Consider the following 1,153,433-nt stretch of genomic DNA (forward strand, 5'->3'; position numbering starts at 1 on the left):
AAACCTTAGATTTAATGCGATTTGCCTAAAATTTCACATCTAGAGGTACTTTAGCACCAACAAATATATATAGCCGTAAGTTCGGCCATGCCGAATCTTATGTACCCTCCACCATGGATTGCGTAGAAACTTCTACGAAAGACTGTCATCCACAATCGAATTACTTGGGTTGTGGTATCTTAAATCGTTTTCTAAATTGTGACTCACACTACTGGTGCCAAGTTTCAAAATTGTGAGTTACTCCACACGTGGTATATATTAGACAAAAAAGGTATGTGTAGGTAAGTCTACAAATAATTATGAGTCGATATGGACTTTTCCACGGTACGTAGGGAGCCAGAATTGAAATATAGGGGTCGCTTATATGGGGGCTATATACTCGTACAATTATGAACTTGATATGGACCAATTTTTGTGTGATTGGGGATCGATTTATATACAACTATAGACCGATATGGACCTATTTAGGCATGGTTGTTATACTAGCACAATGTACCAAATTTCAACTGACTCGGATGAAATTTGCTCCTCCAAGAGTCTCCAAAACCAACTCTCGGGATCGGTTTATATGGGGGCTATATATGATTATGGACTACTTTTGACATGGTTGTTAAATATCATATACTACCACCACGTACCAAATTTCAACCAGATCGGATGAATTTTGCTTCTCCAAAAGGCACCGGACGTCAAATCTGTGGATCGGTTTATATGGGGGCTATATATAATTATGGACTGATATGAACCAATTCCTGTATTGGTGTTGGATACCATAAATATACTAACATCACGTACCAAATTTCAACCGAATCGGATGAATTTTGCTCTTCCAAGGGGCTCCGGAGGTCAAATATGGGGATCGGTTTATATGGGGGCTATATATAATTATGGATCGATTTCGACCAATTTTTGCATGGGTGTTTGAGGCCATATATTAACACCACGTACCAATTTTCAACTGAATCAGATGAGTTTTGGTCTTCCAAGAGGCTCCGGAGGTCAAATCTGGAGATTGGTTTATATGGGGGCTATATATAATTATTGACCGATGTAGACCAATTTGTGCATAGTTCTTAGAGATCGTAAACTAACACCATGTACCAAATTCCAGCCGGTTCGAATGAAATTTTCTTCTCTTAGGGGCTCTGCAAGCCAAACCTAGAGATCGGTTTATATATATAATTATGAACCGATGTGGACCAATTTGTACATGGTTGTTATGGACCCTATATTCTAACACCATATACCAAATTTCAGCCGGATCGGATGAAATTTGTTTCTCTTAGAGGGTCTGGGGATCGGTATATATGGGGGCTATATATAATTATGGATCGATTTCGACCAATTTTTGCATGGGTGTTTGAGGCCATATATTAACACCACGTACCAAATTTCAACTGAATCAGATGAGTTTTGGTCTTCCAAGAGGCTCCGGAGGTCAAATCTGGTGATTGGTTTATATGGGGGCTATATATAATTATTGACCGATGTAGACCAATTTGTGCATAGTTCTTAGAGATCGTAAACTAACACCATGTACCAAATTCCAGCCGGTTCGAATGAAATTTTCTTCTCTTAGGGGCTCTGCAAGCCAAACCTAGAGATCGGTTTATATATATAATTATGAACCGATGTGGACCAATTTGTACATGGTTGTTATGGACCCTATATTCTAACACCATATACCAAATTTCAGCCGGATCGGATGAAATTTGTTTCTCTTAGAGGGTCTGGGGATCGGTTTATATGGGGGCTATATATAATTATGGATCGATTTCGACCAATTTTTGCATGGGTGTTTGAGGCCATATATTAACACCACGTACCAAATTTCAACTGAATCAGATGAGTTTTGGTCTTCCAAGAGGCTCCGGAGGTCAAATCTGGTGATTGGTTTATATGGGGGCTATATATAATTATTGACCGATGTAGACCAATTTGTGCATAGTTCTTAGAGATCGTAAACTAACACCATGTACCAAATTCCAGCCGGTTCGAATGAAATTTTCTTCTCTTAGGGGCTCTGCAAGCCAAACCTAGAGATCGGTTTATATATATAATTATGAACCGATGTGGACCAATTTGTACATGGTTGTTATGGACCCTATATTCTAACACCATATACCAAATTTCAGCCGGATCGGATGAAATTTGTTTCTCTTAGAGGGTCTGCAAGCCAAATTTGGGGGTCCGTTTATGTGGGGGCTATACGTAAAAGTGGACCGATATGACCCATTTACAATGCCATCTGACCTACATCAATAACAACTACTTGTGCCAAGTTTCAAGTCGGACATGCTCAGATCGACTCAGAATTTCACCACGACCCAGAATATATATACTTTATGGGGTCTTAGAGCAATATTTCGATGTGTTACAAACGGAATGACAAAGTTAATATACCCCCATCCTATGTTGGAGGGTATAAAAATAGGTGTGCCGAAAATGGTGTGGTGTAGGCTCATCTACTGATTTGACTTCTTGTGCTTTTAGATATCGCAATTTTTACCCGTTTTTCCTGAAATTAAAAATCTAGAGGTATTTTGGGTGCATAGAAAGGTGTACCGAATATTGTGTGTATCGGTCCAAGGTTTAGTTTAGCCTCCTCATAGCCCTATCTCCCGATTTGACTTCTTGAGCGTCTAGACATCCGAACTTTTATCCGATCTGCCTGAAATTCAAAATCGATAGGTATTTTGAGTACATAAATAAGTGTGCTGAATACGGTGTGTAGCGGTCCACGGTTTGGTATAGCTCCCATATAGCCCGATCTCCCGATTTACTTCTTGGGCTTATAGACACCGCAATTTTTATCCGATTTAACTGAAGTTCAAAATCTGGAGATACCTTGCGTCGACGTATAAGTACGCCGAATATGGTGTGTATCGATTCATGTTTTCGTATATACCTCATATAGACCGATCTCCAAATTTGACTTCTTAAGTGTGTAGACACCCCAATTTTTATGCGATTTGCCTGAAATTCAAAATTTAGAGGTATTTTCGGTCCGTAAGTAGGTGTAGCGAATATGATGTGGATCGGTTCACGTTTTGGTATAGCTGTCATGTGTTAAGACTCCCGATTTCTATGTTGGTATATATGTTTGCTTGGCAGAGTATCTGTCATCAAATCCACCTGAAATTCTATATATGTATTTTCAAGTAACCTCACGAAAAGTTTTCTAAGGAAACAATTATATTTTTTGATTCGTGGTGGTGGGTATTTAAGATTCGGCCCGGACGAATTTAAGTCCGTATATATTTGTTTTATTTTCTATTGCTTTAAAAAAATCACTCTTAACGAACTTACCCATAAAAAGTAATCCACAAATAAAATAAATATACATTTATTTCAATATTATTTTTATTTATTTCAGTTGGTTTTTGTTTTATAAGACCCTTGATATCCTCAGATGTTTCTAATTAGTTTTCGATCTATATTTTTTTAGATTTTCTGTCTTATATATTATGTTTTCCCAAAAAAAAAATTAGACAAGTTTGTGTGTGTAGGTGAGCTGATGTTCTATTGTGGTAAATAGAATTGGTTAAGGTAATTTTTTTTTCAGAGAATTCTGTAATGAATAAGATTTTGTTTCTTAAAATTACAAAGAGGAAAAACTTAAGTTTTTTTTTTTTTAAGAAAAAGAAAAATACAATAAGGAAACATTTTTTTAACATTGTGTCAAATGCTATTGTAGTTGTTATGGTGTATGGTGTAATTAATTCATAGTTCATTATCCATTGATAATTTGATAATTTCTATATAATAATTTGGTAATTATTTTGTAATTTATTATTATTGTTATCAGTATGTATGTACACAGTCTCACATAAGTTTACATACCCTTGAGGTTTTTACCTTATAACTAAACATGTTTCTTGTTGTTGTGTATAATCCAGACTAAAAACATCTTCTTGAAAATGGACAAATACTTTGTTTTTCAAATTAATTTACAAAATCTAAAGCATATATATGCATATTTTATTATATTTTAATAATTAAAGAAAATACAATTTCTTAAACCGTATGTAAATTTGTGTAAGACTGTGTATATGGATAGATTTTAGTTTTGTTGTTCTACATTACATTGTACATACATACATACATTATTGAACTAGAATATAGCAGGATATTTCTTGATGTTCTATTTGGTTTTTGGTTGGTTTGTTTATTATTCGGTCAGTATTTACTAACAACTACAATATGTATATAGATATTTTATTTCATATGTATACATATATAAAATTTTAATTGTTTTTCTATAGTTTATTAACGTAATGATGACAATTTGTTAATGATTCTCTTATTGTTTGTTACTGTAGGTTTGTATGTTGTTGTCATTTTGGATCGCTTTTCTGTTTAATAAATTCTTAGTTTGGTGCTTAACTTACAATTTTTTTTTTACCTATAATTTTAGATAATATTTTTAGTTAATTTAATTATTTTTTTTTTATACACACATATATATATTTCCCTGTTTTTATACTTTCATTATATTTATTCGCACAATTAATTATAACATAAATGTGAGAAGAAAAGTGTGTGTGTACAACTGTGTCGTTATTTACATTTTATTGTTGAGGAATTTATTATTCCTCCTATTTTAGAAAGTGTCAATGGGCCAATTTATGTTTCACCTTAAAACACATTTTATTATATAGTGAAAGGTGAAACTTTATTTAAAAATTGTGAATATATGCAAAGGAGCGGTTAACACTGACCATGCTATCATCGCTAAAGTAAAGTGAACTCTATATATCACTAAATCCAATTTAATTCTATTTTAGTTCATGGAATTATTATGGTTTGAGAAAGCTTTCGTGACTTTAATAATTTTTATACCCACAAACATAGAATGGTGATGGGGGTATAATAAGTTTATCATTCCGTTTGTAACACCTCGAAATATCGATTTCCGACTACATAAAGTATATATATTCTTGATCAGGGATAAATTCTAAGACGATATAACCATGTCCGTCTGTCTGTCTGTATTTCTGTCTGTTGTGATCACGCTACAGTCTTCAATAAAGCAGCTATCGTGCTGAAATTTTGCACAAACTCGTCTTTTGTCTGCGGGCAGGTCAAGTTCGAAGATGGGATTTATCGGTCCAGGTTTTGATATAGTCCCCCCTCAAATTTGATATCTAGAAGTATTTTGGGGCCATAAAGATATGTACCGAAAATGGTGAGTATAGGTCCCCTGGCCGAACTTACGGCCGTATATACTTGTTCTATTATACTTCAATGTTATTTGGGAAATTTGGCCAATAATATAATATTTGTGAGAATATTTCCCTCTTCATGTACCACCTGAAAGTATGCAAAGAAATTTGTCTATGATGTTTGAATTATGTTACTTCCCTGAACTATCAATTGAAACAAAGACATAGGTTGAAAAACAAGTGATGTCATAATTCTGTATAGAAAAGACGAGTCCATATTTTCTTGATTTAGTGTGGAACCTATTATTGCGAATGCTAAAGGGTGTTTTTGTAAGAGCTTGCTGATTGGAAATTAAAATAAAGAAAATGAAAAATTATGAAGAAATCAAAAAAAAAAATATTTGGTAGATAAGTTCTTGTAATTTAATATAATTTCGGCCGTATGGCCACCACAACTATTTTGCATAAAGGTCATATTGGAGGCGTATTTCAGCAATGACACGTTAAATATTGGTTCCCAAAGCGTCAATCATTCCAGGTTTATCCATATAATCCAATGACTTCAGGTATCCCCCCCCCCCAAAAAAAAATCGAGTGGCGTCAAATCGCAGGGACGTGGAGGCCAATTCACCGGCCCATTTCTCCAAAAGACGTTGTTGTTAACAAGTACGATAAGTGGCACTATCCTATTGAAACCACATTTCGTTTACATCCATATCTTGAAGTTTTGGCAACAAAAATTTATTGATTGTGATTCACTATCGATTTTCATTCGTAGTAACGCGTCGTCCTTTTTAATTTTTAACGAAACAAGGACCGAAGATTCCACCAACCCTTAGACCCCACCAAAAAGTACATTTATCACGATGCATTGGTAATTTTTGAACAGCGTGTGGATTATCTTTGCTCCAAATAGGGCAATTTTTCTTGTTGACATTTCCATTCAACCAAAAATGCGTCTCATCACTAAGGATAATTTTGCGGTAAAAAAGCGGATCTTCGTCTAATTGATTATGCTACCAATTACTGAATTCACGGCGCATATTATAATCGATTTGGAACATTGTTAACCTATTTATTATGGGTCAGGTTAGGTTACATTAGTTGGCAGCCAAATATTTCAGCCTCACTTAGACGATTCAGTTCATTGTGATACCACAGTGGCGAACTTCATGATGGTTTGCCAAACAATTCTGAGTCGAAACGTCACTTTCAACTGTCAAAACAGTTGTCAGACAACAGAGGATTCAAATTTTAAAAACCTCATAAAAACCCCTTAACTTTTTGTGACACCTATTAGAAATTTTCAAAGATAAATCTGCCTGACAATAATAACACATAAAATTCTTATCAATTGAACATTATACCCCAAGCACAAAAAGAGTCACCAAGAATGTTGTGGTGAAATATGGCGCAGAAGCGAATAATTTAACATAGGCTTGTCATAGGACGGATGTCCACCATTTCAACAGCCACTGCAATGACTTTGCATCGATCCTTTAGATGTGATCCGAATTCTGTGTTTTGGATGTTAATTCACAATTTTTGTGATATTTGCCAAATAAAATTGTTTAACATTTTTTTACGATTTTTATTGCATTCTAACGCTTCTCTAAAATATTTTCAAATATCTTCCAAAAATCGTAATTTTTCTATAATGGATTTTGTATATTTTTTTTTACAAACTTGTACAATTTTATTAATTCTTACAAAGCAAGTTATAAAAATTTAAATAAAAGAACTTCCTGTGTAGTTACAATAAAAAACATCTTTGGGAAGACATTTTGGGAAGTGCTTTTAAAGTTGTGTCTTTAGAACAACTTGCACCGTGGGAGCCACCGTGGTGCAATGGTTAGCATGCCCGCCTTGCATACACAAGGTCGTAGGTTCGATTCCTGCTACGACCGAACACCAAGAAATTTTTCAGCGGTGGATTATCCCACCTCAGTAATGCTGGTGACATTTCTGAGGGTTTCAAAGCTTCTCTAAGTGGTTTCACTGGAATGTGGAACGCCGTTCGGACTCGGCTATAAAAAGGAGATCCCTTGTCATTGAGCTTAACATGGAATCGGGCAGCACTCAGTGATAAGAGAGAAGTTCACCACTGTGGTATCACAATGGACTGAATAGTCTAAGTGAGCCTGATACATCGGGCTGCCACATAACCTAACCTAACCTAACCTAGAACAACTTGCAAGCTTTTTTGCTGGGACGCTTTATGACCCAAGTCTTCATGACGTTTGGTGAATCTCCTTTTCCAAAGAAAGGACACAAAATCAACTAAAAAGTGAAAAAAACAATTAAAAGTTTGAACCAGCGTTGCCACAATGAATTTATATTTTGGACCAACATTTGTCCAAATTTGGACCAAACTTCGAACCAGCGGACCTTTTTTCGAAATAACATTAACATAACTTAAAAGTTTTACAAAATTTGACTTCAATAGAAAATTTTGTCAAAATTTTATTTAAATAGAAAATTTTGTCAAAATTTTATTTCTATAGAAAATTTTGTCAAACTTTTGTCACAATTTAATTTATTTAGGAAATTTTATCAAAATTCCATTTCTATAGAAAATTTTGTCAAAATTCCATTTCTATAGAAAATTTTGTCAACATTTTATTTCTATAGAAAATGTTGTCAAAATTTTATTTCTATAGGCGATTTCGTAAAAATTTTGTTTGTATAGAAAATTTTGTCAATATTTTATTTCTATAGAAAGTTTTGCTCAAATTTTATTTTTATAGACAATTTTGTCAAAATTCCATATATATAGAAAATTTTGTCAAAATTCCGTTTCTATAGAAAATTTTGTCAAGATTTTATTTCTATATAAAAATTTGTCAAAATTTTATTTCTATAGGAAATTGCGTCAAAATTTTATTTCTATAGAAAGTTTTGCTCAAATTTTATTTCCATAGGAAATTGCGTCAAAATTGTATTTCTATAGAAAATTTTGTCAAAATTCCGTTTCTATAGAAAATTTTGTCAAAATTTTATTTCTATAGAAAATTTTGTCAAAATTTTATTTCTATAGAAAATTTTGTTAAAATTTTATTTCTATAGAAAATTTTGTCAAAATTTTATTTCTATAGAAAATTTTGTCAAAATTTTATTTCTATAGGAAATTGCTTCAAAATTCCATTTCTATAGAAAATTTTGTCAAAATTCCGTTTCTATACAAAATTTTTTCAAAATTTTATTTTTATAGAAAATTTTGTCAAAATTCCGTTTCTATAGAAAATTTGGTCAACATTTTATTTCTATAGAAAGTTTTGCTCAAATTTTATTTCTATAGCAAATTTTGTCAAAATTTTATTTCTATAGGAAATTGCGTCAAAATTTTATTTCTATAGAAAATGTTGGCCAAATTTTATTCCAATAGAAAATTTTATCAAAATTGTATTTCCATATAAAATTTTGTCAAAATTTCATTTCTTTAGGAAATTTTGTCAAAATTCCATTTCTATAGGAAATTTTGTCAAAATTCCATTTCTATAGAAATTTTTGTCTAACTTTTATTTCGATACAAAATTTTTACAAAAATTTTCTTCCTATACAAAATTTTTGCATAATTTTGTTTCTATACAAAAATTTTTTAAAGTTTATTGCTGTAAAAAATGTTGGCAAAATTTTATTTCTATAGAAATTTTTGATACAAATTTTGATACAAAATTTTTTTTTTTTCAAAAGTTTATTTCTACAGAAAATTTTGTCGAAATTTAAAAAATTTGGAAAAATTGCCGATTTGACGAAAATGGACCAAAATCAACCAAAATCCACTTGGTCCGGCCATCGGACCAAATTTAAAATTTAATAATATTTTGGACCAATTTTAGTCCGATCGGACCAACTTGGCAACCCTGGTTTGACCCTATGTCTCTTGACTTTTTCACGTCCATGGAAGTTTTTTTGAAAAGGTTTTGCAAATTACGAGAATTTTAATTTTTTTATTTAAATGTAAAAACTACTTTTCGACAAAAGTATAACATATATGCTGAAAACAAACTTTTGAAAATTTTTTGATAAAAAAAATTGCCTCTAAATGATGAGATGTCAACCTGTGTTCTTTATTTTTTCGCTCATACTAATAGAGAACATCTCGAGAAGTGATTAGAATGTTATGTATCGTTGTCATATTACGATCATATCACAAACATTTGAATTGACGTTTCGACGCTTCGTATTAATGGGGTTTGTGGCTGAGTGTGCTAAAGCATTGTACTTCCGTCCGATGACAAGACCATATAAAATTCATTGAAGACGATCCAAGTTTGGACTTATTCCGAATCACATGTTGGGTAACTTGTCCCAACAGCTCAACAAATTAAAAACCCATTTTTGTATTGTGGTGCGACGAAAAACTTAATGACAGCGAGAATTTCAAACTTTTTGTAGTGATTGTATTACGTTAACGGAGTTATATCACAACGAGAATAGGGATATAATAAATTTTCCATTCCGTTTGTAAACATCGATTTCCGACTATGAAAAGTAGGCTCTTGATCAGGGTGAAATCTAAGACGATATTAGTCTGTCCGTCCTCTCTGTCGTAATCACACTACAGCATTCTGTGTGTAGTAGTGCTGCAGTTTGGCACAGATTTAGTTTTGTTTGTAAGCAAATCAAGTCCAAAGATGTCCTCTATCGCTCCAGCTTTTGATATAAATCTATCAGTTCCTCGCAGTTTTTAGTTTCAAGCAGTAACTAAGATTTTACACATTTTTCAATTTCTTAAATATTTTCACTAATTAAAATTGTTTTTTAAAGCAATTATATAAAGTTTATCTTCGATTTGTATCTATATTTTTATAATTTCTGTTTTCATATATATATTTTTTAATTTTCTTCACTAATAGGTAACTGACTCCTGCTCTTGTTTGATGTGTTGTTGTTTTTTCGGTTCTTTCAATTAATTGATTAATTAGTTAATAGCCAATTTATTGTTTAATCTAATTAGGCCAATTATTCTGTTATAAATTACTGCTAGAACATTAATAGGATACATTTATTTTAATCGCTCACATAGTTTAATCCTTATTGACACTAGGGCATCTCCCCTGTTTATGGTGTACTGTCTTTTTGTTTATCAAATTATTTTACATTTATAAGATTATAAATATATTGTGGAATTTATTTACACAAATAATCATCAATCATCATAGATTATCAATCGAATAAATTTTTATATTAGATAGAACTATGTACATTTTTGTGACATTTCTATATATTTTTTTTAAAATTTCAAATTATTATAAATTTAAATAAATTGTAAAAAATATGAATTAAAATATAAATTTAAATTTATTACGCAAAAAGCTAATGCAACAAAAAGTGCTCTGTAATGTTTGGAGTTAGCTTTATATTCCAAAGCCTGACACTGCCAGAGCCAAAATTATTTTTTATACACACCACCTTAGAATATAATAAGATTGTCATTCCCTTTATAATACAAATAAATAACTATTTCCGACTATACAATAGTCTATATAGTATATTCTTGATCAGGGAGAAACTCTAGGCCGATTTAACCATACTCGTATGTCTGTTGTAATAACGCTCCTGCCTTCAAGAATGACACAATTGTACAGAAATTTGGCACATATTCGGTTTTTGTCCGCAAGAAGTTCGAACTTTGAACCCGGACTGTCGGTTTTTGATATATCCCGATTTGATTTTTTGGGCTTCCTGATACTGCATTTTTTATCCGTTTTGGACAAAATTGGAAATCTAGAATAATTTTGGTTCCATACATAGATGTGCCAATTATAATGTGTATCGGTCCATGCTTTGGTATATTCGCCATATAGCCCGATCTCCCAATTTGATTTCTTGGCCATCTACACGCTCACAAAAAATCGCTTCTGTAACATATACTCCAAAACATATTTTGCTTCAAGCATATACATTTTTGGGTATTGCCCAAACATTTATATGTTTGATCTCTTCCAATATATAATATGTTTGAAAGCATATTGGTCTAAACAATATATGTTTGGGTAGTCTAAGTTCCAAACATTTTGCATTTTTGCATCCAAATTCAATAATGTTGTCTTCCAAAAAACAATATGTTATTATGTGACCATATAATATGTTTGGAAGCATTTTGCACCCAAAAATATTATATGCTTAAAAAAAATTCTCCAAAACAATATTGTGCTCAAAATTTTATTTATTTATTTATATATTTACAATCATAATGAATTATGAAAATAAACAGGTAATATAGGTGCTAACAACATAGGTTTTCGACCTGAATGCTCAAAATTTTGTTTCTGCCCAATTGTATATTCCCCGACATCTTTCTCACTTCCACGAGATTTTTTAGTTCTTAGCACCTTTTTCTGTAATACAAACATTGTAGAAGAAATTAATCAATTTTATGATTTTTTTTATTTTAATTTTACCTTTTGCCGGACGGGGACTCGAACAGCGGACCACACAGTTTGTAAGGATCAAAGAAGTAGCTGATCAATTGCCCAAGGAAAAATAAAATGTTAATTTTGTAATAACAAGCAACAACCACCAACTTAATTCAATATCGCTCCCTGTTAAATAGCGCTCCAAGCTACTAAACACATATATGTTAATAGGCTATTTCTAAATTAATATATGTTTGCATTCAAGCATATTATATTTACAAACATTTTATGTCCCAAACATAATATGTTCTAACATATTAACATATATGTCCCAAACATGTTATGCTAGTTTATGAACATTATATGCTTGCACTCAAAAATATTGTGTTTAAAAATTTGTGTTCCAAACATATAATGTTTATAGCCAAACATATGAAAAACAGTCTTTTTCAACCGTGTAGAAACGGCAATTTTTATTTTAGGTCCATAAATAGCTATGCCGAATATGGAGTGTATCCGTTCCTGGTTTGATGTAGCCTCCATACAGACGATCTCCCCATTTGGTATCTAACAACCATGCAAAAATTGGTCCATATCGGTCCATAATTATATATAGCCCCCATATAAACCGATCCCCAGATTTTACTTCCGGAGCCTCTTAGAGGAGCAAAATTCATCCGATCCGGTAGAAATTTTGTACGTGGTGTTAGTATATGGTCTCTAACAACCATGCAAAAATTGGTCTATATCGGTCCATAATTATATATAGCCCCCATATAAACCGATCCCCAGATTTGGTTTGCGGATCCTATAAGAGAAGCAAATTTCATCTGATCCGGCTGAAATTTGGTACATGGTGTTAGTATATGGTCTCTAACAACCATGCAAAAATTGGTCCATATCGGTCCATAATTATATATAGCCCCCATATAAACCGATCCCCAGATTTGGTTTGCGGATCCTCTAAGAGAATCAAATTTCATCCGATTCGGCTGACACATAAAAATTGGTCCATATCGGTTAATAATCATGGTTGCCACTCGAGCCAAAAATAATCTAGCAAAATTTTATTTCTATAGAAAATTGTGTCAAAATTTTATTTCTATAGAAAAATTTTTCAAAATTTTATTTCTATAGAAAATTTTGTCAAAATTTTATTCCTATAGAAAATTTTGTAAAATTTTATTTCTATAGTAAATTTTGGCAAAATTTTATTTCTATAAAAAATTTTGTCAAAATTTTAATTCTATAGAGAATGTTGTCAAAATTATAAATCTTTTGAAAATTTTGTCAAAATTTTATTTCTATAGAAAATTTTGTCAAAAAGTTATTTCTATAGAAAATTTTGTTAAAATCTTATTTCTATAGAAAATGTTGTCCAAATTTTACTTCTATAGAAAATGTTGTCAAAATTTTATTTTGTCAAAATTTTATTTTTATAGAAAATTTTGTCGAACTTAATTAAATAGTTACGTATTTCATCGGCCTTTTTTAGTTTAATATATACCACGTATGGACTACGTGTGGACGTTTTAACCCTCTAATGTCCCAATTTTTTTGCCAGCTGATTAAATATTCAATGTTAACGACACAAAAGCAAGAAACCTAAACAAGAAAAATGTGTATGGTAAAATTCAGTATATGCTGCAAAGCCTCTTGAACAGTTTTAACTAAGTTTTCTTTTTATTTTACCCATTTTTGATGTCTTAAGGTGTGTTTTACTAAAAGCTTCCTGATTTAATGAAGCCCGCCTAAAGGCGGAATTGGGCATTAGAGGGTTAAGATACCTTGCCGTCGGCAAGTGTTACCGCAACCCAGGTAATTCGATTGTGGATGACAGTCTTCAGTAGAAGTTTCTACGCAATCCATGGTGGAGGGTACTTAAGCTTCGGCCTGGCCGAACTTACGGCCGTGTATACTTGGTTAATATTTGGTCGGGGAAAAGTAAAAGGGCACAGGGAGACTTAATTTCTCCTCAAGTACATACCGTGAAACAATTAAACTGTTCCAATTTACTTGAAATTTACAGAGGATGTGGGGTAGGTTATATTATAATAATGGATATCCGATTTTGTGTTATTCGGAAGAGAAGATGGGCCACCCCTTGCCCCGCTGTTTAAAAATTGGGCTTATAATTTGCTCGAGATTTTACGGAACGCCTACACAATATACGCTATATTATTGTACGATATTGGACGCGGAGGGAGACATCCTCTAAAACTGAAAAAACTAGAATTCTCAAGTTTATGGAGCCAAGATTTAAAACTAGATAGTTCCCCAACAATTTCTTTATTTTAAATCCATAAGGGAAGGTCAAAATCTTTGAATTGAAGAAAACCTTTGTTTTGAGCACATATACACCGATCTCCAATTTTAATTTTTGAGCATCTAAATACCACAACAGACCGAATAGTCTAAGTGAGCCTGCGATATCGGGCTGCTACTATACCAAGCCTAATCATCGCAATTTTTATCCAATTGTCCTGAAATTTTAAAAAAATTGTAGAGATTTAATAGAACCATAAATCAATGTTGGTTTTGTCGGTAAGGGTTTGATTTAATTGTCATATAAACCGGTCTCTCGACATAAGGGAAAGATGGTGCACTTATCATCCAAATATCATATATATAAATATTTATTTTTTTGGTAGATGAGAGTTTCCTACTTGGTTATGTTTATGTAGAATATATAAAAAAATATTTAGCAGTTATAAGTGTCAAGAAAATATACAAACAAATTGAAATCTATGGCTTAAGTGTATAGATGTAAGTGGCAAAAATGTTCAATTTGCATATGACTTGTTGTTCCTTTCAAGAGTATTTGCATTCTTAAAAAGCCAACAAATGTGTTTGTATAAATTTCATGAATATATGTATTTTCTTTTTTTTTTATTAATTTTAGTATACTTTTTGTCCTGAGTAAGAATTTTTCGAAGCCATAGGAACATTAAGAAAAATATTTCTTTGAAAAAAAAAACGATAAATAATAATAAAAAACTAAAACGGAAATAATTATGGAAATAATATAAACAATTGCCACAAAATGCTATATAGTTACAATATATCTTTTTTACAGATTTTAAAATTTACATAAATATATACGTATCTAATTTGGCCTAATTGTATCTTTAAATATATGTAAACATATATTCTTATTTCACAATATTTATAAATCTATATAAATATATATTTGTTGTTTTTCTTTTCTTATTTTATGTTGCATTTGTGTAATTAAAGTTTTACGCTTTAAGCACTTTTTATGGTTTTTCAACAATTTCAGCAATTTTTATTTACTATTAACAATATTTTGTCCAATAATATATTTTTTTGTTTTTTTGTATTAACTGTGAATTTTGAATGAAAATATGATAAATGTGATAAAGATGAATCCGACTAGTTTGTAAGTTTTAATATTTATCATATAATTGAGGAGAGTTTAATGAACCATCCCGTTTGACTCATCTTCATTTGAGTGTTGGATGTTTTAATTTCATTTTAATTTTTTTTTTTTTATTTTTTGCTTGTTAGTAAAATAGATCAACTCCTTTGAGAGCACTAATCTGGATTCAAAATGGTTGATTAAAACTACCTCAGCTAAGTGCTGCTTCTTAAATTTCACCAACATATACATGACTGCTGCACCATAAAGTGATATAATACTCTTTATTGTAGTCCCAAAAGTTTAGAAAAATAAGATGAAAATTACGAAATCTAGGTTAGGGTTAGGCTACCGCTACACGCAGAGAAGGAATATGATCACCTCAAACATGTTTGTCACTAAAATGTTATTTTCTCGTCAAATATAATCTGTTTGCCGAAATCAAATACATGATTTCCGAGAAAATAACATGGTTGCGAAAACCATGTTACATGGTCACCACCCAAAAATAACATTTTGCTCTTAAAATATATTTGAGGTGATCATATTCCATCTCTGGGTGTAAGGAAAGAAAAGCCACTATCTGTGGTATCACGATGAAATGTATTGTCTAAGTGATTATCAAAAAAAGGAATTCCCATTATACCATGCAAACAATAGAATAATTTAAATAAATGCCAACGGTATTACTTAGGGAAGTTTAAGCACCTGAAACCTCGGGATTACTGGAGTTCGGCCAAAACTGGAATTGCACCTATGGTCTTTTGTGTGTAAGACGGACATGCACAACAATGGCCTAGGTCTGATCTGGCCTAGCTTGATTCATGGGCTGTTTCTGGTGCAATATATAGAAACAATTTTGTATAGGGCAAAATTAAAAGTTCGATCCACCCGAATCCCATCACCATGAAATAGGTACAAATTTTTACTACTCTTAACTATGGACCCATATATATCATTTTTTTGTGTGAGTGTAAGTTTCAAATAGTTATAGGTCCATCTAGAAATATTTCTAATATACAATGAGTTGGATTGGATGGATTTTTTTTTTGGAAAGGTATTCCTTCAGAAAGCTGCAAAGGTCAAATCTAGAGATCGGTCTGTATGGAGAATTTATCCAAATATGAATCAATTTTTGTGCATAGTAATTTTTGTGTGCTTTTTTAAGGGCTAGCAAACTTCAAGCTTGTCATATGAAAAACAAGCCATCAGGACCCTCAAGGATTCTAATATGGAGATATGTCCTATTGACAATACCTGAACACATACTCGAATAACAATAACAAGTACTTTTACCAAGGTTTAAGCACTTGTCACAAATCCCTCAAAAATTAGAGTGGATGGACGGATGAACGGACATAGATAGATCGACTCAGAATTTTACCAAGCCAAAAGATATAAACATGTTATGGCCTTAGATCTTTTCTATGCGTTACAAACAGAATGAAAATGATAGTATACTCCCTTGCTATAGTGATGGGTATTAATGTGCGAAAAATTTGTGAACTAATATTTTTTTTTTTTTTTTTTTTTGAAAAACTCATAAGTACCCAGCAAAAAAGGCGTCGCCAAAAAAGTAGTGAAAATTTTCTTTTTGGATCCGGAAGTGGAGCCAAATTGACGCAGAAGCGATGAATTTAACGTGGGCTTGTCATAGGACGGATGTCCACCATTTCAACAGCTGTTGTACTGAATTTGCATCACTTCTTAAGGTGTGAGGCGAATTCAGTGTTTTGGATGTGAATTAAGAAATTTTGTGATATTTTGACAAATAAATAATTTTTAATTTTTTTTATGATTTTTAGTACATTATAACGCTTGTCTGGAACTTTTGTGATCAAATATTTTCAAAAATTCGAAATTTTTCTACAAAGCATTTAGCAATTTTTTCGGCTAAATTTAAATAATTTGTACCATTTTATTAATTCTTAATCTGTTTTTAACCTGTGTGAAACACACAAACAATAAATTCCCCATTAAAAATATGAAAAAAGCGAGTTATAAAGAAATTTACACAAATGAACTTCCTGTGCAGTTAAAATAAAGAACATCTTTGGGAGAGAATTTTTGGAAGTTATTTTAAAGTTGTGCCTTTTTTTGCTGGGTAGTTTTACCAATTACGTGAAATTTGCAATTGGAACTAAACTAACATAACATATCCTCCCAGCAAAAGAAGAGCTTCCAAAAAATAGTTTGGATCTCCAATCTGTGATCCGGATCATCTCCAATGAATTTTACATGGGCTTGTCATAGGACGGAAAAACTCCCTTTTTGATCCTTTGCATTGCTTTAGAAGTTGTGCCCTGGAAGTTAATTTGAATGAAGAAATTTAAAAATTTTTTGTCAACCGATTTCACTTTTTTCTATTATCTAATTTTTACAATTTGAAAAACTTTTCCGCTCCGACCAGGGGTTGAACCTGGGTTTGCTGGCACCATAACAGAACGCCTTAGCACACTCAGCCACAAACGCCATTGAACATAAAGCGTCGAAAGGTCAATTCAAATGTTTGTGATATGATCGTAATACGACACCAAGGAATAACATTCTAATTGCTTCTCGAGGTGTTCTTTTTTAGTATGAACGAAAAAATAAGAAACGCAGGTTCAAATCTCAACAGCGGCAATTTTTATCAAATGTTTTTCTAAAAAAATATTTTTTTGTTATGCATCGTTTTTATTTTTTATTTTCAGCAATATTTTCGTATAAATATATTTTTTCCATTAAAAATCAAAAAAAAAAAATTAAAAATTCTCGTAATGTGCAAAACCTTCTCAAAAGAACTTCCATGGAAGCGAAAAAGTCAAACGGCACAGGTTCAAATCACAGCGGGGATGATTTTTTTTTTTAAATTATTATTTTTTTACTTTTTTATTAATTTTCAATTTTTTATTAGTTTTCTATTTATTTTTTTGTAATTGTCCAAAATTTGCACTTAAAAAAACCTGATTGCGTTCTTTCTAATACTTGTCCACAAGGAAGCATCGGAAGTAGAAAAAAGTCATTGGGCGATCCCACGATGTGCTTTAGAAGAAATGTTTGTGGATTTGTCCAAAAGGACTGCATCAAAAGTTTAAAAAAATCGATGGGGGATTCTGGGATGGGCTTTAAAAGAAATGTTTGTGGAACAACTTCCAATATTATTTGCTGCGCTATTAAAGAAAAAGACTGATTATAAGAAGTCTTCGAATAATTGTACTGGATCATACAAATATACTAATATTGATGAAACTGTTCATTGTCATAGTGAATAGCTTTATAATTGTATTAAATTATTTTAAATCAATATGTATTTGACAATTATAGTAGTTATCTAGAAATGTTAACCATCTCAGTAAAAAAAGCGTCGCCAAAAAAATAGTGCAAATGTTATTTTTGGATCCGGAAGTTGTGCAAAATTGGCGCAGAAGCGATAAATTAACACGTGCAACAGCCGTTGCACTGAATTTACATCACTTCTTACTCTGTGGTTAAAATTCAGTGTTTTGAATGTGAATTAAAAAATGTTGTCATATTTTGACAAATAAATAATTTTTATAATTTTTTTATGATTTTTAATGCATTCTAAGGCTTGTCCCAAACGTTTGAATTAAAATATTTTGAAAAATTCGCAATATCTCTAGAATGGATTTAGAATTTGTTTCGACAAAATTTCAATAATTTGTACCATTTTATTTATTTTCTCTGTTTTTAACCGTTTTGAAACAAAAAAAAAATTAATTTACACATTAAAAATAGGAAAAAAGCGAGTTATAAATAATTGATTTAAAAGAACTTCCTGTGTAGTTGAAATAAATAACATCTTTGGGAGTACATCTTTTGGAAGTGCTTTTAAAGTTGTGCCTTTGGACGTCAAGATCATGTGATTTGACTTCGTCTTTTGAAAAGGAGTATGTACGTCAATTAAAGATCTAAAAAATTAAATAGTTCCGCATATTATTGACATATAACCTTAATTACATCTAAGTCTCATCAATAATTTAAGACATCGGTTGAAGAAGTCCCGAAGAGATTATGTCCTTTATTTTTTACCGATATTCTTTTCTGTACAAAAAGAGAATTTAATTAATTTTTTTTTTGTATACGCGGAAACAAAAATTCACACAACATGAGGCAGCGAAATTTCTTTATTAATATAACGAAAATTTTGTTCTATGACAACGAACTTTTTCATTTATAGTATGACTAGTTTATTATTTTTGAATTTAATATTTATTTTAAATAACGAAAATTTTCATAGTAATTACGAAATTGTGTGGTTGGGTTAATTTCAATGACAATTTTCGTTATTATTACTTAACATATGAAAAATAACTAAAACAATAATTTTCTAAAGATATGTTACTTACCTCCGTTTGTTGAAATTTAAAGTTATGTATTTTATACTTAGAATTTTTACAGTTATTGTTACAATAATGTAACATAAATTATTGTAACTTAAAAATATATTGTTGCGGTTTGAATGATTGAAGCTTTATCCAGAAGACAATGAAATTAAGATGATACGTTTATATTCTATCTTTTCAGAAGTAAAACAATCTTTTTAAAATTTCAAAAAAGATCGAATGTTTATTATTTTATTAATGTCAATTTTCGACATTGTGGTTTATTAAGAGCCTAAATGGGTTATATCATTCTTCTTCCTTAATTACGTTTAATGTACAGTGAAACCACTCAGAAGTGGACATTCATGATCGTCTAAATTTTCTCCACATTTAGGTGGTGTGTACTTATTAAAAATTACTTTTATTTTATTTTATTTTATTTTATTTTATTTAAAAGAAGCAGAATTTTGACCTGGCTCTGAATCAATACCAAAATTCTCAAGGGAAAGTCGAAATCTTCAAATTTAATTTTATGTCATATTTTTGATTTTTTTATCAAGTAGAATAGTTTAGAAGGCGATTTGCGAAATATGGACCGGGGATGTAGGTCCATATTTCACTTTAATTTGAATTTTATTTTGATTACTTTCCCCAAAAATATATCTATGAATGCAATCCTCAATGTAAGCAAAAGAAATACAGGCGACTGAAAAAATTTAAATAAATCCCAAAATCATTAAAAACTGTCTCAAGAAATATTTTTGTTATTTCTCGAATATTATTATGAGGGAAAATTATTTAAAATATTTTTGATTGGAACTTAATCTTAGATTTGCCGAACAGTGTAAAAGTAGTCCATGGTTGTTGTTATCTCCCAGTATCAGTAATGTGAAGAATCGTTCGGACTTACCTATAAAGAGAAGATGTATTGCAGGAGAACTAACTATGGAATGTGACTTTATTTATAACTAAGAGAGGAGTTCGCCACAATGCATTTTAATGTTTCTCAGCTTCTTTGAAGAGAAAGTTCATCAACAGTTATTAATCAATGCACTATAACCAAGTATTTGTTTTCATTTATTTAATTATACCCACCACCATAGAATGGTGACGGGGGTATAATAAGTTTGTCATTCCATTTGTAACACATCGAATTTCCGATTTCCGACTATATAAAGTATATATATTCTTGATCAGGGAGAAATTCTAAGACGATATAACGATGTCCGTCTGTCCGTCTGTCTGTCTGTCTGACTGTCTGTTGTAATCACGCTACAGTCTTCAATAATGAAGCAATCGTGCTGAAATTTTGCACAAACTCGTCTTTTGTCTGCAGGCAGGTCAAGTTCGAAGATGGGCTATATCGGTCCAGGTTTTGATATAGTCCCCATATAAACCGACCTCCCGATTTGGGGTCTTGGGCTTATAGAAATCGTAGTTTTTATCCAATATGCCTGAAATTTGAAATATAGAGGTATTGTAGGACCACAAATACGTGTGCCAAAAATTGTGAGTATCGGTCCATGTTTTGGTATGGTCCCCATATAAAACGACCTCCCGATTTTACTTCTTGGGCTTATAGAAACCGCAGTTTTTTTTTTCAATTTACCTGAAATTGAAAATCTAGAGGTATTGTAGGACCACAAATACGTGTGCCAAAAATTGTGAGTATCGGTCCATGTTTTGGTATGGCCCCCATATAAAACGACCTACCGATTTGGGGTCTTGGGCTTATAGAAACCGTAGTTTTTGTCCAATTTGTCTGAAATTGGATATCTAGAGGTATTTTAGGACCATAAAGAGGTGGGTCGAAATGATGAGTATCGGTCCATATTTTGGTTTAGCCCCCATATAGACCGATTTCCCGATTTTACTTCTTGGGCTTCTAGAATCAGAAGTTTTTATCCTATTTACCTGAAATTGGAAATCTAGAGGTATTTTCGGGTCATATCTCCCGATTTAACTCCTTAGGTTTCTAGAAACCGTAGTTTTTATCTGATTTGCCTGAAATTGTAAATATTCTGGTATTTTAGGCTCACAAAAACGTGTATCGGATTAAGTTTTTATCGGTTCATTTGGTAATGCCTCCATATAGACCGACTTCACTTCTTGAGGGTGTAGAAGGCGCACTGATCATGAAAATTGCTTGAAACTCAATGTAAAATTTCCAGATTTTACTTCTACCCAGCAAAAACTAGGTAACCACATCTCATTACAATTGACATTACCAGGAGTAAAGCTGTCATTACACGTTGCATTACATTGCGGCGAGTTATAATGACTAACTTGTAATGACAAAAATAAATACTTTTCGGTAATTATTCTCAAATTTTTAGGCAGTTGTAGTTAATATAATTATTCACATAATCGAGCACTTACGTAAAAAATCAAAAAGAATATGTAATGTAACGGTAATTCTGAATATTTTTCCGTTAAGAATTTTTTTATCACAAATATTTCATAATAATTGTGTTTAATTACATGATCATATTATGTTTTAATTAATTAATTAAGTAATTCACGAATCCAACTCCCTTAAACAACATACATTTATTTCTATTTTAAGTGTGAAATTAATTTGAGTGTAATCTTATTTAGATTATTTATTAGATTTTTTGTTTATTTATGCAATATTCGTTTCTATTCAAGTAGTTCTCCTATTACAGCACCACTCGCCATATTTTGAACCATTGTAATCGGCGATAGAAATCAATATTTTCGAGATTTGGTTGCCTGAGACAATAAGTGGCTATTTTGCAAGCTTTGGTGTATCTACGAATAAGTCATTACATATTAGGTGATTATATGCTTTAAATGCACTACTTATTTTATGGCCGAAAGTATGCCTGGGGAGAAGTACTTTCCTCCTAGGACATGCGTATGTAAATGTAATCCGAAGCGATGCCAATTAATAAGTGGTTATTAATTTTTAAATAGGCTTACCTACAAGATTACCGGGTAATGAGAGTTTTTCCTGGGTACAGATTTAAGATTTCAAATCAATACGTTATTTTATAATTTTCTTGCACACTTACAAGAGATGTTAATGATTCCTCTAAAACTCAAACAAAAATGGTTCTTATAAATCCAGAATCTGATATAGTCCTCATAGGTGATATCTTTAAATTTATTTTCGGGAAGTGTCCTCAAGGCCTTAAGCCCTCCTGAAATTTCAAAGGAAACCCTAATATTTGGTTCATGGTGGTGGGTATTTAAGATTCGGCCCGGCTGAACTTAGTGCTGTATGTACTTGTTTTTATTTTCTTTTGCAATATTTGAAAGATCAAAAACTAACCGGATTTTGGTCAATGCTCATATTGCTATGGGTTCCAACTAAGCCTACTTACCTTTTTTAAGAACCTTCTTTCTAAGAAAATGTAATTTTTGCACTTACAGGCATTGCATTGTGTCCTTCGTAATCACTGCTTTAATGATTTGCTTCGGATAAATATTTTAATTGCTTTGGTGACCCAAATAAAAGTCAATAATATAAATTAATTTAGAAATTTAATTTCTTTTCAACTCAGTGAATTTTTTTAATTTCATCAGTTAAGTTTTAAAGGGTGGCCATTAGTCTCGTGACTGAAGCAATTTCAATTAAAAATCAATGGGATCAATTATTTCGTTATTGCAAACAAAATATATTCCTTTACAGTGTTTTCGTCCCCACACTGAAAACAAGTATGTCCAGTTCCAATGATTTTCTATTTACCCTAATGATTTTGTTTTTAATTCCAAGCCAAAGAAGTAGAGAATTGAAGTAAGGATATTTTTAACAGGCATTTTTCGTTTTAATTTGAGTTTTGCGTACTTGATCCTATTATAGTTTCTTTCATCACGTTCCATCAAAGTCCTTTATAAAGGTGTTATTGACAACTTAAGTTTCCAAATTCAGGATCGTTTTCACGTAGAAATTGTGTTACGTTTCAAGCATGATTAAAGGCAAGTTGAATTTAGTCAAACAAAATTTTCTTTCTTTCCACACAGAAAAAAATTTCACAGAAATTTTTCCAATTAAAGTCTTAATTGGGGTTTAAAAAAATATTCAATTAAAAAATTAATTTATTCAATTAAAGATACCCTTAATAGACTTCGTAACAGGACATAACATACTTGGAAAACATATGATAAAGATTGGCTTAAAGGTGGTTGCAGCAACCATTTTCTGTAGCTGTCTCTGCAAAAAAAAATATTTTATGTCTTCAATCACGAAATTAACTGATCCAATTAATTTTTAATTGAAATGTATTCAATCACAGAAATGATAGTATCAATTAAAAAATTAATTCAAAGTCAATTAAAACAAGTATATACGACCGTAAGTTCGGCCAGGCCGAATCTTATGTACCCTCCACCATGAATTGCGTAGAAACTTCTACGAAAGACTGTTATCCACAATCGAATTACTTGGCTTGTGGTATCTTAAAACTTCTTAACATAGTTTTCTAAATTGTGAGTTAGTCCATACGTGGTATATATTAGACAAAAAAGTTATGTATAGGTAAGTCTACAAATAATTACGAATCGATATGGACTTTTTGCACGATACGTAGAGAGCCACAATTGAAATATTGGGGTCGCTTATATGGGGGCTATATACAATTATGAACTTGATATGGACCAATTTTTGTGTGATTGGGGATCGATTTTTCTGAGGGCTATATATAACTATAGACCGATATGGACATAGTTAGGCATGGTCGGCCATATACAATGTACAAAATTTCAACTGACTTGGATGAAATTTGCTCCTCAAAGAGGCTTCAAAACCAAATCTCGGGATCGGTTTATATGGGGGCTATATATGATTATGGACTGATATTGATAACTTTTGGCATGGTTGTTAAATATCATATACGACCACTACGTACCAAATTTCAACCAGGTCGGATGAATTTTGCTTCTCCAAAAGGCATCGGAGGTCAAATCTGGGGATCGGTTTGTATGGGAGCTTTATATAATTATGGACTGATATGAACCAATTCCTGCATGATTGTTGGATACCATATACTAATATCACGTACCAAATTTCAACCGAATCGGATGAATTTTGCTCTTCCAAGGGGCTCCAAAAGTCAAATCTGGGGATCGGTTTATATGGGGCCTATATATAATTATGGACCGATTTCGACCTATTTTTACATGGGCGTTTGAGGGCATATATTAACACCACGTACTAAATTTCAACTGAATCAGATGAATTTTGGTCTTCCAAGAGGCTCCGGAGGTCAAATCTGGTGATCGGTTTATATGGGGGCTATATATAATTATGGACCGATGTGGACCAATTTTTTTAATGGTCATTAGAGACCATATACTAACACCATGTACCAAATTTCAGCCGGATCGGATGAAATTTGTTTCTCTTAGAGGATCTTCAAGCCAAATTTGGGGGTCCGTTTATATGGGGGCTATAAGTAAAAGTGGACCGATATGGCCCATTTGCAACACCATCCAACCTTCATCAATAACAACTTATTGTGCCAAGTTTCAAGTCGATAGCTTGTTTCGTTCGGATGTTAGCGTGATTTCAACAGACGGACATGCTCAGATCGACTCAGAATTTCACCACGACCCAGAATATATATACTTTGTTATACCCTCGACCATAGGATGGGGGTATATTAACTTTGTCATTCCGTTTGTAACACATCGAAATATTGCTCTAAGACCCCATAAAGTATATATATTCTGGGTCGTGGTGAAATTCTGAGTCGATCTAAGCATGTCCGTCCGTCCGTCCGTCTGTCCGTCTGTCCGTCCGTCTGTGGAAATCACGCTAACTTCCGAACGAAACTAGCTATCGACTTGAAACTTGGCACAAGTAGTTGTTATTGATGTAGGTCGGATGGTATTGAAAATGGGCCATATCGGCCCACGTTTACGTATAGCCCCCATATAAACCGATCCCCAAATTTGGCTTGCAAAGCCTTCCGGAGCAGCAAAATTCATCCGATCCGGTTGAAATTTGGTACGTGGTCTAAGTATACGGTCTCTAACAACCATGCAAAAATTGGTCCATATCGGTCCATAATTATATATAGCCCCCATATAAACTGATCCCCAGATTTGACCTCCGGAGCCTCTTGGAGGGGCAAAATTCATCCGATCCGGTTGAAATTTGGTACCTGATGTTAGTATACGGTCTCTAACAACCATGCAAAAATTGGTCCATATCGGTCCATAAATATATATAGCTCCCATATAAACCGATCCCCAGATTTGACCTCCGGAGCCTCTTGGAGGAGCAAACTTCATCCTATCCGATTGAAATTTGGTACGTGGTGTTAGTATATGGTCTCTAACAACCATGCAAAAACTGGTCCATATCGGTCTATAATTATATATAGCTCCCATATAAACCGATCCCCAGATTTGACCTCCGGAGCCTGTTGGAGGGGCAAAATTCATCCGATCCGTTTGAAATTGGGTACCTGATGTTAGTATACGGTCTCTAACAAACATGCAAAAATTGGTCCATATCGGTCCATAATTATATATAGCTCCCATATAAACCGATCCCCAGATTTGAACTCTGGAGCCTCTTGGATGAGCAAAATTCATCCGATCCAATTGAAATTTAGTACGTGGTGTTAGTATATGGTCTCTAACAACCATGCAAAAATTGGTCCATATCGGTCCATAATTATATATAGCTCCTATATAAACCGATCCCCAGATTTGACCTCCGGAGCCTCTTGGAGGAGCAAAAGTCATCCGATGCGGTTGAAAATTGGTACATTTCGTTAGTATATGGCCTCTAACAGCCATGTAAAAATTGTCAAATTTTATTACTATAGAAAGTTTTGTCAAAATTTCATTTCTATAGAAAGTTTTGTAAAAAGTTTATTTCTATAGCAATGTTTGTCAACATTTTATTTCCATAGAAAATTTTGTCAAAATTTTATTTCTATGGAAAATTTTGTAAAAAATGTATTTCTGTAGAAAATTTTGTCAACATTTTATTTCTATAGACAATTTTATCAACATTTTATTTCTATAGAACATTTTGTCAACATATAATTTCTATAGAAAATTTTGTCAACATATAATTTCTATAGAAAATTTTGTCAACATTTTATTTCTATAGAAAATTTTGTCAACATTTTACTTCCATAGAAAATTTTGTCAACATTTTATTTCTATAGAAAATTTTGTCAAGTTTTTATTTCTATAGAAAATTTTGTCAAAATTTTATTTCTATAGAAAATTTTGTCAAACTGAATTATATACGTATTTAAACGGCCTTTTTTTTGTTTAATATATACCCCTTATGGACTAACTGACAATTTAGAAGACAGTGTTAAAAAGATTTACGATACCTTGCCATCGGCAAGTGTTATCGCAACCCAAGTAATTCGATTGTGGATGACAGCCTTTAGTAGAAGTTCCTACGCAATCCATGGTGAAGGGTACATAAGATTCGGCCTGGCCGAACTTACGGCCGTATATACTTGTTTTTTTTTTTTTTTTTTAATTTCTCAAAACCCGTATAAGATAGAAATTCCATTATTTTCGGTCTTAAAATCATATTTTTTATAATTTTTTTTTTTTAGAATATACGAACTCAAAATAGCTAAGTACAATATTAACCATAACTTTTGATAGAAATGTCCAATAAATTCGAACTTTTGACAGGACGCAATTCACATTAATCCGAATAAAAAACAGTGAACTCCATCAAAACATGCTAAGTCGACTTAGCGCACTCTGGAATGAGGGCATCGATGTAGGTCCGCCAAATTTAAGGCGGTATATACATACTTGGTTTTTCATTAAGGTTATTGCTGATTTTCGTAACTGCACTCTGAGGAGCCTCCGTGGTGCAATGGTTAGCATGGAAGACCTAATCGTAACTGCACTGAAAAAAAGCATGCCCGGTTCCAAAGATGTTGTCTTTACACTAATGATTTTGGTATTGATTCCGAGCCAAAGAAGCGGAGAGTTGAAGTAAGGATACTTTTCAGACAGAATTCTCTTTTAAATTTTGGTTTTGCGTACTTGATCCTAGGCAGCAAATTCTAATTTAATCTCTTTTTCTTCATGTGTAACCACAAATTTGCTTAATGATTTGTAGAAAAATAGATTGCAAATAAACAGAATTATAAAAAAATGTTTAATTAAAGTCCTTTAAAAGCGTGTTAACGGCAATATACATTTTCAAATTCAGAGTCCACTTCAAGTAGAAATTAGCCTATGTCTCAAGTAAAAATCGTCTTTAAAATAAAGTGTTGAAAAACGTCTGCTATTTTTAAACGTTTTTTTTGCTTTTTTGTCAGAACAATTTCTTTAATTTTGAAGATTTTTTCTCAATTATTAAAGACAAGTTGACCTTGGCCAAACAAAATTTTCTTTCATTTTATTATACCCATTTTTAATTTGATACACTTAATTATAAGGAAAAAATGATTTTATAGAAAAGTTCATCGTCTTTCGGGCAAGTAAAACAACTTTCTATCAGAGAAATGCGTCTTCTATGCTAAGCCAAAAAACCCATTCGTATTTCAAGGACGTGAATTCTTTGGCCGCACGACAATATTTTTTTCAGTGTGGGAAAACTAGAGGATGAACTAAAAATAGCTTGAATCACAATGGATCAACATGGTCATCCTCTATATAACTTAACCTAACCTAGCTAATGGATACTATCGTTTCTGTGATGAGAGATATTTCAAGAAAAAATAATTGGAACATTTCCATAATATATTTCCATTGGAACATATCCATAATAAACTATACAAAACGAAGCTCAATAATATTTTCAATAGTGACCTCAAAGAAATTACAAAAATAAGAACATTTCGATACCTTATAGATCGGATTCACCCTCAAATTTTCCTATATCTGACACAATGATTTGTGATGAGAGCAGATTTGTTAATAATGTAAAGTTGGTTGATTGATGAAATAAAAAGAAATTGTGTGATTTTGTTTTATTTTTTTATAATACTGTTGCCATATTTATTTAAATTTCATTTGTTTATGTTTTGTTTCATTCATTCAGTTTTACTTATAAATTAAAAACAATTAGGACTTAAATTCTTTCGTTTTAATGAGATGATGATATATGGTATCAATAAACAAGGTTCATTTTTTTATATATTGTATATTCTTGCATTTCATTTATTTAAGCATTAAACACAAAAAAAAAAAAAAACAAATTTCAAAAATAATTTAAATTTTTTGGAAAAGGAAATTTCGTTCGAAGAAAAATAGAATAGTAATAGTAACTAATAATAATTAAAAAACTTTTTTTGTAAGCATAACTAACTAAATTGTGTAAAAAGGAATACAAATATTACATTACATGTTTTTTTCTTATATTTTTTATATTCGACTTCTTCCTGCTTTCTTTTTTTTCATTACTATACATAAAGACTAAACATTTGCTGTATTGTTTTGTTTTGTTTTTTTTTTATATATTTTTAATATGTATATCTATAGATAAGAGTAAATTTAGTTGTTTTTTTGTTTATTATTTTATAAGCTAAATGATAAAATTACAGTAAATATATTACAAGGAATTCTTTTTGTTTTGGGCGGGGATAGGGAGAGAGTGAGACTTAATGTTATAAGGGGTACTTAGGAAAAATGTAAGGATTTTGTCAAAAATCATTTTTCTAGATTTTTTCTCATTAAATGCTTAGTTTTTTTATATTAAATTAGTATTTTTGTTTTTCTTTATATAAAAAATGATAAAATGTACAAGGGTGAGTTATGTGTGTATATGTTGTTTTTTTGTTTTGTTTTTGTCTCTTGTTATGTATATGTTTATACGTATAGATGTTGTGGCTATTTGGATTTGTTTATTATTATTTTATTTTTGTTTAATATGTTTTGTGGCTTTTTTTGTTGCATTTAGTTTGTATTTTTTTCTATGTTATTAGTTCAGCTTCCTATAAAGACATTTACCTAATCTGAGGATAAATGTGTATTTTATGGTATTGTTTTTTTTTTGTGTTTTTATGTTATGTTATGTTTTTTTTTTTTTTACTTTTTCTATAATTACATTTATTGAAGCAACTACTTATTTTTAATTTTTTTTTTTAGTTTTTATTAAATTTGCATAATTTGTTGTTAAATATATTTTTTGGGGATATTTTTCTCATTTGTTTTGTTTTTTTTTTTTTTCATTTTCATTATTATAAATTGTGTTTTTTAAAAACTACGCCAGTCTCAAAAAGCTCGAGTACCACAAATAAAAGAAACGCCTTGCCTTAAAACGTTTACAATTTAATTTCTCTCTTTTTTTAATTTTTAATATATATATTTATGCATAAGTTTTGTAATTCGGTTTTATATCGGGGTATGTTTTTTCGAATATTTTTATTTATAGAGCTTAAGGTTTTTGTAAAACAAAAATAAATAATAAAAAATTTAAAATAAGAATAAGAATGGAAGATATAAATAAAAAAATGACAAATTAAAATCTTTCATTAATTAAAAAAAAAAAAAAACTATATATACATATTTATTGTGTTATGATACCTATAATGGGTTATAAAAAAAAAAAATTAGTATTTATGTTGCGAAATAAAATAAAATCGTGATGCACTTAATTTCCATTTAATACTACTCTGATCATGAAATTTACGATATCAATCGATTAAGGTTTTTGGAAATAAAAAATGAGAATAAGATATGAATTTTTTTTTTATATTGGCAAAAAATTGTATTGAAAAAAAATTATTAAAAGAATTATTTATTATTCTATTTGAAAATAGGAAGTAAATTCTCGTATCCCTGGGATATACATGGAAACTGTCTTAGACAATGATGATTATCTTAATAGGAATAAGAAACCAGTTTTTTTTAAATCAATGCCAGTATTAACTGCTCCAAATAATTTTTAATTAAAACTGCTCCAATTTCTAAAATGATGTGTGAGTATCAACTACCAATGCAAATGAAAAAAAAATTAATGTTTTAATTCAAAATCCCTTATGATAGAATTAAATTTTGATTTATTTCTGTAAGGCAAGGCCAAAACCCGATCCAATTAATTTTTAATTGAAACTGCTCCAATCACTGAAATGATATATGAGTATCAATTACCAATGCTAATTGAAAAAATTAATTAATCCAATTGATTTTTGTGATCATTTTTTTTCTATTAAAAATTAATTGAATCAATTAATGTTTTAATTCATAATTTCTTATGATAGAATTAAATTTTAATTAATAATTGGTGATTTTTTTCCTGCATGGGTCTAGATGTAGACTGTGGCAAACCCACAAAAAATATTTTTCCAGTTGTTAAACCCTTTTTGATTAATTTATGCCTATCTAAAAATAGGAAACAGACATAACTGCCCAACAAAAAAATTTGGAATTTGGAAATTCTTCTTAAGGCACAACTTTAAAAGCACTTTCAAAAATGTTCTTCCAAAGATGTTCTTTATTTTAACTGCACAGGAAGTTCACTTGACTCAATTTTCTATAACTCGCTTTTTTTTCATATTTTTAATGTGAAATTTTAAATTTTATTGTTTCAAATGGGTTAAAAAGAAATCAAAAATTAATAAAATAGTGCAAATTAGTTAAATTTTGCCGAACAAAAATGCTAAATCCTTTCTAGAAAAATTGCGAATTTTTGAAAATATTTGATGTCAAACGTTCCAGACAAGCGTTGTAATGCATTAATAATCATAAAAATTTTTAAAAATTATTTATTCGTCAAAATATCTTTATTTACATCCAAATTACTGGATTCGCATTACACCTTAAGAAGTGATTCAAGTTTAGTGCAACGGCTGTTGAAATGGTGGACATCCGTCCTATGACAAGCCCATGTTAAAATCATCGCTTCTGCGCCAATTTTGCACCACTTCCGGATCCAAAAAGAACATTTTCACTACTTTTTTGACGACGCTTGTTTTGCTGGGTGTAAGAAGAAGATCTGATAAAATTCATATCAAATAGCTCAATGTTGTATCCATTGATCTAAGATAAAATTTCTATTACTTTTCTTGGATATTCCAGAAAATTATAATTTAACTTGCCAACATGAATCGAAGAGAAGAAGGCTATTCTAACTATTCGTAGTTTTGACTTAGATGAGGGTTTAAAAAATTCATCATTGGTCATTATTTTCTTGATGCCTCCAAGAAACTTAAGTTTTCGCTTCATAAGATGTTTTTTTTTTTTTTTTTTTTTTTTGAAAATCCGAAGTGCATAATTGGCTTAAGTTTGTATATCGATGATAAAAAGAAAGTACTGGAATAAAGAAAATTAGATTTTGAGACCATTTATTTGATAACTTTCATAGTAAAAGAAGAACGTCCTCTGGCAATTGTTTTTGGACCTGTGAAGTTTTTTCTCATATGTAATTTTTGAAGAATGATATCTTGCAATTTTATATTTAAATTTTTCAACTCAACTTCCACAAAAACCTTCTCTATTTGAAATAGTAAAATATTTAATATACTAACATGAATATGCGATATATAAATATTTTTAATTATTTTTATTTTACATTGAATATTTTTTAAAGTGAGTTTATTTTGGAATTGTATAAAAATTTAAATGGAACAAAAACTAATTAAATTCTCGGAAAAAAAAACTCTAGGAAATTCTAGAAACATTTATTTTAATGGCTATCACAAGCAAGCGAAATTTAATTGATTTAATTGATAATTAAGAAAAGAGCTGGCTAGCATTGTCTACACTCAAAAAAAAAATAGTTGGATCCAAAGATTTTGACCTTCCTTCAAGAATCTTGGTATTGATTCCGAGCCAAAGATGCGGGTTCTTTAAAATAAGGAAATTTTTTTGCGACCTATTTGGCTTTAAATCTAGGATCTATAAAATTAAAATTAGGATACAGATCTCATATATGGAATTTTCATTCTATTTTGCCAGTTTAAAAATCCAAAATTATGACGGATACATCGAAGTAAAAATATTTTCTTAACTCCAAAAAAAAAAACTTTAAACCAAAGATGCTAAATCCGCAAAATAAGTCTTAGCCAATATTTGAATTTACTTTTTGATTACCCTAAAAATATGCTACATTTTTGTTAGAATTATAAGGAATAAATAATTTGTTCCAGAATTTGAATGATTTGTCAATATACATAATATTGGGCAAAAGAGTATTAAGAAAACAAGAGAACGAAACTGTCAAGCGAAACTGCGACAGTCATGAGGAAATTTATCTAATGTCATGCAGTTTTTGTCGGCGTTTCTCTCAAATATCATACAGTTTGCTTCGGCGTCACCTAGTTCACTTCTCTGCCGGCCTTATGAAACGTAAGAAAAATAGGATTTAGAACCTACTTTGTAGTAACAAATTTTCTTTTCTATAAATCTTTTCATTCTATTAAATTTTTTGGCAGGCAATTTGAAATTATAACTGACGATGCCTTCATAAAGAATTTATGAAAACAGCGCTTTGGTATAACCGACGTTGCGGTCGAAGGTTATACCAAAGCTGCAGACATTGTGCGACATCTATACTGTTGACATTTGTTGTTTTTGTAGAAGAGAAATTTTCGTTCTCTTGTTTTCTTAATACTGTCTGATTGGGCCATAGAAATTTAAAGGTATCATTAAAATTTAATTAAAAAACTTTTTAAATAAAAATATTATTGGATTAGAATCAATTGTTGGTTTAACAAAAAACCCGGAAATTTATTTCTTCGATTAATAAAATGTAAAAACCAATAAAATTTGTAGAAAACAAAAATTTAAATAGTTTAATTTTAAATAAATTATAATTGTTATTTAATCACAATAATATATAAATAAAAAAATTATAACAAATATTAAAAAAAAATTTAAATGGGAAATTTCTTATAAAATTATTATTATTATTGTTATTTGTTTTCTAAAAACCCTAAACTCTATAAATTTTACAAAATTTTCAACGAAACTAAGAAATTGGTTTTAAAATAAATTAATATCCTTGTAGTATTTGTTTGTGTTCTCATCTTGGTAGTATTCTTAAACATTATATCATGGTTTCTTTTGTTTTTAGTTTTTATTTTCTTATGTCTTGTCTTCTATCTTAATAAATTCCACTTATTTACTAAATTCTTTTTAGGGGAGTAAATAAATATTTCTTTTCATTTTTGTTTTTAATTATATTTAATATTATAATTAGTTATTATTCACTACTATACACATATAAATTAGACAAATAAAAAAATTGTTTTTTTTTTTGTTTTTGTATGGGAAAATTAAAAAAGAAAATATCTTTAGTTAATTTATATAAAGGATATTGGCCACATTTACTGCCCAGGTGGCTGTTAATTTCATATTTTAGATTTTCTGTTTATATTTGGGTCGGTTGTTTTTCCTAAATTAGATTTTATAAATGATCTTAATTAATGTTTTATTTCTCTTTGAAAACTTAACTAATTTTTAGGGTTTATTTTTTAATTTATATATATAGTATATAACAGAAATATGTGTTGGTTTTTTTTTCTTTGTTGTTGTGTGGTTCCTATTTAATTCTTTTTTGTTTTTTTTTTTTTTTTGTTTATTTTTATGTAAATTTAAAATTTAAGCTAACATTTATGATGCAGTGAACAATCGTTTACGTTTGTTCGACTCACATCATGACTAATCTCTGGTTTTTCCTTGTCTGCCTCACTTAATAATAATTGTTCTTGTTGCTGTAACTGGATTTGTTGTCCATGTTGTTTTTGTTGCTGTTGTTGTAGTGGTAGTTTATCTTCACTAATTTTTGTAGCCTTAATGGCTTTATGTTGTTGTTTCTCCTCTTCATCCGTCTTCTCCTCCTCATTGTGACCTTGTTGGTTATCGCGAATACTTCTTCTCCTTCGTTTACGACTATTGGGTACTCCAGCTGCTCCTCCTGTGGCTCCTTTCCGTTTTACAAATTTTATATTATACGGGTCTTCAGCTAGTTCCGGATATAAACTAACATCGTGTATATATTCGCCTTCATAGTTATTGGCATAATTCTGTTTTAGAATCTCATCGATTTCCTGTTGATTCCATTCTATCTCACTGTTAAGGCCATTACGCAAAGCTTCCTTCTCACGATGCCATGCCTTGCGTACTGCTGTCAATTTGGCATGATGCATTAGACGTTGTTTCTCCTTCTCCACTGTGGTACCATAACGCAAATTGATAATAGCATGAAGACCATGAATCTTAACATCCAAATAATTGGTGCCACTGCCATTTTCTCGGGTAATATCATGGAATGTGGTATTCACTTGGCCCTGTAAACGTTTCAATTGTTGGCGATCTTCACTGGCCCGCCACAATTCCTCCTTCACAAAGAAGAATGAATCCTGTTGGGCATTGTGTACCACAAAGGTGAAGGGCAATAGCTTCGATCGATTAAATACCGAAGTGTAGACATCTCTATAGATGGCATTGGCTGCAGGAACACTTGAAACTATGGCTTGACCATCGGCTGTTCGTGATACCACTATACCTTTGCCAAATGGTGGTTCGGTGTCGGATCCTATACTTCTTGGTCCCGGGGTCATTACATCGTATTTCAGGGCGGATCTTGGAGGAGCATTGAGATCTTCAAAGTTGGACATGCGTCTTATATTCAAATGGGCCAAGAAACCACTTTCCACTGCCATTGTAGGAACATTGTACATGGGCCTCTTGAGATCCATAGCTATGGGGTTATGAGGTGCCCGACCCCACAATGATGGTTGCTCCCATAAATTGCGACTTAATTGAGGTACCAAATTCTCTACATTATAGCCTATGGTCTTCATCCATTCGGTGAATGTGGCTGGATAATTACGATCATGACCCACATTAATGGGATCATTGCCGTTGAATCGATACAGATGCATTTTTGTAGGTGTGGGTATACGTTCGCCCACATTCTCCCAATTCGGAGTCATCCATTGACCAATCAGTGGATCATATACACGGCCATCGGCCATATGCACCAGTGTGGTAACCTGATCCAATATGCCTCCACAAAAATCTATGGGCAAATACAAATACGGATTGGAATCGTAAACTATATGGCCAAAGGGTGAACGCATTATCTCTCTGATTCCTTCACCATATTGATTGAATATCATAATGGGTGTACCCGATTGATCTGTGGCCACATAGTATTTATGACGATACACTTGGGCATAGATCAAATGGCCAATATCATCATAGGTCAAAGACATCAGTTTACCATCACGTGGTGAATAGATCTGGGAAACTTCAAAAGGCCGTTGCTGGTTGTTATAGAAGAATTGTGTGACATTTCCAAAATTATCTTTACGGGTGGTCAATCGCTTCATGTGATCATAGTAGTAGCGTACATCAAATCTTCCTCTCTTGGTGGCTCTGACCAATAATCCCTGGGTATTATAATAGAATCTCTCTTCGCGAGCATTTTGGGCCACCAATCCTCTTGAGTCATATTTATATTGACCCTCACCAAATTTAACAATGCGATCTTGGTTATTATATTCCATGGGTATGGTATTGCCACGATAGGTTAGCGATAGTAGATTGCCATTGTCATCATAGCGGAAGCCCCAAGGCTCCTGGGCCTCTACACCCACCAACTGGCCATCACAATCCCATGTGTAATTCTTAACGTTGGTATAGGTGTTGACAGCCATGTTCCGTGTATATGTCCTGGTCTGGGTGATGCGGCCATGGACTCCAAATGAATATTCCATGCGGAAGACCTCCAAACGATGTATGGACAAAGTCACTTTCTGGGTCATGAAACGACCATCCACGGTGCGTATAAAACTGGCTGTACCATCGTAAACTTGAGTCTGATTCAATAGCGGATGCATAAGTTTGAATTGTCCTATCATACTGGGTTGTCCGGTGCGCATATCGTAGGCAAAGTTTTGGGCTGGAAGATTCTGACCTCCTATTCTTCCTTGTATGGAGATAACACGAAAATCTGTATCATATTCATAAGTAAACTTGGCATTACTCAAGCCAGTTTTAGCTATGAAGTCGATGCGTTCCTCAGTCAATAGGCCACCGGTATACTCAAAGTCCCAACGATATTCCAGTTCACGTTCCGTATGCGATACCGTGGAAGGCATGGCCGTGGCATCATTGTAAATAAATTCACTTTTACCTTCACCATGGACAATCTCTGTTAATTGCCCAGCAGCATTGTAACGATACAAAATCCTTGCCCCGTCACCAGGGAAAATGGTCTGCAACAAAGCTCCCGAATGACTGAAATGCTGCAAATAGGGCTTTGTACTTCCCGGTGCTGTATATGTACTGCGTATAAACCCTATTGAAGTTTGCATGCTGAAAGAGTGTTTGGTGCCAGATGGCAGGATGACATGTCTCAAACCTCCTGACTCATCATATTGCAAGACAAATTTACGCTGCGATGCCAAACCAATTTCCGATACCAGATTCCAGTCGTTGTAGACAAACGAGATGATACCATCTTGTTGTGAGGTGATTTCCGAGAGTAGACCATGGCGATCGTAAGAATATTTGATTTCGGCAGGTCCCCAAGCCCATCCATCTATGCGATTGAAACGATCATAGGTCAAATTCACAGGATAACCATTGGTGGGATAATAGGATTTTGGTAAGCCGGATTGGTCATAGCCCACTATGAGTATGGGAGTGCGATTCATGTCGTAGAATGTCTCCCTATTGGTAAACTGATCGAATTCCACACCAATGACTCGCGATTGATTCACCCAAATTTCACGATTTAACGTTTGCTGGGGATTACGTACATCACCAACCAAGTTATACACCGAATACATGTTGTTAGTCAAGCCCTCACCCATGGTAACACTTTGATGCGACCACATAGCCAACATTTCGGCCTCAACAGGTAAGGCAGCTTCCAGCAAAGGATGACGAGCAACAGCTGAAGATTCCACAATCACTCCATTCGAGCTGTGTATGACAAGTGTATTATTGGGCTTAATTTCAGCATCAGCATTCTCTTGGCCCTTCTTAAGGAATGTCGAACGCACACCTCCCAGCACCAACAATTCATTGGTATCACCTTTTTCACGTGAGAACAAAGACTCTACGGAGGCATGCACATAGACTGTCAATCCCTTGTTATCAGCCAGTTGGGAGGTTATACGCACAATCTCGCCACTGGGCAAAATCATACCAGTCACACGGCCAAATTCATCATATTGATAAATGTACGTTTCACCACCAGACGAACGTGAATTCAAGAGACCCGTATTGCTATCATAGTCCAATTCGATTTCTTGACGACCCTTTTCGGTGAGTTTGGTCATGATGCCAATGCCATTAATTTGGATATCCGATTTATGGTCTTGAGTATTTTCAATAGAGCTCACAACATTGCTGTAATCGCGCAGGAATTGTATCTTATTGCCCGAGGCATCGGTGACAGTGGAAAGGCGACCGAAAGAGGTATTCTTGGAGTAAAGGAAACTGTAGCGTGTTTTGCCTGAAGTTAAGTCTTTAGTGGCCACATGTTGACCATAACGATTGAAGACATAGACCTCACTTGAAGGTGGATATGGTATATGGAATTCCCCGTTTTCATCATGCGAGGGTAGATAGTGTTCCAAGGCCAATACATGGAGAGAACCTACATAGGAAGAAAAAAGGAAAAAAATCAGCGTCATCAAAAAAAATCCATAATCTTTAAATAAACAAATTGTTTAATTTTTCCAACATAGCAAGAGACAAAACAAATCCCCAGCGCACCATGCCATGTACTAACATTTTTGTATTTTTTTTTTTGCATTAAACATTTCCCCTGATGCATTCGTCTGCATATGACATTGAAATTATCATTCAACCACAAATACCAAATGAAAACATTTACCTCTACGATGATGGAAAATGAGCATTTCATTCATGAAACCATGAGCACGACTATAGACAGGCATTCCGAACTTAGTCTCTGTCCTTCCATTTGCACAGAGCACTATGATTTTTGCACTCTTATCAATGTTTGTTTGGTTTGGCTCAAACACCTCATCAACTCTGTTGAATGCATTGCATGAACTATTGTTTGATGATGCTAGCTAGCGTCTGGCATCATCAATCATAGATTTTTGGTTGATGCATTTTTCTTTTTGCACAATGTTCTACAAATCACATGAGGAAATTCCATAGAAAACGAGAGATCAATAGTAGTTTGATTAATTCTCGAATGATATGGAATGCAAAAATTGTTGGTTTAAAAGCAATGAAAAAATGTATTGCATACTTTTCGGAGCATATTAAGAGCTATGGATCTCTAAAAAAAATGGTTGCATACGTAAGGGAACTATTTGAAATTATGGCAAATAAAGTTCTCATTGTTGTTTTCAAGGATGACTTTTCTCTATCTGTCATCATTAGTATGCCATAGAAAAAAATTGTAGAATAATTATTTTTGTAAATATCGAAAAGATAATTTGTTTGAATTAAATCATCTATTTATTTGACTCAACTATGTACAAGAATTATATTTTATATAAATCATGGTTTATAGAATTTTCGCAGTTACATATATGAATATGAGTTACAGTTTTCTCCATTAAATTTAGATTTGAAATAATAGGGCATTAATGACACATATGAAAATAATAAAATATTTATAATTATTACAATAATAAAAAAAGTATCCGAAAAAGTCAAAGAAGAGTTTCGAATTTAATTGTTAGATAAAATAAAATAAAAATATACTATTATTTATTTAAAAAAGTTATAAATTTAAGTTCTGAATTGTTGCTGTTGATTATTCCAAAGACGATTATCTGTTTTCCTCTTTGCGATCTGGCCAACCGTATAAATGTGAATAGATACTCGGGTTCCTTTCTATATATGATTTTGTGTAAGTTTATTAAGGTTCTTATTTTCAAATAGTTTACAAAGGAAACTCCGAAAATATTATTTGCATATCAATTGGCGCCGACGACTACAGATTGCAACCGGGATGAAAGATATGAACGCATAAGATTGGTAGACTGCGGGGAAAAATTGAAAAATTTTGAAAGTTTCAGGCACAGAATATTGTGGTCGACCGTATCAAAGCACTTAGAATGGTCCAATAATACCAGAAATGATACATTATTACATCAAGTTGACGTTTTAAGTCTTCAGTTACTTTCTAGAGATCAGTTAGACAACTATGTTTCTTTCTGAATCCTGATTGATAATTTGTCAAAAAAAAAGAATTGCTTCTGAGATGGCTTAGTATCTGGTCACTTAAACGGCTTTCGAGCACTTTTTATAAAAAATATGGAATCGATATAGGTCGAAAATCCCTTCCATTTTTGGGAACTGGTATAACTGTTGCAGGCTTCCAAGTCAATGAAAATTTTGACTTTAATATAATAGTATTAAAGATATGCGTTATATGAGGCAAAATATATCTGATTACTATCTTGAGGAACTTTGGATTAATTTCGTCAGAACCAACAGAATTAGATTTTATTGCAAAGTACGTCGGCTTAATTGACGTGTTCAAAAGAAAATGAATTTTCAACATTATTATCGACTTGTATCGAATCATAAAAACTGCGTTAATCTGCGGATTAACGAAAGTATCATTTAAGTCATTAGGATTAATACTAATATTAGACGTTGGGAAAGAGAATATGGGCTCTCTTTCCCAATGCCAATAGATATAATTTGCCTCCAAATTTGTCTCGATCCAACACAACCCTTAAACTTTCGACTGTAATACTGAGCTTTCTTCAATCGAATGGTATTAGTAGTCCTATTTCTAAGATCTTTAGTGCAAAAGTAAAAGTGGCATAGCACATTATTTTTGATGAAATTAAGAGCAAACCTTATGTGATTATGATAGAAATTCCAAAAAAAAAAAATATATATTATGTCTATAATATAATACTGATAGTGTATAGTTTGGTTCATCAACTATGATTTTTCCAAAAACAAAAAATCAAATACTTTAATATAATCATTGCCACAAGGTCTTTATATTCTATTGCCAAAAATTATGTTTCTTCCAGATTATTTCCTTTTAATCATGTAGTTATGGTTTCCCTTCACGACCGTCACCCGCTAACGCTAACCCTCTTTCCTAGGCCAGAAGTCCTTTTGGGATTTCATTTCCCTTTTAAGTGGATATTTGAGAGGCCAGGAAAATCCTTTTTTTTCTCTTGTTCTATGGAAAATAAAACATTTCCTTTTAATAGTTGTTTGGTTTCCTAATCGTTTTACTGCAGCGGGAAAGGCAACAACAGCTCTTCACTTGCAATGGAGTCTTTTATTTTAAGTAGGCTTAAAGCTTAAATCCCTAAGACTTGAAATGTGATGGCAATGATGGCCATCGCTGCAAAAAATCAGAGAAGTTGTGACAATCCCTACACTTGCCACACAGATTATGTGGTTAGTTTCTGGCTCAATGTGGCCAATGCCACTGCAATGCATTGGTCCATAACATAGCTGGTGGGATGGTTCTTTTTCTCTCGCTTTATTCGTTAAGTATCATTCCAGCCTGAGGTTCATTTAAGTACCTACTTATCTTTTTGGTGGCTAAATTGTATGAATGCAAAATTCAAAAGTAAAAGATTTCGCTAAACTTCTTTAACAAGGAACATAGGAAGCCGTAAAGAACTAGAAGAATAAGAACGTTTTTTTTTTGACGAACTATACAAAATCCCATCTCCCACCCAAAAAAAGGAATAAATTGTTGAAAATGAGTGAAGTATTATTGTAGAGGCTGGCTCATTAAAGAATCATATTTAATAATTTTTTTTGTGTAGGACATGGGACTGATGGTCCACCAAGCTGAAAAGACGAGAGCTTAGACTTAAGGAAAAGTTTTACACAAGAATAAGAAGTTCGTTTATTAAAATCCTCCGTAAAGATGAAGGCCAAATTGAAGTATTATCTTAGTGGAAAAAATTTTGCTAATGGCTGACTTTTTTTTTAATTTTCAAAGCTTTTAGGTTTTAATCTAAAGATTAATATTACAATAGCTGGTTTGAAGCTATATGGTAATCATTGATTTAAAATATTCGAGAGCCCTAAAATTATGCTTTAATTTTTTTAAACAAAATAAATGGTTTAAAGCTATAATCATTCATTTTAACTGTTAGAGAATCCTAAAACTATGCTTTACATTTTTAAACAAAATATTTCACCATAGAATAAGAAACATTTGCTATTATATTTTTTTATTTAACTAAAACTTTAACTACAACAATTAAAGATATTTTTTCTAAATTTTATTAAAAAGTTAATAGTACCAATTATTTTTTTTATTTTATTAAGTTATCAACTTTTAAATATTTTCATGATATTTTTTGTATGTTTGCCTAAAATTCAATCTCAGCAGATTTTACAAACGTATATAATTTTTTACGTTACGCCTAAATATGTGCAAATTTTATTAACTCTTATAATACCCCCAAAAATATATGCACCTTAATAAGACACCTAAACATATGCAATAGTTTCATGTTTTTAATTAAACCTCAAGCACCTACTGAAAGCACCACACCCACATATCAATGGTTTTTAGTACTTCACGTCATCGCAATGAAATTTTCCATTTTACTGAAGTCAACAACACATTTCCCATTTATGTCTTATCCATAAAGTTATCAACTCGTTTTTTTAAGTATTTTTAGAAATTTGTTCTTCCATTTCAATTTTCTTGTCCTTACTAAATTTCAATTATCTCCTATCAACTCTTTCTTCTCGTCTATACTCTTGTTTGGTTTTTCAACTTAATTACATTAAAGATCTCGTTAAGTGACCCTAAAGTTATCAGGAAAAATCTTATGTTTTCGTTTATTTTAATAATGGACCAAACATATTATGCTCACACCGATGCTTGTTGTCGGAAGGGAGGAGGGGTGGTTGTTTCTATTGTCCTTTGGCGCCAACTTACTCACTTGACATCATCGTCATCGACCTCATCATTGTCAAAGACAATAACAACAAATAACAATCGCATTATGACCACACTATCTAAAGTTCTATTATACAATATATGGCTGTTGTTGTTGTTGCTATTTTTAGCTGAGGCCTTGGCATAGTGTTATGGTCATTATGGTTGTTAGATGCGTATGTGTTGTTCGGAAATATGTTCTGTTGTATTAATATTGTCAATCCTAGTGGCTGGGGCTATTAGAAAGGACTATGTAGTGCTTGTGTGTTGAAAGTGTGGTACCATCGAAAGTAAATGAAGTGAAAAGCGATTATTACCCACAAAGAAATGCCAAGCTCATGCTTCGCATCATTAATTCCTAAAAATAGACGATCAGCTGTAGAAGCAGTCTTCTGAAAAGTTCAGTGGCGATGATATGGGGAACATGACAAAGACTACATCAACGTTGTTTTAATGCTAATCATTTTTGTTTCATTTTCATTCAAAGAGAGTGATATGGTTGGTATTTATTTATCCATATACTTTTGTACATATAGTATATAATCTGTGTTTAAATGTTAAGACTAAGTCAATAATATCAACCTGACTGTAAATAAGGTCATGTAGTTGGCCACATAATACACATTAAAATTTATGTACTCATGTTTTTACGTGTCCAACGAAAGACCCAAGAGACAGTTAAGCAAATTGATGTTAAGTTTGTTTATTAATAGAAATGTTCGCCTTAAAGTATGCCATGCGAACTATCAGTAATATTGGGGAAGGGATGATTTGCATGGCGAAACTCTATCAAAATTAATTTATTTTTGAAAGTAATGTAAATCACTTCAAAGTCTTAAGTACCCTATTATTTTACGCTTTAAACTTCAATATTAATCTAAGGAAAATATGTTTTGAGTTGAGTCTTTAAGAAATTTGAAATATTTCCTATAACTAGTAACAGGAAAAAGTTAGAAATAACCTAAGAGTTGCAGATCCAGCTAATTCCACTAGTTCAATTACGTTCTACATGGTTAATAAAAACAGGAATTATTAAAACTTCCAACAAAACAGTGGCAAATAAATTCTGAATCACCTAAAAGTATGCCATATAAATTTTACATAAAAGTATATTTAGCTTCATAGGGAAATCCAACACAAATTCCATTGAGAATTCAACAGCATTCATTGATAAGAGAGAAGATCACTATCTGTGGTATCACAGATGAGGGCTAGGACCACTAAAGGATTGCCACAGGTAGGGGTAATATAACCTTTGCTATGGCTATTGGTGGCGAATGAGGTATTGATTGGGCTGACCAGTAAGGGCATCAAGGTAGTGACATACGCGGATGACATTGTGATAATGGCATCGGGAAAATTCCTGGATTCTATTTCGGATGTGTTGAGTGGGTCTTTGCAGTATATTTCGGAGTGGACACGAGGATGCGGATTAGGGGTGAAGCCTGGAAAGACGGAGTTGATACTGTTCACCAGGAGGAGAAAGGTTATCGGTTACAAGTCTCCTGAATTCCAGGGCACGAAGTTGGCCCTCTCGAAATCAGCAAGGTACCTGGGTGATCTTTTTGGATTCCAAATTGAACTGGATGGAGAATACTGTGGATCGCATAAAGAGGACCTATGCCGTATTATGCTCGTGTCAAAAATTGGTCGGGCAGATATGGGCAATGAGGCCTTCTCTTTTTGACTGGCTTTATACCGCGGTTGTAAGACCTGTGGCCACATATGGTTGTCATGTTTGGTGGACAATCGTGAGACATATGTCGAGAATAAATGGGATAAATAGGACTACACTTATTTACATGACATGTGCTATGAGGACCACAGCCACTGCCGCTTTGGAGGTACTGATGGGAGTTATCCCACTCGATTTACACGTAAGGAAGACGGCAGAGCTGACACTTCTGATACTTAAGAGCTTGAACACGCTGGAGAGGACTGCCTGCAGGCATACTGAAATTCTGACCGGGCAGCATAGGGAGACGGACCATATGGCTACGGAGCATATTTATCATTAACAAGCCGACATACATTATACCAAGTATAGAGGAGTGGGAAGACAGGAGGATATCCTTCGGAATCCTGAACATGTATACGGACGGATCAAAGATGGAGGAAGGAACGGGCAGCGGAATCTATTGTAGTGAACTGGGAATAAGGGAGTCTTACACGCTGGATAGTGATTGCAGTATTTTTCAGGCTGAGATTTCTGCGATCACAAAAGCTGCTGAGTCGCTGTTGATGAGGTTGTTATTTAGAAGCGATATCAGCTTCTTCATCGACAGTCAGGCAGCTATAAAAGCATTGTGCAGTGCTGACATAAGGTCCAGGGTAGTTAGCCGCTGTCGTAGAGAACTCAAGGTTCTCACTGAACAGCATAATATAACTCTATGCTGGGTACCTGGGCACTATGGAATAATAGGAAATGAGGAAGCGGATGTGCTGACTAAGGAGGGCGCTCGTGGAACTAATAATGTCCTATCGGACGTTTTTCCTCCTCTATCTTCTTATCATTACAGGATAGAAGACAAATATGATGAACTATGGCGAAGACGCTGGGTCTATTCGGATGGTTGCGAGCAAACCAAGTTGATATAGAACGAAAAGAAACGTAGGAACTGCGATATCTTGATGTCGATGAACAGAGAAGAATTGCGACCATTGATTGGTATCATAACAGAACATAACACACTTGGGAAACACATGGTAAGAATAGGACTTAAAGACGATGATATCTGTAGATGGTGCCTGAACCCGGATGTTACGGAGGACTCGTACCACTTCCTGTGCCAGTGTCCAGCTTTATCCTTTAGAATAAACAAGATACTGGGCTCCTTTTTCTTTCAGGCTCTCACTGATCTGCGGGAGTGAAGCTTAAGGAACATACTTGCATTCATCAGGGCCTCGGGTTGGTTGTTCTGACATTTCTTTCAAAGAAAACGAGCAGGTGAAAGTTCTGGGACAAAGCGGACCGCATCGGAACGAAGAAGATGGAAAGATCACATCGAGGAATCACAATGGACCTATACTGGTCTAAGTGGACATCAATCAACACAAAATTGATGTCATTCTCTACAACCTAACCTAATCTGTGGTACCACAATGAACTTCTTAGTCTAAAGATGCCTGTAACACCAGAGAACCATATAATCTTAGATATATTGGAAAAGGTGAATCTTTCCATAGTTTCATAAACCCACAAAAATGTCAAAGAATTTTCTGCGGTCTTTCGAAATGCTTGAAATGAAAATAGAACAGTGTAAAAATATACTTTGAACGTAAGTTAATTATAAACATTTTGTAATTGGATGAATTTGTTTTGAAATGATTGCAAATATGTGCTCCTACAGATATGCAACATAAAAAAAATAAAAATAATTAAAGCATTTAACTAACGCAGTCAAATAATCTTTGTCAAAACCCAATAACTCCATGAACTAAAATAGAGTTAAATTTGATACACGTTTATAAGTGTATTTTTATTGAAAATACTTAAGGTGCACTAAGGAAATAAATGTCTCAAAAAATTAAATAGGAATGGTTATCTTCAACAATGTCCTGTTTAAGTTCTTGAGCGTAGTGCGTACTATTATAGCCCTATAAGTATGCTTTATAAATGGAATAATTAAACACACGTTATATGCAGAACTTTTATAATTTTTGAAAGTCAAGCAAATTTATTCATATTCTTTGGCGCCATTGCATTTTAATTTTCTTATTTAGTTTTTTGTTCTTATTTTTTTTTTCGATTATATAGCCGAGTTATCACCAACCACCAGTCATTCCTTAATGTATGCTTTGCTTTCGGTATATTCCAAAAATATAATTGCTATTGTAATTATTTTTCAAGAAAACATTTTATACAGTAATATTCCTTCTATTATTTCTAACAAATTATTCATAAGCATTAGTTGTTACATTTTCAATCTCTCCTATATTTAGAGCACAATTACAAATCCGGAAATCCACCTTTAACTAAAAGAAATAAAATAGAAACCGAAATCAAAATGCATGTACTATTTTCATCTGGAGTCAATGTACGAAGTAGGTATTTTTCTTAGCTGGTGGTATCTTTTACATTATTTTTCTAGTCTCCCTGGTATGGTTTTCCTTTTAGAAAACCATATAGAAATTTCATAACACCGAACAGTGAGTGGTGTAGGTCCTGGTGCTTTGAATTGTAACTAACTGCCAGCCTTAAAGAGAGAAAAAATTATAGGACAAAAATCAGGCTAAAAAGAACAAGCAGACTACCAGTTAGCAACAAAAATTGTTCAACAATAGCAACAAAAAGGACGACGATGACGACGACAACAATGGCTAGGGCAGAACAATTGCTTGTGAAAAGAGCATAATAATCATTTTGGTGCTACCACTACTCTGTTGCTATACCAGTCATATCAGTAGATATCCTAGCCACCCCCATCGTCTTCATGTTGTTTTTCATGCAGTTTTGAGACACGAAGGATGTTGGTGAAATAATAATGAAAAATACCAAAAAAAGAAAAAACACAAAAATACTATAGAACTAACAATAATACACAAAACAAAACAAAAAAAGTAAATCCGAAAAACAAGAATAAGATAATAGTAGCAAACAGTCAACATAAATTATCGTAACAAAAAAAACGAAGAAGGACCCATAGTAGCTGATGCAACAATAACATAACTATGATATACAACAATAATAACCAACCGCAAGTATTGTGTGCCAACAATAGTTTTAGTGGCAATTCAATGGGGAACAATGCTAAAATTCGCAAGAAATAGAAGTAAACGAAGGAACACCAAAGACCAGTGACTGCAAAAACACATTTTACTAAACAAGTGGAAAATTGTGGATGGTCTAGATTCGTTTTTGCGTGCTCCAAGTAGTTATGGGCCAAAACGTTGAATGTGGCGAAAATAATTGTTTTTCAACTCAACATAAATTATTTATTTCTGTAGCCGATAAAACTACACAAGGGGGATTTTGTAGAAAATGGAAAACATTTTTGGTTTTTGTCTTTTTTTTCTTGCACCAAAACAGAACAGAGAGCCTAAAAAACAATGCATTCAGATTTCACTAACTAATTTAACAAATGAAATGAGCTTTTTTTCCATTTCTATTGTATTATGAAAATAGTGTTTTTCCTTAAAGTATACTTCAATTGTTAAGACCAGTTTATGCCCATAAATATACTTCGGCATTTTTTCTCTTATTAAAGAGTTTTAAATAGTGTCGAAAAATTTGTTGGCTAGTTGAAACAAATTATTTTTAATTTAATTATTTTTATTTTTAATAGACTTAGTCTTCAGAGTTTGATTAAAATGTTAATTGTATCAATTAATTGTGTATTAAAAATTTTAAAATTTTCAATCATTGATATAATTATCTTAATGTTTCTATTTTGATTAAAAGGTTAATTTTGTCAACTAATTTATTAATTAAAAAAGTTTTGAACTTCAATCAACTTTTTAATTGGAAATTTTTTTGGTGATATTTTTTCTGTCCAGTTATAACAAAAATCTGTTTTTTTTTCTTTTGCAATAAAAGAAAATTTGAGTAAAAATGTCATTTATAGTAATAATAAAATTAAAAATTTTAATTTCTATAAATTCATTTGTTGTACACTAACAATTAGGTAATCCCCCATAAATCAGCTTAATGTTGATTTATGAAATAGCCAACAAATCAACACGGAATATATATACAAATAAATTCTATAGCTTAGCTGTTAATTTCAATCATTAGAGATTAAGTAAATAAAAATACATAATTACATAACCAAGAACCCATTTCTCTTACACATCCTGTTAAGAAATAAGTAATGACAGCGAAAATTACCTTTTCCCAAACCATTGAACTGGTTCATCCATGGTAGTCAATGAAAATACGAAAACAAAAAACAAATCGACCTCATCAATGGTGATTAATAACTATGCCATCAATTCTACGCTAATAAGATTGATTTGAGAATCTAAAATTTCTTGCTGACTCTTCAATACAATATACAGAACTTTTTGCAACCATCCTACTTCTTTCCTTGAGTTTTTTTTTCTCATCTCATAGCAAAGCATAATTTTAGGTGTTTCTTAATGCCCAAACCACGATGAAACTTTAACATGTGCTGCTACGTAACTTGATTAATTACTTGTTATTGATTTTTGCCAACAACACCCTCTCCCGATTCAAAGTACTGCGCAACCCAATAGATTCTAGCTATAACATTTTCTACACTTTCACTAAGCCGAGACACGGGGGGTAAAGCAGACACATTTTCTCTGTAAGCCTTATGGTAGACAATAATAAAAATGGATAGAAACCTTAGTTGAAGTGAAGAAAAATAAGAAGACAAAAAGTCCAATGGGAGAAAACAAAAAAAAAAAACGAATATTCCATAGCCAGACATTTATTAATTACATTCAGTTGCTTATCTAATTAGAAAAGCTGGGATAATAAGCACAAATTTATACCTTCGTTGGGGTGGAGAGAGGTTAACGTAGTCCTTTATAAACACACTCATATATACCAACATATTTTATTGGCAAACCCTATGGTACCTTTTCCAATGTAATATTTTTCATCGAGCGAGAGAGAGAGATAGAGGGAAGAGATGATACAAATGGCGAGTTGTTAAGCAGCATAACAAATGTGCAGTAGAAAGAAAATTGTTAAGTAATTTATCAGGGAATTTTCTTGATGTTCGTTTTTTTGTCATTATTGTGAGCTTTTCTTTTGTAATAATTTCCTCTACGAATATGGTATATAAAATGAGAATGAAATAATATATTTATATTCAATAAATTCGTTGATATTTATAAGATCATAATATCTGTGAGTTATATGGAGCCTTTTATAAATTAATGTTGAAAAATATTTAACTGATGGCCATTATTAAAATTTTGTATTACAGCGAAGCCTAAATGTAGGCAACGACAAAGTTCTGATACACCCATAATTCCCATTTCTTCAAGGGCTAATATATAGGAATTTTTAAGAGTAACAATTTTCTTTATTAAAATTAAATGTTTTTACAAAATTTATAGGCCTCCCAATCAAACTCTTCATGAAAATAAACGGAAATATTATCTTATGTACATAAGACTGTGTTATTATACCCTCCACCATAGGATGGGGGTATATTAACTTTGTCATTCCATTTGTAACACATCGAAATATTGCTCTAAGACCCTATAAAGTATATATATTCTGGGTCGTCGTTCTGTTCAACAGACGTCCGTCCGTCTGTTGAAATCACGCTAACTTCCGAACGAAACCAGTTATCGACTTGAAACTTGGCACAAGTAGTTGCTATTGATGTAGGTCGGATGGTATTGAAAATGGGCCATATCGGACCACTTTTATAAACCGAAGCTCAGATTTGGCTTGCGGAGCCTCTTGGAGGAGCAAAATTCATCCGAACCGGTTGAAATTTGGTACATGGTGTTAGTATATTGTCTCCCACAACCATGCAAAAATTGGTCCAAATCGGTCCATAATTATATATAGCCCCCATATAAATCGATCCCAGATTTGGCTTGCGGAGCCTCTAAGAGAAGCAAATTTCATCCGATCCGGCTGAAATTTGGTACATGGTGTTAGTATATGGTCTCTACCAACCATGCAAAAATTGGTTCACATCGGTACATAATTATATATAGCCCTCATATCAACCGATCCCCAGATTTGACCTCCGGAACCTCATGGATGAGCAAAATTCATCCGATGCGGTTGAAATTTTGTACGTGGTGTTAGTATATGGTATCTGACAACCATGCAGGAATTGGTCCATATGGGTCCATAATTATATGTAGCCCCCATATAAACCGATCCCCACATTTGACCTCCTGAGCCCCTTGGAAGAGCAAAATTCACCCGATCCGGTTGAAATTTGGTACGTGGTGTTAGTATATTGTCTCTAACAACCATGCAAAAATTGGTCCGGTATGGACCAATTTTTGCATAACCCCCATTTAAACCGATATCCAGATTTGGGGGAGCAAAATTCATCCGACTCGGTTGAAATTTGGTACGTGGTGAAATTTGGTACATTGCGCTAGTATATGGCGGGTAACAACCATGCCAAAATTGGTTCATATCGGTCTATAGTTGTATATAGCCGATCCCCAAAAATAATCTACCAAAATTTTATTTCTATAGAAAATGTTGTCAAGATTTTACTACTATAAAACATTTTGTCAAAATTGTATTACTTTAGACAATTTTGTCAAAATTTTATTACAATAGAAAATGTTGTAAAAATTTTATTTCTATAAAAAATTTTGTCAACATTTTATTTCTACAGAAAATTTTGTCAAAATTTTATTTCTATAAAAAATTTGGCAACATTTTATTTCTATAGAAAATTTTGTAAAATTTTATTGCCATAGAAATTTTTTTCAAAATTTTATTTCTACAGAAAATTTTGTCAAAATTTTATTTCTATAAAAAATTTTGTCAAAATTTTATTTCTATAGAAAATTTTGTTAAAATTTTATTTCTATAAAAAATTTTGTCAACATTTTATTTCTATAGAAAATTTTGTAAAATTTTATTGCTATAGAAAATTTTTTCAAAATTTTATTTCTACAGAAAATTTTGTCAAAATTTTATTTCTATAAAAAATTTTGTCAACATTTTATTTCTATAGAAAATTTTGTAAAATTTTATTTCTATAGAAAATTTTTTCAAAATTTTATTTCTACAGAAAATTTTGTCAAAATTTTATTTCTATAAAAAATTTTGTCAAAATTTTATTTCTATAAAAAATTTTGTCAAATTTTTATTTCTATAGAAAATTTTGTCAAAATTTTATTTCTATAAAAAATTTTGTCAACATTTTATTTCTATAGAAAATTTTGTAAAATTTTATTGCTATAGAAAATTTTTTCAAAATTTTATTTCTACAGAAAATTTTGTCAAAATTTTATTTCTATAAAAAATTTTGTCAAAATTTTATATCTAAAGAAAATTTTGTCAAAATTTTATTTCTATAGAAAATTTTGTCAAACTGATTTATTTACGTATTTAATCGGCCTTTTTTGTTTAATATATACCTCGTATGGACTAACTTACAACTGAGAACACGGTGTTAAGAAGTTTTACGATACCTTGCCATCGGCAAGTGTTACCGCAACCCAAGTAATTCGATTGTGGATGACAGTCTTGAGTAAAAGTTTCTATGCAATCCATGGTGGAGGGTACATAAGATTCGGCCTGGCCGAACTTACGGCCATACTTGTTTTTGAGTTATATCTTGTCTTTTAGATTATAAAGAAACTTAACATTTTGTATTCCATAAAAGCCTAAATGTAGGCAATAAAATAAATCGTATTTTTTCTGAAGTATGTAAAACAAAATTTTTTTCTTAATGTTTTTCTTAATAGATTTTTATGTTTAAGAGCAATTTAAAAATGATTCTACAGCAATCTTAACATTATTTATATATATATATATATATATATATATATATATATATATATATATATATATATATATATATATATATATATATATATATATATATATATATATATATATATATATATATATATATATATATATATATATATATATATATATATATATATATATATATATCAGCCTTAAACCATTTACATTTGTTCACTTTATTCTGAAATAAAGGAATAAATCTTGGAAGTATTTTTTACAAAAAAAGGAAGTAATTTTTTAAATCGTATTTTTTTGACTGATTTTTTAAATCGTATTTTTCTGATTGTAAAATTTTAACGATTACACGATTCCAAAGCCCAAATGTAGGAAATTAAAAAGTAAAGACATGTAAATTTCAAAGTATTTATAATATCATTCGAAAATCATTAACACACCAAAACTATTCTTTTTCTATACTAAAACTTTTGAAAAATCAATAAATAGTCCAAAACAACATTTACCGTGAAATAAGAGTTTTCTTTTCTGAGGAACGAAATTTTAGACAAAGAAAGTTTTCTTTTTCAGCTACAATATTTTCTTCAATGACAAATAAAAATGAATCGGTTGTCATCAATTCACATTTATTTGCCCCTAAGGAAAATACTTTACAGTGAAGAGGAAATTAGTTTCTTTTCTGAGGAAAGCATTTTTTCTTTGAGTCTAGGATCTATTGGCCATCATAAATATTAATGCCTACTTATTGGCTGTCAGTAATATTCACACCGATTGCCTTTATTTTCACAAAATTTATGGGGAAGTCATTCATGAAACCAATAGGCGAAGAGAAAAATAGTCTTTTGAGTTCTTTAAACAAAACAAAATAAAAAACTGTAATAATCAGCATTTTTGAAGGCAGACATAATCTTTTCTTTTTCTCTTACACTCATACATACAACATAGGAAAGTGAAGATTTTTTCGTATGAAAAAAAAAACACAATCTACACAACAATCTATAATATACGTTGTACTCCTTCTTTCTGGAAAAAGGTAATAGAGTTTTTATTTTTTCGCAAAAAAAAGTTAAAGGAAAACTTGGGTTGTTTTGTTTGTACCCAGTCCTCTACATCTCCATTTGCTCTCCATATATGTATATGTGAATGCCTAACTATGTCTGGCGGAAATTCGTATTTGACTTCCGTTAGCATTTTGTCAGTAAAAGTAAATTGGCACTTTGTGAGGAGGGAAAAAGCTAATGATTCTGTCTATATGGAATAGCATATTCTATTGGAATGACACGTCACACACAAGAACTCAGCTATGAATGGACAAACTCTTAGCATAAGCATATGTTTTTTATTTATTCCAAACGGTATAGGAACCCAAAAAAAAACAACTCAATGAAGAACAAGTTTTATTCTCAAACCTCCTCTTGATGGAATTTGTTTTGTTAATGTTAACAACCATACTTAAGGCCGGAAAACATTTGACGGAAACGGAAGTAAAGGTGGACGCATACTCTTGAGTGTTCCTTAGCATAGGACAAATGCTCACATACCAACCCATGTGTATATATAAAAAATCATGAATATTATGTTCCCATAAGAGATAACATAATAACAAAATAAAACTGGAAAATGAATATGAGAAAAATACAATGAGTAAATTGCCCAGTAATCACTATGCCCTGATAAACAACAACAACAACAACAACCACACAATGAATGTTTAAATACTTAATATACCCTTATTTTAATGTTAATACATTGCTTCTCTACCTTATAGTCCTCAATTGCTTTTATTTCCTTATGATGAAAATGAATTCATACTCCTTTTTTTCCACTCAATTGACTAAGGACAAAAGTCTGCTCATGTGTGTCGACTAATGTGTAGAGCAATAATAATCACAATTGTCATAAACGTTTTTCGTTTTGGTTTTTTTTTTTGTTTCGTTCCTTTGCCTTTCTTGTGCAGATTTCCCCTTTAAGCATTATATATGATTTGATTTCGATTGCTTTTTCATGCTCTAATAATATGGGAATATAGCTTTCCATATCACTGTGTGTTAGGATTGGTTTTTGCCTTGCCCTAAAGCAATATTTTGTGGTTTCTTTTGTTGGTTTATTTTTCTTTTATTTGGCTTTCTTTGAAGTAAACTTTGGAAACTCCCACAATCAAATAAAGGAAATATTTTTTTTTACATATATAGAGAAGCACCAAATGTTAAAGAGTAATCCAAGAGAAAAGTAAAAAAATTAAATATCGATTATTAGAAATGTAATTTAAAAGCATAATTACCCAGCAAAAAAATTTGGAAGTTCTTCCAAAGGCACAATTTTAAAAGCACTTCCAGAAAATGTACTCCCAATGATGTTTTTTATTTTTACTACACATGAAGTTCTTTTCATTAAATTTTTTATAACATGTTTTTTTCATATTTTTGATGGGTAATTTTAGCTTTTTTTGTTTCAAATAGGTTAAAAACAGAGTAAGAATTCATAAAATGGTACAAATTATTTAAATTTTGTCGAAAAACAAGCTAAATCCAATCTGAAAAAATTGTGCATTTTAGAAAATATTTGAGGTCAAACGTGTAAAACAAGAGTTGGAATCCATTAAAAATTATAAAAAATTAAAAACATTATTTATTTGCCATAATATCACAGAATTTTTTTTAATTTACATCCAAAACATTGAATTCGGATCACACCTAAAGAAGTGATGTAAATTCAGTGCACCGGCTGTTGAAATGGAGGACTTCCGTCCTCATAAATTCATAGCTTCTGCGTCAATTTTGCACCACTTCCGGATCCAAAAAGAACATTTTCATTACTTTTTTGGCGACGCTTTTTTCGCTAAGTATTAGAATTTTTAGATGCAGAATATTACCCAAAAATTAAATTTACATGATTTTTTTTAATAAATTCAATTAACAATTTATTCACTACACTTCATCACTGCTGTGGTAAAGGGTATAAAAAGTTTGACCAAAATGAATGTCAAACTTTTGCCCAGCAGGATTTCTGAAATGTCTGGATGCTGTTGTAGGAACCCTACGGGAAACGAATCAACCGCAGGACCGGTACAGAACTAGTCCCTGATGTGTATGAACCAGTCCTAGTTCTGGTCAAGACGTATGTAAGGGGCCGGTCACTTTAACATGGGTTTGTCATTGACGGGGTAAATTTATACTTTAGGATACGTCTTGGACTCGTTCCTAAGGACACGTCCTGGGACATTTGAGTAGTAGCACTCCATACACACACAAAAATTTCACGAACATTTTTCCAATTAAAATTTTAATTGAGTTTTAAAAAATATTCAATTAAAAATTTAATTGATTCAACAAATTTTTTAATTGAAACAAAAATCAATCACAAAAATAATAGTAACAATTAATTTTTTAATTGGATCAATTAACTTTTTAATTGACCTTCAATTAATTTTTTAATTGATACTATCATTTCTGTGATTGAAGACATTTCAATTAAAAATTAATTGAATCAATTAATTTCGTGATTGAATCAGAATTTTTTTTTTGTGTAGAGAGATCATCATGAACCAGTCTTGAACAAATTCTTAGAAATCTTTCATTTTGGTTATCCGAATCGCACCAAAAATGAAAAACTTTTGAAATATGTTAAACAATTAATTATTCTGGTAAATCTATTTCACTAAATGTGTAGATCCAATAAAATTTTTATATCAAGCGAGTATGGAAATCATTAAATTATGACTATTTTAAAACTGCGACAAACTGGATCATCGGTAAAAGTCGGTCAGTGGCAATTTGCACCAATTTCCCGTAGGGAATATACTCCTATCGTAATTGTATATATCCACTATGAGCTAAAAATATTTGCTGATTTGGCTCTGGTGAAGACTGATTCTGATTTCTTTCAAATATATGCCCAGTATGACCGTACCATTAGAATGAGAACTATAAATTTTCTTGGAATCAAATCCTGGGTGTATTTAGCGACGTACGTCTATCTGCCTACTCATATATTTTTGTGTTCAAACTGCAGATCGTAATTTACGTGCGATCATCCCGAAGACAATAGATAAAATACTAATACAATTTTTAGATGCAGAATATTATCCAACATAATTAAATTATTTTTTGAAGTATATTAAAAAAATCCAAAATTCACAATTTATACTCTTCATCTACAGTGGTACAGGTTATAAAATAAATTGTGCACTTTTTTGTAATGCTTCAAAAGAGACCCATTCTTTAGAATTCGAATTTCTTAGAATGACATTCTGGGTCAATTTAGGGATGCCCACCAGTCTCACTATCCGTCCAACAGTATGTTATGTATTTTTGAGTTCAAAGACGTTTTAGCTACGTCCGCCTGTCTGTCCGTCGATCTGTCTGTATTTTTGTGTTCAAAGTCGATTTAGCGACGTCCGCCTTTCTGTCCGTCCATCTGTCTGTTGATGTATTTTGGTGTTCAAATTACAGATCTCAATTTACGTGACATTATCCTAAAGACAATAGATAAAATACCAATTAAAGTTTTAGAAGCAGAATATTACACAAAATATTTAATTGGCTTCTTAAAAAAAAATTAAAAAAACTAAATAATTTACAAATTATCCATATTTTTATACACTTCATTACTACTATGGCACAGGATATCAAAAGTTTATGCACTTGTATATAATGCTTCAAAAGAGACCCATCCTTTAGAATATCAGTTTCCTCTGAATCAAATTCTGGGTCGATTTAGTAACTTTCGCCTGTCTATCTATCCGTCCCTTTGTATGCGATCATCCTCAAGATTAAAGAAAAAAAATGCAAATAAAATTTTTAAATACAGAATATTACCCAAAATATTTAAATATTTTTTTAATTCAATTAAAAAAAAAATATCCATATTTTTTACCCCTCCTCACTACTGTTGTACAGGGTAAAAAAAGTTTGTGCACTTGTATGTAATGCTTGGAAAGAGACTCAGTTTTTAAAATAGAATAGAATTAGTTTTCGTAGAATCAAATTGTGGGTTAATTTAGCGATACCCAGCTGTCTGTCTATCCGTCCGTTGGTCCATCTGTTTGTTATGCATTTTCATGTTCAAAGTCTAGAACGCAATTTACATGTGATCATCCTCAGTATAATAGTATGGAAATTTCTATTAAATTGAGATTTGTGCCTCATGCATCTTAAATGTATCCTCTGTGCATCTCTGCACCTCCTTGACTTGGAATAACATAAATATCAAAATCGATGTAAGACTTTTATTATTTAGTGAAATCTTCTTTTTAACCTATTTCGGTTCAAGTCGCATTATTACCTTCATCCTGAAGGCTTTTAATTAATTTTGCCAATTTCTTCATCACAACTTTCACAAAGACTGAATGCATGTATGCGTATATAAATGTCATCTTTACTATGTTCTACGACTACTACTAAATACAACTTAGCAACTTACCTTGATCGGCCACATTAATTACACCATCCTGGGCAACCGCTATTGCTGATATTGCCTGGAAACGTGCATTCGATGACAATAGAGTTTCGGCATTGCTCAATGTACCATCATCGTTAAGGGTACCTGCGGAACCCAATATGGAACTCAAACCACCGGCTGATGTTGTTGTTTTTGCTCCCAATAATACAGTAGTTGTTGTTGTGGGCCCAGTTGACATAAGATTACCCGCCACGATACCAGCTAATCCAGAGGTGGGAGAGCAAATGCAACCGCCATTGGTGTTAGTTGATGTACCAGATGACCCACCAGCAGGGCCACTGTTGCCATTGAAACCACCATTTCCGTTTCCGGCCGGAGTAGTGGGTGTTGTGCCACCACCATTGCCATTATTGCGATTTGTGGGATTCGTAGTCGTTGAGTAGGAGCCACTATTGTGGCCTCCACCAATGATGTTAGAATTTAAGCCGGATGTAGAGGCATTGAGGCCAGCACCATTTGTGCAGTCGCATGTTAAGGCACTGTGTTTTTCGAAAATTGCAGAAACCAGAAAATACGCGAACGTAGAACGTATACAACAAAATACAAGAGAAAAAAGGAAAAATACCATTAGTTGCAATATTGCCAAACGACATAAAACTTTCTCATTCCCCTTCTCACACATTCAAGGGAATACAAACAAATAAATATATCAGCTAGATTAAAATAAATTGAATTTTAAATGTAACTCCTATCTATGCTAGAGCAAAAAAACACACACACAGATATATCCGCTATTAAAGTTTAGAACAAATTTCCCTTTCTCCATTTCAAAACGAGCTGTGTACACCAAATAGTATCTATCACACGGAAATTGAACAAAAAAATTTTTAGTTTTGTTATGATACATTTAGGAAATTGTATATAATCAAATTTTTATCTAGACTAGGATTGGCTGGGATTTTTATTTGGTATTCAGTTACCTGTCTGCAAACTATCAGAGATTATCAGTAGTGTAGAAGGATTGTGAAAATAAACTTTGGCTTTTTCCTGTTACATAAGACTAAGGTTAAAAAAATGGACTCAAAAGTTAAGGACAATATTTGTTTAGCTTTGTTTCATTTTTTTGTATTCTCACTAAATTACCATTTCTACTAGAGAAATGGAAACCTATCCAATTCAGACCACAAACTTAAATAATTTGCTGACTCTTGCACAAAAATCCTGAATTTTGCAAGAGAAACCGAAAAAAGGCTAACAGGTTGAATGCTAGTTCTTGACTTGCCACAATACCTGAAATGCGAAGCAAAAAGCCATGAAAAACTCCCTAATGTTAATGACAATGAGTCCTGAGAACAGCAAAAAAAAAAAAAACACACCAACCACACAATACACTCTTCCAACTTCTGAGAATTTAATACCACTCATTTGAAGCAAAAATAGTTGCAGAATCAGAGTTTTTACGCTTCGAAACAATGCAAAGTTGGTAAATTACTAAAAGAATAGGGATAGAGACCATTACAGTGGAATGAATTAGAAAAAATGCAAAGAAAAATTATATTGATTCCAAAACGAAATTTTTGACAAACAGAACAGTACAAGAGGTTAGCGATAGCCAATTTAACTTTCTTATCGACTATAAGCCTAAAATGCCTATGGACAATAAATATAATATGACTTTGAGAGCATATTAACAGATTAAAAAACAAAAAAATGAGAGTGAGATACACATGTCCACAATTGCAGGAACCTCCTTGTTATTAGGCATGGTAATAAGGATCAAAAAGTTGCATTGACAATATTTGGAAAATTCGACTTTCGTAAAAATCGACATTTCTACATTCCAATTTTGTTTTTTAATTTGTTTACGAATTTTTAGCATAAAAGGATATGCATCACCTTTCTTTCTAAATCTAAGTCGATTTCCAAAACTTTGAAGATCGATTAGTCGAGTTCGATAAACATCAAAATTCGATTAGTCGATATGATTCGATTTAGAAATTCGTTTGAATTTTTTAGATAAAAATAGGTCAACTTCGATTTTTTTTGATAAAAAGTCAATGGGGCTTAGTGGAAACCTCTCTTATCAATGAGTGGAAAATGGGGATATTTTCATTTCAGACATAAGTGATCTAGTTCTAAATAGAGATTTTAATGTGTATCCAAAAAAAATATTTTTTTCAAAAATAGGGAAAATCTGATTAAGTCTTTTTTTTTTGGTTTGAATGTTCAGTACAAAATGATCAACATCAAATTTCGGTTCGATGTCTAATTCAACTTTTAAATTTCCTCGTTAAAGTTCGATTAGTCTATTTTGGTCAGTCTAAATCGATTAGTCGAGAATGACTAGCATCAAAATTCGATTAGCCTCGATTTAAACAAAAACGAAAATCAAAAGTCAATTTTGAAATGGTGCGAAATGGAGAACTCTCATATCAATGAGTGAAACCTAATGGCATTATCATCACAGTGATGGAAATAAAAAAGTTAATTTTTTTCAAAATTTTGACATTTTCGATATTTCCACAAATTTTCGCCTTTTTTTCAAATATGAAAAAACTGCCATTTTTGAAAAAGGGACTTTTTATGTTGAATTTACATTTTCGATATTTCCACAACTTTTCGACTTTTTGCAAATATGAAAACATTGCGATTATTAAAAAAAAAACGACTTTTTATGTTGCGACTTTTAATTTTTATTTAATAAATTTTCAGGGCGAAAGTTGACGTTCAACTTCCATTTCCAATTCTTATTCGACTTTAAATTGTGTTTCGTTGAAATGGTTGCTTCTAGAAATTTCTTTTTAAAGTATTTGAGGTTATACATTTCAGACAAGCGTTAGAATGCATTAAAATTATAAAAATAATTATTTGACAAATTATCATCGAATTTTTTATTGCACATCCAAAACACTTAATACAGATCAAGCCTTAAGAAGTGATGCAAATTCAGTGCAAGTACTGTTGAAATGCTTGACATCCGGGCTATGACAAGACCCTGTTAAATTCATCGCTTCTGCCCCAATTTTGCACCAGATCCAAAAAGAACATTTTTGATACGTTTTGGCGATGCACTTTTTGCTGAATTAGTTATCTCCGTGATACTTCAAAGATTACTATTTATATTAGCCGAAGACAAAAAGGGAGACTTTGAAAATATTCTTGTTTTTTTTTTTTAATTCAAATGCACTGTCTAGAATTTCTGGAGATATTCGAATTTACCGATTTTTATAACTCATACAAAGTTAATTTAATTTATGCTAGAAAAAAAAACTTTGCTGTCATCCAAATCTATTATCTGTCCTTCAAATGTCATCCCACAGTATTTTTCGGTTAAGTCATCCGAATGGAACCTTTAGACAAAGTGGGAACAAAACAGAAAATTAACAAAACTTGGCAAACATCAAGCGACAGATTAAAAATATCACTTTTTGTTCATCCTAGTTTTTTTTTCTATATTTTGTCTGTCGCTGTTTTTTTGTCTTTTGTGATGAACAAATGTTCTCTTCACTAGATTTCAGACTAGGGAATCTCTGTATATTAACAGAGAATGCTTAGTAAATGGGTTTGCCGGATATGACAAACCCAACCCTCTTCCCAGAACAACACACACACACACACAGCCACATACAATTATACTCCACATCACAAAACACAGAAACATAGGTGTATAGTTCCTATCTAAAAACAAACAAAAAAAAAACTATGATATGGATTAACAAAAAAAAATATATATTAGAAATTTTTTCGTTAGTTCAAGCGAATGTCATACCGAAAAAAAATTGCTTGACAATGTTGCCAAGTATCTTTTCACTGATAACATTGCACAACAGATGATACATTTCATCCTGTTTTGAGTCAAGTTCTTGCCCCTGGTAATACCCCTAAATCTACTTGTAGAGCTATGCAATGAAAGAGCATTTGGTTGTTGAGTTTCAGTATGGGGGCAAAAGGAGTTACGTTATGATATGGGAGAGGAAAACAAAAAACGGCATGATGCCCTAATACTACAACAGCTAGCTGAAGTGTTTTGCAGGGCTTATGTCTGTCCAGGATTTGCGCGAAAAAAAACTTGACGATTTTCTATGATTATGATGTAGTCATACAGAGGCACATTTTCCACCAACAACAAATACAACGCTTGTGAAATGAAGTTTCTTTGGTGTCTGTCTACCACGAATGCTGTTTGCTATGATTACAACTGCACAGCTGACGATGTTCTGTTGCTGAACAAACAGCAAAAAAAAAACTTGCTGATATAACACTTAGAGGACATCAGCCTCAAAAAAAAAAAAAAAAATGTTGCCCTTTTTCTCGTGCACTTAAATGGCTGGATGTGGGAATGAGACTATGCGAAATAGATGACAAAAAATGAGTTGTTAACTTTAGAGGACATTGACATAAACCCAGGGAGTTTTCAGCCATCACATTGTGTTTTGGAGCAAAATGGAGAATGGAACAAATAATTTAATTGCTAAGTAAATGGTAGCTGCAAATGCCAGACATGGAGGAAGCCTTAAATGGTGAAAGATAAATTAGCCAATCACATGAAATGAAAGACAAATGGATTTTCGAATGATATTCATTTTAACGCCATCTGTTTGAAGAGGGACATTAATCACAGAAGGCAAGAACTAATTACAAATTTAAATTTATTACAAATTATATTTGAAAGATGATCAAATACAATGAAATGAAAATGATTTAAAATATTCAGATAGAGAGAGAGAATATTTTGATAGATTAGGGGGCAACAAAAAAATAGGTGAAATTGAGGTGTAATCCCGGCCGCATTTCCTATATACGACTTTACATTTGATCTTTGTAGCCACGTCAGGGATGGAAAATCCAGTACTATAGTACTTTTTTACCGTAGTTCCTATGCAAGTGGTTTAGTACCTTCTAGTGTGTATAAGTACACAGAATTAAATATGTGACTGAAATTGTTAACAATGTTTAAAAATCAATTTCCGGCTATGAAAGTATTAGCTCTAAATGCAAAGCTTTATAAGATTTCAATGTATCAAAAGCAAAACATGCGTAGCCAAAAAACCCATTACGGTGTTCCTCTTGGGCCAGGAAGTGGTACAAAATTGGCTCAGAGCAATAAATTTTATATAGGCTTGTCGTCCTTTTAAGCATACACAGAAACAAAACAAAAATTAAGAAAATGTTTCCAATTAAATTCTTAATTAAGTCTTAAAAAATATTCAATTAAAAATTTAATTGATTTAACAAATGTTTTTAATTGAAACGAACACCAATCACAAAAATTAATAGTATCAATTAATTTTTTAATTGGATCAATGAATTTTTTAATTGACTTTCAATTAATTTTTTAATTGATACTATCATTTCTGTGATTGAAGACATTTCAATTAAAAAATTAATTGGATCAATTAATTTCGTGATTAAATCAGAAAAAAATTGTTTGTGTGTACACTGAATTGATTTCGCATTAGTTCTTTAGATGTAATGCTATTTCAGTATTTCGGATTTCATTAAAAAGAAATCAACTAAAAGTTTGCCTTAATTTGTTCAAGTTTTATTTCTACCTAAAGGCGTTTTGAATAATATCAGGAAATATTTTATAGCAAATTCCGGGTCTGATAGGTACACTTTTTTCGTTTGTTTGTTTTGCCATTGCAGAATAACAAATATTTTTTTTTTTGATTAATCGAGATTGGCTTTTGAAATATTTTTCTATGTAACGTTCTACCAAAACGTGGAAACTATACCACTTGTAGAAAGAAGCACTTTGTATCTTAATCGGAAAAAAATATTTTCAAAAATCGAGTTATATTTTCTGTTATGAAGACCAAATATCTAAAGGTCTATTAAAGTATTCATAATATACAGCTGGACCATAATCATATCATATTAAAATCTTCTGTAAGTATGGTGAACTTATCCTATCCGAACACAGTGTAAAATCGTTTCTAAAATGTTTCAAAAACCTGCTATAACAGAACTGTGTCAGTACGAATTAGCCTAGACACAAGCTCCAAAAAGAGGCTAGATTAAATTTTTTGTATTATTTAAAATACCACTAATATTTTGCAAATCTTCGTAATTTAAGTTATTTGGAAGCTAAAAACAATAAGGCCCATAAGGGATAATAAAATTGATACTGCTACACTGCTTCCTAGGTCATCTTTGGTAGAATTCTAGCAAATGTGGCAACCGTGCTTGGTACTCTTTATCAATCCTACTTTCTTTCTATCACTGAATAGTCTAAGTGAGCCTGAATAAATCGGGCTGTCACTTTAACCTAACCCTACTGATCATTCCTGATATCTACGTGGTTCTTGAATATGCTAAGCAAATATCTCATCTGTGTAGATTCGACCAGCATAGATCATCAAAAACAAATAAAACCTAAGAAAACAAAACTGTATATTATACTCACCCTGCATTTTCTTGTTTGCCAGCAAAGTAACGCATATTACCCGATGTATCCACAACACGTATCGAATTAACTCTTCTCGAATCACTATCGGCAATATAGAGATCACCAAATGGTGAAAATGCCATCGCTAGAACTGTACCCAAAACATTATCCGTTGTCTTATTAGCCTTATCCTGACCATTATTATTGCAATGCAATGGAGTGCCGGCAACCACTCGTATCTTCATGTCCGATGTTAAACGCAATACCAAACGATCATCGATGAAATGTAACGAACCATCCAAGGGACTTAAAGCCAAACCAGTAGGCCATTGTAATTGGGCCTGATTTGCCATTAGGGTACCAGAACAAGGTGCTGGACTCCAGTGATTATGATGGCCATGATGACCAATCAGAGTGTGTATAATACCCTTAGGATCAACCGCTCTGATATTGGTGCCATCAGCAATATACATAGTACGATCGGCGGCAATAGCCAAACCTTTGGGATGAGATAAGCGGGCCTGCAAAGCTGGACCCCCATCACCACAATTGCCTTCATCGCCGGGTATACAACGTTGACCGGAGCCTACAACGGGTTCGCTATTAATGGCGGGATCCTTAACCTTTTCCAAACGTAATAAGCGTAAAATTTGATGTCTTTCTGGATCCGAGATATACAAATGCCCATCGGCTGGTGAAACGGCCAAATAATATTGATATGACACTTGGGTAGCACTCAATTGGAGTATGGTATAAACCTTTCCATCCGGAGTAATACGTCTCACCAAATTGAAATCACCCACATATAAGCTACCATCTGGTCCCGAAGCCAAAGCTATGGGTGTTAATAGTTTCGCATCCTTAGCTATGCCATTGCAATGATCGGGACAATTCAAAGGTCTTTGCAAACCAGTACCCATTACAACTTTCACTGTTCTTGGATATTCTTTCATGTGCAATGTGCTGCCATCACCCTTTTGAAGAATACCCTCATGGAAATTATAATGATGATGTATATCCAAACCCCAACCTCCAATATCGGAGATATCGACATCATAACCTTGAAGTTTGGCAGTTTGTGTAATCCACACCGGAGTATCACATGTGGAATGTTGATAGCCAACCGATATGCGAGCAATGGTAACTCCATAAACTTTTTGCCTATAGACATTACGTTTGTTCCATGCGAAAGTATGAATCAAATTAGGATCAGCTTCATAGGTTTTGATATGTAGAGAACCCTCGATTTCAACACCGACATGAACATGTGTCAACGTTTTGGGTATTTTCTCCGATGTCAACCGCATACGGACAATACTCAGATAACCTGAAGCTTGTGATGATTGATATGTTAGGTGTAAATCTGAACCGGGTATTTGTATGGACTCTTGGACGATCTGTAAAAAAGAAGAAATGAAATGGATTGAAGATTAGTTGAAGAAAATTGAAGTAAACAAACAATAATAATTGTCATACTGTATTAAAATTGGAAACTCAAATAATTCTGAGTTTCTCCGACAATTTTCACGATTAACCTAAAAATCCTAGCGTTATTAGGTACGTCTTCTTCCTCACACCATTTGTATGATTTATCACAAACATCGTTGTATTTGTGTTCTATCCACAACAATCAATTAATGGCAATACGCAGATTGAATTTTGTTAAGGGTCATTTTTATGATTCACAATAGCAAAATTATTGTGAATAACTTGTTAATCGAAAGCGAAGTAAATTGCCAATTGCAAATATTTGTTATTACATGAGCATTTTAAAAATAAAAAATAAGTTTCTCATCCTCCAGAGGACAAACTATGGTTTAATAACAAATGTTTTATTTGAAAAGGTGGTATTTTTTTTTTGATTCACAATATCAATTTATTGTGAATAACTTATCCATAGAAAATTAAGTAAATTACCAATGGCTGCAAACGTTTGTTATTATATGATCATTTTATAAATTTAGAGGCAATTAATTAATGCCAACACGCCGTTATTATCAGATTTAGTTTTGACAAAATTGAACTTTGTGATTCACAATAGTAATTTATTGTGAATAACTTGTCCATAGAAAGTAATGCTTGCAAACGTTTGTTATTAGATGGACATTTTATGCATAAACCGGCTGGTTTCTTATCCTCCAGAGGATAAACTATCAGTTAGTAACAAGTTTTTATGCGATCAGTTTTTTCTTATAATAATAATAACAACTAGATTTGATTGAGAAATAGGCCCTAAAGATTTCTAATATATAGCATAGACCAAGACAATACATAGACATCGTTTGACCATTCACCATGGTTCACCATGGCTCCCATAATGACTGCTTCTTGTATTATTATACCTTGGGTTTCAAATAAACATAACCAGAGAAATTGCTTCGATTGAATTAAGTACAACAAATTTTATTTTTTGGCGAGTTTAGGATGTACTGGCTCGTAATATAAAACCCAAACTATGCCCAACAGATCTAAGGAGGCTCCCATGACAAGCATATCATTCTCCAGACCAATATTGTATTAAACTAATGAGGATTCATAAGGGCTTGGACTTGAACTTTATTTCAGTTATTTAAGGTATTCATAAAAAAATCTATTGCGGGCAGAAATTAAACCAACTTTGCCCTTTAAAAATCTCACCTCCAGCAAAAATCTCACCTCCAGTGTGGACCCTCAAAATTCATTTAAATTTCTGTTCTTTTTGAATTTCCTGTAGATTTGTTTTTTTTTTTTAATTTTTAGAATATTCAACTGTGCCCTCCAAAGAACCTTTATTATTTTATGCTTAACCATAAGAAATACACACTGAAGTCTTAAAATATTTCACTTGAAGTGTAGGTCAATAGTTCCCCAGATTGTAATTTCTATTTAATGAAAGTAAAAATCTTCTTACACACAAAGCTCACAGATCCATCCAGCTTTGGTACACTCTTTCACTATGCTGCATCCTGAGCTTTCGTCTCATCAGGACACCGAGGCCAAAACTGAGAACCAACAACAACAACAACAAAATTGAACTCGAAGGTAAATAGTAATTTAATTAAAATCTAGTCAAAGCAGCAGATGGTGTCAGCCATGGTAATGTGAGTAGTAAAAGGCAAAACAAAATACCAGGAAGCAAAAGAGAAAAACAAAGAGAAACAAAACTGTTTCACAGCTACACGTACTGGCATGAGTTACAACTTTAGCATAAATAATGCAAAATATTTAATGGCATTAAAAACAGGGATAAATACAGACAGAGAGGGAGACAGTGGGAGGGAGGAAGAGCGACAGCAAAAGGATATGGGAAAATGCAAGCACAGCCAACTAAAAGTCCTTGCCTCAAAAGCTACATAGCTGTTTGAATGGCTAGATGGCGTTCTACATTAGTGTTGATGGGTGATTTCGAACTCGAGGTCATTTTGTAAGGGTTATGGGTTTTGTAGCAATACTCCAGCCAAGGACTTGAGCTTATAAAATGTAAAAACTTTAAAAATTTGTAGTTAACCATAAAACTTGTTTCCTTGTTGGAGAAGCCAACCTCTGATACATCCTCTCTCCATTTGCTTGCCCCCATATCATTAGCCTTTGGAAATCCTTTTCATTCTCTCTGCCGTAAAACAAAAAGGTCACAAGATTTATTAAAAAGACCCCAAGGTATTGTTATACAAAAAAAACGGGTTTAACTATGCTCGTTTAAGTCACTTCATTGCCAAAACGTGACCAAATTTTTCCGGAATACAATACAAATTGGAAACTATCATAATTTGTACAATGTGATAGTAGAAGCAACAGAGTCACATTGTCATCATCATCATTATCATCATCGTCAGCAATAACAATCAAATGAACGCAATTAAGCATATTCCCAATTTAAATTAATTTCTTCCATCTTACCTGAGTTTCGGCAAATATAACACGTTTTCCAGGCATTGCTCCAATGCCATTTGGCATCCAAGTGCTTATCAACTGAGGCTTAAGCTCTTCATGGTCATGTTCCATACATAATTTATGGGCATCGGTAGTGGGCTCATCAGAGAAATGATACAAAATCGAATTGAGGAAGGTCAAGGCCGGATTCATTGGTGCCACTCTGATTGTAGTCGAAAGGGAAAGAGATATAAGAGGTAGCGTATTAGTAATTTGTATATTATGTAGTGTTCAAAATTAATTGTATATTTTTAATTCGGTGAATAAGTTGAACTTTTTCACTTCCCTTTTACCCAACTTACTTAATATTTCTATTGGCACTATCATCTTCATCACTCAATTGCATTTGTACTGGTGGCAAGACCACAATACGGTTCCATGGAACAAATACCGTACGTGTCAATGGACGGAAAGGCGAACGTTGGAATTGTAAGGTAACCGCTCCACCACCATTAACCAAAACATCGAACCTGTGAGAAATTAAAAATGAAATTAATAAAAAATAAAAAAAAATAGAAAAAAATGTTACGGTCATTCTCTTGTAGCTCCGTTAGGCTTTAACTGCTATTAACAGAAAATAAAATATTCTCTCAGATAACTTCAACTGAAAAAATTTTAAATTTGCATATGGAATATGTAGACAACAGAACAGATATGTCCATAGTATAGTTCAAAAGTTCGGTAGCTAGTGCAGACTAACGGAGCTTCATGAAAATATGTGTTAGTTATATTCAAATAAAATTTAACACATTTGGGGATCATTAATGAGCAAGTAAGAATAGTTTTTTGTACAATACACCGAAAAAAAAACTTTAACGCAATTTTTTCCAATTAAAGTCTTATTTGAATTTTAAAAAAATATTCAATTAAACATTTAATTGATTCAACAAATATTTCAATTGAAACAAAAATCAATCACAAAAATTAATAGTATCAATTATTTGTTAAATTGGATCAATTAATTTTTTAATTGACTTTCAATTAATTTTTAATTGATACTATCATTGCTGTGATTGAAGAAATTTCAAATAAAAAATTAATTAAATCAATTAATTTCGTGATTGAATCAGAAAAAAAATTTTCTGGTGTGTCGAGTCGAGGGACACTGGATTCGAAAATCGCTATGCCCAAATGAGGGTGCCATCAAACTCAAATGCTGAGAACAAATTAAATGCTTAGAAGCAAAAAGGTTAAAATAAGCTTATAGGACTCAAGGAATCGTACAGTAGAATTTTCGGCCTTATCAAAATTTTAAAAAAATCGATTATTCAATTTTTTTTTAAATTTAGCAGAGACGACTTTCGACTTTTGCGATTAGCAATATTCTTTAAAATCAAATTAATTTAATTAAATAAATCTCTTTCGTCTTTAAAATACTTTGAGATTTTCATACTTTTTTCAAAGTCGCAAATCTTTAAACAAAGTTTTTTTTTATTGTGACGTCATAACTCATAATGGATAAGAACGTTTGATCTCTTAGTAATGGAGAGCAAATCTCCATCTAATTTGTAAATGGTCTTAAAACAAACAGATAGCTTTAAACAACAGTTCAGATCCTCACATTGTGTTACGAAAGTGGTGGAATTTTGGATCGCCTCCATTGAATTTAACAACGACGTTTTTTTAGTTTTTTTCAAAAGAATTTCCATGGAAATGTATTAGATTATCTTGTATTATTTTTAGGATATTTATTTTAATTTTATGCATTTATTGGGAAAAGGTCTGGTCAGGGAGGAAATTTAAGGAAAACTAAATTTTCTTTTATCATGAAAAAGTTTTCATATTTTACTTGAAATAAAAAAGGAAAGAAAATTCTTTTTATATTTTAGTTTAAATAAAAACGGAAAGAAAATTCTTTCATAAAACACAAAAAAAAAATTCGTTGTCAAATATTTTTTTTTAAGGAAAATTACAAAAAATTTTAAGACGTAAAATTTATACAATATTTCGGAAAATATATTTATTAAAATGAAAAATGCTAATTAAAAAACAATTTTCTTTCCGTTTTTATTTCAACTAAAATATAAAAAATTTGTTTTAAAACTAATGTTCATTATATTATGGATAGTTATCTCTCAAATTTGTATCCTTCCGTTAAAGTCTTTGAAGTAGTGTATTTTTTTCTTTTTGTTTGACATAAACATTTTCGATTTGAAGCGTTAAATTAACTCAGATATTTAATCTTTGGATTGTTTATTAAAAAAAATCTATAGAATCATTTTCATTTATTTAATTTTTTTTTTTAAGTTAAGAAAACATTTGTTTCTGCCACATTCTTCATCAGCATCTTCTACTTGCAGCGAAACTGTCAACCGATTATCAGAATTCGGATAATTCATTAAACCCAATGTGAATTATACTCGAAAATCTCGAAAAAAAAGTTAAAAAAGATAGTCGCCTTTGCCTTCATCAAAACTTAATTGCAAAAACGTTTTCTTCATTTTAATATTTGGTTTGTTTATTTTAGTTACTTGAACTAAACTTCTACACAAATGAAACATACAATTTTACTAAACTCGAATTTCACAGAATTTATTCAGAAGATGCTTGAGCATTTTTATAAATTTGAACTTCAAATTTTTTCTTCAACGAACATTTCTTAAAGAAAAACAAATATAATAAATTGTTTTGATTTTATTGAAATTATTTGCCTATTTTTTTATCATATCAGCAGTTTAATATTTTTTTTAAATAACCTTACATTTTCCTTTCGGATGGCTTCAATGTTGTTTTGCTTTTTTTTTGCTAGTATGATATTTTCTCTTTAATTTTATTTGTACACTTAGGCCAAACATTTTTTTACGAAACCGGAATCAATATAAATAAAAATCCGAAACCATAGGATATACACTGAAAAACAGTAAACCCACCAAGAAAGAAAATTTTAGTTAATTTTTGAAAAGAAAAAAAATTAATTTTAGAAAATTTTAACTAAACTGTATTAGAAACGCAAATGTCACGCCGAATTCACAAACAAAAAGTAAATACACCCAGAGAAGGAATATGATCACCTCAAACATGTTTTAAGGTGAGGTCATCATATTCCTTCTCTGCGTGTAATTTTTGACGAATTCTAGACAATTTACGACGTAATTCATTTAAAAGTTTTAAGAAATTCTGAACTACTTTGGGGAAGACTCGAATTTTGTTAAACTTTTAAAACTCCTTTGTTTTAGTTAGTTTAACTAACGTACGCAGAAAGTTATTCAAGTCATGAAAACTTTCTTAAAACGTAATAATTCCATGAACTAAAATAGAATTAAGTCGGCTTTAGCGAAATATAGGGTTCACTTTTTTTTGAGTCTAAGTAAACTTTTTTGTGTGTGCAACGGCATGGCAAAAAGAAACTCCAAAACTCATCTACCATTCTGATAACTATACGTAATAATAAAAGAGTATTATAGTTTAATTAAATTTATAAAAACTTTTTCATTTTTCAATTTTCATTCGTTTTTGTCAAAATCAACTGCAGTAGCCAGTTCTGCTCTAAGATTTCTTCCAATGAAAATTTCTTTTCAAGAATATGGCAAGAATATAAGGCAAGAAAAAAAATCCAAAAATAATAAGAGAACATCACAAATACCCTCATATAGTACATAAAGAAATGGCTATATTAATTTTAATGCTAAAAGCTATTTAATTATAAAACATGGATCTCCACAGTAAACCAATAACCAACAGCTTGCCAAGTTCAATTACGCGACCACAACCAACATCTCCACATAATACCCATGACATGGAGCAAACAATAAACATAGAAAATAAATACGGCAACCACAACAACGAAAACAACCAAGGGGAAGGGGGAAATAAAGTAAAATTAAAATGAAACATGAAAAGAATGGAAAATTAAATTTAATATGGTTGTAAATGGAAATGGACAAACCAAGAAGTGGGCTAGCGACAACACACACAGAGAAAGAGAGAGAGAGAGATGTGAAGTGTAAGACTATAAAAAAGGCAAACAATATATTCAACAATCAAAATCAATTAATTGCTTTTCACTGTAGCTCAAAAGATCTAGGGAAGTTTGTTTTTTTTTTTTTTTTTCAACAATTTTAAATTAAATTTTATGAGAAAGCTTTAATCTATAAAGCATTAAGAGAGCTCATATACACATACATATATGTATATGTATCGTATAGCTGTATAAGATATAGTGTGACCATAGGAGAACGAACTATAAACCATCACGACTGTATATATTGTATTGGTTTATTACTCCCATATCCTCAATGAGCTATAATTCTTCATTAGCCTAGTGCCTTAAATCCTGGCCATAATCATACTACTACATATGCCAACGATATATACATATACCACACCACAAGCCTTAACATTGGGACGTGTATACGAATGTGTATGGTGTATTCACACAGTGTATACACATGGTTTGTAAAAGTTTACACGGTCTAGTGTCTGTAAATATAAGCATATTTATAGTCCCTGCCAACATTTGGGTGATAGTTTTATCGTCTTTCGCTAAGATGTCACTATTTCGTATCGCCAGGAAGTTTTCTGGTAGTAAAATCTCAAGCACAGCAACAATAAAGACAACTATCGCGTGGGGTGTTTCCGTTTCGAATCAAATTCGACTCTAGCAGCGATCAAAAATCTAAATATAGACTCCATACATCGACATAGCTAATTTTTCAATAGCACCTCTCTGAGAGTACATGTGTGTAAAAAGCCACTATCAACCAACGAGCGTGGGTGGCACAGAGGGAGAGCCTCTGACTTGAAAACGAAAGGTTCCGAGTTCAATGCTCGGTACATCCGATCATCATTTTTATTTTTTAAAAAATAACTATCGCTTTTCTAACTACTTTTAGTCACTGGTTCGATTCCCCGAGAACACTATCGCGTAGTGGGATATTTGTTCCCGAACGGGGACCCTAATTCGATAAGAAGATGATATCGCCTGCGAAAGTTTTATCTTCCGCGGCGAAACTACTTCGATACACTTTCGATAGAAAATGTTTGCAGGGGTAATATACCATCCTTTTATGTTGTTGCACTGAAATGTGAAGATGAGAGAAAAAAAGACTTTTGTATGTATGTATGTGTATGTGTATGCAATACCAACTAATATTGCAGTGTGGATTACAAAACCAACATGGGGATCATCATGCTTTTCACAACTTCACTCTATATCTATAGGCGTCTCTTTGTGAGTGAGTCTATGTGTTGTTGTTGTTGTATGTACATTTATGCATACTTGCGTGTTGTCTGTTGCTCTATATTCTCTCACTTAGCAGCCATATTACAATTTTACTCACCCATCTCATAGCACGCACATTGTTTTATATAGAAAATACTAGCCCACGTTTATGACCATATAAAGCATACGTGTGGTGTTGTCTTTAACAGCCATCGCTACAGCAACAACTATACAGATATTATTTGGTTCATTTGCAATATTCGTCGTTACAGCTATTGCTACTTCTCTCCACTTTATTATGTTATTTTTTTTTTGCTCTTACTCTTGTTGGTGTTGTTATTTTTTTGTTTTTGTTTTGTTATAGTGGGACATCAAGACAAGAACAAACATTAGCTGCAAGCAACAATAAGGCAATTTTCTGTTTTTATGATAAAAAACATAGATACATAGATACACGTATGTGTATCCTTCACACTTCGAATAGAATGTTGGTGTATTGGTATATAACGAATACCATCTGTATATAGAGTACAAAGGTTACATTTATCTTGGTTTGGGGACAATTGTAAGTTTATTTGAATCGAAGGATTGTGATTATCTTTGATAACTTTGATATTGATCAAAACATATTTTGAGAAGACAACCCTAAAACTTTTAAGTTTGTGTGTAAATGGATGGATTTTTACGCCTTGTGAATATAAGTTTTCTAAATCTAAAAATTTTTTCTACACTCAAAACAAAATAGTTTACTTGGATACAAAGATTTTGACGTTCCCTTAAGGATTTTGTCTTGATTCGCAGCCAAGGTAAAGTGGCAGCCCGATTAAGATTCAGACTCACTTAGACTATTCAGTCCATTGTGATAAGCCAAAGATGTGGCTTCTTTAAAATAAAGACATTTTGAGCGACCTATCTCGCTTTAGATCTAGGTTCAATAAAATAAAAATTAGGATACATATCTCATTTATGGAATTTTCATTCACTCAAATGCCAGTTAAAAAATCCAAATTATAGCGTATACTTTAAACCTTGTGTACTCCTTTGGTCAATTTGACTATAAAACGTAATTTTAAAACGTAATTTTTCTTCTTTTAGTTATTGGATATTTATCTGAAACTTTTATTTATCCATTACAGGAACGAAATGTATGTTTTTTAGAAGATAATAATAAAAATAAACTATTTCCATAATCCGTTATATTTAAAACCAGGATTAACACGCACTTATCCAAGGAGTGCCCAAGGGTTAAAGTAAAACAATATTTTCGTAGTTCAAAAAAAAAATTAAACCACAGATGCAAAATCCTCATAATGGGTCTTAGCCTATAATTGAAGCTTTTTTATCTTAAATCTAAAGATACAATATTTCAGTTAATGTAAGGACGATTTCTTTAAATTAAAAATGTATTTCTTTATATTAAGGAAGATTTGTCTTAGTTCATAGACATGCTTCTTTAATGGAGGGCTGCAACGTTCGTTTCGTTATTTTAAAGAAATTTGTCATTAATGTTTTGTAAATTGTGCAAAACTAAAATTTATGCTGCGTAATTTTTAATATGACGTAAATAGTTTTTTTCAGGTTGTAGATTAAGGAGAATTTGCAATAACATAGAGGCACATTTTAAATATGATATCATAACTTTTTTATACCCTGCGCCACACTGTGGAACAGGGTATTAAAAGTTAGTCCATATGTTTGCAACACCCAGAAGGAGACGAAATAGACACATGGTGTCCTTGGCAAAAATGCTCAGGGTGGGCCATGCCCGTCTGCTCAGGGTGGGCCATGCCTGTCTGTCCGATATAGCCATGCCCGTCTGTCCGTGAACACATTCTGTAATCAAAGTCTAGGTCGCAGTTTTAGTCCAATCCACTTCAAATTTGGCACAAGTATGTGTTTTGGCTCAGAATATAACCCTACTGATTTTGGAAGAAATCGGTTCAGATTTAGATATAGCTCCCATATATATCTTTCGCCCGATATGGACTTATATGGTCCCAGAAGCCAGAGTTTTACCCTAATTTGCTTAAAATTTTGAACAAGAAGAACAATTAATACTATAGTCAAGTGTGCAAAATTTTATTGAAATCGGTTCAGATTTAGATATAGCTCCCATATATAACTTTCGCCCGATATGGACTAATACGATCCCAGAAGCCAGAGTTTTACCCCAATTTGGTTGAAAGTTTGCACTAGGAGTACAATTAGTAGTGTAGTCAAGTGTGCCAAATTTTATTCAACTCGGTTCAGATTTAGATATAGCTCCCATATATAGCTTTCGCCCGATTTACATTCATATGACCACAGAGGCCAATTTTTTGCTCCGATTTAGTTGAAATTTCGCGCAGGGAGTAGAATTAGCATTGTAGCTATGCGTGTCAAATTTGGTTGAAATCGGTTCAGATTTGGATATATCTCCCATATATAGCTTTCGTCCGATTTATACTCATATGACCACAGAGGCCAATTTTTAACTCCGATTTAGTTGAAATTTTGCACAGGGAGTAGAATTAGCATTGTAGCTATGCGTGCCAAATTTGGTTAAAATCGGTTCAGATTTAGATATAGCTCCCATATATATGTTTTTCTGATTTCGACAAAAATGGTTAAAATACCAACATGTTCCTTATAAAATCGCCACTGCTTAGTCGAAAAGTTGTAAAAATGACTCTAATTTTCCTAAACTTCTAATACATATATATCGAGCGATAAATCATAAATAAACTTTTGCGAAGTTTCCTTCAAATTGCTTCAGATTTAAATGTTTCCCATATTTTATTACTAACATTGTGTTCCACCCTAGTGCATTAGCCGACTTAAATTTTGAGTCCATAGATTTTGTAGAAGTCTATCAAATTCTGTCCAGATTGAGTGATATTTAAATGTATGTTTTTGGGACAAACTTTTATATATAGCCCCCAACACATTTGACGGATGTGAAATGGTATCGAAAATTTATATCTACAAAGTGGTGCAGGATATAATATAGTCGGCCCCGTCCGACTTTAGACTTTTCTTACTTGTTTTAATTAAAATACTTTATTTTAAAGAAATTTGTCTCCCTTAAACCGTACTCAAAATTTCAGCCAATAGCTCCGTTAATTTAAAGATTAGTTCTGTAAATCAAAAATGCTTTGCGTTATTTTCAGGAAAATTTTCCTTACTTCAAAAACGTACGACTTTAAAAAAAGGGTGAAATTTGTCCTTAACTTAAACAAAAATAATTTTAATTATTATTTTTTTTTATTTAAAAGAAATTTGTGCTTAATATTGTGTAAATTGCGTATCCTAAAATTTAGTTTGCAAATCTTTAACATTAGGTCCAATAAGAAAAAATAAAAGCATCTTAAGTTGTAGTCTCCTCTTCTTTGGCTCGTGATCAATAGCTGAAAGATAACATATCTAGAACCGCTCAAGCTTTTTTTTGTCAGTATAGCCAATATTAACTTGACTTATAAGAATTTCACCGTTTCATTAAAATGAGCAATTTTCCAATTTTTAAACAAAACATTCATTCATTCGATTTAACAATAAAATAAAAACATTTCATATAAATTCAATGAGTAATAACTTTGATCCCCAGAATATGCTACATAAAATTATTTGATCGAAATACATAAAAATATGCATTAACACTTGTTAATAGTTAGTATGATACCAAATGTTAATCGAATTAATTACTTTTGTTACACCAGCCTTTGGAAATCCATTTTTTATGAAATTTGAGTATGATGAATTTTCGATATCATTATCGTATAAGTTCATTCAACTTCTACTGAATTCGTCTCATTTTTTATGGATATTGAACAATAAAAATCACTTAAAAACTCAAGTTTTTTGCAGAAAAAAAAAATGTTCACGTTATCGCAGAAAATGGTCATAATAATTGTGGAGACAAGCTGTTCGTCATGTTTTTTTTTTCGATTCAATTACATTTTAAATACATGCATATCCAGAGAATTTTCATGAATTATTTAACATCTGTCAATATGCGGAGAAGAATGCATGGACATTCTGATGTCTTTTTTTTCGTTATTTTCTCCATTATATTTTTATTCTGTTTGTTAATATTTTAAGTGTACTATCATGGCGTTTGACAAGAACTAAACTTTTTATACTATTTTTAGAAAAAAAAGCGAATTGCTTATCATTTTGAAAATTAAAGTTATAATAAACGTGTAAATTTTAAATTCTACAGATCAAAAAATAAGAATCAAATACACATATTTGAATTCGATGACAGTGAACAAATTCACAATACCGTTTTCACTTAAATTATATGCTTTAATTAAGTTTTTTTTTTTTTTTTTTAATTTGCAAAATAACACTAATTTTATACCAAATATAAAATTAATTTATAAAATCATTTACTATTAAAGCCGATCCGCACGAGATCCGCATTTGACTAAACATGAAGCCGTATACATGTTCGGAGAATTATTTCTAAGGGTTCATATGTCCCTAAAATCTCTTCACGACAAACGAAATTTAAAAAAAAAATTATGCGTTTTAAAAAAAAATTATAACCAAAAAGTTCCTTTGAAATAGAAATATGTTTTCGTAAACTTAATTTTTTCAGCTGAAATAAATGTAACAAATTGGTTGATATGATATGATAAAGTCAACTGGTAACAAAAGGCATATATTCTATTGTGGCCCTTGGCAACCTATTTTATATCTCCTCAAAAATATGTATATTTTATTTGTTCTTTTTATTTTTCTTCATGTTTTTTTCTCTTCGTGGAAAAGCGAGTATTGATAAACATTTAAGAATGGACCTTTTATTTTGTCAGATTCTGTGAACTTTCCTGCAAAGAATCCACAAAAATACAAAAGACCCTATTGCAATGAGAGATCAAAGGCAATCTTATCATATCTGTCTGTTCCTTTTTAGTATGAAATCAAATTATCGAAATTAAAATTCACTGAGGCATTACCGAATGTAATTTAATTATGAAGGGTCATGCCAGACAGTAATAAAAAAAGACTGAGTGTCCTATTATAAAGGGGAAATATTGGGAAATACATTAAAATGTTTAAAAATATGTATTTAAGAATTTTCATAAAACCGATACATTACTTATGTAATGTCTACTTTTAGGCTGAAAATATATGTGGAAGATCTCCACTACAAATATTGTTTGAAATTAGAGAAGAAAAATGTTTTGCTATTTTTTAGATGATATTTACTTTTAAGCGGTTATGTATATAGAGGTTTTCGAGCATACGTATTTATTTTTAATAAACTGGTCAAATTTTTAAAATCTCTTGCCATGACCACCAAATGTGTTTTTTTCCTTATTTTTAATTTAAAATAAATCTATACTTACCATCCTCCTTGTCGTGTTAGAGTAAATCCAAATCTCGAATCACGGTCCACAGACACTCTAATGCCAACAATACCCAATCCTTGTGGGGTTATTACTTGACCTCGCATAACAGATACACGGCTATATTAAATGAATAATTTATTCAATTATGGGGGAAGGGAAAAAAATAGACATATATTTCATTATTAACATTATAAAATTAATAAAATATCCGCTAATTGTTTGTAATGTAATGATGCAAATAAAAAAAATTAAAATATTTTTTTTTTAGTTTTTTATTGTTTGGTTTTAAAATGATTTTATGAATGCATTTGTTTTGTTTGTTGTAGAAACAAAAGTAGTAAATTATTTAATTTTGTAAAGTGTAAAATATTTAAGAAAAAATTTTTGTTTTTTTGTAAGAGCTAAATGAATGCAGCTAATATTTGCTTATGTATGAAACTATTAAAAAATATGAAAAATTTTTTTTGGTGTTTTATATACAATATTTTTATGAAAAAATTTGTAGAATAATTTTGCTAATAAAGATTTAAAATTGTGAAAAGTAAATGGAAAAAAGTTGGACGAGTAATGGAAATTGTTATTATAATAATTTTTGCAGAATTACTTATAAAAATTTTAACATATATTCATAGATATTCTAATGCTATGGCTGAAAGGAAAGTTCACAGCAATAAAAACATTCATAATCCGTAAAATAGAGAGGAGCACATTATAAACGTGACTCAAAGTGACTTTATATGCCTCACAATTTGGTGAAGTATATTTTTAAAGATATTTTTATGAATGAATATATGACTAAAGAAACCTTTATTCGCTACACAAAAAAATATTTTTTTTGTCTTCAATCACGAAATTAATTTATGTTTTTCTGTGTAGTAATCTGTCAATAAAATTGTTAATACTTAAAATTCTTAAATTTTTATACAATATTTATTTGGCTTTTATATGCATGAATTTAAGCTATTCAACTTTGAAAGCTGTAAATTTAGAGAAAAAAATCAAATTCTTGTCGTAATAGGAAGTGTATAAAAAATTCCCTTTTTTACTTTCTACGGTTAGGTTCCGATTAAAAATTCTTTGGAAGAGCTAGAAATGAATGAATGAATAAATGATTTCATAATTAAGTGTTAGAAAAATCTATCCCCCATGTTCCGACATTCTGAATCGCAAATCGTAAGAATTTAGTTTTTTTACAAAGAAAAAATTGAAATAGTATCGGACTTAAATTCAGTTTGTATTTAAACTTCTTATTAAAGAGAACTATGTCGGCAAATTTTAAATTTAGTTGTTTTAAGATTAAGAAAATATGGTCAAACAAAAATTTTGCGATTTGAGATTCCGAATATCGGAACATACTCCTATATGTATTGCCTACCGTTAGGCACCAATGGGAAAAAACTTTAGAAAGTTAGTCCAAACACTAAACATGTTTCAAGACTAAAATATTATTTTTGGAAGGGGTGAACCTAGAACATTTTTGTCCCAAAAATGTTGTTTTGTGGGCAAAAAATTATTCATTTTTGCCAAAATCAGCTACATAATTTTCGAATAAACTTAATATGGTTGCGACAAATATGTTCCATTTTCACCGTCCAAATAACATTTTGGTATTAAAACAGGTTTGGGGTGATCCTTATTCCTTTTCTGAGTGCAGAGTCGAGTGTTTCATCAATCAACTGATGTCGCCAGACATAACATCAAAGTATAACTGTTGTCTAGGAACTACTGCCTAGTTTTAGGCTTCAGTTAGAGAGTAACTTGTTCTCATTAGCAAAAAGAAACAACTTAAAAAGATGGCTAGTTCAAGCCTTAGGTTAGGTTAGGTTAGGTTAGGTGGCAGCCCGACGTATCAGGCTCACTTAGACTATTCAGTCCATTGTGAACCACATTGGTGAACTTCTCTCTTATCACTGAGTGTTGCCCGATTCCATGTTAAGCTCAATGACAAGGGACCTCCTTTTTATAGCCGAGTCCTAACGGCGTTCCAAATTGCACTGAAACCACTTAGAGAAGCTTTGAACCCCTCAGAAATGTCACCAGCATTACTGAGGTGGGATAATCCACCGCTGAAAAACTTTTTGGTGTTCGGTCGAAGCAGGAATCGAACCGACGACCTTGTGTATGCAAGGCGGGCATGCTAACCACTGCACCACGGTGGCTTTCTAGTTTAAGCCTTTATTGCCTACTATCAGGCGCCAATCGATTATTTTTATTATAGATGTTTCGAATATTCAATCGAAAGGACATTTGAAAAAGTTCATAAAAAATCGAAGTTAAATTTAAAATGGTTTTGAAATACACTAAAAAACTCCTAATAATATATTAATTTTTACTAAACTCTAACGTATGCTAAAAGAGCAGTATATCGTTGAATGTGTTGCCTACATTTAGCCTGGTACATAAAATTCTTCGAAGAAAACCAAGCACAAATATTTTAACTTTTTTTTATAATTTTTTATTTTATTATCATAAAACTAATAATTAGTTATTCCTCAATTTTTATATTTTAATGACTATTTTCCCAATAACAAAATTCCATTTGAAATAATAGCCTACCTTAAGGCGAACATATTTCTTGTTTTAATGGAAAATTAGAAATATACTTGAAACCTAATTACATAAAATTTGTGGCGCGAATCATATCCGCAATAGACCAATAACCTTGATTTTTATCTAAAAAAAATTAAAGTCGAAGTAATCTTTTTCGTAATACTCAAATTCGACAAATTGATTTTTGGTATTTTTGAAAATCAACTTACATTAATTGAGCAAATTTAAACATAACGGTAGTGTATAAACCTTTTTGTTGATTTCTTTAAAACTTATTGTAATTCCATTAATAAATTAAGTTATTTATTTATGTACTTGTAATTTCAATAACAATTTCCATTACACTCAATTTTGTAATAAACTGCAACTAACATGCATATATATCTTCTTTTTTTTTAATTTTTTATTTATTGTAGTTTGGCTAAACCCTAAGGGCTTTTACCATAAATACAAATTTTGAATATATATATATATATATTTTTTTTATTTTTTAATTTTTTTTTTTGCTAGCGTGGTGAAATTTAATTTTGATTTGAATTAAATGTGACAGAACTTAAATTACATTTATTTTTATATATATTTCTATAGAAAAATATTAAATTAAATAAATTTATGTTTATTAAAATATATGCGTTATACTAATATAAATATAACCCAAAGATTATGACATTTTTACAATAATTTTTTTTTTTTTGGTTTGGATTTAACTGTGGCAAAATTTATGTGTAATCCTATGGCTATGCCAGCCAAATGGTGGTTACAACAACAAAATGTATTTTTATGGTTTTATATGATATCACGACAAAGAGTTTTTGGTTTTCACGTAGTGTTATGGACCGAAAAGGACAATAAGGGAGGTGGGCCAGATAGCAAAAAAAAAATGTTAGTGGGAGGTTACTGGTAGTTAGTTTCATTTGTTCGAGTACCACAGCATAAAAGTGCAGATTCGTGTCTTACAATTGCCTCAGAACACTGAAATTTCCACCTTCCGCAAGCACGTACATTAGCGGGTCATAAAAGTTTGAGCACGTAGAAAATTATGTTAAAAAATTGTAGTTAATAAAATGAGAAAACATAACGCTTGAATTTCCTGCAAGCCACCAAGAAGAAATGACTAGCACATAAAATTTGTTGGCTTAATTTTATGATAACCAACAAAATGGGGGGCGGAAAAGGGTACAATGCCACCGCTTGATTCCCAAGATGCCTTTCCAGCGAGTGGGTGAAATTCAAAAATGAAACTGAAAGCCAGACACGAAGGCTCGTAACAAGGACATTTATATATAAATGTATGAAAACTCCTGGAATACAACGTAAGGTTAAACTTACAATTTATAATTTTTCATAATTTATGTATGGCAATTTTTATTAATGCCTTGCGCTTCGGGCAAGAAAAACCAAAATCATTTAGGCTTTGATGGCGTTCGGGACAATTACATTTAACGCCATTTCACATAGACTAATAATATTTTATTGTTTTGGTCGTAGCATACCGGAAGTCGATTATCCCTGTTGAAGGCATTATGAAGCAATGACATTTTAGGCTTAAGCCATATAAAAGTCTTATGAATTACTCCCTCATCCCCGCCCCCCCCCCCCTCGTTAAGTGAAGTTGCTCAGCTTTTAATGGGGTTTTTGTTATAACTATTTTAGTTTTGTGTTTTGTGAATTAAGAGAATAGGAATATTATGGTTATGGCTAAAAGCTTTCTTTTTTTTTGTTGGTTCCTTGTCTTACCGTTTTCTGGGTCATAAAACCCTCAGAAAAGTCATCAAAGTTTCATGCTTTAATACACTTGTCGTCGCCTTGGTCTCATCTTTGTTGTTTCATAATTTCGACATTCTAATGCTGTGGCTTGACTGCATTAAATCTATATATATATATATATATTTACACACAACATATATATTTGCCCGTTTGCCACAACATATGTAATACGCCTTAGCATATGTTATATTTAATAAAAATAAAAAAAAAACGAACACCCTATGATCATTCCCTGGCATATGTGTATAAATGCATGTGTATTTGTAGAAAATAAAAGAATGTATAGTCTTATGTGTGAACAGTGGGTGGTGTGTGAATGCGGGTAGTGTTTATGCGGCCATATTTTGCGGCTTTACTGGTTGACACAATTTTCTGAGGTTTTTATGAAATAAAATTGTTTTTCTAAGTTTCTTTTGTTGCTGTTGCTTTTTTTTGTTGCTGCTACAGATTTTGTTATTTTTCCGCTTTCGTTTTTTTTTGGCATTTTTATGTATTTGTGGTGTAAGCAACGTATGTTGTCATATCATAAAACTGAAAAGAGCCAAAAATGCCTCTTTCATCGACAAATGCCCAAAGCCTATAACAAAAAATAAGAAAAAAAAATCCTTTGTTTGCCATGGAGCAAAAGAAAGGAAAAGAATATCCGAAATGACAAGCCCAAAACGAAAGAAAATATGGCCTCCCCTAAAATGATATGTCTCAGAGACCAACATCAAACAATTTCAAAGTGATTCCTTTGCAAACATAGGAGAGAAACTGTGGCAAATGTTATTGACATTTTGCCAAAATAACAGCTTAAAGAATAAAACCACTATAACTGTTCACAGATTGCGGTTAGAGGATATAAAAGAAGAAAAAAAAAAACAGATCTCTTGGTTTTTTAATTAACTAACTTGATGTGAGGAGGCATGTAAGCGCTTAAGGCATTGTAAATTAAATCTACTATATATGTACACAAAAAAATTTCACGAATAATTTTCCAATTAAAATTTTAATTGAGTTTGAAAAAATATTCAATTAAAATTTTAATTGAATCAACAAATTTTTTAATTGAAACAAAAATCAATCACAACAATTAATAGTACCAATTAATTTTTTAATTGGATCAATTAATTTTTTAATTTACCTTCAATTAATTTTTTAATTGATACTATCATTTCTGTGATTGAAGACATTTCAATTAAAAAATTAATTGGATCAACTAATTTCGTGATTGAATAAGAAAAAATTTTTTTTGTGTGTAGCATACATTTAGGGTTAAGATATTTAAAATAAACCAAAGGCTTTTATTGGATACAAATTGGAAGTAGAGACTTGTTAATCATTTGAGTTGAGTAAAAGGTAGGATGAAGGATATACCTCAAATCTACTATATATGGGGCATACTTTCAGGCTTTTTAAGATATTTAAAATAAACCAAAGATTATTGGCTACAGATTGGAAGCAGATATTTAAGTATCATTTTGCATTGAAATGACCAAAAGTCAAAGTCGCATAGGGTGAAGGATACAACTATAGGGTACATTTTCTTAACTTTCACCAAATTTGAAGAAGCGAAAATCGGAAAATACATACATATTGGTGGCTACATCTAAATTTCTTAATTTATGAACTGTGACCAATTAAATCCTGAATATAAAGGAGTATAATATTTAAAATAGAATAAATGTAAATATTATCTTATTGCTTTCCCAAGTCCGTTATATATATGTTACAAAAAAAATTAGATGGCAAATACTTTTTAATATAATTATGGTTTACATATTTGAGTATACAAATGGACGAGATGGACGAATAGCCAGTTAAAAATCGTTCCAGAAAGTAAAGGTGGAATATGCAACCGCTTAAACCCTAAAAACATATGACAAAAAATCTTCCCCCTAATTCCTCCCAAAAGTATGTTATATTTTTCCCATTTTATGATTCTAATACAGTTAAATCATTTTTTAAATATAAATTTTTTTCATAGGGTCTATTTGTAAATATTGGGGAACTGTACGAAAAATAGGAATGAAGAGACGTTCAGGTGGCCGTGCAAAATTTGGTCCACATCGATCCATAATTACATATAGCCCCTATATAAACCGATTCCCCGATTTGGCTTGCGGAGCCTTTAAGAGAAGCAAATTTCATCCGATGCGGCTGAAATTTGGTACATGGTGTTAGTATATGGTCTCTAACAACCGTGCAAAAATTGGTCCACATCGATCCATAATTACATATAGCCCCCATATAAACCGATCCCCCGATTTGGCTTGCGGAGCCTTTAAGAGAAGCAAATTTCATCCGATCCGGTTGAAATTTGGTACATGGTGTTAGTATATAGTCTCTAACAACCACGCAAAAATTGGTCAACATCAGTCCATAATTGTATATAGCCCCCATATAAACCGATCCCCCGATTTGGCTTGCGGACCCTCTAAGAGAAGCAAATTTCATCCGATTCGGCTGAAATTTGGTACATGGTGTTAGTATATGGTCTCTAACAACCGTGCAAAATTTGGTCCACATCGATCCATAATTACATATAGCCCCCATATAAACCGATCCCCCGATTTGGCTTGCGGAGCCTTTAAGAGAAGCAAATTTCATCCGGTTCGGCTGAAATTTGGTACATGGTGTTAGTATATGGCCTCTAACAACTATGCAAAAATTCCACATCGGTCCATAATTATATATAGCCCCCATATAAACCGATCCCCAGAATTGGCTTGCGGAGCCTCTAAGAGAAGCAAATTTCTCCCGATCCGGCTGAAATTTGGTACATGATGTTAGTATATGGTCATTAATAACCATGCAAAAATTGGTCCACATCGGTCCATAATTATATATAGCCCCCATATAAACCGATCCCCAGATTTGACCTTCGGAGCCTTTAAGAGAAGCAAAATTCATCCGATTCGGTTGAAATTTGTTACATGATGTCAGTATATGGTATCCAACAACCATGCAGGAATTAGTTCATATCAGTCCATAATTATATATAGCCCCCATATAAACCGATCCCCAGATTTGACCTCTGGTGTCTTTTGTAGAAGCAAAATTCATCCGAGCTGGTTGAAATTTGGTACGTGGTGGTAGTATATGATATTTAAAAACCATGCCAAAAGTGGTCCATATCAGTCCATAATCATATATAGCCCCCATATAAACCGATCCCGAGATTTGGTTTTGGAAGCACTTGGAGGAGCAAATTTCATCCGAGTCAGTTGAAATTTGGTACATTGTGCTAGTTAACAACCATGCCTAACTAGGTCCATATCGGTCTATAGTTATATATATAGCCCTCAGATAAATCGATCCCCAATCACACAAAAATTATTTGTAGACTTACGTATACATAACTTTTTTTTTTAATATATACCACGTATGGACTAACTCACAATTTAGAAAACGATGTTAGGAAGTTTTAAGATACCTTGCCATCGGTAAGTATTACCACAACCCAAGTAATTCGATTGTGGATGACAGTCTTTCATAGAAGTTTCTACGCAATCCATGGTGGAGGGTACATAAGATTCGGCCTAGCCGAACTTACGGCCTAGCCGAACTTACGGCCTAGCCGAACTTACGGCCTAGCCGAACTTACTGCCTAGCCGAACTTACGGCCTAGCCGAACTTACGGCCGCATATACTTGTTCACATATTGATAAAATTTGCCAATATGCTAAGAAAGGTGAACATGGTATTTGCATTTTGTTAACAATTTATTTGAATATTTCTTGTTTTCGTTAACCATTATACTTCTTATAATAATTAGCTTAAATTTCTCTTCATATTTGTTATTCCTGATTGACTTTTTTAATACTTTCATAATTTTAATGACTATAATTATAGTATATAACATGGCAACAAACTCTGCTTGGTTTAAATATAAAATTGACGCAACGGTATATTAAAGTTTTCCTTATTTTTAAGCTTCTGACATCATTCATGGGATATTGTACTTCAATAATTTTGTCAGTATTATTAAATTACTAAATCACGAGTATTATGAAATGGCGTTGCTATTGAAATAATTCATCCTTCCCTTTTAGTGATTAGATCAAAATTTTCCCCAAACGAGCAAGGAAGGATTATATATGTAACATAGGCCTTCATTAGTGATTTAATACATTTCCCAATAACTAATGTTCACAAAATTCCAAGAAAAGACAAACATAATAATAATGTTGAATATTTAGCTAGAAACTGTAATAAACTGTGCCGTATTCATATCCAAATATATAATTTTTTTTGACGTCGAAACATTTGAATTGAAAATGTTAATGGTCGAAAGTAAGAACTAATAATCCCATATACGAGTATTATTCATAATTTTAGAAAAGACGAATTGAAGTATATACACCCATTGATTTCTTCATATAGAATATAAATATGTATTTAGTTATTTTTGTTTTCTTTAAAAAAATGGCAATTCACTACAAGGTTGGACCACTGACTTATATCAGTATGAGGAGTCGAGTACGTGCCATAAAATCTGCAAAAGTTAGTCTGCTTAGTTGATTAAGCAAATATCATGGATATATGTATAGGTGTCAATATTGCCATATGGAATTTTTCATGGACCATAAATTCTTTGCATGACCAATCACATATTGGATGATTTTTCCATTAGAGAAAAGAAAATTTCCAAAGTTCACTTCTCCAAATTGTAGGTCGTGGGGATCTATTTCTGTACTATATTAAAAAGTTGACAAACTATACTAACCGTAGTAGAAGAATAGCAATAGAAGAATTCTCAATTATCATTTATCCAATTGTAAGTGAAGATTGATCCTCTGCTAATTGATATGAGGATTGTTTTTTTTTTATACCCTGCGCCACACTGTGGAACAGGGTATTATAAGTTAGTGCATATGTTTGTAACACCCAGAAGGAGACGAGACAGACACATGGTGTCTTTGGCAATAATGCTCAGGGTGGGTCCCTGAGTCGATATAACCATGTTCGTCTGTCTGTGAACACATTTTTGTGATCAAAGTCTAGGTCGCAATTTAAGTCCAATCGCCTTAAAATTTGGAACATGTTCCTACTTTGGGTCAGAATAGAACCCTATTGATTTTGGAAGAAATCGGTTCAGATTTAGATATAGCTCCCATATATATCTTTCGCCCGATATGCACTAATATGGACCCAGCAGCCAGAGTTTTATACCGATTTGCTTGAAATTTTGTACAAACATAACACTTAGTCGTATAGTCAAGTGTGCAAAATTTGATTGAAATCTGTTCAGATATAGATATAGCTCCCATATATATCTTTCGCCCGATATGGACTTATATGGACCCAGAAGCCAGATTTTTGGACGAATTTGGTTGAAATTTTGCACTAGGAGTACAAGTGCAAAATTTGATTGAAATCGGTTCAGATTTAGATATAGCTCCCATATATATCTTTCGCCCGATATGCACTTATATGGACCCAGAAGCCAGAGTTTTATCCCGATTAGCTTGAAATTTTGCACAAGGAGTACAATTGGTAGTATAGTCATGTGTGCCAAATGTGATTGAAATCGGTTCAGATTTAGATATAGCTTCCATATATATTTTTCGCCCGATATGGACTTATATGGCCCCAGAAGCCAGAGTTTTGGCCCAATTTGGTTGAAATTTTGCACTAGGAGTACAATTAGTAATATAGTCATGTGTGCCAAATTTGATTGAAATCGGTTCAGATTTAGATATATCTCCCATATATAGCTTTCGCCCGATTTACACTCATATAACCACAGAGGCCAATTTTTAACTCGATTAAGTTGAAATTTTGCACAGGGAGTAGAATTAGCATTGTAGCTATGCGTGCCAAATTTGGTTGAAATCGGTTCAGATTTAGATATAGCTCCCATATATATGTTTTTCTGATTTCGACAAAAATGGTCAAAATACCAACATTTTCCTTGTAAAATCGCCACTGCTTAGTCGAAAAGTTGTAAAAATTACTGTAATTTTTCTAAACTTCTAATACATATATATCTAGCGATAAATCATAAATAAACTTTTGCGAAGTTTCCTTAAAATTGCTTCAGATTTAAATGTTTCCCATATTTTTTTACTAAAATTGTGTTCCACCCTAGTGCATTAGCCAACTTAAATTTTGAGTCTATAGATTTTGTAAAAGTCTATCAAATTCTGTCCAAATCGAGTGATATTTAAATGTATGTATTTGGGACAAACCTTTATATATGCACCCAACACATTTGAAGGATGTGATATGGTATCGAAAATTTAGACTTTCTTTACTTGTTTTTTTTTTTTTGTTTTTTTTTTTTTTTTTTGCAAAAGCCATTTATCGTTCACATATTTTCAGTGTTAGCGATCCGACTCAGTTTATGTCCCTAACCTAGGCGGCTATGTATGGTTGGTCTTTATCTACTAGGCTAGGTTAAGTTAGGTGGCATCCCGATGTATCAGGCTCACTTAGACTATTCAGTCCATTGTGATACCACATTGGTGAACTTTTCTTATCACTAAGCTCAATGACAAAGCCATATATTTGGTCCGATAAGTACTTAATCTCTAGACTCAAGAGAAAAATACTAATGTGTAGTATACTCATGGAGCCACTGTGAAGCTACTGTTAGAATGCTCGCCTTGTATACAAAGGCCAAAAAGTTTTTCAGCGGTGAAGGCTATCGTGAGACCAAAGATTGAAAATTTAAAATATTTTCCTTGTCCAAATGTCAATAAACTTTTCAATGAAGTCGGTTTGTCCTTATCACTTCACTAGTGATTCGACTTAAAAATGGGTTTATTCACATGAAAGAAATTTCTGTTGGACTAAGGTCGACCTGGCTTTAAATTCTTCAAAATTAAAGAAATCTTCTTTAAATATTATGAGTTCATGTATCTTTTTGTAGCTAAAAAATACACAAAAAAACTAAACCAACCAGAGAAATATAGATTTATTTTAGAAAATGTTAACTAAAATAAGTTTCTATTTGCAAAATTGTACAAATAAATACTTTTTGTTAAATTGAAGAAAATTTATTAAAAATAGAATTTTTTCTGTTACAGTAATTTTTTGTTTGTTTTTGAGACAATTTCATATGTTGAAGGAAAAAATTAGATTTAAAAATGGTCAAAATGTCTTTAGCGCTGTACAAAGTTCAAGATAGGATAAAAGTTTAGCAAAATTTACTATTTTGAGAGATTTAAGATCAAGGTATATATCAAGGTTTCAAAACTCATATTTAAAAGAGAATAGCATCTTAAATGTATGCTTACATCAATTTTCGTTTTTTATTTGGGGTCGAGATCAATATAAAAATCAATAGTGTAAAGACAAAATTTTTTGCAGGCTATTTTTATAGTGCTGATGATATGGCTATTTGGTCAATTCAACCACATTGGCAACGCTGTAAAATGTAAGGCACAAACATAGTTGAATGTATGCGTGTGAATGGCTAACATAAATATGTGTATACATATGAAAATATGAGTTCACATGTGTCATGTAATGTGGGTCATCTGTTACGCTTATGGTAAGTCCGCCTTTGTGTGTGTGTGTGTGTGTATCGTTTTATGTCAGCATTGGTGGTAAAAGCATGAAATGTTTTCCTTCACTTCGACTCCTCAAATGCTCAAGACAAATATGTCAACCTTATTTGATGGTCCTCGGTGTATATGTGTATGTGTATAATGCCTTGAGATTACCCAGCAACCAAATGCCTTGGAGGAGACAAACTGATATGTGAATACGAAAAAAGTTTTGTTGCACTATAGAAACGATCTATGCTTTGGTTTAACGCCCCGCAATGACACATAGGGTATAAAATCTTTGTACCACATATAGTAATTGCAATGGTTTAAATGTATGCGTGTGTGTATGTGTGTGTGCCGATGTGGGTTTAATAACACATGATACTCGTATGCATGTTACATAAAATATACACAATACATTTATGTTATATATCGTTATATTTTTCACATATTTTCTTGTATGTACCTTCTATGTATGACGAGTATATTTGGATTTTCTGATACTTATGTTGCACGTAAGTAATTAATATCTTGGCAATGCATATAGAAAATAATAGGAGAATAAGTATTGCATATTTTTCGGTACAGAATTCATATACATCAATGTTACAGTGCAAATAAATAAATATCATATAACTGTTGCATAGCAACGGTTTTTAAATTAGATTTTATTGTAATATTATGAATAATTAATTAAATCCGGATGTAATGATTTCAGAGAACATGAGTATTATAAAGGGTGATAGATTAGCAATTTTTAGCAACACTGGTTTGAAGAGCTGACGCATATTTCGAGTTTTTTTTCATTTTCAAACATCTTCAGTATGGTCTATAATTTAACCCTGAATGAGTCTTATATACGAACAAGGCTTGCAAATAATTAAATTTTATTATCGAAATGCGTGCTCTGTTAATAAAGTTCATCATAATTTTTTGATCGAAAAATTGTGTTCAGCGACGAAGCCTATTTTTGGCTTAAAGAGTATGGAAATAAGCATAATTTTCTATTTTAAAGTGAAGATCAGCCTTCAGAAAAAGTCACAGTTTAAAACTATGAATGGAGAGCACTACCGTGAGATAATATCCAATTTTTTTTTTATCCAAAATGCAAGAACTTGTCTAGCATGACATATGGTGCCACATGCACGCGTAACAATGAAGGGTGAGTTCAGTGAATATTTTGTCATGTTCGGGATCGGTCAGTTGCCCGCCTAAATCGTGCGGTTTAAGGCATTTAGAGTATTTTTTGTGGGGCTATGTTAAATCTTATGTCTATACAGATAAGACTGCATGTATTGCCGAAATGTTCGCAAGAGTATTTCAAAATTTGACTAAGCGGATGAACCATTTTTCTTCTAGATCCCAATAAATGCAAACTTATGCACTCGATCTTGTTTGTTCTTAACAAATTTTTCTAAAATTTAATTTAAAAAATTTTGAAAATATGCAAATTACAGCTCGCAGTTTTAGTTCGATTGTCCTAAAATTTGGTATATGGTCCTGTTTCGGCTCAAATACGATCCATATTGATTTTGGAAAAAATTGGTTCAGATTTAGATATAGCTGTCATATATATTTTTCACCGATCTGGTCATAATTGGCGTGTATATCCACCGATCTTCCTCAAATTCCGTACATCCGAATATTTTATGGGTCTCGAAAAACTTGCAAAATATCAGCCAAATCGGTTCAGATTTAGATATAGCTCCCATATATAGCTTTCGCCCGATTTACACTCATTTGCCCACAGAGGCCTTCCTCAAATTCCGTACATCCGAATATTTTATGAGTCTCGAAAAACTTGCAAAATATCAGCCAAATCGGTTCAGATTTAGATATAGCTCCCATACATAGCTTTCGCCCGATTTACACTCATTTGCCCACAGAGGCCAATTTTTTGCTCCGATTTAGTTGAAATTTTGCATAGAGAGTAGAATTAGCATTGTAACTATGCGTGCCAAATTTGGTTGAAATCGGTTCCGATTTGGATATATCTCCCATATATAGCTTTCGTCCGATTTACACTCATATGACCACAGAGGTCAATTTTTTACTCCGATTTAGTTGAAATTTTGCACAGAGAGTAGAATTAGCATTGTAGCTATGCGTGCCAAATTTGGTTGACATCGGTTCAGATTTAGATATAGCTCCCATATATATGTTTTTCTGATTTCGACAAAAATGGCCAAAATACCAACATTTGTTAAATCGCCACTGCTTAGTCTAAAAGTTGTAAAAATGACTCTAATTTTCGTATACTTCTAATACATATATATCGAGCGATAAATCATAAATAAACTTTTGCGAAGTTTCCTTAAAATTGCTTCAGATTTAAATGTTTCCCATATTTTTTTATTAATATTGTGTTCCACCCTAGTGGAAATTTTGAGTCTATAGATTTTGTAAAAATTATTATGGGCTTCAAACGACCCACAATACCATCATACGTTGCATAAAAGTATGTCTTCGCTGGTTTCGCGTATTCCCCTTCCGGCGAAGCACCGTCTTGAGATGGTCGACATTTTTGTCTGTTATAGGGGCAATCTTTCTCTGTGAAATGCCCAAAGTGCAAAAGTTCAACGGATTTAGATCCGGAATTTTTGTGGCCATTGTGCGGTAGAAATGGAGCGAGGAACTCCCTTTTTATGGCAGTCTTGCTTCAATAAAGTCTCTAGGATATTTTCCGAAAATAATCTGCATTCGTTTTACACCCACGGTCGATGAATACGAGCAGGAAGCGACTACAGGCCATTACGGGGGCCCACACTATACTATCGACGGCGTTTGTGTTCTGGTCGAATCGAAGGTGTACATATTTAGCTGTTCTGGGAGCCACCGTGGTGCAATGGTTAGCATGCCCGCCTTGCATACACAAGGTCGTGGGTTAGATTCCTGCTTCGACCGAACACCAAAAAGTTTTTCAGCGGTGGATCATCCCACCTCAGTAATGCTGGTGACATTTCTGAGGGTTTCAAAACTTCTCTAAGTGGTTTCATTGCAATGTGGAACGCCGTTCGGACTCTGCTATAAAAAGGAGGTCCCTTGTCATTGAACTTAACATGGAATCGGACACCATTCAGTGATAAGAGAGAAGTTCGCCACTGTGGTATCACAATGGACTGAATAGTCTAAGTGAGTCTGATACATCGGGCTGCCACCTAACCTAACCTAACTATCAATGGAATACATTTGTCAGATTTCAGACAATCGGTTTAGAATTGATGCAATCAAAAATTTGTTGCAATATATACCAGCCACAATGTATATTACATTACCATCACTTATTTACGGTTCTTATACAACATGTAATTAATTTTCAAACATATTAAATTTTGTTGTTGTTGCCAGAGTTAACAAATAGGTAAAAACAAGAAAAGAGAAAGCTCTCTAAACTCTCTAAATCGTAAGGTTCCCTATGAAATATGATGTATTTCAGACATTAGTGGATATAACATAAATTTTAAAGTTGAACATTTTTTAGCTTCAGCTCTTCAGATATCTATGGTTTTAGTTAAAAACACTTTTGTTTTGCCAGTTTTGGTTGAGGCTTTGCTTTTGTTTTTGTAATAGGGGGAAAGAAAATAATAAAAGTTTGTTATAACCCGAAAACCTTACATTTACTACACTGATACTACTATGGCTACACCTATACGCTTCATCTTGGGGCCAAGCATAGCTTCTGTCTAGAGAACATCCTTATAAAGTTCGGCAAATAATGTTAGCGTAAATTTTAGCTCTATCACTACATTTTTTGTTCCATAGTTTCGACTAATTCCTATTGCGAGCTAGAAACAAAAAACAAACCGACTAGAGGAAAAAGTTTCCATATATCCCAGGCTAAATGCTTAGGTCTCTACCCACATCACAAATGGAGAAAACGTAACGAAGGTCTCGTGTATGGAGCTTAAATGAATGTTTTAATTTAAGGTGATTATGGGGTTTTTGACCAACTTTTTCTTTTTGAAGGTTTTTTTTCTATTCAGTATTCTCTTCATATCTTTCGTCCAAGTGCAGATTTCTTGAAATGAATCCGATTTCATTGGTTTGCTTATATGTATGTCTGCTCAATTCTATTCGAGCATTAATAAAGTTTTAGTTTTATTTCTTATTCTTCATTAGTTTGCTTCTTGAGTATTGTTAAGTATGCACGTGTATGTGTGTGAGTGTGTGTGTCTGTTTATGTGCAGAAAGAGAGTTTCTTCAGTTTTGCTTTATTACATTGTAGAAATGAGTTATGTGTATATATATATGTAAGGAATCTACTACTTGCCATAGCTTTTCTAAGACTTATTAGAGCTTTTACCTAATTACGAAACGTCTTTTGATTAATGCCTATAATTTGATGGCATTAATTTAATAACATGCCATGATAACAATAGAAGAAAGTATGTGTTTCTAGGAAATATGTGAACTTTAGAAAATGGATTGTGGATTGTAATGGATTGTGAGCATATAAATATTTTTTGTTTTCCCCTAAAAGTATACTACGAAATTAGTTTTTATACATAAAACTCGCATTATATGATTTTGATATTTATTATTGTTTGGATCTTAAGTGTGCAATTTATTGAATGAATTGAAATACAATAAAGTAATTACGAAATGTATTCAAACTTTCTGTATTCATTTTAGCCTTGGAAATAACATAAAAAAACATTGTATTGCGTTAAAAAAGAGAGTGTAAACAAATAAATACGGCCGTAAGTTCGGCCAGGCCGAATCTTATGTAGAAACTTCTACTAATGACGGTCATCCACAATTAAATTACTTGGGTTGCGGCCGATGGCAAGGCATCTTAAAACTTCTAAATTGTAAGTTAGTCCATGCGGGATATATAGTAGACAAAAGAAAGTTCCATTAAACACGTATATATTCAGTTCTTGACCGATATATATAGGAAAGAGATAATTACGAAACGATATGAACTTTTGTGCGGTAATTATACAGCCAGAATTGAAATATGCGGGTCGCTTTATATTGGGGGCTATATACAATTATGAACACGAGCCTACCAAAAATAACAGATTTTTTACTGTTTGGTAGATTGGTAGAATTATTGATGTTTTGGAAGATTTTGCTAAATATTCCTCTCCAACTATGAAAGGCTTCATGGATTTTCTACAGAAATAACATTTTGACAATATTTTCTATAGAAATCAAATACTGACAAAATTTTCTATAGAAATAAAATTCTGACAAAATTTTCTATAGAAATAAATTTTTGACAGAATTTTGTATAGAAATTATATTTTGACAAAAATTTTTATAGAAATAAAATTTTGACAAACTTTTAATAGAAATAAAATATTGACAAAATTTTCTATAGAAATATAAAATTTTGCCACAATTTTCAATGGCAATAAAATTTTGGTAGATTATTTTTGGCTCGAGTGGCAATTGTGACTTTTCTGTGATTGGGGATCGGTTTATTTGGGGGCTATATATAATATAGATCGATACGGACCAATTTTGGCATGGTTGTTATCGGCCGCACACTAGCGAAATGTACCAAATTTTAACCGGATCGGATGAATTTTGCTCCTTCAAGAGGCTCTATATAATAATATGGACCAATTTTTGCATGGTTGTTAGAGACTATATACCAACACCATGTTCAAAATTTCAGCCGGATCGGATGAAATTTGTTTCTGTTAGAGGCTGCGCAAGTCAAATCTGGGAATCGGTTTATATGGGGGCTATATATAATTGTGAACCGATATGGACCAATTTCTGCATGGTTGTTAGAGATCACATACTAACACCATGTAGCAAATTTTTAGCCCAATCGGATGAAATACGCTTCTCTTAGAGGCTCCGCTAATCAAATCTGGGAATCGGTTTATATGGGGACTATGTATAATTGTGAACCGATATGGACCAATTTTTGCATGGTTGTTAGAGACTTATAGCAAGATCATCTACCAAATTTCAGTCGGATCGGATGAAATTTGCTTCTCTTTGAGGCTCCGCAAGCCAAATCTGGGGATCGGTTTATATGGGGGCTATATATAATTATGGACCGATGTGGACTAATCTTTGCATGCTTTTTAGAGACCATATACCAACATCATGTACCAAATTTCAGCCACATTGGCTGAAAAATGCTTCTCTTAGAGGTTCACAATGGACTGAATAGTCTTAGTGAACCTGAAATTTAATCGGACTGCCATTTTAACCTTTAGAGGTTCTGCAAGCCAAATCTGGGGATCCGTTTATATGGGGTCTATATATAATTATGGACCGATGTGGACCAATTTTTGCATGATTGTTAGTGACTATATACCAATACCATGTTCCAAATTTCAGCCGGACCGGGTGAAATTTGCTTCTCTTAGAGGGTCCGCAAACCAAATCAGGGGATCGGTTTATATGGGGGCTATACATATTTATGGACAGATGTGGACCAATTTTTGTATGGTTGCTATATACCATATACCAAGATCATGTACAGTCATGTCAGTCGGATCGTATGAAATTTGCTTCTCTTAGAGGGTCCGCAAACCAAAACTGGGGATCGGTTTATGTTACTTTTATATCGAATTTTATCTCATCATATAGGTATACCTCCGCTTAGATATAAAGGGGTCCAGTTTGATATCTAATCATATCTGATTAGATCCCCTAATTTTTACACGGGTATTAGGATGTGTCTTTTGGAAAGGGTCCAAGTCGTTTACTAAAGTATACATTTACCAAACCTATGTTAAAGTGATCGGTCTCTTCCATACGGTTTAACCAGAACTGAGACTGGTCCATACACAGAAAAAAAAAATTCACGAAAATTTTTCCAATTAAAATCTTAATTAATTTAAAAAAAATATTCAATTAAAAGTTCAATTGATTCAACAAATATTTTAATTGAAATAAAAATCAATCACACAAATTAATAGTATCAATCAATTTTTTAATTGGATCAATTAATTTTTTAATTAACTGTCAATTAATTTTTTAATTGATACTATCATTTCTGTGATTGAAGACATTTCAATTAAAAAATTAATTGGATTAATTAATTTCGTGATTAAATCAGAAAAAAAATTTTGGTGTGTTCACATCAGGTACTAGTTCTGTAACGGTTCCAGGTCTGATCCACACGGTTTACATACAGAAAATTTTCAAATATGTCACTACAAATTACACAGTTCATTTTCATATTTGTATTAACCAACTTCTATAAATTTTCATTTTTATCTAGACTAAGGTAAAAGCCGCATTATAGGCTTTTCCACACAAAGCATTTCTGCCCATCAATTTAACTCTAAGGAATATTCAAATTTGTAAAGCAGACAGTTGCTTCTTTTTACCTGAGTAAATATTTCATAAAACTAAAAGGTTTCCTTCATGTCTGCCTAATGATTATCACTTTTTATTTGCCAACTCTAGAAATGTGTTGACATATATCAAATGGTATACAACAAAAAAAACACAAACAAGAGAAGGCCAGTTTCATTCTTTCTTTTCTAACGCTATTTTTTGTATTTCACAATTTTCCACTTAGATATTCAAGAGAAATGAAGACATTCTTTCATTCATATATATTTTTTTGTTTTTTGCTATTTTAATAGCATTTCATATGGAGAGGTTATAAGTAGAGTGAAGCCGTTTATTATGTTTTTGCACACAGAAAAAAGAGTGTTTTGAAGATATACAAATACATATAAATTAAACTTAATTTAAGAAATATTTTTAAAATGATCATATTAGTAAAACTCAGCTATATGGGTTTCAATGAATCAATTTGTTTAATACTTTGTTTATTAAAAAAAATATCACTATACATAACTTTGGGCTAAATGCGAAAATTAGTCTACTACAAATGAAACAAATATGAGCCCATATATCTTGCTATCTATTCATCCGTCGAACGGAACGGACCTGTTTTTTAATAGCAGATAAACTCATCGTAAGAATTTCAAGTGCGGTGGGATATTAAGCCACCATGCACCGAAATTCAAATTCATCCACTGGGTTGCTAACTTCAGGGCCCAGTGGACGGGTATCGACTGAAGTTATAAATCTGGGCAATGGCCAATAGTTAGGTCCAATTAGTCGACCTGTAGACGGGTCGACAGGTGGCGACACTTTGACAAGTCGAACTTTTTCTAAGGTAACGACATCAAAAGGAGGTAATCCCTCCCGAAAGAGATTCAAGGAACGCAGAAATGCTTTGTTTATCCTAAAGAAGTTAGGATCAGTCGACCCAAGCACGCTGTCGGCTAAACAAAGCGATTCCTTAAAATGGGTTCAAGGAATTCTTGAGACTGGAAAAAGGGAACGATCACCGGATGAGCTTCCGTCCTCCAAAAGGGATCAAAGATCGTTTGCCTCAGTTGCTAAAGACAGCCTTGTGATGGCTATCATTAATAAAGGAGCATTGGACGGTATGGTTCCAAAGCAAAAATGGGGGGAAATTGAGAATGCTCTGTCTGTCGTCTACTCACAGGTGCTGGAAAAGTTTCCCGGCCCAGATCCTCGACACCAAGAGGCTGGTTGGTATCAAGGACGATTTAAGCTAGTCGCATTTGAGGACCAGAGGTCTATAGAATGTTTTAAAGCTGCTCTGATACTAATTGGTGAAGTTTGGGAAGGAGCTGCTCTAGAGTTAGTCGAGAAGAAAGACATACCGGCTAGACCTAGAGCACATGCCTGGATACCTGCAAACCCTTCTGACCCTGAATCTATTTTAAATAGACTGAAACGATGCAATCCAGATCTTCCAACAGCTGATTGGAAGGTTGGCCGTTTGGATGAAGTGGATGGACCAAGACGGCATGCAGTGTTTATATTGAACACTCAGCCTTTGCCACATCTAGCAAAGTCTCAGGGCCGTGTATGTTATGGCTTTCATTATATCCAAATGAAGGTTTATAAAAACGATCAGCTAAATGATTTAGAAATGGACAAGCCTCTGTCTGAATCAGAAATAAGCGGATCCTCTTGCGAAGTCGAGGGAGATACCAAAGTTGAAGACATGGATAGATACCGTATGCACCAAAGTTGAACCTATGGTTATTGCGAGAGTCACCGAGATCTCTGAAGAGAACATTCTTGATGACTCGATTGAAGCGGCTGATGTGACGGTTGCTGAAAATCTCGATGGTCCTACGGATCCTCCAGATAAATATTCATCACTGTAAGGCTGCATGTGCTGCCTTACAGTGATGATGCAAATTCAGTGCAATGGCTGTTGAAATAGAGGACTTCCTTCCTATGACAAGCCCATATTAAATTCATTGCATCTGAGCCAATTTTTCAACACTTCGGGATCTGAAAAGAACATTTTCGCTACTGTTTTTGGCAACGCTATTTTTGCTGGGGTAATAACTTGGGAAGAACTACCATATTTTGTGCAGAAGTGACTATTTATATTTAAGAACATTTCAAATTTATAGCCTTATTTTGCAGTGTATTTTCCCAGCCATAAAACAAGAACCCTAGCCATTTCACCTCTAAAGCACAATTATGCCATGTTTGTAGAGCATAATTTGCACTTTTGTATATTATTTACATAAAAGCACTACTAAATGAAATCTTTGGTATGATTTTTTCTTTCTTTGTTTTTTATTTTTTGCTATTCCATTTAGTTTCCATCACCATCATTCACTTGTTTCATCATTGCAATGCCAGAGATGCTTTCTTTGCTGAATTGCTCTTGTTCATGCACCATATATGAGTGTTTTTGCTACAGCTATGCAGGCGATGATGACGACGAAAGTCAAGAAGAAGAAGTTAAGAGGGTGAGACCAACAAAACCAAAAAAAAAAAACACAATTTTTTGAAATAAAGGAAGTAAACATGTCGAACGAACGTTTGAAAGAAACCTAACCAAACGAGACGAAATGAAACATGCTTTAACTCCACAAAGTGTTTTCGTCTATTATTTTAGCTTAAACACTGCCATAATGGTTTTTAAATTAAGTTGTTGACATTATTCCATAGCATTTCAGTTTATGTATATAGAAATATTTAGTCATACATATTTAGAGTATACTTTTAGGAGCCTTTTTGTATTTTCTTTGCTCTATTTTAATATTCTTACTTGTTATTCTATAGAAGGCGAAACACAACAAAAAACTTCGAGAATAAAATTGTGAGTGGCGTATAAAAGCATTTATACAGAAAACGCATTATTTATATTCAAAGTAGTGTTTTCCTATTATTGTGTTTAGCTTTTTTTGAGAAGATTGGATATTTCCGTTTTTGTTTTTGGTGAGGTATAAAAAGCTACTTGAGTTAAACCATATTAACATGCAAATATGATGGTTGCAAATTCATAGTGTTTACATTAAAAGGGCTTTGAATGCTTAGAGATTGTAAATAGTTTGCTTAACATTTAAATTGGGGGCGGATTTTCTTATAGAGTGTATAATGCTTTGCTTTGACTCCTTTTGAAAAATGAATATTGTTAAGCATATTTTATGGGATAATTTGGGATTAAACGAAAACGGTTTATTAGACATAGAAATGCACAGTTTTTTTTTGGTTTTTAAAAAGGTAAGGTTATATCATCTTCATATCTGCACAGAATTTTAAATACTGTCCTATACAATATTATGATAAATTGGGGAAATGATAAACTGAATGGATATTCTGAAAAAAATGTTATTGTTTATCCTCAGAAACCCACGTAATTAAATGACCTGGCATCCATTAAAAGTGTCAAAGGTTCAATCCTAGTATCGCTCCATTACCAAAAAGTTGTTCAGCGGTGGTTTATCACATCTAAGTAATGCTGGTTCTCTAAATGGTTTCACTGTGAAATGCTGTTCAGACTGCCCTATAAAAATTAGGTCTCTGAGCTAAACATGGAATCTGGTTCATCAATAACTGTCAGATTCCGGTATTTAGAGAATCGTATGGCAGTTATATTAAAAAAAATTGTTAATAAGTATATTAATAATCTTCTTACCATCCCAGCAAAAAAATTTGGCACAACTTTAAAAGCACTTCCAAAAATTTCCTCTCAAGAATGTTCTTTATTTAAACTACTCTGGAAGTTATTTTAATTCAAGTTTTTAAAGCTCGCTTTTTTAATATTTTTAATGGGTACATTTAACTTTTTTGTTTTTCGTTTCAAAGAGGTAAAGCCAGATCACTCTCAGCTTTCTTATTTAGAAACCAATTTCAGGGCTAACTTATTCGATATCTTGTTATACCCCACACCATAGGGTGGGGGGTATATAAACGTTGTCATTCCGTTTGTAACATATCGAAATAGTGCTCTAAGACCCCATAAAGTATTCTAGGTCGTGGTGAAATTCTGAGTCGATCTAAGCATGTCCGTCCGTCCTTCCGTCTGTTGAAATCACGTTAACTTCCGAACGAAACAAGCTATCGACTTCAAACTTGGCACAAGCAGTTGTTATTGATGTAAGTCGGATGGTATTGCAAATGGGTCATATCGGTCCACTTTAACGTATAAACGGACCCCCAGATTTGGTTTGCGGCGCCTATAAGAGTGGCATATTTCATCCGATCTGTCTGAAATTTGGTACATGGTATTAGTATATGATCTCTAACAACCATGCAAAAATTGGTCCATAATTATATATAGCCCCCATATAAACCGATCCCCAGATTTGACCTCCGGAGCCTCTAGCAGGAGAAAAACTCATCCGATTCGGTTGAAAGTTGGTACGTGGCGTTAGTATATGGTCTCTAACAACCATGCAAGAATTGGTCCATATCGGTCCATAATTATATATAGCCCCCATATAAACCGATCCCCAGATTTGTCCTCCGGAGCCTCTTAGAGGAACAAAATTCATCCGATCCGGCTGAAATTTGGTACGTGGTGTTAGTATATGGTCTCTAACAATCATGCAAGAATTGGTCCATATCGGTCCATAATTATATATAGCCCCCATATAAACCGATCCCCAGATTTGTCCTCCGGAGCCGCTTGGAGGAGCAAAATTCATCCGATCCGGTTGAAATTTGGATCGTGATGTTAGTATGTGGTCTCTAACAAACACGCATCAATTGGTCCATATAGGTCCATAATTATATATAGCCCCCATATAAATCGATCCCCAGATTTGACCTCCGGAACCTCTTGGCTAACTTATTCGATTCGGTTGAAATTTGCAACGTGGTATTATATGGTCTCTAACAACCATGCAAAAATTGGTCAATATCGGTCCATAATTATGTAGCCCCAATATAAACCGATCCCCAGATTTGTCCTCCGGAGCCTCTTGGAGGAGCAAAATTCATCCGATCCGGTTGAAATTTGCAACGTGGTGTTAGTATGTGATCTCTAACAAACACGCAACAATTGGTCTATATAGGTCCATAATTATATATAGCCCCCATAGAAACCGATCCCCAGATTTGTCCTCCGGAGTCTCTTAGGGGAACAAAATTCATCCGATCCAGTTAAAATTTGCAACGTGGTGTTAGTATACGGCCGCTAATAACCATGCCAAAATTGGCCCATATCGGCCTATAGTTATATATAGACGATCCCTACACGCAAAAAAATAATTCTTTCCTCCCAAACGAAATTTTAGACAAACAAAGTTCGTTTCTCATTTGATTTTCGTTGAAAGGAAGTGTATTTGGAACAAAAGCATATACTTTTTGTGATAAACGTTTATTCTTTTCCAGGATGTAAAAACAATTTCATAAAGACTAACTCAAAAAAATTTTTTTCTAGCTAATTGCATTTTTCCTCACATCTTTCTCACTTCCACGAAGTTTTTTAGTTCTTATCACCTTTTTCTCTAATACAAACAATGTAGTAGAAATTATACGATTTTATACCTTTTAAATTTTTTTTTTACCTTTCGCCTGGACGGAGAATCGAACCGCGGACCATGCAATTTGTAAGCCAACACACTATCCACTGAGCTATGTAGCCGTTATTGTCATCAATAGACAATTACCCATATAAGTTATATTTATATAGCATAGCTTGCGGCGCCCACGAGCCTATTAAACAAAGTTTATTTCACAGAAAAATACATTTAGTTGGGCACCATGGAGCAGTGGTTGCTACGTCTGACTTGCATGCCAAGGGCCGTGGGTTCGATCCCTGCCTCGACCAAAGTTTTTTTGTTTTTGTTTTTTTTTTTTTTTTTTTTTACATATATTCCAGATATTTTAGGAAGATTCCGAAAAAATTTTCAACATTACATTCTACTATATTAAATTTTTACTATGAAATGTAAAATATGTCTTATTAAAATCTAAAGTCAGAAAATAACAGTGTTTGATATAAACGAAATGGACTGTGTTGTTGGTTCAAAAATAATTTTTTTATTAAAAAAAATTAATATTTTGTAACAAACGAATTTTTTTGGTGATAAAAGTGTATACTTTTCGAAGCAATTCAAAAAACTCTAACAAAAGAAAAACGTTTTTAGTACACGTTTTCCAAACGTTTTTTTTCTTTGCGTGTAATCACACAAAAATTGGTCCTTATCGGTTCATAATCATGGTTGCCACTGGAGCCAAAAATAATCTTCCAAAATTTTATTTCTATTGAAAATTTTGTCAAAATTTTATTTCTATTGAAAATTTTGTCAAAATTTTATTTCTATAGAAAATTTTGTCAAAATTTTATTTCTATAGAAAATTTTTTCAAAATTTTATTTCTATAGAAAATTTTGTCAAAATTTTATTTCTATAGAAATTTTTGTCAAAATTTTATTTCTATAGAAAATTTTGTCAAAATTTTATTTCTATAGAGAATGTTTTAAAAATTTAATTGTATTGAAAATTTTGTCAAAATGTTATTTCTATAGAAAATTTTGTCATAATATTATTTCTAGAGAAAATTTTGTCAAAATTTTATTTCTATAGAAATTTTTGTCAAAATTTTATTTCTATAGAAAATTTTGTCAAAATTTTATTTCTATAGAGAATATTTAAAAAATTTAATTCTATTGAAAATTTTGGCAAAATGTTATTTCTATAGAAAATTTTGTCATAATATTATTTCTAGAGAAAATTTTGTCAAAATTTTATTTCTATAGAAAATTTTGTTAAAACCTTATTTCTATAGAAAAGTTTGTCCAAATTTTACTTCTATAGAAAATGTTGTCAAGTAATTCGATTGTGGATGACAGTCTTCAGTAGAAGTTTCTACGCAATCCATGGTGGAGGGTACACAAGCTACGGCCTGGCCGAACTTACGGCCGTATATACTTGTTTTAATATAACAATCTAAAGGGTAATGAGATTTTTATTTCAGCCTATCGATTGATTTTTATTAAATATTTCCGTTAAACCAAAAATTCTGCATAAAGGTAATCATGACAACCTTTTTCATTTTATGCTCATATCAAAATTGTCTTAAAGAATATTAAATTATTGTTACTTGATTTTTTTAAGAAACCAAAGGGCCATGAACTGTTTGTCCTTCATGCACAATAATTTCTTGAATGCTCTTCTCCCTATCTCGAAGGAAAAAAACCACATTTAGTTATCTTAAAGTTTTCTTCTCCCACTTCAGGTTTATGGGCTCTTGTATGCTATTGCAGATACTCGTAACTACAATTCAGTATCAACCATATGTCGTTGTGACGCATATTGCTTAATGCTGTTGCAAGTCATATTTGAAGGACATTCTCTGTGTACATATACATCTTCTTGTCTTTGTATGTATGTGTAAAGCTTTATTTCTCTTTGTGGATGAGAAAATTGCTTCATGTTTGCTGTCATTTTTGTTGTCATCATATCCTGGTCCATTTTCTCTATGTTATTTTATTGGCTAGTTTTGTTTTTGATTTTTCCCCTTCCATTTTCTGCTTCTTTAAGGTTGTTGCTTTTTTCCTCCGTTTTTGTTTCTATTAGAGTTTCTTCTATATTATTTCCGTTCTTTTGATGAGATTTCTGTCTTATGGTTTTGAAGTTGAGGGCTTCTTTTTGCTCTATTCAAGAAGGTTGAGAAAATTCTTGTCACGATTCCCTTTGGATGAAATGCAGTTATTATGCTTTTGCAATAAGCTAATATTTACATTCTCAGTTGGTTTCAAAGAAAACTTAGTTGGAGTAAAGAAAAACTTTTCATAAATATCTAGCATGGAATGTAAAAATGTGTTTATACTAAATTGGAAGTTTAAGAAAATTCAAAAAATTATTACCATAAGAAAATATTTAATAATGGTTATGCGAAGAAAGATTCATCTCGGTTATATGGTCATTAATTTTGGAGCAACCGTGGTGCAATGGTTAGCATGTCCAGCTTGCATATACAGGGTAGTGAGTTCAAACTCTGTTTCGACCAAACACAAAAAAAAGTTTTAGGATTATTCCACCTCTGTCATGCTGGTAACATTTCTGAGAGTTTCATGGCTTCTCTAAGTTATTTCACTGCAATGTGGAACGACGTTCGGACTCGGCTATAAAATGGAGGTCCCTTGTCATTGAGTTTAACATAGAATCGGGCAGCACTCAGTGATAAGACTGAAGTTCACCACGGTGGTATCACAATGGGCTGAATAGTCTAAGTGAGCCTGAAATATCGGGCTGCCACTATACCTATGCATTCACCACTTCTTTCACAAATTTTTGATTTGGTCTTTCCAAATATCACAATTTTATATTAAAATTTAGTGACATTGGTATATACAAAAAAAAGATTCCATAGGAATAGTTTCCAGAATTAAAAAAAAATTATTGAAAATTACACAGAAAGAATATGATCCAATTAATTTTTAATCACAGTAATTGTTGTATTGAAAATACAAAAAAAAATTATTGATTCAATTCCATTCTTGTGATTGGTTTTCTTTCCTTTTTCTTTTGATTAAAATAATTTTGATTTGATTAGATTTATAATTATATCATTTTAAAAATTCAATTCAAAATGTAACTGAAAACAAATTTTGGTGATATTTTTTTTATAGTGGCTAAAAGAAATTGTGGTTTCCATAATATTTTCGAAAACACAGATTTAAGCAAACTTTTAGTGTTTATTTCTAATTTACTTATTCACTTATATGTATATGTAAATAAGTAATCTAAAATAAAAACGTGTTTCTTTTAATTAAAATAAATTTGATTTGAATAAATTTTTAATTATATAATTTTAAAAATTCAATTAAAAATGTAACTGAAAAAATTTTAGTGATATTTTTTTCTGTTTATGGTGGCTAAAAGAAATTGTGGTTTCCATAATATTTTCGAAAACACACATTTAAGATAACTTTTAGTGTTTATTTCTAATTTACTTATTCACTTATATGTATATGTAAATAAGTAATCTAAAATAAAAGCATATGTACAAGTAAATAAGTAACATAAAAATAAGCACTAATTATCTGCTTAACTGTGTTTTGAGAAATTATCATGAATTTTGCTATTCAATGCTATTCATTGTATATTAGCCTTTTATATAAAATTTGTTTTTTTTAGTATTTGTATTTATTTTGTAGTATTTGCATTAAAAAAATGTGATTGTTTTTTAGTTCCAACCAAAACCAAATCTGTCTATGAGGTTTTCTATCTTTCAATGAAATGTTGCCTACTTTTAGGAAAAATATAAACATTATTACTGAATAAATAAACATGCTTTGAATAAATAGTTTATTTTCAGAAAATGTTTTTAATATCTCTTATTTATGTATGTTCAGTGAAACCTCTGAAAGGTGGACACTCACGGTCGCTTAAATTTTGTCCACATTTGGGAGGTGTCCACTTATGAGAGGTTAATTTTATTGTGTTAATATAGCAAATGTCCCCAGACAACTGTCCACGTTTGGGAGGTATCCGGTTTTCACAGTGTCCATATTTGAGAGGTTTCACTGTATATAGGTTTCTTTTTGTATATTAATATAAAAAAAATATTACCCAAAAATATTATTACAGAACTATCATATGGATCACATACTCGTCGTCGTGTATGCACTGAATTTTAATCACATCCCTTTTCAATTATTTTAATTGTGTATCATTCATTCAACCACATGACCGTTTAAAATGTCCATTGAAATGTATTGAATTATGTGGACAAATCATATATTTATCATAACCAATGTCATCAGAATGGAAAAACCTCAAATGCCAGCAATGGATTTGAGTGAATGCATTTTGGTCGTTTGTTTTTTTTTATATTCAGAGCAATTGTTTTTCTCTTTTTATCGTAGTTTGATTTAAATTGTGTGTTTTTTTTTATTTGTTGCAATGCACAAAATGTTCATCAAAATGAACTGTATACTCTAAATGAGCCTGAAATAAAATCGGGGTGCCACTTTAACCTAACAATGAATTCATATATAAATTGAAAGTTGTTGATTTGATTGATTTTAATCAGATGCACGTAGAGAAACTTTTGTTATCATTAAGATTGTAGATAATAGATATTTTCAAAAAAAAAAAAAAATCCCAATCAAATTAAATTATTTTTATTTTTGTAGCAGACACTTACTAACATACTACCACTATATAAACAAAAAAAACTCGTCAGTTTCGAGTTGAGAATTAATTCACGTAGTAAAGTGTTTGGTATTATTGCACTTAAGCGATACTTTTTTAACACCTCCAATGGTACTTGATATGTCTCTGTTGACAACTTTGATTATGAAGCTGTCTATCCACCTCCTTAAAATTCTTATGGAAGTCTATTGATGCTGATAATAAATATGCTTTCTGCAAATTTCCCTATCGAATAACATTTTTACCCCATATTTGTCAAAAGACAAAGAGAGATTAGATGTGATAGCCAATTCATCTCCCGTAGCCAGTGGATGAATTGGCTATACTGAATTGGATTCACATTTCAGTTATTAACGATTGTAGAACGATAGTGTCGCCGCATGCTATAATAAAGCGAACAAGTGTAATACAGATCGGTAATTCGAAATTAATGTAGGCCGCAACAAAACCAAAATTATTGTCAATAACGTGTATGGTGAACATTCTCCTTCGAAAGAAACTATCAAAAATTTGTAGCAAAATGCATTCAAGTAGGCCTTTTATGAGCCACGTCCAGCTTCCCCAACAATGGCAATCGTGCGAATGACAAAAATTACTTCTAATTGAATGTTCAAGGAGCAGTCGAAACACAAAACTGCACCAGCAAACAGTTCCGAAAACTCACGGAATTTTTAATCCAATTATTGTTTAAATGATTTGTTTTTAGTTTCATTAAGAAACTGAACCAACTACACTGAAAAAAAAAACAGTGAACCCATCAGCAAGAAAACTTTTGCTAAATTTTGGAAATTTTTAAAAATTCTTAGAAAATTTAACTAAACAATATTACAAACGCAGGCATCACGCCGATATCACAAAAATAAGTAAATATTTTTCGACAAACTCAAGAAAATTTATTAAACAAAATTAACTTGTTTCTCTTGTTAAATAAAATTTTTGTAGTTTGTAAAGACAAAAATGCAGTTGAAAATAGTAAGTATGTCTTTAGTGACATAAGTATGACATAAGTACTATGGGCGCATTTGTAGTATTTTGTGAGAATATTAATTTAGTAAATATTTATGTTTAATTTGTGTATAATTTTTTTCTGTTTTTTAGTTCATTTAATTGACGTACGCAAAAAATTATTAGAGTAAAAGAAATTTTCTCCATTCATAATAGTTCCATGAACAAAAATAGAGTTAAATTGGCTTTAGTGAAATAGAGAGTTCAATTTTTCTTTGAGTGTAATTGTTCCTCCACCAAAACATGGGGGTATATTAAATTCCCAGCAAAAAAATTTGGAAGGTCTTCTAAAGTCATAACTTTAAAAGCACTTTCAAAAATGCCCTCCCAATGATGTTATTTATTTTAACAGGTTGGCTGATAAGTCCTGACACATAGATGGCGTCGCTACACTATATTTTTATACAGTACCAACTTTAAAATGATTCGTGTCAAACTTTGACGGCTGTAAGTCAATTAGTTTGTGAGATAGAGCGTCTTTTGTGAAGCAACTTTTGTTATTGTGAAAAAAATGGAAAAAAAAAGAATTTCGTGTTTTGATAAAATACTGTTTTCTGAAGGGAAAAAATACGGTGGAAGCAACAACTTGGCTTGATAATGAGTTTCCGGACTCTGCCCCAGCGAAATCAACAATAATTGATTGGTATGCAAAATTCAAGCGTGGTGAAATGAGCACGGAGAACGGTGAACGCAGTGGACGACCGAAAGAGGTGATTACCGACGAAACCATAAAAAAAATCCACAAAATGATTTTGAATGACCGTAAAATGAAGTTGATCGAGATAGCAGAGGCCTTAAAGATATCAAAGGAACGTGTTGGTCATATCATTCATCAATATTTGGATATGCGGAAGCTCTATGCAAAATGGGTGCCGCGCGATCTCACATTTGACCAAAAACAACAACGTATTGATGGTTCTGAGCGGTGTTTGCAGCTGATAACTCGTAATACACCCGAGTTTTTCCGTCGATATGTGACAATGGATGAAACATGGGTCCATCACAACACTCCTGAGTCCAATCGACTGTCGGCTGGGTAGACAGCGATCGGTGAACCGTCTCCGAAGCGTGGAAAGACTCAAAAGTCCGCTGGCAAAGTAATGGCCTCCGGTTTTTGGGATGCGCATGGAATAATTTTTATCGATTATCTTGAGAAGGGAAAAACCATAAACAGGGACTATTATATGGCGTTACTGGAGCGTTTGAAGGTCGAAATCGCGGCAAAACGGTCCCATATGAAGAAGAAAAAAGTGTTGTTCCACCAAGACAACGCACCGTGCCACAAGCCATTGAGAACGATGGCAAAAATTCATGAATTGGGCTTCGAATTGCTTCCCCACCCACCGTATTCTCCAGATCTGGCCCACAGCGATTTTTTCTTGTTCTCCGTCCTCAAAAGGATGCTCGCAATGAAATAAATTATTATAATTTTGTCGATAAAAATGCTAAATCCACCCTAGAAAAAATGCGAATTTTTTGAAATAATTGAGGTCAAACTTGTCGAACAAAGGATAGAATGCATCACAAAAAATCATAAAAAATATAAAAAATTATTTGTTTGGCAAAATATAACAAATTTTTTTTTTAATTTACATCCTAAACACTGAATTCGGATCACACCTTAAGAAGTGAAGCAAATTCAGGCTGTGGAAATGGTGAACATCCGCCCTATGACGAGCCCATGTTAAATACATCGCTTCTGCGCCGGATCCAAAACTCACATTTTCACTACATTTTTGGCGGCGCTTTTTTTGCTGGACTTGTCATGTATAAAACATCGAAACATTAGTCTCAGACTCTATTAGTTATATATGGTTAGGTTAGGGTTGGGTGAAAGTTTGAGCCGGAAGTCAAATCTGAGGTCGCCATATCCGTCCCCCAATAACGGACACCCAGATTTGGCTTGGGGAGCCTCTAAGAGAAAGCATATTTCATCCGATCCGGCTGAAATTTGGTGCATGGTGTTGGTATATGGTCTCTAACAACCACGCACAAATTGGTCCAAATCGGTCCATAATTATATATAGCCCCCATATAAACCGATCCCCAGATTTGGCTTGCGGAGCCTCAACGAGAAGCAAATCTCATCCGATCCGGCTGAAATTTGGTACATGGTAATGGTATATGGTCTTTAACAACCACGCAAAAATTGGTCCACATCGATCTATAATTATATATAGCCCCCATATAAAGCGATCCCAAGATTTGGCTTCCGGATCCCCTCTGAGGAGCAAATTTCATCCGATACGGTTGAAATTTGGTACATGATGTTAGCATACGGTCTTTAACAAACATCCAAAAATTGGTCCATATTGGTTCATAATTATATATAGTCCCCATATAAAACGAGATTTGGCTTCCGGATCCCCTCTGAGGAGTAAATTTCATTCGATACGGTTGAAATTTGTATGTATATGTCCTCCAATAATCATGCAAAAATGGGGCCATATCACCACCTTATTATTTGTAGACACCTGTATATAAACCAATCAAGAACTTAAAAGGCTTTTTTAAAAACCAATAGTCAGTTTTTGTTTTTATTTCACCTAAACTCCAGATGAACTAACTTGCAATTTAAATGATATTAAGAATGTTTGAGTTACCTTGCCACCGGCAACTTCCAATACGATTGTGGATGACTGTCCTTAGTAGACCTTTGTAGACAATCTTTGATGGAGGGTGCATAAGATTTGGTCATGTCAAACTTTCGGTCGTATATACTTGTTTTTGTTAAGATTTTAGTAAACAAGTATTAAATAAAAAAAAAATGTCAAACCCGACCTGGATGCAGAGTGATAAAGTTGGTGGTTATTTATTCTACACACTGTCTCAGTGTATTGAAAATTTTTCATTTTTGTAACTACACTGATTCAATGATTGATCGAATTAATATTTTAATTGATACTGCCTTAATCACGTAAATGATATTATCAATCTCATATGATATTGATAAATATACAAGTTTAAAAAGTAATTGATTTTTTTTTTATTATTTTAAGTAAACTTTTTGTTTAGATTCGATTAAAAAAATAACAAAATATTTATTTTTTTATTGAGTAATAGAAAAAAAAATTAAATGATTCAATCATTTCCCATTTTTTCACATATATTTTGACTAAATTCATTTTGTAATTAAGTTTTAATTTAGGGTAATTAATATATTAACTAAAATTTCAAATTTTTTGTTTTCATTTATTATTTCAATTGACTTTCTTTAACTTGAAGATCCCATAAGAAAAAAAAAACAGAACGTAGGGATGGACCAATTCACCAAGCGATCAGTATACAAAATATGTCCTGTTGCAGCAATATCTCTGTCCGTCACATTTTCACTGATGTCAAAGTTATTTTACACTAAACTTGTGTGGTTATAGAAATACTGGTGGCTTTAAAATTACAGTGACCACATTCTCACCCACATCTACAATAATTGCAGAGAACAAGAACAATTGAAACATTATGACATTTGCGTGCCATTTGTAATATTTCACAATTAAGTGTAATAAACTGCATTTTAGCCGACACATTCACAAACAATGAATGGCTAAAAGCTATAAATGCATATGTGATAGTACAAAAATAAAAATTGTTTGCGAGAACAATGATATTTACATACACATACATACACACCATTTTAACACTTCAGGAGGTAATGCCAATGGCATATTTACCACTACTCATGGACTATGTAACACTGCATTGTGTGGTTTTCTGTGTATGGCTAGAAGGGAACAAAAGATTATATCCATGCTTAGATTCTAGCAAGTTGCATTATTTCCGCACCGTTAGCGGTTTCTTTGTTAATTCGAATAATTCCTCGTTTTTTTTTTTTTTTTTTTTTTTTTTAATTTATCCATCTAAATGATTATTTCTTTTTTTATACAAAAACAAAACACACACAAGTTTAATAAAACGCTTTTTTACATCATATCCGTTTGCTCGCAAGTCCTAAGTATATTAAGCTATTGTTTCAAAGCCCACTTTGAAATAATGGCAAATTGCTTTATGGTTTCTTGGACATTTCCTTGTAGTCATCTATAATGGTTTTCTTTAGAAATTAATTTCTCTAGTGTTCCTTTTGTTTCTTTTCCATCAGTGACCATTTCATTTTAATTTTCTACAGTTGCTATTTTTATAAGAATAGTTTTTTTTTTCAATTGTAAAGTAACATTTTTGCAATTGTCGTCTGTTGCAAATTATTTAAATGATTGTTCATTTTAATTGCGCAATGCTTTATTGGGAGGTTTTAGGGCGCCATGTTGACTACCATTTGATTCAACGACCACGTACACTGAAAAAAAGCATATCCGGTTCCAAAGATTTTGTCTTTACTCTAAAAATTTTGGTATTGATTCCGAGCCAAAGAAGCGGAGAATACAGGACACTTTTAAGACATAATTCTCTTTTAAATTTGGGGTTTGTGTACTTGCTTCTAAGAAGCAAATTTTAATTTTTCGTTTTTTCAGCTTTTTTTCTTCATATGCTATCAAAGTCCTTTAAAAACGAGTTAACGACAACTTTATTTTTAAAATTCAGACTCGACTTCCAGTTGAAGTTATGCTATGTTTCAAGTGAAAAAACGTCTTTAAAACGCCTTGAAGTCAAGATGCAAAAAGACAACAAATTTACAGACAATTTCATTAAATTTAAGGAAATTTTCTGAATTATTGAAGTCAAGTTGACCCTAGTCCAAACAGTTTTTATTTCATATTATTATACGCATTTTTAAGTCAAATCACTTAATTATAAGGACAATACGACTTCATTGAAAAGTTTATCGACTTTTGGACAAGGAAAAAAATTGATTGATTGAGAAATGCGTCTTCTATGCTAAGCAAAATTTGCATTCGTATTTTAAGGACATGAAATCTTTGACCTCGCGACAATATTTTTTTTTTTAGTGTAATATCTTAAGAGTAATTTATTGATTCTGAATTAAGGGAATATGCTTTGAATTTTATGACAATCAAGGAGTTAACTAGAGGAGAGAGCGTGCGAGAATAAATTGACCTAATATGCAAGATTATGCAACCCAAATTTAAAGTTACGCAATATACACAATATTAAAAACAAATTTCTTTAAAATAATGAAATTTAAATTAAAAGAAAGTTTTTAATCTTTGCCTTAAAAATTCTTCTCATTTAATTTAGGACACAAATCTTGGAAATTTGTGTCCCTCGATTGAAGTCGTATGTCGTATGAACTAAGGAAAGCTTTCCCTAAAGTGAAGAAGAACATTTTTGATTTAAAGCCAATATCAGTGAATTTAAAGACAGTATAAATTGGCTGATATATGTATTTAATCTTTAGATTTATACTCTTCCAGTATAGGCTAAAATTTGCCAGCAAAAAAATTTGGAAGTTCTTCCAAAGGCACAACTTTAAAAGCACTTACAGAAGATGCACTCCCAATGATACTGTTTATTTTAACTTCCCAGGAACTTCTTTTAATTCAAATTTTTTATAAATTTAAATTTTATAACAATTTTTTTATAACAAATTATTATAAATTATAAATTTTGCCGGAAAAAATGCTAAATCCTATCTGAAAAATATCGTGATTTTTTGAAAAAAAATTGAGGTCAAACGTTTCCGAGAAGCGTTAGAATCCATTAAAAATTATAAAAAATTATAAAAATTATTTTTTTGACAAAATGACACAGAATTTTTTAATTTACATCAAAAATATTGAATTCGAATCACACCTAAAAAAGTGGTGCAAATTCAGTGCAATGGCTGTCGAAATGGAGGACTTCCGTCCTATTACAAGCCCATGTTAAATTCATCGCTTCTGTGTCATTTTTGCACCACTTCCGGATCCAAAAATAACATTTTTATTACTTTTTTGGCGACGCTTTTTTGCTGGACTTTAAACCACAGATGAGGATTTTGCATCTGTGGTTTAAAGTTTTTTTTTTTTTTTTTTTTTTTTTTTTACATTATCAAAATATTTTTTATTTTGAAGTTTCCGTTATAATTTGAATTTTTAAACCGGCATTTATTTGTCCGTGAATTTCTTTATAAATATACAGTGAAAAATAATATTCGAAAAATGAGATATGTATCCTAATTTAAATTTTATTGATTCCAGATTTACAGCTAAAAATTTCCTTGTTTGAAAGAATCCGCATATTTAGATCGGAATCAATACCAAAATACTTACAAAAAAAATAATATTTTTTGTCATCAATCACGAAATTGATTGATCCAATTAAATGTTAATTGAAATATCTTCAATCAAACGATAGCACAATCACCAGAGTCAATTAAAAAATCAATTGACCCAATTAAAAAATTAATTGATCCAATTAATTCTTGTTTCAATAAAAAAAATTTTTTGAAATTTGTCATTGAATTTTTTAAAATTCAATAAAACTCAAAAGTGTTACAAGCTGCAACACTGGACGTTCAATTTAACAACGGAACAAGTAGCAACAAAGACAAATTTCAATAAAAATTCACCCCGAAGAGGTTGGAAATCACGTCGGATGTAAATATAAAATAAAATCTTTTATTTTCATACTGAGAGACATTGAAAGCCCATTTTAGAAAAGATCAAAAAATATCCAAAAATAAAATATAAGAAGGTCGTACAAAATTAAACATTTAATTAAAATTTTAATTAGAAAAATGTTGGTCATAGTTTTATCTGTGTAAGGAAATGTCAAAATCGTTGGATCCAAGTAAACTTTTTTTGAGTGTATATAAATGACTTTTAATATCACGGAAAAATGGAAAATCATTATGCATGTATAAAAAATTAGGCTTTTCCATAATATCAAAAATTCTCAGATCAAGAAACAAACACTTTTTTGAATTATTTGTCACAAAAGTTTTTTCTTTGGTCCCATTAATCAACATTTATGCAATTGTCTGCGTGCATATCGCTGAGAATTAATAATAATATAAATACGTGAGATCTGATCCCAGATTTACAGCCAGATAGGTCGCTAAAAATGCCTTTATTTGAAAAAAGCCGCATCTTTAGCTTGGTATGCATACCAAAATACTTACACAGAAAAAATATTTTTTGTCTTTAATTACGAAATAAATTAAATTAAATTTTAATTAGAAAAATGTTGGTCATATTTTTGTGTGTACAAGGGAAGGTCAAAATCTTTGGTTCAAGTAAACTTTTTGTATATAAATGACTTTTATTATCATGTAAATATGGAAAATCATTATGCACGTATATAAAATTTAAGCTTTTCCATAATATAAAAAATTCTCAGATCAAGAAAAAATTCTTTTAAGTTTGAATTATTTCTCAATTAAAAAAAAAAATCCCAAAAATCTTCTCTTTTTCCCAGTAATCGCTATTTATGCAATTGTCTGCGTGCATATCGCTGAGAATTAAGAACAATTTCTAGTTTTTTTAGGATATGGAAGATAGTTCCTAGTTTTGCTAACTCATCCACTGTGGCCAGCATCCCTAAAGACTGGGTTTGAAAAAAACCTGTCTACAGTTTATAATTTTGTGTAATAGATTTAGAAGCATTTTTTATTAGTTTGCCAAATATATCAAAAATGGAACACATTTTATTTGGATTGAATTTGTAACAGTTTTATAAATGTTTGTTGTTCTATTCTTTTCTATTTTGGCTGTAAGAGAAAACAATCTGATAATCTCTGCAAGTTGCATTGAAAAATGTATAGAAAAGCCGAAGTATAAATAGAAAATCAGGTTAGTAAAATGTCCTACAGATATTGGGATGACCTAATATATTAGGTTAGGTTAGGTGGCAGCCCTATGTATCAGGCTCACTTAAACTATTCAGTCCATTGTGATGCCACCTTGGTGAACTTCTCTCTTATAATATATTGGTAATACAATAAAACTTCCAAAGAAATTCCAGGCATAGCAAAAGATTTTCAGTTGTCGTGTGAAAATTCAAAAATTTGTAGCAATATATTCTGAAAGAATAAGTTTGGCAGAGACGATTGTTACCATATAACCATAGCAAAAGGCTTTTTGAATCTTATGCCATTAATGGCATATTATCTATACTGCATGATCTAAATTAACCAAACTGTCAAGAACTACCGCATGTCACTAAATAAATTTACTCTAAATCGTAGACGATGACATTCAGTGGGTTACCATTCTTTTAAAACTATCCTTCACATAATTTTAAAATGTGTATATTTTTATAGGCTTTCATTGAATATCAGATTGTGCCTTATTATGCTATACTCTGAAGTATTTGAAAATATCATTAACACTAATTGGAAAATTTAATCATATTACAGACATACCACTATGCCACTATAAAAGCGTGAGTACAGAAGTACATGGGCATATATGAATGCCCTAAAAGCTTGTTAAAGTTAAAGTTCATCCTCTGCGGTTTTCACGTTAAATATGTAATAGCAATTAATTTGCGACACATTAATTACCAAAGATTAATAAGATGAGATAACAGTGCAACATTTTCATCGAAAATGGCTTGCCATTTCCCTATGACATTATGATGTATGAAAGTCCTTGACAATTATGACAGATATTTAATGGGTGTTTCATTTTCCAACAAAGTCACTTATTAATAATGATGATGATCAGATATCTAATGACGGCGTTACCGTGTCATTTTTAGACCATAATGGCAAATAATTTAAGATATTTTTAGGTTTCTTGTTGTTTTATTTTTAATATTAAATATTTCTCATTAAAATTCTTTTGCCTGAACTACTAAGGATTGGCATAAACAATTTGCATTTCAACGAAAACTTTCATTTGCCATTAACATTTTTATTATATCCTGTTACACCAACATTTTTTTTTTCTCAACCAAATAAAATTTCTTTCCTCTTGTGTTTACATTAACAAAGTTTTGCCTAAAGTCTGTGCGATATGTTTATATGTAAACTATTTTACACCCAGGGAAAATAGTTTGATATATATAATACATTAGAAGATGTTGAAATCTACCAATAGTATGTCAACACTAGAGACAAATCAAAATTTTAAAATATTACAAAAATAACTTTTACATTTGGTCGTTTTTATAATTGGACGATCGGACTTAAACTGCGAGCTTTGCTTTGACCACAAAATTACATATACAGACAGACGGACGGACGGAACGACGGACAGCCAGAGAGACATACAGAGTTAAACAAGGAGTTCCCCAGGGCGAGGAGATATCACCGGCACTGTTTAACTTCTACCTGTCCACGATTCCACCCCCTCCTAACGGCGTCGAGATTGTGTCTTATGCGGACGATCCGGGCCCATTGTTGGTGCTATTTGCGATCAATTGAATGTCTACCTTGCTGATCTTACCAGTTATTTCACTGCAAAAAAATTGAGGATATCTCACACCAAATCCTCAGCCACACTACTCACTACATGGACGGCGGAAGTACGCAGGCAGTTGAATGTCAAAGTCGATGGCGAAACAATTCCGACAACAAATTACCCCAAGATTCTCGGGGTCACATTCGACAGCCTTTATAAGTCGTCCGCCCATGCCACTGCAATTTGTAATAAGCTCTGCGATAGAAACAAGGTCCTCAAGTCGTTTGCCGGCAGCACTTGGGGTGCGGACAAAGAATCCTTGTTAACTACATATAAGGGAATTGGCCGGTCAGTGTTAAACTATGCAGGGCCAGTGTGGACACCTCAAACGAGCGATACGCAGTGGAATAACATACAGACCTGTCAGAACGCTGCCCTTAGAATCGCAATAGGATGTTTCTGCAGTACACCACTGGATCACCTTTATGCGGAGACCAAGACCATCCCAGTGCGTCGACACAACTACATGTTGTCAAAACAGTACCTCTTGGGTTGCCATCGAAGTTGTCAGCAGAATCACCATCTTGTGGATAGACAGCCTCCACCCGGGAATGTAAGGGTTGATCTTCACCTTCTAGAGCCCGAGACCCAACGTTACAAAAGAGAGCCTCTAGATTAGGCAGCATACCCGACAGGTCTGAGAAGGTTAATCCTGTTCTCGGAGTCCGACCGCCGCCCATAGCACCGGAGGAGAGAGACCTCCCATGGCAGACAAGGGTAGTTTTGGCACAACTAAGATCAGGCAAGTACATCCGCCTCAATTCATACTTATCAGTGATTGATAGCAGCATAGCTGACGTGTGTCCCATCTGACACACGTAACATTTTTGCTTGCCCAGCTATGCCTACCCGTCTCACTACCAGATCACTCTGGACACACCCCATCCTTGCCGCAGAGTTCCTTGATCTGGCTACCAGCTGAACTACAGAACATACACCGCCCTCGTTGCAGTCGGGTCTACGGCCGGGGAGAACACAGGGTTTTCAACCCTGTCCAAGGACTGCAAACCCCCATTTGGAGTATGCTTATTTCCCGAAAAACTCGAAAATACCAACTCCAAAGGGCTGCAACAACAACAACAGACAAAGCGACATCGCTAAGTCGACTCAGAATTTAATTCTAAGACGATCGGTATACTAAACCCCACTGTACCACAGTAGTAGTGAAGGTTATCAATATTCCCATACGACATACCCGGCGATACTGTTAACCACCGTAGGCTCAACGCACTCTGTAGGACACTTGGGCGTATGGGGTATGACAGAGGCTTGTGCCAATACTTATACGTCACAGGGGGCTATTGAATACTAACTTTGAGGGGTTTTAGACGATGCAATTGGTTGCGTGCAATTTTTTGTATTCTCTTTTAAAGTTGCTTCTTAAAAACTTCAGCATTTATACGTTGAAATTTTTCATGCAATCGCTTGAAATTTCAAGTTTCAGAAATGTCAAAAAATTGCAAGAGGAACGGAAAACATGAAATTTTTTCTACCCCCTTTGCTTCTCTACCCCGTTTGCCTACAAACAAGAATTGCGTGCAATTATTGCATGCAATTATTGCATCGTCTAAAACCCTTCTTTGTCATTCTGTTTAAAATATATAGAAATATTGGTATGAGACCTCATAAAATAAATTTTATTCCTCGCTTCGATTTAGCCCTGCCTGCCCGTCCGTGTGTCCATGTATCCGTCTGTTGAAAAGAATTTGTCTTACGAATTGAGATATGTGTAGAGACGACTCTCAATTGCAAGAGGTTGCCGCGTATGGAAAATGGGGTATATCTGACTATTTATAGGTATCGCACTCATACAGACTGATGATCCCTACACTGAAAAAAGCATGACCGGTTCCACAGATTTTGTCTTTGCTTTAACAATTTTTGTATTGATTCCAAGCCAAAGAAGCGGGAAATACAAGTAAGGATACTTTTAGGACACAATTCTATTTTAAATTTGTTGATTTTGTGTTCTTGCTTCTAGGAAGCAAATTTTATTTTTTTTCGTTTTTTTTTTCAGTTTTTTTCATCATATTAAAGTCCTTTAAAAACGAGTTAACGACAACTTTATTTTCCAAATTCAGACTCGACTTTCAGTAGAAATTATGCTATATTTCAAGTAAAAAATATCTTTCAAATAAAGTGTCCTATTTTTTAACGTTTTTTGCTTTGTATTCAAGATGCATAAAGTCAACAAATTTAAAAACAATTTCAATTTTAATTTTAAAGAATTTTTCTGAATTATTAAAGTTAAAATGAGCTTACCACAAAAAAAAAAAATGTCTTTCATGTTATGATACCCATTTTTAAGTCAAATCACTTAATTATTAGGACAATACGACTTCATTGAGTTTATCGATTTTTAGACAAGAAAAACTACTTTATATTAGAGAAATATGTCTTCTACGCTCAACAAAATTTGAATTCGGTTTTTAAAGGATATGAAATCTTTGGCCTCACGACAGTATTTTCTCCAGTGTACATTTGACTTTTTGAGCAGCATTGCCAATTTGGCTTTTTCCCGTAAGATCTGTTTTTCTTTAAGTTTTTTTTCGACATTTTTCTATAGAAATATGGACAAAACTTCATTTTTATCTAACACTGGCTGTCTGAAAAAGGGTTTCGATAAGCCCAACATTAACATTAATTCCCCACGTATGCTTTGGTACATAAAATATTTAGAGTATCTTTTGGCTCTTTTTTACCTGTTTGTGGGAGAAAATCTAGCGAATTTTGGTGGAAAAAGTTTTGGCAAATCTGTGCTATGCTTGAAATTGGGTTCACTATGTCGATATTTACACTTAACCAATAACAGTCTCTAATTAAATATAGCCCCATATAGACCGATCCTTGAAGGGTCTTTGTCTCTTCGATCTACTTGAAATACGTTTTTTTTGTCACCCTGAAGTAACCCCCTCCGAAAATTGGCTCAAATTCGTCCATAATTAGACATACCCCTTGAAGGCTTATGTTTTGAGAGATCTTCTCAAAATTCGATAACTTATGTTGCAATTTACTCTGAAGTAACCACAAACAAATTGATTCAAATCATAATTAGACATAGTCCTTATAATGACTGATCCCTGAATTGAATTTCTTGAGTTTTATCCGTTCCGCCAGAAATTCGATACAATATGTTCGTTTTGGACCCTACATAAAAAAACATTTTTTTATTCAGTTGCTTAATGACTTTATATAATATATATATATATTTTTTTAAAATTACAATTATTATTTTGTAATTAAATTTAATTATTTTTGAAAAATTTACTAACTTGAAGAATCGAAAAGTGGAGCTTTGGAATGAACGAGTAATAGAAACATGATTTCTTAAAGTTGCAAAATCGTCTTCTCTAAATTTTGAATTTTGGTTTGGTTTATAAGTTTTTTATTTATTTCAATTTATATTGATATGATAATCAAATTTGATTAAAAAAATTAAATAATTCAAATTTTAATTAAATTAAAAACTTTTAACTGGAAAATTTTTGTGATAGCTGATAGAGAAAATTACATCCACAAACATGATCTATACCCAAAAGACCTATATTTAAGTCATCAAAAATTCGAAAAATAGTGAACTCAAAGAATTCAAATATTTTACAAATTTTATTATTATTTTTTTTTTAATTTTCCTAAGTCAAAAAATCGAATGAACGAATAATGAAAATTTGACTTTTTGGAAAAATTTTATATGGATGCAAAATCGTCTTTTCTAAATTGTGAAATAAATCGATTTTTTTGGTTCAGATATCGAGAGAAATCGACTTTTTGGTTTGGTTTACAAACTTTTATTTATTTTTATTGATATGATAATTTTTTATAGCTTCGAAAATTCTAATAATCAATAAATCATTGATTTTCAATTTATTTTTAATTTTCATCTATTGCAAGCATTTTGTTTTCTTTTCTGTTTCAATTTCTACTAACAATCTTAATTGAGTGTAGTCATTGTACCTACTCTCTCGCTCGTTGCTTTTCCCTAAGGTGCAATGAAAACTCAAGCGAAACTGCTTGGCTAACTGATTTTTGGCAGTTTGTACTACAACAAATTTTCCTTCCAAGGACATTATATAAACAAAATGCACATTTATTATAGGAAGAAATATTTGTTTGGCAAAAGAAAGTTTTAGGAAAATATCACAAAGGAGAGAGAAAAAAAACTAATACGAAGAACTAAATCTTGATGAGGGTATGACTTTTTTCTTTCAATTCTATCGCTGTGATATTTACGATGAAACTAAAACAAGGCAACGTTTTTTTTTGTGTTATAAATTGAATCCTTTAAAATTTCTCCATCAAAGAGGTGGGAGCGAATGAAAATAATTTATAACTGGTTTAGAAGAATAACTTTTTCGGTTACCAAAAACAATTGCACATGGTTTTTTGAAACAAAAAAAAATATTTTTTTGGTTTTCTATAAAATTAAGTACAATTTAGATAACATAGACCCCTTTTTAGCTTCCTTTATTTGGAATATTTTATCAACATGAAAAATCCTTGTAGTATAGTATAGTTTTCCCTATATTTAATAGACTTTAGATATATCAAATTTGTTAATTTTTATTAGGGGAAAAAAAGAAAAAGGGAAGCCTTTGGTTTATGAATTGAATATCTGTGGAAAATTCACAACTATATATAAAATAGAAATTATGTTTAAAAATAGGGTAATTGATATCAAAAAATTTAACTTTTGTCATTTATTAATTTCGGAGATATTGTATACTATTCAACTAATTGGAAGATAGCATCATTTTGTAAAACTCTTGTATACTCAAACAATATAATAAGCAATATAAAAATAAAGGAATATACGTTGATATGATTATATGATAAGATCTTTTCATATATAAAATAAAAAAACCAAGTATATACGGCCGTAAGTTCTGCCAGGCCGAATCTTATGTACCCTCCACCATGGATTGCCTAGAAACTTCTACGAAAGACTGTAATACTTGACGATGGCAAGGAATCTTTAAACTCCTTAACATCGTATTCTAAATTGGAAGTTAGTCCATACTGGGTATATATTTTTGGCAAAAAATTCAGATTAAAAAGCTATATAATTCAGTTCTTAACCGGTATGCAATTTTGGGCGGTAAAAAAGAGGCAGAAGTGCAATATGTGGGTCGGTTTATACGAGGCTATATGCAATTATGAACCTATATGGCCCAATTTTGGTGTGATTAGTACCAAATGTTAACAAAAACATATGAAATTTGCTTATCCAGGAAGAAATAAAAATGGGGATCGGTTTATCTGTGGGCTTTATATAACCGTAGACCCATATGAACCACTTTTGGCATGGTTGTTGACATGACCATATACTAACCAAATTTCAGCCGATTTGGATGAAATTTTGCGCCTCCAAGAAATTTAATCTCCAAGAGCCTCCCGAGTACAATTTTGGGTATCGGTTTATATGGAGCCTATATATAATTATGGACCGATATGAGCAAATTTCTGCATGTTTGTTAGAGACCATATACTAACACCGCGTAACAAATTTCAAACGGATCGGATTAATTTTGTTCCATCAAAGAGGTTCCGAAAGTCAAATCTGGGGATCGGTTTATATGGGGGCTATATATAATAATGGACACATACAGACCAATTTTAGCATGAGTGTTAGAGACCATATACTAACAGCACGTAACAAATTTCAAACGGATCGTATGAATTTTGTTCCATCAAAGAGGTTCCGAAAGTCAAATCTGGGGATCGGTTTATATATAATAATGGATCGGTTTATATATAATATATAATAATGGACCCATACAGACCAATTTGAGAATGAATGTTAGAGACCATAGACTAACACCACGTACCAAATTTCAACCGGATCGGATGAATTTTGCTCCATCAAAGAGGTTCCGAAAGTCAAATCTGGGGATCGGTTAATTAGGAGGCTATATATAATTATGGACCTATACAGACCAATTTTAGCATGAATATTAGAGACCATATACTAACACCACGTACCAATTTTTAACATGATCGGATTAAAATTTGCTCTTTCAAGAGGATCCGCAAAATATGGGTTTATATGAGGCCTATATATAATTATGGACCAATTTTTGGAAGGATGTTAGAGGTCATATACCAACACCACGTACCAACTTCCAACCAGATCTGATTAAATTTGCTCCTCGTTGAGCGTCCACAAGGCGAATCTGGGGGGTTGGTTTATATGGGGGCTATACGTAAACCTGGTCCAATATGGCCCATTTGCAATACCATCCGACCACATCAATAACAACTACTTGTGCCAAGTTTCAAATCGATAGCTTGTGTCGTTCGGAAGTTAGCGTGATTTCAACAGACGGACGGACGGACGGATGGACAGACAGACGGATGGTCAAGCTTAGATCGACTCAGAATTTCACCACGACCCAGAATATATATATACTTTATGGGGTTTTAGAACAATATTTCTATGTGTTACAAACGGAATGACGAAGTTAATATACCCCCATCCTATGGTGTAGGGTATAAAAAAAACGATGTTTAAGAATTGAAAATCATTGGCTTGATTTATATTAGGCCAGGCTTACTAGGTAGACCTATCCTTAGCAATAAAGCATTTGCATATATTTTTCATAAAATGAATCACAAAATAGTTTTTACCCTCCATCTTAGTTACAGTTTCCTATAGAATTTATTGTGCTAGCCTTCACGTTTCCATTCTTTTTCACAATTCGTTTTTTCTTTTTCTACTTATTTTTAGAAATTCTATTCACTAACAAATGAATAAATAAAATTTCTATCGGAATGGAAATAGTGTTTGCTGATTGCCTTTAGTGTTTGCTGACAATGTGATGAAAGTGAATAGAAAAAAGGACAAAATGACTTTCAAAAAAAAAAAAAAAAAAAAAAAAAACTTGTGTAAGTGTAGAATATCACTACATGGAAAGAAAAAATCATTTAGAAGGAAACTTCAAATATTTCTCTTCAAATAATATTTATCACCAAATGTTCAAAGACTTATCATTAAAAACATTTCATTTTCGTTATTAAAATAATTGATATTTATTGTCAATTATTTTTTATATTACAATAGCGTGAGTATATTTGTTTGAATTCTTGTTTCTCAGTGTACAATAATAATTTGGTGGTTTCTTTGTGAAAATTTCCCCCAGCTAGCCACAATAGTTCTTCTTTTCGTCCAAAGTTTTTTTTTTGCCTTTTTTACTTCATATAAACTTATTACAATATCCCAATTTTCTACTATAGCAAGTAGTCTTCGTTTGCATTGTGATGAAACAATGATGAAGAATTTGGCACTGTGATTCAATTGCTGTTGTAGTCGTTTTTGGCTAGCAATTTTGTGAGTCAAGCGTTCCTGTTGTTCTTGTTTTCCTTGTGATGATGGTTAGATTTTATGTAGTTGCTTTCCTTTATAAGAAAAGTGAAATTCTTGAATAATAGAATGTAATGGGAGCGTATTATATTCAAAATGTAGTAAAGTGCATTTTAAATGCAAACGAGACAAAAGGACAAAAATTCTTAGCTAATGCTGTCAGTTTATTGAAAATGGGCACACAAAAAAAAAAAAACACTTTGAGGCCTTAAACTTCCCATGGTCTAAATTTCCCAAAGTCTATTTAAGATAAATAAAATTTGAAAATATATACTGAATACCATTAAGGAATTTACTAGATTTTAAATTCATGAATCACAAAGCTTAAATGCTTTATACACCCAGTCTGAAAATAAAAATAAAAAAATCTCTAAAATTCGAAAATTCGAAAATTAATTCCTAAACTCTCTTTCCAATGTTTGGTAACAAATGTAAGCACACAAAAAAAATGGAATAACAAAAGCATGTAGACATAAATTTTTATTTCAATAATCTAAGCAATGGAGAATTTACTATAAATCCTATAAAATAAATTGCAGTATTTGCAGCAGTTTTAACAAATGCAGAATAGACACATACACCCACCATCATCATTGGCATTTGCCATATATACAGATCATGAAATAGAGCCACATACGCTTATATGAATGAGATATGGTAACACCCGCCAGGAAATAGCCGGATATAACAGCATCAAGTATTTTGAGTATTTAGTATTTTTCGAGTGTTAGTCCATGCAAATAAAATGAAATTTGTTTTTATGCTCCCCTTTGCTCAGAGCTCATACTAACACACTTGTATATGTGAGTATTCTATGTCTACAGATGTCAGAGTTCTATATTCATTAGCCCACTGGGTCAGTTGCATATAGAGGGTATGTAAATACCAATAGAGTATCCCAATGGCTTTGAGTATGAAGGCTCGGGGAGGTAAAAATAAAACTCTCATACTCTCTTCCTTTGCATGCATTAGATTATCAGCTTGCAATGTCCATTAGAGAGGTTCGTTTTTTTTTTTTTTTGTTATACTTTTTATACTTTTTGCTTTAGTCCATTGATAAGTGTTTACTAAAATAACGATGAGCGAGCTATTGGTATAAGCTTAAAGCCCTAAGTTTATGGTATATCCAGTGTTGCATATGCATGACTGAACTTTGTTATGGTAACTTTGCACATAGGATTGTGATAGTTAAATTTAGCTGTATAATAAAAAAAATGGGACTATGAATGCAAAAGAATTACAAGTATATTTCTAAAGTTTTAAAAATTTTAATTTTCTTTAAAGATTTAACGACAACCGATTGCCTTTAAATTAACCTTTTCGACCCCAAATTTTTATAGATATCGCAAAAAAAAATTGTATACTCATGTTTAAATTATTTAAGAAGCGTCTAGCCAAAATTTCGGGTCGCCACGCCCATTCTTTGGGGCGGTAGAGAATGTTGCTTGTGGGCAACTTTGGCCAATTGTGGCTAAGAAATGGTTTGTTTTCTAATTATGGACGTATTGCGTTGCTCACGCACGAACTAAGTTTATGCCTCACGTTCCTGCATAATTCACCACAATTTTTTCACAATTCACAAGAAATCTTGTGACTCAGAAAAATTTTCGGAACACTATAATTGGCGTGATTTACGACACATCTCATGACTGGCTGCAGTTACTGATCAGTAAATAACATTCATAACTCACGACGGAACCATCGTTAGCAAAATTCAAATATATTTCACAATCAAATAACGGATGCTATTGAAATTTTAAGCGTGATAAAATCCCTGAAATTGATTAAAATCGGTGAGCTTGAATCTTGAACCTGAATTTGTTCGTGAGTGTGATATTTTTCTGTCTCTGTCATAACGTGAACGTCAATTTTTATCGTGAACGTGGATTTTAATAGTGAGCGTGATTTCGGAGAAATCTTATTCACGCAAATCATGAACACAATTTGATTTTTGCTCACGCACGACAAATGTTTGTTTAGTCCCGTACGTGCACATTCAGGAGATTTAGTTTAAATTTCGTTCACGGCTTCGCGTGAAGCATGCGTGATTCACGAAAATGTTTTGTTATACCCTCCACCATAGGATGGGGATATATTAACTTTGTCATACCGTTTGTAACACATCGAAATATTGCTGTAAGACCCCATAAAGTATATATATTCTGGGCCGTGGTGAAATTCTGAGTTGATCTAAGCATGTCCGTCCGTCCGTTCGTCCGTCTGTTGAAATCGCGCTAACTTCCGAACGAAACAAGCCATGGACTTGAAACTTGGCACAAGAAGTTGTCATTGATGTAGGTCAGACGGTATTGCAAATGGGCCATATCGTACCACTTTTACGTATAGCCCGACCCCCAGATTTGACCTCCGAAGCCTCTTGAAGGACCAAATTCATCCGATCCAGTGGAAATTTGGTACGTTGTGTTAGTATATGGCCTCTAATAACCATGCAAAAATTGGTTCATATCGGTTCATAATTATATATAGCCCCCATATAAACTGATCCCCAGATTTGACCTGCAGAGCCTCGTGGAGAAGCAAATTTCATCCGATCCGGTTGAAATTTGGTACGAGGTGTTAGTATATGGTCTCTAATAACCATGCAAAAATTGGTCCTTATAATTATATATATCCCCATATAAACCGATCCCCAGATTTGACCTCCGGAGCCTCTTGAAGGAGCAAAATACATCCGATCCGGTTGAAATATGGTACGTTGTGTTAGTATATGGTCTCTAATAACCATGCAAAAATTGGTCCATATCGGTTCATAATTATAGATAGCCCCCATATAAACCGATCCCCAGATTTGACCTCCAGAGCCACGTGGAGAAGCAAATTTCATTCGATCCGGTTGAAATTTGGTACGTGGTGTTAGTATATGGTCTCTAATAATCATGCAAAAATTGGTCCTTATAATTATATATATCCCCATATAAACCGATCCCCAGATTTGACCTCCGGAGCCTCTTGAAGGAGCAAAATACATCCGATCCGGTTGAAATTTGGTACGTTGTGTTAGTATATGGTCTCTAATAACCATGCAAACATTGGTCCATATCGGTTCATAATTATAGATAGCCCCCATATAAACCGATCCCCAGATTTGACCTCCAGAGAAATTTGGTACGTTGTGTTAGTATATGGTCTCTAATAACCATGCAAAAATTGGTCCATATCGGTTCATAATTATAGATAGCCCCCATATAAACCGATCCTCAGATTTGACCTCCAGAGCCTCGTGGAGAAGCAAATTTCATTCGATCCGGTTGAAATTTGGTACGTGGTGTTAGTATATGGTCTCTAATAACCATGCAAAAATTGGTCCTTATAATTATATATAAACCGATCCCCAGATTTGACCTCCGGAGCTTCTTGGAGGAGCAAAATTCGTCCGATCCGGTGGAAATTTGGTACGTGGTGTTAGTATATGGTCTCTAACAACCATGAAAAAATTGGTCCATATCGGTCCATAAATATATATAGCCCCCATATAAATCGATACCCAGATTTGACCTCCGGAACCTCTTGGAGGAGCAAATTTCATTCGATCCGGTTGAAATTTGGTACATTGCGCTAGTATAGGGCCGCTATCAGCCAGGCTAATATTAGTCTATATCGGTCTATAGTTATATATTGCCGATGACCAATCATACAAAAAATGGTCCAAATCGCCAAAAAAAAATCTACCAAAATTTTATTTCAATAGAAAATTTTGTCTAAATTTTATTACTGTAGAATTTTGTGTCAAAATTTTATTTCTATAGGATATTTTATCAAAATTTTATTTCTATAGAAAATTTTATCAAAATTTTATTTCTATAGAATATTTTGTCAAAATTTTATGTCTATAGAAAATTTTGTTAAAATTTTATTTCTATAGAAAATTTTGTAAAAATTTTATTTCTATAGAAAATTTTGTCAAACTGAATTATATACGTATTTAATCGGCCTTTTTTGGTTTAATATATGCCTCGCATGGACTAACTTACAATTTAGAAGACGATGTTAAGAAGTTTTAAGATACCTTGTCATCGGCAAGTGTTACCGCAACCCAAGTAATTCGATTGTGGATGACAGTCTTTAGTAGAAGTTTCTACGCAATCCATGGTAGAGGGTACATAAGATTCGGCCTGGCCGAACTTACGGCCGTATATACTTGTTTTTTTTTTTTTTTTCTTAATCCATGCCAGTTTAACTCGCTGTCTAAAAAGTATAGTAAAGCGCCAATATTCGTGCTAATCCGCCAGTTGCCAAGAAAGCTGATATCTATGGCTTCTTCCCTTTTTACGATTCCTTTCAAATCCCTCCTCAGCACTCCAGATATGTCTTCCACATCATTGCCGCATTCCTCGTCACTGGGACATCCGAATCGAAGTAAAATTTGTTAAATATCATTGTTTTTCAAAACTTTTTTTCTCTAGGTCCCATGTCCAAAAATATGTAATTTTGCAACCACAGTAGCTCAAGGGCAACTTTTAGCCACAGGCAACTTTTCAATTTTAAACATTTCTCACTTGTTGTTTTTATTTTGCAATTCTAAGATTTGACTTCCAGAAATATTTTTTTTGATATGTCCTACAATAGATTTAATAAAAACTTTCAATACATTTGTTCTCATTTTTTTTCCAATTCGCAAATATTTTTTTCTTGAGGCGTGAGTGTATTAATGAAAATAAACTTGCTAAATGACAACTAAATTAGCTGTTTTTTAATTCAACTTAAAGAGAACACTTGTAGCTTACGATACCCTTACAGTTTTATGAACAAAAACATAAACAACGCTGACAGTTAGTCTCAAAATACAAAAAGTTGCCCACAGGCAACTTAAGGGTCCAAAGGGTTAATAAAATACATATGAAAGGCTCACATTAAAATAGTAATGAAGTTGGCTAATGGAATAGACCATGGTTTAGCTAGATTTTCATTATCTATGAGGCTTTGGAATGCATTTTATCATTGTATTATATTGTATTTAAAACACAGATAAAATTTGTTTTCTAAAATAAAAACGTTTCATGGCCATGTAGTTTCATGGCAATTTATTTAAAAATTAATCCCCAAATAATCTAAACTTAATCCAAGATTTTTTTTATTTATTTCTCAGATCCATCATTGCTTCTCAATAAAGCCCAACCAATTTTAGAATTATCGACAGTAGATGGCCTTGGATGCAAAAATCAATTAGAGTCTCTTTTGTTTGGCAAAATCCATTAAAAAGTCTCACATTGAGGTTTAGAAATAAAGAAGATAACTAATCGAATTATTGACAGGGTTTTGCATATGAGTTTCTAGAGATTTCGAATGTATTTTACCATTCTGTTATGTGGTATTTAAAAGAGCAATAAAATCTTTATCTAAGATACAAATTTTTCATAACCATTTAGTAGCATGGCAATTTATGGAAAACATTCACAAACAATCTAAACCTAATCCAAGAATTTTTGAAGCAACGGATATTTTTTTTCGCCTTCGATTATTTTTTTTTCCTCAATAATACCCCGCCAATTCATTTTTGCAGCAATATGACCATGAGTGATATCGTATTGAATGTTGAAGTTCACTAAAACCTTTCTAAGACCAAGCCAATTTTTTAAAGAATCAACTATTGTATCACGTTAAATCTCAATCACATCTCTGGCTTCTGGATAGGCTACTAATCTAAACCAATCCGTTGTTATAAATGGCCTGCCTACTTAATATGTTCACTATAGTCTATGATTCCACAATTTTATACCCCCTCTCTCTCTCAATTCATATGCAATGCTTTTGTTTGTAATAAATTCCGTTTACAATTTATTTTTTTCTCTATAAAAATAGCAAACCTATGCGCAATATAGCCATTATGAGAAAAAAATAATAGATTCAAAGTATTTGTAAGCTACAACTAGTATTAACTACAGAGAAACAATAGAAATAAATTGTACGCCAGCCATTTCTAGCGAAAGGAGTGTGAAAACACAATCATGGTGTTTTATTGTCAGTCACTTGCTGGTGATAACAAATAAATTTTACAATTTTATTTACACTAGTATTTAGATTTAAAATAAAGCAATCCCTGAAATCAAAAGAATTTATGTATAGAAAAAAAATATTAGCCTTGCATTTTATTGCAAAACAGAGATATGCAGGCTTTTCATTTCAGAAAATGATAAAACTGATTGCATAATTGCGGAGAATAGAATTGAATGGAATTGAGTGGCTGGCAAAATAGAAAATTTAGTTTATACAAAGTTGAAATTTTATTTAAAAAGTATCGAACTTTTACTAAAATGCTGGTGATATTTCTGTGTGGAGGTCCCTTGTCATTGTGCTTAACATAGAATCGTGCAGCACTCAGTGATAAGAGAAGTTCATCACTGTGGTATCACAATGGACTGAATAGTATAAGTGAGGCTGAAATATCGGACTGCCACTTTAACTAACCTAACCATGATTATTTTTAATTTCGCTTCCACCATAGCGTATGATTGTTCTAAATATACAAGGACATTGTAGCGTATGATTGTTGAGAATACAGTTGAATACAGTGGCTTGTAAAATAGAAAATTTAGTTAAAACAAACTTGATATTTTATTAAAAAAGATCGAAATTTTACTAAAATAGTTCTAAGAATTCATCGAAATTTTAAAAAAGGCAAGCTTTAAACAAATTTTCCTATATTGTTTTGGATATCAGAATTTGAATTTGTAATTCTACCCCCAGAGCCACCGTGGTGCAATGGTTAGCATGCCCGCCTTGCATACACAAGGTCGTGGGTTCGATTCCTGCTTCGATCGAACACCAAAAAGTTTTTCAGCTTGGATTATCCTACCTCAGTAATGCTGGTGACATTTCTGAGGGCTTCAAAGCTTCTCTAAGTTGTTTCACTGCAATGTAGAACGCCGTTCGGACTCGGCCGTGAAAAGTAGGTCACTTATCATTGAGCTTAACATGAATAGGGCAGCACTCAGTGATAAGAGAATGTGGTATCACAATGGTCTAAGTGAGCCTGATACATCGGGCTGCCACCTAACCTAGCCTAACCAAGGGCATACACTGGTAGAAAAAAATTGTAATGAAATTTTCTTTGTGTGGATATATTTTTAAGGCGCCAGTTGGTTATTTACAATATTTTGAAATTTATTTTTTTTTATTATTATTATTATTTTTTTTTACACTTTTATTAATTTTGAATTTTCTTTTTTATTGTTTTATTAGTTTTCTATTTTTTTTTTTTTTTTTTTTGTAAAATTTAATTGTCCAAAATTTGAATTTAAAATATTTTGATTGCGTTCTTTCTAATACTTGTCCACAAGGACTGTATGGGAAGTAGAAAAAAAAATCATTGGGGGATCCCAGGATGCGCTTTAGAAGAAATGTTTGTGCACTTGTCCAAAAGGACTGCATCGGAAGTAGAAAAAAAATCGATGGGGGGGATTCTGGGATAGCCTTTAAAAGAAATGTTTGTGGAACAACTTACAATTTTTTGCTGGGTATGTATAGAGAAAGCTGGAGCTATATACAAACACACGATATGTTGCACGGTAGTATAACCTTAAAATCGGTTAATTATAATAAGATCGGTTATTAACTATCGCAGGAATTTCTTTAAAATAAAGAAGAACTACAAGAAAGTTCATTTTCTGTGTTTAAAAAAAAATATATTACTTAAATTTAGGAAACAACCTTTGAAATTGGCATTCTTCCATTCAAGGGAAAATTTCATAAAAGTAGAGAAAAAATATTTGGACTTAATGAAATATTCTTTAAACCAATTGAGACATTAAATCTATGGATTAAAGATAACAAAATCGTTAAATATAGGATAATATTTATTTATCGTTGGTGTAAATAAAAAAAAATTGTTTACTCTGAAATATTGTTTACTCTAAAATATTTTTTACTCTGAAAGATTTTTTTATAATGTAATTTTGTTTTAAGTGTCTTTTATTTATACATGAACAGATGATTTAATTTATCTCTGTGTTCTAATTTGAACTTTATAGAACCTAGATTTAAAGCCAGTAGGTAGCTACTAAATGTCATTATTTTGAAAAATCTGCATACTTGGCTCGAGATCCAATACCAAAATTCATAAGGTCGACATCTGTGGATTCAGGTGTATTTGTACCATTGTAAGTTATATATACATATACCACCAATCAATTCCAAAGAATCTCTCCCGCATACAAATCCTAAGGATGATCTATTAATTATGATCTCAATCTTAAGAAAACCGAAAACGTAAAAGTACGCCATTGGGGCTACCTAAGCGTATGATTATTTTTAATTCTTAATAACATGGGTGCGTATGACTATTATTATTAATATTCGAATATAGGTGATATCCTCATATTTGGCGTGGTTTTTTGTTTTCAAAAGAACTAAATATGTAAACTCTATTAAATTCCAAAAAGCCTAATGAAATGCAGCACGGTATTTGTATTTGAATAATAAATGAATCTAGAGTTTTGAAACATTTTATATTGTATTGTATATACTTTATTTTTAGCTAACCACAAAATTCAATGCATAGTTCTAAATACATGTCATACCATTTATTTTAGATAGTTGGCAAAAATCCTGTATAAGCACGTTTTGCAATTGTAGAAAAATTCATAGGAAATTTAGCCATTAAAGTTTTATGGTCCCACAAACAATATAAAAAAATTACCCATAACCAAATCACAGTTCCCCCTTATACAAAGTCGGTGAGTATTTTTTTTATTTATTTATTTTTTTTTATTTAGCAAACAAGTTATAAAGCGATAATATGTGTTATTTGATGAAAACGGAAATGTTTTAAACTGTGTTTAAAAACACTTATGCTCAATGATGTTAATGGCTGTTTGTGACAAAACGTGCAAAAAAAAAAGTGGAATATTGAATTTTTTTTCCTAGAAACTATAAAAAAAAAGTTTAACTATAACTTTGGAATGAAAACTATTCTGGGAATGCTATGAAAGCCAGAGAAAACAAAAAAAGAAAACATAGTAACCATCAATGTGATGGATATGATGAATAACACTTTTCGTTATACTTAAACACTTATTTATTTTTTCGAGTAAGTGAATTATAAATCTTCAAATAGTATATCTCATAAAATTTTGTCATATATGACAAATAAACTATCTCATCCTATTGCTAAGCTTTTGATGATATATTGCAACCTTGATCTATTATTTTTCATAATATCTGGTGTGGCTTTGATTTCACATGCAATTAGTCACAATTCAATTGCATTTTATGCAATATATATTTATTGATTGATTATGAAATAAATGATATGCAATGATGTATGTTTTATGCTTATAAAACATTTATATATTTTTAAAATATTGTTTGTTTGTTATCGCAATTTAAGCACAAATTGTTATATATATAGTTCTATTTGGCATTTCGCAATTAATTGCTAATTATTAATTATAATAATAATTTTAAATGAAAATTATTGTATTGGAAAAAATACTGTATCATTTTATTTATATGGAAAATATAAAATGCTTTCAATATAAATTCCAATAAATTTATCACATGACCTATTTTGTATTTTTTTTTTGTTTAAAATTGCCTATTAATTTATAAATGTATTGAATATAAATTTAATTTTTGCCTTTTAGTAAAACCATTGTTTAAAGGATTTGGTTGAAGTAGTTTTTGTTGTAAGAGTTTTTCATAAATCTTCACCATTTGGTGATTCACTACAGTACAAATTTGTGTAATGAGCAACTTTCCATTTCATGGAAATTTGAAATGGAAAAAAACGTTGGTAATTTTTATTGATTAACCCCTATGCAAAAAACATATGCAAAAAAGTTAAAGAAAACTTCAAGCCTACTTTTGCCATACAAATTCATTCGATGAACTGTCAATAAATTGTTTTGCATATGGACATAAATAAATAAAATTGTCATAAATTGTACATTGTTATCATATTGTAAGGTAACACCTAAAATTATGCTACATTTTTTATGTTGCTGTTGGCTGAAGTTACCGCTGATAAATTGTAAAGGATCGGGTTTAATATATTCACATGTTTTTCATAATATAGATGCCTAATTAATTGGAAATAACTATCCAAATTAATTACACAAATATTCCGCAAAATACATTTTGTTGTTCTCTGTATCAGTTTTTTTTTCTTATATTGTAAAAATGTCACACTGGGTATTTATACTTAAGAAAACGATTTGAACTAAAATAAAAATCTTGTAATAAAATAATAAGCTAAACAGAACCAAAAAGATGTAAAGTTTTATAAAAAAAATGTGTTTTCTTTTAATTTTTATTTTTGGGGATAGAGGATGTTGAGAGCGAGAGAGAGAGAGAGAGAACATGTAAACAAATGATTAGACGCAGACAAGGGGAAGTTTTCATTAAGGATTAGGGGTATTAGGGAATCAACATATAGGGAATTCTTGTAATATTTTCACTTTTTGATTTGTTTTTTTTTTTTTTTTTTGTTTTTCTTTGTCCTATCTAGTTAATATTTTATAAATAAGTAATTGATCTTCCTTTCTGGGATTTAAATGTATTTTGCATTTTTGTTTACTAAATAGTTTACCTTTTTTTAAATTAAACTTTATATATATATAAATATTTGGATACTTTTCTTTTTAAAATAAAAAAACTGAAACAAAAAACTCCAAATAAGACTATAATAATTACTAGGACCAAAAGAAAATTTGAAAAAATATTATTTTTATCTGTATGTCTATGGAGGAATTCATATTGTTTTGTAAAAAGCAAAATAAATTAAAATATAATGATTAAACAATTGTAAAATTAAATTTAATATAAATGGTGGCTGGTGGTTTTTTTTTTTAACTAAAATCCATTGTTTACACAATTATGTAGGGGAAATTTTTTGTGAACTTTTTTGTTGTTGTAATAAAGTAATTTCAAACCAAAGGTATAAAAATTTCAAAAATATAAATCATAGAAAAATGATAACAAAGAACAAACATAATCCAAAACTAGTATATTGGGTGTTTGTTTATAAATTGATGTATATCATATTGATATTTGTTGTTTATTTTATGTTTGTAAATGTAAAAATAAATTTTGAAAAATTTATAAATAAAATATGAACAATAAAATTTGGTTTAGTATATTTGATTGGGTATAAGTTATTATTATTTTTTTTTTCTATAACCAATGAACAAATATAAATAAAATTTTAATTTAATATAACAAATATTTGATTTTGGTGAGTTTTAATAGAAACATGAGGAAAAAAATGGTTAATATAAAACTAATAAAATATTCAACTAAATACACATAGACACGTACACATAAAACACATACATTAAAAACTATTTGCTGAATTTCTTGTTGAAATCGTATTGGTATTTTCGTTTTTTTTTTTATGAAAAACAAATGTATTATTTTTCAAACGAGTAGTAATATTAGATTGTTCGAAAGAATGTTTTTTTTTAATGAAAAATGAGAAAAATTTACAGAAGATGAGTTGTCGGAGATAAATATGTTATTTTTAGATTCTGTTTAATCTGATCTAGGTGTGAAAATTAAATTTAGAATTGGGAGATGCAAAATGAGATGCAGCTAAAAAATTATATAGTGTTGAAAAAAAAAACATAGAAAATCCATAAACGTTGGTTTATTTTTTTTTATTTCCAAAGATTTTAGTTGATGGGATTGGAGAAGTATTGTCAAAAGTTTCCTTAGCAAATATATTTTCTATATAGCTAAATTATGACTCTAGTTTCCATTGGACTTATGTAGACGAGATTGTTTATGTTTACACAAATATAAAATTACTTTTATTTATTTTTGTAGTTGCTTCGTCTTTAAGCTCAAATTATAGATTCTACATATGGTTGTTTTAGATTCGAGATTTTTTGGAATAAAGAAAATAAAGGAATTTGATCAATTGAGACATTGAATCATGGCAGATGTTCTTCCATTTGTCATACCCTCCACCATAGGACGGGGGGTATATTAACTTTGTCATTCCGTTTGTAACACATCGAAATATTGCTCTAAGGCCCCATAAATTATATATATTCTGGGTCGTGGTGAAATTCTGAGTCGATCTAAGCATGCCCGTCCGTCCGTCCGTCTGTTGAAATAACGCTAACTTCCGAACGAAACAAGCTATCGACTTGAAACTTGGCACAAGTAATTGTTATTGAAGTAGGTCGGACGGTATTGCAAATGGGTCATATCGCACCACTTTTACTTATAGCCCCCGTATAAACCGATCCCCAGATTTGACCTCCGGAGCCTCTAAGAGAAGCAAATTTCATTCGATCCTGTTGAAATTTTGGTACATGGTGTTAGTATATGGTCTCTAACAACCGTGCAAGAATTAGTCCACATCGGTTCATAATTATATATAGCCCCCATATAAGCCGATCCCCAGATTTGGCTTGCGGAACCTCTAAGAGAAGCAAATTTCATTCGATCCTGTTGAAATTTTGGTACATGGTGTTAGTATATGGTCTCTAACAACCGTGCAAAAATTAGTCCACATCGGTTCATTATTATATATAGCCCCCATATAAGCCGATCCCCAGATTTGGCTTGCGGAACCTCTAAGAGAAGCAAATTTCATCCGATCCGGTTGAAATTTGATACATGGTGTTAGTATATGGTCTTTAACAAACATGCAACAATTGGTTCATATCGGTCCATAATCATATATAGCCCCCATATAAACCCATCCCTAGATTTGGCTTGCGGAGCCTCTAAGAGAAGCAAATCTCATCCGATCCGGCTGAAATCATATAAACCGATCCCCAGATTTGACCTCCGGAGCCTCATGGATGAACAAAATTCATCCGATGCGGTTGAAATTTGGTACGTGGTGTTAGTATATGGTCTCTAATGACCATGCAAAAAATTGGTCCATACCGGTCCATAATTATATATAACCCCCATTTAAACCGATCCCCAGATTTGACCTCCGGAGCTAATGGGGGAGCAAAATGCAGCCGACCCTGTTGAAATTTAGTACGTGGTGAAATTCGGTACATTGTGCTAGTATATGACCGCTAAAAACCATGCCAAAATTGGTCCATATCAGTCTATACTTATATATAGCCGATCCCCAAAAATAATCTACCAAAATTTTATTTCTATGCAAAAAATTTGTCAATATTTTATTACTATACAAAATTGTGTCAAGATTTTATTTCTATAGAAAATTTTGTCAAAGTTTTATTTCTATAGAAAATTTTGTCAAAATTTTATTACTATACAAAATTGTGTCAAGATTTTATTTCTATAGAAAATTTTGTCAAAGTTTTATTTCTATAGAAAATTTTGTTAAATTCTATTGCTATAGAAAATTTTGTAAAAATTTTATTTCTATAGAAAATTTTGTCAAATTTTATTTCTATACAAAATTTTTTCAAAATTTTATAGAAAATTTTGTCAAAATTTTATTACTATACAAAATTGTGTCAAGATTTTATTTCTATAGAAAATTTTGTCAAAGTTTTATTTCTATAGAAAATTTTGTTAAATTCTATTGCTATAGACAATTTTGTCAAAATTTTATTTCTATAAAAAATTTTGTCAAAGTTTTATTTCTATAGAAAATTTTGTCAAAATTTTATTTTTATAGAAAATTTTGTCAAACTGAATTATTTACGTATTTAATGGGCATTTTTTGTTTAATATATACCTCGTATGGACTAACTTACAATTGAGAACGCGGTGTTAGGAAGTTTTAAGATACCTTGCCATTGGCAAGTGTTAGGTTAGGTTAGGTTAGGTGGCAGCCCGATGTATCAGGCTCACTTAGACTATTCAGTCCATTGTGATACCACATTGGTGAACTTCTCTCTTATCACTGAGTGCTGCCCGATTCCATGTTAAGCTCAATGACAAGGGACCTCCTTTTTATAGCCGAGTCCGAACGGCGTTTCACATTACAGTGAAACCACTTAGAGAAGCCTTGAAACCCTCAGAAATGTCACCAGCATTACTGAGGTGGGATAATCCACCGCTGAAAAACTTTTTGGTGTTCGGTCGAAGCAGGAATCGAACCCACGACCTTGTGCATGCAAGGCGGGCATGCTAACCATTGCACCACGGTTGGCAAGTGTTATCGCAACCCAAGTAATTCGATTGTGGATGACAGTCGTTAGTACAAGTTTCTATGCAATCCATGGTGGGGGGTACATAAGATTCGGCCTGGCCGAATTTACGGCCATATATACTTGTTTTTATATTTGCTTCGTCTTTACGCTCAAATTATAAATTCTACATATGGTTGTTTTAGATTCGAGATTTTGTGGAATAAAGAAAATAAAGGAATTTGATCAATTGAGACCTTGAATCATGACAGATGTGGTAAAATATTTGAAAACAAATTATATTAAAATAATTTTAGCATCGATTTTTTAAAGTTCAATTAGAAATTTACCATACTAAGAACTTAAAAATTTTTTAACTCCTATCATATGTTTTCCTAAACGTATGCTTTACTTTTTAAATGAATCTTCTTGATCACCAATAATATTTTACCGTTCAATATAAAAAATAAAATTTTATTGTGTTTAGACAAATGCAGTATAAATTCAATATTTTGTAACTATGCCTTGTAGTTATCAAAATATTTAAATCTGTGTCAAATATTTATCTATTTTTTTTAAATAATAGTCATCTCCTCCCATCAACATAGTTTTTCTTTGAGAAAATTCCATATTATCAAAAAATATTATTCTATGTTTTTTTCAATGGATTGTTTTATAACAAAAAGAAATTATATGACTGTTGCATGTTTATGACTGAGATTGTCTGTTACTGTTTTTTTGTAGTTTTTTTTTTTTTAGTCTTTACGAAATTTCTTCTCTGTTATCCTTTGAAACTTACCAAGGTGTAAATGAGTTCCAGAAGATACTAGATTTTTTGATTTAATTACGATTTTTGGTGTATAATGTAGGGCATTCAAAAAAATGCAAATAAACAGTTGTTTTTGATTTCGATGCGGTACGTAATACGTAGATTTGTACGATAGGTTATATTTATAGATTTTTTGAAGGATTAAGTTTTGATTTAGATGGTTGTTTTTTTTTTTTTTAATTTTTACGATATTTTGTTATGGAGTCAACAGCAGTAGACATGAGGACAAACACATTTTTGTTTAGACAGGACATTAACAATTTAAAATTAATTGAAATTAAATATTGTTTTGGTTGATGTTTTTTTTTTTTGGTTTGAAGAAAAGAAGACAGAAACAAATACAATATTTTCGTTAGCACAAAACAATTACATACAGTTAATACAAATAAAATATATATTTTTTGTATTTTAATTAATGAAAGTAAAAAGACAAGACAAATATTTATATAAAAATATATAAATATAGCTAAGAAATGGTTAATGGTTAGATAAAACCAAAATGAAAATTTTGCAAAAATTATTCTTCTAACTTTTGCAAATTTTATGATATAACAAAACAACAAAACAAAAATTTAAACAAAGTAAATTAAAAAGACATTTGACACACTTCATGTAGATTATACTAAGACATAGACAATGTATACACTCCCATAATTTTTGTAGAGGTCCTTGTTTAATTTGAAACTTCAAGCCTAGTTGTATTATTCGGTGTTAGTAATGGTTATTTTTTCCTTCTCAACTATTACGATATAAGTTTCTATAGAATTAAAATAAAAAAAAAAAAAAACTAAGAAAATCAAAAACAAATAATAGAGACACGCACAATATAAAAACCAAAAGATTAAAAAAAAAATAAATAAAGAAATAATGTTTTCTTATTATATTTGACGAAAAGAATGTTTTAGGTCCTTGTTGTTTTTTTTTTTTGGGCTATAAAATATTTTTTTCTATAGGTTCCAAACTTGGTTTTCTTTAGTTTGTTATAATTTTTTTATTTATTTTAAATAACTTAAAACAACAACAAAAAAGTTTACATAAAACAAAAGATTTTCTAGCTTTTTTTTTTGTATACGTATATATAGTAAATAAAAAACATAAATTTTAATCTAATATTAAAATCAAATGAACTTAGAAAAGCAAATAAAAATAAATCAAATTTTGTTTAACAGAATCCTAAAATTATATGTAGTTTCTTTTTTTAAAGACGGAAGTGTTGAAAACCTTAATTTTATATTATTATTATTCGTTTTCTTATTTGTTAACTTTGTTTTTCGTAGAAAACATAGTCCTATATATATTCGATATTAACCAAACCATATTTTCTTATTTTATTTGCTGTATTTTTGTATTGTTTTAGAGGGTAAGACGAACACAAGGAGGTAAAACACTAGACAACACACAATCTCAATGAGGTGCTATCATTATTTTCGCTTTGGACTTTTTTTTTTTGTAATGAAATTTCAAATAAGAAAGAAACCCAAAAATAAAATAAAAAGTAAGGTATAAACATAGTTTGAGAAAAATTATAAAAATAAAAACACAAATTGTAAGAAGAATTTTTGTTTTTCACTTTTTGTATTATAAAACAAACCCTAAAAAGTTAGGCAAGAAAAGAAAAAGCTCAAACCAAAAAGATATTCAAGTCTGGTATTCATTTAAAGAATTCTTTTGGTAAATTTTTAGGGAAAATTAAAAAAAAACACAGTATGTAAAATTTTTAATATGAGGACAGTCAGTTTTTGTTAAAACTAAAAAGCTTAAACTTAACATTTTTTTTAACTAATAAAAAATTAACATATATTCCAACGCATAAATGATAGACTCATTGAGGGGACTTGGTGAGGATACAAAGGGATTTGTTTTAAGGGGTATATGTTATTTTTTTTTTGCTCTTGACTTTAGTATTTTTTCAAGGAAACAAAAAGATTTGTGTTCTTTTCATATACATGTAAAAGATAAAGGAAATCAATGAAATAAAGGCAAAGTAATATAAAATTATTTTACATTACATTTAAATTAAGTAACAGATTTCAATGGAATAAAATACAAATTAAATATTTGAGCTTTTTCTCTTCATTGCACCAGTGTTTTCTCTTTTAATAATCCTTCTAAAAAAATATATTTCATAAATCCAAAATGATAAACAATTTCGTTTTACTTTAATTTAATGTTTTTATTTTTCCCTGTCTAAAAATAAAGCTTCGTTCAAAACAAAAAAAAAACCTTGGTGCATTCATTAAAATCTTAAACAAAATAAGAAAATCATAAAATTTTTTATATTTATATTGTAAAGAGAAAAACTAAAGCTTTCTATTGTGGAATTTTGTCTTGAGTTTATCTTTTCAAAATTCCTTTCAAATATATAATCATTATTTGCTTCTTTCTATTACTAAATTCATTCATCATATAAATGCCTTTGGCATTCTTTTTTTATGGAATATGGAAAACTTTTTGTACTCACTTTTCACTGTATTCATCCATATGGGCATATGATTGGACCGAATTCTCTTCAATCAAAAATTTGACACGTTGATAGAATGATGCCGTCACCGAAGGCGGTTGTTTGCGTAACAATACCTCTACAGGATCATTGGAGGATAAGCACATTATGTGCTCGGAACAGGCGGGATGTGAACAGCATTCACTGTCTGAACAATCCGTCATACCATCTGAAACAATTTACAAATATATATATACACATTAAAATACCAACAACGACAGCTAAGTTTTGAAGTATAAAACTAAAAATTAATATAAATTGAATTACTTTCATACAATTAAAAAAAAAATAAATTCCATCAAATATTTATTAAATTAATTTAAAATAAATTACAATAAATCAAAACAATTTAGACTACATTGTAAGTGTCTAGACTACATTTTATTTCTATAGAACATTTTGTCAAAATTTTATTTCTATAAAAATTTTTGTCAATATATTTCTATAAAAATTTTGTCAAAATTTTATTTCTATAGAAAATGTTGACAAAATGTTATTTCTATAGCAAATTTTTTCAAAATTTTATTTCTAAAGACAATTTTGTGAAAATTTTATTTCTATTGAAAATTCTGTGAAACTTTTATTTCTATAGACAATTCTTTGAAAATTTTATTTCTATAGAAAATTTTATAAAAATTGTATTTCTATAGAAAATTTTGTCAACATATTATTTCTACAGAAAATTTTGTCAAAATTTTATTTCTATACAAAATTCTGTCAAAATTTTATTTCTATACAAAATTCTGTAAAAATGTTATTTCTATAGAAAATCCTGTGACAATTTTATTTGTCTAAAATTTATTTTTAAAAATTTTATTTGTATAGAAAATTTTGTCAAAATTTTTTTCTATATCAAATTTTGTCAACATTTTATTTCTATAGAAGTTTTTATCAAAATTTAATTTCACTAAAAAATTTTGTCAACATTTTATTTCTATTAAAAATTTTGTCAATATTTTATTTCTTAGAAAATTTTGTCAAAAATTTATTTCTATAGGAAAATTTGTCAAAATTTTATTTCTATAGATAATTTTGTCAAAATTTTATTTCTATAGAAAAATTTGTGCAAATCTTATTCCTATAGAAAATTTTGTCAACATTTTATTTCTATAAAAAATGTTATCAAAATTTTATTTGTACAGAAAATTTTATCAATATTCCATAGAAAATATTTTATTTCTATAGAAAACCTTAACAAAATTTTATTTCTATAGAAAATTTTGCCAAAATGTTATTTATGTAGAAAATTTTGTCAAAATTTTAGTTCTATGGAAAATTTTGTCAAAATTGTATTTCTATTGAAAATGTTATCAAAATTTTATTTCTAAAGAAAATTTTATCAAAATTTTATTTCTATATCAAATTTTGTCAAAATTTTATTTCTATAGAAATTTTTGTCAAAATTGTATTTCTATAGAAAATATCGTCAAAATTTTATTTCTATAGAAAATTTTGTCAAAATTTTATTTCTTTAGACAATTTTGTCAAAATTTTGTTTCTATAGAAAAATTTGTCAACATTTTATGCCTATAGAAAATTTTGTCAACATTTTATACCTACAGAAAATTTGTTCAAAATTTCATTTCTATAGAAAATTCTGTGAAAATTTCATTTCTATAGAAAATTTTGTCAAATTTTTGTTTCTATAGAAAATTTTGTGAAAATTTTATTTCTATAAAAAACTTTGTCAAGTTTTTATTTCTATAGAAAATTTTGTCAAAATTTTATATCTTTAGAAAACTTTATGAAAATATTATTTCTATTAAAAACTTTGTCAAGTTTTTATTTCTATAGAAAATTTTATAAAAATTTTATTTGTACAGAAAATTTTATCAACAATTTGATTTCCATAGAAAATAATGCCAAAATTTTATTTCTATCGAAAATTTTACCAAAATTTTATTTCTATCGAAAATTTTGTCAAAATTTTATTTCTATAGAAACTTTTGTCAAAAATTTATTTCTATTAAAAATTTTGTCAAAACTTTATTTCTATAGAAAATTCTATAGAAATTTTTGTCAAAATTTCATTTCTATAGAAAATTTTGTCAAATTTTTGTTTCTATAGAAAATTTTGTGAAAATTTTATTTCTATAAAAAACTTTGTCAAGTTTTTATTTCTATAGAAAATTTTGTCAAAATTTTATATCTTTAGAAAACTTTATGAAAATATTATTTCTATTAAAAACTTTGTCAAGTTTTTATTTCTATAGAAAATTTTATAAAAATTTTATTTGTACAGAAAATTTTATCAACAATTTGATTTCCATAGAAAATAATGCCAAAATTTTATTTCTATCGAAAATTTTACCAAAATTTTATTTCTATCGAAAATTTTGTCAAAATTTTATTTCTATAGAAACGTTTGTCAAAATTTTATTTCTATAGGAAATTTTATCAAAATTTTATTTCTAAAGAAAATTTTATCAAAATTTTATTTCTATAGAAAATTTTATCAAAATTTTATTTCTAAAGAAAATTTTATCAAAATTTTATTTCTATATCAAATTTTGTCAAAATTGTATTTCTATAGAAAATTTTGTCAAAATTGTATTTCTATAGAAAATTTTGTCAAAATGTTATTTCTATAGAAAATTTTGTAAAAATTTTATTTCTATAAAAAAAACTTTGTCAAAATTTTATTTGTATAGAAAATTTTGTCAAAATTTTATTTCTAAAGAAAATTTTATCAAAATTGTATTTCTATAGAAAATTTTATCAAAATTTTATTTCTACACAAAATTTTATCAACATTTTATTTCCATAGAAAATATTTTGTCAAAGTTTTATTTCTATAGAAAATTTTGTCCAAATTTGATTTCTATAAAAAATTTTGTCCAAATTTGATTTCTATAAAAAATTTTATCAAAATTCTATTTCCATAGAAAATATTTTGTCAAAATTTAATTTCTATAGAAAATTTTGTTAAAATTTTATTTCTGTAAAAAATTTTGTTAAAATTTTATTTCTATAAAAATTTTTGTCAAGATTTTATTTCTGTAGAAAATTTTTTCAAAATTTTATTTTTATAGAAAATTTTGCCAAAATTTTATTTCTATCAAAAATTTTGTCAAAATTTTATTTCTATATCAAATTTTGTCAAAATTGTATTTCTATAGAAAATTTTATAAAAATTTTATTTGTACAGAAAATTTTATCAAAAATTTGATTTCCATAGAAAATAATGCCAAAATTTTATTTCTATCGAAAATTTTGCCAAAATTTTATTTCTATAGAAAATTTTGTCAAAATTTTATTTCTATAGAAACTTTTGTCAAAAATTTATTTCTATTAAAAATTTTGTCAAAATTTTATTTCTATAGAAAATTTTATCAAAATTTTATTTCGTAAGAAAATTTTATCAAAATTTTATTTCGTAAGAAAATTTTATCAAAATTTTATTTCTATATCAAATTTTGTCAAAATTTTATTTCTATAGAAATTTTTCTCACAATTGTATTTCTATAGAAAATTTTGTAAAAATTTTATTTCTATAGAAAATTTTATCAAAATGTTATTTCTATAGAAAATTTTGTAAAAATTTTATTTCTATAAAAAACTTTGTCAAAATTGTATTTCTATAAAAAAATTTGTCAAAATTTTATTTCTATAGAAAATTTTATAAAAATTTTATTTGTACAGAAATTTTTATCAAAAATTTGATTTCCATAGAAAATAATGCCAAAATTTTATTTCTATCGAAAATTTTCCCAAAATTTTATTTCTATCGAAAATTTTGTCAAAATTTTATTTCTATAGAAACTTTTGTCAAAAATTTATTTCTATTAAAAATTTTGTCAAAACTTTATTTCTATAGAAAATTCTATAGAAATTTTTGTCAAAATTTTATTTCTATAGAAAATTTTGTCAAAATTTTATTTCTATAGAAAATTTTGTCAAAATTTTATTTCTATAGAAAATTTTGTCAAAATGTTATTTCTATAGAAAATTTTGTAACAATTTTATTTCTATAAAAAACTTTGTCAAAATTTTATTTGTATAGAAAATTTTGTCAAAATTTTATTTCTATAGAAAATTTTATCAAAATTTTATTTCTATAGAAAATTTTATCAAAATTTTATTTCTATAGAAAATTTTATCAAAATTTTATTTCTACAGAAAATATTAGCAAAATTTTATTTTTATAGAAAATTTTATCAAAATTTTATTTCTACTGAAAATTTTATCAAAATTTTATTTCCATAGAAAATATTTTGTGAAAATTTTATTTCTATAGAAAATTTTGTCCAAATTTGATTTCTATAAAAAAATTTGTCAATATTTGGTTCTATAGAAAATTTTGTCAAAATTGTATTGGCATAGAAAATTTTGTCACAATTTAATTTCTATAGAAAATTTTGTTAAAATTTTATTTCTGTAAAAAATTTTGTCAAAATTTTATTTCTATAAAAAATGTTGTCAAGATTTTATTTCTGTAGAAAATTTTTTCAAAATTTTATTTTTATCGAAAACTTGATTAAAATTTTATTTCCATAGAAAATTTTGTCAAAACAGATTTGCCAAAACAAATAAATAATTTTTAAAACTTTGAGCCAAGTGACTAAATGTGTGCTTCAGTAGTATAATCGATGTATCTAAGTAATTGCTTTTAATTATAAATATTCATTTCTTAATTTCTTTATAATTGGGATCGCCAGGACTTTATCTTTACTATATATCCACATCACTATTAAATCTTTCAATTAAACAACTTAAAAAGTCTGTGAATATGAAAACACAAGCAATTTGGGTTGACTACAAAAAAACCCCCAGGCTTTATTTCAAGTAAATATATACATGATATCTTGGTTAACACTCATAGGTAACGCTACAACTTTTTTTCCGCTATGACAAAACACAAAAATACGCCAACAGTGATGTCAAATGTGTCCGTATATTTTTGTTTGCCTCTGTTTTGTGCTCTATTGAGTAATTGCTGTTTTAATTCCTTGTGGTGTTACTGTTGCTATATTTTCGGGGAATATACAATCACGTAACCTTTTGCTACTCACATGTCAATTTAAATCCCCAAACACTTACAGTAACTCATACTCAATGTCCCTTGCATCCGTAGATAAGGGGTACACGTATGACGAGTACTCACAAGGATAAATCTACATGAGGAACGATGGCACTTTCAAGCAAGTAACCCTGCCATCATAGCAAATCTTTGTTGTTTTTTTTGCCAGTTTTTCGAAGCAACGGAGAAGCAACTCTTGAAAACAACATATGAAGGTTCTCTCGGTTGGATTAAACCAAGAACAGCAACAATATGGGTATTTTCAATTGATGCTAAAGTTGAAGTAAATTCTGATGCTGAGGTTATGTTCATTCCCTCTCTGGTATATTTCTCTTTTTGTTTTTGTCAGGTGTTGTGGCATACCTTTACAAAGAATAATAAAAACAAAACAACAACACGAAAAAAAAAATAAAATAGGAATGCTTTCCAAAACAAGTACATGTATACAAACATGTGCCTCCTCGGTTTGACATGAAATGAAGTACATATCACCAAGGCTGTAAGAATTTGTGGGCTGCTCTACTGATGTCTACAAGGAAATGTGAGTGTAGTTGTGAGTAGAAGTTTTCAATATGCAAGAGCACGTATTATGGTAAGACATGTTTTAAATATTAACCCTTCATGTATTTATTCAATAAACCAGGCAATACAATCGACATTGATACACAGCAAAAAAAAAGTCAATCAAAAGACTAATACAAAATGTTACTTATCTTTATTGCAAAAAAGGTAAATGGTTTTAGTTAAAATGTATTATGTTGTTCGAAATTTTCCAGAGTCCAAGGCAATTTTCTTTATCCCCCGTAAACATACAAATTAAAAAGAGAAAGTACAATTGGTTGGAGCACACCCTTCGAAAGGCATATGATGAAATATGTCACGAGACCTTCGACTGGAATCCTCAAGGATCAAGGAGGCGAGTGGAATCCTCAAGACAACCTTGAGGCGAACAATTTTGAGCGAGATTGGCAAATCTTTTGTCCAAATACGCTACATCGCAGCCAGCGTTGTCACAATGAATTTTTATTTTGGACCAATATTTTTCCAAAATTCGTACTAACGGACCATTTTTCCAAATTAAATTAAAATTTAAAATTTTTACAAAATTTTACTTCGATACAATATTTTTCTATAGAAAATTTTCATCTCTATAGAAAACTGTGTATAAATTTTATTTCTGTAGAAAATTTTTTCAAAATTTTATATCTATAGAAAATTTTGTCAAAATTTTATTTCAACAGAAAATTTTGTCAAAATTTTATTTCTATAGAAAATTTTTTCAAAATTTTATTTCTATAGACAATTTTGGCAAAATTTTATTTCTATAGAAAAATTTTGTTAAAATTTTATTTCTATCGAAAATTTGGTCAAAATTTTATTTCTACAAAAAATTTTATTAAAATTTTATTTCTATAAAAAATTTTCTCAAAATTTTATTTCTATCGAAAATTTTGGAAAAATTGTATTTCTATAGAAAATTTTGTCAAAATTTTATTTCTATAGAAAATTTTGTCCAAATTTTAATTCTACAGAAAAGTTAGCCAAAATTTAATTTAAATTTTGTCAAAATTTAATTTCTTAAGGAAACTTTGTCAAAATTTAATTTCTTAAGGAAATTTTGTCAAAATTTTATTTTTTATGGAAAATTTTGTCAACATTTTATTTCTATTGAAAATGTTGCCAAATTTTATTTCTAAAGAAAATTTTGTCAAAATATATTGTCAGACTTTTATTTCTATAGAAAGTTATCGCAAAATTGTATTTCTATATAATTTTTTTAAAAAATTTTCTTCCTATACAAAATTTTTGCATAATTCTGTATCTATATTTTTTTTTTTTTTTGTTTCTATAGAAAATTTTGTTACAATTTTATTTCTGTAGAAATTTTTGTCAACATTTTATTTCTAAAGAAAATTTTGTCAAAATTTAAAAAATTTGGACAAATTAACGATTTGACGAAAATGGACCAAAATCAACCAAATTCCATTTGGTCCGACCATCGGACCAAATTTAAAATTTAATAATTTTTTGGATCAATTTTGGTCCGATCGGACCAAAATGGAAACCCTGATCGCAGCAGACAGATACCGATGGAGATTCTATGAACACAGCCAATGTTCCTTGCGGAATTTGCTGAATATATCTATATCCCGTATGTCTCAAAACTATAATGACTAAATGTCGATATAAAATTCTATTATCGCAAAAACCGACTGCAATATAATCTAAAGTAGGAGAAAACTTTTGCACTATTTCCAAAATAACCTACTCCACGGTTTATATGGTCATGATATATTTTTTTTAAATTGGGTGAAAATTTCATATATTCAAACATGTAATACCTCAACCGAAATGGACCCTATTTTTCTATAGCTTGGGAGCCATTGTGATGCAATGGTTAACATGCCCACCTTGCATAGAATATTTTCTTCTGTGTGGTGACATTTCTGAGTTTATCAAAGTTTCTCTAAGTAGAAGCGTCGTGCGGAATCAGCTATAAGAAAGTCCCTTTTCCTTAAAGCCTTCTCTGTAATACTGGTGACAGACGGACGAAAAAGACTGTTTTTCATATGTTTGGGTATAAAAATTATATGTTTGGAACTGAAATTTTTTAACACAACATTTTTAAGTGCAAGCATATAATGTTCATTAACTAGCATAAAATGTTTGGGACATATATGTTAATATGTTAGAACATATTATGTTTGGGACATAAAATATTTGTAAATATAATATGCTTAGATGCAAACATATATTAATTTGGAAATAGCCTACAAACATATATGTATTTAGAAAGAGAGACATAGGGAGTATGCTGCAAGTAAAATAATGGAAGTAACCAATTGGCGCCTTAAAAATATATCCACACAAAGAATATGTCATTAAAAGTTTTTACTACAAGTGTATGCCCTAAGGTGAAACATAACATAATATGTTTGAACAATATTTTGTTTGCACCAATCCTGAAAAAAATATATGCTTAAAACAAAATGTGTTTGGGGTATATGTTACAGAAGCGATTTTTTTTTGTGGGTGCATTTCTGAGTGTATCAGAAGTGGAAGCGCCGTTCGCAATCGACTATAAAAAGGAAGTCCTTTGTCAATGAGCTTAATCGGCAGCACTCATTGATAAGAGAGAAGTTCCCCAATATGTGATATCACAATGGGCTGTCTAAGTTGAACCTAAAATATCGGGCTGCCACTATACCTAACCTAAACCTACTGGTCCATCGACATCTTCCAATTGGATGTTCCAATTGGTATTTTGACCATCTTGGAGATCTCATTTACATCTGATACTTAAAAGCGTTTTCATCACAATTTTTGTTTCTAAAATTCGTTCTAGGTCATCCATTAAAAATTGCCAATGAAATGTTTGCATACTTTAAGGCGCTGCATTTAATTTAAATTTTATGACATTAGACAATGGAAAACTGTTAATAAAATCAAGTTACCCGGAAAGCTAGAGGTTCTGAATTTTTTTCTATAAAGTGTCATGACTAACGATAATTATTGTTCCAGATCACAATGCAATAAATGGAGAAGCAAACACTGGCAACATGATATTTTGCTACGGTACGTTAGGTTAGGTTAAGTGGCAGCGCGATGTATCAGGCTCACTTAGACTATTCAGTCCATTGTGATACCACAGTGGTGAACTTCTCTTTTATTACTGTATGCTGCCCGATTCCATGTTAAGCTCAATGACAAGGGACCTCATTTTTATAGCCGAGTCCGAACGGCGTTCCACATTGCAGTGAAACCGCTTAGAAAAGCTTTGAAACACTCAGAAATGTCACCAGCATTACCACCAGCATTAGGTGCGATAATCCACCGCTGAAAAACTTTTTGGTGTTCGGTCGAAGTACGAATCAAACCCACGACCTTGTGTATGCAAGGCAGGCATACTAACCATTGCACCACGGTGGCTCCCTTTGCTATGGTAAAAAAGAAATGGCGAGCACAAAGAAGTTTTCCAAAGACATATTTTAAGTGGAGGTGGAACATATCGATGGCCTCATTCCAGAGTACGCTAAGTCGATTTAGCATGTTTTAATGGAGTTCGCTGTTTTTTATTCGAATTGGTGTGAATTGCATCCTGTCAAAATTTGGAATTTATTGGACCCTTCTATCAAAAGTTATGGCTAATATTGTACTTAGCCTGTGATTAAAGTTTTAAAAAATGTCCAATCCAAAAAGAGCTATAAGCTTTGTTCGATCTAAAGTGGTCTAAGTCATTTTTAGCCATGTTCTATTACAACTATTTTAAGTTCATACATGCTAAAAAAAAATTATAAAAAATATGATCTTAAGACCGAAAAAAGGGAATTTATATCTTATACGGGGTTTGACAAATTTCAAAAATCAAAACTTTGAACCTGTAAAATTCACTTTTTAGACTTAGCGCACTTTTTAATGTAGACATCGATAAGATCCGAGATGGTTACCAGAACAGCAATAAAACTTCATTGGATGGAATCCCTGAATAAGTCATAAGATTCCTAAATGAAAAGAGGTTATCAAAAATATTGTTAGGTTCTAATAGGGTTTCAATCTCACTAATTCTTACAAAACAAAATTTGCTCTAGTTTGCCATTGGTTACATTTTTTCTAGACCCTACGGTTTAGAAATGCATGGTATTTATCAACTGACACTCGCATGAAAAAATACACTGATGGATTGTCCATGAAATTGAAATGCCTCAATATTGTAACAACTCTTTTTCCACAAGAGTCCTCATCATCTCATTCACATGCATAAAACAAAACAAACAAACAAACAATGAAAAAATGTCCCCATAACAACAGCAACATACCTATGGAATAATAGCAAAACGAAAAGGTTTTGCCATTTCTAACGTATCTTAAGTGAAAGAAAGTGTGTTAAAGGGGTTGAAGGATACTGGAATTACAAATAGACCTCACAGCATTTCGAAACATCCAATAATCTTAAGAGAAAGGGTTGCTTCGTTCGATTCAAACCCCTCACTTTTAATCCATTTAAATGGGTAATGTGAAATGTCCTGGCTCCTAAAAGCATTTAAGGATATTGTTATTTGATTCGATTGTATGGCAAGTACTTGAGGTCTTCGAAAGGTGGTTCGTTTTTGTTATTCCTCTTACTACTTGCCTTAATGCCAAGTGTGATGGTGTTTTGCTTTTGTTTAGCAATAACAATCTGCTTATTTCAAAGTTGATTTAAATTTCCGTTGATTTCCTCTGTTGTTTTTTTGCTTTTAAAATTTTTCTTTTCTTCTTCTTCTTCTTATGATATTATTATTTCTCTCATGGATTTGATTTGAGTGTTGTTTTTGTTATTTTCTTTTCGTATTTCCCGTCATCCTTAAGAGTATTTTCAATGTCCTCATAGTCATTGAGGTATAACAACAAATGAAAGCTTTTAGCACCTATATAACAATTTGCTTGCTACTGTTTTACAGGATATGCAAGGATATGGTAAAGTAGAACAATAAGAAGAAGCAGAAAAACAACATCCACATAAGCAAAAAAAAAAAAAATACACAACATCAGCATTAGCTGAATTGTACACTTCCTATACATTTCTTTCGGTGCCATATTTGCGTATATGTTTGATAAATATTTTAACAATGTTTGTTGAACTCTCTAATAAAGGAAACACTTCCTGTCACACGTATGTGTCACACACCCACACATTTAGATGCAAAAGCTTACAAATGCATACATTTTGACAATATGTAAATGGCGTAAATGGAAATAACAAAATGATGCCAAATTACTCAGAGAAGGTTACAGGAAATGTCAACATTAAGTGTGTATGTTGTTAGTGACTGAGGTGAAGAGAGAACAAAAAACAAAAAGAAAAACAGACACACTGTATATATTTCTTTAACTTGAAGTGAAAGGAAACATTTAAGTGAAATATATTTAAAGTATGCGAGAGTATCCTGTAAACATATAAACATCCAACCATATACATTTTTCTTTTTTTTACATTTTACTCGTTATGAAATTCGAAAAAAAAATGCAAATTCTGTAAAAACAAAATTATCATGAAATTTAGAATAAGCGACAAAATTTACGGGATACTTCGTTTACTCAGTTCTGCAAGTTCTGTATACATACAAATAAGGTCACACTTATTCATTTTTTTTTTGCAGTGCACTTGCTTTTTATTATTGGCAAAAAGTTGCTGAAATAATTCAAATGTGTTAGCATTGCAAATAAATAAAAACAATAAGACAATAAAATATCATTGAAGTGTTGACAAAAGGTGAGAATTTCTCACGAAATTGGAAGAACATTTAAAAACTCGCCAAAGCATCAAGATTAATGAGATGTTCTTTCTGGACACTAATATGTGTGTGGATCGAGGGTCAAACGACTACCTCGTACGCTCTTTTTATGGATTGGGAAATTCGGCAAGAGATACATCAACGACCCTGAAAAAGGCTACAATAAACTTGAACTATAAAATAGCATTGAAGTCTTGACAGAAGGTGGGAATTCCTCACGATATTTGAAGAACATTTAAAAACTCGCCAACGCATCGAGGTTAATGAGATTTTCTTTCAGGACATTAACACTGAGATGTAGTTCGAGGGTCAAACGACTACCTCGTACTCTCTTTTCATGGAGTGGGAAATTCGGCAAGAGATATATCTACGACCCTCAAGATATATCTCTTACACGGAAAAAATAATTCTTTCCTCCCATTCGCTTTTCGCTGCAAGGAAGTTTATTTGAAAAAAAAAACTTCTCAACACCGTGTTCTCAATTGTAAGTTAGTCCATACGGGGTATATATTAAACAAAAATGGCCAATTAAATACGTAAATAATTCAGAAATAAAATTTTAACAAAAATAAAATTTTAACAAAATTTTCTATAGCAATAAAATTTGATAAAATTTTCTATAGATATAAAATTTTGACAAAATTTTCTATAGAAATAAAATCTTGGCACAATTTTGTATAGTAATAAAATGTTGACAAAATTTTTTATAGAAATAAAATTTTCTATAGAAATAAAATCTTGACATAATTTTCTATAGAAATAAAATCTTGACAAAATTTTGTATAGTAATAAAATTTTGACAAAATTTTTTATAGAAATAAAATTTTGACAAAATTTTCTATAGAAATAAAATATTGACAAAATTTTCTATAAAAATAAAATTTTGACAAAATTTTTTATAGCAATAAAATTTGACAAAATTTTCTAGAGAAATAAAATTTTGACAAAATTTTCTATAGAAATAACATCTTGACACAATTTTGTATAGTAATAATATTTTGACAAAAATTTTTATAGAAATAAAGTTTTGACAAAATTTTCTATAGAAATAAAATTTTGACAAAATTATCTATAGAAATAACATCTTTACACAATTTTGTATAGTAATAATATTTTGAAAAAAATTTTTATAGAAATACAATTTTGACAAAATTTTCTATAGAAATAAAATTTTGACAAAATTTTCTATAGAAATACAATTTTGACAAAATTTTCTATAGCAATAAAATTTGACAAAATTTTCTATAGAAATAAAATCTTGACAAAATTTTCTATAGAAATAAAATTTTGACAAAATTTTTTATAGCAATAAAATTTGACAAAATTTTATATAGAAATAAAATTTTGACAATATTTTCTATAGAAATAAAATCTTTACACAATTTTGTATAGTAATAATATTTTGACTAAATTTTTTATAGAAATAAAGTTTTGACAAAATTTTCTGTAGAAATAAAAGCTTGACAAAATTTCCTATAGAAATAAAAACTTGACAAAATTTTGTATGGTAATAAAATTTTGAAAAATTTTTTATAGAACTAAAATTTTGACAAAATTTTCTATAGAAACAAAATTTTGACAAAATTTTCTATAGAAATAACATTTTGACAAAATTTTCTATAGAAATAAAATTTTGACAAAATTTTCTATAGAAATAAAATCTTGACACAATTTTGTATAGTAATAAAATTTTGACAGAATTTTCTATAGAAATAAATTCTTGACACAATTTTGTACAGTAATAATATTTGGACAAAACTTTTTATAGAAATAAAGTTTTGACAAAATTTTCTATAGAAATAAAATCTTGACAAAATTTTCTATAGAAATAAAATCTTGACACAATTTTGTATAGTAATAAAATGTTGTCAAAATTTTTTATAGAAATAAAATTTTGACAAAATTTTGTATAGTAATAAAATTTTGACAAAATTTTTTATAGAAATAAAATTTTGACAAAATTTTTTATAGAAATAAAATTTTGACAAAATTTTCTATAGAAATAAAATTTTGACAAAATTTTTTATAGCAATAAAATTTGACAAAATTTTCTATATAAATAAAATTTTGACAAAATTTTCTATAGAAATAATATCTTGACACAATTTTGTATAGTAATAATATTTTGACAAAATTTTTTATAGAAATAAAGTTTTGACAAAATTTTCTATAGAAATAAAATTTTGACAAAATTATCTATAGAAATAAAATCTTTACACAATTTTGTATAGTAATAATATTTTGAAAAATTTTTTATAGAAATAAAATTTTGACAAAATTTTCTATAGAAATAAAATTTTGACAAAATTTTCTATAAAACTAAAATTTTGACAAAATTTTTTATAGCAATAAAATTTGACAAAATTTTCTATAGAAATAAAATTTTGACAAAATTTTCTATAGAAATAATATCTTGACACAATTTTGTATAGTAATAATATTTTGACAAAATTTTTTATAGAAATAAAGTTTTGACAAAATTTTCTATAGAAATAAAATTTTGACAAAATTATCTATAGAAATAAAATCTTTACACAATTTTGTATAGTAATAATATTTTGAAAAATTTTTTATAGAAATACAATTTTGACAAAATTTTCTATAGAAATACAATTTTGACAAAATTTTCTATAGCAATAAAATTTGACAAAATTTTCTATAGAAATAAAATCTTGACAAAATTTTCTATAGAAATAAAATTTTGACAAAATTTTTTATAGCAATAAAATTTGACAAAATTTTATATAGAAACAAAATTTTGACAAAATTTTCTATAGAAATAAAATCTTGACACAATTTTGTATAGTAATAATATTTTGACTAAATTTTTTATAGAAATAAAGTTTTGACAAAATTTTCTATAGAAATAAAAGCTTGACAAAATTTCCTATAGAAATAAAAACTTGACAAAATTTTGTATGGTAATAAAATTTTGAAAAATTTTTTATAGAACTAAAATTTTGACAAAATTTTCTATAGAAACAAAATTTTGACAAAATTTTCTATAGAAATAACATTTTGACAAAATTTTCTATAGAAATAAAATTTTGACAAAATTTTCTATAGAAATAAAATCTTGACACAATTTTGTATAGTAATAAAATTTTGACAGAATTTTCTATAGAAATAAATTCTTGACACAATTTTGTACAGTAATAATATTTGGACAAAACTTTTTATAGAAATAAAGTTTTGACAAAATTTTCTATAGAAATAAAATCTTGACAAAATTTTCTATAGAAATAAAATCTTGACACAATTTTGTATAGTAATAAAATGTTGTCAAAATTTTTTATAGAAATAAAATTTTGACAAAATTTTGTATAGTAATAAAATTTTGACAAAATTTTTTATAGAAATAAAATTTTGACAAAATTTTTTATAGAAATAAAATTTTGACAAAATTTTCTATAGAAATAAAATTTTGACAAAAATTTTTATAGCAATAAAATTTGACAAAATTTTCTATAGAAATAAAATTTTGACAAAATTTTCTATAGAAATAATATCTTGACACAATTTTGTATAGTAATAATATTTTGACAAAATTTTTTATAGAAATAAAGTTTTGACAAAATTTTCTATAGAATAAAATTTTGACAAAATTATCTATAGAAATAAAATCTTTACACAATTTTGTATAGTAATAATATTTTGAAAAATTTTTTATAGAAATACAATTTTGACAAAATTTTCTATAGAAATACAATTTTGACAAAATTTTCTATAGCAATAAAATTTGACAAAATTTTCTATAGAAATAAAATCTTGACAAAATTTTCTATAGAAATAAAATTTTGACAAAATTTTTTATAGCAATAAAATTTGACAAAATTTTATATAGAAACAAAATTTTGACAAAATTTTCTATAGAAATAAAATCTTGACACAATTTTGTATAGTAATAATATTTTGACTAAATTTTTTATAGAAATAAAGTTTTGACAAAATTTTCTGTAGAAATAAAAGCTTGACAAAATTTCCTATAGAAATAAAAACTTGACAAAATTTTGTATGGTAATAAAATTTTGAAAAATTTTTTATAGAACTAAAATTTTGACAAAATTTTCTATAGAAACAAAATTTTGACAAAATTTTCTATAGAAATAACATTTTGACAAAATTTTCTATAGAAATAAAATTTTGACAAAATTTTCTATAGAAATAAAATCTTGACACAATTTTGTATAGTAATAAAATTTTGACAGAATTTTCTATAGAAATAAATTCTTGACACAATTTTGTACAGTAATAATATTTGGACAAAACTTTTTATAGAAATAAAGTTTTGACAAAATTTTCTATAGAAATAAAATCTTGACAAAATTTTCTATAGAAATAAAATCTTGACACAATTTGGATAGTAATAAAATGTTGACAAAATTTTTTATAGAAATAAAATTTTGACAAAATTTTGTATAGTAATAAAATTTTGACAAAATTTTTTATAGAAATAAAATTTTGACAAAATTTTTTATAGAAATAAAATTTTGACAAAATTTTCTATAGAAATAAAATTTTGACAAAATTTTTTATAGCAATAAAATTTGACAAAATTTTCTATAGAAATAAAATTTTGACAAAATTTTCTATAGAAATAAAATCTTGACACAATTTTGTATAGTAATATTTTGACAAAATTTTTTATAGAAATGAGGTTTTGACAAAATTTTCTATAGAAATAAAATCACAATTTGTATGGTAATAAAATTTTGAAAAAAACATACTTTGAAAACTTGAGTATATAATGATAAAAATTCCAATTCACAGGCATTACACAAAATCTCATATACTTTCTACAATATTTTCCAAAATATAAAACATTCAATAAAACGACTATGGTATCAAAAAAATACAATATAATTCCATTTCAGTGAGTCTATAGACGTATAAAAGTTAACTAACTAAAATTTATTTATTCATTTTTCATTAAAGATTCGAGAGACTAAAAGGGTTTTTTTTTTAATTTCTTTTGTATTTATATAACAAATTACATATATGTGTTTGTGTGTATTATTTTTTACTTACCACCATCATTATCGATATTATCCTTGCAATTCATTTCCAGAGCAATCGAACAGTCAGATCCTGCCCATCCTTCAATACAATCACAGCGATATTCACCATTTTCCAAAGTGCATTGACCATGACGTGAACAACCATTTTCACAACCAGCTATACAAAAAAAAGGAAGAGATACAAAAAACGTTAGGGTTCAGTTAAAAAGCAAAACAAGTCATATGAAAAGAAAAAAAAACATAGGAAAAAGCTATGCCTTCACTATAAAATGTAAACCCACATATTGTCTATATGTATGTATGGAATAGGAATATAACTCCCAGTACATAATTAATGAAAAATCAAGGTTCAATGATTTAAAACTCAATAAACGACGTGAACGAATTCTTTTTTATATAAATCCAATAGCACTACTAAAGTAGAGTGAAAAAAAAATAATGAAAAACACGACAAAAATCTTAAAATAAAAGGAAATATATGGGAAAACAGTGAATGAAAAACAAATTATTTATTCACTGTAATTTTCGTTTTTGTTTTTTCAATGCCTGCAGCAAATTGGACCGGAATGGAAGATCCCTAAAGTGGAGTTAAATAATGATAGAAAAAAATATATATATTTTTTGGCCGAGATTTTTTTTCTTTGCATGAACTGAATGAAAAGCTATTGCAGTCTGAGCTGCCAGAGATTAAAATTTGTATGCTTTGATTAAAAATCACATTTCAATAGTCAAATCCGATCATAAATATGAAAGAGTATATCAATATTTTAGCAAATATAACATCAATGATTAAACATAAGCATCATAAATTTACCTAGGTCTCATTTTTGCGTGACAATAGTGTCAATTCGACATTGGCTAATTTACTCTACACGTGAATACAGACGAAACATATGTCGAATTCCTTATATATTTCAAAAACCATTAGTTATACAAATTTAACTAGAAAGCTATACAACACATGATTTCCACGTCATCAAGTATTCGAACAATTCTTTTAAAAATATAAGATAGCAAAAAATCGAATAAGCGCTTAATTGAAAAAACAAAAGGAGTCTATAAGGAGTCTATACATAATGAAGGAGTTTATATATAATTATGAGCTACATAAGTCAATTTTGTTGGAGCTTGTCGGCTTATAGAGGGCTATGAATCAATTTTTGCATGTCGAAAGTAGAAAGCATATACTGTCATTCAAATATCGAATTTCAATTGTATCGGATGAAACTTGCTTTCCTAGAAAGCTCAAGAAGTAAAATTGAGGAGCGGTTTTTATGGGGCTATATATTTTTGGATATACCCTATAAAAATATAATTACACGGACGAAAAAGACTGTTTTTCATACGTTTGGGTGGAAAAATTATATGTTTGGAACTCAAATTTTTTAACACAATATTTTTAAGTGCAAGCATATAATGTTCATAAACTAGCATAACATGTTTGGGACATATATATATATAAATATGTTAGAACATATTATGTTTGGGACATAATATGTTTGTAAATGTAATATGCTTATATGCAGACATACATTAATTTGGATATACCCTATAAAAATATATATGTTTAGAAAGAGAGACCTAGAGAGTATACTGCAAGTAAAATAATGGAAGTAACCAATTGTCGCCTTAAAATTATATCCGCACAAAGAAAATTTCATTAAAATTTTTTACTACCAGTGTATGCCCTAAGGTGAAACATAATATGTTTGGACAACACAAACAATATTTTGTTTGGACCAATCCTGAAAATATATATGCTTGAAGCAAAATGTGTTTGGGGTATATGTTACAGAAGCGATTTTTTTTTTTTTGAGGGTGTATGGACTGATACAGACCATTTTTTACATGGTGGTACAAGGCCATATGCTGACATCACGTATCAAATTTTAACCGGATGAAATTTGCAACAAATCTAGGGATCGGTTTATATGGCGGCTATATATATAATTATGAATCGATATGGAATAATGTTTGCATGGTTCTTTGAGGGCATATTCAAGCACAATGTACCAAATTTCAACTAGATCAGATGAAATATTCTCCTCCAAGGGGATCCTCAAGCAAAATATGGGGGCTATACCTAAAAGATGTCCGAATGGACCATTTGAAATACCATCTGGCCTCCATCAATAACAACTACTTGTGCCAAGTTTCAAGTGCTTAGCTTGTTTCGTCTGGTTGTTAACATGATTTCAACAGAAGGCGGACGGACGGACATCGTTGATCGACTCAGAATTTCAGCACCAGCCAGAATATTTATACAGCGTGAGGTCCGAGACCAATATTTCGATGTGTTACAAACGGAATGACAATGTTAAAATATCCCTTATCCTTGTATATATTTCCGTTTTTATTTTGAGTGAAAAGTACTCCTTTTTGTATTTCCACAAATTAATAAAAATTGTCTCTTTTCGGATTTTTATATAACCACTACCATAGAATGGCGGTATAATAACCCAGCAAAAAAAATTTGAAGGTACTTCTAAAGGCATAACTGACATCTCCCGATTTGAATTCTTAAGAGCATAGAAACCCCAATTTTCATGCGATTTCCTTTAAACTTGAAATCTAAAGTATATATCGTCCCATAGTTTTATAAAACCCCTATAGGACCTATCCCCCGATTTGGTATGGAAGTCACAATTTTCATGCGATGTACTTGAAATATAAAATATAGTGGTAGTTTTGGTTTGCAATGACGTATGCTAAACTTGGTATAAATGTTGTTAAGCTTTAGAATAGTCCCCAGGTAGACCGATCTTTCGATTTGAACCGAATTTGAGAGCATAGAAGCTGCAAATTTCATCTGATTTGCTTTGAATTTTAAATCTACGGGTAATTTAAGTCATTTAAGAGCTGTGTTAAATTTGGCATATACCGGTCCATGTCTTGATATAACATCCTTTAAGGCCGATATTAAACTGTCGCAACTTTTATTTAATTTGTTTAAAATGTCAAACCTAGACGTATCTGAAATCATATGTAGGGTGATAGTTTTTTAATTTTTTTATACCCTCCACCATAGGATAATTTTGTCATTCCGTTTGTAACACATCGAAATATTGCTCTACGACCCCCATAAAGTATATATATTCTGGGTCGTGCTGAAATTCTGAGTCGATCTGAGCATGTCTGTCCGTCCGTCTGTTGAAATCACGCTAACTTCCGAACGAAACAAGCTATCGACTTGAAACTTGGCATAAGTAGTTGTTATTGATGTAGGTCGAATGGTATTGCAAATGGGACATAGCGGTCCACTTTTACGTAGAGCCCCCATATAAACGGACCCTCAGATTTGGCTTGCGGAAACTCTTACAGAAGCATATTTCATCTGATCCGCCTGAAATTTGGTACATGGTGTTGTTATATGGTCTCTAACAACCATGCAAAAATTGGTCCACATCGGTTCACAATTATTTATAGCCCCCATATAAACCGATCCCCAGATTTGGCTTGCGGAACCTCAAAGAGAAGCAAATTTCATCCGATCTTGATGAAATTTGGTACATGGTGTTGGTGTATGGTCTCTAACAACCATGCAAAAATTGGTCCACATCGGTTCATCATCGGCAAGCGTTACCGCAACTCAAGTAATTCGATGACAGTGTTTAGAAGAAGTTTCTACGCAATCCATGGTGGAGGGTACATAAGCTTCGGCCTGGCCGAACTTACGGCCGTATGTACTTGTTTTTTTATATTTTCATTCGAATTTTCTTAAGGCTTCCTGTACAAATTATACAACCAAATTTCCTGCAAATTTAAAATCTGATATTACAAATCCCAAACTTAACTTCGGAGACAGGGCCATTAGAATCGATTGTCTTGAGGGGGAGATAATTTCCACCAAATTAACTTGTAATTCTAATATTAAATTTATAGCCTAAAATGTCCATAACAATTATAGCCAAAATGTTCATACATACATACAATTTACTAAAGCACGGATAGTTATCAAATTCGCATAATTTTTTATATTTGGCCAAAGTCGTGATGTTCTATATATACACTATATAAAATATGAGAATTCATTACAAGGAGATATTTAAAAAAAAAAAAAAACAACAACAAAATAATGTATGCATTTTAGGGTGATTATGGTATCTAAGATTCGACACAACCGAACTTTTGGCCGTATATACTTGTTGTTTTTTTATTGTATATATATATTTACATATAACGATACATGCTTATTTCTATGCAAATATTTATTTTTTTGTCCTTATTCGTATGTATATATTTTGTATAAAATAGTTTTCTAACGACTAATATATGTATCTATGTAAAAGTCTGTACCATTTTTTTTTTGCTAGAATTCATATAAAAGTTTATAACCAAAATATTTTCAATATCGTTGACGTGTGCAAAACCAATAAAACTTCCGCTATTTGTGAAATAGAAGACAATAAACGCAAAAAAAAAATACAAAGGCTGCAACACCGAAAGTCTAATGTCACAAAATGGAAGGCAATTTGCAAAAAAGTTAACGATGTTTTACATCCTATACGAGGTTGGTTGGAGTAGCATAATGTTGATGGAAGTCAAGAAAAGTTACATATGTTGGAAAACTTTAGTGAACGATAAAATAATCGATGAAAATCAACGCCTAAATGTAGGCTACAGGGTTTAGAACAATTCGTTAAATTTTAATTGAGATTTTTGCATTTTTGTATAAAAGAAAATGTGGCATTCATTTGTAAATGTTTATTGATATTGTGTTTGATATTGTGTTATTAAGATTTGCCAAAAGTAAAAATATTCTCCAAGAAGGTAATTGAGCGTACTTTCTTAAATTATTCCTTAAGACAAATTTTTCTCATTTGTAGGGAAATTTTCTTCTTAACTTTCTATAATATCCCTCGTATAATTCATAAGATTTGACTATTTTTTTTTTTTTTTGTTTCGTTTTTCTGTCAGTAACACGAATATAAGCTCAGTAATATTTATCCTTGATAATGTAATATCGTAATACTTAGGAACGTATCCATAGTGGAGAGCACTTGAATGACAAGCAGTTTAGGACGTCCTCAGCCACCACAAACTAGCATTATCAATATATAAATACCAAAGTGAGTTAGGGAAGTTGTACAGGCACAAAATATCTACATATATATACTGCTGCCTGACTGAAAATGTCGTAGAACCAAATTCAACCATCTCTGAAAATAAAACGGGAGAGTAAAGAAAAAATAGAAAAAGTTTCAAAATAGGTCCTTCATGCAATTTCAATTTCTATTGTGCTCACAAACAACAGAGAATTTAAAGAATTGGAATGGTATATGCATGTTCATGACACATGTCACAATGACATTAGGAAAGCGCCAAATAGTATGCATTAGAATAACAAACAAAAAATCAACAAGGAAACAAGAAAATTGTAGGAAAGGAAATATATAAAACATTATATTGTATATGTCATTATTATTTATTTGTTTTTTGTTGCTGTAGCTTAAGCTTGCAAGTAACATTTGTTTGTGAAAAGAATTTCTGTCTTCTCAGGGAGATCTTTTTCATGGACCTTATAGCGGCATAAGGCTTTATTAGTACAAAACTATTGGAAATTAATTATCAGACGAGTTGATAGATGAGAAAATATTTTTAAATTCTTTTTTGATGTTCTAAAAGAAAGAAAGAGGATACCTTAAATCATTTAAGCTAAGTTGCAAATTCGCATCAAATTTATTGGCTCTTATGACTAGAAAACAACACAAAAACCACTAATAAAAATCTTAATTGAATGTTAAAAAATTCTTAAAATCCTTATTCATTTATATGCACAAAAAATGTTTTTGATTCAATAACGAAATTATTTAATTATTTAATTGGAATTATTTCGATCACGAAAATGATAGTAGCAGTTACAAAATTAATAAACAATTTAAAAAAATATACTTGATTTGATAATTAGTTTTTTTGACACTTTTAATTAATTCCTTAATTGGTTCAATTAAAAATGTCATTGATTTTGATTGCAAATCACAATTAATTTTTTTATTTAAGGCACTCAATTTTTTGTTGGATTTTTTACTTATTTAGATGATATACATTTCTTGTGATTTTATAAGTTTATACTTTTACCAGCCTAACCCGACACGCTTCGCTGAGCCTGTCGAAGTATATTTGTTGGAATAGTATACGTTAACTTAGCCAGCCATATCCTTCGATCTGAAAACAAGTTCGAAGAGATTTGAATTCGGACAAATTGCTTTTTCGATTATATACAGAAGCGGCGAATATGCAGATGTAAAATGGTCCGTCTTACTCTGCGAAGCGGGTCGGGTTACACTAGTAACTTAAAAAGTCTGGCAGAAGTCTGTACAAAATTATGTAGCGAGTTCCCGTCTACGGACAACCTTCTACTTTCAATTTTCAAAAAAATCGAACAAAAGTAACCCTTTTCCCACTTTCGCTCCACCACGACCAGATATTGGAAAATCACGGACCCTATATTAATTTCACAAACTACCCAACGGTCCCTATAAATTTCAAGTAAATCGGCAAAGTTTATTTCACTATTCCCCTTCCCCAAGCAGATATCGAAAAATCATGTAACCTGTAATAATTTAATCACCTCTTCCCACGTTCCCTGTAAATTTCAAGTAGATCGGAGAAGGTAAAATTTTGCTCTATTTTTTTTAAGGGATATCACTTCCTCGAAAATTCCAAGAAAATCAAGTGTGGGAAAAGGAGAATGTTCCCTCCCCGACCAAATACTCAAACAAAAGGTACAATATATTTCATAACCTTTTCCCACGGCCTTTGTAAATTTCAAGTAAAATTAAGAATTTTAGTTTTTTTTTTCAGTTTTAGAGGAGGTTCCCTTCTCCGACCAAATATCGAAAAGTGATGTGGGGTATCTTGTGTAGACGTCTCAGAAAATTTCAAGCTCATTATAAGCCCAATTTTCAAAAAACAGGAAAAGGAAGGCCTCTCTTCCCGTCCAAATATCACAAAATCAGGCATCCAATATTAATTTCATAACCTCTCCCTACGTCCTCTGTACCTTTCAAAAAAATTGGAAAAGTTTAATTGTTTCTCTGTATGTACTTAAGAAGAAGCGGATATTAAAAAATTAGGACCCTGATATAAATATCATAACTTCACCCAGTTTTTCCGTAAAATTTCAGTCGGAGAATTTTAGTTTTGTTTTCACTGTACTTTAAAAAAAAAGGTCGGGCAGAAGGGAGGTCCCCCTCCTCGACTAAATATCGAAAAATAAAGTAGTCGTTTTTGTTTTTCAAGCAAATCGGATAATTTTGTTCCAATTTTCAAAAAGTCGGGCAGGGGGGAGATCTTCTCCCCCCGTCCAAATATAAACACATCAGGCAATTTTAATTTCATTTTTATTTCATTTTAAGCATTATTATAAATTAAACTTTTCTTAAATTCCATGAGGATCGTATAAATATAAATAAATGTACGAACGAATGAAAGACGAGAACAAGAATGACTTATTGAAGTGATTTTGAATTGATCAGCATGTAATATAGAATTTAGAGCCACTATTTGTGACAAAACATTATAGATTAAATTTATCAAAAGCCAGAACCTCACTCATAGGAGAATTTTAATATTTGATTCATATTGATAAACTTCTATGAAATATTTAATTTTAAGCACTAACAACGTATGCTCCTTTTTGAATAAAAATAATGTTTTGATGATGATTTTCCCAAAAAAAAATTCCATGCAGACATATTTTGCCATAAGAATGCTCCAGGTTTTCTAGAGGTTGTCTGCACACAGAGACCTAACTATAAATACATAATATATGTTGCATATTTGCAAGGGCTGTTTTTTTTTCCTATATAACTAGAAGACATTGAAGTGAAACTAATGCCTTTCAATGTCTATGTATTGCATTTCTAGGTTTGTCATTGCTATTTTGCCTTCGTTAGAAAATGACAGTATGTTTTAATATGCGTCATGTCTGAACGTGTCACATTATTTGAAGAAAAAAGAAAAATTTGTAGCATATACTGCAGGCATTATTTGTACTTTTACAAAAGTAGATATTAGCAAAAAATAGTAGATATTAGCAAAAAAAAAATAGTACATTGTCTGAAAATATTATATGTGAATGACATATGGATACCGTAAAATGTAGCAACATTTTTACGAGTAAAAATCCCTATATTTGCGCATATTTATAATATAGCACTTTTTAAGGTGCTTATCAAACAGAATCTATGAAAAATTGCTTTTCAGCAATAACCAACAATTTTATATTAACTTGTCTGTTTTTTTTTTTTTGCGAATTAACTTTCTTCCACACAAAATGGAACTAATAAAACTTTGCATACTTTCTATACAAAAACTATTAGGAGTTTTAAATTGCTTTTCTATATTGTATGAGCTCCCTCAATAGCTGCTTCTTTTTTTTTTCATTTCTCATCGTAGCCACTCAGTACATGCATTAGTTTTATTTCCCATTGTCTGCAAAGTTTTAAATTTGATTTTATTTATATTTATGTGATATGAAAGCAGAACATCCAAAGTGTGGTTTGGACTTGTTTTTTTTCGATACAATAGTACGTACTTTAAGTGCTAGGGAGAGTTGTCAAACCAAATTCAATTGAACATCAATTTTGGTTATTGAAAGTTTGACTAACGCATATTTCATTGAATTTCTATCGGAGTTCCGATTGGAAGAATACGTTTTTTTTTTTTTTCAACTACTACTTACGCAATGTACAATGTCTTCCATTCCATCCCTGGGAACAAACACAGGTGCCATTTTTGCATTGTCCATGTTCAGAGCAACGGGCATCACAGGGTAATTGATCACATAGATTACCAGTCCAACCGGTATTGCAACGACATTTGCCTGATTCACAGACACCATTGGGTCCACAATCTAAACTGCAAACAGCTGGAAAAGTAAAAAAACAATAAACTATATTAGTAGATACAATTTTAGAGAAAATATTGCCTATTTTCAGGCATTATTGTATTCAATATCGTTTTTTGTGTGATTCCACTATAAAAAAAATGCAATTACTACTAATAAAACAAGTAAGAAAGGTCTAAAGTCGGGCGGGGCCGACTATGTTATACCCTGCAACACTTTGTAAATCAAAATTTTCGATACCATATCACATCCGTCAAATGTGTTGGGTGCTATATATAAATATATATACATTTAAATATCACTCGAGCAAAATTTTTACGATTACGACTCGACCAAAATCTTCAGACTCAGACTCCACAGCCCTGTTGTTAACTAGGTTATGTGTGGTTTTTAAATACAAAGGGTTAAGAGTTAAGAGAGAGAGGTGATATAACCAAGACAACAATTATTGAAATCTAACGATCGTATAAGAATATCGAAGATCAAGACTTGGGTTTGAAATGCTGATATTTTCTATTTACTGACAGAAGAGTTTTCTTTTTTTCTGCATCGAAGTTATTTATATTCAGACTCAGAGATATACATATATTGAACAAGCATTTGCATAAGCTCTGGATTATTTTCTACTACAGAAAATACTTGACAACAAAAAAATAATTCGTTTGTCTAAAAATTTCGTTATAAAAAATCACTTAAGCTTTTTTGAGATAAGTTTTTTTTATCCTCTTTCACTAACTTTTAAAATTTCTAAATGTTTTGGAGAAACCTTTAAGTTTCTCCAGAACACTACTAAAAATACCAACAATAAAAAAACACCATCTATCATATATGGATAGTACAGCAGTACTATCCATATATTCGAATTGATTACAGTGAACTATCCCATTTTGGAGTTTCCGTTCACTTCATAAAAATGTCATTTTAAGACACAAGAACTCTCCTACCAATATACCAATCATTTGGACATTCATACACACTTATTCCATTTGCTTTACATCATATTGACTAAAGCTTCAGCAATAGCAGATAAAGCTTCAGTAACCACACAGAATGTCAATTTTACGACAAGATGAAATTGTGGTCCACACCAAAGTGATGGTAAAAATCATGAAGGAAATACTTCACAACCATAATGGCTAAACCGTAACGACCATGGCGAAAAAAAAACCAACAAAAACCCTATATGGTAGCTTTACTTCGGCCAATATTTCCAATTCATGTCATAAATAGCTTTAGCTATCAAAGGACACTTTTTTTGAACAGTAGTTTTTTGTAACTATGTTGACAAAATATTGATATTCGGTTGAGATACTGATAGTTGTAACTACTCTTTGTTTCACGTATGATCAATGAATACAAGTTTTAGGACAGAACGTTCGAATATCCTAGTAAAAATGAATAAAACTCAAAGGATTTTGTGATATAGAATAAAATAAAAAATAGGTTTCATATTTTCTTTACAAAAACTAGAATGATGGATGCTTCAACAATGTACTGAAATTATTAAATTTCACTACAAAAATGGTGAACATTTCACAGAATTTCATCGGAACATCATCTGGACTAATGAGGCCGAATTCCACCCAGGTGGTTACGTCAAAATGCAAAAAACAAAAGTTTTTGTTGAGATGCTTAAATTGCTACGATTAATGTTTCATTTCAATCATTAGCCTACTAACTGTAGTCATTGACTGGGCCTCAAAAATTTTTGATACTGTTTTTGATAATCAATGGATTAGCTTATTCTTTATTATTAAATAAACAGGCGATAATTAATGTTAAACAAGTATATACGGCCGTAAGTTCGGCCAGGCCGAATCTTATGTACCCTTCACTATGGATTGCATAGCAACTTGTACTAAAGACTGTCATCCAAAATCGAATTACTAATTTTTTTGCGGTAACACTTGCCGATGGCAAACACCGTCTTACTTAAAACTTCTTAACACCGTTTTCTCAATTGTAAGTTAGTCCATACGGGGTATATATTAAACAAAAAAACCGATTAAATACGTATATAATTCAGTTTGACAAATTGTTCTATAGAACTAAAATTTTGACAAAATTTTCTATAGAAATAAAATTTTAACAAAATTTTTTATAGCAATAACATTTTGACAAAATTTTCTTTGGAAATAAAATTTTGACAAAATTTTCTATAAAAATAAAATCTTCACAAAATTTTCTATAGTAATATAATTTTGACAAAATTTTCTATAGAAATAAAATTTTAGTAGATTATTTTTGGGGATCGGCTATAGACCGATAGGGGCCAATTTTGGCATGGTTGTCAGCGGCCATATACTAGCGCCATATACCAAATTTCACCACGTACCAAATTTCAATCGGATCGGGTGAATTTTGCTCTTCCAAGGGGTTCCGGAGTTCAAATCTGGGGATCGGTTTATATGGCGGCTACATTTAATTATGGACCCATATGGAATTTTGCTCATCCACGAGTCTCCGAAGGTCAAATTTGGGGATCGGTTTATATGGGGGCTATATATAATTATGGAGCTATGTGGACCAATTTTTGCATGGTTGTTAGAGACCATATACTAACACCATATACCAAATTTCTGCCGAATCGGTTTATATGGGGGCTACATTTAATTATGGACCGATATGGAATTTTGCTCATCCACGGGTCTCCGGAGGTCAAATTCGAGGATAGATTTATATGGAGGCTACATATAATTATGGACCGATGTGGACCAATTTTTGCATGGTTGTTAGAAACCATATACAAACACCATGTACCAAATTTCAGCAAGACCGGATGAATTTTGCTTCTCCAAGAGGCTCCGCAAGCCAAATCTGAGCGTCGGTTTATATGGGGGCTATACGTAAAAGTGGACCGATATGGCCCATTTGCAATACCATCCGACATACATCAATAACAACTACTTGTGCCAAGTTTCAAATCGATAGCTGGTTTCGTTCGGAAGTTAGCGAGATTTCAACAGACGGACGGACATGCTTAGATCGAATCAGAATTTCACAACGACCTTATGGGGTCTTAGAGCAATATTTCGATGTGTTACAAACGGAATGACAAAGTTAATATACCCCCATCCTATGGTGTAGGGTATAATAATATAATACAAAATAACACATTTTACTGGAAACCTCATTATTTTAGCATAACTAGTTTGATTTTTTTATTTCTACGTTTTTTTGTTTCTTTTGCCACATACATGTTTTTCTTTTTAAAGTTTGAAAAAATCCACTCTCAAATATAAATTTTTAGTAACTTAGACGATTTTTCGACCTTTCGACGTTTGATTGATTTTTTCAAAACATTGATTTTTTCAAACATTTTTTCAAAACATGTATTACATATTTTTCGATTATTTAGAATTTTTTAAAATCCAATTTTTTTGGGATATAAAATGTCGACATTTGGTGTCGCGACTGTCGGCTTTTTCTTGTTCTCGTTTTTCAAAAAGAAATTGAGTCACTTGACTGCGCAATTGAGTGGAATGACTGCGCACTGCAAATAAACAAAATCATGGTGAATTGTCAAAAGACGTCTATACATTTTCTTCGTCTATGATAAAACTCAAACTCAATAAAACTCTGCTGGAAAAATATGAAATTTTATGGTAATTAAATATATATGTTCTTGAGTACGGATGTCTTGTGAATCACAGAGTCCTTGGGAATCACAGAGCAACCACAAAATTGTGTATAGTTGCCACTATTGTCAAATACCAGTGTGAAAAAAGATCCCACATGAAAATTAAGAACAGGCCCATAAAGAAAATTATGGTTCATTATCATTAAAAATATTTTGGGTTTCATTTTCATAATGCAAACGGTTCCCAAAAATGAAGTTACTTTCCAGAAAACACTGTTCTCACTCTCCCTCTATAGTTTTATGGGGTCCTAGTTCATTTTGGTTTTGGGGCCAATATTTATGGTGCTATTTTTTCACTATTCTTTTCTTTAAATCTCATTTTTGTTCACGGCTGAAATTCAAATTTAATATTCCACTTTTTTTTACCAAAAATCTCTTTCTACTTACTTAGCTTCATATTAAAATCTTTTTGTACAATATAATTGATTTTCTTTTCTATTTTCAATATTTTCCACTGAATTTATTTTCAATACTTTAGGTTCTTGCAGATTCAATTTAAAACAACTCTCGGCAATTTCTGGAAATAAGATAAGAACAGAAAATTGTCCTTGCCAAAAATATTCAATAAATCCCTAATGAAGAAAAAAAAAAACACACAATCAACTTAAATTACCGACTAAATTTCCAATATAAGCCTTAAACTCTACAATAAGTCATTCAACTTCCGTATATGAACAAAAATTGAGTTTATTAAGACTTAACCTTGTAAAACCTTCATAAACTCACAAAACCAAAAGTCACTCTTCATATATGGACCTAAAAGTTCCTTAGTGATATATACTTTTTTGTTTGGGACATTATGAACTTTTTTTCATGATTTAAATTCACCTAAACGATAAAAACAAACATACATCGACCTTTGAAGAACATACATAGATGTGTAAGTGTAGGTATTGCCAATGCATATAAGGACTCACACACACACATACTAATCACAGAAACGAAATCACATACAGATTGAAAGTACATTAACCCTTTTATGCAAAAGGGGAAATTGAACCAAAAGAAGGAATGCCTTAGTTGGGAAAGTTTAGAATGTAAACATGGTGGTTATTTGCCACGGGAGAAGGTCTGAATGTCTATGGATGGAGGCGGTGGCGGTATGTATTTTGACACACATCCTCATACGCTGTTATTTTGGCATTGGAAGAATAACGAAACGAGTAAAAAATAAACCAGACGCCAGTCAACCTGGCTGAATATGATTATCCTGCTTATACAGATGATGGTAGACCCACACAGTTAGCAGACAATCTCAGCCACACGAATGAGGTATTTCCTCATGTTTCACCACTAAGGTGGGTTGAAGAAATTGGTTCTATATGCGGATAGGAGCTTATTTTTCAAACGTTCTTTTTTTTTTTTTGGTATGCAGAAATCAATGATTGAGTTTTATGCCTGATATCGAATAAGGCGTATGATAAAAATAAACCTTAAATGCATGACTACAAAAGCTAAGGCACCCAAAGAACACATTTATATATATACACTGGCAAATGGGTAGATAGTATACCGACACGTTTTCTATAGGCTAGGTACATTAAATTCAAACAAAGATTTTTGTTGTTGTATAGCTCTAATATCCTTTACCTTTATGACTTTAGTGGGAGGTTTGTATGACATCCGCTTGACTTTGTCTAGGTATTGTTGTATGTAACGGCGGGTAATATTTGCGGTAGTTGAAAGTTTCTTAATCCAAAAAAGAAAACTAACAATACTTAAGATGGAGAAGCCGCTCCTAAGGATGATGAGTTATCATGGAGGTGAAGAAATATGTTAGAAATAAACCTTTATTCGTTCTAACATAAAGGGATATTAAAAAAAAAATATTTGCCACCAAAATATTGTAGCATACTTTGGGGCGTTTGTTTTCTACGCAATGTTAGGTTAGGTTAGGTTATGTGGCAGCCTGATATATCAGGCTCATTTAGACTATTCAGTCCATTGTGATACCACAGTGGTGAATTTCTCTCTATGCAATGTTGAACAATTCTTCCAAACAAGAAATGTTTTTTTTTCTAATTCAATCACGAAGTTAATTAATTTTTTAATTGAAATGGGATCAATTACAAAAATGATAATATCAATTAAAAAATTAAATGAAAGTCAATTAAAAATTAAAATTAATTGATACTATTAATTTTTGTGATTGATTTTTGTTTCAATTAAAAAATTTTCAATTAAAAAATGTTTGCAACAAACATATTGTAGCATACTTTGGGTCGTTTATTTTCTATGCAATGTCGAACAATTCTTACAAAAACAAATTTCTGATGCAATCACGAAATTAATTATTCCAATTAAGTTTTTTTATTGAGATTGATTTTTGTTTCAATTAAAAAATTTGTTGAATCAATTATAATTTTAATTGAATATTTTTTTAGAACTCAATTAAGACTTTAATTGGAAAAAGGTTCGTGAAATTTTTTTTTCTGTGTAAGACTGTACTTTGCTGTGTGGACATTAAAGACAAAATTCCAAAGACGATACCATTGATCTATAATTTTCAGTTCTATGTTCGATCGGCCGAACTAGAGGTATAATTTTTATGATGTTGAACCAAACTTTTTACTTTACTTTTAATTTATTAAAAATGTTCGAATATTTTGTGAAAATTTTATTTCTATAAAAAATTTTGTTAAAATTTTATTTCTGAAGAAAATTTTGTCAAAATTTTATTTCTATAGAAACTTTTGTCAAACATTTATGTCTATAGAAAATTTTGTCCAAATTTTATTTCTATAGAAAATTTTGTCAAAATTTTATTGCTATAGAAAATTTTGTCAAAAATTTTATTTCTATAAAAAATGTTGTCAAAATTTTATTTCTATAGAAAATTGGTCTTTTCAACAATTTGCAAATTTGTCTTTAAAACACTAGAATAGAAGTGAAGAACACAAATGGCAAGGCTACAACTTAATGGCGCAGTGAAAATTTTGAATTAATTTCCATTGTTTTTTTTTGTTACTTTTTTATATTATTTCTAACGAAATTTTTGTGAAAATTTTATTTCTATAGAAAATTTTGTCAAAATTTTATTTCTTTAGAAAATTTTGTCCAAATTTTATTTCTATAGAAAATTTTGACAAAATTTTATTTCTATAGAAAATTTTGTCAAAATTTTATTTCTATAGAAAATTGGTCTTTTCAACAATTTGCAAAGTTGTCGTGAAAACACTAGAATTGAAGTGAAGAACACAAATGGCAAGACTACAACTTAATGGCGCGGTGAAAAATTTAAATTAGTTTTCATTGTTTTTTTTTACTTTTTTATGTGTTTTGCATTGATGCTCTCTTTTTTTAATTTTAAACATTAGCTTTGCTGATAGTTCGTATTATTTTAAGTCAATTGCAATTTACTCTAAACTATAAAATTAAAATATATAATAAAAATGTTAGGCCTTCATGGACCGTCACGACCATATGATGTTGCTTCAGTTTTATTTGGTTGAATCTCATTCAAACTTCGCCCCACATTTGTGGCAAAAAATAAATTAGGGTTCATTTTGACATTTGATTTAAAAGGAATGAACCCCACCTGATGAAAATGAATCCTAACTGATGGAAAAATAGTTTGTTTGTTTGTTTTTTTTTTTATAATTTTTTATTGATGCTCTCTTCTTAATTTTTAAACATTGTCTTTGATAATAGTTGGTATTATTTTAAGTCAATTGCAGATTGAAATTAAATTAATTAAAATTTTAAAATTAAAATAGATAATAAAATAGTCGAGCCTTTATGGACCGTCACGACTATACAACGTTTTCTGCAAATATTTTACTTTGGGCGCGATCTAAGTATGCGCCCTAAGATATGGTTAAAGTGGCAGCCCGATTAAGATTCAGGCTCACTTAGACTATTTAGTCCATTGTGAATAGTCTAAGCCCTAAGATATGCAAAGGATTTAGTTTTATCCACTCTGCCATTAGAAAGAGGTCTTTTTGACCTTTCGAAATGGGGTTTTGTTAGTTTCAGTAAATTCATGGTGAAACCTTAACATGCTGGGGGCACTGAGTTCAACCCCAGTTTCCACTAAACACCAACAAGTTTTTCGGCGGTGGATTACACCCTCATAGTAATGCTGGGGAAATTTCTAAGTGTTTGTCAAAGCTTCTCTAAGTGATATCAGCGTAATGAACGTTTTAATCTCAAGGAAAAACTGTTTTCACTTAATTCTACTATAAATTGAGGTAAAACACTTAGTGATAAAAGAGAAGTTCCCCCAGTAAAAAAGCGTCGCCAAAAAAGTAGTGAAAATGTTCTTTTTGGATCCGGAAGTGGTGCAAAATTGGCACAGCAGCAATGAATTTAACATGGGCTTTCCATAGGATGGATGTCTTCCATTTCAACAGCCGTTGCATTGAATTTGCATCACTTCTTAAGGTGTGGCCCGAATTCTATGTTTCGGATGTGAATTATAAAATTGTGCCATATTTTGCCAAATAAATAATTTTTAAATTTTTTTTTATCACTTTTAATGCATTCTAACGCTTGTCTAAAACGTTTGACTTCAAATATTTTCAAAAATTTGCAATTTTTTCTAGAATGGATTTAGGTTTTTTTTTGACATAATTTAAATAATTTGTACCATTTTATTAATTCTTACTCTCTTTTTATTCTTGTTAAAACAAAATCATTTAAAATTTTTTTATTAAAAATATGAAAAAAAACAAGTTTTAAAAAATTGAATCAAAAGAACTTCCTGTGTAATTAAAATAAAGAACATCTTTGGGAGGACATTTTTGGAAGTGCTTTAAAGTAGTGTCTTTAGAAGAATTTCCAATTTTTTTGCTGGGTAATTATATGTAATGTCACTATGGGCTAGACTGTCTAACCTCAACTATGCTTAAAAGAAACAAAAAAAAATATTTCTGTAATTCTTTGAGTTAGCATGCTTCATTTATAATCATGAAATTCAAAAACTTTTCCCTTTAATAACAATACATAGAAATCAAATTTTTATATAGATAATATATGCTAAAAAGTAGGCAATATTATTTTAAGAAAATATTTCTGAATATTTATTTTACGTTTGTTATATATAAGCATTTCGTACCGTATAACTCTTTGGAATACTGCATTCCATGCCCCTTTTTATGCGTTTCGTTCATTAAACCAAGTGTCATAAGACTTTCGTCTTGAAAGAAAATATTTTACCCCGAATTATGAAAAAGAAAGCTAAAAATAGAACTATGAATGATACAGAAAAATGAACAGTACGATAAAAAAGAACCAGTTCTTACCAGAACTTCAACACTTGCTTTTCATCATAAACTCATTTTGTGTCGCTTCAGTCTATTTATCGTCCCTTCATATTTTCATCATATCTTTATATATAGACTCGTATGTAAAATCTTAAGATGTCATAGACATGGAGCCATAGGATTGTCCAAACGACCCACTGAACATCCCACTTGCTTATTGTTGAACAGGAGCCACGAGTAGAGATATCCTTATTTTTAGTTTTATTTTCTCCTTCTCTCACATTAGCCTAAGGACAAATGTGAAGTAAAGAAAATAAGGTAGCTTAGGTAGGCTACCATAACTTTCATTAACTCATGTAGTGTTTTTTTTTTTTTTGCTTTTTTGAAGAATATAAGTATGTGTGATACTCATACACTTGTAGTTATATACAAACATATACACATAAAAGATATGAATATTCTTAAGGATTCTTTATGAAATAAATCACTCAAGTGTGTAACGCCCTTTTACGAGACGTTACAAGTTGGTTGTTGCATGCATGTATATGTGAGACTGTGTATGTACATGAACATGCTGGTATTCCAGGAGATAAGCTTAAATATTTTGCCAACATTTTTAAGAAAGAATGAAAGTAGGTATCTTTGCAACCGAAGGGTATTACATCTTGTACTTGGGGTTGTATCCTTTACGTTTGAGTAAATTTATGAACATAGCAAAGCATAGCTAGCGTTAAAGTGACTCTTAAGGATTATAAATTTTATTATGAACATATGAGTGGTCAGAATTAACTCTTGGGGCGTTTTGACAGAGGTTTCTTTTTGGTCGTTTCATTTTTTATTTTTTTAGATTGGATCATCTCTTATATATACAGATTTAATGCGAACTTGAGCAGTCTTCTGGAAAATCATATAATTGAAACTGAAATTCTGCAAGCAAAGACATTTCACAATTCAAAAAAAAAAAATTTTAAATGGATTATTGGATTATGAGAAAATTTGAATCATTTTTAAATTGAATATTAATTTATAAAATTAGGTATACGTGTGATTTGGAAAAAGAAATTCTCTTGCATGAATGAATAAATGAGATTTTCATAAATAATTGATAAGAAAAACATTTTTTATAATATTTTATATAAACTAATATAAATAATATTTTAATATTCGTAAGATCAGAATGTATTCAAATTTTGGTAGAAGAAAAGCAAAATTTTTCAAAAATCAAATATAGTTGAGAAATCTTCTAAGCTGATTTAGTTGAATAAATTCAACGATGACAGTTTTTGGAAATGTTCTAGTATGATAGCAAATATATAGTGATAATAAAAATATAATTTAATTCATATTTATTTTTTTTTTAATCGGGTACAAACAATTGGTGATTGCTAAAAAAGGTGCAACGAAATTAATTGCAAAATATGAAGGATAATGTAATAGCTTTTGGGTTCTGTATCCCCCACAATACTATAAATTAACAATAACTTTGGAATTAGGGAAAAACATATTGTAACACCAAGGCAAGATATATATATTTGCGAAACAAAAACGCCCTCAGAAATACATACACACTCGAGTGATTTATTTTCAACTAAAACACCCATTAAGTATGCTTTATATTTTCAAAAATATCATGATATTACAAACAGTATTACCGTTGTTCAATTTTAATGGAAAATTTTTGTACCACTGATTAAAACATTTTTTTTTTGAAATTTAATATATATATAAATTTTATATAGAAAATTTTGCAAAATTTTATTTCTATACAAAATGTTTATTTCTATAAAAATATTTGTCAAAATTTTACTTCTATACAAAATTTTGTCAAAATTGTATTTCTATAGAAAATTTTGTCAAAATTTTATTTCTATAGAAAATTTTGTCAAACTTTTATTTCTATAGAAAATGTTGTACAAATTTAATTTCTATACGAAATTTTGTCAAAATTTAATTTGTATAGAAAATTTTGTCAAATTTTTTTTTCTCTTGAAAATTTTGTCGACATTTTATTTCCATAGAAAATTTTGTCAAAATTTAATTTCTATAGAAAATTTTGTCAACATTTTATTTTTATAGATAATGTTATCAAAATTTTATTTCTAAAGAAAATGTTGTAAAAATTTAATTTCTATAGAAAATTTTGTCAAGATTTTTTTTTTATAAAAAATTTTGTCAAAATTTTTTTTCTAAAGAAAATTTTGTCAAAATTTTATTTCTATAGAAATTTTGTCAAAATTTTATTTCTATAGAAAATTTTGTCAAAATTTTATTTCTACAAAAAATGTTGTCAAAATTTTATTTCTATAGAAAATTAAGTCGAATTTTTTTTTCTATAGAAAATTTTATCAAAATGTTATTTATATAGAAAAATTTTTTTGAAAATTTTATTTCTCAAGAAAATTTTGTCAAAATTTAAGTTCTATAGAAAATTTTGTCAAAATTTTAATTCTATAGAAAGTTTTGTCAAAATTTAATTTCTATAGAAAATTTTGTCAACATTTTATTTTTATAGAAAATGTTATCAAAATTTTATTTCTAAAGAAAATGTTGTAAAAATTTAATTTCTATAGAAAATTTTGTCAAGATTTTTTTCTATAGAAAATTTTGTCAAAATTTTTTTTTAAAGAAAATTTTGTCAAAATTTGATTTCTATAGAAATTTTGTCAAAATTTTATTTCTATAGAAAATTTTGTCAAAATTTTATTTCTATAAAAAATTTTGTCAAAATTTTATTTCTATAGAAAATTAAGTCGAATTTTTTTTTATAGAAAATTTTGTCAAAATGTTATTTATATAGAAAATTTTTTTGAAAATTTTATTTCTCAAGAAAATTTTGTCAAAATTTAAGTTCTTTAGAAAATTTTGTCAAAATTTTTTTTCTATAGAAAATTTTGTCAAAATTTAATTTCTATAGAAAATTTTGTCAACATTTTATTTTTATAGAAAATGTTATCAAAATTTTATTTCTAAAGAAAATGTTGTAAAAATTTAATTTCTATAGAAAATTTTGTCAAAGGTTATTTCTATGGAAAATTTTGTCAACATTTTATTTTTTTGAAAATTTTGTTAAAATTTTATTTCTATAGAAAATTTTGTCAAAATTTTATTTCTATAGAAAATTTTGTCAAAATTTATTTTATTGTTGTTGTAAAAATTTTATTTCTATAGAGAATGTTGTAAAAATTTAATTTCTGTAGAATATTTTGTCAAAATGTTATTTCTATAGAAGTTAGGTTAGGTTAGGTTAGGTTAGCTTAGGTGGCAGCCCGATGTATCGGGCTCACTTAGACTATTCAGTCCATTGTGATACCATATTGGTGAACTTCTCTCTTATCACTGAGCTCAATGACAAGGGGCCTCTTTTTATAGCCGAGTCCGAACGGCGTTCCACATTGCAGTAAAACCACATAGAGAAGCTTTGAAATCCTCAGAAATGTCACCAGCATTACTGAGGAGGGATAATACACCGCTGATAAACTTTTTGGTGTTCGGTCGAAGCAGGAATCGAACCCACGACCTTGTGTATGCAAGGCGGGCATGCTAACCATTGCACCACGGTGGCTCTATAGAAAACTTTGTCAAAATGTTATTTCTGAAGAAAATTTTATCAAAATTGTATTTCTTTAGAAAATTTTATCAAAATTTTATTTCTTTAGAAAATTTTATAAAAATTTTGTTCCTGAAAAAAATTTTGTCAAAATTTTTTTTTTGACGAAAATTTTGTCTTAATTTTATTTCTGAAGAAAATTTTGTCAAAATTTTATTTCTATAGAAAATTTTGTCAAAATTTTATTTCTATAGAAAATTTTGTCAAAATTTTATTTCTATAGAAAATTTTGTCAAAATTTTATTTCTATAGAAAATTTTGTCAAAATTTTATATATATAGAAAATTTTGTCAAAATTTTATATCTATAGAAAATGTTGTCAACATTTTATTTCTGAAGAAAATTTTGTCAAAATTTTATTTCTATAGGAAATTTTGTCAAAATTTTATTTCTATACAAAATTTTGTCAAAATTTTATTTCTATAGGAAATTTTGTCAAAATTTTATTTATCAACAATTTATTTCTATAGAAAATTCTGTCAAAACTATATATCTATAGAAAATGTATTTGTCTTTTAATTTGAATGGTATATTTTGCAAAGATCAAGAATTCTATCTATCTACCATTTTTGGTAGAATTCTTCCAACTGTGGCTTCCGCGTTTGTCAGACTTCTAAAGACAGGCAGGACTACGAGAAAAATTTACTTTATATGTCAATTTTTTTACAAGGCAATTCTGCCCAGGAATTGATTAAAACAGCAATATTTTCTAAAAACCACAATTAATATTCGCTTTGTCATACATATATTTTCTATTTTAATTTTGTTTCATCGTTTATTAATATCACAAATTTTATTTATATTTTTCGACGCAAACGGAAGAACATTCGAGAGATACATCGAAGCCAACTTCATGATATTATGTTGACAGAGTCCTCTAGTGCTTCAGTTTTGTTATGACAAAAATGCGTCTATTTCTATTTTGTCTTTGTACTTTTTACATTTTTATGCCTCCTTTTTACTGGTGAAATACATTTTAGTCAGTTGTTTTTATAACTTAATGATTTTGGTAAAATATCAAAATTCTGTCTGGCGGACATTTGTACTTTGCCTTAAAATATTCAAATGTCAAAATCAAAAAATTCTATACAGTCAATGTGATATTTTATAAAATGATTATTTGGTAAATTTATATTCCAATTTGCTGAAATCAAGAGATTTCCTTTGCTATGTAAAAATCTCATATTAGTTAATAAGGGGTTTCTCAATGAGAGATTATTGAAGGCATTTTTGTGCGACGTTTCTAAAATACTCTATGTAACTATGTTCTTTCTTAAGGTGATCCTTTTTTCAAGGTATTTAAATATGTGGAGAATTTCTTTACTTTGTGGATAGTGGATTTGTCGCTACGTTGCTATACCATTAACCCTAATTACACACTATTATATATATATTTCAAATTCACTAAAATTATGGCGCCTACCGTGTATGCAGTACTTTTTGTAATAACATCATTATAAGTAATTTTGTCAAAGTTCTATAATGATGCTTTTGTTTAGAAATAACGAATAATTTAAAACATCAAACTCCAACAATAAATGATGATTTATGCAACAAAAGAAAAAAATAATAAATAAATAGTTAATAGTCTTTTGAAGTGGCTCACTCATAGCAAATTGTTTCTATGTTTGTTACGCTTTGTAAAGGAATAAAAACTAGTTGACCATTTATAAAAATTGTGTATGGAATATAACTTTAGTTTTTTTTTTTTTTTTAACTATTTTTCCACTTAACCTGATTTCAGTAACAATCTAAAAATAGCATCATCTCGAAAATAAAAACTCACACTATAATTTAACGTTAACCACCCACTAGTATACGAAATATACTAGACAAAGTTGAAGGAGCATACAAGGACCAACAAAAAAAAAACGAATATAGCAAAGTTTATAACAGCAACTCAACAATATTGGAGAGCTACCAAACAAATATGAAAAAAACGAAATACAAAAATTTATATCACTGGGAAAAATGCAACCATACATACACTAAAGCAACAAATGATCGTTAGAAGCTATACCACAAATTCAACGAGAAAAAAATATCTACTTTCGCTACAAATAAATTAGAAAAATATAACAATATTTTCAAGTATATGTACATATATGCTTATACATATGTATATGTACATACGGATGGGTATAAAGACCCCAGCACGGTTGCCACTCGTGCCAAAAATAATCTACCAAAAATCTACGAAATTTAAAAAGTTATATTTTCAAGTTTTAAAATTTTATCAAAATTTGATTTCTTAAGAAAAATTTGTCAAATATTTATATCTATACAAAATGTTGTCAAAACTTTACTTCTATAGAGAATTTTGTCAAAATTTTGTCTTTTATAAAAAAGTCCCTACCACGGTTGCCACTCGTGCCAAATATAATCTACCAAATTTTTGCCAAAAATCTATCACATTTAATCAAAATTTTACTTCTACTGAAAGTGTTTTCAAAATTTCATTTCTTTAGAAAATGTTGACAAAACTTTACTTTTGTAGAGAATTGTGGCAAAAGTTTAACTTATATAGAAAATTTTGTCAAAATTTTATTTCTGTAGAAAATTTTGTCAACAATTTATTTCTGTAGAAAATTTTGTCAAAATTTTATTTCTATAGAAAATTTTTCAAAATTTTATTTCTATAGAAAATGTTTTCAAAATTTTATTCCTATAGAAATTTTTTTCAAAATTTTATTTCTATAAAAAATTTTGTCGAAATTTTAACTTGTCGAAATTTTGTCTTCTATAAACAATTTTGTCAAAATAATGGGAGTAAAGTCCCCACCACGATTGCCACCCGTGCCAAACATAATCTACCAAAATTTTAAGAAAATTTTACCAAAAATCTATCAAATTTAATAAAATCTTGACTTCTACAGATTCTTTTTCCAAATTTCAGTTCTTTAGAAAATATTGGCAAAACTTAATTTTTTTAGGAATTTTGTCAAAAGTTTAATTTCTATAGAAAATGTTGTCAACATTTTAACTTCTGTTGAAAATGTTGACAAAATTTTGACTTTTAAAATTTCTGTCATAATATTAACTTCCGTAGAAAATTTTGTCAAAATTTTATTTCTGTAGAAAATTTTGTCAAAATTTTATTTCTGTAGAAAATGTTCTCAACATTTTATTTCCGTAGAAGGATTTCTCTAAATTTTATTTTTATAGAAAAATTTTTCAAAATTTTATTTCTATAGAAAATTTTTTCAAAATTTTATTTCTATAAAAATTTTTGTCAAAAATTTAACTTGTCGAAATTTTATCTTCTATAAACCAATTTTGTCAAAATGATGGGAGTAAAGTCCCCACCACGATTGCCACTCGTGCTAAACGTAATCTGCCAAAATTTTAAGATAATTTTACCAAAAATCTATCAAATTTAATCAAATTTTGACTTCCAACATACTGAATTTTTGTTTCAAAATTTCAGTTCTTTAGAAAATGTTGACAAAACTTTATTTTTTAGAGAATTTTTACAAAAGTTTTATTTAGAAAATGTTATTTAGAAAATTTAAACTTCTGTTGACAATTTTGACAAAATGTTGACTTCTTTTAAAATTTTTGTCAAAATATTAACTTCTGTAGAAAATTTTGTCAAAATTTTATTTCTGTAGAAAATTTTCTCAAAATTTTATTTCCGTAGAAAATATTTTTAAAAAGTGTATTTCTATAGAAAATTTTCTCAAAAAATGTAGTCAAAACTTTAACTTCTATAGAAAATTTGGTCAAAATTTAGATTTTTTTAAAAATGTTTGTCAAAATGTTGACTTTTTTAAAAATGTTTGTCAAAATTTTAACTTCTATAGAAAATTTTTGTAAATTTTTTTTCTGCAGAAATTTTTCTCAAAATTTTGACTCTATTGAAAAATTTCTCAAAATTTTATTTCCATAAAAATTTTCTCAAAATTTTAACTTCTATAGAAAATGTTTTTCAAAATTTTATTTCTATAGAAAATTTTCTCAAAGTTTTATTTCTATAAATTTTTTTTTCAAAATTTAATTTCTCTAGAAAACTGAAGTATCTCTTAACTGGAGAGGAATATTCAAGAATTCTACCTATCTACCAAACAGTAAAAATATTACCAGTTTTGGTAGAATTCTACCAACTTTGGCAACCGTGGTCCCTACACTCCTGTGGTTGGAACCATCAAATGGGCTACATAGTACACCTAATACCCAAGCGTAAGGACAACAACTGTTGGCCCCTTACTAGCACACTCAACAAATATGCCATAACCACCAACATGATGAAAGTCAGCACAAAATGTTTCCTCCTAGTTTCCCCCATACATAGAAAATAATAAAATCAAATGAATAGAAAAAAATAGCACTTGAGTGTAAACATAACTCTGGTGGCATAGTTGTTATAAGGTTCGTCGGAAAAGAGATGGAACGGACTCCAATGTAGGGAATTACAATGTAGGGTTGTGTGCTGATGCTGACTTTGCTTTTAGAGAGCCCTATGACCGCATTGGAGATTCTCCTATCCTTGTAGGGAGTCACAGCTCCATGAATACAGTCTATGGTAAACTACAACTATTTAATACAAGCAAACAATATTTGCAACTACACCAAACGTTGTTAGAGGCAACGAGAATGGCATGTTACGACCATGACCAACACTTCATGTCAATGTGGTCGTCATGGGCCACATGCCAACAACGTAAGGCCAAACGAGTGAATGTAAGCCAATATGCTTTATGGTTTCATAGCGAATAAGAGAGAATGTACTTGCGCGCGTGTGTGTGTGTGTTAGGGTTACTAAATATGAAACAGAACGCATATAAAATGTAATAGGGGTCTGGTTGCACTAGCTCCGTTGACACCATCAAACCGTCATGGCCATGTGCGTATGAGTGGTCCGACTCATGTGACTTTTACAGATGTCTCTTATAGATTAGATTTTTTTGGCAATCTCATAGGAATCATTTGAATAAGCCTATGGAAAATATATTATTCTCATTGCATAAAATTATAAAGTGTTGCGAAGGAATTCCAACGTATGAATTAAATAATGTAGTTTGTTCATTTAAATAAAACATTTTATTAAAAATCTTTAATATGTCCTCAAGCTAAAATAATAAAGTGAGTTATTCATAGGATTATCTTACAGATCAAAAAAGGGCGAAAGTTCGTACTTCACTATAGGTATATATCTCACAATATGATTATGAGCAAATGACATCTATAAATGCAAATTAATTGATAAAGGAAAACAATTTAATGCTTGGTTATGCCCATTGCATATCTGTTCAAAGCGTTTACAAAACCTTTATGTGTGCGGGTTAAAAGTATTTTTTTTTAACTTGACAAACATTTTAATTATAAGTTCCATATATTACATTCGTCTGGTGGACAAATGAAATTTGTAATTCTAAAACAATTGATATATCCAAGACATAACAAACATGTATCTCTCCATAATAAACACTTGCACCCAAAAGAAAAGCCCACTTTGTGTGCACATCAGAATAACTTAAAATTAAGTTGCAATATTTTCTCCCTAAAACAATAGTTACCAGCGGCTCTTAATTTGTTTTACTCGCTGGGAAAAGCTAAAGAACAAAGCTTAACAATTTTTTAATGAACTGATAGAGATTGCACATTTTTTGACCTGTTGTTTGTGAAATTTGAAATTTTTGAAAATTTTTTACATGGGCGTGTGTGTGAGAAGATGAAAATCTAATTCGGTATATGAATTGTTGTCATTCATTAACCCTTTCACTCTTTTTACCTGATGTTTGTGAAATTTGAAATTTTTCAAAATTTTTGTGTGTGAGAAGATGAAAATCTAATTCGGTTTATGAAATGGTGTCATTCATTAAAATAATTAAAATTTCCCTATGTATAGATTTAGAATTAAGAGTTACGATTTTGACATATCACCTGCACAACAAATCATTTCATTAATAAATAACATAAAAATAAAAATTGCCTCCTAAAATGAGCACAATTTTGTGAATACTAATTTGTACAGAAATATGCATAATTCAGGACATAGGATGGTCAAAGCTATTTACTAAAACCATTAGCCACCGAAACGATATTTACAATGTCTATGTATTTCTGTTTTCACTGGAATGGAAAGCACTCATATTGAAAATTTTAATTATTGTATTAGCATGGTCCTTGAACTTTTTACAATTTGATTGGTATTGGCACAAAATCAACTTTCGCATTAGTGGATTATTTGAAAAAAAAATGGGAAAAAATAGTAAGAGTAAAGATTTTCTGTTCATTGTTAGTACGAGTATTAATGTAGTTATAAGTGTATTTGTTATATTATAGTGCAGTTAATGGTTGAAGAAATATTTTATTTAATGTTCCATAAATTTTGTGTAAAATGATCTAAGAATGTTTCCAGAATTATATATATCTCACTACTTCCAAAAATTCCCATTGAAATAATTGCATACTTTGAGGCACATATATTTAGATTAAAAAGCGGGCAATGACTGCTTCAAAACGAATCAAAACCTCAACTCTACATACATCTAAGGCAACAAATGATCGTTAGAAGCTGTACCACAAATACAACGAGAAAAATCTATACTTTCGTTACAAAAAATAAATAGAAATATATAACAATATTTTCACGCATATGTGTATATATGCTTATACATATGTATATGTACATATGGATGGGAATAAACTCCCCACCACGGTTGCCACTCGTATCAAAAAAAAATCTACCAAAATTTGAAGAAAATTTTACCAAAAATCTAAAAAATTAAAAAATTTTAAAATTGAAGTTTTAAAATTGTATAATTGTATCAACATTTGACTTCTCAAGAAAATTTTATCAAAATTTTATTTCTATAGAAAATGTTGTCAAAATTTTACTTCTATAAAAAATGTTGTAAAATTTTTTGCGGCCATAGTAAGTAGTGGAAAATTTTCTATATTTTTGTAAGTACGAGTATGTACGGGAGCTATACCAAAATTTGTTCCGAATACCACATTCGAATTTGTGCTAAAATTATTAACCTATGTTCATTTGTACTAAAACATGCGCTCGCTGAAATAGCGGACAATAAATAGATGGGCAGATTATTTCATAAATTTAATTTATTTATTAATTTGTGTGCAGCTTTGTGTTATGTACCCATAATTCAATAATTTTAGAAATTTATGTCAGCCCCTAAAAGTATGCAACTATTTCTATATGCATTACTTAAAATTCTTAAAATTTCCTAGTTTTAACAACGCTTTGTAGAAATCTCAAAATCTGGAGTATAATTTATTTCAATTTTCGCACGAGGTAGTTCATTCTTGCTATAAAACAGTTTACTTTTTTTGTGTTCACTAGTTCGACAATCAAATTATTGTGTAATTCCAGTTTCCTACGAACAATTAACATTTTTGTACTTTATATTTTCCTTTATAAATTCGAGCTCGAAGTCAATATTTATAAATATTTTTGGATATGAGTCATTTTTTATTAGTGTCATTTTATGGCAATTTGTTGACATCTTTTACTCGCGGTAATATTTTTGTAATACATAACAGTATACCTTTCGATTTCAAAAAAAAAATCCTTTAAATGAATTATTTCATAAATTTAATTTATTTATTAATTTGTGTGCAGCTTTGTTTTATGTACCCATAATTCAATAATTTTAGAAATTAATGTGACCTCCTAAAAGTATGCAACTATTTCTATATGCATTGCATGTAAATGTACAAATATCAATTACTGCAAAGGCTAATCATTGACTGAGTAAAGGGAAAGCGTTTGTTAGGCTAAACCATATGCATTGGATAAAATTCGTTTCTTTTGTTATGACACTGGTTTTGCTACTCAGATGTCAAGAGATGTTCAAGTTAACCCGGGCTGTACTAGTGTGACCATATGGTTACACACATTAGACCGCCACTAAATCTTCTGGTGTTGATCGCTGATAAACATACCATAGACATTTCAAAATTCGAAAAAAATAATTACAGCACAATGCGGGTTAAGGTTGAATGACATACCATGCGGTCATGCGAGCGTAACATACGGTCTATTCGAATCCGTTGACGAATACGATTCTTCAATTGAGTTACACAGCATTTATCCGAACACTAATAAATTGGCTGATTGCGTTTTGCAACGACAATTAATTAAAAATTATCAACGATAATACTATTTTTGAACCTTTGCCAATGTAAAACTTTTTTAAGGCATAATTTCAATTCTTATGTAAAATAGATTTAAAAAATCTTTCCTATAATTATGTTTGTATATTTTATTTTTTTTTTCTAGGGTAATGTATAGTATGCCCACTTACGAATGGGTTCATGGGTTCTATATAATCCCAGCTTTTATCGAACCCCAAACTGATGGTATTTCTGAGCACTTAAATTCTTTAAATTTTTTTTATTGATTAATCAACTTAACATATTGGTAATAGACAAGCTCAAATGTGATATCACAATGTATATTTAATTATATTTTTTCTATAGCAAAAGACATCCAGCTAATACTATATTAAGTTTTTTCTTAATAATTTACGTTTTTTTTTTTGTTTTTATAAATAAATTTTTTTTATTTTAAAATTATCTTTGTTTTCAATACATACTTCAGTTTGACCTAAAAAAATCTCGACATGAAATTTACAAAAAAAAAAATGTTCTGATGTAGACACTATTTATCTTTGTTTTATTTCACTGCAATGCAATATAGTACCTTTGGATAAATGAAGAATACCAACATAAAGAATTTCTCAGAGATAAATTCTTTGCTTCAAGATTCCATAGACGACTAAAAATGGTCATTACCATAAAGTTCGGAATTAAAGAAACATAATAATCCTTTTCAGTTTAAGCAAATAACTTTAGAAAATTTTAAGACATTTTGGCATTCCATTTTTACAATTTTCTCCATTCATAGCTTTCAACTTTGCGTTGATTATTTCTTCGAAGGAAATTGAGATTCTTTAGAAAGAATAAATTTTATCAATTTGAATCTTAAATTTAGTAGAAAGTAAAATAATCTGCGCTGGTATTTTATTGCATTTTTAATAATGATTTTTTCAAATTGTTTAGCTTTTCATAGATAAATGATTAGATGAGTTTAATACCTAAACATTTTCGGAAGACCATCGAATGCCTATTAAAAAATAAATTACGCTTAAAATCTAAATAACTTTAAAATATTACCTATATTAAATTAAAACATCTCTATTTTTGCCAATTTTTCAGCAATAGAACAAAGGAAAAACAAGTAAGGAAAGTCTATGTTATACCCTGCACCACTTTGTAGATCTAAATTTTCGATACCATATCACATCCGTAAATTGTGTTGGGTGCTGAATATATAGACGTTTGTCCCAAATACATACATTTAGATATCACTCGATCTGGACAGAATTTGATAGACTTCCACAAATTCTATAGACTCAAAATTTAAGTCGGCTAATGCACTAGGGTAAAACACAATGATAGTAAAAAAATATGGGAAAGATTTAAATATGAAGCAACTTTAAGGAAACTTCACAAACTTTTATTTATGATTTATCGCTCGATATAGAATTATTAGAAGTAGAGGGAAATTAGAGTAATTTTTACAACTTTTCGACTAAGCAGAGGCGATTTTAAAAGGAAATGTTCGTATTTTGACCATTTTTGTCGAAATCAGAAAAACATATATATGGGAGCTGTACCTAAATCTGAACCGATTTCAACCAAATTAGGCACGCATAGCAACAATGCTTATTATACTCCCTGTGCAAAATTTCAACTAAATCGGAGTTAAAAATTGGCCTATGTGGTCATATGAGTGTAAATCGGGCGAAAGCTATATATGGGAGCTATATCTAAATTTGAACCGATTTCAATCAAATTTGGCACACTTGACTACACTACTAGTTGTACTCCTAGTGCAAAATTTCTATCAAATTAGGCCAAACCTCTGGATTCTAGGACCATATTAGTCCATATCGGGCGAAAGATATATATGGGAGCTATATCTAAATCTGAACCGATTTCAATCAAATTTGGCACACTTGACTACACTACTAGTTGTACTCCTAGTGCAAAATTTCAATCAAATTAGGCCAAACCTCTGGATTCTAGGACCATATTAGTCCATATCGGGCGAAAGATATATATGGGAGCTATATCTAAAACTGAACCGATTTCAACCAAATTTGGCACGCATAGTTACAATGCTAATTCTACTCCCTGTGCAAAATTTCAACTAAATCGGAGCAAAAAATTGGCCTCTGTAGGCAAATGAATGTAAATCGGGCGAAAGCTATATATGGGAGCTATATCTAAATCTGAACCGATTTTGCTGATATTTTGCAAGTTTTTCGAGACTCATAAAATATTCGGATGTACGGAATTTGAGGAAGATCGGTTGATTTACACGCCAATTATGACCAGATCGGTGAAAAATATATATGGCAGCTATATCTAAATCTGAACCGATTTTTCCAAAATCAATAGGGATCGTCTTTGAGCCGAAACAGGACCCTATACCAAATTTTAGAACAAACGGACTAAAACTGCGAGCTGTACTTTGCACACAAAAATACACCAACAGACAGACAGACAGACAGACAGACAGACGGACAGACAGACATACAGACAGACAGACAGACGGACATCGCTAAATCGACTCAGAATTTAATTCTAAGACGATCGGTATACTAAACGATGGGTCTCAGACTTTTCCTTCTTAGCGTTACATACAAATGCACAAACTTATTATACCCTGTACCACAGTAGTGGTGAAGGGTATAATAACGAATGAATGTATGGTATAATTTTTTTGTGTTTTTACAAACTTCAAATTCAAATCTATCATGTCTTCTGTGTTATAAAATGTTTTATATTATAAAGTATGAATTGCGTACAGCACCTACAATATACTTTATGAATTATGATAAAAATTAAAGAATTTTTCAATTAATTTACCTATAACATAGGAAAGCAATATTATACATAAGAGTAACATGCCATACCATGTTATTGTTATCAAAGTTATGGTGATGTTGTGGCATAAATTAATTAACTAACATTATTGAAAGAGGTTGTTGCCCTGGCTCTAGGGAGCAAAGTGAATAGACGTTGCTTTAGATATTAGAGGGTGGAAGGGAATATGCCATAGAAGCTATATTACAAATAAATATATATGCCATGAATTTATTAAAGCGCCAAGAGTTTTAATTGAATTTTATCAATTAGTAACGCCTTTAAGTATGCTATACAAAATGTAAAATACAGTAAGTAAACAGCAATACGCTTAAGAAAAAAGGAAAATCTTAAGTTGTGATATATGGGGAAATTGTAGACATTATTTTCTTCATAGAAATTGTCTTAATTGATTTTGAAATGGTTTTTATCCTAAATTGGGTTTTTTCATATAAAAAAATGTTACCAATGTTTTTTGGCATGAATAACATTTTTCAATTTCATTAGCCAAGTTTAGAAAAATATGGAAACATTTGTCTTTGTATTTAATGTTGCGGTATTTTTTGTTCGAAATTGGATTATTTTTGATTTTACGAAATTTTTCAATTGTTCAAAAAAGCATTTACTTATACAACCATATAAATTTATCATGAATAACATATTCCATTTTCATTAGGGTAGTACAGAAAATGTGGGACCTACTGTCCTATAGAAAATTTTTATTTATTTAAATTTGAGATATTTTTATTCTTAACCAGCAAAAAAAAATGGAAGTTCTTCTCAAGGCACGACTTTAAAAGAACTTCTTGAAATGCTCTTCCAAAGATTTTCTTTATTTTAACGGCACTGGAAGTTAATTTGAGTCAATTTCTTTATAACTCGCTTTTTTCATATTTTTATTGGGAAATTTATTTTTTTTTTGTGTTTGAAATGGATTAAAAACTGATTAAGAATTAAGAATAAAATGGTACAAATTATTTAAATTTAGCCGAAAAAAATGCTAAATCCTTTGTAGAAAAATTTCGAATTTTTGAAAATATTTGATCACAAAAGTTCCAGACAAGCTTTATAATGCATTAGAAATCATAACAAAAAAAATTAATATTTTTTTGTCAAAATATCACAAAATTTCTTAAGTCACATCCAAAACACTGAATTCGCCTCACACCTTGAGAGGGGATGCAAATTCAGTTCAGCGGCTGTTGCAATGGTGGGCATCCGTCCTAGGACAACCCCATGTTAAATTCATCACTTCTGCGTCAATTTTACACCACTTCCGAATCCAAAGAGAACATCTTCACTACTTTTTTGGCGATGCTTTTTTTGCTGGGTAACTTTTTGATCTTTCGAAATATGGCATTTTAAATAGAAAATAAGAGTTTTCTCCCATATAAATTTATTTTCGAATTTGTTTACAAATTTGTCATGAACAATATTCTATAGGAAATTCGAATTGCAAATTTTCCTTCCTGTGTAAAGCTAGCTCTCTTGCCATTAAGGATGTAATAATTAGATTGCAATTTTGCTCACATGAATTCATTTTACAAAACCTCTTTCCATTTATAAAATACATTTAGGTTTACACTTACCTTGCGAACAATCCGGTCCAGTCCAGTGGCGCTCACAGACACACTGGCCAGTTTCTAAGTCATAAGTGCCATGTTCCGAGCAACCGGGCAGACATTGATAAACCTGCTGATCAATGGTACCACAATCTTCACCTTGCCAGCCAGCCTTACAATAACATTGGCCAGCCACACAAGTGCCATGGCTAGAACACAAGGGATCCAAGCAATCATCTATGGATATGGCATATATAGCATAGCAAGGGTAACAAAGAATTTGGGATTTTGTAGGATTCAAGAAGGAGGCCATGAAGACGGAGGAAAATGGGAAAGATAGAATGAGAAAAGAAAAAAGGGAAACATTTGTTGTTAAAATTATTGTTATTATTATTATTATTATTAAAATTACAATTCACAAAAGGCAAAGGAGGTGGTCAAATAAAATACATAAAAACCTAACTCAACACACTGAGGAAATATTTCGTTTTTGATACATATATTTATATATATTTTTTTATTAAAAAAAAAATCACAATATTTTTATTATATTCATTTTTAACTTTATTATATGCCAATTCACTGATAGGCCATTAAAGTTCAGTTTTTATTTATAACATGCCTGAAAGTATACTTTGATTTTCGAAATTCTTATTATTTTTCAAAGAAAACCTACTTGGAGGCATTACGTGTAAAATTTAAAATAAAGTCTACTTTAACTTTTTATAAATTTTTAAATTTGGAAATTTCTCCTTTCTTCAATTAGCACTCCAATAAGATTTAGTATAGTTTGCATTTAATTTGACCAAATATATACATATGTTAGCACTTATAACCAAAGAAAGGATGGAAATATTAGCATGTTTAACACGTTTGAAAAAGGTCATTAAATTGTCCAGCATTGCAAAGAAAAATACCAGATTGTTGTTAGCTAAAGTTAGTTACCATGGCTAGTTGACCTGGCATATGTTGTTGGACATTTAAATGATTTTTTTCCAACTTTAGATTAAACACAGAAAAACAACAGATTGCTCTAATAGGAAGGAAATCATTTCATTCTTTCACATTGTTATGCTCTTACAAAAACTTACTGGCATTTTTCAAAAACAAAACAAACAAAAAACTTCCTGGAAATGTTTGTCTTATGGCAAACTTTTTCTTTAGTGTAAAGATAGCCAACACAAAATTTCTTCCTTCGTAGAGTTTTGGGTGTTGTGTGTTTTGTTTGGACTTGCCCCCAGTTATGTTTTTCTTTTACTTAAAAATTGTTGTAAGCGTTTATTTGTAAATCGTTTGCCATACTTACGTTGATCACAAAAAGGTCCTTTCCAACCACGTTCACAATGGCATTCACCTTCAATGCATCGGCCATGACTCGAACAATTCGGCACTTCACATTCACCCACAGGTATATCACATTCAGAGCCCTTCCAGCCCTCTTCACAGTGACACACCCCACCACCATAGTGACCATGAGCTGAGCATAAAACTGGACAAACGCCTGTATATCAATGGAATTGGAAAAATGAAAACAAGGTGGAGAAGAAGAAAAGGATTTAGTTTATGTGTTGTTTGGTTTGTTTGATTTTATTTGGGCCATGTACCATATAAACAGAAAAGAAAACAACCTAACCATAGGAAACCTCTTCGAACAACAATACCAGCAACAGTAAAAAGTTATTGCAAGTATTACGGACTGTCGTCATCATTGTCGCCGTATTTTTTCCTAGGGTTTTCAGGTGAAACTACATATTTAGTTTCTGTATATGAGGCGTTCAAGGACAAACATGTTTAATTTAGTTTTCATTTCATTTAAAAGAAAAACACTTACAACATACCTTAGGACTTTAGATTTCCTATATGAATTTATGTTTTGTAATGAAATTTAAAGTCATTATTTATCACATTCATGTCATGTCATGTCATTTCATTTCATTTCATTTCATTTGTTTTGGTTTAATTTTATTTAATTCATTTTATTTTATTTTATTTCATTTCATTTCATTTCATTTCATTTCATTTCATTTCATTTCATTTCATTTCATTTCATTTCATTTCATTTCATTTCATTTCATTTCATTTCATTTCATTTCATTTCATTTCATTTCATTTCATTTCATTTCATTTAATTTAATTTAATTTAATTTAATTTAATTTAATTTAATTTAATTTAATTTAATTTAATTTAATTTAATTTAATTTAATTTAATTTAATTTAATTTAATTTAATTTAATTTAATTTAATTTAATTTAATTTAATTTAATTTAATTTAATTTAATTTAATTTAATTTAATTTAATTTAATTTAATTTAATTTAATTTAATTTAATTTAATTTAATTTAATTTAATTTAATTTAATTTAATTTAATTTAATTTAATTTAATTTAATTTAATTTAATTTAATTTAATTTAATTTAATTTAATTTAATTTAATTTAATTTAATTTAATTTAATTTAATTTAATTTAATTTAATTTAATTTAATTTAATTTAATTTAATTTAATTTAATTTAATTTAATTTAATTTAATTTAATTTAATTTAATTTAATTTAATTTAATTTAATTTAATTTAATTTAATTTAATTTAATTTAATTTAATTTAATTTAATTTAATTTAATTTAATTTAATTTAATTTAATTTAATTTAATTTCATTTAATTTCATTTAATTTCATTTAATTTCATTTAATTTCATTTAATTTAATTTAATTTCATTTCATTTCATTTCATTTCATTTCATTTCATTTCATTTCATTTCATTTCATTTCATTTCATTCCATTTCATTTCATTTCATTTCATTGCATTGCATTGCATTGCATTGCATTGCATTGCATTGCATTGCATTTCAATTTAATTTAATTTAATTTAATTTAATTTAATTTAATTTAATTTAATTTAATTTAATTTAATTTAATTTAATTTAATTTAATTTAATTTAATTTAATTTAATTTAATTTAATTTAATTTAATTTAATTTAATTTAATTTAATTTAATTTAATTTAATTTAATTTAATTTAATTTAATTTAATTTAATTTAATTTAATTTAATTTAATTTAATTTAATTTAATTTAATTTAATTTAATTTAATTTAATTTAATTTAATTTAATTTAATTTAATTTAATTTAATTTAATTTAATTTAATTTAATTTAATTTAATTTAATTTAATTTAATTTAATTTAATTTAATTTAATTTAATTTAATTTAATTTAATTTAATTTAATTTAATTTAATTTAATTTAATTTAATTTAATTTAATTTAATTTAATTTTTTTTATAATTTCCTTTATTGAATAATTCATTTATCATTACACAATAATATAGACCCGCGAAACCATTGCGGTTTTTCTGCAGGAAAGTATTGAAGTGTCTTGAAGAGACTTAATGTTATAAAAGAAGTATTATATAAAAATTCTTAAATACATTAAATAATTATAATATTCAAAGTTAATTTAGTTTTTCATTGATTTTCAAGTAAATAGTCTATTAAATTCTTTTTTAATTTCAATTTATCTTTGAGATTAAATAAATTCAAAGGTAATGCATTTAAAATATTCGGTAATTGAATGGCCAAAGAATTCTTCCCGTATGTGGTTCTATGCCTCGGGATTTTGTAGCGTCCTTCTTTCTTCCTTCTTGTGTTCTGTTGATGATCAATCCGTTCCAACAAGCTTTGATCGTCAAAAAATTCTGCGCAGACCGTTATTTTATGAATACTTTGAATATTGAGCAATCTCTCACTGCGCATAAATTGTTTTACATAGTTGTTGTTAGGGTTTGTAGTGTTTGTGAAACCAAAATAAGCATGTTGTGTAGTGTTAACTGTGTTTGTATCACTGTGGGTGTTACAGGTTTGTGTTATGTTATCATCTCTTCTGATAGTTGTTGGAATGTTGTATGTTGTGTTTGTTAGTGTGTATTGAGTTCGGTTGTTACCATATCCGTTTCCATTATTTATAGATTCAATGTTGTTGCTGTGTGTTATGTTATCGTCTCTTCTGAGAGTTGTGTTTGTAGTTGAAATGTTATGAGTTGTATTTGTTGGTGTGTGTTGATTTCTGCTGTTTCCGTCTCTGTTGCCAGTATTTATAAAATCAATGTTGGAGTCAGCCATATTATAGTTGTTGGTGTTTTGAATTGAGTAATCATTGGGTGAGATTAAGAGTTCTGTATAACGTTTTGACTGTATGATATTTTTAATTAAGCGATATTGTGTATTCTGTAAAGATTTACAGTATGTAGAGTTTCCCCAGGCTATAATTCCATATCTGAGATATGATTCACATAGAGAAAGGTACGCTTGTTTAACAACATGAGGTGGAGCGCAGTTACGTAAATGAAAGAGTGCGTACGACGATTGGTGAAGTTTTTTCTGAAGATTATCAATATGCGGTTTCCATTTAAATTTATTATCAACCAGAATCCCCAAGTATTTGTATATTTGCACTCTTTCAATTGTGTTTTGACAATTATCATTGGAAGGATTTCTTTGAGAATCATGTAAACACTTGTAGTCATGGAAAATTATATCAATGTTTGTATCTGGTATGTGTGGAGGTTTTATGTGCATGATTTTTGTCTTTGTAAAATTGATAACTAGACCGTTATCGTGGCACCATTTGATGAGATTGTTGAATTCCTTCTGCATAGTTCGCTGTGCTGTGTCTAAATCTTTATGCTTTACGACAATAGCTGTATCGTCAGCATACGCATATGCAGTGCAGTTTTTGAGTATATTGAGCATTTCATTAGCATATATAATATATAAAATCGGACCAAGTTTAGATCCCTGTGGAACGCCATGCGATATATTCTGTTCATTGCTGAGACTTGTATCTATTTTTACGTGGTAGGATCGAAATTGAAGATAATTGCGGAACCAATTGAGACAGTTTCCACGTATACCATTCCTTTCTAGGGCATCTATAAGTTTGGAATGTGACAGAGTGTCAAATGCTTTGCTGAAGTCAATAAAAGTTACCAAACAGTTTAAATTATTGTCCAAACTAGAATTAATCTCATTTGTAAATCTACCAAGAAGTTTATTTATGCTTTTTCCTTTTTGGAAGCCATATTGATTGTGGTGTATAACCTTATATTTCTTAAGAAAATCCATGAGCCTCCTAACCATCACTTCTTCCATTACTTTTTCAATTACTGGTAGTATTGATATAGGCCTATAGTTATTAAAATCATTCTTTATCCCGTTTTTGAAAATTGGCCTAATCAAAGATGTTTTTAATAATTTTGGAATTACAGCATCATTCATACTCTGGTTTATAAGAGATGTTATTACCGGCGTGAGCATTTGTGAGTAGTTTCGTAAATCTTTAGCACGTATGTTGTCAACACCAGCACTTTTCTTTATATTTAAATGGCTAAGAATGTTAAAAATTTCTTCTTCGTCTGTGTGGTACAAGAACAAAGTATTGGATATTCTTCTTTCGCTGTAAATACAAGTCTTAATATCACATTCATGTATGATTTTATTTACATTTTCCCTGAATTGAATAGCAAAGTTATTCGTAACAGACATTATATTCTCATTTTTAAAATTGCTTTTAATCATCTCATCAACACATTCTGATTTTTTGCCAATAATCTCATTAATTATCCTCCATGAGGACCTAATGTCACTTCTCCGTTTTATTAACTCTATTCTGTAATATTCATTTTTGGCGTATACAAGGATTTTGTTGACTTTGTTTCTGAATTGTTTATATTGGTTTTCATAAGATTCATTATTACGATTGTTTTTCCATTTCTTGTACAAGTGGTCGCGCACGTTACACATTTTAATTAAACCACTATTCATCCAAGGATTTGGTTTTCTTCTTTTGTTTTTAAATATTTTTATTTCTTTTGATTTGTCATAAATCTCACAGAATACATTATGTATCTCTCTGAAAAGATCATGTGTGTTTGTATTTCTTTGCATTACCAAATTCCAATCTACATCATTAATGCATCTATTAAATTTTACCTCACTTATCACACTACCCACATTAATATTTTTGTTTTGTTCTCCCGTATAGTCATCAGTAAACAACATTGCATAAAGAGAGTAGTGATCAGATATAGTTGTTGTTACTACAGCAGAATATATCTTCGTATTTTTTGGTTTTGATTCGTTGCATCTCACGAAGAGATGATCAATACAAGTTTTCGTGTCGTTATGAATATTTTCTCTTGTTGTTTCATTTATTATGCATTTCAAGCCATGCGACGAGAGAATGTCTATATAATTGTTTGTTGTGATGTTGAGCTTCATTATGTCAAGATTCATGTCTCCAACAACTATTAAGTTTTGTTTTTTATTTATATTCTTTATGTTATGTTCCATCTCAATCATAAATTGGTTAACATTCAGAGAAGGAGGGCGATATATTGTGAGCAATGAAGCGCTCTCTTTATTTATTTCTAAATCAATTTTTAGACATTCATGAGAATGCATATTTAAGAGAGTAGAAGAGTAGTTAATGGTTTCTTTTATGTACACAGCAATACCTCCTCCTCTAGCTGTTCTATTAGCAAACACTGTGTTGAAACCACGTATCATGTAAAATTGGTTTTCATTGTCATTGATATTGGTTTCCACTAGAACTATAATATCAACTTTTTTTATTTGTGCATCAATGCCAGCCAAGAAAGGAACAAAATTTTTTCTCAGTGATCTTATGTTCATATATATTAAAGAAAGTGAGCCATCAATTACCGGTTGGTTTATTTTAGAGAAATTTTCCAGTGTTAAAGTTTGTGGTATATTCATCGCAATTTGGATTGTCATACAAAAATGGAAAAAAACAATAAATGATAGAAATACACACTTCTGTATTGTTTTAATATTGTTTATTAATTTTCTTTGCAGTATTTTTTTATGTTAGATTTTTCACAAAAATAATTTAATTCGATTGAGATTGATTGTTCATAACAGATTGGCAAATTAGTTCAAGGTCGGAATTATTATTAATAAGAATAGCATTTGTATTTTCAGACTTCTTTGCAAAAATCATTCCATTTTTCACCCATACAAATTTCCAATTCGATTCCTTTGCTTTGGTTTTTGCTAGCCAAAGCAATCGGCGATTGTTTGCAGTAAGTTGATCATTAACATATATAAAATTTGCTCTCTGCTGTCCCTCTCTAGGTAATGGATCCTCTATTCGATGTCTTTGAATTTTCCCCATTATCTCTCTTTTCTTGATGATCGATGCAAACTCAACAACAACTCTTCCTTTGTTTTTAATGTGATAGGCATTAGAAATATCACTCTCCATCAACTTCACATCCAAATTCGTTGCTATTGCTTTAGCAAGTTCGACTGCTTCTACATCTTTGTTTTGAATATTGTTTAATTCGACATTTCGTTCTATGATTTTTTGCTCCAGTTTGTTTATTCTTCCTTCCATATCATTTATTTGTTTTTCTTTTACATTATCCCTGTTTTGTAACTCAGCTACCTGTTTGTTTAAAATTGAGAGATTCTCATCAATTTTGGACATTGTACTTTCAAATTTGGAGGTGAGATTACTCATATTGGATACGAGTTGAGCCATGAATTCTTTCATTTGCTTCATATCGGCTTTCATTTCATCGATTCCCGACTTGGATGTCGACACAAGAGCCTCTCTAAACCTCTTACTTTGAGAGTTATTGCCATCAGAACTGTCTCTTGGTTGCTTCGAAACACTTGTTGTATTATTTTCTGAAAGTTCATCCAATTGTTGTTGCATCGGAGAACTTTGTGTTGAACTATCCTCATTGTACACATATGTACCATAGAAATTGTTGGGAGATTTGCTGCGTGGCTTACACTGGTGGCATTTCCATTCGGCTTTTTTCGCTGCGCCCATACCATTATATGTACTTTCTGATAAAACAGTACATGGATTAAAATGGAATTTTTTATTACAATTATGACAGAAAACAAAATTGGTTGTCATAATTGGCGTTAAACAGTGACCACAAATATTTTCAGGAACTTTTAGTTGATTCATTTTTCAATATACGTATTATTGAAACAAATGCGAGAGAACGAAAAGTAAAAATAAAAACAGCGATACGATATAGCAAGTATGCGCGTAACGAAAACAGTGCGTCTGTTCACTTCGAGTGCTACAGGCTGAATTTAATTTAATTTAATTTAATTTAATTTAATTTAATTTAATTTAATTTAATTTAATTTAATTTAATTTAATTTAATTTAATTTAATTTAATTTAATTTAATTTAATTTAATTTAATTTAATTTAATTTAATTTAATTTAATTTAATTTAATTTAATTTAATTTAATTTAATTTAATTTAATTTAATTTAATTTAATTTAATTTAATTTAATTTAATTTAATTTAATTTAATTTAATTTAATTTAATTTAATTTAATTTAATTTAATTTAATTTAATTTAATTTAATTTAATTTAATTTAATTTAATTTAATTTAATTTAATTTAATTTAATTTAATTTAATTTAATTTAATTTAATTTAATTTAATTTAATTTAATTTAATTTAATTTAATTTAATTTAATTTAATTTAATTTAATTTAATTTAATTTAATTTAATTTAATTTAATTTAATTTAATTTAATTTAATTTAATTTAATTTAATTTAATTTAATTTAATTTAATTTAATTTAATTTAATTTAATTTAATTTAATTTAATTTAATTTAATTTAATTTGGTTAAATTTAAACTTAATTTAATTAATTGGATTTTTTCATTGGAACACCTCATATACAGGATTCGATATGTGTGTGTGTGTATCATTGTTTATTTTAGGGTATGTTCTGCGATATGTTGTTGCAAGAAAATTGGTTGAAAACAACATTACTTTTTGTCCTTGTTTGTTTTTCTTTCAATTCAACTATAGCTTGGGAGAAAAACAGGTGATGGTGACAGCTTTTGTTGTTTATTTTCCATGTTTTCCCCTTTGTGTCCTTTTTACACTACCTGCTGGCAGTCGGTAAGGTGATAAATAATGACTTTAAATTTCATTACAAAATGTAAATGCATACAGGCAACGTTAAGCCTTAAGGTATGCTGTAAGTGTTTTTCTTTTAAACGAAGCCTTACAAATTGATTTGAAGGTTGGAAATGTCAAATGAATATCGTTATGCTTTGAGACTAAAAGGATATGCTTTTTAAAAATTAACAAATAAATTTGAGTAAAATAGATAATTTTTGAAATTTTTAATTAATTGTTTGTAAATAGAGAAAAAGTATTAGCTTTCCATATTCCTCCTAAAAATATGCTTTAATTGAATGAAGTTTATATGGATTCCTATATAAATATAAGTCTTCTAGTTACATGAGATTATGTTTAAGTTTTCAATTTGTATATAGGGTCCCTTTTCCGTTTTCAATTAAACTTTATTTGATGTAAGCAAAATAACGTAAAACCAAAAAAGAAAAATCTCCATAGCCAGATTACCTTGTATGCCATTTGCGAGAATATCTACTTACTTTTTGAGCAGTCAACACCCTGATAGCCATCGATGCAATCGCATTTACCCAAGTAACAACTGCCTCGCCCAGAACAATCATTGGGACAAGTGGTACTAACGCCCTCTGCCTCTTCAACAATCAGTGTGACGGAATGTGAGACCAATTCATCATTGTAAACGGAAATAAACCATAGACCCGTGTCCAAATATTGCAATAGGGAAACATTCACCATCATTGTGTCCATGTCCAAGGCAGGTAAACCGCCATCCATTCCGGCCGCTGAACGCCTGACACGATGCTGACGATATCTCAAATGTTGAGCATAGTGTTTGGCTGTGTCCAATGGTGTTTCAATATCACCCGCATATTCAAAAGAGGAGGACGATGATTCAAACGAATCGTTGTTGTCATCAGCATCGTCATCATCATCAGCAGCAATGGCAGCATCGTCCACAACATCATCCTCATCGGAGTCAAAGGCATCATGGCCGTCATTAAAGTAATGTCGTCGTGATGCAGCAAACGGGGAGGAGGGTCCACGACGGTAAGACAAACGTTGCAAATGTTCTGCGGACATTGTTTCCATTGATAAATCGCCATTCTCATCGAGATCTTTGTTGAATTCACGTTCCGAGGACTCATTTGCATTGACAGCACTACGTCTATGCCTTAAATGGCTATCAACACGACCACCTTTGATAAATTCAACAAAATCATATTGGGTTACGGATGGCGCTACATTGCGACGCGAATAAACGGCAAAATTTGCACCCCAGGGCAGGGTGAAATTGAAACGAACAAAGGCCGGATGTTTGTTGCGGAATTCCAAAGTCCAAAATTGATAGGCTGGTATATTGGCATGGTACAACTCATTGAAATCCTTCAGTTCGACTACCTGTGGCCACTTCAGCAAAGGCTGATGATGGTGCTGCTGTTGTTGCTGTTGTGCCGTATACGATTGGTCCTGCAGATGGGGCAATGTAGCATCTTGACCCAACATTATGTTGCTATTTATTCCCAGTCCAATTTGCTGATTGATTGTATGCGGTTGTTGCTGTTGCAACAGAAGCTGTTGTTGATGTTGCAATTGTAGCGAGGGGGCCAAATTTTGGAAACCACCAGCCCCAATGGCCAGGCCACCAATACCGCCAGTACTTGAGCTGCTATGGTCGGAGGTACTGGTCTGTATTGATTCTTCTGTGGGATAGGCAGTGGGTTGGAGGCTATTACCGTTGAGTATGTTTGTTTTTGCATTGCCATGTAGATCATGTGGTTGTGATTTAACATCTTGGACTAGGATGCAATTTGTGGTGTCCATATTGGGTTTCATGGAGCTTACAGCTAAAATAAAAAGAGGAAAAAAAGAAATTCTATTAAAATTTTTCTGTACAAAATAGGAATATTCAATAGAAAAAAGGTGTTAATAATGTAAAGATCTTATTTTATCTCCAAAAGGTAGGGACCAAAAAAAAAACAGTATTATAAAAAATTTTAAATCATTTGTCTTTCTCGAACAAAGATATCAGTTTGCAAATATGCTTATCATATGAAAAAAAATAGGGTCGCATTAACATATGCAAATGCCAGCAAAACGTCCACTTATAAAACCAGAACAAATTTTACTCTATAAATCATGTTGGCTTTCTATGCAGGGCAAATTATATATTGCAGCTGAAAAGTATGCAATGAAACGTGCTTTTGTGGATACGCCTCAAAATAGAAAACAGTTTTGCTGACTTGTCGTTTTACCCTTTTTTTCTCTCTCTCTCTCTCTATCATTGTGGCTAAACTTTGCCAATAAATGCAAAAGGCATTCAATAGTGGCAAGAGAAAGAGATGTAAAAAATAAAAACTAGAATGACTTGAGACTTCACTCTGCCACTTCAGCAAGTGTTAAAGAACCAATTTTTTACAATTCGAACTTTAAATCGATTTGTTCAAACACGAAACGTTTAAAGTTTGTGGACTTGAGTAGATATATGCATTTTTGCATAGCTATCGTTGCAATCCTTGGTCCTATATTCATTTTTAGATTTTTTTTATGGTGACTAAAAGTCACCATAAATCATTCGTTTTCAGTCATGTTTGAACAAGTTATCGATAGATATATTACAAAACTGCACAACTTTCATATTTCTCTGGGTCCGGGATTTCCAAAGTGGATTCTTAGCCACCAATCGTTGTGATAGGCATTTTATCATTTTCGATTTCCTTTAGGGTTTAGACTCGTTTGCATTTTATTTCCCTAATGGATGGGCAATACTGGCACTGGCACTGGTAATGGCACTTTTTACTCTAGTAATTCATTCGTTTCCATTTTATTGCGCATAATTTATTACATGCTAAAACTAAACGCTTAACCAGTAAAGTGCAAACTTTTACTCAACCTCTTGACCTGATAAATTTATTTTTTATTTATTTGAATATTACTTTAGACAGTTCACTCTCACACACAGGTACAGGACACTATCGACCAAACAAAACTTCTTCACAAACTCTAAAAAAAACAAAACAAAAAATATTTATCGCTGTTTTGCCTAAAAGTATGCGTTGAATTTGTTTAAAAAACCCCTGAGAGAAATACCCATCAGATATCTCACCCCTTAATACATTCATGTCTATTCAACTTTCTGAGTATCTGTCTCTCTTCCTCACTCTTTGCGTTTTAGCACGTTGTGTTTATTCATCCATTTTTTAGGTTAAACGGAAGTGTGTCAAAAGTTTAATATTTATTTTTTTGTTTTCGATTTAGTTTGAATCTCTTCGTTTTGCCCATTGCACACCCACCAGGTCTTTCAGGGGTATATATTTTCCATTGGCTTGGAGTTAATGTTGTATTAAAACCAATATTTGTACTCGATTCATATTTTTGCCAAATTTAGCCAACCTGTGTGGTGTGGGAAAAAGTGTAATAAATCTCGTTTTAATTGGAAATGAAATAATAAATTGAAATATGATGATCTTGGTGTCAAAATGCCGAAACGGCAAATTAATCAAACAAAAGCAAAAAGGATTTCAATTGAAATGGATATTGTGGAAATAACGAAATTTTAATTAAATCTGGCATGGAGCACAAAATGAAGAAATTAGTAACTTGTAATGGTGTGAGAAATTAAATACTATATTTTACTTAAACCGCTTTAGTTGTTGGTGTTTCTGTTTGCATTTATAGTATAAATATGTAAATAAAATAAGAGAAATATTTAACATTTCCATACTGGCAAACTTATAAAAAAAATAAAAATATCGATAAAAGTAAATAAAAATTTTGTCGTTCGATTGTAATATATTACTAGGATTTTCTAGACATTTTATGTCTTATTTAAATCGGATGAGTTAATGGACAATGGCGGCTCATTTGCTTATATATTTAATAAGGCATCAGAGCAGTTTACCGTTGATAATATCCCAAAAAGACACAAAAATTGTCTCTCGCAATAAAAGATGGCACATGTTTGCATATTTCAATTAATAAAAAATATAAATCGAAAGAATTTATATATTTTTTTATAGAAATTTGAAAAATTACTTTTGTAAATTTGCCTAACAATCAATGTATCTGTATTTCATCGAAAAACCTCCACTCGTAATAGTTCTTTCCCCAAATTATGATTTTTTCGTCCTCAAAAATCCCCAAATTTAACTTCAATTCCTCACAAAAATCCTTAATACATTTTTGACATGTTTTTTTTTTAAGAAAATAAAGCAACCGCTCTGCTGTAGAAAAAAAAAATAATTTAAAAATTACAATTTTTTCAAATCCAGCAAGCTGCAATAAGGTCAAGATTTCGAACCACAAGACCATGAGACTGGTGATCGTCTCCCAAATGCTGGAAATATGAAACGAGATGAACGAACATATACTTCTAAAGTAGTCTAAAGTAGTAAAATTGGGTGGTAGACACGTTGCAAAGTTGGTAGAATTCCACCAGAAATGGTAGATCTTTTATTGTTTGATAGGTTGATAGAATTTTTGATATTTTGCACTTCATAAATTTTCTATAGAAATAAATTTTCTATATAGAAATAAAATTTTGAGAAATTTTTCTATAAAGAAATAAAATTTTGAGAAAATTTTCTATATAGAAAAAAAAGTTTTGAGAAAAGTTTCTATAGAAATAAAATTTTAACAAAGTTTTCTATATAGAAATAAAATATTGAGAAAATTTTCTATAGAAATAAAATTTTGAAAAAATTTCTATATACAAATAAAATGTTGGCAAAATTTTCTGTAGAAATAAAATTTTGACAAAATTTGTTATAGAAATAACATTTTGACAAATTTTTCTATAAAAATAAAATTTTGACAAAAATTTTCTACAGAAATACAATTTTGAAAAAATAATTTCTATAGGAATAAAATTTTGACAAAATTTTCTATAGCAATACAATTTTGACAAAATTTCCTATAGAAATAAAATTTTGGCAAAATTTGGCAAAAAAAAAATCACGAAAAATTTTCCAATTAAACTTTAAATTGAGTTTTAAAAAATATTCAATTAAAAATTTAATTGCTTTAACAATTTTTTTAATTGAAACAAAAATCAATCACAAAAATGAATAGTATCAATTAATTTGTTGTTGGATCAATTAAATTTTTAATTGACTTTCAATTAATTTTTCAATTGATACTATCATTTCTGTGATTGAAGACATTTCAATTAAAAAATTAATTGGATCAATTAATTTCTTGATTGAATCAGAAAAAAATTTTTGTGTGTAGAAATAGAATTTTGACAAAATTTCCTTTAGAACTAAAATTTTGTTAAAAAAAGATTAAACCGATTTCTCGAAAAATCCCCAAATATATGGAAATTCCCCACCAAATCCCCAACTTAGAAGTTTCGTCCCCATTCTCAAAAAAATATCCTCAATTTGGGGGAAAATCCCCAATACTGACAACACTGGTAACCAAGCTTACTAGCTGTAGAATTTTTTTCGGCATACTTTCAGGCGCCACGTATTCACATGAAAATATAATGCTAAGAAAAGGGAAAAGTGTTGGTAAACTTAGAGTCTGCCTTGTAAGCTCGGCTACTGATATTTTCGCATTTAGTGACAACAGTGTAAACATACTGAGTCATAAATAAACTTAATAAGTTTTTCATTGAAATATTTATGTAATGGTTTCATCGATAATTTTGTAAATAAGGATTTGTATTTTTACCTTCATAATAGCAAATAATAATTTCCCTTCCCTTATCACCCATTTTTGATTTGTTAGTACTTCATGTCCTGATCCATAAAATTACAATAGAGTAAAAAATAAACGTAGAACTATTTTATATGTATTTCTAGTAAAAGAAAAATACACAAAATTAATAAAAAAAAACAAATACAAGGAAAGATTTGAATTGCAACGAAAATATAATAATTTAGTCAAGGCTTTTCAAAGTTTTCCAACAATTTATCTACCTTCCCTAAAATCTTAACCCTCATATAGAAAAAAGTTTAAAAAAAACTTCAAGCCTACTTTTACCTTATAAATTCATTCGATAAGTTGTCAATAAATTGTTTTGCATGTGGGCATAAGACCTTTTGTGTAATCTAACTTACTTCACAAGAGGTTATTAAACTTGGACAGAATAAAAAAAAATTATACGAAATCTGAAAAATTCCTATGGAAAAAATATACGAGATTTCCATGAGGGAGCAACAAAAATATTTTATTTCAAATTTAATTTATGGTTTATAATTTAAATAAAATATTTTATTTTGGTGTTAATGCAACTTGTTCATTATTTTTCAAATTTTTTTATTTTCCACTTTCTTTAAAAATGTTTGAAGAATATTTTTTTTTTTAATTTATTACAAACTACCCTCAAACAAATGGTAAGAAATGCATGCCAAATATAACAAAAATACTAAATTATTGTAAATGTAGTTCTAATTCCATCCTTTATAGATATTTTTAAGAAAAGATTTTCTCTTATTAAGCTTCAAAATGAATATAAATTGCTATGCTAATCTGTTAATATAAATAATAGTAATTTCTTAAAAATTAAAATATATATTGCATACTTCTAGGTAAAACGTAAACATTTTAATCTATAAAATTTTCCGTATATGTTATAATATTGGTATAATTTTTATTTTCATTTTCAAAGATGTCACCGGAATATTTTTTTTTATTTTTTAATTTACTAATTTTTTTATTTGCAAATTTCTTTAAAGATGTCACCAGAATATTTTTTTAAAGTTATTTATTTTAAATTCATGTAAAATATGATCAAAAATATTTTATTATGATAAATTTAGTGCTAATTAGTTTTTATATTTTTTTTTATAAAAATAAACTGATTAGCTAGTCCGTAATTATAGAAAAAATATTGCTTACTTAAAAATAACAAATATATTGCATACTTTTAGGTAAAATATAAAAATTTGTATCCATAAAATTTCCCACCTATATATTAAAATATCGTTTATTTGCCAATGTAAACCATTTTTTTCTATTATTATTGTGAGGGGTAAAATCCATACTTCCAAGAATTGCCTATCTATAAATTTCCCATCATAGCACCATCATTGTTCCATCGTTCAACCATAAGTAAACATTGTTGGTTGTGTTACATGATGGGTCGTTGGTTTGTTTGCAATGCACCAGCCCTTTTCGCAAATACTAGACTTTGTAGGAAAGCATTGTGTTCAGTGAAAATGAAATATTATAAGTCAATATGAACACCAGACTATTGATTTTGGGCTGTTATTTATATGAGGCAACAATATACGATTTTAAAGTCTACTGATAATATTGAATTTATAAAATATGGAGTTTTTTTATAATGACTGAAGACTTAAAAATTTTCTAGGTTTATATTTGATTATTAGGCTTATATTTGGATTATAATTCCACAAATTTCCGACATGGAGCAATTTTTGCGCGGTTGTTAAAGGCGATATATTAGCATCACTAACCTAACCTAACAGGATCGGATTAAATTAGCTCCTCCACAAATCTCCGCGAGCCAAATCAGAAGATCGGTTTATATAGGGGCAATTTATTATTACCCAGCAAAAAAAAAACGTCGCCAAAAAAGTAGTGAAAGTGTTCTTTTTGGATCCGGAAGTGGTGTAAAATTGGCACAGAAGGGATGAATTTATCATGGGCTTGTCATAGGACGCATGTCCACCATTTCAACAGTCTGTGCGCTGAATTTGCATAACTTCTTAAGATGTGATGCAAATTCAGTGTTTTAGAAATTAAAATAAAAATTATTTATTTGATATTTGGACAAATAAATAATTATTAAATTTTTTTATGATTTTTATTGCAGTCTAACGCTTGAACAAGAACATTTAACGAAATTATTGTTTTCTTGTACAAGAAATATCGTATTTTGAAAACCATAAAACTGAAGTTAGAATATATAGAAATAATTTTAATGCCGTAGGCAATTGTCATACGGTTCAAAATTTTATAAGAAATTTGTCACATATTTATTCTTTTAATTTCAAAATTTTATAGGAAATTTATCATAACTTTTATCGCCAGAAATATTTTTACAATAAAACGACTTAGGTCATCCTATATATATATTTTTTTTTTCGAAAAAAATGTGTTCAAACAAACTTTCCAAAATTTTATATTGCTTGTGGCATTTTTCTTTGAAACAAAAAAAAACTTAGTTTATTTTGGGTTACCACAATCATTATTCAAAACTTTCAACGCTACAAAGCATCCGTAATGCCATCGTAGCTCAATTTGCATTGCAGTTGTCAGGGAAGTGACACAACATCTTTGATGCAACATTTTTATAATACTCGTGCTGTCATAAACACATTTACACAACATTGTGAGAGAACTACCAGTTTTACCACTACTCGTTTGACCAGTGTTGCCAGTATTTTTTGGCTCTTGTCCTCAAATTATGATGTTTTCGTCCCAATTAAAAGTTAAATTCCTCACAAACCCCCCTCCCACCCCAAAAAAAAAAATTATATAGAAATAAAATTTTTAACAAAATTTTTAATAGAAATAACATTTTGACAATATTTTCTATAGAAATACAATTTTGACAAAATCTTCTATAAAAATAAAATTATGACAAAATCTTCTATAAAAATAATATTTTGACAAAATTTTCTATAGAAATAAAATTTTGGCAAAACTTTCTATAGAAATAAAATTTTGGCAAAATTTTCTATAGCAACAAAATATTAATAAAACTTTTTATAAAAAAATAAAATTTTCACGAAACTTTCCATGGAAATAAAATTGTCCATAAAACAAAAATTTTTATAATTTTTTTTTATGAATCTCAAAGTTTGACAAAATTTTCTATAAAAATATTTTTTTTTTTTAAATCTTCTATAAAAATACAATTTTGACAAATTTTTCTATCAAAATGAAATTTTGAAAAATTTTCTTATAAAAATAAAATTTTGACAAAATTTTCTATAAAAATGAAATTTTGTCAAAATTTTCTATAAAAATAAAATTTTGTCAACATTTTCTTATAAAAACAAAATTTTGACAAAATTTTCTATAAAAATAAAATTTTTATAAAATCTTCTATAAAAATAAAATTTTTACAAAATCTTCTATAAAAATATTTTGACAAAATTTTCTATATAGAAAAAAATTTTGGCAAAATTTTCTAAAGAAATAAAATTTTGGCAAAATTTTCTATAGTAATAAAACTTTAATAAGACTTTTTATAGAAATAAAATTTTCACGAAACTTTCCATGGAAATAAAATTTTCCATAAAACTAAAATTTAGATAATCTATATATATAAAATTCAATCTATGTTTGTTTATTTGTTTGTTTGTTTGTTTGTTTGTATGTACCGAGTTGGCTCCGAAACGGCTGAACCGATTTACTTGAAACTTTCAGAGATCGTAGGGGGCGTTCATGTGGTGAAAATAGGGTACCTCATTTTTGGACACCTGGTCGCGGAGGGGGACCTCCCTTTTGTCCGACTTTTTGAAAATTGAACCAAAGTTGACCGATTTGCTTGAAATTTTCATTGAAGGTTGGGGTTGGCATCTAGATAAAGATCCGCTACTTTATATTTCGATATTTGGTGGCGGAGGGGGATCTCCCCTTTGTTCGATTTTTTTAATGTACAGTGAAAAAACTAAAATTCTCTAAATTATTTGAGATTTACAGAGAACATGCGGTGAGGTTATGGAATTAATATGGGGTACCTGATGATTTCATATGTGGTCGGGGAGGGGGACCTCCCCCTTGCCCAACTTTTTGAAACTTGGAACAAAATTATGCTTGAAATTTTCATTGAATGTTGCCATCTAGACAAAAATCCGCTACATTATTTTTCGATATTTGGTCGGGGTGGGGGACCACCCCTTTGCCCGACTTTTTTTTTAAGTACAGTGAAAACAAAACTAAACTCCCCCGACTGAAATTTTACGGAAAAAATGGGTGAGGTTATGAAATTTATATCAGGTTCCTGATTTTTTAATAAAAATAAAAGGGCATAGGGAGACATCCGCTTCTCTTAAGTACATACAGAGAAACAATTTAACTTTACCGAGTTACTTGAAATTTACACAGGACTGGGGAAAGGTTACGATATTAATAGTTGATACCTGATTTTGTGATATTTGGACGAAAGAGAGGCCGCCCCTTTAGGCTTATAATTTGCTTGACATTTTCTGAGACGTTTACAAAAGGTACGCTACATCACTTTTCGACATTTGGTGGAGGGGGAAATTCTTAAGTTTTCTTGAAATTTACAAAGACGGTGGGGGAAGGTTATGAAGGAAGGGGCAACCTTCCTTGCCCCACACTTGAAGGAAAGTTTCAAGAATTTTCAGGGAAGGTTAGGGGTGCTATTCACTACGGTGTTTGTCGATATTGTATCGGGGAAAGTGACGTCCCTTTAAAACAATAGAGCAAAATTTAAACATCTCCGATCTACTTGAAATTTACAGGGAACGTGGGAGGAGGTGATTAAATTTATACATGATTTTTAAATTAGTATATGATTTTTTTTTCGATATCTGGTTGGGGAAGGGGAAAATTTGAATAAACTTTGTCGATTTACTTCGATAGAATTTATAGGGACCATTGAGTAGTTTGTGAAATTAATATAGGGTACGTGATAGTCCGATATCAGGTCGGAGTGGAGCGAAGGTGGGGAGAGGGTTCCCTTTTGTCCGTTTTTTTTTTTTTTTTTTTTTCTTAAATTGAAAGTAGTGGGTTGTCCGTAAATGGGAACTCGGTATATAATTTTATGATTTTTGCACAGACTTCTGCCAGACTTCTTTTTAGTAAAGAACTTAAATTTACATGAAATTGTCAGCCAACGTAGAGGGTGCATCATTTTCCCACATTTTATCAAATGTTAATGTGGTAAAATTTTTTACTACCTTTGCTTTTTCCGATTTATTGAATTGGAAACAGTAATTCTTTGTATATTATGTTATTATAATATAGTGCTTAATTTTCAGATATGTTGAGGAGAAGGATACATATCCACACTTAAAATTCTCAAGAAATATAGAAGATTTTCCAACTACTTGAATACAGAACTTTATTTAAAAAATTTTGAGGAAAGGGTACACCCTCTCCCCGACATTTTTTAAGACGAACCGTTTTATATACGCATATCCGCCGTATTTGTAACTATAAATGAAAAAGCAAGTAGTCCGATTTGTTTGAAAGAATTCAAATCTTTTCGAATTCGTTTTCAGCACGAAGGATATGGTTGACTAAGTTAACGCAAAATGTTCCTACAAAAACACTTCGGAAGGCGCAGCGAAGCGGGCCGGGTTACGCTAGTCTTCTATAAAAATAAAATTTTGACAAAATTTTCTATATAGAAATAAAATTTGGACAAAATTTTCTATAGAGAAATAAACTTTTGGCAAAATTTTCTATGGAAATAAAATTTTGATAAAAAAATTGTATGGAAATAAAATTTTGACAAAATTGTCTATAGAAATAGAATTTTGGCAAAATTTCCTATAGAAATATAATTTTGTTAAAAATGATTAAACCGATTTCTCGAAAAAATCCCAAAATTTATGGAAATTCCCCACCAAATCCCCAAGCCCCCAACTAAAAAATTTCATCCCCATTCACGAAGAAATATCCCCAATTTGGGGGAAAATCCCCAATACTGGCAACACTGCGTTTGACAACGAGAAGAATTTCTCTGTCTCTCATTCACCCTGGCAAAATCTTATGAAATTTAATTACTACCATTAAACCACAGAGACCAGAGGAAAGAAACGAATGAAATATATATATTTTTTTTTTCTTTGAAAATATAATAAACTTTTACTTAGACAGGACCTTTTGCAAGGAAAGTAGGAATGCAAATCTTGCCTTTGGGTGTTTTAAGCAAGAAATTTGCATATACATACATCTACAAACATAGTAGTAGTTGTGCTGCTGAAGATGCAACTACAAATTGCCTTCGGAGACATTTGACATCAATTTTCAGTTAGTGTCACATGGAAACTTCTACTCTGGTGCATGTGTATAAAAAAAGCAACGCATACACATACACCGAGCAAAGCTTTTCCCAGCAAAGTCATAGGGATCTAATAAAGAAATTGTGTAAGGGACACACACACACACACCACATCTACTACATAAGTTTTGGACCCATATAAATGTAGTGGAATGTATCCAAATAATATGCAGACAATAACGATGACATTTTGGCTTGACTATAGTATATACATGTGTGTGTGTAGCTGTTCATGCTTCTCTTCAAGGATAATAAATAAATTATGCAATTATAATTTTCTCAATGACATTGTGTTACCAAGTGTTCTCAAACATTTTAATCTTGGGTGTTTTGTATGCTTAACAGAAATTCTGAAATTGTCAAGTAAATGCCTTGAGTATCCTATGATGGTGGCCCAAACAATGGAGCCTCTAGTAATATTTAAAGGATTGACAAGATTGTAGGCCTCAAAGGCATTTTCTCTCATAAAGGTATAATAAAAATGACTTCATTTGACTTTAAAAATGTCTAACGTAAATTTTGAGGAATAATGACATTCTGTTGCTATATATATGAAATAGTATTAGTGGTGCATAGCAGTGAAACTTAATGTTTTTATTAGAAAAAAGGATCCTAATCACTGCTTACCTAACTTCCTTGATAAGAAAAAATTTATTACTTTATTATGCTTAATTATTTTTTAATTTTTACCTTGATACACCTTACATTTGCCAAATCCTTTTGCAAAATCTAACGCAACTCAGGGTATAACTCTGGGCTATGGTCCCAGTGTGTATATCGGAGTTATATCTAAATCTGAACCGATTTCTTCCAAAATCAATAGGGTTCTATTCTGATACAAACCTACATACTTGTGCCAAAGTTGAAGTAGATTGTGCTAAAATTTTGACCTAGAATTTGATCTCATAAATATGTTCGCAGACAGACAGACGGATGGACATAGCTAGATCGACTCAGGGCCCGGCCCTAAACATTATTGCCAAAGACACCATATTTCTACTTCGTCTTCTTCTGGGTGTTGCAAACATATACTCTAACTTATAGTAACCGAAGCCACATTGTGGAATTTTTAAAAATTTTTAGTTTTTAAAAAAATTTTTAATATCGTTCTTCGATTTTTCGATCACTGAAAGGTCACCTTTTAGATTTTCTAAAAACTTTAAAATTGAAAAATTTTCGAGTATTCAACTTTTGGGGACTCCAACCATTTTAAAAAATTGAAAAAAATATATTTTTGGACTTTTTAAAAATTTGAAAGTGTCGACCCTTATTTTTGCGAGTTAGCCAGTTCCACATTTCACGAATTTGATTTTTTGAATTTTAAAAAATTTGAAAATTTCGACTTTAATGAATTTTAACGTCTCGACTTTTGACTTTTTGATTAAATTTTAGCACTTTTTCAATTCAAATTCCACTTATCAAAATTTGCATTAAAATTCGCTTTGTTGATTAAAATGTTGACTGGACGATTTGACACTATTTTCAAAGAAATCCCACAAAAAATATTTTTCTGATTCAAGAACGAAATTAATTGATCCAATTAATTTTTTAATTGAAATGTCTTCAATCAAAGAAATGATAGTATCAATTAAAAAATTAATTGACAGTCAATTAAAATATTATTTGATCCACTTAAAAAATTAATTAATATTATTAATTGGTGTGATTGATTTTTGTTTCAATTAAAACATTTGTTAAATCAATTAATTTTTTAGTTGAATATTTTTTTAAAACTCAATTAAGATTTTAATTGGAAAAATTTTTTGTGAAATTTGTTTCTGTGCAATTAAATAGCCTAATGTTGGGAGAATATCCTAATAAAGCCAGTTAAAATTTCAAAACGATTCAAGTTGGATTTAAAAATGCACTGAAAAAATGAGAGACGAAAAAATTAGAGATGAACAAGCTAAACTACATTTAGGTTACACAAAACAAGAATTTATTTGCTTTGAAAGAGGAAGCTTCATTGTTTCATATTTTCATTTTAGAAGAAAGAATTAATTTCGTACTAAATCGATAATTTTTTTCTTTAAGAAATTTCGGACAAGCAAAACGGACGGCGGGATAGACTTTGTCCATTCGTTGAAGAAGACCCTGAAATTGCAACCACACTCAGTAATAATGGCATGTTGACCAATAAGCGTTATTATCGGAATATCCACCCATACTCGTATATACCCAAAAATCTATAAAACCTAAATTTTTTTTTTGTTTTCTTGAATAAAACTAATGTCAAAAATTTCTAACGAATTATAATAAGCTCTCAACTTTTGTGTGAGAAGGAAAAATAATCTGAAACCTTAATCCCTTTCAGCAAATCCTTTTGATATAAATAGCATTATTGGAATTTTGTTTTCTTCAAATTCAATCCTCTTTTCGTTTGGTTAACTTCTGGTCTTTCAACTCTCAGTTACTTATAGTGGTTCACAGTTACTTTTGTTCTGTTTTATTAACTAAGACTTTAAGGATTCATTGTGTGAAGTTTGTAGTTTTTTTGTGTTTCATTTCTTCCTTTTTTTATCACTCGAAGACCGCTCTGGCATCTATGTTTGTGACCATGCCGCGTTTTTTTGCCATTCTATGGGGTCCTTCATGCTTGTGACTACTTCTGATTTTATGCATTCATAAATATCATTTGCCATAAGTTTAGCTAAATGTAAGCCATGTTTAACGGAAATTGTGTTTGGCTTTGGTAACACTAACACCAAGTCAAATGCAACCAGTTGTAACGGATGTAAAAGGTCCTGACCAGCTATTGGCATAGCAAAGGCGACAATGGTATTATCGAAAGTAGTTTGTGTGAAAACGGATGGTTGTCTATATGGATGGCTGGTGGGATGACCAGGATAGTTTTGGTGTCAGACGATGAAGCCGCCATTATTGTTATTTTGCTGTGATAATAGCAATAAACGGAAGTTGGGAGAATTTCAGTTGAACACAAAATGGCAAAGAAAGTCAGGGGCAAAGTGAAAAACTAACGCCACCATTAGAGTTTCAACTAAAGGGTGATTCTTTTGAGGTTAGGATTTTCATGCATTAGTATTTGACAGATCACGTGGGATTTCAGACATGGTGTCAAAGAGAAAGATGCTCAGTATGCTTTGACATTTCATCATGAATAGACTTACTAACGAGCAACGCTTGCAAATCATTGAATTTTATTACCAAAATCAGTGGCAGAAAATCCGCTTTTTTATCGACAAATTTTGTTCAGCGATGAGGCTCATTTCTGGTTGAATGGCTACGTAAATAAGCAAAATTGCCGCATTTGGAGTGAAGAGCAACCAGAAGCCGTTCAAGAACTGCCCATGCATCCCGAAAAATGCAATGTTTGGTGTGGTTTGTACGCTGGTGGAATCATTGGATCGTATTTTTTCAAAGATGCTGTTGGACGCAACGTTACGGTGAATGGCGATCGCTATGCTAACAAACTTTTTGTTGCCAAAAATGGAAGAACTGAACTTGGTTGACATGTGGTTTCAACAAGATGGCGCTACATGCCACACAGCTCGCGATTCTATGGCCATTTTGAGGGAAAACTTCGGAGAACAATTCATCTCAAGAAATGGACCGGTAAGTTGGCCACCAAGATCATGCGATTTGACGCCTTTAGACTATTTTTTGTGGGGCTACGTCAAGTCTAAAGTCTACAGAAATAAGCCAGCAACTATTCCAGCTTTGGAAGACAACATTTCCGAAGAAATTCGGGCTATTCCGGCCGAAATGCTCGAAAAAGTTGCCCAAAATTGGACTTTCCGAATGGACCACCTAAGACGCAGCCGCGGTCAACATTTAAATGAAATTATCTTCAAAAAGTAAATGTCATGGACCAATCTAACGTTTCAAATAAAGAACCGATGAGATTTTGCAAATTTTATGCGTTTTTTTTTTTTTAAAGTTATCAAGCTCTTAACAAATCACCCTTTATAACTGAAAAGCTTCTACGTTTATATGAGAATATACTCTAACGCACACATACACACACCGTTTTGTATGTATCTCTGTTTCCTATTCTTGACGTTTTTATTGGAAACTACTTATGTAGTTTTTCGCACTCAACATAAAACTTGGACGCTATAAATAAATTTCCCACTTCCGTTTCCTCAACACCCCAAACAAACCATGAACCTATATTCTTAGCTGGATCACTAGAAAAAAAAAACATTTTAAAGGATACTCCAGGCTAAGTGTGAGCGAAAAAGAGACAACAACAAAATAAAGTTGTTAAAATTATAGTACTGAGAGAAAAAAAAAAACAGGAACGTAAAACAAAACTCTTAAAAACTAAAGCCTAGTAAGTGTTAAACGTAATAAAGTTTTAGCCTTTTAAACAACAGATCCTTTTTCTCTTCCCGAAACTTCAAGTGTTGACTTTCTATTGCGAAGGAGAGATTGCAAGCCCATCGGGAACTAGAAAGAATTTGCACTTTGTACAAATGCGTTGAAAACTTATTTTGTTTATTTTTCTTAACTATTTTCAATTTCTTCGCGTTTTACTGGTAATCGATGCTTTGCTATTATGCTACACAACACAAGTTCCAAGTTCCAAGTGAAGTTTCTCAAACGCAAAGCCCATAAGTACTTTTGTGAAGAAATATTTATTTAGGAAACTTTGAAGACTTTTCGTTTATATTTGATTAGAGGGTGAAATGCATTGTGAAATAGTTAAAGCTGAAATTCTTGATGCTAGGATAGAACTAATAATGGGAGACATTCTATGAAAATCGAAAATTCAAGTATTGCAAAGATATACAAAGAGTGTCATACTTATAGTTGGATGTGAATTTTGAAGTGAAAATAAAAATTTCTAGGTGAAATCTAATGTCATACATTTGTTTTTCTTTCAAAATTTAAAAAAAAAAAAAAATTAACATCTCTTATTGATATTGCCTTGATATTTTTTCATGGAATTAAAAATACAAATTTTAATTCAAGTGGTTTTTATGCTGTCTTCAAGGATCTTGTATTTTATTAAAGGGATACAAAAAAACGTTCTTGTTTTGTTTAAGCACCTAGACATTTTTTTAAGCCCTTCTAAGTTCATTACTCTGCAAGAGCCTTCACAGAAAAAAAATTTCCGTAGTTAAACTAACGCTAAATTTAACTTTTTTATTGGAAAAAAAATATTTTTTTTCCAATAAAAAATACGGTATACATAAGTTCAATATGAAGTAAAACAAATGAAAATTTTCGTACGATTCCCAAAAATAGTAAGAATGAACTACTGTATGGTTAAAATGGTTATGATTTGGCGCCAATGATTTTCTTCTTTACTTTTAGTTAATTTTTTCTTCTATGAGGTGATGTAATTTCGTGAACTGCAGTTAAAAAGTACAACAGGGCATTAAAGGTTCCTAGTTTTAACAACGCTTTGTGGAAATCTAAAAATGTGGAGTAAAATTTAGTTCAATTTTCGTGCGTGGTTGTTCATTCTTCCTATAAAACAGTTCACTTTTTTTTCGGTGTTTTGGGATGTATTTTTTTAATTTATTATTTAACAAAGCGTATGTGATTCTTTAGTCTTAGAACTGAAATATACAGGAGGAGAACATTTGCATATGAGATATCTGCTTATCATCGAGAGTTATACGGTTGTATGAAAACAAAAAATATAAAAACTCCCGGATTTCCACATTCCCGGAAGTTGTCTTCAGTGCTTAAAATTCTGCTAATAAATGGAATCAATAGCTTGTTCGAAGTATATGGAAATCCGTAACATTTGATTTCTAGGGCCAATTTATTAATTTTTCCATAATACGAATAAAAAAATATAAAGGATCATGGGCTATTAACAACATCCCAGCAAAAAAAATTGGAAGTTCTTCCAAAGGCACAACTTTAAAAGCACTTCCAGAGGATACAATCCCAATTATGTTCTTTATTCTAACTACCTAGGAAGTTCTTTTTATTTAATTTTTTACAACATGCTTTTTCATACTTTTAATGGGTAATTTTAACTTTTTTTGTTTCAAATAGGTAAAAAACAGAGTAAAGAATTCATAAAATGGTACAAATCTTTTAAATTTTGTTGAAAAAGAAATGCTAAATCCAATCTGAAAAGATTGTGTGAAGGTCAAGGGTTTCAGAGAAGCTTTCGAGTGCATTAAAAATCATAAAAAAAAATTATAACAAGTATATACGGCCGTAAGTTCGGCCAGGCCGAAGCTTATGTACCCTCCACCATGGATTGCGTAGAAACTTCTACTGAAGCCGGTGACAAGGTATTTTAAAACTTCCTAACACCGTAATATATACCATACGTGGTATATATTAAACTAAAAAAGACCGATTAAATACGTATATAATTAAGTTTATAGTTTCTATAGAAATAAAATTTTGACAACATTTTCTATAGAAGTAAAATGTTGAAAAAATTCTCTATAGAAATAAAATTTGGAAAAAAATTTCTATAGAAATAAACTTTTGACAAAATTTTCTAAAGAAATAAACTTTTGACAAAATTTTCTACAGAAATAAAATTTTGACAAAATTTTCTATAGAAATAAAATTTTGACAAAATTTTCTATAGAAATAACATTTTGACAATGTAAAAATAAAATTTTGGTAGATTATTTTTGGCTCGAGTGGCAACCATGATTATGAACCGATATGGACCAATTTTTGTGTGATTGGGGATCGGCTATATATAACTATAGACAGATATGGACCAATTTTGGCATGGTTATTAGCGGCCTTATACTAACACCACGTTGCAAATTTCAACCGGATCGGATGAATTTTGCTCCTCCAAGAGGCTCCGGAGATCAAATCTTGGGAACGATTTATATGGGGGCTATATATAATTATTGACCGATATGGACCAATTCTGGCACGGTTGTTAGAGACCACATTCTAACACTATGTTCCAAAATTCAACCGGATCGGATGAATTTTGCTCCTCCAAGAGGCTCCTGAGGACAAATCTGGGGATCGATTTATATGGGGGCTATATAAAATTATGGACCGATATGAACCAATTCTTGCATGGTTGTTAGAGACCATATGCTAACACCACGTACCAAATTTCAACCGGATCGGATGAATTTTGCTCCTCTAAGAGGCTCCGGAGGTCAAATCTGGGTATCGGCTTATACGGGGGCTATATATAATTATGGATCGATGTGAACCAATTTTTGCATAGTCATTAGAGAACATATACCAACACCATGTACAAAATTTCAGCCAGATCGGAAGAAATTTGCTTCTCTTAGAGGCTCCGCAAGCCAAATCGGGGGATCGGTTCATTTGGGCGCTATATATAATTAAGAACCGATGTGGACCAATTTATGCATGGTTGTTAGAGACCATATACTAACACCATGTACCAAATTTCAGCCGGATCGGATGAAATTTGCTTCTCTTAGAGGAATTGCAGTCTAAATTTGGGGGTCCGTTTATATGGGGGCTATACGTAAAAGTGGACCGATATGGACCAATTTTTGCATGGTTGTTAGAGACCATATACTAACACCATGTTCCAAATTTCAACCGGATCGGATGAATTTTGCTCCTCTAAGAGGCTGCGGAGTTCAAATCTGGGGATCGGTTTATATGGGGGCTATATATAATTATGGTCCGATATGGACCAATTTTTCCATGGTTGCTGGAGATCATCATGTACCAAATTTCAGCCAGATCGGATGATATGTGCTAATTTTAGAGGCTCCGCAAGCCAAATCTGGGGGTCCATTTATTTGGGGGCTATAAGTAAAAGTGGACCGATATGGCCCATTTGCAATACCATCCGACCTACAGCAATAACAACTACTTGTGCAGAGTTTCAAGTTGATAGCTTGTTTCGTTCGGAAGTTAGCGTGATTTCAACAGACGGACGGACGGACGGACGGACATGCTCAGATCGACTCAGAATTTCACCACGACCGAGAATATATATACTTTATGGGGTCTTAGAGCAATATTTCGATGTGTTACAAACGGAATGACAAAGTTAATATACCCCCTTCCTATGGGTATAAAAAATATGATTTTTAATGCATTTTAGCGCTTGTCTGAAAAGCTTTACCTCAAATATTTTAAAAAATTCGCAATTTTTCTAGAATTGATTTGACAAAATTTAAATAATTTTTTCCATTTTATTAATCCTTACTCTGTTTTTAATCTATTTGAAAAAAAAAAATTAAATTACCCTTCTTTTGGAGGACATTTTTGGAAGAGCTTTCAAAGTTGTACTTCCATTTTTTTTCCTGGGATATTCTATGAAATTCTTTTTACAAGAAACAATTGTAATGAAAAAATTCTTTTCCCAGTTGGTTAAAGGGAATAACTATATCAACAATTTACTTAACCATAACCACTTGTCTATAACAAAAATTCCTCTATGGCATATTTCCACAAAATCAACAATATTTTCTTATTGCAAAACTATGATTGAATTCCATTTGTAGGTAAACTCTCAAATTTGTTTCGTGTTAAAGAAAATAACCAATTATATATACGGCACTTTAATCGATTTTACAATTGCTTCAATCCTTTATGTTTTGATAAATTTTGATTTGCATTTACTTTGTGTGTGGCTATTGCCCAGATACATTCATGTTTATCGTATACCTTTCCCTACCAATTTATATACAAAACAAAGCCAAAGGGATTTCGATAACAAAGAGTATAGATAGTTTTTACATTGCTACAACAATTTCCAATTAAAAATAAACATTTTATGACACATTGTATAAATGTATGTTGTTGTTGTTTTTTTTTTTACTTTTAAATATTCTTACATGTAGTCTCAATATATATTGAGTAGGTGTAACATGAATATCTTGTATTCAATTGTCCTTAACACATACTTAAGAATATTGTTTGCGAATATCTATAGCCCATAAAACATTTATTGTGATTAGATTTTACCAAAATAAATACTCAGAATTTATTCGTCTTGTAAACGGAAATAAATGAACACTCTAGTCTTATAGATTTAACACAGTGATGGCTTATCACAACAATTTCGCATTAAGAAAATAAATATTGCATAGTTTAATTTGCCAAATAACAAAGGATATCTAGTGATCAGAGTCAGATCGTTAAATATATTTAGATATCAAACGATTGGATTTTTAGCCAATGTTCAAAACCCAATGGTATATTTACTTATGGATATGTTTAAATGTAAATGTCGTATACCACATAAATATCAAAGAGTTATGCGATTAATTGTATTGTATATTAGAGTGAAATGAAAAGATAATTTTTTTATTGATTGATTTTGATTTTTTATACCCTCCATCATAGGATGGACGTATAAATTAACTTTGTCATTCCGTTTGTAACACATCGAAATATTGCTCTAAGACCCCATAAAGTATATATATTCTGGGTCGTGGTGAAATTCTGAGTCGATCTAAGCATGTCCGTCCGTCCGTCTGTTGAAATCACGCTAACTTCCGAACGAAACAAGCTATCGACTTGAAACTAGGCACAAGTAGTTGTTATCGATGTAGGTCGGATGGTATTGAAAATGGGTCATATCGGTCCACTTTTACGTATAGCCCCCATATAAAGGTACCCTCAGATTTGGCTTGTGGAGCCTCAAAGAGAAGCATATTTCATCCGATCCGGCTGAAATTTGGTACATGGTGTTGGTATATGGTCTCTAACAACCATGCAAAAATTGGTCCACATCGGTCCATAATTATATATAGCCCCCATATAAACCGATCCCCAGATTTGGCTTGCGGAGCCTAAAAGAGAAGCAAATTTCATCCGATCCGGCTGAAATTTGGTGCATGGTGTTGGTATATGGTCTCTAACAATCACGCAAAAATTGGTCCATATCGGTCCTTAATTATATATAGCCCCCATATAAACCGATCCCCAGATTTGGCTTGTGGAGCCTCTAAGAGAAGCATATTTCATCTGATCCGGCTGAAATTTGGTACATGGTGTTGGTATATGGTCTCTAACAATCATGCAAAAATAGGTCCACATCGGTCCATAATTATATATAGCCCCCATATAAACCGATCCCCAGATTAGGCTTGCGGAGCCTCAAAGAGAAGCAAATTTCATCCGATCCGGCTGAAATTCGGTACATGATGTTGGTATATGGTCTCTAACAACCATGCAAAAATTGGTCCACATCGGTCATTAATTATATATAGACCCCATATAAACCGATCTCCAGATTTGGCTTGCGAAGCCTCAAAGAGAAGCAAATTGCATCCGATCCGGCTGAAATTTGGTACATGGTGTTGGTATATGGTCTCTAACAACCGTGCACAAATTGGTCCATATCGGTCCATAATTATATATAGCGCCCATATAAAACGTTCTCCAGATTTGACCTCCGGAGCCTCTTGGAGGAGCAAAATTCATCCGACCCGGTTCAAATTAGGAACGTGGTGTTAGTATATGGTCGCTAACAACCATACCAAAATTTGTCCAATCACACAAAAATTGGTCCATATCGGTTCATAATCATGGCTGCCACTAGAGCCAAAAACAGTGTACCAAAATTTTATTTCTATAGAAAATTTTGTCAAAATTTTATTTCTATAGAAAATTTTGTCAAAATTTTATTTCTAGAGAAAATTTTGTTAAAATTTTATTCGGTTCATAATAAAATTTTCATCAATGTCAAAATTTTATTTCTATAGAAAATTTTGTTCAAATTTTATTCGGTTCATAATCATAGTTGCCATCGAGCCAAAAATAATCTACCAAGACTTTATTTCTATAGAAAATTTTGTCAAAAGTTTATTTCTATAGAAAATTTTGTTAAAATTTTATTTCTGTAGAAATTTTTGTCAAAATTTTCTTTCTATAGAAAATTTTGTCAAAATTTTTATTGCTATAGAAAATTTTGTGAAAATTTTATTTCTATAGAAAATTTTGTGATATGATTATGATATTTATTTGCTAATTTCCATTTATTTATTTTTTCAATATCGTTGCATTTTTTCAAAATTTTGATACGCGTTAATACACATTTAGACTTAAGCTAGACTATACTGGATAGGTGGCAGTCGATTACATCTGCCTTAGGCGGACAATTAGCCCACTTAGAGTAGTTTACTATCAAGGTCACACAAAATATTTTATATATAGACCTTATTAAAGCATATTCACCGATGCCAAATAATTGCCGTAATGACTAAAATTTCGCTTTTAATAAAGGATTTATTATAAAAATTTAATTTAATTTGATTTTATAAATCTTATTAAAATATTAACAAAATTACGAGTTCAGATTCTGTACATTTTGAAAATTGGTCGGTACCAGTGAAGGCACGAACAGCTTAGAAAATTTCTTGAGAACTAAGCATGAAATGCCGTCGTTCATAAGGTTATGAGCTATATTTAAATCTATCGGATATTTGTCACCCAAATAAGTTTTTTCACTACTCTACTCTCAGTAATACTGATTACAATTCCGACAGTCAAATAGCTAATTTAAGCCGAGTTTTAAGAAAGAGGTCAAAATGATAAGAGATCATTAGGCCAGTACTCATTGATAAAAGAGAAATTCTGTAAAAACTGGAAACCACCATACCAAACCCAATATACATTTGATCCTTTCATATTCAAAAATTTCTATACGAAATTTCATGGAAGTCAGTAACAATTAGGAATTCCATATTTCAAGCAAAGGATAAAAGCCTATGGCAGAATTTTATCAGGCAAGAATTCTTAGTTGATCAGAATGTATAACGGATTATTGATTCAGGGTGAGCATACCCACAATAAATTTGTTTATATGAAAGTCCATAAGGTGTTAAAAATTTTATTAAATTACTAGTAAATTAACTAACGTAAAATTAAAAGCCTATTTAATTGAGTTCCAAAATATTTATTAAGATTGATAATTATAAATTATATAGTTTTTTTCCATAGAGAAACAAATTTTTAAATTTAATTTCAATGAACTTTTTTAATCTCGGATTGTAACTACAGTTTCTGTCACAAGGCAATTTAAAATAAATAAAAAAATGCTATAAATATTTACTGTGTGTTTTCTATTGGTTTTATATGTTTTAAGAACAAACCAACAAATCCTATTAAAATCTTTAAAATACAACCAACTAAAATTTTTGTTTGCAACCTCAAGCATTTCAATTACAAAACAATTCCAAAGGCAAATCAAATCTTTCGTGTTTTTGAGAAGTTTCCCCATTTGAAGATAGCTTTAAAATTTTTCAAAAACACTTCTTGGTAAAACTGCACCCTTTCATTTCTCAATGAAATACCCAAGCAATTAAATCAGAAATTTAATTTCCAAATAAATGCCAATTTAGAACGTGTGGCTCGGAAGGTCTTCATCTTTATTTCATAGGTCCTTATATCCTCCACTCTCCCATAACAGCATTTTAGTTTTCATGAACCAGTGGTGGAATTTTTTGGTTTTCGTTTTTTTTGTTTTGCACAACCATAGATAACGTAATCTGAGAGAGAGAGAGGGAGAGAGATAAAAACCATCTCAATGCCATAGAACAATCATAGTGTAAAAATTTTTAAAACACACCTAGAAGTATGCAATACAATTTTAACAATACCAATTGCATATACATTCAAACACTCAAGTAAAGCAACCACTTTTGCTTTGTTGGAGCTTCAAATCGAAGAGGATGTTGGTGTGATAGAACGAATTGGTGAAGTGAAAAACACAGTGTATGAATAGATTCAAATATCTATGGAAGAGGAGTAACATAAGATTGTATACAACAAGAGGGTCATCTAGGAAACTATTGTAAAGAGGGGCGTGTGAATTGGGAAATGTTGGGTTTCGTTTAAAGGGTATAGAAAGGACATCAAACTTTATTTGCCTTTGAACAAGAAGGATATTTGAACAAAACAAAATAAAAATACACAAACTATTTCAATTGCAATTCCATTATATGGACCATATATACACAATAACAACTTGAATGGCACACGTACATCAAGAAAAATTCCTAATGTTAGAGAACATTTCAACACTCAATGCATTAGAGAAGGTGACAAGTAATAGAGGCGATCGTTTTATATTTCTTGTTGTTGTTATCGTTTCTATATTTTTCTTTTATAAAAAACAAAAAAAGTTGGTAGGCCAAGACAATCGAATAATTTTTCTGAATGAAATTGCATCAATCGATATTAAACATAGTAGCAATCACAGATTTGATTAAAAACAAATATATACAGCAGTAAGTTCAGCCGGGCCGAATCTTAAATACCCACCACCATGAATCAAATATTATAGTTTTATTTGAAATTGCAGGGGGGGGGGGGGTTTGATGACAGATACTCTCCCAAGCAGAGCAGTTCAACTAGTACACTTCCCGAACATAAATTTAAAGATTTAACCGTTGAAGACTATATCAGATTCTGGATGTATAAGAACTATGTTTGTTTGAATTTTAGAGGAATCATTAACATCTCCGGTGCAAGAAAATGATGAAATAACACCTTGATTTGAAATCTAAAATCTGTAGTTTTCCCCCCCATTATTTAAATGATTACAAAAAGTAGAATCTGTAGACTTTACATTCCGTTTCAAGCAATTTTCATCAGCAGTGCAATTTCTATACCTTCTAGAATATGGTTCTAAAATACCTCTCTATTTCCAATTTCAGGCACATTGGATAAAAACTACGGATTCTGGAAGCCCAAGAATTAAAATCGGGGGATCGGTCTTTATGGGGGCTATACCAAAACATGGAGCGATACTCACCATTTTTTGCCACACCTCTTTATGGTCCTAAAAAACCTCTAGATTTCAAATTTCAGGCAAATTGGATAAAAACTATGGCTTCTATAAACCAAGAAGTAAAATCGGGCGATCGGTCTATATGGGGCATATACCAAAACATGGACCGATGCTCACCATTTTCGGCACACCTCTTTATGGTCCTAAAATACCTCTAGATTTCAAATTTCAGGCAAATTGGACTATGGAACTACGGTTTCCATATGCCCAAGACCCCAAATCGGGAGGTCGGTTTATATCAAAACCTGGAACCATCTTCGAACGTGACCTTTCTACAGACAAAAGACGAAATTGTGCAAAATTTAAGCACGATTGCTTTATTATTGAAGACTGTAGCGTGATTACAACAGACAGATAGCCAGACAGACAGAAAGCCAGGCAGACAGACGGACATGGTTATATCGTCTTAGAATTTCTCCCTGATCAAGAATATATATACTTTACATAGTCGGAAATCGATATTTCGATGTGTTACAAACGGAATGACAAACTTATTATACCCCCGTCACCATTCTATGGTGGTGGGTAGATAAAAAAAATTGACAAAAAATGTATTTTCCTTTCAATTAATTTTTTAATTAGAAATGTAAGTCAACTACTTAGTTGAACTTCAATTTCATTTTCAATAACTTTTTTTTTTATTATTATTAAAAAATTATTTTAGTTAATTTTATATTTAATTAAAACCATAATACTCTAATTTTTTGATAACATTTTTATTAAGATTTTCTTAAGCTTTAAACTCATAATTTATATTTATATGTCCCAATTGACCCAGGCATATGTCATAAAAAAAATTATTTTAATATTTTTATATTAAATTTAACTTATATTTAATTTTAATATATGTGTTATTTTTAACTGGATCTTTTTTTAATGAAATGAATGAATGTTTTTAGGGTTTAATGTATCAACAAATAACCAAAAAACATGTTTTTAACTCCCATCAATTTTATAATCAACGATATTTTGATATAGGAGAATATATTTAAAAAATTATATAAAAACTTACAAGACAAAAAAAGCACAACTTTAGCTTTTTTAGCTAAAAAAGTTGGTACACAGAAAAAAATATCACGAAAATATTTCCAATTAAGAAGTTAGTTAAAAGTTAACTGATACAATTAACTTAATAACCAATTACGAAACTGATTGCAAATTTTTACAACTTCACTAAAAATATCTATTACCACAATTAGGATTTTAATTAAATAAAACAAAAATATTTCCAATAAAAAAAACAATTGAAAGTGTTATTCGGAAATAATCAAATTCATCGGTTGAACTCAAATCATAGGGAAAAAATAAAGTATTAAATAAAATCGGAAAATTCATAAGAAACTATAAACTCTTGTAAACTAACAAGTCAATAATATTATCTAAAAGAACAATAATTATTATTAAACAAACAATAATATAATAAATAATTGATAATATCAATTAAAAAACTAATTGAATTTTTCGTCTAACATCAATAAATTTTTGATTTTTCAATTAATTTTCTAATATTTTATTTCTAATAAATTCTATGATTCTTACCATCATTTTTCTGATTGAAGTTGAAATTTTAATTAAAAAATTATTTGGTTCGATTAATTTCGTGATTAATTTAGAAAACAATTTGTTCTGTTTTCATGTTTCATACAAATATCATTATGTGATTTAGGAATTGAATTAATTAAATTTTTAATAATATCAAAATGTTAAAAAAATCTATGTATGTTTGAAAAAAAATCGAACTAAAAAAATGTTTTTGTGTTTTTTTGCGAATGAGAAAACAAATATCATTATGTGATTGATTAATTGAATTTTTAATAAGATCAAAATGAAATAAAGATAGGTCAACAATACACAAATAACCAAAATAGAAAATTATTAAATAAAAAAAATGGAAATAAATAATTAATATATTTTTTTACACTAACTGACTTTAGGTTTTTAATCTAGAGTTAAGTGTTCTACATAAAACCCATACAACCCAACTTAATGTATATCTTCCATTGGGGTTTCGAGTACCTTTGCTACTGCTGTGACTTGTCCTCTGAATGAGGTATTTGAAAATACATGAAATAGAATGAAAAGCCACAAAAGAATGCAATTTTAGCTAGTTTTACTGTACCTTCATTCTATTGGAATCTCATTCTTCCTTTAAGAGAATCTTACTAACAACAGTTCAAGATTTAAGGCGTTCACATTTGTTGGGTTACAGAGCAATTGAATGCTTTCTTCCTATGATCACTAGATTTGGTGTTACGAATATCTTACTTTCTTCATCTTTATTAGTAGTTTCATTTTTAAGTAAGGCAATATGTGTGAGTGTTTTGAGCTTTTCAGAAATGCATTTCATTCATCGATTTTTATATTCTAACTAGCTATGAGGTTATGTCCAAAAATACTTGAAATATTGTACCCCATAATGACCACATTGACCGAATAGGCCTATTTAGTTCTTGGTCTATCATAACAAATTTTAATAAGTCCACTATTTCGCCTTTTCCAATCACACATTTAAATGAGGTAAAAAAGAATAGAAAAATCATTAAAAAATAAAAATTAAAAAATCCAATTATTGGGAGACTTGAATACTCGTATATGCTAGTTAGCTACTTTTCTGCCCTGGACATTTACGAATTAAGGGATGTATAAATTTCGCTTCATTAACAATCGAAAAAAAAATATTTGCATATAAGATGTAAAAGAAATAAAAAAAATTATTTAGGCAATTTTTTGGCTCAGGGAAGAACTATTGTTGTGGTTCTTCATTATTTTATTTCTTATAAATTGTTTTGCTCCGATATTTCGATACACTTTCGACGATCATTTTCAGCGAGATATTCTATTTCCCAAAGCTATAGACTTTCTCCTTAGAAAGCTCATGACTAACAAAATAAGCAATATCAAAAACTAAAAATAAAAATAAAAATTTCGGTAAATTTTAATATGCGTTTTAATATTCTCCATTATAGTCTGACCTTTTCGAGAATAAATTAGGGTGTGCCATCAGCAAACCATTGAGAATTTGGAGTTTTGCACATTATTTTGCAAGTGAACAAATGCGACTTTTTTACGAAATTTCTAAGGTGTTATTAAAAAAGTAAATCTAACAATCATTTTATCTTCTTTTCATCGTAAATAAAATTTTCAAGCTAACAGTTTATTGAAGAACCGAATTTGCCTCTAATAAAAATTTTTTCTTTGCATACTTTCAGGAGGCGCAACTGTTCATTTGAAAATCATTGGTATGACAGGGAAAAGTGGTCAAAATTTTAGTATATGTTAAGGCATTGGTCATATTCGTAATTAAAATAGGATTTGAGCTAAAAATGTACAACAAATATTACACTAGAATAAAATGATAATTAAAAAGTGATACAATATGGTAAAAAGATGGCACAAAATTTAAAAAAAAGTACGGCATTTAGTAACACAACATATTAGCTTCATATTACATAATTTTGAGTTATCTTTCTTATGTATCATGCTCTATGGGTATTGTATTGTAAAAATTACTTAGAAAATAACACAAATTAATTGTAATAAAATAATTTTGATTAAACTATAAACAATTTAATGCAAAGAAAAAAGAAAAATGTGTAAATCTCTCCATTCAAATGAACTCGCCAGTCATTACTTCTCAAATAATGAATATGTTGGGTCATAACCTAAGTTTGTAGAATTTTGGGGTAGGTTTATTTTACAACGGCTTTTTTATTTTATTTTATTTTATTTTATTTTATTTTATTTTATTTTATATTGTTTTATTTTATTTTTGTTTTGTTTTTTATTTTATTTTATTTTTTATTTTATTTTATTTTATTTTATTTTATTTTATTTTATTTTATTTTATTTTATTTTGTTTTATATTTTTTTTATTATTTAATTTTATTTTACTTTATTTTATTTTATTTTATATTGTTTTATTTTATTTTATTTTTGTTTTTTATTTTATGTTATGTTATGTTATTTTATTTTATTTTATTTTATTTTATTTTATTTTATTTTATTTTATTTTATTTTATTTTATTTTATTTTATTTTATCTTATTTAGTTTTATTTTATTTTATTTTATTTTATTTTATTTCGTTTTATATTATTTTTTTTTATTATTTAATTTAATTTTATTTTACTTTATTTTATTTTATTTTATTTTATTTTATTTTATTTTATTTTATTTTATTTTACTTTATTTTATTTTATTTTATTTTGTTTTATTTTATTTTATTTTATTTTATTTTATTTTATTTTATTTTATTTTATTTTATTTTATCCTATTTAGTTTTATTTTATTTAGTTAAATCTATACATTCCTTCGCCAGAGTTCTTTCTTCTCCGTAAAATTTTCTTATTTGGTTTTTGAGGACAATTTCGTCATTCGTAAATTTTTAAGGCTTAGAAATAGAATATTTATTATATTTTATTTTTATTTATATTTTATTTTATTTTATTTTTTATTTTATTTTTTTATTTTAGTTTATTTTATTTTATTTTATTTTGTTTTATATTATTTTATTTTATATTATTTATTTAATTTTATTTTACCTTATTTTATTTTATTTTGTTTTATTTTATTTAATTTTATTTTATTTTATTTTATTTTATTTTATTTTATTTTGTTTTATTTTGTTTTATTTTATTTTATTTTATTTTATTTTATTTTATTTTATTTTATTTTATTTTATTTTATTTTATTTATTTTATTTTATTTTATTTTATTTTATTTTTCATTTTATTTTATTTTATTTTATTTAATTTTATTTTACTTTAGTTTATTTTTTTTTATTTTATTTTATTTTATTGTATTCAATTTTATTTTGTTTTATTTTATTTGTTTTATTTAATTTAATTTTATTTTATTTTACTTTATTTTATTTTACTTTATTTTAGTTTATTTTATTTTATTATTTTATTTTATTTTATTTTATTTTATCTTATTTAGTTTTATTTTATTTTATTTAGTTAAATCTATACCATCCTTCATCAGAGTTTTCTTCTCCGTAAAATTTTCTTATTTGGTTTTTTAGGACAATTTCGTCATTCGTAAGTTTTTAAGGCTTAGAAATAGAATATTTATTTTATTTTGTTTTATTTTTATTTATATTTTATTTTATTTTATTTTATTTTATTTTATCTTATTTAATTTTATTTTATTTTATCTTATTTTCTTTTATTTTATTTAGTTAAATCTATACATTCCTTCGTCAGAGTTCTTTCTTCTCCGTAAAAACATATTGGTTCGCCAAGCACAAAAATGGGGACTTTACCCTAGAACACATTTTACGAAGCAGTCGGCTTTCAAAATTCGACGAAGACCATCTGAAGTCACAATTTAAGGAAGATGGTCGTCAAAAACCCCACAAAATCAACATAAATGAAATGAAAATTTCTTGCCACTTTCAGTAAATTGGGTTTTCTCAAAACCTTAATTCAAGGAGGCCTTATTGTAAAAAAAAAACGCTAGGAACCGAATATTTGTAAAAATTGGACAATCCCATACGATAATAAAATTCATTTGGCGATAATTACAATTTGCACTACTACCGGTTCACAGAGAATAAGAGGCATTTGTTATTGCCAAAAAGTATTCACTTTTTTCCTTGCATCTATACAATATACATACATAATGTAGCATGCAATCACCCTTTTATGAGATCAAATGTCAAAGTATTGTGATTCGACTGCAGTAGCAACACGCCTTAAAAAGGTAAAATAAAGCTGAAGTGACATCCTGCCGCCTAAGGCTAACTTAAAGTTTTACAGAAAAAAACGGTATATACCTTTAGGAATAATTGCATTTAATTTTTTTCTTTGTTTTCTTAAAGTTTCTCTACCAAAAAAAAAAAAAAAGTTTTAAATTTGATACTATGATGTTGCAATTTAAATTCAATTAAAACTTTTTTCGTATCTACCGAAATTTTGTTGTTGTTGTTGTTGCTTTTACTTTGTTTTACTTCGGGTTTTAGTCACCCACAGTTTGGTTGTTTGCTACGCCCTTTACAGCGGTGCCGCCCAAATAAAATCTCCTAATGAAGTGAATGCTCAAATACTAGAGTGCATAACCCTTGCGGTGATGATAACAACAGCAGCAGCAGCCACAGCAGACAAAGACAATAGCAAAAATTACCAACTCTTAATTAAAAATGAAATGACAAAAATTTATTTTTCACATACACACGCACAAAATGCTTCAATTCATTTGCTTACATCCAAACCTTGGCCAGAGTATGTGTCAAATTTTTATTTATATGTAAGAAATAACTTTGCAATGTGTACAAATGTGTGTGTGTGTGAGTATGCGAGTGTGTATGTATCTTTGTTGATTGTTCTGCCAGGATATTCCACCAACTTTCTCCTACAGTTTATCAGCAAAGATTCCAAGCCTTCAACAGTGCCACATTTTAACCACAGCAAATTGATAATCACAGACTTTTATGTACCAAAAGTGATGTACAGAAATTGTATACCATCCTTGTCACTTTTTTCTCCGTCATCATCATCATCATTTCAGAACCCATAATGAAGGAGGAAAACAACGAATTTATTTTACGCAACCTCAACCTACTTCTGGAACTTTTCTTGGTAATATTTGTGTCCTTGTTGGTTGACGGTTCCCATGGTTCTAGCAGTGATATAACACAATTTCATTAAACCATTGTTTTTGTCATTTTGGCATTTTTTTTCTACGAAAAATTTTGCTACACAATGGGAATAACTGTTTTACAATTTTTAAATTAATCTGCGGGTGGTCTCAAATTCTCATGTGGAGATTTAAATATTTCCTAAACACAAAAAAAAAATAATTTGCAAGACACAACATTGTATATCAATCAATTGAAGAAAACAAAAATTCCAATTTTTTTCAAATTTTATTAAAACTCTATCCACAAAAATTGTAAATATGCTAGAGTTTCCTTATTTGAAAGACCAAAAGGATTGTGGAGAATGCATGTATTCATATCAAATATATTCGTTTTATTTGTATGCATTTTTTTAATTAAAGAATTAAACTTCTGCAATTTCTTATTGTCGAAATATTTCTATAGTATTTATTTAGAACGAAATCAATTTTATTGTTAGTTGCAATGCATAACAATTCAAGATACAAAGGATGAAACCAAATTTTAATTTTTCGTTTGTATTTATTACTATTGTTAGCAAACGGAAATGAGAAGAAATATGTAACTATAAAATTGTTTTACATTTCCTTTAAAATTTTATTGCATATTTTTAGGTTATCTAAAACCCGAATAAAATGAAAAATTAATTTAAGGAAAATCAAGAAAAAGTAATAAAGTTTGGAAATTTTAAAAACATCTTCTATTGTTCTTCTAGGGCAAACAAAAATTGTGCTTCAACAATTTTATTGAACCAAGATGAAGATGAGTTCTTTTTTCACTTGGATTATCTTCAATGATGAGGTAAAATCATAAATAGATCCTAGCCATGATTTACATAGCTTAAAGGAAATGCAGATTACCGTAATTATAGTTCCAAAGACGACAAACTTGTATTGTATATTTCTTATTAATTTTTAAATTAAATATATGCAGAATTAAAGCATAAGTTAAGGAGACTCATTATATTATTGAATTATCTTCAATGATGAGGTAAAATCATAAATAGATCCTAGCCATGATTTACATAGCTTAAAGAAAATGCAGATTACCCTAATTATAGTTCCAAAGAAGACAAGCTTGAATTGTATATTTCTTATTAATTTTTAAATTAAATATATTCAGAATGAAAGCATAAGTTAAGGCGACTTATTATATTATTGAAACTATAAAATATCCAAATTGAAATATTCATCAAAAGTGTCATGACATAATATGTAATTATTTTCAAAAACTTGATGTTCCATTTGGAGGGAAGTTATTAAGCAATTATGGCAGATATTTGTTAAATAGCTAATTTTAGTTAAATAGCTAAAACAAAAAAAAAATCATTAACTAAAGCTTTTCTAATTTATTTCACTATATAAAAGCTTACAAGAAAATGAGAAAATGCTTAATTCTTTTATTGCGGCCATGTAATGTAAGCAGCAATTTTTAATTAATTTAAATTTTTGTAAGGTTTCATGATAACCGCCGGAAAATATGCTTGTGATAATATTACATGACTCAAACTTGCATACAAAAACTCTTGCATAATAAAATTTATGACAGCCTATTTTTAGAAATTATTCTATTTACAGAACAATTGGTTCGCTCAGCAAATCCATTTTAATATGTGACAACTCATGGTTTTTTGTTTGGAGAACAGATATTCTTGACTCTAAAAGAAAAAACGGAAACGACCTTAAGCACACAAAACCATGTCGCTGGTTTCTGTTACTAATGTTCTAGTCAAATTGAATTAATTTCCATGTGCAAATGAACCAAAAACGCAAGAATTTTTAAATCCTTGTCACATCCTTTACGACTCTAATTAAGCCAAGAAATAATGCACAATGATTGGTTGGCAAATCTAAAAATCCTCAGGCTTTCGCTTAATTACCTCCAAGGACAATGTTGAATTTTTAGGTGAATAAAATGTAAAAAAGAACATATCTATCTTTTTTCTTTCTCCCTTTTTAAATCAGGCAAAAATCTCTAATTAGAAATGTTGAAAAAAAAACAATAGAACTTTTATAAATGAAATCCATATTATTCATGGCATACGCTAAGGCACCAAGGCTGAAATGAATGTAAACTAACAGTTCCATAGATATTCAATCACTAACACTTGCAATGCATTAGAACACTTATTATACAATTGCAATCGTTCTGGGGTGAGAACTGCAATAAAAGATATTTCTTTTGTTTGCAATGCGAAGAGATTTTTTTCTATTCATTGTTTGAGTTAAACAGCTGGGCATACATTTGTTCGCTTATTTTTAGATTCTTTATTTATTTATTGCAAGAATTTTTTTTCCAGTTGTTTAAGACCTAAAATGCAAAATAAATGAAAGTATTATGTTTCAGCCTATAAGTATGCAACATTGTTTATTTAGATTGTGCTCTTATCTTTCATTTAAATGCTAAGTAAATAGGACTATAGTTTTTATTTATTATTTCATAAAATTAATTGAATTGCATTTAATTTAGTTTATATCCAAAATTCGTTGCATACTTTTAGGAGTCTCATATAGAAGATTATAATGATAGGGTTTATATATAGATCTTTATTGGATTCTTATTATTGAAAATTATAGGATATAAAACGTAGGACACTAATAACCGTTAATAACTCCATTGTTGAAAAAAAAATCGGTCCATATGACGCTGTGTAGTTTGGGGAATCGAAAAATCCACCAACCACAATGCACAACCTTCATTTAGACTCTTTAACAAAAACACATTGGCAATTAGAAACACCAAGAGCTAAGAGTTTTTAATGCCTTGCGAAAGGGCGTTAAAAAGTTGTGAAAGAATCCATACCATTATCACAATACTGAACACTGACAAGAAGCGAATCATGGATATTATAACCGACATGTAGGCGGATGGCAGCAGGCAAATTCAACGACAACAATGTGCTGTCACTAAAGGATAATGTCAAGTGCCAAAAGGATGGCATGGCATTAAAAAGTATCCACAAAAAAAGCCAAGTGAACAGTTCACAGACACCGGAAACAGAGTCATTTTCAAAAAAACGAAAAATATAGCAAAAAATAATTCATTTTCGAGAAGCTTAAATATTATCACCCAAGCCAAAAATGTAGCTATATAAATTGAAGGGATATTTTTTTATGAAACCAGCAATAGCCTGGATATTCTAGGGTGATGGAAATGCTACCATTGCTTTGCATAGAAAACTTGTAGGCAAAGGCGGCAAAAGTAATCGCATATTCAGGAGTTTTTATTAAGCATATGGCATTTGAATAAAAAGGTTGCAGCAGCTTTCAATACATGCTCATAGTCCCTTGGGCTATATTTACATAACTACATTGATTCACTCACACACACACACACACACATGCCCATAGTTTTATGCAATAGCATGCAATCTCTTTATGGGGAATTAAAGCGACAACAATTTTGTCTGTGCTCGAGAATACCAGGCTGTCTTGAAAATTTGGCTGAAAGCCACATGACATTTGTTGTCGTCATCTGGTTAAACTAAAGTCCTTTGGAGACATTTTACAAAGTCAGTTTTTAGCCACATTTCTGTTGGGGATTTTTTCATTCGTTGCTTGGAGTGGTTACTTCACACATAGGTATCGGTGTGTTTCTACTCTGATGATGTTTGTAACTCTTGTAAGGGATATATGGGGATAGAGATCTGTTTCACTTAAATTTTTATTAAAGAAAAACTAATGTATTGCGGTAAAGTTAAATTAAAATGTCTTTATTTTAAAGAAATTTGTCTTTAATTTTTCAAAACAAAAAAAATGGCTAATCGTTTTTGAGGGAATATTTATAGATATTATAGGGGAATAGACCATTATAGCAAAGAGCTAAAAATTGGACTCATGGAACCTTGTGTGCAGTATTACGGCTGGTCCTACAAAATATCCTTGCACTATTGAGATAACTAATCACAGGTTAGGTTCAATTAGGCTTGTGAGAGACATATGCCATAAAGGATTTAATGCCGTAAACATCACTACAATTTTACTGTTTTTCATTAGTAACCTTTTAATTCATTCATTTGCATTTCCTCTCTTTTATTCGAAATGATTTCATGTCATATGTTTTTTTTTTCGTTTTTTGAGATAGGTATGCCATACCATATGTCCGATTTTACTGGCCACACTCTGCCTTTCTAATGTAGTAAAGGAAATAGAAATTATTTTCAGTATTAATCGAAATGGCACGTCTCGTTTCATGAGCCCATACCCTAAGAGACTTTTTGGCAAAGAAATTCTTGGTTCGGTTCCTTTGCAATGTTGTAGGTCTTTTGAATGTTCGGCAAAAACTGGAATGTGACACATTTTATGCATCCTTCGTCTTTCCGGCTGTCATCACGACTACTTGCTGTTGCTTATGCTGTTCCTCTATTTTCCATTTTCTCCACATACGGGACCGCCTGCTGGTCGGTCATTTCTCACAGAGGTACAGTACAACTTGTGGTTTGCATTCATGTTGTTCATTTGCATTTTCTATTCCATTCCAGACATCATTGTGGCATCATCCTCTTGAGGGTTTTACCGGTTGGACTATGAGGCGAAAACGAATGAAAAGGGGTGGCAGCAGAATTCTACTCATAGGCTTTATGGCTTACATCTTGGTATATAAGCATAAAAGGATGTCGTTTAGATTTTCTCGTCTTTTCATTTTCACCGCATATCAAGTTAGAATAAAGTCGGCTCTTAGGAGATTTTAAGAGAATGAGAATTTTGTGATTGTGTTTTTCAATTACTAGGCATGGAATTGTATGGGGAATTAAGGCAACTTAGAGTTAAAGGATATTAGAACACCTGGATATTTAATTTTTTTTTTTTCGAAAAAAAAAGAAACAAGTGTCTCATATTCCTGTAGCTAATTTTTCCCACAACTAAAGAAATTTTCAAGAAATGTAATATAATATTGTTAGCCATCATGAAATAAGAAGAATTTCCCTTTTAAATGCCATCTTTTTTTTATTTCACTGGAATCCATTTTCCAAAAAAATGAAACCTTTTTTCAAATGAAATGAAATCTCAAATCAAGTGAATATTTTTCATTAAAGAACAGTGTCAATTTTAAAAAAGTCTATATTTTTAAAATAAACAAAGAAAAATCTCATCAGAAAGACGACTCAGAAAACCATAAATAATGGGAAAATGGACAAACGTTACCGGTTTTCATATTGCAATGATATTTAATTTTATTCCTGCAACAAAATATTTTGTAATAAATATGACGAAAAAATATAAAAATGGTTTTAAACATTGGTAGTTTCAGCAGATAAATTAAAAAAAAAATAATAAACGACTCCAAAATTCCAAGTTAACGGTGAATATATTCTAAACAACTTCATTTTAGTTGAAAAAAAATCATTGGAATTATAAACGGTTTCGTTTGAAATTAATAGATTTCATTTGATATGAAAAAGGTTTTATTCGATTTGAAAGGAAATTCATTTCAATTTGAAACTCCATTTGATTTGAAAAGAAATTCATTGGATTTAAAAAAGGTTTAATTTGAGTGGACCAAGTATATTGTTCTTTGCACAGATATTTTTTAAATAGATAGAAATTGAGAATTAAACAAAAATACACAGAAAAAAGTCAGTTGTAAAACTGATGCTAAAATTAAATTAAATTTATTGCATACAATTTATTTTGCTAAGGTTGAGTTACATACCATGCGTTAATCCATGTGTGGATGGAAGGGTTGATTTTTTTTAGATTGAAGCACTCAAAATGGGAATGATCTGGCGCCTAACATTTTTAAATTATTTTTAGTTCATTTTTTGCTCTTCGAAAAGGATATATTTCGTAAATCCAAAAATGTCAGAAAATTTTTGTTAATTTAATGAATCTCAAAATATGGAATAGAATTTAGTTCAATTTTCGCACGAGATAGTTCATTTTTTCCCATAACATAGTTTACTTTTTTTTGTGCATAATAAAAATTCTTAAAAAGCCTGCAAAATTATTATTATGTTTTCAAAACCTACACTCAAAAAAAAGTGAACTCTCTATTTCACTAAAGCCGCTTTAAATTTATTTTAGTTCATGGAATTATTATGTTTGGAGAAAGTTTCCTTTACTCTAATAATTTTTTGGGTACGTTGGTTAAATTAACTAAAACCGAGGAAAAAAATATACTCAAATGAAGCATAAAGATTAACTAAATTTGTGTCTTCCACAAAATAGTTCAGAATTTCTTTAAATTTGTAAATTTTACCAAAATTGCGTCCATCATGAACGTCGTATGTCACTAAAGACATTCTTGCAATTTTGAACTCTAAGTTTGTCCTTCAAACTACAAAATTTTCTTTAACAAGTGAAAAAACTTAGTTATGTCTAATAAATTTTCTTGAATTTGTCGAAAAATATTTACGACATCGGCGTGATGCCAACGTTTGTAATACTGTTTAGTTAAAATTTTCTACAAATATTCAAAATTTTCTAAAATTAACCGAAAGTTTTCTTCCTGGTGGGTTTACTGTTTTTTTCAATGTGTATCGTACTGTACATGACATTATAATGTGCCCATGTTTTTCATCTATAATATGTTTAATGCAAACATCAAAAGTATGGACGATAAGTTATTGTTTCTCTGGAATGCCGTGGTATAGAGCAGGTAATACTGGAACCTTACGTATACTTTTGTTATTATTATTTTTTTTTAATCAATGGCTTATCCATTTTTCCAGCATATAATGAATGACCTAGTTTTTGTTATATTTTCATCGATTTACTGATAATATTTTCATCCATTACACAACTAAGCTGCTGCATGGACATTGTAAAGTTGCTCTTTGAAATAAAATTATCCTACAATTATATAAATATATAAGGGTCATACTTAAAAAACAAAATACATAAAAATATTTATATCATTAAATTATGTAAAAATTGAGCATTAAAACACATATTGGTGAAACTGCTTTTTAATTTTAATTTTTTACTGTTTTTATTTTTTTTAATAAATTTTGTCTTTCAACCGAATCGGATGAATTTTGCTCTTCTAAGAGATTCCGGAGGTCAAATCTGGGGATCGATTTATATGTGGGCTATATATAATTATGGACCAATATGGACCAATGTTTTCATGGTTATTAGAGACCATTTACTAAAACCACGAACCAAATTTCAAACGGATCTGATGAATTTTGCTCCTACAAGAGGCTCCGGAGATCAAATCTGGGAATCGGTTTATATGGGGGCTATATATAATTATGGACCGATATGGACTAATTTTTGCATGGTTATTAGAGACCATATACTAACATCACGTACCAAATTTCAAACGGATCGGATGAATTTTGCTCTTCTAAGAGATTCCGGAGGTCAAATCTGGGGATAGATTTATATGGGGGCTGTATATAATTATGGACCGATGTGGACCAATTTTTGCATGGTTGTTAGAGACCATATACTTACACCATGTACCAAATTTCAAACGGATCTGATGAATTTTGCTCCTCCAAGAGATCAAATCTAGGAATCGGTTTATATGGGATGAATTTTGCTCCTCCAAGAGGCTCCGGAGGTCAAATCTGGGGATCGATTTATATGGGGGCTATATATAATTATGGACCAATATGGACCAATGTTTGCATGGTTATTAGAGACCATTTACTAAAACCACGAACCAAATTTTAAACGGATCGGATGAATTTTGCTCCTCCAAGAGGCTCCGGAGATCAAATCTGGGGATCGGTTTATATAGGGGCTATATATAATTATGCACCGATATGGCCTAATTTTTGCATGGTTGTTAACACCATATACTAACACCACGTACCAAATTTCATCGGATGAATTTTGCTCCTCCAAGAGGCTCCTGAGATCAAATATGGGAATCGGTTAATATGGGGGCTACATATATAATTATGGACTGATATGGACCAATTTTTGCATGGTTACTAGATACCATATACTAAAACCACGTACCAAATTTTAAACGGATCGGACCAAATTTGCTCCCCAAAAGGCTCCGCAAGCCAAATCAGGGCGTCGGTTTATATGGGGCTATACGTAAAAGTGGTCAAATATGGCCCATTTGCAATACCATCTGACTTACATCAAAAACAAATAGTTATGAAAAGTTTCAAATCGATAGCCCAGTTTCAAGTCGACCCAGAATCAGCGTTGCTACATTGAATTTTTATTTTGGACCAACAATTTTCCAAAAATTGGACCAAATTTCGTACCAGCGGACCATTTTTCTAAATTAAATTAATATAATTTAAAAGTTTTTCCCAAATTTTTACTTCGATAGAAAATTTTGTCAAATTTTTATTTCTATTTAAAATTTTTAGTTCTATTTATTTCTATAGAAAAATTGTTGTCAAAATTTTATTTCTGTAGAAAATTTTGTCAAAATTTTATTTCTATAGAAAATGTTGTCTAAATTTTAGTTCTATAGTAAATTTTGTCTTAATATTATTTCTGTGGAAAATTTTATCCCAATTTTATTTTTATTTCTATGGAAGATTCCATTTCTATAGAAAATTTAGCCAAAATTTTATTTCCATAGAAAATTTAGCCAAAAGTTTTTTCTGTAGATAGTTATCCCAAAAGTTTATTTCTATATAAATTTTTTACAAAATGTTTGCATAATTTTGTATTTTGTATTTTTTAAAGTTCATTTTTGGCTATAAATTTTATTTCTATAGAAACTTTTGTTCAAATTTTATTTCTATAGAAATTTTTGTCAAAATTTTATTTCTACAGAAAATTTAGTCAAAATTTTTGTTTCTGCAGAAAATTTTGTCAAAATTTTGAAAACTTACCAATTTGACGAAATGGACCAAAATCAACCAAATTCCAAAATTTTATTTCTATATATTTTTTTTCAAAATATTATTTTTACAGAAAATTTTGTCAAAATTTTAAAAATTACCGATTTGACGAAAATGGACCAAAATCAACCGAATTCCATTTGGTCCTACCATCGGACCAAATTTAAAATTTAATAATTTTTTGGACCAAAATGGCAACCCTGCCCAGAATTTAAATACTTTATGGGGTCTTAGAGCAATGTTTCGATGTGTTACAAACGGAATGACAAAGTTAATATAGCCCCCATCCTATGGTGGAGGTTATAATAGAAAAAACATAAAGTTATATGTTCTTCTTTTTTTATTTTAAAAATTAATTATTTAAGGTTTTTTATTTAACTTAAACTGGGACTATTTAATTTAATTTTGATCAATTTAAATCAATTCCAGTTTAATGAAGTATAAGGACAACTATTGAATTGTTTTATTTAAGTATTAACTAAGCTCAACCCATTATATCTCATCGACCCATCCTATTAAACATGCAAAATAATTAAATCTTTTTATAAATCAACATATATATATATAATATAAATATATTATATTGCAACATACTATGTATATATATATGCATGCATGTACATGGTAATAACAACAGCCAATTAACTTTAAAAACTTACTGAAGCATATTCGAATTCAATTTCACACTTTACCAATTTCACAGTTGTTGTTACAGAAAAATTATTACACCAAAAAAAGAGGGAGGCAAAGAGGGATAAGAAATATTTTTTTTTTGCGTATAATGCTATGTATGAAGATGAATATCCTCGTCTGCCACAACAAGACCATTTACCACTAAGTTAATATATTCCAATTATGAAAATAAATTCAAATATGTGGTCTCTCCAACTGCTGTACACCGAGAGGGAATATATCGAACTTACAAAAAACATACAAATCTATAATTTCAGTTTTTCTATTTGACAGGGAAATATTTTCATTTTACTTTATTATATATCCTTTGGTAAGGAAAATATTGAAAACCATTTTTGTCGGTACATTCTCAAAATCCCAATGCAATGGCCAAAAGGAGAGGTTGTTACTATTGGTATTGCTGAAACTGCTGCTGTTGCAGCTTTTGATGGTCTTTTCCCACAGTCAACAACATTCATTAACAATGCACATGACACAACCACATTATGCACTTGTGTCATCAATTTACAAAGTGACTTAAAATATAAATTAGGTCAACTACAAGGCTATGGCTGACTTGCTGCAACCACTCAGTACTTGCATTACCATCGCCATCATTCGCATCTCTCCATCACATCACATCGAATACCAACAATATCTCGAATCCACTTTAGCGATTGTAGTTCTGCTGATGACACTGATGGTCCGCCTGTTAGTCCATACTAAATGTTGTAGTAGTAGTAGTATGTAGTGGTTGTAGTTATAGCAGCACTCTGCTGATGGATGTTACCAGTGCCAAGCACTACTTATATGATAAATAAAATTCAATTTTAGCTTTGACTCTTTGTATATAGCCATGCTCGATAGCCACAGCATGAGCGAATATAATTGTATATTCAAAAACAGGAAAAGAAAATGTGTGAGAGAGAGAGAGAGAGAGCGAGAAAGATGGAGGAATGGCGTGGGCAGCTCTAGTATTGGTTATAACAATTTTCATGTTCAACAATTTAACAAAGTTGAGTGCTTTTGAGAAATAAAAGGTTTACAAAGAAAAAAACAACATCTCTATACCAATAGACCAAAGAACACGATTTGAAACCATTACCAAACATACTATGGTTGTTTGGTAATTTTGAGAGCAAAAAACAAAAATATCACCAATGATTACTTAGAAAATATTTATTTATAGAAAATTCTTTTTTTGATATTTTGTTTGATATTTAGCAACAAAAATTATTAAAAACTTTTTAATAGTATGTATAAGTTGAAACGATATGAAATTTACCTGGACTTTTAAAATGTAATTATTAAATTATTGTGTAAAATGAATTTATACAATCAAAATAGCGAAAAAATATAAATAGATTTTAATGCTATAAAAATTAATTAAAAACAAATATATACGGCGTTAAGTTCGGCCAGGCCGAATCGTATGTACCCTCCACCATGGATTGCGTAGAAACTTCTACGAAAGACTGTCATCCACAATCGAATTACTTGGGCTGTGGTATCTTAAAACTTCTTAACATCGTTTTCTAAATTGTAAGTTAGTCCATACATGGTATATATTAGACAATTATTTGTAAGTGTACAAATAATTACGAATCGATGTGGACTTTTACACGGTACGTAGAGAGCCATACTTGAAATATGGGGGTCGCTTATATGGGGGCTAAAATTATACAATTATGAACTTGATATGGACCAATTTTTGTGCGATTGGGGATCGATTTATCTGAGGGCTATATATAACTATAGACCGATATGGACCTAGTTAGGCATGGTTGTTAACGGCCATATACTAGCATAATGTACCAAATTTCAACTGACTCGGATGAAATTTGCTCCTCCAAGAGGCTCCAAAACCAAACTTTGGGATCTCTTTATATGGGGGCTATATATGATTATGGACTGATATGGACCACTTTTGGCATGGTTGTTAAATATCATATATTACCACCACGTACCAAATTTCAACCAGATCGGATGAATTTTGCTTCTCCAAAAGGCACCGGAGGTCAAATCTGGTGATCGGTTTCTATGGGGGCTATATATAATTATGGACTGATATGAACCAATTCCTGCATGGTTGTTGGATACCATATACTAACATCACGTACGAAATTTCAATCAACTCGGATGAATTTTGCTTCTCCACAAGGCACCGGAGGTCAAATCTGGGGATCGGTTTATATTGGGGCTATATATAATTATGGACCGATAAGGACCAATTTTTGCATGGTAGTTAGACACCATATATTAACACCATGTACCAAATTTCAGCCGGATCGGATGAAATTTACTTATCGGAGAGGCTCCGCAAGCCAAATCGGGGGATCGGTTTATATGGGGTCTATATATAATTATTGACCCATGGTCATTAGAGACCATACACTAACATCATGTACCAAATTTCAGCAGGATCGGATGAAATGTGCTTCTTTTAGAGTATCCGCAAGCCAAATCGGGGGATCGGTTTATATGGGGGCTATATATAATTATTGACCCATGGTCATTAGAGACCATATACTAACACCATGTTCCAAATTTCAGCCGGATCGGATGAAATTTGCTTCTCTAAGAGGCTCCGCAAGCCAAATCGGGGGATCCGTTTATATGGGGGCTATATATAATTATTAACCGATTTCGACCAATTTTTGCATAGGTGTTTGAGGCCCTATATTAACACCACGTACCAAATTTCAACGGAATCAGAAGAATTTTGGTCTTCCAAGAGGCTCCGGAGTCAAATCTGGTGATCGGTTTATATTGAGGCTATTATAATTATGGACCGATTCCGACCAATTTTTGCATGGTTGTTCGATACCATATACTAACACCATGTACCAAATTTCAGACGGATCGGATGAAATTTGCTTCTCTAAGAGGCTCCGCAAGCCAAATCGGGGAATCGATTTATATGGGGGCTATATATAGTTATTGACCCATGTGGACCAATGTTTGCATAGTTGTTAGATATCATATGCTGACACCATGTTCCAAATTTCCATTAAATTTTGCTTTGATGTACAGTACAGGAACCCTAGGCGTATGTGGTATGTATGGAATTTATGTCAATACGTATACGCCAGGTAGGTCATTTCTGGTGTAGCTTATAATTGCGTAGCCAAAAAACAATGAAAATCTTCGTTTTGAATCTCGAAGTGGTTCAAAATTGTCTCCGCAATGTATTTCGATTTTAAAAACAAAATTATTTATTTAAAAAAACTTTTTTTCTGAATATTGTTAAAATGTTGGGTCCTAAAAAGGAGGTGTCGCATTTTTTTCCTTGCACTGAGATCTTCAAAATTGAGCTAAAAATTTTCAAAAACTCATCTATCCTTTCTGAAGTAATATTTTTGATCGAATCGCCATCAAAATGGAAACTTTAGTTTTTTTTTTATCGTAATAATTTCCACAATGGTTAGTTTACCATTTTGGACATTAAAGCATTGGTTAATATTTATAATATCAGTTATTCCATTATCCTTGCGATAAGTTAAATGTGATATTATTCACTGAACCACAGTGATATGATGTCATTTCACTAGCAAATATAACAAGTGAAATGGGAAGCGAGGAAAATCAACATTGTATACATATTATGTTCATGGCATATAGATACACATGAACATAAATATAACAATTTTAGTAGTTTGGTTTTTCTCCTCTCCAACGCTCAAAAATATTCCCCACAAAACTATTTGTAACTATCATCCGCAGTTGAAATTATATCCATAGAGATAAATGTCCCTGTACCTAGCCCCTTAGGCTACCCTTTACACTATATTGTTGGGTGGTTATTTGAGGGGAGTTTAAGAGTAGCTAGCACTATGCGCATTGCAGTAGATTTTGTAGCAGTAGTTGTTGGTGTTACATAGCATGTAAGTGTGTGTGTTTGTAGCGTATCGGAAATGGGTTAATCGATTTTTAAGAGTATTGCTCGTTATGCTCTGTTTCATGATTGTCATAGCTATCCATACACAAACATATATATATTCATATACAACCATAGGAATACACACAAATATCGCATGAAAGATCTTACAGCTCTACAGTTACAATCACTGTATCCATGCCGAGTCCACTTAAAGAAGGAACCCAACCGGTAAAAAAAAAATTGAAAATATTTCCAACCAAGATCTAACCACATTGCATTCCTGGTGGGACATACTGCTCATTGACATACAAACACACACACACACATAAACAACTGAAGTAACTTGTGATGTAAGAGTGATGTAAGGGTATTTGAGATGTCCTGCTGGAAGTAAGTCATTTATGTGCCTTAATGCTGTTGTCATTGGCATGGCGATACCATTGAGCTGTTTGTTTTTAATGGTCTTTCTTTCATTTTGTCATTGTGCATTCCTTTGTGGGTTCTTTGATATTTCCAGATGTTTATATTACAGCCTTGTTTCAAAAGTGGAGCACTCAAATTATCAAATAGCTTTCAATGTCTGTTATTGTCATTTAAGATAGGATGACCGAAGAAACTTTTTTTTTTTTTTTGATTGCCATACTTACAGGAATGTGGAAATTTCGAACATAAAATCATACAAAAAAAAAAAATACTTGACACAGTTATACATTGGTTTGTACCTCGAGTCTTTTTTCCCCAGACTTTTTCCATTCCCGGGAAAGAGGGATTTTTTTCGAATTTACCGGGATCTGGGAAGGTTGCTTAAAGGAAAACTTACTTTGATATCAAAATGAAATAGCAAAAGGCTAGGGTACTAAGGCGTCAAAAAAAACACATAAATAAAAGTATTTTCTAATACCAAAATTACAACAACAAAAATCTACAATGGGCACTAGACACTATTGCCAATCGAGCCAAAAGTCTAACAAAATTGGAGCAAATCTTACCGAAAAACCGTACCAAATAAAAATATTATTTTTCAAAATTTTATTTCTATAGAAAATTTTCTGAAAATATTATTTCTTGAATAATTCTGCATTTCTATAGAAAATTCTGACAAAATTTTATTTCTATAGATATTTCTGTCAAAATTTTATTTCTATTGAAAATTTTGTCACAATTTTATTTCTATAGAAAATTTTGTCAAAATTTTTTTTCTATAGAAAATTCTGTCAAAATTTTATTTCTATATAATACCAAAATTACAACAACAAAAATCTACAATGGGCACTAGACACTATTGCCAATCGAGCCAAAAGTCTAACAAAATTGGAGCAAATCTTACCGAAAAACCGTACCAAATAAAAATATTATTTTTCAAAATTTTATTTCTATAGAAAATTTTCTGAAAATATTATTTCTTGAATAATTCTGCATTTCTATAGAAAATTCTGACAAAATTTTATTTCTATAGATATTTCTGTCAAAATTTTATTTCCATAGAAAATTTTGTCACAGTTTTATTTCTATAGAAAATTTTGTCAAAATTTTATTTCTATAGAAAATTCTGTCAAAATTTTATTTCTATAGAAAATTCTGTCAAAATTTTATTTCTATAGAAAGTCAATAAAACAAACAATCTAACAAAATTTGGAGAAAATTTTACCAAAAAAAACGTTCCAAATAAAAATATTATTTTTCTAAATTGTATTTCTATAGAAAATTTTCTCAAAATATTATTACTAGAGAAAATTTTGTCATAATTTTATTTCTATAGAAAATTTTATCAAAATTTTATTTCAATAGAAAATTTTGTCAAAATATTATTTCTATTGAAAATTTTGTCAAATTTTATTTCTATAGAACATTTTATTAAAATTTTATTTCTATAGAAAATTTTCTCAAAATATTATTTCTAGAGAAAATTTTACTTCTATAGAAAATTTTGTCAAAATTTTATTTCTATAGAAAATATTGTCAAAATTTTATTTCTATAGAAAATTTTGTCAACATTTTATTTCTGTAGAAAATTTTATTTCTGTAGAAAATTCTATCAAACTATTATTTCTATAGAAAATACTGTCAAAATTGAATTTGTATAGAAAATTTTGCCAAATTTTATTTCTATAGAAAATTATGTCAAAATTTTATTTCAATAGAAAATTTTGTCCAAATTTTGTTTCTACAGAAAATTCTCCCAAAATTTTATTTCAATAGAAAATTTTGTCAAAATTTTATTTCCATAGAAAATTTTTATTTCTCTAGAAAATTTTGTCCAATTTTTATTTCTATAGAAAATTTTGCCCAAATTTTATTTCTATAGAAAATTTTACTTTTATTGAAAATGTTATCAAAATTTTATTTCTGTAGAAAATTTTAGCAAAATTTTATTTCTATAGAAAATTTTGTGAAAATTTTATTTCTATAGAAAATTTTGTGAAAATTTTATTTCTATAGAATATTAGCAAAAAAATTGTATACCAAATATTATCAAAATTTTATTTATATGGCAAATTTTGTCAAAAATTTATTTCTGTAGAAATTTTGTCAAAATTTTATTTCTATAAAAAATTCTGTCAATATTTTCTTTATATAGAAAATTTTGTCGAAATTTTATTTCTACAAAAAATTTGTTTAAATTTTTGTTCTATAGAAAATTTTGTCAAAATTTTATTTCGTTTTGTTTGTTATTGTTGGCTTCTCTTCAATCGTTATTGTTGTTTTTGATCTCAGCTTAAAGCCATGCATTGACTAAACTACAAGTGTAGCTTAACCAACAGAGGAAAAGTATGCTTGTCAAATTTATTTGGGCAAAGCCCTATAGACTGCAAGATGCATCCAACCATCTTGCAGTCTATAGGGCTTTGCCCAAATAAATTTGGCAAGCATACTTTTCCTCTGTTGGTTAAGCTACACTTGTAGTTTAGTCAATGCATGGCTTTAAGCTGAGATCAAAAACAACAATAAAAATTTTATTTCCATAGAAAATTTTGTCAAAATTTTATTTCCATAGAAAATTTTGTCAAAATTTTAATTCCATAGAAAATTTTGTCAAAATTAATTTCTATGTAGAAAATTTTGTAAAATATTTTATTTCTATAGAAAATTTTGTCAAAATTTTATTTTTATAGAAAATTTTATCAAAATGTTATTTCTATAAAAAAAATTATCAATATTTAATTTCTACAGAAAATTTTATCAGAATTTTATTTCTACAAAATGTTGTCGAAATTTTATTATATAGAAAATTTTACCAATTTTTTTAGCTGACCTCGCCTATCTTTGTTTCATCCCTCTGTGTTTATTCTTAGTTTGCTACTCATCAAGTTCACAACGAACTCCATTTACCACAAAATTGATATCTTTCTTTTGTTTCAATTTGTGGTTGAATCCCCGAAGGTTTACATTGAAAAATTCCCGCTGCTTCTTGCAAAATCGAAAGTGTCATCATCTGTATGGAAATTTAAAACCCAAGTCTCAAGCTCCGGTTTTCAATAATGAAAGAATAATGGAAACACAGTGTCCCTGAATGCATTCGTGAAAATGTCAATAAAAAAGGAAAGCACAATAAATGGGTCACAATACATGCTGTGATTGTATTTACCAAACAGAAAAGGTAAATTGATATTTAAACAAAGGTAGAGACATAGAGGAAAAAATCAAATTCATTATTATACAGGAAATTCGAGTGACCAAAAAACAAAAAAAAAAAAGGAAATGAAGGAATGCCATTCGTTTTTCGTAGAATTCTTCTGCGTAACGCTATTATAAGTCAGAATTTTGAAATGGTCAAAAGCTTTTGTGAACATCTCAAGAGAAGAATAATAATAAGCAAAAATTTATGTTTTATATTTGTATGTGTTGAGAAAGAAAGAATACATTGAGACATAATACGAAAGATTGCGTTACCCATTTTAGGAAAATGTTTTTAAAATTTCACCTTCATTTTGCCTATTTTATTAATTAATCAACTTTAATTTTGTATGATATTTCTAATGGCTTAAACTCTTTATTTAAATTGCCACTCGTAATTTTGTCTTATTCTCTTTTATATCCTCGTTAAATCATTTACCAAGTTTGCTTGATTCTGTGTGATTAAATAGAAAAGAAAAATATTTTTGCTACGTGACTTTTTCACCAATTTCTCTGAAAACCATGAATTTCTCCACTTGAAAAAATTCCAAAGAACTTTTGAATGTGTAGGATAGAAAAATATTGATGATATCAACGTAGGTTTATGTGTGTAAAGAAAATCACAAACTTATTTAAATAGTTTTTTTTTTTCATAAAATTATAGGACGGTCTATAATGAAGACTGTTAAAATAAAATTTAAAATCTTTGTAAATTTTATAAAATTTCTCTAACATTTTCAGATTAATAGGATTAAAATATTTATTTATTTCAATAAAAAAAAAACGAATAACATAATACGACTTGCTATTTATTAATATTTGTAATCTATGTAAGGATTAAGGATTTTCGAATATTTTTTCAGATTCTTAAAATCCTTAATGCGTATCAAATGTTTGTGCACATGAATTGTGCAATCCCTTTAGGAGCACGACAACAAAAGTCAAAAGCTCTCACTGCTTTAGTTTTATTTTTTTCTCATTTCGCCTAAAACTAGACTATCCATAAAACTAAAAAAAAAAAATAAAGTTTCTGGGCAGCCTATCCTCTCATTCTTCTTCGCTTAACTATTCACTGAAGTTCAGCTTTATGCTTGAGCTTTTGTTGAGTGCTGAAGGGAGACAGCACAAGGCAGCCATAACGAATTGCTAAAAACAACTTGACATTATTTTATTAACACAAGAGACATAGAGGACGATGATGATGGTGGTGGCGATGGCGTTCTATAAAGGATGACATAAGCCACCTTCATCAAACCATACCGTCCTTAACACCTTTCGGCCAACCTTAGGTAAAGGATTACAAAAATGAATGGGTTTGGCCTAGCTAACTCTGTAACTTTGTAATATGGTCTTATACGACAATATCATCTAGGTTGATGGGTTTATGGTCTGTCGTACTTGGAATGATATGGGTGTGGGTTTATAAGGAATCCCACCTCAGTATGCCACCGCACGTAAATACCACAATTAGTTAAAGGTCTTTCGCGTCCAAACACCAACACCATCCACACCATCAACAGCAACAACTCTAAATGTATTACAGGAAAAACACCTGCAAAAAGGCCATAGCCCTCGAGTCTTGGCACGATAGGATACATAGGAGTGAGAACCCAAGCAGGAAAAAAAACAAATATTTATTATTGTTTAGAGAGTTTAAACAATTTCATTTTTAGTGTTTTACTTTTTCGCAAATGCTTCGGTGGCCGTGTCTCAGTCTCTAAGGACATAAATTTAAGTAACATAAATTTAACAAATTTCTTTCAACTTGGTTCGCTTGTTTTCCTAGTTTGTTGTTGTTTAAAGTTTTCTTCAATATACAGCAGAAAAAAGGAAGAGTTATTGTACCATAGAAATGCGATAAGAACCAGAAATGGAAGACAACGACCATTGTAAAATGGAAAATATATCATGCTATAATTTTAAAGAAAAACAGTAACCAAATAGAAATTTGGAGAAAAAAAAAAAAAGAAATATATGAGTGAAAATTTTTTATGACTAATGGATATTTCTCACGAAATTAAGATCAAGAAAGTATTAAATTTAAAATTATTAAATTGTTTTCAGTGAAAATTCTTCGCCCGATTGGAGATGGTATCGAAAATGTGGATCTACAAAGTGGTGGATGGAATAGAATAATAATGACAGGCCCCGCCCGAGACTTTAGACTTGTCTTAATTACTTTTAGATTTAGCATTGAAGACGGGTATACAAATCTGGAATAAAATTTACAAAAAATATTAAATTGCAACTAAATAAAAAGTTGTACAACGTGGCAATATAGTAACAAACAAAATGAAAGAAATGTATCATTTGATGGCACAAACATGTAAAACGGTTCAAATATGGTAACGCTGGTTGCAGTTTGTTCAAAATAAAAAAAAAAAAAAAAAATGCATATTTTTAGGAGTACTTTGCAAATGGCATCCAATCTTATGCTTTGAGAGTATTTTTTTTATCATACTATAATGTAGAATTTTTTAGATTTTTTATTATTTTTCTGCCTTGTATGAAATAAATACACTTAAGAGCACACCAGTAAAGTCTATCTGATTTCATTAGTTTTAATTAAAACTCGATTTTATATGGTTCAATTTTACTTTGTTCAAATGAACTCTCTGAATATTTTGGAGGTCAACAACTTTGTTATAATTTAGTTAAAAATTCTCAATTTAACCAAATATTACAAAATAATAATTTAAAAATTTATTTTTATTTTGATTTAATGTAATTTGATTTAAATGAAAATTATTTATTATAAAGTTCATAATTTTTAACATGATTTAACATTAAAGAGAAACTAATTAATTTTTTTTAAAGCTTATTTGCCATGGCCATGGTTTTGTTGCAAACTTGATAACTACGGAATATGTGAACATGGTTGCTCAAGCGATATGCATATTACATGGTTTTTTCATAGGACATATGCTATATTTTTAGCCTAACGCTGCATTGATTTCGCATTAGTACTTTATATGTGATGTGAAATATTTCAAAAAAAAAGTAAAATTGTTCATAACCTTTTCGACTTCTATATTCAGATAAATACGTTTTGAATAATACCCTCAAATATATTATTGTAATTTCCATGTATGCAAAGAAACTTTTAGTTTTTCTTGTTTGAAAACTAGCATTATTTAAAATTCAGAAAATTTAAATTTATTGCTAAAACTGCATAAATCAAAAAAAAAATGTCGCATACCTTAGGGAGTTCATATATTAGAAGACAAAATGTATAATATTAAATCAATTGTACAAACAAAATAGCAAGTTTATTGAATTAAAAATTTCAATATTCACTTGAAAATTTATTAAAAAAAAACCATTGGAGATTTACTTTTATTACAATTTACAACTTATATAAAAAAAAAAGATGGGAAATTTACTTTTATTTATTTCCCTTCAATTTCGTGCTGCATTATAGTACGAAAAAAAATCTAAATTTTTAAATGTCTAGAGAAAATACAAATGTATTGTCTACGTTTCAGAAAAATTTTATAAAAAAATTTTAAAATGGAAATTTGGAGATTATATAGCACACATCGATAAGGCAAAAAATTATAAAGCCTGCAGTAAGAAGAACAATAGAAACCTAATATAATTAACTAGCAGTTGTGAAAATGTAGTTTTTGGATCCGGAAGTGGTGCAAAATTGGCGGAGAAGTGATGAATTTACCATGGGCTTGTCATAGGACAGATGTCCACTATTTCAACAGCCGTTGCAATGAATTTGCATCGCTTCTTAAGGTGTGATGCGAATTCAGTGTTTTGGATGTGAATACAGAAATGTTGTGATAATTTGGCAAATAAATAATTTTTACATTTTTTTATGATTTTTAATGCACGCTTTTCTGACATCAAATATCTCTAAAATTCACAATTTTTCTAGAATGCGTTTAGCAAAATTAATTTTTCTTAAATTAAAATAATTTTTATAATTTTATAAATTTTTAATCAGTTTATAATCTATTTGAAACAAAAAAGGTTTAAATTTCCTATTAAAAATATAAACAACAAGTATATACGGCAGTAAGTTCGGCCAGGCCGAAGCTTATGTATCCTCCACCATGGATTGCATAGACACTTCTACTGAAGACTGTCATCCACAATCGAATTACTTGGACTGCGGTAAAACTTGCCGATGACAAGATATCTTACAACTTCCTAACAGCGTCCTCTAAATTGAAAGGTAGTCCATACGTGGTATATATTAAACTAAAGAAGGCCGATTAAATACGTATATAATTAAGTTTGACAAAATTTTCGATAGAATTAAAATTTTGACAAAATTTTCAATAGAATTACAATTTTGACAAAAGTTTCTATAGAAATAAACTTTTTACAAAATTTTCAATAGAATTAAAATTTTGAAAACATTTTCTATAGAACTAAAATTTTGCCAAAATTTTCTATAGAAATAAAATTTAACAAAATTTTCTATAAGAATACAATTTTGACAACATTTTCTATAGAAATAAAATTTTGACAAAATTGTCTATAGAAATAAAATTTTGGTAGATTATTTTTGGCTCGAGTGACAACCATGATTATGAACCGATATGGACCAATTTTTGTGTGATTGGGGATCGGCTATATATAACTACACAGAAAAAAATTCACAAAAATTATTCCAATTAAAATTTTAATTGAGTTTTAAAAAATAATCAATTAAAAATTTAATTTAATGAAACAAAAATCAATCTCAAAAATCAATAGTATCAATTAATTTTTTAATTGAATCAATTAATTTTTTAATAGACCTTCAATTAATTTTTTAATTGATACTATCATTTCTGTGATTGAAAACATTTCAATTGAAAAATGAATTGAATCAATTAATTTCGTGATTGAATCAGAAAAATAATTTTTGTGTGTATAGACCGATATGGATCGATTTTGGCATGGTTATTAGCGGCCATATACTAGCACCACGTTCCAACTTTCAATCGGATCGGATGAATTTTGCTCCTCCATGAGGTTCCGGTGGTCAAATCTGGGGATCGGTTTATATGGGGGCTATATATAATTATGGACCGATATGGACCAGTTGTTGCGTGGTTGTTAGAGGCCATACACTAACACCATGTACCAAATTTCAACCAGAGCGGATGAAATATGCTACTCTTAGAGGCTGCACAAGCCAAATCTGGGGGTCCGTTTATATGGGGGCTATACGTAAAAGTGGACCGATATGGCCCATTTGCAATACCATCCGACCTATATCAATAACAACAACTACTTGTGCCAAGTTTGAAGTCGCTAGCTTGTTTCGTTCGGAAGTTAGCGTGATTTCAACAGACGGACGGACATGCTTAGATCGACTCAGAATTGCACCACGACCCACAATATATATACTTTATGGAGTCTTGGAGCAATATTTCGATGTGTTAAAAACGGAATGACAAATTCCTATTGGGGTGGGTATAAAAATGACTCAAATAAACTTCCTATGCAGTTAAAATAAAGAAAATCTTTGGTAAGACGTTTGACATCAAATATTTTCAAAAATTCGCAATTTTTCTAGAATGGATTTTGCATTTTTTGTTTTTGCAAAATTTAAATAATTTGTACCATTTTATTAATTCTTAACCTGTTTTTTACCTATTTGAAACAAAAAACAAGTATATACGGCCGTAAGTTCGGCCAGGCCGAATCTTATGTACCCTCCACCATGGATTGCGTAGGAACTTCTACTAAAGGCTGTCATCCACAATCGAATTACTTGGGTTGCGATAACACTTGCCGATGGCAAGGTATCGTAAAACTTTTTAACACTGTCTTCTAAATTGTAAATTAGCCCATACGGGGTATATATTAAACAAAAAAAGGCCGATTAAATACGTATATAATATAGTTTGACAAAATTTTCTATAGAAATGAAAACTTGACAAAATTTTCTATAGAAATAAAATTTTGACAAAATTTTCTATAGAAATAAAAACTTGACAAAATTTTCTATAGAAATAAAATGTTGACAAAATTTTCTATGGCAGTAAAATGTTGACAAAATTTTGTATAGAAATAAAATGTTGACAAAATTTTCTACAGAAATAATTTTTTTACAAAATTTTCTATAAAAATAAAATTTTGACAAAACTTTCTATGGAAATAAAATTTTGACAAACATTTCTATAGAAATAAACGTTTGACAAAACTTTCTATAGAAATGAAATTTTGACACAACTTTCTATAGTAATAAAATTTGACAAAATTTTCTATGGAAATAAAGTTTTGGTAGATTATTTTTGGCGATATGGACCAATTTTTGTGTAATAAGTCATCGGCTATATATAACTAAAGACCGATATTTTTACATGGCTGTTAGAGGCCATATATTGACAAAATGTACCAAATTTCAACCGCATCGGATGACTTTTGCTATATATAATTATGGACCGATATGGACCAATTTTTACATGGTTGTTCGATACCATATACTAACACCATGTACCAAATTTCAACTGGATCGGATGAATTTCGCTCCTCCAAGAGGCTCCTGAGGTCAAATCTGGGGATCGGTTTATATGGGAGCTATATATAATTATGAACCGATATGGACCAATTTTTGCATGGTTGTTAGAGACTATATACTAACACCACGTACTAAATTTCAATTGGATCGGATGAATTTTGCTCCTCCAAGAGGCTCCGGAGTTCAAATCTGGGGATCGGTTTATATGGGAGCTATATATAATTATGAACCGATATGGAGCAATTTTTGCATGGTTGTTAGAGGCCGTATACTAACATCAGGTACCAAATTTCAACAGGATCGGATGAATCTTGCCCCTCCAAGAGGCTCCGGAGGTCAAATCTGGGGATCGGTTTATATGGGGGCTATATATAATTATGGACCGATATGGACCAATTTTTGCATGGTTGTTAGAGACCGTATACTAACATCAGGTACCACATTTCAACCGGATCGGATGAATTTTTCCCCTCCAAGAGGCTCCGGAGGTCAAATCTGGGGATCGGTTTATATGGGAGCTATATATAATTATGGACCGATATGGACCAATTTTTGCATGGTTGTTAGAGGCCGTATACTAACATCAGGTACAAAATTCCAACCGGATCGGATGAATTTTGCTGCTCCGGGAGGCTCCCCAAGCCAAATTTGGGGATCGGTTTATATGGGGGCTATACGTAAACGTGGTCCGATATGGCCGATTTTCAATACCATCCGACCTACATCAATAACAACTACTTGTGCCAAGTTTCAAGTCGATAGCTTGTTTCGTTCGGAAGTTAGCGTGATTTCCACAGACGGACGGACAGCCGGACAGACGGACAGACGGACGGACGGACGGACGGACATGCTTAGATCGACTCAGAATTTCACCACGACCCAGAATATATATACTTTATGGGGTCTTAGAGCAATATTTCGATGTGTTACAAACGGAATGACAAAGTTAATATACCCCCATCCTATGGTGGAGGGTATAAAAAATCACTCAAATGAACTTCTTGTGCAGTTAAAATAAAGAAAATCTTTGGAAGGACATTTTTGGGGTGCTGGGTGTTTAGTAATTTCGCTGTAATTTATTATATCTAAGTATTAAAATTTTAATTTCGTTATGATTTTATATGTATGATTTTATATGTATTGAAAATATTATATAATGTATATAATAATTTTTGTTTCAATAGCACTCATTCCCTTGCATAACACCCTATAAAAAATTTAAATCTGCTTTACCAAAAACACGAAAAAACGAAAAACCAAAAACACAAAATAGATATAATAAATAAATAGCTGCCATTTAAAAGTTAAATAAAGATTTCAAAATATTTAAACATTTTATTGCTTTTTTTTCAAAATTTGAGCTGATAGTTAATGGCTCACACATAGAAATATTTCAGTTATAAAAGAACAAAGTTTTTCTCGAAAAAAAAACTTCTGCAAAGGCAAAGGCACCCTACTGACTAGGGTTTGTTGTTTTTTTTTTTTTTGTAACCCTTTTTCTTTTACAAAAAAAAAACAACAACGCAAGGAACTTTTTAACCAAGACAATATGATACAAAACACAAGACCCGGAAATAAAAAGCCAGAGCTCGTTGCAAGCATAAACATAAAAGTTGTATTCATTTGCTATAGGGCCAGAGTAAGAAGGAGCTCATACTACCACCATAACAAAGCAGAAGGTATACACCCCCTCAATCTATGAGAAATAAATTATTTTCGAAATAAAACTCTTTTAATTTTTTTTCTTGTGTTGTTTTTGCTGTGCCAACAAGACCAAGGAGCGGGTTGTTTGTTCATTTGCCTGAATGTTTGACTGTATGGCTGGATGACTTCCTTGTTTATTTCTTAAGGTTGGTTGTTTTCATTTGCCCTTTACTGGTGTTGTTGTTGTTGTTGCTGCTGTTGTCGTCGTCGTTGGCATTTGTTCTTGCTTAGGCAATTCAGTTATAATTGTGTTGCAAAATGTTCTCAAATAAAGATAAATTGCGTAATTTAATATGCCAACTTTTTATTGTGATTGCTATTGTTGTTCTTGGTGGTGGTGTTGCTGGTGGGGCCTTTCAGTTTCTACCAGAGACCAGAGTTCTTCTGCCTGTCCATACTTTACATACTACTCCTTGTTATTGTTATTTTTCTTTGGGTATTTATTGGTCTCATAATAATTAAACTTCCTCTGTTTTTATATCTCCATGATCGTAGAAGAGTGAAACCAACCGGTTGCGAGTTTATTTCATTACGATGGGGTTCGTTTTCACAGCCTTAGCAGAATACACTCAAGCAAAGTGAAGCAATTTAAAATAAAGTATACAAGAAAAATCAATGATGTATACTTTTAGGATGTTCGAGTACTTAGATTTAAGAATTTTGTAAGATTTTCTTTTTTAACAAAAACAAAAAATTGTAAGTGGAAAATGTTCATTTGAATCCAAAATGATCCAAAAATATATCTCTGCGTTTCTAATATCAATGCTGCATACTCATACTGCATAGTAATTTGAAATCTAAAAATGTATCTCTGCATTTGTAATACTAATGTTGCATACTCCCAGGAGTCTACGTGCATAATGAACTTATTTGTCCGTCCGCCTCGATATTTGTAAGGTATAAATTTTTCATGAAGATATAAATTTTTCATGTTTAGTTTTCTTGCTTTGGTATCGTTATTATTGAATATTGAATCAGCTGACAAAAAAATTGAGGCATTAGAGGGTTAATTCTTTAATTGACTTTCAATTAATTTTTTAATTGATACTATCATTTTTGTGGTTGAAGGCATTTCAATTAAAAATTAATTGCATCAATTAATGTCGTGATTGAAGACAAAAATATTTTTTTTATAATAATAAATTTAAAAAGTTGTTGCATACTTTTAGGAGTCCAAAAGAAGGGAATTTTAAGGTGTTTGGTTTTTGCCACAAGATTTTTATTACTTGATTTTTGCTCGAGTGTATAAAGTGATACATTATTATGAGTCCTTATGAACGCACCAGAGCCAACAGAAAACTCAATAGAATCGACCAACCAACGTTCATACATATTAACACAAAAAGGACGATGACTGGCTCATTATGATGTGTCATGTATTAAGTATTAGACACTTTCATCGTCATCTTTACGACCGTATTCTGTTCAGTTCAGTTTGCACAAAATGGCAATTACAAAATGTTATTATATTGCCACACAATTGTAAATGTCTTGCCAAAATATAATGATGTTTAATGACAAAAGCTGGCAATAATATTATTAAGTATTCAAAAGATATTTTGTGCAAGTCACCAGGGAAAGAGAAGGGTGATTGACTTAAAAGTATGACCGTTAATGCTTCACTTTGCTAGGACCCAAGGACTATTTGTGCTTAACTAATTGGAAGCTATAGTACTATTTTCAAACATATACAAGCGTCTGGTGTTTAATAATTTCGTCCAAAAGACAAGGGAAATAATAAAAATGCCAATGATTACACCCAAGCCTTCATTTATCAGAATATTAAAAACAATTGAGTTTTCTAGCATACACTCATGTAATTGCGAAAATAGTTACAAATAGTAACTCATAAAAAATATAATGGTCAACATCCGCTTAACTCAAATTTTCGGTGTAATTCGGAGACTTTCTTTTATTTCCTCAATCAGTTTTGACAATTAATTTTGTTTGCCTCATAGAAAAATTTTCCGTTAAAACCTTAGCATACTTTTGGGGGTATTTATTTTATTCTAAATATTGAAAATTAATTATGGCCATAGAAAAGAGTAAATACATTTGATATTGGCCACCATAAAAAGGCTTTTATGATTTACGGTAAGGGTCTCACTCGCATTCTTTTTGAGTATTGGTGGATTCGTATTAAGTAGTCATCCACCTAATTTTATATTTTATTATACCCTCCACCATATATTAACTTTGTCATTCCGTTTGTAACACATCGAAATATTGCTCTAAGACCCCATAAAGTATACATATTCTGGGTCGTGGTGAAATTCTGATTCGATCTAAGCATGTCCGTCAGTCCGTCCGTCCGGCATAAGTAGTTGTTATTGATGTAGGTCGGATGGTATTGCAAATGGGCCATATCGCTGAACTTTTACGTATAGCCCCCATGTAAACCGATCCCCATATTTGGCTTGAGCCTCTTGGAGAAGCAAATTTTATCCGATCCGGCTGAAATTTGGTCTCTAACAACCATGCAAAAATTGGTCGACATCGGTCCATAATTATATATAGCCCCCATATAAACCGATCCCCAGATTTGGCTTGCGGAGCCTCAAAGAGAAGCAAATTTCATTCGATCCGGCTGAAATCTGGTACATGGTTTTGGTATAGGGTCTCTAATAACCATGCACAAATTGGTCGACATCGGTCCATAATTATATATAGCCCCCATATAAACCGATCCCCAGATTTGGCTTGCGGAGCCTCAAAGAGAAGCAAATTTCATTCGATCCGGCTGAAATCTGGTACATGGTTTTGGTATAGGGTCTCTAATAACCATGCACAAATTGGTCCACATCGGTCCATAATTATATATAGCCCCCATATAAACCGATCCCCAGATTTGGCGTGCGGAGCCTCAAAGAGAAGCAAATTTCATTCGATCCGGTTGAAATCTGGTACATGGTTTTGGTATATGGTCTCTAATAACCATGCAAAAATTGGTCCACATCGGTCCATATTAATATAAAGCCCCCATATAAACCGTTCTCCAGATTTGACCTCCGGAGCCTCTTGGAGGAGCAAAATTCATCCGATTCGGTTCAAATGTGGAACGTGGTATTAGTATATGGTCTCTAACATCCATGCAAAAATTGGTCCACATCGGTTTACAATTATATATAGCCCCCATATAAATCGATCCCCAGATTTGGCTTGCGGAGCTTCAAAGAGAAGCAAATTTCATCCGATCAGGCTGAAATCTGGTAATTGGTTTTGGTATATGGTCTCTAATAACCATGCAAAAATTGGTCCACATCGGTCCATAATTATATATAGCCCCCATATAAACCGATCCCCCAGATTTGGCTTGCGTAGCCTCAAAGAGAAACAAATTCCACCCGATCCGGCTAAAATTTGGTACATGATGTTGGTATATGGTCTCTAACAACCATGCATAAATTGGGCCAATACAGTCCATAACTATATATAGCCCCCATATAAACCGTTCTCCAGATTTGACCTCCGGAGCCTCTTGGAGGAGCAAAATTCATCCGACCCGGTTCAAATTTGGAACGTGGTGTTAGTATATGGCCGTTAACAACCATAGCACAATTGGTCCAAATCGGTCTATAGTTATATTGCCGATCCCCAATCACACAAAAATTGGTCCATATCGGTTCATAGTCATGGTTGTCACTCGAGCCAAAAATAATCTATCAAAATTTTATTTCTATAGAAAATTTTCTCAAATTTTTTTTCTATAGAAAATTTTGTCAAATTTTTATTTCTATAGAAAATTTTGTTAAAATTTTATTTCTATAGAAAATTTTGTCAAAATTTTATTTCTATAGAAAGTTTTGTCAAACTGTTTATATACGTATTTAATCGGTCTTTTTTAATATGGACTTACTTACAATTTAGATGACGGTGTTAGGATGTTTTAAGATACCTTGCCATCGGCAAGCGTTACCGCAACTCAAATAATTCAATTGTGAATAGCAGTGTTTAGAAGAAGTTTCTACGCAATCCATGGTGGAGGATACATAAGCTTCGGCCTGGCCGAACTTACGGCCGTATATACTTGTTTTTATTTTATTTTATTACTTTGAAAGAAATCCTTTCAAAATTCTTAATTTTTCTTTATATATAAAAAACCCCACACTTCTTTCTCAATTTACTCGAAAATACGCTAACCAATAATTATCATTGTATCGAGAAAAAAAAAAAACAAAAATATTTTAATTAATTTATCCCATTTGGTATGCCCCCCCCCCCCCTCACTTATGTCAAGCATTAGTTTTGGCATCACACTATTTAATGAAATTTTGGTTGAAACCCTAAAAGTATGCAACATTTAAGAGGACCCCTTGAAGTGTGTGCCAACACTTTTCATTATACATGACTGGTAAACAAAATTCCATGCCATAGCTTTTTGGGGCTTCTGTTGTTGTTCTTCTTCTTTAGGATGCTTTTATTTTTATTTTTGTCTGCCACAGCATAAATAAATTAATGACTAAACGAGTATTTTGTGTGTGCCCGCATGTCTGCACTGATTTAATGTATGAGTTTCACTAGTGAAAAACGGGGTTAACTTTCTATTCCTCCTATACACTCACACAGCAATAGTTAGTCCTTTCCGTGTACATTTTTAGCCAAGGGGAATTGAATGAATACCATAGACAAAATTTCAACAGAATAACCAGAAAACCGACTAGTGTACCATTTTGGCACCCTTCTTCTGAATTCTAAAGACTAGACAATTATGGCACAACATCCGATATCTAGACTAGGGAATATTTTTGAAAGTTGAAAACACAAATAGAATATTATCTTATCACCCCCTACGAAATGTTATGTTGAAAGTTGTTAAGTAACTAACTAACAAAAAATACTCAACAACAACAAGCAACATGCCACATAGTGTGGTAACCTCAATATGTTTACGGAACAAAACTCAATTCGACAATAGAGATGTTTTCGATGCAAAATGAATGGTATAAAAATCTGTGTTAATTATTCTTCGAAAAGCTTTCCAATTAAAAATTGAGTAAAATATTTTGGGTCATATAATAGAGGGAGAGAGAATAAAAAATTCAATTTATTTTGGCTTTTAAATAAATTAAAAGTTTAGTGAAAATGAAAAAATATATTTTTGTTTACAAAAAATGTTTTGTTGAAAACAGTTGCATAAATTTAGGGGTTTATTAATATTATATAAAGTAAAAAATATACTCGTTGGTCTTTTATGGTATTTCCTATATTCTATTACACAGAAAAAACAATTTTTGTGACTTCAATCCCAAAATCGAAGAATTCCATGCATTTTTTTTTAATAAAAAATAAACAAAATATTAATCTCAATAAAATTTTAATTTATTCAACTATATTTGTTAATTATGTTTTGTTTCGATTGAAAAAAATATAATTTAATAATTTTCTTTTTGTTTCTCTTCCATTTTAAACCACAAAAAAAATAATAATCTTAAAGTTTTTTCTTTTTTATATTCCAATTACTGGACAATTTTTTAAATCCCCTAAACATATGCAATATTTCTTGCAAAATATTTGAAAAACATAACCATTACATACACTCAGTGAGGGACATATTTCCAACTCTGGCAAAATTTATATATCAAAGTTTCACTGTGTTTTTGTTTTTTTTTCGTTTTGGGAACACTTTAAACACCAAGAGATAATGGCACGCAAAGTGTTAAATCCATTGGCAAATGGAACATGGAAGCGTGGGTAAGAGAAGCAAGAGCATCGAAATGGAACAACAACGAAATGAAAAGTGTAAAGGATACAAGACACAAAAGTGTTATGTCTGATGGTGTTGTACGACCAAGTTGGTGGGGATTTTACAAGCGGTAATGTGTGACATGGTGATGTCTTTACCACTCCCTCTCATAGAAGTGAAATAGAATGGGCCACCATTTGCTTTGCAAAAGCAAAAAAAAAAACATCCATTGTGATAAACACAAATTTGGCAACATTCTTTTTCCCCACCCCTCAGTGACTTTACTACTCTCATACCAAGAAAAAGAAGATCATTGAGCATTGATGCAAACCAGACTGGGAGATAGAAGGAAAATATTTGAGCAATTTATTATCAACCCCATATAGTATGTTGCCATAGTAAATCAGACATTTAGCCAAGCAAAAAAAAAATGCTTTTAACTAGACTGGGGTCATGCTGGGAATACAGGGAGCAACCGGGGGACAAAATAGCGTGTATTTCAATACAGTGACAGGGGGTTACTTGGATATTTTGTAACTTTTATGCTGTTGTTGTTGTTATTTAGTCTGTTGCTGTGATTTACAACTTTTCAACTTAGAGCAATTACAGCAACAGCAACAAAAATATCCAGTAAGAGAAAACAGACTTACTCGCCCGCCACAAACAAAGATATGCCAAAAAGCGGACAAAAGAATGAATGCCAAACACCAATACCACTCACTATCTACCATACGGCAAGTATAACGCCCAAAAATTCACTTTAGTGATAAAAAGCATTTAAAAAATGTTTTCCCATTCCGTAAAGAAATTTCCATCGTTCTTTAAGGTAATGGTGGTGGTTTTGTAAACTCGATTGTTTTTTTTTTTGTCCACTTTACCCTCTGTAGTCTATTTGTTGTCTAAAAATGGGAGAGTGGTATCTATTTATTTCCCTCCTAGTTGTATGCTTCAAAAAAAAAATGTCTCAAAACTTTGTCTATTTACGGAGATTGTATAGTGTTCTTCTTGTAATTCATACAAGCTAACATTGTAGAAAACCATATAATAATAAGGGAGTTGTTGTGGGCTAAATAATTAAGTAAAAAAATAATAAGTTTATAGAAAAAAATCAATTATACCCCAGCACTTAGGGAATTTTCTTATACCCTTATTTAATAACAAAATATAGCAATTTTATTTTTTTAGACCATTTTTATAGAAATAAACAGAAATACACATATTGCCACCTTACAGATTATAATTGATTATTAGAAAAAGGGCTGCATACTATTAGGCGGTATATTATAAAAATAGGTTAGTCTCTTATACTCTTATTTAATAACAAAAAAATGGTAATTTATTTTGTTTTTTAGATTATTTCTATAGAAATAAACAGAAATACACATATTAGCACCTTACAGATAATAATTGATTATTAGAAAAAGTGCTGCATACTATTAGGCAGTATATTATAAAAATAGGGTATTCCCTTGTATTCTCGTATACTCTTTTAGATTATTTATATATGGGAATAAACAGAAATCCACCTGTTACCACCTTAGAAATTATAATTGATTATTAGAAAAAAATGTTGCAGGCGGAAGATTATAAAAATTATCAAAATATAATGGTGACTATATTTTTGTCGCATCAACATTTGCTGAAATATATGAGATTTAAAAAACGGGAGATGGCAAAGGTATCTTTCGCTTTTAGACTCCGCATAAATTTCATTAAAAATGAGATCAACATTTTTTCCTAGACACAAAAATTAATTTTTGTTATGTGGAAAATTTTCTTTAATAGTATGAAATATTTCGACATGAAATAGAAAAGTAATAATAATAAAATATGATATATATATATACAAATTATACTTAAATTACTAAGCAGTAGGACAAGCAACTACTGGCAGATTATTAATCCGAGCCATTTTTGTCAGCCGAGGCTGAACTAAATTTTTGATTATGGCGACGGACATTTATCCATTATCAAATTAATTTAAAGTTATCCGAATGGAGATCAGATTAGTTGTATATCCAATAATAAAATCAAATATACATTTCATTCAATTTTTTTGAGCTAAATTTTTGCAAAAATATTATAACAACATGATACTGATTGATTCTGGGTTGACGGTTAATAAATTTGGCAAAAAATACAACAATTATGAATAAATTATTCTGATATAAATCGGTGAATTCATTCTCTGCCTACTAGAGTTTTCTCATATTCAGCGATTTCAAAATATTTCTGCAATAAGATTCTTTAAAATTGTAAATTGATTGATTTTATAGTTTGTTTAGGTTTTACACGATAATACTTTTGTGGCACACAAATCTCTTGTTTTTAATTTTTGTTTATCTTTTAGAACATAAAAATTTTCTATTTTGCAGTCTCAATAAAAATTATCCTTCTTTTTTTGTATTTATTGAGTCTGCTAACTCATCTTGGCGCCTGAAAGTATACATGATTTCAGTGTATAATTTTTATTAGTAGGCTAACAATTAAATAATTCTATGTGACAGGTATTAAAAAAAACAAGTATATACGGCCGTAAGTACCCTCCACCATGGATTGCGTAGAAACTTCTTCTAACCACTGCCATCCATACTCGAATTAATTGAGTTGCGGTAACGCTTGTCGATGGCAAGGTATCTTAAAACCTCCCAACACCGTCTTCTAAATTGTAAGTACGTCCATACGTGGTATATATTAAATTAAACAAGTATATACGGCCGTAAGTTCGGCCAGGCCGAAGCTTATGTACCCTCCATCATGGATTGCGTAGAAACTTCATTTAAACACTGCCATCCACAATCGAATTACTTAAGTTGCGGTAACGCTTGCCGATGGCAAGGTATCTTAAAACCTCCTAACACCATCTTCTAAATTGTATGTAAGTCCATACGTGGTATATATTAAATCAAAAAAGATCGATCCAATACGTATATAATTCAGTTTGACAAAGTAGACATAAAATTTTGACAAAATTTTCTATAGAAATAAAATTTTGGTAAATTTTTGTGTGATTGGACCAATTTTGGTATGGTTGTTAGCGACCATATACTAACACCACGTGCCTAATTTGAACCGGATCGGATGAATTTTGCTCCTCCAAGAGGCACCGGAGGTCAAATCTGGAGAATGTTTTATATGGGGGCTATATATAATTATGGACCGATATGGACCAATTCTGACACGGTTGTTAAAGATCATATACTAACACCATGTTCCAAATTACAACCGGATTGGATGAAATTTGCTTCTCTTGGAGACTTCGCAACCCAAATCTGGGGATCGGTTTATATGGGCGCCATATATAATTATGGACCGATGTGGACCAATTTTTGCATGGTTGTTAGAGACCATATACCAATACTATGTACCAAATTTCAGCCGGATCGGATGAATTTTGCTTCTCTTTTAGGCTCCGCAACCCAAATCTGGGGATCGGTTTATATGGGGGCTATATATAATTATGGACCGATGTGGACCAATTTTTGCGTGATTGTTAGAGACCATATACCAACACCATGTACCAAATTTCAGCCGGATCGGATGACATATGCTTCTCTTAGAGGCTCCACAAGCCAAATCTGGGGATCGGTTTATATGGGGGCTATATATAATTATGGACCGATGTAGACCAATTTTTGCATGGTTGTTAGAGACCATATACCAACACTATGTACCAAATTTCAGCCGGATCGGATGAAATTTGCTTCTCTTTTAGGCTCCGCAAGCCAAATCTGGGGATCGGTTTATATGGGGGCTATATATAATTATGGACCGATGTGGACCAATTTTTGCATGGTTGTTAGAGACCACATACCAACACCATATACCAAATTTCAGTCGGATCGGATGAAATATGCTTCTGTTAGAGGCTCCACAAGCCAAATCTGGGGGTCCCTTTATATGGGGGCTATACGTAAAAGTGGACCGATATGGCCCATTTTCAATACCATCCGACCTACATCGATAACAACTACTTGTGCCAAGTTTCAAGTCGATAGCTTGTTTCGTTCGGAAGTTAGCGTGATTTCAACAGACGGACGGACGGATGGACGGACATGCTTAGATCGACTCAGAATTTCACCACGACCCAGAATATACATACTTTATGGGGTCTTAGAGCAATATTTCGATGTGTTACAAACGGAATGACAAAGTTAATATACCCCCATCCTATGATGGAGGGTATAAAAAGATCGATTAAATACGTCTATGATTCAGTTTGACAAAATTTTCTATAGAAATAAAGTTTTGACGAAATTTTCTATAGAAATAAAATTTTAACAAAATTTTCTATAGAAATAAAATTTTGACAAAATTTTCTATAGAAATGAAATTTTAACAAAATTCTCTAAAGAAATAAAATGTTGACAAAATTGTCTATAGAAATAAAATTTGACAAAGTTTTCTATAGGAATAAAGTTTTGACAAAATTTTCTATAGAAATAAAATTTTAACAACATTTTCTATAGAAATAAAATTTTGACAAAATTTTCTATAGAAATTAAATTTAGATAAATTATTTTCTGCTCGAGTGGCAACCATGATTATGAACGGATGTGGACAAATTTTTTGTGATTGGAGATCGGCTATATATAACTATAGACCGATATGGACCAATTTTGGTATGGTTGTTAGCGGCCATATACTAACACTACGTTCAAAATTTGAATTATGCTCCTCCAAGAGACTCCGGACGTCAAATCTGGAGAACGGTTTATATGGGGGCTATATATAATTATGGACCGATATGGACCAATTTTAGCATGGTTGTTAAAGACCATATAACAACACCATGTACCAAATTTCAGCCGGATCGGATGAAATCCGAAATCATCCGATCTACATCAATAATAACTACTTGTGCTAAGTTTCAAGTCGAAAGCTTGTTTCGTTCGGAAGTTAGCATGGTTTCAACAGACGGAGGGACGGACGGACATGCTTCGATCGACTCAGTATTTCACCACGACCCAGAATATATATACTTTATGAGGTCTTGGGAGCCACCGTGGTGCAATGGTTAGCATGCCCGCCTTGCATACACAAGGTCGTGGGTTCGATTCCTGCTACGACCGAACACCAAAAAGTTTTTCAGCGGTGGATTATCCCACCTCAGTAATGCTGGTGACATTTCTGAGGGTTTCAAAGCTTCTCTAAGTGGTTTCACTGGAATGTGGAACGCCGTTCGGACTCGGCTATAAAAAGGAGGTCCCTTGTCATTGAGCTTAACATGGAATCGGGCAGCACTCAGTGATAAGAGAGAAGTTCACCACTGTGGTATCACAATGGACTGAATAGTCTAAGTGAGCCTGATACATCGGGCTGCCACATAACCTAACCTAACCTAACCTTATGAGGTCTTAGAGCAATATTTCGATGTGTTAAAAACGGAATGACAAAGTTAATATACACCCCATCCTATGGTGGAGGGTATAAAAAAAAATACATCGTCACTGTTATATAATTTATACCAGAAAAGCCTACATTTTCACAGCGCGTGAAAGTATACTTTCCGTTTTATATACACTATCGATTGTAAAATTCAAAATGCATTGTACCACAAAGTAAAAAAAGCAAGTGTAATATTTTTTTTATATTAATTCAGACAAAAACTTTTTGCCAAGATAAAATCGAATCAATTTTTTGTCTCCATTTTAGGCTTATCGATCTTTTAATATTTAAGATCGCGTTATTTTTGTTTTTGATTTTTGAAAATGTTTTGAACGCTAGTATAAAAATAGCATTCGTTAAAATAATTTTTATATACAACAAATTTTTCAGTGTTACCTAATGCCAGAAAAGCTACATAATGCCAGAATTTATTATAAAAATTTGATTGTACCATTTGCGAAAAAAGACTGAATGAAAATAATTACAATTACAACAAACTACCAGAAAAGTCCATATTTATCACATCGCCTGAAAGTATGTATTATTTTTGTGATGTAGCTTTTAATAGCAGGCTATTAGAAATTCATGGCATCGAGAATTTAAAAATGGGAAATTTCCATCGATTTAATTTAAAATAAAGACAAATCAAGTATTTTCTTTGTCATTGCAGCAAATCGGCTTTTATATACAAACCATTTTTATTTCAAACCTTGAAAAATAAAATAAACAAAATATTGTGAATCATATTGTCCATATTATTAATAAAATTTAATTATCTAAATTTCTAGTACAAAAAAAAAAATCCAAAAAATAATAGCTATTCCTACCTACTTTATACCAGAAAATCCCATATTTATCACAGCGTATCCCTTATTGCGTTAACATTATATTCTGCCTACTAAACCAAATTAAGAATTCTTTTGATATAAATATCCCTTAAGATTGATAAACTTCTTTTCATTATTGTCGGTCAGGAATAATACAACAATGTCCTACACAGGATGATGAAAATGATGAATCACAAAAATACATAGCATATAAATCGTTGCTCAAAGATAAATTAGATTTTGTTGTTGTCATGACAAACATTAATTAATTTACTTAGACAAAAATGATTTTCACACCATACAAAATTGTCATTGGACAGACAATCTAATTTTCTTACCGCAAAACTTTTCGTAGATGGAGTGGTGGAGGGGTCAATGAAAAACGAATTCTCCAGGCAAGCTATGCCAAGTGAATTCTATGTATAGGAAAATGTTCTCCAAAAAACCATATTTTTGTAAACCATTCAAGTATAGCGATTAAAAATAAATTCAATTAAACTTCTACGAAATACCATGTTTATTGAGTTGTAAAAATTCGTTGCTAGGGGTTTAACTTCTTTCTATATTCATTTTACTTTGGGCAAACAATAAAATTGTTGGTGGTTTGATAATCTATTAGTGTCAGTGGCAGAAGGGCCACCAGATGAAAATGGAAATTAAATTTTATTTTTCGTTTTTTTTTTTTTTTTTTTTTTTGCAATAAACAACTTTATGTATGATTCGGAGTATGCGCTGGTAAAGATATTGCCTCAGCAACAAGAGTGTATTTGGTTGTATAGCACCCTATTGTTGATCATACTTGCTGGAAAAATGTCCGGAAAATTTAATGAATATTTATTTGTTTCCTCCCGTCGCCTTCTCCCTTCACTAGAATCTTTATTTTCTGCCTTTATTGCCACTGCCTCCTTCAGCAAAAGAAATGAAAAAGAAAACCTCAAAACCTCATTGCATCCTTGGCCTGTTGTGGCCTTAATGCCCAGAAACATTTAAATTTAATTACGTACACTTTATTAAATAAATTCCTATTAATTTAACAACAAACAAAGTATTAATACAATTTTGAAAAGTTTAAAATGTTCGATTTAAATGTTCGATTTGTTCCGGAAGGAAATTTGTATAGAAAAGTTAACCCCAATGATGGTTGCATGGTTGCATAAGCATTCAGGAAGTTTTGGGTATATTTGGAGGAAAGAAAAGAAGAACTTGATTTAGAGTGAAGACCCCAAAATGTGGACATCCTGAAAAACGGATATCTCTCAAAATTTGAGCAATTTCTTGAAAAATTTCCTATATTATCACATTAAAACGATCCTCTCATAAGTGAACACCTTCCAAATGGGCGAAAAATGTTGGCCAACGTGCACTGTTAAAAAGAAGATTCGTGATGATAATGAAATGTAACAAATTTTGTCAAAATTTTATTACTATAGAAAATTTTGTCGAAATTTTATTTCTATAGAAAATTTTGTCAAAATTTTATAACTATAGAGAATTTTGTCAAAATTTTATTTCTATAGAAAATTTTGCCAAAATTTTATTACTTTAGAAAATTTTGTCAAAAATTTTATTACTATAGAACATTTTGTCAAGATTTTATTACTATACAAAATTTTGTCAAGATTTTATTTCCATAGAAAATTTTGTCAAAATTTTATTACTATAGAAAATTTTGTCAAAATTGTATTACTATAGAAAATTTTGTCAAAATTTTATTTCTATACAAAATTTTGTCAAAATTTTATTACTATAAAAAATTTTGTCAAAATTTTATTACTATACAAAATTTTGTCAAAATTTAATTACTATACAAAATTTTGTCAAAATTTTATTTCTATAGAAAATTTTGTAAAAATTGTATTTCTATAGAAAATTTTGTAAAAATTTTATTTCTATAGAAAATTTTGTAAAAATTTTATTTCTATAGAAAATTTTGTAAAAATTTTATTTCTATAGAAAATTTTGTCAAAATTTTATTTCTATAGAAAATTTTGTCAAAATTTTATTACTATAGAAAATTTTGTCGAAATTTTATTTCTATAGAAAATTTTGTCAAAATTTTATAACTATAGAGAATTTTGTCAAAATTTTATTACTATAGAAAATTTTGTAAAAATTTTATTTCTATAGAAAATTTTGTAAAAATTTTATTTCTATAGAAAATTTTGTAAAAATTTTATTTCTATAGAAAATTTTGTCAAAATTTTATTACTATAGAAAATTTTGTCAAAATTTTATTGCTATAGAAAATTTTGTCAAAATTTTATTTATAAAGAAAATTTTATTACTATACAAAATTTTGTCAAGATTTTATTACTATAGAAATTTTTTTTTCTGGATGATTATCGTTGACCTTTTTATTTATCTTTAAGAATTATTTTTCATAGTTTCTATAGGCTATAGGTCGATTAAAAAACATAGATATGATGTTTTTCTTTTATTTTTATGTCCAACATTTCGGTTGTCTTCGTCAAAACTGTTTTCAAGGCTGAAGTGAAACAAAAAAAACAGAAAATTTTGTCAAAATTTTAGTACTATAGAAAATTTTGTCAAGATTTTATTACTATACAAAATTTTGTCAAGATTTTATTTCTATAGAAAATTTTGTCAAAATTTTATTACTATAGAAAATTTTGTCAAAATTTTACTACTATAGAAAATTTTGTCAAAATTTTATTACTATAGAAAATTTTGTCAAAATTTTACTTCTGTTGAAAATTTTGTCAAAAATTTTATTACTATAAAAAATTTTGTCAAGATTTTATTACTATACAAATTTTGTCAAGATTTTATTTCTATAGAAATTTTATTACTATAGAAAATTTTGTCAAAATTTTATTACTGTAGAAAATTTTGTCAAAATGTTATTACTACATACAATTTTGTCAAAATTTTATTACTATAGAAAATTTTGTCAAAAGTTTATTACTATAGAAAAATTTGCCAAAATTTTATTACTATAGAAAATGTTTATTTCTATAGAAAATTTTGTCAAAATTTTATTACTATGGAAAATTTTGTCAAGATTTTATTTCTATAGAAAGTTTTATCAAAATTTTATTACTATAGAAAATTTTGTCAACATTTTGTTTTATAGAAAATTTTGTCAACATTTTATTTCTATAGAAAATTTTGTCAACATTTTATTACTATAGAAAATTTTGTCAAAATTTTATTTCTATAGAAAATTTTGTCAAAATTTTATTACTATAGAAAATTTTGTCAAACTGAATTAAGGTATTTAATCGGCCTTTTTTGTTTAATATATACCCCTATGGACCAACATACAATTGAGAAGACGGTGATAAGAAGTTTTATGATATCTTGCCATCGGCAAGTGTTACCGCAACCCAAGTATTTTCATTGTGGATGACAGTCTTTTGTACAAGTTTCTATACCTGGCCGAACTTACGGCCGTATATATGTTACTTGTTTTGATTTTAATTTTATAAAATTTAATTTTGTTTTAATTTCTTAAAATTTAATTTTGTTTTAATTTTATTTTATTTTAAGTTTAATATTAATATAAATTTTACTTTTAATTTTAGTTTTAACTTTTAACTTTTAATTTTATTTTAATTTTAATTTAAATTTTAATTTTAAATTTAATTTAATTTGTTTTTAATTGTAATTTTATTTTATTTTATTTTATGTTTAATACATATTAATATTACTTTTTTTTAATTTTACTTTTTTTATTTTACATTTTATTTTAAATCCTTTTTTATTCAATTACTTGTGTTTGGCTATACTTATTTGATTTTGCTTATTTAATTGAACACCCCAAATTTAAATCTAATTAGTAATTTTATTTTTAATTCTATTCAACGAATGCTTGATTACTATCCACAAAAATAACAAAGATAATGTTGATTTAAGTTATTAATATCTATAATAAGCATCTGCTCGTTTTGGAGAAGTGTCTAGACTCTCATCAAAACTATTGTTAGCATAAAATATTTTTCAAAATAAAATGCACACAATTTTGGTTTTTTATTTTGGCAAAATTTTTAATATTATTTTTCAACAATACAGATATTTAATCCCTTTAATTATAATACTAATCAGTTTTCCCTTCCCAAACAAAAAAAACTACATCATGCCACAACAAAAGCACGTAGAAAATTGTTTTGTTTTCCGTTAGAGCATTTGCATAAATTAAGCTTAACTCTCCAGGGAGTGTGAGATCCAAGCTAAAGTCTTTCACCTCTAAATGTTAATCTTATTAAGAATATATATACGCATATACTTATAACAAGACCATAGAGAGACAAGCAAAGCGACAGAGAAGCTTTGAGACTAACATGAATGTACAAACAAACCGAAGGATAACCTAATGAAAGCAGATGCATAGACCGACCGACAGACGGACATACGCGGTATACATGAATAAAGATGTGTTTATTTTGTTAATGAGAAGCTGGTTTTCGCCACTCTTGGTACATCAAATAACTACTCTCCTTCTCACTTCAGTGTGTGTGTGTATGCGTTATTGCTCTCACCCATATTTGTTCTATGCTCTATGGCTTTTTTTCTGCGTATTAAACAAACACTAATACTTAATCGTATATATGCAGATAACACACGTCCTATTCGGTATTATAACCATACTAATGCCATCTAATTTGACTATGTAGTAGTAGTGGGTGTAGTGCCAGCTGTACATGTAGAGCCAGTGGTAATAGTGGTTTCATTATTCCAGCGGGGAGAAGATTGTATTCTTAGTATTCCCTTATGGGATTCGATAGAAGTTTGATGGGTTTTGCCTTGAGATTTTATGTTTATTAAAATTAAAAAAAAAAATTAAAAAAATTCTGGATTTATTTTTTTTTTTTATAAAAAGTCGATTACATAAATTAATATTTCATTTACTATTTGTTTACTTCTATTCAAATAAAATTAGATTTTGAAAAATGCTTTTGTGTACTTTTTATTAGCTAAGAGTTTTTTTTTATAGGAGAATATATTCTTAAGAAACTTATAAGAGGGATTTTATAATTCCTCTCATGCCGCATTACCCCACTGGTTTTAATAGTTGTGCTATAACACAGTAGTTTTTGTCACTGATGAGTATAATTATCCATGCTGTCAGTGACATTAAAAGGAAAAAAACGTGGTTATATGCCTTAGTCTGAGATTTGCAATTACAAAAGGTATCCCAAACACCATTTGAGTGCTATCTCGATTATATAAAGAGAGGAGGGCAGTGGTGAGTGTACAGCAATAATAATAACAATAATGTTAAAGAAAATAATGAGTAGGTTAAACAAGATTTACACGTGGGTTACTACAGTAGCATAGATGGATTTAACATGGGTATTCATTACCAAGTTTGATTAGCACTCCTACAACATATTGGTTAGCATGTAAATGTTTTACAATTTATGATAATATGAACGAGTTAAGACAGCCAAACGTCTAACGCATTCAAGACTTGTGAACGCAAAATGTTATAAGAAGGTACATTAAAAATTACTGTATATTTTTCATATCCTTCTCCATAGGATGGGGGGTACATTAACTTTGTCCTTCGGTTTGTAATACGTCGAAATATTTCCACAAAGTAACAGGTTGGCTGATAAGTCCCCGGTCTAACAAAGAAAAACACATTTTTATGTCAAAATTCCTTTTTTTTATTCAACATAGTTCCCTTCAAGAGCGATACAATGATTATAACGACCTTCCAATTTTTTGATACCATTCTGGTAGTACTCCTTCGGTTTTGCTTCAAAATAGGTCTCAGTTTCGGCGATCACCTCTTCATTGCAGCCAAATTTTTTCCCTGCGAGCATCCTTTTGAGCTCTGAGAACAAGAAAAAGTCGCTGGGGGCCAGATCTGGAAAATACGGTAGGTGGGGAAGCAATTCGAAGCCCAATTCATGAATTTTTGCCATCGTTCTCAATGACTTGTGGCACGGTGCGTTGTCTTGGTGGAACAACACTTTTTTCTTCTTCATATGGGACCGTTTTGCCGCGATTTCGACCTTCAAAAGCTCCAATAACGCCATATAATAGTCACTGTTGATGGTTTTTCCCTTCTCAAGATAATCGATAAAAATTATTCCATGCGCATGCCAAAAAACAGAGGCCATTACTTTGCCAGCGGACTTTTGAGTCTTTCCACGCTTCGTAGACGGTTCACCGGTCGCTGTCCACTCAGCCGACTGTCGATTGGACTCAGGAGTGTTGTGATGGAGCCATGTTTCATCCATTGTCACATATCGACGGAAAAACTCGGGTGTATTACGAGTTAACAGCTGCAGACACCGCTCAGAATCATCAACGCGTTGTTGTTTTTGGTCAAATGTGAGCTCGCGAGGCACCCATTTTGCACAGAGTGTCCGCATATCCAAATATTGATGAATGATATGACCAACACATTCCTTTGATGTCTTTAAGGCCACTGCTATCTCGATCAACTTCATTTTACGGTCATTCAAAATCATTTTGTGGATTTTTTTTGATGTTTTCGTCGGTAACCACCTCTTTCGGGCGTCCACTGCGTTCACCGTCCTCCGTGCTCATTTCACCACGCTTGAATTTTGCATACCAATCAATTATTGTTGATTTCCCTTGAGCAGAGTCCGGAAACTCATTATCAAGCCAAGTTTTTGCTTCCACCGTATTTTTTCCCTTCAGAAAACAGTATTTTATCAAAACACGAAATTCCTTTTTTCCATTTTTTTTCACAATAACAAAAGTTGCTTCACAAAAGACGCTCTATCTCACAAACTAATTGACATACAGACGTCAAATTTTGACACGAATCATTTGAAGGTTGGTTTTATATAAAAATAATATGAATTTCCAACAGCGACGCCGGGGACTTATCAGCCAACCTGTTATAAATATTCTGGGTCGTGGCGAAATTCTGAGTCGATCTTACGATGCCTGCTCTCCGCAAAACCGTTAAAATCACGCTAAATTTCGAATGAAACAAGCTATCGACTTTAAACTTGCCACAAGTAGTTGTTATTGATATAGGTCAGATGGTATTGCAAGTGGGCCATATCGTATCCCTTTTACGTATAGCCCTCATATAAACTGATCCCCAGATTTGCCTCGCAGATCCTTTTGGAGAAGCAAAATTCTTCGATCCGGTTGAAATGTTCTACATGTTTTTAGTCTATGCTATCTAACAACCACGAGGAAAAGTGGTACATAGCAATTTATAACCATAACATATAAACAGATCCCCAGATTTGTTTACCGGAGCTTCCAGGAGATGCAAATTTCATTAGAGCTGATTGGAATTTGGTGGTAATGTCAATATGTGGTCTCTAACTACCATGCACAAATTGGTCTACCATGCACAAATTGGTCGTTATATATAGCAGCACATATAAAACGATCCCAAATTTGTTTACCGGAGCTTCCAGGAGGTGCAAATTTCATCCGACCTGATTGGAATTTGGTACGTGATATCAATATGTGACCTCAAAATATCATGGAAAAATTGGTCCATATCGGTTCATAATTATATATAGACCCCATGTAACCCAATCACCAGATTTCATTTCCGGAGCTTCCAAGAGGTGCAAATTTCATCCGATGTGGTAAAAATTTAGTACGTGATGCTTGTTATTGTTATGTTCGTATCGGTTCATAATTAACGAAATTGGCTTTTATAGGAATTTAATAAATTTCTAAAATAGACTACATATGGGTTACTATTCCAGCACATCTCATTACAATTTGCATTACCAGTAGTCAAACTGTCATTACGTGTTGCATTATAAAAAAAAAGTGAATACATATGAGGTGATCATATGCTTTAAATGCACTACTTATTTCATGACCGAAGATTTGCCTGCACTCTAATTCAGTGGGTTGTAGGCATCAACCAATTTCGATTTGTTTTTTCATATTTTGGTGATATTTTCTTTTTTTTTGTTTTTGGGATTTTTTTTAACTATCAAGTAACCACGGAAACTTTATCTTGATTGTTCATTTTGCATGATTTCACCCTGCAGCTGTTGCCTTGGCAAAAATCCTCACCTTAATTAGGAAAACCTTTTGAGAAATATTAACGCTTTAGAAAAACTTGCCATTAAAATAAAGGGCTAACCTTTATTTGCATAACTAACATAAACATTCCCTATATTAGCACCAGCTATTGTTTGCAAATCGCATTAAAAGGCTTATAGCATAGTCAAATGCGATCTAAAATTCTCTTCCGGCTTAAAGACACATCCCACACTAGATGGCTTATTGTTGACAAACCGTTTTAATTAATATAAAACTATTTAAATATTGTTAGTTGTTGACATATATACTATGGGTATAACCATAGACAAAACCAAATCTTATTCATATAGTGATGGCAAGGATATGATATCCTTGTAGTTTGTTTTTCTATAGAAAATGGTAACGGGTAAAATCGTTTTTACATGTTTACATATTCATAATGGTTATTTACATATACTATAAAACATACCAAGGATTAGAACTAAGACAATACAAAAACAAACAAAAAACAACAACAGTTATATAATGACATGGTTATAATAAACCTGGTGTGGAGAGAGACAAGTAAAGTAAAGGGTTTTAGTTACATACCTGCAAAATATGCCAACATGGCTGTTAGGACGACTGATATTAGAATTAAGGCGATACTCAAACATTTCCAGGAACACCGGTGCTGACAACGCTTATCTATGTGAAACCTGTAAAAAACAGACAGAGAGAAAGAGAAAGGTAAACAACAAGAAAACATTTCATTTAGATGAGCAAAAAACCAAGCTTACTCTAGATATGTAGGGGAAAAGAGCATATGCATGAAAAAAACCGAAGCTGGACAAAATGTCAACGACAACAACAGGACAGGATAAACAACTTAAATTAAACATAATACAAGACTAGTAAACACTGACACAATTACACAGTCATGTTTATCCATATGTATGTCTGTATGTAATACATACATACATACATCCGACAACAATGACATATTAAAATGTAATGGCTTTTATGGACCAGTCGACCAGGCCAACACCAGTAGTAGAACGAGGTTGTTAAACCAGGGTGTTGATTAAAATTTTTTTAGTCATTCCATATGTGTGTGTGTGTGTGCGATATGATATCCTTGCAGCTTCCTCTATTTTCATGACTGTGTGTGTATATGTATTTGATGTGCCTGCATACATTCACTCCTCTCTTCACTCACTCACTCTCATATTTTTGCATATGAATATTTATACAAAATATTCGTAGTATATGAATTTGCCTTAAAGTTTAGATGAGTATACCAGCTACTAGTGTGTGTGTGTGACAATATTTGTATATTTTTGTTGTTGTTGAAATTGGTTGTGTTTATTCAAAACATGGGGTCCATGTCATTATGAATTTGTGAGCTTTTTTTTTTGCTTTTCGCATAACTGGACCTTGGTTCCTTGTCAAGTTAAAATTGTTCTACTTGTTTGTAAAACGCTGTTAGAAATTGTCATGTTGTGTATAACTCTTGCCCTGTTTCCTCCAGCATTTGAATATAGATGAATATATGTGAGTGAGTGATTTTTTTTCTCGAAATATTACTTAAATATCTATGTGTATTAAGGGAGGACGGCGGGCAGGCAGGGAGTATGATATAATCCTTGAGGCCTGGTGATAAAAGTGTCCTATTATACTAGAGCTGTTAAAAAACTATTTAATATTATTTAACATGTATATACGGCCGTAAGTTCGGCCAGGCCGAATCTTATGTACCCTCCATCATGGATAGCGTAGAAACTTGTACTAAAGACAGTCATTCACAATCGAATTACTTGGGTTGCGGTAACACTTGTCGATAGCAATCGATAGGTATCCTACAACTTCTTAACACCGTCTTCTAAATTGTGAGTTAGTCCATACGGGGTATATATTAAACAAAAAAAGGCCGACTAAATACGTTATAATTCATTTTGACAAAATTTTCTATAGAAATAAACTTTTGACAAAATTTTCTATAGAAATAACATTTTGACAAAATTTTCTATAGAAATAACATTTTGACAAAATTTTCTATAGAAATGAAATGTTGATAAAATTTTCTATAGAAATAAAATGTTGACAAAATTTTCTATAGAAATAAAATTTTGACAAAATTTTCTATAGAAATAAAATTTTGTTGTCGTTTTCTTGATTTCAGCCTAAAACCATGCATTGACTAAACTACAAGTGTAGCTTAACCAACAGAGGAAAAGAATGTTTATCAAATTTATTTGGGCAAAGCCCTAAAAGCTGCAAGATGGTTGGATGGACGCACGTTTCGGAATTACCACATTCCTCATCAGCATCCTCTACTTGCAGCAAAACTATCAACCAATTATCAGAATAAATTCAGGCAGTTCATTAAACCCAACAATGAACCACACTTGAACCTTCCAAAAAAAGGTTTTACATGATAGCTGGCTTATGCCGAAATAAATTCAAAACAAACATAATTCTTTTCCTTTGCCACCGTCAAATCGACGATTTGAATGCAGTTGGCTGGGTTTATTTCGAGCGTGCTTACTGTTCTTTCTTTCATTCGTTTTGTTTTGTTATTGTTGGTTTTGTTCTTTAATCATTGTTGTCGTTTTCTTGATTTTGACAAAATTTTCTATAGAAATAAAAATTTCACAAAATTTTCTATAGAAATAAAATTTTTGACAAAATTTTCTATAGAAATAAAATTTTGACAAAATTTTTTTATAGAAATAAAATTTTGACAAAATTTTCTATAGTAATAAAATTTTGACAAAATTTTCTATAGAAATAAAAATTTGACAAAATATTCTATAGAAATAAAATTTTGACAAAATTATCTATAGAAATAAAATTTTGACAAAATTTTTTATAGAAATAAAATTTTGACAAAATTTTCTATAGAAATAAAATTTTGACAAAATTTTCTATAGAAATAAAATTTTGACAAAATTTTCTATAGAAATAAAATTTTGACAAAATTTTCTATAGAAATAAAAATTTGACAAAATTTTCTATACAAATAAAATTTTGACAAAATTTTCTATAGAATGTTCTATAGAAAAAAAAAACAACAGAAATAAAATTTTCACAACATTTTCTATAGAAATAAAATTTTGAGAACATTATCTATAGAAATAAAATTGTGACAAATTTTTCTATAGTAATAAAATTTTGAGAACATTTCTTATAGAAATAAAAGTTTAACAAAATTTTTATAGAAATAAAATTTTCACAACATTTTCTATAGAAATAAAATTTTGAGAACATTATCTATAGAAATAAAATTGTGACAAATTGTTCTATAGTAATAAAATTTTGAGAACATTTCCTATAGAAATAAAAGTTTAACAAAATTTTCTATAGAAATAAAATTTTGACAAAATTTCTATGGAAATAAAATGTTGGCAACATTTTCTACATAAATAAAATTAAGAAAAATTTCCTATAGAAATAAAATTTTGACAATGGGGGCTATATATAATTATGGATCGATAAGGACAAATTTTTGCATGGTTGTTAGAGACCGTATACTTACACCACGTACCAAATTTCAACCGGATCGGGTGAATTTTTCTCCCCCAAGATGCTCCGGAGGTCAAATCTGGGGATCGGTTTATATGAGGGCTATATATAATTATGGACCGATATGGACCAATTTTTGCATGGTTATTAGAGACCATATACTAACAAGACGTACCAAATTTCAACCGGATCGGATGAATTTTGCTTCTCCAAGAGGCTCCGCAAGCCAATTCTGGGAGTCGGTTTATACCATCCGACCTACATCAATAACAACTACTTATACCAAGTTTCAAGTCGATAGCTTGTTTCGTTCGGAAGTTAGCGTGATTTCAACACATGGACGGACGGACATGCTTAGATCGACTCAGAATTTTACCACGACCCAGAATATATATTTTTATGGGGTCTTAGAACAAAATTTCGATGTGTTACAAACGGAATGACAAAGTTAATATACCCCCATCCAATAGTGTAGGGTATAAAAGCGAAACAGATAAGGAAAGTCTAAAATAAAAACAAAATAAATGCCATATTTATGATATTTAGCGATTTTATTGTGTTAATGATTTATCGATAGATAGATATGTATTAGTGGTTTAGCAGAATTCGAGCAAGTTTCCGATTTTGGAATTGGCGATTTTACAAGGAAATTGGTATTCTTGTCATATTTGCCCACATCGGAATTACGTATATATGTGGTACCTTTGTCTGGACCGAAATTGTCATTACTAACATGTCTATTGTAATCTCTCAAGTACTCGTAGTCGCATAAATCTTAATCGACCTCTGACCATCATATGAGTATTAACCGGCCAAAAGTCATATAAAAAAGTTTACTTGTATCCAACGATTTTGAACTTCCCTTAAAATTTTTCATATAGATTCCGAGCTAAAGATTTGGCTTTTTTAAAATAAAAATATTTTTTAGAGACTCATTTGGCTTTATATCTAGAATAAAAAAAATATAAATAAAATTAGGGTTCTGATCTTATTTTTCAAATTTTCATTCTGTTTTCGCGGTATATAAATAAAGCTATTTACGTACAAACAAATGTCAGTTTAAAATCCAAATTATAATGGATACTTCAAAGTAAAAAATTTTGTTGTTTTAAAAATTGTTCCCTAAAAAACCTTAAACCTAAGATGATAAATTCTCAAAATAAAAGCGTTTTTATCTTAAATATAAAAATTAAATATTTCAATTAATTCAAGGACGATTTCTTTAAACCAAAAACGTGGTTTTGTACTTCAAACGAAAGAACGCAAATTTCCAAAATTCGAGTTCTAAATATAATAAAAACAAATTTGAAGCAAATATTATAAAATATATTTTATTTAAAATTTCAATTCAATTTCAAGAAATTTGTCTTTAATAATTTGTAAATTGCGCATCCTAAAATTTAGGTTGTGTATTCCTTAATATCACGTAAATATTTTTTTCATTACATAGATATTTAGTATTGATTCCGAGCCAAATATTCGGTTTCGTTAAAATAAAGACAGTTTTTAGGGAGTTATTATTTAAATAAAAACTCTATAAAACTAAAATTAAGAAACAGATGTAAAAAAGTAGTCAAAATTTTATTTTTGGATCCGGAAGTGTTGGCGCAGAAGTTTGCATTTTACATGGACTTGTCATAGGACGGATGTATACAATTTCAACAGCGTTGCACTGATTTTGGATCAATTTTTAAGGTGTGTTACGAATTCAGTGTTTTAGATGTGAACTAAAGAATTTTCTAATCTATTGCAAAAATATATAATTTTTATACATTTTTAATGCATTCTAACGCTTGTCTGAAACGTTTGAACTTAATTTTTGTTTTTTTTTTTTTTTAAATACGCAATTTTGTTAGAATCGATTTCCCATTAAAAATATGAAAAAAGTGAATTATAAAAAGTTGAATTAAAATAATTTCCTGTCTAGTTAAAATAAAGAACATCTTTGGGAGGACACTTTTGAAAGTGCTTTTAAAGGTGGGCCTTTAGAAGTGTAAAGAAAAAATCTTTAGAACCGTGCAGGGGTTTTTTAGGAGTATGAATTGTACTTCTTGTGCAAAGTTTAAAGCAAATCAGAGTACAACTTTGGCTTCTGGCCCTATACTAGTGCCAAATTTCAAGTCTATTAAACCATGATTACAAAAAATGTCTTTACAGACAGACGGAGAGACCGACATGGTCTCAGGGGCTGGCCATGAGCATTATTGCTGAACACATCCTGTACCTTTCTCGTCTCCTTTTGGATGTTGCAAGATGTGTACTAACTTTATAATTCACTGTTCTACAGTGCGGCGAAGGTATAAAAATATAACGATTTGTTCTTCAATCCTCGTAATATTTTTTCAATTTAAATTTAACTCCATGTATATCACCACCTTAATATTCATCGACCTAGAGAATATGTCCACTGTATATACCTCTCGTTCAGGCATCCATTTAAGTGAAAACAAACATAAATACAAAACTCGTATATTTTAGAGTTAAGTTTACATATTAACATTTATATTTGAGTTCTTTTTATCTTGTCCATGTTTATTACAACTACGAATGTTGTATTTGCTTCTAGCAATGTATCGTAGTGTATTAAATGAATTAAATCCCATTTTTTCTCAATGTTAAAAAGAAATAAATTTACTGTGGATATTTACCATAAATATTTAATGACAAATAGTTTTATTTAATATTGAACGTTAATTCAATAAAAAAAAAAACCAAATGCATATTTTTAAAAAGTTTAACTTTTTTGTAGTTTTTGCTGATGTTTTCAAAAATGCTTTAGTGGTAAAAAATGAAAAAAAAAATCTAAATATTTAGAAACATATGGTCCATATGAAAGTCCTTTAAATCAATAATGATTTTCATTGCTCGTAAATCTACTTGAAATAACAACTTGGTGGTGACATTTATGAAATAGGCAATTTATGACAATTTATTGTCATCTTTTTCAAACCACACACTTACGAAGTCGTTATGTCTGCAGCATTCCTCTCTTGAGTTTTTCCATTCACAGAAAAATAAGAAGATGAAATAAAAACAAATCTTAGTTTATTTTTTTGCTAGCTATCAGAGAAAAGCCATAATATATTGATAGCATTTTTTGAGTGGGCGTCATCTTAAGAAAACATTGGACAAATTTTGTAGAAAAAAAAAACAAGTATACACTGAAATACAAACAGTTCCAAAGATTTTGTCTTTACACTAATGATTTTGAAGTTGATTCCGAGCCAAGGAAGCGGAGAATTGAAGTAAGGATACATTCAAGATACAATTATCTCTTAAATTTGAATTTTGCATACTTGATTATAAGAAACAAATTTTAAGTAAATTGTGTTTTTTCCGTTTTTTTTTTTCTTCATGTGCTCTGTAAAAGTCCTTTAAAAACGTATTAATGACAACTTAAATTTCAAAATCCGTGCTCGAATTCAAGTACACCTTATGCAATATTTAATGTAAAAACATCTTTAAAATAAAGTGTTGAAAAATCTGCTATTTTAAAACGCTTTTTAGTTTTATAGCCAAGATGCAAAAAGCCAACCCATTTAATTTTGAAGATTTTTTTCCGACGTATTAAAGCCAAAAAACGAAATTTTATTTCATTTAGGATACATAACAAAATTTTCTATAGAAATACAATTTTGCAAACATTTTCTATAGAAATACAATTTTGCAAAAATTTTCTAAAGAAATAAAACTTTGACAAAATGTTCTATTGAAATAAAATTTTGACAAAATTGTAAATGGAAATAAAATTTTGAGAAAAATTTTCTATAGAAAGAAAATTTTGACAAAATTTTCTATAGAAATAAAATTTTGCAAAAATTTTCTATAGAAATAAAATTTTGCAAAAATTTCCTATAGAAATAAAATTTTGACCAACTTGTCTATGGAAATAAAATGTTGACAAAATTGTCTATCGAAATAAAATTTTCCAAAAATTTTCTATAGAAATAAAATTTTGACAAATTTTTCTACAGAAATAACATTTTGCAAAAATTTTCTATAGAAATAAAATGTTGACAGAATTGTCTACAGAAATAACATTTTGATAAAATTTTCTATAAAAATAAAATTTTGCAAAAATTTTCTATAAAAATAAAATTTTGCAAAAATTTTCTATAAAAATAAAATTTTGCAAAAATTTTCTATAGAAATTAAATTTTGACAAAATTGTCTATGGAAATAAAATTTTGACAAAATTGCCTATCGAAATAAAATTTTGACAAAATTTTCTATAGAAATAACATTTTGACAAAATTTTCTACAGAAATAACATTTTGCAAAAATTTTCTATTGAAATAAAATTTTGCAAAAATTTTTTATAGAAATAAAATTTTGCAAAAATTTTCTATATAAATAAAATTGTAACAAAATTGTCTATGGAAATAAAATTTTGCAAAAATTTTCTATGGAAATAATTTTTTTTCCATAGAAATAAAATTTTGCAAATATTTTCTATAGAAACAAAATTTTGAGATTATTTTCTATAGAAATAAAATTTTGCCAAAATTTTCTATGGAAATAAACTTTTGACAAAATTGTCTATGGAAATAAAATTTTGAAAAAAAATCTATAGAAATAAAATCTTACAGAATTGTCTATGGAAACAAAACATTTGGCAAAATTTTCTATGGAAATAAAATTTTGACAAAATTTTCTATAGAATTTGACAACATTATCTTTGCCAACATATTCTATAAAAATAAAATGTTGACAAAGTTTTCTATAGAAATAAAATTTTGCAAAAATTTTCCAAAGAAAAAAAATTTTGCAAAAATTTTCTATAAAATAAAATTTTGACAGAATTGTCTATGGAAATAAAATGTTCACAAAATTTTCTATAGAAATAAAATTTTGCAAAAACTTTCTATAGAAATAAATTTTTGACAAAATTTTTTATGGAAAAAATTTTGTAAAAATTTTCTATGGAAATAAAATTTTGACAAGATATTCTATAGAAACAAAATGTTGACAAAATTTTCTATTGAAATAAAATTTTGACAAGATATTCTATAGAAACAAAATTTTGACAAAATTTTCTATTGAAATAAAATTTTGCTAAAATTTTCTACAGAAATAAAATTTTGACAAAATTGTCTATGGAAATAAAATTTTGACAAAAATTTCTATAGAAATAAAATTTTTACAGAATTGTCTATGGAAATAAAATGTTCACAAAATTTTCTATAGAAATAAAATTTTGCAAAAACTTTCTATAGAAGTAAATTTTTGACAAAATTTTCTATGGAAAAACAATTTTGTAAAAATTTTCTATAGAAATAAAATTTTGACAAAATTGTCTATGGAAATAAAATTTTGACAAAATTTTCTATAGAAATAAAATTTTGACAAAATATTCTATAGAATCAAAATTTTGACAAAATTTTGACAAAATTTTCTATTGAAATAAAATTTTGCAAAAATTTTCTATAGAAATAAAATTTTGACAAAATTGTCTATGGAAATAAAATTTTGACAAAATTTTCTATGGAAATAAATTTTTGACAAAATTTTCTATGGAAAAACAATTTTGTAAAAATTTTCTATAGAAATAAAATTTTGACAAAATTGTCTATGGAAATAAAATTTTGACAAAATTGCCTATCGAAATAAAATTTTGACAAAATTTTCTATAGAAATAACATTTTGACAAAATTTTCTACAGAAATAACATTTTGCAAAAATTTTCTATAGAAATAAAATTTTGCAAAAATTTTCTATAGAAATAAAATTTTGCACAAATGTTCTATATAAATAAAATTGTAACAAAATTGTCTATGGAAATAAAATTTTGCAAAAATTTTCTATGCAAATAATTTTTTTTCTATAGAAATAAAATTTTGCAAATATTTTGGTCATATGAGTGTAAATATAGAAATAAATTTTTGCAAAAATTTTCTATTTAAATTAAACTTTCTATAGCAAGAAGATGTAGGCAAAACTTTCTTTGTAAATACATTTTCTACAAAAATTGATGCAAAGCTTCAAATTAAAATTTTTTAAATTTGGTAGATTTTTGGTAATATTTTCTTCAAATTTTGGTAGTTTATTTTTGGCCCGAGTGGAAACCGTGGTAGTATACCGAACGTCTTAGAGTTAAATTCTGAGCGATGTGGGTCTGTCTGAATATTTAATTTTGTGTGCACAGTACATCTCTCAATTTAAGTGCGACCGTCGACAAATTTGGCATAAGGTTTTGCTTTGGCTCAAAGACAATCGGTATTGATTTTGAAAAAAATCGGTTTAGAATTAAATATAGCTCCCATGTATATATTTTGTCCGGTTTGCATTTATATCAAACTTGGTACAAGAAGTACAATTAATAGTATCGCCAAGTATGCAAAATTTGGTTAAAATCGGTTCAGATTTAGATTTGGCTCCCTTATAAATCTTTCGCACGATTTACACTCATATGACCAAAGATGCCAAAGCTATACTCTAATACACGTTGTGCAGATTACCAAATTTTCATATGAATATTCACTAATGATGCTTGGCATATAGAAATTATTTTCTTAATAGTCTCATTTAAACTGCCAAAACTAATTATGTATTTCAGCAAGCGCAAAAGGAGAGCTTTGGTTGTCATCCAATTCTAAGAGATGTTGTAGTTCTTGCAAACGAACCAAAAAAACACAAGACGACAATAATGTTATTTACATTTCATGGCATTACCGATAAGGCTAATTAAACTTTGGCAACAGTTGTTAAACAATATTTTACCATTATGGGCCATTCTAAATGTGTGCATGTCTTTCTGGTGTTACCTTAATGGCAAACATACCACACAGTCATTGGCACCATCAATTTCCATGTTTTTCCTCTGCCACCAAGATGTCCCAAACTCTGTTTTTTAAGCTTCGGATCCTGCAATAGAGCTTTTGTTCGTATAGTTTCAAATGATAGTTGAATTTTTACCTAACTGATGACAGAGAAGTAGTACAAAAGCTGGTAGTGGTAGGTAGCACTACTCTTGTTGTTCTGTTACAGACTTAAAGTTAATCCGCTTGTGTTGAACAAAAGTTGCATATAAATCCAAACAACAAATCGTAGCGATTTGTAATATACACCTTCTCCTGCTACCTACCTATGCAATATTTTATCCGTGAATTCCACCCACAGACACACAACATGTATGTGGTATGGTCGCGACTATGATAATGGTGCCCAGAAGACTTACATCCGCAAACGTAAATGAATGGAAAAATCTACCGACAAAACGCAAGAAAAAATCAAAGGAATAATCCTAGGACTACGGCAAGAACAACAACAGCAAGATCTACTTCAGCTTGGTGTAAGTTAAACATTTGCCGCCGACGCCACGAATAATGCAATCTTCTGTCGCCACTTAGTTACCTTCACATATATGAACGAAGAAGCTGCCACATGCAACCAAGTTTGTTAGGTAACGAGCAGCATCTCTTCAATTCTGGAATATCGTTAGTAGACTCATCCATTTCATTTCTAAACTGAGCGCTGTAAAAAGCAAACTGCATCCTAACAATCATCATTTCATTTTTTCGTACATACTTAAGTATCTCACGAGAAATATAGAGGCGTGATAAGGTAAGAAAGTGAACCAGGAAAACCATAGGCCTTTTTTGTGGGAACAACTACAGAAGAACTAAAAAAAAAGCGTCCAAAAAAGTAGTTTGTTATCAGGAAGTAGTGCAAATTCGTATCATCTAATACAATTTTGACAAATCTTTCGATAGAAATAAAATTTTGTCAAAATTATCTATAGAAACAACATTTTCTATAAAATTAAAAATTTGACAAAATTGTCTATAGAAATAAAATTTTGATAAAATTTTCTATGGAAATAAAATTTTGATAAAATTTTCTATAGAAATAAAATTTTAACAAAATTTTATATAGAAATAAAATTTTCAGAAAATTTTCTATAGAAATAAAATTCGTAGAAAATTTTCTATAGAAATAAAATTTTGACAAAATTTTCTATAGAAGTAAAATTTCGACAAAACTTCCGATAGAAATAAAATTTTGTTAAAATTATCTATAGAAACAAAATTTTCTATAAAATTAACAATTTGACAAAATTCTATACAAATAAAATTTTTACAAAATTGTCTATAGAAATAAAATGTTGATAAAATAACATTTTGACAAAATTTTATATAGAAATAAAATTTGCAGAAAATTTTCTATAGAAATAAAATTCGTAGCAAATTTTCTATAGAAATAAAATTTTGGCAAAATTTTCTATACCAATAAAATTTTGACAAAATTTACTAAAGAAATAAAATTTTGGCAAAATTTTCTATAGACATAAAACTTTGACACAATTTTTTATAGAAATATAGAACAAACATTTTTAGAAAATTTTCCATAAAAATGACATTTTGACAAAATTTTCTATAAAAATAAAATTTTGACAAAATTTTCTGAAAATAAAATTTGGACAAAATGTTCTATTGAAATAACATTTTGACAAAATTTTCTATAGAAATAAAATTTTGACAGAAATTTCTATAGAAATATTATTTTGACACAATTTTCTATAGATATAGAATTTTTACAAAATTTTCTATAGGACAAATATTTTTAGAACATTTTCTATTTTACAATATTTCCTATAGAAATAAAATTTTGACAAAATTTTCTATAGAAATACATTTTGACAAAATTTTCTATAGAAATACAATTTGGACAAAATTTTCTATAGAAATAAAATTTTTTGAAACTTCTCTATAGAACAAAAATTTTTAGAAAAGTTTCTATAAAAATAAAATTTTGACAAAATTTTCATAGACATAAAATTTTTACAATATTTTATATAGAAATAAAATTTTTACCAAAAATTTCTACAGAAATAAAAATTTCTATAGGAATAAAATTTTTAGAAACTTTTCTATAGAACAAACATTTGTAGAATTTTTTTATATAAATAAAATTTTGACACAATTTTTTATATAAAATAAATTTAATATAAAATTTAGAAATAAAATTGTTACAAACTTTTCTATAGAAATAAAATTTTAACAAAAATTTCTACAAATATAAAATTTTGACAAATTTTTCTATAGACATAAAATTTTGAAAAATTTTCTATAGAAATAATATTTGGGCACAATTTTCTAAAGATATACAATTTTTACAAAATTTTATATAGATCAAATATTTTTAGAAAATTTTCTATAGAAATAAAATTTTTACAATATTTTCTATATAACAAAAATTTTAGAAAATTTTCTATAGAAATCACATTTTGACAAAATTTTGTATAGAAATCAAATTTGGACAAAATTTTCTATAGAAATAAAATTTTTAGAAACTTGTCTATATAACAAAAATTTTTAGAAAATTTACTATAAAAATAAAATTTTGACAAAATTTTCTATAGACATAAAATTTTGCCAATTTTTTTAAAGAAATAAAATTTTTACAAAATAAAATTTTGACAAAAATTTTCTGTAGGAATAATATTTTGACAAAATTTTCTATAGAAATAAAATTTTAAGAAACTTTTCTATAGAAATAAAATTTTGGTAAAATTTTCTATAGAAATAAAATTTTGACAAAATTTTCTATAGAAATAAAATTTTAACAAAAATTTCTATAAATATAAAATTTTGACAAAATTGTCTATAGAAATAAAATTTTGACAAAATTTTCTATAAAATGTTGATACAATTTTCAATAGAAATAAAATTTTGACAAAATTTTGTATGGATATAAAATTTTGGCAAAATTTTCTATAGAAAAAATTGACAAAATTTTCTAAAGAAATAAAATATTGATAAAAGTATCTATAGCAATAAAATTTTGACAAAATTTTCTATGGAAATAAAATTTTGACAAAATTTTCTATGGAAATAAAGTATTGACAAAAATTTCGATTTTCTGTAGTAACTAAATTTTGCAAAATTTAGTTACTCCGCTTCTTTGGATCGTAATCAATACCAAATTTTTTAAAGTAAAGACAAAATCTTTGAAACCGGGCATGCTTCTTTTCAGTGTATTTTTTTCAAATGATAGCTAAATAAACCCATTTCATTTAACATTAATCGTTGAAATAAAAAGTTCATGGGAGATTTTTTTATAAATACTACAGAGAAATTTCTTTGCATATTTTCAGGCTTTAAAATAATCCACTTGCTAACTCTATGGTTTGGTTAAGGAAAATTTCCTCAAAACTATAGTATATCATATCTGGGATCAATATTTACCAAATTTTACTAAAAAAAGGAGTTAATTAAAAAGTGTCACAACATGGGAAAAAGGTGACATAAAAATGTAAAAATATGGCATTTAGTGGCAATACAATGTCTACGCCTAAAAACATTTTTAGAAAATTTTCTATAAAAATAAAATTTTGACAAAATTTTCTATAAAAATAAAATTTTGACAAAATTTTTTTAGATATAAAATTTTTACAATATTTTCTATAGAAATACAATTTTTACCAAAAATTTCTATAGAAATAAAATAGTGGCAAAACAATGTCTACGCCTAAAAACACGTGGAAAATTTTCCACTAAAGTGACAGAACTGCATTACTGATTTCATATAGAGGCCCATATAAAGTCATCTCTACCTCAACTCCATCCTCAACAATGTCTATGGTTAAATTGGAAGAATGGCAAAACATATAGAACCAGGATATTGAAGTGACAGTTAAAAATTGTTTACCACGCTTGCGTGTTTGTTTCATTGTTGCAAAAAGCAATAGCACACAAAAAAAGTGTCATAACGAAGATGCTTCTTCGTGATAGCAGAAAACGTCCCACTTTTGTATCACATGAAGATTTTCTTAGTTTTTTTTTTCGAAAATATCTTTCTTAGTGCAACTAGGCAACTCATCCTCTTCATAGGTATTGGAATTGTATTCACAACCATCGTCGTCGTCATCATCATCATTGTCATCATCCAAAGCAATAATCTGTGTTAGAGGCATTACATGCAAATAATGTCTTTTGCAACTTCAAAAAATACTAACTGTATCACAGGAAGAACTGAACTAAAATGGGAAATAATCCCAAGGAGGAGCAAGGAAAAACAAACCAACGAGGTGCAAATTTCATGTGCCATGAAGCAACAAAAATGGAATGGAAAATAATGATGATGATTTGTTCGTGAAAGAACTAAAGCACACGTTTATTCCTCCAATGAACGCTATACTCGAAAAAGGAGATGAAGAAAATTATAAGTGAAAAGTGGTTATATACCACGGATAAAATGATGTGGGTTTAATGTATGGAAATGAGAAGCAAAAAAAAGAAAAACGGACAAAAATCCTTAATTCACTACAAACTTATGGTTGGCTATAATGCAAAGGGAAAAGTATGAAAAAAAAAACTAAGAAAAAAATTAATTTCTTGCCATTTTTCATTTCAAGTCTATTAGATGTTAGCCACCACGATTCTAACTCGTTCTGTGAGAAAAAAAGACCTTTGGTGCTTTAATGGAAAGTGTTACCCGCTAAGGTTGACTACTTTGCCTAATATTAAACATCATTTGGCATCATCGTAATGAGTAGGCTGGATGGTATTAAGCTTTTAGTGTTAGCATGTCTTATCAACATTTTTTGTTTTTAACTTATGGCCATGTTGAAAAACCTTAATGATTTTTAAGTAGATGTTGGATTTAAGGTTAAAGTATTTCCAAGAATCTTAGTCCTCGTCTCTTTAGGTATTAATATAAAATATTGCTTTTAGTAAATGGAAGCCTTTAAATACCATGAATTTAACGAATAAAAAGCCTAAAGAACGCTTATATTAGGAAAGTGAGAGTATCAACCACAAATTTAATTAAATTTAAAACAATTAAGGAAAGTCTAAAGTATGTTTCATTACATTAAGGACATTTTCGTTTATATCAAAGAAATTCGTATGCTACATCTAATGAAAAGAAATTTTCATTAGAAAGAGAGGAAAAATTATAAACTTTCTTTTAGTACTTAAAATTTCATTAATTTAATGAAATTTTTCCTTAATATTATGCAACCTATCTTCTTTCACAAAAAAAAAATTTAATATTCTAATGAGAATAGTTTTAGTGACAATGCAATATTGAAAATATGCAATATGTCAAAAAAACTCATAAAAAAAGCATAAACATTTTCCTATTTTTATGTTATTTTGATTACCTGTAACCACAAATTAACTAACACGTAGAGATGTATAATTTTTTGCCACAAAACGACACAAATTTGTTTTTACATAAACATATTCAAATTAGTTTATGCTATTGATATAGGCTGCTCTATTCATTCGGACATTAAACATTTTTGCCCATTTGCAAATTATTATTGGCAAGTGATGTTATTTATTCAGATATAATAGTATAATGTAAATATTTTGTGACGTATTCTGACTTTTAATTTAAACTGCGATTTATAAAAATGAAAATAATTCGATTTTGTATTGGTTATATTAACACTTTTATTTAATTTTTTTTAATAGTGGAAATATAAATATAACAGCATAATAAATACAGTGATGTTCAAAATTTATGTAAAAAGCCACTGTAGGAAAGGTATGGAAAATACCCACATAATGGAAGATACTCTATAGAGTCTAATAATGGACAATCTTGTGAAAATTGCTTTTAATACGTACAAATATATGCCCTTGATGTTTGCTTTAGAAGACAAATTGTTATTCATATAGAAAAGTTGCCACTTATTTCAGTTTAGTTTAAATTTTAATTGAATTTGTAAACAAAATTATGCAATTAAAAACTTAATTGAATCTATAAATTTATTAATCAAAATCAAATGCAATAACCTAAATTAAAAAGAAACAAGTATATACGGCCGTAAGTTCGGCCAGGCCGAAGCCTATGTACCCTCCACCATGGATTGCGTAGAAACTTCTACTGAAGACTGTCATCCACAATCGAATTATTTGCGTTACGGTAACACTTGCCGATGGCAAGGTATCTTAAAACTTCCTAACACCGTAATATATACCACATAGTCCATACATGGTATATGTTAAACTAAAAAAGGCCGATTAAATACGTATATAATTAAGTTTAAAGTTTCTATAGAAATAAAATTTTGACAACATTTTCTATAGAAGTAAAATTTGGAAAAAAATTTTCTATAGAAATAAAATTTTGGCAAAATTTTTACATAAATAAAATTTTGACAAAATTTTCTATAGAAATAAAATTTTGACAAAATTTTCAATAGAAATAAAATTTTGACAAAATTTTCAATAGAAATAACATTTTGACAATGTTTTCTATATAAATAAAATTTTGGTAGATTATTTTTGGCTCGAGTGGCAACCATGGTTATGAACCGATATGGACCAATTTTTGTGTGATTGGGGATCGGCTATTTATAACTATAGACCGATATGGACCAATTTTGGCATGGTTATTAGCGGCCTTATACTAACACCACGTTGAAAATTTCAACCGTATCGGATGAATTTTGCTCCTCCAAGAGGCTCCGGAGATCAAATCTGGGGAACGGTTTATATGGGGGCTATATATAATTATGGACCGATATGGACCCATTCTTGCGTGTTTGTTAGAGACCACATTCTAACACCATGTTCCAAATTTCAACCGGATCGCATGAATTTTGCTCCTCCAAGAGGCTCCGGAGGGCAAATCTGGGAATCGATTTATATGGGGGCTACATATAATTATGGACCGATATGGACCAATTTTTGCACGGTCATTAGAGAACATATACCAACACCATGTACCAAATTTCAGCCGGATCGGATGAAATTTGCTTTTCTTAGAGGCTCCGCAAGCCAAATCGGGGAATCGGTTTACTTGGGGGGCTATATATAATTATGGACCGATGTGGACCAATTTTTGCATGGTTGTTAGAGACTGTATACTAACACCATGTACCAAATTTCAGCTGGATCGGGTGAAACTGGGTTCTCTTAGAGGCTCCGCAAGCCAAATCGGGGGATCGGTTTATATGTAATTATGGACCAATTTATATGTAATTATGGACCAATTTTTGCATGGTTGTTAGAGACCATATACTAACACCATGTACAAAATTTCAGCCGGATCGAATGAAATGTGCTTCTCTTAGAGCAATCGCAAGCCAAATTTGGGGGTCCGTTTATATGGTGGCTATACGTAAAAGTGGACCGATATGGCCCATTTGCAAGTTTCAAGTCGATAGCTTGTTCCGTTCAGAAGTTAGCGTGATTTCAACAGACGGACGGATGAACACTCTTAGATCGACTCAGAATTTCACCACGACCCAGAATATATATACTTTATGGGGTCTTAGAGCAATATTTCGATGTGTTACAAATGGAATGACAAAGTTAATATACCCCCATCCTATGGTACAAGTAAATGTTTAAGATATTTTTTATAGAAATATTTGATATTATTAACAGTTTCGGTTATTGAAAAGGTTTCAATTAAAAATTAATTGAATTAATTAATTTTTTGATTGAAGGCAAAAAATATTTGTTTTTTCTAACATAGCACTAAAATATTTCCAATTAAAAAATTTATTGAAACTGAAAACTTTTTCAATGAAGAACTTAATTTTTTTTAATCAAACTAAAAACATTAACCCCCATTTCCATGAAGCTCCGTTAGTGCTACGTTAGCTAACGAACTTTTAAACCGAACTAGAGACATATCTTTCATCTTCTCTATATATTCCATATGCCAGTTAGGAGCTTAACTGCTGGAAAATTTTCAGTTAAAGTTAACTGAAGAGTAGATATTTGCAACTTACTTTCTGTTAAGTGGCAGTTAAAGCCTATCGGAGCTACATGAAAATGGTCGTAAGACTATTAAGTCAATGATTGAAAATTTTTCAATTTTTAACCAAATAAAATTAATTGATAGAATTAAATTTATCACCAAACTCGGAAGACTAAGTCAATTAAAAGATATGGATTTTTTTAAATTTAAATTTTATTTGAATGAAATAAATTTTTTAATCGAACTACATAAAATATTTGATCTCATTAACAGTTTCGGTGATTGAATAGGTTTCAATTAAAAATTACTTGAATAAAATATTTTTTTATTGAAGGCAAAAAAAAATATTTGTTTTCTCTATACACAGAAAAAAATATCACCAAAATGTTTCCAATTCAAAAATTGATTGAAGCTGAAGACTTTTTCAATTAAGAAATAATTAAAATATAATTGATTCAATTAATTTTGAATCAAACTAAAAACAATAAAGCAATTAAGACAATGATTGAAAATTTTTAATTAACAAATTAATTGATACAATTAATTATATAATCAAATTCGGAAGACTAAGTCAATTAAAAAATAGGATTTTTTTAATTTAAATTTTATTTGAAACAATAAATTTTTTTAATCAAACTACATAAAATAATTGATCTCATTAACAGTTTCGGTGATTAAAAAGTTTTCAATTAAAAATTACTTGAATAAATTAATTTTCATTGAAGGTAAAATATATTTGTTTCCCTATATACAGAAAAAAATATCACCAAAATGTTTCCAATTACAAATGTGATTCAAGCTGAAAACTTTTTCAATCAATTTTGCTAGCGCCCTTATAAATAAGTTTATTATAATTTGTAATTATAATAAATTGAGTAATAAATAAATAATTTTTCAATTAAAAAATAATTAAAATATAATTGATTCAATTAATTTTGAATCAGACTAAAAACAATAAATCATGTCAGACAATAATTGAAATTTTTAATTAAAAAATTAATTGATACAATTAATTTTATAATCAAACTCTAAGTCAGTACAAAAAAAAACATTATGGAAATTTTTTGGATTTTTAATAAAAAAAATTATTTGAAACAATAAACTTTTTAATCAAACTAAAAACACTATGTGAGTTAAGAAAGTGATTGGAAATAGTTACTTTTTTTAAATACGAAAACGAATTGAGTTTTGCAATCAACATGAATTAAGTTTTTAATTGAATCAATCAAAAAATTAATTGAAATTTGCTAATGAAATCAATCAATTTTTTAACGCCCACGCAGAAAAAAGCTCACGAAAACGAATTTTTCCAATTAAAACCTTAATTGAGTTTTAAAAAAATATTCAATTAAAAATTTAATTGATTCAATAAATTTTTTAATTGAAACAAAAATCAATCACAACAAGCATATACGGCCCTAAGTTTGGCCGGGCCGAATCTTATGTACCCTCCACCATGGATTGAGTAGAAACTTCTACTTAAGACTGTCATCCACAATATAATTCAGTTCTTAACCCGGTATATGAAATATCAGGAAGTGTCAAAATAATTTCCAACGGATATGAAGTTTTTCGTGGTAATTAGAGAGCCTAATTGAAATATGGGGATCGCTTTATAAGGGGGCTATTTACAATTATCAACCGATATGGACCGATTTAAGTGTGATTGGGGGTAAGTTTATCTGGAGACTATATATAACTTTAGATCGATATGGACGAATTTTTGCATGGTTTTTAAAGACTAGACCACGTACCAAATTTCAACCGGATCAGATGAAATTTACTCCTCCAAGAGGCTCCTGAGGTCAAATCTGGGGATCGGTTTATGTGGGCGCTATATATAATTATGGACCGATATGGACCCATTTTTACATGGGTATTAGAGGCCATATACTAACATCACATACCGAATTTCTTTTAATTCAAACTTTTCGAACTCAGTTGGTTCATATTTTTAATGGGTAATTTTCGCGTTTTTGTTTCAATTAGTTTAAAAATAGAATAAGAATTAAAAAAATGGTACATATTATTTAAATTTTGTCGGAAAAAAACATGCTAAATCCATTCAAGAAAAATTGGGAGTTTTTGTAAATATTTTAGATCAAACGTTTTAGAAAAGCGTTAGAATGCATTAAAAATTACAAAAAATATAAAATTTTTTATTTAACAAAATAACACAAAATTTTTTTAATTCTCGTCCAAAATACTGAATACTCGGAATCCGAGTCTCGGATCACACCTTAAGAATTGCTGCAAATTTAGTGCAACGGCTGTTAAAATGAAGGACATCCGTCTTATGACAAGCTCATGTTAAACTCATCGCTTCTACGTCAATTATACACTACTTCGAGATCCACAAAAGAACATTTTCACTACTTTTTTGGCGACGCTTTTTTGCATGATTGAATTAGGAAAACGTTTTTTTATGTATGTGTGAACTTTTGTCTTCCACTGTTGTAAATCTGTAATAATATTTTTATTTCGATATTTATTTCCAACTGCGTAAATTGGAAAATACAACTTTCATCATTTCAATAAATATGTAAATACGAAACAGGACAGATATTCAACTGGAATTCGAATTTTTTGTGTGAATTTTTACATTACCTGGATGGTGAGTAGGGTGAATAGTGTGGTGCGTGCGCTGAATGTGAATTACGCAATGGAAATGCGGGCATAACCAAGGGTTGTGAACCGCTCATCTGACAATGTGGACCATTGGGGCCATTTATGGTACCGGGTACACCGCCTGGTATAACACCTCCGCCACCAATACCACCACCGCCTCCACCGCGATCATGGCCACCATGACCGCCCAGAGTATTATTACCCGTTGACATACTTTGTGGCATTTGTTGCTGGTGTAATGTGCCAGGCATGGGACCCAATCTGGAAAAGAACAAAAATGGGGGGAAAACATTAATTTAATATTTTTTGTGTTATCATTATAAATTTATGTACAAACGAAAAAAAACACAGTACATTCAAATAATGGCGCGTCATGTGCCATTGAATTATGTACATTTATTGACAATGTAAATGTTATTCATTAAATTGGGGGTAGGGGATTGAAATATTCTTCTTCTTCTTTATATTCCTATAATCAGCATGGCAGTTTACCATTCAGCTATATGCAGGACCTTCCAGCTTCCCTGCATCAATGTGTGTGTGTGTATTTGCACGCATATGTAAATATAGGTATACGCACACACATACATACAAATAATAGCAAGTGGATAAATGTAAATACTGTTAACGGAAATTTTAAATTAAAAAACATAAATCAATAGTTACAAGTGACGAGTATTGTGTATATATTTGCAATATGTACACATATACGCACACAAACACACACATAAATGTGTGTAGTTGGTAGCAATATTGTAATATTAAATATTTATACTCATATACATATATATGGAGCACAAAGTAAAGTTAATGTACGAGGGTAATTTACTTTATTAAATAATAAATGAAATTTATAAAGATAGAATTTTGTTATAAATATAATACTTGCAAAACAAATTATTCGAATAAAAGTATTTTCTGTCATATTATTTGCACACAAAAATTAAATTACTTCTTAGCACAAAAATTTTTTGGAGACTAAAATGTGTTGCAAATTTTAGTATTCTAAAAAATTTATAATTTTGTAAATTTATAAAAATCCAATCGAATTCTTGAAACGCTGATACAAATTGGTTTCAAGTATTAATACAATTTAATAAAAAATATAAACATTAGCACAATTTAAAATTGTGGAAGAGGTTGTTATGAAATTGAAATTGTAAAAAACCAAGAAAAATTGTTTTCGTGAAAATTTCCTCTTGTATGAAAAAAATATATAAATATTCTTTTCTGAATATTTAATGCCATGAGTACAATTAGAATTTAATAGAAAATTTATAGAACGATATAAAGAACACGTTCACAAGAAATTTTCTATAAAGAGAAAATATTGTAAAATTTTAAGAAAATTTTATATTTTATTTATAAGTAATTGATAATTGATTAATTTTATTTATAATTAAATTCTAAATATAATTTAAAAGTTTTGATTGCATAAGAAAATTAAATTACGAATGTTTTTATGAAATTGAAACTAGAAAAAATTAGAAATATTCGTAAAAAAAAATTAATTGCAAGCAAAAATTATATTTTTCTAAACATTTTATTCCATAAAAACAATTACAAGTTAATAAAATCCACGAAAATTGAATTCTGAATAAATCTTTCATAAAAACTATAATTTTTTATTTATTTTTTAAATTAGAAAAATGTTAACGGAATATTCATATTTGTAAGAACAAATATTTATTTTATATATAAAAATTAATTAACCCAAGAAATAAGCAATTAGTTTTTATTCTATTGAAACATTTTTTCATATTAAATCTTTGGGTAACCTTTGTGGAATTTTAATTTTCTCATAAAATTTTTATCATAAAATTTTGCAATTATTTGTTTTAGTATAAAATATTCTCACACTTTTGTCATTTTTTATTTTTAAGGTCAAATTGTTACTTTTTTTTAAACCTCCACAATAGGAGTGTATTAACTTTGTCATTCAGTTTGGTACACATCGAAATATTGTTCTAAGATCCCATAAAGTATATATTCTGGGTCGTGGTGAAATTCTGAGTCGATTTAAGCACCTCCGTCAGTCTGTGGAAAGCACGCTAACTTCACAACGAAACAAGCTATCGACTTGAAACTTGGCATAAGAACTTGTTATTGATGTAGGTCGGATGGTATTGCAAATGGGCCATATAGGTCCACTTTTACGTATAGCCCCCATATAAACCAATTCCCAGATGTGATTTACAGAGCGTCTTAGAGCAGCAAATTTCATCCGACACGGTTGAAATTTGGTACGTGGTGTTAGTTTATGGTCTCTAACAACCATGCAAAAATTGGTTCATATGGGTGTATAATTATATATAGCCCCCATATAAACCGATCCCCAAATTTGACCTCCGGAGCCTCTTGGAAGAGCAAAATTCATCCGATCCGGTTGAAATTTGGTACGTGGTGTTAGTATATGGTTTTTAACAACCACGCAAAAATTGGTTCATATGGGTGTATAATTATATATGGCCCCCATATAAACCGATCCCCAAATTTGACCTCCGGAACCTCTTGGAATTCATCCGATTCGGTCCATAATTATATATAGCCCCCATATAAACCGATCCCCAGATTTGATTTGCGGAGCCTATTAGAGAAGCAAATTTCATCCGATCAGGTTGAAGATTGGTACGTGGTGTTATTATATGGTCTCTAACAACCATTCAAAAATTGGTTCATATGGGTGTATAATTATATATAGCCCCATATAAACCGATCCCCAGATTTGAACTCCGGAGCCTCTTGGAAGAGCAAAATTCATCCGATCCGGTTGAAATTTGGTACCTGTTGTTAGTATATGGTCTCTAATAACCATGCAAAAATTGGTTCATATGGGTGTATAATTATATATAGCCCCCATATAAACCGATCCCCAAATTTGACCTCCGGAACCTCTTGGAATTCATCCGATTCGGTTGAAATTTGGTACATTAAGCTAGTATATGGCCACTAACAACCATGCCAAAATTGGTCCATATCAGTCTATAGTTATATATAGCCGATCCCCAATCACACAAAAATTTTGTCAACAGTTTACTTCTATAGAAAATTTTGTCAAAATTTTATTTCTATAGAAAATTTTGTCAAAATTTTATTTCTATAGAAAATTTTGTCAAAATTTTTTTTCTATAGAAAATTTTGTTAAAAATTTATTTCTATAGAAAATTTTGTCAAAATTTTATTTCTATAGAAAATTTTGTCAAAATTTAATTTCTATAGAAAATTTTGTTAAAATTTTATTTCTATAGAAAATTTTGTCAAAATTTTATTTCTGTTGGAAATTTTGTTAAAAATTTATTTCTATAGAAAATTTTGTAAAAATTGTATTTCTATAGAAAATGTTGGCAAATTAAATTATATACGTATTTAATCGGCTTTTTTTAATATATACCCCGTATGGATTAACTTACAATTTAGAAGACGGTGTTAAGAAGTTTTAAGATACCTTGCCATCGGCAAGTGTTACCGCAACCCAAGTAATTCGATTGTGGAGGATAGTCTGTAGTAAAAGTTTCTACGCAATTCATGGTGGAGGGTACATAAGATTCGGTCTGGCCGATCTTACGGCCGTATATACTTTTTTTGACAAAGATTTTTATGAAACTGACATTGTGAAAAAATAAATAAATACAAAAAATAACATTATTTCGTATAGATTTGTTTTTAAATATAACATTTCAATGAACTCTTTCCCAAAGGTTCAGGTTTCATTAAAAAAATTTTCTTAAATTTTCGTTTGTCTGTAAATTTTGTTAGTTCAATATTTCAAGCCACCGTGGTGCAATGGTTAGCATGCCCGCCTTGCATACACAAGGTCGTGGGTTCGATTCCTGCTACGACCGAACACTAAAAGGTTTTTCCCACCTCAGTAATGCTGGTGACATTTCTGAGGGTTTTAAAGCTTCTCTAAGTGGTTTCACTGCAATGTGGAACGCCGTTCGGACTCGGCTATAAAAAGGAGGGTCCTGTCATTGAGCTTAACATACAATCGGGCAGCACTCAGTGATAAGAGGGAAGTTCACCAATCTGGTATCACAATGGACTGAATAGTCTATGTGAGCCTGATACATCGGGCTGCCACATAACCTAACCTAACCTAACCTTACCTATATTTCTAGCTTTTTATTTTAAGTGAAAATTTCACAAAAATTGAGACGAAATTTTATTGCACAGGCAGAAATTTCATTAAAAGCTTTGTTCTTTTTATGTTTTATGTAAAAATTTAAAATTTGTATTTAGAATATGTATACGAATAATATTTGTTTCCTAAATTTTATGGAAATTTTCAAAAATTTTGAAAAAATATATGCGAATGACATATATTTACTGCATTTTTATGGTGCTATAGAAGGATTAAAAATTTTGTCCTAAAAACTTTTCTAAAAATTATTTTTTTGTTATATTATTTGGTTTTATTTAATTTTTTTTTTAATTTTGAAATTTTTATATTCTCTTTTAGCATATTTTCTTGACTCCGTGGCCTTACTCTCTTCGAGTAATTTTATGAATTTCCATAGTAATTCCGTTTGTTATTTTAGTTTTTGTTGTGTTATTTACAGTAACCGAATATTATCGACGGCCGAGAATTATCGACATTAATAAACGGATATCAGCCCGTAGGCTTTTTGTTGGTTTATTGAATCGGACCGGAGACAACAATGGCGGCGGCACCTCCGTCAACAAATAAACACCGACCACGATAGCAAATGGTTCGATAAGTGTTTACTTTTATGTTATTTCCACATTTTTGCTTATATTTGTCTTTTTTTGTTTGCTTCTTTTTTTTTACCCGATACAATATTCATTTGGTGGAAGGGTATTTCCTATGGGAAATTTATGAATAAATGACAATGTATTTGAATGTGGAATATAGGTATAAAGGAAGAGTTAAAACATATACAGATTATTTTTTTTTTTTATAAAAATTGAATTTATTAATCATACATAAGGAACATACGAAATTTCCCGCCAAGGGGAAAATATGAAAAGGCATGAATTTCTGACTTTTCCATACTCTTTTATGTTTCTTCCTGTTAAAATATTTCTATAGACTTTTGGGTACATACATAATCCCATGGCTAGATACCATGATAAGCCTCATGGATTTAAAAATAAATTTAAATATATATTAATAATTTTTTTTACACATTACTTTGTGTGACCCTTTGAAATGTATTCTATTGTAGCACCTAAAGCTATGCTTTTATTTTGCAAAAATATTTTTGTAATCATAAACCCAAATGTATACTTTACATTAGCTGACCCTAAAAGTATGCTTTACTTTTGTGTATGCGAAAACATTTTTGTTTGCTATTCATCATTTTGCGGAATTACTTATTTTTTTTTTCAATAAATCTTATCAACACAACATTAAAGTTTGTAAAACTTTTGCTATTTTGTTGTTAAGGTCCTTCATGAGTATACATGTTACACTACTATTATAAACTTATTCACAAAAATGGTATAGAACTATAAAACCACGGAAACATTTATAACTTCCATGATGGCATGTGGTCTTAAAACTCCTGCTGACCAACGGAGTGGTCATATCCTTTAACTGCCGTATTTACTTATATTTACATGCATGTACTTTTCGTTCCCATACAGCATATGTACTGTCATTAAATACGTTTTCTCTAAGCACTAAGCAAATTAGCTTGTGTTCTTATGACAGTGTAGAAAACTTAACCTTTTTCTATATGTGTAAAAGTACGTTAATATGTAACTATATTAAATCGATTTTTTTCTAATATTATTATAAAGTTTTAATAAATACTTTTGAATAAATAAACTTAAACAAATATCGTTCGGAAAATAAAACTATATACAACAGTTTAGCAAAGTTATTATAAAAGTACAATTTTAAGCAAATACGAAATTTAGTTTATTTTGAATAAATAAAATTCCGTTTTTAAAAAATTTCTTATTTTAATAAATTAAAATTTCAGTATTATTGGTAATGAAAGGGATTTCTCTAAAAATACAACTTGAATAAAATTTTGTAGAGAAATATAACATTTCAATGACTACATCTTCCAAAACGTAGACATTTTAAAGTTTTATAGAAAATGCAAATTTTATATTTTATATTATATATAATTTTCTAGAATGATTTTATTACGAAAAATTGTTATTTCTATAACAATTTATTTATTTTATGCAAAATATAATTGTAGAAAGATAAAATTACGACAACCTTGTTTATAAAATTAAAATTTCGATGAAATTTTCTTTTGAAATAAATATTCAAGGAGATTTTCTAAAGGAATAAAATTTATAAGAGAATTTCTGCAGAAATTAAATGTTTGCGAAATAAATTTCTAAAAAAGTAAAACTTGGGCCAACTTTTTTGTATCTATTGCATGTCCACCAATTTTTGTTCAATGATTGTTAAAAAAATAAAACTTTAAGGAAATTAAATTTAAATTAAACAAATTACGAAATTTCATGGAAAAATAAAATTTCGACAAAATAATAGAAATAAAATTTCACAAAATTTCCTATAAAAAAAATCGAATAAAATCAAAAAAAAAAAAAAATAAATAAATAAATAACATTTCGACAAATATTAGTTATTTTCATAAAAAGTAATTTTCTGGAGACACTAAAATTAAAAAAAAAAACTAATTTTTTGTAGAAAATAAAATTTCGACAAAATACTAGAAATAAAATTTCATAAAATTTTCTATAAAAAAATTTTTCGAAAAAATAAAAACTAAAATAAATAAATAAAATTTAGACAAATATTAGTAATTTTACATAAAATGTAATTTTCTGAAAACACTAAAATTTAAAAAAAAAAATAAGTTTTTATACAAAATAAAATTTCGACAAAATAATAGAAATTTCACAAAATTTCCTATGAAAAATATTTCGACTAATTAAGTAGATAAATAAATAAATAAATGAATAAAATTTCGACAAATATTAGTTATTTTACATAAAATGTAATTTTCTGAAAACACTAAAATTAAAAAAAAAAACAAATTTTTTATACAAAATAAAATTTCCAGAAATTTTAATGCAGAAAAAAATTAACCAAATTTCAAATAAAGTTTTTAATGAATTTTCTATAAAAATACATTTTTAATTATTTCTCTAGAAAGCACAAATTTTGACGAAATTTTCTATAAAAATAAATAACAAAGAAATTTTCTATGGATATAAAATTTTGCCAATATTTTCCACTGAAATAAAATTTTAACAAAATTGCATAATGAACTATATTTCGACGAAATTTTCCATAGAGTTAAGACAAAATTTCCAATAAAAAGATATATCGGAGAAATTTTCAATTTTTTTTATGTTAGCCTGATATCAACACAGGCTGGTTTTTTTCGTCCAAATCAAATTTCCACAATAAAAATATTTATTTAATTTCCTATTAAAAATTGATTTTATTTAATAGAAAATTCAGAGAGATTTTCTAAAAAAAATGTTTCGACAATTTTCTCTACCAAAAAAAAAAAAAATTTAAACAAAATTTTCTATAGAAATAAAGATTTGACAAATTTTTAATAAAAATAAATTTTTGATGAAATTTTCTGGAGTATTTTTTTTAATTGTTTTATAAAATGCTTTAATTTTTTTTTTATTTTTGAAAAAATTTGCAATAAAAGGAAATTTTTGATGAAATTTTCTAGAATATTTTATTTTCATTGTTTTATAAAATTCTTTAACTTTTATTTAATAGAAAACTTCAACGAAATTTTCGAACAATTATCACCTTTGTTATGACAAAATTTTCTACAAAAATAAAATTTTAAAGAAATTTTGTTTTATTAAAAAAAACTTTTCTTTAATTAAGCATTTAAACGCAATTTTCTAACAAATGCAATAAATTGAAGTTTTCCCCAAATTCTTGACGAAAATAAAAATGTGACTGACGAAATATTCTAAAGAAACAAAAATTCAAATACAAAAATTCCAATACAAAATTCGATGAAATTTTCCACAATAAAAATATTTTGTTAAATTTTCTGTAAAAAATGCTTAATAGAAAAATTCAGCGAAATGAAAATATTTTGTTAAATTTTCTGTAAAAAAATGCTTAATAGAAAAATTCAGCGAAATGAAATTTTCACAATAAAAATATTTCCATGGTTTTATTTAATAGAAAATTTCAAAATAATTTTCCAACAAAGTCGATAAGATAAAATATCAACCAATACTTAACTTTTTAGGTAGTGACCATTAGCAATAAAATTTCGTATGCAAACTGTAAAATCAGTTTTACCGTCCTGTTTTGCTCAGGCTATTTAGTCTGATGTTCTGTCCACAAAATGAGGTCTTGAGGGGGGTAGGACGTACAAAAGTTTATGGTTGAACAACTTAATTTAAATTGCTTTAATCTATTTTTGTTGCTAATAAATCACTAAAGCAGACATTTGCACACAATTTCACTATGCACATATACTTATACATTTATTCACATAAAACTGCTTGTGTATGTGTGTGATCATAATAGCCACTGACTTCCCACTTAACTTTAGCAAATTTCTACTAACATTGTAGTTAGTTTGTTGTTAATCGGATAAAGTTTAGCCCAAAGCTTGGGCCATTCTACTTTCGCCACTTGCTTGATTTTCTCGCAGGGATGTAAATTGTTATAGATCTGTTAAATACAAGGATACATTCGCAAAAATTCATATATACACACACACACACGAAAGCAATATGCATACGTAAATAAGACCTAATATGGAAATTTTATCCAAATGGTTATGGCTGAAAACATTTGATATAGTAGTTTTGCATGTAGTACATATGTGGTGTTGAAGTCAGTCTAGTCGTTTTGAAAATTATGGCATGAAAATATTATTGCCCATTTATAAGTATAAGTATTTCAAAGTTTGTGGCATTTTGTTGGGAAACTGTGTAAATTTTTCTGACATTGTGCTAATAAATGAGTCTGGTTTAGGTTTCGCTAAAGACACACGAACGTATATATACCATATGTAGGCAAACGGAAATAGCCTTTTGTTGTGGATTTTATGCTTCCCCTTTGACCGAATGGATGTTTAGGTTTACAAAACCCTATGAAATTATTTCGATTATTTGGTAAATAGTTTTGAAAATCTTTTACCAAATAAATTTTAACAAACAACAATTTTATAAAATAGTGTTGCATACTTTTAGGTTAGCCCAAAACCAAAAAATCGTAGAAAAATGTATACTTTTTGGGGGTCTACCACATTATGGTTTAAGGAATGTTAGAGTTTTGTGAGATTCTTGTAACCCAAACAAACAAAAAATCATTTCTTTGGGAGAAATTCTGTGTGTGTATTCGACATATAATGAAATTTTGTATACGAGAAAGAAATATTTATTGTATTTGTGAATATCTGTATGATAATAATTTATGGAAAAAATAATTTTATAATTTAAATGATCATTATAGGACTTTTAACACTATGCACTTAAATGAACCTCGAAAAAGTTAAATGCGCGATTAAGTTCCAGCGTACGTACACATCTTTAAAGTCAATTACCTTTGTATGGTCATTGGGGGTTTTTTGCAAAAAAATATTTACGCGATATTAAAGATTACGCAACCTAAATTTTAGGATGCGAAAATTAAAAAATATTAAGGGCAAATTTCTTTTAAAATAATGAAATTTTAATTAAATTAAATTTTATAATCTTTGTTTAAATTTTATTATTTTTTGTTCATTAAAATTAGGACACAAATTTTGTAAATTTGCATCACTCCGTTAAAGTCGGATGTCTTTGAATTTTCCTTAAAGTAAAGAAACACATTTTTGATTTAAAGAAATTGTCTTTAAATTAACTGAAATAGTTAAACTTTAGATTTAAGATAAAAATGCTTCAAATATAGGCTAAGACTTATTTTGATGATTTAGCGTCTTTGGTTTAAAGTTTTTCTTTTTTTTTTTTGAATTAAAAAAACGTTTTTTACTTTGAAGTATCCGTTATAATTTGGATTTTTAAACTAGTATTTGTTTGTACATTTAACTGAAACATTGAACTTTAAGGTTTAAGATATAACCTCTGCCAATATAGACAAGGACTGTTTTGTTTAATTTTTTTTTTTTTTTGAATGAAGAAAACAATTTTTACTTTGATGTTTCCGTTATAATTTCGATTTTTATCCTTGGCTTTTGTGTGAACGTGAATAGTTTTATTAATAAACTGCAAAAACAGAATTAAAATTTGATAAATGAGATCTGTATCCTAATTTTAATTTTATTGGTCCTAGATTTAAAGCCACATAGGTCACTAAAAAAAATGTCTCTATTTTAAAGAAGCCCAATCTTTGGTTCGGAATCAATTCCAAAATCCTTAAGGGAAGGTCACAATCTTTGGAACCAAGTAAATTTGTATAAATAAATAAATGGATATATGGCACGGTTGCCACAGTTGGTAGAATTCTACCAAGAATGGTAGAAACAAACAGTAAGTTTAGTAGATTGGTAGAATTCTTAATGTTTTGGTAGATTTTGCAAAATATTCTCTCCAACTTAAATTTTCTATAGAAATAAAATTTCGAAAAATATCTCTATTGAAACAAAATTTTGAGAAAATTTTCTATAACAATACAATTTTGAGAAAATTTTCTATAAAGTACAATTTTGAGAAAATATTCTATAGAAATAATAGTTTGGGAAAATTTTCTATAACAATAAAATTTTTAAAAAATTTTCTTTAGAAATGAAATTCCCAGAAATGTTGATAAAATTTCCTATAGAAATAAAATGTTGACAAAGTTTTCTTAGAAATAAAATTTTGACAAAATTTTCTATAGAAATAAAATTTTGACAAAATTTTCTATAGAAATAAAATTTTGTCGAAATTTTCTATAAAAATAAAATTTTGACAACTTCTCTATAGAAATAAAATTTCGACTAAAAATCCTATAGAATAAAATGTTGACAAAATTTTCTATAAAAATCAAATTTTGACAACATTTTCTATAAAAATCAAATTTTGACAAAATTTTCTATAGACATAAAATTTCTTCGAAATTTCATTTTGACAACTTCTCTATAGAAACAAAATTTCGACGAAAATTTCTATAGAAATAAAATTTCTAAATTTTGACAACATTTTCTGTAGAAATTTATAGTTATAAAATTTTGACAAAACTTTCTATACTCGTAGAAATAAAATTTTGACAAAATTTTCTATAAAAATCAAAATTTGATTAAGTTTTCTATAGAAATAAAATTTTGAGAAAATTTTCTATAAGAATACAATTTTGAGAAAATATTCTATAAGAATAACATTTTTACAAAATTTTTTTTGGAAATGAAATTATCAGAAATGTTGACAAAATTTTCTATAGAAATAAAATATCTAAATTTTGACAACATTTTTTATAGAAATTTATAGATATAAAATGTTGACAAAATTTCCTATAGAAATAAAGTTTTGACAAAATTTTCTATAGAAATAAAATTTTGTTGTTTTTTTGATTTCAGTTTAAAACCATACATTGACTAAACTACAAGTGTAGCTTAACCAACAGAGGAAAAGAATGTTTGTGAAATTTATTTGGCAAAGCCCACATTCGTTTCGGAATTACCACATTCCTCGTCAACATCCTCTACTTGCAGCAAAACTATCAACCAATTATCAGAATAAATTCAGGCAGTTCACTTGAACCTTCCGAAAAAAAGGCTTTACATTGATTGCCGGTTTATATAAAATGTTGACAAAATTTCCTATAGAAATACAATTTTGACAAAATTTTCTATAGAAATAAAATGTTGACAAAATTTTCTATTGAAATAAAATTTTGACAAAATTTTCTATTGAAATAAAATTTTGACAAAATTTTCTATAGAAATAAAATTTTGACAAAATTTCCTATAGATATAAAATTTTCACAAAATTTCCTATAGAAATAAAATTTTGTCAAAATTTTCTATAGAAATAAAATTTCGGCAAGAATTTCTATAGAAATAAAATTTCTAAATTTTGACAATATTTTCTGAAATTTTTTGAAATTTATAGATATAAAATTTTAACAAAATTTTCTATAGAAATACAGTTTTGACAAAATTTTCTATAGAAATGCAATTTTGACAAAATTTTCTATAGAAATACAATTTTAACAAAATTTTGACAAAACTTTCTTTCTGTAGAAATAAAATTTTTACAAAAGTTTCCTTAGAAATCAAATTTTGAAAAAATTTTCTATAGGAATAAAATTTCGACAAAATTTTCTATAGAAATAAAATTTCGACAACATTCTCTATAGTAATAGAATTTTGATAAAATATTCTTAAGAAATAAAATTTTGACAAAATTTTCTAAAGAAGTAAAATTTTGACAAAATTTTCAGTGGAATCAAATCTTTGATGAAATTTTCTACAAATTCAATATTTTTTAAAGTTTTAATTTTTGTGTTACTATCAAAGTCCACTGTTAGTTAGGTTCTCTGTTTTTGTAGAAGTAGGAACTGAAATAACTAACAAATTAATAACACGTTTCTTTCGTAGAAAAAAAAAAATGTTTCATACTAACCAAAAATTTTTTATCAAAAAATTCTAGTGCTCGTATAAATTTGTGATTATAATAAATTAAGTAATAAATAAATAATAATGATTGTTTATTTGGTAAAATTTTCTTAAAATATTAGTAGATTATTTTTGGCACGAGTGGCAACCGTTATCTATGGACGCACAGCCAGACCTATATTTTAAATGGGACTTTTTTATAGCTAAATGCCAAAACTGCAACCGTACTTTATGAGAAATTAAGACAATTTCCCAATTATTCAAGTATGTATTCCAAATATTTATGTTTATTCTAACTCCTTAGCTTTACTAATGATACAATAATTAAATTCTGTAACCAAGTTTTTTATAAAAAAAAAATCAAACAATTAATATCCTTCTTCATTAGTATTTCTTAATAGTATTTCGTATACACAAAACATTTGTAGAATTGGGGGAATATTCATAGTAAAAAAAGAAGTAGAAAACCAAGCACTGACAACTATAGTAAACATTGAACTAACAACCCACACGTGTTGCCCTGCAGGCTGTTAGAGCCAAATTTCAATCACATACCAATGACAACGGCCAAAAAAAAAACCAAAACCAACAACCATCCCCATTAAGAAGAAACTAAATGGCAAAGAGTAGAAAAAATGAGGCATTTATCTGTTCTCACACACACATACACATATAATAGACAATAACAGAAATCACCACACATTTTCACCAACATTTCAATTTGATAACAATTTTCTACGGTAAATATTTGTATACGATTACGTGTTTCCCCCACGAAGAAATACGATTTGCTTTTGGCATATAGAATATCCATGTGTAATGAAATCAAGGGAAAATGACCAGAGCCGTCCTTAAATATTTTTTTCACATATAACAAAAATCAAGAAAACGAAAAAAGATGCATCCCCAATAGGCTCCTGCCTTTGTAATTGATCTGCATGGCTTTGTTAAATTGCATATCGTTAGGCGTTAATTAAATGAATGTGTGTGTGAATATGAGTGAGTGTTGCAAATGAAATAGCACGTGTGTCTATGTGGTAAGATATGACTGTATACAGAGAGAGAGAGAGAGAGCGTGTGCACCCATGTCATCGCAATAGTTGTGGTGGTAAAGTTTATTATCCTGGAATTCTTTGTTCCTTAGCCCTCACCCAAATACATTCGCCTAAAGTCACTTAATCAGTAGACAATGAAATGATGTATATCCGTAGAATTATTCATTCTTATTCGAAATAATCAATTATTTGCGCATATTTGATTTAGTCTGGTACAAACGAATGTAAGAAAAATGAACAAAATCCCCAAGGCACCTCCTGCACAACGAAGCCACCACTATCATCATGTCGTCATTGTCATTCAGTGAAAACGTGCGTAAAAAATCCCATTAAATCTAGGCAAATGAACCATGGAAAATTTTGTTGATTTTTTGCAGAAGAAGCTTCATTTCACTTGGCATCGTTAACGTGATGAGTGTATGTAGAGCATATAAATTCAATGGTTCCACTATTTAGTTTTTGTCTAGACGTTGTCCCTCTTTGTAAGGTCAAAATATCCTCGATTTGCTTATGGAATATGACAAGGCATTTATTCCAACGAACTTATGTGTCAGGGGAATGCCATCATTTTTTTGATGTCACTTTGAAAATATGAAAAAACAAACTTTTTTTGTTTTACACTGTCAACTTTTATTAGATCCAGGCACACATTAATACCAATCATTTTCGTATATTGACCTTGAACTCATAGACACTTGGGGTAAAGTTGGCACAAAGTGTGAACATTTTGTCATTATTGACCATCATAAATTGCTGGCAATTTAGAAAAAAGCTTTTTGTTGTCCTGACTTAATAGGCTTATATGATTTTTAAGTAACAAAGAAGATTAGTAAACCAGCAAAAAAAAGCGTCGCCAAACAGAGGAGTGAAAAAGTTTTTTTTTTTGGATTCGGAACTAGTGCAAAATTGGTGCAGAAGCGATGAATTCACAATTTCAACAGCTTTTCATTGAATTTGCATCAGTTCTTAAGTGATCTGACTTCGGTGTTTTGGCAAGTGAAATACAAATTTTTGTGATATTTTATCAATTAATCTGAAACTTTGGACCCCCAATATTTTCAAAAATTCGGCTTATGTGATTTTTAAGTAACCAACAAGATTAGTAACCCCGCAAAAAAAAGCGTCGCCCAAAAGGTAGTGAAAAAGTTCTTTTATGGATTCGGAAGTAGTGCAAAATTGGTGCAGAAGCTAAAAATTCAACATGGACTTCACTATTGTCCACAATTTCAACAGCCATTGTATTGAATTTGCATCACTTCTTAAGGTGTGATCCGATCGATTTCGGTGTTTTGTATGTGAATTAAAAAATGTTGTGATATTTTACCAAATTTTTTATGATTTTTAATGCATTCTAAAGCTTGTTCGAAACGTTGGACCTCAAATATTTTCAAAAATTCGGCTTATGTGATTTTTAAGTAACCAATAAGGTTAGTAACCCAGAAAAAAAGCATCGCCCAAAAGGTAGTGAAAAAGTTATTTTTTGGATTCGGAAGTAGTGCAAAATTGGGGCAGAAGCGATGGAATTAACATGGACTTCACCATGTCCACAATTTCAACAGACGTTGTATTGAATTTTTATCACTTCTTAAGGTATGATCCGATCGATTTCGGTGTTTTGGCAAGTGAATTAAAAATTTTTGCAATATTTTGCCAAATAAATAATTTTTATGATTTTTAATGCATTCTAAAGCTTATCCGAAACGTTGGACCTCAAATATCTTCAAAAATTCGGCTTATGTGATTTTTAAGTAACCAATAAGGTTGGTAACCCAGCAAAAAAAGCATCGCCCAAAAGGTAGTGAGAAAGTTCTGTTTTGGATTCGGAAGTAGTGCAAAATTGATGCAGAAGCTAAAAATTCAACATGGACTTCACTATTGTCCACAATTTCAACAGCCGTTATATTGAATTTGCATCACTTCTTAAGGTGTGATCTGACTTCAGTCTTTTGGCAAGTGAATTAAAAATTTTTGTGATATTTTGCCAATGAATCCTTAATAATTTTTATGATTTTTAATGCATTCTAAAGTTTGTCGGAAACGTTGGACGTCAAATATTTTCAAACATTCGCAAATTTTCTCGAATGGATTTATTATTTTATGGAAAAAATTTAAATAATTTTTATCATTTTAATAATTCCTACTAAAAGATAAAATTACCCACTAAAAATATGAAAAAAGCGAGTTATAAAAATCGAATTAAAAGAACTTTCTGTGTAGTTAAAATAGAGCACATCTTTAGGAGGATATTTTTGGAAGTGCTTTTAACACCCATCCATGTGAACATAAAAAGAAAATGAAATCAAGAAAAATGACCAGAGGCCTTTAGAACAACTTCCAATTTTTTCTTTGCTGGGAAGGCCTTTAAAGTCCATATGCTAATTCTTACAAATATTTCAGAGTCCAAAATTTAAAGTGTATAATAAATGAATAAATGACCAATAAAAAAAAACTATTTTACTGGAGTGTCTATTTAGAAATTTATTTTAAATTAATTTAATATACCACAAATTCTATTATGGTTAAGATATGCCTTTGAGGAGCAAAAAAAAAGATTAAATGTTTTTACAATACAGAAGAAGGCTCTTGAACATATTTTTAATTTAAACACAAAATCCTATATTAATAATTATATCATCAGGGAAAGATATACGTACAAAATTTTCCATCATATCAAACAATTATAAATAAATGAATGTTTGTTTTACCCCAATCGTTTGATATTAATATCAGACATGCGAAGCTTGTATAGACTTTTGCTCTTCGCTAAAATATGGATGTGTTTCGTAAACGCATTTAATATATATTTCATAAAAAAATACTAACATGGATTTTTTTGTGTTTTATGTGTTCATGAGAAATTCGACTTTCGTAAGGATTCTTTAGTGTACCATGCAAATGGAAAAATATGTACAATGCTGCCCACATTACGATTGCCTTTATATGTATAAGTATAAAAAAATATGTATGTAGATAGATTTTGCATTTGCATGTACATTTTCATTTGCAATTTTCGTTAGGACTGTAGCATATATATGCTGTATAGGGCAAGTAGTTTTTTTTACGTATGGTTTTTGCATAAATATGAAATTATATTAAATGTAACAAATATAGGCAACAGACAAAGAAGAACTTTTGCGAGAGGGGGGAAAATATTCTTATTTAAAAAGGTCTATGCTATATTATTTGTCTACTCCATGGAAATAGAATACAATCGACCCAGACTGGGCCGAAAGAATACTACTTGGCCAAAAAGAAAAAACAAAAAAAAATATATACTTTTTGGTACATTGAATTGTGGCTTGTTGGCGGCCAAGTTGACTTTGTGGGACCTTTTGTATGTGTTTAAGTATCATATGTTAGGGATGCCATATCAGAGAAAAGGAAGACGGAAAATAGGATTAAAATGTAGGAGGACATTTGTTAAATTTTGGGGTCTTTTTGAACCCCCCCCCCCTATTTTTCAAATCCCATTCTTTTTTATAATAATACAATGTGTTAAAAAACTGCATGAACTTGTAGACCAAATGTACACTCAAAAAACCTTTACTTGGTTCCAAAGATTTTGACCTTCCATTTTCCTTAAGATTTTGTAAATTGCACATGCTAAAATTTAGGTTGTATAATCTTTAATATTACTTAAATATTTTTTTCAGTGTAAATAGACCAAATTATATTTTTGATCCCATTGCAAAATGTCAAATTTAAGAATTTAAAATTTTTCGAAAATTTGAAAAAGTCATCCTTTCAACTTTGTTAAATTTAAAAGTTAAACTGTGAACTCTTAAAATTAAATATATAACCTTTCGATTTTTTGTTAAAGTTAAATTAGTCGATTTTGGTCTTTATAACAATGGTTTAGTCTATTTAGACCAATCAAAAAAAAAAAAACCAGAGTAGTCGCTTTGTAAAAAATCAAAAGTCTATGTTGAAGGCATAGTTGCCAGTATTGGGGATTTTTTCCCAAATCGGGGAATATTTTTTCGTGAATGGGGACGAAATTTCTTAGTTGGGGACTTGGGGATTTAGTGGGGAATTTCCTTCAATTTGGGGATTTTTTTTTTCGAGAATTCGGTTTAATCATTTTTAACAAAATTTTATTTCTATAAGAAATTTTGTCAAAATTCAACACTGAATAAATATTGTCCTGAGGTCAAAGGAATTGAGGATTTGGGGGGGAATTTCCTTAAATTTGGGGATTTTTGTGGGGATTTTTTTTTTCGAGCAATAGGTTTAATCATTTTTAACAAAATTTTATTTCTATAAGAAATTTTGTCAAAATTCTACACTGAAAAAATATTGTCGTGAGGTCAAAGGAATTGAGGATTTGGTAGGGAATTTTCTTAAGTTTGGGGTTTTTTGGGGATTTTTTCGAGAAATCGGTTTAATCATTTTTAACAAAATTTTATTTCTATAAGAAATTTTCTCAAAATTCTACACTGAAAAAAAATATTGTCGTGAGGTCAAAGATTTCATGTCTTTAAATTACGAATGCAAATTTTGCTTAGCTTTTTTCCTTGTCCAAAAGTCGATAAACTTTTCAATGAAGTCGTATTGTCCTTATAATTAAGTGATTTCACTTAAAAATTGGTATCATAACACGGAAGAAAATTTTTTGGGCTACGGTTAATTTGACTTTAATAATTCAGAAAAATTCTTTAAATTTAATGAAATTGGCTTTAAATTCGTTGTCTTTTTGCATCTTGACTACAAAGCAAAAAATCGTTCAACCATTGCACCACGGAGCCACCGTGCCAAAATTTTATTTCTATATAAAGTTTTGTTACAATTTTTATTTTTATAGAAAGTTTTGTCAAAATTTCATTTCTATAGAAAATTTTGTCAAAATTTTATTTCTATATGGAAAATTTATGTCGAATTTTTATTTCTGTAGAAAATTTTATCAAAATTTTATTTCTATAGAAAATTTTGTCAAAATTTGTCTAATTTTATTTCTATATAGAAATTTTTTTCTTCAAAATTTTATTTCTATAGAAAATTTTGTCAAAATTTTATTTCAATAGAAAATTTTGTCAAAATTTTATTTCAATAGAAAATTTTGTCAAAATTTTATTTCTATAGAAAATTTTGTCAAAATTGCATTTCTATATAGACAAATTTGTCTAATTTTATTTCTATATAAAAAGTTATGTCAAAATTTCATTTCTATAGAAAATTTTGGCAAAATTTTATTTTAATAGAAAAATTTTTCAAAATTTTATTTCTATAGAATATTTTGTCAAAATATTATTTCTATAGAAAATTTTGTCAAAATTTTTTTTCAATAGAAAATTTTGTCAAAATTTTATTTCTATAGAAAATTTTGTCAAAATTTTATTTCTATATTAAAAATTTGTCCAATTTTATTTCTATATAGATTTTTTTTTCAAAATTTTATTTCTATAGAAAATTTTGTCAAAATATTATTTCTATAAAAAATTTTGTCAAAATTTTATTTCAATAGGAAATTTTGTCAAAATTTTATTTCTAAAGAAAATTTTGTCAATATTTTATTTCCATATAAAAAAATTTGTCTAATTTTAATTCTATATAGAAATTTTGTCAAAATGTTATTTCTATAGAAAATTTAAAATTTTGTCAAAATATTATTTCTATAGAAAATATTTTCAAAATTTTATTTCAATAGAAAATTTTGTCAAAATTGTATTTCTATAGAAAATTTCGTCAAAATTTTATTCCTATATACAACATTTTCTCAAAATTGTATTCCTATATAGAAAATTTTCTCGAAGTTTTATTTCTATATAGAAAATGTTGTCAGATTTGCAATTTATATAATAATAATTTTGTACATTATCGATATTTATCAATTCCCCTCTCCGAAAATCCCTATTGGCTCGTAAAACCTGTTTCTCTCCGTCTATCTCTCCGTCTCTCGCTATCACTACCCCAAAGGAAGCAACATCTTTAGCAGACCGATTTGTTTGTCTGTTTAATTTTGTTATAATTGGACATTGGGCTTTAAAATTACAAATAAATTATTAATATCGATATTATCGATACTTGAATTTTTAATAACGATAAGTTTGTAACTTATCGATATTTAATAATTCTCCCAAAAATCCACATTTCATAAAGTATTCACCAATGACAACTCTATTGGCTCGTATTTTTATGCTAATGTAATAACTGTTTCTCTCCGCCTCTCTCTCGCTATCACTACCCATAACAAAAAACCAACAACAAAAAGAAACATAAATTGAAATCCTACAACATGGACTTACCACACTCGACGACTATGCTTTCATCAGCAAATATGGTAATTATAGCGAATTATGGAAACTGCTGTAGGAAAACTCTAAGGATATTGGGGAATTCAAAAAATTGCCCATGTTCATAGGGCTAGTGGCTACTTAAGAAGAATGTTGGTTATTTGGGATAATTGTGTGTGTGTGTGTTCAGAGCATATTTGCGGTTATGACTTTTGTGTGTGTAAGAAATCTAACAAGAACACACTTAACATATTTTTGGCCATGGTAGCATAATTTTTTTTATGATATAAAAATGTTGAAATTAATTTCAACCATAAGAAAGAAGAATTTTCCATGTTATTTTCTGGTAAAGCAATTGTCGTAATTAGAAATGGAATGAAAATGGAATAGATAAATTTGGCAAAAAAAAAATTGTTTGAACTATGTTTTAAAGAAAGAAGGAAATTTTAATTGGATTTTTTCAAAGTTGTCTTTAAGTTTCTTTTAATTTTTAAAGAGCTTTAATTTAATAGTCTTCCATGTTGCCGTTTTTAAGGGACTTAAAACATTTCTCATTCCTCGCTTTGGGACTTCTTTTTTGATTGATTACTTTCACTAGAATATTTGCCATATTCAAATTATTTCCTCCCATTTTGTACCTCCTACCTTTCTATAGATCCCCAAAAATTTTATGGACTTGTCAAACCAATTTTCAATTAGTCTTCTCATACCAAGAATGTTGTAGCATAGTAGTCTTTCAATCGTCCTCACTTTGCCAAAACCTTTCAAGGCACTCAAGCATACAGCTCAAATCCTCTTGGTTTTAGGATTTGCAAGTAAAATTAATAACACTGTAAATATCTAAATACTTCCTTTAGCCATATCACTCATTCACTCACAAAATCACAGGGTGGAAAATCCAGGCAAAACAACAAAAATAATTGCCTTTTAATCTTTTTGATCTTTCTTCTCGAGAACGTTTGTGTTTTATTTTCGTTTTTTTTTGTTCGAGATTGCCTGCTTTTATTTAGTTTTTGGCATTTTATGCCATGCAAAGACAAATGACAAACCCTCATCAAATGCTTTTAATATGATATAAACAAATTAAAATATGCTATGGCAAATAGAAGAATTCGCATAACCGCAGGCATTATAGACAAACGAGTAAGCGGAAGTTGTATACGTTATTCTTGTAGATAAACAAATTTTATGATTTTGGCACATCTATTTTCATCCACTTGTGGAAAACATTTTAAAACAATTTGTCTTTGTATAGGTCATTGAACAATTTCCGAATGGGAGTTTTTACCAACACATACTAAAAAAAATAAATTAAATTTTAAACTTACTTTTCCCTCAAAAAATTATTTCCATTAACTGTTTATAAATTATTTTTAAGCTGCAACAGCTTGTAGTTTGTTTGGATCTATGCGGAAATCCTCATTTTAAAATCTATACTAACATCATTCATTCATCACAAATTTTATTAGAGCTACCAGCTCTAATGTTTAGCTTGCATTTTCTTGATTTCTTACATTGTTTACTGTTTATATTAAAAACAAAAAACGATTATCCCAACGATTCAGCTAATACTCGAAAATTCCTCTTTTCAATCCCAATCAGCTGATTTATTGTTTTAGGCAAACAATTATAACTCAAATCTAATGTTTGAGTAATTTAGTTCTACTCCAAAGAGAATCTTATAAAAGAGAAGAGAAAACAAGAATATGTCTAACCGAGAGATGGAGAGAGAGAGAGAGAGAAGCGTGAGAGCATAAAATTACTCAAAACAAACAATGCCATACGGAAAATATGTAAACACCAACTCTTGTATTATTTTCCTACCGCCAATTTAGAATTTTTCCCTTTTCATATCAAAAAAAAAAATATTTAACGAAATTCTTTGAAATGGAATTTACCTTGAATAAGAATTTTCTCCAGCTTTTATTCTTTGGCTTTGAGGTTTTAAATAATTTTCACTGTTGTTTTCCCGCTTTAAAATGTTTTCGGTTATTTTCCCAACAATATTCTGTGGCAATGGGGAAAAATGTCGCACAATCCCACGGAGGTATAAACACACAAAAGTACCCTACTACCGCAGTACAGTGACTAACAACACCCTCAAAGGCCATGGCAAGCATTTGCTATTAGAGGCTAAGTAAGGCTGGTGAGTATTTGAGAAGATGAGTAGCAGTAGTGGTGGAGGATGAGTGTTAAGGTTTTCGTGAGTATAACTTCAACAGAGGTAGAAAATTCATAACATGTTTTTTTCTTGTTGTTGTTTACGTGTGTGTGTTTGTTAGTGTATTAAGGAAAGGTGGCTAGGTAGATGAATATATCTATGCTACATAGCGTAAATGATCAAAGCGTTGATAATTCTTCTTTGCCTCTCTCTATCTCCCTGTGTTTAAATATGCATGAATCTATGGGTGTTTATGTATGTTTTTCTTTATTGCTGGAGTTTGGGTTTGTGTGCTAAATACCTATCAAGGATTTTTAATGTTTTGTTTTCGCCTGTGAAAAAGGGGATTAATGTTTTTCGCAACGGCATCAACAAAATTGGTGGTAGAAATTTTTAGAATGTCATGTCATGGCGCTTGAGTGTATCGATGTGTTTAGGTCTGTGCGTATATGTGTGCGTGTGGGATAAATGTAACGTTTATCATATTGAGATTTTTTCAGTTCGGCTTTCGTCTATTTTTCCCCTTACTCTCAACCATTTAACGCGTGCCTTCTTTAGCTTTCCAACGAAATACCAAACATTTGGATTTTTTTTATTTATTTAGGAAGTTATTTATAATGAGTATGTTAAATATTTAAATTTGTCAGTTTTCAAGTGTCATGCAAGTGAGGCAGTTCCCCGCGCGGAAGGCCAAGAGGCAGGCAGCATTATCTATGGCTGGTGGTATGAAGCGTGTGATATATATTTTTTTGATGTGAGCGTAAATCTGGGTATTTACGCTTCAGATGTTGGGGAGCAAAAGCAGAAAAATGTTTCCATTTGAAGTGATTTCCTGACACACACAGTATTAGAGTATGTTCGCCTATGGCAGCGGGGGGAGGGTGGATATGTATGAATGTGCATGCAAAATTATGTGTCTTTTTGCAAAATGTAGGCAATTAAATTCCTGTATCATGGAGTTTAAAAAAAGGAATTTATTACAGGGGGAGAGAAATAAGTGATAAGTGATTAAAGTCAGCAGAAACCGAATATGTGATACCCTACAGATAAAAAAATGCTATATTTAATAAAGGTATACAGGGAAACCTCTCAGTGGACACCCTCGGTCGACAAAATTTTTACCACATTTGGTAGATGTCATGTAAGGAGAGTTTAATGGGTTAATATAAAAACGTTCGACAGCAATTGTTAACTTTTGAGAGGTGTCCATGTTTGAGAGTTTTCGGTGTACATTAAATTGGCCCGCTATTTTCCAAATTCGTGAGACTCGTTAAAATTCTTATAAAAATTTCTATTGCTCAGCCAAATGGAATTTGAATTAAATGTCGAAAAATCTCCTCTTGGCCTTGACAAGGGTTGGTATGACCAATGCAGGGAAGCTCAACAAATCCCCATGGGCTATAGGTTTCTAAGAAGTTACAAAATTTCTTTGAGAAATCATTCTAAGGCTAAAAATAAATAGAAACTCCCTTTCAATTTCAGTCCATACTTTTGCAACATAAAAAACACGATAGCCTAAAATTTAAATTCAATAAATTTTCTACCATATCCCTTACGAAACCACATACACTTGTTCTGTAAGAATTCTAACCCTCTATTGAACAATACACTATTGAAAAGAATCAACTGACAAATGCCTTATTCTTTTTGGTATTTTTTTTTTTTTGTATTTTGCAGAGCAAAGACATATTTTAGCCCCTTGTATAATACTCAATGAATTGACAGCACACAAAACTACGACAGGATAATATAATGATATGGGTCATATGCTCTATTGCGTGATTTTAATGCCTACAATAATAGAAAAGGGTTCGATTTATATCTGTTCTTGACAATGGGGGATGGAAATTTCGCTTGCCTCTTTGCATCAATGTATCAGGGGAAAACCAAACTTTTGTAAAACTTTAATAATAAAATCAATTGAATCAAATTCATTGGCAAAACTTTAACCAAAGAAAATTAATTTTGTATAATATTTTATGGTAAACTATAATTAATAATAAATAAAAGGGAAAAAGCTACCCAAAACTATAAATCTTTTAATGAATTTTTTTGGGGAAATAAAATAAAGTTGTGGTTTGAAGAACACTGAACACCTGGAAGTTTTTGACTTACGAACATTTCGATTGCGAAAGTATGAGGCTACTTTTAAGGCATAGCAGTCCTTGATAACTATACTAATATGCCCGCATGTAATGTTCAATTTTAGAGATAGATTTCATTAATATTACGAAGTCTGTGCCCTTTCTTTACACAAACTATCTTTAAAGATATGTTACCAAGATTTTATTTCTTTTAAATAGGTTCGATAATATTGCCTTGTGTCTCGGTGGAAAATTATGACACTTCTTCTTACCTCTATTAGTTAATGTGATATCTGCTTATCCTTATTGAGGTAATTATATCTAACCTTCACTCTAATGTATGTATGACAACATGGTAATGTTGTCCCCTAAGAACACCTGGTTTGACCATATACATATTTCTACAGGTAGCTGCTGGTTGATAAGAATCTTTTTGTTCTTTGTGGATTTGGTTTTGCAAAAAACAAAAATGTATATCCTTAGCAATCCGTACATAGACATTCATGTGCCAAGAAGAATCTTTTTGACTCAGGCCAAATGAATGAAATGTACTTGGCCTGGCAAAGGACACAAAATCTTTTTACAACTCATATAGGTCTAAGAACTCCTATAGAATATTGTATAGAAACTGGTATTCCGGTACTCAAGTATTTACGTATACATCATCTAAACAATAAGAGGGCAAGCAAAAAGAGATTATACTGAGAAAGATTTCAAAAGATAGCATCTTCAAGAGTGGTGGGGTGAAAAACTGTTGATCATTGAGTGTGTCTGCCTTAAAATGATGGCATGCCAAGAACCACAAGAAAAGACGACACGAGAAAAAAATTCTAAGGGATGTTCAGCTAGTTGGCAGCAACGTAAAGGAACCTCAACCTCGACAAACCAATGGTATGAGAAAAAGAATGTACATATAAGTCGACTAAAATGGTGCTTCTGCTGGTTCTAGAACAAATATTATTCAAATAAAATAAACATTTTTAATTTTTGAATTCTAGTAAACTTTTTATTATATCAGAATGGCCCAATGGTGCAATGGTTAGCCCACCGTGGTGCAATGGTTAGCATGCCCGCCCTGCATACACAAGGTCGTGGGTTCGATTCCTGCTTCGACCGAACACCAAAAAAGGTTTCCAGCGGAGGATTATCCCACCTCAGTAATGCTGGTGACATATCTGAGGGTTTCAAAGCTTCTCTAAGTGGTTTCACTGCAATGTGGAACGCCGTTCGGACTCGGCTATAAAAAGGAGGTCCCTTGTCATTGACCTTAACATGGAATCGGGAAGCACTCAGTGATAAGAGAGAAGTTCACCAATGTGGTATCACAATGGACTGAATAGTCTAAGTGAGCCTGATACATCGGGCTGCCACCTAACCTAACCTTGCCTAATGTCCCAATCTCTTAAAAAAACGCTATAACCCCCAAAATTGTAAGGGGTTCATTACAATTCCAATTTTTTTTATTTTCATAAAAATTCCAATCTTTTATGAAAAAATGTTGGGGCCTATTTCAGATTTTTTTCTTTGACGACATTGAGAGTCTATGAAGAATCTAAAATTAAGAATCTTTTAAAAATGGATGACTCCAAAATTTTCTTGGGATGTTTGAAATGTTGTCAAAATGTGGCCAAAATTCAGGCGACCACTTCCTCGACGTTTCATTGTGGTTGATATGTACTTCAACTAATTGTAGATTGCTATCATTTCTAAACCCCTCATCTGACAGCTGATAAATTTATTCCAGTGATAGTTCATGTTATCATCTACAAGATTATTAAAGTATTTTGCTCCATATTCACTAATAAGTGATTCGTTATTCGGCTAGAAAGACACAACTTGGTATTTAAATGTGATTACTTTTTTTTCGTACCATTTCTCGTTGCCGTAATATTGGCAGTTTCGTATCATGTCTGGCGACAACACCAGATACGAAAAGTGAAGACCAGATTTTATCAAAATCCACGCCGTAGTGGTTTAAAATTTGCAACACAGTTTGAAAAATGAGCTTGGACTTGGTTAGGTTAGGTGTAGGTAGGGAGCCGATGTATCAGGCTCCCTTAGACTATTCAGTCCATTGTGATACCACATTGGTGAACTTCTCTCTTATCACTGAGTGCTGCCCGATTCCATGTTAAGCTCAATGGCAAGGGACCTCCTTTTTATAGCCGAGTCCGCTGGTGACATTGAAACCCTCAGAAATGTCACCAGCATTACTGAGGTGGTATAATCCACCGCTGAAAAACTTTTTGGTGTTCGGTCGAAGCAGTAATCGAACTCACGACCTTGTGAATGCAAGGCAGGCATGCTAACCATTGCACCACGGTGGCTCCCTTAAAACAGTATTGAAGCCCTGGGCAGACAAACATTTCGGCCGCAGACCAATGGCCATTCCAACAGTATCATCGCATCCAGCACGCGTCAACTAAGAATGGTTTGAAATGGTGGTTCCTCGCTTCATTTCTACCACATAATGGTTATCAAAAACTTCAAATCTCAATCTTTTGAAGCCTGAGGCATTTTTGAGAGTAAGGTTGGTACTAACTTTCGATAACACACTGCCTTAACGGCCGCTGCTCACTCTCAGTTCGTAATAATCGATCGTGGGTTCAAAATAAGGACGGAATATTATAGGGAAAATATCCTAAAGACAGTATTAAAGCCCTAGGCAGACGAATATTTCGGCTGCAGACCATGGTCATACCACCAGGACTCCATAGCACTCAGCAACCGTCAACCAAGAAGTGCTTAAAAAAGAAGCTCCTCGCTTTAAGAGGTTGGCTGATAAGTCCTCGGTCTAACAAAGAAAAACACATTTTTTTGTCAAAATTCGTTTTTATTATTTAGCATAGTTCCCTTCAAGAGCGATGCAACGATTATAACGGCCTTCTAATTTTTTGATACCATTTTGGTAGTACTCCTTCGATTTGCCTCAAAATAGGCCTCAGTTTCGGCGATCTCTCTTCATTGCAGCCAAATTTTTTCCCTGCGAGCATCCTTTTGAGGTCTGAGAATACGGTGGGTGGGGAAGCAATTTGAAGCCCAATTCATGAATTTTTGCCATCGTTCTCAATGACTTGTGGCACGGTGCATTGTCTTGGTGGAACAACACTTTTTTCTTCTTCATATGGGGCCGTTTTGCCGCGGTTTCGACCTTCAAACGCTCCAATAACGCCATATAATAGTCACTGTTGATGGTTTTTCTCTTCTCAAGATAATCGATAAAAATTATTCCATGCGCATCCCAAAACACAGAGGCCATTACTTTGCCAGCGGACTTTTGAGTCTTTCCACGCTTCGTAGACGGTTCACCGGTCGCTGTCCAATCAGCCGACTGTCGATTGGACTCAGGAGTGCAGTGATGTCACATATCGACGGAAAAACTCGGGTGTATTACGAGTTAACAGCTGCAAACACCGCTCAGAATCATCAACACGTTGTTGTTTTTGGTCAAATGTGAGCTCGCGCGGCACCCAGCTTGCACAGAGCTTCCGCATATCCAAATATTGATGAATGATATGACCAACACGTTCCTTTGATATCTTTAAGGCTCCTGCTATCTCGATCAACTTCATTTTACGGTCATTGAAAATCATTTTGTGGATTGTTTTGATGTTTTCGTCGGTAACCACCTCTTTCGGGCGTCCACTGCGTTCACCGTCCTCCGTGCTCATTTCACCACGCTTGAATTCTGCATACCAATCAATTATTGTTTATTTCCCTGGGGCAGAGTCCGGAAACTCATTATCAAGCCAAGTTTTTGCTTCCACCGTATTTTTCCCCTTCAGAAAACAGTATTTTATCAAAACACGAAATTCCTTTTTTTCCATTTTTTCACAATAACAAAAGTTGCTTCACAAAAGACGCTCTATCTCACAAACTAATTGACTTACAGACGACACATTTTGACACGAATCATTTGAAGGTTGGTTCTATATAAAAATAATATGCATTTAATACTGGCGACGCCATCTATATGTCAGAGTGGGGACTTATCAGCCAACCTGTTATTTCTACCCCACAGTTGCCACTAAACTTGCGCCTGGTTTGTTCTGAAGAGTAAGATTGGCATTAGAAAATCCCAAAGTGACAAGACGATCTCAAGACGATGCATCGCTAAGAATGGACCAAAATACCTCACAGCCACTTTGTCCATCGTTTGTCGTATATCATAGGAAAGATAACCAATACGAACAAATCTAAATTATTTCTAAATGTTGATGATATTTTTTGTTTTGCTGTGGGTTTTGAAAAATAAAATTAAAAAAAATATATATTTCAGCCACCCTGTTAAGATTTTTAAATTCTTGTTACAATTTTATTTGTGTTAATTTTATTTTCCCAGTGTTTATTTTATTTACATTCCAATGTTCTGTTGTATTAAAATACCGTAAATGAGAAGTAGTGGTGTTCTCTTCTATACAGCACCCTATTATATATGGAGAAGCTCTCACATACTACGGAGAACAAAGGTTGTCTCAATTACGTACTGTCTATATGCTGTTATCAACACTCACGCACACTTACACGTACACGTCTATATTCATTCACTTGAATCACGACAAAAGGGTGGCCTGGACAAGTACATTTTCCCCACACACACGACACGACACAACACAACACAAAAAGTACTCTACTAAATGACGAATTGACTATTTTTACGTAGCATGTATGTAGGCTATAATTACGCACGAATGTATAAACCAACATAGGAACTGACACACAGTTACATGAATGGATTGATGTCTACGTGTGTTTTTTTTTTTTTTGTTTTTTTGAAATCGACCGCTTTTATTGTTAACATAGATTCTTTATGCAATATATGACTGGTCAACTGAACTAATAAATCGGGTATTAGAAAAAAAACGATTTGAAGGGTTTACATTGTACGTTTTAATTATATATTCCATAAATGAAATTTCAAGTGATAAAAGATACAAGATATAGGTGCTTGATGATTTTGTTTTTGTTATATGCTACAAAATTGACCCCTTTTGAGGCAAACAGTGTTTTAAAATAATTTATGCATAATTAATGTCATGTCATATCACTATGGACATTTGATATCGACGTGTGAAACGTTTACTATGTTTTTTTTTTTTTTAATTTTTAATTTATGTATAAATGAAATATTATAAAAACTAAACTTATTTGGAAAACTAATCACATCCTTCATTAAGTAAAGGAAAAATGTCAACACTCATGAAATTTATTACCTACAACATTTAAATATGGCCTGTTAAAGTCGTAAGCCGCTTAAACATTTCTCCACTCTGTTGTGTTTGGTTATTATTGATAATTTCTAAGTAAAATTCGATATATTTTTGTTTTCCTATTCCGGTATTACCAGGTGTTGACATTTATTTCCAGCGGAAATAATGAATGTCCAAGACAATGTAAGTGTTACGTGTAGTTCAACAAATTGCATTGTGATTTTTGTAAATGTTCCCAAAAAATATTTAAAATTTATTGATTACTACCAAAAACAAATGAAGAGGAAGATGGGAAAATAACGGTAGAGACTATCAAATAAATGAAGGTGTCAGTTCCAAAACTTTCGTATACGACTTGTTGTTCTACAAATTATACTAAGAATAAAAAGATATTACTATCATAAAATAGCTAAGAAAAATCGGACAAATTTTCTTTTGCCTTTTGGCTACTACCAAATGTTACCTCGGATAATACAATTAAATTAAGAAGAATGAAAACGATTCAAAAATACATATTTTTATGTTTGTTAATACCAAGAGAAAATCGATGGGCTGAATATCTGGGTGGGCTGAATAAAAATTGGCTTATCCAATAGAAAGCGATTTATAAATTAACCGAGATCTACACTAAATACTTTGGAAATCGATGGGCTGAATAAAAATTTGCTTGTCCCATAGAAAGAGATTTTTAAATTAACCGAGATCTACACTAAAGGCTTTGGAAATCGATGGGCTGAATATCTGGGTGGGCTGAATAAAAATTGGCTTGTCCAATAGAAAGCGATTTATAAATTAACCGAGATCTACACTAAAGACTTTGGAAATCGATGGGCTGAATATCTTGCTGGGCTGAATAAAAATTTGCTTGTCCCATAGAAAGCGATTTATAAATAAACCGAGATCTACTCTAAAGACTTTGGAAATCGATGGGCTGAATATGTTGCTGGGCTGAATAAAAATTGGCTTGTCCAATAGAAAGCGATTTATAAATTAACCGAGATCTACACTAAAGACTTTGGAAATCGATGGGCTGAATATCTGGGTGGGCTGAATAAAAATTGGCTAGTCCAATAGAAAGCGATTTATAAATTAACCGAGATCTACACTAAAGACTTTGGAAATCGATGGGCTGAATATCTTGCTGGGCTGAATAAAAATTTGCTTGTCCCATAGAAAGCGATTTATAAATAAACCGAGATCTACTCTAAAGACTTTGGAAATCGATGGGCTGAATATCTTGCTGGGCTGAATAAAAATTGGCTTGTCCAATAGAAAGCGATTTATAAATTAACCGAGATCTACTCTAAAGAATTTGGAAATTTGCCTTAGCCAGCAATAAGATATATGTCTAGATAGGCTTGTGGAGATTGGTATCTGACATTTTCTTTTCAATAACTTAGCCCTAGATAGTCATCCTTCGTCAAAATGACGACGAAGAATTTCATTTCGATCTAAAATGTATTTTAGACGATTGGGAAATGATAAATTTACAGTATACTAATTCAACAATTTTATGATTTTTCTTTTATATTAATTAACAACAAATTGAATAAGAAAATAAACTCAATTTTTGTTCTCATTTTTGCTCACGATCACGGTTGCCACAGTTGATATAATTCTATCAAAAATGGTAGATTTTATACTGTTTTGTTGACTGGTAGAATTCTAGATGTTTTGATAGATTTTGCAACTAAAGATACTTCAAAACTTTCTTAGGGAATACAATTTTGATCAGATTTTCTATAGGAATAAACTTTTGACGAAATTGTCTATAGAAATAAAATAAAGACGAAATTTTCTACAGGAAAAAATGCTTTCTATATAAATAAAATATAGAAATAAACTTTTGACAAAAATTTTTATAGCAATAAAATTTTGACAAAAATTTCTATAGAAACAAAAATTTGACAAAATTTTCTATAGAATAAAATTTTGACCAAATTTTCTATAGATATAAAATATTGCCCAAATTTCCTCTAGAACAAAAAATTTCACCAAATTTTTATAAAAATAACATTTTGAACAAATCTATAGAAATAAATAATAGATAATAGGTTTTACAACTAAAGATACTTCAAAATTTTCTTAAGGAATACAATTTTGACCAAATTTTCTATAGGAATAAAATTTTGACGAAATTGTCTGTAGAATAAAAATAAAGACAAAATTTTCTACATGAATAAATTGTTGACAATGCTTTCTATATAAATAAAATTTTGACAAAATTTTCTGTAGAAATAAAATTTTGACAAAATTTTCTATAGAAATAAACTTTTGACAAAAATTTTTATAGCAATAAAATTTTGACAAAATTTTCTATAGAAAAAAAAATGTTGACAAAATTTTCTATAGCAATAAAATTTTGACGAAATTTTCTATAGATATAAAATATTGTCCAAATTTTCTATAGAACAAAAAATTTCACCAAATTTTTATAAAAATAACATTTTGAACAAATCTATAGAAATAAAATTTTTAAAATACATTCTACAGAAATACAATTTTGAGAAAATGCTATAAATGAGAACAAACTGTTCACAATGTTTTCTATAGAAATAAAATTTTGGCAAAATTTTCTATAGAAATAAACTTTTGACAAAATTTTCTATAGAAATAAACTTTTGACAAATTTTTCTATAGAAATAAACTTTTGACAAAATTTTCGATAAAAATAAAATTTTGACAAAAATATCTATAGAAATAAAAATTTTACAAAATTTTCTATAGAAAAAAAATTGACAAAATTTTCTCTAGCAATAAAATTTTGCCCAAATTTTCTATAGATAAAAATATTTGCCAAATTTTTTATAGAACAAAAAATTTTATCAAATTTTTATAAAAATAACATTTTGGAGAAATCTATAGAAATAAAATTTTTAAAATACATTCTACAGAAATACAATTTTGAGAAAATGCTATAAATGAGAACAAACTGTTGACAATGTTTTCTATAGAAATACAATTTTGGCAAAATTTTCTGTAGAAAATTTTCTATAGAAATAAACTGTTGACAAAATTTTCTATAAATATAAAATTTTGACAAAACTTTCTATAGCAATAAAAATTTGACCAAAATTTCTAAAGAAATAAAATGTTGACAAATTTCTCTATAAAAATAAAATTTTGACAAAATTTTCTATAAAAATAATATTTTGACCAAATTTTCTATAGAAATAAAATTATGAAAAATTTTTCTATAGAAATACAATTTTTGGCAAAATTTTCTATAGATATAAAATATTGTTGAAATTATTTATAGAACAAAAAATTTCACCAAATTTTTATAAAAATAACATTTTGAACAATTCTATAGAAATAATAATTTTTGTTGAATATATTCTACAGAAATACAATTTTGATAAAATGTTATAAATGAGAATAAATTGTTGCAATGCTTTCTATAGAAATAAAACTTTGCCAACAATTTCTGTGGAAATAAAATGTTGACAAAATGTTCTATAGAAATAAACTTTTGACAAAATTTTCTATAGAAATAAACTTTTGGCAAAATTTTCTATAGAAATAAACTTTTGACAACATTTTCTATAGAAATAAAATTTTGACAAAATTTTCTATAGAAAAAAAATCTACAAAATTTTCAATAGCAATAAAATTTTGACCAAATTTTCTATAGATATAAAATATTGGCCAAATTTTTTATAGAACAAAAAATTTTATCACATTTCTATAAAAATAACATTTTGAAATAAAATTTTTAGAATATATTCTACAGAAATACAATTTTGAGAAAATGTTATAAATGAGAATAAACTGTTGACAATGCTTTCTATAAAAATAAAACTTTGACAACATTTTCTGTAGAAAAAAAAATTTTAATAGAAATAAACTTTTGACAAAATTTTCTATAGAAATAAACTTTTGGCAAAATTTTCTATAGAAATAAACTTTTGACAACATTTTCTATAGAAATAAAATGTTGACAAAATTCTCTATAAAAATAAAATTTTGACCAACTTTTCTATAGAAATAAAATTTTGACAAAATGTTCTATAAAAATAATATTTTGATCAAATTTTCTATAGAAATAAAATTTTGACAAAATTTTCTATAGAAATAAAATTTCGGCAAAATTTTCTATAGAAATACAATTTTGGCAAAATTCTCTATAGATATAAAATATTGTTCAAATTATTTATAGAACAAAAACTTTCACCAAATTTTTATAAAAATAATATTTTGAAGAAATCTATAGAAATAAAATTTTTAGAATATATTCTACAGAAATACAATTTTGAAAAAAATTTTATATATAAATAAAATATTGTTAAAGCGTCTTGAAATAAGCCGTAGTCAAAATGATGAAGGATGACGCTAGTGTATAAAAATAAGGATGATTAATCCAGGGTTAATAATACCAATTCCTTAATCTTCATAACCAATAAGTTCGTATTTAAATGCATACAACCCCAGTTTGATGGTTGATAATATCAATCACCGTTTTTTTTTTTTGGATCCAATAAAAAATTTTAATTCATTCAATTATATATGAACAATGAGAAAAAATACATAAACGAAGGCGACTTTTAATCAATTTTTTTGCATACTTTTAGGGCCATAATATTCTAACTCAAATTTGTATTGAAATTGCGTATTTAATAATTAAGCCTTCGCATCAAAAATTTAATTTTAAAATAAAATATATCAACTTTCAATATACGCCATTGTCATTCACAAAGATTTTAACAGCAATCAATAGAAACTCTCCAAATAAAAACAAAACAAAGGGAGTACTATACAAAAATTTAATTTGCTCTGTTAAAAACTGGAGAAAACAGCAAAAAAAAAAAAACATAGCACACATTCAACTCAATACAAATATACATTGGAGCGCAAGCATTTACAAAACATATCCCCCTGAGTATTGTTAGCGCATTCATTTGCTTATTTACCAAAAAGTTATTGTTTTGCTATTGCTCTGAGGCCCGGGCGCGCGCGATGTATTGTTTACTATTTGTTGCATAAATTTTTGAAAATTCCCATATAGAAATAACAATGGTCCAGAGCTCAAAAAGGAATGTGCAAAGCTTGGTGGCAAATATACTAACCAGCACCATTATAGAGGGGTAGTTCATGGTTCTTCTGCTTGTGCATTTCTTAAAAGTCCTTTTTTGTTGGCTGAGGAGGCTGGTTATATGGCACGAGCTCGTTCCATATGAATGGACTTCCTTCCTTTGCCATGAGTAATATTTTTCGAAGAATTGAACAAATGTTATTTTAACGTATTTGTGGCTTAACACTGATAATGGCATTTCAGAGTGGACGCATAAATTTAAAGCTCTAAAGTATTTTACATATTTTATAAATACGGTTTTGGGGTTTGTATACGTGTGAGTGTGTGGTCCCTTGTCTCTTTCTCATTCCTTAAATATTCCTTTGCATACTTTGTGTTCCAGAAGGATGCGTTGGGCTATCTCCATTTTTTGTTTTGTTACGTTTTCAATTTTCCAATTCACTCGTACTCTACTGAGATTTAATTTGGTATTATTTTGCATAGCATACCAGACGGACAATATTGGTAGCGACTGGTGGTTGACAGGATGGCTGGGTGGCTAGACCGACGGACTGCCTGTTGGGCATATTGTTAACGTGTGCATAATTGTAAGATAAAGTTTGTTATTTGCTGAGAATAGCTAACACAGGACCCAACGACAAAGGTCTTATTACGAACGTCTGTCCTTGGATGGCATTTTAGTTTTGTTGTTGGGGCTTCAGCCTGCTTTTTGCGTTGTTTTTTTGCTGTTATTTTTTTTTCCAGCAGTTTTGTTTATTTTCTGTTTTTATATTTAACTAAGAACACGTTTAGAGATTTTAATAAGCTTCTATTTGCGTATACGAAAAAACGAAAAACTTCGAATTGTACTTTATTTGTTTATTTTCTTAAAACACAGAGAGAAATTTTAATTTATTTCATGGAAAAAATAAGAATAGAAATGATTTTAAAGTTTTCGTTCAACAACAATTTTTATACGAATATGAGTAAATATTGGGATCACGTTTGCCACAGTTGGTATAATTCTACCAAAAATGGTAGATTTTTTTACTGTTTGAAAGAATTCTTGATGTTTTGGTAGATTTTGCAAAATCTTCCACCAACTAAAGGTACTTCACAATTTTCTACAGAAATAAAATTTTGACAAAATTTTCTTAGCAATAAAATTCTTCCAAATTTTTCCATAGAAATAAAATTTTGACAAAATTTTCTGTAGAAATAAAATTTTGAAAAACAAAATCTATAGAATTAAATTTTAACAAAATTTTCTATAGAAATATAATTTTTAACGAAATTTTCTATAGAAATAAATTTTTTTAAAAATTTTTCTATAGAAATAAAATTTTGACAAAATTTTCTATAGAAATAAAATTTTGACAAAATTTTCTATAGAAACAAAATATTGACCAAATTTTTTATAGAATTAAATATTCACAAAATTTACGGTAGAAATAAAATTTTTAAAAAAATTTTATATAGGCATAAAATTTGGAACACATTTTCTATAGAAATAAAATTTTGCCAAAATTTTCTATAGGAATTTTGACAATAGTGTCTACAGAAATAAAATTTTGACAAAATTTTCTATAGAAATAAAATTTTAACAAAATTTTGTATAGAAATAAAATTTTGACCAAATATTCTATAGATATAAAATATTGACCAAATTTTCTATAAAAATAACATTTTGAAGAAATCTATTGAAATAAAATTTTTAGTATATATTCTAAAGAAATACAATTTTGGGAAAATGTTATATAGAAATAAAATTTACTATAGAAATAAAATTTTTACCAAAATTTTTAATAGAAATAAAATTTTGACAAAATTTTATAAAAACAAAATTTTCCATAGAAATAAAATTTTTACCAATTTTGACCAAATTTTATATAGAATAAAAACTTTCACCAAATTTTCTACAAAAATAACACTTTGAAAAAATCTACAGAAATAAAATGAAAAATTTATTCTGCAGAAATAAAATGTTGAAAAAAATGTCTATAGAATTCAATTTTGACAAAATTTTCAATAGAAATAAAATTTTTAGCTCGAATAAATATTGTAATAATTTCTAGTTTAGGAAATTGTTATATAGAAATAAAATTTTCGATAGAAATAAAATTTTTAACAAAAATTTCTATAGAAATAAAATTTTTACAAAATGTTCTATAGAAATAAAATTTTAACAAAATTTTATAAAAATTAAATGTTGATCCAATTTTCTATAAAAATAATACTTTGACCAAATTTTCTATGGAAATAACATTTTGAAATAATCTAATGAAATACAATTTTTAGAATATATTCTAAAGAAATATAATTGTGAGAAAATGTTATATGGAAATAAAATTTACTATAGAAATAAAATTTTTACCAACATTTTCAATGGAAATAAAATTTTGAAAAATTTTTCCATAAAAATGAAATTTTGACCTAATTTTCTATAGAAATAAAATTTTGACCAAATTTTCTATAGAAACTAAATTTTGACCAAATTTTCTATAGATTAAAAAATTTCACCAAATTTTCTATAAAAATAACATTTTTAAAAAATCTACAGAAATAAAATGTAGAATTTTTTCTGCAGAAATAAAATGTTATAATTTTGACAAAATTTTCTATAGAAATAAAATTTTTAACAAACTTTTCTATAGAAATAAAATTTTGACAAAATTTTCTATAGAAATAAAATTTTGATTTTTTTATATAAATTCAATATTATGATTTTTTTTTCTTAATTTTCATACCCAAAAAAACAAGTTGCTGTTAGGAGGGGCCATTTATTCGAAGAAACAACATTTTTTTTGCACTAACCACTAACTAAAAATTTGATCAAAGACTTCAAAATAAGATTTTTTCTAAAATTGTGGTAAAATTTTCTTCAAAGTTTATTATATTATTTTTGACACAAGTGGCCACCGTGATTTCATTCTCTGATTGGGACATCATTCTAATGTCCATATGATTTACCATAAATTATTTCACAGTGTAGTAAGGCAATTTTATTCATTTTTGTCTGTATACAAACGAGTCGTTTATTTGACCATTTTTTGTTATTTTTGATTTTTCGTACTCTCTTCCTGTTATATTCTCTGTATGTCTTTGGTGCGTGGGGATTCTGTAGGTAAACTCAATATATTTGGGCAGAGCTCTTGTTGTTGTTATGATTGTTGTGATATTAGAATGTAGCCTCTTGATGTTTACAGTTGTAACGAGTGTTAGTAATTGGATGGGTGGTGAAAGTATAAATACAAAAAAAACAGCATTCTCCCAAAAAAGCTATTCTCTAAGAGAGAAAAAATATGTGGCCCTTTTGCTTTTTGAGGTAAAAATGTTTCATTGGTTTTTTTGTTTTTATTGGAGGGTCAGTTGATTGTGTATAATTAGTCTTTAAAATAAAATTCTCTGTATAAGTGAGTATGTGTGTGTATGTGTTTTTGTGTGCGCTTATATATATGCGGTTAATTCTGAAACAAAGTTTAAATTAGTTCTATACGCATTTTCAAAACCAAAGAAGAGAATGCTTAAAAGAGCCATTCATTATAAAAAGAGTAATTTGAATTAATTATGGATCTCATTTTTTGTTGATAAAAAACTTTTAAACATTTAAATGATTACTAAAGAGCAAATGTTCAACCAAAAAATACAAAAACAATTTATGACGTTACTATGGCATCGAATATGAGGGGGAGGGGGGTGGTCCTTTAAAAATAATGCGAAATATTTAGAAATTTATACAATGTGATAATTTTAAAAGAATTTAATGGGCAATTCTCTGGGATTGAAATGATTATGAGGGAATTTCTTGTTATTTCTCTTTGTGAATCTAAATACTAAGACAATCAGAAAGACGAAAGAGGCCAAATTTTGGACCAGGACAATAAAATTGAAGTCAGGTAGATATAAATGTGGGATCTATTTTATAAAAAATAAAAAGCGGAGTGAAATTCATCGGGTCCCAGGTTTCTAAAACCTACACAATGTATGTGAAGTTTAAGGCAATTCTACATAAAATATTATCGCGAAGACCTTTAGTTGGTGGTTTATTCTACACACAATAAAATATCTTCACATTTTTACAATTAAAATTTTAAATGTTTTAAAAAATTAAATTTTTTTATCAAAATAAAAATCATTTTTAAAAGAAAATTCAATTTTGTAGAAATTGTAAGGATCGATAGCCCACTTTTTGAAATATTAAAAAGTCGAAATTTAATTTCCCAAAAAAAAAACGACAAGCCAAAAAGTCATATTTTGCAAAAGTTGAATAGTGGAAATATGATTTTTTAAACTTTTTTTTTAATTTTACAACAGTTGATAATACGACGTTTCGATACTCATTACAATTCCTTATTCCAGTCGGAAATATATAAAATAACAGGCCAGCCGAAAAATAGAAAAATATAATTTTGCAATTTTTAGAAAAATCGTAAAATTGGCTTTTCTAAAGTTTGAATATGTTGAAAAATCAATTTGTTTTTAAATGAAAAATCAAAATTCAGTATGGCGTTTATTTTTTTACTTTTCTAGTTCATTTTGGATTGAAAGAATCGTTGTAAATTTTTATTGAAATTTTATTTAAAGTTTTAGTTTTTTGTGTTTTTGTGGTTTTTTTTTTGTAAGCCACCCCATTGCAAATTAGCCTTCTGGCTATAAATTCGCAATAATGCTGCTGGGCATATTTAATTTTTATTTATTAATTTTTTTTAATATGCCGGCAAGCCGAAAATTAGAATAATACTTAACTTTTTTGTAACTTTTGGAAAACCCGTAAAATCGGCTTTTCCAAATTTTGAATCTGTTGAAAAATCAAAATTCCGTATAGCGTTTATTTTTTTTACTTTCTTAGAAGGATTTTAGTTTACTTTGGATTTAAAGAATCGTAGTAAATTTTATTTTATTTTATTTTTTGTAAGATCCACTCCATCGCAAAACCTAACTAGCCTTCTGCCAATAATTTTGCAACAAAGTTGCTGGTCTTTTTTTTTTTTTTGAAAATATGTCGTCTTAAAAATATCCGCTAAAATCGAATAACCCTTATTATTAACGAATAAAAATTCAATTTCTTTTTGATTTTGTTACTTTACTTAGCAACTACAAATGAAATTGAATTTCAAACAGGGGTTAGTTAGAAACAAACCTCCTCTATTCTCAGCCCAATAGTTAAAACAGCTAAGGCTAATTACGATCTTAGCAAACTTATTTCTAAGCTGATTTCCAGAAACATGATATACATATTTATATAATAAAAAATCAATTTTAAACTCAGCATGGAATAACAACAAGTCCCAGGGATTTCCATTAAAGAAAACAAGGGGCCACGTGTTTCTATGTAAGGGGTGAAAAATGTAACCAACGTTGTGTGAACAAAGGATTTGCGTTGCGTTGACGAGCAAGCAGCAACAACAAGATATGGATGCACCCCTTTTTTCATGGGCTAAAGGATAAAGGGGCTTAGAGAATACATTAGTTTAGATGGTTACAGGATGACTGGCGGGATGACTGATTGTCACCAAATACTAATGAGAAACCGGTGAAATGCAATTTTTTTTGTTTACTTTTACGAAAATATTCTGAAGTACCCCATTATTAAATCCAAACACAGAATAAAATATTAAATGCTTGGACGGATGGAAAAATGAAATCTACAGAAAACTACATAATAGAATCAGAGGCGTGTGATCTTGCCTTTAACAAAAAGTGATTTTACCAAACCCTGGTATCAGAGGATGAATGCAAAATGGTCTTCCTTTGACATATACTCGGTGCGTGTGTGTGTGGTGTGTGGAAACTTTTAGCTCTAGTAATTGCAAATGGTAGGCAATCCACAGGAAACGGACAATAAGTCATCATCCCCCCTGTTTTTCTGGTTTTCTCTTTTAAAATATCCTTTCCATATTTTTACCTTTTTTGTTATTTCTTTGCCCTCGATGTAAAGCTGTGTGGTGGTTTTAGCCATAAAAGCGAAAAATCTTCTGTTAAAAATATTTTGCCATTTTAGTTTCACCATAGGAAACAAAATTTCAATTGAATTTATAAATTGCCATTAGCAATGCAATTTGTTTTTTCTTTTGGGGTTCTTTTTTCGCCTAAGGCATGTATTCGGTTTTTAACCATGAAATAAAAAACAAAATGTTGGCCATTCAATGTGGGTAGTGTGGTGTAGAGATTTAATATTGGTCCCAGGGGTAATTTGAAACTTATGGGAGATATATGGTAAAAAAAAACAAATAGAAAGAAAGTTAAATGTATAAACAAATATTAAACATCTTAGGATTTATAAAACAAATCGTTTTAAATGGACCAATAAAAATGTTACTAAAAAGTCTTTGCAAATTTTAATTGTTAAAATTGATTTTTTGAAGCCCCTAAAAGTATGCCATGAAAATAGGTTTTGCATAGTATTAATACAATGTATACAATTAGCAAATCCTTAAAATCAACTTGAATCCCTTCAAATTTCCATAGCATGGCTCTGTCAAGATATCCAATCTTTTAACATCATGGTCTATATATCTTGACCTAGATATTTTACATAGCAAATAGTGGTTAGAAAATAAATTCGCAACGTTTAAATATTCAGCATCAGTCTCATTCAGGCAAAGGCTAAGACATGAGTACAAATGAAATGCTAGAAATGTAATCTATACAACCTCCTTCAACGCCGCCGTCATTCTCACCACAAAGCCAACTCAAAGTTTCACGATAAAGCAATGGCCCAAGGATGTTAAAAGAAATTTTGCATTCATTGTGCGAAAATATTCGATTCGATCCTTGCAAACAAAACACGGCAAAGTATAGCGTAGGAAAACAAAACAAACCCACCGAGTTAAGGTTTCAAGAGCCAAGAACTTTAATCATAAAAATTCTATAGGACTTTTGCCTTCTTGTCTTTTCCTCTATTTTGGCTTCTCTGTTCGCTGTGGTTGTTTTCATATTCTATTTTCATGTTTTATGGAAAAATATAGGTTTCAGTGGTAGCCAAGTTTTTTGTGTTTCGGTATTTTTTGTTTTGGAAAAAAACACAAAACACGTAACACAAATGGAGAAAAAACTGTAAAGGAAGCTGCATTAATAAAACAACACAAAATCCCAAAAATGGGCAACAAAAAATGAAAAACAGGAAACGCGTATCACTATAGTGGAAAACCACAAAAAAGATCTCTGGCAAATATTTTACGACTAAAGCTTGGCCGAAAAAAAAAACAACAAAGAATAAACAAGCTCACAAAAGACCAAAGTAACAAAACTGTTCAAAATGTTGGGTGGGTATATAGGTGGTGACATCACACCCCAAATGATTTTTTCTCTATTTTGTGTTAGAGGTTCACGCAGCCAAAAGGGAAGTGATCAAGGTAATATGGGATAGTAGGATACACATAACATAAATAAAAATCCATAGTTCAACAGCATATACTAGCTATCTTAGTCTATCTGAGAGGTTTTCTGAATGGGCTATGGAAATTAAAAATACAATGACACCAAGATAATAAATTGCAAACGTTCAAAATTTGTTTCTTTCATGGTGTTGCATACTTTAAGGAGCTTAAAGCTTTCTATAAATAAAATTCTTCAAGAAGGCTTGTACAAAATACCGTTCGTCTAGACTTCAGAATTTTTTTGGAATAATTTGGAAAAATATCAATAGAACACCTAAAAGTATGCTTTAATATATTTTAATAAAAATAAGATTTCAAGAACGTTGGCCATTAACGCCCCCCCCACATTTTTCGAGCACTTACCACTTACGCCCATATATTAAGACAATTTATAGGTAAAATATAAAATGTTCTTACTTGACTTGAATGAAAGTGAAAAAGCCAAAGTGCACAGAATCAAATTATCATTGAGGTTAAACTTTTTTTCTATTCTCGTTTGCAACATTTAATTCTATTTTCCCCTCACTGATGCCCACATTTTCAAACAATTCATCAACAAAAAAAATTGACAATCCTCTAAATTTGCAGAATAATTCTCAAAATAACTAACCATGGAAATGAAAATGCCACACAGCTTCAAATGCCAGCGGGTGTGGAATTTTTTTCTATTCTAGTTTGCGATATTAAATTGTGCAACATTTATTTTTTCACAAATTTCCGAAATGACTTAGCGGAAATTACAAAAATACATAGAGGACCCTGCGATGTTCTTAAAAAGAAATGTTTTTGGGAAAACTACCAATCTTTTTGGTTTCGGATATCGGTTATATTTGATATTGCACAAAATTGTTTTGCAAATTGCAAATACAGTTAAACATCTCATACTGGCACCATCTGAAAAGCGGATACCTTTCAAATGTGGATAGTTGTTGTGGGGCACATTATACTTAACCTATTATCACATTAAGATCATACTGTAAAATGTGGACAAATTTGAGGCTACCAATTCTGTTAGGCTTCAATGTAATTATTTCCATGATGTTTAGATTTCAAAGCAAAATATTTTTAGTGTCTTAAATTTTTATTAATGTATTTTTTAATTATTAATATATTTAAAAACTTATTTAAAAGCAAATAGGAAAGAACATAATTTTTATTTTTATTTAATTCAATTTTATTTATTTACTTATTTTTTTAATTATTAATATTTTTAAGCTATTTCAAAATTTATTTCAATGGAAATAGGAAAGGTAATATTTTAAATTTTTGTTTAATTGAATTTTTAATTTTATTGAAAAGATAAAAGAAATATATTTTGTGTCTTTAATTTTATTAAATTTTAATTTTGTTTATTTATTTATGTTTTCATTATTAATATTTTTTAAAATATTTCAAAACTTATTTCAATGAAAATTTTAATTTTTATTTAATTTAATGTTTAATTTTATTCAAAAGTTTTGAAAAAGAAATATTTTTTATTGCCTTTAATTTTATTAAATTATTAATATTTTTGAAATTTTTAAAATATTTAATATATTAAAATTTATTTCAATAAAATTAGGAAAGATATTATATACAATTTTAATTAAGTTTTTGTTTTAATACTTCAATAGGAACAAGTTGAAAACGAAATTTTTTATTGTCTTTAATTTTATTAACTTATTTTGTTTTTTTTCTTTAACATTTTTAAAAATTTAATATGCTAAAATTTTTTTCAATAGAAACAGGCAAAATTTTTAAAATGAAATATTTTATTTAATTTTTGTCAATTTTTTCATAATTTATGTGTACAATATTTATTAAATTTTTTTTATTATTAATATATTGTCTTTAATTTTATTAACTTATTTTGTTTTTTTTTTCTTTAACATTTTTAATAAATTTAATATGCTAAAATTTTTTTCAATAGAAACAGGCAAAATTTTTAAAATGAAATATTTTATTTAATTTTTGTCAATTTTTTCATAATTTATGTGTACACAATATTTATTAAATTATGTTTTTATTATTAATATATTTAAAGACTTATTTCAAAGCAAATAGGAAAGATTATAATTTTTTATTTAATTTTATTTATTTATTTGTTTTTTAATTATTCATATTTTTAAAATATTTCAAAACTTATTTCAAAGAAATTTTTAATTTTTATTTAATTTAATTTTTAATTTTATTTAAAAGTTTTGAAAAAGAAATACTTTTTATTCTCTTTAATTTTATTATTTAATTATTACTATTTTTGAAAATTTTAAATTACATAAAATATTAAAATTTATTTCAATGAAAATAGGAAAGATTTAAAATCAAATTTTTATTAATTCTTTATTTTAATACTTTAATAAGAATAATTTGAAAACGAAATATTTTTATTATCTTTAATTTCATAAAATGTTTTTTTTTCTTTGACATTTTTTTTTAGATATATATGATGCAAAAAATTTTTTCAATTAAAATAGTCCACGAAATATTTTTGTTTAAATTTTATAAATTTTTTGTAATTTATGTGTACACAATATTTATAAATCTTTTTTATTATTAATATATTTAAAAACTTATTTAAAAGCAAATAGAAAAGATTATAATTTTTATTTTTATGTCATTTAATTTTGTTTATTTATTTATTTTTTAATAATTAATATTTTTAAATATTTCTAAATTTATTTCAAAGAAATTTTTAATTTTAATTTAATTTAATTTTTAATTTTATTTAAAAGTTTTGAAAAAGAAATATTTTTTATTGCTTTCAATTTTATTAAATTATTACTATTTTTGAAATATTTAAAATATTAAAATTTATTTAGATAAAAATACGAAAGATTTTAAATCCAATTTTCTTTGTTTTAATACTTTAATAGGAACGATTTTAAGACGAAATATTTTTATTGTCTTTAATTTAATCAAATTATTATTTTTTTTTAATTTTTAAGCAATTTATAATGCTAAAAATTTTTTTTTAATTAAAATAGGTAAAATTTTGAAAACGAAATATTTTTATTTAAGTTTTGTCAATTTTTCATAATTTATGTGTACACAATATTTATAAATTTATTTTTTTTATTATTAATATATTTAAAAACTTATTTCAAAGCAAATAGAAAAGATTATAATTTTTATTTTTATGTCATTTAATTTTGGTTATTTATTTTTTAATAAATAATATTTTTAAAATATTTCCAAACTTATTTCAATGAAAATAGGAAAGTTTATATTTTTAGTTTTTTTTTTGTTTATTGTAATTTATATTTATTTCAACGAAATCATTTCTAAAAAATACAAATATTTATTTATTTTGTATATATAATTATATTTAAATAATTTAAATTTGTAATATTTACGCAAAATAATTTACCCCAGTCTCTTTCATTTATAATTTTCTTTTTTTTTCTTCTTGTATCAACTCCTAAAAGAGTTGTGGGGGAAATGCCCAATTTCATGTTTGTCTTAAAAGAAGTGTGAGGGTGATGATGTTGATGACGCGGCGGCGAATGCTAAACGTTGGCAGAAACACGTTTCTGAACTAGTCTTTGGGGGAAATGTTTAACTGCCATAATTGCATGACAAATGGTTGTATTATGTTAAATAATACACACGCTGTAATAAAATAACAATGCGCACAAGGAATACGGAAGCCAGCGAGACAGTTTCTTTCCCTTCTTTGAGGTTGAGGGTATTGTTTCCTACTATTACTACCTCCGAAAGACTTGCCTTTTGTGAAATGTTACCCCCTTTGGAATTGGTGGCTCACAAACCCTTCTATTTTTTTTTTTTGCTTTTGCTTGTGTACCTCTTTGACATTACCCCATCCAGACCACAATAATATACCCCTTCTCCAGGGTATTGCAAATTTTGCAAATAAACCACTTAAAAGAGTTTGGTATGTTTTGAATAATGTATACAAATTGCATCATCCCACATAAATATATATGGAAAAAGGGAGCTCGCTCTTTTTTTTGCATGACGAGTCAAATAAAATGAAAGCGGCCTGTCTACAGAAGTCAAGTTTAATGGAAATAAAGAATTTCGTATAAGCATTGGGTGGGAGTATTATATGAAAAGAGAATTATTAAAAAGGAGCAGGAAAAAATTGTTTGTTATCCTCCACTAGGATTCATAAGCGCAATTAGGTAACGCACATGGAAGATTGAAGGGGAATTCTATGAAGAGGAAAATTAGTCGTACTCTAAGGATCATATGTTTCTATCTCCTCTATAGAATACATTATTTTGTATGATAACAAAAGCTGCATATTTTTATAGTGGATAGCTGACATAATTTACCTAGCCCCTTAATGTATGCTATAGTTTTCTTCTATTAAGTTTTTTTATATCAATAAAATTCATTAAAAATGCACAAATATATTCTTTTATTTATTTTTTTAATATTTATTTATTTTAATATTCATTTCAATGATAAGGAACCCTATTTTCGTAACGAAAAATGCCAAAAATCCAAAAATTTTACCACAACAAAAACGATGGCCTTAAAATGGATTTTGTGTGAGGTGTGTAAATTGTCGTTTTTTTTTTTTTTTTTAATTTTAACTTTCACATGTTCTCAAAATTGTCCATATTTGTCAATTAATTAAGAATATATTTAGAAATATCCAAAAAATTTCTTTATTATTGGTCAATTTTAATTTTAACTTTCACAAGTTCTCAAAAGTTTTCATATTTGTCAAAGAATTAAAAATATATTTAGAAAAATCTACAAGATTTTATTTGGTCATCCAGTCTTTACAGAATGAAGCCGTAATTTGAAGGCGACCACTATTTGTATTTATTTTTAAAGATTTCTAATACATCAAATCACTTACTTGTTTCGGAATATTAATAAAAAAACTTCTCATTGTATATACTAATGAATTTTATTCATTTATTTTAATATAGCAAATAAAACTATATTAAGAATAGTATTTATTTTTGTTACCACCCCTAAAAGTATGCTTTATTTAAATATCGTAATCTTTCGGTAAGGAAATTAGAAATCTCTGATATTCTTATTTTAAAAAAACTTACTCGATTTTATAAAATTGTGTTAATTGTAATTGCTTTGTTGTAGAAACATACCTGAAAAGAAATACAAAATATAGAGAAATTAGTAAAAAATTGTTAAAAAAAAGGAGATGGAGTTCTATAATAACATTGTTAGAATCTCCAACTCGGTGATATTTACACTACCAACAAGGTTTTTTGGGATTTAAAGAATTTGATCTTAAAGATTTTGCTATTGATTCCGATCCAAAGATGGTGCTTTTTAATAAAAAGTCTTTAAATCTATGGTCTATAAAATAAAATTTTGCACATACATTTATTTTACAGAATTTTATTTCTGCGATATATTAACACACACAGAATTCATGAAAATTTTTAAACATACACAAATTTCAAGAAAATTTTTCCAATTAAAATCTTAATTGAGTTTAAAATATATTCAATTACAAATTTTATTGATTCAACAATTTTTTTAATTGAAACTAAAATCACTCACAACAAGTATATACGGCCGTAAGTTCGGCCAGGCCGAATCTTATGTACCCTCCACCATGGATTGCGTAGAAACTTCTACGAAAGACTGTCATCCACAATCGAATTAATTGGGTTGTGGTATCTTAGAACTTCTTAACATCGTTTTCTAAATTGTGAGTTAGTCCATACGTGGTATATATTAGACCAAAAGTTATGTGTAGGTAAGTCTACAAATAATTATGAATCGATATGGACTTTTGCACGGTACGTAGAGAGCCAGAATTGAAATATGGGGGTCGCTCATATGGGGGCTATATACAATTATGAACTTGATATGGACCAATTTTTGTGTGATTGGGGATCGATTTATCTGAAGGCTACACATAACTATAGACCGATTTGGACCTATGTTAGTTAGACATGCTTTTTACCGGCCATATACTAGAACAATGTACCAAATTTCAACTGACTCGGATGAAATTTGTTCTTCCAATGGCTATAAAACCAAATCCCGGGATCGGTTTATATGGGGGCTATATATCATCATGGACTGATATGGACAACTTTTGGCATGGTTGTTAAATATCATATACTACCACCACCTACCAAAATTCAACCAGATCGGACGAATTTTGCTTCTCCAAAAGGCACCGGAGGTAAAATCTGGGGATCGGTTTATATGGGGGCTATATATAATTATGGACCAATTTTTGCATGGTTGTTAGACACTATATATAATTATGGACTGATATGAACCATTTCCTGCATGGTTGTTGGTACCAAATTTCAACTGAATCGGATGAATTTTGCTCTTCCAAGGGGCTCCGGAAGTGAAATCTGGGGATCGGTTTATATGGGGCTATACATAATTATGGACCGATTTCAAACAATTTTTGCATTGGTGTTTGAGGCCATATATTAACACCACGTACCAAATTTCAAATGAATCAGATAAATTTTGGTCTTCCAAGAGGCTCCGGAGGTCAAATCTGGTGATCGGTTTATATGGGGGCTATATATAATTATGGACTGATGTAGACCAATTTTTGCATGCTCATTAGAGACCATATGTCCAAACCAAACCAAACATGTCATTGGTAATCTCAATTAAATAGAAATTAGTGTCCTAAAATTTAGGTTGCCTAGTCTTTCATATTAGGTTTAGATTTTTTTCTACGGAAATATAAGTTTGATAAAAATTTTCTATAGAAATTAAATATTGACAACAATTTCTATAGAAATAAAATGTTGACAAAATTTTCTATATAAATAAAATTTTTACAAAATTTTCTATAGACATAAAATGTTTACAAAATTTTCTACTGAAATAAAATTTTGATAAATTTTTTTGTTTTTTTTCGTTTTTTTTTTTGGAAAAACTCAATAAAGGAACATTTTCAAAATAATTTTAAGCTCATATTTCAAATTTTAATAAAATGCATCAGTATTTTGGTTACTTAAAGGATGTTTTGCTTAAAAAATATTTTTTCTCTATATTAAGGAATATTAGCTTTACTTCAAAAAAAAAAATTAAAAAGATTATGTTCCTTCCTTTAATTAAAATTTTTATTTGAAAAAAAATTGTCATTAGTAATCTAAATTAAATAGAAATTTGTGTCCTAATATTTAGGTTGGCTAATCTTTCATATAGGTTAGGTTAGGTTAGGTTAGGTTAGTGGCAGCCCGATGTATCAGGCTCACTTAGACTCTTCAGTCCATTGTGATACCACATTGGTGAATCTTTCATATAAGCTTTATATATTCTTAGTATACTTTTGTCTCTATAGGAATGTATAAGATGACGCACAAGCTTTTTGTTTTCCAAATTGTTATATATATTTTTTTCATAGCTAATTATAATTCACATTTAATCAATTATTGTCATAACTAATATAGCTTTTATTACATTATTAAGTAAATAAAATTAATTCATATATATCATTTGTTTATTAGCTAATAAATTTAAATTTACATATCTCTTATTCAAATATATACAATGTGCTGCATTTAGTTAAATAAATAATACAAATGTCATTTTAATATTGAAGATAAATACAGTAATCCCTCGATTTACGTTGTGATTGGTTCCGAAATTTGACGACGTTAATCGAAACGACGTAAACTGAATTAAAACTTGCTCATACTTACTCCTAAGTCCATTTATGTATGTATGTGCGTGTACATAATAAAAAACTTCGGAAATAAAAGTAATTCAGTAATTTCGGTAAGAATTTCAAAAAGAAAAAATGTTTCGATGTCATCATCGTTGATAATTATTTTACTTATGGAAGGCGTTTCTGATAAAGTGGGCAAAAAAATCAACGACGTAAATCGAATGGCGACGTAAATTGAAGTTTGATGGAACAAAAAATTTGACGACGTAAATCGAAACAATGTACACCGAGACGACGTAAATCGAGGGATTAATGTAAAACAACTTCCAAAAGTTTTCTATAAGAACTTTTGATTACCTCCTCAAAAGCCTTATCGAATATAATTACCTTGAGAAAAAAAATTTAAGACCAATTGTCAATCAAAACCAACATCAACATCAATTAGCACTTCAAAAGTATATTGGCAAATATTAAAGAAAGAACCACAAGTGGTGCTTTAAATTTCTTCATAAAATCTTAGCAGCCTTGTTAAGTATGAAGAATGTATATTTTATGGTTATATACAATTACTCCCAAAGAGTCATTTATAAACCACTTATTGCATATTATTGAAAATTTTATGACCATTTTATGATGACATTTATAAAACAATCAAAACCAAAACCTGACAAAGGTATAAAAAGAAAAATGGCCTTAACAAAAAGTCAGTTTACACATATACACTCTTATCCCCCATACACATCCAAATCAAATCTTCGTAAAAGTATAAAAATATCCTTGCCATGTTACAAATAAGGAATAACAATATATATATATACTTGTTTCTGTCTGAAAAAAAAGAACAAACATTATATATGTATTTTAATTGAATATTTCCTCTTGGCACACAGAAAGTTAGTACCAGTATTGTGTATCATGTTCTACATTTCCACTATACTACCATGGAGCTTTTGACGGGTTTTCATGTATTAAAATTTGTTATGGGCTTTAGTATACCATTCTCTGTTCCTTTTTTTTTTGTCTTGTTGTTGTTGCTGTGTAACACATTACATTGTTATAATGATACATGGATACATTAACGATTTGCCTGGATATAGGCATTAATGTATATGGGAATATAAGCACAGACAGTTTTTAGGCGCATACAATAATCAAAGGACAATGTTCATTTCTTTAATGCTTCAATATTATAATGCAAGATATAACATTTTCGTAATTGTCGAAAACAAATGTCAATGCCTGGTGGAACTGAAATTTAAGTCTTAAATATTGTGTTGCCAAAAATGTTGACAAAAAATTTTCTATAGACATAAAATTTTGAAAAAATTTTCTATAGAAATAAAATTTAAAAAAAAAATTCTGTAGAAATAAAATTATGAAAAAATTTTCTATAGAAATAAAATTTTTGACAAAATATGTTCTATAGAAATAAAATTTTACAAACTTTTCTATAGAAATGAAATGAAAACAAAAAAATCTATAGAAATAAAATTTTGACAAAATTTTCTACAGAAATAAAATTTTAACAAAAAATTTTCTATAGAAATAAAATTTTAACAAAATTTTCTGTAGAAATAAAATTTTAACAAAATTTCCTACGGAAATAAAACTTTGATAAAAAATTTCCAATAGATATAAAAGTTTAACAAATTTTTCTACAGAAATAAAATTTTCATAAAAAGTTTTCCGTAGAAATAAAACTACGACAACATTTTTTATAGAAATAAAATTTTGGCAAAATTTTTTATAGAAATAAAATTTTGAAAAAATTTCTATAGAAATAAAATTTTGAAAAAATTTATATAGAAATAAAATTTTGACAAAATTTTCTATAGAAATAAAATTTTGAAAAAATTTTCTATAGAAATAAAATTTTGACAAAATTTTCTATAGAAATAAAATTTTGATATAATCTTCTATAGAAATAAAATTTGACAAAATTTTCTATAGAAATAAAATTTTGATAAAATCTACCATAGAAATAAAAATTTGACGAAATTTCCTATAGAAAATAAATTTTGACAAAATTTTGTACAGCAATAAAATTTTGACAAAATGTTCTATAGAAATAAAATTTTGGAAAAATTTCCTATCAACATCAAATTTTGACAAAATATTTTCTATAGAAATAACATTTTGACAAAAACTGTTCTATGGAAATAAAATTTCACAAAATTGTCTATAGAAATAAAATTTTTACAAAAAATGTTCTATAGAAATAAAATTGTGACTATATTTTCCATAGTAATAAAATTTTGACAAAATTTTCTATAGAGAAAAAATTTTTGGCAAAATTTCCTACCGACATCAAATTCTGACAAAATATTTACTATAGAAATAACATTTTGACAAAATCTGTTCTATGGAAATACAATTTCACAAAATTTTCTATAGAAGTAAAATTTTTACAAAAAATGTTCTATAGAAATAAAATCTTGACTAAATTTTCTATAGCAATAAAATTTTGACAAAATTTTCTATAGAAATAAAATTTTGACAAAATTTCCTATAGACATCACTCTATAGAAATAACATTCTGACAAAAAATTTTCTATTTTGACAAAATTTTATATAGTAATGAAATGTAGACAAAATTTTTTAATGAAATAAAATGTTGACAACAAATTCTATAGAAATACAATTTTTAAAAAAAATTTCTGTAGAAATAAAATTTTGCCGCAAAATGTTCTAAGGAAATAAACTTTTAAACAAATTTTTTTAGAGAACTAAAATTTTGACAAAATTTTCTATAGAAATAAAATTTTAGCAAAAAATATTCTATAGAAATATAATTTTAACAAAATTTTCTACAGAAACACAAGTTTGATAAACATTTTCTATAGAAATAAAATTTAGACAAAATTTTCTATAGAAATAAAATTTTGACAAAATTTTCTATAGAAATAAAATGTTGACAATATTTACTATAGAAATAAAATGTCGATAAATATTTTCTATAGAAATAAAATGTTGACAATATTTACTATAGAAATAAAATTTTTACAAAAATCTTTGTATAGAAATAAAATTTTAACCAAATTTTTTACAGAAAAAAATTTCCCATAGACATCAAATTTTGACAAAATATTTTCTATAGAAATAACATTTTGATAAAATCTTCTATACACATACAAATTTGACGAAATTACCTATGAACATAAAATTTTGACAACATTTTGCAGAGAAATAAAATTTTGACAAAATTTTGTACAGCAATAAAATTTTGACAAAATTTGCTATAGAAATAAAATTTTGACAAAATTTCCTATAGACATCAAATTTTGACAAAATATTTTCTATAGAAATAACATTTTGACAAAAAAACATATGTTCTATAGAAATAAAATTTTACAAAAGTTTCTATAGAAATGAAATTAAAAAAAAAATTCTATAGAAATACAATTTTGACAAAATTTTCTATAGAAATCAAATGTTGACAAAATATTCTATAGAAATAAAACTTTAACCAAATTTTCTACAGAAATACGATTTTTATAAAAATTTTCTATAGAAATACAATTTTAACAAAATGTTCTTTATATAAAATAAAATTTTGACAGAATTTTCAAATGAAATAAAATTTAAAAAAAAAACTATAGAAATAAAATTTTAAGAACATTTTCCATAGAAATAAAAATTTTACAGATGATTTGTTTCAATTTGGTAGATTTTTGGTAAAATTTTCCTAAATTTTTGGTAGATTATTTTTGACACGAGTGGAAACAGTGATTTCAATCCGCCAATTCGAACAAATCTAAAGTAAACTCCAAAATATATTTTATAAGATTTTAAAATACTCACTGATATTCACTTCACTAAACAAAATGTTTTTCTCCTAAATTAAATATTTTTGCAAAAACAAAATTTTATAGAAAAAAAATGTTTGACAAAATTGTCTATAGAAATAAAATGTTTACCAAATATTCTATAGAAATAAAGATTTAAAAAAAAATTGTAACAAAATTGTCTAAAGAAATAACAATTTTGATAAAAATTGTCTATACAAATAAAATTTTAACAAAAACTTTTCTATAGAAATAAAATTTTGACAAAATTTTCTATAGAAATAAAATTTTGACAACAATTTCTATAGAAATAAAATTTTGAGAAAATTTTTTACACAAATAAAATGTTGACAAAATTTTCTACAGAAATAAAATTTTGACAAAATTTTCTACGGCGATAAAATATTGACAAAATTTACTATAGAAATAAAATTTTGTCAAAATTTTCTATAGAAATAAAATTTTGTCAAAATTTTCTATAGAAATAAAATGTTTACAAAATTTTCTATAGAAATCAAATGTTTACAAAATTTTCTATTGGCATAAAATTTTGACAAAAGCTTTTCTATAGAAATAAAATTTTGACAAAATTTTCTATAGAAATAAAATTTTAACAAAATTTTCTATAAAAATAAAATGTTTACAAAATTTTCTATTGGCATAAAATTTTGACAAAATTTTCTATAGTAAAAAAATTTTCAATAAAAATTTTGATAAACATTTTCTGTAGAAGTAAATTTTTGACAAAATTTTCTACAATTTTGACAAAATTTCTATAGAAATTAGAAAATTTTTAAATCAAAATTGTATTAATTCTTTGCTTTAATACTTTAATGGGAAGGATTTGAGAACGAAATATTTTTATTGTCTCTTGTTTTATAAAATTATTTATTTCTTCTTTAACATTTTGTATAGAAATAAAATGTTGGCAAAATTTTCTATAGAAATACAATTTTGACAAAATTTTGTATTGAAATAAAATTTTGACCAAATTTTCTATAGAAATAAAATTTTGAAAAAATTTTCTATAGAAATAAAATTTCGACAAAATTTTCTATAGAAATAAAATTTTGATAAAATCTTCTATAGACATACAAATTTGACGAAATTTCTTATAGACATAAAATTTTGACGAAATTTTCTACAGAAATAAAATTTTGACAAAATTCTCCATAGAGATAAAATTTTGATAAAATTTTCTATAGAAATATAGTTTTGACAAAATTTACTATAGAAATATAGTTTTGACAAAATTTACTATAGAAATAAAAATTTAACAACAGGTTGACAAAATATACTATAGAAATAAAATTTTCTTTTGAAATAAAATTTGAACAGACTATGTTTTTAAATTTACTAGATTTTTGTTAAAATTTGTTTCAAATTTGTGCAGATTATTTTGAAAACCCTTTAACTCATTAATCGAATGTGGTTAAAATACAAACATTTTTTATATTTGCAGTTATAATTTTTCTTTCTTTTAATCTATATAATATTTTCTATTAATTTAAATAATTTAAAATACTAATTCTAACATCTATGCCACACTTTCATTCTTTGTGTAATGTAGGTCAGATTAAAATTGTTTAAAATTTTTGTAATGCTCTCTAATTACCCACATTTTCATTGTAAAATGAAAAAATGCTCTCACAAGCTCATTTTGAGCAGAATTACACACTTACAGAAATGCATTAAATGGTTTTTGTACTTGACTTTTGCGCTTGTTGAGTATGTAACAGTTTGTATTTATGAGTGCGAGTGGGTGGGTTGGGGACTGTGTGTGTGAGAGTGGGCATAGATGTCTGCTGCTCTCAAGTATATTTAGACCTTTCACACGTACGTACATATGTGTAAATGTACTTGATTATATGGGCGTGTTAACTACAATTACAACATTTTTTTTTTGTTGTTGCTGCCATCAACAATACCCAAAAAGTTCAAGTACTTTGCAACATTAAGCTTTGGCCTTCTAAACTTCTCTTCGCCATCCTGCATGATGTTGGCCAAAAACCAAGATAGCAAAAATGTATTTTTACCCTTGTCAACTTAAAAACGAAAGGGTTTTTGCTCTTTTTGCATTATTTCATCATACGTGGACGTAGATACTCGTACACGGTGAAAATTCAATTTTTATTTAAAAAAAAAAATTAAAATAATTTGATGTTTTAATAAAACCAACATTTTGAGTTCTAATTGGAATAAAATATATAAGTGGTAATAATATCTGATTAAAATTAAAATGTTTTGAAAATTATTGAAATTTTAAAAAATTATCTAGTAATACTTTTAAGAAATAAAATCAAGATGATTTAATCCTTAAGTGTCAATTGTTTCCTTAAGGATTCCGTCTTTATTTAAATTATTTTTGAAAAAGTAAGGAAAATAAAATAATGAGACCCTATCAAAAACTTCATATTTATCAGTGATTTGGGACACTTATGTATTAAAACAAAACCCAATTTTCTCTATATATGTCTCTTGCATATATCCCTAAAAGTATGTATGCAATATTTTTCCAACCATATCTCGCTTATGGTTTACATTTATTCATACACCATGACAATCCTCTAATGTTCAAATGATATTGTTAATTAAATTTATTTCCAGCACTTTCAAGGAGCCAACATTTAAAGAGGTACTACAAACCAACTGTATTATAATAATATAGCATACCCAGGAAAATGGTAAATATGCAAACAAAAAAATAACAGCAGAGAAGAACAAGAGCTGAAACAAAACAAAAAAACAACGAAACAGAAACACTAGGACAGAGGACGAACGGACGGATAGACCAACGGAAATGTTGCTTTGTAAAACACTGTGTATTTGTATTTGTATGCGTATATGTATAAAGTTCCTTTCACTGTGTGCCTGTGTGTTGTTATAGTGTCTATAAGGCCATTGCATTTATGTTAACAGAAATCAGTTGAAGAGTCATGTGGAGTAGAGCGGGTGATGGAAGAATGCGTTGATGTTGTGTTAAACAACAGCGCGGTTGTGAAACTAGGTCAGAGGATATGTACTCTAGCTATATGGAGGACTAAATTGAATTTAAATGTGCAGTGTTTAAAATAAATATTTCATATTTATGGAAAGCGTGAAATGCCTTCAGAGGGTTAATTAAAAAAAGTAATTAAAACTTTAATTTTTAAATCTGAAACGTATGCATACATATGTTTTGAAATTATATTAAAATTTATTAAATAGAATTAAATTAAATTATCTACAAAATACGAAAGAAATTTTTAATACAAAACAAAGACACTCTTTGCCGGTTCTCCCAAAAATGGAAAGAGGAATTTAAACTTTTTGTAAGTTTTTTCCAAGAATTTTACCCATCTACGTATTTATTTTTGATTTATTTTCGCCCTTGTTTATTGTGTTTAGCTTTTTCTTAATACAGATCTGTTTTTCTTATACCTTTTATACATTTTATTATGAATCTATAAATCATTCTTAATGTGACTATAATTTAAAGCATCATCACAGAGACAATTTATGACTTTGTTTTAAGTTACTTGTTTTGGTTTTCTTGAATTTGCTTCATTAAATCTTAAGGTGGTTTGATTATTTACATGGAACATTTGGGACAGACAATTTGAGTCATCACTACCAGTGAAGTTAGTTAAGAAATTACAAATCTCAACTGAAATTTGTTAATAATGGAATGACCTGGCCCGCTGGTCATGTCATATGGAAAAAGAGGGCTAACCCTGATATAAATTTTTCAAAAAAGCAACAATTATAAAAACCTTTATATTAAAATTGTTTTTTATGTTAAATTGTGAATGTTGCCACATAAAACCACAAAAGCCACAACCACGGGAATTGACGAGAATCCTACTCTGATGAATAACACTTCGTAAAGTGCAGGCATTGCAATTTCAAAATACAAACCGGAGTCATATACCGGAGTCATGACTACATATGTTATATTGGGCACTTGTAAATCAGAATATTTTTCTAAGAAAATCTAAATAGGTTTTAAGAACTATAGGAAAATTTGTTTTTATTTTGAACCACAGCCACAAACTATGAAGAATGACGATCTTGTGCACCCTCAAAAAAAATCGCTTCTGTAACATAACAGGTTGGCTGATAAGTCCCCGGTCTGACACATAGTATTAAATGCATATGATTTTTATATAGTACCAACCTTCAAATAATTCGTGTCAAAATTTGACGTCTGTAAGTCAATTAGTTTGTGAGACAGAGCGTCTTTTGTGAAGCAACTTTTGTTATTGTAAAAAAAAAAATTAATTTCGTGTCTGAAGTGAAAAAATACGGTGGAAGTAAAAACTTGGCTTGATAATGAGTTTCCGGACTCTGCCCCAGGGAAATCAACAATAATTGATTGGTATGCAAAATTCAAGCGTGGTGAAATGAACACGGAGGACGGTGAACGCAGGTGACGAAAACATCAAAAAAGTCAAAAAAATGATTTTGAATGACCGTAAAATGAAGTTGATCGAGATAGCAGAGGCTTTACAGATATCAAAGGAACGTGTTGGTCATATCATTCATCAATATTTGGATATGCGGAAGCGCTGTGCAAACTGGGTGCCGCGCGAGCTCACATTTGACCAAAAACAACAACGTGTTGATGATTCTGAGCGGTGTTTGCAGCTGTTAACTCGTAATACACCCGAGTTTTTCCGTCTATATGTGACAATGGATGAAACATGGCTCCATCACTACACTCCTGAGTCCAATCGACAGTCGGCTGAGTGGACAGCGACCGGTGAACCGTATACGAAGCGTGGAAAGACTCAAAAGTCCGCTGGCAAAGTAATGGTCTCTTTTTTTGGGATGCGCATGGAATAATTTTTATCGATTATCTTGAGAAGGGAAAAACCATCAACAGTGACTATTATATGGGGTTATTGGAGCGTTTGAAGGTCGAAATCGCGGCAAAACGGCCCCATATGAAGAAGAAAAAAGTGTTGTTCCACCAAAGACAACGCACCGTGCCAGGAGTCATTGCGAACGATGGTAAAAATTCATGTATTGGGCTTCGAATTGCTTCCCCACCGACCGTATTCTCCAGATCTGGCCCCTAGCGACTTTTTCTAGTTCTCAGACTTCAAAAGGACGCTCGCAGGGGAAAAATTTGGCTGCAATGAAGAGGTGATCGCCGAAACTGAAGCCTATTTTGAGGCAAAACCGAAGGAGCACTACCAAAATGGTATCAAAAAGTGGAAGGTCCTTATAATCGTTGTATAATAAAAATGTTGAATAATAAAAACGAATTTTGACAAAAATAATGTGTTTTTCTTTGTTAAACCGGAGACTTATCAGCCAACCTGTTAGTTGTTCCGAAAATAAAGATTGAGAAAAAATGTCCGATTGCCAAAGTCGTAAACCAGACCAGGTGGATTATTACTAAGTCAAAACAACTTTAATGCCATATTCGCAAAATCGGAAAAAATCTGTCAATATTTGTTTTTAAGCATGTCAACACACATAGGTGGGAGAGCACTGAAAATCCTAATTAACAAACCGAAACAAAACATTTTATATTTCTAAGGCAATTATAATACACCAAGAAATTCGTCTTGATATCTTCTGATCACATACATATACTCTGCTTTTATCATAGTTTAATTTTTTATACTTTCGAAAATGACAAATCGATATGTCTCAATTTTCTAGACCCAAAACCGTTCACTTTGCTGCTACATCGCAATTTTTATTTCGTCGGGTATAAACATCATCCAATTGCTTATCATGAACTTCATCATTATCATTTTCATCATCATCATTGGGGAGACATTAACACATAAGCTTTTAACTTGGGTCTTTAACAATCTCATATTCAATGGATGATGAGAGAAAGAGTGTGTATGTGAGAGAGCGAGGAAGAGAGAGGGAAATCTTTTAGGCTCGTGAATCAGCATACCACAACTACCGCTATTGCTATGAAGTACCCCCCCAAAGATACACGTGTCATTTGTTTAACTTTGTTGTTTTTTATGCCTCTTTGACAGCAATAAGTAATCATGAATGATACTTACTTTGAACTTAAGCTCTTTCATACATTTTCGTTTTATGTGTGCGTATGATTTCTTAGTAATCCAAGGAGCAAAAATAAATCTAAAAGATATTCCCACCAAAGTTGTTAATAATAATGGCAATTTGTCATTGATTTTAACCTAATGATATGTTTGTTTTGTATTATTGCAAAAAATCAAGATAAGGCTTTGCAAGAGCTATATCGGTTTTTATTTTATAGTATAACCTCTTGGTTATCCTCAAAGCATTTCGTTTTAAGGTCAAAAGCAGAATATTAGATTACATATTATTTTTATTTTTAAGTTTGTAAAGTTTTTTATTTTTAACATTTGTAAAGTTTAATTTTAACAAAGTAAATATTTCAAATTAAATCCACTTAAATAACAAATTTCACCCACCTATACTATCTCCATTATAGCCTATAACTGAAGAGAATCTCTAACTATACTCTGAGAGTAGATTTAATATCTCTATACGCTAAATTATATTACAAAGAATCAATCTCAATTGACATCTTCTGTGGGAGTATATTTCAATGAGTATTATCACCATACTTATTTCATGCTCAAAGAATCTCCTCACATTAACCTTAAACATCTCTCTCATTCCAATGGGGAGAGGAGGCTGTGTTGATAAGCAAATTGAATGCAGATTTATTTTTTTTTGGTTTTCTGACTATGTTTATAGTAGCGTATCATGGCAAACAAGAGAGTGTGTATATATGTATGTATATCATGGAATGTGTGCGAGAGTTTTCGTATAATATTGTATTCCTTACTAATAAATAACATTGATTGTTACGTTGGCTGCTGTTCATTCTTCTTATGGCTGCTTGTTGTTTCATGTGTTGTTAACATTAACGATTTTGTCCTTTCATTTATTTCTTGTATCTTAAATTGACAAGACGCATTATTGTTGATGGTGGTGTTGTTGTTGTCGTTGTGATTGCTACATTGTTGTTATATTTGTTGGTGTTTTTGCAACCATTATCTTTTAGTAGAACTCTTAGGAGTAAACAATGCCATCGACACAGTCGATAGTAAAAAAGGCATTTTAAGTCTCTGGGGTCTTTGTGCCAAATTGTTTAACATTAGTCACACTCGAAGGTACCCTCCATTAAAATGTGTCGATATTACGCTCTTTTTTTTTTTGCATGTTTCTGATTTTCATCGGAAGCAGTGGTAACATTGTCATCGAAGATGGTCTTTTGGATGGTGTTACAGTCTGTAGCTTTTGTTTTGTTGGTATTTTTTTTTTTTTTTGCATAGATAAAATGAGCTTCCTTTGACGTTAGCCAAAATGTCGATATATTAGGATGGAACGTAATTGGGTTAAGTTCTAAATTTTTATATCTTACTACGTAATAATGAATACCCGTCTGCCTATTTAGTTGCAATTCAAAACAATAAAGAGTCACTACACAGAAAAAAAAAACGTAACCAACATTATGGGAAAAATTAACTATCTCAAGTGAAAATTGAACTAAATTGTATACCAAATTTTGAGATTCATTAAATTAACGAAAATTTTACGACATTTTGGGATTTGTAATTACCATTTACGAAATTCATCTTTCTCGAAAAGAAAAAATTAACTAAAAATAAAAAAAAATTTAGGCCCCAAATCATTCCCATGTTAACCACGCCGTAGTTCATTCTTACTATATTTGAGAAGTGTACGAAAAACTTCTTCTGTTTTAGTTAGAATTGAACTAATTTGTATGGCATTGAAATTTTACTGCCATTTAGTTCATAAAATTTGGGACATAATGCTAAAACGAACTAACAAACATTTTATTTTGTTTTAGTTTATTTTTAAAATTTTGTAAGAAATTTTCCCCAGCCCAACTATTTTTTCTTTATTCCAAGGGCTGGGGAAAATGTCTTACAAAATTTTAAAAATAAACTAAAACAAAATAAAATGTTTTTTAGTTCATTTTAGCATTAGTTTTACAACCGACTTTTTTCTGTGTATTTTTAACCGATCTTCATAAAATTTTCTATAGGGAAATAATTTTGGCGCAAGGACAAATGCTTTTAATTTTTAATCTTTGAAGATCACTGTATCTGTACTTTGTATCAGCCCGATATTGAGTGAATAGCAACCTATTTTCTTTGGGTTATGAGCAATTAACTTTAAGATGAGCTTTCCCCAACAAATATGTTATTGGCGTACCATCCCAATATTCCAGCTCCTTGAGTACATACTTGTCAATGTTTTATTTTTTATTGTTGGCATTTTTATTTTCTCTTGCCCCCAAAACGAACATTTCATATATATTACTTTGATTTTTTTTATTTGCCTTTATTTACATATATGTAGTCCGTTTTTTTTTCGTTGTATTTTTTTTTCCTTTCAAAGGACATTTGTGTCTCCTTTTAGTAATTTTCCCCAATTTCAAGGGAATATTTGTATTTCTTTTTATTTTTCTAGGGAATTTGGGAATATTATACTCTTGTTATATTGTCATTGCCATTGTCAGCAATACTCCTGTTTGATCATGGACTATGGAGAAATGGGGCAAAAAAAAAACAAAAAAAGACTATGTCATAGGATATGTTGAAAGATTTATAACATGAGTTACGTTTAAATGTGGGTGTAGATAAAGACAAAGAAATATACAAAATATATGTGTTAAGGTTGTTGAAGGGAAATGGCAAAGAACTTGGTCATTTGTAAGTAACTAAAGTATCATTTTAAAAGCATCAATTATAGGTTTTTTATGATCACAAAAATCCGGAAATACTGTCCTAGGTTCCCAATGGGATGAATTTTGGACTATAGATGGCATAAGTTGGATAATATCACGAAAACATCGCTGGCGCTATTGGATATAGGAAAACAATCTGTACCAAAATTAAAAGTATGACAATCTGAACGGAGTCATCCTTTAAATTCAATAATAATTTTTATTCGTTTATTATATGCAATACTTTGAAAATGCAGTTTCATTTTTCTTATAATAAATTTTTGATCGCTACCATAATGAGCGAAATTTGTAATAGATATTCCAATATGACCTATGTATTCGCCTAAAAGTATGCAAATATTTCATCGATAATTTCAATAGTAGAAAAATAGATTTGCTGATCGGAATTATCTCTTATAAGACAGGTAGGGAAATCAGAAAATACCGGTTAAATTCTGTAGGAGATTTTTTTGTCGAAATGATGATGTGCGTATCGACGGCTTAATATGTCTATAGAAAACCTTAATGTCTTATTACCTTTGCAGGAGAAAGAAAAGACGTGCTAAAATTTGAAAAGGAAATAATAAGAATTTTGATATATTTTTTTTTCATAAAAAACCCAAACATTTTTATCTTTTTTAGTTTTAATCAAAGTATTTAGGGTGATTTCAACTGACGGACGGATATTGCTTGATCGACTCAGAATTTTGCCACGACACAAAAAAAAAATATATACTTTACGGGGTCTGAGACCAATATTTTGATGTGTTATAAAAGGAATGAAAAAGTTAGTATATCCCCAAGGTGGATTGTATAAAAACAAAATTAATACTATATAGCTTCGCCTGAAAGTATGCAACGACATGAATGTGATTTTTTTAGTAAAAAAGATTTATAATTTTTCGAAAACAATAATTCTTAATCGAAATCGATTTTTGGACCAAGATTTTTTTATATAAATTATTTAATTTTTGTTTTTCTTCTTTATGTTTCATTTTAAATATCTGCCTAAAAACCCTTTACATTCCCCTCATTTAATTCTAAATATTTTACATATATCCACTTCAATGCGTTTTTGCTTCTTTTATTTGGAAATTATTAATTACTAAATACAAAATAAACACCAACATGTAGATATACCAAAAATGCTTTGAAATAAAACAAAGCAAAATAAGCCAGACATGATTGTTAGCTTTAGGGCGATTTTTTTTTTTGCTGTTATGACTTAACCGCAATCCATTGCAGCTATCAAAACACTTTTGAATAATTACGGTCATTTCGTTTATGGCAGACAACACTGTAATAAACACAACAGTCAAAAAAGGCCTAATTGGCCAAATTTCCAAAGAATTTGTATGAGTAAGTGTCTGAAAAATTTCGATGGTGTAAATTTTTTCGTAATCTTTATTTTGGTTTTTAAAAGGGTATTCGTTAAACTTTTACGAAAGATACTTGAAATTATGTTCTTTTAATGTGACATATTTAAATTTATGAGGCTTTAAAATGTAGATTGAATTAATGATTTAAGTTAATACACATTTTGGTAAAACATCTTTCAAAAGATGTACACTATTAAATTTAAAACTTAACGTGTGTGGTTAATTTTGTGGAAAATATAATTGCCACGTGATAATAAAAAAGCAATTTGATAAAGAAATATATTTGAGCATCCTAAAATCTTGCTTTACCCAATCGGCGTGAAATTTAGTATTTAATGTTGATAAGTAACCATACAAAAATTGTATAGATACAGATCATATAGTTTTATCCGATCCGCAGGCTTTGCTATTATTTTTAAAACCATTCGTAGCGTATTTGTGCTTGATGTAATTTCACGTAATCATATCCTTGAATATGTTGCAAAAATACACCTCAGGATTTGTCAAGCAAGAATACGAACAATGTAATAAATCCTTTTATTTTACCCAACTACAGGGAAATTCAAAAAAAGCAGAGAGAAAAAATACATAACGAATTATTTCAACGTATTCGCGAATATAAGTACGTAAGTTGTCTGAGTTCTATTATTTTTCTCACGTTCTCAAGGAAAAAAATTTCAATTTTCAAATGTGCCATCATGGTTGGCATTATTGTCATTCTGGTTTTAGCATAACTAGGTCGTTGCTTGCCCCACTCATTCGTCCTTCATTATGGCGATGGTGATGAACATATTTTTTTTTTTTTGTTTTGGGAAAGTAGGGGGTGGGTCTGGTTAGCAAGAAAAAAAAAGCCTTCTTATATACGAAATACACACACATAAACATATGTATTTATCTACACAAATACAAAAAGACAATAATCTGCTGATGATATTTTAGCACTATAGAGGAGAAACTATGAAGTGATCATCATCATCATTCACTTTCATTAACATAGACTACAATACTCAGCTGGAGACTTGTTTTTCCTTATTCCTTTTATATGGTATAACAAGCACACAGGAAAAAAAGTCCATTGATTTTAAATTTAAATTTTTTTTATTATAAAATAAAATATTTGGTTTTAGTTTAATTTTTGATATATTTCATAGCCCAAATCAACATCTTTTTATACATAGTGTATATCTCAAATGAGGACATAAACCGTCTTTACCATTCAGATGAGTTCAAAACTAATCCTACGATTCTCTAAAATAGTAAGAATAAACCACTACATTGTTAATATGATCATATTTGGGCATCAATAATTTTTTTTCTCTATTTATTTTATATTTTCTCATTTTGCAAATCTCAAAAAAAGGAGTAACATTTTTTTAGTAAAATTTTCGACCTATCTAGATCAATTTTTCCCATAACAGCTTACATCGTTTTCTGTGTGTATGTGTGGGCGATTTGTCGGTCTACTTTTCTCTTTATGGCATGTTCCTCTCAGCTTTGATATCTTCCAATACTTTTGTATATGAAAAGTGACTATATAACTTGACTTTATCTTAATATCTCTGTAACACCTCTCATTTTAAGCAAACAACCTCTGTTATACATATGTTCTCTCTTGGTTTCTTTCTCTCAAGTCCCAAATACTCATTATAATAATGGCTGTAATTATTATATGACATTTAATAAAAACAAACACACACGCACGCACACACACTTGGATATTTGTGGCATGTGTAGCATCCTTGAAATGTGGAGAATAATTTTATGGGTATGTTAAAGAAGTGAGTAATATTATTTGATATTTCATAGTAATCCATAAAAGCATGTACATTTTAATAATAGAAGACAAACAAACAACGGACAATATATAGAAAAATAATAACTATATAATTTGGTTCAAAAAGACAAAACTGTCAAAATTAATAAGTGTTTAGTAGGAGGACCCGTGGAAATCCCCAAATTTTGTTGAGATATGTGCAATAATCATGGTTGCCACTCAAGCCAAAAATAATATGGGAAAAATGGAAAAAAATTATACCAAAAAACTAATAAACAAAAACAAAAAATGTTGTCAAAACTTTATTTCTATTGAAAATTTTGTCAAAATTTTATTTCTATAAAAAATTTTGTCAAAACTTTATTTCTATTGAAAATTTTATTTTTCTATAGAAATTTTGTCAAAATTTTATTTCTATAGAAAATTTTGTCAAAATTTTATTTCTATAGAAAATTTTGTCAAAAATTTTGTCAAAGTTTTGTTTCTATAGAAAATTTTGTTACAATTTAATTTCTATATAACATTTTGTCAAAATTTTATTTCTATAGAAAATTTTGACAAAATTTTATTTCTATAGAAAATGTTGTCAAAATTTTATTTCTATAGAAAATTTTGTCACGAGTTTACTTTATAACATTTATTTCTATAGAAAATTTGGTCGTAATTTTATTTCTATAGAAAATTTTGTCAAAAATTTTGTTTCCATAGAAAATTTTGTCAATTTTGTTTTTTTGATAGAAAATTTTGTCAACAGTTTATTTTGTCAAAATTCTATTTCTATAGAAAATTTTGTCAAAATTTTACTTCTATAGAAAATTTTGTAAAAATTCTATTTCTATAGAAAATTTTGTCAAAATTCTATTTATATAGAAATTTTTGTCAAAATTTTATCAAGATTTTATTTCTATAGAAAATTTTGTCAAAGTTTTATTTCTATAGAAAATTTTGTCAAAATTGTATTCTATGAAAAATTTGTCAAAATTTTATTTCTATAGAAAAATTTGTCAACAGTTTATTTCTATAGAAGATTTTGTATTTTTTTCTCTATAGAAAATGTCAAAATTTTATTTCTATAGAAAATTATGTCAAAATTTAATTTCTTTGGAAATTTTGCAAAAATTGTATTTTTTAAAATTTTATTTCTTTTTGTATTTCTATTTTTCTTTATAAAAGTAGTTTCAATTTTTTTCTATAGAAGATTTTGTCAAAATTTGTTTTCTATAAAAAATTTTGTCACAATTTTATTTCTAAAAATTTGTCAACAGTTTATTTCTATAGAAGACTTTTTTCAATTTTTTTCCTATAGAAAATTTTGTAAAAATTTTATTTCTATAGAACATGTTTCAAAATTTTATTTCTTTGGAAATTTTGTCAAATTTTGTTTCTATTAAAATTTGGTCAATATTTTATTTCTATTAGAAATTTTGTCAAAATTTTATTTCTATAGAAAATTTTACCAAAATTGTATTTCTATAGAAAATTTTGTCAACATTTTTTTCTATAGAAAATTTTGTAAAAATTTTATTTCTATAAAATATTTTGTCAAAAGTTTATTTCTATAAAATATTTTGTCAAAATTTTATTTCTATAGAAAATTTTTTCAAAATTTTATTTCTATAGAAAACTTTGTCAAAATTTTATTTCTATAGAAAATGTTGTCAAAATTTTATTTCTATAGAAAATTTTGTCACGAGTTTACTTTATAACATTTATTTCTATAGAAAATTTGGTCGTAATTTTATTTCTATAGAAAATTTTGTCAAAAATTTTGTTTCCATAGAAAATTTTGTCAATTTTGTTTTTTTGATAGAAAATTTTGTCAATAGTTTATTTCTATAGAAAATTTGGTCAAAATTTTATTTCTATTAGAAATTTTGTCAAAATTTTATTTCTATAGAAAATTTTACCAAAATTTTATTTCTATAGAAACTGTCAGTTTTTTACTTCTATAGAAGATTTTGTCAAAATTTTATTTCTATAGAAAATTTTGTCAAAATTTTATTTCTATAGAAAATTTTGTCAAAATTGTATTTCTAAAAAATTTTGTCAAAATTTTATTTCTATAGAAAATTTTGTCACAAGTTTATTTTTGTGAAATTTATTTCTATAGAAAATTTGGTCGTTATTTTATTTCTATAGAAAATTTTTTCAAAATGTTGTTTCCATGGAAAATTTTGTCAATTTTTTTTTTTATAGAAAATTTTCAACAGTTTATTTCTATTAGAAATTTTGTCAAAATTTTCTATAGAAAATTTTGCCAAAATTTTATTTCTATAGAAAATGTTGTCAGTTTTTTACGTCTATAGAAGTTTTTCTCAAAATTTTATTTCTATAGAAAATTTTGTCACGAGTTTATTTTTATAAAATTTATTTCTATAGAAAATTTGGTCGTAATTTTATTTCTATAGAAAATTTTGTCAAAATTTTGATTCCATAGAAAATTTTGTCAATTTTGTTTTTTATAGAAAATTTTGTCAATTTTTTTTTTATAGAAAATTTTGTCAAAATTTTATTTCTATAGAAATTTTTGTCAAAATGTTATTTCTATTCATGGTTCGGTTAGGTTAGGTTAGGTTAGGTTAGGTTAGGTTAGGTTAGGTTAGGTTAGGTTAGGTGGCAGCCCGATGTATCAGGCTCACTTAGACTATTCGGTCCATTGTGATACCACATTGGTGAATATTCATAAAGTAGCTCTGAGTTGGAAAAGAATATTTTGCAAAATCTACCAAAACATCAAGAATTCTATCAGTCACCAAACAGTAAAAATCTACCAACTGTGGCAACCGTAACACATGAGCATTAAATCCGGGAGAGAGTAAGAGAGAGAAATAGAGAGAGATATTCTGAGACTCATGTTTATTTTCAATTTGAACTTTTCATTAAGAGAATCATATTGCCAAATTATGCAAGTATGTATCGAGAAAATATCATAAGATGAAAATTTTACAATTGGCGATTCCGATTATGGGAACATGGATGCATGGCTTTGATAGAACTTCCATTTTTATTGGCTGGATATAAAAAAAATTTATTGGTATTCAAAGTGGTTCAGAATGTATGATAATTGGTACCACTTGGCTTGAGACTCCTTTTTTATTTAATTTTTTTTTTTGTTGTTACAAAATAAGTGAGAATTTACAAAACCCATTTGTTATACCGACAACATTTGTGAGTAAATCAAAGCGTCCAGTTGTGGTATCACAAATCATATTAAATTTAGTTTCGGCATATTTATGATATTTTGGCATGTAAAGTTTTAAAGAAGTGAACTGAATTCTCTTTCATATTCTAGTAAATTTGTTATTAATTTCCAGGAACGATATACTCACTCTAACATATACTACCCAAAAGACTAAGCATTATAAAAATTCTTCAAAGGAATTTTACTGAATTTGTATTTATTTTTAAGTTACATTAAAATTTTTCTTTCCTTTCAATGTATTTTATTTTATTACTTTGTTTCCCCCCCCCCTATAACAAAATTTGGTTCGTTTATCTTTAGGTCTACCCGGAAGGAAAAAAGCCAATTACAAACTCATTGAACGAAAAAGAAAACAGCACATTCAAAATATCTATTTTAAAAGGTACTTACCTTTTATATCAACAATTTCCATTCATATACTAAGTATGCTACCTTAGTTTGTTCCTTCGCCTAGTAGGCTCTCCCTCGTGAAAGAGAATTTAATTTAATCTAATGCCATAAACCGGATCGTTAAAGCTATTTTCGTATATCTCAATTTCCTTCTCCAGCAATCAAAAACAAGAAGTAACAAAAAAAAAACACAGCGAAAAGATATTTATATTGTATATTCACATTTTATGGCATATCGTCGCTATAATTGCTGATGTTGAAAACATACCTGGCATACTTTTAGGCATTTATTAAAAATACCTAAACACAGTGAGTGTTTGGGTTTTCTTAAGGATTATCCAAAATGAAATAATGCACAGAACAAAACAAAACCCATTGGGCTGAACAGCAATAGCTTGTAACAAGCTATTCTCACTCTCTCTCTCTCTATCTGTGTGTTCCTCCCTCTCTACTGTTAACTGAAAATGTTGGTTAGAATGTTGAGTATTGGTGGACTGTAGCTACCACTTGATTGTTTCACAATCATTTTTGCATATTTAAAATTCGCTTTATGGTTCCCTTAAGGCCCTTCAATGCTGATATTAAAAATTTAAATTAAATCTTAACAGACAAGACAAAATACGAAATGGAAACAAGAACAATTTCCATGAAACATGGTATGAAAACATTAGAGGTGTTTCTAATAACAGTATTTTTTGGGGGAAAAATTGAAAACTGAATAATTTACAAAATATATTGAGGGTTTGCTTCCACGACGAATGAATTATTATTTTGAATAGAATATAAAAAAAGGATGTCATCGAATTGTTTAAGCTTTTCTTGGAGTGTGTAAATTTTTTACGAAAAGCAAAACTGAAGATTTTCCACCGTTAGAACTTGAATCAATTAAATTTTTAATTGAATATTTTTTAAAACTCAATTAATTGGAAAATTCTGGGTGAATTTTTCTCTGTGTATGTTTATTTGTTTTTATTATGTAAAATATTTTAATACAATTTTCGGGATTTTTAAGAATTGTTTTCTTAATATTGCTGTAGTAACTGGAGTCTAAGCTCCAAAAGGTATGCAACATATTGGAAAGGAGAATTAATTTAGAAAGGAGAATTAATTTAGTAAAAAATTATGTTAGTCAGTTTTGTAATGGGTCTTTAAATTAGTCTCTTAAAAATATTATTAAAGCCCCTAAAAGTATGCAGCACATAAATTACCCTTAAGGAAATTACAAGAGTTTTTGCTTGATATAATTCTAGTAATAGAACCCTAAGCCCCTTAAAGTATACAGCATGTAAATATATTGCCTTTCTGATCATATTAAATTTCTAAAATATTTTTTTGTTATAATTTAATTTTTTTTAATACTTCTTTTCGCAAATTACAAAACAACAAAATTTGTTTTTACGTTTTCAATTATGAATTGCTATTTATTGGCTTACCAAAATTTTAACTAAAGGTGGTTTTGTTTTTTCCTTTAGAATAGCCTAATTTTAGGCGTTTTTAAATATAAACTTCCAATCCCTAATTTGAGGGGATTTTAAGCTGTGACCACATACAAAAAAAAAATATATTTTTTATTCAATTCATTTGAAAATTGGTAAACCAACATCATTTTGTTGAATTCAATCAATAGAAAACCTATACAGGTTATTCTACTATATAAACCTAAAAGCTTTTCCATACAATTTCCTTTCAAACCAAGCCAAAGGAATGCAATTGGCAGTTTCATTTATCGTTAAAATTAAATAATTTATCTCTTCATTTTGTTCATCACACTCTGTGTACATTGCCATCGGATTTTTTTTTGTTTAGAATGTAATTTCGAAGGAAAAAAAAGGACAGAAATAAAATGTATGATGATGATGGCTGAATGGGATGGAAGTGAATGGGGGGGGTTTGTTTTATGAGGGCAAGGCTAAGGCATTGATTGGAACAAAGACCAATTCAGCCTATTGCTATGGCTTTCATATATCCATTCATAGTCGTTGAAGTTGTCTTTTGTCATGGTATTGCTGCTGAAAGTCCTTTTAAAGATTTGCTTTTGTTTCTCATAGAAGAAGAAAAAACTTTGTTGCCTTCAATGAGTTGGTCTGTGTTTGGCTGGAACCTAATAAATTATTCCTTGTCCCCAAGACAAAATGTTTAAACGAATTGAATGGCTTTTTTGCTAGGCTTTTCTGAAGAGTAAAAGCTTTCAAGGTTTTATGAAATTTCCACAGATAAATAGAGAGCTATGCTTGTAAGTACCTATTTGCTGAAATTAATGGCTTATTGATTACTTTGCTTCAAAAGGTTGCTTCTTTTATGTTGCCTCTGCTGTTTTTTTTTCTTTCTCTCTTTTTTTTTTAAATTTGTAATGGCTTTTCTCTATGGCTATCATGGAAGTGACATTTTCATTTTTTATTGTCTACCTTGAACAGGTGTTTGGGGACAGCTTGAAATCTCGAACACATTTGCACAATGATCAGACACCACCAACCCATACACAGCTTCCCATTTTTAGAGTGGTAAAGGGGGCGGGGGGACTCATCTTTTAGGGGCACGTATTCTTGTGGTGTCTGCTGTCGGGGCAAACTGTGAAGATATTGGTGTTTGTGGCTGTCGTGTAATGATGATTTACGTATTTTAATCCTTTTAGCCGGTTCTCTTATCAGTTTACCTCTTAAATTTATGGGTATGTTTACAACCTTCCACAACTACTATGGCTCTTCTAAATCATGTAAATAGGTGTGGCTTAAATATTTTCTACATTCCAACAATGTTAAATAATATTAGAGGTGTTTTGTTAGCTAAAAACAAGGTGAGCATTTTGTTTTTAAATCTAATAAAAGTGTTGCATATCTTCAGGTGTCATTTAATATAAAACAATCCACAATATTTTATTAACTATGATAATTTATTTAGTTACTTTTTATTAAATGTATGCCTATTTTACTGTGACATAATAAAAATGAAGAAATACAAATTTTTTATATAAGGAAATTTGGTTATTTTCGTCGCCGCAAGATGGGTTTTTAGAATATTAATTTTTCCTTAAAATAAAGCATACTCTTAGGATATAGAAAATACATACTGGAAAGGTCTCCAAGGAAATTTTTATTTAAAAACGTCCTTAATTTTCAAATGTAATTTAATGATTTTGGTGTTTTTTTTATCTTTATTTTCAAATAAAATTTTTTCTGTTGAGATCTCAAGCTCGAAAAAAAACTGAAAAACTTTTATTCAAATTTAATTTTTTTTAATATTTGGACAAGTCTCTGAAAAATCGTATTACCTATTTAGAATCGTATTTTTTAGAAAAACTCAAATTACATATGAAGCCTTAAAGATTATACGTATTTTTAAATAAAATAAAATAAAGCATACTTTTAGGATATTGGAAATGGGTAGTTACATAGAATTCTTATAGATTTTTTTTTTAAATTAATTAAAATTTTTTGTAATTAATGTAAAGTAATTGATTTGGACGAAAAACCAGCCTGCGTTGATATCAGGCTGACATAAAAATACATTTTTTGTTTTATTTCTACATTATTTATTACTTGTCATTGAGCTTAACATGGAATCGGGCAGCACTCAGTGATAAGAGAGAAGTTCACCAATGTGGTATCACAATGGACTGAATAGTCTAAGTGAGCCTAATACATCGGGCTGCCACCTAACCTAACCTATTACTACAGAAAAATTTGTGGAAAATGTGTTCTAAATTTTTTTTCCTAACTGTGGATAAGGCTCCCATAACTGTTTAAACTAAAAAATCGGCTAATCGATTCTTAACGAATAAATCGAAAATTCGATATTGCATTGAAAAAGGAATGTGATGTATGTTTTCTAACTCATAGAGGCGACGTGGCGAATCGTGGCTCCGTCTTTTCAGTAACAACAAAAGTCGTAATCATTTTCAAAATTTTTAAAAGACGAAAAATTATATTTTCCTACTTTGAAAATGGCAATGGTTAATATATTGCCGTCCATATATTGGGTTAGACCTAGGGTACAAAACTCGTAATCATTTTGATAATATTTTTCCGTCTATCTATTGGGTTAGACGTAGAGTACAAAAGTTGACTTTTTTAAGAAGAATCGAAAACGAGTTTTCTAATCTTCAAATTCGGTTTATCGACTACTGGCTTGTTTTTTGTTTTTTTTTTTGCAATCGAGTCAAATCAATTAATCAAACTTTTATGTTGGACAAAATCGGCTTATTGATTTTTAATTGGACTAACAGAAAAAAAAATTGAAAGAGAAATGGAATGCCAATTTTATATGTTGACAACTCATAAAAAAGTCAAAAGTTGCGAGCTCAAAAATCGATTTTTTATTGATAGTAAAAAAACACAATCGTTTTCTAATTTGTAAAAAGTCAAAAAGATTTTTGTTTTTCTAAATTTGAAAAAAGTTGTTGACTTTTGTCTTTTAAAAAAGTCTAAAGTAGTCTTTTTTAAAAGGCCAAAAATAATTATTTTCAATTTGGATTTTCGACTCTTTAATTCTAATTTTTATTTTCCTAAAAAAACGGCAATTGCTCTTCTAAATATGTCTTAAAGTTTTACTACCTTATGATTTTGTCTAGTTGAAAAATTAAAATTTATTGAAGGCAACCCAAAAGTGTTGCATAGTTTTAGGAGTGGCTAACAAAAAGAAGTAGTCTTTGTCAGATTTTAAAAAGACAAAAATTGTTATTTTTAATTAAGATTTTCGAATCTTTAAATCTCATTCTATTACCCTTCTAATTATGTCTCAAATGTTTACTACCCTATGATTTTGTCTAGTTGAAAAATGAAAATTTATTGAAGGTAATCCAAAAGTGTTGCATAGTTTTAGGATTGACTTAAAAAAAATTTAAAAAGGCATTAAATCGAATTTTTCAATAAAAATTTTCGACAATTAATTCTCATTCTTTTACCCTTCTAATTATGTCTTAAATTTTTGCTACATTATGACGTTGTCTGGTTCAAAAATGAAATTTTATTGAAGGAAAATTTTATTGAAAATGTTGCATAATTTTAGGTTTGATTTAAAAAATAAAAAAATGAATTACTAAATATGATTAATTTTTGTCAATATTATATTGCATACTTTGAGGATATTAAAAAAAATATAACAAAAAATTTTTAACATACTTAAGACTGGGTCTTTTTATATTTTCTTAGATATTCAAAAGTATAGATATCCCATTGTTTTAGTTAAACTGAAGGCAAAGTTTTCATTGGAACAAAACACACCCATTGTATGTTACCCTTTAATATGCAGAATACATTTGCGTCCATCTATTGGGATGGCCCACTTTAGGGGTTGCCAACTTCACATCCTTACGTAACTTCATACCATCATGTATGTTCTCTGGCCTTAGGTATTTACTTAGTTGTCTATTAAACTAAGTTACAATAACTTAAGGCAAAAGTACCATCAACCTGGACTTTACATTACGATGGCAGCAATCATCGTACTCAGTCTTTGAATTGACTGTCGTTTCATGCGTCCCTTCGTTCAACATATATAGAAGGGAAACCACAATTTGTTGATTATGTACTTGATACTTGTTAGAGGTCGATATTTGGACTCGAAACGTGGCAACATGTTCGTGTTGGTTGTTGTTACTAAGATTTCAAATTGCAGACATTAATTAGAATTATCTTAAGTGGTTTATGAAATTTTATGGTAATGAGTTATGATGATTTGTTATTGCTGCTTACTGGCACTTCGTTAATGTTGCCAGGAATCTCTGATTTTTGTTGAAGTATATTCTTACGTGGTTACCCACATGGATGGCAAGGTTTGTGCAAAGATATATAAATTTCAAAAATTCGACAGAGTATGAAATGGACACATTGCTTCAGGAGAATATACAAAATGTTTATTAGCATTTCCTAATTATGGCATTGGGAAATGGAAAAATATTTAAATTAGAATATTTCTTTCGTTTTCGTTTCCCAGACCAGTGATGATAATTTTACATAATATCTAATTAAAATTTTAAATGAAATTTTCATTCACCACTTTGATGATATTGATTTGATGTAATTTATATTAATTTCTATATAATTAGATGAATTTGAAAATGTAAAATATTTATGATAACGAAGAGATCATTAGACTACATATAGGTAAAGGCCATGTAAGCTATAAGGCAATTTTATTTCAATTGCAAATTTCATTGTGTCAATAGGCTGCTAACTTAATAATTGAAGTTTATTTATAGGAATTTCCTACGGAAAGAGTATTTCCTAAGGGTTTTGGAATTAAAAGATGCCAAAAATTGTCAGAAAGCTAGCATAGAGAGATGCAATAAAGAATCGCTGGAAAAAATAATATAAGCTTCTAAAAGTATGCAACACAGAAATATTAATAATCGTAACAAAAAAAAAATGGGCATATACCAATAATGCCCTTATTTTATAACAACATCATCGAAATTATTATCACATACATTTTAGTTTTGATTCTTTTATGTGAATTTTTCGATTTAATAGAATTAGAATTCACAATGTAAAATATTTTGTAAGGGTAAAATTGGTATACATTTCGTACAACAGCAACATTGAAACTTAAAATTCCGAAAATCAGCGATTTTTTTTAACAATAAATTATTTAAAAATTTTATTTCTATAGAAAATTTTATTTTAATAGAAAATCTTGTAAAAATTTTATTCTATAGAAAATTTCGTCAAAATTTTATTTCTATAGAAAATTTTGTAAAAATTTTATTTTTTTATAGAAAAGTTTGTCAAAAATTTATTTCTATAGAAAATTTTGTCAAAATTTTATTTTTACAGAAAATTTTGTTTAAATTTTATTTCTATAGAAATTTTTGTCAAAATTTTATTGCTACAGAAAATTTTTTCAAAATTTTATTTCTATAGAAAATTTTGTAAAAATTTTATTTCTATAGAAAATTTTGTCAAAATTTTATTTCTATAGAAAATTTTGTCAAACTTTTATTTCTATAGAAAATCTTGTCAAAATTTTATTTCTATAGAGAATTTCGTCAAAATTTTATTTCTATAGAAAATTTTGTCAAAAATTTATTTCTATAGAAAATTTTGTCAAAATTGTATTTCTATTAAAAATTTTGTTAAAATTTTATTTCTATAGAAAATTTTGTAAAAATTTTATTCCTATAGTAGATTTTCTCAAAACTTTATTTTAGTTGAAAATTTTGTAAACATTTTATTTCTATAGAAAATTTTGTCAAACATTTATTTCTATAGAAAATTTTGTCAAAATTTTATTTCTATAGAAAATTTTATAAAAATTTTATTTCTATAGAAAATTTTGTCAAAATTTTATTTTTATAGAAAATTTTGTTTAAATTTTATTTCTATAGAAATTTTAGTCAAAATTTTATTTCTATAGAAAATTTTGTCAAAATTTTATTTTTTTATAGAAAAGTTGGTCAAAAATTTGTTTTTGTAGAAAATTTTATAAAAATGTTATTTCTATAGAAATAACTCATTTAGCAAATATAGACGGCTAACTGGTCATTTTAACTACCTACTACAGCCACGGTTGCCACAGTTGGCAGAATTTAACAAACATGGTAGATTTTTTACTCTTTGGTAAATTACTGGAATTTTTTATGTTTTAGTAGATTTTGCGAAATATTCCTATCCAACTATTTTATAAATTTTCTTTAGAAATAAAATGTTGACAAAATTTTCTGTACAAATAAAATTTTAACGAAATTTTATATAGAAATAAAATGTTGACAAAATTATCTATAGAAATAAAAATTTGACAAAATTTTCTATAGAAATAAAATTTTGACAAAATTTTCTATAGAAATAAAAACTTGACAAAATTTTCTATAGAAATAAAAATTTGACAAAATTTTCTATAGAAATAAAAATTTGACAAAATTTTCTATAGAAATGAAATTTTGAGAAAATTTTCTACAGAAATAAAATTTTGACAACATTTTCTATAGAAATAAAATTTTGACAAAATTTTCTAAAGAAATAAAATTTTGACAAAATTTTCTATACAAACAAAATTTTGACAAAATTTTCTGTAGGAATAAAATTTTGACAAAATTCTGGTAGATTATTTCTGGCTCGAGTGGCAACCGTGATCACATCCCCCACCACATCTATCAATTACAATCTCTTGCTTACAGTGAATACATTTCAACTATTCTCATATTTTCCACTAAAACGTGGTCAATTAAAGATCAGTGAAAACTCTATATGAAAGCTATATCTAAATTTGAACTGATTGTTTTCAAAATCAATAAGGATTATCCTTGATATGAAATAAGATCTTGCACACAAAATTAATTCTAAGACGATCGGTATAGTAGACAACGTGTCTAAGTCAGAAAAAATGTGAAATATGTTAGCTCTAGCTGGTACAACAATTGAAAAAGCCAAACTTTTAATATATTTTCACATGTAGCTATTTTAAATTGTACAAAATCTTAAAATCTAAATTTGTTAATCCATTAAAATACATAAATATTGTCCATATTAAAATTTATTGCACTAAGCCCAGTGTAATCTCTATGGTTATGAAAATACCTATAACCACATATCAATGATAAATTTCTATATATGTATTTATAATTTAAAAGTCATTTAATCTAAATAAATAATTATAAACAAAACAAAAAATAGATAAATCAATAGTATTTAATACTTTAAGAATTTATTTTTCATATAACTCCCACAAATACCAAGACCTCAGGTTGTCTCTATAAAATTCATCTATTTTTGAAAAATGTCATTTAAAATACTACAACGCATAAAACTAATCCTTAAATAGTAATATTAAGGAAATTATTCCCTTTTTGAGTGGGTTTTTGGGATAGAGACAAAAGAGATTCTCCAAAAAAAGAAGTTTTGTTGCATACATTTAGGAGGGTTAACCATAAATCACAAAAATGTGAAGCCTATGTCTTTGAGGATTTAAATATTTGTATGATTTACATTGAACATTTGTCTAATGTCTTAGTATATTTGAGTGTGTGTGTGTTTGTGCTGAGGGGTGTGATTTGGTTTACGTTTTGTTAGGCATGGATGTGTTTTATATTTCTTTTTGTTTTGTTGATAAAATTTACATAGCCTACATTTAGGCTGGACCATAAATCAAAAACAAAGTTAAATTATACATTAATGCTTTGTGAATTTATTGATGTTATTTTTGTTTGTGTGTGAGAGTTGGTTTATTTCTTTTTCTTTTCTGGGTCTAAAATATCGTCTTTTTTTTGTTTAAATCTTTAGCCTCTATGAGTTTTTAAGAGTTTGTTTTTTTTTTGTTCCAGAATCTTGAAACATTGGTCACTTGCCATTATTGATGACCAATGGGAGAAGCATTTTAATGTAACTATTGTCTATTGTCGAAACTATTTTTTTGCATTACCAAAGTGTAGTCTTTTTCCCCCTCCTACAGCATTTTGCAAATGATTTCCTTTGGTGCTTTCCTTTTTTCCGACTCTTTGGCAACCAAGCCTCTTGGAGTGGTTAGTTTTTGTTTTTTCCTAATGGTCTGGCTGCCTGCTGTAGCAGCAGCTACGAAATGACCATAGCATACATATGGGCCCCCCTAGGCCATTATTTTTGATGGTGCACGTTTTTGCAACGTGCTTTGGGTCTAATGTTTACTTCGGGATTTTTGTTTTTATTCCTTTGGCTTGGGCCGATTGTCTGTGACTTTAGTATGGTTATGGCATGCTGTTGACTGGCTGGTAAAGTCTAGTTTTTGCTGAGATTTTTGAATTGTTCCTGGTTTGGTTCTTGTCGTTTTTTGTGTGTGTTTCTACGTGGCCTAACAGAGAGATTTGTAGTTGAACATTTGTAGGTTTGTTGGAAATATTTCAACTTCATTGCAATTTCAGGGATACATTTGTTGTTGTCATCTGTTTGTGGGGATTTGATGAGATGGTCTGCATGTTGTTGCCTCCACTGAAAGACATTGGTCATCATTCATTTGTGTTTTGGGATTTCGAGATTTAACGTCATGTTTACTCAAAACCAAACAGTGGCACACACGCTACACAAGCAGCTCACGAAACCCCCCATTCAAATGCTTTGGCATGAGCTCTGAAGTGACACTTTGAAATAAGAGTTTGCCTCGTTTATAGCTTCCGAATTTTAGCATTGTGCATAGCCGTGGTGGTGATGACAAAAGAAGAAACAAATATGAACAAAAAAAAATTAAACATTTCCTTGTTACACACTACTCTTCTAACCCAAGAGGCTACTGCCATTGTCAGAACTCAACACAAACTGGATGACATTTGAAACAATTTTCTTCTTGGAACGTAAGGTTCCTGCTGCTGCTAATGCCACTGCTACTGGTGTATGCGTTCGCTTCTTGTATGGTGGTTGGCATTGCAATTCCCTCGATAACTATGGCTCGCTAACATCTAATGGAGTCTACGGACCATCACATCATTTGATGGAACAAACGTGAAAATTGCAAAGATTTTGGAGTATTGTTGTGACATGACCAAATTTGGTAACATCAGAATGAATGTTACCCAAGAATCCCCAGTTGAGATGTCATCATTTCCCCAAGAACATAGTGATGTTCATGGCTATTGTTATTTTAGTGTTTTTCATTGTTTTTTTTTTTTTGTGCTTTATGTCTACTCCATCAGCTTTTTGGTGTTTCATGTCATTATCTACTATGTTTGTTTTAGTTTTGTCTTTAGGAAATATGTATACACACAAAAAGATATAAATAGTTTATTTATATATATAAACAAAAAACAAACTTGCATCCTAATTTCAAGCAAACATTTTTTGTTTGCTGTACATTTCTGCAATGTACAGAAAAAAGACAACGAAACTTTTTATACCCGATTTAACTTTAATCACGAAAATTATTGGGTTTTAGTTAAATTTTGCCAAATGCGAGAAAATTTTCGATAGAAATAAAATTTTGACAAAATTTTCTAAGAAATCAAATGTTGACAATTTTTTTTAATAAAATTTTGACAAAATTTTCATTACAAATAAAATCTTGACAACATTTTCTTTAAAAATAAAATGTTGACAAAATTTTCTATTCAAATAAAATTTTGACAAAATTTTCTATAGAAATAAAATTTTGACAAAATTTTCTTTGGAAATAAAATGTTGACAAAATTTTCTATAGAAATACAATTTTGGGATTTTTTTTTATAGAAATCAATTGTTGACAAAATTTTCATTAAAAATAAAATGTTAATAAGTTTTCTTTAGAAATAAAATTTTGACAAAATTTTCTTTAGAAATAAAATTTTGACAAAATTTTCTTTAGAAATAAAATTTTGACAAAATTTTCTATAGAAATAAAAATTTGACAAAAATTTCTTTAGAAATAAAGTTTTGACAAACTTTTCTATAGAAAAAAATTTTGACAAAATTTTCCATAAAAACAAAATTTTGACAAAATTTTCTTTAGAAATAAAATTTTGGCGAAACTTTCTTTAGAAATAAAATTTTGACAAAACTTTCCTCAGAAATAAAATTTTGACAAAACTTTCTTTAGAAATAAAATTTTGACGAACCTTTCTTTAGAAATAAAATTTTGACAAATCTTTCTTTAAAAACGAAATTTTGACAAAATTCTCTATAGAAATAAAAAATTTTACAAAATTTTGTTTAGAAATAAAATTTTGACAAAATTTTCTATAGAAATAAAATTTTGACAAAATTTTCTATAGAAATAAAATTTTGACAAAATTTTCTATAAAAATAAAATTTTGACAAAATTATCTTTAGAAATAAAATCTTAACGAAACTTTCTTTAGAAATAAAATTTTGGCAAAACTTTATTTAGAAATAAAATTTTGGCGAAACTTTCTTTAGAAATAAAATGTTGACAAAACTTTCTTTAAAATCGAAATGTTGACAAAATTTTCTTTAGAAATAAAATTTTGACAAAATTTTCTTTAATAACAAAATTTTGACAAAATTCTCTATAGAAACAAAATTGTGACAAAATTTTCGTTAGAAATAAATTTTTGGCAAAATTTTCTATAGAAATAAAATTTTGGCAAATTTTTCTGTAGAAATAAAATATTGATAAAATTTTCTATAGAAATAAAATTTGGACAAAATTTTCTATAGAAATAAAATTTTGACAACATTTTCTATAAAAATAAAATTTTGATAAAATTTTCTATAGAAATATTTTTTTGTTTTGTTATTGTTGGTTTGTACTTCAAACATATTTGTTATTTTGATCTCATCTTAAAAACCATTGCGTTGACTAAACTACAAGAGTAGCTAAACCAACGGAGGAAAAGAATGTTTGTCGTTTTGGAATTACCACCCAAATAAATTTGACAAACATTAGTTTCCTCTGTTAGTTAAGCTACTGTTGTAGTTTAGTTAACGCAATGGTTTTTAAGCTGAGATCAAAACAACAAAAATAAAATTTAGACAAAATTTTCTTTATAAATAAAATTTTGACAAAATTTTCTATAGAAATAAAATTGTCTATGGAAATAAAATTGTTACAAAATTTTCTTTACAAATAAAATTTTGACAAAATTTTCTATACAAATAAAATCTTAACAAAATTTTCTTTACAAATAAAATTTAAAAAAAAAAATTCTATAAAAATAAACCTTATAAAAACTTATTCACGAAAATTGGTTGATTTTATTTCAATTTTGCTAAATGAGAAAAAACTTTTCTTATTTTAATTATTTTTTTGCTTACTTTAATGACGTATACGTTGTATGAGAAAGAAAGTTTTATACAAATAAAGTTCACAATTTTACTAAATATAAATTTCTATAAAAATAAACCCTATAAAAACTTATTCACGAAAATTGGTTGATTTTATTTCAATTTTGCTAAATGAGAGAAAATTTTTCTTATTTTAATTATTTTTTTTGCTTACTTTAATGACGTATACGTTGAATGAGAAAGAAAGTTTTATGCAAATAAAGTTCACAATTTTACTAAATATAACAATAATTTATATTTTCCTAAAATGGGTGAATTGTGCTGAAATGAAGTTTATAAATTTCTCAAATGAGTAAATTTTACTTAAATTGTGTCCTCATAGAGCGCTAAAGACATTTTAACAAGTTTTAATTCCAATATTTCTTCCCAAAAATACGACATTTTATTAAGCAACACAAAAAAAATCTTTTAATAAATTTTCTTCAATTTGACACAAATTATTAGCTAATTTGTATTATGTTGCAATTAATAAAATATTTTAGTTAAAATTTTTTAATAAAAAACACTAAATATTTTTCGTGGTGGGTTCACGTTTTTCTGGGTGTATGGTAAATATATTCCTCTTATATTTCTAACATTTAATTCCGATTTGCATTACCTCAATTATGCTAACTGAAATAATGCATAAGTAAAAATAACCAATATTGGATTAACATGATATGCCATAAAAAAATATGTGGCAAAAAAATGTTGCATACCCTTAGGCTTTTGTCAAAGCAAAATATTTTGGAAGAGAAACCAAATAACTTTAGCACACATTAAGTAGACTTTATGGATTTTTGAAAAATGTTGGAGGTATTTTTTGAATCCATTGCTATTTCTCTCCCTCTCGCTCTCACACACACACCCCCCGACACATAGTATCTCTATGTGCATGGGTATGCCCAAAAGAATGTTGTAATTGTCAAACTCTATCCATGTATTCATAATTTACAGTTATGCTCCAATAGACTCTTTAAGCCTAGAGAGAATGCTGAAACCACAAAGATACATTACACTCTATAATACAACTCTCGGCTATATACGCTACATATGCATATGACATATAGTTCCATGATTGCATATTAGTATGTATGGGTATAAACTCATAGATTACAGACAGATAATACAAACAAATATTTTGGTTTGTGATTTTCGAAAAATTTTTGCTTCGAACTCACTATAACAACCACATGCAGGCTGGCTGGCAAATGGCCAAAAACAAAAAATTAGGCATTTTCTTCTCTTTGCACCCACAAAATTTTGAGGAAAACAAAAATATTTGTTTGTTCTATCTCAATGCCTGGTATTCTTGTCTTTTGCAGACATAGAATTTTCTCCTACTGTCAGTGGTTAATTCAAAGAAAGTCAACATCGTATCTCATATTGGGTAGATCCTTTAGCCATGCCATCCGTATAAAGTTCAAACTTTTCATTGGTAGCTTAAACAACCATTCCAAGGAAGACCCAGTCTGATAAGTGGGTGTATACGTTTGTGTGTCATTGTCTGCATTCAAAAAACAATAGATTTCCATGCATTTACTAATACTACAGTATTTCTAGTTGTAGAGTTTTTTTTTCTTTGTTTCTTTTGGTTTAGAAATTCTTTGGGCATAAAATACATTATCTAGTCCAAAACATGCCACTCGAATGAACATAGAAAATGGAATTGGTATAGAAATATTTCGATTGTGGTTATGAAAATACCCTATAGCCAGTTCCTATAGTATAAAGTGAATATGGATTATGCATGGAAATTAGCAATCAATCTCTATTAGAGACCTTATGAAAGATTCTAATTGGTGTTTGCCTAAATACAAGCATTATTTGAGTCAAAACATATGTTGGCCTAAAAGTATGCAATATTTTCTGCATTTTTTTTTTTTTTTTTTGTTACTACTTCAGAGTTAAACTAATTTTGTTAATCAAACTTCATTCAAAATACTGATGTCATTGAGTAAAATGTAATTTTCTGTATGAAAATTTATAACACTTCAGATTAGGCATAAGAAAAATTAAAGCGTCATAGATTTCTAACCCGAAAAAGGCCCACTTTTATACAAAACAATAACTTTCACACTCGTGTAAGTTGTTGTTTTGTATAAAATTGGGGCTATTCCTGCTTTATGTTCTGTTTACCACAATTAACTGTCTGCATTATATTGATATTATATTGAATATTCAAATTTCATCCTAAAAGTATGCAATGCATAAAGAACCATTACACTTTATATCTTACTTCCTAATTATATAAATATATTGAGTATACCATAATACTCAATATATTTATATAATTAGGAAGTAAGATATTCTCTGAGATTAGAAATGTATTGCCCTGGTGGTAGGCTAGTGGCTGTCCAATATTTTAAGCTCAATAACGGATGGTGAATTTCTCTCTTATCAATGAGTGCTGACAGAGTATTTTTTTTAGCCCAATGGCATATGTCTTCCTTTTTCTAGTAAAATGTGTGAAAGGCATGTCACACCGAAATCTAAACGGGGATTCTTTTTATGCAAAGCAAGCATACTATCCATTATACCACTGAACAATGTCATATATTTTTCCATTTTTGATTTAGGACATTTTACAAAAACCATTCATCATAATTTCTTGAGCCAAGAGAGTATTTAAAATTATTTTACTATAAATAAATGTATTAATTACGATTGAAAACGTTAGAAATATATCGACATTCGGCGTTCCGAAGCATTTTTTTATTTGAATAAAATCATTGCATCGTCAAAGTATGCAACAGAAATAGTGACACTACATTTGCAACATACATACCAGGGATGGAAAATGCAGTACTATAGTACTTTTTTCAATACTTTTTCATTCGGGTCAGTAGCATAGTATCCCCGCGAATGATTTAATACGTTTTGTGTAGACCTGTTTAAGCCGATATCGGATTTATGGTACAATACTTTTGACAAAATATTTTAATATTTTGGGAAAGTCTTTAACAAACTTATTTGCTAATAAATGTATTTCTTCTGAAAGTTTTGTCAAAATTTTATTTCTATAGAACATTTTGTCATATATAGAAAAAATTGTCAAAATTTTACTTTTATGGGAAATTTTATCAAAATTTTATTTCTATAGAAAATGGTGTCAAAATTTTATTTCTATAGAAAATTTTGTCAAAATTTTATTTCTATAGAAAAAATGTATCAAAATAATATTTCTATAGAAAAATTTGTCAAAATTGTATTTGTATAGAAAAATTTTTAAAAATGTTATTTCTATAGAAACTTTTTTCTAAAATGTTATTTCTATGGGAAATTTTATCAAAATTTTATTTCTATAGAAATGTTGTCAAAATTTTATTTCTATAGAAAATTTTGTCGATATTGTATTTCTATAGAAAATTTTGTCAAAATTTATTTCTATAGAAAATATTATCGACATTTTATTTCAATAAAAAAATTTGTCAAAACATTATTTTATTTTTTGAAAAAATTTTATTTCTATAGAAAATTGTATCAAAATTTTATTTCTATAGAAAAATTTGTCAAAATTTTATTTGTATAGAAAACATTTTCAAAATTTTATTTCTATAGAAAAATTTGTCAAAATTGTATTTCTATAGAAAATTTTGCCAACATTTTATTTCTATAGAAAAATTTGTCAAAATTTTATTTGTATAGAAAAATTTTTCAAAATTTTATTTCTATAGAAACTTTTTTCAAAGTTTTATTTCTATAGAAAATTTTATCAAAATTTTATTTCTATGGAAAATTTTGTCAAAATTTTATTTCTATAGAAAATGTTGTCAAAATTTTATTCCCATAGAAAATTTGTCAAGATTGTATGTCTATAGAAAATTTTGTCAAAATTTTATTTCTATAGAAAATTTTTCAAAATTTTATTTCTATAGAAAATTTTGCCAAAATTTTATTTCTATAGAAAATTTTGTGAAAATTTTATTTCTATAGAAAATTTTATTAGAATTTTATTTCTATAGAAAATTTTGCCAAAATTTTATTTCTATAGAAGAATTTGTCAAAATTTTATTTCTATAGAAAATTTTGTCAAAATTTTATTTCTAAGGAAAATTTTGTCGAAATTTTATTTCTGTACAAAATTTTGTCAAAATTGTATTTCTATAGAAAATTTTGTCAAAATTTTATTTTTAAGGAAAATTTTGTCGAAATTTTATTTCAGTACAAAATTTTGTCAAAATTGTATTTCTATAGAAAGTTTTGTCAAAATTTTATTTCTACAGAAAATTTTTTCAAAATAGTATTTTATTTTTTGTCAAAATTGTATTCCTATGGGAAATTTTATTTATATAGACAATTTTGTCAAAATTTTATTTCTATAGAAAATTTTGTCAAAATTTTATTTCTTTAGAAAATTTTGTCAAAATTTTATTTCTATAGAAAATTTTATCCAATTTTTATTTGTATAGAAAAATTTGTCAAAATTTTATTACTATAGAAAAATTTGTCAAAATTTATTTCTATAGAAAATTTTGTCAAAATTTTATTTCAATGGAAAATTTTGTCAAAATTTTATTTCTATAGAAAATTTTGCCAAAATGTTATTTCTATAGGTAATTTTGTCAAAATCTTATTTCTGTAGAAAAATTGGCAAAAATTTTATTTCTATAGAATATTTTGTCAAAATTTTATTTCTATAGAAAATTTTGTCAACATTTTATTTCTATAGAAAATTTTTTCAAAATAGTATTTTATTTTTGGTCAAAATTTTATTCCTATGGGAAATTTTATTTCTATAGAAAACTTTGTCAAAATTTTATTTCTATAGAAAATTTTGTCAAAATTTTATTTCTGTAGAAAATTTTGTCAAAATTTTATTTCTATAGAAAATTTTATCAAATTTTTATTTGTATAGAAAAATTTGTCAAAATTTTATTACTATAGAAAAATTTGTCAAAATTTATTTCTATAGAAAATTTTGTCAAAATTTTATTTCTATAGAAAATTTTGCCAAAATTTTATTTCTTAGAATATTTTGTCAAAATTTTATTTCTATAGAAAATTTTGTCAACATTTTATTTCTATAGAAAATTTTGTCAAAATTTTATTTTTATAGAAAATTTTGTCAAAATTTTATTTCTATAGAAAATTTTGTCAAAAATTACCCAGCAAAAAATGGAGCACTATTTCAGCAGGATTGTAAAGGAGAGAGGCAATACCAACTGCTTACAAAACAACCGAATCAGCGCTGATTTTTGTGGGCGATGTCCCGATTTAGAGCAGCTTCTATATAGCGCAGATATAATTGCTTATTTTAATAGAAATAATTTAGTAGAAATATTGCTTAGAAGTGATATATAATCTTGAGTATAGCATTGTTGGCATGAAGGAAAACAGCACTACCTTTCATGGATCTGTACTGCATGAATTGGTTGCAATAACGAATAAACGAATGATCATAAACTAGTTTGATTACTCGTTTACCTTACCACCGATTCATGCAGAGTGGATGCACTGCCTACCTCATTCTATACCGCAACTAAACTCTTACTGCTGAAGTATTTTTGCTGGGTAATTTTTATTTTTCTACAGAAAATTTATGAAACACTATAAATTCTACCAATCTAACAAACTGTAATTACAATACTACGGTAGTCTTTGTAAGCGGATATAAAACTAAAAAAATATATATATTTAAAATTGTGGAGTTGACAAACAAATTTTATTTACTTTAAAATACAGTTAAAGGAGCTCTACATGAATCTTCCAATGGAATTTTTGTTGAAATTTAGTAAAAAGTAATTTTTTTGCTCAAAAAATTATCTTTTTTGTATTTTCTTAAAAATTTTATTTTCCATTCCTGCTACATACTCAATTCTGAAGTAAAGCATTTACGGAAGGATATTAAATTTCATTTACGCTGAACTGTGAATCGTTATAGGCTAAAATTATGAACTTATCGATTTCTTTATCAAGGATATTAGAAGAACATCACATATTTAGCGTTTACATAAAATGACTTGATCCTAAAAGTATGCTATAGTATTAAGTCTCTATATATATTTTTATAGCCTATGCGTATGCAATTTTGTAAAGTTATAATAAAATTCTTTTTTTTTAAATATCTTAGTAAAATATTAGAAATCAGTGTAGAAAAAAATTATTTTATATATTATAATTAAAAATATAATAAAAAAAATTAATCCTAAAAGTATGCTATAGTATTAAGTGTCGATATATATTTTTATAGCCTATGCGTATGCAATTTTGTAAAGTTATAATAAAATTCTTTTTTTTTAAATATCTTAGTAAAATATTAGAAATCAGTGTAGAAAAAAAAATATTTTATATATTATAATTAAAAATATAATAAAAATTACCATACATTGTAGCAAATTGTTATCACTTGCCTGAAAATATTATTTGTCTAAATAAAATTAATACTTTCTAAATAAACTAAGTTTTTCTTTGTGTGTAGACAAAACCTTTTGCAAATGCTTGTGGTACTCGAAAACAATGCATACAATATTCCAACAAGGACAATAGATTGTCCTTATTTCTACATGTAAGTATGTGTGTGTATGTATATGGACATCTTTAGATGCAGTCATCTGTGAACTAGAGACAAATATTTAAAACTTACAAAGCCTGGAATTCTAAAACCACCATTTTGGTTAAGGCTATAGAAATTTATCTCTACACTCCCACACACATACATAACCCAGACCGCCATCATTTGCAGTAGAACTGGCTTTTGTCTCAAATGTTATTGTTGTTCCTTAATTTTAGTGCTGAAATCTGTTAAAAATCTGTTTTCAAGCTTATTTAATTAAGCTGGTCGTATTCAAAGTTATTTATTGTCTTTTTGCGGCAACTGCTTCTAATGCTGCCACTGCCAGTGGTAGTAGTCAACAGCAACTCCTCTCTGGATTTTAATGCAGTTGCCAGTTTTGGTTTTTGTTTTAGTTTCAATGCCGAAATCAGTTAAGTTTTATGCTTGTGTGTGTGTGTGTTTTTTTTTTTTGCATGCTGGAAGTCTGTAGATTTGCAATTGTTTTACTGAGCTGTTGGCTTTGGTTTCATTCTTTCAATGTCTCCTTTGGTTTATTTGTCCGACTGGGTCGACCGTATATCTCCAATGTGTGTATGCCATCTTTGGGTAATGCTGTTAAAGTTTTATTGTATTGCAAGCAAACCAGCATTCAAAAACAAACAATAAAACTACGACAACAATGAAGATGAGCACATCAACATGGTGATGATAACGGGAAGGGAAACTTTAGCCTTAACGTAGATTATATTCACTGGTAAGTAGATAATCCATTTAGCCTGCGTAATGTTGGGGCTGGTGTATAGCGATCCCATTTAGGAGTCCCTACCACCCAAGTTAGAATTCTCCAGCCAATGATATTATAGTAGAATGACAGTTTTTTTTAATGTCACAGTTTTTGGCAACTTTTATTAAAGATTTGTTTTTTTTTTTTTACTTTCACATTCTGGTTGTTTAATTGCATTAAACCAAAAATTATTTGAGTCTTAGAAATTTAACTAACTGTGGCTTTCGAAAATCTAGGAAAAATGGCCAAAAGGCATTTAAAGATTTAAAAATTAATATTGGGAAAACAAACAGCGATATAATTCGATTTGGAAGAAATCCCAAAAGTATGCTATAAATATGGAGTCTATTTAAGATAAAAAAGGCAAAATGAATACCTTCATAAGCCTCCTTAGTTTTTAATCGTTTTATATAGAGGAGTCTATAAATAGCTAGCAAAAAACACCGTCTCCAACGAAGTAGTGAAAATGTTCTTTTTAGATCCGGAAGTGGAACAGAACCAATATATTTAACATGGACTTGTCATAGGTCGGATGTCTACCATATCAACAGCCATTGCACTGAACTTACATCACTCATTAAGGTTCGATCCAAATTCAAGTTTTAAATGTGAATTGAAAATTTTTGTGATAAACAATTAATTTTTATAATTTTTTTTATGAATGTTTGCCTGAAACGTTTGATCCCAAATATTTTCAAAAATTCACAATTTTTATACCATGCACCACACTGTGGAATAGGGTAGTGTAAGTTAGTGCATATGCTTGCAACAGCCAGAAGGAGATGAGATAGACATATGGTGTCTTTGGCTATATTGTTCACGGCCGGTCACTGAGTCGATGTCCGTCCATGTCCGTCCGTCCGTCTGTGAACACATTTTTGTGATCAAAGTCTAGATCACAATTTTAAGCCAATCGACTTCAAATTTGGCACAAGTCTGTGTTATAGGTCAGAATAAAACCCTATTGATTTTGGAAGAAATCGGTTCACTTTTAGATATAGCTCCCATATATATATCGTTCGCCCGATATCTATTAATATGGTCCCAGAAGTCAGAATTTCAGCTTGATTTGCTTTAAGTTTTACACAACGAGTGCAATTAATAGTGTCGTAAAGTGTGCTGAATTTGGTTGAAATCGGTTCATATTTAGATATAGCCCCCATATATATCTTTCGCCCGATATTCACATATATGGCCCCAGAAGCCAGATTTTTGCCCTGATTTGCTTTAAATTTCGTAGAGGGAGTAGAATTAATGTTCTGGATATATACGCCAAATTTGGTTGAAATCGGTTCAGATTTAGATATAGCTCCCATACATATCCTTCGCCCGATTTATACTCATATAACCACAGAGGCCACAATTTTACTCTAATTTAAGTGAAACTTTGTATAGGGAGTTAGGTTAGATTAGGTTAGGTGACAGCCCGATGTATCAGGCTCACTTAGACTATTCAGTCCATTGTGATACCACATTGGTGAACTTCTCTCTCATCACTGAGTGCTGCCCGATTCCATGTTAAGCTCAATGACAAGGGACCTCCTTTTTACATCCGAGTCCGATCGGCGATCCACATTGCAGTGAAACCACTTAGAGAAACTTTGAAACACTCAGAAATATCAGCAGCATTACTGAGGTGGGATAAACCACCGCAGAAAAACTTTTTGGTGTTAGGTCGAAGCAGGAATCGAACCCACGATCTTGTGTATGCAAGGCGGGCATGCTAACCATTGTACCACGGTGGCTCCCGTGGTGCAATGGGAGTAGAATTAACCTTCTCATTATGTGTGCCAAATTTGGTTGAAATCGGTTAAGATTTAGATATAGCTCCCATATATATATTTCCCCCGATTTTCACTCATATGACCACAGAGGTCAGAGTTGTTTTCCGATTTACGTGAAATTTGGCACAAGGAGTAGAATTAACAATGTAACTATTCATGCCACATTTGCTTGAAATCGGTTCAGATTAAGATATAGCTCCCATATATATGTTTTTCTGATTTCGACAAAAATGGTCAAAATACCAACATTTTCCTTGTAAAATCGCCACTGCTTAGTCGAAAAGTTGTAAAAATGACTCTAATTTTCCTAAACTTCTAATACATATATATCGAGCGATAAATCAAAAATAAACTTTTGCGAAGTTTCCTTAAAATTGCTTCAGATTTAAATGTTTCCCATATTTTTTTACTAAAATTATGTTCCAACCTAGTGCATTAGCCAACTTAAATTTTGAATCTATAGATTTTGTAGATGTCTATCAAATTCTGTCCAGATCAAGTGATATTTAAATGTATGTATATGGGACAAACCTTTATATATATAGCACCCAGCACATTTGACGGATGTGATATGGTATCGAAAATTTAGATCTACAAAGTGGTGCAGGGTATAATATAGTCAGCCCCGCCGAACTTTAGACTTTCCTTACTTGTTTTTACTAACATAGTGTTCCATCCCAGGGCATTAGCCGACATAAATTTTAAGTTTGCTCCTCCAAGAGCATGTCTCCATATAAACCTGGTCGGTTTTTATGGAGGCCTTACCTAACAGTGGCCCATTTTCTATACCATTTGACCTATATCAATAAAACTTACCAATTTTCAAGGCGACGGCTTCTTTCGTTCGGAAGTTAGTGTGATTTCCACAGATGGACGGACATCGCTAGATCGATTAAGAATTTCAACACAATCCAGGATATACCATAACTTTAAAGGGTCTGAGACCAGTATTTCGATGAGCTACATCCCATCCCGTATAATTTTTTGATAGCCATTAAGATGATTTGAATTCAAAGGTGTTAATTTTATATAAATAAACTTGGAGGAATAACCAATAAAAATTTATTTTTAAAAATTATTTTCTATTATCCTAAAGTAATATATTACTCCCAGAAGTATGCAATATAATAAAAACATAGTTATTGTTTTTTTTTTTGTAATAGTAATTATGTTTATTGGCTATTTTTTACGTAAATGATATAATAATAATATAATCCCTAAAAGTATGCAATATATTATAACATATTTGCTAAACCTTCAACATCAACCAATTATGTAAATCCTTAACTAATTAACATTAGTCATGCCACCAAACCTCATGGTATCAAAAATCTGAAGATTTAATATCCAAATCCAATTATAAGCCCAAGTTCGTTTAGCTCTACCTAACATATCTTCGTTAATTTACAATCAAAAAATCCTTGTATCTTTTCTATTATGACCTTCTACCTAATTGTTTGTGTCACCCCTAAAGTAGGCTTTAGATTGTTTATTTTAAATTAAGTCTCTTGCAACATATGTTACAAGTGTTTAATAATCCCACGATTTTTTTTTTGTGTATATCGACTAATGCTTTTTGCCAAGTCTATAGGTATATGAAAACGATTTTAATCGTTGACAAGTCTTAGCCTAAAAACACAATTTTCTATGCTCTTGCCATAAGACATGAACATGCCTATGCTAAGCAAGGAGCTCAAGAAAAGTCGCTATAAGAAAGTAAATTAAAACAAAATACCTGGATAAGTTTTAGGTGACGTGTGTATGGGTGTGTGTGTGAGTGCTTGTGTGGGGTAAGAGAAGTTGGTTGCACTACACATACATGCTGTTTAAGGACTGCCTGTTTTGACAGCCCTGGAATTTGTCCAATATGTAATGGGACAAATTCCTAACCCAATGGTTCGGTTTGGGTATGCAAATTGTATTGAAATATAAAATAAAACGTTACCTTGTGTTTGGGCCAACTTCCAACTTACGAGGTAATACACAAACGGAGTACTCTTTTCTCCTCTGAATACCACAGAAATAGAGTCAGCTTCACTTCCGGTAAAAATTTAATATTATCAGGGAACACTATGAATTACCACACTGAATATGTCTCAATGATAATGTTTATACTGATTTTCAGATATGGATTATATAGAAGTATCTCACTTTTTGATTAAATTAGTCCAAATAATTTGGTTTAAATATTTCTATTTCGTCTCCACTAAGTTAATAATTGTCCCACAATTTTACACTGTTTCGAATTATTTACTGTCTCTGTGCACCACAATTTCCTGGCTCAATATTTCACACACTTTTTTCCAGTTATTATAAATATCTATATGCAAGAGTTATTCGAACACACTTCTAATTACTTAGAATGTCTCTATAAACATCACTATTGGCCCACTGTAGTAAGAACACGATCGTTTCACTTCTACAACCTTTTATCGAATATTAATATTTTATTTGCCAAACTTCAAACTTCTAATGATATAAAAAATGGGACAGTTATAATATATGTACATACGTATGTATATTAGCTATTGTTTACATTATTTACATGTTGATCGTTGCCCCAAAGTGTTGCAACAACAAAAACGAAAATATTGTAAGTAGAGAATCAAGAATGACATTTACGATATTGGTAGTAGGGATGCCAGTATGAGATACAAAAACTAGAGATTCAATATCAAGACTTGAATTCAAAGTAATTTCAAACAATTTTTCTGTTGAATTAAAATAAAAAAATGATTGGTAATTTGAATTCATGTATACTATTTGAAACAAGCAAACATAAGAAAAAACAATAAATCATGGTGATTTAACATGCCGGGCCCCATTGAAACCCTTGGTTTCAATCAATTGGTAATTTCGCCAACTTTGCCACTGGACGTCTTAGTAGATTAGTTGGAGTCCGCACATCAGCAACTCTAGCATAACCATCAGCACCTGGGACAATGTTTGTTACACGGCCAGTGATCCATTTCATCGGTGGGACATTATCTTCATGGACGATTACCATATCATTGACATTTAGCTCTTGCTGCGGGGTTTGCCATTTATGACGATGTTGAAGTTGAGCCAAATATTCTTTATGCCACCTGCGCCAGAAATGTGATTTCACTGCAGAAATTCTTTGCCATGATTGCAAATGGGAGATATCTGAGTCAAAATTTGTTCTTTCTGGTAAACTGAGTAAAGGGCAACCAATTAAAAAATGTCCCGGTGTAAGGGCTTGAAGATCATTCGGGTCAGTTGAAGCTGGAGAAATTGGGCGAGAATTCATAACGGCCTCTATTTCCACTAAGGCTGTGGATAATTCTTCAAATGTGAGTCGTGCATTTGGAAGAGTGCGAAACAAGTGACCCTTAGCCGATTTGACCGCCGCCTCCCATAACCCGCCAAAATGTGGTGCTCTTGGAGGGATAAATATAAATTGAATATGTTTCGAGACAGAAAATGATTCAATTTTGGATTTTGTTTCTTCTAAGTGGAATTGTTTGTGGAATTCCTTTAATTTTGACTCAGCGCCAATAAAGTTTGTAGCATTATCGCAATATATTTTGGATGGGAGACCTCTTCGACCAATAAACCGCTTGAGAGCTGCTATGAAAGCATCACTTGAAAGGTCGGAAACGGCTTCGAGGTGGACTGCTTTTGTCGCAAAACAGACAAAAACAGCTATATACGATTTGTACGGCGTTTTTCCTCTAATTCTGAGATACGTTGCAATCGGACCAGCAAAGTCAACACCAACAACCTGGAATGGGCGAGAGCCAGATACACGATCCTTTGGCAAATTTCCCATCACCTGAGTCAAAAGCTTTGGCTTATATTTAGTGCAATGTATACAGCTATAAACCACTTGTCTTGCTAACGAGCGACAATTGATGATCCAGAATTGTTGTTGTATTAACGACACCAGAGCTCTAGGGCCAGCGTGGTAATTTGATTGGTGAAAATGGTTTATCATAACTTTAACAAATGGGTCAGATTTAGGCAGGAGGAATGGAAACTTCATATCTTCAGGTAAGTCGGAATTTAGAAGTCGACCTCCAACACGAACTAATTCGACTCCATCAACTTCTTGTATGAAGAGAGCCAAAGACGATAAATGGTTGTGTAAAGTCCCAGAATTGTTTATTTGCTTAATTTCATTCGAGAAATAGTGACGTTGAATCGCCCAAATAATACGGTGAAGTGAATGATTCAGTTCATCAGGAGATATAGTGAGGCAGTTTCTAAGTTTTTTCGACTGAAATCGGAAAATATATGAGAAAATTCTGAGGCATTTCAAATAGTTGCTAAATTTGTGAACCGCTTGAACTATATATGGCACATCTTCTTCTTGCGCGAGTAAAATTGTTTTCCTTTTTTCTATCGTCATTTCTTCTTCGCTGACATTCGGACCATCAAACGGTGGCCATTCAGATTCGGAAGATCGTAGAAACGATGGGCCATAAAACCAATTAGAATTCTCCAGTTCGATAACTGAGCAACCTCGTGACACTAAGTCTGCAGGATTTTGGTCTGTAGGTATATATCGCCAATATATATCATTTGATAAATTTTGGATTTCAGAAACTCTATTACCGACGAAAGTTGATAAAGTTGATGAATGAGTTCTGATCCAATGTAATGTAATTTGCGAGTCAGACCAAAAATTTATTGTTGAAATTGAAAAATTGAAATGATCTTTTAGTTGATTCCAAAAAATTGCAAGTAAATGTGATGCGCACAATTCTAACCGGGGCAAAGATCTTGTTTTTAGTGGGGCAACTCTAGATTTTGAAGCTACCAGATTTGTAACAACATTGCCGAATGAATCGATGCATCGGAAATAGAGACAACAACCATACGCTTTAGTAGAGGCATCTCCAAATCCATGTACTTGAAGATCAATCAAATTGGTTAAACGAATGAATCGAGAAATTTTTAATTGGGGTAGATTATGGTAATCAGCCAAAATATTAGTCCAAGCACTATCAATTTCTTGAGGCACAGATTCATCCCAATCACATTTTAAAATCCAAAGCTTCTGTAGCAAAATTTTTGATTTAATGATTAGAGGGCTGATTAACCCCATTGGGTCAAAAAGCGTAGATGTAAGAGACAGAATTGTTCTTTTCGTATTATGCGAATACGATTTTGATGGGCGAAATTCAAAGCGGAAAGTATCATCTGAGGTGTACCACGATATTCCTAATGTGCTAGTATAATCATCGTCAATTCGAACCTCTTTTATACCAGTATCAATCAAGTTTAAATTGGGACAGTTACTATGCCATTTTGAGAGAGAGAAATTTGAATGAGTCAATATTTCTGTTACCTCCTTTTTGATGAGTTGCAATGTATGCAAATCATCAGCACCAGTAATCATATCATCAACATAGAAATCTTTTGTGACAACAGCCTTGCCACATTCGTGAGAATTGGGAAATTGTTCTGCGGCATAATGAAGACTTCGTATTGCTAAATATGGGGCAGATGCAGTTCCATATGTGACAGTATTCAGGGTATATGTTTTAATCGGACTGGTAGAATGATCACGCCATAAAATCAGTTGCAAATGTCTATCATCAGGATGGACCAATACCTGCCGATACATTTTTTCAATATCGGCTGTAAGGCCATACCTATGACATCTGAAGCGCAGCAAAGTTATTAGTAACTGATTTTGAATTGTGGGACCAACCATCATGATATCGTTAAGAGACAATTGAGATGAGGATTTGCATGATGCGTCAAAAACCACACGAAGTTTGGTCGAGACACTTTGAGGTCGTAAAACACAATGATGGGGAATGTAATAGTTTGGAGAAGAAATCGATTTTTCTTCTATTGGAGACATATGTCCTAGCTCTTCATATTCTTTCATAAACTTTGAGTACTGTTCCTTCAATTCAGAATTTTTATTTAATTTTCGTTCAATAGAAAGAAAACGACGAAGAGCTATGTCTCTTGAATCACCAAGAACCATTGGGTCTTCCTTAAGAGGCAATCTCACAATGATTCTTCTATCATTTTGGACCGATACATTTTTAATGAAATGATTTTCGCATTCCTGTTGTTCCAATGAAAATGGTTGGCGTTTGCCTTCAACAGATTCTAATTTCCATAACATTTCAACATTATTATTGATTTTTGAAAATATATCTTCTGAGACAACATAACTTGTTTTTGAAGGTCGATTCAAATGATTACTTGTATATTTTCCGGAAACAATCCACCCTAACAGTGTCTTCTGTAAAGTCGGTAGATTTTCCCCAAGACGAATTTGTCCCACAGAAAGAAGTGAGAAAAATGACTCGGCACCAAGTAACATATCGATACCACGCCTACGATGGAATTCAGGGTCAGCTAATTCAATGTTGTTGGGTAGATTGAAATCCGTTATCGATAAATTCTCATCAGGATGATACCCAGTTATCTTTGGGGAAATTAAGAAATCGAGGGACAATTCGAAATTATTTAATCGAGATCGGACAGTACTTTGTGTTTTGTATGAAACTTTTACACCAGAAGCACCAATTCCCAAAATATCTATAGGATTTTTCGATTTCCGTAAATTGAGTGAATTTGAGAAAGATTCCGTTATGAAATTTACTTGAGAGCAAGAATCAAGAAGTGCTCTCCCCATTCTAAAATTCCCCTCAGAATCTCGAATTAAAACCAAAGCAGTCGCTAAAATAACATTACTTATTTGTGAGTCAGAATTTTGTCGAAATGTACCGTGAGTTGAGGCAGATGACGTAGTCGGAGTTTCTTCTTGCTCCTCTTGCTTATGTAAAAGCGAGTGATGTTTTTGTTTACAAAATCTGCATGAATATCGAGATGGACACTGCATATACATGTGTCCCTTTGCAAGACAGTTGAGACAAAGTTTTTGTTGTTTTGCTTGCTCCATTCGTTGATTTGGAGTCAAAACAATGAATCGTTGACAAGTTGTTATAAAATGACCAGATTTTGAGCAATGATTGCAAATTATTTCTTGAGTCATATTTTTCGCCAGCAATGAGTGTTGCTTCGATGGTTGATTATTATGTGAATAATTCGATGAGGTAGATGGGTTTTGTTGTTTAGATGTTCTTCGGCACTGTGCATCGAGTTGTTGACAACGTCTGTCCAACATAGAGCAGCAATCAGTCCACGAAGGTAATTTCGAGTAATCAATAAACTCATCCCATTTCTGTTTTGTTTCAGGGTCAACTTTGCTCATTGCCAAATGAATTATGAATGCGTCACAAATTTGTTCATATGAGCCAAGTGATTTCAGAGAACTATAAAGGGCTGATATAGTGTCTACAATATTTCTTAATTGCTTTGGGACAGGTTTACTTGATTTAGAAATTTCAAACATTGATGTCACATTTTCCAAAAAGATCAGTGTGTCATTATCGTACCTCTCTTTGAGTCTATCGAGGGCACTTTGATAATTTTCATCTGTGACTTGAAACGCTTTAATTGTTGATAAGGCCTCACCACTGAGGCACGAAAGCAAATGGTTGAATTTTTCCGTCACTGAAATATTTGGGTCTTTATGGACTAAATTGTTGAAAGTATTTATAAAATTTTTGTATTCTAAATACTTTCCATCAAACTTGGGAAGTTTCAAGTTAGGAAGACGACTTGATGAGTGTTGAGGGACAGAAAAAGATTGTTCAGTAACACTATGCCGCCTGCCACTACCAATGAGATCTAAAAGTTTAGTCTTAATAGTGATGTAAAGTTCGTCTATATCAGCCCTACCATCGTCTAGAGGAGACAGCCTTTCAATTTGGTTCTGATAATACGAAGCCTGTTTGTAGTATGACTCAATAATGCCTAATCGACATTCTAACTCAGTATGAGACAATATATTTTTTCCTTCGACAACATTTTTGATTCGGGTCATACTACCTTTCGATGAGGCACGACGCTGTTTTAATTCTTCAAGCGATGGGCTTGGCTGTGTTATTTCTTCACCGTTTGGCATTGTATATTTTTTTTAGTACAAAATTATGTATACAAAAACTCCGAAAATATACTTCCCAATAAATTTAAATTTCGAGACAGAATCAATATAATATGATTTATAATTTGAATGTTGTTGTAAAAAAATTCACCGAGGCAATTTATTTCCTATGTGAGGATTGCAATGTATGCGATGTGATTGCCCTTTGAAATTCCAACAACAATCCAATATGTGAAAAATCAAAATTAAGAAAATGGTGGAAATTCGATGTGGGCCAATAACATAAATGATTTTATTCGCGGCACAAAATATTACCGAATGCAATTTAAAAATGGCGTAAAATTTCCAGGGGCAAAAACAAATGTATTCCAATAACGTTGTCAGTGATTATGTAACCGCACGAATTATACAAATGGGTTTTCGTGGTACTGAGACACTCGCTACTGAATTTTATTAAATTCAGAATATTAAAAAATGTTACAATGCCACTGAATATTTGTCCTGTCACGGTCGCCAATGTTTAAGGACTGCCTGTTTTGACAGCCCTGGAATTTGTCCAATATGTAATGGGACAAATTCCTAACCCAATGGTTCGGTTTGGGTATGCAAATTGTATTGAAATATAAAATAAAACGTTACCTTGTGTTTGGGCCAACTTCCAACTTACGAGGTAATACACAAACGGAGTACTCTTTTCTCCTCTGAATACCACAGAAATAGAGTCAGCTTCACTTCCGGTAAAAATTTAATATTATCAGGGAACACTATGAATTACCACACTGAATATGTCTCAATGATAATGTTTATACTGATTTTCAGATATGGATTATATAGAAGTATCTCACTTTTTGATTAAATTAGTCCAAATAATTTGGTTTAAATATTTCTATTTCGTCTCCACTAAGTTAATAATTGTCCCACAATTTTACACTGTTTCGAATTATTTACTGTCTCTGTGCACCACAATTTCCTGGCTCAATATTTCACACACTTTTTTCCAGTTATTATAAATATCTATATGCAAGAGTTATTCGAACACACTTCTAATTACTTAGAATGTCTCTATAAACATCACTATTGGCCCACTGTAGTAAGAACACGATCGTTTCACTTCTACAACCTTTTATCGAATATTAATATTTTATTTGCCAAACTTCAAACTTCTAATGATATAAAAAATGGGACAGTTATAATATATGTACATACGTATGTATATTAGCTATTGTTTACATTATTTACATGTTGATCGTTGCCCCAAAGTGTTGCAACAACAAAAACGAAAATATTGTAAGTAGAGAATCAAGAATGACATTTACGATATTGGTAGTAGGGATGCCAGTATGAGATACAAAAACTAGAGATTCAATATCAAGACTTGAATTCAAAGTAATTTCAAACAATTTTTCTGTTGAATTAAAATAAAAAAATGATTGGTAATTTGAATTCATGTATACTATTTGAAACAAGCAAACATAAGAAAAAACAATAAATCATGGTGATTTAACACATGCCATGTATGTTAACCGCAACAACATCAAACAACAAATATTTACTAAATGCCACCTAAGTACACTTACATCGCTTACTTAACATTGGGAACATGCTCTCACCATGCCATCCAGCCAGCCAGGAGCAGCACAAATATTATGTTGCCAACATCTGCTGTATAGCAATTGTTTGCTAGTATGGTGCTAGAGAGTGCCCCTGGTATAGCAAGCCACAAACCAAATAACGCGAAATGTACACAAAAAAAATCTTAAGGAAAAGTTTGTTATTTAACCGCTAAACTGCTTAAAAACTTGTAATGAACTTGAATTACATTTAAGAAAATGCTAAAAGGTTGTGTTGTTGTTGTTGTTGTTCAACGAATGACAACATTGATCCCCAGCTATAGCCCGCATATAGCTAAGCGGTAATGGAGTACTCACTGAATTGGGGTCATATATATAGAGGAAAAAATCCTTATTCGACAAATGTTACAATACTAGGGCAACACTTGAAACATTGTTCTTTATCGCATACTTTTTTTTAACAGATGTTTTATTTTAAATAAGAAAAAGTACGTGGTGTTAATGTTTTTTTATTCGCATATCTAAGAAAGAATGTGTTCGCGCATTGGAACCGGGTTATAACATGAGAGGTATTTAAGTTAAAATATCTAAAAAAAAAATGACAAGAACTAAAATACTAATTATTCTAAAAAATATATAAATTAATTAAGCGAACATTATATTTTTGTTTTTTATTTTAATTTTGTTTTACTTTTTTATATTATTTTATTTTACTTTTATACCCTTTACCATAACTTTGTTATAAAGTGTAGGTAATTACTAATTATTAAAATACTAAAATACTAATTATTCTAAAAAAATATATAAGTAAATTAAGCGAACATTATATTTTTTATTTTTTATTTTAATTTTGTTTTACTTTATTTTATATTATTTTATTTTCCATTTATATCCTTTATCATAACTTTGTTATTGCGTTTGTAACACATCGAAATATTGTCCTAAGACCCCACATAAAGAATATATATTCTGGGTCGTGGTGAAATTCTAAGTCGATCTAAGCATGTCCGTCCATCTGTTGAAATCAAGGTATTGCAAATGAACCATATTGGACCACTTTTACGTATAGCCCCCACATAAGCCCATCCCCAGATTTGGTTTGCAGAGCCTCTTAGAGAAGCAAATTTCATCCGATCCGGTTGAAATTTGGTACAAGGTGTAAGTATATGGTATCTAACAACCGTGCAAAAATTGGTCCACATCGGTCCTTAATTATATATAGCCCCGATATAAACCGATCCCCAGATGTGACCTCCGGAGCCCCTCGGAGGAGCAAAATTCATCCGATCCGGTTGAAATTTGGTACGAGGTGTAAGTATATGGTATCCAACAACCATGCAAAAATTGGGAGCCACCGTGGTGCAATGGTTAGCATGCCCGCCTTGCATACAAAAGGTCGTGGGTTCGATTCCTGCTACGACCAAACAAAAAAGTTTTTCGACGGAGGATTATCCCACCTCAGTAATGCTGGTGACATTTCTGAGTGTTTCAAAGCTTCTCTAAGTGGTTTCACTGCAATGTAGAACGCCGTTCGGACTCGGCTATAAAAAGGAGGTCCCTTGTCATTGAGCTTAACATGGAATAGGGCAGCACTCAGTGATAAGGGAGAAGCTCACCAATGTGGTATCACAATGGACTGAATTGTCTAAGTGAGCCTGATACATCGGGCTGCCAACTAACCTAACCTAACCATGCAAAAATTGGTCCATATGGGTCCATAATTATATATAGCCCCCATAAAAACCGATCCCCAGATTTGACCTCCGGATCCGGTTGAAATTTGGTACGAGGTGTAAGCATATGGTGTCTAACAACCGTGCAACAATTGGTCCACATCGGTCCTTAATTATATATCGCCCCCATATAAATCGATCCCCCGATTTGGCTTGCGGAGCCTCTAAGAGAAGCAAATTTCATCCGATGGCAAATTTCAGGCTGAAATATGGTACATGGTATATGGTACATTAGTATGAAGTGGGATAATCCACCGCTGAAAATCTTTTTGGTGTTCGGTCGAAGCAGGAATCGAACCCACGACCAATGGTTAGCAAGGCGGGCATGCTAACCATTGCACCACGGTGGCTCCCATATGGTCTTTAACCCTTTCACTACTGATGTCCACTTAGAAGGACATTCGAAAAAGACACCAAATTCTATTTTCCCACTTAGTTTCGATTTATTTCTCGATGTTATTCTAAAGTAGAGGCTTTCATCTAAATAAGCTATATATATTGTCCATATTGATGAGGTCTAAAATACATTTTTATAAACTTCTTTAACAATAAACGAAAAATACGAAAATTTGAGACAATTTTTGTACTGTATGTTTCTAGTAAAAGGACAAACGGCGCTTATTTTCGCAAGGACATTTGGTCAAAATTCAAGAATCAAGTTTTCAGAACAAGCTCATATAGCTTTTGAAGTAATTGAGGTAGGTTTTCAAAATGACAATTTTTGTTCTACATGCTGTTAGTACAAGTAAAAAAAGAAGAAAAATAAATGTTTTTATCATTAGGTTTATTTCGGTAGTGAAAGGGTTAATAACCACGCAAAAATGGGTCCATATCGGTCCATAATTATATAGCAGCCACATTTAAACCGATCCCCAGATTTGATCTCCGGAGCCTCTTGGAGGAGCAAAATTCATCCGATTGGGTTGAAATTTGGTACATTGCGCTAGTATATGGCCGCTAACAACCATACCAAAATTGGTCCATATCGGTCTATAGTTATATATAGCCGATCCCCAATCACACAAAAATTGGTCCACATCGATTCATAATCATGGTTGCCATCCGATCCAAAACTAATCTACCAAAATTTTATTTCTACAGAAAATTTTTTCAAAATTTGATTACTATAGAAAATTTTGTCATAATTTTATTTCTATAAAAAATTTTGTCAAAATTTTATTTCTATAGAAAATTTTGTCAAAATTTTGCTTCTGAAGAAAATGTTGTCAAAATTTTATTTCTACAGAAAATTTTGTCAAAATTTTATTTCTATAGAAAATTTTGTCAAAATTTTACTTCTATAGAAAATTTTGTCAAAATTTTATTTTTATAGAAAATTTTGTCAAAATTTTATTTCTATAGAAAATTTTGTCAAAATTTGATTCCTATCAAATTTTGTCAAAATTCATAAGGGGAATTTTGTTAAAATTCCAAAAAAGGGGGAAATATTATTTAACTCCATTATGCATGTAATTAAAAACATAAAAGGTGCTAAATAAGCTGAAAAGTATTTCTTAGTCGAATACATTTGTTCGACTATTTTATTAACCCTTTTACGCGTACAATTTTTGGCAATCTGTATTTTCGATTTAACCATAGAGCATAGTGTCTCGTACGTTGTGCATTTGTAAAACAAATATCTGGTTGTTTGGTATTACCATGATTTTGTACTCCATGGCCATGTAAAAGCAATGGGAAAAGTATAGCTAATCTTTGTACGATGTTTTGTTGTAGCTGATGTTGAAACAAATGCTACCACAACTACATAGTCGTGTTGTATTAATGCCATTTTAAAATTGCTATCATGCGCTTTCGTTGTTATTGCTACAGTCGGCAGCCTTCATTTTGAACACGTCTAAGCTTAGCTATATTGGAAATGTAACATTTCGTTATTCCCTTTTGCAAGCAAGTATTTATTTTTCTAATTTGTTGAAGATTTACATTCACAATGGCATGGAATGTAATGTTATGTGAAAATGCTATTACTCTCAAAATACACACATGCACACACACACAGGAAATAATTGAAAATCATACTTAGTCAACATATAGCAATGAAAGCAAAAGCAATTTCACCCAATTCTTTAGTAGGGATTTGATTAAATTTAAATTAAATTCAAATATTTTTAGAAATTTGCCATTTTATAGAATTTGATTAAGTTTTGAGAGGCGATGAAAAAAATCATTTGCTTGCTTTTGCTTCATCTAGAGCTTTACATGATATATGCAAAATAACTGCCTTAGGGTAATCTATTGCAATCCTTTGCATTTCACGTTTTCTGGAACACAGACAAAATATTGCCATCAAAAAAAAAAAAAAAAACATAGGAAATCATGTCAAAAATGTCTGCCAAAACTACACCACAATATGCTATAAGCTGAAAAAAAATCGACAACCATTCAACTCTTGAAACGTGATAACCTCCCAGCAACATTCAAAACTAAATTAAACCCAACGAAAGTTGTCTCAGACAGGGAATAGAGAAAATCAAAAATCAATTTTTCTTTCATATTATCCACAACGTTAAGAACCTTTGAAAACTGCACATGCAGACACCAGATAACCTCATGAAAATCATTTTGTATGCCTGAAGGAAAAACTGAAAATTGAAATTAAATTTTCTAGCAAAAAAACATGAGAGCAAAAATCTGCCCGTCAAAGAAAAAACATCATCATTCATTCATCTTTTCAATTTCTCATCGTTAAATCAAGGTAACATGGATGAATTTTTTCCCATAGTTGCATTGCTTAAGCATATACCTGAGGGACAGGTGGCGAAGTTAGTTGGGCGATTGTGAAAAATCTTAGCTAGAATTATTCGTGTGATTTTTCTCCATTTCTCTGGTATAATTTGTTGAAATACTTCACTTTTTTTGTAAAGGCTGCCAACTATTCCACTCAGATTCATCGTATTTACTTATCTTCTCTATAGACACATGTCAGTTCTTCGTTTTCATTTCATTTTTTGTAGTCCGATGACTCCTTTGGAAAGTCTAGCTTTGAGGAGTTTGTTTTTGGGTTTCCTCTGTACAAAATTTTTTTTGGAATTTGTATATGTATATGTTTTATACTTTGCAAAGAGTATAGGCGATTTTGCATCATGAATTCATGCATGCTTTTATGCTTCCATGAATGTTTTGGAAGTTCTACTCCTCTCATGTGTTGATAGAGTGATTGATTACAGAGCAATCGATTGATGGACTTGAGTATGTGTGGCCATATACACATTGAAGACTCGTTGAATGGATGTGTTTATGTTCATATGTATGTGTGTGTAAGTGTGTAAATTTTACTTATTTTTGTTTTTGATTTTTCTCTTTCATTCAATCTACTAGAAAGAATTCAGTGAACCCTCCTAGTAGCTTAAAGCAATAAACTTTTTTTATTCAGAAAACAGGGGAATTTTATTTAATATTTTTTTGGTGAAAATAAACATAATAACAAATAAACTTAATTTGTGTTCATTTAATTGAATTTAATAAAATAAAATGAAATTTACTTCTTTTAAAAGCAATAGTTTTAATTAAATAAATTAAATTGATTTATATAATTTTTCTTCTAATTGAGTTTATTTTAATATAATTTAATACGTTTAAATTCAATAACATTTTAATTAATTTCGCAAAATTTCGTTTTTTTTTAATCCATATAAGCTTAATGTTATTTTGTGTATCAATTTAATTTAGTTCCATTACACTTAATTTTAACTTTAAGTAAAATATTCTTCATGGTTCTGTGCATTTAAAAATTAAAATTGTCTCAAAAAAGTTTAAATATTAATCCATTGCTACTCTAATATAAAATCTTGTTTTTCCAAATTAGTTAGTTAGTTTTTTGTTGGTTTTTTTTAAGCTCGAAATTTTATTTTGATATTTTAAGTAAAATATCCCCCCATGGTTCTATGCATTTAAAAATTAAAATTGTCTCAAACAAGTTTAAATAGAAATCCAGTGCTTTTTAATTACTCTAACGTCAAATCCCTTTTTTTTCCAAATTTCCAAACAATCTAATTGTTTTCTTTTTTTTTTTGAAAAGCTCGAAATTTTATTTTGTGATTTTAAGTAAAAAAATCCGCCCCCCATGGTTCTATGCTATTAAAATTGTCCCAAAAAAATTTAAATATAAATCCAATGCTATATAATCTATTGATATATCTTTTTGAGTACTCAGTATATTTTACCTCATGTTATATTACCTCTTGTTACGGTGATCAAAGGCGGAAGTATTCAATGCATGATGAATTGAAGGAGCTTGTTTGTTTCCTTTGTATTGTAGTAGGAAGGAATCAAATTAATTGCACCAAGTGCGTGCGCTCTACAAGTGTATGTGTATCACTGAGAATGGGATTTGTATACACAAAAGAGATAGATATAGGTGAAATTTAGATAGTATGTGAATAAGTGAGAGTGTTTGAGATCTGAATAGAAGTTGTTGTACCACTTGAGAGAAGCACAAGTGTTAGTTTACATATGTAATGTAAAAGCACTTGATTCAATTTCAAAATAACAGTAGACATTTACTCACATTTGCTTTTGTGTTGCTACAGCAGCATACGACTCTTAATGCCACACTATTCAAGTGGTTCTAGTGTAGGGAGAGCTAGGAGCACAAATACGTCTGGCATGGCTCTACTATATAATCATATGAGCAAGGCTATCTGTGTATGGGTGTGTGTGTGTGTATGTTTTCGCTTAACTGCCTTGACGAGAGAGGTACTGATGAATTGTGATTGATTGTGTGCTAAATGTGAGTGTTTGTTTTTAAAATTGAAAAATGTCTGTTTATTCATAGAACGAATGATACTGACGTTTGTTGTTGTTGGCAACAAAAACAAAAATGGAGAATATATCAGGGTTGCCATTTTGGTCCGATCGGACCAAAATTGGTCCAAAAAATTATAAATTTTTAAATTTGGCCCGATGGTCGGACCAACTGGAATTTGATTGATTTTAGTCCATTTTCAATAAATCGGTAATTTGTTAAAAATTTTCTATTGAAATAAAATTTTAACAAAATTTTCTATAGAAATTTTGCCAAATTTTTGTACAGAAATAAAATTTTTGAATAGATACAAAATCATGCAAAAATTTTGTTCACGAAGAAAAATTTGTAAAATTTTTATATAGAAATAAAATTTTGCGATAATTGTCTATAGAAATAAAATTTTGGCAAAATTTTCTTTCGAAATAAAATTTCGGCAAAATTTTCTAGAAACATAAAATGTTGACAATTTTCTATAGAAATAAAATTGTGACAAAATTTTTTATGAAAATAAAATAAATAAACTTTAAAAAAATTTTGTATAGATACAAAAACATACAACAAATTTTGTACAGGAAGAAAATTTTTTAAAAATTTTATATAGAAATAAAATTTTGCGATATTTCTAAAGAAAATTTTTGGAAAATTTTCTTTAGAAATAAAATTTTGGCAAACTTTTCTAGAAACATAAAATGTTGACATTTTTCTATAGAAATAAAATTGTCACAAAATTTTCTATGAAAATAAAATAAATTTTAAAAAAATTTTGTATAGATACAAAATCATGCAAAAATTTTGTATAGGAAGAAAATTTTGTAAAAATTTTATATAGAAATAAAATTTTAAGATAATTTTCTATAGAAATAAAATTTTAGCAAAATTTTATATAGAAATAAAATTTTGGTAAAATTTTCTTTAGAAATAAAATTTTTGCAAAATTTTCTATAGAAATAAAATTGTGACAAAATTTTCTATGAAAATAAAATTTTTTACAAAATATTCTGAAGAAATAAAATTTTGGCAAAATTTTCTATGATTTTTTTTTTTTTAATTTTCTATAAAACTAAAATTGTGACAAAATTGTCTATGAAAATAAAATTTTTTACAAAATTTTGTATAGAAATAAAATTGTGACATAATTTTCTATAGAAATAAAATCTTGACATAAATTTCTATAGTAATAAAATTTTGATAAAAATTTCTACAGAAATAAAATTTTGACATTATTTTCTACAGAATTAAGTATTGACATAATTTTCTGTAGAAATAAAATTTTGGCAAAATTTTCTATAAACATAAAATGTTGACAATTTTCTATAGAAATAAAATTGTCAGAAAATTTTCTATGAAAATAAAATAAATAAACTTTAAAAAATTTTATATAGATACAAAATCATGCAAAAATTTTGTACAGGAAGAAAATTTTGAAAAATTTTATATAGAAATAAAATTTTGCGATAATTTTCTATAGAAATAAAATTTTGGCAAAATTTTCTAGAAACATAAAATGTTGACAAAATTTTCTATAGAAATAAAATTGTGACAAAATTTTCTATGAAAATAAAATTTTTTACAAAATTTTCTATAGAAATGAAATTGTGACAAAATTTTCTATGAAAAAAAAAATTTACAAAATTTTCTAAAGAAATAAAATTGTGACAAAATTGTCTATGAAAATAAAATTTTTTCCAAAATTTTCTGTAGAACTAAAATTTTGGCAAAATTTTCTATAGAAATAAAATTGTGAGAAAATTGTCTATGAAAATAAAATTTTGTACAAAATTTTCTATAGAAATAAAATTTTGACATATCTTTCTATAGAAATAAAATCTTGACATAATTTTCTATAGAAATAAAATTTTGATAAAAATTTCTACAAGAATACAATTTTGACATTATTTTCTATAGAATTAGGTATTGACATAATTTTCTGTAGAAATAAAATTTTGATAAAAAATTTTATAAAATTAAAATTTTCACAAAATTTTCTATAGAAATAAATAAAAATAAAATTTTGCCAAAAATTTTCCATCGAAGTAAAATTTTGGAAAACTATTTAACTATTAAATGATATTAATTTAATTTGAAAAAATGGTCCGTTGGTACGAATTTTGGTCCAAGTTTGGAAAAATGTTGATACGAAATTTTCATTGTGGCAACGCTGGAGTATATACCATGTGTGTTTATTTGCATTTATGAGAGAGAGAGAGAGAGAGATTGCACGTACTATGAATGCTTGCAGAAATGATACAGATTATGCCTAGCCACTACTTTTCATCACATATTGCTTCGGTTTGCAAGTGTGAAAGCAATTGAAATTAATTTCGTTTTTTTCTTTTCTCGAATGATTGCAATTTGAAATCCTAGCTTCTGGAACAGTGTATTCCCTTCGTCTATTAAAAATTGTAACACAACAACAACACCATGCTAGTCGAGTTTAGTCAAATAGTAACCTTGTATTTGTAACTATTGTGTTTTTTTTTTCAATTATTTCATTGTCTATAGCTTACAGCAATCCAAGCATTAATCTTACCTGAAAAGAAGAAGAAGAAGAAAAATACAAAATATTAATATTGTTTAAAGTTAAAACATACAATTTAGTTATTTAGTTATTTATTTAAAAGTTTTGTTGATCTATATAATATTGGTCCCTAACCAATTTTTCTCTTTCTCTTTTTTCTTTAACGAAAATATTTTTTTTAACTTAGCTTCTGTGGATGTTTTATTTTATTTTTATACATACTTCATGTGCAAATGTGTGTGCGAACGTGGGCAGCCCGAGTTCTTCAGAGAGTTTTTCTTTTAATATTTACTTTATACAATATTTATTTTATAAAGAAAATACAAGTTTTTGCTGTACTCAAAGTTTTTACTTTGAGACAACTTAAAAAAAAACAGTTTCCATTGTTCTCTTCATACACACACCCACACTCTCAATCTTTTGTAACTCTAAAGTGCGTGGCATTAACTTTTCCTCGAAAATCTGTTGTTATCAAGGAAAATAATATTAAAGTTTATTCTTTGGAATTTATACACAGGCACTAACTACTGCAGCAAATCTATACAAACATGGGTATTCAACTTTATGAAAAGTAAAATAATTTTATTGAAACAAAAGTTTTATCTTGCAACAAAATAAATTTTGTAAAAAGAATATGGTATAAGGCCATGTCGATACATTATGACATTACAAATACGTGCTAAAATTTCTTTGCAATAAAATCGTAGTTTTCTACAATGAGGGTGTAACGAATAATGAGGGCCCTACTTTGGAACAATATCATCTGCAATTTACTCTCCATTCGATGTTTTCTTCAGACCTACAAAAAGGTCTTCTCTCAAGTGAAGAACGTCAAAATGTTATTCAGCTTAAAAAACTTTTCTTGATTTACTAGGTCTAAAATTCTCTAATCATCTCCAAATTTAAACGTACCTACAAATGAAGAGCACAATGGTGGGGGGGTCCAAACTTAAACGCAACATAAGTGTTAGTGTCTACCAACAATAACGACGAGTATATACGGCCGTCAGTTCGGCCAGGCCAAATCTTATGTACCCTCCACCATGGATTGCGTAGAAACTTCTACTAAAGACGGTCATCCACAATTAAATTAATTGGGTTGCCGCCGATAGCAAGACATCTTAAAACTTCTTAACATCATCTTCTAAATTGTTAGTTAGCCCATGCGGGATATATAGTAGACAAAAGAAAGGTCGATTAAATACGTATACATTCAGTTCTTGACCGGTATATAGGGAAAAAAATAATTACGAACCGATATGAACTTTTGTGCTGTAATTATAGAGCCAGAATTGAAATAATGGGGTCGCTTTATATGGGGGCTATATACAATTATGAACACGGGTATACCAAAAATGACAGATTATTAGAATTCTTGATGTTTTTGAAGATTTTGCAAAATATTCCTCTCCAACTACGAAATGCTTCATAAATTTTCTATAGAAATAAAATTTTGACAAAATTTTGTATAGAAATAAAATTTTGACAAAATTTTGTATAGAAATAAAAAATTTTGACAAAATTTTATATAGAAATAAAATTTTGAAAATATTTTCTATAGAAATAAAATTTTGACAAAATTTTGTTTAGAAATATGAAATTTTGACAAAATTTTGTATAGAAATATAAAATTTTGACAAAATTTTCTATGGCAATAAAATTGTGGATCGGGTTATTTGAGGGCTATATATAATATATATCGATACGGACCAAGTTTGGCATGGTTGTTATCGGCCATACACTAGCGAAATCTACCAAATTTCAACCGGATCGGATGAATTTTGCTCATCCATGAGGCTCCGGAGGTCAAATCTGGGGATCGCTTAATATGGGGGCTATATATAATTATGGAGCGATATAGACCAATTCTGGCATGGTTGTTAGATACCATATACTAACACCACGTAATATGTTTCAACCCGATCGGATGAATTTTGCTCCTCCAAGAGGCTCCGGAGGTCAAATCTGGGGATCGTTTAATATGGGGGCTATATATAATTATGAACCGATATGGACAAAAGTTTGCATGGTTGTTAGATACCATATACTAACACCACGTACTATGTTTCAACCGGATCAGATGAATTTTGCTCCTCCAAGAGGCTCCGGAGGTCAAATCTGTTGATCGGTTTATATAAGGGCTATATATAATTATGGACCGATATGGACCATTTCTGGCATGGTTGTTAGAGACAATATACTTACACCACGTACCAAATTTCAACCGGTTCGGAAGAAATTTGCTTCTCTTAGAGGCTCCGCAAGCCAAACCCGGGGATCGGTTTATATGGGGGCTATATATAATTATGAACCAATGTGGACCAATTTTGCATGGTTGTTAGAGACTATATATCAACACCATGTTCCGACTTTCAGCCGGTTTGGATAAAATTTGTTTATCTTAGAGGCTCCGCAAGCCAAATCTGGGGATCGGTTTATATGGGCGCTATATATAAGTATGGACCGATATGGACCAATTTTTGCATGGTTGTTAGAGACAATATACTTATACCACGTACCAAATTTCAAACGGTTCGGATGAAATTTGCTTCTCCTAGAGGCTCCGCAAGCCAAATCTGGGGATCGGTTTATATGGGCGCTATATATAATAATGAACCGATGTGGACCAATTCTGGCACGGTTGTTAGAGACCATATAACATACTAAAACCATGTTCCAAATTTCAACCGGATCGGATGAAATTTGTTTCTCTTTGAGCCTCCGCAAGTCAAATCTGGGGATCGGTTTATATGAGGGCTATATATAATTATGGACCGATGTGAACCAATTTGTGCATGGTTGTTGAAGACCATATACCAACATCATGTACCAAATTTCAACCGGATCGGATGAATTTTGCTCCTTCAAGAAGCTCTGCAAGACAAATCTGAGCGTAGGTTTATATGGGGGCTATACGTAAAAGTGGTCCGATATGGCCCATTGGCAATACCATCCGACCTACATCAATAACAAAAACTACTTGTGCCAAGTTTCCAGTCGATAGTTTGTTTCGTTCGGAAGTTAGCGTGATTTCAACAGACGGACGGATGGACGGACATGCTTAGATCGAATCAGAATTTCACCACGACCCAGAATATATATACTTTACGTGGTCTTAGAGCAATATTTCGATGTGTTACAAACGGAATGACAAAGTTAATATACCCCCCATCCTATGGTGGAGGGTATAAAAATAGCTAAGACTAGACTCTTGAAAATTTGTTGCTCCTCCACCAGGTTTGATGTGGATAACACTCTGGATATCCCAGAAAACGGCTGATGGAAGATGCCTTTTCAGAGTGAATTAAACGGCTAGTGTTCCATGGTCTGTGGTAAAATTGAATTTCAGGTTCCTCTTACATTCCAACATTATTAATATTTGTTAACTTGGTTTAATTATTTTCCTAATAGTTCTTTGTAATGAATAAAAAGTTACTTCCACAATTCTCATCCCCCCCAAATTCTACTACGCACACAAATAATCAATAATCAAGGAAAAATGATTAGACATCTGTGTATTTATAATTTGGGAAAAAAAACGAAAACTTTTCCCCCAAATTGTCAATCTTCAGTAAACATATTCAATGAACTTAAGAAGTGATTAGGAGGCCACCGCACCTCACCAAAGTCTAAAAAAGGGAATTGTTGAATACATTATTAGTAAACTTTCTTGAGAAGACATGAAAGTTTTCCTTCTCTCCATAGCCATGGATGATGACTCTTGATTTCTTATTGTCCACAAAACAAAAAGAAAAAACAAACAACAACAACACATGACACTTGTCTCAAATAGTATGTGTCATTTATGGCACATATAAAACTCCCATACTAATTACAATAATATTTTCTAGGCATTTGTGGGGTAGTTTTGTGGTCTCAGTTTTCCTCATCGTCTTAGCTCTAATTACGAACATGTGAAATATTAGAAACTTCCAAGGCAATTTGTAGACATTTGTCAACAAAAATCACATTTTAGCCATAATTACAGTAGACAATTTGAAGAGAGTGTGTATGCCTAATGGAAGCCAACATAGGGAATCACGGAACTTATTACCATCGTCATCAACCTTAGAAGACGAAGTGGCCATGGATATACCGCCAACACTAAAAACATATGCTGCTGAGACATAAAAGACAACCATGCCAATGATGGAATGCAACGTCTGCCTGGCAGGAAAGGCTAGCGTAAAGAAGCCTATAGAAACTATATTTAACACCACACTCAGAACTCACAAATGTCTAAAGATATTAAAATAATATGAAAATATATCTGAAAAACACCAAAATAAACAAACAAACACGAAATATTATTTTTACTATTTTCGGCAATTATTATTAATCGCCCAAGACTTTATTCACATTAGGAAGAAGCCATGCACAGTGGGTATAATGGTTTCAAATGATAATAATTTGTGCTATAAAGGATTTTTTCTGTGAACTTTTTTTCAGAGTTTCAATTAATTTATTACAATTGATTTTATATACTTTAATTTGATTTTATTTTATTTAATTTGATTCAATTTGATTTTATTTTATTTTAGTTTGTTTCATTTTATTTTATTTTAATTTAATTTATTTTATGTTATTGTGGTGAAATTCTGAGTCGATCTGAGCATGTCCGTCCATCCGTCCGTCTATTGAAATCACGCTAACTTCCGAACGAAGCACCGTGGTGCAATGGTTAGCATGTCCGCCTTGAATACACAAGGTCGTGGGTTCGATTCCTGCTTCGATCGAACACCAAAAAGTTTTTCAGCGGTGGATTATCCCACCTCAGTAATTCTGGTGACATTTCTGAGGGTTTAAAAGCTTCTCTAAAGGTGAGTACTATGTTCGAGTTTTTCACCAAAATACTAAATTAAAAGTGCACAAATATATATATGAAGACGATAATATTTTTATCAAGTCTCTGCAAATTATGGATGGAAAAGATCCAAGGAATTGATTGCAAATAATTTTATATTTCTAAATTAGTTAATTAAAAAAAAGTAACCGTGAAAACAAGCTGATTTTCAGCTTGAAAACGGAACATAGTACTCAGCTTAAGAGGTTTCACTGCAATGTGGAATGCCGTTCGGACTCGGCTATAAGTCTAAGTGAGCCGGATACATCGGGCTGCCACCTAACCTAACCTAACCGAACGAAGCAAGCTATTGACTTGAAACTTGGCACAAGTAGTTGTTATTGATGTAGGTCGGATGGTATTGCAAATGGACAATATCGGTCCACTTTTACGTATAGCCCTCATATAAACGGACCCCCAAATTTGGCTTGCGATTGCTCTATGAGATGCAAATTTCATCCGATCCGGCTGAAATTTGGTACGTGGTGTTAGTATATGGTCTCTAACAGCCATGCAAAAATTGATCCACATCGGTCCATAATTACATATAGCCCCCATACATACCGATCCCCCGATTTGGCTTTCGGAGCCTCTAAGAGAAGCAAATTTCATCCGATCTGGCTGGAATTTGGTACATGGTGTTAGTATATGGCCTCAAACACCCATGCAAAAATTGATCCATATCGGTCCATAATTATATATAGCCCCCCATATAAACCGAACCCCCGATTTGGCTTGCGGAGCCTCTAAGAGAAGCAAATTTCATTTGATCCGGCTGGTGGTGTTGGTATATGGTCTCTAATGACCATGCAAAAATTGGTCGAAATCGGTAAATAATTAAATATAGGCCCCATATAAACCAATCTCCAGATTTGACCTCCGGAGCCCCTTGGAAGAGCAAAATTCATCCGATTCTGTTGAAATATGGTACGTGAAGTTAGTATATGGTATCCAACAACCATGCAGGAATTGGTTCATATCAGTCCATAAATATATATAGCTCCCATATAAATCGATCCCCAGATTTGACCTCCGGTGCCTTTTGGAGAAGCAAAATTCATCCGATCTGGTTGAAATTTGGTACGTGGTGGTAGTATATGATATTTAACAACCATACCAAAAGTGGTCCATATCAGTCCATAATCATATATAGCCCCCATATAAACCGATCCCGAGATTTGGTTTTGGAGCCTCTTGGAGGAGCAAATTTCATCCGAGTCAGTTGGAATTTGGTACATTGTGCTAGTATATGGCCGTTAACAACCATGCCTAACTAGGTCCAAATCGGTCTTTAGTTATATATAGCCCTCCGATAAATCGATCCCCAAGCACACAAAAATTGGTCCATATCAAGTTCATAATTGTATATAGCCCACATATAAGCGACCCCCATATTTCAATTCTGGCTCTCTACGTATTGTCTAATATATACCACGTATGGACTAACTCACAATTTAGAAAACGATGTTAAGAAGTTTTAAGATACCACAACCCAAGTAATTCGATTGTGGATGACAGTCTTTCGTAGAAGTTTCTACGCAAGCCATGGTGGAGGGTACATAAGATTCGGCCTGGCCGAACTTACGGCCGTATATACTTGCTTTATTTTATTCTATTTTATTTTATTTCATTTTATTTTATTTTATTTTATTTTACTTTACTTTACTTTATTTTATTTTATTTTATTTTATTTTATTTTATTTTATTTTATTTTATTTTATTTAATAATTATTTAAATTTTAATTGATTTGACAATTGACTTTATCTACTTTTAAATTAAATAAACTTAATGTAGTGTAATTTAAAGAAATTTAATTTATTTTATTTTAGTTCATTTCATTTTAATTTAATTTAATTTAATTTATTTCATTTTATTTTAATTTATTTCGTTTTATTTTATTTTGTTTTATTTTATTTTATTTTATTTTATTTTATTTTATTTTATTGTATTTTATTTTATTTAATAATTTACTAAAACTTAAATTAAGTTAAATTAAAATCAAACGCACACAATATCCCCACTGTTCATTGATAGTAAAAATTTAAGAGAAACCAATATTCTGGAGTCATCAATGTACTCACCCTTCATGCCAACTAATGAATTTTGATTTTCCTTCAGACCACAAAAAGATGTCTGTTTGATTTATTTCCATGTTAATTAACTGTAACTTGTGTACATTTCCATTAGGTGGAAGAGTAACATAGATGAAGAGTGGGAGAGTAAGAGAGAACGAAAACACAATACTTGAAGAAATCAAAAATTATATTGACGTCTGTGGTTAGCATGATATTCTCCCAAATGGTTGAAATGACTTTAGCCTCATCAAAATGTAAGCTGGTGAATGACAAGGGGCCAAAAAGTATTAATGCATGCTTCTAACAAACGACAATTAACGGTAATGCATCAAGAGAACGTTTTAACGTATCAACTAAATTTTAGTGCTCAGTCTATGGGTTCTCTTGTTTTTTGCTTGCTCTTTTTCAACACAATCATGAATGCCTTTCAAGCAGCCCCATACGGAAGTCAATCGATGTTCTAGTACAAGAACAAACAAAAACCACAAGATGTTGCATTTTTAATGACCTTTAAATTTTTGATAGATTTCGTTTCGTATTTTTAAACTTCCCTTTTTTAATACAAATTGCTTTGGAGCGAATATTTTATTCTAGCTAGTAAATAAATTTTCAAGTCTTTACGGTGTGAATTTAATTGCTAAGGAAATTTGACGAATTTTCATGAACCAAAAAAAAAGAAAATATTCCAGGAAATAAAATTAAATTTATGGTTGCGTTTCGTTGTTATTTACTTTGGTTATATCCATTGTTTTTTGTTTTGGTTGGCAAATATGATGCTTTTTACGATATGGATTTTATTGGTCTTTTCCAAAGAACTGTTATCTGCTGAAATGGTTGGTTTGAGGTGGACTTTCAAGGCCCTGAAAATTATTTAAGGGTTTTTTCTTATTATTGCGTTCTTGAAAAATGTGTGAATGTAATGAGGCTAACTTACATTTCGCTTTTTAACAAATTCTTATGATTGTGGGAGTAGGAGTAGGTACATACCAGACAAGGGACAATTATTTTTGTGTAGTATATTGGAGTGGTATAATTATCAAATGGAGATATAAAAAAGCAAAATAAGGTTTATGACCTTTTGTAATACTTTCAGGATAAAGCAAATTTAAAGCGTATTACATTCTGAAATTTTCTTATTTCGAGTTGAAAAAAAAAAAATTTATATATATATATATATATATATATATATATATATATATATATATATATATATATATATATATATATATATATATATATATATATATATATATATATATATATATATATATATATATATATATATATATATATATATATATATATATATATATATATATATATATATATATATATATATATATATATATATATATATATTTTTTTTTTTTTCAACTCGATATATATATATATATATATATATATATATATATATATATATATATATATATATATATATATATATATATATATATATATATATATATATATATATATATATATATATATATATATATATATATATATATATATATATATATATATATATATATATATATATATATATATATATATATATATATATATATATATATATATATATATATATATATATATATATATATGTGAATGTGATTGGTAGGATTCCATTTACTCTATTTCAATGTGATTTTATTTTCAGTTATTTTTATATATTTAAAATAAATTTCATTTTTTGAAATATTAAAAAATAAAATAAAAAATAAAAATGTTATATGAACAATGAATTACTTTTTGTTTTAAACAGAGAGAAATATTTAAAGTTATTGTCAATTAAATTTTCTTTACGAATTTAATTAATTTAAAATTTATTTATTTATTATTAAACAAATATTTCTTTTATAAATTCGATAATTGAGTTCTAATTTTTTTGTACTGAAATAATAAAAAATAAAAATAAATATATAAAAATTGTATATGAATAATGAATTTATTGCTGTTTTAAATAGAGAGACATATTTAAAATAAACCATTATAAATTATTTTTATTTAATGTTATATTTTGTAAATGAATTTCGTTTTAAAATTACTTAAATTAATTTAAATGAAATTACTTTTAATCTAACTTAATTTACTTTATATTAAATTAATTTATATAATTTTCAAATACATTAAAATTTCCTTCATTCATTTAGACCATATTTATTATTAATATAAATGAACTTTAATTATTATTTCACAAACAGTAATATTATAAATTCGAAAATTGAGTTCGAAATTTTGTATGAAAAAAAAATCTAAAACATTATATTTATTATATTATTTTAAAATTAGGAAAATATTTGGCATAAACCCTCTTGCATTATTGTTGCTTACTTGTATATATTTTTAATGAATTTTAAATTTAAAAATTTATTCAATTAATTTAAATACAATTTCTTTTAATCTAAAATAGTTTATTTTTAATTAAATTAATTTATGCAATAGATTTAAATATTGTTCATTAATTTAAATCATATTTAGTATTAATATAAAGTAAATTTATTTATTGATTTATAAATATTTTTTTATAAATTGAACAATTGAGTTCAATTACTTGGCGTAAGCCCTTATAAATAATTCTTACAAAATCTAAAATTAATTCAATTAATTTAAATGCAATTTCTTTTAAACTAACATAATTGATTATTAATTAATTTAATTAAAGTTATTTTCAAATAAATTAAAATTTTCTTTATTAATTTAAGTCATATTTATTATAAATATAAATTGAATTTATTTCTTATCTAATAAATGGTATTCAATTTGTTCGAAATTCTCTTTACTAGTAATAACAAAGAATTTCTCTTTGCTTTATCTCTCTCTCTCTTTTATTACAACAACTTACTATGGCTTATTGCACACAACTATTCGGAACACAGAATCCCAGAGTCTATATTTTTGCTTTATGTAGAAATATTTCAATTCACACGCACTTTATTATGAAGTATTTTTATACGCAATAATAAATCTAATAAATTCAAAAAATAAATCATATCAATGGAAAATTCATTCATTTCGACCATTCATATGTGCGTATGTGTGGAGAACCACTCCACGATCCAAGCATTCATTCATCCAAACAAAACAATGATAATGGCCTGGGCGATTTGGGGCAGGAATTATGGTATGACCAAGCTCTAAACAACAATGGCATAGAGAAAAAGACATTATCTAATAAATCTATCATCACAGCAACAAAAGCTGTCATCATCCAAGAATATAAAACATGTCATTTGGTTCTACTTTTTTTCGGAAGATTTCTTCCCAGAGACATAGACGAAAACATATACAGAAATTTATCATAATTATGACATATGTTAAACACAAAAAAAAAAAAAAACCAAAATCATAAACATATTTTTTTCATTCCGGCCACAATTTATTTGGGAGGGGTCACAGGGATAGTCTGGAAAAACCACATCTCCATCATCTATGGCCTATGGGGAATGGAGAAAAGGGAGTTTTGGATTTCCTATTCATGAGGGTGGAAGAAGTGAAGATATTTCCTTTGTGCCCACGAAACCGAATTAATATATTTGTCATCAGCCCCCGCCTTTCTACAGATTTTTAGTTAAGAAATTCTAGTAATCAAATAATTTTTAAAGCATACGCAAACACATCTTCCACAAGAAAGAAACAAAAACAGAAATGAAACCTGCAATATTTTTAGGAAAATGAAATGTGTCAAAATTTCTACAATTTTGACATGATTATAATTTAATTTGACATAATAATTTTAATACTGAAACCAACGCAGCATACCGTCAAGACTGAATGATAATTTATGTGCGAATGAAACATCAGCCAACAGTGGTTCCCCCATTAAATTAACCACAAAAAACCTTTACTCAGTGTAAGAGAGAAACAGAGAGTAAGAGAGAGAGAAAAGGAAGGAGAGACTAAAAAAAAGCTGGCTATAAAAGGCTATATCCCAATTATATCACACAAAAAATTTTGTAATAAAGATATAAAACATCATCACAATTTAGCCCAAAAAAGAAGCTCATAAAAATGTCATATTTAATTTGCGATATTTTTTCTTTCACCTTCTTTTTCGACGCAGAAATTTCCTTTATATCTTATTCGAATATTTTAGCTGGTATTTTGAATCTTCAGCCAACAGCAAAAACAGAATATCTTGTCATTTTAAATTGGTGTCTTTCGCCAGTTCTTTGATTGTATTACCACAAAATTTAAAGTCCATGGAGCAGGTAGATTGAGTTTAACTGCTAAAAAGAAAGACACTACAAAAACGCAGCAGTTCATCAAAAAAGACCCATAAACACTTATTCATGCCCTACATCATGGCATGTCGGCTAATATTATTTGTATAGAAAAATTTGTAAAAATTTTATTTCTGTACAAAAATGTTGTCAAAATTTATTTATTTTATTTCTATAGAAAATGTTGTAAATTTTTTTTTAAATTTTATTTCTATAGAAAATTTCGTCAGAATTTTATTTTTATAAAAAATTTCGTCAGAATTTTATTTCTGTAGAAAATTGTGTCAAAATTTTATTTCTATAGCCAATTTTATCAAAATTTTGTTTCCATAGAAAATTTTGTCAAAATTTTATTTCCATAGAAAATTTTGTCAACATTTTATTTCCATAGAAAATTTTGTCAAAATTTTATTTCTATAGATTTTTTCTATAGAAAATTTTGTCTTAATTTTATTTCCCTAGAAAGTATTGTCAACATTTTATTTCTATAAAAAAATTTGTCAAAATTTTATTTCTATAGAAAATGTTGTCAAAACTTATTTATATAGAAAATTTTGTCAAAATTTTATTTGTATAGAAAATTTTGTCAAAATTTTACTTCTATTGAAAATTTTGCCAAATTGTATATCTATAGAAAGTTTTGTCAAAATTGTATATCTATAAAAAACTGTGTCAACATTTTATTTCCGTGGAAAATTTTGTCAAAATTTTATTTCCGTGGAAATTTTTGTCAAAATTTTATTTTTTTGGGCAATTTTGTAAAATTTTTTTCTATAGAACAATTTGTCAGCATTTTATTTCTATAGAAAAATTTGTCAAAATTTCATTTCTATAGAAAAATTTTATCAAAATTTTATTTCTATAGAAAATATTATCAAAATTTTATTACTATAGAAAATTTTATCAAAATTTTGTTTTCATAGAAAATTTTGTCAAAATATTATTTCTATAGAAAATGTTGTCAAAATTGTATTTCTATAGAAAATTTTGTCAAAATTTTATTTCTATAGAAAATTTTGTCAACATTTTATTTCTATAGAAAATTTTGTCAAAATTTTATTTCTATCGAAAATTTTGTCAAAATTTATTTCTATGGAAAATTTTGTTAAAATTTTGTTTTTATAGAAAATTTTATTAAAAGGTTATATCTATAGAAAATTTTGTCAAAATTTTATTTCCATAAAAAAAATTTGTCAAAATTTTATTTCATAGAAAATTTTGCCAAAATTTTATTTCCATAGAAAATTTTGTAAAAATTTTATTTCTATAGAAAATTTTGCAATTTTTTTATAATTTTATTTCTATAGAAAATGTTTTCAATATTTTATTTCCGGGGAAATTTTTTCAAAATTTTATTTCTATAGAAAATTTTGTCAAAACTTTATTTCCAAAGAAAGTTTTGTCAAAATTTTATATCTATAGAAAATTTTGTCAAAATTCGGTCAAATTTTATTTCTATAGGACATGTTGTTTTTTTGTGAAAGGTTTGAACAAAAATGAAAAACATTTAGCACTTTGATTGGTGGATTTTTTTCTGTGGCATAGCATAATATACAGTCGTCACCACCCCATATGAGCTCTTTTTAGTTTGTTCCAGCTTATTATGGCTAATTTAACTTGACCAGGCTAATTTCATATATATTTTTTTAACACAATATCGCCAACTCATTAACGTTTCGGTTACAACATGCTGTCAACAAATATGTCGTGAAATTTAAGCAAAACGTTTTAAAATGTCATAAATAACATATTGAGATAGTGTGAATAATATGAGCATATTTCCTCCAATGCCCCGGGAGTATATCACAAAAAACAAAAACACCAACTAAACTTGCGGTTAATTACTTAAACATTCGAAATGATAAAAATATTATGAAATTAATACAAACACACAGTTTTTTGACCACTCCTTATTCTTGTGGTGGTCGTGTTTAATTTTTAATGACCCACAACTATTAGGGTACCCATGGAGTTAACAAGAGGCGAAGAAATAAGGACCGACACGCACATTTTTCAAGACGCCAATACCTTTAAACGACACGTGAGTGCTATTTAAGGACCTCTTACGGAAATACAAAATATTTTTGTTGTCAAAGTACTTGAGTTTTTTCCCGCTGTTTTATATGAACAGAATAGGGTGGAAATTATGTCAGAAATATGACTTTCGATAAGTACATGGATGGGGGTTAAATGCATGTTTAACAATTAATTTATGATATTATAAGTGTTGTTCATACATAAAATTTTAGGTGGCGAAAGCTTTTTTCATTTTATTATTGCAATTCATATCAAGTTTCATGTTCGTATTATAATGACTTAATACAAAACGAGGTTTCAGCCAAATGTATACCATTTAGTGGAGAAGAGTGACGATAAAATGAGTTCAAAAATTTTCTATAGAAAAAAAATTTTGACAAAATTTTCTATACAAACAAATTTTGGAAAAAAAGTTTATAGAATAAAATTTTGACAAAATAAAATGAGTTCAAAAATTTTCTATAGAAAAAAAATTTTGACAAAATTTTCTATACAAACAAATTTTGGAAAAAAAGTTTATAGAATAAAATTTTGACAAAATCTTCTATAGAAATAAAATTTTGACAAAATTTTCTAAAGAAATAATATTTTGACCAAATTTTCTATAGAAATACATTTTTCCAAAATTTTCTATAGAAACAAAATTTTGACAAAGTTTTTGACAAAATTTTCTATAGATATAAAATTTTGACAAAGTTTTCTATAGATATAAAATTTAAACAAAATAAATTTTTGACAAAATTGTTTGTAGAAATAAAATGTTGACAAAATTTTCTATACAAACAATGGAAAAAAGTTTATAGAATAAAATTTTGACCAAATCTTCTATAGAAATAAAATGTTGACAAATTTTTCTAAAGAAATAATATTTTGACCAAATTTTCTATAGAAATACATTTTTCCAAAATTTTCTATAGATATAAAATTTTGACAAAGTTTTCTATAGATATAAAATTTTAACAAAATAAATTTTTGACAAAATTGTTTGTAGAAATAAAAGTTTGACAAAATTTTCTATAGAAATAAAATTTTGACAAAATTTTCTATAGAAATAAACCCCGAGCTCGCTAAACAGACCTCGAGCTCGCTTTTATCAACAATTATCAATTGGAAAATCTATATACAGGTCGAATATAATAAAAACATCCGTAATATAAGAAATAAAATTTTGACAAAATTTTCTATAGAAATAAAATTTTGACAAAATTTTCTATAGAAATAAAATTTTGACAAAATTTTCTATAGAAATAAAATTTTTACAAAATTTTCTATAAAAATAAAATTTTGACAAAATGTTTTATAGAAATAAAATTTTGACAAAATTTTCTATATAAATAAAATTTTGACAAAATTGTCTACAGAAATGAAATGTTGACAAAATGTATTATAGAAATACAATTTTGACAAAATTGTCTATAGAAGTAAAAATTTGCCAAAATTTTCTATAGAAATAATATTTTGACAAAAATTTCTATGGAAACAAAATTTCGATAAAATTGTCTATAGAAGTAAAATTTTGCCAAAATTTTCTATAGAAATAATATTTTGACAAAACTTTCTATGGAAACAAAATTTCGATAAAATTTTCTATAGAAATAAAAATTTCATAAAATTTTCTATAGAAATAAAATTTTATAAAATTTTCTATAGAAATAAAATTTTGACAAATTTTTCTACAGAAATAAAATGTTGACAAAATGTTCCATAGAAATAAAATTTTGACAAAATTTTCTATAGAAATAAAATTTTGACAAAATTTTCTATAGAAATAAAATTTTTACAAAATTTTCTATAAAAATAAAATTTTGACAAAATGTTTTATAGAAATAAAATTTTGACAAAATTATCTATAGAAATAAAATTTTGACAAAATTGTCTACAGAAATGAATTAAAATGTTTACAAAATTTTCTATAGAAATAAAATTTTTACAAAATTTTCTATAGAAATAGAATTTTGACAAAGTTTCCTATAGAAATAAAATTGTGACAACATTTTCTATAGAAATAAAATTTTGACAAAATTTTCTATAGGAAAAAAATTGTGACAAAATTTTGTATAGGAATACAATTTTTACAAAATTTTCTATAGAAATAAAATTTTTACAAAATTTTCTATAGAAATAAAATTTTTACAAAATTTTCTATAGAAATAAAATTTTTACAAAATTTTCTATAGAAATAAAATTTTGAGAAAATTTTCTATAGAAATAAAATTGTGACAAAATTTGGTAGAGAAATAAAATTTTGACAAAATTTTCTATAAAAATAAAAGTTTATCAAAATTTTCTGTAGAAATAAAATTTTGACAAAATTTTCTATAGAAATAAAAATTTGACAAAATTTTCTATAGAAATAATATTTTGACAAAATTTTCTATGGAAACAAAATTTCGATAAAATTTTCTATAGAAATAAAAATTTGATAAAATTTTCTATAGAAATACAATTTTATAAAATTTTCTATAGAAATAAAATGTTGACAAATTTTTCTACAGAAATAAAATGTTGACAAAATGTTCCATAGAAATAAATTTTTGACAAAATTTTCTATAGAAATAAAATTTTGACAAAATTTTCTATAGAAATAAAATTTTCACAAAATTTTCTATAGAAATAAAATTTTGACAAAATTTTCTATAGAAATGAAATTTCGGCAAAATTTTCTATAGAAATAAAATTCTGACAAAATTTTCTATAGAAATGAAATTTTGACAAAATTTTCTATAGAATTAAAATGTTTACAAAATTTTCTATAGAAATACAATTTTTACAAAATTTTCTATAGAAATAGAATTTTGACAAAGTTTCCTATAGAAATAAAATTGTGACAACATTTTCTATAGAAATAAAACTTTGACAAAATTTTCTATAGGGATAAAATTTTTACAAAATTTTGTAGAGAAATAAAATTTTTACAAAATTTTCCATAGAAAAAAAAAATTGTGACAAAATTTTGTATAGGAATAAAATTTTTACAAAATTTTCTATAGAAATAAAATTTTTACAAAATTTTCTATAGAAATAAAATTGTGACAAAATTTGGTAGAGAAATAAAATTTTGACAAAATTTTCTATAAAAATAAAAGTTTATCAAAATTTTCTGTAGAAATAAAATTTTGACAAAATTTTCTATAGAAATAAAAATTTGACAAAATTTTCTATAGAAATAAAATTTTGACAAAATTTTCTGTAGAAATAAAATTGTGACAAAATTTTCTATAGAAATAAAGTTTTTCCAAAATTTTCTATAAAAAAGTTAATTTTTTGTTTGATAGTTTTTTGGTAAATTTTTCTCCATATATTGGTAGATTATTTTTGGCTCAAGTGGCAACAGTGCACAGCATACGAAAGACATTTGTTTTGCTGCTTCTCTCCTCTATTCAATACTTTCTGGTATTTTTTATCGTTTATACGAAAATGTTTCCTATACAATAAAACACATATCAGAAAACAATTTGCAATAAAACTATTTCATTAGACAACGGAAATGTTTTCGCAATCAAAAATGGGAGAAAATATACACTTCTCCTTAACAAGTTTGTTTTTTGATTTCTCTAAGGACATATCGTCAAAAGTTTATTTTATTTCCCTTTTGCAAGAGAAAGATTCAATAGAAATAGAAGATCTCTTTCAATAAATTTTTATTGAAAACTTTTGATACTATACATACACATACGTAGACACATCGATACATACGTATACTTAAATATATGTTAGGTTAAGAGGTCATCAGTATGAATAACAACACCAAAAACAATTTTAAAACTAAAAACAAATGGACAATTCATTGTTCAGAGTTTTTCTCTCTCTATATTATATGTGTGGCCTTCAAAAAAAAAAAAAAAAAAACCTTAGACCGAGCAAATAGAGAAAGGAAATGAATTTTGCAACAAATCAACATAACAATGGCAAAGTTTTGTTTGAAAACTTTCGTTACGTTTAGTTTTCACTTATTCATGGTGTTTTTGTTATATTGGAAATCAGTTAAAATATATCAACAATACTTTGAATTGACTGTATCGTTTGTTAATATAGAAGTTTTTTTTTTGGTGAGGAGGGGTGTATAAATTCTTTTGGGAGAGGGGTTATGGGGGTATAAAATGTCCTTATGTGTATTGAAGTTTGAAGTATTTTGAGAAATGACTAATAATGACTAATAAATATTAAAGTTTTTCTCTTTATTTCCCTCCTTCTCACTCTCTCTCTCTCTTACACAGCACTATGTTGATTGTGTATAGACTGCATTTCCGTTTCCTTTTGTAATAACGACATTGATGCTATGCTTGCAAAAAATTTCTGGTACTCAAAAGCATATATTTCTCTCTTTGTTCCCACACATACACACAAACCTATATATACGCTCTTATGCTTAAGGGATTTTGATTTTAAACAAAAAAAAAAAATAATAAAAAAAACTAAGAAAGTTATACACCCAATGCCTTTAGCATCCAGACATGATATTTTTTTTAATATATAGTCACAAAAGTTGATATAGTTCTTATTGCTGCTGTTAGTTATGGTGGTGATCTATCGTAGGGAAGGCGTGTGTATACACTTCCCCATCAATGTGGTCGTGAGCAAACAATAATCCCACAAAACTAAGCAAGTTTCCTTTTTGCTCCAAGTCTAAAGTTATTTTTCCTTCTAAGGACGTTTGGCTTGTGAACTTTCGGTTTTTTTACCAAGTTTTCTAAGCTAAACTAGGTCATTAGGCGTTGTTGATTTTCCTATAGCATAGCTGTCTATATTCTAGTGTTATGTGTGTTAGCCATATGTTCTTTGCATTTTTACTGGCTATAGGTTTAGTAGATAGTGTAGGAATAAAGGATTCATTCTTTTTTGGTGACGAATATTGGGGGGGGAGAATATATTTTTTGAAGGAATTTGAACATAAAATAATGACCCCATGATATGAGACCCCACCGAGAACTTGTCATAAAGCCCTGTGGTAGTGTAAATAAAATAAAATAATTAAAATATTTCTTGAGGTATTATTTCATGATGGGGTCTAATTTATTGGAAAATAGGGTCCTTAAGGAAAATTTGGAATAAAGATCCAAATCTAGAGGATTAAATCGATAGATAAATATTAAAAAATTAACGAAATTCAAATTAAGAATTGAAACAAAATACAAAGAAAAACCAAAATGAAATACTTTTGCTTACATCTCGTAGAGCGAGAAGGAATTTAATTCGTGATCGTTTTGATAGTTTTGTTGATATCTCCTAAATTACGTGTCCTAGAGCCCCTACAAAAAATTCCACCAAAAGTCCGATAAATTAGAAATTTATATATAAAAAATTCCAGGATTCTGCCCAAATCCCGAAAATTCTCTCAAACTATGCGTCCTAGAGAAAATAGGAGCTTTATTCGTGATAGCCCCTAAAAAATCCAAAATTCCACGAAAATTCGATTTTTTTACTTTCTTTTGCTCATATCTTCTAAACTAGAGAACAAAGAACCTTATTCGTGATCGCCCCTAGAAAATCCAAAATTCCACTCAAATCCCGAAAAATTCGAAATTTTTATGTAAAAAAACTTTTTTTGTTAATATCTTCTAAATTACGTGTCCTAGAGACAAAAGGACCTTAATTCGTGATCACCCATAGAAAATACAAAATTATTGACAAATCCCGAAAAATTCAAAATTTTTATATCAAAAAACTGATTGTGCTCATATCTCCTAAACTACGCAGCCTAGAGCAAATTGAAGCTTAATTCGTGATCAACTCTAGAATATCAAAAATTCCACCAAAATCCCGACAAAATTCGAAATTTTTATGAGAAAACATTATTTTACTTATATCTCTTCAACTATGCAGCCTAGTGCGAAAAGGACCTCGTGAGGAAGTAGTGAGCACCTTGGGATATCCATAAATTCGAAAAATTCAAAATTTTTATATGAAAAAACCCCTTTGCTCATATCTCCTAAACCATGTGCCCTACAGTGAAAAGGACTTTAATTCGTGATCACCTCTAGAAAATTCAAAATTCCACCAAAAACCAGAAAAATTCGAAAAGTTTTTAGAAAAAACTTCATCTCCTATATTACGATTCCTAGAGCGAAAAGGTCAGTAATTCGTGACCACCCCTAGAAAATCCATAATTCCATTAAAATACTGAAAATTTCGAAATTTTTATATGAAAAACTTCTTTTGCTCATATCTCCACAAATAGATCCTTATCATAATAAAGATAATTATGGGTCTTAAAATCAAATTTTAGATAATAATCTCAAATTTTTAATAAACATTCCCGGCAAACAAAAAAATTATCGCCAAAAAAAGTAGAGAAAATATTCTTTTTGGATCCGGAAGTGGCGCAAAATTGGCGCAGAAGTAATGAATTTAATATGGGCTTGTCATAGGATGGATGTCTACCATTTCAAGGGCCGTCGCACTGAATTTGCATCATTTCTTAGGATGTAATCCGAATTCAGTGTTTGGAATGTGAACTTCAAAATTTTTTGATATTTTGCCAAATAAATAATTTTTAAAATTTGTCCTCAAATATTTTGAAAAATTCGCAATATTTCTAGAATGGATGCAGCTTTTTTTTCGCTAAAATTTAAATAATGTGTACCAATTTATTTATTCTTACTCTGATTTTAACGTATTTGAAGCAAAGTAAAGCTAAAATTACCCATTAAAAATATGAAAAAAGTGAGCTATAAAAAATTGAATTAAAAGCACTTTCTGTGTAGTTAAAATAAAGAACATCTGTGGGAGGACATTTTTGGCAGTGATTTCAAAATTTTGTCTTAAGAACAACTTCCACATTTTTTTCTGGAATTTTTATATGGTATTTTTAATTTTTAGAGTAACTTTGGGGATGCACAACTACCCTAATATACATAAGCCAAAGCTTAACATTTTATTTTGCTTATATCTAAAGTTTATTTTGTTGGTTTTTTTCACATTCTTTCTTTTAGAATCCTAGTTGCCTTAAGGCAATTATTTTAGTTTAAAGTGCTGCTCGAGTTCATATCACATAGGAGTCTTTAGGCGGATATCCCCATTAGAATCAGTATCATCATCTACATCTACATCTTTGCCTAAAAACTAACCACAAGTCTCAGTAACGTCATCACTTTTGCTGATGTTAATTGTGGTTTCCAGTATACTTTGTTACAGAAATTAAATACTTGTGAAATTAGAGTAGAGTTTTTCCAACAATTTTGGGGGGGTATTTTCAATTTTCTTGCGCAAAGTTTTCCAAAGGTTTGTGAGTTTACATTCGTTTAAGTTAATTAAATAAAAAGGGGCAAATTTTTCTTAGGGAAAACTAAAGAGATAAAAAATTCAAAATTAAAGTAGATAGTTTAAAGATATTTGGACCCCAATTAGTCTTTCTCGATTATAATGGACCAAAAAATAATTTGTTATACTAAAAGGATTTAATATTTACATTTTATTTCATAATTCAAATTCCCATATATTCTCAAAATACCTACTTGACAATATTATTTCCTTATATTGCCTCCCAAAAGTATGCAATATTTTTTTATTAACCATATGTTACACCACAAAATGTCTCAACTGAAAGAAACACGACAACAACTGCCAATATAAAACCTGTCAAAATACTTGCAATAAATTTTTATGTTATTTTGTTTTGTTTTTGTGTTTTTTTCTTATTGAAGAAATTGAACAACAAAACTCTATAGAAAACTATATCATACAAAAAGATATTTACCCCCTTTTGAGGATCCCTTGGCAATGACACCTCCCTCGAATTGAGTAGATGTGCTAGTAAAAACTGGAACGGTGGTGCAAAAGATAATCATCAGTGGATGATAGTATTGCATTTTTATTCTCCCCCTACGATTCTCGCAAAGAAAGTTTTTTTTTCACTTCGTTTCATTTTTGGTAAGCAGTGATGCCACTACGCAATATTCTGATGTGATATCATGTCATTTTTCTTTGCTAATATACACTTTTCGGATTAAAACAAATATGAAAGTGTTATTTCTGTGATAAGTTTATACTTTTCGTTTACAGAGAGAGTTTTATTTCAAGGAAAGTTTGGAAACAAAATTATTCCATATAAGCAATAACATTTTGAAAATTTTTTCTATATAAATAAAATTTTGACAAAATTTTCTATAGAAATAAAATTTTGACAAAATTTTCTATAGAAATAAAATTTTGACAAAATTTTCTATAGAAATAAAATTTTGACAAAATTTTCTATAGAAATAAAATTTTGACAAAATTTTTATATAAAAATAAAATTTTGACAAAATTTTCTATAAAAATAAAATTTTGACAAAATTTTCTATAAAAATAAAATTTTGACAAAATTTTCTATAGAAATAAAATCTTGACAAAATTTTCTATAAAAACAGAATTTTGAAAAAAAATTTCATAGACATAAAATTTTGACAAGATTAGAAATAAAATTTTGACAAAATTTTCTATAGAAATAAAATTTTGACTAAATTTTCTATAGAAATAAAATTTTGACAAAATTTTCTATAGACATAAAATTTTGACACAATTTTTTATAAATAAAATCTTGACAAAATTTTCTATAAACAAAATAAATTTTTGACAAAATTTTCGATAAAAACAGAATTTTGAAAAAAAATTTATAGAAATAAAATTTTTTACAAGATTTTATATAGAACTAAAATTTTGATAAAATTTTTATAGAAATAAAATTTTGACAAGATTTTCTATAGAAATAAAATCTTGACAAAATTTTCTATAAAAAAATTGACAAAATTAAAAAAAAAAAATTTTGACAAATTTTTCTATAGAAATAAAATTTTGACAATACTTTCTATGGAAATAAAATTTTCTATAGAAATAAAATTTTGATGAAATTAATAATTGCATCCGGGCTCCTATGAGCAACAAAAACATGAACACACTGACGAACGGACGGACACCAGGCGCAAGATCAAATCAGGAGAACGGTTGCCACTGGAGCCCAAGATTAGAAGAAAAATTTTCCAAAAACTTCCAAACAAACAAAACTTATTTTGCAAAATGTTATTTTTATAGAAGGCTTTGTCAAAATTTTATATCTATAAAAATTTTTGTCAAAAATTTTATTTCTATAGAAAATGTTGTCAAAATTTTATTTATTTTGACAAAATTTTCTAAAGAAAAAAAAATTTGACAAAATTTTCTATAGAAAGTGTGGTTTATTATTGGGTTTAATGAACTGCCTGAATTTATTCTGATAATTGGCTGATATTTTTGCTGCACGTAGAGGATGCTGATGAGGAATGTGGTAATTCCGAAACGTGCGTCCATCCAACCATCTTGCAGTCTATATGGCTTTGCCCAAATACATTTGACAAACATTCTTTTCCTCTGTTGGTTAAGCTACACTTGTACTTAGTCAATGTATGGTTTTAAGCTGAAATAAAAAAAAACAACAACAATGAAATAAAGTTTTGACAAAATCTTCTATAGAAATAAAATTTTGACAAAATTTTCTGTAGAAATAAAATTTTGACAATATTTTCTATAGAAATAACTTTTTGATAAAATTTTGACAAAAATTTCTATCGAAATAAAATTTTGACAAAATTTTCTGTAGAAATAAAATTTGGCAAAAATTTCTATAGAAAAAAAATTTCATAAATTATCTATAGAAATAAAATTTTGACAAAATTTTCTGTAGAAATAAAATTTTGACAAAATTTTCTTGAAAAAACAAATGATAAAATTATCTACAGAAATAAAATGTTGACAATATTTTCTATAGAAATAAAATGTTGACAAAATTTTCTATAGAAATAAAATTTTGACAAAATTTTCTATAGAAATAAAATTTTGGCAAAATTTTCTATAGAAATAAAATGTTGACAAAATTTTCTATAGAAATAAAATTTTGACAAAATTTTCTATAGAAATAAAATTTTGACAAAATTTTCTATAAAAAAAAATGTTGACTAAATTTTCTATAGAAATCAAAATTTGATAAAATTAATAATTGCGACCGAAATCCTGTGAAAAACAAATACATGGACAGACGGACGAACGGACCGAAACCAAGCGCTAGATAAACTCAGTAGCACGGTTGCCACTCGAGTCCAAAGTAGTCTACAAAAATTTGGAGAACATTTTACCAAAATCTACCAAACAAAAAAATCTTATTTTGCAAAATTTTATTTCTATAGAAAATTTTGTCAACATTTTATTTCTATAGAAAATTTTGTCAACATTTAGTTTCTACAGAAAATTTTGTCAAAATTTTACTTCTATAGGAAATGTTGTCAAAATGTTATCTCTATAGAAAATTTTGTCAAAATTTTATTTCTATATAAAATTTTGTCAAAATTTTATTTCTATAGAAAATTTTGTCAAAATTTTATTTTTATAGAAAATTTTGTCAAGATTTTATTTCTATAGAAAATTTTGTCAAAATTGTATTTCTATAGAAAATACAGAAAATTTTATTAAAGAAAATTTTGTCAATATGTATTTTATTTATTTTGGCAAAATTTTCTATGGAAACCAAATTTTGACAACATCTTCTATAGAAATAAAATTTTGACAAAAGTTTCTATAGAACAAAATTTTGAAAAAATGTTCTATATAAATAACATTTTGAGAAAATTTTTTTCTCATTACATTACACGAATAATTAATTTTTTAGTGATCTCTTTGTTACTTCTTGTATTCCACAAATATCACCAACATTATCACGTCACTGTTATAATGCCCAACAGCATCCACATCGGTTATGGTGGCCATAACATAACTGAGACAAAAATTGGTAGCAATCGTTGCAATAGCTATTTACTGAGAATTCTGCTCCTGCTGTTTTTCCATTTCCAAGCAACGACTACCGCCCCCACCCCCTCCTGCAAGTAGTTTTATTGCAACAACTACTTGTATTGATACTTTTATTGTTGTGTCTGTCTGTTGTTCATCCTCAACTATTGCTGATGTTGGCTGATGCTATATCGTTTGGTATGGATATCTCTATAGAAGCTTCAGAGATCCCCAAAAGATTTCTTGTTGACTATTTAATTTTATGCAGCAGTTTTACAACTGTCATTCACTTGTTTTTCATTGTTTGGCTTAGTGTTCGTTGTTGTTGTTATTGTTGTCCATAGAGTTTATGCTGCTGGTGTTGTGTCAGTTTGTTTTTTTTTTTCTTTTAGTTTCATTTTCTCTTACGTTTGGTGCATGTTTTCAATGTCTTGTTTTTTCCGTTTTTTTTTAGAATTTCGTATTTTTGCCTAACTTTTATTTCTCTAGAGGAAACCAAGGTAGTTGCAATGAGAATTGTAATGTACAAGGAAATGTTATAAGTGAATTTAAATTATTTCATTTGCTTTCATCAATGCATTGTGAGGGGCTAGGGGAACAAAAAGCTAATTATATTTTTGTAATGTCAGGGGGCAAATAAATCTGCAGCTAAGGTTACAAGGAGGAATTATGGATGGTTGTTTTGAAACAGAGCTATTTAGGAAGGACTTTAAGTTGATAAGCAAAAATTATATGAGTTCTGACTACAGAATAGTGTAGCAATTAAAAAATCGGTAAAAAAAAGACAATTTTGCATATTTTTGTTTTTTTTTTTCTATGGATTTTTAAAGCATACTTTTAGGTCATCTCCCCATCAACATAAATATAGATTTGGTAATCTTCACTGTAGATAAAAGCTACTATATGTCGTTGTAGTTTCCCCAATATATGTGTCAAAATATAATCTTGCTTATTTTTGTGTTTTTTGAGTTTTTATTTAAAGCATACTTTAGAGCAGTTTATCATGTAATGCAATGTTATTTAGCTATACCAAACCACGGTTGCCAAAGTCGATAGAATTCCACCAAAACTGGTAGACTTTTTACAGTTTAGTAGATTGGAAGAATACTTGATGTTTTGGTAGATTTAACAAAATATTCCACTCCTATTAAGAGGTACTTCAATTTTGTATAGAAATAAAACCCAAATTTCCAATAGAAAAGTTTTTGGCAAAACCTATTAAAAAATAAGATTGTGGCAATGAAATTTCGACAACATTTTTTTATAGAAATGAAATTTCAACAAAATTTTCTATAGAAATAAAATGTTGACAAAATTTTCTATAGAAAAAAATTTTGAGAAAATTTTCCATTGAAATAAAATTTTGACATAATTTTCTATAGAAAAAAATTTTGACGGAATTTTCTATAGAAATAAAATGTTGACAAAATTTTCTACGGAAATAAAGTGTTGACAATATTTTCTATAGATATAATATTTTCACAAAATTTTCTATAGGAATAAAATTTTGACAGAAATTTTCTATAGAAAAAAATTTTGGGAAAATTTTCCACCGAAATCAAATTTTGACAAAATTTTCTATAGATATAAACGTTGACAAAATTTTCTATAGAATTAACATTAACATTAGAAATAATATTTTGACAAAATTTTCTATAGAAAATTATAGAAAATTTTTTATAGAAATAAATGTTGAGAAAATTTTCTATAGAATTAACATTTTGCAAAATTTTCTATAGGAATAAAATTTTGACAAAATTTTCTATAGGAATAAAATTTTGACAACATTTTCTATAGAAATAAATGTTGACAAAATTTTCTAGAGAAATAAAATTTTGACAAAATTTTCTACGGAAATAAAGTGTTGACAATATTTTATATAGAAATAATCTTTTGACAAAACTTTCTATAGAAATAAAATTTTTACAAAATTTTCTATAAGAATAAAATTTTGGCAGAAATTTTCTATAGAAACAAAATTTTGACGAAATTTTCTATAGAAAAAATATTTAGACAAAATTTTCTATTGGAATAAAATTTTGACAAAATTTTCTATAGAAGTAAAATGTTGACAAAATTTTCTCTAGAAAAAAATTTTGACAAAATTTTCTAAAGAAATACAATTTTGACAAAAATTTTTATAGAAACAAAATTTTGACGAAATTTTCTATAGAAATAATATTTTGACAAAATTTTCTATAGGAATAAAATTTTGACAAAATTTTCTCTAAAAATAGAATTTTGACAAAATCTTCTATCGAAATAAAATATTGACAAAACTTTCTATAGAAATAAATGTTGACAAAATTTTCTATACAAATAAAATGTTGACAAAATTTTCTATAGGAATAAAATTTTGACAAAATTTTCTATAGGAATAAAATTTTGACAAAATTTTCTATAGAAATAAATGTTGACAAAATTTTCTATATAATTAAAATTTTAACAAAATTTTCTAGAGAAATAAAATTTTGACAAAATTTTCAAGAGAAATAAAATGTTGACAAAATTTTCTATAGAAAAAGATTGACAAACATTTCTACAGAAATGAAACCTTTACAAAATTTTCTATAGAAATAAAATGTTTAGAAATTTTTTTATGGAAATATAATTTTGCCAAATTTTTCTAGAGAAATAAAATTTTGACAAAATTTTCTATAGAAATAAAATGTTGACAAAATTTTCTATAGAAAAAATCTTGACAAAATTTTTTAGAGAAATAAAATTTTGACAAAATTTTCTAGAGAAATAAAATGTTGATAAAATTTACTATGGAAATTAAATTTTAATAAAATTTTCTAGAGAAATAAAATTTTGACAAAATTGTCTACGGAAATAAAGTGTTGACAATATTTTCTAAAGATATAATATTTTGACAAAATTGTCTATAGAAATAAAATTTTGACAAAATTTTCTATGGAAAGACATTTTCGACAAACATTTGATGCAAAGCGTTAAATTAAGGTTTTTAAATTTGAGGATTTTTAGTAATAAAAACAATTATAAGTTGACGCCAATTTAACTTCTTGAGCTACAGTTTATTACAAAATAAAAATCTAGCGGTATTTATATGGGGGTTCATGTTTTGGAGTATACCAAAACACATATGGACCGATCTCTCGATGAGGTGTTTTACGATGAGGTTTTTTTTTTCAAATGAAATTATTTCATATTTTCCACACTAATAGCAAAAGTTTTGTTATATTAACGAAATGTGTCGTTAAAAGTCAGCCAATGAAACAAATTCGTAATTATAACGAAATTTTTCGTTATTATAACGAATTTTCTGATAATTAACGTAAGGTTTCGTACCATTAACGAATATTTTCATTGTATTAATGAAAAATTTTCGTTGGCTGAATTTTAATGAAATTTTATTTATGTGCTTGACCCTGTCATTGCTACTGACGTATTGTTTGTTATTTAAGTCGGTCTTCCCATTATTCGACCTCAACAAATCAATTAAAAATATAATGTATGATATTTTTTAGATGTACGCATTCTTATTTAAGCATACTTTCAGGCTGTATTTATATTTTCATTGCTTTCAAGGATATTTCTCAATTTTAAAAATATATTTAATATCGAATTCTTGTAAAAATCATTGTCCTTTTTTATTTATGAGTATATAAACTAAAGGGTTCATATTCTCATATTAAACGACCCAAGTCGGCACTGCTGTAAGATGCACTTCACATATCTGTTATGTGTTGTTTTATAAAATAATATTTTAAAGTATACTTTAAAGCTGCCTTTAAATTAACATTTAATGAGAAGAATATATATATATATATTTTTTTTTTTTTGAAAATATCGCAGAGTTTTCAATTCTTCAAAAACTTTATTATATTCCCTTTGCAAAAGTGTCCTAATTTTCCATGTCCCTAGGTTAGGTTAGTTTAGGTTAGGTGGCAGCGCGATGTATCAGGCACTCTTAGACTATTCAGTCCATTGTGATAATTCATTGGTGAACTTCTCTCTTATCACTGAGTGCTGTCCGATTCTATGTTAAGCTCAATGACAAGGGACCTCCTTTTTATAGCCGAGTCTGAACGGCGTTCCACATTGAAGTGAAACCACTTACAGAAGCTTTGAAACCCTCAGAAATGTCACCAGCATTACTGAGGTGGGATAATCCACCGCTGAAAAATTTTTTGGTGTTCGGTCGAAGCAGGAATCGAACCCACGACCCTGTGTATGCAAGGCGGGCATGCTAGCCATTGCACCACGGTGGCTCCCTACCATGTTTTTGTTTTATAAATCAATATTTTAAAGCATACTTTAAGGCTGCATTTATATTAACATTCAATGAGAAGAATATTTTTTTGGAAATATCCCAGAGTTTTCATTTCCCCAAGAACTTTATTTGCTTTGTGCTTATTTATCATTTTCCCATTGCCAAGAGTGTCCACATATTTCATGTCACTCCCATGCAGCAGTACATTTCACTTTTACTTTGACATCGAGTTGCAGAGAGTGTCTTACATTTAATGTCAACACTTCCTTTATGCTACGAATATATTTGCTAGCCTTTGATGTAAAACAACAAAAATTAAAAGTCGTTGATAATGTTTCTTCTTTGGAGGCGGATGGTTCTGCTAGAGTAGGGCAAAGAAATTAACACAAAATTTCCGGTGTACATTTCCAACTGTCATGTTGCCTTAAAATGTTTCTTGGCATTGGGTCGTCGATAGGCTTTAAGATGCATCCATTGAAACCCATCATTACATTTAACCCCATATCTGGCAATGTAGTGAAACGAATGACTCAAAAACAATGTCCGGTGATATGAGAGAAGACCATTGGTCAAACTCTGATCACCATTGGCCATTCACATGCGTTGTTCCAATTTGTTTCTTTAAATATCTGGGAATTTTTTTTGTACTTAACTCTAAAACAGAAAATGGGAACCCAACATTTAATGCGCTATTTCCGTTGACTTTTGCACATGTTCCATAGCATTTGGCCCTATATCGTTCATCGCGAAGATGCATCGTCCTCTTTTCGTTTTTCTAATTAAAATAATTTTTGTATACCATACAAATTTATTTTGTTTTATTTTTTTAGGGTTTCTTGAGTAAGGTATTTCATTTCCAAGTGATGGAATGTTGTCGTAGGGGTAATATTTTCCTTCAGCATTTATTGGGGACAGTTGTTGAAATGAATAATGGGACTTTGGTGTGCCTTTTTTATTATTTAGGAAACCATATAAGGGCGTCTTCAGTGCAGGGTATTTCTAGACACCGTGGATGAAAATAAGGTTTCTTCGATTTATTTATTAGCAAAGGAATTTGCTATGAATAGGGATAATTTATGGAAAATAAAAAAAAACCTGTTGCCAAATTCTTGTCTTTGTGGTTTTCATGGACATTTTGAGTAAGAAGGGTGGATGGTTTATAGTTGTTGTTTTTTTTTTAATACAAATATATCAATGAACAAGAATTTTTTGGCCTAGTTATTTATTGCCTTAAAAAGTTTTACAGAAATATTGACACGTTTGTTATCCTTTTGTATCCCTATGGAACTACTCTCTTAATAAAGGAAATATGCCTACATTCCTATATTTAGCTTAAAATAAATAATAAGCGATGCCTTTTGTCATCTAATTATAAAATAAATTAGTTCTGTATACCCACTGATTAAGCATGAACCATTTTATGATACGATGCATTTATGTCTGTCAGTCAGGTTAGAAAAATTCGATTTCGATTTTTTTTTTTTTTTTTTTTTGACTAAACGTTGAATGACCATTTTCCCTCTTTTTATACCCTCCACTATAGGATGGGGCGTATATTAACTTTGTCATTCCGTTTGTAAAACATCAAAATATTGCTCTAAGACCCCATAAAGGATATATATACTGGGTCGTGGTGAAATTCTGAGTCGATCTAAGTATGTCCGTCCGTCCGTCTGTTGAAATCACACTAACTTCCGAACGAAACAAGCTATCGACTTGAAACTTGGCACAAGTAGTTGTTATTGATGTAGGTCGGATGATATTGTAAATGGGCCATATCGGACCATATTTACGTATAGCCCCCATATAAACCCATCTCCAGATTTGGCTTGCGGAGCCTCTAACAGAAGCAAATTTCATCCGATCCGGCTGAAATTTGGTTCATGGTGTTAGTAAAGGGTGATTTGTTAAGAGCTTGATAACTTTTTTTAAAAAAAAAACGCATAAAATTTGCAAAATCTCATCGGTTCTTTATTTGAAACGTTAGATTGGTCCATGACATTTACTTTTTGAAGATAATTTCATTTAAATGTTGACCGCGGCTGCGTCTTAGGTGGTCCATTCGGAAAGTCCAATTTTGGGCAACTTTTTCGAGCATTTCGGCCGGAATAGCCCGAATTTCTTCGGAAATGTTGTCTTCCAAAGCTGGAATAGTTGCTGGCTTATTTCTGTAGACTTTAGACTAGACGTAGCCCCACAAAAAATAGTCTAAAGGCGTCAAATCGCATGATCTTGGTGGCCAACTTACCGGTCCATTTCTTGAGATGAATTGTTCTCCGAAGTTTTCCCTCAAAATGGCCATAGAATCGCGAGCTGTGTGGCATGTAGCGCCATCTTGTTGAAACCACATGTCAACCAAGTTCAGTTCTTCCATTTTTGGCAACAAAAAGTTTGTTAGCATCGAACGATAGCGATCGCCATTCACCGTAACGTTGCGTCCAACAGCATCTTTGAAAAAATACGGTCCAATGATTCCACCAGCGTACAAACCACACCAAACAGTGCATTTTTCGGGATGCATGGACAGTTCTTGAACGGCTTCTGGTTGCTCTTCACTCCAAATGCGGCAATTTTGCTTATTTACGTAGCCATTAACCCAGAAATGAGCCTCATCGCTGAACAAAATTTGTCGATAAAAAAGCGGACTTTCTGCCAACTTTTCTAGGGCCCATTCACTGAAAATTCGACGTTGTGGCAGATCGTTCGTCTATTCATGATGAAATGTCAAAGCATACTGAGCATCTTTCTCTTTGACACCATGTCTGAAATCCCACGTGATCTGTCAAATACTAATGCATGAAAATCCTAACCTCAAAAGAATCACCATATACTAACATCATGTACCAAATTTCAGCCAGATCGGATGAAATTTGTTTCTCTTAGAGGCTCTGCAAGCCAAATCGGGGGATCGGTTTATATGGGGGCTATATACAATTATGGACCGATGTGGACCAATTTTTGCATGGTTGTTAGAGACCATATACTAACACCATGTACCAAATTTCAGCCGGATCGGATAAAATTTGCTTCTCTTAGAGGCTCCGGAGGTCAAATCTGGTGATCGGTTTATAAGGGGGCTATATATAATTATGGAGCGATATGGACCAATTTTCGCATGGTCATTAGAGACCATATACTAACACCATGTACCAAATTTCAGCCGGATCGGATGAAATTTGCTTCCCTTAGAGGCCTCGCAAGCCAAATTTGGGGGTCCGTTTATATGGGGCTATACGTAAAAGTGGACCGATATGGCCCATTTGCAATACCATCCGACCTACATCAATAACAACTACATGTGCCAAGTTTCAAGTCGATAGCTTGTTTCGTTCGGAAGTTAGCGTGATTTCAACAGACGGACGGACGGACATGCTCAGATCGACTCAGAATTTCACCACGACCCAGAATATATATATACTTTATGGGGTCTTAGATCAATATTTCGATGTGTTACAAACGGAATGGCAAAGTTAATATAACCCCCATCCTATGGTGGAGGGTATAAAAATATTTTTAGTGGCTTTTGTTTCAGTAAAGCTAATCACCAGTTCATTAATTTATTCTATTTGATTATAAATATGTACCCTTCTTAGCAAATATAACTTACTTGCTCTCATAGAAATTGTCAATTCTTACCTGAAAAGAAAAAAAAGGATTTTAATTAATATATATGTTTTTTTGTATTCAGGGAAATTAGTCAGTGTTTTAGTCAAATGATTATTTGCTTTTAAAGAAACTGTTTTAGCATCAAAAGAAAACTTTGTGTGTCTTAAATTTCGTTCCTCAGAAAAGAAAACTCTTCTTTCAGTTTTCGAAAGTCTATGCATACTCTACCAAAATACTATTTTAATGAAAAAGAAAGAGGTAAAATATAGACCGAATTATGATTTTATGAAATCAAAGAACTCTGTTTCTCCAATGGCCCTTCATTTATTTTTCTTTCTTTAAAAAGTTTTCTGTTACAATTCTACGAATCTCCTCGATATTATATACATTTTTCCAAAACAAATTGCTTTTGCGATATTTACAATTTTATTATAGAAAAATTCTTAACCAAATTGACATGTGTTATTCCTATCGATAAGCAAAATCATCAAATTTAAAATAAAAATCCCCTTTTTTTGGTAGAGAATAAATCACATGGATTTCATATCGCCAACTTACTAAAGACTTATGAAGGTCACATACCAGGACCAGGATATAAGCCATTTCAAATGAGATATAACAACAAAAGCAAACGGATATGGCTAGTGGTCGTTTGTTTCCAATAATAAAAGGCATTATTATACAAAGCAAAGAAAACGGAGGATATAAGGTATAATCATAATCTACAAAAACACACACACACACATACAATAGAAGAACAACCGTGATAAAGATACCAACTAAGAGAAAATTGTGGCCACTTATCAATTCTTGTCACATTTTAACACTCCAACACATACCAGCAAAACAACCAACTACACCACACAAACACACACACATATATATATATTGATACTTGTGGATATATAAACATGGCCAGGACAAGACGATAACAATAAAACTGTCAATTTAACAAATAAATGTTGTCATTATTGGTGTTTATAAACTCTTTTAAATATTGACCTTTTTGCCAGACAGACAGAGAGAGTGAGAGAGAGCGAAAGAGCTCCTTGTTATTGTATACAACCATCAAAGACACATTTATTAAACATATTTTATGCTTGAACATTTATATGCCATCAAAGATTTCCGCACAATTTGATAAGCAACCGAAACGCAAATAAATTGCAAATAAATAACCCAAAAAAAGGAATATTTTCCTTTTGAATACACACACACACACCCACATATTGTGAAATAAGCTCATCTAAATATAAATAGCTGGCCATTAACCCTTTAAGAACTTCACATACCATACCACACAAGCTCTAAAACATATGCCCTCCAATTTAAGTTCAAACTATGATCACTCCTTTTACACAAAGTACTACTGTATTAGATTTTTTTCATACGTTTTGTGTTTTTTGTTTGCTCCTCTCAGGCCGAGATTTGAATTGCTGGGCAAGGCATATTTAAGGGTTAATGGAAGAGAAACCAATTTATGCGGAAAACATTTTTAATAAAATGTTATAAAGGAACCATTCGCGTGCACCCACAAAATTTACACAGAAACAATGGCAATATATGCTATGCTATATAAGTAGTAGTAGTAGTATGTGAAGGGTTTTTGAACTCCTGCCAAAGCATTGCAAAGAGAAATATGAGAAAAAGGCAACTCCTCGACCAAACAAGAGTGAAAAGATACAAAGTGATTGAGTGTGAGTAAGTAGAGTACACAAAGATTCATTCATATCTGTGCTTATATAGATTTTTGTTTGCTTCCTTTCACACACACACACACACACACACACAGTGGGACTATAGTGGGTGTATACACATTCTTATTTGCTTGGCGAAAAAAGGGATATAGGTTAAGGAACTCTTTAGAATAGTCCTTGTGAGAACAGTGTCTGAGAAATAGGAGATTAAAGAGGGAATTCTAAAATATTAAAAAAAAAAACTCATATGAATATGTTAATCAAATTTTCTTAAGAAAATTTAAAACAAGATTACAATTAATATTAAAATAAAAGCTAACATTAAAATTAAATTAAAACTAAAATTAAATTTTAATTTTAAAGGATAAAAACTAAAAACGAAATTAAAAAAATTTAAACTTAAAACTAAAATTAAAATCGAGATAAAATTAAAAATAAAATTAAAAATTCAAATAAAATTTAAATTAAAACTAAAATTAAAATTAAGATTAAAATTAAAATTACAATCACAATTAAAATTAAAATTAAAATTAAAATTAAAATTAAAATTAAAATTAAAATTAAAACTGAAACTAAAATTAAAATTAATATTAAATTGAAATTAAAATTAAAAATAAAATTAAAATTAATATTCAATTTAAAATTAATATTGAAATTCAATTTAAAATTAACATTAAAATACAATTAAAAATTAAAAATTAAAATTATAACTAAAATAAAAATAAAAATTAAAAGTAAAAGTAAACATAAAATTAAAACTATTTATTTTATTTTATTTTATTTTATTTTATTTTTTTGTTTGTGAATTCAGACTTTAATTTATTCCAGAAAAAAAAAATAAAATATAGCACAATTATTTGTTAGTCCCGCGAAGTCCTAGAAGGCTTGTCTGCAGGTTAATTAAATTACATGTTTTAATAATTGCAAACAGTTTTGACTATTAGTGATTATCTTATTTTATATTATTTAAAATTAAAAATAAAATTAAATTAAAACTAAAATTTATAATTAAAATAAAAATTAAAATTAAAACTAAAAATTAAAAATTAAAAATTAAAAACTAAAAATTAAAAATTAAAGTTAAAATTAAAATTATAATTTAAATTTTAGTTCAAAAATCATCAATGCCTACACAAAATATTTAACTTGGCTAAAATCGGACCATTCGGCATTTCATCCCATTTTCGACCAAAAAAGCTTAAAGTTTAAATATTTGTTTAAAAATTAAACATTTAAATTATAATTTAATATAAAAATTTAAATTAATAATTTAAATTAAAACTGGAATTGAAATTTATATTAAATTTTAAATTTTTAAAATTAAAACTAGAATTACAATTAAAATTAATATTCAATTTAAAATTAAAATTACTATTGAAATTCAATTTAAAATTAGAATTAACATTCAAATACAATTAAAATTTAAAAATAAAATTAAAACTAAAATGAAAATTAAAAGTAAAAATTTAAATTAAAATTAAAATTATTTATTTATTTATTTTTTTTTTTTTAATTCAGACTTTAATTTATTCCAGATAAAATAATATATAACACAATTATTTGTTAGTCCCGCGAAGTCCTAGAAGGCTTGTCTGCAGAATAACTAAACTACATGATTTAACAATTGCAAACAGTTTTGACTATTAGTGATTATCTTATTTTATATTATTTAAAATTAAAATTAAAAATAAACTAAAACTAAAACTAAAATTTATAATTAAAGCTAAAATTAAAATTAAAACTAAAAATTAAAAATTAAAAACTAAAAATTAAAAATTGAAATTAAAATTAAAAATTGAAATTAAAATTAAAATTATAATTATAATTGAAATTTTAGTTCAAAGATCATCAATGCCTACACAAAATATTTAACTTGGCTAAAATCGGACCATTCGGCATTTCATCCCATTTTCCACAAAAGCTTAAAGTTTAAATATTTGTTTAAAAATTAAACATTTAAATTATAATTTAATATAAAAATTTAAATTAATAATTTAAATTAAAATTAAAACTGGAATTGAAAATTATATTAAATTTTAAATTTTTAAAATTAAAACTAGAATTACAACATTTAAATTATAATTTAATATAAAAATTTAAATTAATAATTTAAATTAAAATTAAAACTGGAATTGAAAATTATATTAAATTTTAAATTTTTAAAATTAAAACTAGAATTACAATTAAAATTAATATTCAATTTAAAATTAAAATTACTATTGAAATTCAATTTAAAATTAGAATTAACATTAAAATACAATTAAAATTTAAAAATAAAATTAAAACTAAAATGAAAATTAAAAGTAAAAATTAAAATTAAAATTATTTATTTATTTTGTTTTTTAATTCAGACTTTAATTTATTCCAGATAAAATAATATATAACACAATTATTTGTTAGTCCCGCGAAGTCCTAGAAGGCTTGTCTGCAGAATAACTAAACTACATGTTTTAATAATTGCATGTATTTTATATTATTTAAAATTAAAATTAAAAATAAAATAAAATTAAAACTAAAACTAAAATTTATAATTAAAGCTAAAATTAAAATTAAAACTAAAAATTAAAAACTAAAAACTAAAAACTAAAAATGAAAAATTAAAAACTAAAAATTAAAAATTGAAATTAAAATTATAATTATAATTATAATTTAAATTTTAGTTCAAAAATCATCAATGCCTACACAAAATATTTAACTTGGCTATAATAGGACCATTCGGCATTTAACCCCGTTTTCGACCAAAAGAGCTTAACGTTTAAATATTTGTTTAAAAATTAAACATTTAAATTAAAATTTAATATAACAATTAAAAATAATAATTTAAATTAAAATTAAAACTGGAATTGAAATTTTTTATTAATTTTTAAAATTAAAATTACAATTAAAATTAAAATTAATATTCAATTTAAATTAAAATTAATATTGAAATTCAATTTAAAATTAGAATTTACATTAAAATACAATTAAAAATTAAAATTAAAACTAAAACTAAAATGAAAAGTAAAAGTAAAAGTAAAAATTAAAATTAAAATTATTTATTTTATTTTATTTTTTTTTTTATTCAGGCTTTAATTTATTCCAGGTAAAATAATCTATAACACAATTATTTGTTAGTCCAGCAAAGTCCTAGAAGGCTTGTCTGCAAGTTAATTAAATTACAGGTTTTTAATAATTACAAACAGTTTTGACTATTAGTGATTATCTTATTTTATATTATTTAAAATTAAATTAAAATGAAGAATAAAATAAAACAAAATTAAATTAAAATTAAAACTAAAAATTGAAATTAAAATTATAATTTAAATTTAAATTTTAGTTCAAAAATCATCAATGCTTACACAAAGTATTTAACTTGGTTAAAATCAGACCATTCGTCATTTAAACCCACTTTCGACGAGAAAAGCTTAAAGTTTAAATATTTGTTTAAAAATTAAAACTAAACATTTAAATTAAAATTTAATATAAAAATTAAAATTAAAACTGGAATTGAAATTTAAATTTAAATTAAATTTTAAATTAGTTTAAAAAAAAATTTATTACAAAATTAAAACTAAATTACATTGCAACTAAATTTTATGGTATAAAATTCATTTAAAATATTATTCAATTAGCTTTAATTTACTAAAATTAAATTTACGTACATAATATTACATTTAAACAAAATTTATATAAAATTAAAAAAACGTATACTTTTTTTTGGCTTTAAAGAAATTCTTGATCGATATAGCCATATTCGAGCACTGTGTATCAGTTCCTTGACATATACATATATGTATATATCGAAGGATATTTTTTGTACAAGACATAAGATACCAACATTTATAAAACATATATGATGCCATAAAGTTTTTCGTATAGTAAAGCATAAATTATTGGCATATGTTATATTTGCTGCCATCGTTGCTGCTGCTGTAGTTGTTAACCCCCGCCTTTTTGAGTTCAGTCATTTAGGTTTTTTGTTTTTTTTTGGTTCTTGGGTTTGAAGTGTATATGAGAGTGATGTGTGAGAGTGTGTTAAATTTAAGCCCTTTTGTTTAGTAAAATTTTTGTATCGGATCCTTTCTTTTGCCTTGAGAGTGGGACAAGTTGTCTTGCTTGTAGTCTTCTTAGAAGTCTTTGCTCCTTTGTTTCTGTTGGCTCTTTTTATTTTCTTGAACAACAAAACTGAAAGATATTGAAACTTTTATTTTGTTTTTCCTTTTTTTCATATTTCTGTTTTTTTTTTTTTTTTGGTCTTTTGTTTCAGTGCCTGTGGAAGTATCTTAGCAACCAACCCTTTTGTGTTGGTTTGGCCTTTTTGTTTTTGCTTTTGTAACATTGTCGGTTTTTGTTTGCTATATGAAGCGTAATTCCATTGAATATATTTGTCTTTATTAGAAGATTAAATTGGGTCTTCCCTAGAATTTCCAGCCCCCCTTCCCTGCCTAACATGGCAGACAAGTGAAATTTAGAATAGACAACTTTTGTTATGAAAAGAAATTCTAGCGATAAAGCCAATGCAATGCCGTCTTCATCGTCCATTCTTATATTCATCCCACACAATTCACCTTTGCTACTGTTGAACAAATTCTTTTTATGCTATGACATTTTATTGTTAACAATACAAGGAAGTTGCTCTTTATTAGTTAATTCTATTGTTCACAACAACAAAAAATACGAAAAATTGTTTTATGAAAAGGAAAAGAATTTCATTTCCCATAGCATAAAAACAATCTGCCGAGGGGTTTTATACTTTGTAAATAATCGATATATAAGACGATCTTTGAATTTGAAGTTAATTTTGAGAATGTTTACAAAATATTTTAGTTATTCATGAAATTAATAGACATAAATATGTAAATATGCCTTCGTCGTTGTAAAAATAAACTTTATATTAAGAATGTCATGGGAATTTAATTTAGAAAAAAATATATATAATTAAAAGGCTCAAAAACAGAACAATTAGGAAAGGTCCAGATTAGGGCGGGACCAGTGTTGCCAGTATTGGGGATTTTCCCCAAAATTGAGGATAGTTTTTCGTGAATGGGGATGAAATTTTTGAGTTGGGGATTTCGAGATTCTTCTAAAGGAAATTTTGCCAAAATTCTATTTCTATAGATAATTTCGTCAAAATTTTATTTCTATAGACAATTTTGCCAACATTTTATTTCTACAGAAAATTTTGTCAAAATTTTATTCCTATAGGAAATTTTGTAAAAATTGTTTTCCATAGAAAGTTTTGTCAAAATTTTATTTCTATAGAAAATTTTGGCACAATTTTATTTCTATAGAAAATTTTGACACAATTTTATTTCTATAGAAATTTTATTAACATGTTATTCTTTTTATAGAATATTTTGTCAAAATTTTATTTCTATATTGAAGAATTAGTCAAAATATTATTTCTATGGACAATTTTGCCAAAGTTGCCAAAATTTTATTTCTATGGAAAATTTTGTCAAAATTTTATTTCTATAGAAAATTTTGTCAAAATGCTATTTTTATAGAAAATATTATTATTTTATTTCTATGGAAATGTTGCCACAATTTAATTTTTATCGAAAATTTTGTCAACATTTTATTCCTATAGAAAATTTTGTAAAATTTTTTCCATAGAAAGTTTTGCCAAAATTTTATTTCTATAGAATATTTTGTCAACATTTTATTTCTATATTAAAAAATTAGACACAATATTATTTTTATAGACAATTTTACCAAAATTTTATTTCTATAGAAAATTTTGCCAAAATTTTATTTCTATAGAAAATTTTGCCAAAATTTTATTTCTGTAGAAAATTTTGTCAAAATTTTATTTCTATAGAAAATTTTGTTAAATTTTATTTTTATAGAAAAATTTGTCAACATTTTATTTCTTTGGAAATTTTGTCACAATTTTATTTTTATAGAGACCTTTGTCAAAATTTTATTCCTATAGAAAATTTTGTCCAAATTTTATTCCTATAGATAATTTTGTCCAAGTTTTATTCCTATAGAAAATTTTGTCAAAATTTTATTCCTATAGAAAATTTTGTCTAAATTTTATTTCTATAGAAAATTTTGTAAAAATATTATTTTTTGTCAAAACTCTATTTCTACAAACAATTTTGCCAAAATTTAATCTTTTTTTAGAAAATTTTGTAAGTTTTGTCAATTTTTTGTCTATAGAAAATTTTGCCAAAATTTTATTTCTATGTAGAAAATTTTGTCAAAATTTTTTGTCTTTAGAAAATTTCGCCAAAATTTTATTTCTATATAGAAATGTTTGTCAAAATTTTATTTCTATATAGAAAATTTTGTCAACATTTTTTTTTTATGTAGAAAATGTTGTTAACATTTTATTTTTATATAGAAATAGATGTCAGTTTCATTTCTAAATAGAAAATTTTGTCAAAATTTTATTTCTTTGGAAATTTTGTAAAATTTTTTTTCCATAGAAAATATGGAAAAAAATCTTTTCTGTAGAAAATTTGGCAAAAAATTTTTCTGTAGAAATTTTTGCAATTTTTTTTCTATAGAAAGTTCTGCCAATTTTTTTTCTATAGAAAATTTTGTCAAAATTTTTTTTCTATAGAAAATTTCGCCAAAATTTTATTTCTGTATAAAAAATTTTGTCTAAATTTTATTTCTATATAGAAAATTTTGTTAACATTTTTTTATATAGAAAATTTTGTTAATTTTTTATTTTTATATACAAATATTTGTCAAAGTTTTTGTTCTATATAGAAAATTTTTTCAAAATTTTATTTCTTTGGAAATTTTGCCAAAATTTTATTATTATAGAAAGTTTTCTCAAAACTTTATTTTTATAGAAAATATTCTCAAAATTTTTTTCCATAGAAAATTTGGCAAAAAATAGTTTCTGAAGACATTTTTGTAAATTTTTTTTCTATTGAAATTTTTGTCAATTTTTGTTTTCTATAGAAAATTTTGCCAAAATTTTATTTCTATGTAGAAAATTTTGTCAATTTTTTTTTCTTTAGAAAATTTCGCCAAAATTTTACTTCTATAAAGAAAATTTTGTCAAAATTATATTTCTATATAGATAATTTTGTCAACATTTTTTTATATAGAAAATTTTGTTAACATTTTATTTTTATATAGAAATATTTGTCAAAGTTTTATTTCTATATAGAAAATTTTCTCAAAATTGTATTTCTTTGGAAATTTTGTCAAAATTTTATTATTATGGAAAGTTTTCTCAAAATTTGATTTTTATAGAAAATTTTCTCAAAAGTTTTTCCATAGAAAATTTTCTCAAAATTTTTTTCCATAGAAAATTTGGCAAAAAAATTTTCTGTAGAAATTTTTGTAAAAAAAAATTTTCTATAGAAAGCTTTGTCAAATTTTTTTTTCTATAGAAAATTTTGCCAAAATTTTATTTCTATGTAGAAAATTTTGTCAAAATTTTTTTTCTATAGAAAATTTCGCAAAATTTTAAAAATAATTTCTGTAGAAATGTTTGTAAACAAGTTTTTTATAGAAAGTTTTGTCAAAATTTGTTTTCTATAGAAAATTGTGCCAACATTTTATCAAAATTGTATTTCTATATAGAAAATTTTGTAAAAATTTTTGCAATTTTTTTTTCTATAGAAAGTTCTGCCAATTTTTTTTCGATAGAAAATTTTGTCAAAATTTTTTTTCTATAGAAAATTTCGCCAAAATTTTATTTCTGTATAAAAAATTTTGTCTAAATTTTATTTCTATATAGAAAATTTTGTTAACATTTTTTTATATAGAAAATTTTGTTAATTTTTTATTTTTATATACAAATATTTGTCAAAGTTTTTGTTCTATATAGAAAATTTTTTCAAAATTTTATTTCTTTGGAAATTTTGCCAAAATTTTATTATTATAGAAAGTTTTCTCAAAACTTTATTTTTATAGAAAATATTCTCAAAATTTTTTTCCATAGAAAATTTGGCAAAAAATAGTTTCTGAAGACATTTTTGTAAATTTTTTTTCTATTGAAATTTTTGTCAATTTTTGTTTTCTATAGAAAATTTTGCCAAAATTTTATTTCTATGTAGAAAATTTTGTCAATTTTTTTTTCTTTAGAAAATTTCGCCAAAATTTTACTTCTATAAAGAAAATTTTGTCAAAATTATATTTCTATATAGATAATTTTGTCAACATTTTTTTATATAGAAAATTTTGTTAACATTTTATTTTTATATAGAAATATTTGTCAAAGTTTTATTTCTATATAGAAAATTTTCTCAAAATTGTATTTCTTTGGAAATTTTGTCAAAATTTTATTATTATGGAAAGTTTTCTCAAAATTTGATTTTTATAGAAAATTTTCTCAAAAGTTTTTCCATAGAAAATTTTCTCAAAATTTTTTTCCATAGAAAATTTGGCAAAAAAATTTTCTGTAGAAATTTTTGTAAAAAAAAATTTTCTATAGAAAGCTTTGTCAAATTTTTTTTTCTATAGAAAATTTTGCCAAAATTTTATTTCTATGTAGAAAATTTTGTCAAAATTTTTTTTCTATAGAAAATTTCGCAAAATTTTAAAAATAATTTCTGTAGAAATGTTTGTAAACAAGTTTTTTATAGAAAGTTTTGTCAAAATTTGTTTTCTATAGAAAATTGTGCCAACATTTTATCAAAATTGTATTTCTATATAGAAAATTTTGTAAACATTTTACTTATGTATAAAAAATTTTGTCAAAATTTTATTTCTATATAGAAAATTTTGTCAAAATTTTATTTCTATATAGAAAATTTTGTCAAAATTTTATTTCTATATAGAAAATTTTGTCAAAATTTTATTTCATTTCGAAATCTTGATCTTATTGCAGCTTGCTGGATTATTATTTGCAAGCAAATAAAACTGTCAAAGTTCGCAAAGAAATATCTGGTTTGGCAAGCCATCTGTACCTGTGGCTTGAAAAGCAGCATTTTCATAGCTTCCGGGACTGTCAACCAAGAAATTTACGTGAAAGAGTGTTTGAATAAACGTCTGCTGCCTTTCCTGAAGAAACACGGTTGTTCCGTACTGTTTTAGCCGGATTTGGCATCTTGCCATTACGGTAAAAAGGCCATGGAGTGGTACGCCGCCAACAACGTGCAGGTGGTTCCCAAGGACAATAACCCTCCCAACACGCCAGAGCTCCGCCCAATTGAGCAATACTGGGCTATTGGCAAGCGGAACCTAAAGAAGACCAAAAAAACTGCTTAGGACGAGCAGCAGTTCAAGGCAAACTGGCTTTCTGCGGCGAAGAAGGTGGACAAGGTGGATGTACAAAATCTGATGGCAGGTGGCAAGCGTGAGGCCCGGCAATTCGGATTTGGAAAAGCGAAAGCCTAACTGAATATTTTTCCTGAATTTTATACTAATTGAACTTGAAAAAGAAATTTAATTTGATTTTTAAATAAACGATTTCACCGATTTACACGCGTTTTCCCTTGACCAAATTTTGACCGTATCACCCTTTAATGCCAGATAAATCTTCAATGTTCACCGTCCAAAAATTAATATTTTGCTCTTGAAACATGTGTGGGGTGATCATATTCCATTCCTGCGTGAAAGGATTGAACGCATAATGGATGATTTCCATATATTTGACGAGTTTTTTTAATATTCATCTTTGAATTCGGAGAAAGCTATTCCTTTATGACAATTCAGTTCATATTTATTGATAATTGTGGCATATTGTGGGCTATAAAACACAGCACAGAAGAGCAAGAAAAATATGTAACGAATTGCAATTAAGGGATTTGAAAATAAAACCAAATTTCTCACTTAATGGAATACAATTCAATAATTTAAAATCATTGACCCTAATTCTTCTCTCGTATTGTGTGTCAATTAATCTTTAACCTATATCTAGTAAAGGGATCACGTCCCTTACCAATTACAAACAATTTTTGTATTTCTGCTGAGTATTGTAAAAAAAAATAGATAGAAGAAATAAAAATAGCAAGAAAGGAAAATAACCATAATCCATTATCATGCAATAAGTCATCTTAAGACTAACAACTTGCTCTTCAATAAAACCAACACAAACCACAGAAATTGTAATCGAAACTACGAAAAACTTGAATCGGAAAAAATGTTATCTATGAATGTCTTCTCGTTTACTGCCTCTATTGCAATTCCGGAAAAGAAACTTTGACAAACCTCAAAACAAGAAAGGAAAACTCCCCGCAGAAAAAGGACACAAACAAGAATAGTGTGGTGGCGGTTTTGATGTTACTGCCCAGAACACGTATTGTATGGTTGTGACATTTTAACTTATTTTTCACAAACAGAAAAACAAAAACGAAAAGACCAAGAAACGTGAATCCAAAACTAAAATTTTAAAGAAACTTCTGTGTAACTACAAAGAAAAAAAACATTGATCCTAACAAAGCGACAAATGCCTTCTAAAGACAAACGGACGGATGGATGGACAAACACGGCTAAGACTAAGATTGTTTGCCATTTCACATAGCCTAACCATTCCCGACCATAACTCTGCTGCTTTGAGGATGTTGATCTTCAATAGTCGAGCAAAGAATGAATATGCTGAAGAGAAAATATGCTGCATGTGGAAATTATCTTAAATTCTTTGGGTGTAGTTTAAGAAAATTTATTGTGATAATAAAAAATTATTTAATATCTTAAAATTTAATTTAATTTCAATTCATTTATTCAATTTATATTTTAGACTCGCCCTCTCTCAGTGACCACTGTCGCCGTTTAACAAACCACAATCTCTACGCTCCATAGAATTGTAAACAAAAACCAAAAAAACAAAAATTAACAAAGAGACAAAACTAAATGCAAATATCAAAAAAAAACTTTGTTTGCAAAAATATCTAGATTTCGGCAATATGCAGCCCAAGCATTTCATGACTTTACGAATGGCACAAAGGCTCAAAAGTGTTTGCTTCAAATGGCCAAAACCACACACAGAACAATGTGTGTGTGTGTGTGTGTGCGTGTTTGTGTTTTGGTCATTGGCTTTATCCATGCATGGCTTGACAAACGATAAACATTCCCCCTTTATCCATGGTCAAATAAAGATACTTAAAACAAATTCTTGGACTTTTTTGGATTCTGTCGAAGCAAACAAAAAAAAAATACCAAAAAAAAAACACTCACATCAGTAAAACTTGTTTTCCAGAAGTCCAGTACTGAGAGAACCCATAAAATTGTGAAGCATAACAAAAACAAAAAAACGTCTACACCAAATCGATACAAACTTCAACAGACAACATTTATGCTGCCATGCTGCTGGTACACTTTGTGTTTAGCCAGATTTATGTTTTCCTGCTTGACTGCATTAAACTGACTGCAGCAGGACAGCCAAGCGTACAACCGTTGAAAGCTCTTCGGTCAGTTTTGTTTGTAAGAAAATACCGGAATGCAAGGCTGCAGCAGCAGCAGTAGCAGTAAACTTATGCCGTACACACGTAAAAATGCTATCTCCTTATAGCCTTAAAATTTTTACTTAGTTTTAGCTGCTTTTCGACTGGATATGTATATAGTTATTACTAGATTTAACGTTCCTTGACTTTGTCATATGGATATGAGAGAGAGTGAACACACACACACCCATACTTGATGATGACATGATATTATTTGGTTTGCTGGTTGCTTTTACTCATAACATATATCTTCCGTTTCGCTTGCCTTCTTCACTTTTAATGCAGTTTTAGAACTTCTGTTACAAAATGATATGCATTTAAGTGCTATCTTAAGTTAGCTTTTTGTTGTTGGTATCTCTCTCTCTCTCTCTTTAAAGAGAATGACTATCATTTTGCTTTGATTTTTGTGGTCATTTGCAAGGGCATTCACTATGCGATTTAATAAAAGTAGAAAATTTATATTCAAAATAATTATTTTTTTGGAAGTGCATACGAAAAAATTTTAATATCACCAAACTTTAGTTAATTTTACTGCAAATTTTGTTGCCACATACAATATATAAAATCTCAAAAAATTATTTTAAATTTGTTGTCGACATCCCTATGTACTTCTGTTTACCAACCAATTGCCTGGACCCCGGCTAACGCGCATAAACTTTAAGTAATTTGAAGATTGTGGATGTTGGTATATTGACCACTTCATGGCTTCACTCAGACATAGAGCAAGGATAGTGAATACATGATTTTTAGTGTCTATAGTTTTCGTTTTTTTTTTTTTTTTTTTTGTTATTTGTATCTTAAAGATATTTTCCTCTTATTTGTAGAGAAGTAGACTATTCCTTGCATTTTTGTTTTTTCTGTTTTGTCGGTTATTGTCGGCATAATAGTTGTATGGCTGGTCAATGTGGTAATTTAAGAGTCTTTTACGTGACTTTCATACGATGACATCTTTGCGGGCAAAGCTACAATTTTCCTAATTTTTTGTCCATCTTCTTCCGACTTGCGGTTACAGGATAAACTGTTGGACTTTCTTAGTATCTCGTATAAAACCTTTTAAGTGCTTGTTTAGTTAAGAGTTGATTATTTATGTCTTTATTTGTAATTAATGTTGAAATATAACAAGCGAAATTGCAATAATGAAACGATGCAAGATATTGAAAATGTTTCTTTTGGGATGCTATTAAGACTAGAGCTGTTGAGAATGGGATATTGGTCAAAAATTTGGTCAAAATTTTATTTCTATAGAAAATTTGATCAAAATTATATTCCTATAAAAATTTTGTCAACATTTTATTTGTATAGAAAATTTGGTCAAAATGTTATTTCTACAGAAAATTTTGTGAAAATTTTATTTCTATAGAAATGTTTGTCAAAATTTTATCTCTATAGAAAATTTTGTCAAAATTTTATCACTACACAGAAAAAAATTTCACGAAAAATTTTCCAATTAAAATTTTAATTGAGTTTTACAATATATTCAATTAAAAATTTAATTGAATCAACAAATTTTTTTAATTGAAACAAAAATCAATCACAAAAATTAATAGTATCAATTAATTTTTTAATTAGATCAATTAATTTTTTAATTGACCTTCAATTAATTTTTTAATTGATACTATCATTTCTGTGATTGAAGACATTTCAATTAAAAAATTAATTGGATCAATTAATTTCGTGATTGAATCAGAAAAAAAAATTTTTGTGTGTATAGAAAATTTTGTCAAAATTGTATTTCTAAAGAAAATTGTGTTTAAATTTTATTTCTATAGAAAATTTTGTCAAAATTTTATTTCTATAGAAAATTTTGTCAAAATTTTATTTCTATAGAAAATTTTGTTGAGATTGATTTCTATAGAAAATTTTGTCAAAATTTTATTTCTTTTGGAAATTTTGTCGAAATTTTATTCCTATAGAAGGGAGCCACCGTAGTGCAATGGTTAGCATGCCCGCCTTGCATACACACGGTCGTGGGTTCGGTTCGTGCTTCGACCGAACACCAAAAAGTTTCTCAGCGGTGGATTATCCCACCTCAGTAATGCTGGTGACATTTCTGAGGGTTTCAAAGCTTCTGTAAGTGGTTCCACTGCAATGTGGAACGCCGTTCGGACTCGGCTATAAAAAGGACGTCCGTTGTCATTGAGCTGAACATGGAAACGGGCAGCACTCAGTGATAAGAGAGAAGTTCACCAATGTGGTATCACAATGGACTGAATAGTCTAAGTGAGCCTGATACATCGGGCTGCAACCTAACCTAACCTAACCTATTTCTATAGAAAATTTTGTCAATTTTTTTTTTTATAGAAAATGTTTTCAAAATTGTATTTCTATAAAAAAATTTTTTTCGAAATTTTATTTCTATAGAAAATTTTTGTCGAAATTTTATTTCTATAGAAAATTTTGTCAAAATTTTATTTTTATAAAAAAAATTGTCAAATCTTTATTTCTATAAAAATTTTTGTCAAAATTTTATTTTATAGAAAATGTTGTCAAAAATTTATCACTATAGAAAATTTTGCCAAAATTTTATTTCTATAGAAAATTTTGTCAAAATTTTATTTCTATAGAAAATTTTGTCACAATTCTATTTTCATAGAAAATTTGGTCAAAATTTTATTTCTATATGGTTAATTGGTTAAAATTTTATTTCTATAAAAATTTTGTGAAAATTTTATTCCTTTAGAAAATTTTGTCAAAATTTTTTTTTTATAGAAAATGTAGTCAAAATTTTATTTTTATAAAAAAATTGTCAAATTTTTATTTCTATAGAAAATTTTGTCAAAATTTTATCACTATAGAAAAATTTGTCTAACTTTTATTTCTATAGAAAATTTTGTCAAAATTTTGTTTCTATAGGAAATTTTGTCGAAATTTTATTTCTATAGAAAATTTTGTAAAAATTTTATCACTATATAAAATTTTGTCAACATTTTATTTCTTAAGAAAATTTTTTCACAATTCTATTTTCATAGAAAATTTTGTCAAAACTTTATTTCTATAAAAAAAATTGTCAAACCTTTATTTCTATAGAAAATGTTGTCAAAATTTTATTTCTATAGAACATTTTGTCAAAATTATATTTCTATAGAAAATTTTGTCAAAATTTATCAATATAGAAAATTTTGCCAAAATTTTATTTGTATAGAAGATTTTGTCAAAATTTTATTTTTATAGAAAATTTTTTCAAAATGTTATTTCATGCGTTTTGATTTGTTATTGTTGGTTTTGTTCTTTAATCATTGTTGTTGTTTTTTTTTTATTTCAGCTTAAAACCATGCATTGACTAAACTACAAGTGTAGCTTAACCAACAGAGGAAAAGAAAATTTCTATAGAAAATGTTGTCAAAATGTTATTTTATAGAAAATTTTGTCACAATTTTATTTCTATAGAAAATGTTGTCAAAATTTTATTTTATAGAAAATGTTGTCAAAATTTTATGTCTGTAGAAAATTTTGTCAAAATTTTATTTCTATAGAAAATTTTGTTTCTATAGAAAATTTTGTCAAATTTTTATTTCTATAGAAAATTTGGTCAAAATTATATTTCTATAAAAATTTTGTCAAAATTTTATTGCATTTCATGTTAGCCTGATAACGTAACAGGCAATTGACGTCCAAATGCATTATATCTAATTATACAATTATTTTTCGAGCGTTATGGACAGATATAGATTAAGGAACATGGTTAATAAGCCATTGAAAAGTCAGCCATTGTATAATTAGATGTAAAATTTTATTTCTATAGAATATTTTGTCCAAATTTTATTTCTACAGAAATTTTTTTGAAAATTTTATTTCAAAAAAAAAATTGTCAAGATTTTATTTCTATAGAAATTTTTGTCAAAATTTTATCTCTATAGAAAAGTTTGTCAAAATTTCTTTCTATAGAAAATGTTGTCAAAATTTTATTTCCACAGAAAATTTTGTGAAAATTTTATTTCTATAGAAAATTTTGTCAATTTGTTTTTTCTATAGCAAATTTTATCAAAATTTTATTTCTATAGGAAATGTTGTCAAAATTTTATTTCTATAGAAAATTTTGTCAAAATTGTATCACTATAGAAAATTTTGTCAAAACTTTATTACTATAGGAAATGTTGTCAAAATTTTATCACTATAGAAAATCTTGTCAAAATTTTATTTCTATAGAAAGATTTGTCAAACTTTTATTTCTGTACAAAATTTTGTCAATTTGTGTTTTCTATAGAAAATTATGTCGAAAAAAAAAATTTTTCAAAATTTTGTTTCTATAGAAAATTTTGTTAACATTTTATTTCTAGAGGAAATTTTGTCAACATTATATTTCCGTAGAAAATTTTGTCAAAATTGTATTTCTACCAAACGGTAGAGTTACTTTCGTACAGCATTTTCATCGATAATCAGGCAGCTATAAGGCCCTGGGCAATACGAACATAAGGTACCTGGACATTATGGCATAACTGGGAATGAAGAGGCAGATGTACTGGCGAAGGAAGGCCCAGGTGACACGGATAACGTCATTTCGGACGTTTTTCCTCCGCTTTCTTTGTTTATTTACAGGATCAATAGCAATTATGAAGATTTATGGAAGAGACGATGGGCTTTTTCTATAGACTGTGAACAGTGTCCAGCACTATCTTTTAGAAGAAACAAGATACTGGGCTCTTATTTCTTTCAGATTATGACCGACTTGCGAGAATGCAGCCTGATGAGTATTATCGCCTTCATCAAGACATCGGGGTGGCGGACCTAGGCGCATCCAAAGTACACATTATCATAGAATGGACTCATTCCGGCCGGAGCGAGACAGACATGAAGAGGAAGATGGAAAGAAGTTTGAGGAACCGCAATGGACCAACTTTGGTCTAAGTGGACACAAATCCGCTAGTTCGGATTCGTGTCATCCCCCATAACCTAACCTAACCTACTTTCGTACACCGTGTGATTTTTGGGCCATTTGAAGGCTACAGTTGATGCCAAAGGAAACCAATTCGAACAAATCTAAACTGATTCTATAAATGTATAACCCCATTTGGAGCTTGGGAAACCCTAGATTCTCTTATTGGAAAATCCTATATTAGAAATACATCTCTTGGAAATTTCGCCCTACATGGCTTTGTAGTGTTGAGGATATTACTAAGAGTAAAAAAAAAATGATTTTATAAATCCAGATATTCCATGCCAATTTCACTTTTGGTTTCTGGTACAAAAGCTTAAAACAGTTAATCCTTACTCTCTTCTACCATCATAAATATTTGATTTCCCATGGATTTCGATTGTTTATATTTAATTTATTTATGCAAATATGTAAAACAGTCTCACTAAGGCTTTTAATTAAATTTAATTATAAATTGAAAATGCGACCAAAAGTAATGGCAATCGTATTTAATATATGCTTATTTACATTTTTATATGAGTGAAAATAATCACATGTTTCATTTGCATGCCATGCCCTCAAAAATACATATGGAAATAAATTTGTCGAAATGGAATTAATTGGAATTGATTTCATTCATTGGCTTATAGTGTACGTACATACATAAAATACTTTGTTTTATGTTCATATGTATGTATATGAGTATCTAATATAATGACAATGGAAATTCAATATTTAACAATGGGAGCTGTACTAAGCTGTAGTGGCAACGAACAATAATGACAACACCAAAATTCCAAATGTCACCCAAGGTATTGGAGAAAATTGAAGGCCTTCCTCCTCCTCTTCGTACACTTTTCGACAGGGACAAAAGCAAAAAAAAAAAACAAAAAAACAAACAAACAACAGTCATTTAAACTTGGCCCATATTGTGCACTGTCATATCCCCAACAATTTAACATTAAAAGCAAAAATGGCAACACCACTCGCAGCACTAACAAACCGAATCAATAGTCCCGACAGACGAAACGAAAACAATCTCAGGGCAATGTTATTAGAAAGACGAAGAAGAAAACAAAAAAAAAAAAACGTGAAACGTTTCTCTGCCAAAACAAATACCATACATCCAGCATCATCACATACACATACTAAGCGGGCATGCTTAACATACACACACTCACACATACATACATACATTAAAGAGTGTCATCTAAAAATCCATCCATATGTAAGAAATTTCATTTGAACAGACAGTCGATACAAGAGAACCACCAAGCCAGTGAACGAACATTCGATGGACAGCTTTGATGGTAACAGCAGGAGCATCGCATTACCCTTATACTATTTCCTATAATCAATGCCGCCGCCGTCTTGCATTTGAGCCAATAATGAACAGTGGCTCAAAGGGCCAAATATTGGGGGGGAGCTAGATATTAAAATTAAAATATATGGTGAACGAAACTAAACATTTCAACCGCGGCTGCGTGTGTTATAAGAGAGTAGCTCACACGAAATTTTACCAAGATCAATATTCTGTAATAAATAGACAGGGTAGCTGATACGAAATGTTACCAAATGTACAAACCAGGAATCACAGTTACATGCTAATTATTTTAATTATTTATTAAAGAATTTAAAACCATAATAAATTATGATACTAACGGCCACTTTCATTTAGCTCCGTTAGGCTTTAACTGCCAGTTAACAGAAAGTAAAATGAAAATATATTTTCTCTGGTTAACTTTAACTGAAAAATTTTCAACAGTTAAGTTTCTAACTGGCATATGGAATATATATGCAAGATAACAGATATGTACATAATACGGTTTAGAAGTTCGTTAGCTAACGTAGCACTAACGGAGCTTCATGAAAATGGGGGTAAATGACATAGGCACTAACAACAAAGGTTTTCGACCTAACTAATTGTTTTATGAGCGGCATATTATATTGTTTACAAACAACCCAAAGAGTTTCCATATGAGTTGGGGATTTTTAAGTAAATTATTCATAGAGAAAATATTTTTTTAGTTGAATTTTTTTTTTTGAAATTTTTAGTTGAAATTTTTAGTTGAAATTTCTTCAATCACCAACTTCAGTCAATAACAAATTAATTGATCCACTTCGATAGAATTTATTTTGTGATTTACTTTTATTGTTACAAATATTAAATTAATTAAATTTTTAATTGAAATTCTTTAAAAATAGAATTAAAATTTAATTGGAAAAATATCACCTCACCTCCAAGAGCAAATTGTTATTTTTGGATAGTGAACTTAGTAACAAGTTTGTATTGTGATTTAAATCAAATAAATTTTTAATTGAGATTCTTTAAGTATTGAATTCAAATTTAGATTGGAAAAATATTGTAATATATATTTTTTTAATTTAATTTGTAATTGAAATTATTTTAAAATTGAATTTAAATTTAAATTGCAAAAATATCACCAATATTTCACCTTACCTTCAAGAGCAAAATGTTATTTTTTTTTTAATTTATAATTGAAATTATTTTAAAATTTAATTAAAATTTGGAAATTGGAAAAATATCAACAATATTTCACCTTATCTGCAAGAGCAAATTGTTATTTTGAATCTGGTAACATGTTTTTATTGTGATTTAAATCAATTAAATTTTTAATTGAAATTGAATTAAATTTTGAATTAAAATTTTAATTGGAAAATATTGGTGATATTTTTTTTGCTGCCACCAGAGAAGGAATATTATCACCTTCAATTGAGCAAATTGTTATTTTTGGATGGTGAACCTGGTAATATGTTTGCCGCAACCATATTTCTCGAACATTGTATATTTGATTTCGACAACCATTTTATCTTTGAAGAGAATATATTTTTGCGGCACAAATGTTGTTTTCTATTGGTGAAAACAACACCACCAGAGAAGGAATACTATCAACTCCTAGAGCAAAATGGACATTATATATGTGATTTGGACAACCATTTTATGTTTGGTGAGAAACCAACATTTTTGCCGCAAACATTTTTGTTTTCTCCCCATACAAAAATTACATTTTGTTCTTGGAGATGATCATAGTAATTCTCTGTGTGTGTGTGTAGGATCACCCCAAAAAGGTTTCAAGAGCTAAATATTACTTTGGTCGCGGGAACATGTAACATAATTATCAATACCATATTATATTCTTGGAAATTATGTATGGGACTTCAGTAAGGATAATCTACAATATTTTTTATTCCATATTCGCCGCGAAAAAGTAACATGTTTGAGGGGATCATATTCCTTCTCTGGATGTGAAGAATACAGATTTTGATCTTAATGCTAACACAAAACTATCCTTATATGTTATAGTTATATTTTTTATTTACTCCCATATCTCCAAATTTTGAATATTTTGAATGCTTGATTGTTTCCATTGGGCCACTGTATATCGTACGCCTTGCTGGCTGGCTGTTTAGTTGATTCTCATACTCATCATCATCATCACCGCCATCAACATCAACTAATGGCAAAAGTATGATTATTGTAGGCAACAGGAAAAGAGCTGTGCCGCATTGCAAGTATCTGGCCAAAAAGGAAAAAGGAGGCACGAATAAAGCATTCTTCGTTGGCTTTTTTTTTTGTATTTTGAAAACGTCACGATATTGATGAAAATTGTACGTGATAGTCAATATTGCCAACATTTGGTCTCAGTCAAAGCCAGCCAGCCATCTTTAGAACTACCTACTGTCTTGGAGAATGTAGCAAAAGTTTTCTATGGCAAGCTACAAGCCTAGAATAAGTAACGAAGAACAACACCATAGTCATCATCAGCAAAGCAAGTAACCAACATACCCACCAAGACATAGTACCAAAGTCAGTTTCACAAGTCATTTCATCTCATGTCTCCTTATTCCTATAACCATTCCCTTCAACTTTCCCCCCATACATTTGGCAACATTTTCGCCTTGTGACATTGGCCAAGGGGTTGGAGGTTATACAGATGGTGGTATATGTGTTGTATGCCACCCATATGTGCCATGATGCGGAAATAGGCTTAAGTAACAGCAGCCGACAACAAAAAGCTTTCAATAATGATAAATTTATAGAAAATTTGCTTGCCAATACTAATGACAACTCATGTTTTCATTTTTGTTTGTTCGATTTTCGCTTTTGTCGTTGTTGATGTTGATGTTCTCCTCTCGTGTGCCTGAAATTATCATTGGCAACATTTGGAGAGAGAGAGATACATTCCACAAAGAAAACACGTAGGCTTAACAAATGTTAGGAGATTATAACGAAATTGTTTTTCTTAAAAGTGAATTTATGTATGTGAGTATGAGAGTGGTAGAGAGAGAGGGAGAAAGCGAACACGATGTGCATATACAGAGGGCATAGTACTCGTACAGTGTCATAGTCAAAATCAATTTCTGGCAAAAATTTTTGTTAATCGTTGTCAAGGGAAAATATTGAAAAGGCAAAAGCGCCAAACTTCATATAATTTCAGATATGGTGGATTACACTAACATACAGATTTTTTTAGGAAAATATATATACCTACTTTTTTCTAATTATGAAAGACTCTTATTGTAATTGAAAAAATAATGAAAACCATATCACAATACTGTGCTATGGCACAGATTCAAATATGCATTTACAATATTTCATATATGTTATTGGAAAGAAATGTCATGAAAATGCTTCTAAATATTTGTATGTTGACAAAAATGTTCAACGATTTGTTTTTTACATAACTTTTTGTTTTTTTGCTTTACAAATTTAGGAAATGAAATAAAACAAAAGGGATTTTTTGTTTAAGAAGGATATACCGTTATCTGTCTGATAATGTACTTGGCTATAGAAGTTTTCTTGGGAGATGGAGAGAGAGAGAGAGAGAGAGTGACAGAGGAAGACTTCGCAAGGCTTTTGGTATTCTTATATTGTCAACTAATGTCTTAACATAAGTTTCAAATATAAAATATATGTGAGCTATTACACTTGAATTTCCTTGGCTGTCAAGCCTAAACCTTTTTTTGTGAATTTTTGTCCCTTCTCAAAACAACCAAAAATGAAATATTATAGACATTTAGGGATGGGGGAGAGAAAGACATTTTGACTGGAAGGGAGAAGTGAAGGTATATGCATTGATGTGTCATGCATAAAGAAATTTAAATTGAACTATGTGTGATGATGACTAGGACGAAAGAAGCGGTGGGGTACTAACATCAAGAGGAACAATTTGGCAATATAAGATTTTCTTTTATTTTGCAAAATCATGAGTAATAAAAAATACGAAAGTTATTTCTTAAAAAAAAATCATAAAAATTTATCACTTTCAGGAATTTTTCATTGCCTTAGATTTGTCAAGAAATATGGAAAAAATGTTTATAGTTGTCTCATTGCAGATTAAAAGTATACACGATCTGAGGTACACGATCAGTAGGTATGGAAAAACAGGCCATAATTTATCGGCCACAGTTTTGGATTTCTGGTGAACACCATTAAATAGACTTACATTTAATTTTATACAAATATGACCGCAACGTTTGTTTTTGACATCAACACTTACCTAAAATGAGAAGACAATTTATAAAAATTATTAATTTTTTTTATGAAAAAATTTTCCATAAAGAAACTAAATTATTAATTCCTAAAATACTATCAATGATCCCTATAGAAATAAAAGAATTGGAAATATTTTCATTTGCCCAATCATAGAGTTCTGCCTACAATTACGGCTTCACCTATGATTATTTGATTTTAAATTCCATTTCAAATCAGTGAAGCATTCATTTAAACAAAAACAAAATTAATTGCAACAAACAATTGACCACACAAACACCAATGCCCAATATGTGTTCAAAACACATTTGTTAGGGTTTAATTAAAACGAAAATATTTCATCTATGTTTTTGAGAGCAAATTAATTGTACAACCGATATTTTATAGGTTTCGATTCGTTGGAATTATTGCATTTATTTCCTGGACAATAATGCACATTGTCAGAATTGAACAAATCTACAAAACAAACAAAAAAAAAATATAAAGTCGAGAATAATGTGAAAACAAAACGAAAATCCCATGCAATATAAAATGAAAATTACACATACCACTAAAGATATCAGTGGAGACGAAATATTAAACATGCCACCACTTGCACATATACACACCCACCCACGGGTGTAAGCAGGCTATGGATTTTCTATTGCACTCCAAGTGGCAATTTGTTGTTGGCCTAGGCAAAATGTGTGCGAAAAAAGCCTTTTAACTGAGGACCCCATGTTTTAAAGCCTGCATCCATGGTAGAGCATCATCGGTGGATGTGGTGGTGGTGGGGGTAGTAATCGGGAGTGGTGAATACTATGCGGTTTAATATGGAGCCAAAGCAAAAACAACAACAACACCAAAAACAACAGCCTGTATTTGCTTGCCTTCAGGCTTTCAGCAGCAATAGGGGCTATTGCGAAGAAGCTTTCGCTTCCCCGATTTGAGTGGAACGTTTAATTGATTTATGCTTTTTCAAATAGCTATTAGTGTTACTCTTTGAACGACTGCCATGACCAACTACTACCATTGCGCTTGCAGACAACCAGCAAGCCGCCAACATGCAACAAAATGCTAGAACCAAATATCAACGGAATATTTTGTGTTGAAGTAGAAGGTTACAGAAAACGCAAACATTCTTCTCTTGTACATGACAAGCATTAAGAGTGCACAAATTTACTAACCCCAACCAAGCTATTCATGGCCGTGTCACACGAACATGTCAACAAAAATGTTAAATAACAACACAAAATTTCGTTATGTTTCACTTATGTTTTAAGTGAAAAATTTAATTTTTTCATCATAGCGAAAAAAATGGAAATAGGAAAAAAAAACAAAACAAAAAGGATGTGTATGTCTACCGAAGGAAAGCCCATAAAATGTCGATCGATTTTCAATTAAAACATTTGTCGCATGCAGGTGAAAAGTAGAAAAGTAGAAAACAAAAAAACAATTTAAGTAAACTCAATTTAAACAATATTATATTAATATAAATTAAATACGATACTAAGATTGGATAATATAAAAATATATTTAATTTAACAATTAAAAATAAATAAATTTGAACTAAAATTAAATTTAAATAAAAACTAAATTAAAGTTGAAATAAAAAATTAATAAAAATTTATATCAAAATTAAACATAAAATAAAATCAAAAATAAATTAAATCTAAAAATAAAATTAAAATCCAAATCACACTTAAAATTAAATTAATATTTAAATCGAAATTACCATTAAAATTAACATTAAGATTAAAATTAAAATAAAAATTAATATTAACACTAAAATTAAAATTAATAATAAAATTCAAATTAAAATTAATATTGAAATTCAATTTAAAATTAAAATTAAAATTGAAACTAAAATTAAAATTAAAACTAAAATTAAAACTAAACCAAAAATTTAAATTATAAATTATAAATTAAAGTTAAAATTAAAATTATAAATTATAAATTAAAGTTAAAATTAAAATTAATAAATTAAAATTAAGATTAAAATTAAAATTAAGATCAAAATTAATATCAAAATTAAAATACAAATTACAATTAAATTACATTAAAATTAACATTAACATTAAAATTAGCATTAAAATTACTAATAATTTAAATTTCAAATTAAAATTAAAATAAAATAAAATTAAATTTAAAATTAAAATTAAAACTAAACTAAAATTTAAATTATAAATTAAAGTTAAAGTTAAAATTAATTAAAATTTAAATTAAATTAAAATTAATATTAAAGTTAAAATTAAAATAATAAATTAAAATTAAGATTACTTAAAATTAAAATTAAATTAAAATTAATATTAAAGTTAAAATTAAAATTAAAATTATAAATTAAAGTTAAAATTAAAATAAAAATGAATAAATTAAAATTAAAATTAAGATTAAAATTAAGATCAAAATTAATATTAAAATTAAAATACAAATTACAATTAAATTACATTAAAATTAACATTAAAATTAATAATAAAATTCAAATTAAAATCAATATTAATATTGAAATTAAATTTAAAATTGAAATTAAAACTAAAGTTAAAATTAAAATTATAAATTAAAGTTAAAATTAAAATTAATAAATTAAAATTAATTAAATTAAAATTAATTAAACTAAAATTTACATTGAAATTAACATTAAAATTAAAATGATAAATTAAAGTTAAAATTAGAATTAATAAATTAAAATTAAGATTAAAATTAATATTAATATTAAAATAAAATAAAAATTACAACTAAAATAACATTAAAATTAACATTAAAATTAAAATTAGCATTAAAATTAATAATATAATTCAAATTAAGAATAAAATTAATATTGAAATTCAATTTAAAATTAAAATTAACATTGCCATTACAACTAAAATTAACATTAAAATTAAGATATAATTTAAAATTAAAACTATAATTAATTTTTTATATTAAAATTAATTTATATTAAAATTAAAAATTAAGTTAAAATTTAATATTTTAATATTAAATATAATATAATATTAAATATAATCAAAATAGACCATTTCAATTTCTATATAAATTTTTATACTTTTTTTTACCTTTTTTCGGAAGGTTCAAGTGTAGTTCACTTTGGGTTAAGTGAATTACCCGAATTTATTCTGATAATTGGTTGATAGTTTTGCTGCAAGTAGAGGATGCTGATGAGGAATGTGGTAATTCCGAAACAGCTGTACATCCAACCATCTTGCAGTCTATAGGGCTTTGCCCAAATAAATTTGACAAGCATACTTTCCTCTGTTGGTTAAGCTACACTTGTAGTTTAGTCAATGCAAGGTTTTAAACTGAGATCAAAAGTAACAGTTTTTTATTTTAAGTGTATTTTTTATGTAGTATTTTCGCATTTTATCTAATGCACAAAAACAAACATGGACCTTCGATGTTGATGGAACATTGAAGTTTGATGACACTAATTTTTCTTCGGAGTTTGTTGTTTTTTTTTCTCATATTTTTTTCAATCGCTTGCTGATAGTTTTGAAAATGATCATATCGTTGGCGCTTTAGCGTGAGGATAGATATAGGGATACATTGACTGACGACGATGATGATGGTAAAATTGGTTGATGCTGGTGTTTAATAATGATTTTGTGGAAACAATGTAACAAAAATGGAAAGAGAGAAGTAAAATCTTCGAATAAAAACTATTAGGGGACATTATAAAAACAAAAACTAAGGAAATTATTTTGTGACGGATGTTCAAAGATGACAGGATTTCACTTCACGAAATATTCTCATATGGGAAATCTGATGGGACGTGTATATTATGACAGATCATCATTATCATCCTCAAAAAAAAAAATCTTGCTCATAGAGCTTTTAAGTATCGTTTAGCTGACAATTTAATAGAGAATAGCCTGTACTAATGCTTCACTAATGACATTAAATAATTTTCTTATATTTATTGTAGTTTTTGGTGATTTGATTTTGTTGATTTTCTTGCACTTTGTATTGTTGTTGATTTTTCTTTTTTTCACACACCCTTTTTACGCTTTATTTAACTCTTTATTTCTTTTCATAGATTTTAAATTGTAGGAAGTACTTTTCCCTTTAATAAGATGACAGCGACTTACAACCATCATATCGTAATCACACATACTCAAACCCTTACCATCACCAACATCATCATCAGGGCATTCGTGAAGAACCATCAATGTCGCTCTAAAATCCCATTTTCCATTGGTTGCCCACACATAGCCTCTTTGTCGATAATGACAAAAGTAGGATGGCGTAAGGCTTAGAGGAGTTTATTGGATTTATTGAGAATACGATTGTAACGAAATTAAATGTCAAACTGTTGGTTGTTATGTGGTCTTTGGCATTGGCACTATTGTTGTCTAACTCAGTCAAGCATAGGAAAGGAAAAATAAAGTGGAAGAAATGAAACGAAAGGGTTGTCTCACCGTCCCCCCACAAAAAGTGTATTTGAGCCAAAGTGTGTATTGGAATTTTTTGGGGCCTTAAAAACTCAGAAGATTAAAAAGGGGCAATGAGTACCGATTGTACATTCTCTCGAGGGTGACATGAGAGCGTTCATTTTCCCACTCCCGACTCAACATACTACTAAAGGTAGAAAATATATTATACCATTAAGAGTAAATGCATATGTTTAGCCCTGATGCATTTCGACTTGCGAGCATTAAAATTCGTATATCACATTATCTTTTTCAGTCGTTTATTGAAAAAAATTATTGTAGTTGGTTGGTCGATTCGATCCGTTTTCAAAAAACCAAAAAATTATAAAGTAAAAGTTGATCGAGACAAGTCTATTTGACGATTTTATAAATTGTAAAAAATTCGATTGGTCGATTCGATCCGTTTTTCAAAAAACCAAAAAATTATAAAGTAAAATTCGATCGAGACAAGTCTCTTTGACGATTTTATAAATTGTAAAAAATTCGATTTCGATCTGACTTGTATATTTCTACTTCAAACTCAATATCTTAAAATTTTCAAAAGATTACAAAATAAAGGCCTCCTATGGGGCCCTCTTATTTCCATTTAGATTAAAGACAAATGTCAGTAATACACATACGCATACATACTAACGTATGTATGTGTCAGTATTTATTGTCAATATCCAAGTAATTCTCTTTGATTTTTAATCCATCTCCCGGGGAAAACAGATCACAAATATGACAATGACAGTTAATCTCATTTGGTTAATTGTAAACTAAACTCTTATATAACCAACTGTGATGAAATATACCTAAGGGTATTGGTATTGGTGTGCAATATTGCGGTTTCGATATATCACAATCAAAAATAACGAATTTAATATTGAAAGGATATAGCAGACAAATGCATAAACATAACGTAAAGGTTTAAAGACGATTAGAAGATGCTCGTACCCAAACAAATGCTCGTATTATTCATCTCTTTTTATAAGAAGAGAGGGAGGGAGATCTGAAGTATTTTGAGAGTGGTTTTTAATTTAAGGAACACAAAATTCAGAGTTTACGTTCAAACCTCTTCAGCTATGTTACCAATTTCAATGCTCAATGCTCAAGAAATCAAATCGCGGGTCAATTTATATGGGGGCTAGTACTAAAACCTGAACCCATATAGGCAAGTTTTCAGACAAGTTTGGAGACTGTAGGGAGATTACACGAGACGTTCAAGTCGACGGACATCGTTAGATTGTTATAGAATTTCTCTCTGATCAAGTTAGTCGGAAAGCGATAGAATAGCAAACTAATTAGTCCCCCTCTCCATTGTGTTGGGTATAATTAAGAGACTTTGTAGTAGTTATACAAAATGTGTCGGAGGCACAGGACATCATTTGTTTAACTTTCTTCAAACACCCATCATATTACATCCAATATCATTGCTATACAATAAAAAAAAAAGTTATCCATCAAATAAATGATACGATTGATTTATTTTTATTACAAAAAAATAATTTAGTTTTCTTTGTTTTTTTTGGAAATTTTGCTATAGATTCTAGAAATTTAGAAAACGCATTTTCGCTCATTTTCCCATTTATTTCAGTGTAGGCCTAGGGCCTTTGAGTTAATATTTGGTCAGTATCTTTTTTTCCTATCAAAATTTTTATCCACAAACCACACTATATAGCAGCATATAAAAACTAACCAAAGTATCATATCTTCTAAGTTATGGTCAAAGAAATACAACCAAACGCACAAAATAATTATACATCCATCATCCCCAAGATAAAACCACGAATCATATATTAAACCGCAAACAAATTCCAATGAATAAATCTTTAGCATGTGGTTGATACATATGAAATGAAATTTCCAAAGAGAAATTCTTTCCATTTCAAAATCGTATCTTTAACATTTAGAATGCATTACTAGCATTGATATTTGATTATCAGTGACACTAGTTTGCATTGTGGCTTCTCTATATCTCTCATACTCTCGCTCTCTCCCCAATCGAATATATTCTAATGGATTCCTATGATTTAGAAGTATACCCCAAAGAGTATTGTAAAGTTTCTCTATTCTACAGTATGCATAAACTTCAATTTGAATTTGTACTCTGGTATACTACATAGTATGTGTATGTATGCGAGAGTGTGTACTTAAATTCTTTCTCACACCCTCTTTCATAGTCTTGTAGTGGTATCCCCATGAGAGTCAATGAACTGTCACTAACCGTGTTTGTCGTTTCAGAGACATGCAATTATATGTCATTCAGTGACATTTGATTTGTAGTTGTACAATAATATACGGGCACACACACAGACACGTACATATATTGTACATAATATTTAGTTAGTTGTTCAGTGTTCTATTCATTGGACTGAGTTAAATATTTCATTTTCTACATACTGTTTAGTATCATACTATATGTATATATATGCATATGTGGCTAAATGAATAATTGTATATGTTTATATATCTGTGTGTGTGTGTGTGTGTTTTTCACTTAGAATTTGCAAAATTGTTGTACGTAATAGGTCTCTGATTTAAGTGTTTTTTTTCAGATCGCAATTTTTTTGTATGTTATGTATGTATGTGAGATTTATTTCGATATCATTAAAAGGAGGGGCGTGAACTTTGTATGGTTCAGGAAAGCAGAGCAAACCAATACACAACAATATTCTCGTTCTCCTATATAATTTTTTAGGAATGAGTGAAGTTTAAATTGTCATTCTAGAAAGAGCAAAGAGGGGAGGCGGAATGTTGATTTTTATATTCTAGGTTCTTTACAATGACATTTGTTTCCATGCTATTTAGAACTTTTGCACAATTTCCCTATAGTATCTTCCCTCCTTCACACACACACACAGATATAATACAATTGTCCCACCAAAAAAAAATCGTAGAGTGATAGATTTGCAAAATGTTACATATAGTTGATATAAAAGGAAAAACAAACAGAAAATCTATTATTTAGCCATATTAGAGGTATTTCATTTTCATGATTTCCTTTTCCTTTTTTAGGAATAAAAATAATTGAACTTCAATTTTGTTATTAGCTTCATTTGTGAAAATTTGGCAAATTGATCGAAAAAACTAAAATCTGTTATTTCGTCATATTAGTGGTATTTCATTTTTATTTCCTTGTTTTTTTTTTTAAGAAATGAAAATAAATTAACTTCAATTTTGTTAGTAGGCTCATTTGTGAACATTTGTAAAGGCAAGTTAATCGAATATCATGAAAAAATGCCTGGAATTATTTTCTTTTATATATGCCCGCGAAATAATTTTGGAAGAATGAAGCAAATGCACTGAAAGTCAGTAGTCAGTAGTTAAATTTAACTTATTTATATTGAAAAAAAAAAATATTTGTTAAATTTTATTTTTTTTTTTTTGGAAATTTTCCACAGTCCAAGGAAATTTTCCTTTCTTTAAATATGTCTCAAACCTTTTATGAACCAAAAGTGGGTATAACATAAGTTCAAAATGAACGAATACAGAAGAAATTTCCCGATTCCCAAAAATAGGAAGAATGAACTACTGTATGGTTAAAATGGTAATGATTTCGCGCCAATGATTTTCTTCTTTCGTGAGTTGTAAAGGGTGATTCTTTTGAGGTTAGGATTTTCATGCATTAGTATTTGACAGATCACGTGGGATTTCAGACATGGTGTCAAAGAGAAAGATGCTCAGTATGCTTTGACATTTCATCATGAATAGACTTACTAACGAGCAACGCTTGCAAATCATTGAATTTTATTACCAAAATCAGTATTCGGTTCGAAATGTGTTTCGCGCTTTACGTCCGATTTATGGTCTACATAATCGACCAAGTGAGCAAACAATTAATGCGATTGTGACCAAGTTTCGCACTCAGTTTACTTTATTGGACATTAAACCAACCACACGAATGCGTACAGTGCGTACAGAAGAGAATATTGCGTCTGTTTCTGAGAGTGTTGCTGAAGACCGTGAAATGTCGATTCGTCGCCGTTCGCAGCAATTGGGTTTGTGTTATTCGACCACATGGAAGATTTTACGCAAAGATCTTGGTGTAAAACCGTATAAAATACAGCTCGTGCAAGAACTGAAGCCGAACGATCTGCCACAACGTCGAATTTTCAGTGAATGGGCCCTAGAAAAGTTGGCAGAAAATCCGCTTTTTTATCGACAAATTTTGTTCAGCGATGAGGCTCATTTCTGGTTGAATGGCTACGTAAATAAGCAAAATTGCCGCATTTGGAGTGAAGAGCAACCAGAAGCCGTTCAAGAACTGCCCATGCATCCCGAAAAATGCACTGTTTGGTGTGGTTTGTACGCTGGTGGAATCATTGGACCGTATTTTTTCAAAGATGCTGTTGGACGCAACGTTACGGTGAATGGCGATCGCTATCGTTCGATGCTAACAAACTTTTTGTTGCCAAAAATGGAAGAACTGAACTTGGTTGACATGTGGTTTTAACAAGATGGCGCTACATGCCACACAGCTCGCGATTCTATGGCCATTTTGAGGGAAAACTTCGGAGAACAATTCATCTCAAGAAATGGACCGGTAAGTTGGCCACCAAGATCATGCGATTTGACGCCTTTAGACTATTTTTTGTGGGGCTACGTCAAGTCTAAAGTCTACAGAAATAAGCCAGCAACTATTCCAGCTTTGGAAGACAACATTTCCGAAGAAATTCGGGCTATTCCGGCCGAAATGCTCGAAAAAGTTGCCCAAAATTGGACTTTCCGAATGGACCACCTAAGACGCAGCCGCGGTCAACATTTAAATGAAATTATCTTCAAAAAGTAAATGTCATGGACCAATCTAACGTTTCAAATAAAGAACCGATGAGATTTTGCAAATTTTATGCGTTTTTTTTTTAAAAAAAGTTATCAAGCTCTTAACAAATCACCCTTTAGTAAAACAGTACACCAAAGCATTTAATTTTCCTGGTTTTAACAACGCTTTGTGAAAATCTTAAAATGTGGAGTCCAATTTAGTTCAATTTTAGTACAAGGTAGTTCTTTCTTCCTATAAAAAAAATGTTTGCTTTTTTTCTGTGTGACAAGTTGGTAAATTTTAATTTATTGGTATGCAGATTATATCTAGTATACTTTGGGATACTGTCTAATTGATTTTTGGTTTCATTAAATAATTAATTGAATTATGATTTAGATTCAATTTCAATCACACTTTTAATAGAAAATAATTTTACGAAATTTATTTCTGTGTAAATTCAATGTAGAATTCATATTTTTGTTGATTTCACCGAGGTGATGAATATAATTTTTTTTTTATTTCAGTAAAATATTGGCAAGGAAAATTTTCTCCAATAAAAACATGCAACTTCTCTATTTCTCAATTTTGGTCTCTGACTCTGTTTATCACTCTCATAGGGGCTTTTTGAAGTAAACGAATCTTGATCTACACAATCAATATTGATCACACAATCAAATTCATTATTATTTTAAGTTTTGATAAGGAAATAATCTCCAGTAAGAACTTGCAACTTCTCCATTTCTCAATTTTGGTATCTGACTTTCTCTCTCTCTCTCTTGGTGGCTTTTTGGAGTAAACCAATCTTGATCACTCAATCAACTTCATTGTAGTTTTCACGTACATCCATATTTTAAATTTTTTTGTTCATTTCACACAAAATCTTGTAATTTCTAAACGTTAGTCTCAGACTCTCTGCTCTCTCTCTCTCTCTCTTGGGGGCTTTTTGGAGTAAACGAATCTTAATCACTCAATCAATTTCTTTATTGTTTTCATCTTTTCGTTATTTATTATTCATTATTGTTTCATACATGTTTCCCCCTCCCTCCCCCATCGCCAACAAACCTATTTCCAATAATTGTTAAACCTTTAACACAATTATCGAAAGGATTACATTTAGCCTTATAGGCGTTAGTTATGGTGAATGACTCATACTATCTAGGATGAAACCAATAGCATATACTTTGCTTACTCATTTGTGAAATGACTGGGAATTCCATTGGTTTTTTACACTTGAACCCTATGATTATTTTCAAAAAGAAATGCTGACTCAGGTTTTCCCATAACCTTTGTGTTGCCACATTACAAAAAAACAATAGCATGGGGAAAACTCCACCATTAAAGCTAAAAGATATGATACTCTTAGGAATATATTGGAAAAAGGAAGAACGCAAAAAAAAAAACGAAATTAAACATAAAATCAAATTATACAATTTTAATGGAATTATACGATTAAGTTTAAAACACACATAACACATACATATATGGATGGCAAAAGAAATGAAGTAATGCAAAAAAAAAAAAAAAAAACAAAACGAGGAAACCCTACCCTAGATTGTGTATGGTTTGAAAACCAGCACAAGGGGGCAATGATGTTTGAAGGAGAAACAAAAAAGGAATAGCAAATAACAAAATCGAATCGAATTAAAAGCAATAAATATATGCACATAGGAATACAAATCGATGTAAAAAAAAACAAGAGCTCTCGCACACACGTATGAGGTTACTACGCACAGATGTTGCACGTAGCGGGTAAGACAAAAAAAAACCATCATTATGAACGCGATACCCTCTCATAGCTATGTTTTAGAGTTTACAAGGCTACCCAGGAAACAAAGCGAATAAGTGTAAGCTATTGTTTTCAAATCGTCAGAGAAATTCATGAAATTTAAAAATAATAAATATAAACATCATTTAAGACGCCCCAGTTAAAAAGTGAGGAAAATAAAATTCATCTGAGGTGATACAAAACCTAGTAAAATCTTAATTAATATGGTATCGGTCACAATATTTATCTCATTGGACTTAATAGTCTAAGTGAGCCTGAAATAAATCGGGCTGCCATTTTTACCTATGTCACAGTATTTACTTAGATTATTTTTTTTTATTATTTTTCATAGCATTTTCAATGGAAAATTCTTTCATAGTAATAAGTTTAGACCACCGTAAGTGTTTAACAGAGATCGCAAAACTGTATGCATTTAGATCTACACATATTACATATGGCATAGCGAATATGAATACTGATATACTTGATCCGTTTCTCTCGCGAAAAAAATGTTTCAGCTCCAAAGATTAATTTCAGGATCAATTCCAAACAGAAAGTTATTTTTGGAGCGTATATAATTAGCAATTGCGCTCAAAATTTAATTTCGTATTGATGCAGTGTTGGTATTAATTTGTTAACCATCTATGTAATTTATAATCTATGCTTCAATTCAATGTGTATCCCAATATGAGTAAGTGTTGAGTTATACTCTCTCGTGAGTACTCTTTTTCATTCACTGGTTCATAATCTAAAATAGCTCTCTGTAGAGCAATCAGTTCACAAGTCCCCATTGACTGAGTCTTCGGCAATGTTATTTGTCACTGGGTCATCATTTAGATACAAAAAAAAATGTAGAAAATAAATGAAATTTGTGCAATATAATGGCACAAAGTAAAAAAAAACAGAAACAAATAAAATGTGATTTTAAATTCTATGGTTGTTCGGTTACACAATAAAGTAATGTTAATGTAATTGCATTAATTCTTATTGAGCTCAAACATCAGGGGAGAAGTAGTTGTTTCTGAGCATAAAAAAAACACACACAAGCACACACATACACGCATTCGCTTAACACCCCCAGCGGGAAAATTGCGAAGTACCGCAAAAATCATGCCTTCTTAACCCATGATTTTGGGATCCTTAACACCTTCCCATATGCCTTCTCCTATCATGCATGCTAAAATGCCTTGCACTTCCTTTCTAAAAAATGCCCGCAAACATTATTCTGTGCCTTCTTTGGGAATTGGAAAAAGAAGGACCTACATTGTTGTTATAAGAACGAAAATTCAGTTTTTTTATATAATCATCAAACAAACATTTGTATAAACATTTTTAACAGGACACGGTTTTAATCCGATTTGCCTCAAAACTGGAATTTGCTGTTATTTCGCAAGATGATTTATAGTTAGATATAGTTCTTGATTTTAGTTTTAGACAATGTAATGTATTCTCATCCATTTGCCAGAAATTTGGAAATTAGTATCCCTCCCCGCCTTCCAGTGTATTTAAAATAGAATATATCTTTATACCCTCCACCATAGGAAAAAAAGCAGTAGAAAAGTGAAGTTTTGTATTCGAAACAGCGTTTCTGGCGATGTCTTAAAATTTACGTATTTTTGGGATTAAGTTGGACATATAGTTAGTTGTAGATCAATTTACCCACATATTTTCCATTGGTTTTACTTTATACGTTTGTTTTGATCGTGATATTTCTCTTTGTGTTCTATATTAGTTGTTGTTGTTATAATACAGTTTTGTAATGTTGTTGTGAGAGCATACATACAGAAAAATTTATTTGACTTCAAATCTTTTTAATCTTTTTAAGGATTTCGTTATTGAATCTGAGATATTGTTTTTTTTAATATAAAGTCACTTTTTGGAAGCTAACTAGCTTTAGATCTAGGCTCTGTGAATTTAAAGCTAGGATATAGGTCTCATTTATTGAATTTTCGTTCACGTTTTGCGATATATCAACACAGGTATACAGCTATAAATAAATTTCGAATAAAAATCCAAATTGTAAAATACATTTTAATGCAACAAATGTTTTCTTATTTTCAAATAAATTTTTAATCAAAAATGCAAAATCTTCCAAATAAGTATTAGCGTATTTTCCAAATAAGTATTAGCCTCTTTAATACAAGGTTTCAACATCACAGTTAATTAAAAGATTATTCACTTAAATAATTTTTTTCTTCTTTATATTAAATGAAATCGGCCTTATTTTAAGGTCCTATAACTTTGATAGAGGCACGAACATTTCAAAGATTCGTGTACTAAATTTAAATAAAATAGATTTTAATTTAAGATTATGAACTTTTTTCAATTATTTTTTTTTTGTATGTGTGCAGTTTTATCTCTACATGGTTACTATAGTTTGTTCTCCCTTGCTTTTGAAAAATAAAATTTTAAAAAATTAAAAAGTATAGCACTTGTTGTATTACATATCAGCCACCCTGTACATATGGGGAGGGTGCTTGCCACTCAAAAAAAATGTTTGTTCAAAATTTCAAAAAATTGGCTGAGTAATATGGGATGTAAACTCAAATCGGACGATTATATATACGGGCGCTATATATATACCTGACACGATCTCTTTGAAAATTGACAGAGATACTACTATTAACAAGAGCAAACGTTTTGCCAAATTTCATGTAAATCGGTTGTTCCCTTGAATTAGTACCAGTTTGGGGGTCAAATACCCCACTGTTCGACGGTATACTTTATACAAGTAGCTACTATTTATGTAGGTCGGATGGTATTGCGGACCACATTTAGGTGTAGCCCACGATCCTCTTGGAGGAGACAATTTTATCACATCCGGTGGAAATTTGATACGTGGCCTGTAACAACCAGGCAAAAATTAGTCCAAACCCATCCCCCGATTTTATTTCCTGCGCTTTCTGGAGGTGAAAAATTACGGTACGTGGTGTTAGTAACTGGCCTCTAACAACGATGCAAAAGTGGCCCATATCGGTCCAAAAATATATGTAGCCTCCATAAAAAGCAACTTCCATTATTTATTTATTATTCAATTTATTATAATTACAAATTACAATAAACTTATTTATACGGGCACTAGCAACTAGAGGCTATCGGCCTAAACAATTTGCATATTTGATTACCTGTGCCTCTGCAGGGGGATATTTCATACGATCCAATCGAAATTGGAAATTTTATGTTAACCGATCAAGAACTGATTTAGCTTATATAGGTATTTAATCTACCTCCATGTACATTAAGGCAATGTTAAGAGGTTTTAAGATACCTTGTCTTTAGTATAACTTACTGTATTACGAAACATGGTGGATGGTCCATAACAATCGCCCTGCCTGACATTACGGTCGTATTTACTTATTTTTACAGTGCGGTTAAATAAATAAACATAAATCTTTTTAAATAATTAATAATTAAATTAATAATAACAAAAATCTATAACTTTGCCTATGGTAGAATCTGTTCGAACCCACCAATGATCCCATACTCATTCTTTGTTGGCTGCCAAGCTATTAATTTGCTTATGTCTAGTTACTCCTAACTTTGGCCTTCTAGAAGACATTCTCTGTAACATATAAAAGATCCGATACCCATTATACGTTCACTTCCAACAGAAGGGAACGCGGAATGACCTCATGTGTAGCTTAAGTTTACCTTTTGGCGCCCACATCCCATAAATGTGTCGTAGGCCAGTGGATGAGTGTAGGACTACCAATAACGAGGACCCCGGTTCAAATCCCGATAGAGCAGAAAAATAAAAATACACTTGAGGTAAATATTAAAATCACAAAAATAAGATAAACTGTATAGGAAAAGTAAGTCAAATTAAATTCTAACGTAAAAGGTATGAGGGCAAATGTTCAGTTCATAGACAACCTTGCCTTCAAAATATTTATTTTTACACGCTTTCTTTTATGCCTTCCTGTCCAGGCCTTTTTGAGGGCCTTCTTTGGAAGGCATGATTTTTGTACTTAGTATGAAGGCCTGATAACATGGCATCGACGACACCACCTCTAGAAGGCATACGAATAGAAGCGAGAGGCAAGGCCTTGGTCTCCAATCCAATCCAATGTTATTTTGAAATGAACACGTAATGCAGCGCCCAGGCCTTATAGCTACCCGGACAGCACTTCCATCATCGATTCCACGTCGCTTCCATTTCCCGCTGGGCCGCAAATCTTCTATGTGATATGTGTAAATAATATTAAGATCTCTGAAAACATGATATGCATGTTCATTACACAGCAAGGATATATATACACATTTTAATAAAATAATATACATATATTTATTTGAAATCAATTGTTTAAATGTCCATTTCACACTCACAGTGAGCGGAACGCGGTATGGTGTTGATAGCTGGGAAAAACACAGCACTCAGGGAGGGGTTCCCTATTGCAAACAAAAATGAAACCCTTCACAACAACTACCCCCATTTATAGCTTACATCTGCATTGGATAACTAAAGCATATCAAAATTAAAAAAAAACGCACGCTTATAAAATACAAACATTATTCACACTAACTACACTGAGACAAAAATTTGGCAAAATATAACAAATAAGCTGCAAAAAAGAAATAAGAAAAAAAATTGAAACGACTGATAATCTTTAGAAGTGCTACTTATAATATGTATGTGAGTCATTATTTTCTAACAGGACTTGACAAAATTTTCGATAGAAATAAAATTTAGATAAAATTTTCTATAGAAATAAAATTTTAACAAAATTTCTTATAGAAAGAAAACTTTGACAAAGTTCCCTATAGAAATAAAAATTTCACAAAATTTTCTATAGAAATAACATTTTGACAAAATTTTCTATAGAAATAAAATTTTGTCAACATTTTCTATAGAAACAAAATTTTGACAAGAGAAATAAAGCTTTGACAAAATTTTGTATGGAAATAACATTTTGACAAAATTTTCTATGGAAAAAAAATTTTGTCAAAATATTCTATAGTAATAAAACTTTCACCAAAAAATTCTATAGAAATAAAATTTTGACAATATTTTTTACCGAAATAAATTTTGACAAAATTTTCTATTAAAATAAAATTTTAACAAAATTTTCTATTAAAATAAAATTTTGATAAGACAAATAAAATTTTGTCAAAATTATCTAAAGAAATAAGATTTTGATAAAATTTTCTAAAAAAAGGAAATTTTAACAAAATTTCCTATAGAAATAAAATTTTAACAATATTATCTATAGAAACAAAATTTTGACAAAATTATCTATAGAAACAAAATTTTGACAATATTATCTATAGAAATCAGAAATTTTCTATAAAAATAACATTTTGATAAAACTTTCTATAGAACTAAAATTTTGACAAAATTTTCTATAGTAATAAAACTTTGACAAACAATTCTATAGAAATAAAAAAAATCTTTAGAAATAAAATTTTGACAAAATATTTTACAGAAATACATTTTGACAAAATTTCCTATTAAAATAAAATTTTGATAAGAGAAGTAAAATTTTGTCAAAATTATATAAAGAAATAAGATTTTGACAAAATTTTCAAAAAAAAAGGAATAAAATTTTGACAAAATTATCTATAGAAATAAAATTTTGACAAAATTTTCTATAGTAATAAAATTTTCACAAAATTTTCTATAGTAATAAAATTTTCACAAAAAATTTCTATAGAAATAAAAAAAAATTCTTTAGAAATAAAATTTTGACAAAATAGTTTACAGAAATAAATTTTGACAAAATTTTCTATTAAAATAAAATTTTGACAAGAGAAATAAAATTTTGACAACATTTTCTATAGAAATAAAGTTTTGACAAAATTTTCTATAGAAATAAAATTTTGACAAAATTGTCTATAGAAATATAATTTTAACAAAATTTCTTATAGAAAGAAATCTTTGACAAAGTTCCCCATAGAAATAAAATTTTGACAGGATTTCTATGGAAATAAAATTTTTGACAAAATGATCTATAGAAATAAAATTTTGACAACATTTTCTATAGAAATATGATTTTAACAAAATTTCTTATAGAAAGAAAACTTTGACAAAGTTCCCATAGAAATAAAATTTTGACAAAATGTTCTATAGAAATAAAATTCTATAGAAATAATAGTTTGGCAAAAAGTTCTATAGAAATAAAATTTTGACGAAATTTTCTACAAATATAAAATTTTGACAAAATTTTCTACAAATATAAAATTTTTACAAAATTTTCTACAAATATAAAATTTTTACAAAATTTTTTTAACAAAATTTCTTATAGAAAGAAAACTTTGACAAAGTTCCCTATAGAAATAAAATTTTGACAACATTTTCTATAGAAATAAAGTTTTGACAAAATTTTCTATAGAAATAAAATTTTAACAAAATTTCTTATAGAAAGAAAACTTTGACAAAGTTCCCCATAGCAATAAAATTTTGACAGGATTTCTATGGAAATAAAATTTTTGACAAAATGTTCTATAGAAATAAAATTTTGACAACATTTTCTATAGAAATATAATTTTAACAAAATTTCTTATAGAAAGAAAACTTTGACAAAGTTCCCCATAGAAGTAAAATTTTGACAAAATGTTCTATAGAAATAAAATTCTATAGAAATAATAGTTTGGCAAAAAGTTCTATAGAAATAAAATTTTGACAAAATTTTCTACAAATATAAAATTTTGACAAAATTTTCTACAAATATAAAATTTTTACAAAATTTTCTATAGAAATAAAATTTTTACAAAATTTTCTATAGAAATAAAATTTTGACAACATTTTCTTTAGAACTAAAATTTTGAAAACATTTTATAGAAATAAAATTTTGACAAAATTTTCTATAGAATTATAATTTTAACAAAATTTCTTATAGAAAGAAAACTTTGACAAAGTTTCCTATAGAAATAAAATTTTGACAAAATTTTCGAAAGAAATAAGATTTTACAATACTTTCTTATTTTGTAAAATAAAATTTTCCTGTAGAACTAAAATTTTGACTAAAAATTTCTATGGAACTAAAATTTTTGACAAAATTTTCTATAGAAATAAAATTTTAACAAAATTTTCCAATAGAAATAAAATTTTAACAAACTTTTCCAATAGAAATAAAATTTTGACAAAATTTCCTATAGAAATAAAATTTAGTAAAAATTTAGATTTTTTTTTTTCAATGTACTTTTGTAGTACGTTTAGTTTTTTTTTTATAGTTGCCAGTCATTTTAACCTTGTGCCCAAATAAGAATTTATTGTGTTGGCCCATCACATTCATACAAATATTGTGCGAAATTCCTTTTCTTGCCTTGGCCGGCTGGTTCAGATGTATATCTGCAACAGAAAGCCCCATAAAACAAAAGCGTGAGCATTGTTTATGTCTATGCTTTCAGATCACCATCAGCACCACAATAGGCAAAAAGGATGCATATAAGAAAAATGAACGAATGTATGTATGCATGTGCGCATACCCTACGCATGATGCCTGCTGATATATGTGAATATCAGAAATTATGAATAGCCCACCCCACCAAGGGTAAAATACTCAGACATATTGCAAGGAATAAAGCAGACTTCAAAAATAATACAAGACTACTACTACTAATATTCCTTGCTTTTTTGTTCTATAGTGGGATACGTTATGTTACGTTTTTTTTTTGGTATGCATAATATGTATGCTATATATGCAACTAGCATTGTATGAGAGACACATGATGTCTATTAGTTATTATTTTTTTTATTTGTTTTTTTTTTCTTCTTTAACTTTGCAAATGTATACTACGCACATGCGCTTTATGGCCATTAAAATTTGCCGACATTATTTTTTCTTTCCTCTGGTGGAATCAGACAGATCGACAATCAAACATAAAGATGGACGGACTAACAACAAACGTTTCTTGTTCATTCATTCATATACTCCTGTGCTTACAGCGGAAAGAAATATGGTGCATAAGTAAGAGAATCCATTTTTTTTTTGGATTAGGTTCTTTCTCTTTTCGTTTCATATTTGTATTTTTTTATTATTTTATGCATTAAATATTTGATGCATTACTGAAGTCTGGCAGACAGTACACACTTGCACAATGGGATGGTAAAAGTTTAGTTTTCTAGAAAAAATAATATTGGCTATAATTATGACGAGAAAAGCAGAATCCCCCGACAAAATCATTGCCAAAAAGTTTTTCAACTGTAGATAATTCCCTCTCAGTAATAATGGTGACATTTCTGAGTGTTTGCAAGCTTCCGGACTCGGCTGTAAAAATGAGGTATCTTGCTAAACATAGAATCGGGCAGCATAAGAGAGAAGCTCACCACTGTGGTATCACAAATTGGCTGAATAGTTTAAGTGAACCTCGGGCTGCCACTATATCTAACCTAAGGTTTTAATTTTTATTTTGATTTTCATATGTTTTTGACAACATTTGTATTTTCTTGAAGTTTTGATCTTCCCATCCCACTATGTGCTAGCGCAAAATTTTTTTCTTCAGACATGAAGTTGATTGCTTTAGCCTGGACCATCATCATATGCTTGCTGGCTGACAGTCTGTTATATACATATATTACATACACAGTACATACATATGAAACAGAAAACATATTTTTTTATATATGATCTTTAATATGCTGTCATATATTATTTCCTTGTATTTGATGTGACTAAGCTACATAATGATATTCAGATGCATTGCATATGCAATACAAAAATACAGATAAAGTGGCAAGCAAATAAGAAGAAACTGCATCAAATTTAATATAGAAATGCAGAAGAAAACAATTATGATAGAGACAGTATAATATAGTCCTAGAAACTCTAGGACTATATTAAAACTGGGACCAATATAATTCATTTTATTGCTGGCCTTGCTTGCACACAAAAATAAATAAAATTTTGACAAAAATTTTGACTGTAGAAATAATATGTTGACAAAAATTTCTATAGAAATAAAATGTTGACAAAATTAACGATAAAAATAAAATCTTGACAAAATTTTCTATAGAAATAAAATTTTGACAAAATTTTCTATAGAAATAAAATTTTGACAAAATTTTCTATAGAAATAAAATTTTGAAAATATCTACAGAAATAAAATTTTGACAAAATTTTCTATAAAAATAAAATTTGACAAGAATTTCCAACGAATAAAATTTTGACAAAATATTCTATAGAAATAAAATGTTGACAAAATTTGCTATAGAAATAAAATTTCGAAAATTTTACGAAATTTTCTATAGAAATAAATTTTTGAAAATTTTTTCTATAGAAATAAATTTTCGACAATTTTTTCTATAGAAATAAAATTTTGACAAAATTTTCTATAGAGATAAAATTTTGACAAAATTTTCTATAGAAATAAAATTTTTGACAAAATTTTCTAAAGAAATAAAACTTTGACAAAATTTTCTATAGAAATAAAATTTTGACAAAATTTTCTATAGAAATAAAATTTTGACAAAATTTTCTATAGAAATAAAATTTTGACAAAATTTTCTATAGAAATAAAATTTTGACAAAATTTTCTATAGAAATAAAATTTTGACAAAATTTTCTATAGAAATACAATTTTGACACAATTTTCTATAGAACTACAATTTTGACACAATTTTCTATAGAAATAAAATTTTGACAAACTTTTCTATAGAAATAAAATTTTGACAAAATTTTCTATACAAATAAAATTTTGACACAATTTTCCATAGAAATAAAATTTTGACACAATTTTCTATAGCAATAAAACTTTGACAACATTTTCCATAGAAATAAAATTTTGACAAAATTTTCTATTGCAATAAAATTTTGGCGAAATTTTCCATAGAAGTAAAATTTTAACAAAATTTTCAATAGAAATAAAATTTTTGACGCAATTTTATATAGAAATACACTTTTTGACAATTTCTTCTACAGAAATTACAGAAATAAAATTTTGATAAAATTTTCTATAGAAATAAAATGTTGACAAAACTTTCTACAGAAGTCAAATTTTGACAAAATTTGTTAAAGAAATAAAATTTAGACAAATTTTTACGAAATTTTCTTTAGAACTAACATTTTGACAATATTTTCTATAGAAATAATTTTTTGACAATTTTTTCTATAGAAATAAAATTTTGACAAAATTTTCTATCGAAATAAAATTTCGACGAAATTCCCAGAAATACTCCGCTTACATCTAGGTTAGGTTAGGTTAGGTTATTCAGTCCATTGTGATACCACATTGGTGAACTTCTCTCTTATCACTGAGTGCTGCCCGATTCCATGTTAAGCTCAATGACAAGGGACCTCCTTTTTATAGCTGAGTCCGAACCGCGTTCCACATTGCAGTGAAACCACTTAGAGAAGCTTTGAAACCCTCAGAAATGTCACCAGCATTACTAAGGTGGGATAATCCACAGCTGAAAAATTTTTTGGTGTTCGGTCGAAGCAGGAATCGAACCCACGATTTTGTGTATGCAAGGCGGGCATGCTAACCATTGCACCACGGTTGCTCCCTTACATCTATGGCAAAAAACATAAACACAAATCCGCTGATAGATTAATTGAAATAAAATTTTTACAAAATTTCATATAGAAAGAACATTTTGACAAAATTTTCTATAGAAATACAATTTTGGCAAAATTTTCTATAGAAATACAATTTTGACACAATTTTCTATAGAACTACAATTTTGACACAATTTTCTATAGAAATAAAATGTTGACAAAATTTTCTATAGAAATAAAATTTTGACAAAATTTTAGATAGAAATAAAATTTTGATAAAATTTTCTATAGAAATACGATTGTGACAAAATTTTCTATAGAAATAAAATTTTGACAAAATTTTAGATAGAAATAAAATTTTGACACAATTTTCTGTAGCAATAAAATTTTGACAAAATTTTCTATAGCAATAAAATTTAGACAAAATGTTGCAAACAATTGTGACAAAATTGTCTATAGTAATAAAACTTTGACAAAAAATTTCTATAGAAATAAAATTTTTGACAAAGATTTCTATAGATACCCACTTTGACAAAATTTTCTATAGAAATAAAATTTTGATGAAATTTTCTATAGAAATAAAATTTTGAGAAAATGTTCGATAGAAATAAAATTTTCTACAGGAATAAAATTTTGATAAAATTATCTTTAGAAATAAATTTTTTCTACAGGAATAAAATTTTGACAAATTTTCTGTAGGAATAAAAAATTTTCTATAGAAATAAAATTTTTCACAAAATTTTCCATGGAAATAAAATTGGTAAAAAAAAATTCTATATAAATAAAATTTTGACAAAATTTTACGAAAATTTCTATAGAAATTGGACAATTTGGACATAATTTGCCAAACATTTTTAATGAATTTTTATGAATTTGAATTGTATAAATAATGAATTTGATTATATTGTAATTATCGATTTCCTGAATTGTTTTTTTGAATGTCTCTATTTTGAATTGTTATTACTAAAATGTTTGTTGTAAAATTTAAAAACGGTGAGCATTATTTCTCTTCTCTATTTTACTTACATCTCTTCTCTATCACTTTTCCCTATAATTAATTTCTCAACAAATATTATTAATTTGTACATTGAAGACTGAAACCTCCACTTGTTATTTTTTGTTCCTTTTCCGGTTGGGTTTCACTCCATCAACACATTGTTTATTATTTCTCATTACTTTGAGAAATAATAAACCCAAGCACACACACACACAACCTTATACAGTCCACTCATCTCATACAGGGGATTTCATCTATCACATTGGTTCTCCACTGTCATTTTTTGCAATCCCCCCACACACCTGTTTAGAAATAAAATGTTGACAAAATTTTACGAAATTTTCTATAGAAATAAAATGGTGACAAAATTTCCTTTGGAAATAAAAACTGTTGACAAAATTTTCTAAAGAAATAAAGTTTTCACAAAATTTTCTATATAAATAAAATTTTCACAAATTCTATAGAAATGAAATTTTGACTACATAATACCCACAAAAATTTTATCATTTGGAAGTTTTATCGTAGAATTTTCTTCAAATTTGTGTAGATTATTTTTGAGTCGAGTGGTAACCATCCTGTGGTAGTGAATATAAAAATAATTTTGTACGATTTCAGAGCTGAGATCACACAAGATCTGGTCATGTCTAACACTAAATTACCACCTAAAACAAAAATCACAATGGCTATGTTAGCCTAGAATATAGAGTGAGAGTACAAAAATTCTGAGTGGTTTTTATTGGGCTGAGAAATTCTTTAATCCGTAAATGTAATCTTGTTGTTCATGTGTTAACTTGAGTTGATTCTCTTAAAATACAACAACAACAAAAACCCCTGATAAATTAATTGAAATCACTTATGAATCGTGAAGAAATTCTGCGAAATCTAACAACAAACAACTAAATGTTAAATATTGAACAAAACAATTTTAATTCAATCAAATTTAATCAATTAATTAAGGTTCTTCAAAAGAAAATGGCAAAAAGAGAGATGGACAAACGGACGGACCAAGACGACCAATATGAAGAAGCCATTACAATGCGTCCAATAAAAGACAAGTCCCAAATAGGAAGTAACGTAGAAACAAAAAGCACATGCCACATACTAAAGATAAGCGACATTGTTCAGACATCATCAGGCGAACCAGGCGAGAGTTGAAGCAGCAAAAGAACAAAGCAACCCACACCGAATCGTTGCTTGGTTGTTTGGTTAACCTCTGTTTCCCGCAAATTGAAAAATTCCCAGAGTTTCATTCATTTCGGCAGGGACTATTGACAACTTGACAGTTTGACGAAGTTCAAATGAAATGTCAATTAATGACAACAACAACAACTATAATGACAATAACAAAAGAAGACAATACAATTGCTATTGTTAAAAGCGACAACAGAGGACAAAAAAAATGCAAAATGAAGTTCATATCATGAGAATTGAAGACCCTTTGGCGTTGGTTGTCTATTTTCTCGACGACCATTCCCTAGGAAACCACGAAAACAAATTTTTTATGCTCCATATGAATGAAAAGAAATTTGAAAATAAAAATCAGAGTTTTACAATTAACTTCATATTCATATTGCATTTTGTATTTTGAACGTTTAATTTGTTTTCCTATCCCTGCCTATCAAGGCTTTAATGAATGACTTCCCGCTGATTTGTCAAAAGTTGTTCATATATATGATAAATTGATAATCAAGGGTTTATGATGCAGTGGGATCATATGATCTAAAGCTAGGAATGTCAGTTTAGATTAAATGAAAGAGAAATTTTGGAATAGATATGGTAATTATAGTTATACCAACATTATGTGGGCTGAAAAAAAAATGTTGGGATTGATTGAAATGAAAATGTTTTTTTTATTTGTCGAAACAAAAAAAATTAAAAAGGGAATTTTTTAAAAATCTTAATCAACTGTGAACAATATTTTTATTTGCGTGGAGTAACATGCCAATTTTGATAATTTGCAAAAACCTTTTGTAAGAAATAATTTTGATAATTTGCTAAAATCCTTTTTTAAAAAGGACAATTTTAAATTTTTCACGTGTTCTAGAAACAAATTTTGACCTCTGCCAAAGCTCAAGCCACGGAAAGGATTAAAGTGCACAGAACCACTAAAACTAAAATTAACCACAAAAACGTTTCAATAGAACCGTTTATGTGGTTAATTTTATAATTAATTAATTAATTTAATAATTATTAATTATTTAATAATTATTTATATTTGAATTAATGTTCGTTTTGTTTTTTATGTTTGTTTGAATTAATATGACTTGGACTGTAATTTTTTTAGTTAGTCTATATATTCATCATTTCATTTGAAATGTGCTCAATATGTTACTCTCGCATCTTTCTCAATTCTCTCTCGTTTAATTAGCAGTAATAACAATAAGAGAATTGAGTATCAAACAAGTGGGATATTAATCACTCTCTTACTCTCAAATCTCTTGATCTTTATTTCTCCCCTGGAATTTCAGAACTCCTACATTATAGGTAGTCTATTAAGTTTTTAGTTTAAACAAGTGTATACGGTGGTAAGTTCGGCCAGGCCGAATCTTATGTACCCTCCACCATGGATTGCGTAGAAACTTCTACGAAAGACTGTCATCCACAATCGAATTACCGAATTACTTGGGTTGTGGTATCTTAAAACTTCTTAACATCGATTCCTAAATTGTGACTTAGTCCATACGTGGTAGAGAACCAGAATTGAAATATGGGGGTCGCTTATATGGGGGCTATATACAATTATGAACTTGATATGGACCAATTTTTGTGTGATTGGGGATCGATTTATCTGAAGGCTATATATAACTATAGACCGATATGAACCTAGTTAGGCATGGTTGTTAACGGCCATATACTAGCACAATGTACCAAATTTCAACATACTCGGATGAAATTTGCTCCTCCCAGAAGCTCCAAAACCAAATCTCGGGATCGGTTTATATGGGGGCTACATATGATTATGGACTGATATGGACCACTTTTGGCATGGCTGTTAAATATCATACACCACCACCACGTACCAAATTTCAACCAGATCGGATGAATTTTGCTTCCCCAAAAGGCACCGGAGGTCAAGTTTGGGGATCGGTTTATATGGTTTATATATATATAATTGTGGACTGATATGAACCAATTCCTGCATGGTTGTTGGATACCATATACTAACATCACGTACCAAATTTCAATGAATTTTACTCTTCCAAGGGGCTCCGGAGGTCAAATCTGGGGATCGGTTTATATGGGGGCTATATATAATTATGGACCGATTTCGACCAATTTTTGCATGGGTGTTTCAGGCCATATATTAACTCCACGTACCAAATTTCAACTTAATCAGATGAATTTTGGTCTTCCAAGATGCTCCGGAGTTCAAATCTGGTGATCGGTTTATACAGGGGCTATATATAATTATGGACCGATGTGGACCATTTTTTGCATGGTCATTACCAAACTTCATGCACCAAACTTCAGCCGGATCGGATCAAATTTGCTTCTCTTAGAGGCTCCGCAAGCCAAATCGGGAGATCGGTTTATATGGGGGCTATATATAATTATGGACCGATGTGGACCAATTTTTGCATGGTTGTTAGAGATCATATGATGACACCATGTACCAAATTTCAGCCAGATGAGATGAAATTTGCTTCTCTTAGAGTCCCCGCAAGCCAAATTTGGGGGTCCGTTTATATGGGGGCTATACGTAAAAGTGGACCGATATGGCCCATTTGCAATACCATCCGACCTACATCAATAACAACTACTTGTGCCAAGTTTCAAGTCGATAGCTTGTTTCGTTCGGAAGTTAGCGTGATTTCAACAGACGGACGGACGGACGGACATTCTCAGATCGACTCAGAATTTCACCACGACCCAGAATATATATACTTAAGGGGTTTTAGAGCAATATTTCGATGTGTTACAAACGGAATGACAATGTTAATATAACCCCATCCTATGGTGGAGGGTATAAAAACATATCGATATTATATTTATTATATATTATATATATTTTTCTGTAAAAGCTATACCAAAATTGGTCTATAGTTGTATATAGCCGATTTCCAATCACACAAAAATTGGTTCATATCAGTTCATAGTCATGGTTGCCACTCGAGCCAAAAATAATCTACCAAAATTTTATTTCTATAGAAAATTTTGTCAAAATTTTATGTCTATATAAATTTTTGTTAAAATTTTATTTCTATAGAAAATTTTGTCAACATTTTATTTCTATAGCAAATTTTGTTAAAATTTAATTTCTATAGAAAATTTTGCCAAAACTTTTTTTCTATAGAAAATTTTGTGAAAATTGTATTTCTATAGAAAATTTTATTTCTATAGAAAATTTTGTCAAAATTTTATTTCTATAGAAAATTTTGTCAAACTGAATTATAAACGTATTTAAAATGTGTTTTTTTGTGGGCAACGTATGGACTTACTTACAATTTAGAAGACGGTGTTAGGAGGTTTTAAGATACCTTCCCATCGGCAAGCGCTACCGCAACTCAAGTAATTCGATTGTGGATGGCAGTGTTTAGAAGAAGTTTCTACGCAATCCATGGTGGAGGGTACATAAGCTTCGGCCTGGCCGAACATGCGGCCGTATATACTTGTTATATTTTATAATTAATTGAATTACTTTTGTTTTATTTTAAGTCGTCAAATTATTTAATAATTATTTATATTTGAACTAATGTTCGTTTTGTTTTCTATGTTTGTTAGAATTAATATGATTTGAACTGTAATTTTTTAGTTGGTCTATATCTTCATCATTTCATTTGAAATGTGCTCAATATATTACTCTCGCATCTTTCTCAATTGTCTCTCGTTCAATTAGCAGTAATAACAGTAAGAGAATTGAGTATTAAACAAGTAGGATATTAATCACTCTCTTACTCTCAAATCTCTTGATCTTTATTTCTCCCCTGGAATTTCAGAATTCCTACATTATAGAAAGGATGGACTGCCAAGTCTAAATTAATGTAGGACATTATTCTCAGCCTCAATATTGGATTTAATAAATTCCTAGACATTTGGAATTTGTCATCCCTTAAACTTTCGTCGAAAATAAAAACCTATGTATATAACATAGTTTTTTTTTATGTCCATGATGGGCCATCAAAAACCCGTATATTATATTTTATTTGTAAAGACTAAGGCTTGCTATTATCATAGCGGCTTATTAAATGGCAGTTATCCATCGAGTATTGAATTTCATAAAAACACTTCGAAGCATATGTTTTTTTTTGGTTCGAACAATTATAAAATATCAATAAAAATATTTTGGGTGGAATGTTAAAATTCCCCTATCGCCCATCATAATTTTTAGTTCATTTTTTATTATTTATGAAATATGAAACCAAATTTTATACTCTACACCCTTTAATTAACAAAAAAAAATATGTTAAAAACAGCGGGTGCTTAATTGGCTTATGACATTTTTCTATTATCCCTCAACGAAAACGACTAAAGTAGCTTAGATACAAATGTAACTTAGTTGGTGAGTGTAGAGGAAAAAAAAAAACAAACAGAATTTAGGTGATGGTAACGGTCGAGTTAAAATCACCATTCTTCCAATGAAATGTGCTTACACAACGGGTTATTATCATGACACAAGAGGATTTACTGTTTTTTGTTTTTGTGAAATATTTCCGAATCAGCTTAATTATAAACAAGAAGACCCCTCGAGCCAGATGACGGTGTAATAGATAAGCCATTTGGTGATTGTAAAAGCAAACAACCTTTACTGGTGATGAATGGCAAGAAGTCACAAATTCAAAATGAAAATCCTCAAACATCACCCACTCGCTAGTCTTTGGGATTCCAAGCAGGTGATTATTGGAAAGAGGTTTATTACTTAAGAAAATTCATTGATTTATATGAATCTTTAAGCCCATCCACATTGTTTATGGCTAATCATTGATTAAGTCATTTAACGATAGATAGATGGGTAGTCTTTGGTGAGATTAAAAAAATTAAGAAAAACGGTCAAGCCCACGTTTTTGTTATTAACAGTCACTTTTTCGTTGGATTTGAATCGCATGTTGCTTTATAACAAAACCTTGTGAAATAAAGATAGATTTGATATCATTTGAAGATATAAAAGTTGGAGCTATAGCTTGATTAAATGTTGCTTTATCCACAGTATAATCAAACTGCAATACGGAGTTAAAATAATTAAAACAGAAAATAGCTATCAATCGCCCATCTCATATAAGAAACAAAAATCAGAGTTCACTAGCTGATGAAAAAAAATATATTTTGAAAAGAAAAAAATTAAATTAAAAATTAAATTAATATTCAATATTCGTGTATATTACTGCATGCACTAAGTTTCCTACTTAAATGAATATAATACAAATAATTGTTAAGGAAATAAAAAATTAATGACTCATCCTTATCATAATCATCGTTAGCAACATTATCACCGTTATAGTCATGTGGTTTAGTGATTAATTCTTGGTATTATACCAGAATTGTATATTCCTTTTGTCGATTTAATTTAACCAAGAAATATCCACGGTTGATGAATATCTAACAATTTACATAATGACCCTTAATAGCTACATAAATAAATTTAAATACATACTAGTTCTATTAGAATTTCTACCATTACTCCCTTAACGTAGACACCCATTCAGGCAACTATTCGTGTCTTGTACATAGGAGGTCTAATGAGGGTGTGAATCTATTGGGGTTGAATTTTCGTTCAGAAATGTAGAAATGAAAATAAAATTAAAAAAAAAATACTTTAAGCAAGGACACTGATTCGAGGGTCTTCATTAATTTTTTTATTTTTAATTTCGTTTTATGATTTTTTTTCTGAAGATTTTATATCAAATTTTCTTCATTTAGGCAATCTAAATACTTGTTTTTCAATTTTCCGCAAAGGTTTTTATATTTCCAAATTATCATACATGTCTAACAGACCAATAACATTCATTATTTGCACTAGAAAGGTATACCTTGTTTTAAACAAAACAATTATTTTATGTTGATTTGTTTCCAATGTTAAATTTAACTTACAAGAGAGCATTTCTGTTAAATATGTTACTTATTAGAATGTCAAGTATTCATTGCTATGTTAGTGCTTATTTGCTGTAAACAAAGCTTTAACTGTCTTGCTCTCAATGACGCTATGTTATATCGCTAATGGTAATCTCTCTTCAAGTCAATTCCATTTGAATTGTATGTTATACAAATGGTAGCTATTTACATCTTGCTCTCGATTGTATTTTGTAGTATTTTCCACCATAGGAAGGGGGTATATTAACTTTGTCATTCCGTTTGTATCACATCGAAATATTGTTCTAAGACCCCATAAAGTATATAAACTCGTATACTGGGTCGTGGTGAAATTCTGAGTTTATCTAGGCATGTCCGTCGGTACGTCAGTCCGTCTGTTGAAATCACGCTAACTTCCGAATGAAACAAGATATCGACTTGAAACTTGGCACAAGTAGTTGGTATTGATGTAGGTCTGATGGTATTGCAAATGGGCCATAGTGGACCACTTTTACATATAAATTGGTTCATATCGGTCCATATTTATATGTAGCCCCCATATAAATCGATCCCCAGGTTTGAACTCCGAAGCCTCTTGGAGGAGCAAAATTCATCCGATCCGGTTGAAAGTTAGTATATAGTCTCGGATAACCATGCAAAAATTGGTTCATATCGCTCCATAATTATATATAGCCCCCATATAAATCGGTCCCCAGTTTTGAACTCCGGAGCCTCTTGGAGGAGCAAAATTCATCCGATGCGGTTGAAATTTGGTACATGGTGTTAGTATATAGTCTCTGATAACCATGCAAAAAATGGTTCCTATCGGTCCATTTTTATATATAGCCCCCATATAAATCGATCCCCAGATTTGAACTCCGGAGCCTCTTGGAGGAGCAAATATAGCCAAAAATAATCTACCAAAATTTTATTTCTATAGAAAATTTTGTCAAAATTTTATTACTATAGAAAATTTTGTCAAAATTTTATTTCTATACAAACTTTTGTCAATATTTTATTCTATAGAAAATTTTGTCAAGATTTTTTTTTTCTATAGAAAATTTTATCAAAATTTTCTATAGAAAAGACGATTCTGATATTTTGTCCTAATGGATTTTTCTTTTAAAGACAAAATATGATATTAATATTTTATCTTTATTGATTTTTCTCTTATTACTTCACAAACACTTTCATATTCGTAATTTATGAAAATCTCACATAAAGGCAACATCGTATAAGTCATACAATTTTTCCAAATCTATATGACCACATTAATTGGCATCACTTGGAATTTGGAATTAATGCTGGCAGTCATCATCAATGTCGTCGATCATTATGGGTAAACATATAAATTTCCACTTGAATGAATTAAGTTAACTCATTTGGAGTGGCTGACTTGAATGCTTGCGTCTTCTTTTCTGCATACCCATTGGGAGAAGAATCATAAACCGACGACGATAAACGAAAGCCAAAAACAATAAAATCTTTGAACACAACAAGAATGAGAAAAACAAAGAATCCAATCATCATCAAAATCATCGAAAGCATTTTCAACAATGCACATGAGTTGTTAAATTGACAAAGCCAAAATAAAATAAACAAATAAAAAAAGCAACGAAAACCAAATTTCCAATATTCTTAAGAGAACACACATTCGCACTTATATGTACATACACACATAATATATAATAATACTGCTAATGTATAAAGACACAGAGAGAAATGGGATAGAGAGAACAGCTTGTTATAAATTCTTGTGATAAAATCAAATATACTCTGGTTATGTCTTATTGACATTCTATTAAGTTCTATACTAAGTAAAGAGAAGTCAATAATCGATTTGTTCACAAAGCTACTTTTTAAGAAAGAAAAAAGAAACAGTGACTATCTTAAATTTTGAAAAATAAAATTTAATTCTTTCAATTATTTTATTAATACGAATTGATTAAATATATTATTAAATATATATTTGAAAAAAAAATTTTTTTTTTGTTTTGTAAAATGGATAATGTAATTAGTTATTTTAACATCACTCTTAACTAAAATATTTTGTTGTTTTTAATGCTCTCTGTCAAATACTCTTTTAATTTAAATCACTATGAATTCAATTTAAACTAACACTCCATTTCTTTCCTATACGCTTTATACTGAACTCTCTCTCTCTCTCTCTCTCTCTGTCTCTTTATTATAATAATTACTCTTTGCATTTAAGAATGTAGAGAAATGTAATTTTAGTTTTGTATTTTATTTATTTAATGCAATATATATTATTCGATATAATTATTAAGTAGCTCATGCTTTAAATTTCCAGAAACTCATGGTCCTGCATGTACTTCGTATTTCCAACATTCTTCAGGTTTGTTTTGGATCTACTTGGATATGATTGCACTTGTTCGAATAATAAATTTATGCGTGTAGTAAGCCTGCATGTTTACAAATATTCCTTCTCAATTTCTCCAAAGGGAAATTCAAAGATTTAAATTTCGTTTGATAATATGAACATCCAAAACAAAAACTATTTCCATTTGCCTTAATTAGCGTAACATAGAGAATTAGGCATAGAAATACTTAAATAGTTGAACAATAAACATTTGTTTCTACACTTATTCACAATTGAGAATATCGACAAGAACCAATTAAATTTATTGAAAATTTTCATGGTGATGTGAATGAAGTGACCATAGATTTCTATTCATAAAATTGTCGATCGATTACATACCAGCATTTGGTAATGAAATGTGTATGTAATGACTGAGACATTTAATGTTAAGTGTTTACTCACAGGGCGGAAAATGGAGTAGGTAAAAACATAAAGAAAATCTGGGGTTGCCATTGTGAAGGGTAAAATGCATGTACAATTAAATTAAATGTGGCTAAATGAAATTGTTCATTTAACTTAAATTTTAGTTTAGTTCAATGTAATTTAATTAAAATTAATTTATTATATTTTAAAACTGCATTTATCATTTGATTTATTATATATCATTTTATTTTGTTTTACTTTGTATTATTTTAATTTGATTTGATTCAATTTCGTTTCATTAATATAAGTTTTTTATTTAATTGTTTACAATTAATATAAAATATATAGGGGTATAACTTGACCTTAAATAGTTTATTACAAATATATAGATTTCAATTAATTTTTATTTTAGTTCACAAATGTATTTATTTTATTTTATTGCATTGTCTTTTATTTTATTGCATTTTAATTTAATTTATTTTAATTTAGTTTATTTCATTTCAAGTCATTTAATTTTATTTAATTTTCTTTGATTTCATTTTCTTTTATTTTATTTTATTCTATTTATTTTATACTATTTTATTTTATTTTATTTTACTTTATTTTGCTTTATTTTATTTTTTTTTTTGTATTTCATTTCATTTCATTTTATTTATTTTATTTCGTTTTATTTTTTATTGTGAACTCATTTTATTTTATTTTTTATTTATATTTATATTTATATTTATATTTATATTTATATTTATATTTATATTTATATTTATATTTATATTTATATTTATATTTATATTTATATTTATATTTATATTTATATTTATATTTATATTTATATTTATATTTATATTTATATTTATATTTATATTTATATTTATATTTATATTTATATTTATATTTATATTTATATTTATATTTATATTTATATTTATATTTATATTTATATTTATATTTATATTTATATTTATATTTATATTTATATTTATATTTATATTTATATTTATATTTATATTTATATTTATATTTATATTTATATTTATATTTATATTTATATTTATATTTATATTTATATTTATATTTATATTTATATTTATATTTATATTTATATTTATATTTATATTTATATTTATATTTATATTTATATTTATATTTATATTTATATTTATTTTTATTTTTATATTTATATTTATATTTATATTTATATTTATATTTATATTTATATTTATATGTATATTTATATTTATATTTATATTTATATTTATATTTATATTTATATTTATATTTATATTTATATTTATATTTATATTTATATTTATATTTATATTTATATTTATATTTATATTTATATTTATATTTATATTTATATTTATCTTAATTTGTAATTTAATTTAATTTTAGAGTACATTTTTACCATCAAGTTCTATTTTCTAATAAAACGTATTAGAGCCACTTTATGTTGTCCCTGATAACCAAGAGTAATAAAAAAAAACAACACCAAAAATTATTAACATTAATTTTACTCATGTTCACATATTTTTATTCATTCACCATATCTTCGCATTTTATATTATACACAGTCTGGTGTATATGACCCCCCTCCCATTATTATCCCTCTGATAAAATCAAATACTCCAGGGGAGAGGGAAAACCGAGAAGAAAAAATAATACAACGCTAATTTGCTGCATTGCTTTTTGAGCTCGTTATCCCTGTCTGCACTCACCAAATAAAAATATTATAATTTTATGGGATTTTTGGTCCCAACAACAACAACTTCAATACAGATGCGAAGGTCCTTTAATTTTATTTTGTTTGTTATCCAGACAAAAACATATCCATATGACTATAAATGTATGTAAATGTTGTTATAACAAAAGGAACAACCGAAAAACATTTAAAATCCTTTTAGATATGTTAGGGGGTCCTTGTAATAATGCAAGTATTTAAGAAGGTATTTTTTTTTAATACCACGGTGTATGTGTGTTGTTTACTTTTTTGTTTAATGGAAACACATGTCCCTACCATACACATGCCAACAAACACGCGTCCTTTTTCTTTTATGTAGTCCTAGGGTTACCGTTATTTTATTTATTTTTTTTGTTTTGTTAACCTCTTTAAACTGTAAACAAAACCCTTGTTGGCAATGATTAAATGTATTTTTGATTATTGTTTGACTTTGGCCAGGTGCGAATTTATATTCCATTACGAAAGTATGCTAGGATATTGTGCAGCAAATGGCTCGTGTCCTTTAGGGAATTTTGCCAACACAAAGGGTTGAGGATAAAATTGTCAGGCATGCAACTGAGTGCTTTCAACAAATGTGTGGTTAACCTTAACTTGAGGTTCTTAAAATTTACTGCTCCTGCTGCAACAACAATGCAGCCTTCAGAAAGAAACAAAACACAATGCCAAAAAATTGAGGACATGTTGTATACTTAAATCTAAATACCCTTACAGAAACTACATTCACTTTCAGCGCACTTAAGGCTTCTACTGTATTTGTTGGTGGAGGTTTTAAACTTTATGCTTGTCTTAAAGTTTGTGGTCTAGAACCACAAGGGTCTCAAGCTTAAATGCTGTCAACAGGGATATATGTATGCATGGCATAGCAAACAAAAACACTGTGGTGTCTTTAACAGTGGTTTAGCATAAATTTCAATTTCATATACAGCCCTCCCTCTCCATATTCTCTCGACTCACGGGAGTCTGTTTCAGAGAAAAAGAGCATACAACAGTTGTTTCAGTTCGGTGTTGCCAATAGTAAAGGAATTAAGCAATATTTTGGGTATGTATTTGTAAAGGTATTATGAATAATTGTTTACATACTCGCATTATTTATGTCAATGACAAATACTAATCTTTTGAAGACCTGTAACTTTTCAAGTAAAATAAAACGAAAATTTCATGGAAATTATTATTTTTTTCCCCCGAAATATTTAAACATCTTTTTATTGGTATAAAGTGTTCAATGTTCTATGTTAACAATTAGACAAACAAATATACCATACATTTTTAAGGACCTTTAATCATTTCCATAGTATCTTCAGAAATTCCATAGAAATTATTATACAATAAAGTATACCTTTTTATTTATATTTCTTCTTTGAGTTTTGCTTATTTATTTTTTTTTTCGTAGTTACAAGACATAATTATTTCTGTTCCCTGTAAGTATTCTCCATAAGCTCTGATTAAACTCATAAGAGCTCTTAGGTTGCGAAAAAATATTGCAGTAATGTAAAAATATATATAATTTTGTCATGTAATTCATTTAATGAATATTGTATTAAAAAAAAAAAAAAAAACAAAAAAACATGTCTGGGACAATTACTGGCTTTTAATTATTTATTAATATTAATTGGACATTTAAAAAATCAGAGAAGCATGTGCCACCGTAACAAAGACAATGGGATGGAAGAATTTTTAAGCAATTTTCATTTTATTTTATTAAATAATAAATAAAATAGGTAATAATTTTAATGAGAATAAAATACTGAAAAAAAACTAAATACTACAAATCTTATGAAAATTATTATAAAAGATATATAGAGAAGCTGAAACGAATTATTACCAAATTCACACAGAAATATCTGTCAAGCGAGAAATGACAGCTTACATGATATATTTTTATTAACAGTTTATTATATGACTTAAAATCCGCTAGAAACATAGGCATATGACTTTATTTTTAATAAACATTTTTCGAGCGTAATAGTCCTGATAAATTCCAACACTCCTGGCCCCCTGAAACTGTTTCGTACCCATTGAAAAATGTCTTGACTTTAATTACTAAATATTTGGCTTTCAAACGGCCATAACATGCTACACAAAAGTTGCTCTACGGTATTTTGGCCTATTCCCAACGAAGCGCCGTCTTGAGATGATCGACACTTTGATATTTTTAGTGCTCACTTTATTTTTCAAAATGTGTCAAGCGCAGAAGTCACACGGTTTGACATCCGGAAATTTTCGTGGCAATTGTCCGATAGCAGTAAAGCGAGGAACCCCATTTATTAACCATTCTTGATTGAGGCGTGCTGAGTGCTATGGCCAGGGCTTCAATACTGTCTCTAGAACATATTCTCGATAATATTTGGCATTTATTTTGGCCTTCTCTTATGGTGTTAACATACCAACGTTGGAGCGAAAAAGTGTCACAAATTGTAAAAATCAGTTTTGAACAAGTATATATGGCCGTAAGTTCGGCCAGGTCGAATCTACCCTCCACCATGGATTGCGTAGAAACTTCTACGAAAGACTGTCATCCACAATCGAATTATTTGGGTTGTGGTATCTTATCGTCTTCTAAATTGTGAGTGAGTCCATACGTGGTATATTTATATTAGACAAAAAAGGAATCGATATGGACTTTTGCACGGTACGTAGAGAGCCAGAATTGAAATATGGGGGTCGCTTATATGGGGGTATATACAATTATGAACTTGATATGGACCAAGTTTTGTGTGATTGGGGATCGATTTATCTGAGGGCTATATATAACTATGGACCGATATGGACCTAGTTAGACATGGTTGTTCCAGACTACGGAAGGTGCTAGCATCCACGAGCTCCGCTCCAGGTTTCATTAAAACATCGGAGGGCAATTGGACAACGTCCAGTGAGGAGACGCTGGAGGTACTATTGGACACACATTTTCCCGGAAATCAGACGGTTGAACCATGCACTGGCGGTGCCACAGTGGCTCAGCGGTCGTTTCCTATCGAGGAAATTGTATCAGAATCTAGAATAAAATGGGCGTTAAATAGCTTTGGATCATTCAAATCCCCCGGACCTGATGGAATTACTCCGGCGGAGTTAAAAGCGGTGGCTGACAGAATTATCCCCTGGTTGTCGGCGATATATATAGGATGTATCAACTTAGCATATATTCCACGAAAGTGGAGAGAATCAAAAGTCGTTTTCATACCTAAAGCGGGAAAAACCTCTCACTCGAATGCGAAGGATTTCCGACCAATCAGCTTATCATCATTCCTACTTAAGACTCTGGAGAGGATTATAGATATTTATCTTAGAACTAGCGTCGATTCAAGTTTGCTCTCGAAACGACAACATGCATACTCGAAAGGCAGGTCTACTGAGACCGCATTACATGAACTAGTCAGCTTTATTGAAAGCTCACTATCTGTCAAAGAATACACAATCGTGGCATTTCTAGACATCGAAGGGGCGTTCAATAACGTCCATCCGAGCTCGATATTAAATGGACTGACAACTCTGAATGTTGATCCAGGTATACTTAGGTTGTTAGACGAACTTCTAAGGAAGAGACGCATTTCAGCCACACTAGGACAAGCAAACATACAAAGGTATGTGAACAGAGGCACTCCTCAAGGAGGAGTTCTATCACCTCTTCTTTGGAATGTTGCTATAAACGACTTTCTGGTTTCCCTAGAAAAAGAAAGGATACAAGTGGTGGCATACGCAGATGATGTGGCGCTAGCAGTCAGGGGAAAATTCCCATCAACAGTTAGAGATATTATACAGAGAGCCCTCCGGATGACTGAGAAATGGGCGAAAGATAATGGTCTTGGGGTAAATCCTGCAAAGACAGAAATAGTCATGTACTGCAAAGATCGCAAAACTCCCACGGTTAGGCCCATTTCCTTAGGGGGTATTGAAATTCCCTTTAGGGAGTGTGCAAAATACCTTGGCGTTATTTTGGACAGGAAGCTGAACTTTAAGCTTAATATTGAAGAAAGGGCGAGGAAAGCAACGGTAGCTTTATACTCGTGCAAAAAGGCAATAGGGAAAAATTGGGGACTAAAACCAAAAATTGTACATTGGCTATACACGGCAGTGGTTAGACCTATCATGCTATATGGTGTTGTAGTCTGGTGGCCGGCACTTCACCAGCCGACAAGTTTAGACAAAGTTCAGCGTATGGCGTGCTTGTTTATCTCAGGTGCATTCAGCAAGACAGGAACAAACTCCCTTAATGTCATACTGCATCTATTGCCTTTAGACATTTTGGCCAAACAGTCAGCTGCAACAACGGCTGTGCGGTTGCGCGAGCTATCGCTGTGGTCGGAAAAAAGTTACGGTCACAGTTCGGTCCTCAAAATAATGCCAGATGTGCCTAACGTAGTGGATTACACTTTGGCGAGTCCACTTTTCGACAAAAAGTTTGAGACTCCAATTCCCAACAGTGAGGCGTGGTGTACACGGACCCCGGGGAATAAAAGATATATAGATTTCTACACTGATGGCTCCAAATTGGATGGCCAAGTGGGTTTCGGAGTATATTCTAAAGATCTGGAACTTCGAATAGCGAAAAGATTACCTGATCACTGTAGTGTTTTTCAGGTTGAAATATTAGCAATAAGAGAAGTGGTGAATTGGCTGAGAAGTAATGCTCCAAGCAATATTGGCATTAATATATACTCAGACAGTCAACCTGCAATAAAATCCTTGGACTCTGTGTTCCTCAACTCGAAAACGGCCATCGACTGCCGCAAATCTCTCAATGAGATGGCTGAGCAGCACAATATTCACCTAATATGGGTGCCTGGCCACAGGAACATACCGGGGAACTGCGAAGCAGATGAGCTAGCAAGGCTAGGAACCACCTTACATATTCCAGGGGAACTAGAATCTGTTGGTGTGCCTCTGGCTACCTGCAAGCTCTTACTGCGTCAGAAGGCTGTCATGATGGCAAATGTTCGATGGGAGAATTGTAAGGGTTGTAACGACACCAAGCAAATATGGCCCCATTTAAACTTAAACCGCACACTAGATATGCTAGTGTTTTCGAGACGCCAGATATCACTCCTGATATCTGCTATAACGGGTCGCTGCCTGATAGGCGATTTTGCAAAAACTATTGGTGCGAAGTATAATGACTATTGTATGAGCTGTCATGATGCGGAGGAAAAGGAATCAATAAAACACCTCTTGTGTGAGTGTCCTGCATTTTGTGTAAGGCGTAAGCAAATTTTAGGGACATATAGCTTCAGATTACTAGCGGACCTGGAAAACGTCAACTTAAGCAGTCTGCTAATGTTTTTGGAACAATCTGGTTGGTTCAACAGAAGAGAGCAATTGAGAGGGTTCAACGGTTAAAACTAGAAGTGCCCATATGTAATAGGTACTTTTAGTTAATGTGGTATCACAATGGACTGAATAGTCTAAGTGAGCCTGAATCTTAATCGGGCTGCCACTTTAACCTAACCTAACCTAGACATGGTTGTTAACCGCCATATGGTTAGGTTAAAGTGGCAGCCCGATTAAGATTCAGGCTCACTTAGACTATTCAGTCCATTGTGATCCGCCATATACTAGCACAATGTACCAAATTTCAACTGACTCGGATGAAATTTGCTCCTCCTAGAGGCTCCAAAACCAAATCTCGGGATCGGTTTATATGGGGGCTATATATGATTATGGACTGATATGGACCACTTTCGGCATAGTTGTTAAATATCATATACTACCACCACGTACCAAATTTCAACCAGATCGGATGAATTTTGTTTCACCAAAAGGCACCGGAGGTCAAATCTGGGGATCGCTTTATATGGGGGCTACATATAATTATGGACCGATATGGACCAATTCCTGCATGGTTGCTAGAGACCATATACTAACACCACGTACCAAATTTCAACCGAATCGTATTAATTTTCCTCATCCATGAGGCTCCGGAGGTCAAATCTGGGGATCGGTTTATATGGAGGCTATATATAATTATGGACCGATGTGGACCAATTTTTGCATTGGTGTTTGAGGCCATATATTAACGCCACGTACCCAATTTCAACTGAATCAGATGAATTTTGGTCTTCCAAGGGGCTCCGGAGCAGAGAATGAAGCCGCCGAGTCGCGCCGCCGATTTCAGTCGCCGCCGGCCAGTTTTTGCCAGTCGACGCCGCCGCCGAATATGTCGGCTCATCTCGACTCAAATTTAGCCGCCAATTAATCAAAAATATTGGTTTAAATCAAATAACTTTATTAATAATTGTAGTAATTTTAGTCAAAAATTTGAGCCTTTCACCCACAATCAATCTATTTCGAAGTGTTATAATAATTTTGCAAAAATTTACCTCAGAAAATTTGAATGAAATGTAAATTTGATTGTAAGATTGGTTGTACAACTAATCTCATTACCATTCGAATAACTTCAAATTGATTTTATAATGGATAATTGTCCGCCGCCGAAGAGACTTATTTATATCGGCTTAGCCGTCAAGCCGCCGCCGCCGGATGCAAAAATTTAATGTCAGCCGCCGCCGACAAAAATGGGTCGGCTTCATTCTCTGCTCCGGAGATCAAATCTGGTGATCGGTTTATATGGGGGCTATATATAATTATGGACCGATGTGGACCAATATTTGCATGGTCATTAGAGACCATATACTTACACCATATACCAAATTTCAGCCGGATCGGATGAAATTTGCTTCTCTTAGAGGCTCCGCAAGCCAAATCGGGGGATCGATTTATATAGGGGCTATATATAATTATGGACCGATGTGGACCGATTTTTGCATGCTTGTTAGAGACCATATACTAACACCATGTACCAAATTTCAGCTGGATCAGATGAAATTTGCTTCTCTTAGAGGCTCCGCAAGCCAAATCATGGGATCGGTTTATATGGGGGCTATACGTAAAAGTGGACCGATATGGCCCATTTGCAATACCATACGACATACATCAATAACAAATACTTGTGCCAAATTTCAAGTGGATTTCAACAGACGGACGGTCAGACGGACATGCTCAGATCGACTCAGAATTTCACCACGACCCAGAATATATATACTTTATGGGGTCTTAGAGCAATATTTCGATGTGTTACAAACGGAATGACAAAGTTAATATACCCCCATCCGATGGTGGAGGGTATAAAAATAAAAGTGTAATAAAAAATTATGCGAATAAAAAAATCTTTTTTTGTTTTTAAATTTATTTATTGAAATGAACCTCCAGACCATACCTTCTGAAGCTATGCAAAGGATCTTCCGTCATATAACAAGTTCATTCAAAATAAGCTTGTAGCTTAAGTTGATAGTGCTTAAATCAATTTTTTTATTTATTGTAGTTTTTAATTGTAATAAATGTGCAAATAAATAATTAAAATTAAAAATAAAATTAAAAATTATTGGAAATGATCCAAATTTGCACCATACGAACTTCTCTTTTTTTGGTGGTGTATAGCCCCCCATTAAAATCCCTAGAAAAGTTTTCTATTTATGACCCCACAGTGATTGCTCACTATTATGCTCAATATCCACTCTCATATATACTCACTCTCTTATCATTTGGGGTATAGTCTATGATGGTTGGTTATTTCCCCAATGAGTGTGTGTGCGTATGTGTATGCGTGAGTATATTTTAAGTAAAGTACTTTGGTTAAACGCCAACATCAACACTATTATACACTTCACATTAAAAATAATTAATATAAATTGTGCGACAACAGCAATAATAATAATAACAATACATAAACATTAAAATAAAAGGACTAACCGGAAAAAATATGGACAATACAATATCCCAGAGTATATATGGATAAAGAGTTGATGGGGAGGGGTTGTAAGGGAGATGAATTAAGTGGCATTAAAAAAAAACAAAGAGAGAAGTTTACCTGTTCGAATGATTTGGCTCGTGGGCAAATGGTTCAGCATAGATATTACGCACTGGCGGCACACGACGTGGTAAGGGCGGTGGCACAGGATTATAACCATCCATAATTGTATCACAATCGGAATATTTCATTGATTTCATAGTCATGTTGGAGCCGTTGAATTGAGTTTTTCGGTATTTTAAACGAAATTTGTTTTTTGCGTTTTTGTGTTTAAATATAGCGGCGAATAAATTTCCTGTTAAACAGCAAATATAACCGGCAGGGAAATTTTCTTGTATACGTTTTTGGTGTACGAGATTAAGGAATTAACAACAAACCAGCCCAAAATTGGCTTCTTCAATCAAATGATGGGACAAAAAAAATTTTTATTGAGGAAAAATTTTTTTATTGTTTTTATATGGGCTGCTATTGATGCTGTGTTTTTGTTTGTTTTGATCACTTGCTGGCTAATGTTTTCCCTTTTTTCTTTGGTTGGTTTGGTTTTTTCGTAAGTTTTTTTTTTTTAAGTTTTTTAGGTAAATTTACAATGACAACAACATAAATATATGGCCACAGAGTTTATATATTTTTTTTTTCTTAAATCAGCTTGTGGCTATGATGTTATTATGGTATTGGTATTTCTATTGTTTTATTGTTCTCGTGCGTAAAAAACGTCAACAAGGCTGACAGGCTTACACTTTTATACTGTGGTTAATTTTTATTAATAAATTAATCACAATAAATCTTGTTGCTTGCTTTGACATTATGCCGCAGTTGCATTGAATTTGTTTAAACATTCGAAGTTATTTTATCCTGTTCACCGTTTGCATTCAGGTAATAACTGCGGCCGTTTCAATGTTTGAACAGAGGCCCACATATTTGCGCTGCATTCAGCGCAAACTGTGCTTAACAATTAATTAAAAATTATGTTGTCTTTGTTTAATGCCAATATTTTAACTCGCCATTAATTAGTGTTGAAAATCGTTTTGTGTTTCCATCACACTGCATACCGGGAAAACAATTTTGTCATTGTGGCCGAACTATTTCTTAGTGCTCATCCGTAACAAACAAAAAAACAATCGTTTTTTAATCACCACATTTTGCCAGGTTTTTCCATATTGTTTAACCAAATACATACCTGCAAAAAAAAAACAAGAAGAAGAAAGGAAAAAACATGAATAAATTAAAAATTGAGTTAATTAAATTTTGTTTATTTAAACGTTTAATGTTGTTTTAATTTAATTTCATTTAAATCGTTGAAAAGGGGACAATTAATACTAAAGCCCACTATTAAATAAAAAATTTAAATTTAATGCTACAAAAATACAGTAAAATTAAAATGTCAGGCCATTTAAATGAAATTTCAATACAAATCTGATAAAAATGTCACCATAGCGATGCTGAAGAAAAAACAAAAACAAATACTGAGGATCACCTTAACTTCATATAATCTGACATTGGATAAAAATTCGCCCTTTGCATGGTCATTAAGTTTCTTAAAAATCTACATATATAAATTTGTTCGCATTTTCATTGGTCAATTCCTCAAGCCAATATTCGTTATTTTTTTCTATTCGGTCTTTTTGTTGTTCAAAATATTGATTGGTGTTCCTTTCATCATTGATTGATACCACCTACTGAGTTTTTTCAAGTATACCTCATTAGAGTATCAATCATAGGTAAGCTTTTGTTGTGCTGATCAATGGTTTAAAATAATTAGTTTTGATTACAATAAGGCCAAAGATCAAATGAAAGCCAACATTGTATTGGGCGAGTTAATTATTAATTGTTTTTATTTTTTTGTTTTTTTTTTCACAACCAGAAATTAAGTCGATTAAATTTGATTTGAGAAAAAAAATCGGCTACACCACTTTCGATCATTAAGTTAAGCTGCAATATAACTACCTCAGATAAGCTACTCAAGTTCAATTTGGTCTACAAATGAATTTATATAGAGGATATATTAGATTGACGAAACTTACTTCCTTTCGCACTCCAAAAAAGTGTACTCTTCTTTTAAACTTTAAGACTTAACATCTTTAAAATAAAGTTATTTTTTCAAGAAACAGTCCAACATTAAATCTAAGATTTAACAAAAATTAAATAAGAATATCGATCTGATTTGTCAAATTTTCCAATTGCACTTTCGGTATAGAAATAAAATTTTCCATAGAAATTAAATTTTTTTAAAAAATTTTCTATAGAAATAAAATTTTGACAAAAATTTCTATAGAAATAAAATTTTGAGAAAGTTTTCATTATTAATAAAATATTGACACAATTTTCTATAGAAATAACATTTTGACAAAATTTTCTATAGAAATAAAATTTTGACAAAATTTTCTATAAAATTAAAATTTTGACAATATTTCTATAGAAATAAAATCTTGACAAAATTTTATATAGAAATAAAATTTTGACAAAATACAATTTTAGCACATTTGTATATAGAAATAAAATTTTGAGAAATTTTTCTATACAAATAAAATGTAAAATATTTTTTTTTTTGGAAATAAAATTTTGACAAATAAAAATATAATTTTAAATAAAATTTTAAAAAAATTTCTTATATAAGTAAAATTTTGACAAATTTTCTATAGAAATCTAAATTTAGCAAAAGTTTCTATAGAAATAAAATTTTTCACTAAAAGTTAAAATTTTGAAAAAAATTTTGAAAAAATTTTCTATAGAAATAAAATTTTGGCAAAATTTTCTATAGAAATAAAATTTTGAAAAAATTTTCTATATAAATAAAATTTTGAAAAATAAAATGTTGTAAATAAAATATTGGAAAAATTTTCTATAGAAATAACATTTTGACAAAATTTTCAATAGATATAAAATTTTGACAAAATTTTCTGTAGAAATAAAATTTAAAAAATTTTTTTTGAAATAAAGATTTGAAAAATTTTTTTTGGAAATAAAATTTTGACAAAATTTTCTAGAACTATAAAATTTTAACAAAATTTCTTATATAAATAAAATGTTGACAAAATATTCTATAGAAATAAAATTTTAATAAAATTTTCTATGGAAATAAAATTTTGACAAAATTTTCTATAGAAATAAAATATTGACAAAATTTTATATAGAAATAATATTTGGAGAACATTTTCTATAGAAATAAAATTTTGAAAAAGTTTTCATTATAAATAAAATATTGACAAAATTTTCTATAGAAATAAAATTTTGCCAAATTTTCTATAGAAATAACATTTTGAGAAAGTTTTCATTATAGATAAAATATTGACAAACTTTTCTATAGAAATAAAATTTTTCTATAGAAATAACATTTTGAGAAAGTTTACATTATAAATAAAATATTGACAAAATTTTCTATAGAAATAACATTTTGACAAAATTTTCAATAGAAATAAAATTTTGACAACATTTTCTATAGAAATAAAATTTGAAACAATTTTGTTTGGAAATAAAATTTTGACAAAATTTTCTAGAAATATAAAATTTTAACAACATTTCTTATATAAATAAAATTTTGAAAAAATTTTCTATAGAAATAAAATTTTGATAAAATTTTCTATAGAAATAAAATTTTGACAAAATTTTGTATAGAAATAAAATTTGGAGAACATTTTCTATAGAAATAAAATTTTAAGAAAGTTTTCATTATAAATAAAATATTGACAAAATTGTGCTATAAATATAAAATTTTGACAAAATTTTCAATAGAAATAAAATTTGATTTTTTTTTTTTGAAATAAAATTTTGACAAAATTTTTTATAAACATAAAATTTTAACAAAACTTCTCATACAAATAAAATTTTGACAAAATTTTCTATAAATATAAAATTTTAACAACATTTCTTATATAAATAAAATTTTGAAAAAATTTTCTTTAGAAATAAAATTTTGAGAAAATTTTATATAGAAATAAAAATTTGAGAAAATTGTCTATAGAAATAAAATCTTGACAAAATAAAATTTTGAGGAATAAAATTTTTAGAAATAAAATTTTGTAAATAAAATATTGAAAAAATTTTCTATAGAAATAACATTTTGAAAAAATTTTCAAAAGAAATAAAATTTTGACAACATTTTCTATAGAAATAAAATTTGAAAAAAAAATTGGAAATAAAATTTTTACAAAATTTTCTAGAAATATAAAATTTTAACAAAATTTCTTACATAAATAAAATTTCGACAAAATTTTCTATAGAAATAAAATTTTGATAAAAGTTTCTATAGAAATAAAATTTTGACAAAAATTTCTATAGAAATAAAATTTTGACAAAATTTTATATAGAAATAAAATTTTGACAAAATTTTATATAGAAATAAAAATTTTGACAAAATTTTATATAGAAATAAAATTTTGAGAAAATTTTCATTATAAATAAAATATTGACAAACTTTTTTATAGAAATAACATTTTGAGAAAATTTTCTATGGAAATAAAATTTTCATAAGAAAAAAAATTTGAAAAAATTTTTTTTGGAAATAAAATTTTGACAAAATTTTCCATAAATATAAAATTTTAACAAAATTTCTTATATAAATAAAATCTTGACAAACTATTCTATAAATATAAAATTTTAACAACATTTCTTATATAAATAAAATTTTGACAAAATTTTCTATAGAAACAAAATTTTGAGAAAATTTTCTTTAGAAATAAAATTTTGACAAAATTTTATATAGAAATAAAAATTTGAGAAAATTGTCTATAGAAATAAAATTTTGAGAAAATTTTCTACAAAATATTATATAGAAATAAAAATTTGTGAAAATTATCTATAGACATTTTCTATAGAAACAAAATTTTGAGAAAATTTTCTTTAGACATAAAATTTTTCATTCGTTTTGTTTTGTTATTGTTGGCTTTTGAGAAAATTTTCTTTAGAAATAAAATTTTGACAAAATCTAATTATACAATTATTATTCGAGCTTTATGGACAGATATAGATTAAGGAACATGGTTAATAGAGCCATTGAAAAGAAAACGCCAGATACAAATCTATACACGCCTGGACTGTACATGTTTCGGTTCGGGCGAATGAACCTTTCCACAGCCTTTAGTATAGATCTGGCTGGGAGAGATAACTCAATTTTGGGCCCTTTATGCTAACTCCTTATGGAGATCTATACTAAAGGCTGTGGAAAGGTTCATTCGCCCGAACCGAAACATGTACAGTCCACAAATGTTTTCTCCATAAGGAGTTAGCATAAAGGGCCCAAAATTGAGTTATCTCTCCCAGCCAGATCTATACTAAAGGCTGTGGAAAGGTTCATTCGCCCGAACCGAAACATGTACAGTCCAGGCGTGTATAGATTTGTATCTGGCGTTTTCTTTTCAATGGCTCTATTAACCATGTTCCTTAATCTATATCTGTCCATAAAGCTCGAATAATAATTGTATAATTAGATATAATGCATTTGGACGTCAATTGCCTGTTTCGGTATCAGGCTAACATGTAATATAATATAATTTTGACAAAATTTTATATAGAAATAAAAATTTGAGAAAATTGTCTATAGAAATAAAATTTTGAGAAAATTTTCTACAGAAATAATTTTTTGACAAAATATTATATAGAAATAAAAATTTGTGAAAATTGTCTATAGACATTTTCTATAGAAACAAAATTTTGAGAAAATTTTCTTTAGACATAAAATTTTTCATTCGTTTTGTTTTGTTATTGTTGGCTTTGTTGTTGTTTTTTTTTTTTTGATTTCAGCTTAAAACCATGCATTGACTAAACTACAAGTGTAGCTTAACAAACAGAGGAAAATAATGTTTGTCAAATTTATTTGGACAAGGCTCTATAGACTGCAAAATGGTTGGATGGACGCACGTTTCGGAATTACCACATTCCTCATCAGCATCCTCTACTTGCAGCAAAACTATCAACCAATTATCAGAATAAATTCAGGCAGTTCATTAAACCCAACAATGAACCACACTTGAACTTTCCGAAAAAAGGTTTTGCATGATAGCCGGCTTATGCCGAAATAAATTCGTACAAACATATCTCTTTTCCTATGCCACTGTCAAATCATCGATTTGAGTGCAGTTGGCTGGGTTTATTTTGAGAAAATTCTCTATAGAAATAATATGTTGAATAGTTAAAATATTTAAAATTCGATACATTTACAAGTCAAACGATATATATGAACCCAAACAATTGTCGCTAATAGGAGGGATTAGAATATATATTATTGCAAATGCTGAAATAATAATGAAACATTTCTTGCAATAAAAATGTTGTCATATTAACCACAAAAATTTGAACAAAAATTCCAAATTAAGATATTTTTAAATTAAATAGAGTTTTTGTAACATTTCCTTCAAATTTTGGTAGATTATGCTTGGCACCATGGTTGGATCCCACACCATTTATTATCACAATGAAAATAAACTTCAATTAGTGATTTACCTGAAATGTATTAAAAACAAAATATACTGAAGTCCTAAATAATACTAAAAATCTTTGTAATAGATTAAGAAAAAATTTCTGAAAGATTTATTACATATGGTATGGGATTATTCCCACACAAGTAAAAATCCATAAAAAAAATCTTAGACTTTAGTCTAAGAAAAAAACTTAAACCATAAATATAAAAAATTATCATTTTGACAAATGTCACAAAAAAAAACACGCATAGGCGTTGTTAAGATATTATTAATGGTTAATCTCATTAAGAATGGAAAATTTTCTAACAATAAAATTTTAGCAGTTTTTTGGTCATATTAATCATATTTATCAAATATTAATCTCTTTTGATTTTCTACCCTGGAAGAAGCCAATTCATGGATGATAGCTCATTCACAAAGAAATAAAAAACTAAAACTGAGGGAGGGTCAAAGGTTTGACCTGTCTGTAATTTTATATACAAAACAATTTCTGGACACTTATTTAAATAAGATTTATTTACCCTTTGAAATCAGCAACTGGTAATTTTAAAGCCATTAATACGAAATTTAATAATGTCCCATATTAATACAAATATTCACTTGATAACAAGGACTGGGTTATTGATTTACCCACAATATTCTTAAACTAGTTGATATTTGTTATGGTACTTTTGAAAAACGAACTGCTTGGCTAATGACCATAGCTGCATTTAGTTCTATGGCTTTACTCACTCCCCTATCAAAATATGGATTATTGAAAATTACTGCATATGCATTTTTAGAAAACAATATTTTTCAATTGTGATAAAATTTAATACAATAACTGGTATGTAAAGCCTACGTACAATCATCGAAGCAGATAGACTGGCATAAAAAAAGAACACACAAAACTTTATAGATGGCCATTACTGACTGTAGCCAGTATAATGAGTGATTACTTTAGGGCATAAATGTTGTATCCACTGGTTTGTAGCCTATAGTCTGTGTGTTATGGACAAGTGTTTCTAGATACCCCATGGATAAGTAAGAGCAAACGAAACCGGATTGCAATTGCTGGCTGATATGAAAAATTCAAAAGTATAAAATAATTTATTATGATAGTTATGAAGCCATATAGACAGTTGCTTGGGAGGCCTGACATGTCATATGGCCATGACATGTATTTTAGGTTGAAATTTTAAAATATCCTTTAAGCAGTACTAACCCAAAAAAAAATTTATAATAATAGTCTCATGACTTTTAATGGACATTCAAAAATACTTTATTTCTGTAAAAAAATTTGTTAAAATTTTATTGCTATAGAAAATTTGTCAACATTTTATTTCTGTAGAAAATTATGTAAAACAAAATTTTAGTTCTATAGAAAATTTTGTCAAAATTTTATTTTTATGGAAAAATTTGTCAACATTTTATTTCTATAGAAAATTTTGTCACAAATTTAATATTGTTTGCACAGAACCACAAAGTTGATATGTCGCCCGTAGAACAACTTAGATTTTCTTTATATTTTTACCCGTTCAAACATTGCCTTTTTAAAAACCCAACGACCGAGTAAAAATTCAGTTTAAATAATTTGTTTTATTACAATAATTATTTTCAATGTAACTATGCCGAACAACAAGAGTTAATATTCTATTTGTTTTAATATAACAAGTTCAAACATTGTTTTCCTTTATTCGAGCAACGCGTTGGTGACAAACAATAATCGACAACTAACTTTAACTTTGATCATCTCTTCCCACTGAACCACGAAAAGAACCAAAAGATGACAGTTATTGATATGTATGTATGTACATACATACATGCATTCAACCAATGTATCAAATTTGCAAGCATTATGAAAAACAAATAACAAGCAAAAGCATAAACGATATTTATGCTTTGTTGTTGTTGTTGTTTTCTTCAACTATACCCACGACCAACATAAGCAGTGGGAAGAGATCGATCAAACCAAAACAAACTATAATAACTAATGTAACATTAAATGATCGAAAACAAACGAAAAACGAATATAGGTCATAGAACTAAAAGAGAGTAAAGTAAATAAACGAAATGAATTTGAAAGTAAATATTAGGGTGGGGAAACATTAAAGGGATGTAAATAAAATTTAAATAAAGAACAATTAAACGACTAATAAAATAAATAGTGAAGAATAAATAAAATAAAAACAATAAATTAATAAATATATAAATTAAAGTAATATAAATGACATAAAATACGATCTGCCCCAACATTCTCCCGCCGTTGAAACCTCCATGTTTCAAACCTCTTCATTATTTGGTAGGGGAGCCACTTTGTGAATTGGCCGAGTACAAATTCCAGATTTAGTTTTCAGTTCAACCACACGAACCTTTCCATCACGGCCTAGAATAGGTTTTGTAACACGAGCTAGTAACCATTGTTGTGGCGGAGTGTTGTCTTCATGTATTAGAACTAGTTGCCCTTCTTTTATGTTGTTATTGTCTTTGAACCACTTTGACCTTTGTTGTAAAGATAGCATATAATCTCGGGACCACATTTGCCAAAATTGTTGTTTCAAAAATGAGACCCTTTGCCACCGAGACAATAATGATGATTGGGATGAATCGATATGTTTATCGGGAACTGCAACCAATGAAGAACCAATAAGCAGATGACCAGGCGTTAGGGCTTCACCATCATTGGGATCGTTTGATATTGGAGCGATGGGGCGCGAATTTAAAATTGCCTCAACGTCAATTATGACTGTTTGTAGCTCTTCGAAAGTAAGATATGCTTTGCCAACGTTCTTTATAAGTAGCGTTTTTGTAGATTTGACGGCTGCTTCCCACAGTCCGCCAAAATGTGGGGCACGGGGAGGTATAAAACAAAATTCGAAACCAAGTTGACAACAAAGTGATTTCATGTCGTGGACCACATCATCTCGAAAAAGACTTTCTTTTAATTCTTTGATTTGGTTACGTGCTCCAACGAAATTAGTGGCGTTGTCGCAATACAACTTTTGGGGTATGCCACGTCTTCCAACAAATCTTTTGAGACACAAGATGAAATTGTTTGTCGATAGGTCCGAAACTAGTTCTAAATGAACTGCCTTGGAAGTGAAACACACAAATACAGCTATGTATGTTTTATAAGGCACTTTTCCTCGGATACGGTACGACGTCATGAATGGACCACAAAAATCAACACCAGCAATCAAAAATGGGCGTTGAGCTCGAAGTCGATCTGATGGCAAATTTCCCATCAACTGTTCCATCAATTTCGGTTTGTAATGAAAACAATGAACGCAATTGCGAACAACTTTGCGTACAACATCTCTGGCGTTTACAATCCATATTTTCTGGCGCAATAGTCCCAACAACACTTTTGCTCCAGCGTGTAAATGTGAGCGATGAACATGCTCAATATACAATTTAACGAAGCGATGGTCTTTTGGTAATAGTGCTGGAAATCTTGCATCATATGGAATGGGCGCTTGGGACAAACGACCACCAACACGAAGAATTTTGACTGTGGTTGCTCCAAGTGTCATCTCATGTACAAATGGTGAAAGTTTTTGAAGCGATGGGTTTACCAGACCACCATTACTCAGTGATTTGATATCGGCACCAAAACACCACATCTGGATGTGAGCCACAATTCTCCAAAAACCTTCTTCTAATTCATCTGGGGACAAATGAATTACATCAGAAATATTCACATCTTTCTTAGCAGGACATCTGTTGAATATACGAAAAATATAAGCAATTATTCTAATAAATTTAATATAGGAAGAATGCTTATCGAGAAGGTCATCTATGATGTTGACTTCTGATGAATTTGCCACAAAAACAGCTGCCTTTCTACGTTCGAGAATTTCGATGTTCAATTGTTCTTCAGTTCCGGGCCATTTTGTAATATCTTCTTCCAAAAACGAAGGGCCACTAAACCAAATGGTATTAGAAATTTCCTCCGCGCTACATCCACGCGAAACCACATCAGCAGGGTTACTCTTCGAAGGGACGTGTCTCCAGCTAACATTTCTTGTTTTCTCCTGTAGTTCAGAAATACGATTTGCCACAAAACAATTCAACGTCGACGAATGTAATTTAAGCCATTGTAGTACGATTTTGGAATCAGTCCAAAAATATATCGATGAGACAAAACTTGAAATTTTTGGTTGTATTTTGAGCCATGTGTTATTCAGCAATACTGCTGCGCACAATTCGAGCCGTGGTAGTGATTGTGCCTTAATTGGGGCCACTTTGGATTTTGCAATTAAAAGGGTCGTTTTGTATTCTCCCTTAAGACAAACTCGATAGTAAATACAACAACCATATGCTCGTTGCGAGGCGTCAGCAAATCCGTGAATTTCTCCAAGAGTATCATTTGAGGTTAAAACATACCTGGGGACTTCAACTTTATGTATGTAATTTAAATCCGATTTAATTTGGAGCCATAATGATTTAAGATGTTCAGTTAATGGGTCATCCCATCCAATGTTTTGCACCCACATTTCTTGAAGAAGTATTTTGCATCGAATGACAATGGGGCTCAATAGTCCAAGCAAGTCATAGATTTTTGATACAATTGACAAAACAGATCTTTTTGTAGGATTCATCACATCTGGTAACTCGAATCGGTAAGTAAAAACGTCCTCCTTGGGTTTCCAAGACATACCCAAGGCTTTTGCAACTTCATCTTCACTTGTTTTAATGGTGATTTCTGCATCTTGATTTGAACCGAACATGATGTTATTGCTGTTCCATTTTGCTAACTCAAGGCCATGGAAACTTAATATTTTTACTAGCTCGTTTTTCTTTTGAGCCAGCGTTGCAAGGTCGTCAGCGCCGGTGAGTACATCATCCACGTATAAATCGTTGCGCAAAACTTCAGAACCACAAGGATGCGAGTGCGAATATTTATCTGCAATGAAAAACAAACTACGAATCGCCAAAAATGGGGCGGCAGATAAACCGTAGGTAACAGTATTCAGTTGATATACCTTTAAATGTTCATCTTTTTGATTTCTCCACAATATGAGTTGATATTTTCTATCATTTTCATCTATTCGAAATTGTCGATACATTTTAGAAATATCAGCAGTAAAAGCATACTTGTGTAAACGAAACGAAAATAGTGTGGTGATCAGGTCTTGTTGTATTGTTGGTCCAACCATCAAAATATCGTTCAATGATTTATTTGACGAACTACGAGAAGATGCATCAAATACAACTCTAATTTTTGTTGTAGTACTTTGTGGTCTCAAAACACAATGATGTGGTATTATGTAATAGGTACCACATAACGGTTGATTATAGAGCGACATGTGACCCAGGGACAAATACTCATCCATGAATTCTTTATACATTGACTTCAATTGTAGATCACGATCTAAACGTCTTTCCAGGGACAAAAAACGTTTTCGAGCAGCTTCGAACGAATCGCCGAGACATTTGGGATTTTCTTTAAATGGCAAGCGGACCACAACTCTTCCATCAAAATCTAATTTAACATTTTCAACAAAGTGATTTTCACATGCTGCTTCTTCTTCGGACAACATATTGGGATTCTTTTCGTATTCTTCTACTTCCCAAAATTTTTTTAGAGTTTTATCAAGATCCACTTCTAAAGAATTGACCATCAAATTGCATGTAAAATTAGATCTCGCTTGACCAGTACTTGCGATACCACCAACAATGTATCCAAAAACAGTATTGGTAAGGTTTGGCATACCATATCCAAGAGAAATTCGACCATCAAGTAATAAATCAAAAAATACTTCAGCACTCAAAAGAATGTCAATATGTTGCGGTTTGAAAAACAATGGGTCAGCTAACGGTATATCGGTGGGAATTTTCCAATTTGAAGTATATATGTACTCACCGGGCTGTACAGATGCAATTGTTGGGGTAACAGCAAAAGTTGAGGACCACTGGAACGAACTAATTCTTGATTTTATTGTAGCGGACACGGTAAATTTAATTCTGGTTCTAACTTCTCCAATTCCCGAAACTTCTTGTGAATATGGTCGAAATTTAAGCCGAAGCCTTTTTGCAGTTTCTTCTGAAATGAAATTGAGTTCGGAGCCGGAATCAAGTAAAGCTCTTACCGGTTGAAAAGTTCCACAATAATCTTTGATGAGAACCACAGCAGTCGGAATGATTGCCCTTTTACATGAGCGAGCCACAAGCGAAACTGGATTTTGATTACTAGTTGAAGGTTGCACTGTAGTAGTATTCGAAATGGTTGACTGTCCCGAGTTGTCTGGACTAAAAATGTGCAACACTGAGTGGTGAGTTGAATTACAAAATCTGCAACGTGATTTTGATGGACATTTTGAAACCATATGCCCCTTTCGCAGACAATTAATGCACAGGCCACCGCGTTTTACAAAATTAAAACGATCGGGAACTGCTATTGCCGAAAACGAAGAACAAGTTTGCAGATAATGATCAGTTGAATTACAATATACACAATTTGGATTTGAATTGACGAAAGTATGGGCAGTGCGATTAAAATTTTGCTTGGGCTTGACAAGTTTTGCTTTTTCACCAAATTCTGTCCTTTTTCCATGACTTTCGAGAAATTGACAACGAAGACTCAAAACATCATAGCAACAATCCCAAGAGGGCAACGATTTATATTCTTGTTTTTCATCATAATTCTGTTTCGTATCTGCATCCACTTTATTCAAAACCAAATGTACTAAAATTGCGTTCATAACATCTGCTTCAGACCCAAGCGACAACAAAGAACCACGAACAGCCGAAACAGTGTCAATAATATTCCGCAATGATGAGCTATCACCTTTTGCCATTTTCGGAATATCGAAAAGAGTGTTGATATGTTCCAAAAAAATCAATACCTTATTGTCATAACGTTCCTGGAGCCGTGTTAGTGCTTTCGGGTAGTTTTCCTCTGACACTTGAAAAGCTTCAACAACTGCCAAAGCGGGACCACTGAGACAGTTCAATAAATAATTGAATTTATCAACTGGGGTAATAGTTTGATTTTCATGGACCATGTTGTTAAATGTCGAAATAAATCTTTTATACTCGCCATATTTTCCATCAAAACGAGGCAATTTCAACGAAGGCAAACGAGATTGTGTTGAAATTCCGGCAATTGAAGCATTCATCAAAGTAGTATCACCAGGTATAGAACTACGACTTTTGTTCAGAAGGCCCAATATTTTTGCCTTTGCTGTTATGAAAAGTTCTTCCAAATCACTCCTCGATGTGTCAGCCGGACTAAGTGTTTCTATTTGAGTTTGGATGTGGCACAACTGTTTGAAGTATGATTCCAAAATTTGCAAACGACACTCTAAAATAGTGGAATCTACTTTTGCACCATCTTTTTCTACCTTTTTATGCATGTTGCTGATATTCCTCTTCATAGAGCTACGTTGCTGTTTAAGAGAAGACAAATCAGCACCACTTGCTTCTTCAGAAGCATCATTATCGTCTCTCGTCATTTTGCAAACTTAAGAGAACGTCAACGACGAAAGAGAAAATTGCGTTTCTTATATTTCAGGAACAACAATTTTGCAATTAGCGCTTTCCAATAAATATGGCGCTAATTTCCACTAAATTGGAATTTTATGTATCACCAAGCCAAGCTTTATAATTGTTACCTAACAACAATTCACTTTGATTCTGCTAAGAAACTCCGAGTTGAATTTCTTTCAAAATAATTACGACGGCAGCAATTAAAGTTGGTGTCCAAAGGTACAAAACTAACAGGATTTAACATCAGCAGTAGGGGCAACGAAAGCACGAATAACACAACAATGATGAAATACCCCACACCACTTCAAATGTACGAAAACCTTTTTCCACAACAAATTATTTTCAACTTTAAACACTGACCGTCCTGTCACGGTCGCCAAAATGTTTGCACAGAACCACAAAGTTGATATGTCGCCCGTAGAACAACTTAGATTTTCTTTATATTTTTACCCGTTCAAACATTGCCTTTTTAAAAACCCAACGACCGAGTAAAAATTCAGTTTAAATAATTTGTTTTATTACAATAATTATTTTCAATGTAACTATGCCGAACAACAAGAGTTAATATTCTATTTGTTTTAATATAACAAGTTCAAACATTGTTTTCCTTTATTCGAGCAACGCGTTGGTGACAAACAATAATCGACAACTAACTTTAACTTTGATCATCTCTTCCCACTGAACCACGAAAAGAACCAAAAGATGACAGTTATTGATATGTATGTATGTACATACATACATGCATTCAACCAATGTATCAAATTTGCAAGCATTATGAAAAACAAATAACAAGCAAAAGCATAAACGATATTTATGCTTTGTTGTTGTTGTTGTTTTCTTCAACTATACCCACGACCAACATAAGCAGTGGGAAGAGATCGATCAAACCAAAACAAACTATAATAACTAATGTAACATTAAATGATCGAAAACAAACGAAAAACGAATATAGGTCATAGAACTAAAAGAGAGTAAAGTAAATAAACGAAATGAATTTGAAAGTAAATATTAGGGTGGGGAAACATTAAAGGGATGTAAATAAAATTTAAATAAAGAACAATTAAACGACTAATAAAATAAATAGTGAAGAATAAATAAAATAAAAACAATAAATTAATAAATATATAAATTAAAGTAATATAAATGACATAAAATACGATCTGCCCCAACAAATATATATATAGAAAATTTTATTTCTATAGACAATTCTGTCAGAATTTTATTTCTATAGAAAATTTTGTCAAAATTATTTCTCTAGAAAATTTTGTCGAAATTCCTATAGAAAATTTTGTAAAAATTTAATATATATAGACGATTTTGTTAAAATTTTATTTCTATAAACAATTCTGTCAAAATTTTATTCCTACAGAAAATTTTGTCAAAATTTGATTTCTATAGAAAATTTTGTCAAAATTTTATTTCTATAGAAAATTTGTCAAAATTTTATTTCTATAGAAAATTTTGTCAACATTTTATTTCTATCGAAAATTTTGTCAAAATGTTATTTCTATAGAAAATTTTTTCAAAATTTTATTTCTATAGAAAATTTTGTCAAAATTTTATTTCTATAGAAAATGTTGTCAAAATTTTGTTTCTATAGAAAATTTTTCAAAATTTTATTTCTATAGAAAAAATTGTCAAAATTTTATTTCTATAGTAAACATTTTCAAAATTGTATTTCTATAGATAATTTTATCAATTTTTTTACAATAGAAAATTGTTTCAAAATTTTTTTTTCTACAGAAAATGTTGTCAAAATTTTATTTCTATAGAAATTATTGTCAAAATTTTATTCCTATAGAAAATTTTGTCAAAATTTTATTTCTATAGACAATTCTGTCACAATTTTATTTCTATAGAAACTTTTGTCAAAATTTTATTTCTATAGAAAATTTTGGCAAAATTTTAATTCTATAGAAAATTTTGTCAAAATTATATTTCTATAGAAAATTTTGTCAAAATTTTAATATGTATAGAAAATTTTATTTCAATTCTGTCAAAATTTTATTTCTATAGAAAGTTTTGTCAAATTATTTCTCTAGAAAATTTTGTCGAAATTTCTATAGAAAATTTTGTCAAAAATTAAATATATATAGAAAATGTTGTCAAAATTTTATTTCTATAGAAAATTCTGTCAAAATTTTATATCTATAGACAATTCTGTCAAAATTTTATTCCTATAGAAAATGTTGTCAAAATTTTATTTCTATAGAAAATTTTGTCAAAATTTTATTTCTATAGAACATTTTGTCAAAATTTTATTTCTTTAGAAAATATTGTCAAAATTTTATTTCTATAAAAAATTTTGTCAAAATTTTATTTCTATAGAAAAGTTTGTCAAAATTTATTTTCTGTAGAAATTTTTGTCAAAATTTTAGTTCTGTAGAAAATTTTGTAAAAAATTTATTTCAAAATTTTATTTCTATAGAAAATTTTGTCGAAATTTTAATATGTATAGAAAATTTTATTTCAATTCTGTCAAAATTATTACAATTCTGTCAAAATGTCATTTCTATAGAAAGTTTTGTCAAATTATTTCTCTAGAAAATTTTGTCGAAATTTCTATTGAAAATTTTGTCAAAAATTAAATATATATAGAAAATTTTGTCAAAATTTTATTTCTATAGAAAATTCTGTCAAAATTTTATTCATATAGAAAATGTTGTCAAAATTTTATTTGTATAGAAAATTTTGTCAAAATTTTATTTCTATAAAAATTTTGTCAAAATTTTATTTCTTTAGAAAATATTGTCAAAATTTTATTTCTATAGAAAATTTTGTCAAAATTTTATTTCTTTAGAAAATATTGTCAAAATTTTATTTCTATAAAAAATGTTGTCAAAATTTTATTTCTATAGAAAATTTTGTCAAAATTTATTTTCTGTAGAAATTTTTATCAAAATTTTAGTTCTGTAGAAAATTTTGTAAAAAATTTATTTCAAAATTTTATTTCTATAGAAAATTTTTGAAGAAGAATATTTTGCAAAATCTACCAAAACTACTTAACACTGGACTTCCCCAAGGATCTGTACTGTCTCCATTATTATTTTCCATTTTCACATCTGATTTTAAAACACCATCTTATATTAAAACGGCTTACTATGCGGACGATACGGCTTTAATCACCTCCAGCAAGCTTACGAAAGCCTTACTAAAAAAGATGGAAAAAGGATTAACAGCTTGCAGCAAATACCTTACTAAATGGAAAATAAAAATCAATCCAGCCAAAACCCAGGCAATTATATTCCCTTTTAATAAATCTCCCAAACGTCTGCCCAGACGTTGTCTAAACTTTGGTAATGAGAGAATTACTATATCTGGTAGTGTAAAATATCTAGGCGTCACACTTGATAAAAAACTCACATTTGGCAAACACATTGATGATATCCGCCAAAAGGTGCTCAAAACTATCACTGCTTTATGGTCACTACTTCACAGAAACTCGTATCTCAATCACGAAAATAAAAATCTGCTATTCAAAAGTGTAATTAGACCTTCTATTACATACGCGTGTCCAATTTGGTGCATAGCAGCAAAATCGCACTTGAAAAAGTTGCAAGTTCTTCAAAACAAATGCCTAAAGATGATAAATAATAAGCATTGGAGATACTCTACATCTATACTCCACAACGAAACAGGATACATGAAATTGGAAGAATTTCTTGCCATGCTTAATTCTAATTACATGAACAAAGCAAAATATTCTCCTTATCCGCTGATAAGGTCTTGCTGCGAATAAGACTTTTATTAATACTTCAATCATTAGAATTATCAAATTGGAAGTCGTATGTTTATCGTGGCTATTCCCGCAATATCCCTGTATAGTCATACATATTCCAAAATATTTGAACTGATTATGATAATGTATATAAAGGTTTTATCCTAATTTTCCCTTTAAAAATATATAGATAAATATAGATTGAAACATATTGTTAATATCTCTGATGAATAATCTTATTTGTAGCAATATCTAAAAGATAAAATCTCATCCAAACATTGTAATTATAATGAGAAATGAAGACTAATAAAGACGAATTCAAAAATTGAAATTGAATTGAAAATCTACCAAAAAAATCAAGAATTCTACCAATTTACCAAACAGTTAAAAACCAATTTACCAAAAAATAGAAAATTTAGTCAAAATTTTATTTCTGTAGACAATTCTGTAAAAATTATATTCCTATAGAAAATGTTGTCGAAATTTTATTCGTTTAGAAAATATTGTCAAAATTTTATTTCTATAAAAAATTTTGTCAAAATTTTATTTCTATAGAAAATTTTGTCAAAATTTTATTTCTATAGAAAATTTTGTTAAAATTTTATTTCTATAGAAAAGTTTGTCAAAATTTATTTTCTGTAGAAATTTTTGTGAAAATTTTAGTTCTGTAGAAAATTTTGTAAAAAATTTATTTCAAAATTTTGTTTCTATAGAAAATTTTTGAAGAAGAATATTTTGCAAAATCTACCAAAAAAATCAAGAATTCTACCAATTTACCAAACAGTAAAAAATTTACCATTTTTGGTGCAATTCTACCTACTGTGACAATCGTGAACCCTATCTGAAAAAGGAAATTGGGTTTTAGTTTTCATTTGAAATATTGGGGTCCATTTTTATAATTCGAACAGGCCTCAATAACTCCCCAAATAACATATATATTTTGAGGTCCTACTTAATACAGATTTTGGTGGGTAATTGTCATGGGGCACACATTCATAGAGGTATTCGGACCGGTCAATTGCCAACATTGCTTGAGCGATTTTTCTGTATAGATATTTTTGCTTCTATTCACACATTCGAAGATATTGAAGTATTTATTCGTGAGATACCGATCGAAATATTGCAAAGATTATACTAAAATTGGGCTAAGCGGATGGACCATTGGAAAAGCAGTGGCGGTGAACATTTGTATAAAATAATCTTCAAATCGCCACAAATAAAGGAATACTCTGGGGTACCTCCCACATACTACTTGGTTTTAATTGAGTAGTCGTCGAATATGTGAAAAATAATGATTGTGACAACTGAAAAGAAAATAATTATTCTGTACATATTTCTCAATCGTAGCAGTTTATTAAAAAGAAAATTACATTTTCTTATCAGGTAATTTTATACATACATTTGTCAGAATTGTATGTTTTTTTTATTTTTCCTATAGCTGCTAAAAATCACCCTTTAAAAAACATTTTTTTTTTGTTATTTCCATACAATTTTGAAAAATTGTTTGTCCTATTCAAATTATACTGATTTCTATAAAAATATTTCTCACCTCTAGTAGAATGTGAAAGAGCATCATACTCTACAATTTCATTAACTCCTGGTCTCCAAATGCAATGACCGATGTTCTCTCAGTGTTAGTGCATTCTCAAATTAACCGATCACAATCCTGCACTGTTAATAAACAACACTATGTTCTTCATGGCTACAGTTTTGCCTTACGAGGCAAACGACCACTTAATATCAATCCCTAACCTCTCTAAGGTATACTAAAATTGCAGTGATTGCCAGGTAACCTTAAAATAAACAGAGCACGACTCCTTCATGCCTAGATTTCCAGAATTATCTCAAATGACTTCCATAGTCGAGAAATAAGAAGAAGCATACAAACTCCCTATTCCTACAAATTCCCCAAAGGCTTTTATAATCCATTGAGAGATAAAGGGCGAAGGAGGGAGGAAGGGAGCGAGAGAGTGAATGAATTTGTGTATTTCCATGCTGTTGTTGTTTTTATTGTTCTAAGGCCAAAGCCTTTTAAACCTTTTTCTTATTGCTGACGGAGAGGGGATTGCACAATCAATTGCCTGGTGTATTGCTTAACAATACTCATAAGCCAACATTCAGTCATCATATCCATTGAGAATTTGCTAATACATGTGAATGCGCTCTACTACTCAGAGTAGACTTCCCGTTAACCTTTTGCAATTACAATTATTACATTTGTGGATTTATTCAGAGAATCCTTGGTAGTTCTTAATGTCAAATGAAGAATCAATATCAAAAAAAAAAAGAGAAGAGTAGATAGAGTAAATGGGGAGAAAATCAATCCCTTTAAGCCTTCATACAATTGCAAGAATAGTGCTGGTGTTAAAGGTGGTTTGCCTCTCCGCACATATGATGGAGATGTGTGCTTACATTACCCCCCTCCCCAATCAGCCATGCATGTGGGAGTCGGTGGTGGTATTTCACAGTAACAAGTGTTATCCGTATTCTCTATGTGGATTGATATGGAAACTCATTCAAGCATACTTAGGAGAGGAATTTTATGCTGCATCATAATGTTAATTTGAATCGGAATTAAATTCTTGTGTTAGATTAATCGAACATAATGCACTACTCTTTTGGGGTTCATTTTATTCTCAGGGTTTGCAGAATATGAGGAATTTCAAATTTCAAGATGAATGAGTTTGGGTAATTTTTAACAAATATGTGGGAATAAAAGAGCGTTGTTGTTTAACATTAGGAAGGAGTTTAGTGAAATCAATAATTAGACTGACAGTGAGAGTAATTATATAGGATATTCGGTATTGCACTATTCGTTTGGAACTAATTTTATACTCAAGGTTTGTAGACTTCAAACTAATTCACCTTTACATTTTCCAGGTGAATTAGTTTAGGAAGGAGACAGTGAATTTGATAGACTAATAGTGAGTATAACTATAAAGGGTTGTAGAAAGTCTTTTGGGATTTTGTCAATAGATGTTGTTGAAGTCGTATATCTCCAATGCTTACATTGTCACCCATGTTCGGATATCCACTTCAATTCCACTTCCACTATTCACGTCAAATCCACGAAGATGAACATTTGGTGTTCTTAATTCCACGTTCTTTTTTGAACTTTTCTGTAACCAACTGGGTTGCACAAAGCACCCAAAAATTCACTAAGGCGGAAATCAAAATAAGTGGAATCAATAGACTTATTTTAATTTATTATTTGTTTAATTAAAAATGACGCAGTTTTAATAAAATATAAAACATTTCAAATTTTTTACGCGAGTACTTTTTTAACCGGAAATATACTCATCTTGGACATAATTCAACTTTCACCAAGACTTTCGCTGGTGAATTGATTTCACGACAATTCCGGTGAAAGTGGATTGTAGGACACGAAAATTTTGGAATTGTAAATTCGAAGAAGTTTGAAAAAAAGTTATAAAGATCAGTGAATGTAGAGTGATATTTTCAAGCCACCAATGCCATTTGTAAAGTTAACAAATACGATTCTGTATCAAGTAGTGTACTACAACAATGAGTTGCACGGTTCTGTCCTGGATAGGTTGGGTGCGAAAATGCTCTTCTCTCTAGTAGACCAGTAGTTTAAAAAGACGATGACATTATGGAAAAGATTAAACTAGATCGTCATTCCAATTCAGCAAAGACTGGGAATTTTTGAGTTATGCACCACCTTATAGCCTTGACCTTGCCTCATGGGACTACCATTTGTTTCGGTTGATTCAAATATCCCTCAATGAAGTGAAGTTCTTACAGTCTTTCTCCAAGAAACACACACAAAGTTTTATACTGATGCGATAATATTTCCAGAGGAAAACTAGAGAAACATGATCAACAAACATGGTACATATTTGGTTCAATAAATTTACCATTACAAATATAAAAAAATATGAGTTGAAGTTTAAGTTATGAAGTGATTAAGAAAAATATGAAACTGCAGTATTCTCATCACTTTGGTAAACTTTTTTAATGATTCCATAATGATGATGCTATCCGCCCGAACTTGGGGCCAAAAAACTAATCCATTTACTGATTTTGCTATACACGAAAGTTTTGAAATATAAACGCAGTAATGCTTCCATCATCGATAGCCCTGAAGTTGCTTTGGGTTTCATTCAAAATCTCTTACAAATATAGCAACCAAGCAAGCATCATCATCATCAGCAGCACTGCCATCCATAACATACATCAAGAAAAATCTACAACATTTTTGTGTGGCACAATCAACTATGGCTAGTCATGACTAGACATAAAATGGGGTTTTCATCAAACGTTTGATTTCATTTTTCAATTTGATATGATTTTGCTTGCCACACACCTTGATGGGTTGTTACATCGACCTGTCGTTTCAATGCTCGTTTTTTTCCAAAGTTCGATTAATGGATGTATGTATCTGAAAGGGAAGGTTTTCATATGGATAGATGGATTCACATTTTTTTCTATGGCACTATACATGTGAAGTATAGAGCTTATGAGGGAGGCGCGATATCATGACTTGCTAAATATTACCTTTGGAAAAAATGCTTACTTCTTTCCATTTTTCAATTATTTGCGTGAAATTGCAATTAATGGATTTTTTTTTTCTCCACAACAAGCTAGGATTTTTTTCTTTATTTTCCTAAAAGTGTTGCTAATTGAATTCCCCACACATATGTGTAGCTGCAATATTAATTAACTGAAAACCTTTATCTATAGCATGACACATTCACATTGATGAAGTCTATGTGATATTAAATCTTCTTTGATTTTATTAAATTTTCTTGTATTCTTTTGATCTATGGTATTATTAATAATGTTTTGCATGTTTTGTGTTAAATTTTATTTAACTCTAAGCTAATGAACAGTTTTAATCAAAAGTCAATATAATTATGTTAAATATTTTGATATATGGGTGGTGAAACAGGGCGAATACTTGGTCTGAAATGTTAAAGCCAATAATTTATCTTGAATGATTGTATAACCTTGAATCAAGGTGTGGGAACATCAAATGAGATGATATTAATTATCTTTGAAATATTATATGATTTAAGGAAACCATGTATTTATATAAAAGACAATATATCAATCACTGATTAATTCAGAATTAGCCAAAAAATAATATGTTGATAGAGAACAAGTTTCCAAAAATTTAACGTAGCAAATGAGAAAGAACTATGATTTAAGGCGCAGTTCTGGCTGCCATCGGAGACAGCGGCTGCTGAATCACTGGACGACCTCTAAGTTCAGATGTGAAAAATATGAGGGCGTGCTATAACAATTCAATTATATCCGAGGACATCTTTGTGACATGCCGATCGGATGCCGCCAGCTAAGTAGGCATCCTCTCACAAGGGTACCCTATAGATAGAGGCAGTAAAGGGAGTGATGGAGTGATTGGACTCCTTAACGACTCATATTGACATGGTATTACGAATATGGACTATGGCTGAGTACGCAACAACGAATATGGACTATGATTTAAACTATGGATCAGAATAGAAACAACGAGCCGACAGTTGTGATATTCTTTCACCTGAGTACCTGGGAGTAATATTTTAAGGAAATGACTTTCACAACTGCTCCCGTTCCCCCGGTAAACCCTTAGCAGGGCTTAGAGAACGCTCTGTGTTATGTATCCATTATGTTGGCAATGTAGTTTCTGTTGATACGACATCCAGATTGGTGGCCAACCTGGCTCTGAATAGAAATACCCATAAGGTCTTGTGTCAACCCTTGCGAAGACCTCACCGCTAGCATGGGGACTGCATTATCGGACACAGATAGCGGCTCCAAGTTTCGGACCCATACCGAACGAAAACTCCGACTAGTCAATACTCTAACAATTCAACTAATGAGAGAGTAGGAGATAGGGAGTTAGCATCAATCTTTAGAAGTAGCTTTAGGATAATACGACCCGTCCTAATAGCACTGCACCTGCTAATGAAAGGGAGGCTGGCAAAGATACACCACGAGGGATTTATAGTAGAAAAGAAAGCGAAACTTCCAACAATCCAAAGGAAAACGGAAACTATCCCCAAACGGATGAAACTTTTTCAAATTAAAGCTCGCCAAAACACGTGTTCATTTTGAAAATGAGAAAATCAGAAGAGGACGCCCCAGCTTAGTGTCAGTTAACACTCTGCAAGATGAAGACTGTAATAAGTAGACAATAGAACATTAGTAGGGATATTCAAACGGAGTCTCCGACATAGACGAACTACTTCGTGTTATCGATAACTAACGGAAAACCTGGAAGATGGTGGAGAAAGGGAGGGAAGCCGCTATATCGAGATGAATACATCAGGCAGATACTCCAACACCTCAAACCCCTAAGAACAAACGAAGTGCACCTAGTTCTACAGAGACAAATCCAAGGAAGAACATTAAAAAGAGATGGAATAAAGTGTTTTTACCTATGGGGGTAAATAAAGCTTCGAACATAAAGTTTTCGGGCCCGAAAGCGGAGAACCCGAAGACAAACCACGGCCAAAGGGATCAAGTGACGGACACGGCGATGCAGAAGTTTTGAGAAGTTTGACGGATAATGTGAATCCAAAGGAAGCAGAGGTGGCAGTTCAAGCCCTTCGGAAGACTAATGTTGGCTCCATTACCTTAGTGATGTGAAAGGTGGAGATAAAAAAACGAGATAATCACGCGCACACTGAATGATAGGGCCATTGTACAGACCATCCAGACTAATGCCACAATAGAGTTTCAAGACCTGTATGCACTCATGACAGAAGAAGAAGTAAGAGAGTCTATTAAGAAAATTACAAAGGGTTCCAACGAGAACATGACTGTACGATTTACGGCGACAAACTTCAAAACAGCCACCGTGGTGCAATGGTTAGCATGCCAGCCTTACATACACAAGTTCGTGGGTTCGATTCCTGCTTCGACCGAACACCAAGAAGTTTTTCAGCGGCGGATTATCCCACCTCAGTAATGCTGATGACATTTATGAGTGTTTCAAAGCTTCTGTAAGTGGTTTCATTGCAATGTGGAACGCCGTTCGGACTCGGCTATAAGAAAAGAGGTACATTGTCATTGAGCTTAACATGGAATCGGGCAGCACTCAGTGATAAGAGAGAAGTTCACCATTGTGGTAACACAATGGACTGAATAGTCGAAGTGAGCCTAATACATCGGGCTGTCACCTAACCTAACCTAACTTCAAAACAAAAGAAGAACTTTTTCTCATTCCAGGCAGGCGATGCAACTATGCTTCTTAAGGAGACAAGGATTTTAAAAGGATAGACCAACAGTCCTATGAAGTACAAATAGGACGTCAAATGCTGTTTTTGTTGTTACAATTTGATATACTCATTGGAATTACAAGAAGATGAGCGCAATTGATCTCATTAGATTATTGCAAAAAATATATCAGAAAATACCATTGAAAATATCACTGAAAAAAAGCAATCATACAATGGGCCTATAAAAGCCATTTTCATATGAATATGGAGATGATAGTATTCTCAATTACGAGTACATTTTATATTTTACTTTTCAATTAAAAATAGGATTATTTTTTTTAATCAAGTTAGTTTTCAGTTTTTTTTCTTCTTTGCAATAAAATTTATCCTCTTTGGTTTGTTTACAAATCATCGATTTAGTAGACATGAAAATCGATAATGTTTTATTGCTTGTGACATTTGCCCTACCCCTATAGAAAAGATCTTAAGTTTTATTTTCTATGAAATTGTTGGAGATAAAAATGACAGATTATATATTTTATGGTTCAAGTGAATTCTGAACAGGCTATGTTTTATGACTTTAGTAGAAAATTGCTTATTTGATGTTTAAGAAGATTCTTTTTTGGGGAAAAAAATAAACAAAGAATTTTTATGGAATAAAACATTGAATTATTATCTATGAAAAAATTGATTTTATGGTTATTTCAACACATTCACATTCTTGATGACATTTTGAATTGTCTTCCATAGCGAAGGAAGATATGGTTTTATATAGTTTTAGATGGAAATGGTTGCTGAAGATGACAATTTCATAATTGTTTTGTAGTTGAAAAAAATCATTTTGTTATAATTGAATCCTCTGGAGAATTAATTAAACGTATGGAAAACTATTTCATTTAAAAACAATAACAACTACCTACCCGCCTTGAGCTTGAGATTTTTTCTTTCAAGTGTTCATAACTTTGAATTTTTCCCCAATCTCTGGTTTCAATATTCAATACGAATTAAATGGAAATATCCCCAATGAGCAAAGTTTCTAGCATATATGTTAAAATGAGCCAGAGTGTGTATGCGTAGGCTTGTAGGAAAGAAAGAGAGAGAGAGTTGAAGACACTCGATTTGTATGCAGTCTCCCATCATGATTGCAGATTCATTAACGGCATCATTCTATGGATATGGAGTATTTATTATTCCTATGGAGCACTTAGCACTTCATAAAAGTGACAATGACAAAGTTTTTCTCAGATTTATCAGCATTGGCGGGTAAAGAGGAATACAAATGGCATAACCATGCTGTTGCTAAATGCACATCTCACACATACACACATGAGTAAACCAAGCCAGTTGCTCATTGCAGTATGCCATATAGAAGAGAAAAGCAGATGATGCAGTACATTAAAAACAATCTCTATTAACAAAGACATAAAAATTTGTAGTAAAAATAAAATTTATTTTCCCCCCTTAAGAATAAATAGGAATTGACGGGCCATACCAATAAGGATGAGTTAGTGAGAGAGTAGTTGGAGAAGAATAATGACAGTGTCACATACAAATTTATTTAGCTCAAATATCTGGAGTACATATTATGACAAACAATTCTCCTTGCGAGGTTTATGTATGAACCAGTGAACCATTCTAGGAGAACAGCACTCATAGATATTCTATTCTAATAAGGAATCTCTTAAAATTTTTTCTCCTAATGGCTCCAAATTTAACCAGCAGATGTTTCCGTGTTTTTGTTGCCAGAGGGAAAAATAGACTTCGAAATAATTATAGGAAAATTCGTTATAGTTTTTTTTATTACACTTTTGTTTGTATAATTTATTATGTTTCAAAATTTGATATATTTCGAAACGAAAATCTAGGAGGGGAGTGGGAGCTGTCAAATAATTTCATTGGGAAAAATAATTGCTTTTGACACATGAATGTGGTGAGAATTTTCACTTTTTTGTTTATTTTCATTTTTCATAGTTGATAAAACCATAAGTAAATATGTGATACATTTTTAATTGGAAATTGATTGAGATTATTTGAAATATAAACAAATAAAAATTGAATTTTTATCAAACTTTTGTTTATATACTATATTGTAGGAAAGGCAAATGAAATGGTGTCAGGTTTATAAAATCAATGCTCATTGATGCATGAAATTAGATAACAATGTTGAATCGAAATAAATAAGTGAAATATGCATATAGTTTGATATGAATTGAATAATGTCTATAGCATGTTGTGAAATTTTGAAATATTTGTGTATACACGGGGAAAAAATAGACATTAAAATTGGACCTAGAGACCTAGAGATTGTAAAGGTAGATAGCACACTCAACCAATGCCCAAAGAATCGGGGAATTTTTCCTGAAATAAAATCTACTTCGGATTTGATTCAGAAATTGTTTGTCTCTATATAAAAAAAAATTATAGAAATAAAATTTTGACAAAATTTTCTATAGAAATATAATTTTGACAAAATTTTCAGCAGAAATAAAATTTTGACAAAATTTTCTATAGAAATAAAAATTTGACAAAATTTTCTATAGAAATAAAATTTTGACAAAATTTTCTATAGAAATAAAATTTTGACAAAATCTTCTATAGAAATAAAATTTGAACACAATTTTCTATAGAAATAAAATTTTGATAAAATTTTCTATAGAAATAAAATGTGGATAAATTTTTTATGGAAATAAAATTTGGACAAAATTTTCTATAGAAACAAAATTTTGCTAAAACTTTCTACAGAAATAAAATTGGATAAAATCTTCTATAGAAACAAAATTTTGACAAAATTTTCTACATAAATAAAATTTTGAGAAATTTTTTGACAAAATTTTCTATAGAAATTTTGACAAAATTTTCTATAGAAATAAAAATTTGACAAAATTTTCTATAGAAATAAAATTTTGACAAAATTTTCTATAGAAATAAAATTTTGACAAAATCTTCTATAGAAATAAAATTTGAACACAATTTTCTATAGAAATAAAATTTTGATAAAATTTTCTATAGAAATAAAATGTGGATAAATTTTTTATGGAAATAAAATTTGGACAAAATTTTCTATAGAAACAAAATTTTGCTAAAACTTTCTACAGAAATAAAATTGGATAAAATCTTCTATAGAAACAAAATTTTGACAAAATTTTCTACATAAATAAAATTTTGAGAAATTTTTCTATAGAAATAAAATTTCGACAAAAAGTTCTATAAAAATAAAATTTGTACAAAATTTCCTATAGAAATGAAATTTTGACAAAATTTTCTATACAAATAAAATTTTGACAAAATTTTCTATATAAAATATTGACAAAACTTTCTATAGAAATAAAATTTTCAATAAAAATAAAATTTTGATACAATTTTCTATAGAAATAAAATTTTGACAAAATTTTCTATAGAAATAAAATTTTGACAAAATTTTCTATAGAAATAAAATTTTGACATTTTCTATAGAAATAAAACTTTGACATTTTCTATAGAAATAAAATTTGAGCACAATTTTCTATAGAAATAAATTTTTGACATTTTGTATAGAAATAAAATTTGAACACAATTTTCTATAGAAATAAAATTTAAACACAATTTTCTATAGAAATAAATTTTTGACATTTTCTATAGAAATAAAATTTGGATAATTTTTTTACGGAAATAAAATTTGGACAACATTTTCTATAGAAACAAAATTTTGACAAAATTTTTTATAGAAATAAAATTTTGACAAAATTTTCTAAAGAAATACAATTTTGATAAAACTTTCTACAGAAATAAAATTGGATAAATTTTTCTATAGAAACAAAATTTTGACAAAATTTTCTACATAAATAAAATTTTGACAAAATTTTCTACAATAAAATTTTGACAAATTTTTCTATAGAAATAAAATTTCGACAAAAAGTTCTATAAAAATAAAATTTTTACAAAATTTCCTATAGAAATGAAATTTTGACAAAGTTTTCTATATAAAATATTGACAAAACTTTCTATAGAAATAAAATTTTCAATAAAAATAAAATCTTGATACAATTTTCTATAGAAATAAAATTTTGACAATATTTTCTATAGAAATAAAATTTTGCCAAAATTTTCTATAGAAATAAAATTTTGACAAAATTTTCTATAGAAATAAAATTTTGACAAAATTTTCTATAGAAATAAAATTTTGACAAAATTTTCTATAGAAATAAAATTTTGACAAAATTTTCTATAGAAATAAAATTTTGACATTTTCTATAGAAATAAAATTTGAACACAATTTTCTATAGAAATAAATGTTTGACATTTTGTATAGAAATAAAATTTGAACACAATTTTCTATAGAAATAAAATTTGAACACAATTTTCTATAGAAATAAATATTTGACATTTTCTATAGAAATAAAATTTGAACACAATTTTCTATAGAAATAAAATTTTGACCAAATATTTTACTGAAATAAAATTTTGACAAAATTTTCTATAGAAATAAAATTTTGTAAAAATTTTCTATAGCAATAAAATTTTGACAAAATTTTCTATAGAAATAAAATTTTGACAAAATTTTCTATAGAAATAAAATTTAGACAAATTTTTTATGGAAATAAAATTTGGACAAAATTTTCTATAGAAACAAAATTTTGACAAAATTTTCTACAGAAATAAAATTTTGACAAATTTTTCTATAGAACCAAATTTTGACAAAATTTTCTATAGAAATAAAATTTTGACAAATTTTTCTATAGAAATAAAATTTCAACAAAAATTTCTATAAAAATAAAATTTTTACAAAATTTCCTATAGAAATAAAATTTTTACAACATTTTCTATAGAAATAAAATTTTGACAAAATATTCTATAGAAATAAAATTTTGACAAAATTTTCTATGGAAATACTATTTTGACAAAACTTTCTATAGAAATAAAATGTTGACAAAATTTTCTATAGAAGTAAAATTTTGACCAAATTTTTTTTTTGGAAATAAAATTTTTACCAAATTTTTTTTTTGAAATAAAATTTTGACCAAATTTTTTTTCCAGATAAAACTCTCTCTATTATGGAAATAAAATTTGCACAAAATTTTCTATAAAAACAAAATTTTCTACAGAAATAAAATTTTGACAAATTTTTCTATAGAAATAAAATTCGACAAAAATGTCTATAAAAATAAAATTTTTACAAAATTTCCTATAAAAATAAAATTTTAGCAAAATTTTCTATAGAAATAAAATTTTGGCAAAATTTTCTATAGAAATACAATTTTGGAAAAATTTTCTATACAAATAAAATTTTGACAAAATTTTCTATACAAATAAAATCTTGACAAAATTTTCTATTGAAATAAAATTTGCTAAAACTCCAATTTTGACAAAATTTTCTATAGAAATAAAATTTGGACAATTTTTTTTATGGAAATAAAATTTTGACAAAATTTTCTATAGAAATAAAGTTTTGACAAAAATTTCTATAGAAATAAAATTTTGACAAAATTTCCTATAGAAATAAAATTTTTACAGAATTTTCTATAGAAATAAAATTTTTACATTTTCTATAGAAATAAAATTTGAACACAATTTTCTATAGAAATAAAATTTTGACAACATTTTCTATAGAAATAAAATTTGAACACAATTTTCTATAGAAAAACAATTTTGACCAAATATAAATTTTTTTAAAAATTTTCTATAGCAATAAAATTTTAACAAAATTTTCTATAGAAATAAAATTTTGACAAAATTTTCTATAGAAATCAAATCTTGACAAAATTTTCCAAAGAAATAAAATTTTCTAAAGGTACAATTTTGTAAAAATTTTCTATGGAAATAAAATTTGGAAAAATTTTTTTATGGAAATAAAATTTGGACAAAATTTTCTATAGAAACAAAATTTTGACAAAATTTTCTACAGAAATAAAATTTTTACAAAATTTCCCATAGAAATAAAATTTTGACAAAATATTCTATAGAAATAAAATTTTGACAAAACTTTCTATAGAAATAAAATTTTCTATAAAAATAAAATTTTAACGACATTTTTTCTAGAAATAAAGTTTTGATAAAACTCTCTATATAAAAAAAAAATTTGAGACAAATTTCTATAGAAATAAAATGTTGACACAAGTTTCTACAGAAATAAAATTTTGTCAAAAGTATCTATAGAAATAAAATTTCGACAAAATTTTCTATAGAAATAAAGTTTTGACAAAATTTTCTTTGAAATTAAATTTTGACAAATTTTCCTATATTAATAAAGATTTTTTTTGTTCGGTAGATTATTTTTGGCTCTGGTGAGGACCGTGTATACAATACAAAAAGCTAAAGTTCATCTCGTGCCATAAATTAAAAACGAAGCGACCCAATTTAAATTCATTTGTGTGAATTTTTAATTTGACCACTAAGGTATTAACACTTTAAACTGTTAACCCCAGTGAATTATTTCTCCTCTATATAAATCACTTTTTCTGAATGTCTGAATGTTAATCTAATGTTAAGACCTCTACCAAAATTAAAAAAAAATGGGCCATCACAACTTCCTCACGATTAGTAAATTCCTAATGCAAAGAATTAAGAACTAAAAACTTTTAATCCATGCCCTAGACTCACAAGCGGCACAAGAATGAGGGAATGGAAAAGAAAATAAACCACTCAACTTAATGACCCACTAAAATTTACAATTTAAAGTAGTGAACTTATTTTAGAGTTTTTTCTCTTTGCCATTATCTTTCCATACGAAATTTGTTTTTGGTGGTGAAAAGGCAAAAGGCCAAAGAGGAGATTTTCTTAATTTTGCCCTTAAAACTAAGCACATAATACACAAACCATAAATGTTGAAATGCCTGTCCAGGCACACTCCCTATTCTAAATACCTAAGACGTGCCAGGGATATTCCATATACCATGCAACTAAGAACATGACGTTATTTCGGTGTTCTATGTGGTTTTTATGGCCAAAGATCACAATCTCCTATATCCATTCACTGACTTTTCCATCTCCACCCATCTCCCAAACGCCCTTATGGGGGGAAAAACAGACGACGTTAATAAAATGAGAAAATCTAGAACAGAGTAATAAATCATAGAGCCCAAAAACACACTATGCCCCAATCATGATCATTTTCCATAGGGGTATAAAGGAAGTCAGTCAATCTAACAGCTTCCATCTCCGGTCCTTAGAAAAATGTTTTTATGCTTGTGTGTATTTTTTTGGCAGGGGAAATTTTTATTTTCGTTTTTTTTTCTCTGGGTTTTTATTTTTGTTTTTTTAGAAATTGTGGCTGTTTTGTCCAATGGTGTAAAGAATTTCACACCCATACAAATAAACAAAAAAAAATAAATAAAAGCAAATGTCCAAACAAACATGGCAATAATTAGTAAATGGGACTCAATGAACACCACACACAGACAATAGGTAATGAACTGATGACGATAATGGTCACAAGGGAAGGTCATCAAATAGACACCATTCAGATACACCCCAAAAAATTAAATTAATTGAATTAAAATAATTGAATCTACAGTTCAGAGGTGACATAGTTGTATAAAAAATTTATTTGAAAAAAAAATACCGAGAATTTGTGCAATCAAATTTAAGTATAAAGGTGGCTATCACAGAAACTTGTTACTTTGTGGAAATTTTATTTAATTTTGAGTTCAAAGACATTTTTCTGAAGATATATGGTCGCAGAAATTGTCATAAATTTTTTCGTTTTATTTTTTGTTTGAGAAAAGAAAATCTATTATAATTAGAGACCATATACAGATACCAATTATACCATGTTACATCTATTGTCCTTAGATATATCGCTGAAGACTAAATTATGGCTGATAAAGCGGACACAAGTTTTTTTCCCAACTTACATGGACTCTACCAAAAAGCAATGTAGCTAAGTACTTATCTACATATGACTTCTCAACGACTTTCTCTTCTGTCATATGAACCTACCTACATTTTTCTCTCAGTATAGTTGTTAATATCTCTTTCAGTGATTCTCATTTGGTTTTTTTCTTCCTTATAGGAAAAACAATTTTTCCGGTTTCATTTTTATGGTGTTTTGCTTAGCCACAACAATAACAAACAAACAAACAAATCTTTTATGATTATATACAAACATTGAAAGAACTCTGCAAGGTACTGCACTATATACATATAGAGTAATGACATAATAAAACCACATGAAACGAAAATAAACAAAATTAAAAAGTTTTGTTTTCATTTGTTCACAAGTACAGCTAAGAATGCCCCTGCATTTACTTTATATCAATACCTGTTCGTCTAACTCTTCCCACAGACAGACGGACAAACCAATAGACATTGTAGAACAAAAGGTGTGAAGTTTTGCTTTCAAAGGTAACTTTGTATTTCCACTTCACATGATTCTCATAGCAACCAATTCCATTGTGTCGATTCGTCTCATTGTCATCACCACCCCACTACGCTTCATCAGATATTGGCTTCTTTTACTGATGCCGTTGAGTTGCATTGAAGAATTGATTACAGCAAAAGAAATGAAGTAATTGAAAATTGAAGAAAATCCGGACAGACAAACAGACAAATGGATAGGTTTCCTGCAAGTGCTTAGTTTTCGCGGTGTCACTACACAAAGGCTACGAAGAAGATGATGACGAATAAATGCTAAATCAATTGGAAATTGAAACAGGATGATAGGGCTTAGAGAAATTTGTTTGATGACATTTTTCAGCACAAGAAAACAAACGAGAAATTGAAAGGTATTGAAAAGATCGAACTTGTATGATATGAGGAAGGAAGGAAGTCTCTGTGCTGGATTGAAGCATAGATATAGAGAAAGAGAGAGAGAAAAAAGTCTAAGAGACATGTGGTTTAAACTTAAGTATATGTAAGGTGGGAGAGAGAGAGGAGAACAAGTTAGTAATGCACTGAAATAAATGAGTGCTTTTAAGGTGATTTGTTCAGTTAAAGAGGCGTTAAAATCAAAACTGTTATGAGGAGAGAAGAATGTTTCTGGGTTGGATCATAGACCTTATAATACATAGATGAGCCATGGGTGTCAAACCATGTTTGACAGTTCCGAAGATTAAGAATAAACGAGAAAAATAAGAGCACGCTTACAATCTCTTTCGTTTTCCTTTTTGTAGTTTGCCAATTTTACACAAAATTAGAACGTTTATGATGCAACAGAGGATTTATAAATAAATTAATATATTAAAAGTTCATATTTGAAAAAAAAAAATTGTGACCAAAACCGCGAAAATACGAAATTTAATTTTGAGCAGCATTGCACGCAAAAGCAAATGCGCGAAAATTAATGTTTGGGACTGACTCTTTCAAAAAAAATCAAAACGAAATGTCAGAAAATTTATTTTTTGAACTGACACATTTTTTTTAAGAGAATAGTGGATCATATATGTATTATAAGGTCTAAGGGTTGGATTGAGTCATTAACAGAGAAACAGTCGAATATTTCTCCTAGAGATATGTGGTTTTAAACCCAAGTATATGTAAGGAGAGAAAGAGAGAGTGAGGACAAAGAACAAACTGGTTTTGATTATTGTATTATAGCGTGAAGGGGAGTGATCGAAAGTAAAAATTTATGAATAAAAGACATTATTGTTATTTAAATTAATTATTTTTATTAAGCGTGAAAAATGTATATTTTAGAGGGGTTACCTTTTATATTTCGGAATTAAAGAATAATAATAAATATTAATTATCGAAAATCGATTTATTGGTTTTCAAAATATTCCCCCATTAAGATTTATACACTTAGCATGCGTTTGATTGTTGTACCTCAAAAACATGCATTCTGAACGGACCGCTTTTTTAGATGCCGAAAAATGTTGACCTCTCATTTCACTTCAATAAACAGAAGCAATTCGGTATTAAGTCAGGACGGCGGGTGACTCATCAAATCGACAGTTTGAGTGCTTCAAAATGCAGTTGTTTGACCTGTTGGTTTTCCTGATTTCGTGGAAGACAACTGGCAAACAAATGGTTGTGTACCGCTCAGATTTTACTGTTCTGCCTGATACGATTGCACCATGTCCAGATTTTCCGGTAAAACAGGTGATTATTTGCTTGGTACTGCTTCGTGCGCGAGCAACTTCTGTTGGATTTGGCTCATCTTGAAATACCCATACAGTCGCCTGCTGTTTACTTTCGGGCTCATACGAGTAAATTCTCGAATCATAACGTGCCACGTTGTCATAGACGTTTTTCGAAACACCGAGATCGTATTTTTGGATCATTCGACCAATCGACACGAGCCTTTTTTCAGCGATTGTCAAATTGTGTTGGATTCAACCAACATTTGAATGTAGGTATGCTGATCCAATATAGAATGTATGCTGGTGTCACTGATGCCTAAGGTTGTCTCAATCTCATGATAATCTCCCGATATCAATTGCCGCCCAACATCAATGGTTTCCGGAACAACAACTAATTTTGAACGACCTTTGAGAAATTCGTCTTGGAATCAACAACGACTTCGGCTGAATTCACCATACCATCGATATGTTAGACACTGGTCCTTGACGGAGCTTCATCGCCAACAATTTAATTAAGCTACTCGATGCACTGTTGTTGAGTTCCAACAACAAAATGATCTCACGAAAATGTTAATGATTTATATCCAATTTATTTTTGTTTGGGCGAGATGAATCTGTGGTGTAAACAACGCAAATAGCGCTCGTATACAGAAAAAAAAATGTCCAGCAAAATTTTTCCAATTAAAATTGTAATTGAATTTAAAACAAAAAATGTTTAATTAAAAATTTAATTGGTTAAAGAAATTTTTTAATTGAAACAAAAATCAATCACATAATTTAATTGTATCAATTATTTTTTTTTAAACACTAATTTATTTATTATTTTTTTTTCGTTTTCATAATTCTACAATTTTACCATTTATGTTGTATTGAATTTAATGGGTTAACAACTGTTGTTTTTTGTTTTGTTTTTCACTCTCACTACTCATGTAGTTGATTAAAAAATATTTTCTCATTACATTGAGGGCAATCATATATTAATTCAGTTTATATTGCAAAGATACCGTACCCTGTATATCCTCATGGATTTTCTACATCTAGTTTTGGAATTGATGTGGCTGCAGTTTTTCTCTTTTTTTTTTTACAAAAAAAAAAAAAAAATCCAATAAATTTCAATATTTCGAAAATAGCTCGCCAAAGTAATAAAGTACAATTATCCAGGCCTTAAGATCTCTAGGCAAGGAGGCATTGAATTTGTACGATTCACTGGGTATCAGAGCTGCATTGTCTCTCGTTTCCAAGTAATGTTTTGTGTGTAGGTTAACATGACAAAGTGGCGAAAGATAGAGAACATGCAGCCGTCTTCAAACCTAAGACAAAAAAGTGACCATAAATTAAAAAGCAATAAAACTTTCAAGACAAATGCCAACTTTAAAATAAAATCACTAGAAGGAGAATCTTACAGGCTCACGGCATGGAACACACACACACGTACACAACTCAAAGGCCCATCAAACACCATAATAATTTCCCTTTTTCACCGAAAATGAAATGTAAAAAAAAAATAATACAAGTAAGGCAACAAGCAATGAATCTTTTGCACGAGGTAATTGTAGACACATCATCAGGCACACCGGCGACACTAGACACATGCACCGCTGAGGTACATATATCACCAAATATATATGTATGTATATATGGTATGTACACCAGTGAGTAAGTAGCTTGGGGAAAGAAACCAGAGCGCGTAATATTATCAACCAGAAAATCGTTGTGCTGCAAATGAATGCGGCTGGATATGCCGCTAATGATGAGCATCACCGTCGACGTTGTCATAGTCATTGCCGCCTCTGCTGTCTACCAACCTGCTTGTATCACCAGCATCATTATTTAACCATATTCTTTGAATGTGTGTGTGACTGTGTGCTGATGTGTTTTTGTGTGTGAACTCCAGACTCTCCGGGTTCTATAGTTTCAACACAGAGGTCGAGACGTGTTCTCTTCTGCTATGGGTAAAGGTTGAATTAAAGGTTGATTGCCTGCTATCTGCCACTATATTCGTTGCGTTTGCTGTGATTGTGGGTTCTCAAAAAAAAAAAAAATCAACAAAAAAATTACAGAGGCTCGAGCATAGCGCACGTTCGCTGAACTCAACCAATGTCAGAAGAATGCAACTGTGGTACGCCATCATCACATCGCACATTCATACCAATTGCACATGGTTTGGTTATGTTTGCTTGCCTACTTGCTGCATCATTTGGGATGGAGGGATTGCATTGCAACATGCCACAAGAAATTCTATACAATTTCAACCACTCCAATTTACAAAAGTTGGCGTTTTCCAATGCCTGTAATTCCAGTGTCTGTCGGTTTGAGTTTTTGTTATTTAATTTAATTTTATTTGTTGCGAATATTGAAATGGGTAATGGTAACATAAGAAACTCAAACTTATTTAAAACAAACAAAGATAAATTAAACAAAATTTTAATGCAATTACATTAATCTTAACAAAAATTAATTATGAAAAAAGTTAATAATGTAATATTTTTTAGTTTTCTAATTAAATAATCATTTTGTAAATTCAAATCTGCTGTCATAACATATCATTAAATAAATTATAAAAATTTAAATAATAAAGAACATTATTAAATTTAAAAATAAAATAAATTAATAGGAAAAAAATTATATATAAAATAAATTAAGTTGCATTAGATTAAATATGATTCATTTAGAACATAGTCAATTTCCATAACCTAAATAAAAAAATATAATACAACTAATTTATTGCATTTAACTTAATTTAATTTATTTTTACGAAGTATTAAACTGTATTACAACAATGAATTCAATTAAAAAATGTTTATTTCAAGTGAAAAATTAAATACAAAAAAATCCTAATTTAATATTAATCAAACAAAATTTATGTAAAATAAGGCAATTTCAATTTAAATAAAATAAATAAAATTTTGTTGAATTTATAATAATTTTTCCTAAAATAAAATTAAGAATGCAATCAAATCGAATTTTGTAAAATAAAATGAGTTTAAATTAAATTTAATTGACAAATTTTAATTTAATATAATTTAGTTAAATTTATTTGAATTCAATTATATTAAATAAAACAATATATAATAATTTAATATAATTTTGCTTAATTAAATTAAGGTAGAACAAAGAGAAAAATATTTTTTTAATAAATTAACTTACATTACAATTAAAACAGACTATGTGAAATGGAACGAACGAGTTAGTTTAATTTAGAATTATTACTTAAATTTTCTATAATACTTTTTGGTAAAATAAAATTAAGAAGAAAATAAAATTTAATTTTGTTTCTCTGGATGTATGACCCTCTTTAACATTCAAATATATCATATGGATATGTTATATGGTTACGTTTAACTAAACTAGAACTTGTGTGTGCCCGTGTATGGGTGTGTGTGTTTGGTTCGAAGCGAGCATTTGTTGTCTTTGGTTAGGTTGAGGTTCATTGGAGATTTTGTTTTTCCATAAAAATGCATAAATCTCAGATGTAATGAAAAACCAGCGGCACAAGTTATGTATCGTTTTCTAGTCTCCTGTGCTCTCTCTCTCTCCCACTCTCCCTCACACTCACTGTCTCTAACATTTTTCCCACTCAAACACTACTGGCTCTATAGTAGATTGCTTTCATATCTAGATGCAATTTACCAAAGAATAGTAGCAGAAGCTTGATTCTTGTTTGTTTTATGATTATTCTTTTGTTTCATCCATAAATATTTAATGAAAATTATAAAAGAGTTATTGTGTCACGCTTAATGACGTTGACATAGGAATACAGACAACACAAAATAACATAACAAACGAGACCAGAGACATTATCGAGGGAAAACAGACAAACCGACGGCTGATAGACATACAGACAGACAGAGGCACTTATGTTTGAATGAAAGTTAAAAGAAATTTCTAAAAGAGACCGGGGGAAAAAACAAAATGTTTTGTAACACACCTAGTATATTTACTTTTAATCACAATCTTCATCAAAGGGTTACCTAGAATCCAATAAATGCTGTATTTTTTTGTTTTTGACTTGACACAGACACAATGAACATTTAAATAACTCCAGTCGCTGTTGATAAAATATTCAAACAAGTTTGCTTGTTTAGAATTAAGCGATTTAATATGAAATTAAATGATATGAAATGTCGTCTGGAAAAAAATTCAATCGAATTTAAAAATTAATGGAAATCTAGAAACTACAAATACAAAAAAAAAAGAGAAATCTTCTTTAATTTCTTGGTAGCTTGTAGCATTTTCCAGAATATTACTTGATACAAAATATATGGTGACTAAAATAAAAAACAATGTCATACTGTTAAATGTATATGAAACTCCCACAATCAATTTATTGTTGTTTCCAATTAGTGAAATGTGTTAGAGATTATTAGGGAAAAAATATTTATTCATTTATAAGTTTTCGGGGAAAAGAAAATAAGGTATAATTTAAACCTTTATTTAATGGCTTTATTTGTTGGACGCTTGTGTCAAGACTTTTCGCTACCAAACAGAAAAAAAATCACCAATACATTTTCAATTACAAAAGTAATTCAAATTGAAAAAATATTCAATTCAATTCATTCATAATAATAATAATTCACATAAATTAACGCAACTATTTTTTAAAATTTTTTATTGGAGAAATTATTTGTATAAAATTTTTTGAAAATTTTATCTGTATACTCTTGTATGGGGCTTGTAATTGCTCTACTTGGCCACCTTGACCAAAACCAATGGTATAGCAAGAGTCGTGGGAAGTTACATGGATTGTACATTATAGATATTTGAGAGCAAGATAGTGACATATCATTTAATAAATGAGAACAAGTATGTACGGCCGTAAGTTCGGCCAGGCCGAATCCTATGTACACTCCACTATGGATTGCGTAGAAACTTCTACGAAAGACTGTCATCCACAATCGTATTACTTGGGTTGCGGTATCTTAAAACTTCTTAACATCGTTTTCTAAATTGTGAGTTAGTCCATACGTGGTAGGGAGCCAGAATTAAAATATGGGGGTCGCTTATATGGGGGCTATATACAATTATGAACTTGATATGGACCAATTTTTTGTGATTGCACTAGTAGAAAAAGTTTCGTTATATTAACGAAATGTGTCGTTAAAAGTCAGCCAATGAAACAAATTCGTTCATACAACGAAATTTTTCGTTATTATAACGAATTTTCTGTCAACCAACGTAACGTTTCGAACTATTAACGAATATTTTCATTGTATTAACGAAAATGTTTCGTTTTATCAATGAAAATTTTTCGTTGGCTGAGTTTTAATGAAATTTTCTTTGTGTGTGGGGATCGATTTATCTGAGGCCTACATATAACTATAGACCGATATGGACCTAGTTAGGCATAGTTGTTAACGACCATATATTAGCACAATGTACCAAATTTCAACTGACTCGGATGAAATTTGCTCCTCCAAGAGGCTCCAAAACCAAATCTCGGGATCGGTTTATATGGGGGCTATATATGTTTATGGACTGATATGGACTACTTTTGGCATGGCTGTTAAATATCATATATTACCACCACGTACCAAATTTCAACCAGATCGAATGAATTTTGTGTCTCCAAAAGGCACCGGAGATCAAATCTGGGCATTGGTTTATATGGGGACTACATATAATTATGGACTGATATGAACCAATTCCTGCATGGTTGTTGGATAACATATACTAACATCACGTACCAAATTTCAACCGAATGGGAAGAATTTTGCTCTTCCAAGGTGCTTCGGACGTCAAATCTGGGGATCGGTTTATATGGGGCCTATATACAATTATGAACCGATTTCGACCAATTTTTGCATGGGTGTTGGAAGCCATATATTAACACCACGTACCAAATTTCAACTGAATCAGATTAATTTTGGTCTTCCATGAGGTTCCGGAGGTCAAATCTGGTGATCGGTTAATATGGGGCTATATATAATTATGGACCGATATGGACCATTTTTTGCATGATCAATAAGGACCATATACTAACACCATGTACCAAATTTCAGACGGATCGTATGAAATTTGCTTCTCTTAGAGGCTCCGCAAGCCAAATCGGGGGATCGGTTTATATGGGGGCTATATAAAATTATGGACCGATGTGGACCAATTTTTGCATAGTTGTTGGAGACCATATACTTACACCATGTACCAAATTTCAGCCGGATCGGATGAAATTTGCTTCTCTTAGAGGCTCTGCAAGCCAAATCGGGGGATGGGTTTATATGGGGGCTATATATAATTATGGACCGATGTGGACCAATTTTTGCATGGTTATTAGAGATCATATGCTGACACCATGTACCAAATTTCAGCCGGATCGGATGAAATTTCCTTCTCTTAGAGTCCCCGCAAGCCAAATTTGGGGGTCAGTTTATATGGGGGGCTATATGTAAAAGGGATCGATATGGCCCATTTGCATTACCATCTATCAATAACAACTACTTGTGCCAAGTTTCAAGTCGATAACTTGTTTCGTTCGGAAGTTAGGGTGATTTCAACAGATGGACGGACGGACGGACATGCTCAGATCGACTCAGAATTTCACCACGACCCAGAATATATATACTTTATGGGGTCTTAGAGCAATATTACGATGTGTTACAAACGGAATGACAAAGGTAATATACCCCCACCCTATGGTGGAGGGTAAAATTGGTCCACATCGGTCCATAATTATATATAGCCCCCATATAAACCGACCCCCCGATTTGGCTTGCGGAGCCTCTAAGAAACGAAAGTTTCATCCGATCCGGCTGAAATTTGGTACATGGTGTTGGTATATGTTATCTAATGACCATGCAAAAATTGGTCCATATCGGTCCATAATTATATAGCCCCCATATAAATCGATTCCCAGATTTGTCTTCCGGAGCCTCTTGGAGGAGCAAAATTCATCCTATCCGGTTGCAATTTTGAACATGGTGTTAGAATGTCGTCTCTAACAAACACGCAAGAATTGGTCCATATCGGTCCATAATTATATATAGTCCCCATATAAACCGTTCCCCAGATTTGATCTCCGGAGCCTCTTGGAGGAGCAAAATTCATCCGATCCGGTTGAAAGTTGCAACGTGGTGTTAGTATAAGGCCGCTAATATCCATGCGGTCTATAGTTATATATAGCCGCCCAATCCCCAATCACAAAAAAATTGGTCCATATCGGTTCATATTCACGGTTGCCACTCGAGCCAAAAATAATCTACCAAAATTTTATTTTTATGGAAAACATTGTCAAAATATTATTTCTATAGAAAATTTTGTCAAAAATTTATTTCTATAGAAAATTTTGTAAAAATGTTATTTCTATAGAAAATTTTGTCAAAATTTTATTTCTATAGAATTTTTTTTCCAAAGTTTATTTCTATAGAAAATTTTTTCCAAATTTTGCTTCTATAGAAAATGTTGTCAAAATTTTATTTTGTCTAAATTGTATTACTATAGAAACCTTAAAGTTAATTACATACGTAGTTAATCGGCCTTTTTTAGTTTAATATATATTACGTATGGACTACCTTGTAATTTAGAAGACGATGTTAGAAAGTTTTAAGATACCTTGCCATCGGCAAGTGTTACCGCAACCCAAGTAATTCGATTGTGGATGACAGTCTTCAGTAGAAGTTTCTACGCAATCCATGGTGGCCTGGCCGAACTTACGGCCGTATATACTTGTTCCTTTTTAAATATCCCTTTCATAACTAGTAATATTATCATACTTCCCATGAATATTGCACAGAGAGAAGGTTTGGAGAGTAAGAGCAAAACGCCTCGCACTCTCTTTGCCCATCACTGTTCTACACAAGTTTGTGTAACACTCATTTCTCTTATTAGTATTACTGTTAATTAAGCGTACTGAACAGATGTATAAAAATATCACTTCACTCAAGATATGCGAGAGGAACATAAAGAGAAAGAGAAATTAAATGCATTAATGTCACTTGAAATGAAAGGATGCCAATATACCTTAATAAAAAACTTACTGTCCATATCATATTAATAAATATTGAATCAAAACGAATATTAATTCCAATTTAATTAATTACCTAATAATTTGCAAAACAATAATAATTTAAATAATTATAAAATATGAAAGGAGGCAAAAGCTTTAAATTCAATTTTCCCAAAAATCGTGTACGACCTGAGAACCAGAACAATTATTTTCAATTATTATCAACTTACGGATACATTTCTGTTTTTTTTTTTTATATCCAGAAATCAGTGGCATCATGAAATCCGAACTTACCTGAAAAGAACAAAAAACAATACACAATATTATTTGATTAGATTAAAATGATCGGAAAATATTGTGCCGAACCAGAAAACATATTTAAATCATATTGGATATATAACATCATGGTAGGATTATTTTCCAAAAACCGTATTCAAATTTTGAAAATGGTTCTAGAAAAAATTTTGACACTCATATTTGATATTTGCCTAGTGTGACCATAGCCTTAGAGTATAGAAATAAATTAAAATATAAATTTTAGTAAATCTTATGTTTTCGAACAAAAGAAAATTTTGCTTCCTCAAACCTTTCTATCATTTCCCCATCAATTTCCTATTGCATTAATATATCAAGGAAAATAGAAATTTAAAGATGGCATTTCCTCAAAATTTGTCCATTGTCTTTTTTTATTTCTTTAAACTAAACAAAGAAAAAATTGCGGAAAGTTATAGAAAATTCATGGAAAAACTTTTGCCTTTAAAACTTTGGCCATGGATTTCGACAAATGCAATGCAAAGATGCAAATGGCTAAAGTGAGTGAAAATAATCCATAAGGAAATTCGAAAAGGCGATATGCAATGCCATCGTTTGTTTTTAGGTTGAAGACGAAAAATGCTAAGAACATTTTTTTTGTTTGTTTGTTTTATTATTTTCAAAAGAAAACCAATAACGATTTATATGCAGTTATAATACCTATGAATATTTGCTGAAGTTTTTCTTACAAAGGTTATTCTACTATTTTTCATTATATTGCCATTGTTTTTCAAATTTTTTCATATCTCCCCAAGCGCCAGAAAGGAACGGCAAAGTTAAATTCATTTTTGGCAAATTCATTCAATTCTGCAACGAAATTGTTCGCTTCGCTCTTTTTATTGTGGTTGTATTCCTTTTGGCTCACATCTATCAGAATGGCGTTTTTTTTTTCTCAACAATTCGGAAATGATGTTGAAAGAAAAATTTTAGTTTTTTGTTTTCTGTTAAAAACTACGTTTGTTGGAAATTCTATTTGGGGAATTGAATTTCCATTTAAAAAAGCTTTTGCTTTAAACGAAAATTGAAGTTGAAGAAGAAATTGCAGATGGCAAAAAAAACGAATGTATAACCAAACAAATACTACAGGATAGTTTTGTTTTTTTTTTCGACCATATTATGTGGAGAAAATTTCAACTTTCCTTTCGCTGTCCGGAAAATGTGTGCGTCTGTGCGGAAATTGCATTTCTTTTTTGGTTGCTTTCGTTTGTTTGGCGATTCATACTCCTTGCATCCTGGCCGCAGGACATAACCTAGCTATAGTTGGTTGAGAAGACACTGAGTGATTCCATGACGACATGTATATAAAATAGAAATAAATTTCTAAATTTAATTTTATCGAAGAAATGTAACCAGATTAGACTTTAAGAAATTTTCTTTATGCTGGCGGAAAATGCTTAGTATTGTAAAGATTCGTTTCTCTAGGAAAGGGGAAATAAATTACTTTGTAAGTCCACTTTGAATATCACTAAGAAATTAAATTAATGTACGCTAATTAATTTGAATTTCAATTAAATTAAATAATTTATGTTTTTTTTTCAAAAATATTAAAAAAAATGGCTCATACAAAAAAAAAACTAATGCAATGGAAATGTGCAAAGAATAAAAAATTCTATATTTTCTGGGAAAGAGATTATTTGTACAAAAGAAAAATTTAATCGAGTTATATAACAAAATGGTAAATTTCTTTCTTGTTCATAGTCTGACTTTTTAAATTGCATTTATTTTTATATTGTACATGAGAGTTGGCATTGTCAATATTTTTTCCGTTTTTTTTATGTAGCAGTTCCAGTTGAAAGGCGAAAGTGATGATGGAAAAAATTGCAGAGACCAATAGCTTATACAATTTTCCTTTTTTTTTTAAATACCACACAACAATAACAATGCATTAAGTATTTCGTACGATGAGCAATAGTTAAGCTGACACTTGTTCTCACTGTGAAAGCTAACAATTGAGAGAGTACATACCAAATCAGAACAGCTACGTGAGTAAAGCAATTAGAGTTGTTTTTTCTTATGGGCTACCATTAAAATTTCGAGAAAAATCTTAATTTTTTCCGAAAAAATCATCATAATCGGCACTTGCATTTTAAAAATCGTAAAAAATTAGCATTTTAAACAATACTAAATTAAAACATATGTTTTGATTAAATACAAAAGTATTTATTTCATATGAAAAAAAAAACATAAACATAAAAACAACTATACATTTCAATAAAATACAACCATAACGTATTCAATAATATTAATACAAACATATTATACCAAATATAAATACAAAATCATAAATTTTCTATTTAAGTATCATTTTCTTTTTTTTAAGTTGTTTATCACTATATGTGTGGGGTATAAAAAATTTTGTTTTATGCGAAAGAAATGTTTAATATTGAACAAAATTTTGTTAAAATTTTATTTCTACAGAAAAAGTTGTCAAAATTTTATTTCAGTAGAAAATTTTGTCAATATTTTATTTCTATAGAAAATTTTGTTAAAATTTTATTTCTACAGAAATTTTTGCCAAATTTTATTTTTATAGAAAATTTTGTCAACATTTTATTTCTATAGCGAATTTTGTGAAAATTTTATTTCTGTCGAAAGTTTTGACAATTTTTTGTTTCTATAAAAAATTTTGTCAAAATTGTATTTCTTTACAAAATTTTGTCAAAATTTTATTTCTATAGAAAATTTTGTCAAAATTTTATTTCTACAGAAAATTTTGTTAAAATTTTATTTCTACAGAAAATTTTGTCAAATTTTATTTCGAAAGAAAATGTTGTCAAAATTATATTTCTTTAGAAAATTTTGTCAAAATTTTATATCTGTTGCAATTTTTTCAGAATTTTATTTTTATAGAAAATTTTGCCAAAATTTGATTTCTTTAGAAAATTTTGCCAATTTTATATTAATAGAAAATTTTTGCACATATTTATTTCATAGAACATTTTTTGAAAATTTTTGCAAAATTGTATTTCAATGAAAATTTTTGCAAAATTTTATTTCTATAGAAAATTTTGTCAAAATTTTATTTCTATAGAAAATTTTGCCAAATTTTATGCCTATAGAATTTTTTTCTTAAAAATTTCGAGTTTTGTCAAAATTTTATTTCTGTAGAAAATTTTGACAATTTTTTGTTTCTATAAAAAATTTTGTCAAAATTTTATTTCTGTAGAAAACTTTCTCAAAATTGTATATCTATAGAAGAATTTTGCACATTTGTATTTCTATAGAAAATTTTGTCAAAATTTTATTTCTATAGAAAATTTTGTCAAAATTTTATTTCTTTACAAAATTTTGTCAAAATTTTATTTCATTACAAAATTTTGTAAAAATTTTATTTCTTTGGAACAACTTGTCAATTTTTTTCTATAGAAATTTTTGTAAGCGGATATAAAACTAAAGGAGGTCTTGATAATAATATTCCAATGGAATTTTTATTGAAATTTAGTGAAAAGAATATTTTTGCTCAAAAAATAACTTTTTTGTACTTTCTTAAAAATTGCGAATTTTTTTCTTTACAAAATTTTGTCAAAATTTTATTTCTTTAGAAAATTTTGTCAATTTTTTTTTTCTGTTGAAAATTTGGTCACAATTTTATTTCTATAGAAAATTTTGTCAAATTTTATTTCGAAAGAAAATTTTGTCAAAATTTTACTTCTTTAGCAAATTTTGTCAAAATTTTATTTCTATAGAAAATTTTGTCAAAATTTTATTTCTATAAAAAATTTTGCCAAAATTTTATTTCTATAGAAAATTTTGTCAAAATTTTATTTCTATACAAAATTTTGTCATAATTTTATTTCTTTAGAAAATGTTGTCAAAATTTGATTTCTATAGATAATTTTGTTAAAATTTGATTTCTATAGAAAATTTTGCCAAAATTTTATTTCTATAGAAAATTTTGTCAAAATTTAGTTTCTATAGAAAACATTGCCAAAATTTTATTTCTATAGAAAACGTTGTCGAAACTTTATTTCTATAGAAAATTTTGTCAAATTTTATTTTTATAGAAAATTTTGTCAAAATTGTATTTCTTTAGAAAATTTTGTCAAAATTTTATTTTTATAGAAAATTTTGTCAAAATTGTATTTCTTTAGAAAATTTTGTCAAAATTTTATTTCTATAGAAAATTTTGTCAAACTTTTATTTCTATAGAAAATAATTTTGTCAAAATTTTATTTCTATAGAAAATGTTGTCAAAATTTTATTTCTATAGCAAATTTTGTCAAAATATTATTTCTATAGAAAATTTTGTCAAATTTTATTTTTATAGAAAATTTTGCCAAAATTGTATTTCTTTAGAAAATGTTGTCAAATTTTATTTCTATAGAAAATTTTTCCAATATTTTATTTCTATAGAAATTTTTGTAAGCGGATATAAAACTGAAAAAAATAATAAAATTAAGAAATTGACAAACATTTTATTTTCTTTAAAATTTAGTCTAAAAGAGCACTTGACAACGATCTTCCAATGGAATTTTTATTGAAATTTAGTGAAAAGAAAATTTTCGCTCAAAAAATACCTTTTTTGTACTTTTTTAAAAATTGTATTTCCAATCTTTGATGAGAAGCAGAGAATGTAAGAGAGAACTTTGTAATTAATGGTGGTGGAATAGATTGGTGTATTGAGTATGGACATTGATAGAATATTTGTTCTATTCATATTCAATATAATATGAGTAGGTGCTCAGATATACTCCCCTTATGAGTACTCTTTTTCAATCTCTACTTTTAACAACGCTTTGCAGTATAATTTAGTTCAATTTTCGTACGACGTAGTTCATTCATGATGTTAGTTCTTCTTATTTTAAATATAAACTTAGATTTTTTGTCAAGGTGGGTTCACTTTTTTCTGTATGTACATATTAAATATTTTTTCTAAATAATTGAATTTATTTGGAAAAATGAAAATAGATAATCAAAAGAAAACAAATATTAATATAGCATATTAGAAAACAAGATTGAAAAAAAGAAATCAAATTGATTTGAGTTAAATAAGGCAAAATAATGTAAGATGAATTTTTTAGAATACAACATATATGCGATCACAAGAGAAAAAAAAAACTTATATATAATCCACTTAATCTTTAACAAAAGATTAAATAAAATACAATCATATACTTTTGTTGACTAAATTCCTTCTAACACCCCAAAGAAGTGATGTTAGACTACCACAAAAGTTGGGTAACTGTTGACTAAAGGGTTCCGCCACATTTAAGCCGATTACAGTCATGAAAGATAAGTCGTTTTTTTCTCCTTCTTCATTTACCAAGACCTAATAATAACAATAGACCACAAAATGGTATACAATATGATTATATAGATGGATAGAGAGAGAGTATGCAGTAAATATTTGCCAAAAACTTAAAATGTTTGAAAAAGGTGCGTATGGCAATAAGCCAGTCGAGATAATATAACCATGAATATATTAAATCAGCAAATATTCTTTTCAATACTCCCCTGCCCCACAACGGTTCTTTCTCTCTTTCTTTCATATAATTGTAAAGCCTCTTTGTAGGAAAGGTTTGAAATCGCAAAAAACGGAAATTCATATTCAAGGACTAGTTAGATAACAAAAGAAGAAGCATTTTTACCTACACATCTTTACAATCGAATTTATACAAAAAAAAAAAAAAAATTACTGGAAAATATGGCATGTGATACCATACAGTTTAATCTTGATATATAAATTCATTTCATTGTAGAAATTTTCAAACAGACTGCAGGCTATTTTCAAGAGTTTATCGTATTTTTAGATTTTTCAGTTTTTGTTTTGTTTTATTTGGAAAAATGTCTTTAATTTCCTTTTTTAGTAAAGGAAGGATTATGAGGGAGTTTGCAGGGTTATTAGATTCTATTGTAAGAAGGTAGAAACTTTTAACTGGAATAAACAATTTTATTTATATAATAATATAATAAATTAATATATATTGAGAAATTGCTTACTAATTTGGTGGTGGAAATTTTGGGTTAGAAGGATTGAGGTAATGCCAATTGGCTATTGTTTAATGTTATTTATTTGTTATTAAAAAATTCTCTATTATTTTCCCCAATAAATAATTTTGTAATTCGTAATGTATTCTAACGCGTGTCTGAAACGTTTGACTTAAAATATTTTCAGAAATGCTCAGAAATGCTAGATTGGATTTAGATGTTTTTTTTTTGATGAAAAAAGCGAGTTATAAAAAAACGAATTAGAAAAACTTACTTAGTAGTTAAAATAAATAACATCTTTGGGAGGATATTTTTGGAAGTGCTTTGTGCCAAATTTTTTTGCTGGGATGTTTATCGACAAGACAAAAAAAAAATTATATCAGTCAAATACGTCTTCTATACTAAGCAAAATTCACATTCGTATTTTAAGGATATGCAGTCTTTGGCCTCACGAAAATATTTTTTTCCTGCATCGAAGTACTTCCCTTTCATTTGCAATATTTTACATATTATTATGACAATATTCATTTGAGCTTATTGCACATCAAAATTAAGGGAATTGATACTATTAAGCTACTGAAAAGAAAATACCAGTTACCAATCTCAACAGCAGTTACACGCAAATAAAAATAAACAAAACGTTTGGACAGCTGGATCTACACCGCTTCCAAAATTGGAAGAAAAATGTTGCCAAAATTTTATTTCTATAAAAATTTTTGTCAAAATTTTATTTCTATAGAAAAATTTTACAATATTTTATTTCTATAGAAAATTTTGTGAAAATTTTATTTCTAAAGGAAATTTTGTCAAAATTTTATTTCTATAGAAAACCTCGTCAAAATTTTATTTCTGTAGAAAATTTTCACAAGATTTTATTTCAATAGAAAATTTTCACAAATTTGTATTTCGTTAGACAATTTTTTCAAAATTTTATTACTATAGAACATTTTGTCAAAATTTTATTTTTTAGAAAATTTTGTCAAAATTTTATATCTATAGAAAAATTTCTCAAAATTTTATTTCTATAGACAATTTTGTCAAAATTTTATTTCTATAGACAATTTTGCCAAAATTTTTTTTCTAAAGAAAATTTTGTCAAAATTTTATTTCTATAAAAAATTTTGTCAAAATTTTATTTCTATAGAAAATTTTCACAAATTAGAAAATTAGAAAATTTTTTAAAATTTTATTTTTTAGAAAATTTTCTCAAAATTTTATATCTATAGAAAATTTTCTCAAAATTTTATTTCTATAGACAATTTTGTCAAAATTTTTACTTATATAGACAATTTTGTCAAAATTTTTTTTCTAAAGAAAATTTTGTCAAAATTTTATTTCTATAGACAATTTTGTCAAAATTTTATTTCTAAAGAAAATATTGTCAAAATTTTATTTCTATAGAAAATTTTGTCAAAATTTTATTTCTATAGAAAATTTTCACAAATTTGTATTTCGTTAGAAAATTTTTTCAAAATTTTATTTTTAGCAAATTTTCTCAAAATTTTATATCTATAGAAAATTTTCTCAAAATTTTATTTCTATAGACAATTTTGTCAAAATTTTTACTTATATAGACAATTTTGTCAAAATTTTTTTTCTAAAGAAAATTTTGTAAAAATTTTATTTCTGTAGACAATTTTGTCAAAATTTTATTTCTAAAGAAAATATTGTCAAAATCTTATTTCTATAGAAAATTTTGTCAAAATTTTATTTCTATAGAAAATTTTTACAAATTTGTATTTCGATAGAAAATTTTTTCAAAATTTTATTTTTTAGAAAATTTTGTCAAAATTTTATAGCTATAGAAAATTTTCTCAAAATTTTATTTCTATAGACAATTTTGTCAAAATTTTACTTATATAGACAATTTTGTCAAAATTTTTTTTTTTCTAAAGAAAATTTTCTCAAAATTTTATTTCTATAGAGAATTCTGTCAAAATTTTTTTTGTAAAGAAAATTTTGTGAAAATTTTTTTCTATAGACAATTTTGTCAATTTTTTTTTAAAGAAAATTTTGTCAAAAATTTTCTTTCTAAAGAAAATTTTGTCAAAATTTTATTTCTATAGAAAATTTCACAAGATTTATTTCTATAGAAAATGTTCACAAATTTGTATTTCGTTAGAATTTTTTTTTTTCAAAATTTTATTACTTTAGAAAATTTTGTCAAAATTTTATTTTTTAGAAAATGTTGTCAAAATTTTATTTTTTAGAAAATTTTCTCAAAATTTTATATCTATAGACAATTTTCTCAAAATTTTATTTCTATAGCAAATTTCGCCAAAATTTTATTTCTATAGCAAATTTCGTGAAAATTTTATTTCTATAGAAAACTTTGTCAAAATTTTATTTCTATAGAGAATTCTTTCAAAATTTTTTTCCTAAAGGAAATTTTGTCAAAATTTCTCAAAATTTTATTTCTATAAACAATTTTGACAAAATTTTATTTCTAAAGAAAATTTTGTCAACATTTTATTTCTATACAAAATTTTGTCAAAATTTTATTTCTATAGAAAATTTTCACAAGATTTTGTTTCTATAGAAAATTTTTACAAATTTGATTTTTGTTAGAAAAATTTTTCAAAACTTTATTACTATAGAAAATTTTTTCAATATTTTATTTCAAACGAAAATTCTGTCAACAGTTTATTTATTTAGAAAATTTTGTCAAAATTCTATTTCTGTAGAAAATTTTGTCAAAATTCTATTTCTGTAGAAAATTTTGTCAAAATTTTATTTCTATAGAAAATTTTCTCAAAATTTTATTTCTATAGAAAATTTTCTCAAAATGTTATTTCTATAGAAAGTTTTTTATATTAAAGGAAAATTTTGTAAAAAACATATGTTTCTGTGTTGGCTAATACACATTTCCATTGTCTTTAGAGAGATCTGGTCGGGTGAGATGATTCAATTTGGGTCTTTTATGTTAATTGCTTATGTAAATTAGAATTATTGTTCCTAAAGTAAGTAATTTTTCATTATTTTATTTTAGTTAATTTGCTTTTTTATTTTTGTTTTTAATTTTACTTAGTTTTTCTCCTTTTCTACGTTCCCTAAATTTACCTAATTAAATTGCTTATATATTTCTCTTTTTAATATATTAATATATTTGTGTTTTGCCCATAGAGTTACGGTTATAATAAGTTCCTTCAAAGCTTTCTTTACAACTCTCGCTTGAGCTTATTCACCTGACTGCACTTGGAAAGGTTCCAAGCTGCTTTAGAGGTACTTTGAAGATTTTTCGCGTAATTCATACCGAATGAGGATCATCCCTGTTTCTGGAGATTTGCTCTCTTTGTCTTATTCGCTTAGTTCGATTTATAAGAGAATATCATCTAAGGGCATTTCTCTTTCTTTTAACAGTTTATTCGCATTGCTAGCATGCAAAGAGAGCGCCCTAATGAAAATCATTTGCTTCAATTAAAAAAAAACATGGGCATACTATTTTCTTAAAACGATTATCTGAAAATTGTATTTGACCAAAACCCTGTTTAATTATAAGGCCTTGTCAACATTTTACAACAAAATTTATAGTTTGAGACTATGTGCATCTGTTAAACCATGGCTTTGTTTATATGACACTCTACCGCGATTCTCTTTCTCTTATCCCTACACTTAAACAATTCATGAACATTTGATGGTTTACGCCAAACATGGGAATCCTTCCTTCTATAAATCACTTCAAGATTAAAATATACAATCACCCAAACATCATTCAAATACAGGAATCTACACCACTCAATAATTTCCATTTCATGAAAATTATGTACATTTGATAATGTAAAAGCATTCGTATGGCATAAATCTTAGAGTTAAATGATAATTGAACTTTTGTGTTAAAATAAAGAATTAATTGACTATTTGTTAGCGCCATGTAACTGCACCATTAGAAGAGAGATATTTTATACATTCTACCACTCACAAATTTCTCATACATAAAGCTTTTTCATCATAAAATGTTAAGGTTTCTCAAAATGTCTGAAAGCCTTAGACATTTTTGTCTAATTTGTAATGGAACAAAGAGAGAGAGAGAGGAGGGGGTTTCTTTAGAAACCTGCTATAAGCTTATCACCAAGAAAACACTGTTTTGTGTTTAAGCATCTTACATAAACATAAAAAGGCATATAAACCTTGTTTGTTGTTAACATAGACAAATATAAAATATATCCCACCCAAACACACACACACAGTTATGCAGATATAGTCTCTCACATACGCTCTTACCTTAACACAATAATATTAAAAGTACTTAGTTATAGGACAAATATACAAAAATCTTTTGATTTGAGATTTCAAATGGATTTTCCACTTTGGTCTACCAATGTTTCTTAAGTCAGCTTAAGATTTGTTGTTGTGTTTGCCTGTGTGTGTGAGAGAGAGAGTATTGTAACAAGAATTTGTCATTTAATGTAGCCCAGTCAAATTACTTTTTCATGTAAATTTTCTTGTAGTTTTATCTTTGAAATTAGGGAGTTATTAGATGTGTTTTAGATAATTAAAAAAATATATTTTATGAATATGAACAAATAAGGTACTAAATTAATTATCTATCTATCATTGAAAATAATGAAACTAATTCTTGAATATCGTTAAAAACCATAGATAGAAAGAGGATCGAAAAAGCGATTAATTTACTTAATTTAATTAAACAAATAATATTTAAATTAATTTTTGATTGTTTTAACTTAAACTAATTTGTACTCCACATTTTGGGATTTCCACATAAAGTTATTGTCGAAACCACACTCAAAAAATGTTTACTCGGATGCAAAGATTTTGACTTTCCCTTAGGCATTTTGGTATTGATTCCTGGAAAGTCATCCTTATTTTTTGTACACTAACGTCATCCTTCGTCATTTTGACTACCGCTTATTTCAAGACGTTATAATTTGCATCGTGAGAAAAATGAGAGCCCAGATTGTGTTTATTTCCTTATTCAATTTGTTTTTATTTAGTATAATGCAAAAATTTACAAAATTGTTGAATTGGTATAACTTAAATTTAACACTTACCAATCGACTAAAATGCATTTTAGATCGAAAATGAAATTACGCGTCGCCATTTTGACGAAGGATGACTGTCCAGGGTTAATAGTATTAATTGATTTTTTAATTGGATCAATTAAGTTTTTAATTTACTTTAAAAAAATTTAATTGATTCTATCATTTCCGTGATTGAAGACATTTCAATTAAACAATTAATTGAATTAATTAAATTCATGATTGAAGACAAAAAAAATAATTTTGTGTGTAGGATAGAGATTTTACTTATCGAATTTTTATTATCTTTTCGCAAAATATTAATAAAGCTATTCACATACAAACAAAAATTCCAGTTTAGAAATATAAATTGTAAAGGATACTTCAAAGTAATATATGTTTTCTTAATTCCAAAAAAAAAAAAAAAAATTAAACCTAAGATGTTAAATCCTCAAAATAAGTCTATTGGAAGCGTTTTTAACTTAAATCTAAAGATTCAATTATTCGGTTAATTTAAGGACGATTTCTTTAAATTAATAATGTGTTTCTTTACGTTAAGGAAAATGTGTGTTAGTTCAAAGATATACGGCTTTAACGGAAGGACGCAAATTTCCTAGTTTTGTTTCCTAAATTTAATTAAAAAAAATTTAAAGCAAAGATTATAAACTTTAATTTTTTTAAAGAAATTTGTCCTTAATATTTTGTAAATTGCGAGTCCTAAAATTTAGTTTGCGTAATTTTTAATGTCGCACAAATAGTTTTTTTAGTGGAGGAAAATTTAATGCCTTAGTGTATTTTTCAACTGCAATTCACGAAATAACACCCTCTTATCCAAGAAAAAATTAACTAGAAAGAAAGAAAATTAACTAAAACAAAATTGGCGCTAAATCATGACCATTTTACTATTTTTAAGAATCGTACGAAAATCTTCTTCTGTCTTAATTCATATTGAACTTATGTCTACGGCCATTGAACTTTATATCTACGTTTAGTTCATAAAATGTTTGAGACATACTTAAAAAAAAAATATAATTAGGCTGTGGACAATTTCGAAAAAAAAAAATAAAATTTTGCAACAAATAAATTTATATATAATAATAAATATTTTTTTTCAATAAAAATAAATAATAATGCAGCTTTAGTTTAACTACGGTCGTTTTTTAGTGTGCTCAATGACCATGTTTTCCATTTTGTGTGTTATCATATTTGGGCCAACTCTAGTTTAGGGAATTAAATAAATTAATTTTCTTTTTGTTCGACGTTTATCAATATACAATGAAATGATTAATCAAGACCTCGAGCTTGAGGAATTCAATAAATTTATTTCAAAAATGTGAAAAATATTTAAAACTTCATCACTGGATATTTTCTTTTGATGCATTATTTTAACTAATTATTCCATTGTATTGGTATTGGTATGCTCAAGAGAGCTCAGTAAATAATTTGTCTCCTTCTTCATGGAGATTTTTCTTTTATAATATCCATTCGTTAACCTATCTATAGCATTTACCTCTGTTCGTGTCATTAATCTTCGAGAAAATCACCCGCATTAGACGATAGATATCTAACAGGATCTAATCATGAATATTCCCTTCACAATGCTAATCCACTTTAGTAACAGACAACTTCCTGGTTCATTGTAATTTTCATGTAAATCCTCGTTTCCCTCTCTCTTTCTCATTTGCTCATTCTAACAGTGAGTTCCTCTTTTCCTCGGCCTTTATATTGAGTTCCTCTAATTGGCTAATTTGTTATAGGCTATGTTGGCTAAGCAAATCGATTTTCATTTCGAAGTGTACAAAAATAACAACCAATAACAAATTGTTAACTTTACAAATAGTAATAGGAAAATGTCCAATGATTCTACATTTTAGTGTTAGCGAGAAAGTAAGAGGAACTGAAAGAGGAAAGCCAGAACAGAAATGAATTTTAAATAAACACCAGGAAAGAAAAGAATATTGGACATTTTTCGCTCTTTACCAACACAAATTTTCATTCACATTTGTCAATGTCTTAAGGGAATTGGCAATTTTTATTTAATTTTTTTTTAGTTAAAGACTTCAGATATTTTGTTTGTTTTTTGTTGGGTTGTATCTGTTAGGGGATTTCTGTGAAAATTAAACATCAGGGAATAGAATATTTTCGGCAATGTTTATGTGTGTTTTTTTTTTTTTTTGCAATGCGATAATGATGGCGTAGAAAAAGATATAGAGAGTATGAGAATTAGTGTGAGACAACATCATTGAAAAAAAAAATTAATTGCGATGGTCATTGGTGTTTTAAATACTTTTTCCATATAAATTGAAATTTACACTAGGTGACATTTGTGTGGAGATTCGTCTCCTATTGTGGGCAAACGAGAGTCTCAGTAGTGTAATGCTTGGCATGCTCCTTCTCCTTGAATAGAAATGCTCAGTAAAGAGCTCATATCTATTCTCAATAGTACTGGTGACATTTTGGAGTATTTCAAAGCTTCTCTATTGTGGGCAACAGAGAGCCACAGTAGTGCCTTCCTTGTCTATCGTATTCTATATATACAGAGATTGTAATTCAATTTTAGTTCAAAGATAATTCAAGAGCCAATGGTTCTGTTAGCTTTTTTTAAATATGAACTAAACTTGCAAAATCGAGACTATAACACTGATTTGCATACAAAAATGGCATTGTTACAAAATATTTTAATGAAAATTGATTTATAATTTCGACGAAAAATTAACTTTTTAACAGATTAAAGATGTTACATCGTTGCACCATTATTAGAGTGGTCACGCTATTCTTATTTATGAGAGAAGTTTCCTTGCACCCTCATAAAATATTCATAATAAGACACATAATATATTTATTTTATTTATTACAAGATTTACAATCATAATAAATTATGAAAATAAATATAAAAAAAATTAGGGGCTACCAACAACAAAGGTTTTTGACCTAACATAATATATTAAAAAGTTGTAAATGTAAATTCGAACGTAACTCAAAGCTATATATTTCAGATTAGGTAAATGTGACCAATATTTTACAAGACCCAATAGTGAAGTAGAGTACAATCAATCAATCAAATCAATTTCTTAACCAAAGTACCTCGTTTATTGTTCGATATAATGTCGAATTTATATCCATCCTTTTGAATTAAAATGAAATTTAAATGTACAACTCAAAATCCCCATGGATCTTTGAGCAATTAATTTCTACAATATTCAAATCCTTATGGATCCGGTCCCCACAAAAGGGTCTATCCTAGTACTAATGAACGTACATTTCCACTAAATAGATGGCCAACAATTTTCACCATCAAAATGGCATAGGCAATGTAAAGTAAAATTCTTAGCCATTCATATCTCCCCATAGTCATTGTCTTCTTATACACCTAGGCCTTTTGTAGCCTTAGGACTACCTAAGAACATTGCCAAGATGTGATACAAAACTCCAGAAGAGGATGAATAACAATGCCTATGTGCTTGTGATAAGTGTCTCAAAATGGCATTTAGATATTCAAAAATTTTAAATTAGATAATGTCATTTGGTTGCCTTTATCGCTTGACAAGAGGTATGGACAAATAGAAGAGGATAGAGGAACCTGCTGATGCTGTGCTATGATCTAGCCTTCCATAGACTTTCCTATGCCGGAAACTAGTAGTAGCAAACGCAAAGGAATTTATACAATTTTCGATTTTCACAATTTATTACAAATCATTTATCAATGAATGCCAAGGGGGGAGGGGGGCTAGCTGACATAGTGGAGAAAGATCTGGTGAATTGTGTAATCTACTTTTGGGCAGGGGGGCGAAATTTGTCGCTTTGCATTTGAGGACCATTCAGCCTCTTGCTCATGTTGAATTTTGGCATATTTGTCTATGCTTTATTACTAATTGGTGATTATGAGCTAAAATTCCAAAAATTCTCTAAAAATGGAAGTAGGAGGTGGTCACAACATCATCATATTGTTTTTGTGGGAGGATACCCACCCAAACTGAGTGACTGGCTGCCTACCAAACACATCATTCACAGTCTGTGTCTCATCATTATTACGAAAAATGAAGAAATATGCCACATAGCTGGCTATTCAGGGGATAAAGAATAGGGCCCTGGAGAAGAGCGAGGGAAAGAGAGAGAGAGAGAGAGAGAGAGAGAGAGAAATAGCAGAGATACCAGTGTATGCCTTATTGTGAGGCTCTTAAGATTTATGAGCAGGCCTCCTCCGCCCCACTCCCTCCCCACTGAGGGTGGATAAAAAGTTGATGCTTTCATGGTGGTGTTGTGGTGGGTACATGACGACTACTGATGAATTATAGGCAGTAAGGCCAACTTAAAATTTTAAATCGATTTTTTTCTCTTTTTGGAGAAATTTTTGTTGTGCTTGTTGTATTCCCATTTCCTACTCCAAGAGAAATTTATAAGTTTCACCAGAAATGAGCCATAAAGATAAATGCTTTTGAATGCTTCCAACTTCATTTAGTTTGTGGTTTATGCTATAATTTGAAAATAATGAAATTTCAAATCTCTACGCTTGCGTTTTGTTTTTGTGTGTGTTTTTTAGTGGATATTGCGGAATAAAATTCTGAACATGCTATGCGAGTATAACCAAACTACAGCTCCCTAGTTGCTGTTTCATATCAAACTTGTATGTGATTGCCAATGAATGGTTTGCTAACACGCATTTCAGCAGTTTTAATTTTTTTTTTGCAGCCACTCATCACATTTTTATAAAATTATCTCTTGCCATACAATGCTGACCCTACCAACAATAGTTTAGAGTTTTTGTTATTTTTTTGGTTTTATATATATAGGGCACATTAAACCAAGATATGGTAAAGGACAAATGAAAAAAAACCGCACTATATTATATTTACTATGGAATTTATATTTGCTTCATGCAGTATTTAATCATTGTCTAAAACACGCAAATAAGTGATTTATAATATTTGTTTTTTTTTTTTTTTTTGCTCTCTATAATATTTAGTGGTTTTTTGGTTATTCTATTGTCTTTTTGTATTCGATTGTAATGTACATACAACATTGTGCGAATGATCTCTTTGGAAAAATGTTTAAAACCTTCACCCTAGGATGTATGATAGTAAAAGCCAGGGATGGAAAATTCAATACTATAGTACTGAATTTTCAATGCGTTTTCATCATGGTCAGTAGCGTAGTATCCCCGCGAATGATTTAGTACCTTTTCTGTATACCTCAGATTTATGGAACAATAGTTTTGATTAAATATTTTAATATTTGAAAGTTTTTAAGAAACTTATTTGATAAAGGTCTATTACAAAATTTGGCAAAACAGAGAAGTTCACGCGGAAAGAAAATTTCAAAAATTTTATTTCTATAGAAAATTTTGTCAAAATTTTATTTCTATAGAAAATTTTCGTCAAAATTTTATTTCTATAAAAAAATTTGTTAATTTTTTTTTCTATAGAAAATTTTCAAAATTTTATTTCTTTAAAAAAATTTGTTAAAATTTTTTTTCTATAGAAAATTTTGTCAAAATTTTATTTCTATAGAAAATTTTGTCAAAATTTTATTTCTATAGAAAATTTTGTTAAAATACTATTTCTTAGAAAATTTTATCAAAATTTTATTTCTAAAGAAAATTCTGTCAACATTTTATTTCTATAGAAAATTTTGTCAAAATTTTATTGCAATAGAAAATTTTTGTCAAAATTTTATTTCTATAGAAAATTCTGTCAACAAAATGTTCTATAGAAAATATTCGTCAAAATTTTATTCTTATAGAAAATTCTGTTAAAATTTTATTTCTATAGAAAATTTTCTCAAAATTCTATTTCTATAGAAAATTTTGTCAGAATTTTATTTCTATAGAAAATTTTCGTCAAAATTTTATTTCTATAGAAAATTTTGTTAAAATTTTTTTCTATAGAAAATTTTGTGAAAATTTAATTCTATAGCAAATTTTTTCAAAATTTTTTTCTATAGAAAATTTTGTCAAAATTTTATTTCTATAGAAAATGTTCTTCAAAACTTTATTTCTATAGAAAATTCTGTTAAAATTTTATTTCTATAGAAAATTCTGTCAATATTTTATCTCTATTGAAACTTTTGTCAAAATTGTATTTCTATCGAAAATTCTTTCAAAATTTTATTTCTATAGAAAATTTTGTCAAAATTTTATTTCTGTAGAAAATTCTGTCAAAATTTTATTTCTGTAGAAAATTTTGTGAAAATTCTGTCAAAATTTTATTTCAATAGAAAATATTGTCAACATTTTATTTCTATAGAAAATTTTGTTAAAATTCTATTTCTATAGAATATTTTGTCAAAATTTCATTTCTATAGAAAATTTTGTCAAAATTTTATTTCTATAGAAAATTCTGTTAAAATTTTATTTCTATAGAAATTTTTTCTAAATTTTATTGCAATAGAAAATTTTTTTCAAAATTTTATTTCTATAGAAAATTTTGTCAAAATTTTATTTCTATAGAAAATTTTGTCAAAATTTTATTGCAATAGAAAATTTTTGTCAAAATTTTATTTCTATAGAAATTTTTGTCAAAATTTTATTTCTTTAGAAAATTGTCTCAAAAATTTTATTTCTATAGAAAATTTTGTCAAAATTTTATTTCTATAGAAAATTTTGCCAAAATTTTATTTCTTTACAAAATTTTGTCAACATTTTATTTCTATAGAAAATTTTGTTAAAATTTTATTTCTATTGAAACTTTTGTCAAAATTGTATTTCTATAGATAATTTTGTCAGAAAAACTGTCACAATTTTCTTTGTATGGAAAATTTTGTCAAAATTCTATTTCTATAGAAAATTCTGTCAAAATTTTATTTCTATAGAAAATTATGTTCACATTTGATTTCTATAGAAAATTCTGTCAAAATTGTATTTCTATAGAAAATTTTGTCAAAGTTTTATTTCTACAGAAAATTTTGTCAAAATTTTATTTCTATAGAAAATTTTCTTCAAAATTTTATTTCTATAGAAAATTTATGAAGTCCCATTTTTGGTAGAGTTCTTTCAACTTTGGTAAGCGGATATAAAACTAAAAAAAAAAATATTTAAAGTGGGGGAGTTGACAAACAAACTTTTATTGTCTTTAGATTTCATTCTAAGGGAGCTCTTGAGAATAATCTATTGTTGAAATTTAGTAAAATGTACATTTTCGCTAAAATAAAACCTTTTTTGTATTTTCTTAAAAATTATATTTTCCATCCCGTGTAAAAGCTCATCAGTTCATGGAAATATTGGTTGTGGAGCATCACGGAATGTGGCAATTGCAGGATCCCACATAAAATTTACACAATATTAAGGACATATTTCTATAAATATTATTTGAATAATTTTTTATTATCTTCAATTGGATTTTTTTTTTATAAAATTTAGGATACTATTATTCAAAATGAACATCGTTTAGTAAAATATGTATAACTATGAAGAAAACAAAAAATTCCAAAATGTTACAAACAAAAATTGAGTGAGATATTGGATCCCTCACTTAAGGCCTGTATTAAGTTGCCATTTTGTCACGGTTACTTTTATTTTATAATTAATTTCACAGAAAATAAATATTTTCATTCCCCATTAATATCTAAAAGAATTAGCCACAAGGTTATATAATTTTATTTGGTTTTTGCAGATTTATTTTTGATTTCAGCGGCAAAACTCGAACTTAGTACCCATTTTTAAAGTAAACAAGTATATACGGCCGCAAGTTCGGCCAGGCCGAATCTTATGTACCCACCACCATGGATTGCGTAGAAACTTCTACGAAAGACTGTCATCCACAATCGAATTACTTGGGTTGTGGTATCTTAAAACTTCTTATTCCTGCATGGTTGTTGGATACCATATACTAACATCACGTACCAAATTTCAACCGAATGGGAAGTATTTTGCTCTTCCAAGGGGCTCTGGAGGTCAAATCTGGGGATCGGTTTATATGGGGCCTATATATAATTATGGACCGATATCGACCAATTTTTGCATGGGAGTTTGAGGCCATATATTAACACCACGTACCAAATTTCAACTGAATCAGATGAATTTTGGTCTTCCAAGAGGTTCCGGAGGTCAAATCTAGTGATCGGTTTATATGGGGGCTATATATAACTATGGACCGATGTGGAACAATTTTTGCATGGTTGTTAGAGACCATATACTGACACCATGTACCAAATTTCAGCCGGATCGGATGAAATTTGCTTCTCTTAGGGGCCTCGCAAGCCAAATCGGGGGATCGGTTTATATGGGGGCTATATATAATTATGGACCGATGTGGACCAATTTTTGCATGGTTGTAAGAGACCATATACTAACACCATGTACCAAAATTCAGCCGGATCGGATGAAATTTGCTTCTCTTAGGGGCCTCGCAAGCCAAATCGGGGGATCGGTTTATATGGGGGCTATATATAATTATGGACCGATGTGGACCAATTTGTGCATGGTTGTTAGACACCATATACTAACACCATGTACCAAATTTCAGCCGGATCGGATGAAATTTGCTTCTCTTAGAGGCCTCGCAAGCCAAATTTTGGGGTCCGTTTATATGGGGGCTATACGTAAAAGTGGACCGATATGGCCCATTTGCAATACCATCCGACCTACATCAATAACAACTACTTGTGCCAAGTTTCAAGTCGATAGCTTGTTTCGTTCGGAAGTTAGCGTGATTTCAACAGACGGACGGACGGACGGACGGACGGACGGACATGCTCAGATCGACTCAGAATTTCACCACGACCCAGAATATATATACTTTATGGGGTCTTAGAGCAATATTTCGATGTGTTACAAACGGAATGACAATGTTAATATACCCCCCATCCTATGGTGGTGGGTATAAAAAAGGTTTGTATCAAAAATGCAATAAGTACGAAATACATTTTTTATCAAAAGCCTTTATATCCTATTTTGGAAGTTCTTCTAAAAGCACAACTTTAAAAGCGCTTCCAAAATTTCAATCCCCAAAAATCCTAAAAAATTTAAATTTTTATATGAAAAACTTCTTTTGGCCATATCTCCTAAACTAAGTGTCCTAGAGCGAAAAGGACTTCAATTCGTGACCACCCCAGAAAATTTAAAAATCCACCCAAATCCTAAAAAAATTAAATTTTTATATTAAAACTTCTTTTGGCCATATCTCCTAAACTAAATGTCCTAGAACGAAAAGGACTTTAACTCGTCACTACCACCAAAAATTTGAAAAAATCCATCCAAATCCTAAAAAAATCCAACAAATCCTACACAGGAAGTGCTTTTAATTCGATTTGTTATAACTTGCTTTTTTCATAGTTTTAATAAGAAATTTGAACTTTTCTTGTTTCAAATGGTTTTAAAACAGAGTAAGAATTATTTATTATAAATTATTTAATTTTTTTTTATTTGGCAAAATATGACAACATTTTGTAATTCACATACAAGACACTGAATTCTAATCATTCCAACGTCTGTAAATGAAATTGTGGACGTCCGCCTTATGACAAACCCATGTTAAATTCAACGCTTCTTCGTCAATTTTGCACTACTTTCGGATCCAAAAAGATCATTTTCACTATTTTTTTGGCGACACTTTTTTTTTTGCTGGGATCTGATGGAGAGATATACCTTCTTCGTGTTTCTTGTCAGCTAAACGTAATGACTTTATTTCTCGCCTCATTTGCTTTAGAATTTTAATGCATTTTTCTTCATTTATATATGAAAGTTCATACAGCTATTATTTTAAACATCATATAAAAAGTTTCTGCATTTATATACAACAATAAATATGACCTTATTTTATGATAAGAAGAGAGTAGGATGGCAAAAGGCTAAAAGAAAAAAATATATTGGTAGATTTCCCAGCAATATACTTAGTCATTATTTAAAATAGAAAACATTATTATGCTATGGATAAAGAATTTTGTTTCATTTTTTTCGCTCTGGCTAATGGAAAGTCTTATAAATTACAATTTTCCCCAATGATTTCCTTCAGCCATTGGCAAAAATAACCCAAATTCTCCCAAAGGCCATTATTGCTAACATTCTTTACTTTTTTTTCTTTGGTTTTTATTTTTGCGAAAAATTGCCATTCCATGAACCCTGGGAATATAGTGCAGGGAATTATATTCAATTGCCATTATGTTAACACATATAAGTTTTTTGGCGTCATATTTGTTCAAAATGTCTATCCTATTTGGCTTTAAGCCATTGCATATAAGGATTTTTGGACGAGAATCAATGCACTGTGTATGGTATTCAAAATATTACACTTAAATTTAAGTAATTGCATAGAGGAAGACCATGGATATATAGCAATAGTTACAATTAGAATTTAATGTATAGTTTTAGTGACCCCATTTTTCAATAAAAATAAAATCGATTTTAAATAAACATAGAAAGAAAAAAATGTCAAGCTCTGAAAATATATTTTGATAGAAATAAAAGTCAAAAACTTGATTTTGGATAGGAAAATAAATACATGATAATCCCAGCAAAAAAAAAAACGTCTTCAAAAAAGTAGTGAAAATTTTTCTTTTTGGATCAAGAAGTGGTGCATATACTATCATAGGGTGGATGTCCACCATTTCAACAGCCGTTGCACTGATTTTGCATCACCTCTTAAGGTGTGATTCCAATTCAGTGTTTTGGATGTGAATTAAAACAAATATATACGGCCGTAAGTTCGGCCAGGCCGAATTTTATGTACCCTCCACCATGGATTGCGTAGAAAGTTCTACTAAAGACTGCCGATGATAGGGTATCTTAAAACTTCTTAACATCGTCTTCTAAATTGTAAGTTAGTCCATGCAGGGTATATATTAAACAAAAAGGCTGATTATACGTATATAATTGATTTTGACAAAATTGCCTATAGAAATAAAATTTTGACAACATTTTCTATAGAAATAAAATCACGACAAAATTTTCTATAGAAATAAAATTTTAATAAAATTTTCTATAGAAACATTTTGATAAAATTTTCTATAGAAATAAAATTTTGACAAAATTTTCTATACAAATAAAATGTTCACAAAATTTTATATAGAAATAAAATCTCGACAAAATTTTCTATAGAAATAAAATTTTTATAAAAATTTCTATAGAAACAAAATTTTGACAAAATTTTCTATAGAAATAAAATTTTGACAAAATTTTCTATAGAAATAAAATCTCGACAAAATTTTCTATAGAAATAAAATGTTGACAAAATTTTCGATAGAAATAAAATCTCGGCAAAATTTTCTATAGAAATAAAATTTTTATAAAAATTTCTATAGAAATAAAATCTCGACAAAATTTTCTATAGAAACAAAATTTTGACAAAATTTTCTATAGAAATCAAATTTTGACCAATTTTCTATAGAAATAAAATCTCGACAAAAGTTTCTATAGAAATAAAATTTTTACAAAATTTTCTATAGAAATAAAATCTCGACAAAATTTTCTATAGAAACGAAGTTTTGATAAAATTTTCTATAGAAATAAAATTTTGACAAAATTTTCTATAGAAATAAAATTTTGACACAACTTTCTACAGTAATAAAATTTTGACAAAATTTCATATAGGAATAACATTTTGGTAGATTATTTTTGGCGATATGGACCAATTTTTGTATGATTGGACATCGACTATATACAACTATAGACCGATATTGACCAATTTTTGCATGTCTGTTAGCGCAATGTACCAAATTTCAACCGAATCGGATGAATTTTGCTCCTCCAAGAGGTTCTGGAGGTCAAATCTGGGTATCGATTTGTATGGGCGCTATATATAATTATGGACCGATATGGACTAATTTTTGCCTGGTTGTTAGAGACCATATATTAACACCATGTACCAAATTTCAACCGGATCGGATAAATTTTGCTCCTCCAAGAAGCTCCGGAGGTCAAATCTGGGAATCGGTTTATATGGGGGCTATATATAATTATTGACCTATATGGACCAATTTTTGCCTGGTTGTTAGAGACCATATATTAACACCATGTACCAAATTTCAGCTGGATCGGATGAAATTTGCTTCTCTTTGAGGCTCCGCAAACCAAATCTGGGGATCGGTTTATGTGGGGCCTACATATAATTATGGACCGATGTGGACCAATTTTTGCATGGTTGTTAGAGACCATATACAAACACCATGTACCAAATTTCAGCCAGATCGGATGAAATTTGCTTCTCTTGGAGGCTCCGCAAGCCAAATCGTGGGGGTCCGTTTATATGGGGGGCTATACGTAAAAGTGGACCGATATGGCCCATTTACAATACCGTCCGACCTACATCAGTAACAACTACTTGTGCCAAGTTTCAAGTCGATAGCAAATAAATAGTTTTTTTTTTTAATTTTTTATGCTTTCTAACGTTTGTCTGCAACGTTTGAACTCAAATATTTTCAATTTTCAAAATTTCGCAATTTTTCTAGATTGGATATAGCATTTTTTTCGACAAAAAATTAATAATTTGTACACTAATAGAAAAAATTGCATCTTACAATCGTGAACGGACGTTGTCAAAATAAAACGGAAACGTTCACAAAAAATCAAAACGGAATGTTCATGATATCGTCCACGGGGGCGTTCACGATTTCATGAAAGGCATTCGTTTTTCTTTGGCCATGAAAAGTCTTAAAACAATCGTTAGACGATGTTATGGTAACTCCGCCGTTGGTGCAATGTGCTAAGGCAACTGTTAACGCGTATCGTGCAGGCAACTCAGGTTCGTGTAACGATAGCGGAAATATTTTTTTTTAATTTTGTTTATAAATTCGTAACCATTACGTTTTCAGATCATGAACGCTGGTTGTTGTTTTGACAACATGTGATGTCATTTTAACGTTGTCAGATTGACCCCATCTGTTCTCAGTTTGACAACACATGTGTGTTGATTCACTTTCATGAACGTGAAAGTGAAAAATGACCACGCCGTTCATGATTTTTTCTATCGGTGTACCATTTTATTAATTACTTACACTGTTTTTAAAACATTTTAAACAAAAACAAAAGTTAAAATTACCCATTAAAAATATGGAAAAAAGTGAGTTATAAAAAAATTGAATTAAAAGAATTTTCGGTGTAGTTCAAATAAAGAACATTTTTGGAAGGATATTTTTGAAAGTGCCTTTGAAACAGTTTTCAAAGTATTTTTGCTTGGATATAGCAGAGTTAATAGTTTAATAATTTTTTTTTTATATATAAAAATGACTTTATCGACAACCAAAAAAATAATATAAAATAAATTTATTTAAAATCAAACTACATACTTCGAATAAATCCAAAACAAATATTACTAATTGGCTTGATATACAGAAATACTTGATTATTATTATATGGAAATTGTTTCATAAGGATTCTTATAATGCCAATTTATGCATACTGGACATACCACAAATGTCATAGAATATGTGGTTGATGAATGGAAAAAAACACAAACTACTATGCTAACATGGTTCGTTAGAGAATTTTTCTAAATAAAATATAAAAAAAAAAGTTTTTATATATTTTTATTGTATTTTTTTTCTACTGGTTACAAACATTAAGTATACTTCAACTATTGTATCTTTTGCTCGTACTGCAGATAATATGGATGATACAAGAATGTTTTTTTTTTATATATAAATTGACCGATATACACAAAATATCTTGGATTGAACAATCCATACACAAAAAACACAACGCCCCCAAAAACCAATTGGATGGCAACAACAATAATTTTATATTGTTGTAAATATGTATAAGAATGCTTATATATATACACTTATGTATACTTATATATATGAACATAAAGTACTGCATTCATTGACTATTATAAAGCAAACAATTTATAACCCAATAAATTTATGATGTGCACAGAAAAAAAATAAAAAACTGCGAGAAAACATCAAAAGAACTCTACTTCAGAAAATGCAAAGACTTGAACTGAAATATACACTTGAAGAAAATTTTTCTTCGCTGTTTATATAATTCAATATATGACGAGATCTAACATATCTAATATCTAAGACATTAGATCTAGGGCAGTATTGAGAGCTGAACAGATCTAGCTCCATAGTAATTAGATATGATTAGATCTTACAATTTTTTTTTTTGGATCTAATCATATATAGTATAGAACACCTAAAGCCCTCTGATGGTGTAGTATCTTTGATGCTATCGGCGGATGAATAGTTTAGTTATCTGATGTTAAATAAACTATTGGAGAAATTTTAACTCCAAATCTCTGGTAAATCCATTCGTAGATTTCTTCTTCTGCTTATTATTAAAAACGAAATTATTTCTTGCGATGCACATTTTGCAATACAAGAACCCCCCCTCCCCCAAGAAAAACACTTCTAGTGAAGTGCTGTGTATAAGATAGATGAAGCTAGAGCGCCCCTTTTCCTCTTTCCTTGCAATTTTTGAAAAGAAAATAATTTAAACCAAAGCATTCGAAGCAAGTACAACAAAATTAAGTAGAAAACAAAAATATATAAAAATAGACTAAATTAATGTAGGTATACACACCAATACGCCCAATAAAATACAATACATTGCCATTTATTTATTTAGCTTTTTTGCTTTCCAATTTAATGTAAATGCTTATATACCAAAGCCATTGAGCAAGCAAGAAACTATCAATTTGGGAATTAAACTTTACTCAATTGAAGACAATTTAAGCTAATCATTTGCTATTATGTAACAAAAGTGCCAGTAATAGAATGAATACCAGCGCCAGCACTATCTGCTGTGAGAAAAAAGAACTTTAAGTAAATCGAGAATAGCTGAGCTTCTTCGTATTGGGTAAGGCGAATGAGAACGTAGAATTTGAAAAAGTAACGATTAAATGAACAATAACAACAAACAATGATGCAAAGTACTTAAATAGTTGTATCACAACAAGGAAGTTACCAGAGAGATAATTTGAGTGTACTCGAACAAAAGAGAGAGAAGGCCTTCTAGAAAGTAGACGTTTTTTTAAATCAAATATATAAAGCATTAATTCCAGTATTTCTCGCCAACAGATCGCAAATAACTCCAATGTTAAATACCACGAATATTAAGCCCTGAGCAGGCAAATATTTCGGGTGCAGGTAATGGTCATTCCCATCAACTCCATCGCACTCAGCCAAGGTTAGCAGTGTCTATGTAACAAGAGTTGCCACAATCAATTTTTATTTTTGCCCAACATTTTTCCAAAATTCGTAACAGCGGACCATTTTTCCAAATTAAATTTATTGACAATTTTGTCCAAATTTAAAAAAAATATAAAATTATAGAAAATTTACTCAAAATATCATATCTATGAAACAATTTGTCAAATTTTTATTTCTATAGAAAATTTGTCAAATTTTTATTTCTATAGAAAGTTATCGCAAAATTTTATTTTCCAAATTCTATAGAAAATTTTGTCAAAATTTTATTTCTGTAGTAAATTTTATCAAATTTTTATTTCTGTAGAAATTTTGTCAAATTTTTTTCTATAAATTTTTTTTTCAAAATTTTATTTCTATAGAAAACTTGTCAAATTTTTATTTCTATAGAAAGTTATCGCACAATTTTATTTTCCAAATTCTATAAAAAATTATGTTAAAATTTTATTTCTATAAAAAATTTTGTAAAAACTTTATTTCTATAGAAAATTTTGTAAAAATTTTATTTCTGTAGAAAATTTTGTAAAAATTTTATTTCTATAGAAAATTTTATCAAAATTTTATTTCTATAGACAATTTAGTCAAATATTTATTTCTGTAGAAATTTTGTCAAAATTTTATTTGTATAGAAAATTTTGTTAAAATTTTATTTCTATAAAAAATTTTATCAAAATTTGATTTCTGTAGAAAATTTTATTTCTATATAAAATTTTGTCAAAAGTTTATTTCTATAGAATTTTTTGCAAAATTTTATTTCTATAAAAAATTTTGTCAAAATTTTATTTCTATAGAAATTTTTGCAAAATTTTATTTCTATAGAAAATATTGTCAAAATTTTATTTCTGTAGAAATTTTTGTCAAAATTTTATTTCTATAAAAATGTTTGTCAAAATTTTATTTCTATAGAAAATTTTGTCAAAATTTTATTTCTATAGAAAATTTTGTCAAAATTTAATATCTATAGAAAATATTGTCAAAATTTTATTTCTATAGAAAAATTATGTCAAAATTTTATTTCTATAGAAAATTTTGTCAAAATTTAATTTCTATAGAAAATTTTGTCAAAATTTAATTTCTATAGAAAATTTTGTCAAAATTTAATTTCTATAGAAAGTTATCGCAAAATTTTATTTTCCAAATTCTATAGTAAATTTTGTCAAAATTTTATTTCTATAGAAATTTTGTCAAAATTTTATTTCTATAGAAAATTTTTGTCAAAATTTTATTTCAATAGAAAATTTTGTAAAAAATTTATTTCAATAGAAAATTTTGTAAAAATTTTATTTCGATAGAAAATTTTGTAAAAATTTTATTTTTATAGAAAATACTGTCAAAATTTTATTTCTATAGAAAATTACGTCAAAATTTTATTTCTATAGAAAATTTTGTCATAATTTAATTTCTATAGAAAATTTTCTCAAAATTTTATTTCTATAGAAAATTTTGTCAAAATTTTATTTCTATAGAAAATTTTGTTAAAATTTTAGTTCAATAGAAAATTGTCTCAAAATCTTATTTCTATAGAAAATTTCGTCAAAATTTTATTTCTGTAGAAATTTTAGCAAAATTTTATTTCAATAGAAAATTTTGTCAAAAATTTATTTTTATAGAAAATTTTGTCAAAATTTTATTTCTATAGAAATTTTTGCAAAATTTAATTTCTAGAAAAACTTTTATCAAATTTTTTTTTTCTATAGTAAATGTTGTCAAAATTTTATTTCTATAGAAATTTTTGTCAAAATTTTATTTCTATAGAAAATTTTGTCAAAATTTTATGTTTATCGAAAAATTTGTCAAAATTTTATTTCTATAGAAATTTTTGCAAAATTTTATTTCTATAAAAAATTTTGTTAAAATTTTATTTTGTCAAAATTTTGTTAACATTTTATTTTGTCAAAATTTTATTTCTATAGATAATTATGTCAAAATTTCATTAGAAAATTTTGTCAAAATTTCATATCTATAGAAAATTTTGTAAAATTTTCATTTTTATTGAAAATTTGTCAAACTTTTATTTCTATAGAAAGTTTTAGCTAAAATGTATCTCTACAGTTTTGCAACTGGGTCATTTTGGAGAGTAAGCTTGGCACTAAAAAAATACCAAAGTGTTGATCATTTCTTGAAGAGAGAAGCCATTTTAGTGTAGTATGTGATGAATTTCTTGGCAAGCCAATTGGAACAAATCTGAAATGATTCTAAAATTTGATTTTATTTCCGACCTTGTTATACCCTCCATCATAGGATGGGGGTATATTAACTTTGTCATTCCGTTTGTAACACATCGAAATATTGCTCTAAGACCCCATAAAGTATATATATTCTGGGTCGTGGTGAAATTCTGAGTCGATCTAAGCATGTCCGTCCGTCCGTCCGTCCGTCTGTTGAAATCACGCTAACTTCCGAACGAAACAAGCTATCGACTTGAAACTTGGCACAAGTAGTTGTTATCGATGTAGGTCGGATGGTATTGAAAATGGGCCATATCGGTCCACTTTTACGTATAGCCCCCATATAAAGGGACCCTCAGATTTGGCTTGTGGAGCCTCTAACAGAAGCATATTTCATCCGATCCGGCTGAAATTTGGTACATGGTGTTGGTATATGGTCTCTACCAACCATACAAAAATTGGTCCACATCGGTCCATAATTATATATAGCCCCCATATAAACCGATCCCCAGATTTGGCTTGCGGAGCCTAAAAGAGAAGAAAATTTCATCCGATCCGGCTGAAATTTGGTACATGGTGTTGGTATATGGTCTCTAACAACCATGCAAAAATTGGTCCACATCGGTTCATAATTATATATAGCCCCCATATAAACCGATCCCCAGATTTGGCTTGCGGAGCCTAAAAGAGAAGCAAATTTCATCCGATCCGGCTGAAATTTGGTATATGGTGTTGGTATATGGTCTCTAACAACCATGCAAAAATTGGTCCACATCGGTCCATAATTATATATAGCCCCCATATAAACCGATCCCCAGATTTGGCTTGCGGAGCCTCAAAGAGAAGAAAATTTCATCCGATCCGGCTGAAATTTGGTACATGGTGTTGGTATATGGTCTCTAACAACCATGCAAAAATTGGTCCATATCGGTCCTTAATTATATATAGCCCCCATATAAACCGATCCCCAGATTTGGCTTGTGGACCCTCTAAGAGAAGCATATTTCATCCGATCCGGCTGAAATTTGGTACATGGTGTTGGTATATGGTCTCTAACAATCATGCAAAAATTGGTCCCCATCGGTCCATAATTATATATAACCCCCATATAAACCGATCCCCAGATTTGGCTTGCGAAGTCTCCAAGAGAAGCAAATTTCATCCAAGCCGGTTGTAATTTGGAACATGGTGTTAGTATATGATCTTTAACAACCGTGCCAGAATTGGTTCATATCGGTCCATAATTATATATAGCCCCCATATAAAACGTTCTCCAGATTTGACCTCCGGAGCCTCTTGGAGGAGCAAAATTCATCCGATCCGGTTCAAATTAGGAACGTGGTGTTAGTATATGGTCGCTAACAACCATACCAAAATTGATCCAATCACACAAAAATTGGTCCATATCGGTTCATAATCATGGTTGCCACTAGAGCCAAAAATAATCTACCAAAATTTTATTTCTATAGAAAATTTTGTCAAAATGTTATTTCTATAGAAAATTTTGTCAAAATTTTATTTCTAGAGAAAATTTTGTTAAAATTTTATTCGATTCATAATAAAATTTTCATCATTTTCAAAATTTTATTTCTAAAGAAAATTTTGTCAAAATTTTATTTCTATAGAAAATTTTGTTCAAATTTTATTCGGTTCATAATCATGGTTGCCAGTCGAGCCACAAATAATCTACCAAGATTTTATTTCTATAGAAAATTTTGTTTATTTCTATAGAAAATTTTGTTAAAATTTTATTTCTGTAGAAATTTTTGTCAAAATTTTCTTTCTATAGAATATTTTGTCAAAATTTTTATTTCTATAGAAAATTTTGTGAAAATTTTATTTCTATAGAAAATTTTGTTAAAATTTTATTTCTGTAGAAAATTTTGTCAAAATTTTATGTCTACTTTGTCAAACTGAATTATATACGTATTGGATCGATCTTTTTTGATTTAATATATACCACGTATGGACTTACATACAATTTAGAAAATGGTATTAGGAGGTTTTAAGATACCTTGCCATCGGCAAGCGTTACCGCAACTTAAGTAATTCGATTGTGGATGGCAGTGTTTAGAAGAAGTTTCTACGCAATCCATGATGGAGGGTACATAAGCTTCGGCCTGGCCGAACTTACGGCCGTATATACTTGTTTTTCTTTAGAAGGCTAAAATTTAAAACTTATAGGGTTTTACTTAGTTACATTATATATCAGCCTCTGTGTATATACTGTGTATATACTTTTGCAATTTTAATTATGGAGTTTTTGGTGGAGAAACCGAACATGATACCCACTTTATTCTACATGCCCACTCTGTAGAGTATCGTCTACGATTATTTTTGTAGATCACCTTGCAGTTATGAAGTGAAGGTAACTTTTTTCCATGCCACAAAAACGACATAGCGTCTACCGTAAACCGAATCATTTCATGTCGCCAAACCTTTCAATTGGTATTTGAAGTAACTTTAAGCAATATGAGCTAAGTACATCACACTCCTGCGTTTTATATGGCTGCTGAAGGCCTTATTTATATTTTAAACAATAGCTATATTACATTTCGTACATCGAATCATCAATGGAATAAAAAAAAGGAAAAAATTTAAAGGATTTTGACTTTAGAAAATAATCAAGTATTACAACAAAATACTGAATATCACGACGAACATCGAGTATTGAAAAAAAAAACGCTATAGCAAATAAAACAAAAAATAGAAAAAAAACCAAGAGCTTAGCTTCTATAAAAGTTGTCTATATAGAAAATATAGCAAATACTTTCCCAAGTACCTCTACAAAGTATGAAAATTTATGCAGTAGCAGCAGCAACCACCGCCATAAGAATGATGATAGTACTACAAATTTCTACTCTCACTGCAGATACTACATTTGCTTCTGTTCTATGCTCTCGTCAATGACACTTTAATGTTTAAAGTTGTGTGTGAAGTATAGATTGAAGTGATGCAAGTCCTGAAGATGGGGATAATGTCGATGTTGATGACTTGGCTTGGGATGATGATGACGATGATGATACTTCTGGAGTATACTCATCAGACCCGATATTAAGTCAACGAAGTCAGAAAATATAATGTAAGCAAAATGTTGCTTGATTGAAAATTGTTAACATTCTAGAGAAGGACTTCAATGTTAAAGCTTTTCATAGCTAATTTTGATGTATTTATATATGGGGAAAAATGTGGAGAGAGATTGAAAGAGAAAAGAGAAATATTTTTTTTTGGTAAACTTTTAAAATACAAAACAAAAGAATATATGTAAAAATAATGGATCTTCCTTAGAGCTGAAATACTCAGTTCTCAGCAATCACTAATTGAATAACTATCCCATTGTTAATATATTGATTTAAAAATGACCATCTCACGTCAATATCTTTTATCAGTGCTGATAAATTTTACATATTTCCAGTTATTAGTCTATATTTCGGATTCAAAAAAGCCATTTTTGTTGCTTTTATAACAACAATTTCTTTGCTGGGTATGTACTGATCACTTGCAGTGAAATCTGTTTTACTTACGCATTATTATTATTATTAGAATCTAAAGTAACATGGATTGCAAACTTACCTGAAAAGAGATAGAAATAAAATATTTAGTAGATTAATATGAAAAGAATATCAGAAAAAAATTTCTATAGAAATAAAATGTTGACAAAATTTTAATAGAAAAAAAAATTTAAAAAATTTTCTATAGAAATAAAATTTTGACAAAATTTTCTATAGAAATCAAATGTTGACAAAATGTTCTATAGAAATAAAATTTTGACAAAATTTTCTACGGAAATAAAATTTTGAGAAAATCTCTTATAGAAAAAAATTGTGATAAAATTTCTTAAAGAAATAAAATTTTCACAACATTTTCTATAGATGTAGATTTTTGATAAAATTTTCTATAGAAATAAAATTTTGACAAAATTTTCTATAGAAATAAAATTTTGACAAAATTTTCTATAGAAATAAAATTTTGATAAAATTTCTTAGAGAAATAAAATTTTCACAAAATTTTCTATAGATATAGATTTTTGAGAAAATTTTCTAAAGAAATAAAATTTTGATAAAATTTTCTATAGAAATAAAATTTTGACAAAATTTTCTATAGAAATAAAATTTTGACAAAATTTCCTATAGATATAAAATTTTGACAAAATTTTCTATAAAAATAAAATTTTGGAAAATTTTATATAAAAAAAAATTTTGGCAAAAATTTCTATAGAAATAAAAATTTGACGCAATTTTCTATAGAAATAAAATTTTGACAAAATTTTCTATGGAAATAAAATTTTGACAAAATTTTCTATAGAAAAAAATTTTTGGAAAGAATTTTCTATAGAAATAAAATCTTGACAAAATTTTCTATAGAAAGAAATTTTGTGAGAAAATTTTCTAAAAAAATAAAATGTTGACAAAATTTTCTATAGAAATAAAATGGTGACAAAATTGTTATAGAATTTTTTTTAATTTTCTATAGAAATAAAATTTTGACAAAATTTTCTATAGAAATAAAATGTTGACAAAATTTTCTATAGAAAAAAATTTTTGAAAAATTTTTCTATAGAAATACAATTTTGACAAAATTTTCTATAGAAAGAAAATTTTTGAAAAAAAAAATGTAGAAATAAAATTTTGACAAAATTATTATGGAGATTAAAATTGTGACAAAATTTTCTATGGACATAAAATTTTGACAAAATTTTCTACAGAAAAAACTTTTTGGAAAAAGTTTTCTATGGAAATAAAATTTTGACAAAATTTTCTATAGAAATAAAATTTTGACAAAATTTTCTGTAGAAAAAAATTTTTGGAAAGAATTTTCTATAGAAATAAAATCTTGACAAAATTTTCTATAGAAAGAAAATTTTTGAGAAAATTTTCTAAAGAAATAAAATGTTGACAAAATTTTCTATAGAAATAAAATGTTGACAAAAATGTTATACAATTTTTTTTTTAATTTTCTATAGAAATAAAATTTTGACAAAATTTTCTATAGAAATAAAATGTTGACAAAATTTTCTATAGAAAAAAATTTTTTTGAAAAATTTTTCTATAGAAATACAATTTTGACAAAATTTTCTATAGAAAGAAAATTTTTGAAAAAAAAAAATTAGAAATAAAATTTTGACAAAATTGTTATGGAGATTAAAATTGTGATAAAATTTTCTATGGAAATAAAATTTTGACAAAATTTTCTACAGAAAAAACTTTTTGGAAAAATTCTTCTATGGAAATAAAATTTTGACAAAATTTTCTATAGAAATAAAATTTTGACAAAATTTTCTATAGAAGTAAAATGTTGACAAAATTTTCTATAGAAATAAAATTTTGACTAAATTTTCTATAGAAGTAAAATTTTGACAAAATTTTCTATAGAAATAAAATGTTGACAAAATTTTCTATAGAAATTAAATTTTGACAAAATTTCTTAGAGAAATAAAATTTTCACAAAATTTTCTATAGATATAGATTTTTGAGAAAATTTTCTAAAGAAATAAAATTTTGACAAAATTTTCTACAGAAATAAAATTTTGACAAAATTTCCTATAGAGATAAAATTTTCTAAAGAAATAAAATTTTGCGTAATTTTGTTATAAAAATAAAATTTTGAGAAAATTTTCTATAAATTTTTTTAAAAATATTAACTTTCCTGTTAGGGTCAAAGTCCATTGTGAATAAGTTCTCCCTCTTTGTAGAAGTAGTAAGTTAACCTTGTTGGTGCAAGCTAAAATTTAGGGATATTTATACACCCAAAAATTTTACGCCAGTAGGAGAGATTATAATATATAATATTGCAAATACTGACAACTTCTAAAATAAAATAATAAAACATTTCTTAAAAAAACAACATTTTTTTTTAATAATAACCACAAAAATTTGATCAAAAAAAATTCGAACTATTTTTTTTAAATTTGGTACATTTTTGGTAATTTTTTTTTAATTTTGATAGATTTTGTTTTGGCTCGAGTGTTAAGCGTGATCTCGATGCGTTGGACTTTCACGGCAGCTGGGAAGTGATGACCGATAAACATATAGGAGAGTTATAAGCAAATCTGAACCGATCAGTATCTATTGCCTTTAGGCAATAGATACAGATCGGTATAAATAAATAGATACTGATCGGTATAAATAATCGGTATAAATAAATAGCTCACAATAGGACGATCAGATATAAATTGTGAGCTATACTTTGAAAGCAAAAATAAATGAATATCAGACAGACAGTCAGATAGACGGATATAGCCAAATCGAATTTGACTATTAGTAGTCGATTACTCTCCGACTACTTCTTCCTAGAGTTGCATACGATAGTTTATTCGTCGAATCGAATACGTTGTGGACCAACACAAATCTATGACTTTTTGAGATATTGGATGTATTTTAAGAAAATTATTATTGCAGATATTGAACCAAAAAAAAAAAGTTGGAAAGTTGAATTATTTCGATTTTATTTTCAGTTGTTAAAGTTTTTTTTGCTGAAGAATCTTTTTTTTTTTGCAAAGATATAATCATGGTTCATCTTAAAATATTTATTATTTTTTATTTTAATTTTTAGAAAATTATTATTGCAGATATTGAACCCAAAACAAAAAAGTTGAAAAGTTGAATTATTTCGATTTTATTTTCAGTTGTTAAAGTTTTTTTGCTGAAGAATCTTTTTTTGCAAAGCCATAACCATGGTTCATCTTATAATATTTATTATTTTTTATTTAAATTTTTCGTCTACATATTTTTTTAATTTAATGTTTTTATTGCTATTTTACTTTAGTGGTAATCTTTTTCTTTTTTGGGCATAGCACTGAAGGAATTTTATATATTTTTTATATTATTTCGTCCCTCGCCGCTGTTTTGGCAATTGTCTGCTTTGTGTTATTTTTTAAAGGCAGCATTTTGTTTACATTGCCGTTTCCTTTTTATGTTTTTTTGCTTCCTTTTATTGTGCGAATTCTCTTTGTTGGTGTTGTTAATTTTTGTTTGTTTTCATTTTCTGCTTGATTGAGTGCTGCTATATAGAGGTACGAGTACTGTGGCCGTTGCTGCTACTGCTGTCGATGGTAAGGCTGGGCTATGGGTATGGCCCTCTGGTCGGAGGTAATGTAGCTGCTGCTTTTATTTTTGCTTGAATAATTTTAATATTTCATTAAATTTTTTTGTTCATACTTTAGGAGGATGCCGACAACTGCAGTACACTTGGTGAATGCGGGAAGACATATAGAGAAATTTACATATACGCATGTGAACGTAGTTGAAGTCCAAAGCGGACTAAGTCGACTTAACCCGAATTGTGCTGCAATTATTTTTTTTTCGAATTTTGAAATGTCACTGGTATGTTTATCAGCCATCAATATCAGTGACGGTTTACTAAATGTGACCATATGGTTTTGAAAATTTCGAAAAATTAAACTATTCGACTTGTTGTTAAAAATAAAGTCGAATTTTTTAATCAAAAAAAAATTTATTAATGATTTTTTTTTTTTTTGAAATCGAGTTAATTTTAGTCAAATTCGATTGATTGAATTTTATAAAGAACAAAATCGAACTAAAAACAAAAAAATCGAAGTTTAGTTGAAATTGAGCACTTTATTTTATGCTGAAAAATGGCAAAAAGTCGAAAGGACGTCAATAACAGAATTTTCAATATTCGAATATTTAAAACTCGACTACTACAAATTTGTTTAAAGCCCAAAAAATCGTTTTTCCAAATTTGGAACAAAAAGTGGACTATTATAAAATTTTTAAGGGTCGAGAAATTCACTTTTTTAAGAAAACTTAAAGTCGGCTTTTGCATACATCGTATAATTGAATGTCGAATTTTGCAAAAAAAAGTCTACTTTTTTAAAATTTTGAATCAATTGAAAAGTCATGTCTCATTATACTTCCAAAATCCAATAATCAGACTCAATCACTAAAGTCGAAAAATCGACTATGAATGCCTTTTTATTCTAAAAATTACCAAAAAACAAAAACGTTAAAAATCGATTTTCTAAAATTCCTGGAAGTCGACTCTTCGAAAATTCCAACAATGTATTTACCAAATTTGGAAATAGTATAAAAGTTTTTTTTTTCAAAAGCCTCGTAGTAGAAAATCGACATTTTAAAATGTTTAAAAAATTTAAAATTCATAAACTTAAAATTTTTCAAATTTTGTCTACATTTTTCAAATTTGGAATCTGTTGAAAAGTCAAAGTCAAAAGTCTCATTATAATTCCACTAATCAAATTTAATCATTAAATTCGAAAAATCTACTTTCACTTAAAAGGTGAATATACTGGAAACTACCAAAAAGTCAAAAATCCACTTTCTAAAATTCTTGAAAGTCGACTATTTAAAATTTTTGAAAATTCGAACAATGTATTTCCCAAATTTGGAAATAGTATAAAAGTTTTTTTTTTCAAAATTCGCGTAGAAAAAAATCGACTCTTTTTTTTCAAAAAATTTAAACATCATAAAGTTAATAATTTTCAAATTTTTAAACACTTGAAAAGTCTCATTACAATCCCTAACTTTCCTATGAACAAAATTAACAAATCGAACTTAACAAATAATGAAAAAAGTAGACTTTGATTTAAAAGGCGAAGGAGAGCTAAAATTACTAAAAAGTTGAAAGTCGCGAGGAGAAAAATCTACTTTCCAACATTCGTAAAAGTCGACTGTTTCAACTTTTAAATATTAGAAAAAATTCTCATTTCCAAATTTGGAATAAGTCTGAAAGTGGACTTTTGGAAATTTTCGAAAAATCAAAAAATCTTTTTTTTTAATTTTGAAACAGCTAAAAATGCCTAACCGAATTCAAACAATCGATTTTTTTTAATTTTGAAACAGTAGAAAATGTAATCCCAAAATTTTTGGTGACCAACAGCGACCTATTAAAAAATCAAACTTTTTATTTTTAATTTTGAAAGAGTTAAAAATGCAATCCCTAATTTTGTGGTGACCAAAATCGAAAGAGTTAAAAATGCAATCCCTAATTTTGTGGTGACCAAAATCGACCAATCAAATTTATTTTTTTTTAATTTTGAAACAGCTAAAAATGCCTAACCGAATTCAAACAATCGATTTTTTTTTTTAATTTTGAAACAGTAAAAAATGTAATCCCAAAATTTTTGGTGACCAACATCGACCAATTAAAAAATCAAACTTTTTTTTTTTAATTTTGAAAGAGTTAAAAATGCAATCCCTAATTTTGTGGTGACCAAAATCGACCAATCAAAATTATTTTTTTTTTTTTTAATTTTGAAAGAGTTAAAAATACAATCCCTAATTTTATGGTGACCAAAATCGACCAATCAAGCATAGCCATAAAAGTCGAAATATCAACTTTGAGTTGAAAGATAAATGGGAGGCTCTCATCATAAATCATCTTTCCAATATTCGTCAAAGTCGCCTTTTTTTAATTTTTGAAAAGTTGAAAAATTATTCTTTTAAAATTAAAAAAATTAAAGCTTAACTATTGCAAAATTCGCATTATCGAAAGTAGACTCTTTCAAATTTGGAAAAAGTCGACTTTTTGTTTTTCAATACAGTTCCTAACAGTGTCTCTAAGGGAGCTACGTTTAAATTTTAATCGATATGTTCCGATATTTTTTGAAGGGTTTGTGGATCAGTTAATGGCGATTTTATAATTACATTTTAAGAAATATGTCCATATATTATTATGAGGAAAAATGGATGGGAAGACTTCGTTAGAATGGCCGGTAAAAAAGTAAAACAATCGACTTGTATTTTGTATTCGTAAAAAAAGGCCGCAATCTAAAAAAATCGATTTTATATAATGTTCTATTTTATAAAAAATTAAAATTTGACAAAATTTTCTAAAAAAAAAATAAAATTTTGACAAAATTTTCTAAAAAATAAAATTTTGACAAAATTTTCTAAAAAATAAAATTTAAAAAAAAATAAATTTTGACAAAATTTTCTAAAAAAATTAAATTTTGACAAAATAATAACTCAAATTCGATTTTATTCCAGTTTTGTCATTTCGAAATAAATAGATTCTCCATTCATATTACAATCCCTATTCTGGACTTAGTCTACTATACAGGGAAGGTGTATATGAGTATATATGAAAAGTTGTTATCATCGTTCATTCATCCCATCAAATATGTGGGGCTCATTGCATTTGGATTTATATCTTAAAAAAAAAAAAAAAAACAAAAAAAAACAAAACAAAAACAAAATCCTCACTCATCAACGGTAGAATGATAGAACAACAACATCATCATCATCATTATGATCGTCATCAGTGTTAGGAAAATCTCTGGCATTGCGTCTTCAACGTATCAACGACAATGATGATGACAACAAATATGGAGTTTGGCAACATCAGCAGCAGCAGCGACATCAACATCACTCCGGACTCGAAGCACCATCAACATTAATTCATTCGTATTTGTTCATTCATTTTCCAACCATTCACTAGATATAATGACAAATGTTTTGCTAAATTAAGAATTCTATAGAGGAAGCAACTGAGTGTGTGAGCAGTGTGCAGCCTGTCATGCTATGGACAAAATGTATGGGGTATAACCCCAACCAACCAAAAGTCAATCCAAAAACGCCTGCTTACTCTAGTAGTAAGCCATAACAAATCAAGAAAAAAATACCAGGAGTAGCATGAAAGAAGTTTTAAAATTAAACGATGTCAGCCTTTTGCAACTGTCGCTCATCTACCATCTACCCTAGCACCTTCCATATTCAGCTCTGTGTATTTTCCTTTTATGAGGTTTTTCAGATTTTTTTTGTTTTTGCCTTGGATCAATCGTTGAATAAAAACACAAAATGTTTTCCTTTATTTTCGGTTTAAATCGTTAAGAAAACAGAATGAGTCCAAAGAACGTCATACCAAGTGAGCATAGCGAAAATTTTTATTTATGCTGAATGAATGATAGCAAAAAAAAAAAGAAAAATACAAAAATACTACAAGTAAAATATTTATACGCTACACTTGTAGAAAGAGTTTCATAACTTTCATAAAATTTGCGTTAACATTTATCCAATGAAATAATTTTATAAATACAATAGAAAAATGTTTCATACTATCAATGAACATTTTCGTTGTCATAATGAAAATGTTATTGCTGATATAACTTATCTGATGGGTTGTCATCAACTAAAGAAATAAAATGTGGACAACATTTTCTAAAGAAATAACAAATTTTATAAAATTTTCTAAAGATTTTAAATCTTGATAAAACGTTCTATAGAAATAAAATTTTGACAACATTTTTTACAGAAATATAATTTTGACAAAATTTTCTATCGACATAAAATTTTCAAAAAATTTTCTAAAGAAATAACATTTTGACAACATTTTGTAAAGAAATAAAATTTAGACAAAATTTCCTCTAGAAATAAAATCTAAACAAAATTTTCTATAGGAATACAATTTTGACAAAATTTCCTCTAGAAATAAAATTTTGGCAAAATTTTCTATAGAAATAAAATTTTGATATAATTTTCTAAAGAAATAAAATTTTGACAAAATTTTCTAAAGAAATAAAAAATTTTACAAAATTTTTAAAGAAATAAACTGTTGACAAAACTTTTTATAGAAATCAAATTTTGACAATATTTTCTGTAGAAATAAACTTTTTACAAAATTTTCTACAGAAACAAAAATTTTACAAAATTTTCCATAGAGATAAAATTTTACCAAATTTCCTAAAGAAATAAAATTTCGATAAAATTTTCTAAAGAAATAAAATTTTGACAAAATTTTCTATAGAAATAAAATTTTGCCAAGAATTTCTGCAGAAATAAAATTTTTACAAAATTTTTTAAAGAAATAAAATGTTGACAAAATTTTTTATAGAAATACAATTTTGACAACATTTTCTTTGGAAATAAACTTTTTAGAAAATTTTCTAAAGAAATAAAATTTTGACAAAATTATCTATAGAAATAAAATTTTGAAAAAATTTTCTATAGAAATAAAATTTTGACAAAATTTTCTAAAGAAATAAAATTTTGATAAAATTTTCTAAAGAAATAAAATTTTGACAAAATTTCTTCTAGAAATAAAATTTTGACAAAATTTCTTCTAGAAATAAAATTTTGACAAAATTTCTTCTAGAAATAAAATTTTGCCAAAATTTTCTAAAGAAATAAAATTTTGATAAAATTTTCCAAAGAAATAAAATTTTGACAAAATTTCTTCTAGAAATAAAATTTTGCTAAAATTTTCTTTAGAAATAAAATTGTGACAAAATTTTCTAAAGAAATAATTTTTTGACAAGATTTTCTATAGAAATAAAATTTTAACAAAATTATTTATAGAAATAAAATTTTGAAAAAATTTTCTATAGAAATAAAATTTTGACAAAATTTTCTAAAGAAACATAAATTTGACATAATTTTCTAAAGAAGTAAAACTTTGACAAAATTTTCTAAAGAAATAAAATTTTGATAAAATTTTCTATAGAAATAAAATTTTGAAAAAATTTTCTAAAGAAATAAAATTTTGACAAAATTTCTTCTAGAAATAAAATTTTGCCAAAATTTTCTATAGAAATAAAATTTTGCCAAAATTTTCTATAGAAATAAAATTTTGACAAAATTTTCTAAAGAAACATAAATTTGACATAATTTTCTAAAGAAATAAAACTTTGACAAAATTTTCTAAAGAAATAAAATTTTGATAAAATTTTCTATAGAAATAAAATTTTGACAAAATTTTCTAAAGAAATAAAATTTTGATAAAATTTTCTAAACAAAAATCTAAAGAAACACAATTTTGACAAAATTTTCTATAGAAATAAAATTTTTTCACAATTTTCTATAGAAATAACACTTTGTCAAAATTTTCTATAGAAATAAAATTTTGACAAAATTTTCTAAAGGTATAACATTTTTAAATATTTCCTCTAGAAATAAAATTTTGACATAATTTTCTAAAGAAATAAAATGTTGACAAAATTTTCTATAGAAATAAAATGTTGACAAAATTTTCTATAGAAATAAAATTTTGACAAGATTTTCTAAAAAAAAAACAAACTTTTTAGAAAATTTTCTAAAGAAATAAAATTTTGACAAAATTTTGTAAAGTAACAAAAATTTGACAAAATTTTGTAAAGAAATAAAATTTTGACAAAATTTTCTAAAGAAATAAAATTTTGATAAAATCTTCTAAGGAAATAAAATTTTAATAAAACTTTCTAAAGAAATAAAATTTTAACAAAATTTTCTATAGAAATAAAATTTTGACAAAATTTTCTATAGAAATATAATTTTCACAAAATTTTCTATAGAAATAAAATTTTGACAAAATTTTCTGAAGAACTAAAAAAAAGAAAAAACTTTCTAAAGAAATACAATTTTGACAAATTTTCTAAAGTAACAAAATTTTGAAAAAATTTTCTATATAAATAAAATTTTGACAAAATTTTCTATATAAATAAAATTTTGACAAAATTTTCTATAGGAATAAAATTTTGACAAAATTTTCTAAAAAAAATAAAATTTTGATAAAATTTTCTAAACAAAAATCTAAAGAAACACAATTTTGACAAAATTTTCTATAGAAATAAAATTTTTTTCAAAATTTTCTATAGAAATAAAATTTTGACAAAATTTTCTAAAGGTATAACATTTTTAAATATTTCCTCTAGAAATAAAATTTTGTCAAAATTTTCTAAAGAACTAAAATTTTGACAAAATTTTCTATAGAAATAAAATTTTGACAATATTTTTTATAGAAATAAAATTTTGTCAACATTTTTTATACAAATAAAATGTTGACAATATTTTAAGTCATTTAAAAAATAATTTGTTCAGTGTATATAAAATTGAAGCTATTGAGTTAAATGGTGTTTTGTATAAAAACAGAATACAAAATGAGTTCGCTAACGGATTGCCAGAAAGAAAACAGGAAGTAATTTGGGTAATTTCCACATAAGGACAGGGACAACTTTGATTATCTGAAGTGTCATTCTTTTACAATTAATCATCACAAGTGATCATTACATCCTTATCTCTAATACTTCTTTTTTCATTAAAACCAAGTTGAATATGTTAGATGGAAAAATATGTCATATATTTGGACAACATCTGCAATTGGGATTTTTTTTTTTTGATTAACATTCTGAACATAGGTTCATGGCTTATATTACTGAAATATACTTATGTTACTTCCCCTCGGCATCGTTTCTGAATATTGCATAGATTCTTCAAGTGGGATTCCATATGGTTACATTATAACCCTTTGAAATCAACTTAAAGTAGGAGACTTCATATTCACTTTTGAAATCACATTCTGAGGCCACTTAGTCCTATGTCCTTATGTCCGACCATTTGTCTATTTGCTTTAGCCATAGGCTATTTTCTGATAAATAACTAAAGATTTCATATAATTGGCGAAAATGTTCATCTTTCCCATGGAAATGTTACACTACATCAATGAAAAATAGCATTGGCTTAATTTCATTGAATTTTTCTGAGTGTTTAAAGCAAAAAGATATGGGCGTAGGAAGATTGGAAAATGATATTAGTTAGACATCATAAGTTCCAAGGATTTTTTAAAATCAATTTTTTCGTTGTTTTTTGTCAAATACTTAACGGCCAAACGTCATAATAAATTTTCTAACAAACTGTAGATTCCTTAGATTTATCCAGGCTGTCCATACAGTCCTTTGAATCGACTTTAGCTATCAGTAAGTTTGTTAAAAAATATATCACAATTATTTCTTCATTTATCCATGTTCGTCATATATTTGTTACGTCAAAATTTTTACGAAAACTACTCAGTAGGGTTTTGTCAATGATAGAAATCTTAGCCTGCAAATATCGAATATAACCAAAGTCAATTAAAATAATTGCCAACTTCCCAACTATAATTATCAAAATTCTTTGCTCAACTCCAAGAAGATGAAGGTTAATGATTAACATGAAATATAACTAACGAGAGGGCAACATCACCAAATTCCATATTACATGAACAAAATAACATCAGAATTAAATTGGAGAGTTGTGTTTTTTTATCTTCCAAAAAAAAAACGCTGGTATAATTATGAGCACTTTATTTCATTCAAAATAAAGGGATAGAGATACATCGTTGACCCTCATCATATTTCATGATATTCACATTTTATATGAATGGGTTATTACTCGTATTATAAAAAAAAACATAAAAACTTGTTTCTCTGAAATTTTGTGGTTTTCTTAAGCATTTTGGAAAATGTAGTGGCCAATGTGGAATATGCATAAGTGGTGATATCGTAACATTTGATGAAACAATTCAAATGAATTCGAGCAATCTCAATACTGAAACATTTATTTTCTCAATATTGCCTGATAATTTGAATCAGTACTTTCTCCATTAAAGAAAATGTATGACGATTAAACCTCAGTAATGATATGCTAATAGATAAATCTCTGTACAAGAAGTTACGTTCTCGTATACATTTCATACTACATATTATAATATTTACTGTTTAATATGTGGTATAGATCAATCTACAGCAAAATTTTAATCTCCAATCTTTTTGGTTTTTTGAGTTCCTCAATTGCTGGAAACAGTACTTGGCGCAGGAAATATGTGCACTGAAATTCATATGTGAAAGAAAAGACTTCGAGTCCGATGGTGGGATAAAAACAAAAAATGCAAAATTTCGAAAATCGATTTCGATTAATCGAGATTTTTTGGCGTTATTGGCAGTCGTCAAATACGACTGACTGTTTTTTTTTTGTTCTCAAAATTTTTGTAGATTATTTTTGGTTCGAGTCGCAATTGTGATCCCTATCCATAAAATTCTCTTATTTAACCAATTGGCGGTTATTTTTATGTAGCTGCATTATGCTTTAACTGCCATTTAACAATAATTAAATTGACAATATCTTCTCTCCGGTTAACTTTAAATGACATTAGCTAACATAGCACAAACGGAGCTTCATGTAAATTGGGAGTGAAAAGGTTTCTACGTTTTGCAATTCAAGAATCGAAAATGTGCCTTCTATATATTCTGATTATAATCCCTGATACTATGCACACCCAATACACTTGACCATAGGATCATATATGGTATTTTGCCTATGCCCTTTGATCTTTTTCAGCATCACCATTAAACCACTCTCATTGATGATGGAAAATTAATGAAAGCAATATGTACTTCAAAATGGAAACATATTTTGTTTATTCATAAAGAGCATCAATTGCCAAAGCATATGCACACATATATGAGCCTACATACATACGTACACTATTAGAAAAAGAAGTAGACGTGGAGAGACATTAATCCACATCCACCAACATCCAAGAAAAAATCTTTCAACTTCAGCTGCATGCCGGCTGCCATATATTGCACCAGTTCTCCATATGTTTAATTTGCTAGCCAATTTATTTGCAGTGCAACTTGTAAAATGCCCATATACACAGGAGTGCAGTGTTCTTGTTGTGGGCAAAACCAAATTCGAAAATGTTCCTCCCTACACACAAATCTAGAATGTGGTACAATAGCAATCCAGCCTGCTGGAATCTGACGAAAACAAAACAAAAAATCTCATATGCTCTCATATCTCTGTGAATTTCAGTTGGTTTTTAAGTTACTGTTGTTGTTGTTGTTGGTTGTTCGTTGATGACACCACTAGCCGGATAGTGCCTGATATTGAAGTTGAGCAAGAAAATGACACTGGCTGAATGACTGAGGCAAATACTGAGGATGATGCCAATGATGTTGATATAAAATACTGATAGTCGGTTCTTTCTTTGTGCCTCTCTTTTTCTTTGTTTTTTTATTATGTGGTATCTTTTGGTTTGTCTCTGTTTTGTTGTCGTTGTTGCTGCTGTTGATGTTTTGTTTATATGTTTTGTTCATTGGATATAAAAAAAAGAAGACTAATGGTAGAGTTGCTGGTGTATACTTTTGGTGATGCCGATAAACTGAAGTGGAATATGATGTGACGGAATATGTAGAAGTGGATTTGCTCTTAGCTACTACTTGTATAAGCATCATCACATATGTATATACATGTATCTGTTTACATTATTCTCTTTTATAGGCGATATTACTAGAGAATGCATAGAGGCATATTTCTCTAAAAAAATAAAAATCCCTTAATTCAGTATGGATAGTTTCATAAGAGCAAAAATTTCAATTTAGCGGAAATGATATAGGTGAATTGAGCTTCTATTAGGAAAAATTTAATTTAGCCATGCTGTATAGAGTTTCTGAATGGATATTTTCACTTGCAATTATCTGAATTTAGTATTTATATTGAGAAATTATAATTCGGCTTAATTAATATGAGTTTTCTATTAAGTAACTATAAATTAACTCAGCTGAATAGAGTTTTTTTTTTGGAAAATATTCATTCAGTTCTATTAATTTTTCTATAGTTTGACTTTAATACAGCCGAGCTAAAGAAAGTTTTTGAAAGAAAAACTTTACACAGCCAGGGGGTATAATTCAGTCGGGCTGAATGAATTAATTTTTATGCATTTCAGTTTACGATGGCATAACTTTAATTTGTGAAAATTTACTTTATATTTTCTAGCCGATAAAGAAAATTTTTTTCAACCAGGGTGACATGAGTTTTCTATAGAAAGAACAGTCAGTCTTAATTAAATTTCCTTTATATTTTAGCTTGCCTAATTGCAAAAGCGTTATTTTTTTTTATTTTTTTATTAAAAAATACCTGGTATATAGAAATTTAGAGTAAATTTGTATATGCATACCCTAAATTTTTCACAATCGATAAACTCAAATGGGATATGGTCGAATATGTATATGTGTGTGCTAGTGCTCCGCCACACACTTGTACATATTTCACTAATTAAATATCTATGAATGGAGCGCGGTTTTCCTTTTTTTAATTTGGTGGCTTTTTGTTTTGTTTTTGCTTTTTCCATGGCCTAACCAACGATTCTTGGGGAATTGGTTGATTGAGTGTTGGTATTGGGGTATTATACGAATAGCAGCTCTTGTATTGTATAGCAGCAACATCATGGGAATATACCAAATACTATATGTCTCTATGGAACGCGAGACACTGATGCACAGTCAAATATCAGAGATATTTCTATGCCACACTTTTTCTGTTGTTCTCCTCATCTGATATCATTTTGGTGCGGTGGCGGCGGCGGCGGCATGTTTTACGTTGTTGTACTAATTTAGCAAAAATTTCAAATTGCCAACAGGAAATCACTTAAGTTTAATCCCATTGAGTGGTACTATGGATGACTATAGTGTGCCATGGATGGATGATACTTTTGGAGTTGGTATGGAGAATGTGGTATGAATTTGTGTAGTAAAATAGTTGCTATACTCAAGTGTATATACTGGCAATGTTGCTTAACATAATAACATATTGACTCTCACACACACACACACCAATGCGAATACATTTCATGCATTCAAGTGTTTGATAATCTCAATATATTCCTAATAGGGAGTACTCTGTGAGTACTAATTTGTATACCTTATTCATATGGATGAGGGTCTCTCAGTATATTAGTCTTTGAAGTGTGAGCGTGAGTGAATGAACTTCTCTAATTATAGGATATTTTATAGGTAATTAAAAATGAAAGCAGTGTCAGAGTTTTGCATTGAAAGTTTATTATAGTCACAAATGTGTGAAGACTATGTCAATGCTAGGCAATGGAGAGACATGGGGGCAGATTGGGCGGTCTTTTTGTGATATATAATAGACTCAAATTTAGGGATTAAATGTGATCAGCAAGAGCAGAAAACGTAAAAGCAGCATCGTATAAGAGCTAATAAACTTTATGTCAATGAGAGGGAACTCTTAATGGAGCATATGTTTATATGCCTATATAATAAATGGTGTATGATTAAATTTATGTGCACTCTTTGTGGATATAAGGTTTTTAAAATCCTTAACGAATGAGATGTTAATCAATCAGGTGTGCCCGAAAGGGAGGAACTATTAGTTTGGAAACTATACCTTTGGATTGTTTTCAGGCTTAATTTAGTACGATCGGTTAGTAAATAGGAATATTACGGTCAATTGTAGGAAAATCTTGCGATACGTACACTAATCGAAAAAATTGCATTCCACAATCGTGAACGTACGGTGACAAAATGAAACGAAAACGTTCACAAGGAATCAAAACGGAATTTGTACGATTTCATTCACTGGCGTTCACGATTTCATGAAGTGCATTTGTTTTGCTTTGGCTAAGAAAAGTCTTAAAATAGTCCTTAAACGTTGTTATGGCAACGACGCCGGTGGTGCATTGAGAAAAAATCTTAACCGATTTTGATGATATATGGCAGATTTAGTTGGTCCTTACCTTCTGTGGTAGGAATCAAATATTGTATAATATCATTTAACACAAAAACTGAATTCAATCTGGTAGCTACCTTTTATATTTATCATATGACAATTGAATTAATTTTCCATATAAATTTCTTGCAATATCAATATTTATTTAAGGCTTCAGTTAAATAATGAAATTCTTCGTTAGCATTAACGAGAACAAAAACAGAAAAATATTTGGTTGGAAAACATTTTTTCTTTAGTGGGTTTATTTAATCACAATCAATAGCAAGTATTTGTGGAAATATATGGGACTTTTATAAAAGTGTTTTTATCGATTTTTGGGCAATGGTCGATACCTTTTAATCATACCATATATTTATTTTCATACACCCATATGTGTATGTTTGCATAATAATACATATAAACAGCCGCATATATATATGATTTAATGATGATTTGTATATGTACGAGTGTGTGTGTGTGTGTTTGTTTGTGTGGTATATCTGTATCTATATTCCAAATTCTCCTATAAACCAATTCATTAATTGGAAAAAATGAGGGTTGATTTTTTTCTATTTTGACTATTGAAATCATTTGACCAGAAATCATCATCGTTATTTAGCCCATCACAAACCCCTACTACAACAAATTTTTATTGAAAGAACAAGCAGCTGTATTTCATTATAAATCCAACCCCATAAACACTAGGGTGTTTTCATTTTGTCCACTTTATCTTGATCCTTTTTGGATATTTTGGTATATGGTAGTTGTTGTCACTTTTTTCGTTTCGTTGAGTATTTTCCGGTTCTAGTGTTGTTTTGTGGGAATGAGTGTTTGTGAAAAACGTTTTACTTGCGTTTAATTGAATTTTTAACTGAGGTATTATTGAAAGCCAAATAGCAAAATAAAAACACAATTCAAAAGGTAAAACTAAAAAAATTGTCAAATTAAATTGATAAATTCAAAATCCTTGGGTTTTTTTATATCAGCCAGGTAAAAATTTGTGTAATTAATTCCGTTTGGTTTGGTAAAACTAATTAAAGTCATGTTTTTGTTTAATGGCAACATGGTAAATGTAGGCATGTTTCCTTTAACCAGAACCAAAATTAAAAAAAAAAAATATTGAAATTATATGAAAGATTATGAAACTTAAATTTTAGAATACACAATATTAAGGACAAATTTCATTAAAATAAAATTTTTATTAAAAGAAACTTCATAATCATTACTTTAAAAACTGTAATCATTACTTTAAAAACTGTTTATGACGCGAATCTTTGACATTTGCGACCCTTAAGTAAAGCAAAAGATTTTTAATGGAAAGAAATAATATTTAAATTTACTGAAATATCGAATCTTTCGATTAAAAATAAAAATGCTTCAAAATTAGGTTAATATTTATTTTAAGGATTTTGCAACTTTGGTTTAATTTTTTTTATATGAAGAAATCAATTTTTGTTCTGAAATATATGTTATAATACGGATTTTTTTTTAATTGTACATAAAAATACGAATCCTAATTTTTTTAAATTTAATTTTTAATTTATAAAGCCTAGATTTAAGGCTAGCAAGCTAATTATAAAATGTCTTTATTTTAAAGAATCAGTATCTTTGGCTTGAAATCAATACCAAAATCCTTAAGGAAATATCAATTCAAGTAAATTTTTTAAGAGTTCGCAAGAAAACTTATTAGTATATATTTCTTCTGTAAATAGAAAAAAAACATAACACCAAAATATTCACAGAAAAAAAATCAGACAAATTTTTCCAATTACAGTCTTAATTGAGTTTTAAAAAATATTCAATTAAAAAACTATAATTGATTCAACAATTTTGTTAATTGAAACAAAAATCAATTACAAAAATTAATAGTATCAATTAATTTTTTAATTGGATCAATTAATTTTTTAATTGATACTATCATTTCTGCGATTGAAGACATTTCAATTAAAAATTAATTTAATCAATTAATTTCGTGATTGAAGACAAATAATATTTTTATGTGGGTTTCCAATAAGAAATTTACATGGAAAAGGAAACATGTTCAATTAAAACATTAATTTATACTATGCACTTTTTAATCAATTTACAAATAAATTTACAAAATTTACAAATAAACTAAATTTTTGTAAATTTTTTTCTATAAATATTAGTTACCCCAATTAACATTTTCATTAAATCAAAAAAGGCCCAATTAAAAATACAATATAAAGCTTTAACGCTTTTAAATAAATAATGTAAATGAATTAATTGAAAATTAGGTTTAAAATGATATTAGTAATTTAAATAATTAATTTATATAAACAAAAAATTATGTGTGTTTTACCATCGACATTTGTTTTTAATAACAAAATTATTTAAATACAAAAAATATTTAAAAAGTAAGTAAGTTAATTAATTAATTTTTAGCAATTGTATTTTTATGTCTAATTAAATCAGTGATTACAATATTTTTTTCGTTATTATAGCAATTTCAAATTAAGAAAAAAAATTATTAGATTACGTAATCATTACGTGTTTCTGTGCATAGTCGATATACGGAAGGCCATTTTCAAAGATTTTTGTATATAAAATGTCTACCATGGACTACATTAAAACTTTCCACATTTCACTCGTTCGTCGACATTTTTGGCTTATCAGAAAATAAAACATTTTCTATATATTTTTTATATATAATTGTTTTAAGATAATTACTTACGGTATTGTATGAAACAAAACTTACCTAAAATAAGAAAAACAAAAATTAATAAAAATATTATAAGTTTACAATGACAATTACAAAATTGTGAAATATTTTATTAGCTATGAATTATATTAATTTTTTTTAATCAAATATTTTTGTGTTTTTGTTTTTTAAGTGTTTTGATTATAATTGTTGAGTTTTTTGAAATTTCCAAATTCTTGCTTGTTACAATTTTTATAAAAAAATCTACTCCCTCAATGTTAACACTCTATTTGCTCCCTTGTTTTACCATCTCTTATAACCTAAGAGATTATATACTCTTAAATATACCGATACCATTTATATAAAAATGTTTGCCAATCAAAGCATGTTTTTTGCAATTTCTTGAAATATAATTTCCATATTTTGTTTACGAATGACCCCTTGGAGACGTTAGATTGGCAATAATATTTCTTTTAGATCTCAATTACTAGTTTACCGTTATTATATACATACCATCTCAACAAGAATGTAAGATAACTTAGCACCCACTCCCCTCCCCCCACCACACCTCTTTTACATTTACTCAAACCCATTTACACAATACTCTACCCATATTAAAATATTTTCACATTTCATTTCCCCAATTGACAATTTCCTAATACTAAGTCCAGTTAGTGTTGGTCTCTTTTTGTGTTGGAAAACGGGAGAGGTGGAGGAATTAGAATAAACGTGACTATCATCACAATCATTTTTCTGCAAATAGAGAGGGAGAGAAGAGGATGGTTAAGCGTCCATTTGTCCTTCCAATGGCTTTTGGTTACCATTCTAAAATCATTTACATAAAGTCTACTACCAATGTTTTTGTTTTCGTCTGTAATATTTGTGTTTTTCTTTGGAAAATATATTTAATCTCTTTAAATGTAAATAAAGTTGATATTTAAGAAAACAAAAAAAATGCTACAAACACGCAATTTGTTGTTTATTATTTTGATATTTTTTTCCCACTTTTTGAAATGAGATTCAGTTATGTTCACTAGTTCTTCTGGTTCTCTTTGTCATAGGGTCAAGTCTCGTTAGCAGAACTAAAGTTTCAATAAATTAATGAAGTGCTGTTTTATAAAGCATTTAAGAGCCCCCCTCCCAATTGTCGTCTGTCTAGTTGCCCACTAACTTTTCATTTTGTTTAGCCTGCGTTTTATTTATTTGTGTTTTTGTTTTCATATTTCTTTGAGTTTTCCCTAAATACTGGTTGTAAATATAATTTATGCTTTTTGTGCGAGTTTAACTACTATTTCTTTCAGGCGTTATACAATGCGTCGTGTGCTCTTCTTACATACATATGTATTTATATGGGGAGAGAGCAATAGTAAAATTTATGAGTATTTTCGTTGGGGAGTTCTAAGCTTAAACGGTGACAAGAAATATGATGTTGTTGTTGTCGCATTATTATTACCAAAAAAAAAACCGAAGTATTTCAGTGCTGAAAACCGAAGACCGGAGTAACAAATAAAAATTCGGTTGTTAGATTAACTGGTATTGGAGGGGGCATTAAATTCAGCAAAGTAAGGATGTGAGTGGCAAATGCATAGGGAGAATTTTGACTTCAGAATGGCTTTGGATTGTGCAAGTAAACTTGAATTGATTTGAATTTAGTTGGGGTTGGAAAGAGTTCAACGATAATGAAACCAAATAAATTAAATTATTTTTATTTAACTCTTAAATGAACAAGATTGCAGATTTCTCAAAAAAAAAAGAAATAATATGCAAAATGGTAAAGAAAAGAACATTTGAAAACAACATGTTTTTTTTTTCAAAAAAAAAAAAAAAAATATGTGTTTTTTGTTTTTTTTTTTGTTTTTTTTTTTTTTTTTTTGAAAAAAGTGGTTATATCTTAAAGAATGCATTGCATAATAAACAAAGTTTTTATTTACGAATAAACAATTTAATTTTCTTACCAGCATTACTCTCTGGTAAATATATTTTAACTTACAATTTGTAGTTTTTTGAATTTTTGGTCAAAATGTGATTTTAAATTTTGGTTGCAGATTACTCAGAAGTAACACAAAATTTCCGGAAAATTATATTTTTAAAAATAGCTTTATAATGTTTTAAATGCAATAAATTTGATTTCATAGAATTTGATAAAAATTCTACGACGTAAGAATTTGTTTCTACTTGTATCTTAAAAGATAACAGGTTGGCTGATAAGTCCCCGGTCTAACAAAGAAAAACACATTTTTTATCAAAATTCGTTTTTATTATTCAACATAGTTCCCTTCAAGAGCGATACAACGATTATAACGACCTTCCAATTTTTTGATACCATTTTGGTAGTACTCCTTCGGTTTTGCCTCACAATAGGCCTCAGTTTCGGCGATCACCTCTTCATTGCAGCCAAATTTTTTCCCTGCGAGCATCCTTTTGAGGTCTGAGAACAAGAAAAAGTCGCTGGGAGCCAGATCTGGGGAATACGGTGGGTGGGGAAGTAATTCGAAGCCCAATTCGTGAATTTTTGCCATCGTTCTCAATGACTTGTAGCACGGTGCGTTGTCTTGGTGGAACAACACTTTTTCTTCTTCATATGGGGCCGTTTTACCGGGATTTCGACTTTCAAACGCTCCAATAACGCCATATAACAGTTACTGTTGATGGTTTTTCCCTTCTCAAGATAATCGATAAAAATTATTCCATGCGCATCCCAAAAAACAGAGGCCATTACTTTGCCAGCGGAATTTTGAGACTTTCCACGCTTTGGAGACGGTTCACCGGTCGCTGTCCACTCATCCGACTGTCGATTGGACTCAGGAGTGTTGTGATGGAGCCATGTTTCATCCATTGTCACATATCGACGGACAAACTCGGGGTGTATTACGAGTTAACAGCTGCAAACACCACTCAGAATCATCAACACGTTGTTGTTTTTGGTCAAATGTGAGCTCGCGCGGCACCCATTTTGCACAGAGCTTCCGCATATCCAAATATTGATGAATCATATGACCAACACGTTCCTTTGATATCTTTAAGGCCTCTGCTATCTCGATCAACTTCATTTTACGGTCATTCAAAATCATTTTGTGGATTTGTTTGATGTTTTCGTCGGTAACCACCCCTTTCGGGCGTCCACTGCGTTCACCGTCCTCCGTGCTCATTTCACCATGCTTGAATTTTGCATACCAATCAATTATTGTTGATTTCCACCGTATTTTTTCCCTTCAGAAAACAGTATTTTATCAAAACACGAAATTCCTTTTTTTCCATTTTTTTACAATTCGTTGATTAGCAAAAGACGCTCATAAACTAATTGACTTACAGACGTCAAATTTTGACACGAACCATTTGAAGGTTGGTACTATATAAAAATAATATGCATTTAATACTAGCGGCGCCATCTATGTGTCAGACCGGGGACTTATCAGCCAACCTGTTACATTGCGCATTTAAGGGTTAATATTAAGCATAATTAAAAAAAATACAAATTTTAAATTAAATTAATTTTCATAATTTAATGTATTTATTAATACTCGACTTGACTCTTCGGTGTGTATTCGGTGGTATACAGTTCCGGTTTCAATTTCTCTTCAACATTAGAAATAAAACAAATTCAAGTACTCATGAAATTCGAGTACGTCGTGTAAATAATGTTTAGTCTTTGGGGTTTTGGGGTGATTTCAAGTGATTTAGGAAGTGTTCACTTTTATTGTTACACTTGGTTAGTTGATAAAAATCAGTTTTTCCTCTAATAGGCTCATTCCTCCTCCCAACACAGATATTCGTAGCGTTTTCATTGTTTTTGGAAAAAAAAAACTCCAACAAATTATATTGCAAAGAAGAAGCGAAGCTAACAAAGTTATATGGTAAATATATGTTTCCCATCTAAGGTTCTGTCATACCATAAAAAGAAGTGTGGAACATTTAATGTTTGTTTATGTGCGTAATGGGGTATTTTGTTTTTCAATACTGCTTGTCTAGCTGTCATCTTCCTTTCCCTTTGGCACGAGTACAGTGTCATAATTTATATTTATTTGGGGTTTTCAAAACCCTACTCTAGAACAATGTTTGAAGAGACTTTAATAGGTGACATGGTATATTTATTTTTGTGAATATTTAAGAATTGTACGTGACAATTGTTAGGTAATTTGCTAAACCATTTAAGGAGATCTCAATGGCAAAGGGTATGATATAAAATATATGCTTCAATAGGTTGAAGATCGAATACATTTTTCTGTATTTTCTAATGATGATTAAATGAAAACTCCAAAAAAATTTTTGAAATTTCCCCATTGCCATTTATATCATTCCCAATAATAATATTCACCATATATAACTTCACTAGTCCCTTCTTATAATTCGCGTATCTACATTTTACCACAATAAAATTCTTTGCGGTTTTTCTCTTTCTCATTGCAAACCATTTCGTTTTTCTACAATCCCCTTGTGAATTCAAAATTCCTTGCCACAGATCCTTACGAGTAATTTTAATTGCTTTCGCTAAATTTAACATAGAAGTTATTATCATTGTATTGTAGATCGCTACAAAACCGCTACTTTCCTTTCTAAGGCAATTTCCTTGAATTGTCTGTTTATTTCCTTGGTTGGCTGTTGCCTGCTGATTGTGTGGCAGGGTGTGTTTCACTACTATGGCATTATCGTTTATTCTACCCCCCATACAATTTTGGGGTTTGATTAGAAATTTCAATAAATTATTAATGAAAACACCCAGTTAAAGAAACCAAAAACTCGCACAATCACAGCATATGCTTAATGGTTTGCCTTTAGATAATGTTGTGGTTATGCTGGCAACGAATAAAAAAAAGGGGTTTGTGGACAAAACGTTTGGCTTAATGTGAGTGTATATGGGGGAGGATAAACATAACAAACGGAAAACTCGTAATATAATTAAGGCAACAATAGTTGCAATTAGTTGGATAAGTAGGTGGAAGTAGCATCAAGGATATTAAAAAAAAAACAGTGGATAGTTAAATTTTTTTATTATTTGGAAAACTAATATTAATTAAATAAAAAGTCACTTAAAATAGATTAAACAATTAAATTAATTTGATATAAATAAAATATAAGCTAAAAATAAATCTACTAAACTTGGATCGCAAAGCTTAGCACCTCCAACATGTAACACCATAATTTATTATGGGTTTAAAATTTTTTAATAAATAAAAAAAGTATACTAAACTATATATATATATATATATATATATATATATATATATATATATATATATATATATATATATATATATATATATATATATATATATATATATATATATATATATATATATATATATATATATATATATATATATATATATATATATATATATATATATATATATATATATATATATATATATATATATATATATATATATATATATATATATATATATATATATATATATATATATATATATATATATATATATATATATATATATATATATATATATATATATATATATATATATATATATATATATATATATATATATATATATATATATATATATATATAAATAAACCTATATAGTCTATTTAAATTTAAATTTAAAAATAGTTTATTAAATTATTTATTTTATTAGGTGGAAAACCTTTGTTGTTTGTACCTCCCACATGTAATATCATTTAAATCTTTAAATTTTTAATAAATATTTTTTTTTTAATTTTTTAATAAATAAAAAAATATACTAAACTATATAGACTATTTAAATTTATTTTATTAAATTATTTATTTGATTACATTAAACTAAGTTATGCAAAATTGAATTTCTTAAAAAATTAAAAAAAAAAATAAAATATTTATACTAAAATAAAATATAAAAACTAAGCTAAAAACAAAATTATACTAAACAATATATAATTATGACTACATGAAATAAATTAATCTAATTATATTTATTAAAAATTAAATTGAAATAAATTATGACACATTTAACTTATATGGGGTAATGGAAATGAAAATATTAAATTTTAATCTATTTTTATTTAAAGTAAATTGTAGTAATTTTATAACAAAAGTAAATAACATTAAATACAATTAATTTGTTTTTTTAATTGAACTTAATTAACCCTACATAAATTAAAATAAAAGAAATCAATTGAAACCAGTAAGGAAAGTCTAAAGTCGGGCGAGGCCGACTATATTATACCCTGCACCACTTTGTAGATCTAAATTTACGATACCATATCACATCCGTCAAATGTGTTTGGGGCTATATATAAAGGTTTGTCCCAAATACATACATTTAAATATCACTCGATCTGGAAGAATTTGATAGACTTCTACAAAATCTATAGACTCAAAATTTAAGTCGGCTAATGCACTACGGTGGAACACAATGTTAGTAAAAAATAAATATGGGAAACATTTAAATCTGAAGCAATTTTAAGGAAACTTTGCAAAAGTTTATTTATGATTTATCGCTCGATATATATGTATTAGAAGTTTAGGAAAATTAGAGTCATTTTTTACAACTTTGCGACTAAGCAGTGGCGAATTTACAAGGAAATTGTTGGTATTTTGACCATTTTTGTCGAAATCAGAAAAACATATATATGGGAGCTATATCTAAATCTGAACCGATTTCAACCAAATTTGGCACGCATAGCAACAATGCTAATTATACTCTCTGTGCAAAATTTCAACTAAATCGGAGTTAAAAATTGGCCTCTGTGGCCATATGAGTGTAAATCGGGCGAAAGCTATATATGGGAGATATATCTAAATCTGAACCGATTTCAACCAAATTTGGCACGCATAGCTACAATATTAATTCTACTCCCTGTGCAAAATTTCAACTAAATCGGAGCAAAAAATTGGCCTCTGTGGTCATATGAGTGTAAATCGGGCGAAAGCTATATATGGGAGATATATCCAAATCTGAACCAATTTCAACCAAATTTGGCACGCATAGTTTCAATGCTAATTCTACTCCCTGTGCAAAATTTCAACTAAATCGGAGTTAAAAAATTGGCCTCTGTGGTCATATGAGTGTAAATCGGGAGAAAGCTATGTATGGGAGATATATCCAAATCTGAACCGATGTCAACCAATTTGGCACGCATAGTTACAATGCTAATTCTACTCCCTGTGCAAAATTTCAACCAAATCGGAGTTAAAAATTGGCCTCTTTGGGCAAATGAGTGTAAATCGGGCGAAAGCTATATATGAGAGCTATATCTAAATCTAAACCGATTTGGCTGGTATTTTGCAAGTTTTTCGAGACCCATAAAATATTCGGATGTACGGAATTTGAGGAAGATCGGTTGATATACACGCCAATTATGACCAGATCGGCGAAAAATATATATGGCAGCTATATCTAAATCTCTATTCAATTCTCTATTCAACCGTCGAACGGAACGGACGTGTTTTTCAATAGCGGATAAACTCATCGTAATAGGTACCTACTACGAATTTCAAGTGTGGTGGGATATTAAGCCACCATGCAGCGAAATTCCAAGTCATCCACTGGGTTGCTAACTTCAGGGCCCAGTGGACGGGTATCGACTGGGGTTATAAATCTGGGCAATGACCAAGAGTTAGGCCCAATTAGTCGACCTGTAGACGGGTCGACAGGTGGCGACACTCTGACAAGTCGAACTTTTTCTAAGGTAACGACATCAAAAGGAGGTAATCCCTCACGAAAGAGATTCAAGGAACGCAGAAATGCTTTGTTTATCCTAAAGAAGTTAGGATCAGTCGACCCAAGCACGCTGTCGGCTAAACAAAGCGATTCCTTAAAATGGGCTCAAGGAATTCTTGAGACTGGAAAAAGGGAACGATCGCCGGATGAGCTGCCATCCTCCAAAAGGGATCAAAGATCGTTTGCCTCAGTTGCTAAAGATAGCCTTGTGATGGCTATCATTAATAAAGGAGCATTGGACGGTATGGTTCCAAAGCAAAATGGGGGAAATTGAGAATGCTCTGTCTGTCGTCTACTCACAGGTGCTGGAAAAGTTTCCCGGCCCAGATCCTCGACACCAAGAGGCTGGTTGGTATCAAGGACGATTTAAGCTAGTCGCATTTGAGGACCAGAGGTCTATAGAATGTTTTAAAGCTGCTCTGATACTAATTGGTGAAGTTTGGGAAGGAGCTGCTCTAGAGTTAGTCGAGAAGAAAGACATACCGGCTAGACCTAGAGCACATGCCTGGATACCTGCAAACCCTTCTGACCCTGAATCTATTTTAAATAGACTGAAACGATGCAATCCAGATCTTCCAACAGCTGATTGGAAAGGTTGGCCGTTTGGATGAAGTGGATGGACCAAGACGGCATGCAGTGTTTATATTGAACACTCAGTCTTTGCCACATCTGGCAAAGTCCCAGGGCCGTGTATGTTATGGCTTTCATTATATCCAAATGAAGGTGTATAAAAACGATCAGCTAAAGGATTCAGAAATGGACAAGCCCCTGTCTGAATCAGAAGTAAGCGGATCCTCTTGCGAAGTCGAGGGAGATACCAAAGTTGAAGACATGGATAGATACCGTATGCGTGAGGAGGCTTCTATTGCCTCAGAACTCACCAAAGTCGAACCTATGGTTATTGCGAGAGTCACCGATATCTCTGAAGAGGACATTCTTGATGACTCGATTGAAGCGGCTGATGTGACGGTTGTTGAAAATCTCGATGGTCCTACGGATCCTCCAGATAAATCTTCATCATTGTAAGGCTGCATGTGCTGCCTTAAAAGTTCTCCTGATGAAAGGGGACATAGACATAGTTCTTATTCAAGAACCATATGTTTATAGAAACAAAATATGTGAATTAAGTACTCCGGGGTTCAAACTATTGCAGTATACTGGTAATGATGTAATTCGAGCCTGTATAATTGCTAAAAACGAGCTTAACTTGTTTCTGCTTCCTTCAATGTGCAATGCAGACACTGTCGTTGCCAATTTAGAAATAGCCAAATGCAAATATTGGGTATCTTCGGTCTATATGGGACATGACAGGGAGATGCCTCCATGTGCCGTTAAGACCTTAGTTGAGGAGTCACTGAAAACAAAGACGAAACTCATTATGGGATGCGATGCGAATGCGCATCATAGTATTTGGGGAAGTAGTGATACTAATGCAAGGGGAGAGTCGCTAATAGAGTTTATTTTGCGTACTAATCTGGTAGTTTGCAACAAGGGAGATGCCCCAACCTTTGTCACTAAAAACAGGCAAGAGGTTTTGGACATCACCTTGGCCTCGCAAGAACTGAATGAAATGATATCTGAGTGGCAGGTTTTAAGTGAACACAGCTTCTCAGATCATCGCTACATCAGTTTCAAATTTGATGTTCATATCACCAAGACCATATTTTCGCCAAATGTTAGGAAAGCTGACTGGAATAGGTATAGGGAATCGTTCAATATGATGATACCGGAAATAACAGAGACAAATATGAGAAATGTGCAAGATATCGAACACGCAGTGGAGCGGATTACTAAGGCCTTCAACATCTCACTGAAAGCTGCATGCCCTAGAGGAAAGCCAAGGGGGAAACATCGACCACCATGGTGGTCTACGGAATTAAGTAATATGAGGAAATCCTGCAGGAAGCTCTTTAACAAGGCAAAGTCCACCAGAGCCCCTGAGGACTGGGACGCTTACAAGAGGAATCTGAGAGGATACAAGCGAGAACTGAGAAAGGCTCAGCATAACTCTTGGAATGACTATTGCAGCAGTATTGAGAATACGTCCGAGGCTTCCAGACTACGGAAAGTTCTAGCATCCACCAACTCCGCTCCAGGTTTCATTAAAACATCGGAGGGAAATTGGACAACGTCCAGTGAGGAGACGCTGGAGGTACTATTGGACACACATTTTCCTGGAAATCAGACGGTTGAACCATGTACTGGCGGTGCCACAGTTGCTCAGCGGTCGTTTCCTGTCGAGGAAATTGTATCGGAAACTAGAATAAGATGGGCGCTAAATAGCTTTGGACCATTCAAATCCCCCGGACCTGATGGAATTACTCCGGCGGAATTACAAGCTGTAATTGACAAAATTATCCCCTGGTTGTCAGTGATATATAAAGGATGTATCAACTTATCATACATCCCAGGAAAGTGGAGGGAAACAAAAGTCGTTTTCATACCTAAAGCGGGAAAAGCCTCTCACTCGAGGGCGAAGGATTTCCGACCAATCAGCTTATCCTCATTCCTACTTAAGACTCTGGAGAGGATGATAGATATTTATCTTAGAACTAGCATCGATTCAACGTTGTTCTCGAAAGGACAGCATGCATACTCGAAGGGCAGGTCTACTGAGACCGCACTACATGAGCTAGTCAGCTTTATTGAAAGCTCACTATCTGTCAAAGAATACACAATCGTGGCGTTTCTAGACATCGAAGGGGCGTTCAATAATGTCCATCCGAGCTCGATATTAAATGGACTGACAACTCTGAATGTTGATCCATGTATACTCAGGCTGTTAGACGAACTGCTAATGAAGAGACGTATTTCAGCCACACTAGGACAAGCAAACATACAAAGGTATGTGAACAGAGGCACTCCCCAAGGAGGAGTTCTATCACCTCTTCTTTGGAATGTTGCTATAAATAGCCTTCTGGTTACTCTAGAAAAAGAAAGGATAAAAGTGGTGGCATACGCAGATGATGTGGCTCTGGCAGTCAGGGGAAAATTCCCATCCACAATCAGAGATATTATTCAGAGGGCCCTCCGGATGACTGAGAAATGGGCGAAAGACAATGGTCTTGGGGTAAATCCTGCAAAGACAGAATTAGTCATGTACTGCAACGATCGCAAAACTCCCACGGTTAGGCCTATTTCCTTAGGGGGTATTGAAATTCCCTTTGGTGAATGTGCAAAATACCTTGGCGTTATTTTGGACAGGAAGCTGAACTTTAAGCTTAATATTGAAGAAAGGGCGAGAAAGGCAACTGTAGCTTTGTACTCGTGCAAAAAGGCAATAGGAAAAAAGTGGGGACTGAAACCAAAAATTGTGCATTGGCTATACACGGCAGTGGTTAGACCTATAATGCTATATGGTGTTGTAGTCTGGTGGCCGGCACTTCAGAAACCGACTTGTTTAGATAAAGTTCAGCGTATGGCGTGTTTGTGTATTTCAGGCGCATTCAGCAAGACAGGAACAAATTCCCTTAATGTCGTGCTGCATCTATTGCCTTTAGACATTTTGGCCAAACAGTCAGCTGCAACAACGGCTGTGCGGTTGCGCGAACTATCGCTGTGGTCGGAAAAAGGTTACGGTCACAGTTCTGTCCTCAAAATAATGCCAGATGTGCCTAACGTAGTGGATTACACTTTGGCGAGTCCACTTTTCGACAAGAAGTTTGAGACTCTAATCCCCAACAGTGAGGCGTGGTGCACACAGACCCCGGGGAATAAAGAATATATAGATTTCTACACTGATGGCTCCAAATTGGATGGACAAGTGGGGTTCGGAGTATATTCTAATGATCTGGAACTTCGAATAGCGAAAAGATTACCTAATCACTGTAGTGTTTTTCAGGCTGAAATATTAGCAATAAGAGAGGTGGCGAATTGGCTGAGAAGTAATGTTCCAAAAAATGTGGGCATTAATATATACTCAGACAGTCAACCTGCAATAAAATCCTTGGACTCTGTGTTCCTCAACTCGAAAACGGCCATCGACTGCCGCAAATCTCTCAATGAGATGGCTGAGCAGTACAATATTCACCTAATATGGGTGCCTGGCCATAGGAACATACCGGGGAACTGCGAAGCGGATGAGTTGGCAAGGCTAGGGACTACCTTACATATTCCAGGGGAACTAGAATTTGTTGGTATGCCCCTAGCTACCTGCAAGCTCATGCTACGTGAGAAGGCTGTTATGATGGCAAATGTTCGATGGGAGAATTGCAAGGGTTGTAACGACACCAAGCAAATATGGCCCCATTTCAACTTAAACCGCACACTAGATATGCTAATGTTCTCGAGACGTCAGATATCACTCCTGATATCTGCTATAACGGGTCGCTGCCTGATAGGCGATTTTGCAAAAACTATTGGCGCGAAGTATAATGACTATTGTATGAGCTGTCATGATGCGGAGGAAAAAGAATCAATTAAACACCTCTTGTGTGAGTGTCCTGCATTTTGTGTAAAGCGCAAGCAACTTTTAGGAGCATATAGCTTCAGATTACTGGCGGATCTGGAAAACGTTAACTTAAGCAGTCTGCTACTGTTTTTGGAACAATCTGGTTGGTTCAACAAAGAAAAATAATCAAGAAGGTTCAGCGGTTAAAACTAGAAGTACCCATATGTAATAGGTACTTTTAGTTAATGTGGTATCACAATGGACTGAATAGTCTAAGTGAGCCTGAATCTTAATCGGGCTGCCACTTTAACCTAACCTAACCTAACCTATATCTAAATCTGAACCGATTTTTTCCAAAATCAATGGGGATCGTCTTTGAGCCGAAACAGGACCCTATACCAAATTTTAGGACAATCGGACTAAAACTGCGAGCTGTACTTTGCACACAAAAATACATCAACAGACAGACAGACAGACAGACAGACAGACAGACGGACAGACAGACGGACAGACAGACGGACAGACAGACAGACGGACAGACAGAAAGACGGACATCGCTAAATCGACTCAGAATTTAATTCTAAGCCGATCCGTATACTAAAAGGTTGGTCTATGATTACTCCTTCTTGGCGTTACATACAAATGCACAAACTTATTATACCCTGTACCACAGTAGTGGTGAAGGGTATAAAAAGTTAAAATAAATTGAGGAAAACTATATTTATTTATAACTATATAAATTAAACTTTACTAACTTAATTTAATATTAAATAATATGAAATAAATTTTTTGGCATCGAAATAATGTTAAAAACATATAATAATGTTAAATTTTAATTTTATTTTAACTAAAGAAATTTAAATTAATTTTTATTATAAAAGTAAAGAAAATTAAGTATAATTTATTTTATGTAAACTTATAGAAATTAAAATAAAATAAATTATTTTATATATTTATAGATAATTGAAGAGAATTATATAGTTATAACTATACAATTAAAATTAGTTTTATTTTTTGTCCAAACCATTCTTTAAAAAATTTTTGAAATTGAAAAACACAAACAAAAAAAAAAAAAATAAACAGAAATATTTTGCTGTGTTTTTTTTTTTGTGAGAACAAAATTGTACAATAACATATACAAAAGATTGCAGTAACCAACTAAATGTTATGGCATTTCGAAAAGGAAACCATAATAAAAGAGAGCAAACCCAAGAACATTGAAGACAACCTTCCAGGTTTAATATTCATAAGAAATATTTTACAATAATAAAACCAAGACAACAATCCCAAAGCCAGAAGTGTCCTGGGACAGTAACCAAGTTCCTGGTTAAAACAAAAATATTAATTTAAGCAAGAACCATAAAGAAATGTATTTTTTCGCCAACTTCATGAACGGAGGGCAGAAAACGAGGACCAAAAGCAAAAAAACCTAACAGACGGGTCTTTTATTCTTTTTTGTCGAGATTTTGTTTTTTATTCCTTCATTGTTTATATTATTGTTGGATGTTTTCGTTTCCTTTGTAAGGAAAACGGCAACATAGAGCAGGATATTTATTAGCAAGTCAAAAAAGAAAAAAAAAATAAAAACAAAATGGAGAAGCTAGGAAATGTGGAGAATTTAATAAAATACGACGATCAGAATATGCATTGCATACAAAATTGTAACACAGATATTTCCAAAGCGACAAAAACACCACTCCAAAAGTCAAGTGTCTGTATGGAGTTTCGATTGCAGCTTTGTGAATGTACAAGAACGTTAAAGGAAAATCCAAACAGAAAAAAAAAGCTGAGAAAACCAATTGTGGAATTTGTCATAAGAATAACAGAGAAAAATCTGAGATTAACACTTTATGTATGGATGCTAGGCGAGATATGGTCAAGCAAATATTCAAGCATATTTTATTCAACAGCACTGCATGTATACGGTGAATGTTTTCATTAATCTCTTGATTTAATGAAAGAAGACAGAGGAGGCTTTTAATTCAATGGCACTTTTTAAATGGTATTTTTTACCGAGCTTAAGGAGACGCTATAGCAGATATAGGTTTATTATACTGTCACCGTAGGTGGAGAGCAATACGGCATTTCGTAAGAACACGCAGCTCCATTTAGTCATATCCCACCTCAGTAATGCTGGTGACATTTCTGAGGGTTTCAAATCTGTAGCTTTATTTTATTTAATTAAATGTCATTTGACTTTGTTTAATGAAATGAAATAAAATTTTATTTTTATTTTGTTATGTTTTATTTTATTTTATTTCAATCTAATTTATTTTATTTTTTTATTTCATCTTTTTTGTTTATTTTTTATTATTTTTTGTTTACTATTTTATTTGATGTTACTTTATTTTATTTTAATTTATTATATTTTGTTTTATTTTATTTTTTTTTTGCTTTTATTTTATTTGTTTTATTTCATACTATCTTATTTTGGTTTGTTTTATTTTTTATTATTTTATTTTCTTCTATTTTATTTTATTTTAATTTATATTTTTTATTTTATTTTATTTCATTTCATTTGGTTTGTTTTTATTTAATTTAAATTTATTTTATTTTATTTTAATAAAATGAGATACAATTTTATTTTTTATATTTTTTTAATGTTTTATTTTATTTTATTTCATTCAAATTTATTTTATTTTATTTAATTTTTCTTTATTTCATCTTTCATTTTGTTTATTTTGCATTATCTTTTTTACTATTTTTTTGATTTTGCTTTATTTTATTTTAATTTATATTTTTTTATTTTATATTATTTCATTTGATTTGTTTTTATTTAATTTAAATTTATTTTATTTTTGTTTTATTTTAATGGAATGAAATAAAATTTTATTTTTTATTTTTTTTTATGTTTTATTTTATTTTATTTCATTTTTTTTGTTTATTTTGTATTATCTTTTTTACTATTTTTTTTTAATTTTACTTTTTTATTTTAATTTATTATATTATATTTTGTTTTATTTTCTTATTATTTAATTTCATTCTATTTTAATTTATTATTTTTTATTTTATTTTATTTCATTTGATTTACTTAAAATTTATTTTATTTTTGTTTTGTTTTTTTTTTTTTATTATTTGATATTACTTTATCTTATTTTATCTTAAATTGTTTTATTTCATTTTATTTTAGTTTGTTTTATTTTGTTTTTTATACCCTCCACCATACGATGGGGGGAGGGGGGTGGTTATATTAACTTTCTCATTCCGTTTGTAACACACCGAAATATTGCTCTAAGACCCCATAAAGTTTATATATTCTGGCTCGAGGTGAAATTCTGGGTCGATCTAAGCATGTCCGTCCGTCTGTTGAAATCAAGCTAACTTCCGAACAAAACAAGCTATCGACTTGAAACTTGGCACAAGTAGTTGTTATTTACGTGTAGCCCCCATATATACCCACGCTCAGATTTGGCTTGCGGAGCCTCTTGGAGAAGTAAAATTCATCCGATCCGGTTGAAATTTGGTACATGGTGTTAGTATATGGTCTCTAACAACCATGCGAAAATTGGTCCATATCGGTCAATAATTATATATAACCCCATTTAAATCGATCCCCAGATTTGACTTCCGGAACCTCTTGGAGGAGCAAAATTCATCCAATTCGGTTGAAATTTGGTACGTGGTGTTATATGGTCTCTAAGAACCATGCAAAAATTGGTCCATATCGGTCAATAATTATATATAACCCCCATTTAAATCGATGCCCAGATTTGATCTCAGGAGCCTCTTGGAGAAGCAAAATTCATCCTATCCGGCTGAAATTTGCAACGTGGTGTAAGTATACGGCCGCTAATAACCATGCCAAAATTGGCCCATATAGGTCTATACTTATATGTAGCCTATCACCAATCACACAAAACTATATCGGTTCGAGCCAAAAATAATCTACCAAAATTTTATTTCTATAGAAACTTTTCTCAAAATTTTATTTTTATGGAAAATTTTGTCAACATTTTATTCCTATAGAAAATTTTGTCAAATTTTATTTTTATAGAAAATTTTGTCAAAATTTTATTTCTATAGAAAATTTTGTTAAAAGTTTATTTCTATAGAAAATTTTGTAAAAAATTGATGTCTACAGATCCAAATTTTATTTCTATAGAAAATGTTGTCAAAATTTAAATTCTATTGAAAATTTTGTCAAAATTTTATTTCTATTGAAAATTTTGTCAAAATGTTATTTCTATAGAAAATTTTGTCAAAATGTTATTTCTATAGAAAATTTTGACAAAATTTTATTTCTATAGAAAATTTTGTTAAAATTTTATTTCTTAGAAAATTTTGATAAAATTTTATTTCTATAGAAAATTTTGTCCAAATTTTATTTCTATAGAAAATGTTGTCAAAATTTTAATTCCATTGAAAATTTTTCAAAATTTTATTTCTATTGAACATTTTTTCAAAATGTTATTTCTATAGAAAATTTTGTTAAAATTTTATTTCTATGGAAAATTTTGTTAAAATTTAATTTCTATAGAAAATTTTGTCCAAATTTTATTTCTATAGAAAATGTTGTCAAAATTTTAATTCTATTGAAAATTTTGTCAAAATTTTATTTCTATTGAAAATTTTGTCAAAATGTTATTTCTATAGAAAATTTTGTCAAAATTTTTGTTTCTATAGAAAATTGTTAAAATTTTATTTCTATAGCAAATTTTGTCCAAATTTAACTTCTATAGAAAATATTGTCAAAATTTTATTTTGTCAAAATTTTATTTCTATAGAAAGTTTTACCAACATTTTGTTTCTATAGAAAATTTTGTCAAACTGAATTATATACATATTTAATCGGCCTTTTGGTGTTGAATATATAACCCTATGGACTTACTTACAATTGAGAAGACGGTGTTAAGAAATTTTAAGATATCTTGCCATCGGCAAGTGTTACCGCCACCCAAGTAATTCGATTGACAGTCTTTAGTACAAGTTTCTATGCAATCTATGGTGGAGGGTACATAAGATTCGGCCTGGCCGAACTTATGGCCGTATATACTTGTTTTTTTATCATTTCATTTTTTCTTTCTGTTGTATCTTAATTTAATTTATAATATATTTTATTTGGTTTTGTTTTAATTTATTTTGTTTTATTTTAGTTTGTTTTTTTCATTCTGTTTTATTTTAATTTAATTTACATTAATTTATTTTATTTTTACTTTTTATTTGATTTGATTTGATTTGATTTGATTTGGTTTGATTTGATTTGATTTGATTTGATTTGATTTGATTTGATTTGATTTGATTTGATTTGATTTGATTTGATTTGATTTGATTTGATTTGATTTGATTTGATTTGATTTGATTTGATTTGATTTTATTTTATTTTATTTTATTTTATTTTATTTTATTTTATTTTAGTTTATTTTATTTTTGGTTCAGCTTATTATCCATCTTATTTTAGTTTGTTTTGTTTTATGTTGTTTGTTTTTTATTATTATTACTATTATTTTATTTGTTTTTCCATTAGTTTCATTATATTTTACTCTATTTAATTCGATTTTATTTATTTCTTTTTTTAGTTTTTGTTTTATAATTTTATTTTTGATTTCTTTGTTGTTCTTTTTTTTTGAAACCCAAAAATAACTGCTCTTTACGATCTCTTCCCATTTCATTTTTCACCCCTTATCTATGATTGATGGTATGATGCTACCACCCTCAAATCCTTCCATACTTTCACATGATTAATGTTTTACTGCCCTGATTATTTGTAAAAACTTCATAGAAATCAACCCCCCCTAAGGCGGTAATGGTGGTATCTACAAAACTCTTCTAAGTCAATTTCAAGCGAGCTGCTAATTATGTCGCCTCTATATTTGAGCATAAATTACCAGAAGGAGATGGTAGCTTATAACAAAAATTACATAATTTGTTAACTTTCCCAAGAAAGCCTTTGGAAAAGGAAACTTTTCATTTGTAAACGAATGTAGTAAGAAAAATTTGAAAAGTTCTATCTACTTTGTGATTTTTATAAAGTTTGCCAAAAAAAAAACAAAAATCTCTTCATGCATATACTTTAGAAAAGTTTGCAGAATGTGAATGTAGACAGGACCAAGGTAGAAGACGACAATCACAAGGAATCCTATTTGCAAACAATTTGTTGTATATTTTGTTAAGGTCTATTAATAAATACTTAGAAATGACATGCGAAACGACTATGACGACTACCAAAAACCTCAGGATATTTGATGATGTGAACGACATTAACATGACAGGACAATATACAAACCGACAAAAAAAAAACAAAAAGAATGAGAGCAGCAAAAAAAGCTAAAGATAGTAGCCAGGACATCGTTTGGGACCATCATGGACCACCATGAATGGATGGCGGAAATAACACAAATACCAAAAACAAAGGTATCCACTGAGAAAGGGAAGCAGAAAATCCATTAATATTAAATGATGCCTGGTAATACAAACATTAAAATAGATAATGTTAGGTTAAGCTGAGGTAAAACAAAAAAAAAGGCAACTGAAAACGAAGGAAAAACCAACTAGAAACCTGAGCGTAAAAGACCACGAGCGTAAAACAACATCATTCTAGAATTGTGAACACCTAAGTAAACAGTCAACTCAAAACAAAAAAAAAAAAAAAAAAAAAGAAAAGAACCAAGTCTTAGATACAGGATTTATAAATGTTTTTGTTTTTTGAAGTTTTCCATATTATCCATTCTCAAATTTTCCCCATCTCGATCTCGTATAGACTGCACTTGTTTAGTGTTAACACTTTGAAAGAAATAAACCAAACCAATATTAAATGAAATGGGAAATTTATCTTGCAAGGACCTACAGGGACCATAGACTTGCCTATTTCGCCATGTTTTTTTTTACAGTTGTAGTCATTTCATTTACCATCATTTTTTTCATTCATGTTGGCAAATGACGAAGGCGGTGCGCACAGACAAACCTGAGGTGTAGGTTGATTAAGGGAGATGTTATGGAACCAATCTCAAAGAAAAGTTGCAAGTTGTCATGAAGAGGTGGATTTTCTACTGTTTTTCAAGTTGTTGATGTGGCTAAGATTCTTAGTTACTAGGAATGATATTACAAATAAAGATACACAAGAAAAAAAAAACGTTTAAGAAAAATCGCAAGATAATTAAAATCGTTAGGAAATATCGGTAAGATAGAAAATTAAATAAAATTAATTGCTTAAAATTGAAAATTATTATTTCGTTAGGATAATTTTAAAATTTATAAGATGATTCTTAAATGAAATTGCATTTAGAATATTTGTTTACAATTTTATTGTAATAAGCAAATTATATTTTGTAATGCAAAGGATTTTATATAAAAAAATTCTTTGGAATACAACAGGTTGTTATATTAGTCAACATAGAGATACAATGATTATAACGACCTTCCAATTTTTTGATACCATTTTGGTAATACTCCTTCGGTTTTGCCTCAAAATAGGCCTCAGTTTCGGGGATCACCTCTTCATTGCAGCCAAATTTTTTCCCTGCGAGCATCCTATTGAGGTCTGAGAACAAGAAAAAGTCGCTGGGGCCAGATCTGGAGAATACGGTGGGTGGGGAAGCAATTCGAAGCCCAATTCATGAATTTTTGCCATCGTTCTCAATGACTTGTGGCACGGTGCGTTGTCTTGGTGGAACAACACTTTTTTCTTCTTCATATGGGGCCGTTTTGCCGCGATTTCGACCTTCAAACGATCCAATAACGCCATGTAATAGTCACTGTTGATGGTTTTTCCCTTCTCAAGATAATCGATAAAAATTATTCCATGCGCATCCCAAAAAACAGAGGCCATTACTTTGCCAGCGGACTTTTGAGTCTTTCCACGCTTCGGAGACGGTTCACCGGTGGCTGTCCACTCAGGCGACTGTCGATTGGACTCAGGAGTTTAGTGATTGTCACATGTCGACGGAAAAACTCGGGTGTATTACGAGTTAACAGCTGCAAACACCGCTCAGAATCATCAACACGTTGTTGTTTTTGGTCAAATGTGAGCTCGCGCGGCACCCATTTTGCACAGAGCTTCCGCATATCCAAATATTGATGAATGATATGACCAACACGTTCCTTTGATATCTTTAAGGCCTCTGCTATCTCGATCAACTTCATTTTACGGTCATTCATAATCATTTTGTGGATTTTTTTGATGTTTTCGTCGGTAACCACCTCTTTCGGGCGTCCACTACACCCAGAGAAGGAATATGATCACCTCAAACATGTTTTAAAAGCAAAATGTTATTTTTGGGTGGTGACCATGTAACATGGTTTTCGCAACCATGTTATTTCCTCGGAAATCATGTATGTGATTTCGGCAAGCAGGTTATATTTGACGAGAAAATAACATTTTAGTGACAAACATGTTACATGGTCACCATACAAAAATAACATTTTGCTCTTGAAACATGTTTGAGGTGATCATATTCCTTCTCTGCGTGTGCGTTCACCGTCCTCCGTGTTCATTTCATCACGCTTGAATTTTGCATACCAATCAATTATTGCTGATTTCCCTGGGGCAGAGTCCGGAAACTCGTTATCAAGCCAAGTTTTTGCTTCCACCGTATTTTTTCCCTTCAGAAAACAGTATTTTATCAAAACACGAAATTCCTTTTTCCCATTTTTTCACAATAACAAAAGTTGCTTCACAAAAGACGCTCTATCTCACAAACTAATTGACTTACAGACGTCAAATTTTGACACGAATCATTTGAAAGTTGGTACTATATAAAAATAATATGCATTTAATACTAGCGACGCCATCTATGTGTCAGACCGGGGTCTTATAAGCCAACCTGTTATTTGAGGTTTTTTTTTCTATTTTGACCATACCATTTATAATACGGCTGGACTGAAAAGGCCAACTTCCCTTTTTATACCCTTCACCACTACTGTGGTCATAGACCCATTTTTTAGTATACCGATCGGTTTAGAATAAAATTCTGAGTCGATTTAGCGATGTCCGTCTGTCTGTCTGTCTGTCCGTCCGTCCGTCTGTCTGTATATGTAATTTTGTGCACAAAGTACAGCTCGCAATAGAAGTCCGATCGTCCTCAAATTTGGCATAGGGCCGTTTCTTGTGGCAGAGACAAACGCTATTGGTTTTGGAAAAAATCGGTTCAGATTTAGATATAGCTGCCATATATATTTATCCCCGATTTGGTCATAGTTAGCGTGTTTATCAACCGATTTTCTTGAAATACCGTACATCCAAATATTTTATGAATCTCGAAAATCTTGCAAAATATCAGCCAAATCGGTTCAGATTTAGATATAGCTCCCATATATATCTTTCGTCCGATTTAGACTCATATGACCACAGAGACCAAAGTTTACTACCGATCTTTGTGAAATTTTGCACAGAGGGTAGAACTGACATTCTACCAGCGCTTGTTAAATTTGAGTGAAATTGGTTCACATTTAGATATAGCTCCCATATATATCTTTCGTCCGATTTGAACTTATATGGACACAAAAGCCAGAGTTTTGCCCTGACTTACTTCAAATTTTGCACAAGCGGTACTTTTAACGATACTATTGTATGTGCCAAATATGGTCAAAATCGATTCAGATTTAGATATAGCTCCCATATATACGTTTTGTCCGGTTTGAACTTATATGGCCACAAAATCCAAGGTTTTACTGTGATTTCCTTCAATTTCGCACTAGGAGTACGTTTAGTAGTATCGGTAATTGTGCCAAATTTGGTTGAAATCGGTTCAGATTTAGATATGGCTCCCATATATATCTTCCGTCCGATTTGCACTTATATGACCAGGGGGGCCAAAGTTATAGTCCCATTTACGTGAAATTTCGCATAGATAGCAGAATTATTTATCTAACTATACCTGTCAAATTTAGTCAAAATCTGTTCAGATTATATAAAGCTCCCATATATACGTACACCAGATTTGGGGAAATATGGTAGACTGTTACACTTACATTTTAAATTTTAATTCTAGAGATTATGTGGAAGTAAAAAAATTGTCTCCCTTATATAGCTTCCAGCAAATGGGAAGTAGTTGAGATGGTAACACAAATGTTGGCCTACATAGGGGTGAAGGGTATAATATAGTCGGCCCCGCCCGACTTTAGACTTTACTTACTTGTTATAAGTAATAATTTTTTTCAATTAAAATATATAAACATTCCTTACTTTAAAATTTATTATTATCTTAATTTACCCCTTCTCCATGGCCTGCTATATCGAAGTTTTTTCCAGTGCAATGAGAATTTTTTTAATCGTTGATTTTTTTGTTTTTCTAAAATCAACGTGTTTATTATGCCGGTATCCAAAAGATACACCACACTCTCACAAACACCACTTGAAAATTGTTTTTTTTTTCATACCAATGAGATATACACAAATTAACCGAGTCAACGGTATGAGAAAAAAAAGTGTTTATACACTCATAGACACACACACACATATACACAAATACTCCCAGTGAAACCGAGCCACTCGAGATGATTTATGATGCTGTGCGTTGTTGTAATTTTCAAGATGTGCTTGCAAATGGGGATAGCCCATAAGCCTTCCATGCAAGAGAGCAAGCCCAACAACGTTTTACGGGACGAGAGTGTAGAGTAGTGCCAAAGAAGACGAATAAAAACCCGCACAGCATTATTGTGGCAAAATGTGAAAAACTCAAGTGTCAAAACAATGGCAACGTGTATAACCAGGCTATTGCCACATCCTCATCATTCACCAAAGGCAGAAGCAGCGACAGCAGTACTGTGGCTCTCTGGTCTTACCTAGTCCCTAGAACGGTCTACCAAGGATCTGTAGTTTAGCAAAAAGAAAAAGGTGTGAAAGGCAAAAGATAAGAAGAGAACTAAGTTTCAACCAAACACGAAGGTGAAAAAAAACGACCCTATGGTGGCAATGACAGAAAGCACAGAGAAAAAGTGAATAAGACAACCTGACTAACCTGAGAACGAAGACAAATGCTTGCCTGATGCCTGATGATGTTGTGTGCAAAACACACACACTCTTTCATACAAAATGATTAAATTAGCCCAATGCAAGAGAGTATCCTTCATTAAGCACATAAAATGGAAGTAATTTACTTGTATTTAAAACCATTAATGGAATAGTTTTGAAAATCAAATATAGAGGAAAAAATTCGTTAAGTTAGACGTTAATTAGGGGCGTACATTTAATTATGTACTTTCAAATTGGAAGAGTTATTGGAGAGGGACAACTAGATGGTTCAGTTCAATGAAATTTAGTATTAATAGAATTGTGAAAATATTTTTTTAAATAAATAAAACTTCAATAATCTAACAATCATATAAACTCCATTTGTTAAAAAAAGTTGAGGAATCTCTGTTTATCAACTTTAGCAATGCATATTTTTAGGCGGTACAGGTGTCCTCTTTTACCCATTATGGTATAGTATATAAATCTAGTGTTCGATGCGAAAACTCGATTTTTTTTCAGACACTGATTATATCCGTAAACTTCAAGAAATTTGAGATAATAGTTTACAAAAATTACTACAGTAGAAAAAGAACTAATTAGAAAATGACACGACATAACGACATGAAAAAAGTGGCACAAAATTTTAAAAATATGGTATTTAGTGGAACAACAAAAATCATACCATCATCTCTTTAAAAAAGCGAATATTTGCCACTGAAACGGAAATTAATTTTATCCTATCTACTTTTGCTATATTTAAACTGAGTAGTTTCGCTTGCATTTCGTTACACAATTTTTCTAACAATTTCTTAGACAACAAAAATCTCCTAATCTCTGTTACTTATCCTGTATTATAGAATGATAAAGATTTCTTTGAGTTATTCGTTTACCTTTCCACCACTACCTCAAGTAATGTGAAACATGAAACAGAAATCTTTTGAAGATTAGTGAACCATGGAGCAAAGAGACAGGTAAATAATAAAAGAAGAAAAAAAAACAAGAAAAAAAAAATAAAATAATGAAATTGGTTACATTTAAGTCGCTAAAGAAGATGTAGTGTGTCACTCTTGCTGGTGGATGGAGTGACTATCGGATTTTGTATTTGATACGAAACGACCATAGATCTCTTTTGGTTTGAAATGTGTAAAGCAATACACCTGATGTTGCCCACGAAAATGGAATAAGGAATTAAATTTCGTCATGTTTGACCAGATGTGTCATACAATTTTGATGAAGATTGAAATTCATACTAGAAAGGTTGAAAAAGTTTATCACTCAAACGAATTTGAAGGATTTTTCATTGAAAGTGATATAGAAGGAAAGATGGATAACTTTAAAATATAAAACAAGTATATACGGCCGTAAGTTCGGCCAGGCCGAAGCTTATGTACCCTCCATCATGGATTGCGTAGAAACTTCTTCTAAACACTGCCATCCAGAATCGAATTACTTAAGTTGCGGTAACGCTTGCCGATGGGAAGGTATCTTAAAACCTCCTAACACCATCTTCTAAATTGTATGTAAGTCCATACGTGGTATATATTAAATCAAAACAGATCGATCCAATACGTATATAATTCAGTTTGACACAGTAGACATAAAATTTTGACAAAATTTTCTACAGAAATAAAATTTTAACAAAATTTTCTATAGAAATAAAATTTTCACAAAATTTTCTATAGAAATAAAAATTTTGACAAAATATTCTATAGAAAGAAAATTTTGACAACAATTTCTACAGAAATAAAATTTTAACAAAATTTTCTATAGAAATAAACTTTTGACAAAATTTTCTATAGAAATAAGATCTTGGTAGATTATTTGTGGCTCGAGTGGCAACCATGATTATGAACCGAATAAAATTTGAACAAAATTTTCTATAGAAATAAAATTATGACAAAATTTTCTATAGAAATAAAAATTTGAAAATGATGAAAATTTTATTATGAACCGAATAAAATTTTAACAAAATTTTCTCTAGAAATAAAATTTTGACAAAATTTTCTATAGAAATAAAATTTTGACAAAATTTTCTATAGAAATAAAATTTTGGAAGATTATTTTTGGCTCTAGTGGCAACCATGATTATGAACCGATATGGACCAATTTTTGTGTGATTGGACCAATTTTGGTATGGTTGTTAGCGACCATATACTAACACCACGTTCCTAATTTGAACCGGATCGGATGAATTTTGCTCCTCCAAGAGGCTCCGGAGGTCAAATCTGCAGAACATTTTATATGGGGGCTCTATATATATTATTGACCGATATGGACCAATTCTGGCACGGTTGTTAAAGATCATATACTAACACCATGTTCCAAATTACAACCGGCTTGGATGAAATTTGCTTCTCTTGGAGACTTCGCAAGCCAAATCTGGGGATCGGTTTATATGGCGGCTATATATAATTATGAACCGATGTGGACCAATTTTTGCATGGTTGTTAGAGACCATATACCAACATCATGTACCAAATTTCAGCCGGATCGGATGAAATTTTCTTCTCTTTGAGGCTCCGCAAGCCAAATCTGGGGATCGGTTTATATGGGGGCTATATATAGTTATCGACCGATGTGGACCAATTTTTGCATGGTTGTTAGAGACTATATACCAACACCATGTACTAAATTTCAGCCGGATCGGATGAAATTTGCTTCTCTTTTAGGCTCCGCAAGCCAAATCTGTGGATCGGTTTATATGGGTGCTATATATAATTATGAACCGATGTGGACCAATTTTTGCATGGTTGTTAGAGACCATATACCAACACCATGTACCAAATTTCAGCCGGATCGGTTGAAATTTGCTTCTGTTTCAGGCTCCGCAAGCCAAATCTGGGGATCGGTTTATATGGGGGCTATATATAATTATGGACCGATGTGGACCAATTTTTGCATGGTTGTTAGAGACCATATACTAACATCATGTACCAAATTTCAGCCGGATCGGATGAAATATGCTTCTGTTAGATATGGCCCATTTTCAATACCATCCGACCTACATCGATAACAACTACTTATGCCAAGTTTCAAGTCGATAGCTTGTTTCGTTCGGAAGTTAGCGTGATTTCAACAGACGGACGGACGGACGGACGGACGGACGGACGGACATGCTTAGATCGACTCAGAATTTCACCACGACCCAGAATATATATACTTTATGGGGTCTTAGAGCAATATTTCGATGTGTTACAAACGGAATGACAAAGTTAATATACCCCCATCCTATGATGGAGGGTATAAAAATATTATAAGAGCATATTTTTAGTAGCTTCTACTTGTTCACCATTTTATCCTTGGTCGAAGAAAGTTTTTTCTCAATATAGTTAGTATTTACGATTTGCAATAGCTTAGATATACTAAAAAATTAAAGAAGAAAACTCAAAAATTTGGGAATAATTTCATAAGTTTTTATTCAGAAATATTGTCAGTGAACACACCGTAAAAATCAGATTAGATATTTTTCAAAGAATTTTTAACATTTAACATTTTTCTTTAACTTTTCATAGAATTAAATTTAAAAAAATTAAATTAAATAGAATTAAATTATTTTTACGATTTTCAACACCTTAGACATTTCAAAAATTTAAAGAAGAAAACTCAAAAATTTGGGAATAATTTCATAAGCTTTTTTTCAGAAATATTATCAGTGAACACACCGTACACATCAGATTAGATATTTTTCAAAAAATTTTTAACATTTAGCATTTTTCTTTAACTTTTCATAGAATTAAAATACATTAAATAAAATTAAATTATTTTGCATAATCTGTTCTACTCGGTCAATAATTCTCAGTGTAGATGTTAATTTGGTTTATATATCACCTCAAAAGAAGTTCTTGTGAAGTGTGTATAAAGTCTATCTTTAGAAGAGTATTGTTGGTAATGACTTAAGAAGAACTCAATTTTTTTTCTGGGATGATGTTAAAACTTTTTTAAGGCTATAAAAATCATAAACGTTTAAAAGTTAGAAGTATTTGTAAATTATTTTTATAATTTTCTAAAACCAAAACAACAATTTAAATTTACCCAAAAAAGCGTCACCAAAAGTAGTGAAAATTTTAATTTTGGATCCGGAAGTGGTGCAAAAGTGGCGCAGAAGCTATGAATTTAACATGGGCTTGTCATACGACACATGTCCACCATTAACAGCCGTTGCGCTGAATTTGCATCACTTCTTAAGATGTGATTCGAATTTAGTTTTTTAGATGTGAATTCAAAAATTGTGTAATGTTTTACCATATTAATATTTTTTTTTTATGTTTTTAAACGATTCTGTAAAATTTGACTTAAAAATTTTTTTCGAAGATTCGCAATTTTCCTAGAATAGATTAAGTATTTTTTTCGACAATTTTTTTATATTTTTTTTTTGTATCACTTTATTAATTCTTTCACTGTTTTTAAACTATTTGAAACAAAACAAAGTTAAAATTACCCATTAAAAATATGAAAAATGGGAGTTGTATAAAATTGAATCAAAAGAACGTCCTGGATAGGACATTTTTTGAAGTGTTTTTAAAGTTGTGTCTTTAGAAGAACTTCCGAATTGCAGGGTAATAAAAAGAAATGTTATATTTTTAATTCATAAAAAAAGTAATTAATTAAATTTAGATTTAATTTATCTAATTATACAATTATTTTTCGAGCTTTATGGACAGATAAAGATTAAGGAACATGGTTAATAGAGCCTTTGAAATTTATCTTTTATATTTAATAAAAGAAACGAATAAAACTTATTGAGATTAGATTAATTTAAATTTTATTTCAGCCATATTATTTTCGTTGCACATAGCGAATTTCTTTATAATTTTCACACATTTGTAAAAAATTTTGACATCATTTCCTATAGACATAAAATACGGACAAAATTTTATATAGAAATAAAAATTTGGACAACATTTTATATAGAAATAAAAATTTGAGAAAATTTTCTAAAGAAATAAAAATTTGAGAAAATTCTCTATAGAAAAAAGTTTTTACAAAATTTTCTAAAGAAATACAATTTTGACTAAATTTTCTATAGAAATGAAATTTTCACAAAACTTTCTATAGAAATAAAATTTTGACAAATCTTTCTAAGGAATTAAAAGATTGACTACATTTTTTATAGAAATACAATTTTGACCAAATTCTCTATGGAAATAAAATTTTGACAAAATTTTCAAATAACCACTTTATTAATTCTTTCACTGTTTTCCACCTATTTGAAACAAAAAAAGTTATTATTACCTACTAAAAATGTGAAAAATGCGAGTTATACAAAATATAATCAAAAGAACGTCCTGGGTAGTTAACTTCTTAGGGAGGACATTTTTGGAAGTGAAATTTGGCCAAATTTTCTATAGAAATAAAATATGGACAAAATTTTATATAGAAATAAAATTTGAGAAAATTTTCTATAGAAAAAAAATTTACAAAACATTCTGACAAAAATTCCTCTAAAAACAAGTAAGGAAAGTCTAAAGTCGGGCGGGGCCGACTATATTATACCCTGCACCACTTTGTAGATCCAAATTTTCGATACCATATCACATCCATCAAATGTGTTGGGGGCTGTATATAAAGGTTTGTCCCAAATACATACATTTAAATATCACTCGATCTGGACAGAATTTGATAGACTTCTACAAAATCTATAGACTCAAAATTTAAGTCGGCTAATGCACTAGTGTGGAACACAATGTTAGTAAAAAAATATGGGAAACATTTAAATGTGAAGCAATTTTAAGGAAACTTCGCAAAAGTTTATTTATGATTTATCGCTCGATATATGTATATGCATTAGAAGTTTAGGAAAATTAGAGTCATTTTTACAACTTTTCGACTAAGCAGTGACGATTTTACAAGGAAAATGTTGGTATTTTGACCATTTTTGTCGAAATCAGAAAAACATATATATGGGAGCTATATCTAAATCTGAACCGTTTTCAACCAAATTTGGCACACATAGCTACAATGCTAATTCTACTCTCTGTGCAAAATTTTCACTAAATCGGAGCAAAAAATTGGCCTCTGTGGTCATATGAGTGTAAATCGGGCGAAAGCTATATATGGGAGATATATCTAAATCTGAACCGATTTCAACCAAATTTGGCACGCATAGCTACAATGCTAATTCTACTCCCAGTGCAAAATTTCAACTAAATCGGATCTAAAGATTGGCCTCTGTGGTCATATGAGTGTAAATCGGGCGAAAGCTATATATGGCAGCTATATCTAAATCTGAACCGATTTCAATAAAATTTTGCACACTTGACTACACTGCTAATTCTACTCCCTGTGCAAAATTTCAACCTAATTGGGGTAAAACTCTGGCTTCTGGGACCGTATTAGTGCATATCGGGAGAAAGATATATACGGGAGCTATATCTAAATCTGAACCGATTTCAATGAAATTTGGCACACTTGACTATAGTACTAATTGTCTTCTTGTGCAAAATTTTAAGCCAATCAGGGTAAAACTCTGGCTTCTGGGGCCATATAAGTCCATATCGGGCGAAATATATATATGGGAGCTATATCTAAATCTGAACCGATTTCTTCCAAAATCAATAGGGATCTATTCTGAGCCAAGACACATACTTGTACCAAATTTGAAGTCGATTGGACTAAAACTGCGAGCTAGACTTTGATTACAAAATGTGTTCACGGACAGACGGACAGACGGACATGGCTATATCGACTCAGGAGCCCACCCTGACCATTTTTGCCAAAGACACCATGTGTCTATCTCGTCTCCTTCTGGGTGTTGCAAACATATGCACTAACTTATAATACCCTGTTCCACAGTGTGGAGCAGGGTATAAAAAAATGTTGGCAAAATTTCCTCTAGAAATAAAATTCTGACAACATTTTCTATAGAAATAAAATTTTGACAAAATTTTCTATAGAAATAAAATTTTGACAAAATTTTCTATAGAAATAAAATTTTGACAAAATTTTCTATAGAAATAAAAATTGAGAAAATTTTCTATAGAAATAAAAATTGAGAAAATTTTCTATAGAAATAAAATTTGGACAAAACTTCCTCTAGAAATAAAAATTTGGCAAAATTTGCTTTAGAAATAAAATTTTGATAAAATTTTCTATAGAAATAAAATTTTGACAAAAATTTCTATAGAAATAATATTTTGACAAAATTTTCTATAGAAATAATTACTTTTTTGTAGACGAAGCTTAAAATGTCACATTTCTAACAGAAATAGAGATTGTACTGGAGATAGACAACTTCAACATTTGTAAAAAATTTTGGCATAATTTTCTATAGAAATAAAATTTGGCGAAATTTTCTAAAGAATAAAATTGATGACAAAAATTCCTCTAGAAATAAAATGTTGGCGAAATTTCCTCTAGAAATAAAATGTGTACAAAATTTCCTCTAGAAATAAAATTTGTACAAAATTTCCTCTAGAAATAAAATTTGGACAAAATTTTCTATAGAAATAAAATTTTGACAAAATTTTTATAGAAATGAAGTTTTGACAAAACTTTTTATAGGAATAAAATTTTGACAAAATTCTCTAAGGATATAAAAATTTGGCAAAATTTGCTTTAGAAATAAAAGTTTTGACAGAATTCTCTATAGAAATAAAATTTTGGCAAAATTTTCTATAGAAATAAAATTTTGGCAAAATTTTGTATAGAAATAATAACTTTTTTGTAGACGAAGCTTAAAGTGTCACCATTCCAACAGAAATAGAGATTGTACTGGAGATAGATAACTTCAACTTTATCTACTGACATTAGCGTAGCTATAGCCCCCTAGCAAAAAATGAATACACTGAAGTTATAGGTTCAATTAATATTTTATTTTATAAAAATTAATAAAAAATTAATTTATAAAAAACAACTAATAGTAGTTCCACACTTTTCTCCAGCAAAAAATTGCGGTGTTGTTCTAAATGCACAACTTTAAAAGCACTTCCAAAAATGTCCTCACAAAGAATTTAATTATTTTAACTATGCAGGAAGGTGTCTTAAAGTTTTATAACTCGTTTTTTTTAATGGGTTAAAAAAGAGTAAGAGTTTATAAAATGGTAGACATTTTTCCGCAAAAATGCAAAATCCAATTTAGAAAATTTTAATATTTTAATAATTTTTGAAAATATTCGAGGTCAAATGTTTCAGACAAGCGTTATAATGCATTAAAAATCATAAAAATTAAAAAAAAATAATCGGAAAAATATTACAATATTTTAAATCAATTTATAATAAAGAAAATACAATTTAGAAGTCAATGTTAAGAAATAAAATTATATATTGCCATCGGCAACTGCAACCACAATGCAAAGTCGTAAGTGGGTTTTCAAATTCTAGTGGGGAGGGGGGGCGGGCTCCCCAGACATCTTCCTACGCTTATGTCTATTGATACAATATTTAGACTTTTCTTCCACCTAATATAAATTCAATTAAAATAGATTTATTTTAATTAAATTTTTATATGAGCTTGAATTAAACTTGAATCTAATACAAATTTAATTTTAAGTTCATTTTTTTATTTGTGCATTTATTTCTATTAAACACAATATATTATTTATTTTCATTAACTGTTACACACTTCCTAAGCTTTGTGGAAATTTTGTTAACCCATTAAACTTTCGTTTCCAATAAATAGTTTAGCATTTTTCAATGTGGCTTAAATTGGCTTATCTCATAAATATCTAAATTGGAGATAATCAAGTCTAAAACTCATTTTTTTTGTTAAATTTAAAAATTTACCAATATGACTTAATATATATAATCTAAAATTGCATTTAAATAAAACTAAATATTTAAATCTATATTAATAATTTAAATCCCCCAATATTAATTCATTTAATTAATTTTCCAGATTTTTGAACGTTCATTCTAATGCTATGTATGTATATATTTGTTTTAAATTTAATACAATTGTATTTTCTATGGAACAACAAACAAACAAACAAATGTAAATGGGAAAATTCCAGATTATTTATTAAAATTTTCAATTTACAAAACTATTATTTATATCAATCAAATGCATATGAAAAGCTTTGTGTTATTTTACATTTTACAAAAATGTTCATTTTATTCTTATTCTTTCGTTTATCAAATCAGGTTAATTTACAAAGTTTATATTTAATTTGCCTTATTTCTTTTCACATAAGGCAAAAAAACAAATACGAGTATGGGAATACAATAATTTTCAATTTTCTTGCAACACAAACTTACCCAAGAAATGTCAACAAATCTTAGGTGAATTTCTTGGTAAGAGCTGCATACGATTTTCAATTGCATTGTTAAAATATTGATAGTTATGACATATATGAATAACATTTCATTTTCTTAAATTGAAAATTTTCATTCATGTATGAAATAATTTGTTATTATTTTTAACAACAACAACAAAAGCAAACAAACCAAAGACGAAGGACATCAACACAACAACATCACCAACATTGTAGCTAAAACAAATACCATCTCTATTTACTCAATTTCTTTGTAGGCAAATAAAATATGAATTGATTATTGTTGGCAGGACGAGGACAATATTGTGAAATACAGCCTTGGCTAATGGAGAGATCTTTGATGAACTTTCACTCCTATAATATTGTAAAATGTATTCTAAGACAAACTTTAGTTATAGCAGCGTATACGTTTGGAATATTTAAAATTTGTCCATAAACCATCAATGTACTGCTTATTGGTTGATAGTTTGTTATTTTACCCAGAGTATTTGCTTTAGGTAAATAATATGTCTTTGATTTTTCGTATTATTTTGTTTCCTTAAAAGTACTTATTTGCTAGAAAATGATTGCATCAACTTCTACCAATACAATTGAGTATAAAAAGGTGGGTTGAATAGAATCGAATATATTGCAAGTAAATTAAATAATTGTATATTATCCGAGTAAGAAAAAAAAACCAAAGTAGCCAAAAAAGCAATGACAATTTTCAGGAAGTGGTGCAAAATTGGCTCAGAAACTGTGACTTTAACATGGGCTTGTCATAGGACGGAAATATATTTTTAAGCATTGCATTAGTTCTTCAGATGTGATGATATTTCAGTATTTTGGATTTTATGAAAACCCTAACTAGGGAATAGTATAAAGTACAAGAGTAGCTTGACCAACAGAGGAAAATTATGTTTGTTAAATTTATTTTGGCAAAGCCCTTTAGATGGTTGGATGAACGGGCGTTTCCTAACTTCCACATTCCTCATCAGCATTCTCTACTTGCAGTGAAACTATCAAGGAATTATCAGAATAAATTCGGATAATTCACTAAACCCAAAGTAAATTACATTTGAACCTCCCGAAAAAAGGTTATTTGATAGTCGACTTTACCTTAAGAAATATATGCATAAAAATATCAATTTTCCTTTGCTAAAGTCAAATTATCGATTTGAGTGAAGTTGACTTTAAGCTGCCTTTTAAGCTTAAAACCAAGATTACAAAAGAAACCAACAACAACAAAAACAAAACAAATTTTCTTTACTTTTTCGACTTTTATCACTATGCAAAAATTTTTTGAATAATACCAGCAAATATTTTATCACATATTCAAAGTCTACCAAAAAATGGATCGGTACACTTTTCAAATATTTTTTGGAAATTTCTTTTATTTTATTTGTCCTTGTTTTATGAAAAGGAATTTATTGATAAATATGCGAAAAAAAAGGATTTTATATTTATTTTTATCAAAAATTTGTAATACTATAAAAATCATAAACATTTAAAAATTAAAAATATTTTTATAATTTAATAAAAAAAATAACATATTAAATATTAAGTCCTTCTCTAGAAGAGCATTTTTCAATATATCGTAAAAGCAATGACTTAGGAAGAACTCCCAAAAATGTTTTCTGGCATGATTTTTATCAAAAATTTGTAATACTATAAAAATCATAAACATTTAAAAATAAAAAGTATTTTTAAATTATGTTTATAATTTAATAAAAAAATAACATATTAAATATTAAGTCCTTCTCTAGAAGAGCATTTTTGAATATATCGTAAAAGCAATGACTTAGGAAGAACTCCCAAAAATGTTTGCTGGCATGATTTTTATCAAAAATTTCTAATACTATAAAAATCATAAACATTGAAAAATAAAAAGTATTTTTAAATTATGTTTATAATTTAATAAAAAAATTAAATATTAAATATTAAGTCCTTCTCTAGTAGAGCATTTTTGAATATATCGTAAAAGCAATGACTTAGGAAGAACTCCCAAAAATGTTTGCTGGCATGATTTTTATCAAAAATTTCTAATACTATAAAAATCATAAACATTGAAAAATAAAAAGTATTTTTAAATTATGTTTATAATTTAATCAAAAAAATGACATATTAAATATTAAGTCCTTCTCTAGAAGAGCATTTTTGAATATATCGTAAAAGCAATGACTTAGGAAAAACTCCCAAAAATGTTTGTTTGGATGATTTTATCAAAAATGTTTAATATAAATTAAAGGTATTTTTAAATTATGTTTATAATTTAATAAACAAAAAAATAAAAATTTCACTTAATAAAAGCTCAACAACAATTAATATTTAACAAAATGAAATTTTCAATTTGAAATTCATAAAACAAAAATATTAATTTCCATGAAATTAATTAAGTCTTATTACACTGAAAAAAATATTGACCTAATATGGGACTCGAATTTTACGCAATGCTAAAGACAAAATTCTTTAAAATAATAACATTTTAATTAAAAGAGAGTTTATAATCCTTGTTTAAAAAAATTTTTTTTTCATTAAATTTAGGACACAAATCTTGAAATTTTGCGTCCCTCTGTTGAAGTTGTAGATCTTTGAAGTAAGGCATATTTTCCTTAACATAAAGAAAAATATTTTTAATTTAAAGAAATTTAACTCAACTGACATATTGAATTTTTAAATTTAAAATAAAAATGCTTGAAATATAGGCTAAGACTTATTTTAAGGATTTGCATCTTTGGTTTAAAGTTTTTTTAGCATTAAGAAAACAGTTTTTACTTTGAAGTACTTGGCATAATTTGGATTTTGAAATTGGAATTTGTTTGTACATAAATACCTATATTGATATATCGCAGAAAGAGAAAAAAATTCGATGAATAAGATCTGTATCCAATTTTAATTTTATTGATCCTAGATTTCATGCCAGGGAGGTCCCTAAAAAATGTCTTTATTTTAAAGAAGCCGCATCTTTGGCTTGGAATCAATACCAAAATCCTTAAAGGAAGGTCAAAATCTTTGGATCTAAGTGAACTTTTTTTTTGAGAGTAAATTCAGTTTTTATTTATGTTTTATATTCAATAAAACTCGTAAATTAAAAACGTACACAGAAAAAAAATTCCTGAAAATTTTTGCAATTAAAATTTTAATTGAGTTTTAAAAAATATTCAATTAAAAATTTAATTGATTCAACAAATTGTTTAATTGAAACAAAAATCAATCACAAAAATTAAAAGTATCAATTAATTTTTTAATTGGATCCATTAATTTTTTAATTGGCCTTCAATTAATTTTTTAATTGATAGTATCATTTCTGTGATTGAAGACATTTCAATTAAAAAATTAATTGGATCAATTAATTTCGTGATTGAACCAGAAATTTTTTTTTGTGTGTAGAGATAAAATTAGTTTAAATTTTGTTTCAATTGAATTGTTTTCTATATTTAAAATTTTTTTTATAATATGTTGTTTTGCTATGCTAGAAATATTATTGAATAAAATAAATGTCTTTAAATAAAATTGATTTAAACTATACTGAAATTAACATAATTAGTTTATTAAATTTTATTTAATAAAAAATATTTATATTAATTATTGTTTAATTTTAAATTAATTTGAATATAAAATATAAATTATTTTAAATTTAAATCTAAGTAGCTTAATATAATTTATTTGGTTTTAATTGTATTTTTTGGTTTATGTTTTTTAAACTCTTATAGGAATTTTTGTAACCGTTTCATTTATACATTCAATTTTATATATTCATTTTTATTTCTTGATTGAGGTCAAAAATTCCGAAGAACCAAAACATTTCATTTTAGATTTCTTAGATCCAATCTAAAGACTATATTCCTTAAACGGAAGTAAGAGGCCTTTTTAGACCAGCAAAGTTTTCTTTGGTCGCTAATTTTTTTAACAAATAAAAAACGTATGTCTTAAATTCGAGTTTATTTTCTCTTAAAGAAAATATCTTCTAACCAGAGGAACATTACTTATGTAAAGTTTATTGCCATCGGAAATATTTTTGCTTTGTGTGTATTTCACAGAAAAAAAGTTCACCGCTAAACTGTTGCTCAACTCAACTTGGTTTTATTAATTTGTTATGAAATTGTCTCCAAACCAATTCAATTTTCCTTATTTCAAATATATGTCTAAATTTTTATGAACTTAACAACGATATAAAAATCAATGAGTGTGCAAAAAGCCTCCAATAATGGTATTATATTTAAAAATTCAAAGTTTCAGAAAATTTTCTTTATTTTGACACAATATGGAAATCTTAAGAATTTGAATACAATTTAATACAATTTTAGACGATCTCTCCAACACCTCATCAGAAAGCAAATGTGTGGCCTTAAAAGCAAAAAAAAAAATGCCGTCTTCTCGGAAGTGGTGCAAAATTTGCTCAGAAGCAATGCATTTTAAATGGGTATATCGTCTTTTTAAGCGCTATTTCGGATTTTATTGAAAAAAAATAAGGAAAATGTTAAAAAGCAATGCTCATTGGTTTTTTGGATCCGGCACTGATGCAAAATTGGCTCAGAAGCAATGAATTTTACATGGGCTTGGCATAGGACAGAAGTCATCCTTCTAAACAAACGCTGCGTGGATTTCGCATTAACCCTCTAATGTCCAATCCCGCCTTTAGGCTGGCTTCGTTATATGAGGAAGCCTGTTCAAAAGGCTTTGCAGCATATACTGAATTTTACCGTATACATTTTTCTTGTGTCGTTTCCTTGATTTTGAATCGTTAACATTGAAGTTTTAGTCAGCTGGCAAAAAAATTGGGGCATTAGAAGGTTAATTCTCAGAATTGATGCTATTTTTCTTGTTCAACGTTTATTAAAACAAAAACTTTTTTAAAACTAAAATTTAAAAACAATTAAAAAGTGGTTTGCAATTTTCTAACAAAATGTCCGTCGCAAATTCCAGGTCTGCCCGAAAACTGAGCAAAACAGAGTATTTTTATATATCACATCAAAAGAACTTCTTGTGTAGTGAAAATTATGTCCATCTCCAGAGGACCATATATGCGATTTTACTCAGTAGTTGCTCAAGACAAATATGATTTTATTAGAATATTAACCCACTTTAATGTATGCCCTTTATATTCCATGTATATCTCCTCTACCTAAAAGTCTAAGGACTTAAACAAATACTCTCTATAAAATGCAAACTAAAGTGACATATGATTTCGTAGACCATGTAACAGTATCGGTAGATGATGATGGTTATTTCTAAATTATATGTGAGTGTGTGTGGGTGTGCTTATTTGGATGTATGAAGAAGTCGTGTGTGCACTTCAAATAAGGCAACACAATGAATATTGCAATCGTTTATTAGGGAGACTTAAAAGAAATCACATAGGTAAAATAGACTTATTTTCAAATTTGGTATAAGCAAATTTGAAGCTAACTATTATTCCCAGCAAAAAAAAATTTGGAAGTTCTTCTCATGACACAACTTTAAAAGAACTTCCAAAAATGCTCTCCCAAAGATGTTCGTTATTTTAAATGCACAGGAAGTTAATTTGAATCAATTTCTTTATAATTCGATTTTTTCATATTTTTAATGGGAAATTTATTTATTCTTTGTGTTTCAAATAGGTTAAAAATAGATTAAGAATTAATAAAATGGTACAAATTATTTAAATTTAGCCGAAAAAAGTGCTAAATCCTTTGTAGAAAAATCGAATTTTTGAAAATATTTGATCACAAACTTTCCAGACAGGCGTTATAATGCATTGAAAATCATAAAAAATTTTAAAAATTATTTATTTGTCCAAATATCACAAAATTTCTTAATTCACATCCAAAACATTGAATTCGCCTCACACCTTAAGAAGTGATGCAAATTCAGTGCAGCGGCTGTTGAAATGGTGGACATCCGTCCCATGACAAGCCCATGTTAAATTCATCGCTTCTGCGTCAATTTAGCACCACTTCTGGATCCAAAAAGAACATTTTCACCACTTTTTTTGGCGACGCTTTTTTTCTGGCTTGCGAAAGAGAAATTTAAAAAAATATATATATTTTTCTACATTATAATATTGAGTATACAAATGGTTAGCATAAATATAAAATTGTGAATTTTATATTAAACTGCTGAGAACTTGTAGAAATGTCTCAAATTGAACATTTAATTAATTACTTGCCAATTTTTCATATATAGTTTTTTTTTTAATAGATTTCTTTTCGTTGCCAAAAAAAAACTATCTTTACTAAAAAGTACATTTCATATTTGGGAAAATGACGGCTATGGTAGAATCACTGTAGGAATTTGTTATGGATTCTAAATGTAGAAAATAGTTTTCCAATTTTCTTCAATTGAAAAGAAAAAAAAAACGAAATATACACTTAACAAAAATTAATTCACTCATTTCCAACGAAATTTAAAATCAATGAGTGGGTTTTGTAATTTCTTCCTTCACCGTAATAAAGTTTACACTGAACAAAATTATGCCCTTTTCCAATGATTGTGTCTTTACACTAACGATTTTGGTATTGATTCCGAGCCAAAAATTAATTTGCTCATCTCCAACGAAATTTTAGACAACTAAATGTCGTGTGTAATTTTTCTTTTCACGGTAATAAAGTTTGCACTGAAAAACAGCATGCCCTCTTACAAAGGTTTTGTTTTAACACTAACGATTTTGGTATTGATTCCGGGCCAAAGAAGCGGAATTTTGGGTACTTGTCTCTACACTCAAAAAAAAAAGTGAACTCTCTATTTCACTAAAGCCAATTTAACTTTATTTTAGTTCATGGAATTAATATGTTTGGAGAAAGTTTCCTTTACTCTAATAATTTTTTTGCGTACGTTAGTTATATGAACTAAAACACGGGAAAAAATTAAACACAAATTATGCATAAAGATTTACCAAATTCGTATTTCTCACATAATAGTTCATTATTCCTTTAAATTTGTAAATTTTACTACAAATGCGTTCATCATGAACTTCGTATGTCACTAAGACATTCTTGCAATTTTGAACTCCAATTTTTTCCTTCAAACTAAAAAATATTCTTTAACAAGTGAAAAAAAATTATTTATGTCCAATAAATTATCTTGAATTTGTCGAAAAATATTTATTTATTTTTGTGATATCGGCGTGATGCCAGCTATTTAGTTAAAATTTTCTAAAAATATTCAAAATTATCTAAACTTAACCAAAAGTTTTCTTCCTGGTGGTTTCACTTTTTTTTCAGTGTAGGAAACAAATATTAATTTATTCATTTTTCTTTTCAACTTTTTTTTCTTCGTGTACTGTCAAACTTCTTTAAAAACGTATTAAAAGCGGCATAAATTTCCAAATTCAGACACGACTTAAAGTAGAAATTACGCTATGTGTCAATGGTAAAAAATGCCTTTAAAATAAAACGTCTTTATAAAAAAAAAAAAGCATTTCCTATTTTTTAATGTTTTTATGCTTTGTATTAAAGACGAAGAACGAAAAAAAATGCAAAGACAATTTTATTTATTTTGAAGAATTTTTCAAGATTGTTAAAGCCTAGTTGATCAAATGAAATTGAAAATGAAATTTTCCTTCATATAAAGATACTCATTTTTAATTCGGATCACTTAACTATAAGAACAAAAGGACTACACTGAAAAGTTTATCGACATTGGGGTTGGGGAAAAATTCTTTATAAAGCCTAGTTGATCAAATGAAATCGAAAATAAAATTTTCCTTCATGTAAAGATACTCATTTTTAATTCGGATCACTTAACTATAAGGACAAAAGGACTTCACTGAAAAGTTTATCGACTTTGGGGTTGAGGAAAAAAATCTTTATATGAGAAAAATGCATCTTCTGTGCACTCAATAAAAAAGGTTAATTGGATCCAACGATTTTCACTTTTCCCTTAAGGCTTTTGGTATTGATACCGAGCTAAAGATGCAGCTTCTTTAAAATAAAGAATTTTTTTAATGACATGTCTGGAATAAATAAAATTAAAATTATGATACAGATCTCATTTAACGAACTGTCATTCTTTTTTCGGGATAATATTAACAAAGCAATTTACCTACAAACAAATGTCAGTTTAAAAATCCAAATTATAACGGATACTTGAAAGTAAAAAATTTTTTCTCCATTCCAAAAAAAAACTTTAAAGCAAAGATGCTAAATCCTCAACATAAATCTTAGCCTATATTTGAAGCGTTTTTATCTTATATCTAAAGATTCAATATTTCATTTAATTTCTTTAAATCAAAAATGTGTTTCTTTACTTTACGGATATGTGGTATCATGGACTGAATAGTGTAAGTGAGCCTGATACAGCGGGCTGCCAACTAACCTAACCTAACCTTACTTTACGGAAAATTTACCTTAGTTCAAAGACATGCAACTTTAACGGAGGGACACAAATTTACAAAATTTGTGTTCTAAATTTAATGAAAAAAATTTACTTTACGGAAAATTTGTCTCAGTTCAAAGACATGCGACTTTAATGGAAGGACGCAAATTTGCAAAATTTGTGTCCTAAATTGTTTTTAAACTTTATTTTAATTAAAACTTTATTATTTTAAAGAAATTTGTCCTTGATATTTTGCACATGCTAAAATTTAGTTTTTAAATAGTTTTTTTTAGTGTGCTAGTCGTATTTTAAAAACATGAAATCTGTGGCCTCACAACAATATTATTTTAGTACATGTGTAATTTCTAGCTAATTTAAAATTCCATAGCCTTTAGAATAGATCTGACCGGGGAGATTTTATATTTTTTGTCCTATGGAAATTACATAATCGAATTATTTTTGGGCATCATTTTTTCATATAACTCCAATTCTTTAATCTTATTTTCGATTTGTTACTACACAGATGCACTACTACACATTGACATTTTTTTAAGAAAAATTACGAAGCAAAAACAACAAGGAAGTTGTTCTACAAATATTTATTTTTAAGGTAATCACGGGATTCTCCATCGATTTTTTCCATTTCAGATAACGTTCTTTTGGACCAATTTTAGAAAATAATAAGAAAAAATTTGTAAAACATAAAAAAAAACAATCTAAATAAAATTAAAAATTTTGCCGCCGAGGAGATTTTCACTTCCATGGAACTTCTTTTGAGAAGATTTTACAAATTAAGAAAAAATTCAATTTTCTGTTGAGTTTATACGAATAACGCCCATTTTCATAAAGTTCCGTTAGTGTTCCGTTAACTAACCAACTTTTAAACCGTATTATGGACGAAGCTGTCATCTTACCTTTATATTCCATAGTCCAGTTAGGAACTTAACTGACGAAAATTTTTCAGTTAAAGTTAATCGGAGAGAAAATATTTGCAATTTACTTTCTGTTAACCGACAGTTAAAGCCTAACGTAGCTATATGAAAATGGCCGTAAAATATATTTATATAAATATATATTTATACAAAAATATGTGCCGAAAATAAAAACTAAAAGCGATGTTTAAATTTTTTTTTAGAAATTTTAAGGAAAACACGACTATCAAAAATCTTTTTTCGGTAGGTTCAAGTGTAGTTCACTTTGGGTTTACTGAATTATCCGAATTTAGTCTGATCATTGGTTGATAGTTTCGCTGCAAGTAGAGAATGCTGATGAGGATTTCGAAACTGAAGTCCATCCAAACAATTTGCAGTCTAAAGGGCTTTGCCCAAATAAATTTAGTCAAATTTATTTGGGCAAAGCCCTTTAGTCAACACATACCATCAAAGCAAAATATCGTATTAAAATATGAGATATTGATCAACACTTTATTTTAAAGACGATTTTTACTTGAAACATATCATAATTTGTACTCGAATCTGAATTTGAAAATTGAAAATGTCGTTAAAAAACGAATAAATTAAAATTTGTTACCTAGAACCAAGTACACAAAACATCAATTTAAAAGTAAGTTCTAACTTAAAAGTATTCTAAATATCTGCGACACTCTTAACATATGGACCCATAGCCTTTAGAATAAATCTGACCGGGGGAGATTTTATATTTTTGGTCCTATGGAAATTACATAATCGAAACATATGGACCCTAACACTCCAACAACATATTTACTTGGACCCACAGTTGTTGAACTTCCCTGAAGGATTTAGATAATGGGTCCGAGTCAAAGATGCCGCTACTTTACAATAAAAGGGCATTCAAATTAATTGCTTTTATCCAGTTTTTTTCTCCTTATGCGCGATATATTACCCAGCAAAAAAATTTGGAAGTTGTTCCAAAGGCACAACTATAAAAGCACTTCCAGAAGATGCACTCCCAGGAAGTTCTTTTAATTCAACTTTTATATATTGTGTTTTTCTCATACTTTTAACCCTGGACAGTCATCCTTATTTTTTGTACATTAACGTCATCATTCGTCATTTTGACTACGGCTCATGTCAAGACGCTATAATTTTCATCGTGAGCGAAAAAGTGAACCAAACTTGAATTTATTTTCTTATTCAATTTGGTTTTAATTAGTATAAAACAAAAATTCACAAAACGGTCGAATTAGTATAACTTAAATTTACCATTTCCCAATAGACTAAAATGCATTTTAAATCGAAAATGAAATTACGTATAGTCATTTTGACGAATGATAACTGTCTAGGGTTAATGGATAATTTTAACTTTTTTTGTTTTCATAACACTTTTTTGTTAAAAACAGAGTAAGAATTCATAAAATGGTACAAATCATTTAAATTTTGTCAAAAAAAAAAAGATAATTACAATCTGAAAAAAATGTGCATTTTTTAATATATTTGAGGTCAAACGTTTCCGTTAGAATCCATTAGAGTTATAAAAAAAAATTATAAAATTTATTTATTTGACGAAATATTACCGAATTTTTTAATTTACATCCAAAACATTGAATTCGGATCACACCTAAAGAAGTGATGCAAATTCAGTGCAACGGCTGTTGATATGGAGGACTTCTGTCCTATGACAAGCCCATGTTAAATTCAACGCTTCTGCGTCAATTTTGCACCACTTCCGGATCCAAAAAGAACATTTTCATTACTTTTTTGGCGACGCTTTTTTTGCTGGGTAATTAAGCGTTTTACGTACGAATAAACGTAAGTTCAAAAACTATAACATATACAACAAAATAATTTTTTATTATTTCCTAATTAAATTATTTCATAATTTCAAAAAAACTTTGAAACGAATATTAAAATAAAAATAAAACTTGCACCACTTCCGGTTCCAAAAAGAACATTTTCATTACTTTCTTGGCGACGCTTTTTTTACTGGGTAATTAAGCGTTTTACGTACGAATAAACGTAAGTTTAAAAACTATAACATATACAACAAAATAATTTTTTTATTATTTCCTAATTAAATTATTTCCTAATTTCAAAAAAACTTTGAAACGAATATTAAAATAAAATTAAAACTTGGCTTATATTTTGAGTTTTTTTCATGTTTAAAGGTAAGTATTACGTTCGCTTTCCGCGTTGAAATTTTCGTGGTTAATTTATTAAAATAGTTCAATATAAAGCAGTCAATTTATGGGCAGTTTCTTGTTCCTCTAGATTTCGACAAGATTTTACGGGAATAATTTAGTTTTCATTTATAATTTTTATTATTTAAGAAAAAGTGGAAAATAAAGTGGTTTTCAACTCGAAACCAGAACATAGTACCCACCTTAATTCAAAAATTCAATATCTCAATCAAATTAAGAATTTTGATTACATCTAAAATGTTTTTCTTTGACTGAGGTAAAGTTTGTCTTACTGCAAAGACCCAAAACTTTAACGAAGAACAGCAAATCATAAATACTCCGAAATTAAATTAAAAAACATTTTTGAAGCAATGATTGTGAAATTTCCTTTTATTTCATTTTTTTATTGGGATTTTTCGTTTGACTTGAGGTCAAGAAGAAATTTTAAAGAAATTTGTCTTTGTTATTGTGTAAATTAAAGGACCTAAAATTTAGATTGCCACCTCTACTATAATAAGATCATGATCACATTTGTATTGGCACAGAATATAGCAGATTCATGAATGTTCGAGAATTTTCTCTGACTGTTTTAGGGATATTCTTAAGAGATAGGTATACTGAGTTTAAAATCACTTTGTTGTCAATTACCACATTTGATATTTTCTTATCCAACTGATTATAACCCTAATACACTCACACAGGGTCATAGGCATTGTTCGAAAATCGAGGTAGTTTTTAACTTTGCCATTAATCCAATACGAATTTATCCCAATTTCAAGTGATTTTGGTGTACCTGAAGGTTTGCATTGTATTTCTTATTGAACTCAAACAACAATAATAAGATACGATTTTGTTTTTCTTGGTGTTTACATAGGATGTTTTGATGATGTAGGTATATGAAGATGTATTGTAAGGATTTGGTGAGTTTTGTTTGGAATTTGGAAGGGTCTTGAAGCCATGACCTTTTCAAGTGCCAAACAAAATGTTTTCAATAATATACAAGAATATCAAATAATCCATGAAATCATTGGTGATTTCCTTGTATCCTTGAAGAAAATTGAAAACATGGTATGTGTAGAATGTTTGTTTTTTGTTGGTTTTAGAATATTACAAAAAATCAATAATATTGCTGTTTTTTTTCTGTTTTTGTGTTTTCTTTAAATATACATTTTTATTATATTCTCTTAATCATTTTGATTGATATATATTCGACCTACATTTGGTTGATGGACATTGGTTTGTTGTTCGTATGCACTCAGCAGGCAACAATGCAGACCCAAAAAGGTGCAAGGTGCTCTCCGTTTATACAGCTTCCGATGATGATTTGTGTTTGGCTTCCGTTGTTACAATCGGCCACACTTGATTTCCATAGAGGAAATTCGTAATTCGTTTATCACTACGAAAACTTTTGTTTGTCCCGGTTTATAGGATTTTTTCCAATTCGTAATTTGTTATAATTTGGTGTGTGTGTTTTTTGCGTATCCTTAAAAATATCCTTTCGGGTAATCCAAGCTTTTTAGATAGCGATTATTTTTCTTGTCGTTATTATCTTTTTTTTTTTCTTCTTCTATAAAGCGTGATGTTTACACTTAACTTCGGGTTTTCACAAACCAAACACTTTGGTGCTATTGACTTTTCTTCTCTTTTTCTTTTGCCTTTTTTATTACAAAGCGATTGGGGGAAATTCGGTTTACATTTTCATTGATATCTTTTATTGAGGATATTTTTCACAATTTGGCTTTTTAATTTGATTTAATTAGGTTTTCACACTTTTTTCTTTATTTTGGTAGATTTTTACTTTGTGCTTGAAGATATTTTTTATGAGATTCTTTTTTTGTTGTTGTGATTTCTGATGAAAATTTTTTTCTTGGGGGAAAACACGCGTTACATCCACTACTGCGGATTGTTTTTACGCGTCCAAACGTACCGACGAATAACACAAAACTGAATACGAATTCGTTTCTTTCACAAATTTGCTATCTGTGTGTGGATATGGAATAGAGCGAGAGTGTAATGTAAAATGAACACACGCACACCCATACACACCACATTAGGGCCACCTAAGAGACATGCAACAACAGCAAGGAAGTATTAACATGAGCCAGCCACTAAAACACACAGCCACACTTTGACCATCATACAATGGATTCTTTATGTTTTCATTGTGAAGAGATTGAGATTGCAATGGTTGGTGAGTGAGATAGAGAAAGAGAGGAGAGTTAATATTGGTTTATTTTGACATTTCTGTTATATTGTTTGGCCACCATAAAACAGGCTCTTCTTTAGCTTCTTCTTGAAATCCCAAAAGGAGAGGATAGAGGATAATTGAAAAATCGTTAATGCATTATATTTATTTACAAAGATATTTCTCAATGTATCAATAAGTTATTTTTTATTTTTAAATTTCATTTATTTTATACAACTATGCTATATAGGTTTTGTTTACCACAAAAATAAATTGTTTTTGACACTTGAAATATACTTTGTTGCATGTATCTGTTAGAGGCTCTCACTTACGTTCATTGCTAAATTATGGCTTTAACTCTCCATAGCTCTCTTGTGGTTACTCTCTGTTTTTATATTTATTCTCTCAATGTGTTCGTTAACTTCATTTAAATTGTTTTTTCATAAATTCTCTCCCTATCTCTTGCTCTCTATTTATATGAATTTCCTTCCACTCTCCCCAACAATTTGTGTGCAAAATTCGTTCGATTGTTTACTTCGATTTTACTTTAACTATTATTTATTTGTATACAATACACACATTTCTATCTTATTGGACTCGTTGGTTGGTGTAGTTTTCGTGTGTCGCCTCTTAACTCTCCTCTCTCTCACTCACATTCTCTTTCTTATGACCAATAACATAATAATCATCCTTAGAGAAGCAGCAACCTTAGTAAAGTTACTCGTTCTTTTTAGGAGGTGTATAAAAAGTTGGTCGGTTGCTTGGTTGATAGGTCGGTTAATCGGATGGTCCTATTGTGTTATGCATATTCTCAAGAGCATGAGAAATAAAAAGTATGCATGAAACACAAATACTTGTTTGGTAAAGGAACAATTTAGCTGTCATCAATGTTGGCGCATGTACCACCGGTAGACACACATATACAGAATGTTATTGTTGGAATTTCATATGGCTGTTTGTCTAGCGCTTTTTTTTGTTTCTAATGCTTTTAGATATTTATTTGCCACAATGGAGAATCATAATTTTCCTATATGTGTCCAAGATAAGATTGAACTATGTTAAAAAATCATGTCTGTTGCTTTTTTGGGGCAGCCTAACATTTGTTAACTTTTGTTATTTCATTATATAATGTCACACCGGCCAGTAGCCGATAAATTAAATGTTAGATGTGAAATGACCACTATTTGTTTCATATCTAGCATTTAATTCATTCATTTTTTTTTAACACAAACAACATTGTGTATTTAATATATAAAGCTATACATAAGGAACCATGGTCTAATATTAATATATTAGCAAAACCATTCGACATTTTATTTTCCAATGTAAGAACATTAAATACAATCGATTTACAATGTTTTGTTACTGCCACCAATATAACATTTAAAAATGTAAACAATAACAATTAAGAGGTTACTTTACATAACATGGGTCTGTTAAACACACAAAGTAAACCGGATGGACACTAACATGAAAAGAGAATATGTCTCCATAGTATAACAGTTCTTTTTGCTCTTGGTTTAAATATGTATAGATAATGTTAAGATAACCAAAACAACAAATATATCGACAGCTGAGTGCAGAGCTAAAGGAAGCAACAAATGAATATATGTTAACTCAACATATGTTGTGAGAATCTAAAGATAATTTCATAGCTTTATTATTTTCCTTTAGAAATGATTCTATCTATTAAATTTTGCATAATTCTTTCAAATATTTCTCTAACATGAATGGCATTAATTTAATTTAATAAAAATAACTTGCGATAAATTTCTTCTCGTGTAATTGTTCTCCTAAATATTTATGCCTAATAGAGATCTTTTCAATTCTTGATAGTCAACGAATTTTCTGTTTTCCATAAATTCTCGACCTGTACCCACCAACAAAAAACTCATGCACAAATATTTGTCCTGATATTTCAAAGTTATTTACATCATGGTCCCCAGAAGTCGTTGGAGACGGAAGTATTTGGTTGCGAAAGATTCTCACAGTTTACAGAGAAAGCAGCAACCGTTATACCAGACGACAATTGGTTGTGAGTTCTATCTATGTTACTGTCACCAGATGATGGTCGAATATTGCTACCTAGAAATATTCTGGGAGCCACCGCGGTGCAATGGTTAGCATGCCCGCCTTGCATACACAAGGTTGAGGGTTCGATTCCTGCTTCGAACGAACACCAAAAGTTTTTCAGCAGTGGATTATCCAAACTCAGTAATGCTGGTGACATTTCTGAGTGTTTCAAAGCTTCTCTAAGTGGTTTCACAGCAATATGTAACGCCGTTCTGACTCGGCTATAAAAAGGAGGTACCTTGTCATTGAGTTTAACATGGAATCGGGCTGCACTCAGTGATAAGAGAGAAGTTAATCACTGTGGTATCACAATGGACCAAGGTTGCCATATTCAAATGGCCTATTGTCTTGAATTTTGGAAAAAGATGGCTGGATTAAAAAAAAAATATGGATTTAGTAAATTCCCAAATATGAAAAATAAAACTATTTATTAAAATATTTAAATAAATTATAAAAACACAACAAAACATTTATAATTCGGTCTTTTCATAAACATAAAATAAACTAATTTTAATTAAATGAAAAAAATGAGAATATATTTTTTATTCAATCTTTATACCCTGCGCCACACTGTGGAACAGGGTATTATAAGTTAGAGCATATGTTTGCAACACCCAGAAGGAGACGAGATAGACACATAGTGTCTTTGGCAAAAATGCTCAGGGTGGGCTCCTGAGTCGATATAGCCATTTCCGTCTGTCCGTGAACACATTTTTGTAATCAAAGTCTAGGCCGCAGTTTTAGTCCAATCGACTTTAAATTTGGCACAAGTATGTGTTTTGGCTCAGAATAGAACCCTATTGATTTTGGAAGAAATCGGTTCAGATTTAGATATAGCTCCCATATATATATATATATATATATATATATATATATATATATATATATATATATATATATATATATATATATATATATATATATATATATATATATATATATATATATATATATATATATATATATATATATATATATATATATATATATATATATATATATATATATATATATATATATATATATATATATATATATATATATATATATATATATATATATATATATATATATATATATATATATATATATATATATATATATATATATATATATATATATATATATTTCGCCCGATATGGACTTATATGGCCCCAGAAGCCAGAGTTTTACCCTAATTTGCTTAAAATTTTGCACAAGAAGAACAATGAGTACTATAGTCAAGTGTGCCAAATTTTTTTGAAATCGGTTCAGATTTAGATATAGCTTCCATATATATCTTTCGCCCGATATGGACTAATACGGTCCCAGAATCCAGAGTTTTACACCAATTTAGTTGAAATTTTGCACTAGGAGTACAAGTGTGCCAAATTTTATTGAAATCGGTTCAGATTTAGATATAGCTCCCATATATATCGTTCGCCCGCTTGGCACTCATATGACCACAGTGGCCAATCTTTTACTCCGATTTAATTGAAATTTTGCACAGGGAGTAGAATTAACATTGTAGCTATGCGTGCAAAATTTGGTTCAAATTGGTTCAGATTTAGATATATCTCCCATATATAGCTTTCGCCCGATTTACACTCATATGACCACAGAGGCCAATTTTTAACTCCGATTTAGTTGAAATTTTGCACAGGAAGTAGAATTATCATTGTAGATATGCGTGCCAAATTTGGTTGAAATCGGTTCAGATTGAGATATAGCTGCCATATATATGTTTTTCTGATTTCGACAAAAATGGCCAACATATCAACATTATTCTAGTAAAATCGCCACTGCTTAGTCGGAAAGTTGTAAAAATGACTCTAATTTTCCAAAACTTCTAATACATATATATCGAGCGATAAATCATAAATAAACTTTTGCGAAGTTTCCTTAAAATTGCTTCAGATTTAAATGTCTCCCATATTTTTTTTATTAACATTGTGTTCCACCCTAGTGCATTAGCCAACTTAAATTTTGAGTCTATAGATTTTGTAAAAGTCTATCAAATTCTGTCCAAATCGAGTGATATTTAAATGTATGTATTTGGGACAAACCTTTATATAGCCCTCAACACATTTGACGGATGTGATATGGTATCGAAAATTTAGATATACAAAGTGGTGCAGGGTATAATATAGTCGGCCCTTACTTGTTTCTTACTAACTAAATATACAGAAAAAGGCAAAATAGGTTTAATGCAGTTCTTATAGATAATAACTATCGCACCTATTAGGTAGTAACTCTAATTTTTTTTCAGTAGAGACAAAAAACTGTAGTAAAAAAGTATTAACTCTGAAGACAAGAAAAGAAGCATAACGGCATTTTTTAATGAAAGATTAGTAAAAAATGGGAGGAATTTTAAAGGGAGAATCGTTTTTTTAATGAAAAATAAAAATTTCAAAATTTTGAGATACTACGCTTTCTCTCTCTGGGTGTAATTGAATGCTGGTTAAAAGTAATTAACACTCAAAAATCACCTTATTGAGAATGAAAAAGATAATTAACTAAACGTATAGACTTTTCTATTGAAATATTATTTCAAGAGTATATTTAGCTGAAAATATTATTGAATAGCTTGTAACTGGACATGACATAGAAAATATGGAAATTCCAGCCCATTCGATCTGGCAACCCTACAATGGACTGAATAGTCTAAGTGAGCCTGATACATCGGTCTGCCACTTAACCTAACCTACATATCTTCTATAAGATTGGCGCAATTCGATTATTTAATATTTTTTAACACCTCACCTGAATTTTAAAATTGCTATCGATGAACTGACTAATTTTATTCAAATCAATTCAAATTCTTAGCCTACCTAAATAACAAGTGAAGTAAGGTTGCACATAACAATATTTAGTTAAATTTAATTTAGATAAGGTTAGAGGGGAATTTCTCTCTTATCAATAATTGCTATCCGATTATATGTTAAACTCAATGGCAAGGGACCTCCTTTTTATAGGGAATCTTTGGTTTTTATAGGTTTAGATATTTACTAATATGGAAAGTTGGATAGACTCGGTGTTTGGAAGGACATGCTTTTTTTCAAAAGTTTTACTTCAGTTTCCATATATTTTGATGAAGTGAGAAGTCCAGTAGACGACAATTCCAAATTATTAGAAAAATTATGTTATGCTCACTGTAAATAAAATAGTCAACTCGAATAGGTTCTCCCAAAAGTTTTATGAATGAGAATGCGATTAACAATGTGTTAAAAGAGCGAATACTATTCTCATAATCAATTAAGGGAAACATAATTTGAGAGTAAAATGTTCATACAAGATAAATGTAATATCATCTGTTAAGTAGTGTCTAGCTTATAGTGAAAGATGTAGTCTGTGTTGAGATTGAATAGATAATGTAATTATCAAAACATTTTTGCGCCCAATACATAGGCTAATTTCAAAGAGAAAGAGAGTAACTCTGTTAATCTTATAGAGTATTAACTCGTAAAATTATCTTAACAGGAAAAAGTGCAATTCAAAACAAACTTGTTTATGATTAATGAGTATTTCGACCTATGCACTAATGTCAACGTTGTTTTTTTTTGGCACGATTAGTTTTGTTTTTAAAAATGAAGGGGTTACCTGTCAACTATAAAAACCCTTTAAAAATTAAACAAACAAAAAATTGAACCATATAACAAATAATTCGATTTAAATTATGATACGGAACCAACATTTGATAACACAAGGATATGAAACTATTATCTCGATGTCTCAAACTGAGTATTGTAATCTGGGAAGAGAGAACACGAGTTAAATGTACACTTTAAATTCAGTAAACGAATCTTGTTGTCTTTGAATTCTCATTGCTCTTAGTGTATAATGTGACAAAAATGTAAATGTATAATAAAAAACAAAACCATTCGTGAATTTGTACATTAATGTAAAAGATAACATCAACTGTAGTAATGTTAGACAGTGGGAAAAGACAAATTTTCATCAAAGTATTATCCAAAGTCCATTTGGTTCTTAACCATGGTTAGATAATGTAGACATATATAGTACGTTTAACACTCTGGAAATAAAAACCATTTGTAGTATTTTCAATTATTTCAGTTACATTCACTGAGAATATATCCAACACTTATATGTGAACTGCAAAACATTCATATTAGCATTAACATTAAACAGAGCTATGCAAAACTTTAAAAGAGATGAAATTATATGTTGCCCTGTTAAGTGTTAACATTAAGCCATAGAGAGAGTGTGGGAAAAGCCAATTTGCTGCTAACGAAATCCATTGTAGAGAGAGTTTCCTTATATACATCTTTTAAATCTCAGTCTCAACAAATATTATCTCAATGTAGACTGTCAGTCAAGAGAAGTACACACCTGTTATTATACAATCTATTGTAAAGAGAAAACATCCAAAGGCTGCTAATAAAAGCGCCAATGTTTACAGCAGTTGTTTTCAATCAAAACATTCACAAAAGAACTGTAAACAGACACACACTCAATGCAAAACTTGAAAAGAGATGAAATTATATGGTGCCCTGTTAAGTGTTAACATTAAACCATAGAGAGAGTGTGAGAAAGGCCAATTTGCTGCTAACGAAATCTATTGTAGAGAGAGTTTCCTTATATACATCTTTTAAATCTCAGTAGATAAAACAACAAATATTATCTCAATGTAGACTGCCAGTCAAGAAAAGTACACACCTGTTATTATACAATCTATTGTAAAGAGAAAACTTCCAAAGGCTGCTAATAAAAGCGCCAATGTTTATAACAGTTGTTTTCAATCAAAACATTCACAAAAGAACTGTAAACAGACACACACTCAATGCTATTGTTAAGGAAATCTGCAATTTGTATTTTATAGTTGTATTTTTCCACATTTGTATATTTTTCAAAAATTGTTATCTCAGGGAGATTACAAGACAAAACCTACGTTATTGAACATCAAAGAACGAAAATTAATGTATATATTGTAGACACTGTGGAAGGGTCCGCATGAAATAACAAGATAGGACATTGTATGGATTCCTCTATGGGGTGAAAGAAAATGCAGACAACATCACACCTCGACCTGTCAAGGCGAAAAGGACATATAACGGCTCGGAGTAACATGGAGCAAAATAAAACAAAATATGTATTAGATAGCAATAGATTTAAGAGTTTAGTTGTGCCCCTTTGTACATATGTTTTATATTTTATCTAAATTGTATGTTATGAAAGGCCATTCGTCAATTTCATATAAAAAGATAAATTTGTTAGTGGTTCTTGAACCTGCTTACATTAATGTAGACATTAGAAACTGTAAATTTTTTAGAGAGAAAACTAACTAACAATTTAAGAGATTTTTTATGAGAGTGTAGTCTGTTATGCTTGAGAATCCTTTGTACTGTAGAGAGATACGCTGTTAAGTGGCAAATAGTGTAGTTTAACAGTTTTGTTATATTAAAAATTTTTAAAAATATAGTATAAACTACGAAATAGTGTACAACGCTTGTAATTGTATCGGCTATTTGCGATTAGTGTCTAGGGATAGAGAAACAGTGCCAAAACTCTCAAACAAAAATATCCATTAGGAATAAATTAATCTTTTACAGTTAGTTTTCTCTTAGATATCATATTTCTCTTATGGCAAAAGTCATGTTGTTACCAGTTTGCCATAAATGAAGAGCTCAGAATCATTAGAGACTATTTCGACGAGTTTGCTATAACTGAAGAAAAGAGAAGATACATTATCCCGGCATACTCTTTATTCAAATATATGGGAATTTCTATAAAGATAATACAAGTTTTTTTTTGGAGTAAGGGACTGAAATCGGATAAACTTTAATTTTGGCTCCCTTTTATATGAAAAAAACACATGGCATACATATTTGCACAAATATATTATTAATACAAAAAATAAATAAATTTGACAAACTATTATTTTATGAACCACAATGCAGTAAAATTTCCATGAAATACAAATAAGTTCAATTCTAACTAAAACAGAAGACGTTTTTCGTACACTTCTCAAAAATGGTCGGAAAAAAGATAATTTTTGCTTTTCGAGAAGGTTGCAGGATCAGAAAATTTTTATTAATTTAATGTATCTCAAAATTTGGTATACAATTTAGTTCAATTTTCTCACGAAATAGTTCATTTCCACATAAAATGGTTTACCTTTTTTTCTGTGCATGATATAGTGGATAGCGTAACCGCTTCCATCCAGTTTATTTATTTAATCAATAGTATTTCCAGTACAATTTAGTACCCGAGTAACATGGTCAAAATATTATTAATTTCAATTTCAATTAAAATTATAATAATATATAATATGTAAATAGCAATAATTTAAAATTCATTATATTAGTGTGAAGAAAACAAATGTAACTTCCCCAGTATGAAATAATTCACATGTGTGAATAATATTCCAGAATAACCCTCTTGAATCGTTCAGTTCATTCGGGAGTTGATTCCAAATAGCATCTTTCGGACGAACACCAAAAAATGTTTTTCTAATTTTCAAAATTGTTGCAATATTATAACTAATACAGAATGAATGGACTGTTAATGATAACAGTGAAATGTAAAGGAAGATAACATAAATTTTACAGTATGACATTATTTACAGAAGGATTTATCTATAATGTTTTCATCTTAGCATCGTAATACTTTTGCTTTCAAAAGTGTCCTTTGCTTCACATTGCTGCAGATAGACTTTTATAGTAGATAAAACTAATCAAGAATTCACTAAGTGTTTGTGGATATCCATAAAATTCGTTCTATAACTTCTGTAGGACTTTAGAATAAAATTCTTTTTCTTACAAAGTTTATCCTTTACTGATAATTATTGTCGTTAGGGCACAGATTTATTGAATTTGAAATATAAATTATAGTTTTGCATGTCTCTGATACAAAGCCAATGAAGGCGTATTGTCCTTAGATTTAGGTTACTAGATGAGATTACTAGATTCACGGAAATAAAATTTTCAATCAACGACGCCAGTAGAGAAGTTAAGTGATAGCGAAAAACTTCTTGACAATATAATAACCACACCGAGTTTTTCTTGTCGAAATATTATTAATTTTGGCAATTCGAAGTATTTTAACACGTTTTGGACAGGACAGAAGTTGCAAACACACTTCCTGGACACGAGCCTGTAGTCGAGACAAAATAGTACGAACAATTTAAATTAATCTTAAATTTACGATTAATTTAAATTTTACACCACTGCCGTGGTAAAGGAGTTTAGTACACCAAACCCATCAGAAAGAAACATTTTGGTTAATTTCAGAAAATTTAGCTTATTTTTAGAAATTTTAACTTAAACAGTATTACAAACGCTGACATCACGCCGATATCACAAAAATAAGTAAATATTTTTCGACAATATTCTGGGTCGTGGTGAAATTCTGAGTCGATCTAAGCATGTCCGTCCGTCCGTTTGCTGAAATCACGCTAACTTCCGAACGAAACAAGCTATCGACTTGAAACTTGACATAAGTAGTTGTTATTGATGTAGGTCGGATGGTATTGCAAATGGGCCATAGCCCCCATATAAATGGACCTTCAGATTTGGCTTGCGAAGCCTCTAACAGAACCATATTTCATCCGATACGGCTGAAATTTGGTACATGGTTTTGGTATATGGTCTCTAACAATCGTGCCAAAATTGGTCCAGGTCGGTTCATAATTATATATAGCCCCCATATAAACCGATCCCCAGATTTGGCTTGCGGAGCCTCAAAGGGAAGCAAATTTCATCCGATCTTGCTGAAATTTGGTACATGGTGTTGGTATATGATCTCTCACAATCATACAAAAATTGGTCGAAATCGGTCCATAATTATATATAGCCCCCATATAAACCGATCCCCAGATTTGGCTTGCGGAGCCCCAAAGAGAAGCAAATTCCATCCGATCCGGCTGAAATTTGGTACATGGTTTTGTTATATGGCCTCTAACAATCGTGCAAAAATTGGTCCAGGTCGGTTCATAATTATATATAGCCCCCATATAAACCGATCCCCAGATTTGGCTTGAGGAGACCCAAAGAGAAACAAATTTCATCCGATCCGCCTAAAACTTGGTACATGATGTTGGTATATGGTCTCTAATAACCATGCAAAAATTGGTTCAAATCGGTCCAAAACTATATATAGCCCCCTTATAAACCGATCTCCAGATTTGGCTTGCGGAGCCTCAAAGAGAATCAAATTTCATCCGATCTTGCTGAAATTTGGTACATGGTGTTGGTATATGGTCTCTAACAATCATACAAAACTTGGTCCAAATCGGTCCATAAATATATATAGGCCCCATATAAACCGATCCCCAGATTTGGCTTGCGGAGCCTCAAAGAGAAGCAAATTTCATCCGATCCGGCTGAAATTTGGTACATGGTTTTGGTATATGGTCTCTAACAATCGTGCAAAAATTGGTCCACATCGGTCAATATTATATATAGCCCCCATATAAACCGATCCCCAGATTTGGCTTGTGGAGCCCCACAGAGAAGAAAATTTCATCCGATCTTTCTGAAATTTGGTACATGGTGTTCGTATATGGTCTCTAACAAGCATACAAAAATTGGTCGAAATCGGTCCATAATTACATATAGCCCCCATATAAACCGATCCCCAGATTTGGCTTGCGGTGCCTCACAGAGAAGCAAATTTCATCCGATCCGGCTGAAATTTGGTACACGGTTTTGGTATATGGTCTCTAACAATCATTCCAAATTTGGTCCAAATCGGTCCAAAATTATATATAGCCCCCATATAAACCGATCCCCAGATTTGGCTTGCGGAGCCTCAAAGAGAAGCAAATTTCATCCGATCTGACTGAAATTTGGTACATGGTGTTGGAATATGGTCTCTAAAAACCATGCTAAAATTGGTCCAAATCGGTCAATAATTATATATAGCCCCCATATAAACCGATCCCCAGATTTGACTTGTGGAGCCCCAAAGAGAAACAAATTTCATCCGACCTTGCTGAAATTTGGTACATGGTGTTGGTATATGGTCTCTAACAACCATGTCAGAATTGGTCCATATCGGTCGATTATTATATGTAGCCCCCATATAAACCGTTCTCCAGATTTGACCTCCGGAGCCTTTTGGAGGAGCAAAATTCATCCGATCCGGTTAAAATTTGGACCGTGGTGTTAGTATATGGCCTCTAACAACCATACCAAAATTGGTCCATATCGGTCTATAGTTAGGTTAGGTTAAAGTGGCTGCCCGATTAAGTTTCAGACTCACTTAGACTATTCAGTCCATTGTTATATATAGCCCATCCCCAATCACACAAAAAATTGGTCCATATCGGTTCATAATCATGGTTGCCACTCTAGCCAAAAATAATCTATCAAAATTTTATTTCTATAGAAAATGTTGTCAGATTTTTATTTCTATAGAAAATTTTGTTAAAATTTTATTGCAATAAAAATTTTGTTAAAATTTCATTTCTATAGAAAATTTTGTCAAAATTTTATTTCTACAGTAAATTTTGTCAAAATTTTATTTCTATAGAAAATTTTGTTAAAATTTTATTTCTATAGAAAATTTTGACAAAATTTTATTTCTTAGAAAATTTTGTTAAAATTTTTTTTCTGTAGAAAATTTTGTCAAACTGAATTATATACGTATTTAATCAGTCTTTTTATACCCTCCACCATAGGATGGGGGTATATTAACTTTGTCATTCCGTTTGTAACACATCGAAATATTGCTCTAAGACCCCATAAAGTATATATATTCTGGGTCGTGGTGAAATTCTGAGTCGATCTAAGCATGTCCGTCCGTCCGTCCGTCTGTCCGTCTGTCCGTCTGTCCGGCTGTCCGTCCGTCTGTGGAAATCACGCTAACTTCCGTACGAAACAAGCTATCGACTTGAAACTTGGCACAAGTAGTTGTTATTGATGTAGGTCGGATGGTATTGAAAATGGGCTATATCGGACCACGTTTACGTATAGCCCCCATATAAACCGATCCCCAGATTTGACCTCCGGAGCCTCTTGGAGGGGCAAAATTCATCCGATCCGATTGAAATTTGGTACCTGATGTTAGTATATGGTCTCTAACAACCATGCAAAAATTGGTCCATATCGCTCCATAATTATATATAGCTCCCATATAAACCGATCCCCAGATTTGACCACCGGAGCTTTTTGGAGGAGCAAAATTCATCCGATCCGGTTGAAATTTAGTACGTGGTCTTAGTATACGGTTTTTAAAAACCATGCAAAAATTGGTCCATATCGGTCCATAAGTATATATAGCCCCCATATAAACCGATCCCCAGATTTGACCTCCGGAGCCTCTTGGAGGGGCAAAATTCATCCGATCCGGTTGAAATTTGGTACCTGATGTTAGTTTACGGCCTCTAATAACCATGCAAAAATTGGTCCATATCGGTCCATAATTATATATAGCCCCCATATAAACCGATCCCCAGATTTGACCTCCGGAGCCTCTTGGAAGAGCAAAATTCATCCGATCCAGTTAAAATTTGGTACATGGTGTTAGTATATGGTCTCTAACAACCATGCAAAAATTGGTCCATATCGGTCCATAATTATATATAGTTCCCATATAAACCGTCCCCAGATTTGACGTCCGGAACCTCTTGGAGGAGCAAAAGTCATCCGATACGGTTGAAATTTGGTACATTTTGTCCATATGGGCTCTAACAGCCATGTAAAAATTGGTCCATATCGGTCTTTAGTTATATATAGCCGATGACTTATTACACAAAAATTGGTCCATATCGCCAAAAATAATCTACCAAAACTTTATTTCCATAGAAAATTTTGTCAAATTTTATTACTATAGAAAGTTTTGTCAAAATTTCATTTCTATAGAAAGTTTTGTCAAAAGTTTATTTCTATACAAATGTTTGTCAAAATTTTATTTCCATAGAAAATTTTGTCAAAATTTTATTTCTATAGAAAATTTTGTAATCTACCAAAACTTTATTTCCATAGAAAATTTTGTCAAATTTTATTACTATAGAAAGTTTTGTTAAAATTTCATTTCTATAGAAATGTTTGTCAAAATTTTATTTCTATAGAAAATTTTGTAAAAAATTTATTTCTGTAGAAAATTTTGTCAACATTTTATTTCTATACAAAATTTTGTAAAAATTTCATTTCTATACAAAATTTTGTCAACATTTTATTTCTATAGAACTTTTTGTCAAAATTGTATTGCTATAGAAAATTTTGTCAACATTTTACTTCCATAGAAAATTTTGTCAACATTTTATTTCTATAGAAAATTTTGTCAAGTTTTTATTTCTATAGAAAATTTTGTCAAATTTTTATTTCTATAGAAAATTTTGTCAAAATTTTATTTCTATAGAAAATTTTGTCAAGGTTTCATTTCTATAGAAAATTTTGTCAAAATTTTATTTCTATAGAAAATTTTGTCAAACTAGATTATATACGTATTTAATCGGCCTTTTTTTGTTTAATATATACCCCGTATGGGCTAACTTACAATTTAGAAGACAGTGTTAAAAAGTTTTACGATACCTTGCCATCGGCAAGTGTTATCGCAACCCAACTAATTCGATTGTGGATGACAGCCTTTAGTAGAAGTTCCTACGCAATCCATGGTGGAGGGTACATAAGATTCGGCCTGGCCGAACTTACGGCCGTATATACTTGTTTAATTTAATATACCACATGTGGATACCTTGCCATCGGCAAGCGTTACCGCAACCCAAGTAATTCGATTGTGGATGGCAGTGTTTAGAAGAAGTTTCTACGCAATCCATAGTGGAGGGTACATAAGCTTCGGCCTGACCGAACTTACGACCGTACATACTTGTTGTACCCTGCGCCACACTGTGCAACAGGGTATTATAAGTTAGTGTATATGTTTGCAACACCCAGAAGGAGACGAGATAGACACATGGTGTCTTTAGCAAAAATGTTCAGGGTGGGCTCCTGAGTCGATATAGGCATGTCCGTCTGTCCGTGAACACATTTTTGTAATCATAGTCTAGGTCGCAGTTTTAGTCCAATCGACTTCAAATTTGGTACAAGTATGTGTTTTGGCTCAGTATAGAACCCTATTGATTTTGGAAGAAATCGGTTCAGATTTAGATATAGCTCCCATATATATATATATTTCGCCCGATATGGACTTATATGGCCCCAGAAGCCAGAGTTTTACCCTAATTTGCTTAAAATTTTGCACAAGATGAACAATTAGTAAGTGTGCCAAATTTTATTGAAATCGGTTCAGATTTAGATATAGCTCCCATATATATCGTTCGCCCGATTTACACTCATATGACCACAGTGGCAAATCTTTTACTCCGATTTAATTGAAATTTTGCACAGGGAGTAAAATTAGCATTGTAGCTATGCGTGCCAAATTTGGTTGAAATCGGTTCAGATTTAGATATATCTCCCATATATAGCGTTCGCCCGATTTACACTAATATGACCACAGTGCGAAATATTTTACTCCGATTTAATTGAAATTTTGCACAGGAAGTAGAATTAGCATTATAGCTATGCGTGCCAAATTTGGTTGCAATCGGTTCAGATTTAGATATAGCTCCCATATATATGTTTTTCTGATTTCGACAAAAATGACCAAAATACCAAAATTTTCCTTGTAAAATCGCCACTGCTTAGTCGAAAAGTTGTAAAAATGACTAATTTTCCTAAACTTCTAATACATATATATCGAGCGATAAATCATAAATAAACTTTTGCGAAGTTTCCTTAAACTTGCTTCAGATTTAAATGTTTCCCATATTTCTTACTAACATTGTGTTCCACCCTAGTGCATTAGCCGACTTAAATTTTGAGTCTATAGATTTTGTAGAAGTCTATCAAATTCTGTCCAGATCGAGTGATATTTAAATGTATGTATTTGGGACAAACCTTTATATATAGCCCCCAACGGATGTGATATGGTATCGAAAATTTAGATCTATAAAGTGGTGCAGGGTATAATATAGTCGGCCCCGCCCGACTTTAGACTTTCCTTACTTGTTTTTATTTCAAATGATCTTGGCGTTTAATGGGTTAAGGCACAACTTTAAAAAAGAGTAAGAGTTTATAAAATGGTACAAATTTTTCAAATTTTGCCGCAAAAATGCTAAATCCATTCTAGAAAATTTTAATATTTCAATAATTAAAATATTGGAAATATTCGTTGTCAAATGGGGGAAAATATCAAAAACTTTTTGAATCCACTTTATAATAAAGAAACTAACTTACAATTTAGAAGACATTGTTAAGATATAAAATTATACATAGCCATCGGCAACTGCTACCACAATGGAAAGTCGTAAATAGGTTTTCAAATTCTGGGGGGGGGGGCTAAAATTGTTCTGGGGGGGGGGTCTCCCCTGAGGCCTTCCTACGCTTATGGATGGAGGGTATAACAGGTTGGCTGGTATAACAGGTCCCCGGTCTGACACATACATGGCGTCACTTGTATTAAATGCATATTATTTTTATATAGTACCAACCTTCAAATGATTCGTGTCAAAATTTGACGTCTGTAAGTCCATTAGTTTGTGAGATAGAGCGTCTTTTGTGAAACAACTTTTGTTATTGTGAAAAAAATGGAAAAAAAGGAATTTCGTGTTTTGATAAAATACTGTTTTCTGAAGGGAAAAAATACGGTGGTAGCAAAAACTTGGCTTGATAATGAGTTTCCGGACTCTGTCCCAGGGAAATCAACAATATTGATTGGTATGCAAAACTCAAGCATGGTGAAATGAGCACGGAGGACGGTGAACGCAGTGGACGCCCGAAAGAGGTGGTTACCGAAGAAAACATCAAAAAAATCCACAAAATGATTTTGAATGACCGTAAAATGAAGTTGATCGAGATAGCAGAGGCCTTAAAGATATCAAAGGAACGTGTTGGTCATATCATTCATCAATATTTGGATATGCGGAAGCTCAGTGCAAAATGGGTGGCGCGCGAGCTCACATTTGACCAAAAACAACAACGTGTTGATGATTCTGAGCGGTGTTTGCAGCTGTTAACTCGTAATACACCCGAGTTTTTCCGTCGATATGTGACAATGGATGAAACATGGCTCCATCACTACACTGCTGAGTCCAATCGACAGTCGGCTGAGTGGACAGCAACCGGTGAACCATCTCCGAAGCGTGGAAAGACTCAAAAGTCCGCTGGCAAAGTAATGGCCTCTGTTTTTTGGGATGCGCATGGAATAATTTTTATCGATTATCTTGAAAAGGGAAAAACCATCAACAGTGATTATTATATGGCGTTATTGGAGCGTTTGAAGGTGGAAATCGCGGCAAAATGGCCCCATATGAAGAAGAAAAAAGTGTTGTTCCACCAAGACAACACACCGTGCCACAAGTCATTGAGAACGATGGCAAAAATTCATGAATTGGGCTTTGAATTGCTTCCCCACCCACCGTATTCTCCAGATCTGGCCCCCAGCGACTTTTTCTTGTTCTCAGACCTCAAAAGGATGCTCGCAGGGAAAAAATTTGGCTGAAATGAAGAGGTGATCGCCGAAACTGAGGCCTATTTTGAGGCAAAACCGAAGGAGTACTACCAAAATGGTGTCAAAAATTGGAAGGTCGTTATAATCGTTGTATCGCTCTTGAAGGGAACTATGTTGAATAATAACAAGTATATACGGCCGTAAGTTCGGCCAGGCCGAAGCTTATGTACCCTCCATCATGGATTGCGTAGAAACTTCTTCTAAACACTGCCATCCACAATCGAATTACTTAAGTTGCGGTAACGCTTGCCGATGGCAAGGTATCTTAAAACCTCCAGCACCATCTTCTAAATTGTATGTAAGTCCATACGTGGTATATATTAAATCAAAAAAGATCCAATACGTATATAATTCAGTTTGACAAAGTAGACATAAAATTTTGACAAAATTTTCTACAGAAATAAAATTTTAACAAAATTTTCTATAGAAATAAAATTTTCACAAAATTTTCTATCGAAAGAAAATTTTGACAAAAATTTCTACAGATATAAAATTTTAACAAAATTTTCTATAGAAATAAAATCTTGGTAGATTATTTTTGGCTCGAGTGGCAACCATGATTATGAACCGAATAAAATTTGAACAAAATTTTCTATAGAAATAAAATTTTGACAAAATTTTCTATAGAAATAAAATTTTGACAAAATTTTCTATAGAAATAAAATTTTGACTATGATGAAAATTTTATTATGAACCGAATAAAATTTTAACAAAATTTTCTCTAGAAATAAAATTTTGACAAAATTTTCTATAGAAATAAAATGTTGACAAGATTTTCTACAGAAATAAAATTTGGTAGATTATTTTTGGCTCTAGTGGCAACCATGATTATGAACCGATATGGACCAATTTTTGTGTGATTGGACCAATTTTGGTATGGTTGTTAGCGACCATATACTAACACCACGTTCCTAATTTGAACCGGATCGGATGAATTTTGCTCCTCCAAGAGGCTCCGGAGCTCAAATCTGGAGAACGTTTTATATGGGGGCTATATATAATTATGGACCGATATGGACCAATTCTGGCACGGTTGTTAAAGATCATATACTAACACCATGTTCCAAATTACAACCGGATTGGATGAAATTTGCTTCTCTTGGAGACTTCGCAAGCCAAATCTGGGGATCTGTTTATATGGGGGCTATATATAATTATGAACCAATGTGGACCAATTTTTGCATGATTGTTAGAGACCATATACCAACATCATGTACCAAATTTCAGGCGGATCGGATGAAATTTGTTTCTCTTTGAGGCTCCGCAACCCAAATCTGGGGATCGGTTTATATGGGCGCTATATATAATTATGGACCGATGTGGACAAATTTTTGCACGGTTGTTAGAGACCATATACCAATACCATGTACCAAATTTCAGCCGGATCGGATGCAATTTGCTTCTCTTTGAGGCTTCGCAAGCCAAATCTGGGGATCGGTTTATATGGGGGCTATATATAATTATGGACCGATGTGGACCAATTTTTGCACTGTTGTTAGAGACCATATACCAACATCATGTACCAAATTTCAGATGGATTGGATGAAATTTGCTTCTCTTAGAGGCTCCACAAGCCAAATCTGGGGATCGGTTTATATGGGGGCTATATATAATTAAGGACCGATATGGACCAATTTTTGCATGGTTGTTAGACACCATATACCAACATCATGTACCAAATTTCAGCCGGATCGGATGAAATTTTCTTCTCTTTTAGGCTCCGCAAGCCAAATCTGGGGATCGGTTTATATGGGGGCTATATATAATTATGGACCGATGTGGACCAATTTTTGCATGGTTGTTAGAGACCATATACAAACACCATATACCAAATTTCAGCCGGATCGGATGAAATATGCTTCCGTTAGAGGCTCCACAAGCCAAATCTGAGGGTCCCTTTATTTGGGGGCTATACGTAAAAGTGGACCGATATGGCCCATTTTCAATACCATCCGACCTACATCGATAGCAACTACTTGTGCCAAGTTTCAAGTCGATAGCTTGTTTCGTTCGGAAGTTAGCGTGATTTCAAGAGACGGACGGACGGACGGACGGACGGACATGCTTAGATCGACTCAGAATTTCACCACGACCCAGAATATATATACTTTATGGGGTCTTAGAGCAATATTTCGATGTGTTACAAACGGAATGACAAAGTTAATATACCCCCATCCTATGATGGAGGGTATAAAAACGAATTTTGACAAAAAAAAAGTGTTTTTCTTTGTTTGACCGGGGACTTATCAGCCAACCTGTTACAAATCGTATTGCTAGTAGGCCATCTTCCATCCAGTAATATTATTCGCATTCACATTGTACATACCGATAATTCTTATAAATCTTTCACTTACTCATTTTTTTCATATTAAATATAATTCTTTTCCACAGAAAGAAATCACCATAATTTTTTTGTCCCTTAATCACCTACAAGATAAGATCGGATTCATTGATTTATTGATCATTAAAAGCAGAATATTGCACTCTAAACGAAAATGGAAGAGTTGATTAATGGTCAGTCACTAAGATACCATGGAATTTAAGTAAAATAGTTTATTTTCATTTGTAAAAACAGTTAAAATTTCCATATTAGGTTTGGCCATGATTTATAATCAAAGAAGAAGAAGGAAAAAACCACAAACTGGCTGAAAATGCATAAATCACAAAAGCTTATACATAGCTCACCCAAAAACACCATTGAAATTAGTCATCATCATAATGAGGCAAGTTACACTTGAAAATGTTGTCGAATTTACTAGTAAATATCAATATTTTCATCATCAATCGGTTTCACATGAATTACTCTAAAATGTCAAGATTCAAATTTGTTTCCATATTTTCCATATCGGATTTTCATGAAAAACATGCCAATTTACAATGACATAGAGTGGTTCAATGATCTTCATTCGATATCTCGTTTTCGGTTACGAAATTTATCATTTGATATTAATTTGAACAACAACATTTGGTTGGTATTGGAAAAAATTACCAACCAAATATTGTCTCCAGCTTGCAATTCGTAACATAACACAACAAACACATATAATGCTATGCAATTTATCAAAATTGTTGAAAATAAAAACCAAACCGATGGAGGAGAAAATAAAAACGCAACCAAAAACATACAACAGAAAAAAATCCCTGCAACTTATCGCTCGCATAACAGCGAGTTTCATATGAAAATTGATGAGTTGAGAGAATAAAATGAATTATATTGTCAGACAGAGGCAACATGTGGTGTTATTTAAGAAGGCCACAAGAAAACACAACACTTCTCGAATCCATGCATCATCTTATGGGCCAATGAATGAATGAATGAACCGAAAACACTTAGGTGGATATGTGGATAAAGCAACCCCATGCGATCAGGCGACATCATCAGTTGGAGGCATAAGCATTTGCAATGCGGATACAGGAGTAGACGGCAAATGAATGGATGAGCAGTGAAGATGATGGCGAAGAAAAAAAAACAAACACACAACTGAAAAATCTCGATGGGTCACACTACCACCTAGAGTTATGAAGAAGTCTTAGCTCCATTGTGCCAGTTGTATCGAAACAGTTGTGTTTGCTATTAAAAGTTAGCCAAGTGCTAGCACCTCTTATACAGAAACACTTAGGTCTTAATCGCGAGTTTAAGAAATGCGTGAACGTATTAGTAAATCAAATGTCGACAACAAAAGAGGTACAAAGTCAGATGCTATACAGAACCATTAAATTATCCCCTTCCCCTGCAACATCATAATTGTTGGGGTAGAAAGTGATTGAGTACCCTTTGTAGTTTCCGGTTGAAATATACTCAACGATGACAGAGGTTCAGTATAACTTTCGTAAAAAAATCGAATTTGTGCATTAAATAATTGAGGAGGATATGTGGAAGAGGAACCCGTAAGATTTTGGTATTGAACCACAAAAAAAATATTAGGAGAAGCCCCCTTGCTCTCGTTTTTTTTAATCCTTAAGGATCCCTGCAAAACAAGAAAACTCTGTTAAAATTTATTGCGATAGAAAATTTTGTCAACATTTAGTCAATGCATGGCTTTAAGCTGAGATCAAAAAAACAACAATAACGATTGAAGAGAAGCCAACAATAACAAACAAAACGAATGAAGATAGAGGAAGCACGCTCAAAAACAAACCCAGCCAAATACATTCAAATCGATGATTTGAGTTTGGCAAAGGAAAAGAGATATGCTGGCAAATTTGTTTAGGCAGTAGCCGACCCTTTTTCGGGAGGTTCAAGTGTAGTTCACGTTGGGTTGAGTGAATTACCCGAATTTATTCTGATAATTGGTTGATAGTTTTGCTGCAAGTAGAGGATGCTGATGAGGAATGTGGTAATTCCGAAACAGCTGTACATCCAACCATCTTGCAGTCTATAGGGCTTTGCCCAAATAAATTTGACAAGCATACTTTTCCTCTGTTGGTTAAGCTACACTTGTAGTTTAGTCAATGCATGGCTTTAAGCTGAGATCAAAAAAACAACAATAACGATTGAAGAGAAGCCAACAATAACAAACAAAACATTTTTTTTCTATAGAATTTTTTTTCAAAATTTTATTTCTATAGCAAATTTTATCAAAAATTCTGTCAAAATTTCATGTCTATAGAAAATTTTGTCAAAATTTTATTTCTATAGAAAATTTGGTGTTTTTTTACAAACCAATAAAAGAGAGATTGAGAGAGATTATATTTGAAAGTAGTAAGATAGAGAAAATGCAAGTTTTTATAAAGTTTTTTGTCAAAATTTATTTCTATAGAAAATATTTAAAAGTTTTATTTCTATAGAAAATTTTTCAAAAAATTATTTCTACAGAAAATTTTGTAAAAATTTTAATTCTATAGAAAATTTTGTCAAAATTTTACTTCTATAGAAAAATTTTTTAAATTTCTTTTCTATAGAAATTTTTTTCAAAATTTTATTTCTGTAGCTAATTTTGTCAAAATGTTATTTCTATAGAAATTTCTGTCAAAATTTTACTTCTATAGAAAATGTTGTCAATTTTTTTTGTATAGATTTTTTTTTTCAAAATTTTATTTTTATAGCAAATTTTGTCAAAATTTTATTTCTATAGAAAATTCTGTCAAAATTTCATTTCTATAGAAAACTTTGTCAAAATTTTATTTCTATAGAAAATAAATATGTTATTTCTACAGATAATTTTGTCAAAATTTTATTTCTATAGAAAATTTTGTCAAAATTGTATTTCTGTAGAAAATTTTGTCAAAATTTTATTTCTTTAGAAAATTATGTCAAAATTTTATTTCAGTAGGAAATTTTATTTGTATAGAAAATTTTTGCAAAATTTTATTTCTATAGAAAATTTTTGTAAAATTTTACTTCTATAGAATTTTTTTGCAAAATTTGATTTCTATAGAAAATTTTTGCAAATTTTTATTTCTATAGAAAATTTTGTCCAAATTTTATTTCTATAGAAAATTTTGTCAAATTTTTATTTCTATAGAAAATTTTGTCAAATTTTTATTTCTATAGAAAATTTTGTAAAAATTTTGTTTCCATAGACAAATTTGGTCAAAATGTTATTTCTATAGAACATTTTGTCAAAATTTTATTTCTATGGAAAATTTTGTCAAATTTTTACTTCTATAGAAAATTTTGTCAAAATTTTATTTCTATAGAAAATTTTGTCGAAATTTTATTTCTTTCTAAATTTTTGCTAAAAAATAAAATTTTATTTTTTAGAAGATTTTTTCAAACAATAAAATTTTATTTCTATAGAAAATTTTCTCAAAATTTTACTTCTATAGGAAATTTTGTTAAATTTTTTTTCTATAGAATTTTTGTCAAAATGCTATTTCTATAGAAAATTCTGTCAAAAATGTTTTTCTATAGAAAATTTTGTCAAAATTTTATTTCTATAGAAAATTTTGTCAAAATTTTACATCTATAGAAAATTTTGTTAATTTTTTTTCAACAGAATTTTTTTCAAAATTTTATTTCTATAGCAAATTTTGTCAAAATTTTATTTCTTTAGAAAATTTTGTCAAAATTTTATTTCTGTAGGAAATTTTGTCAAAATTTTATTTCTGTATGAAATTTTGTTTGTATAGAAAATTTTTGCAAAACTTTATTTTTATAGAAAATTTTTGTAAAATTTTATTTCGATAGAAAATTTTTGAAAAATTGTATTTCTATAGAAAACTTTTGCAAAATTTTATTTCTATAGAAAATTTTGTCCAAATTTTTATTTCTATAGAAAATTTTTTAAAAATTTTGCTTCCATAGACAAATTTTGTCAAAATGTTATTTCTATAGATAATTTTGTCAAAATTTTATTTCTATGGAAAATTTTGTCAGATTTTTACTTCTATAGAAAATTTTGTAAAAATTTTATTCCTATAGAAAATTTTGTCGACGTTTTATTTCTATCTAAAATTTTGCCAAAAAATAAAATTTTATTTCTTTAGAAGATTTTTTCAAACAATAAAATTTTGTTTCTATAGAAAATTTTCTCAACATTTTATTTTTATAGAAAATTGTGTCAACATTTTATTCCTTTAGAAAATTTTGGGAAAGTTTATATCTTTACAAGGGTTGTTAAAGTTTTATTTATATATTTTGTCAAAATTTGAAGTGTATTTGTTTTTTATTGTTGGTTTGTACTTCAATCATAATTGTTGTTTTGATCTCAGCTTTAAAACAACAAAATTCTTTTCTTCTGTTGGTTAAGCTACTCTTTTAGATTAGTCAACGCAATGATTTTATAGTTGAGATCAAAACAACAAATAAAATTTTATTTCTATTGAAAATTTTGTCAAAATTTTATTTCTATAGAAAATTTTGTCAACATTTTATTTCTGTAGAAAATTTTGTCAAAATTTTACTTCTTTAGAAAAGTTTGTCAAAATTTTATTTGTATAGAAAACTTTGCCAAATTTTATTTCTGCAGAAAATTTTGTCAAAATATTATTGCGATAGAAAATTTTGTCAACATTTTATTTCTATAGAAAAGTTTATCAAAATTTTATTTGTATAGAAAACTTTGCCAAATTTTATTTCTGCAGAAAATTTTGTCAAAATATTATTGCGATAGAAAATTTTGTCAAAATTTTATTTCTTTAGAAAATTTTGTCAAAATTTTATTTCTATCTAAAATTTTACCAAAAAATAAAATTTTGTTTCTTTAGAAGATTTTTTCGAACAATAAAATTTTATTTCTACAGAAAATTTTCTCAAAATTTTATTTTTGTAGAAAATTTTGTCAACATTTTATTCCTATAGAAAAATTTGGGACAGTTTATACCTTTACAAAGTTGTGTTTTAGTTTTATTTATATATTTTGTCAAAATTTGATTTGTTTTGATTGTTGGTTAGTACTTCAATCATAATTGTTGTTTTGATCCCAGCTTCAAAACAACAACATTATTTTCTTCTGTTAAGCTACTCTTGTAGTTTAGTCAACGCAATGGTTTTAAACCAACAATAAAAAAACAAAAACGAATGAAGTAAGGGGAAGCACGCTCAAAATAAACCCAGCCAACTGCACTCAAATCGATGATTTGACAGTGGCAAAGAAAAAGAGAGATGTTTGTACAAATATTTATATTTATGATGAGGAATTTATGATGAGGAATGTTCCGAAACGTGCGTCCATCCAATCATCTTGCAGTCTATAGGGCTTTGCCGAAATAAATTTGACAAACATTATTTTCCTCTGTTGTTTAAGCTACCCTTGTAGTTTAGTCAACGCAATGATTTTATAGCTGAGATCAAAACAACATATAAAATTTTATTTCGATAGAAAATTTTGTCAAAATTTTATTTCCATAGAAAATTTTGTTAAAATTTTACTTCTATAGAAAATTTTGTTCAAACTTTACTTCTATAGAAAATTTTGTCACAATGTTATTCCTGTAGAAAACTTGGTCGACATTTTATTTCTATAGAAAATTTTGTCACAATTTTATTTCTGTAGAAAATTTAGTCAACATTTTAGTTCTATAGAAAAATTTGTCAAAATTTTATTTGTATAGAAAATTTGTGAAATTTTATTTCTATAGAATTTTTTTAAATTTTATTTTTATAGAAATTTTTTTAAAATTTTATTTCTTATATATTTTATTTTGTCAAAATTTTATTTCTTTAGAAAATTTTGTCAAAATGTTAATAATTTTATTTTTATAGAAAATTTTGTCAAAATTTTATTTCTGTTGAAAATTTTGTCAAAATTTTACTTCTATATAATTTTTTCAAAATTTTATTTGTATTATATCATAATGTCAAAATTTTATTTCTATTGATTTTTTTTTTAAATCTTATTTCTATAGAAAATTTTGTCAAAATTGTTTTTCTATACAAAATTTTGTCTATATTTTATTTCTGTAGAAAATTTTATCAAAATTATATTTGTATAGAATATTGTGTCAACATTTTATTTCTATAGAACATTTTCTCAAAATTTTATTTCGGTAGAAAATTTGGTCAAATTTTATTTCTATAGAAAATTTTGTCAAAATTTTATTTCTATAGTTTTTTTTTTAATTTTATTTCTATAGAAAACTTTGTCAAAATTTTATTTCTATAGAAAATTTTGGCAAAATTTTATTTCTATAGAAAATTATGTCAAAATTATATTTCTATGGAAAATATTGTCAAAATTTGATTTCTATGGAAAAATTTGTCAAAATTTTATTTTTATGGAAAATTTTGTCAAAATTTGATTTTTATGGAAAATTTTGTCAAAATTTTATTTCTATAGAAAATTTTGTTAAAATTGTATTTCTATAGATTTTTTTTAATTTTATTTCTATAGATTTTTTTTTTATTTTATTTCTATAGAAAATTTTGTCAAAATTTTATTTCTATAGAAAATTTTGGCAAAATTTTATTTCTATAGAAAATTGTGTCAAAATTATATTTCTATGGAAAATTTTGTCAAAATTTGATTTCTATGGAAAAATGTGTCAAAATTTTATTTTTATGGAAAATTTTGTCAAAATTTTATTTCTATAGAAAATTTTGTCGAAATTTTAATTCTATAGAAAATTTTGGGAAATTTTATTTCTATATAAAGTTTTGTCAAAATTTTATTTCTATTGAAAAATTTGACAATATTTTATTTCTATAGAAAATTTTGACAAAATTTTATTTCTATAGAAAATTTTGTCAAATTTTTTTATCTATAAATTTTAATAATTTTATATCTATAGAAAATTTCGCCAAAAATTTTTTTCTATAGAAAATTTTGTCAAAATTTTATTTTTATAGAAAATTTTGACAGTTTTTTTTTATATAGAAAATTTTGTCAAAATTATATTTCTATGGAGAATTTTGTCAAAATTTGATTTCTATGGAAAATTTTGTCAAAATTTTATTTCTATGGAAAATTTTGTCAAAATTTTATTTCTATAGAAAATTTTGTCAAAATTTTATTTCTAAAGAAAATTTTGTCAAAATTTTATTTCTATAGAAAATTTTGTCAAAATTTTATTTCTATTGAAAATTTTGTCAAAATTTTATTTCTATAGAAAATTTTGTCAAGATTTTATTTCTATATAAAATTGTACCTCTTAAGTGGAGAAAAACATTTTTGCAAAATCTACCAAAACATTAAGAATTCTACCAATCTACAAACCATGTTTGGTAGAATTGTACCAACTCTTTCAAACGTAAATAGTACACCAAAGAAATTTGGCACAAAGATTACATTTGCATGGTTCAATATTGTGGACTCTAACAAAATTTAAAAAAAAGTATGAAATAAATGGTTCTAGAAAACTTATAATATGCAAGTTCCAATGTTGTCAAAAACTAATAATTGTACGCACGTTTTTGCCGTATGGTAAAATACGTCGTAAGTACATATATGTCAAATACAATATAGTTTAAGACAGATCATCTCTGGGCAGTAGAGCTGTTATAAAATATCCACAACTATGGCTGAACCATGAAATTTACCAAAAAACTTCCTGAAACAAAACTTTTCTGATCTAAAAGGTTTAATTTACTTTACACTGCCTCTTCATTTCCCCATCCAACAAGTCTTCATATAAATGAAGGTGTGTTAAAGTGATAATGCTTTTTATGTACGTTACGTTATTCTCTTTTCTCATACCCAAAGAGATGAGATCAACAAATCTCAGTTGTGTGTATTATTTAAGTGTTTATGCTTGTATTGTTAATTTACATCATACATCTTTGAGAAACACAGGGAAGAATCAAATATCCATAATCTGCCGATAACATATGGAAGTCTACAACGAATGAGTTTTACCCTTTAAGGCGTTGCAATAAGGATTTCTATTTGATATTTTTATTTGCTTGATATATTTATTTGGTTGACGGTGATATATTTATAAAGGATGTATAAACTTAGTATATATTCCAGAAAAGTGGAGGGAAACAAAAGTCGTTTTCATACCTACAGCGAGAGGCTTACTCTCGCTCGAGTGCGAACGATTTCCGATCAATCAGCTTATCCTCATCCCTAACAGGTTGGCTGATAAGTCCCCGGTCTGACACATAGATGGCGTCGCTATTATTAAATTCATATTATTTTTATATAGTACCAACCTTCAAATGATTCGTGTCGTGACGTCTGTAAGTCAGTTAGTTTGTGAGATAGAGTGTATTTTGTGAAACAACTTTTGTTATTGTGAAAAAAAATGGAAAAAAAGGAATTTCGTGTTTTGCTAAAATACTGTTTTCTGAAGGGAAAAAATACGTTGGAAGCAAAAACTTGGCTTGATAATGAGTTTCCGGACTCTGCCCCAGGGAAATCAACAATAATTGATTGGTATGCAAAATTCAAGCGTGGTGAAATGAGCACGGAGGACGGTGAACGCAGTGGACGCCTGAAAAATGTGGTTACCGACGAAAACATCAAAAGAATCCACAAAATCATTTTGAATGAGCGTAAAATGAAGTTGATCGAAATAGCTGAGGCCTTAAAGATATCAAAGGAACGTGTTGGTCATATCATTCATCAATATTTGGATATGCGGAAGCTCTGTGCAAAATGGGTGCCGCGCGAGCTCACATTTGATCGAAGCAACAACGTGTTGATGATTCTGAGCGGTGTTTGCAGCTGTTAACTCGTAATACACCCGAGTTTTTCGTCGATATGTAACAATGGATGAAACATGGTTCCATCACTACACTCCTGAGTCCAATCGACAGTCGGCTGAGTGGACAGCGACCGGTGAACCGTCTCCGAAGTGTGGAAAGACTCAAAAGTCCGCTGGCAAAGTAATGGCCTCTGTGTTTTGGGATGCGCATGGAATAATTTTTATCGATTATCTTGAGAAGGGAAAAACCATCAACAGTGACTATTATTTATATGGCGTTATTGGAGCGTTTGAAGGTCGAAATCGCAGCAAAACGGTCCCATATGAAGAAGAAAAAAAGACAACGCACCGTGCCACAAGTCATTGAGAACGATGGCAAAACTTCATGAATTGGGCTTCGAATTGTACCCCACCCACTGTATTCTCCAGATCTGGCCCCCAGCTACTTTTTCTTGTTCTCAGACCTCAAAAGGATGCTCGCAAGGAAAAAATTTGGCTGCAATGGGGAGGTGATCGCCGAAACTGAGGCCTATTTTGAGGAAAAACCGAAGGAGTACTACCAAAATGGTATCAAAAAATTGGAAGGTCGTTATAATCGTTGTATCACTCTTGAAAGGAACTATGTTGAATAATAAAAACTAATTTTGACAAAAAATGTCTTTGTTAGACCGGGGACTTATCAGCCAACCTGTTACTTAAGACTCTGGAGAGGATGATAGATATTTATTCACCCTCAAAAAGTCGCTTCTGTAACATATACCCAAACACATTTTGCTTCAAGCATATATATTTTCAGGATTGGCCCAAACAAAGTATTGTTTGTATTGTTCAAACATATTATGTTTCACCTTAGGTCATACACAGGTAGTAAAAAATTTTAATGAAATTTTCTTTGTGTGGATTTTTTTTTACGGCGCCAATTGGCTACTTCCATTATTTCACTTGCAGCATACTCTCTAGGTCTCTCTTTCTAAACACATTTATGTTTATAGACTATTTCCAAATTAATATATGTTGGCATCTAAGCATATTATATTTACAAACATTTTATGTCCCAAACGTAATATGTTCTAACATATTTACATATATGTCCCAAACATGTTATGCCAGTTTATGAACAGTATATGCTTGCACTTAAAAGTATTGTGTTAAAAAATTTGAGTTCCAAGCATATAATTTTTACACCCAAACAGTCTTTTTCGTCCGTGTTAGAACTAGCATCGATTCAAGTTTGCTCTCGAAACGACAGCATGCATACTCGAAGGGCAGGTCTACTGAGACCGCATTGCATGAACTAGTCAGCTTTATTGAAAGCTCACTATCGTTCAATGAATACACTATCGTGGCGTTTCTAGACATCGATGGGGCATTTAATAACGCCCATCCGAGCTCAATATTAAATGGACTGGCAAATCTTGATCCAGGTATACTTAGGCTGCTAGACGAACTACTAATGAGGAGACGTATTTCGGCCACACTAGGGCAAGCAAACATACAAAGGTATATGAAAAGAGGCACTCCCCAAGGAGGAGTTCTATAACCTCTTTTTTGGAATGTTGCTATCTATAAAGAACCTTCTGGTTTTCCTAGAAAAAGAAGGGATAAAAGTGGTGGCATACGCAGACGATGTAGCTCTAGCAGTCAGGGGAAAATCCCCATCCACAATCAGGGATATTATACAGAGACCCCTCCGGATGACTGAGAAATGGCTAAAGATAATGGTCTTGGGGCATGTTTATTTCAACCGTCGAACGGAACGGACGTGTTTTTTAATAGCGGATAAAATCATCGTAATAAGTACCTACTACGAATTTCAAGTGTGGTGGGATATTAGGCCACCATGCAGAGAAATTCAAAGACATCCACTGGGTTGCTAACTTCAGGGCCCAGTGGACGGGTATCGACTGAAGTTATAAATTTGGGCAATGACCAAGAGTTAGGCCCAATTAGTCGACCTGTAGACGGGTCGACAGGTGGCGACAATTTGACAAGTCGGACCTTTTCCAAGGTAACGGCATCAAAAGGAGGTAATCCCTCACGAAAGAGATTCAAAGAACGCAGAAATGCTTTGTTTATCCTAAAGAAATTAGGATCAGTCGACCCAAGCACGTTGTCGGCTAAACAAAGCGATTCCTTAAAATGGGCTCAAGGAATTCTTGAGGCTGGAAAAAGGGAACGATCACCGGATGAGCTGCCATCCTCCAAAAGGGATCAACGATCGTTTGCCTCAGTTGCTAAAGACAGCCTTGTGATGGCTATCATAAATAAAGGAGCATTGGACGGTATGGTTCCAAAGCAAAAATGGGGGGAAATTGAGAATGCTTTGTCTGGCGTCTACTCACAGGTGCTGGAAAAGTTTCCCGGCCCAGATCCTCGACACCAAGAGGCTGGTTGGTATCAAGGACGATTTAAGCTAGTCGCATTTGAGGACCAGAGGTCTATAGAATGTTTTAAAGCTGCTCTGATATTAATTGGTGAAGTTTGGGAAGGAGCTGCTCTAGAGTTAGTCGAGAAGAAAGACATACCGGCTAGACCAAGAGCACATGCGTGGATACCTGCAAACCCTCCTGACCCTGAATCTATTTTAAATAGACTGAAACAATGCAATCCAGATCTTCCAACAGCTGATTGGAAGGTTGGCCGTTTGGATGAAGTGGATGGGCCAAGACGGCATGCAGTGTTTATATTGAACACTCAGTCTTTGCCACATCTAGCAAAGTCCCAGGGCCGTGTATGTTATGGCTTTCATTATATCCAAATGAAGGTGTATAAAAACGATCAGCTAAAGGATTCAGAAATGGACAAGCCTCTGTCTGAATCAGAAGTAAGCGGATCCTCTTGCGAAGTCGAGGGGGATACCAAGACATTTGAAGACATGGATAGATACCGTATGCGTGAGGAGGCTTCTACTGCCTCAGAACTCACCAAAGTTGAACCTATGGTTATTGCGAGAGTCACCGATATCTCTGAAGAGGACATTCTTGATGACTCGATTGAAGCGGCTGATGTGACGGTTGTTGAAAATCTCGATGGTCCTACGGATCCTCCAGATAAATCTTCATCATTGTAAGGCTGCATGTGCTGCCTTAAAAGTTCTCCTGATGAAAGGGGACATAGATATAGTTCTTATTCAAGAACCATATGTTTATAAAAACAAAATATGTGAATTAAGTACTCCGGGGTTCAAACTATTGCAGTATACTGGTAATGATATAAATCGAGCCTGTATAATTGCTAAAAACGAGCTCAATTTGTTTCTGCTTCCTTCAATGTGCAATACAGACACTGTCGTTGCAAGTTTAGAAATAGCCAAATGCAAATATTGGGTATCTTCGGTCTACATGGGACATGACAGGGAGATGCCTCCATATGCCGTTAAGACCTTAGTGGAGGAGTCACTGAAAACAAAGACGAAACTCATTATGGGATGCGATGCGAATGCACATCATAGTATATGGGGAAGTAGTGATACTAATGCAAGGGGAGAGTCGCTAATAGAGTTTATTTTGCGTACTAATCTGGTAGTTTGCAACAAGGGAGATGTCCCAACCTTTGTCACTAAAAACAGGCAAGAGGTTTTGGACATCACCTTGGCCTCGCAAGAACTGAATGAAATGATATCTGAGTGGCAGGTTTTAAGTGAACACAGCTTCTCAGATCATCGCTACATCAGTTTCAAATTTGATGTTCATATCACCAAGATCATATTTCCGCCAAATGTTAGGAAAGCTGACTGGAATAGGTATAGGGAATCGTTCAATATGATGATACCGGAAATAACAGAGACAAATATGAGAAATGTGCAAGATATCGAACACGCAGTGGAGCGGATTACTAAGGCCTTCAACATCTCACTGAAAGCTGCATGCCCTAGAGGAAAGCCAAGGGGGAAACATCGACCACCATGGTGGTCTACGGAATTAAGTAATATGAGGAAATCCTGCAGGAAGCTCTTTAACAAGGCAAAGTCCACCAGAGCCCCTGAGGACTGGGACGCTTACAAGAAGAATCTGAGAGGATACAAGCGAGAACTGAGAAAGGCTCAGCATAACTCTTGGAATGCTTACTGCAGCAGTATTGAGAATACGTCCGAGGCTTCCAGACTACGGAAGGTTCTAGCATCCACCAACTTCGCTCCAGGTTTCATTAAAACATCGGAGGGCAATTGGACAACGTCCAGTGAGGAGACGCTGGAGGTACTATTGGACACACATTTTCCCGGAAATCAAACGGTTGAACCATGTACTGGCGGTGCCACAGTTGCTCAGCGGTCGTTTCCTGTCGAGGAAATTGTATCGGAAACTAGAATAAGATGGGCGCTAAATAGCTTTGGACCATTCAAATCCCCTGGACCTGATGGAATTACTCCGGCGGAGTTACAAGCTGTAACTGACAAAATTATCCCCTGGTTGTCGGTGATATATAAAGGATGTATCAACTTATCATATATCCCAGGAAAGTGGAGGGAAACAAAAGTCGTTTTCATACCTAAAGCGGGAAAAGCCTCTCACTCGAGGGCGAAGGATTTCCGACCAATCAGCTTATCCTCATTCCTACTTAAGACTCTGGAGAGGATGATAGATATTTATCTTAGAACTAGCATCGATTCAAGTTTGTTTTCGAAACGACAGCATGCATACTCGAAGGGCAGGTCTACTGAGACCGCACTACATGAACTAGTCAGCTTTATTGAAAGCTCACTATCTGTCAAAGAATACACAATCGTGGCGTTTCTAGACATCGAAGGGGCGTTCAATAATGTCCATCCGAGCTCGATATTAAATGGACTGACAACTCTGAATGTTGATCCATGTATACTCAGGCTGTTAGACGAACTGCTAATGAAGAGACGTATTTCAGCCACACTAGGACAAGCAAACATACAAAAGTATGTGAACAGAGGCACTCCTCAAGGAGGAGTTCTATCACCTCTTCTTTGGAATGTTGCTATAAACGACCTTCTGGTTTCCCTAGAAAAAGAAAGGATACAAGTGGTGGCATACGCAGATGATGTGGCGATAGCAGTCAGGGGAAAATTCCCATCAACAATTAGAGATATTATACAGAGAGCCCTCCGGATGACTGAGAAATGGGCGAAAGATAATGGTCTTGGGGTAAATCCTGCAAAGACAGAAATAGTCATGTACTGCAAAGATCGCAAAACTCCCACGGTTAGGCCCATTTCCTTAGGGGGTATTGAAATTCCCTTTAGGGAGTGTGCAAAATACCTTGGCGTTATTTTGGACAGGAAGCTGAACTTTAAGCTTAATATTGAAGAAAGGGCGAGGAAAGCAACGGTAGCTTTATACTCGTGCAAAAAGGCAATAGGGAAAAAGTGGGGACTAAAACCAAAAATTGTACATTGGCTATACACGGCAGTGGTTAGACCTATAATGCTATATGGTGTTGTAGTCTGGTGGCCGGCACTTCACCAGCCGACAAGTTTAGACAAAGTTCAGCGTATGGCGTGCTTGTGTATCTCAGGTGCATTCAGCAAGACAGGAACAAACTCCCTTAATGTCATACTGAATCTATTGCCTTTAGACATTTTGGCCAAACAGTCAGCTGCAACAACGGCTGTGCGGTTGCGCGAGCTATCGCTGTGGTCGGAAAAAAGTTACGGTCACAGTTCGGTCCTCAAAATAATGCCAGATGTGCCTAACGTAGTGGATTACACTTTGGCGAGCCCACTTTTCGACAAAAAGTTTGAGACTCTAATTCCCAACAGTGAGGCGTGGTGTACACGGACCCCGGGGAATAAAAGATATATAGATTTGTACACTGATGGCTCCAAATTGGATGGCCAAGTGGGTTTCGGAGTATATTCTAAAGATCTGGAACTTCGAATAGCGAAAAGATTACCTGATCACTGTAGTGTTTTTCAGGCTGAAATATTAGCAATAAGAGAGGTGGCGAATTGGCTGAGAAGTAATGTTCCAAAAAATGTGGGCATTAATATATACTCAGACAGTCAACCTGCAATAAAATCCTTGGACTCTGTGTTCCTCAACTCGAAAACGGCCATCGATTGCCGCAAATCTCTCAATGAGATGGCTGAGCAGTACAATATTCACCTAATATGGGTGCCTGGCCATAGGAACATACCGGGGAACTGCGAAGCGGATGAGTTGGCAAGGCTAGGGACTACCTTACATATTCCAGGGGAACTAGAATTTGTTGGTATGCCCCTAGCTACCTGCAAGCTCATGCTGCGTGAGAAGGCTGTTATGATGGCAAATGTTCGATGGGAGAATTGTAAGGGTTGTAACGACACCAAGCAAATATGGCCCCATTTCAACTTAAACCGCACACTAGATATGCTAATGTTCTCGAGACGTCAGATATCACTCCTGATATCTGCTATAACGGGTCGCTGCCTGATAGGAGATTTTGCAAAAACTATTGGCGCGAAGTATAATGACTATTGTATGAGCTGTCATGATGCGGAGGAAAAAGAATCAATTAAACACCTCTTGTGTGAGTGTCCTGCATTTTGTGTAAAGCGCAAGCAACTTTTAGGAGCATATAGCTTCAGATTACTGGCGGATCTGGAAAACGTTAACTTAAGCAGTCTGCTAATATTTTTGGAACAATCTGGTTGGTTCAACAAAGAAAAATAATCAAGAAGGTTCAGCGGTTAAAACTAGAAGTGCCCATATGTAATAGGTACTTTTAGTTAATGTGGTATCACAATGGACTGAATAGTCTAAGTGAGCCTGAATCTTAATCGGGCTGCCACTTTAACCTAACCTAACCTAACCTTGGGGTAAATCCGGCAAAGACAGAACTAGTCATGTACTGCAAAGATCACAAAACTCCCACGGTTAAGCCCACATCCTTAGGGGGTGTTGAAATTCCCTTTGGTGAGTGTGCAAAATACCTTGGCGTTATTTTGGACAAGAAGCTGAGCTTTAAGCTTAATATTGAAGGAAGGGCGATGAAAGCAACGGTAGCATTGTACTCGTGTAAAAATGCAACAGGAAACAAGTATATATGGCAGTAAGTTCGGCCAGGCCGAACTTACGGCATATATTAGACAAAAAAGGTATGTGTAGGTAAGTCTACAAATAATTACGAAACGATATGTACTTTTACACGGTACGTAGGGAGCCAGAATTGAAATATGGGGGTCGCTTATATGGGGGTTATATACAATTAGGAACTTGATATGGACCAATTTTTGTGTGATTGGCGATCGATTTATTTGAGCGCTATATATAACTATAGACCGATATGGACCTATGGAGCACAATGTAACAAATTTCAACTGACTCGGATGAAATTTGCTCCTCCAAGAGGTTCCAAAACCACATCTGGGGATCGGTTGATATGGGGGCTATATATGATTGTGGACTGATATGGACCACTTTTGGCATGGTTGTTAAATATCATATAGTAAAACCGCGTACCAAATTTCAACTAGATCGGATGAATTTTGTTTCTCCAAAAGGCACCGGTGGTCAAATCCGGGGATCGGTTTATATCGGAGCTATATATAATTATTGACTGATATGAACCAATTCATGCATGGTTGTTTGATACCATATACTAATATCACAAACCAAATTTCAACCGAATCGGATGAATTTTGATCTTCCAAGGGGTTCCGGGGGCTATATATAATTATGGACCGATTTCGACCAATTTTTGCATGGGTGTTTGAGGCCATATATTAACACCACCACGTACCAAATTTCAACTGAATCAGATGAATTTTGGTCTTCCAAGAGGCTCCGGAGGTCAAATCTGGGGATCCGTTTATAAGGTTAGGTTAGGTTATGTGGCAGCCCGATGTATCAGACTCACTTAGACTATTCAGTCCATTGTGATACCACAGTGGTGGACTTCTCTCTTATCACTGACTGCTGCCCGATTCCATGTTAAGCTCACTGACAAGGTACCTCCTTTTTATAGCCGAGTCCGAACGGCGTTCCACATTCCAGTGAAACCACTTAGAGAATCTTTGAAACCCTCAGAAATGTCACCAGCATTACTGAGGTGGGATAATCCACCGCTGGAAAAATTTTTGGTGTTCGGTCGTATCAGGAATCGAACCCACGACCTTGTGTATGCAAGGCGGGCATGCTAACCATTGCACCACGGTCGGCTTATATGGGGGCTATATATAATTATGCACCGATGTGGACCAATTTTGCATGGTCATTAGCAGTGTTGCCAACTCCCCAAGGCCAAAAAGCACCAAAAATATATTTTAAATTCTAACATACCACCTTCCACCACAAAATCGAAAATTATATGCTCTACTAACAAAAAAAAACTTCCAAAGATGTATTATAGAACTTTCGTGAATTGAATTTTATGAAGTCAAGTTGGGTATTAAGATCGAGTTTAGCTGCTAAAATAGTCATTTTTTCACAATTACTTTTCTTTAAAAATTCATTTTAAGGAATACAAAAATTTGCTTTTGGATATTCCCCATCAAGTTATAATAAAATTTGCAGCAAATATGCATAATTTTATGCCTTTTTTACTGATATAGTTTTCACTTTAGCGGCAAAACTCAAACTTAGTACTCACCATTATGAACTCACCGCTATTCAAGTATACACCTTGATCAGTTTTAATGCTTTCGTCCAATTCATTTTGATCAGTGATGTTTTCCAACTTTCAAAATATTAATTTATGGAAGGAGTCTATTGCTTATTTCAGATGTGCGTGTTTTTTTGAATTTAGTACAAAAGTTTTTAATGACATATTTACCAAATTCAAAAATTCGGCACTCATCGATCGACTTTCCTACAGAATACCCTAAATAACAATATTAATTAAAAAATAATCAATACCAACTTCATAACAATCAAATTCTATATTTTGCAATAAATTTGAGTTTCTTCAGCTCTTGAAAGTCTAATCAAAATATCAATTACTTAATACTGTTCAAAATAAAAAAAGCACCAAAAGCACTAAATGAAAATGCCAGAAAGCACCAAGTTGGTGCTTTTTTTGAAAAGGCACCAAAAAGGCAATTTGGTGCTTTTTAGAAATCAAAAAGCACTAAATTTGGTGCTAAAAGCACCAAATTGGCAACACTGGTCATTAGAGACCATATACTAACACCATGTACCAAATTTCAGACGGATCGGATGAAATTTTCTTCTCGTAAAGGTTCCACAAGCCAATTCGGGGGGTCGGTTTATATGGGGGCTATATATAATTATGGACCGATGTGGACCAATTTTTGCATAGTTGTTAGAGACCATATACTAACACCATGTACCAAATTTCAGCCGCATCGGATGAAATTTGCTTCTCTTAGAGGCTCCGAAAGCCAAATCTGGGGATCGGTTTATATGGGGGCTATATATAATTATGGACCGATGTGGACCAATTTGTGGATGGTTGTTTCAGCCGGATCAAATGAAATTTGCTTCCCTTAGGGGTCTGCAAGCCAAATTTGGGGGTCCGTTTATATGGGGCGCTACACGTAAAAGTGGACGGATATGGTCCATTTGCAATACCATCCGACCTACATTAATAACAACTACTTGTGCCAACTTTCAAGTCGATAGCTTGTTTCGTTCGGAAGTTAGCGTGATTTCAACAGACGGACAGGCGGACGGACATGCTCAGATCGACTCAGAATTTCACCACGACCCATAATATATATACTTTATGGCAGGGATCCGGAGCGGTCCATTTTTTTCGCTCCGCTCCGCTCCCGCTCCGGAGAAAAAAAAACCGCTCCGCTCCTCGCTCCGCTCCGAGAAAAAAAAAAATCGCTCCGCTCCGCTCCACGCTCCGCTCCGCTCCTCTTCGAGAAAATTATAGTACAAAAATTGTATTATTTGTTCAATTGAGTTTTATTTTATTTAGAAAAATCGGGCGGTACATATATGGGAGCTATAGCTAAATCTGAACCGATTTCGATGATTTTTTGCACATATAGTTAGTGCCAACTTTGAGTAAGATCGGTTGATAAATAAGGGTTTTATGACCTAATTTGACAAAATCGGGCGATACATATATATGGGACCTATATCTAAATCTGAACCGATTTCGATGAAATTTTCAGACTTAAAGGGTGATACAGAAGATTATTTTGTGCTAAATTTGACGACGATCGGTTAGTAAAAAAGTGCAACGTGACCCCATTTGTCGAAATCGGGCAATACATATATATGGGAGCTATATCTAAATTTGATCCGATTTCTTCCAAATTCAATAACGTTCGTCCTTGTGCCCAAAAAAACTCCCTGTACCAAATTTCATCAAAATCGGTTAATAATTGCGACCGAAATCCTGTGAACAACAAATACATGGACAGACGGACGGACGCCAAGCACTAGATCGACTCAGGAGGTGATTCTGAGTCGATCGGTATATATTTTATGGGGTCTAAAATCAATATTTCTTGTAGGCACATTTTTTGGCAGATCAAACTTGTTATACCCTAACCACTATGTGGTTTAGGGTATAATGACTTTAAAACAATGTGTTGAAATATTTTATTAATTTTGAAGATTTTTTCAGAAATATTAAATCCATTTTGACTTCATTAAAGGAAGCATTCTAGGAAGCATATGTTAATTTTTCATTTTTTTAGATTTTTTCGTCAGTTGTTATCAAAATCGTTTAAAAACGAGTTAACGAGTTATTTTTTTTTCCATATTAAGACTCGACTTCCAGTAGAAATTATGCTATGTTTCAAGTAAAAAGCGTCTTTAAAATAAAGTGTTGAAAAACATGTCTTATTTTTTAACGATTTTTTGCTTTGTAGGCAAGATGCAAAAAGGAAACAAATTTAAAGACAAATTTATTAATTTTAAAGAATTTTTCTTAATTATTAAAGTCACGTTGACCTTACCTCAAAAATTTTATCTTTCATGTTATGATACACATTTTTAAGTAAAATCACTTAATTATAAGGACATTACAACTTCATTCAAAAGTTTATTGCCTTTTGGACAAGAAAACAAGTATATAAAGCACTAAGTTCGGCCGGGCCGAACCTTAAATACCCACCCCCATGAACCAAATATTAGGGTTTCCTTTGAAATTTTAGGAGGGCGTGAGGACTTGAGGACACTTCCCGAAGATAAATTTAAAGATTTCACCTATGAGGACTATATCAGATTCTGGATTTATAAGAACCATTTTTGTTTGAGTTTTAGAGGAATCATTAACATCTTTTGTAAGTGTGCAAGAAAATTATAAAATAGCGTCTTGATTTGAAATCTTAAATATGTAGAAGTAAAATCTGGAAATTTTACATTGAGTTTCAAGCAGTTCAAGTGAAGTCGGTCTATATGGAGGCATTACCAAATGGACCGAGCCTAAAATACCTGAATATTTACAATTTCAGGCAAATCAGATAAAAATTACGGTTTCTAGAAACCCAAGGAGTTAAATCGGGAGATCATTCTTATGGGGGATATACTAAAACATGGACCGCTACTCACCGTTTTCGGCACACCTCTTTATGACCCGAAAATACCTCTAGATTTCCAATTTCAGGCAAATAGGATAAAAACTTCGGATTCTAGAAGCCCAAGAAATAAAATCGGGAAATCGGTCTATATGGGGGCTATACCAAAATATGGACCGATACTCACCATTTTCAGCACACCTCTTTATGGTCCGAAAATACCCCTAGATTTCCAATTTCAGACAAATTGGATAAAAAATACGCTTTCTATAAGCCCAAGGCCCCAAATCGGGAGGTCGTTTTATATGGGGACCATACCAAAACATGGACCGATACTCAAATTTTTGGCACACGTATTTGTGGTCCTACAATACCTCTAGATTTCCAATTTCAGGTAAATTGAATAAAAACTGCGGATTCTATAAGCCCAAGAAGTAAAATCGGGAGATGGGTCTATATGGGGGCTATACCAAAATATGGACCGATACTTACAATTTTTGGCACACGTATTTGTGGTCCTACAATACCTCTAGATTTCCAATTTCAGGTAAATTGAATAAAAACTGCGGTTTCTATAAGCCCAAGAAGTAAAATCGGGAGATCGGTCTATATGGGGGCTATACCAAAATATGGACCGATACTTACAATTTTTGGCACACGTATTTGTGGTCCTACAATACGTCTAGATTTCCAATTTCAGGTAAATTGAATAAAAACTGCGGTTTCTATAAGCCCAAGAAGTAAATTCGGGAGATCGGTCTATATGGGGGCTATACCAAAATATGGACCGATACTTACAATTTTTGGCACACGTATTTGTGGTCCTACAATACCTCTAGATTTCCAATTTCAGGTAAATTGAATAAAAACTGCGGTTTCTATAAGCCCAAGAAGTAAAATCGGGAGTTCGGTCTATATGGGGGCTATACCAAAATATGGACCGATACTCACCATTTTCAGCACACCTCTTTATGGTCCGAAAATACCCCTAGATTTCCAATTTCAGACAAATTGGATAAAAATACGCTTTCTATAAGCCCAAGACCCCAAATCGGGAGGTCGTTTTATATGGGGGCCATACCAAAACATGGACCGATACTCAAATTTTTGGCACACGTATTTGTGGTCCTACAATACCTCTAGATTTCCAATTTCAGGTAAATTGAATAAAAACTGCGGTTTCTATAAACCCAAGAAGTAAAATCGGGAGATCGGTCTATATGGGGGCTATACCAAAACATGGACCGATACTCACACTTTTTGGCACACCTCTTTACGGTCATAAAATACCTCCAGATTTCAAATTTCAGGCAAATTGGATAAAAAATACGATTTATATAAGCCCAAGACCCCAAATCGGGAGGTCGGTTTATATGGGGACTATATCAAAACCTGGGCCGATATAACCCATCTTCGAACTTGACCCGCATGCAGACAAAAGATGAGGTTGTGCAAAATTTCAGCACGATTGCTTCATTATTGAAGACTGTAGCGTGATTACAACAGACAGACAGACAGACGGACATCGTTATATCGTCTTAGAATTTCTCCCTGATCAAGAATATATATACTTTATATAGTCGGAAATCGATATTTCGATGTGTTACAAACGGAATGACAAACTTATTATACCCCTGTCACCATTCTATGGTGATGGGTATAAAAAACTTTATTTTAGAGAAATGCGTCTTCCATGTTAAGCAAAATTTGCATTCTTATTCTAAGGACATGGAATCTTTGACTTCACGACAATATTTTTTGTAGTAGAAAACTAAAAAATTAAATATAAATAAGATCGTTTAATTGCATTTATTTGACGTTCATTACAAACATCTTTGTAGTAATACGGAATGAAATTGATCGAAAGTACTGTTGTTACTTTTACAACACATACAAGATATATATTTTGACATTTGCCGTTTTTGAAAACAATTACTAAAAAACACGTTGTGTTTTCCCCAATGTACGTACGTACAAAAATACATATCGTACATTTTAAACGCTTACTCACACTACGCTAAGTACTAGCTAAATTTGAAATTACCTACACAGTGTAATTTCAGAGTTACACATTTCATTCAAGTAATATTTTATTCGGAGCGGAGCGGTTTTTCATTTGGAAACCGCTCCGCTCCCGCTCCGCTCCGGATTTTAGAAATGCCGCTCCCGCTCCGCTCCCGCTCCGGCAAAAAAAGGGCTTGCTCCGCTCCGCTCCACGCTCCGCTCCGCTCCGCTCCGGATCCCTGCTTTATGGGGTCTTAGAGCAATATTTCGATGTGTTACAAACGGAATGACAAAGTTAATATACCCCCATCCTATGGTGGAGGGTATAAAAAGTGGGGACTAAAACCGAAAATTGTACATTGGCTATACACGGCAGTGGTTAGACCTATAATGCTAGATGGTGTTGTAGTCTGATGTCTGGCAATTCAACGGCTATGCGGTTGCGCGAGCTAGACCAGAACTGGGACTGGTCCTGTACCGGTTCTGTGATTGATCCATTTCCCGCAGAGTAGTGACTGAGCATGGATTAATTTATTTTTATTTTAATTTTAATGTAAATCTTTATTTATAATTTTAATTTTAATTTAAAAAAAATACCTTTCTTAGAATTAAAATTTAATATTAAATTTTATGTAATAAAATTTCTTTCTTAATATTATGTAAATTTTGTGTCCTAAAATTTATGTTGCATTTTTGGTTGTATTTGTTTCAGTCTTACTACAGGGAAGTATAGCTTATAAGAAAGTCTAAGAATTCCAATTGCAAATATGCAACACACTTATGCTCTCACAGATAGATTTTCTCTTAAATGTGAAAAGGAAATCTAAAAACCAAACATAGGGTGTGGTGAACTACTACAGGTCGCATGAAGACTATTTCTCTGATATATTGCCTTTGTAATATGATCCAGACACAAGCTAAGTATGCCTACAAACACAACATGGACATGGAGAATGGATCATAACCAATGGACAAATAGCCAGACAACCATAACCAAAAAAAAAAAAACAAAAAAGATCGAAACAGACAGCAAACATCGTGTAATTTACATCCAACTACAAGGCCAACAACATGGGTTAGTATCGCGGTGTTGTTTTGTTTTGTGTTACAACACGAGAAAAAAATTGTATGTGAATTGAATCCAACATACTACTCTTCATCATCAGCACTAACGTTTGGTCATTCATGTGCCTTTTCGTAGTGTTCTTTATGGTTAGCATCGTGGTGCATGTGTGGTATTAACATTCGTTTGTTCAATGCCTTGGGACAAGCTGGAATTTTATTTCAAAATATTGATCCTTTTATGTATTCCATACTTTGTCAATGTTCTAGCCTATGACGAACATTTGTTTTGGTTTTCAATTATCATCTCGACGTGCTGTTTTCTCACTTTTTCCCATATGCATTCTCATCGGCACCATGGTGTGGAGTCATTTTGGGTAGAAATACCATTTTCCTAACGCCTGGCGCTATGGTTCATACAGAGCAAAGATGGATGATTGTGGCAGATCTCTTCTTGCGCAGCGGTAACTTCATGGATCATTCATTATTTGTTTTGAAACTAGCAATTAATTAATTTTTCCTGCTTTTCTCTAGAGTTGGAATTCTAGTCTTGGCAGTAGACCATGAGGAGGGACCAAATGAGTTTTTTAGTTGTGCTGCTTCTGCAGCTTTTGTCTTCGTTATCATTAATAAAACAATTAATTTAAATTTTCTCTATTTCACACTTGGTTATATGGAAAAGTCTTTATGGAGTATAAAAGAAACTGGATTATAAATACGATAGCTTCTATCTGGAGAACTGATATGTCTGGTACCCTCTATGATACCCTCTTATGGTATTTTCACATTAATAAACTATGAAAGTTTGAAGTGACGACAACCATCATGAAATATGGAAAGCTATTCTCGGACAGTGAAAACATGATAGAGGCTCTAAACCTAATTTCTGTTAAATTAATTCAGAGAAAACTGATTAGGAATGGAATTTTGTATTAACATTTTGGAATTTTAAAATTGTGTACCAACACCCTATTATAAGATGCAGTCTTACTATCATTGGCTTTAGAACTATTGGATAAATAAAACTAAATGATCAAGAACAAAAAAGTATATACGGCCGTATATCGACCAGTCCGAATCTTATATACCCACCATCATGGATTGTACTAAAGGCTGTAATCCATAATCGAATTACTTGGGTTGTGGTAACACTTGTCGATAAGAAGAAATCTTCAATCTGCTTAACATTGTATATGAATATGTTAGACAAAAAATATTTGATTTTCGAAAAGCATATTTCATCCGATTTCAACTGCATTGGATGAAGTTTGCCTCTTCGAGGAGGCTCTAAAAAGTCAAAACTCGGAATCGGTTTATATGGGGTCTTTATATATGATTATGGAGCGATATTGTCAAATTTGTTCGTTGTTATTAGGCGGCATATACTCGTACTAACATCGCGTTCTTCAACACTACTTTCAGATCCAACAAGCACAATTACATTGAGTTTTTTGGTTTTCTCATATGAGAAGCCATTCCACATTGAGCAGTATGTGAACAAATAAAATAATCGGGTTTACTTGGCAATGAGGTCATCGATTGGCTACCAGAACTCAAGAGCCACCGATGGAAATGTAGAGGTATTTAAGGATCATACATATGTGTGCCAAATATGTTATGTATCGGTCCATTTTTGCTATAGTCCACACATAGACGATCCATAGTTTTATCCGATTTGCCTGAAAATGGAGACCCAGAGATATTTTAGATCCGGAAACTAGAATAAAAATGATTCTTTTAAATGCAAAATCTGGGATACTCTCCATCCCAGCAAAAAGAATTGGAAGTTGTTCCACACACATTTCTTTTAAAGCGCATCCCAGTTCTTTTGAACAAGTCCACAAACATTTCTTTTAAAGCGCATCGCGGGATCCCCTATCGATTTTTTCCACTTCCGATGCAGTCCTTTTGGACAATGCTAAGAAAGTACGGAATTATGCCGTTTTAAGTGAAAATTTAAGTTTTGGACAATTACATTTCACAACAAGTATATAAGGAAGTAAGTTCGGCCAGGCCGATGCTTATGTAACCTCCACCATGGATTGTGTAGGAACTTCTTCTAAACACTGCCATCCACAATCGAATTACTTGAGTTGCGGTAACGCTTGCCGATGGCAAGGTATCTTAAAAACTCCTAACACCGTCTTCTAAATTGTAAGTAAGTACATACGTGGTATATATTAAATCAAAAACTACCGATTAAATACGTATATAATTCAGTTTGACAAAGTTTTCTATAGAAATAAAACAAAACAAAATTTTCTATAAAAATAAAATTTTGACAAAATTTTCTATAGAAATAAAGTTTTGACAAAATTTTCTATAGAAACAAAATTTTAAAAATATTTTCTGTAGAAATAAAATTTTATTTATGAAATTTTGACAAAGTTTCTAAAGAAATAAAATTTTAGTAGATTATTTTTGGCTCGAGTTGCAACCGTGACTATGAACCGATATGAACAAATTTTTGTGTGATTGGAGATCGGCTATATATAACTATAGACCTATATGGACCAATTTTGTTATGGTTGTTAGCGGCCATATACTAACACCATGTTCCAAATTTGGACCGGCTCGGATGAATTTTGCTCCTCCAAGAGGCTCCGGAGGTCAAATCTGGGGATCGGTTTTTATGGGGGCTATATATAATTGTGAACCGATGTGGACCAATTTTTGCAAGGGTGTTAGAGACCATATACCAACGCCACGTTCCACATTTGAACCGGATCGGATGAATTTTGCTCCTCCAAGAGGCTCCGGAGGACAAATCTGGGGATCGGTTTATATGGGGGCTATATATAATTATGAACCGATGTTGACCAAGTTTTGCATGGTTGTTGGAGACCATATACCAACATCATGTACCAAATTTCAGCCGGATCGGATGTAATTTGTTTCTCTTTGAGGCTCCGCAAGCCAGATCTGTGGATCTGTTTATATGGGGGCTATATATAATTATGGACCGATGTGGACCTATTTTACTATGGTTGTTAGAGACCATATACCAACATCATGTACCAAATTTCAGCTGGATCGGATGAAATTTGTTTCTCTTTGAGGCTCCGCAAGCCAAATCTGGGGATCTGTTCATATGGGGGCTATATATAATTATGGACCGATGTGGACCAATTTTTGCATGGTTATTAGAGACCATATACCAACATCATATACCAAATTTCAGCCGGATCGGATGTAATTTAGCTTTTCTTTGAGGCTCTGCAAGCCAGCTCTGGGGATCGGTTTATATGGGGGCTATATATAATTATGGACCCATATAGACCAATTTTTGCATGGTTGTTGGAGACCATGTGCCAACATCATGCACAAAATTTCAACCGGATTGGATGAAATTTGTTTCTCTTTGTGACTCCGCAAGCTAAATCTGGTGATCGGTTTATATGGGGGCTATATATAATTATTGACCGATATGGACCAGTTTTTTGCATGTTTTTTAGAGACATATACTAACACCATGTACCAAATTTCAGCAAGATCGGATGAAATATGCTTTTCTTAGAGGCTCCGCAAGCCAAATCTGGGGGTCGGTTTATATGGGGGCTATACGTAAAAGTGGACCGATATGGCCCCTTTGCAATACCATCCGACCTACATCAATAACAACTACACGTGCCAAGTTTCAAGTCGATAGCTTGTTTCGTTCGTAAGTTAGCGTGATTTCAACAGACGGGCGGACGGACGGACGGACGGACATGCTTAGATCGACTCAGAATTTCACCACGATCCAGAATATATAAACTTTATGGGTCTTAGAGCAATATTGCAAACGGAATGAAAAAGTTAATATACCCCCATCCTGTGGTGGAGAGTATAAAAATTGCCGGTGAGATTTGAACCAGCGTTCTTTATTTTTTGTAATTAATATTTTTTGTATTTATAAATACCAACTCAGGAAGTAGGTAGAATGTCATGCCGTGGTGTCATATTAGGTTCACGTCACAAACATTTTAATAGAAGTTTTAATACATGGTATTCAATGGCGTTTGTGGCTGTGTGTGTTAGGGCGTTTTGTTATGGTGCCAACATACCTAGTTTCAATCCCCGGTGGAAGGAAGAAGTTGTTCAAATTTGTTAAAAATAGATAAGAAAATAAAAGTGAAATTGGGAAAAAAATTAGTTTTTTAGTTTTTTAAAAATCATCTAAATGAACTTCCAAGGCACAACCTCTAAAGCCGTGCAAAGGATCCAACAATTTAGTACTTCCGTTCTATGACAAGCCCATGTAAAATTCCTTGGAGATGATACAAGTTTGCACTACTTCCGGATCACAAATTGGCGATTTAAAGTACTTCTTGGGAAGCTCTTTTTTTTTTGCTGTGATGTGTATAAACTTTTAACTTAATTTTAACTTATTTTATTGGGAAATATCTGTCATAAAATCCACCTGAATTTCTCTATATTTTCCAGTAACCCACTACGACGAAGAGTTTTCAAAGGCAACTTTCATATTTGTTTCATGGTTGTGGGTATTTAAGATTCGGTCCGACCACAATTAAAACCGTATATACGAGGGCTCGGTTCGGAAACTTCTTAGCCTATCAATGAATAGTTCGTTTTTCAAAAATATTTGTATTTTTCAATATAATCTCCTGAAACTTCAATACATTTAGTCTACCGCATTTCTAGCAATTCTATCCCCTGACTAAAATAGTTTTCCTCAAGGTCTTCAAAATAGTGGTTTACAACTGTAATTGCATCTCCATTTGAGGTAAAACGCTTGCCAGCAAGGATTGTTTCTACCTCTGGGAACAATTCACAAGATGATTTCCTTCGTTCGTATACCCACCACCATAGAATGGTGATGAGGGTATAATAAGTTTGTCATTCCGTTTGTAACACATCGAAATATCGATTTCCGACTATATAAAGTATATATATATATATATATATATATATATATATATATATATATATATATATATATATATATATATATATATATATATATATATATATATATATATATATATATATATATATATATATATATATATATATATATATATATATATATATATATATATATATATATATATATATATATATATATATATATATATATATATATATATATATATATATATATATATATATATATATATATATATATATATATATATATATATATTCTTGATCAGGGAGAAATTCTAAGACGATATAACCATGTCCGTCTATCTGTCTGTTGTAATCACGCTACAGTGTTCAATAAAGTAATCATGTTGAAACTTTGCCCAAACTCGTATTTTGTCTGTAGGCAGGTCAAGTTCGAAGATGGGCTATATCGGTCTAGGTTTTGATATAGTCCCCATATAAACCGACCTCCCGATTTGAGGTCTTGGACGTATACAAACCGTACTTTTTATCCAATTTGCCTGAAATCAGAAATCTAGAGGTATTTAAGGATCACAAAGAAGTGTGTCAAAAATGGTGAGTATCGGTCCATGTTTTGGTAAACAAAACAATAAAAATTGCTTCTGTACAGATTGAATATGATTGCAATGAACTTGGTACTGTGGGTCCCAAATTATAGATCCATATTCCACGATAGGACGCACAAGTGAAGTGATTATACCCTTCCTTCTTATATGCGATTTAAATGAAGCGACTGAATGATGGACAGACTTTGTGTTTGGAATCCTAATCTTTTAGTTTACTGAACTATTCAAGAGGGTAAAATATAATACTGAAGAACAAATATAATTAAGAGGGATTTCCCATTGGAGTTGCCATTGAATATACCCGGCAAAAGTTCGTAATAGAAGTTTCTCTGGTGCATTTCCGTGATTATATCAAACATCGCTTCATTCACATCGATGTCACATTACATGTCAGTTTAAAAATGACACATGGTTTCTGGGCATTTTTGTGATGTGTCATGCTGCGAATACATTCCACTTCACATGCTTCACGACCGACACCACTACATGACGAATGTTGGTGTGGAGTGGTTGTGGAGTTACCATTGCATGATTCCATGGGTTACCAATGCGATCGTGTCATAGCGATATGCTATAATCTCCTTCAACAGTTTCACACAGTCACATAAAAACTCTTCATGTAGGCATCTTATCATCTGTTCCAGATCCTTTATAACTGACATTTTTATTGTACGATGAACAGACATAAGCCTCTTTGCTCGAGACATGTGGGGATGTTCCGTTTGATTGAAAGTAAATGAATGACAGGGTATTAGTAAATGAGTGAGTGATCACGAGTGATCCTATTGTTCGTCAATGCCTTTGTCAGTTGGTTTCATGGCGATGTCTTCACAAACGTTTTTGATTATTTCATCACTTGTTTAATAAACGTTTTATTTTTAAATACCGGATTATTAATGACCCCATTTTACCAGGCATTGATCATAACCCGAATTCATTGGCATGTGTTCTCTGCTACTCTGGACAAGGGCCAATGGTGGTGGCAACTAGAAGTAAATATATGGCACAGTGTTGATTGCTTGATTGATGATGATGTGTTAAATACAATGATTATTTTTGCCCAGATGTTGAGAACTGTTCCATTACATTTAAAAATGTATCAATGACCAAATTCAAAATTTATGTGTGCTAAATGATATTCAATCATCAATCGTTTAAAATTTATATGGTTTTCTATGAATGGTTAAAATATAGTAGTATATTCAGTTAATAATAGACATGTTTTCTATAAATACTGGATAACGAAGCGATAACGAAGGACTAAAAGAAACTACAGTAACCGTTTATCCAGAACATGTGGAAAATTGCGCCACATTAGTATCAAATGCACAAATTCTCAGAATGAGGGGGACCTCCCCGTTGTTCGACTTTTTTTGAAGTACAGTGAAAAAACTAAAACTCTCTAAATTATCTGCAATTTACAGAGAACATGCGGTGAGGTTTTGGAATTAATATGGGGTACCTGATGATTTCATATGTGAACGGGGAGGGGGACATCCTCCACCTTGCCCTACTTTTTGAAACTTGAAATTATGCGATTTGCTTGAAATTTTCATTGAATGTTGGGGTTGGCATCTACACAAAAATCCGCTACATTATTTTTATACCCTCCATCATAGGATGGGGGTATATTAACTTTGTCATTCCGTTTGTAACACATCGAAATATTGCTCTAAGACCCCATAAAGTATATATATTCTGGGTCGTGGTGAAATTCTGAGTCGATCTGATTTTTATTTACGTATAGCCCCCATATAAAGGGACCCTCAGATTTGGCTTGTGGAGCCTCTAACAGAAGCATATTCCATCCGATCCGGCTAAAATTTGGTACATGGTGTTGGTATATAGTTTTTAACAACCATGCAAAAATTGGTCCATATCGGTCCATAATTATATATAGCCCCCATATAAACCGATCCCCAGATTTGGCTTGCGGAGCCTCAAAGAGAAGAAAATTTCATCCGATCTGGCTGAAATTTGGTACATGATGTTGGTATATGGTCTCTAACAACCATGCAAAAATTGGTCTATATCGGTCCTTAATTATATATAGCCCCCATATAAACCGATCCCCAGATTTGGCTTGCGGAGCCTCAAAGAGAAGCATATTTCATCCGATCCGGCTGAAATTTGGTACATGGTGTTGGTATATGGTCACTAATAACCATGCAAAAATTGGTCCACATCGGTCCATAATTATATATAACCCCCATATAAACCGATCCCCAGATTTGGCTTGCGGAGCCTCAAAGAGAAGCAAATTTCATCCGATCCGGCTGAAATTTGGTACATGATGTTGGTATATGGTCTCTAACAATCATGCAAAAATTGGTCCACATCGGTTCATAATTATATATAGCCCCCATATAAACCCATCCCCAGATTTGGCTTGCGAAGTCTCCAAGAGAAGCAAATTTCATCCAAGCCGGTTGTAATTTCTAACATGGTGTTAGTATATGATCTTTAACAACCGTGCCAAAATTGATCCATATCGGTCCATAATTATATATAGCCCCCATATAAAACGTTCTCCAGATTTGACCTCCGGAGCCTCTTGGAAGAGCAAAATTCATCCGATCCGGTTCAAATTAGGAACGTCGCTAACAACCATACCAAAATTGGTCCAATCACACAATCGGTTCATAATCATGGTTGCCACTAGAGCCACAAATAATCTACCACAATTTTATTTCTATAGAAAATTTTGTCAAAATTTTATTTCTATAGACAATTTTGTCAAAATTTTATTTCTAGAGAAAATTTTGTTGAAATTTTATTCGGTTCATAATAAAATTTTCATCATTTTCAAAATTTTATTTCTATAGAAAATTTTGTCAAAATTTTATTTCTATAGAAAATTTTGTTCAAATTATCTATAGAAAATTTTGTCAAAATTTTATTTCTCTAGAAAATTTTGTCAAAATTTTAGTTCTATAGAAAATTTTGTCAAAAATTTTTTTTCTATAGAAAATTTTGTCAAAATTTTATTTCTAAAGAAATTTTTGTTAAAATTTTATTTCTATAGAAAATTTTTTCAAAATTTTATTTCTATAGAAAATTTTGTCAAAATTTTATTTCTATAGAAAATTTTGTTACAATTTTATTTCTGTAGAAAATTTTGTCAAAATTTTATTTCTATAGAAAAATTTGTCAAAATTTTATTTCTAAAGAAATTTTTGTCAAAATTTTATTTCTATAGAAAATTTTGTCAAAATTTTATTCGGTTCATAATAAAATTTTCATCATTTTCAAAATTTTATTTCTATAGAAAATTTTGTTCAAATTTTATTCGGTTCATAATCATGGTTGCCACTCGAGCCACAGATAATCTACCAAGATTTTATTTCTATAGAAAATTTTGTCAAAAGTTTATTTCTATAGAAAAATTTGTTAAAATTTTATTTCTGTATAAATTTTTGTCAAAATTTTCTTTCTATAGAATATTTTGTCAAAATTTTTATTTCTATAGAAAATTTTGTGAAAATTTTATTTCTATACAAAATTTTGTTAAAATTTTATTTCTGTAGAAAATTTTGTCAAAATTGTATGTCTATTTTGTCAAACTGAATTATATACGTATTAAATCGATCTTTTTTGATTTAATATATACCACGTATGGACTTACATACAATTTATGAGATGGTGTTAGGAGGTTTTAAGATACCTTGCCATCGGCAAGCGTTACCGCACCTTAAATAATTCGATTGTGGATGGCAGTGTTTAGAAGAAGTTTCTAGGCAATCCATGATGGAGGGTACATAAGCTTCGGCCTGGCCGAACTTACGGCCGTATATACTTGTTCGTTATTTGGTCGGGGAGGGGTACCACCCCTTTGCCCGACTTTTTTTAAAGTACAGTGAAAACAAAACTAAACTCCCCCGACTGAAATTTTACGGAACAAATGGGTGAGATTATGAAATTTATATCAGGTTCCTGATTTTTTAATAAAAATAAAAGGGCCGCTTCTCTTAAGTACATACAGAGAAACAATTAAACTTTACCGAGTTACTTGAAATTTACAGAGGACTGTGGAGAGGTTACGATATTAATATTTGATACCTGATTTTGTGATATTTGGACGGAAGAGAGGCCGCCCCTTAGGTTTATAATTTGCTTGACATTTTCTGGGACGTTTACAAAAAATACGCTACATCACTTATCGATATTTGGTCGGGGAGGAGGTCCTCCTCTAAAACTGCGAAAAAAATTAAGTTTTCTTGAAATTTACAAAGGCAGTGGGGGAAGGTTATGAACGAAGAGGCAACCCTCCTTGCCCCACACTTGAAGGAAAGTTTCAAGAATTTTCAGGGAAGGTTAAGGGTGCTATTCACTACGGTGTTTGTCGATATTGTATCGGGGAAAGTGACGTCCCTTTAAACAATAGAGTAAAATTTAAAAATCTCCGATCTACTTGAAATTTAAAGGGAACGTGGGCGGAGGTGATTAAATTTATACATGATTTTTAAATTAGTATATGATTTTTCGATGTCTGGTTGGGGAAAGGGAAAATTGAAATAAACTATGTCGATTTGCTTCGATATAATTTATAGGGACCATTGAGTAGTTGTGAAATTAATAAAGGGTACGTGATAGTCCGATATCAGGTCGGAGTGGAGCGAAGGTGGGGTTCCCTTTTGTCTGTTTTTTTTTTTTTTCTTAAATTGACCGTAAATAGGAACTCGGTATATAATTTTATGATTTTTGCACAGGCTTCTGTCTGACTTCTTTTTAGTAAAGAACTTAAATTTACATGAAATTGGAAGCCAACGTAGAGGGTGCATCATTTTCCAACATTTTACCAAATGTTAATGTGGTAAAATTGTTTACTACTTTTGCTTTTTCCAATGTTATTATAATATAGTGCTTAATTTTAATTTAAACTTTTTATGTTGAGGAGAAGGATACCTTTCCTTGACAAACCACACTTAAACTTCACAAGAAATGTAGAAGATTGTCCAACTACTTGAATACGGAATATTATTTGAAAAATTTGGAGGAAAGGGTACACACTCTCCCCGACATTTTTTAAGACGAACCGTTTTACATATGCATATCCACCGTATTTGAACCTATAAACGAAAAAGCAAGTATTCCGATTTGTTTGAAAGAATTAAAATCTTTTCGAATTTGTTTTCAGCACGAAGGATATGGTTGACTAAGTTAACGCAAAATGTTCCTACAAATACGCTTCGGAAGGCACAGCGTAGTGGACCGGGTTACGCTAGTATTAAATACAAGCGACTTTAGTTCCTGATCGATATGCACCAATTTTCGATTGGTAACACTGTGACGAAATATTCACCTTTTTGGCTCCAAACAAAAAATCACTTATCCCAGCCGAAAGTAATCGATGAGAGAAAAAAAGTAATTTCTGGATTTTGCTAGTTTGGTTGCCGTTCGTTTGCTAGGAGCCTTTATAGTTGTGTCGCCATATTCGATTTTGACCACTTTTTTTTTGCAATTTTTACATGACCATAGCTCGAAAAATTCACAGCAAAAAAATCCCAAAAAAAATGTTGAATATATTAAGTCGTAAAAAATTCATCTTGATGCTCAAAAGCCCAAAAATGTCGACAAAATTACGGCTTTTTTTTACCGGATATAGGTTAGTTAGGTTAGGTTATTCCATTGTGATACCACATTGGTGAACTTCTCTCTTATCACTGAGTGCTGACCGATTCCATGTTAAGCTCAATGACAAGGGACCTCCGAGTCCGAACGGCGTTCCACATTGCAGTGAAACCACTTGCACGGATGAAAAAGACTGTTTTTCATATGTTTGGCTATAAACATTATATGTTTGGAACACAAATTTTTAAACACAATATATTTGAGTGCAAGCATATAATGTTCATAAACTAGCATAACATGTTTGGGACATATATGTTAATATGTTAGAACATATTATGTTTGGGACATAAAATGTTTGTAAATATAATATGCTTGGATGCAAACATATATTAATTTAGAAATAGCCTATAAACATATATGTGTTTAGTAGCTTGGAGCGCTATTTAACAGGGAGCGATATTGAATTAAGTTGGTGGTTGTTGCTTGTTATTACAAAATTAACATTTTATTTTTCCTTGGGCAATTGATCAGCTACTTCTTTGATCCTTACAAACTGTGTGGTCCGCTGTTCGAATCCCCGTCCGGCAAAAGGAAAAATTAAAATAAAAAAAAAATCATAAAATTGAATAATTTCTTCTATAATGTTCGTATTACAGAAAAAGGTGCTAAGAACAAAAAAATCTCGTGGAAGTGAGAAAGATGTCGGGGATTATACAATTAGGCAGACACAAAATTTTGAGCATTCAGGTCGAAAACCTATGTTGTTAGCACCTATATTACCTGTTTATTTTCATAATTCATTATGATTGTAAATATATAAATAAATAAATAAAATTTTGAGCACAATATTGTTTGGGAGAATTTTTTAAGCATATAATATTTTTGGGTGCAAAATGCTTCCAAACATATTATATGGTCACATAATAACATTGTTTTTTGGAAGACAACATTATTGAATTTGGATGCAAAAATACAAAATGTTTGGAACTTAGACTACCCAAACATATATTGTTTAGACCAATATGCTTTCAAACATATTATATATTGGTAGAGATCAAACATATAAATGTTTGGGCAATAGCCAAAAATGTATATGCTTGAAGCAAAATATGTTTGGGAGTATATGTTACAGAAGCGATTTTTTGTGAGCGTGTGGAGAAGCTTTGAAACACTCAGACATGTCACCAGCATTATGAGGTGGAATAATCCACCGCTGAAAAACTTTTTTGGTGTTCGGTCGAAGCAGGAATCGAATCCACGACCTTGTGTATGCAAGGCGGGCATGCTAACCATTGCACCACGGTGGCTCCCGTATGTAATTTTCATGTGGATATAATGAAAGCCATGCCATATACGGTCCTGGAACTTGAATAGATGTGGCAATATAAACACCGCATCCCGTCTTGGTCCATCAACTTCCTCAAACGGCCAATCTTTCAATCAGCGGTTGGTAGATCTGGATTGCATTGTTTCAGTTTATCCATACATGTGCTCTAGATCTAGCCGGTATGTCTATTTTCTTGACTAACTCTAGAGCAGATCCTTCGCAAACTTCACCAATTAGTACCAAAGCAGCTTTAAAACAATCAATAGACCTCTGGTCCTCAACTGCGATTAGTTTAAATCGTCCTTGATACCAACCAGCCTCTTGGTTGGTATCAAGAGGCTGGTTGGTATCATATAAGGTGTATGAAAAAAATCCCCTTCCATGTTCTGATTATAATTGCCTTCATATGCATTAGCAGCTGAAACTTTTTTCGAAGATAATCTGCAGATACTAATCGCATTTTCAGGGATTTAAGACTCTTAGTTATTCCAGTAAATATTCCTCCTCATTATGCATATCTATGGTTTAGATAAAATACGACTAAAAGCTTAATTTATCCTTTGACTAGACTGTAGTATACACAGTTACAGATTCCTGTGTGCAAACAAACTTCATAGTATGTTCGAGCATACTTCATGGCTATACTTATCGATTTGAAAATCAATTGAGGGAAAATATACGATTATTGCTGGTTAGATAATAATTTGTGCCATATGTTTCGATAGAAGAGGAAATGTCCATAAATGCTAGAGGGTGTATGTGATTGTGTTCAAATGTATCCCCCACCATGGGATTTTGTCTTAAACCAATTGGGCCATTTACATAGCAATTATAAAGACTTAAATCTGTAAGAGTAAAATGAATACTTCAACCAAGTCATTGACTATGATTGACCATCTCCCAATCGCCTGGCTATTGCCATTGCATTTACACTGGAAAAAAGTATTTAAATTTTGAAAAGTAACAACGAAAATATTGCCATGCGGTTTATAAAAAAGAGCAAACTCGTTTGTTTATCACAAACACCTTCTTTTGTTTGTGAAAAGTAGAGTGAAAATAGCCTAAAAACGCAAACAGCAGTAAGCCCAAAATAATGTACTAAAATTTGGAGAAAAATTTACCAAAAAACTACTAAATAAAAAATTCTTATTTGTCAAAATTGTATTTCTATAGAAAAATTTGTCAAAATTGTATTTCTATAGAAAATTTTGTCGAAATTTTATTTCTATAGAAAATTTTGTCAAAATTCTATTTCTATAGAAATTTTTGTCAAAATTTTATTTCTATAGAAAATTTTGTCAAAATTTTATTTTTATAAAAAATTTTGTCAAAATTTTATTTCTATAGAAAATTTTGTCAAAATTTTATTTCTATAGAAAATTTTTTCAAAATCTTATTTCTATAGAAAATTTTGTCAAAATCTTATTTCTATAGAAAATTTTGTCAAAATTTTATTTCTATAGAAAATTTTGTCAAAATTTTTTTTCTATAGAAAATTTTGTCAAAATTTTATTTCTAAAGAAATTTTTGTCAAAATTTTATTTCTATAGAAAATTTTTTCAAAATTTTATTTCTATAGAAAATTTTGTCAAAATTTTATTTCTATAGAAAATTTTGTCAAAATTTTATTTCTATAGAAAATTTTGTCAAAATTTTATTTCTGTAGAAAATTTTGTCAAAATTTTATTTCTATAGAAAATTTTGTCAAAATTTTATTTCTATAGAAAATGTTGTCAAAATCTTATTTCTATAAAAAATTTTGTCAAAATTTTACTTCTATAGAAAATTTTGTCAAAATTTTATTTGTATAGAAAGTTTTATTTCTATAGAAAATTTCGTCAAATTTTTATTTCTATAGAAAATTTCGTCAAATTTTTATTTCTATAGAAAATTTTGTCAAAATTTTATTTCTGTTTTTTGTTGATATTGTTGACCTTTTATTTTAATTTTTATGATTTTTATCTCATAATCTCGGCTGTAGGTCTATAAATTAAACTCGAAATTGTTGGTTTCTAGTTTTTTATTTTCCGATATTTCGGTTGACTTCGTCAGACCGTTTTCAAGGCTACAAATTACAAAATTAAACAAAAGTTAATTACAAAATTTACAAATTAAAGTCAAACTATTGTCATTTACATTTTATCCGATGTCTTGTTACTTCGCTGTCTGGTTTTCTACTGGTGATCACTTTCTCCTGTGTTTTTGTATCGTATGTCGATATATTCTCGCGCAGTTCTCAATATCTTTTTTATAGTTTATTCTCTCGTTAGTGGGAGTGTTAATTATGTGTAACATTTCCAGAGTAAATCTTCGTCTGTAGTTGTTTTCCTTGCATAGGATTTCTACGTTATTAAAGTTAGGTTTGTGACCAGTCAATGTACTGTGGGCCGCAAGTGCTGTTTTTTGTTCCATTGGTTTGTCTGTTGTTTTTATATCCGATTTATGTGAAGACAATCTTGTTTTTAATTTTGTCATTGTCGTACCAATATATGTCTTTTGGCATAAGTTGGATTTGTCACCGTTGCATTTTATCTTATATACTACGTTGTGTTGGTCTTCATTCTTAATTTTTGTTTTTGTTTTACTAAATAATCCGTTGACAGTGTTTGTAGTTTTTAACGCGAGTTGATATTTTTCTTTATTGTATATGTCAGACTTGGACAGTCTCTCGGAGAAGTTTGGTATATATGTCACTGGTTTGTATATTTGTGAATCCTTTTTCTTGGTCAATTCTCGGTTGTTGTGTAGGTTGGCTTTTACTTTCGATAAGAGTTGATATATCGTTCGTTGTGGGAAATTGTTGTCTTGGAGAATTCGTTTAATTTTATTTTCATTTTCAGAATGAAATTCTGGATCACTAATATTAAATATCCTTCGTATGAAATTTGTCGCTGTATTGATTATTATACGTTTACTGTGCTTAGAGTAAAAATTGAGCAGTCTCCCAGAAGCCGTTGGTTTTTGGTACCAATTTAGTCTCAGTTGGTTTTCTTGTCTATGTATTATTACGTCAAGATATGGTAGTTTATTGTCCTGTTCTAATTCCTTTGTAAATTGAATTTGTCTATTAAATGAGTTTAAGGCCTTTAGTGTTTCGTCGACTTCTGATGCCTTTATGATTGCGAAGATGTCATCTACGTATTTTGTTAATATCGGTGGTTTAGTAATATTTTTAAATACTTCGTCTAAAAGTTCCTCCATAATAATGTCTGCTACAATTGGTGAAGCAGGGGAACCCATTGGCATACCTTTTAATTGCTCATAAATCTTGTCCTCAAATTTAAAATATCTGGTGTCCTTGATACAAAATGTAATTAAATCTATGAATAAATCCTTCGTCATGTTCGTATACTGCTCAATTATGGTCCATTTTCTTTCAATCGTCTGAATTGCTAGCTTTACCGGAATGCTTGGAAATAATGACACCACGTCAAAGGATATTAAAACTTCATCATCTTCAATCGTCATGTTTTCCAATCTTGTCTTAAAATCCGCAGAGTCCTTAACATTATATTTAGAGTCAAGTGTTATATTTCTTAATATACCTACTATGTATTTACATAAATTGTACGATGGCGAGTCTATCGAAGAACAAATAGGTCTTAATGGTGTGCTCTCCTTATGTATTTTTGGAAGTCCGTAAATCCTTGGAGCTACTGCGGTCCTGCTTGTCAACTTGTTTTTCTCTTGTTCGGTAATAATATTGAGATTGTAAAGTTTTTCCACTAATTTGTTGTTCTTCGTTTGGAGTCTAGAGGTGGGATCAATTTTTATTCGTTTGTACGTACACATATCGTGTAATATTTCTTTCATCTTTAGATCATAGTCAATTTTATTCATTGCAACCGTTTTTCCCCCTTTGTCAGCACTAAGAATTAGAATGTCATCATTTTCCTTTAAATATTGTCGTGTCTGTACCACTGTGCTTGATATGTATTTATCTCTTAAGCTCATTTGTGATCTTCGTAAATGATCGTTTATCAATGTTGTCAATTTTGTTCTCGCCATCTCTTGTTCCTCTCTGCTCTCAATTGTCTGTACACAATCTTCTCCTTCGGCGATAACTTGTAATAGTGGAAAACTTTTATTGTTATGCGGGAGAGCATGTTTTGGACCCAGTGAGAGAATCCATTGCACTTCTCTCGGTATGTCTTTCTCTGTCTTATTCACAAACCAGTCGTTATGAGTTCTAATGTTAAGCTGTTTTTTGTGTTGTTGTTTAAGTACATCTAGCTTTTTAATGTGTGTTGTTTTGTTCTTGTGTGTCACGCTGTTGTACAGAGTGTTTTCACTCTCCAAGTACAACGATAAATCTTGTTGTGATAAAAGCTGTGTCAGTTGAGTTTGCGCGGTTTGAATGTTTTGTCGATTTTCGTGTATTTGTTTGTGTTTATACTCTATTAGTAGTTTTAAGATTTTCATGTGAAAGTTATAGGTATACCTGTGTAATGTTCTCTCGATATTTGGCGGGAAATTTTTGTTTTTGGTGTGTTTTGAAAATGGTATATGTGTGTTTGGTTGCATTGTTAATGAAGTTTGGTATGATACCAGCTTTTTTGCATTTTATAAGAAATGTTATGGAACTTTTGAGATTTGCTGACTGCTTATGGCTTTTGGAGTAATTTTTAGCGACTTTATATGTGTGAGCATTGTAATTATTCTTGATATTTGTGTAAATTGTCATGATTGGATGTTTTGATTCGGCGTGCCTTCCGGTTGTTTTATGTTTTTTGTTGATATTGTTGACCTTTTATTTTAATTTTTATGATTTTTATCTCATAATCTCGGCTGTAGGTCTATAAATTAAACTCGAAATTGTTGGTTTCTAGTTTTTTATTTTCCGATATTTCGGTTGACTTCGTCAGACCGTTTTCAAGGCTACAAATTACAAAATTAAACAAAAGTTAATTACAAAATTTACAAATTAAAGTCAAACTATTGTCATTTGCATTTTATCCGATGTCTTGTTACTTCGCTGTCTGGTTTTCTACTGGTGATCACTTTCTCCTGTGTTTTTGTATCGTATGTCGATATATTCTCGCGCAGTTCTCAATATCTTTTTTATAGTTTATTCTCTCGTTAGTGGGAGTGTTAAAAAAATTGACAACATTGATAAACGATCATTTACGAAGATCACAAATGAGCTTAAGAGATAAATACATATCAAGCACAGTGGTACAGACACGACAATATTTAAAGGAAAATGATGACATTCTAATTCTTAGTGCTGACAAAGGGGGAAAAACGGTTGCAATGAATAAAATTGACTATGATCTAAAGATGAAAGAAATATTACACGATATGTGTACGTACAAACGAATAAAAATTGATCCCACCTCTAGACTCCAAACGAAGAACAACAAATTAGTGGAAAAACTTTACAATCTCAATATTATTACCGAACAAGAGAAAAACAAGTTGACAAGCAGGACCGCAGTAGCTCCAAGGATTTACGGACTTCCAAAAATACATAAGGAGAGCACACCATTAAGACCTATTTGTTCTTCGATAGACTCGCCATCGTACAATTTATGTAAATACATAGTAGGTATATTAAGAAATATAACACTTGACTCTAAATATAATGTTAAGGACTCTGCGGATTTTAAGACAAGATTGGAAAATATGACGATTGAAGATGATGAAGTTTTAATATCCTTTGACGTGGTGTCATTATTTCCAAGCATTCCGGTAAAGCTAGCAATTCAGACGATTGAAAGAAAATGGACCATAATTGAGCAGTATACGAACATGACGAAGGATTTATTCATAGATTTAATTACATTTTGTATCAAGGACACCAGATATTTTAAATTTGAGGACAAGATTTATGAGCAATTAAAAGGTATGCCAATGGGTTCCCCTGCTTCACCAATTGTAGCAGACATTATTATGGAGGAACTTTTAGACGAAGTATTTAAAAATATTACTAAACCACCGATATTAACAAAATACGTAGATGACATCTTCGCAATCATAAAGGCATCAGAAGTCGACGAAACACTAAAGGCCTTAAACTCATTTAATAGACAAATTCAATTTACAAAGGAATTAGAACAGGACAATAAACTACCATATCTTGACGTAATAATACATAGACAAGAAAACCAACTGAGACTAAATTGGTACCAAAAACCAACGGCTTCTGGGAGACTGCTCAATTTTTACTCTAAGCACAGTAAACGTATAATAATCAATACAGCGACAAATTTCATACGAAGGATATTTAATATTAGTGATCCAGAATTTCATTCTGAAAATGAAAATAAAATTAAACGAATTCTCCAAGACAACAATTTCCCACAACGAACGATATATCAACTCTTATCGAAAGTAAAAGCCAACCTACACAACAACCGAGAATTGACCAAGAAAAAGGATTCACAAATATACAAACCAGTGACATATATACCAAACTTCTCCGAGAGACTGTCCAAGTCTGACATATACAATAAAGAAAAATATCAACTCGCGTTAAAAACTACAAACACTGTCAACGGATTATTTAGTAAAACAAAAACAAAAATTAAGAATGAAGACCAACACAACGTAGTATATAAGATAAAATGCAACGGTGACAAATCCAACTTATGCCAAAAGACATATATTGGTACGACAATGACAAAATTAAAAACAAGATTGTCTTCACATAAATCGGATATAAAAACAACAGACAAACCAATGGAACAAAAAACAGCACTTGCGGCCCACAGTACATTGACTGGTCACAAACCTAACTTTAATAACGTAGAAATCCTATGCAAGGAAAACAACTACAGACGAAGATTTACTCTGGAAATGTTACACATAATTAACACTCCCACTAACGAGAGAATAAACTATAAAAAAGATATTGAGAACTGCGCGAGAATATATCGACATACGATACAAAAACACAGGAGAAAGTGATCACCAGTAGAAAACCAGACAGCGAAGTAACAAGACATCGGATAAAATGTAAATGACAATAGTTTGACTTTAATTTGTAAATTTTGTAATTAACTTTTGTTTAATTTTGTAATTTGTAGCCTTGAAAACGGTCTGACGAAGTCAACCGAAATATCGGAAAATAAAAAACTAGAAACCAACAATTTCGAGTTTAATTTATAGACCTACAGCCGAGATTATGAGATAAAAATCATAAAATTTTATTTCTATAGAAAATTTTGTCAAAATTTTATTTCTATAGAAAATTTTGTCAAAATTTTATTTCTATACAAAATTTTGTCAAAATTTTATTTCTATAGAAAATTTTGTAAACATTTTATTTCTATAGAAAATTTTGTCAAATTTTTATTTTTATAGAAAATTTTGTCAAAATTTTATTTCTATAGAAATTTTTTTCAAAATCTTATTTCTATAGAAAATTTTGTCAAAATCTTATTTCTATAGAAAATTTTGTCAGAATTTTATTTCTATAGAAAATTTTGTCAAAATTTTGTTTCTATAGAAAATTTTGTCAAAATTTTATTTCTATAGAAAATTTTGTCAAAATTTTATTTCTATAGAAAATTTTGTCAAAATTTTATTTCTATAGAAAATGTTGTCAAAATCTTATTTCTATAAAAAATTTTGTCAAAATTTTACTTCTATAGAAAATTGTGTTTAAATTTAATTTTAATAGGAAAATTTTGTCAAAATTTTATTTCTATAAAAAATATTGTCAAAATTTTATTTTATTCTTAGTTGTAGAGGAATAACCTACAAAATCAAGCAAAACATCAAAAATTCTACCAATCTACCAAACAGACAAAAAATCTACCATTTTTGGTAGAATTCTACCAACTGAGGCAACCGTGGTTAGATCCCGAATCATCTATTCACCGATATGGTTAACTATTTGCCTAGTAAGGGCAGGACAGTGACAAAAGTAGGGTTCCAAGGTATCATCATGTATCATCCTCGGCAAAGGTGTGGTCTCAATTCTATGTATCTGGTCACCAGCCCTACTGACTTTCATCCTGCTCCCCTTTAGTGTCCATAGTTTTCTTATCTAGATCACCCTTCTGACGGTTGCATTGATCCACATAGCTGTATTTTTCTCAAGTGCTTATGCGTTGCCTTCTCGTTGGCTTCTCGTTCCCTAACTTTACCTGTGTCCTAGCTCCTAACGCCAGTTCATTTGCCTTTACGTGTCCTCTTATTTCGGTATGTCACGGCACCCGTATGGTCTCCTATTGGCTTCATTGGTCCCGTGGCAATCTGTGAAAATATTCAAGTTTTGTGGTCTCGTGTTATTCCCGAACCATTCAGCATATTCTGTTAGGGCACGCACTTCTGCCTGCAGGATTGCTGTGGTCAGGTAATCGGAATAGAATCTTGGTATCTGGGTCCTTCACATAAACGAGCAGTCTCGTCCGTTTAACCATCTACGATTCATCGGTGTAGCAGTTATTTCCTCATGGAAAGCTCTGTCTACCTGGCCCCAGTATAACTTCGTTTGCTGTCCTTGTAGTTTTATTGTATTCGTCTCCCTGTTTTCCCATTAGCCGCGATTCCTGGCTTTACGGCATAGCCTCGTTGTCGCCTTCAGGTATATCCTGGGACGTGTGATCTACCATTGGTGCCGATTTCCTGTGCTGCAGCTTAACCTCCTCTGTCCTGCAGTTTAAGACTGGGATGCCAGGCCCAGGCCCAACACCAGATATAGGTGAAGAAAAAACGGTAACAATCCCAAAAATTATCAGGAAAGTGTAGGTCAGATTTGATCGAAATCCATGCCGTAGAGATAAAAACTTAGTTGTGAGCTAAACTTGTCGCCAGAACGGATGCAACAAAAGTGAGCTCGGACTAAAGCCATTTAAGTTCCAAGAAAAGCAGAAGCTCAAAGATGGAAAAATCAGCACTGAAGCCCTGGGTAGACAAACCTAAATGTGCCGAGTTTCAGGTCGATAGCTTGTTTTGTTCGAAAGTGATTTCAACAGACGGACGAATGGACATCACTAGATCGCCTCACGACCCTTAATAGCAACTATAAAATTTTTTTTAGTGCATTCCTCACATACAGCTCATTCCTATCATAAATAGTCGAGAGAGAGAGAGACAGGGAGTCGGCAAGAACATTTGTCTACCGCAGCCGCATTTGAAGATTTTTAAGTCTAAGGATAAAAAACGAAAAACAAAAGAAAATCGTAAAGTAAAACAAACAATTCGCATGAATTCACTTTGAATACATTTTATTGGTATTAGTATTATCTTTATTTTTTTTCTCCGTCTTTATTCTCTCCATTATTGATGGCATAAAAACAAACAATAAAATCGATTAGAATTTTTTGAATTGAAGATGATTACTGTATGAGTTTAGATACTGGCCTGAACCAAGCTACTCATGAAGAAAGCTGCAATATTCCCAAGTGGATTCGTTTAGGGATTTTATGTAGACAGTATGTGGCTATGCAGGCATGGCATAATAGAAGTAGGGGTAGGAGATACTATATGGCAGAAATGAATGTGCGTAGGAAAAATCAACATAATCATCAATTACCATGCGATGGCAAACAGTGCCACAAGAACTGTTTGAGGAAAAGCATGGCAATAGTCGAATTGATTAGATGATTTAAATTTTTCTAAAGAAATCGTAAAAAAATCAACTACTAGCTAATAAAAATTAGAAAAAGTGCTTTCTAGCGAGTAGATAATAGCCTTTAATTGGTTCAAAACAAAACAAGCTACCGACTTGAAATTTTGAAGGGTAGTTATTGATGTAGATCGGATAGTATTGCCAATGGACCAACCCCTTTTAGGGTATAGGGGGGTCCAACCCCTTTTAGGGTATAGACGCCATATAAACCGATTCCCAGATTTCTCTTAAGGAGCCTCTTAGGTTAGGTTAGGTTAGGTTAGGTTATTTAGGTGGCAGCCCGATGTATCAGGCTCACTTAGACTATTCAGTCCATTGTGATACCACATTGGTGAACTTCTCTCTTATCACTGAGTGCTGCCCGATTCCATGTTAAGCTCAGTGACAAGGGACCTCCTTTTTATAGCCGAGTCCGAACGGCGTTCCACATTGCAGTGAAACCACTTAGAGAAGCTTTGAAAACCCTCAGAAATGTCACCAGCATTACTGAGGTGGGATAATCCACCGCTGAAAAACTTTTTGGTGTTCAGTCGAAGCAGGAATCGAACCCACAGCCTTGTGTATGCAAGGCGGGCATGCTAACCATTGCACCAAGGAGCCTCTTGGAAGAGGAAGAGATACTAGTATATGCCCTATAATAACCATGCAAAAATTGCTCCAAATATAATGCCTTAAAAAGGGGAAAAAATGTACACAAATGTATGGTTCAGAATTAGTTGACACTTTTAAATTTTATCACAAAGGCACCAATCTTGAACCTCGTATTCCCCTAAAGACAATTAAAAACAATCACTTTAAATTTAAATTTCTGAAGCAAGAAAAAGTTTGAATTTATTATTTAAAAAAAAAAAGATCGACAAAAAATCAAAGAAAAAAACTAATAATTTCTCGAAAAATATTTAATTATTTTTGTGATATTCGGGAGGTCTCTGCATTTGTAATATATGACAAAATTGTCTATAGAAATAAAATTTTGACAAAATTGAAATAGAATAAAAATAGAAATAGAAATACAATTTTGTAAACTTTTCTATTGAAATAAAATTTTCTATAGAAGTAAAATTTTGAAAAAATTTTCTATAGAAATAAAATTTGACAAAATTTTCTTTTGAAATAAAATTTTGACAAAATTGTCTATAGAAATAAAACTGATAAAATTTTTTATAGAAATAAAATTTTGCGAAACAAGATTTTTTGCTTAGTAGTTTTTTGATAAAATATAATAAAATTTTGACAAAATTTTCTATAGAAATAAAATATTTTTTATACAAATAAAATGTTGACAAAATACCGAAATAAAATTTTACCAAAATTTTGTATAGAAATAAAACTTTGACAACATTTTTTAAAGAAATACAATTTTGACAAAATTTTCGACAGAAATAAAATTTTGCCAAAATTTTCTATAGAAATAAAATTTTGACAAAATTTTCTATAGAAATAAAATTTTGACAAAATTTTCTATAGAAATAAAATTTTGACAAAATTTTCTATAGAAATAAAATTTTGACAAAATTTTCTATAGAAATAAAAATTTGACGAAATTTTCTATAGAAATAAAATGTTTACAAAATTTTCTATAGAAATAAAATTTTGACAAAATTTTGTATAGAAATAAAATTTTGACAAAATTTTCTATAGAAATAAAATTTTGACAAAATTTTCTATAGAAATAAAATTTTTTTTGAAAAACTTTACTATTGAAATAAAATTTTGACAAAATTTTCTATAGAAATACAACTGATAAAATTTTCTGTAGAAATAAGATCTTGCGAAATAAGACTTTTTTGTTTAGTAATTTTTTGATAAAATATAATAAAATTTTGACCAACTTTTCTATAGACATAAATATTTGACAAAATTTTTTATAGAAATAAAATTTTGACAAAATTTTCTATAGAAATAAAACCTTTGACAAATTTTTCGACAGAAATAAAATTTTGACAAAATATTTTACAGAAATAAAATTTTGACAAAATTTTCTATAGAAATAAAATGTTGACAAAATCTTCTATAGAAATAAAATTTTGACAAACTTTTCTATTGAAATAAAATTTTGACAAGATATTCTATAGAAATAATATTTTGACAAAATTTTTTTTAGAAATAAAATTTTGACAAAATTTTCTATAGAAATAAAATTTTGACAAAAATTTCGACAGAAATAAAATTTTGACAAAAAATTTAAAAAAATAAAATTTTGACAAAATTTTCTATAGAAATAAAATCTTGACAAAATTTTCTATCGAAATAAAATTTTAACAACAATTTTTTATAGAAATAAAATTTTGACCAAATTTTCTATAGAAATTAAATTTTGACAAACTTTTCTATTGAAATAAAATTTTGACAGAATTTTCTACAGAAATAAAACTGATAAAAATTTTCTGCAGAAAAAAGATTTTGCGAAATAAGATTTTTATGTTTAGTAGTTGTTTTATTTAGACAAAATTTTTTATAGAAATAAAATTTTGACAAAATTTTCCATAGAAATAAAACTTTTTCTATACAAATAAAATTTTGACAAAATACCGAAATAAAATTTTACCAAAAATTTTCTATAGAAATAAAATTTTGACAACATTTTTTATAGAAATAAAATTTTGACAAAATTTTTTGTAGAAATACAATTTTGACAAAATGTTCGACAGAAATAAAATTTTGACAACATTTTCGACAGAAATAAAATTTTGAAAAAATTTTGGACAGAAATAAAATTTTGACAAAATTTTCTACAGAAATAAACTTTTGACAAAATTTTTATAGAAAAACACTTTTGACAGAATTTTCTATAGAAATAAAATTTTGACAAACTTTTCTATTGAAATAAAATTTTAACAATAATTTTTAATAGAAATACAATTTTGACAAAATTTTCTATAGAAATAAAATTTTGATAAAATTTTCGACAGAAATAAAATTTTGACAAAATTTTCGACAGAAATAAAATTTTGACAACATTTTCTATAGAAATATAATTTTGGCAAAATTTTCTATAGAAATAAAATTTTGACAAACTTTTCTATAGACATACAATTTTGACAAAATTTTTATATAAATATAATTTTGACAAACTTTTCTATAGACATAAAATTTTGACAACATTTTCTATTTTGACAAAATTTTCTATAGAAATAATATTTTGACAAAATTTTCTAAAGAAACAAAATTTTGGCTAACTTTTCTATATATATGTATATAATAATTATAAGTATGTTGAAAAATTTTTCTATAGAAATAAAATTTTATATAATTTTCTGTAGAAATAAAATTTTGGCAAAATTTTTTATAGAAATAAAATTGTGACAACAATTTTTTTTGACAAAAATTTTGCAAAATAAGGTTTTTTTGCATAGTAGTTTTTTGGTAAAATTTTGTCCAATTTTTTTAGATTATTATGCGGCTCGAGTGACAACCGTGCATGGAAGACGAACTTTTCATCATATTCGAATGAAATTTGGAGATGGGGCCAAAATAAGCTTGTCATTCCGTTTATAACTCCTCGAAATATCCATTTCTGACTAGGTTAGGTTAAGTTAAGTATACTGGCGGCAAAATATTTCAGGATTACTTTGACTATGTAGTGCATTGCGATATCACAAGTGGTGAACTTCTCTCGTATCAATGGTGCTGCTCGATTCTATGTTAAGCTCACTGACAAGGGACCTCCTTCTTATAGCCGAGTTCGAACGGCGTTTCACAATGCGGTGAAACCAGTTGTAGAAAAGTTTGATACAGCATTACTGACAGAGGATAAACAACCGCTGAAAAAATTTTTTTTGGTCGGTTGAAACTGGGATTGAAACCACGATCCGTTGCTAACCATTGCACTACGGTAGCTCGCATTCTGACTATATAACGTATATATTCTTCAGCAGGAAGAAATTCTAACACGATACAAGCATGTCCGTCTATCGGTCTGCAATCCCGTTAAAGGCTCAATAACAATAATGCTGCTGTCGTCCAGAAATTTAACACAGATTCGGTTTATGTTTGCAATCAGGTTATGTTCGAAGATGGGATACGTTTGTCCATGTTTTGATATAGGCCCCATAGTAACCGATGTACCGATTTGACTTCTAGGGCATCCGTGAACCACAATATTTTCGGTTTGCCTAAATTGGACATCTCGAAGTATTTTAGGCCTAGAAAAACCTGTGTTGAATTTAGATTTTATACGTTCGGGAAGCGTATCATATGAATATATATAATTATGGTCCGATACGGGCCAATTTTGGCATGGTTGTTAGAGACCATATGAATTTTGCTCCACTAAGAGCCTCCGGAGGTAAAAGCTGGGGATCGGTTATATGGGGCCTATATATAATTATGGACCGATATGGATAATTTTTGCGTGGTTGTTAGAGACCATATACTAAAACCACGTACCAAATTTCAATCGGATCGGATAAATTTTGCTCCTCCAAGAGCCAGGGGTCAAATCTGGGGATCGGTTTATATGGGGGTATGTATAATTACGGACCGATATGGAGCAATTTTGGCATGGTTCTTAGAGACCATATATTAACACCACGTACCAAATTTCAACCGGATCGGTTGAATTTTGCTCCACTAAGAGCCTCCGGAGGTAAAATGTGGGGATCGGTTTATATGGGGCTATATATAATTATGAACCGATATGAACCAATTTTTGCATGGTCTTTAGAGACCACATACTAACACCACGTACCAAGTTTCAACCGGATTGTATGAATTTTGCTCCTCCAAGAGGCTGCGCAAGCCAAATATGGGGTCGGTTTATATTAGAGGTGTGCACATGACACGAAATTGTCGTGACTTACGAGACTCATGAGTCACGCTCATGGCAACGGCGTGAATGTGCTTGAGCGTGATTAACAAACCAAAATGTTGTGCGTGAGCGTGAATAACGAAAAAATTATCTTCGTGAGCGTGCGTGAGTAAAGATTTACTCTCACGAAAATAATCCCGCTCACCACCATAAAACTCTTAAGAGTTAAATTCATTTACAATTTTAGTGACACCTGGTATGTTAAGAGTGTAATAACGCTCTCGATTTTAATAATGCTCAAGTTTTCAGATACGTCGCTAAGGTAAATTACTCAAAAAAATTTTCGTGAATCACGATATTTTTCGTGAGTCATGATATTTTTCGTGAGTCACGGTATTTTTCGTGAGTCACGACATTTTCGTGCGTGAGTGTGCGTGAGTACAAAGTTTCTTTTCGTGAGTGTGAGTGAGCGTGAGTAGAGGTGTGCACGTGAGTAATATTTTACTCGTGTTCACGCACACTCACGACGGAAAAATCTTACTAACGCACACTCACGCACGATATTGTATGATAGGTCTCACGCACACTCACGAAAAGAAAACTTTTACTCACGCACACTCATGCACGAAAACGTCGTGACTCACGACAAATATCACACTCACGCACACTCACGCCGTTGACATGAGCGTCACTCACGACTCACGCGTGAGTCACGAAAATTTTCGTGAGTCACGACAATTTCGTGTCACGTGCACACCTCTAAGCGTGAGTCCTACCAAACAATATGGTGCGTGAGTAAGATTTTTCCGTCGTGAGGGTGCGTGAGCGTGGGTAAAATATTACTCACGTGCACACCTCTAGTTTATATGGGGGCTATACGTAAAATTGGTCCGATATGGCCCATTTGCAATACCATCCGACCTACATCAATAACAGCTACTTGTGCCAAGTTTCAAATCGATAGCTTGTTTGGTTCGAAAGTTAGCGTGATTTCCACAGACGGACGGACGGACATGCTTATATCGTCTCAGAATTTCACTACGACCGATAATATATATACATATAGGGTCTTAGAGCAATATTTCGATGTGTTACAAACGGAATGACAAAGCTAATATACCCCCCATCCTATGGTGGAGGGCATAAAAATGTTTGTATTCGTTCTAAGCTGGCGGATATGTAGGAATACATTTTTTATGTCATGTGTTATATATATTTTTATTACAATATCCCTACAATAAAAATACTTTAGACTATTTTTTATATATCGATTATATCATTGTATCGATTTGATGCCTGTAGGGTACATGATAAAGTTGTGCTCCCCCCATGGAATGACGATAGTGAAAAATAAACCAAACATCAATCTTTCATGGACATCCATGCACATATTGTGGCTTTTGCATACACATGCGTGTACTTGAGGGTATTTATTCTGGGGGATTTATCATGGTAAATTCTATGTGGCGGCTGCCTTTCCATATTTCTAGTGTGTTTTTTTTTGTGCCAACAAATCTGGTCAGTATCGATAACAAATGCCATTGATATTTAACAAGTGTTTGCACATACTAAAGTTGCATAAAACAGAGAAAATTGGGCCTATAGATGTATTGTTCTTATGAGCTTAAGCAATTATGAAATATTTTGAAGAATGTGAAGTTAAGAGATGAAACCAAATTGTAGGCTAAATGGGAAAAATGGAATTTCATTAGAAGGAGATTAACATATTAGATTCAAAATACTAAACAAAAAAAAAAAAAATGGTATACAGTAATCCCTCGATTTACGTCGTGATTGGTTCCGGAATTTGACGACGTTAATCGAAACGACGTAAAACGAATTAAAACTTGCTCATACTTACTCCTAAGTCCATTTAATTATGTATGTATACATAATAAACAACTTGAAGAATAAAAGTAATTCAGTCTTTTATCCATAAAAAAATAAATAATTAAATATATATCCATAAGGCAAACATAAAAAACAATTCATTATTCCAAAATATCAGGGTTTAAAACTTAAGTTCATAAACAAATGAAAACCGGTTACGTTGTATACATATAAAAAAACATCGTCACTTCGACAATTGCGTATATATGCAATGTCAATCAGAGTTTGACGAATTTCGGTAAGAATTTCAGTAATAAATGTTGCAATGCCATCATTGTTGGTACTTATTTCACTAATGGAAGGAGTCTCTGATATAGCTGGCAAAAAAATCGACGACGTAAATCGAATGGCAACGTAAATCGAAGTTGGATGGAACAAAAAACTTGACGACGTAAATCGGAACAACGTAAACCGAGACGACGTAAATCGAGGGATTACTGTACTAATTGCCAATACAACACAAGTCTATACGGGCGAATGTTCTGCTAGGCCGAATTTTATGTACCATGGGAATTACTGTAACAGTTTCCCGTTGTCTTCTAAATTGTAAGTCCAAATGGAGTCTATGTTAGACCACTTCAGTTCTTGATCGGTTTATATAAAGAAGTATATAAATTATTATGAATGGCTATGAGCCAATTTTCGCATGGTAATTAGAGGGCCAAATTTCAACCGGATCGAATGAAATTTGTATGACAATGGAGACAAATTTGGGGGAAAGTTTATATGGGGGCTATATCTAATTATGAACCGATACAGACCAATTTTCAATGTTTTGTAGAAAGCTATTACTGACATCACATACCAAATTTCAACTAAAGAGGATGAAATTTGCACCTTCAGGAAGATACGAAAAATCCAATAAGGGCATCGGATTATATGGCGGCTATATATATAGGTTAGGTTAGGTTAGGTTAAAGATTAAGATTCAGGCTCACTTAGACTATTCAGTCCATTGTGATACCACATTAACTAAAAGTACCTATTACATATGGGCACTTCTAGTTTTAACCGCTAAACCTTCTCGATTATTTGTCTTCGCTGAACCAACCAGATTGTTCCAAAAACATGGCGGATCTGGAAAACGTTAACTTAAGCAGTCTAAGTTAACGTTTGCCAGATCCGCCAGTAATCTGAAGCTATATGCTCCTAAAAGTTGCTTGCGCTTTAAGGTGGGTATTAAGTTCGAGTTTAGCCGCTAAAATCGTCATTTTTTCACGATTACTTTTCTTTAATAATCCATTTTAAGGAACACAAACTTTGTGAAAAATTGTTTTGGGCTTTTCCCCATCAAGTTATAATAAAATTTGCAACAAATATGTATAATTTCATGCATTTTTCTTACTGATTTAGTTTTCACTTTAGCGATTTTAGCGGCTAAACTCGAACTTAATACTCACCTTTACACAAAAAGCAGGACACTCACACAAGAGGTGATTAATTGATTCTTTTTCCTCCGCATCATGACAGCTCATACAATAGTCATTATACCTCGCGCCAATAGTTTTTGCAAAATCGCCTATCAGGCAGCGGCCCGTTATAGCAGATATCAGGAGTAATATCTGACGTCTCGAGAACATTAGCATATCTAGTGTGCGGTTTAAGTTGAAACGGGGCCATATTTGCTTGGTGTCGTTACAACCCTTGCAATTCTCCCATCGAACATTTGCCATCATAACAGCCTTCTCACGCATGAGTTTGCAGGTACCTAGGGGCATACCAACAAATTCTAGTTCCCCAGGAATATGTAAGGTAGTCCGTAGCCTTGCCAACTCATCCGCTTCGCAGTTCCCCGGGCACCCATATTAGGCTATATATATATAGCTATGGGCCGATATGGACCAGTTTTTCCACGACTAGTAGAATTCATATAGTGACAGAACGTATCGAATACAATTTGCTTCTCTACACTGAAAATAGTATTTACGTGATATTAAATATTACACAACCTTAATTTTAGGACGCTCAATTTACAAAATATTACGGACAAATTTCTTTAAAATAAGGAAATTTTAATTAAAATAAAATTTATAATATTTGCATCAACAATTTTTATACCCTCCACCATAGGATGGGGGGTATATTAACTTTGTCATTCCGTTTGTAACACATCGAAATATTGCTCTAAGACCCCATAAAGTATATATATTCTGGGTCGTGGTGAAATTCTGAGTCGATCTGAGCATGTCCGTCCGTCCGTCTGTTGAAATCACGCTAACTTCAGAACGAAACAAGTTTGGCACAAGTAGTTGTTATTGATGTAGGTCGAATGGTATTGAAAATGGGGCATATCGGTCCACTTTTACGTATAGCCCCCATATAAACGGACCCCCAAATTTGGCTTGCAGGCCCTCTAAGAGGAGCAAATTTCATCCGATCCGGCTGAAATTTGGTACAAGGTGTTAGCATATGATCTCTAACAACCATGCAAAAATTGGTCCACATCGGTCCATAATTATATATAGCCCCATATAAACCGATCCCACGATTTGGCTTTCGGAGCCTATTAGAGGAGCAAAATTCATCCGATCCAGTTGAAATTTGGTACGTGGTGTTAGTATATGCTCTCTAACAACCATGTAAAAATTGGTCCATATTGATCCATAATTATATATAGTCCCCATATAAACCGATTCCCAGATTTGGTTTGCGGATCCTCTAAGAGAAGCGAATTTCATCCGATCCGGCTGAAATATGGTACATGGTATTAGTGTACAGTCTCTAACAACCATTCAAAAATTTGTCCATATCAGTATATAATTATATATAGCCCCCATATAAACCGATCCCCAGATTTGAATTCCGGAGCCTCTTGGAGGAGCAAAATTCATCCGATCCGGTTCAAATTTGCAAAGTGGTGTTAGTATATGGCCGGTAATAACCATGCCAAAATTAGTCCATATCGGTTCATAATCATGGTTGCCACTCGAGCCAAAAATAATCTAGCAAAATTTTATTTCTATAGAAAATTTTATCAAAATTTTATTCCTATAGAAAATTTTATTTCTATAGAAAATGTTGTCAAAATTTTAATTCTATAGAAAATGTTGTCAAAATTTTATATCTTTTGAAAATTTTGTCAACATTTTATTTATATAGAAAATTTTGTCCAAATTTTACTTCTATAGAAAATGTTGTCAAAATTTTATTTCTTTAGAAAATTTTGTCAAACTTAATTATATACGTATTTAATTGGCCTTTTTAAGTTTAATATATACCACATACGGACTACGTGGTATACATTACGGTATTAGGAAGTTTTAAGATACCTTGCCATCGGCAAGTGTTACCGCAACCCAAGTAATTCGATTGTGGATTGCAGTGTTTAGAAGAAGTTTCTACGCAATCCATGGTGGAGGGTACGTAAGCTTCGGCCTGGCCGAAGTTACGGCCGTATATTCTTGTTTTTTTATTAAATTTAGGACACAAAGTTTGAAAATTTGCGTCCCTCCGTTAAAGTCACATGTTTTTGACCTAAAGCAAAATTTCCTTAAAGTAAAGAAACATAAAGCATGGTAATTAGAGGGCCAAATTTCAACCGGATCGAATGAAATTTGTATGACAATGGAGACAAATTTGGGGGACGGTTTATATGGGGGCTATATCTAATTATGAACCGATAAAGACCGATTTGTCAATGAGTAGTAGAAAGCATATACTGATATCACATACCAAATTTAAACTCAAGAGGATGAAATTTGCATCTCCAGGAAGATACGAAAAATCCAATAAGGGCATCGGATTATATGGCGGCTATATATAGTTATGGGCCGATATGGACCAGTTTTTCCACGCCTAGTAGAATTCATATAGTGACAGAACGTATCGAATAAAACTTGCTTCTCTACACTGAAAATAGTATTTACGTGATATTAATCTTAATTTTAGGACGCGCAATTTACAAAATATTAAGGACAAATTTCTTTAAAATAAGGAAATTTTAATTAAATTAAAATTTATAATCTTTGCATCAACATTTTTTTTCATTAAATTTAGGACTCAAATTTTGAAAATTTGCGTCCCTCCGTTAAAGTCACATGTCTTTGACCTAAGGCAAAATTTCCTTAAAGTAAAGAAACATATTTTTGATTTAAAGAAATCGTCCTTAAATTAGCTGAAAATATTGAATGTTTAGATTTAAGATAAAAGCGCTTCATATATAGGCTAAAACTTATCTTGATGATTTAGTGTCGTTGGTTTAAAGGTTTTTTTTCTGAATTAGAAAACATTTTGTACTTTGAAGTGTCCGTTAAAAATTCGATTTTTAAACTGGCAGTTATACACCACGAAAAAATATTTAAAATTCGATAAATGAGATCTGTATCCTAATTTTAATTTTATTGGTCCAAGATTTAAAGACAGATAGGTCGCAAAAAATTTCTTTATTTTAAAGAAGCCGCATCTTTGGCTCGGTATCAATATCAACATCCTTAAAGGAAGGTCAAAATCTTTGGATCCAAGTAGATTTTGTTTTGAGTGTAGGATGCTTAAGGAATGAAATCTGGCGATCGGTTTATATGGAGGCTATGCATCATAATTGTCCGATATCAATCAATTTTTGCAAATTTCAACCGTATCGGACGAAATTTACACCTCCAGAAAGCTCCGGAAATCAAATCAGAGCGTCGGTTTATCTGGGAATCTACAAAGGATTTGAGCGATAAGTAGAAAGTAAATAGTGACACCACGTAACAAATTTCAACCGAATCGAGTAAAATTTGCTTCTACAAGAGGCTACAGAATTTAAATGTGGAGATCGGTTTAGATGGGGGCTATTTATAATAATTGTCAGACATCAATCAATTTTTGTAAATTTCAACCGTATCATTTTTGCAAATTACAACCCTTTTGGATGAAATTTGCAACTCCGGTGGCATCGGTTTATATGAGAATCTATAAAGAATTATGGACCCATTTTTGGGCGATAAGTAACAAATTCAACAAATTTTATTGAAATAAAATTTTAACAAAATTTTCTATAGCAATAAAATTTGACAAAATTTTCTATAGAAATAAAATTTTGACAAAATTTTCTATAGAAATAACAAATTGAAAAAAAAAATTTCAATAGAATTAAAATTTTGACATTTTGACAAAATTTTCTATAGAAATAAAATTTTGGTAGATTATTTTTGACTCGAGTGGCAACCATGATCATGAACCGATATGGACCAATTTTTGTGTGATTGGGGATCGGTTATATATAACTATAGATCTATATGGCCCAATTTTGGCATGGTTTTTAGCGGCCATATACTAACACCACGTTGCAAATTTCAACCGAATCGGATGAATTTTGCTCCTCCAGAGGTTTCGGAAGTCAAATCTGGGGATCGATTTATATGGGGGCTATATATAATTATGGACCGATACGGACCAATTTTTGCATGGTTCTTAGATACCATATAACACCACGTAGAAAATTTCAACCGGATCGGATGAATTTTGCTTCTCCAAGAGGCTCCGGAGGACAAATCTGGGGAACGGTTTATATGGGGGCTATATATAATTATGGACCGATACGGACCAATTTTTGCATGGTTCTTAGATACCATATAACACCACGTAGAAAATTTCAACCGGATCGGATGAATTTTGCTTCTCCAAGAGGCTCCTGAGATCAAATCCGGGGAACGGTTTATATGGGGGCTATATATAATTATGGACCGATATGGACCAATTTTTGCATGGTTTTTAGAGACCATATAACACCACGTAGCAAATTTCAACCGAATCGGATGAATTTTGCTCCTCCAGAGGTTTCGGAAGTCAAATCTGGGGATCGATTTATATGGGGGCTATATATAATTATGGACCGATATGGACTAATTCTTGCGTGTTTGTTAGAGACCACATACTAACACCACGTTCCAAATTTCAACCGGATCGGATGAACTTTGCTCCTCCAAGTGGCTCCGGAGGACAAATCTGGGGATCGGTTTATATGGGGGCTATATATAATTATGCACCGATGTGGACAAATTTTTGCATGGTTCTTAGATACTAATACCATGTACCATATTTCAGCCGGATCGGATGAAATTTGCTGCTCTTAGAGGATCCGCAAACCAAATCTGGGGATCGGTTTATATGGAGGCTATATATAATTATGGAAGGATATGGACCATTTTTTGCATGGTTCTTATAGACCATATACTAATACCATGTACCAAATTTCAACCGGATCGGATGAATTTTGCTCCTCCAAGAGGCTCCGGAGGACAAATCTGGGGATCGGTTTATATGGGGGCTATATATAATTATACACCGATGTGGACAAATTTTTACATGGTTCCTAGAGACCATATACTAACACCATGTACCTAATTTCAACCGGATGGGATGAATTTTGCTCCTCCAAGAGGCTCCGCAAGCCAAATCTGAGCGTCGGTTTATATGGGGGCTATACGTAAAAGTGATCCGATATGGCCCATTTGTAATGCCATCAGACCTACATCAATAACTACTACTTGTGTCAAGTTTCAAGTCGATAGCTTGTTTCGTTCGGAAGTTAGCGTGATTTCAACAGACGGACGGACGGACTGACATGCTTAGATTGACTCAGAAATTCACCACGACCCAGAATATATATACTCTATGGGGCTATATTTCGATGTGTTACAAACGGAATGACAAAGTTAATATACCACCATCCTATGGTGGAGGGTATAAAAATATTCTAAACATTTTATATTTTTAGATTTCTTAGTATCTATACTTAAATCAAAAATGTAAAACTCTAAATCTGTGTGAGGGTATCGTTTTTTAAGTTGTTACCTAAGTTCTCGAAACGACGCATATATTAAGATTTCTTTGCTTAAAATGCTTTCCTTTTCTCCTTAGTCTCTGATGTCGAAAATATTCCACAATTTATTCTCACAAATAGATTTAAAATAGGTGCCGCAGGTAGAAATAATCATGATGAGTAATTGGTAATGCTGTTTCCATATCTTGCAATTTTGTGTTAAAAAAGGTATTTTTTCTCAAATTTTGTAAGATTGAAACAATCCTATCTTTACAAATGCCAATAAAATACCAAATTCTGTAATTTGGTTTTGCTTTTTGATAACAACAACAACGAAGAATTTCACTCTAAATGCATACATGCTGCCGGCCTGCGTATATGCAAAATTTAATGTTGGTTTTGATCCAATAGATGATGTTCGATTTTTGCTTTGGAACAAAGAATTTCAGGAACGGAACATTTATGACATATGTTACCAACCATTTTCCAACGGCTAAAGTGTTTTATCATTTTCATGGCCAAGGAAAGTACGAGCAACAAAACCAAAAACAGCAAACTATTATGGTTCATGTTTTTCATAGACAATGTTGGAATTGTGTGTCTTTTAAAGTATTTGATAGGTTTTTTTCTTCAATCCAAAGGGGATGGGAATGTCGTTGTTTAGGTGCATTGTTGTGGTGAATATTCTCAAGCAAATATGTCTGTAAAGTAACAATCTGATGGGGGTATATTAATTTCCGAACGAAAAAAGCTAGAACTTGGCACAAGTAGTTGTTATTGATGTAGGTCGGATGGTATTGCAAAAGGGTCATAACAAACCATGCACAGATTTGGTTTTCGGAAGCTTTTAGAGGAGCAAATTTGATCAGATCTGAAATTTGGTACGTAGTGTTGTATGTCAAGAAAGTCTTTTGACATTGCCAAATATTTCAAATTCCAGAAATAATTGAAATATTTAATATTTTATTTTTTTTGCAGCAATGTGTACACTGAAAAGAGAGCATGTCCGGTTCCAAAGATTTTATCTGTACTTTAAAAATTTTGATATTGATTCCGAGCCAAAAAACGGAGAATACAAGTAAGGATACTTTTAAGGCAAAATTCTCTTTTAAATTTGGGTTTTGTGTACTTGCTTCTTAGAAGCTAACGACAACTTTTTTTTCAAATTAAGACTCGACTTTCAGTAGAAATTTTTTTATGTTTCAAGTAAAAAACGTCTTTAGAATAAAGTGTTGAAAAACATGTCCTATATTTGAAAGATTTTTTGCAGATTTATTTTTAAAGACAATTTCGTTAAATTTAAAGAATTTTTCAGAATTATTAAAGTCAAACCCAACTTTAGCCCAAACATTTTTTCTTTCATTTTTAAGTGAAATCACTTAATTATAAGGACAATACGACTGCATTGAAAAGTTTATTGACTTTTGGACAAGGAAAAAGCTTTATATTAGAGAAAGGCATCTTCTATGCTAAGAAAAATTTGCATTCGTATTTTGAAGACATGAAATTTTTGACCTCACGACAATATTTTTTTCAGTGTACGTATGTATACTTTGCAAAATACATAGTAAAATAGTTTTTAAAATTTCATTATACACCGAAAAAAAGTGAACTGTTTTATAGGAAGAATGAACTACCTCGTACGAAAATTGAACTAAATTTTACTCCACATTTTGAGATTTCCATAAAGCGTTGTTAAAACCAGGGCTGTGGAGCCGGAGTCGGAGTCTTGGAGTCGGAGTCTGAAGATTTTGCTGGAGTCGGAGTCGTAAAAATTTTGCTCGACTCCGACTCCGGCTAAACCAAATTTTTTAAAACACTTCACATTTTTGTAACTAAGCAAGTTTTTACGCAAATTAGTTTCCATTACGTTATTCATTCGATCAATGTACATCATGATTGTAAATAAAAATCAACTTCCAATTACGTATATCTTTTTATGTTTCCTAGAATGTTAGACTAGCAGATGGGCTGGATCGATCTATTTTAATGCCCATATCAATTTATTTGAAACATTTCGAACAATCGAAATTATTTTTTTTAATTTATTTTAATTTTACCAAAATTTTGCCAAAATTTTATAGTCATAGTTATAGTTATTAGAAAATTTGGTCAACATTTTATTTCTACAGAAAATTTTGCCAAAATTTTGTTTCTGTAGAATATTTTGCAGAATTTTCAACATTTCATTTCTACAGAAAATTTTGCCAAAATTTTGTTTCTGTAGAATATTTTGCAGAATTTTATTTACTACACAAACATTTTCCTAAAATTGTATTTTTATTGATAATTTTTTCAAAATTTTATTTCTATAAGAAAATTTCAAATTTTATTTCTATAGCAAATTGTCAAATTTTATTTCTATAGCAAATTTTCTCATTTTTATACCCTCCATCATAGGATGGGGGTATATTAACTTTGTCATTCCGTTTGTAACACATCGAAATATTGCTCTAAGACCCCATAAAGTATATATATTCTGGGTCGTGGTGAAATTCTGAGTCGATCTAAGCATGTCCGTCCGTCCGTCCGTCCGTCCGTCCGTCTGTTGAAATCACGCTAACTTCCGAACGAAACAAGCTATCGACTTGAAACTTGACACAAGTAGTTGTTATTGATGTAGGTCGGATGGTATTGAAAATGGGCCATATCGGTCCACTTTTACGTATAGCCCCCATATAAAGGAACCCTCAGATTTGGTTTGTGGAGCCTCTAACAGAAGCATATTTCATCCGATCCGGCTGAAATTTGGTATATGGTGTTGGTATATGGTATCTAACAACCATGCAAAAATTGGTCCACATCGGTCCATAATTATATATAGCCCCCATATAAACCGATCTCCAGATTTGGCTTGCGGAGCCTAAAAGAGAAGCAAATTCCATCCGATCCGGCTGAAATTTGGTACATGGTGTTGGTATATGGTCTCTAACAACCATGCAAAAATTGGTTCACATCGGTTCATAATTATATATAGCCCCCATATAAACCGATCCCCAGATTTGGCTTGCGGAGCCACAAAGAGAAGAAAATTTCATCCGATCCGGCTGAAATTTGGTACATGATGTTGGTAGATGGTCTCTAATAACCATGCAAAAATTGGTCCATATCGGTCCTTAATTATATATAGCTCCCATATAAACCGATCCCCAGATTTGGCTTGTGGAGCATCTAAGAGAAGCATATTTCATCCGATCCGGCTGAAATTTAGTACATGGTGTTGGTATGTGGTCTCTAACAATCATGCAAAAATTGGTCCGCATCGGTCCATAATTATATATAGCCCCCATATAAACCGATCCCCAGATTTGGCTTGCGGAACCTCAAAGAGAAGCAAATTTCATCCGATCCGGCTGAAATTTGGTACATGATGTTGGTACACAGTCTCACATAAATTTACGTACCTTTGAGGTTTTTACCTTATAACTAAACATGTTTCTTGTTGTTGTTTATAATCCAGACTAAAAAAATCTTCTTGAAAATTGACAAATACTTTGTTTTTCAAATTAATTTACAAAATCTAAAGCATATATATGCATATTATATTATATTTTATTAATTAAAGAAAATACAATTTCTTAAACCGTATGTAAACTTGTGTAAGACTGTGTATATGGTCTCTAACAACCATGCAAAAGTTGGTCCACATCGGTCCATAATTATATATAGACCCCATATAAACCGATCTCCAGATTTGGCTTGCGAAGCCTCAAAGAGGAGCAAATTGCATCCGATCCGGCTGAAATTTGGTACATGGTATTGGTATATGGTCTCTAACAACCGTGCAAAAATTGGTCCACATCGGTTCATAATTATATATAGCCCCCATATAAACCGATCCCCAGATTTGGCTTGCGAAGTCTCCAAGAGAAGCAATTTTCATCCAATCCGGTTGTAATTTGGAACATGGTGTTAGTATATGATCTTTAAAAACCGTGCCAGAATTGGACCATATCGGTCCATATTTATATATAGCCCCCATATAAAACATTCTCCAGATTTGACCTCCGGAGCCTCTTGGAGGAGCAAAATTCATCCGATCCGGTTCAAATTAGGCACGTGGTGTTAGTATATGGTCGCTAACAACCATACCAAAATTGGTCCAATCACACAAAAATTGGTCCATATCGGTTCATAATCATGGTTGCCACTAGAGCCAAAAATAATCTACCAAAATTTTATTTCTATAGAAAATTTTGTAAAAATTTTATTTCTGTAGAATTTTTTGTCAAAATTTTTTCTTTCTACAGAAAATTTTGTCAACATTTTTATTTCTATAGAAAATTTTGGGAAAATTTTATTTCTATAGAAAATTTTGTTAAAATTTTATTTCTGTAGAAAATTTTGTCAAAATTTTATGTCTACTTTGTCAAACTGAATTATATACGTATTGGATCGATCTTTTTTGATTTAATATATACCACGTATGGACTTACATACAATTTAGAAGATGGTGTTAGGAGGTTTTAAGATACCTTGCCATCGGCAAGCGTTACCGCAACTTACGTAATTCGATTGTGGATGGCAGTGTTTAGATGAAATTTCTACGCAATCCATGATGGAGGGTACATAAGCTTCGGCCTGGCCGAACTTACGGCCGTATATACTTGTTTTTTCTTACTGATGCTCACTGATACTCACTGCTATAAAAAATGTATTCAAAATTCTATTACTATAGAAATATTTTTTTCTATATAAAATTTAGTCAACATTTTATTTCTATAGAAAATTTATTCAAAATTTTGTTTCTATAGAATATTTTGCAAAATTTTATTTCTATAGAAAATTTTGCAAAATTTTGTTTGCTACACAATTTTTTTTAATTGTATTTCTATTGATAATTTTTTCAAACTTTTATTTCTATAAAAAAATTTTGCCACATTTCATTTCTATAAAATTTTATTCAAAATTTTATTTCTATATATTTGGTCAAAATTTGATTTCTATAGAAAATTTTGCCAACATTTTATTTCTATAGAAAATTTAGTCAAAATTTTGTTTCTGTTGAAAATTTCGCAAAATTTTATTTCTATATAAAATTTTGCAAAATTTTATTTACTAGACAAAAATTTTTCCAAAATTGTATGCTCACTGATACTCACTGCTAAGTCGAAAACTTGTAGAAATGACTCAAATTTTCAAAATTTTCAATGAATGAATCATAAATGCTTTTCTGCGAAATTGTCTAAACAATTATAAATATGTCCCAAATATTGCCCGAGATTTTATCATTTGAGATTATCTGATTTGAGATTTTATCAAAATGTAGATCTAAATACAAAGTTGTGCAGAGTATATTATAATCGGCCCGCCCGATTTTAGACTTTCCTTGCATTTTTATTTTTTTGTTAAAATTATGTTACGTCCCATAACGTTAGATTTAAATTTTAAGTACATAGATTTTGTAAAAGTATATACAATTTTGTCTAAATCGATTCAGATTCAAATTCATGCATATGGGAATATAAACCTTTATATAGCTCGCAACAAATTTAAAGGATTTGAGATAGTATAAATAATTTTGGTCCACAAATACATATACTGTTGGTATCTTCGCATATTATGATGGGTATTTATATCATTATTTTATTTATTAAACATTGCCCTAAATTTGAAATATAGAGTTCAATTGGCATCTAATGTGAAATTAAGACCTTTTTTGTACACATAAATAAATACGATACTTTATATCGATCCACTTACGGTACCCCCACAATAGAACTACAAATTAGTGGTATTAAAATGAGATTTAGTTATATTACCCGTAGTCGACTCCGGAGTCGGAGTCGAGCTGATGAAAAATGCTGGAGTCGGAGTCGGAGTCGAGCCAATTTTGCCCTGATTAAAACCAGAAATTTTAATGCCCTGTTGTACTTTTTAACTGCAGATCACGAAATTAAAAGTAAAGAAGAAAATCATTGGCGCCATTTTAACCACACAGTAGTTCATTCATACTATTTTTGGGAATCGTACGAAAATTTTCATTTTCTTTAGTTCATATTGAACTTATGTGTACGGTCATTGAACTTTATACTCACGTTTAGTTCCTACAATTGTTGAGACATACTTAAAACAAGTATATACGGCCGTAAGTTCGGCCAGGCCGAAGCTTATGTACCCTCCATCATGGATTGCGTAGAAACTTCTTCTAAACACTGCCATCCACAATCGAATTACTTAAGTTGCGGTAACGCTTGCCGATGGCAAGGTATCTTAAAACCTCCTAATTCCATCTTCTAAATTGTATGTCCATACGTGGTATATATTAAATCAAAAAAGATCGATCCAATACGTATATAATTCAGTTTGACAAAGTAGACATAAAATTTTGATAAAATTTTCTGCAGAAAGAAAATATTAAAAAATTTTCTATGGAAATAAAATTTTCACAAAATTTTCTATAGAAATAAAAATTTGACAAAATTTTCTATAGAAAGAAAATTTTGACAAAATTTCTACAAAAAATAAAATTTTAACAAAATTTTCTATAGAAATAAACTTTTGGCAAAATTTTCTATAGAAATAAAATCTTGGTCGATTATTTTTGGCTCGAGTGGCAACTATGATTATGAACCGAATAAAATTTGAACAAAATTTTCTATAGAAATAAAATTTTGACAAAATTTTCTATAGAAATAAAATTTTGACAATGATGAAAATTTTATTATGAACCGAATAAAATTTTAACAAAATTTTCTCTAGAAATAAAATTTTGACAACATTTTCTATAGAAATAAAATTTTTGGTAGATTATTTTTGGCTCTAGTGGCAACCATGATTATGAACCGATATGGACCAATTTTTGTGTGATTGGACCAATTTTGGTATGGTTGTTAGCGACAATATACTAACGCCACGTTCCTACTTTGAACCGGATCGGATGAATTTTGCTCCTCCAAGAGGCTCCGGAGGTCAAATCTGGAGAACGTTTTATATGGGGGCTATATATAATTATGGACCGATATGAACCATGTTCCAAATTACAACCGGATTGGATGAAATTTGCTTCTCTTGGAGACTTCGCAAGCCAAATCTGGGGATATATGAAACGATGTGGACCAATTTTTGCACGGTTGTTAGAGACCATATACCAACAGCATGTACCAAATTTCAGCCGGATCGGATGAAATTTGCTTCTCTTTGAGGCTCCGCAAGCCAAAATCTGGGGATCGGTTTATATGGGGGCTATATATAATTATGGACCAATGTGGACCAATTTTTGCATGATTGTTAGAGACCATATACCAGCACCATGTACCAAATTTCATCCGGATCGGATGAAATATGCTTCTCTTAGAGGCTCCACTAGCCAAATCTGGGGATCGGTTTATATGGGGGCTATATATAATTAAGAACCGATATGGACCAATTTTTGCATGGTTGTTAGAGACCGTATACCAACATTATGTACCAAATTTCAGCCGGATCGGATGAAATTTGCTTCTCTTAGAGGCTCCGCAAGACAAATCGGGGGATCGGTTTATATGGGGGCTATATATAATTATGGACCGATGGGAACCAATTTTTGCGTGGTTGTTAGAGACCATATACCAACACCATGTACCAAATTTCAGCCGGATCGGATGAAATATGCTTCTGTTAGAGGCTCCACAAGCCAAATCTGGGGATCGGTTTATATGGGGGCTATATATAATTATGGACCGATGTGGACCAATTTTTGCATGGTTGTTATAGACCATATACCAACACCATATACCAAATTTCAGCCGGATCGGATGAAATATGCTTCTTTTAGAGGCTCCACAAGCCAAATCTGAGGGTACCTTTATAAGGGGGCTATACGTAAAAGTGGACCGATATGGCCCATTTTCAATACCATCCGACCTACATCAATAACAACTACTTGTGCCAAGTTTCAAGTCGATAGCTTGTTTCGTACGGAAGTTAGCGTGATTTCCACAGACGGACGGACAGCCGGACAGACGGACAGACGGACAGACGGACAGACGGACGGACGGACATGCTTAGATCGACTCAGAATTTCACCACGACCCAGAATATATATACTTTATGGGGTCTTAGAGCAATATTTCGATGTGTTACAAACGGAATGACAAAGTTAATATACCCCCATCCTATGATGGAGGGTATAAAAATTAAGATTTCATTAAGCTGTGGAAAATTTCGATAAAAATAATAAAATTTAACTACAAGCATTAGCGTAGCTAGACAATTTTCCTAGGGGGGGCTATAGCCCCCCTACCTAAAACTTTATAGACTGAACTTATAGGTTCAACTAATGTTTTATTTCATAAAATTTAATAAAAAATAGACATCAAAATAACTCGACAATCAATTTATAATAAAGCAACTAAAAGTACCCTACGGGAAATTGGTGCAACTTGCCACTGACGGACCTATCACAGAACTGGTACCTGTGCTCCAGTTAGTTGCAATTTTCATATTTAGTGAAATAAAATTATCAGAATAACCTTTTGTTCGACATATTGCAAAAGTTTTTTTTTAATTTCGGGTTCGATTAGGAGCCTAAATTGAAAGAGATTTCTAAGAGTTTGTCCGAGACTGGTTCCTGAGGACCTGTTTATGGGTTGCTCCTGCTAAATTGTCCCAGGACGTGTCCTTTGGGATGAGTCCAAGACGCATCCTAAAATGTAAGTTTACTCCGTCAATGGCAAACCCATGTTAAAGTGGACGGTCCCTTCCATACGTATTGATCAGAACTGGGACTGGTCCATACACACCAGGGACTAGTCCTGTACCAGTTCTGTGGTTGATCCATTTCCCGTAGGGTAGTTCCACACTTTTCCCAGCAAAAAATTGGGAGTTGTTCTAAAGGCACAACTTTAAAAGCACTTCCAAAAATGTCCTCACAAAGAAGTTAACTATTTTAACTACAGAGGAAGTTTTTTTACTTAATTTTTTTTTATATTTTAATGCGTAATTTTTTGTTTTCTTTTTTCAAATAGTTTAAAAAAAAGAGTAAGATTAAATAAAATGGTACAAATTATTAAAATTTTGCCACAAAAATGCTAAATCCATTATAGAAAAATCAATAATATTTGAAAATATTCGAGGGAAAATGTTTCAAACAAGCGTTAGAATGCATTAAAAATCATAAAAAAGTATAAACATTATTTATTTGGGAAAATATCACAAAATTTTTAATTCACATTCAAAACAATGAATTCGGATCACACCTTAAGAAGTGATGCAAATTCATTGCAACGGTTGTTGAAACGGTGGACATTCGTTCTATGACAAGTTCATATTGCATTCATCGCTTCTCCGCCAATTTTGTACCACTTCCAGACCCAAAAAGAACATTTTCACTTCTTTTTTGGCGACGCTGTTTTGCAGCATTATTAAGATCTTAATTTATGAAGGAATAGTTTTAATATCAATTTTTTTTTTTATTCAACAAAATCATAAGTTCAACCACAGCTTTATTTCATAAATATCAGACTTCTACCACAACCCAAGTAATTCGATTGTGCATGAAAGTCTTTAGTGGAATTTTGTGCATTGTACGAGTATATACTTGTTTAATTTTTATAAAAATGTAAAATCGTAAATAGGTTTTCAATTTCTGGGGGGGGGGGGGGTCTAAGCCCCCTCCCCAGAGGCCTTCCTACGCTTATGACTACAAGCAAATAAATTTGTACTAATAAAAATATGTTAAATTTAGCTTTAGTTTAACAACGGAAATTTTTTTCTGCGTATTCAATTTTGGAACAAAACATAATTTTTATCCTATTGTCAAAACACTTTCTTGACATACTGTATAGCTTCCAATTTGGCTTGTGGACCCTCTTGGAAAGGAAAATTTCATCCGATTCAGTTGAAATGCTAAATTTGGTTCATATCGGTTCATAATTAAGTATAGCCCTCATATAAACTGATTCCCAAATTAGATTTCCCGCTCTTCATTCAGGTTAAAAATATATCCGATAGGGTTGAAATTTGACACACAGGAAAAAATTTCACGAATTTTTTACAATTAAAATTTTAATTGAGTTTTACTAATATTTTTTACAGGTGTATAATACCTTCATAGTCATAGACAAAAGCCCCATAAAGTAAACATTGAACCTAAGGTCTCGATTACAAGTGGAAACATTCGATTTTTATTGCTTATTCGTAGGATTATTGTAATGAATTACCTTTTATAAACTGCCAAAACATAAACACAAAAACACACACTGGCATATAAGGGAGTATATGTCTGTGTATGTGTCTCTCACATATTTAATGGTGGAGTCAGGCATGTGTAGCAGCACATTAGCTTGGTAGGATTTTCATGACCGTTTTTCTAGGTCGATTCCAGACAGATTTTTCACTTTTCCTTGGCATATCCCTCTACATATGTGTGGTCATAATCCCCGTATTAGACCGAGCTATGTACTTACATTTCATCGTATTCGTTGAAATCTATAAAATTTGTTCATGCCCTTGCATACAGAGAAACATACACACACACACATAGACTCTCACACCCAGCCACTTTAGTAAGGATGTTTGCTTTTGTAACAAGCAAGCAAGCGAACTAATGTTTACCACAAACATTAAAACTTTCCAACCAACATACATTTGCAACATGTCTCTGACCATGTAAGTCCATAAATGGTAAACGAATGTTTTTGAGGTATTCTCTAAAATCCCAACCCCAGACAAAGTATGAAGATATATTGGTCTGTTTTGATCCAGCTGACATTTGCTTTGGATACCATTTGGAGTTAGTAAATGAAGTGATTGCCATTGTTGTTGCCTTAACAATTATCGGTATCAGAATAGGATTTTAAGTAATGAGAAAATTGTTCAACGTTGATATGCCTCTGATATTTACAGATTGACTGGATTGAAACGAAAGGAAATATTTCAGACAATTTAAGTGGATTTGATAACATTCTCTATATTCCCTATCCAGACAGTCGAGAGAATCGATTATTATTGAAGGCTTACTTTAAGGTCTTAAGGTTAAGAATAAATAGAAGATTGCATAACCATAGTGAAATTTACAGTTGTAGACCGTTAATTTGGAAAATCATTATTATTATTTTTTTTTTTTTTTTTTTTTTTTGAATAAGAAGTAAATTTGTAATTGTACAAAGTAACATATTTCATTTCATTTCATTATACCCTCCACCATAGGATGGAGGGTATATAACCTTTGTCATTCCGTTTGTAACACATCGAAATATTGCTCTAAGACCCCATAAAGTATATATATTCTGGGTCGTGGTGAAATTCTGAGTCGATCTGAGCATGTCCGTCCGTCCGTCCGTCTGTTGAAATCACGCTAACTTCCGAACGAAGCAAGCTATCGACTTGAAACTTGGCACAAGTAGTTGTTATTGATGTAGGTCGGATGGTATTGCAAATGGGCCATATCGGTCCACTTTTACGTATAGCCCCCATATAAACGGACCCCCAAATTTGGCTTGCGAGGCCTCTAAGAGAAGCAAATTTCATCCGATCCGGCTGAAATTTGGTACATGATGTTAGTATATGGTCTCTAACAACCATGCAAAAATTGGTACACATCGGTCCATAATTATATATAGCCCCCATATAAACCGATCCCCCGATTTGGCTCGCGAGGCCTATAAGAGAAGCAAATTTCATCCGATCCGGCTGAAATTTGGTACATGGTGTTAGTATATGGTCTCTAACAACCATGCAAAAATTGGTCCACATCGGTCCATAATTATATATAGCCCCCATATAAACCGATCCCCCGATTTGGCTTGCCAGGCCTCTAAGAGAAGCAAATTTCATCCGATCCGGCTGAAATTTGGTACATGATGTTAGTATATGGTCTCTAACAACCATGCACAAATTGGTCCACATCGGTCCATAATTATATATAGCCCCCATATAAACCGATCCTCCGATTTGGCTCGCGAGGCGTATAAGAGAAGCAAATTTCATCCGATCCGGCTGAAATTTGATACATGGTGTTAGTAAAGGGTGATTCTTTTGAGGTTAGGATTTTCATGCATTAGTATTTGACAGATCACGTGGGATTTCAGACATGGTGTCAAAGAGAAAGATGCTCAGTATGCTTTGACATTTCATCATGAATAGACTTACTAACGAGCCATAACGTCGAATTTTCAGTGAATGGGCCCTAGAAAAGTTGGCAGAAAATCCGCTTTTTTATCGACAAATTTTGTTCAGCGATGAGGCTCATTTCTGGTTGAATGGCTACGTAAATAAGCAAAATTGCCGCATTTGGAGTGAAGAGCAACCAGAAGCCGTTCAAGAACTGCCCATGCATCCCGAAAAATGCACTGTTTGGTGTGGTTTGTACGCTGGTGGAATCATTGGACCGTATTTTTTCAAAGATGCTGTTGGACGCAACGTTACGGTGAATGGCGATCGCTATCGTTCGATGCTAACAAACTTTTTGTTGCCAAAAATGGAAGAACTGAACTTGGTTGACATGTGGTTTCAACAAGATGGCGCTACATGCCACACAGCTCGCGATTCTATGGCCATTTTGAGGGAAAACTTCGGAGAACAATTCATCTCAAGAAATGGACCGGTAAGTTGGCCACCAAGATCATGCGATTTGACGCCTTTAGACTATTTTTTGTGGGGCTACGTAAGACTAAAGTCTACAGAAATAAGCCAGCAACTATTCCAGCTTTGGAAGACAACATTTCCGAAGAAATTCGGGCTATTCCGGCCGAAATGCTCGAAAAAGTTGCCCAAAATTGGACTTTCCGAATGGACCACCTAAGACGCAGCCGCGGTCAACATTTAAATGAAATTATCTTCAAAAAGTAAATGTCATGGACCAATCTAACGTTTCAAATAAAGAACCGATGAGATTTTGCAAATTTTATGCGTTTTTTAAAAAAAAAAAAGTTATCAAGCTCTTAACAAATCACCCTTTATATGGTCTCTAACAACCATGCAAAAATTGGTCCACATGGGTCTATAATTATATATAGCCCCCATATAAACCGATCTCCAGATTTGACTTCCGGAGCCTCTTGGAAGACCAAAATTCATCTGATTCAGTTGAAATTTGGTACGTGGTGTTAATATATGGTATCCAACAAACATGCAGGAATTGGTTCATATAAGTCAATAATTATATATAGCACCCATATAAACCGATCCCCAGATTTGACCTCCGGTGCCTTTTGGAGAAGCAAAATTCATCCGATATGGTTGAAATTTTGTACGTGGTGGTAGTATATGATATTTAACAACCATGTCATAAGTGGTCCATATCAGTCCAAATTTCATCCGAGTCAGTTGAAATTTGGTACATTGTGCTAGTATATGGCAGTTACAACCATGCCAAACTAGGTCCATATCGGTCTATAGTTATATATAGCCCTCATATAAATCGATCCCCAATCACACAAAAATTTGTCCATATCAATAATTGTATATAGCCCCCATATAAGCGACCCCCATATTTCAATTCCGGTTCCCTACGTACCGTGCAAAAGTCCATATCGATTCGTAATTATTTGTAGACTTACCTACACATACTTTTTTGTCTAATGTATACCACGTATGGACTAACTCACAATTTAGAACACGATTTAAGATACCACAACCCAAGTAATTCGATTGTGGATGACAGTCTTTCGTAGAAGTTTCTACGCAATCCAGGGTGGAGGGTACATAAGATTCGGCCTGGCCGAACTTACGGCCGTTTATACTTGTTTTATTTTATTGAGTTCCTACACAACAAGATTAAAATCTTATAGTTACAGTGCAGGATTATAAATGTTAAAACATCTCCGATTAATAATAAGTACAATAATTAAATTTAAAGATAACAAGTATATACAGCACTAAGTTCGGCCGGGCCGAATCTTAAATACCCACCACCATGAACCAAATATTAGGGTTTCCGTTGAAATTTCAGGAGGGCTAGAGGACTTGATGACACTTTCCGAAGATAAATTTAAAGATTTCACCTATGAAGACTATATCAGATTCTGGATTTATAAGAACCATTTTTGTTTGAGTTTTAGAGGAATCATTAACATCTCTTGTAAGTGTGCAAGAAAATTATAAAATAACGTCTTGATTTGAAATATTAAATCTGTAGAAGTAAAATCTGGAAATTTTACATTGAGTTTCAAGCAATTTTCATGATCAGTGCGCCTTCTACACCCTCAAGAAGTGAAGTCGGTCTATATGGAGGCATTACCAAATGGACCGATAAAAACTTAATCCGATACACGTTTTTGTGAGCCTAAAATACCAGAATATTTACAATTTCAGGCATATCAGATAAAAACTACGGTTTCTAGAAACCCAAGGAGTTAAATCGGGAGATCGTTCTTATGGGGGCTATACTAAAGTATGGACCGATACTCACCGTTTTCGGCACACCTCTTTATGACCCGAAAATACCACTAGATTTCCAATTTCAGGCACATAGGATAAAAACTTCGGATTCTAGAAGCCCAAGAAGTAAAATCGGGAAATCGGTCTATATGGGGGCTATACCAAAATATGGACCGATACCATTTTCGGCACACCTCTTTATGGTCCTAAAATACCTCTAGATTTCCAATTTCAGACAAATTGGATAAAAACTACGGTTTCTATAAGCCCAAGACCCAACCGTACCAAAACATGGACCGACACTTACAATTTTTGGCACACGTATTTGTGGTCCTACAATACCTCTAGATTTCCAATTTCAGTTAAATTGAATAAAAACTGCGGTTTCTATAAGCCCAAGAAGTAAAATCGGGAGATCGGTCTATATGGGGGCTATACCAAAATATGGACCGATACTCACAATTTTTGGCACACGTATTTGTGGTCCTACAATACCTCTAGATTTCCAATTTCAGGTAAATTGAATAAAAACTGCGGTTTCTTTAAGCCCAAGAAGTAAAATCGGGTGATCGGTCTATATGGGGGCTATACCAAAACATGGACCGTTACTCACCATTTTTGGCACACCTCTTTATGGTCATAAAATACCCCTAGATTTCCAATTTCAGACAAATTGGATAAAAACTACGGTTTCTATAAGCCCAAGACCCCAAATCGGGAGGTCGTTTTATATGGGGACCATACCAAAACATGGACCGTTACTCACCATTTTTGGCACACCTCTTTATGGTCATAAAATACCCCTAGATTTCAAATTTCAGGCAAATTGGATAAAAACTACGATTTCTATAAGCCCAAGACCCCAAATCGGGAGGTCGGTTTATATGGGGATTATATCAAAACCCGGACCGATATAGCCCATCTTCGAACTTGACCTGCCTGCAGACAAAATACGAGTTTGTGCAAAATTTCAGCACGATTGCTTCATTATTGAAGACTGTAGCGTGATTACAACAGACAGACAGACAGACAGATGGACAGACGGACATCGTTATATCGTCTTAGAATTTCTCCCTGATCAAGAATATATATACTTTATATAGTCGGAAATCGATATTTCGATGTGTTACAAACGGAATGACAAACTTATTATACCCCCGTCACCATTCTATGGTGGTGGGTATAAAAAGAAAATAAATTAAAATTAGAATAAATAAAAATTGTATTAATAATAATAGAAAAAAAATATATATAGAAATTACTTTTAATATTCAATTGCATTGTATTATTGATGATTGAAATTGAAATTGTGATACTATATTATATATACAAGCAAATTTTTAATGATAAATATTCTAATTTTGAAATAAATTTTGAATACTCTTCTTAAAAGATGATGCGTTGCTGATGCATTGTATATCGGGTGGTAGAGTGTTCCAGAGACGTATTGTGCCAATAAAGAACTGCCATTCGGATACAAGACTTGTCCTTATAAAGGGTATTATATTCCTATTTCTATCAGATCAGGTAAACCGAATTTTATCATAGAGATAGCTGGGTTTCCGTTTGTAAATCAATTTATGTAGAAATACTAACGACTTGACATTAAGCAGGGTATTAAAACTAAAGCCAAAGAGGGAGTTTGTAACATGCGAAACATGATCGGTCCTGCTTAACCCATACACATAACGTACTATACAATTGAATGTCACGTTAAGTCTATTTTTGCTCACGGAGTCACAATTTGCGAAGAGTTCAGATCCGTAAATTAAACCCGGTAACCAAAGAATTTTTGGCCAGGAGAAGTCGAATATTGATTGGTGTGTAGGAATGAGTAACCCATAAAGCACGTAGTTTTGCATATGTTTGTCCAACGGCTGTGTTTACATGACTTGACCAATTCAATGTGCTATTGAATACTACTCCAAGATTCTTAGCACTAGTGACTACATCGATTTTTTGACCATTCAACATAATGTCAGCATTGGACAAAGAGAACCTTCTATTCTTGTGTATAATCAAACATTTAGACTTTTGTGGATTTAGTAGCAGACCATTTGCTGTTGCCCATCGAAACACACGATCAAGGTCGTGGTTAAGTTTCCCCAAACACTCACTAGTATCACCTACCGGACTACTTAAAAAGATTTGTATGTCGTCTGCATACATAAGTATCTGACTATGGATTATTTCTAGAGGGAGGTCATTTGCGTACATGCAAAATAATAGAGGTCCAATTATAGAACCCTGTGGAACCCCTTTCGTAACTGGTAATGACAATGAATAAGTATCTCTGGTGTAAACCGTCTGTAACCGATTGTTAAGATAGGAAGTTATGAGAGAGGTAGCAGTATGTGAGAAATTGAAAAATCTTTGAAGTTTTAGACATAACATTTTGTGATCAACAGTATCGAAAGCCTTTGAGTGATCTAAGAGTACAAGAAAACTAACATGGTTCTCATCAATATTTCTCCTAATTGACTCCGATACTTCGATCAGTGCACTCACACAACTATGATCTCTGCGGAAACCAGACTGCCTTTCAAATAACAAGTTACCGCGAAGAAGATAATCATATATCTGCTTATGTAAAATCTTTTCGAACACTTTAGAAACATAACACAAAATAGCAATGGGTCGTGACTCTGAATTAGATTTCGGTATAGGAATAATCTTTGCATGCTTCCATATCGTGGGATAAGTACTGGAGGTCAGAATTGTGTTAAATAAGTAGGTGAAAAGAGGTATAAGTTGAGGGAGCAGTATTCGTATAAACCTGGGGTCCATTCCATCCAGGCCAATAGCATTCGACTTAACCATGAAAAAACTCTCTATGACCTCATCTTATCTGAGAGGAACGATTTCGAGTTCAGGTGCGTTACCCAAGACCTGAACTCGAAATCGTTCCTCTCAGATAAGATTCCTCCTATGCCGTCATCCGTGTCCTATGACATGAAGGATGTGTCCGTCGGAGGGGCTGGGATATTAGTAAACATCTCGTTCAAGTCATTTGGATCACCTTGATAACCGCCCGATGACCTAGACTTCCCAACGCCAATATCATGTATAATTCTCCATTTTTCCCTGGAATCTAAAGCAGAATTAAAACGCATAGAGTAATATTCAGTCTTCGCCGCATTGATATTTCTGTTCGCTATTCTCCGCGCCGATCGATACTCCTCTAGAAGATGTGGTAATCTAAAGCGCTTCCATCGTGAGTATGCAATATCCCTTTCCCTAATAGCAGTCTTAATCGTGTCGTTAAACCATGGTTTAGTACCTGATTTCACTTTGATCCTCTTAATAGGCACAGTTGGAGAAAACATTTTTGTTTTTAGTTTTTATACCCTCCACCATAGGATAGGGGTATATTAACTTCGTCATTACGTTTACGAGTATATAGGTTTATATTTGTATGGTTTTTTGTATTCTGAACCACCCTGTGGAACAGGGTATTATAAATTAGTGCATATGTTTGTAACGCACAGAAGGAGACGAGAAAGGTAATTTATGTCTTTGGCAATATTGTTCAGAGCCGGCCCTAAATCGATCCTATTTGGCCTGTCCGTCCGGTTGTTCGTCTGTCTGTGAACACATTTTTGTAATCAAAGTCTTGATTGGAAGAAATCGTTTCAGTTTTAGATATAGCTCCGATATATACCTTTTGTGCGATATGCACTTATATGGCCCCAGAAGACAGAATTTTACTCTGATTTACTTCAAATTTTGCACAAAGAGTACAATTAGTAAAGTAACATAGTGAAGTGTGCTAAATTTTATTGAAATCGGTTCAGAGTAAGACATTGCTTCCATATATATCTTCCGCCCTATTTACACTCATATGACCACAGAGGTCGAAGTTTTACTTCGATAAATAAATAAATAAAAATTAATAAATTTTGCGTAGGCAGTAGAATTCGTAGAATTAGCTATGGATCTAAATCGGCTAAGATTTAGATAAATACATATGTTCTTCGGATTAATGAAAATGTGGCCAGAATACCCACATGTTACACACAATTTCTTTGATGATTTACGAATTATTGTCCAAAAACCAACACTAACTATTTTGGCATGATCTAGCCCATTTTCTTGTAAAATCGCCACAGCTAAGTCGGAAATTTTTTAAAAGTGCCTCAAATTTATTTATACTTTATCATTCATATATATCGCCCGACGTAAGACTTTCCTTACTTGTTTTTTTTTTTTATAATCAGTTTACTGTTTCTTTTGTGCAGGCATTATACTAATCCCACAAATATCTAAAATATATTTTGATTTGCCTAAACAATAAATTATTATAAGGCAATGTAGTAAATTGAATTATTTTATATGTTATTATGGCATAACATTGCTACAAGTAATTTTTCGATGTTGTACTCACAGAATACCTATCCGCCCAATAGACAGCAATGAATGTTGGTGTAAATTCCAAATTTATTCCATGCTTACCTAAAATGAAAGAACATAAAATTAGAGAAGTGTATATAAAACTCTTAGAGATTATTCCAATTATCTATATATCTACATAACATATATATATAAAATCCAAATTTGTTTTGTTTATTTGTTGGTTTGTAATTTGACCATTTGGATGAAATTTTAAAGGAAGGTTAGTGGTGGCGTCTAGACAAAGATTCGCTACTTTATTTTCCCATATTTTGTCAGGGAGGGGGACCTCCCCCTTGTCCAACCTTTTTTTTAAGTACAGTAAGTAAACTAAGATTCTCGGATTTACTTGAAATTTACAGAAACATGCGGCGAACTTATGGAATTAATATGGGGTACCTGATTTTTATACCCTCCACCATAGGATGGTGTCATTCTTTGTCATTCCGTTTGTAACACATCGAAATATTGCTCTAAGACCCCATAAAGTATATATATTCTGGGTCCTGATGAAATTCTGAGTCGATCTAAGCATGTCCGTCCTTCCGTCCGTCTGTTGAAATCACGCTAACTTCCGAACGAAACAAGCTATCGACTTGAAACTTGGCATAAGTAGTTGTTATTGACGTAGGTCGAATGGTGTTGCAAATGGGCCATATCGGACAACTTTTACATATATCCCCCATATAAACCGAACCCCAGAGTTTGCTGCGGAGCCTCTTGGATGAGCAAAATTCATCCGATCCGGTTGAAATTTGGTACGTGGTGTTAGTATATGTTCTCTAAAAACCATGCAAAAATTGGTCCATATCGGTCCATAATTGTATGTAGCCACCATATAAACCGATCCCCTGATTTAACCTCCGGAGCCTCTTGGAAGAGCAAATTTCATCCGATCCGATTGAAATTTTGTACGTGGTGTTAGTATATGGTCTCTAACAACCATACAAAATTCCATATCGGTCCATAATTATATATAGCCCCCATATAAATCGATCCCCAGATTTGATATCCGGAACCTCTTGGAGGAGCAAAATTCATCCGATTCGGTTGAAATTTGGTACATTGCGCTAGTATATGGTCACTAGCAGCCATGCAAAAATTGGTCCATATCGGTCAATAGTTATATATAGCCGATGTCCAATCACACAAAAATTGGTCCATATCGCCAAAAATAATATACCACAATTTTATTGCTATCGAAAATTTTGTCAAAATTTTGTTACTATAGAAAGTTTTGATAAAATTTTGTTTCTATAGAAAATTTTGTCATCATTTTATTTCGTTTTGTTTGTTATTGTTGGTTTCTCTTTAATCATTATTGTTGTTTTTGATCTCAGCTTAAAACCATGCATTGACTAAACTACAAGTGTAGCTTAACCAACAGAGGAAAAGTATGCTTGTCAAATTTATTTGGGCAAAGCCCTATAGACTGCAAGATGGTTGGATGTACAGCTGTTTCGGAATTACCACATTCCTCATCAGCATCCTCTACTTGCAGCAAAACCATCAACCAATTATCAGAATAAATTCAGGTAATTGCGTTCTTAATTTAAACTACCCAGGAAGTTCTTTTAATTCAATTTTTATACCCTCCACCATAGGATGGGGGTATATTAACTTTGTCATTCCGTTTGTAACACATCGAAATATTGCTCTAAGACCCCATAAAGTATATATATTCTGGGTCGTGGTGAAATTCTGAGTCGATCTAAGCATGTCCGTCCGTCCGTCCGCCCGTCTGTTGAAATCACGCTAACTTCCGAACGAAACAAGCTATCGACTTGAAACTTGGCACAAGTAGTTGTTATTGATGTAGGTCGGATGGTATTGCAAATGGGCCATATCGGTCCACTTTTACGGATAGCCCCCATATAAACGGACCCCCAAATTTGGCTTGTGATTGCTCTCAAAGAAGCAAATTTCATCCGATCCGGCTGAAATTTGGTACATGGTGTTAGTATATGGTCTCTCACATCCATGCAAAAATTAGTCTATATCGGTCCACTTTTACGTATAGCCCCCATATAAACGGACCCCCAAATTTGGCTTGTGATTGCTCTAAAAGAAGCAAATTTCATCCGATTAGGCTGAAATTTGGTACATGGTGTTAGTATATGGTCTCTAACAACCATGCAAAAATTGGTCCATATCAGTCCACTTTTACGTATAGCCCCCATATAAACGAACCCCCAAATTTGGCTTGCGATTGCTCTAAAAGAAGCAAATTTCATCCGTTCAGGCTGAAATTTGGTACATTATGTTAGTATATGATCTCTAACAACCATGGAAAAAGTGGTCCATATCGGTCCACTTTTACGTATAGCCCCCATATAAACGGACCCCCAAATTTGGCTTGCGATTGCTCTAAGAGAAGCAAATTTCATCCGATCCGGCTGAAATTTGGTACATGGTGTTAGTATATGGTCTCTAACAACCATGCAAAAATTGGTCCACATCGGTCCATAATTATATATAGCCCCCATATAAACCAATCCCCAGATTTGACCTCCGGAGCCTCTTAGAGGAGCAAAATTCATCCGATCCGGTTGAAATTTGGTGCGTGGTGTTAGTATATGGTCTCTAACAACCATGCAAGAATTGGTCCATATCGGTCCATAATTATATATAACCCCCATATAAATCGATCCCCAGATTTGTCCTCCGGAGCCTCATGGAGAAGCAAAATTCATCCGATCCGGTTGAAATTTGGAACATGGTGTAAGAATGTGGTCTCTAACAAACACGCAAGAATTGGTCCATATCGGTCCATTATGATAAAACCCACATATAAACCGTTCCCCAGATTTGATCTCCGGAGCCTCTTGGAGGAGCAAAATTCATCCGATCCGGTTGAAATTTGCAACGTGGTGTTAGTATAATGCCGCTAATAACCATGCTAAAATTGGTCCATATCGGTCTGTAGTTATATATAGCCGATCCCCAATCACACAAAAATTGGTCCATATCGGTTCATAATCATGGTTGCCACTCGAGCCAACAATAATCTACCAAAATTTTATTTTTATAGAAAACATTGTCAAAATGTTATTTCTATAAAAAATGTTGTCAAAATTTTATTTCTATAGAAAATTTTGTCAAAATGGTGGAGGGTACATACGATTTGGCCTGGCCGAATTTACGGCCGTATATACCTGTTTAATATTTGGATGGGGAAGGAGAACCTCCCCTATGACCAACTTTTTCATTAATTACATACAGTGAAGAGGGACCTCCTCCTTGCCTTCTTTTTGAAAATTGGCCTTATGTTCCCTAGCTTGAAGTTTTCAGGGAAGGATGGGGGGTGTCTGCGCAAATATGCGTTACATCATTTTTTTATTTTTCGTGGACTTTTTCCGAAGTTTTTTAGTATATTGAAAAAAAAAACAAAAATAAATAAATAAAATTGTTTTATTTACTTGAAATTTACACTCAACAAAAGTTTACTTGGGTCCAAAGCCAAAGATTCCGAGCCAAAGTTGCGGCTTCTTTAAAATAAAGACATTTTTAGCGACCTCTCTGGACCAATTAAATTAATCTAGGACCAATAAAATTAAAATTAGGATACAGATCTCATTTATCAAATTTTCATTCTCTTTTCGCGGTTTATTAATAAAGGTACTCACATAAAAACAAATGTCAGTTTAAAAATCTAAATTATAACGGATACTTCAAAGTAAAAAACGTTTTCTTAATTCCAAAAAAACTTTAAACCAAAGACGCTAAATCCTCATGTCTGAAGGGCGTGAGGCACCCCGTGAGGCCCAGGGTCGGCCCCTGAGTCGATCTACCCATGTCCCTCTGTTCGTCCGCCTCTCCCTTTGTCGGTGAGCACATTTTTGTGATCAAAGTCTATGTCGCAATTTTAGTCCAGTCGGCTTCAAATTTGGTAGAAGTATTTGTTTGGGTCAGAATAGAACCCTATCGATTTTGGTAGAATGCACTTATATGGCCCCAGAAGCCAGAGTTTTAACCTAATTTGCTTTAAATTTTGCACAGGGAGTAGAATTAATATTGTTGGTAAGCGCGCCATTAAAATCGGTTTAGTTTTAGATATAGCTCCCATAAGCACTTTTATGGCCCCAGAAGCCAGAGTTTTGCCCGAAATTTGCTTTAAATTTTGCACAGGGGGTAACAGGTTGGCTAATAAGTCCCCGGTCTAACAAAGAAAAACACATTTTGTCAAAATTCGTTTTTATACCCTCCATCATAGGATGGGGGTATATTAAATTAGTCATTCCGTTTGTAACACATCGAAATATTGCTCTAAGACCCCATAAAGTATATATATTCTGGGTCGCGGTGAAATTCTGAGTCGATCTAAGCATGTCCGTCCGTCCGTCCGTCTGTTGAAATCACGCTAACTTCCGAACGAAACAAGCTATCGACTTGAAACTTGGCACAAGTAGTTGTTATCGATGTAGGTCGGATGGTATTGAAAATGGGCCATATCGGTCCACTTTTACGTATAGCCCCCATATAAAGGGACCCTCAGATTTGGCTTGTGGAGCCTCTAACAGAAGCATATTTCATCCGATCCGGCAGAAATTTGGTACATGGTGTTGGTATATGGTCTCTAACAACCATGCAAAAATTGGTCCACATCGGTCCATAATTATATATAGCGCCCATATAAACCGATCCCCAGATTTGGCTTGCGGAGCCTAAAAGAGAAGCAAATTTCATCCGATCCGGCTAAAATTTGGCACATGGTGTTGGTATATAGTCTCTAACAACCATGCCAAAATTGGTTCACATCGGTCCATAATTATATATAGCCCCCATATAAACCGATCCCCAGATTTGGCTTACGGAGCCTCAAAGAGAAGAAAATGTTATCCGATCCAGCTGAAATTTGGTACATGGTATTGGTATATGCACCCAGAAAAAAGTGCCTTCGAAACTAAAGGAAAAAATTTTCACCAATATGGTTTATCCATTTTATTACAATTAATGTAAATTTTTGTGAGAAATAATAAAATTTACTCGTTTCAGTAAAAAACTCCTAAACTGTAAGCAGTTAGGAATAGTTCATTAACTAGAATAAGGCATGGAATTTTACTCATACTGTTTTCTTCGCTGGGTATAAGAATTTACTACTGAACAAGAAAATTTTATTCACCGATAACAAAGCATTCGTAAAAATAAACAAAAACCGAACTAAAACCAAGTTTCCTCAAAATTAGTAAAATTTCTTATAAAATGATAATTGCGACTTCCTTTATAATAGAAAGTTTTTCATACATACGAACAACACTTGGCATAGAAAAATATTTTAGTTCATTCGTACTAAGAAGTATGCAATCCTTTCAAAACTTAAGGAAACACACTTGTTAGAATATAGGAAATTTTCCTATATTTCTATTGTTACCTGTAATCGATACCTGTCATCGTAATCGATGTGTTTGCGCGTGGGTGTATCGATATGTTTGCGCGTGGGTTGTTTTTTTAGTTGGAATCGCGTTGTTGTGGTATACAGAGAGATTGTTAAAAAATAATATGGTAAAATAATATAATAAATAACAAATAAAATATATAAAATATTTGTTATTTTAAATTAGTGAGAAAAATGTTCGTTTTTTGAAAATAAATCTATCAATGTTCGTCATGGTGTATAAAGAAAGAAAACACCAGCAGAATAACAACCCTTTCATTTGTCTTCATTTTGGAATCTTCAATTATCAGGTAATATTCAGTGACGCTAACCTTTTGTAACAAAAATGGTTTATGATTTTTTATATTTGTAGGTATTGAAATCGTTAGGCAGCAACTTATTAAAAGTGAAAAGTACAAGAAGAAAAAGTGCGTTTTACAGTTGATAATATCACATGGAAATTGGAAATAGTTGAATAATAAACTAATATTTCAGGGACAGTCGATGCTGTTGATTCTTAATAAATATATTCAATATATTAATAAAACATGTCTTTTATTGAAGATAAAATTGCTTATATAAATAAATAAAATTGTATTTAAAAACGAAGGTAAGCAGTTCTAATTATGAAGTAAAAGTTTTACCACAAATATGTAAGATTTGTCCAAATGAATGAAAAAATTTCAATAAAATCATTCCATATATGAATTCAAATCAGTTAAATTTTTTCATTCTGTAGTATTGTGGTACATAAATATAGGAAAATGTTAACTAATATATGGAATGCATTATACCTAATTTCTACGAAAATCACATCGTTCAAACAAATAAAAATGTCTTTGGCGCTATACGAAGTTCAACTTTCTTCACAATGAGTTCATTTTAACTTAAAGAAGGGGTCACTTTTTTCTGGGTGTGGTCTCTAACAATCATGCAAAAATTGGTCCACATCGGTCCATAATTATATATAGCCCCCATATAAACCGATCCCCAGACTTGGCTTGCGGAGCCTCAAAGAGAAGCAAATTTCATCCGATCCGGCTGAAATTTGGTACATGATGTTGGTATATGGTCTCTAACAATCATGCAAAAATTGGTCCACATCGGTCCATAATTATATATAGACCCCATATAAACCGATCTCCAGATTTGGCTTGCGAAGCCTCAAAGAGAAACAAATTGCATCCGATCCGGCTGAAATTTGGTACATGGTATTGGTATATGGTCTCTAACAACCGTGCAAAAATTGGTCCACATCGGTACATAATTATATATAGTGCCCATATAAACCGATCCCCAGATTTGGGTTGCGGAGCTTCAAAGAGAAGCAAATTTCATCCGATCCGCCTGAAATTTGGTACATGATATTGGTATATGGTCTCTAACAATCATGCAAAAATTGGTCCACATCGGTTCATAATTATATATAGCCCCCGTATAAACCGATCCCCAGATTTGGCGTGCGAAGTCTCCAAGAAAATCAAATTTCATATAATCCGGTTGTAATTTTGAACACGGTGTTAGTATATGATCTTTAACAACCGTGCCAGAATTGGTCCATATCGGTCCATAATTATTAATAGCCCCCATATAAAACGTTCTCCAGACCTCCGGAGCCTCTTGGAGGAGCAAAATTCATCCGATCCGGTTCAAATTAGGAACGTGGTGTTAGTATATGGTCGCTAACAACCATACCAAAATTGGTCCAATCACACAAAAATTGGTCCATATCGGTTCATAACCATGGTTGCCACTAGAGCCAAAAATAATCTAACAAAATTTTATTTCTATAGAAAATTTTGTCAAAATTTTATTTCTATAGAAAATTTTGTCAAAATTTTATTTCTAGAGAAAATTTTGTAAAAATTTTATTGGGTTCATAGTAAAATTTTCATCATTGTCAAAATTTTATTTCTATAGAAAATTTTGTCAAAATTTTTATTTCTATAGAAAATTTTTTTTCAAATTTTATTCGGTTCATAATCAGGTTGCCACTCGAGCCAAAAATAATCTACCAAGATTTTATTTTTATAGAAAATTTTGTCAAAAGTGTATTTCTATAGAAAATTTTGTTAACATTTTATTTCTGTAGAAATTTTTGTCAAAATTTTCTTTCTACAGAAAATTTGGTCAAAATTTTTATTTCTATGGAAAATTTTGTGAAAATTTTATTTCTATAGAAAATTTTGTTAAAATTTTATTTCTGTAGAAAATTTTGTCAAAATTTTATGTCTACTTTGTCAAACTGAATTATATACGTATTGGATCGATCTTTTTTGATTTAATATATACCACGTATGGACTTACATACAATTTAGATGATGGTGTTAGGAGGTTTTAAGATACCTTGCCATCGGCAAGCGTTACCGCAACTTAAGTAATTCGATTGTGGATGGCAGTGTTTAGAAAAAGTTTCTACGCAATCCATGATGGAGGGTACATAAGCTTCGGCCTGGCCGAACTTACGGCCGTATATACTTGTTATTATTTAATATAGTTCGCTTCAAGAGCGATACAACGATTATAACGACCTTCTAATTTTTTGATACCATTTTGGTAGTACTCCTTCGGTTTTGCCTCAAAATAGGCCTCAGTTTCGGCGATCAGCTCTTCATTGCAACCAAATTTTTTCCCTGCGAGCATCATTTTGGAGATCTGAGAACAAGAAAAAGTCGCTGGGGGCCAGATCTGGAGAATATGGTGGGTGGGGAAGCATTTTCGAAGCCCAATTCATGAATTTTTGCCATCGTTCTCAATGACTTGTGGCACGGTGCGTTGTCTTGGTGGAACAACACTTTTTTCTTCTTTATATGGGGCCTTTTTGCCGCGATTTCGACCTTCAAACGCTCCAATAACGCCGTATAATAGTCACTGTTGATGGTTTTTCCCTTCTCAAGATAATCGATAAAAATTATTCCATGCGCATCCCAAAAAACAGAGGCCATTACTTTGCCAGAGGTCTTTTGAGTCTTTCCACGCTTCGGAGACGGTTCACCGGTCGCTTTCCACTCAGCCGACTGTTGATTGGTCTCAGGTGTGTAGTGATGGAGCCATTTTTCATCCATTGTCACATATCGACGCTCAGAATCATTAACACGTTGTTGTTTTTGGTCAAATGTGAGCTCGCGCGGAACCCATTTTGCACAGAACTTCCGCATATCCAAATATTGATGAATGATATGACCAACACGTTCCTTTGATATCTTAAGGGCTCTGCTATCTCGATCAACTTCATTTTACGGTCATTCAAAATCATTTAGTGGATCTTTTTTAATGTTTTCGTCGGTAACCACTTCTTTCGGGCGTCCACTGCGTTCACCGTCCTCCGTGCTCATTTCACCACGCTTGAATTTTGCATAGGTTAGGTTAGGTGGCAGCCCGATGTATCAGGCTCACTTAGACTATTCAGTCCATTGTGATACCACATTGGTGAACTTCTCTCTCATCATTGAGTGCTGCCCGATTCCATGTTAAGCTCAATGACAAGGGACCTCCTTTTTATAGCCGAGTCCGAACGGCGTTCCACATTGCAGTGAAACCACTTAGAGAAGCTTTGAAACCCTCAGAAATATCACCAGCATTACTGAGGTGGGATAATCCACCGCTGAAAAACTTTTTGGTGTTCGGTCGAAGCAGGAATCGAATCCACGATCTTGTGTATGCAAGGCAGGCATGCTAACCATTGCACCACGGTGGCTCCACTGAATTTTGCATACCAATCAATTATTGTTGATTTCCCTGGGGCAGAGTCCGGAAACTCATTATCAAGTCAAGTTTTTGCTTCCACCGTATTTTTTCCTTTTCTTTCATTTTTTTCAAAATTCCTTTTTTTCCATTTTTTTCACAATAACAAAAGTTGCTTCACAGAAGACGCTCTATCTCACAAACTAATTGACTTACAGACGTCAAATTTTGACACGAATCATTTGAAGCTTGGTACTATATAAAAATATTATGCATTTAATACTAGCGACGCCATCTATGTGTCAGACTTATCATCCAACCTGTTAGAATTAATATTGTAGCTATGCATGTCAAATATGCATAGCTCCTATGACCATAGAGCAGAGATCAAATTTGTAATCCGATTTACGTGAAATTTTGCATAGGGAGTAGAAATAGCATTGTAGCTATGCATGCCAATTTGATTGAAAACGCTTCAGATTTTGATAGAGCTCCCATATATATGTTTTTCTTATTTCGGCAAAAAGCGTCAGTATACCAACATTTTCCTTGCAAAATCGCCACTGCTAAGTCGAATGGCTTAAATTTTTCTGTACTTTTAATACATAGCTATCGACCGATAAATCATAAATACGAAGATGTCTAAAACTTGCTTCAGTTTTAAATGTTTCCCATATTCCCGACTTAAATTTAAAGTCTATAAATTTTGTAGAATTCTTACAAATTTTGTCCAGATCGGATCAGATTTAAATTTATGTATATGGGAACATAAATCTTTATATATATCACCCAACACATTGGACGGATTTGATATGCTATCGAAAATGTGAGTGTACAAAGTGGTGCAGGGCCGACCATATTATAGGTCGGCCCCACCCGACTTTAGATTTTCCTTACTTGTTTTAAACTGGCATTTGTTTGTACGTAAAAAGCTTTATTAATATATCATATAGCAAAAAGAAAATGCAAATTCCATAAATAATATATGTATCCACATTTTAATTTTAGTGATCTTAGATTTAAAGCTACAAAAGTCCCTATAAAAAGTATTTTAAAGAATCCACAACTATGTCTTGGAATTAATACCAAAATCCTTAAAGGAAGGTCAATCTCTTTGGATCCAAGTAAACTCTTTTTTGAGTGTAGTTTATAAATGGCTTTGAGACAGTTTTATATTTAGATTTTTGTCCCTTAAAAAAATCTATGAGTATATTGAACCACTCTCAAAAAAGCAAGGACACTACAACAATGAACATTTAATGTGAAGCAATTAGATTTCATTACATCCAGACGACGGATTACAATTGAGCCTGAATATATGTACATCGCCTAAAATAGATTGCCAGAGGCCACAACCACCATATCAAATCCCTTTAATCCCTTGAAATTGGTGAGTAAAATATACAAGCAACAAAACTGAAAGCCAGTGAACCATACGAGTGTTCACTTGTGTTTATTTAATAACCAGCCACATTTGTGTTTGTGTTTCTCTTAGACGGAGTGTGTGCGTGAGTGTTTTGCTCTGTTTGTTTATTTCTTTTGGCATAGGAAACAATTGAAACTAAGATCTCATCATAGCCAGAGAGAGCAAGAAGTACCTACCATTAGAACCATAGAAAAAAGGATTTATATCCGCTAAGGTGGATTAAGTGATTTTTATTTTCTAACCACTCAGGGCCAACAGTATAGAATAGAAATAATAAATAAGACCAACAACAATGCGGACAATAGATGGTCACTGAAATGGACTACATATTAAGGATGAACTGAGCTACGATTGACTATTGTATGACAAAAGTGCCATCGACTGGTTAAGCTTTAAATGGATTGTTGTTGTATCTTAGGTCAATGAGGTTGGTGATGGCCGATGAGGTGGGTTTGGTGAGGCGAAAAGGAAAACTAAATGTTTTTCGCTTGGAAAACCACCGTCATATATGCATGCACGCATAAACGATAACTTGATGGCAATACACTGAAAGAAACAAGGATTTAAACCAGTGTTCCCACACTTAAAAAAAAAAGTTTATTTGGATCGAAAGATTTTGACCTTCCGTTAATGATTTTGGTATTGATTCCGAGCCAAAGATGCGACTAATTTAAAATAAATATATATTTTAGCGATCTCTCTGGCTTTAAATATGTCCCCGCTTTAGTACCCTGATAATGTGGAATTCATTTCAGGTAAGAGCATTTTGGCCATACAGTTCAGGAGTTAGCCAAAAAGATGATATCTAATTTGTAAAACCTGCACTGCAAAAAAATATTGTCTTGAGGCCAAAGATTTCATGTCTTTAAAATACGAATGCAATTTTTGCTTAGCATAGAAGATGCACTTCTCTAATAAAGGGTGGTTAACATTTCAAGGGCCGATGTTGATTTTGAATAAAACACAAACTATTTAGGAAATTATTGTAATTTTATTTTATTATGATAAAGGGTGATACGGTCAAAATTTGGTCAATATAAACTTGACGTATTTCTTTCAATTTTGCATTTTAAAACCCTGAACACCCCTCATATTGAAGGTGTGTGTGTGTAGAATGTTGCTCCTATTTTGATTTTGGAATTCACTCTTCAGTTGTCAAAATGCCGTCCAAGCAAGAAGAGCAGCGTATCAAAATTTTGCTCGCGCATCGCGAAAATCCGAGCTACTCGCACTCAAAGCTGGCAAAATCGCTAAAAGTTGCCAAATCAACCGTTACAAATGTAATTAAAGTGTTTGGGGAACGTTTGTCGACTGCCAGGAAGTCTGGATCGGGGGGAAATCGAAAACCGGAAGCCGCTGAGACGACAAAGAGAGTTGCCGGTAGTTTCAAGCGAAACCCTAACCTCTCTCTCCGAGATTCCGCAAATAAGCTGGGTGTATCGTCTACAACCGTGCATCGAGCCAAAAAACGAGCCGGACTATCGACTTACAAGAAGGTAGTGACTCCAAATCGCGATGATAAACAAAATACGACGGCCAAAGCGCGATCCCGGAGACTGTACACGACGATGCTGACGACATTTGACTGCGTGGTAATGGACGACGAAACCTACGTCAAAGTCGAGTACAAGCAGCTTCCGGGACAGGAGTCTTATACGGCAAAAGGAAGGGGAAAGGTAGCAGATATTTTCAAGCACATAAAACTGTCAAAGTTCCAAAGAAATATCTGGTTTGACAAGCCACCTGTACCTGTGGCTTGAAAAGCAGCATTTTCATAGCTTCCGGGATTGTCAACCAAGAAATTTACGTGAAAGAGTGTTTGAATAAACGTCTGCTGCCTTTCCTGAAGAAACACGGTTGTTCCGTACTGTTTTGGCCGGATTTGGCATCTTGCCATTACGGTAAAAAGGCCATGGAGTGGTACGCCGCCAACAACGTGCAGGTGGTTCCCAAGGACAAGAACCCGCCCAACACGCCAGAGCTCCGCCCAATTGAGAAATACTGGGCTATTGTCAAGCGGAACCTAAAGAAGACCAAAAAACTGCTAAGGACGAGCAGCAGTTCAAGGCAAACTGGCTTTCTGCGGCGAAGAAGGTGGACAAGGTGGCTGTACAAAATCTGATGGCAGGTGTCAAGCGTGAAGCCAGGCAATTCGCATTTGGAAAAGCGAAAGCCTAACTGAATATTTTCCCTGCATTTTATACTAATTGAACTTGACAAAGAAATTTAATTTGATTTTTTAAATAAACGATTTCACCGATTTACACGCGTTTTCCCTTGACCAAATTTTGACCGTATCACCCTTTATAAGGATACGCTCTAGATCATGCCAAATATATGAAAATGATAGGTTTTGATACCATATTTCACAAAACGGGCGTGTGTGGGAACTTTATCTAAATCTGATCCAATTTGCATCTCTCTGGTTAAATGGGTGTGAGCTAACAGGTTGGCTGATAAGTCCCCGGTCTAACAAAGAAAAACACATTTTTTGTCAAAATGCGTTTTTATTATTCAACATAGTTCCCTTCAAGAGCGATACAACGATTGTAACGACCTTCCAAGTTTTTGATACCATTTTGGTAGTACTCCTTCGGTTTTGCCTCAAAATAGGTCTAAGTTTCGGCGATCACCTCCTCATTGCAGCCAAATTTTTTCCCTGCGAGCATCCTTTTGAGGTCTGAGAACAAGAAAAAGTCGCTGGGGCAAGATCTGGAGAAAACGGTGGGTGGGGAAGCAATTCGAAGCCCAATTCATGAATTTTTGCCATCGTTCTCAATGACTTATGGTACGGTGCGTTGTCTTGGTGGAACAACACTTTTTTCTTCTTCATATGGGGCCGTTTTGCCGCGATTTCTACCTTCAAACGCTCTAATAACGCCATGTAATAGTCACTGTTGATGGTTTTTCCCTTCTCAAGATAAGCGATAAAAATTATTCCATGCGCATCCCAAAAAACAGAGGCCATTACTTTGCCAGCGGACTTTTGAGTCTTTCTACGCTTCGGAGACGGTTCACCGGTCGCTGTCCAGTCAGCCGACTGTCGATTGGGCTCAGGATTGTAGTGATGGAGCCATGTTTCATCCATTGTCACATATCGACGGAAAAACTAGGGTGTAGTACGAGTTAACAGCTGCAAACACCGCTCAGAATCAACACGTTGTTGTTTTGGGCAAATGTGAGCTCGCGAGGCAAACATTTTGCACAGCTTCCGCATATCCAAATATTGATGAATGATATGACCAACACGTTCCTTTGATATCTTTAATGCCTCTGTTATCCCGATCAACTTCATTTTACGGTCATTCAAAATCAGTTTGTGGATTTTTTTGGTGTTTTCGTCGGTAACCACCTCTTTCGGGCGTCCACTGCGTTCACCGTCCTCCGTGCTCATTTCACCACGCTTGAATTTTGCATACCATTCAATTATTGTTGATTTACCTGGGGCAGAGTCCGGAAACTCATTATCAAGTCAAGTTTTTGCTTCCACCGTATGTTTTCCCTTCAGAAATCAGTATTTTATTAAAACACGAAATTCCTTTTTTTCCATTTTTTTCACAATAACAAAAGTTGCTTCACAAGAGACACACAAACTAATTGACTTACAGACGTCAAATTTTGACACGAATCATTTGAAGGTTGGTACTATATAAAAATAATATGCCATCTATGTGTCAGATCGGGGACTTATCAGTTAACCTGTTATATCTAAATCTGCGCCAATATCAACAAAATCTTGGCACACTTCCACGGCAGTATCAAATGTACTTCTTGGGAAAATTTTTAAGCAAATCAATATCATACGAAAGATATATATTGAAGATATATCAAGTTTTACGAGGCTCACAAAAAAGGTTGATAAACACGTCAGGTTGATAAACAGTTGCAGCGATATCTGAATCTGCAAGAATTCTTTCTAAAATCAATAACGAGTATCTTTGAAGTATGTCCGACCGTATGTAAAATTGGAGGACTATCGGACATCGCTAAATGGCCTCAAATTTTAATGGTATTGAACTATTACCAGGTATGAGTACAAGTAAACCTTCGCAGGATTCTAGACCGGTCGTCAAGATATGATTTTGATTACTGGTATTAATAAAAGGAATCAATTTTGGTCTACACAGGTAGGTTATTATTTTTAAATCCCCGGTAATACTGCAAGTACACTCAAAAACAAGTATATACAGCAGTAAGTTCGGCCGGACCGAATCTTAAATACCCACCACCATGAACCAAATATTAGGGTTTCCTTTGAAATTTCAGGAGGGCTTGAGGACTTGAGGACACTTTCCGAAGATAAATTTAGAGATTTCACCTATGAGGACTATATCAGATTCTGGATTTATAAGAACCATTTTGTTTGAGTTTTAGAGGAATCATTAACATCTCTTGTAAGTGTGCAAGAAAATTATAAAATAACGTCTTGAGTTGAAATCTTAATTCTGTAGAAGTAAAATCTGGAAATTTTATATTGAGTTTCAAGCAATTTTCATGATCAGTGCGACTTTTACCCCATCAAGAAGTGAAGTCGGTCTATATGGAGGCATTACCAAATGGACCGATAAAAACTTAATCCGATACACGTTTTTGTGAGCCTAAAATACCAGAATATTTACAATTTCAGGCAAATCAGATAAAAACTTCGGTTTCTATAAGCACAAGAAGTAAAATCGGGTGATCGGTCTATATGGGGGCTATACCAAAATATGGACCGATACTCACCATTTTCGGCACACCTCTTTATGGTTCTAAAATACCTTTAGATTTCCAATTTCATACAAATTGGATAAAAACTACGGTTTCTATAAGTCCAAGACCCCAAATCGGGAGGTCGTTTTATATGGGGACCATACCAAAACATGGACCGATACTCACAATTTTTGGCACACGTATTTGTGGTCCTACAATACCTCTAGATTTCCAATTTTAGGTAAATTGAATAAAAACTGCGGTTTCTATAAGCCCAAGAAATAAAATCGGGAGATCGGTCTATATGGGGGCTATACCAAAATATGGAACGATACTCACAATTTTTGGCACAAGCATTTGTGGTCATACAATACCTCTAGATTTCCAATTTCAGGTAAATTGAATAAAAACTGCGGTTTCTATAAGCCCTAAGAAGTAAAATCGGGAGATTGGTCTATATGGGGGCTATACCAAAACATGGACCGATACTCAATATTTTTGGCACACCTCTTTATGGTCATAAAATACCGCTGGATTTCAAATTTCAGCAAATTGGATAAAAACTACGATTTCTATAAGCCCAAGACCCAAATCGGGAGGTTGGTTTATATGGGGACTATATCAAAACCTGGACCGATATAGCCCATCTTCGAACTTGACCTGCCTGCAGACAAAAGACGAGCTTGTGCAAAATTTCAGCACGATTGCTTCATTATTGAAGACTGTAGCGTGATTACAACAGACAGACAGACAGACAGACGGACATCGTTATATCGTCTTAGAATTTCTCCCTGATCAAGAATATATATACTTTGTATAGTCGGAAATCGATATTTCGATGTGTTACAAACGGAATGACAAACTTATTATACCCCCGTCACCATTCTATGGTGGTGGGTATAAAAAAAGAAATGAACACACCAAGAAGGAAAATTTTGGTTAATTTTACAAAATTTGAACTAAACTTTATTACAAAAAGCAGATGTCACGCAGATTTTACAAAAATAAGTAAATATTTTTTGACAAATTCAAAAAAAAGTTTATTGGACATAATTAGATTTTTTATCGTTCGTTAAAGAAAATTTCGAAGTTTGAAGGCTAAAAATTTGGAGCCCAAAATTGCAAAATGTCTTTAGTACTATACGAAGTTCATGATGAGCGCATTATTGGCACTAAACCATGGGCTTCAAAGTGGATCTTCTACAGCCAGCCAAAACCGCTCAACCATTGTTTTGTGATTCGTTTATTTTTTGTAGTGTAGTACTTCTATATCGAAGAAGACATGTAATCCAAAACATATCAACGCCATCATTTCGGAGTAAAAGTACAATTCAACGGAAATAATCGGCAGCTTTGCCTTGCTCAGATACCATAGTAGTAGCAGTCGTAGTCTGCACGACATTCGTGTCTTATTTATTTGTGTTGCTAGTCTAGTTTGACGATAGTACTCAATCGTGCGTGGGTGTGTGTGTTTGTGTGTGTGTGTGTGGCTTTTTGCACTCGAAGGAGATTAGTAACTATGACCACATGTGTATCATCATTGTGGGCGAATATATCTCAAAGCCCTTTTTCACCCTTGAACTACACCTCTGCAACACGTATACGTATACCCACCACCATATTGTCGTCATTCACCCCACACCACACCTCAGTAAGCAAAGTCGAAGTTTATGAACAGTTAACCGCATTAATGTTATGGGAGATTTCAAATCCTGTTTTCATGATATCCAACGATTTTGATGTTTTGTGAAGTGAATTCTGTAGCTGCTGTTGCTCCTGCCGCTCCGGTTATTGTGATAAGCGTTTACGATGATCCGGCTCATGATGGCAATTGGTCGTTAGGGGGCAACAAGTTTAGCCAGTTTAGCTGGCAATTAAAATCTTCAATGGCATTTTGGTTTTGAAGAAATCGCCAGACGACATGACAATCTAAGTTTTGTTCTTTTTGTGTTTTTGGTCATTTAAGGTTCGTGTACAATAATGCCTAAATGACGGGTCACTTTTATGGGAATTAGGATAATATGGGACAATGTTCAGGACCATATGTGTGTGCCTATGGCAAATTAATTGAAGTGTATGTTTTGGTCTCAAACCGTACAATACATGGCTATATGAGAGACATTTTTATTACTCTGAAAAGTAATTTGCCTTAAGGCTGGAATTGACCACAAAATTCAATAACATGATCTTTTTATTAATAAAAGTTTGGATTTTCTACTTAAGTTTTGTGGCAACTGATAACAAGCCCACATGCTAGACTGTTGTTGAAGGGCGAACATTTGAACTTTAAGCGTCTATCTTCAGTGTTAAGTAGGCAAAAGAAGTGAAACAGTTTAAAGGCTTAGTGTAAATTTTTTTTTCGCAAAATTGTGTAATAGGAAATATAAATATCCTTAAATCTTTTGTTATAGACATTTAATATAGAAAACAATCTAAAAGATGTTTTGCAAAAAGTGACAAAAGTTTATATTCGTATTTCTGAATATGATAAATAATAATATGATTTTGGTAGCTGGCACTTTTGACGTTTTAGTTTTTCATTATTATTGTTTTTGATTTCAGCTTAAAAACATGCATTGACTAAACTACAAGAGTAACTTAACCAACATACACTGAAAAAAATATTGTCGTGAGGTCAAAGATTTCATGTCTTTAAAATACGAATGCAAATTTTGCTTAGCATAGAAGACGCATTTCTCTAGTATAAAGTTTTTTTTCCTTGACCAAAGGTCGATAAAATTTTCAATGAAGTCTTATTGTCCTTATAATTAAGTGATTTGATTTAAAAATGGATATCATAACATGAAAGCAAAAATGTTTCGGCTAAGGTCAACTTGGCTACAAAGCAAAAAATCGTTCAAATATAGGACATGTTTTTCAACACTTTATTTTAAAGACGTTTTTTAGTTGATAATTTGGAAAATAAAGTCGTCGTTAACTTGTTTTTAAAGGACTTTGATAACATATGAAGAAAAAAAGCTGAAAAAGCGAAAATTAATATTTGCTTCCTAGAAGCAAGTACACAAAACCCGATTTTAAAAGAGAATTGTGTCTTAAAAGTATCCTTACTTGTATTCTCCGCTTCTTTGGCACGGAATCAATACCAAATTTTTTAAAGTAAAGACAAAATCTTTGGAACCGGGTATGCTTTTTTTCAGTGTAGGAAAAGTATGCTTGTTATTTAGGCAAAGTCCCATAGACTGCAAGACGGTTAGATGCACAGCTGTTTCGGAATTACCATATTCCTCATCAACATCCTATACTTGCAACAAAACTATCAACCAATTATCAGAATAAATTCGGGTAATTCTCTAAAATCATAGTAAACTACACTTGGACGTGGATCGCAATTTTTATAAAATGTGCAACAAATTTAAAATCGGCTATGCCAAATGTTATGTATATGTATTGATCAATGGTTTGGTATATCTACTTTATCGACCAATCTCCCACCCAACAAAATAAAAATTGGAAGTTGTTCCACAAACATTTCGTTTAAAGCGCATCCTGCACTCAAAAAAAAGTGAACTCTCTATTTCACTAAAACCAATTTAACTTTATTTTAGTTCATGGAATTATTATGTTTCGAGAAAGTTTCCTTTATTCTAATAATTTTTTGTGTTCGTTAGTAAAATTAACAAAATCCGAGGAAAAAAATATACTCAAATGAAGCATAAAGATTAACTAAATTCATGTCTTCCACAAAATAGTTCAGAATTTCTTTAAATTTGTAAATTTTACCAAAAATGCGTCCATCATGAACTTCGTATGTCACTAAAGACATTCTTGCAATTTTGAACTCCAAGTTTTTCCTTCCAACTACAAAATTTTCTTTAATAAGTGAAAAAACTTAGTTATGGCTAATAAATTTTCTTAAATTTGTCTAAAAATATTTTCTTATTTTTATGACATCGGCGTGATGCCAACGTTTGTAATACTGTTTAGTTAAAATTTTCTACAAATATTCAAAATTTTCTAAAATAACCGAAAGTTTTCTTCCTGGTGGGTTCACTGTTTTTTCAGTGTGGAATCTCCCATCAAGTTTTTTCCACTTCCGATGCAGTCCTTTTTGACAAGTCCACAAAAATTTCTTTTAAAGCGCATCCCTATCGATTTCCTCACTTCCGATGCAATCCTTTTGGTCAAGTCTTTGAAAGTACGGAATTAGGCCGTTTTAAGTGAAAATTAATGTTTTGGACAATAAAATTTCGCAAAAAAGAATAGAGAATCAATAAAAAAGTAAAAAATTAATAAAAAATAAATAAGGAAAGTCTAAGGTCGGGCGGGGCCGACTATACTATACCCTGCACCATTTTGTATATCCACATTTTCGATACTATATCATATCCGTCAAATGTGTTGGGTGCTATATATAAAGGGTTTTGTCCCAAATATATACAGTTAAATCTGACTCCATCTGAACAAAATTTATAATCTATAGACTCAAAATTTAAGTCGGCTAATGCACTAGGGTGGAACACCATTTTAGTAAAAAACAAGTAAGGAAAGTCTAAAGTCGGGCGGGGCCGACTATATTATACCCTGCACTTTGTAGATCTAAATTTTCGATACCAGATCACATCCGTCAAATGTGTTGGGTGATATATATAAAGGTTTGTCCCAAATACATACATTTAAATATCACTCGATTTGGACAGAATTTGATAGACTTTTACAAAATCTATAGACTCAAAATTTAAGTTGGCTAATGCACTAGGGTCTGAAGCAATTTTAAGGAAACTTCGCAAAAGTTTATTTATGATTTATCGCTCGATATATATGTATTAGAAGTTTAGGAAAATTAGAGTAATTTTTACAACTTTTCGAATAAGCTGTGGCGATTTAACAACCCAGCAAAAAAACCGTCGCCAAAAAAGTAATGAAAATGTTCCTTTTGGATCCGGAAGTGGTGCATAATTGACGCAGAAGCGATGAATTTAACATGGGCTTGTCATAGGACAGAAGTTCTCCATTTCGACAGCCGTTTCACTGAATTTGCATCACTTCTTTAGGTGTGATCCGAATTCAATGTTTTGGATGTAAATTTAAAAAAATCTGTGATATTTTGTCAAATAATTAATTTTTATAATTTTTAGTGGATTCTAAGCCTTGTCGGAAACGTTTGACCTCAAATATTTTCAAAATTTCACAATTTTTCCAGGTTGGATTTAGCATTTTTGTTGACAAAATTTAAATGGTTTGTAACATTCTATGACTTCTTACTCTGTTTTTAACCTATTTGAAACAAAAAAAGTTAAAATTATCCATTAACAGTATAAAAAACCTAGTTATAAAAAATTGAATTAAAAGAACTTCCTGGGTAGTTAAAATAAAGAACATCATTGGGAGTGCATCTTCGGCAAGTGCTTTTAAAGTTATGCCTTTGAAAGAACTTCCAAAATTTTTTGCTGGGAAGGTAAATGTTGGTATTTTGACCATTTTTGTCGAAGTCAGAAAAACATATATATGGGAGCTATATCTAAATCTGAACCGATGTCAACCAAATTTGGCACGCATAGCTACAATGCTAATTCTACTTCCTGTGCAAAATTTCAACTAAATCGGAGTTAAAAAATGGCCTCTGTGGTCATATGAGTGTAAATCGGGCGAAAGCTATATATGGGAGCTATATCTAAATCTGAACCGATTTGGCAGATATTTTGCAAGTTTTTCCAGACTCATAAAATATTCGGATGTACGGAATTTGAGGAAGATCGCACACTTGACTACACTACTAATTGTACTCCTAGTGAACCGATTTCAACCAAATTTGGCACGCATAGTCACAATGCTAATTCTACTCCCTATGCAAAATTTCAACTAAATCGGAGCAAAAAATTGGCCTCTGTGGGCAAATGAGTGTAAATCGGGCGAAAGCTATATATATCTAAATCTGAACCGATTTGGCAGATATTTTGCAAGTTTTTCGAGACTCATTAAATATTCGGATGTACGGAATTTGGGGAAGATCACACACTTGACTACACTACTAATTGTACTCCTAGTGACATATTTCAACCAAATTGGGCAAAAACTCTGGCTTCTGGGGCCATATAAGTCCATATCGGGCGAATGATATATATGGGAGCTATATCTAAATCTGAACCGATTTCAATCAAATTTTGCACACTTGACTATGCGACCAAGTGTTATGTTTGTGCAAAATTTCAAGCAAATCTGGGTAAAACTCTGGCTTCTGTGCCAAATTTGAAGTCGATTGGACTAAAACTGCGACCTAGACTTTGATCACAAAAATGTGTTCACAGTCAGACGGACATAAGGACAGACGGACATGGCTATATCGACTCAGGATCCCACCCTGAGCATTTTTGCCAAAGACACAATATGCCTATCTAGTCTCCTTCTGGGTGTTGCAAACATATGCACTAACTTATAATAACCTGTTCCACAGTGTGGCGCAGGGTATGAAAATAAAAAGTCACAAAATTAAAAACGATTTCATTAATTTTGAAGAATTATTAAAGCCAACTTGACAATAGTTAAATAAAATTTTCTTTTATGTAATGATACACATTTTTTAAGTGAAGTACTTAACTATAAGGGCAGAACGGCTTCATTGAAAAGTTTTTCGACTTTTGTTCAAAGAAAAAAAAAAAAAACTTGGCAGATATTTTGTAGCGTGATTACAACAGACATACAGACAGACAGACGGACAGACATATATCGTCTTAGAATTTCTCCCTGATCAAGAATATATATACTTTATATAGTCGGAAATCGATATTTCAATGTGTTACAAACGGAATGGCAAACTTATTATACCCCCGTCACCATTCTATGGTGGTGGGTATAAAAAGAAATTTAATTTGATTTTTTAAATAAACGATTTCACCGATTTACACGCGTTTTCCCTTGACCAAATTTTGACCGTATCACCCTTTACCAAAATTTTGTTTTTATAGAAAATTTTAGTTTTATAAAAAATTGTTTCAAAATTTTATTTCTAGAGATAATTTTGCTAAAAATTTTATTTCTATAGAAAATTTTGCTAAAAATGTTACCAAAAGTTTTATTATACCCCCCACCATAGGATGGGGGGTATATTAACTTTTTCATTCCGTTTGTAACCCATCGATATATTGCTCTAAAACTCCATAAAAAATATATATTCAGGGTCGTGGTGAAATTCTGAGTCGATCTAAGCATGTCCGTCCGTCCGTCTGTTGAAATCACGCTAACTTTCGAATGAAACAAGCTATCGACTTGAAACTTGGCACAAGTAGTTGTTATTGATGTAGGTCGGATGGTATTGCAAATGGGCCATACCGGTCCACTTTTAGGTATAGCACCCATATACACGATCCCCAGATTTAGCTTGTGGAGCCTCTAAGAGCAGCAAATTTCATCCGATCCGGCTGAAATTTGGTACATGGTGTTGGTATATGATCTCTAACAACCGTGCAAAAATTGGTCCACATCGGTACATAATTATATATAGCCCCCATGTAAACCTATCCCCAGATTTGCCTTGCGGAGCCTCTAAGAGAAGCAAATTTCATCCGATCCGGCTGAAATTTGGTACATGGTGTTGGTATATGGTCTCTAACAAACATGCTAAAATTGGTCCACATCGGCTCATAATTATATATAGCCCCCATGTAAACCGAACCCCAGATTTGGCTTGTGGATCCTCAAAGAGAAGCAAATTTCATCCGATCTTGCTGAAATTTGGTACATGGTGTTCGTATATGGTCTCTAACAACCATGCACAAATTGGTCTACATCGGTCCATAATTATATATAGCTCCCATATAAACCTTTCTCCAGATTTCGGAGCCTGTTGGAGGAGCAAAATTCATCCGATCTGGTTCAAATTTGGAACGTGGTGTTAGTATATGGCCGCTAACAACCATACCAAAATTGGTCCATATCGGTCTATAGTTATATATAGCCGATCCCAAAAAATAATCTACCAAAATTTTATTTCTACTGAAAATTTTGTCAAAATGTTATTTCTATAGAAAATTTTGTCAAAATGTTATTACTACACAAAATTTTTTCAAGATTTTATTTCTATAGAAAATTTTGTTAAAATTTTATTGATATAGAAAATTTTGTCAAAATGTTATTTCTATAGAAAATTTTGTCAAAATTTTATTGATATAGAAAATTTTGTTAAAATTTTATTGATATAGAAAATTTTGTCAAAATGTTGTTTCTATAGAAAATTTTGTCAAAATTTTATTGATATAGAAAATTTTGTTAAAATTTTATTTCTATAGAAAATTTTGTCAAAATTTTATTTCTATAGAAAATTTTGTCAAATTTTATTTCTATAGAAATTTTTGTCCAAATTTTATTTCTATAGAAAATTTTGTCAAACTGAATTATATACGTGCTTAATCGGCCTTTTTATGAGAAGGCGGTGGATTCGAAGATTCGGCCCGGTCGAACTTACGGCCATATGTACTTGTTTCTCTAGAAAATTTTGTCAAAATTTTAGTTTTCTAGAAAATTTTGTCACAATTTTATTTCTATAGAAAATTTTGTTAAAAATTTTATATTTTTTGAAAATTTTGTCAAAATTGAATTTTTCTAGAAAATTTTGTCAAAATTTTATTTCTATAGAAAATTTTGTAAAAATTTAATTTTTCTAGACAATTTTTACAAAATATTTTTTTTTTCAATGCGTAATTTACTCATTCCTTAATCGTCATGCCCAACAATAAAAATGAAATTAATTTAGAGCAGCGACTGTTCTTTTTTTGAGGGTGTACAATGGCAATTTCTCGCCACCTTCAATCAATTAGTTTTACTCAAACACTCGGAACATAAGTGTCTCTCTATATTTGCACTGAAAAAAATATTGTTGTGAGGATAAAGATTTCCTATTATTTAAAAACGAATGGTAATTTTGCATAGGAAAGAAGACATATTTCTCTAATATAAAGTTTTTTCCTAGTTCCATCGGTCGATAAACTTGTCAATGAAGTAAAGGGTGATACGGTCAAAATTTGGTCAATATAAACTTGACGTTTTTTTTTCAATTTTGCAGTTAAAAAACTTGAACACCCCTCATTTTGAAGGTGTGTGTGTGTAGCATGTTGTTTCTATTTTGATTTTGGAATTCACTCTTCAGTTGTCAAAATGCCGTCCAAGCAAGAAGAGCAGCGTATCAAGATTTTGCTCGCGCATCGCGAAAATCCGAGCTACTCGCACGCAAAGCTGGCAAAATCGCTAAAAGTTGCCAAATCAACCGTTACAAATGTAATTAAAGTGTTTGGGGAACGTTTGTCGACAGCCAGGAAGTCTGGATCGGGGGGAAATCGAAAACCGGAAGCCGCTGAGACGACAAAGAGAGTTGCCGGTAGTTTCAAGCGAAACCCTAACCTCTCTCTCCGATATGCCGCAAATAAGCTGGGTGTATCGTCTACAACCGTGCATCGAGCCAAAAAACGAGCCGGACTATCGACTTACAAGAAGGTAGTGACTCCAAATCGCGATGATAAACAAAATACGACGACCAAAGCGCGATCCCGGAGGCTGTACACGACGATGCTGACGAAGTTTGACTGCATGGTAATGGACGACGAAACCTACGTCAAAGCCAACTACAAGCAGCTTCCGGGACAGGAGTATTATACGGCAAAAGGAAGGGGAAAGGTAGCAGATATTTTCAAGCACATAAAACTGTCAAAGTTCGCAAAGAAATATCTGGTTTGGCAAGCCATCTGTACCTGTGGTTTGAAAAGCAGCATTTTCATAGCTTCCGGGACTGTCAACCAAGAAATTTACGTGAAAGAGTGTTTGAATAAACGTCTGCTGCCTATCCTGAAGAAACACGGTTGTTCCGTACTGTTTGGCCGGATTTGGCATCTTGCCATTACGGTAAAAAGGCCATGGAGTGGTACGCCGCCAACAACGCCAGAGCTCCGCCCAATTGAGAAATACTGGGCTATTGTCAAGCGGAACCTAAAGAATACCAAAAAACTGCTAAGGACGAGCAGCAGTTCAAGGCAAACTGGCTTTCTGCGGCGAAGGAGGTGGACAAGGTGGCTGTAAAAAATCTGAAGGCAGGTGTCAAGCGTGAGGCCCGGCAATTTGGAGTTGGAAAAGCGGAAGCCTAACTGAATATTTTTCCTGAATTTTATATTAATTGAACTTGAAAAAGAAATTTAATTTGATTTTTTAAATAAACGATTTCACCGATTTACACGCGTTTTCCCTTGACCAAATTTTGACCGTATCACCCTTTACCAAAATTTTGTTTTTATAGAAAATTTTAGTTTTATAAAAAATTGTTTCAAAATTTTATTTCTAGAGATAATTTTGCTAAAAATTTTATTTCTATAGAAAATTTTGCTAAAAATGTTGCCAAAAATTTTATTATACCCTCCACCGTAGGATGGGGGGTATATTAACTTTGTCATTCCGTTTGTAACCCATCGATATATTGCTCTAAAACTCCATAAAGAATATATATTCAGGGTCGTGGTGAAATTCTGAGTCGATCTAAGCATGTCCGTCCGTCCGTCTGTTGAAATCGCGCTAACTTTCGAATGAAACAAGCTATCGACTTGAAACTTGGCACAAGTAGTTGTTATTGATGTAGGTCGGATGGTATTGCAAATGGGCCATACCGGTCCACTTTTAGGTATAGCACCCATATAAACGATCCCCAGGTTTAGCTTGCGGAGCCTCTAAGAGCAGCAAATTTCATCTGATCCGGCTGAAATTTGGTACATGGTGTCGGTATATGATCTCTAACAACCATGCCCCCATATAAACCGATCCCCAGATTTGGCTTGCGGAGCCTCTAAGAGAAGCAAATTTCATCCGATCCGGCTGAAATTTGGTACATGGTGTTGGTATATGGTCTCTAACAAACATGCTAAAATTGGTCCACATCGGCTCATAATTATATATAGCCCCCATGTAAACCGATCCCCAGATTTGGCTTGTGGATCCTCAAAGAGAAGCAAATTTCATCCGATCTTGCTGAAATTTGGTACATGGTGTTGGTATATGGTCTCTAACAACCATGCACAAATTGGTCTACATCGGTCCATAATTATATATAGCTCCCATATAAACCTTTCTCCAGATTTCGGAGCCTGTTGGAGGAGCAAAATTCATCCGATCTGGTTCAAATTTGGAACGTGGTGTTAGTATATGGCCGCTAACAACCATACCAAAATTGGTCCATATCGGTCTATAGTTATATATAGCCGATCCCAAAAAATAATCTACCAAAATTTTATTTCTACTGAAAATTTTGTCAAAATGTTATTTCTATAGAAAATTTTGTCAAAATGTTATTACTACACAAAATTTTTTCAAGATTTTATTTCTATAGAAAATTTTTTCAAAATGTTATTTCTATAGAAAATTTTGTCAAAATTTTATTGATATAGAAAATTTTGTTAAAATTTTATTGATATAGAAAATTTTGTCAAAATGTTGTTTCTATAGAAAATTTTGTCAAAATTTTATTGATATAGAAAGTTTTGTTAAAATTTTATTTCTATAGAAAATTTTGTCAAAATTTTATTTCTATAGAAAATTTTGTCAAATTTTATTTCTATAGAAATTTTTGTCCAAATTTTATTTCTATAGAAAATTTTGTCAAACTGAATTATATACGTGCTTAATCGGCCTTTTATGAGAAGGCGGTGTTACGAAGTTTTAAGATACCTTGCCATGGGCAAGTGTAATTCGATTATGGATGACAGTCTGTAGTAGAAATTTCTACGCAATTCATGGTGGATTCGAAGATTCGGCCCGGTCGAACTTACGGCCATATGTACTTGTTTCTCTAGAAAATTTTGTCAAAATTTTATTTTTCTAGAAAATTTTGTCACAATTTTATTTCTATAGAAAATTTTGTTAAAAATTTTATATTTTTTGAAAATTTTGTCAAAATTGAATTTTTCTAGAAAATTTTGTCAAAATTTTATTTCTATAGAAAATTTTGTAAAAATTTAATTTTTCTAGACAATTTTTACAAAATATTTATTTTTTTTTCAATGCGTAATTTACTCATTCCTTAATCGTCATGCCCAACAATAAAAATGAAATTAATTTAGAGCAGCGACTGTTCTTTTTTTGAGGGTGTACAATGGCAATTTCTCGCCACCTTCAATCAATTAGTTTTACTCAAACACTCGGAACATAAGTGTCTCTCTATATTTGCACCGAAAAAAATATTGTTGTGAGGATAAAGATTTCCTATTATTTAAAAACGAATGGTAATTTTGCATAGGAAAGAAGACATATTTCTCTAATATAAAGTTTTTTCCTAGTTCCATCGGTCGATAAACTTGTCAATGAAGTAAAGGGTGATACTGTCAAAATTTGGTCAATATAAACTTGACGTATTTCTTTCAATTTTGCAGTTAAAAAACCCGAACACCCCTCATTTTGAAGGTGTGTGTGTAGCATGTTGTTCCTATTTTGATTTTGGAATTCACTCTTCAGTTGTCAAAATGCCGTCCAAGCAAGAAGAGCAGCGTATCAAGATTTTGCTCGCGCATCGCGAAAATCCGAGCTACTCGCACACAAAGCTGACAAAATCGCTAAAAGTTGCCAAATCAACCGTTACAAATGTAATTAAAGTATTTGGGGAACGTTTGTCGACAGCCAGGAAGTCTGGATCGGGGGGGAAATCGAAAACCGGAAGCCGCTGAGACGACAAAGAGAGCTGCCGGTAGTTTCAAGCGAAACCCTAACCTCTCTCTCTTCGAGATGCCGCAAATAAGCTGGGTGTATCGTCTACAACCGTGCATCGAGCCAAAAAACGAGCCGGACTATCGACTTACAAGAAGGTAGTGACTCCAAAGCGCGATGATAAACAAAATACGACGGCCAAAGCGCGATCCCGGAGGCTGTACACGACGATGCTGACGAAGTTTGACTGCGTGGTAATGGACGACAAAACCTACGTCAAAGCCGACTACAAGCAGCTTCCGGGACAGGAGGAAGGGGAAAGGTAGCAGATATTTTCAAGCACATAAAACTGTCAAAGTTCGCAAAGAAATATCTTTCCTGAAGAAACACGGTTGTTCCGTACTGTTTTGGCCGGATTTGGCATCTTGCCATTACGGTAAAAAGGCCATGGAGTGGTACGCCGCCAACAACGTGCAGGTGGTTCCCAAGGACAAGAACCCTCCCAACACGCCAGAGCTCCGCCCAATTGAGAAATACTGGACTATTGTCAAGCGGAACCTAAAGAAGACCAAAAAACTGCTAAGGACGAGCAGCAGTTCAAGGCAAACTGGCTTTCTGCGGCGAAGAAGGTGGACAAGATGGCTGTACAAAATCTGATGGCAGGTGTCAAGCGTGAGGCCCGGCAATTCGGATTTGGAAAAGCGAAAGCCTAACTGAATATTTTTCCTGAATTTTATACTAATTGAACTTGAAAAAGAAATTTAATTTGATTTTTTAAATAAACGATTTCACCGATTTACACGCGTTTTCCCTTGACCAAATTTTGACCGTGTCACCCTGTATTTATGTGATTAAGTGATTCGACTTAAACATAGGTATCTACACATGAAAGAAAATTTTGTTTGACTGAAGTCAATTTGTCTTTAATAATTGTGAAAAATTCTTCAAAATTAATGAAATCCCCGGTAAACACATTTATTTTTTGTATCTTGACTACAAAAGGAAAAAAAAATAAAAAAAATATCTAAAAATAGGACTTTTCAATACTTATTTTTAAAGACGTTTTTTACTTGAGATATAGATAAAGTTTTACTTGAATTTGAAAATTTGAATTGTCGTTAATAGCGGTTGAAAGGGCTTTTATTGCACATAAAGAAAACTACTACTGCAAAACCGAATAAACTAAAATTTGTTTCCTAGAGAAATATACGCAAAACGCAAATTTGAAAGAAAGTTGTCCTTACTTCAATTATCCGCTTCTTTGGCTAGCAATCAATACCAAAATCATTAGTTAAAGACAAAAATGTTTGGAGCCGGGCATTCTGACATGGATGAACGTTTATTACAATCCAACCCAATTAATCGACCCATCTCAAGTCACATGTATTGTCAGATTTCATCAGTGTCCTTCTCATAATGCATTTCAAACTACAATGAAGCTACAATTCAGACAATTGGCCATTGTTGTCGATGTTAGGAATCTTTTGATCTCAGGACATGATAGTTATCTAAATGGCTGTTGCAGTTGTTGTTGCTTCGTTTCAAGTAAGCATTGTTGGTATTAATGTTGCTGCTTTGTTGTGTAGGATATAAAAAGAAAATTCCATAATTTGTTTCGAGTTTTTATGAAATATTTGTAGTTATGTTTTCGTCATGACAACAAGCATTTGAGTTTCTTTTTTTTTTCGCAAGTTTTGCAAGGAAACGGATTATCGTTGTCCATTTAAAGTAGAATTATATGTTGCAAGTGTCACATGAGGTTATGAAACTGTGGCAAAAGTAACTTATAAGATTCATTGAAAATGACAATAAAAATATATTTGAAAGAAATATTATCCTCCGTACATATTTTCAATTTTCAATTTTCAATTGAATTGAATTGGCTTCATCTAAAAATATATTCGTATGCGAGTATTGATAATGAAAATGTATTGTATTGCCGGTTTTATTGATATCATATATAATTATAATAAAAGTTTTATTTTTAAGATTTTACAGAGGCTAATATGTGGCAAATAAGTTTCGAATTTTGAATGGCAGCACAGTCCAGCCAGGGATCGTGAGGTCAATTGTAGATACGATAAGGATTCTCAAAATGCTATACGGAAAAATTATTTACTTTGTATTACAGATTACATGTCTTACAGGACATGCAATCTACAGAATTTTAAGTACAAATTTCTTTGAAATAATGAAATTTTCATTAAAAAAAAATTTATTAAATTTTGGGACATCCATTTTCGAAATTTTCGTCACTCCGTTAAAGTCGTATGTCTATGAACTAAGGCAAATTTTCCTTAGTACAATTTCTTTAGTAAAGAAAAACATTTTTGATTTAAAGAAATCGTCCATAAAGTAACAGAAATATTGAATCTTTAGATTTTAGTTTGGGTTTGGATCCCCAATTTGTGATCTGGAAGTAGTGCAAACTTGGACCATCTCCAATGAATTTTACATGGGCTTGTCAGAGGACGGAAGTACTTCATTTTTGGATCCTTCGCATTGCTTTAGAAGTCGTGCCTTGGAAATTAATTTGGATGAAGAAATTAAAAAAAAAAAAACTAAACAACAAATTTGTTTTTCCAATTTCACTTTTTATTTTTGTCTGTATTTCTTTGTTACTCTTTTATTTTCTTATTTAATTTCTACAAATTGAAAAATTTCTTCGCTTCCGCCGGGGGTTGAACCTGGGTCTTTTGACACCATATCAGAACGCCTTAGCACACTCAGCCCCAAACGCCATTGAACACCATGTATCAAAATTATCTTGATTATTATGTATGATAAAATAAAGAACCCTGGTCCAAATCTCATCAGCTGCAATTTTTTTATTAAACACTTTTCTAAAAAATTATATTTTTATGTTATACATCGTTTTTATTTTGTTTTTTTTTCGGCATATATTTTTGTATAAATATTTTTCCATTAAAAATCAACAAAAAATTAAAAATGATCGTAATTTGCAAAACCTTTTCAAAAGAGCTTCCAAGGAAGTGAAACGGCACAGGTTCAAATACCAGCGGGGATGCACTTTTTATACCCTCCATCATAGGATGGGGGTATATTAACTTTGTCATTCCGTTTGTAACACATCGAAATATTGCTCTAAGACCCCATAAAGTATATATATTCTGGGTCGTGGTGAAATTCTGAGTCGATCTAAGTATGTCCGTCCGTCCGTCCGTCTGTTGAAATCGCGCTAATTGCCGAACGAAACAAGCTATCGACTTGAAACTTGGCACAAGTAGTTGTTGTCGATGTAGGTCGGATGGTATTGAAAATGGGCCATATCGGTCCACTTTTACGTATAGCCCCCATATAAAGGGACCTTCAGATTTGGCTTGTGGAGCCTCTAACAGAAGCATATTTCATCCGATCCGGCTGAAATTTGGTACATGGTGTTGGTATATGGTCTCTAACAACCATGCAAAAATTGGTCCACATCGGTCTATAATTCTATATAGCCCCCATATAAACCGATCCCCAGATTTGGCTTTCGGAGCCACAAAGGGAAGAAAATTTCATCCGATCCGGCTGAAATTTGGTACATGATGTTGGTATATGGTCTCTAACAACCATGCAAAAATTGGTCCATATCGGTCCTTAATTATATATAGCCCCCATATAAACCGATCCCCAGATTTGGCTTGTGGAGCCTCTAAGAGAAGCATATTTCATCCGATCCGGCTGAAATTTGGTACATGGTGTTGGTATATGGTCTCTAACAATCATGCAAAAATTGGTCCACATCGGTCCATAATTATATATAGCCCCCCATATAAACCGATCCCCAGATTTGGCTTCCGAAGTCTCCAAGAGAAGAAAATTTCATTCAATCCGGTTGTAATTTGGAACATGGTGTTAGTATATGATCTTTAACAACCGTGCCAGAATTGGCCCATAACGGTCCATAATTATATATAGGGCCCATATAAAACGTTCTCCAGATTTGACCTCCGGAGCCTCTTGGAGGAGCAAAATTCATCCGATCCGGTTCAAATTAGGAACGTAGTGTTAGTATATGGTCGCTAAGGACCATACCAAAATTGGTCCAATCACACAAAAATTGGTCCATATCGGTTTATAATCATGGTTGCCACTAGAGCCAAAAATAATCTACCAAAATTTTATTTCTATAGAAAATTTTGTCAAAATTCTATTTCTATAGAAAATTTTGTTAAAATTTTATTCCGTTCATAATAAAATTTTCATCATTGCTAAAATTTTATTTCTATAGAAAATTTTGTCAAAATTTTATTTCTATAGAAAATTTTGTTCAAATTTTATTCGGTTCATAATCAGGTTACCACTCGAGCCAAAAAATAATCTACCAAGATTTTATTTCTATAGAAAATTTTGTCAAAAGTTTATTTCTATAGAAAATTTTGTTAACATTTTATTGCTGTAGAAATTCTTGTCAAAATTTTCTTTCTATAGAAAATTTTGTGAACATTTTTATTTCTATAGAAAATTTTGTGAACATTTTATTTCTATAGAAAATTTTGATATAATTTTATTTCTGTAGAAAATTTTGTCAAAATGTTGTGTCTACTTTGTCAAACAGAATTATATACGTATTGCATCGATCTTTTTTGATTTAATATATACCACGTATGGACTTACATACAATTTAGAAGATGGTGTTAGGAGGTGTTAAGATACCTTGCCATCGGCAAGCGTTACCGCGACTTAAGTAATTCGATTGTGGAATGCAGCGTTTAGAAGAAGTTTCTACGCAATCCATGATGGAGGGTATATAAGCTTCGGCCTGGCCGAACTTACGGCCGTATATACTTGTTTTTTATTATTTTGTTACTTTTGTATTGATTTTCAATTCTTATTTGCGAAATTTTATTGTCCAAAACTTATTTTTGTTTTATTTCATTGATTCATGGTAAATAAATTTCAAATTAAATAAATGCCTCAGCGCCATCAGGCTTTAGAGAGGCTCGGTGGCTTATGTTCCACAATAAGATCCTTAAAGTTTAAATATTACATAATAATGATCTACGAATTTGTCTCTAAATGTATACCAGAAGCATATACATATAATAAATTAAAGTAGTAAATCTTCAAAATTTGATAAGACAAAATCTTTTAATACCATTTTGAAGGTTGCGAGACTAGTACAAGATTTTACATGTAGCGGTAAGTTATTATATTCTTGGGTACTTGAAAAGTCAATACGCTGCTTCGTCTTTTCCGTACGGCATAACGCTACTCTTAATTGCTGATTGTTTCGAGTATTGAATGAAGTTTGATTTCTTGTGCAGGAGATTGTATAATATCCAATATTGTTCAAACACTTATAAACATATAGAGATGTTTGATATTTATAAAGTCCACGTATTGGCAAAATTTTAACTTAAAACGTCCCAATTACGTCCTTTCTAAGACTTGTGCAAAAGGATTGCATCGGAAGTGAAAAATAATCGATAGGGGATCCCGTGATGCGATTTAAAAGAAATGCCTGTGGAACAACTTCCAATTGTTTGGAGGGTAGGCTAAGACTTATTTTAAGGACTTTGTATCTTTGGTTAAATTGTTTTTTTGTTTTGAATTAAGAAAATATTTTTTACTTTGAAGCACTTGCTAAAATTTGTATTTATACCCTTCACCACTACTGTGGTACAGGGTATAATAAGTTTGTGCATTTGTAAAGGGTGATACGGTCAAAATTTGGTCAATATAAACTTGACGTATTTCTTTCAATTTTGCATTTAAAAACCTCATTTTGAAGGTGCGTGTGTGTAGAATGTTGCTCCTATTTTGATTTTGGAATTCACTCTTCAGTTGTCAAAATGCCGTCCAAGCAAGAAGAGCAGCGTATCAAAATTTTGCTCGCGCATCGCTAAAATCCGAGCTACTCGCACGCAAAGCTGGCAAAATCGCTAAAAGTTGCCAAATCAACCGTTACAAATGTAATTAAAGTGTTTGGGGAACGTTTGTCGACAGCCAGGAAGTCTGGATCGGGGGGGAAATCGAAAACCGGAAGAAGCTGAGACGACAAAGAGAGTTGCCGGTAGTTTCAAGCGAAACCCTAACCTCTCTCTCCGAGATGCCGCAAATAAGCTGTGTGTATCGTCTACAACCGTGCATCGAGCCAAAAAACGAGCCGGACTATCGACTTACAAGAAGTTAGTGACTCCAAATCGCGATGATAAACAAAATACGACGGCCAAAGCGCGATCCCGGAGGCTGTACACAACGATGCTGACGAAGTTTGACTGCGTGGTAATGGACGACGAAACTTACGTCAAAGCCGACTACAAGCAGCTTCCGGGACAGGAGTTTTATACGGCAAAAGGAAGGGGAAAGGTAGCAGATATTTTCAAGCACATAAAACTGTCAAAGTTCGCAAAGAAATATCTGGTTTGGCAAGCCATCTTTACCTTTGGTTTGAAAAGCAGCATTTTCATAGCTTCCGGGACTGTCAACCAAGAAATTTACGTGAAAGAGTGTTTGAATAAACGTCTGCTGCCATTCCTGAAGAAACACTGTTGTTCCGTACTGTTTTGGCCGGATTTGGCATCTTGCCATTACGGTAAAAAGATCATGGAGTGGTACTCCGCCAACAATTGAGAAATACTGGGCTATTGTCAAGCGGAACCTAAAGAAGACCAAAAAAACTGCTAAGGACGAGCAGCAGTTCAAGGCAAACTGGCTTTCTGCGGCGAAGAAGGTGGACAAGGTGGTTGTACAAAAACTGATGGCAGGTGTCAAGCGTGAGGCTCGGCAATTCGGAGTTGAAAAAGCGAAAGCCTAACTGAATATTTTTCCTGAATTTTATACTAATTGAACTTGAAAAAGAAATTTAGTTTGATTTTTTAAATAAACGATTTCACCGATTTACACGCGTTTTCCCTTCACCAAATTTTGACCGTATCACCCTTTATGTAACGCCAAGAAATAGTGGTCATAGACCCATCTTTTAGTATACCCATCGTCTTAGAATTAACTTCTGAGTCGATTTAGCGATGTCTGTCTGTCTGTCTGTCTGTATATGTAATTTTGTGTACAAAGTACAGCTCGCAGTTTAAGGCATAGGGCCGTTTCTTGGGACAGAGACAATCGCTATTGGTTTTGGAAAAAATCGGTTCAGATTTAGATATAGCTGCCATATATATTTATCCCCGATTTGGTCATAGTTAGCGTGTTTATCAACCGATTTTCTTGAAATACCGTACATCCAAATATTTTATGAATCTCGAAAATCTTGCAAAATATCAGCTCCCATATATATCTTTCATCCGATTTAGACTCATATGACCACAGAGGCCAAAGTTTATTACCGATCTTCGTGAAATTTTGCACAGAGGGTAGAATTGACATTCTACCAATGCTTGGTAAATTTGATTGAAAACGGTTCAGATTTAGATATAGCTCCTATATATATCTTTCGTCCGATTTGGACTTATATGGCCTCAAACGCCAGAGTTTTCCCTGACTTGCTTCAAATTTTGCACAAGGAGTACGTTTAATAGTATCGTTAAGTGTGCCAAATATGGTCAAAATCGATTCAGATTTAGATATAGCTCTCATATATATCTTTTGTCCGATTTGAACTTATATGGCCTCAAAATCCAGGGTTTTGCCGTGATTTGCTTCAAATTTCGCGCAAGTAGTGCGTTTAGTAGTATCGGTAATTGTGCCAAATTTGGTTGAAATCGGTTCAGATTTAGATATGGCTCCCATATATATCTTCCGTCCTATTTGCACTCATATGACCAGTGGGCCAAAGTTATACTCCCATTTACGTGAAATTTCGCATAGATAGCAGAATTATTAATCTAACTATACATGTCCAATTTAGTCAAAATCGGTTTAGATTATATATAGGTCCCATATATACGTACACCAGAGTTGGGGAAATATGGTAGACTGTTACACATTTTAGGCCCATTTTCAATGGAAGTTTCCTCCAATTAACTGGATAGCGTTAGCCGATTTAAATTTCAATTCTAAAGATTTTGTAGAAGTAAAAAAATTGTCTCCTTTATATAGCTTCCAGCAAATGTGAAGTAGTTGAAATGGTAACACAAATTTTGGCCTACATAGGGGTGAAGGGTATAATATAGTCAGCCCCGCCCGAGTTTAGACCTTACTTACTTGTTTTATACCAGCATTTGTTTGTACATGAATAGCTTTATTAATATATCGCAGGAGAATGAAAATCGTATGTGTATTTAAAGCTAGACAGGTCCCAAAAAATGTCTTTATTTTAAAGAAACCGAACCTTTGATCCAGAATCAATACCAAAATCGTTAAGTTTGGGTCAAAACCTTTGGATGCAGGTAAACTTTTTAGTTTTGAGTGTAGAGAATTTTCAACAACTAGACGGAACGTGGAATGCCAGTGTGATATTGATACTTAAATGACATAATACGTACACTGAAAAAAGAGCATGCCAAAAATTTTGTCTTTACACTAAGGATTTTGGTATTGCTTCTGTGCCAAAGAAGCGTAGAATTCAAGTAAGGACAATTTCAAGACACAATTCTCTTTTATATTTAAGTTTTGCGTACTTAATTCTACAACGTTTCTCTATTTCGTTAGTTTAATTTAATCGTTTTTTTCCGGTTTTTCTCTTCAGGTGCTATCAGAGCCCTTTAAAATCATGTCTTCAAGTCATGTTTCATGCTATGTTTCAAATAAAAAAGTCTTTAAAATACAGTGTTGAAATTCATTCTAATTTTGAACGCTTTTTTGCTTTATTGTCAAGATGCGGAAAGGCAGCAAATTTAAAGACAATTTAATGAATTTTGAAGAATTTTTGAATCTAATCACTTACTATAAGGACAAAACGACTTCATTTAAAAGTTTATCGATTTTTTGGAAAAGGAGAAATGTGCTAAGCAAAAACACATTCGTATCGAAGGACATGAAATCGTTGGCCTCACGGCAATATTTTTTTCAGTATAGAGATATTTTAGAACTATAAAGAGATATCAATTTTGGCCTATATAGGTAAGGGTTTGATACAATCCTCAAATACACTGGTCTCTCGATTTAACTTCTTGAGGTCACAAAATGCGCACTGATAATCGAAATTACAAAAATGAAGTGAAATGAAAAATATAAATTCAAGTCGCTACAACAAAGAGTCTTCAAAGGAAATTTTTATACTTATAGATTTGGGAAATAAACCGCATTTCCATATTTAAGAAAATTAAGGGGTACATGTTTATGGGTGCTTTGTCTCAATCTGAAGGAAAATGTTTAATATTAGGAGCTATAGTCAGTGTTGCCAGGGAAAATGTTCGGTTTACCCTCCAAGGACAAAAAAAGTTCCCTACTTTCCCATACATTCCCAACAAATGTTCCCTACAATTTTTTCGTTAAATTTAAACAAATTTTATAAAACAAAAATGATTCTATGTACTTTTTTGTCTTAAAACAAGAAAATGCAACGTATATAACTTAGAAATAAATTTGTATTACAACCACGGTTGCCACAGTTGGTAGAATTCTACCAAAAATAGTATTTTTTTCTGTTAAATCTCTATAGAAATAATATTTTGGAAAAAGTTTCTATAAAAAAATTTTTGATAAAAAATTGTATAGAAATAAAATCTTGAGAAAACATTCCATAGAAATAAATTTTTGAGAAAAATTTTTATAGCAATAATATTTTGAAAAAATTTTCTATAGAAATAAAATTTCGACAAAATCTTCTATAGAAATAAAATTTTGACAAAATTTTCTATAGAAATAATATTTTGACAACATTTTCTATAGAAACAAAATTTTAACAAAATTTCCTACAGGAATAAAATTTTGACAAACATTTCTATAGAAATATTTGTTTGGTAGATTTGTGGTAAGATTTTCTTCAAATTTTGTTAGATTTTTTTTGGCACGAGTGATAACCGTGGTTATCACACATTGTTTAAGATCAAGCCTTGCCGGCATCCTCCTCTAGAGCAACCAACATGTAAAAATTATGACAAATCGTGTTGAGAGAAAATGTCCCTACATTGTGCCCCTACGTCTCTACAAGACGCTACCTACATGTAGGGTACATGTTGGGTTTCAAAGCTCCTCTAAGTGGTTTCACTGCAATGTGGAACGCCGTTCGGACTCGGCTATAAAAAGGAGGTCCCTTCTCATTGAGCTTAACATGGAATCGGGCAGCACTCAGTGATAAGAGAGAAGTTCACCACTGTGGTATCACCTACATGTAGGGAATTTCTGGCAACACTGGCTATAGTTGATTTTTCACCTACAGAGTTAGTATACCAATAATATTTAGCCCATTTTAAAAAAAGAGGAAATCATTTAATTAGTGTGGGTAATAAATCCAAAATTGTAAAAATCGAGCAGTATTCTTATGTAAGAGCTAGTAAAGGGTAGTTAAATTGTAAGGGGCGATGTTGAATGTGAACCACACTAAACGCCAAGTTTTTTTCCGAATTTTGTTTGACATTTCTCTATTTCAGACATACTCAATTCGAATCATGGACGTCGTGACTGGGCAGAATGGTTCCAAGAAATGGCAACAGTGGATGATCAATTTTAGAAGAAAATCATCTCTCAGTGAGGAGGCACATTTTCACCTCAGTGGATTCGTCAATAAACAGAATTGTCGCATTTGGGCGAATGAGAATCCAAGAGTGATTGTCGAAAAACCAATGCACCCACAAAGAGTGACTGTTTGGTGCGGTTTATGGGCTGGCGGCATCATCGGGCCGTATTTTTGCAAAATGAGGCCGGTCAAGCAGTTACTGTGAATGGTGTTCGCTATCGTGAGATGATAACGAACTTTTTATGGCCCGAATTGGAAGATATGGATGTGGACGATATGTGGTTTCAGCAGGACGGTGCCACTTACCACACAGCTAACGAAACAATGGCTCGTTTGCGCAACAAATTCAATGGCCGTGTTATCTCACGTAATGGCGATGTCACTTGGCCGCCAAGATCATGTGATTTGACAGCGTTGGACTTTTTTCTTTGGGGTTATTTGAAAGAAAAGGTGTACGTCGATAAGCCAGCAACAATTCAAGAGCTAAATGATGAGATAATTCGGCACATTAACGGCATAGAACCTCCATTATGCCTCAGCGTCATCTGGACCATCGGATGAAGGTGTGCCACCGAGGTCGCGGCGCCCATTTGGCCGATATTTTGTTCCATACATAATTGAGTAATACCAATATATCATAATAAAATAAAATTACAATAATTTCCAAAATAGTTTGTGTTTTATTCAAAATCAACATCGGCCCTTGAAATTTTAACCACCCTTTAAGTATAAATACGATCACTAGCCGATCGTCAAAATTTGAAATTTGAGTAACATTGGTTGATAAATAAGAGTATTATGGCCAAATTTGGGAAAATCGTGCGATGCATATATATGGAACCTATATCTAAATCTGAACCCATTTCGATGCAATTGTGCACACACAGTTAGTATTAGAGAGGACTGGATCTAGCCGACTTTGCTTAAGATCTGTTACTAAATAAGGATTATATAGTCAAATTTGGGAAAATCGGGCTATACATATATATGGAAGCTATATCTAAATCTGAACCGATTTCGATAGAATTTTGTCCATATAGTTAGTGCTATAGAAGATTACATTTAACCAATTTTTAGTACTATCGGTTGATAAATAAGGTTTTTATAGCCAAATTTGGAAAAATCGGGCGATACATATATATGGGAGCTATAGCTAAATTTGAACCAATTTGGATAAAATTTTGCACACTTGAAGAGTGATGAAGAAGATTTTTTTGCCAAATTTGGTGGCGATCCGTTTGTAAAAAAACGCAATGTGACCCCATTTGTCGAAATCGGGCGATACATATATATGGGAGCTATATCTAAATTTAATCCGCTTTCTTCCAAATTAAATAGCGTTCGTCCTTGTGCAAAAAAACCACCCTGTACTAAATTTCATCAAAATCGGTTAATAATTGCGACCGGAAGCATGTGAATAACAAATCCATGGACAGACGGACGGACGGATGGACACCAAGCATTAGATCAACTCAGGATGTGGTTCTGAGTCGATCGGTATATATTTGATGGGGTCACATTTTTTGGCAGATCAAAGTTTTTATACCCAGACCACTATGTGCTTTAGGATATAAATAGTTTGTTAACTCTTTGAATATTACTTTAAGTTGCCATGTTTTTGTCTCTTTAAAGCCTTAAGGCGCTAAGACCTCAAAATGTACATAATGTGAATTAAAATATGAAAAAAATGAATTAAAAACAAGTATATACGGCCGTAAGTTCGGCCAGGCCGAAGCTTATGTACCCTCCACCATAGATTGCGTAGAAACTTCTACTGAAGACTATCATCCACAATCGAATTACTTGGGTTGCGGTAACACTTGCCGATGGCAAGGGATCTTAAAACTTCCTAACACCGTAATATATACCACATAGTCCATACGTGGTATATATTAAACTAAAAAAGGCCGATTAAATACGTATATAAATAAGTTTTATGTTTCTATAGAAATACAATTTTGACAAAATAAAATTTTGACAAAATAAAATGTTGACAAAATAAAATTTTGACAACATTTTCTATAGAAGTAAAATTTGGAAAAAATTTTCTATAGAAATAAAATTTGGATAACATTTTCTATAGAAATAAAATTCTGACAAAATTTTCTTTAGAAATAAAATTTTGACAACATTTTCTATAGAAATTAAATGTTGACAAAATGTTGTATAGAAATAAAATTTTTGACAAAATTTTCTATAGAAATAAAATTTTGACAATATTTTCTATAGAAATAATATTTGACAATGTTTTCTATAAAAATAAAATTTTGGTAGATTATTTTTGGCTCGAGTGGCAACCATGATTATGAACCGATAAGGACCAATTTTTGTGTGATTGGGGATCGCCTATATATAACTATAAACCGATATGGACCAATTTTGGCATGGTTATTAGCGGCCTTATACTAACACCACGTTGCAAATTTCAACCGGATCGGATGAATTTTGCTCCTCTAAGAAGCTCCGGAGATCAAATCTGGGGAACGGTTTATATGGGGGCTATATATAATTATGGACCGATATGGACCAACTCTTGCATGGTTGTTACTTACACCACGTACCCAATTTCAACCGGATCGGATGAATTTTGCTCCTCTAAGAGGCTCCGGAGGTCAAATCTGGGGATCGGCTTATATGGGGGCTATATATAATTATGGACTGATATGGACCAATTTTGGCATGGTTGTTAAAGATAATATACTAACACCACCGACCAAATTTCAATCGGATCGGATGACTTTTGCTCCTCTAAGAGGCTCCGGAGGTCAAATCTGGGGATCGGTTTATATGGGGCTATATATAATTATGGGCCGATGTTGACCAATTTTTGCATGGTCATTAGAGAACACATACCAATACCATGTACCAAATTTCAGCCGGATCGGATGAAATTTGCTTCTCTTAGAGGCTCCGCAAGCCAAATCGGGGGATCGGTTTATATGGGGGCTATATATAATTATCGACCGATATGGATCAATTTTTGTATGGTTGTTAAAGATCATATACTAACACCATGTACCAAATTTCAGCCTGATCGGATGAAATTTGCTTCTCTTAGAGCAATCGCAAGCCAAATTTGGGGGTCCGTTTATATGGGGGCTATACGTAACAGTGAACCGATATGGATCAATTTTTGCACGGTTGTTAGAGACCATATACTAACACCATGTACCAAATTTCAGCCGGATCGGATGAAATTTGCCTCTCTTAGAGCAATCGCAAGCCAAATTTGGGGGTCCGTTTATATGGGGGCTATACGTAAAAGTGGACCGATATGGCCGATATGTTTCAAGAGGAAAAAGATTATGTTGACGGAGATAAAAAAACAAACCAAGATTTCTCCGTATATATGCGATGAAAGGAGAAATACCAAGAACGATAGAATATGCCTTTTATTCCAAATATCAATATGTTGACCAGCTTGGCTAATGCTTAGTGTAGCGAGATGTCTATATGTAGCCACAATGTGTGTACGGCTAATGCAATAGATAGCTATGTACGATATGATGTGTATGCTTTTATTTAACAAAACTTGCAAAGTAATGCGACAAACGAAAAAACAACGATTGAGAGATGCTTATGGCTAAGGTACAATTTATAGATTTTAAAGAGAGCTTTGGATACAGTTAATTGAAACATGAATTGATGATTGCTTATTAGCGATAATCGATTTTGATTACAATTATAACAATTAAAATACACAGAGAAAAATAAACAGATTATTGGTACATAAAGTCGTACATTTTTGAAATTATTTTATTAATCATATTAACCGGTCTCAGAACAGATTATTTTTGGATGGTGACCATGTAGCATGTTTATGGCAAAAATGTTCTTTTCTCGCCAAAAATAATATGCTTGCCGAAATCAGACACATAACCTCCGAGAAAATAACATGGTTGCGACAAACATGTTACATGGTCACCATTCAAAAATAACATTTTGCTCTTGAAACATGGTTGAGGTGATCATATTCCTTCTCTGGGTGTAGGCTAATAAAGAATCCGTTATATTATTACTTGTACTGAGGTATGTTAAATGTACTTCGTACAACAGCATTTTGAATAAGCATCACAGATGATAAATGTATTCTGTCGAATGTTTAAATATATTGACAACAATTTTATGATTTTAAATTTTATCATTTATGATTTATTTGAGTTTTGTTTTTTATCTTGCTTCTTATATTGATTTAAATTCTGAAATTATGAAATTCACTCATAGTATAATCTCTTTCAAACTTTTAATTCTAGAAATTGCAATTATTTCATTCCACCGTATACCTAACTACGAGTATGGCATCCACCAACGCTAAGAGTTACAAAATAATTTCACTAAACTTACCCTTGTTGACTTTGTGAATCACTCGATGCAATTGACTTGGATTGACTCTCGCTGCAACGCACTGTCTCAGTAATTAGGTAATCTGCAATTAGAATAAAATTGAGGCGGATTAAAACATTAGCTTCTTATTTGCAATTAATCGCTTTATTTTAAATGGAATTTTGAAGATAATGTTTAAGAGGTAGCTCAACAAGTTCAACATAACCAATATGGAGAAAAAGAGTAAATTGTTTAATAGCATTTTTATTGACATTAAAATCCTATGTAAGCAATAGCACAACTTTAAGCTTATTTGATAGTATTGTTTTTAATTACTTGTTGATTATTTTATTTGGTAACACAGAGCGAAGTTGTAAATAAGATACAAGTAAAAACGTAAGAGAGTAGAGAAGATGTGCAAAGAAAACTCTTTCTATAAATACAAAATACATGAGTCTTATGACAATTTAATGTTCAAGCTTTTTCTGTCTGTGAGCAGAGATCTAAATGTTGTTCTGAGATGGACCAAATTTCAACCTAAAAAAAACACACACAAATCGCCTCTCTATTTATTTATTATAATTAATAATTATAATAAACTCACGTTTAACACTCGAGTCAAAAATAATCTACCACAGTTTGAGAAAATTTTACAAGAAAACTAGTAAACAAAAAATCTTATTTTGCAAACTATTATTCCAATAGAAAATTTTGTCAAAATTGTATTTCTATAGAAAATTTTATTAAAAATTCTATTTCTATAGAAAAATTGGTCAAAATTTTATTTCTATAGAAAATTTTGTCAAAAATTTTATTTCTATAGAACATTTTTTCTAAAATCCATTTTTTTAATGTTAGTTGTATAGAAAATTTTATCAAGATTTTATTTCTATAGAAAATGTCATCAAAATTTTATTTCTCTGTAAAATTTTGTCAAAATATTATTTCTATATAAAATTTTGTCAAAGTGTTTTTTCTATAGAATTTTTTGTCAAAATTCTATTTCTATAAACAATTTTGTTTAAATTTTATTTTTATAGAAAATGTTATCAAAATTGTATTTCTATAGAAAATTTCGTCAAAGTTTTATTTGTATAGAAAATTTCGTCAAAGTTTTATTTGTATAGAACATTTTGTCAAAGTTTTATTTCTACAGGAAATTTTGTCAAAATATTTGTTCTATAGAAAATTTTGTCAAAATGTTTTTTCTATAGAAAATTTTGTCAAAATTTTTTCCCTATAGAAAATTTTGTCAAAATTTATTTCTACAGAAATTTTTGTCAAAATTTTGTTTCTATAGAAAATCTTGTCAAAATTTTAGTTCTATAGAAAATTTCGTCAAAATTTTAGTTCTATAGAAAATTTTGTAAAAATTTTATTTCTGTAGAAAATTTTGTCAACATTTTATTTCTATAGAAAATTTTGTCAAAATTTTAGTTCTATAGAAAATTTTGTCAAAATTTTATTTTTATAAGAAATTTTGTAAATTTTTTCTATAGAGATTTTTTCAAAACGTTATTTCTATAGAAAATTTTGTCAAAATTTTATTTTTATAGAAAAATTTTGTCAAAATTTTATTTCTATAGAAAATTTTGTACAAGTTTTACTTCTAAAAAAATTTTTGTCAAAATTTCTGTGCTATATGAAATTTTATCAAAATTTCTTTGCTTTAGGAAATTTTGTCAAAATTTCTTTGCTATGGAAATTTTGTAAAAATTTCTGTGCTATAGGAAATTTTATCAAAATCAAAATTTTTATGTCTATGGAAAATTTTGTCCAAATTTTATTTCTATAGAAAATTTTGTCAACATTTTTTTTCTATAGAAAAATTTGTCAAAAATTTATTTATATAGAAAATTTTGTCAAAATTATACTTCTATAGAAAATGTTGTCAAAAATTTTATTTCTATAGGAAATTTTGTCAAAAATTTATTTCTACACAAAATCTTTTCAAAAGATCATTTCTATAGATTTTTTTCAAAATTTTATTTTTATAGAAAATTTTGTTAAAATTTTATTTCAATATAAAATTTTGCCAAAATTTTATGTCTATATAAAATTTTGTCAAAGTTTTATTTTTATAGAACATTTTGTCAAAATTTTAATTTTATAGAATTTTTTGTCAAAATTATATTTCTATAATTTTTTTTTTTTAATTTTATTTGTATAGAAAATTTTATCAAAATTGTATTTCTATAGAAAATTTCGTCAAAGTTTTATTTATATAGAGCATTTTGTCAAAGTTTTATTTCTACGGGAAATTTTGTCAAAATATTTTTTCTATAGAAAATTTTGTCAACATTTTTTCTCTACAGAAAATTTTTATCAAAATTTTATTTCTATAAAAATTTTTGTCGAAATTTTGTTTCTATAGAAAATCTTGTCAAAAATTTATTTCTATAGAAAAATTTTGTCAAAATTTTAGTTCTATAGAAAATTTCGTCAAAATGTTATTTCTATAGAAAATTTTGTCAAAATTTTTGTTCTTTAGAAAATTTCCTCAATAGTTTATTTTTACAAGAAATTTTGTAAATTTTTTTTATAGAGATTTTTTTCAAAACGTTATTTCTATAGAAAATTTTGTCAAAATTTTATTTTTGTAGACAATTTTGTCAAAATTTTATTTCTATAGAAAATTTTGTCAAATTTTTACTTCTATAGAAATTTTTATCAAAATTTCTTTGCATTAGGAAATTTTTGTCAAAATTTCTGTGCTATAGAAAATTTTTGTCAAAATTTCTGTGCTATAGGAAATTTTATCGAAATTTCTTTACTTTAGGAAATTTTATCAAAATTTCTTTGCTATAGAAAGTTTTCTCAAAATTTCTGTGCTATAGGAAATTGTACAAATTTCATTTCTATAGGATATTTTGTCAAAATTTTATTTTCATAGAAAATTTGCGAAGTACCTCTTAGTTGAAGAGGAATATTTGGCAATATCTACCAAAACACCAAGAGTTCTACCAATCTACCAAACAGTAAATAATCTACCATATTTGGTAGAATTCTACCAACTGTGGCAACCATGCTCATTATACGGACACTAGCAACTAGCGGCTGTCGGCTGTCGGCTTAGAATAATTATGTAAACCTGACATAAGCCACACGCAGAGAAGGAATATGATCACCTCAACCATGTTTCAAGAGCAAAATGTTATTTTTGGATGGTGACCATGTAGCATGTTTATGGCAAAAATGTTCTTTTCTCGCCAAAAATAATATGCTTGCCGAAATCAGACACATAACCTCCGAGAAAATAACATGGTTGCGACAAACATGTTACATGGTCACCATTCAAAAATAACATTTTGCTCTTGAAACATGGTTGAGGTGATCATATTCCTTCTCTGGGTGCATAGAGCCTTACTTGGGTTCAACGACAATCGGTATTGGTTTTAAAAATCGGTTCAAATTTAGATAAGCTGTCATTAGGGGTTTTTTCCGGGAACGGGATAACGGGAATTCCCGTTAAATTGCTATTTTTCGCTCCCGCTTTCCCGGGAATGAAGTGCGGGAATTCCCGGGAAATTTTCTTTACAATGCTTTATGTATAATAGAGGGTTTTATATGGCAAATGACAGTTGAAATCGAGTTAAAGTGAATTTTGGAAGTGTGATGTGAATAACTATTTTACCAAGTCGTAGTAGTTGCCTTGAGGAGCATACATAGTCGTGGGTTATAATCCGGAATCCAATGGGCTCCCAATTGTTAAAAAGAAGTTTGCACTTCGTAATTATACCCTCCACCATAGGATGGGGGTATATTAAATTTGTCATTCCGTTTGTAACACATCGAAATATTGCTCTAAGACCCTATAAAGTATATATATATATATATATATATATATATATATATATATATATATATATATATATATATATATATATATATATATATATATATATATATATATATATATATATATATATATATATATATATATATATATATATATATATATATATATATATATATATATATATATATATATATATATATATATATTCTGGGTCGTGAAATTCTGAGTCGATCTGAGCATGTCCGTCCGTCCGTACGCTTGTTGCAATCACGCTAACTTCCGAACGAAACAAGCTATCGACTTGAAACTTGGCACAAGTAGTTGTTATTTATGTAGGTCGGACGGTATTGCAAATGGACCATATCGGTCCACTTTTACGTATAGCCCCCATACAAACGGATCCCCAAATAAGGCTTGCGATTGCTCTAAGAGAAGCAAATTTCATCCGATCCGGCTTAAATTTGGTACATGGTGTTAGTATATGGTCTCTAATGACCATGCATAAATTGGTCCACATCGGTCCATAATTATATATAGCCCCCAAAGAAACCGATTCCCCTATTTGGCTTGCGGATCCTCTAAGAGAAGCAAATTTCATCCGATCTGGCTGAAATTTGGTACATGGTGTTAGTATATGGTCTCTAATGACCATGCAAAAAATGGTCTACATCGGTCCATAATTATATATAGCCCCCATATAAACCGATCCCCAGATTTGATCTCCGGAGCCCCTTGGAAGAGCAAAAGTTATCCGATCCTGCTGAAATTTGGTACGTGGTGTTAGGTTAGGTTATGTGGCAGCCCGATGTATCAGGCTCACTTAGACTATTCAGTACATTGTGATACACAGTGGTGAACTTCTCTCTTATCACTGAATGCTGCCCGATTCCATGTTAAGCTCAATGACAAGGGATCTCCTTTTTATAGCCGAGTCAGAAAGGCGTTCCACATTGCAGTGAAACCACTTAGAGAAGCTTTGAAACCCTCAGAAATGTAACCAGCATTACTGAGGTGGGATAATCCACCGCTGAAAAACTGTTTGGTGTTCGGTCGTAGCAGGAATCGAACCCACGACCTTGTGTATGCAAGGCGGGCATGCTAACAATTGCACCACGGTGGCTCCTAACGTGGTGTTAGTATATAGTCTCCGACAACCATGCAGGAATTGGTCCATATCGGACGATAATTAGATATAGCCCCCATATAAACCGATCACCAGATTTGACCTCCGGAGCCTCTTCGAAGACCAAAAATCATTTGATTCAGTTGAAATTTGGTACGTGGTGTTAATATATAGCCTCAAACACCCATGTAAAAATTAGTCGAAATCGGTCCATAGTTATATATAGCCCCCATATAAACCGATCCCCATATTTGACTTCCGGAGCCTCTTCCAGGAGCAAAATTTATCCGATCCGGTTGAAGTTTTGTACGTGGTGTTAGTATATGGTCTCTATCAAACATGCAAGAATTGGTTCATATCGATTCATATCCGTAATTATATATAGCCCCCATATAAACCGATCCCCAGATTTGACCTCCGGTGCCTTTTGGAAAAGCAAAATTCATCCGATCTGGTTGAAATTTGGTACGTGATGGTAGTATATGATATTTAACAGCCATGTCAAAAGTGGTCCATATCAGTCCATAATCATATATAGCCCCCATATAAACCGATCCTGAGATTTGGTTTTGGAGCCTCTTGGAGGAGCAAATTTCATCCGAGTCAGTTGAAATTTGGTACATTGTGCTAGTATGTGGCCGTTAACAACTATGTCTATCTAGGTCCATATCGATCTACAGTTATATATAGAACTCAGATAAATCGATCCCCAATCACACAAAAATTGGTCCATATCAAGTTCATAATTGTATATAGCCCCCATATAAGCGTCCGCATATTTCAATTCTGGCTCTTTACCACGTATGGACTAACTCACAATTTAGAAAACGATGTTAAGAAGTTTTAAGATATCACAACCCAAGAAATTCGATTGTGGATGACAGTCGTTAGTGCAAGTTTCTATGCAATCCATGGTGGAGGGTACATAAGATTCGGCCTGACCGAATTTACGGCCGTATATACTTGTTTTAAAATTGTTTATACAGTCCACATCCAAATATTTTCGAACACTATTTGGAAAAGTTTGAAAGCTATTGTAAACATCACCATCAAATAAGTTTGTACAGTACACAATGGTCCAAATACAAATATTTTGGAACTTTCGTTGAAACAGTTTGAAAGCTATTGTAAGCATCACACTCACTAACTCTCATAGTAGATAACAGTAAATATTCAACAGCAAAATCGTTAATGTTAAATTCTTGTACTGGTACTGGTCAGCTTTAGAAATAACATCCAAAGCTTTTTAAAACATCCCACTCCTGCTACATGTACTAAAAGCTCGCAAAACCTGTAAAAACTTACCATTTTGATGCTGTTGCTGTAGTTGTGTCGTTGGTATAAATTCCTCGTGTTTTTGGTCCCCCTTTTCTTCATATTTGAGCTTGTACTCCGAATGCTTTCGCAGTGACAACAACAGAGATTGTGTACGCGGTGGAATCTCTGGTGGCGCTGGTTCTGGTGGTGGTTCTTTTTCACCATCATCACCACATATAATGTGTAGTTCACTCATGCCTACGCCAGATGTCGCACCATCTAAACCATTTTCACCACAAATGTTATTAGCAGTACCATTAGCTTCATTAATATCAGAGACATTTGAACTGTCTATTTGTGATTCAGAATACTCTCTTAGTTCCATTTGAAGTTGTTGCAATTTAAGTTTTTCACGTTCACTACGTAAGGCTGCATTATTCAGTGTTGCATTGCTATTCGAAGATGTTGCACTGCTCGATGAAGTCATGCCACTTGTACGACCATTTGTACTACGACCGTTTTTGGAACGTTGCGAACGCGTTGCGCCATTTAAATTTTCACGAACTTGTGCACTTAACCCGTTCGCCGCCGCGTTCATGGTAGTTTCCGGATGTAAATAAGACGTATTTAAGACCGACGATGTGTTATTTATTGTGGCATATTCGGGTACATTTGTCAAATTGTCCAAAATTGCCGAACTACCCGAAAACGATATACGATCGCTTATTGAATCCGAATTCGATTGCGAATCATATTTGGAGTTGAGAAATGGATTTGTACTTCGTGTTGTTGTGGGCATGAATCCCAAATTGGCATTACTCAGGAATTTATTGTTGGCAGTTGTCAAAGCCGAGGCTGACGTTGTGGGCGTTTGTGAATTGGCAGTCTGTGAATGTTTTAGGGGCGAACAAAGTTCGGTACTCTGTTGTTCGTGTTCGAGTTGCAGTTGTTGAAAATACGATTGACTGCCGATGGTGGCATTTGTTAGCTCTCGATTTGTTGACGATGGATACTCGTTCAGTCTTGAAGATAAATGCTCGTCGTGCTCAAAATCAGAATTATATCGATCCATATCTAGAAATACAGTAACATAAAATAAAAGAGAATTAATATTTAATGTTGATTAAATTATTTAGAATGTAATATAGAAATTAGAGGTGTACGCGTGAGTGAAATTTCATTCACATTCACGAAGCAAAATGTTTATTCACGCACGATACGTGTGGTAACCATTCACACTCACGCGCATTCACGAAATGAAAACGAGTACTTACGCACGAACTACTCTCAAAGACTCACGCTCCCGCACTATTCACAACAAATAGCATGAATCACGACAAATTCACGAGACTTACGACATTTTCCAACCGGGAAAGGTAAAGAAATTCATGAATGGAATATAGTTCGACAGCTTAATTAATTTCAGTTAACATACGAGTAAGAATTAAATCCTAATTTTTTTCGTGAGCGTGATTTTACAGAAATTTTATTCACGCACATTCACGAGAGTTGCTCCAGATTTTATTCACGACTCACGTGTTTTACGTGTGAACCAAGCGTGTCACGACAATTTCGTAACACGTGCACACCTCTAATAGAAATATTGAGCACGATTGAGAGATGTGTTACACCCTATGGAAATAAAATTTTGACAAAATTTTTTAAGAAATAAAATTTTGACAAAATTTTCTATAGAAATAATATTTTAACAAAATTTTCTATAGAAATAAAATTTTTACAAAATTTTCTATAGAAATAAATTTTGACAAAATCTTCCATAGAAATAAAACTTCTACAAACTTTTCTATAGAAATAAAATATTGACAAAATTTTGTGTAGAAATAAATTTTGACAAAATTTTCTATAGAAATAAAATATTGACAAAATTTTCCAGAGAAATAAGATTTTGGTAAAATTTTCCAGAGAAATAAGATTTTGGCAAAATTTTCTATAGAAATAAAATTTTGACAACATTTCCAATAGAAATAAAATTTTGACAAAATTTTCGATAGAAATAAAATTTTAACAGAATTTTCTATAGAAATAAGATTTTGACAAAATTGTCTATAGAAGTTTTTTTTGTTTGGTAGTTTTTTGGTAGAATTTTCTCCAAATCTTGGTAGATTATTTTTGGTACGAGTGGCAGCCATTATCGGAGGGCAATAATATAATTATGGACCGATATGGACCAATTTATGCATGGTCGGTAAAGACCATTAACTTATATCACGTACCAAATTTCATCCGGATCGGAAAAATTTTGCTCCTACAAGAGGCTCCGTAAGCCAAATCTGGGAATCCGTTTATATGGGGGCTATATATAATTATGAACCGATATGGACCAATTTTTGCATGGCTGTTGGAGACAATATACTAACACCACGTACCAAGTTTCAATCGGATCGCATAACTTTTGCTCATCTAAGAGGGTCCGGAAGTCAAATCTGGGGATCGGTTTATATGGGGGCTATATGCATGGTTGTTAGAGAACATATACCAACACCATGTACCAAATTTCAGCCGGATCGGATGAAATTTGCTTCTCTTAGAGGCTCCCCAAGCCAAATCGGGGGATCGGTTTATATGGGTGCTATATATAATTATGGACCGATATGGACCAATTTTGGCATGGTTGTTAGAGACAATATACTAACACCACGTACCAAATTTCAATCGGATCGCATAACTTTTGCTCATCTAAGAGGCTCTGCAAGCCAAATCGGGGGATCGGTTTATATGGGGGCTATATATAATTATGGACCAATATGGACACATTTTTGAATGGTTGTTAAAGACCATATACTTACACCATGTACCAAATTTCAGCCGGATGGGATGAAATTTGCTTCTCTTAGAGCAATCCCAAGCCAAATTTGGGGGTCCGTGTATATGGGGGGTATACGTAAAAGTGGACCGATATGGACCAATTTCTGCATGGTTGTTAGAGACCATATACTAACACCATGTACCGAATTTTAGCCGGATTGGATGAAATTTGCTTCTCTTAGAGCAATCGCAAGCCAAATTGGGGGGTCCGTTTATATGGGGGCTATACGTAAAAGTGGACCGATATGGCCCATTTGCAATACCATCCGACCTACATCAATAACAACTACTTGTGCCAAGTTTCAAGTCGATAGCTTGTTTCGTTCGGAAGTTAGTGTGATTTCAACAGACGGACGAACGGACGGACATGCTCAGATCGACTCAGAATTTCACCACGACCCAGAATATATATACTTTATGGGGTCTTAGAGCAATATTTCGATGTGTTACAAACGGAATGACAAAGGTAATATACCCCCATCCTATGGTGGAGGGTATAACAAGTATATACGGCCGATATTAAAAAAATTTTTGTGTTATTAGGGATCGGTTTATATGGGGCTATATGTAACTATAGACCGATACTATACCATACTATCGGATGAATTTTGCTCCTCCGAGAGGTTTCGGAGGCACGGTTACCACAGTTGGTAGAACTCTACCAATGATGGTAGTTTTTTGCTGTTTGGTAGATTGATAGAATTCTTGATGTTTCGGTAGATTTTGCCAAATTTTCTTTTCTATAGAAATAAAATTTTGACAAAATCTTCTATAAAAATAAAACTTCGACAAAACTTTTCTATAGAAATAAAATTTTGCCAAATTTTCCAGAGAAATAAGATTTTGCCAAAATTTTCTATAGAAATAAAATTTTGACAAAATTTTCTATAGAAAAAATAGTTTCTATAGAAATAAAATTTTGACAAAATTTTCTATAGAAATGAAATGTTGACAAAATTTTCTTTAAAAATAAAATTTTGCCAAAATTTTCTAGAGAAATAAGATTTTGACAAAATTTTCTATAGAAGTTTTTTTTTTGTTTTGTAGTTATGTGGTAGAATTTTCATCAAATCTTGGTAGATTATTTTTGGTACGAGTGAAATAGAAACAAGTATATACGGCCGTAAGTTCGGCCAGGCCGAAGCTTATGTACCCTCCATCATGGATTGCGTAGAAACTTCTTCTAAACACTGCCATCCACAATCGAATTACTTAAGTTGCGGCAACGCTTGCCGATGGCAAGGTATCTTAAAACCTCCTAACACCATCTTCAAAATTTTATGTAAGTCCATACGTGGTATATATTAAATCAAAAAAGATCGAACCAATACGTATATAATTCAGTTTGACAAAGTAGACATACAATTTTGACAAAATTTTGTACAGAAATAAAATTTTAACAAAATTTTCTATAGAAATAAAATTTTCACAAAATTTTCTATAGAAATAAACTGTTGACAAAATTTTCTATAGAAATAAAATCTTGGTAGATTATTGTTGGCTCGAGTGGCAACCATGATTATGAACCGATATGGACCAATTTTTGTGTGATTGGACCAATTTTGGCACGCAAGCCAAATCTGGGGATCGGTTTATACGGAGGCTATATATAATTATGAACCGATGTGGACCAATTTGCATGGTTGTTAGAGACCATATACCAACACCATGTACCAAATTTCAACCGGATCGGATGAAATATGCTTCTGTTAGAGGCTCCACAAGCCAAATCTGAGGGTCCCTTTATATGGGGGCTATACGTAAAAGTAGACCGATATGTCCCATTTTCAATACCATCCGACCTACAGCGATAACAACTACTTGTGCCAAGTTTCAAGTCGATAGCTTGTTTCGTTCGGAAGTTAGCGTGATTTAAACAGACGGACGGACGGACGGACGGACATGCTTAGATCGACTCAGAATTTCACCACGACCTAGAATATATATACTTTATGGGGTCTTAGAGCAATATTTCGATGTGTAACAAACGGAATGACAAAGTTAATATACCCCCATCCTATGATGGAGGGTATAAAAAATGTTGATACAAAATTTTGGTACGAGTGAAATAGAAACAAATTTGGACAAAAAAATAAAATTTTGAGAAAATTTTTTGTAGAAATAAAATTTTGACAAAATTTTCTATAGAAATAAAGTTTCGACAAAATTTGCTATAGAAATAAAACTTTGACAAAAATTTCTATAGAAATGAAATTTTGATAAAATTTTCTATAGGAATAAACTTTGACAAAATCTTCCATAGAAATAAAACTTCGACAAACTTTTCTATAGAAATAAAATTTTGACAAAATTTTCTATGGAAATAAATTTTGACAAAATTTTCTATAGAAATAAAATTTTGACAAAATTTTCTATAGAAATAAAATGTTGGCAAAATGTTCTTTAGAAATAAAATTTTGCCAAAATTTTCTATAGAAATAATATTGTGACAAAATTTCCTATGGAAGTTTTTTTTTGTGTTTGGTAGTTTTTTGGTAGAATTTTCTTCAAATCTTGATAGATTATTTTTGGTACGAGTGGCAACCGTGATCGGAGGTCAAATCTGGGGATCGGTTTATATGGGGACTATATATAATTATGGACCGATATGAACCAATTTTTGCATGGTTGGTAGAGATCATTAATTTATACCACGTACCAAATTTCAAGCCGATCGGCTAAATTTTGCTCCTACAAGAGGTTTCGCAAGCCAAATCTGGGGATCGGTTTATATGGGGGCTATATATAATTATGAACCGATATGGACCAATTTTTGCATGGCTGTTGGAGACCATACACTACCATATGTAACACATTTCAACCGGATCGGATGAATTGTGCTCCTCCAAGAGGCTCCGCAAGCCAAATATGGGGGTCGGTTTATGTGGGGGCTATACGTAAAAGTGGTCCGATATAGCCCATTTGCAATACTAAACGACCTACATAAATAACAACTACTTATGCCAAGTTTAAAGTCAATAGCTTGTTTTGTTTGGAAGTTAGCGTGATTTCAACAGACGGACGGACGGACATGCATACATCGACTCAGAGTTTCACCACAACCCAGAATATATATACTTTATGGGGTCTTAGAGCAATATTTCGATGTGTTACAAATGGAATGACAAACTTAATATACTCCCCCACCCTATGGTGGAGGGTATAAAAAGCATGTCCTTTTCCAAAGTCTTTATACGAATGATCATTTTGGCCTACTTGATTCTTGGAAACAAATTTTAATGGAAACGTTTTTTAACTTTTCTCTTCATGTTCTATAAAAGTACTTTAGAAACGTATTAACGACAATATAAATTTCCAAATTCAGACAAGATATTATGCCCTGTTACAAGTACAAAAAGTCTTTAAATTAATGCTATGAAAACCATCTCCTATTTTTAAACGCTTTTTTGCTTTGTAGTCAAAATACGAAAATTCAACAAACTTAAAGACGATTTCATTAATTTTGAAGAATTTTTCAGAATTATTAAAGCCAAGATGACAATGGTCAAACAAAATTTTCTTTGGCGTGAAGATATCCAGTTTTAAGGCTAATTATAAAGACAAAACAACTTCATTGAAAAGTTGATCCAGTGGACAACGACAACTTTACATCAGAGAAATAAGTATTCTATACTAAATAAGCAAAATTCGCATAAGTATTTACGTGAAATCTATGGCCTCGCGATAATATATCTTTCGACATTGTTGTTTTTATTCGGTTTGTTTGAAATTCGAAATCTGGACGTATTTTGTTTGCACCAATAAAATTCTCAATTAGGTACTTATCAGTCCATATTGTGGTATTGCCCCTATATAGCCCAATCTACTGATTTGACTTCTTGAGTATATATGAACCGAAGTGTTTATTCGATTTGTATGAAATTTGAATCTAACGTCATCCACATTAGAATTACTTGCGTTGTGGTAACAGTTACCGATGGAAAAACTTCTAAACTGCTCTGGGAAATAAGCTCCAAGAATTAAGGCGACACACTGGCAATGAAATAAATACTCAAACTTTTATATTGATAAATTTGGGAGCGTTTTATACCCTCCACCATAGGATGGGAGTATATTAACTTTGTCATTCCGTTTGTAACACATCGAAATATTGCTCTAAGACCCCAAAAAGTATATATATTCTGGGTCGTGGTGAAATTCTGAGTCGATGTGAGCATGTCCGTCCGTCCGTCCGTCTGTTGAAATCACCCTAACTTCCGAACGAAACAAGCTATCGACTTGAAACATGGCACAAGTAGTTGTTATTGATGTAGCAAATGGGCCATATCGGTCCACTTTTACGTATAGCCCACATATAAACGGACCCCCAAATTTGGCTTGCCGACCCTCTAAGAGAAGCAAATTTCATCCGATCCGGTTGAAATTTTGTACATTGTGTTAGTATATGGTCTCTAATAACCACGCAAAAATTGGTCCACATCGGTCCATAATTATATATAGCCCCCATATAAACCGATCCCCCGATCTGGCTTGCCGAGCCTCTAAATGAAGCAAATTGCATCCGATCCGGCTGAAATTTGGTACATGGTGTTGGTATATGGTCTCTAACAACCATCCAAAAATTGGTTCACATCGGTCCATAATTATATATAGCCCCCATATAAACCTATCCCCAGATTTGGCTTGCGGAGCCTCTAAGAGAAGCAAATTTCATCCGATCCGGTTGAAATTAGGTACATGGTGTCAGCATATGATCTCTAACAACCATTCAAAATTTGGTCCACATCGGTCCATAATTATATATAGCACCCATATAAACCGATTCTCCGATTTGGTTTCCGCAGCCTCCAATAGAAGAAAATTTCATCCGATAAGGCTGAAATTTGGTACGTGGTGTAAGTATGTGGCCTCTAACAACTATGCAAAAATTGGTCCACATCGGTCCATAATTATATATAGCCCCATATAAACCAATCCCCCGATTTGGCTTGCCGAGCCTCTAAATGAAGCAAATTTCATCCGATAAGGCTGAAATTTGGTACGTGGTGTAAGTATGTGGTCTCTAACAACTATGCAAAAATTGGTCCACATCGGTCCATAATTATATATAGCCCCCATATAAACCGATCCCCCGATTTGGCTTGCCGAGGCTCTAAATGAAGCAAATTTCATCCGATCCGGTTCAAATTTGGTACATGGTGTCAGCATATGATCTCCAACAACCATTCAAAAATTAGTCCACATCGGTCCATAATTATATATAGCCCCCATATAAACCGATCCCTCGATTTGGCTTTCGGAGCTTTAAGAGAAGGAAATTTCATCCGATCCGGTTGAAATTTGGTGCATGGTGTTAATATATGGTCTCTAACAACCATGCAAAAATTGGTCCACATCGGTCCATATTTATATATAGCCCCCATATAAACCGATCACCAGATTTGACCTGCGGAGCCTCTAAGAGAAGCAAATTGCATCCGATCCGGTTGAAATTTGGTACATGGTGTTGGTATATGGTCTCTAACAGCCATGCAAAAATTGGTTCACATCGGTCCATAATAATATATAGCCCCCATATAAACCGATCCCCAGATTTGGCTTGCGGAGCCTCGTGGAAGAGCAAAATTCAACCGATTCGGTTAATGATATAATAATTTAGCTAAAATTTAGCTCAGAAAATTCGAACGAAAAGTAAGTTTGTTTGTAAGATAGTTTGTACAACTAATCTCATTACCATTCGATTAACTTCAAATTGATTTTATAATGGATAATTGTCCGCCGTCGAGTGAACAAATTTATGTCGGCTCAGCCGTCAAGCCGCCGTCGCCGAAGGCAAACATTTAGTGCCTGCCGCCGCCGACAAAAATGGGTCGGCTTCATTCTCTGAATTGTATATAGCCCATATATAAGCGACGCCCATATTTCAGTTCTGGCTCTCTACGTACCATGCAAAAGTCCTTTTCGATTCGTAATTATTTGTAGACTTACCTATACATACCTTTTTTGTCTAATATATACCACGTATGGTCTAATTCACAATTTAGAAAACGATGTTAAAAAGTTTCAAGATACAACAACCCAATTAATTCGATTGTGGATGACAGTCTTTCGTAGAAGTTTCTGCGCAATCCATGGTGGAGGGTACATAAGATTCGGTCTGGCCGAACTTACGGCCGTATATATTTGTTCCGTTTTGGGGTATTATATTAGGGGATTTATTTTACGAAGATCTTCTAAACGTTGTCTTATAAATTGTCCCTATGAAGTCTATTTTAAATAAAACAATATGTAAAATAGAAAGTCGGACAGGGCCGACTATATCATACCCTACGTACCTTACTATATTAGAGAATCCTATGTTTTTGTGGGGTATAATTGATATATGTGTTGGAGATAAACCTCTTTTTATACCCTCCACCATAGGATGTGGTGGAGGCTATAAAAAGGAATTCTGAGCCGATCTAGCGATTTCCGTTCGTCCGTCTGTGGAAATCACGCTAACTTCCGAAGGAAATAAACTATCGTCTTGAAACTTGGCACAAGTAGTGGTTATTGATGTAGGTCGGATGGTATTGCAAATGGGCCATATTGGACCGCTTTTACGTATAGCCCCCATAAATATAAATGGACCCCCAGATTTGGCTTGCGGAGCCTCTTAGAGAAGCAAATTTCATCCGATCTGGTTCAAATTGGGTACGTGGTGTTAGTACAGGGTTCCTTACATTGACGCTAAAATTGGTCCAACCAATGTTTACATGAATCTTAAAAGGAAAATGATAACACCATGAACAAAATTTCAAACGGATCGGGAAAAATTTTCTCTTCAAGACAGCTCCAGAAATCAAATCTGGGGATTGGTTTTTATGATAGCTGGTGTCGTTCGGAGGATAGAGTGATATAAAAGGACGGACGAACATAGCAAGATCGACTCAACCAACAACATATATCATATTTTTATACCCACCACCATAGAATGGTGACGGGGTATAAAAAGTTTGTCATTCCGTTTGTAACACATCGAAATATCAATTTCCGACTATATAAAGTATATATATTCTTGAGAAATTCTAAGACGATATAGCCATGTCCGTATGTCTGTCTGTTGTAATCAAACTGCAGTCTTCAATAATAAAGCAATCGTGCTGAAATTTCGCACAAACTCGTCGTTTGTCTGCAGGCAGGCAAGTTCGAAGATGGGCTATATCGGAACTCCCGATTTGGGGTCTTGGGCTTATAAAAACCTTAGTTTCTATCCAATTTGCCTTAAATTTGAAATCTAGAGGTATTTTATGACCACAAAGAGGTGTGCCAAAAATGGTAAGTATCGGTCCATGTTTTGGTATAGCCCCTATATAGACCGATCTCCCGATTATATTTCTAGAGCTTCTAGAATCGATAGGTTCTATCCAATTCGCCTGAAATTGGAAATCTAGAGGTATTTTAGCACCATAAAGAGGTGTGCCAATAATGGTGACTATCGGTTGATGTTTAGGTATAGCCCCCATATAGACCGATTTCCCGTTTTTACTTCTTGGGCTTCTAGAATCCGTAGTTATTATCCAATTTGGTTGAAATTTTAAATCTAGAGGTATTTTAGGACCATAAAGAGGTGTGCTAAAAATGGTGAGTATGGGTCCAGGTTTTGGTATATCCCCCATATAGACCGATCTCCCGATATGGGGTCTTGGGCTTATAGAATCCGTAGTTTTTATCCAATTTGCCTGAAATTGGAAATCTAGAGGTATTTTAGAACAATAAAGAGGTGTGCCGAAAATGGTGAGTATCGGTCCATGCTTTGGTATAGCCCCCATATAGACCGATGTTTATGATTCCTCTAAAACTCAAACAAATATAGTTCTTATAAATCCAGAATTTGATCTAGTCTTCATAGGTAAAATCTTTGAATTTAACTTCGGGACAGTACACTTTAAACTGATCTGCTTGTCATCAAATCCCCCTGAAATTTTCACAGGAAACTATAATATTTGATTCATGGTGGTGGGTATTTAAGACTCGGCCCGGCCGACCGTACTGCTTTATATACCTGTTTGGGATCATTAGATCGCAATTCTGATGTGTTGCAAACGGAATAACAAAGCCAGTTCAATGGTAGATGGTAAAAACGTATTTTAGGTTATTTTAGTCTTGATGTGGCTACCATATATCCAAGTCTTCCCATTTGATTTTCTGAGAAGCAAAAATTTTCAATAGTTTAAATTAAAAATTCGGAAGTATTTTAGAACCACAAAGAACTTTGCCGAATATAGCTTTTATCAATCTAAAAAGACCTGGAAGCCTGTGACATATTCCTTCTACATGGGTAATTTTATAAAAAATTGTATGTGTTAATTTGACACTTAAAATTTTGGGAACCATAAAATAGGTGAAGCTGAAAAGGTCCATAAAAAGCCATAATTTATGAAAACCAATTTTCCACTATTTTATATCAGTAGCAAAAATCGTAATATAAGTTTTAGTATAATCCGTTACGATGGGGTTATTTCTAGGAATATTGTATAGTGTGATCCATAGGGGTGGGTGTTAAGTTTCGGTTCCGCCGAACTTACGGCTGAATATACTTCTTTTTGTTGTATATACAACTTTTTGTTTGGTTAATTTCATTCACAACAGTTCTGAATATTTCCCAAAGTTTCAAACTCAATTAAATTGTTCACATTTGCAATGCCACAAAAAAACTAATTTTTACTGATATATAGTAATCCTTTAAATAAATTGCAAATAAAAACTCAACCCTAAAATCACCATAAAGCATAGCGAAGATTATCATGATGGTGTCATCACACCACTTTTCGTGGAAATAATAAAGGAAGAGAAAAATCTCAAAATGAAATTATTTTCATCACTCTTTTAATCTTTTGTGAAAATCCTCTTATCAGCAATACCGCTAATTGAAAAAAGAAACTGGAATTTGTCCACCAAACGATGGTATGAATGGTATGAGCAAATAGTAGCTGGTGTAATATAAAATGAGAAGACATAAATATGGAAAAAATCCATTCCCAGAGTCGAACAAAAAAGAACAAATACAACAGTGCCTCCAGCACATCTACCAATAAAGGAGGATAAGAGAATCATTTGTATATGTAAAGAAAATTTTAAGTGTTGAAATGGAAAAACTATCCTTAATATAAAGACTTATTATTCTGTATTTTGTTTAAGTCTTGTTAATATAAAAAATCTAACCTATGTTAATGTAAACAAGTAAGTAAAGTCTAAAGTCGGGCGGGGCCGACTATATTATACCCTTCACCATTATGTAGACAAAAATTTTTGTTACCATCTCAACTCCTTCAAATTTGTTGGGGTAATTATCAAGGTTTATATTCCCATGTACAAATAATTATATCTGAAACGATTTGGAGACAATTTTTTGTACTTCTACAAAATCACTAGAATTAAGAATTAAATCGGCTAACATCCTGGGATAAAACACAATATTAGTAAAAAAACAAGTATATACGGCCGTAAGTTCGGCCAGGCCGAAGCTTATGTACCCTCCACCATGGATTGCGTAGAAACTTCTACTGAAGACTGTCATCCACAATCGAATTACTTGGGTTGCGGTAACACTTGCCGATGGCAAGGTATCTTAAAACTTCCTAACACCGTCTTCTAAATTACAAGGTAGTCCATACGTAGTATATATTAAACTAAAAAAGACTGATTAAATACGTATATAATTAAGTTTAAAGTTTCTATAGAAATAAAATTTTGACAACATTTTCTATAGAAGTAAAATTTGGAAAAAATTTTCTATAGATATAAAATTTGGAAATAAAATTTGGAATTTCTATAGAAATAAAATTTTAACAAAATTTTCTATAGAAATAAAATTTTGACAAAATTTTCTATAGAAATAAAATTTTTACAAAATTTTCTATAGAAATAAAATTTTGACAAAATTTTCTATAGAAATAAAATTTTGACAAAATTTTCTATAGAAATAACATTTTGACAACGTTTTCCATAAAACTAAAATTTTGGTAGATTATTTTGGCTCGAGTGGCAACTATGAATATGAACCGATATGGACCAATTTTTGTGTGATTGGGGATCGGCTATATATAACTATAGACCTTTATGGACCAATTTTGGCATAGATATTAGCGGCCTTATACTAACACCACGTTGCAAATTTCAACCGGATCGGATGAATTTTGCTCCTCCAAGAGGCTCCGGAGATCAAATCTGGGGAACGGTTTTTATGGGGGCTATATATAATTATGGACCGATATGGACCAATTTTTGCATGGTCATTAGAGAACATATACCAACACCATGTACCAAATTTCAGCCGGATCGGATGAAATTTTCGTTTCTTAGAGGCTCCGCAAACCAAATCGGGGGATCGGTTTATATGGGGGCTATATATAATTATTGACCGATGTAGACCAATTTTTGCATGGTCATTAGAGAACATATACCAATACCATGAACCAAATTTCAGCCGAATCGGATGAAATTTGCTTCTCTTAGAGGCTCCACAACCCAAATCGGAGGATCGGTTTATATGGGGGCTATATATAATTATGGACCGATGTGGACCAATTTTTGCAAGATTGTTAGAGACCATATACTAACACCATGTACCAAATTTCAGCCGGATCGGATGAAATTTTGTTCTCTTTGAGGCTCTGCAAGCCAAATCGGGGGATCGGTTTATATGGGGGCTATATGTAATTATGGACCGATGTGGACCAATTTTTGCAAGGTTGTTAGAGACCATATACTAACACCATATACCAAATTTCAGCCGCATCGGATGAAATTTGCTTCTCTTAGAACAATCGTAAGCCAAATTTGGGGGTCCGTTTATATGGGGGCTATACGTAAAAGTGGATCGATATGGCCCATTTTCAATACCATCCGACCTACATCGATAACAACTACTTGTGCCAAGTTTCAAGTCGATAGCTTGTTTCGTTCGGAAGTTAGCGTGATTTCAACAGACGGACGTACGGACGGACGGACGGACATGCTCAGATCGACTCAGAATTTCACCACGACCCAGAATATATATACTTTATGGTGTCTTAGAGCAATATTTCGATGTGTTACAAACGGAATGACAAAGTTAATATACCCCCATCCTATGGTGGAGGGTATAACAAGTAAGTAAAGTCTAAAGTCGGGCGGAGCCGACTATATTATACCCTGCACCACTATGTACACAAGTGTACACGGCCGTAAGTTTGGCCAGGACGAAGCTTATGTAACAGGTTGGCTGATAAGTCCCCGGTCTAACAAAGAAAAACACATGTTTTTGTCAAAATTCGTTTTTATTATTCAACATAGTTCCCTTCAAGAGCGATACAACGATTATAACGACCTTCCAATTTTTTGATACCATTTTGGTAGTACTCCATCGGTTTTGCCTCAAAATAGGCCTCAGTTTCGGCGATCACCTCTTCATTGCAGCCAAATTTTTTCCCTGCGGGCATCATTTTGAGGTCTGATAACAAGAAAAAGTCGCTGGGGCCAGATCTGGAGAATACGGTGGGTGGGGAAGCAATTCGAAACCCAATTCATGTGCGTTGTCTTGGTGGAACAACACTTTTTTCTTCTTCATATGGGGCCGTTTTGCCGCGATTTCGACCTTCAAACGCTCCAATAACGCCATATAACAGTCACTGTTGATGGTTTTTCTCTTCTCAAGATAGTCGATAAAAATTATTCCATGCACATCCCAAAAAACAGAGGCCATTACTTTGCCAGCGGACTTTTGAGTCTTTCCACGCTTCGGAGACGGTTCACCGATCGCTGTCCTCTCAGCCGACCGCCGATTGGACTCAGGAGTGTAGTGATGGAGCCATGTTTCATCCATTGTCACATATCGACGGAAAAACTCGGGTGTATTACACGTTGTTGTTTTTGGTCAAATGTGAGCTCTCGCGGCACCCATTTTGCACAGAGCTTCCGCATATCCAAATATTGATGAATGATATGACCAACACGTTCCTTTGATAACTCTAAGGCCTCTGCTATCTCGATCAACTTCATTGAATGGTCATTCAAAATCATTTTGTGGATTTTTTTGATGTCTTCGTCGGTAACTACCTCTTTCGGGCGTCCACTGCGTTCACCGTCCTCCGTGCTCATTTCACCACGCTTGAATTTTGCATACCAATCAATTATTGTTGATTTCCCTGGGGCAGAGTCCGGAAACTCATTATCAAGCCAAGTTTTTGCTTCCAACGTATTTTTTCCCTTCAGAAAACAGTATTTTACCAAACCACGAAATTCCTTTTTTTCATTTTTTTCACAATAACAAAAGTTGCTTCACAAAAGACGCTCTATCTCACAAACTAGTTGACTTACAGACGTCAAGTTTTGACACGAATGATTTGAAGGTTGGTACTATATAAAAATTATATGCATTTAATACTAGCGACACCATCTGTGTGTCAGACCGGAGACTTATCAGCCAACCTGTTACCCTCCACCATGGATTTCGTATAAACTTCTTCTAAAAACTGACATCCACAATCGAATTACATGGGTTGCGGTAACGCTTGCCGATGGCAAGGTATCTTAAAACCTCCTAACGTCTTCTAAATTGTAAGTAAGTCCATACGTGGTATATATTAAATTAAAACAGATCGATTAAATACGTAAATAATTCAGTTTGACAAAATTTTCTATAGAAATAAAATTTTGACAAAATTTTCTATAAAAATAAAATTTTGACAAAATTTTCTATAGAAATAAAATTCTGACAAAATTTTCTATAGAAATAAAATTTTGACAAATTTTTTTTTTGAGATAAATTTTTGACAAAATTTTGTATAGTAATAAAATTTTGACAAAATTATCTATAGTAATAAAATTGTGACAAAATTTTCTATAGTAAATAAATTTTGACAAAATTTTCTATAGTAATAAAATTTTGACAAAATTTTCTATAGAAATAAAATTTTGGTAGATTATTTTTGGAGATCGGCTATATATAACTGTAGACCGATATGGACCAATTTTGGCATGGTTGTTAGCGGTCATATACTAGCGCAATGTACCAAATTTCAACCGGGTCGGGTTAATTTTTCTCTTTCAAGGGGCTCCGAAGTTCAAATCTAGGGATCTGTTTATATGGGGGCTATGTATAATTATGAACCGATGTGGACCAATTTTTGCATAGTTGTTAGAGACCATATACTTACACCATGGACTAAATTTCAGCCGTTCGATGTGTTACAAACGGAATGACAAAGTTATGGTGGTCCTATGGTGGATGGTATAATGAAAATTAAAATATTAAAACTAAGACTTTAATGCAATGTTGTTACTTATTAGGTCAGTTTTAAAAATTTAAGTGAATAAGGGTACTAATAAAAAATACTTTTTCATAATAATGAAATTTGGTAAGAGCTGTAAATATATGGTATCTAACAACCATGTAAAAATTGGTCCATATCGGTCCATAATTATATATAGCCCCCATATAAACTGATCCCCAGATTTAGCTTGATTTTGTTAATATTTTATTTCTATAGAAAATTTGCCAAAATTTTATTTTTGTCAAAAGTTTATTTGTATTGAAAATTTTGTCAAAATTTTATTTCTATAAAGGGTGATACGGTCAAAATTTGGTCAATATAAACTTGACGTATTTCTTTCAATTTTGCATTTAAAAAACCTGAACACCCCTCATTTTGAAGGTGTGTGTGTGTAGAATGTTGCTCCTATTTTGATTTTGGAATTCACTCTTCAGTTGTCAAAATGCCGTCCAAGCAAGAAGCAGCGTATCAAAATTTTGCTCGCGCATCGCGAAAATCCGAGCTACTCGCACGCAAAGCTGGCAAAATCGCTAAAAGTTGCCAAATCAACCGTTACAAATGTAATTAAAGTGTTTGGGGAACGTTTGTTGACAGCCAAGAAGTCTGGATCGGGGGGAAATCGAAAACCGGAAGCCGCTGAGACGACAAAGAGAGTTGCCGGTAGTTTCAAGCGAAACCCTAACCTCTCTCTCCGAGATGCCGCAAATAAGCTGGGTGTATCGTCTACAACCGTGCATCGAGCCAAAAAACGAGCCGGACTATCGACTTACAAGAAGGTAGTGACTCCAAATCGCGGTGATAAACAAAATACGACGGCCAAAGCGCGATCCCGGAGGCTGTACAGGACGATGCTGACGAAGTTTGACTGCGTGGTAATGGACAACGAAACCTACGTCAAAGCCGAGTACAAACAGCTTCCGGGACAGGAGTTTTATACGGCAAAAGGAAGGGGAAAGGTAGCAGATATTTTCAAGCACATAAAACTGCCAAAGTTCGCAAAGAAATATCTGGTTTGGCAAGCCATCTGTATCGGTGGCTTCAAAAGCAGCATTTTCATAGCTTCCGGGACTGTCAACCAAGAAATTTACGTGAACCAAGAAATTTGAATAAACGTCTGCTGCCTTTCCCGAAGAAACACGGTTGTTCCGTACTGTTTTGGCCGGATTTGGCATCTTGCCATTACGGTAAAAAGGCCATGGAGTGGTACGCCGCCAACAACGTGCAGGTGGTTCGGAAGGACAAGAACCCTCCCAACACGCCAGAGCTCCGCCCAATTGAGAAATACTGGGCTATTGTAAAGCGGAACCTAAAGAAGACAAAAAAAAACTGCTAAGGACGAGCAGCAGTTCAAGGCAAACTGGCTTTCTGCGGCGAAGAAGGTTGACAAGGTGGCTGTACAAAATCTGATGGCAGGTGTCAAGCGTGAGTCCCGGCAATTCGGATTTGGAAAAGCGAAAGCCTAACTGAATATTTTTCCTGAATTTTATACTAATTGAACTTGAAAAAGAAATTTAATTTGATTTTTTAAATAAACGATTTTCCCGATTTACACGCGTTTTCCCTTGACCAAATTTTGACCGTATCACCCTTTAGAAAATTTTGTCAAAATTTTATTTCTATAGAAAATTTTGTCAATTTTTTTTCTACAGAAATTTTAGTCAAGATTTTATTTCTATAGAACATTTTGTGAAAATTTTATTTCTCTAGATAATTTTGTCAACATTTGATTTTTATAGAAATATTAGTCAAGATTTTATTTCTATAGAAAATTTTGTCAAAATTTTATTTCTATAGAAAATTTTGTCAAAATTGTTTTTCTATAGAAAATGTTGTCAAAATTTTATTTTTAAAGAAATTTTAGTCAAAATTTTATTTCTCTAGAAAATTTTGTCAAAATTTTATTTCTCTAGCAAATTTTGTCAAAATTTTATTTCTATAGAAAATTTTGTCAATTTTTTTTTCTACAGAAATTTTAGTCAAGATTTTATTTCTATAGAAAATTTTGTCAAAATTTTATTTCTATAGGAAATTTTGTCAAAATTGTTTTTCTATAGAAAATGTTGTCAAAATTTTGTTTTTATAGAAATTTTAGTCAAAATTTTATTTCTCTAGAAAATTTTGTCAAAATTTTATTTCTATTGAAAATTTTGTCAAAATTTTATTTCTATAGAAAATTTTGTCAACATTTTATTTCTATAGAAAATTTTGTCAAAATTTTATTTCTCTAGAAAATTTTGTCAAAATTTTATTTCTATAGAAAATTTTTTCAAAATTTTATTTCTATAGAAAATTTTGTCAAACTGAATTATATACGTATTTAATCGGCCGTTTTGTTTAATATATGCTCCGTACGGACTAACTTACAATTTAGAAGACGGTGTTAAGAAGTTTTAAGATACCTTGCCATCGGCAAGTGTTACCGCAACCGAAGTAATTCGATTATGAATGACTGTCTGTAGTAGAAGTTTCTACGCAATCCATGTGGAGGGTACATAAGATTCGGCCTGGCCGAACTTAGGGCCCTATATAATTTCGGTTTTTTTCAACAAGCGGTGTGATTGCAAATGTTTTGAATAACACTGTACGGCTAATTTGGGAAAACATAGTAGAACATTTCCTATTTTTCAGTCATGTTCAACGGGATTTAAGAGCGGCGAATTTGTTGTTTTGTCCCAGCGGTGTTAGCCGAATTAATTTTTAATTATCAATTTTTTTTCTAGAAGTGTATACATTTTTTCCAAAACGGTTCAGTTTTAAATATATGTATATGTATATGGAAAAATATGTATATTGAAAAATAAGCCTTTATATATTGCTCCAAAAGTTTGAAGGCTTTGAGTTTATATCAAAAATTTAGATCTACATGGTGGTGAAGGGTGTAATATAGTGGCCCCCACTCGTCTTTAGACTTTTCCTACTTTTTATTACTTGCACCACACTGTGTAACAGGCTATTATAAGATAGTGCATATGTTTGCAACACCCAGAAGGAATCGAAATGAACATATGGTGTCTTTGGCAGTAATGTTCAGAGTCGGCCCCTGAGTCGATCTAACCATGTCCGTCCGTCCGTCTGTCTGTGAACACATTTTTGTGATCAAAGTCTAGGTCGCAATTTTGGACCAACCGACTTCTGTCCCAAAACAATTATGTGTTTTGGGTCAGAATAAAACCCTATTGATTTTGGAAGAAATCGGTTCAGATTTAGATATAGCTCCCATATATATCTTTCGCCCCATATGCACTTATAAGTCCCTAGAAGTCAGAGTTTTACACTGATTTGATTGAAATTGTATGACCACAGAAATCAAAGTTGTAGTCTGATTTATTATTTATGATTACTAACATTGTGTTCCACCCCAGGGGATTAGCTGACTTAAAGTTAAAGTCTATAATGTTTGTAGAACTCTAACAAATTTTGTCCCGATCGGGTAAGATTTAAATATATTTATATAGGAACATAAACCTTTAATATACCAGCCGTCACATTGGACGGAAATGTGGATCGAAAAGGGTGCACCGCTTTGCAGGGTGTTTGTTGTCGTCGGGAGCCACCGTGGTGCAATGGTTTGCATGCCCGCCTTGCATACACAAGCTCGTGGGTTCGATTCCTGCTACGACCGAACACCAAAAAGTTTTTCAGCGGTGGATTATCCACCCTCAGTAATGCTGGTGACATTTCTGAGGGTATCAAAGCTTCTCTAAGAGGTTTCACTGGAATGTGGAACGCCGTTCGGACTCGGCTATAAAAAGGAGGTCCCTTGTCATTGAGCTTAACGTGGAATCGGGCAGCACTCAGTGATAAGAGAGAAGTTCACCACTGTGGTATCACAATGGACTGAATAGTCTAAGTGAGCCTGATACATCGGGCTGCCACATAACCTAAACTAACCTTGTTGTCGTAATCCTACAAAGCAAATTGGGTCTAAATACGAGGACCCAGTGCATTGAATCAAACCATTGTATAGGAAATCATACATATAACAAGTATATACAGCACTAAGTTCGGCCGGGCCGAATCTTAAATACCCACCACCATGAACCAAATATTAGGGTTTCCTTTGAAATTTCGGGAGGGCTTGAGGACTTGAGGACACTTCCCGAAGATAAATTTAAAGATTTCACCTATGAGGACTATATCAGATTCTGGATTTATAAGAACCATTTTTGTTTGAGTTTTAGAGGAATCATTAACATCTCTTGTAAATGTGCCAGAAAATTATAAAATAACGTCTTGATTTGAAATCTTAAATCTGTAGAAGTAAAATCTGGAAATTTTACATTGAGTTTCAAGCAATTTTCATGATCAGTGCGCCTTCTACACCCTCAAGAAGTGAAGTCGGTCTATATGGAGGCATTACCAAATGGACCGATAAAAACTGAATCCGATACAAGTTTTTGTGAGCCTAAAATACCAGAATATTTACAATTTCAGGCAAATCAGATAAAAACTACGGTTTCTAGAAATCCAAGGAGTTAAATCGGCAGATCGTTCTTATGGGGGCTATACTAAAATATGGACCGATACTCACCGTTTTTGGCACACCTCTTTATGACCCGCAAATACCTCTAGATTTCCAATTTCAGGCAAATAGGATAAAAACTTCGGATTCTAGAAACCCAAGAAGTAAAATCGGGAAATCGGTCTACATGGGGGCTATACCAAAATATTGACCGATCCTCACCATTTTCGGCAAACCTCTTTGTGGTCCTAAAATACCTCTAGATTTCCAATTTCATACAATTTGGATAAAAACTACGGTTTCTATAAGCCCAAGACCCCAAATCGGGAGGTCATTTTATATGGGGACCATACCAAAACATGGACCGATACTCACAATTTGTGGCACACGTATTTGGGGTCCTACAATACCTCTAGATTTCCAATTTCAGGTAAATTGAATAAAAACTGCGGTTTCTATAAGCCCAAGAAGTAAAATCGGGAGATCGGTCTTTATGGGGGCTATACCAAAATATGGACCGATACTCACAATTTTTGGCACACGTATTTGTGGTCCTACAATACCTCTAGGTTTCCAATTTCAGGTAAATTGAATAAAAACTGCGGATTCTATAAGCCCAAGAAGTAAAATCGGGAGATCGGTCTATATGGGGGCTATACCAAACTATGGACCGATACTCACCATTTTTGGCACACCTCTTTATGATCATAAAATACCTCTAGATTTCAAATTTCAGGCTAATTGGATAAAAACTTCGATTTCTATAAGCCCAAGACCTCAAATCGGGAGGTCGGTTTATATGGGGACTATATCAAAACCTGGACCGATATAGCCCATCTTCGAACTTGACCTGCCTGCAGACAAAAGACGAGTTTGTGCAAAAATTCAGCACGATTGCTTCATTATTGAAGACTGTAGCGTGATTACAACAGACAGACAGACAGACAGACAGACAGACAGACAGACAGACGGACAGACGGACATCGTTATATCGTCTTAGAATTTCTCCCTGATCAAGAATATATATACTTTATATAGTCGGAAATCGATATTTCGATGTGTTACAAACGGAATGACAAACTTATTATACCCCCTTCACCATTTTATGGTGGTGGGTATAAAAATGTTGTAAAGGTCTTTCTATATTTATTTCTAATTTGTAAATGAGCCAAATCCTGAGAGAAATCATAAATTCTCACAAAAAAAAAAAAAAATCACGTAATGATAGTGTAGAATTAATTGTAAGTAGAAAAGGGCCATTCCTCTCATGCCCTAAAATAAAATGTATGGAAAAGGTTCTCTTGAATTGTGTTAATAAAATTTATTGATCAAAGTATGCCATTGCAGTTTCGTACTCAATTATTCGCTTTGTGAACCACGTAGGGCACTACAAATTCCGTTTCTGGCAATAACAATAAATGGAGCACCCCCGCCAAATCCATAGTGGCTCCTTTTTTGTTTTTTTTTGGTAAAGCTTCAACGCAATTGTTTGCAATTTTCCCACCGCTCCCTATTGACATGGAGCCACCACAGTCATATTTTATGAAATGGGTGAAACTACTTAAATGGACTAAGCGAACGACTAAAGACTTACTTGCCAATTGCTGACTCTGCAACAGTAGCTGGGCTAGCAATTGCGTATCGAATGCCGATGCTTGACCCGTATTCTGATATTCGTCCTCACTGCTGCTGTTGTATGCATGACGACTATGCCATTCAGCTGAACGTTGACGACGTATATTGTGCTCACCACCACTGAAGTAATATTCACTTCCGCCACCTCCACTGCCACTGCCACCGCGTTTGCGGCCAATTGTCCCTGAATGGCTGGACATTATGAAGGGCGAGTGGCACGATTACTGGTGATAGCTGGTGTCTTTGGTGGTCCTTACTCCTCCTGGTTTATTTTTCTCGTTAAGCGACGTCGTCGTAGAAGGCGTATTGCCGCTTTAGGCCATCTATTGATTGTGAATGATATGATGGCAGTGTTTCTGCTTGGTTAGCCACTGGAATCGTTCTTCCTTTTGGTGGTTTATCGTCAGTTTTACCACCCCACTCCCACTTAATCGGTTATGGTTAAGCTTTCTATTATCGCCATCGCTTACACCAACACCACTATAACCCCGGTCAACAACAAATGATATGAACGTTATAAAAGTCAGATATGTATAGGTGGGTATCCTTTGGCCAAACAATTAGCTATTTGTTGTTGGGCGTTGGTGGTTCTGGGTAACTGTTTTTGATTTATAGACATTCCCACATCGAGGAACTGGCAATCTTGATCTCTGGTCTACCATTCAAGGCATTGTGGCATACATTTGTGTAGTTGTCATCATCCTCATCGTCATTCTCCTATATATGAACTTATCCACTTGGGTGGAAGTCGTTGGGATGCTTGCTCCTACAAAGATAAGAGAAAATGGAAATAATTTAAGTTTAATTAAAAAGAAAAATCCTAGTAGCCACAAATCTATGAATTATGGGTACATGTAAAATGGTCATGTTTGGAGAAAAGGACATTAAAATGTAGGACCATTAAAGTGATATATTGTACTAAATCACTTAAAGGTGTTATAGTAATGAGAGTTTTTATAAATCAGAGAGAGAGAGAGAGAGAGAGAAAGATATTATAGAGGGAATGGGCTCATATTTAATCGTAGTAGCATTGTAAAATATGTAACTTTGTTCAATCCAAAACTACTATGTCGTCAGGGTATAGTATAACAGGTTGGCTGATAAGTCCCCGGTCTAACAAAGAAAAACACATTTTTTTAAAATTCGTTTTTATTATTCAGCATATGTTATTTCTTTAGCCCTTCTTATATCCTCCACCATAGGATGGGGTATATTAACTTTGTTATTCCGTTTGTAACACATCGAAATATTGCTCTAGGACCCCATAAAGTATATATATTCTGGGTCGTGGTGAAATTCTGAGTCGATCTGAGCATGTCCGTCCGTCCGTCCGTCTGTTGAAATCACGCTAACTTCCGAACGAAACAAGCTATCGACTTGAAACTTGGCACAAGTAGTTGTTATTGTTGTAGGTCGGATGGTATTGCAAATGGGCCATATCAGTCCACTTTTACGTATAGCCCCCATATAAACGGACCCCCAAATTTGGCTTTCAGACCCTCTAAGAGAAGCAAATTTCATCCGATCCGGCTGCAATTTGGTACATAGTGTTAGTATATGGTCTCTAACAACCATGCAAAAATTGATCCACATCGCTCCATAATTATATATAGCCCCCATATAAACCGATCCCCCGATTTGGCTTTCGGAACCTCTAAGAGAGGCAAATTTCATTCGATCCGGCTGAAATTTGGTACATTGTGTATGTATATGGTATCTAACAACCATGCAAAAATTGGTTCACATCGATCCATAATTATATATAGCCCCCATATAAACCGATCCCCAGATTTGGCTTGCGGAGCCTCTAAGAGAAGAAAATTTCATCCGATCCGGCTGAAATTTGGTACATGGTGTAAGCATATGGTCTCTGACAACTATGCAAAAATTGGTCTACATCGGTCAATAATTATATATAGCCCCCATATAAACCGATCCCCAGATTTGGCTTGCGGAGCCTCTAAGAGAAGCAAATTTCATCCGATCCGGTTGAAATTAGTTACATGTGGTGTCAGAATATGATCTCTAAAAACCATTCAAAAATTGGTCCACATCGGTCCATAATTATATATAGCCCCCATATAAACCGATCCCCCGATTTGGCTTGCGGAGTCTCTAAGAGAAGCAAATTTCATCCGATCCGGCTGAGATTTGGTACATGGTGTTAGTATATGGTCTCTAACAACCATGCAAAAATTGGTCCACATCGGTCCATAATTATATATAGCCCCCATATAAACCGATCCCCAAATTTGCCCACCGGAGCCCCTTGGAAGAGCAAAATTCAACCGATTCGGTTGAAATTTGGAACGTGGTGTTAGTATATGGCCGCTAACAATCATACCAAAATTATGGACCAATGATCGGTTCATAATCATGGTTGCCACTCGAGCCAAAAATAATCTACTAAAATTTTATTTCTATAGAAAATTTTGTCAAAACTTTATTTCTATAGAAAATTTTGTTAAAATTTTATTTCTATAGAAAATTTTGTCAAAAGTTTATTTCTATAGAAAATTTTGTCAAAACTTTATTTATATAGAAAATTTCGTGAAAATATAATTTCTATAGAAAATTTTGTGAAAATTTTATTTCTATAGAAAATTTTGTTAAAATTTTAGTTCTATAGAAAATTTTGTCAAAATTTTATTTCTATAGAAAATTTTGTCAAACTGAATTATATACGTATTTAATCGGTCTTGTTTGATATAATATATACCACATATGGACTTACTCACAATTTAGAAGACAGTATTGAGTAGGTTTTAAGATACCTTGCCATCGGCAAGCGTTACCGCAACTCAAGTAGTTCGATTGTGGATGGCAGTGTTTAGAAGAAGTTTCTACGCAATCCATGGTGGAGAGTACATAAGCTTCGGCCTGGACGAACTTACGGTCTTATATACTTTTTTTTTTTGGTTTTTTTTTTGTTTATTTTTTTAATGGACTCAATATTAGTGGCATACTAACTCTGTAGGTGCAGAATCAACTATAGCTCCTAATATTAGACATTTCTGCTCAGATTGTGATAAAGCTCCATAAACATGTTCCCTTTAATATCTAAAATATGGAAATACGCTTTATCTCCCAACCATATTTTAATAATACCCAACAAATGCTTAGGTTTAGTAATTCAGTAGGGGTGGTTTAGGGTATGATATAGTCGGCTCCGCCCGACTTTCTACTTTACATACTTGTTTTCTAATCAAATTACATTTTTTTTAATTCAAATAAACAGATTTATTATTCTCTAACACTTTTTCCAAATAAAAATTCTACTATTTTCCATTTGAGAGAAGCTATCTCGCTTGTCTGAACTAAGAAAGATCTTAAAATTATGAACGAGGTCTAATTTTGATTTGTCGATTATGCAAAATCGACTTTGCCAATACTGCCTAATAATCTGGAAACTATTGTTCACCCAATGATTTGAAGGCCTTCATGTCACAAAAAGAATCACCCAACTTTTTTTTTAATCCAACTAATTTGGAATGATTCAAAACCATATGATTATGAATATTAGTTGCTTGGCAAGTTCAATCTTTTGCATAACTACGTCGATTTTTCCAATGATTTTCATTCATATGGAATCTTGCAGAACCAAAGCAAGTGATCCATTCTTATTGTATTCGAACTGATACAACAACATCTATGTAAACTTTGCAAATTTCATTGGTGGTTTCAGTAGCCTTCACGTTTTTGTTTAATAAAACAGAAGTATAAACGGCCGTAAGTTCAGCCAGGCCGAATCTTACACCCTCAAAAAAAATCGCTTCTTTAACATATGTTCCAAACATATTTTGCAGGAAGCACATATATTATTGGATACTGCCGAAACATTAATATGTTTGTTTTATATGAACATATGATATGTTTGAAAGCATTTTGAGCCCAAAAATATTATATGCTTGGAAGAATTTTTCCCAAAGACGATTGTGCTCATTCCCTAACATTATCGTAATTTTCACTTCCACGAAATTTTTAGTTCTTGGCACCTTTTTCTGTAATACAAATAATGTTGAAGAAATTATTCACTTTTATAAATTTTTAAATTTTACCTTTCGCCTGCACGGAGAATCGAACCGAGGACCATACTGTTTGTAAACCAACACACTATCCACTGGGCTACGTAGCTGTTATGGTCACCAGCAGATAATTATCGTTATAAGTTACATTTATATAGCATAGTTTGCAGCGCCCACGAGCCCATGCAAACATAACATTATTTAACAGAAACATACATTTGTTTGCCACGTGGAGCAGTGGTTAGCATGTCTGCCTTGCATGCAAAGGGTCGTGGGTTCAATCCCTGGTCCGACCGAACATTTTTTGTTTTGTTTTTTTTTTTTAATTTACACATTTATATTTATACTAGGTTAGGTTAGGTTAGGTTAGGTGGCAGCCCGATGTATCAGGCTCACTTAGACTATTCAGTCCATTGTGATACCACATTGGTGAACTTCTCTCTTATCACTGAGTGCTGCCCGATTCCATGTTAAGTTCAATGATAAGGGACCTCCTTTTTATTGCCGAGTCCGAACGGCGTTCCACATTGCAGTGAAACCACTTAGAGAAGCTTTGAAACCCTCAGAAATGTCACCACCATTACTGAGGTGGGATAATCCACCGCTGAAAAACTTTTTGGTGTTCGGTCGAAACAGGAATCGAACCCACGACCTTGTGTATGCAAGGCGGGCATGCTAACCATTCCACCACGGTGGCTCCCTATATTTATACTATATTAAATTTTTATTATGAAACTTCGAAATGTGGGTTCTTAAAGATTTATAGTCAGTAACAGTGCTTGATATAAACGAAATTGGCTGATTTTTGGATAAAATATTATTTTTTTATTGCAAAAATAACAATTTTGTAACAAAAAACTGTTTTTGGTACAAAACTTTAAAATTTGGAAGGAATTCAAAAACTCTAACAAAAGAAGAACGTGGAGTCGAGTATAAACATACATAAATAATTTTATAATATAAACATAAATTTATTTAGGCGTGAACAGTTTTTTACTAGCATTTAATACCATCGCTCTAAAATGCCTTTTAGTTTTCTTTAATAATTCATTTTAAAGAAAATAAACTTTTTAAATTGTTTTAGCTGCAAAACTCGAACTTAATGCCCGCTTTTATATTTGAAGGTGTCCGTCAACTCCTCGTGGATTACTTATTAATAAAGAGGAACTAAACTTTGTTTTTATACATTTTACTGCGTAATTTTTCACTATTTCCTCCTTATTTCATTTTACTGACCCAACTCTAAAAAGAGTATAGTGCCCTGTTTGTTATTTTTATGAAGACCACTGATTTCTTTTAACGAACCAAGAAAAAAATTGTGCCCATAATGCCAAACTGATAAACAAAACACATGTTCACACATACATAAAATGCTGCTCTCAAGGCGAAAACGTATGCTGTTTGTTTTTCAAATGTCTATTCTTTTGGTTCGGAATGTCCATTCTCTTTATTCAAATTAAATAATATTTAGACTTAAGCATATCAAATTTTTGGCCTTATCATAAAACAGTTTTCCGAAACAACATGCAAGCGGTTTCACAGAAATTGTTCTCTTTTGATTCTTTCGGTGTGTTATGTTGATATCTTTCGTCAACTCTCCCGGTTTCCATCTCTATTTTTTTTTCTATACTCTCTCTCTGTCGCTTTGAATAAAATATCACAACATATGTATGTTTAGTCGAAATTTGTAAATTCATATATGTTGGCATTCACACATATGATTTTTATGAAACATTCATGCCCCAAACATAATATATTCTAACATATTAACATAGATGTCCCAAACATTTAGTGTTAGTTTAGGAACATTACATGTTTGCACTTAAATAAATTGTGTTTAAAAATTGTGCCCGAAACACATTTTGTTTATATCGGAACATATGAAAAACATATTTTTCTAAGAGTGTATATACCCTCAATCACGGATTGTGTAGAAAGTTATACTAAAGATTGTCATGTAACATATGCCAATGGCAGCGTATCTTAAAAGGTCTTAACATTGTCTTAGTCCATATGGAGGCAGTTTAAAGGGTGATACGGTCAAAATTTGGTCAAGGGAAAACGCGTGTAAATCGGTGAAATCGTTTATTTAAAAAATCAAATTAAATTTCTTTTTATACCCACCACCATAGAATGGTGACGGGGGTATAATAAGTTTGCCATTCCGTTTGTAACACATTGAAATATCGATTTCCGACTATATAAAGTATATATATTCTTGATCAGGGAGAAATTCTAAGACGATATATGTCTGTCCGTCTGTCTGTCTGTATGTCTGTTGTAATCACGCTACAGTCTTCAATAATGAAGCAATCGTGCTGAAATTTTGCACAAACTCGTCTTTTGTCTGCAGGCAGGTCAAGTTCGAAGATGGGCTATATCGGTCCAGGTTTTGATATAGTCCCCATATAAACCGACCTCCCGATTTGGGATCTTGGGCTTATAGAAATCGTAGTTTTTATCCAATTTGCCTGAAATTTGAAATCTAGAGGTATTTTACGACCGTAAAGAGGTGTGCCAAAAATGGTGAGTATCGGTCCATATTTTGGTATAGCCCCCATATAGACCGATCTCCCGATTTTACTTCTTGGGCTTATAGAAACCGCAGTTTTTATTCAATTTACCTGAAATTGGAAATCTAGAGGTATTGTAGGACCACAAATACGTGTGCCAAAATATTGTGAATGTCGGTCCATTTTTTGGTATAGCCCCCATATAGACCGATCTCCCGATTTTACTTCTTGGGCTTATAGAACCGCAGTTTTTATTCAATTTACCTGAAATTGGAAATCTAGAGGTATTGTAGGACCACAAATACGTGTGCCAAAAATTAGGAGTATCTGTCCATGTTTTGGTATGGTCCCCATATAAAACGACCTCCCGATTTGGGGTCTTGGGCTTATAGAAACCGTAGTTTTTATCCAATTTGTCTGAAATTGGAATTCTAGAGGTATTTTTGGACCATAAAGAGGTGTGCCGAAAATTGTGAGTATTGGTCCATATTTTAGTATAGCCCCCATATAGACCGATCTCCCGATTTAACTCCTTGGGTTTCTAGAACACGTAGTTTTTATCTGATTTGCCTGAAATTGTAAATATTCTGGTATTTTAGGCTCTCAAAAACGTGTATCGGATTAAGTTTTTATCGGTCCATTTGGTAATGCCTCCATATAGACCGAATTCACTTCAAGACGTTATTTTATAATTTTCTTGCACACTTACAAGAGATGTTAATGATTCCTCTAAAACTCAAACAAAAATGGTTCTTATAAATCCAGAATCTGATATAGTCCTCACAGGTGAAAATTTATCTTCGGGAAGTGTCCTCAAGTCCTCAAGCCCTCCTGAAATTTCAAAGGAAACCCTAATATTTGGTTCATGGTGGGGGGTATTTAAGATTCGGCCCGGCCGAACTTACTGCTGTATATACTTGGTCATGTTCAATTAGTATAAAATTCAGGAAAAATATTCAGTTAGGCTTTCGCTTTTCCAAATCCGAATTGCCGGGCCTCACGCTTGACACCTTCCATTAGATTTTGTACAGCCACCTTGTCCACCTTCTTCGCCGCAGAAAGCCAGTTTCCCTTGAACTGCTGCTCGTCCTTAGCAGTTTTTTCTTTAGGTTGCCCAGTATTTCTCATTTGGGCGGAGCTCTTGCGTGTTGGGAGGGTTCTTGTCCTTGGGAACCATCTGCACGTTGTTGGCGGCGTACCACTCCATGGCCTTTTTACCGTAATGGCAAAATGCCAAATCAGGCCAAAACAGTACGGAACAACCGTGTTTCTTCAGGAAAGGCAGCAGACGTTTATTCAAATTTCTTGGTTCACGTAAATTTCTTGGTTGACAGTCCCGGAAGCTATGAAAATGCTGCTTTTCAAGCCACAGGTACAGATGGCTTGCCAAACCAGATATTTCTTTGCGAACTTTGACAGTTTTATGTGCTTGAAAATATCTGCTACCTTTCCCCTTCCTTTTGCCGTATAAAACTCCTGTCCCGGAAGCTGCTTGTAGTCGGCTTTGACGTAGGTTTCGTCGTCCATTACCACGCAGTCAAACTTCGTCAGCATCGTCGTGTACAGCCTCCTTGATCGCGCTTTGGCCGTCGTATTTTGTTTATCATCGCGATTTGGAGTCACTACCTTCTTGTAAGTCGATAGTCCGGCTCGTTTTTTGGCTCGATGCACGGTTGTAGACGATACACCCAGCTTATTTGCGGCATCTCGGAGATAGAGGTTAGGGTTTCCCTTGAAACTACCGGCAACTCTCTTTGTCGTCTCAGCGGCTTCCGGTTTTCGATTTCCCCCCGATCCAGACTTCCTGGCTGTCGACAAACGTTCCCCAAGCACTTTAATTACATTTGTAACGGTTGATTTGACAACTTTTAGCGATTTTGCCAGCTTTGCGTGCGAGTAGCTCGGATTTTCGCGATGCGCGAGCAAAATTTTGATACGCTGCTCTTCTTGCTTGGACGGCATTTTGACAACTGAAGAGTGAATTCCAAAATCAAGATAGGAGCAACATTCTACACACACACCTTCAAAATGAGGGGTGTTCAGGTTTTTTAAATGCAAAATTGAAAGAAATACGTCAAGTTTATATTGACCAAATTTTGACCGTATCACCCTTTAAATGCCTGTATAAGCCAATTCAGTTCTTGATCACATTATAAAGAGGAGTTTATTAATAATTATGACCCTAGGTTAGGTTATTTTTGCACGGTAATTAGAAATTCACATTCAACCGAATCAGATTAAATATGTACCTCCATGAGACTTCAAAAGTCAAATTTTGAGATGAGTTAATATGGGAGCTATATACAACTATGGACCGATGAACAGTTGTTCCAAATCGCTCTTTTTGGAAATAATTCTGCTACGGATAAAGATAATAACAGAATTTTGGGAATTTGTAGGTCCCTAGTGGGTCCATGGGCTGACCTGTAGGCGTTGAAGGTTGGTTGTAAAGCTCTACAAAAAAGTTCGCGTACGTGTGCGATTCTTTTTACCGTTCGCAAGATAGGGTCACCACAATTTATTGTTTGCAAAGTGAGGTCAGTATTTTGAACCTAGAAGTTCCGTTCTTGAGTGGATCCGTAATTTCTCTTCTTAACTGCATTCCCTACCAAATTTAGTAGAAACAAATATATCGGCCGTAAGTGCGGCCAGGCCGAAGCTTATGTACCCTCCATCATGAATTGCGTAGAAACTTCTTCTAAACACTGCCATCCACAATCGAATTACTTAAGTTGCGGTAACGCTTGCCGATGGCAAGGTATCTTAAAACCTCCTAATAAAATTTTCTATAGAAATAAAAATTTTGACAAAATTTTCTATAGAAAGAAAATTTGAAAAAAATTTTTACAGAAATAAAATTTTAACCAAATTTTCTGTAGAAATAGACTTTTGACAAAATATTCTACAGAAATAAAATCTTGGTACATTATTTTTGGCTCGAGTGGCAACCATGATTATGAACCGAATAAAATTTGAACAAAATTTTCTATAGAAATACAATTTTGACAATGATGAAAATTTTATTATGAACCGAATAAAATTTTAACAAAATTTTCTATAGAAATAAAATTTTGACAAAATTTTCTATAGAAATAAAATTTTGACAAAATTTTCTATATAAATAAAATTTTGGTGGATTATTTTTGGCTCTAGTGGCAACCATGATTATGAACCGATATGGACCAATTTTTGTGTGATTGGACCAATTGTTGTATGGTTGTTAGCGACCACATACTAACACCACGTTCCTAATTTGAACCAGATCGGATGATTTCTGCTCCTCCAAGAGGCTCCGGAGGTCAAATTTGGAGAACGTTTTATATGGGGGCTATATATAATTATGGACCGATATGGACCAATTCTGGCACGGTTGTTAAAGATCATATACTAACACCATGTTCAAAATTACAACCGGATTGGATGCAATTAGCTTCTCTTTGAGGCTTCGCAAGCCAAATCTGGAGATCGGTTTATATGGGGTCCATATATAATTATGGACCGATGTGGACAAATTTTTGCACAGTTGTTAGAGACCATATACCAATACCATGTACCAAATTTCAGCCGGATAGGATGCAATTTGCTTCTCTTTGAGGCTTCGCAAGCCAAATCTGGAGATGGGTTTATATGGGGTCTATATATAATTATGGACCGATGTGGACCAATTTTTGCACGGTTGTTAGAGACCATATACCAACATCATGTACCAAATTTCAGCCGGATCGGATGAAGTTTGCTTCTCTTTGAGGCTCCGCAAGCCAAATCTGGGGATCGGTTATATGGGGGCTATATATAATTATGGACCGATGTGGACCAATTTTTGCATGATTGTTAGAGACCATCTACCAACACCATGTACCAAATTTCAGCCGGATCGGATGAAATATGCTTCTCTTAGAGGCTCCACAAGCCAAATCTGGGGATCGGTTTATATAGGGGCTATATATAATTATGGACCGATGTGGACCAATTTTTGCATGGTTGTTAGAGACCATATACCAACACCATGTACCAAATTTCAGCCGGATCGGATGAAATATGCTTCTGTTAGAGGATCCACAAGCCAAATCTGAGGGTCCCTTTATATGGGGGCTATACGTAAAAGTGGACCGATATGGCCCATTTGCAATACCATCCGACCTACATCGATAACAACTACTTGTGCCTTGTTTCAAGTCGATAGCTTGTTTCGTTCGGAAGTTAGCGTGATTTGAACCGACGGACGGACGGACGAACATGTTTAGATCGACTCAGAATTTCACCACGACCCAGAATATATATACTTTATGGGGTCTTAGAGCAATATTTCGATGTGTTACAAACGGAATGACAAAGTTAATATACCCCCATCCTATGATGGAGGGTATAAAAAGATGTGTACCTGTGTGCTTAAGATTAAAAATTGTAAAGTCCACAAATTAGAATTTCACAATATATCGAATTTTGACAATTTTTTTTTGTGGAAAAACGCACATACATTCTTTCTGTCGTAACATTTTTTTTATAGATCTCTACCAATCTTTGTTTGCTTGTTTCTTATAGAACACCAAATAAGGATACGTTTTAAGCTTTTATCGGCTATTTTTTGGTCAAGTAGTATATGAGTTCTTCTCCTCACAAAATCGGTAATTTTTCAAAAAGAAAAAAATTTGGTTTCTAAAATTCTAATTTGGCAAAGTACCGATTGCTAATTTGATCACTTTTCCAAAAAGTCTCATATGTCCACTAACTAACTGTAAAAGGTTTCAACATCCTACTACTCAAGGAATCGGTTTATATGGGAGCTTTATATATTTGTGGATCGATATGGACCAATTTTGCATGGTTGTTAGAGGGCATTGTTAAGACCACACACTAAATTTCAACAGGATGAAATTGTACTTCCAGGAGGATGACAAATCTGATGGTCAGTAAATGAGCCATATCGGACCATATAGCCCCCATATAGGCATACATAAAAGTGGACCGATATAGGCTATACTTAAAAGTGCATCGTATATGGTTCATTTGCAATACCATGCGACCTACATCAATACCAACTGCTTGGGCAAATTTTCAAGGCGATAGCTTGTTTCGTTCGGAAGTTAGTGTGATTTCTACAGACGGACGGACATCACCAAATCGACTTAGAATTTCACCACGACCCAGATCACATACATACACTAAAACCAATATATTACAAAGGGAATGAAAAATTTAATATACACGCCATCCTTTAGTGGAGGGTGTAAAACTTATAGTCTGAATTTTCTGAAATTTGGAAAATAGTATTTTGGTCATGTATACTCAGAAGTTCATTGTTCCATGGAGGAGGATATAACGGATTTTCTTTTTTAAAGATTCTCCATTACCCGAGTAAAAATTAATACAATTAGATATGAGCAGATAGGAAAAATGTTGAGATCTAATCGTATCTAATTACTATGAAAATATTTCTGAACAAATCTCAATATTGGCCTCCATCTAATAACTTAGGGCGTTTTCGATTCGCAAAAAATATGTTGCCTTGGTGTTACACTACTTTTTCCCTCATTGTTTTTTCACCCAAATGATATTGTCATTCCAAAGTTATTGTTAATTCATAATATTGTGAGGAATACCGGATCCAAAATCTAAGATAGTGTCCTTGATATTTTGCAATCAATTTCGAGAATGTTGCACCTTTTTTCCCAATCGAAATCGCCATTAGATATAATTATTCCCTGCGCCACACTGTGGAACAGGGTATTATAAGTTAGTGCATATGTTTGCAACACCCAGAAGGAGACGAGATAGACACATGGTGTCTTTGGCAATAATGCTCAGGGTGGGTCCTTGAGTCGATCTAGCCATGTCCGTATGTCCGTCTATCTGTGAACACATTTTTGTGATCAAAGTCTAGGTCGCAGTTTAATCCAATCGCCTTCAAATTTAGCACATGTTCCTGTTTTGGGTCAGAATAGAACCCTATTGATTTTGGAAGAAATCGGTTCAGATTTAGGTATAGCTCCCATATATATCTTTCGCCGGATATGCACTGATATGGACCCAAAAGCCAGAGTTTTACCCTGAAGAAGAAATCGGTTCAGATTTAGGTATAGCCCCCATATATATCTTTCGCCCGATATGCACTTATATGGACCCAGAAGCCAGAGTTTTACCCTTATTTGCTTGAAATTTTGCACCAGGAGAACAATAAGTACTATAGTCAGGTGTGCCAAATTTGATTGAAATCGGTTCAGATTGAGATATAGCTCTCATATACATCTTTCGCCCGATATAGACTTATATGGCCCCAGAAGCCAGACTTTTAGCAATTATGTTAATAGTATAGTCAAGTGTGCTATATTTTATTGAAATCGGTTCAGATTTAGATATAGCTCCCATATATATCATTCGCCCGATTTTCCGTCATATGACCACAGAATTCAAAGTTGTAGTCTGATTTACGTGAAATTTTGCACAGGTAGTAGAATTAAAATACTAAGTATGCATGCCAAATTACAAATTTGTCAACAATTTATTTCTATAGAAAATTTTGTCAACATTTTATTTCTATAGAAAATTTTGTCAAAATTTTATTTCTTTAGAAAATTTTGTCCAAAACTTATTCCTTTAGAAATTTTTTTCCAAATTTTATTTCTTTAGAAAATTTATTTCTTTAGAATATTTCGTCCAAATTTTATTTATATAGAAAATTTTGTCAATATTTTATTTATATAGAAAATTGTGTCAAAACTTTATTTTTATAGAAAATTTTGTTAACGTTTTATTTCAATAGAAAATTTTGTCAAAAATTTATTTCTATAGAAAATTTTGTCAAAATTTTATTTCTATAGAAAATTTTGTCAAAAATTAAAATTGGTACTTAAAATAAACTTAAAATTTACAATAAAATCTAAATTTAAATTTCATATTAAAATTAACAATTAAATTTAATATTAAAATTTGAAATAAAACAAGTATATACGGCCGTAAGTTCGGCCAGGCCGAATCTTATGTACCCTCCACCAGGGATTGCGTAGGAACTTCTACTAAAGGCTGTCATTCACAATCGAATTACTTGGGTTGCGATAACACTTGCCGATGGCAAGGTATCGTAAAACTTTTTAACACTGTCTTCTAAATTGTAAGTTAGTCCATAAGGGGTATATATTAAACAAAAAAAAAAGGCCGATTAAATACGTATATAATTCAGTTTGACAAAATTTTCTATAGAAATAAAATTTTGACAAAATTTTCTATAGAAATAAAAACTTGACAAAATTTTCTATAGAAATAAAATGTTGACAAAATTTTCTATGGAAGTAAAATGTTGACAAAATTTTCTATAGCAATAAAATTTTGACAAAATTTTCTATAGAAATAAAATGTTGACAAAATTTTCTATAGAAATAAAATGTTGACAAAATGTTCTATAGAAATAAAATGTTGACAAAATTTTCTGCAGAAATAAATTTTTTACAAAATTTTCTATAGAAATAAAATTTTGACAAAATTTTCTATGGAAATAAAATGTTGACAAACATTGCTATAGAAATAAACTTTTTACAAAACTTTCTATAGAAATGAAATTTTGACAAAACTTTCTATAGTAATAAAATTTGACAACTTTTACATGGCTGTTAGAGGCCATATACTAACGAAATGTACCAAATTTCAACCGCATCGGATGACTTTTGCTCCTCCAAGAGGCTCCGGAGGTCAAATCTGGGGATCGGTTTATATGGGAGCTATATATAATTATGGACTGATATGGACCAATTTTTGCATGGTTGTTAGAGACCATATACTAACACCACGCACTAAATTTCAATTGGATCGGATGAATTTTGCTCATCCAAGAGGCTCCAAAGTTCAAATCTGGGGATCGGTTTATATGGGAGCTATATATAATTATGGACCGATATGGACCAATTTTTGCATGCTTGTTAGAGACCGTATACTAACATCAGGTACCAAATTTCAATCGGATCGGATGAATTTTGCCCCTCCAAGAGGCTCCGGAGGTCAAATCTGGGGATCGGTTTATATGGGGGCTATATATAATTATGGACCGATATGGACCAATTTTTGCATGGTTGTTAGAGACCGTATACTTAGACCACGTACCAAATTTCAACCGGATCGGATGAATTTTGCTGCTCCGGAAGGCTCCGCAAGCCAAATTTGGGGATCGGTTTATATGGGGGCTATACGTAAACGTGGGCCGATATGGCCCATTTTCAATACCATCCGACCTACATCAATAACAACTACTTGTGCCAAGTTTCAAGTCGATAGCTAGTTTCGTTCGGAAGTTAGCGTGACGGACAGAAGTTAGCGGGACGGACAGCCGGACAGACGGACAGACGGACGGACATGCTTAGATCGACTCAGAATTTCACCACGACCCAGAATATATATACTTTATGGGTCTTAGAGCAATATTTCGATGTGTTACAAACGGAATGATAAAGTTAATATACCCCCATCCTATGGTGGAGGGTATAAAAATTAATTAAATATTAAAATTAAAGATAACAATAAAATTGAAATGAAAATTAAACACAAATTTAAAATTAATGCTTTTATCCAAAGATGATAAGCAATCTCGATATGCAATATTCAGGTACATGATAAAATTACAAATGCCAGGTATATTTCATTTCAGGAAATGAAATTACTAATATTAATATATTTTACAGTATTATATATTTTTATATTAATGGAAATCTTTCAGTTAGATCTGGTCATATATGGAATTATATCTAATTCTATCTCATCCTATATTGGTATTAAGCAGATATCTAAAGGGGCCAAAAGCCATATCTGATTATATCTCCCAATTTTTACACGGTTAATCTCAATTTTGATTAACAGTAGGCCTACGGAATATGCCTTGACTTTCATCCTTACCATTACACCCTGCAACTCATTTCATTTGTAAATGACCATTTACTATTTCGTAAATATTCTACAATAGAATTCCCAAAAATTAATGATCATGGAAGTGAGCTGAACGCTAATAATGTAGACGAATTTGTTATAATTTTATTCAAAAACCGCATTGGCCCCGAAAGATATGAAAATTTGCCAAAAAAAAACTCCAAGCAAAAAAGGTTGATTTTATTTATTATTTTTTTATTGTACCTTTTTAATATATAATAACAATGCGTGACTTACATTTTAGAGAAGACCAAATTCTAAATCATTTTTCTTGACTTTATGTTTCACGTTTTAGTCAACATAATTGTGATTTACGGCCTTTTACCTTTTTTGAAGGAAAAATTTAATTCGCTTTTACTCTAACCTTCTTCAATCGAAGGAGGGTGTTAATACCTTTGAAATCATTTATAGGGGATGTTTTCAGTTTTTTGTTTGCTTTGTTTTATTTTTCATTCGGAGATCACTGGAGAGTCCATATCAAAAGTTGAATACAAATTCATTTTTTTTTTTTTTTTTTGCTTTGTTGTTCGAATGGCAAAAAGGGAAACGTAGCCAATGAAAAAGGGTTACATGTGAAAATGTGTTTAAATACTTTTTTTGGGTTTACTGGTTTCACGGGGGTCGCTGAGATGTGTGTGGAGTCCTTTCATATCCTTGGTGAATTCAGTTGCCTAAAATGGTAAGCATTTGTGTTTAATGCTATGTGGTTTCATAATAATGGCTAATTATCAACTAATTGTAAAGGCAATAAATTTTTTAAAGCCACTTATGTTTATGTTACGCATTTGTTGGAAATTCTGAAGGGGTTTACGCATTAAACCGCACACAGATACTATACAGGAGTACAGACAGACAGACCCATTCGTTTGCCGGATGGTTTGCTTGCTTTTTTGTGTGTGTGTGTGTATGTGGAGCAATGAAAAGTTTATGAGAGCTGTTTTTTGTATTTGTCTTGAGTTGCCACTGTAGCTCCAGACAAGTCATCTTAAGGGAAATTTTCATATGGTCCATCATAATGTTCAAGACATTTCATTCAAAGTTAATTTCACAGACCTATATTGACCACTTGTCTGAACTCTGTTTTTGAGTGTAGGGAATTTGTAACATTAGTTAATTTTTCCAATACAAAGTAACTGTATAAAGCCCTAAGCTGGGATGGGTCAAATCTTAAATATCCACTTCAATGGATCACTCGTGATAATTTCCTTTGATAAAATCTACACGTAACCGATTACATCATAATACACAGATACAAATCGGTTCAATTTAGATATAAATCCCATATAGTTTTCGTCCGATTTACGCTCCTATGGTCCCAATTTACGTGAAATTTTTTTACAGGAAGTAGAATTAATATTAAAACAAGTAAGTAAAGACTAAAGTCGGGCGGGACCGGTTACCATTATGTACACCCAAATGTGTGTTACCATCTCAACTCCTTCAAATTTGTTGGGAGTTATTATCGAGGTTTATATTCCCATATACAAATATTTATATCTGAAACGATTTGGAGAAAATTTTTTGTACTTCTACAAAATCGCTAGAATTAAAATTTAAATCATCTATTTTGATGCAATTGTACAAACGAGCATTTATGTTTTATCGGGCGATACATATTCGAGATATAGGAAAATTTGAGTAATATTTACAATTTTTGCTACACGCAAAGAAAAAAAAAACGTTTGGAAAACGTGTACCGAAAACGTTTTTCTTTTGTTAGAGTTTTTTGAATTGCTTCGAAAATTTTAAACTTTTATCACCAAAAAAATTCGTTTGTTAAAAAATTTTTATTTTTTCAATAAAAAAAGTTATTTTTGAAACAACAACACAGTCCATTTCGTTTATATCAAACACTGTTCTTTTCTGACTTTAGGTCTTTAATAGGACACATTTTACAGTTCAAAATTTAATATAGTACAATGTAATGTTAAACATTTTTTCGGAATCTTTCGAACATATCTGGAATATATGTAAAAAAAAAAAACAAAAAAAAAAAAACAAGTATATACGGCCGTTAGTTCGGCCAGGCCGAAGCTTATGTACCCTCCATCATGGATTGCGTAGAAACTTCTTCTAAACACTGCCATCCACAATCGAATTACTTAAGTTGCGGTAACGCTTGCCGATGGCAAGGTATCTTAAAACCTCCTAACACCATCCTCTAAATTGTATGTAAGTCTATACGTGGTATATATTAAATTAAAAAAGATCGATCCAATACGTATGTAATTCAGTTTGACAAAGTAGACATAAAATTTTGACAAAATTTTCTACAGAAATAAAATTTTAACAAAATTTTCTATAAAAATAAAATTTTCACAAAATTTTCTATAGAAATAAAAATTTTGACAAAATATTCTATAGAAAGAAAATTTTGACAAAAATTTCTACAGAAATAAAATTTTAACAAAATTTTCTATAGACATAAACTTTTGACAAAATTTTCTATAGAAATAAAATCTTGGTCGATTAGTTTTGGCTCGAGTGGCAACCTGATTATGAACCGAATAAAATTTGAACAAAATTTTCTATAGAAATAAAATTTTGACAAAATTTTCTACAGAACTAAAATTCTGGTAGATTATTTTTGGCTCTAGTGGCAACCATGATTATGAACCGATATGGACCAATTTTTGTGTGATTGGACCAATTTTGGTATGGTTGTTAGCGACCATATACTAACACCACGTTCCTAATTTGAACCGTATCGGATGAATTTTGCTCCTCCAAGAGGCTCCAGAGGTCAAATCTGGAGAATGTTTTATGAGGGGGCTATATATAATTATGGACCGATATGGACCAATTCTGCAACGGTTGTTAAAGATCATATACTAACACCATGTTCCAAATTACAACCGGCTTGGATGAAATTTGCTTCTCTTGGAGACTTCGCAAGCAAAATCTGGGGATCGGTTTATATGGGGGCTATATATAATTATGAACCGATGTGGACCAATTTTTGCATGGTTGTTAGAGACCATATACCAACATCATGTACCAAATTTCAGCCGGATCGGATGAAATTTTCTTCTCTTTGAGGCTTCGCAAGCCAAATCTGGGGATCGGTTTATATGGGGGCTATATATAATTATGGACCGATGTGGACCTGTTTTTGCATGGTTGTTAGAGACCATATACCAACACCATGTACCAAATTTCAGCCGGATCGGATGAAATTTGCTTTTTTTTAGGCTCCGCAAGCCAAATCTGGGGATCGGTTTATATGGGGGCTATATATAATTATGGACCGATGTGGACTAATTTTTGCATGGTTGTTAGAGACCATATACCAACACCATGTACCAAATTTCAGCCGGATCGGATGAAATATGCTTCTGTTAGAGGCTCCACAAGCCAAATCTGAGGGTCCCTTTATATGGGGGCTATACGTAAAAGTGGACCGATATGGCCCATTTTCAATAGCATCCGACCTACATCGATATCAACTACTTGTGCCAAGTTTCAAGTCGATAGCTTGTTTCGTTCGGAAGTTAGCTTGATTTCAACAGACGGATGGACGGATGGACGGACGGACGGACATGCTTAGATCGACTCAGAATTTCACCACGACCCAGAATATATATACTTTATGGGGTCTTAGAGCAATATTTCGATGTGTTACAAACGGAATGACAAAGTTAATATACCCCCATCCTATGATGGAGGGTATAAAAAACTTTGGTCGAAGCAGGGATCGAACCCACGACCCTTGGCATGCAAGTCAGACGTAGCAACCACTGCTCCACGGTGCCAAACTAACTGTTTGTTTCTGTTAAATAAACTTTGTTTATTCGGCTCGTGGGCGCCGCAAGATATGCTATATAAATATAACTTATATGGGTAACTGCCTATTGATTACAATAACGGCTACATAGCTCAGTGGATAGTGTGTCGGCTTACAAATTGCATGGTCCGCGGTTCGATTCTCCGTCCAGGCGAAAGGTAAATAAAATTTTAAAAATTTATAAAATCGTATAATTTCTTCTACATTGTTGGTATTACAGGAAAAGGCGTTAAGAACTAAAAAAACTCGTGGATGTGAGAAAGATGTGAGGGAAAATGCAATTAGCAAGAAATCAATGTTTTTTTTGAGTTTGTCTTTATGAAATTGTTTTTACATCCTGGAAAAGAATAAACGTTTATCACAAAAAGTATATACTTTTCTTCCAAATACACTTCCTTACAGCGAAAAGCAAATGAGAAACGAATTTTGTTTGTCTAAAATTTCGTTTGGGAGGAAAGAATTATTTTTTTGCGTGTACTCAGCAGTGTCGATTTTACAAGGATATTGGTAAATCTCGCCAAGATATATGGTCAATTGTGGGTTGTGATATATTATTTGGCCAATTAGGGCGATATTTCCACAAGTCGGAGCTTTATTTAAAATTCGACCATTCTGTGGAAAGTTTGGCATTACAGTGTGTAGAATATGACTACGATATGGGGCAATCATCACAGAATTGTGTGTAAAATGTGGGTATTGTGGCCACACTTAAATAGCATATTAAATGTATTCTCTCTGGAAACTATTGAGTCAATTGGAGGAAACTCCCATTGAAAATGGGTATAAAATATGAAACATTCTACCATATTTCCCCTACTCTGGCGTAAATATATACGGGAGCTATATCTAAATATGAACCGATTTTGACCAAATTTGACATGCATAGTTAGAATAATAATCCTGCTATCTCAGCAAAAAACATGAATGGGAGAATAATTTTGGCCTCCGTGGTTATATGGGTGTAAATCGGGCGAAAGATATATATGGGAGCTATATCTAAATCTGAACCAATTTCACCTAAATTTGGCACAATTAACGATACTATTGAACGTAATCCTTGTGCAAAATTTGAAACAAATCTGAACAAAACTCTGGCTTTTGCGGCAATATTAGTCGAAATCGGACGAAAGATATATATGGGAGCTATATCTAAATCTGAACCGATTTGGCTGATATTTTTCATATCATACGAAAGCCCCAAAATATTTGGCTGCCCGAAATTTTGAGAAAATACTTTGATAAATACGTCAATTAATTATGACCAGATCGGTGATAAATAAATATGGCAGCTATTTCTAAATACGCACCTATATGGCCCAAAGGCCAAAATTTAACTCCGATTTACTTGAAGTTTTGCACCGAGACTAGAATTAACATTCTTGCTATGCATGTCAAGGTTGGTCAAAATCTGTTTATTGTGCTGAACTTGGCTCTAGATCTCATCGTTATTTTTTGGAGCTCTTTGGTGTAATCTCAAGCATATTTTAAGCAGAGACCATAAATTTACAATGGGATTGAAATCGGGGATTTGTGGTAGCCTTTTGAACATTTGAGAACATTTCCTTACTATTTTGTACACCGAAAAAAAAGTGAACTGTTTTATAGGAAGAATGAACTACCACGCAAGAAAATTGAACTAAATTTTACTCCACATTTTGAGATTTCTGCAAAGCGTTGTTAAGACCAGGAAATTTTAATGCCCTGTTATACTTTTTAACTGCAGTTCACGAAATTACATCATCTCATATTAGAAGAAAAAAATAACTAAAAGTAAAGAAGAAATCATTGGCGCCAAATCATGACCATTTTAACCATACAGTAGTTCATTCTCACTATTTTTGGGAATCGTACAAAAATGTTCATTTGTTTTAGTTCATATTGAACTTATGTGTACGGTCATTGAACTTTATACTCACGTTTAGTTCATAAAATGTTTGAGACATATTAAAAAAAAGTAAGATTTCATTAAGCTGTGGAAGTTTTCGATAAAAATAATAAAATCTAACTACAAGCAAATAAATTTTTTCCAATAAAAATAAGTTAAATTTAGCGTTAGTTTAACTACGGAAATTTTTTTCTTTGTAAGTATACTTGGGTTTGCCATCTTTTTGAAAAACAACTTCATCCTCATGGTAGGCGCACACCTCCACAAACTCAGGAAAATTTGATTGCACAATATCAAGGTAGTCTCCTTTTTTTCATGATTCCTTACCACTAACCAACGGAGGTCGTTACCAGTAATGTTCTTTTACATCAGATTAAAAATTTATTTATTTTTGTTTCATCTGACCATTTAACTTATTTCCAGTCATCGACGACCTAATCTCTATGGGCCTTACTAGACATTTTCTATTTAATAAAAATTACAAAAAGTGAAAACATGCACTCGGTTTTGCTCCCCACTGTATTCAACTAAGGACAGTCTTTAGTAAACCTTTCTACGCAGTCCATGATGGAGGATAAATAAGATTCGGCCCGGCCGTATACACTTTTATACCCTCAACCATAGGATGGGGATATATTAACTTTGTCATTCCGTTTGTAATCACATCGAAATATTGCTCTAAGATCCCATAAAGTATATATATTCTGGGTCGTGGTGAAATTCTGAGTCGATCTGAGCATGTCCGTCCGTCCGTCCGTCTGTTGAAATCACGCTAACTTCCGAACGAAACAAGCTATCGACTTGAAACTTGGCACAAGTAGTTGTTATTGATGTAGGTCGGATGGTATTGGCTTGCTGAGCCTCTAAGAGAAGCAAATTTCATCCGATCCAGCTGAAATTTGGTACAAGATGTTAGTATATAGTCTCTAACAACCATGCAAAAATTGGTCCACATCGGTTCATAATTATATATAGCCCCCATATAAACGGACCCCCAAATTTGGCTTGCGGCTCCTCTACGAGAAGCATATTTCATCCGATCCGGTTGAAATTTGGTACATGGTGTTAGTGTATGGTCTTTAACAAACATGTAAAAATTAGTCCACATCGATGGATAATTATATATAGCCCCCATATAAACCGATCCCCAGATTTGGCTTGCGGAGCCTCTAAGAGAAGCAAGTTTCATCCGATCCGGTGGAAATTTGGTACATGATGTTAGTATATAGTCTCTAACAGCCATGCAAAAATTGGTCCACATCGGTTCATAATTATATATAGCCCCCATATAAACCGATCCCCAGATTTGGCTTTCGGAGCCTCTAAGAGAAGCAAATTTCATCCGATCCGGTGGAAATTTGGTACGTAGTGTTAGTATATGGTCTCTAACAACTATGCCAGAATTGGTCCATGTCGGTCAATTATTATATATAGCCCCCATATAAACCGAACCCCTAGATTTGACCTCCGGAGCCTCTTGGAGGAGCAAAATTCATCCGATCCGGCTGAAATTTGGTACATGGTGTTAGTATATGATCTCTAATAACCATGCAAAAATTGGTCCACATCGGTCCATAATTATATATAGCCCCCATATAAACCGATCCCCCGATTTGGCTAGCAGAGCCTCTAAGAGAAACAATTTTCATCCGATCCGGCTGAAATTTGGTACATGGTGTAAGTATATGGTCTCCAACAACCATGCGAAAATTGGTCCAAATCGGCCCATAATTATATATAGGCCCCATATAAACCGATCACCAGATTTGACCTCCGGAGCCTCTTGGAAGACCAAAATTTATCTGATTCAGTTGTAATTTGGTACGTGATGTTAATATATGGCCTCAAACACCCATGCAAAAATTGGTTGAAATCGTTCAATAATTATAAATAGGCCCCATATAAACCGATCCCCAGATTTGACCTCCGGTGCCTTTTGGAGAAGCAAAATTCATCCGATCTGGTTGAAATTTGGTACGTGGTGGTAGTATATGATATTTAACAATCATGTGAGTTGAAATTTGTGGATGACAGTCATTCGTAAGAGTTGCTACGCAATCCATGGTGGAGGGTACATAAGATTCGGCCTGGCCGAACTTACGGCCGTATATACTTGTTATTTATTTCACTGTATGATTAAACGATTTATTATTTATAATAAAATTTTTGTTCAATTTATGTATAAAGTAAAACATTTTTAAACCACTGTCTGTGACTGTTTCATATGCTGTAAAATGAAATTCGAATCTTCGTGTGGGTGATACCAAAGATGCTACTGCTTATTATTTTTTGACATTTCTTTTTTTGTGGGGAAATGAATTTAAAGTGCTGCAAATACGAGCTCATATTTGTTATTCTGACTTTTTAGTATATGAGAAATACCATATACGTAAGAGCTGCGGAAATGACATATTAAAATTGCAACTTGTTATTCACAAATGTAAGTGTGTGCTTGCTTGTGTGGGTGTGTGTGCGGCAGGCAATAATAATAATTACACGAACTAACAAGAGCAATCGAAATAAATTATTCACATGGCAACTTATCCTTTCTCAAGGATTCTTAAGAATGAAAAAGTAATGATTTTTCTGGTAAGACAATTATTTGAGAGTATGTGTAAAAGTTAATATGATTTAAATATCATTTTAATATTTTTGTGAGATGTTTACAATTCGTATCATGGTAATACTACAATAAACAATTTTAAGGGTGCACATTTCCGCCGATATATATCCCTCCGAATGGAATTGAATTTAAATCTCATTGGATTGACATGAAATTTTGCAATCTATTCTTTTTAGGGCTCATTGAGGATTGTCGTGAAAATAGTTCATTTTTGCAGATAGTTTAATATCGCCCCCAAATAGACCAGTCTCGCGATTCTGAGTCTCGTAGAATTCAGAGTTTTTATACGATTTGTCAGAAATTTATAATTTGGAGTTATTTCAGACCCATCAAGAGATGGGTCTGAGAACCATTTTGATACATTTCCTTTTTATTAAATTTTCGAGAATTTCGAAACTTTTCATACCCTCCACCATAGGATAGGGTTATATTAACTTTGTCATTCCGTTTGTAACACATCGAAATATTGATCTAAGACCCCATAAAGTATATATAATCTTGGTGGTAGTGAAATTCTGAGTCGATCTAAGCATTTCCGTCCGTCCGTCTGTTGAAATCACGCTAACTTCCGAACGAAACAAGCTATCGACTTGAAACTTGGCATTGATGTAGGTCGGATGGTATTGCAGATGGGTCATATCGATCCACTTTTACGTATAGCCCCCCCATATAAACCGACGCTCAGATTTGGCTTGCGGAGCCTCTTGGAGGAGCAAAATTCATCCGATCCGGTTGAAATTTGGTACATGGTGTTAGAATATAGTCTCTAACAACCATGCAAAAATTTGTCCACATCGGTGCATAATTATATATAGCCCCCATATAAACCGATCCCCAGATTTGGCTTGCGGAGCCTCTAAGAGAAGCAAATTTCATCCGATCCGGCTGAAATTTGGTACATGGTGTTGATATAGGGTCTTTAACAACCATGCAGAAATTGGTCCACATCGGTCCATAATTATATATAGCCCCCATATAAACCGATCCCCAGATTTGGCTTGCGGAGCCACTTGGAGGAGCAAAATTCATCCGATCCGGCTGAAATTTGGTACATGGTGTTGGTATATGGTCTCCAACTACCATGCAGGAATTGGTCCATATCGGTCCATAATTATATATAGCCCCCATATAAACCGATCCCCAGATTTGACTTCCGGAGCTCTTGGAGGAGCAAACTTCACCGATCCGGTTGAAATTTGATACGTAGTGAAATTTGGTACATTGCGCTAATATGGCGGCTGCTAACAACCATGCCAAAATTGGTCCATATCGGTCTATAGTTATATATAGCCGAACCCCAAAAATATTCTACCAAAATTTTATTTCTATAGAAAATTTTGTTAAAATTTTATTACTATACAAAATGTTGTCAAGATTTCATTTCTATAGAGAATTTTGTCAGAATTTTATTGCTATAGAAAGTTTTGTCAAATTTTTATTTCAAAAAAAAAATTTTGTCAAAATCTTATTTCTATAGAAAGCTTTGTCAAAATTTTATTTCTATAGAAAATTTTGTCAAAATTTTATTTCTTTAGAAAATTTTGTCAAAATTTTATTTCTATAGAAAATTTTGTCAAGATTTTATTTCTTTAGAAAATTTTTATCAAAATTTTATTTCTATAGAAAATTTTGTAAAAATTTTATTTCTATAGAAAATTTTGTCAAAATTTTATTTCTATAGAAAATTTTGTCAAAATTTTATTTCTATAGAAAATTTTGTCAAAATTTTATTTCTATAGACAATGTTGTCAAAATTTTATTTCTATAGAAAAAGTTGTAAAAATTTTATTTCTATAGAAAATTTTGTCAAACTGAATTATATACGTATTTAATCGGCATTTTTTTATTATTGTTTAATATATACCCCGTATGGACTAACTTACAATTGAGAAGACGGTGTTAAGAAGTTTTAAGATACCTTGCCATCGGCAAGTGTTACTGCAACCCAAGTAATTCAATTGGGGATGACAGTCTTTAGTACAAGTTTCTATGCAATCCGTGGTGGAGGGTACATAAGATTCGGCCTGGCCGAACTTACGGCCGTATATATTGTTAATTTGTACTTTTGAAGTTTCACCATAACGGGAAATTTGGTCATCGTTTAAAATATACCTTGGTAGGGTGCACTTGTGTTTATGATGTTAATATCATAAACACAAGTGCACCCTACAGCGAATATAGAAAAACGAAATGCCTACAATTTCCGATATAGTTTGTGTTTTAATAAAAATGAACATCGACCCTTATAGCCCATTCGCATTATGTACGAAATCTACTAAGAGTGGATTTGAAATCCTTGTTTTTATAAGACAAATGGCATTTGAAGTCTAGTGAAAGTGAATTTTGGAAGTGTAATGTGAACGCGGTATTAAATACAATCAACTTCATCAAGTATTTCATTCTTGAAGAAGATAAACTTTTCTTTTGATGCTAAAAAATGTTTTTAAAGCAAATATAAGCGATTAGATACAATCATTTTAACTCTTGCCTAAAATTCCGGTTTATTATACCCTCCACCATAGGATGGCGGGTATATTAACTTTGTCATTCCGCTTGTAACTCATCAAAATATTAGTCTGAGATCCCATAAAGTATATATATTGTGGGTCCTGGTGAAATTCTGAGTCGATCTAGAGATGTTCGCCCGTCCGTTAGTCTGTTAACAAGCTACGAATCAAGCTATCGACCTCAAACTTGGCACAAGTAGTTGCCATTGGCTGCCCCATTCGACTATAGACTTTTCTTACTTGTTACATAGTATTTTCAATCGCATCGGATAAAATTTGATCTTCCATGAAGCTCCAGGAGTCAAGTTTGGGGGTTCGGTTTATATGGGGGCTATATATGGTATATAATGATAAGAAGCACAAATTTTGGTATAATTAGTAAAAATGATATACTGACATCACGAACAATTTTAACAGGATCGCTAAAACAGTTGCTCCTCCGCAAGCAAAATATGGCGATCGGTTTATGTGGGAGCAATATATATTAATGCATCGATAAAACCAATGTTTGTATGGTTGTTAACGGCCAAACGCCACGTAACGAATTTCCAACGTATCTAATGAAATTTTCTCCGTTTCAGATCGAAGGCTTATATCGTGCGAAAGTTAGCGTGATTTCAACTGATGAACTTGTATTGCTAGATCGACTCAAGATTTCACTACGACCTGGAATTAAATACTTTATGGGGTCTGAGATCAATATTTTAATGTGTTACAAACGGAATGACAAAATTGACAAAAAAAAGTTATTAAATACGTATATAATTCAGTTTGACAAAATTTTCTATAGACATAAAATTTTGACAAAATTTTCTATAGAAATAAAATTTTGACAAAATTTCCTATAGAAATAAAGTTTTGACAAAATTTTCTATAGTAATAAAATGTTGACAACATTTTTTATAGGAATAAAATTTTGGAATATAACCATAGACTGATACGGACCAATTTTGGCATGGTTGTTAGCAGCCATATAATAGCGCAATATACTAAATGTCTCCACGTACCAAATTTCAAACGGATCGGATGAATTTTGCTCCTCCAAGAGCTCCGGAGGTCAAATCTGGGTATCGGTTTAAATGGGGGTTATATAATTAAGACCGGTATGGTGCAATGGTTAGCATGCCCGCCTTGCATACACAAGGTCGTGGGTTCGATTCCTGCTACGACCGAACACCAAAAAGTTTTTCAGCGGTGGATTATTCCACCTCAGTAATGCTGGTGACATTTTTGAGGGTTTCAAAGCTTCTCTAAGTGGTTTCACTGCAATGTGGAACGCCGTTCGGACTCGGCTATAAAAAGGAGGTCCCTTGTCATTGAGCTTAACATGGAATCGGGCAGCACTCAGTGATAAGAGAGAAGTTCGCCAATGTGGTATTACAATGGACTGAAGAGTCTAAGTGAGCCTGATACATCGGGCTGCCACCTAATCTAACCTAAGACCGGTATGGACCAATTTTTGCATGGTTGTTAGAGACCATATACTAAAGATGTGCGCGTGACATGAAATTGTCGTGACACGCGTGAATCACCTGAGTCGTGAATAAAATCTGGAGTAATTCTCGTGAATGTGCGTGAATGGGATCAAAACAAATATGTCGCGTGTGAGCGTGCATGAGTAATAAAATCGGTTAGTGAATGTGCGTGAATAAAATTTCTGTAAAACCAAGGTCACGTAAAATATCAAGATTAATCAAGATAAGAATTACTCGTATGCTAACTGAAATTGAGTTAGCTGTCGGAGTATATTTTATTTATGAATTTTGTAACCCTTGCTCATTCCCGGTTGGAAAATGTCGTGAGTGACGTGAATTGTCGTGCATCGTGCGTGAGTCTGTAAAAATACTTCGTGTTTGCGTGCGTTATTACTGTTTTTCATTCCGTGAATGTGCGTGAGTGTGAGTGGCTACGACACTTATCGTGCGTGAGCGTGCGTGAATAAATATTTGACTTCGTGTGAGTGAAATTTCACTCACGCGCACACCTCTACTATATACTAACACCACGTACCAAATTTCAACCGGATCGGGTGAATTTTGCACTTCCAAGGGGCTCCGGAGGTCAAATCTGGGGATCAATTTATATGGGGGCTACATATAATTATGGACCGATGTGGACCAAGTTTTTCGTGGTTGTTAGAAACCAAATTTCTGCCGGATCGGACGAAATTTTCTTCTCTTAGAGGCTCTGAAAGCCAAATCTGGGGATCGGTTTATATGGGGGCTATATATAATTGTGGACCGATATGGACCAATTTTTGCGTGGCTGTTAGAGACCATATACTAACACCATGTACCATATTTCAACCGGATCGGATGAATTTTGCACCTGCAAGAGGCTCTGCAAGCCAAATCTGAGCGTCGGTTTATATGGGGGCTATAAGTAAAAGTGGTCCGCAATGCCATCCGACCTACATCAATAACAACTACTTCAAGTTTCATATTATTAAATCATATATATATATATATATATATATATATATATATATATATATATATATATATATATATATATATATATATATATATATATATATATATATATATATATATATATCCCCATCCTATGGTGGAGTGTATAAAAAATTATGAAAAATTATTATGAAAACACCAAGTTATACAAAATTCAATTTCAAGAACTTCCTGGGTAGTTAAAATAAAGAACATCATTGGGAGGTCATCTTCTGGAAGTGCTTTTAAAGTTGAATTTTTTTGCTGGGCAGTTACTAACATTGTGTTTCGTCCCAGGGTGTTATCCGATTTAAATTTTAATTGAAGAGAAAAACATTTGTATTCCAATTTAGACCTTGATGCAGTTACCAACACATTTGAGGGAGTTGTGATAGTATCAAAAATTTTGGTCTACATAGTGGTGAATGATATAATATAGTCGGCCCCGCCAGACTTTAGACTTTATTTACATTTTATTTTATGAGTTAATAATTTTAATACCTCTTTGTATAAAAATTGATTTATTTTTTTGCTAACAAGAATATTTTTTGTCGAGTAGCCACAAGATGACAGTGTCGCTCTGGATTTTGAATATAATAAAATAAATTGAATTGTGAACCACCTTATGCCCCTACGCTGATAGAAAATATATACTCGTAAACTGGTAATTAATTTAGTCCTTAGTGTTCTACCAGCGTTGTGATTAAGTACTAGTGTGACCTTGTTCCTTCTACACGTGTTTCACATACACTAGATAGTAAGTGGTAATCTAGATGATTTAATAATGATTTCATTAACATTGGGCGTCTAGAATATTCATTGTCACTCTATCAATCCATTTAAAATATATTATTTTAGCTCATTGGTTTACTTAACGAGAATTTATAATTATCCATGAACTTTTAAAACTTTTTATAACACTATCGCCTACTACTTCTTCTTTCTCTTCGTAATACCACTTTTGTACAGCAACGATTGCACAGGGTTTCTTCTAAAACATTTTAGCTCACCTTTGGTTTAATATTTCAGGCAATTTGTTACGACAACTTCCGTTTTGAGGGGCCAAGGCTAAGTTCTTATTGAAAACAAAACGTTTCTAAACTTTATGCATATATTAAGATAAATCTTCTTTAAGAACCTCTTACCCTTTTTTCCAAAACAGAAAAAAATGGAAGCATCACATGAGTAGAAATTTGAACTTACATCAACGGAAAACTTTCAACATTTATCACATGTGTAGCCAAAACAGACAAGCATTACTTTGGTTGGTTATAGTCTTGGCATCATAAATCATTCATGTCTCTGGGTAAATCAAGAACAAAAAAAAACCAAACGGAAGGAAAAATTCTACAATATGCCTACCTTGGCATTTTCCCTTATAAAAGATTTGAAGAGTATTCAAGTGGGTCAGTTTTTCTTCAGTATTTTTTGAAATTCGATTAAAGTTAGATATTTAACTCCCTCGTTAATATGTATCATCTGAAATACCTGAAACTGAAAGTAAAATGATTGGAGTAAAAATCTACATTGAAAAAAAAAAAAATATTGTCGTAAGGCCAATGATTTCATGTTCTTAAAGAAACCAATGTGAATTTTTATACCCTCCACCATAGGATGGGGGGTATATTAACTTTGTCATTCCGTTTGTAACACATCGAAATATTGATCTAAGACCCCCATAAAGTATATATATATTCCGGGTCGTGGTGAAATTCTGAGTCGATCTGAGCATGTCCGTCCGTCCGTCCGTCTGTTGAAATCACGCTAACTTCCGAACGAAACAAGCTATCGACTTGGCACAAGTAGTTGTTATTGATGTAGGTCGGATGGTATTGCAAATGGGCCATATCGGTCCACTTTTACGTATAGCCCCCATATAAACGGACCCCCAAATTTGTCTTGCGAGGCCTCTAAGAGAAGCAAATTTCATCCGATCCGGCTGAAATTTGGTACATGGTGTTAGTATATGGTCTCTAACAACCATGCAAAAATTGGTTTACATCGGTCCATAATTATATATAGCCCCCATATAAACCGATCCCACGATTTGGCTTGCGGAGCCTCTAAGAGAAGCAAATTTCATCCGATCCGGCTGAAATTTGGTACATGATGTTAGTATATGGTCTCTAATGACCATGCAAAAATTGGTCCATATCGGTCCATAATTATATATAGCCCCCATATAAACCGATCCCCAGATTTGACCTCCGGAACACCTTGGAAGAGGAAAATTCTTCATGCCAACCATGCAAGAATTGGTTCCTATCAGTCCATAATTATAAATGGTGATACGGTCAAAATTTGGTCAAGGGAAAACGCGTGTAAATCGGTGAAATCGTTTATTTAAAAAATCAAATTAAATTTCTTTTTCAAGTTCAATTAGTATAAAATTCAGGAAAAAATATCCAGTTAGGCTTTCGCTTTTCCAAATCCGAATTGCCGGGCCTCACGCTTGACACCTGCCATCAGATTTTGTACAGCCACCTTGTCCACCTTCTTCGCCGCAGAAAGCCAGTTTGCCTTGAACTGCTGCTCGTCCTTAGCAGTTTTTTTTGTCTTCTTTAGGTTCCGCTTGACAATAGCCCAGTATTTCTCAATTGGGCAGAGCTCTGGCATGTTGGGAGGGTTCTTGTCCTTGGGAACCACCTGCACGTTGTTGGCGGCGTACCACTCCATGGCCTTTTCATCGTAATGGCAAGATGCCAAATCCGGCCAAAACAGTACGGAACAACCGTGTTTCTTCAGGAAAGGCAGCAGACGTTTATTCAAATTTCTTGGTTCACGTAAATTTCTTGGTTGACAGTCCCGGAAGCTATGAAAATGCTGCTTTTTAAGCCACAGGTACAGATGGCTTGCCAAACCAGATATTTTTTTGCGAACTTTGACAGTTTTATGTGCTTGAAAATATCTGCTACCTTTCCCCTTCCTTTGCCGTATAAAACTCCTGTCCCGGAAGCTGCTTGTAGTCGGCTTTGACGTAGGTTTCGTCGTCCATTACCACGCAATCAAACTTCGTCAGCATCATCGTGTACAGCCTCCGGGATCGCGCTTTGGCCGTCGTATTGTGTTTATCATCGCGATTTGGAGTCACTACCTTCTTGTAAGTCGATTGTCCGGCTCGTTTTTTGGCTCGATGCACGGTTGTAGACGATACACCCAGCTTATTTGCGGCATCTCGGAGAGAGATGTTAGGGTTTCGCTTGAAATTACCGCCAACTCTCTTTGTCGTCTCAGCGGCTTCCGGTTTTCGATCTCCCCCCGATCCAGACTTCCTGGCTGTCGACAAACGTTCCCCAAACACTTTAATTACATTTGTAACGGTTGATTTGGCAACTTTTAGCGATTTTGCCAACTTTGCGTGCGAGTAGCTCGGATTTTCGCGATGCGCGAGCAAAATTTTGATACGCTGCTCTTCTTGCTTGGACGGCATTTTGACAACTGAAGAGTGAATTCCAAAATCAAAATAGGAGAAACATTCTACACACACACACCTTCAAAATGAGGGGTGTTCAGGTTTTTTAAATGCAAAATTGAAAGAAATACGTCAAGTTTATATTGACCAAATTTTGACCCTATCACCCTTTACCACATTGGTGAACTTCTCTCATATTCCCAATGTTAAGCTCAATGACAAGGGACCTCTTTTTTATAGCCCAGTCCGAACGGCGTTCCACATTGTAGTGAAACCACTTAGAGAAGCTTTGAAACACTCAGAAATGTCACCAGCATTACTGAGGTGAGATATTCCACCGCTGAAAAACTTTTTGGTGTTTCGTCGAAACTGGGTTTGAACCCAATGCAGGGTGGGCATGCTAACCATTGCACCACGGTGGCTTCCGTCATTTTGGCTTTAATAATTCCGAATAAAAAATTTCAAAACCAATGAAATCATTTTTATACCCTTGACCACTACTGTGGTTCAGGGTACAATAAGTTTGTGCATTTGTATGTAAAGCTCAGAGGGAGCCGTCATAGACCCCATTAGTATACCGATCGTCTTAGAATTTAATTCTGAGTCGATTTAGCGGTGTCCGTCTGTCTGTCTATCCGTCTGTTCGTGTATTTTTGTTTGCAAAGTCTAGCTCGCATTTTAAGTCCGATCGTCCTCATATTTAACAAAGGCTCAAAGACGATCCCCATTGATTTTGAAAAGAAAAACGGTTCAGATTTAGATATAGCTGCCATAAATATTTATAACCGTTTTGGTCATAAATTTATCAACCGATCTTCTTCCAGTTTCGGATGTTTTGTGAGTCTCGTAAATTTTGCAGAATATCAGTCAAATCCGTCCAGATTCAGATATATCTCTCATATATAGCTTTAGCCCTATTTAGACTCCTATGGGCCAAGAGGCCAACGTTTTACTCCGAGTTACGTGAAATTGTGCACAGCGAGTAGAAGTAACATTATACGAGTAAATATGCACACCCAATTTGATTGAAATCGGTTGACATTTATATATAGCTCCCATATATATCTTTCGTCCGATTTACACTCACCTACTACCGTAGGTCAAAATTTCACTCCGATTTACATAAAATTATGCTCAGGGAATGGAAGAACATTTTTACTATGTATGAAAAATTTATTTGAAATTGGTTCAAATTGAGATATAGCTGTCATATATATCTCTCGACCGATATGCACTTATACGGCCTCAGAGGCCATAATTTCACTCCGATTAACTTGCAGTTTTGCCCAGAGAGTAGAATTAAAGTTCTTGCTATGTATGTCAAAGCTGGTCAAAATCTGTTCAGATTTAGATAAAACTAACATATATATCTTTTAGAAACATATTCATATGACCACGAAGGCCAAAGTTCCATGTCGAAAATATTGAAGTTTTGCACTGAGAGTGCAATAATAATTTCAGCAATGTGTGACAAATTTAATCAAAATCAGCTCGGATTTAGACAAAGCCCCAAATATGGCCATTTTCCTTGTAAAATCGTCACTTCTAAGACCAAAATTCGCAAAAATGATTAAAATTTATCTATACTCTTATTGGTATGTATCGACTGATAAAACATAAATGCAGATTTGCGAAATTTTAAGCAATTTAAATATTTGTTTACTAATATTGTGGTCCGTCCCGGTCAATAACCAATTTAAATCATGAGTCTAGAGATTTTGTGAAAGTTTAAAAAATTTTGTTAAAATCGTATTTAAATATTTGTGTATGGGAATATAAATCTATATATAGCTCCCAACAAATTTGAAGGTGTTGTAGTGGTGAAGTGTACAATATAGTCGGCTCCGCCCGACTTTAGACTTTCCTTACTTGTTTTTTTCAGTTTTTTTTCTTCATATGCCATCAAAGTCCTTTAAACACGAGTTAACAACTTTATTTTCCAAATTCAAGTAAAAAACGTCTTTTAAATTAAGTGTTTTTGTTGTTGAACGATTTTTTTGCAAAAAGACCATAAATTTAAAAACAATTTTAAAGAATTTTTATTAAAGTTAAGTTGACCTTACCCTAAACAATTTTTCTTTCATGTCCTGATACCCGTTAGTCAAGGAAATAAACTTTATATGTTGTAGAAATGCGTCTTCTATGCTAAGCAAAATTTGCATTCGTATTTTAAGGACATCTTTGGCCTCACGACAATATTTTTCTGGTTTTAACGACGCTTTGTGGAAATCTCAAAATGTGGAGTAAAATTTAGTTCAATTTTCGTGTGAGGTAGTTCATTCTTCCTATAAAACAGTTTACTTTTTTTCGGTGTACAATGGATTTGGAATCAGCAAATATCCAATTATGAGACCATCTTTAATGTTCATTCTCTTGTATGAATATTTTGTATATGATATTTGAGTGTACACCTAGGTTTGATGCCGAAAACATTTTTAACCTCTTTGTTTGTGGAATTGCATTATTTTGTATATACGAGCCGTATTTCATGTTGATTGGCAATTATAGAAAATGCTATTAAATTTTTTCTTCTTTATATTTCACAAAGATGAAAGATAATATGTATACAAATAAATTATGATGTATGCAAGCCTTGCAAGAGGTTTGTATGTATATTGACTATTTGTGTTGGTATCAATTAAATAATTCTAAGTAATGTTACAATCTGACCCGATCTGCACAAAATTTGTTAGTCTTCTACAAAATCAATAGACTTTAAATTTAAGTTGTCTAGCGCCCTGGAACACAATGTTAGTAAAAACAAGTAAGGAAAGTCTAAAGCCTGGTGGGGCCGATTATATTATACCCTGCACCATATTTTCGATAGCATACCAAATCCGTCCAATGTGTTGGGTGCTATATATAAAGGTTTATGTTCCCATATACATATATTTAAATCAGACCCAATCTCGACAAAATTTCTCAAAGTTCTACAAAATCTATACGCTTTAAATTTAAATCGGCAAATGTCCTGGGGTGGAACACAATGTTAGTAACAAAATATGGGAAATATTTCAATCGGACGTAACCTTTAGACAACTTTGGAAAAGTGCATTTAGACAACTTGGGAAAAGTGCATTAGGAATGGCGATTTTACAAGGAAAATGTGGGTATATTAGTAATCTGAAAATCTGATATGGGAGCTATATATGGGTAATTCTGAACTGATTTCAACCAAATTCGACATGCATAATCACTATGTTAATTCTACTCCCTGTGCAAAATTTCACACAAATTGGATTACAACTTTGCCTTCAGTGGTCATATGAGGGAAAATCGAGCGAAAGATATATATGGGAGCTATATCTAAATCTGTACCGACCCCAACCAAAATTGGCATACATATCCAGAACCTCTATTCTACTCCCTGTGGAAAGTTTGAAGTACCCAAAATAGATTCTTGTGCTAAATTTGAAGTTGATTGGACCAAACCTGCGACCCTGGCTCTGATTACAAAAATGTGTTCACAGACAGACTGGCAAGGCTAGATCGACTATGGGACAGACCCTAAGTATTACTGCCAAAGAGAGCCAGCAGTGAAATATGGGGATCGCTTTATATGGTGGCTGTATATATAAAATTATTAATCGATATTTTGTCATGATTGTTAGCAGTCATATTTACGTAATATTAAAGATTACGCAGCCTAAATTTTAGGATGCGAAATTTACAAAATAAAAAGGACAAATTTCTTTAAAATAATGAAATTTTAATTAAAATAAAGTTTATAATCTTTGCTTCAAAATTTTTTCGTTAAATTTAGGACACAAATTTTGTAAATTTGCGTCCCGCCATTAAAGTTACATGTTTTTGAACTAAGGCTATTTTTCTTTAAAGTAAAGAAACACATTTTTGATTTAAAGAAATTGTCTTTAAATTAACTGAAATAGTGAAACTTTAGATTTATAATAAAAACACTTCTAATATAGGCTAAGACTTATTTTTGGAATTAAGAAAACACATTTGGAAGAATCCGTTATAATTTGGATTTTTAAACTGGCTTTTGTTTGTATATGAGTACCTTTATTAACAAACCGCGAAAAGAGAATGATAATTTGATAAATGAGATCTGTATCCTAATTTTCATTTTATTGGTCCTAGATTTAAAGCCAGATAGGTCGCTAAAAAATGTCTTTATTTTCAAGAAGTCGCATCTTTGGCTCGGAATCAATATCACAATCCTTAAGGAAAGGTCAAAATTTTTGTATCCAAGTATACTTTTTTTTGAGTGTGCACAATTTCAACTGAATTGGATGAAATTTGCTCTTCCAAGAGGCTTCGGAGGTAAAATCTGCGGATCGGTTTATATGGGGGCTATATTTAAATATGGATAAATTTTTTCATGTGTGTTAGGGGTCATATATGAACACCCAGTGCCAAAATTCAACCGGATCGGATGAATTTGGTTCCTCCCAGAGGATCCGAAAGAAAAAGCTGGAGATCTGTTTATATGGGGGCTATATATAATTATGGGCCGATATGGATCAAGTTTTGCATGGCTGTTAGAGGCCATATATAACCACTACATACCAAATTTCAACCTGATCGAATGAAATTTGCTTCTCTGAGAGTATCCGCGCGCTAAATCTGGGGGTCGGTTTATATGGGGGCCATATATAATTATGGGCCGATATGGATCAATTTTTGCATGTGTGTTAGAGGCCATATATAACCACTACGTACCATGAAATTTTCTCGTGGAGCCTCTTAGAGGACTTGGCTAGACTCAGAATTTTACCACGACCCAGAATATATATACTTTATGGGGCGTTTGACCAATATTTCGATGTGTTACAAACGGAATGACAAAGTTAATATAACCCCCATCCTGTGGTGGAGGGTATAAAAAGGCACAACAAAATAATGTTTAAATCATTTGCCCCTAACATATTTTAGCTTTGACAATAATAAATCTTGGAATTCCTTTTATTTCGTACCTTTTACAATGTCCCCAAATTCTTTGTGCTGCTATCATCTAAAGTTAACAAAATTCATGTGAATATCTTGTCCTCAAAGATGTAGGAAAATCCCTATGTCACATTGAGGTCTCTCGAAGGGTGAATCCTTAGGAGGTGAGAATGATCCTTCTTAATTTTTTTTTCGTAACTTTCCCTTAAAGATAATAACATGTGTAGATGTTGTTTTTATGTTCAGGATATTGTTGTGTGTTATGGTATAACGTTAAGATTTATGTTTTTAACATCAATGAAATTAATTCGGGCCATATCATTAGTCAAGATTATAGGTTACAATATCATGGAATTACCTTTGGTATCAAAGGATTTCATATTGTCTCTTAAGACTGTCTGTATGTATGTATACCTGTATGATTTTCTTGTTTCATTGTAATCAGCTTGCCAGGATGAAGGATTCCTAAAAGATATATGTGTGCCAATCTTACCCCTGAGTGTGTCAGAATGTTTGTGTGTGTGGTTTTTTTTTTGGCTAAGTACACCTTTGATGTCATATCCCCATACATTTCTAATATCTCTCATATTATATTTTCTTTTACAAATACTGATAAACTTTGTCTTTGACAAAGTGTCTACGTTTCCAAGTTAATGTAGATAAATAAATTATAAACGAGAAGATTTCGCAAATACTTTCTTGTTTAAGTAATAAATGAAATGGAGCAACATCTACCAGTAAAACTCCAGGGAACCCTAAGGATAAAATGACAAATTTTTCGGCTTGTATCCAAGGACAGTGGTTCAATGTATTATACGGTGATAGGCTGCGGTGGCACCATACTGGTTATCAATATCCTAGGTATCCCATATTTACTTGATGTCCTCTTTTGAAATGTTATTTTTCAATTTCTTTTAAAGCACTTAATTAAGACTAACATTTGATATGTCGTTCTAGCTCCTCAAATAAACACTAGGGGAACAATGAACAAATTAGTTCATACTCCCATAGGAATTAGAGGGTAGACGTGATGGTACTTTAATTAAAGTTGACAAAATAGAATGATGTTTTGGGAAGAATATCAAATGCCAGGCATATTTCAGTTCCACAGAATGTCAATGATGTTAGGTCAATCAGAAAGTTGGGGAGAGTAGGTTGTTTTTCGGTTGAATGGCCAAAAACAACAAAAAATCGAAGAATCAACTTTTTTTATGAGAAGGTCAAACAGTTGTAGCCCCTTCCCCACAGCTTGGCGTCCAATATATTGACCTTCATCCGGTTTGTAACACAATCAGGGTTGCCATTTTGGTCCGATCGGACCAAACTTGGTCCAAAAAATTATTAATTTTGAAATTTAGTCCGATGGTCGGACCAAATTGAATTTGATTAATTTTGGTCCATTTTTGTAAAATCGTAATTTTTTAATTTATAAAAAAAAATTGACAAAATTTTCTATAGAACTAAAATTTTGAAAAAATTTTCTATAAAATTAAAATGTTGACAAAATTTTCTATAGAAATAAAATAAATAAAATTTTAACAAAATTTTCGATACAAATAAAATTTTGACAAAATTTCCTATAGATATGAAATGTTGAACACATTTTCCATAATAATAAAATTTTGACAAAATATTCCACAGAAATAAAATTTAAACAAAATTTTCGATACAAATAACATTTTGACAAAATTTCCTATAGAGATAAAATTTTGACAAAATTTTCTTTAAAAATTAAATTTCGACAAAATTTTCTAAAAAAAAAAAAATTTTGACAAAATTTTGTATAGAAATAAAATTTTGACAAAGTTTTCTGTATAAATAAAATTTTGGCAAAGATTTCTGTATAAATAAAATTTTGGCAAAGATTTCTAAAAAAGTAAAGTTTTAACATTTTCTATAGAAATAGAATTTGGCAAAGATTTCTATAAAAATAAAATTTTGACAAAATTTTCTATAGAAATAAATTTTTAAAAAAGTTTTCTTTAGAATTAAATTTTGAAAAAATTTTTTATAGAAATAAAATTTTCACAAAAAATTCTACAGGAATAAAATATTGACAAAATTTTCTATATAAATACAATTTTGACACAATTTTTTTATAGAAATAAAGAGAAATAGAAATTTTGCATAGGAATAAAAATTAAGATATTAATTTAATTTGGAAAAATGGTCCTCTGGTACGAATTTTGGTCCAATTGTGGAAAAATGTTGGTTCAAAATAAAAATTCATTGTGGCAACGCTGAACACAATTAAACGTAGAACGTTTTCGTTTCGTTTCGTTTATATGTTGATATGTACGAGGGCGGTTCGGAAACTTCTTAGGCTATCAATGAAAGAGAATAGTTAGTTTTTCAAAAGTATTTTTATACCCTCCACCATAGGATGGGTGTATATTAACTTTGTCATTCCGTTTGTAACACATCGAAATATTGCTCTAATACCCCATAAAGTATATACATATATATATTCCGTGTCGTGGTGAAATTCTGAGTCGATCTGAGCATGTCCGTCTGTTGAAATCACGCTAACTTCCGAACGAAAACAAGCTATCGACTTGAAACTTGGCACAAGTAGTTGTTATTGGTGTAAGTCGGATGGTATTGCACTCGGTCCACTTTTACGTATAGACCCCCCCCCCCCTATATAAACGGACCCCCAAATTTGGTTTGCAGACCCTCTAAGAGAAGCAAATTTCATCCGATCCACCTGAAATTTGGGAGCCACCGTGGTGCAATGGTTAGCATGCCCGCCTTGCATACATAAGGTCGTGGGTTCGATTCCTGCTTCGACCGAACACCAAAAAGTTTTTCAGCGGTGGGTTACCCACCTCAGTAATGCTGGTGACATTTCTGAGGGTTTCAAAGCTTCTCTAAGTGATTTCACTGCAATGTGGAAAGCCGCTCGGACTCGGCTATAAAAAGGAGGTCCGTTTGTCATTGAGCTTAACATGGAATCGGGCAGCACTCACAATGGACTGAATAGTCTAAGTGAGCCTGATACATCGGGCTGCCACCTAACCTAACCTACCTGAAATTTGGTACATGGTGTTAATATATGGTCTCTAATAACCATGTAAAAATTGGTCCACATCGGTCCATAATTATATAGCCCCCATATAAACCGATCCCCCGATTTGGCTGGCGAGGCCTCTAAGAGAAGCAAATTTCATCCGATCCGGCTGAAATTTGATACATAGTGTTAGTATATGGTCTCTAATGACCATGCAAAAATTGATCCACATCGGTCCATAATTATATATAGCCCCCATATAAACCGATCCCCAGATTTGACCTCCGGTGCCTCTTGGAAGACCAAAATTCATCTGATTCAGTTGAAATTTGGTACGTGGTGTTAATATATGGCCTCAAACTCCCATGCAAAAATTGGTCGGTATCGGTCTATAATTATATATAGGTCCCATATACCGATCCTCAGATTTGACCTCCAGAGCCCCTTGCAAGAGCAAAATTCTTCCCATTCGGTTGAAATTTGGTACGTGATGTTAGTATATGGTATCCAACAACCATGCAGGAATTGGTTCCTATCAGTCCATAATTATATATAGCTCCCATATAAACCGATCGCCAGATTTGACCTCCGGTGCCTTTTGGAGAAGCAAAATTCATCCGATCTGCTTGAAATTTGGTACGTGGTGCTAGTATATGATATTTAACAACCATGCCAAAAGTGGTTCATATCAGTCCATAATCATATATAGCCCCATATAAACCGATCCAGAGATTTGGTCTTGGAGCCTCTTGGAGGAGCAAATTTCATCCGAGTGAGTTGAAATTTGGTACATTATGGTACTAATATGGTCGTTAACAACCATGCCTAACTAGGTCCATATCGGTCTATAGTTATATATATCCCTCAGATAAATCGATTTCCAATCACACAAAAATTGGTCCATATCAAGTTCATAATTGTATATAGCCCCCATATAAGCGACCCCCATATCTCAATTCTGGCTCTCTACTTACCGTGCAAAAAGTCCATATCGATTCGTAATTATTTGTAGACCTAACTATACATAACTTTTTTTTTCTAATATATACCACGTATGGACTAACTCACAATTTAAAAAACGATGTTAAGAAGTTTTAAGATACCACAACCCAAGTAATTCGATTGTGGATGACAGTCTTTCGTAGAAGTTTCTACGCAATCCATGGTGGAGGGTACATAAGATTCGGCCTGGAAGAACTTACGGCCGTATCTACTTGTTTTGTTTAATATATACCCCGTATGGACTAACTTACAATTGAGAAGACGGTGTTAAGAAGTTTTAAGATACATTGCCATAGGCAAGTGTTACCGCAACTCAAGTAATTCGATTGTGGATGACAGTCTTTAGTACAAGTTTAAATGCAATCCATGTTGGAGGGTACATAAGATTCGGTCTGGCCGAACTTACGGCTGCATATACTTGTTTAATAATGGACTCAATATTAGAGGTTACTAAATCAGTAGATGCAAAATCAACTATAGCACTTAATATCAGACATTTCTGTTCACATTGTGATACAACTCCCATAAACATGTAATGCGGTTTATATTTAAAACCTATACCATTGCTACTTCACAATGTTTACTAATTCAGTAGGGGTGGTTTAGGGTATGATATAGTCGGCCCCGCCCGACTTTCTACTTTACTCACTTGTTTAATAATGGACTCTATATTAGTGACCCACAAACTCTGTAAGTGGAACATCAATTATAGCTTCTAATATCAGGCATTTATGTTCAGATTGAGACAATCTCTCTCTCATCACATGAACTGTTTAATTTTCTTAAATAAGGAAAAATGGTTAACCCACAAATCCTTATGTTTTCTAATTCAGTATGGATAGTTGAAAATTTTACTCACGTTCATATCTCTAAATTATCATTATTAACCATACCTGGATTTACAAACGCCTATGCCAACCTACAAATATAAGAATTTCCTTAACTTTATATATTCAAGTGAAACAGCTCTATTAAATACGCATACAAGAGTCCGATAATGAAGTAAGATGGCAATGCATGTGTAACTAACTCACAATTTCCACAAGGATTTCTTACGAAAGTCATTTTGTATATTTACAATTAAATTTAATTTGATTATTATCTCTCGAATTGGTTAGCCCAATACATTTATAAGCTATAATATATGAAATATAGGCCAACTACAATGAAAAAAAAAAATATTTACGTATTATTAAAGACTACGTAACCTACATTTTAGGACACGCAATTTACAGAATATTAAGGACAAATTTCTTTAAAATAAATAATTTTTTGTAAAAAAAAGTTTATACTTTTTGCTTCAAATTTTCTTTTTATTAAAATAAGCACTGGATTTTTGGAAATTTGCATTTCTCTGTTAATGCCGTGTGTCTTTGAACTAAAGCAAATTTCCCTTTAACTAAAGAAAATATTATTGATTTAAGGAAATCGTTCTTAACGTTTTTTATACCCTCCACCATATTAACTTCGTCATTCCGTTTGTATCACATCGAAATATTGCTCTAAGACCCCTAAAGTATATAAATTCTGGGTCGTGGTGAAATTCTGAGTCAATTTAAGCATGTCCGTCCGTCCGTTCGGAGCAAAATTCATCCGATCCGGTTGAAATTTGTGCATGGTGTTGGTATATGGTCTCTAACAACCATGCAAAAATTGGTCCACATCGGTCCATAATTATATATAGCCCACATATAAACCGACGCTCAGATTTGATTTGCGGATCCTCTAAGAGAAGCAAATTTCATCCGATCCGGCTGAAATTTGGTACATGGTATTAGCATATGGTCTCTAAAACACATGCTAAAATTGGTCCACATCGGGCCATAATTATATATAGCCCCCATATAAACCGATCCCCAGATTTGACCTCCGGAGCCTCTTGGAAGACCAAAATTCATCTGATTCAGTTGAAATTTGGTACGTGGTATTAAAATATGGCCTCAAACGCCAAAGCAAAAATTGGTCGAAATCGGTCCATAATTATATATAGCCCCCATATAAACCGATCCCCAGATTTGACCTCCGGAGTAGAGGTGTGCACGTGACACGAAATCATATATAGCCCCCATATAAACCGATCCCCCGATTTGGTTTGCGGAGCCTCTAAGAGAAGAAAATTCCATCCGATCCGGCTGAAATTTGGTACATGGTATTACCATATGGTCTCTAAAACACATGCTAAAATTGGTCCACATCGGGCCATAATTATATATAGCCCCCATATAAACCGATCACCAGATTTGACCTCCGGAGCCTCTTGGAAGACCAAAATTCATCTGATTCAGTTGAAATTTGGTACGTGGTATTAAAATATGGCCTCAAACGCCAAAGCAAAAATTGGTCGAAATCGGTCCATAATTATATATAGCCCCCATATAAACCGATCCCCAGATTTGACCTCCGGAGTAGAGGTGTGCACATGACACGAAATCATATATAGCCCCTATATAAACCGATTCCCAGATTTGGTTTGCGGAGCCTCTAAGAGGAGCAAATTCCATCGGATCCGTCTGAAATTTGGTACATGGTATTAGCATATGGTCTCTAAAAACCGTGCAAAAAGTGGTCTACATCGGGCCATAATTATATATAGCCCCCATATAAACCGATCACCAGATTTGACCTCCGGAGCCTCTTGGAAGACCAAAATTCATCTGATTCAGTTGAAATTTGGTACGTGGTATTAAAATATGGCCTCAAACGCCAAAGCAAAAATCTTAATTAGGTGTGAGCGTTGAAATGTTTTGGAAAACCGAATAGGGAAAATGAGTCAGTGCGAACATAACATTACCAAAAACTTTGCTGGACAATAGTGCGTATTTGTAACACTATTACTTCATACATTCATCATACGTACCATTGTACTCTCGTTTATAGGGACAATTAAAAGGCCGATATACAACAAACAGGATATACAGATAACCGGGATTGTCCCGGAATTCCATCACCAGAAAGTATCTCGAATATTTCAAAAAAATTTGCCAAAAATCCCAGAATTTCAATTACTCAACATATACAATTTAATTTTTCCCATTTTCTAGAAAAGATAATGATTTGAAATGAAATCGCTTTCATAAATATTTTTGTGCGTTTGGAATTTCATAAATTTTAAATGCACATTTGTCTGTCAGATTTTATAAAATCTCATCACTACCAAAAAACTTAATCACTTTACCATCACTGTATTTCAAATCATCAGCTGTCACTTGACAAGTAAAAGTAAAAAATTGTACCCAACTACCTAATTTGATATCAAATTCACGTTTTTAGGTCTATATTGTCTTGGTATTATTGTGCTCAAATAGCCATTTTTCACGGTTACTTTTCTTTTGTAATTATTTTAAAGAAAATAAATCTTTCAATTGTTGCTTTGGATCATTTCCCATCAAATAATAATAATATTTGTCAAAAAAATATAATTTAATTTGCCTTTACAGACGATCGATCTTAGCGGCTAAACTCGAACCTAATACCCTTTTCTGTAAAATGTATTTTTACATTAATAAATAACTTTTTACATGGAATTGAAATTCGAATGTGACTGTTGTGTTTGCCCCGATAAATCCCGGAATGTGAGGCGGAAAGTCTTGGATTTCGGCAACTATTATATGGTTACCCTAAATACGCTGCTTATACCAGTGTTTTCCGGACTCTTGTCCCAAACTGGAACGCTATCTTCCCCAAAACCCCCCAATTTAAATTAAAATTCACCACACAAATCCCCAAAAACTAAAGAAAATTTTTATCTTATGCAAATCGTCTTCGATATATTCGAGAAATAAAAGTAGGAGTTCCGTCAACATGTGTATTTTTGAATCAAAATTTACTTTTACAAAATCCTCACTAAATCCCCAAGTTCTCAAATCAAAAACTTTGTCCTAACCGAAGAAAGCATGCCCCAATTTGCGGAAAAACTTCCAAAACTGCCAACACTTTTTGATACTTCGAAATTAATCGGTGTGTTAAAAAATAATTAAAAAAATTTGTCGATTTTTATATCAAACCCAAATAGCATTTCATTTGATTCAGTTAAGAATAAATGTGATTGAATACGAAAAAATTTCTTTTCTCTGTATCAGTACTAAAATTTCCTGCAAAAATTCCCGAATTCCTCAACAAATTCTCAAGTCTTCGAATCAAAAAGTAAAAAAAAAAAACATATCCCCAATTTAGGGAAACATTTTTAAGTAACAACGGCCTTAGGCCGCCTTTAATATACAAGTGATGTTACTACGTTATTCCATATTCTACAAAATTTTATTTTTATAGAAAATTATGTCAAAATTATATTTATATTTTGTCAAAATTTTATTTCTATAGAAATTTTTGTCAAAATTTTATTTCTATAGAAATTTTTGTCAACATTTTATTTCTATAGAGAATTTTGTCAAAATTTTATTTCTATAGAAAATTTTGTCAAAATTTTATTTCTATAGAAAATTTTGTCAAAATTTTATTTCTATAGAAAATGTTGTCAAAATTTTATTTCTATAGCAAATGTTGTCAAAATTTTATTTCTATAGAAAATTTTGTCAAAATTCTATTTCTATAGAAAATTTTATCAAAATTTTATTTCTATAGAAAATTTTGTCAAAATGTTATTTCTTTAGAAAATTTTGTCAAAATATTAGTTGCATAGAAATTTTTGTCAAACTAGGTCGGAAAAGTATATATGTATTTTTTTATAGGCAATGACAAACATTTATTGCAATGTTTCATATGTTTGGTGTTTCAAACTCGGTTGACACAGTTGGTAGAATTCTACAAAACATGGTCGATTTTTGACTGCTTGGTAAATTGGTAGAATTCTCAATATTTTGTTAGATTTTGCCAAACAGTCCTCTCCAACTAAGAATTATTTCACAAATTTTCGGAAAAAATAAAGTTTTGAAAATTTTTCTATAAAAATAAAAAAAGGTTGTCAAAATTTTATTTCTATAGAATTTTTTTTCAAAATTTTATTTCTAACGAAAATTTTGTCAAAACTTTATTTGTATAGAATATGTTGTCAAAATTTTATTTCTATAAAAAATTTTGTCAACATTTTATATCTATAGACAATTTTGTTAAATTTTTATTTCTATAGAAAATTTTGTCAAAATTTTATTTCTATAGAAAATTTTGTTAAAATTTTATTTCTATACAACAGTTTGTTTATATGTATTTTTTAATTTTATTTTTAAAGCAAAATTTGACAAAATGTATTTTTAAAGAAAATCTTGACAAATTTTATTTTTAAAGAAAAATTTGACAATTTTTTCTTTAAAAATAAAATTTTAATAAAATTTTCTATAGAAACAATATTTTCTATAGAAATAACATTTTTAAAAAAAAATTTCTATAGAAATAACATTTTTAAAAAATTTTCTATAGAAATAAAATTTTGACAACCTTTTTTATTTTTGTAGAAAAAAATTTCAAAACTTTATTTCTATCGAAAATTTGTGAAATAATTCTTATTTGGAGAGGACTATTTGGCAAAATCTAACAAAATATTGAGAATTCTACCAATCTACCAAGCAGTAAAAAATTCGACCGTGTTTTGTCGTTTTCTACCAACTGTGTCAACCGTATTTGAAACACCAAATATATGAAACATTGCAATAAATATTTGTCATTGCCTGTAGAAAAATACATATATACTTTTCCGACCTATGGGAAACTTTACCTGGTTTTGTGATTTCACATATACTTCCATTTATATGCTCTATAAAATCTAAGACTTTCAAATGTAACTATTGTAACCTGTAGAGAAACCGTATCGTATTATGAAAAAAAACCCTAGAAAAGCTACAATTTTTAATAAACAAACTCTAAACGCCAAAACTGTAGAAAGCAAACTGAATTCACACGAAGAATTGTAAGCAAACAAAACATAAATTGAAACTGTAACTCTAACATAAACTATTTAGATAGGAACAGTGGCTCAAAGCTCATTATATATACTGAAAATTCCAATATGGCCTTCCAAGGAACTGCACAAGACCATTCGATTAACCTAGTGTTCTAATAAACAATATTATGTTCAAAAGTATACAACGATCAAACAATCTGAAGTTGCAACCTCAAAGGGTAGCCCAAATTAAGATATATGTTTTCTTGTTGTTATCTTTCAACTAGGGATACAAGGCTTTTTCTTGAACGCGATCCCGGAAATATTATTATTGAAACAACACTATAGGATGGTGAAAGGGGTATAGTAAGTTTGAATCATATGGAATATTCTTGATCACGGAGAAATTCTATGATGATCTAGCGATATCCGACGGTCTGGCGGTCTGGATTTCTGTCTGCTGTAATCACGTTGCAGCTTTCAATGATGAAGTTATCGTCCTTAAATATTGCACAAACTCGTTTTTTGTCTTTAGGCAGATCAAATTTCATTCGATTTGCGTGAAATTTGAAATCCAGAGGTATTTTACCTCCTTGAAACGCTATGTTCAATTTGGTATATGTCGGACCCTGTTTCAACATAGCCACCATAGCAATTTTTATGAAATTGGAAATCCAGATGTATTTCAGGTCCATAAAAAGTTGTGCTAAACTGGAATATATCGATCCAAGTTTTGATATAGTCCCCCTATATAGACCGATCTCCCGATTTGACTTCTTTAGGGTATGGAAGCCGCTATTTTCCTCCGATGTGCTTGAAATTTGAAATTTTATTTTAGATTCATGAAGAGGTGTACCAAATTTTTTATATATTTAGTCCCCATATACACCGCTATTTCATAGTCCTGAAGGGATATTTCATATTTAGTATGTTTAATATAGGTCCCGTATAGATATTTAGTATGATTAATATAGGTCCCGTATAGACCGATATCCCAATTTTTTTATTCCCCACTTGACACACTGTGGAGACCGTACCATTTTAAGTGATTATCTTTAGAGGAGAGTATGTTCCATCCGATTTACTTGAAATTCTTTGTATATTTATGGTCTAAAATCTCCATAGCCTAGTAGGTACATACAATTTACTACAATCCCTATATTAACCAAATTTTCACCATCTTTTTATCGGCAATAAAAGTCGTGATGTTACATTTGACAATCCATTACGAGCAGATGTTTTCAAAGAAAATTGTTGTACGCGTTCCATGGTGGTGGGTATCTAATATTCAGGCCGGCCGAAGTTTTGGCGGTATATACTTATTTTTTCATTTTTCATTTCGATATAAATGATTTTCTACGAAATTTTCTATAAGAATTATTTATTTAATTATACCCTTCACCACTACTGTGGTACAGGGTATAATAAGTTTGTGCATTTGTATGTAACGCCAAGAAGGTAAAGTCTGAGACCCATCGTTTAGTATACCGTTCGTCTTAGAATTAAATTCTGAGTCGATTTAGCGATGTCTGTCTGTCTGTCTGTCCGTCTGTCTGTCTGTCCGTCTGTCTGTCTGTTGGTGTATTTTTGTGTGCAAAGTACAGCTCGCAGTTTTAGTCCGATTGTCCTAAAATTTGGTACAGGGTCCTGTTTCGGCTCAAAGACGATCCCTATTGATTTTGGAAAAAAATCGGTTCAGATTAGATATAGCTGCCATATATATTTTTCACCGATCTGGTCATAATTGGCGTGTATATCAACCGATCTTCCTCAAATTCCGTACATCCGAATATTTTATGAGTCTCGAAAAACTTGCAAAATATCGGCCAAATCGGTTCAGATTTAGATATAGCTCCCATATATAGCTTTCGCCCGATTTACACTCATTTGCCCATAGAGGCCAATTTTTTGCTCCGATTTAGTTGAAATTTTGCATAGGGAGTAGAATTAGCATTGTAACTATGCGTGCCAAATTTGGTTGAAATCGGTTCAGATTTGGATATAGCTCCCATATATATGTTTTCCTGATTTCGACAAAAATTGTCAAAATACCAACATTTTCCTTGTAAAATCACCACTGCTTAGTCGAAAAGTTGTAAAAATGACTCTAATTTTCCTAAACTTCTAATACATATAAATCGAGCGATAAATCATAAATTAACTTTTGCGAAGTTTCCTTAAAATTGCTTCAGATTTAAATGTTTCCCATATTATTATACCCTGCGCCACACTGTGGAAGAGGGTATTATAAGTTAGTGCATATGTTTGTAACGCCCAGAAGGAGACGAGATAGACACATGGTGTCTTTGGCAATAATGCTCAGGGTAGGTTCGTGAGTCGATATAACCATGTCCGTCTGTCCGTCTGTCCGTCCGTCCGTCTGTCTGTGAACACATTTTTGTGATCAAAGTATAGGTCGCAATTTAAGTCCAATCGCCTTCAAATTTGGCACATGTTCCTAATTTGGGTCAGAATAGAACCCTATTGATTTTGGAAGAAATCGGTTCAGATTTAGATATAGCTCCCATATATATCTTTCGCCCGATATGCACTAATATGGACCCAGCAGCCAGAGTTTTATACCGATTTGCTTGAAATTTTGTACACACATAACACTTAGTCGTATAGTCAAGTGTGCAAAATTTGATTGAAATCGGTTCAGATTTAGATATAGCTCCCATATATATCTTTCGCCCGATATGGACTTATATGGACCCAGAAGCCAGATTTTTGGCCGAATTTGGTTGAAATTTTGCACTAGGAGTACAAGTAGTAGTATAGTCAAGTGTGCAAAATTTGATTGAAATCGGCTCAGATTTAGATATAGCTCCCAGATATATCTTTCGCCCGATATGGACTAATATGGTCCTAAAAGCCAGAGTTTTGGCCCAATTTGGTTGAAATTTTGCGCAGGGAGTAGATTTAGCATTATAGCTATGCGTGCCAAATTTGGTTGAAATCGATTTAGATTTAGATATAGCTCCCATATATATCTTTCGCCCGATAAGTACTTATATGGACCCAGAAGCCAGAGTTTTATCCCGATTAGCTTGAAATTTTGCACAAGGAGTACAATTGGTAGTATAGTCTTGTGTGCCAAATTTTATTGAAATCGGTTCAGATTTAGATATAGCTTCCATATATATTTTTCGCCCGATATGGACTTATATGGCCCCAGAAGTCAGAGTTTTGGCCCAATTTGGTTGAAATTTTGCACTAGGAGTACAATTAGTAATATAGTCATGTGTGCTATATTTGATTGAAATCGGTTCAGATTTAGATATAGCTTCCATATATATGTTTTTCTGATTTCGACAAAAATGGTCAATATGGCAACATTTTCCTTGTAAAATCGCCACTCCTTAGTCGAAAAGTTGTAAAAATGACTCTAATTTTCCTAAACTTCTAATACATATATATCGAACGATAAATCATAAATAAACTTTTGCGAAGTTTCCTTAAAATTGCTTCAGATTTAAATGTTTCCCATATTTTTTTACTAAAATTGTGTTCCACCCTAGTGCATTAGCCAACTTAAATTTTGAGTCTATAGATTTTGTAAAAGTCTATCAAATTCTGTCCAAATCGAGTGATATTTAAATGTATGTATTTGGGACAAACCTTTATATATAGTACCCAACACATTTGACGGATGTGATATGGTATCGAAAATTTAGATCTACAAAGTAGTGCAGGGTATAATATAGTCGGCCCCGCCCTACTTTAGACTTTCCTTACTTGTTTTTCAAATATTTTCTTTAAAATATCGCCGAATTGAATATAAAATTCGTTTTTACCCACTGTCGAAAGCTTTGCATACCATACGTATGTATATACGCACCTAGTAACAAAGCTTTGTATTCCTATTCACACCATAAGCATGAATGAATGGGCTCGATGCCATGAAGATTTGAAATAAAATTTAGCGCAACCAAAACGAAGTGCTTTCACTGCTGACGGTCTACATGTGCACATGCATATGCACCGGAATCACCACAACGACTTATCCTTCCTTGGCTTTAGTATGCCATACTTTGGTTCGCTGGTTAAGGACATCCAATAAAAAACTATAGTTTATTCAAAATGCCATTATATTTTTCCATGAAAGCGGTTTGGGGGAAGAAGATTGTTTAGTTTGCATTGACTCACAAATAGAGAGTTGATGTCTGTCTCAAGCGTATGGGTGAATGAATACATTTGACTGTATGGACCCATTGACTTGATTTCCATGATTTCTTCCTGTGACGAAGGATCTTTATTATAAATTTGAATAAATGCATTTTTCCATTTCGGTGAAATGAAAATAATCAACATACACACTCTCAAATGTAGTGCGATAGACTTTAAGAAATAGTATATATAGCATTGGGTAGCGATTAAATTTCCAAATTTTTCTGTACATAGTTCATCTATGGAGTAGGCTGATCTAGAAAGAAAATAACCTTGACCTCATCCACTGACGTTAGACGCCTCCTCCCAATACTCTATAGAGCTTGGGAGGAGGCGTTTAGTTCAGAAGATATGTATTGATTAGAGCTAATCTTTCCATAGCCAAAACTATATTTAATATATGAACAAATTAATCCAACACAGAACTTCCAACTACACTGAAAAAAGCATGTTCGGTTCCAAAGATTTTGTTTTTACTTTAAAAATTTTGGTATTGATTCCGAGCCAAAGAAGCGGAGAATATAAATAAGGATACTTTTAAGACACAATTCTTTTTTAAAATTGGGTTTTGTGTGCTTGCTTCTAGGAAGCAAATTTTAAATTTCCGTTTTTTCAGCTTGTTTTCTTTCTATGCTATCAAAGTCCTTTAAAAACGGGTTAACGACGATTTTATTTTCCAAATTCAGACTCGAGTTCCAGTAGCAATTATGCTATGTTTCAAGTAAAAACCGATTTTAAAATAAAGTGTTGAAAAGCGTGTCCTATATTTGAACGATTTTTTGCTTTGTAGTCAAGATGCAAAAAGACAACAAATTTAAAGACAATTTCATGAGCTTAAGACCTTAGTTGTCATAGCCATTAAGCCATTTAAGTTATCAATTTCAATTGTAACTTAATAATGAATAAATAAATAAAAAATAAAAGACAATTTCATTAATTTTAAATAATTTTTCTGAATTATTAAAGTCAAGTTGACCTTAGCCCAAACATTTTTTCTTTCATGTTATGATACCCATTTTTAAGTGAAATCACTTAGTTATAAGGACAATACGACTTCATTGAAAATTTTATCGACATTTGGACAAGGAAAAACTTTTTATTAGAGAAATGCGTCTTCTATGCTAAGCAAAATTTGCATTCGTATTTTAAAGACATGAAATCTTGGACCTCACGACAATATTTTTTCCAGTGTACTGCTCAGATGGTTGGACGAGATGTGCTCACCAAGAATTCATAGAGTATTATTCTGAAAAAACACACGGTTAGTTTATTAAAATCGATAAATCGACCCATCAACGGAGGAAGGAACATAATCTTTTTTATAGATATAAAATTTTGACAAAATCTTCTATAGAAACAAAATTTTCACACAATAATATTATTGAAATAAAATTTTCTATAGAAATAAAATTTTGACAAAATCTTCTATAGAAATTAAATTTTGACAATATTTTCTATTGAAATAAAATTTTGACGGAAAATATTTTTTGTTTGGAAATTTTTTTGGTATATGGTATAACACTTTCATCCAGCCAGAAATAATCGACAATATTTAGAAGACAATTTTACCAAAAAAAAAAAAAACAAGTATATACGGCCGTAAGTTCGGCCAGGCCGAATCTTATGTACCCTCCACCATGGATTGCGTAGAAACTTCTACGAAAGACTGTCATCCACAATCGCATTACTTGGGTTGTGGTATCTTAAAACTTCTTAACATCGTTTTCTAAATTGTGAGTTACGTGGTATATATCAGACAAAAAAGTTATATATAGGAAAGTCTAGAAATATTTTTTGTGTGATTGGGGATCGATTTATCTGAGGGCTATATATAACTATAGACTGATATGGACCTAGCTAGGCATGGTTCTTAACGGCCATATACTAGCACAATGTACCAAATTTCAACTGACTCGGATGAAATTTGCTCCTCCAAGAGGCTCCAAAACCAGATCTCGGGATCGGTTTATATGGGGGCTATATATGATTATGGACTGATATGGACCACTCTTAGCATGGTTCTTAAGTATCATATACTACCACCACGTACCAAATTTCAACCAGATCGGATGAATTTTGCTTCTCCAAAAGGCACCAGAGGTCAAATCTGGTGATCGGTTTATATGGGGCCTATATATAATTATTGACCGACTTCGACCAATTTTTGCATGAGTGTTTGATGCCATATATTTACACCACGTACTAAATTTCAACTGAATCAGATGAATTTTGGTCTTCCCAGAGGTTCCGGAGGTCAAATCTGGTGATCGGTTTATATGGGAGCTATATATAATTATGGACCGATGTGGACCAATTCTTGCATGGTCATTAGAGACCATATACTAACACCATGTACCAAATTTCAGCCGGATCAGATAAAATTTGCTTCTCTTAGAGGCTCCGCAAGCCAAATCGGGGGATCGATTTATATAAGGGCTATATGTAATTATGGACCGATGTGGACCAATTTTTGCGTGGGTGTTAGAGATCATATACCAACACCATGTACAAAATTTCAACCGGATCGGATGAAATTTGCTTTTCCTAGAGGCTCCGCAAGCCAAATCGGGGGATCGGTTTATGTGGGGGCTATATGTAATTATGGACCGATGTGGACCAATTTTTGCATGGTTGTTACAGACCATATACTAACTCCATGTACCAAATTTCAGCCGAATCGGAAGAAATTTGCTTCTCTTAGAGCATTCGCAAGCCAAATTTGGGGGTCCATTTATATGGGGGCTATACGTAAAAGTGGACCGATATGGCCCATTTGCAATACCATCTGACCTACATCAATAACAACTACTTGTGCCAAGTTTCAAGTCGATAGCTTGTTTCGTTCGGAAGTTAGCGTGATTTCAACAGACGGATGGACGGACGGACGGACATGCTCAGATCGACTCAGAATTTCACCACGACCCAGAATATATAAACTTTATGGGGTCTTAGAGCAATATTTCGATGTGTTACAAACGGAATGACAAGGTTAATATACCCCCCATCCTATGGTGGAGGGTATAACAAACAAAAAGAAAAAACACTACAAAAAAAATATTATTTTGTCTGTAGCAAAAAAATTTATTATTTATTTATTTATTAAACTTATAGTAAATATAAGAATAATAGAGAAAAAAATCTAGCATTAGCTACTTAGGCTATCAGCTAAAAAAAAAAATTATTTCTATAGACAATTTTGTCTAAATTTTATTTCTATAGAAAATTTTGTCAACATTTTGTATAGAAAATTTTGTCAAGATTAATTTCTACAGAAATTTTGTCAATATTTTATTTCTATAGAAAATTATGTCAAAATTTTATTTCTATAGATAATTATGTCAAAATTTTATTTCTATAGAGTATTTTGTCACAATTTTATTTCTATCGAAAATGTTGCCAAAAATTTATTTCTATAGAAAATTTTGTTAACATTTTTTTATAGAAAATTTTGTCACAATTTTATTTCTATAGAAAATTTTGTAAATATTTTATTTCTATAAAAAATTATGTCAAAATTTTATTTCTATAGATAATTATGTCAAAATTTTATTTCTATATTAAATTTTGTCAAAATCTTTTTTCTATGAAAATTTTGTCAAATATGTTATTTTATTTCTATAGAAAATAATGTTAAATTTTTTTTCTATAGACAATTTTGTCAAAATTTTATTTCAATAAAAAATGTTCCAAATTTTGTTTATATAGACATTTTGTCAACATTTTATTTCAATAGAAAGTTTTGTCAAAATTTTATTTATATAGAAGATTTTTTCAAAATTGTAGTTCAATAAAAAAATTATAAAAAATTTATTTCAATAGAAAATTTTGTCAAATTGTTTTTTTTTTTTTTTATTTCTATAGACAATAATGTCAAAATTTTATTTTTACAGATAATTTTGACACAATTTTATTTCTATCGAAAATGTTGCCAAAAATTTATTTCTGTAGAAAATTTTGTCAACATTTTTTTATGGAACATTTTGTCACAATTTTATTTCTATAGAAAATTTTTTTAAAAGTTTTATTTCTATAGAAAATTTTGTCAAATATTTTATTTTATTTCTATAGAAAAAATGTCAAAATTTTTTTTCTGTAGAAAATTTTGTCAACATTTTATTTCAATTAAAAACTTTATATTTATATAGACAATATATATACATTTTTGTCAACATTTTATTTCAATAGAAAATTTTGTCAAAATTTTATTTCTATAGAAGATTTTGTCAAAATTGTAGTTCAATAAAAAAATTGTCAAAATTTTATTTCTATAGAAAAATTTTATTTCTATAGAGAATTTTGTCACAATTTTATTTCTATCGAAAATGTTTCCAAAAATTTATTTATATAGAAAATTTTTTAAAATTTTTTATAGAAAATTTTGTCACAATTTTATTTCTATAGAAAATTTTGTAAAAATTTTATTTCTATAAAAAATTATGTCAAAATTTTATTTCTATAGATAATTATGTCAAAATTTTATTTCTATATTAAATTTTGCCAAAATCTTCTTTCTATGAAAATTTTGTCAAATATGTTATTTTATTTCTATAGAAAATAATGTTAAAATTTTTTTTTATAGACAATTTTGTCAAAATTTTATTTCAATAAAAAATGTTCCAAATTTTGTTTATATAGACATTTTGTCAACATTTTATTTCAATAGAAAGTTTTGTCAAAATTTTATTTCTATAGAAGATTTTTTCAAAATTGTAGTTCAATTAAAAAATTATAAAAATTTTATTTCAATAGAAAATTTTGTCAAATTGTTTTGTTTTATTTCTATAGACAATAATGTCAAAATTTTATTTTTACAGATAATTTTGACACAATTTTATTTCTATCGAAAATGTTGCCAAAAATTTATTTCTGTAGAAAATTTTGTCAAAATTTTATTTCTATAGAAGATTTTGTCAAAATTGTAGTTCAATAAAAAAATTGCTAAAATTTTATTTCTATAGAAAAAGTTGTCAACATTTTTTCTATAGAAAATTTTGTTAAAAATTTTATTTCTATAGTAAATTTTATCAAAATTTTATTTTTATAGAAAATTTTATCAAAATTTTATTTTTATAGAAAATTTTATTCCTATAGAATATTTTGTCAGAATTTAGTTTCTATAGAATATTTAGTCATTTTTTTTTCTATGGAAAATTTTGTCAAAATTTTATTTCTATAGAAAATTTTGCCAAATTTATTTCTATAGAACATTTTGTCAAAAAGTTATTGCTATGGAAAGATTTGTAAAAATTTTATTTCTATAGGAATTTTTTTTCAAAATTTTATTTCTATAAAAAATTTTGTCAAAATTTGTGCTCGCTTAGACTATTCAGTCCATTGCGAACTTCTCTCTTAACGAAGAATAAAGGTACTCACTCACATTCACGACAATATTTATCATAGAATGGTGCAGGGTATATTATATTAAGTTCTACCCGTTTTTAGAGTTTCCTTACTTTCTAGTTTTCTTTCGCTACCATGCAATTTTCAATATGCCATAGAACGTTATTTAAATCCTTTTAATATTTTAAAAGTCTAGAACATTCCGAATGTATTGTGATGCCTTTCAAATGGGTTAAGATTTTATTACACTCGGCATCAGCATGATGCTTAATACAAAAATTATGCTGTGTGAACATTTGGGAATGCCGACTGTTGGGATCTAAATAAATTAAGATTAATTAAAAGGCGCGGATTTGAAAAAATAAAACGCTGTAATAAAAATATAAGGGAGCGTTTATCATCCTTATAAGGAATGGCAATTAAAATTTAGCTTCATCATGGGATATCGCCATAAAACAATTAAAAATCACCAGTGAAGAAGCTTTTTTAACACCAAAAGTCTCAAATTTAGAGAATTAGGCATATATTATAAATTAAAAGTTGAATAGCTGCAATTAAAAGAAAAGAAGAAATCTATTTTCCTTTCGAGGCAACCCATGGGTATATTATTTTTAATTGAAGTGAGCTTAACATACAAAAACAAATTCAAATCATACTCTAGACAATTATTAAAGGTTCACAAGACATTTGAATTGTTAGACCCTACTATGACAAATGTTTAATATGTTAAAGGTATAAAAGACTGAGTTATATTAATTTACGGGTCAAAATTTTAACTTTAGTTACACAGAAAAAAATTTCCGTAGTTAAACTAACGCAAAATTTAACTTATTTTTATTGGAAAAAAAATTATTTGCTTGTAGTTAAATTTTATTATTTTTATCGAAATTTTCTACAGCTTAATGAAATCTTACTTTTTTTTAAATATGTCTCAAAAATTTTATGAACTAACCGTGAGTAAAAATTTCAATGACCGTACACATAAGTTCAATATGAACTAAAATAAATGAAAATTTTCGTACGATTCCCAAAAATAGTAAAAATGAACTACTGTATGTTTAAAATGTTAATGATTTGGCGCCAATGATTTTCTTCTTTACTTTTGGTCAATCAAAATCAATTTAATTGAAACTTTACTTTTGGTTAATTTTTATACCCTCCACCATAGGATGGGGGGTATATTAACTTTGTCATTCCGTTTGTAATACATCGAAATATTGCTCTAAGACCCCATAAAATATTCTGGGTCGTGGTGAAATTCTGAATCGATCTAAGCATGTCCGTCTGTCTGTTGAAATCACGCTAACTTCCGAACGAAACAAGCTATCGACTTGAAACTTGGCACAAGTAGTTGTTATTGATGTAGGTCGGATGGTATTGCAAATGGGCCATATCGGTCCACTTTTACGTATAGCCCCCATATAAACGGACCCTCAAATTTGGCTTGCGGAGCTTCTAAGAGAAGCATATTTCATGCGATCCGGCTGAAATTTGGTACATGGACCTCATCGGTCCATAATTATATATAGCCCCCATATAAACCGATCCCCAGATTTGCGGAGCCTCAAAGAGAAACAAATTTCATCCGATCCAGCTGAAAATTGGTATATGATATTGGTATATGGTCTCTAACAACCATGCAAAAATTGGTTCGCATCGGTTCACAATTATATATAGCCCCCAATATAAACCAATCCCCTGATTTGGATTGCGGAGCCTCTAAGAGAATTGGTCCATATCGGTCCACAATTATATATAGCCCCCATATAAACCGATCCCCAGATTTGGCTTGCGGAGCCTCAAAGAGAAACAAATTTCATCCGATCCAGCTGGAAATTGGTATACGATGTTGGTATATGGTCTCTAACAACCATGCAAAAATTGGTACACATCGGTTCACAATTATATATAGCCCCCATATAAATCGTTCTCCAGATTTGACCTCCGGAGCCTCTTGGAGGAGCAAAATTCATCCGATCCGGTTCAAATTTGGAACATGGTGTTAGTATGCGGCCTCTAACAACCATACCAAAGTTGGTCCATATTGGTCTATAGTTATATAGCCGATCCCCAATCACACAAAAATTGGTCCATATCGGTTGATCATCATGGTTTCACTCGAGCCAAAAATAATCTACCAAAATTTTATTTCCATAGGAAATTTTGTTAAAATTTTATTTCAATAGAAAATTTTGTTAAAACTTTCTTTCTATAGAAAATTTTGTGAAAATTTTATTTCTATAGAAAATTTTGTTAAAATTTTATTTCTATAGAAAATTTTGTCAAAATTGTATGTCTATAGAAAATTTTGTCAAACTGAATTATATACGTATGTGATTTTTCGGAATTTTGCTGCAAGTAGAGGATGCTGATGAGGAATGTGGTAATTCCGAAACAGCTGTACATCCAACCATCTTGCAGTCTATAGGGCTTTGCCCAAATAAATTTGACAAGCATACTTTTCCTCTGTTGGTTAAGCTACACTTGTAGTTTAGTCAATGCATGGCTTTAAGCTGAGATCAAAAAAACAACAATTTTGTCTTTACTTTAAAAAATTTGGTATTGATTCCGAGCCAAAGAAGAGGAGAATACAAGTAAGGATACTTTTAAGACACAATTCTCTTTTAAATTTAGGTTTTGTGTACTTGGAAGCAAATTTTAATTTGTCGCTTTTTCAGCCTTTTTTCTTCATATGCTAATAAAATCCTTTAAAAACTAGTTAACGACAACTTTATTTCCCGAATTAAGACTCGACTTCCAATAGAAATTATACTATGTTTCAAGTAAAAAGCGTCTTTAAAATAAAGTTTTGAAAAACATGTCCTATACTTGAACGATTTTTTGCTTTGTAGTCAAGATGCAAAACAGACAAAAAATTTAAAGACAATTTCATTAAATTTAAAGAATTTTTCTGAATTATTAAAGTCAAGTTGACCTTAGCCTATAAATTTTTTCTTTCATGTTAAGATACCCATTTTTAAGTCAAATCACTTAATTATAAGGACAATACGACTTCATTGAAAAGTTTATCGACTTTTGGATAAGGAAAATAACTTTATTTTAGAGAAATGCGTCTTCTATGCTAAGCAAAATTTGTATTCGTACTTTAAAGACATGAAATCTTTGACCTCACGACAATATTTTTTTCAGTGTATGGAGAAGGGTATTCGCTACTTGTACCAAGTTTTAAATGGATAGCCTGTTTTGTTCAAAAGTTGGCGTGATTTCAACACACGGACGGAAGAACATCGAATCAAAATTTCACAACGAGCCACAATATATATAGTTTATGGGCTCTGATACCAATATTTCGATGTGTTACCAACGGAATGAGAAAGTTAGTATACGCACCTAACCTACGTAGGAGGGTAATAAAAATATATAAATTATTATATTTGAGACTTCCTTCTCTTCAGAAAAATGTTATGGCGAAAAGAAAATTCCAAATTATGTTCGCTGATCTAAAACTTCGTTTGGGAGAAATGTTTTTTTGTGTGTAATAACACAGCTTCAGTTTTTCTAATAAACACCAATTATCCCCTTGTTGATAGCCACTGTGCTAGATATTCTTTCAACAAATTTCGAGAAACTTTTGTTGAACCACACTCTCAAAAATCCTGACCTTTATGGAAAACTTTTCAATAACAATTAGGCCAATGGGTTTATGAACTAAAAATCCCAATAATTTGACTAAACCTAATCAGTGTAGTCTTATTATCCTACACTGGGTTTGTACGGTAGTACCAAAGCAAACAGCAAATAACTTTCGTATTTTAATAAACCCCTAAGTTGTAGTCCTTTGTGTATATGAATAGGAAAAGAAAAAACTATTCCAAGTATTTTTGGAACCAAACCGACTTTTAAAAAGTACTTCATTTATTTGATTATTATCCCCACACCGTGGATGCTGCTTCGATGGGAGAATGTTGTTATTTGTGTTCATTTCGTTGCCGATTTAATTTGTGTTAGTTTGCCTGCTTCGTCGCCTTCCTAGGAACAATACAACTAGAGGCCAATGAAATAATGTTAAGAATTTAAGCACTTCCTCTTTGGGGAAATGTTTTTCATAAGAAATTACAAAGCGAAATGGTAAAATGAATAGCCCTCCGCCACCCCCAGAACCTTCTACGATGGATGGAATAGCAGATAATATAGAAAAGTGTTGTAGGGATTACGCTGTATAAAAACAAAAATCATTTAAAGTTTCTTATCAAAAATCTATCGGAAACCGCTGTATAAGAAACTGTGATTTAATGAAGTGTATAAAATGTGCATAGGATAAAGGACAGTAACAATTTTGTACTCCATTGAAGAAGCCAGCACATATATTGGACAAATCCATAACGAAGCTATGTACTACAATGGACAAACAAAAAAATATCAAGACTTTGTTCTTAGTTTTTAAATGTTTGTTCTGGCAAATGTATTTCGTCCACTTTAAAGTAATTTCGAAAAAAAAAAAATGTTGATTAAGGATCACAAAAAGTGGTAGTGAAAAATGGTTCAAATTGGGAGAAATGATTCTCGTATGTAATTTTCATATTAAATTAGCATATAAGACCCAAATTGAATCAGCTCACCCAGCCAGATCTTACTAGAGACTATGGAAATGTGGATTGGCCGACACTGAAACTTATGTATAGTCAGGCTTATAAGATGGGTATATGGCATTTTCTTGTAAGATGGGTATCTGGCGTTTTTTTTCTTTTCAATAGCTTAATAATACCAATTCCTTTATCTTCATGTCCAATTAGCTCGCATTAAAATTGTAATAATATGTAAAGAAATTATTGCAAATTAGACAAAGTTTTGTATTGATAAACAAAATAAGGAAAGTCTAAAGTCGGACGGGATCGACTATATTATACACTGCACCATATTCTAGATCTACATTTTCGATACCATCTTAAAATCCTTCAAATTTGTTGTGTTCCCATATTTTACTTTAATCTGAACCGATTTACTCAAATTATTTTAAACTTCTTAGAAAATCTCTAAACTTCAGATCTAAATTGTCTTATCGGTCGATAGATATGTTTTAGAGGTGAAGGAAAATTTGAGTAATTTTTAGCAGATTTCTTTTCTGCAGTGGCATTTTTACAAGGAAAATGCGGGTATTTTGTTCCCATATTTTAGTTTAATCTGAACCGATTTACTCAAATTATTTTAGACCTCTTAGAAAATCTCTAAACTTCAGATCTAAATTGGCTTATCGGTCGATAGATATGTTTTAGAGGTAAAGGAAAATTTGAGTAATTTTTAGCAGATTTCTTTTCTGCAGTGGCATTTTTACAAGGAAAATGCGGGTATTTTGGTTGCCCAAATTAGAGGAATATATAAATTATTGGAGGAACATATAACAGGTTGGCTGATAAGTCCCCGGTCTAAGAAGGAAAAACACATTTTTTGTCAAAATTCCTTCAAGAGCGATACAACGATTATAACGACCTTCCAATTTTTTGATACTATTTTGGTAGTACTCCTTCGGTTTTGCCTCAAAATAGGCCTCAGCTTCGGCGATCACTTCTTCATTGCAGCCAAATTTTTTCCCTGCGAGCATCCTTTTGAAGTCTGAGAACAAGAAAAAGTCGCTGTGGGCCAGATCTGGAGAATACAGTGGATGGGGACGCAATTCGAAGCCCAATTCATCGAAGCCCAATGCTATCGTTCTCAATGACTTGTGGCACGGTGCGTTGTCTTGGTGGAACAACACTTTTTTCTTCTTCATATGGCGCCGTTTTGCAGCGATTTCGACCTTCAAACGCTCCAATAATGCCATATAATAGTCACTGTTGATGGTTTTTCCCTTCTCAAGATAATCGATAAAAATTATTCCATGCGCATCCAAAAAAACAGAGGCCATTACTTTGCCAGCAGACTTTTGAGTCTTTCCAGGCTTCGGAAACGGTTCACCGGTCGCTGTCCACTCAGCCGACTGCCGATTGGACTCAGGAGTGTAGTGATGGAGCCATGTTTCACCCATTGTCACAAATCGACGGAAAAACTCGGGTGTATTACGAGTTAACAGCTGCAAACACCGCTCAGAATCATCAACACGTTGTTGTTTTTGGTCAAATGTGAGCTCGCGCGGCACCCATTTTGCACAGAGTTTCCGCATATTCAAATATTGATGAATGATATGACCAAACACGTTCCTTTGATATCTTTAAGGCCTCTGCTATCTCGATCAACTTCATTTTACGGTCATTCAAAATCATTTTGTGGATTTTTTTGATGTTTTCGTCGGTAACCACCTCTTTCGGGCGTCCACTGCGTTCACCGTCCTCCGTGCTCATTTCACCACGCTTGAATTTTGCATACCAATCAATTATTGTTGATTTCCCTGGGGCAGAGTCCGGAAACTCATTATCAAGCCAAGTTTTTGTTTCCACCGTATTTTTTCCCTTCAGAAAACAGTATTTCATCAAAACACGAATTATTTTTCCATTTTTTTTCACAATAACAAAAGTTGCTTCACAAAAGACGCTCTATCTCACAAACTAATTGACTTACAGACGTCACATTTTGACACGAATCATTTCAAGGTTGATACTATAGAAAAATAATATGCATTTAATACTAGCGACGCCATCTATGTGTCAGACCGGGGACTTATCAACCAACCTGATTTGGACCAAATTTGATACTCATTGCTAAAATGCTAATTGTACGATCTGTGAAATAAAGACAATCGGAGAGAAATTTTTACCTCCGGTGATCATACGAGTTTAGATCGGGCGAAAGATTTTTATGGAAGCTATACCTAAATCTAAACCGATCTCAATCAATAGCATGAATAGTAAAAATATTATTTCTACTGCCTGTTCAAAATTTCACGTAAATCGGAGTAATACTTTGGCCTCTGTGGTCATGTCAGTGTAAATCTGGCGAAAGATATATGTATGGGAGCTATATCTAAATTGGAATGCTAATTTTATTCCCTGTGGAAAATTGCATGTAAATCTCTTGCTTCTGGGCCATATAAGTGCGTATCGGGCGTAAGATATATATGGGGGCTATATCCAAATCGGAGCCGATTTTTACTAACATTGGCGGGCATAATAAGAATGTTAGTTCTACTCCCTTTGACAAAATTCAATTAAATCAGAGTAAAATTTTGATCTCTGTGGCCATACGAGTGTAAATCGGGTGAAAGATATGTATGGGAGCAATATCTAAATCTGCACCGATCTTTACCAAATGTGGCGTGCATATTAGTTCTATTCCCTGTGCAAAATTTCACGTAAACCAGTAAAAAACTCTTGCCACTGGGGGTCATATAAGTGCATATCGGGTGAAATATATGTATTGGAGCTATATCTGACTATGAACCGATTTCTTCCAAAATAAGTAGCGTTCTATTTTGATCCAAAACACAAACTTGTGCCAAATTTCAATCGGACTAAAACTGTGACCTAGACTTTGATCAAAAAAACGTGTTCATAGACAGAGAGACGGACGGACATAGCTAGATCAACTCAGGGGCCGACCCTGAGCATTATTGCCAAAGACATCACGTGTCTATCTCGTCTCCTTCTGCGCTACCCTGGTGCACATGTTGTAACATATAGATATTTTAATGCACCCAGAGAAATGGTTAGTTGAACTTGCATCGCGACAATGAATCGTGATTTGCGGTCATCTACTTCCGCAAATCTCACAATGAGAAGGCTAAGCAACAAAATATTCTCCGAATAACGTATGTTTGTCTGCTCACAGCAACATACCGGGGAACTGCAAAGCGGATGAGCTAGCAAGACGATGAACTACATTACATATTCCAGGGGAACTAGAAACTGTTGGTATGCCTCTGGTTGCGTGAGAAGGATGTTATGATAGCAAATGTCTGATGGCCCAATTGCAAGGGTTGTACCGAAAAAAAGTGAACTGTTTTACAGGAAAAATGAAATACCACGCACGATTGAACTAAATTTTACTTCACATTTTGAGATTTCCACAAAGCGTTGTTAAAAGCAGGAAATTTAAATGCCCTGTTGTACTTTTTAAGTGCAGTTCCCGAAATTACATCATCTCATAGAAGAACAAGTTTTATGTACCCTCCATCATGGATTGCGTAGAAACTTCTACGAGGGACTGTCATCCACAATCGAATTACTTGGGTTGTGGTATATTAAAACTTTTTAACATTGTTTTCTAAACTGTGCGTTAGTCCATACGTGGTATATATTAGACAAAAAAGTTATATATAGGTAAGTCTACAAATAATTACGAATGGATATGGACTTTTGCACGGTACGTAGAGAGCCAGAATTGAAATATGGGGGTCACTTATATGGGGGCTATATACAATTATGAACTTGATATGGACCAATTCTTGCGTGATTGGGGATCGATTTCTCTGAGGGCTATATATAACTATAGACCGATATGGATCTAGTTAGATATGGTTGGTAACGGCCATATATTAGCACAATGTACCAAATTTCAACTGAATCGGATGAAATTTGCTCCTCCAAGAGGCTCCTAAACCAAATCTCGGGATCGGTTTATATGGGGCTATATATGATTATGGACTGATATGGACCACTTTTGGCATGGTTGTTAAATATCATATACTACCACCACGTACCAAATTTCAACCAGATCGGATGAATTTTGCTTCTCCAAAAGGCACCGGAGGTCAAATCTGGGGATCGGTTTATATGGGAGCTATATATAATGAAAGGGTGATACGGTCAAAAGTTGGTCAAGGGAAAACGCGTGTAAATCGGTGAAATCGTTTATTTAAAAAATCAAATAAAATTTCTTTTTCAAGTTAAATTAGTATAAAATTAAGGAAAAATATTCAGTTAGGTTTTCGCTTTTCCAAATCCGAATTGCCGGGCCTCACGCTTGACACCTGCCATCAAATTTTGTACAGCCATCTTGTCCACCTTCTTCGACGCAGAAAGCCAGTTTGCCTTGAACTGCTGCTCGTCCTTAGCAGTTTTTTTGGTCTTCTTTAGGTTCCGCTTGACAATAGCCCAGTATTTCTCAATAGGGCGGAGCTCTGGCGTGTTGGGAGGGTTCTTGTCCTTGGGAACCACCTGCACGTTGTTGGCGGCGTACCACTCCATGGCCTTTTTACCGTAATGGCAAGATGCCAAATCCGGCCAAAACAGTACGTAACAACCTTGTTTCTTCAGGAAAGGCAGCAGACGTTTATTCAAACACTCTTTCACGTAAATTTCTTGGTTGACAGTCCCGGAAGCTATGAAAATGCTGCTTTTCAAGCCACAGGTAAAGATGGCTTGCCAAACCAGATATTTCTTTGCGAACTTTAACAGTTTTATGTGCTTGAAAATATCTGCTACCTTTCCCCTTCCTTTTGCCGTATAAAACTCCTGTCCCGAAAGCTGCTTGTAGTCGGCTTTGTCGTAGGTTTCGTCGTCCATTACCACGCAGTCAAACTTCGTCAGCATCGTCGTGTACAGCCTCCGGGATCGCGCTTTGGCCGTCGTATTTTGTTTATCATCGCGATTTGGAGTCACTACCTTCTTGTAAGTCGATAGTCCGGCTCGTTTTTTGGCTCGATGCACGGTTGTAGACGATACACCCAGCTTATTTGCGGCATCTCGGAGAGAGAGGTTAGGGTTTCGCTTGAAACTACCGGCAACTCTCTTTGTCGTCTCAGCGGCTTCCGGTTTTCGATTTCCCCCCGATCTAGACTTCCTGGCTGTCGACAAACGTTCCCCAAACACTTTAATTACATTTGTAACGGTTGATTTGGCAACTTTTAGCGATTTTGCCAGCTTTGCGTGCGAGTAGCTCGGATTTTCGCGTTGCGCGAGCAAGATTTTGATACGCTGCTCTTTTTGCTTGGACGGCATTTTGACAACTGAAGAAAGAATTCCAAAATCAAAATAGGAGCAACATTCTATACACACACACCTTCAAAATGAGGGGTGTTCAGGGTTTTTAAATGCAAAATTGAAAGAAATACGTCAAGTTTATATTGACCAAATTTTTACCGTATCACCCTTTATAGACTGATAGGAACCAATTTCTTCATGGTTGTTGAATACCATATACTAACATCATGTACCAAATTTCAACCGAATGGGAAGAATTTTGCTCTTCTAAGGGGCTCCGCAGGTCAAATCACCACGTACCAAATTTCAACTGAATCAGAAGAATTTTGGTCTTCCAAGAGGCTCCGGAGGTCAAATCTGGTGATCGGTTTATATGGGGGCTATATATAATTATGGACCGATGAGGACCAATTTTTGCGTGGTTGTTAGAGACCAAATATTAACACCATGTACCAAATTTCAGCCGGATCAGATGAAATTTGCTTCCCTTAGAGGCTCTGCAAGCCAAATCGGGGGATCGGTTTATATGGGGGCTATATATAATTATGGGCCGATGTGGACCAATTTTTGCATGGTTGTTAAAGACCATATATACAAAATTTCTGCCGGATCGGATGAAATTTATGTCTCTTAGAGGCCTCGAAAGCCAAATTTGGGGTCCGTTTATATGGGGGCTATACGTAAAAGTAGACCGATATGGCCCATTTGCAATGTCATGCGACCTACGTCAATAGCAACTACTTGTGCCAAGTTTCAAGTCTATAGCTTGTTTCGTTCGGAAGTTAGCGTGATTTCAACAGACGGACGGACGGATATGCTCAGATCGGCTCAGAATACCACCACGACCCAGAATATATATACTTTATGGGGTCTTAGAGCAATATTTCGATGTGTTACAAACGGAATGACAAGGTTAATATACCCCCATCCTATGGTGGAGGGTATGAAAAATTAACTAAGAGTAAATAAGGAAATCATTGGCGCCAAATCATGATCATTTTAACCGCACAGCAGTTCATTCTTACTACTTTTGGGAATCGTACGAAAATTTTCATTTGTTTAAGTTCATATTGAACTTATGTGTACGGCCATTGAACTTATACTCACGTTTAGTTCATAAAATTTTTGAGACATACTTAAAAAAGTACGATTTCATTAAGCTGCGGAAAATTTCGATAAAAATAATAAAATTTAACTACAAGCAAATAATTTTTTCCAATAAAAATAAGTTAAATTTAGTGTTAGTTTAACTACGGAATTTTTTTTTCTGTGTAATGACATCAAGCAAATATGGCCCAATTTAAACTTAAACCGCTCACTAGATATGCAAGTTTTTTTTTTTCAAGACTTCAGATATCACTCTTGATACTTGCTCTAATGGGTCGCTGCCTGTTCTCTACAAATACTATTGGCGTGAAGTATAATGACTATTGCATGGGTTGTCGTGATGCAGAGGAAAAGGAATCAATTAAACACCCCTTATGTGAGTGTCCTGCATATGAATTTTTATATGGTTTTTTCTGCCACATTTTTACTAAAAAAACGCCGTTTTTAACGTTTTTAAGCCGCCAACATTCAAACTACTTACCCGATTTGAAAATTTTCTGAGAATGATTTGTAGACGGCTCAAAATTTGTATCTCGAAAACCAATCGACAGAAAATTTTTTAAAACTCATTTTCGTGTTTAGTTGGTCAAAATCAATGGGAAAAATTAATCTAGAACCAATTCACAAAACGACTGTTGGCTAGTGTTATATAAAGTTCCCATATAAACCGATCGCCAGATTGGGCTTGCAGATCCTCAAGCAGGAGCAAAATTTATTCGATCCGGTCTCTAAAAATCATGGTAAAAATTTCTCTTGTCCACATTTATATATAGCTCCTAGTTTTGGCCTCGGAGCCTCTTGGAGGAGCAAATTTTATCCGATTCGATTGAAATTGGGTACGTGGTGTTAATCTATGGACTGGATGCTAGTCTATGCAAATCCGAATCTTCCAAATTCCAGCTATTTCCTAGTTATTCGCCTATGGCATACCTAAAGCGTAATGAAGAAGCTGCATTATCAAAAGAAAAAGTAGGAGCAACTGCATTGGTACAGAAACGAAAGACAATGCCATTCATGCAGAATAAGGCATAAGGTTCATAGGAATGCTTGCAGAATTCTTGGATACAAATGGCGAAAGCTTAGAAAACAAAGACGTTAGCGTTTGTTGCGAAAAATGCTACGATTTATAAAGCAAGCAAGAGCCAAAATGCTATTGTTCTATTCCTATCACCATCACCCTCCGTTCTCCATCATCCAGAAAATGTAGGCCATCGTGAAAATCGTAAAACGTAGTACAGGGGCAAAAGAATAGCAACAACAATGGCGAATACTACATCAACTACTGAAATAGGATGCAATAGGATGGCCAAACAACCCAAGACAACAAAAGACTTGCAAATGCAAAAAGGAAACACTAAACGAGATATAGACAAACAACACCGGATGTTGTTATTCTAAAGACAACAATGGAAGAACCGGAGAAGGAACTACAACAGCATTGCCGACAACGTAACATCAGCATCAAGAGAGTACTCTTCAAGCGTTCCTATATTCCAATCATAGATAACAAAAGCGAAGGAATTTTAAAACAATAAAACATGGAATTTAAGCTGGTGGTACATAACCTCGAGGAATCCTGCAGTAAAGATTGCAAGTAAAAGCATTCCGCAAAAACTGCAAAAGAAGAAGTAAATCCATTGTCTTTAGTGGAAATGCTGCAAACTCATATAAGATTAGAAACATCTTGAAAGCTTATGATCCAAATGGAGATGGAGTATGCAGTTTAAATGAACTATGCAAAAAAGTCCACGATAGTTATGACATTTTCCTATTTTCTATAACTATAAATATCGGTTACTAGTGGCCAAATTCACATACTCATATGTTAGATATAGTGGCAGCCCGATATTTCGCACTCACTTACACTATTCAGTCCATTGTAATACCACAGTGGTGCACTTCTCTCTTATTGCTGAGTGCTGCCCGATTCTATGTTAAGATCAATGACAAGAGACCTTCTTTTTATAGCCGAGTCCCAACGGCGTTCCACATTGCAGTGAAACCACTTAGAGAAGCTTTGAAACACTCAGAAATGTCACCAACATTACTGAGGTGGGACAATCCACAGCTGAAAAGTATTTTGGTGTTTGCTCGAAATTAGGTTTGAAGCCACGACCCTGTGTATGTAAGGCGGAAATGCTAACCAGTACACCACGGTGGTTCCCTCTGGGTCTCGGTGACATTCTAAGTCGAACTAGTCACGTCCACCCATAGGTCTGTTGAAAACACTTTCGAACGACACAAGATATCAGCTTCAAAACGTTGCACACATAGCACTTATTGATTACTTGAAATTTTCAAAGAACGTAGATGGTGATCATTTGGTGAAACTTGGATACCTCATTTTATGATAACTGGTCGGGCTGGAGTACCTACCCCTTGCCCAACATTTTGAAACTTAAATTTACTGTAAATTTTCTGGGAGTCGGGGAGGAGGCCTCTCCTTTGCTCGACTTCTTTTTAAAGTACACAGAAAAAACAAAACTTCGTACGCACACGTAATGAATTTAGTATGGGATACCTGATTTTTTATATCTGGACGAGGAGGGGGCATGGTTAGGTTAGGTGGCAGCCCGATGTATGTTATCAGGCTCACTTAGACTATTCAGTCTATTGTGATACCACATCGGTGAACTTCTCTCTTATCACTGAGTGCTACCCGATTCCATCTTAAGATCAATGACAAGGGACCTCCTTTTTATAGCCGAGTTTGAAACCCTCAGAAATTTGAAACCCTCAGCATTACTGAGGTGGGATAATCCACCGCTGAAAAACGTTTTGGTGTTCGGTCGAAGCAGGAATCGAATTCACGACCTTGTGTATGCAAGGCGGGCATGCTAACCATTGCACGGTGGAGGGGCATACGTCTTGTTTTTGAAAATTTGGTGAAAGTTCTGCGATTTGCTAAAAATGTTCAGACAAGGTTGGAGATGGCGTGTATACAAAGATCCGCTGCTTTATTTTTCGCTGCTTGGTCCGGGATGGGGATATCAACTTTGTCATTCTGTTTGTACCACATCGAAATATTGGTCTAAGACCCCATAAAGTATATATATTCTGGGTCATGGTGAAATTCTGAATCATTCTTGCGATGTCCGTCCGTCCGTCTGATCGTCTTTCCATCTGTTGAAACTTCCGAACGAAACAAGCTATCGACTTCAAACTTGGCAGAAGTAGTTGCTATCGATGTAGGAATTGCCAATTTACTACTTTTACGCATAGGCCTCATATAAAGCGAAACCAGATTTGGCTTGCGGAGCTTTTTAGAGAACCAAATTTCATACCATCTGCTTGAAATTTGGTACGTCATGTTAGTATATGATCTCTAGCACACACAATTTTTTTTATTCAATCCCGAAATTAATTGATCTAATTAATTTTTTAATTGAAATGTCTTTAATCACAAAAATGATAGTATCAATTAAAAAAATAATTGAAGGTCAATTAAAACATTAATTTGTTTGATATATTTTTGTTGCAATTAAAAAATTTGTTGAATCAATAAAATTTTAAATTGAATATTTTTTTAAAACACAACTAAAATTTCAATTGGAAAACTTTTTGTGAAATTTTTTTCTCTACATGCAAAAATTGCTCCACATCAGTCCATAATTATATATAGCATCCATATAAACCTATCCCCAAGATTTACGCGCGGACAAATTTGGAGGATCAAATTTCATGTGATAAGGTCCTAATTGGTCCACAGTGGCTTATTATTGTATATAGGCCCATATAAGCCGACCCCCACATTTCACTTTTGCCGCTCTAATTACCGAGCAAAAATTGGTTCATATCAGTTCGTAATTACTTATAGACTCCCCTTTATATACCGGCCAAGAACTGAAAAAATCTGCATTTTTCTTTTTGTCTAACGGAGCCTCTTGGAGGAGCAAAATTTATCCGATTCGGTTGAAATTCGGTACATGATGTTAGTATATGGTCTCTAACAACCACGCAAAAATTAGTCCACATCGGTCCATAATTATATATAGCTACCATATAAACCAATCCTCAGATTTGACCACCGGAGCTCTTGGAAGAGCAAAATTCATCCGATTCGGTTGAAATTTGGTACGTGGTGAAATTTGGTACATTGCACTAGTATATGGTCATTAACACCCATGCCAAAATTGGTCCATATCGGTCTATAGTAATATAAAGCCGATCCCCAAAAATAATCTATCAAAATTTTATTTCTATAGAAAATTTTGTCAAAATTTTATTACTATAAAAAATTTTATCAAAATTTTAGTGCTATACAAAATTATGTCAATATTTTATTTCTATAGAAAATTTGTTAAAATTTTATTCCTATAGAAAATTTTGTCAAAATTTAATTTCTATGGAAAATTTTGTCAAAATTTTATTTCTATAGAAAATTTTGTCAAAATTTTGTTTCTATAGAAAATTTTATCAAAATTTTATTGCTATAGAAAATTTTGGCAAAATTTTATTACTATAGAAAATTTTGGCAAAATTTTATTTCTATATAAAATTTTGTCAAACTGATCGGCCTTTTTTGTTTATTATATACCCCGTATGGACTAACTTACTATTGAGAAGACGGTGTTAAGAAGTATTAAGATACCTTGCCATCGGCAAGTGTTACCGCAACACAAGTAATTAGATTGTGGATGACAGTCTTTGGAACAAGTTTCTATGCAATCCATGGTGGAGGGTATATAAGATTCAGCCTGGCCGAACTTACGGCCGTATATACTTGTTTAATTTAAAATTTTCCGATTTTTGTGAAATGTCCCTGCACACAGTTAAAGGATGACCCCTGAGTAGGAACCAAATTTTTAATTTTTTTTATTTTCACAGGAAGAAAAGCTCCTTCTTGCCAGGTAGAAAACTTAAAATTACATTTATTGAAAGACAACATAAAGGGTGCTTTATTTTCCGGTAAATGTTCGGAAAGTCATCTTCCTCATTCCTGATATTTTCTAAATATTTTTATGATCAGTCTGTTAAGAAGAAATTTTTTTATATAGTCTTTGTTTTCGTCTATAGTTGTTTAATTTTATTACATACTTAATTTCATTCAAATGAGAGTATTTTATAATGAAATTTCTCTTAAGCATATTAACCCAAATTCATTATCACAATGGACTGAATAGTCTAAGTGAGCCTGAATCTTAATCGGGCTGCCACTTTAACCTTTAACCCAAATTCATACTTTTGCCATAGATACCAAATTATTTGAAGAATTGTATATCGTATAACTAAAGAAACATTATTAAACACAGCATATATAGAACAAGGGAAAGAGCTCATTAAAAATTAACTCAATATCGAAGAAAGAAAAACAAAAAGAATGGCTACCACCAACACTGCAGAAAACAGAAAGTGTACATGTGTGTACAATGGATGCACTTATCTTAAAAACAAATATATACGGCTGAAAATTCGGTTAAGTCGAATGTTATGTACCCTCCTCTAATTTGCAGTCATAAAACGTTTGAGAGCAATGCGTTTTCAAATTGCTGAAACTGTGAAGATTGTTGTAGCAAAAAATCAAATTTGTACAACGTGACGGGGCAAAACTTTGCCCGATGTGGTCTTATGAGGGTAAATCGGGCGAAAATTATATATTGGCTGATTCAAGGGCCGGCCCTGAGCAATATTTGCCAAAGACACCATTTGTCTATCTCGTCTTCTTCTGGGTGTGGCACAGGGTATAAAAATTAAAATTTCCCATTAAACTACATGAAAAAACGAGTAATAAACAAGTATATAAGACCGTAAGTACGGCCAGGCCGAATCTTATGTACCCTCCACCATGGATTGCGTAGAAACTTCTACGAAATACTGTCATCCACAATCGTATTACTTGGGTTGTGGTATCTTAAAACTTCTTAACATCGTTTTCTAAATTGTAAGTTACTCCATACGTGGTAGAAAGCCAGAATTGAAATATGGGGATCGCAATTATGAACTTGCTATGGACCAATTTTTGTGTGATTGGGGATCGATTTATCTGAGCGCTATATAACTATTGACTGATATGGACCTAGTTAGGCATGGTTGTTAAAGGCCATATGCTACCACCACGTACCAAATTTCATTCAGATCGGATGAATTTTGCTTCTCCAAACGGCACCGGAGGTCAAATCTGGGGATCGGTTTATATGGAGGCTATATATAATTATGGAATTGGATGCCATATATTAACATCACGTACCAAATTTCAACCGAATCGGATGAATTTTTCTCTTCCAAAGGGGCTCCGGAGGTCAAATCTGGGGATCGGTTTATATGGGGGCTATATATAATTATGGACCGATATGGACCAATTTTCGCATAGTTGCTAGAGATCATATGTTGAACCCATGTACCAAAAATCAGCCGGATCGGATGAAATTTGCTGCTCTTAGAGGCTCCGCAAGCCAAATCAGGGGATCGGTTTATATGGGGGTTCGGTTCATATGGCTATATATAATTATAGATCGATGTGGACCAATTTTTGCATGGTTGTTACAGACCATATACTAACACCATGTACCAAATTCCAACCGGATCGGACGACATTTGCTTCTTTTAGAGGATTCTCAAGCCAAACTTGGGGGTCCGTTTATATGGGGGCTATACGTAAAAGTGGACCGATATGGCCCATTTGCAATACCATCCGACCTACATCAATAACAACTACTTGTGCCAAGTTTCAAGTCGATAGCTTGTTTCGTTTGGAAGTTAGCGTGATTTCAACAGACGGACGGATGGACGGACATGCTCAGATCGACTCAGAATTTCACCACGACCCAGAATATATATACTTTATGGGGTCTGAGAGCAATTTTTCGATTTGTTACAAACGCTATGACAAACTTAATATACCCCCATCCTATGGTGGAGGGCATAAAAATCGAATTAAAAGAGTAAAATAAAGAACATTTTTGGGAGGCCATTTTGGAAGTGCTTGTAAAGTTGTGCCTTTTGAATAATTGCCAAATTTTTTGCTGGGTAATTTATTGAGGGCATATCTATATATAGGAAAAAATTTGCTCCTTAAAGAGGCGCCGGAATTCAAATCTAGAGATCAGTTTATATGAGAGCTGTATATGACTGGTAGAGGGCAAGTTCTTACAATACGTACGAAATTTTACGATGTCGATCAATTGTAGTTTGTTGGGGGCATATATAAGATACCCTTGAGACCCCGGAAGTTAAATTTGGGATAGTAAATTTCAACCAAATCAGATAGAATCTGCAGGTCGATTTATACACGGAGGAAAAAGATTGTTTTTCATATGTTTGGGTGTAAAAATTATATGTTTGGAACTTAAAAATTTTAACACAATATTTTTAAGTGCTATTCATAAACTAGAATAACATGTTTGCGACATATATGTTAATATGTTAGAACATATTATGTTTGGGACATAAAATGTTTGAAAATATAATATGCCTGAATGCAAACATATATTAATTTAGAAATAGCCTATAAACATGTATGTGTTTAGAAAGAGAGACCTAGAGAGTATGCTGCAAGTAAAATAATGGAAGTAACCAATTGGCGCCTTAAAAATATATATACACAAAGAAAATTTCATAAATTTTTTTTCTACCAGTATATGCCTGAGGTGAAACATAGTATGCTTTAGCAATACAAACAATATCTTGTTTGGATCAATCCTGAAAATATATATGCTTGAAGCAAAATATGTTTGGGGCATATGTTACAGAAGCGATTTCAAGGTGTGGAAATCACTCTAACTTCCGTAGGAAACAAGCTATCGACTTGAAACGTGGTACAAGCTGATGTTATTCATGTAGGTTGGATGGTATTAATAAATGGGTCATATCTAACCACTTTTAGGTATAGGAATCTGATGATGAATAACATCAGCTTATACCAAATTTCAAGTCGATAGCATGTTTCCTTCGGAAGTTAGAGTTATTTCCACAGATGAACGGACGGATGGATGGACCTTAATTTCACCACTATTAGTCACTATTACGATGTCTTACATACGGAATGACAAAGTTAGTATACCTACCCCCCAACCTATAGTGGAGGGTATAAAAAAAGAATTCAATAGAGAACAAGTATATACGGCCGTAAGTTCGGCCAGGCCGAATCTTATGTACCCTCCACCATGGATTGCGTAGAAACTTCTACGAAAGACTGTCATCCACAAATTTCAACTCACGTGGTTGTTAAATATCATATACTACCACCACGTACCAAATTTCAACCAGATCGGATGAATTTTGCTTATCCAAAAGGCACCGGAGGTCAAATCAATCGGTTTATATAGGAGCCATATATTATTATGGACTGATAGGAACCAATTCCTGCATGGTTGTTGGATACCCTATACTAACATCACGTACCAAATTTCAACCGAATGGGAAGAATTTTGCTCTTCCAAGGAGCTCCGGAGGTCAAATCTGGGGATCGGTTTATATGGGGCCTATATATAATTATGGAACGATATCGACCAATTTTTGCATGGATGTTTGAGGCCATATATTAACATCACGTACCAAATTTCAACTGAATCAGATGAATTTTGGTCTTCCAAGAGGCTCCGGAGGTCAAATCTGGTGATCGGTTTATATGGGGGCTATATATAATTATGGACCGATATGGACCAATTTTTGCATGGTTGTTGGATACCATATACCAACACCATGTACCAAATTTCAGCCGCCTCGGATGAAATTTGCTTCTCTTAGAGGCTCCCCAAGCCAAATCGGAGGATCGGTTTATATGGGGGCTATATATAATTATAGACCTATGTGAACCAATTTCTGCATGGTTGTTAGAAACCATATACTGACACCATGTACCAAATTTCCGCCGGATCGAATAAAATTTGCTCCTCTTAGAGGCTCCGCAAGCCAAATCGGGGGATCGGTTTATATGGCGGCTATATATAATTATGGATCGATATGGACCAATTTTTGCATGGTTGTTAGAAACCATATGCTAACACCATGTACCAAATTTCAGCCGGATCGGATGAAATTTGCTTCTCTTAGAGGCCTCGCAAGCCAAATTTGGGGGTCCGTTTATATGGGGGCTATACGTAAAAGTGAACCGATATGGTCCATTTGCAATACCATCCGACCTACATCAATAACAACTACTTGTGCCAAGTTTCAAGTCGATAGCTTGTTTTGTTTGGAAGTTAGCGTGATTTCAACAGACGGACGGACGGACATGCTCATATCGATTCAGATTTTTACCACGACCCAAAATATATATATACTTTATGGGGTCTTAGAGCAATATTTCGATGTGTTATAAACGGAATGACAAAGTTAATATACCGCCATCCTGTGGTGGAGGGTATAAAAACGCCAAGTTTCTTAAGAGCTAGGTAACCCAATTCAAGCCAATGGGTTTTCTTTCTTTTCTTTCTTTTTCTTGACTTCTTGCCAGCATTGACTATGAATCCACAACGAGATGAAGAGTATCCAGCCATGGAGAAGTCTTGTTGTTTAAACTTCTCATCTGGGAAGCATACGTGCGCACATCAAGACTTGTTGTCAGTATGTTTATAGTTCGAAGTCATTGCCGTATATTCGTTGAGATGTCTTGTTAGCCGCGAAGTTTGTGTTCATTGTCAAACTTCCAATTTTTTTTCTACTGCTTAGGTATTCGATTGGAATGGCTCGATAGCAGACAAAGTTTAAGAAAAATCCACATTAAAGAGATCAAATACAAAGATAATTTAAAAAAAAAAAAAAAAAAAAAAAAAAAAAAAAAAAAACAGGACTATGTTAATCAAGCATATAAAGCATTTCTGTCGAATCATATGCAGCAAAACATATTCACGGTATTGCACTAGAATATTACTCACTAACTCAGGAAAATTAACATATTCTTAAAAATTAAGTAACTAATTTAAAATGATAACAGACCCCTTATACCAACACCAGATTATTTTTTTCATGAATGTTAGGGACTATACACTAACACCACTTACCAATTTTCAACCAGATCGGATGAACTTTGCTCCTCTGAGAAGATCCCAAACTAAAATCTGGGAATCGGTTTATATGGGGTTTATATAATTATGGACCGATGTGGACCAATTTTTGCACGGATTTTAAAGGCCATATATAAATCCCACGTACCAAATTTCAATCAGATCGTATGAAATTTGCTCCTCTAAGTAGCTCCGCAAACTAAATCTGTGGGTCGGTTTACACTGGTAGGAAAAATTTCGTTATATTGACTATATGTGTAATTAAAATTAAGCTAATGAAACGAATTGGTTGATATAACGATTTTTTCATTTTTATAAAGAATTTTCTGATAATCAATGAAACGTCTCGTACTATTTACGAAAAAGTCCATGGTCTTAATTAATATGTTTCATTAGATGAATTTAATTGGATCAATTTTCTTTTTGTGTATATGGGGGATATACGTAAAAGTGGTCTGATATGGCTCATTTGCAATACCTTCTGACCTATATAAATAACAACTACTTGTGCCAAGTTTCAAGTCGATAGCTTCTTACGTTCGGAAATTACCGTGATGTTAACAGACGGACGGACGGACCTAGCGATGTCCGTCCGTTCGATCGATTCAAAATTCTACCACCACCCAGAATATATTTACTTTATGGGTTCTTAGACCAATATTTGGATGTGTTAAATACTGTATGACAAAGGTAATATTCCACCCATCCCGAGTGAAAATTTTGTCGGTTTTTATTAAACAATTAATCAATTAACAATTAATTAAAAAGTTAAATTGGATTGAAGTTTGATTAAATAATTAATTGAATCAATTAAAAAGCTAATTGGGTTTTCCAAACGACAGCAGTTAAATTGTTAATTGAATCAATTAAAAAATTAATTGTTTTTTTGCAATCAACATCAATTAAATTTTTAATTGAATCAATTAAATATTTAATTGAATTTTCAAATCAATTAATTTTTTAATCTGTTGCGGTTTTAAAGAAATCATAAAAAAGGAGAATAATTCGATTGCAAGCCTATTCATATATATGTACACAAAATAAATTAAAAATAAAAAAGCAGCATATAAATTATATATAAATAAATATATATTTTCAAAATGTATAATGTTCACTATAAGTTCACATTTTATTTTCATGTAAACCAATGTTAATTCTAACGGTAGAAGATAGTGCGATATGTTGTACAATTAGCATAAGACATTATATTGTATTGTGTGAGACAAGTTATTATGTCAATATTTTGGGTAACAAGAATCGAACTGAATTTCGATGATAAACTGCTGGTAACGATAATCGTAGCGTGGTGAGTGAGACACGAGCTTCCTGTGAAGAACTCCCATGTTTTTTTTCTTTTTCGGACCGGTCGTGAACAAGTAAAGTCATACATTAAAAAGACAGAAAAAAAAGTATTCCCGCAAAAATAGAAATGAAAGAAGCCACTCAGGTCTTGTGAAAAGTTTTGCTTTTTAAAAGTGGATAGAGTAAATCTGGCGGTGCTAGTAAGCTCGTTGCGATTTTACTTGGCGACTCATGCCTATAATCGATTGAAAGTGAAAGTCTTTAATATAATCCACAATCCCGAGTGCTTGGCACGAGGTTTTATATTGCCTCCAACAAATTATTTTTCGACTTATTTCCTCCACAAAAGAAGGCCACAGCAAAACAAAATAACAATTGGGAATATATCATTGTAAAGAGTGCAAAAAGGGGGTGCAACAACATCTATGCATTTGTCCCCAAACCCGAGAGTACAAACGAGTCAGTCATCAAAAGCAACAAAGGTCTCCAACACCTAACAACAAAAATCATAGCCCAATCATCAACAGCAGTAGAAGTCTCCATCACGCAACAACAAAAACAACAGACAACGATCATCAGCAATATCGCTAAAGAGAACACATAATCTCTGTGACGTCACCACCATTCGATGCAACTGGTTTGGAACCCATTTATAGGTATAATGTAAGTTATGTTTATACGTATGTAAGTACTCATGTTTAGTTTATATTGAGTGATATTTTTAAGAGAGAGAGAGAGAATTAACAACACTAACAATGATAGGCAATAGTTGGATTGAAATATGAATAAGTGGAAAAATAAATAAATATGGAGAATTGAATTGAAATAAATTGTGTGCATGAGGGGGGCTAGTCGGACGGACAGAAGGTACAGACGGACAAGGTAGATATGAAGTAAATTTACAAAACAAAACAGAATTGGGAGCTGCAAATAAAAATAAAACACAGAGCAGCTCAGGATGGGAGGGTAAGATATATGCCTGTAAAATAACACCTAATACAGAGCATACTTGTGTAATAGGCTGGAATAGAAATTTTATCTTTCGTATGAGAACACAATAGAATTATAACCAATATGGTCGGGTACAAATTTCGTGTAATGCGGGACGCTGTGTAACCTTCTTACAAGAATCCACCCTCCGGCGAGTTAGTCCGTGCCATAGAAGAAGTACCCGAGTAAGACAGGAGCACAGAAATCAGACCTACGTCCGCGCATAACACTGGCGCCCAACGATCGCATAGGAATCAACCGATTCCGAGCTATATATATATAAATATAAAGAAATAAAGAAAAAAATATAATAACATACCATTGGATGTTGGTTAGTTTTAGAAAGTTCTAGAAATTGTAGAATTCCATTCCATTCGACGACAACAATAATCTTGATCTTTTAAGTAGACATCTTAACATAGGATCCCAGTGATTTTGATTAAATGTGTCCACGGGGAAAGGTCCCAAAAACTAGTACAGAATTATATTCACGTAATGCCAATCAGGAAGTAGTTTTTCTATTGTGAGTTCTGGATATAATTATTTCGGTATACAGTGACCAGCTTTGATGGAATTAAATTAATATCCTCAATATGTGGCATATGTTGCGGAATGACAGTCGATGACATTTGACTCAATCGACAATTTACGGACGGACGACTAGAGATCTTACCGGCAAGCAAACTTCATGCACACAAATAATAGTAGATGCTAACAACTGAATATATACATATTTAAGTAAAGAAAACAAATAAAGCGAGAAACCGTTTTGGTGGACAAAACAAAAAGAAAAAAAAAAAAAAAACAAAGAAAAACAAAGACGAAAATATAAATAAAAATAAAATAAACAAGATTAGAGAAGAGGAAAGAAAAGAAAAGAAACAAAACACAAAACAAAACATAAAAAAAGGTGTTAATTTTACTATAATTGCGATGGCTGAAGGGGGTGGAATGACTCTCAGAAGCGGGAAGACGATTGAGGAAGATATTAGCGAAATAGAACAGGGAGAAGCCAATATGGTTTCCACTCAACCTCCTTCGGGAGAAAAGACGGATGGTCATAATATCTCAAGCACTCAGATGCATGACATTATAAAACATTTTGAATCTATGTTCGTACAATACCAAATGGACGTGAATAGGGCAACTGCAGAGGCTGTAAGAAATGCTGTCAAGGATATTAGAAAAGACGTGGAAATAATATCAGGTAGAATATCATCTTTGGAGTTAGTAGATAATGGAGCTGAGGTCACCCCAAATGCACCAAATTCTGGAGCATTTCAAAGACCGCAACAGAGAGGGATATTGGATGAGAATGTGGGTAGAACTCCACACAATGGTGACCAAATTTTGCATAGCCAAGATAGGAAAAAATTAAAGAGTGTTCGAGATTGGGGTCTCAAATATGATGGTAGCCACAAGTCAATGCCAATCGAAAGATTCTTATTCAGGGTAGAAACGCTGCAAAAACGTTACGGCATAAGTGATGAGGAATTATACGGGAGTTTCCATTTGTTGTTAGATGGTCAGGCAGAAGAATGGTTTTGGCTCTATATGGAAGAACATAATGGCAGTTTGTTCAATGACTTTGATGATTTTAAGGAGGCATTCTTGGGTCGATTTCGACAAGCTGATTGCGACGAGGAAATAAGAACAGCTATGAATGAACGTAAGCAGGGTTATAATGAGACTTTTGATGAGTTCTACGCTGTCATTAGGGGTATGGCTTTCACAATGAGATGTAAAATTCCAGAGCAGAGTCTGTTGAGTATTGTAAGAAGAAATTTGAGGCCTAGAATTAAAAATCTAATATTTAGCTGCAGAATTGAGAGTTTAGATGATTTGAGAAGGGAGTGTAGACGTGCGGAAAAGCATTTGGCTGATACGGAAAATAAGGCAATTAGAAGAAAGAATGTAGAAGAAGTGCATTGTGAATGTTTCGATAATGATTCGTCTGATCAGGTATCTGCCAGCCTGGAAGCATTTGATAAGAGATCACCGAATTTCAAAAATGATAATTACAATCAAAAGCCATTACAAAAAAATAACTTTGACACAAAAGGCGACCTGAAAGCCTCATGTAATTGTAATTCGCACTTCCATAAGCTAGTGTGTTTCAAATGCAATCAGCCTAACATCCAACGATATCTATGTGGGAAATGTGGATCGGAAAACATGAGCGGTGGCGACAAAGTCGGGGTGAGTCGTCAGACGCAAGTAGTCCCCGAACAGTCACCCAACCAATAATTGTTATGAATAATGAAGAAAGGTGTAAAATTTCAAATACAAATGGGAATAGTAGATTGTCTTTAGAAGAGAGACAGAAACGTTACGAGGAAATAAGGGCCAAGATATTTGGCACGAAAATGGATTATTCAAGAAGTAGAAATTTTAGAAAGATAGAGACAATAAGAAAGAAGGTTAGGGAAAGGAAGATCGATAGAAAAGCTCTAGAGGGGACGATAATTAGAGACTCATTTGACAATAGACCGTATGCAAGGGTGTCGGTTGAAGGTAAGGAATTATTAGGTATGCTTGACAGTGGTGCTAATGTGAGCTGTTTCGGAAAGGATGGGTTGTGTACAGCGCAGGAACTAGGATTGAAAGTTAAAATTTTGGATGATGAGGTTAAGATGGCAAATGGTAATGTACAGGCGGTTGTAGGAAAAGTGAAGGCAAACGTGACATGGAAAGGACAGGCTAGCGAAATGACATTTTATTTAATTCCCAGTCTGCAACAGAAATTATATTTAGGTATCGATTTTTGGGACCGCTTCGGCATATTTCCACAGGTTGAGGAACTTTCTATAGAAAGAAAACCTCACTGCATGATTTCAAAAGATCAAGAAGACAGACTAAACGAAATTATAGATTTATTCCCGTCATATGCGAAGCTAGGTTTAGGGAGGACGCATATTATGGAACATTCGATTGAGGTTAATGATGAAGATCTCCCAACAAAACAGAAATATTATTTAATGTCACCGGTAAAGCTTAAGAAGGCATATAAGGAAATCGACAGGATGCTGGCTCTCGACGTGATCGAAGAGAGTAACAGCTCCTGGAGCTCACCTATTGTCCTTGTAGAAAAGCCGGGAAAGGACCGCCTTTGTATAGATTTGCGAAAAGTCAATGAGCGTACGAAAAAGGATGCTTATCCTGCCCCTCATGTGGAAGGGATTTTGAGTCGCCTTCACGACACATATTTTATTACAAGTCTTGATTTAAAGGATGCCTTCTGGCAGATTCCTCTCCAGAAGGCATCGCGGGAAAAGACAGCGTTCACAGTCCCTGGCCGGCCGTTGTACCACTTCAAGGTAATGCCTTTCGGTCTATGCAACGCCAGCCAGAGACTGTGTCGCTTGATGGACCGAATAATCCCATCAAGACTTAGGGAAAATGTATTTATATATATTGACGATTTGCTGGTGTGTTCGGCTGACTTTGATTCCCACCTGAATCATTTGGCGGAGGTGGCGAGATGTTTGGCTGAAGCTGGATTAACGATCAACTTAGAAAAATCCAAATTTTGTCAAGAGGAAGTAAAATACCTCGGATTTGTCGTAGGTCAAGGCGAGCTGCGGACGGACCCGTCCAAGGTTCAGTCAATGCTAGATTTCCCTCTACCAACCTCAGCCAAACAATTACGCCGTTTCCTGGGTATGTGCAGTTGGTACAGGAGATTTTTACCAAACTTTGCCACAACCACTTCATCATTGACCGATTGTCTGAAAAAGGGTAAAGAATTTCGTTTGTCATCTGACGCGATTCGCGCTTTCGAGGAGTTAAAGTCCCAATTAACATCACCTAAGGTTCTTATGAACCCGAATTTTGAAAAACACTTCTTTCTTCAATGCGACGCTTCTACTGTAGGGATTGGCAGTGTCCTATTCCAACTTGATGACCAAGGGCAGGAGCGACCAATCGCGTATATGTCGCAAAAGCTCAATTCTGCCCAAAAGAAGTACACGGTCACCGAGTTGGAATGTCTAGCGGCAGTAGTAAGCGTGCAGAAATTCCGTCCCTACTTAGATGGTGTGGCATTTACCATAATTACGGATCACATGAGCCTTAAATGGCTCATGTCGCAAAAAGACCTATCTGGGCGATTAGCCAGATGGAGCCTCAAGCTACAGGCATTCGACTTCCGCATAGAGCATAGAAAAGGGGCACAAAATATTGTCCCAGATGCATTAAGCCGGATGTATGTGGATGAGGTGACCATGGCGTTCAATGGCATAGAAGTGGATTTCAAGGATCCTTCATTTTCGGATGTAGAATATTTAAAACTGGTAAGAGATATGGGGGATAACAGAGGAAGCCTTCCAGATTTTGCAATCCAAAATGGTATTGTGCTAAAGAGAACCAAGTTTAGAGATGGGGACAGTCGGGATGATGTATGGAGGATATGGGTCCCAACTGGCCTTCGGGAAGATTTGATTAAAAGACACCATAATTCTCCAATGGCTGGACATGGTGGAATTGGAAAAACCATTCAGAGACTGCGTGCGAAATATTTTTGGCCGAACATGATTTCCGATGTGACTTCTTTCATATCAAAATGTGAGATTTGCAAATGTTCCAAGGCCACCAACCGAATAACAAGACCGCCTATGGGAGACCAAATTGTTTCGGAACGAGTGTTCCAAAGGTTGTTTATCGATTTTTGTGGTCCATACCCACGGTCTAGACAGGGTAATAGTTACGTTTTCGTGGTCTTAGACCATTTTTCAAAATTCGTCTTTTTGAAACCAATGAGAAATGCAACGGCAGCCGAGGTGGTTAAATATTTAGAAAATGATATATTCCATATATTTGGAATCCCAGAAGAAATTGTGTCCGATAATGGACGACAATTTATTTCGGAAACGTTTTCGGATTTGTTAAAGAAATATGGAGTAACACATATGCGGACGGCCGTGTACGCGCCGCAAGTTAACTCCTCAGAAAGAGTTAACAGATCTATGCTTTCGATAATTAGATCTTACATAAGTGATTCTGATCAGCGAAACTGGGACGAACACATAACCAAGGCTGCATTTGCCCTCAGAAGTGCTTATCATGAGGCAATTCGAATGGAACCGTATAGGGCAGTTTTTGGTCAATCGATGGTACAACATGGGGACTCATACGAAATATTGCGTAAACTTGACAGCATTAATGAGCCACAGACAGAAGTTATGTCAAAGGACTTACGACTGCAACTACTGCGCGAGAAGATGGTTGCAAGTTTGAAAAGGGCATATGAAAAAGGCAAGAAAATATATGATACTAGATCAAGAGAAATACGTTATAAAGTAGGCCAATGTGTATATAGGAAAAATTTTAAGTTGAGTGATGCAACTAAAAATTATAGTTCCAAATTAGCGCCGAAATACTTAAAATCGATTGTCTTGAAAGAAATTGGAAATTCCTTATATGAATTGGGTGACAGCACCGGAAAATCTGTAGGGGTATACCATGCCCAAAATATTAGAATCTAGTGAAGATAGAGCATGAGAAAGTGGGCTCTTGCCCCACGTTAGAGCGCGGACTAAACCCAGTCTTAAACCAGTGAAAGAAAGAAATATTTATCTTTGATGGGTAATCAAAATAATAAAAAATTATGCAAAAAAAAAAAAAAAAAAAAAAAAAAAAAAAAAACTCGAAATGAAATGAAAAGAACTAAAGTTGTTTTGTTTTGTTTTTTTTTTTTTTTTTTTGACAAAACGCTTTTCGAGTCCATCAACAACCAGGGTTGATCGATTTACTCGCCCTGTTGCGGTTTTAAAGAAATCATAAAAAAGGAGAATAATTCGATTGCAAGCCTATTCATATATATGTACACAAAATAAATTAAAAATAAAAAAGCAGCATATAAATTATATATAAATAAATATATATTTTCAAAATGTATAATGTTCACTATAAGTTCACATTTTATTTTCATGTAAACCAATGTTAATTCTAACGGTAGAAGATAGTGCGATATGTTGTACAATTAGCATAAGACATTATATTGTATTGTGTGAGACAAGTTATTATGTCAATATTTTGGGTAACAAGAATCGAACTGAATTTCGATGATAAACTGCTGGTAACGATAATCGTAGCGTGGTGAGTGAGACACGAGCTTCCTGTGAAGAACTCCCATGTTTTTTTTCTTTTTCGGACCGGTCGTGAACAAGTAAAGTCATACATTAAAAAGACAGAAAAAAAAGTATTCCCGCAAAAATAGAAATGAAAGAAGCCACTCAGGTCTTGTGAAAAGTTTTGCTTTTTAAAAGTGGATAGAGTAAATCTGGCGGTGCTAGTAAGCTCGTTGCGATTTTACTTGGCGACTCATGCCTATAATCGATTGAAAGTGAAAGTCTTTAATATAATCCACAATCCCGAGTGCTTGGCACGAGGTTTTATATTGCCTCCAACAAATTATTTTTCGACTTATTTCCTCCACAAAAGAAGGCCACAGCAAAACAAAATAACAATTGGGAATATATCATTGTAAAGAGTGCAAAAAGGGGGTGCAACAACATCTATGCATTTGTCCCCAAACCCGAGAGTACAAACGAGTCAGTCATCAAAAGCAACAAAGGTCTCCAACACCTAACAACAAAAATCATAGCCCAATCATCAACAGCAGTAGAAGTCTCCATCACGCAACAACAAAAACAACAGACAACGATCATCAGCAATATCGCTAAAGAGAACACATAATCTCTGTGACGTCACCACCATTCGATGCAACTGGTTTGGAACCCATTTATAGGTATAATGTAAGTTATGTTTATACGTATGTAAGTACTCATGTTTAGTTTATATTGAGTGATATTTTTAAGAGAGAGAGAGAGAATTAACAACACTAACAATGATAGGCAATAGTTGGATTGAAATATGAATAAGTGGAAAAATAAATAAATATGGAGAATTGAATTGAAATAAATTGTGTGCATGAGGGGGGCTAGTCGGACGGACAGAAGGTACAGACGGACAAGGTAGATATGAAGTAAATTTACAAAACAAAACAGAATTGGGAGCTGCAAATAAAAATAAAACACAGAGCAGCTCAGGATGGGAGGGTAAGATATATGCCTGTAAAATAACACCTAATACAGAGCATACTTGTGTAATAGGCTGGAATAGAAATTTTATCTTTCGTATGAGAACACAATAGAATTATAACCAATATGGTCGGGTACAAATTTCGTGTAATGCGGGACGCTGTGTAACCTTCTTACAAGAATCCACCCTCCGGCGAGTTAGTCCGTGCCATAGAAGAAGTACCCGAGTAAGACAGGAGCACAGAAATCAGACCTACGTCCGCGCATAACAAATCAAATATTTTTTTGTGCCCAACTAAAACTGTAATTGATACTATCATTTTTATACCCTCTACCATAGGATGGGGGTATATTAATATATCGCTTTAATGATGTAGGTCGGATGTTGTTGCAAATGGGCCATATCGGACCACTTTTACGTATAGCCCCCCATATAAACGGACCCCCTGATTTGGCTTGCGGAGCTTCTAAGAGAAGCATAGTTCATCCGATCTGGCTGAAAGTTGGTACATAGTGTATATGGTATATGGTCTCTAACCACCATGCAAAAATTGGTCCACATCGGTCCACAATTATATATAGCCCCCATATAAATCGATCCCCAGATTTGACTTGCGAAACCTCAAAGAGGAGCAAATTGGATCCGATTCAGCTGAAATTTTGTACATAGTGTTGGTATATGGTCTCTAACAACCACGCAAAAAGTGGTCTACATCGGTCCATAATTATATATAGCCCCCATGTAAACCGATCCCCAGATTTGGCTTGGGGAGTCTCTAAGAGATGTAAACTTCATCCGATCCGGTTGAAATTTGGTACGTGGTGTTAGTATATGGTCTCTAAAACCATGCAAAAATTAGTCCATATCGGTCCATAATTATACATAGCTCCCATATAAACCGATCCCCAGATTTGGCTTGGGCAGTCTCTAAGAGAAGTAAACTTCATCCGATCCGGTTGAAATGTGGTACGTGGTGTTAGTATATGGTCTCTAACAATCATGCAAAAATTGGTCCATATCGGTCCATAATTATAAAGGGTGATTTGTTAAGAGCTTGATAACTTTTTTTTAAAAAAAAACGCATAAAATTTGCAAAATCTCATCGGTTCTTTATTTGAAACGTTAGATTGGTCCATGACATTTACTTTTTGAAGATAATTTCATTTAAATGTTGACCGCGGCTGCGTCTTAGGTGGTCCATTCGGAAAGTCCAATTTTGGGCAACTTTTTCGAGCATTTCGGCCGGAATAGCCCGAATTTCTTCGGAAATGTTGTCTTCCAAAGCTGGAATAGTTGCTGGCTTATTTCTGTAGACTTTAGACTTGACGTAGCCCCACAAAAAATAGTCTAAAGGCGTCAAATCGCATGATCTTGGTGGCCAACTTACCGGTCCATTTCTTGAGATGAATTGTTCTCCGAAGTTTTCCCTCAAAATGGCCATAGAATCGCGAGCTGTGTGGCATGTAGCGCCATCTTGTTGAAACCACATGTCAACCAAGTTCAGTTCTTCCATTTTTGGCAACAAAAAGTTTGTTAGCATCGAACGATAGCGATCGCCATTCACCGTAACGTTGCGTCCAACAGCATCTTTGAAAAAATACGGTCCAATGATTCCACCAGCGTACAAACCACACCAAACAGTGCATTTTTCGGGATGCATGGGCAGTTCTTGAACGGCTTCTAGTTGCTCTTCACTCCAAATGCGGCAATTTTGCTTATTTACGTAGCCATTCAACCAGAAATGAGCCTCATCGCTGAACAAAATTTGTCGATAAAAAAGCGGATTTTCTGCCAACTTTTCTAGGGCCCATTCACTGAAAATTCGACGTTGTGGCAGATCGTAAGTCTATTCATGATGAAATGTCAAAGCATACTGAGCATCTTTCTCTTTGACACCATGTCTGAAATCCCACGTGATCTGTCAAATACTAATGCATGAAAATCCTAACCTCAAAAGAATCACCCTTTATATAGCCACCATATAAACCGATACCCAGATTTTATCTCCGGAGCTTCTTGGAGGAGCAAAATTTATCCGATCCGGTTGAACATAGAAAATTTTGTCAAAACTGTTATATTTTTATAGAAAATTTTGTCAGCATTTTATTTATTTAGAAATTTTTGTCAGAACATAATTTCTATAGAAAATTTTGTTAAAAATTTATTACTATAGAAAATTTTGTCACAATTTTATTTCTATAGAAAATTTTTTCAGAATTTAATTTCTGTAGAAAATGTTGTCAAAATTGTATTTCTATAGGAAATTTATGAAGCACCTCTTAATTCGAGAGGAATATTTTGCATGATCTTCCAAAACATCAAGAATTCTACCAATCCACCAAACAGTAAAAAATCTGCCGATTCTGGTAGAATCGTGTTCATAATTGTATATAGCCCCCATATAAAGCCACCACCATATTTCAATTCTGGCTTTTTAATTACAGCACAAAAGTTTATATCGCTTCGTAATTATTTGTAGGCTTCCCTATATATATACAGGTCAACAACTGAATATACACGTATTAAATCGGCCTTTGGTTTGCCTAATATATATGGCAAACCAATGGCCGATTAAGATGCTAAGAAGTTTTAAGATGCCTTGCCATCGGCCGCAACCCAAGTAATACAATTGTGGATGAGCGTCTTTCGTAGAAGTTTCTACGCAATCCATGGTGGAGTGTACATAAGATTCGGCCTGGCCGAACTTAAGGCCTTATATGCTTGTTGTGATTGAAAACACTTCAATTAAAAAATTAATTGTATCAATTAACTTCGTGATTGAAAACGAAAAATGTTTTCTTGTGTGTATGGTGAAAGGTATAAAAACATTGGAATATATTGAACAATAGATTATTCTGATAATTATATTTAAGTAAATATCTAGATCCAATAAGATTTTAATACCAAGAGTATATAGAAATCAGTAAATTTTATAAAAATAGAAGAGTTGCAATAAATCGGAGTATAGGCACTAGGCCTTTGACAGATCTGTCAATGGCTATTTTCACCAATTTCCCGCAGGGATATAATATATTTTTAATACATAGCCAAACTACGGAAGCCACTATTGTCTTTGGATTAGAGCCTTTTACACACACACAAAAAAATAAATATTTTTTGTCTTCAATCACGAAATTAATTAAACCAATTAAGTTTTAATTGAAATGTCTTCAATCACAGAAATGACAGTATCAATTAAAAAATTAATTGAATCTCAATTAAAAAATTAAATTTTTAACTGAATATTTTTGTCATTTTTTCTGTGTATGTGTCCTCTTTTCGAATGTGTTTTAACAAATGCTTTGGTAAAAATTCTATGGCAATCTTTACACGCTTTGAAATGTATCATTTCGAAAAGTTTCCATGCTCTCGCCTTGTGAATCGTTTTTGGTTTTCTTTTGTGTCGTTTTTTTCTCTTTACTTTGGCCAGTATGCAGTATGTTTGTGTCTATCCTAGCTTTTAGATGACTTGTGGTTTACTTTTGTTAAGGGAACTATTATTCACATCGTTTTTTTGCTTAGATTACGCTTTTGAGCATGTTGCAGACATCTTTGGTTTGTCCACCATGCCACTGTTTGGCAAATGTTAGCATTCATTTTAATTTTGTTTACCCCTCCATCTTTGCTATAAAATTACGTTAAATTGTTGAAAACAAAATGGGTCAAAACATTATCTTGAGTGCATAGAGCGAACTGAAAAAGCGACAGGACAAACGCTAGAAAAACTAGACGACCAAGAATATGAAACGCGACATAGCAAAAGAGCGTGGCAGTTAAGGATCAAGCATTTGACATTCTGCTAATGTTGGAAACAAGTATGGAATATTATTTGCTCTACTTTTTCATGTTTTATTGGACACACATTTGTCTCTATTTAAAAGCAGGTAAAGGACATCATTAAGCTTAAAGTTAATACCAAATGGGAGCAAACTATTTTATGCTCTGAACATATGACTACGTATTCTGATGTCTTCACCATATAATGAATTGTTTATGTGAAGTACGTTTGACTATATGAAAGGGTCAAGTGGCTAACAGAGGACACAGTTACATATGCACAGTCAGCATAATATGAACACATTTTTGTGAAAAAAATATATGAATTTAAAATGCTTTTCATACACAAATTCTATGTAATTTAATGGAAATCTTTTTACACACAAAGGACTATGTAAAAATCAAAACTGTAAAGGCAACCAACAAAATATACACAAAATGAAAGGAATAGGGATACAAAAAAGTCGATTTCCAATTTTTGAGTCGACTTTTTGCATTTTAGATAAGCACAAGCAAAAATATAATTCTTTTCTCCTAAAATAAAATTCCGACTAACAAATATCGTTTCCCATTTGCTTTTAACCCTGCTATTATGTTGGGGTCATTTTATGGCCCAAATCGTATTTATCATCACCGCATTTCTTACTGGTGGAATATAATTAAAAGTTCTTAATGAAGTTTTGAAATATACTAAATTCAATTAGATTTGTTAAAATATTATGTTTGTAAGACTTTTTTTACCCTGCAGGGTATTATAAGTCAGTGCATATGTTTGCAACACCCAGAAGGAGACGAGATAGACACATGGTGTCTTTGGCAAAAATGCTTAGGGTGGGCTCCTGAGTCGATATAGCCATGTCCGTCTGTCCGTCTGTCCGCTAACACATTTTTGTAATCAAGTCTAGGTCGCAGTTTTAGTCCAATCGACTTCAAATTTGGTACAAGTATGTGTTTTGGCTCAGAGTAGAACCGTATTAATTTTGGAAGAAATCGGTTCAGATTTAGATATAGCTCCCATATATATTTCGCCCGATATAGACTTATATGGCCCCAGAAGCCAGAGTTTTACACTAATTTGCTTAAAATTTTGCACAAAAAAACAATTAGTACTATAGCCATGTGTGCCAAATTTTATTGAAATCGGTTCAGATTTAGATATAGCTCCCATATATCTTTCACCCGATATGGACTAATACGGTCCCAGTAGCCAGAGTTTTACCCCAATTTGCTTGAAATTTTGCACTAGGAGTACAATTAGAAGTGTAGTCAAATGTGCCACATTTTATTGAAAACGGTTCAGATTTAGATATAGCTCCCATATATATCGTTCGCCCGATTTACACTCATATGAACACAGTTGCCAATATTTTACTCCGATTTAATTGAAATTTTGCAATTTTGCACAGGGAGTAGAATTAGCGTTATACCTATGCGTGCCAAATTTGGTTGAAATCGGTTCAGATTTAGATATAGCTCCCATATATATCTTTCGCCCGATTTAGACTCATATGACCACAGAGGCCGATTTTTAACTCCGATTTCGTTGAAATTTTGCACAGGGAGTAGAATTAGCATTGTAGCTATGCGCGCCAAATTTGGTTGAAATCGGTTCAGATTTAGATATAGCTCCCATATATATGTTTTTCTGATTTCGACAAAAATGGTCAAAATACCAACATTTTCCTTGTAAAATCGTCACTGCTTTGTCGAAAAGTTGTAAAAATTACTCTAATTTTCCTAAACTTCTATTACATATATATCGAGCGATAAATCATAAATAAACTTTTGCGAAGTTTCCTTAAAATTGCTTCAGATTTAAATGTTTCCCATATTTTTTAATAACATACACGCAAAAAAATAATTCTTTACTCCCAAACGAAATTTTAGACAAACAAAGTTCGTTTCTCATTTGCTTTTCGCTGTAAGGAAGTGTATTTGGAAGAAAAGTATATACTTTTTGTGATAAACGTTTATTCTTTTCCAGGATGTAAAAATAATTTCATAAAGACTAGCTCAAAAAAAAAAAACATTATTTTCTTGCTAATTGCATTGTCCCTCACATCTTTCTCACATCCACGAGGATTTTTAGTTCTTAACACCTTTTCCTGTAATACCAACAATGTAGAAGAAATTATACGATTTTATAAATTTTTAAAATTTTTTTTACCTTTCGCCTGGACGGAGAATCTAACCGCGGACCATGCACATTGTAAGCCAACACACTAACCACTGAGCTATGTACCTGTTATGGTCATCAATAGATAAATATCCATATAAGTTATATTTATATAGCATAGCTTGCGGCGCCCACGAACCGAATAAACAAAGTTTATTTAACAGAAACAAACATTTAGTTTGGCACCGTGGAGCAGTGGTAGCTACGTCCGACTCTCATGCCAAGGGTCGTGGGTTCGATCCCTGCTTCGGCCAAAGTTTTTTTTTTTTGCTTTTGTTTTTTTTACATATATTCCAGATATATTCGGAAGATTCCGAAAAAATGTTCAACATTACATTGTACTATATTAAATTTTGAACTGTAAAATGTGTCTTATTAAAGACCTAAAGTCAGAAAAGAACAGTGTTTGATATAAACGAAATGGACTGTGTTGTTATTTCAAAAATAACTTTTTTTATTGAAAAAATAAAAATTTTGTAACAAACGAATTTTTTTTTGTGATAAAAGTTTAAAATTTTCGAAGCAATGCAAAAAACTCTAACAAAAGAAAAACGTTTTCGGTACACGTTTTCCAAACGTTTTTTTTCTTTGCGTGTAGTGTGCCACCCTAGTGCATTAGCCGACGTAAATTTTGAGTCTATAGATTTTGTAGAAGTCTACCAAATTCTGTCCAGATCGAGTGATATTTAAATGTATGTATTTGGGACAAACTTTTATATATAGCACCCAACACATTTGGTATTGAAAATTTAGATCTACAAAGTGGTGCAGGGTATAATATAGTCGGCCCCGTCCGACTTTAGACTTTCCTTACTTGTTTTTTACTAACAATGTGTTTCACCCTAGTGCATTAGCCGACTTAAATTTTGAGTCTATAGATTTTGTAGGCGTCTATCAAATTCTGTCCAGATCGAGTAATATTTAAATGTATGTATTTGGGACAAACCTTTATATATAGCCCCCAACACATTTGACGGATGTGATATGGTATCGAAAATTTAGATCTACAATTATATTATATCTTATTCTCAACTGATTTTAACCAAATTGGCATGTGTTGCAAGAATGTTATTCCTACTGTCTGTGCAAAACTTCAAGTAAATCGGAATGGAATTTTGACCTCTGGTAGATATATGGTAGATACTGAGAATGAAGCCGCCGAGTCGCGCCGCCGATTTTAGCCGTCGCCGACCCGTTTTTAGCAGTCGACGCCGCCGCCGAATATGTCGACTCATCTCGACTCAAATTTAGCCGCCAATTAATCTAAAATATTGATTTGTATCAGAAAAATTTTATAATATTTGTTATAGTTTTTGCCAACATTTTGAACTTTCCACCTTCATTGAATTAGTATCAAGTTGCTATAATAGTTTTACAAAAATTTAGCTCAAAAAATTGGAATGAAATGTAAATTTGATTGTAGGATTGGTTGTACAACTAATCTCATTACAATTCGGAAAACTTCAAATTGATTTTATAATAGATAATTTTGCGCCGCCGAATAGATAATTTTTTATCGGCTTAGCCGTCAAGCCGCCGCCGCCGGAGGCAAATATTTAGTGTCAGCCGTCGCCGACAAAAATGGGTCGGCTTCATTCTCTGGGTAGATATATCTAAATCTGAACCAATTTCAATTAAATTTGGCATGCATAGTAAAAATGTTATTTCCATTCCCTGTTCACAATTGTAAGTAAATGGGAGGAAAATTTTGATCTACGGTGGTTATATCTGTAAATTGGGCGAAAGCTATATATGAGAGCTATATCTAAATCTGAACCGATTTCAACCAAATTCGGTATGCATATTTATAATGTTAGTTCTACTCCCTGTACAAAATTTCACGTAACTCGGAGTAAAACTTTGGCTTCTGGGGCTATATATGAGAGCTATATCTAAATCTGAACCGATTTCAATTAAATTCGGTGTGCATATTAATAATGTTAATTCTACTCTCTGTGCAAAATTTCACGTAGGTTAGGTGGCAGCCCGATGTATCAGGCTCACTTATACTATTCACTCCATTGTGATACCACATTGGCGAACTTCTCTCTTATCACTGAGTGCTGCCCGATTCTATGTTAAGCTTAATGACAAGGGACCTCCTTTTTATAGCCGAGTCCGAACGGCGTTCCACATTGCAGTGAAACCACTTAGAGAAGCTTTGAAACCCTCAGAAATGTCACCAGCATTACTGAGGTGAGATAATCCACCGCTGAAAAACATTTTGGTGTTCGGTCGAAGCAGGAATCGGACCCACGACCTTGTGTATGCAAGGCGGGCATGCTAAGCATTGCACCTCGGTGGCTCCCGTAAATCGGAACAAAAGATTGGCCTCTGGGCCCATAGGAGTGTAAATCGGGCGAAAGCTATATATGAGAGCTATATCTGAATCTGAACCGATTTGACTGATATTTTGCAAAATTTACGAGACTTACATCGGTTATAAATATATATGACTGCTATATCTAAATTTGAACCGATTTTTTCCAAAATCAATAGGGATCGTCTTTGAGCCCAAAAAGGACCCTATGCCAAATTTGAGGACAATCGGACTTAAACTGAGAGCTGGACTTTGCACACAAAAATACATCAACAGACAGACAGAAAGACGGACATCGCTAAATCAACACAGAATTTAATTCTAAGTCGATCGGTATACTTAAAGATGGGTCTATGGCTACTCCTTCTCGGCTTTACATACAAATGCACAAATTTATCATACCCTGTCGCTTTCCGTATACTCTCTGTATGTTCTCATTCCCATTTCCGTATGTTCTCACTGATATATTTTATACCCTCCACCATAGGATGGGGGGTATATTAACTTTGTCATTCCTTTTGTAACACATCGAAATATTGCTCTAAGACCCCATAAAGTATATATATTCTGGGTCGTGGTGAAATCCTGAGTCGATCTGAGCATTTCCGTCCGTCCGTCCGTCTGTTAAAATCACGCTAACTTCCGAACGAAACAAGCTATCGACTTGAAACTTGGCACAAGTAGTTGTTATTGATGTAGGTCGGATGGTATTGCAAATGGGCCATATCGGTCCACTTTTACGTATAGCCCCCATATAAACGGACCCACAAATTTGGCTTGCGGGGACTCTAAGAGAAGAAAATTTCATCCGATCCGGCTGAAATTTGGTACATGGTGTAAGTATATGGTCTCTAATAACCATGCAAAAATTGGTCCATACCGGTCCATAATTATATATAGCCCCCATATAAACCGATCCCCAGATTTGGTTTGCGGACCCTCTAATAGAAGCAAATTTCATCCGATCCGGCTGAAATTTGGTATTTGGTATTAGTATATGGTCTCTAATGACCATGCAGAAAATGATCCACAGCGGTCCATTTATATAAAGCCCCTATATAAACCGATCACAAGATTTGACCTCCGGAGCCTTTGGGAAGACCTAAATTCATCTGATTCAGTTGAAATTTGGTATGTGGTGTTAATATATGGCCTCAAACACCCATGCAAAAATTGGTCGAAATGGGTCCATAATTATATATAGCCCCCATAAAAACCGATCCCCAGATTTGACCTCTGGAGCCCCTTGGAAGAGCAAAATTCATCCGATTCGATTGAAATTTGCTACGTGATGTAAGTATATGGTATCCAACAAGCATGCAGGAATTGGTTCATATCATTCCATAGTTATATATAGACCCCATTTAAACCGATCCCCAGATTTGACCTCCGGTGCCTTTTGGAGAAGAAAAATTCATCCGATCTGGTTGAAATTTGGTACACAATGGTAGTATATGATATTTAACAACCCTGCCAAAAGTGGTCCATATAAGTCCATAATCATATATAGCCTACATATAAACCGATCCCGAGATTTGGTTTTGAAGCCTCTTGGAGGAGCAAATTTCATCCGAGAGAGTTAAATTTGGCACATTGGGCTAGTATATGGTCGTTAACAAACATGCCTAACTAGGTCCATATCGGTCTATAGATGTATATATCCCTCAGATAAATCGATTTCCAATCACACAAAAATTGGTCCATATCAAGTTCATAATTGTATATAGCCCCCGTATAAGTGACCCCCATATTTAAATTCTGGCTCTCTACGTACCGTGCAAAAAGTCCATATCGATTCGTAATTGTTTGTAGACTTAACTATACATAACTTTTTTGTCTAATATATACCACGTATGGACTAACTCACAATTTAGAAAACGATGTTAGGAAGTTTTAAGATACCACAACCCAAGTATTTCGATCGTGGATGACAGTCTTTCGTAGAAGTTTCTACGCAATCCATGGTGGAGGGTACATAAGATTCGGCCTGGCCGAACTTACGGCCGTATATACTTGTTATTAATTGCCCACAACCTTAAGAGTTCAATCTTAATGTTCAACTTTTTGCTTTGACTTAACAAAAGAAAATGGAAAGTTGCTAATTCCATGACAGTTGTGCATTGGCTTTAGCACTAGGGTGTCCAAAACCGACACCGGTTAATCCGATTACACAAACCGAAACCGGATAATGAAAAAAATTACATTTTCATTTAATCGCGATAATCGGGTTTTGGCCCTCGGTTATCCCAAACCTATTTCAATAATACATCTCAAATGCGTAGATTTTTTGGTTTAGTGTGTGATATAATCGGCCTTGTCAGACTTTCTACTTTATGCACAAATTTAACCTGATCAAAATGTATGGAGGGAAAAGTTATGCATTTTGTTTTATATGGAAAAAACGTTTCCGTTTTTATCCAAATTCCTGGTTGTGTATTTTAGTTATTAAAGAATATCAACAACCACTATTATGATTGGATGTGAAATGGAAAATTGAAACATGAGCTTTAATAGTTTGAAAAAATATTTAAAATAGATTGGCGTCCATTAAATATTAAATGCAGTTTTTTTACACATTTCAGGAAATTGTTTATAAAGTTTTTTTGTTTCGCTTCAACGACCTCCGGATGCCGGATATTGATGTAGAAAATGCAATAAAAATGACTGGCTTTAGTAAAAATTTAAAGTCGACAACATAATATTTGTTTCTCCATAAAATTTAGTCTAATTGTTTCTATGGAAGAAAAAATAAAATTGCCAAAATCAGCATACACTATCAAAAAAAAAAAAAAAAAAATATTTTCATTTTAACAATATAAACAAAATTTAAATACAAGACACATGAGAACGGAAAAGCTAAAGTCTTTTGAAGACTATACCGCAACTTATGTACTCTCCACCATGGATTGCGTATAAAGTTCTACAAAAGGCTGTCATCTACGAGTAAAATCGAATTACTTTGATCGTGGTAACATTTGTCGAAGGTAAGGTATCTTAAAACTTCTTAACATTGTCTTGGTCCCAATGGAGGCAGATTAGATGCCTCCAATTCAACCAATTCAGGATACCTTTAAGATACAATTCTCTCTTAAATTTGGGATTTTTGTACTTGATTCTAGGAAGCAAATTTTAATTTACTCGTTTTTATACCCTCCTCCGTTTGTAACACACATACAACCTCCAATCAATTGCCTCTGTAATATATACTCCCAAATATATTCTGCTTCAAGCATATATATTTTCAGAATTTGTGCAAACAAAAAATTATTTGTACTGCGCAAACATTTTTTTTGTTTCACCCTAAACATATTATTTAAGGCTCCGAATGCACAATTTAATGTGTAAATTGTATGTTGCTGTATGCAAGCTCATTTATTACCATAAAAATTATGTCTCTCAATTATTAAACAATATTAGATATATGCTTGAAGCAAAATGTGTTTGGGGTATATGTTACGGAAGTGATTTTTTTGAGGGCATGCGTTACGTTGATGTCTTTCGTTATCTTTCTCCATCGCCATTTTTATACCCTCCACCATAGGATGGGGGGTATATTAACTTTGTCATTCCGTTTGTACCACATCGAAATATTGTTCTAAGACCCCATAAAGTATATATATATTCTGGGTCGGTCCACCTTTACGTATAGCCCCCATATAAACCGACGCCCAGATTTGCCACGCAGAACCTCTTGGAGGAGCAACATTCATCCGATACTGTTGAAATTCGATACATTGTGTTAGTATATGGTCTCTAAAAACCATGCTGAAATTGGTCCATATCGGTCCATAATTTTATATAGCCCTCATATAAACCGATCCCCAGATTTGGCTTGCGGAGCCTCTAAGACAAGCAAATTTCATCCGACCCAGCTGAAATTTGGTACATGGTGTTAGTATATGCTCTCTAATAGCCATGCAAAAATTGGTCCACATCGGTCAATAATTATATATAGGCCCCATATAAACCGATCCCCAGATTTGGCGTGCGGAGCCTCTAAGAAAAGCAAATTTCATCCGATCCGGCTGAAATTTGGTACATGGTGTTAGTATATGGTTTCTAACAAGCATGCAAAAATTGGTCCATATCGGTCCATAATTATATATAGCCCCAATATAAACCGATCCCCAGATTTGGCTTGCGGAGCCTCTAAGAGAAGCAAATTTCATCCGATCTGGCTGAAATTTGGTACATGGTGTTAGTATATGGTCTCTAATAACCATGCAAAAATTGTTCCACATCGGTCCACAATTATATATAGCCCCCATATAAACCCATCCCCAGATTTGACCTCCGTAGCCTCGTGGATGAGCAAAATTCATCCGATTCGGTTGAAATTTGGTACGTGGTGTTAGGATATGATCTCTAACAACCATGCAGGAATTGGTCCATATCGGTCCATAATTATATGTAGCCTCCATATAAACTGATCCCCAGATTTGACCTCCGGAGCCCCTTGGAAGAGCAAAATTCACCCGTTCCGGTTGAAATTTGGTAGGTGGTGTTAGCATATGGTATCTAACAACCATGCAAAAATTGGTCCATACCAGTCTTAATTATATATAACCGCCATTTAAACCCATCCCCAGATTTGACCTCCGGAGCCTCGTGGAAGAGCAAAATTCACCCGTTCCGATTGAAATTTGGTACGTGGTGTTAGGATATGATCTCTAACAACCATGCACAAATTGGTTCATACCAGTCTTAATTATATATAACCCCCATTTAAACCGATCCCCAGATTTGACCACCGGAGCTCTTGGAGTAGCAAAATTCATCCGATCCCGTTGAAATTTGGTACGTGGTGAAATTTGATACATTGCGCTAGTATATGGCTGCTAACAACGATGCCAAAGTTGGTCCGTATCGGACTGTAGTTATATATAGCCGATCCCCAAAAATAATCTACCAAAATTTTATTTCTATAGAAAATTTTGTCAAAATTTTATTTCTATAGAAAATGTTGTCAAAATTTTATTGCCATAGAAAGTTTTGTCAAAATTTTATTTCTATAGAAAATTTTGTTAAAATGAATTATATACGTATTTAATCAGCCTTTTTTTGTTTAATATATACCCCGTATGGACTAACAATTGAGAAGACGGTGTTAAGAAGTTTTAAGATGCCTTGTCATCGGCAAGTGTTACAGCAACCCAATTAATTCGATTGTAGACGACAGTCTTTAGTACAAGTTTCTATGCAATCCATGGTGGAGGGTACATAAGATTCGGCCTGACCGATATATGTTACTTGTTATTTCTCTGGCACTATCTGACGTTCCTAAACACATATATGTTTATATGAAAATTCCAAATTAATATATGATTCCATGTATATTCTGGATCGTGGTGAAATCCTGAGTCGATCTAGCGATGTCCGTCTGTCCATCTGTTGATATCACGCTAACTTCCGAATGAAACGAGCTATCGATTTAAAGCTTGACACCAGTAGTTGTTATTGATGTAGGTTAGGTGGTATTCCAAATCTAGTTGAAATTTGGTACGTGGTGTTAGGATATTGCCTTTAACATCAATGCAAAAATTGGTCCATATCCCATCAAAAAATACTTCAGCAGTAAGAGTTTAGTTGCGCTTTTTGGTATACAATAAAGTAGGCAGTGCATCCACACTGCATAAGTCGGTGGCAATAACGTAAACGAATAATCAAACTAGTTTATGATCATTCGTTTACGTTATTGCAACCAATTCATGCGGTATAGATGCATGAAAGATAGTGTTGTTTTCCTTCACGCCAACAATGCTAAAGGGTGATATGGTCAAAATTTGGTCAATATAAACTTGACGTATTTCTTTCAATTTTGCATTTAAAAAACCTGAACACCCCTCATTTTGAAGGTGTGTGTGTGTAGAATGTTGCTCCTATTTTGATTTTGGAATTCACTTTTCAGTTGTAAAAGTGCCGTCCTAGCAAGAAGAGCAGCGTATCAAAATTTTGCTCGCGCATCGCGAAAATCCGAGCTACTCGCACACAAAGCTGGAAAAATCGCTAAAAGTTGCCAAATCAACCGTTACAAATGTAATTAAAGTGTTTGGGGAACGTTTGTCGACAGCCAGGAAGTCTGGGTCGGGGGGAAAGCGAAAACCGGAAGCCGCTGACACGACAAAGAGAGTTGCCGGTAGTTTGAAGCGAAACCCTAACCTCTCTCTCCGAGATGCCGCAAAATAAGCTGGGTGTATCGTCTACAACCGTGCATCGAGCCAAAAAACGAGCCGGACTATCGACTTACAAGAAGGTAGTGACTCCAAATCGCGATGATAAACAAAATACGACGGCCAAAGCGCGATCCCGGAGGCTGTACACGACGATTCTGACGAAGTTTGACTGCGTGGTAATGGACGACGAAACCTACGTCAAAGCCGACTACAAGCAGCTTCCGGGAAAAGAGTTTAATACGGCAAAAGGAAGGGGAAAGGTAGCAGATATTTTCAAACACATAAAACTGTCAAAGTTCGCAAAGAAATATCTGGTTTGGCAAGCCATCTGTACCTGTGGCTTGAAAAGCAGCATTTTCATAGCTTCCGGAACTGTTAACCAAGAAATTTACGTGGAAGAGTGTTTGCATAAACGTCTGCTGCCTTTCCTGAAGAAACACGGTTGTTCCGTACTGGTTTGGCTGGATTTGGCATCTTGCCATTACGGTAAAAAGGCCATGTAGTGGTACGCCGCCAACAACGTGCAGGTGGTTCCCAAGGACAAGAACCCTCCCAACACGCCATAGCTCCGTCCAATTGAGAAATACTGGGCTATTGTCAAGCGGAACCTAAAGAAGACCAAAAAAACTGCTAAGGACGAGCAGCAGTTCAAGGCAAACTGGCTTTCTGCGGCGAAGAAGGTGGACAAGGTGGCTGTACAAAATCTGATGGCAGGTGTCAAGCGTGAGGCCCGGCAATTCGTATTTGGAAAAGCGAAAGCCTAAGTGAATATTTTTCCTGAATTTTTACTAATTGATCTTGAAAAATAAATTTAATTTGATTTTTTAAATAAACGATTTCACCGATTTACACGCGTTTCTTCTTGACCTAATTTTGACCGTATCACCCTTTATACTCAAGATTTTATATCACTTCTGAGCAATACTTCTATTAAAATGAGCAATTATATCAGCGCTATGTAGAAGCTGCTCTAAATCGGGACATCGCCCACAAAAATCGGCGCTGATTCGGTTGTTTTGTAAGCAGTTGGTACTGCCTCTCTCCCTTACAAACCTGCTGAAATAGTGCTCCATTTTTTGCTGGGATCGGTCCATAATTATATACAGCCCCCCAGCCCTCTCTATTTACCACGCAAAAGTTGGATTCTTAATTATTTATAGACTCCGAAATATATATCGATCAAAAACAGAATTAGATACGTATTTAATCGGCGTTTTTTTTTTTTTGTCATATATACCTCGTATGGACTAACTTACAATTTAGAATACGATATTAAGAAGTTTGAAGATACCTTGCCATCGGCAAGTATTACCAAAACCTAAGAAATATTTGATTGTTGATAACAGTCTTTACAAGTATAAGTAACTTACGGCCGTAGATATTTGTTTTCTCGTATATCGTTGCGGGTCTATAAAACCTATTTGTGTTGTGCCATTTTAAACTATAAATAAATAAAATAAAAAAAATTCTACCCCGCTCGATTTTAGCTTTTCGTTACTTGATCAAGATATAAAATTGAACTTTTCACACACTTGTCTTCGACATGATGATATTATTATTATTCCTCCAAAACCTCTTTTCAAGGTATAATTCCAAATCAACACTTCTTGCTATGGTTTCAAATTGAAACTCTAGAAAGTTTAATTAAAAATTTGGTCCCTACCGCATATAGGTTCGTTGCCCTCGACTCTAATCGCAAAATTTCTAATAATAGTCTTATAATGATTTGCTTAATGGGCTTTGCAAAGAATTTCCGTTAAACTGTGTTCTAAAACATAAATCACGCGATTTACTTGCAAATTAAAATATATACACAAATATGTGGAAATTCACTGCCATCAATTTCCTAGCGTAAGTGTGTGTGTTACTGTGTGCGTGTGTGTATTATGTTACAACATCAGAGGGGTTTCTTTGAGAATATTTGCTACAAGCAAAATTAAAATTAAATTTTATCAATGCCCAATCGAAAATCAATTCGGCTTAGATATACGGATAAACTTCCAAAAGGAACATGTCCATTTTTGACGGAGACAACATTTGGTAACAACACGACATTTGTAAGAGTCTTGAAGGATGAGTTTAGATTCTGTCAGTAACATTGGGTACGTGATCCACATAAAATTTATTCTATATCGGACCGTAATTAAATATAGGCCCCATACAGACCAATCTCCAGATTTTAAACATTTGTGCATCCTGAAGCGTTATTTAGCACCCGATCCACATGAAATTCAACATGTGAAGTAGGTGTTCAGCAAACACACAAAAAGTGATCCTCTATTCGATTGTTCACAACCATCCCTATTTCACTTTTGCGAAATTGCACAAAATTGGCTTAAAGGCTCATATCTTTATACCCACCACCATAGAATGGTGATGGGGGTATAATAAGTTTGTCATTCCGTTTGTAACACATCGAAATATCGATTTCCGACTATATAAAGTATATATATTCTTGATCAGGGAGAAATTCTAAGACGATATAACGATGTCCGTCTGTCCGTCCGTCTGTCTGTCTGTCTGTCTGTCTGTTGTAATCACGCTACAGTCTTCAATAATGAAGCAATCGTGCTGAAATTTTGCACAAACTCGTTTTTTGTCTGCAGGCAGGTCAAGTTCGAAGATGGGCTATATCGGTAAATGTTTTGGTATGGTCCCCATATAAAACGACCTCCCGATTTGGGGTCTTGGGCTTATAGAAATCGTAGTTTTTATCCAATTTGCGCGAAATTTGAAATCTAGAGGTATTTTATGACCATAAGGAGGTGTGCCAAAAATGGTTAGTATCGGTCCATGTTTTGGTATAGCCCCCATATAGACCGATCTCCCGATTTTACTTCTTGGGCTTATAGAAACCGCAGTTTTTATTCAATTTACTTGAAATTGGAAATCTAGAGGTGATGTAGGACCACAAATACGTGTGCCAAAAATTGTGAGTATCGGTCCATGTTTCGGTATGGTCCCCATATAAAACGACCTCCCGATTTGGGGTCTTGGGCTTATAGAAATCGTAGTTTTTATCCAATTTGCCTGAAATTTGAAATCCAGAGGTATTTTATGACCATAAAGAGGTGTGCCAAAAATTGTGAGTATCGGTCCATAATTTGGTATAGCCCCCATTTAGACCTATCTCCCGATTTTATTTCTTTGGCTTATAGAAACCGCAGTTTTTATTCAATTTACCTGAAATTGGAAATCTAGAGGTATTGTAGGACCACAAATACGTGTGCCAAAAATTGTGAGTATCGGTCCATGTTTTGGTATGGTCCCCATATAAAACGACCTCCCGATTTTTGGTCTTGGGCTCATAGAAACCGTAGTTTCTATCCAATTTGTCTGAAATTGGATATCTAGAGGTATTTTATGACCATAAAGATGTGTGCCAAAAATTGTGAGTATCGGTCCATATTTTAGTATAGCCCCCATAAGAACGATCTCCCGATTTAACTCCTTGGGTTTCTAGAAACCGTAGTTTTTATCTGATTTGCCTGAATTTGTAAATATTCTGATATTTTAGGCTCACAAAAACGTGTATCGGATTAAGTTTTTATCGGTCCATTTGATAATGCCTCCATATAGACCGACTTCACTTCTTGAAAATTGCTTGAAACTCAATGTAAAATTTCCAGATTTTACTTCTACAGATTTAAGATTTCAAATCGAGACGTTATTTTATAATTTTCTTGCACACTTACAAGAGATGTTAATGATTCCTCTAAACCTTAAACAAAAATGGTTCTTATAAATCCAGAATCTGATATAGTCCTCATAGGTGAAATCTTTAAATTTATCTTCGGGAAGTGTCCTCAAGCCCTCCTGAAATTTCAAAGGAAACCCTAATATTTGGTTCATGGTGGTGGGTATTTAAGATTCGGCCCGGCCGAACTTAGTGCTGTATATACTTGTTTTTTAATATTGTGTTTCGTGCCAGGGTGTTATACGATTTAAATTATAAGTTGGAGAATTTATTAGAGAAATGTACTTGTATTCCAAGTTAGAATTTATACAGTTACCAATAAATTTGATGGATTTGAGATGGTACAAAAAATTTTGATGTACACGGTGGTGAAGGCTATAATATGGTGGGCCCGCTCAACTTTAGACTTTACTTGTTTTATTAACATTGTGTTTGGTCCCAGCTATTTAGCCTTTTTAAATTTTATTTGTAGAGAATTTGTAGAAGTTTAAAAAATTTTATCCGAATCGCTTCAGATTTAAATAAAACTATATTCTAATTTAGACCTTTAATTTGATTAATTTGAGATGATTTATGCAATACCTGGTAACGGGCACATAAGATTTCCCCTGACCGAACTATCGGCCATATACGAGGGATGCCGTTAATATTTCGGGATTGGAAAACCATAGTGTTATAATCTGCAAATTGATAGCTCTATCCTAAAGCTTTACATTTTTGAGTCTATACGTAATCAGAACGTTTTGACATAATTGATGCCAGAGTTGGTAGAATTCTTCCAATAAGGTAGATTTTTCACTGTTTGTTGGTTGGTAGAATTCTTCATTCGACGTGGAAGTTTTGGTAGATTTTGCAATATATTCCTCTCCAATTAAGAGGTCCTTAAATTTTCTATAGAAATAAAATTTTACAAAAATTTTCTATAGAAATAAAATTTAGCAAATTTTCTATAGAAAATAAAATTTTGCAACAATTTTCTATAGAGATAAAATTTTGCTACAATTTTCCATAAAGACAAAATTTTGCAAATATTTTCTATGGAGATAAAATTTTGCAAAATTTTCGATAACGATAAACTTATGGGAAAATTTTCTATAGAAATTAACTTTTGCAACAATTTCCAACCGAAATGAAATTTAGCAAAAATTTCCTAAAGAAATGAAATTTTGCAAAAAAAAAAAAAAAAAAAAACAAGTATATACGGCCGTAAGTTCGGCCAGGCCGAATCTTATGTACCCTCCTCCATGGATTGTGTAGAAACTTCTACGAAAGACTGCCATCCACAATCGGAAGAATTTTGCTCTTCCAACGGGCTCTGGAGGTCAAATCTGGGGATCGGTTTATATGGGGCCTATATATAATTATGGACCGATACCGACCAATTTTTGCATGGGAGTTTGAGGCCATATTATATTCATCAACTGAATCAGATGAATTTTGGTCTTCCAAGAGGCTCCGGAGGTCAAATCTGGTGATCGATTTATATGGGGGCTAAATATAATTATGGACCGATGTGGACCAATTTTTGCATGGATGTTAGAGACCATATACTAACACCATGTACCAAATTTCAGCCGGATCGGATGAAATTTGCTTCTCTTAGAGGCCTCGCAAGCCAAATTGGGGGATCGGTTTATATGGGGGCTATATATAATTGCGGACCGATGTGGACCAATTTTTGCATGGTTATTAGAGACCATATACTAACACCATGTACCAAATTTCAGCCGGATCGGATGAAATTTGCTTCTCTTAGAGGCCTCGCAAGCCAAATTTGGGGGTCCGTTTATATGGGGGCTATACGTAAAAGTGGGCTATACGTAAAAGTGGACCGATATGGCCCATTTTCAATACCATCCGACCTACATCAATAACAACTACTTGTGGCAAGTTTCAAGTCGATAGCTTGTTTCGTTCGGAAGTTAGCGTGATTTCAACAGGCGGACGGACGGTACGGACGGACATTCTCAGATCGACTCAGAATTTCACCACGACCCAGAATATATATACTTTATGGGGCCTTAGAGCAATATTTCGATGTGTTACAAACGGAATGACAAAGTTAATATACCCCCCATCCTATGGTGGAGGGTATAAAAAGTTAAAATTCCCATTAAAAATTTGAAAAAAGCGAGTTATAAAAAATTGACTCACAAATGAACTTCCTGTGCAGTTAAAATAAAGAACATCTTTGGGGGAACATTTTTGGAAGTGCTTTTAAAGTTGTGCCTTTAGAAGAACTTCCAATTTTTTTTTGCTGGGATGTTAAGAACACTTTCTATAAATTCGATATAAAATATTTCCTTCGAACAAAAAAGCATTTTGTTATACTAACAACAAAAATTTGATCAACAACTTGAAAATAAGATTTTTTTAATTTGGTAGATTTTTGGTAAAATCTTCATAAAATTTTGGTACACTGACAAAACAATGAACCCACCAGGAAGAAACATTTTGGTTAATTTTAGAAATTTTTGACTATTTTTAGAAAATTTTAACTAAACAATATTGTAAACGCATAAATATTTTTCGACAAATTAAAGAAAATTGTTTAGACAGATTTATTTTTTTTTAGTTGTTAAAGACATTTTTCTAGTTTGAAGGAAAAAGTTCAAAATTTCAAAATTGTCTTGTCAAATATGTCTTTAGTGCTATTCGAAGTTCAAGGTGGGAGCATTTGTAGTAAAATTTACAGCTAGATAAATAATGTTAGAAGTTCGAAAGAAATAATGTTAGAAGTCTTTTTTTATTCGCGACAACTGAAGGGGCGGTTTATACGTTCAGAATGCATGTTTTGGATATACTTCAACCAGAGCCGAAAAACTGTTTCGACAATGTATAGATCTCAAAGAGAAATATTTTGAAAAACAATAAATGAGTAATATATGTTTTTGTTCTTTAATCCCGAAATATAAAATGCAAACCTCGTACATGGGTGTCGTATCGAAATCTGAACCCATTCGGATCAAATTCGGGAAATTTGATCCGAATGTTAAATGTACTCTATGTGTAAAATATCAAGACAATTGGGGTACAACTTCGTTGAATCTCGGGGTTAAAATGTGGGTGCTTTAGCCATATTTGACCCCTAGGGGACGAACATATATATGGGGCCTATATTTAAATCTGAACCGATATTGACCAAATTTAGTTAAAAGGCTAATTCTACTCCCTTCTGGAACCATATTAGTACATATCGTGCGAAACATATGTATATGGGAGCAATATATAAATTTGAACTGACTTCTTCCTAAATCATTACGATTCTATTCTGGCCCAAAATATATACCTGTGCCAAATTTGTTCATAGCTAGATCGATTCACGGACAGGATTTTACTGTATTACGAGTATGTGTCTCCTTCTCGATGTTACAAACATATGCACTAACTTATAAAACCCTCATCCACAGAGTGGCACATGTTATAACAATTTTTTCTTCAGTGTATATTCCCCATGTTACCAAAAAAAGAGTCACTTTACCACATTAGTCATCCATTCAGTGCGAGGAGTTGTGTTCATTATAATTCGTTTACACTTGCCTGACATGTTGGCAAGCAGGCAGGCAGACATGCATCACCACAACAAGCCGAAAAATAGAAATCCCATCATCAGAAAAACCACAAAATCCTGTATTGCAAAGGCCAAATCTCTACACATTCGCATGGTATTAGAATTTATCTCGCTGTATAGAGTAGACCCAAGTGATTTCTCATATGGCCCAACTTGGATGCCAACTAGAGGTGTGGTATTGGTGTTAGAGGAAGCCAAGAGATGTATGTCCTGGCCACAAACTGTTTGCCTTTATTTATTGCACTACAATAAATATTCTTTCCGCCAGAATCTATCGAAATTTCTCTGTCATACCCTAAGTGCATGTACTACATTCACTGGATGTTTCATTGGAATGAATCTGTGTGCACATATTGGATTAAGGTAAGGTGAAAATATTGTAAAGCGACTTATTCTTGTGTAGTCGGAATATTTAATTCTGGATATTCGATCTACTCTCATCTAATTTTTTTTTTTTCATTTGTATATTTCACATTTTAGAAGCCTCATTTCAGTTTTGTTTTCGAAAATTCACCTAGATCCTCTATGTCAACACACAAACAAGTATTTGGTTTCCGAATGATTTTTATATCCATATGATATTGATATCCGACTATATCATTGAGAAATTCTAAGACGAGATAACAATGTCCACCTGTCTGTTGTAACTACGATAAATCATTCACTAATGAAGATATCACGATGGAATTTTGCACAAACTTTTATCTTCAGGCATGACAAGTTTGAAAATGGGACGATCGATATGCCCTTATATAGACCGATCTCCCGATTTGACTTCTTGAGGGCCTGGTCCTAATTTATCCTTGGACTAGCTTGCTGTACTCTGTGTCTGGAAAATAGATAGACATTGTAGTCCAAGCTACACCAGGTCATTATAGCATCCACCATAGGGTTAAACATTGTTATTCCGTTTGTGAGGGGTCGTGTTGAAATTCTGAGTCGATCTAGCAGTGTCCTTTCTTCTTTTGAAATCTCTCTAACTTCCGAACGAAAGAAGCTATCGACTTAAAACTTGACAGAAGTAATTGCTATTAATAAAGCCCCATATAAAAAGACCCCCAGATTTTCATCCGATCCGGTTGAAATTTTGTATACAGTGTTGGTATTTAACAAACACGCAAAAATTGGTACATATTGGTCCATAATTATATAACCCCAATATATCTTCATGGAGTAAATTTCATCCGATGCGGTTAAAATTTCCCAGCAAAAACTCTTATTACCAGGTATGAGTACAAGTATGCCTGTGCCAAATTGGTAACAACTTCCTCTTACATATATCAGTTAGGTTAGGTTAGGTTAGGTGGCAGTCCGATGTATCAGGCTCACTTATACTATTCAGTCCATTGTGATACCACATTGGTGAACTTCTCTCTTATCACCGAGTGCTGCCAGATTCCATGTTAAGCTCAATGACAAGGGACCTCCTTTTTATAGCCTAGTCCGAACGGCGTTCCACATTGCAGTGAAACCACTTAGAGAAGCTTTGAAACCCTGAGAAATGTCACCAGCATTATTGAGGTGGGATAATCCACCGCTGAAAAACTTTTTGGTGTTCGGTCGAAGCAGGAATCGAATCCACGACCTTGTGTATACAAGGCGGGTATGCTAACCATTGCAGCACGATGGCTCCCTCCCTACATATATCAGTAGTAATACTTTTACACGGGCATGACATTGGAGGAAAGTACTTCCGTGCAAGCATACCAGCAGTCGAAAAATAAGTACTTCTTCGCAAGCACACCAGCTCTCCAAAAATAATATCTTTACCATAAAGATACCCAAAAAGTGCGAACTCACCCCTGTTGTTTTGTAATCCAACACACGTATTTGTGGTAATAAAATACCTCTAAATTTCCAATTTCAGAAAACTCGGATAAAAACTACGGTTTCTAGAAGCCCAACAAGTAAAATCGGGAGATTAGGGGCTACTCTAAATCATGGACCGTTTCACGCCATATTCGGTACACCTATTTGTGGTCCTAAAACACATCTAGATCTCCATTTTTAGGCAAATCGAATAAAAATTACGGTTTCTAGAAGAAAAGGACTCCAAATCGGGGGATCGGTTTATATGGGAGCTATATCAAAACCTGGAGCGATATAGTCAATCTTCGAACTTGGTCTGCGGGCGGACAAAGACGAATCTGTGCCAAATTTCAGGACGATAGCGCCATTATTTAAGACTCTAGCGTGATTTCAACAGGCAGACAGACATGCTTATATCGTCTTACAATTTCTCCTTGATCAAGAATATATATACTTTATATAGTTGGAAATCGATATTTCGATGTGTTGCAAACGGATTGACAAACTTATTATACCCCCATCACCATTCTATGGTGGTGGGCATAAAAATACGGATTGGATATGGATATGTTCAATCTTCAGCTTAGATGACACAGAAAACACTCTTCATTTTATTGGTGTATGCCCTATATATAAGAACTATAGGCCGGAATATTTTGATAAAAAAAAGTTTGAGACTCTAATTCCCAACAGTGAGGCGTGGTGTACAAGGACACCGGGGAATAAAAGATATATAGATTTTTACACTGATGGCTCCAAATTGGATGGACAAGTGGGTTTCGGAGTATATTCTAAAGATCTGGTACTTCGAATAGCGAAAAGATTACCTAATCACTGTAGTGTTTTTCAGGCTGAAATATTAGCAATAAAGATGCGGCGTATTGGCTGAGAAGTAATGTTCCAAAAAATGTTGGCATTAATATATACTCAGACAGTCAACCTGCAATAAAATCCTTGGACTCTGTTTTCCTTAACTCGAAAAGGTCATCGACTGCCGCAAATCTCTCAACGAAATGGCTGAGCAGTACAATATTCACCTAATATGGGTGCCTGGCCATAGGAACATACCGGGGAACTGCGAAGCAGATGAGTTAGCATGGCTAGGAACTACCTTATATATTCCAGGGGAACTAGAATCTGTTGGTATGTCTTTGGCTACCGGCAAGCTCTTACTGCGTGAGAAGGCTGTCATTATGGCAAATGTTCAATGGGAGAATTACAAGGGTTGTAACGACACCAAGCAAATATGGCTCCATTTAAACTTGAACAGCACACTAGATATGCTAGTGTTCTCGAGACGCCAGATATCACTCCCGATAAAGGGTGATACGGTCAAAATTTGGTCAATATAAACTTGACGTATTTCTTTCAATTTTGCATTGTAAAAACCTGAACACCCCTCATTTTGAAGGTGTGTGTGTAGAATGTTGCTCCTATTTTGATATTGGAATTCACTCTTCAGCTGTGAAAATGCCGTCCAAGCAACAAGAGCAGCGTATCAAAATTTTGCTCGCGCATCGCGAAAATCCGAGCTACTCGCACGCAAAGCTGGCAAAATCGCTAAAAGTTGCCAAATCAACCGTTACAAATGTAATTAAAGTGTTTGGGGAACGTTTGTCGACAGCCAGGAAGTCTGGATCGGGGGGAAATCGAAAACCGGAAGCCGCTGAGACGACAAATAGAGTTGCCGGTAGTTTCAAGCGAAACCCTAACCTCTCTCTCCGAGATGCCGCAAATAAGCTGGGTGTATCGTCTACAATCGTCGTCTGGGAGCCACCGTGGTGCAATGGTTAGCATGCCCGCCTTGCATACACAAGGTCGTGGGTTCGATTCCTGCTACGACCGAACACCAAAAAGTTTTTCAGCGGTGGATTATCCCACCTCAGTAATGCTGGTGACATTTCTGAGGGTTTCAAAGCTTCTCTAAGTGGTTTCACTGGAATGTGGAACGCCGTTCGGACTCGGCTATAAAAAAGAGGTCCCTTGTCATTGAGCTTAACATGGAATCGGGCAGCACTCAGTGATAAGAGAGAAGTTCACCACTGTGGTATCACAATGGACTGAATAGTCTAAGTGAGCCCGATACATCGGGCTGCCACATAACCTAACCTAACCTAACCTATCGTCTACAACCGTGCATCGAGCCAAACAACGAGCCGGACTATCGACTTACAAGACTCCAAATCGCGATGATAAACAAAATACGACGGCCAAAGCGCGATCCCGGAGGCTGTACACGACGATGCTGGCGAAGTTTGACTGCGTGGTAATGGACGACGAAACCTACGTCAAAGCCGACTACAAGCAGCTTCCGGGACAGGAGTTTTATACGGCAAAAGGAAGGGGAAAGGTAGCAGATATTTTCAAGCACATAAAACTGTCAAAGTTCGCAAAGAAATATCTGGTTTGGCAAGCCATCTCTACCTGTGGCTTGAAAAGCAGGATTTTCATAGCTTCCGGGACTGTCAACCAAGAAATTTACGTGAAAGAGTGTTTGAATAAACGTCTGCTGCCTTTCCTGAAGAAACACGGTTGTTCCGTACTGTTTTGGCCGGATTTGGCATCTTGCTATTACGGTAAAAAGGCCATGGAGTGGTATGCCGCCAACAACGTGCAGGTGGTTCCCAAGGACAAGAACCCTCCCAACACGCCAGAGCTCCGCCCAATTGAGAAATACTGGGCTATTGTCAAGTGGAACCTAAAGAAGACCAAAAAACTGCCAAGGACGAGCAGCAGTTCAAGGCAAACTGGCTTTCTGCGGCGAAGAAGGTGGACAAAGTGGATGTACAAAATCTGATGGCAGGTGTCAAGCGTGAGGCCCGGCAATTCGGATTTGGAAAAGCGAAAGCCTAACTGAATATTTTTCCTGAATTTTATACTTATTGAACTTGAAAAAGAAGTTTAATTTTAAATTTTAAATAAACGATTTCACCGATTTACACGCGTTTTCCCTTGACCAAATTTTGACCGTATCACCCTTTATCTGCTATAACGGGTCGCTGCCTGATAGGCGATTGTGCACAAACTATTGGCGCGAAGTATAACGATTAATGTATGAGCTGCCATGCTGCGGAGGCAAAGGAATCAATAAAACACCTCTTGTGTGAGTGTCCTGCATTTTGTGTAAGACAAATTTTAGGAGCATATAGCTTCAGATTACTTGCGGACCTGGAAACCGTTTTCTTAAGCAGTTTGCTAATGTTTTTGGAACAATCTGGTAGGTTCGACAGAAGAAAATAATCGAGAAGGTTTAGCGGTTAAAACTAGAAGTGTCCATCAGAGATGGTCTGTATCAAACATTTTAAGGTTTGCGACTGTCGCAAAGTTGTAAACGTCGTAAACGTCACATACACGTCGTAAATGTATGATATATGCGAAGAAGTTTCAATTCTCAGGAATGTTCATAAAATTATTAACGAGTTTAAAATACTTGAGAATATAGTTATTTCAATTGGAAATTTGAAGCCAAAATTACTATAAACTACTCGATGGTGCAGTAAACGTGACGGTCGGTACTCGCTCATAGTTAACCTTTCACAAATTACTGCAGAAACTGGAAGGAAGGAAAACTACTTATTGCTGTTGCTGTTTAGAAAAAATTTTATAAAATCACTTTTTGGCTTATTAGAACCAATTTCCATACTAATTAAAAATTTTCAAAATTGTAGCTAGTCATTCGTTGATGCAGCTAATGCTTGGTCCACGAAAACCAAGAATAGTTTCAAGTTGTGAATGAGAGATGTAAATCTAGTAGAGTTTTGAATAAATACAATATAGGACATTTTTTGCATACCTTTTATCGGGGAGCTTAACTAAATTAAATTAAAAAATATTCACAATTTTATTTAATTCCAAATTAGGCTTTCTACACTAGGTTTGCGACTTTTGCGACATACGTATTATACCGTCGTAAACGTATGTCGCAAAAGTCACAGTTTGCGACAGGCCAACCCTGGTGTCCATATGCAATAGGTACTTTTAGTTAATGTGGTATCATGGACTGAATAGTCTAAGTGAGCCTAAATCTTAATCGGGTTGCCACTTTAACCTAACCTACATAGCTTATAATTAACCTACTAAGTTTTCAATTCGTAAAAAAGATGTTGCCTTGGTGTTGCACTACTTTTTCCCTCATTTAGTTTTTCGCTCAAATGATAGTGCAAAGTTATTATTAATTCATAATTCAGCATCCAAAATCTATACGCAATCAATTTCGAGAATGTTTTTCCGAAATCGTCATTAAATTAAATACAATAATATAAAAAACATAATACACTTGTTTTAAATTGCTTAAAATCAGCATCCCAATTTCATAATTCCATTCAATCTTAAATGCCCCCATATGCTTTTCTTTGGTAACTGGGACGTCTACAACGTTAGATTTTTTTTTTAAGATATGTCGTAAGTTGGAATTTATGCGCATTTGTTTTATCTTACCGAATATTTCCATATAGTTTGAATCGCAAAATGACAGCCAAAAAACCTGCAATGAAACAAAACGTAATGATTATTGACGATATCCAATTAATGAATGAAGCAAATCAGTCGGAGAATAAGTGACATTTGCAACAACTGTACATCAGTACATGCTCCTACTTTACTCTATATGGAATCAAATTTTTTGTGGGCCTAATGGATTTTCTCAACCTTTCTTAGCTTTAAGTTCAGTCTCCTGTCCAATATAACCCCAAGGTATTTTGCACACTCACCAACGGGAATTTCGATACCACCTAAGAAAATAGGCTTGACCGTGGGAAAACTTTCACAAATTTCTGCAGAAACTCACACCGAATGCTGTCAAACTAAATTAAAAAATGTTCAGGATTTCTTCTATTCAAAATTAGGTTTTATACATTAGGTTTACGACTTTTGCGACATACGTATTATACCGTCGCAAATGTATGTCGCAAAAGTCACAGTTTGTGACAGGCCAACCCTGGATGGTACTGAAGATGAAAAACAACACCACTCTCCATACAACGATTTCCTATTCTTTGATAAAACTTATAGTCAAACGAAATTTCGCTTTGTTGTAAAGCCTTTTCTTTGAGAGAAAATAAACACCAGTTTATTAGAAGCGTTTTTGCGATTAGCTCAAATCTTTGTTATTTGCTTTCAAAGAAAATATTTAGAGTCGAAAGAAAATGTCGTTTGCCTAAATTGCGCTCCCAAGAAACTAGTTTTGTCAGAGTCAGGTTTCATAAAATATAAAAGAAAATAACGCTTGCAACGTGAGCTATTTAACTGCATTTATATTTCCGGTTTTGAGCAATATAAAAAAACCGAAAATTTTAACACCCTAGTGTCTATACACCCAAGAAGTCAAATCGGGAGATCGATCTATAAGAGGGCGATGCCAAAACATAGACCGATGCACACCATTTTCAGCATACTTACTAGAGCTCGACCGAAGCGGGTTTTTTTTGGCCGCAGCCGATGTTCGGCAAAAAAGCAATAATCGGCCAAGCCGATTATTTTCCTCCAAATTCATCACTTGGACAAATCAATATCAAATAAATTATTCAAAAAGCTTCGTGGCCGGTTATCGATTTTTGGCCGAATGCCGAAGCCGAAGTTGATGCTCCGGTCAAGCTCTAATACTTAGGTTAGGTTAGGTTAGGTATAGTGGCAGCCCGATGTATTAGGCTCACTTAGACTATTCAGTCCATTGTGGTACCACATTGGTGAACTTCTCTCTTATCACTGAGAGCTGCCCGATTCCATGTTAAGCTCAATGTCAAGGGACCTCCTTTTTATAGCCGAGTCCGAACGGCCTTCCCCATTGCAGTGAAACCACTTAGAGAATCTTTGAAACCATCAGAATTGTCACCAGCATTATTGAGGTGGGGTAATCCACCGCTGAAAAACTTTTTGGTGTTCGGTCGAAGAAGGAATCGAACCCACGACCTTGTGTATGCAAGGCGGGCTTGCTAACAATTGCACCACGGTGGCTCCCGAGCTCTAATACTTACTTATGGACCTATAGATAGAAAATTTAAGGCGAATCGTATAACAATTGGGGTGCAACTACGGCTAAGAAGTCAAATCGGGAGATCAGTCTATATGGAGGCTATACCAAAACGTAGAGCGATACACCACATAATTCCACACCTATTTGTGGACTGCGGTGTCTAGAAGCCCAAGAAGACAAATCCAAACTTAAGCTACGCGCAGACAAAAACGGAACTATGCAACGATATTTCCATTATTGAAGGCTGTAGCGTGATTACAGGAGACGAACAACTGGACATGGTTATATCGTCTTAGAATGTCTCCCCGATCAAGAATATATATACTTTATATAGTCGGAAATGGATATTTCGATGTCTTACAATCGGAATGGCAATCTTATCATACCCCCATAAAAGGCAGAATAAATACTTAAAGGGTGATACGGTCAAAATTTGGTCAATATAAACGTGACGTATTTCTTTCAATTTTCCATTTAAAAACCTCATTTTGAAGGTGCGTGTGTGTAGAATGTTGCTCCTATTTTGATTTTGGAATTCACTCTTCAGTTGTCAAAATGCCGTCCAAGCAAGAAGAGCAGCGTATCAAAATTTTGCTCGCGCATCGCGAAAATCACTAAAAGTTGCCAAATCAACCGTTACAAATGTAATTAAAGTGTTTGGGGAACGTTTGTCGACAGCCAGGAAGTCTGGATCGGGGGGAAATCGAAAACCGGAAGCCGCTGAGACGACAAAGAGAGTTGCCGGTAGTTTCAAGCGAAACCCTAACCTCTCTCTCCGAGATGCCGCAAATAAGCTGGGTGTATCGTCTACAACCGTGCATCGAGCCAAAAAAACGAGACGGACTATCGACTTACAAAAAGGTTGTGACTACAAATCGCGATGATAAACAAAATACGACGGCCAAAGCGCGATCCCGGAGGCTGTATACGACGATGCTGACGAAGTTTGACTGCGTGGTAATGGACGACGAAAACTACGTCAAAGCCGACTACAAGCAGCTTGCGGGACAGGAGTTTTATGCGGCAAAAGGAAGGGGAATGGTAGCAGATATTTTCAAGCACATAAATCTGTCAATGTTCGCAAAGAAATATCTGGTTTGGCAAGCCATCTGGCTTGAAAAGCAGCATTTTCATACACTCAGAGAAGAGTGAACCCATTAACGAGTTATTTTTAACTAACCAGTGTTAACATTGAACTTCGTATGTCGCCAAAGAAGCATGTACCCATAGTAAGTTCAACATTTTCCTATACGTTAGTAATTTGTTTTAACTTTTGTCAAGTTCAAATTTAACTGTTCAGAAGTAAAAAAAAATTAGCTAAAAAATACATTTTTTTAAAACGAAAAAAATAATGTTCCGGATTTCCTAGACTTGGAGCAAGGATACATCAAGGGGGAGGATCCCCATTTCTACACGTCATATTATATTTAGTACAAACCACTTACTCTTCTGTAGTACAAATCCTTTAGAATCATTTATTGGATTTTATTTTTATCATTTTATAAAATGTTACCTTTTGTCCGGACGGAGGATCGAACCGCGTACCATCAGTTTTCTAACTAAACACACTATCCACTGGGCCACTTAGCTCTTATACTCATCAACAACCAAATGTGACTTTGTTTATTATTTTCTTGCTTTGTTGCATCTATTCATTAACACACACAGTCAAGGGTGTCTATTTTTAGAAACACCACACGAGCACATGTTTCGGAGACGAACTATTGTCTAGAAATAGATTCACTCAACTGTAGTTAGAATTGACATTCATCGTTAGTTTATTTATACTAAAAACGGAAATTTCGTGTCCAACTAGACTTCGTAATATTGTACAGTAAAAGTTCAGTAACGCTGAGAAACTTCTTCGTACGTTCGAGAAAATACGTATTCCCTATTATTATATTTGCTTCAGTCCATTTACGAACTCATTGGGAGTTCTTAACCATTTTGCTGCTAATGGCCGTAAGTTCAATTTACTTCCACTGAGTTAATTTAGTTCATCAATAGTTAAATTTAACTAACTGTGAGTAAAATTTTGAACTACTCAATATTATGGAATTTACTTGTAATTACGACGTTAAATTTTCTGAGTGTAGCTTCCGGGACTGTCAACCAAGAAATTTACGTGAAAGAGTGTTTGAATAAACGTCTGCTGCCTTTCCTGAAGAAACACGGTTGTTCCGTACTGTTTTGGCCGGATTTGGCATTACGGTAAAATGGCCATGGAGTGGTACGCCGTCAACAACGTTCAGGTGGTTCCCAAGGACAAGAACCCTCTCAACACGCCAGAGCTCCGCCCAATTGAGAAATACTGGGCTATTGTTAAGCGGAACCTAAAGAAGACCAAAAAAACTGCTAAGGACGAGCAGCAGTTCAAGGCAAACTGGCTTTCTGCGGCGAAGAAGATGGACAAGGTGGCTGTACAAAATCTGATGGCAGGTGTCAAGCGTGAGGCCCGGCAATTCGGATTTGTAAAAGCGAAAGCCTAACTGAATATTTTTCCTGAATTTTATACTAATTGAACTTGAAAAATAAATTTAATTTGATTTTTTAAATAAACGATTTCACCGACTTACACGCGTTTTCCCTTGACCAAATTATGACCGTATCACCCTTTATATAAACCTCACTAGCTCTTGATCGTTTTATACAGTTTTTTATTTATTTATATTATTTATATTATGAACTGATATGGTTGCAATGTAATTAGAGGACCAAATTTCAACCAAATCATATGAAATTTGTTCCCTTAAGAGACTCGGATGTAATTTGCTCCTCCAAGAGATACCGAAGACAAATCTGGGGATCGTCTTATGAGAGGACTATATATAATTATGGACCAATTTTTGTATGGTTGTTAGAGGGCATATACGAAAATTATATACCTCATTTCAACCGAAGGGAGGAAATTTTATCTTCCAAGAGGCTCGTGAAGTCAAATCTAGGGATCGGTTTAGATGGGGCCTATAGCTAAAGCAGGTCCTGGCCCATTTGCAATACCATCCGACCTACATCAATAACAACTACTCGTACAAGTCGATAGCTTGATTCGTTCGAAGTTAGCGTGATTTCAACAGACATACGAGAATATGTATACTCTATGGGGTTTGAGACCAATATTTCGATGTGTGTTACATGTGGATATTCTGTGCCATATTTGCAAATGGGCCATATTGGATTTCTTTAACGTATAGCTCCCATATAAATCGATCCCCAGATTTGGTTTGCGGAGCCTCTTAAAGAAGCAAATTTCATCCGATTTGGCACATGGTGTAAGTATATGGTCTCTAACAACCATGCAGGAATTGGTCCATATCGGTGTATAATTATATATAGCCCCCGTATAAACCGATCTCCAGATTTGACCTCAGGAGCTCTTGGAGGAGCAAAATTCATCCGATCCGGTTGAAATTTTGTACGTAGTGAAATTTGGTACATTGCGCTAGTATATGGCCGCTAACAACCATGCCAAAATTGGACCATATCGGTCTACAGTTATATATAGCCGAACCCCAAAAATAATCTACCAAAATTTTATTTCTATAGAAAATTTTGTCAAAATTTTATTACTATACAAAATTTTGTCAAGATTTTATTTCTATAGAAAATTTTGTCAAAATTTTATTTCTGTAGAACATTTTGTCAAAATTTTATTACTATACAAAATTTTGTGAAGATTTTATTTCTATAGAAAATTTTGTCAAAATTTTATTTCTATAGAAAATTTTGTCAAAATTTTATTTCTATAGAAAATTTTGTCAAAATTTTATTTCTGTATAAAATTTTGTCAAACTGAATTATTTACATATTTATTCGGCCTTTTTATACCCTCCACCATAGGATGGGGGTATATTAACTTTGTCATTCCGTTTGTAACACATCGAAATATTGCTCTAAGGCACCATAAAGTATATATATTCTGGGTCGAGGTGAAATTCTGAGTCGATCTTAGCATGTCCGTCTGTTGCAAATGGGCCATATCGGTCCACTTTTACGTATAGGTACGTGGTGGTAGTATATGTACGATACTTAACAACCATGCCAAAAGTGGTACATATCAGTCCATAATCATATATAGCCCCCATATAAACTGATCCCGAGATTTGGTTTTGGAGCCTCTTGAGGGAGCAAATTTCATCCGAGTCAGTTGAAATTTGGTACATTGTTCTAGCATATGGCCGTTATAACCATGCCTAACTAGGTCCATATCGGTCTATTGTTATATATAGCCCTCAGATAAATCGATCCCCAATCACACAAAAATTGGTCTATATAAGTTCATAATTCTATATAGCCCCAATATAAGCGACCCCCATATTTCAATTCTGGCTCTCTACGTACCGTGCAAAAGTCCATATCGATTCGTAATTATTTGTAGACTTACCTATACATAACTTTTTTGTCTAATATATACCACGTATGGACTAACTCACAATTTAGAAAACGATGTTAAGAAGTTTTAAGATACCACAACCAAAGTAATTCGATTGTGGATGACAGTCTTTCGTAGAAGTTTCTACGCAATCCATGGTGGAGGGTACATAAGATTCGGCCTGGCCGAACTTACGACCGAATATACTTGTTTTTGTTTAATATATATCCCGTTTGGACTAACTTACAATTGAGAAGACGGTGTTAAGAAGTTTTAAGATACCTTGGCATCGGCAAGTGTTTCCGCAACCCAAGTAATTCGATTGTGGATGACAGTCTTTAGTACAAGTTTCTATGCAATCCATGGTGGAGGGTACATAAGATTCGGCCTGACCGAACTTACAGCCGTATATACTTGTTTTTGTTTGCATCTGTGTAAAATATTTAAGTCAGTGAACAGACAAAATCATATTTGTTCATCGTGTTAAAAATGTCGAAATTTGTATCAGAAAGTAATGATTTGCGGAAAGCATTAAAGTTTTGTTTTAATTTGAAGCAAAGTACTGCAGATTCGCATCGAATGCTTGTCGAGGCATATGGTGATCATGCTCTATCAGAAGCAATATGCAAAAATGGTTTCAACGGTTCAGAAATAATGATTTTGATGTGAGAAATAAAGAACGTGGAAGACCACCAAAAAAGTTTTAAGACGCCGCAAAAGCAAATGGCAGCAATGTTAAATGTGGCACAACAAACAATTTCTGACCGTTTAAAAGCTATGGGAAAAATCCAAAAGTGTGGTACCGGTCGGTAAAGCTGGGCCGACTTGCCGACAAAATCGGCATACTTAAAGAGAATATTGATTCTATATTCGTATCTTTTTTATTTGCTCGTTCTTTGTGTACACCCGCTGTGCTGAAATCGTGGACAATTAAATTATATATAAATAAATTAAAGGAAAAAGTGCAATACATAAATTTTGAGTTACAGTGTCATTTTCATAATGAAGCAGAATAACTTTTGTGGCATTGCTGGACTGTGCTCCACAGTTAAAATTGAGTTATTCTTAGATTTCGAAATATCAAATGAAATACAGAAAAAAACTTGACGTCTAGTGTTGGTTCACCTTTACCTTCGGCTCTTAAAATTTAGCAACTTATTGGTAATTCATCATCCATTCCCATCCCATATATCATTCTATATATCCTCTAGCTCTATCAGTAGTTTTATTCAAGATATTGTTACACGAATACATTTCGTTACTCGCAAATAATACTTCATTACTTATTGATTCTACTCATGTCCACTTCTGCCTTTGCCTTCTGGGACATTCAATCTACTGCAATGCCCAATATCGATGTTAAGTGAAATGGCATACATGCGAACGGAAGAGAACTCAAATGAAAAACGCAAACATATTTAAACAGCAATAAACAAATAAACTTGTTATCCTTTCATCAATAGCATGATAAACATGCTGAGAAAAACAAGAAGAATAAGAAGTAGCAAAGAATGCATCCGAGTTCACTAAGAACGGAAGTCGAAGGCAATAAAAGAGAAATTTCATTTCAAAGAATGAGTTTTTTTTTTTTGTATTCGCTTTCATACTGTGTGTCAAGGACTTAGCATTCTTTTAGGGGTCTTCTAGAAGATTAAATTATATGGATTTTTTAATATTGATGAAATGATAGATTCATCGATTTTAGAAGAATATTTAATTTGATTGATTTTAATTAAAAAGAAATTATTTAAAATATTTTATTTTCTCATGTTTATTATAAATACACTCCACCATACGGTTCGCAAACTTTTCCATTATTATATATTATTTGCAAAATGTCGAAATATTGGTCTAAGATATAATAAAGTTCTTCTAAAGGCACGAATTTAAACGCACTTCCAAAAATGTCCTCCCAAAGATGTTCTTCATTTTAACTACACAGGAAGTTCTTTTTATACCCACCACCATAGAATGGTGATGGGGGTATAGTAAGTTTGTCATTCTGTTTGTAACACATCGAAATATCGATTTCCCACTATATAAAGTATATATATTCTTGATCAGGGAGAAATTCTAAGACGATATGACCATGTCCGTCTGTCCGTCTGTCTGTCTGTCTGTCTGTCTGTCTGTCTGTCTGTCTGTCTGGCTGTCTGTCTGTTGTAATCACGCTACAGTCTTCAATAATGAAGCAATCGTGGTGAAATTTTGCACAAACTCGTCTTTTGTCTGCAGGCAGGTCAAGTTCGAAGATGGGCTATATCGGTCATGGTTTCGATATAGTCCCCATATAAACCGACCTCCCGATTTGGGGTCTTGGGCTTATAGAAATCGTAGTTTTTATCCGATTTGCCTGAAATTTGAAATCTGGAGGTATATGACCATAAAGAGGTGTGTCAAAAATGGTGAGTATCGGTGCACGTTTTGGTATAGCCCCCATATAGACCGATCTCCCGAATTTACTTCTTGGGCTTATAGAAACCGCAGTTTTTATTCAATTTACCTGAAATTGGAAATCTAGAGGTATTGTAGGACCTCAAATACGTGTGCCAAAAATTGTAAGTATCGGTCCATGTTTTGGCATGGTCTCCATATAAAACGACCTCCCGATTTGGGGTCTTGGGCTTATAGAAACCGTAGTTTTTATCCAATTTGTCTGAAATTGGAAATCTAGAGGTACTGTAGGACCAGAAATACGTGTGCCAAAAATTGTGAGTTTCGGTCCATGTTTTGGCATGGTCTCCATATAAAACGACCTCCCGATTTGGGGTCTTGGGCTTATAGAAACCGTAGTTTTTATCCAATTTGTCTGAAATTGGAAATCTAGAGGTATTTTAGGACCATAGAGAGGTGTGCCGAAAATTGTGAGTATCGGTCCATATGTTGGTATAGCCCCCATATAGACCGATTCCCGATTTTACTTCTTGGGCTTCTAAAATCCGAAGTTTTTATCCTATTTGCCTGAAATTGGAAATCTAGAGGTATTTTCGGGTCATAAAAAGGTGTGCCGAAAACGGTGAGTATCGGTCCATATTTTAGTATAGCCCCCATAAGAACGATCTCCCGATTTAACTCCTTGGGTTTCTAGAAACCGTAGTTTTTATCTGATTTGCCTGAAATTGTAAATATTCTGGTATTTTAGGCTCACAAAAACGTGTATCGGATTAAGTTTTTATCGGTCCATTTGGTAATGCCTCCATATAACATAGACCGACTTCACTTCTTGAGGGTGTAGAAGGCGCACTGATCATGAAAATTGCTTGAAACTCAATGTAAAATTTCCAGATTTTACTTCTACAGATTTAAGATTTGAAATCAAGACGTTATTTTATAATTTTCTTGCACACTTACAAGAGATGTTAATGATTCCTTTAAAACTCAAACAAAAATAGTTCTTATAAATGCAGAATCTGATATAGTCCTCATAGGTGAAATCTTTAAATTTATCTTCGGGAAGTGTCCTCAAGTCCTCAAGCCCTCCTGAAATTTCAAAGGAAACCCTAATATTTGGTTCATGTTGGTGGGAATTTAAGATTCGGCCCGGACGAACTTACTGCTGTATATACTTGTTATTAATCTGGAGTTTTTTCTAGGACTATAAATAGGCGTGCAAGAAATGATTTTATTGTTTGGGATACTAGAAACCGTAGTTTTTATCCAACTTGCCTGAAATTGGGAATCTAGAGGTATTTTAGGTCCATAAAGAGGTGTGCCGAAAACGGTGAGTATCGGTCCATGCTTTGTATAGCCCCCATAAGACCGATTTCCCGGTTTAACTCCTAGGGTTTCTAGAAACTGTAGTTTTTATCGATTTGCCTGACATTATAAATATACTAGTATTTTAGACTTACAAAAACGTGTATAGGATTTATTTTGTATAGGTCCATTTGGTAAGGCCTCCATACAGACACTTCTTGAGAGTATAAAAGGCGCACTGATCATGAAAATTGCTTGAAACTGAATGTAAAATTTCCAGATTTTACTTCTCATAATCATTTAAATAATGGGAGTAAAAATCTACAGATTTTAGATTTCAAATCAATGCGATATTTCATTATTTTTTTGCACACTTACAAGCTATATTAATGATTTCTCTAAAACTCAAACAAAAATAGTTCTTATAATTCCAAAATCTGATATAGTCTTCATATGTAAAATCTTTAAATTTATCTTCGGGAAGTGTACTGGTTGAACTGCTCTGCTTGGGAGAATATATATCATCAAACCTCTCTGAAATTTCAAAGGAGACTATAATATTTGATTCATGGTGGTGGGTATTTAAGAATCGACGCGGCCGAACTTACTGCTGTATATGTTAAATTTAAGGTTAAAGTGGTAGCCCGATTAAATTTCAGGCTCACTTAGACTATTCAGTCCATTGTGCTGTATATAAAGGGTGATACGGTCAAAATTTGGTCAATATAAACTTGACGTATTTCTTTCAATTTTGCTTTTAAAAAACCTGAACACCCCTCATTTTGAAGGTGTGTGTGTGTAGAATGTTGCTCCTATTTTGATTTTGGAATTCACTCTTCAGTTGTCAGAATGCCGTCCAAGCAAGAAGAGCAGCGTATCAAAATTTTGCTCGCGCATCGCAAAAATCCGAGCTACTCGCACACAAAGCTGGCAAAATCACTAAAAATTGCCAAATCAACCGTTACAAATGTAATTAAAGTGTTTGGGGAACGTTTGTCGACAGCCAGGAAGTCTGGATCGGGGGGAAATCGAAAACCGGAAGCCGCTGAGACGACAAATAGAGTTGCCGGTAGTTTCAAGCGAAACCCTAACCTCTCTCTCCGAGATGCCACAAATAAGCTGGGTGTATCGTCTACAACCGTGCATCGAGCCAAAAAACGAGCCGGACTATCGACTTACAAAAAGGTAGTGACTCCAAATCGCGATGATAAACAAAATAAGACGGCCAAAGCGCGATCCCGGAGGCTGTACACGACGATGCTGACGAAGTTTGACTGCGTGGTAATGGACGACGAAACCTACGTCAAAGCCGACTACAAGCAGCTTCCCGGACGGGAGTTTTATACGGCAAAAAGAAGGGGAAAGGTAGCAGATATTTTCAAGCACATAAAACTGTCAAAGTTCGCAATGAAATATCTGGTTTGGCAAGCCATCTGTACCTGTGGCTTGAAAAGCAGCATTTTCATAGCTTCCGGGACTGTCAACCAAGAAATTTACGTGAAAGAGTGTTTGAATAAACGTCTGCTGCCTTTCCTAAAGAAACACTGTTGTTCCGTACTGTTTTGGCCGGATTTGGCATCTTGACATTACGGTAAAAAGGCCATGGAGTGGTACGCCGCCAACAACGTGCTGGTGGTTCCCAAGGACAAGAACCCTCCCAACACGCCAGAGCTTCGCCCAATTGAGAAATACTGGGCTATTGTCAAGCGGAACCTAAAGAAGACCAAAAAAACTGGACGAGCAGCAGTTCAAGGCAAACTGGCTTTCTGCGGCGAAGAAGGTGGACAAGGTGGCTGTGCAAAATCTGATGGCAGGTGTCAAGCGTGAGGCCCGGCAATTCAGATTTGGAAAAGCGAAAGCCTAACTGAATATTTTTCCTGAATTTTATACTAATTGAACTTGAACTTGATTTTTTAAATAAACGATTTCACCGATTTACACGCGTTTTCCCTTGACCAAATTTTGACCGTATCACCCTCTATACTTGTTTCATTTGTTAATGGGTAGTTTTACCATTCACCACTATCGTGGTAGAGGGTATAATAAGTTTGTGCATTTGTGTGTAACGCCGAGAAGAAGTAGTCATAGACCCATCTTTTAGTATACCGATCGACTTAGAATCAAATTCTGAGCCCGTCTGACTGTTTGTTGATTTATTTTTGTTTGCATATTCCAGCTCGCAGTTTAAGTCCGCTCGTCCTTAAATTTGGCATAGGGTCATTTTTCGGCTCAAAGACGATAATCGAATATTTTGTGAGTCTCGAAAATTTTGCAGAATATCAGTCAAATCGGTTCAGATTCAGATATTGCTCTCATATATAGCTTTCGCCCGCTTTACACTCCTGTGGCCCCAGATGTCAATCTTTTGTTCCGAATTACGTGAAATTTGGCACAGGGAGTAGAATTAACATTATAAAAATGCATACCGAATTTGGTTGAAGTCGGTTCAGATTTAGACATAGATTTAGACATAACTATCTGGCTTTCGCACGATTTACACCCCCTATGGCCCCCAGAGGTCAATCTTTTGTTCCGATTTACGTGAAATGTTGCACAGGGTGTAGAATTAACATTACAAATATGCACACCGAATTTGGTTGAAATCTGTTGAAATTTAGATATTGATCCCCTATATAGCTTTCGCCCGATTTACACTCCTATGGTCTCAAAGGCCAATGTTTTATTCCGATAAGCCGAGTACTATGTTCAGTTTTCAAGCTGAAAACCAGCTTGTTTTCACGGTTACTTTTTTTAATTAATTAATTTAGAAATATAAAATTATTTGCCATAAATTCCTTGGATCTTTTCTATCCATTATTTTGCAAGACTTGATCAAAATATAATCGTCTTCCTAAATATATTTGTACTTTTAATTTAGTGTTTTGGTGAAAACCCCGAACATAGTACTCACCTATATACGAGAAATTTTTCACAGGAATTAGAATTAACATTATAATCATGCACACCAAATTTGATTGAAATCGTTTCACATTTAGATATATATTCATTCAACCGTCGAACTGAACGAATGAGTTTTTAATAACGGATTATTTCATTGTAATAAGTACCCAGTACGAATTTCAAGTGTGGTGGCCCCAAAGGCCAAAATTTCACACCGATTTACATGAAGTTTTGCACACACCCTCAAAAAAATCGCTTCTGTAACATATACCCCAAACACATTTTGCTTCAAGCGTATATATGTTCAGCATTGATCCAAACAAAATATTGTTTGTATTGTTCAAACATATTATGTTTCACCTTAGGGCATACACTGATAGAAAAAAATTTTAATGACATTTTTTTTGTGTGGATATATTTTTAAGGCGCCAATTGGTTACTTCCATTATTTTACTTGCAGCATTGGTGAACTTCTCTCTTATCACTGAGTGCTTCCCGATTCCATGTTAAGCTCAATGATAAGGGACCTCCTTTTTATAGCCGAGTCCGAACGGCGTTCCACATTGCAGTGAGACCACTTAGAGAGGCTTTGAAACCCTCAGAAATGTCACCAGCATTACTGAGGTGGGATAATCTACCACTAAAAACCGTTTTGGTGTTCGGTCGAAGAAGGAATCGCACCCACGACTTTATGTATGCAAGGCGGGCATTCTAACCATTACACTACAGTGGCACGGATGGTTTTTGCAATAACTCATATTGGACCACCTTTAGGAATAGTCCCGATATAAACCGACCCACACTGCAATATTTGGACCCCAAACTCTGCAACCTCCACTATATGATGTGGGGATTGTATGTATTGTGAGTCACCTAATCAGGTTGAAATCTGGGCCTCTAATTACCATGCGCAATTCGGTCTGGTCGAACTTTCATGCGTATTTACTTGTTTATGTACATGGATTCATAAAACTCATGCTGCTTTACATAAAATATCAATTATTGTGAGACGTTTGCTATTTAATCACATTGAAAGTAACCTCTCATAAGTGTCCAAATATGGATAAAATTTTGGCGACCGTGTGTGACCACAGGACGATATAACCATGTCCGTCTGGCCATCTGTTTGTCTGTTTTAATCACGCTACAGCCTTCAATCAAGGCGCTATTCTCCTGAAATCTGGCACTGATACGCACGATTTTCAATAAATTGGAAATTTAGAGGAATTGTAGATCAAAAAATAGATTCCCCGATGTATGGGTCTATGTTTTGGTATAGCTCTATATGGACCGATCTACCAAATTGACGTTCGAGGGTATTTATACGTATTGCCTGGAATCTGCAAAATTGTTATAATCTGCGCCACACTGTGGAACAGGGTATTATAAGTTAGTGCATATGTTTGCAACACCCAGAAGGAGACGAGATATACATATGGTGTATTTGGCAATAATGTTCAGGGTCGTCCCCTGAGTTGATATAGTCATGTCCGTCAGTCCGTCCGTCTGTCGATGAACACCTTTTTGTGATCAAAATCTAGGTCGGAGTTTTAGTCCGATTGAATTCACAATAGGCACAAAATTTGGAGTATAGGTTACAGAAGCGTCATAGGCACAAATGACGCTTCTGCAACCTATACCCCAAACACATTTTGCTTCAAGCATAGATATTTTCAGGATTAGTCCAAACAAAATATTGTTGGTATTGTTCAAACATATTATGTTTCACCTTAGAGCATACATTGGTAAAAAAAATTTAATGAAATTTTCTTTGTGTGGATATATTTTTAAGGCGCCAATTGGTTACATCCATTATTTTATTTTCAGCATACTCTCTAGGTCTCTCTTTCTAAACACATATATGTTTATAGGCTATTTCTGAATTAATATATGTTTACATCGAATCATATTATATTTACAAACATTTTATGTACAAAACATAATATGTTCTAACATATTAACATATACGTCCCAAAGATGTTATGCTAGTTTATGAAAATTATTTGCTTGCCCTTAAAAATATTGTGTTAAAAAATTTGAGTTCCAAACCTATAATTTGTACACGAAATTTTCGTGATTCACGAAAATTTTCGTGACTCATGCGTGAGTCACGCTCATGGCAACGGCGTGAGTGTGCGTGACCGTGATTAACAAACCAAAATGTCGTGCGTGAGCGTGAGTCACGAAAATATTATCTTCGTGAGTGTGCCTTAGTAAAGATTTGCGCTCACGAACATAAAACGCTTAAGTGTTTAATTCATTTACAATTTTAGTGAAACCTGGGATGTTAAGAGTGTAATAACGCTCTCGATTTTAATAATGATCATGTTTTCAGACACGTCGCTAAGGAAAATTACTCAAAAAATTGTTCGTGAATCACGACAATTTCCGTGAGTCACGATATTTTTCGTGAGTCACGGTATTTTTCGTGAGTCACGACATTTTCATGCGTGAGTGTGCGTGAGTACAAATTTTCTTTTCGTGAGTGTGCATGAGCGTGAGTCCTACCAAACAATATAGTGCGTGAGTGTGCGTGAGTAAGATTTTTCCGTCGTGAGTGTGCGTGAGCGTGAGTAAAATATTGCTCACGTGCACACCTCTATATCTAATTAAAATGGTGCCATTTTTTTTCAAACCCTTGGTCACATAGACAGGTCCTAGAGATTCCTTCTGGCCGAGTTCTATGTTATATTCTCTCCTCCCTTTTATCGTTTAGCATTTGCCTTTGTTTGGCTTCAGCTAATATTTACATTGCTGTGGTATGCAATCAAAAAACCAATGTTTGGCTGAAAGTCCAAATTTGTTGGTTGAATTTTGCTTAAGCACTCTTAATCAACAAGTTTTTAATATATAAATTTAAATTGAAAAAGTTATTTGCATCCGGAATAATATTTAATTTTCAACTCCATACGGCTCTTGGTTTCATATGCTGGCCTCAAGCATGATGATGATGCTGATGATACGCTTCTGCCACAGAACACAGGTTGGCAAACTATTTTAATTAATGTCAAGACCAGTATTGTGCTTCTAACAATCGTGGAAATGTTGAATAGTTATTGCGCGTTGAACTTCGCAGATAAAATTGCAGTTTCCAGCAATGTTTCATTGTACGTCTCTTGCTGATTCCACAAAGGCTGCTGGCAATTGGTTGTTATACATTTATCTCTCTGTGTGTTTGTTTTTGTCCACTTGAGATTTTTATGTGGAAGAATCCACTACACATTCTATGGTATTGAAATCTATGAAAGGATCTCTTTATTAAATGTCCACGTTGAGTGTACTATTTGCAATACAAAAACTACAAAAAAAAAGTTTGTGTGTACAAAACTTCAATGGTGAACCATATAATCTTTGGCTACAGGTGTGTGCATGTGTGTGAAAATAACGGCAAACAAATTGTTTCTCTATTTGTTGGTTTATTTGTCGAGCTCATTTGTTTTGAAATTTTAAAAGGCTGATTTCAGGTTTTGTTTATTTATCCAGGGCTGTGGAGTCGAGCCAATTTTGATCGACTCCGACTGCAGCATTTTTCATCAGTCTCGACTCCGACTCCGGAGTTGACTCTGGATAATATAACTAATTTGTAGTTCTATTGTGGGGGGTACCTCACACAGAAAAAAATTTCCGTAATTAAACTAACGCTAAATTTAACTTATTTTTATTGGAAAAAAATTATTTGCTTGTAGTTAAATTTTATTATTTTTATCGAAATTTTCCACAGCTAATGAAATCTTACTTTTTTTAAGTATGTATCAAAAATTTTATGAACTAAACGTGAGTATAAAGTTCAATGACCGTACACATAAGTTCAATATGAACTAAAACAAATGCAAATTTTCGTACGATTCTCAAGAATAGTAAGAATGAACTACTGTATGGTTAAAATGGTCATGATTTGGCGCCAATGATTTTCTTCTTTACTTTTAGTTCATTTTTTCTTCTATGAGATGATGTAATTTCGTGAACTGCAGTTAAAAAGTACAACAGGGCATTAAATTAATAACGCTTTGTGGAAATCTCAAAATGTGGAGTAAAATTTAGTTCAATTTTCGTGTGTGGTAGTTCATTCTTCCTATAAAAGAGTTCACCTTTTTCGATGCAAATGGATCGATATAAATTATCATTATGCACAAACTTATTATACCCTATACCACAGTAGTGGTGAAGGGTATAAAAATATAAAAATGTATTAATAATTATTGTAATTTCTGCCAAAGTTTCGAATGTTCGATCCACAATTATTCAATATTAGGTTTCTACAATAGTTTCGCAAAAATCGTCCTCAAAAGTTTTGAATCATATGTAAATTTGATTGTAAGATTGGTTGTTCAACTAATCTCATAACCATCCAGATAACCTCAATGTGATTTTATAATGGATAAACGTCAGCCGCCGAATATACAATTTTTATCGGCTTAGCCGTCAAAACGCCTTCGTCGAAGGCAACATTTTAGTATCAGCCGCCTCCCATTAAAATGGGTCGGCTCCATTCTCTGGTCTGAAGGCGGGCGGGACCGAACATAATATATCCTGCACAACTTTATATTTAGATCTACATTTCGATAAAATCTCAAATTCCTCAAACTTGTTGAGTGCTTTATATAAAGGTTTATGTTCCCATTAATCAATATTTAAAACTGACCCGATTTGGACAATATTTTGCCAGACTTCTACAAAATCTTAGACACAGATAATGCCTTGGGCACAGTGTGGCGCAGGGTATATATGGGATTTTTTTTATAATTTTTTAGGCAATTTCGCATTTATGATTCATCAGTCGATAAATATGTATAAAGGGTATATGAAAATTTGAGTCATTTTTACAAGTTTTCATCTTAGCAGTGAGTATCAGTGTGCATCAGTGAGAAATAAAATTTTGACAAAATTTGCTATAGAAATAAAATTTTTAAAAAATGTTCTATGGAAATAATTTTTTTACGAAATTTTCCATAGACGAAATTTTCTATAGAAATTAAATTTTGACGAAATTTTCTATAGAAATAAAATTTTGACGAAATTATCTATAGAAATAAAATATTAACGAAATTTTCTATAGAAATAAAATTTTGACAAAATTTTCTATAGAAATAAAATTTTGACAAAATTTTCTACAGAAATAAAATTTTGAACAAACTTTTCTATAGAAATAAGATTTTGACAAACTTTTCTATAGAAATAAAATTTTGACAAAATTTCTATAGAAATTAAATTTGAAAAAATTTTCTATACAAATAAAATCTTGACAAAATTTTCTATAGAAATAACATTTTGACAAAATTTTCTATACAAACAAATTTTTGATAGCATTTTATGTCAATATGTGACATACTCGTAAAATTTTGACAAAATTTTCTATAGAAATAAAATTTTGACAAAAATTGCTAGAGAAATAAAATTTTATCTTAATTTACAATTAATTGTTATTCGAGCTATATGGACAAATTAGATTAAGGAACTTGATAAATAGAACCATTGAAAAGAAAATGCCAGATACAAATCTATAAACGCCTAGACTGTACAAGTTTTAATTCGGGCGAATGAACTTTTCCCTAGCCTTCGCCCGAGCTGAAACATGTAGAGTCTAGGCGTGTATAGATTTGTATCTGGCGTTTTCTTTTCAATGGTTCTATTTATCAAGTTCCTTAACCTAATTTGTCCATATAGCTCGAATAATAATTAATTCTAAATTAAGATATAATGCATTTGGACGTTAATCGCCTGTTTCAGTATCAGACGTGAAATAAAATTTTGATAAAATTTTATATAGAAATAAAATTTTGACAAAAATTTCTAGAGAAATAAAAGTTTGACAAAGTTTTCTGCAGAAATAAAAGTTTGACAAAATTTTCTACAAAAATAAAGTTTTGACAATAAAAATAAAAAAATTTTCTATAGAAATAAAGTTTTGGCAAAATTTTCTAGAGAAATAACATTTTGACGGAATTTTCAAGAGAAATAGAATTTTCACAAAATTTATTAGAGAAATAAAATGTAGACAAAATTTTCTACAGAAATAAAATTTTGACAAAGTTTTCTGTAGAAATACAACTTTGACAAAGTTTTCTATAAAAATAGAATTTTGACAAAGTTTTCTATAAAAATAAAGTTTTGACAAAGTTTTCTATAAAAATAAAATTTTGGCAAAATTTTCTATAGAAATAAAGTTTTGACAAAATTTTCTAGAGAAGTAGGTTAGGTTAGGTTATGGAGGTTGACACCAATCCGAACTAGCGGGTTTGTGTCCACTTAGACCATAGTTGGTCCATTGTGATTCCTCTAAACTTCTTTTTCCTTCTCCTCCACGTGTCCGTCATCTTCTGGCCGGAATGAGTCCATTGTATGATAGTGTATCCTTGGAAGCGCCTAGCTCCTCCACCCCGAAGACTTGATGAAGACGAGGATATTCCTCAGGCTGCATTCTCGCAAGTCGGTCAAAGTCTGAAAGAAATAAGAGCCGAGTATCTTGTTTCTTCTGAAAGATAGTGCTGGACACTGGCACAGGAAGTGAAAAGAGTCCTCCGTAGCATCGGGGTCCAGACACCACCTACAAATATCATCACTTGCTAGGCCTATCCTTACCATATGTTTCCCCAAGGTGTTGTGTCCCGTTATGATGCCTATCATAGACCTTACATCCTCCCTCTGTAATGACATCAGGACCTCAGAGTTCCTAGTATTATTGTCATCCCACATCAATTTGGTTTGTTCACATCCAACAGAAGAAGCCCAACGTCTCTTCCATAAACCTTCATATTTGCCCTTGATCCTGTAAATAAACAAAGAGAGCGGAGGAAAAACGTCCGAAATGACGCTTTCCGTACTACTTGCGCCTTCCTTAGCCAGTATATCTGCCTCTTCATTCCCCTCTATGCCATAATGTCCAGGTACCCAGCACAGAGTTACATTATGCTGTTCAGTGAGAACCTTAAGCTCTCTACGACAGCGGCTGACTACCTTCGACCTTATGTTCGTATTGCCCAGGGCCTTAATAGCTGCCTGACTATCGATGAAAATGCTGATATCGCATCTAAATAGCGGCCTCATCGATATAAGTTCTGCAGCTTTTGCTATAGCAAATATCTCGGCCTGGAAAATGCTACATTGTTCGTCCAACTTGAAGGACTCCTTAAGTCCCAACTCCTTGCAGTATATTCCGCTGCCTACACCTTCTGTCATTTTAGAGCCGTCAGTATAAATGTTGAGACTCCCAAAGTGTATCCTGTTTACGTCCCAGTCCTCAACGCTCGGGATAATTGAGTCCAGGTCACTCTCAAACATATGCCATGGCGCCATATGGTCCGTTCTTATATGGCGTCCGGCGTACGATATCAGTTCCGTGTGTCTGCAGCTCGTGCTCTCCAAAGAGTCCAGGCCCTTCAGTCTGGTCAGTATGACCTCCGCGGTCTTCCTTATATGCAGGTCCAATGGAATTATCCCCATCAATACCTCCAGTGCGGCTGTGGCCGTTGTCCTCATCGCCCCGGTCATATAGATAAGAGCCGTTCTATTTATCCTGCCCAATCTCTGTATATGATTGTGATGGTTAGTGATGGGCCACCAGACATGACATCCATATACCGCTACTGGCCTTATTACAGCTGTGTATAGCCAGTTGAAAAGGGCCGGTTTCATCCCCCATCGCTCCCCAACGAGCTTCTGACACGCGTATAACGCCGCATAAGTCTTCTTCATACGATCCGCTACGTTCTCTAGCCAATTTAGCCTCGAGTCCAGTACAATCCCCAGATAACGTGCCGATTTCGAGAGTGTCAATCTCGTGCCCTGAAATTCCGGATCTTTGTAACCGACCAGTCTCTTTTTCCTTGTAAAGAGCACCAAATCCGTTTTTCTTGGATTTACTCCCAGTCCACCACCACTATCCCATTCCGCTAGAGACTTCAGCGACTCGCTCATTACGTCCGAGATCGTATCCAAGAATTTACCTGAGACCATTATGACGATGTCATCCGCGTACGCCACCACTTTTATGCCCCTATTACTCAGGGCGCTAAGAATCTCATCCACTATAATCAGCCAGAGCACAGGTGATATCACTCCTCCCTGAGGAAGCCCTCTTGTAGTAGTTGCTTGTCGGTTGTAGTCTGCCAATTCAGCTACGATGTTCCTATGGCGTAGCATTGCCTCAATCCAGTTCGTTACGGCACTGCTAATACCATTTCTCTCCAGAGCAAGTACTACTTTCTCGATTTTTGTGTTATTGAAGGCACCTTCAATGTCCAGAAAAGCCGCTAATGTATATTCTCCGTATGCTATGGATTTCTCAATATAATGCACTACAGAATGTAGTGCAGATTCAACCGATTTACCCTTCAAATATGCATGTTGGCAGTTTGACAGTTTCTTATCCAATTTATTCCTTAGGTGGTTGTCCAAGACTCTCTCTAGAGTCTTCAATAAGAAAGATGTCAGGCTGATAGGTCTGAAGTCCTTGGCTGTTCCGTGTACTATTCTACCAGCTTTGGGGATAAAAATAACTTTGACTCTTCGCCAAGCCCTCGGTATGTACCCGTGCTCCAATGACGCCCTGAAAAGTCCCACATAAGTGTCCCCCAGGATGTCGAAAGACTCCTGCAGCATACACGGATATATCCGGTCTAGTCCCGGAGACTTATAAGGACCAAAACTATTTATTGCCCACTTTATGCTTCGTCTGGTGATAATAACAGAGGCCTCCTCTCTTCCTCCCTCAAAAACTTTAAAACTGCACGGATCCGATGCCATGTTTAACTCACACTCTGGAAAATGCGTGTCAAGTAGCATCTCTAGTGTTTCTACTGGTGATTCAGTCCATGTTCCATCTGATTTCTATAAATTCCCACTAAACTTAGGCTGTTTCGATAAAAGTTTCCGTAATCTTGCAGTATCCTTTATATTAGAAAGTTCCTCTATCACCCGGATGAAATCGTTCCTTTTCGCCTTTCTTGTTTCCTTTTTGTACTCTTTCAGACATTCCTTATAATCATTCCATGCCTGTTCATTGTCGTTTTTCTTGGCCACATTAAACAATTTCCTAGATTTCTTTCTGATGTTCATAAGATCCTTGTTCCACCAGGCTTGGTGCCTTTTGTTACGTGGTCGACTGATGGGGCATGACTTGACAAAGGATCTTGACAGCTTGTGTTCCAAATCATTAGCCGCCTTTTCAATGTCGTCGGGTCCGGCAATCACTTTTTCCATATCAAAAGTCGGCGCATTTAACAAATGCTGCCGGAATTTGTTCCAATTTATCCTTCTTGGGTTTCTGAATTCGTCAGCAATTTTCTTATATCCTGTTCCTAACCTGAATTCTATATATTTATGGTCCGAGTAGCTCATCTCCTTGGACACTTTCCAGTCCGATACTGCAATTTTGCTGCTAAGATTGCCGAATGTCAGGTCGAGCACCTCTCTTCGCGTACTTCTAGAGAAGTAACATTTTGACGGAATTGTCTAGAGAAACACAATTTTCACAAAATTTATTAGAGAAATAAAATTTTAACAAGATTTTCTATAGAAATAAAATTTAGACAAAATTTTCTACAGAAATAAAATTTTGACAAAGTTTTCTATAAGTATAAAATTGTGACAAAATTTTCTGTAGAAATGAAATTTTGACAAAATGTTCTATAGAAATAAAATATTGACGAAATTTTCTATAGAAATAAAATTTTTTTATAGAAATAAAATTTTGGAAAAATTTTCTATGGAAATATAATTTTGACAAATAAATGACAAAGTTAGTCTACCGACATCCTATGGTGTATATCCTTCATATGTCTCTCAGACATATATTAGCTGTGTACACGCAGAGAAGAAACATGATTGTCACAATTATATTGGAAGAGGAAAATAATATGATAGGAGCTATTTTTGCGGCGACCATGTAACATTTTAACCTGCAACCATGTTGCAGCAGTGAACATGGTTCTAAGAAAAATATAATTGTTCTCATCTAAAATGTTATTATATTGATAAAAAGAATTTTGTTTGAATGAAAAGACAATGGTCGCGATTTAAAATGTTATGGTATTCATTAAGAACGTTTCTCTCCTAGTTAAAAGAACATGGTTACAACCTTAAATGTTTTCATCTATATGAAAAAACTTTTTTCATCGTCGAAAAAAGGACGCCACTTGAGAAAAGAAAACACAAAATTAAATTTATTTGTTTGTTGTTATTTGTTTATAAACTAATTCATTGTTTATTTGTATTTATAATGCCGTTCAAGCAAACATCATATATTTTTACACACTCATTTTTTTCAATTTCAACAATAAGTAATTATTCCATATTTACATCGTGCCCATCAAATGTACAAACGCAGACATCATGTAACTGCAAATAAAAATAAATGATCCATATAGCAAAATGCAGAACCAAAAACAGGTACATTTTTTTCAATTACACTTTCCTTTTTTGTGTTCACATATACCATGTGCCACTTCTGAAAAAATAAATTAACACAAAACACAATAATTCCGTATTCTCCGTCCATTCCAAGAAACTATCAACACACGACTGAAGCGCAAAATGAAAATCATTTGTACCTGCTCAATGTTTTTATAAAATTCTTTTCGCTGCAAAAAAGTTAAAAAATTAAATGGTCACGAAGAAAATGTAAATGGTTTTTATGGCCATGTAATGGTTCTAGACATGTCTACTCAACCTATAAAAATACTTTTCCCCTATAAAAAAGTAAAAAAAAAAAAAACAAGTATATACGGCCGTAAGTTCGGCTAGGCCGAAACTTATGTACCCCCCACCATGGATTGCGTAGAAACTTCTACTGAAGACTGTCATCCACAATCGAATTAGTTGGGTTGCGGTAACACTTGCCGATGGCAAGGTATCTTAAAACTTCCTAACACCGTAATATATACCACGTAGTCCATACGTGATATATGTATATTAAACTAAAACAGGCAGATTAAATACGTATATAATTAAGTTTAAAGTTTCTATAGAAATAAAATTTTGACAAAATAAAATTTTGACAACATTTTCTATAGAAGTAAAATTTGGAAAAAAATTTCTATAGAAATAAAATTTTGACAAAATTTTCTATAGAAATAAAATTTTGACTAACTTTTCAATAGAAATAAAATTTTGACAAAATTTTCTATAGAAATAAAATTTTGGTAGATTATTTTTGGCTCGAGTGGCAACCATGATTATGAACCGAATAAAATTTTAACAAAATTTTCAATAGAAATAAAATTTTGACAAAGTTGTCTATAGAAATAAAATTTTGACAAAATTGTCTATAGAAATAAAATTTTGACAAAATTTTCTATAGAAATAAAATTTTAGTAGATTATTTTTGGCTCGAGTGGCAATCATGATTAATAACCGATATGGACCAATTTTTGTGTGATTGGGGATCGGCTATATATAACTACTCCAAGAGGCTCCGGAGGACAAATCTGGGGATTGATTTATATGGGCCTATATATAATTGTGGACCGATATGGACTAATTCTTGCATGGTTGTTAGAGACCATAAACTAACACCACGTACCAAATTTCAACCTGGTCGGATGAATTTTGCTCCTCTAAGAGGCTCCGGAGGTCAAATCTGGGGATCGGCTTATATGGGGGCTATATATAATTATGGACCGATATGAACCAATTTTGGCATGGTCATTAGAGAACATATACCAACACCATGTACCAAATTTCAGCCGGATCGGATGAAATTTGCTTCTCTTAGAGGCTTCCCAAGCCAAGTCGGGGGATCGGTTTATATGGGGGCTATATATTATTATGGACCGATATGGACCAATTTTGGCATGGTTGTTAGAGACAATATACTAACACCCTGTACCAAATTTCAGCCAGATCGGATGAAATTTGCTTCTCTTACAGCAATCCCAAGCCAAATTTGGGGGTCCGTTTATATGGGGGCTATACGTAAAAGTGGACCGATATGGCCCATTTGCAATATCATCCGACCTACATCAATAACAACTACTTGTGCCAAGTTTCAAGTCGATAGCTTGTTTCGTTCGGAAGTTAGCGTGATTTCAACAGACGGACGGACGGACGGACATGCTCAGATCGACTCAGAATTTCACCACGACCCAGAATATATATACTTTATGGGGTCTTAGAGCAATATTCGATGTGTTACAAACGGAATGACACAGTTAATATACCCCCCATCCTATGGTGGAGGGTATAATGAATGGCCAGGTACATGATTTTCCCGACCATTTAATGGTCTCAAATTCTATCATTTAAATGATAGAACATGTTTGCGGTATTTGAGAACCATTCAAATGCTTATTGCCACCATACATTTTTCTCCGCTCGAAAACTATTTTTACAAAATACATGGTTTTCGCGACAATTACATGCTCTAGATAAGCATTAAATGGATGCGGCAACCATGTCCAAACATGGTTTTTCTGTGCGTGTAGAGTAATAATGCTCAACCCAGCAAAAAATAATTATAAAATTTGAAGCACTTAAATTATAATGTCCATACTGTAGGCATTGCGAAAATTTGTAAGTGCAGAATTCAGCGGTGAACGTGTAAGTTCTTCGTTTATAGCGGGCGACGCTCTTATTATGTTTTTACTGAACATTTACAAAAATTACTTTAAATATGGAAGTGCTGAAATTGGAACAATTCCATCGCACTAGAGTAAGCGGGTGCATCTTCTTTCGTTTACCAAGTTGCACATATAAAGCAAGAAGAAGCGCATTCAAGTGAGGCTTTTCCTTATAAAATCATTAATGAATTCTTCGCTGATTGTTTTTGACTTTTCTTACAAAGCTGGTGAAAATTTAGCAAGTTTTCTGCTGTGACGGAGTAACTATGAGTATTAAATGTAATCATTGACACAATTTCTTTTGTGACCTAATATGATACAAAATGTCCAAAAAAGCATTCCTAAAAAATGTTCCTCGTTGTACCATTCAAAGTAAGTAGAACTCTCATATTTAACAATGTGATGGAATGAAAACCATTGAAGTTGATAAAGTAGTTTTTGTGTGTCAGTGGTTCACAATTTTGTGTTTCACAGTAAATGGCAAAGAGAGTCATAGGGAAAAAACCAAGACAAAGGAAAATTTCAGTTGAAAGTGGCCACACACACACATGAACATGCTAACCAACATACTCAAAAACAATGACATCTACAGTTACATGTCCTTGTAACAAATTTATAAAGCTAACTGCATGTGTTATAAATGTAGCACTAATGTTGTTTCAAGTAAATGAATGACAGCTTATGCTATTGTTTTTTGGTGCTATCTCTCCATCATCCTCATTGCAAACATCACAGCACTTGCAGTAAAATGAAAACGGTTAAAAGTTTTGCCTGCAACGTTGACAGACTGGTGGCATGTGGACATGAAGGAGTAAACTCTTATTCTGATATCTACCATATAGACAGGCATAAATCGTCATGGTACGAAACGAAACCATAATTACTGAAATATGCACATGTAAATGAACAAAAAGGTGTCTTTCTGGATCAATAACTTGCATGGGTGAAGTAGTATTCTGTTTATCCTTGCATGGATATCGAAGAGTACTTAAGTACTTAAACGAAAGATATCTGTTGAGTGGATTTCCATACAAACGATGTCAGCATTAAATCATGTTAATGAGAGTTACGTAGAGATGATATTGAAGCCGAATAAATTAGTTCAACGCATTTCGAGAAGAATGTTAACCCTTTTACTATCGAATGTTAATCCTTTCACTATCGAATGTTAAAAACTTTAATGTTTCTTCTATTCTACTTGTACTACCAGCATGTAGAAAATCAATTGCAATTTTGAGGCCCTACCTCAAGTTGGCCTATAGGTTAGGTTAGGTTAGGTGCACCCTCACAAAAAATCGCTTCTGTAACATATACTCCCAAACATATTTTGCTTCAAGCATATACATTTTTGGGTATTGCCCAAACATTTATATGTTTGATCTCTTCCAATATATAATATGTTTGAAAGCATATTGGTCTAAACAATATATGTTTGGGTAGTCTAAGTTCCAAACATTTTGTATTTTTGCATCCAAATTCAATAATGTTGTCTTCCAAAAAAACAATATGTTATTATATGAACATATAATATGTTTGGAAGCATTTTGCACCCAAAATTATTATATGCTTAAAAAAATTCTCAAAATTTTATTTATTTATTTATATATTTACAATCATAATGAATTATGAAAATAAACAGGTAATATAGGTGCTAACAACATAGGTTTTCGACCTGAATGCTCAAAATTTTGTTTCTGCCCAATTGTATATTCCCCCACATCTTTCTCACTTCCACGAGATTTTTTAGTTCTTAGCACCTTTTTCTGTAATACAACATTGTAGAAGAAATTATTCAATTGTATGATTTTTTTTATTTTAATTTTACCTTTTGCCGGACGGGGATTCGAACAGCGGACCACACAGTTTGTAAGGATCAAAGAAGTAGCTGATCAATTGCCCAAGGAAAAATAAAATGTTAATTTTGTAATAACAAGCAACAACCACCAACTTAATTCAATATCGCTCCCTGTTAAATAGCGCTCCAAGCTACTAAACACATATATGTTTATAGGCTATTTCTAAATTAATATATGTTTGCATCCAAGCATATTATATTTACAAACATTTTATGTCCCAAACATAATATGTTCTAACATATTAACATATATGTCCCAAACATGTTATGCTAGTTTATGAACATTATATGCTTGCACTCAAAAATATTGTGTTTAATAATTTGTGTTCCAAACATATAATGTTTATAGCCAAACATATGAAAAACAGTCTTTTTCAACCGTGTGGCTGCCCGATGCATCAGGCTCACTTAGACTATTCAGTCCATTGTGATACCACAGTGGTGAACTTCTCTCTTATCACTGAGTGCTGCCCGATTCCATGTTAAGCTCAATGACAAGGGACCTCCTTTTTATAGCCGAGTCCGAACGGCGTTCCACATTGCAGTGAAACCACTTAGAGAAGCTTTGAAACCCTCAGAAATGTCATCAGAATACTGAGTTGGGATAATCCACCGCTGAAAAACTTTTTGGTGTTCGGTCGAAGCAGGAATCGAACCCACGACCTTGTGTATGCCAAGCGGCCATGCTAACCATTGCACTACGGTTTATAGTTGGCCTACACTCAAAAAAAAAAAAGTGAACTCTCTATTTCACTAAAGCCAATTTGACTTTATTTTAGTCCATGGAATTATTATGTTTGGAGAAAGTTTCCTTTACTCTAATAATTTTTTTTGTGTACGTTAGATAAATTAACTAAAACCGAGGAAAAACTATTCTCAAATGAAGCATAAAGATTAACTAAATTCGTGTCTTCCACAAAATAGTTCAGAATTTCTTTAAATTTGTAAATTTTACCAAAAATGCGTCCATCATGAACTTCGTATGTCACTAAAGACATTCTTGCAATTTTGAACCCCAAGTTTTTCCTTCAAACTACAAAATTTTCTTTAACAAGTGAAAAAACTTAGTTATGTCTAAAAAATTTTCTTGAATTTGTCAAAAAATATTTACTTTTTTATGACATCGGCGTGATGCCAACGTTTGTAATACTGTTTAGTTAAAATTTTCTACAAATATTTAAAAATTTCTAAAATTAACCGAAAGTTTTCTTCCTGGTGGGTTCACTGTTTTTTCAGTGTATAAAATGTCCTATAAAACACAAAAAAAATTGAAATAATATCAGCTATAGTTTTTGTATTAATGTTCATTTGCTAAAGGCGTATCAAAATTGCGTGGTTTTTTGTGGATTGTTAATGAAGTTTTTAAAAATGTATTTAATGTCCACCAATATAGAACATATCTGTGGAATTATGACGAAACCCCAACAGTGAACATAGGACAAAATCTAAAAAAATTATTTTGTGTATAGTTTTGGAAGGCACATATTTTTGTCTTTACAGATATTTGATATCTGCTCTAGATCGGGAGATATAGAATCGTGGAAAACAGCATAACTCTCGAATTTTTATACCCTTTACCACTACTGTGTGGTACAGGGTATAATAAGTTTGTGCATTTGTATGTAACGCCAAGAAGGAAAAGTCTGAGACTCATGGTTAGGTTAGGTTAGGTTATGTGGCAGCCCGATGTATCAGGCTCACTTAGACTATTCAGTCCATTGTGATACCACAGTGGTGAACTTCTCTCTTATCACTAAGTGCTGCCCGATTCCATGTTAAGCTCAATGACAAGGGACCTCCTTTTTATAGCCGAGTCCGAACGGCGTTCCACATTCCAGTGAAACCACTTAGAGAAGCTTTGAAACCCTCAGAAATGTCACCAGCATTACTGAGGTGGGATAATCCACCGCTGAAAAACTTTTTGGTGTTCGGTCGTAGCAGGAATCGAACCCACGACCTTGTGTATGCAAGGCGGGCATGCTAACCACTGCACCACGATGAGCTGAGACTCATCGTTTAGTATACCGATCGTCTTAGAATTAAATTCTGAGTCGATTTAGCGATGTCCGTCTGTCTGTCCGTCTGTATATGTAATTTTGTGTGCAAAGTACAGCTCGCAGTTTAAGTCCGATCGTCAAAATTGGCACAGAGTTTTACTTTTGCTCTGAGACAATCTCTATTGATTTTGCAAAAAAAAAAAAAAATCGGTTCAGATTTAGATATATGATAGCTGCCATATATATTTATCACCGATCTGGTCATAATTGACGTATTTATCAAGGCTTTTCTAATTAAGTACCAACGATAATGACATGGAAACATTTATTTATGAAATTCTTACCGAAAATTCGTCAAATTCTGATTGATATTGCATATATAACGCAAATGTCGAAGTGGCAATGCTTTTTTGTGCATTCGTATGTAACGCCGAGAAGGAGCAGTCATAGACCCATCTTTTAGTATGCCGATCGGCTTAGAATTAAATTCTGAGTCGATTTAGCGATGTCCGTTTGTCTGTCCGTCTGTTGATGCATTTTTGCGTGCAAAGTCTAGCTCGCAGTTTAAGTCCGATCGTCTTCAAATTTGGCATAGGTTATTTATTCGAGTTAAGGACAATCGCTATTGATTTTGGAAAAATCGGTTCAGATTTAGATATAGCTATCATATATATTTATCACCGATTTGATCATAATTGATGTGTTTATGAACTTAAAAATTTGAAAAATTTTTTTATAGAAATAAAATTTTGGCAAAATTATCTATAGCAATAAAATTTTGACTAAATTTTCTATAGCAATAAAATTTTGACTAAATTTTCTATAGAAAAAAATTTTTACAAAATTTTCTATAGAAACAAAAGTGTGAGAAAATTTTCTATAGAAATAAAATTTTGACAAAATTTTCTATAGAAATAAAATTTCGACAAACTTTTCTATAGAAATACAATTTTTATTAAAGTTTCTATAGAAATAAAATTTTTACAAAATTCTTCACAAAATAAAATGTTGACAACATTTTCTATAGAAATACTATTTTTACAAAATTTTGTACAAAATAAAAGGTTGACAACATTTTCTATAGAAATAAAATTTTGACAAAATTTTCTATAGAAATAAAATCTTGACAATTTTTTTTAGATAGGAAAATTTTTAATAAAGTTTTCTATAGAAATAAAATTTCTACAACATTTTCTATAGAAATAGAATTTTTACAAAATTTTCTAAAGAAATAAATTTTTTACAAAATTTTCTAAAGAAACATTTTCTATAGAAATAAAATTTTGACAAAATTTTCTATAGAAATAAAAAATTGACAAAATTTTCTATAGAAATATATTTTATATAGAAATAAAATTTTGACCAAATTTTCTATAGAAAGAAGTTTGCCTAAATTTTCTGTAGAAATACAAGTGTGAGAAAATGTTCCATAGAAATAAAATTTTGACAACTTTTTCTATAGAAATAAAATTTTGACAAAATTTTCTATTGAAATTAATTTTTTATAGTAATACAATTTTTACTAAATTTTCTATAGAAATAAAAGTTTGAGAAAATGTTCCATAGAAATAAAATTTTGACAAAATTTTCTATAGAAATAAAATTATGACTAAATTTTCTATAGAAAAAATTTTTACAAAATTTTATTTCTATAAAATTGTGACAGAATTTTCTATAGAAATAAAAGTTTGACTAAATTTTCTATAGAAAAAAGTGTTAGAAAATGTTCCATAGAAATAAAATTTTCACAAAATATTTGTAATAGGAAAATTTTTAACAACATTTTCTATAGAAATAAAATTTTGACTAAATTTTCTATTTAATTAAAATTTTGACAAAATTTTCTATAGAAATAAAATTTCGAAAAAATTTTCTATATAAATAAAATTTTGATTAAAGGTTCTATAGAAATAAAATTTTTACAAAATTTTGTACAAAATAAAATGTTGACAACATTTTCTGTAGAAATAAAATTTTGACAAAATCTTCTACAGAAATAAAATCTTGACAATTTTTTTAGATAGGAAAATTTTTAACAAAGTTTTCTATAGAAATAAAATTTCTACAAAATTTTCTATAGAAATAAAGTTTTTACAAAATTTTATAAAGAAATAAAATGTTTAAAAAATTTTCTAAAGGAACATTTTCTATAGAAATAAAATTTTGACAAAATTTTCTATAGAAATAAATTTTTTATAGATATAAAAATTTGACTAAATTTTCTATAGAAATAAAAGTTTTGCTAAATTTTCTTTAGAAATAAATGTGTGAGAAAATGTTCCATAGAAATAAAATTTTGACAACATTTTCTATAGGTATAAAATTTGGACAAATTTTTCTATAGAAATAAAATTTTGATTAAATGTTCTATAGAAATAATTTTTTTAAAAATTTCTAAAGAAATAAAAGTTTGGCTAAATTTTCTATAGCACTAAAAGCGAGAGAAAATGTTCCATAGAAATAAAATGTTGACAAAATTTTTTTAGATAGGAACATTTTTAACAAAATTTTCAATAGAAATAAAATTTTGACCAAATCTTCTATAGAATTAAAATTTTGACAAAATTTTGTATAGAAATAAAATTTCGACAAAATTTTCTATAGAAATAAAATCTTGACAATTGTTTTTTAGATAGGAAAATGTTTAACAAAATTTCCGCAAGATTTTCTATAGAAATAAAATTTTGGCAATATTTTCTATAGATATAAAATTTTAACAAAATTTTTTTATAGAAATAAAATTTTTACAAAATTTTCTATAAAAATAACATTTTGACAAAATTTTCTATAAAAATAACATTTTGACAAAATTTTCTATAAAAATAACATTTTGACAAAATTTTCTATAGAAATAACATTTTTTATAGAAAAAAAAAATAACTAAATTTTCCATAGAAACACAAATGTGAACAAATTTTCCATAGAAATAAAATTTTTAAAATATTTTTACCAAATATTGTATAGAAATAAAATTTAGACTAAATATTGTTTAAAGTCAATATTTAAATAAAATAATAAAAACTTAAAAACATTTTTTTCATAATAACCACAAAAAAATTATCAAGCACTGCAAAATAAAGTGTTTTTAAAGGGTGATACGGTCAAAATTTGGTCAATATAAACTTGACGTATTTCTTTCAATTTTGCATTTAAAAAAATTGAACACCCCTCATTTTGAAGGTGTGTGTGTTTGTAGAATGTTGCTCCTTTTTTGATTTTGGAATTCACTCTTCAGTTGTCAAAATGCTGTCCAAGCAAGAAGAGAAGCGTATCAAAATTTTGCTCGCGCATCGCGCAAATCCGAGCTACTCGCACGCAAAGCTGGCAAAATCGCTAAAAGTTGCCAAATCAACCGTTACAAATGTAATTAAAGTGTTTGGGGAACGTTTGTCGACAGCCAGGAAGTCTGGATCGGGGGGAAATCGAAAACCGGAAGCCGCTAAGACGACAAAGAGAGTTGCCGGTAGTTTCAAGCGAAACCCTAACCTCTCTCTCCGAGATGCCGCAAATAAGCTGGGTGTATCGTCTATAACCGTGCATCGAGCCAAAAAACGAGCCGGACTATCGACTTACAAGAAGGCAGTGACTCCAAATCGCGATGATAAACAAAATACGATGGCCAAAGCGCGATCAAGGAGGCTGTACACGACGATGCTGACGAAGTTTGACTTCGTGGTAATGGACGACGAAACCTACGTCAAAGCCGACTACAAGCAGCTTCCGGGACAGGAGTTTTATACGGCAAAAGGAAAGGGGAAGGTAGCAGATATTTTCAAGCACATAAAACTGCCAAAGTTTGCAAAGAAATATCTGGTTTGGCAAGCCATCTGTACCTGTGGCTTGAAAAGCAGCATTTTCATAGCTTCCGGGACTGTCAACCAAGAAATTTACGTGAAAGAGTGTTTGAATAAACGTCTGCTGCCTTTCCTGAAGAAACACGGTTGCTCCGTACTGTTTTGGCCGGATTTGGCATCTTGCCATTACGGTAAAAAGGCCATGGAGTGGTACGCCGCCAACAACGTGCAGGTGGTTCCCAAGGACAAGAACCCTCCCAACACGCCAGAGCTCCGCCCAATTGAGAAATACTGGGCTATTGTCAAGCGGATCCTAAAGAAGACCAAAAAAACTGCTAAGGACTAGCAGCAGTTCAAGGCAAACTAGCTTTCTGGTGGCTGTACAAAATCTGATGGCAGGTGTCAAGCGTGAGGCCCGGCAATTCGGATTTGGAAAAGCGAAAGCCTAACTGAATATTTTTCCTGATTTTTATACTAATTGAACTTGAAAAAGAAATTTAATTTGATTTTTTAAAAAAACGATTTCACCGATTAACACGCTTTTTCCCTTGACCAAATTTTGACCGTATCATCTTTATTTGGTAAACTTTTCTTAAAATTTTGGTAGATTATTTTTGGCTTGAGTTGCAACCGTGCTGGTTTTGCGTTAGCAGTTTCGGGCTAAAATATTAATTCGTTAATGGTTACTTTTTCTTTAAATTTAATTTGAAAGAAAATAAACTATTTGAATTGGCACTTGGGATCATTTCCCTTAAAAGTTATAAAAAAAATGTGACAAAAACATTTAATTTTTATTCTGCTTTTATTGATTAATTTTGTATCTTAGCGGATAAACTTGAACTGCAGGGAGAACTACTGCCAACCAACTTAACTGTATTTTAATGCATGGAAATTAGTAGAGTTTAGTTTTTTCCAATTAGAGAAGACATGTTTGGCTTTAGCAATTTTTGTGTACTTTATTTAAGGGAACTTAAATTTTATACACTAATGACACATATGGATTTAATAAATTCCCACAAAATATTTATTTATTTTTGTCATATCGGCATGATAGTGGAGTTTGTTTAGTTGAAATGTTCTGCATTTGCCTTTGTGGTGGCTTCACAATGTTTTGAGTGTATATATGACTCTTCCAAAAATGATCTTGCCTTCGGTCATCCAAATACAATTTTAGGATAACATCTCACTAAATTATTCATACATTTTTATACCCACCACCATAGAATGGTGACGGGGGTATAATAAGTTTGTCATTCCGTTTGTAACACATCGAAATATCGATTTCAGACTATATAAAGTATATATCTTCTTGATCAGGGAGAAATTCTAAGTAGATATAACGATGTCCGTCTGTCCGTCTGTCTGTCTGTCTGTTGTAATCACGCTACAGTCCTCAATAATGAAGCAATCGTGCTGAAATTTTGCACAAACTCGTCTTTTGTCTGCAGGCAGGTCAAGTTCGAGATGGGCTATATCGGTCCAGGTTTTGATATAGTCCCCATATAAACCGACCTCCCGATTTGGGGTCTTGGGCTTATAGAAATCGTAGTTTTTATCCAATTTGCCTGAAATTTGAAATCTAGAGGTATTTTATGATCACAAATAGGTCATAGAACAAAATGGGGTGTATCGCTCCATATTTTGGTATAGGCCCCATATAGACCGATTTCCCGATTTTACTTCTTGGGCTTCCAAAATCCGAAGTTTTTATCCTATTTGCCTGAAATTGGAAATCTAGAGGTATTTTCGGGTAATAAAGAGGTGTGCCGAAAACGGTGAGTATCGGTCCATATTTTAGTATAGCCCCCATAAGAACGATCTCCCGATTTAACTCCTTGGGTTTCTAGAAACCGTAGTTTTTATCTGATTTGCCTGAAATTGTAAATATTCTGGTATTTTAGGCTCACAAAAACGTGTATCGGATTAAGTTTTTATCGGTCCATTTGGTAATGCCTCCATATAGACCGACTTCACTTCTTGAGGGTGTAGAAGGCGCACTGATCATGAAAATTGCTTGAAACTCAATGTAAAATTTCCAGATTTTACTTCTACAGATTAAGGATTTCAAATCAAGACGTTATTTTATAATTTTCTTGTACACTTACAAGAGATGTTAATGATTCCTCTAAAACTCAAACAAAAATGGTTCTTATAAATCCATAGTCCTCATAGGTGAAATCTTTACATTTATCTTCGGGAAGTGTCCTCAAGTCCTCAAGCCCTCCTGAAATTTCAAAGGAAACCCTAATATTTGGTTCATGGTGGTGGGTATTTAAGATTCGGCTCGGCCGAACTTAGTGCTGTATATACTTGTTTGTAAATATTAAGTTCGCATAATTTTAGTTATCACGCCAGTTTTTATACCCTCCACCATAGGATGGGGGTACATTCACTTTGTCATTCCGTTTGTAACACATCGAAATTCTGAGTCGATCTAAGCATGTCCGTCCGTCCGTCTGTTGAAATCATGCTAACTTTCGAACGAAACAAGCTATCGACATGAAACTTGGCACAAGTAGTTGTTATTGATGTAGGTCGGATGGTATTGCAAATGGGATATATCGGCCCACTTTTACGTATAGCCCCCATATAAACGGACCTCCAAATTTGACTTGCGATTTCTCTAAGAGAAGCAAATTTCATCCGATTCGGCTGAAATTTGGTACATGGTGTTAGTATACGGTCTCTAACAACCATGCAAAAATTGGTCCACATCGGTCCATAATTACATATAGCCCCCTTATAAACCGATCCCCCGATTTGGCTTGGGGTGCCTCTAAGAGAAGCAAATTTCATCCGATCCGGCTGAAATTTGGTACATGAAGTAAGTATATGTTCTCTAACAACCATGCAAAATTTGGTCCACATCGGTCCATAATTATATATAGCCCCCATATAAACCGATCCCCCGATTTGGCTTGCGGAGGCTCTAAGAAAAGCCAATTTCATCCGATCTGGCTGAAATTTGGTACAAGGTGTTAGTATATGGTCTCTAATGACCATGCAAAAATTGGTCCACATCGGTCCATAATTATATATAGCCTCCATATAAACCGATCACCAGATTTGACCTCCGGAGCCTCTTGGAAGACCAAAATTCATCTGATTCAGTTGAAATTGGGTACGTGGTGTTAATATATGGCCTGAAACACCCATGCAAAAATTGGTCCACATCGGTCTATAATTATATATAGCCCCCATATAAACCGATCCCTCGATTTGGCTTGCGGAGCCTCTAAGAGAAGCAAATTTCATCCGATCTGGTTGAAATTTGGTACGTGGTGGTAGTATATGTATGATAGCTAGCAACCATGCCAAAAGTGGTCCATATCAGTCCATAGTCATATATAGCCCCCATATAAACTGATCCCGAGATTTGGTTTAGGAGCCTCTTGGAGGAGCAAATTTCTTCCGAGTCAGTTGAAATTTGGTACATTGTGCTTGTACAATTGTGGGATATCTGCACAAGTGGACTGTAAGTATATTTGAAAACTCCCACAATCGTAAAAAATATATGGCAATTTTCAAAGTAATAAAGAAAAAGTCAAAATGGTTTCGTTTGAATATGGCATACAAAATGATTTTATTGATGAGGTTTCAGCTCCTTACCGCTTGAGTTGCTGTAGCACAAGTGAAGTTTCATTAACTCAAGCCATCTTTAGAGATACAATTCAGCGAAATTCAATTGGATAGTTGGGTAAAATGGTGGTCCTTTATCCGATTGAGTGAAGGCTTTTACTTCATAGTTAGGTCAATTGGATAAAGGGTTGCCATATATAAATAAATTCAAATTAATCATTAGATACTTTTAAAGTAAAAACGATAATTGCTTAATTCAGTTAAGGAAATTCATTTATAGACAATGGAATTATGGAAACAAAATATATTGAATAGAATTGTTGTCGAACTAGCTTCAACAGTGCTAGTATATGGCCGTTAACAACCATGCCTAACTAGGTCCATATCGGTCTATGGATAAATCGATCCCCAATCACACAAAATTCATAATTCTATATAGCCCCCATATAAGCGACCCCCATATAAGCGACCCCCATATACGTACCATGCAAAAGTCCATATCTATTCGTAATTATACCTTTTTTGTCCATTATATACCACGTATCGACTAACTCACAATTTTGAAAACGATGTTAAGAATTTTTAAGATACCACAACCCAAGTAATACGATTGTGGATGACAGTCTTTCGTAGAAGTTTCCATAGTGGAGGGTACATAAGATTCGGCCTGGACGAACTTACGGCCGTATATACTTGTTCAATTTATAATTGCAAACTTATGAGCTCAAAACACTCTGGGAATTATGTACATATGCATATGATGATATATATTATCATATATACCATAGTATACATAATATAGATATAAAATTTTCTTATGTATTTTCACACTATTCACGTGTTTGTTTATGTAAATGGGTCATATTTTTAATCCTTTTATATATATACATAAAGAAACAAACAGAAGTACCACCACACCATAGTACACCACACTCATGTGAGTATTAATGCAAATAATATGCAAATATACTCGCTGGTCTTGGACCATGTTAAAGTAGTAGCAGTATTGGTAGTGGTAGCGTGAAGGAGCAGCATTTAAATGTGTTCGTGCCGCCTTGTATTTTGCCTCTGTTTCCGGTTTACCATCACTTCACAAGACAATAAAATACTTATGACAACTTAACACAGTGCCACCACTTGGTTAAAAATAATGAATTCTCAAGAATGATGTTTAATGGGTTGTAGCGCGATAGTGGGAGTATAACTTGATGCTTTTATATGGTAACTACTTGTGATTGATTTGTTAAGTGTCGGAAATTAAGAATATTCGATATATGAAATGATTTAATTGACTTAGAATTTGTGCCCAAGTTCGACATGAATCCACCAATATGGGAAAGCATAATACATATTCGGAAGTAATATAAGCAAGACAATTGGGAAACCATCTGCAAGGAATTTGGAATATACACTGAAAAAAAAACATGCCTGGTTCCAAAGATTTTGTCTTTACACTAATGATTTTGGTATTGATTCCGAGCCAAAGAAGCGCAGAATTGAAGTCAGGTAACATTTAAAATACTATTTATACCCTTCACCACTACTGTGTGTGTGTATAATAAGTTTGTGCATTTGTATGTAACGCCAAGAAATAATTGTCATAGACCCATCTTTTAGTATACCGATCGGCTTAGAATTAAATTCCGAGTCGATTTAGCGATGTCCGTCTGGCTGTCTGTCTGTATATGTGCACAAAGTACAGGTCGCAGTTTAAGTCCGATCGTCCTCAAATTTAACATAACGTCTTTCTTCAGGTAGAAGACAATCGCTATTGATTTTGGAAAAAATCGGTTCAGATTTAGATATAGCTGCCATATATAGTCATCACCGATTTGATCATAATTCACGTATTTATGAACCTACGTTCTTCAAATTTTGTACATCTGAATGTTTTGTCAGTCCCGTAAAAACTGTCAAATATCAGCTAAATCGGTTCAGATTTATATATAGCTCCCATATACATATTTCGTCCGATTTGGACTTATATGGCCCCAAAAGCGAGAGTTTTGCCCTGATTTGCTTCAAATTTTGCACAACGAGTACGTTTAATAGTATCATTAATTGGGCCAAATTTAGTTGAAATCGGTTCAGATTTAGATATAGCTCCCCTATATATCTTTCGTCCGATTTTGACTTATATGGCTTCAAAAGCCAGAGTTTTGGCCTGATTTGATTAAAATTTTGTACAAGGAGTACGTTTAATAGTATCGTTAATTGTACCAAATTTAGTTGAAATCGGTTCAGATTTAGATATAGCTCCCATATATATCTTTCGACCGATTTGGACATATATGGCCCCAAAAGCCAGAGTTTTGCCCTGATTTGCTTCAAATTTTGCACAACAAGTACGTTTAATAGTATCGTTAAGTGTGCTTAATTTGGTTAAAATCGGTTCCGATTTAGATATAGCTCCCATATATATCTTTCGTCCGATTTGGATTTATATGGCCTCAAAAGTCAGAGTTTTGCCCTGAGTTGCTTGAAATTTTGCACAAGGAGTACATTTTATAGTATCGTTAAGTGTGCTTAATTTGGTTAAAATCGGTTCCGATTTAGATATAGCTCCCATATATATCTTTCGTCCGATTTGGATTTATATGGCCTCAAAAGTCAGAGTTTTGCCCTGAGTTGCTTGAAATTTTGCACAAGGAGTACGTTTTATAGTATCGTTAATTGTGCAAAATTTAGTTGAAGTCGGTTTAGATTTAGATATAGCTCCCATATATATCATTCGCCCGATTTGGACTAATATGCCCACAGAGGCAAAAGTGCTACTCTGATTTACCTGAAATTTTGCAGAGGGAGTAGAATTGAACTTGAAACTTTGCACAGGCAGTAGAATTAAGGTTCTGCATATGCGTGTTTATTTTGGTTGAAATCGGTTCAGATTTTGATATAGCTCCCATATATATCTTTCGCCCGATTTTCGGTCATATGACCACAGAGGTCAAAGTTGTTATCCGATTTACGTGAAATTTTTCACAGGGAGTAGATTCAACATAGTAACTATACATGTGAAATTTGATTGCAATCGGTTCAGATTTCGATATAGATTCCATATATATGTTTTTTCCTATTTAGGCAAAACTGGCCGAAATACCTACATTTTCCTTATCAAATCGCCACTGCCACTTATCAAAATGACTAAAATTTTCCTATTACTCTATTACACATCTATCGACCGATAAATCATAAATACACTTTTGCGAAGTTGCCTCAAAATTGGTTCATATTTAAATGTTTCCTATATTTTTTTACTAACATTGTGTTCCACCTCAGCGCATTAGCCGACTTAAATGTAAAATCTATAAGTATTGCAGAACTCTGTACAGATCTGCTCAGATATACAGAATATATGTGTATGGATTCATATAGCATCCAACACATGGACAGATTTGATATGGTATCGAAAATGTGGACTTACAAAGTGGTGAAGGGTATAATATAGTCGGCCCCGCCCGACTTTAGACTTTCCTTACTTGTTTAAATTTGAATTGTTCGTAATTGATTCTAGAAAACAAATTTTAATTTATTGGTTTTCTCAGTTATTTTTTCATGCGCTATCAAAGTCCATTAAACATTTTTCAAAGACAACTTAAATTTTCATATTCAGACTCGATTTCAAGTATAAATTATTTCATATAAAAAAACGTCTTAAAACTAAAGTTTTACGAAATATTTCCTATTTTTAAACGCTTTTTGGCTTTGTAGGCAAGATGCAAAAAGTAACCAAATTTAAAGACGGTTTCATTAGTTTTGAAGATTTCTTCTGAAGTATTAAAGCCAAGTTGACCACAGTAAAACTATATTTTCTTTCATGTAAGGACACCCAATTTTAAGTTGAATCACATTTCAAATATTTCGCTAAAGCCAATTTAAATTTATTTTAGTTCATGGAATTATTATGTTTGGAGAAAGTTTGATTGAGTTTTATAATTTTTTGCGTACGTTAGCTAAATGAAATAAAAAACGGGAAAATATTTTACACAAATGAAGATTTACTAAATTCGTACTTCTAACAGAATAGTGCGTTATTTCTTTAAATTTGTAAATTTTACTACAAATATGCCCATTTTGAACTTCGTATGGTACTAAAGACATTCTTGCAGTTTTCAACTCCAATTTTTTCCTTCAAACAACAAAATTTTCTTTAACAAGTGAAAAAAATGTATAATGTATAATAAATTTTCTTGAATTTGTCGAAAAATATTTACTTATTTTCGTGATATCGGCGTGATGCCAGCGTTTGTAATACTACTTAGTTAAAAATTTCTAGAAATAATTTAAATTTTCTAAAATAAACCAACATTTTTCTTCTTGTGGGTTCACTGTTGTTTCAGTGTAAGAAAAAAAAAAGCGACTTCATTGAAGAGTTTATCGACTTTTGGACAAGGAAAAAACTTTATATCAGAGAAATGCGTTGTCTAACAGGTTGGCTGATAAGTCCCCGGTCTGACACATAGATGGCGTCGCTAGTAGTAAATGCATATTATTTTTATATAGTACCAACCTTCAAATGATTCGTGTCAAAATTTGACGTCTGTAAGTCAATTAGTTTGTGCGATAGAGCGTCTTTGTCTATTTGTCTATTTCTTTGTTATTGTGAAAAAATGGAAAAAAATGAATTTCGTGTTTTAATAAAATACTATTTTCTGAAGAGAAAAATACGGTGGAAGCAAAAACTTGGCTTGATAATGAGTTTCCGGACTCTGCCCCAGGGAAATCAACAATAATTGATTGGTATGCAAAATTCAAGCGTGGTGAAATGAGCACGGAGGACGGTGAACGCAGTGGACGCCCGAAAGATGTGGTTACCGACGAAAACATCAAAAGAATCCACAAAATCATTTTGAATGAGCGTAAAATGAAGCTGATCGAGATAGCTGAGGCCTTAAAGATATCAAAGGAACGTGTTGGTCATATCATTCATCAATATTTGGATATGCGGAAACTCTGTGCAAAATGGGTGCCGCACGAGCTCACATTTGACCAAAAACAACAACGTGTTGATAATTCTGAGCGGTGTTTGCAGCTGTTAACTCGTAATACACCCGAGTTTTTCCGAGTTTCTCCATCACTACACTCCTGAGTCCAATCGATTGTAGGCTGAGTGGACAGCGACCGGTGAACCGTCTCCGAAGCGTGGAAAGACTCAAAAGTCCGCTGGCAAAGTAATGGCCTCTGTTTTTTGGGATGCGCATGGAATAATTTTTTTCGATTATCTTGAGAAGGGAAAAACATCAACAGTGACTATTATATGGCGTTATTGGAGCGTTTTAAGAACGAAATCGCGGTAAAACGGCCCCACATGAAGAAGAAAACAGTGTTGTTCCACCAAGATAACGCACCGTGCCACAAGTCATTGAGAACGATGGCAAAAATTCATGAATTGGGCTTCGAATTGCTTCCCCACCCACCGTATTCTCCAGATCTGGACCCCAGCGACTTTTTCTTGTTCTCAGGCCTCAAAAGGATGCTCGCAGGGAAAAAATTTGGCTGCAATGAAGAGGTGATCGCCGAAACTGAGGCCGAAGGAGTACTACCAAAATGGTATCAAAAAATTGGAAGGTCATTATAATCGGTGTATTATGAATTTTGGAAAAAAAAATGTGAAATCTAACGAAGCACTTCCCAGCCAATGAATGGTTGTTTTTGCGGAAAAAGTTGACATATCCCAATCGTACCACTAGAACAACGTAGAAAAGTTAGTTCTGAATGTTACATTTGTAACCATTTGTTTGTCAATTGTCTTCTAAGAAAACAGTAAAACCAACCGCCGAAGACAGATCACTCTTCGCCACGATAATACGAGCTCCCACACACCGGCTCAAATAACTGAATTTTTGAGCACTCAAATCATAGATTTTATAGGTCCGCCGTAATATCTGGATACCGTTTTTGGAAAATACTCCATTTGTGATGTAGCATATCCAACATGAGCTAAAAATGTTTGCTGGTTTGACTGTGGCGACGAATTCTTTTTTATTTCTGTGAAATACTTGCCCAGTGTGACCATACCGTAAAGCGTACCCTAAAAAAACAGTTTATTTGGATCCAGAGATTTTGACTTTCTCTCAAAAGTATTGATTCCGAGCCAAATAATTACGAATCGATATGGACTTTTGCACGGTACGTAGAGAGCCAGAATTGCAATATAGGGGTCGCTTATATGGGGGCTATAAAATTATAAACTTAATATAGACCAATTTTTGTGTGTTTGGGGATCGATTTATCTGAGGGCTATATATAACTATAGACCGATATGGACCTAGTTAGGCATGGTTGTTAACGGCCATATACTAGCACAATGTACCAAGAGGCTCCAAAACCAAATCTCGGGATCGGTTTATATGGGGGCTATATATGATTATGGACTGATATGGGCCACTTTTGGCATGGTTGTTAAATATCATATACTACCACCACGTACCAAATTTCAACCAGATGGGATGAATTTTGCTTCTCTAAAAGGCACCGGAGTTCAAATCTGGGGATCGGTTTATATGGGGGCTATATATGATTATGGACCGCTACGGACCAATTCCTGCATGGTGGTTGGATACCATATACTAACATCATGTACCAAATTTCAACCGAATCGGATGAATTTTGCTCTTCCAAGGGGCTCCGGGGGTCAAATCTGGGGATCGGTTTATATGGGGGCTATATATAATTATGGACCGATTTCGACCAATTTTTGCATGGGTATTTGAGGCCGTATATTAACACCACGTACCAAATATCAACTGAATCAGATGAATTTTGGTCTTCCAAGAGGCTCCGGAAGTCAAATCTGGTGATCGGTTTATATGGAGGCTATATATAATTATTAACCTATGTGGACCAATTTTCACATGGTCATTAGAGACCATATAATAACACCATGTACCAAATTTCAGCCGAATCGGATGAAATTTGCTTCTCTTAGAGGCTCCGCAAGCCAAATCGGGGGATCGGTTTATATGGGGGCTATACGTGAAAGTGGACCGATATGGCCCATTTACAATACCATCCGACATACATCAATAACAACTACTTGTGCCAAGTTTCAAGTCGATAGCTTGTTTCGTTCGGAAGTTAGCGTGATTTCAACAGACGGACGGACGGACATGCTCAAATCGACTCAGAATTTCACCACGACCCAGAATATATATACTTTATGGGGTCTTAGAGCAGTATTTCGATGTGTTACAAACGGAATGACAAAGTTGATATGTTCCACCAAGACAACGCACCGTGCCACAAGTCATTGAGATCGATGGCAAAAATTCATGAATTGGGCTTTGAATTGCTTCCCCACCCACACCTCAAAAGGATGCTCGCAGGGAAAAAATTTGGCTGCAATGAAGAGGTGATCGCCGAAACTGAGTCCTATTTTGAGGCAAAACCGAAGGAGTACTACCAAAATGGTATCAAAAAATTGGAAGGTCGTTATAATCGTTGTATCGCTCTTGAGGGGAACAATGTTGAATAATAAAAACGAATTTTGACAAAAAAAATGTGTTTTTCTTTGTTAGACCGGGGACTTATCAGCCAACCTGTTATTAAATTAAAGCAAATCAGGCTGAAATTCTGGCTTCTGAGGTCATATTAGTAGATATCGGACCCGATTTCTCTAAAAAGCAATAGGGTTCTATTCTGACCAAACTGGCACATACTTGTGCCAAACTTGAAGTCGATTGGACTTAAATTGCGATCTTAACTTTGATCACAAAAATGTGTTCACAGACAGACGGACGGACGGACGGACATGACCAGATCGACTCAGAGGCCGGACCTGAGCAATATGGCCAAAGACACCATATGTCTATCTCATCTTTTTCTGGGTGTTGCAAAAATAGGCATTAACTTTTAATACCATGTTGCACAGTGTGGCGCAGGGTATAAAAATGTTTTCTTAATTTTAAAAACAAAAATGCAAAATCCTTAATATAAGTCTTAGCCTATATTTGAAGCTTTTTTACCTTTAATCCAATGATGCAATATCTCAGTTAATTGAAAGATTATTTCTATAAATGAAAAATATGTTTCATTGCTTTAAAGAAAATGTGCCTTACATGTGGCTTTAACAGAGGGACAAGATTCGTACAAAGATTCGTGTCCTAAATTTAAAGAAGGAAATTTTTAAAGCAAACATTATAAACATTTTTTAATTAAAATTTCCTTAATACCTTATGTTTTCTTTTATTAATCGAGGACTCGCACTTGAATTTATAAAAGAAAACATAAGGTATTAAAAACATAAGGTATTAAAAACATAAGGTATAAAATTTATTTATTTTAAAGATATTTGTCCTTAATATTGTGTGAACTGAGTGATCTAAAATTTAGGTTGCACAATCTTCAATATAAGGCCAATATTTTTTCCAGTATAATTACAACAGGCAGAAAGAAAGTACCATGACACTTTTTTACTTAAAGGGCAATAAATAACTTAAAAATATATAAATTTATCAACAATTTTTATCGTAATGAATTAATGGAAAATTGGAATTTCGGTACATTCGAATATGCACATTAATTTATTCTTCAAACCACTTGAGAAACTACAAGATTATGAACAAAATATGTGTATTACCTAGCCATATACACACACATACACACAAAAATTTATGTGAGATTATATTTCCGTTTGTTTTGTACATAAATGCAAATACATATAAATAAAAAAAATCCCCACCTACATTTTGTCCATAGACTTTGAGAAGACGCTAAAACCACTGCTTTTGTTTTGACATGGTACAATTTGTTAAGTGGACTTTCATGTGAAGGTGCAAAACATTTTTATTCTTTCATTTCTCAAAAACTAAAACAAGAAGAACAAAAAAAATGTGCTATTATTATGCAAATATTCGTATGCTTTTGTTTTTATTTTATTAGCCCAAGTGGTATATAAACACGTTTTTCTCTTGTGACAAAATATTTAATGTCCTTTAGATAACAAAACCGTAATGGTGCTTATGCATATTACGACCACATTTGATTATATTAGTTTGCGAGCATGTGTTGTGAAAATGTGAATTAAGATTAAAAGGTGTTAAATATGACAACCAAATTATAATAGTCACGCTAATATATTATATATATGTTTTCAAGTGATACTTATTAAATAATCAAATTTCTTACTTGGATTATAAACACAAAACCAATTGATCCAGTTAATAGAATTTGTTTCAATCATTGAAGTCTAATAAAAGGTAAATTGTTTCAATTATTTTTTTGTAATTTGTTTTTGGTTTGAATACAAAAAAAAAAATTACTAAATCAACTTTTTTAATTTGAAAATATATTTTTCTAGAGATTTTAATAGACAAAATATCTGTGACATATTTCCCATGTAGTTCTATAGTGTAGTGAAGGGAATCCTATAAGTAGATTGTTTAAGTTTATGTTATTTAACTAAATGTTTCAAATTATATATTATTTTAAGATTGTGCCTTCAAACAACAGATGATCGGTCATTGGAAAATCAAAACTTTTGTCTACGATTGAGATACAATGAGGATGGTATGGCATGGAAATACTAGTCTGAGACCATACAAAATTTGATTCTCTTAGAGGCTCCGCAAGCTAAATCGGGGGTCGGTTTATATGGGGGCTATATGTAATTATGGACCGATTTTTGCATGATTGTTAGAGACCATATACTAACACCATGTACCAAATTTCAGCCGGATCGGATGAAACTTGCTTCTCTTAGAGCAATCGCAAGCCAAATTTGGGGGTCCGTTTATATGGGGTCTACACGCAAAAGTGGACCGATATGGCCCATTTGCAATACCAACCGACCAACATCGATAATAACCACTTGTTCCAAGTTTCAAGTCGATAGCTTGTTTCGTTCGGAAGTTAGCGTGATTTCAACAGACGGACGGGCGGACGGGCGGACGGACGGACATGCTTAGATCGACTCAGAATTTCACCACGACCCATTGGTCCACATCGGTCCATAATTATATATAGCCCCCATATAAACCGATCCCCTGATTTGGCTTGTGGAGCCTCTAAGAGAAGCATATTTCATCCGAGCCGGCTGAAATTTGGTACATGGTGTTGGTATATGGTCTCTAAAAATCATGCAAAATTGATCCACATCGGTTCATAATTATATATAGCCCCCATATAAACCGATCCCCAGATTTGGATTGCGGAGCCTCAGAGAGAAGCAAGTTTCATCCGATCCGGCAGAAATTTGGTACATGATGTTGGTATATGGTCTCTAACAACCATGCAAAAATTGGTCCACATCGGTCCATAATTATATATAGACCCCATATAAACCGATCTCCAGATTTGGCTTGCGAAGCCTCAAAGAGGAGCAAATTGCATCCGATCCGGCTGAAATTTGGTACATGGTATTGGTATATGGTCTCTAACAACCGTGCCAAAATTGATCCACATCGGTCCATAATTATATATAGCGCCCATATAAACGGATCCCCAGATTTGGGTTTCGGAGCCTCAAAGAGAAGCAAATTTCATCCGATCCGCCTGAAATTTGGTACATGATATTGGTATATGGTCTCTAACAACCATGCAAAAAGTGGTCCACATCGGTTCATAATTATATATAGCCCCATATAAACCGATCCCCAGATTTGGCTTGCGAAGTCTCAAAGAGAAGCAAATTTCATCCAATCCGGTTGTAATTTGGAACATGGTGTTAGTATATGATCTTTAACAACCGTGCCAGAATTGGTCCATATCGGTCCATAATTATATATAGACCCCTTATAAAACATTCTCCAGATTTGACCTCCGGAGCCTCTTGGAGGAGCAGAATTCATCCGATCCGGTTCAAATTAGGAACGTGGTGTTAGTATATGGTCGCTAACAACCATACCAAAATTGGTCCAATCACACAAAAATTGGTCCATATCGGTTCATAATCATGGTTGCCACTAGAGCCAAAAATAATCTATCAAAATTTTATTTCTATAGAAAATTTTGTCAAAATTTTATTTCTATAGAAAATTTTGTCAAAATTTTATTTCTATAGAAAATTTTGTCAAAATTTTATTTCAAGAGAAAATTTTGTTAAAATTTTATTTGGTTCATAATAAAATTTTCATCATTGTCAAAATTTTATTTCTATAGAAAATTTTGTCAAAATTTGCTCAAATTTTATTCGGTTCATAATCATGGTTGCCACTCGAGCCAAAAATAATCTACCAAGATTTTATTTCTATAGAAAATTTTGTCAAAAGTTTATTTCTATAGAAAATTTTGTTAAAATTTTATTTCTGTAGAAATTTTTGTCAAAATTTTCTTTCTATAGAAAATTTTGTCAAAATTTTTATTTCTATAGAAAATTTTGTGAAAATTTTATTTCTATAGACAATTTTGTTAAAATTTTATTTCTGTAGAAAATGTTGTCAAAATTTTATGTCTACTTTGTCAAACTGAATTATATACGTATTGAATCGATCTTTTTTTGATTTAATATATACCACGTATGGACTTACATACAATTTAGATGATGGTGTTAGGCATTAGCGTAGCTAGAAAATTTTCCTAGGGGGGCTATAGATCCCTAGCTGGAAATTTATAGACTGAACTTATAGGTTCAATTAATGTTTTATTTCATAAAAATGAGTAACAATATAGGCATCAAATAACTCGACAATTAATTTATAATAAAGCAAATAAAGGTAGTTCCACACTTTTCCCAGCAAAAAAATTGAGAGTTGTTCAAAAGGCACAACTTTAAAAGCACTTCCAAAAATGTCCTCACAAAGAAGTTAATTATTTTAACTACACAGGAAGTTTTTTTTTCATTTTTTTCATATTTTAATGCGTAATTTTTTGTTTTCTTTTAAAAAAAAGTAAGAATAAATAAAATGGTACAAATTATTAAAATTTTGCCACAAAAATGCTAAATTCATTATAGACATTTTTATAGAATTTTTGAAAATATTCGAGGGAAAACGTTTCAAACAAGCGTTAGAATGCATTAAAAATCATAAAAAATATAAAAATTAATTATTTGGGAAAATATAACAAAATTTTTTAATTCACATTCAAAACTTTGAATTTGGATCACAACTTAAGAAGTGATGCAAATTCATTGCAACGGCTGTTGAAACGGCGGACATTCGTTCTATGACAATTTCATATTACATTCATCGCTTCTCCGCCAATTTTGCACCACTTCCGGACCCAAAAAGAACATTTTCACTTCTTTTTGGCTATGCTTTTTTGCAGCATTATTAAGATATTAATTTATGAAAGAATATTATCAATTACTATTTTTTTAATTAAATTGACTAAACCAGAATAAACAAAATAATAAAGGAGCTTTAGTTATTCAACTAAATCAAAAGTTCAACCACAGATTTATTTTATAAATATCGGATTTCAAACATTGCCATCGGCAACTGCTACCACAACCAAAGTAATACGATTGTGCATGAAAGTCTTTAGCTGAACTTTGTGCGGTTTATATATTCACTTGTTTAATTTTTAGAAAAATGTAAAATCGTAAATAGGTTTTCAAACTCAGGGGGGGGGGGCTAAAATTCTTCTGGGGGGGTCTAAGCCCCCTCCCCAGAGGCCTTCCTACGCTTATGGTGTTAGGAGGTTTTAAGATACCTTGCCATCGGCAAGCGTTACCTCAACTTAAGTAATTCGATTGTGGATGGCAGTGTTTAGATGAAGTTTCTACGCAATCCATGATGGAGGGTACATAAGCTTCGGCCTGGCCGAACTTACGGCCGTATACACTTGTTTTCCTGTAAAAAAGTTGAATGGTCACGTACATGATTTTCCCGACCATTTAATGGTCTCAAATTCTAGCATTTAAATGATAGAACATATTTGCGGTATTTGAGAACCATTCAAATGCTTATTGCCACCATACATTTTTCTCCGCTCGAAAACTATTTTTTCAAAGACAAAATACATGGCTTTCGCGGCAATTACATGCTCTAGATAAGCATTAAATGGATGCGGCAACCATGTCCAAACATGGTTTTTCTGTGCGTGCAAATTTGGCCATAATACTTCTATTTATTAACCAATATTACTAATTTTAGAAAAATATCATTTCAAATTTTGATGTACTAGCGATCGTAGTTAGACCTAGCTCTTACGTAAATATATTTCCTAAGTTTCCTAAATTTGTATTTATTACCCACACTAATTGAGAAAATTCTTCTTTTTTAATAAGGGACTCAATATTAGTGGCATACTAACTCTGTAGGTGCAAAATCAACTATAGCTCCTAATATCAGACATTTCTGTTGAGATTGTGGAAATGCGGCTTATCTCCCAAATTTATACTCATGATACTCCACAAATACTTATGTTTACTAATTCAGTAGGGGTGGTTTAGGGTATGATATAGTCTGCCCCGCCCGACTTTCTACTTTATTTATTTATTTTTTTATTTTATTTTAGCCGATCTAATTTAGACTTACATGTAGCTCTTACATAAATATATATACCCACACTAATTGAGCAATTTCCTCTTTCTTAATAATGGACTCAATATTAGTAGCATACTAACTCTGTATATTCAATATCAAGTGTAGATCCTAATTGAGATGAAGCTCCCATAAACATGTACCTCGTAATATTATTCTTAAATATAGAAATGCGGTTTATATCACAAACCTACATCAATGATGAACGACAAATTCTTATCATTTCTTGTTTTTGTCTACTTTTTGGACGCGTTGTCACTATCACGGCATGCTTTAATTTCTGAATGCAATGGATAAAAAAGCTTACAATTATAAAATGATCTGTCACTGGAATAAATATGTCAACTGTCAGACGAGACGAGTTGTTTAGAAATAATACCTATCTGAAGTTGGTGGAAATACATATCCGCCACTTAGCAGTTGTTTTTCACATTTGATCGATTGTGAATTGACACTACAGAAGTGATCTACAATATGATGTAGGGTATAATATAATGACCCGACTTTAGATTTTCTATACGCTGTTATTTTGGTAGTCTGCTTCGAGTTCGCACCATTGTTACTGAGAGCGGAATTTCATATTATACATAATGTGTATATCTTTTGAGTCCCATATAGATGCTTAATTTTTACTTACCCCTCCATCATCATTGTCCTTGCATACTAAATAATCACCATGAATAATATTTTTTCTTTTTAGACCTGTCTCTGGAAATATAATTTATGCACATATTGGATTTTTCACCAGAAAAACTTTTCTCCTTCGAATAGTAAAAGTAAAATACAAGAGGTTCTTGAAAAACTTTTATAAGTGGTCATATTATTTTCGGTTCTATTTCACCATGAATTTTCTTTTTACCCTCATCACAACAACCTCATTGGGTGAAGGGTCGATTTGCAGTTGTAAAGTAAGTGAAGAGTACTTTGGCCACAATGGAAAATATTCAAGTATATGCGGTATTGTATTGTGTTTTCCAAAAGTCATAGACGATGAGATGTTTGTTCGATAAGTTCTGGTAAGAAGTGAAGAGTTCTGAGCGTGATTTGAAAAACAAATCATTATTTGAATCAATTATGTTTTATGCGTGTATACATATGGATGTAAATATTATAATTATTACCATTTTTATACCCACCACCATAGAATGGTGACGGGGGTATAATAAGTTTGTCATTCCGTTTGTAACACATTGAAATATCGATTTCCGACTATATAAAGTATATATATATATATATATATATATGTATGTCAATCGCATTGTTTGGGGACACAAAAAAGTTTAAACTTTTTTTACATACATAGCTTCGTACCATTCCCCCTACCCTATATATCCCGATTTTTTACCCATATGACCACGTAATACTAAGGTATATCCATTTAACTATATACCGTTTTATTTGGGGTCCGTCATCTACGTACCGTTTACTTCTGGGACATGTCCTCAAACAGAACGGTTTGTATACATAAATTAAAGGTTGCCAGATCTTAACGGAATTTGAACGCGTCGTCCATTCGGCTTTGGCTTCCGTGTGTGTTTTCTTTGTCATAAAAACCAATATTTGGCTGAAATGTGGCAGTGTTCAAACATTTCTAATAACAAATTGTGCATCAACGATATATGAAAATGTGGTTCATTTTTATTTTGTCCATTGGGATATTAACAACGGAAAAAATGTGTCTGACAGATTAAAGTAAAACTTTGAACAGGCAACTTACACAATGTAAAGGACATATAATTCAGGACAAATAAAGAAATTTTAATTGAAAAAGCATATATTGCGCCAAAATTTGAACAATCATTAAATAAGATTGTTTTTTCGAAAATACAATAATTTTCCGTCGGCACCATACTTAGGTGGCCAACCCAAACCTAGTACCAAGACTAAAAAAAGAAATGAAACAGTAAAAAGGAATAAGTAATGCTTTATTCCTAAAGATTCGAGTTTTGCCGCTAAAAGCAAAAATAATTCTGTAAAAGCAGAATAACATTAGAAGTTTTTAGCTAATTTTCTTATAGCATGGTGGGGAGTGACCCAAAGTAAGAATTGAAGATGTTTACTTTCATTAAAATAAATTATTAAAGAAAAGTAACCCTGAAAACATTGCTATTTTAGCGCGATAATGCCAACTTAACAATACAATACCACCATTCGTCACCATCTCGTCACCATCCATTAAACCTCTGCGCAAAATAATTAAAAACGAAATATTCATCAAATTAGCTTAGCTCACGGCTTTTTACTGTTCAGTTTTTGTTTGTTATTCTGGGCACTAAAAAATGTGCACAATTGGTCTTAACTTTTGTAAAAAATGAAGCCACTTTTCGAAACAATGATAAAATATTTGAATTTTCAACAATCGATATCTCGAAAACTAAGCACTTTTTGGCAAAAGTTTTGCTTAATATTTTCTCGTTAGAAAACACCACTTATTCCCAATACGCATTTGTGGTCTTAAATTTGGAAAAATGCAGCCATTTTTCGAAAAAGTGGTCAAATATTTAAATTTTCAATAATCGATATCTCGAAAACTAATCATTTTTAGCAAAATTTTTACTAAATATTTTCTTTTTAAACTACACCATTTATTCCCAATATGCATGTTTAGTCTTAAAATTTGTAAAAAATGCAGCAATTTTCAACAAATTGGTAAAATGTTTGAATTTTCAACGAACGAAATCTCGAAAACTAAGCATTTTGGGCCAACTTTGTACTTAACATTTTCACTTTAGAAAACACCATATATACCCAATATGCATGTTCTGACTCAAGTTTTGTAAAAAAAATGCAGCCATTCTTCGAAAGTGTTAAAATATTTGAATTTTCAACGATCGATATCTCGAAAACTAAGCAGTTTTAGCAAAATTTGTACTTCATATTTTCTGTTTAGAATACACCATTTATTCTTAATATGCATGTTTTATCCTAAATTTTGTAACAAAAGCAACCATTTTTCGAAAAAGTGGTAAAATATTTGAATCTTCAAATTTTGTAAAAAAGTGCAACCATTCTTCGAAAGTGCTAAAATATTTAAATTTTCAGCAATTGATATGTCGAAAACTAAGCATTTTTAACAAAATTTTTACTTAATTGCATATTTAGTCTAAAACTTTGTAAAAAATGCAGCCATTTTTCGAAACAACGGCAAAATATTTAAATTTTCAGCGATCGATATCTCGAAAAGTAAGCATTTTTAGCAAAATTTTTACTTAATATTTTCTCTTTAGAATGCACCAGTTATACCCAATATGCATGTTTTGTCTTAAATTTTGTAAAAAATGCAACTATTTTTCGAAAAAGTGGTAAAATATTTGAATTTTCAACGACCGATATTTCGAAAACTAAGCATTTTTAGCAAAATTTTTACTTAACATTTTCACTTTAAAAAACACCATATATACCCAATATGCATGTTTTGTCTCAAGTTTTGTAAAAAAAAATGCAGCCATTCTTCGAAAGTGGTAAAATATTTGAATTTTCAACGATAGATATCTCGAAAACTAAGCATTTTTAGCAATATTTTTACTTAATTTTTTCTCTTTATAATGCACCATATATACCCAATATACATATTTTGTCTCAAGTTTTGTTTCAAGTTTTGAAAAAATGCAGCCATTATTCTTAAGTGCTAAGCTATTTAAATTTTCAACGATCAATATCTCGAAAACTAAGCATTTCTAGCAAAATTTTTACTTAATATTTTCTGTTTAGAATGCACCATTTATACCCAATATGCATCTTTTGTCTCAAGTTTTGTAAAAAAGTGCAACCATTCTTCGCAAGTGCTAAAATATTTAAATTTTCAGCGATCGATATCTCGTAAACTAAGCATTTTTAGCAAAATTTTTTCTTAATATTTTCTCTTTATAATGCACCATATATACCCAATATGTATGCTTTGTCTCAAGTTTTGTAACAAAGTGCAAACATAATTCGAAAGTGGTAAAATATTTGAATTTTCAACGATAGATATCTCGAAAACTAAGCATTTTTAGCAATATTTTTACTTAATTTTTTCTCTTTAGAATGCACCATATATACCCAATATGCATGTTTTGTCTCAAGGTTTGTTTCAAGTTTTGGAAAAAATGCTGCCATTTTTCTTAAGTGTTAAAATATTTAAACTTTCAACGATCGATATCTCGAAAACTAAACATTTTTAGCAAAATGTTTACTTAATATTTTCTCTTTAGAATACACCAGTTATTCCCAATATGCATGTGTCGTCTTAAATTTTGGAAAAAATGCAACCATTTTTCGAAAAAGTGGTAAAATATGTGAATTTTCAACAATCGATATCTCGAGAATAAAGCACTTTTACCAAAATTTTTACTTAATATTTTCTCTTTAGAATGCACCAGTTATTCCCAATATGCATGTTTGGCTTAAATTTTGTAAAAAATGCAACCATTTTTCGAAAAAGTGGTAAAATATTTGAATTTTCAACAGTCGATATCTCGAGAATTAAGCATTTTTTAGCAAAATTTTTGCTTAATATTTTCTCTTTAGAATGCACCAGTTATACCCAATATGCATGTTTTGTCTCAATTTTTTTAAAAAATGCAACCATTTTTCTAAAAAGTGGTAAAATATTTGCAATTTCAATGATCGATATCTCAAAAACTAAGCATTTTTAGCAAAATTTTTACTTAATATATTCTCTTTAGAATGCACCATTTATACCCAATATGCATCTTTTGTCTCAAGTTTTGTAAAAAAGTGCAACCATTCTTCGCAAGTGCTAAAATATTTAAATTTTCAGCGATCGATATCTCGTAAAATAAGCATTTTTAGCAAAATTTTTTCTTAATATTTTCTCTTTATAATGCACCATATATACCCAATATGTATGCTTTGTCTCAAGTTTTGTAACAAAGTGCAAACATTCTTCGAAAGTGCTAAAATATTTGAATTTTCAACGATAGATATCTCGAAAACTAAGCATTTTTAGAAAAATTTTTACTTAATATTTTCTCTTTAGAATACACCAGTTATTCCCAATATGCATGTGCCGTCTTAAATTTTGGAAAAAATGCAACCATTTTTCGAAAAAGTGGTAAAATATGTGAATTTTCAACAATCGATATCTCGAGAATAAAGCACTTTTACCAAAATTTTTACTTAATATTTTCTCTTTAGAATGCACCACTTATTCCCAATATGCATGTTTTGTCTCAAATTTTGTAAAAAATGCAACCATTTTTCGAAAAAGTGGTAAAATATTTGAATTTTCAACAGTCGATATCTCGAGAATTAAGCATTTTTAGCAAAATTTTTGCTTAATATTTTCTCTTTAGAATGCACCATGTATACCCAATATGCATGTTTTGTCTCAAGTTTTGTAAAAAATGCAACCATTTTTCGAAAAAGTGGTAAAATATTTGAATTTTCAACGATCGATATCTCAAAAACTAAACATTTTTGGCAAAATTTTTACTTAATATTTTCTCTTTAGAATGCACCAGTTATACCCAATATGCATGTTTTGTTTAAAGTTTTGTAAAAAAGTGCAACCATTCTTCGCAAGTGCTAAAATATTTAAATTTTCAGCGATCGATATCTCGAAAACTAAGCATTTTTAGCAAAATTTTTACTTAATTTTTTCTCTTTATAGTGCACCATATATACCCAATATACATATTTTGTCTCAAGTTTTGAAAAAATGCAGCCATTTTTCGAAAAAGCGGTAAAATATTTACATTTTCAACGATCAATATCTCGAAAACTGAGCATTTTTAGCAAAATTTTTACTTAATATTTTCTGTTTAGAATGCACCATTCATACCCAATATGCATCTTTTGTCTCAAGTAAAAAAAGTGCAACCATTCTTCGCAAGTGCTAAAATATTTAAAATTTCAGCGATCGATATCTCGAAAACTAAGCATTTTTAGCAAAATTTCTACTTAATATTTTCTATTTAGAATGCACCATATATAACCAGTATGTATGTTTTGTCTCACGTTTTGTAAAAAATGCAACCATAATTCGAAAGTGGTAAAATATTTGAATTTTCAACGATAGATATCTCGAAAACTAAGCATTTTTAGCAATATTTTTACTTAATTTTTTCTCTTTAGAATGCACCATATATACCCAATATGCATGTTTTGTCTCAAGGTTTGTTTCAAGTTTTGGAAAAAATGCTGCCATTTTTCTTAAGTGTTAAAATATTTAAACTTTCAACGATCGATATCTCGAAAACTAAACATTTTTAGCAAAATGTTTACTTAATATTTTCTCTTTAGAATACACCAGTTATTCCCAATATGCATGTGTCGTCTTAAATTTTGGAAAAAATGCAACCATTTTTCGAAAAAGTGGTAAAATATGTGAATTTTCAACAATCGATATCTCGAGAATAAAGCACTTTTACCAAAATTTTTACTTAATATTTTCTCTTTAGAATGCACCAGTTATTCCCAATATGCATGTGTTGTCTCAAATTTTGTAAAAAATGCAACCATTTTTCGAAAAAGTGGTAAAATATTTGAATTTTCAACAGTCGATATCTCGAGAATTAAGCATTTTTTAGCAAAATTTTTGCTTAATATTTTCTCTTTAGAATGCACCAGTTATACCCAATATGCATGTTTTGTCTCAATTTTTTTAAAAAATGCAACCATTTTTCTAAAAAGTGGTAAAATATTTGCAATTTCAATGATCGATATCTCAAAAACTAAGCATTTTTAGCAAAATTTTTACTTAATATATTCTCTTTAGAATGCACCATTTATACCCAATATGCATCTTTTGTCTCAAGTTTTGTAAAAAAGTGCAACCATTCTTCGCAAGTGCTAAAATATTTAAATTTTCAGCGATCGATATCTCGTAAAATAAGCATTTTTAGCAAAATTTTTTCTTAATATTTTCTCTTTATAATGCACCATATATACCCAATATGTATGCTTTGTCTCAAGTTTTGTAACAAAGTGCAAACATTCTTCGAAAGTGCTAAAATATTTGAATTTTCAACGATAGATATCTCGAAAACTAAGCATTTTTAGAAAAATTTTTACTTAATATTTTCTCTTTAGAATACACCAGTTATTCCCAATATGCATGTGCCGTCTTAAATTTTGGAAAAAATGCAACCATTTTTCGAAAAAGTGGTAAAATATGTGAATTTTCAACAATCGATATCTCGAGAATAAAGCACTTTTACCAAAATTTTTACTTAATATTTTCTCTTTAGAATGCACCACTTATTCCCAATATGCATGTTTTGTCTCAAATTTTGTAAAAAATGCAACCATTTTTCGAAAAAGTGGTAAAATATTTGAATTTTCAACAGTCGATATCTCGAGAATTAAGCATTTTTAGCAAAATTTTTGCTTAATATTTTCTCTTTAGAATGCACCATGTATACCCAATATGCATGTTTTGTCTCAAGTTTTGTAAAAAATGCAACCATTTTTCGAAAAAGTGGTAAAATATTTGAATTTTCAACGATCGATATCTCAAAAACTAAACATTTTTGGCAAAATTTTTACTTAATATTTTCTCTTTAGAATGCACCAGTTATACCCAATATGCATGTTTTGTTTAAAGTTTTGTAAAAAAGTGCAACCATTCTTCGCAAGTGCTAAAATATTTAAATTTTCAGCGATCGATATCTCGAAAACTAAGCATTTTTAGCAAAATTTTTACTTAATTTTTTCTCTTTATAATGCACCATATATACCCAATCTACATATTTTGTCTCAAGTTTTGAAAAAATGCAGCCATTTTTCGAAAAAGCGGTAAAATATTTACATTTTCAACGATCAATATCTCGAAAACTGAGCATTTTTAGCAAAATTTTTACTTAATATTTTCTGTTTAGAATGCACCATTCATACCCAATATGCATCTTTTGTCTCAAGTAAAAAAAGTGCAACCATTCTTCGCAAGTGCTAAAATATTTAAAATTTCAGCGATCGATATCTCGAAAACTAAGCATTTTTAGCAAAATTTCTACTTAATATTTTCTATTTAGAATGCACCATATATAACCAGTATGTATGTTTTGTCTCACGTTTTGTAAAAAATGCAACCATTTTTCGAAAATGCGGTAAAATATTTGAATTTTCAACGATCGATATCTCAAAAACTAAGCATTTTTAGCAAAATTTTTACTTAATATTATCTCTTTAGAATGCATCAGTTATACCCAATATGCATGTTTTGTCTCAAATTTTTTAAAAAATGCAACCATTTTTCGAAAAAGTGGTGAAATATTTGAATTTTCAACGATCGATATCTTAAAAACTAAGCATTTTTAGCAAAATTTTTACGTAATATTTTCTTTTTAGAATGCACCCGTTATTCCAAATATATATGTTTCTTCTTAAATTCTGTAAAAATGCCACAATTTTTCGAAAAAGCGGTAAAATATTTGAATTTTCAACGATCGATACCTCGAAAACTAAGCATTTTTAGCAAAATTTTTACTTAATATTTTCTCTTTAGAATGCACCAGTTATTCCAAGTATGCATGTTTTGTCTTAAATTTTGTAAAAATGCAACCATTTCTCGAGAAAGTGGTAAAATATTTGAATTTTCAACGATCAATATCTCGAAAACTAAGCATTTTTAGCATCATTTTTACTTAATATTTTCTCTTTAGAATGCACCATATATAACCAATATGCATGTTTTGTCCCAAGTTTTGTTTCAAGTTTCGTAAGAGCTAAAATATTTAAATTTTCAACGATCGATATCTCGAAAGCTAAACACTTTTAGCAAAATTTTTACTTAATATTTTCTCTTTAGAATGCACTAGTTATTCCAAGTATGCATGTTTCGTCTTAAATTTTGTAAAAAATGCAACCATTTTTCGAAAAAGTGGAAAAATAGTTGAATTTTCAACGATCGATATCTGGAAACTAAACATTTTTGGCAAAATTTTTACTTTAGAATGCACCATTTATATCCAATATGCATGTTTTGTCTCAAGTTTTGTAAAAAAGTGCAACCATTCTTCGAAAGTGCTAAAATATTTAAATTTTCAGCGATCGATATCTCGAAAACTAAGCATTTTTAACAAAATTTTTACTTAATATTTTCTCTTTAGAATGCACCATATATACTCAATATGCATTTTTTGTCTACAGTTTTTGAAAAAATGCAGCCATTTTTCTTAAGTGCTAAAATATTTAAATTTTCAACGATTGATATCTCGAAAACTAAGCATTTTGAGCAAAATTTTTACTTAATATTTTCTCTTTAGAATGCACCAGTTATTCCCAATATGCATGTTTCGTCTTAAATTTTGTAAAAAATGCAACCATTTTTCGAAAAAGTGGTAAAATATTTGAATTTTCAACGATCGATATCTCGAAAACTAAGCATTTTTAGCAAAATTTTTACTTAATTTTTCGAAAATGCGTTAAAATATTTGAATTTTCAACGATCGATATCTCAAAAACTAAGCATTTTTAGCAAAATTTTTACTTAATATTATCTCTTTAGAATGCATCAGTTATACCCAATATGCATGTTTTGTCTCAAATTTTTTAAAAAATGCAACCATTTTTCGAAAAAGTGGTGAAATATTTGAATTTTCAACGATCGATATCTTAAAAACTAAGCATTTTTAGCAAAATTTTTACGTAATATTTTCTTTTTAGAATGCACCCGTTATTCCAAATATATATGTTTCTTCTTAAATTCTGTAAAAATGCCACAATTTTTCGAAAAAGCGGTAAAATATTTGAATTTTCAACGATCGATACCTCGAAAACTAAGCATTTTTAGCAAAATTTTTACTTAATATTTTCTCTTTAGAATGCACCAGTTATTCCAAGTATGCATGTTTTGTCTTAAATTTTGTAAAAATGCAACCATTTCTCGAGAAAGTGGTAAAATATTTGAATTTTCAACGATCAATATCTCGAAAACTAAGCATTTTTAGCATCATTTTTACTTAATATTTTCTCTTTAGAATGCACCATATATAACCAATATGCATGTTTTGTCCCAAGTTTTGTTTCAAGTTTCGTAAGAGCTAAAATATTTAAATTTTCAACGATCGATATCTCGAAAGCTAAACACTTTTAGCAAAATTTTTACTTAATATTTTCTCTTTAGAATGCACTAGTTATTCCAAGTATGCATGTTTCGTCTTAAATTTTGTAAAAAATGCAACCATTTTTCGAAAAAGTGGAAAAATAGTTGAATTTTCAACGATCGATATCTGGAAACTAAACATTTTTGGCAAAATTTTTACTTTAGAATGCACCATTTATATCCAATATGCATGTTTTGTCTCAAGTTTTGTAAAAAAGTGCAACCATTCTTCGAAAGTGCTAAAATATTTAAATTTTCAGCGATCGATATCTCGAAAACTAAGCATTTTTAACAAAATTTTTACTTAATATTTTCTCTTTAGAATGCACCATATATACTCAATATGCATTTTTTGTCTACAGTTTTTGAAAAAATGCAGCCATTTTTCTTAAGTGCTAAAATATTTAAATTTTCAACGATTGATATCTCGAAAACTAAGCATTTTGAGCAAAATTTTTACTTAATATTTTCTCTTTAGAATGCACCAGTTATTCCCAATATGCATGTTTCGTCTTAAATTTTGTAAAAAATGCAACCATTTTTCGAAAAAGTGGTAAAATATTTGAATTTTCAACAGTCGATATCTCGAGAATTAAGCATTTTTATCAAAATTTTTGCTTAATATTTTCTCTTTAGAATGCACCAGTTATACCCAATATGCATGTTTTGTCTCAAATTTTTTCAAAAATGCAACCATTTTTCGAAAAAGTGGTAAAATATTTGAAATTTCAACGATCGATATCTCAAAAACTAAGCATTTTTAGCAAAATGTTTACTTAATATTTTCTCTTTAGAATGCACCAGTTATACCCAATATGTATGTTTTGTCTCAAATGTTTTAAAAAATGCAACCATTTTTCGAAAAAGTGGTAAAATATTTGAATTTTCAACGATCGATATCTCGAAAACTAAACATTTTTAGCAACATTTTAACTTAATATTTTCTCTTTAGAATGCACCATATATACCCAATATGCATGTTTTGTCCCAAGTTTTGTTTCAAGTTTCGTAAGAGCTAAAAAAAAATTTTAATTTTCAACGATTGATATATCGAAAGCTAAACACTTTTAGCAAAATTTTTACTTAATATTTTCTCTTTAGAATGCACTAGTTATTCCAAGTATGCATGTTTCGTCTTAAATTTTGTAAAAAATGCAACCATTTTTCGAAAGTGCTAAAATATTTGAAATTTCAACGATCGATATCTCAAATACTAAGCATTTTTAGCAAAATTTTTACTTAATATTTTCTCTTTAGAATGCACCAGTTATACCCAATATGCATGTTTTGTCTCAAATTTTTTAAAAAATGCAACCATTTTTCGAAAAAGTGGTAAATTATTTGAATTTTCAACGATCAATATCTCGAAAACTAAGCATTTTTAGCAAAATTTTTACTTAATATTTTCTCTTTAGAATGCACCATTTATATCCAATATGCATGTTTTGTCTCAAGTTTTGTAAAAAAGTGCAACCATTCTTCGAAAGTGCTAAAATATTTAAATTTTCAGCGATTGTTATCTCGAAAACTAAGCATTTTTAACAAAATTTTTACTTAATATTTTCTCTTTAGAATGCACCAGTTATTCCCAATATGCATGTTTCGTCTTAAATTTTGTAAAAAATGCAACCATTTTTCGAAAAAGTGGTAAAATATTTGAATTTTCAACAGTCGATATCTCGAGAATTAAGCATTTTTAGCAAAATGTTTACTTAATATTTTCTCTTTAGAATGCACCAGTTATACCCAATATGCATGCTTTGTCTCAAATTTTTTTAAAAATCAACCATTTTTCGAAAAAGTGGTAAAATATTTGAAATTTCAACTTTCGATATCTCAAAAACTAAGCATTTTTAGCAAAATGTTTACTTAATATTTTCTCTTTAGAATGCACCAGTTATAACCAATATGTATGTTTTGTCTCAAATTTTTAAAAAATGCAACCATTTTTCTAAAAAGTGGTAAAATATTTGAATTTTCAACGATCGATATCTCGAAAACTAAGCATTTTTAGCAACATTTTAAGTTAATATTTTCTCTTTAGAATGCACCATATATACCCAATATGCATGTTTTGTCCCAAGTTTTGTTTCAAGTTTCGTAAGAGCTAAAATATTTAAATTTTCTACGATCGATATATCGAAAGCTAAACACTTTTATCAAAATTTTTACTTAATATTTTCTCTTTAGAATGCACTAGTTATTCCATGTATGCATGTTTCGTCTTAAATTTTGTAAAAAATGCAACCATTTTTCGAAAAAGTGGAAAAATAGTTGAATTTTCAACGATCGATATCTCGAAAACTAAGCATTTTTAGCAAAATTTTTACTTAATATTTTCTCTTTAGAATGCACCAGTTATACCCAATATGCATGTTTTGTCTCAAATTTTTTAAAAAATGCAACCATTTTTCGAAAAAGTGGTAAATTATTTGGATTTTCAACGATCAATATCTCGAAAACTAAGCATTTTTAGCAACATTTTTACTTAATATTTTCTCTTTAGAATGCACCATATATACTCAATATGCATTTTTTGTCTCAAGTTTTGGAAAAAATGCAACCATTTTTCGAAAAAGTGGTAAAATATTTGAATTTTCAACGATCGATATGTCGAAAACTAAGCATTTTTAGCAAATTTTTTCCTTAATATTTTCCCTTTAGAATGCACCATAAAGTTTTGGAAAAATTGCTGCCATTTTTCTTAAGTGCTAAAATATTTAAATTTTCGAAGATCGATATCTCGAAAACTAAGCATTTTTAGCAAAATTTTTACTTAATATTTTCTTTTTAGAATGCACTAGTTATTCCCAATATGCATGTTTCGTTTTAAATTTGAATTTTCAACGATCGATATCTCGAAAACAAAACATTTTGGGCATACTTTTTATTTAACATTTTCTCTTTAGAATACACTTTATATACACGATATGCACGTTGTATCTTAACTTTTATGAAAAATGCATTCATTTTTCGAAAAAAAGGTAAAATATTTGAATTCTCAAAGATCGATATCTCGTAAACTAAGCTTTTTGAACAAAATTTTTATTTAACAATTTCTCTTTAAAATACACCATTTATTCCCAATATGCGTGTTTTGTTTTAAATTTTTTAAAAAATGTGGCCATTTTTCGAAAAATTTCCTTACTTTGGCACGACAAAATGGAGGAAAACAGCCCACATCCCGGTCTGGTGATTATTTTCGGCTAATGGGTCCACTAAATCGAATTAATAAATAGATGTTCAAAACCATCTTCGTAGGTTGGGAAATGTCGTCACGTTGGAGTTTTGGAGAGGATAACGACCCAAAACTCACATCAGAAGCTTGTACAACGTGGTTTGTGCATTACAGTACTAATCCGATCGAAATCCTTTGACCAATTGTGTATAAAAAATTGACCTAAATAAATTAAAAAATAATGACTATTTTTCATGCGGCTGTAGAGTGCATGGAATAATAATATATTACAGGATGCAATTGCACATTTGACTTTGTATCTATTTAGTTTCATAAAATGGTAAATATTAATGAAATTGAGTAAATTTTTAGTTTGATATTTTACAAAAATGGAATCTTGTAGCACTCCTTTTTTATGACATTATATTGCGATGTTTATGGTAGTTTCGATACAGTACAATGTTTGGGTACTGTATAATATGCTGGTACTGTATAATAAACATGTACTGTATAAACAACGGCGTTAGAATTTGAGGAAAAGTGGCAACGCTCGCATGCGGAAAGGATTATTAAAATTGAATTATTGTATTGAAATCAAATGATATTTTGGAAAAGAGTGCATACAACCACAAATACATATCGGAATTGTAAAAGGGTAATAGAATTACAGATTTTTCGAAAATGACCCTGAACTATCACTGTCCCGAAACAATGCGGTGGGTATGTAGATAGTTTGGGGACTGTCCCTGAACAATGCAAATGTCCCCATATGATGCGATACATGAAAAAAATGTCCTCAGACAATGCGATTGACATATATATATATATATATATATATATATATATATATATATATATATATATATATATATATATATATATATATATATATATATATATATATATATATATATATATATATATATATATATATATATATATATATATATATATATATATATATATATATATATATATATATATATATATATATATATATATATATATATATATATATATGTATGTCAATCGCATTGTTTGGGGACACAAAAAAGTTTAAACTTTTTTTACATACATAGCTTCGTACCATTCCCCCTACCCTATATATCCCGATTTTTTACCCATATGACCACGTAATACTAAGGTATATCCATTTAACTATATATCGTTTTATTTGGGGTCCGTCATCTACGTACCGTTTACTTCTGGGACATGTCCTCAAACAGAACGGTTTGTATACATAAATTAAAGGTTGCCAGATCTTAACGGAATTTGAACGCGTCGTCCATTCGGCTTTGGCTTCCGTGTGTGTTTTCTTTGTCATAAAAACCAATATTTGGCTGAAATGTGGCAGTGTTCAAACATTTCTAATAACAAATTGTGCATCAACGATACATGAAAATGTGGTTCATTTTTATTTTGTCCATTGGGATATTAACAACGGAAAAAATGTGTCTGACAGATTAAAGTAAAACTTTGAACAGGCAACTTACACAATATAAAGGACATATAATTCAGGACAAATAAAGAAATTTTAATTGAAAAAGCATATATTGCGCCAAAATTTGAACAATCATTAAATAAGATTGTTTTTTCGAAAATACAATAATTTTCCGTCGGCACCATACTTAGGTGGCCAACCCAAACCTAGTACCAAGACTAAAAAAAGAAATAAAACAGTAAAAAGGAATAAGTAATGCTTTATTCCTAAAGATTCGAGTTTTGCCGCAAAAAGCAAAAATAATTCTGTAAAAGCAGAATAACATTAGAAGTTTTTAGCTAATTTTCTTATAGCATGGTGGGGAGTGACCCAATGTAAGAATTGAAGATGTTTACTTTCATTAAAATAAATTATTAAAGAAAAGTAACCCTGAAAACATTGCTATTTTAGCGCGATAATGCCAACTTAACAATACAATACCACCATTCGTCACCATCTCGTCACCATCCATTAAACCTCTGCGCAAAATAATTAAAAACGAAAATATTCATCAAATTAGCTTAGCTCACGGCTTTTTACTGTTCAGTTTTTGTTTGTTATTCTGGGCACTAAAAAATGTGCACAATTGGTCTTAACTTTTGTAAAAAATGAACCCACTTTTCGAAACAATGATAAAATATTTGAATTTTCAACAATCGATATCTCGAAAACTAAGCACTTTTTGGCAAAAGTTTTGCTTAATATTTTCTCGTTAGAAAACACCACTTATTCCCAATATGCATTTGTGGTCTTAAATTTGGAAAAATGCAGCCATTTTTCGAAAAAGTGGTCAAATATTTAAGTTTTCAATAATCGATATCTCGAAAACTAATCATTTTTAGCAAAATTTTTACTAAATATTTTCTTTTTAAACTACACCATTTATTCCCAATATGCATGTTTAGTCTTCAAATTTGTAAAAAATGCAGCAATTTTCAACAAAATGGTAAAATGTTTGAATTTTCAACGACCGAAATCTCGAAAACTAAGCATTTTGGGCCAACTTTGTACTTAACATTTTCACTTTAGAAAACACCATATATACCCAATATGCATGTTCTGACTCAAGTTTTGTAAAAAAAAATGCAGCCATTCTTCGAAAGTGTTAAAATATTTGAATTTTCAACGATCGATATCTCGAAAACTAAGCAGTTTTTGCAAAATTTGTACTTCATATTTTCTGTTTAGAATACACCATTTATTCTTAATATGCATGTTTTATCCTAAATTTTGTAACAAAAGCAACCATTTTTCGAAAAAGTGGTAAAATATTTGAATCTTCAAATTTTGTAAAAAAGTGCAACCATTCTTCGAAAGTGCTAAAATATTTAAATTTTCAGCGATTGATATGTCGAAAACTAAGCATTTTTAACAAAATTTTTACTTAATATTTGCATATTTAGTCTAAAACTTTTGAAAAAAATGCAGCCATTTTTCGAAACAACGGTAAAATATTTAAATTTTCAGCGATCGATATCTCGAAAAGTAAGCATTTTTAGCAAAATTTTTACGTAATATTTTCTCTTTAGAATGCACCAGTTATACCCAATATGCATGTTTTGTCTTAAATTTTGTAAAAAATGCAACTATTTTTCGAAAAAGTGGTAAAATATTTGAATTTTCAACGACCGATATTTCGAAAACTAAGCATTTTTAGTAAAATTTTTACTTAACATTTTCACTTTAAAAAACACCATATATACCCAATATGCATGTTTTGTCTCAAGTTTTGTAAAAAAAATGCAGCCATTCTTCGAAAGTGGTAAAATATTTGAATTTTCAACGATAGATATCTCGAAAACTAAGCATTTTTAGCAATATTTTTACTTAATTTTTTCTCTTTATAATGCACCATATATACCCAATATACATATTTTGTCTCAAGTTTTGTTTCAAGTTTTGAAAAAATGCAGCCATTATTCTTAAGTGCTAAGCTATTTAAATTTTCAACGATCAATATCTCGAAAACTAAGCATTTTAGCAAAATTTTTACTTAATATTTTCTGTTTAGAATGCACCATTTATACCCAATATGCATCTTTTGTCTCAAGTTTTGTAAAAAAAGTGTAACCATTCTTCGCAAGTGCTAAAATATTTAAATTTTCAGCGATCGATATCTTGTAAACTAAGCATTTTTAGCAAATTTTTTTCTTAATATTTTCTCTTTATAATGCACCATATATACCCAATATGTATGCTTTGTCTCAAGTTTTGTAACAAAGTGCAAACATTCTTCGAAAGTGCTAAAATATTTGAATTTTCAACGATAGATATCTCGAAAACTAAGCATTTTTAGCAATATTGTTACTTAATTTTTTCTCTTTAGAATGCACCATATATACCCAATATGCATGTTTTGTCTCAAGTTTTGTTTCAAGTTTTGGAAAAAATGCTGCCATTTTTCTTAAGTGTTAAAATATTTAAACTTTCAACGATCGATATCTCGAAAACTAAACATTTTTAGCAAAATGTTTACTTAATATTTTCTCTTTAGAATACACCAGTTATTCCCAATATGCATGTGTCGTCTTAAATTTTGGAAAAAATGCAACCATTTTTCGAAAAAGTGGTAAAATATGTGAATTTTCAAAAATCGATATCTCGAGAATAAAGCACTTTTACCAAAATTTTTACTTAATATTTTCTCTTTAGAATGCACCAGTTATTCCCAATATGCATGTTTGGCTTAAATTTTGTAAAAAATGCAACCATTTTTCGAAAAGTGGTAAAATATTTGAATTTTCAACACTCGATATCTCGAGAATTAAGCATTTTTTAGCAAAATTTTTGCTTAATATTTTCTCTTTAGAATGCACCAGTTATACCCAATATGCATGTTTTGTCTCAAATTTTTTAAAAAATGCAACCATTTTTTTAAAAAGTGGTAAAATATTTGCAATTTCAATGATCGATATCTCAAAAACTAAGCATTTTTAGCAAAACTTTTACTTAATATTTTCTCTTTAGAATGCACCATTTATACCCAATATGCATCTTTTGTCTCAAGTTTTGTAAAAAAGTGCAACCATTCTTCGCAAGTGCTAAAATATTTAAATTTTCAGCGATCGATATCTCGTAAAATAAGCATTTTTAGCAAAATTTTTTCTTAATATTTTCTCTTTATAATGCACCATATATACCCAATATGTATGCTTTGTCTCAAGTTTTGTAACAAAGTGCAAACATTCTTCGAAAGTGCTAAAATATTTGAATTTTCAACGATAGATATCTCGAAAACTAAGCATTTTTAGCAATATTTTTACTTAATTTTTTCTCTTTAGAATGCACCATATATACCCAATATGCATGTTTTGTCTCAAGTTTTGTTTCAAGTTTTTGAAAAAATGCTGCCATTTTTCTTAAGTGTTAAAATATTTAAACTTTCAACGATCGATATCTCGAAAACGAAACATTTTTAGCAAAATGTTTACTTAATATTTTCTCTTTAGAATACACCAGTTATTCCCAATATGCATGTGCCGTCTCAAGTTTTGTAAAAAATGCAACCATTTTTCGAAAAAGTGGTAAAATATTTGAATTTTCAACAGTCGATATCTCGAGAATTAAGCATTTTTTAGCAAAATTTTTGCTTAATATTTTCTCTTTAGAATGCACCAGTTATACCCAATATGCATGTTTTGTCTCAAATTTTTTAAAAAATGCAACCATTTTTCTAAAAAGTGGTAAAATATTTGCAATTTCAATGATCGATATCTCAAAAACTAAGCATTTTTAGCAAAACTTTTACTTAATATTTTCTCTTTAGAATGCACCATTTATACCCAATATGCATCTTTTGTCTCAAGTTTTGTAAAAAAAGTGCAACCATTCTTCGCAAGTGCTAAAATATTTAAATTTTCAGCGATCGATATCTCGTAAAATAAGCATTTTTAGCAAAATTTTTTCTTAATATTTTCTCTTTATAATGCACCATATATACCCAATATGTATGCTTTGTCTCAAGTTTTGTAACAAAGTGCAAACATTCTTCGAAAGTGCTAAAATATTTGAATTTTCAACGATAGATATCTCGAAAACTAAGCATTTTTAGCAATATTGTTACTTAATTTTTTCTCTTTAGAATGCACCATATATACCCAATATGCATGTTTTGTCTCAAGGTTTGTTTAAGTTTTTGAAAAAATGCTGCCATTTGTCTTAAGTGTTAAAATATTTAAACTTTCAACGATCGATATCTCGAAAACGAAACATTTTTAGCAAAATGTTTGCTTAATATTTTCTCTTTAGAATACACCAGTTATTCCCAATATGCATGTGTCGTCTTAAATTTTGGAAAAAATGCAACCATTTTTCGAAAAAGTGGTAAAATATGTGAATTTTCGACAATCGATATATCGAGAATAGAGCACTTTTACCAAAATTTTTACTTAATATTTTCTCTTTAGAATGCACCAGTTATTCCCAATATGCATGTTTGGCTTACATTTTGTAAAAAATGCAACCATTTTTCGCAGAAGTGGTAAAATATGAATTTTCAACAATCGATATCTCGAGAATTAAGCATTTTTAGGAAAATTTTTACTTAATATTATCTCTTAGGAATGCACCACTTATTCCCAATATGCATGTTTCGCCTTAAATTTTGTAAAAAAAAATGCAACAATTTTTCGAAAAAAAAAACGGTAAAATATTTGAATTTTCAACGATCGATATCTCGAAAACTAAACATTTTTGGCAAAATCTTTACTTAGTATTTTCTTTTTAGAATGCACCATTTATACCCAATATGCATGATTTGTCTCAAGTTTTGTAAAAAAGTGCAACCATTCTTCGAAAGTGCTAAAATATTTAAATTTTCAGCGATCGATATCTCGAAAACTAAGCATTTTTAACAAAATTTTTACTTAATATTTTCTCGTTAGGATGCACCATATATACTCAATATTCATTTTTTGTCTCAAGTCTTTGAAAAAATGCAGCCATTTTTCTCAAGTGTTAAAATATTTAAATTTTCAACGATTGATATCTCGAAAACTAAGCATTTTTAGAAAAATGTTTACTTAATATTTTCTCTTTAGAATACACCAGTTATTCCCAATATGCATGTGCCGTCTTAAATTTTGGAAAAAATGCAACCATTTTTCCAAAAAGTGGTAAAATATTTGAATTTTCAACAGTCGATATCTCGAGAATTAAGCATTTTTTAGCAAAATTTTTGCTTAATATTTTCTCTTTAGAATGCACCAGTTATACCCAATATGCATGTTTTGTCTCAAGTTTTGTAAAAAATGCAACCATTTTTCGAAAAAGTGGTAAAATATTTGCAATTTCAATGATCGATATCTCAAAAACTAAGCATTTTTAGCAAAACTTTTACTTAATATTTTCTCTTTAGAATGCACCATGTATACCCAATATGCATGTTTTGTCTCAAGTTTTGTAAAAAATGCAACCATTTTTCGAAAAAGTGGTAAAATATTTGAATTTTCAACAGTCGATATCTCGAGAATTAAGCATTTTTGGAAAATTTTTTGCTTAATATTTTCTCTTTAGAATGCACCATGTATACCCAATATGCATGTTTTGTCTCAAGTTGTGTAAAAAATGCAACCATTTTTCGAAAAAGCGGTAAAATATTTGAATTTTCAACGATCGATATCTCAAAAACTAAACATTTTTGGCAAAATTTTTACTTAATATTTTCTCTTTAGAATACACCAGTTATACCCAATATGCATGTTTTGTTTAAAGTTTTGTTAAAAAGTGCAACCATTCTTCGCAAGTGCTAAAATATTTAAATTTTCAGCGATCGATATCTCGAAAACTAAGCATTTTTAGCAAAATTTTTACTTAATTTTTTCTCTTTATAATGCACCATATATACCCAATATACATATTTTGTCTCAAGTTTTGTTTCAAGTTTTGAAAAAATGCAGCCATTTTTCGAAAAAGCGGTAAAATATTTAAATTTTCAACGATCAATATCTCGAAAACTGAGCATTTTTAGCAAAATTTTTACTTAATATTTTCTGTTTAGAATGCACCATTCATACCCAATATGCATCTTTTGTCTCAAGTAAAAAAAGTGCAACCATTCTTCGCAAGTGCTAAAATATTTAAAATTTCAGCGATCGATATCTCGAAAACTAAGCATTTTTAGCAAAATTTCTACTTAATATTTTCTATTTAGAATGCACCATATATAACCAGTATGTATTTTTTGTCTCACGTTTTGTAAAAATGCAACCATTTTTCGAAAATGCGGTAAAATATTTGAATTTTCAACGATCGATATTTCAAAAACTAAGCATTTTTAGCAAAATTTTTACTTAATATTATCTCTTTAGAATGCATCAGTTATACCCAATATGCATGTTTTGTCTCAAATTTTTTAAAAAATGCAACCATTTTTCGAAAAAGTGGTGAAATATTTGAATTTTCAACGATCGATATCTTAAAAACTAAGCATTTTTAGCAAAATTTTTACTTAATATTTTCTTTTTAGAATGCACCCGTTATTCCAAATATATATGTTTCTTCTTAAATTCTGTAAAAATGCCACAATTTTTCGAAAACTAAGCATTTTTAGCAAAATTTTTACTTAATATTTTCTCGTTAGAATGCACCAGTTATTCCAAGTATGCATGTTTTGTCTTAAATTTTGTAAAAATGCAACCATTTCTCGAGAAAGTGGTAAAATATTTGAATTTTCAACGATCGATATCTCGAAAACTAAGCATTTTTAGCATCATTTTTACTTAATATTTTCTCTTTAGAATGTCCCAAGTTTTGTTTCAAGTTTCGTGAGAGCTAAAATATTTAAATTTTCAACGATCGATATCTCGAAAGCTAAACACTTTTAGCAAAATTTTTACTTAATATTTTCTCTTTAGAATGCACTAGTTATTCCAAGTATGCATGTTTCGTCTTAAATTTTGTAAAAAATGCAACCATTTTTCGAAAAAGTGGAAAAATAGTTGAATTTTCAACGATCGATATCTGGAAACTAAACATTTTTGGCAAAATTTTTACTTTAGAATGCACCATTTATATCCAATATGCATGTTTTGTCTCAAGTTTTGTAAAAAAGTGCAATCATTCTTCGAAAGTGCTAAAATATTTAAATTTTCAGCGATCGATATCTCGAAAACTAAGCATTTTTAACAAAATTTTTACTTAATATTTTCTCTTTAGAATGCACCATATATACTCAATATGCATTTTTTGTCTCCAGTTTTTGAAAAAAATGCAGCCATTTTTCTTAAGTGCTAAAATATTTAAATTTTCAACGATTGATATCTCGAAAACTAAGCATTTTGAGCAAAATTTTTACTTAATATTTTCTCTTTAGAATGCACCAGTTATTCCCAATATGCATGTTTCGTCTTAAATTTTGTAAAAAATGCAACCATTTTTCGAAAAAGTGGTAAAATATTTGAAATTTCAACGATCGATATCTCAAAAACTAAGCATTTTTAGCAAAATGTTTACTTAATATTTTCTCTTTAGAATGCACCAGTTATACCCAATATGTATGTTTTGTCTCAAATGTTTTAAAAAATGCAAACATTTTTCGAAAAAGTGGTAAAATATTTGAATTTTCAACGATCGATATCTCGAAAACTAAACATTTTTAGCAACATTTTAACTTAATATTTTCTCTTTAGAATGCACCATATATACCCAATATGCATGTTTTGTCCCAAGTTTTGTTTCAAGTTTCGTAAGAGCTAAAAAAAAAATTTAAATTTTCAACGATCGATATATCGAAATACTTAATATTTTCTCTTTAGAATGCACTAGTTATTCTAAGTATGCATGTTTCGTCTTAAATTTTGTAAAAAATACAACCATTTTTCGAAAAAGTGGAAAAATAGTTGAATTTTCAACGATCGATATCTCGAAAACTAAACATTTTTGGCAAAATTTTTACTTAATATTTTCTCTTTAGAATGCGCCAGTTATACCCAATATGTATGTTTTGTCTCAAATTTTTTAAAAAATGCAACCATTTTTCGAAAAAGTGGTAAATTATTTGAATTTTCAACGATCAATATCTCGAAAACTAAGCATTTTTAGCAAAATTTTTACTTAATATTTTCTCTTTAGAATGCACCATTTATACCCAATATACATGTTTTGTCTCAAGTTTTATAAAAAGTGCAACCATTCTTCGAAAGTGCTAAAATATTTGAAATTTCAACGATCGATATCTCAAAAACTAAGCATTTTTAGCAAAATTTTTACTTAATATTTTCTCTTTAGAATGCACCAGTTATACCCAATATGTATGTTTTGTCTCAAATTTTTTAAAAAATGCAACCATTTTTCGAAAAAGTGGTAAATTATTTGAATTTTCAACGATCAATATCTCGAAAACTAAGCATTTTTAGCAAAATTTTTACTTAATATTTTCTCTTTAGAATGCACCATTTATATCCAATATGCATGTTTTGTCTCAAGTTTTGTAAAAAAGTGCAACCATTCTTCGAAAGTGCTAAAATATTTAAATTTTCAGCGATTGTTATCTCGAAAACTAAGCATTTTTAACAAAATTGTTACTTAATATTTTCTCTTTAGAATGCACCAGTTATTCCCAATATGCATGTTTCGTCTTAAATTTTGTAAAAAATGCAACCATTTTTCGAAAAAGTGGTAAAATATTGGAATTTTCAACAGTCGATATCTCGAAAATTAAGCATTTTTATCAAAATTTTTGCTTAATATTTTCTCTTTAGAATGCACCAGTTATACCCAATATGCATGTTTTGTCTCAAATTTTTTAAAAAATCAACCATTTTTCGAAAAAGTGGTAAAATATTTGAAATTTCAACTTTCGATATCTCAAAAACTAAGCATTTTTAGAAAAATGTTTACTTAATATTTTCTCTTTAGAATGCACCAGTTATACCCAATATACATGTTTTGTCTCAAGTTTTATAAAAAGTGCAACCATTCTTCGAAAGTGCTAAAATATTTGAAATTTCAACGATCGATATCTCAAAAACTAAGCATTTTTAGCAAAATTTTTACTTAATATTTTCTCTTTAGGATGCACCAGTTATACCCAATATACATGTTTTGTCTCAAATTTTTTAAAAAATGCAACCATTTTTCGAAAAAGTGGTAAATTATTTGGATTTTCAACGATCAATATCTCGAAAACTAAGCATTTTTAGCAACATTTTTACTTAATATTTTCTCTTTAGAATGCACCATATATTCTCAATATGCACTTTTTGTCTCAAGTTTTGGAAAAAATGCAACCATTTTTCGAAAAAGTGGTAAAATATTTGAATTTTCAACGATCGATATGTCGAAAACTAAGCATTTTTAGCAAAGTTTTTCCTTAATATTTTCCCTTTAGAATGCACCATAAAGTTTTGGAAAAATTGCTGCCATTTTTCTTAAGTGCTAAAATATTTAAATTTTCGAAGATCGATATCTCGAAAACTAAGCATTTTTAGCAAAATTTTTACTTAATATTTTCTTTTTAGAATGCACTAGTTATTCCCAATATGCATGTTTCGTTTTAAATTTGAATTTTCAACGATCGATATCTCGAAAACAAAACATTTTGGGCATACTTTTTATTTAACATTTTCTCTTTAGAATACACTTTATATACACGATATGCACGTTGTATCTTAACTTTTATGAAAAATGCATTCATTTTTCGAAAAAAAGGTAAAATATTTGAATTCTCAACGATCGATATCTCGTAAACTAAGCTTTTTGAACAAAATTTTTATTTAACAATTTCTCTTTAAAATACACCATTTATTCCCAATATGCGTGCTTTGTTTTAAATTTTTTAAAAAATGTGGCCATTTTTCGAAAAATTTCCTTACTTTGGCACGACAAAATGGAGGAAAACAGCCCACATCCCGGTCTGGTGATTATTTTCGGCTAATGGGTCCACTAAATCGAATTAATGAATAGATGTTCAAAACCATCTTCGTAGGTTGGGAAATGTCGTCACGTTGGAGTTTTGGGGAGGATAACGACCCAAAACTCACATCAGAAGCTTGTACAACGTGGTTTGTGCATTACAATACTAATCCGATCGAAATCCTTTACCAATTGTGTATAAAAAATTGACCTAAATAAATTAAAAAATAATGACTATTTTTCATGCGGCTGTAGAGTGCATGGAATAATAATATATTACAGGATGCAATTGCACATTTGATTTTGTATCTATTTAGTTTCATAAAATGGTAAATATTAATGAAATTGAGTAAATTTTTAGTTTGATATTTTACAAAAATGGAATCTTGTAGCACTCCTTTTTTATGACATTATTTGCGATGTTTATGGTAGTTTCGATTCAGTACAATGTTTGGGTACTGTATAATATGCTGGTACTGTAAATATAATAAACATGTACTGTATAAACAACGGCGTTAGAATTTGAGGAAAAGTGGCAACGCTCGCATGCGGAAAGGATTATTAAAATTGAATTATTGTATTGAAATCAAATGATATTGTGGAAAAGAGTGCATACAACCACAAATACATATCGGAATTGTAAAATGGTAATAGAATTACAGATTTTTCAAAAATGACCCTGAAGTATCACTGTCCCGAAACAATGCGGTGGGTATGTAGATAGTTTGGGGACTGTCCCTGAACAATGCAAATGTCCCCATATGATGCGATACATGAAAAAAATGTCCTCAGACAATGCGATTGACATATATATATATATATATATATATATATATATATATATATATATATATATATATATATATATATATATATATATATATATATATATATATATATATATATATATATATATATATATATATATATATATATATATATTCTTGATAAGGGGGAGAATTTCTAAGACGATATAACGATGTCCGTCTGTCTGCCTGCCTGTCTGTCTGTCTGTTGTAATCACGCTACAGTCTTCAATAATGAAGCAATCATGCTGAAATTTTGCACAAACTCGTCTTTTGTCTGCAGGCAGGACAAGTTCGAATATGGGCTATATCGGTCCAGGTTTTGATATAGTCCCCATATAAACCGACATCCCGATTTGGGGTCTTGGGCTTATAGAAATCGTAGTTTTTATCCAATTTTCCTGAAATTTGAAATCTAGAGGTATTTTATGACCATAAAGAGGTGTGCCAAAAATGGTGAGTATCGGTCCATGTTTTGGTATAGCCCCCATATAGACCGATCTCCCGAATTTACTTCTTGGGCTTCTAGAATCCGCAGTTTTTATTCGATTTACCAGAAATTGGAAATCTAGAGGTATTTTAGAACCATAAAGAGGTGTGCAAAAAATGGTGAGTATCGGTGAATGTTTTGGTATGGTCCCCATTATATGGGGACCATACCGACATATCGAATTGGGGTCTTGGGCTTATAGAAACCGTAGTTTTCATCCAATTTGCCTGAAATTGGAAATCTATAGGTATTTTATGACCATAAAGAGGTGTGCCAAAAATGGTGAGTATCGGTCCATGTTTTGGTATAGCCCCCATATAGACCGATCTCCCGAATTTACTTCTTGGGCTTCTAGAATCCGAAGTTTTTATCCAATTTGCCTGAAATTGAAAATCTGGAGGTATTTTTGGACCATAAAGAGGTGTGCCGAAAATGGTGAGTATCGGTCCATGTTTTGGTATATCCCCCATATAGATCAATCTCCCAATTTTACTTCTTGGACTTGTAGAAACTCTAGTTTTTATCCAATTTGCCTGAAATTGGAAATCTAGAAGTATTTTATGACAATAAAGTGGTGTGTCGAAAAGGGCGTGTAATGGTTCATGTTTTGGTATATCCCCAATAATGACCGATCTCCGGATTTTATTTCTTGGGAATTCAAAAACCGTAGTTTTTATCCAATTTGTATTTATTTATCGGATCATAAAGAGATACGCCGAAAATGGTGAGTATCGGTCAGTGTTTTAGTATAGCGCCCATAAGAACGATTTCCCGATTTAACTCCTTGGGTTTCTAGAAACCGTTGTTTTTATCCGATTTGCCTGAAATTTCACTTCTTGAGGGTATAGAAGGCGCACCGATCATGAAAATTGCTTGAAACTCAATGTAAAACTTCCAGATTTTACTTCTCGGGTGAAAATCTACAGATTTGAGATTTCAAATCAAGTCGTTATTCCATAATTTTCTTGCACACTTACAAGATATGTTAATGATTCCTCTAAAACATAAATGGTTCTTACAAATCCAGCATCTGATATAGACTTCATAGGTAAAATCTTTAAATTTATCTCCAGGAAGTGTATTGATCGACCTGCTCTGCTTGATTTGTCCTCAAATCCCCTTGAAATTTCAAAGGAAACCCTAATATTTGATTCATGGTGGTGGGTATTTAAGATTCGGCCTGGCCGAACATACGGCCGTATATACTTGTTTTTATACCCTTCACCACTACTGTGGTACAGGGTATAATAAGTTTGTGCATTTGTATGTAACGCCAAGAAGGAGTAATCATAGACCAACCTTTTAGTATACGGATCGGCTTAGAATTAAATTCTGAGTCGATTTAGCGATGTCCGTCTGTCTGTCTGTCTGTCTGTTGATGTATTTTTGTGTGCAAAGTACAGCTCGCAGTTTCAGTCCGATTGTCCTAAAATTTGGTATAGGGTCCTGTTTCGGCTCAAAGACGATCCCTATTGATTTTGGAAAAAATCGTTTCAGATTTAGATATAGCTGCCATATATATTTTTCACCGACCTGGTCATAATTGGCGTGTATATCAACCGATCTTCCTCAAATTCCGTACATCCGAATATTTTATGAGTCTCGAAAAACTTGCGAAATATCAGCAAAATCGGTTCAGATTTAGATATAGCTCCCATATATAGCTTTCGCCCGATTTACACTCATTTGCCCACAGAGGCCAATTTTTTGCTCCGATTTAGTTGAAATTTTGCATAGAGAGTAGAATTTGCGTTGTAACTATGCGTGCCAAATTTGCTTGAAATCGGTTCAGATTTGGATATATCTCCCATATAAAGCTTTCGCCCGATTTACACTCATATGACCACAGAGGCCAATTTTTAACTTCGATTTAGTTGAAATTTTGCACAGGGAGTAGAATTAGCATTGTAGCTATGCGTGCCAAATTTGGTTGAAATCGGTTCAGATTTAGATATAGCTCCCACAAGGCCGTAGCCAGGATTTTAATTCGGGGGGGGGGGGTTCAACTTTATGATATGTTAAGATATGTATACAATATCTTTATAATATTAAATTGAGCCGACGGGCTTTTTGGGCAGCAAATAAATCAATGACTTCTTTAGACGGCACATTTATTCGGCGATGAACCGAAATTAATGTCAATCCATTGAGTACTCTCGCTAGTCGAATTTCTAAGATACGTCTTTAATCTCTTCATTGTTGAAAATGAACGTTCGGATGAGCAGGGATGGAAAATGCAGTACTATAGTACTTTTTTCAATACTTTTTCACCCCGGTCAGTACCGTAGTACCCCCGCGAAGGATTTAGTACCTTTTGTGTAGACATTTTTGAGTCGATATTTATGGTACAATGACTTTGACAAAATATTTTAATATTTTGAGAAAGTTTTTATCAACCTTATTTGCTAATAGTCTTTTACAAATATGGCAAAACAGACATGTTCATGTGGGAAGAAAATCTCGATTTTGTAAAAGACATAGTCAAAAAGAGGATTTTATTGAACTTCAAGAATGTTTTAGTCGAAAAAAGAATGCGATTCTATATTATCGATTTTTTATTTCGGTAGAAAATGTTGTCAAAATTTTATTTCTATATAGAATTTTTGCAAAATTTTATTTTTATAGAAAATTTTGTCAAAATTTTATTTCAATTGAAAATTTTGTAAAAATTTTATTTCTATAGGAAATTTTTGCAAAATTTTATTTCTATAGAAAAAATTTTGCAAAATTTTATTTCTATAGAAAATTTTTGCAAAATTTTATTTATAAAGAAAATTTTGTCAAAATTTTATTTTCTTTAAAATTCAGTCTCTTGACAATAATCTTCCAGTGAAATTTTTGTTGAAATTTAGTAAAAAGTACCTTTCCGCTCAAAAAATACCTTTTTTGTACTTTCTTAAAAATTGTATTTTCCATCCCTGAGTAACTGGCAAAGTGACCAAGATTTTTAAAAGAATATGCACGTTTGGAAATATCTCTCCAAGTGCTTTCATCGCTGAATTAGTCAGGTTCTTTTCGCAGTTTTGTGCCATTTCACAGACAAAAAAAAAAAATTTCTGATTCAATCACGAAATTAATTGATCCAATTAATTTTTTAATTGAAATGTCTTCAATCACAGAAATGATAGTATCAATTAAATAATTAATTGACAGTCAACAATTATTTGATCCAATTAAATATTTAATTGATACTATTAATTTGTGTGATCGATTTTTATTTCAATTAAAAAATTTGTTGAAGCAATTAAATTTTTAATTGAATATTTTTTAAAACTCAATTAAGATTTTAATTGGAAACATTTTCGTGAAATTTTTTTGTTGTTGCTATGGCCAAACAAAGCGAGTCATATTCACAAAAATAACAACAAACACACAAAAAGCAGAAAGACATTTTCCAAAAATTAAATTTGTGGTGCGAGAACAAAAACAATTTGTTTTTTTTTTCGACCTTCGTTTGACGGACTTTTCAACTAGTATTCTATGATTTGTGCAAGTTTTATAGGTAAGCGTTTTTCAAAATAAAACCTCCAGCTTTTCTTCAACATCTTCGATAAGATTTTTCTATGCAGCTAAAAATATATATTTATTTATATAAAAATATTCATTCATTTCGGGGGGGGGGGGGGTTTGATCCCCCTCATCCCCCCTGAATACGGCCTTGAGCTCCCATATATATGTTTTTCTGATTTCGACAAAAATGGTCAAAATACCAACATTTTCCTTGTACAATCGCCACTGCGTAGTCGAAAAGTTGTAAAAATGACTCTAATTTTCCTAAAATTCTAATACATATATATCGAGCGATAAATCATAAATAATCTTTTTCGAAGTTTCCTTAAAATTGCTTCAGATTTAAACGGTTTTTACTAACATTGTGTTCCACCCTAGTGCATTAGCCGACTTAAATTTTGAGTCTATAGATTTTGTAGAAGTCTATCAAATTCTTCCAGATCGAGTGATATTTAAATTTATGTATTTGGGACAAACCTTTATATATAGCCCCCAACACATTTGACGGATGTGATATGGTATCGAAAATTTAGATCTACAAAGTGGTGCAGGGTGTAATATAGTCGGCCCCGCCCGACTTTAGACTTTCCTTACTGGTTTTTTATTAACATTGTGTTTCATTCCAGGGGGTTAGCCGATTTCAATTTTAATTCTAGAGATTTTGTAGAATTCTAACAAATTTTGTTCATAAAAATCTTTATATACATCACCCAACAAATTTGACGGATTTTATCTGGTATCGAAAATGTGGATCTATAAAGTGGTGCAGGGTATAATATAGTCAGTGCCGCCCGACTTTAGACTTTCACTACTTGATTTCCTATGAGCTTACGCTATAAGCTCATAACGTATATTTAACACGGTAGATTTTTAACGTTTTTTGAGTACCTTGATCCCAATTGCAATAATCCAAGACTTATGACAACTTTTATACATTAAGGTAATCCCCAATATGATACAATCATACCAAAATTTAAGTTATCCTCTCAAGTTGTCCAGTGTATTTTCCATTATATTGCCTTGTAAACACAAACAATTTCAAATGTTATTGGATTATTATTACAGTTCAGTTTTTGTTTTTTTTTTTTTTTGTACGTCTCGATAAGTTTGGTTTTCTGGCCATAGCCGAAATATCTCAATCCTCTTTGTGAGGGGTACATCCAAAGTATGAAAGAATAAACTTTTCTCATTTTTAGTTTCGCCAATAAATGTCTTGTTCCTTGGAATGTTCTACGCAAGCAAGGGGAAAGTTAGTTTCAGTTTGATAATATTGGCATCGTAAAGTGCAAAACAAGCAGTCGTAGTAGTATTGATTCTCTGGCTGTTAGATAGTTTGTAGCAACTGTAGCTGGTAAAATTGATGCTTAGGATCCTGCCAATGACGATGATGATGGTGCTTCTATAAATACTTGTTACTAGCAACTTGTTGGTTATTATTCGAGAAGTTTAGAATTTGTTGATGATTGAGTACCAAAATGTAAAGTTTGTGTCATGTAAAAACTTTGTGATTTGCTTATCCTCTCTATGAATATATAGTAAAAGAAATTTGGTCTAGAAATAATTAACATCTTTGCTTACAGAGATGACACATTTCAGTAGACATTAATAATAAATGTCTTTGTATTTTATATGAATATAAGAAGATTTATTGAACTTATTTTGGATATTTGGCGTAATTCGCAATGCGAAATTGACAATAGATGTCGTCAATCGGGATATATGCATCAGTCAATACTGAAACTATATTCATGTCATAACCGAATTCCACAACTTTCATTATTCCCGAAACCACTCTGGGGGACAGGGTATTATAATTTAGTACATATGTTTGCACCACATGGTGTCCTTGGCAATATTGCTCAGGACCAGCCTCTGAGTCGATCTAGCCATGTCCGTATGTCTGTGAACACATTTTGTTATCAAAATCTAGATCGCAATTTTAGTTCAACCGACTTCAAATTAGGCACAAATATGAAGTTGGGGTCAGAATAGAATCGTGTAGATTTTCAAGAAATCGATTCAGATATAGCAACCATATATATCTTTCGTCCAATATGCATTTAAATTGTCCCAAAAGTCCAGAGTTCTATGTGCTTTTAAATTTAGCACAAGAAGTAAAATTGATGGAATCCTCAAGTGTGCTAAATTTCATTAAAATCAGTTCAGATTTAGATATAGCTCGATTTACACTCATATAACCACACACCGAAAGAAAAAACGAAATTCAATTTTAATGCACTGAAAACAAGCAAACTGGAAGGAAGAATGAACTACCTCGCGCGAAAATTGAACTAAATTGTACTCCACCAATTGTTAAAACCAGTAAAAATTAATAAATTACCATATTAAGCATACAGTAGTTCATTCTTACTATTTTTGGGAATCGTACGAAAATGTTTCTTTGCTTTAGTTCATATTGAAATTATATTATACCCTAAACCACCCCTACTGTATTAGTAAACATAAGCATTTGTGGGGTATTATTGGTATAGGTTTGGGAGATAAACCGCATTTCCATATTAAAGAACATTAAGCGGTACATGGTTATGGGAGTCTTATTACAATCTGAACAGAAATGTATGATATAAGAAGCATTAGTTGATTCCGAACCTACAGAGTTAGTATGCCACTAATATTGATTCCATTATTAACAAGTAAGGAAAGTCTAAATTCGGGCGGGGCCGACTATATTATACCCTGCACCACTTTGTAAATCCACATTTTCGATACTATATCAAATCCGTCAAATGTGTTGGGTGTTATATTCTCGCTTCTGAGCCATATAAGTGCATATCGGGCGAAAGATATATATATATATATATATATATATATATATATATATATATATATATATATATATATATATATATATATATATATATATATATATATATATATATATATATATATATATATATATATATATATATATATATATATATATATATATATATATATATATATATATATATATGGGAGCTATATGTAAATCTGAACCGATTTCAATCAAATTTAGCACACTTGACTATTCGACCAAATGTATCTAAATCTGAACCGATTTGGGTGATACTTTGCAAGTTTGGCTGATATCACACAAGGTTACCTTGTGCCACCGTGGTGCAATGATTAGCATGCCCGACTTGCATACACTAGGTCGTGGGTTCGATTCCTGCTTCGACCGAACACCAAAAAGTTTTTCAGCGGTGGATTATTCCACCTCAGTAATGCTGGTGACATATCTGAGGGTTTCAAAGCTTCTCTAAGTGGTTTCACTGCAATGTGGAACGTCGTTCGGAGCTTAACATGGAATCGGGCAGCACTCACCAATGTGGTATCAGAATGGACTGAATAGTCTAAGTGAGCCTGATACATCGGGCTCCCATCTAACCTAACCTACATTGTGCTAAATTTGAGTAAGATCGGTTACTAAATAAGGCTATTACGACAAAATTTTAGAAAATCAGGCAATGCATATATATGACAGCTATATCTAAATCTGATTTCCATGATTTTTCAGTATATAGTATATAAAATTAAAGTAGGCCAACTTTGAGTAAGATCGGTTGATAAATAAGGGTTTTACGGCCAAATTTTTCAAAATCGGCCGATACATATATATGGGAGGTATAGCTAAATCTGAACCGATTTCGATGATTTTTAGCACATATAGTTAGTACTACAGAAGATTATAAAGAAACGCAACGTGACCCAATTTGTCGAAATCGGGCGATACATATATATGGGAGCTATAATTAAATTTGATCCGATTTCTTCTAAATTCAATAGCGTTCATCCTTTTGCACCCTGTACCAAATTGCATCAAAATCGGTTAATAATTTCAACCGGAATCCTGCGAACAACAAATACATGAACAGACGGACGGACAGACTCCAAGCGCTTTGCACACTTCACTATACGACCAAGTGTTATGTTTATGCAAAATTTTAAGCAAATCCGGGTAAAACTATGGCTTCTGGGTCCATATAAGTGCATATCGGGCGAAAGATATATATGGGAGCTACATCTAAATCTGAACCCATTTCTTCCAAAATCAATAAGGTTCTATTCTGACCCAAAACAGGACTTTGATTACAAAAATGTGTTCACAGACAGACGGACGGACATGGCTAGATCCACTCAGGGACCCACCCTGAGCATTATTGCCAAAGACACCATGTGTCTGGGTGTTGCAAACATATCCACAGTGTGGCGCAGGGTATAAAAAAGGAGGAAATCGCTCAATTAGTGTGGGTAATGAATTCAAATTTGTGAAAATAGGGCAATATACTTATGTAAGAGCTACATCGAAGTCTAAATGCGATCAGCTAATACATCTAAATTTGAAATTTGAGTAATATTGGTTAATTGGTTGAGTAATTGTGGCCAAATTTGGGAAAATCATGCGAAACATATATATGGCACCTATATCTAAATCTGAACCGATTTCCATGATTTTTCAATATATACTATATAAAATTAAAGTAGGCCAACTTTGAGTAAGATCCGTTGATAAATAATGGTTTTACGGCCAAATTTTTCAAAATCGGGCGATACATATATATGGGAGGTATATCTAAATCTGAACCGATTTCGATGATTTTTAGCACATATAGTTAGTACTACAGAAGATTATAAAGAACGATTATAAAGAAACGCAACGTGACCCAATTTGTCAAAATCGGGCTATACATATATATGGGAGCTATAATTAAATTTGATCCAATTTCTTCTAAATTCAATAGCGTTCATCCTTATGTACTCTGTATTAAATTTCATCAAAATCGGTTAATAATTGCAACCGGAATGCTGCGAACAACAAATACATGGACAGACACCAAGCGCTTGGTCGACTCGGGAGGTGATTCTGAGTCGATCGGTATATATTTTATGGGATCTAAAATCAATATTTCTGGTAGGCACAGTTTTAGCAGTTATGTTATTATACCCTGACCACTATGTGGTTAAGGGTATGAAAATTAGCGTCAAAAGAAAACTTTTCTTGTCTAAAATTTCTTTCCTCAGAAAAAGGAGTAGAATTATCATTCAAGCTACACTGAAAAAACAGTGAACCCTTTTCCATTGCAAAATGAACTAAACTGTAGTAATATTGACCATGATTTAGCCCTTAAGATTTTTTTTTCAACTTGTCTAGTTTATAATTTTCTTAAATTTTAGTTCATCTATAACATTGTAGTTTAGTTCATTTTTACAACACCATAAGATTTATATACACCTACCAAGTTAAAAAGTCAGTATTATTTTGGTTTACTTGCTTATTTTGTGGGAAACCCGATAATAAAAATTGGTTAACAGTCTCTTTAAAATGTCGACGACCAAACTATTTTTAAATCAATCATTCCACAGTACAGAGAAATTAAATAATTAAAGGAACAACAAATCGTTTTACTATTATGAAAATTATCGTATATTAAAATTAAATTAATTTCTTTAAGCAAAAGTATTTTATTATAAAAACTTATGATGAAAGTTCTTAATACAATGTGTTTTGTGAATAAAAATTATGACCACGTGCAACAGAGAGTAGTTCATTTGAACTCGCTGTTTGGACATTTTGACTTATCCTTTTTTCATTCATATCTTGCTGGAAAAAATGGAAACAATAATGAAAATTGTTAAAAATTAACACTATGTAATGAAATATATTTTTTTAATTCTTCATTTTAGCTTGTAACTTACCATATTTGGGGAAATTTTATCAAATGGTGTAAGGAATCCAACTTTTCTTTGGAAAACGTATCTCATAAAATTTGTACCTGAAACAATTAGAGCAATAATGAAGTATTCTAAATAAACTCATAAAATTGTGTTGTTATCGATGTGAAAGATATAATAAAATAAATATTCTAGTTGAAAGAAAGCCAAAGATTTAATATAAAATTTACCAATTCTCTATTAAATTGTACGCTGAGGGGAAATATAAAAAGTTGTCCAAATTTATTTGGGTTACTCTGAAATTAAATATTTATTTTTTACATTAAATAAAATTATTAAATAGGTTTTCAAAAAATCTAATGAAAAAAAAATAATAAAATGCATAAAAAACCAAATATTCTTGATATCCCTAGACAGTCATCATTCGTGAAAATGACGACACATAATTTCATTTTCGATTTAAAATGCATTTCAGCCCATTGGGAAATGGTAAATTTAAGTAATACTAATTCGACCATTTCATGAATTTTTGTTTTATACTACTTAAATAAGAAAATAAATTCAAGTTTGGTTCACTTTTTCGCTCACGATGAAAATTATAGCGTCTTAAAATCAGCCGTAGTCAAAATGACGAAGGATGACGTTTATGTACAAAAAATAAGAATGACGTTTATGTACAAAAAATAAAAGAAAGTTAAAGAATCCTTACCAATTCACTATTAAATTACAGGCAAAGGAGTACTAAAAATTTGTCCAAATTTTTAAGGCGTTATTCGGAAATTAAATATTTGTTTTTACATTAAAAATTTTACATTGGTTCTCAAAAAATTTGATCAAAGAAATACTAAAATAAGGTATTAAAAACCTGTAATTTTGATGATAAAAAAGTCATAAAAACGTAAATATTTTAGTTGAAAGATTTTGAAAAGAAAACTTACCAATTCTCTATTTTTTAAATTTGTTCAAATCCATCTGGAGTTGCTCTGAAATTAAATATTGTTTTTACAACAAAGAAAAACATTAAACTGGTTTCAAAAAAATTAATTAACAAATAATAATATACATAAAAAATATTCTTTTTAAAAGAAAGTCATATTAAAACAAGTATAAACGGCCGTAAGTTCGGCCAGGCCGAATCTTATGTACCCTCCACCATGGATTGGGTAGAAACTTCTACGAAAGACTGTCATCCACAATCGAATTACTTGGGTTGTGGTATCTTAAATTGTTTTCTAAATTGTGTGTTAGTCCATACGTGGTATACATTATACAAAAAAAGTATGTGTAGGTAAGTCTACAATTAATTACGAATCGACATGGATTTTTGCACGGTACGTAGGGAGCCAGAATTAAAATATGGGGGTCGCTTATATGGGGGCTATATACAATTATTGATATGGACCAATTTTTGTGTGATTGGGGATCGATTTATCTGAGGGATATATATAACTATAGACCAATATGGACCTAGTTAGGCATGGTTGTTAACGGTAATATACTAGCACACTGTACCAAATTTCAACTGACTCGGATGAAATTTGCTCCTCCAAGAGGCTCCAAAACCAAATGTCGGGATCGGTTTATATGGGGGCTATATATGATTATGGACTGATATGGACCAATTTTGGCATTGTTGTTAAATATCATATACTAGCACCACGTACAAAATTTCAACCAGATCGGATGAATTTTGCTTCTCCAAAAGGCACTGGAGGTCAAATCTGGGGATAGGTTTATATGGGTGCTATATATAATTATGGACTGATATGAACCAATTCCTGCATGGTTGTTGGATACCATATACTAACATCACGTACCAAATTTCAACCGAATCGGATGAATTTTGCTCTTTCAAGGGGCTCCGGAGGTCAAATCTGGGGATCGGTTTATATGGGGGCTCTATATAGTTATGGACCGATTTCGACCAAATTTTGCATGGAAGTTTGAGGCCATATATTAACACCACGTACCAAATTTCAACTGAATCAGATGAATTTTTGTCTTCCAAGAGGCTCCGGAGGTCAAATCTGGGGATCGGTTTATATGGGGGCTATATATAATTATGGACCAATGTGGACCAATTTTTGCATGGTTGTTAGAGACCATATACTAACACCATGTACCAAATTTCAGCCGGATCGGATGAAATTTGCTTCTCTTAGAGGCCTCGCAAGCCAAATTTGGGGGTCCGTTTATATGGGGGCTATACGTAAAAGTGGACCGATATGGCCCATTTGCAATACCATCTGACCTACATCAATAACAACTACTTGTGCCAAGTTTCAAGTCGATAGCTTGTTTCGTTCGGAAGTTAGCGTGATTTCAACAGACGGACGGACGGACGGACGGACATGCTCAGATCGACTCAGAATTTCACCTCGACCCAGAATATATATACTTTATGGGGTCTTAGAGCAATATTTCGATGTGTTACAAACGGAATGACAAAGTTAATATACCCCCCATCCTATGGTGGAGGGTATAAAAATACTTACCAATTTATGAATAAACTATACGCTGAGATGTAACAAAAATTTTCCAAATTCATCTGGAATTGAATATTAATTTTTTACATTGAATAATAAAAATTTCAATACACTTTCAATTTCAAAATTTTTTCCCAAATATTCTTAGTAACTTTTTTCTAAACTACCGATCATCATTTCGCCATCGTATATCTCATCGCTAAAATATTAATAACTTTCATTTAAAAGGTTTAATAAGCAAACACCAATATATGTCTCAAAAATCCAAAATATTCCATGCCTTTATATTCCCTTGTTGCATACCTGCTTAAAAAGATGCAACAACCCACGCCAACGCCAACTATACAACTGAAGCATGCCAAACAAAACCAAGCAAAGCCAAAGCATTCCTACGACAACAAAAACACATGTGCCTTTATTGAAAACAACACCTCATCCAGCCAAATAAACCATCCGCGAATATCAAACACACACACACACAAACCACTAAATGAACAAAAATAAAAACAACCCCACGCTCATGTATACACAACAAAACTCAAGTAACATCATCTTTACATTAATCACATTCCACTATGCCGATAAAGATCTCTGTACTATACATTAGTTCATCGCATCTGCTGACAAAAAAATATTCGTAAAGGCACTCCAGTTTATGAACGATGAAACGTTTAACTTAAAATTTGCAAAATTTTCATGAAATTTTATCTATCATTTTTGACGAAAATGTCTATAAATTTAATTACATGTGAACTAAAAATATTTCATTGGGTAATTTTTTACTAACAATTATTAACTATAGGAATTGTCAGTAAGAAATTGCTATCCACTTTCAAGTTCATTTTTCGTAAAAAATATTTTCTCATACAAAAAAAATCTTATAGTAAATTGCACTTATTATTTAGAAAATACTTTACATCTCACAAGTAGTTTTATAGCATGACAAAAGAATTTTTAACTACCAGTTAAGAAATTTTTTAAGGAAATTTCCATCGTATTTTGTAGGCCATGAACTAAACGATTGCTACTTAGAATTTGTAAAATTTCCTTTCGAGTAGTTAATTTTCGTTGAAGATACGAAAAATGAACTAAAATTCTGGAAAATTCTTGTAATAAATTATTGTAAAAATCTTCTTAAATTTACGATACACTTTTTTTTCTGTGTATACATGCGAAATTTGCATAGAAGTCAGTTCAGATTTAGATATAGCTTCCATATTATATTTCGCCCGATATGCACACTAACAAAACAGTGAACCCACCACGAGGAAAAAAAAACGGCGATTTCATTTGTTTAAAGTTAGTTCTTTAATGTCAATTCTACAGTTTGGAAGGTAGACGCACCCTAATAGCATTTTACTCACAGCGCCCTGAGCAAAAGACTTCAAGTGCTTAAAATATGAATCCGAATTTTTCTTAGCATAAAAGACTCATTTCTCTGATATAAAGTTTTTTCCTTTTCAATGAAGTTATTTTTCCTTATTGTTAAGTTATTCGACCTATAAGTGTGTATCCTAAAATGATAGAAAATTTTGTTTGACTAAGATCAACTTGACTTTAATAATTCTGAAAAATTCTTCAGAAATAATGAACTCGTCATCAAATTTTTTGACTTTTTGCATCTTGACTACAAAGCAACAAATCGTTTAAAAATAGCAGTTTTTTTTCTAGATTTTATCAAAAAATGTTATTTAAAGTAACATAATAACAGCTTTACTGTTTGCAAGAATAAAACAGCCATTTATCACAAAAATTAATCATGAAGTTGTTTGCTCTCAACCGTCATTATGCCATGCCACTGTGCATTTTCATGGGACAGCTGGAAGAAAAAAAATGTCCAAGAACAGAAAACTATGCCCTTTCGTTATTTCCTAAATACGTCAGATAAAAAAATGATAAATGTCCTTAGGTTTGAGTTTTTACAAGAACCATTGCTTCTGGAAACAAATGTAGCTAAGTAAAAGTCCATTTAGCGATTGCAAATTTGATCCGCGAATTTTGCAAGTCTTTCCGTTTCTTTCTCCTTGAGGGTCATATATCAAAGTTGTGTTACGGGAAAAACACAAACAATGAACCAACCTCTTGTTGTTCTGACATGCATTCGTATGTAAAAATAAAATGGAGTAGTTGTCTCACCTCTTTCATAGATATATACATGCATTAACTAAAGTGTGGACTAGGACAAATGCATGTACTTCACTACAAATTGAAATGGAAAAAGGCACTTAGTAACCATGGCATTTATGTTTGTTGTGGACTATGGGAGTTATGGTTCAATATCATACTCATCAGCATAATACTGGTCAAAATTGTTTATTACATATGTACACTAAAATAGGGTTAGGGTATAATAAGTATGCCATTCCATATGTAACACATAAAAATATGCACTTCTAATCACATACAATTTCCCCAAAAAGAAGTGTTATATAGAATCTTCGATTGTTAACTAATCAGGTGATTCAGCAATAGCCTCTAAAAATACATTTCGTGTTGTTCCATTACTGCAGTAAAAAAAACGAAATAAATATAAGATTAAGGGATTTGTAGTTATATGAAGAGATGATGCAATGGGATTAAAGATGATTCGATCTAAAGGGAATTAATTCCTATATACACGCAAAGAAAAAAAACGTTTAGAAAACCTGTACCAAAAACGTTTAGAAAACGTGTACCGAAAACGTTTTTCTTTTATCACCAAAAAAAATTCGCTTGTTACAAAATTTTTATTTTTTCAATAAAAAGAAGTTATTTTTGATCCAACAACACAGTCCATTTCGTTTATATCAAACACTGTTATTTTCTGACTTTAGGTCTTTGATAAGACACATTTTACAGTTCATAGTAAAAATTTAATATAGTAGAATGTAATGTTGAATATTTTTTCGGAATCTTCCGACCATATCTGGAATATATGTAAAAAAAAACTTTGGTAGAAATTTTTTTCTCGATAATTACTTTTTCCCTCACATCTTTCTCATTTCTACGAAGTTTTTTAGTTCTTAGCATCTTTTTCTGTAATACAAACAATGTAGAAGAAATTATACGATTTTATAAATTTTAAATTTTTTTTTACCTTTCGCCTGGACGGAGCATCGAACCGCGGACCATGCAATTTGTAAGCCGACACACTATCCACTGAGCTATGTAGCCGTTATTGTCATCAATAGACAGTTACCCATATAAGTTATATTTATATAGCATATCTTGCGGCGCCCACGTGCCTATTAAACAAAGTTTATTTAACAGAAAAATACATTTAGTTGGGCACCGTGGAGCAGTGGTTGCTACGCCCGACTTGCATGCCAAGGGTCGTGGGTTCGATCCCTGCTTCGACCAAAGCTTTTTTTTATACCCTCAACCATAGGATGGGGGGTATATTAACTTTGTCATTCCGTTTGTAACACATCGAAATATTGATCTAAGACCCCATAAAGTATATATATTCTGGGTCGTGGTGAAATTCTGAGTCGATCTGAGCATGTCCGTCCGTCCGTCCGTCTGTTGAAATCACGCAAACTTCCGCACGAAACAAGCTATCGACTTGAAACTTAGCACAAGTAGTTGTTATTGATGTAGGTCGGATGGTATTGAAAATGGGCCATATCGGTCCACTTTTACGTATAGCCCCCATATAAACGGACCCCCAAATTTGGCTTGCGAGGCCTCTAAGAGAAGCAAATTTCATCCGATCCGGCTGAAATTTGGTACATGGTGTTAGCATATGGTCTCTAACAACCATGCAAACATTGGTTCACACCGGTCCATAATTTTATATAGCCCCCATATAAACCGATCCCTCGATTTGGCTTACGGAGCCCCTAAAAGAAGCAAATTTCATCCGATCCGGCTGAAATTTGGTACATGGTGTTAGTATATGGTCTCTAACAACCATGCAAACATTGGTTCACATCGGTCCATAATTTTATATAGCCCCCATATAAACCGATCCCCCGATTTGGCTTGCGGAGCCTCTAAGAGAAGCAAATATCATCCGATCCGGCTGAAATTTGGTACATAGTGTTAGTATATGGTCTCTAACAACAATGCAAAATTGGTCCATATCGGTCCATAATTATAAATAGCCCCCATAGAATCCGATCCCCACATTTGACCTCCGGAGCCTCTTGGAAGACCAAAATTTATCTGATTCAGTTGAAATTTGGTACGTGATGTTAATATATGGCCTCAAACACCCGTGCAAAAATTGGTCGATATCGGTCCATAATTATATATAGGTCCCATATAAACCGATCCCCAGATTTGACTTCCGGAGCACCTTGGAAGAGCAAAATTCTTCCCATTCGGTTTAAATTTGGTACGTGATGTTAGTATATGGTCTCTAACAACCATGCAACCATGTTCCTATCAGTCCATAATAATATATAGCTCGCATATAAACCGATCCCCAGATTTGACCTCCGGTGCCTTTTGGAGAAGCAAAATTCATCCGATCTGGTTGAAATTTGGTACGTGGTGGTAGTATATGATATTTAACAACCATGTGAGTTGAAATTTGTGGATAACAGTCTTTCGTAGAAGTTTCTACGCAATCCATGGTGGAGGGTACATAAGATTCGGCCTGGCCGAACTTACGGCCGTATATACTTGTTTTTCTTTTTTTTACATATATTCCAGATATGGTCGGAAGATTCCGTAAATATATTCAACATTACATTCTACTATATGAAATTTTTGCTATGAACTGTAAAATGTGTCTTATTAAAAGCCTAAAGTCAGAAAAGAACAGTGTTTGATATAAACGAAATGGACTGTGTTGTTGGTTCAAAAATAACTTTTTTTGTTGAAGAAATAAAAATTTTGTAACAAACGAATTTTTTTGGTGTTAAAAGTGTATACTTTTCGAAGCAATTCAAAAAACTCTAACAAAAGAAAAACGTTTTCGGTACACGTTTCCCAAACGTTTTTTTTTTCTTTTCGTGTATATATAAAGGTTAGTGTTCTCATATACATATATTTAAATCTGGCCCGATATGGATAAAATTTGTTCGACTTGTACAAAATCTATAGACTTAAAATTTAAGTCGGCTGGGGTGGAACACAATGTTAGTAAAAAACAAGTATATACGGCCGTAAGTTCGGCCAGGCCAAATCTTAAATACCTACCACCATGAATAAAATATTATAGTTTCCTTTGAAAGTTCAGGGGAGTTTGATGAAAGATATTCTTCCAAGCAGAGCAGTTCAACTAGTACATTTCCCGAAGATAAATTTAAAGATTTTACCTATGAAGACTATATCAGATTCTGGACTTATAAGAACCATTTTTGTTTGAATTTTAAAGGAATCAATAAAATATCCTATAAGTGTGCACGAAAATGATAAATAACTCCTTGATTTGATATCTAAAATTAATTAATTAATCTGATTTTCACCCCCATTTTTAAATGAATACAAGAAGTAAAATCTGGAAATTTTACATTAAGTTTCAGGCAATTTTCATGATCAGTGCGCCTTCTATACGCTCAAGAATCGATAAAAATTACAGTTATTAGAAAGCCAAAGAGTTAATTCGGGAGATCTGTCTTATGGGGGGCTATACTACAGCATGGACCGATACTCACCGTTTTCGGCACACCTCTTTATGATCCTAATATATTTCAAATTTTAGGCAAATTGGATAAAAACTTCAGTTTCTAAAATTTCAAACAATAAAATCATTTCTTGCACACCTATTTATAGTCCTAAAAAACCTCCAGATTTTCAATTTCAGGCAAATTGGACAAAAACTACGGTTTCTACAAGTCTATATCAAAATATGGACCGATACTCACCATTTCCGGCGCACATTTTTACGGTCCTGCGATACCTCCAGATTTCCAATTTCAGGCAAATTGGATAAAAACTACGGTTTCTATAAGCCCAAGAAATAAAATCTGGAGATCGGTCTATATGGGGGATATATCAAAACATGGACCGATAACGACTATTTTTGGAACACCTCTTTATGGTCTTACAACACCTCTAGATTTCCAATTTCAGGCAAATTGGATAACAACTAAGGATTCTAGAAGCCCAAGAAGTAAAATCTGGAGATCGGTCTATATGGGGGCTATACCAAAACATGGACCGATAGGTTAGGCTAGGTTAGGTGGCAGCCCGATGTATCAGGCTCACTTAGACTATTCAGTCCACTGTGATACCACATTGGTGAACTTCTCTCTTATCACTGAGTGCTGTCCGATTCCATGTTAAGCTCAATGACAAGGGACCTCCTTTTTATAGCCGAGTCCGAACGGCGTTCCACATTGCAGTGAAACCACTTAGAGAAACTTTGAAACCCTCAGAAATGTCACCAGTATTACTGAGGTGGGATAATCCACCGCTGAAAAACTTTTTGGTGTTCGGTCGAAGCAGGAATCAAACCCACGACCTTGTGTATGCAAGGCGGGCATGCTAACCATTGCACCACGGTGGCTCCCGTGGGGTACATTTTTGAAAAACGGGCGATACATATATATGGGAGCTACATCTAAAACTGAACCGATTTGGATTAAACTTTGCAGGTTTGGGTGATATTACAGGAAACTACCTTGTGCTAAATATGAGTTAGATCGGTTAATAAGGGTGAAAATTTTTCAAAATCGGGCGCTATATATATATGGGAGCTATATATAAATCTGAACCGATTTCGATGAAATTTTGCACATACAGTTAGTGCTATAGAAGATTACATTTAGCCAAATTTGAGTACAATTAAACTTATTATACCCTGACCCTTACGTGGTTTAGGTTATAAAAACGGTACCCAATATAAATTTTCCGAAAAGTGCTTTTTTCGTGTGATGTTTCGTGAACACTTATTTAGATGAAAATAGTTAGAACACCAAAGTGGTTCTTATAGACACAGAATATGAGCTTGATAGCCATAACGATTTTCTTGTCTTAAATGAATGACCTTATGTGGCTATAACTGAGATGGTCCCATAAAATCCACAATTTATAAATATAAAGCAATTTTCCACCAACTCACATCCGCAACAAAAATCTTCAAATATATGAATACGTTTCACTTAACATAAATAGTTTTATCAGTAATATTGGCCCTGATGAATCTGTCCTTGTCAGGTATAATACGATTTCCTTTTATATTTAATCATACAAAAAATCCGCCAACTCATCTTATGTGTGACCTCAATTTTGCCAAAAAGGAAAATGTCTTGCATCTAGGATTGTTGCTTTCATGATTTCATGTGTGTGTGGTTGTAGTCATGCTCAATTTCCCAAGGATTCTCCTGGCAGTTGAGAAAATAAAGTATTTTCGCTACGTCAAATTGCAATGCCTTCCGGAACCTAGAAGTAATGCCACTGTTTATGTCAGCGTTTAGCGTTTTTGATTTGGAATTGTGTTCATTCCTTAAATGACATCCTTTACAAAGCATATCCAATGGTCTACATAGAAGTGGAAATGCAATTTTGAGTACATTTATTGTTATGCTTCGTTTGCTTTTTTTACGCGAGAAAAGAATGTTGTAGTTTTGCAAAAACAAAAAAAATGAAAAAATCAACTTGAATATTGCACACAATTTTTGCTCCATGCAGGAAAAACTCACTCGGTACTCGGTCTGTCATGGCATCCTTAGCCATGTCCTTAACGCTGTTGTTTCTTGTGAAAGTTTTGCCTTTTTGCCACTCTCTGTTCACAAACCGCACATAAACTTGGTACTTGAAAATGTGCCAGGATTTAAGCATAATGCATATAACTTCATAAAAATTACAAAAACATAATTCTTGGTCTTGTGCTGTATTGGGGTTTGAGGTATTAGCGCATGTTTTTGAAATTAATATGGAGGATTTGATTTTTAAAGTATGCTCAATTTACTAAAACGAAATTTTGCAATTAATAGAGAAAATTCGATACCCGAAATCATGTACCTAATACAATTTTTGGGTAGAAGAAATATGGAATAATGTACTACACCCAGAGAAGGAACCTTAAACATGCAAAATTATGTATCTGATTTCGCCAAATATACATGATATTTGGAAATATGTTTGAAGTGATCATATTCCTTTTTTGCGTGTATAATCTATCGCAAAAATTACCTCTAGACCGTATTTAAGGCTCGGGCTGACAAACATTTCGGCCGTATACCATGGACATTCCAATAGAACTCAGCACCATCGAATTTATCACGAGTCAACCAAGAATGGCTTAACTTTTTGACTTTTGTGTCTAGAGAATTTTGGAGAGAAAGGTTGGCACTAAAAAATATCAAAGTGTTAATTATCACAAGACACTAAAGTAAAGAAAAATATTTTTACATTAAAGATATCGTTTTTATGCATATGCTTCAAATATAAAATACGACTTATTTATTTTGAAGATTTTTGTTTATTCTGGGTCGTGGTGAAATTCTGAGTCAATCTAGTCACGTCCGTCTGTTGAAATCACGCTAACTTCCGAACGAAATAAGCTATCCACCTGCAGCTTGGCATAAGTAGTTGTTATTGATGTACGTCTGATGGTATTGCAACTGGGCCATATCGGATCACTTTTATGTATAGCCCCCACATAAATCGACCCCCAGATTTGGCTTGTGGAGCCTCTTCGAGAAGCAAATTTCATCCGATCTGGTTGAAATTTGGTACGTGCTGTTAGTACATTGTCTGTAACAACTTTGCAAAAATTGGTTCATATCGGTCCATAACTATATGTAGGCCCCATATAAACCGATCCCCAGATTTGACCTCCGGAGCCCCTTGGAAGAGCAAAATTCACCCGATCCGGTTGAAATTTGGTATGTGGTGTTAGTATATGGTCTCTAACAACCATGCAAAAATTGGTCCATACCGGTCTTAATTATATATAACCCCCATTTAAACCGATCCCCAGATTTGACCTCCGGAGCTATCAGAGGAGCAAAATTCATCCGACCCGGTTGAAATTTGGTACGTGGTGAAATTTTGTACATTGCTCTATTATATGGCCGCTAACAACCATGCCAAAATTGGTCCATATCGGTCTATAGTTATATAAAGCAGATCCCCAAAAATAATCTACCAAAATTTTATTTCTATACAAAATTTTGTCTAGATTTTATTTCTATTGAAAATTTTGTGAAAATTTTATTTCTATAGAAAATTTTGTCAAATTTTATTGCTATAGTCGTAATGACGTATTTATCAACCGATAAATTCTTCCAGTTTCATATATTTTGTGAGTCTCGTAAATTTTGCAAAATATCAGTCAAATCGATTCAGATTCAGATATAGCTCTCATATATAGCTTTCGCCAGATTTACACTCCTATGTCCTCAGAGGCCAATCTTTTGTTCCGATTTTCGTAAATTTTTGCCCAGGGAGTAGAATTAACATTATAAATATCCACACCGAATTCGGTTGAAATCGGTTCAGATTTAGATATAGCTCCCATATATAGCTTTCACCCGATTTACACTCCTAAGGCCCCAGAGGCCAAAGTTTTACCCCGAGTTACGTAAAATTTTGTACAGAGAGTAGAATTAACATTATAAATATGCACACCGTATTTTGACCTCTGGTAGATATATCTACCATATATCTACCAGAGGTCAAAATTTCACTCCGTTTTACTTGAAGTTTTTCACAGACAGTTGGACTAACATTCTTGCAACACATGCCAAATTTGGTTAAAATCGTTTCAGATTTAGATATAGCTCCCATATATAGCATTCGCCCGATTTACACTCCTATGGTCCCAAAGGCGAAAATCGGTTCACAAATATTTGTATATGGGAAAATAAACCTTTATATAGCTCCTAAAGGTGTTAAGATGGTATCAAAAATGTTGGTAGACATAGTGGTGAAGGGTATAGTATAGTCGGCCCCGCCCGACTTTAGACTTTCCTTACTTGTTTTCATTAAATTTTTGACACGAATCGTGTACGACTCGTTTCCCTGCGTTAAAGAATAAATAATAACATTTTTGAATTCAAGAAATCGTCTTTAAATTCACTGATATATTGAATCTTTTCAAATAAGGGCTAAGACTTAATTTGAAGATTTTTTCATCTTTTGTATAAAATTTGTTTTTTTCTTTTTCTTGGAATTAATAAAAAAAATTTACTTTGAAGTATCTGCTATAATTGAGATTTTTAAACTTGTACTTGTTTGCACGTCATATATCGTAAAAAGCAAATAAAAATTCCATGAATGAGATCTGTATTCTAATTCTAATTGTATTGATCCTAGATTTAAAGCTTTATAGGTCCTTAAAAAAATATCTTTATTTTAAAGAAGTCGCATTTTTGGCTCGGAATCAGTACCAAAACCCTTAAAGGAAGGTCAAAGTCGTTGAATGTAAGGAAACTTTGTATGGAGACAAGTTAGATAAAAAGGCAGATTATATACCTATCAATATTTCTGATTCGATATGAACCAATTTTCGCAAACGGAATGACAAAGTTGTTATACCCCGTAACCATTCTATGGTGAGAGGGTATTAAAACAAGTCTTTTATATTTCACAAGCCGTTGCTATGATGATTATTTACTCTGTTAACTATCCCGATATGTATATGATTATCAAATTGATACTAATTTTTAGTTACATTATAATCTAACGTCATTCTTTTGCTTTCGTTAATAATAAAATCATGTTATATAATTTACATATTATCGTTTTTGAATAGATTAAAAATGCTAATATTTCAATAATACGACAAAATTTAATTGCTAGCCATATTGCATCAATTTATGACAATCAAAATTTCTAATCAAAACTTGCAACATTATGTATTACGTGTTGTTCTGTTGCATTTGCATTTGCTTTTGTTGCACAAATTATATCCGTTTTTAATTTTGAAATATTATGAAAATCACCAATTTCCCAACATTTTCAGCGCTCATTTGAAATAGTTTTAGGCTAAAAGTTTGTAACTTTCCAAAGCATTTTAAGTTATGCCATGCATACAAATTGAGGTCAAAGTCATTACGTTTTGCTTTATACGTTCATGCATATGAATTTGCAATGTGCACAGGCACTTACACTGAAACAAAAATACACACACACAGAACATTATCGAGCTACCAATACATACAATATCCAGTGGCACAAAATTGTAAAATATTTTCAATCAAAGGCTGTAATATAAACATAAAGAAATACCTCTGCTGTAGAAAATCAGTAATATTTTAAAAATTAACAAAAAATAAATAATAAATAAATAAATTAAATGTTTGCTATACCAGTGTTCCAAATGCTCGACTAATGAAAATTGCAGTTCAGTCACCAGGTATTTATTTATGAACTCAAATTAAATTTTTAGAAGAATCATAAACATCTCGTGTAAGTATGCAAGAAAATGATGAATTAAAGCCTTGATTTGGAATCTAAAATCTGTAGATGTTTATTCGCATTATTCAAATGATTACCAGAAGTAAACTCGGGAAATTTTACTTTCAGTTTCAAGCAATTTTCATATTCAAGAAGTGAAATCGGTCTATATGGAGGCCTTACCAAATTGTCCGATAAAAACCAAATCCCATACAGGTTTTTGTGTGTCTAAAATACCAGTCGGGAGATCGGTATATATGGTGCTATACTAAAACGTGGACCGATACGCACCTTTTTCGGCACACCTCTTTGTGGTCCTAAAATACCTCACGATTTCCAATTTCAAGCAAATCAATTAAAAACTACGTTTTCTAGAAGCCCAAAACCCCAAATCGGAAAGACGGATTATATGGGGACTATATCGCAACCTGGACCATATAGCCCATAATCGAACTTGAGCTGCCTGCAAACAAAAAACGAATCTTTGCCAAATTTCTTAACGATAGCGGCATTATTTAATGGTGTAGCGTGATTACAACAGACAGACAGACATGGGTATATCGGCTTAGAATTTCTCCCTGATTAAGAATATATATAAATATTTTAGATAGTCAGAAATCGATATTTCGATGCGTTACAAACGGAATGACACACTTATTATACCCCCATATTGTAAGCCTGATTTCCCAGCAATAACTGCGTAAGTACTAGTGATTCTTTCAGTAATTCCGGTAATCAAAAAGTTACTATTTGCAGTATTACCTGGGATTTTAAAATAATAACTTACCTGTATAGGCAAAAAGTGATTCTTTCTATTAATACCGGTAATCAAAATCATATCTTGAGGTTCGGGTTCGGCTCTACACTGGGCACCATTAGTAGTAGCGATAAGTAATGCTATTTCAGAAAAAAATTGCCAATAAAGGGTGATATGGTCAAAATTTGGTCAATATAGACTTGACGTATTTCTTTCAATTTTGCATTTTAAAAACCTGAACACCCCTCATTTTGAAGGTGTGTGTGTGTGTAGAATATTGTTCCTATTTAGATTTTCGAATTCACTCTTCAGTTGTCAAAATGCCGTCCAAGCAAGAAGAGCAGCGTATCAAAATTTTGCTCGCGCATCGCTAAAATCCGAGCTACTCGCACGCAAAGCTGGCAAAATCGCTAAAAGTTGCCTAATGAACCGTTACAAATGTAATTAAAGTGTTTGGGGAACGTTTGTCGACAGCCAGGAAGTCTGGATCGGGGGGAAGTCGAAAACCGGAAGCCGTTGAGACGACAAAGAGAGTTGCCGGTAGTTTCAAGCGAAACCCTAACCTCTCTCTCCGAGATGCCACAAATAAGCTGGGTGTATCGTCTACAACCGTGCATCGAGCCAAAAAACGAGCCGGACTATCGACTTACAAGAAGGTAGTGACTCCAAATCGCGATGTTAAACAAAATACGACGGCCAAAGCGCGATCCCGGAGGCTGTACACGACGATGCTGACGAAGTTTAACTGCGTGGTAATGGACGACGAAACTTACGTCAAAGCCGACTACAAGCAGCTTCCGGGACAGGAGTTTTATACGGCAAAAGGAAAGGGAAAGGTAGCAGATATTTTCAAGCACATACAACTGTCAAAGTTCGCAAAGAAATATCTGGTTTGGCAAGCCATCTGTACCTTGAAAAGCAGCATTTTCATAGCTTCCGGGACTGTCAACCAAGAAATTTACGTGAAAGAGTGTTTGAATAAACGTCTGCTGCCTTTCCTGAAGAAACACGGTTGTTCCGTACTGTTTTGGCCGGATTTGGCATCTTGCTATAACGGTAAAAAGGCCATGGAGTGGTACGCCGCCAACAACGTGCAGGTTGTTCCCAAGGACAGGAACCCTCCCAACACGCCAGAGCTCCGCGCAATTGAGAAATACTGGGCTATTGTAAAGCGGAACCTAAAGAAGACCAAAAAAACTGCTAAGGACGAGCAGCAATTCAAGGCAAACTGGCTTTCTGCGGCGAAGAAGGTGGACAAAGTGGCTGTACAAAATCTGATGGCAGGTGTCAAGCGTGAGGCCCGGCAATTCGGATTTGGAAAAGCGAAAGCCTAACTGAATATTTTTCCTGAATTTTATACTAATTGAATTTGAAAAAGAAATTTAATTTGATTTTTTAAATAAACGATTTCACCGATTTACACGCGTTTTCCCTTGACCAAATTTTGACCGTATCACCCTTTAAAATATACCTTTGTTTTCTAAAGTTATATAGTACAGAATTTATATTTCAAAATAACATCATTGAATAGATCCATGTCGTGGAGCGTGGTATAGTGCGTTGGATTACAAAACAACAGGGGTGAGTTCGCACTTTTTGGGTATCTTTATGGTAAAGATATTATTTTTGTAGAGCTGGTATGCTTGTGAAGAAGTACTTATTTTTCGACTGCTGGTATGCTTGCACGGAATTACTTTCCTCCAATGTCATGCCCGTGTAAAAGTATTACTACTGATATATGTACGAGGAAGTTGTTTCCAATTTGGCGCAGGCATACTTGTACCCATACCTGGAAATAGGAGTTTTTGCTGGGTTATTATACTCATTTACAAAAACCCCCAAATTTATCTAAATTCCACCCCCCCCCCCCAACCATCAAGTCCCAACGCACGAAAAAAATGTCCCTAATTTGGTCATAAATCCCCAATAATTACAACACTGAGATGTAATCCATCGTGGTGTAATGGTCAGCGTGCATACGAAGGGCCATGCGAGTAATCTCAGTTTCTATCAAATAACAAAACGTTTTTTATTCTTTCTCAGAAATGCTCGTGATATTTTGAATTGTATCAAAGCTTCTCTTAGTGATTTGGCGATAGTGGGAAAACCATGATTTTTATACCCTCCACCATAGGATGGGGGGTATATTAACTTTGTCGTTCCGTTTGTAACACATCGAAATATTGCTCTAAGAGCCCATAAAGTATATATAATTTGGGTCGTGGTGAAATTCTGAGTCGATCTAAGCATGTCCGTCCGCCCGTCTGTTGAAATAACGCTAACATCCGAACGCAACAAGCTATCGACTTGAAACTTTGCACAAGTAGCTGTTATTGATGTAGGTCGAATGGTATTGCAAATGGGCCATATCGGTCCACTTTTACGTATAGCCCCCATATAAACCGATCCCCAGATTTGGCTTACGGAGCCTCTAAGAGAAGCAACTTTAATCCGATCCGTCTGAAATTTGGTACATGCTGTTGTTATATCGTCTCTAACAACCATGCTAAAATTGGTCCACATCGTTCCATAATTATATATAGCCCCCATATAAACAGATCCCCAGATTTGGCTTGCGGAGGCTCAAAGAGAAAAAAAATCACCCGATCCGGCTGAAATTTGGTACATGATGTTGGCACATGGTCTCTAACAACCATGCGAAAATTGGTCCACGTCGGTTCATAATTATATATAGCCCCCATATAAACCGATCCCCAGAGTTGGCTCGCGGAGCCTATTTCATCCGATCCACATTTGGCTTGCGGAGCCTCTAAGAGAAGCAAATTTCATACGATCCGGTTGAAATTTGGAACATGGTGTTTGTATATGGTCTCTAACAACCGTGCCAGAACTGGTCCATATCGGATCATAATTATATATAGCCTCCATATAAAACGTTCTCCAAATTTGGCCTCCAGTGCCTCTTGGAGGAGCAAAATTCATCCGATCCGGTTCACATTTGGAACGTGGTGTTAGTATATTGCCGCTAACAACCATTCCAAAATTGGTCCATATCGGTCTAAAGTTATATATAGCCGATCCCCATTCACACAAAAATTGGTCTATATCGGTTCGTTATCATGGTTGCCACTCGAGCCAAAAATAATCTATCAAAATTTTATTTCTATAGAAAATTTTGTTAAAATTTTATCTTTATAGAAAATTTTGTTAAAATTTCATTTCTATAGAAAATTTTGTCAAAATTTTATTTCTATAGAAAATTTTGTCAAAATGTTATTTCTATAGAAAATTTTGTCAAACTTAGTATATTGCCGCTAACAACCATTCCAAAATTGCTCCATATCGGTCTATAGTTATATATAGCCGATCCCCAATCACACAAAAATTGATCCGTATCGGTTCATAATCATGGTTGCTACTCGAGCCAAAAATAATCTATCAAAATTTTATTTCTATAGAAAATTTTGTCAAGGATTATTCCTATAGAAAATTTTGTCAAAATTTTATTTCTATAAAAAATTTTGTTAAAATTTTATCTTTATAGAAAATTTTGTTAAAATTTCATTTCTATAGAAAATTTTGTCAAAATTTTATTTCTATATTTTGTCAAACTGAATTAACATATATATGTATTTAATAGGTCTTTTTTTTAATTTAATACACGCAAAGAAAAAAACGTTTGGAAAACGTGTACCGAAAACGTTTTTCTTTTGTCAGAGTTTTTTAAATCGCTCCGAAAATTTTAAACTTTTATCATCAAAAAAATTCGTTTGTTACAAAATTTTTATTTTTTCAATAAAAAAAGTTATTTTTGAAACAACAACACATTCCATTTCGTTTATATCAAACACTGTTCTTTTCTGACTTTAGGTCTTTAATAAGACAGATTTTACAGTTCAAAATTTAATATACTACAATGTAATGTTGAACATTCTTTCGGAATCTTCAGAACATATCTGGAATATATGTAAAAAAAACAAAAACTTTGGTCGAAGCAGGGATCGAACCCACGACCCTTGGCATGAAAGTCGGACGTAGCAACCACTGCTCCACGGTGCCAAACTAAATGTTCTTTGTGTTAAATAAACTTTGTTTATTAGGTTCGTGGGCGCCGCAAGCTATGCTATATAAATATAACTTATATGGATATTTATCTATTGATGAACATAACAGGTACATAGCTCAGTGGTTAGTGTGTTGGCTTACAAAGTGCATGGTCCGCGGTTCGATTCTCCGTCCAGGCGAAAGGTACAAAAAATTTAAAAAATTATAAAATCGTATAATTTCTTCTACATTGTTGGTATTACAGGAAAAGGTGTTAGGAAACAATGTTTTTTTTTTTAGTTTGCCTTTATGAAATTGTTTTTACATCCTGGAAAAGAATAAACGTTTACAACAAAAAGTATATACTTTTCTTCCAAATACACTTCCTTACAGCGAAAAGCAAATGAGAAACGAACTTTGTTTGTCTAAAATTTCGTTTAGGAGGAAAGAATTATTTTTTTGCGTGTATATACCACGTTTGAACTTACTGATAATTTAGAAGACGGTGTTAGGATGTTTTAAGATACCTCGCCATCGGCAAGCGTTACCGCAACTCAAGTAATTCGATTGTGGATGGCAGTGTTTAGAAGAATTTTCTACGCAATCCATGGTGGAGGTCACATAAGCTTCGGCCTGTCCGAAATTACGGCCGTATATGCTTGTTTATATTTGGATGGGGATTTGACCAAAGTTCTCCGATTGGCTTGACATTTTCCGGAAAAGTTAGGGATGGCGTGTTGACAAAGATCCGCTACTTTATTTTTTCGATATTTGGTAAAGTACAGCGAAAAAATTAAACTTCTCCGATTTACTTGAAACTTACAAAAGACGTGAGGTGACATTATGAAGTTAATATGGGGTACCTGATTTGGATAGAGAAGGGATGGATAGATTTGGATAGAATGCTGATAGGGGTATAATAAGATTGCCGTTCCCTTTGTAGCACATCGAAATATGCATTTCCGACTTTATAAAGTGTATATATTCTCGATCAGGGAGATATTCTAAGACGATATAAAAATGTATTGCCAGTATCCCAAAAATGGTCTATAGCGACCCATTGCTACACCCTCAAAAAAAATCGCTTCTATAACATATGTTCCAAACATATTTTGCAGGAAGCACATATATTATTGGATACTGCCGAAACATTAATATGTTTGTTTTATGTGAGCATATTATATGTTTGGAAGCATTTTGAGTCCAAAAATAGTATATGCTTGGAAGAATTCCTCAAAGAATATTGTGCTCATTCCCTCAAATAATTTTCACTTCACTTTTTTGAGTTCTTCGAATCTTTTTCTGTAAACAAATATACTGTTTTTTTCAAATGTCTATTCTCTTGGTTCCGAATGTCTATTCTCTTTATTCCGAATACTTATTCTAATATTCAAATTAAATAATATTTAGACTTAAGCTTATTAAGTTTTTGGCCTTATCATGAAACAGTTTTCCGAAACAACATACCAGCGGTTTCACAGAAATTGCTCTCATTTCATTCTCTCGCTGTGTTATGTTGATATCTTTTTATTCAACCCTCCCGGTTTCCATCTCTATTTCTTTCTATATACTAACTCTCTCTCTGTCGCTCTCTGAATAAAGTATCACAACATATATATGTTTACTCGAAATTTGTAAATTGATATATGTTTACATTCACACATACTATTTTTATGAAACATTCATGCCCCAAACATAATATGTTCTAACATATTAACATATGTGTCCCAAACATTTTGTGTTAGTTTAGGAACATTACATGTTTGCACTTAAATATATTGTGTTTAAAAATTGTGCCCGAAACACATTTTGTTTATATCGGAACATATGAAACACATATTTTTCTAACAGTGTAGATATAGCAACATGTCCAGATGACATTTGCAACATAACTTTCTCGGAAAAAGGCCTCTCATAATAGCCATAACATATTTTGCTTGTAATACTTGGTTAACTTTTGTACTCAACCGCCCTGCTGGAATGCCACCAACATATACTTACTGCACGCCATAGAAAACGATTATTCTCGATTAAAAAAAAAAATACCAAGCCTGAAATAAATTGCACTCATTCACAATTTTGTTTGATTCTCCAGGCAGAATACTAACAAATACCAGGAATGCATGTTGCACGTGCCAAGCTCAACTTTCGAGAGGTTGTCCACAACCCATAAACGTTGTTTCATTCTTTTATTTTGCTTTCCACGCATATCGAAAGCCATGGAATGACTCTATCTATTCCATTGCATGGCCGTGAACACAAAAGGAGGAGCACTTTAGCAATAACTATTGCTGCTGCTGCTGCTGCTCCACCAGCAGCATACAATACTCTTTCTAATTAAAATTTAAAATGTGGATGAAAAGTTGCACTTTGTGCTTTTATTAGAGGGTGTGTAATCCCATACAATGCCATTGGGCATGCCACACCAACAGCAACTTTGTGCATATAATTTTCACTTTTATTAACATATTCAGATTCAATTATACATAGAGGCAGAGATCTGTTATTAGGGTCCTAAGGCTAGGTGGTATTGTGTTGAATAGTTTTTCAATAAACTATAGAGTTTATAGAAATAAGTTCCATATTAAATATTCGTTTAAAAATTTGTTAATTTGGATTGCATCCACCAATTTAAAATGAATTCAATCTGAAATATTTTAGTTAGCACAAAAATATTGAAATTTTAATAATATTACTTAAATCTTTTTAAACAAGTATATACGGATGAATGTTTGGCGAAGCCTAAACTTATGTACCCCCTTTCATGGATTACGTACAAAGTTCTACTATCATAAAATTTTTCTACCATTGTCTTCTACACTGTTAGAAAAATATGTTTTTCATATGTTCCGATATAAACAAAATGTGTTTCGGGCACGATTTTAAACCACAATATATTTAAGTGCGAACATGTAATGTTCCTAAACTAACACTATATGTTTGGGACATCTATGTTAATATGTTAGAATATATTATGTTTGGGGCATGAATGTTTCATAAAAATAATATGTGTGAATGTAAACATATATAAATTAACAAATTTCGAGTAAACATATATATGCTGTGATATTTTATTCAGAGAGCGACAAAAAGAGAGTATAGAGAAAGAAATAGAGATGGAAACCGGGAGGGTTGACGAAAGATATCAACACAACAAAGCGAGAGAATGAAAAAAGAACAATTTCTGTGAAACCGCTTGTATGTTGTTTCGGAAAACTGTTTTATGATAAGGCTAAAAATTTGATATGCTTAAGTCTAAATATTATTTAATTTGAATAAAGAGAATAGACATTCGGAACCAAGAGAATAGACATTTGAAAAACAAACTGCATATGTTTTCGCCTTGAGAGCAGCATTTTATGCATGTGTGAACATGTGTTTTGTTTATCATTTTGGCATTATGGGCACAATTTTTTTCTTGGTTCGTTAAAAGAAATCAGGGGTCTTCATAAAAATAACGAAAAGGCACTATACTCTTTTTAGAGTTGGGACAGTAAAATGAAATAAGGAGGAAATAGTGAAAAATTACACAGTAAAATGTAAAAAACAAACTTTAGTTCCTCTTTATTAAAAAGTAGTCCACGAGGAGTTGACGGACACCATCAAATATAAAAGCGGGCATTAAGTTCGAGTTTTACAGCTAAAACAATTTAAAAAGTTTATTTTCTTTAAAATGAATTATTAAAGAAAAATAAAAGGAATTTTAGAGCGATGGTGTTAAATGCTAGTAAAAAAATGTTCACTCCTAAATAAATTTATGTTTATATTATAAAATTATGTATGTATGTTTATACTCGACCCCACGTTCTTCTTTTGTTAGTTTTTGATTTCCTTCCAAATTTTAAAGTTTTGTACAAAAACAGTTTTTTTTTTTTTTAAGTTGTTATTTTTGCAATAAAAAATAATATTTTATCCAAAAATCAGTCAATTTCGTTTATATCAAGCACTGTTACTGACTATAAATCTTTAAAAACACACATTTCGAAGTTTCATTTAAAAAAATTTAATATAGTATAAATATAAATGTTTTAATTAAAAAAAAAAAAAAAAAAATGTTCGGTCGGAGCAGGGATTGAACCCACGACCCTTTGTATGCAAGGCAGACATGCTAACCACTGCTCCACGTGGCAAACAAATGTATGTTTCTGTTAAATAATGTTATGTTTGCATGGGCTCGTGGGCGCTGCAAACTATGCTATATAAATGTAACTTAAAACGATAATTATCTACTGGTGACTATAACAGCTACGTAGCGCAGTGGATAGTGTGTTGGCTTACAAACTGTATGGTCCTCGGTTCGATTCTCCGTGCAGGCGAGAGGTAAAATTTAAAAAATTTATAAAAGTGAATAATCTCTTCAACATTATTTGTATTACAGAAAAAGGTGCCAATAACTAAAAAATTTCGTGGAAGTGAAAATTACGAGTATGTTAGGGAATGAGCACAATCGTGTTTGGGAAAAATTCTTCCAAGCATATAATATTTTTAGCTCAAAATGCTTCCAAACATATAATATGTTCACATCAAACAAACATATTAATGTTTCGGCAGTATGCAATAATATATGTGCTTCCTGCAAAATATGTTTGGAACATATGTTAAAGAAGCGATTTTTTTTGAGGGTGTAGGTTGTAAATTAGTGTATATGGAGTCTTTGATAGATAAAAAAGACAAATTAAGTACCTATATATGCCACATTAGTTCTTGATCGATTTATATAGAGGAGTCTACAAACTTTCTACAAATCTATAAATAATTATGAAACGCCACGAACCAATTTTCTCATGGCAATTTGAAGGCCAAATTTCAAACTGATCTAGCAAAATTTGTTTCTCTATAAAGCTCTAGAAGACAAATCATATAACATAGTGATATCACGTACTGAATTTCAACCGAATCGAAGGAAATTTCCTTTTCCAAGAGGCTCTGGAATAGAGGTGTGCACGTGAGTAATATTTTGCTCACGCTCACGCACACTCACGACGGAAAAATCTTACTCACGCACACTCACGCACGATATTGTTTGGTAGGACTCACGCTCACGCACACTCACGAAAAGAAAATTTGTACTCACGCACACTCACGCACGAAAATGTCGTGACTCACGAAAAATACCGTGACTCACGAAAAATATCGTGACTCACGAAAAATGTCGTGACTCAAGAACAATTTTTTGAGTAATTTACCTTAGCGACGCGTCTGAAAACATGAGCATTATTAAAATCGAGAGCGTTATTACACTCTTAACATCCCAGGTGTCACTAAAATTGTAAATGAACTTAACTCTTAAGCGTTTTATGTTGGTGAGCAGGATTATTTTCGTGAGCGTAAATCTTTAGTCACGCACACTCACGAAGATAATATTTTCGTGACTCACGCTCACGCACGACATTTTGGTTTGTTAATCACGCTCACGCACACTCACGCCGTTGCCATGAGCGTGACTCACGACTCACGCGTGAGTCACGAAAATTTTCGTGAGTCACGACAATTTCGTGTCACGTGCACACCTCTACTCTGGAAGCCACATACAGAGAAGGAATATGATCACCTCAAACGTGTTTCAAGAGCAAAACGTTATTTTTGCATGGGAAACATATTACATGTTTGTCGCACCCATGTTATTTTGTCGAAAATTATGTATATGATTTCGAAAACTATTTACATTTTTGTCGAGAACATAACATTTTTGCGACAAAAATTTTCCATATTCTTCGTCTAAAAATTACATTTTGCTGTTGAAATATGTTTGAGGTGATCATATTCCTTCTCTACGTGCAGGCCTAGGGATCGGAACTAATTTCTGCATGGAATTTTGAGTACTGTGCCTTCAGGTGCTTGCATCGTTTGGTAATTAGCGCGATTTCAACACACAGATTCAGTTTACATGGGAAGAAACATAGACCGATATAGCCTTTCTTCAAACTGTTCCTGTCCTCAGACGGGTTGGAGCAAATTTTCAGCACGATAACTTTATTATTGAAGTTTGAAGATACACTGAAAAAAATATTTACGTGATATCAAAGATTATGCAACTTAAATTTTAGGATGCCCAATTGACAAAATATTAAGGACAAATTTCTTTAAACTAATGAAATTTTTATTAAAATAAAGTTTAGAATCTTTACTTCAACAATTTTTTTCATTAAATTTAGGACACAAATTTTGTAAATTTGCGTCCCTTCTCTAAGGTCGCATGTCTTTGAACTAAGGCAAATTTTTATACCCTCCACCATAGGATGGGGGTATATTAACATTGTCATTCCGTTTGTAACACATCGAAATATTGCTCTAAGACTCCATAAAGTATATATATATTCTGGGTCGTGGTGAAATTCTGAGTCGATCTGAGCATGTCCGTCCGCCCGTCCGTCTGTTGAAATCACGCTAACTTCCGAACGAAACAAGCTATCGACTTGAAACTTGGCACAAGTAGTTGTTATTGATGTAGGTCGGATGGTATTGCAAATGGGCCATATCGGTCCACATTTACGTATAGCCCCCATATAAACGGACCCCCAAATTTGGCTTGCAGATCCTCTAAGAGAAGAAAATTTCATCCGATCCGGCTGTAATTTGGTACATGATGTTGGTATATGGTCTCTAATAACCATGCAAAAATTGGTCCACATAGGTCCGTAATTATATATAGCCCCCATATAACCGATCACCAGATTTGGCTTGCGGAGCCTCTTGGAAGACCAAAATTCATCTGATTCTGTTGAAATTTGGTACGTTGTGTTAGTATATGGTATCCAACAACCATGCAGGAATTGGATCATATCAGTCCATAATTATATATAGCCCCCATATAAACCGATCCCCAGATTTGACCTCCGGTGCCTTTCTGAGAAGCCATTTCATTCGATTTGGTTGAAATTTAGTACGTGGTGGTAGTATATGATATTTAACAACCATGCCAAAAGTGGTCCATTTCAGTCCATAATCATATATAGCCCCCATATAAACCGAACCCGAGATTAGGTTTTGGAGCTACTTGGAGGAGCAAATTTCATCCGAGTCAGTTGAAATTTGGTACATTGTGCTAGTATATGGCCGTTAACAACCATGTCTAGCTAGGTCCTTAACGGTCTATAGTTATATATAGCCCTCAAATAAATCGATCCCCAATCGCACAAAAATTGGTCCATATCAAGTTCATAATTGTATATAGCCCACATACTATAAGCGACCCCCATATTTCAATTCTGGCTCTCTACGTACCATATCGATTCGTAATTATTTGTAGACTTTCCTATACATACCTTTTTTGTCTAATATATACCACGTATGGACTAACTCACAGTTTAGAAAACGATGTTAAGAAGTTTTAAGATACCACAACAAAAGTTTCTACGCAATCCTTGGTGGAGTGTACATAAGATTCGGCCTGGCCGAACTTACGGCCGTATATACTTGTTGATTAAAAGAAACTGTCCTTAAAATAGCTGAAATATTGAATCTTTGGATTTAAGTTAAAACGCTTCAAATATAGGCTAAGAGTTATTTTGACGATTTGGCATCTGTGGTTTTGTTTATACGTGAATAGCTTTATTAATATACCGCGAAAACAGAAACAAAATTCGATAAATGAGATCTGTATCCTAATTTTAATTTTATTTATCCTAGCCAGATTGGTCGCTAAAAAATGTCTTTATATTAAAGAAGCTGCGTCTTTGGTTCGGAATCAATACCAAAATCCTTATGGGAAGGTCAAAATCTTTGGATTCAAAAGAAACATTTTTTGACTTCTTCAAATTGGAAATCAAGTGGTATTTTAGGTTATGAGATATGACAACCGCAATTTCCATCCCGATCTCCCGATTTGACTTCATGAGGAAGCTGCTTCATCCGATTGGCTTGAAATTCGAAATCTAGAATAATTTTAAGTCACTTAAACCGATCTCCTCATTTGACATCTTCTTTTTAAAATGCGAAACCCTAAATTTTATACGATTTTAAAACTAGAAGAATTTTGAGTCAGCAATGAAGAGTTGTGCTAAATTTGGTATATTTTGGGACCCACCGTTGTGCAATGGTTAGCATGCCTGCCTTGCATACACAAGGTCGTGGGTTCGATTCCTGCTTCGAACTAACACCAAAAAGTTTTTCAGCTGTGGATTATCCCACCTCAGTAATGCTGGTGACATTTCTGAGTGTTTCAAAGCTTATCTAAGTGGTTTCACTGCAATGTGGAACGCCGTTCGGACTCGCCTATAAAAAGTAGGTCCCTTGTCATTGAGCTTAACATGGAATCGGGCAGCACTCAGTGATAAGAGAGAACTTCACCACTGTGGTATCACAATGGACTGAATAGTCTAAGTGAGCCTGATACACCGGGCTGTCACCTAACCTAACCTAACCTAACCTTCGTATATATTTGTCCATGTTTTGATATAGTCTGTATATATACCGATATGTTAATGTCGTAAAGAACTACCCAGCAAAACCTAGGTAACCACATCTCATTACAATTGACATTACCAGGAGTAAAGTTGTCATTACACGTTGCATTACATTGCGGCGAGTTATAATGACTAACTTGTAATGACAAAAATAAATACTTCTCGGTAATTTTCGAATTGTTATTCTCAAATTTTTAGGCAGTTGTAGTTAATATAATTATTCACATAATCGAGCACTTACATAAAAAATCAAAAAGAATATGTAATGTAAAGGCTATTCTGAAAATTTTTCCGTTAAGAATTTTTTATCACAAATATTTCATAATAATTGACATTACACTTCCAAAATGAGCTTAAACTAAATTTCAAATGCCATTTGCCTTATAAAAAAGAGACTTAAAATCCACTTTTAGTAGATTTCGAACCTTATGTGAATTGGTTATTGGATATATTATAACGTAATTCACGAATCCAACTCCCTTAAACAACCTACATTTATTTCTATTTTAAGTGTGAAATTAATTTGAGTGTAATCTTATTTGGATTATTTATTAGATTTTTTGTTTATTTATACAATATTATATTTCTATTCAAGTAGTTCTCCTATTACAGCACCACTCGTCATATTTTGATCCATTGTAATCGGCGATAGAAATCAATATTTTCGAGATTTGGTTGCCTGAGACCATAAGTGGCTATTTTGAAAGCTTTGGTGTATCTACGAAGAAGTCATTACATATTAGGTGATTATATGCTTTAAATGCACTACTTATTTTATGGCCGAAAGTATGCCTGGGGAGAAGTACTTTCCTCCTAGGACATGCGTATGTAAATGTAATCCGATGCGATGCCAATTAATAAGTGGTTATTAATTTTTAAATAGGCTTACCTACAAGATTACCGGGTAATGAGAGTTTTTGCTGGGTATGCGAAATTTGACATATATTGGGTCGTATTTTAATATAGCTCCCATACAAACCGATCTTCCGATTTAACTTCTTGAGGGCGTTAAAGTTGCAATTTTTATCGGATATACTTATAATTTAAAATATGGAGTGATCAATGTTCCGATATAACCCCCTTATAGACCTATCCCCCGATTCTTTAAAATACGACTGCGAATTTTTCTGATACTTTAATATTTTAATAAACTTTAATAATTCAGAAAAAATCTTTAAAATTAATGAAATTGTCTTTAAATTTAAAGCCAATCTAGATCATGCTAAGATACTTCTGTGTGCTTCCAGGTTCTTTTTATGTTTTAGCGCAACCTCATCCAACTGGTGCTAGTATATTGTACGGGCTTCACAATCAAGGTTAAGTGGCTGCTACATCACACAATCTTTTGTGTAGGAATGTTAGTTGTCTTATTAGCGTCATCTTTTCGAAATACAAACTGAAGATATTTATTTAGCAATTGAAGCAAACGAATGTCAGGTTCTAACTAAACGTACAATCATTTAAACGCACAATGTGATGTTCGCATTCACTTCACCAAGTGTATGCGGTATAACTTTGGTAGAATAACTTGGAAAATGCCATTAAAATGAATGCATATATTTCTCATATACCATTCACTTGAAAAAATCGTGATTAGTTGTATCAAAAGTTGCATAGATTTTTAAGACCATACACTCAAAAAAAAAAATCGCAAACGTTGTTCTGTTGTGGCAATTTTATCATCAACAACAATTTTTGTTTTTACAAAATTTTTCTTTTTGCAATAAAAAACTAATTTTTATAGCAAAATCATAGACCATTCATAGACCGTTCATAACAAGCACTATCTTTTATACATTTACGTCTTCAATAAGACACATTTAAAAGTTTCGTAGTAAAAATATAATATAGTAGTGTGTAATGCCGAACATTTGAAAGCTTATACAATTTTTATACAAATTATATCATATCTGTTTCCAAAAGTTGTAAAAAAAGTTTTAAAACGCAAGTGGTGATTATGACGATTTTTTCGGAAAAAAATGACAACTTTTCTTGAAATTTTATTGCCAGCCCTGGTTGAGAGCAGGGATGCCAATAAAATTTTAAGAAAAATCGTCAGTTTCTTCCAACAAAATCGACATCGTAGTCTTCTATAGCACTTACTATATGTGCAAAAAATCATCGAAATCGGATCAGATTTAGCTATAGCTCCCATATATATGTACCGCCCGATTTTCCCAAATTTGGCCAGAAAACCCTTATTTATCAACCGATCTTACTCAAATTTGGCTAAATGTAGTCTTCTATAGCACTAATTGTATGTGCAACTAATCATGGAGATCGGTTCAGATTTAGCTATAGTTCCCATATATATGTATAGCCCGATTTTCCCAAATTTGGCCATAGAACCCTTATTTATTATCCGATCTTACTCAAAGTTGGCCAGATCCAGTCCTCTATAGTACTAACTATATATACAAAATTTCATCGAAATCGGTTCAGATGTAGATATAGCTCCCATATATGTATCACCCGATTTTGAAAAATTCGCCCCTAATAACCTTATGTTTGACCATACAGGCCTCATTTCTTAACTGATCTTACTCAAATCTTGCACAAGGTAACCTTTTGTGGTAGTAATCAAATTATGAAAATTGGTTCAGATTTAGATATAGCTTCCATATATATGCATCGCTCGATTTTCCCAAATTTGGCCATAGTACTCTTATTTATTAACCAATGTTACTCAAATTTAAAATTTTTTTGATGTACTCGCCGATCGTACTTATACGTACTTGTAGCTCTTACATAAGATTTTTACAAATTTGTATTTATTACCCACACTAATTTAACGATTTTCTCTTTTTTAATAATGGGCTCAATATTAGTGGCATACTAACTCCGTAGGAGCAATATCAACACAGCCAGTGTTGCTAGAAGTAGGGGAAATTCCTTATACACTGAAAAAACAGTGAACCCACCAGGAAGAAAAATTTCGGTTAATTTTAGAAAATTTTGAATATTTTTAGAAAGTTTTAACTAAACAGTATAACAAACGCTGGCATCAAGCCGATGTCATAAAAATAAGTAAATAATTTTCGACAAATTCCAGAAAATTTATTAGACATAATTAAATTTTTTCACCTGTTAAAGAAAATTTTGTAGTTTGAAGGAAAAAATTGGAGTTCAAAATTGCAAGAATGTCTTTAGTGACATACGAAGTTCATGATGAACGCATTTGTAGTAAAATTTACAAATTTAAAGAAATATTGAACTATTTTGTGGAAGACACGAATTTAGTTAATCTTTATATTTTTTTCTCGTTATATTTTTTCCTCGGTTTTAGTGAATTTGACTAACGTACACAAAAAATTATTAGCGTAGAGGAAACTTTCTTCAAACATAATAATTCCATGAACTAAAATAAGGTTAAATTGGCTTTAGTGAAATAGAGAGTTCACATTTTTTTCAGTGTATGTAGGGTTTTTCTAATATTAAGCGTCTTGTCGGGACGTAGGGCCACAATGTAGGACATTTTCAGTCAACACAATTTGTAATAATTTTTACATTTTGGTGGCTCTACAGGAGGAAATTAGAAGCCGGCAAGACTTGATCTTTAACTATGTGTGGTAAACTTTATTCCTGTAGAAAATTTTGTCAACATTTTATTTCTATAGAACATTTTGTCAAAATTGTATTTCTATAGAATTTTTTTTTTTCAAAATATTATTTCTATAAAAATTGTTGAAATAATTCCCAGTAATGCACATACGAAGTTCTTTTCTAATATTTATTAAGATGCGTTCGCTTCAAAGATCACTTACAGACTAACTAGAAAACAGATGACAGGATAAAAAACAAGCAAAGCATTATGAAACTAAGAAAGGGTTGCCAAACACAAATTAATTCAAGAGTTGCATTTCAACACTCCTTCTCAACACATACGAATTAATTTAAATCTATTAAAAATAAAATATATACGTACATACCGTTAAAATCCAAAAATTATATACGTACATTAAAACTTAAAATCAAAAACTATATACATACATCGCAATCTAAAAAAATGCAATTGAAAAAACTATATACATACATCAAAGTAAACCCATATCATTCATAAATTTATAATGCTTTATTCTACATAAATTCTTTGTCAAAATATCGGCTAACATCTCATCCGTAGGAATGTATTTCACCTCAATTTCTCGATTCGAATGCATGTCTCTGATATGGTGGTACTTTATTGCGATGTGCTTGCTTCTTGAATGAAAAGTTGGATTCTTCACAAGGCATTGAGCACTTTGGTTGTCATTGTATATTAACATTGGACCATCTTGGGGAAATTGCAATTCTACCAGAATCTTGCGAATATACGATGCCTCTGTTGCAGCTTATGATATTGCAATATATTCCGATTCTGTTGTACTTAGAGCTACAATATCTTGCTTTCGTGCACTCCAAGCGAACACACAGTTGGCTATTACGAACGAGTAGCCCGAAAAAGATTTTCTGTCACTGGCATCCCCTGCCCAATCTGCATCTGCATAGCACTCCACAGGTTTACCAGTCTTCTTAAAGTGTAGCTTATAATCGGCAGTCTTTTTCAGATATTTCATTATATGCTTATAGGCAGCTTCGTGTTCTGAATGAGGGTCACAATTCATTTGAGACAGCTTAGTCACTGACAAAAGAATGTCAGGTCTGGTTGTCAAAGCCAGGTACATAAGTGTCCCAATTGCCGATTGATATTGGGTCTTTTCTATTTTTCTACATTTTGGGTTGTTGCAATTTACCTGGTATCCGGGATCCAACGGAGTCGACACCTCTTTACAATCAAGCATTCCATATTGCTCCAAAACATCATATATGTATTGCTTTTGGGAAATCGTAATAGGTCCCAAGTCGCCCTCTCGATGAAATTCCATACCAAGGAAATAAGATAATTCACCGCCATCTACAATTTCAAACTCTTTAGCAAGTGATTTCTTTATCTTCTCCAGTTCTGTTAAGGACGTACTTCCTACTATTAAATCATCTACATATACGACGATTATGTTGTAATTTCCATTTTGCTGCTGCACATATAGACACGGGTCGCTAATGCATGGTTTGAATCCATATTTCTTTAAAACGCTGTTAAGCTTCGAATTCCATTCTCGACCACTCTGTTTCAAACCATATAGCGATTTTCTTAATCTTAGAACCTTTTCAGGATTTCTTCGGTCTTCAAATTGTGGAGGTTGTTTCATGAAAACCATATCATTTAAGTCGCCATTGAGATAAGCTGACGACACGTCCATCTGGTGTAGATATATCCCCTTTTCAACAGCCAAACCAATTACAAGTCTTATATTGGAGTATCTTACTACAGGAGAGAAAGTTTCCTTGTAGTTAATACCATAACGTTGGCTGCATCCTTTGGCCACAAGTCTAGATTTCAATTTCTGGATACTGCCATCTTTGTTTTTCTTAACGGCGTAAACCCATTTACTCCCTATGGCACTTTGTCCTTCTGGCAAATCAGATAACTCCCACGTTTTATTTCTCAAAAGTGAATCATACTCATTCTGCATCGACTTTTTCCACTCATCAGCATATGGACCATTCATAGCCTCTTGAACATTGTTAGGAGTCTCAATATCGCACTTACCCAAAGCATGTATCTCGTGGAATAATTTTCGTGGACGGCCCCTGGTGCCATCTCGCAATAATCTTGGCCTACCAGGACCAATTCTTGGCATCACTTGCTCCTCCGCTCCTTCTGGTTGGCAACTTTCTTCAATGTTGTTTGCTGGTTCATCATGCTGTTCTATGATTTCTTCCTCTTCTTCTGGATGAACGGTGTTTTCTTCGATTGGGTTACTGGTCGGATTACTTTCTTCTTTTGAGCCATCATAATGGAAAATAAAAACTTCTTCGGAATTTTCATTGACAATCGGCTTACCAAGTTCATTCTCCAGGAACACAACATCTCGTGCTATAATCGCCTTTCCATTCATGGGATTATACAATCTGTAGGCCTTTGATTCGTCACTGTAACCGATCATTACACATTCAGTGCCCTTTGGAGCAAACTTCGCTTTTCGAGTTTTATTTAAAACGATCGCCTTTGCACCAAAAATCTTGAAGTGACCCACAGCTGGCTTGAACCCATTCCACATTTCGTATGGTGTTTTATCTTTAAGAATTTTCGTTGTTGTTCGATTTCGAATATATGCCGCTGTTCTTACCGCCTCAGCCCAAAACGATTCGGACAACCCACAATGAATAATCATTGTTCTAGCCATCTCCACTAAGGTACGATTGGCTCTTTCTGCGATACCGTTTTGCTGCGGCGTATATGGCACAGTTAATTGTCTCTTAATTCCATTTTCACGAAGAAATTTTTCGAAATCATTGTTTATATATTCCCGTCCGTTATCGGTTCTCAAGCATTTTATTTTCTTTTCAGTTTGTTTTTCAACTTCATTTTTATAATCCATGAATGCTTGAAATACCTCATTTTTCGATTTCATAAAATAAACTGTCACATAACGGCTATAATCATCAATGAAAGTGGCAAAATATCGAGAGCCACCAAGTGAATTTGTATTTACCGGACCACATACATCACTGTGAATTATTTGTAAAATTTCACTTGAACGATTTTCTGAGGCTCGAGGAAAAGGTTTTACACAAAGTTTGCCTTTTGCACACGAAGTGCATTCTAAATTATTTGGCATATTTTTTATTTTAATTCCACGCACTGATTGTCTTTTTATCATGTTATTAAAACTTTCATAATTTATATGTCCAAATCTATTGTGCCATTTTGAGGCATCTTCGTTTGTTTGGGAAACACTGTAGCATTTATTGTCTTGTTTTTCAAATTGATACACAAACAAACCCTTTTCCTTTTTTGCACTCATTACGCATTTTCCATTTTTGTCCATTATCTTGGCATATTCATTTTTAAATTGCACACACATTCCATTGTCCGTTGCTCTGCTGACAGAGATAAAATTGTGTGGTATTGATGCCACATGCAAAACGTCTTTCAATGTTACATTAACTCCACTAATACTAACACTTCCACGACCAACCGCTTTGACACACATATTATTGGGTAGCAACACATTTTCGTCGCATTCCTCATACACAGTAAACAAATCTCGCGTGCAACAAAAATGACTAGTAGCGCCGCTGTCGATACACCAAGTATGCATATTTGTGCCACCACCATTATTGTTGTTGTTTACTGCCATCAATTGCGTCATAAAGCAAGAATTCTTCTCTGCTTTCTTGGGATGCTTGCACTGCGCTGCGAAATGCCCAGGCAGACCGCAGTTGTAACATTTCTTCTTTTGATCGCTGTTTTTGCTTTTGTTCTCCCCCCGATGGCCGTTGTGTTTCCTCTCTTGTCTACGACCATTTCGTGTGTGCATGAGTGTCTCTGCTGCTGTGCTGTTACCTGCCGCTTCATCGTTTTCGTTTTGCCTCGCACCTTCCTCCATCAGCTTCACTTTCAATGCGCTAAATGTAGGCAAAGTGTCCCTTGTCTCAATAGCAACAACAAAATTATCGAAATTTCTAGCTAAGCTGGATAGCAACATAATGACAAGAATTTCATCACCCAAATGTACATCGACTTCACTCAATTGCTCGATGGTATTGACAAATTCATTTAAGTGGTTGTTTACCGAACTACCTTCGGCCATTCGCGTATGCAAAAGTTTTTTGAAAAGCATAATTTTTCGAGCCGGACCTTTTGGTTGGTGAATTTCTTTTAATTTGTTCCATGCTTGTGCTGCTGTTGTGCATGCTTTTAAGTGATTTAATTGTGTTGGTTTGACACACAACAAAATCGAAGCCAAAGCCTTTTCCTCCTTTATTTCAAAAGCACTAGCTCCATCACCCTCGGGCTTCACTTCTCTTCCACATGTCACACTCCATAATTCTGAATGCACTAATACACTTTTCATTTGTATGCTCCATGTAGCATAGTTGTTGTCGTCCAATTTTTCGATTTGCAAATTCATTTTGTTTTTTATTTGAGCCTGTCTTTTTCTAATAAATCACACAGATTTCTCACATTAAACATTTCAAATCACACAGAAATGAAATTTTAATTTTTCGCGCACTTTAAATATTATTTATGTGCCTGGGCCCATAACCTGTTGAAATAATTCCCAGTAATGCACATACGAAGTTCTTTTCTAATATTTATTAAGATGCGTTCGCTTCAAAGATCACTTACAGACTAACTAGAAAACAGATGACAGGATAAAAAACAAGCAAAGCATTATGAAACTAAGAAAGGGTTGCCAAACACAAATTAATTCAAGAGTTGCATTTCAACAAAAATTTTCTCAAAATTTTATTTCTGTGGAAATTTGTCTCAAAATTTTATTTCTATAGAAAAATTTCTCACAAAAATTTGTTTATAGAAACTTTTTCCAAAATTTTATTTTTATAAAGATTTAACAAAGAAGATTACTAATTTGGGTAGAATTCTACCAACTGTGGCAACCGTGGTCGTAATACAAATGTATATTCTAAGTTATATACGTTGCATATTCATGTTTTATGATAATAAAGTACTTAGACCCATTTTTGTTTTGTAAAATTTTTTAAATTTAACGAAAAATATTGTAGGGAGAATTGTTTGGGAATGTATAGGAAAGTAGGGAACTTTTTTTGTCCTTGTTGGGTAAACCGAACATTTTCCCTGGCAACATTGACTATGAGCTATAGTCAGATTGACACAAAGCACCCATAGACATGTACCCCTTAATTTTCTTAAATATGCAACTGCGGTTTATCTCCCAGACCTATATGTATGTTACCTCACAAATGCTTGTGATACTAATTCTGAAATGGTGGTTTAGGGTATGATATAGTCGGCCCCGCCCGACTTTCTACTTTACTTACTTGTTTAATAATGGGCTCAATATTAGTGGCATACTAACTCCGTAGGAGCAATATCAACACAGCCAGTGTTGCTAGAAGTAGGGGAAATTCCCTATATGTAGGGTTTTTCTAATATTTAGCGTCTTGTAGGGACGTAAGGCCACAATGTAGGACATTTTCACTCAACACAATTTGTAATAACTTTTACATTTTGGTGGCTCTAGAGCAGGAAATTAGAAGCCGGCAAGGCTTGATCTTTAGCAATGTGTGGTAAACTTTATTCCTGTAGAGAATTTTGTCAACATCTTATTTCTATAGAACATTTTGTCAAAATTGTATTTCTATAGAAATTTTTTTCAAAATATCATTTCTATAAAAATTTTCTCAAAATTTTATTTCTGTGGAATTTTGTCTCCAAATTCTATTTCAATAGAATTTATTATCAACATTTTATTTCTATAGAAAAATTTCTCAAAAAAATTTTTATAGAAACTTTTTCAAAAATTTTATTTCTATAGAGATTTAACAACAAAAAATACTATTTTTGGTAGAATTCTACAAACTGTGGCAACCGTGGTGCTAATACAAATTTATTTTCTAGGTTATATACGTTGCCTTTTCATGTTTTAAGATAATAAAGTACTTAGAATAATTTTTGTCTTGTAAAATTTGTTTAAATTTAACGAAAAATATTGTAGGGAAAATTGTTTGGCAATGTATGGGAAAGTAGGGAACTTTTTTTATCCTTGTAGGGTAAACCGAACATTTTCCCTGGCAATACTGACTACAAGCTATATTCAGATTGAGACAAATCACCCATAAACATGTCATTTTCTTAAATATGCAACTGCAGTTTATCTCCCAGACCTATATCAATGTTACCCCACAAATGCTTATGATTACTAATTCAGTAAGGGTGGTTTAGGGTATGATATAGTCGGCCCGTCCGACTTTCTTCTTTACTTACTTGTTTTGTCGCTAAAGTGAAAACTAAATCAGTAAAAAAGACATAAAATTATACATATTTGTTGCAGATTTCATTATAACTTGATGGGGAATAACCGAAAGCAAATTTTCATAAAGTTTGTGTTCCATAAAATGGATTATTAAAGAAAAGTAATGGTGAAAAAACTACGTTTTTGGTGGCCAAACTCGAACTTAATACCAACCTTTTGGTGTGAAATGAAGTATTGCTCCCGTATGTAAGACATTTCTAGCAAAAACTTGCAATTTCGACGACTTCCAGTAAAAATTCTTGAACGGAGCTAATATCGTCATTTTTGGGGCAAAAAACGAAAAGTTGGCATTTGCTATTTATACCCTTCACCACTACTGTGGTACAGGGTATAATAAGTTTGTGCATTTGTATGTAACGCCAAGAAGGAGTAATCATAGACCAACCCTTTAGTGTACGGATCGGCTTAGAATTAAATTCTGAGTCGATTTAGCGATGTCCGTCTGTCTGTCTGTCTGTTTGTCCGTTTGTCTGTCTGTCTGTCTGTTGATGTATTTTTGTGTGCAAAGTACAGCTCGCAGTTTTAGTCCGATTGTCCTAAAATTTGGTATAGGGTCCTGTTTCGGCTCAAAGACGATCCCTATTGATTTTGGAAAAAGTCGGTTCAGATTTAGATATAGCTGCCATATATATTTTTCACTGATCTGGTCATAATTGGCGTGTATATCAACCGATCTTCCTCAAATTCCGTACATCAGAATATTTTATGAGTCTCGAAAAACTTGCAAAATATCAGCCAAATCGGTTCAGATTTAGATATTGCTCCCATATATAGCTTTCGCCCGATTTACACTCATTTGCCCACAGAGGCCAATTTTTCGCTCCGATTTAGTTGAAATTTTGCACAGGGAGTAAAATTAGCATTGTTGCTATGCGTGCCAAATTTGGTTGTAATCGGTTCAGATTTAGATATATCTCCCATATATAGCTTTCGCCCGATTTACACTCATATGACCACAGACGCCAATTTTTAACTCCGATTTAGTTGAAATTTTGCACAGGGAGTAGAATTAGCATTGTAGCTATGCGTGCCAAATTTGGTGGAAATCGGTTCAGATTTAGATATATCTCCCATATATAGCTTACGCCCGATTTACACTCATATGACCACAGAGGCCAATTTTTAACTCCGATTTAGTCGAAATTTTGCACAGAGAGTAGAATTAGCATTGTTGCTATGCGTGCCAAATTTGGTCCCATATATACGTTTTTCTGATTTCGACAAAAATGGTCAAGATACCAACATTTTCCTTGTAAAATCGCCACTGCTTAGACGAAAAGTTGCAAAAATTACTCTAATTTTCCAAACTTCTAGTACATGTATATCGATAAATCATAAATAAACTTTTGCGAAGTTTCCTTAAAATTGCTTCAGATTTAAATGATTCCCATATTTATACCCTTCACCACTACTGTGGTACAGGGTATAATAAGTTTGTGCATTTGTATGTAACGCCAAGAAATAGTGGTCATAGATCCATCTTTTAGTATACCGATCGGCTTAGAATTAAATTCTGAGTCGATTTAGCGATGTCCGTCTGTCTGTCTGCCTGTCCGTCTGTCTGTATATGTAATTTTGTGCACAAAGTACAGCTCGCAATTTAAGTCCGATCGTTCTCAAATTTGGCATAGGGCCGTTTCTTGGGACAGAGACAATCGCTATTGGTTTTGGAAAAAATCGGTTCAGATTTAGATATAGCTGCCATATATATTTATCCCCGATTTGGTCATAGTTAGCGTGTTTATCAACCGATTTTCTTGAAATACCGTACATCCAAATATTTTATGAATCTCGAAAATCTTGCAAAATATCAGCCAAATCGGTTCAGATTTAGATATAGCTCCCATATATATCTTTCGTCCGATTTAGACTCATATGACCACAGAGGCCAAAGTTTACTACCGATCTTCGTGAAATATTGCACAGAGGGTAGAATTGACATTCTACCAATGCTTAGTAAATTTGATTGAAATCGGTTCAAATTTAGATATCGCTCCCATATATATCTTTCGTCCGATTTGAACTTATATGGCCACAAAAGCCAGAGTTTTGCCGTGATTTGTTTCAGATTTTGTACAAGGGGTACGCTTAGTAGTATCGTTAAGTGTGTCAAATTTTGTTAAAATCGGTTCAGATTTAGATATAGCTCACATATATATTTTTCGCCCGATTTGGACTTATATGGTCTCAAAAGCCAGAGTTTTGCCCTGACTTACTTCAAATTTTGCACAAGCGGTACTTTTAACGATACTATTGGATGTGCTAAATATGGTAAAAATCGATTCAGATTTAGATATAGCTCCCATATATATCTTTCGTCCGATTTGAACTTATATGGCCTCAAAATCCAGGGTTTTACCGTGATTTGCTTCAAATTTCGCACAAGGAGTACGTTTAGTAGTATCGGTAATTGTACCAAATTTGGTTGAAATCGGTTCAGATGTAGATATGGCTCCCACATATATCGTCCGTCCGATTTGCACTCATATGACCAGGGGTCCAAAGTTATACTCCCATTTACGTGAAATTCCGCATAGATAGTAGAATTATTATTCTAACTATACATGTCAAATTTAGTCAAAATCGGTTCATATTTTATATAGCTCCCATATATACGTACACCAGAGTTGGGGAAATATGGTAGACTGTTACACATTTTAGACCCATTTTCAATGGAAGTTTCCTACAATTAACTGGATAGCGTTAGCCGATTTAAATTTTAATTCTAGAGATTTTGTAGAATTAAGAAATGTATCCTTTATATAGCTTCCAGCAAATATGAAGTAGTTGAGATGGTAACACAAATTTTGGCCTACATAGTGGTGAAGGGTATAATATAGTCGGCCCCGCCCGTCTTTAGACTTTACTTACTTGTTTTTTACTAAAATTGTGTTCCACCCTAGTGCTTTAGCCAACTTAAATTTTGAGTCTATAGATTTTGTAAAAATCTATCAAATTCTGTCCAAATCGAGTGATATTTAAATGTATGTATTTGGGACAAACCTTTATATATAGCACCCAACATATTTGACGGATGTGATATGGTATCGAAAATTTAGATCTACAAAGTGGTGCAGGGTATAATATAGTCGGCCCCGCCCGACTTTAGACTTTCCTTACTTGTTTTTTTTTTGTTACTTTAGTATACTAAATATACTAAATATTTATATGGGGGATATGCATAACAGTAATCCGATATGGCCCAATTTGCAATACCATCCGAACTACATCAATAATAACTACTTGTGCCAAGTTTCAAGTCGATAGCTTGTTTCGTTCGGAAGTTAGCGTGATTTCAACAGACGGACGCATGGACGCACGGACGCACGGACGGACGGACATGTTCAGATCGACTCAGAATTTCACCACGACCCAGGAAAATATATATACTTTATGAGGTTTTAGAGCAATATTTCGATGTGTTACAAACGGAATGACAAAGTTAATATACCCCCATCCTATGGTGGAGGGTATAAAAATTTTGTCAACATGTTATTTCTATAGAAAATGTTGCCAAAATTTTACTCCTATAGAAAATTTTGTCAAACCGTTATTTATATAGAAGATTTTGTCAAAATTTTTTTTCTATAGAGAATTTTGACAAAACTTTATTTTTATAGAAAATTTTGTCAAAATGTAATTTCTACAGAAAATTTTGCAAAAATTTTATTTCTATAAAAAATTTTGTCAAAATTTTATTTCTATAGAAATTTTTTTCAAAATTTTATTTGTATAGAAAATTTTGCAAGAATTTTATTTCTATAGTAAATTTTGTAAAAATTTTATTTCTATAGTAAATTTTGTAAAAATTTTATTTCTATAGAAAATTTTGTCAACATTTTATTTCTATAGAAAATTGCAAAATTTTATTTCTATAGAATATTTTGTCAATATTTTATTTCTATAGGAAATTTTGGCAACATTTTATTTTTATAGAAAATTTTGTCAAAATTTTATCTCTATAGAAAATTTTCTCATATATTTATTTCTATAGTAAATTTTGTAAAAATTTTATTTCTATAGTAAATTTTGTAAAAATTTTATTTCTATAGAAAATTTTGTCAACATTTTATTTCTATAGAAAATGTCAAAATTTTATTTCTATAAAATATTTTGTCAATATTTTATTTCTATAGGAAATTTTGGCAACATTTTATTTTTATAGAAAATTTTCTCAAAATTGTATTTCTATAGAAAATTTTATTTGTATAGAAAATTTTTTTATAGAAAATTTTCTCAAAATTTTATTTCTATAGAAAAATGTTGTCCAAATTTTATTTCTGAAGAAGATTTCTAAAATTTTTATTTCTATAGAAAATTTTGTCAAAAGTTTATTTCTACTTATAAAATACCTCTTACTTGGAGAGGAATATTTTGCAAAATCTACCAAAACATCAAGAGTTCTGCCCATCTACCAAACAGTAAAAAAATCTACCATTTTTCGTAGAAATCCACAAACTTTGGCAACCGTAGTTATTAACCGAGTTTGTACAATGTACTATATAAGACAATCCATTACGGCTAAATGTTTTCAAAAACATTATTGTATGCGTTCCTTGTTTCTATATACACACTATATACATATAATAAATGACTGTTAAATATTAAATTATCGAATACTCTTATTTAAATTGATTTAATATTCTATTTTAAAATTCCATCTTGCTCACTTAGATAATTTATTCAAGTAATAAAATATTTATATTCTAAATACAATTCAATTTCCACTTAAAATAAAATGAATTAGTAATGCCATTGTCTTGCGCAAATATAAGTAGGTGTATGTGTTAGTTTAAATTTAGATACTATGAATTTGTGAGAAGATTACTTATCAACAGACATATCCTTGTCGGTTTTATAAGTTTTAAATAAGGCAGAGTTTTTTTATTGTAGAAAAAACCGTACCTAACCATTTCTCAATATTCTGTCCTTTCGTAGTTTTTTTTTCATTTGTTTATTTGTTGTTTTCCTTTTCAAATACATCTTTTTCTATCCTATATTTATGTAAGTGTCTCACTGAAGTTCTAAATAAACAGAACAAATACAGAAGTACGAAGGAAAAGCAAATGCTTTCAATTTCTTTCTAGAGCACATGAACTTAAAAGTAATTTGGCCTTTTCAAAGAAAACATCAAGAAAGATAAACGCACCAGCATGTGTGGGTATGATGTAATATTAGGATGGATCAAAAACTTTTAATACTATACAACACTTATTTATATTAAAACAAGTATATACGGCCGTAAGTTCGGCCAGGCCGAATCTTATGAACCCTCCACCATGGATTGCGTAGAAACTTCTACGAAAGACTGTCATACACAATCGAATTAATTGGGTTGTGTTATCTTAAAACTTCTTAACATCGTTTTCTAAATTGTGAGTTAGTCCATTTGTGGTATATATTAGACAAAAAAGGTATGTATAGGTAAGTCTACAAATAATTACGAATCGATATGGACTTTTGCACGGTACGTAGAGAGCCAGAATTGAACTATGGGGGTCGCTTATATGTGGGCTATATACAATTATGAACTTGATATGGACCAATTTTTGTGTGATTGGAGATCTATTTATCTGAGGGATATATATAACTATAGGCCGAGAAAGGCTCAGCATAACTCTTGGAATTATTACTGCAGCAGCATTGAGAATACGTCCGAGTCTTCCAGACTACGGAAGGTGCTAGCATCCACGAACTCCGCTCCAGGTTTCATTAAAACATCGAGGGCAATTGGACAACGTCCTGTTAGGAGACGCTGGAGGTACTATTGAACACACATTTTCCCGGAAATCAGACGGTTGAACCATGTACTGGCGGTGCCACAGTGGCTCAGTGGCCGTTTCCTATCGAGGAAATTGTATCGGAATCTAGAATAAAATGGGCGTTAAATAGCTTTGGATCATTCAAATCCCCTGGACCTGATGGAATTACTCCGGCGGAGTTACAAGCGGTGGCTGACAGAATTATCCCCTGGTTGTCGGCGATATATTTAGGATGTATCAACTTAGCATATATTGCAGGAAAGTGGAGGGAAACAAAAGTCGTTTTCATACCTAAAGCGGGAAAAGCCTCTCACTCGAGTGCGAAGGATTTCCGACCAATCAACTTATACTCATTCCTACTTAAGACTCTGGAGAGGATGATAGATATGTATCTTAGAACTAGCGTCGATTCAAGTTTGCTGTCGAAAAGTCGTTTTCATACCTAAAGCGGGAAAAGCCTCTCACTCGAGTGCGAAGGATTTCCGACCAATCAACTTATCCTCATTCCTACTTAAGACTCTGGAGAGGATGATAGATATGTATCTTAGAACTAGCGTCGATTCAAGTTTGCTGTCGAAACGACGACATGCATACTCGAAGGGCAGGTCTACTGAGACCGCATTACATGAACTAGTCAGCTTTATTGAAAGCTCACTATCTGTCAAAGAATACACAATCGCGGCGTTTCTAGACATCGAAGGAGCGTTCAATAACGTCCATCCGAGCTCGATATTAAATGGACAGACAACTCTGAATGTTGATCCAGGTATACTTAGGCTGCTAGACGAACTTCTAAGGAAGAGACTCATTTCAGCCACACTAGGACAAGCAAACATACAAAGGTATGTGAACAGAGGCACTCCTCAAGGAGGAGTTCTATAACCTCTTCTTTGGAATGTTGCTATAAACGACCTTCTGGTTTCCCTAGAAAAAGAAAGGATACAAGTGGTGGCATACGCAGATGATGTGGCGCTAGCAGTCAGGGGAAAATTCCCATCAACAGTTAGGGATATTATACAGAGAGCCCTCCGGATGACTGAGAAATGGGCGAAAGATAATGGTCTTGGGGTAAATCCTGCAAAGACAGAACTAGTCATGTACTGCAAAGATCGCAAAACTCCCACGGTTAGGCCCATTTCCTTAGGGGGTAATGAAATTCCCTTTAGGCAGTGTGCAAAATACCTTGGCGTTATTTTGGACAGGAAGCTGAACTTTAAGCTTAATATTGAAGAGAGGGCGAAGAAAGCAACGGTAGCTTTATACTCGTGCAAAAAGGCAATAGGGAAAAAGTGGGGACTAAAACCAAAAATTGTACATTGGCTATACACGGCGGTGGTTAGACCTATCATGCTATATGGTGTTGTAGTCTGGTGGCCGGCACTTCACCAGCCAACAAGTTTAGACAAAGTTCAGCGTATGGCGTGCTTGTGTATCTCAGGTGCATTCAACAAGACAGGAACAAATTCCCTTAATGTCATACTGCATCTATTGCCTTTAGACATTTTGGACAAACAGTCAGCTGAAACAACGGTTGTGCGGTTGCGCGAGCTATCGCTGTGGTCGGAAAAATATACGGTCATAGTTCGGTCCTCAAAGTAATGCCAGATGTGCCTAACGTAGTGGATTACCCCCTGGCAAAACCACTTTTCGACAAAAAGTTTGAAACTCTAATTCCCAACAGTGAGGCGTGGTGTACACGGACCCCGGGGAATAAAAGATATATAGATTTCTACACTGATGGCTCCAAATTCGATGGACAAGTGGGTTTCGGAGTATATTCTAAAGATCTGGAACTTTGAAAAGCGAAAAGATTACCTGATCACTGTAGTGTTTTTCAGGCTGAAATATTAGCAATAAGAGAAGTGGTGAATTGGCTGAGAAGTAATGCTCCAAGCAATATTGGCATTAATATATACTCAGACAGTCAACCTGCAATAAAATCCTTGGACTCTGTGTTCCTCAACTCGAAAACGGCCATCGACTGCCGCAAATCTCTCAATGAGATGGATGAGCAGCACAATATTCACCTAATATGGGTGCCTGACCATAGGAACATACCGGGGAACATCGAAGCAGATGAGCTAGCAAGGCTAGGAATTACCTTACATATTCCAGGGGAACTAGAATCTGTTGGTATGCTTCTGGCTACCTGCAAGCTCTTACTGCGTGAGAAGGCTGTCATGATGGCAAATGTTCGATGGGAGAAATGCAAGGGTTGTAACGACACCAAGCAAATATGGCCCTATTTAAACTTAAACCGCACACTAGATATGCTAGTGTTCTCGAGACGACATATATCACTCCTGATATCTGCTATAACGGGTCGCTGCCTGATAGGCGATTTTACAAAAACTATTGTTGCGAAGTATAAAAACTATTGTATGAGCTGTCATGATGCGGAGGAAAAGGAATCAATAAAACACCTCTTTCGTGAGTGACCTGCATTTTGTGTAAGGCATTTTATGTAAGGCAAATTTTAGGGGCATATAGCTTCAGATTACTGGCGGACCTGGAAAACGTTAACTTAAGCAGTCTGCTAATGTTTTTGGAACAATCTGGTTGGTTCAACAGAAGAAAATAATCGAGAAGGTTCAGCGGTTAAAACTAGAAGTTCCCATATGTAATAGGTACTTTTAGTTAATGTGGTATCACAATGGACTGAATAGTCTAAGTGAGCCTGAATCTTAATCGGGCTGCCACTTCAACCTAACCTAACTATAGACCGAAATGGACCTAGTTAGGCATGGTTGTTAATGGCCATATACTAGCACAATGTACCAAATTTCAACTGACTCGGATGAAATTTGCCCCTCCAAGTGGTTCAAAACCAAATCTCGGGATCGGTTTATATGGGGGCTATATATGATTATGGACTGATATGGACCACTTTCGGCATGGTTGTTAAATATCAAATACGAACATCACGTACCAGATTTCAACCGAATCGGATGAATTTTTCTTTTCCAAGGGGGTTTATATGGGGGCTATATATAATTATGGACTGATATGAACCAATTCCTGCATGATTGTTGGATACCATATACTAACATCACGTATCAAATTTCAACCGAATCGGATGAATTTGCTCTTCCAAGGGGCTCCGGAGGTCAAATCTGGTGATCGGTTTATATTAGGCCTATATATAATTATTGACCGATTTCGACCAATTTTTTCATAGGTGTTTGAGGCCATATATTAACACTACGTGCCAAATTTCAACTGAATCAGATGAATTTTGGTCTTCCAAGAGGCTCCGGAGGTCAAATATGGTAACCGGTTTATATGGGGGCTATACATAATTATGGACCGATGTGGATCAATTTTTGCATGGTTGTTAGAGATCACATGCTGACACCATGTACCAAATTTCAGCCGGATGGGATGAATCAGATGAATTTTGGTCTTCAAATTTCAGCCGAATCGGATGAAATTTGCTTCTCTTAGAGGCTCCGCAAGCCAAATCGGAGGACCGGTTTATATAGGGGCTATATATAATTATGGACCGATGTGGACTAATTTTTGCACGGTTGTTAGAGGCCATATACTTACACCATGTACCAAATTTCAGTTGGATCCGATGAAATTTGCTTGTCTTAGAGGATCCGCAAGCCAAATTTGGGAGGCCGTTTATATGGGGGATATACGTAAAAGTGGACCGACCTACATCAATAACAACTACTTGCGCCAAGTTTCAAGTCGATAGCTTGTTTCGTGCGGAAGTTAGCGTGATTTCAACGGACGGACGGACATGCTCAGATCGATTCAGAATTTCACCACGACCCAGATTATATATACTTTATGGGGTCTTAGAGCAATATTTCGATGTGTTACAAACGGAGTGACATATTTAATATACCCCATCCTATGGTGGAGGGTACAAAAATCTGTAAAGACAGAAAGATGCGCCTTAAAAACTACACAGAACATAGTATTTTTGATAAATTGTTCTATCTCGCCTTAATTTTGTCGTATTTCGACAGATATACTCTGAGTCATAGTGCAATTATGTGTCCATCTAACGATATCCTTCCGTACATCTGTTGAAATGACGCTAACTTCTGAACGAAACAAGATATCGACTTAAAACTAGTTCTTATTTTAATAAAGGTCCGGTCGCATTGTAAGGATATGTCATTTAAAACTAATTTTCATACACACGAGGGGTAACTACATTTGGAGTACAATAGGTCAACCCAGGAAGCCAGTAGGTTTCATACAACAAAAGTTTTGTGCTCATATCGAGTTGCCCATAAAATGATCCATCCATTAAATCACTTTCATATAGATGCTTAAAGTCAATTTCTACAGTCTTCCATTAAATGCCAAATAATTTCATTTTAGAAATATTGTCCATATCCAAATGTCTTCAAATTTTTTTTCCTACTAAACAGATTATATTTAAATATTTATCAAAAAAAGTTCACACCAATAAAATAAATGCATATTACCACAAAGTTGTTTTAGTGGTAAAAACTATAAAATAATACCTACCAGTGCTGCTGGCAACTAAGTTTTAAATAAACACAATCAAAGCTTTCGGGCAGATCAACTTTTTAATAGCTTTGTGTTTTGTTGGGGAATAACCAAGGCTACCCACAAAAAGTAAAAAAAAAAACCCCAAAAATAAATCTACTCATCACAATCCAACGGAAAAGAGCATAAAACACAATATACATACATTTTTATATTGACCCTATACAAACTAACGAAAATATTATCATTGAAATCCTCTTGAATTTAGAACAACGACCACTACATCGGCTTCAGGCTAGACAAATATTGCTGCAACCTTAAAGTGTACGTCGGTGGAAAAAGTTGCCGCCTCTAGTTTTACACAACTGAAAGCTGAAAATATGAAGAAAAAGCACCAGTAAATTGGTCACAAAAGTGACCACATAATGAAAATATATGTGTGTATTTAGTTGGAAGTGCTTCTAGCTTCAAATAAGTCACGTGCAGCATGACTATCAACTGCAGACTTCAAAAAACTCCAAAAAATAGGGTAAACAACAACTAACAAAAAGAAAAGCTTATAAACAACTTATAATATATCGTGTACCAAGCAAACAAATTAGATGATATTTCAAATTATATCAAAGTTAATACAACAATATTGCACAAAAAAAAAAAAAACAACAACAACAAAACAAAATTCACAAAAATATTTCCTATTAAAAAATTGATTGATGTTGAAAACATAATCAATTAAAAAATTAACTGATGCAATTAAGTTTTTAATCATAATAAAAAATAAAGTCAATTGGGAAAATGATAGGAAATTTTCATTTATTATTTTTATTTAATTAATGATTATTTAATTAATTTTTAAGACTTTTTCAGAATTATTTAAGCCACAGTCCCAACAAAATTTTCTTTCATGTGAAGAAATCCATTTTTATATCACTCAACTCATTGAAAAGTTTATAGATTTTTCAACTAGAAACAAAACTTTATTTCAGAGAAATGCGTTTTCTATGCTTAACAAAATTCGCATTCGTATTTTAAAGACATGAAATCTTCTGCCTTACAACAATATTTTTTAAGCGTAGGGAAGCGCAATCTATAAAAAGTACTTCTGATTTAATTCCCGGCATTTAGATATACTTTCTGCTTTCGATCTAGAGAGATGTTTCTGTTAAATAAAGTTTCTTTACATCGGTTGGTGGGCGCCAAAAAATTTGTTTGTGCGTTGATGGATATAGCGATAATTACACAAGGGAACAATGGTTCTGTTGATTAAGAACTGAATATTTTTTAAGGTTATTTGTTACGCTGAATCCAAATCTACACTTTGTTTTTTTCTGTCAGCTCGAATTTTCGCGATAAACCGTTATGTTCAAAATTAAGGCACTTCCGATACTTACTTACGATATTGGAATAACTTGAAAACGATTCACCATATTAATTAATACAAGTATATACGGCCGTAAGTTCGGCCAGGCCGAATCTTATGTACTCTCCACTATGGATTGCATAGAAACTTGTATTAAAGACTGTCATCCACAAAAGAATTACTTGGGTTGCGGTAACACTTGCCGATGGCAAGGTATCTTAAAACTTCTTAACACCGTCTTCTCAATTGTAAGTTAGTCCACACGGATTATAATTAAACAAAAAAGCAAATAAAAAAATTTTCTACAGAAATAAAATTTTGACAAAATTTTCTATAGGAACAAAATTTTGACAACATTTTCTATAGAAATAAAATTTTGATAAAATTTTTTATAGAAATAAAATTTTGACAAAATATTCTATAGAAATAAAATGTTGACAAAATTTTCTACAGAAATAAAATTTTGACAAAATGTTCTACAGAAATAAAATCTTGACAAAATTTTGAATAGTAATAAAATTTTGACAAAATTTTCTATAGAAATAAAATCTTGACAAAATATTGAATAGTTATAAAATTTTGATATATTATTTTTGAAGATCGGCTATATATAACTATAGACCGATATGGACCAAGTTTGGCATGGTTGTTAGCGGCCATATACCAAATTTCGCCACGTACCAAATTTCAACCGGATCCGATGAATTTTGCTCCTCCAAGAGCTCCGGAGGTCAAATCTGGGGATCGGTTTATATGGGGGCTACATATAATTATGGACCGATGTGGACGAAGTTTCGCATAGTTGTTAGAGACCATATACTTACACCATGTACCAAATTTCAGCCGGATCGGATGAAATTTGCTTCTCTTAGAGGCTCCGAAAGCCAAATCTGGGGATCGGTTTATATGGGGGCTATATATAATTATGGACCGATATGGACCAATTCCTGCATGGTTAAAGACATTATACTAACATCACGTACCAAATTTCAACTGAATCGGATGAATTTTGCTTACCATGAGGCTCCGGAGTCCAAATCGGGGGATCGTATTATGTGGGGGCTATATATAATTATAGACCGATGTGGACCAATTTGCTTCTCTTAGAGGCACCGAAAGCCAAATTTGGGGATCGGTTTATATGGGGGCTATATATAATTATGGGCCGATGTGGACCAATTTTTGCATGGTTGTTAGAGACCATATACTAACACCATGTACCAAGAGGCTCCAAAAGCCAAATCTGAGCATCGATTTATATGGGGGCTAGACGTAACAGGTTGGCTGATAAGTTTCCGGTCTAACAAAGAAAAACACAATTTTTTTGTAAAAATTCGTTTTTATTATTCAACATAGTTCCCTTCAAGAGCGATACAATGATTAAAACTACCTTCCAAGTTTTTGATACCATTTTGGTAGTACTCCTTCGGTTTTGCCTCAAAATAGGCCTCAGTTTCGGCGATCACCTCCTCATTGCAGCCAAATTTTTTCCCTGCGAGCATCCTTTTGAGGTCTGAGAACAAGAAAAAGTCGCTGGGGGCCAGATCTGGAGAATACGGTAGGTGGGGAAGCAATTCGAAGCCCAATTCATGAATTTTTGCCATCGTTCTCAATGACTTGTGGCACGGTGCGTTGGCTTGGTGGAACAACACTTTTTTCTTCTTCATATGGGGCCGTTTTACCGCGATTTCGACCTTCAAACGCTCCAATAACGCCATATAATAGTCACTGTTGATGTTTTTTCCCATCTCAAGATAATCGATAGAAAACTATTCCATGCGCATCCCAAAAAAAACAGAGGCCATTATTACTTTGCCAGCGGACTTTTGAGTCTTTCCACGCTTCGGAGACGGTTCATCGGTCGCTGTCCACTCAGCGGACTGTCGATTGGACTCAGGAGTGTAGTGATGGAGCCAGGTTTCATCCATTGTCACATATCGACGGAAAAACTCGGGTGTATTACGAGTTAACAGCGCTCAGAATCATCAACACGTTGTTGTTTTTGGTCAAATGTGAGCACGCGCGGCACCCATTTTGCACAGAGCTTCCGCATATCCAAATATTGATGAATGATATGACCAACACGTTCCTTTGATATCTTTAAGGCCTCTGCTATCTCGATCAACTTCATTTTACGGTCATTCAAAATCATTTTTTGAATTTTTTTGCTGTTTTCGTCGGTAACCACCTCTTTCGGGCGTCCACTGCGTTCACGCTTGAATTTTGCATACCAATCAATATAGTTGATTTCCCTGGGGCAGAGTCCGGAAACTCATTATCAAGCCAAGTTTTTGTTTCCACTGTATTTTTTCCCTTCAGAAAACAGTATTTTATCAAAACACGAAAGTCCTTTTTTTCCATTTTTTCACAATAACAAAAGTTGCTTCACAAAAGACGCTCTATCTCACAAACTAATTGACTTACGGATCATTTGAAGGTTGGTACTATATAAAAATAATATGCATTTAATACTTGCGACGCCATCTATGTGTCAGACCGGGGACTTATCAGCCACACTGTTAAAATTGGTCCGATATGGCCCATTTGCAATACCATCCTACCTACATCAGTAACAACTACTTGTACCAAGTTTCAAGTCGATAGCTTGTTGCGTTCGGAAGTTAGGCCGATTTTCTCAAATTTGGCCATAAAACCCTTATTTATTAACCAATCTTACTCAAATTTGGTCCAATATAATATTCTATAGTATAAACTAAGACCATATGTATTAACGGATTTTCACAAATTTGGCCATAATGCCGATCGTATTCAGACATACATTAGGTTAGGTACATAAAAGTGCCAGATTTTCATAAATTTTAATACATTACCCACACTAATTGAGTGATTTCTTCTTTTGTAATAATGGACACAATATTATTGGCAGGTGTATAATCACTTATAGCTGCTAATATCAGGCATTTATGTTCAGATTGAGATAAAGCTCCCATAGGTATGTAGTTCTTAAATGTGGAATGCGGTTTATCTCTCAAACCTATATCAACGAAACCCCTCAAATTCTTACGTCTAATAATTCAGTAGGGGTGGTTTAGGGTATGATATAGTCGGCACTGCTCTACTTTCTACTTTACTTACTTGTTTAATAATGGACTAAATTTTAGTGGTATAGTAACTCTGTAGGTTTTTATTCCAAACAATTTTTTAATTGTACAAAAATCACATCTTAACATAGTGCTCTTTTTAAATGCACGATATATAGGAAAAAACGCGAGAAAAAAAACACTAATTACAATACATATGTAGCTTTTAAAATTTCTCTGACTCATATATGTAACAAATCGATGTTTAACAACACAGCGATTTCGTTTGCTGGTTCATGTTTGCACCCTTATCATTGGCACACGAGAAACTCCTAAAAACCACAATTTTTGAACAGCAATGGCATATGTTTGAAACAAGCAGTTATGATTTAGTGTGTGATATGAACTGCTATACAAAGAAGAAAATTCCCACTGAATGAAATACGACCAAGAAAGTTTGCACTTTTTTGGTATGTGGCTCCGCTGCCCATGTATGATTCCTATATTTTGGTGAAACCCAATGACAACGATACTATGTATGCATGAATGTGTCAGCTAAAGTAAATTCACAACACTAAAAATATAAAGTAATAAATTCAATGATCTCTTATACCATATTGAGATTTACGATCATCAGTGCGAATATTAGCTAAAGAACGAATTACTTCTAGTATAAGTGCTAAGTTATAGTTATAGAGTGTACCTTTTATTTTAAAACGAATGATAGAGAGTCTTAATTTGGCAATAAATATGTATGGAAGTTATCTAAAAAAATAAATAAAACAGAAAAACATACCAACAATATCTGTCATTTAAAATTTTAATTACATTTACAAAAATGTTTAATAAAAATTTAATCGAATTGTTTTTTAATCAAAACAAACACCAATCATTACATTTTTAATTGGTTTTGGTGATTGGTATTATCATGGAACATGTGGGAGCTTTATTTGTACCTGAACAGAAATGCTTGATATAAAACTAAAAAATACCAACATTTTAGGACACGTAATTTACACAATATTAAGGATAAATTTCTTTAAAATAAAGAAATTTTAATTAAAATTTCTTTAATTAAATTTTTTTTTTAGAAGCACCCGCAACTCAGCTGCGCTAATTTAAGCACCATCATTATATACATATTTTCAGTACGTTTTTCATCTTATATGTGTAGAATGAAGCGCTGAATTGGAAAAAGTTTCTATAAAGAATTTTTTTCATGTCTTTAAGATACCAATACAAATTTTGCTTACCATAGAAGACGCATTTCTCTAAAATAAAGTTATTTTCCTTGTCCAAAAGTCGATAAACTTTTCAATGAATTCGTATTGTCCTTATAATTAAGTGATTTGACTTAAAAATGGGTATCTTAACATGAAAAAAAAAATTTATAGGCTAAGGTCAACTTGACTTTAATAATTCAGAAAAATTCTTTAAATTTAATGAAATTGTCTTTAAATTTGTTGTCTTTTTGCATCTTGACTACAAAGCAAAAAATCGTTCAAATATAGGAATTGTTTTTCAAAACTTTATTTTAAAGACGTTTTTTACTTCAAACATAGCATAATTTCTACTGGAAGTCGAGTCCTAATTTGGTAAATAAAGTTGCCGTTAACTCGTTTTTAAAGGACTTTGATAGCATATGAAGAAAAAAAGCTGAGAAATCGAAAAATTAAAATTTGCTTCCTAGAAGCAAGTACACAAAACCTAAATTTAAAAGAGAATTGTGTCTTAAAAGTATCCTTACTTGTATTCTCCGCTTCTTTGGCTCGGAATCAATACCAAATTTTTTAAAGTAAAGACAAAATCTTTGGAACCGAGTATGCTTTTTTAGCGTAGATTTGTGGTAATCTTCAAATTTTGTTAGACTATTGTTACCACACATTGTTAAAGATCAAACCTTGCCGGCTTCTAATTTCCTCCTCTATAGCCACCAAAATGTAAAAATTATTACAAATTGTGTTGAGTGGAAATGTCCTACATTGTGGCTCTACGTCCTAAAAGACGCTAAATATTAGAAAAAACTTACATATAGGGAATTTCCCCTACTTCTAGTAACACTAGCTGTAGTTGATATTGCACCTACGGGGTTAGTATGCCACTAAAATTGAGACCATTATTAAAATAGAGAAAATCGCTCAATTAGTGTAATAAATCCAAATTTGTAAAAATCGAGCAATATTCCTATGTATGTTAAGAGCTACAAGTACACTGTTAGAAAAATATGTTTTGCATATGTTCCGATATAAAGAAAATGTGTTTCGGGCACAATTTTTAAACACAATATATTTAAGTGCCAACATGTAATGTTCCTAAACTAACACTAAATGTTTGGGACACATATGTTAATATGTTAAAATATATTATGTTTGGGGTATGAATGTTTCATAAAAATAATATGTATGAATGTAAACATATATAAATTTACAAATTTCGAGCAAACATATATATGTTTACAATTTCTGTGAAACGGTTGTATGTTGTTTCGGAAAACTGCTTTATGATAAGGCCAAATATTTTATATGCTTAAGTCTAAATATTATTTAATTTGAATATTAGAATGAGTATTCGGAGTAAAGAGAATAGACATTCGGAACCAAGAGCATAGAGATTTGAAAAAAACAGCATGTGTTTTCGCCTTGAGAGGAGAATTTTATGTATGTGGGGACTGTAAATTTTTAATAACCCATATTTCGAAGTTTCATTATAAAAATTTAATATAGTATAAATGTCTAAATTGCAAAAAAATTGGTTCGGTCGGAGCAGGAATTGAACCCACGACCCTTTGCATGTAAGGCAGACATGCTAACCACTGCTCCACGTGTCCAACAAATGTATGTTTCTTTTAAATAATGTTATGTTTGCATGGGCTCGTGGGCGCTGCAAAGTATGCTATATAAATGTAACTTGTAACGATAATTGTCTACTGGTGACTATAACTACTACGTAGCCCAGTGGATAGTGTGTTGGCTTACAAACTGTATGGGCCTCGGTTCGATTCTCCGCCCAGGCGAAAGGTACAATTAAAAAAAAATATAAAATTGAATAATTTCTTCAACATTATTTGTATTACAGAAAAAGGTGCCAAGAACTAAAAATTTCGTGGAAGTGAAAATTATGTGATGGAATGATCACAATCTTCTTTGGGGAAAATTCTTCCAAGCATATAATATTTTTGGGCTCAAAATGCTTCCAAACATATAAAATGTTCACAAAAAACAAACATATTAATATTTCGGCAGTATCCAATAATATATGTGCTTCCTGCAAAATATGTTTGGAACATATGTTACAGAAGCGATTTTTTTTGAGGGTGTACGTATAAATACGATCGGCTAGTACATCAAAATTTGAGTAACATTGGTTAATAAATAAAAGTATTATGGTCAAATTTGGGAAAATCGAGCGATGCATATATATGGAAGCTATATGTACATCTGAACCAATTTGCATAATATTTTGCGGGTTTGATTACTACCACAAAAGGTTACCTTGTGCACAATTAGAGTAAGATCATTTAATAAATGAGACCTCTATGGTCAAACATAAGGTTATTAAGGGCAAATTTTTCAAAATCGGGCAATACATATATGGGAGTTATATCTACATCTGAACCGATTTCGATGAAATTTTATACATACCGCTAGTACTATAGAGGACTAAATCTAGCCAACTTTGAGTAAAATCGGTTAATAAATAAAGGTTCTATGTCCAAATTTGGGAAAATCAGGCTATACATATATATGGGAGCTATATCGCAATCTGAACCGATTTCGATGAAATTTTGTCCATATAGTTAGTGCTATAGAAAATTACATTTGGCCAACTTTGAGTACTATCGGTTGATAAATAAGGGTGTTATAACCAAATTTAGAAAAATCGGGCGTTACATATATATGGGAGCTATAGCTAAATCTGATCCTATTTCGATGATTTCTTTCACATATAGTTAGTGCTATAGAAAATTACATTTGGCCAACTTTGAGTACCATCGGTTGATAAATAAGAGTTTTATAACCAAATTTAGAAAAATCCGGCGGTACATATATATGGGAGCTATAGCTAAATCTGATCCTATTTCGATGATTTCTTGCACATATAGTTAGTGCTATAGAAGATTATATTTAGCTAACTTTGAGTAAGATCGGTTGATAAATAAGGGTTTTATGGCCAAATTTAGAAAAATCGGGCGGTACATATATATGGGAGCTATAGCTAAATCTGAACCGATTTCGATGATTTTTTGCACATCTAGTTAGTGCTATAGAAGACTACATTTAGCCAACTTTGAGTAAGATCGGTTGATAAATAAGGGTTTTGTGGCCAAGTTTGAGAAAATCGGGCGATACATAAAGGGTGATACGGTCAAAATTTGGTCAATATAAACTTGACGTATTTCTTTCAATTTTGCATTTACACCTGAACACCCCTCATTTTGAAGGTGTGTGTGTGTAGAATATTGCTCCTATTTTGATTTTGGAATTCACTCTTCAGTTGTCAAAATGCCGTCCAAGCAAAAAGATAAGCGTATCAAAATTTTGCTCGCGCATCGCGAAAATCCGAGCTACTCGCACGCAAAGCTGGCAAAATCGCTAAAAGTTGCCAAATCAACCGTTACAAATGTAATTAAAGTGTTTGGGGAACGTTTGTCGACAGCCAGGAAGTCTGGATCGGGGGGAAATCGAAAACCGGAAGTCGCTGAGACGACAAAGAGAGTTGCCGGTAGTTTCAAGCAAAACCCTAACCTCTCTCTCCGAGATGCCACAAATAAGCTGGGTGTATCGTCTACAACCGTGCATCGAGCCAAAAAACGAGCCGGACTATCGACTTACAAGAAGGTAGTGACTCCAAATCGCGATGATAAACAAAATACGACGGCCAAAGCGCGATCCCGGAGGCTGTACACGACGATGCTGACGAAGTTTGACTGCGTGGTAATGGACGACGAAACCTACGTCAAAGCCGACTACAAGCAGCTTCCGGGACAGGAGTTTTATACGGCAAAAGGAAGGGGAAAGGTAGCAGATATTTTCAAGCACATAAAACTGTCAAAGTTCGCAAATAAATATTTGGTTTGGCAAGCCATCTGTACCCGTGGCTTGAAAAGCAGTATTTTCATAGGTTCCGGGACTGTCAACCAAGAAATTTACGTCTGCTGCCTTTCCTGAAGAAACACGGTTGTTCCGTACTGTTTTGGCCAGATTTGGCATCTTGCCATTACGGCAAAAAGGCCATGGAGTGGTACGCCGCCAACAACGTGCAGGTGGTTCCCAAGGACAAGAACCCTCCCAAACGCCAGAGCTCCGCCCAATTGAGAAATACTGGGCTTTTGTCAAGCGGAACCTAAAGAAGACCAAAAAACTGCTAAGGACGAGCAGCAGTTCAAGGCAAACTGGCTTTCTGCGGCGAAGAAGGTGGACAAGGTGGCTGTACAAAATCTGATGGCATGTCTCAAGCGTGAGGCCCGGCAATTCGGATTTGGAAAAGCGAAAGCCTAACTGAATATTTTGAATTTTATACTAATTGAACTTGAAAAAGAAATTTAATTTGATTTTTTAAATAAACGATTTCACCGATTTACACGCGTTTTCCCTTGACCAAATTTTGACCGTATCACCCTTTATATATGAGAGCAATATCTAAATCTGAACCGATTTTGATGAAATTTTGCAGACTTGAAGGACGATGAAAAAGATTTTGTTTTTTGCCAAATTTGGTGACGATCCGTTTGTAAACAAGCGCAACGTAACCTCATTTGTCGAAATCGGGCGATACATTTATATGGGAGCTATATCTAAATTTGATCCGATTTCTTCCAAATTCAATAGCGTTCGTCTTTGTGCCCAAAAAACTCCCTGTACCAAATGCCATCCAAATCGGTTAATAATCGGAATCCAGCGAACAACAAATACATGGACGGACGGACACCAAGCGCTAGATCGACTCAGGAGGTGATTCTGAGTCGATCGGTATATATTTTATGGGGTCTAAAATCAATATTTCTGGTAGGCACATTTTTGGCAGATCAAATTTATTATACCCTGACCACTATGTGGTTTAGGATGTAAAAATCGCAACACCGGATCAGACGAAATTTGTTCCCTTGGTTTATATGGGGGCTATAATTATGGCCCGATATGGACCAATTTTTACGTGGTTGTTAAAAGGCGTATACTAACATCGCGTACCAATTTTCAACCGGATTGGAGGAAACATCCCCTTCGTAAAGGCTAATCTGAGGATTGGTATATATGGGCTATAAACAATAATGGACCAAGGTGGACCAATTTTTGCATTTCAATCGAATCGGATAAAATATGCTCTTCCAAGAGGCCCTGGAAGCCAACTCTAAGGGTCAGTTTATATGGGGGAAATATATTAAAGTGGTCCGATAAGGCCTATTTAAGACCTACATCAATAAGAACCACTTACGCCAAATTTCAGGGTAATAGCGTGGTTTGTTCGAAAGATAGCGTCACTTCAACAGACGGACAGACATAGCTAGATCGACTCGGTATATATGTACAGAATGACAAACGGAATGACAAAGTTAGTTATGATGTAGCTAATAAACAGGACGTGATTAGCAAATAAGCATGCATTACTTTGTCCCTTTTACGCACGAAAGTGGATATGAATATTGTTCACGCCGACGAAAAGTTTGTGTCACGCGTACACATTTCTGGCATAGCTTGTTGACCATCTTTCTTAGCCGAACTTATAGTTAGGTTAGGTTAGGTTATGTGTGCAGCCCGATGTATCAGGCTCACTTAGACTATTCAGTCCATTGTGATACCACAGTGGTGAACTTTTCTCTTATCACTGAGTGCTGCCCGATTCCATGTTAAGCTCAATGACAAGGGACCTCCTTCTTATAGCCGAGTCCGAACGGCATTCCATATTCCAGTGAAACCACGTAGAGAAGCTTTGAAACCCTCAGAAATGTCACCAGCATTACTGAGGTGGGATAATCCACCGCTGAAAAACTTTTTGGTGTTCGGTCGTAGCAGGAATCGAACCCACGACCTTGTGTATGCAAGGCGGGCATGCTAACCATTGCACCACGGTGGCTCCCGAACTTATAGTTGCACTATGCATGAAACCGCTGAGAGGAGATTTCTCCATCAATATTGGATTAGATTTGCGCAAAAACAGGGATTGATGTCATGTTGGTAAAAGCTTGCTAAGGATACACACTTTTAAAAATCCCCCTGTATAGAACGACCGCTCGCATAGATTTTCTTTATCATAAAAAAAATCAAATTGCCAGTGACAATGCAGACACAGACCATAATTTTCTTTGCATGCCATGATAATGCAAAATATATTGCTAAAATCTTTACAATTCATTTTTCAGAATTCTGAACGAGAATATTTAAACACGCAATCCATATTGCACGATACAAAGCTTGTATGACTAGCATGCTTGAAATTCGAAAAAAAAATCCTTTGGCTGTTAAAGAAGTGCTGAAGAGAAACCTCGTAACAATTACAACATACACGCACACACATATGGTATTGTACTGAGAACCATATACATTCTGTCCAACAAATACCGATGTACTGTATGCTTTCAGGCGCTCTTTTTTGTAATATTTATTACTTATTTATGAGCAAATGGATAAAACCTATGTTTCTCTTTAAATGAAAAAAAGCAAACAACATAAATAAGGCAAGTCTATTTTAAGGCTTGACCGACTTTATAATACCCTGCACCATTCTACACTCAAAAAAAAAAGTTTACTTGGATTCAAAGATTTTCACATTCCAGTAAGGATTTTGTTATTGATTCCGAGCCAAAGATGCGGCTTCTTTAAAACGAAAATTGTTTAAAGGACCTATCTGCCTTTACATTTAGGATCAATTAAATTAAAATTACGATACGGATCTCATTTATCGAATTTTCAATATCTTTTTGTGATATAGTAATAAAACTCTTCACGTGCAAACAAATGCCACTTTAAAAATCCAAATTATAACAGATATCAACTAATTTAAAGACGATGTCTTTAAATCAAAAATGTTTCTTCCTTAGTTCAATTTCCAAGATTTGTGTCCTAAATTTAATAAAAGAAATTTTTAAGCAAAGATTACTTTTTTCTCTTATTTAAATTTTCATTATTTTAAAGAAATTTGCCCTTAATATTGTGTAAATTGCGTAACCTAAAATTAAGGTTGCATAATCTTTCATATTAGGTCAATAATATTTTTTAGAATGGAGAAACACTTTCGTTGTCATTCCAAGTCTTTAAAATTTGCTGGCAGTTTTGTGTTATCATATCTATATGAGAAAAATTGACCTAATATGAACAAGTAAGTAAAGTCTAAAGTCGGGCGGGGCCGACTATATTATAGCCCACTATGTAGACCAAAATTTGTGTTACCATCTCCACTCCTTCAAATTTGTTGGAAGTTATTATAAAGGTTTATATTCCCATATATAAATATTTTATCTTACCAAATTTGGAGACAATTTTTAGTATAATCTCTAGATTTGAAATTTCAATCTAAATTTAAATTTAAACGCCCTGATATGAAACACAATGTTAGTAAAAAACAAGTATATAGGCCGAATCTTATGTACCCTCCACCATGGATTACGTAGAAACTTCTACGAAAGACTGTCATCCACAATCGAATTACTTGGGTTGTGGTATTTTAAAACTTCTTAACATCGTTGCGAGTTAGTCCATACGTGTTAGAGAGCCAGAATTGAATTATGGGGGTCGCTTATATGGGGGCTATTTACAGTTATGAACTTGATATGGACCAATTTTTGTGTGATTGGGGATCGATTTATCTGAGGGCTATATATAACTATACACCGATATGGACCTAGTTAGGCATGGTTGTTAACGGCCATATACTACCACAATGTACCAAATTTCAACTAACTCGGATGCAAATTGCTCCTCCAAGAGGCTCCATATGATTATGGGGGCTATATATGATTATGGACTGATATGGACCACTTTTGGCATGGCTGTTAAATATCATATACTACCACCACGTACCAAATTTCAACCAGATCGGATGAATTTTGCTTCTCCAAAAGGCACCGGAGTTCAAATCAGGGGATCGGTTTATATGGGGGCTATATATAATTATGGACTGATCGGAACCAATTCCTGCATGGTTGTTGGATAACATATACTAACATCACGTACCAAATTTCAACCGAATCGGATGAATTTTGCTCTTCCAAGGGGCTGCGGAGGTCAAATCTGGGGATCGGTTTATGGGGGCTATATATATAATTATGGACTGATTTCGACCAATTTTTGTATGGGTGTTTGAGGCCATATATTAACACCACGTATCAAATTTCAACTGAATCAAATGAATTTTGCTCTTCCAAGAGGCTCCGGAGGACAAATCTGGCGATCGGTTTATATGGGGGCTATATATAATTATAATTTTTGCATGGTTGTTAGAGACCATATACTAACACCATGTACCAAATTTCAGCCGGATCGGATAAAATTTGCTTCTCTTAGATGATTCGCAAGCCAAATTTGGGGTTCCGTTTATATGGGGGCTATACGTAAAAGTGAACCGATATGGCCCTTTTGCAATACCATCCGACCTATATCCATAACAACTACTTGTGCCAAGTTTCAAGTCGATAGCTTTTTTCGTTCGGAAGTTAGCGTGATTTAAACAGACGGACGGATGGACGGACATGCTCATATCGACTCAGAATTTCACCACGACCCAGATTATATACACATTATAGGGTCTTAGAGCAATATTTCGATGTGTTACAAACGGAATGACAAAGTTAATATACCCCCATCCTATGGTGGAGGGTATAACAAACTTATTATACCCTGTACCACAGTAGTAGTGAAGGGTATAAATATGGGAAATATAAACCTAGAGCAATTTTAATGCAATTGTACTCGGACGAGAAAGACTGTTTTCATATGTTTGGGTGTAAAAATTATATGTTTGGAACCCAAATTTTTTAACACAATATTTTTAAGTGCAATTTTTTCTAAGTGTAATGTTCATAAACTAGCGTAACATGTTTGGGACATATATGTTAATATGTTAGAACATATTATGTTTGGGACATAAAATGTTTGTAAATATAATATGCTTAGATGCAAACATATATTAGTTTGGAATTAGCCTATAAACATAATTGTGTTTAGAAAGAGAGACCTAGAGAGTATGTTGCATGTAAAATAATAGAAGTAACCAATTGGCACCTTACAAATATAACCACACAAAGAAAATTTCATTAAAATTTTTACTAGCAGTATATGCCCTAAGGTGAAACATAATATGTTTGAGCAATACAAACAAAATTTTATTTGGACCAATCCTGAAAATATATATGCTTGAAGCAAAATGTGTTTGGGTTATATGTTACAGAAGCGAATTTTTTTGAGGGTGTACAAAAAGATGTAATTGAGATATTGGACAATTTGAGTAATATTTACAATTTTTACAAGGATATTAATTAGATCTCGCCATTGTATTTGGTCAATTGTGGGTTCTGATATATTATTTGGCCAAGTCGGGAGATATTTCTACAAGTTGGAGCTTTATTTAAAACTCCTACAGTGTGTAGGATATGACTACGATATGGAGAAATCATCACAGAATTTTGTGTAAAATGTGGGAAGAATAAATATATGGAGGCTTTATCTAAATCTGAACCAATTAGATCAAGATGACACACTTAATTAATTATATTCTCTGTGGAAACTATCGAGTCAATTGGAGGAAACTCCCATTGAAAATGGGTATAAAATATGAAACACTCTACCATATTTCATATTCCAACTCTGGAGTACATACATATATTGGAGCTATATCTAAATCTGAACCGATTTTGACCAAATTTGACATGCAAAGTTACAATAATAATTCCACTATCTCTGCAAAATTTCAAGTAAATGGTAGAATAACTTTGGCCTCCGTGGTCATATGAGTGTAAATCGGGCGAAAGATATATATGGTAGCTATATCTAAATCTTAACTGATTTTAACCAAATTTGGCACAATTAATGATACTACTAAACGTACTACTTGTGCAAAATTTGAAGCAAATCAGAGCAAAACTCTGGCTTTTGAGGCCATATAAGTGCAAATCGGACGAGAGATATATATGGGAGCTAACCGATTTGATATTTTTCATATTTTACGAGAGCCCAAAAACATTTGGCTGTCCGAAATTTTAAGAAAATACGTTGATAAATACGTCAATTGTGACCAGATCGATGATAAATATATATGGTAGCTATATTTAAATCTGAACCGATTGTTTTAAAATCAATAGCGATTGTCTTTGAGCGAAAGTAAAACTCTGTGCCCTATTTGAGGACGATCGGACTTAAACTGCGAGATGTACTTTGCAGGCAAAATTACACATACAGACAGACAGAAGGACAGACAGACGGACATTGCTAAGTCGACTCAGAATTTAAATCTAAGTCGATCAGTATACTAAACGATGGGTCTCCGACGTTTCCTTCTTTGCGTTATATACAAATGCACAAACTTATTATACCACAGTAGTGGTGAAGGGTATAAAAAATATTGTTGTTTTGATTTCAGCTTAAAACCATACGTTGACCAAATTTAATTTATACAAATCGATGATCCGACTTTGGCAAAGGATATGTGATATGTTTGTGCAAATTTATAAAGGCAAAGTCGACTAACCAAAACCTTTTTCGGGAGGTTCGAGTATAATTTACTTTAGGTATAGTGAATAAAATTCGGATAATTTATGCTGTTACTTGGCCGATAGTTGCGGTGTAAGTAGACGTCGCTGATAAGGAATGTGGGAGTTCCAAAACGATCATTCATCCAACCAAACAAATTTTCCGCTGTTGATTAATGGTGTTTTCTTTTCTTGTAAAAAATGCGCACTTTTTATGCATTTTGCCCGGAGAATGTACTTTTTAGGTTCTTTTCTAAAAAAAACAGGCAAAAGTGCGAAAAGGCTTCGAATTCTGTTGTGAAAATAGTGCCACGCATAGAGGCAAATTACGGGCATTTTCAGCACTGCCAACAAACTGGAGTGCTGCGATTGCCCTGTTTCCTTCTTTGAATTCTTTTCTGCCCGCTGAAATTATAGCATTTTTTTAGGTTGCTGGTAACATTTTAAAGATGCGCATTCTGTACAGACAAAATGAAGGCAAAGCCCTTTTTTGAGAAAAGAAAACACCGTAAGTAACTCTTACAGTTTAGTCGTCGTATGATTTTAAGCTAATATTTAATATTTAGATAAAAACAGGTTGGCTGATAAGTCCTCGGCCTGACACATAGATAGCGTCGCTACTATTAAATGCATATTATTTTTATATAGTACCAACCTTCAAATGATTCGTGTCAAAATTTGACGTCTGTAAGTCAATTAGTTTGTGAGATAGAGCGTCTTTTGTGAAGCAACTTTTGCTATTGTGAAAAAAATGGTAAAAAAGGAATTTCGTGTTTTGATAAAATACTGTTTTCTGAAGGGAAAAAAATACGTTGGAAACAAAAACTTGGCCTGATAATGAGTTTCCGGACTCTGCCCCAGGGAAATAAACACTAATTGATTGGTATGCAAAATTCAAGCGTGGTGAAATGAGCACGGAGGACGGTTAACGCAGTGGACGCCCGAAAGAGGTGGTTACCGATGAAAACATCAAAAAAATCCACAAAATAATTTTGAATGACCGTAAAATGAAGTTGATCGAGATAGCAGAGGCCTTGAAGATATCAAAGGAACGTGTTGGTCATATCATTCATCAATATTTGGATATGCGGAAGCTCTGTGCAAAAAGGGTGCCGCGCGAGCTCACATTTGACCAGCTGTTAACTCGTAATACACCTGAGTTTTTCGGTCGATATGTGACAATGGATGAAACATGGCTCCATCACTACACTCCTGAATCCAATCGATAGTCGGCTGAGTGGACAGCGACCGGTGAACCGTCTCCGTAGGTCTTGAAGGTCGAAATCGCGGTAAAACGGCCCCATATGAAGAAGAAAAAAGTGTTGTTCCACCAAGACAACGCATCGCGCCACAAGTCATTGAGAACGATGACAAAAATTCATGAATTGGGCTTCGAATTGCACCTGAGTTTTTCGGTCGATATGTGACAATGGATGAAACATGGCTCCATCACTACACTCCTGAATCCAGTCGACAGTCGGCTGAGTGGACAGCGACCGGTGAACCGTCTCCGTAGATCTTGAAGGTCGAAATCGCGGCAAAACGGCCCCATAAGAAGAAGAAAAAAGTGTTGTTCCACCAAGCCAACGCATCGTGCCACAAGTCATTGAGAACGATGGCAAAAATTCATGAATTGGGCTTCGAATTGCTTCCCCACCCACCGTATTCTCCAGATCTGGCCCCCAGCGACTTTTTCTTGTTCTCAAACCTCAAAAGGATGCTCGCAGGGAAAAAAATTGGCTGCAATGAAGAGGTGATCGTCGAAACTAAGGCCTATTTTGAGGCAAAACCGAAGGAGTACTACCAAAATGGTATCAAGAAAATTGGAAGGTCGTTATAATCGTTGTATCGCTCTTGAAGGGAACTATGTTGAATAATAAAGACGAATTTTGACAAAAAAATGTGTTTTTCTTTGTTAGACCGGGGACTTATAAGCCAACTTGTTATGCCTTAAATTTTGCGAAATTTTAATGCTAGAGACAAAATCAGGAATGGGCAGATAAGCGGGCCCGGTTTGGCTGGTCGTTTATATTTTTCAAAATATTTAAAGAAAATAATACTTGGGTTATATTTATTTATTATTTAATTTATTGTAAGTAAAAATTATAATAAATTTAATAACACGCAAATAGAGGCTACCGAACTAAATTGGGCTTTATATGTAAAACCATATAGGGCGAAGAATATATATGGGAGCGATATCTAATTTTAACCGCTTTCAACCAAAACCAATAGAAATCGATTCTGATGCCATAATTGGACTTTCTCCGTAAACTGTGACCTTTGAGTATAAAATTAGCGCCCTTAGCATTTATGTGTCTATTTCTTCCCCTTTTGGAGCGTTGCAAGCATATGCAATAACTTATAATACCCTATATCACGGAGTGGTGCCGGGTATACAAATATTGCAAAAAGGAAGTAAACCCAAACGAAATGTTAAAGGCAATAAAGTGCACATAAAACATTACCCAGGGATACATACATGGACTATAAAGTATGCAACCCAAAAGTACACCCCTCCATTATGTGGTGGTGTAAGAAAACCTATCCAAAATGACCAACTTGGCGGTGGGCACAGTATTCGGAAAATAGGAAAAACTTTAAGATCGTCACTTTGTAAAGCCATTGTTTGTTTCAGAGGGAAATTTTCACATATTTTTACAATCTATTCTATTTCCTTAAAAAATTTCTATAAGGCATTCGAACACATGTGCCACATATTTGTATCATGCATTAATCCACAAGACTGTTCGTTAAAAGCTAAGGGATGACCATATAAAATTCTATGAATGCCCCAACCGACAAACAATGAATGAGCTTTAATGTATATACATGGATTTGTTAAGAGCTTGATAACTTTTTAAAAAAAAAAAACGCATAAAATTTGCAAAATCTCATCGGTTCTTTATTTGAAACGTTAGATTGGTCCATGACATTTACTTTTTGAAGATAATTTCATTTAAATGTTGACCGCGGCTGCGTCTTAGGTGGTCCATTCGGAAAGTCCAATTTTGGGCAACTTTTTCGAGCATTTCGGCCGGAATAGCCCGAATTTCTTCGGAAATGTTGTCTTCCAAAGCTGGAATAGTTGCTGGCTTATTTCTGTAGACTTTAGACTTGACGTAGCCCCACAAAAAATAGTCTAAAGGCGTCAAATCGCATGATCTTGGTGGCCAACTTACCGGTCCATTTCTTGAGATGAATTGTTCTCCGAAGTTTTCCCTCAAAATGGCCATAGAATCGCGAGCTGTGTGGCATGTAGCGCCATCTTGTTGAAACCACATGTCAACCAAGTTCAGTTCTTCCATTTTTGGCAACAAAAAGTTTGTTAGCATCGAACGATAGCGATCGCCATTCACCGTAACGTTGCGTCCAACAGCATCTTTGAAAAAATACGGTCCAATGATTCCACCAGCGTACAAACCACACCAAACAGTGCATTTTTCGGGATGCATGGGCAGTTCTTGAACGGCTTCTGGTTGCTCTTCACTCCAAATGCGGCAATTTTGCTTATTTACGTAGCCATTCAACCAGAAATGAGCCTCATCGCTGAACAAAATTTGTCGATAAAAAAGCGGATTTTCTGCCAACTTTTCTAGGGCCCATTCACTGAAAATTCGACGTTGTGGCAGATCGTAAGTCTATTCATGATGAAATGTCAAAGCATACTGAGCATCTTTCTCTTTGACACCATGTCTGAAATCCCACGTGATCTGTCAAATACTAATGCATGAAAATCCTAACCTCAAAAGAATCACCCTTTACAATAGATTGGGATATGTGGCCATAAAGTACAGAACAAATAAATAAAGAGGTGCTAAATAAAAATTCAAAACCATTGTCACAAACTTAACCATACAAATTTCCTACAAACAAACACACACATATAGATATAGACAAGGCCATGTACATGTCAGTCCTTTTTTTATTTGGCCTATAAAAAACATACTAAACAAAATATCCACAGTTTTTGGGCATTGAATTAAGAATTCAGAATAAACTGAGATTAATTTTTCATAAGCCCATACAATATAACTTTCACGATAATTATGTTGAATTGTCAAATTATTATTTTATAAGCCATATATACACTGAAAAAAATATTGTCGTGAGGCCAAAGATTTCACGTCCTTAAAATACGAATGAGTTTTTTGCTTAGCATAGAAGACGTATTTCTCTGATAGAAAGTTTTTTCCTTGCCCGATTAACTTTTGTTTAAAGTCGTTTTTATACCCACCACCATAAAATGGTGACGGGGTATAATAAGTTTGTCATTCCGTTTGTAACACATCGAAATATCGATTTCCGACTATATAAAGTATATATATTCTTGATCAGGGAGAAATTCTAAGACGATATAAGCATGTCCGTCTGTCCGTCTGTCTGTTGTAATCACGCTACAGCCTTCAATAATGGCGCTATCGTCCAGAAGTTTGGTACAGATTAGTTTTTTGTTTGCAGGCAGGTCAAGTTCGAAGATGGGCTATATCGGTCCAAGTTTTGATATAGTCCCCATATAAACCGACCTCCCGATTTGGGGTCTTGGGCCTATAAAAACCGTAGTTTTTATCAGATTTGCCTGAAATTAGAAATCTAGAGGTATTTTGGGACCATAAAGAGGTGTGTCGAAAATGGTCCGTATCGGTCTATGTTTTAGTATAGCCCCCATAAAGACCGATCTCCCGATTTTGCTTCTTAGGCGTCTAGAAACAGCATTTTCTATCCGATTTGTTTGAAATTGAAAATCTAGAGGTATTTTAGGACCATAAGGAGGTGTGTCGAAAATCTTTCGTATCGGTCCATGTTTTGATATAGCCCCCATATAGACCGATCTCCCGATTTTGCTTCTTGGGCGTCTAGAAACTATATTTACCATCCGATTTGCCTGAAATTGGAAATCTATAGGTATTATGGGACAATAAAGAGGTGTGTCGAAAATAGTCCATATCGGTCCATGTTTTGGTATAGCCCCCATATAGACCGATCTCCCGATTTTGCTTCTTACGCGTCTAGAAACAATATTTTCTATCCGATTTGTATGAAATTGAAAATCTAAAGGTATTTTGGGACCATAAAGAGGTGTGTCGTCAATGGTCCGCATCGGTCCATGTTTTGATATAGCCCCCATATAAACCAACTTCCCGATTTGGAGTCTTGGGCCTATAAAAACTGTAGTTTTTATCCAATTTGCCTGAAATTGGAAATATAGAGGTATTTGAGGACCATAAAAGGGTGTGCCAAAAATGGTGCTCATCGGTCCATGTATTGGTATAGCCCCCATATAGACCGATATCCCGATTTTGCTTTTAGGGCTTCTAGAAACTATATTTACCATCCGATTTGCCTGAAATTGGAAATCTAGAGGTATTTGAGGACCATAAAAAGTTGTGCTGAAAATGGTGCTCATCGGTTCATGTTTTGATATAGACCCCATAGAGACTGATTTCCCGATTTTGCTTCTTGGGCTTCTAGAAACTATATTTTCTATCCGATTTTCCTGAAATTGAAAATCTAGAGTTCTTTTGGGACCATAAAAAGGTGTGCCGAAAATGGTGCCCATCGGCCCATTTTTTGTTATAGCCCCCATATAGACCGATCTCCCATTTTGCTTCTTGAGCTTCTAGAAACTATATTTACCATCCGCTTTGCATGAAATTCTTGAGCTACAATAAACTGTATTTATAACATGATTTGCCTGAAATTCGAAATCTAGAGGTATTTTTAGACCACAAATAAGAGTGCCGAAATTGAAGTATATCGGTCCATTTTTTTGTATAACCCCCATATAGACTGATCTCTCGATTTTTACTTCTATATTTTCTAGCCGATTTGTTTGAAATTGAAAATCTGGAGGTATTTTAAGATCACAAATATGTGAGTAGCAAATGGTGCCTATCGGTCCATGTTTTGGTATAGCCCCCATATACACCGATCTCCCGGCTTTATTTCTTGGGCTTCTAGAATCCGTAGTTTTTATCCGATTTGCTGGAAATTAGTAATCTACAATAAAATTTTAGACAAACGAAATTTCTTTTTCTTATAAAGTGTTTTCGTTTATTCAACGATTGTCTCTAAAATGTGTGTCAAAAGAAAACTTTGCTTGTCTAAACTTACGTTTCTCAAAAAACAAAACACTTCTTTCAGGGTATAGCAGGCGCACTGATCATGGAAATTGCTTCAAACTGAAAGTAAAAGTTCCAGATTTTACTCATCGTATTTAAATAAATGCGGAAAAATCTACAGATTTAAGATTTTAAATCAAGGCGTAATTTCAACTTATACACGATATGTTTATATTTTCTCTAAAACTCAAACAAAATTGGTTTTCATAAATCCAGAATCTTATCTGGTCTTCATAGGTAGAATCTTTAAAGTTTGTCTTCGGGAGCTGGCTCGTTTGGGAGAAGATTTGTCATCAAACCCCCTACAATTCTATATATTATCAAGTAACCCACTGCGACGAAGAGTTCTCATAGTAAACTATTACACTTGATTCATGGTGGTGGGATTCATTTACTGCTGTAAATTCGGCCCGGCCGAATTTACTGCTGTATATACTTGTTCCTTCCCTTCAAATTAAAAATGGGTATCTTAAAATGAAAGAAAATTTTGTTTGGCTAAGCTCAACTTGTCTTTAATAATTGTGAAAAAATCTTCAAAACTAAAGAAATTGTTGTCTTTTTGCATCTTGACAACACAGCAAAAAAGCATTTAAAAATAGGAGACGTTTTTCAACACTTTATTTTAAAGACGATTTTTACTTGAGACATAGCATAATTTCTACTTGAAGTGGAGTCTCAATTTGAACATTTATATTGCCGTTAACACGTTTTTACACGTAATTAGAGACCATATACTAACATCATGTACCAAATTTCAGCAGGAACGGATGAAATTTGGCTTCGCTTAGAGGCTCCGCAAGCCAAATCGGGGGATCGGTTTATATGGGGGCTATATATAATTATGGACTGATATGAATCAATTCCTGCATGGGTGTTTGGTGCTATATATTAACACCACGTACCAAATATCAACTGAATCAGATGAATTTGGGTCTTCCAAGAGGCTCCGGAGGTCAAATCTGGTGATCGGTTTATATGGGGGCTATACATAATTATGGACCGATGTGGACAAATTTTTGATTTTTTTGTTAGAGACCATATACTAACATCATGTACTAAATTTCAGCCGGATCGGATGAAATTTTCTTCTCTTAGAGGCCCCGCAAGCCATATCGGGTGATCGGTTTATACGGGGGCTATATGTAATTATGGACTGATGTGGTCCAAATTTGCATGGTGTGTTCGAGACCATATACTAACACCATGTACCAAATTTCAGCCGCATCGGATGAAATTTGCTTCTCTTAGAGGATTCGCAAGCCAAATTTGGGTGTCCGTTTATATTGGGGCTATGCGTAAAAGTGGACGGATATGGTGGACCTATTTGCAATACCATCCGACCTACATCAATAACAACTACTTGTGTCAAATTTCAATTCGATAGCTTGTTTCGTTCGGAAGTTAGCGTGATTTCAACAGACGGACGGACATGCTCAGATCGACTCAGAATTTCACCACGACCCAGAATATATATACTTTATGGGATCTTAGAGCAATATTTCGTTGTGTTACAAACGGAATGACAAAGTTAATATACCCCCATCCTATGGTGGAGGGTATAAAAACAAAAAAAAGATTGAATTAAAATTTCCTACTTAGGATCAAGTACGCAAAACTTAAATTTAAAAGAGAATTATGTCTTAAAACTATCCTTACTTCAATTCTCCGCTTCTTTGGCTCGCTATCAATACCAAAATCATTAGTGTAAAGACAAAATCTTTGGAACCGGGCAGGCTTTTTTTCAGTGTAGGTGGCGACAGATGGAAATCCACATATTGAACTTACCACTGGTTCAGTACGTGTAAAGAGGGACTATATATACACTGAAATATTGCGCTAATACAAATAACGACCTAATCTGGCTATATCGGTTCAGATTTTGATATAGCCCCATACAAACCGACCCCCAATTTGGGGTCTTGAGAGTCTACACTTCCTAATTTTTATCCGATTTACGTGAATTGCAAATTGTAAAGGTATTTTGGGTGCATAAATAAGTATGCCGAATATGGGATTCTTGGGCTTCTAAGCACACCAATTGTTATCCGAGTTGCCTGAAATTCAAAATCTATAGGTATTTTGATACACAATTATGCCGTAGATTGTGTGTATCGGTCCATGTTTCTGTATAGCCCGATCTACCGATTTAACATTTTGAGCTTCTACACACCACAGTTTTTATCCGATTTGATTGTAATTCAAAATCTAGAGGTACTTTGGATCCACACATAAGTACGCCGAGTATGGCGCATATCGGTCCTCGTTTTGATATAGCCCGATCTCCCTTTTTGAGCGTTTAGACTTCCGAAATTTTATCCGATGTGCTTGAAATTTAAAATCTAGAGGTATTTTGGGTTCATAAATAAGTATGCTTAATATGGTTTAAAGGGTAATACGCTCAAAATTTGGTCAAGGGAAAACGCGTGTAAATCGGTGAAATCGTTTATTTAAAAAATTAAATTCAATTTCTTTTTCAAGTTCAATTAGTATAAAATTCAGGAAAAATATTCAGTTAGGCTTTCGCTTTTCCAAATCCGAATTGCCGGGCCTCACGCTTGACACCTGCCATCAGATTTTGTACAGCCACCTTGTCCACCTTTTTCGCCGCAGAAAGCCAGTTTGCCTTGAACTGCTGCTCGTCCTTAGCAGTTTTTTTGGTCTTCTTTAGGTTTCACTTGACAATAGCCAAGTATTTCTCAATTGGGCGGAGTTCTGGCGTGTTGGGAGGGTTCTTGTCCTTGGGAACCACCTGCACGTTGTTGGCGGCGTACCACTCCATGGCCTTTTTACCGTAATGGCCAGATGCCAAATCCGGCCAAAACAGTACGGAACAACCGTGTTTCTTCAGGAAAGACAGCAAACGTTTATTCAAACACTCTTTCACGTAAATTTCTTGGTTGACAGTCCCGCAAGCTATGAAAATGCCGCTTTTCAAGCCACAGGTACAGATGGCTTGCCAAACCAGATATTTCTTTGCGAACTTTGACAGTTTTATGTGCTTGAAAATATCTGCTACCTTTCCCCTTTCTTTTGCCGTATAAAACTCCTGTCCCGGAAGCTGCTTGTAGTCGGCTTTGACGTAGGTTTCGTCGTCCATTACCACGCAGTCAAACTTCGTCAGCATCGTCGTGTACAGCCTCCGGGATCGCGCTTTGGCCGTCGTATTTTGTTTATCATCGCGATTTGGAGTCACTACCTTCTTGTAAGTCGATAGTCCGGCTCGTTTTTTGGCTCGATGCACGGTTGTAGACGATACACCCAGCTTATTTGCGGCACCTCGGAGAGAGAGGTTAGGATTTCGCTTGAAACTACCGGCAACTCTCTTTGTCGTCTCAGCGACTTCCGGTTTTCGATTTCCCCCTGATCCAGACTTCCTGGCTGTCGACAAACGTTCCCCAAACACTTTAACTACATTTGTAATGGTTGATTTGGCAACTTTTAGCGATTTTGCTAGCTTTGCGTGCGAGTAGCTCGGATTTACGCGATGCGCGAGCAAAATTTTGATACGCTGCTCGGCATTTTGACAACTGAAGAGTGAATTCCAAAATCAAAAAAGGAGCAACATTCTACGCACACATTTTCAAAATGAGGGGTGTTCAGGTTTTTTAAATGTAAAATTGAAAGAAATACGTCAAGTTTATATTGACCAAATTTTGACCGTATCACCCATTAGCACGATCTCCCGATTTGATTTCTTGAGCTTCTAGACATTCCAAATTTCATCCGATTTGCCTGAAATTCAATATATAGAGGTATTTTGGGTTCATAAACATGTGCGGCAAAAATGGTGTGTATCGGTCTACGTTCTGTAATAGCCCCCGTATAGCCCGATCTCCCGATTTGACTTCTTGAGCATCTACACTTTCGAAATCTTATCCGATTTGCTTGAAATCCAAAATCTAGAGGTATTTTGGGTCCATAAATAAGTATGCTGAATATGTTGCGTATCGGTCCATGGTTTGGTATAGCCCCCATATAGCCCGATCTCTCGATTTGACTTCTTGAGCTTCTAGACATTCCAAGTTTCATCCGATTTGCCTGAAATTCAAAATCTAGAGCTATTTTGAGTTCATAAACGAATGCGCCGAAATAGTGTGTATCGTCCCATGTTTTCGGACTACAACAAATATTGATTTTAAACCCCATAAAACATATACCGATCGACTCAGAATCACATCCTGAGTCTATCTAGACTTTGGTGTCCGTCAGACCATGTATTTGGTGTTCGCAGGATTCCAGTCACATTTACTAATCGATTTTGATGAAATTTGGTAAACATTTTTTTTTTTTGGACAAAATGTCGAACGCTGTTGAATTTGGAAAAAATCGGATAAAATATAGAAAAAGCCACCGTGGTGCAATGGTTAGCATGCCGCCTTGCATACACAAGGTTGTGGGTTCGATTCCTGCTTCGACCGAACACCAAAAAGTTTTTCAGCGGTGGATTATCCCACCTCAGTAATGCTGGTGACATTTCTGAGGGTTTCAAAGCTTCTCTAAGTGGTTTTACTGCAATGTGGACCGCCGTTTGGACTCGGCTATAAAAAGGAGGTCTCTTGTCATTGAGCTTAACATGGAATCGGGAAGCACTCAGTGATAAGAGAGAAGTTCACCAATGTGGTATCACAATGGACTGAATAGTCTAAGTGAGCCTGATACATTGGGCTGCCACCTAACCCAACCCATACATATGAATTGCCCGATTTCGACAAATGGGGTCACGTTGCCCTTGTTTATTAACCTATCGTCGTCAAATTTGGCACGAGGTAATATTGTACGTCGCACTGCCCTTATACACGTCATTAGTAAGACCAAACCTGGAATATGGTTCCCTAGTTTGGGAATCCCTACTATACTATTTTAAGAATATTCTTGAATCTGTTCAGAAGCAATTCCTTTTATTTTGTCTTCGCAGACGTGGGTGGAACCACAGCTCAATTCCCTCACACGAATATAGACTAAATATTATAAGATTATCCTTATTGTCAAGTAGGAGGACTATGTTGAATTAACTTTTGTTAAATCAATGAAAAATTGAATTCGAATGAAAAAATGAATAAAAGATGTTATCGATTAAAGACGTTATCAGCCTCTTTTATCCCAATGAAAAAGAAGAATAAAAAAAATGGAACCATATCGAGCTGGATATTTTCGTAACTAACTATGAATATGTAATGAAAAGTGCAGTGATAAACCAATTTCCCAGTGTAAGCCTGAGTAATTGAAAAAAGCTGTCACCTTCACTTCTTAGGAAGAATTTTCATTTTTTTCGTCGATTTTTTTTTAATAGTCTATTGTTTTAACATTGTTTTCTGCCAATAAATATCCTTTAAATATAGACCACATAGTTCTATGAAAAACATATTTCTATTGAAATTTTTCATTTAAAATTACAATCCTTGAGAGGCCTTATTTTTTCAACTTGTATACTGGGCATTTGTTAGTGGGAAGAAATGAAAGCAAAAGTTATTTTTTCAAAAAATGGGCCGATTTCTTGTGTAGCCGTCAACATTTAGCTAGCTGGGACAAAAATAGTAAAATATGAGTAAAATTATATTTGATATGTTGTCTGTATGCTGTACACTTGGCCTATATGATTCCTCAAACAAAAACATCATACGAAAATTTCTATATGTCCGTGTTATTTATGTAGTTTTTTTTTTTTTTAATGAAACAACATGGGAGAATATTGTTTTACAACGAACATATACATAACCCATTATTTGTCTTTTAGACCATAAAATACTATAAAAATTATTACAAAAAAAATCTATATACGTTGTGTGTCCGCAAAGGGGTTTAAACATGTATGTATGGGACAATACACTTTATAGCATAGCAAAAAATGTTCATGGTAATTTGCAGGATAATATCTATCAACTATCTTTCATGAAATGAAGCGACATCCAACACACAATTTTTATTGTGGATAATTTTTCGAAGGGCTTTTCTACAGTGAAATATGACATAAATATGACATTGGAATATAATATATTTTTATACACACCACCATAGAATGGTGATGGGGGTATAAAAAATTTGTCATACCGTTTGTAACACACCGTCTATATAAATTATATATATTCTTGATCAGGGAGAAATTCTAAGACGATATAACCACGCTACAACTTTCAATAATGGAGCTATCGTCCTGCAATTTGGCAATGATTCGTTTTTTGTTTGCAGGCAGGTCAAGTCCGAAGATGAGCTATATCGGTCCAGGTTTTGATATAGCCCCCCATATAAACGGATCCCCCGATTTGGGGTCTTGGGCTTCTAGAAACCGTATTATCTATCCGATTTGCCTGAAATTGAATGTCTAGAATTATTTGAGGACTAAAAATCGGTGTGCCAAAACTGGTGCCTATCGGTCCATGTTTTGGTATAGCCCCCATATAGACCGATCTCCCGATTTTATTTTTTGAGATCCTAGAAACCGTATTTTCAATCCGATTTGGTTGAAATTTTAAATATAGATGTATTTTAGAACCCCAAATAGGTGTGGCGAAAATAGGGCGTATTGGTCTATGGTTTGGTATAGGCACATTTTCTTTTTAATAACTTGTGTCTAAGAGATTTCGAGAAAAATTGCGAATTTTAGAAAACATATGAAGTCAAACGTTTTAGAAAAGCGTTAGAATGCATTAAAAATCATTAAAAGTTTTAAAAAATAATTACTTGACAAAATATCACAAAATTTTTTAATTCACATCCTTACTACTGAATTCGGATCACACCTTAAGAAGTGATGCAAATTCAGTGCAACGGTTCTTGAAACAGTGGACATCCGTCCTACAACAAACCCATGTTAAGTTTGTCGCTTCTGCGCCAATTATGCACTATTTCCGTATCCACAAAGAACATGGTCACTACTTTTTTAGGGACGCTTTTTATATCTTCCATCATAGGATGGGGGGTATATTAACTTTGTCATTTCATTTGCAACACATCGAAATATTGCTGTAAGACCCCATAAAGTCGTGGTGAAATTCTGAGTCGATCTGAGCATGTCCGTCCGTCTGTTGAAATCACGGTAACTTCCGAACGAAACAAGCCATCGACTTGAAATTTGGCACAAGTAGTTCTTTTAGGTACATGGTGTCAGCATATGATCTCTAACAACCATTCAAAAATTGATCCATATCGGTCCATTATATATAGCCCCTATATAAACCGATCCCCAGATTTGACCTCCAGAGCCTGTTGGAGGAGCAAAATTCATCCGATCCGGTTGAAATTTGGTACGTGGTGTACGCATATAGTCTCTAACAACCATGCAAAACTTGGTCCATATCCATAATTATATATAGCCCCCATACAAATCGATCCCCAGATTTGACTTCCGGAGCCTCTTGGAGGAGCAAAATTAATCCGATCCGGTTGAAATTTGGTACGTGGGGTACGTATATAGTCTCTAATAACCATCCAAAAATTGGTCTATATCGGACAATAATTATAGATAGCCCCCATATATACCAAATCCAAGATTTGACTTCCAGAGCCTCTTGGAGGAGCAAAATTCACCCTATCCGGTTGAAATTTGGTACGTGGTGTACGTATTTAGTCTCTAACAACCATGCAATATATATAATTATATATAATTATGGTTCATATCCATAATTATATATAGCCCCCATATATACCGATTGAAATTTGGTACGTGGTGTTAGTATATGGTCTAAAAAAATTGGTCGATAATTATATATAGCCCCCATATAAACCGATCCCCAGATTTGACATCCGGATCCTCTTGGAGTAGCAAAATTTGTCCGATTCAGTTAAAATTTGGTACGTAGTGTACGTATGTATGTAGTCTTTAACAACCATGCCAAAATTGGTCCATATCGGTCCATACTTATTTATAGCCCCTATATAAAGCGATCCCCAGATTTGGTTTTGAATCTCTTGGGGGAGTAATTTTCATCAGATTTAGTTGAGATTTGGTATATTTTGCTAGTAACATATATGGCCGCCAACAACCATGCCTAACTAGGTTCATATCGGTCTATAGTTAGATATATCCCTCAGATAAATCGATCCCCAATCACACAAAAATTGGTCCATATCGGTTCATAATTGTATATAGCCCCCATATAAAGCGACCCCCATATTTCAATTCTGGCTCTCTAATTACCGCACAAAAGTTCATATCGGTTCGTAATTAATTGTAGACCTTCTTATATATATCTTTTTTGTCTAATAGACCATGTTAAGAAGTTTTAAGATACCTTGCCATCGGTAAGTATTACCACAACCCAAGTAATTCAATGACAGTCTTTTGTAGAGGTTTCTATGCAATCCATGGTGGAGGGTACATAAGATTCGGCCTGGCTGAACTTACGGTCGTATATACTTGTTATACCCTCCACCATAGCATGGGGGGTATATTAACTTTGTCATTCCGTTTGTAACACATCGAAATATTGCTCTAAGACCCCATAAAGTATATATATTCTGGGTCTTGGTGAAATTCTGATTCGATCTGAGCATGTCCGTCCGTCCGTCCGTCTGTTGAAATCACGCTAACTTCCGAACGAAACAAGCTATCGACTTGAAACTTGGCACAAGTAAAGGGTGATTCTTTTGAGGTTAGGATTTTCATGCATTAGTATTTGACAGATCACGTGGGATTTCAGACATGGTGTCAAAGAGAAAGATGCTCAGTATGCTTTGACATTTCATCATGAATAGCCGAACGATCTGCCACAACGTCGAATTTTCAGTGAATGGGCCCTAGAAAAGTTGGCAGAAAATCCGCTTTTTTATCGACAAATTTTGTTCAGCGATGAGGCTCATTTCTGGTTGAATGGCTACGTAAATAAGCAAAATTGCCGCATTTGGAGTGAAGAGCAACCAGAAGCCGTTCAAGAACTGCCCATGCATCCCGAAAAATGCACTGTTTGGTGTGGTTTGTACGCTGGTGGAATCATTGGACCGTATTTTTTCAAAGATGCTGTTGGACGCAACGTTACGGTGAATGGCGATCGCTATCGTTCGATGCTAACAAACTTTTTGTTGCCAAAAATGGAAGAACTGAACTTGGTTGACATGTGGTTTCAACAAGATGGCGCTACATGCCACACAGCTCGCGATTCTATGGCCATTTTGAGGGAAAACTTCGGAGAACAATTCATCTCAAGAAATGGACCGGTAAGTTGGCCACCAAGATCATGCGATTTGACGCCTTTAGACTATTTTTTGTGGGGCTACGTTAAGTCTAAAGTCTACAGAAATAAGCCAGCAACTATTCCAGCTTTGGAAGACAACATTTCCGAAGAAATTCGGGCTATTCCGGCCGAAATGCTCGAAAAAGTTGCCCAAAATTGGACTTTCCGAATGGACCACCTAAGACGCAGCCGCGGTCAACATTTAAATGAAATTATCTTCAAAAAGTAAATGTCATGGACCAATCTAACGTTTCAAATAAAGAACCGATGAGATTTTGCAAATTTTATGCGTTTTTTTTAAAAAAAAAGTTATCAAGCTCTTAACAAATCACCCTTTAGTTGTTATTGATGTAGGTCGGATGGTATTTCAAATGGGCCATATCGGTTCACTTTTACGTATAGCCCTCATATAAACGGACCCCCAAATTTGGCTTGCAAGGCCTCTAGGAGAAGCAAATTTCATCCGATCCGGCAGAAATTTGGTACATGGTGTTAGTATATGGTCTCTAAAACCGTGCAAAAATTGGTCCACATCGGTTCATAATTATATATAGCCCCCATATAAACCGATCCCCCGATTTGGCTTGCGGAGCCTCTAAGAAACGAAAATTTCATCCGATCCGGCTGAAATTTGGTGCATGGTGTTAGTACATGGTCTCTAACAACCGTGCAAGAATTGGTCCACATCGGTCCATAATTATATATAGTCCCCATATAAACCGATCCCCCGTTTTGGCTTTTGGAGCCTCTAAGGAAGCAAATTTCATCCGATCCGGTGAAATTCGGTACATGGTGTTAGTATATGGTCTCTAGCAAGCATGCAAACATTGGTCCACATCGGTCCATAATTATATATAGCCGCTATATAAACCGATCCCCAGATTTGACCTCCGGAACCACTTGGAAGAGCAAAATTCATCTGATTCAGTTGAAATTTGGTACGTGGTGTCAATATATGGACACAAACTCCCATGCAAAAATTGGTCGATATCGGTCAATAATTATATATAGGCCCCATATAAACCGATCCCCAGATTTGACCTCCGGAGCCCCTTGGAAGAGCAAAATTCTTCACATTCGGTTGAAATTTGGTACGTGATGTTAGCATATGGTATCCAACAACCATACAGGAATTGGTTCCTATCATTCCATAATTATATATAGCTCCCATATAAACCGATTCCCAGATTTGACCTCCGGTGCCTTTTGGAGAAGCAAAAGTCATCCGATCTGGTTGAAATTTGGTACGTGGTGGTAGTATATGATATTTAACAACCATGCCAAAAGTGGTCCATAGCAGTCCATAATCATATGTAGCCCCCATATAAACCGATGCCGAGATTTGGTTTTGGAGCCTCTTGGAGGAGCAAATTTCATCCGAGTGAGTTGAAATTTGGTACATTGTGCTAGTATATGGCCGTTAACAACCATGCCTAACTAGGTCTATATCGGTCTATAGTATATAGCCCTCAGATAAATCGATCCCCAATCACACAAAAATTGGTCCATATCATGTTCATAATTTTATATAGCCCCCATATAAGCGACCTCATATTTCAATTCTGGCTCTCTACGTACCGTGCAAAAAGTCTATATCGATTCGTAATTATTTGTAGACTTACCTATTCATACCTTTTTTGTCTAATATATATCACGTATGGACTAACTCACAATTTAGAAAACGATGTTAAGAAGTTTTATGATACCACAACCCAAGTAATTCGATTGTGGGTGACAGTCTTTCGTAGAAGTTTCTACGCAATCCATGGTGGAGGGTACATAAGATTCGGCCTGGCCGAACTTACGGTCTTATATACTTGTTTTTAATTAGTGCAATAAAGACATAGATTCCACATTTCTATTCATTCCACTTGCAACCTAATGATTCATGATATTATATTCTTCCGTAATATCTGGTGAAAGATTAATCAAATTTCTTTTTATCAAATCATATAATTGCTACCTTTGATCTATTTTGCCAGGCTCCAGCTGAATAAATATACAAAGTCAACCATGAAATTGAATTGAATTTACCACTTCACATCATTGACATCCATGTAGGGAATCCTATTGTCACTAAACGAAATATTGATCAATGCCTGGATGTGGGTTTTTATTCTTCTTTAGTATTTTTTTTTTATTGTTAAGCAAATGCTCTAGGATATTTTCAGGTTTGATAAAAATTCTCATATACAAATACAAACAAGATACAAACAAATAGGGAATGTCTAAATTTGGACAGGGCCGACTATATGTAAACATAAATGGGGAAAATATTTTTTACACATTGGTTTTCTTTTTTGCAAATCCTGCACTTCACCCTCAAAACAAATCGCTTCTGTAACATATACCCCAAACGCATGTTGCTTCAAGCATATATATTTTCAGGATTGGTCAAAAAAAAATATTGTTTGTATTGTTCAAACATATTATATTTCACCTTAGGGCATATACCGGTAGAAAAAAATTTTAATGAAATTTTCTTTGTGTGGATATATTTTTAAGGCGCCAATTGGTTAAATCCATTATTTTACTTGCAGCATACTCTCCAGGTCTCTCTTTTTAAACACATATATGTTTGTAGACTAATTCTAAATTAATACATGTTTGCATCTAAGCATATAATATTTACAAACATTTTATGTCCCAAACATAATATGTTCTAACATATTAACATATATTTCCAAACATGTTATTCTAGATTATGAGCATTATATGCTTGCACTTAAAAATATTGTGTTAAAAAATTTGAGTTCCAAACATATGATTTTTACACCCAAACATATGAAAAACAGTATTTTTCGTCCGTGTATAAGGGAGTTATACTAATTTAAACGTTTTTCATCTTTACACTACTTTACAAATTAATCTATTTATATATCTAAGAATTTCCGCTACCGTAGGTTAGGTTAGGATAGGTGTCAGCCCGATGTATCAGGCTCACTTAGACTATTCAGTCCATTGTGATACCACATTGGTGAACTTCTCTCTTATCACTGAGTGCTGCCCGATTCCATGTTAAGCTCCATGACAAGGGACCTCCTTTTATAGCCGAGTCTGAACGGCGTTCCACATTGCAGTGAAACCACTTAGAGAAACTTTGAAACCCTCAGAAATGTCACCGCTACCGTAACTCGAACATGGATTGTCTGCTCCATAGACAATGACAGTCGCCTTAGCACATTGAACTATCGACGGAATTTGTCATGAAAACGTCTTTCGATTATTTCAAGAATTTTTATGGCCAAAGAAAAATGAATGCCATTAACGAAATCGTGAAAGTCCGTGGACGAAACCGCACTGAAAAAAATTTTTCAGCTTTTCTTCATATGCCATCAAAGTCCTTTAAAAAGGAGTTAACGACAGCTTTATTTTCCAAATTCGGACTCGACTTCCAGTAGAAATAATGTTATGTTTCAAGTAAAAAACGTCTTTAATATAAAGTGTTGAAAAGCATGTTCTATTTTTCAACGATTTTTTGCTTTGTAGTCAAGATGCAAAAAGACAACAAATTTAAAAAGTATATACGGCCGTAAGTTCGGCCAGGCCGAATCTTATGTACCCTCCACCATGGATTGCGTAGAAACTTATACTAAAGACTGTCATCCACAATCGAATTACTTGGGTTGCGGTAACACTTGCCGATGGTAAGGTATCTTAAAAAATCCTTAACACCGTCTTCTAAATTGTAAGTTAGTCCATACGGGGGATATATTAAACAAAAAAAAAAGCCGATTAAATACGTATATAGTTCAGTTCGACAAAATTTTCCATAGCAATAAAATTTTGACAAAATTTTCTATAGAAATAAAATTTTGACTAAATTTTCTACAGAAATAAAATTTTGACAATACTTTCTATAGTAATAAAATTTTGACAAAACTTTCTATAGTAATAAAATTTTGACAAGATTTTCTATAGAAATAAAATGTTGGTAGATTATTTTTGGCGATATGGACGAATTTTTATTTGATTGGCCATTGGCTATATATAACTATAGACCGATATGGACCAATTTTTGCGTGGCTATTAACGGCCATATACTAGCGCAATGTACCAAATTTCAACCGAATCGGATGAATTTTGGTCCTCCAAGAGGTTCCGGAGGTTAAATCTGGGGATCGATTTATATGGGAGCTATACCCAAATATGGACCGATATGGACCAATGTTTACATGGTTGTTAGATAACATATTCCAACACCAAGTTCCAAATTTCAACCGGATCGGATTAAATTTGCTCTTCCAAGAGGCTCCGGAGTTCAAATTTGGAGATCGGTTTATATGGGGTCTGTATATAATTATGGACCGATATGGACAAATTTTTGCATGGTTATTATAGACCATATACTGACACCACGTACCAAATTTCTACCGGATCGGATGAATTTTGCTCCTCAAAGCGACTCCGGAGTTCAAATCTGGGTATCGGTTTATATGGGAGCTATATATAATTATGGACGTACACAGTCTCACATAAGTTTACATACCCTTGGAGTTTTTACCTTATAACTAAACATTTTTCTTGTTGTTGTTTATAATCCAGACTAAAAAAATCTTCTTGAAAATTGACAAATACTTTGTTTTTGAAATTAATTTACAAAATCTAAAGCATATATATGCATATTTTATTATATTTTATTAATTAAAGAAAATACAATTTCTTAAGTCGTATGTAAACTTGTGTAAGACTGTGTATATGGACCAATTCTTGTTTGATTGTTAAAGACCATATACTAACACCACATACCAAATTTCAACCGGATCGAATGAATTTTGCTCGTCCAAGAGGCTCCGGAGGTCAAATCTGGGGATCGGTTTATATGGGGGCTATATATAATTATGGACCGATATGGACAAATTTTTGCAAGGTTATTGTAGACCATATACTAATACCACATAACAAATTTTCAACCGGATCGGATGAATATTGCTCCTCCAAGAGGCTCTGCAAGCCAAATCTGGGGGTCGGTTTATATGGGGGCCTACATCAATAACAACTAAGTATGCCAAGTTTCAAGTCTATAGCTTGTTTCGTTCGGAAGTTAGCGTGATTTCAACAGACGGACGGACATGCTCAAGTCGACTGAGAATTTCACCACGACCCAGAATATATATACTTTATGGGGTCTTAGAGCAATATTTCGATGTGTTACAAACGGAATGACAAAGTTAATATACCCCCCCCCCCCCCCCTATCCTACGGTGGAGGGTATAAAAACAATTTCATTAATATTAAAGAATTTTTATGAATTATTAAAGTCAAGTTGACCTTAGCCCAAAAATTGTTTCTTTCAACTTCATTGAAAAGTTTATTGGCTTTTGGACAAGGAAAAAACATTATATTTGAGAACTTTAAACAAAAGTTAATCGTCTTTCGGACAAGGAAAAAAACTTTCTATCAGAGAAATGCGTCTTCTATGCTAAGCAAAATTTGCATTCGTATTTTAAAGGCATGAAATCTTTGGCCTCACGACAATATTTTTTTCAGTGTACTAATCCAAAATTTTCTTAGCATAGACGACACAATTCACTGATGCAAAAGTTTTTTCCTTGCCCAAAAGTCGATAATCATTTCGATGAATTCGTTTTGTCCCAATAATTAATTAACTGATTTGGCTTAAAAATGGGTATCTGAACATGAAAGAAAATTTTGTTTTAATAAGGTCAACTTCGCTTTAATATTTAAAAAAATCTTAAAATTAATGAAATTCTCTTTAAATTTGTTGACTTTTTGTTTCTTAACTACAAAACAAAAAAGCGTTCAAAAAAGGAGGTGTTTTTCAACACTTTATTTTAAAGACATTTTTTCCTTAAAACATAGCATAATTTCTATTTGGAAACTTAAGTTGTCGTTAGCACATTTTTAAAGGACTTTGATGGCACATGCAGAAAAAAGCTCAAAATTTAAAAGATAATTGTGTCCTAAACACATCCTTACATAAATTCCCCGCTTTTCGGAATCGATACCAAAATCAACAAATCCAATTTACCCCCATTTTCATGAAACTCCGTTAGTGCTATGTTATGTTAGCTAACGAACTTTTAAACCGTGATATGTATATAACTGTCATCTTGCTTTTTAGGCTCAATTAAGATTTGTATGTATCTTATATAACTTTTCTCTAGCAACATCAAAATGTCAAGACTTCTTTTTAATAAAACCTCTCAATTGTTGGTTTAGGATATCGGTTACAGTGGTCGTTAACTTTTTCTTATTTATTTCTTAAGTAACTCATTTAAAAATACAAATGTATAGATCAAATTTTTTGTGTATCAAAGAAAATGAAACTGTCTCTTTGAGGACAACAACAAAAATTTTAACGTCCAAAAACGTAACACATACAATGTCAATGACAGATGATTTGACCACCAGCGTTATAAAAAAAGATTCACTCTTCTTATATAGGAAATTTCAGGAAATATAAGGCATTTGAGTGGCAGACATTTTGACAGGAATCATAAACGAATATGTTTTGGAGAACATGGGATAGAAAAAAATATCACTATAGGTGATACAAACTTCGAAGGTTAAAGACTGACATAACTGTCACAATTAGGGGATATGGAGCTAAAGCATTTTAGATTACCACGGCAGTAGAGGATTGCCGTGGTAGTCTAAAGAAGTATTTTTAGAAACATTTTCATAAAGATATTTTATAAAGACCCAGTTAAATCCAAAGGAATGCTACACCTGCAGGGCTAATCAGAGAGGATGTAAGAGAGAATTGGCAGTAGTTGTGAAGATTTTTGTAGCAATATGGACACTTACAATTCGTCAGGAAGATCTTTCACAAATTCCACGAAAAATCCGGACGACTTCGATACTTACAAGAACAATCAGAGGGAATATTAACAAGTATATATGGCCGTAAGTTCGGCCAGGCCGAATCTTATGTACCCTCCACCATGGATACTTCTACGAAAGACTGTCATCCTCAATCGAATTACTTTGGTTGTGGTATCTTAAAACTTCTTAACATCGTTTTCTAAATTGTGAGTTAGTCCATTTGTGGTATATATTAGACAAAAAAGGTATGTATAGGTAAGTCTACAAATAATTACGAATCGATATGGACTTTTGCACGGCACGTAGACAGCCAGAATTGAAATATGGGGGACGCTTATAAGGGGGCTATATACAATTTTGAACTTGATGTGGACCAATTTTTGTGTGATTGGGGAACGATTTATCTGAGGGCTATATATAACTATAGACCGATATGGACTTAGTTAGGCATGGTTGTTAACGGCCATATACTAGCACAATGTACCAAATTTCAACTGACTCGGATGAAATTTCCTCCAAGTGGCTCCAAAACCAAATCTCGGGTTCGGTTTATATGGGGGCTATATATGATTATTGACTGATATGGACCACTTTTGGCATGGTTGTTAAATAATATATACTACCACCACGTACCAAATTTCAACCAGTTCGGATGAGTTTTGCTTCTGCAAAAGGCACCGCAGGTAAAATCTGGGGATCGCTTTATATGGGGGATATATATAATTATGGACTGATATGAACCAATTCCTGCATGGTTGTTGGATACCATATACTAACACCACGTACCAAATTTCAACTGAATCAGATAAATTTTGGTCTTCCAAGAGGCTCCGGAGATCAAATATGGTGATCAACCAGATCGGATAAAATTTGCTTCTCTTAGAGGCTCCGCAAGCCAAATCGGGGGATCCGTTTATATGGGGGCTGTATAATTATTGACCGATGTGGACCAATTTTTGCACAGTTGTTTGAGACAACACACTTACACCATGTACCACATTTCAACCAGATCGGATGAAATTTTCTTCTCTTAGAGGCTCCGCAAGCCAAATCGGGGGATCGGTTTATATGGGGGCTATATATAATTATGAACCGATGTCGACTAATTTTTGCATGGTTGTTAGAGATCATATGCTGACACTATGTACCAAATTTCAGCCGGATCGGATGAAATTTACTTCTCTTAGAAGCTTCGCAAGACAATTCGGGGGATTGGTTTATATGGGGGCTATATATAATTTTGAACCGATGTGGACCAATTTTTGCGTGGTTATTAGAGATCATATTCTGACACTATGTACCAAATTTCAGCCGGATCAGATGAAATTTCCTTCTCTTAGAGGCTTCGCAAGCCAAATCTGGGGATCGGTTTATATGGGGGCTATATATAATTATGGATCGATGTGAACCAATTTTTGCATGGTTGTTAGAGATCATATGCTGACACCATGTCCCAAATTTCAGCCTGATCGGATGAAATTTGCTTCTCTTAGAGGCTCCGCAAGCCAAAGTGGGGAACGGTTTATATGGGGGCTATATATAATTATGAACCGATGTGTACCAATTTTTGCATGGTTGTTATAGACCATATACTAATACCATGTACCAAATTTCAGCCGGATCGGATGAGATTTGCTTCTCTTAGAGAATTCGCAAGCCAAATTTGGGGGTCCGTTTATATGGGGGCTATACGTAAAAGTGGACCGATATGCCCCATTTTCAATATCGTTCGACGTACATCAATAACAACTGCATATGCCAAGTTTCAAGTCGATAGCTTGTTTCGTTCGGAAGTTAGCGTGATTTCAACAGACGAACGGACGGACGGACAAGCTCAGATCGACTCAGAATTTCACCAAGACCCAGAATATATATACATTATGGGGTCTTAGAGCAATATTTCGAAGTGTTACAAACTGAATGACAAAGTTAATATACCCCCATCCTATGGTGGAGGGTATAAAAAGAGAACTGACTCACGAATAAGAAAGGCATCAATGTTCCCTAATATCGCTCCGGGTGGCGTTAAAAAATCGGAAGTCTATGACAGTGAAAATATATTAAAAGTTCTATTGAAGACACAGAAATCTCTCTAGGAATATATTTAACAAATTCCATTCAAAATTTTGGACGACTGCGTGTCAAGATCAATCTGAGAGGATCTAAGAGTGCTGTATGAAATAAAATTGTGGTTTTTAACTTATGATTTAAGTTCCTAAATTTATGCTTAGTTTAATAACTAAAGCACCTTTATTATTTTGTTTAGTCAGATTTTTAGTCGATTTAATTAAAACAAGTAAGGAAAGTCTAATGTCGGGCGGGACCGGCTATATTATAGCCTGCACCACTTTGTAGATCCACTTTTTCGATACCATATCAAATCCTTCAAATGCGTTGGGTGCTGTATATAAAGATTTGTGTTCCAAATATATAAAGTTTTTTGTTTTATAAAATCTATAGTGTTAAAATTTAAGTCGGCTAATGCCCAGGGGTGGAAAACAATTTAAAGGCAACTTCGCAAAAGTGTGTTTATGATTTATCGGTCGATAGATTGTATTAGAAGCAGGGCTGTGGAGTCAGTGCCGGAGTCTTGGAGTTGGAGTCTGAAGATTTTGCTGGAGTCGGAGTCGTACAAATTTTGCTCAACTCCGGCGAAACAAAATTTGAAAAACACTTCATATATTATCTTTGTAAAGATAATATATAAAGAAATATTTCGACAAATTAGATTCCATTAGGGTTTTTAATCGAAAAACTTAAAACGAAGTACTGAATTTCAGGCCATTCAAAGTGTATTTTATTAGTGAAATTTCACGGTGATATAAAAAGTAGGTTTTACTAGAATATGGGCTGAATTGATCAGTGTATTGTCCATTTTTAAAATATTAAAATATCGATTTTTGACCCTATCTCTTAATAAAAGTCCAATTTGAAGGCAATATGGCAGTAGAAACTAACGTTCTGATATTTTAGCGAGCATGTCGAGTTCGAAGATGGGTTATACTGGACAATTTTGTGATATGTTTTAAGACGTTTTTCCCAGTCTACAAATTTCATAAGATTTGTCAGAAATGTTGAATTTAGAGTTATTTGAGATCCATAAATAAATGCGAAAATTTCCCGTCGGTCCAGATTTTGAGATATTTCTACATAATTACTTGAGAAATCTCCATATACACCCAATATCCTTGGAAGCTGTAACTATAAATAAAACCTCTGCCAACGTGACATCTGAGCCGGTCTTTTTGGGAGAAAGTTTGTTTCATCAAAGCCACTCGAAATTCCTTACATTAAATTAATGGCCTCTAATGTCCATAGCTGATAGCCATTAATAAATCGATGTTTCACCATTTTGCTTGTATAGAAACAATATTCGTAACTCTCCAGCTATTCCTGTCATCTGTTGTATGATAGTGATTATTTAAAACTAGCGTAACCCGGCCCGCTTCGCTGCGCCTTCCGAAGCGTATTTCTAGGAACATTTTGCGTTAACTTAGTCGACCATATCCTTCGTGCTGAAAACAAATTCGAAAAAATTTGAATTCTTTCAAAAAATCGGACTACTTGCTTTTTTATTTATAGGTACAAATACGGCGGATATGCATATGTAAAACGGTTCGTGTACTCTTTCCTCCAAATTTTTTAAATAATGTTCTGTATTCAAGTATCTTCTATATTTCTTGTGAATTTTAAGTGTGGTTTGTCCAGGAAAGGTAACCTTCTCCTCAACATATCTTAAAAAAAAAGTAAGCACTATATTATAATAACATACAATAAATCGGAAAAAGCAAAAGTAGTAAACAATATTACCACATTAACATTTGCTAAAATGTTGGAAAATGATGCACCCTCTACGTTGGCTGCCAATTTCATATAAATTTAAGCTCTTTATTAAAAAGAATTCTGGCAGAAGCCTGTGCAAAAATCATAAAATTATGTACCGAGTTTCCATTTACGAACAACTCTACTTTCACTGTAAAAAAAAAAACGGACAAAAGGAAACCCTCTCCCCACCTTCGCTACACTCCGACCTGATATCGGACTATCACGCACCCTATATTAATTTCACAACTAGTTAATGGTCCCTATAAATTCTATCGAAGTAAATCGACAAAGTTTATTTCAATTTCCCCTTCCCCAACCAGATATCGAAAAATCATATACTAATTTAAAAACAATGTATAACTTTAATCACCATGTATAAATTTAATCAGCTCCTCCCACGTTCCCTCTAATTTTCAAGTAGATCGGAGATTTTTAAATTTTGCTCTATTGTTTTAAAAGGAAGTCACTTTCCCCGATACAATATCGACAGAAACCCGTAGTGAATAGCACCCCTAACCTTGCCTGAACATTTTTGAAACTTTCCTTCAAGTGTGGGGCAAGGAAGGTTGCCTGTTTGTTCATAAACGTCCCCCACTGCTTTTGTAAATTTCAAGAAAACTTAAGAATTTTTGTTTTTTTTTTTTTTGCAGTCCCAGAAAATGTCAAGCAAATTATAAGACTAAAGGGGCGGTTTCTCTTCCGTCCAAATATCACAAAATCAGGTATCAACTATTAATATCGTAACCTTTCACCAGTCCTCTGTAAATTTCAAGTAACTCTCCGTATGTACTTAAGAGAAGCCGATGTCTCCCTATGCCCTCTTATTTTTATTAAAAAAGCAGGAACCTGATATAAATTTCATAACCTTACCAGTTTTTTTTTTCTGCAAAATTTCAGTCGGGGGAGTTTAGCTTTTTTTCACTGTACTTTAAAAAAAAGTCGAGCAAAGGGGTGGTCCCCCTCCCCGACCAAATATCGAAAAATAATGTAGCGGATTTTTCTCTAGATGCCAACCCCAACATTCAATGAAAATTTCAAGCAAATCGCATAATTTTGTTCCAAGTTTCAAAAAGTAAGGCAAGGGGGAGGTCCCCTCCCCGTCCACATATAAAATCATCAGGTACCCCATATTAATTCCATAACCTCACCGCATGTTCTCTGTAAATGTCAGATAATTTAGAGAATTTTAGTTTTTTCACTGTAGTGTTACTTTAAAAAAAGTCGAACAAAGGGGAGGCCCCCCTCCACCACCAAATATCGAAATATAAAGTAGCGGATCTTTGTCTAGATGCCAACCCCAACCTTCAATGAAAATTTCAAGCAAATCGGTCAACTTTGGTCCAATTTTCAAAAAGTCCGACAAAGGGGAGTTCCCCTTCCTCGACCAGTTGTCAAAAAATATTTTCACCGCATGAACGCCCCCTATGATCTCTGAAAGTTTCAAGTAAATCGGTTCAGCCGTTTCGGAGCCAGCTCGGAACATACAAACAAACAAACAAATAAACAAACATAGACTGATTTTGTATATATAGAAGATAGAAGATTCCGGCCGTCCTAATTATTGCCAGTTTATATTTGTTTTATATTTCCGACACATTACATTTTTTAACATCTAAACTTTCTATCTGAGTAGCTCAAAATTTTGATTTTTGTGTATTTTTCATTTTTATATAGATTTATTTTTTACAAAATGCCTATATAGACCAATACCAGGATTTTACTTCTAAAAGCGTATTTTAATTTATAGTTCTGAAATTATGAAATGTAGAGTTCTTTACATCCCTAAAATGCTGAGGTTTGTCGTTGAGTAGTATCAAAATTTAAAATTAGAGTTCTTTTGGACATATATCGGTCTATTTTTGGAACACTACACCTTAAAATTACTATTGGAATACTGTTAAAATGAGATTTAGGTACACCACCTGGAGTCGACTCCGGAGTCGGAGTCGAGGCTAATAAGAAATGTTGGAGTCGGAGTCGGAGCCGGAGTCGAGCAAAATTGACTCGACTCCACAGCCCTGATTAAAAGTATTGGAAAAATTGAGTCCTTTTTACAAGTTTTCGACTTAGCAGTGGCGATTTAACAAGGAAAATGTTGGTATTTTGGACATTTTGCCGCAATCAGAAAAATATAAATATGGGAGCTATATCAAAATATGAACCGATTTCCCACAAATTTGGCATGCATTGTTACAATGTTAGGTTAGGTTAGGTTAAAGTGGCAGCCCGATTAAGATTCAGGCTCACTTAGACTATTCAGTCCATTGTGATACCACATTAACTAAAAGTACCTATTACATATGGGCACTTCTAGTTTTAACCGCTGAACCTTCTTGATTATTTTTCTTTGTTGAACCAACCAGATTGTTCCAAAAATATTAGCAGACTGCTTAAGTTAACGTTTTCCAGATCCGCCAGTAATCTGAAGCTATATGCTCCTAAAAGTTGCTTGCGCTTTACACAAAATGCAGGACACTCACACAAGAGGTGTTTAATTGATTCTTTTTCCTCCGCATCATGACAGCTCATACAATAGTCATTATACTTCGCGCCAATAGTTTTTGCAAAATCTCCTATCAGGCAGCGACCCGTTATAGCAGATATCAGGAGTGATACCTGACGTCTCGAGAACATTAGCATATCTAGTGTGCGGTTTAAGTTGAAATGGGGCCATATTTGCTTGGTGTCGTTACAACCCTTGCAATTCTCCCATCGAACATTTGCCATCATAACAGCCTTCTCACGCAGCATGAGCTTGCAGGTAGCTAGGGGCATACCAACAAATTCTAGTTCCCCTGGAATATGTAAGGTAGTCCCTAGCCTTGCCAACTCATCCGCTTCGCAGTTCCCCGGAATGTTCCTATGGCCAGGCACCCATATTAGGTGAATATTGTACTGCTCAGCCATCTCATTGAGAGATTTGCGGCAATCAATGGCCGTTTTCGAGTTGAGGAACACAGAGTCCAAGGATTTTATTGCAGGTTGACTGTCTGAGTATATATTAATGCCCACATTTTTTGGAACATTACTTCTCAGCCAATTCGCCACCTCTCTTATTGCTAATATTTCAGCCTGAAAAACACTACAGTGATTAGGTAATCTTTTCGATATTTGAAGTTCCAGATCATTAGAATATACTCCGAAACCCACTTGTCCATCCAATTTGGAGCCATCAGTGTAGAAATCTATATATTCTTTATTCCCCGGGGTATGTGTGCACCACGCCTCACTGTTGGGGATTAGAGTCTCAAACTTTTTGTCGAAAAGTGGACTCGCCAAAGTGTAATCCACTACGTTAGGCACATCTGACATTATTTTGAGGACAGAACTGTGACCGTAACCATTTTCCGACCACAGCGATAGCTCGCGCAACCGCACAGCCGTTGTTGCAGCTGACTGTTTGGCCAAAATGTCTAAAGGCAATAGATGCAGTATGACATTAAGGGAGTTTGTTCCTGTCTTGCTGAATGCACCTGAGATACACAAGCACGCCATACGCTGAACTTTGTCTAAACTTGTCGGCTGGTGAAGTGCCGGCCACCAGACTACAACACCATATAGCATTATAGGTCTAACCACTGCCGTGTATAGCCAATGTACAATTTTTGGTTTTAGTCCCCACTTTTTCCCTATTGCCTTTTTGCACGAGTATAAAGCTACCGTTGCTTTCCTCGCCCTTTCTTCAATATTAAGCTTAAAGTTCAGCTTCCTGTCCAAAATAACGCCAAGGTATTTTGCACACTCCCTAAAGGGAATTTCAATACCCCCTAAGGAAATGGGCCTAACCGTGGGAGTTTTGCGATCTTTGCAGTACATGACTAATTCTGTCTTTGCAGGATTTACCCCAAGACCATTGTCTTTCGCCCATTTCTCAGTCATCCGGAGGGCCCTCTGAATAATATCTCTGATTGTGGATGGGAATTTTCCCCTGACTGCCAGAGCCACATCATCTGCGTATGCCACCACTTTTATCCTTTCTTTTTCTAGAGTAACCAGAAGGCTATTTATAGCAACATTCCAAAGAAGAGGTGATAGGACTCCTCCTTGGGGAGTGCCTCTGTTCACATACCTTTGTATGTTTGCTTGTCCTAGTGTGGCTGAAATACGTCTCTTCATTAGCAGTTCGTCTAACAGCCTGAGTATACATGGATCAACATTCAGAGTTGTCAGTCCATTTAATATCGAGCTCGGATGGACATTATTGAACGCCCCTTCGATGTCTAGAAACGCCACGATTGTGTATTCTTTGACAGATAGTGAGCTTTCAATAAAGCTGACTAGTTCATGTAGTGCGGTCTCAGTAGACCTGCCCTTCGAGTATGCATGCTGTCGTTTCGAGAACAAACTTGAATCGATGCTAGTTCTAAGATAAATATCTATCATCCTCTCCAGAGTCTTAAGTAGGAATGAGGATAAGCTGATTGGTCGGAAATCTTTCGCCCTCGAGTGAGAGGCTTTTCCCGCTTTAGGTATGAAAACGACTTTTGTTTCCCTCCACTTTCCTGGGATATATGATAAGTTGATACATCCTTTATATATCACCGACAACCAGGGGATAATTTTGTCAGTTACAGCTTGTAACTCCGCCGGAGTAATTCCATCAGGTCCAGGGGATTTGAATGGTCCAAAGCTATTTAGCGCCCATCTTATTCTAGTTTCCGATACAATTTCCTCGACAGGAAACGACCGCTGAGCAACTGTGGCACCGCCAGTACATGGTTCAACCGTCTGATTTCCAGGAAAATGTGTGTCCAATAGTACCTCCAGCGTCTCCTTACTGGACGTTGTCCAATTGCCCTCCGATGTTTTAATGAAACCTGGAGCGGAGTTGGTGGATGCTAGAACCTTCCGTAGTCTGGAAGCCTCGGACGTATTCTCAATACTGCTGCAGTAAGCATTCCAAGAGTTATGCTGAGCCTTTCTCAGTTCTCGCTTGTATCCTCTCAGATTCTTCTTGTAAGCGTCCCAGTCCTCAGGGGCTCTGGTGGACTTTGCCTTGTTAAAGAGCTTCCTGCAGGATTTCCTCATATTACTTAATTCCGTAGACCACCATGGTGGTCGATGTTTCCCCCTTGGCTTTCCTCTAGGGCATGCAGCTTTCAGTGAGATGTTGAAGGCCTTAGTAATCCGCTCCACTGCGTGTTCGATATCTTGCACATTTCTCATATTTGTCTCTGTTATTTCCGGTATCATCATATTGAACGATTCCCTATACCTATTCCAGTCAGCTTTCCTAACATTTGGCGGAAATATGATCTTGGTGATATGAACATCAAATTTGAAACTGATGTAGCGATGATCTGAGAAGCTGTGTTCACTTAAAACCTGCCACTCAGATATCATTTCATTCAGTTCTTGCGAGGCCAAGGTGATGTCCAAAACCTCTTGCCTGTTTTTAGTGACAAAGGTTGGGACATCTCCCTTGTTGCAAACTACCAGATTAGTACGCAAAATAAACTCTATTAGCGACTCTCCCCTTGCATTAGTATCACTACTTCCCCATATACTATGATGCGCATTCGCATCGCATCCCATAATGAGTTTCGTCTTTGTTTTCAGTGACTCCTCCACTAAGGTCTTAACGGCATATGGAGGCATCTCCCTGTCATGTCCCATGTAGACCGAAGATACCCAATATTTGCATTTGGCTATTTCTAAACTTGCAACGACAGTGTCTGTATTGCACATTGAAGGAAGCAGAAACAAGTTGAGCTCGTTTTTAGCAACTATACAGGCTCGATTTACATCATTACCAGTATACTGCATTAGTTTGAACCCCGGAGTACTTAATTCACATATTTTGTTTCTATAAACATATGGTTCTTGAATAAGAACTATGTCTATGTCCCCTTTCATCAGGAGAACTTTTAAGGCAGCACATGCAGCCTTACAATGATGAAGATTTATCTGGAGGATCCGTAGGACCATCGAGATTTTCAACAACCGTCACATCAGCCGTTTCAATCGAGTCATCAAGAATGTCCTCTTCAGAGATATCGGTGACTCTCGCAATAGCCATAGGTTCAACTTTGGTGAGTTCTGAGGCAGTAGAAGCCTCCTCACGCATACGGTATCTATCCATGTCTTCAAATGTCTTGGTATCCCCCTCGACTTCGCAAGAGGATCCGCTTACTTCTGATTCAGACAGAGGCTTGTCCATTTCTGAATCCTTTAGCTGATCGTTTTTATACACCTTCATTTGGATATAATGAAAGCCATAACATACACGGCCCTGGGACTTTGCTAGATGTGGCAAAGACTGAGTGTTCAATATAAACACTGCATGCCGTCTTGGCCCATCCACTTCATCCAAACGGCCAACCTTCCAATCAGCTGTTGGAAGATCTGGATTGCATTGTTTCAGTCTATTTAAAATAGATTCAGGGTCAGGAGGGTTTGCAGGTATCCACGCATGTGCTCTTGGTCTAGCCGGTATGTCTTTCTTCTCGACTAACTCTAGAGCAGCTCCTTCCCAAACTTCACCAATTAGTATCAGAGCAGCTTTAAAACATTCTATAGACCTCTGGTCCTCAAATGCGACTAGCTTAAATCGTCCTTGATACCAACCAGCCTCTTGGTGTCGAGGATCTGGGCCGGGAAACTTTTCCAGCACCTGTGAGTAGACGCCAGACAAAGCATTCTCAATTTCCCCCCATTTTTGCTTTGGAACCATACCGTCCAATGCTCCTTTATTTATGATAGCCATCACAAGGCTGTCTTTAGCAACTGAGGCAAACGATCGTCGATCCCTTTTGGAGGATGGCAGCTCATCCGGTGATCGTTCCCTTTTTCCAGCCTCAAGAATTCCTTGAGCCCATTTTAAGGAATCGCTTTGTTTAGCCGACAACGTGCTTGGGTCGACTGATCCTAATTTCTTTAGGATAAACAAAGCATTTCTGCGTTCTTTGAATCTCTTTCGTGAGGGATTACCTCCTTTTGATGCCGTTACCTTGGAAAAGGTCCGACTTGTCAAATTGTCGCCACCTGTCGACCCGTCTACAGGTCGACTAATTGGGCCTAACTCTTGGTCATTGCCCAAATTTATAACTCCAGTCGATACCCGTCCACTGGGCCCTGAAGTTAGCAACCCAGTGGATGTCTTTGAATTTCTCTGCATGGTGGTCTAATATCCCACCACACTTGAAATTCGTAGTAGGTACTTATTACGATGATTTTATCCGCTATTAAAAAACACGTCCGTTCCGTTCGACGGTTGAACAATTACAATGTTAATTCTAGATTTCACGTAAATCGCATAAGAACTTTGACCTCTGTGATCATATGACGAAAAATCGTGCGAAAGATATATATGGTAGCTATGTTAGACATCTGAACCGATTTCAACCAAAATTGGTACTCATACCCAGAACCTTAACTCTACTCCCTGTGCAATGTAAATCAAATAAATCGGAGTAAAACTTTGGTCTCTGTGGTTATATGAGTGTAAATCGCGCGATTTCAACCAAATTCAGCAAGCATAGTTGGAATACTAATTCTACTCTCTGTGCAACATTTCACGTAAATCAGAGTATAACGTTGGCTTCTGTGGTCATTCTGGTGTGAATCGGGCAAAGGATATAAAGGGTGGTTAAATTGTAAGGGCCGATGTTGAATGTGAACCAAACCTAAACGCCAAGTTTTTTCCGAATTTTATTTGACATTTCTCCATTTCAGACTTACTCAATTTGAACCATGGAGGGATACACAATCCAACAACGTGTTAAAGTTATCCAGACTTATTATGAAAATTGGCGTTCATTTTCGAAGAAAATCATCTTCAGTGATGAGGCACATTTTCACCTCAGTGGATTCGTCAATAAACAGAATTGCCGCATTTGGGCGAATAAGAATCCAAGAGTGATTGTCGAAAAACCAATGCACCCACAAAGAGTGACTGTTTGGTGCGGTTCATGGGCTGGCGGCATCATCGGACCGTATTTTTTCCAAAATGAGGCAGTTACTGTGAATGGTGAGATGATAACGAACTTTTTATGGCCCGAATTGGAAGATATGGATGTGGATGGTGGATATGTGGTTTCAGCAGGACGGTGCCACTTGTCACACAGCTAACGAAACAATGGCTCTTTTGCGCAACAAATTCAATGGCCGTGTTATCTCACGTAATGGCGATGTCAATTGGCCGCCAAGATCATGTGATTTGACACCGTTGGACTTTTTCTTTTGGGTTATTTGAAAGAAAAGGTGTACATCGATAAGCCAGCAACAATTCAAGAGCTAAAGGATGATATAATTCGGCACATTAACGGCATAGAACCTCCATTATGCCTCAGCGTCATCGAAAATTTGGACCATCGGATGAAGGTGTGCCACCGAGGTCGCGGCGCCCATTTGGCCGATATTTTGTTCCATACATAATTGAGTAATACCAATATATCATAATAAAATAAAATTACAATAATTTCCTAAATAGTTTGTGTTTTATTCAAAATCAACATCGGCCCTTGAAATTTTAACCACCCTTTATATGGGAGATATATCTAAATCAAATCTGAACCGATTTCAATCAAATTTTGCGTACCTGACTAAAGTACTAATTGTTCTCTTTGTGCAAAATTTTAAGCGAATTTGGGTAAAACTTTGGCTTATGGGGCCATATAAGTGCACATCGGGCGATTAGGTATACGGGAGCTATATCTAAATATGAACCGATTTCTTCCAAAATCAATAAGGTTCTATTCTGACCCAAATAACATACTTGTGCAAAATTTTAGTCGATTAAACTAAAACTACGACCTAGACTTTGATCACGAAAATGTGTTCACAGACAGACAGACTGACATGGCTAGCAGAGAACGAATGATTTGGCGCCAATGATTTTTTCTTTAATTTTAGTTCATTTTTTCTTCTATGAGAGGATGTAATTTCGTGAACTACAGTTAAAAAGTACAACAAGGGATTAAATTTTCCTGGTTTTAACAACGCTTTGTGGAAATCTCAAAATGTGGAGTAAAATTTAGTTAAATTTTCGTGCGAGGTAGATCATTCTTCCTATAAAACAGTTCACTTTTTTTTCGGTGTGTCTTACTCACTGCCAGCGATATTTTGTGGGTAAGATTGCAATAAGAAAAAAAAGCCACCGGTTTCAGTTCTCTGATGGCTAGATCAACTCCATGTGTCTATCTCGTCCCCTTATAAGTGTTGCAAACATATGCACTAACTTATAATACCTTTTTTTGTGTGGAAATTTTTGGAAGTGCTTTTCAAATTGTGCCTTTAGAACAACTCCTAAATTTTTTGCAGGGAATAAGTATGGAACTACATGTACACTGAAAGAAGAGTTTTCTTTTGTGAGGAACGAAATATTAGACAAGCAAAGTTTTCTTTTGACGCTAAAAATTTTTCTTTAATAGCAAATAAAAAAGTTTAGGGACAATCGTTGTCTCGATTATCATATATTCGGTTTTATTTGATCTAAATGAAAATACTTTAGAGGAAAGGGGATTTTCGTTTGTCTAAAATTTTGTTCCGGAGGAAAGTATTTTTTCTTTGAGAGTAGTTGCTTTATTATAAATTAATTGCCTAGTATGTTGAATTCTGATTTTTTTTATTCATTTTTATAAAATAGAACATTAATTGAACATATAACTTCAGGCTATTAATTTTTAGCTAGAGGGGCTATAGATATATATATGATCTGAGTATGTTCTATACCCAGTAATATTCAGAAAATTCAGATTATATAAATTCATGAGTACTCACGTAGTCCCACAGAGCTCACAATAAGCTTACCTGAAATAAAAGGAATTAAAATTTAATCAAAATATATATTTTTTTCTATTGATATACATAATTAGTTGGCTTTCGATACCATAACACAAATTTAAATCACCAAAAACCTTCACGCTCATAAGGTTGACAATTTATCAGATTATCCACCACTTTTATTAGTCGATAATATTCTATGAATATTGTAAAATATGTTGAAATGTTTTTGGTGACACTTTGTTTGCTGGGATATATTCTCCATATAAGCCAACCCCAAATTTAATTTCCGAAGCCTCTTGCTTCATAATTGTATAGCCGAAATTTGCATGGTTGGTGTCTCACAAACATACAAAATATACCTATAGCCGCCATATAAACCGACTCTCAAAATTTGAATTCTGAAGCCATGTACAAGAAAAGAAATCCTGCACTGAAAAAAAGCATGCCCGGTTCCAAAGATTTTATCTTTACCCTAATGATTTTCGTATTGATTCCGAGCCAAAGAAGCGGAGAATTCAAATAAGGATACTTTTGAAACGCAATTCTCTTCTAACATTAGGTTTTGCATACTTGATTCTAGGAAGCAATTTTAAATTTTTCGTTTTTATACGCTCAAAATAGGATGGGGGTATATTAACTTAGTCATTCCGTTTGTAACACATCGAAATATTGAAATCGAAAGACCCCATAAAGTATATATATTCTGGGTCGTGGTGAAATTCTGAGTCGATCTGAGCATGGTCGTCCGTCCGTCCGTCTGTTGAAATCACGCTAACTTCCGAACGAAACAAGCTATCGACTTGAAACTTGGCACAAGTAGTTGCTATTGATGTAGGTCGGATGGTATTGAAAATGGGCCATATCGGTCCACTTTTACGTATAGCCCCCATATAAACGAACCCCCAAATTTGGCTTGCGATTGCTCTAAGAGAAGCAAATTTCATCCGATCCCGCCGAAATTTGGTACATGGTGTTAGTATATGGTATCTAATAACCGTGCAAAAATTGGTCCATATTCGGTCCACTTTTACGTATAGCCCCCATATAAACGGACCCCCAAATTTGGCTTGCGATTGCTCTAAGAGAAGCTAATTTCATCCGATCCGGCTGAAATTTGGTACATGGTATTAGTATATGGTCTTTAACAACCATACAAAAATTGGTCCACATCGGTCCATAATTACATATAGCCCCCATATAAACCGATCCCCCGATTTGGTTTGCGGAGACTCTAAGAGAACCAAATTTCGTCCGATCCGGCTGAAATTTGGTACATGGTGTTAGTATATGGTATCTTACAACCATGCAAAAATTGGACCACATCGGTCCATAATTATATATAGCCCCCATATAAACCGATCCCCCGATTTGGCTTGCGGAGCCTCTAAGAGAAGCAAATTTCATCCGATCCGGCTGAAATTTGTACATGGTATTGGTATGTGTTCTCCAATGACCATGCAAAAATTGGTCCATATCGGCCCATAATTATATATAGCCCCCATATAAACCGATCCCCAGATTTGACCTCCGGAGCCTCTTAGAGGAGCAAAAGTCATCCGATCCGATTGAAATTTGGTCCGTGGTGTTAGTATATTGTCTCTAACAACCATGCCAAAATTGGTCCATATCGGTCCATAATTATATATAGCCCCCATATAAACCGTTCCCCAGATTTGATCTCCGGAGCCTCTTAGAGGAGCAAAATTCATCCGATCCGGTTGAAATTTGCAACGTGGTGTTAGTATAAGGCCGCTAATAACCATGCCAAAATTGGTCCATATCGGTCTATAGTTATATATAGGCGATCCCCAATCACACAAAAATTGGTCCTTATCGGTTCATAATCATGGTTGCCACTCGAGCCAAAAATAATCTACCAAAAATATTTTTTTATATAAGACATTGTCAAAATATTATTTCTATAGAAAATATTGTCAAAAATTTATTTCTATAGAAAATGTTGTCAAAAATTTTATTTCTATACAACATTTTGTCAACATTTAATATCAATAGAAAATGTTGTCAAAATTTTATTTCTAAAGAACATTTTGTCAGAATTTTATTTTTATAGAAAATTTTATGCAAATTTTATTTCTATAGAAATTTTAAACTTATTTATATACGTATTTAATCGGCCTGTTTTAGTTTAATATATACCACGTATGGACTATGTGGTATATATTACGGTGTTAGGAAGTTTTAAGATACCTTGCCATCGGCAAGTGTTACCGCAACCCAAGTAATTCGATTGTGGATGACAGACTTCAGTAGAAGTTTCTACGCATTCCATGGTGGAGGGTACATAAGCTTCGGCCTGGCCGTATATACTTGTTTCAAGTTGTTTTCCTCATATGTTATCAAAGTCCTTTACAAACGTGTTAACGACAACATACATTTTCAAATTCAGACTCGACTTCAGGTAGAAATTATTGTATGTTTCAAGTAAAAAACGTCTTTAAAATAAAGTTTTAAAAAACATGTCCTATTTTTGGACACTTTTTTGTTTGGTAGTCAACATGCAAAAAGGCAACAAATTTAAAGACAATTTCATTATTTTTAAAGAATTAGTAAAGTCAAGTTGACCTCAGTCCAAAAAAATTTTTCTTTCATGTTATAATACCCATTTTTAGGTCGAATCATTTAATTATAAGGACAAAACTACTTTTTTTAAGTTTATCGACTTTTGGAGAAGGGAAAAAACTATATATCAGAGAAATGTGTCTTCTATGCTAAGCAAAATTTGCATTCGTTCTTTAAGGACACGAAATTTTTGGTCTCAAGACAATATTTTTTTCAGTGTACGTAGTTTAAGACGCTTGCAGTCAATTATATTTATATTAATAAAGAAATTAATCCTGCGTATATTGGTTCATATATATTTATAAATTCCTCTTTATATGTTGAACCAACCAAGAACTAACAAAGTCTCATAGGGCTTCGCGGCTCTCCTCGTAGAAGGGGTTACTATTTGTTCTACAAATACTCTCTTTATATAAAATCTATCTTTGAAGATAATCAGTCAGTCTCATTAAACGACAATGACACCGACACCTATTTATTCTTTCATTCTGTTCTTAAGATATCCTTACGATTTTTCCTGTTGCGGTTGCTTCATAATTCATAATTTCCATTTATAAGTGGTTCGTTCTTTACGACGATGGCATTGTTTATTTTATTATTGTGTCGCCGGGTCATTGTTATACACAATAAAGACTGTGAAAGAAGCAATTGTGTTGAATTTGCTACTGCGTCTGCTGTTGCTGCTAAAATTCCCTACTTCCATTCGTCTTTCTTTGTTATGAACATCATTGTTCTCTAAAGGACAAATAAAGAAATGGATGTTAGTGTGTGAAATAAAGGTATAGGGTTTCTTGATTTCATATAAACGAAAGAGAAAAATCACCTAATTATATAGAATATTCTCCCAGCAAACTACTTTGAAAGGTTTAAACTGATTCTCGGGCCCTACCAAATTTTTTTTATACCCTCCACCATAGGATGGGGGTATATTAACTTTGTCATTCCGTTTGTAACACATCGAAATATTGCTCTAAGACCCCATAAAGTATATATATTCTGGGTCGTGGTGAAATTCTGAGTCGATCTAAGCATGTCCGTCCGTCCGTCCGTCTGTCCGTCTGTCCGTCTGTCCGTCTGTCCGGCTGTCCGTCCGTCTGTGGAAATCACGCTAACTTCCGTACGAAACAAGCTATCGACTTGAAACTTGGCACAAGTAGTTGTTATTGATGTAGGTCGGATGGTATTGAAAATGGGCTATATCGGACCACGTTTACGTATAGCCCCCATATATAAACCGATCCCCAGATTTGACCTCCGGAGCCTCTTGGAGGGGCAAAATTCATCCGATCCGATTGAAATTTGGTACCTGATGTTAGTATATGGTCTCTAACAACCATGCAAAAATTGGTCCATATCGCTCCATAATTATATATAGCTCCCATATAAACCGATCCCCAGGTTTGACCACCGGAGCTTTTTGGAGGAGCAAAATTCATCCGATCCGGTTGAAATTTAGTACGTGGTCTTAGTATACGGTTTTTAAAAACCATGCAAAAATTGGTCCATATCGGTCCATAAGTATATATAGCCCCCATATAAACCGATCCCCAGATTTGACCTCCGGAGCCTCTTGGAGGGGCAAAATTCATCCGATCCGGTTGAAATTTGGTACCTGATGTTAGTTTACGGCCTCTAATAACCATGCAAAAATTGGTCCATATCGGTCCATAATTATATATAGCCCCCATATAAACCGATCCCCAGATTTGACCTCCGGAGCCTCTTGGAAGAGCAAAATTCATCCGATCCAGTTAAAATTTGGTACATGGTGTTAGTATATGGTCTCTAACAACCATGCAAAAATTGGTCCATATCGGTCCATAATTATATATAGTTCCCATATAAACCGTCCCCAGATTTGACGTCCGGAACCTCTTGGAGGAGCAAAAGTCATCCGATACAGTTGAAATTTGGTACATTTTGTCCATATGGCCTCTAACAGCCATGTAAAAATTGGTCCATATCGGTCTTTAGTTATATATAGCCGATGACTTATTACACAAAAATTGGTCCATATCGCCAAAAATAATCTACCAAAACTTTATTTCCATAGAAAATTTTGTCAAATTTTATTACTATAGAAAGTTTTGTCAAAATTTCATTTCTATAGAAAGTTTTGTCAAAAGTTTATTTCTATACAAATGTTTGTCAAAATTTTATTTCCATAGAAAATTTTGTCAAAATTTTATTTCTATAGAAAATTTTGTAATCTACCAAAACTTTATTTCCATAGAAAATTTTGTCAAATTTTATTACTATAGAAAGTTTTGTTAAAATTTCATTTCTATAGAAATGTTTGTCAAAATTTTATTTCTATAGAAAATTTTGTAAAAAATTTATTTCTGTAGAAAATTTTGTCAACATTTTATTTCTATACAAAATTTTGTAAAAATTTCATTTCTATACAAAATTTTGTCAACATTTTATTTCTATAGAACTTTTTGTCAAAATTGTATTGCTATAGAAAATTTTGTCAACATTTTACTTCCATAGAAAATTTTGTCAACATTTTATTTCTATAGAAAATTTTGTCAAGTTTTTATTTCTATAGAAAATTTTGTCAAATTTTTATTTCTACAGAAAATTTTGTCAAAATTTTATTTCTATAGAAAATTTTGTCAAGGTTTCATTTCTATAGAAAATTTTGTCAAAATTTTATTTCTATAGAAAATTTTGTCAAACTAGATTATATACGTATTTAATCGGCCTTTTTTTGTTTAATATATACCCCGTATGGGCTAACTTACAATTTAGAAGACAGTGTTAAAAAGTTTTACGATACCTTGCCATCGGCAAGTGTTATCGCAACCCAAGTAATTCGATTGTGGATGACAGCCTTTAGTAGCAGTTCCTACGCAATCCATGGTGGAGGGTACATAAGATTCGGCCTGGCCGAACTTACGGCCGTATATACTTGTTAGACTTAGCGTACTTTGGAATGGAGACATCGATATTACCAATAAGGGGTGATACGGTCAAAATTTGGTCAATATAAACTTGACGTATTTCTTTCAATTTTGCATTTAAAAAACCTGAACACCCCCCATTTTTAAGGTTCCTATTTTGACTTTGGAATTCACTCTTCAGTTGTCAAAATGCCGTCCAAGCAAGAAGAGCAGCGTATCAAAATTTTGCACGCGCATCGCGAAAATCCGAGCTACTCGCACGCAAAGCTGGCAAAATCGCTAAAAGTTGCCAAATCAACCGTTACAAATGTAATTAGAGTATTTGGGGAACGTTTGTCGACAGCCAGGAAGTCTGGATCGGGGGGAAATCGAAAACCGGAAGCCGCTGAGACGACAAAGAGAGTTGCCGGTAGTTTCAAGCGAAACCCTAACCTCTCTCTCCGAGATGCCGCAAATAAGCTGGGTGTATCGTCTACAACTGTGCATCGAGCCAAAAAACGAGCCGGACTATCGACTGACAAGAAGGTAGTGACTCCAAATCGCGATGATAAACAAAATACGACGGCCAAAGCGCGATCCCGGAGGCTGTACACGACGATGCTGACGAAGTTTGACTGCGTGGTAATGGACGACGAAACCTACGTCAAAGCCGACTACAAGCAGCTTCCGGGACAGGAGTTTTATACGGCAAAAGGAAGGGGAAAGGTAGCAGATATTTTCAAGCACATAAAACTGTCAAAGTTCGCAAAGAAATATATGGTTTGGCAAGCCATCTGTACCTGTGGCTTGAAAAGCAGCATTTTCATAGCTTCCGGGACTGTCAACCAAGAAATTTACGTGAAAGAGTGTTTGAATAAACGTCTGCTGCCTTTCCTGAAGAAACACGGTTGTTCCGTACTGTTTTGGCCGAATTTGGCATCTTGCCATTACGGTAAAAAGGCCATGGAGTGGTACGCCGCCAACAACGTGCAGGTGGTTCCCAAGGACAAGAACCCACCCAACACGCCAGAGCTCCGCCCAATTGAGAAATACTGGGCTATTGTCAAGCGGAACATAAAGAATACCAAAAAAACTGCTAAGGACGAGCAGCAGTTCAAGGCAAACTGGCTTTCTGCGGCGAAGAAGGTGGACAAGGTGGCTGTACAAAATCTGATGGCAGGTGTCAAGCGTGAGGCCCGGCAATTCGGATTTGGAAAAGCGAAAGCCTAACTGAATATTTTTCCTGAATTTTATACTAATTGAACTTGAAAAAGAAATTTAATTTGATTTTTTAAATAAACGATTTCACCGATTCACACATCGTTTTCCCTTGACCAAATTTTGTCCGTATCACCCTTTATTTAATTTTATAAGTTTCAGGGTTAAGAGATTATGACCATATGACCAGAAAAATTTTGTGATTCCGAATGTCGGAACATGGGGGATAATCTATGGGCAAGGGTTTTTTCCAGATGTTTAAAACTTTATACGATTTTTTGCAAACTAAATATGGTTCGATCGTTTTCAAATATATAGAAAAATGGTTAATAATTCGGACCTCTGTATAGCGATAAACAATAAAGGTGTTGATTATGAGTCGAAACCCCTATACTATAATCGGAATATCAAAAAAGAGCGAACACAATAATGCCCCAAACTAATAAGATGTAAACAAATGGTGAAAAGTAAATGGAGAATATAGATGAAAGCAACTTATGTGAAAGAGCAATAAGGTTAATGGTATATCATTAAATATTCCTCCAATGTCAAAGTGAAATTAACACAAGTTAACTTTGACAGGAACAAATAAAGCAAACCAAAATGAACCATCATCATTAAGCGAATAGCACCATCCCCACTCTTACATCTTTAATGAAAATAGTCGGAGAACAAACAGAGAAAACTAACGAAGTCGACAAAGCAAAGAATCAGCAGGACAACAAAAGTAAGTACAAGTAATGTCGTTCAAAACCTCCAAATCACACCACCCACTGCTTACGGGTCATTAAAAACGGACAGTAAATTTAGTGACGAATTAACTTAATTAATGATGATGGTCTTCAACAAAAATTTAACCTTAACATAGGATCAATAAAGGTATAGTGCTTACAAAAATGGAAGAGGTGGTTAGAAAAAGCTCTTATTGTCAAGATTAGTTAAGATCGGCATTGAGGGCCGAAATTGATTGGTGCAATTACATTTTTATGAAATCCGATCCTTTTGAAATGTGAATTAAATAAATCAATATCTTCCTTAAATCAATACCAATATGAACCAATTTTAGCATGGTAATTGGAGAGTCAGATTTCAATTGGATCGTATGAAATTTGTTCCGCCATGAAATTCCTAAACTCAATTTTAGGGTTATAAGGGGGCAATACATAATTATGAACCGATACGGACCAATTTATGCACGCATAGTAGAAAGCATATATTGACATAGCTTGCCATATTTCAACCGAATCGAATGAAATTTACACTTGCAGGAAAAGCAGGATTCAAATCTGGCGATTTTATTTATATAGGTGCTATATATAATTATGGAACTATGTGGACCAATTTTTGCGTGAATATTAGAATCCGTATACTAACGCCACGTACTAAATTTCAACCGGATCGGATGAAATTTGCTCTTTGAAGAGAATCCGCAAAAAAAATCTCGGGATTGGTATATATAGGGGCTATATATAATTATGGACCTATATGAACCATGGGTGTTAGTGTGCATATATTAACACCACGTAACAAATTTCAACTGGATCGGATGGAATTTGCTCCTCTAAGAGGCTCCCATTTGCAATAGCACCCGACCTACACCAATACCAACTACTTGTGCCAAGTTTTAAGTCGATAGCTTGACTCGTTCGGAAATTAGCGTCATTTCAACAGACTGACGGAAGGACATCACTAGATCTAATCAAAATTTCACCACGACTCAGAATATATACAATGGGCAGCAAAACCAAGTGCATTTTTTCACTTTTTACAATCTTTATTAAATAGAAAATTTCTAGTTAGGCCCACAATGAGTGGGTGTTTGATGCCTGTCTATTTTTAGAAATTTGGATTTATTACCCATACTAATTGAGTGATTTCCTCTTTTTTAATAATGGACTAAATATTAGTGGCATACTAACTCTGTAGGTTCAGAATCAACTATAGCTCCTAATATCAGACATTTCTGTACAGATTGTGATAAAACTCATATAACCAGGTATCCCCTAATGTTCTTAAATATGGAAATGCGGTTTATCTCCCAAACCTATCCCATTAATACCCCACAAACAATGTTTACCAATTCAGTAGGGGTGGTTTAGGGTATGGTATAGTCGGCCCTGCCCGACTTCCAACTTTACTCACGTGTCTGATGTTATTATAATATTCTCAAGTTAAACAAGTATATACGGCCGTAAGTTAGCCAGGCCGAATCTTATGTACCCTCCACCATGGATTGCGTAGAAACTTCTATGAAAGACTAACATCCACAATCGAATTACTTGGGTTGTGGTATCTTAAAACTTCTTAACATCGTTTTCTAAATTGTGAGTTAGTCCATACGTGGTATATATTAGACAAAAAAGTTATATATAGTTATGTCTACAAATAATTTGGAATCGTTATGGACTTTTTGCACGGTACGTAGAGAGCCAGAATTGAAATATGGGGGTCGCTTATATGGAGGCTATATACAATTATGAACTTGATATGGACCAATTTTTGTGTGATTGGGGATCCATTTATCTGAGGGCCATATATAACTATAGACCGATATGGACCTAGTTAGGCATGGTTGTTAACGACCATATTCTAGCACAATGTACCAAATTTCAACTCACTCGGATGAAATTTGCTCCTCCAAGAGGCTCCAAAACCAAATCTCGGGATCGCTTTTGGCATGTTTGTTAAATATCATATACTTCCACCACGTACCAAATTTCAAGCAGATCGGATGAATTTTGCTTCTCCAAAAAGGCACCGGAGGTCAAATTTGGGGATCGGTTTATATGGGAGCTATATATAAATTTGGACTGATAGGAACCAATTCCTGCATGGTTGTTGGATACCATATACTAACATCACGTACCAAATTTCAACCGAATGGGAAGAATTTTGCTCTTCCAAGTGGCTCTGGAGGTCAAATCTGGGGATGGGTTTATATGGGGCCTATATATAATTATGGACCGTTATCAACCAATTTTTGCATGGGAGTTTGAGGCCATATACTAACATCACGTACCAAATTTCAACAGATTCAGATGAATTTTGGTCTTCCAAGAGGCTCGGAAGGTCACATCTGGTGATCGGTTTATATGGGGACTATATATAATTATGGACCGATGTGGACCAGTTTTTGCATGGTTGTTACAGACCATATACTAACACCATGTACCAAATTTCAGCCGGATCGGATGAAATTTGCTTCTCTTAGAGGCCTCGCAAGCCAAATCGGGGGATCGGTTTATATGGGGGCTATATATAATTATGGACCGATGTGGACCAATTTTTGCATGGTTGTTAGAGACCATATACTGACACCATGTACCAAATTTCAGCCGGATCGGATGAAATTTGCTTCTCTTAGAGGCCTCGCAAGCCAAAACGGTGGATCGGTTTATATGGGGGTTGAAATCACGATAACTTTCGAACGAAACAAGCTATCAACTTGAAACTTGGCACAAGTAGTTATTATTGATGTAGGTCGGATGGTATTGCAAATGGGCCATATCGGTCCACTTTTACGTATAGCCCCCATATAAACGGACCCCCAGATTTGGTTTAGGGGGCCTCTAAGAGAAGCATATTTCATCCGATCCGGCTGAAATTTGGTACATGGTGTTGGTATATGGTATTCAACAACCATGCAAAAATTGGTCCAAATCAGTCCATAATTATATATAGCCCCCATATAAACCGATCCCCAGATTTGACTTGCAGAGCCTCAAAGAGAAGCAAATTTCATCCGATCCTACAGAAATTTGGTACATGGTGTTGGTATATGGTATTTAACAATCATGCAAAAATTAGTCCAAATCAGTCAATAATTATATATAGCCCCCATATAAACCGATCCCAAGATTTCACTTGCAGAGCCTCAAAGAGAAGCAAATTTCATCCGATCCTACTGAAATTTCGTACATGATGTTGGTATATGGTCTCTAACAACCATGCAAAAATTGGTCCACTTCACTCCTTTATTATATATAGCCCCCATATAAACCCATCCCCAGATTTGGCTTGCGGAGCCTCTTGAAGGAGCAAAATAGATCCGATCCGATTCAAATTTGGAACGTGGTGTAAGTATATGGTGTCTAACAACCATGCAAAACTTTGTCCATATCGGTTCATAATTATACATAGCCCCCATATAAACCGATCCCCAGATTTGGATTGCGGAGCCTCTAAGAGAAGCAAATTTCATCAGATCCGTTTGAAATTCTCCAGATTTGACCTCCCGAGTCTATTGGAGCAGCAAAAATTATCCGACCCGGTTCAAATTTGGAACGTGGTGTTAGTTTATGGCCGCTAACAACCATACCAAAATTGGTCCATATCGGTCTATAGGTAGGATAGGTTAAAGTGGCAACCCGATTAAGTTTCAGACTCACTTAGACTATACAGTCCATTGTTATATATAGCCGATCCCCAATCACACAAAAATTGGCCCATATCGGTTCATAATCATGGTTGTCACTCGAGCCAAAAATAATCTACCAAAATTTTTATTATACCTTTCACCACTACTGTGGTACAGGGTATAATAAGTTTGTGCATTTGTATGTAACGCCAAGAAGGAAAAGTCTGAGACCCATTGTTTAGTATACCGATCGTCTTAGAATTAAATTCTGAGTCGATTTAGCGATGTCCGTCTGTCTGTCTGTCTGTTTGTCCGTCTGTCTGTCTGTTTGTTGATGCATTTTTGTGTGCAAAGTACAGCTCGCAGTTTTAGTCCGATTGTCCTAAAATTTGGTATAGGGTCCTGTTTCGGCTCAAAGACGATCCCTATTGATTTTGGAAAAAATCGGTTCAGATTTAGATATAGCTGCCATATATATTTTTCACCGATTTGGTCATAATTGGCGTGTATATCAACCGATCTTCCTCAAATTCCGTACATCCGAATATTTTATGAGTCTCGAAAAACTTGCAAAATATCAGCCAAATCGGTCCAGATTTAGATATAGCTCCCATATATAGCTTTCGCCCGATTTACACTCATTTGCCCACAAAGGCCAAGTTTTTGCTCCGATTTAGTTGAAATTTTGCACAGGGAGTAGAAGTAGCATTATAGCTATACGTGCCAAAATTGGTTGAAATCGGTTAAGATTTAGATATATCTCCCATATATAGCTTTCGCCCGATTTACACACATATGACCACAGAGGCCAATTTTTAACTCCGATTTAGTTGAAATTTTGCACTGGGAGTAGAATTATCATTGTAGCTATGCGTGCCAAATTTGGTTGAAATCGGTTCAGATTTAGATATATCTCCCATATATAGCTTTCGCCCGATTTACACTCATATGACCACAGAGGCCAATTTTTAGCTCCGATTTAGTTGAAATTTTGCACAGGGAGTAGAATTAGCATTGTAGTTATGCGTGCCAAATTTGGTTGACATCGGTTCAAATTTAGATTTAGCTCCCATATATATGTTTTTCTGATTTCGACAAAAATGGTCAAAATACCAACATTTTCCTTGTAAAATCGCCACTGCTTAGTCGAAAAGTTGTAAAAACGACTCTAATTTTCCTAAACTTCTAATACATATATATCGAGCGATAAATTATAAATAAATTTTTGCGAAGTTTCCTTAAAATTGCTTCAGATTTAAACGTTTCCCATATTTATACCCTTCACCACTACTGTGGTACAGGGTATAATAAGTTTGTGCATTTGTATGTAACGCCAAGAAAGAAAAGTCTGAGACCCATCGTTTAGTATACCGATCGTCTTAGAATTAAATTCTGAGTCGATTTAGCGATGTCCGTCTGTCTGTCTGTCTGTCTGTCTGTCTGTCTGTCCGTCTGTCTGTTGATGTATTTTTGTGTGCAAAGTACAGCTCGCAGTTTTAGTCCGATTGTCCTAAAATTTGGTACAGGGTCCTGTTTCGGCTCAAAGACGATCCTTATTGATTTTGGAAAAAATCGGTTCAGATTTAGATATAGCTGCTATATATATTTTTCACCGATCTGGTCATAATTGGCGTGTATATCAACCGATCTTCCTCAAATTCCGTACATCCGAATATTTTATGAGTCTCGAAAAACTTGCAAAATATCAGCCAAATCGGTTCAGATTTAGATATAGCTCCCATATATAGCTTTCGCCCGATTTACACTCAAATGACCACAAAGGCCAATTTTTAACTCCGATTTAGTTGAAATTTTGCACAGGGAGTAGAATTAGCATTGTAGCTGTGCGTGCCAAATTTGGTTGAAATCGGTTCAGATTTAGATATAGCTCCCATATATAGCTTTCGCCCGATTTACACTCATATGACCACAGAGGCCAATTTTTAACTCCGATTTAGTTGAAATTTTGCACAGGGAGTAGAATTAGCATTGTAACTATACGTGCCAAATTTGGTTGACATCGGTTCAGATTTAGATATAGCTCCCATATATATGTTTTTCTGATTTCGACAAAAATGGTCAAAATACCAAAATTTTCCTTGTAAAATCGCCACTGCTTAGTCGAAAAGTTGTAAAAACGACTCTAATTTTCCTAAATTTCTAATACATATATATCTAGCGATAAATCATAAATAAATTTTTGCGAAGTTTCCTTAAAATTGCTTCAGATTTAAACGTTTCCCATATTTTTTTACTAAAATTGTGTTCCAACCTAGTGCATTAGCCAACTTAAATTTTGAGTCTATAGATTTTGTAAAAGTCTATCAAATTCTGTCCCAATCGAGTGATATTTAAATGTATGTATTTGGGACAAACCTTTATATATAGCCCCCAACACATTTGACTGATGTGATATCGATATCGAAAATTTAGATCTACAAAGTGGTGCAGGGTATAATATAGTCGGCCCCGCCCGACTTTAGACTTTCCTTACTTGTTTTTATAAAAAATTTTGTCAAAATTTTATTTCTATAGAAAATTTTGTTAAAACTTTATTTCTATAGAAAATTTTGTTAAAATTGCATTTCTATAGAAAATTTTGTTAAAATTTCATTTCTATAGAAAATTTTGTAAAAATTTTATTTCTATAGAAAAATTTGTAAAAATTTTATTTCTATAAACAATTTTGTCAACATTTTATTTCTATAGAAAATTTTGTTAAAATTTTATTTCTATAGAAAATTTTGTCAAACTGAATTATATACGTATTTTATCGGTCTTTTTATACCCTCCACCATAGGATGGGGGGTATATTAACTTTGTCATTCCGTTTGTAACACATCGAAATATTGCTCTAAGACCCCATAAAGTATATATATTCTGGGTCGTGGTGAAATTCTGAGTCGATCTGAGCATGTCCGTCCGTCCGTCCGTCCGTCCGTCTGTTGAAATCACGCTAACTTCCGAACGAAACAAGCTATCGACTTGAAACTTGGCACAAGTAGTTGTTATTGATGTAGGTCGGATGGTATTGCAAATGGGCCATATCGGTCCACTTTTACGTATAGCCCCCATATAAACGGACCCCCAAATTTGGCTTTCGAGGCCTCTAAGAGAAGCAAATTTCATCCGATCAGGCTGAAATTTGGTACATGGTGTTAGTATATGGTCTCTAACAACCATGAAAAAATTGGTCCACATTGGTCAATAATTATATATAGCCGCCATATAAACCGATCCCCCGATTTGGCTTGCGAGGCCTCTAAGAGAAGCAAATTTTATCCGATCCGGCTGAAATTTGGTACATCGTGTTAGTATATGGTCTCTTACAACCATGCAAAAATTGGTCCACATCGGTCCATAATTCTATATATCCCCCATATAAACCGATCCGCCGATTTGGCTTGCGAGGCCTATAAGAGAAGCAAATTTTATCCGATCCGGCTGAAATTTGGTACATGGTGTTAGTATATGGTCTCTAACAACCATGCAAAAATTGGTCCACGTCGGTCCATAATGATATATATCCCCCATATAAACCGATCCCCCGATTTGGCTTGCGAGGCCTCTAAGAGAAGCAAATTTCATCCGATCCGGCTGAAATTTGGTACATGGTGTTAGTATATGGTCTCTAACAACCATGCAAAAATTGGTCCACATCGGTCCGTAATTATATATAGCCCCCATATAAACCGATCCGCCGATTTGGCTTGCGAGGCCTATAAGAGAAGCAAATTTTATCCGATCCGGCTGAAATTTGGTACATGGTGTTAGTATGTGGTCTCTAACAACCATGCAAAAATTGGTCCACATCGGTCCATAATTATATATAGCCCCCATATAAACCGATCGGCCGATTTGGCTTGCGAGGCCTCTAAGAGAAGCAAATTTTATCCGATCCGGCTGAAATTTGGTACATGGTGTTAGTATATGGTCTCTAACGACCATGCAAAAATTGGTCCACATCGGTCCATAATTATATATAGGCCCCATATAAACAGATTCCCAGATTTGACCTCCAGAGCCCCTTGGAAGAGCAAAATTCTTTCCATTCGGTTGAAATTTGGTACGTGATGTTAGTATATGGTATCCAACAACCATGCAGGAATTGGTTCCTATCAGCCCATAATTATATATAGCTCCCATATAAACCGATCCCCAGATTTGACCTACGGTGCCTTTTGGAGAAGCAAAATTCATCCGATCTGCGTGAAATTTGGTACGTGGTTATCGTATATGATATTTAACAACCATGCCAAAAGTGGTCCATATCAGTCCATAATCATATATAGCCCCATATAAACCGATCCCGAGATTTGGTTTTGGAGCCTCTTGGAGGAGCAAATTTCATACGAGTGAGTTGAAATTTGGTACATTGTGCTAGTATATGGTCGTTAACAACCATGCCTAACTAGGTCCATATCGGTCTATAGTTATATATGTCCCTCAGATAAATCGATTTCCAATCACACAAAAAATGGTCCATATCAAGTTCATAATTGTATATAGCCCCCATATAAGCGACCCCCATATTTCAATTCTGGCTCTCTACGTACCGTGCAAAAAGTCCATATCGATTCGTAATTATTTGTAGACTTACCTATACATAACTTTTTTGTCTAATATATACCACGTATGGACTAACTCACAATTTAGAAAACGATGTTAAGAATTTTTAAGATACCACAATCCAAGTATTTCGATTGTGAATGACAGCCTTTCGGAGAAGTTTCTACGCAATCCTGTGTGGAGGGTACATAAGATTCGGCCTGGCCGAACTTACGGCCGTATATACTTGTTTAATTTAATATATACCACGTATGGACTTACTTACAATTTAGAAGACGGTGTTAGAAGGTTTTAAGATACCTTGCCATCGGCAAGCGTTACCGTAACCCAAGTAATTCGATTGTGGATGGCAGTGTTTAGAAAAAGTTTCTGCGCAATCCATGGTGGAGGGAACATAAGCTTCGGCCTAGCCGAACTTAATGCCGTATATACTTGTTTTTCTCATCAAACAGTTTACGTTTTATTCTGCGTACAATTAAAATTTAATAAATATGAATTTTAAGTGAAATAAAGCTTTTAATTTTTTATAATTTCAATGAAAAATGTGACTATTTTATTATATATTTTTTTGGTGAAAAATTCTGGAAACGGGTATAATAACGATATAACCCAAAAACTTTCTAGTCGATTTAATATCCTACGGTTTGAAGGTTATGCTATATAAATTATTTAACGTGTTACTTGCACATGTATATGTCGATTTAAATTTTATGTTCATTGTCAATACACTTGTGTACTACAGAATTTTGTAGTGTGTTCGTGTATGCTATTGGTGTTGGATTAAAATGCACTAGAGTATTTTGCATATGTGCCATATGTTTCGTAGTATGCGTGTGATATGGGATTTGTGTACACGTTTGCAGGATTGTTATTTATGCAGGTGATAATTGGAATTTCCTAACCCCAAATAAATCTTCTCATGACACTTTCCAATATGCAAATAAACATGTTCGAACATACTTGTGGTTGCCATGTATTTATAGCTCTAACCACATGTTTAATATTTGTTCAAATATATATATATATATGTATATATGTAATAAAACTACAAAGTGTAAATGTAGAGAATGAATATGAATACATACAAACTTTATTTCGATATTTTAGTTGATGTATTTACAATGTAAAACATAAACTAAAATAAACATACGCAAAACTAGGTGCATTAAAAACCGAATCTTCAATACAAACATAGCTGTAAGGCAACCTTGGATTTATACCATATAACTATGTAAAATAAATCAATTTTTATACCCACCACCATAGAATGTTGATAGGGGTATAATAAGTTTGTCATTCCGTTTATAACATATTGAAATATCTATTTCCGACTATATAAAGTATATATATTTTTGATCCTGGAGAAATTCTAAGATGATAAAGAGATCTTATCACTATGGACTGAATAGTCTTAGTGAGCCTGAAACTTAATCGGGCTGCCACTTTAAGCTAAGGCATGTCAGTATTCCTGTCTGTCTATCTGTCTGTCTGTTGTAATCTTGTTTTTGGTCAAGTTCGAAGATGGGTTATATCGGCCCAGGTTTTGATTTACTCCCCATATAAACCCACTTCCAAATTCTAGAAATCGTAGTTTTTATCTTGAGGTATTTTAAGATCACAAATACATGTGCCGAATATGGTGTGTATCGCTCCATATTTTGGTTAGCCCCCATATACCGATATTACTTCTTAGACTTCCAGAAACCGTAGTTTATATCCAGTATGCCTGAAATTGGAAATCTAGCAGTACTTTAGGATCAGAAATAGGTGTGCCGAATTTAGTGTGTATCGGTGCAATTTTTGGTATAGCCCCCACATATACCGATATCCCAATAATACTTCTTGTGCCTCGGGAACCCGTAGTTCCTATCCAGTAAGCCTGAAATTGGATATGTAGAGGTTTCTTAGAACCATAAATTCTTGAACTTCTATAAACTGTAGTGTTTTATTCAATTTGCCTGAAGTTGGAAATCTTGAGGTGTTTTAGGACCAATCTCTTCATTGGTTTGAAAATATGTCCACGGTGAATTATCAATATCCATTTTTGTACGGCAAATTACTGATTTGAAAATTTTCTTTACAGAGGCCATTACTTTGCCAGCGGACTTTTGAGTCTTTCCACGCTTCGGAGACGTTTCACCGGTCGCTGTCCACTCAGACGACTGTCTATTGGACTCAGGAGTGTAGTGATGGAGCCATGTTTCATCCACTGTCACATATCGACGGAAAAACTCAGGTGTATTATGAGTTAACAGCTGCAAACACCGCTCAGCGCGGCACCCATTTTGCACAGAGCTTCCGCATATCCAAATATTGATGAATGATATGACCAACACTTTCCTTTGATATCTTTAAGGCCTCTACTATCTCGATCAACTTCATTTTACGGTCATTCAAAATCATTTAGTGGATTTTTTTGATGTTTTCGTCGGTAACCACCTCTTTCGGGCGTCCACTACGTTCACCGTCCTCCGTGCTCATTTCACCACGCTTGAATTTTGATTTCCCTGGGGCAGAGTCCGGAAAACTCATTATCAAGCGAAGTTTTTGCTTCCACCGTATTTTTTCCCTTCAGAAAACAGTATTTTATCAAAACAAGAAATTCCTTTTTTCCATTTTTTTCACAATAACAAAAGTTGCTTCACAAAAGACGCTCTATGTCACAAAATAATTGACTTACAGACGTCACATTTTGACACGGATCATTTGAAGGTTGGTACTATATAAAAATATTATGCATTTAATCCTAGCGATGCCATCTATGTGTCAGACCGGGGACTTATTAGTCAACCTGTTATGGGGGTTATTCTGAATTTTGTTAAACTTTTTCACATACTTTCATATTTTTTTAGTCACACATTTGCATATTTTTATTTCCAATTGTTACCCTATAAAAATGTTTTAAATATACAAGATGGCATCTCAGTTATGTATACGAAATTCAAAACAACTCTCATTATATAGAACAGTTGTACGAGGTTTTGGAAAGGGCTGCTCATTTTATTGGAACTTGTGAACGGAGCTGTCATGTACTTTTTAAAAACTGCCGAGCTTCATGTGTGCTCTGGTACTCAAATAAAAAAGGGTTTTTATATTTTTTCAGCTCATTTTTGAGCAAAATTCGAACACTGTTTTTTTTTCAATTTGCTGAAATTACATATACAAGGCTTTTAGACCCACTGGTATTGTAGACGTACAAAAACCTGTATTGAATTTGACTTTTATCGGTCCATTTGGTAAGGCCTCCATATCGAACGATTTCACTTCTTGAGGAGCACTGATCATGAAAATTGCTTGAAACTGAAAGTAAAATTTCTAGATTTTACTTTTCGTAATCATTTCAATAATGGGATTTTAGATTTCAAACCAAGGCAGAGTTTAGAGTTCAAACCAAGACTTTATATTATATTTATACCCTTCACCACTACTGTGGTACAGGGTATAATAAGTTTGTGCATTTGTATGTAACGCCAAGAAGGAGTAATCATAGACCAACCTTTTAGTATACGGATCGGCTTAGAATTAAATTCTGAGTCGATTTAGCGATGTCCGTCTGTCTGTCTGTCCGTCTGTCTGTCCGTCTGTCTGTCTGTCTGTCTGTCTGTCTGTTGATGTATTTTTGTGTGCAAAGTACAGCTCGCAGTTTTAGTCCGATTGTCCTAAAATTTGGTATAGGGTCCTGTTTCGGCTCAAAGACGATCCCTATTGATTTTGGAAAAAATCGGTTCAGATTTAGATATAGCTGCCATATATATTTTTCACCGATCTGGTCATAATTGGCGTGTATATCAACCGATCTTCCTCAAATTCCGTACATCCGAATATTTTATGAGTCTCGAAAAACTTGCAAAATATCAGCAAAATCGGTTCAGATTTAGATATAGCTCCCATATATAGCTTTCGCCCGATTTACACTATTTGCCCACAGAGGCCAATTTTTTGCTCCGATTTAGTTGAAATTTTGCATAGGGAGTAGAATTAGCGTTGTAACTATACGTGCCAAATTTGCTTGAAATCGGTTCAGATTTGGATATATCTCCCATATAAAGCTTTCGCCCGATTTACACTCATATGACCACAGAGGCCAATTTTTAACTCCGATTTAGTTGAAATTTTGCACAGGGAGTAGAATTAGCATTGTTGCTATGCGTGCCAAATTTGGTTGAAATCGGTTCAGATTTAGATATAGCTCCCATATATATGTTTTTCTGATTTCGACAAAAATGGTCAAAATACCAATATTTTCCTTGTAAAATCGCCACTGCTTAGTCGAAAAGTTGTAAAAATGACTCTAATTTTCCTAAACTTCTAATACATATATATCGAGCGATAAATCATAAATAAACTTTTTCGAAGTTTCCTTAAAATTGCTTCAGATTTAAACGTTTCCCATATTTATACCCTTCACCACTACTGTGGTACAGGGTATAATAAGTTTGTGCATTTGTATGTAACGCCAAGAAGGAGTAATCATAGACCAACCTTTTAGTATACGGATCGGCTTAGAATTAAATTCTGAGTCGATTTAGCGATGTCCGTCTGTCTGTCTGTCCGTCTGTCTGTCCGTCTGTCTGTCCGTCTGTCAGTCTGTCTGTCTGTCTGTCTGTTGATGTATTTTTGTGTGCAAAGTACAGCTCGCAGTTTTAGTCCGATTGTCCTAAAATTTGGTATAGGGTCCTGTTTCGGCTCAAAGACGATCCCTATTGATTTTGGAAAAAATCGGTTCAGATTTAGATATAGCTGCCATATATATTTTTCACCGATCTGGTCATAATTGGCGTGTATATCAACCGATCTTCCTCAAATTCCGTACATCCGAATATTTTATGAGTCTCGAAAAACTTGCAAAATATCAGCAAAATCGGTTCAGATTTAGATATAGCTCCCATATATAGCTTTCGCCCGATTTACACTATTTGCCCACAGAGGCCAATTTTTTGCTCCGATTTAGTTGAAATTTTGCATAGGGAGTAGAATTAGCGTTGTAACTATACGTGCCAAATTTGCTTGAAATCGGTTCAGATTTGGATATATCTCCCATATAAAGCTTTCGCCCGATTTACACTCATATGACCACAGAGGCCAATTTTTAACTCCGATTTAGTTGAAATTTTGCACAGGGAGTAGAATTAGCATTGTTGCTATGCGTGCCAAATTTGGTTGAAATCGGTTCAGATTTAGATATAGCTCCCATATATATGTTTTTCTGATTTCGACAAAAATGGTCAAAATACCAATATTTTCCTTGTAAAATCGCCACTGCTTAGTCGCAAAGTTGTAAAAATGACTCTAATTTTCCTAAACTTCTAATACATATATATCGAGCGATAAATCATAAATAAACTTTTGCAAAGTTTCCTTAAAATTGCTTCAGATTTAAATGTTTCCCATATTTATACCCTTCACCACTACTGTGGTACAGGGTATAATAAGTTTGTGCATTTGTATGTAACGCCAAGAAGGAGTAATCATAGACCAACCTTTTAGTATACGGATCGGCTTAGAATTAAATTCTGAGTCGATTTAGCGATGTCCGTCTGTCTGTCTGTCCGTCTGTCTGTCCGTCTGTCTGTCCGTCTGTCTGTCTGTCTGTCTGTCTGTCTGTTGATGTATTTTTGTGTGCAAAGTACAGCTCGCAGTTTTAGTCCGATTGTCCTAAAATTTGGTATAGGGTCCTGCTTCGGCTCAAAGACGATCCCTATTGATTTTGGAAAAAATCGGTTCAGATTTAGATATAGCTGCCATATATATTTTTCGCCGATGTGGTCATAATTGGCGTGTATATCAACCGATCTTCCTCAAATTCCGTACATCCGAATATTTTATGGGTCTCGAAAAACTTGCAAAATACCAGCCAAATCGGTTCAGATTTAGATATAGCTCTCATATATAGCTTTCGCCCGATTTACACTCATTTGCCCAAAGAGGCCAATTTATAACTCCGATTTGGTTGAAATTTTGCACAGGGAGTAGAATTAGCATTGTAACTATACGTGCCAAATTTGGTTGACATCGGTTCAGATTTGGATATATCTCCCATATATAGCTTTCGCCCGATTTACACTCATATGACCACAGAGGCCAATTTTTAACTCCGATTTAGTTGAAATTTTGCACAGGCAGTAGAATTTGCATTGAAACTATGCGTGCCAAATTTGGTTGAAATCGGTTCAGATTTGGATATATCTCCCATATATAGCTTTCGCCCGATTTACACTCATATGACCACAGAGGCCAATTTTTTGCTCCGATTTAGTTGACATTTTGCACAGGGAGTAGAATTAGCATTGTAGCTATGCGTGCCAAATTTGGTTAAAATCGGTTCAGATTTAGATATATCTCCCATATATAGCTTTCGCCCGATTTACACTCATATGACCACAGAGGCCAATTTTTTGCTCCGATTTAGTTGAAATTTTGCACAGAGAGTATAATTAGCATTGTTGCTATGCGTGCCAAATTTGGTTGAAATCGGTTCAGATTTAGATATAGCTCCCATATATATGTTTTTCTGATTTTGACAAAAATGGTCAAAATACCAACAATTTCCTTGTAAAATCGCCACTGCTTAGTCGCAAAGTTGTAAAAATGACTCTAATTTTCCTAAACTTCTAATACATATATATCGAGCGATAAATCATAAATAAACTTTTGCAAAGTTTCCTTAAAATTGCTTCAGATTTAAATGTTTCCCATATTTTTTTACTAACATTGTGTTCCACCCTAGTGCATTAGCCGACTTAAATTTTGAGTCTATAGATTTTGTAGAAGTCTATCAAATTCTTCCAGATCGAGTGATATTTAAATGTATGTATTTGGGACAAACCTTTATATATAGCCCCAAACACATTTGACGGATGTGATATGGTATCGAAAATTTAGATCTACAAAGTGGTGCAGGGTATAATATAGTCGGCCCCGCCCGACTTTAGACTTTCCATACTGGTTTTTTTTTGCATCCTTACACGAAATGATTTTTAAATGTAACTTCGGGACGTATACTGCTTAAACTTATCTGCTTGGGAGAATATCTGTCATCAAGTAACCTGCATCGACACAGAGTCCGGCCGAACTTAATGCTGTATACATTTGTTTGATATTCCATTATAAAGGGTATTTTTATACCCTCCACCATAGGATGGGGGGTATATTAACTTTGTCATTCCGTTTGTAACACATCGAAATATTGCTCTAAGACCCCATAAAGTATATATATTCTGGGTCGTGGTGAAATTTTGAGTCGATTTAAGCATGTCCGTCCGTCCGTCCGTCTGTTGAAATCACGCTAACTTCCGAACGAAACAAGCTATCGACTTGAAACTTGGCACAAGTAGTTGTTATTGATGTAGGTCGGATGGTATTGCAAATGGGCCATATCGGCCCACTTTTACGTATAGCCTCCATATAAACGGGCCCTCAGATTTGGCTTGCGGAGCCTCTAAGAGAAGCATATGCCATCCGATCCGGCATTTTGGTACATGGTGTTAGTATATAGTCTTTAACAACCATGCAAAAATTGATCGACATCAGTCCATAATTATATATAACCCCCATATAAACCAATCCCCAGATGTGGCTTACGGAGCCTCTAAGAGAAACAAATTTCGTCTGATTCGGCTGAAATTTGGAGCATGATGTTGGTATATGGTATCTAACAACTATGCGAAAATTGGTCCAAATCAGTCCATAATTATATATATCCACCATATAAACCGATCCCCAGATTTAGCTTGCGGAGCCTCAAAGAGAAGCAAATTTCATGCGATAAGGTTGATATTTGGAATATGGTGCACGTATATGGTCTCTAACAACCGTGCCAAAATTGGTCCATATCGGTCCATAATTATATATAGCCCCATATAAACCGTTCTCCAGATTTGGCTTGCGGAGCCTCTAAGAGAAGCAAATTTCATCCGATCCGGCTGAAATTTGGTACATGGTGTTAGTATATAGTCTCTAACAACCATGCAAAAATTGGTCGACATCGGTCCATAATTATATATAGCCCCATATAAACCAATCCCCACATTTGGCTTACGGAGCCTCCAAGAGAAGCAATTTTTATCCGATCCGGCTGAAATTTGGTACATGGTATTGGTATATAGTCTCTAACAACCACGAGAAAAATTTGTCCACATCGGTCTGTAATTATATATAGCCCCCATATAAACCGATCCCCAGATTTGGCTTGCGGAGGCTTAAAGAGAAACAAATTTCATCCGATTCGGCTGAAATTTCGTGCATGATGTTGGTATATGGTCTCTAACAACCATGCGAAAATTTGTCCACATCGGTTCATAATTATATATAGTCCCTATATAAACCGATCCCCAGATTTGGCTTTGCGGACCCTCTAAGAGAAGCAAATTTCATCCGATCCGGTTGCAATATGGAACATGGTGTTAGTATATGGTCTCTAACAACCGTGCTAGAATTGGTCCCTATCGGTCCATAATTATATATAGCCTCCATATAAAACGTTCTCCAGATTTGTTCTCCGGATCCTCTTGGAGGAGCAAAATTCATCCGACCCGGTTCAAATTTGGAACGTGGTGTTAGTATATGGCCGCTAACAACCATTCCAAAATTGGCCCGTATCGGTTCATAATCATGGTTGACACTCGAGCCAAAAATAATCTACCAAAATGTTATTTCTATAGAAAATTTTGTCAAAATTTTATTTCTATAGAAAATTTTGTTAAAATTTTATTTTTATCGAAATTTTTTTAAAATTTTATTTCTATAGAAAATTTTGTCAAAATTTTATTTCTATAGAAAATTTTGTCAAACTGATATATGTACGTATTTAATCGGTCTTTTTTAATTTAATATATACCACGTATGGATTTATTTATAATTTAGAAGACGGTATTAGGAGGTTTTAAGATACCTTGCAATGGGTAAGCGTTACCGCAACCCAAGTAATTCGATTGTGGATGGCAGTGTTTAGAAGAAGTTTCTACGCAATCCATAAGCTTCGGCCTGGCCGAACTTACGGCCGTATATACTTCTTTTTTTTTGGATTATAGGAATTTTTCAGAAAAATGCACAAAGTATTTATCTAAATCGATAATACCGTCCATATAATTTAATATTTGAAGACTATATCATGCAAATGTTGACCACGACTGCTCCTCAAATGGTCCATTTATATAGGCCAACTTTGGCATACTCTTTGTAACATTTCGGCAGGTATCTCACCCACAAGTATTTAAATGTAATGCGTCAATTGAAGCAGGTTTGTCTTTATGAATATGAGCTAAAGCGTGGTTTAATTGTAAGGGCAACAACGTGTTAAAGTTATCTAGACTTATTATGAAAATGGGCGTTCAACTCAAAATGCATATCGTGCACTTCGTGATTTTTTTGGTCAATTTGATCGTCTAAATGTGCGTACAATCGCAAAAATCGTGGAAAAATTCGAGCAAACCGGGTTGGTAGAAGATGTGAGAACACCAGTGCATGCTCGTACAGCTCGTACTGCAGAAAATATTGCTGCTTTTCGCGATAGTGTGGCTGAAGAGCCGTCCACCTCAACTCGTCGTCGTGCCCAACAATTTCACCTCTCACGCTCGTCGTTGATGAACATTATGCATAAAGACTTGCATTTACACGCTTACAAGGTGCAATTTGCTCAAGAACTAAAGAATCTTGACCATTCCAAACGTCGTGAATGGGCAGAATGGTTCCAAGAAATTTCAACAGTGGATGATCAATTTTCGAAGAAAATCATCTTCAGTGATGAGGCACATTTTCAACTCAGGGGATTCGTCAATAAACAGAATTGCCGCATTTGGCAAATGAGAATCCAAGAGTGATTGTCGAAAAACCAATGCACCCATAAAGAGTGACTGTTTGGTGCGGTTTATGGGCTGGCGGCATCATCGGGCCGTATTTTTCCAAAATGAGGCCGGTCAGGCAGTTACTGTGAATGGTGTTCGCTATCGTGAGATGATAACGAACTTTTTATGGCCCGAATTGGAAGATATGAATGTGGACGATATGTGGTTTCAGCAGGACGGTGCCACTTGCCACACAGCTAACGAAACAATGGCTCTTTTGCGCAACAAATTCAATGGCCGTGTTATCTCACGTAATGGCGATGTCAATTGGCCGCCAAGATCATGTGATTTGACACCGTTGGACCTTTTTCTTTGGGGTTATTTGAAAGAAAAGGTTTACGTCGATAAACCAGCAATAATTCAAGAGCTAAAGGATGAGATAATTCGGCACATTAACGGCATAGAACCTCCATTATGCCTCAGCGTCATCGAAAATTTGGGCCATCGGATGAAGGTGTGCCACCGAGATCGCGGAGCCCATTTGGCCAATATGTTGTTCCATACATAATTGAGTAATACCAATATATCATAATAAAATAAAATTACAATTATAGGAAATAATTGTAATTTTATTTTATATAGTTTGTGTTTTATTCAAAATCAACATCGGCCCTTGAAATTTAACCACCCCACTTTATAACAAAGTCCCACAAGAAACGGTCTAAAGACGTTAAATCTCACATTATAGGCGACCAATTGACCGATCCCCAATATCAAACAAAAAGTTTATCGAACTCGCCTCTCAATAACTCCATTGCTGTGTGGCACCGTCATTCTGAAACCACCTGTCCTGCAAACAAAACAAAAAGTTGGATATCATCTTGTGGTACCACTTACAATTTACCGCTAGGGATTCATTGGTACCTTTTGCAATGCTTCTGGCTAATTTTCACTCGAAAATCGACAATTTTTCTTATTTACGTTCCCAATGAGCCAAAAATTAGCTTCGTAGCTGAACACAATTCGCACGCGATCATTAGCGTAGCTAGAAAATTTTCCTACGGGGGGGCTATACCCCCTAGCTAAAAATTAATGGACTGAAGTTATGGGTTATGTTATTGTTTTATTTTATAAAAATGAATAAAAAATCAGATTCCAATATAACTAGACAATTAATTTATAATAAAGCAACTGAAAGCAGTTCCAAACTTTTTCCCTACTTCCAAAAATGTGCTCAGAAAGAAGTTAACAGCAAATTTTTTAATTCATGTTTTTTTTTTTTGCAGCATTGTTAAGATATTCGTTTATTAAAGAATAGTTTTAATATAAATTACAATTTTTTAATTAAATCGACTAAAAATTAGGTGCGGTTGTATTTACTAGTTTAATGTTATATAACAACAATGGAGGATCCTAAATAGGTTTTCAAATTCTAGGGGGCTACAATTTTTCTGGGGGGTGGGGGGTCTAAGCCCCCTCCCCAGAGGCCTTCCTACGCTTATGCACGCGATGAACTTTCTTAGCAGATCATGTATTTTGATAATAAAATTCAATAATTTGCAGTCGTTGTTCATTTGTAAGACGATTCATGGTTAAAAAATAGACCTAAATGAAGATGTTTGACAGTAAAACAAAACACGAAACGAGCATCAGGGCTGGCAAACAGATAATAGCTAAAACAAGTATTTACGGCCGTAATCAAGATTGCGTAGAAACTTCTACTAATCCACAATCGAATTACTTGGGTTATGCTAACACTTACCGATGTCAAGGTCAGGGATCCGGAGCGGAGCGGAGCGTGGAGCGGAGCGGAGCAAGCCCTTTTCTGCCGGAGCGGGAGCGGAGCGGGAGCGGCATTTCTAAAATCCGGAGCGGAGCGGGAGCGGAGCGGTTTCCAAATGAAAAACAGCTCCGCTCCGAATAAAATATTACTTGAATGAAATGTGTAACTTTGAAATTACACTGTGTAAGTAATTTCAAATTTAGCTAGTACTTAGCGTAGTGTGAGTAAACGTTTAAAATGTACGATATGTATTTTTATACGTACGTAGTAATTGTTTTCAAAAACGGCAAATGTCAAAATATATATCTAGTATGTGTTGTAAAAGTAACAACAGTACTTTCGATCAATTTCATCCCGTATTACTACAAAGATGTTTGTAATGAACATCAAATAAATGCAATTAAACGATCTTATTTATATTTAATTTTTTAGTTTTCTACACTGAAAAAAATATTGTCGTGAAGTCAAAGATTCCATGTCCTTAGAATAAGAATGCAAATTTTGCTTAACATGGAAGACGCATTTCTCTAAAAAAAATTTTTTTTTTCTTGTCCAAAAGGCAATAAACTTTTGAATGAAGTTGTAATGTCCTTATAATTAAGTGATTTTACTTAAAAATGTGTATCATAACATGAAAGATACAATTTTTGAGGTAAGGTCAACGTGACTTTAATAATTAAGAAAAATTCTTTAAAATTAATAAAATTGTCTTTAAATTTGTTTCCTTTTTGCATCTTGCCTACAAAGCAAAAAATCGTTAAAAAATAAGACATGTTTTTCAACACTTTATTTTAAAGACGCTTTTTACTTGAAACATAGCATAATTTCTACTGGAAGTCGAGTCTTAATATGGAAAAAAACTCGTTAACTCCTTTTTAAAGGATTTTGATAACAACTGACGAAAAAAAATTAAAAATTAACATTTGCTTCCTAGAAGCAAGTACATAACCCCCAAATTTAAAAGAGAATTACGTCTTTAAAGTATTCTTACTTGTATTCTCCGCTTCTTTGGCTCGGAATTAATACCCAAACTCTTAAAGTAAAGACAAAATCTTTGGAACCACATTTGCTTTACTATTGTACTATACCTAGCATTCTCTTATTTCTGATATTAGTTCTCGAAAATTTAATTAAAATTATGGATAGTTTCAATTTTGGTTGAAAAATGTGCGCATATACATTTATTATACAATAAAGGGGAAAAAAGCGAAATTAGGTAACACTAGATCTGATTAAGAATATTCGTAGGTATACCACGGACGGATATCGATGGAGGTTGTTGCAAACATAAACATACACACACACACATTACAAATATAACAAAACCTCTTCTCTACGTCTGTTGCAAAACAAAAAAAACTTCGGAGAGTAGTTACTTATACTCTGTGTATAGACTTTCAATTCCAATCAGCGTTGCCGTTTTGGTCCGATCGGACCAAAATTGGTCCAAAAGATTTCTAATTTTTAAATATAGTCCGATGGTCAGACCAAACAGAATTTGGTCCATTTTGGTCCATTTTCATAAATTTGGTTTCTATCACATATTAAATAGTAGATGGTGCACCGCAAAGAATATTGTCGGGAGGCCAAATATTTCACATGCTTAAAATACGAATACGAATTTTGCTTAGAATAGAAGACGTATTTCTCTGAAAGAAAGTTTTTCCTTGTCTAAAAGTCTCTAAACTTTTCAATGAAGTCTGTTTGTCCTTATAGCTAAGTGATTCGACATAAAAATGTGTATCCTAACATGAATGAAAATTTCGTTTTAATGAAGTCAAAATGGATTTAATATTTCTGAAAAAATCTTCAAAATTAATAAAATATTTCAACACATTGTTTTAAAGTCATTATACCCTAAACCACATAGTGGTTAGGGTATAATAAGTTTGATCTGTCAAAAAATGTGCCTACAAGAAATATTGATTTTAGACCCCATAAAATATATACCGATCGACTCAGAATCACCTCCTGAGTCGATCTAGCGCTTGGCGTCCATCCGTCCGTCTGTCCATGTATTTGTTGTTCACAGGATTTCGGTCGCAATTATTAACCGATTTTGATGAAATTTGGTACAGGGAGTTTTTTTGGGCACAAGGACGAACGTTATTGAATTTGGAAGAAATCGGATCAAATTTAGATATAGCTCCCATATATATGTATTGCCCGATTTCGACAAATGGGGTCACGTTGCACTTTTTTTACTAACCGATCGTCGTCAAATTTAGCACAAAATAATCTTCTGTATCACCCATTAAGTCTGAAAATTTCATCGAAATCGGTTCAGATTTAGATATAGGTCCCATATATATGTATCGCCCGATTTTGTCAAATTATGTCATAAAACCCTTATTTATCAACCGATCTTACTCAAAGTTGGCGAAATGTAATCTTCTATAGCACTAACTATATGTGCAAAAAATCATCGAAATCGGTTCAGATTTAGCTATAGCTCCCATATATGTACCGCCCGATTTTTCTAAATAAAATAAAACTCAATTGAACAAATAATACAATGTTTGTACTATAATTTTCTCGAAGAGGAGCGGAGCGGAGCGTGGAGCGGAGCGGAGCGATTTTTTTTTCTCGGAGCGGTTTTTTTTTCCGGAGCGGGAGCGGAGCGGAGCGAAAAAAATGGACCGCTCCGGATCCCTGGTCAAGGTATCCTAAAACATCTTAACATTGTCTTCTATGGGTAATACGTTAGACAAAAAATGCAGATTGAATATCAATATAATTTAGTTTTTGACCGGTTGAACAAATTTTTGCGCCAGATGCAAAACCAAGATGCAAAATATGGGGGTCGGGTTAAAGGGTGATACGGTCAAACTTTGGTCAATATAAACTTGACGTATTTCTTTCAATTTTGCATTTAAAAAACCTGAACTCATTTTGAAGGTGTGTGTGTGTGTGTAGAATGTTGCTCCTATTTTGATTTTGAATTCACTCTTCAGTTTTCAAAATGCCGTCCAAGCAAGAAGAGCGGCGTATCAAAATTTTGCTCGCGCATCGCGAAAATCCGAGCTACTCGCACGCAAAGCTGGCAAAATCGCTAAAAGTTGCCAAATCAACCGTTACAAATGTAATTAAAGTGTTTGGGGAACGTTTGTCGACAGCCAGGAAGTCTGGATCGGGGGGAAATCGAAAACCGGAAGCCGCTGAGACGACAAAGAGAGTTGCCGGTAGTTTCAAGCGAAACCCTAACCTCTCTCTCCGAGATGCCGCAAATAAGCTGGGTGTATCGTCTACAACCGTGCATCGAGCCAAAAAACGAGCCGGACTATCGACTTACAAGAAGGTAGTGACTCCAAATCGCGATGATAAACAAAATACGACGGCCAAAGCGCGAAAGGTAGCAGATATTTTCAAGCACATAAAACTGTCAAAGTTCGCAAAGAAATATCTGGTTTGGCAAGCCATCTGTACCTGTGGCTTGAAAAGCAGCCTTTTCATAGCTTCCGGGACTGTCAACCAAGAAATTTACGTGAAAGAGTGTTTGAATAAACGTCTGCTGCCTTTCCTGAAGAAACACGGTTGTTCCGTACTGTTTTGGCCGGATTTGGCATCTTGCCATTACGGTAAAAAGCCATGGAGTGGTACGCCAACAACGTGCAGGTGGTTCCCAAGGACAAGAACCTTCCCAACACGCCAGAGCTCCGCCCAATTGAGAAATACTGGGCTATTGTCAAGCGGAACCTAAAGAAGACCAAAAAAACTGCTAAGGACGAGCAACAGTTCAAGGCAAACTGGCTTTCTGCGGCGAAGAAGGTGGACAAGGTGGCTGTAAAAAATCTGATGGCAGGTGTCAAGCGTGAGGCCCGGCAATTCGGATTTGGAAAAGCGAAAGCCTAACTGAGTATTTTTCCTGAATTTTATACTAATTGAACTTGAAAAAGAAATTTAATTTGATTTTTGAAATAAACGATTTCACCGATTTACACGCATTTTCCCTTGACCAAATTTTGACCGTATCACCCTTTATATGGGGGCTATATATATAATTATGAACCCATATGGACAACTTTTTGCACGGTTGTGAGATGGCATGTACATACATCGTGTACCAAATTTTACGGCGCAGAATTCTTTATGGAGTTTGAAACCCATATGCCGACGTTACAAACGGAATGACGAAGTTAGTATTCCCCACCATCCTACACTGAAAAAAAGCATGCCCGGTTCCAAAGATTTTGTCTTTACTTTAAAAAATTTGGTATTGATTCCGAGCCAAAGAAGCGGAGAATACAAGTAAGGATACTTTTAAGACACAATTCTCTTTTAAATTTGGGTTTTGTGTACTTGCTTCTAGGAAGCAAATTTTAATTTTTCGCTTTCTCAGCTTATTTTCTTCATATGCTATCAAAGTCCTTTAAAAACGAGTTAAGGAGAACTTTTTTTTCCAAATTAAGACTCGACATCCAGTAGAAATTATGCTATGTTTCAAGTAAAAAACATCTTTAAAATAAAGTTTTGAAAAACATGGTCTAAATTTGAACGATTTTTTGCTTTATAGTCAAGACGCAAAAAGGCAACAAATTTAAAGACAAATTCATTAAATTTAAAGAATTTTTCTGAATTATTAAAGTCAAGTTGACCTTAGCCGAAACATTTTTTCTTTCATGTTATGAAACCCATTTTTAAGTCAAATCACTTAATTATAAGGACATTACGACTTCATTGAAAAGTTTATCGACTTTTGGACAAGGAAAAAACTTTATATTAGAGAAATGCGTCTTCTATGCTAAGCAAAATTTGCATTCGTATTTTAAAGACATGAAATCTTTGACTTCACGACAATATTTTTTTCAGTGTATGGTGGAGGACATAAAACAATAATTCCTGTGCACTGCACTGTCCATTGTACTTTTGAAATTTTTAGGAATCATCATCGTTTTTAGGGCTTCATATATAATGGGAAGTTTTGCTAGAGCCAATTGAAAAAATCGTCGCAATATTCATTTCTGTGAAAGAAAAACAAACAGCAGACCGGAATAGTCATTTTGAGATCTGCTTTTATCAGTTACAATGAATTCCATTTCTATGAAAAATTTATTTGCTGGCCACTATTCTCTTATGAGATTTTGAGGTTGAACACACACTAGCACATATTTATTTAACCAACAACACAATTGCTATGACCAATATATTCATACACTGAAACACTATTATTTTTTGTCCTTAAAATACGAATGCGAATTTGGCTTAGCATAGAAGACGAATTTCTCTGATATAAAGTTTTTTTTTATACCCACCACCATAGAATGGTAATGCGGGTATAATAAGTTTGTCATTTCGTTTGTAACACATCGAAATATCGATTTACGATTACATAAAGTATATATGTAAGACGATGTATTCTAAGGCGATATAACCATGTCTGTAATCACGCTACAGTCTTCAATAATGAAGCTATAGTGCTGAAATGTTGCCTAAACTGGTCTTTTGTCTGCAGGCGGGTCAAGTTCGAAAATGGGCTATATCGATCCATATTTGGTATAGCCCCCAGCTTAACCGACTCTCCCGATTTGGGGTCTTGGGCGCCTAGACATCCAAATCAAGGATGTAAAAGTTAGTACAAAAGTTAGTACTAAATTATGTACATCCCACTTCCCGAAATTTAAGGTCCTATTTGGTGCAATTTGAAATATTCAGTTCATCTTCAAAAATGCTCTAGATGCCCCAGCGACAATTTGCAATGAAAAATCTTTTGTCAGCAGTCAGGGGAAAATTCCCATCCACAATCAGAGATATTATCACCTGACAATCATATATGATATCTATCACCTGACAAGAAAGGATAAAAGTGGTGGCATACGCAGATGATGTGGCGCTAGCAGTCAGGGGAAAATTCCCATCCACAATCAGAGATATTATACAGAGAGCTCTCCGGATGACTGAGAAATGGGCGAAAGATAATGGTCTTGGGGTAAATCCTGCAAAGACAGAACTAGTCATGTACTGCAAAGATCGCAAAACTCCCACGGTTACGCCCATTTTCTTAGGAGGTATTGAAATTCCCTTTGGTGAGTGTGCAAAATACCTTAGCGTTATTTTGGACAGGAAGCTGAACTTTAAGCTTAATATTGAAGAAAGGGCGAGGAAAGCAACGTTAGCTTTGTACTCGGAAAAAAGTGGGACCTAAAACCAAAAATTGTGCATTAGCTATACACGGCAGTGGTTAGACCTATAATGCTTTATGGTGTTGTAGTTTGGTGGCCGGCACTTCACCAGCCAACAAATTCAGACAAGGTTCAGCGTATGACGTACTTGTGTATCTCAGGCGCATTCAGCAAGACAAGAACAAATTCCCTTATGCTGCATCTATTGCCTTTAGACATTTTGGCTAAACAGTCAGCTGCAACAACGGCTGTGCGGTTGCGCGAGCTATCGCTGTGGTAGGAAAAAAGTTACAGTCAACCTGCAACAAAATCCTTGGACTATGTGTTCCTTAACTCGAAAACTGCCATCGACTGCCGCAAATCTCTCAATGAGATGGTTGAGCAGCACAATATTCACCTAATATGGGTGCCTGGCCATAGGGGAACTGCGAAGCGGATGAAATGGCGAGGCTAGGGACTAAAACTCAAGATTTTCAATTTTAGACAAATTGGATAAAAACTACGGTTTCTAGAAGCCCAAGAAGTAAAATCGGGAGATCGGTCTATATGGGGGCTGTACCAAAACCTGGACCAATGCGCACTATATTCAGCACACCTCAATACCGAAATCATTAGTGTAAAGACAAAATCGTTGGAAACCCGCATGCGTTTTTTCAGTGTAGGAGAAATGAATCCTACCAACCATATATTGGGAAGCTTAGCACACATATCAAAGCATAGACAATAAAATCACTCAACCGTATTGCAATTGCCAGATAAATATGTGAATGGTCGAGGCAAATAATTTTTGCATACTTCCTCAATGCCAGTTCCCTGCATAAGCATTGGATAGCTATAGCTGCAATGCCCCATTGCATTTGTTCTTTTTCCGTTTTGCAGGAAAACCACAGAGCACAAAACATTAGTGGACATCAATGGAGTGATGACCAACAAAATGAGGCAATCACTCATCGGTGGTCTGAAGAATCAACAATGACGGCAAAACCATCAGTGCTATCAGCCAATATGCAAGTTGATGAAAATACCAACTGCTTACCACTGGGGGTATCTGCCTTGCTGGTAATCCTCTGAACACAAATAATCCGAATATACCGGACTGGAGAAACAACAAAGTAGAATTTTCACTCAACAAATTATCGCTATGGCCAATAATTCTGCATAGGGTCCAGCGCCTGGGGTAAGTAAAGAGGGATCATATGCTAAAGATGATTACAATAAATTTTCTTCTTGTATGTAAATATAAATCAGGATATTACAAAGGTGATATTGTAACATCAATAAAAATTATATTTTTGTGCTCTCACTCGAATGAACTACGTCGTGCGAAAATTGAAATTGAATTATATTATTGATATTTCAACAAAGCGTTTTTAAAACCAGGAAAATTTAATGCACTGGTGTACTTTTTAACTACAACTCACAAAATTACACCCTATCATAGAAAAAAAAAAAAACAAGAATATACGGCCGTAAATTCAGCCAGGCCGAAGCTTATGTACCCTCCACCATGGATTGCGTAGAAACTTTATCTAAACACTGCCATCCACAATCGAATCACTTGAGTTGCGGTAACGCTTGCCGATGGCAAGATGTCTTAAAACCTCATAACACCGTCTTCTAAATTGTTAGTAAGTCCATACGTGGTATATATTAAATTAAAAAAGTCCGATTAAATACGTATATAATTAAGTTTGACAACATTTTCTATAGAACTAAAATTTTGACAAAAATTTCTATAGAAATGAAATTTTAACAAAATTTATTATAGGAATAACATTTTGACAACATTTTGTATAGAAATAAAGCTTTGACAAAATTTTCTATGGAAATAAAATTTTAACTTTTGTTAAAATAAAGTTTTATAATATTATAAAAATAAAATTTTAACAAAATTTTCTATAGAAATAAAATTTTAACAAAATTTTCTACAGAAATAAAATGTTGACAAAATTTTCTACAGAAATAAAATTTTGGTAGCTTATTTTTGGCTCAAATGGCAACCATGACTATGAACCGATATGGGATTGGGGATCGGCTATATAACTATAGACTATGTTGACAAAATTTTCTATAGAAATAAAAATTTTGGTAGATTATTTTTGGCTCAAGTGGCAACCATGATTATGAACCAATATGGATTGGGGATCGGCCATATAACTATAGACCGATATGGACCAATTTTGGTATGGTTGTTAGCGGCCATATACTAACACCACGTTCCAAATTTGAACCGGATCGGCTCCGGAGTTCAAATCTGGAGAAAGGTTTATATGTTGCTATATGTAGTTATGGACTGATATGGACCAATTCTGGCGCGGTTGTTAGAGACCATATATTTACACCATGTTCCAAATTTCAAATGGATCGGATGAAATTTGTTTCTCTTGGAGGCTCCGCAAGCCAAATCTGGGGTCGGTTTATATGGGGGCTATATATAATTATAAACCGATTTGGACCAATTTTTGCATGGTTGTTAGAGACGATATACTAACACCATGTACCAAATTTCAGCCGGATCGGATGAAATATGCTTCTCTTTGAGGCTCCGAAAGCCAAATCTGAGGGTCCGTTTATATGGGAGCTATATGTAAATGTGGACCGATATGGCCCATTTGCAATACCATCGAACCTACATCAATAACAACTACTTGTGCCAAGTCGATAGCTTGTTTCGTTTGGAAGTTAGCGTGATTTCAACAGACGGACAGACGGACGGACATGCTCAGATCGACTCAGAATTTCACCACGACATAGAATATATATACTTTATGGGGTCATAGAGCAATATTTCGATGTGTTACAAACGGAATGACAAAGTTGATATACCCCCCATCCTATGGTGGAGGGTATAAAAATACATCAACAAACAGACGGACATCGCTAAATCGACTCAGGACTTAACACTAAGATGATCAGTATTCTAAAACGGTTGCAAATCGAGCCAAAAATAATCTACTAAAATTTGAAGAAAATTCTAGCGAAAAACTACCAAATAAAAAAATTTTAATTTCCAGTTTTTGATCAAATTTTGATGATTACTATGAAACATATTTCTTCGAAGGCCATGATTTATTATTTTATTTTACAAGTTTATTTATTAGTTCCACTCCTAACCAGTCCTAATAGCGACAATTTATTATTCAATTATAAATGTGTACTCTGACCTTAAATTTATGTCGACCTAATACTGAAATTTAGTTAAAATTTTATATATATTGAAACAATTTTGTGAAAATTTAGCCAAAATTTTATTTCTATAGAAAATTTTGTCAAAAATTTATATCTTTAGGATATTTTATCAAAATTTTATTTATATAGAAAATTTTTTCAAAATTTTATTTCTATAGAAAATTTTGTCAAAAATTTATTTCTTTAGAAAATGTTGTCAAAATGTTATTTATATAGAACATATTGTCTAAAATTTTATTTCTATAGAAAATTTTTTCAAAATTTTATTTCTATAGAAAATTTTCTCAAAAATTTATTTCTTTAGAAAATTTTGTCAAAATTTTATTTGTATAGAAATTTTTGTCAAAATTTTATTGCTATAAAATATGTTGTCCAAATTTTATTTCTAACAGGTTGGCTGATAAGTTCCCGGTCTGACACATAGATGGCGTTGCTAGTATTAAATGCATATTATTTTTATATAGTACCAACATTCAAATGATTCGTGTCAAAATTTGACGTCTGTAAGTCAATTAGTTTGTGAGATAGAGCGTCTTTTGTGAAGCAACTTTTGTTATTGTGAAAAAAAAAATTAAAAAAAGGAATTTCGTGTTTTGATAATATACTGTTTTCTGAAGGGAAAAAATACGGTGGAAGCAAATACTTGGCTTGATAATGAGTTTCCGAACTCTGCGAAATCAACAATAATTGATTGGTATGCAAAATTCAAGCGTGGTGAAATGGGCACGGAGGACTGTGAACGCAGTGGACGCCCGAAAGAGGTGGTTACCGACGAAAACATCAAAAAAATCCACAAAATGATTTTGAATGACCATAAAATAAAGTTGATCGGGATAGCGGAGGCCTTAAAGATATCAAAGGAACGTGTTGGTCATATCACTCATCAATATTTGGATATGCGGAAGCTCTGTGCAAAATGGGTGCCGCGCGAGCTCACATTTGACCAAAAACAACAACGTGTTGATGATTCTGAGCGGTGTTTGCATCTGTTAACTCGTAATACACCCGAGTTTTTTCCGTCGATATGTGACAATGGATGAAACATGGCTGCATCACTACACTCCTGAGTCCAATCGACAGTCGGCTGAGTGGACAGCGACCGGTGAACCGTCTCCGAAGCGTGAAAAGACTCAAAAGTCCGCTGGCAAAGTAATGGCCTCTGTTTTTTGGGATGCGCATGGAATAATTTTTATCGGTTATCTTGAGAAGGGAAAAACCATCAACAGTGACTATTATATGGCGTTATTGGCGTTATTATTACCAATCTACCAACCAGTAAAAAATATACCATTTTGGTAGAATTCTACCAACCGTGTATACTAAACAATAGGTCTCAGACTGGTCCTTCTTACATAAAAAATTCACAAATTTATTATTTGCCGTATATAGAAAACATATATAGAAAATATAGAAAATATTATTTTCAATGACCCAGTTGTTTTACTTCCTTAATCTTCTTTGTCCATATAGCTTGAATAATAATTAATTATAAAATCAAAAGCATGCATTGGGACGTTGATGGCTTGTTTCAGTATTAGGCTATTATGAAAAGTTAATATGTAAATCTAAAGCCATTTTTATGCAAAAATGCGGCTTGTGTCTTTAAATCTAGGATCAATTTAGATCGTTCTGAAAATAGATATAAATGATAATAATTGACCAAAATGTACAAAAACGTTAATATATTCTGAGCAATTAGTCAAGACTACTTTTTGGTTTGTTTCAAAAAAAAATCATTTTATATGGGACTATATCAAAATCTGAACCGATTTCGACCAAATTTGGCATATTTGACAACTCCATTAATCGTACTCTTTAAGCAAACCACTACTTTTTGGTTCGCTTAAAAAAATTCATTTTATTGATATCGAACGGTAAATTTAATTATACCCTTCACCACTACTGTGGTACAGGGTATAATAAGTTTGTGCATTTGTATGTAATGCCAAGAAGGAGTAATCATAGATCAACCTTTTAGTATACAGATCGGCTTAGAATTAAATTCTGAGTCGATTTAGCGATGTCCGTCTGTCTGTCTGTCTGTCCGTCTGTCTGTTGATGTATTTTTGTGTGCAAAGTACAGCTCGCAGTTTTAGCCCGATTGTCCTAAAATTTGGTATAGGGTCCTGTTTCGGCTCAAAGACGATCCCTATTGATTTTGGAAAAAATCGGTTCAAATTTAGATATAGCTGCCATATATATTTTTCACCGATCTGGTCATAATTGGCGTGTATATCAACCGATCTTCCTCAAATTCCGTACATCCGAATATTTTATGGGTCTCGAAAAATTTGCAAAATATCAGCCAAATCGGTTCAGATTTAGATATAGATCCCATATATAGCTTTCGCCCGATTTACACTCATTTGCCCACAGAGGCCAATTTTAACTCCGATTTAGTTGAAATTCTGCACAGGGAGTAGAATTAGCATTGTAATTATGCGTGCCAAATTTGGTTGAAATCGGTTCAGATTTGGATATATCTCCCATATATAGCTTTCGCCCGATTTACACTCATATGACCACAGAGACCAATTTTAACTCCCATTTAGTTGAAATTTTTCACAGGGAGTAGAATTAGCATTGTAATTATGCGTGCCAAATTTGGATGAAATCGGTTCAAATTTGGATGTATCTCCCATATAGCTTTCGCCCGATTTACACTCATATGACCACAGAGGCCAATTTTTAACTCCGATTTAGTTGAAATTTTGCACTGAGAGTAGAATTAGGATTGTTGCTATGCGTGCCAAATTTGGTTGAAATCGGTTCAGATTTAGATATAGCTCCCATATATATGTTTTTCTGATTTCGACAAAAATGGTCAAAATACCAACAATTTCCTTGTAAAATCGCCACTGCTTAGTCGAAAAGTTGTAAAAATGAATTTTCCTAAACTTCAAATACATATATATCGAGCGATAAATCATAAATAAACTTTTGCAAAGTTTCCTTAAACTTGCTTCAGATTTAAATGTTTCCCATATTTTTTACTAACATTGTGTTCCACCCTAGTGCATTAGCCGACTAACCCCCATTTTCAGGAAGCTCCGTTAGTGCTACGTTAGCTAACGAACTTTTAAACCGTACTATGGACATGTCTGTCATCTTGTCTATATATTTCATATGCCAGTTAGGAACTTAACTGCTAAACATTTTTCAGTTAAAGTTAACCGGAGAGAAGACATTTCGATTTTACTTTCTGCTAACTGGGAGTTAAAGTCTAACGGAGATTCATGAAAATGGCCGTTAAATTTTGAGTCTATAGATTTTGTAGAAGTCTATCAAATTCTGTCCAGATCGAGTGATATTTAAATGTATGTATTTGGGACAAACCTTTATATATAGCCCCCAACACATTTGACGGATGTGATATGGTATCGAAAATTTAGATCTACAAAGTGGTGCAGGGTATAATATAGTCGGCCCCGCCTGACTTTAGACTTTCCTTACTTGTTTTTATCTAACAAGCGGAAGTAAATAAGCGGGATTTAATCCACAGATTTCCAGAAAGTCAATATCAGATTTTTGCAGTCTGTGGGATTCTATACCCCCAGACAAAACAAGTTATTTTGTGAACCTAGTGAAACCAATAAGAAAATGTAGCTTGAAGTTTAATTAAGATGCTGCATACGGACGTTAAATATTGGAAACTTCAAATAGTTTCTTATGAGAATGATTGTTGATATAATTTTAGAAAACAAAACAAAAACTAAGCTCAACTCCGTGAGAAAATTATTGAAGAGGATGAGGAAACCGCCAGCAAATAAATATAAAGGAAAGGTGAAATTTAATAAATTTTTACTATTCCAAAAATATTTGCAATAATCTATGAGTATGATTTCAACAAACACTCAAACGATGTTTGCCAATATCTGTTAAAGATATAAGCTGCAGTAATGCCATGGGTTTCATTCGAAATATGAATTACACTAAAGTCCCAGTCATAATGGATTCTCAGACAACGTATTGATTGCAATACCATATATGAGTTTCGACTCGGTCGAACTTATGACTTAATAATATTTCTGTAATTCATTAGATTATATTATCCATTTTACAATTATAATTGTATACTCTCTCATTTATAGTCGATATTATATTGCCTTAGTTGTAAACAGTTCTCTTGATGAACTAATGCATTCAACTGCGTTTATTGTGAAATTTACTGTAAAAAGCAATTAGAATTTTATTGTTCAAATATAATTGTGAAATATTAACCTATGAACAAAACGTCATATCAACCCAAATCATTTGTTCTCGTATGAATATGAAAATTAAAACATGAACTGGAACAACAAATACATTAAAATAATTGGAATTAGGTTACAAGTCAATAATGTAGTACATTGAATTTTCCATTTGGTGTAACTAAATCAGAAATGTGGTTTTATAATCAATGTTTTCTTGTTATATAAATATTTTTAATTGGATCAGCTACACTACACTACAATGGCAAAAGAGACCGATGACATTTGTGGTGACATTAAAAATATGTATGTAAGTTATTATAAAACAAGAAAGTAAAGTCTAAAATCGGGCGGGGCAGACTATATTTATACCCTTCACCGTCGTGTAGACCAAAATTTTTGGTACCATCAAATTTTTTGCGAGCAGTATAAATGTCTAATTTTTACACTTTTACAAATTCTCAACAATTACAATTTAAATCGGCTAAAGCCCTGGGACAAAACACAATGTTAGTAAAAACATATGGAATGATTAAGCAATTTTTATGCACTTTGGCAAAAAGGCATTGATGATTTATCGGGCGAGGCATACACTCAAAAAAAAGTTTACTCGGATCCAAAGATTTTGACCTTCCAATAAGGTTTTTGGTATTGATTCCGAGCCATAGATGAGGCTTCTTTAAATTAAAGACAATTTTTAGTGACTTATCTGGTTTTAAATCTAGGATCAATACAATTAAAAGTAGGATACAGATTTCATTTATCGAATTTTCATTTTCTTTTCCCGGTATATTAATCAACCTATTTACGTACAAAACACTGACAGTTTAAAACTCCAAATTATAACGAATACTTAAAAGTAAAGAAGTATATACGGCCGTAAGTTCGGTCAGGCTGAAGCTTATATACCCTTCACCGTGGATTGCGTAGAAACTTCTTCTAAACACTGCCATCCACAATCGAATTACTTGAGTTGCGGTAAAGCTTGCCGATGGCAAGGTATCTTAAATCCTCCTAACACCGTCTTCTAAATTGTAAGTAAGCCCATACGTAGTATGAACTAAATCAAAAAAGACCGACTAAATACGTCTATAATTCATTTTGCCAAAATTTTCTATAGAAATAAAATTTTAACAAAATTTTCTATAGAAATAAAATTTTAACAAGATTTTCTATAGAAATAAAATTTTGACAAAATTTTCTATAGAAATAAAATTTTAACAAAATTTTCTATAGACATAAAATTTTCTATAGAAATAAAATTTTCACAAAATTTTCTACAGAAATAAAATTTTAACAAAATTTTCTATAGAAATAAAATTTTGACAAAATTTTCTATAGAAATAAAATTTTCACAAAATTTTCTACAGAAATAAAATTTTAACAAAATTTTCTATAGAAATAAAATTTTGACAAAATTTTCTATAGAAATAAAATTTTGACAAAATTTTCTATAGGAATAAAATTCAGAAAGATTATTTTCGGCTCGAGTGGCAACCATGATTATGAACCGATGTGGACCAATTTTTGCATGGTTGTTAGAGACCATATACTAACACCATGTTCCCAATTTCAACCGGATCGGATAAAATTTGATTTTCTTAGAGGCTCCGCAAGCCAAATCTGGGGATCGGTTTATATGGGGGCTATATATAATTGTGAACCAATTTTTGCATGTATGTTAGAAACAATATACTAACACCACATTTGAACCAGATCGGAGGAATTTTGCTCCTCCAAGAGGCTCCAGAGGTCAAATCTGGAGAACGGTTTATATGGGGGCTATATATAATTATGGACCGATATGGACCAATTTTAGCATGGTTTTTAGAGACCATATACCAACACCATGTAACAAATTTCAGCCGGATCGGATAAAATTTGCTGCTCTTTGAGGCTCCGCAAGCCAAATCTGGGGATCGGTTTATGTGGGGGCTATATATAATTATGGACGGATGTGGACCAGATTGCATGGTTGTTAGAGACCATATACAAACACTATGTACCAAATTTCAGCTGGATCGGATGAAATATGCTTCTGTTAGAGGCTCCGCAAGCCAAATCTGGGGGTCCGATTATATGGGGGCTATACGTAAAAGTGAACCGATATGGTCAATTTGCAATACCATCCGACGTACATCAATAACAACTACTTGTGCCAAGTTTCAAGTCGATAGCTTGTTTCGTTCGGAAGTTAGCGTGATTTCAACAGACGGATGGACGGAAGGACATGCTTAGATCGACTCAGAATTTCACCACGACTCAGAATATATATACTTTATGGGCTCTTAGAGCAATATTTCGATGTGTTACAAACGGAATGACAAAGTTAATATACCCCCCATCCTATGGTGGAGGTGTAAGTAAGCAGTTTTAATTTTGAATTAAAAGGGTTACCACAAATATGTAAGATTTGTCAACATGAAAAGTTCAATAAAAATATTCCCTACATGAATTCAATTCAGTTAAATTTTTTTATTCTGAAATATGGTGGTACATAAATATAGCAAAATGTTAACTAATATATAGATTGTATTCTACCTAATTTCTACGAAAATCACATCGTTCAAACAAATAAAAATATCTTTGGCGCTTTACGAAGTACATTGTCTACAAAATTAGTTCATTTTAACTTAAACAAGGGGTCACTTGTTTTTGGGTGCAGTTGTGATGAAGGGTATAATCATTAATGTAAAGACAAAATCTTTGCATAAAGGCAAGATTTTTTTCTCAGTTTTATGATGCTCTATTAGTTTTTAGAACCACCTTAATGTTGATATAACTCTGCAGTTTAACGAAACCACAAAGAAAGTTTTTTGTAATCTTCATTTAAAATCCTTTTTGTTAATATCTCTCCAGTGCTTAATGGTTGAACCCTTTTTTTGTGTGGACGATAACATTGCTACACACAGCCTTACACACAAACACTAGAACAAACGATGCACTATGGGCATCGTTTGTTCTCTTTTATACACCCTCAAAAAAAAAATCGTTTCTGTAACATATACCCCAAACACATTTTGCTTCAAGCATATATATATTTTCAGGATTGGTCCAAACAAAATATTGTTTGTATTGTTCAAACATATTATGTTTCACCTTAGGGCACACACCGGTAGAAAAAAATTTTAATGAAATTTTCTTAGTGTGGATACATTTTTAAGGCGCCAATTGGTTACTTCCATTATTTTACTTGCAGCATACTCTCTAGGTCTTTCTTTCTAAACACATATACTCGTATGTTTATAGACTATTTCCAAATTAATATCCATATACTAACACAATGTACCAAATTTTAACTGACTCGGATGAAATGTGCTCCTACAAGTGGCTCCAAAACCAAATCTCGGGATCGGTTTATATGGGGGCTATATATGATTATGGACTGATATGAACCAATTTATGCATGGTTGTTGGATACCATATACTAGGTTAGGTTAGGTTATGTGGCTGCCCGATGTATCAGGCTCACTTAGACTATTCAGTCCATTGTGATACCACAGTGGTGAACTTCTCTCTTAAGCTCAATGACAAGGGACCTCCTTTTTATAGCCGAGTCCGAACGGCGTTCCACATTCCATTGAAACCACTTAGAGAAGCTTTGAAACCCTCTGAAATGTCACCAGCATTACTGAGGTGGGATAATCCACCGCTGAACAACTTTTTGGTGTTCGGTCGTAGCAGGAATCGAACCCACGACCTTGTGTATGCAAGGCGGGCATGCTAACCATTGCACCACGGTGGCTCCACAATACCATATACTAACATCACGTACCAAATTTCAACCGAATCGGATGAATTTTGCTCCTCTAGGAGGCTACGGAGGTCAAATCTGGTGATCGGTTTATATGGGGGCTATATATAATTATGCACCGATGTGGACCAATTTTTGCATGGTCATTAGAGACCATATACTAACACCATGTACCAAATTTCAGTCAGATCGGATGAAATTTTCTTCTCTTAGAGGCTCCGTAAGCCAAATCTGGGGATCGGTTTATATGGGGGCTATATATAATTATGGACCAATGTGGATCATTTTTTGCATGGTTGTTACAGATCATATGCTGACACCATGTACTAAATTTCAGCAGGATCGGATGAAATTTGCTTCTCTAAGAGGCTCCGCAAGCCAAATCTGGGGATCGGTTTATATGGGGGCTATAGGTAAAAGTGGACCGATATGGCCCATTTGCAATACCATCCGACCTACATCAATAACAACTACTTGTGCCAAGTCGATAGCTTGTTTCGTTTGGAAGTTAGCGTGATTTCAACAGACGGACGGAAGGACGGCTTGCTTAAATCGACTCAGAATTTCACCACGACCCAGAATATATATACTTTATGGGGTCTTAGAGCAATATTTCGATGTGTTACAAACGGAATGACAAAGGTAATTTACCCCCCATCCTATGGTGGAGGGTATATAAAACTTGCGTAAAATTGAAGAAATACATGTTAGACCATATACAACTGGTTAATATTAGAAGGACCACCTTAACATACTCCAACAAAAATTTTAAATAAAGCATACAAGGATAATGTATAATCGACGCTCAAAATCACGTCCTCCCAGGTGGACATCGGTAGTGAAAGGGTTAAATGACTTCTACATGATTAAAAACAAATATATAAAGGGTGATACGGTCAAAAGTTGGTTAATATAAACTTGACGTATTTCTTTCAATTTGCCATTTA

The 1,153,433-nt window shown here is 31.8% G+C and overlaps 5 protein-coding genes across 5 annotated transcripts; 1 reads left to right on the forward strand and 4 right to left on the reverse strand.

The window, feature by feature from the left end:
- Window positions 1-33,061: 33,061 nt before the first annotated feature.
- Ten-a (Teneurin-a transmembrane protein) lies at window positions 33,062-643,150 on the reverse strand. The gene is made up of 16 exons (XM_075299300.1): window positions 642,083-643,150; window positions 504,347-505,463; window positions 298,828-299,109; window positions 278,644-278,750; window positions 201,341-202,663; window positions 193,182-193,376; window positions 191,903-192,112; window positions 166,799-166,984; window positions 158,123-158,269; window positions 141,761-141,968; window positions 77,600-77,719; window positions 67,411-67,578; window positions 67,076-67,271; window positions 63,218-64,596; window positions 56,833-57,350; window positions 33,062-37,751 (listed from the first exon to the last, which is right to left on the reverse strand). The coding sequence occupies exons 2-16, from the start codon at window positions 504,490-504,492 to the stop codon at window positions 33,742-33,744; spliced, it is 9,195 nt and encodes a 3,064-aa protein (XP_075155415.1). The 5' UTR covers window positions 504,493-505,463; window positions 642,083-643,150; the 3' UTR covers window positions 33,062-33,741.
- LOC142231090 (uncharacterized) lies at window positions 512,961-518,135 on the reverse strand. The gene has a single exon (XM_075301709.1). It carries the CDS (start codon window positions 518,133-518,135, stop codon window positions 512,961-512,963), a length of 5,175 nt encoding a protein of 1,724 aa, XP_075157824.1.
- Window positions 643,151-698,071: 54,921 nt separating the features above from the next.
- On the reverse strand, window positions 698,072-702,095 carry LOC142231091 (uncharacterized). The gene is made up of 4 exons (XM_075301710.1): window positions 701,960-702,095; window positions 700,327-701,808; window positions 699,931-700,170; window positions 698,072-698,256 (listed from the first exon to the last, which is right to left on the reverse strand). The coding sequence occupies exons 1-4, from the start codon at window positions 702,093-702,095 to the stop codon at window positions 698,072-698,074; spliced, it is 2,043 nt and encodes a 680-aa protein (XP_075157825.1).
- Window positions 702,096-702,550: 455 nt separating this feature from the next.
- LOC142231092 (uncharacterized) lies at window positions 702,551-705,677 on the forward strand. The gene is made up of 2 exons (XM_075301711.1): window positions 702,551-703,495; window positions 705,516-705,677. The coding sequence occupies exons 1-2, from the start codon at window positions 702,551-702,553 to the stop codon at window positions 705,675-705,677; spliced, it is 1,107 nt and encodes a 368-aa protein (XP_075157826.1).
- Window positions 705,678-781,409: 75,732 nt separating this feature from the next.
- Window positions 781,410-810,820, reverse strand: LOC142231094 (uncharacterized). The gene is made up of 4 exons (XM_075301712.1): window positions 810,035-810,820; window positions 787,945-788,970; window positions 781,739-781,820; window positions 781,410-781,485 (listed from the first exon to the last, which is right to left on the reverse strand). Exons 1-4 carry the CDS (start codon window positions 810,273-810,275, stop codon window positions 781,410-781,412), a joined length of 1,425 nt encoding a protein of 474 aa, XP_075157827.1. The 5' UTR covers window positions 810,276-810,820.
- Window positions 810,821-1,153,433: the final 342,613 nt, after the last annotated feature.

Source organism: Haematobia irritans, chromosome 3, assembly GCF_050003625.1.
Source record: "Haematobia irritans isolate KBUSLIRL chromosome 3, ASM5000362v1, whole genome shotgun sequence".
NCBI classification, from domain to species: domain Eukaryota; kingdom Metazoa; phylum Arthropoda; class Insecta; order Diptera; family Muscidae; genus Haematobia; species Haematobia irritans.

Excerpts from the sequence above, each read along its gene's own strand:
- Ten-a (XM_075299300.1), bottom strand. The coding sequence starts at position 504,492 with ATGACTATGAAATCAATGAAATATTCCGATTGTGATACAATTATGGAT. Across the intron at positions 77,720-141,760 it reads ATGGATGAATACAGTGAAAA|CCGTGTATCTGTTATGCGAG; the intron begins GTGAGTACAAAA and ends CATTTAATATAG. Across the intron at positions 64,597-67,075 it reads TTATATTTGCCGAAACTCAG|ATCGTCCAAGAGTCCATACA; the intron begins GTAAGATGGAAG and ends TCTTTTTTACAG.
- LOC142231090 (XM_075301709.1), bottom strand. The coding sequence starts at position 518,135 with ATGACGAGAGACGATAATGATGCTTCTGAAGAAGCAAGTGGTGCTGAT.
- LOC142231091 (XM_075301710.1), bottom strand. The coding sequence starts at position 702,095 with ATGACAATTTACACAAATATCAAGAATAATTACAATGCTCACACATAT. Across the intron at positions 700,171-700,326 it reads CAATTTTTACTCTAAGCACA|TAAAAGCCAACCTACACAAC; the intron begins GTAAACGTATAA and ends TCTTATCGAAAG. Across the intron at positions 698,257-699,930 it reads ATATAAGATAAAATGCAACG|ATTTAAGTCTTTATAATTGC; the intron begins GTGACAAATCCA and ends TTACTCTTACAG.
- LOC142231092 (XM_075301711.1), top strand. The coding sequence starts at position 702,551 with ATGAGCTTAAGAGATAAATACATATCAAGCACAGTGGTACAGACACGA. Across the intron at positions 703,496-705,515 it reads ATAAACTACCATATCTTGAC|CTCCTAACGCCAGTTCATTT; the intron begins GTAATAATACAT and ends CCTGTGTCCTAG.
- LOC142231094 (XM_075301712.1), bottom strand. The coding sequence starts at position 810,275 with ATGTCCAGCCATTCAGGGACAATTGGCCGCAAACGCGGTGGCAGTGGC. Across the intron at positions 781,821-787,944 it reads ACAGCAACAGCATCAAAATG|ATTACCTAATTACTGAGACA; the intron begins GTAAGTTTTTAC and ends TTCTAATTGCAG. Across the intron at positions 781,486-781,738 it reads GATTCACAAAGTCAACAAGG|AATACATTTATCATCTGTGA; the intron begins GTAAGTTTAGTG and ends AACATTCGACAG.